This window comes from Aythya fuligula, chromosome 7 (assembly GCF_009819795.1).
Source record: "Aythya fuligula isolate bAytFul2 chromosome 7, bAytFul2.pri, whole genome shotgun sequence".
In the NCBI taxonomy this organism is placed as follows: Eukaryota; Metazoa; Chordata; class Aves; order Anseriformes; family Anatidae; genus Aythya; species Aythya fuligula.
In genome coordinates, this window is record NC_045565.1 from 5,250,280 (window position 1) to 6,383,181 (window position 1,132,902).

Genomic DNA, 1,132,902 nt, shown 5'->3' on the forward strand with positions numbered 1-1,132,902 from the left:
TGCCAAAAGCCTCCCCTCGGCCTCGAAGGCTGGTGTTACAGATGGAGAGCTGGCAGGGAGCAGCAGCACGACCCTGCAGGGCGCTCTGCGGAATGGGGACAGCCCACGCAGGGTTTTGGAGATGAGCAAGGTGCTCACAAACCCTCTGAGAGGCTCTGGAGGCAGGGAGGAGCTGGCACAGCCCCGAGGACAGGCAGGGCACAGAAGAGGTCAGGCATCAGCTGGGTTATTTCTTCTGGGGAGAAGCTGTGACAGATGCAGCTCCTCTGCTCGCTGCCCTTTCATCCACCCCCTCTCTCCCTACCAGCTTCCAGGGTTCGTTTTCTGCCTTCAAGGCAACAGCAAAAGACCTGAGAGCATCACCTGCACATCTCCCCCCAAAAGCTGCTCCAGACAGACACCAGCACTTACACAGTATCAAGAATTAACTTTATTAGTGACAGTACCAGACAATCAAGTCCTGTCCTGAGAGGTATTTGGTCACTTCCCTCTGTAACATCACGGAGAGGATGAGCGGAGCAGCCCGTAATTAGCAGGACCTCCTAACCTGGCACCGGGCAGTTCAGGAACCTGCCCAGCACGAGACCTCCCCCCTTAAAAGCCCACCGAGGCCACCTGAAGCTGAAGACTTGAATATTTGAGATGCCACCTGCAGGTGCTCAGCCCTGGGTATTTCACACCTGCAGGCGAGAAGCATCTTGCACCCAGAGCAAGTCAGTGTCCCACCAGGGAAATATTAAAGCCGTCACCAGTGCTTGTGCACTGCAGAGCCTCTGTGTGCAGAGTCGTGGGCCGTACAGCTCAGCCTCTGTACCACGTGCCCTGTAAATTTTCCACCCGTGTCAGGATTTTATGATTTAAAAATAAAAAAAATCACCTGTAATGCAAAGCTGCACGTGCATCACCCAGGAGCCCAAACGATGCCAAGCATCGTGCTTCGTCTCTGTAAGCGGCCTGGGGTTAAACCCCGTGGGCCACAAAGAAAATAAGAGAGATCTGTTATTCTTCCAATAATTCTAGTCACCAGGTCTTGCAGGAAGGGTTTTCCACGGCTATTCCCCCCTGAGGCAGCAGCTGTAATGCCAAGCTATGCCACTGCCTCACCTCTCCCAGACCGTAAATTTGAGAAAATAAATACAATAATTGCCTGTAGCCCAGTCTGCACTTGCACAGAGCCATTTAAGTGGTTTTGAAGCCCTCTGAGTGCCCCAGCACCTCACCCCCGGAGGCATTTGGGGTCCTCCTGCAGGAATGAACCAATTCACAGCTGCACCCGGCAGCACGGGGAGCCCGACAGCCAGGGGCTGCTCTCAGCTGGAACAACGCAAGCAAGCAGAAGTGCAAGTGAGGAAGTTCCCTTTCCTTGGGGAAATCCCCCTGAAACGATGCCTGCATTTTAAGGAGGGAGAGGTCTCTTTGGCCACTCTTTTGTCCCCCTGAGCTCGGGGCTGTTTGGTCCCTTGGCTTTGGTCCCCAGCTCGTCCTCGGGGGTGCTGCGGGGACACGCGGCTCTAGATGAGGTGCACGACGAGCGCAGAGCATGCGGAGCCCAGGGCCAGCCCCAGCACCAGGTACAACGTCATCACCACCCCCGCTGCCTCGGCCAGCTCCTTCGGCACGATTTTGGGGCCGTAGACGATGGCCAGCGTGCCCAGGTAGCCATTGCTGAGCCCCAGCAGCGCTGTGAAGGCCACCGGGTAGGCGTCGTGGGCAAAGAGCACCGTCCGGATGTGAGCCCGGGGCTGGTAGTTGCTGAGGATGAAGAGGGGGAGGAAGATGGTCCTGAGGAGGACCAGGGCGGGCAGCAGCTTGCTGTTGGGGCCGGGCGCCTGGATCCAGGCGGTGATCTGCCGCCCGCACCAGTCGGCGAAGTTGTACAGGAGGAAGCTGGTGAGGGGCACGAAGTACTTGGTGCTCCACGGGCTCCCCGAGGCCTTCTGGACGGACTCGATGTTGGAGGAGAGGGACGGGAAGATGATGATGGAGATGAAGAAGACGTAGAAGAGGCAGAAGCCCAGGGTGGCTGTCTTACGCAGGATGGGGCGCAGCGGGGGGACGCTGGGCAGTGGCGCGGTGCCTCCTGGTTCTGCCTCGTCCCCCACGGGGCCACCAGGTAGCACGGTGGCTGGGGACGGGCTCTCCTGGTGGCTTCTCAAGTAATACCTAAAAATAAAAAGAGGAGGGAGTTCGTGAGCCTCGTGCAAAGTCATACGGGTGCTGGAAATCCGGGAGGGGCGCACATTAGCATCCTCTTCTCGCACCCCAGATGGGAAAAATTACAGAAAACAAAAGCAGTTTGGGGTTTTGGTCGGATGGTGACGTCCTGTGGGTGCTACCACCAAGCCCAGCCCGTACCTGGAGTACTCCAGGCGGGGCAGCAGGAGGTAGACCATGATGCAGACAACGATGAAGATGTCGGCGGTGAGGAAGTAAGCCAGGGCGCTGTCGGTCACGTCGGCCGCCGCCGCCAGGTCAACGAGGGACGCGATGGCGCTGAGCGTGCCGCCCATGGCCTGACCTGCCAGACAGATGTTTGTGGGGCACAAAGCATGCCCCAAAGCCAAAATCTGGCTCCCCAAAACCTGGCAAGGCACTGGAGCACCGGGCAGGCGCTGCCATGGTTCCCCTGCTCCTTAAAACACTCCTGTCTCAGCCCCAGGAAATGGAGACGGAGACTTTCTTCCATTTTTTCCCTTTCATCTCAGCCTCTCAGCCATCCTACTGCACATTCATACCACCTCCTTCCCCCCTTTTTCCCCTGCAGGGAACAAATTTCAGCTCAGCTCGAGCCCTGGCAGCTCCGGAGGTCATTCCCCCAGGGACAGGGATGGTGAGGGTCTGTCCCTGCCGAGCCCCCGGCACTGAGCTTTTAGGGTATTTACAGAAACGAGAGTGCCAGCTCATGTGACCCCTTGTGCTTCTCGTTCAGCAACTTCCCTTTAGCCCAGCCTGCAAGTTTTGTGCGATTTTTTTTTTTTTTTAAAAAAGGAAAGTTTCTAAAATAAACACCGCGTGATGCAGGGATGGGAGGAAAAAGAAAAAAACAACGCACACAACTCAAGGGGACCCAGGAGCACGATCCCACCAGGCTGCCCATGCAGGAGGAGTCCTCCAGCTCTGGGGGACATCAACCCTTGGGGACACGAACCTGAGATCAGTGCCTGCGAGTTCCTCATGGGGAAGCGGCTGCTCAGGCCCAGGATGCTGCTGGAGAAGACGGTGGAGGCGCCGCTGACCACGGCCACGCAGGCGAGGGTGAGGCCGAAGAAGAGGGGGGTCCAGGTGGACGTGTCGACCTTCACCAGCACCGTGATCACCAGGAAGATGGAGAGCATGAGGAAGAGCGAGGCCAGGATGCGGACGCTGGCGGGCACCCTGGGGACGGCGAGGAGGAACGGCATCATCCTTCACCCCAAACCCACCCCAAACCTGCGCCTCGCTGCTGCCTCCCCATTTTATAACCCTAACGTGACGCAGAGAGCATCTCTTCTGCTCTGAGAAGGAGCAAATTGCGTTTAAAGTAAAGAAAATGAAGGATAAAGGGAGGTAATGAATTGTTTGAGAAATCACTTGTCCCACGGACTCACTTTTGGGGCAGAAAGGAGGCAGAGGAGAGGGGGAAGGTGCCCACCCCACACCTACTTGTTGACCAGCAGGAAGTTTCCGACCAGGCACAGCACCGAGGGCACGGTGGAAGCGATGGAGATGTAACTCTCAAAATAGTCCTGCCAGGAAAAAGGGGGGAAATAAATGGTCAGAGAGCACATTCTCGAGCAGAGGGATGTGATTTCCCCTCCTGGTCTCTCTCTCTGAAGGAGGCTGAGGCTCAGTGCACATTTACCCCGTGGGCTCATCCATCATTTGGGAAACCAGGCTGGAGCACGGGTCAATATCCAGCAGGCTGGTCACATGGCCAGTGGAGAAAACAGACACAGAAAGCAATAAAACTCAGCAAAAAGCAAGATTTCTGTGCCAAGACTGCATTTTCAACCCACTTTACGCATCATGCTGTTAAAACCCATCCGCTCCATCCTCCCTAAGGTCCCTAAAACCCCTTTTTGCCCCGGGAGTCCCAGCCAGCAGGTGGGACGATGTTTGCAGGGAGGACAACCTATATCTGAGACCCCAAATAAAATATTCCCTGGGTCCCCAGCAGCCATGTCCGGGGAGCATCCGGCTCCTTTGCTCTCCCTGCCACAGGTTTTCCTGCAGCTTTGCGCTGCAGTCTCTTAATCAGTTTGCAAGCACGTTAATTTGTTCTTCCCCATCAAGGGCTTTACTGAAAGCGACGAGAAATGTAATAATTGCTCCTGGAGGGGCTGCATATGCGGAGACATAAACACCTGCAGCTACTGCATCAGCTCAGGGAAAAGCAGCAGGATCCAAGCTTCACAGCCACACACTGAATTAGGGGAGAACAGACAAAGCGACCTGCTAAAACTAAGCCTTATTTACCAAACTACCTCCCCCCAAAAAAGAAAAAAAAAAACCACGGATATTTAGAACGCTTTCAAGTTCATTTTCTTTTTGAGGCCTGTAGGGGGGAACAAAGCTTTAGGAAGCCTTCCACCAAGCAGAAGTACATCCATTTTTAAACCACTTGGTGTTTAAACCACTCAGTGTACCCGTTTTTAAACCACTCGGTGTTGCCCCAGATCCCAATTTGCGAGCTCAGAAGCCAGCAGGATTACGTTGTACCACTGAGGAGCAGTGAGCACCAGAGCATCGCTGCACCCAGCGGACGTGTCGGGCTGGAATCACAAACCACCTGCAAGCTTCAAGTCCTTGCCACGGCCAGATTTCTTTCCAGGGCAGAAACAGGGGCTGACGGCTTCATTTTCGAGGAGACTCAACCAGCACAGAAGACTCAGGTTGCTCTGAACTGAAGGAATTAAAAATCCTCACACCCAGCAGCATCCCGTACGCATTCGCACACGGACACATCACCAAGGAAGAAAAACTTGACCATGCCCTTACACCAACAAAGGCACCAGGGGACAAAAGCCCCGCATGGAAAGAGGAGAAATAATCTTTTTCAACAAAGAAATGGCGGATCCGATCAGGGGTACCTTCAAAACAAGAGGTTTTAGGATGAAGATGTTGGTGTGGGAGGAAAATAAAGTCTTTTGGGTGGGCCGCCTTCCAGCCCACTGCTGCCCCAAGCGTAAAGCAGGGCTCTTGTGGTGCTGGGAAAGCTTTCGAGGAAAAGCATAATATACAAAATAAAGAGTATTTTTAAAACCTAGCACTGTTTGTTTGTGCTAAGCCATTTCTGAGCAGGAAAAACTGGAAGTTAAGTGCTGAGATCCCAGAGAAATCCACCTGCGGGATGCACCTTCAGAAACACAGCAACAAAACTTACTCGGAAGGAAAAAATCCAACAAAAAGCAGCAGGAATCAGCAATATCCACCTATTTAGCTTGAAACCGGCTGCTCCAAACCTCACCTCCTGCGGGCGTGATGGGGAGGAGGGTCCCCTTCGCACCCCGCTCCAGGCGTTAAAATCAGCCCAGCTCCGGATGCTGGTCAGAAAGCACGGAGGAAATGTGTGTGTTACATCCAGCTCTGCCCTCGTTAATAAAAAATGTGCCCAAACCACCTGGACGAGCCAGGCAGCAGGAGGGCTGGCCGTGGGCTCATGACGCCGACGGTTTTTCCAGACACAAAGAAATGGCATCACTCCATGCAGCGAGCATGAGGAGGTGAAGGGAGGCCACACAGGGGTGATTTTGGGTGGCTCCTGGGTGGTTGTGTGTCAGGGACGATTCTCTGGCCAGCAGCTGGATCTCAAGATGGCAAAACTCTGAAAATAAAACTGAGTTCGGGTGCTTGCAGCACCGGGGGTGGCTTTACTGCCCTCCAAAGGGAGAAAACAGCAAGGAAAAGGAGGAGCAAAAGAAGGTGTTTTGGGGGAGAAAAAGTGCTTTGTGACCCCCTCGCTAGCAAAGCCAGCTGCCCCTGGGTGGCACATCCAGCTCCCCGTCCTACACACCAGCAGCCTGATGTTTATGGCAGGAGATGCTCTGGTCACCCCTGCCAGACCTCAAAACCGTAAAGCATCCCGGGCTTTAGCAAACCCTGTCCTCCTGCAAAACCCTGCTGCTGTGGCTGCCATCACCTCCAAACAGCCACTGCAAGGAAAAAAAAAAAAAACAAAAACACTTAAAACGTGTTCGGTGCCCTGCCAGAAGTTCAGAGCAAGTCAAAACCCAACTGCAAGCCCGGCCCTCCCGGAGCTAGGCTGGGGAAACACACAAAAGGATTGTGTAGAAACCATCCTAGGAAGGGCAGGCTAAGTGATTTTTTTTAATGCACCATAGATCTGTGCCCTAGCACGTCGAACACAGGTAAGGGTCAGGCCACAAACCACTACAACTTTTAATTTTAGTTATTTTTCTTGCCAATATTTTCACTCCCCCAATAAATCCCTGCCCTAGGCCGGCAGCACACAAAACCCCAAAGGATGCTCACCCACCTGTTGGGAAGGGAAAAGGAGCGAGTTCAGGTGGAAAGCTGCTGTTTTGGCCCTAAAAACCTAGGGGCAGCTGCTCCTTTGGGCACGCCGACCCGCAGCGGCCGTGCACTCACCCGCAGGTCCGAGGGCGCCCGTCCCGCTTGCTCGGAGCAGTTTTGCAGCTTATATGCCCAGTAGTGCTTGGCGGTGATGAAAAAGTTCCAGGGCAGCAGGGAACCGATGCCCAGCAGGAAAAAAATAACGTAAGCCCCATTGGGGTGGTCGCCCGGCTTTCGCCCGCCGGGTCTGTTCACCGAAGGCTCCTCCAGCAGGGGCTCATCGTCCGGGGGAAAGGTGCTGGCTGCCGGCTGCATGGTGCTGCAAGACAACCCCAAACAGGCTGTTATAGTGTAAGGATGATTAGTTGTTGGGACAAGGCAAGTTGAGGAGCTGTACGGGGTCAAAGCGGGGCGTGGGACCCCAAAAAAAACACAGGAGAGGGGCAATGGAGACAGGCAGGTGCAGCAGCGTTGCAGGGCAGGTGATCATTAACCAGCCCCGTGGCCTTGAATTCACTTTCCCCCTTGCAAAACAAGAACTCTCTGCCCCTACAAGGACAAAACCCCATAAATAACAACCTGGGAGCCCCCAGCCCTTTGCACCGAGACCCCCAAAGCAAGCTTTGCAAGCGACCTGAAAGCACCCAGGAGGGCTCGCCACCCACCCCAACATCTCCCCAGGGCTCCTCCGGACCCGGTCCCCCAGCGGGGGGCTTTGGGGGCAGGTTTGGGAAGGAAAGAGCCGGCCCCAAACCCCGCTGAGCACCACCCGCTTTGCACCACCCTCCCCGGGGTGGAGGCAGGGAGGCCGGGCTGAGGCCAAAATGCCGGAAATGGAGGATTTTGCAGAAAAAAAGCCACCAAAAAAAAACCATAAAATTCGAGCTGTGGATGGGGTGGGAAGAACCTAGCGCCCCTACATCCCCCTCCCCGCAGCCCTACAGCCCCCCCGCCCCACTCACCCGAGCCGAGCCGAGCCGGGCCGAAGCTCCGCCCACTTGGAGGCGTGGCCCCGCCCCAATTAGCACCGCCCTAATTAACCCCAGCCCCCAGTTAGCCCCGCCCCTTTCATTTTTCCTCTTCCCCGCCCCTTTTCCCTTTTTTTCCCCTATATCCTTCCCCTTTCCCCTCACTTTTTCCCACACTTAAAAAAAAAATCACGTTTTTCTCTCATTTTTCCCCCACTTAAAAAAAAAAAAATCACTTTTTTTCTCTCCTTTTTCCCCCATTCTTTATAAAACCCTCACTTTTTTTTTTCTCCCCCACTCCCTTTTTTTTTCAATTCTGAAGCCCCTGAGGCCATAAGGGATGGGGAGCATCTTCGGGATGAACATGGCCACAAAGTCCTCATTTTGCAGCATCCTATAAACGTGACTTCACTGCAAACCCCCATTTCCCCCATTTTATGTGTCCCCCAGCACCAGCCACCTCCACGAACCCTAAAGGGCGGCAGAACCCTAACCAAATCCCCCAAGACTCCGTGTTTTTTTTTAAAGCACCCAAGCAGAAGCCCACCACCAACCCATGTCCCCCACCAGCTGTGCGCTGAGCTGGAAAGGGTTTGGAGGGGCACGGGGAAGGTGTCTCCAGGGGTTTCTCCTTTGGGATTTTCATCCACGTTGACGTGCCAGGCTGGGAAAGCACCTGAGGAGTGGGTGCAGCCTCTCGGGGTCAGTAACCCATGGGATCTGAGGGATTTGCCTGATATTTCTGACCTGCTGCGGTTGATCACATCAAAAAACCCAGTGCTGGAGAAGAGCCTCGGGTCACATCAGCGCATGGGGCTGTGAAAGTGAGTGGGGTCAACTGAGCCAGGCTGGGGCTTCGTCAGTCCCACAAGTGAAAGTTACCCCCGTTCAAGGGCTGCTCAGCACCACGGGGCGGCTCCGGTCAGGTTTTAGGGATGTTCCCATGCTCATAATGTATTTGGGGCTGTGTCCCATTTGTTCCCATTTCCTTCACCAGCTGCAGATTCGGAGAGGGCCGGCAGTGCCACCCCCTGGTGGCACCTTTCTCCTTGCAGCTGGGTGAACAGAGTGGCCCTGGCAGGGTGACCCTCACCGTGTCCTGGCAAGCCCACCTGGCTGGGTTCCTCTGGCCAGAGGGACACAAGATCCCTTGGGATCGCCACACCTCTGGAAAAAGAAGAAGCACCCAGGGTGATGGTGAGGGACCAGAGCTGAGCTCAGAGAAACTTGCTTGTAGGAGAGTGATGGATGGAGGGGTGGCCGTGCTGCACGAGGGTCCCCATGTCCCCTCCCCAGGGGCACCGAAGGTCCTGCAGGGCCCCAAGGGGCAGCGGAGCCAAGGGGATGCTGCACAAAGCTCCTGCAGGCGCCACCGAGTGATGATCGCAGGAGGAGAAAACAGATGGGCTATTTTTTTTTTTATTAGACTAGGAAATATAATTTATTGCATAAAAATTAATTTGTTACAATAGGAATGCTAAACTTTATTTACAGTTCTTTACAGAATAAACAGACGCGGGTGGAGAGGATGCCCGTCCCCTGGGCACATAAATACAGGGACAGGTCGCAGAGCGAGGGGCAGCTGCTGCCAGCACGACACGGCCCCAAAAGGACGGGGGAGACGAACACAGGTGGATGGGGTGGGCAGGACAGGACGGACGGACGGACAGGCACCGCGAGGTCCGCGGAGCAGAATGAGAGCGAGAGAGATTCAGAAAAGGGCAGCTCGCCTCCCGCTGAAGCCCTGGGTAACGCCAGCAGCCACGGCGCGAGAGCAATTCTTCATTTTTTCCCCCCAAATTCACTTATCCCCCTCGGCTCAGGGGTGGGGTGCCACTCATGGGATGCTTAAATGCAACCTAACGGAGAGAGAAAGCCCTTCCTAGGTGGCAAGGGGAGTCACCTACAGGTCTTCCCACCTTCAGTTTCCAACCTGGTGGAAAATCCAGTCCGGAGAGTAAAGCAGGGAGACAGCGGAGGAGCTGGAGGGAGGGAGCTGGGACCTGTCGGATGCCCCAAGCCCCTCGCTGGTTGTTTTTAAGGAGTGTTGTGTGGGTTGGGTTCACAGCTGCCAAGAAATGCATCTGAGCGTTTGACCCACCTGTGGTTTTTGCATGTCTGAAGGTCTGCGTGTTCACTGCAGACTTCAAAAAAAGGCTGAGCAACACACACACACCAAAAAAAGCCCCTCGGCAGAGCCTGCACGCTTCCCCCCCCTGAGAAATTCGTGCTCCTGGCTGTGATTTCACTCAGCACACAACCTGATGACACCAGGATGCGCTGGGTTAGCACACCAAGCCTCTCATCTTGCCACAAACAACCCTGTGAAGACGCTTGCAATACTGAAAGCTTCTCCCGCGCCACCCTGTGATGATGCTCTCGGTTTGTATCCTGGGCTTCGCACCGCAAAGCCTTGCAGCCCGAGGCAGGAGCTGCCCTCCAGGCTCTGCTCTTAATACTTCCATCAAACGGAGGGTCCACAGCCTTGCTGTGTGGTCTGGTCTAATCCCGAGCTTCTCATCCCCTTCCTATTTCTTTATTTTTCAACGGAGAAATTTCTAAGATACCACAACCACCGAGTAAATACTTCTATCTGCAGGTAGTCTCAATGTTTAGCCTTCACCCAGACACTGTATCTCTGTGATGAACCTCGTTACCCGTTGATCACTTTCCATCCATCGCACAACTTCTCCCTCCACTGTTATAACAAGTCCATTACCAAAAAAAAAAAAAAAAAGAAAAAAAGGGGGGGAGAAAATAAAGGAGGTGCAATAGGACGGAAACCTGATGACCACTTTCGATGCTGCCTCTCCAAAAGCTAAGAGGCGTAGCCTGGCTTGCAGCTTGGAGACCCTTCCTCACCAGCGAGGTAGAACTCAGCACAGGACCAAAAGCAACCCGAATAAAGCACGCTAACAGCTCCACTGGTGTTTCTTCCAACCCCAAACGAGAAAGCAGCTCTTCAAAATGCTGGGCAGCACGGGGCACAGCCGTCCTATCAAGGGGCTATGTGCGAACACAGAGCAGCCCTATGAGACCCAGCAGGATAAACCCTTGGGGCTTCATCCTCGGAGCCCACACAGGAGCAGGGCAGCCCCGCCGACCTCACCCAAAGCAGCCCCCAGCCCCAAAACTCCCTCCCCGCATCCCAGCCGAAATACTGACTCAAATCCAGGGACTCCGCAGCACTGCGGTCTGCTGGGGCCTGCCTCCCGACCTGCCTCCTCCTGACCGTGCCACCTCTGGGCATGAACTGCAAACATCTGGGGGTTTTTGTTACCAATAAAATAAAATAAAATAAAATAAAATAAAAACACAAAACCCACCACTTTGGCCTGTGTGTCAGTGCAGGGCTGAAGTCTTTGGTTTGTATTTATGTATAATAAAGGCGCAGTCGCCCTAAAAAGCTCCCCCAAAACTACACTGGGGAAGAATTCATTAAAAAACCCAATGAATTCGGCATCCCCTGCTGCCACCAGCAACGAAGGAGACAGAGCCCAGCGATGAAGGAGGAGGAGGACCAGAAGAGCATCCAGCATGGTGCTGAGAACAGGGACACCACCTCGGGATGGTCCTGAAGGAAAACCAGCGAGAAAAACCAGGCAGCATCCCTCCAGCCACGTTTGTGGGGAACGCTGCTGCCAGGAAGGGGGACTTGCAATGAAAATCTCAGGGAGGGTCTCAGCTTGCCCTGAAGCACGGGGCATAGAGGCACTTAACCCGACGGACTTCCCGGGGGTCCCAGGACATGTAAACAAGTTTTGCTCCACTCGACCACACGCTTTCCCTACAGAAGAGCGCTCATTTAAATCTCTCTCTCTGCCACTCTGACCACAACAGTGCTCTTCCTCTCTCACACACACAGAAAAAAAGATTTATAAATCTTTTTTTTTTTTTTTTCTGTATTTTTTTTAAAAGGAGTCATCCAAAGATCTGGATAATAAATTATTTGCGTTTCCTAAGAAACTGTTTTTTTTTTCTTTTCCTTTTTTTCTTCCTTTCCTACTTGCCTTATGAAGCTGCCTGAAGCCTTTGACAGAAGTAAGCCGCTTGCCTAGACTGGACTCGCCTCTTCGATGCAGAAATGCCATCAAAGGAGGAGGAGAACCGGAGGGGAGGGGAACCCACACGCACAAGGAGAAGGAAAGCCCCCGCCGCCCCGACCCGAGAAGCCCCAATTCCCCCAGCACCACCCAAAAACGGCCGGGAGGAGGAGGAGGAACGCTGCGTAACACTTGAATTGCTTGTAAACGGTGAGGATCGGTCTCTAAGGCTGGCAGTGACGTGGGGAAGGATCAACGGGCACCCTCGGCCCTTCCTCGCTCAGCCACCGCGCGGGGAGCGTCAGCAGCAGTCGCCCTCCGTGGCCATGACCACCAGCATCTCGCTCTTGCCCATCTCTTCTAAGGCACTGGCCAGGGTGTTGAGATCGCCGTCGTCTTGGTGCTGGGCTTCCCACAAGTCCAGGAGCACCCCGGTGGGGCTGGCTTTGGTGGCGAAGTAGTTCAGGTACCTGCGGGGGAGAGGCAGAGGGGTAGGCCCGGGTTGACCTGCTGTCCTTCGGGGGCAAACTACCAAGGGCCAGCTCAACACGAGGAGATCCCCACCACCACAGGTGTAACTCTGCCTAGGTGTACCCCAACTTATAGGTGGACATCTGTAGGTGGACATAACATGGCTGGATACAACCCAGCCCCGACAGAGCACGGGGACACCCACCGGTCCATGGAGAGCTTCTGGGCGAGAAGTCTCCAGTCGTTCCCCCTGGCGTTGGGGGCGTCCAGGCTGCTGCAGATTTTCTGCCGGATGGACAGGGGGATTTTGAAGGCGTAGGGTCCCAGCTGGGTGGTGGGGGCACTGCTGTGGTGCGAGTGGAGGGTGTCGAAGGAGCCGGCGTGCTGCGAGGGGGAAGGGCAACGTGAGACGTTTTGGGGGAGAGCTGGGAGAAGCCACCCATCTTTGCCCACGTCCCCTTGCCATTCCCTGCCCGCTCACCTCTCCCAGTGTGACGTGGAGCTGGAAGATCTGCCCTTCCCCTTCCACCTGCCGCACGCAGATCTTGCAGGTGAGCTCGGTGGAGGCCTGGCTGTACCTCTCCAGCGTGAAGGTGCAGTGCAGGGCTCGCTGGCTGCCGCTCCAGATGTGGTAGAAGGGGATTTCCTGCAGGCCACCAACGCATGGGATCAACAAGGGAGAAATCCCATCTCTGGCCACCCCGTGGGGATAAGGTGGGACAGAGGGACCCCACAGACAGCATCCCACTGGGAAACGAGAACTGGTGCCCCTCTGTGGCACCTCACCTGGTACTTGGCCAGCAGCTTGCTCCTCCACAGCGAGTGGGGGATGTCGTGGATGGAGAGGCGCAGGTTGTGGTAGCTGTCCTTGAAGGGCAGTGGCTTGGGCTCCTCCAGCAGGTAACCACCCAGTGTCCGCTCCAGCTCCAGCACCTCCTGTGGGCAGCAGGACACCAAGAGCTCGTCAGCTCACCCTGCTCACTGACCTGACCTTCCTTTGGGATTTTGTAACTTGTAACCGACACAGAAAGGCCGGGTGCTTCCAAGAACCCCCTCCCCAGGTGCCACCCTACCTGTTTTTACCACAATCCCACTGTCCCACCAGCAACTCTTAGGAGAGAAACAAAATCCAGGCAGCAGAGCGCTGCCTACACCTCCACCTAGAGGCACTACGGCAATCCTGACGCGGCAGGACAAGGCACAGGGAATTGAATGGCCACGGTACTCTGTGCAGCCAAAGCACCAAAACCTGAGCCCTTCATGTTGTGCTCAATGCTGTCTGTGCCGTGAAACCTCCCCAGGAGGGGAGAGAAGCACCTCCAAGCATCCAGAAGGACGTGGAGAGCAGTAAACATGCTTATTATTTAAGCGCGGTCACTTTTCAGGGAGTTGCATCAGGCTGGCTCCTCCCTGGAGCAGCACCCTGCCACCCTGGGAGGTGGTGGCACCCAGGGTGTCCTTCCCAAAACATCACCCTCCTGAAGCTACCAGACCTTGGCTGCATGAGGAAAACAAAGCACATTGGGGAACAAACCCCCAGACGGCACCCAAAGGCTGACATGAATCAGTGCTGGGTGAATGACAACTGGGTGGCTGTGGTACCTTCAGGGCGTCCGGCGTGTCCTCCAAGCAGTAGACCTTGAGGTTGTACTCCAGGGAGGTGCAGACGGTGGGGGCGAAGATGGCCAGCTGGAGCCTCTTGATGGCTGACCTGGAGTAGGACTCCCCCACGAAGACGTAGGTGCCCAGCTGGTCGAGCAGAACGTGGCAGCACTTGGCTTCCAGCTGGCAGTAGCAGGGGGTGTTGAGGGTCTCCTCATCCAGGGTCACGACTTCCTACAGGGACAGACGGGAAACCAAGGTTTGGGGTCAATCCTTTGCTCAGGAGGGGGTGCTAGAGGAGGTATCCCACAGAGCTCGTGGCCCTGGCTGACTGAAGAAGCAGGGCTTGCTCGTTACCTCCCAGTTTCCCTGGTGGGACTGTGTTTTCAGCTGGAAAATCCAGTCGGAGGAGGCGACGTCGGCGCAGTGGGGAATGGTCAGGACGACGGGGCGGCACAGCAGCAGGCCGGTGGGGCCGCAGGTCACCGCCGGGCTCAGCACCGTCTGCGTGCCTTCGGAGGGCAAGCTGGGGAGAGGGGGCACCCGTTGGAGCGAGGAGCCCCACAGTGGGTGACAGAAAGTGGAAGGGAGGGCACGGTGAGACTTACAGGGCGCTCTCCGCCTTGTTGATGACCAGGTACATCTCGTAGAACTTCCCCTGGGGGATGGCCCCGTGGGGCACCAGCAGGCTCACCCCTAGCACAGCACACACAGGTGTTAGATAGTCCCAAAATGAGGAGGGAGAAGCCCCCCCCAGACCCAAAAGGTGAACCCAAGGTGAGCTAGAGCACCCCAGAGCATCCCAGGGGGAACATCTCCAGATGTTCCTCAGCTGCACCACTCGCCCCAGCCAAAAACACCTTCCTCCCCAGCTCAGGGCTTACCCGTGCCAGGGATGGTGAGCCTTCCCCCTAGGTAGCCAAAAGTCCCGCTGGCGCTGCTGCCATGCTCCCGGGGCAGGCCAAGGAGATGCTGGGAGCCCAGGGCTTTGCTCCGCACGTTCCCAAAGTGCCCTTCCCTACTGCTGTCCCCTGGGTAGGTGCCAGTTGTGGGCCCCCCACCCAGCAAATCCGTCCCGTCGTGGAGGCCTGGCGACGAGGAGGTGGTGGAGGAATTGTAGACCTTGATCTTGAGGTTGGGCAAGGGGTCGAGGAGCGGGGAGTTGGTCATGGGGATCTTGTCGGAGGAGTCCTGCAGGGCGTACATGGGGCCGCGGTACACCCCGGCGCTGGCCGTCAGGTCAGGCTGCATGGAGGGGTGCAGCAGCTGCGGGTTGTCTGCGGGAGGAGGGAGGCATCAGTGGAAAATCGGGGGTGTAGAAGTGGGAGACACCTGCAGGAATCACCCCCAGGTGCCCCTGGAAAATGGGAGCTGGAGGCTCACCAGGAGGCTGCCCCCTGCACGGGGCACGTCCCTTACCATGCCGAGATGTCTTGAAGTTGACCGGGTGGAAGCCCCCCGTCAGGGCAGCTGACGAGTCCGTGATGTCCGTGTCGAAATCCCGGCACCGCCGCCGGTACACCACCACCCCCACGGCCATCAGGATCACGATGAAGACGAAAATGGCCACCACCAGCCCGGCGTACAGGGCCACGTCGCCCGTGGCCTCCAGCACTGGGAGGGATGAATGAAAGGGGGTGAAATGTTATGTTTATGCAGCTTGAACTCATAAAATCAACTGTAATATCCTAATATAGACAACCCCGAGCTCACAAAGCTCATACATACATGCCCAAGCTACACATCCACCTGGAAAGGGCAAGAGTTGACGCCAACAAGAAGTCAGATGCCACCACCCATGAGACGCAGACACAAGGTGCTGTGTGTGGCCACCAAGTAAATCCCTCTGGCAGCCAGATCTGAAGGCACAGAGCCCATCTTTCACTCCTTCCTCCCTTCATGCTGCCTGTACCGCTTTGTTTCTATGGTTTCATGCTCACACGAAGCCCTGCCCTCATGATCGCAACCACCTCAGGTCTATTTTGTTTCTGGGAGGTTTTTATCCAAAGGGAGAACTCGCACCACCCTACAGCACGAGCTACTCCAAGCCCCCCTGTTTCTGCCGAGCAAGCAGAGGGCTCTCCTCATCTTTACATCACCCCATCTGGACGCCAAAACCAGAAACCCTGGAGCTGGGAGCATGGGGAGCATCAGGAAGGGTGCCCTTGGCTAGGGTGACGATGCCTGGAGCAGCTTTGGTGGAGCGATGCTGGACACCTCGTGCTGTACCCAAGAACTGCATGCAGCCAGCAGCAACAGGGGGGACAGGAGCAGGGGGTGCGATAGCAAGGCGTAAAGCGTGGCACGTGATTTAAGGCACACAAAAATTTTGGGGGTAGGTTTTTAGTTGCTTCCCCTTCCCACCCTGCCCTTCCCTGGAGCCCTGCCATGGGGGAAACGGAACGAAACGGACACGATGCAGCGCGAGGAAATAAAATGGCCATGAAATGAGCACTTACGGTGGCTTTTGGGTTCGCTTAGAACTCTTTTATCTGTTAGGAGAAACAAAGTTAGAAAAGAAAAGGTGATGACGGTGTGATGGCGGGGTGAAATGACGCAAAACGCAGGCGCAGCTGGGCGGTGCGTGGGGGCACGGGGAGCTCTGCGGGTGGCTCTGCTGCCACTGCGCCTCCACCAACCCCACTGCTGAGCTCTCCAAGAGGGAAGTGGCCACAGGATGTGTCCTGGGACACATGCCCCAAGCCCCTGGTCTAATGTGGATGCTGGAGCAGGAGGCTTTTGGGGATAAAGAAAGGGGAAATTGGTGTCATGCGGCAGCAGGTGGCAGCATCAGCCTTTGGTGCGCCTGCTTGGAGTGCAGCACGCACTGGTAGTGGTGTTTTTTTCCCTAAAAACCTAGAAGCTAGCTGCTGCTTCAGAGCTCCTACTGAGCACTGACATTTTCGCAGCGGGGTTGAGAAAACCTGCAGGATTGCCCGCACTGACAACAACCAGCACGGTTTCAGCAGACCCTGAACCTAGCATGGTTTCAGAAGGCCTGGTGGGACAGTGAGGTCCCACAGCGGGCACCAGAAATCCCCCAAACCTTTCTTTGCACTGGCCGAGAACTAGCTTTAAACTAATAAATTTTTAAAAACTGAGTGAATTTTTAAAAAATGCTAAGAAAACCTTTCTGGGGCCATGCACAACCACCAGCAAGCCTTGCTTCAGGAAGGCGCTGAGCACCTCCATGGGCACAGAAAGCTGAGACACCCCTCAACCCCACCACCCTGGAGACCTTCAACCCAAGAATTTCCATTTTTTTTGTCCGTTTTTGCACACTGATCCTCCCCCTCTGAACCCATCACCCTTTTCTGAAGGCCAACAGCCTTGCTGCAACCAAAACTGATGTCTCCTTCCTGCGCACCGGGGAGACCACAGAAGCAAGAGGAGCAGGGCCACCATCCTCTCGGGGCCACCATCCCCTCGGGGCCACTGTCCCCTGTCCCCTCAGCCTCCCCACGCACTCACTGTGCAGGCAGAGCCCGTCGGTGCAGTTTTTGGAGTCGAGCAGCACGCCGCTGCAGTCCTTGCCGCCGTTGCGGGGGGCCGGGGCAGCGCACTCGCGGCTGCGCCAGTGGGTGCACTCGGTGCTGCAGGCCGACCACTTGCTCCACTCCGTCCACGCGCCGTCCACTGCGGGCCACCAAACACAGACACCGGGCTGGGGACGCTTCGGTACGGCCCCCCCAGGATGGGGAACGAGCGTCTCCAGCAGAGGAAAAGTGCCCGCTCCTGAACCCCTCTCCTTGGGGAGCGGGAGCACGGGGGGACCGTGGAAGCCGGGGGTAGGACCTCGGGTTTCTGAAGTGCCCCTTACCTGGGCAGAGGGTGGTGCAGGTTATTTTCTGGAAGGGCTGCCCGTCGCAGAAGGAGCCGCCGTTGAGCGGTGCGGGGTTGGTGCACGTCCGCGTGCGCTTCTGCCAGCCCCGGCCGCAGCGGTTGTTGCACGGAGACCACTCGGACCAGGTGGACCAGCCCCCGTTCACTGCAGGAGGAGAGGGACACGTCAACACCCAAAACCACAGCGACCACGCCGACAGAGCCCAGCAGGGAAGGTGCAGACAGAGCTAAAAGAATGGTTCACCCCCACCCCGGGTCACAAACACGGCCCCTTCCCGATGGCGAGGGTGGGTACCGTAGACAATGACGGCGGCCGTGGTGCTCCGGCGCTTGGCCACAATGTTCTTGGCCATGCAGGTGTAATTGGCAGTGTCCAAGAGGCGGGCCTGCTTGATGATGAGATTGTGATCGATGGTGATGAGGAAGTTGGTGTCCTGGGTGGGATCGATGACGTCCTCGTTCCTCAGCCACTCCACCTGGCAAGAGGAAAGGATGGGATGGGGGGAGGACGTGTGGGAGGACGGTGATTAAGCTGAGCAGGAATTTGGCCGGGAAAAGCACATCGTAGGCGTAGTGGAAATGCCCATCCCACATGCTTCCCCCACCAGGATGGTCTGCAAAGGGCCCCAAATTAAGCCACGACCCAGCTGCTTCAATGCTCGCTGAAATCTCTTGGTGCCAACGGGGCACAAGAGGTCTGCGTGGGCATGAAGAGCGCGCCAAGCCCAGCAGCTCTTTGCTCGTGTTGCACGGCCACTTCCACGGACTTTCCACGGCTGGCTGACCCCGGGCGAGTTGCTCCATCGAAGGGTGGCAATGCGGGGTGCAGCACTCAACTGCAGGGCTGCCCATTAGTTCCTGGGCTGTGCTTAATGAGGCTGTTTGGGGTGGGTGTGAGCTGATAACATCACCGCGTGGGCACGAGCAAGGACAAACAGCAGACTGGGGGGCCTGATGGGGAGAGCAAACCCCCCCTGGAGCAGTCCCAAAGACCTCCTCATCTTCGTTGCTGCGTTGGCTAAGGCTGTGGCTTCTCAGAGAAGCCACTGGGCAGCTCCTCCTCTCCGGGAGAGCTGGCCTCTGATGGGTTTCCAGCACACCAGGGGGTGAGGGAGAGGTGGGCAGAATGGGTGCTGAGGTTATGTGCGCTGTTCAAAGCCAGAACAACAGACCCACCACCCCAAATAAACAACCCCGCTGAATAACGAGAGCTGGCAGTCTCAAAGCACAGCTGCAATCCATCTGCAAGGACCTGGCTCGTCTCTCCCCGCATCTCTCCATTTTTGGGGCTTCCCTTGTGGGTTTTTTTCTCCAGGCTGTGCGCTCACCTCCGCCTGCGGCACCCCCTCGGGGGGCCGGCACTGCAGCAGCACCTCGTGCTCCAGCGGCACCTCCTTGCCCAGCGGCTCCTGGTCGAAATTCTTCCGTAGGTCTGGAGGAGAGGGGGAAACCCAGTGGTTATCGGCACGTGGCAGAAACGGGGCACCCACACAAACCTCAGAGGGAGGAGAGCATCGGTGCGCACACACAGGAAAATTTCTCTGCATCAAAACGCAGCCTGGAAGGATGGGGCCAAATTGCCAGCTGCCCAAAGTGCATTTTGGGGCACTTTTTTTGGAGCGGGGCAGTGAGATTTGCACAACCGCAGGGCTCCCATGCATGCACCAAAGCAATTTCCCAGGTTTCAGGGCTGTGGGAGGAGCAGGAGCCCCCCTGCATCACTAGGTGGTGCTGCAATCCTCCGCTCCAGCACCCAAAAAATGGGCTTTCTGCCAGTGCAGGGCACCACGAATTCGGGAGCTGCCCACCCCTGCACCTTCCAGGGGACACCAGCACGGTGATCCCATGCCTTGCCCACACCTGCTGTGAGCACACCCTAAACACAGGCCGCGCTGTGCGTCCAGCCCATGATGCAAGCCTCATTTTAAGGGATTTAACTCATCATATTTCCAGCGGGATGTGGCACCGGGACGTTAGGCAGTGCCACACAAAAGGCTTTGATCCAAATGACCAGGTACGAAGGAACTGGGAGGGCGTGAAGCTGACAAGCTTGTTAGCAGGAACTGCATGGGCAGCGTTAGGGAAAGAGGCCGATTTATGGCTTGGCAGAGAGTGCCACACTCAAGGAGCTCCTGTTACAGGATGCTGGAGATACAGGAGGCGTCTTAAACTGCTTCATCTCATCTGAGCTACGCTCAGCTGGGGCCAGCTCGGGGACAAAAGGGTTTCCTTTGGTGGCCAGCCCCGTGCTGGGTAACATTTTCCTTGTTGAGACTAAATCCTCCAGGGACGTCAGCAACGTAGCTGATTCACCAGCCACCCCCGTTTTGGATAACACGCCGGGTTATTAGCCCTCTAACAGCGAAATCTGTTTACCACTCGGGAAACCTGCCCGTTCCCCTATAGCTCTGCCGTCTCGTTTGCCCCGAGAGCCAATTGAGCCGGGTAACAGCCTGATTAACTCGCCCTTCATCAGGCTGACACCCACAGACAGCGGCTTCGAGAAGTGACGGATGACAGCGGGGACTCCGGGGACGCGGAGCCGCTGATTCAGGGAAACGGCGCGAGGTGCTAAGCGCCGGGTTATTGCCCGTGAGAAAGCACCAGGAGGAGCTGGGGGAAGCAGCATTAACCCAGCTGGCACCACAGCCTCTCACCAGGCCGTGGGGACGATGCCCAGCGGGCACTTACACGCGATGCGGACGTAGGCCCTGCGGCTCTTGGTGGTGCCCGCCGAGCTCCAGGCCACGCACTGGCACCAGTAGTCCTCCAGGCCGAAAAGCTCCTCCACCTGCTGCCGGGACACCTCGATCTGCACCTCCCGCACCAGCAGCCCTGCCAGGGGACAGAGGGACAGAGGTGAGACCGAGGCACCCAGGACGCGCTCCCCAGGGCTCTGGAAAGGCGTCTGAGGAGGGTGAGGTTTCCGTGAAGCGCCGACCCCTCGTGATGTGGCCGCACGCTCCCTGGCTGTGATTTCCTTAGCTTGCTGTGAGGAGCAATTACTGTCTCCCTGCCACCTCCCTGACAGACGTGCACCGAGGAAATATCACTTATTTTGCCACTATTAAGGGGATAAAAAAAAAAAAAAAGGTATCAGGCCAAGTGCTCTTGGAAGAATCGGGGCTCTCAAAAAGACCCAGACCTCCAAAGAGATGCTCCAAAACCTCTCGTCTCGCCTGAAAGGCTCGGCCAAGAGGGTCAGGAAAAGCAGAGAGGGATCCAGCCAGGGCTCTGCTGCCTCTGTAAGCACTGCACGTGAAGATGCCATACCCCAAAAATTGTAGGATGAGCTTATGAATCACTACTTAAATGGCTTACACGCATCCAAACACGGCTGCTTTTCCAAACGGTCCCTACTCATCCAGCTGAGTTATCCTCTCTGACTTGGCCTATTTTTGCTTTCTTCCGCGTGAAATGCTTCGGATGCAGTCAGAGCCCTACAGAGCGTGCTTTGTTCAAGACACATCATCTTAAAAGTTATTCTTTTTTTTTTTAAGGGTCCCTTTTTCCAAGGTTTTAACCAAGGATGCCGAAAAGGTGCGGACACCTAACCGTGCTCATCATGCTCGTCAGCAGCTCTCCCTCCTGACAGCAGATGCTGCAAATGCAGATTTTCAGAGCAGCAAACTGCTCTGGTTCCAGCTCCTTTCCTCAGGGTGGCTGCTGGGCACATGTGCCCGAGCCTGCGTGTGTTTTCCACGCACGGCATCACCTCCGCACTGAAGTTGCTGTCAGGTTTTTCACCGGTAGCAGCAACAGCAGCTTTGAAAGCTGGACGAAGAACACGTGTTTTCCTCCCCAAACTGCCCACATGTTCCCTTGAAGCTGGTTTCTCCAGCATGTTTTACTCCTCAGTGCTCTTCCCCTAAGCCCCTGATGCTTTGCCTTGAAGATGTTATAAATAAACGGCCCCTCGGAGAGCGGCTCCGTCACCACCAGGCACCGGCTTTGCCCTCCAGCAGTGCTTCACCATCCAACACCAGAGGTACTGCTGCAAGGCAGAGGCTTCCCTCGTGCCCTAATAAGCCCCATCATCCTCGTGCTGCTGCCCAGCTCCTCTCTTAAGGCTCACAGATGATAAGAGAAAAAAGTTGTGCGTGGACCAAGGAGGTGGGAAACGTGTTAAAGTGACTTTGTGGGGCTGCAGCCCCCTGGGAATGCTAAAACCAATGGCAAAGAGGTCTGCTGGAGGAGAATAATCCCCGGCGTGGAGGTGCAGTGGAAAAAAGAAACTTGGGAAGGAGGAAGGAGATTGGGAAAGTCTCTGGGGTAAGGACAAAGGACAGCAAGTCAGCCTGTTACAGTCCCATAAAAGAGTGGTGCCATTCGGGGTGAGAGACCCTGGGGATGGGAGGAGGAGGAGCAGGAGGCATCCTCCAGCCCCAGGATGGATCCCAAACCCCTACCCAGCTCCTGGCCCACAGCCCCATCGGTCAGAGAGCCCCGAGAGGAAAGAAAAGGGCAGGAAAAGCTGGAAAAAGAGGGGGCAGCAGGCAGGAGGGGTGGCGGGGTGCTTGCGCTCACCCGTGACCTCGTCCAGGTCCTCCTTGGTGACGTGGTCGTTCTGGTTGACCCACTCCCCGTTGCACTTGAAGTAGATCTGGGTGGCGGGGTTGGCCCTGCAGACGAGCTCCACAGGCTTGTTCTTCACGATGTAGGCGTCCTGCGGCTCCAGCAAGAAGTGGGGCAGCGTCTCCGCCGGGGCCGAGGGGAAGGAGTCGGGCAGCACGTCGCTGTACTCCAGCCCTGTGGGGCGAGTGCATGGGGGAGTCAGGCCCAGCCCAGCCCAGCACCTCCCCAAGGATGCTCAGAGCTTTTCCCCAGGGGAAAGCAGATCTCTGCTAGGTGGGGAGCATCTTGCTTGGGTGCCCTGCTGACCCCAAACATCAGCAGCCTGATAAAAACCTGATAAAAACCACACGGACGCAGAGGGGCGCACACACATTGGGGTGTTACTGCTTAACCTGCTGCTTGCGGGCACCAGGCAAGCTTGTAGGTTGCCCAGCGGGGCTGATCCTCACACCCCCAAGAATTAAGGAGCCTGCTCTCCTCTCCTGCAGCTCTGCTTGCCAGCGCCAGGCACTGCAGCAAACATCAGCAGCCTGCAGAAACACCTCCAAGAGCTGGCGCGGCAGAAAAGAGCCCACTCCCTCCGTCACCCTTTGGCAAGGGGGCTCGGAGAGACTGGGAAGGAAACCGCCTGAGATGGCAGCAGGAGGAGGAGGAGGAGGAGGAAGCCGCACGTGCCAAGGAACCGAGGTGCCCAAGCTGCCTCCCCAGCAAAAAAAACAGCGAGCGAGGGGAAAAAAAATAACAAACCCACGCGAGGTCAGTCGTTTAAAATCCATTTAGGAAAATTGACTTTCCATTTCCATTTAACGCAGCGCTACGGGAGAGCAGTAGGACATTCGTCATAATCCATTAACTGCTCTTTTGGAAACAATGAATTAAACTCGGGGCTAATTCCTGTCTCCCTGGCTCTTCCCCACCTCTCCGGCCATTCCCTCCCCAATTTTGCTCGCCGGGCTGTGATTTTCTCGGCACCCCACCACTTGCACGGGACACAGGGCATTGAGGAGGCACTGTATCAGAGCAGCAACCACCACCTCTTTTTCCCCCATTTACAACTCAATTTTGCATCTGCCAAGCCGTCTTTGCACTTTTTTTTTCCCTTGTAAACCGTTCTGGTGCCATAAACCTAAATTTCCTGGCACAGGGGGCAGGCAGGAGATAATCCACAGGGCTGGCACGAGAGGCAGCCAACAAAACTCAACTCAAGGGCTTGTGTGAAAACCTCTCCCCAGTCACGCTGCGCTCCTGCAGAGCCGGATCCAGGGCTTGGTGGCTGGGGATGTGTACAGAGCATCCTCCAAAAATCACCACTGCGGTGCCAGGGTGGCTCCCCTGGCAGCCCCCAGTGCTCCTGCCTGGGTTTTTGGGGGTTCCCACCTACCGCCTCCCCTTCGCTCCACAGGAGGTGGCCGCTTGTCTCCCACCTCCCTGTTTTGGGGCGGAATTCCCAGATTATCACCATCCCAACATCCTATATAGCTCAGGACCCATGGCTCGCCTACGTGGCATGCTCGAGCCGCCACTTGAGCACCATACCCGTTTCCTAAAGGTTACACAGCACATCAGGACCTGCTTTGCAGCAAACAATCGTGAACCATGCGCACTCAGAGGATGAGGACACAGGCACTTGAGGCGATATGAGCTTTAGTGGTGAAAAAGGGGTGCTTTTTTCCCCAAGCCACACGGTATTTCCCAAAGGGACGGCGTCTTGAAGCGGTTCCAGGAAGCGGTACCCACCGGCACCTTCATCACAGGGAGGATTTTCTGCTAAATCCTGCACCCACTGCTGCAAACCTCCTCTCGGCAAAAAAAACAGGGTGAAAACAGCCCAGAAAGGGGAGAAAAATCACAGAGAAAGGAGAGAAAAGCCAGGGTGAGAAGAAGAAAAGCCCATAGGATGTGACACGCACCCCCGGGCGCCGCTTGGCATTTTCTGCCACATTGGGCAATCCAGAGGCTTTCTGGGGGGCAATAAAAAGTCGTGAGGCTTCTCTAAAAAGGGTCCTCGTGCCTCCCTGACCCCGCTCTGAAAAGGGGCCCTAAAGGGCTTGTAAGGGCTCGATGGACACCCACAAGGACTCCCTGTGTCCCTGGGGATAGCCAGGGAGGTGAGGAGTGAGACAAAGCCATGCCGGCCCCTAAGTGCTGCGCTCGCGATTCCCCGAGTTGTTTGACACCTGTCGCATCCTGAGAAATCCTGGGATGCAAACGCTGCTGTAGGATGCTCAGGGACAGCCTGGGTATCAGGGCTCTGCATCGCTCAGGTCACACCCAGGAGCACCGAGGGATTTGAGGAGGAGGAGGAGAAGGGACTAAGCCCTGATGCCAAGCGGAGGAGGAGCGGCGAGCTGGAAAAGGGAGGAGGGGAGAACAAGCATGGACTTCTCTCCAGCCTCCTCTCCCCCGTTCCCTCATCACACGTTTTAATCCTGCGGGCTTGAGCCGGATGATCCGCAGCATCTGCTCCCGGGGGAGTTAGGTGCAGATGTTGGCAGCCTGCGCCCTCGATGCGAGAAGATCACCGACCGTGGCGGCACCTCACACGGTGAGGCACCGAGCCAGCACCAGCCCCCTCCCGCCACCCCAAACGCATGGCACGAGGGATGGAGAGGCCGGAAAGCAATTCCCCCGAGCTGGGAGAACCTCCGCAGGACAGCGTTAAAATCCTCTCTCCTGCAGTTGTTATCCCTGCAAATATTTGGGAGATTACAGGAGCATTAGCGGCGGCAAAGCCCTGTGCCCATCGCCGGGACATGTCCCCATGTGTGGACACCACACAAAGATTAAGCACGGAGCTGGGAGCCTGGGTTTTTGTTGTGTTTCTCCAGCTAAACAGGGGTGCCCAGCTCATGGGGGTGTCCCGAGGCTTAAATGAAGGAAGAGCAAAAGGTTTCGAGGGGTGATGGTGGTAGATGCAGAGCCACGGGCTGGCTACCTGGTGGGCAGTGCCCATTCCCAAGGGCTTCCCATTGCAGAAAGCCCTCCTGGGACAATTCTGGGCTCAGCAAAAAGCGGCTGAGCTCCAAGAAGCACCCTCTCCCCCTGAACATCCCACTCACCACATTGTCCCGAGGGCAACGCCAAAAACCCTCCGGCATCACCAGGGGCTGACGCAAACCGCAGCGAGCGGAGGCAAGCGAGGCGGGGAGGGCACAGCGGGGCTGCCACCACGTCCCACGAGGACCTCCCAGCCCTCGCCTGCAAGGTGCTGATGCAAAGCTCTGAGCTCGTTAGCTCAGCAGCCCGCGTTAACCTCATTAACCTCTCCACTGCAGGACGGAGCCCAAATCGGAGCGGGGGACCCCAGTGGGATACAAGGCTGGGGGCGCACGAGGGGGGGATGTGGGTAAGGAGGGTTTGGGAAGGGAAAAAACGAGGAACATGGGTATCCAACCTCTTTTCCACATCCCTGTGGAGTCCAACACGTCTCCCAGACCCGTGAAATCCCAAGACTTGATTGCACCCAACCCATGAGCAGGGTGCTCAGTTCAGGACCTTTTGGCTGACATTTGCTGCCCCCAAAACCAGCAGATCCAAGCCCTGGGGACCCAGCAGGGGCAACACACCCGGCACGGAGCAGCAGGGCTTGGCAGCTTCATCCCGTCACCTCCCCTCCTCTATTTCAGCCAGGGGACACAGGACATGGGACAGCTCTGCCCCCAGCGTTTCGGTGCAGCTCCCCAGACCGGCCGGCTCCCCGCAGCAGGCAAATGTTGTAATTACAGAGGGCGCAGTAATGAGGGGGTGCTCCCAGCCAGCCCTAATTACACCCTTGGAGAAAATAAGCAGATTCCTCTCCCAGCGAAATTAAAAGCCTGCAGACGGACGCCCGCGCTGTGCACCTTTATTAAACAGGGCTGGATGTGGAGGCAGGGAGGGGAGGGAAAAGGCAGAGAAAGCAAAGTCTGGGCTGAAAAAGGGTGGGACAGAGGAGCCAGGCAGCACCAGGCCTGCTTTGCATGCAACAGCCTTACCGAACCAAAACCAAAAATCATCACTTCTTTTTTTTTTTTTTTTTTTGCAAAATTCATGGGTCATGCTCTGGCAAAGGGTCCCCTTCAGGGGAAATCCCACGAGAGCATCCCCATGCTGCTGCAGCCTCCGGACCCAAACACAGCCCTGCTGCAAGGGTCCCGAGGCACGGGAATCCCCAAACCTCCATCCCCAGATGCCGATAATGGGGCTGTGCCCAAAACATCCCTCGCTGCGAGCTCAGAGGAGACAGCTCCCTGCGATGCCTCGCGCCTCCCCAAAAATACCCAAGGAGAAGGAAAAAAGGAGGAATTACTTAGCAAATCCCCGTTACACCCTATCGTGCTCAAGTCTTTTGTGCTACTTCACACATTTCCTTCAGGGTCGTGTTGGAAAACTATCAACAAATTTCATCTACGCCGGCTCTCACCGGGGCCCAGCCACTTGGCTTTGTGCTGTTTTAATGCCATTGCCGCGCTCCCCTCGTGCAGGCTGCTCTGTTTACCCAGCCACCACGTTATTTTTAATGGATATCATAATTATACGGGCTTTATTTGTTTGCTCTGGCTCGGAGAAGGAAAAGAGCCAGCAGCAGATAAGGTGGCCGTACGCTGGTTATTCACATCTACGGCATGCGCTGCCTGCCCGTTGTGCAAAGAATAACAATTCCAGCGAGGAAAGAGAGAGGGGAAAGGAAAACGGGGAATGAAGAGGGACTTGTTGCCCCAGCTGATGCCAGAAAGTCCAGAGAACTACGAATTATCAATCGGAGAGGTGGCGAATCAAGGGGAGGATGAAAGCTCTCCTCGGCAGGACCGCGGTGGGCGCGCACGCAACAGGTCCCCTCTCCCCTCTCCAGGCTGCTTCCAAATGCCAGCTCCCAGAGAAGCCGGGCCGCAGGCAGGAAGCGATTTCCTGTTCACACAAATTACATCCATATTTAAAAATGTAAATTCCCCAGCGCTCCAACTGGAGCCTGGCAATTCGGAGGCGGGCGTTTTGCAATGGGGTTTCTCGACATGCAAATGCGGAGGCAAACGCGTTTGCTTAGGGCATCCAAAAAAAAAAAAAAAAAAACACACTAAAAACCAGAGAAAAAAAAAAAACACAAAAACAACAAAGCAATTTAAAAAATCAGCACTGTGAAACTACCCAGGACAGGAGGTGTTCCTCCAGGAGGAGAAGGATGCTCTGCTGCCAGCCTGGTTATTCACCACGGGACGCCCCAGCTCCATATAAACCCTCCTGGGGCCAGCATGGGAACGCACAGGGCACAGGGCTTTGCCCTTGGAGCATCCCAATTCCCAGCTGGGAAGGGATGGCAGCAGCCCAGCAAGGCACAGCAAGGAGTTTCGGCAGCTGGAGGAGCGGTGCAAAGGGAGAAGAAGGAGCTCACTTTGCTTGGTTGTGCCTTTTTTTTTTTTTTTTGGCACCCGCCCTCTCCTCCCCAGCAGCTCCCCAAAAGCCCCGGGAAGCCAAAGCCTCCTGGAAGGCTGCTCCCTTGGCGTGAGGCTGTTGGTTGAAAAACACAAAACCTACTGCAAAATAAAAGGAGAAAACCAGCACATTCAATGCCCCAAATTAACTAGAAATTCAAATAGGGGAGCAATGTCAAAGAGCAGCTGGTTAAGACCCCTTTATTAAATGGCCTTTAAAGTTGCCCTTAATCTTTCAGATTTGTTGCCCTGATCAAGAAAAAAAAAAAAAAAAAAAAAAGCATTAACGGAGGATGGAAATATTCTGCTTTTGTCCTTTCTCTGCCCTTTTCTTCCCTTCTCGTTTCGCTGGGACAAACAGAAGGAAAAATGGGGGGAGGGAGAGAGCAGGGATAGAAAGAGATTGGAGGGGAAAAAAAAATAAAAAGAAATAATCCCTGATGCAGAATATGAAATATTAAGACTCTGCTCTCCCCCTCCATGCCAGCCCTGCCCCTGGTCCAGAAGAAAGCCCTCGGCAGGGCTCGCTCAGGGCCGAGGCTTCCCCATCCCCTGGCTGCTGCACTTGAATCCCTGCAGCAAGGCGCAGGTAGGGGAGCAGCTCCCAGCCTCCAGCTCTGCTCCTCCTGGAGGTTACCTCCAGTTATTTCGCACCAAGGCTTTACAAAGTAGAGCAAAAAACCCTGACGATGTTTGGGAACCAAGCAGGGGGGTGCTTAAAGCCAACAGGACCCCGGAGCCTGCTCCTTCCTTTCTCACCGCCGGCAATTTCCACCTTTTGACTGTTTCTTCCCCAATTTGTCCACGGAGGCTGGCCGCACAAAGCCAGCCCTGGCAATCCTTCCACCTTTTCTTCTCCCACGCTGAATTCCTCTTTCCTCCCTTTGTCCTGCCCCAAGTTGCAACCGGGGCTCCGGGCTCCTGCAGCCTCCGCCACCAGCCTCCTCCAAAGGTGACCCAAAAAAGTCCTCAGGGAGACAGGGTCTGAAGGCTGATGTATGCCAAGGAGCAAAAAAAAATTGATGGAAAGGGGAAAAAAGCCCCCCAGCCTCGTCCTCTTGTGCTATGGGTCCTGTTCTCTTGTGCCAAGGGTCCCCTCCTGTGCCGAGGGTCCCACCCTCTTGTGCCGTGGTTCCCTCGGTGCCTTCATTCCCACGAGTGATTTGCACTAATTGCTTTAAAGCTGGGGGCAGCACATTCCCCAGCATGCCCCCCCCGATGCCACTGGGCTGGGATTTGCTGTCAGCAGCCATAAATCAAAAAAAAAAATCAAATAAAATAGCAGGCAGTGCTACGGGAGCAGCGGGTCCACAAACCCACTGCGAGCGAATATCCAGCTTCTAAAACCTGGGACCTATGGGGCCCTGCAGGTGCTGTGGGCTCCATCCTGTGCCCTTAAAAGCGAGGAGGAGCGGCCCCCGTTCCAGGAAAATGCACTGCAGCAGGGCTCCTGCCCGTCCCGGGGGGCCCATCAGGCTACCAGCGCGTCCATCCAGCCTGATAGAGAAATTACTAATGTAAATTAATGGATAATTGAAGCCCTTTGGTCCTAAATATTTAAATTATTTAACAGGCAATTAAGAGCGAGGGAAAGGAAAGAGGAAAAGGGGCCTTAACCCCGCAGGTGGGTGCAGGGGGGGGGAGAAAAAATAAAAATGGAAGTGAGAAGAGAGCAGCGAGAGCCAAGCACGCACGTCAGGGGGAGGCTGCCAGCCGCGAGCACACCTCGCTGCGGGTTTTCGCCAGGCTGCCTTTCCCGAGGATGCCCCAGCCCCAGGGGGACCCGGTTCTACCCCAGTTTCTTTCCAGGAGAGGACGGCTTCAGCTGCTCATCCTCAACTATTTCTGCCCGTGGAAGTGGTGGCGACTTCCCAGAACCGACAGGATTTTTTTAGGGATTTTTAAAATTTCTGTCCCACCACCTAACCACGAGCCGACAGCATTCCCTTACATAACACCATCCCTAACCCCATTTTTTGTTGTTTTCTTTTAACCCTTGCATTCACCTGATCCAAACACCTTGAATCCGTACATTTCAAGCTTTTTTTTCAGTCCCCATCCCTCCCCAAACACACAAAGGGGCACTGGGATGAGCACCACCAGTGCGATGAGTTTCCCATCCTCAGAAAAACGCACAACGAGGAGTGGAACGGGACCAAAAAACCATGGGATTTCCTCCTCCTGCCTCCATCCCGAGCCAGCCAGGGATATTCCCACAGCTCCCCTGAGCCCTGGAGGGGGGGTCATGAAGGAAAATGCCCGGCGGCCCGTCAAGAAAAGACGTCATGTGGGAAAAAAGGCGTTTTAACAAAAGCGGTGCGTGCCCGGGGACGGCACCGAGGGCAGGGAGACGCAGCGAGACAATAGTGAATAGATTTCAGATTACATCCTGAACTCGCGGCCTCCTGGGAACGGGGTTATAAAAACCCTTTTTATTTTGTTTGTAGTCCAAAACAAACAAGTACATAAAAAGCCCAACGCCGAGGAGCCAGCCAGGAAGTGAGCAACATCTGGGAAACATCTGGGCCTGGCTGCCCCGCAGGCTGAGCCCCGGCACGGCTCCGTCTACCTGCTCACACGCTTCTGAGGGAGCCCCGGTACCCCAAATGCCATCCCCTGCCCCGAAAGGGAGCCCCTGGGGGAAAGCTGGGCCCGTCACCCCGCTCCTCTCGCCTGGGGAGCGATTTGGAGAATGCCCTGGTGCAGGGTTTTGGGCATTTCAGGATGCCCTGGTGCGGGGTTTTGGGCATTTCAGGATGCCCTGGTGCGGGGTTTTGGGCATTGCAGATGTCGAGAGCATTGCAAGATGCCTTGGTGCAGGACTCTGAGCATTGCAGGACACCCTGAACATCACAGGACACCCAAAATATCACAATATCACCAAGACTTAAAGGATAAACCAAGCACTGCGGGACACCCTGAGCATCAAAGGATGCCCTTGGGCAGGGCTCTGAGCATCGCAGGACCCCCAAGCTGGAGCTATTTTATTTTCTCCTTTCCCTTTCCCACCCCAAACACCAAACAGCTCCGCAACCAGGCAGCACCAACACCACAAAAGCGGCTGCGCAGCACCCAGCACCCACCGCCCCGTTCCCCATCCCGGACACGCACACTGCCATATAGGACCAGCAGCTACACGAGCGACACCACGGCTCCGTTTCAAGGGTAAATAATTAGAAAAGTCAATTAATTCCCCCCAGCATTGCTGCACGGTCAGCCCCAGTGCCTCGGAGCCGGGCACACGTGCGGCTTCTCTTTGAGAGTGCCAGCCTCAATCAGGCTTTGGGGAGCAGGGCGGGAGGAAATTAATGAAAGGCAAAGCTGATTACAAAGAACAATACAATGACTCAATCTGTTTCTCCTACCTCCATTGTATGAAGCTTTTTTACATTTTTAAAGGTTTCGCCTGGTCCCTCAATGCACAATGGAAGCACCTCTGAGGGAAGCGGTAATGGCCCTGGAGACTTTTGAGCAAGACTGGACAAAAACAGGGCAGAAACAATCCCGGAGGAAGGGCCAGATGATCTAACAGGTCTTTTGCATCTTTAATTTCTCACCCTTTTCTTTCTGCTCTTATTTCAGGCACAGTTTTTTTTTTTTTTGGCTGCCGCTAATTAGATGTTAATGCGGGAGCAGTTTCATTCCCAGCACATGGTGGAACCAAAAAAAAAACCCAACACGTGCCAGGTCTGAACACGAGGGATTGATCCTGAAGGTGCTGAGAGCTGGGGATGGCTTTTACCACCCTACCAGAGGCATCAAAGCTCGATGAGAGAAGCCAAGTGGCGCAGCACCAAGCCCTGATGCCCCGATCCTGCGCCCACCCTGCCGCAGATAGGGGACCCCCAGCGCCATGGGGGTCCTGGTGCCTGGCCCCCAGCTGGGACGAGAGCAAAAAGCTGCTGCTCCGAGCCCCGTTTATGACCTTCCACGGGGGGAGCCCGCTGACAGCTTCACGAGCTTTTTGTTTTTCAAGTCGTGGTTTTATATTTACGACCTGAAAGGGAAAGATGCAAGCAGGCAGAGCGTCGTGGGGCTATCTGCTCCCGACCTGCCCCCAGCCAGGCAGTTCCAGGAAGCCATAAAAAGCGATCACATTTCAGCCTCTTCCCCCCTCCTTCTTTCTCTCTCCTCACTAAAAACACCTCTTCTTTTTTTATTTTATTTTATTTTATTTTTTTCCCCACAGTGGTCATTTCTTTCTAATGCTCACCCCCCACCCCCCAAGGAAAAGCATCAAAAATTCATGCAGGAAGCTTCAGGGAAATCACAGGGGAAAAACAAGAGGCCCCACGTGCTGGGGAGCATCCTGGTGAAGGCGAGACCCCACTCAGTTTGGGGTATTTACATGGAAAAAGGTGGTCAGAAGCTGGCATTGGGGCAGGGACCACGTTCCTCTGCTTGATGACCAGGGGATGGAGGCACTTCCCAGCAGAGCCAGGCTGGGAACACCGAGAGTAAAGGCAGGAGCAGGGGGGCTGAGCTCTTATTTATAAGCTTGGTGGGGGAAAGAGGGCAAAAGTCCCCAGAACTCAGCATTGGGGCTGCAGAAAAATGCCTCTGGGACGCGTTCCAGCCAGCAGCTTGCCCCCCAGCAAGATAAGCGCCCTCCTTCACCTCCAAATTCCTTGGTGGAGGAGACAGCCCTGATTTTAACAGCACAGGGAGGTGCCACAGCCAGGACACGGTGGTGATAAGAGGTTGGTTGTTTTGTTTTTTTTTTTCTGTATTTTGTCTGGCTGCTGGCTCGGCCAGTGGGTCAAGGGCTTCCAAAATGCATCGCCAAAAACTGGTGGGGCACGGGCACACCAAAACGCCCAGGGCACACCAAGGTGCCATCCTGGGTGCTCTCTGCTTTTTTAAGCCTCATGAGCCAGGGCAGCGAGAGCCCTCAGCTAAGAGGCGAGTGAAAACCCTCCTTTCCCTGCCCTGGCCGGGGGTGGGATGCCAAAGGCAGCGCGCGGAGCAAGGGTTTGTGCCGCAGCCCCGGGCGTGGGGCCGTGCCCCACAGCTGCCTCTCATTACAGCTTCACCTTCCCCACTCCCATCCGCGGCTGGGCTGCGAGAGCCGGACGGTCTGGTACAGCCAGTCGGCAAGAGAGAGAAAATACTAATAAAAAAATATATATTTATATATATATAAAAAAAAAGACTTTCAAGCAGGGCTAACAATTTTCTCAGCGCACTGGGGGCAGTGAGTGGCATCCTGGGGTGCAGGAGCAGCGGGGCAGGGATGCGGGGAGCCTCCTCTCCTCTTCCCTCCCCTCTTTATCTGCTGCCTGGGGCTCTAGCCCGGCGCCTGCTGATAATCAGGGAGCGCATTTGAAACCCCGGCGCCAGACAGGATCCTTATCTCCAGGAATGCGGGATGGGGGCAGCCCCTGCAAGAGCTTCGGGAGAAAGGGGGGAGGCAAGAAGACCCCCCCTGCCTCGTCTGCTGGGTGCACAAGCACACGTGCAGGGACCAGAGGAGGGAGGAAGGGATGGGGTGGGTGACCGGCGGGTTGCACGGAGCCCAGTTCCCAGCCCCAGCGTGGCTGCAGGCGGAGGAAGCTCCCCGTCACCCGGCCTTGCGCAAGGGCCCTGTAATTATCCGGGGAAAATGGCCCTGCTTGGCTTTCCCATCGAGCCAAGGCGCCCGTGCCACGAGCAGCCCGAAATACTCAAAGATCTCAAACGGCTTGGGGACCCCCTGAGGTCGGAGCAGCCTTTATGGCAGGATGGAAGGGGGGAAAAATTATGAGCCCCCCCAAATCCTCCCCTCTGCCCAGCCCCGGGGACGTGCGCCGGAGCTGCCCGCAGGCTGCTGTGTGCTCCCAGCAGGCCAGGCAGGAATTTGGAGCAGGGAGGGAAGGAGAGGAGGAAAAAGACAAGCCAAGGCATTGGGTTCCTGCCTGCTGTGCCCCAATTCTGCGGGAAGCCCCACTCAGCCCACGGTGGCCATCCCGGTGCCAGCGCTCTTCCACGTCCCAGCCTAGTGGCACCTGCAGACCCCACTCGCTGCACCCTCTCGGGAAGGGGAGACCCGAAAAAACAGGCAGAAAACAACCCCAAAAGGGGTTTTCCCCCACGCCCGCCAGGGCAGAGGCGGCGGAGGCAGCGGTGCAAGCCGGCGCAAGCCCCACGTGGGCACGAGGAGAGCTCCGGGTGCAGACGTGAGGCACCAAAAGCAAGACCTGGAGCAGCACCAGGAGACGAGCGACCGCTAAATCCCAATGCTCTCAGCTCTGCCCCAGCCCTCCACGACCAGGGCACGATGCTCCAACACCCCGAAAAAGCCACGAGGGGTTGTTCCTGTAAGCAAATATTGCTCACCAGCCTTGCCCCACGCTCACAGGAAAGCACCACATGGCACAAGCAGGCTCAGCACCCCGTGCCATAGGTACGTGCATCCACAGGCAGCCCAGCTGTGCTCACATACAGCCAGCTCAAAAACCCTGTGCCAGTGCCACCGAACCCCCACAGGAGTTGTACACCATTAAAGGGATATTTAAAATCACTAATAAGGGGCTGATGAAGTTTGGGAGCTGCCGACACCAGCCATATGCCTCCGACACGCACGATGCAGTCGGTGCCGTGGCAGCGCAACTGCAGGTACCAGCTCGCCTAATTAACCAGCAGAAGAAAGCCTCATTTAAAACAAAGCTCTTATTTTATTTATTTGCTGACAGTAGCAGAGCAATTCCCTCCAGCACGACGTGAAAGCAAACACGCTGTCCTCAAAATAAACCGCCCCGGGCTTTTTAATTTCGCCCTTCCACAAGTGTTCCCTGGCTTGTCTTTGGGAAGGGAGAAACCACCCGAGGTGGAGCCAGCCTGCAGCCCCCATTAGCATGGCAGAGGGCTTGCAGAGCCGGCTCGTCACCCCCTCACCAAGGCAAAAATGCAAGCACATGCTAAGAAAGTGTCCTTCAGAGCGTCCCCCCGGCGCTGCCACCCTCCTGCAGGTGCCCACGGGACGGGGATGCTGCCGGTGCTGGTCCCCGAAGCCCTCCTGGCCACAGGAAGGGAGCAGAGGGCCGCCGTGCTTTTATTTAGCATCTTTATTTCTCCAAGTGCTTTAAATAGATATGGATTGACTCTCAGCTCTGGTTATTGCAGCTTGAAAGGGGAGCTGCAGGCACTTTGATAGATGAACACGAGGCTGCTCCTCGGCGTCCAAAGCCACCCGGAGCCTCCTCCTGCCTCAACAGCTGCCGGGTGCCCTGCAACCCCCTCCCGGTAAGGGCACGAGGATGGCAGCACCATGCAGGTGTTCGCCCTCCTGTGCTACAATTTCGGGTAAAGGCTGCTCCAGGAGTGCCACAGCCAGTGTAGTGACCCGTGGTGGAGACCCCCAGCACCCCAAAAAGGACGGGGACCAGCCCATAGGGAGACGGTGGCTCTGCATCCCCCATCCATCACGCCCAGCCACCTCTGTGGCCAAGCCCAGGCTACCAGCGAGCCAGACCTTCCTTCCTTCCCCTGCCACCCTCCCCGCTCGCTCTGAGCTCACCCCGATCACCAGCTTCACTCTTTTCCTAGCTGCAAACCCAGCCAGCGACTTACAAATTCATGGCAACGGGGAGAGACGGCGCGAGATTTTACGGACAGTGCTGGCTCTGGGACATGCATTTTTCTTCACAGCAATGAAAAGTAATTCCTTTCGGTTAAGGGGTAAGTAAAATCACACCGGGAAGCCGCAGGTAAATCTATTGCAGCGACCCTGAGCAGGCGCTTCCCCAGGGCTTCGAGGCAGCAAACTTATCAGGCAGCGGGCTGATAGCACGTCCAGGCTGAACCATAAGTCTTGAGCGCATGAAAGGTATTCCTAACTGCACGCTGGGTTAGCAGGGGAGGGAAAAAAAAGGTGGAGAAGGCACAGAGGGGGCAGAGAACGGAGACGGGGCAGGGCTGGGGCTGGGCGTCGCTGCCACCAGGGGATACCTCCAGATGGACGCTGCTACACCCTGCAGGTCTGGTTCATCCCTCCTTCAAAAAAAAAAAACAAAAACAACACCCAACATTTCTTTGCACGAGTGCAAGGGTCACCACTCCGTCCCCAAAGCCACCGCCTCCCCGTGCGGCGTGCGGTTGGAGCCCCAAAAGGGCATCGCGTCACATCCAACCACATCCAGGTCCCTGTTGTTTCTTCTTTTGTAGCCACGGGAAGAAAGGGCTGCTCTGTAATCATCCCTCCGCTGGCTCCCGTGCTGCTTTCAGCAGCGACCAGGGCACCGCAGGGCTGCTTTCATGTGGCAAGGGCAGCTTCCAAGCAGTGCCACCGCGGCGAAATTAAAGCCCTGCTCGCAGTCTCGCTCGCTCCCGGAGGCAGCCTGCTTGCCTCGGACCTGATCTCCCTTCCAAAAGCCTGCAGTACGGCGAGCTGACCACCTTGCTTTCTAAATAGGCACTCAGGAAATTTAAACTGCCCCGAAAATAATGCCTAATGCCTCTTTCTGACGAGAGGAGCAGCTCTCACCGATGTCCTTTTGGCGAATGCTCTGCATTTCTTGCTCCACTTCGCCCGTGTGTGAACACAATTCCCCCCCAAAACGGGGAGCAGAGCAGCTCCAGACCAGGATTTGCTAACAAACCCGCACATTTTCTCTTCGCCAATGCTTCTTCATAGCTTTGGTTTACTGTTCAGTCCAAAATTATTGAGGTTTTCCCCTCCTTCCCTGCGAAACTTAGTAACGTGAGCTCACCGACACAGAGACAGAGACCAAAACGTCCCGCAGCCAGCAGTGACCTCAGCCACGAAACATCACAAGGGGCAGCTTCAAAACAGATTTTATGGAGGTTTTTTTTTTTTTAATTCGGAAGCAATGCCATCCCTCTGCGTGCACTTTATCCAGAATAAGCACCCCGATTCTGGAGGAAAACACATTTTGCTTCCCCAAAAGCCCCCCTCCCAGCACCCCGCGCTAACGCCTCCCAGCACCCTGACAGCTCTTCCCTCCCAATCTGGATTCTTTTAGGAAGCCAGGCTAAAAACAGAAACCTCCCCCCCAAAGCCAACAAACAGAAAATAACCCAGACAGAAAAATAAATACTTTCTCGGGCACGGCTGCTCCTCTTGGGCCGCGGTGCCCCGGGGTCCCTTTGGGGAGGGCTGCAGCATCGGCAGCGCCTCGCCTCCGTCTCCTCCCTCACCCCATGGGGAGCGGGGTCCCCACGGGCTGGAGCAGATGGTTTCCAAGCTGACAGGTTGCAAACAGCTCCGGCGAGCCGCTCGGGGGATCGGATATTGTCTCCGTGCCTCTAGGTTTTGGAAGGGAAGATCCCTCCCAGCTAACAGCTCGGCTGCTGCTCTCCCCGGGTCTCACATCCTTCCTAAAAGCACCTCCACCGAGCTCCAACAACTCTCCGAGTGCCTGCGCATCACTTTTTCCACCCTGCGGAGGGAAAAGCGAATCTTTACACGTGCCCACCCCTTACGCAGCTGGAACGAGGCCTTTCGGACACAAAAACAACACCAAGTTTGCTTTTCCAGCACTCTCCCTGCGTACATTTTGAGGGGATTTCCAGCTCCTTCTCCCCCTTTTTGGGGCCAGTCTGCCAAGGAGCACCAGCCCTCTCACAGAGGCTCTGAGAAACATCATTCTGGCACAGAGGCATGGTAGAAATTACCACATTTAGGTCAAAGCCTTGATATTTTTAGCACATCTGAGGATTTGGGGTTGCAATTTCTCCCCTGAGACTGAAGCTCCCTTCAAGACAAACCTTCACTGTCTTCAGGGAAGGGAGGATGAGGTCACGGGAAGTTTTCTTTGGTGGAGGAGAGAAGGGGATGGGGAAATTGTTTCAAAGCCTGAAGAAAACTCTCAAACCTGCACTGCTCCTTCGGCAGGGCAGGTATGGAGAGGAGGGACCTGGAAGGAGGTCGAGTGAGTTTTTTTCCCTGTAGGATTTCACAGCAGCTCCCAGCTGTGCCCCCAGAAGGTGGCAAGACATCCCAGAGATGGAGAGGAGGCAGCTGGACCCTGAACCTTCCTCTCTTGCCTTCTCATCAACGCACAGAAGCCACGAGCCCAGGACAACTTGGAGAAGCTTCTTCCCATCATCGGCACCACTCATTTATGGGATCTTCAGGATTTGGGACCAGCCCTGAACACAGGGGCCAGCAGTGACACCGCAGAGCCCCGGCAGGGACCCAGCTCCTCTCTGAGCAGCTTCTGACTCTTTTAATTCTCCCTCCAGCCTCGCTGCATCCCACCGGGCCGCGGAAGGCCACCGAGCTGCGCGGCTCCGGCTCCTTTTGTTCCCCTGCCGTTTGCAGCCCTGCAACTCGAGCCTGGCAGAAAACATGTGGTTTGCATTCTCTCCCCTCTACTTTCCGCAGCCTTCCCCCTCTGGAAGCAACGAGCCCTTCCTCTCGCGGGGAGGAAATCGCAGGCATACCTCTCTGAAGATGGAGAGGCTGCGGCGAGAGCCCCGCGCTGTGCCCGCCTCGTGCGGCCACGAGGGATGCGCCGTGCACCCAAAGAGGTGGACAGGCACAGGTGTGTCCTTTGGGGAGAGAAGGGGGAAGGCAGAGAGGGTGTGCGGGGCAAGGAGAGGCTCCAGGCCACCAAAAAGCCACCCAGATGCAGACCTTGAGCCCTGTCCCCTCGTACGAGCAGGGGAAAGCCAGGAAGAGCAGTGATCCCGTTGGATGGGCGCCTCGCCGCGTGCCCAAAGGCTGCTCCTTTTCTCTCTATATATATTTTTTTTCCCCCTGCAGCACAGGATCAGGAAGCCCGACGCTTTCTCAAAGCCAAGCACCGATGGATTTCACTTAGAGGGTATTACAGAGCCGGGCTGACAGCTCAGCACGCTGTGTCCCCGACCGCTTGGCGCCCCGCATCCGTGCGGATCGGCCGGGACCCCGGCTGCGGAGCCGGCGCGTGGGATTTTCCAGCCCCGGCAGGACCGGCCCCAGCACGCCCCAGCCTCGGTGTTTTTGCTGCAAACTCCAAAGGAACCTGCCCATTTCGCCCCGCTTTGCATAACCAGTTTATCCCAGTGTTTGTTTTAAAAACTTCGGCTCCTGTTAGTCACTGCTCAGAGCAAACCGACCCAGCCCTATCGCCAGCTTTTGGAGCTCGCTTTTCCAGCTCTGGGCAGAGCCAAGGTTTTTATGTTGTTGTATAAATTTTAGGGCCTGAAATATGTGCCTCCGTACCTCGTTTTACACAGACCCGTTGCGGCCGCTGCCCCGGTTATTTTTGAAGTCGCTCTCTGCAGGTTACAACACGGTAGCTGGAGCACCCAACACCCAGGGAAGGGATTAAAAAACGCCTTCAACCCAAAGCTGGCATCCCGAGGCTATCACAACACGGTACTTTTAGCATTCAAAGCCTACACAAAAAAGCCTTTCTTGCTTCTCCCCAGCAGAGCGCAGACTGTCCGTTCACCAGCAGAAATTCACCCAGCACAGGCACACGTGGAAAAAAACGGGGAGTTTCACAGCCTCTGGTGCTCAGCCATCCCTCCACACCACCACGTTTTCTGGTGGCACGCAGCAAAATGCAGGGTTTTCAAGCTTTCCTTGCTTTGTTCCAAAAGGAGAAACCTTCCAAATACCATTCCAGCACAAGCACGGGGTGGCAGCACCCAGAAGGGCGACAGCGAAGTCTCCACGGGGGCTTGCGGCTTCTGCGCGGCGTTGGGTTGGATCCATTTTGCTCCCGAGTGACCATGAAAATACATCCTGCCCCTCACCGATGGGGAGGGCAGGGGAAGGCCCTACACCCTTTGAACACGCCTGCAGAAGTCACTCTTTGGCATAAAGCACGTGGGATGGGGGAGAGGCACTCGGAGGGCTTCGTCTGCTGTGGGGTGCAGACATGGCACCGGCGATGACCCAACCCCAAACCTCTGCGCTGAGGCCAGGAGCAGACAGCACCACCCCAATGCACCCCAGGTGTGTCCCTCCTCCTGTTTTAAATCCGTCCCGAGGAGCCCCTGGGCTCCCTAAGCTCCTGCCCAAGGAAAGCTCCCACGCCACCCGAGGCATCGCAACCCCTTTCATCGCCGCCCACATCCACCCCCGCCAGCCGCCCGGCCGGGAAGCCCAGTTCTTGTCCTACAACATCTCCTCCTCCTCCCACCCGGGTTGCAGGACGAGCATTTGCAGGCTGCCAGGCAGCGACAAGGGGGTCACTGGGGATAATTTCCAGGCTGGCAGCTTCCAGGGAGGAGAAATGCGCCGCAGACGCCTCCCCAGGTGCCAGCAGGGTGGAGAAGAGCTCGCTGATCTCCCTCGCATCGTTTAACAAGTCACCGTGTCAGTCCCCATAAAACTTTAATGGGGAGGGATGCTCGATGGGAAGCAGCGCCGTGACTTCCACGAGCCATCCCTGCCCGCTCAGAACCCCCTCTGGTCCTCATTTTAGCAAAGCAAATCCTACTCAGGCGCAGCTACATCGAGGGGTGCTGGATCCACCCCTCTGGCGAGCAAAAGCATCCCCAAGTGGCCCTCCACCTGTCTTCAGTAACATCAACGCCAACTACATTTCTCCAGCTATCCAAAAGGGGATTTTTACTCTTTCAAACAACATAAACCCATTAAAAAAAAAAAAAAAAAAAAAAAAAAACCAAACATAAAGCTCAAGGATGCTGCCCACAGCATCGCTCCCAAAGGACCACGAAGCTCATCCACACCCAGAGGTCCTCACCTCTCCTCCAAACTGCTGCAGCTCGCTCCACACACATTTAACACCCCAAAATGAGATTTTCCACGCTCTTTCAAAGGAAAACAATTGCTCGGCTTCAGGCTTGGCAAGAAGGGGAGGCGAGGTGACCCAAGGGACCCGCACAGAGCCATACCAGCGGGACCACCAGCAAGCACGAGAGGTGCCAGCACCCAGCTTTGCGTCCGGTTGGGTGAGGGTTTGGTAATGCCTGGGGACAGCCCATGCTTGGAGGCAGGGCAGGCAACCTAGCCCCTTTTTCCCAGCCATGCTGGGGCAGAAAATGGGGGCAATCCCTTTTTCTTGCTCCATAACAGAAGCTAAAGCACCTCTCCAAGCTACGAGGAAGCAAAGTGGCTCCAAACATTTGCTTCTCAAATCCCAGGGGGATTATCCCAGCCCCATCCAGCTGGGGCGAGCCCTGCTCCGCCTCCCCATCAATATTCCAATCCACACAAATCCTGGTCCCGAGATTTTGGGCTCTGTTTGGGGCTGCTGGAGGAGGCAGCCCTAATGTGCAGCTCTCCATCACACCCCTCCGAGCCTCCCCAGCAGGCTTGGGGAGCTGCTAATTCCTCCTCCCCACGGCAAGGCAACAGCACCCCAAAACCCAGAGGGTCTCGGAGAAGACCCAGCCCGGAGCAGGGGGGTCCCTCGGAGCGGGGAGGGACTCGCAGGAGATGAAAGCCAGCGTGCAGGACACGCCAGAGCAAGCCCCGTGCTAAATAATCCCTGCTTCCCAAGCAGTGCTTCACGCTGCCTTTCCCAGCCCAACTCGTGGTCGATGTCGGGGTTCACGCTGCCCTTCCCTCCCCTCTGAGGGCACCCCGACGGTGCCTTGCCAACCTCCCGCTCCCAACTCCCCAGATTTTTTTTTTCTTTTCCTTTTTAAGCTCAAAACAAAGAGCAGAGACAAAAATCCCCCGAAAAGCCCAAGCTCAGCAAAGCCGCGGCTGCTCCCAGCCCGGCGGTTTCGGAGGAGGAGAGGGCTGCTCGCGCTTCCCCGCCGCGCTCCCAAGGAGCAGGTCCGGGGCTGCCAGCCCAGCGCATTCCTGTGCCGTGAGTCAGGGCTCCGAAAAACCAGGAGGCTTCAAAAATAATCCTGGCGCGGCCGGGATGCTTCACTCGCCTCCTACCACGGCCCCGGCTCCCTGCACAGGACCAAAATTTGGACAAAACCCTCGGGGACAGCATCGCCCCCCGGGCTGGGGCTCCAGCACACGAGTAGAAGCCAAGCTCAGCTCCGAAACAGCCTCAGTTGTAAAATGCCAAGTGCCATACAAGCCTGGGGACAGCTAGGTGGATTTTGGGGGTTTTCTTCCCCAAAGCTGTGCATTAATGCGAGCCCTCAGCGGGTCAGGATTTGTTTTTTCCAGCTGGATCTGAGGAGCCACATCACCCCAAAGGGCTCCATTCACCCCTGCTGCAGTGCCACAAGGGGAAAGAGCTCTGGGTTTGGGGTGAAGCATCCCACACAGCATCTCTCGAGGTCCCTTCGTACCGGGAGGGACAGGATTTTCACGGCACCAGCCCCACATCCCCAGCACCCCTAGTGCAAGGGCCCACCCCGAGCGCTGACTCACAAGCAGGGCTGGCTTGCACAATACGAGCGATTACAGCAAATTACAGCTCGGCACGGCGAGGCACACCAAAAAGCAGAGGCGACAGGCCTCGAAAGGCCACGGGGCAGCCGGTGGCACCAGCAGGAGCAGCCACCTCTGTCCAAAAGGGCGAGGAAAGCGAGACACGGGTGGGAGCACAGCACAGGGGAACACTTCCCCTCTTATTAGCATTGCTAAATCCCGGGGAATACAAGTGAATAAGGCCCAGCAGGGACCTGGGGCTTTATGGCCCTGATGCCTGCTGTAATGAACTCCTCCAGACTCCATCAAGCCCTTCCGCCCGCACCTCGCCGCCCCGCGCTTCCTGCCGGCACGGGGCACCCGCAGGACCCATAGGAGCTCAAGGTCACGGCTGTCCTCCAGCTCCTGGGACATCAGGATGGAGAGCAACAGGTCCCAGGCTGCTCTCCTGCCACCCGTGGGGACGATTCTGTGGTCACAGGACCAGCACTGTCACCAATCCCCCGCTCCCCGTCTCCCCAGGTGTTGGGAACCCCAAGGAGATCCCAAGCAGACCCCAATCTCCCCAGATATTTGGGACAGAAGAGGGGCAGGAGGGCGGTCTGCCCACCATGCAGACATCCCTACTGCACCCCACAGCACCCCCCTTGTCCTGGGTGTTTTAACCCAGGCTCTTCAGCAGGCACAGAGCAGCTGAAGGGAAAGGAGAGCCAACTTTCTGCGATCCCGTACGGGCACGCCGGGAAGCTCCCCGCATCCCCCTGGTCAGGCTCAACTCGTTTTTCCTTCCTCCTTCCCTCCCTCTCATCTCGCAGGCATGCAAAAGCCAAGAGCAAGGAGCCAGGCAGGGGGGTGCTGATGTCCCCCCCGTGCCCCCAGCAGCCACCGAGCCCCCCCAACCCCTCGGCCTGTCCGCAAGGGAGAGGATTGCCCTGCACCGCCACGTCCAGGCCCCCGGAGATGCCAGAGGCAGAACCGGGTAGGATCTTTGCACGGCGGGGGCGGACAAAGAAAAAAAATAAAATAATAAATAATAATCTGATTAAACTCCCTCCCCAAAATTCCTCGTCGCCTTAATTAGGCTTCAGAAAGGAAGGCAGGGCTCATTTTCCTAGAAAAGCAGCTTGGCAGGGGACGCTTTCAGCGAGCAGCCAGGAGCCAGCGGGATGCTCTCCCTGTAAGTTTCCCCCAGGATTACGACTGTGCCCAGGGCAGGAGGGTCCCGTATGTATGGCTACAGCCTCCCCAGCCTCCAACTTTTCGGGGTGCCACATCCGAGCACCAGAGGATGACTTTCTGCATCTGGACAGGGAGGAGAAACCCGCTGCCGCAGGACGGAGCGGCGTCCGGAGGTGTCGTTTGTGGGGAAAAGGGGGGGGGCGTAAATAATTCCGATATATTTTTACAGCACGAGGCTGAACTGGATGGTGGTGGGAGCCCCAACGCGAGCGGGCAGCGGGAGGGCCGTGCTTCTGTTTATTTTCTCGTCCGTGGCAGGGATTACGACGGAAGGGCAGGATTTTAAGAGCATCTCAATCACAAGATTCGGCGCCGCACAGGAAACTTTGAAGAGCCATAGCGGAAAAATAAATAAATAAATAAATAAGAAAAAAAAAAGATCGCCAAGCTGCCCGGCCACCCAGAGCTGGGTTTTTAGAAGAACGCAGATAAAAAAAAAATAAAAAAATATAAAAATGAAAATATCCAGCCTGAGTAATTACTTATTTGACCCACTGGGAAATTACAGCCCACGGTGTTATAAACAGGGATGGGTTTGTTTTGCTCTTCCCAGACGGCAAGGGAAAAAAAAAAAGAAAGAAAAAAGTAAAGAAATAAAACGGCGCAGTAAAACCAAAAGCAGAAAACCGAGAGGCAAGGGGGGGGGGGGGGGGGGGGGGGGGGGGACGACAGAGGAGCAGCCCCGAGCCCTTCCCGGGGCTCCCCAGCCCTGGGGTGCAAGGGGGGGTCCGAGGAAGGGATGCTCGGTGCCCCCCGTTTCTCATCCTTTTCACCCCAAAAAAGGAGGGGGGGGCAGGCGCAGCCCTCCGCGCTCCGCCAAGGGGATGCGCCCTCCCCAAAAAACTTCCCCTCACCCCAAAAAATAGCCTAAAAAACCCAACTTACCTGCGGCGGCCAGCGCCCAGCGGCGGTGCAGGAGGAAGAGGAGGAGGAGGAGGATGATGAAGATGCGGCGGGGGGGTCCCGGGGGCTGCATGGCGGAGCGCAGCGCCCAGCGCACAGCCGCCCTGCGCGCCCGCCTCGCCGCTCTGCCGGGCTGCCCGGAGCCGGGAGGGGCGGGCAGGGGGCGGGAGGGGGCGGGAGGGGGAGGGCCATGGGAGGGGCTTAACCCCGCCACCACCCCCCCACGACCCCCTCTTTGCCCCCCCCAGCAGCCTGCGATGAGCTGCTCCCAGCCTCAGCCCCCCCTTCCCTCTCCAAGGGTGCTGAAACCCACTCCAAATTTTGTGTGTGTTTTTTTTTTTGAGTAGAGATTTTGCTGCACGGGGCCCTGATTTTTTATTTATTTTTTATTTTTTTGCCCCCCCCCAGCTCCTAGAGCCACGAGGAGGCAGGGTAGAAGAATTCAGGTGGAAGGGACCCGCGAAGTGGACACCCCCAGCACCCCGACCGCTCCAAAAATATATATAAAATTAAAAAAAAAACCGCACAGGGGAGGTGCCCTGCGAGCCCCTCCTCGGTACCTGGGAGCCCCCCCTCTTGCCAAACCCGAGTTTATGGGTTTGCAAACTTCTCCGGGCGAGGATTTGGGGGATGTGAGCCCTTCCCTGCGGCGGAACGAGGGGGGGCTGCAAGGAGGGTGCGAGGCGCAGGGGGGCAGCAGGAACCGCGCTGCGCGGGGAGAGGGAGGGAGGGAGGGAGCTGCTGAGCGGGTTTCACTGCCGGCAGCCGCAAGGTTTAGGGGCTGGGGGGAGAAGGGACCCTGGCAGGGAGGAATTACAGCGGCCAGGGCTGGGGTTTGGCACCGGCACCCTCCAGGATGGAGGCTGGCACCCTAGGGGGGTGGCACCCATAGGGTGGCACCCGGCGGTGCATCCCCTGCCCCGCAGCCCTCCATCCCCTACGTTCAGAGCCAGGCAACGTGCTGGAAAAGGCTGGGGAGTGACACCAAAATCTCCTTTGCCAGCTGCTATCACCATAAAAGCCCCGAATCTGGCTCGCCTGGCGGGGGCCGGGACGCACACGGGGTTAAACTCGGTGGCGTTGAAGTCATCGTCTGGTATTCAAAATATGAATTAAAGCGACGCAAATTAATGGGTAGCCGACCGCTCTTTCACAACCGTAGGAAAAAATACGGCCAGGCAAACTTATCATTAAGGCACGAGGGCTGTTTTCCCTCCCAGGTGTTTGCCTGCTGCCCCTGCTTTGCCTCGAAATCCTCAGCCCCAGCCCCAGCGCTCCCAGCAGGTCCTGGGGTGCGACGAGCTGCTCGGGTCTCAGGAGCAGCGGGCCCGTGTAACAGCATCAGCACCGTGGAGCAGGTGCAGAGGCGGTGATAATTCCCCATTTCTCCCGTCGCAGGAACGAGGAGTGCCCAAATCTCGTTAGCGGGCCGCGGATTTAAGGACAAACAAAAGGCAGCGCTTCGCCCGCACCGCCCGTGATCGAATTAGGGACCTCGTTGCCACGGGGTGCTATGGAGACCTCCAGCCTGAACGGGCCCCAGAAAGCATTTAGGCACCCTGGAGGGGCACGGGGCTGTCACGGGGCGTTAAACGTGATGGAGGGGTCACCCCAGGGAGCCCTAGGCCTGGAGCAGACGTCAGGCCAGCCTGCCATCCCCAGCCAGGGATGCTGGATGCCTGCGAGGGAAATATACACCATGCCTCATCACCTCATCAACCACAGAGAGGGGTTTTTTGGAAGGGGCCCTAAAGGTCCCCTAATTCCAACCCCCTCCCGCTAGGTCAGGTTGTCCAAAACCCCATCCAGCCCAGCCTCAAGCACGTCCAGGGATGGGAATAAGCCGTTCCCAAATGCTCTTGAGGGCAAGAAGGAGATTGCTGGACCTCAGACATGCCCAGGATGGGCAGAGAGGGGCACAGCGGGCACCAGCGTGGACAGGGGGACACCCAGCTCTGTGCATTGCAGAGGTGCAAGCAGCCCCAGCGAGCCAGGAGCTCCACATGCAATGGGTCTGCACCGAGGGCTGAGCCAAAATTTCCCCCGTCAGCTGGGGTTGTCACCCGTGGCTGCCCTCGTGGGGGACTCGGTGGCACCGGGTGGGCTCCCGCAGCTTCAGGAGGAGCAGGGGGAGCCAAACTTCCCCCCCCGTCCGCAGGGCACCAGCGTGTGGTCTCCATCCAGCATGTCAGCTCAATAATTTATCGTCCAGGAGGTGCAATCACTATCCATAATTCACGAGCAGTAATGTTCTACAAGTTCAAACCTGCAGTTTGGCTCCCCGGACTGCTCGCCATCTTCACATCCCAAATGGCATTTCTTCCCAAAAGGCAGTGGCTGGCTCTAGGTGCACTCAACAGCAAGGGGCACCCCAAAAATGGCAGGTTTTGGGGCTGTGGCCCTCTGTCCCAAGGGCTGCATCGCTGCTGCTCTCTGAAATGATAAAGAAGTCTTGTTTTTTCGGTCTGGAAGGCTGATAAGCAGGTTGTGATGACACAGGAGCATCCCCAGCACCACGGAGGCCAGGCAGACCTCCAGCAGGTGGGGAAGGCCGAGAGGTGAGAGGCTGAGTTTTTGGATTAGGGGGCAGAAAAGCCTCTCAGTGCTCTGCAAACTCTGCCCGGCAGACGTACGGCGTGGTGAGGCGGAGCACGCCGGAGCTCCCTAACTCCCGGGGGAGATGTTTATTAACTCGTCAAAATACAGCGCCTGCTGTTGCCAGCAAGAAGCTAGAACAGTAAAAAAAAAGGAGAAAACAGAAAAAAGGGAGGGAAAAAAGAAGCCAAGAGACATCAAAATAAATAAATGAATGGACCATCGGTTGCTTTGCTTGGCAGAAGATGATCCGTGGAGATGCTCTGTGCAAGGAGCGTGTCCGAGTGTGGACACCCAGGGTGACAGGGGGGACCCTGGGGACAGGGCACCCACACGCTGCTTGCAGCACCCACTCCCCAACCTTCTTGTAATTGGGACAGTGTCACCCCCGGCCCCACAAAAATTAAAGTTTCTAGACCAAACAAGGCGATATCTGGAAACAAGGCACCAAATGAATGCTGCGCCCACGCGGGGCCGTGCTGCTGCAGCCATTACATCCCACTGTTGCTCCCGGACTAGAAACAGGAGAGCAGCCACCAATTATTTTAATCGTATTTGTTTAAGCACTACAAGTCACGGCTGAACTTTCTTCACTGTGTTTGCTGTCGCTTTGCTCTGCCACGCTCCTCCACAAATTACACATGTCACAGCGGCGGCACCGCCGCGTTGTCACCAGCACAAGTGGCCTCGGCGGCGCGATGCTGCCCGTGATCCATCAGGGCTTGGGTTTTTTTTCAGCCCCATTAAACAGGGCTTTGTGTTAAGTGCTGTGGAAGGACCTCGGTTGCCCATAGTCCCTGGGGCTGCCAGGGAGCAGGGGTGGGAGATGCTCTGCCCGGTGGGAGGATGAGAAATTCAGTGCCCACAGGACGAGGATGGGCACCTCAGGTCCTGGCTGTGGTCCTTTCAGCATCCGCTGTGGGATTTCCCCAGCTGCCCCCAGTCCTGTAAATTTCTTCTTTAAGGAGTGATTTAAACTTAAAAATGCCCCCCCTAGGTGTGAAAGTGCCACTGCACAAAACAGCAGATGGTGTTTGAGCACTGTAAAACAGCAAACGCGCCTTACCAAAAGACGCAGAGCAGGGACTTCTCGGCGCTACGTGAGTGCCTCGGGGGCTCGATCTGCAGCTTTCAGCGTGGAAGGGGAGGAAGAAAAGCACCCAAAGGCTGGGAAGTGCTGCGAGATGGTGTCGGTGGTAGGAGAGGCTTCCCCGTGTGTGGTGTGTGCTGTCCTGGGCAGGAGGCACGGAGCCGGCGCAGCAGGAGGTCCTGCGCACGGGAAGGCGCTCCCTGTGCTACAATAACACGGGTTTTGTTCAGGAAAAGTCAAAACAGTTCCTCAAAATGAGCAAAAAAAAAAAAAAACACAGCACAACCTTTCCTCTCTCTCCCCACCCTGGAAATAAAACAAATAACCCCCTCCAAACTGCATCCTCCCAGTGATGCTGCTTCCACGCAAAAAAAAAATAAAACTTTTTCTTAGAGGTTTTACTAAAAAAAACCCTCAAGTGCTGCTCATTTCCAAACTAAACAAGCAGGTTTCAGAGATGTGAATGCAGAGAGCCCAGGGCACCTTCTGAATGTCACCAAGTAGTGCTGGTCCCCTGCTTGGTGACTGCTCCGGGCACAGGGGAGATGCCTGGCACCAAACAAGCACCCCAAACAAGCAAAGCAAAAAGCCAAATTCAGGTCCCTTTGCCCTTGCTCTTTATTTGTGGCGCCTCGCCACAAATAAACTTACAAACACCCCTCTCAAGGTTACCCAGCGCTGGTTAAAGATTTAAGAAGAGCGCCGGACGATGTATACAGCTCCTCCTGAAATATTCATCCCCCGGCATCAATGTTTCATCAATTTGCTACCATATATCACCCCTGACACCGGCTTCAATCAGTTTGGTGTGGATTGTGAAAAATAGATATGTTTACAGAACCGCCCGCTTCGCTTTCCTTTTTTTTTTTTTTTTTTTAATATATATACACACAAAATTCAGCATCAATTAGCCGGGCTGGATCTCGGCCTCCCCCTTGCTCCGGGGACATGCGCAGCCCTCAGGGGGGACCCGCTGACGCTTAGCCGGGGCTGTCCTGGGGCAAAGAAACCCTTCCAAAGGCACCTCCTGATGATTTATTTGGGTTTTCGTGTCCCTGGTGCAGGATCCCTGCTCCTGGGAGCATTTTTTATGTCGTGGCCGTGCTCCTGTTGTGGAGCTCTCCGAGGGACCCTGTTCGATGACCTTGTTCCTGTGGCAAAGGAGGGAAAAAATCTTTGAACTTTTGGGCATCTTTGAATATTTGGGCAGAAAAGTAGAAAAGTTAAGGCAGGCCTTTGCCTGAAGAGGAGCAGCCAGCCCATCTTACAAGTTCTCTGATCTGATGTGCAAAAGCAGAAGGGCAAGAACCCCCCCGGTGTCTTTAATTGCAGCCTCCAAATGCCAGCCTTGTTTTCGCTCGCTCTGAAATTCCCTCTGTCAGTCTGTCCCTCCGGTTCAGGACCAAAATTGACTTCGTGTCACGAAGGAAGTAATTATTTCCCTCCCCAAACGAGGGTGGCGATTATTTTGCAAGCAGTGAGGGACGCACACAGTTCAAAACACAGAGCGAGGCCGGATCCAGAGCGCCTAGCCTGTCCCTCTCCGGCACCATGCCTTGGGGTGTCCTGCCTTAGTTTCTCTGCCCCTTTCTTTCCTGCATGCTTTTCCCCAAGAAATGAGTGGTTCCTCTACCTTGCAAGCATCTCTTCAGCTGCTCTCAAGCACCTTGTGGCTCCTACAGGTGTTAGCAGCCAACGTAAAGAGCTGCCCAAAGAAAGAAGCCCGAACCCCACCAAAAAACCAGCAGCACATCCCGGAGAGGGGCGAGCAGCCCTGTAACCATCAACTACTACCAGCAGCCACCCCACTCCTCATTCCCCTGCCCTCCTCCAGCACCACAAGGGTTAAGATGAGTCTATTACTGTTTGCTTGTCACTTTGTCGCTGATCTAATGACCATCGATAATAGTTGAATAAGAATTGATGGAGAGATGGATTTAATTAACCCCGGTGTCAGCAGCCAGCGTCGCTGTTTGCGTTAATGGAGCAGCCCCGGATAAAAAAAACCCTCCTGAGCTTTGCACGGCTGGAAGAGCCCTGCTCATCAGCTGCGCCCTCCAGGTGCTCACAGGGAGGAAATCGCCTCCTCTTGCCCCAAAATGAATAAAAAGCCCCGTCTGCTTCTCCCACTGCCCTGTGCGGGGTTGGAGAGGGGCACACCGCAGGGGGAGCCTGTCTGGCACCCACCAGCCTTTCCTTCACACCTCCCCTTCCTCTCATTTTCAGCCGTGATTGCTTTTCTTGTTCCAACACGTGGCAGGCAGGCGGGTCTGGATGCATCCCGTGGTGCTGGGGATGCTCGGGGTGCTCCCGTCCCGGGGAGCCCACGCAGCCACACCATGGGATGAAGGAATAAGCTCCCTGGTGTGACGCGCATCCAGGCTGGAAATAGCTCTCTGGGTAAAAGCAGCTTTTGTCTGGCTGCTGGCATTTCCAGGTGAGACGGGACAGGTCTCCCACGGCATGAGGTCAGTGGGAACAGCAGTTGCTGGCGACTGGTTTCCTGCTGAGAAATGGTGAGGTCAGCTCCTGGCTCCCGCACCGCCGCCGGCGTCTGCAGGGAGCGAGCATCTCGGGCAGGGTTCCCACGGAAAAGCCACGCACAAAACCCGAGGGTGCAGGCAAAGGAGGCAGGGAACGGGGCCCTGAAAGTGAAAGCTGTGATTTAGGGTTTTTTTCCTGCCTTTGGGCCTCATGTGTCTGGCTGTAGAAGGAAGATGTCATCACCTACAGGTGGAGAGGTGGGGAGTTTAACCCCAAAGCAGCTAATGGAGAGCTCCTGAGCCCTTAAATGCGAGCCAGCTGTGGTGTTGGAGGCAGGGAAACTGGGGTGGCACATGTGGACTGGCCAGAAGAAGGTTTCCCACCAGCAAATTCTCCTTGCTCCACTGCTACCAGCCCTATGCAGCCAGGGAGGGTGCGCCGAGCATGAGAGGTGCTGGGTGCACTCACTCTGGGTGCTGGGGTGATTTGAGTGCCCCCAGCTCCACCCCACCATCACCCAAAGCAGAGCTAAGGCCCGTCCTGCTCCAAAACAGCCCCAGCCCTTGGAAAGATGCTGGTTCAGAGAGAAACAGGCTTCCTGTTTTGCTCATCCCCATCCCAGACAGAAAGCGTCTTTGCCAAGTACATCTCCAAATCCCTGCCAGTAACCTGCAGCCATGGAATATGTGAGACTAGGGGGGGAAAAAAAAAAAAAGAAAAAAAAAAAAAGAAAAAAACGCACCAAAAACCCAACAGAATTTAATTTTGAAGACCCAGCTAGTCTTATAGCTTTTCAAGCTTGGGAGCAGGTGAGCCAATAATAAAATAAACTGCCCAGAGAGGAAATGAATATTGGGTTTTGTTCCAAATGGATGAGTTCAGCCAGAGTCTGAAAAGGGGGGAGAAAAAAAGAAAAAAAGGTAGGAATTGTTCTGTGACAAACGTATTTTGACAATCCAGCTGAAAGGGCTGACAGAGTTACGAGCGAGGGGGAGGCACCACCGACAGCTGAGTGTCACTCCACTTGTTTTCCCTGATGCAGCCCGGCCTCGCTAACAATGCGTGTCACTGCCCGAGCATCCTCTGCGAGCAACACCCGGTGCTCTCGGAGGCCAAGGCGAGTTTCCTCCTGCAATATACCTGCCAACAGCACCAGGGCAGCCAGCACGGACCTGGAAAGGGCGTGGGATGGTGGGGCCAGGGTCTCGGACCAGGCGTCCTGGTGAGGTTTTGTTTGTGCTGCCTGAAGCCACCTGGAGCCTGGGGACGCTGCGTGGCCCTGGGGCTCCCGCGGATGCTCCCCAGGCTCTGAGCGGGTGGCAACGTGCTGCAGTTTTCCCTCATCTTGTAGTATTTTTGTACAAGTGAGTGAATGTCTGGCAGCTCTTTCCAGCATGCAAGAAGCCCAGGTGGCAGTGAAGTCAAGGGCATGCCTCTGACCGCTGTTATCCTGCGGAAACAGGGCTCCGTGTCTTCATCTGCAACCAAAGCCTCGTGCTGGGTAAGGCTGGCAAGTGTAGGAGCACGCTGGCCACTTCCTTTTAGTCTTCAGACCTTAAAACAAGGCTGGCCAGGAGCAGGGACACATGGCACAAAGCCTTGTGGCTGTGTTTGCCAAGGGGAGCTACCAGTCACCAGGAATGGGTGTGGGGGACCAGCAAGTTCCCTACTGATGCTAAACTAATGCTGTGCTTACAGATCTTGTGGGATCTGTCTTGTTCTGAGACCTCAAACCTCTCCAAATTGTCCCAAACCAGGCCGCAGGGTCAGAAGGGCTGAAATGGGCACTGGCCAGCAGCCAGGCGCTCACACACTGACAGCCACGACCCCACCAGCTCCATTTCCTTGGGAAATCTGGCTAAAAATTACACCTGGATCACGGACCTGAGGGATTTTCCGAGTCCCTTCCCAGTCTGAGGACAGCACGGGGTTGGGGGATAAATAAAGCACTTGGGGCTAAACCTCCTCGGGGACGTCTCGGTGCTTCCAGGGACGAGCAGCTTGCTTTTGCACCAGCGGCCGTTCAAGTCACAGGAGGGAGTTCAACAAACTGAAGGTCAGGTTGTCTAGGATGGGAAGAACTCCAGAAATTGCCAGTGATATATAAATATATTCAGCATTTGTCCCTGACCCGTGCTCTGGCAGGTCTTTCCCACCCAGCTTAACGCCTGAGCTCAGCTCAGCCCGGCCTTGGCAGAGAGGAATCCATCCATTCAGGTCATTTGGGATAAGTGATGGGGGGAAAATAAACAAGCTGGACATTTTAGGTTGTTCCACTTTGCTTCCAGTACCCAGCTTCGTGCTATTATTGCTGGGTTTAATCGTCCTGCTTCTCCTGATGGGATGCAGGCTGTGCTCACATGCAAAACTGTGGCTGCAAGCTGGGGGAAAAACAACCTTGAGCACAGCAGAAGTAGGCACCGGTGCTGTCCGTAAGCAGGGATGCTGAACCCTGCTTGCACACACCTGAATATTCGGGAAAACCCCCAGAAATACCTTCCCAGTTTGGAGCAGGGGTGCCAGCATCTGTCCTCAGCCCACCTGGGTGCCTCGCTCCTGCGGGACTTCGGTGTCTTTCCAGGATGATCCCATGGCCGTTTGTCCCGATGGCTCCTTTTCTCCAAGTGTCTCTGCTGTATTTTTATTCTGGGCTTTCAGATCAAATAGGAGAGAAAAAAAAAAAAATAGCAAAGCAGCAGTTACCAGAGCCCCTGGAGCAGCTTTGGAGTAAAGACTAGGTTTATTTTATTAGACATAATAGCCATAATGCCTGTTTGCCAACAAAACACCGGGTTGGGGTGTGAGAGCTAAGGAGTTTGAACAAGTTCCCTCTCCCCAGCATCCGTCGGGGTACCAGAGCCCAGGGGGAGCTCTCCATCCCCTCTGAATACCCCACTAGGGCTGTTGCACCAACAGCCTCCCCAGCCCTGGTGACAATTTGTCCCCGTGAGGCCATCTGACATCCCCAAGGGCCCAGACAGGGTGCCCAGGAGGGGAGGAAAACACCATTTCTCCCAGGTGGCATCGCACCCCTGCCCGCCTGTGCCCCCACCCACAGCTCCCCCAAAACCCACCCCAAAACGTCCTTTTTCCTCCCAATCCGCGATGCAGATTTACACCGGGTATCGCCACGGCAACAGCTCGCCCTCCCCTCCCCAGCCCAACCCCTTCCTCCAGATGCAGGGGAGGAAAAAAAAAAATTAAAAATAAACAATTTTAATAATGTCACGGAAAGCAGATGGGGATATAAAAAGCCATTAAGCGCTGGAGTGGCCCTCGCCACGGGAAGAGCTCCAGCTCCTTCCCTCTCTGCCTCTCCTCAACCCCCTGAAAGGTAACCTTTAAAACACACCCGGCAGCGTGGTACTTAAACCTCTGGCATTTACCTTCATTTCGCTCTGGCTTTTATTTCTTTCGAGGGGAGGAGGGCTTTTATGTTAGACGAGGACAAGTTGTTTTTTTCCTCCTTCCCCTCGGCTTGATTATTTTCCCCTCCTGTGCACGTGGTTGCTTTCTTTTTTTTTTATTTTTTTTTATTTTTAAAGAATAATCTTGGTTTACAGGGTGCGTGCGGGATGGGGATGCAGCCCAGCAGTGGGTGGGAGCACCGTGGTGCTCCTGCCATCCCTTCCATCCCTATTTTGGGGCAGCTTTGCAGGAGGAAGGTGAGATCGGTGATGGAGAGAGGTCCAGGGTCCCTAGCGGGCTTCAGGATTGGACTCATGCAGAGAAAGTTACCCTCTGAAAGAGATGCTTTTAGAGAATCTCATTTCTCCTTGCAAAAAGAAAATCTCACGTTTTCTAGGTTGGAAAAGCATGACCTAATTGTGCCCAGACACCCGCGGGCAAAGGAGGAGCCCCAGATATATTAATAAAAGGAAACTTGCACAAGTTTTGGGAGCCATTCATTACTTTCAGCTGTGACCCAGCAACGGAGACATGAATTATTATCTCTCTGCAACCCAGCAGCACCTGCACAACCCGGCTGGCCTCGTGCGATGTGCACAGCAGCAACCCCGAGCATCCCCGGCACCCAAGCAGGACCCCCGAAATCCCACGAGGGCTGGGGAAAGATAAAGATCCAGACAAATAAAGATCAAACCTCCGCCTCCTCAGGGCTCCGAATCAGAATAAATCACCATAAAATAACCTTTGTGTCAGCTCCGGGCACCCAGCTCAGGCCCAAAGGCGTGAACGATGAGCACGGCCAGCGGTCATAAAGAAAACAAGGATGCCAATTATTTGCAGCAGATTAATCACCCAGTAACAAGTAAAACACAGAATTCTGAAGATTGCCCATCTCACAGCTGCCCCATTGTGAAATTTTCTCTGTCTGCAAAGGTTGGAGAGGGCAGACAACCTCCAAGTGCACAAGGCTTCCTTGGGACACCCCACGTTGGCAGTGCCATCTCTTGGGCTTGAACTGAAATAAACACCCCCAAAAATGCTTCTGAGCAAAGACTGTGGTCCCAATCCATCTCGTAACCAAGCAGAGAAGGGCAGCAGGGACAAGGTGAGGTTTCCTGGTGTTGAATTACAGAGAGCAGAGCTACAACACCGTTACAAGAGGAAGAAAAGGCAGTAATCAGCCAAAGGACCCAAGCTGAGCAGGTGAACGAGATGACAGATGAACCACCCTCAGTCAGACAGACACAGGCAAGTGGAGGCTGGCACGGGCACCTCGTGCTGCCTTGCGGGGGGATTGAGGTTTTGGGGCCCTGAGGTGAGGATGAGTCTCCTTTCCTCTTCCCATCCCATTTGTCCAGAAGGGCCAGGAGCGATCGATAGATGGATGGGATAAGGGGGGGCGTCAGGTTAATTCCAGCTTAAACCCAATTTCCTTTCTAATCAGAGCAGTAGGCATGTTTTAGCAACTGATTATCTCTGCCAGGCAGTTGTGTTTATTCTTCTGGGCTACTTTTGTGAGTTTTCCAAGCCAATCTCCACCGTGACTGTAACATAAAAAGGGAGCAAGGCAGAGAGCGAGCAGAATGCTCTGCCAGGAATTTGGACCAAAATTTCTTTTTCCTTCCCAAAGGTGAAAGCCAGAAGGTGCTTGCACAGCACCAACGGGGCACATGGTATAGGAATAGCACGGGAAATCAGCCCCCCACGCCAGCATTGGTGCCCAAATTATTGCATTTGGGCTCCGACACACCTTTTTTTGGTACCTGGCTCTCCTCCCTACCTTCCCCAACCTGCCCACAGCTGGTCCCTGCCGTGTGCCGTCTCCGAAGGGTTAAGCACTGCCGTTCCTCGCCTCCACGCAGTCATCCCCTGGCTGTTTGTGCTGGGATGTGTCATTCCCCTCCTTGGCTCAGCTCCTCCAGCAGCGGGTGCCAGCGCTGACGTGCTCCAAAGCCCTGCCCGCGCCCAGGGAAGGCTTCTCCCGCTTGCTTCCTGCCCCATCATCCCTCCATCCAGCATCTGATAAAAAACAAACAAACACCTAAACACGTAATTCCAAACTTACCCATTCCTCCCCCACCTCCCTCTGCATTTCTGGGCTCGGTTCCCCCGTAAAAACCCAGCGAGCTCTTTCGGCATGGTCACCCTGCTGGCATTTTCCTCCCTCGGAATGGGATGCGACAGCGTAGAGCTAACAAGTCCAGGAGGAATACTCATAAAGGAGCCGGTGTCACAGCGCGTTGTTAAAATAGCAGGTGAGCCAGCCGTTTGGAGAGCTTAATGGGCCCACGTTTTAAAAATATCCGTGCTACATCTCACGCGACAGACAATAAATCTGCAGCAGATATGGATTTTCCCGCCCGGCCGCTGCTCTGAGCTGCGGCTCCCTCTCTTTACCCAGGGGGGATTTTTCTGAGCTTTTGCTGCTGCATTTTTGGGGAAGGAGGGATGGAGGAGGGATGCATGTCCTGGGCTGCCAGGAAGGTGTCTTGCACATATTAGCAACCCTGAGCTAAGCCTTTCTGCATCTTAGTTTTTGGATACTCCTTCTACCCAAGCCACTCCTCTTCTCCAATACCAAACTTTGGGGTGGGGACAGCTTATTCCTGGTGCCCCACAGGCCCATTTTGGCAGAGGGATAAAGAGATGCTGCCATGGGGAGCAAAATATTGGGGCTCCCCTCCCACCCAGACAGCCTGGTACTGCAGAGCCAGGGGTTTATTCTATCTTATTTTTATTTTTTGCCACGTGCTATTTGCAAGCAGTTAATGCACAACATGAAATCTTCAACCTGACAAGTGAAATTTAGTTAGCCGAGCTTCTATTATTCCCAATTTATTACTCCACTGGAGAGTTATGCAGTCTTAGGGGCTGGAGAAAGGAAAACACGCACCCGCGCATGCACCGACGGGAGCCAGCAAACCAAACCCAAGGCTCCCGCTGAATTATGACTCACAATTTATAAACCATTACGTGCAATGGATTTCAACTATATTTATTGCAATACGACTGCTAGCAGTTCAAAAATCAATTTGGTAAACGCGGAGGGAAAGGGCGAAATTATTAATATGTTTTATATAAATGCCGGGGCTTATCCTTTCCCGGTAAATAACCGCGAGCTCTCCGCTCGCTATCCGCACGAGATCTGTGCCACCCACGGATGCACATCCCAAACACCACGCTGGTGAAAGGAAAGATGCCCCAAGGCATGCCCCATGGGTGGCAAAGCAATGAACAGAGTGGAGACCACCGTATCCACTAGTTGGAGAGGAGCTGAGGTTATTTTTAAGGGATGGGATGCACCCAGCGCAAGAGGGAGTTTGGTCCATCGCCTCCACGTGAAGATGGGGCAGGAGGCATGCTGAAGGATGGCCCCCAAGGAGCTTGGGGAAAGAAAGGGAGGGCTCAGCTTCATTACAGAAAGCTCTCATCAAGCACCCTGGCTGGGGGAAATCAGGGCATCTGCTGCAAAAGGTTGGATGACATCGGCATCTCCGTTCTGGTGAGCCGCAACCATATGGTGCGCTCCCAGCGAGAGGGTTCCTCTCCAAATTAAGAAACCAAAGGGAAAGTATGAGATGAGACGAGCAGCAGAGGGGTGTTTTACATGCCTTTAAGGGTGACCTTTCCTTTTTTTTTCTGCAGCATCAGGAAGGAAATTCACTTCTATTTTAGAAGAAAAACTGAGTTTCTTGTGTGTTCCCATGATTCTGATGCTGGCACTTTAAATTAATCATTGCAAAGAGCCACCACAAAAATAGCACTACCAGGCATGAACGTCCTCTGGGCAAATGTTGAAAATGCTGCCTGATGTATGCACGTTGAAGAGTTATTCCTCTCCTCCATCTCATTTTATGCAAGCCATCTGAACAGGGAGAAGATTCACTTAACAAGTTGTTTGCATGGTGTCATTCGCTGGGCTCTGCTCATTACCCTATGAAGTTTGGCAACGGGGTTTGATTTGCACAGCCCAAACTCATCCTGGGTGCAGCAAGAGTTGTCCTTTTTTCCCTTGGGTGAATGGGAAGCAGATGTGGCCCTTGAGCAGGATGGAGAGGTTTGGACCAAGCCTTCCCACATCTCAGGAATGCTGCCAGGAGAGGTGGAAATCCAAGCAATCGGCACCAAATAAAGCTCCACCCCATCAGCACATGGGGTGGAGAAACCAAACATTGCAAACCCAGAGGCGCTCCCAGAACAAACCGGCCACCCCAAGGCACGACTGTATTTACAGGGGATGCTCACATCGCTTCCAACCCCATCCAGACCCGGGAGAAATCACTCGGGCAGGAGGAGAAGCTGCAGGGTGCCACCAGGCAGAGAGATCCCAGGGGCTCCCTGGGGAGCAGAACAGTCAGAGGGCAGAACAGTCCTGGTGGGGAGTACAGAAGCACTCCTGATCTGAACCTCAAAAGGCCCAAAACCAGTCTTTCCCCCTCTGAAAAGCCAAAACAAAGCCTGATTTTTACTAGAAATGCACTTTTTTTTTTTTTTTTTTAAACTGATAACATATTTCCTTGCCATAAATTCCTGCCATCCTCCATTGCACATTTAAGCCATCCCGATATTCCCCAAGATCTGTTTTCTGGCACTCTTTCGCTGTTGCCATTTCCCAAAACAAAGAAGATTTAAAACAAGCAAACTACCTGACCTTACCCTGACTGATGTTTCTCCGGGGCTTTCACCTGAATAATTCTCACCAGCTTCCCATCAGTGGCCGCGGCAGCAGCCACCAGAGGTATCGATCAAGTCCTGAGTCACTTCTGAGCCAGCACAGACACTCGGAGAGAAAAATAAAGTTCTCTAAAGGCAAATCTATCTAATGACAAGAAAGTAAGGAAAGTAGGCTAAAAGCATGGGTATGAAATGCAACACAATCCAGATTTAACTCAGGGCTAGGGGTAACACACCTTGGAAAGGAGAGCGTGATTGCTGAGCTATTAAATATTGCCTTTCCTGAATTCTGCTTGGGTTTGTCTCCGATGCCTGCAGGTTTTCCTCCTCTCTGTCCCCCTCCTGAAAGCACAACCGCAGCTTTTTATGTTTTTATTACACCGTGCATCTGTTGCCACTTCTGTTCAAGTCTCCCAAACAGATCTGTTTCCCCCAGATCAGGGGCACTAAAAAAAGAAACAGAAAAAAAAAAAAAAAAAAAGCAAACATCCTAGGGTACAAGATAGTTTCCGGGCCCAAGGAGCTCGCAACCAAAATTCAAAGTCTGATTTATGGGGTTTAACTGTGATGGGCTGATAATGGGTGCAAAACATGGAAAATACGCTATGGGACTGGGGCTTAGAGATGCTGCCAGACCTCAAAGTGTTGTCCTGAGACTGGGGCAGACACCGGAGTCACAGCAGTTACAGGGCAGGAAGGGACGAGCACAGACGCCGGGGCTATCAGATCTGCTCTCCCGCCTCTCGCTTCTCCTCCTGTCTCGGGGCAGGAGCCGAAGGCAGCAGGAAGCACTATTTATTATACCTTTTTGCCTCCTGCAAACACAATCAACCTTTTCTTGGCATTTCATCAAAGACAAATGGCCCGATCCTGCCTCCATTAACGCAGAAGGAAAAATTCCCTTTGACTTCCTCTGCCGAGGCATGAGAGCTCCCAGGCCATCAGCAGGGGATTGACACTTGGAGGTTTCTCCCTATCTTTTTCCTTGTGCAGGGGCTGGGTTTTGCCTACAGAAGCCCTCCAGAACCATCCCTCTGGATACAACACCACCGTCGGGCTGAGAAGAGCAAGGCTTGCTGCAGCAGACGTGGTGCCATGCATGTCTGGAGGATAAATAGAGGCTTCCAGCTTCAAGGGCCATTAATCTGGCAGCTATGCTTTTGGTTGACCATGCTCTGGCATCTCCACTCCTCTCCACAGCCCTCCTGCCTCTCAGGTTTTGCTTTCTCTCGATGTTCCCGAAGGCTCCAGGGAGCAGGACCTTGTGTTTGTAGCGCTCGCGCCGTGAAGTGCTAAGCAAATTCCCAGTGACAGGTTATCAATAGTCAGCGCTATTAAAAATTTCCCCAAACTCCCGAGAAAGCCAGCCAAGCTCCGAGTGAAAAGCAGTCGATTCTGAGCCACCCCAGTCCCCGTTCACCCAGCGTTTTAGCAGGGGGGAGCACCTGGATGTGCTGCTGGGGTTCACAAAGGATTTCACCCTATTTCACCACAGGCTGGCACATCTGGAGCAGCAAAAAGGCACGTGGAAGCCAGCAGACTTGTGGTTGGGTAGAGAAAGGGCAAAGAGGACCCCCAGCAAGTGGGAGGAGGGCAGGTGCTGCCCTCCAGCCCTCTGGGGACATGGTCCCTGGGGCCCAAAGGGGTGCTTGAGCACAGAGAAAAAACAGAAATCAAACAGAAGCCGAATGAGAAACACGCCAAAAAAGCACAAATACAAACCTAGCTCCACAAATAGGGTGCAGCTGGGCGGGAAGCGTGATATTTGATGGCTCCAGAGAAGCAGAGACATAGGGAAATCTGTTATATACGGGCAGTAAAAGCAGCCCAAAGAAAACTTGTGGTGGAAGTGGTGTTCCCATGTGCTTTGGGGAAACTCCGGCTGTGCTCTCTCCAGGGTGCCCGGGGGGAACAGCTCCTGCCTCCTGATGTTTCTAAATCAGCGTAGAGCTGTTTTTAACCACTGCAAGTGAGATAAAGCCCAGGCCTGGTAAGCTTGTCCTGATTAGACCCCAAAAATGCGGAAAACACAGCGCTGATAGGCTTTGAAGAGTGCACAAAACCCAACAGCATGTGTGAGCCAGCGAGAAGAGCACCGAGGGGGAGTGAGACCCACGGAGAGGAACACCGAGCTAGGCAGAGGAGAAAAAGGCAATTTGATGCTTCCTGGCTCCAGCATCAGAGGCACAGCACGGACACCCCTCCCCAGGAGCAGCACGTGCATTTTCTTGCTCCCTTTCCCCAAAGAGAAAGGATTTAGACCTGGCTCCTGCCAAGAGAAAAATCCCCGCTGCCTACTCAATGCCCGGCCACCGCAGGGTTCAAAGCTTCCCAAAACAGAGCCCAGCTTGGGCACGGGCAGGCAGCCCTGCCTGCTGGGATGGATAACCGTGGACCATCCAGGTGGAGAGCCTCCCTTTGCATCCCAAGGAAGATACAGATAATCACTCAGGTGATGCTGCCCCAGTGCAGGATGCAGTTTTTCGTCCTGGGGACCAGAGCAGAACCCATTAGGTACATTTTCTTATGCTTTCTCCTTCTCTCTTCCTCCTTTTTCTTCCCCTTTTGCATAAGGTTTCGTTCCCACGACCGAGGCACAAGGAGGAGAGGAGGCAGGAGCCCCAGCGCAGGGCAGGCGCCGAGCACAGACCTCGGGAAGTACAAGCCAGGATATTTCGTACAGCAAACACTCGTTAGTAGAAGCTATCGTTGCCTGCAGGGAGACAGTTTCTGGGTGATTGAACGCAGAACGGCTTGGAACAAATTCAATAAAACCCGGTGAGCCTTTTGCTTCTAAATATGCTGTTTTCTCTACGCTGGCGTTTTTCGTGGAAGCGCATTGATTGAGGCCACCAGCCGGGTCCCCGGGGTGAGCTGCTGGGCACAGCCATCACCTCGAGCCAGGGCAGGGGGTGGTGACCACAGCCTGACCCAGCTCATCTGCAAGCAGGGGCTCCAACACGTGTATTTTTTTGGCACGAACACCTGAAGGGCTCTGGTCGTGCCCCAGCACGAGGCGTAGACACAACACCTGATGTCTGAACACCAGGAGTTGCTGCAAGGTCAGTCTGGGGGCTTTTGCATGGTCCAGAGCTTAATTCCCAGCAGCTTCAGAGCATGGGTGGTGGTGGCACAGTGGTGCTTTGTATTTTCTTTTTTCTTTTTTTTTTTTTTTTTTTTTTAAATGATCATCCAAAGGGAAGCATCCCCATGAGTTGCCCTGCCACAGTCTCCAGATGCTCTGGGGGCAGGAAACCTTTGTGCTGCTCCATCAGCTGCCTCCCCAGGCCAGCAGCTCGTGCTCCTCAGCCAGCCAAACCCAGCCTGCTGAGCCCAGCAGCCAGGCACAGCTCTGCAAAAAGCCCTTTTTATTCAAGGGCAGACAAGGACAAAGCTCTGCTGCCTGACACCATGCAGGTCCCGGGTCCCATCTCACCCCCTGGCACCTTGTCTTCTTGCAGGGGATGTCCTAAAGGTTAACCCATGGGGGCAGCTCGTCCCCAAAAGCTCAGCCAGGTCCCCTCTCCTTGCTCTCCCACCACAGACCCAGCTTTCTGGACACTACAAGCTGCTGGTTCCTCCAGCTGGGTGGCTGGGGAGCACGCACAAGTTGAAAATACCCGAGGTCAACGCAGCCAACCCACCCGCCGACAAAGACGGTGCTTGTGCTATGACCTTTGAGTTACAACATTTGATTATTTTAGAAACAGCTCCAAGGAAACAACAGAGTCCTTCTTCTCATTTAGAAAGCCTTCAGGACACATTGCATTGCTGGGGTAGGGACGGGCCATCTCCAGTTATGACGAAGTGAATAGAAGTGCTGGAGCCCCTGCTTTTAATTAAAGACACTATCTGTCTCTACCTAGCACGTGACAGCAACGAGTGTGGATTATTAGGAGAAGCGATATCAGTCTAATCTGACCTGATCTGTGTAGTTATTAGGCCTCGCTAACTATTGGTATTGATTTTATTACTAATATCCCTGCCGCAATAAGAAATCAGCGGCAGCAGAGCTGTGCATCATGCACCACATCAAGCTGTTCAGTTGCTTGGCTTGGGATCAGCTAAGTGTTTTTCCCCATCACTTGAAATCCAAATGCATTTTCTGTCTTGGGTACTGCCTCCTCTTCCCTTACCTCTTCCTCCCTACATCTTCTCTTGCTACCCTCCCTCCTTTCTCTCAGGCTGCCCCTTGCCCTCTCTACGACAACTTCTTGTGAGATCAGAGCCAACACATCAATTTTCCTACCCCGAACCCAGGCAGAGAAGCTTCCAGCAGTTATGAATCAGCAACGCGAGCTAGAGCTGCTGGTCACCAAGAGAAACTGCCAGGAATTTGGGAAGGGTGAGTCACCCTTGCAGACGGCTGGGAAGGGAACCTCTCGTCCTTTCTCCTCTTTAGCATTCAGCTCCTTCCTGCCCCAAAATCTCCTTGTACAAAGCAGCTTGGAGCCAAAGAAGCTCCCTGCAGGAGGCCACAAGCAGGAGGGTGCCCGTCCTCGTGTGCCGCAAGGCTCCCGATGCTCCCAGGGAGTTAAATTTAACTCGGGGTTAACTGTGGCTTCCTCGCAGAGCTGCCTGTTGTCTCCTGAACCTCTCAACCTCTTCCTCGCTCAAGAAAATAACAGCTTACACCGCTCCCAGATGCTGAAAGAGCCCACGTAATTGTACGCTCCCCGCAAAGCACATCTCATCCGACAGCGGCTATTTGGAGCACGAGGGGTGGCCTCGGCTGCTCAGAAGGGTCACGGGTTGACAGCCGTGTTTATTTTCCCTCTGCATTTGTACAAGAAAAAAAAAAAAAAAAAAGAAAGAAAAAGAAAGAAAAAAAATAAATAAACCAACCCAGCTCCTCAAAGTCACATCAGGTAGCACGACTTCAGGACAGGCTTCCATCCCACTGCCTGCAGGAGCATCTGCACCAACCTCGACTTTGTGGAGATGAACCAGCTCTCAGGTTCCTTTTTTGCTGTTTTTCAGCCCGTACCTAGGTAAGGAGGATTTTTGACCCCAAACCAGGGAGATTTGGGAAACGAGGATTCCTACGCATCCTCAGCTGGCTCCCTGCTCACGTTGGAGCACAAACCTGCTGTGTCATCAATTTGGTGCAGGCAGGGTCTCCAGGCCCCAGAACACTTCATTTTGCTGTTTTGCTTCCTGACTTGGCAGTCTTGGGTGGGTGCTGCTACTGGCTATCATTAGCATCTCCCTCTCTCTCGCAGTAGAGATAAATAGCAATAATAAGAGTCACACATACTTATAAATAAATATAAAAGGAGCGTCGAGTCAGCCACGAATACCAAGCTCCAGGATACTGCATCTCATTCCTGCTCGCTGCCTCAGGCGCTGCGAACCGCCGATCAAAACTCACCAAGCGCCAAAAATATTAGTTTAATATTTGTGTGTGCTCAGCTTCTCGGGCTGGGATGACAAACAGCCTTGCAAAGGCATCGCCGGAGGCACTAACACTTCCATTCTCTCTCTCTCACTGATTCTGGCACACAGAGGGATCTTTTCAAACCGATAAACGCTTTCATTTTTGTCTTCGCTGAAAGGACTTCCTCTACGGGGTGATGTTTTGCTAGGGGAAATGATTTAAGAGCAGAGATACGGTTGTGATTCAATATTATGCTCAGGAATTCCTTGTAAAGTCGGGGGAGAGACAAATTCTGACATTACAGGATTACCTGAGCCTTGTCTGTATTTCTCAGGCCTCTTGGACGAGGCATCAGGCACAGACCCATGAAGAGCATGATGCTTTTTCACGTCAGGTCAAGTTGCTTCTGCTCCCACTGGGGAACCACAGCAAAAAGGTCTCGCTTGTGGGCTACATCCACAAGTGAGGGCGTGCAAAATTAAGGGTAGAAGGGGGAAAATGGAGATCGAGCCCTGTGTTGGCGTTGGCTTAATGCAGATGAAGTTGAGAGGTTGCAACACTGGAGCTGGTTCCTCACCTCCTTCCCTACGTGGGCTGCATCAGCCGTGAAGTCAACGCGATGGGAGGAGAAGAGCAGCCACGAGGACCAGATCTGCCCTTTCCTTTCCTTCCTTGTGGCTTTTTTTTCTCTTTATTGCCAAAAGGTGGAATGTGCTGGGGCAATTTGGGATCCCGGGCACCAGTTCTGGTAGCAAGGTGTGGAGGCAGAGTCCTGCCTTCGCTCCAGCACCGCGCTGACTCACGCCGCTTTGTGCCTGCCCGTCAATATCCCAGCTGGATCCTGCTTCTGTATATTTAATTCGAGATGTGTACTGCAGGACCTCTTTTGTTAGCCGGATCCCTCATGCACGTTGTTATTATTTCTTTCATAAAAATCAATAGAGACTTAGGAACAACAACCACCGATAACAACAATGCATCTCTCCGTGCCTTTGTGTCGCATCTTGCTGAACAACTTGGAGAAGGAGCAGACAACAGCCCAAATGGAAGATAAAAAAAATAAAATTAAAGAGTGGCTTCCAAATCAGGCCTGGCTGACCACCCTGGTGCCTTTAGGAAGGTTTCTGACTGCTTCAAAATGAGGTAGTGAGACAGAGCGCTCTGGGTTAGCATACCAGGCTTTTCCCAGACATATGGGTGGGATTTTGGGGGTTCTTTTTTTTTCTTTAAATCTCATTTACTTCTGCTTGTACCGAGGATGGTACCAGGCAGAGCTCCTCTAATTTGGTGTTCCCCTTTCCCTGCCTATGAAGCACAGGCAGGAATGCTGCTGGAAATTTCAGGGCACCCCTTTGAAAGCCACAGGCAAATCACTACTATCCAAGTGCTTTCCTGGGCACTGATGAAACTCAACGAGACGCAGCCCCTTGATGTTTTCTGTCCTGCTTTGAAATGGGAAGAGATGAAGAAAGATCTCCCTGTTCTCCCCCTCCAGCAAAGAGCCAGAAGCAGGAGATAGAATTACCCAGGACCTCTGCAGCTCAGCTCTGGAGTACCATTTAGCCACCCTCTGCGAGGGGTTGGAAAACCAACAGCACCTCTGCAAAAGAGCAATTCTTCTGTACCCTCGTGAGCTGTTCCTGCAGCTAAAGCTGGGCTCCCAAGGCAGACTGGTAAGGCAGGACGTGGCACAGCCGGCCAGCTGTGCTCCACTTCAATACTGCTAGCAACTGCACTACAGCAGGCCAAGCTCCCCTTCATGCAAAAATAAAAATTAAAAAAAGCCCTCAAAACCTTTCCTGGGGGAGCAGTTGCTCAGGCACAACCTGCACTTCGCATTTCCCAGGACCGTAGCATCTGGGTTAAAGAAAATATCTAACATTGTAATGCCATTGTTTTAAAGGTTAATGTATTCCCTGCCATAAGCCTGAGCGCAGCTCTCAGCCCAGGAACAATCATCCTGTGGCAGGAAAGTATTGAGTAGGTGACCCAGGTCTTTTCCATCCCTAATTTTTATGCATGTGTGACTCCTTTTTCATTTCTTTCCTTTTCCGGTTCACCCATCCAAAGCAATATAGGAGCAAGGCTAAGCACAGCTGAGGCTTTATCCACACCACCACCACTACACACACCCAGCAGCATGCCTCGGAGCACTCATGCCCCTCTGCTATTTCCCTTTCCATACGAAGGATTGCTGCTGTTGTGCATGCAGACCCAGATGTTTTCAGCCAACATCTTCCCTGGCATTTTCCCCATCATGAGCTAGAAGGTTGCTCCAAGCACTAGGAGAGAAGGAAATTCGAGCCTCAAGAAGAAGGAGAAGCTGATATGGGTTTAACAGCTCGCACAAAGCCAGGCTCTGCCTCCCCAAGAAAGGAAAGGTGCAAAAGGCAAACTGTAGCAAAACCAGAGAGCCTTTTAACTCTTGTAAAGAAAAGAAAAAAAAGACATTTTAAGGAGTTAGTAAGCACTAACCTGAATCGTAGCAGACCCAGAGCTCCTCCAGCACAAGTCTAGGGACAGAGACACACCACAGAAGAGCCCCAGCCTCCCCCAAAGCCCCTCATCAGCCCAGAGCTGCTCCCCAATTCCCCTTTTACCCCCAGCAGCTGGGTGCAATGTGCCTCACCTGTCAGCCCGTCCCTCCTTGCACCCAGCTGGGCAGCAAGAGAAGGGGCAGGCCCCAGCTTGCCACTTGCCTGGTGCTGGGTACTGCAGAGAGGGTTTTATCTGAGAGGGTTTTGGGGTGAAGTCTGTGATTTTCTGCACTGGAGGAAGAGGTTGCACGAGAGCACCTGGAGAAGACAGCCCAAAAGGAAGCATCGAGCATCCTTAGGGAGGCTGCGAGGTGCTCTGAGGAGTTTTCTGTGGGAATTACATGATCGTGATGTTTTCTCCAGTTACTTCTTGTTGAAGAACTGACGTGTACAAAATTCACACACACACACACACAAAAAGGCATTTTTATGTCAGGTAGTGGAGAGCTGAGCAGTTTTGATCGACTGGATGAAAGTGCTCAGGAAAATTCCAGATCAAACGAGATAAGTTGTCCGAGTGAAACGGGGCTTTTCAGCCCCTTTCGGAATAAAAATGTTGATGCCAGGGGGAAGGGCAGAAAGGTAGAAAAAGAGACATCCTGACAAACACTAATTCCCTTTAAAAATTGTGAAAGAAATCATTTTCCTTTTTTGTTTTTCATTGTGGCAAAGGTGTTTTTGCCAGATTATGGCAGCCAACAGCAGGAAGAAAAAAATAGAATATGATAATACCTCGTTGTTCAAATATAGGTAATCAAAAGGAAAATAACCTCGGGTGCCCAGCCCGTTGTCAGGCAGGCAATTTTGCTCTTTCGGGTCCAGTGCTGCTCAGGAGGGGACAAATTGGGCACTGAGGTCTTTGGCGTAACCCTGCGATTAAGGGATTACCATTAATTAACGCTGCGGCTCCGAGAGGGCCCTGCCTGCGATACGATATCTCTACATCGGCAGGGACCAGATGGGATGTGAATTTCCAAAATGTGCGAGACCCAAAGAGCAGGGAGGAGAGAGGGAGCAGGGCAGGGAGAGGGGAGCAGAGGGGAGGGCGCGAGGTGGGGAAGGAGAAGCTGGGGAGGATGCCAAGCTGCACGCACAGGTCAGGGAACAGAAGGAGGTATATTGAGGAAGAAGACTGAATAACCAGGTCCAAAAAGAGAAAGAAATTGCATCAGTGGAGAAGGGAGGCCTATTTCCCGAGCAGGGGGTGCTGCTGAGGCAGCCCTGGGCATCCCACGACGTGCCCGGCGTGGCGCATCCCCCGGGTGCGGTACCCAGCACCCAGCAGGAGCCCAGCCTTAATTATCCATCGTGTTTAGAGACAGAAACATCAAATACATTTACCAGACAGGCTGGCTAGGCAGTGTCAGGATGGAGGTGTCAGACATAGCAGGGTCCCAGCTGATGTTATGTTCTCACTCTTTTTTTTTTTTTTTCCTTGGTATTAATTAAAACCAACACAAACCTTCCTCAGAACAAATTGCCTGGCCAAGCTCAGTTTGCCACCACACCGCCAGCAGCATTAGGGCACCTCCCAGATCTCAACCGTGTCCATATCCCAACACCTCAATGCAGGGATAGGGTCCACCTGTAGAGAAGAGTCCTCCAACTGGAGCATCCCACCCCAGTGCCAGGAGCTCAGGACAATTCAGACACCATTCAGATACCTTTTTTTCCTAAAAAGTGGGAGAGGAACGCTTGGTTAGCAGCTAATTTCCTAGTTCTCTTCCAGCAAGGAGATTAAAAGCTTTCTTCCCGATGGCTGCTTCGTAAAAGACCCAGAGGTTTTCTACTCATTTATTCCTTTAAAACAGATAATGCGTACCTTTTTAAGACGTGGTTTTATGGGTACAACCCGCCACCACGCTGCCTTCTGAGCTGATTTCCCAGACAGCCCAGAGCTAGGGAGCAAAATGAGAAGGTTTTTCCATCTCCAGCCTTACCTCGTGGCCTGTGAGCTTCATCTGAACCCCTTAGGGACACGGTGGCTATGATGGCGAGAGGCTTTCATCCAGGCGAGGAGGTCCTTTTCTCCCTAAAAAAGGTCACTTCTGCCCAGAAATCAGCTCCCAGGTGAGCAGCTTTGAGCTTCGAGTCACGAGCCAGGTCTGTAACAAAGAAAATAAGGTTTACTCAGCCCCTTTAATACACATTGGCCAAATAAACGCTCCTATTTCCAGCCATAAATATCAGGTAGGAGAGGCGAGCCCAGCACACCTTTTCATTTGTATGCAGCACCGTTTTATTAAATAAAAGTGCACTCTGCAGGAACGGAGCCCGGCCACCAGCTCAGGCAGCCCTCGTTGGAGCAGTTATTGATGGCCAGGCAGCAATTCCTAGTGGGGCTTGCTCCTGTGAAATGGGGAAAAGGGAAGGAAAAATTAGGGTTGTGGTGTAGAGCCCACTCAGGGAGATGGGCTGGGGGGGAGGAAAGGAGCTGCTGGACAAGCACCCCTGGGGACATCACCAAAATCCCCCAAATAACCCCAGTTCCAGCCTGATGTCAGCAGCAGCCGTCCTGCTCTCAGTACGGCAAGGGGAGCACATGCCAGCCCCTTGTCTCCCCTACACTTGCATCTTCAGACACTTAAAGCTCAATTTTTTCACTTTAAAACAAGGAAAAACACACGGGTCTTTTGTTTTTTCAGCCGTGCTGCAGGTGGAAACCCCAGCAGCAAGGCCAAGAGGGGGCTTCTCCCCGCTCCACGCCACTGCCTCAAGCTCAGCCCAGGGTCTGCGCGGAGAGGTCTGCCCTCACGGAGGGAAAAGTGATTACAGGCAGGCACTCACAGGATTTGTTTCGGGACAATGCTGCAATAAACCAGAGGATAATCTGCTGCCCAGGGACCAGCCTTCTTCCCGGAGGGGTGGCACTCACAAATTGGGCAGTCACATCATGTTATTTCCAGCGGGCGAGCTGGGGACGGGGACGGTGACAATCGAGGTGCCCCCGCAGATGTGTCCCCAGCTCCCCATCGCCACCCCTGCGGGCAGGGAGGGGGAATTCACAGCTCTGATAAGGCCCTGGGAGCTGCTGGCTCTGGCCACAGACAGTCCCTAGAGAAATTTCCCCACGTTCAAGCTAATCTTCTTACCAACGGTGATGTTTTCGGTTATTTATTTATTTTATTTCATCCGACATGTGTCAAGCAGGCCTGCTAAGCCTATTACATCTCCAGGGAGGTTGGAGTTTTCTCTTTTATCTATTTATTTATTTATCCCCTCTGAGCGCTGCTTGTCCCCTTTTGGGCTCCTCTGGACGTTTCTCCATCACTGAGTACAGACCAACGTTTTATAATTAACACTGGGAGCACCTCGTGGGGGTTGGAGACGCAGGTGAGATAAACAGCCAGGTCCTGGCTAGACATCCAAAATTTCCAGAGCTTGTAATTTTCAGAAATGAGCTATAAAACTTGCTGGAGCATCTCTTATTACTGCGTTTGCTTCCACTAAGCCCTCAAAATAAATAGATAAAAAGTCAGCTGAACATTTTTCTGTGGATCTCCAGTGCAAAACAGCTCAAGCTATTGATAAAAACTCAGTTGGGATTTTTTTTGTGTGTGTGTGTGTGTGTTATTGCATGTTTGTATTTACGAGCAGAAACAGGCAGGGATTAGACCCCTGGGCTGGAGGGTTGTTTAACCTCCTAAATACTCACTCACCTTCTAGCTCCAGGTTGAGGGACACGTGCTGGTGAAGGGCCACCTTCCCCGACACCTCCCTCCCAGATGTGGTAGGGAAATGGTAGAAAGCCAAGCTGAAAGGAGGAAAAAACAATCAAGCAAGGAAAAAACCCTAATTGCCCTGTAGATGGCCATTTTCTGGAGGAAGCATCACGCTCTCACCATGCAACGGGAGACCAGAAATACCAAAGGAGCCGGGAACATTCATGCACGTCCCGCACACACACCAACACGTACGCTCTGGAGACTTCGCTACAGAAAATCAATGCAGGCTTATCAGCCTGCAGCAGAGCCTGGACAATTAAACATTTCCCTCTCCGCCTTTATGTATTGGATTTAAGTTCTGAAGTTGGTCTCACCTGTGGATGGGGGGGGAAGGAAGAATCTGAGCCAGCATCTCACAGAGAGTTATCTCCAACACAGGGAGCAGCCAATATTATTTCCATGGCTAACTGCTGCCTGCTTTGCCCTCAAAAAAATACATCTGTCTCTTGTTTCCTGGCCATGGACCAAGAAAATAAAAGGAAGGTAGGACACATTCAATATTGATTTATTTACTGGGAAAAAAACAGTCTCTTCTCCTTGCACAAAGCCCAGCGCTCCCAGGAAGCCCTTCCCCAGGAGCAGAGTTTTGTGTCTTCGTGTTCTCCTCCAGCACAGAGCAAAACTTTGGAGAACAGGGCCAGCAGGCACCAGAAAGGGGGCCTGAGGAGCAGAAGTGAGCTGAGATTTGGAGCCCTAAATGGAGATCCACCAAGATACAGCACCAAATTATTCACACATCTGCTCCAGCTCCATGGGTAGGTCCAGGTGGATCACCTGGAAAACTGGGGAGGGGAAGGAGAGGAGCCCACGATGCTGTTATAGCACAAAGCCAGAGAGTGAGCAGCCACTTTTGCAGCCAGTTGGACTCCCTGCTGGTAGGAAATGGACTGGGGATGATTTTTTGGCTTTGGCAGAGCATGAGCAATGCTGGTACCTCCAGCCTCACCCTTGCAAATGCTGGCGCAGCGTAGTGCAGGTGATCTGTGCCCCTGCCTGCTCCAGCAAAGCCTGGGAACGGTGTTAGCTTTACGTTTCCTTTCGAAAAGGTGATGCTGCTGGCCTTCAAAGGACACGGGAGAAGAGGTGACACAGGGAGGTGACTGTGGCCAAGCGGCTGAAGGAAGCTGGAAAAAAAAAAAAAGCGTGCCTGACCCTTGCTGACACAGCCAGCAACACATCAGTGCTGGCAGCCCGCCTGCGCCAGGAGAAAAATGCAGAAGAAAGCAGCAACAGCGAGCAAACCCCTTCTTTATTTCATTTTTCTACCTGGCTGGTCATATTCAATTCTGGGCTTAATTGGTGGCAGAAAAGTTTCTGGAACAAAAAGCATCAGTTTGTTGTTTTCGTATTTTTTTTCCCCTTTCTCTTAAAGCTTTGTCAATGGATTTAGAGTGGGTCAAATGCTGCCAGCTCTCCTGGCTACGGCACACGCAGGTTGCAAACAGCTCCAGGGAGATGTGAGCAAGGAAAAAAGCTCCTAAACCCATCACACCTATAAAACTCTGGGGCTGGGGAGAGGCAGATCCCCATTTCTGCACGCAAAAGAGGGCCCTTGTGCACAAATGGAGGTACTCGAGGTTTGCTCCTCGTGGTTTTGTTATTTATTAGCCCAATTATTTCTTTTTATTATTTATAACAAGCAGCCCAGTGACCGCTTGAGCTGGTCTGGGGGTTAACATCAGCTCATAGGAGCTGCTCAGGCACCACTTTGGGGTGATGGATGGAGCCCAGGCTGAAAACCACCGTGAGGCCATGGGTAAATGCATGCCCACGACAATCCCACTGACATCTCTGGATTGCTTTACGCTCCTGAGATGTGGGCACACACACCTGAACTGGGCCCTGGGTCCATCATATGCTGTCTAGACGAGGAGGAGGCTGGGCTGCACCCATGGAAGAACCAGCTGAGAAAAAGCACCATTAGCCCCTTGTTTGAAGGCATCACAATTCAAGGACTTGAAGCTGACTGAGTTCTGTAAAGGGTAAAAACCTGTATTTTCAGCTTCAATGCCCTCCCACTCCTGGTTAGCTTCTTATTTTTCCTTTTATTTTTTTCTTTCCAGGAAGAAACTACTATTTTGCCATTTCCACGTGCCCTAAAAGAGTTCTCCTCTCCTGGCTGTGCATGTACTTCAAGATAACACTGTTATCTCATGTGGAACAGCTATCTCGTGTTAGATCATGTGGAAACACTTCAGACAATAAAGATACAACAAACCAGAGTCAAATTTAGACGCCAAGCCAGCAATTAACAAAACCCAGAGCTCCTGCAAGGCAAAGCTATTGTAACAAATGAAAATGCAATGTAGCACCTAAAAAAAAAAAGGCTTTTTCTCACATAAAGCCTGTCTAAGCTTAGCAAGCCAGGCATCATAAATGCAGCTGAAGAGCTTTATATTGCCAGAGGATTCAGAGCAAGCTGGGCCCACGCCTATGCCATGGCCAGTGCCGGGAGGTCTCACCTGCAAACCAAACAGGGATATATTGTGACACCAAGGTGTGACTTCCCTGTCGCCCTCAGGTTTGGGAGCAGGGCTCTAAAATGCAGAGTTGTCAGCCCAGCCTCCAGCTCAATTAGTTCCCAAGTAGCTTTCCAAAGGAAAATGGATGAAAATGCGAGTTTGCTGCTCCAGACACCCCACAAGCCCAAAAATTTCCTTCGTGCTAAGCCTGGAAAACAAAGAGCCTTAGGAGCACGAACGAGCTGCGAGGAGGCAGGGGAAAGTTAATCAGGTTCAGATCAAAGCAAAAGCAGCGAGCAATTTCATCCGCAGCCGTGCACGTGAGAAGTTTGCCGTGACTCCTTCCCCCTGCTCTTTTTTCACTTTCAGGCTCCTGACCTTCTCCGTTCTGGCCAGGAGGGAATAGGAAAGCTCTAAGAAAGCCATTCCTGTGTTATTTTTAGCAGAGCCAGAAGAAAAGTGACTGGAAATAATCCATGAAAGCAAGCTTTCACCTTGATTTTCAGACTCTGGAGGCTTTGATAGCCTTGATAACAATCACAACTTTACCAAAGGCATATAAACTGCTGAGTGAGACTGAGAGCATAAATTGAGCTCTCCCTTTCTTCCTGCCTTGTTCAAAAGGCCAAGCAAGCCACGGATGGAGACAGAAGGAAATGTTTTCCCCCCCAAGCCAGCAAATTCATGGCCACGCAGCAGCAGGGAGACCCAGGCTTGGCTCCAGCACAGCAGCAGGAAAATTGCATGGTACGCTTGGATGTGTTCAGGATACACGAGGATTTGGGAAGACGAGAGTGCTTTGTGGAAGAGGCTGCTCTTTCCAAAGCAGGATTAAGGCCTCTTCTAGAAATAACCATTCCTAGCCTCTACGGCTCGAGCAGACTGTGCATTAAATGCGTCGCAACACAAACAAAAATAATGGCACAGCAACATCTGGAGGAGAAGTCCTCAGCCTTAAGACTCCAAAATCCACCGAGCCCTCCCTCTCCACCAAAGGAGAGACAAACCAGTTGAAACAAGGCTTAGGGAAAGCTATCGAGCCAGAAGTGGCTGCACAGGGAACCCCACGTTCCTCTACCTGCCCCCGACCTGCGAGGGCTAACGCAAGCAGTTGCTGCTGGGCCACAGACCTCAGCTGGGTGCTTCGGAGACCAGAGGATTTAATTAGACAAGGCACGCTCCTGAGGTGCTGATAATAGGAACAAAACAAGGGCTGATCCCATTAAGTTGAGCTTTTCTGTTGATTGCTGCCATCTGATGTCCCCTTCTCCCCCACCGCTCCTTGCTGCGCGTTCCCCCCCTCCTCTCATGCTGCTGGGGGACTGAAATTTTATTGTCCAGGCTCTGCTGGGCATCAATATAACACGGTGATGATCACCAGCCCTCTGCCATGCCTCCAACCAGGACATGCTAAGGGTGTTTTGTCCCAGAGTGGCCATCCCAAGGCTCTCAGCCAGCTCTTCTCCCCTCCTGAGCATCCTCTCAACCCCAGGACCTCTCTCACCATGACTATTGGGATCCCCCATATTATTCAGACTTAAGACTCGTGCTCATTGCAGCCCCAAGGACGGGAGAAATGAGCATCATCCCTGTGAGCCTGATGGCCCCTGGGGACAGCCATGACCTCAAGGTCTGCATCCAAACCTTGGTCTTACCTCCAGCACCCATTTTTGGGCCCCATCCCACCGCTCACCCCAAAAACAGCCGCGATGGGCACGGCGACATCTTAACTCCCTCTTTGCTGAGTTTTAAAAACCTTTTTTCCCAGATCGAAGAGGCGCTGGTGAGCGCCGTGGCAGGAGAGATTTACTGCTGTCTCCGGAAATGTTTCATTATCCCTTGGTAAGTGGTGGCAGTGAATCTCAGGCTGTCTGCTGGCTGCAAAGGGCGACGCCGGGCAGATTCTTTCCGGCAGCCGGACTGGGCCGAGGCCCGACGTGTCACCTCCCAGGGCTGAGGGATATTGCGTCCAAGAAAGGTTTTGTTTCTCTCGCCTCTTGGTAGCCTCTCTCGCTCATCCTGATTCCCAGCACTGTGTGCTTCTTCAGCTGAGCGATCGTCACCAGTTCTTCAGCTCCACGATATACGGGATTTCATGCCCATCCCTAACTTAAGTCAATCCCGGCCACCCATGGATGATTTTCCAGGCTTCTCCCCATCCATTTTTGGGGCTGGGAAGGCAGGACCCACTCCCAAATTACTTAAGACACTCGTTAAGCAGCAGAGTAGCATTCCCCATTTCACTCTCTCTTAACTCCCCGTAACTCCTATCATTATATTTGGTTTTTTGGACTACCACAGAGCACGAGCTGTCACTTTGATAGATATTTCCAGCATAACTCCACGATCTCTTCCCCAAGCAGCAACAGCCAGCTCAGAGCCCACTGCTCCGTGTGCAAAGTCAGAATGATTTTCCCCCTGTGCATTGTTTTTCATTTAGCGGCCTTGAATTTCATCCGCCCTTTTATTACCCAGTCACTAAGTATCAGAAGGTCCTCTCCCCGTTCTTGGAGGTTGGCTGTATTTTAATCTTTTTGGTATTAACTCAGCGTTGCCAGCACAGGCTGTTATTTCTTTTTTTCCCCGGACCTGCAGCCAGGTCCTTTCTGAGGATACCAGAAAGCAAGGTGCCAGCACGGGCTCCCTTGGGACTCTGCTGGTGACATCTCCCAAAATATGATTTATGTCAGAGAGGAGAACTGGGGCAATGTGATGTTGGGGCAGCACGGCAGCTGCAGAGGCATTTTAATCACCAGCCCACTGGAGCATCACACCGCTCTCCAGACTCAGGGAGCTGCAGCCGGATTGATGCTCCAGGGTGCCAACAAGCACACGAGTTTTTTCTGAAGGCAGCATCCTCCCCCAAAAAATGGGAAAATGCATCACCCCAAATCATGTTTGGCTGTGGTTTTGAATTATATATATACACATCCCGTGGCAAGGAAGGCTTTCAAGAGTCAGCCCTCTGCAAGCCAAGTCTGTCCTTGCCAGCACATCTGGAAGAAGCATTCCAGATGTGCTCCAGCCGGTAAAAAGCTCACCTCAAAAGGGCTCCCAGCCCACAGCCAGGAGCACAACCGAGACCTTGTGGCAGTTGTGCACTTGGGCAAAGCAAAAACGAGGCAGCAGGGGCTCTGCATTCATTTACCCACCCACCAAGCTCCACAGTTTTTGGAGATAGCCCTTTTCTAAACCGTTGGAGCCAACGGGCCATGGATACCTTGCAAAACTGCACATTAAAATGAGCCATGGACACTCCCTTAAACATTTCTCAAAGCTAGGTCGCAGAAAATAGTTTATTAACTGCTGAAGAATGTTTTCCCTCTATAATGAACCTTCCTGCAGTATTGAAGAACAGCCACGTCTTACTTTCCTCCTCTAACAAATGGCTTCTTTAGAGTTTAATTAACTTCTCCCTGCTCTTCTTTTGTGGCACAGTGTCACCCTGGCCACAAGACAAACCCGGTTTGTTCCTTTATTCAGGAGAGCGCTGGCCTGTCAGATAAACTGCTCAGCCTAATTTGCTGGGGTTTTTCTCTTCCCACTCCGTATATCCCAGGGAGGGAAGGAGCAATAACAGTGAACGGTGCTTTGGGGAGGCTGGGCACTGTGAGCAACGGGGTGGGGATGAGGCACAACTCACCTCCTGAAGGTTAACAGGGCTGGAGCCCTTCCTGCTCCTCCTGGAGCCTGGATTTTTTGGCTGATGCCCTGCTAGGTGGGCTCAGGGAGCCTGCTTGACTTAATAATCACTGGGGGGAGAAGCCTCGGACCCTGCCAGAGTGCCTTGGGGAGAGAATAAGAGAGGTTACAGACTGCCTTGTCCCAATCCCCTTCACTTTGTCCTGCTGTGAAGCCCTCACCTGGCACCATGAACTCGACACAGGAACGCAGGAGCCACCTGCTGAAGCCCCACACTCCTGTATCACTGCTGGGGCTTGCTTTTGTCACAGTGTGAGCATGGGATCCCCATGTCACAGACCTGCCAGCACCACATCAGCATCCCTGTTTGCTCTTTTCTTTGTTCAGGCTTAAAACGAAGCCTGGAGGAAAGGGGAGTTTGTCCTTCCAGGAGTTAGGATTTTGCACCTTTAGCAGCACATCTGTCTACAGGTACATGTTTGTGTATGTATTTTATATATACACACACAAAAATCAATGTGAGTGAGATTATGTCTCTGTACTACTGAGCGATGGGCTCCTGGTGGCACACAAAACCAAACCGCCCTGCTCCTTGGGGTTGCCCTTTCACTCCAGGACCAAGTGCGTGCACCAAAACAGTGGCACAGACTGGGGAAAGCAAGAGTTGCTCTCCTCTGCTGTGATAAAAAAGGATGCAGAGGCTGAATTTGGGCTCAGATCTACCTCCCCACTCCTGGAGGACACATATGGGGGTGTCACACATAACATTAACCCTAACCCTGTTTTGTGGAGGAATTGGTGTACCTGGTGTAGCTCAGGGGTCCCAGCAGCCCCATGCCTCTGAGCTGAGCCCCTTTTTTGGGTGTCCTGGTGCCACATGGACCAGAGCCACTATGACACAGCCACACAGGGCTGCAGTTCCTGAGCGGGGCCGGTTAATTAATTGCGTCCAGCTGACAGCAGCCAGGGCTTTTTGTGTGCTGAAGCTTTCAGACACCAATGCAGTAATGGTCTCCAGCACGCAGACGGTCTCGGGGGACTTGTCCTTCCTATCCAAAAAAAATTAATTAACGGTGGCAATAAATAAAGCAAGCCAGGCCAGTGAGAACATCGGAGCCGCTCCAGGGAGGCTGCTGCAGACGTGCAGCAGGAATCAGCCTTGGGGTGCTGGGCACCCACGGCCAAACACCTGCAGATGCGGGCAGCAGCCTCCCAGCGGCACGGTGCCCAGTCCACGTGTGCTGTTTTGGGTAGGAAAAGCATTTTTTTTTGGAGCCAGGTGGCTCTTGTCCTGGTTATCCAGCAGCGTGCGCATCCCCACCCTGAGGTCTAATCACTGGCCACTCGTTTCTCGAGCACTTCTTAGGCACTTCTAATTGGCACTTGACGAAGTGCCTGCCACATGTTGGTCAATACCAATTAGCACGCTTATTAAGTGCACGTATCTGCTCGTGGCAGTTATCTAATTACCTCGCAAGCATGTTGGGGGAAAGGCTCTGCAAAGGGCGCTGCGGTGGGGAGGATGCTTCAGATGCTTGGTGCGCAAGCCCTGCGCTCCACTGCTCTCCTTGGGAGCTGCTGTGCACGGAGCTGAGCACCCATCGAGCCTCCCCATGTGGTGGGGACAGCACCTGCACAACCCTGCATCCATCCACCCTAAAGGGAGGTCTACAGAAGGGTCTTCCACCTTTCCTTGGTTCCCTCGTGCACCTCCACAGCCCTGCTCTGGGTCTTGCTGCCGGCTCCAAGGTAAGTCAAGCTGTGGGGCCCATCAGAAAACATGGGTGAAGCTGCTGAGCATGCAGCTAGAGCAGCTCCCAGTCCTCATTTCCTGCAACTTCCAGGAGAAAACAACTCAATTAGACAATTTGGGGGGGCTCTCTGCAGAATTAATTGGATGGCAGCCAGGGCGTCAGAGGGACTAAAGAGGCCGAGACACCTGAAATTGCATTTACCAGGCTCCTGCTTTTTATTTTTATTTTTTTTATTATTTTTTTTGCATATTGTCCCGCAGGCTAAGCCTAGCCAGCGGGTGCTGCTGTTATCAGACAGCACACAGAGCAGCGCAGCGATACGACGTGCATGCCTGGGAACTGAAACAGAGCCCGAGTGCTGGTTTAATTTAATGCCTCCCATTCTGACACACACCTTGGAAGTGGGAAAGCACAGCGTGGCTGGGCAAGATTTCACACCAGAGCTCCGGTGGGCTGCAGCACCCTGCTGGAGCCAGGGATGGATGGAGCACGGCCAGGGTTTCCTTTGCTTCCAGCCACCAACACCACGAGGGCAAGCGGCGCGCCGAGCCGCTCATCCCTCACGCATGCCTATTAAGCAAAAATTAAAAGGAAATTACACTGGGAAGCCAGCAGCGAGGAGGAGGGGAGGGGTTGTAATTACATGGCTGTTAGTTGGCTTAGAGTTCTGCTTTAATGCTCTTGGCCCACGCCAATGTTTTCTAGAGCAGTTCTCTCTCTTACTCGGGGTGAGGACTGGGATGCTCTCAGTGCCCAGCCAGGTGCCTTCCAGATTTAGTCCCCCAGCAGGGTTTTGTTTCCAGCAGCCCCCTGAGCTGCTCTTGCCAGGCCCCCAGCAGGAAACAATTCCGCTAAAAGCCTTAGGATTTATCTTTCAGCTGCAGATCTATCTTTATTTCCCCAGCAGGAGGAAGAGCTCACCAAAGTGAGCTCAGGGAGAAAAGGGACACTTTATTCTGTCCATCCCCTGGAAGCTCAGAGCACGAAACTCTCCCTTCACACCACGGCTCTCTGTGGACAGCATCAACGTGGAACTCCATGCATTTTGAAAAGAAGAGTTTCCACTATAGCCCACTTTCAAGCATTTGAAACCCGTAATATTTCAAAAAAAATAAATTATATATATATTTGATTTTCTCCCTGTACGTGCCTCTTGCCTTGGAGCCCTCCCGAGCAGTTCTCTGTGCTAGAGCAAAGTTGGGGAAGCTTCAGGGATACCTGTCTGCAAGAGGAACGAGGAAATGAGGATTTTAGGAGACTTTAGAGGAAAATCCCCAGCTGTGGAGGCTCAGCACACAGCTCTGGAGCAGACCTTCCTTGGCCATGCACACCTAACCCAGAGGAGACATCGGTGCAGCAAGAAGGGAGCATCAACCAGCCGACCTCCAGAGGTCCCTTCCAACCTGACCCCTTGTGTGAAAAGGGCTTAAGCACATGGTCACTTAGGCAAAGAAATAGAGCTTTTTGTTTCTTAAATCTAGGTTTCCTCATTGTTTTTTCCTCCAGGCATGCCTTCATCCTTCCAAAAGCAGCAGCCACCCCACAGAAGAGCACTGGGTGCCAAGGATGGGGTCGGCACCAGCAGCTGGGACTGGTCCCACCAGCGGTGGTACTGACAGCTGCCAGCAGCTCGAGTGCTGCAAACAGATGTATCCTCCCAGGACAGGGGGTCTGGGGAGGGCTGGGAGCCTGCCAGCTCCAAAAAACACCCGGCATCCTCTGCCTCAGAAGGTGCAGAGGCATCTGCTGCTGAGCAGACGGCAGGAGCAGCACCAGATGCGAAAGAGGGCGAGCGGGGAACAGCAGCATCAGCACAGCCTCAGGGTGGGAAAAAGCCCCAGGGCTCCTTGTGTTGGGGATAAAACCTCTGGGGACAGCCTCAAGAGGTGGCCAGGGTGGGCTCGAGGTGACACAGCAGCACCACCACGGCTTCAATCAGGGGGGCTGGAAGCGAGTCCATGTGAAATCGATGTGCAGTTAGAGAAACCACCGAGGGCTGCCCGTCAATACGCTGAAAAGACACCGCTGCCTGCGACAGCCCCAACCAGCAGCCTGCTGTTATTGACAGGAGAAGTGGCAGGCTTTAAAAAAACAGCATCTTGTTCTTCCCTCGTTCCCCCTCCTGAGCAAATTAACCCCAAATCTCTTTGTTTACCCTCTCCCCTTAATAAGCTCTCGTGGCTCACAGAAATGGTATCCCAGGCTCTTTCCGGAGCAGAGCTGAGTCTTTGTTCCTTTTTATCCTGGGAAAAGGAAGGGTTTAGATAATCTCAGAATGCCAGAAAGCAATTTATTTTGACCTAGACTGTTTCTGCAATGTCATCTCTTGGCTTCAGCATGGGGGAAGTGCCATTAGCCGACATTCGTGTATTGCGCCCACGTCCCGGGCCGTTCCCCACAGCCATCCCACGGCAGCTTGACCCCAAAGGAGAGCACCAAAATGCAAGAGAGACAGCCCCCAGCCACGAGTGGATCCTTCCTGCCTCCTGTAGCATTACACACCCCAAAATCCCAATAACAGACCCAGGAGGGGGCCCTGTCCTGTCCCCCACTGCTCCACAGTGGCACCAGCTCTACAGAAGCAACACATCTTCCCCCTCCCCAAAATAAAGCATTTTATTTAAAATTTTCTTTAAAGAATGGGTTCTCACTGCTCCTCCTTCCCATTTCCAAGCCCTGGGGTGAGCTCAGCTTGTTGCCTCCGGGACGTTTTTGGCAGCCTCAAGCCTGGAAACTTTCTTCAGAAAGGAAAAGCGAAAGCAGGGAGCATCGCAGGAAGCACCACCAGATGCTGCAAGGCTCTCCCAAGAGCAGCAAGAGCTGACAGCACGGCATTTAGCAGACAAAAGCACTCATCCCTTCCAGCTCCCCCAGTCTGGCTTCACCACAGCCCCAGTAACTCCCCCACTGCACGGCGCAGGCTTTTAGCTCGGCCCCATCCCAGCAGCTTAGGGACTGCAATAACTCATCTTGTTGTCAACGGGGAATATTTTTAAATCTCTTCCTCCCTGTGGGCAGGGGACGCCTCCTCCACTTTTTCCAGGCAGATCCCTTTTTTTAATTTTCCTCCGAACAACAGGGGCTTAAATCCCAAATCCTCCCACCTTCTTTTGGGGCGGCAGCAGAGTGGAGATTTACAGGAAGATTTGGAATTGCTTGCTGGGAACCCCTGGAAAGTAGAGCTGGAAGTCGGCGCATCCAAGCTTTTGATACAGAGCACAAAGCAGGGCTTATCTTTCCCTTCTCTTTCCCCCCAAGTTACATTAGAACTTAAAAATAGCCTGGTTTGTTCCCTTGGCAGACAGCAGCACGTCCTGCAGAGCATCATTGCCTCCTGAACCTCTTCCACCAGGGTGGGAGAAGAAAGAGCATCCCCTGGCTGGCTCCCACCAAGCCTTCTTTCACCCTGTGCCTGACACCGATGTGGACAGGCTTCTGGAAAGCCTGCAGTGATTTCATCAACGCTTTGTTCTGTGCTTTCCACACTCGGGGTATTATTAGCATGCTGGTTTGGTTGTGCAACGGCACTGCAAATGGTGCTGGCGTGCTGCGACAGGGGAGGAGACGTGGTCACCACCGGAGCCCCACCGAGCCCCCTGCAGCTCCTGCAGCCTTCATCCCGCTCTGCAGGCACACAGGGGGATGTGCTCACCTCTGGACAGAGGCCCACGGCTCACCCTGCATGGCACGGGATGCAAGCTCTTGTCCAGAGCAGTGGAGGTCTGGCTGGCTGTTCTTCACGTGCACGCAGACAACATGCCCCAGAGATGTCCTGAGACCACTGGGATAAAAACCCCAAGGGTAGGCAAGGTCTGGCTCAATGGCAATGCCTTCTTTTGCCTTTTAAGACCTGTCTATGTAGTAATTAAAGCTCCTGTTTCTAAGCCGCTTGGTATTTTAATTGATTTTCTCCACTGGCTGCCCACAGTCTAGTCATTCACATCCGACATTTATCTCCCAAGCCCTCGGATGAGCAAGGAGGGAGCGCAACCAGCCCCGTGCTTCCCAGCGGGTCCCTCACACCGGGGCTGCTGAGCAGCTCCTCGGGGACCCCCAGCACTACTCACTGGTCCTTCCTGAAACAACAACCTTCCTGCTTCATTTAACCTGGCGTTTGAAGGCCGTGCTGCTCCCGGCAGGAGGTTTGATCAAGATGATGAAGGGCGACGTGCTGCCTGCCTCACCTGCTGTGTGCCCGCCGCAGCGGCACGAGCATGCTCCGGTCCTGCAAACCCATCGGGGACGCTGCAAGGAGCAGGACAGCACCTCGGACCAAGGCAGCGCTGCCCACCTCCATCCCAAAGAGTGCAGACGGGCTTGGCAAAGATGCAGAGTGCCCTGGCTTCAGAATAAATCAAATAAACCAGGATGTTTTGGGGATAGGGGAAATCGGGGACCTACTGGGGTTTGGGTTTGTTCTTCTGTATTTTCCTCTCCCTCCCCATTTGTCTTCTTTCAGCAGGACCCCCGAAGCTCATGCCCAGAGGTGACAAGCATGTTTAATAAACCAATCTCTAGAGTGGGAAATTAAGCTCTTACGACACAGTGAAATTGCTGACAGTGGGAGAAGATTCCTGAATCCACAGGGTGACTGCAGGAGGTCGCTTCTAAAACCCAGAGATAAATGCCTTCCTAGCGAAAGCCAAACAAACATCACCACCAACAACAAAAAGCAAACACACACAACCTACAATGCCCTTCCAAAATGTTCCTCTGGCCTTGAATTTGCTCGTGCCTGTAGCCTACACCTCGGGGAAACCTGCACACATCGCCTCTAGCCACATCATCCAGGAGGCACAGGAAAAAAAAAGAAAAAAAAACAGGTCTTAAGGTGCTGGGATTGAAGTCACTGAAAGCTGGAAGCCTCCTGGTTTGAGAGAGGCTGCAGACACAGATTCCTCCCTGCCACAGATGAAGCAAGCCTCTAGCCTCCTCTAGGAACCTGGAAATAAGCCATGCATATAATAGGCGCACATTTAGCATGAAAGGAAGATGCTTCGCCATAGACAAATACTAAACTGTAAAAGGTATCAAGAGACGTTCCCAAGGAAAACCAAGCTTAACCTGCCTCTGGGCTGAGCAGGAAGCTCTCAAAGCTCCCAGGAGCTGCTGCGATGCCTGTTGGAGAGGTAAAACCTACAGCCAGGCTCTACACGCACAATTTGCCTGGACTTTGGAGTTGCCAGGAGAAGGGGTCGGCAGAGGACCTCCCTGTGCTGTCAGCTTGCCGACAGCTCTCTCAAATCCAAACCAGCTCAAATCCGTACTGAGAAGAGCCATTTCAGCAATTTGCCTCCAAAAAAAATTCAGCAACGCTGCTCCCCAGCAACACCAGCACACGCCCAAAGCAAACCAAGACTTCCTGAGGCATTTTTTTGGGTAGGAAGACCTGGGTGTCTGATGAAGCAGCTTTACTCAGGCTACCCCAGCTCTGGGCACCACAGGGCCTCTGTTCTTTTCATAAGAGAATTAACTGACGTTAAAAAAATAACATACAAAGAATTCTCATCATCCAGGCAGAAAACATCTGTATCCAACACCATCATTGCTCGTGGCACCCGAGCACCTACCCGGGATGCACTAAATGCAAAGTGACAAGCAGCTGACTCAGGAAAGGCATTGCTGCGCTCCAGAAAGGTTTTCTTTACAGCTGTAAAGAATAGAAAGCTTTTTTTTTTTTTTTTTTTTTTTTCCTCAAAAAGAAATGCGAGAAGCAGCAGAATAAGCCATGCAGCTCCCATAAATACATCAAGCAAAGTGGCTCCCACCAACGGGCCTGGTGTTTGTCACCTCAGGTGTGGAGCTTTTAGCTGAACGCATCCTTAGATGATTAAAAAGTCACTAGAGACAGCTGGAGCCCTTCTTTACTTATTATGAGGCCTGGTATAAAAATACATTAGTAATAAATTCCTGACAGGTGCCCCTGTGTATGGAGAACCCAATCGTGGCAGCTGAGTTACGGCCCTATAATTCTGCCGGGGGGTTCCCGTGGCATCACGGCTCGTTAACCTGTGCCTGGGAATCCCTTCGTCAGCTCGGTGCGAGCACAGCCCAAACCACAAGCATCACCACATCCCAGCCTTGCCAGAATTATTTTGGGGGTGATTAGGTTCAGCAGACACCTGTGCTAGAACAGGCAGATGTCCATAAGAGCCACCAAGAGGGAGATGTTGGCCATGATGTTGGCCATGCTCCTCGGGGAAGGAAACCCAACGTGTTTGGGGACGTCTCGGCACGGAACTGGGCTCAGAAGGAGGACAGAGGGCAAGTTCACACTGCTGATGCTAGCTGACACCACATTTCCTCTTCAGGGGCTTTGGCACCTATGAAGTTTGGTCCACAACTCTCACGAGGAGAAGACTGGTGTGAAAGGGGTGTTGAAGGTCCCACCAGCAGCTCTTCCCCAGACAAGGACTTCTCCTTACACATCCCTTCATTCAATGAAGACAAGTGTTATTTTCCGGTGCCAGTGACTGTCAAAGATAAAGCTGAAAATAAAATGAGCCACCAAAGCTCTGTGCTTCCCCCCCCCCCCCCCATGCCCCTTCTTTTAATAATATCATGTTCTCAGCGCAGATTAACCTCAGCTTTGCTCCCAATTATTATTTTGCTTCCCTAAGTGCAGAAGCAGAGAGGGGTTTGACAAATGAACCCAGCTCCACCGTTACACCGTGCTTCCCCTTCTGCAGCCTTATTTCGTGGAGAAGTCCCCCATCACACAGACTGGGGGCTCTGCGTCCCCCAGCCTTTGCTAGGAGTCCAGGCCTGCGTTTTTTTTCACCTTTTAATCTGTGAAGCTTTAAAGGTTTTGCAGTGGGGCAAATTCAGACCTGTTGGCAAGGGGGTTGCTCTCCTTATTTCCCCTCCTCAGGACCTCCAAACCAGCTCAGCTCCCGCGGGGGTATGCAAGCAACATGCTGCAAAAAAGCCCTGCTATAACCACTTCTTTTTCTTCTCCGTGGAACAGCAATGCCATTGCTGAAGGCAGGGTTATTTAGGGACCTGTTTGTCACCACCCGGTCCTGAACAACCTGCTGAAATGAGAACAGAAAAGAGATTGCCCTCCAAAGCTGGAGCAGCCTGGCTGCGAAGAAAGCTCTTGAGGTGTTCAGCCCCAGAGCCAGGAAAATAACCCTCCTGGTCCTTCTCCTGGCTTAAATCAAGACATCCCTGATGAGTGGGTGGTGGGAGGCTCAGCAGATCCACGCACAAAGTGGGCTCCTCTCTGCTCTTGCAGCCGACGTCCCTGCTGGAGCACATCCAGTGCCACAGGGACGGGCCTCAGCTGGTTTCACCTGCTCAGCTCCATGGGGCCAATATCCAGCCCCGAGTATTTGTTGCACAAGCCAGGCTCAGCACTCGAAACATCCCTGAGCCGCTCCTTCCATTTGCAGTAACCATACGGGGCAAGACAGGGGGTTGATTGCATCTGCTCAGAGCAGATGCAGCATTGCAGAAGTGGTCCTCGGGAAGCCAAAGAACAGGGCAAAAACAAGCACAACATCAAGGCAAATCAGCCCTGGCATCCTGAAGGGCTGCCACACATGTGTGTTCACAAATCTTTCCACCGACGAGGGTTACTGTCGCTGCCCTTTGGGTGAGCAGAGGAAGAGGGCAAGGAGCTGCGAGGGTTATCCATCCTTTTTGGGGAGGAGGCTGTGTACTTATCCCTATCCTGAAAGCAAAAACCACGGCAGCAGCTGGATACTTCAGTAGAAATAAATAAATAAATGAGCTGGATGCTTTAAAAAAGGCAATTTCATCCCTTCCTAACTTCTTCCCACAGAAACAAACAGCGTCCACATCCTCCCCTCTCCATCCCCACTCCTTTTCACACCACCTACAGCCTCCTCTGTGCAGGACGGGATTGTTTTGCTTCTTTCTGGGGGGCGTTTATTTATTACTGCTAATGAGGCAGACACAAAAGAAAGCCACACGAGCATCTGATGGTGCAGGGACACCTCTGATGGTGGAAGGATTTCTCCTCCTGACTGGCGTGGGTAGCCAAGGAGATAGGCAATGTCTTACACCACTCTGCTTGGGTGTTTATGCTACATCGCTGCATTTGCAGAAGTAGCATTCCTTGAAGACCTCATCAAAAGCAGTGTGTGTTTCGAGATGAAAACATCCCGGTAATAAACAGGCAGAACTCGCAGCCCTTAACAGCCTAACAGAATAAATCGGTGTTATCCGAGAGCCGTGTGAGAGTATACTTCAGGGAAGCAAAAAGATGCCATTGTTTATCAAACCAGGACTCCATTCATAATGCATCCGAAAGGATCCCCGTGTCCTTCAAGCAGGCCCAAACAAAACTCGGCATCAGAGGCTTGGCCCAGCTCCTATTAAAAGCTTTTTTTTTTTTTTTTTCCACTGACTTTCACAGAGCTTGCATCAGACACGGAAAGGAGTGAGGTGTCAATACAGTATGTATTCTTCAGACCACAGGACCTCATTAGCAGAGCAGTGTGAATAATAGATCTGCTGGCTCGCTGGTCCAGCTGAAAAATCACACCCCAAAAACAATGCTTCGGAGGTCAACAGATTCATTTCGGCTTGACTGAAAACACTTCGTTTTGCCCAAAATGCAGTTTCTTGGTTTCAGGTGATTATTTTTTTTTTTAAACTCTGAATATTTTTTTAACTGAAGAAATGAAATCAGAAGAAAACTTCCTCGAGAGCACCCTAGTTCCAAATTCAGATCCAAAATAATCACCTGGCCTCTTTTCTTGACCACGGGAGCTGCCAAACACATGCAGAAGCCCCGGGTTGTGCCCCGGGACACGGTGTCTTGGTTCGGGGATGGTGAGTGAGCACCGAGGCAGCCCTGCTTCCCTGCAGATTGCTTTGAGACAACCTAGGACGTGCTCCAGAGCTGGTTTATAGACATTTCCAGTATTTTCGGCAGGAAGGGGCACGGTGGTGCCCACCTGGGCCGTGCCAAGCTGTTCAGCTCCCTGTTAGTGATGCTGATGGCTTCGCCGTGCCTGTGGCTCCCTGGCTCCGCGGCAGAGGAGCAATCCCCCCTGCAACGTGGTGTTTTTACGAGCTGCAACAGATGTTTCAGACCACACATTATCCGGCCCCGTCGCTGCCAGGATGAAGTGAGGAACATCATTACGGGTGGCTGAAGGCGCGGGATGAATTTTGCCTGGCCCATCATCACAGTCAAAGCTGGAGCCCAGCCAGGACGAGTGGCTAAAAACCTTCTCCTCCCACTCCAGCAAGCCATCCCAGGAGATCGTTAAGAGACTGCGCGTGACCAGCAGCGATGATTAATCACGAAAAGTTGTTATTCCTCAAAGCCGAAGCACGAAATCGCAGGTTTGACAGCAGCCAGTAACAAGGCTCACAATTACAATTAGGTACGGCTCTCCGATTAACAAGATAACGTTCACTGATGCTCATGTACCTGCATCAGGTCCTGCCAGGCTCCTTTCTCCCGTTTGCCAATATTTCTCACCTACCAGGAGGACCAGGTAGGACTGATACAAACACCCGGGCTGGGCTCCAGCTGCCCAGCTCCTGGGGGAAGGGGATTTGGGGAACGCGGATGCCGCCAGAGCCTTGCACCTCTCCAGACAGCACCGCCAGCCACTTCATGAGCAATCCCCTCAAGTCCCACCACGGCCCCGTTGAGTGAGTGTTCATGGATTTTCATATGTAAATGCAGTAAGAGGATTGCAGAGGAAAGATTTGTCTTGACTGGGAGATTAGTTTTAGCTCAAATTTGGCTAATGCGTGAAATGCCGCTGTCTGGGCCTCGACCACTCCAATTAGCTCAGGAGTGCCTTCCTACCTCTCTGCTCCTAGGCCAGGCATGGCTGGCACAGGGAAGCTGTGCTTCAGCATGAGGCCAGCAGACCTCAAGTGAGAACCTTTGGTGCTCCAACACCTCCTCTCCCAGCTCCAGTTCCTTGCAGGGAAATGGGCAGCTGCAGACCTGATATCCAGCAAGAAATTGTGTTCAATATTGCTCCTCCGAACTGTCTGAGGGAGTTAAGGCAGGCTTCCTCCTCCAACACCTGATCATGGGATGCAAGCCCAAGAGGTTTCTCTGCCATCTTCCATTATCTGCCTCCTGGGACCATCCAGGCACCTGGTCCCACCACACTTTGGGTGGCTCTCAGGACACCAGTGGAAGCCTAAAAGCTTCCAGTTGTTCAAAAGTTATTCCAAAACCTGGGGGACCTCGAAAGGCTGAGGATAACTCGCTGGGGCAGGAACTGGCTTCTTGTTCAACGTGTGTTGGCTATGCCCTGAAGTACGGGACTTTTAGACTTGACCAGGAATATTACGATAGTGCCTTTGTGCCATCTGAAACTGAATCAAGGAAAACGTTCATAAATAGCCCATGTTAAGGATGGATCCATTTATTTATCTCCATCAAATTTCCATTCTTTCCCCTTGCTGCATTTGCTAATTATCCAGCATGCATTTGCTTAAAGAAAGCATTTTTCTAGCCTTCACAATCCATCTTCCCATCCTAATGGATCTTGTGGTAAAGTCATTATGGAGACTTTATGAAATCACAGTTATTTCCATGACAACAGTGATGTAATAAAGGTGGGATTATGACATTACTGCAAGATCAAGCTGAAGGACAGGATGGATTTGTTTACCCCAGATAGGGTAAGGGAAAGACTCCATTCACTCAACGTTTCTAAAAGTGCCTTAAGGTCTGCTAATGGAAGCTACATTTTATAATGGATTTTTTCTTTTCCCCTTTTATTACCTTTTCTTATGCCTTTTTTTTTTTTTTAGCAGTTATTTGTTAGGGAAAAGGCTGTTATCCAAGGGCACGTAGCTGAGTAAGTTTCAGAGGAAGATCCATGCTGGGGCTGTGTTCGCACGTCTCCGTGAAAGGCAGGACCATCCCTGCGAGGCTCACGGCTCCCGTGCTTCCCAAAAAGACTTCTGGCCTTTGAAGGGCTGGCAGGATGGTCTTTCCCTTTTCAGGGATGGCTGATCTAAGCCGCCTTCGTTTCAGACGTTTTAATAAAGAAATCACCTGCCACTGGATCACAGCGTGAATTGGCTACCCATGAAATTAGGTTTGAAAATGGCATTAAACCCCTTTTCTCTCCTTAATGGAAATATAACTGGCCGGGGCCTGGCCAGCAAATTCTAAGCCAAAAAGCATTTGTCTCGCAAAGCCAGACACACCAGCTAAGTCACTCTGGAAGTGATTTTTAGCTCTCTCTCCAGCAGTCACAGAATAAACCTAGGTGGAAATGACACAGCAATTCCTAAAGGATCAGAGCTTGGAGCGCCACAAGACAGCTTTGAAGATAGCTGGGGGTTCTGGTTTGTTTTTCACAAGGAGGAAAGATGAATATTTCATACGGTACATGGTTCAAAAGTTGATTAATGTTTCAGTGTGTGGAGAACCGAGCTTGAGAGACGAGTTTCCCGATGTAAAATTCTTTACGCAGGCAGGAGGACTTGTACGGCCAGCTCCTCCCAGGGTGGGCTTCATTTAACCCCCTTCTTCAAAGCTGCTCCTGCTGGTGGCTTGGAGCTTCACAACGTGCCAGTTCGGTGCTTCTCCTACAAATGCAGGGCACTGATGATGGCCACTGGGGTTGTGCGAGGAGGAGCAGCTCCTTGTGCCAACAACTCATGCTCAGATGGGCTTTGGTGTCCCCACGAACCTTGCTCCAGCCAGGCAGAGGGCTGTGATGGCCACCAAAGGCTTCCTGCCCTGGTCCAGCTCCTTGGGCAGTGGGATGATACAACCATCTCTGCTGCTGGTGGGGTCTTCTCTGGTTCCCTCCCAGCTCTTGAGGAGCTGTGGCCCCTGGTGCCTTTGCTCTGCACTGGCTGCCACAGCAAATATGCACGGGAGCACTGAGAAGTCCCACGCGCCAAAAGCTCATTAGCTTCCCATCCGGCCCAATTGATCTCAGCAGCTGTTTCAGCTTGTCCTGCCCCAATTCCCAGCCCTCTAAGCCTCCCCAGTATCTCTTCATCGGCAGAAGGGAAGCACCGCGAGGCCGCACAGACATGCTAATGAAGTGTGAGTTATTAACCGCAGCGTGCTGAGGGAGATATGCAGGAGGTGTGTGTGGGGAGGGGAGGGCTGTAATTTTGCCATTAATATGGAAAACGGGCGACCCTCCCTCCTTGAACTGCTGGGGAAGAGCAGATTCAGGCGCGTGTCCCGTTCCAGGGTCCGGATGGGTAATGAGATAACTCGACTCTCGCCCTCTTTCTTTCCTTCTCGCCTGATAAAAGGAGAGAGGGGGATGCAGACAATTAAAAGGAGGATTCCAATCGGCCCCGGAGAGATTCAATGAATAATAATGGACCTCCAGCTGCTAATGTGCTTAAGGACTTTGGAGCCTCAAGTGTCTAACCAGCTTAAGGGTCTTGCACTGCAGACTTCATTTCTATGAGTAAATGGGAAAGGCAGGGGGCAGGGGGGCTCCTGCCCCTGGCCACAGATGGGATCATCTCCCAGACTCTTGCTGGGCCCTTCATCAGGACGCTGCTGCAGCTGCAAAAGGGGAAAGTCAACTTATTGGCTTGAGTTCCCTCCTTAACCAGCTCCTGGACATCACCCCTTCTGGCAAATCCCTTGGATTTGGCTTTCACTGATGCCCCTCTCTTCCCATCACCTTCCTCTGCTGCCTCCCTCCTTCATCCCCCCGATCAAGACATCCTCCTCTCCTCTCCTCTCTAAGGTTTCTCCCGCTCCCGTGGAGGAACAAGGGAAGGACTTGCAAGGGAGGAGCAGCAAAAAACAAGGCAGAAAGCCCAGCCTTGACTTCTCCAGAAAGGTCTGCCCCTCCTCTCCCCAACTGGAGGCTATAGGGCAACTACCATTAATCCAGACAATACGAGCTTCGGAAGCTGGCAATCCCATGATCAAAGGAACAAGGAACACTAGGTCAGGACTCCTCAGCCTTTGAAAGGAATACAACAGAGATCTGAGGAGCACAAGAAAAGCTGTTTTCACCTCTCCTGGAGCAAGGACTAGGAGCCCCAGAAGAAGCTCGCAGGTTCAAAACAAACAAAATGAGCTCGCCCGCTCTTTATCCAGAGCGTCTCCAAGCCATGAGCCTCTTCAACAGGCAATCTGTGGCTGCTGAGAGCTCATAAAGGTTCATTAAAAAGACAAAAAATGGATTTTTTTCTGCTGAAAGCGTGTCTGCTGAGCCTCTAATGTACAAACACAGCGCTTAAGGGTGAGGAGGCCCTTGGTCTGCTGGACAAGTGTTCTGGAGAAATATCACCACTGTTTGCCCTCTACTTACACAGTTTTCTGGTCACACAGGATTGCCTCTATCAGAGACAAGACCTTGTATTTGGAAAATATCAGGTCTGCCCTGCCACGACTATCACCATGCCCCAAGAGCCGCAGCCAGCTGCCTTCACCCATTGCCCGAGAGACAGCACATCCCTTCTGCAGCTTTGGGAAAAAACCACAGGATTTCAGGCAACAGCAAGACGTCCCACGAAGCACAGGGAGGGACTGGAGTCTAATGGGGATGGATGCTGGCAGCTCTGAGGGACAGGCGAGGGGACGGCTGCGTAAGGCAGCGCTGGAGCCCAGGCACAGCAGGCAGGGGCACCGTTCCTTCAGCCCAAGGTTTGGAGAAGGACAGGAAAGCACAAGTGAAAGCAGAGCGGAGCAATTAGCTAATTAGGGGAGCTGACTAATCAGCTAATCTACAAAGGTTTTTCATTATTGTTCACGGAGAAGGAATTCTGGAGAGCTTTGCTGAGGAGCAGAGGCAGTGGGAGCTTTCCCCTTCTTTGAAATATTGCCCAGCCTGGTGAGGGAGATGCCAAGACGAAGATATTTAAGAAGATATTTAAGGAAAAGAGGCAGGGAACGTAGATTCCCCACCCGCAGCTCTCCTACCAACCTCTCCTGCCTTTCCCCGTTCTCCTCCCCTCCGACATCCTTGCCCGTCTCCCGCAGCAATATCACCCTGCTGCTGTCACGGTCAGGACGGATATTCGAACAGCCTTAGATCAATATTTGTGCAAAGGGAAAGCTCGTGCATCGCAGGGCTACAAATTAACCTCCTGTCCCGTATCCACTCCGGCACACAGGACCTGCAGGAGCAGCACGCTCCCTTGGGGAAAAGCGGGACATACATTGCAGAGCAGGAAAAAAAAAAAGAAAAAGAAAAAAAAAAAAACAACAAGAATAATAATAGATCCAACCCCGGCTCATGCACCTTTTTACATTTCTCCCTCAGGTTAGGGGGGAAAAAATAGCTTTTCTTAATTAGCATCCTAACCTTTTCTAAACAGGTTCAAGGGTGTCTTGGCAGACTCGGGAAGTGGTGTGAAAGCAGCACTGAATAACAGCGGCAGAATTAGTCAGGTGTAAAAGGATCTCACTTTTTTTTTTTTTCTGGGAGATGATTAGGGTACTAGTAATGAGAAATATGAAGAACTTCCAAGGTTGCAGATACCTACTTATTAAAGCAAAATGTCACCTAGAAATGGCGTGCTTGGGGTGGAAAGTAGAGCTTTCAGGGGAACCCTTGCCCAGAGAATGTTTGATCCATCAGTCCTGGATAAGGTGGTAAGGCCCTCACCAGCTGAACCCAGCCTGTTTTGGCTGCTCGCTGCCTGGAAATGGAATAATTGCCAAATTCACCCCAGGAGGAAAATGAGCAAAGGCATTTCCACAAAGAGCAGGGTTTGGGCTCCATCAGTCTGCCAGGCTAGATGCTCAGCAATGCTCCCTCCTGCTCCTTCTTCCTGTTATTTGCCATATTTAGCCCTCTTCCACTCCACCTCACCACTGCACTGAGCAAGGAGGGAATGGCATTTGCCCAGCAAGAGAACAGTTGAGACAAATCTGCTCACTGAACAACAAAACACATTTTTCCTCCTGCTCAGTCTCCACCTGGGTGTTATTTCTGGTTTTTTTTTGGAGGAGATGCTCCCCCTTTCCCCGCCTCTCCTCCAAATCAAACTATTTTTGGGGTGGGAAACCAAATTAAATAAATAAACAAATAAATAAATAATAAGACTTTTTGTCTGTCCAAGGAATTTGTAGTCAGAAAGGTGTCAATTAATCTACATTACACTGAAATTAGCCAAATATTAAAACAATAGGAGGAGGACAAGGGAGAGATCAGCCTGTAATGTCCTCATTAGCTAGTGCTGCTCCTCGCGAGCTCTCCATCATATGAAGGTAGCTGTCTGGTTGCACTTCATTAGCACCGGGGTTAATTATGGCGAAGGAGGCAGGTAGGTGGGCTGTTCCCCCATCCTTGCCACCGCTCTTCGCCCATCGCTCCTGGGTGGAAGTCACCATTCCCCTTGACTCCTGTCACTCCTCGATTTGTAATGGCACGACAGGTGGAACAGGACCCATTTTTCAAAACGAATAGGTGCGAGCAGTGTCTCCCCCGAGGCCAGGGGTGATTTGGGTAGAGCTCAGAGCCAGCAGGACAGCTCGTCTTGCCCTCCTTTCTCCTTGGCTTTCATGAGGCTTTTCCCCATCTCCATCCTGCGCCACCTCTCTTTGCACCCAGCTGCTCATCCCCAGCTCCTCTGCGCGCTGGCAGCCCCTCAGATCCCCTCTCACATTCTCCTCTTCTCCTTTTGCTACCCCAACTGCTTATTTTTATTGTTAAGTTTGGTTCTTTTTAATTTTTTTTGACCCTGCTAGATGTCAGGATTCAGATCTACAGCGGCAGAGGCAGGAATGGTCCCAGTGGGAGGGGGACGTCTATGGGGCTGGGCACGTCTACCCAAACGGGTGAATTCGGCACAAAGAGCAGGTACTTGGAGGTTATATGGAAACAGATCTGATTTGTGCTTTGGAACCCTCCCTCCTGTTAATTAGCAACCCATTCTCTGCTCCCTTTAATTACACAGGGCGGGGGCAGGAGAAGGGAGATGAAGATCAAAGGCTGGGAGCTCCGGGCTTGTTCTTAATTCGGGCAGCGTCTTTGGGCTATTTTCCTTGCGGTTTCTCCTGGGACGGCCACGGGGTGCCACGGCTGGGCTCCGAGGGGAGGGCGAGCCCCGAGCAGGACTTTCACTCCTCTCCCGTCAAGACTTGACAAGGAATTTGGGTGTTGTCCCGGCTCCCAGCACGGGCATTTCGGGCAGGTCCGCTGCATGTCCAACCTGAGGGCCCCGATGCTCACCGCTGAGCAGCCAGGTTTTGTGGGGATAGGGCAAGGCTTTCATGGAGTGAGCACACTAATTATGGGAAAAGAGAGGCAAAAATGGGAAAATTAACCACGTGGTGATTTAAGGAAGAGCAGCCTGAGCTCAAGGTTGGAGTGAATATATATAGAGGCACCTTTTACGTGCAGGAGTCCTGCACCGAGTGGTGCATCTTTTGGAGAGGGGAAACAAGTCCAGGGGTGTCCGTGCCCCAGGGCCATAATTCTAATTTATAGGGCAAAATGCATTTTCTATCCTTGTCATGCTCTCCCACCTCTAGCACGTGCCAAATACTCTGCGTACCATTTTAATATCTTTTTGGTGCTTTTTCTATTTTTTTCTTAAACCAGGTCATAATTTCATGCCAGAAGAGAGAGCCCCAATGCTCTAACCAATACAATATTTCCTCGAAATAAGGAAACTTGGGGTATTATCAAAATGAGACCGTCTGCTATGAAAACATACCTCCCAGCCAGCTCGCATGGGGTAGGCAACAGTAGCTAAAATTAAAGCAAATGAACAAACTCATAATCGAAGATTAAGGTCTGCGCGACGCTGACATGTTGTCTTAGAGCTGGGTGTCAGAAGGCAGAGGACTGTTAATTAACTTCCTATTGACGAAACAAAGCGCATAGAGAGGAACCTCGCTAATCTGTTTTGTGCTAATCAGCACGCATTATTAATTTGCTGCAAAAGAGCTGTCCTCTTCCCACTGCAACACGAGCGCAATAGGGCTGGAGCGCGGTCTCGCATTACCCGGGCTCCGCTCTTTTGACGACATCTGTCGCATTTCCTGGTGCATTACGAAGCTTGGGCATCAATAATTTAAACTCCAGTTGTTAAAGAGCAAAGTATCTTTGGTGATTAATTACCCCTCTTTCCTCCCCATCTCTTAAAAGCACAGCCACGCGTGATGCAGCCCAGCGAAATGGCGAGGTCTGCCCCTGCAGCTGAGGATGCCCTGAAAAGGGGGGAAATTTGGGGAACCCTGGGGAAATTGGGGAGAACGACCATCACACATCACCACATCCACTTCTCTTGCAGAAGCAGTAGCTCGGGGAGAGAAACAGCAAGCTGCCACCGCCACAGTCTTGTTTTTTTCTCTGCGATGCCCTTCGCCCTCCAAGCGACAGCAGTGGAGGAGCGGGGCTGCTGGCCCAGGAGGGCAGGAGGGGGCCCCAAGGAAACGCACGGCCGAGCGGTCACAGCACATGCACACGGGCTGGAGAACATGGAAATTCCCATCAGGCCCAAGCCAACATGATGGATGGCTCTTCCATCACCGGCTTTCACCTCCAACCGCCTCTTCTAGCTAATTTCTATCTCCCCGTCTATTTTTTACAAGAAGAGGAGGGGGGGTCTTAACTCTTCTTTCAGTGAATAAAAACTTCTGACTTGGTGCTGAAACCTGCCCCAAAAGGAGACCAGAAGGTCAACACCCCATCAAGCCGAGGTGAAGCAGTGCCCATCCCTATCCCCAGGCGCATCCTCCAAAACCCAGCGTACAGAAGCCCCCAAAACCAGCCCGTGCGTGGAGCGAGGGGCTTGGGACGGGGGTCCTGCCACATCCCCGAGCTCCCACAAGGTGGCAGGTCTCCATAATTGTTTTATCTGCTGCCATCCAATCCACAGAAACACACCAGTCATCCCCCAAGGCTCTGCCAAGAGGGATGCTGAGCCCCATTTCTCCAATACACGCACGCAAACTGCATTCTTTCCAAGATCAACACATCTGTGCAAAGCAAAAAATAAACAAATACAGCAACAAAAGTAGGACAACGCATGGCCAAGTAATGGCTCCTTGCACATCCGGGGCTATGGCAGCGTTCAGAGCAGCCACGTGGCAAAGCAGGAGCATGCCAGAGAGCTACAAAACCGGGAGGGAGCGGAGAGGTAGTTCAACAGGGTTCAGAAGCCGGGGAGGAGATTTAGAGATTACGCCAGATCAAAGGATAATTATTTTGTTGTATTTCCCTATCTGCATCACTGGACCGGTTATACGAGAACACGAGTGGCTGCACAGGTTTTCTAGATCCTGAGCATGCCTGGTGTAAAGACAGCTCTGCTAAACCTGGGCAATAAATGCTGGGCTTTCAGCAGAGCTGCTCACGACATGTGTATTCAGGAGCACGGAGAGCAAAGCCCGCGAGACCCGGAGGTTTGGTTTGTGAGACCCAGAGGTTCAGTATGCAACCGCTTCCCCCGCTACCCGTGTGCCAAGGAGCATCAGCTCAGGGCTGATTTCCTGGTCAGAGGCTGGCATCTTAATTTCACATCGAGCCCCATCCCAGCCCCGCTCGCTGGTCCCCTGGGGAAGGCGGCGAGCGCCGTCAACAGTGGGCGCTTTGAAGTGCTGCCATCAGCCAAGAAACCCCCTGTAGGAAGGAGATTTCCCAACACCAAGCACAGATCCTCCCATCCAAAGGGGCGATAGGTATCGGGCTACCTGGGAGGACCTTGGCCGTGGCTCCAGCCCCTCCAGCACCTGGGATATACGGGCGAGCCGTGGTGGGGATGAGCACCGAGGCGTAGGCGTGCAGCTCGCCCAACTTGCAGCCTTCCCACTGCTTCAACCCCGGTCCCCAGGGACCCCTGCCCACCAGGACCCTTCCCTTCCCCAGGGAAAGAGCCTGGAGGAAGAGGATGCACATGGGCAAGACCCCAGCTCCAACAAAACCCCCTCTCGCCCAGGCTGACCACAGGCTTCGGTGGTCCCCCCCCAGCTTTTGGGGCTCCCCTCCCGTCGCCAGAGACAGCTGCCTGCTCTCCACGCCGTATCGATACCGTGGTTAATTTACAGGGCAATAAAAGTTAATTAATGCCATAGTTACAAAGCCATTACAATGTAATTATTGTTTAATTGGATTATAACTTATGTAATTTCCGACAAAGTGCTTATTGCTTATGTAATAAACCAGAAGATATTTACGAAGTGATTAATTGCCGCAGCGCCAAGCAGCCGGCGCGGCGCAGGGATGGGGACTGTGAAGACCCCAGAACCCATTTTTTCTCCCCCAAACTCAGCACCACAGCCTCCTCGGTTCTGCGCTGGCATTTCCTTGGCATTTTGAGCTCCGTCACCGGAGACCCGTCCACGTGCTGCCCTCGGAGGAGCATCACCTCCAGCCGCGCGCTGAGACGCAGCCACCCGAATCCGCTCGCCTGGCTGAACACCAGCAGAGCTGCAGACCCCCGAGCACGTTGCTTTTGGAGAGGCTGCCAGCGCTGAATCAGAGGGGAAAAAACATCAGCCAAAAGAGGAATTCTCCAATTCCCTGCACCCGTCCCCTAGGCCTCTCTCTCCCGCTTTGCCCTTCCCTAAGAAAAGGGAAAACCAAGGAAAATCCCTCCGAAGCAGCAGAATGTCAAGCCAGGAGGCTGCTCGCCCAGCTGCCCTTTTCTGCTGGTTGAGCCTTATACCCCATGCACAGAGCAGGTTTGGGGAGAGAAAAGGGCAAGCCAGGCAGAAGAGGACCCGGGGCTAGAAATGACTCTAGCACAGAGCCAGACCTGAGAACACCGAGGAGGAACTAACTCGCTCCTGATAACGCACGTGGGAGCCAGAACCCATGTAGCAAACCCGCTGAGCATCCCTGAGTGCTGTGCAAAGGGGGTCAGCAGCAGCAGGGTGGCCAAATCCTGCAGCCAAAGAGCCCGGTGCACCCTGCTCGTGAGCATCGAGTGGCCGGACGAGCTCTGCAAGGCTGCTTCGTGCTCTTGAGAACGGCGAATTTAAAAAAAAAAAAAATTTCTATGATTAATATTGCTGCTGGGATAATTACTGTTATTACTACTATTATTACTGTTTGGATAGGAGCTTGTCAGAGTTCATTTGGGGAGGGAAAAGTCACAGCCTGCTCATGGGAAAAAGGGCTAAATGTGCTTGAGGCCATTCGCCGCATGACTCAGGGCCCTTTCTTGTTTTATTTTTGCAGTCAGTGATTATTAGCCCACCTTCCCCTCTCCAGCATCACCCCAACCCCGTGCACATGGTGTCCACAGCCTTTCTGCCCCTCCAAAAGTCCTCTGCTTCACGCACAGCCCCTACGACCCACGGGACCAAGGTACCATCCTGCTCCCGAGGCTCCTAGAGGAAAGGGAGCTGCTTCAGAAATGCAAGGGAGCAGTTTTCCAGCAAGAAAACGCAGCTGCTTTGAATTCCAGCAATTAAAAGTTTGACCGGAGGGGGGGAGGGAAGCAGGGAAGCATCTGAATTTCTCTCACGCTCGCTTTGTTTAAGCTCTTCGCCACGTTTTTGGGATGCTGTGTTGTTACCTGAATAAACTGCCTCTGTGAATCTGCCTTGACTTTTTTATTGTTTTACGGGGAATTTGCTGCTTCCTATTCCTAAGATAAAAAATAAATAAATGAATAAATCACCACAGCCTGCAAAGGGCCTGGATTTTTTGACACGATGCAAACTCCACCTCCTGCTTGACTGCAAGGACCAGGGCAGATGAAGACCTCAGCAGCAGACAACTTCACAGCGCTGCTTGCGCGCGGCAGCACCGCCCCGGCCCCAGCCATCTCCGCGTGACATTTCCAGCGCTTAAAGAGCACCGGGGGGATTTGCTCTGCTGCTTTTGTGAATGGTATTTAAAGCTTCTTTTCATAACCCTGACCCGGTTTACCCTTTGACGCGCAAATCAATCTTGCCTTAAATTGTTTAGCTTCTAGTCAAACACGGGAGCCCAGTGGATGTAAATATTATGTTTGCTCACTTTATAATCCGGCACACTCCGCGGCTGCCTCTCTCTCTGCTCCAGGATCACCCGGCCTCGTCCCCCCATCCCACCCCCAGCAGGAGCTGGGGGGAAGGACCACCGCAGGGTACCGAGAAGGAAAAAAATTACTGCCCAAAACTCACTACTTGGGGCTAAACTCCACCAAACGAAGCGCCCGAGCTTGATTTGTAGCATCTCACCTTTCACCACCCCTGCTGGAGTGGCTGCTCCCAGCCTCTGGCTGCACAGGCGAGGCTAAGGAGAGCTTGGCTACTAAAAGCAGCTTTTTTATTACTATTTTTTTCTCTCTGCTGAGCCAGATCCTCCAGTTCAGGCACGACTCAGTGAATAAAAACTTTCTCCCCGACTCTTTCTAGCCCCCGGTCTGTGGGCTCGCCACCAACCGCAGCTCTGCACACGGAGCCACTGCTATTATCCAAGAACATCTAATAATATTTAATCCTGCTAAGCTCCTGAACATGCTCCTACCTTCTAGCAACGAGAGCTGTGGCTTAATTAACAGAGGTTAATTAATAAGCCGGGGAGTGGGAGGAGGAGGAGGGAGGGGCAGCTTTCCAGGAGAGCCTGGTTACTTCTCCAGCGCTTCAGCCCGCGCCCAGCCTGCTGCTGGGGCTCTGCTTTGGGGCAGCTTTACAGCCAAATCCTGCTCCTCCTGCTGAGTTCTACCCCTGGATCTCGTCCTGTTTCCTCAGAGAGCTGCACGGTGCAGAATAAAGGACAGGGTGTGCGCGTACAGCCACCAAAACCCTACCCCGACACACTTTTCAGGTGCCCTCTGGGAGTGCACGGGACATTCAAGCCAGAGGAGAAAGCAGCAGCTTTCTTTTTTTGGCCCAAACCAGAAGCCCAAGGAGAGGTTACGGATGCTTTGCCAGCCCTATTCTTCCCAGTCTCACATCCATCCTCCCTCTGGGAGGACATTTCTCCCTTCCCCATGGGCCAGGCTGGAGGAAGCCATGCACCAGCCCCAACACAAAGCCCTTGGTGCCACCCAAGCCCACCTTGGGGACCTCCCAGCCCTCCAGAAGAGCCACGTGCAGGGAGCTAACCCCACTGGGTGGACAGGCAGAGCTCAGCCTCCCAGCCCTTTGCTTTAAGAAGCTAATGAAAAGCTGGGCTTGTGCCAGGGAACGGGGAAGAGCACCACAATGCCTCCCTGCCAAAGCACACATCCCCCTGACCTTCCAGAGGGTGTCCTTTTCCTACAGCACTGCCCTCCCCTGGGGCCAAAGCCTCCGTCCTGGTGGAGGCAGGAGCCTCCTGAAGGCCACGTTAGCAAGCCAGGTCTGCAGCATCCCTGCCCCAGGCTCCTTGCCAGGGAGCAGGCAGCGGGCTGGCACGCTCTCACAGCCTGCAACGATGTCTGCATCTCCAGAAATGACGTTCACAACTCAGAATATCTCATTACATCACTTGGCAAATATTTCCTCGTGCAAGAGGAGCAAGGAAGCCCGAAGAGCAGTGTAGACCTAGAAGAGGACCACACTTAAACCATCCCCTGGAAGCCTGCAGTGTTACTCCCCTGTACAAGCAACAAGAAGCAGAAGAAAATAAATGATATTTTGCAATAAATGAATCGGGGAAGGTGGCAGGAGCAGTAGGTGGTGGAAGTGCTGCAAAGGGGAAAGGGAACAGGATGTGGGGTGGGCAATAAAATAAAGGGAAGGGATGGTGTAGGCACTGGGCGAGCAATGTGGTACTTGGCATCGTGGCCAGTCCTGTCCTAAAAAGTTTATCATGCTCCCATTTTCTTCCTCCAGAACATTCCCCATTCTACAGCAACCAAAAAAAAAAAAAAAAAAAAAAAAAAGCAGACAAATCATTTTTTTCCCCCAAAAATAACTGGGGAGGGTGGGGGTGGCCAAGAGGAGGCCGGGCACACTGCAGTGCTGCTCTTCATTAGGTTAGAGAGACTGCCAAGAGGTAATAGCATTAAAGCTGGAGGCACTGTGGGTAATAGCATGCAAATTGCTCCAAAGGCAGCGCAGAGGAAGGCCGCTGTCTGAGCAATGTGAAAAGGACACCGCCGAGCACTCCTTTTTTCCAGTTTGTGTGCTCTGCTCTACACAAGGCTGCTGTGGGCGCAGGCAGGGGAAGGGCCTTCACCACGCGATTCACACTGGGCTCCACGTCCACGGAAACCCTCCCAAACTATTTGAAAAAGCCCCGAGGTAAAATGGTCCCCACTTCGTTTCCCTCCTGCAGCAGGCACCGGCAGCATCAGTGGTTTCTGCGAGGCTCTAGGGACAAGCAGGGGATGCTCTGCTGCCCCAAATTCATGGTGGTTCCTCTTTGCACCCAGCATCCCACCCATGAATGCCAAATAAACCACTGACCGTGGCCCCAGCCACCCCTCTGGTGCTCCTGGCTGAGGAAGAAGCCATTTCACATGCTGCTTGCTGTCCAGGTGCTCAGACGACCTCAGGATGCCTTTCGCCAAGTTCAAGAGTCTCCTCATCAGGAACCGCAGCAGCAGCAGCCAACTTTTCCCCCTGCTCGCTTGTGCAATTAAGTACAGCTTCCTAATTGGAGTGTTGGGAGCTATTTATAGCTTTATAATGACCATTTAGTGCAGTAGCACTTAAATATATGTACAAAAAAAAAAAAAAGCCAGGAGCCTCGGTGGTAAGCAAACCACTCACATCGGAGGAGGACGTCGCCAAAGAAGGGTCAGCAGCCTGGGGAGGTGAAGCAGAGAGGCAGCAGGATGAAAGCAGCGCTGTTATTCCCCTTCCTACAGCCGAGGAGCAGCGTGATGGATCTATGCACTCCAAGTTTACGATGCGCTGAGATTAGAGCATTTATCTACCCACTCCCGAGCCCATGCTCTGCAGACAAGGCCAGGTTTTAGGGCTAAGAACACATGGGATGAACTCAGCCAGGACGGCTGGGGCACGTGCAGGATCAGGCAGCTGTTTCCACAGACCTTCCTTTTTGCTCGCTGGCTGACAAACCCTTGGATACAAGACCATGTGTTTCAGGAACTATTCCTTTCCTCCGTGCCCATATGCTGTTTGCAGGATAATTGGTCGCAGTCTGAGCTGCGAGATCTAATTAGTTCTCTGCTTAAACGAATGAAATGCCATATACATATATATATACACACACACATGCACATATATGTAGTTTCCAGGAGTGGAAATCTCAGAGACGTTCAGGAACAGCATAACTCCAACAGCGTTACATGATTTTTCTTTGTGACCCTGATTTCCTAATTCTCAACTCTGTGGGTTTAACCGCGTGATACGACTGTTTTGCCAGCAGATGCCATCAATTGGAGGTGCTGATTTTTTTATTTAAGTGGTTAGCATCGAGAGTAACTCCTTGACTGATGAAGACAGGCCGGTCCTAACCAACCTGACAGTGCCATTTTAACAGGACCTCCCCTGGAATTGTTAATAGGATCTCCAAAGCCTCCTTGAGTGATTGGTATGCCAGGACTGAAAACATTTACGGAGAGGAACAACTCTTGCATGCTCTGGGAGACCTCTGTATGCTCACTTTTTAATAGGAAATTGGAGAATTGGGCGGGTACGAAATGCCCCCTGATACTCCCTGCCTCGAGAGGAGAAGAATTTGGGTGCCTGGAGGCCAGGGGTGCTGCTTTGTGGGGACAAGGCAGGGGGTGGGAGATAGAGAGGGACCCTCCTGCATCTTGGGCACGGTGATAAAAACATCACCGGGAGGACCGTGACCCCCAGCCCCTCACTGGCACCTGCTGGAGACCCCAGGCACAGGGGGGACCAAGGGGGTCTCAGCTGGGTGCCCCCTGCCCCTGCTGCCCCCTGCCCCGGGGAAGTGCACGCTGCAGCTTCAAAGGCGTGCCTTTAAACTCCCTGCAACAGGAGACTCGTTTTTCATGCGGAATGAGATAAAATTCCCACTGTTACCTCATTTCCATCTCAATACCGGTAGGTTATGGATGGCTATTATTTATATACATGTAAGACATCCGTTTCTTATTCCGTGGGATACGGTAAGAAGAAAAATACCCATCCCGCCTGTTCACCTTTCCTGGATTGACTCTCTCTCTTTTTTTTTAATCCCTCGCTCAAGTTTGACTGTTGCTGGGAATTTGCAAATAAATAAAGGAGCGAACAGCCCCATAAAAGCTGATTGTTTCCCCCTCCTGCAAAGATTGGCTTTGTGAAGAAGATTAAAAATCCTTCCTTGCTGCAGAAGACAAAGGGATCCCTGGGCGAGAATACGACATGAAAGAGGTTACTACACACATCTCCGGGCTGCACGGACCGCTAATTCGCGCTGTTGTCAGCCTTCCTTGGCCATCTTTACTCTTTCTTGCCATTGCCATCAAAGGGAAAGTTTGCTCAGCGGGTGCTGAAGGTAACTTTGGAAGCCACGGAGGTAACATGAGCAGGATTGCAGCGACGGGTACAGCCTTTGGAGAGCAGCTCCTGGCTGCAAGCATAATGCTAAACCACACAGCACAGACCCTGCTGGGCTGAGCTCAGAGAGGCCCTACAGAAACCCTCAGGGCATGCAAATATTCAAAAGACCTGCAGGGCCTCCTCCTCCTCCCTGCCTCCTGTGCCTCCTTAGACCCGAAGAGCACTTTGGAGATGCTGGCCTCAGCCCCAGCCTCCTCTTGGTCCCCAGGGCACCCCTGCTGCCCTCCCGAGGTCCCCGGTGGGTGCTGCGTGCTCCCGCCAGCTCCCAGTCCCCACCAGTTTTCCCAGGACAAGGACACGGACGTGCTGTGCTCCCCAGGTGGGCGAGAAGCCACCGGGTCCTCCCTAGGAGGAGCACGCAGCCTGCGGCAGGTGCAGACCACAGGGCGAGCTCCAGAAGCCGGTGGGTTTTGCTTTCCCTCCCCTCCGAAACTGCTTCGTCAGGATGCAGTAGAAGCACAGCAGGTTTTACTGGTACCTGCAGTATCAGCAAAGCGGCTGCTTTGCTTCTCTGCTGACAGCCCACACTCAGCTTGGGAGACTTAAAAGACCTCCAGGTTCAAAACCTTGCAATGGCTTCCCCCTCTCTTTCTTTCCTTTCCTCTTTCCCTCTCTCTTTAATGGCTTTCTCTAAAGAGAAAAGAGTGTTTCCCTCCTTCATCTGGAGCAGAGCAAGGAAGAGATGCTGTTTTTTTTCATATTTTTTTTCTTCCTCATCCCCCCTGTACCAACTCCCCATCAGCAACTCATTTCCCCTCCCAGCAACACCCACCCTGCAACAGAGAGGGGTACCACCAAGAACCAGCCCCCAGAAAAGATGAGGGCTACCTAAATCGCTTTCGGGGAGTTTGATGGACTTCATAAGAAGAAAAAAGATATATAAATATATAGAGATCTGCCCAGGCACAATCACATCCTTCCCCAGGTAACCGCAGCCTCTTCCCATTCAGAGCCAAGATGAGGAGCTGCTCCAGCCCAGGCCCTGGAAAACATTTATTTCTCTGTTTCCAGCCAAAAGCAGTTGAAAGAGATGGACACCGTTTCATTTACAATTGCCAAACAGGGTAAAATACAGCCCCAGACAACTTTCTTTATTGCTAACCATTAGCCAAGCCCGTAGCCTAACAGAATTTACATGTTTTCTGAGCGCTGGGATTTCTTTCAGCTGCCAGCCTACAAACGTGATATTCTTGGGTGTTTTTTGAGTATAATGTGGAAGGGATGGGGAGCTGGAGCTGCAGTCATCCAGAGCCCCTGAGTAGGGCTGAGTGATTGAAATCACTCCAATTTCCCCTGTTGTTAAATAGAAGAGTGCTCCTGGTTTGTCTCGGAGATGTGGCAAAAAAAAGCTGTAAAGGAAAAAGGCGTCAAGTGTGGAAATGCCTGAGGAGGAGGGACTCGTACTGATACCTTTCCCCTTTTCCTCTCTCTCATCTGCAGCAATTTGAGACCGTGCCCACGTGAAACTCCTCTTTGGCAAGCACCAAATCAGGCTGCATTTAAAGGCTTAATGGGGTGCTGCGGGCACAGCGAGCAGCCAAGGCTTGGGGTGGTGGAGAGGAGCCACGTGCAGGTTGCTGTATTTGAGGTAAGAGGGCAGATGCTGACGGGGAACACCTTAAGGGACATGGGAGCGATGGAAGAAATTCAAGCACAAAGAGGAATTCAACCCTTCTGCCCACCAACCTCTCCTTTCTGATCCATTTTGAAATGCTGGTGGGCTCTGAGCCACATCTAAATGTGGTTTCTGAGTCCAGACTCCAAGAAAGACTCAAAATCCCCCAAATTGCCCCCTATTAGAGTATGCCAGTGCCCTGTGCCGGGAACTAGAAGTAGCCTGAAAACAAGAATCATGTGAGGTGTGAGATCTGGGGATTTCTCTTCCAAAGCCTTTTAATTTAGCATTTGATTCCACGGAGAGCCAGGGGAAACACACGCCAGCTAACGAAACACAAGATGTGTGTTGTGAGCGCTCCCCGAGAAGACGAAGGATTTCTCGTTTGCTCTGCCTGATTCTCCCTGGCCCCGTGCACGTTTAATTAACCCCAGCTTTCCATCAGGCAGAGGTCTTGAACATGATCTCCCAGAGCCCGGATGAATGCCCTATGAATAAGCATTTTCTGCCTGCAAAAAGCTCTATAAAACGTGCCCGGCCAGCACCCTCCCTTCCTTAGCTATAAGTCAACTTTTCACCCTGGTGAGGGACTGAAGCCTCAGCAGAGATGAAAGACCTCTTGAAATTCTCCTGCTGGAGCCCCTTAGGCATCCCAATATTTTCCCAAGCCACTGGGCAATGCCAGGGTTTGTTATTTTTCTGGTGGCTTCACCTCAGAAAATGTCTCGTCAAGAGGCTGAATCTGCTTGCTGATGTAAACCCAGGGAGAAGACATTTTAGAAGTGACATTGGTTTGGGGAGGCATTTGTAATGTGACCTTTGTCAGCAGTCTGCCAAGAGCCCGTGCATCAAATCCATCCCTTAAATTCCACCTGCATGGAAAGAGACAACCAAACGAGAAGTCTCTTCTTCACCACAAATGCCAAAAAAACGGGCAAGATCTCCAAAAGTCGAGCCCCAACCTCGAGTGCTGCAACCAGCACTCACCCAAACCACAGCAGTGCCAGGATGGTATTTGCAAAAGCCAAAGAGAACATAAAGACTCCCCAGTGCCAGGAAGCTTTGGGCATGGATGTTTTCCCCCATTTTCAGACTCCCACCCTTGGATTAACTCTGGTGGACGCAGACAGGACCTGATGGCACCTGCACGCCTGCCGACCTTAATTCCCCAGCACCCATGAAGCTGGCGGGCCCCTGCCTGGATACTCACCTTCAGTAAGGTCTTGTCCTTTTTGTTTCTGTTATTTCCCCTGCCGTGCACACAAACCCATCCTCCCAGAGACACCCCCTCCGCTCCCCCAGCTCAGATTTACCACAAAAACCCTTCCCGAGGACTCATCCAAGACCCGAGTCACTCCAAAACTGGCCTGTAGAGATCATGCAAAAACCTCACACAGGGCACCCGGGATCGTTAAAGCATCTAATTATGTACTTCCCATTCCTAAGCCTGATTTGATTTAAGCAGCTCCTTGGCTGGCGCTCTGGGACATAACACCACGCTCTGAATCATCCCCGTCCCATCTGCTCTGCTCGCTGCCCTCAGCTCCTCGCAGGTAGGATAACACCACGCCGGGCTAAATATTTAATGGGAGTGCTAATGGCTCTGTTAAGCGAAGCTGGGGGAGCGTCTCCTCGGTTTAGGATGACGGAAAAGGGTTTGTGCTAATGGGCAGCCTGGCTGTGCCAGTTCCCAGGTGGCTTTGTCCTCGTGCCGCGCTCCTGGGACATCGATACGAGAGATAGAGGCAGAAAATGCCAGGCTCACGACGGGGTCTGAGTGCTCCTGACGAGCCTGCCTGAGCAAAAAACCTAGCAGCAGGCCCTGCCATACAGACAGCCATCAGGGTTTTGGGCAGGGGCCCCGTGGAGCCGAGCCAGAGCTGCCCACTTTCACCTTGCTGGGATTTTCCCGGCAGTTTGCAAATCCCGCCGACGGGAGCTGAAAACACCCACCACCGTCTGAGGGCCAGATGGCAGTTTATGTTTACGAAAATGGCAATTTGTTTTCATGGAAACTAGTAAAAGGATCGCGAGCAAACCTGGAAAAAACACAGCTCACCCTTTGGGGAAGGGTATATTTGTACGAAGAGCTTTTCCTGCCATGGCTGATGGAGCGTGCTTGGGAGATGGCATGAGGCCACCCCAAAGGTCTGCCCCATGCAGGGGAGCCACCGGGGGATCCAGAGGACACCCACCAGAGGTTAGCAAGAAGGGGGAGGCAGATCTTGAAGAAAACACGTCTGTTTTGGGCATCACAGCTCTGTAACCTCATTAATTCCCCGCGTTTTATCAAGTAGCAGCAGGTAAAAAGGGGCCGGCGGGTAGGACTGCTCACCACTCTTCCCCCAGGACATTTCCACCTCTGGCTACTCTTTCTCACCAGGTCCCCCCAAAGTCCATCTCCACACTGTCCCTTTCAGCTGGATTAACCTCAGCCCGGTCCCGTGAGGCCAACGCCATGGCACAGGCAGCGTAAATCCTGCTGGCTGCTGCAGCACGGGGCCGGGAGCGCCATGGGTTCATGGAGAAGACCTTGTTGCAATAAAGCAAATTTATTAAAAGGCGTACTTCAGCCTGATTAAATTAAACAACATGGCACTAGCAAATAAAGTTGTGTTTTTGAATCTCGGCACACCACAAAAAAAAAAAAGGCTGTAATACAAATAGCTATTTAATACTCTAACAGAATGGGGAAAAATCCCATTCTTCATAGGCTCGCGACACCCATTTGTTATCTTCCCTTGGCCCCACCACCACAAATCACGGCAGAGCCTTGAAGCAAAAATAGCACAAATGTAAAGCAATATAATGTCATCTGCTCCCCGAGATATGTAATAATACAGCGAGCACACAAACAAACCCTTCCTAGCACACCAGCAGGGCCCTCCCTAAGCCTCCCTGCGTGGCTCTTAACTTCCCAGGCTCATTTCAGGGCTATTTCCAGGACGGAGATGGCTTTGAAAATGAGGCTGAAAAAGGCTTTCCAGCTCCGTTTTGTTTTGATTTCTGCTACGCAGCGAGAAAGGGCAGGTGCTCTGCTCTGAAACCCACAACTCGCCTTCGGTGCCTTGTCATTACAGGTGCACCTCGCCTTTGCTCCTTCCCAATCCCTCCCAGATCTGCCTCAGCTAGTTGTCGATGAAAAATGGTGTTTGGCTGATTTCCTTCCCTTCAGTCCCACCACAACATTTGGCTAATTCCAGGGCTGCGAGCACACAAGCATCGTTTAAGCTCTGTTGGACAATCCGTGTCAAAAACAGCTCCCTCCTTGCCTTCCCCATCCCTCCAAGGACCACAGGAGCCCCCAGACCTCACGCCACCCCGCTCCTGCCATCCCACCACCCAGGGGGGACACAGAGGCCCCCTGGTCAGCAGCAGCAGGAGGTGGTGCCTGGTTTGAGGGCTGACATCTCCAAGCCAAGATCTTGCTGCCAAGAGCTAGAAGTGCATGAAGCAAAGAAAAGGCAAGGGGAGAAGATTTTGGCATCAGCCCATGGCTCTCTTTTGGTAGAAGCTAGAGGAGAGAAGGAAAGAAACAGGCTGTGATGTCCCCAGCGCTCCTCACCCAGAGGTGCAAGGAAACCCTTGGTGGGATCTCCCAGGGGGAAGGAGAGTCAAAAAGGGAAATTAATCAGAGATTTCGTGCCTCCTTCAGACGTGCTTCATCCTCTGCTTTCCTTCTTGGACCAGCCATCTTCTCACCAGACGCAAAACCAAACCACCACATGGCACTGCTGTCGGGGGAACAAAACCAAGGTCTTGAAGCTCTGGTGACCACAGAGCCCACCAGGTGAGGACACAGACCCACCTCATGGCTGCCACCAAGCCAAAACACCCCACCAGCTCCAACAACATGGCCCAAATCTCACCGTCCTCACCCCTTTCCATACAAAAGGCAGACACAGGGTTGAGGCAGCTCCAACGCCTTGGGAAGCGTGAAGTCAGCTTCGAGAGGTGAAGGCGTCTCCGCGCTCCTTACACATTTTAACCCAACACCGAGAGCTCAACGTGCTTTTAAACAACACTAATGATCAGGCATCAGCCATCTGGAAGCTTTCCATAGCAGCATTTGACTACTGGACAGCGCTCAAGCTGATGAAAGCTTGCCAAGCTCTGGGCACTTGGCTGGCACGAGGAGTGTTTAGTGCTTCAGGGAAGACTCGGCACAGCTTTTGATCCTTTCTAGTCCCGCAATATTTAAACAAAAATAACCCTTCTCTCCCCTCTTCCTCCCAACCACCGTTTCCCTAGGTTTAATAATGGAGAAGAGGAGGCCGTACGGGTGGTTTGGGCATGGTTCAGCAATGCTGTTCCTAATGGCTCCAGTCCCCAGACACTGCAATATTATAGCGTTGGTCACGCATCTGCCTGAATCTGGGGGATAGCCACTAAATCTCACAAGTTCTTGCCTCCTGTAAGTCTCTCATTTTATTGGATATTCTCTTCCTGAAAGACTCACGAGCCCCTCAATAGTTTTGGGGCTGCTTCTTCACGTTCCCTTAACCCTTCTCCCAGACGTCCCAATTGCTCCCATTTCTGCACCTTTGGATTCAGGATCAGAGGAAGGAAGATAAAGCTGGCAATGGCTGGGAAAAGCTTCAGAAATGGAGATAAAACACCATCAGGGTCAGTCACAGAGCAGGCAAAGGGAGATGATGGAGATCTCAGAGCAGGACACAATCCTAAGGAGCATCTCCTTATAATGAGGCACCGAGGCACTGTCTGGATGACCAAAGTCAGATGAGACACAACCTAACACCGTGGGTTCCCCACTGACGACCTCACCCTCCTGCACAGAATCATCCCCATGGGTACAAACTAAGCCGTGTAATGCTTTGCTGCTCAGGAAGCCGAGGATCCATCCTGCTTCGACAACCAGCTCACCATCCATCACTGCCTTACAAACGGGCACAATCAATAAGCCAAAAAACCTTGCACGTTAAACACAACAGCTTTCCCTACACATCCAGTGCTAGAAAAGCATTAAAAATAATAAGAAAATAAACAAGAGCCAAGACGATTTTATTTTTTTTTAACCTCTAACCCAAGGATTCACACAAATCAGAGAAAAGTCAACGCTGCTGCTTTGCTTTGGAGACAGAGACCTGATGCCTCTCGCACCTCCTCCCTGCCCCAGCAAACCCAGCATCCTCCCAGCTCCTGTGAAAAATGCCCCAGTGCTGTCCTCCTCCCAAGGGGCATGGCTGCAAGCAGGGCATAAACATCACGTCGCTGCAGGCAGCCTCAGCTGCGAGCGCATCTCTCGGGCATGTTCTCTGCACTGCTTATTCCCCCATCGGAAAAAAAAAAAAAAAAAAGGAGAAAAAAAAAAAGAAACAACTTTTTCGAGCAGCGCAAAACTGATTAGAGCGAGGCATGAGAAAGAGTGATGGAAAGTGGCGAACAATAAAACCAGGGAGCAAGCAACACAGCTCCTGGGGACAAAAAAAAAAAAAAAAAAAAAAAAAAAAAAAGGCTGATGCTTTCAAGATTAATCACTAATGACAAATAATTGTGGCTGTGGAATGCCAACAAAAAGGCAGAATGGAAACAAGAAATGGACAGAAAAAACAGGCATTAGGTCTGATGGTGAATTTAAGGCCATCAACTCATAATTGCAGCCATTACAGCCAGTATTTTCAAGTGAGCCCAGCAATAGCAAGAGCTGCTGGATGTGGTGTCCTTATGAAAAAATTTGGCTGTTATTTAGGGCCCTGAGAACTCGCTGTTAGCAGCCCTTCAGAGTCACTCTATCTGGCTCATGCATCACTCACAGAACTGCCGGTTTTGGGCTCGTTCTGCGATGTTTACGGGTGGTGGAGGCAGCAGGAAGGCAGCAGCGCGCCCAGCCACGCACGGTCATCTCGCATCTCCAGCTCACCATGCTCCGAGGGACTGGCACCAGGAGCAGCTGTCTTCTCCTAGCCTGGCTCCAGGTCTTCTCCTCTTCATCTTTTTTTTTCTTTTTTTTTCCTGGTAGGAAACATCACCCTAGTTTTTGCAGAGCATTTTATCCACCCCACATCACGTCAGCTGGAAGCAGGGAGGCTCTTCCAGCACCCTGCCAAGCGTGCATCCTACGTGTACCAGCACCTTGCAGGACCGCCAATGTCCCTCTCTCGGCCACCTACTACAGAATGACCAAAGAGAAATTAGTTTGTGGCCTCTTGCTTCTCTGCCAACCTTTTTTCCACCCTCTCTTCTTCCCCATTTTAGATGGGAACAACCCTGTGCTTCCCACAATTAAGACACTTACACTCGATGCCCTGATAAAACTCCGAATCGCAACGTGGGGACACCTGATACTGCAGGAAAGGAAGGGGATTAGGGCAGGACGTTGGCCCCCCCATCCCTTTTTCACCATAATCCCGCTTTGCCACCCACCCAGCAGATGCTACCCCTCTCACAGAAGAGGCACGGAGCCAGCAGATCAACCCTGGCAGCCAGCACCAGGATCTGGGACAAGGGGGTCCCCTCTTGGTCCCCGCACAGGGCGCAGACAGGGACAGCTGTGGGGCGGCCAGGAGGGCACAGGGTGGCCATGGAGATAATTGACTGCTCGACTAATTAAAATTCCGGGCCCTTTTGCAAAAAAAGGCTGCTAATTGGGGCTGGGACCTGCCCAGAGAGCCGGGAGCCCGCACGGAGCGGGAGGGATGAAAGTTGGAAAGCACCCGGGCCCCCCAGAGGGGCGGCGGAGCCGAGAGCCGTTTTGTCCGGCTGGTAACGAGGGGCCAAATTGCTTTTGACAAGCCAAGGGGATGGGAAATAATGGGGGTCTGTGAAAGGCCCCGAGTGCAGCCGGGGGGATGCATGAGATAATGAGGAGGCACGGCCCACGGCTTCCCACCGCGCTTTGGCACGGAAAGGCTCTGCCCGCAGCAAAGCAGCTCCTGTGCCTCGTACCCCTCCCACAGAACCCAAATCTGGACCACGGATGAAGGCACGCGGCCCATTTTTTTCGCCCCACACACAGAAAATAGGATTTATTTTTTTTTCCCATGTTGTCATCCTCCGTATAGGGTTGGTAATTTGAGTTCTTGCCCAGGCCTCCATGCGAACATGGAGCTGACATCAAATTTCTCACTTTTTGATGAGATTTCACATCTGTTTGTCAAGAAGAGGAAAGGAAAGACGCGTGCATTACTCCACAACGTGGAAAACGGTTTGGGGGTTGCTTCTTTCAGACAGAAAGAAAATGCCCAAGTTACACGAGTTTGGTCTTCCTGGTGCACACAGACAGACCTTGTGCTAGGTTGCTTTCCTAAACAAGCAATTCCTGGCAGTGTTTTTCCTCTAGAAACTCAATTTTTTACCCAGGGATGGGATTTCCCCAGAGGGCAGCTTTGGGGGAGGTCAGCCACATACTCTGCTCACCCAAGCATCGCACCCTGATATTTTCCAGGGCACCTCACTCCCCCTCGCCAGAGGTTTCTGCTCCTCCAGGGCCCAAAAGAAGGGGACAAAGACACTCATTTCCAGAGAGCAGCACCCTCTCAGGGATGTTTCTGTACACAGAGAGACAAACGTTACCTTAACCCCTTTGTGTCCCCTCAGACACCAGCCCTGCACAGCTCACAGCCTCCTCCCTTCAGCTCCCACCCAGCTGCTTTCAAAACAGGTGACAGGAACCTCAGGAGGTGCTAAAGCACTTGTTTTGTGGGGGCTTTTTTCCTTATCAAATGATGCAAAATATAAAAAAAAAAAATCTCGTTTTAGTGTTTTCCCAACACATGCACTTTTCTAAAGCCGGATCATCTTCCTTCCAGCTGAGCTCTTAAGTGGGCACTGTGCAAGCTACAGTCTTAGTTTAAAAAGCATTGTAGCAAGCCTACAGGGCAGGTTGCCTTAAAAAAAAAAAAAATAGATTTCTTTTCTTTTTTTAAAGACAGATTCCCACGGCTTCCTGGAAAACAGAAGCCAGACTCCCTTTGGTTTCAGCCTTCCCGTCCCCTGATGGCAGTGGGGGACACGAAGAGGGGGATGAGCCCAAAGCCAGGACTTGCCCCATCTCACCAACAGGGCACCACCAGTTCAGGGAGCTGGGTGATGCTCTCCTGGGATGCACTGCCACCCTACAGCCACCCAGCAGCACAGCAGGCAGGTGGGGATGCCGCACCGCACTCTTCACCTTTCCCTGCAGCTGCAGCAAACAGCTCGAGGACAGGAGAGGGGAAAAACCAAAGCGGTCAGGGCCTCCAATCTGTCTCGACATTTTTCCTTAACAGTTTGGGGTCAAGCCTGATCCCGGCAGGGTCAGCTCTTTTACACTCCAACACGCCAAAGCCAAAGGAGACGGTCCCTCGCCGCGGGAGCCCGGCCGCGGGCAGCCCTTGCGGAACAAAAGGGTCGTGCATCCACCCCGAGAGCACCGCACCCCAAAATTTCAAAGGGGGATGTGGAGAAAGAAAAGCTGCACACATCCTGCCCCATTACTCTGCCTGGCTCAGGCAGATGGAGCGGGATGCTGCGTGCAGCAAAAGGAAAAAAAAGAAAGACATAAAATAGGAAGATGTCAAGCTTATTTTTTTCCCCCAAAAAATGTAAGGTCCATTACACAAGGCAAAAGGTGCGCATTAACTGTAATAAAAAAGGAAGCGTTTATAGAGATGAATTTGTCTGCCCCCTCCTCGCTGAAGCGGAGGCTGCAAATTGTGACGGATCGTGTGTGTTTTGGGAGGCGAAGGCAGCGCGCGCGCTCCTGGGGAAAGCCAATTGGGGAGATAGATCAGAAAGCTCCCCAGGCAGAAGAGCTGGCAGGGAAACGCACATGATGCTTCTCCTGCTGGCATCCTTTCTGCGGGCAGAAAGCCTCCTCTTCCTCCCGTCCCTGCAGCTCCTCGAGGCCAGGGTCTCCACGCGCGGATCCATGGCGATAAAAACCCAACCTCACTGTGCCAGCGTTTGCTTTTGCTGTGAATATTTCAGCACCCTAGCTCCACCAGCAAAGACAGTCAGGACTAACAGGTCTCGGAGCAGTCAGTCCAGACAGAAGGAATCGTTTTTATTTCAACTCTTTCAAGCTCCTGCCAAAAAAACCTGTCCCTGCCAGGTCAAGGAACAGAGCCACCTGCCACCGCCGGGCTTCAAACGCTGCTGATTGACCTCCTCACGTAAAATTGGTGCCATTAAACTGCTCTAAGAATAATTCAGAGAAACCGTGAGTCACTACCTGATTTAGGCAGAAAGGGCTGAGATGATTAAATTACTCGCTATGAATTATTCACCGCGGCCTGATAATTACGCTGCAGTTAGCCATCGCCGCGCAGACGGCTCCGCACGAGGGAGGAACACTTGTTTCGTGAACACTTCACCCAACTTTGGTGATTGCCTGTTGCATCTGATGAAACAGAAACGCTGGCGACCACGGGAGGCAAGAGGATGCCATCCCTCAGCAGCTCTGAAGCAGCCCTTTGGGGCAGAACATAGACCCCAGCATCACCTCCAAAGCAGGATGGGGTCCTTGCATGCAGCCCCATGAGCACATCCCAGCCCAGGACAGCTTCTGCTGTGTCCCGTGGGCTCTCCAAGCTCATCACCCATGGCTCAGAGGTGTCAGATTTTTCCCAGTCCAACATTTATGGTCCCTGTTTATATTACAAATATAAACTCAGCACCTCACGGTCAGTGTCCACGATGTGAGCAGGATATGGGATGACCAAAGGGGCACCGGGGTCATTCCTGCATCTCTGTAGGATTTCATCCCACAAGACATGGGCTGTGGGACCGCAAGGGCTGTTTTATCTGTAGGAACCGGTCACCCCATGCTCTGTCTCAGTCGCTGCGTTTCATGGACACGGGCAGTAGATTTAACGCCAAGCCCTTTCAGCCGGCCATCTGTCACGGGAGGCGGGCACGGTTCAGGGCAGAAAACATCCATGCAAGCACAACCTGGAGCTGGGCTGGCAAAAACGTGATGAAGAAAGCTTTGGCAGCAAAGGAAAAAAAAAAAAAAAAAAAAAGCAGCTTTATCAGAGGAAGGCTGAGAAGTGCAGATAAAAAAGAGTAAGGCAACAGAGTCGCTAAGAGGAGCGAAAACGTTTGTTCTGCTTTGCAAGGACTCGTGTAAACGCCCCATTTGTGCCAGCAGGCTGAGGCCCAAATCCAGAGTTTCTTTTGGGGCTGGGATGCCCCCAGATAAGCAGACACATGGCCAGGCTGTCCCTCTCACAGGTCTCACCTGAAGTATTGCTCGGGTTCATTGCAGAACGGGAAAGCAGAGCCCGTGTGAGCCCCAGCGGGGCTGTCTGCAGTCCATTCGCTCCTGGCACCTTGATTTTCCAGCTTGTGGTGAAATCAGGTGTGCTCGCAGGCGCCCACAGCTTCCTCTCTAAATGCCCATTGTGGCTTAATGAAAACCAATATCTGGTTGAAAATTACCTTTTTTTTTCCCCCCCTAATTGCAGTGCAGAGGGTTAAACACCGACACTTCCAAAGGGCACCGGTGCGCACATTTCCTGCCACGGGGATTTTGGTAATTGAGCACTAATGGAATAAAATACATCGCCGTTTAATCCAAGGCTTACCCCGTCCTGCTTCACCCAATTGCCCTCCTTGGGCACTCAGCGTGTGATGGTGACACTCCAGCCACCATCACAGCAACATCAGAGAAATACCTGAGAGGGTTTTGATGGATTTAGGCTGCAAAAAAAGCAGAAAAGCCCCCTTTTTTGTGGAAAAAAAAAAAAAAAAAAAAAAAAGGCCTAGCTTCCTTACCGACTGCTCCAAAAAGCAGGGCTCCATCACCCTGCCCTGGTTATTCAGCTCCTGTGAGAAGCGTTTCCCCACCCCACCACCCATACTGCCTCTCCCCATCCTTCCCACCCCGCTGGTGGCAGGCCAGCGGTGCTCCCGACATGGATGCACCCCCTGGGGCAGCATAATACTATTTTCTGTTTTTCTCTGCTTTCCTGCTAATTCCTATCGTTTGATTCGCTCCCTTTGTCTGCCACTGAGAACCGAGTTTGTATTTTCATCCGGCTGCCCATTATAACCACAAGACCCCATTGGCAATACTCAGTGCAGAACCATTACCATCCATATAAAATTCGGATTATTAGGGAAACTGAGGGACTTACTCAAGACCAGAGCACGGCTGTGTCCCTTCCTGTGCCATCCCAAGTCCACAACACAGCCTTCAGAGGCCACCACGCTCGTCACTGGTGTCACTCTGCCGTGTCCCATTCCTGCCCCAAGCCCTCTGGGCACAGACACGGACAGGGTTACCTGGGCACTGCATTTTAAGGCATTTCTTCAGCATTTACTCTTTTGCCCTCCCCCTTTTTCCAAGCCAGCATTGATTACGGCGGGTAATTGTTTTCTAATTGGCCTGCAGCTGCTTATCTATCTTAGATAATTAAAGCAAAGAAGAAGAAGAAATGGGGAAACGGAACTTTATTCTTAAGTAGCTGCCTATCGACTGCCTCGATCGATAGCGAGGTCACTTTGGGCTGAAACAACCGCCCCGAGAAACCCAGCCAGACCCTGCCCAGCCTCAAGACCGCTTCCTCCACCTCCCTTTCCCTTCTTACGGAGCCACAGTTTGGAGAAACTTGGTCTGGCAATGCCAGACTCAACTTGGAGCTGGAGGACACCACCCAAGCATCACCGAGGTGTCGCACAGGGCAACGGAGAGGTGATTTTGGCATGCCACTCCCAGCGCTTGCTGGCGGACGAAGAAAAGCCCCATCCAGGCAGCAAACCCCAAATAATATTCTCGGCACACACTACAACCAGCACCCAGAACATCAGCAGCGTGCTCTTTCAATAAACCACGCTCTCCCCTCCCCGCAAATCGCGCTGGAAAGGCTCCAGGCAGGAGCCTCCTTTGTGTCTGCACATGTAAAACTTTTGAGGACATGCTAATTCAGCTTAATTACGGATTTACTTTACTGGCCGTGCCGCTAATGCCAGCGATGGACAATATTTGCAGCCAAGGGAACGAGGGAAAAGCAAAGGGAGCTTTTGCGTGTCCTCACCCCTCTCAAAGCCCATCCGCTCCCAACTTCGCGTGCAGGAACACGGCGAAGATAACCCGCTCCGTACTCGTGCAATTTATTAGATAATCTCTTTCTAATCAAGAACTAATTAAAGGATGTGAATGCTTGGTTGGAAACGGGGATTAAAACGTGGATAATTATCATAAACGCTACGTTTGTTGTTCCAGGCCGGCCTGTTCTCCTCCCTTCCCCTCTCCCTGTCCCCCCTCTTCCCCTCCCAGGCTGCTCCTGATAATGCTCAGGCTGTCTCAGAGGGGGTTTGCTTTCACAATCAATTATTTTCTTTTTGTCTCTCTAGCTAATGTTTCGTTTGTGTGAGAACATTAGCGAGAACTATTTTCTTTCCCTTGTAAATTCATTTCGACGACAATGACAGAAGGTGGGGAGGTGGCAGCTGCAGAAAAAAAAAAAAAAAAAAAAAAAAAACACGCAACACAGGAACATTAAAACCCAAGCTTATAAATTATTTCATCTTCTCCAGACACTCCAGATCCGTCACCGCTCTGTGCACACGGGGACTTATTTTTATTTTTTTTTTGGCCAGCAGCTCCTCCCGGGCACAAGACACTGCTGGATGGGGGAGCCCTCGCTGCTGCAACCTCTGCCTCCACCAAGCGAGGACCGTGCCCACGGGCTCTCCCTGGGCACAATATCTAGGTCACAGACCACGGGCAAAAATTCAGTTTAAGTTAGCCCTGCTTGGCCATAGCATATTTTCAAGCCAGTACCTGTGCAGGCAGAGACTACTGCTTGAAGTCTGGTCAGGAGAACTTGGCCAGACACGGATCTTGAGAAGCAGGAGATACACCCCATAATTTATTTATTTTATTTTATTTATTTTTGGCAGTAGATTTCACAGGACGCATTGATTTTTATTTTTTGAGCCTAGGCAGACCTTTTTCCCCCCTTTTCCTTCTAAGGAGGGGGAAGGCGCATCCTGGCTGTCCTGTCCCTGTCCCTTCAGTCCCAGCTGATGGCACAGCTCAGCCCATCCTGCAGCCTCAGAGCAAGCTTTCCTCTCGCCACGCAGGTGAAAAAGTGGTGCTCAGCCCCGGGGTTAGGGGCTGGAGGTGCTTCTGCACGAGGACAGGGACACAGGGCTTCAATTTCCATCCAACCAGGGGAGACGCAGTCCGTACAAAGGCATGAGGTGTTGGCGTGTTGTGATTTCTGACAAAACTTGAACTATTATATTTCAAAGGGATATGAAATGCATAAACGGCCGGGCTCATCCATCTTTCTCCTCATCCCTTCTGCCTTGAAGTGAGGTCTCGCTCTCTAAGAATCCAGACAAGAATAACCCTGGGATGAAATGAAAAGCAACCTGGCTGGCGATATATATAAAAGATGACATCTCCAGAAATCCCAAACTTCAAAGGGGCAGCTTTCAGCTCCTGACTATCCACTTCCTCCAGCCCTCAAGGCTAGTGTCATAATTTTAAAGCCCCGGGAATCATTTGATCTCTCCAAATGGCAGCTCAGTGGTCTAGCACACTTCTGGATGTCAAAAAAGTATGCGCCGCCACCAGCAACATCCTGCAGGGGCTGGGCTTTGAAAGGACAGATTGAGGTGAAACAATCAAAAGATTCAGGGGCAGGAGGAGGAGGGGAAGGGAGGAAAAAAAAAAATAAAAGGATATTTAAAAGGACAAGTGCATGCTGAGGGACTTGGAGGTGGCAGAGATTTCCTGGGGTGACAGCCACCGGGGAACCCCCTGAGGGGCGCAGACCCCCAGGGCAGCATGGCCACAATGTTGCTGGAGCTCAGCAGGGGGGAAATTTTACCTGAATCAGCCTGAAAAAATCTCTAAACCAAGCAATTTTCCTATTGCGAGCTGAGGGAAATGCCTCTTCAGACTCAGGCCAGTGCATCACGCACGGGCAGCAGTTTTGGAGCAGACTGAGGATGCTGTGGTGCCACCGCTAAACAGGCTGAGTGTTTATTCCTATGTGGGAGAAACACTCCATTATCTGCTTTATTAATTGTTAGTTAAGTAATGGGAAGGTGCCCAGAGCAGGAGATGAGCCCTCATCACTCGTTATTAGCTTAGAAACCAGGAGAAATAAAATAACTGGAGATAAATGATGGCGCAGGCGGCCCCACGCGCCGCAGACTGACAGATCTGCTCAGGGGGGAATTCACGGAGCACTTTCGGGGAGGAACGGAGGAGAAACGGCGACAGTCGGTCCCATTTCGTTTTATTTTTTAATGAAAAGATTTCATCATCCTTCATTCTGAACGTCGCTTCTCACAGCTGGGATCACACGGGTATCCCTGCTGCTGGTCCTGCACCGACAGCACGATGCGCTGGGCTCTGCAGCAGGAGCACGGTGCCACACTAAATAGGGTCATTGGGATTTTTTTTTGTTGTTTTTTAAACACAAAACTTGCAGCTAGAGACAGCCAGACCCCCTCACAGCAGGGCTGTGGTGACCTCAGAAATATTATCCTGTTACCTGCATATTATCAGGGCAGGGATGGGAGATCTGATAAAGCGAGCTCAACAAGGACCTCAAGCATCGGTCAAAAAGCCAGCAATTAAGGGGTATGGGAGCCCACCCGGGACCCCAGAGAGGCAGAAATACCCAAATATCGTAACGCCTGCCAGATCTGAACATGAGAACTCCAGCCACTTGCTCAGCATCCACAGCCATTTCCCCAAAACCCATCTGGCAGCGGTGGCCATATATCCCCATCGTGCTGGTTCCTAATGTCCAGCCAAGGTTTTGAGCAGATTGCTAAGCCAGGCAGAGCATTCCCATCCAGGTAAGACAACAGCAGGGAGGAAGAGGAGGCTTCTACCCAGATAGAGAGGAAGGTCCTGGACCTGGGACAAGAGCAGGGTGCCCACAGGGGACCAGCAGAAGCCACCGTGCGTGGTGAGCTACCCAGGCGCATTCATCTCAGCAGACCCTTTGCTATTTGGTTTCCTGCAACCTGGGGCTGTTTAACGCAACAGAGTGCTCACTTCCAATGAAAAATAAAAAAATAAAAGGGTCAGTCATCTTGAAAACCAGACATAAAATTCTCTGCTTCAATCCCTGAGTGCAAAAGACCCTGAATGGGTCAAGCATTGCTCACTGCATTAGCCAACATTTCTGCCCTTACACCAAAGGTATTTAACTAGACTAATGCATTTTGGGGTATAAATCAAAAGAGCCTAACGAGGAGGAATAAAGAAATCACCCTTGTCCTTACAGCCATTTGCACAGAAGCTGGAGCCAGGCAGTATTTTGCAGATCACCCCCTGTTCCTACCCGCAGCACTGGGATGGGATGGAGACAGATATAGGGGAAAGGGGGAGGGAGATGTAGGGAAAAAGGGGAGCCCAGGAGGTTGAGAAACAGTCTGAAAAAATAGGGATTAACTTATTTACATGCTCCATCTTGGGACCATGCAGCAGAGGTTATAAGGGAGTCAGGGAGCTCTGAACCGAGCTAATTTCGGTCTCTGCAGTAGGCGCAACGCTTGCTCTCCCAGCCACGGAGCCCTGCTCGTGCTGCACAGCCCTTTAGAAAGAGAGATTTCACAAGAGCTGTGCCACTTTCAAAGCCTCGGCTCTTCAGGTAAGCATATCATACTCAACGCTTCACTTCACCCCGCTAGGAATACAGCGATAAACATCGTTTCATCCGCATCCTGCGACACAGCACCCCAGATCTGAGCCGGTCCCAAAAGCATTTGTTTGTGAGCAGAGAAACAGCCCTAAAGGACTCCAAAAATGCAGCATCTCATGTCAAAACAGAAGAGGAGACGAGGAGTTTCTTAACAGAGCCACAGCCCTCCGAGAAACCAATTAGCTCCGACCTGCTCCCACAATCACAGAACATTTCTTACCTGCTTGTCCCAAATTCTTGAGCTTCCTCTGAGTTCAGCTCCCAAAATAAAGGAGAAAACTTGACGCAAAAAAGCTCCCAGGCAAGAGCAGCTTGCTCCTGCTTTTGTGCACTCCTGCAGCCCCAGCTCACAGGTGGGCCAACTATTGCAGCCCAATAGCCAAGGCCTCCCTACCAAGGTCCCTTCATTTCAGTGGATCCAGGTGCGCCTTTCGATTTCTTAAGGTGCCTCCTCGGCAGCATCTTCCCAGGCAGGGCACTCTGCTGCTAAATTGCTAATCAGTTGAGGACTGCTTTACAAACAGTGCATTTTCCTGCCCCTAGCCCATCCCTCAGAGGCTACACAACCCATGTGAAGGAAGCAGGGTGTAAAAGGGAAATTTGTGTTCGCTGGTGTTGCCTGATGTCTTGGAGCTAGGTGAGGTTTGGGTAAAACAGGGGAAAGAAATACCAGGAAGCTTTTACTCCTATTGCATCTTCATGTGGATAATCTGAGTCCATCCCGGGACTCTCTTATGGATAAACTGTCAGGTTTATAAATGCAAAATCAGCCCCTGCTGTAAATACAAGCACTTCTTCCTAGCTCTAGGCTGCTGATGCTCCGTGCCCTGGTCTCTTCTGGGATGGCAAGGAGCCTGGTAACTTCTTTCAGCCACACCTTGCCTGACTTTTCCCTGCCCAGCCTGGCTTGCTCAGCCCCTGCCCCTCGATTTTTGTGCTTCTTAATGAGGGGAAAGCATTGTTTTTGGAGGCAGAGGGGGGTACAGGCTGGGCAAGGAGGTGGACGTCAGCCAGAGCTGGCCCCAGCTGCACCACAGCGCTGCTCCGGGGCTGGCCGTGTCTGGGGAAAGCTCCCACGTACACTGTGGTGTGCAAGAGGCAGGCACCAGGGAGGTAGGCAGGATGCAAATCAGTCAAGATCTGTCAAACACCCCAGAGAACTCCTTTTTACGAGATAAATGCCTTCAGAGGAAGCCTTCAGAGACACCCACCACGTGCTCAGCCCGCTCGGTGGCAGAGCGCGCAGCATTCATCACTGCCACTTGAAGGGGCCGGGTTCCAGCTGAACATCCTCCAAATTTCTTCCTCCTTCAGCCTTCCTCTCCCCATTCCCCTCGCTGCCCACTGGGTGCTCACTGGGTTTCAGCTGCCTACACCGCCTGCAAGGACCCAAAGTTGTCCGAATATGTCACAGAATGGGAAAAGGTGATGGCCTGCCACGATGCACCTCAGTCTCCTCTTCCCCTAACATTTCTGACTGTAATATATCATTTTTTTTTACTGTGATTATTGCTTCTGTGGAGTTTTGTTACATGTTAGGCTTGCCCAGCCTGAAGATGAGTGAGGGGACTCCATCACAGCAGGGCGCTGCTCCCTGCCTCTCCTTCCACATGTCAGCCCATTTCCAGGCTGAGGCGTTTTATTCCCTTACTCAGGATCTCCTCCTACATTTGAGCAGCCAGACCTATGGCTCTCAGCTCTTATTTCCAAGCTATGCCCCCAGGCAATCACCCCGGATAACACCCGCGAGGTTAAACACTGCACCTGGGGAGCGGGGAAGGCTGTGGCAGCAGGTGTGAAGACCCCGTGGATCCCACTGTTAAGGCTAGGAGAGAAGAAAGGGTAAAGGAAGGCACAAAAAGGCCCCATTTTCTGCTCCTAAGCCAGTTACCATCCTTAGAGATTAGCTTCAGCTCGGGAGCAAATTGCCCTAAGCCTTCCTGCCGCGGGGCTCTGCTCCGCACCGCTGCAGCTGTCAGCGGGGACGCGGCGCAGGATTAGGGAGACGCAGCTCTGTCAAGAGCCCAGCGAGCAGCAATAGGGCAGAAACGAAGCTGTCCTCCTGCATGGGGACACGAGGCAGCGATGGAAATAACCAGACCCCCACCTCTGATCCCTGGGCTGCGGGGTTAAGGGCACGGTCACCAGCAGCTCGGCACCCTTCGAGGCCCCAAGACCGATTCTCGTTGCGCAGTAAAGCTCCAGGATTCAAAGAAAAAAGATCAGAGCACAGCCCCATGAAAGTCTAAGGCATTAGAAAAGGATGTGACCGAAATATTCTGTGGCTATTGGACATGGATGGAAGGAAAGAGGAGGGAAATGAATACATATCTGACTGCTAATGGCCCAGCCTGCTCTCCTCTCATCCTCAAAAGGAACAAAATTCATAATCAGCAGCAAGCATCTGAAAGTCCAGGTCTTTAGCCTGGGTTTATCTTTCCTTCTCAATTTCTTCATCTGAGAAAGCAAGAAAGCTTTTGAATGTTTTATATACTAACCTTTTTTCTTTTTTCTTTTTTTTTTTTTTTTGGCTTGGCAATGAATAAAGGCTGGACTCCAACATCAAACCTCCCAGAGCCCTGTGAGTAAAGCCACTGCCAAGGTTACCCCGTGACTTACGGCTGCGGGAGAAATGGGTTGGTGCACGGCAGAGATCACCAAAAAGGGATCCCAGAAGGGAGGGCGAGGATGCTCCAAAACCTGTTCCAGCACCAAATCCAACTGCCCAGGGGGCTGCTGCAGCAGATGGGGAGCGCTCCCACCCCCTGCCCAAGCCCTGGAGGAGCTGGGACATGGAACCAGCTGGGAAAATAAGACAGGGAACAAATATCTGTGGGGACAGAGGTCCTGTCCTGGCCCAGAGATGATCCCTTAAAGAGGAGATGGCAGCACATGGGCACAGGTCAAAGAAGGGCAGAAAAGAGAGGAAGACTTAAATCCCAGCTGCTTCTCTCCCACCTCTGCTCTGAGGCCAGGGACCCAGCCAAAACAAAGCAGGAACCGAGAAAAAGATAAAGACTTCAGCTACAAGTATTTATTTGCAGGTGCTAAATGATTTCTTGATTAATTCTGCAACCTGCTGCTTACTCATCTCCAGCCATCACTGCTCAGCATTTAGCAGAGACCATATTTTAGCTCAACAAAGGGAACTTTCAGGCTGAAACCTGCCTGATGTGGGCAGCAGGGCAGTAATTGGTTTGAGAAACAAAACACTGAGAAAGAACACGAAACTCATCTGAAACGCTTTTAGTTTGAAAAAAGCTGGTTTACCATCAGCACACGTCTAAATTTCTCCAGACCTAATAAAGAATCATCATCGGTACAGCAGATGTTAAGTGCAAGCATTACTTTGAAAGAGGGAAAAAAAAAAAAAAAAAGAAAAGAAAAAAGAAATAACCTGTATATAAATATAGATACAGACAGATAGGTACAACTCCAGGCTCTCAAATTGCAGGCTTTCAAATCCCTCTATTTTACAGTGAGATATCATCAAAATTAACATGACAATATATCATTACGGAAAGGGAATGGCTATCACATCCTTATACCAGCAGCCCAAATGTCCAAACAGAATTTTAATACAGTATCCTTCAGCAAATCGTCTTCCAAAGCCATCAGAGTTGCCATTTACTCCGAGGAGCGCGCCAAGAAATATGTGGCAGATCCAACATTTTCAGAGGCATTAATAACATAAACAGCGTAAAACGATAAATCAGACCCTTGCCTACCACAAAAAGGCCCAGACAGCTGGGCACAGAAAAGCTGCAACACACTGAAATCCTGGCTGTTTCAAGGAGAAAGCAGCTGAGGGCTTCTGAGCAGCACTGTTTAGTTTAATCCTGATTTATTGCATGGTATGGGGTCCCCCTTTTCAGCCTGAGACCAAGTTTATTCCGAAAAAGAAGAGTCCTGCGGTCTGTGTTGCCTCTTTTCTTCTAAATACAGCAGTAAAATGAATAAACAGATCTGTGACAATTTAATTATTACCTTCCTAACGTGGCTGCCCCTTTCCAACCCTACCCGGGAACCCATGGTTCATGATGAGCTAAGACCCCACAGCATGGCCAAGACCTACTGGGAAGCCAGAAGCATCTCTGCAAGGCAGCATCCTCCTTCTGTACACCACTTCAAAAGAAAAATCAGCCAAAAAAGAAACAAAAACTGGAAGATCGAACCTCAGATCAGAAATTCGAGTAACTTAAATATGAAAAGAGCTCTAAAATCTTGAATAACAGCCCAGAAACCCTTTAGGTCTTGTTTTGGGGATGCCAGAGCACTTGGAGGTGCAACAGCTTGCAGGTAGCAGGCACAGCGTGTTTGCCAGCGAGGAGGGGGCAAGATGAGTCTTCCAGCATCATAAGTCAGCCTAGATGGTGCTGGCTTACAGGTCCCTTCGCTTAAATTGATTAATAATGACACATTTAAATGGATAACATAAATTAATTTCTGAATTGCACCATTAGTAAGTAATTAATTTCTTTGCTCTGTGAAACTAAGATATCACTGTTATCTAAATCTATAAAGAGAAGAAATGCTGAATGAGGACTCCATTAATGTAAAAATTGATTTTTCCATTTACCCTCTTCCGAGCTCCTTTTATTTTTTTTTTAAAAACGTGCCCCCCCCCCCCCCACTCCAATGCATTTATTTTTCAAGTGGCTGGGGGTGGGGAAAGTAACCTAATTTATACTTCCTGTGGTAATCAAAAGACCATGCATGCTCATTTCAACCAAATGATGTCATTACGGAGGCTGTTAAAGCCGGGGTTGCCTTGGAAACACAAAATACTGATAGTTGGGGTTGGACACCTGAGTTCTCTGCGGCGCAGTAATGAGGGAACGGCACGGCCCCGGCCAGAGCGGTCACACCAGGAAGATAACCCCCAGATATCGAGATGGGCTCCTCAGCATCTGGCACTCTCCTGGTCCTCCTGTTCCTCCCACCACCTGCCACAACTCGTTATTTTTATGGGGTCAGGAACAGCAAACAGGCTGGGTGATAAGGCCCCCAGAAGCGATGAGGATGTGCGAGGAGCTGCAGCCCCTGCTCTGCGCACCGCCACGTGGCCCCATTCTGCATTTCAGCCCCAAAAACAGCTCCCAGCATCTCTGCCGCCCTCCTGCTGGAGCTCTGCTGGAGATTTATGGATGGTGTGGGGTCTCTGCCAACTATGGCTGGGATCCTGTTGTACCTGAGGTGTCACGTCCTCCTTTCCAAGCTCAGGGATGCAGTGAATGGTCCTCAATGCGCTCAGCCTTGGTGCAGGAGATCACAACGGTGGGCTCAGCATCCTCTCCAGGGGAGAAGGCACAACCTAGGAGAGAGGAGTTTTACACTGGGTGCCCCAAAGCAAGGGGTTTCTCCCCAAACATTAGCAACATCACTTGGGCTGGACAAAACTTGTCTGGTCCCTCTCCCAGCCCTGCAGCCTTTACGTGAGGCTGCTTTGACAGCCTTGCTGTGCATTTTGAACCATGTAAAAACAATTCCTGAAGCACAACTTCCTTTCTATTGCTTACAGAAGAAAGCACACAGATTTTTCCACACGGTGAACGTTTCCCTGGCCATCCTGCCCAGTTGGCTTTAGGCAGCTGTCCCCATTTGCCTGCGGCTGTCAGTGAGAAATGGTCCCCACTTGACACGGGTTGGGCAGCAGGATTTGAGCAGAGGGCTGCTAGGATTTGGGGAGAAATCTCTGGGTCTCTTTAGCCACTTCTGCTGTACACTGACAAAGAGCAAGGTACTGGGAGAGAAAGCTTGAGGCTAGGCTAGGGATGCATTAGTACCTGCGATGAGAAGAGCCACGGCTGCCCCCATCCTCCCAGAAAGTCTCATCCCTCCCACTGGGAGCTTTCAGCAGCTCCAAATTTCACAGTTCCTTTTCAGCTCTTTTCTTTTTTACCTACCCTGTCCCACGAACAATGCGATGTCACCTCCAATCGCATCACGCTGAGCTGAATGCCAGCTTTAAGGCATGTCCTGAAGAGAAAGGGGCACAGTCTGAAGCACGTCTTCAAACACAGGCACCGCATCCACCGTGCTTAAGAAAAGAGCAGAGCGAGTGGAATCACACCAAGTATTTTGGCTGCAACTTTTTTTTTCCTTCCTCTCGTTAAAGAGCACAAAACAAAATGTTCATGCAAACAAGTCAATGGGAGAAACATCTACTATCTGGGCAAAGAGCATTAAATGGACTCATTTTGGCTTCTCAGTAAATATCTGGGTGTCCCCAAGTCACTGCTAGGTTTCTTCACTTGGGTGAGGAGGTGATCGTGTGATCTTCTTTCTGCTCCCCTATTCAGTCACCTTCCCTTTACAAGCAGGAGTTTCTTTAAAGGTTCCTCAATTGAAACTATTTGAATGCACTGGGAAAATAAGAACATCATTTCCTAACATCGGCAGGCGCGTTTCAGGCAGGAGCACTCCGAATATTTATTCGCCCTTTGTGCGAGCAGCCTCAGCAAGAAAAAGTCGGCGTGAATAAAAGGAATTGCAAATACCAGTGAAGTAGCTCAGTAGTTTTCATTCATGAGAGTATTTGCACAGGCTCCTGGGAGAATTATCAGGCGCGGTAATGCAAAATCCCTGGCAGCATCAGAGCTTCGGACACTCTGTAATCCTCCTTGTCCACTGAAAAAACATCTTTTCCTGGGAGCTGAGGGCCTCGGCTGTTATTTTCTGGCTCGGGAAGCTTGGAGAAGGGTTGGAAAAGGTTGGAGAAGCCCTCACTGCTGGCAGGCAGCGCTCGTTGTCCTGTTTCTGTTTCAGAGCGCCTCTCCTCTTCCAGTCAGCATCTCTCCCCTGAGCACAAATGGAAAGCAGAAGTTAAGCTTTCTTCCAAAGTCAGAATAAAAAGAGGGAAAAATAAGAAAACAACCAAGCATCCAACACTGTCAGAGACACGGGAAGGTGAGGGACTCGCAGGGAAAAGCTATTCGAGGAGCAAGTCATGGCAGAACTCAGTACCACGGGGCTGGATTAAACAGCAGCCCATCTGGGAGTGAAATGAGAACAAACTGCTAAGGAGCAGAGCCAAAACATCCTTCTGCAGAGGAGAGAGAAAGCAGGATGAAAGTATCCACTGAGTTTTGGGGCTCAACAATAAAAGCAATGGGGCCAATTTACTCATAATCAGCTTTTATGGGCAAAAAAAAAGTCCTCGAGAATTTCATTCTTCCTATAGAGTTTTATAGGGCGGTTCAGCAACTTACAGCAAAGATATTGTTTTCCATTATCTTGCCCAGGTTTTCAGAGCATTTCTCTAGAACCCTGTTGTTTTCAGCCCTGTTAAATTCAATAACTTCCCTAAGGGAGCGCTTTAAGTGTCAGGCTTGATTCAGTTATATAAAGGGATAAGGGAATAATCGTTAGACAGCGCACGAGGATGGGAGAAGTGGTTTTGTGTGGCACCAGTCTTATTTAAGAACGGCCTGAATTTATAGATGGGGCTGATGAGAAAGTTGGAAGCAACTAACGTGAGCCTAAGAGACAAAACGCAGGCAGTGCTTTTACAGCGGGCTGTGATTAACAGGGATACCACAGAGACAGGAGGAGGGCTTCAGATGAGTGTTTTAAGTGTTTTTAGATGTTTGTCTTGGTTTCATCGAGACAACTTCCCACGTCCTCCTCTTCCTATTCATAATGCAAGCTATGTGCATTGGAGCTTATATAAGGGGCTGTACTGCTTGCCTTGCAATTAACACATCCTGCAATTAGCAATCCAAAACACTCGAGTCTAATATTTCTTCTTACCACTAATGCAGAATCTTTTGCACGTGCTTTACTTCTATTATATTGTTGTCCTTACACCTTAATTTATTATGACAGCGTGAACTGTGACTAATCCTCCCTCCTGTGTGCTGAGCACAGGCGCAGACCAAAAAACTCAGATCAGCATCTCTCCTTCCAGCTACCTCCTTGGCATCCTCTCCAGCAAGGCAAGAGGTGGACAAACACAGCCCTCGGGAGACGACACGCATGAAGCAGGGTGGATTTCTCCATCCAAGCTCTGCTCTGGTCAGGAGACACCTGGAATGTGAGGAGGGGATAGGGAACGAGGTTAGTTTTCCCATGGGATTGCAGCAGGGGAGAGGCAAATCCCAAGAGCCAGGTTTCTAAGGGCACGTGTGAACTTAAAAATGTTCTGATAGACACCTAACCCACCTCAAATGTTAAAATGAATTTATACAGATAGGTTATGTTGTGATTATATATATATATTTTGATTGTTTATATTATATATATCTCACACTTCTCCGTCAGTGACTAAAGAGACCGAAGCTTTCTGCTGCTAACTGGGGTATTTGTCAGCACTTCCCAGACCAGTTTCACAAGCAGGTTATCCTCACCCCCACCCGAGCCCCTTCAAACCCTGGGTTTTGCCAGCACCAGCACATCATGACGCAGCTTAGTGCCCAGAGATCACCAGCTCTTACTTCTGTACGCGCCAGGGAAACTGCAAAAACTTCAAGACGACTGCAAGAACTACCTGCACGAATGCCTAATTTATCTCTGGCGGTGCCTCGCTCCTCTCAGCCCTGCAGTGGGTGCAGATTTCGCGCTCCATCATCACAAACCCTTTTTACGGCTTCTTGGGGTTTATCCCTGGTCTGAGCGCGAGACGCTCCATTTGTTTTGGCAAGAACGTCCCCGAGATTTATACCTATAATTATACAGGTAACCTTTCCGACAGGGAATTTTAAAATGATCAACGCTGAAGCAACCTACGCATTAAATGTGATTAATAAGACGCCACACGGCCACAAGCCTGCACCTCCCTGCTCGTTAAGCATGTCAGAGCCGAGTGTCCCAGGCTGATCCCACCACGGCCAGGCTTCATGGGACACGTGGAAGTGGCGTCGAGTGGCCTTGGTCATCCCTGCTGGCCATGCCCACGGGATGAATGTCATCGTACCACGAGGCACTCATCCCAAGGAACATCCACAGGAGGGCTTAGGGTATGCACAAGCACGGAGGATGCTTCATTTCTGAGGATGGAAGCTTCCTCCCAGCAGGAGCTGCTCCGGCACGGCTGCAGCTGGAGGGATGATGAAGAGGTGCCAGCAGGATGACAAGTGACAGGAGACAGATGAGCACGAGGAGGCAGGTTAAGTGAAGTGCCCGCTCCTCCAGCGCACGGTCCTCTCCCCAAAATTGTCTCGCGCTCCCCAGGGGCACCTGATGGAGCTGCTCCTCACCCTCACTGAGCAGGAACCGGCTTCACTTCCTACCAAAGCACCCACCACCCCTATTACTGGGGAAAACAGCACCTGTCAGAACATCTATCACACCCCGTGGAGGCATGGGGTCCCCTCCTTCCAGCAAGGAGGGCAGTGCAGGCACGAGGCGAAGCCTTACCGTGCGTGGTGCTGCCAAGGAAGCCAGCTTCACGGGGTGCCTGGCAGGCTGCACAGCACTATCTGTTACAGCCCGCACCTAGCCGAGGTTTTACAAAGCTTGCATTTTGCTGACGGGTTGCCCAAAGACAGTAAAAATCAGTCACAGTCAGGCTCGCATTGACCTTCAGCCGACGGCTACGGCACGCTGAAATTACAGGAGGAACTCGGCGAGCTGCTTCCCTGTTCTCCTGACAAAGTTATTGCATATAAATGGTGTATTGATTAGAGGCAGGAAATGTTACTAAGCCTCTTTGGGAAAACTGGAAGGTGGAAAGAAATACAGGGACTGATGAAAGAGCTGCTTTAATTAGGAAGGAAAACAAACTAGCAGGGAAAAAAAAAAACAAACACAACCTCTCCTAAAGAGCCACCCACCACAGATCTAGAAATCTGACCAGGAATAGTGTTATTTAAGGAAAGAAAGCTGGATTTTGGGACCGTTTTGGCCAGGCAACAGGTGCAGGAAAAGAAGCTGGCTCCCTCCAGCACCAGCAAGGATGGAGGCTGGGGAAAAGAGCAGCTGCTCCTTCTGCCCCTCCTGGATTTTGTCCATGGCAAGGGGGAAGTGATAGATCACCTAACGAGGGTGTAACAACCACGCTCATTTCTGTCTTCCAGCTCCAAGTGCTTGCAGGGTAATTACACATTTTGGACTTATTAGCTATAATTACTAGGTTCCCTAATCTACAGAATGTGTCGTTAGAGTCCTGGCAGCCCCACGTGATTTCCATACACTCAGAAAACTTTCTGCAGCTTTTTCTCCTCGGCCTCAACCCTCGACAGCTACCAGAGGCCGTGGTTCCCTGACCTGGGACTGGCTCAGGGCAGGTTTCTGGGCTTATCTCACAGCACACCACACACAAGTAACTCTTTTAGGATTCTCCTACCTATCTGACTGGTAAAAGCCCAAGTTTCTCCCCAGCCCTGCGGCCGTCTCGCAGCCCAGACCCTGCCTTCACCCCCAAAATTAAACCCAGCCTGGTAATTACTGCCCATCTCCCTCTGCAGCGGGGTGAGCTGGCAGCTTGGCCAGGGCTGGAAAGGCAGAGCCCGTGGGAAAGCCTGGGATTCCCACACCTCGGACAATTAACTTCTCCACCTCCCATTTCCCAGGGCAGCTCAGCTTTGCTAGAGCAGCCTTTTTCCAAAATGCCTTTAATTTCACACCGACGCATGAATCAGAGAAGCCAATCTCTCGGCCTGTCCCTGCAGAGGTACCCAAGGGCAAAGCCGGCTCCGCAGCCCTGGCCTCGGATGTAATGCCTCCAAAAGCAGCTGCCCACCCAACACCCCGAATCAGAGAGCACTACAGAGCCAAGCTCGACCTAAAAAAACTGCAGAGCCCATACCCAAGTGCAGGGGGTGAAGCCTGAAGGTGTTTCCCTTTCAAATATTGAAGGGGAAAAAGGTAATCAAACAAAACCAGAAAAGAAGAAAAAAAAAAAAAGCTTGTGGCCATGGCAGCAGCATCCCTGTCGGTATCCTGCTTACGGCAGTGCTCCAAAAAGCCTTGGAGGAGGGAGAAGAGGGGAAATCAGGCACTTGTCAGGAGTCAGGACTGCCTGGGAGAGTTGACCTCTTTCAGAGGCAGCAAACTCCATCCCTGCTAACAGAGTTAACGCATCTCTCCAGGACAACAAAATGCAACACAGTACAACATTAACTGATCTAAGGACAAATTACGATGAAAATGCCACATGGGACTTCTTGTTACAAGCACCTAATACCCCTTGAAAGCAGTACTCACCTGGGGGAGCCTGGTGGCCACCTCACACCGGGCTGAACAGGAGAGCAACGGGAGTGTAAAACCAGAATATCATCCCTGTGACAGTTTTGGGAGAGAAAAATAAAATGGTGACCACCATCTTTTAGTTTCCTTGGGAACCAACGTCCCATCCGTGATGCAAACAATGAGCTACCCAAGTAGATAAACTCTGGGTCCTCTTCCCTCGGGGGAAGTCTCCAAGGAGCCTCTGCTGAAGCCGGTAGGGCTCAGGTGGGTTTGTGCAAACATACAAGGGAAGAATATGGACAGCAGGCTTCGAAAGCAAGGTTACAGGTATCTCTTATGGTGGCTCTGGGTTTCTAGCCCCCAACCTGCAGGTCAGATGGCCGGATCATCCACAAGTAGCATTTATCTTATTGTATGCTTCAGAATTGCCGCCTCACTACTCTACAGTAAAAAGCGCTGTCCAACGCCTGGAGAAGAGAGTGGCTACAACGCCAATCATTAGAGTAGCAATTACTTATCTCACAGGAGCTCTGAGAGGCTTAATTAGTTAATATTTGTAAACCGTGATGAGCTCCAGAGATGAAGGATGCAAAACATCCATGGGAAGAGATGCTCTCAACCAAGCTCAGCCGCTGCCGGCTGAGCATCCCCGTACGGGCCAGAGAGCCCGGCCGCTCCTCGCAGTACAGTAAGGCTGAGAGACACCTAAGGGAGCGTTCCCTGCCGCGTGCTAGCTCTCTGAAACCCAGCATGAATATGACACTAATGACATCTTTCAGAAATGTAATTAGCCTTCATTCATGGCAAGGTACATTAGGGAGAATTCAGAGGCTCGGCGAAGTGGGCTCCGGTGGGTGAGAACCGAGGCTTGTGCTTTGAAAGCTGCATTAGGGAAGGGGAAAAAAATAGAAAAGAAAATGTTCTAATATTACTTAATTACCCCAAGACATCCTCAGATGTAATCGAGCTCGGAGGGCTAAATGAAGGCAGCGCGCGTGAGACCGGCAGAGGCTGATGCATTTATAATGAGACCACTTTGCAAGGCAAACTAGGTCCCCACCGAGGGAGAGGGGGGCGAAGAGGAAGGACACAGGGGCTTGGGGAGGAGCTGCAAAGTTCCTGAAGACCTGCCCATCTCCAGCGGCTTCGCATGGAGTCCTGCTCCCTCTGCTCGGGGTGGCAGGGCAGCCTAGATGGGAGATGGATGGGGTTTGGTGCTGCCCAGCGAGGCCACGTCAGTCCCAAACACCTCCATGAGCCCAGGAATTACCTCTCTCATGGTCTGGATGCTAAAAAAATAAATAAAATGTAAAAAGGGGACATCTGTTAGCTGAAACCCAAACGGGTTTGCAGATCCAGCAGCATGGGGCAGCAGAGCCAGAGTGAAAGGGGATGGGGAACAAAACTCCTCAACCCAAGCTGCTGGCAGCAGAGCAGCAGCACGGAGCCACAGCCCCAGAGGGATAGAAATTCCCACCCAGCCATAGGCACCACGAAAAATGGAACGTTTCAGTAAATCCGTGTTATCTGTGCATAGGGGGGGAGCTGAAACCTACACCTTGTGGTGCCCTTCCCAAAGCTGAGTCATTTTGGCATCTAGGCATCCTCCTCCTCCTCGGGAAGCCTCTCCACGTATGCTGGGATGGGAAAAGCAAGCCCAAGGTGTCCTCGGGGCAGGGCTGTCTCCGAGGATGAGAGGGAAACCTTCCCTTCCGTGGCCAGGGTTTGGCCCCGTAGCTCCCATTAACGTTAATGGGAATGGCGCGGCTGAATCCCAGTACTAAAACCCAGCCCTTTTATCCACACCACCAGAGGCCCCGTGCATGCTCACAAGCCCATTCCAGCCCTGATTTACATACTGTACAGAAGGAGACATTAAAACCCGAATGGTTTATGGTAATTAATGCTCATTTAAATATTATACTGGTAACTATCACTTCCAATTCTGCTCAGCCTTGAAGGGGCTCTGTGTGCATGTATCTACGTACGGGGAGACTTTAGACGGATACTATATCTTCCCTCCTGATTGCTGCTTTCCCAGAAAAAGGATGTTTAATGTTTGCTAATTGTTTCACTTCTGGAAATTGCTGTGAAAAGCCACCACAGGAGAGCTGAATTGGAAAAAAAAATGTAAAGAAAGTAATAATGGGAAGCCCTGCCTGTGGCAGGGACGTATGAGCTGAACGCGGCGCTGCTCGGGCTGTTTAAGCACTGCACCGGGTGACAAATAGCTATTAACACTGAGCTCCCTGTCACCAGAGGAATGAAGACTACAGAGATCAAACAACCTTTAGGTGAGAACAAAATGCATTATTTATCACCAATTAATCTTTTTTTTCCCCCCTCCTTGTTCAGTAGGGAGCCCAAGCAGTCAGATTGGGGCGGGAGAGAGCGGTGCCTTGCTGAAGACCAAGGGGACCCGTGGGGCACCTTTGGTGAACCTTGCTCTGATCTGCCCTTAGTGACACCCCAATTCCAAGGGGAAATAAATAGGTTGCAGGGCTGCTGGTGGCACAAAATAAAAGCAGGAGAGGTTGCTCTGAAGGCTCACAGAGCAGCCCCAGCAGGCCAGGCAGGCATGGCCCCACACTGCAGCCAGCACCGGACCCCAGCACAGACCAGAGGATGAGCAAGAAGTGAAGATGCCCAATGCCCAAGCACCGAGGGCTCTGTCTCTTCCCAGCCCTGAGGGGTTTCCTCCTGCCAAGATGAAGGATGTAGAAATGTGTCCCTTAAGTAATGCCCAATATCCCCTCTGGCATCTATCAGATGGCCAGCCCCACTGCATCACAGACAAGCAGTTCTCTCTGGGAATATCTCCTGCACAGGACATGGAAAAGGGCCAGTGTGGTTTCTCTACCTCCTCCTCACCTCTCAGCACTGGGAGCAGAGCCAGAGAAAGCGAGACCTACGCAGCACACCGGTGGGATGCAGTTATTAGTGGCTGCGGCAGCTGCCCTCCAGTCAATCTCAGCACGTGATGCAAGTGGTGGAGATCAAATTTTGTCCCCTCACCTTCTCAAGGTGCAGCTGAGCTCTGCGGAGCACACACGCTGAGCCCAAGGCCTCTCACGTTTGCTGCAAGATCAGATGGAGAACAGAGACAAGTGTGCATCACAGAAGTGCAAACAGCAGCAAAGGGGGAGCAGGAGGCTAGAAAAATGCACTGTGTGAGTCCTGGCCACACAAAACAACCAGCAAACGCACCCTCACAGCGCAGGCAAGTGATCAATGACCACACCTTGTCCAAAAAAAACTACCCAGGGTATTTGACAGCCTTGTGCTCGCAAACCTTGCTCCCTTCCCACCCCACCAGGGGAAAGCATGGGAAGCAGCAGCAGCAGAGCCCAGGAGCTGTTGCAACACCTCCATTATCCTAACAACCTTCTCTGCCCAATCCCTTCGTGCTCGGACCTGTCCCTTGGACCACAGAGCTCCCATTAGAAGTACCCAGGGTTTTTTTTTGCAGGCAAACACTGAGCGATGCTGAGAGCTGTAAGCGAGAGTCCATACCTATTCCCATCGCTTGACAAGGTCTTGCAAGATCCATGTTTGCATTAAAAAGAAATTAAAAGGTTTTCCACTCCACTAGCTTGCCCAAAGCCTGCATACTAAATAGTCAGCGCTACCTATGAGGTTGAATAAAACCTTCATAAAAGAAGCTAGCAGTCGTTGAATACATCGTGAACAATGACATTGGGGAGGCATTGTTCTTCTTCTGCCTGATGGACCATGCTGAAACACCTGTTTCTTATCGTGAAACCGTTAATAACTGTCACCACCGAAATCGGTGCTGAGGATGTGTCATTAAGACAAGTTATTCCAGCCACTGCCTAATTGAGAGAAAACAGCGAGGAGGAATAGAGGCAAAACTAGATCGCCGATAAATCCAGATACACGTCAAAAACAGACTGGTTCGTGTGCCCACTGAGGGACCACTTGCCACAGGGGAGAAAAAAAAAAAAAAAACACCAAATTCCCTCGGCCCATAGATCTGATGGCTGCTGCCTCCCAGACATCTTCTAGCTGACACAAAAGACACAGCTGGATAACGATAGGCAATTTCAACTGATTAACTACAGACATTGACCCTTTCAATTAATTCACAGGGGATTTGTTTCATTCCGATCATCTCCAAAAGCTGCAGCCTCCCCACTGAAAACTATTTCTGGTCCAGCTTTCCTCCGACACCAACAGTAAGGGGGTAACAGGGCTGCTTACTCTGGGATGTTCGAGGTGATCCTGATCAGAGAGGAACAACAGAAAGGACATTTTGTACTTGTAAGGGTGGATGTTTGCAGAAGGCGACCCCATAGGGGAAAAAGGTCTTCATCTTCTCAAAGAAACCTAGATTTGTGTGTTATGCAGAAACCAAATCCCCTAACGCTGGCGTGAAAGGGACCTGGGGGTTGTGGTACAGGACTAGCCCCTGTAACAAAGCCTGATGTTTGATGTGCTGATGTTCAATGTGCTGCTCTGCTTGCTGGCTGTACCCACCTGATCTCTACAGTGGTCTACTGCTCCAGTAGGTCTCCTGGCTCTTCTCCTTCACCAGGAGGCAGCAACTCTGTCCCCTAGGTCTCTGGCACGAGGCTATGCTGTCCGTTCAAAGGCCCAGATTTGGATGTGGGCAGCGCAGGAGCTGAAGCTGCAGGAATTCACCGCATCTACAAGGAGCCCCGAGAGCTCTCTGAAGTGGTTTGAGCACAGGCCTGTCAAAAAAAAAAAAAAAAAAAAAAAAAAAAAAGTCAAATACACTGACATTTTCCATCAAAAAGAAAAAATAATTGGAAAATTCCCTCCTAGATTGACTCTTCGCCCTCAGCCTGGGAATCCAGGCTGGAAGCTTCATCTTCCTTGTGCTGCACCAAGAGGCTCAACCGAGCCTCCTTCGTTCCTTTTGCTTGAAACACCCGGGTTTATTTTCCTCTATGGCCTGGTTAATCCATTAGCACACCCGCAGAGCATCCGTGCGCACTCTCAAGGTCAAAGCCAGCCCGGGCGAGGGGAGAACAAACAGCAAATCTCAGCCCGAGCCCACAGATCACGCTCACAAATGATGCTTCAGCAACCCGCACCACCTTTATTTTCAACTTTCCCCCTGCAGGCGAGGGGGGATGAATCTTCCCCACCGACAGGCGCTGCGTGCCCTTGCTGGGTGTCAGACCTCAATCGTCTTGGTGGCCTCCTCTATCTTCCTCTGCAAACTCGGTGACAGTCCCGAAACCGATGGCTGAGGGGAGCAAACCACAACGCTCACCTGCTTAATCCCCAAAGGTAAATCCCTGAACAGGTAGAAGGGGGAGCCGTCATTGTAACCGGTTTGCAACCTTTACTGCGGTGGAAATCATCAGTTCAGCAGCACCGCCTTGCTTCCCAGAGACTTCTCCCTCTGCAGATTATTTTAAACTCATCTAACAGGGGGGAGCAAGGGTACGGCGTTAAGATTATTAAGATTAAAGGAGAATATTCAAGGGGGGCTGGGGGATGCGGGTGAGGCAGTTATGGGTCACTCGGGCTGATCTTAACAGCCCACCGGCTTCAGAACCAACTCAAAGGCAAAAAATTAAGAAAACGGATAAATTAAAAATAATGATGGAGTGCAGAATGGATTTCACACAGATGGATTCTGCCAGGCAGGCCTGGTAAATATATTTTTTCCGGGAGATAACGGCTTTTTTTAAACAAAAGCCAATCTTTGTCTTTTGTGGGAGAGCTTGACCATCTGGACTTCAGAAAAACATTTGATACCGCGCCACATGGGCGAGTGATTTGTTCAACTGTAGGAGGGGAACATTACAATAAGAATTATGAATCAAAGAAAAGCTCTGCGTAAAGAAAATAAGATTACAATAGATAATACCAAAAAAGGAGGCAGTCTGGAGGGCTTTTGCTGAGCAGGCCGTTCAGTGACTGCTCGCGTTCAACGCTTCCGCAACCACCAGGACCCAACACTCATCAAACTCGCTGCTCAGGAGGCAAAACAACCCCAAATAATGAGTGCTGGTGGACTTCAGAAGGAAGTGACGGCTGTGAGGACCGGACCTGATGACCCTCAGTGGTGCAGAAATCAAAAACCAGGCTTAAATGACCCGTGGCACCGGCTTCCCGTGCTGGATGGGAAGTTGTTGGAGATGAGGAATAAGGAGAGCCACCTGCGTGGCTCAGCTGTCCGACAACAGACAGGGGGGCACTGACACAACGCAAGTATAAAAAGGCATCTGCAGCTCCAAATAATTCCAGAACTATTCCCCTCTAATGAAGAGCATCTCAGGGAGATCATATCCTGCCTACTTACTGCCCATCATCCACAAGCAAGGGCCCGAGTCAGCCTTCCTGGGAAAAGGAAGAGCAAGGTTTTCCTTCTCACTCGCTCTATGAAGACTTTTCACAAGAATACAGATGTCAATAGCTGTCTGAAAACCCAAAACACCAAGAAAGATGAGAGGTCACGCAACACAGCAGCTCCAAACTTCGCCAGCCCTCTCCAAACGCAACAGGGAGCTCAATCCCCTGGTTTCTCCTTCCTCAGGCAGGTCTACGCGCAAGGTCTTCGGAAAGAGCAGCAGGAATGAAGCTGAGGGATTTTAGCAGAAGTTAAACAGAATTCACCCCGGTGAATTTTCAAGACAAGATTCTTTGGGTAAACATTATTAAGCTTCCCCATGGAATGTAATTAGAAGTTCTGCCCCTTTTATCTAAAATTTGCACAAAAAAAATCCATCACTGCATTAAGTGATAAAAAGGACTTTCCTTTTTTTTTTTTTTTTTCTTTTTTTTCTTAATAAAGGGTGTTTTTAAAGCCTTCCTTAAGCAGGTGAACGTTTCATTAGGAATCCTGGGCTTGTTCTAAGTAAATTTGGATCCCTCCTGAGTAAATCGGGAGGCAGATTCAGGTTTTACATCAAAATACATGACAATCGGCCTCAAAATTCAGAAGGTTATTCTAGAGGAGAGAAGACAGGAGCAAAAGCTGTCTCTAAAAGGAGAATTACTCAGGTCTACCCAGTAAGTTCTCTGTTTATGGGCAAAACCCACTCACTGTGAGTAAGGACTGTCAGAAATTGAGACAAAATGGTTTTTAATCAGAGAGTGTCAACTTGCCAAACACAAGATTTCGCAGGGAGGAGGAAGAAAGGCCACTTCAAATAGCAAATTTATTTACCCGGGCCACAGATTTTTCAGTCATCGTGGAGTTGTCAGCAGTTAAAAAAATTATAATTTTTAAAATGTGGAAAAAAAAGAGAGAGAAAGAGAGAAAGAAAAAAGCAAAGAGTCTCACAAAGCACAAATACCGTGGTATGTTGGGCACTGGCCAGGGATGCAGATGGCTCAGATTCAAGCCCTTCAAAGCAGGGATTTGTACCTCTCTGCCTGCAACATTCCCAGTGAGGCCCCGGCCACAATCCAGCCCCAGAGTTTCACACTCGTCTTATGGTTTAATAATAATAAAAAATAATAATAAACCAATCTTGGTTTCATCTTAATGTCGAAAATGAACTTCTTTCAAAATCTCAGGGAGGGTTATGGGATCGGAAAGCACCAGGTCCCTTCCCTCCCTGTTTCTGATTACAGCTAATTACTATCATCGTCTCACATAAGTTTTCCCATAAAAATTCCATTCCCAGCAAACACCCCAACCGAAAGAGTAAGCAGTCATTAACAGGAGCTGTCTCTCATTAAGATCGCTTCGCTAAGGAACAAGAGCTCCTAGGGATGTGCATGCATGCCCATCTCAGCTAAGCCACCGTTTAATAGCTTTCATCCAGTCTTGACATAGGGTAGAAATCTTGAACTCCTGCAAGCTTTGTGAAAAGAAGTGGCTGGACAGATGAGAGAGGCGACAGCCCTGCCAAGGACATCAGCGTAGCCCCACTGGGGAAAGCCACAGCTCTGCACCTCCCACTGCATGCAGAAGCATTAAACTTTGGGAAAAAATAAATAAATCCCTGTCAATAACAATCAGCACCGCTAAAAGAGAGGAGGAAGAGGCTTTGCTGCCCGGTGCCTCCTTTTGCTGAGCGTCCGCTTCCGCGGGTCGAGCGCTTCTGCAGCTCCGAGCAGATGGCGCGGACACGCCTGAGCTGGAGAAGTCTTCTCTAATAAAACGCCTCTCCCAGAAATTAACTTCAATTAAGGCATGAGCACTTAATATCTGTATCTGAGAACATGCCTTCAGAGAGGCCACTCGCAGCCTCTCGCCTCGCGTCTTCCTTCTCCATCCCTTTTTTCCAGGCACTGCATCCAAATGAAGGCTGGCTGCTGGGGAGAGCATCCTTTCACCTCCTGCCAAGACAAAGCAGCACAGGGCTGCCTCTCCTTATTTCAGGAAGAGGCAACGTGCCCTCCCTCTCACCAGCCTTTCCTCTCTCCCCTTCCCCAGCATCTCCTCCCCTCCCGCCCCAGGTAGCGGCGCGGCGAGGTTGCTGCTAATTCGCGTGAAAACGTGCCGGAGCTTCACATCTTGGAGCTCTCCAGCCCTCCCCGTACATTTGACAAGGGGTTCAAAACTTGTTAAGAGGAGAGTGGTGGGAGGAAAAGCACTGACAGACAGTACAATCGCGTAAGCCTCTTTTCCTCGGGAAACCAGGCTAAAAATAATACCCTGCAGTTTGACAGCCTCAGCCCATGCCAGGGAGGATGCTGGAGCACAGCCTGGCCGGGCTGTGGGCTCCAGGGCTGCTGGTGGGGATGGAGAGCATGGGGACAGCACCCACCAGCACCAACAGCACCCATGGGACCTACCAGGGTCACCCCGAGCCTCGGCACACGGGAATGGGTGCTCAGGGTGAGCTTTTGGGTGCTGCGGCTTTGCAGACCTCCTCCGCTGCATCACCTGCTCCTGGTGTTCACCTTTGCATGCAGATCCACGCAAATCCCAGAAAAAAAAGAAAAAAAGAAGAAAAAAAAAAAAAAATCCAGGTTTTTGTGAGCAAAAGGGCTCCTGTGAGACCTCTTAGCTACATGTGACAGCCTACATGGCTTCACAGTGCTGCTGCTGCATTCATCTAAAAAACAACAGCAAAAAAATGTTTTTTAATTTATTTTCTAAAGCATTTTCACTGTCCAAAACCATGCTCCCCCACCGTAAGAGGGAAATCTTGCTGTCACAGGCACAGTTCACTCTCCAAATCCTGCTCTGGTGTTGGAGGAGAAAACCCTTTGGTCGTAATTGCTATGCAAGGGTGGGGAGAGATCCTGATAGCTTTTATTATCAGGGTATCCAGATGTAAAACGAATGCCTGCAATATTTATACATGTCATCACTTATAATAAGTAGCCTGATTTGTCAAACGGAGACAGACTCAAAGATGTCAATTAGGAGGAGACGGAGGGCGAGGGGGGCGAAGTAGCACGCAGTGTTTATCAGCGCTGCAGATGCCATTTCCCAAATGTCAAAAACAAAACCCTGAGAGCAGCTCCGAGCGGCGAAGGCACGGCCAGCAACCCGAAACAAGATAGGGAGGGCGAGGGCAGGCAAAGGCTGGCGGCTGGGCCGTGCTTTGGGGTCAGCTCTCTGCTCCTGGGGTGGCTCCGGCAGCTCACAGAGCTCGGGGAGCGGGAGGAGAGGGAAGGTTTCCTTTGACTGCCCTCTAATGCCAGGTAAAGGGAAAGGGGATGGGTGCTGGAGGAAATCACAGGCACAGAAATCCAGGGCAAGGTGGCAGAACTCGAGAGCAACCCCCATGAGCAGGTGGGAGATGCTGCCAACAACAGAGCGAGAGCCAAACTGCATCTTTGGAGAAACCAGCAGCACCCAACTGCACACCCATATGGGGTATTTTAGGTATTTACTGGCAGGCATCCCTTTTTTCCCCTCAAATTATTAGCCCTGCAGAGAAGTGGCGGGCAAATGTCCTGCTGGAGGCTGGGGCACTCATCTTCCACCCATGCTTGTGCTCACCTTGGCCAGGCAAAGTCTCCTCTGCTTGCAGGCAGCAAGACGACCAACACCAAAGCATTCATTTAAAAGTTTGCAAGCACCAGATCCTTCCTTCCCCCCAAACCCCAGGCTCCCCTCCTGGGCAGGTGGCAACAATCCCTGCACTTCTGATAGCCACCGGGGGCTGTAACCACAGAGGATGCAGGGGACAAGGGCACTGGGGTGTCCTCCTACACGGGCACGTGGCCCCGTGGGGACCGTGATTAGCAACACCACAGCTGGGATGAAGGATGATGAGATGGAAAGAGCAGAGACCTCCACGGAGTCTCATCCTCACTCCTGACAAAGGAAAATGAGCCCAGACTGCCTGAGCCGACAGCGACATCAGAGATAAACCAGCAGCCTCTCGCTGAAGGGCCCTTAGAGACACAGCTGCGTGTGATGGTGGCTTGTCAAAGCAAGGGAAGGGCACGCAAGAAACACCTGCAAGGAGTGAGAGCTCATTCCTCGAGCCCAGATTTAACAGGGCATGAAGTAACTCGAGTGCATTTTGTCGCAGCCAGACAACGTTTCGTCCCAGCCGCCTTCTCCCAGACTCACGGCAGGCAACCCCCTACCTGCTACTTGAATCAGATGGTAAAAGAAAATATCCCATGGCAAGGAGCTACATGGGAAGAAACACGGTCTCAGAGCCCACCTGCCCCCGGGAAGTGGTGTGGCACCTCGGAGAGCAAACACCCAGCGAGCATCCCCACGGCCACCAATGTCACCCCACACCAAAGTCACCACCAGGAGCCCCGCAGGACTCCCGAGCCAAACCGAGGGAGATGCTGACATCGGGATTCGTCTTGCTTAACTTAATAACTGCAGACACCTACGTCTGAGCTACTCATTCTGCACGCCTGTCTCTCCGTAATGAAGAGAAATAGGCACTTTTAGGATACAAATCGATTTTAGGCGTCTGCGTTAGCGGATAAAACCTGAGCTGAAAGCACTCGTGCTGGAGAAGTTGCAGCCATCGAGGTCCAGGCTGGCCATCGCTGTAGGCTTTTCAGAGCAGAATGAAAAAAATTTAAAAAAAAAAGAAGGTTTTGGGGGAGGCAATTCCCTCCCAAGCACAAGACAGGGAGCTGCAGAAGGAGCCGGCGCCTTCACGAGGCGAGAGCTGATCTCTGGAGACAGCCGTAGCTGCTGGGCGAGCGGGGTCGTCCTCGCCGCCGTCGTCGGAGATGGAGCAGCCAGCCTTCCTCCCCTGGGGATGACAGGCACATTAGCACCTTCTCCTTGTTGACAGTTTGTTTTCATCCAAGCTCCCCGCTAATTATTTCCTTTTGATTTGGAGACTTCAGAGGAAGAGATGCCACGGTGGCTTCCAGATACCCAACGCGGGGCTGGAGCAAGAGGGGGGAAAAAGCCCCGAGTGAGGCTGGATGGAGAGGCTCCTTCTTGTCCCGGCATCACACAAGCAGGAGCTTCTCTTTAGAGATGTTTAGGGCAAATAAAAACCAGAGGCCAGAGCTGAGAGCTACGACACTCACTGAGATTTGGGGCTGACCAACACAGTGAGCTCCTGAAGGCACTAGCAACGTACCCAAGCCAGGCAACACCTAAAAGCATCCCCAAACCCCCACAAGGATACGCAGGGTTACCTGAGCAGCCAGCTTTCAAACCTGGAGGGCTACTGTACCCCTCTGGGCCTGTACCAGGTATGAAACACGAATTTCTGTAATGCTGCTTCAAGTTATTCCATGGGAAGAGACTCGCTGAGCAGCAGCAGGTCAGTGAGGGTGATGCAGACCAGTGGCTTGGAGGATTCTTGTTTTGACCAGTAGCTGAAGATCAGAAAGGAAAGGGCACACTCAGGTGGAGGAGGAGGTCTTGAAATGGGAGAGGACACAGCCGGGGCCAAAACACAGCCAGCGCAGGGCACAAGATGCCTTCTTTAGCTGCTCCATCCCCTGCAAACGCCTCGTTGCTCCCACCAGCATCCCTCAGCCCTGCGAAGCCTGGGTTCCATCCAGCCCAAACCCATCCCAGCACACCCACGAGGTGCTGATAGCACCCCAGGGACACGGTCCCTAGTGCCCGCGGGGCCGGCGAGGGATTTGCATGCAGCAATCCTCCGCCCGCTCGGAGCTCTCTCAAGCCCCTGCGTTTGTCTGAAATGGTCTGGGAGAGATTTGCTGGTACTTTTCAAGCTCTGACAGCCCTGTTTTTCTTTCAATTGCCTCTGAGCCACTTCAGGAAATTTTCATACATAAATATGGAAATATGCAAAAGCCCTCCGATTTATAGGATCTGACACTGCGGTTTAAGCGAATCCCCCATGATCCTGCCTCCCTCCCATGCCCCCACCCGCAGCACCCCGTCCTCTGGGCTCCAGCTGCTCTGTGTGGAGCTGGAATCCTTCCTGGGTGGGCTGGGGGCCACATCCACGCTGCCCTTCGCCTCCCAACCTGCCAATCTCCTGTCATTCGTGCTGGGTCCTGATGTGCAAGGGCCTGGGCTGCTGCTCTGCTGCCCTGGGTGGTCACCACCACCAACTCAAGAGCCACAAGGACGTGTTGGGAGCCTTACCTGGGCTATCCGAGGCCTTCCTGCCCCCTTTTTCTCCCTGTGGTCTCATTCCTTCAAGCTGCTTCTCCTGTGCAAGCAGTTCTGAGCCAGGACAAGGCAGCCCTGAGGACACAACCACAGTACTAAACAGCAGAGAATCCACACAGCTGGGTGATGGACACTGAGTGCAACGAACCCCCTAACCCTCAACTCACTACAGCAGAAAATTCCCCCCAAACCCTGCAGGGACACGTCTGAGATGTGCGGCTGCAGCGATCCCCCGCGTGCTTCAAAATAACGAAGAAATAAAGTCGAGATGAAAGCAAAAGGAGCCCGTACGAGGCCAGCGCTCACCCTGGTTTCAATTACTTCAAGTCAATTAAAAAAGGGAGAAGGTAACACATGCTGGCTGGTGGAGTTTTAAAGCCAAATCAGTGAGCTGGAGAAAATGGCTAGCTGGCAAGAGGAGCTGGTTAAAATCGCCTTCTGGCTGCTGTGCGTTTTCTATAGGTGTGCTCTGTGTGCCCTGAATGCTTCCCTGTCCGCCCAGCCTGCAGGAGGAGGCTCCTCCACGGCTCAGAAAGCAGCTGGAGAACGGCCACAGCATCCTCTGCTCTTCCCCTGGTTTGGGTACAGAAACGGGAAGTTTGGCCTCACAACAGAGCTCCGTTTGCAAGCTTTGGGGACAGCACAGACAAGCCCGGCAGAGCTGGGTCTGATTTACCAGAGGCAAGCACTGCTGCCTTTGTTTGACAGCCTGGTAGCTGCAAACACAAAACACCCGAACGTGAGAAGGCAGCAGCACCTCCTCGCAGCGTCTAGCACTTCTCCCGGACTATTTTTTTTTTCCCCTTTTGGCCTATTTTCTCCATCGAGAGAATTACAATTTCCCTCCAAAAGCAACCTGACAGAGACCAGGAGAAGAAAAAAGCAGGGGGAAAAAAGTGTTGGAGCAGCTTTTACCGAAGGAGGTGCCCAGGAACAGCTGTACTGGAGCATGTAATTCCCTCAGATAAGGAGCGTTTGTTATTTTCTACGAGGCTTTAAATCCAAAGCCGCAGGTTGGGCGCGTTCGGCCTACCCTTGGTTATCAGATTGACACATCCTGATTAACCGAGGAGAATTAACCTCCCAGCGAGCAGAAAGCGCTGATTATTTTAAAAACAAAATCAGAGATCCTTTTCCAGCTCGGCTCACGGGGACAGCGGGTGATTTTAAGGAGATCCATGCAGATACACCCCTGGCTGCATGTGCCCAGCTACCCACAGACCTGCTGAGCCGCCGCACGGCGGGACGGAGAGGAGCAATAAATGTTCCCCCCTGCGCAGCCCGGCACTTCGTGCAGCTCCAGCAATGGCATTAACCCACAGGCAGGTCCTTCTGTGGACAGCTCAGCCCCATCTTTGCCAGGATTTATCGATTTGGGGAGGGCAAGGCAGGCTGTGGCGACTCCCCAAGCCCCCGTGACAAGCTCCGCCACGTCTCCTTCCTTCCCTTCTCCACCTCTGCCGCGGCGCTCCTCGACATGAATCATACCACCATTAGCGTGTGACACCACTCGCTTTCGCTGTCACCAGAGCTGACAATTCAAAAGGCCCTGGAGAGCTGTCTGCAGAGACACAATAAATGAGATCTCTTAATTAACACCTCCCTTAACTAAATAAATTCACTCGATGCGGCTGGTGAAGTCGCGTCTTCGCAGTTTGAGGGCGAGCCAGGAGCCAAGAACGTTGCTCCCTGGCTCTCCTCTAAGCCCACGGAAAGGCAAAAAATTGCAAGCTTATCACTAAAAGAGACCTTCTCCTCCAGGCCTGAACCCCCAAAAGTTGCAGTTTTCGCTCCTGGAAGAGATTTCATAGTCCAAAAGGGGCAGGGAGTAGCATCAAGGCCAAAATCCTGTTCTATGATCCAGGTTGCCAACAGGGCACCCTGCAACCAAAAACGTCTTCTTCCTCCCTCTCTTTTGCCTGGCGGAGCACAACAGAGGGAAAGACTCTTCCTTCCCCCCTCCTCTCAAGGAAATTGATTTGCTTTTTTAAAAAAATTTAACTCAGAATTGATTTCCCAAATTGAGGTTTATAGCTGGTGCAGGATTCAAACGGGGTCTGCTTGTTGCGAGGTCACTGTACCAACCCAAAGCACTGTGCTTGTCAGCAATTTGGCCAGCACTTTTTTTGGAAAAGGAACCGTTTTCCTGCTCAAAACCAGTTTATAGGAGAGAGGACAAAAAAGATGGTGCTATGGCCATGTAAAACAGCAGCTGGCAGTGGCTGATACCCCAAAGCAGTGCCCACCTTCTTTGCAGGAGTCCAGTAAATCAGGGAATGGCATGGGGTGGATTCTCTGATGTGTACTAAGGGCCTGGGTCGCTCTGAATTTCTCCCTGAAGGGGAGGCACCAGCACCACACCTCCTCTTTGCCCAGCTCCCTCTCCTCACCTTTGAGAGCCTGGATCAAGGATAGGCTCTTATCTCCTCCAAACACAGCCTGACCTCTACCATAGTTGCACAGCAAGTCCTATGACTTTGGGGTGAGTCAGAGCTAAAAGTTGATTATTACAAGCCAGGGAGGGACAGTCCAGCTCCTTCAGTGTTTACAGCTTTTATCACACAATAATCCACCTGCACTAGCTATAAAAATAGATAAAATCTCCCGACAAGGCTTGCTCTGCTCAAGATCCCGTGTCACTAACAAGGCCCTGTCTGCTCTGGGAATCCCCCCTGGAGCGCGGGAGCACTGGAAGAAGCTACAAGGTTTTCCTCCGATTCAATCTGGCCTGTGATCCTGGCTTAGAGCAGCTCTAGAGACAAACCCAATGCTGCCAACACAGCACAGCGCCGTGCTGAGCGGGGTCACGCAGCAGGTTGGATCGATGCTTCCATCATCTCGGCACCGGCAGCCACAAATGTGCACTCGCAGCAAAGCAACTCTTCCCTACAATGAGTCCAAGTGAGGGCAGAAGGAGAAAAAAAGAAAAGCAGGTTAAAAAAAAATAATACATATATCCCTGTTTGTATACCAACAGAGTTATTTCCACGCCCAAAGCACTGGATGCTCATTCACAGCAGCGTTTCCACTTGCTTCAAGGCTTCGGGGAGATTTTGTCCTCTGTCATTGCAGCAGAGCGAACGGTAAGTGTTGGTCACCGAGGCCAGCGGTGTTCAGCGGCGTGACATTTATTAGAGCACGTTTCTGCAGCCTGGGCACTGCTGCGTGAGACCGACTGCTATAAAAAGATGCTGCCTGCTTCCCTGCTCCCCTCTGGGAAGGGCTGGTGGTGGGGATCACAAGCATAGAGGCATGGAAAGGAGACGGCTGAAGGTGGAGAGGAGAGTTTTAAGGATGTGTTGGTCCCCGTCCATCCCCGAGATAATTTAGAGGGAGGAAGGGGACTGCAGGGAGCAGCAGGAGCAGTGCTGGGGGAGCTGCAGGAGCCCGAGGGCGAGGAGCTGCTGGGAAGCCATCACAACGAAGCAAGGTTGCTGGAGGAGGGAGTGCAGGGGGTTGGCATCCCAGCGAAATGAGACCGCGCACAGCCAGCCTCAAAGGCTCTTTGGGGTTTCTCAGAGCCCTGGCACCACTAGAGAGGATTTGACGAGCTGAAAAAACAACTCACCTCGCATTTCAAAAAGTGTCCATCTCCCGCAGCTGAAGAGGGAAGAGAAGAGGAAGGGAAAAAAAGTGTGAACACCCCATCCAGACCGCAAGGGAAGGAAGGATTCAGGAGATATGCGACAGAACCCAGCTTACAAGCCAAGCTTCACTTACATCTCCTGATGGAATTCAAATGAGCTTGCCTCTAATTGCCTCCTGCCCACGCTTCCCACCTCACTTTTTCCTCCTTCCCCTCTCTAGGAGAGGCATCCCTCCTCTCCCCAGTGAAAGGATGGGCCTGGGCTCACCTAAACCCCAGGGCCCAAAGCTGCCATGAGCCCACCAGCCAGCACCCAACTCAGTTTTTCGGTCCAGCTGTCCCTCCGAGCACAGGGGGAGATAAGTTCATTGAAGTTCACTTTTCTTTAAAAATGCCCCCCTGGGATTTTCTCCTCCGGAGCCAGGACAACCCAAAGTCCCGAGGGAAAGGAGCGGGAGGACAAAGCCACGTGGGACTGCTGGAGGGGACAAGAGCCCTCAGAGTGCTGCCATCACCGCCGTGCGGTTGCCCTGACATGACATCAGCGCCTTCATCCTCATCTCTCCTGCCCAACACCCCCAGAGCTAAGTGAAAGAAGTTTTTAGAGGGGCAGGCAAGCAAGACGGCACTTCCACACTGCTACCAGCACAACGTTCATCACCTGTAGGCACTGTTGCACCTAAAAGCAACAGCAATGACCCCAAAAAGCACGGTGCAACCTCAGCTCAGTGCCAGACTGAGGTCTGAGCCCCAAAGCCCCAGTGCCGTGCATCTCCCTCACTCTCCCCCCTATAAAAAATGCAATTTGAGGGCTCACAAGACAGAGCACAAACCCGTCTGCTCCCCTGCTGCCAACTCCTTTTTGTTCTCCCTAAGATGTTCTCAGGTCTCAGCCCTACTGGTTGCTCAAGGACTATGTTTAGAATCTCATAAATCCTTTCTTTTTCTAAAAAAAGAGTAATTTTTTAAACTAATTCTTGGCTCCCCGCTGCCTTCGCGGACACACCTCAGCTAAAAACGCAGCTTTCATGACATATCATTCATCCAAGACCTGAGAGGGAGCAAAAAAAAAAAATGTTCACTCACTCCACAAACAAGCAGAGGAAAGCAAATATCCCTTCCACCCCTGCTGTTTCATTAAACTAATTTTATGCATGAGGTGAGATTGCATCTTTCCTTAAAATAATAATAATAATAATAACAATGAATACGTTTTTCTCCAGTGACAGTGTTGGTGATGGGGTTTTGCTTTGCGCCGACCTAGATGTTTCAGGAGAGCGCATCTGGAAGATGCCTGCTTACAGAATGCACCACGAACAGCCCCAATTAGCATCCGCAGGCATTGATGGGGCTTTCAGGGTTATTTGGGATCAGGAAGGTCACGGTACCAAACCACATGGAGGACAGACTCAAGCTCCTCTCCAAAGCAGCGTCCTTCTGAGGGCTGATCAATACCCAAGGGCTTCTCCACACAAGTGTGCTGAAAGAGCAAATGGAGACGACAAAGGCAGAGACTCACGGGTACTGACCCTGATAAAGCATTATCCTTCACAAGTCCAGAACAGGACTCTGAAAGAGGATGCCAGGTATCACCCCGATGAAAGAGTCACCACCAAAAATTCACCACCCGATGGGAGTGGGGAATCTCCAACCCCTGTGTTGCCCTGGAGAGAGCTCAAGGAGGTCTCCAGCAGGGCCCTCTTTCCCAGCCCCAAACCTACTAATGCATGCTCTTTTTGGAAGGCTGTTTGAAGCAGTTACTGATGCTGCTGGACCCCATGGAAGAACCAAACATGCTTTGCTAGCTAGATTGGGCACCTTGATATTTGCAACCCAGGTCACGGAGCGCAGGGCAGCACAAAACAGCCACTGAACACATCCTCCTCTTCTCCCCTCTCCGTTTAGCCAACGCCAGCCCCCAGCTCAGGGCAAAACCCTTCGTGGATCTGTTCCTCAGCAGCTGCTCCATGGTACCCGCAAGCAAATCCCAGTGGCACGGGCACCCAGGCTTTGCGCAGTGCTGACGGGCACAGCAGCTCTCTTGGCGTCTCGTAGACCACTGCTGTCCATCAGGAGAAAGAGCTCAATGCTTCAGCAGGGATTAGGCTGCAAATTAAAGACACTTCCCTTTACACAAGGAGATAAGGCTCACCAAAGAGGCACGGAGGAAGACAGCTCAGCTCCGAGCTCCAGCAAGGAGTTGTGCCTGCTTTTCCACTTCATCAAACAATTTCCCCCCCCCAAAAGAGCTCAGAGGCAGCACGTTAGTGCAGTGACAGCAGGAGGGGATCAGAAAGGGACCGGCTGTGCTGTGCGGAGCAGCTGGACTCGAGCACGGCCCACGGGCTACCAAAGAGTTCCTGATTTGCTCTCCAGCCACACGCAGGGGGCTGCGAGCAGCAGCACTCCCCTGCACCGCACAGCAGGGCTCAGCTGGTAAAATCTTAATGCCGAGGCATCCTCATCAAGGAGAGCCGAGGTAACGCTAAATAAATAAAGAGGAGGGACAGGAATTTCAATATGCTTTCTGCTAGTTTAGGACCAAAAAGCTCCAAAGGCAAAGTCTGAGAACAAACGCGGATACACGGCGCTCTGAAGTCCTCCTACAGAAGCATGACACAAGGGGCTCAATTTGGGGGGAGCCCAGGACACAGAGCTACCAGCTCAGATTTAGCATGCAAGGTTGGACCTGCTTGGGCTGACAGCAGGAAGGATTTTGAGAAAGATAAAGCTATCCCAGGAGGCTGAGCACCTCAGCGATGGAAGTCCCCTGAGGTAGAGGAAGGTCCCTTTGCATCTGCATTTCTCCAGCTCTTCTTTTGAAGCACCCAAGCCCAGCCTTCTCCAGGGCCAGCTCTTCCCAGCTAGGGGAAGGCACTCATTCAGCCCCACAGCCCTTCCTTACGGTCCCATCCATGACGTTTGGGCACTCAATCACCCTTCCCTACAGAGGGAAACCCACCAGAACCTGCTGCACAGAGCCCTCCGGCTCTGCTGAGAAAGCCCAGGTCTCCGGTCCTCCCCCCGCTGATTTATTCCGCTTCACCTGAATGCATTAAGGGAATAAAAAGCCTTGATGTGTGCCAACTGTTGCTTTACTCAATGAGTTTGGTTAGCTGTATTGTTTAGGATTTTGTTAACGCATTCTGATCAGATATCTTCTCCACGTGGCTTTATGAAAAGGAATTGATAAAAATTCATCGGAAACCTGCCAGAAGGACAGGGCAGGGGAACAGAGTTCTGGAAAAGATGGGCATTCAGGGGGCTAGCACTGCGGCGAGGCTCTGGGTTAGGAGACGAGGTGAAGCAGCACAGCAAAGGGGGGTTATTTTGGCTGCACAAAAACTTCCTTCCTTCCCCCCCTCCCCACGTGGTAAGATTGATAACGCTCACTAAATATATAATGGAGACGAAATGAAGGGAGCGGAAAGTTCAACCAGATGCACTCGCTAGTCCTCTGCATGCACACGGCTCTTGCAAAATAGAAGCATTATCACAAAGCCTTGCTCCTTCATCAAGAGGAATTGTTTGAATATCTGGTGTAGCATGCGTGTGGCCAAGGCTAGTTAAGCGCTGACACCCAGAGCATACAAATGAAGGCCGGCATTTTTAAGGGCCCTGAAGGAAATAGGTACCCAAAACACACAGGCAAGCCTCTAATTCCTGTGAAAACCCTGTATTTCAACTTCCTCGCTGAAGAGATTTCTTGAGATAACCCAGAAAGCTAATAGGATATGCTACAAAGATTTTTTCCCCCCTTATGGACACTTGGGATTCGGTGTTATGATTGGGTTGCAAGCGAAATTTGGTCCCACGCTTCTCCTTGCAAGACCTCCAGCCTTTTGGGAAGCTTCAGAGTGCATTTGCTGGTTATTATGGTAATAACATGAAGAAAGGCTCCAGCCTGGTGCAATGGCTACAACCTGCAAGAAAAGAAACCCCATTTCTTCCTCACATCTACCCACTGCCCATATTTTTAGTAAAAAGGCAGCTTAAAGATGTAAGATGTGCTGCTGCACCCCAAACAAACAAATAGCCAAGCGAGCCTTATAAATCTTACAAGCCAGGACAAGGCGAGCTCAGCAATCTCCCTGCCTGTGTCCTCCTCACAACGGTTTGAGGGAGACGTGAGCAAAGGCACACCAAAACGTGATTAGGGTGTTACGGAGCATCTCTCATTTCCCAGTCCTAGAAAGAGCTGCGTAAGTGGGGCATCTCCCAGAGCTCAGATTGCAAATTGCTCCCGCTGGGCTCCCGAGGCTGCTCAGCATCTGTGGCTTGCAGGGAGGCAAACAGGAGGAAGCAGGATTTCCCAAAAAGTCCTCCTCCATCAGCGAGATGTGTTATTTTCAGGGCCAGACTGTGCAAGGGCAGGAAATGGGCTCCCAACACCATTTTGTGCCTATTGAAGCCGTGCAGAAAGCAGTGGAAATCCCTCCAGGGAGGCTCTTACCTGCATGGGTCTTGGCAGAGCCGCCTGGGTTGTGGGGTGCTGTCTGTCTGTCCCCTTTGGGCTCCTTCCCCATTCAAGGAGGACAGATGGAAAAAGGGACTGATAAAGAGATTGAGATAACAACTGAAGAATGCTTGGATCCAGGGGGTTATGAAAACATCCCAGACAGCTCCATTTTACACAACTGATTTTTTTTTTTCCTCCTAGAAGGGCCAGGATCACAGGACTGAAAGCCTAGAACTGTGTGCAGTAATAAAATAAAACGCCAAGAACAGAGCAGGCTCCTCACCAGGCAGAAAAGTCACCTGCACTGGGGAGGAGAGTGAATCCAGCAACCCAGACATGCACCAGGGACAAGCAGGAAGGAGGGCAGCGATGAGACCTGGCACGAGGATAAGGTTGAGTCTGGAATCAAAGGAAAATAAGGGAAGGAGCAGGAGCACTGGCCTACACAGCATTCCTGGTCCATCAGGGCTGCCCCCCCTGCGAGCTCCCGCTAAAAGCAGGAAGGGTTTTATCCCCTCTAGTCCCACGGGGAGGCTGGGCCATAGGCTGATTGCTCTCTAATTGTCAGAAACGATCTTCCAATTTCCAGGCTAAATTTATTCTGGGCTAGTTTATGTACATTTGTCCTTGTGCCAGCACTATCCTCAGGCATAAATAGTTCTCCTTCGCTGCTGCTCTCCCCTCTCCCCATCTTCCACCAATGTATTTACACGCAGCCCTCTTCCTCAGCTTTCATTTTGCTAATTTAATTAAGTCAGGCTTTCCTCGCTTTCCCTCCAAACATGAGCTCCACTTCTCTGATCATATCAGGAGCCCTTCCCAGCCCCAGCTCTTGGGTCCAGCTCCGGTGTCCCTTCGAGGAAAACACGAGCCATAAAATCGCCAGCGGTGCTCTCTCCTAGAAAACAGATGCTCATGAGCAGAGTGCCTAATTGCAAACTAATAGAGACAGGCTCGTGTTTTATCCCGTCAGCTATTCTGAATCAGTTAAAGATCACAACCAGTGTTCTGGAGCACGGGCAGGTCCCACATTGCTTCGTAATGCGTTCAGCTTACAGTTTGGCGACGTTGACTCGCTGCGATCCTGAACTGTTCTTCTTTTTCCAATTATGCTCTGCCACTTTGTGAGGCCATGTGATGAATGACAGGTTAAATATTGTCCTATTTGGGGTTCAAAAGTGGATCATATTGCAGGAGGAGAAAGCTACGTCCTGCAGAAGGGAGGGCAGTAAGAAGCATCGTTCCCACTTCTCTTACTGAAGGAAAACTTCACAGCAGACTGAGGGATGTAAATACTCCTGCTTTACCTGTCCAAGGCAAATCCACGGATTTCCTCACAAGTAATGGTTATGCAAAAGTGGCAGAATATGGCCACTACAAGAGCTACTCACATCTAGGTCATGGAGGCTAGGAAACTTATATTGAAGAGTTTGAAAAGAGCCAGCTCAGGAGCCATTTGGACCATTTCACATTCCCTTTAGTAAGAGCCTGCAAAGCTGTCAAAAAAAGGAAAGAGCTTTCACGTATATATCAATATACATACAGAGGGGGTACAGCAGCGAAATCCACAGAGCTTGAGGAAACTCGCCTTATTGCTATGTTCTTTAAAGGCTGCTAAACAAAAGTAATAACAGATTTGTCACGCCGCTAGTATTTCCTGTCAAAGTAGATGCTGGTACTTAGCACAGGTTTCCTTCAATACAAGTGAAAAAGGATTTATAAATGCAGCCAACTGCCTGAGGACTCAGGGTACAAGGCAATCGCCCCCCTCACTATTTCTGAGGGGTGCCTAATCGCTGGATGGGACCTCTTAAGAAAAGCAGGAGCAGTAAAACTTGTGTCTGCAGCTGGTAGGAGGTTTGGGTGGCCACTGACCCCAAGGAGGTGCCAGCACTCTACAAGGCACTGAGCAGGGACCCAATTTTGTCCCCACCTGCCATCACAGCACTGCTGAGTAAAGCATTATTTCAATATTGTATCCCCCATCAGCTCATTGCAGGCCTGGGGAGTGTTTTGTAGGAAGATTTTGATCACCTAGCAAGCAAGGCAGGCTCCTTCAGCCAGCACGGAGGAGGAAAGGTGCAGCTGGAGACCCATTTGCTGTAGCACAGCTACCAGAACTAGCAGAGAGAAATGGAAATACCCTCGAAGAATGCCTTGCCCTTCAATAAATAAGGAAAGCTGTTGTCGAGATGTAAAATAGGAAGGCGTTACTCACACGAGACCAAATTGTAGCGGGGTGCAGTAGGGCCAGAGGAGCAGTTATCTCCAGCCGCTCGCTCATTTCTTTGTGGAAATCACATCTGGTGCTGCCTCAAAGACACACAAGCCACGCCAGCTTCCAACAGCATTAGAAACACAACCAATACATCAAAAATTTGTCAGGATGACAAAACTAGCAGGAGAAGAGAGGGGGGAATATGTTCTTTCCAAGGACCTCCATGGGGGATTTGCAGGAATTGGGTGTTAAAAAAAAAAAAAAAAAAAAAAAAAGAAAAAGCAAAGAGCCAGCATTCTCCAAGACAACTATTTGTGTGTGTGTGATTCCTCACTTCCAAGCTGCTGGGGCTTTTCTGAACCAACAATTGCTGTCAGAAGGGAGAAGTGTCCACTACAGAGGACTCAGGACAATATTGCAGTGGGTTTTCTTCCAGCTAGAAAGACGTAGATCTAGAAGGAAAGCGTCCCAGCTAAGGGAAGGTTATTAATATCAAGAGCATCTTGATGCTAAGCATCTCATGCTAGCGAAGGATCAGCTTTTAATTGCAAGGCTGCTTCCCTACAGCCTGCACTGTTCCCTTGCGAGATGCTCAGGGAGGGGGGGCCCCAAGGTCAGGCTGTCCCCCAAGCCACCAAGGCAGAACTGGGGAGCAGCTGCCCCTAGGAGGGGACACGGCTGGCGGAGATGGATGGCCAGCCCCGGGGCGGCGCGGCAGCGTGATTGATTCTCCTCGTTAGCAGGGGTGGTTAAGTGGGACGGAAGGGTGGCCACGCCACCAACGGAGGCCTGGGGATGAGGAGAGCAGTTTGTCTTGCTGAGGTTTGGTGTAAGCGGGGTGATCCCAAGCGTGGCAGCAGGAGCAGCAAGTCCTTGCTGCTTGTGGCACGGCGCTTACCATATATACAGCCAGGGCTACGTGCTGCACCGCAGCATGGGATGCTTCCATCCTGCTGTCACCCTAAAATAAAGCATCCCCTGGAAATCCAGCGCCTGCAACACCCTACCTGTTGGGACCAAAACCCACGGGGAAGCTGCAAAGGGGAAAGAGCAAGAAAGGATTAAAAACTTCTCCACCTCCCACAGAAAATTCTCCTGCAATGACATCACCGATGGTAGGTTCAAACTGGCTCGCATTTGGGGTTTGGTGGGGGAGAGATTTTTTTTGGAAATCAGACAAAGGCACCAGCCATCAGGCTGGGACACCCACAGCGTGATGAATGTGCGAAGCAGTCGCCAAATGTGACAGCCGGGGGCCACGACAGCAATGAAATATGGGCACTGGTAAATCAGCACGGACAGGAGGAGGAGGGAGCACCAGAGGGCTACCAGCCCGGATTGCCCGCCGGGCAAGTCACCAGCCAGCTTGAGCTCCAGACTGCTTTGATTTTTCATTGCACCCCCAAAATTCAGCTTCATCCCTGGCTCTGAAGGCAAATAACCAGCAGCTCGACCCCGCAGAGCTCCAGCGAGCCCTCTCCCTCCTCAAACACCCCTCCAGCCAGGGCTTCTCTCGGGAGAAACTCCACACCAGCTATTTTTCGTCCTGGCATGCAACCACACTGGGCTCAGCCCCTTGCTCTGGGGTAGGGAAGCAGGCGTCTGCACGGGTAAATAATTGTGCATGTATATAGGGCAGCGCCGGCCCGCGGGGCTGGTGCAGGCACGGATGCATTTTTCTTGCCTCCTTAGGCAAGCTGGAAAATGTCACTTGCTCGCTAGGCAATCGCTAAACATTTTGCTGCCCGAAGTGACCACCTGCTCTGCGTGTGCAGGAGCAGGTTCCAAGCACGTGTCTAGCACTGAGCACACATTTCTCTTTTTTTTTTTTTTCTCATATGTTCACTTGATTTTTTAAAGCCACACAATGATTTAGGGCAGGGGCCCAAAACTGGGGCAAACATACCCACCTCTGTTCTCCGCCTCTTCTTTTTTTTTTTTATTTGCCCCAGCAAAGCCCACCGTGCAGAGAAATACCTGCCGACAGCCAAGAAGCCACTGCACACCCCAAAACCAAAACCTTGGACAAGAAGATGCTTGAAAAGGTCCCTGAGTGGTCCTTATTCACATGCAGGAGTCCTACACGTGCCACCGGCGGCTGCTGCTTCTCCGTGTCCTGGCTCCTCTATCCATGCGGAGGAACACAAGCATCTGCTGGAGGAGTTAAATTCACAAGCAGGTGGCTCACTGCTGAACCCCACGCTAATAAAAAATAAATGTGGTTAGGGGAGAGGGTTCATGGTGTGAGTGGAGCAAGCACCCCACGGCGAGCACAGGAGGAGACACCGAGTCCTTCCTGACCCGTGTGTGCAGAAGTAAGAGGAGGAGGATGAAAGGGATGAAGGGAGCAGGGAGACTTTGCACAAAGCTGACGCTCTCCAGGTAGAGGGCAGCTGAAGATGCTTCAAAAGGGCCTGTGCTTCCCATCTCCTAGCAACAGATGCCAGCAAAAAAAGCCAAGGAAGATGGTCAAAAGACAGCTTTGCTTGAGAACTATTTATTTTTTTGGCCAGGGGACTCCCATGCCTCTTCTTTGGGCTCCTTACGGACACCAGCACTGCTGCCCTCACCCCAGCCAGGCTGCTGCTTGCCCCAGCTAACAGGTCTGTGTGCCTTCAGCCCCGCTCAGATTGCCACTCGTCGCAATTTTACTCAGGTCAATAGGGCCACAGTCATCCATAGGTGGCCAAGAAACTCCACAGCCAAAAAAAAAAAAGGGCCCCCAGTAATGATATACAGGATGGTGCTTAGCTGGGATGGAGCGCTCTGCCTCTTGGGGTCTGCTGCTGCTGACTGTTTTGGACTCCATCTGGTTGCCAGCAACTGGATTTGTCCACGAGCAGCAAACAAGGCAATATCTACAGACCCCATATCTACAGACCCCAAAGCATCTGGCACCAAAACATTTTAAGCCATCAGGAAGTGGCTGGAGGGCACCGTGCTCAGTGCTTTTAAAGGCTCTGGGGGGCAGGGGGAAACCTGCGTCCACAGGAAAATGACACCCTCCCCTCATGGCTGTATCAGTTACAGAAGATGCATTAAAAGGTTTTAGCAGTGATCCCTTGTCAATAATCTGGATCTCTGAGTCCCAGTGCTTTCGTGTCCCTGCTTGAACCCTCCTGGGAGCAAAATGTCCCAGCACAAGGGACATAGCACAGATATGACAGCAAAGGCGGGGGAAAGGTAATAGAAAAAGAGATACTGGGCAGAGAAGAAAGATCAGAGGCAGCAATCTGTATGAACACAGACAGATCAGGAGTTTAAAGGGAGGTGATTCTTCCCTCTACGCCTGTACAAATGATTTCCTTCCCTCTGCGGTTCCTCCCTCCCCTCTCCCCTGATGATTTGAAGGCTCTGGGAGCTGCAGTAAGTGTGACTGTCTTTCCGTGCAAGCCAGCCAAAAATTTAGCGAGGCAAGAGGAAAACACTCTTTTTCCATCATCAGTGTTCAATAAAAAGTTGTTTGTTTTTTTAAATGAAGAGAAATCGGGGAAGAGTCCAAGCTGGGAATCATTAAAAAACACAACCAAAAGATAAAACCAAAGAAAGATGGGGTGGAAAAATATGCTTGGGCAACCCTTCCAGCTCTGAGCCAGCCTCCAACACTTCTCAGGTAATGTGAGGCCTTAAAACAGAGCTGAATCTGCACGCTGCTGAGGTGGAGATGGACAAACGGGCTGGGAAGAGCCTCAGAGAAGAGGTCCCAGCAAACATCACTGGGTACTGCAAATTTCACCCTCCTTCGTGAAAGCAGACAGCAGGACATTTGTCTGATTCAGAGGAAAAGCCAGCAGTGAGGAGTTTGTCCCTCGTTAAACCCCAGAGAAACCCCACGGGAGCTGCACGATGAGCCCAGCCACAGGCGAGTGGCACTTTTCAGTCTTGCTGTGCACGGGATGACTTCTCATTATGTAAGGTAAATGCAAAAGGGTGGAACCAAAGAAGCTATTCCTGATGCAATCAAAACTCTCCAAGACACGACTGCAGGAATGCACGTTTCCTGTCCTTCGACAGCATTCCCAGCTCGCAGGAACAGGAAGGTTGTAGGATGAAGACTCTTGATTTATTTTTTTTCCCCTCGAGACCTTCATCTTCCTTTGCCACCAAATGCTGCCTGGAGCCCATCCAAAGCTTTCCAGGAGCACAGCGTCTTGAGCGTGCATGCCTTGCAGCTTTTCCATTCTTCTGACGTTGTAAAACTGTCTTGTAAAAGCAAAATTAAAGGCTTGAGTGCTGGCCACAAAGCCCTCACTGTGGGCATGTTTTCTGTTGTATGCAACTCCAAGAGAGAGGGGGAAGGGAGAAAAGAGAGGGGCAATGCTATAGGCATTAAACTTCTTTATAAATCTATTGAAGGCATTTTATCACTTCCCGACATTCGTCCATAAAAACCACTCAGCTACGTTTACAAATTATAAAATTAGTTTTTATGTGCAGGGTCCAGCTAATGGCACAGCTAAATCTAGGGAGCAGGAAGATTAGATGCTTCTCCTTTCTTCGCGGCGGGATTTATCTCGCAGCATCCATCCTGGGGTGGAACACTTTCCCTCCCAAGCCAAAGCTTTCAAAGGCCAAGAGATGTGAGCACTGAGCAGAGAGCTTTGGAGAAGCTGCATCTGTGGCCAGCAACCAGAGCCGGGTGGCTCAGGAAAACCTTTGTGGTCCACGAAAATGTAGCATTTGTGCTAAGTTAGGGAGCACAGAACTGGAGAACTGAAATCCCACGCAAGGCAATTTACACATATGGGATGTGTGGAAGAGGTGGTATTAAGAATTTTATTCTCCCTGCTCTCATAAATCGGGTGCATGCCTCGCACCGTGCTCTCAGCAGAGTGCCATGGTGGTGGTAAGCATCCAGCCGTGTTTGGACACCACAGGGGTGGCCTCTCACCAAGCACCTAGGCCATACGATACCCAGGAGCTGTTATTACATGCGCTTGGTTCCCTGCCATGATGTTCAGAGGAACAGCGGGCAGCAGCGAGCAAGTCCCCAGTGGTCTCCCTCTTCTTGGCTCCAGCCCAAGGCCCCACCTAATCCACTTCTCTAGAAGAGTGCAAGAAGACCCATTACGGAGACAGAGCTAGCATAAATATTAATTCAGCACAGCACAGCTGCCGGGAAGGGCGGGGGGATGCATCTCTGCCCTTCCTGCACAGGGCCAGACGCACTCCTTCCCAGCTCCGTGCTTCACCCCTGCTCGCCTCCCCTCCTGCCTGGCACCTCTCCAGACTCCCCAGGCACTACGTGGGGTGCAGAAAGAGGTTCAGCATCGCTTACCTGGTCCGTGGGGATGCTGCCTGCTTCCCCGTGGCAGCCCCGTGCTTACGGCAGAGCAAGGTCACCTCCCGATGCATTTGGCCACTTGCTAATCCTTGCACTGCTGGGGATCAATGTTGCAGGGGAGGAGGGAAACAAACACAGCAGTTCCCCCAATTAAGGCTGGAGGAAGAAACAAAAGCTAATCAGCCTTGAGCACAGGGGACATAAAGGGAACAAGCTTCTTCAAGGCATGTTCTCAGCTTTACTTCTCGGCTCTCTTTAAAAAAAAATAATCATTTCACTCTGTAGCATATTAATCACCACAAGACAGCCTCAGCAAGAGTTAGCCATGTACCAGGCAGGGACTGGGAGGACACTGTGTTATCGCAGGATTATTTACTTTTATAACCTTTGCAGGAATGAGAGAGAACTACATTAGACAAACTGCCCCGCACGCTGCCTCCCGATTCATTTGTGCACACTCCAGAAGGGCTGATGCTCTGCTTGTCACAAGAGCATCACAGAACAGCACTGTCATGATCCATGGGTGGCTTTGGAGGCAGCTGGACTCGGAGGGGGGCTCTGGAGCATCCCTTGGCTCCCCACAAGGGATGCTCAGGACCAGAGGCCACCCGGGATTGCGCTGTGTCCCAGGGATGTGTGATGGCACAAGGCAAAGCAGCACGTGCAGCAGGATGCTCAAAGCCTCCATACTGCTCCCCCTGGGTTTTCCTCTCCAAAGGAGCACAGGCACGAGCCTTCCAAAGGCTCAGCTCATTGCACACCAAGAAAGAGCCTGCAATAAACTGAGAGCCCTCCCCTAGCACCACCCTCATCTGACCTGCAGCTCCACGCTTGATGCATCCCTTGAGCAAATAAAATCCCTTCTTCTGCACCTCTTCTCCCTGCCCTCATACAGAAACGAGTTGTGCTGGGAGCAGCTTCACCCCACCAGTGTTTTTTCCCCCTGGTCCACCAGCTGCAGCCTGGAACTGCTTCAAAACTCAACTGGGAAAAACAAAATGGTTACCTCCAGCAGTTGCGACAAGCCAAGCCTTGCAGTCGAAGTTTCCATTTCCCTGATTTCCATTTGCCTCTGAACCCGTGTCTTGCACCCTCCGGAGCCGTCTCCCATCTCCACAGAGCTCCGTGGATGACATCCTGATCTACAAACGTATAAAGGAGGCTTTGTTTGCAAGATAAGGGCCACGAAATGCAAATAAAAAGCCCCAAATAGCTCAAGATCAAACAGGGTCCATATCTATCCTTTCAAAGGCATCCAGGCTGCAGAGCTCGCTATAAGCAATGGTTTTGTTTGGAACATCAAATATGATACTAAAAGCATCTTCTGCGTGAAAACAACATGCATATGAGTTTGTTTATGTTATAACTTTAATCTCTCCAATAACGGGTCTTTAAAGCTTATTTCAGGCTGAAAAAATAATACTGAGTAATGAATCAGGGCCTTAAGAGGCTGATAAGCAGCAGGGAATCATTGCAGAGAGTGTACTCCTGATTTAATTAAAGTCTTAAAGATACTCCCAGCGACAAAATCCATTCACCCATCAAAATGATGAAAAGACTGCGAGCTCCCTTCAACTCACCTGCCCACCTCGTGAATCTCCTGGCCGGGAGCAGACCGTGGGGGCACAGAGAACGCCACCTACTTCAGAGTTGGTTTGGGTTTTTTTTGTTTTTTTTTTTTTGGCTCAGCAGGGAGGTAGGGTCATTCTGAGGCAAGCAAAGCTTTGCTTTTCTTCTTTCTTTCTACACAAAATTAAAAGCAGAGAGAAAAAAGGAAAAAAAAGGTTCACTGGGGGAGTGGTGCTTTTTTTTTTTTTTTTTTAAGGTTAGCATTCAAGAAGAAGGACTCAAAGAATCTCATTTCAGAAACGTGCAAAGAAGTGGTTTGATTTTATTTTAAATTGCTACTTTCTGCTTTCTTTCCTTTGTTGAGTTCAAGACAAATAATGTCAGCTGACCTGAAACTGTATTTTTCAACAAATGTACTTACGTACGTTCAAAAAAAGCCTATTTTTTTCAGCCTTAATTTATGCAAAACCACTAATTTTAAGTTGTTGGCTTTCTGCTATAGATAAACAGCCTGAACAAAGGGCTGGATAAAGATGACTCTCACCAGTGTATTAAAAGGGCTGACAGAAAGAAAAAACATAATACTGTATATTAGAAATGGAAAAATATCAAGTGAGTATAGCCAAACTACTAGAAATATGTACAGCCAGGGAGCACCAGCATCAACACTTGCACATTTGCACTCCCAACTCCCCTTTCACTCTTAGGTTTCACGTATCGTGGCATTACATACACACTCCCCGTGAAAGCCTCAAATTAAGCAGCCTAACATTACCTGGAATGGCTTGGAGTGACCTCAAGAACCAGCCCTCTCTGCTCGGAGCCAGTGGTTGAATTTTTCCTGCAGAGGAGCACTTCATCCCCTGGGTAACCCTCTGCAGGGCCTCGGGGACGGGTGCTCCATTTACTCATTAAATAATTCTGACTCATGAACACATCAGAAAACTTGCATTGTGGCCTTTGACAGTTTACCTCTATAAAGGCAAAGTTTGTCGAAGAAATCATTTTCTGCAAATCATTCATGCAGCATTAGTCATGTTTGTCCCTTCCTCCAAGCCTCGCGGAGACAGCTCCAATAATTTTTATTATTTCCCTTGCCTTCCCCTGCACCCTCATCTATCTCGACCGAGTGAACTTGCAACTTTATCTCATCTTCCTGCAGTGGCAGATCAAGACAGAACTGCTTGTCCTGGCCAAGAGGGATGGTTTTAAATATTGTTTTCATCTTTTTTTTTTTTTTTTTTTTTTTTTTTTCCTCTGCAGACAACCTAAATGCCACTAATACCCCAGTCTGGGCTGGCTGTTGGCCTTCAGAGGGGTCCAACCAAGAAGGAATAATGAGCACGGGGACAGGACTGGAAGGGCAAATCTTATTGATTTTATTCACCTCCATGGCTTTTATTGGTCTAACTATGACTAGCCTCTTTCTGCTGTTTTTAAACCACCCAAAGTGCCTATGGGCATCTCTCATCCCTACACGTTTCTTCCAGCCACGTGCAAAGCAGAGAACGGAGACAAGATGAGAAAGATGCCCTTAAAGGTAACCTTAAAGATGATCAGCCTTGCACACCTCTGGGCCCACAAGCACATCCCCCCTTGGGTTACATCTTAGGTGAGAAGCCAGTTTTTAAGGAACTTCTCTATGCAAGAGAGAAGTATCCTAAACATCTGGGTTTTATTTACTTTTATTTTTTTCCCCGAAACTCAGCAGAATTTTTAGAAGATCTGCACATTTATATCTGGCTGCTGAGCAGGGAAAAGCTGTTCCTGAGCCATCTCCACTGTATATTTTCTTCTGACATAAATATGAATTAAGGTTACGGCCGAGTGTGATCTTTGCAGGAAAAAGTGTAGATTACATCAATGTGACCCATTAAAGCAATCTTAAATACCCAGTGATGGTTCGTTATTGCACGTTACTTTTCTTCCTGATGTAGAATTTATTCAATATATTGAGGAAAAAAAAGGTCTCCAGGAAGGCAGTGCCTATGCATCACATTAATAAGAGGAGACAAAGCGAGGGATGGGCTGGACACATTGGAAGAGGAGTCTCCATTTATCCAAGCCTGCTGGATGAATTAAAATACCCTTCCTGAAGGGCACGTAGGCCAAAGGGAAAAACCTTAATTAGCAAAAGTCAGAAAGAGCAAGGGCATCCTTATCCCATGCAGCAACAGATCATGCTGTGCACAATATGAAAAACAGATAAAATACTATGCCTGCCTGAAGATGCTCAGGAACCCAAGAAATTTGAGGGCTAACCAGCTGCAGTGCTTCCCTCCCATCTCCTCTCAGGTATAAATATTGCAGCCTGCAACACGCTTGATCTGGAAGCTTTTAGGATCACCTACAGCAGTTTTAGGGGATGATATAGGTCAGAGGATGTATGTTTACAAAAAGGATGGCTCAAATGCAGCCAGGGCTCCTGTGCCCCATCAGTGAAGGGACTTCCAAGACATGAGGGGCCACTGGCTGTGGCTGTTTCTTCCAGCTTCTGCTCGTGACTCAGCCGTGACCTCAAACGCCACCGCCTAATTAGCTTGTAGGTTTGTGACTGCTTTAGTACCTCTGCCCCACTGCAAAGCAAGAAACAGCACGTGGAGCTGCAAGTTGGGTTTCCGAGCAGAAGAGAGGGTGGAGAGCTCCCCAGAGCATCGCCGCTCACTCCCTTCCCCATCCCTTGCTCAGAGAGCAGGGCCAGAAAGCTGCAAGGCTCTTCAAGCTCAGGGGAGACGGGACTTCACAAGCCCTAAAAAAGCCTCTTCCTTTATTTCACATTTTCCCTCTGCAACCCAAATAACCCAAATCTGGGTTTATAAACATTTTGCTGTGAGTCGAGTCTAGAGCGACTTTTTTCCCCCCCTCACACCTATGTGATTCAATTAGAAAAAAAAACAAAACTGTCTGGAACAAGAGGAGCTTGTGCTACAGAAAGAAAAAACACTCAAACACAAGACTGATGGAAGTGAGCACGTACACTTACCAGCTTTTCTCCCTCGCAGACAGCACAGCGCTAAAGACACATGTATCGGAGGCAGCTCATCCTGAGCCATGCTGGGTCACCACCCCACACACGATCCTGAAGGCTAATTTCAGAGCTGAAGAAAAAAAAGAGCTGGCTCCTGCCAGATGCTGCTGTGGGTACCTCTGATGCTGTGGATAGCAGCGTGATCCCCAGGGAATCACACCTTAAATCACTCAGAGGGGCTTGGGCAGCTTGCGGGCCGCTGCTGCTGCAAGGTGAGATGCTGCACGTCTTCCATTCTGCTAATTCACAAAACAACATTAAACGCCAAAGAATAAAGGGCTCTCTTTTAAGAAATGGATTCACAAAGGTTAGGAGAGGGTCCCTTGGCATGCAGAACAGGTCAGGCAAAAAGCCTTCAGCTTCAGGTGAGTTTTGTGTTCCCTCTCCTCCCCCTGCAGGCTCCTTCCTGCAGGACAGGACTTTGCACGGTGCCTGCCCCAAGGCTTGGGGGAACATTTTGGGTTGGAAGGGTCCTTGGGATGTGATGGTGACAATGCACAGGACCTAAAATGAGGCCAACACAGGTTCAGGATTCAGGGCACAAATGCCTTGCACTGTCACGCTCCTCTTCCTACCATCACCCACTGGGAAACGGGAAATTGCTAGCCGGGAAGAAAGAGCAGAGGGAACCAAGACCAAGTCGAAGCCTACCTTTTTCCTCCAAAATTTTCCAGTTGGGTCAGCTTCTTTATTCTCTGTATCTTCCTTCCAATTTTCTGAGTTCTTCATGCATCTAATTAATGATTCAGATCATTAACGTTTTTGGAACAAATTCTCTTCCCATCCATAAAGCGGCTGTGCCAATTTTTAGCCCTAATTTTAAACAACATATTTTGTTTAAGCTTTCCACACAGAAAACAGCTCGAGACCAAAAGATTTTCCTGTCTCTTCACAAGACAATTATTCAGAGCACTATCAGCAGATCTCAACGCACCTTCATCTGCGAGGATTTCTCCCAGCACTGCCACTCAGTCCACCCACCTATAGATGCACACAGGGCTACAATCGATACATGTTAATTAAGCTGTAGCCCACTCCAATTAAAATTATAGGATCTGAAGGACAGACATTTATTTTTGTCAGTAAATTAATTTAAGCATTCATTAATTTTAACTTTAATTTCTGAATTATATATCACTTTAATGATAAATAATTCCTCTCATTACAGGGGAAACATATGGAACAGAAAGATAAAATGGAAGAGGCTTAGACCCAGCGAGGAACGTGTTCTCCAGCACTTCCTTCTCTTTCGGCACATCAGCAACCCCATTTATGTCAGCAAACTGGGCTCTTTTGAAAATTTGGCTGGCGAGTGCAGCGCTGAAATAAGAACAGAGATTCTTTGAGTATCTCACCTCCTTCTCTGCTGGGAACATGAAAGCCTGGCTGTGAAATCTCGGTGTTTCAGAATAGCTGAAACTTTGTGCGTGCTACCAAAATAAACACTTTTCTGGGGAAATAAAAATATTACCGTGTTAACAGTTTGTTGTTTGAGGGGGGAGGGTTATTTCGACAGAGCAAGGCAGGTTGTTTGACAGCTTACCTGCTTTTTTTTCCACCTGGTTTTGTAAAGTGAGGGTCATGCAGTGTCCCGCACTGTTAAACCCTCCCTGCTTGGGAGCTGGGGCAGCTGGTTACATGTGGAGCACACCAGTTTGGGGCCTCCTTTTTCCAGCAGATGCTGGGTGGCAGACAACCCAGGCTGCCCAAACGCAGCTTTTAACCCACTCTTTATCCCGAGGGACTGCCCAGCTCCTCACCTATCAGCATCCCTCGAGCTTTCTCTGCTCCACCTCAGGGCAGAATTCAGCGAGCATCCATCCCACAGCCTCTTCCTCCTGTACAAAGCAGAACACGGCGTCTGGCGCCCTAAAACGTCTCTCCCTGAGATCACAAGTTCTTCACCCCGCCAAGCACATCCATGCAGCGCTTCCCGTAGCTGGGATGCTGTATAAATAGCAGCGCTGCCTACTGAGACTCCTCCACACAGACGTACCGTACCCTGCCTGGGACCTGTCAAATGCCAAAAATCAAAATAGATTAGCTGAATAAATTATTCAGTGAAGAGCAGCGTCACTCCTCCAGCACTGTGCCGGACTGGTAATAATTGATCAGCTTCGCAGCCGATGGTGGTAAACAAACAGCAAAACGAAACTGTTCAGCGAACAGCCTACCTGACAAAAAAAGAGCTAGAAAAGCACCAGATCTCGGCCTCCGGGGAGCCTGAGACCTGCAGTGCAATTGCGTTTCTCCCCTTGAAGGATCATCCCATGAAACAAGGACTTGCCCTCTTCCCAGCCCAGTTTTACAGCTCTCATAGTAAACTGTCGCTGCTGCATTTTCAGAGCATCAAAGCAACTACAAACTGAGGAGCGTGTCACCCTCCCACGATGCCAGAATTAGCCACAATCCCTTCCCAAGATCCGTACCCTTCCTTCCCCTTGGAGAGCCATCCATCCCTAGCAGGGCAGCTTTGCTGAAGTCGGAGGGATTCCTCCTGCGAGCAACAGCCCAGCAGGCAGCACTTCTGGCTACCTGGACAAAAGCATGCAGGAGAGGGCCCAGAGCAGGTGGAGGGAGATCAGCAGCTTGGAAAGCTTCAGCAGGAACACGCAGCAGCTACGTAACAGAGAAGGCTCAGTCAAAAAGTGGGGCAGCAAAAGAGGAACTATGCAAAACATGACTGGTAATCTTCTGTTTCTTCACTAGTGAAGAGATTTGAGCGTTTAAAAAAGCCTTTCCCTCCATACATCCATCAGCTCTTCTTCTATCCAACCGTGCTGCTGAATTCCCATATTTATGACATCAGTGCATGTTGCTATAGAGATAATTAATTAACACAACATAATAAATTCAGCCATTTTATTACTTTGCAGGTTGACGTAGGATTGGAAATAGATGGGTGGGTAGAAAACCTTACTTCTAAAAAGCAATATCTTTAATGATCCTCCGAGCACCGAGTGAGACAGTTGGGCCTGAAAATCATTTCTGTGGTACATGAAATGTGCTGCATTTGGTGTAATCACAGTCATTAGGCGCCCAGGGGAGAATTAGAAAAATAGCAATAAAGATGAATGAAGGTTCAGCCGAACGACTGCAGGTGGGGAAAAAGTTCCCTGAGCATCCAGCAAAAGAAAAAACTTTCAGCAAAATGCACCAGCTCACCAGGCACTGGGCTGGAGATGCTGCAAGCTGTGATGTCCTAGGGGCTAACCCTGGGAGTCCCTAAATGCCAGTCGCCCTCAAAATTCATCTTTCCAGGAGCAGCTCCTCCTCGTGAGACTTCCTGAGCAAGCAAAGGGGGCTGAGAAAGCTCTCAGCACCCAGAGGACTCAGCGATGAAGCAGGTGCTGATGAAGGGAGGTGTTCCTGCCAGACCAGAAACTTTCACCTCTCTCCTCTGCAGCTGCCTCCTGGCTGTCAGCGTGGCATTTACTGATGCCCTCCTCAGCTGTGACTTGTCAGCACGTGCAAGGAAGATGGCTCTTTAATGATGGACGTAACTCCACCCAGGAGCTTGCCTTCCTACCAAGAACCAGGGCAAAAAAAAACACCCGCACTGATGGTGTTGAGCATTCAAGTAGGTGCCACACTTAGAGTTTGATCTAACTCAGCCCTTGGTGTTAATTTAGAAAATTAAAATCCGTCCCCTTTCCAAGCAGGGCCTTCTTTTATTACTTGTCCTGCTAATTACAAGCTTTTTATACTTTTCAGTTCAGGGTCTCTGCCTTCTGAGGTTAGAAAGAAGAAAGCAGCACAGACAAAATTAGGTCACTTAACCCTCAGGATGCTACCATTTGTTAGCAAAGGTTGCTCTCCGTGCAATGTAGCAAAGGAGAAAGTGCTTCAAGAGAGCCACATGCAGAATAAATGAGCGAAGGACTGTTTTCAGACAAAAGTGACATCATTGAGCAATGCCTGCCCTCCACAACCACGGGAGCTTTGTCATGCCGTAATGTTTTCATGGCAAGCTTCACTCTCATGCCAGAAGTGACAGCATCTGCGCTTCTTACAGCACTGCCCAGTGAAAAGCAGCCAACCGAGCTAGACAAAAAAAATCAGAGGCATTTAACAGAGAAATCAGGAGGCCAGAATGCTGTTGTCCAATTTATAAGCTGTCTCTGCAATATGTTATTTCGATAAATGTATGGGAAAGTGTGCAGCTTTTATATTGCATTCATGTAAAACACATGTGAGGAAAATGAGAACAAAAACTACCCAAGTATTAAATGTATTATGATCTGTTTGGAGACTTCAGCATCAGCTACCAATTCTTTAGAGGCTCAGCTACTTTCAATAGGGTAAATTGCACGGAGTCATTAAAATCCAGAGCTTATTGCATACCATCTGCAGGCAGAGATAGTTTCTCTATTCCCAAGTCACAGTTGCTTTCCTGGCAGGCTGCTGCTTTGACCTGTTGCAAGATTTCTTCACGTCTGCCTGCAACACACTCCCCGAGGAGACGGGTCCACCTTTAGGGGTCAGCTTAGCTGCAGAAACAGAGAGGTTATGAGACAATTTGAATGGCAGGGCACAAGCCACCAAAATACTTGCTTGATCCACACCCAAAAAAAGAGAGTAAAACCCACACTCTTGCAGCAAGCAGCTGCTGCTGCACAGGTTTGTAACCGGAATAAAGAGAAGACTTTTTCCTAAACCCAGACGACAACCCAACCCAGGGAGCAGAGGCAAGAAATCATCTATGGTGAGAGTAACAATGGGCAATTTAGCTTGATTATATCCTTGCAGATCTTCCTATTTATAACAGTTTGCATTATTTTGAATGCAAACTGTAGTTTTGTTTTTTTTTTTTCCTGTGCATCAGCTCTCGCAACCAGAAGTTGTCATTAGCTCCTGATTAAAAGAGGCTTTAAATAAAGAGTAGAAACAAGTCCAAACAGAGTGCTGCCGCATCCCTGTCCTGCTCTATCAGCCTGACTGCCGCAAATGTCAGATTTATTTACTGCTTGGAGCCCACTAAGCTCCTCTCCTGTAGAAGAAGTAAAACTGGGAATACTGGGCCAGGTGGGAGGAAAAAAAAAAAAAAAACAGAGGAGAAAAGAGGTAAATAAATAAGCAGGACCCGTGTGTCCATGAGGATACTGGTCCTGGTGCCTCACACTAACAACATGCATGCAAGTCTGCACACAGATGCAGCAAACAAATTAAATCAGCTTCGCTAGTGAGAGCCTGACCTTTTCTATCTTCCCCCCAGCAGAAATCAAGCTCCAACGGGGACCAAACCGAGGGTTAGAAATAGCAAAGATAATAAAGTCAGCCATCAGAAGCACAGGAGATTGAAGGGAGAAGACAGGCAGACGAAAGGACGACCTGAGGAAAACCTGAAATATTGCAAGTCATTCTCTATCGCCAAAATCCAGAGACATAATCTATCCCACTGAAACACTGGCGGTGGGGAATGTGCCCAGGTGAGGCCAGGAGCTCTGTTTTGATGCTCAAAGCAGGAGCCTGCCCTGCTTTATACATCAAACCGCTCCTTTTGGCGCACGTTTGCCGTGTTATTTTTTAGTGGAACAAAATTCCCCTCTAGCAAGGCGCAGTCAAGACACCAAACAAGATTACCTGGAGTTTTTCTCCCTCGACATCACCCGCACCCATTAATTCAAGCCACGGGTTCCTAACCCCAGCGACGGCCAAGCCACAGCCTTTAGGGGATGCCCGCACTTGGCCAACGCCAAGCTGGACAAGCACAGGGCTCGGATTATTCAGCCCTTGCTTAATTAGCCAGGAAGTGATAACAGCAGGATCCGAGTGTGAGATACCCTGCTCTGGGGATGTACCAGCTCGGTGTGTTCAGTGTCCAGCAGGAGACACTTTTATAGATGCGTTTTGTAGTCGAGATGATGGAAAAATGGATGAAGAGGACGGGATGCTCTGCTTCTGCATCCTTCCTGACCGGGCAGGCCAAGAGCTTGGTGGTGAGCAAAAAAACACTGCTCAGAGAAACTCCCAACCACTGTGCCCTCCTGCACTGCTCCGGGTTGCCTTTCCAACCCCAACGCCTCTCCTGCAGCCTGGAAGCTCAGGGATATCCAAGGGCAGCTGAAAGCAGCCTGGGTTTCCCCCACTCGTGCTGCACGGTGCTCCTCATGGCACGGCAGGGAGCTGAGAGGCCAGCTTCAATAAACGCAGAGCAATTCCATTCAGTGCCACCCTTTAAATGCAACGCTTAATTAACTCTACCGGGGCTGCTTCTGCTGTAACCGCTTGTGTTTTCCTGACCTGGGTGGCATGGAAACACTTCCTCCCTCGGCACGGAGGGCCCGTGGCTTTCCCTCCCGTGCAGGCATCACATTAACCAGAGCCCAGCCCCAAAGAGAAAGAGCTTTTCCTTCAGAAACCTGCAACCACACAGTAGGATTTTTACTGCTCAGGCTTCCCTCGCTTGGACTCTGACTGAGGACCCTGGCAGGGCTGTGGTACTCCAGAGGAAGAGGAGAAACCAAGGCGCTTCCCCCACCAGATCCAACATTTGGAGTCGGAGATGCTGAACTCTACAAAACCAGAGAAAGCAAGTCGTGCAGAAAGCAAGGGGGTGGGAGGGTACAACCAAAACCAGATGTTTGCAGGCAGCTGGCATCTCTGCTTCCCCCAAGACGCTGATGAACACAAACGCTGTGGCTTGACAGACCCCCATCAGCCGCCCTCTTCCTGCGAGGAGAAAATTCAAATCAGCTCTGCTGGATTTAATCATCTTCTCCCCTTAAATAATAAACTAGGGGGAGGAGAGGAAATGGATTTATTCATTTCATGGGTTTATTCATGCCACTAACTGTCCAAAAAAAAAAAAATGTTTACTGCGCTAAAATAACCTGGGCTCTTGAACAGTGCGGGGAAAAAGTGAAAACACCGAGGGGAGAGGGAGTTGTGAGAACAGCAGCTCCGTGCACACAGGGGTTTTGGCTTCCCCAGGGGCACACATGAGGTCTTCCAGCAGGTAACCACAGGAAAACCGAGGAGAGCAGAGCAGAAGGGAAGGGAGAGAGCCTTGGTTGACTTAGCACAGCCATCTGAGCTGAGCTGGGCTGCTTGGGCAGAGCTGGGAACATACATTTTTTAAGCAGCCTCATGGGATCCACGCCAAGCCCCGGTGCTAGCTCAGTTTGCACAGCAGCTCCTCGCCCACTGCCTGCAAAGGTGCTCCTGATGCCAGAGGGAGGTCAGCGGAGGCAGGAGGCCCTGGAATAAGCACAAAAATTCAACGTATCAGGAAAAGCAAAGGCCTTAGAGCATTGGTGAAACACCTCCAGCTTCGTCACACGAGGCAGAGCTCTTGCAACAGGGCAGCCAAAGGGCCCAGGGCACAAATATTTTAGCAAACTGGCAGAAGTCCACCGAGGGCTAGTAAACACCAAGTTACAGATTAACTTCCAGCTCAGGAAGCCTTGAACCTGCAAAATGCCCCTAGACTGGAAAAGAGTGAGACAGGGGCGCTCTCTCCAGAGTGGACACACCATATCCTTCTAGGATGAAGAACAACTTGGGATGAGGACATCCCAGCCCCTCTACAACCCATGGCAGCTTCCACCTGCAACCCAACCTGCCTCCTTTCTCCCACAAGCTTCCAGCCTTTCACACTGCCCCCACCACACCTGGAGTCGCGTGCAGACCTATTTTTCGGTGTTTTGAGCACGTTCCCAGCCTTGTGGAGCTCCCCTGAGCATGGCTGTTATTTCTCAGCCTGGGAGACACTCTGCTGGTGGGATCTAACAGCACAGCCGAGGTGCAGCAGGAGCCCAGCCGGTGGCTCACACCTCCAGGTTGAGTTTCAGAGGCAACAGCCACCTGCAGGGAGCAGGCAACAGGAGTTAGCCACCACCAGAGCAGCCAGCCTTGATTTTTCTCACTCTCCTTGTGTACCTCTGGGCTGCCCAAGAGGCCTCCCTAGATAAATCACTGCAAAGCCACGGTGAGGACAACCTTATCGTGGGTAACGCTGGTAGAGCTGAATCCAGTGACAAATGGTTCTCCTGCTACAGGCTGTGCCTTCCATCACCACCCTTCGGGGACAAGCCATGGGAGGAGATTGCCTCATATCAGAATTAAATCAGAACATCCACTGCTGCATAATATCATCTGGATCACAGAAGTGGAGCACCAGAGGTGGCCAAACTTCCACAGTTAGCAAGAGCTGGGGACAGTGAGGACGGCAGGCACACAAGGATGCTCTGTCCGGGCAGCTGCACGCACAGGCATAGAGAGCACAGGGGAACCACAGGGGAAGCAATTACTCCGTGACAACCCATGCCTCCTAACTTATTGCAGCAGCAGGATGTCGTTCCAGCTCCACCTGCAGGAATTTCTGCCGGTGAGAAAGCCTTGAAGGTTGGATGGGGAAGGTAGTGCTCCAGGGAGGTGAACAAAACGAGGAGGCTGAGGTTGGTGGGGAGGAGAAGCAGGCTGTGGGGTGGAAAAGCAGGGAAGGAGGTGAGCCTTGGGGCTGCATAGAAATGTTCTTAAATAGCTGAGAGAGGCAAGAGTTTTGGGCTCCTCCAGATCATCTTGCAGGCAAACACAGCATGCAGCTTCCCAAGAGTGCCTGCTAGCAACCTGCATTATTCTGTGCTCCAACGTCTCTGCACGGATCAGCAGATGAAGTTTCCAGAAGGAACATTTGCTGAAACTGAATTTTACAGGAATATTAGGGAGCATTTGCAAAACGAAATCTGAATTGACAGATGGGGACATTCACGATACAAATTCCTCCTCTAAAGCAGGGAACAGGCAATTGCTATGTCCTTGCAACATTAACCACCGCATCAGTTACAGGTTTTGAATATCAGAAACTTAAGAGTGCTTTGAAAACTACAAGCAAAAAATACTGTCTAGCAAATAATCAGACAGGAGGAAACAGGTCATCTCTGAAACATCTCACCCAGAGATCACAAACAGACGTGGGCCATGCCCAAACACACCAGCAATGGTCCGGAGGAATGAACTTGCTGCAGAAAGGGCTTACCTGGCTCTCCCTGACCATCTGGAGCCACCTTCCCTTACGTCCCAGAGGAGAAGCCAGACTGGAATTCATTGCCCAAAGCAGTTTCCACGTCAAAAAAGCAGAGGCAGCTCCGGGAGAAGCACGTTTCCACGGCATCACCGTCAAGGCTCCTCAGAGGCACTCGATAAGCATTTGGCTTCCAACTGGAGACAAAGCCCAGAGGTGAGGGGTGCGAGGGAGAGGGTGAATTAGGTCTCTGCGATGCTTCAAGCAACCTGCCATGATCTAGGCATCGAGCTCAGGCTACACAAAGCAGCAGCACACCCGGTTTCATAAGTAACCCATCCTATTAGACGAGGAACACTTAAGAGGTACAAAATAGACCTTCAGCGCTTTCCCGAGAATAAAAACCCTCGAACGGACAAGATTTCAGGAAAAGACACCTTGAAATCTGCACAATTAGAAAATACAGAGTTAAAAGGCATCCACGCAGCACCAGAGAAGTGTATCGGCACATTGCAGCTCCCAGGAGAAAGCCCTGCAGACCCGAGACAGCACGACAGGACCTATGGATGAGAGCCAGGAGAGTTCACAGCATGGATCGCCAGTTCCAGAGCAAGCGTGAGGCATGGGGAGAGGCAGCAAATGAGCTACATGCAAGAAAACAAAGAGGACAGTGACCTTGAGCTGAGGACACGAGTAATAGATCTATAAAGGTGTCAATCTCCTACTTATAAGGTGGATAAATACCTGCGCAGCTACCCAGGAAGCCATGCAGAGAAATCCTGCACCAAGCTCCTGAGAAATCTCCACACCAGCAACTTCCCTGCTCTGGCCCAGGATCAGTGCACGGCAAAGCTGTGCTGAACACCTCTTTTCCTCTCCATATCTAACAACAGAAGGCCTAAACGCTGTGCATTTTATCTGAATTATGAGCATTTGCCGGGCCTGCCTCTACCTATGCAGACAGCAATCACAAGGAAAAAGAAGAGAAACTCCACACAGCTTATTCAAAGGCTGAAATGTCTCACAGCCCTGGTTGTTACCGAGCGATTTTCTTGCATCTCTCTTCAAACAGAAAAGCAGCACGAGAAGAACTAGAGATCTAAAGTGGCAGCCAGGCTGACCAAGAAAAACGTTTGGTAAAAAAGCAAAAGAGAGAGAGCCAGGGCAACACACGCTGAGCAAAACCAGTGGCAGCCTCTGTGTGAGGAGCTTGAAATTGAACCGTTTTTACCAGATTTGTAAAACAAATTTAGGCTTGTAGAAGACGCCAGAGAACACTGGTGACTCAGGGTTAGAAATGAGCCTTTTACCCTGCGCTGGGGTTTTATGTGTGTAACACTCAGGCGTGCATCCTGGTGGCAGGGGCTGAACAAAGGGGATTCCCACAGGCGTCACAAGAGCCTGTGCCAAGCCACTCCTGCTACAGCCACCTCCAAAAGCCCTTGGGGATCCAACAGGGAGCACCAAGCAGCGACACAAGCCCAAATTCGAGCTGTCTGCCCTCCCAGGGCTGCCTTATCCAAGCAAGCACACATCTTTAGGAAGCATCAATTAAAACCAGCAGGAGTGGAGGAGAAGGTGCAACGCGGCCCCGTGTTAGACTTCTCCATCTAAAGGCACTTTTCTTTTTTGGATCAGTACCTTCTGCCTGTGAGCAATGATAAAACTACTGATTAAACTTTAAAGGGGGACTACCTTTGAACCAAAGAAGAGGCACAGCGGGGAAGGGATGCATTATTTAAAAGAGGGTTTGTGTTTTTCCACCCCAGCAGCCACCGTGACATTGCCAGGCAAAGCACGGGGCTGCAGAGTCAAAATCCAAGTGCCCAGAGATGAACGTTACATGGTAATGTAGGCTTAAATAATCCATTTACTGCTTCTTCTGATTGTAACCTTAACAAAGTACAAGTTTTACAGCTAATATTTGGGAGAACGGCAATGGGTTTTTTTTATGGCATGCCAGGAATCTGCAGGAGAATGAGCCTCACCTAAGTTTACTTCTTCCATCAGGGGACTAAATAGATTTTTCACATAAAATTACCTATCACATGGTGCCTATAAAAAGATGCAGCTGTAAACGTCCCAGTTTCAACCCCACAGCTGAGAGTTAGCATCACAAGGAGCACAACATTCCTGCAGCAAAATGGCTAACTGCAAGAGACTCTACACCTGTCCGGAAAGCTCTTCCTTCGCTGCACAAGCTCCAGCCCAATACTCGACAGGGGCTGTGCTGCCAACATGCAGCATGTGCTGCAGGCAGCGTGTCTGTCTTTTAAACTCGATGTTTCTCACTTTTTTTTTCTAAATTCGAAGAAGAATTAACCTTCGGAAAAAAACAAGGCACCTCCTGCAGCGCTGACACAATCGTGTTTCACTTACAAGCAAATGGAAGTTGAACTTCAACGTCAGATATTCATTTATCAGCATTAACCCAGCTTCCCCTCCTCGCTTTGCTCTCGGAGGCATTTTTCTCATTTATTTTTAAGCGTGCTCAGGAGCATGTGTGTACAGCCACTTTTGTTCCTTTCATTTGGAGAGCTGCTCCCCACATCGCCCCCTGAACTCCTCTGACCTACTAGCTGTCCCCTGTGACACAGCTGCCTGTTGTAGGCAACGGTATAAAAAAAAACAGAATCAGACTTCTGAAAAGGCTCCCATTCAGGGAAATCTATTATCATTAATGGCAAACCTCCCAGAATCTGTTCTTCATTTCTTTTTCATTTTAAAATGTCAATGCATGTTGTCAGAATGCAATTGTTTTCCTTAATCATCTGTAGCAGTGAAGTAGAAAGCACTCATCTTCGTGGTGTGGAAAAGTCACTTGCTGTATTCATATCACAACAGCTTCGAGAGGATGCTTTCGAGGCTGCTTTTGCCCTCGAGAACGGAGGCTTCCACACTTGTGTGCTGCAGGAGCTTGTGGGATTGATAAAGGACCTACCACTGGGAAATGCAGGTTTCTTCGCCTGGGTTGCCACCGGAGGAAAGGCACTGGTACGAGGACACGTGTTAGAAGATGCCGGAGAACCCAGAAGGGAAAACCATCCAGAAAACCGGGTATCTATCCTCTTATTTTAAGCTCAGGAACTAGAAAAAGGATTTGGGCATTGCATTTTCGTCTTGATTTTTGTCAAAGGCAGGAAGGCGAGCTGCAGAACATCTCCTGCTCCATTATCGCTGCTCCGAGTCGCTCCTCGGCGCAACAACTACACGCAATCTTTTCACTTCAGTAATTGTTGTTTTTTTTCCCCAGCAATCACAAAGAGAAGTCGCTGAAAGGTTCGGGCAATAGGCTCCTTAAAGAGCTGTTGACAACTCCCAGGAAACTTTTTACATTTCAAATGCATTCTGCCCACATTTCCTATATTTTCTGTGGTTCTTAAGTTCCTCAATTTAGCACACAAAGCTATTTGCATGAAAATAGCATCTTGAGAGTTTCTTATGGAAGACTTACAATGACTTTCTTTTAAAAAACACCACATAATTGTAGAATTGTGTGTTGAACATCTCAGGTAGCTGGGGTAAGAGGAGAATGAAGCACAAAACTGATTGCAAACATTTTTCTTTCATTTTAGATCCCATCAAGTTCTCATTCTCCAGCTGCCACTCACAATGGTACTCCTGGATACATTAATCTAGTGCCATTATCATTCTCTGAAGGCAAGGAGCGCTTTTATTAAAGCAAAGACAAATGAATTTAATGGCTTGACTGTCTCTGTTTCTAAAAATACGCATAGACTTCCTCTTGACCCACAGGTAGAGATTTCGTATTGATGCATTCTTGGACTGCATCCACTCCCGAGGAAAGCTAAAACAGCCCATCTAGTAAGCACCCCTTTCCCAAAGCCCCAGGGGAACGACGGGAACCTATGATGGATCCAACTGGTCAGCAGAGCACTGAGAGATGAGATCTGTTTCCAGATGAGATGGTCCTACACAAACCCACCAGACTCTGAACTGCACATCAAGATGGGGATTTGCAGTCAAGAAGCGTTATGCAAGCAAGGAGAAAAATCTTTTGGGTAGCCAGAAATAATATCATTTAGGACTTTGTGCTTCCAAGCAGCACCTTCAGTTGCACCAGAAGGTAAACAGGCAGTTAGCATTTCAACACGCTCCAAGCAAGAAAAAAGCCAGAACTATACATTCACCAAATTTTATCCTTGCTAGCATTTGGGAGTGCATTACAAGTCTCAGAAACAGCTGGCTCCCACTGCCGCACATCAGGATAAGCAGGGATGGGCTCTGCTTGCAGCCAGCCAGGGCTCTAGTGCCTGTGCAATGGCTCTGGACGACAGAAGCTCCCCAAACCCTTCTAGGAACCATGTCTCACAGGTTACCCATAGACGCAGCTCACCAAAGGTTTGGTCTTTCCTGCCCACATATAAAAGCAAGGGCTTTCTGGCTAAGCCTGCATGACACAGATGCCTGTAGTGATGAAATCAGCCAGCTGCATCATATTTTCTATGTATTTCTGGAGAAATACTCTCTATGCACCTTAGCTATAAGCTTCAGCAAAGACTACTGCATATGTTTCCCTAAGCTTGGCTCTGGGTGAGCCTATTGCAGCTACTCAGGGGACATCGCAGCAGTTACAGGAGGAGAGAGGAGACAGAGCATGATGCAGTTTACCCTAGCTGCGGTCTATCTACCTTTTATCACCCATGAAGCAGATGATGTTACTTTAATTGCCCATGACCCACAAAACCGCAGTGCAACATCACAGGAGTGTCAAGGACAAGAAAGTTTGCCTCCATTTGCGTGGGCTACATTCTGGAAAAACTCCAGAGACACCCTGCAGCCTATTTTGCTATCTAAGCTTCACACAGCAGCCTGCTGTGGGCAATGCACTCCCATTTACCTGGATCTGGGCCTTGAAGCCATTCACACTCAGACCAGAGACCAAGGGCTGCATCAATTTTGGATGCATCTGTGATAGCATTTTGCTTGCCAGTTGTCCTGAATCAAGCTCCACACTTTTGCTTCAAAGTTCTCAGTAAAGGAGACATCACTCACTAAAGACAGCCTTAATTGAACTATTTACTCACCTGCCCCAGATGCTTCCCAAAATTGTCAACCTCCTTCAGATACCCTGGGCACGTGGGAATGTGACCTGTCACAGGCTTGGTTTGAAGAGATCCTAGCAAGGAAGAGCTGTCAGTTAAGACAACAATTAATATCCTCTCTTCCATAACACAACCAACACCCTCAAGATCAATACAAAGCCGTACATAAAAATCACTGCCAATGCTTCCTAGGGCGGACCACAGGAACTGTGTCTGACATTTGCTGTCATTAATGGAAAAGGAAGCAAAGCAGAGAAAGTTCAAGAGGGAAGGGTGATTGGCATTTACCCCAAAATTGGAATTGCAACAGGCCTCTGGTGTTCAAAATCCTTAAAGGATTTTAAGATCTGGACTTACTGTCCTTTGATCTGTAAGTGATTTCTGCTGCGCCCACACACTCTCCCTTGAACGCGGCCCTGGAGTTTATTCTAAACAGATGCCAGAGGGTTTATAGATAACTATGAGTGCTCAGATGCTCTGTTTCATGCCACATCCAAAAATAACACACACACCTTCAGCAGCACAGACCAAAATGATGAGAGGACATCATATCAGCAGGAACCTGGAATAAAAAAAATGAAAAGCAAATCACTCAAAAAAAATAAACCCAGGCAGCACCTGGACTTCTCTTTGTGGACCTCCCAGCTCTGATGCTGCTTTTCTCACAAATGTTGTCAAGATCATCTCCCTAAAACGGCACATGGAAGAATTTTTTTTCCCCCCATGAACAAATGCCCAATTATCTTGACAGTTGACGGTACTCAGCACGTCACACAAATTCGTTTTAAAATATTACAAGGTCACCTCCACGCACCTCCGAAGTCGCTATTCTCCTGCAATCACGTATATATGTGAGTGTTTAAATGCAAGAAAAGCACAACCAGGAAATACACTGAAAAGCAGAAAAAAAATTCACTGTGAGTAGAGCTGTCCCATGAGACAGCAGGAGATTCTTAAAAAAAAAAAAAAAAAAAAAAAAAAACCACTTCTGACTGTTATTGCAAAAGGAGGAAGAAAAGACAAATTAGAAAGATGAGAAGGTGGCAAAGCACAAGGTCAGCAATAATGCGGCTCCAAGGTATTATTGAATTCAGTCAAGGTTAATCAGAGAAGCCAAGCTTTTACCTTGGCGCGTTCACCAGGTGCCTAAAAATGATGTAAGGATCCAGACCACGAAACATTAGATTCTCTCGTTCCTGCCTCACCAAGAAGTATTTGCAAGCCCCTGGTTAATTAAACCAATAAAGCACAAGTGAAAGCCTGGCCCGGCGCCACGTTTTCACTTGGGTGTTGTGCAGGGGTGTTGCATTAACAGCTGCTATCCTATCCTATCCTATCGTGGTGGGGTGGATGAGAGCAGGCAGGAGAGGAGAAGGAGCAGGAGCAGAAAGAAGAACGCAAAGCAGCTGATTTTCAATTAACGGCTGAAATAAAAACGAAGTGCTTTTAGCACTCGGCCTTCAAAGTGCCAATACTCTTAAATAACACAGGTACCTGGCCCTTCTATAGCCCTATTAAATCAACTTCATTTGTTTTAAGCAGAGCTGAGCAGTACTTATTTAACAAGCACTTCTTCAAGCATGACTCAACACGCAGGGAGGAAGCCTTTCAGGGCAGACAAAAGTGTCTCGGAGGGATGCTGGGAGAAGAAATTTCTCTGGGCTAGAAATCACTCACCGCAGCAGCTTCTGGCCAGGGGAGGAGCGCTGGGAGAAGGTTTGGGATCATCTGATTCTGCCCAGGCTGGGGCACACCTCATGTGCTAAACGTTAAGGACCCTGTAACAGGAATGTGGTTAGGATCACAGGCTCCTGGAGGGAGAAGTAGGATACCCTGAATGTCCTCCTCATTTATCCCTTTCCCCTAACACCACCTGAAACCTCCCTGTGACCTTGATTTTAAGGTAAAACGGTTAAAATGAATTGGAAGCACCATCCTCAGGATACACGGGGCTGTGCATCTGTCCCCAGGCGTGAAGCAAGCTGTGCAAGGGGTAGTGACGACAGCCGTGGCGCACAGCAAGCCTCCAAGCCACATCCAGCTTGCCTGGGCACCCCAGCCTTTCCCTTTCTTAGAAGAAAACAAGCATTTTGCTTACAGGGCAGGTCTGAAGAGAGAGACACGTGCTACATCCCCAAAAATATCCTTCCCAACACCCTCACAGCCCTTGGCCTCCCCAGCCATCCCTGTCCCACCTCGGAGCACATCCCAGGTCCTCCCCCATCCAACCCAGGCACTTTTGGGCTGAGCGAAGCTCCCGGAGCTCCTTCTCCAGGTTTGAAGCACTCAGGGCTTCGAGCTGCATTACTTTTACCCGTCATTGTCTTTCACTTCAGTTTCTGTATCCCATTGTTTGCAGGTTTGCCCTGTTCTACTGCAAGATCCACTTACCTCCAATCCCCCTCATCTCTGATACACGGCGCGTAACCGGCTCTTAATGGGAGCCTCTCTACCCCATCAAAGAGCTCTCGGGAACATCTTTGTATTACACCGAACCCATTCAGAGCCCCCTTCACACACTTAGCCTGAAACTCGTCCTCAATCAGGCCCCCATTCTCCATGCACAAGTAACTCTCGTCTGCACGTGACCACGGCTCTCGTGCGCTCGGCACAAAGCATCGCGGCGCGCGCCGAGTGGTGTTTCCGAGCCAACGCGCATTAACCTCTCCTCCTAGATATGGGAGCACAGAAAGACGGCGATCCAAAACACCCTAATAACCAGCTGGGAGCACGAGGCACGGCTGAGCCTCGCCGGGCTGAATTGCCTTCCTGGGATGGTTTGATGAGGGGCGTAATCACGGGAGAAGTATTTTGAAAGAATGCATCCTCGTCTCTTCTAACCACAACTCATCAGCAGCTAATTCTCGCTGTCCTGTTACGGCTTGTTTGACTTCTTGAGAAATTAATACCTGTCCTCGTGGCAGGGCTGATACAAGCACCGCTGATTTCTGAATGGCTCAGCTTCGGCGCTGCTAGATCAGAAAAATAATCATCATTTAAAGCTATTATTAAAGCAGAACTTTCATTCTTTAAAAGTTTAAAAAAAACAAGAATATCATTTGTGATGCATGCAGAAGAACACCTCGTTTCACACTGATACCAGCATTTTGGAAAGCGGCCCCAACTCTCCAGCACTGCCGCTACAGTCTGAAATACAGCTTAAACTGAAGGCACGGGGAAGGAAGAGCCCCACGCTGGGAAGACAAACACTTTACTTCTCACCTGCCTCCATACGGCTAATTTTAAATCCCTCCTGTATGCTTTGCCTGCAGGGCACTCTGAAACACGGATCCTGGGTTTAATGCACTCCTCGTCCAGCACAACATGGTCACGTCCTCCTCGGGGCACCTCTCCCCAGGGATGCACCCTTGTTTCAGGTGCACAGAAGCACTCTATGCCTCACCCCACAGCAGCCCAAACAGGAGGACGATGCCATAAAAGCCACCCCACTCACCACCACCCTCTTTCCATTTCACCCACAGGCTTCAAAGCACAAAGACCGAAGCCCTACAAAGACACACGCCCCCATAACCCCCTGCAAGCACCCTCAGAGCACTGCAGCAGACCAGGAACATGCACAGCCCCAAAAAGCAAACGCTGTCCGTGCTTGCTCAGCTTGGGGCCGATAGCACCCGCAGGCATGGACGGGAAGGGGGCGTCTCGGTCCCTCTGCGCCCACTCCCCTCCATTTCAGAATCGATAAGTAGAAAAAGGGATGAGGACGTGATTATCATTTAAGGTTTTAAAACCAGGGGCGATGGGGGAGGCTGGAAAATGTCACAGGCTTCTTGCGGACGTGACACAGGCTGGCTTGTGGGCACATTAACACAACCGGGAGAATTCACTCAGGCTCATCAGGGTAATGAAATGTGATATCCACTGGAGAAAGCAGGGGCAGGGACACGCTCCACTTTGCTGTAGCAGCGATGCCCTTTAGACAAAAGACTCCCTGGTGAAATGCAAAACAACTCTGGGACAGAGTGTGTTCGAACAGGATCCAAGGACAGCAGCCCCACAAGCACACACACAGATCCTGCTGCTTATTTCTGCGCTGCACGGGGACACGCCAGCACGCGTTTGGGGAGGAGGTGCTCGGGAAACACCAACAGTTTTCCCTTTTCCTCTTCCTGCTCTCTAACAGCCCCATTGTTCAGGGTTCACATGAAAAGCTCTCACCCCAAAAACCTTGCTGCCTGCACCTACAGGCCACATACATCAGCTGCAGGTTAAGACTGACTTCAGACAACTGCTGCAAAGCACAGGGAGATAAATCATCCTGGCAAACAACTCCTGCCATCCAGTCTCCTCTTCCCCTACAGATAACCCAAACCTGCCAGCACCCCCTTCCCATGAAGGGACAGAAATTCCAGCTGGCTGAGCCCTTGAACCAATTCCCTTGGTTCAAGCCTGCTGGCTGTTAAGCTGGGTCTGTGTCAAGCTAAGACCACGCAAAGAAGTCTTCCTGCTAACACATGGGATGACCCACGTGGCACTTGGCATGCCCCGACCAGAACTGCCAGTCCCACCTCCTCAGAAATGCTTTTGGGTGGCACGCCCACAGGTTTCACCCCACTGCACATCCTCCAGACGGCTCTCAGCTCACGAGGCTCTCTCCAGACCCCCAAAACAAGACTTGCCTGTTGACCCGTTGCTCTTTCCACAAATGAGCTTCATTTCGGGGCTTTGTCTGTACCTCTCCATCCTTCTGGCTTTACGTCAGCTTGATTTTTGCAGAAGTGGGGCTTCCAGGAGCCCTACATCTTTTCAGAGCAGGAAAAGGTTCTCCATAATATTAACTATTCTTGCCCTACATCGTTTGGACTGAGTAGGAAAATACCCCCTAACCCCATGGATACCACTACCTTAGAGCTCCTCTCTGCGATCCTGGTACAGCTCTGAGTAAAACAGAGATACCAGTGCTAGGGAGAGGAAGAAGCAGAGATCACAGCTTTAACTTTCCTTTTCACACCTTCCTTCGCAGAGGAAATGCTGCATTAAGATGTTGATGAAATATAACACATCCCACTCTCCCCAGCTCAGTCTGCAACGCGCAGCCCTCCACGACAGAATCCCAAATTGCTGTGTTCGGGCAGGTCAAAATAAGGCAGTTCATTTGGTAAATCCAAGTCCAAATGCCCCACCCAAAAAAGATTTATTTTAATGGGAATACATCCAAAAATGTCAACACATCCCTCCAAGAAAGGACTGTTGTGACACCAGCTTTCTCTGGCAAGGTCAGCCTCAAAGCCACCTCCCGGACCTTGACAGCAGCAACACAGATATTTATTTCTCCCTACTATGTTTTGTTTTTGTTTTAAGGACTTTAAAAAGGCTGCTGGAAAAACGTTGACTTTGCAAACAAAGTTTCTGTATGGAGCAATTTATCTGATCCATAGCATCTTAATTTGGATGTGTGTTTTAAGAATAGTTCTTCAGGCAGCAAGCAGCTCAGCTCGGGGAAGTTACATAAATCACTAAATTTACATTCGTATGCGCTAACGAGAAATGAATGCCTCTTTCCCTTCCAGTTAGCATTTGTGTGTGTCACGGGCACTGCTCCCTCTCCCCACCTTTCCCACTGTCTTCAGGATATGGCCACAGAAATTGTCAGATTGAATTACACTGATAACCCATCTAATTTAGTGCCCTCTCTACAATAATACCCCACGCCAGCTGCTACGAAGGAACATTTAACACTCCTCGTAATTGACAATGATGGAACAGCACCACCACGAGGGTCATATTTCCTTTGCATTAGGGGACCCCCTCCTTTCCTTCAGCATTTTGCCATTTGTATTTTTATCCTAGCTCACGTACCTGGGAACAATCCACTCGGACAAAACCTGACAGTCAGCACTACCTTCTGGCAACGAGTTGTGCTGGTTAACGCGCTAATTGGGCGTGCAGCACACCTCTCATACCTGGCACTGCCACTTCCCTCGGAGACAAGGCTGTGAGGCCATGGACTGCTGCCTTGTGCTCTTCAGTCCCTTGCACACCTTGGTCAAATCCTTTTTCTCCTGCGGACGGGAACAGTCCTAGCAGTTAATGCAACCTGAGAAAGGCCAGGTTTAAAAAACGCAATGCTGGCTGGAGCAGGGAAGCCTTCCCTTGCTGCTAACCACTGTCAGAGCCTATTTCCCCAAACCTTCTGTTTGTGCTGGGTCGCCCTGTCTGCTTGCTGGAAGCCAGCTCCCACAGGTACCTGCACAAATGGCATCAAGAACCCCTTCACCCCGTGGCAAGAAGAGTTTTGAAAAGGACGAACCAGTCCAGATGCAACCCAACTGGAAGCCCTCCTTCCTGCAGGAGGGGCACACACCAGGTGCCCCAGGAGCCCCATAAAACTCTGCCCCAGCTCCCACACAAGAACAACACTGCTAATAAGATGTCACGGGGAGGGGATGGGGACAGGGACGGGGCTGGGCTGGATTGTGGAGTTCAGCTTTCTTCCCCGACAGGGAAATTTGCAGCTTAATTAAAATGAAATGTTGGCGCCTGTGTTCCACGTTGAAATATTGATGGAGGGAGGCATAAAGCATTTTATGAATGCGTGCTTCCAGTTTGTGATTTACTGCCCCCAAACACCGTTTCCACAGAACCTACTCAGGAAGAAAAGGGGGAGAGATGAAAGAGCAATAGTGGTTTTTATCGCTGCAGAGAAAAGGGGACGGAATCGGACCAAGTTAAATACAATGTACTGAAAGAAAGATGCTTTCACTCTGAACTTTGTGTACAGCAGGAGCTCCCTCTCACCTGCACAGAGTGCACTGAGGTGCTGTTTTTTCACACCTTTCCTTGCACTGTAGCAGGTAATGCTGGGAAGGAGCTGCACTGTTCAGAAGCAGTTAAGGAGAGGTCAAGCCACTCTTTGTAACGAGGCCTGGAGTAAAATGCTCACAGCTGGGAGGAGAAGGCAGCCGGGCAGGACTCTGGACACAAAGGCCAAGTCCATCACCTCTGCCAAATGAAGTCTGATTCCATCCTTATTTCAAAAAGTGTGGAGAGGAACTACTCAGAGAGCTCTTTAATTAATGATCTAATTACGGCACTGATGAAGACAGCGGCGCTTGCCTTTGCTGCAGCAAGGGCAGCAGCTAACCCTGCCCGTAGCATATTTGCCACGGGAACAAGTCGCAAATTTGCCTCCAGAATGAGTGAAATCCCAATTATTAACCAAAGATGAGACCTCAGCATCCATCAAACCTTGGGCAAGAGGAACACAGAACAGCAGGGAACCAACGCAGCAACCAATCCAAAGAGGGAGAAGGAAATCTCGCCAGGATCCAGGGGGATAATTTAAAATACACAGTTTCACTTCACTCAGTCACCAGCGTTTTCCTTTTTTGCTCTGCCAAATCAATTAATGGGCTGCAGCAAGCAGGCAGGAGTCATAGAAAGCATTATCAGCCCCAGTGATGGCCAGGCTGGTGGCTGCTGCACGACCCAGCTGTCTGCACTGCCCTCCGAGAGCCTGCTCCTTCTGTTCTCCAACCTTGGCTTCTCCTTTTATCCCTTCCTTTTCCTCTCTTCTCCCTAAAACCAGGTTAATGTAAGAGATGTGAGTTGCTGGCTGCATAATTGGGTTGTGCGTGCACCCAGGGCAAGGTGAGCCCCCGTTAGCACGCACATCCCTCATTCCAGCACTAGTCTTCCAGGCAACTTCCCTTCCCTTCCACCAAACCTCACGAGCAGATGGAGCTCCAAATATCCCAGCTGTTTCCCCGAGGGTGGTAGAAACACCTGCCTGTCGCTCCCCAGCACTGCTTTGGGGTTTGCATTGCTCACCACAGTGCAGCCTGAGAGCGGAGGGGCAGGATGCACACACCTCCGACTTACAGGGTAGCTGTAAAGTCACGAAGGCAGCTCCACAGAGGCAGACTGTGGCTCTCCAAATCGACCCATGCAGCCAAACCAAAGAATTTGCATTGCACACACAGAAACATTTGAATCCACCCTGTTCCAGGTTCCTTGCTGCTGGTCCTAGCCACTGGAGGGACCAACCAAGGTCACAACCAGACCCTGAGAGTGCAACTCAACCCACCCTGGATCCAAAACACCCCTTGAGACTCAATTCAAGCCCTTTTGTCAAACCACAAGGTGCAATGAGGTACCTAGAGATGCTTCACTTCGGGGTCTATGATGGCCTGGGCACAGCCCAGCTCTCAGTGCTGGAACATACCCTTGCTCCTCCAGTTGCAGACCCAGGCATAATCTCCTTTCACTTTTTACTTACTACTTGCTCCATAAATTAAGTTTGCTTCATTAAGACTTCAGCTTTACATTTTCCACCTATATTTCTTCCAAGCTGCATTTCCTTCGGTAAGCCCAAGGACTTGGCTTTCTAAGCCAACTTAAAAATATTAAATTCTGACCACATCTTTGAATTCAAGCATTTACAGGTATAGTTTTGAACCCCCAGCACAAAGCATGTGTTGTCCCATAAGCATAGTATAAGCTGAGACAAAAAGATACAAACCCCAAACTGAATAATCAAAGCCAGCTGATTGAAAGATTGCTTGCTACCTACATCTGCCATGAAAAAGTACGTTTCACTTTAAGGTTTGTCTCTGTTTTAACAGAGAAATGGGATTTATACAACAGGGCAACTTTTTTGCAAGATGAATTTTTATATTCCACATTCCCTTTCCAAATAATTCACTCATTGCAATGCACCAAAACACTTTTTGAAGTCCCTCGATTTACTATTTACTCAGCAGAAAATATCAGCAAGAGAGGTCTGTAGAAAATTAAATATATGCACACATTGAGAAAAACACTAAGTGACAGCCACCGCTCAATGAAATTTTATGTGACCGATAGCTGTTGCTGGATGCGTGATTTAAAGGTTGCATTAAATATCTGAAGCTTCAACTAATCACTGTATAAATAACTTACAGGGGAGGCCTCAGGCAAGCGACTGATAGAAGGCTTCTCAGCAGATACAGGCACGTACCAACGGAGGTAACTGAGTTACATTCTACAGGAAGAGAAAAAATCCCAGAAACTAATGGAAAAACAGAGCAAAACACCAGAGCCCAAGCTGTACCCATGCAGAACAGCCTGGGAATGGTAGGCTGAACAAATAATGTGTTTTGCACAGCTTCTTGCACTCTGGGAGCTGAAGGTCTGATCGGTGACTGCACAGTTCCTGGGCCACTGCAGGATGTGGTGTCAAAGCTGCAAGAAGCTGCAGGAGCACATGGAAATTCCTTGGGCTCTAAACAGACCTTCTTGGTGCTGCACCTCCTGAGAAGCCTCTGGAAGCTTTTAAGCCTGATGAAACACCCCAAACCCATAAAATACTCTCACAATTGATTTATTTGAGCAATTCACTGCATAGTGCAGGTAAGTAAGCCATCTCCTCCGGGTTTGATGAGCCTTACACAAAGCCTACTGGACATTTCTGCATTTTTTACTGAAAACAGACAGCTCCCTGCCCCACAGGCCACCACTGTTTGGGGTGACCTGCATTTCAGGCCACTTACTTGTAGAAGGTGATTTCAAAGCCACTTCAGGATGATTTGGTCTCTACGGAAATGAGGAACTATGTGCAGCATGGTGAACAGTGGCTGGGGGGCATAGGAAGCTGGCAAAGCTGCTGAAGCAGCTCAATCCTTCAAAGCTTGGCCTTCACTCTTTTCTCTCCCCCTTCCAACACAGAAAGATGCACTTTAGGAGAATGAGAAGTTAACAGGGACCAAACCCACCACCCCTATGAGTTTCCAGGATCGGAAGGCCATGTTGTACGACCCAACAGCAAAAGGACAAACCCCAGCATCTCAGGAGAACCGAGTCCTTTCGGTTCTTCACTCTGAATCACGCTAACCTGACCAAAGGAAGGAATCACTTCAGGGCAGATTCAGTGGGAAGGAAGGAAATTACGGGGCTTCCCAACGTGACCGAATACTTGCCACGTTACGGCTGCGTTCAGGAAATAACCTCGCAAGATGAGCAAGGACAGCGATGCCCTCTCCGTCTGGAGAGCAAGGTTGAGCGTGCAGCAGCGGTTTCTCATCGTTTCCTGGAAAACACCAGATGTTTGGTGAGGTCTGGAAATATTCCCCAGCAGCGTAACCCTCCCTTCCTGGTGCTGAGGTTGTACATACAATTTTGGCCAATTTAGGGCTACCTGTGCACAGATGCAGCTACACCACTGGCACAGTTAATTTTTAGCATGGAGGAGGGTAATTCAGGCATCAATAAGTATTGATCTTCGCTTTCTTCCTTCTTGACCTGAGAAGGATTCTCAGATAACTGACAAAATGAGGATAATCGGACGTTGCCTACCTTTAAAAACGATCCTGTCCACTTTACCTAAGGATAATCACCTGGGATAGGAGAGGAGCTGAAGTCACCACCCATCTTCTCCTTTAACCAACATGCAAAGTTTAAAGAAAGGGAAGAGAGAAAGATCATAAAGGTCAGTTTGCATTGGGACGAGGAAGGGACCAGACAAAAAATTGCTCTTTTACTGTCACACAGGGCTGCTCTTCTTGGTGTTGCAATCCAAGAGGCAACAAAGATAGTTTCATCCATGCTGTTGGGCTCTGGATACTAATGAAAACTATTTAATGGCCAAGAGCTGTCACCAGAAGCATTGATTAATTAGGAGCAATTGATTAATTAGAAGGAGTGCAACTCTAGTGGCGCATCAGCTACTAATAATAGAGCCCCAATCAGCCGAGGAGCATGTCTGAAAGGAAGAGGAGGCAGCCACAGGCTCGCAGCTCACCTTCACTGAAGACAAGACAGGCACCATCTCCTCCAGAAGGCTTCTTTCCATCTCCTATCTCCTGCTAGGAAGGGATGCAAGCCTCAGAACTTCAGAAATGCCCAAGAGAACCCAGCACAGCCTTCCTACACAATGATCTTCTGCCTCCTACCTTCTGAGGAGATGAGATTTTACTGAAAATTGGGGTCTTGAACACCTCTGAGGTCTTGATTTCTCCTTGCCTCAGTTTCCTAGCTGTAGAAACAAAACCTCCCCTAACCCGTTTCAAGCATAAGCTAACTCAGAGCAGGAAATCTCTCTCCCTATTTGTCTACAGGGCCTTTAAAAAAAAAAAAAAAAACACACACCAAAATAAACCTTGTACTGGAGCTTTTCTACATTACTGGAAAACAACCCCAAAATTAACAAAAGTGACCCCTGGGAGAGGAGAGCTGCACTTAAGATAAGCTTCCCAGGTGCCTGGAGGAGTGCAGGGAATGATGATGAAATAGCTGTATCATACATACACACATTTGTTAGAGCTAATACTGACACAGCCAGGAGACACTGACAGCTCTGCAGAGTAAGACTAATTTCCCAGCCCTGAAAATCATCTCGGTGGAAGGTTTAGGAGTAAAAATTATCCAGCCCATCTGACAGAGTGGTCATAATTTCGGTGTCTAACACCTCAGTAATGCCTGAGCCACAAATTATCGTTCTGCATCAGCAGAAAGCAGAGGTCTTAATGCTTTTTGTTGACATGGCAGGCTCGATCACTGGCAATAGTGATTTGGAATAGAAGACAGGTGCTTTTTGCACTGTGCTTACTGTCAACAGAGATACAGGCGCAGGGCAAAGAGGGAAAAGATCCTGGCCTGCCCTCCAGTGTGTTAAAGTTTTCTCCAAGCTCTAAAATGCCCTTTCTGGGGTTCTGTAAGGAGAAAAAGCAATTCCATGCTCTAACGCGGAGCTAAAACCCTCCAGCAGCATAAACGAAAGAGAGTAAAATAAAAACCAGCGCAGTATTCCTACCTCTTAAACTAAACAGAGCAGATCTCAGGTTGCCTCTGAAACTTAATTGGAAGATGGTACCACAAAGACAGTAAAAACCTTTTACCCAACTCATCCCTGCTGGCTGGTTATTTTTGTCAATGAACTGCATGCAAAACATGACCCCGAAGCACCGCAATGAAGATGTTTCCTTCTGGTTCAGAGCCTGTATTGCAGGAATTTGCAACGGTATTTGACGAAAGCTATGTGCCACTGCTAGAAAGGACAACATTCAGTTGTAGTTTGTGCACTGGAGACCTTCAGAGGCACCGGGAGGGTACCCAAAAATGTAGGCGCTTTAAAAAAATTAATCTCATTTCCCTCCTTATGCTGAATCCGGTAGCAAAAGCAAGATTCCCAAGCATCATTACAGTGAGGCACATTAAAATACTTCACTGAGCATCTCTGCAGTTTTAAGATACCGGTCAGTCATATAAATCACTAATTACCTGCTCAAGGAGGCAAATCAGCTGCAATCACCAGCCTCAAGTGAATCAGTTTCACCTGCTCAATCGTGCATCAGGAGAGAGGGCTGAGTTATCCTTGAGCACGTGGCCATGCAGGTCTCCAGCGCGGGCTCCGCTCTGCAGCTCCACCAGAGGATCTGTCTTTATTTACACGCTGGGCATTGATTGTGAACTGCTGATCAATAGCTGGTTCCTGGCGAGGAGCATCCTCTTTGCTGAGCAATGCCTCTGCCAGGGCACAGAGGCTGCTTTCTGATCCTGCTGATGCGAGTCCTTGCTGCCATGGTAGATAGCACATCTCCGAGTTGCACTGGAACTGTTGGTCCTTTTGACTAGCACAAGCTGTTTGACCTAGGAAAATGAGTTTGGGGAGAAAAAAAAATCCCTTCTCGCTCTCCCTTCTCTTCTGCCCTTGGCCACTGGGTCTGTCCCTGCCCCAGCTCTGCTCGAAGCAGCTGCTCCTGCTCCTAATTTAAAGGCTGTTTGTCCACAGCCATCGCCACCACGCTGGCTCAGGAGGGGGACACACCTGTAGATGTGCCCTCCGGAGCCTGCTATGTCAGAGGCAGCCTCCCCAGTACCAGCCTCGTGCTGGGAACCCTCCCACCCCATTACACCCCCCACTGCAGGACACTCGGCTGCACCTCACCTTCCTGCACGGGGCCAGGGGGAGGACCGAGCTCTCCCAAGCACCCCCTGCTTTATGACCCTTTGCAAGACCATAAATCCACCCTACGCCAAGCTGCAGCTTCCCAGACCACTTTAGTATCCTATCTGACCTCCTACAGCACCTCAGAGGGATGCAAGCAGAGGTCCAAGCGCCCAGGCAAACCATCACAAGCCACAGATCCCTCTTTTTGAGCCCGAAGCCCCTGCACGGACACAGCTGCCTCAGGAGGGAGCAGAGCTGGCTGGAATTAAACACGGCTCCATTTTACCGTGGCAAACTCCCCAGCCCAGGCTGTGAATCAGTGACAATTTGTACTATTTCATCTCTCCCCTCCTTGCCATGCCTGCCACAGGAACTCTTTATCCTCAGACTTTGAAGCGAGCTGCTATGTTATTTAATTTCCTACCCCCAACGGGTGCAGCACAGTGGCGTTTGGGTTTCTTAAGATTGCTGTGTACACGGTTTTCCCATTAATTTTTATCCTGCTTCGAACAAACAGTGCAGACAGCATGGTCCAGTGGTCGTTCCCACTAATAGCAAGAACAAGCAAAGCAGATGAATTCAGTTTGGAAGAAGCAGTGCAAACTCATTAGGCTGGGGAGGAATAGAGGTGGTAATATAAATAACAGAGTAACCTCATCAAAAGAGCATGTTTAATGCTAACAAGAAAAAAAAAAAAAAAAAAAAAAAAAAAAAAAACAGCACTGCACCTGAGATGAATTTCATGCATGAGTTTCTGCTATCAGATTCAGATTGTGCAAGCACGCACCAAAAAAAAAAGCGCAAGATTTGCCAATCTCTCTCCAGCAGCTCCCCTTACAGCATGCTCCAGGTCTGGGTGTTACCTCGGTGCTCCCAGGGATGTGCTACACCTCATCCAGCTCACCCAGCACCCTGCCAGGAAGGCTGGAGACGATGCTGAGCACCTGCTGAGCATCCCAGCAGACTCCCACATGTGATCTGTGAGGGACAAGCACAACGAGCAGCCATTTATCACCCCAAAAAAATAAAGTTTCTGCTCTCAGCCCCAACCTGAGAAAAAAACGTACTAGAAAACGCCTCCCAGAGGCAGGTCTGGGAAATAAAACTCACAACTCCAGTGCACAGCGAGGCTCCTGGAGCTGGCTGCTGTCCCCTCCAGCAGCCTCACGTGCCACAGCCTGTAAGGTAACTGTTTCCTCCAAGGAAATAAATGCCTTAACATCTTTTTTTTCCACTCACCTGCCATCCTCCCCTGTAGGCTGCAGCCACTCTTTCCTTCCAAAGCAAGCACACGTGGCAAGCATCTTGCTATTCTCCAAGCAACTGTTCTCAGCTAATTTAGCTGCAAAGCCTGCTGTTTCTGGCTCGAGTTGGAAGAAGGGTTTATATGCCCAAAAGCTCATCTACCTCTTCTAATCCTACGTGCTGGCCTAATTAAAGGTCTGGGCAGACAGACCTTGTCTTTATATCCAGCCCGGCTCCAGTTCCTAACTTCAGGGCAGCCACTGTGAGCCCTGAAATTGGGAAGCTGGAGATAAAATGAGGGCTTGAAAGCAAGAATGGTACCCAAAGACCTCAGTGCTCACAGATTTTGGGGACAGAGTGCCACAGGAGCGGCACCGATGCTTTGGTGGTGCACCAAAGGACCTGGAGGTGCTTCTCAGGGGACAACATGTCCGTGGAGATTCAGCACGGATTAAAACCCACCTGGGTTTTAAGCTGTGATGATTGAGAGCTGGCTTTCCAAGAGGGGCAGCAATGCCTCTGAGAGGCGGGGTGGGAGCAAGCTTCGACGTAAGCCAGCTCCACTGCCAGTGAGGAGAGAAAGCAGCATTTCAGCACTTCCACCGCACAACTCGGGCAGCACCCAGGGGCAAGGACTACGGACCAGGAGCTGCTTGGCTGAGCACAACCGTTCTTTAGCAGCACTGACTCCTGGTTTTTGGAACCAGGCAGGTTTCTGCGAGCCCCAGAGTTTTTCTCAGCGTTTTCCTGACCCCTAGTGACAAGACGTGGCCGTACCGCAGCTGCTCGACACGCAGCGCCCAGCTCTGCCTGCAGAAACACAGCAAAACTCACTCCTTCGGATGGAAAAAGCTTTCCAGATCCATCAGGATCACTCACCCTGCAGATGTGCCAGAAGAGGACCGCCGGAGGGGAGCAGAAGTCAGGAAGGGAGCTGAGCACAGACGCCGTGACTTTCCAGCCTCTTGCGACCAGCTGCCTCCCACCGAGTGTTCACATTTGCTGCCTTCGAAGAAGATGACACCACTTTTATTGCCAGTTTTTCAACCTAGCCTTCTCCAGAGGTATCTACACGTAGCCCTTTTCCCAAAGCACTGCATTACCAGCCCAGAAGAAGTTTGTAGCAGCCTCCAACTGATTTTGTTCACCGTGCTGAGGCAAACTTCAAGCCCTGGCTGACTTTGAGGGGAATGACTCTCCAAGAGGAAGGCTCACGCAGGGATAATTAACAATTCATCTCTATTTATCGGGCCCTTTTGTCAACTTAAACCTGTCACAACTGCCATAAATCCCCTCCAATGCTAAACAAACTCTAATTAAATCTATTGTGCCACGGGAGCAACACTTCAGAGAGCAGCAGAACAGGCGCTGATGAAAGAAGCTGGCCCACCCCAGCCCCAAACACCCTCAGGGGGCTGAGGTTCACCAGGGGACCACGACTCTTTCCCCAAGCTGCCTGCTCAAAAGCTGGTAACATAGGTGCAAGCTCTCAAAATGTATTCCCATTGAATTTCTGAGGCACTGCAGCTGGTTATTTGTTTCCCTGCTGCCTCAGCAGTCATCCCTCCCTATCCATGACACACGGGTTTTGGTCTCATCACACCAGTGACCTCAAAACCACGAACACGTGGATGGTTCAGTACCACCAGACACAAGTAAGTTCCCCCATCTCCTGGGTTGCTAGCACTGGGTCTCCCCATTTAGGGAGAAAAAGCACTGTAAGCCCTTCTCCTTTCTCAATGGGGGGAGAAGAGGGAAATGGAGGTGGCATCAGAGCCAAGTGCACCAGGTAAAGGTGCTGCACACTGACAGCATCCCCAGGACTTTCCAAAAAGGCAAATATCTAAAAAAAAAAATCTCTTCTCTAAGGATCCTGAGGGATGGTCTGGTTCAGACCAAGGATCTTTTCTCACCCAGGATCCCCTCTCCAGCTGCAGCCAGGAGTGCCCCGAGAAGAGGGCAAGCACAAACGAAGCTTCTTCTTTCTGCCTTCGCCTATTTTCAGCCCAGATCTCCCTTTGGTTTGCTTTCTGATAACCCCACCAGGCCCCTCCTGGCTGCGACAAACCTCTCTCATGCAATGCTGGAGGACACCTGCCCTTCAATAGCAAACATCACAGAGCTGGGTCAGCAGCTTTACTGACAGCCACAGCAAAGACGACGGCAGAAGCCACCTCTTTCTTTGCTGGTTAATCCCATTTGCCTCACGAGAAAGCCCAGGATGGGAAAATAAGAGTGAATTTATCATTTCTCGAACCATGCTAATGCTCACACCAACCCCGCGGGTCAGCAGCTCCCGAGGGATGCCTGGAAAAGCATCCAGGCAGGAAGATGACACTGAGCAGATCTTTAATACTGTTAAGTGAGGAGCCAGCACAGACCACGGAAGAAAATTAAAAAAAAAAAAAAAAATCAAAACATGAAAGAACAACAAAAAGCACAGGCTCTCCACAGCTCCTATGTGATTGCGAGCAGTCCCAGCATCGTAGCTGACACCCTCGTGGAAGGAAGATGGTGTCCCACCTCCTTGGGTCTGTGAAATGAGAAAACTGGGCGAGGAAATTCAAAAAGCAGGTCTGAAGATGGTTGGCAGCACACGAATCTCAACCAAAAGCTGGATTTTGTTAAGAAGGTGTAGACAGAAGTAATCATACATTAGTGATGCGAGAGCTCAATCCAAATACATGATAACCCCCATGGGTGTGCTACAGCAATGCACATGTGAGTTAAACTGCCATTGACCTAGCCCCAAAAAAGCACAGCTCTAAACTAGGGGAAAAGGGAGGAAAAAAGAGCGGAAGTTTCCCCCAGTGAGAGGCATGCCCCTTGCACAGGGCTGCACGCTTCCCTGTGCAAACACCTTGCCCAACAGCGCTCAATTAATCATTAAATTGAAAGAGACCCATCTCAAAAAGGAAAAAATTAAAGCAGAGCAAAGGAGGATTTCATGCACTCGGGGGCGCAGGATTCAGAGACAGCCAGAGGATCGCCCAGGCACAATTTCACACCTACACAGAGGAAAATCACAACTGCCCTGTTGACACCTTTCAGCAGAAGCACATCCCTCTGCCAGAGAGAGACCTCACATGGAAGGCTGGTCGTTAAGTGCTGATTTATAACCTAGGAGAGAAACTGGCATCACAAAGGAGCTGGGTAATCAGCAGACACGGTATAATTAATCGTTTTTCTCGGGATGTTCTCCAACCACAGAAATTCTCACCTTTAACAAGCCGAGGTGTCTGTCAATTGCTCTGCACTGGCAGCGCGCTTGGCAAAGTAAATAGGATCAGCTCCCAGCTGGGCTGGAACAAAAACCACAGAGGGGAAGCAGGGCACGGTGAGAGGTGGGGGATTGCGTCCCCCCCTCTCCAGATCAATAGGGAGGCCAGGAGAGGCACTGCCACCTAACCAAGGTGTGCCTGAGGCCCCGACAAGCCAATATCACAACTGCCACTGCGTTTTCTTCAGAAGGCTGCAGCTGACACGACTCGGGCAGAGCTGTTACCTCCAGCATCCATATTTCCACCTGTCCCTTTGCTCCAGCACGGCTTCATTCACCTCCTGCTTACAGCACTGTTTGCAGGGGCACTTCCCCGGGGCTGTGCTGCTCAGAGTGCCAGTCCTGCAATTCCAACCCACGCCAAGAGAACATCCTGCTCGCCTTTCCCTGCCCTACAAACAATCCCACCTCCTGATCTCATTGCTGACAACGGTACGACACTCCTCTCGCCTTCCATATCAAAGCCTCCAGCTTCACATCTGCAGACGACTATTTTCTTCCCAGGTGCTGCATTGCCTTCCAAGTCTCCTCTCCCCGGACGGAGGCAGAGGCTCTCCCAGGACAGGAAAGATTCTCATTTTTCCTTTTCATTACCACAGCAGAAGGATTTGCTTCCCTCTAACACGCCTGCTGGAGAAACAAATAGTCTCTGTGGCGCTCAAGAACTCTGAAAAGTGGAAAACAAGATATGCATAAGTATCTACAAGGGACGTGTGTCACACTGTATTCAAAAGTTCCCCAAATTAGCTGGCTCAAGGGTAAGGAAAGGCAGCAGGGTATAGTTGGGTGCTGCATTTCTGTCCTCACTACCTGCTGGGCTTGTGCAGCGTCACGTACATCAGCAAGGCAGAGAACTGTCAGCTCTGGAAGATTGCCTGCCACGTGAGTGAGTTTAGCAGGTGACAAGCCACAGGCACAAATCTGGGGAGCAAACACAGGCTGGGGAACAGCTCACAGCATCCGTGTGGACACGGTTCCCTCAGCAACAGGAGGAAATGCCTTGAAAATGCACAGAGGCACGGTATCATGCACAGTCCCTGCGTTACCCCGGCTCATCACCACGCTGTGAAATGATCCAGGCTGTCCCCACGCGGCACAGCCCTCAGCTCGTGGTTGTCACTGCACGGAGCGATGCGGGGCCGGGAGGCACACGTGAGAGCATCACAGCAGCACCCGGGGGGGCTCGTAACCACCCCTCTCCATCCTACAACAGGTCAGGAAAACATCCCGCTGGGGAAGGGATGCGTAGAGCCCATGACCACTGCTTGTTACATGGGGATTCACAAGGGGCCCGTGTTCCAGCATCCCCAAGCCCAGCGGGCGGGCGACCGCTGCCGGGCGGCGTTGGGAAACGCGTGGGGCACGGGCAGCGGTCCGCCCTGGGTGGACCCGACCCCTCGCCACGCCTCCCGTGGCCCCAACCCCACTGTTGGGATCCAGCACGGCTCGCAACGCCCAGCCTGGAGCGGGGACGGAGGCCACAGACAGCAGCAGGCGATGGTAAGGCACCGGCGGGCAACGCGGCTGTTGCTTCGCTGGGGAAGGATGGGGAAAGGAGGGTTTAAGGTGGCTGCTGCAGCCCTAAGGAGGCAAGAGGAGAGGGAGGAAGGAGCAGAGCTGCGTGCTGTGGTTAATGAGTAACGCGGGCAGCTCTGAATTAGCAGAGCCACAGCCTGCTGGCTCCTCCGCAGGGGGAGGGAAAGGTTTGTCAGCACTGCGAGCGCGGCTCCTGCTCAAATCCTACCTTTGGGGTGTGAGCCCCACTCGTGCTCCAGCTGCACGGCCCGTGGGGGCTCTGAGCAGGTTTTTCACACCGGAGGGGAGGCCTCGTGGCACAGCCAACTCCAGTCCTGCTCACGCTGGGGCTCTCCCCCTCACCTCTTTTCCCCCCCTAGGTGAGGAGCCACGCTTACAAGGGAAGATGCAGATTTGGGCAGGGTGGTTGTTTCATCTCCAGAAAACCCTTAGGGACAGGCTCTCAGTTTCCCATGCTGGTCCCTTTGCCTCGGTTGCACAATAGCGTCCTGCGGGCAGAAAAATAAGAAAATCCAATGCCTCAGTAGTGGAAAGGCAGCAAAAGAAAACAAACTAATTGTGTTTCCCTAATGAAAAGCGTGTGTGCTTAAAGGAAGAAGCGCACATGAAAGCATGGACATGCTGTACCCACCAAAACAGCACGCGGGCCGATGCTCTGGGGGGGAAAAAAAGGGACAGAAGGATGGGGTGGAGGGCACGGAGGGTGCAGGGGGACTGCCACAAGCTGTTTTTTGCCCCATCTGCCAGCCAGAACCCAGCCAGGCCTGTGCAAAACCCCAGGAATGGCCCACCTCAGCCCTCAGACCACCTCCCCTCTCCCCACAATGGTGTGTGAGCAGCTTCCAGCCCTCTGTCGGCCCCAAAACCTGGTGCTGCCACCCCCCCCGCCACGGCCTCCGTCCGTGCCCACGTTATCCAGTTGCTAAGCTACCCGCGCCCGGCTTATCGCGCCATCGGCACGAAGGGCAACAGCCAAGGGTTTATTGCTCTGAGCTGTGTTTACTCACCACCTGCCCTCAAAACCTGGTGCTCGGGAGCCGCTGGCATTAAGCAGGCCACGGATGCTCGGCAACAGCACCTTAAGCAGCTGAGCAGCACAAGGAAGAGGGGGCTGGGGTCGTGGGGACTCACCCCTAACTCGCCAGGCTTTGCCCTAAAGCACAGAGGAAAGCAAATGGCAAAGAGATGTTGGTGTGTGCCAGTGCGAAACAACAACCCTCCCCAGTCCTAGCAATCAGATCGCCCTCAGGAAAGGATTTAATTGCCAGAATGCCAGCTTCCACGAAAAGCAACACCTCTGCACGCTCATCCCTGCCTGCCCACCAAGCAGGAAGGTCACACCAGCTCAGGCAGCTCCCACCACAGATTTAGTTCCATATTTGCCCCTCCTCGCTTGCTAAAGCCATGAACTGCAGCTTTCCCCCTCTCACCCCCCTTTAAGAAGCAACAGCTGTGCCCAGGAGCAGAAGACAATGCTAAATCACAGTCCCTCCCTCTGCCCTTTGTCACTCGCAGACAAACAGCCTCTTAAAATCCATCCTAACGTAAGGGAGGCTGAAGGAAAAGGAGCTGAACTCCAATTTACTGTGACTCATCCCTGTGATTCACACCACTTCTTTTCTGCTCTAGAAGAGGTCTCCAGTACAGCTGCCCTGCAATTAAAGTCCTCCTCCTTCCGAGGGTACCTCACAAACCTCAAAAGCAAGTGGTTCTCAGTTCCAGAAGTCTTTACAGATACAGAATTTTTGAGGCAGGGGGGCAAAATATGCATTTTGGAACCTAACCACCCAAAGCCACCATTTCTTAGTACTTCAGGCTGTAATGAACACGTACACACAGCAGGAGTGTCCCAGGAGGCTGTGCTCGAGGGCAGCACTGATAACCCCTGTGCTCAGGGGTTCAGGTCTGCACACACAAACCTCCCACCCAGTTTGCTGCTGCCTCCACAGAGCTGTAACTCCAAAATCCAAGGGATGCCCATTTTTTTGGGGGGTGTCTGCTTCATCCTACCTCTGCCGTGCTGACCTGCTCCTCTTCCCTTCCCCGGTGCCAGGCAGGAAAAGCCCACAGGCTGAGCGCGGAGGAGAGGGAGCAGCTGCTGCCAAACCTGAGAGCCGTGGGGTGGAACGAGGTGGAAGGCAGAGATGCCATCTTCAAGGAGTTCCACTTCAAGGACTTCAACCGGGTACGAGCATCGCTAGGACCGAGTTTTTACAGTGCTGGAGACCTGGTTTGCAGAGCAGGGTGTCCCACCTGCAGGGCTCAGCCACAGTAGCACATCCATTTTCCCCAAAACACAATGGCTGAGCGAGATAACCTACACAAGACCACTCTGCCAGAGACAGCGCTTGCCTGGGAAGAGATTCCCAAAAAGAGGAAGACCCATACAAAACCCCAACAAAGATATAGAACATCCCAGGTCTTGGATTTGCCTGGATTCCTACAAACATGGGGTATAAAATTAATATCAATGGGGTGAACAACAACGTATCACAAGGTAAATGGTCCAGAGCTAACTTTTCTTCTTACTCCCCTGGGCAGGCCTTTGGCTTCATGACCAGAGTGGCTCTACAGGCAGAAAAACTGGATCACCACCCTGAGTGGTTCAACGTCTACAATAAGGTAAGGAACAAGGACAACAGGGACAAACAGAGCTCGTCAGGGAGCAGATCCCGTTTGTGAGGCATAAAATAGCATGAGTCCCAGGCAGACGAGCAGGACCTCTTCCCTTAGCATAGCACAGACAGCCTGCAGACATCACCTACAGCCCCTTTCTTCCCCTTTTGTTTCTGCCCAGCTAAGCAGTAGCCGCGTGTAAGCTGGCACCAGAGTTGGTGGCTTTTTTAGGTCAGTACCAGAAGCAGCAGGCAAGGGGAAGAGCTTCTGGATAGTGAGTTGAAAGGCACAGCTGGCTGCCATGACCAGTGCAGGGACAGCAGTCACTGCTTGTGGCCAAGGAGAAAACCATGTGAAATGCCTTAACACCTCCCCAACCCCAGGAAATTTTACTAACGAGTGGAGAAAGTAATAGCACTACCTGCCTCATCAGATGCGAGCTGTCTGCAGCACTGGGGGAACCTGTTCCTGCTCTTTCTGCCAGCAGCACTCAGTCGCTGTCTGTCTGCTTTAGGTTCACATCACCTTGAGCACCCACGAGTGCACGGGCTTATCCGAGAGAGACATCAACTTGGCCAGCTTCATCGAGCAGGTTGCAGCTTCCCTGTCCTGACTAGGGAGAGACACGTGAAGCCAAATATCAGCTCTGCCGCAGCCACAACCCACGCCTCGCCTGGACGACTGCACCTCGAGCCTTCTCCCTCTTACTTCCAAGCTAGTGCCTCGACCCAGACTGCCTAAGCCCACACCAAGCTCCCTGCCACGCACAGCTTGGCATTTCAGATGGATGGAGGCAGCCAGGAAGCCTTTCCTCCTGTGCTTACATCCATCTCTGACCTTGCCACTTCCATGCTTCAGCCCTTTACCTGTGCACTGCCCACTCGGACTACTGAGCCTCGGGGGCTTTCAGTAGGCATGCCCTTTAACCAGGAGCAAGGTTACACTACTGCAGTAAATCCTTCCAGAGCTTGACCTCATCTGTTATTGCTTCTTTTTTTTTGTTGTTATTCTTTTTTTTGTTATTGCTTCTTTTGTACCAAAACATGCTTTACTATTCACAAGGCGGTACGTGAACCCTTCGGTTTATCACACACCAACAACTGTGATGTGCAACGTGGTTATTAATTTAACCTCTCTCTGGCAGTATTATAAGCAGGCATGTCATCTCACCCCTACTGTAACCGGCTTTTAGTAGAAAACCAACCGAAAGTGTTTACAATAAAGCTCTTGGTTAACCTGATCTGAGTTCAGGAGGTGGCCTCACTGTCAGGATTACGCCAAGAGGTTTTCCCAAGCCAGGTACTGCCCTGACTGCTCTGTCTCAGCAAGGTGCTCCTGCCATGGAAAAGCTTCTCGAAGCAGCATGGAGAAGAGGCACGTGCCTTCACAGGCCTGCACCTCAAAGCAAACACGGTCTGAAAGAGAATGAGATTATCAGAGCACTGTTTAAAAGCCGGAGCAGATCTGATAAAAACTGCTTGTGCTAAAACCCAAAGTGCAGCCATCAGACCTGAGGCACAACCATGGGGAAAACACAACCAAAAGGCACAAACGCAGCAGGGGCTGGGGCACACCTCCCAAAAGGGGTTTTAGGTGGACTTGGTGCTGTAACATCTTCAATCCAGTAACAGTGGCATTCAGGCAGTGCCTGAATTTCTACCTTTTTTCTTTTTGGTTTCAAGAAGGCTTTGCTGTGAAACCAACAGCAGTTGTTCTCAGCAGAACAGCCTAGGAGAAATACTGGAATCACCCACCTCCGATCAGATTTTTTTTTTCAACCCTCCAAGTTCCACAAAGCATTAAGAGAAAACCCACAGCTCTTACACATACACAATTTTTGGCACCCTTGAACATCGCAAGAGGAAGTCACAGCCACCACTTTCATCTTGACAGAATAAAAGAGCAGCTCTCGGGCAGAATTAATACAATTCATAAACCATTCTCCCTGCCACAGACTAGGCTGCTCCCAAGAGCAAAGATCAGAAGCAACAGGTCCCCATCCATTCAAATGAGCATTGAAACAGAATAAATGAAGAGTTCAATGAGCCTAGGTAGCTCAATGCACCATTTTTAATGCAAACCAGGCCCGTTTTTACCATCTCATCAGCTATTTCAGCTTACAGTTTTACAGTGGCAAACCAGAGCAATATCAAATACTGCCATCAGAAGAAACTCATCCCATCTGTTCATTTAAAAAAAATCAATGAATTTATTGGGCAAGGTATTATTGTGGTGTATGCAACCCTTCCGTTCCCCCAAGTCACCAGAAAAGTGCAGATGAAATCCGTGGCATGAAGACAGACATCTCTTCTTGGCCCATCCATCTGGATATTCTTCAGCCTAGTACCTAGGAGCACCCAACTCGCTTGGGAGTGCTTTGTACAAGTAACAAATGTAGTGTCTTGCTTGGAAAAAATAACTAGTCCAAAATCTCGCAGGGATTAACAGTTGGGAAAATCCCTCCAGATCATAATCCAGTCTTTTTTTTTTTTTTTTTTTTTTGAGAGAGAGACAATTATATAGCCTGTTAATCTCATTTTTCTCTAAAACCATTTGGCATGATACAGGAGAAGCAGATTACATGTTAGGTGACCAGGATGAATAAAGACTACACAACAGTAAATTACAGTGGCCTGTTCCCGACCACAGGATTACATTTACAGTACAGAACGTATACACATTGTACAATTAAACCCACAAATTACTAGTAGGTGAGGTCCAGAATGAAGTACATTAAGTTACAAATAACATCTTCAAATCCACCCAAAAATGTGAAATGAAGCACTGATCCACCCACTTCCTCAGGGAGGACGGCACCAGGGCAGAGGAGGGAGTTTTTCCTCTCCTTTACCTCCCCCGTAATCCATCCCCCCCTTTCTTTTAAAGCAGAAACAAAACGAGTAGCCTCCTTTTTTGTTTTCCACACCTTGGTTCAAAGAGAACCGTCACAGTAGACAGACACTTCAGGCTCTCCCCACAGTACAACAAACTGAGAGATGCAGCAATGGTCACGTTAGCAAGGCGTTGACAGAATAAACAGGTCCAACATAAACGCTGACTGCCAGGGCTGCTAACACACCGAGAGACTGTCAGGCAATTCAGACGGGATGTTTTCAAAAGGGCTCAGAGACATGCACTGCAGCCACCAGTTCAACGTGACAGGAGATGGCCAAAATGCTTTGCCTCCTAGCACTAATAAACCTGTTAAAAAGCAAAGTGTTCTTCCCAGCACTCTCCAGGTCCAAAATTTGGGTGTGCAGCAGCTGCTCTGTAGCCTCCTCAGCCTGTGTAGTTACTGAGCAAGCGTGTGCTTCAGCTGTGTTAAGCCAGTGGGGGCCAGGTTGGGGCTAACAAGCCCATTTCGGCAGAGATGCTGCAGTCATGGCACCAAGTCTTCTTCCAGGTGCTGAACTCTGCCTGGGAAACTCTCAGCAGCATGCCAAAAGCCGAGAGGAAACACACAGGAAAGCCCTGCAGGAGCAGCTCCACCACTGTTTAACAACTCAAGAGGTTCCAGCTCGTCCTGAGGGCAACAACTGCCTCTCAAGCTGCAGTGGTAAAACTCTCACAGCAAAAACAGCAGAGAAAAACGCTGTATGCCCAGGGCTCGGCTACCTCCAGCTTACTGCTTCCTATCTCCTTCCTTTCAGAGCTCTGCCAGCATCTTTGAAATACTGTGAGGGGACTTGGCTCAATAGCACGACTACTCTGCCTTATGGGCAAGCACAGTTTACCTGAGGCCAGCCTGCCTTTGAGGTTCTGTTTTCAGTATAGTACCGTAAGGAAACTGCAGCTAATGTTGCAGCCAGTCAACAGCTGACTCCTCAAACCCTCCCTGGCATCCCCCAAAAAGCCAGAGAAGCATCAAGGCACAATGGTGAATGCCCTTTTGAGAATGTGCCTTAAAAGAATCAGTGCAAAGAGCAGACAGATTACTACTTTCTATTACAAAAGTCACCTTGTTATACTAAAGGATTATGATTTTTTTTTTAAAAAAAGTCAGCTTTGGTGCCATACGTTTGCACGTCAAGTCCCCAGCCATGATACACGCTAGGGCTTCACTGACTCGACTACAGCATTGTGAGATAGTGCAAAACCTTCAAGTTATGAACAGTGAAATCCCTGTTTTGCACATCCCTCCAGAACTGTGCAAGGTGCGACAGCACTCTAGGTGGTCGATGCATGTCTTCTAGAAGAGGCAGGGAAGCAAAACAGATACTAAGTACCTAGGATTTTCAGTACCATCCAGTTCCTCTCCGTACACCACCCACTTGCTTTCTATTTCTGCTGTTATTCAAACGGAGAGATTCCAGAAAAGGATTGTGTGCTGTTTCCCCCCCACATCCTCAATAAATATTGATTGCAGTCTGAGATCTCCAGAAGGGGGTTTAAAAAGTTACTTGATCATCTTTCCTTTGCCAATCTATCAGCTCTGCGTTACATAGATACAAGGCTCCCAGCATGGTTTGTTAAATGCAGTAGCTTGGAGGAATACTCAAAAGAAAAAAAAAAAAAAAATCAATTTATTTTCTACCTTCAACTTCTGGGAAGATTGAAGCCTTGGAACACAACATGGAAACTCAAATCTAATGCTTGGCTGGACACCGGCTGAATGCACCGTCTGAGGAGAAGAAACAGCAAGGAATGAAGTGATATACAGAATACCTGAGGAGTCTGGAGTCATGGAATGATGCTCAATTCATGATGAGAGTAGGCAGGGAGAAGGGAAGGAAAGCCCTAAAACCAAAAGGTGAGTGTGAAAATAATGCAGATTTCAGAGCAGACGGAGATGGGGAATAAAGTTTTTGAGATCAAGCTGCCATCAGACCTGTACTTGTAGGAACAAAGGCTTATACTGCAATCTCTTTCCCTAGGAAACCTTTCTTTAAAACCACCCCAGTGCTAACTGGCAAGGCACTGACAGTTGCGCTCCAGTCAGTAGTGGCCAGGAGAGCCGTTCATGTGCTTGTCACCGCCAGGAACTTCGGTGCTGTACAGGCCATCCAGGTAGGCCAGAGAAATCTCCGCTACCAGGCTCCTGTCGGGGATGGACTGGGCCATTCCGTAGATGGCTCCCTAAGCGGAGAAGAAGAGGTGGTTACATGGGATCCTTAATTCCACCCAGGAAATACTCTCAGCCAACACACCCCTGCTATATCCCGGCTCCTTACCATGCCTGTGGTCTTGGCGTTGAGGTCTTTCATGATGTCCTCAATGCTGTCTCTGACGTCTTTCAGGAACTGCTCAGCCACGCCTGATTTGGTGTGCAGCTGCGTAATGCAGAGATGAATGCTGGCAGGCAGAGGGGAGGGCAGAGGGGAGAGATTAGCCACATCAGGTACATACAGCCCTTTAGTTCTTCCCTGGCCAGTGCCTGCCTCTTTAAAATAAAGTGCTAGTGGGATTAAGGGAGAAGATGATCTGCTCCCTTACAATTAAAGGTAATCCCTGCAGAATACGTGCTGGAACAAGCTGCGGGAAGTTGAGCTCTTCTGCTGCAAAATGCCAACTCCCCCTTCCCTTCCTGACATCAGCATACACCGTTAAAGGTCTGGGTAACCTGTCAGCCACCCCCAGCGTGGAAGCTGGCACTCAGCAGAAGTAACAGGGCTGCTCACACCTCTGAGCTATTTACTTCGGGCTCTCTAGACTCCTCTTCAAGCTAGCTGCAAGTTTAAAACATTTTCAGTGCAGTGCTATCTTAGAAGATTTCTATCTTAGAACATTTGCCCCTTTCACCCACAGAAAGGAAACTTCTACCCACTCAAGAGAAGTTTTTGACAAGCATTCCTCTTACATCAGGGTGGAAAAATCACTGAAAATGATCAGCCTGTCACTGTTCTTTCGATTACCTTCATCTTCACTGGGAAGGAAGAAGTATTTAAACAAAAAATAAACACCTACAAACCCTCACTTGCTGACCTGAGACAAAATCCCAGCTATTTATATATTTCTGCTTGTATTAAACAGAGCTAAACAGAAAGAGAGCCTTAGCTATGCCCTCTGCCAGGCTCATTAAAATAGCTACTGCTGCTGTATATCAGCAATTAGAAATGTAATTGCCTCTCCACAGAGGAAAAGTCTACATACAATTTATTAGATAACGGGCAACGCTCAGCAAATTAAGAGAGCTAGGTGGCCTAGCAACACCTATCTTGCATGCCCTGGCTCTGCACGTTGCTCCTCTGCTCCACAATGAATGATGGCTCCCGCTGGGACCACAAACTCACCTTGGTGGGAACTGCAGGACGTTTAAGTTCCATCCTTTGGCAGCTAACAGATTAGATAATCGATAAATGTCAAAGGTGTCTGAACCGATGGAGAGGACTGACACCTCAGGTTTCCCAAAAATGAAGATGCTGTCAATTTTTCTCAACCTTGAAGGAACATTAAAAAGAAAAAAGTGACTGAGGGTGGTTAAAATGAAACGGCAGAACGGGGTCAGGCATTCTGTCCATCTCTCTGGGGCCTCAAAGCAAGAGAGGGGAACAGATTAGGGCACATTCCCACCAAAAATCATGCAATCAGCACAGGCCACTGGGACTTAGCAGAGGACTTGGGTGATTTAAGCCCTAAAGCATGCTTAGGGATGGAGAAGGAGTGAGGAGAGAGGCAAGGAAGGACAACACAGCAGAGACCATCAGCTCACACAGCAATGCAGGCATCCCAACAAGAGAAATTATAACCCTCCTTTCATCATCTTGAGTGACTTCCCCTCATGCAATAGCTTCTCTAAGGGACAAAAAAAAAAAAAAAAAAAAAGGTTGCAAGAGAAAAACAGTTTGGGAGAGGGAGTCCAGAAGGGGGTTATAGAGTACAAGCAAGAAGCTCAGGCACGCACGTACTCTGACTCAAGGAACCGAGCTGTTTTGATGATCCTCTTCGTGGCCTCGACGTAGCCCGACTCCCCCACGTGCATCAGGGTTGCCCAGCAGGCGGCTATGATCCCACCGGGCCTGGAGCCCGCCACCGAGGGGGAGGCGTAGATGCCCCCCTGCCAGTCAGGTGCCACAAAGAACTGGTAGCTCCTGTACTTCTTGTCGCTGTACAGCACCACGGAGGAACCCTTGGGAGCGTAGCCATACTGCAGGGGGTAACAAAGCATTACAAAGAGGCAGGGGGGCTCAGCAGCACCTCTCGTAGATGACCACCCAGATCCCTGGCACCAGGGATGGCATCAGGAGTTGCTCCCCTCAAACAGAAGCGTGGAAGACCCCTCTCTGCCCCCCTCTTACCTTGTGGGTGTCAGCAGAAATGCTGGTCACGCCTTTTACACGGAAGTCAAAGGGATGCTTTAGAGGGAAGCCGGCCTTCTCCATGAAAACAATGAGGAAACCACCCAGGCAGGCATCAACGTGGAAGGGGATTTTGTATTTCACTGCCAGCTGTGAGCAAACAAGAGGCTCTGGTGAGTAACACGCAACCAGGGACAAAAATGAGGTAGGTGGGGTACCCAACCTCCCGCTGCTAAAGATACTCTGCAGTTCACATTTGAACATTTCCGGAGCCTTTTGGAAGGGCTGGCTACCTGTAAGATGCCTTCTCCCACTTTGCTCATACATAAAGATGGCCAGCAAGAGGAAAAAAAAAAGTCGTATTTTGGTAGTTTGCTCTATTTGACAAAGAGATGTGACAACTTGGTCCGAAAGCAGTATCCACAAAGTGTAATGGCGTGATCCAAATGAAAAGGGTCAGAGCCCCTTGCTGGTCACATACAACATAAATAACTGGAGCATGGGAAGAAAAACAAAAGGCATGTTTGAAAACTGAGATCCCAGCCCTTTGATTCCTCCTCCCCCCGCAACACTGCATTCCTCCGGCTTCTGCACCGAGCCTGCTACAGCCAGTAGGCCCTAAATCAAAGCGTTTTTACAAGGTGGCCTACTTTGCTGTTATTTCCTCTCAGATATCAAAGGACAAGCCCTCTTGGCTTGTCTCGCAGAGGGTGCAGCAGAGGTCGAAGTCGCATACGCACTACATTCCTTCAGCTGCTGCAGAAGTTTATGGCACAGACTCGGGAGATCAGAGACAAAGCAGGAGCTACAGGCCTGTCGCTTTGCCTTGCTATGACACAAACTGCATGCGGCAGCTCGAGTCTGCAATCCAGCCCCACGCAAGCAGCTTCACGACAATGCCCAGGGGTAATACCTGGCATTTAAAGCCCACCCTCCCACAGCAGTTTCTGAGTAAGTGCAAAATGAGAGAGCCTTACATTCCTCCTCAAATTGTGTCCTACATAGCCTGCTGCTAACAACCCATTTAATGGCAGTAGTGCCTTCCCAACTAGTTTGCTGCTCCCACCAGATTCACTGGCTGAGATCCTGGACCCCCCTGCTCACTTTTTGTGCAGAAGGATGCACCAGTTTTATCACCACAGCACCCCGGGCCATCCTACCTCTGCCACCTCTTCAATCGGGTCCATAATCCCATGCGGGAACTGGGGAGCAGAGCAGACCAGCATGGCTGTGTTCTTCGAAATAGCTCTCCTCATTGCCTGAAGATTTAAAGAGAGAAGATGCTCACATGCCATTTACCAAGTGTCACCCTGCCAAAAAAGAAAAATACAACATGCAGCATCTGGTCTGAAAAGCTAGCACACAAAAGCCTACAGAAAGCAAAGCGATGAGCTACAAAGCATGAGCAGACATCAGCTGAATCACTTAACTCATCCTCTTGGAAGTACTACAAAATGTGTTTGTTCATCCTCATCTGAAACCTGTGGCTATTTCTGATGTACATAATTGATTCTAAATTAATGACATAGGCCAAAGGGATGGGTTACATCCCATCCACTTATTTCAAACTAAATTTTGTACGCCATGACATGCATTTATTCCCACTGTTCTTCCCTTGAGGTTCATCTCTCCGGGTAGGAAGATGCCTTGTGATTTCCTAACAGTGCTCCTTTCCCACAGGAAGAGTGCCATGCTGCCTAAAGTGGTACCTGAACGTCCACTTCCATAGCCTTGGTCAAGGGGATGTGAATCATCTTCAGTCCAAAGTAGTGGGCTGCCTTGTCAAATGCTGCGTGAGCACTCACTGGGACCAACCTAGAAAAGCAACAGATCGCAGACTTCAGCCCAGGCAGCACCCCTGAGCTTCAACCAAACGAACACAACAGCTGATGGCTCCCATCTCCACCAGCAGTGACCAGACTGCCTCAGTTAACCTTGTTCTCGGAGGCATCGTGTCTTCAGAGGCCTTTAATACCATGCAAAAATGTTAGAAAGGGAAGAAAAGAGCCACAGGAATTCAGCAGAAGATGAACACCAGTGTTTCATCTCTCTTTGTGACTTCCTCTCTTATGCAATTAACCACAGAAACATTTTTGACGCACTGTCTAGAAAAAAGCAGCACATTAGAGGGAGCAAATCCTCTATTAGCAGCGTAATGATTAGCACAGTTTCTCATTTCAGCTCCGATCAGCCCCGACTTCAGTCCCAGGGTTTTCAGGCTAAACCCTCTTTGATCCAAATGAAATCAAAACCCTTAAATACATCAAAGCGCCTTGCAATCTTTGCACAAGAGGGGCCCAAAGCAGAGATGAGCAGGCTCTGTCTGAAAGCTGCATGCAGGTATTGCAGAAATACACGTGCATGGCACAGCTACGCCAGCTCTACAGCCCACATCCACCCCTAGGACCCTAGGCTGCTGAACAGTTCCTGTGCTTCTGCACCGTTTCCTTCCACCTGGGTTTTTCTCCTGCATTCAAGGCCTCCAGACACAGATGGACAAGGAGGGGGTGGTAACAGGCTATGAAATGAAGGATTACAGGGGCCTAGCAGCCGCCTCAGCGCAGAGGGACAGCCAGTCACACAAGCAAAAGCCGAGCCCCAAAGGCGTTGCTTACATTTCTGGATGTTTGATGCCTCTCTCGTAAGCCAGGTCCCGGTACGCCTTGCAAGCCATCAGGATGCTCTCAGTCCCCCCAGACGTCATCTGTCGTGAAAGGAAACAGAGAAAAACAGGCACTGACGTGGATGTTGCAGGAGAGGAAAACAGCAGAAGGGATGCAGCCACAGCATCTCTGGGCAGAAATGCTGCAGAGGACAGCTCGGGTTTTCAAGGGCAGCAGACGCCGCTGGACAGCTGAAGGCAGCTTTCTGACGTTCAGGTGGCAAGCACAGGTTTAAGTGTTGACTCTGCTATTTAAAGGAGAGAAAATATGGGAAAAAAAATGCAGACAGATGCCTGACGAGAGGGGACAGCACTGCAGTCGCCAGCTGGTGGAGGTGAGCACACCTCACAAGACTCCAAGTGCCTGCTCAGCCCCCGGTTACCTGGGGACCCTTTATCTGGGTTACAGATTAACGATGCCGCGTATGGAGAAACAACAACGTTGACTCTGCCTTCAGCTAACCGAGGTGCAGTGGGGTTTATTAGGTCTGGAGCAGTGCCACGCCGAGGCACGGAGCCAGCGCAGGCTTGGCACTGCTCCTGGGCTAAGAAACCTTCCCAGAACCCAGGGCACAGCAGAGTGCACAGCTCTCGTGCCCCTTTCTCTGCAGGGGCCAGGCAAGGTCTGGTCGGTACCAGGCTGGAGCTCACAGAAGCCCTCCAGGACCCAAGAAGCAATTTGGGCATTACACCCCCCAGCTCATCCCTCGCTATCTGTGCTGTTCCAGCCCTTTTCCCCCTGACCAAAGGTGAGCGAGGGGTTTTTGCATCATGGGGGTGAGAAGAGGAAGGCACACACACCACCCATTTGATTGAGTTCACTACTGCACACTCAAGAGCTTTTGGCAAATAAGTGAAACACTTTGTTGTAACAAATTCCTCAAGCAGGAGGCCTGTCTTCAGCAAGCCTCTATGAGCCCTGGTGCACAAGGGCCAGGAAAGTGCGGGCACAAGCCAAGGTAAAATTTTAACCTCGTAAAACACGAGGCTGGCTTTTCAAGCAGCCTGCAGGCATTAATGCTTCCATCTGTTCCTGCTGCACGGGCTGAGCCGTGACTTGGGGACAGCCAGTACCTACAGCAGGTGCTCGTGGTTCAGGTGGAAGAAAGGAACCAAGAGCTCCATCCAGTGCTTACAAAAGGACTGATTTTCGATCCCCACCCTCAAGTGACCATAAAAAGGATGCAGCCGCATTGGTATGCCTTCTGACATCTGCTTCGTCTGGGTTTTCTTCTGTTTTTTCTCAGCTGACACTGCCACAAAACCCCAAAACACAAGGAAGACGCCTGACAGCGTGACAGTGACTAAACATTAAGCACAGCAATAAGGAACAAAGTTCACAGGCACAAAAGCAGCCTGCCACATCTCTCCCTAACGTGATCCAAGCTGGCAACAGCTGCCACCACAGGCAGCATGGCAGTGACTGTCACACCACAGGCACTTTCTGCTTTTTTTTTTTTTTTTATTTATTTTCCTCTCTGCTTTGTAAAGCAGCAGCTGCTGCAGCAAAGCCCGACGAGAGCCTCACGCTGGATAAAGAAATCATTGCACTCATTGTGAGGCAAATAGATGGCAGCACAACGCCTTCGGCAGCTTATGGGCTGTGTCATTCACTTCTCAACCCTTCTGATAAAAGGAGACCTGTGGGGCTGCCAGCTGTCTCGGGAGAACCACAGCCAGCACAACGCGGATTCCCTCGCCGCTGCGGGGTGGGAGAAGGAGCGGAATTACAGCCTGCTTGTAATGTTGCTTGTTCCTACCTGTACCCGATCCTAACCCGCTCTTCATAAGGCCTTTACAGAGGCTGCTTTCTGTATGTTTGTCTCTCCCCTAAAGCACCACTGCCTCACCCTTACACAGCCGGCACCTGCCCCCAGTGCCTGGCTCACCACCTGCACGCAAGCATCGAGCCGTGCAGGTTTGGGGAAGTGAAAATCACTTGTCACCAGCTGATCAGCTCCAGGATGGATCCTCCTCCCAGGCACGTATGTGACCACGCAGCAAGCTCGCTCAGCCAGCGGCTCCGGCTGAAAATCCACTCGAAGAGCTGCCTTTCAGCCAGGCGAGCTTCCTAAATCATCCCGAGATGAGTCCGCACCACGGAGATGCGGCAGAGCAGCGGGATGCAGCTTGGTCCAGGAGGCTTACACCCGCAGAGGGGGTCTGCTCCTCGCCCAAATCACCCACAGGCTCCATCAGCCTCGCTGTGAGCTCATCCTGCCCCAGCCAGAGCCTGAATCATGGTCACAGGACAACTTCCCACCGCCCGCGGCACGCCGGCAGCTGGCCAGCACGCCGTGATTCAGCACTGGCCATCGGCACTCACATCATCTCCTCCCTCCCCTAAACGAAAGTGCTCAGGCAGGAGCGATGCCACGGGGAAAAGGGCTGGGAACAGGCATTGTTTCAGGCAGCTTTCCAGCCCTGCGCTATCTTCTAAAGCCAGGCGAAGCGTGGGGAAAGAGGCAAATAAACACACTTTTGTTTTTGATTTATTATTTTCCAAACGGGAAGGAAAAGGAGCAAGCACATAACCCTCCTGCTCTCTGAGCTTGGTATATCCCTCCTGTTACTCACTCCCTCCACATCCCAGCGCTCTGCAGCCTCAGCACTCAAACAGCACTAAGAGGCACAGTCCTTGCTGGGGGATTTCTGCTGCCACGCCACCTGCAGCCGCTGTCAAGCTGTCAGACACGCAGCAGCCACCTTGCTCAGCTTGGGGTCTCTCCGTTTTGCTGGAATTTCCCATTAGCAAACGCATCCATCCAGACCCTGGGGACAAAACTGACTGAGTTTCCCTGAGCTGAGCTATGCTATGAATAAAAGCGAGCTACGATTTATTTCGAAGGCAGCATTAGGGCAAGAAGACACCACAACCCTCTGTATGGCCATAACACAGTGGCAGACTCGCATAAAACCCCTATAAACCTGCTGGTTGTAAAAGCCCCCAGTTATCTCTCAAGGTGACCTGCTTATGACAGATAAAGCCTGATAGATCTGCAGAAGGACAAGCCAGAGTTTAAGGCCCTCACACAAGATGCAGTGCTCACATTTCACTGCTAAACTCCTACACCAAAGGAGCAGGCAGCTCCGTGACAAAGCCTGGAAGCCCCAGAGCTGGGGAGGAAGACACAAGCAGGCTTGTATGCGAGGCTGAGGCTTGCATCTTCTGATTTTGGCTGCTCCCTCCTGTGCTCAGCTGCAAAGCAGGGAGGTCAGCATCAAACACACACACCCCACATGCAACTTCCCTCTGCACTTCACTCCAAGCTGCCCCTTCAAGTTCAAAAAAGTACTAAAAACTATGCAGGCTTGCATAAAAACCTCAAATTTCCCCCTCAAGTTAGGGAGGGAAATTCTCAGAGCCAGCACTGCAAAGCAGAGCACCTTGTGACCAGGAACACTTACCTACATCAGACACTGAACTCCCCCCATTCCTCCTCTACGTACTGAGCTTAATTAGTCCTTCCAAGTCATCGCAGGAATGTGATTAGGATCTCCTGGGAGCCAAAAATGTCACCAAATCCTGTCGCTCTGCTCTTGCATAAGGTGATTAGAAGAAAGGACAGAAGTAGCAATTAGGGAGAAATAGGAAGCAGCCATACGCTGCCCAAAATGATTACTTTTTAACCAGGGCTTAAAACCCTGGGACATCTCCTGGTGAAACAAGGCAAAATGTACGTCTGAACAGCCCCATCATGAGGGAATCGTGTTTTTATGTCCACGTTTGAACTGCGGAGACTGACAGCCCCCACATCTCGCGTAAAGGCCCCTCCTGTAAGTAGTGCAAGCTACTCGCCTAGCTTAGCATTCAGAAATCTGAAGCGACACCCTGTACCTTAACATTCACAAAACACACCGAAAACCTTCAAAGAAGGAGCAGACTGCTCTCCAGAGACGCCGCCGCTTGAGAAGATGTCCACACGACTGTGCAGAGATGTTCAGCCTGCTGAAAGCCCTGGGAATAGGGCAAAAACGTGGCTTTGAGCAGCTTTTCCCAGCGTGAGCACCCGAGTATCAGCCCCAAAAAGCACTGAGCTGCTCCTTGTCATGGAAATCACAGCTCTAAGGAAGTGAATTTGCCCGCGAAGCACAAATATTTCCTCCTCCCACCCCACAAAGCGAGCTCTTCAGACACACCACCAAGCTCCATCTACCTTCAGGAGGCAGGCACCAACGAAATTGGGCTGGTGGCCCCCGCTGCTTCCATCAGGTTAGTAAATCCTGCAGACAGGGACCTGGCAACAGACACGCAGCCACTGCTGCTCAGACAGCAGCGGTAGAATTCAGGAAAAAAAGCATTTGTTTTAGTTTACAGCACTGCAAACGTTGAATTAAGTGACGCAGGAGCCTTCTCACTAGAAAAAGCCAGCAGCACCTGCTGAACAGATCAATTTGGAGATAAAAGTAACTCGCAGCACTACACCCGCCCCGGTTTGGCCATCTCTATTTCACAGCCTCGCTGGGTACCGAAGCAGAACTGTGGCAGCCTGAGCTACCAATTACAGCAAGGCCTTTCAGAGACAAAGAATAGCTGCAGTTTGGAGAAAACGCTCTTTTTAAAATGGCTTTGTTACCGTGCAAACCTCCAGAAATCACTCTGAAATGCTAACTCTGTTTCGGGGGGGAAGAAAATAAAAGAAGGCTTTGAGCCCAAGTGCTTGCAGAGCACATGAGCTGTTATCTCTTCCCACGTCTCTCCAGGAATTGCCAGCTCCTCTGGACGCTCAGGCAGGAAGGGCAACGCAGGAGGAAGGTAAAAAGTCCACTGGAGAGACTCGTTTGGACAAGATAATTGCAGGGGTGCAATTAATCTTCTGTTTCCACCTAATCAACTTTTCAGCCCTCCCTCCGACCCTGCAAATTTGCCTGCTCAACCAGCTAGAGGCTAACCTCATGGCAGGTCGCACGCTTCCCCGTTCACTGCTTCTGCTCGGCCCAGCTGCGGCTCTGCAGCACGATCCTCCGAAGGGAGGGGAAGAGGAAGCAGAGGGAAAAGTGGGATTCCCCAGAGAGTCTGCAGGTCTCGCGTTGCCTGCGATCACTGTCTGATTGCTTTGGGGCTTTTTTCTTTTCGCTGTTCTGAATTTCTCCTCCCACGCAATTCTACTTCCAGGCTTCGGTGGAAGCGCCCAGGGGGCCAAGGCTGACACTTTCACAACACGCACCCCGCAGAACGAAAGCTGAACTCGCACTGCCGACTTCTGCAAGCAAAGTCCTCCAGCCACATGACAAGATCTGATTTGCATCAATCAGCTTCTCAGGTATTGATAAAGAGGTTTTATCAGCCTCCTGCCCCCTCCACAGACAGTCTCAGCACTGCAAGTCAGCAAGGAGAAGAGGTCAGATGATTTTCAGGTGCCAGGAGGCACGCTGCTTCTCCAGGCTCAAGGGTGGCACCAGGAATACAGTCTCTCCCAGCAGAGAAAGAGGTTTAGGAACCCTGAACCCAAGGAGACAGCTCAGGTCACCAGGTGCAACCTCCTGCTATCGAAAGCAATCCCATCTTACATTACTGCATGATCAAGTTCCATCTTCAGTCCAGCTGGAGGTTGGTCACAACTACCCTGCCATAAGGCTATTCTACCTACCTCCTCAACACAACCGAGCTCCCAAAAAGCCCATTCAGTGCTAGTTCACCCCATAAACATGTCAACACTGCTTTCCCATATCAACCTTAAGCCTTTGCAGGCCTTCCACCTCCCTGACATGTTTACAGATGCAATCACGTCACACTCGGCCTCTGAAGAGTCTCATCTGGATTCTCCCCACAAATGTAACTATTACTGTACAAGTTATAAAGCAGTCTTTGTGTCACAGTGGTGCATGAACACCATGCCAGGAGATAAGACCTCACTGTCCTGTGGCACCACAGACAGGTAGAGAACGTGGCCTGCCTGAGGAACTCAGAACTCCTACCAAAAAAACAAGCCAAGAGGAAGGAGCGCAGGAAGCTTATTTTTACAACAATAATTCACTGTACAACTTGACAGCTTTTGTTCTTTGATGAACTTTGAACACGTCCGTGTAAGGGCACACATTTGGACTCTGACTTTGAATTCTGTGGAGGCTTTAAAATTGGTTTCCACCCTGGTAGGCCACGCAAGCCTGGAAAGCCAGCTTTCCAGCTGGGGAGGTGACAGTAAGTGCCATGCCCGCCTGATCACGAATGCTTCAAGCTGCTTGTTGGTGACCAGCCAGCCAGCCTTGTCCTCAGTCTCAGCATTCTGGCAGGCTCACAGATTAAACCTGAGGGGAGCTACTCGAAGTGACACTGCTCTGTTTGGCATCCCCCACTGACAAGCAGACAGGCTTCTATGGTACATTACACCGGGTCTCCTTTCCTACTGCCAGCAAGCCTGTCTCATTTAAGGGTGTGAAAAAACAGGTGAAGGAAATCATCATTTAAGAACTACTTGGAGTTAAATCATCTCTCATAAAGCTTCCCTGAGAAGAGCAATTACCAACCAGCTCCTGGCCAGCTATGCTGGCATGGCACGTGCCAGAACTGCACACCAGAATGACCTCAGGCTCAGAGCTGGATGGAGAGCAGAAGGTGCATTTGCACTTCGAGTCAGAAGTATCCAAATGCTCACGGGGCACTTGAACACAAGCTACTTACAGCACCACAAGAGTTGGGGCCTCCGTGGAAGAGGGTACAGGCAATCCTCACTACTTCTGCTTCCATCTTCCTCAGACCAGGGAATATATCCGGATGGAGAGGATTACTCCAGGCAAACTCTTCGTACACCTTCAGAAAACAGAGACGAAGTTAGCCCTGCAGGTGAAGCCTTGGATTATCAGTGAAGAGGTCCAGGTTTGGGAACTCGCTGTGCACAGTACATAAACAGACTATCTGCAGATCTGCAGTACTTTCTCCCGCTGTGAGTACACACCACAAGCTGGGAAGCTACGCTGGGGGGGGGTGAAATCATTTGTTTTTCTAGAGCATTCTGGCCTCTGGAATGATTATATAACATAACCCTGTCTTTACAACAAGCAATGTTGCTAATGGTTTAGCTATTTTAAAAAGAACACGATTATCTGCCCTTCTTTTGTTCACCCAGTTCAGGTATGTATATGCCCTACGATTGCTTTATGCAAAGCAGGCCAGTATATAGTCCTAAAAAACTTGCTTTGCAGAACTAGTTTGAGTTTAAGAGTAAAGAGTAATTCCAAAGCAGCTAGAAAAGCACAGCTGTCCACCCACTCCACAACCAAAGTGGCCGTGGAAACCAGTACTTCATGCTCGTTCCGCAACAGCAGGCTCACAGGATAAGGCTGCAACAGGCCAGTTCCAGCCTCCTGCAGCCGCGATCAAAAAGCAGCCACAGGGATGTTGAAAGAAATACAGCACAATAAGGCAGCGAATAATCAGCACGGACAGAGGGAATGTTTCCACAACACTCAGTCCAAGGTGAGGCTCCTCTAGAAAGGCTGCTCTGAGCTTTATGCTTCCCCAGAAGTGGCAAAGAAAATGTCAACGGGCAGAAGAAAACAGCAATAGCAACCACCCGACAGAGCTCATTACCACTGGTATAAAAGCTGTTCCCAGGAGCAAGGCCAGGTTTCCCTTTCTAGTGAAAAAACCTCTTGAAGTAGATGTACTTAAAAACAGACCTTTGGGCTGTTTAGTTTTCTTTTTTTTCCAGCATTCTCAAAGGGAGAAGTTCCAGACTAGGTAAACAGACCTAACAAAGACTGCACTGAAGCATGCCAGTGCCCCATTGTTGCATGATTTGGACTGCACAGCAATGCCAAACACATTTTACAAACTAATTTTTTTCTTTTTGCTTAAACCAAGACCAATCCTGTTTTGGTTAATCAAGCTGTTCCAAGGCTGAAGTCCTCCAGCAACCCCAAAGCAGGGCAGCCAAGGGTGCTTTCTTTCCAGCCTAGAGCAGTTACACCTGCCAGCAGGCTTGCTGAAGCTGATCTATGGCAATTTTACGCCTCTTATCATTCCTCAAATTAAAAGGTCAGTACCAGCCTCCAGTTCACTTGTGCTCAACTTCTTACTTTCGCACTCAAAACAACATCTTATCTGATTGGATCCTAGTTATCTCTACAGTGTTTTCACAGTGACCACCACTTGGCCAATTTTGCAATGCTCCAATGCTTTGCTAGTAACTCCCCTTCCACCTACATTCACCCTAGGCTCTGTCTTCAGAGTTGGGCAATCTGAGCTTCAGATCCTCCCTATTTATCTTGAAAGATGCTGGAATATTGTTGAGGGGTTTCTGGTCACCCTGAAGTTGCTAAAAATATGTGCAAAGACGCCGAGTTAGACTGCTGGCACTTCACCTGCACGAGCAGACGGGTGAGTTTCTCTTCACCGCTGTACACGGTCCCAGAGACTTTCCCATCCTCCCAGCGTACATCTCCTGAAAGAAAAGAGAGGAGCACACCGGTTGCAGACACAGCCATTCCAGGACAGCATGCAGAAGAGCAAAGAAGTCCCCCCTAGTAGTTCTAAAGATAAGGATTTTGCTTTTGGGCTGCACTGAGGAGGAGCAAGAATGATTTTTGTGCCAGAGAGATAGCCTCCTGCAATGCCATGCCTCTGGCAGCTTGTGTCCTGTAAACTTAGCAAACTGCAAGTAAATGATGCATAAAGTGCCAGCACATAAAGAGCTAGCTGCAGCAAGCAGTTATATTAATATATAACCCACCTAATCCCCACTCACACTCCCCAAACTGCTGTCTACACAGCCCAACTCTCAGCACTGAAGTGACAGTCACATCCAAAGAGCACCCAGCACACCAATGAGATGGAAAGGTCATGGCTGTATTGCTAAAATCTACAACACGGGATGCTTCAGTTAAAGTTTACCTAAAACTGAATGCCACTTAAGCATCAACAAACCAGAGCAGGTGGGTGGAACAGCATTTCAATCCTCTTAACCAGGTTAGTTTCTGCCTCTAAACACCCAGAGTATTTCTACCTGTGTAGTTATGTGCTGCCTCGAAACTGTTAGCCTCGATGGCATCAGCTTCACAAGAATACATAAGGCAAACACAGTCACAATCCAACCCTCATTTCCAAGTAACTTCCACAGAAAACTGCACAAGTGTGGGAAGGAGAGGACAGAAAAATAAAAAAAAGGAAGTAAAAGCCCAGTGAAGGAAGGGAGTAATTATTATGAGGGAAAACACAGACAGAAGACAGACACAGAAAGCAGCACAAACAACATAAAAGCAGAAAAAAAGGAAGTTGCTACGTTACTGTTGCAAAACTGTTCCTGAATATGGAGTAGATGCACTGTTCTAACAGAAAATTCCAAGCTTTTATCAGACTGGAGATAGGAACAGGTCAGTCATATATTCTCTGGACAGCAAGTCACCCTAATTTGCTCATTAGAAGTAACAGGATGTGAATCAGCATGGAGATATTTACACCAGGGAGGCAACTCAAATTAACTTTCAGACAGTGCTCACGTGGACTCAAGCCAAGAGGCCATCATCGTGCCTTTGCCTTGCCTGAGTGGCATTTTCAAGATGCAAACCACTGGTTTTGATTAAAGTGAGTTTTGGAAACTCCCTAAAAATACTGTTTGGAAGTCCTTTTTGTTAGGAGCATTCCTTGGGGCTTTGCAGAAAATACATTTCTGGTAAAAGCTGAACATCAAGGCAACTGCTCAGAAATGCATTCAGAAAGCTTCCTCTGTATTTTTCTTCTCATCTCTCCCATCAGTCAGTATTAAACTCTTGGGACAGAAAGGGAATTTCAATGTAAATACCCAAATACAGCAGTAGACATTGTGAATACCGACTTTAATCACCTCCAAAAGGAAAACAGACAAGTGAGGAACATCAGCAGAGCAATATTTAAGATGAAACTGAGAGCAGGCATCATTAGATCCCATTTAACCAAGTAAGTCTAATGCTGTCTCTGAAACAAACCCACCTTTGCTAGGGCACAGACTCAGTCATACCTTTTGAGCTGTACTCTTTCATCTTCTGTAGTACTTCAGGCTGGCTCATGCCTTGTTCCGGCAGCGCTTTGATATAATCTTTTTCATCTTTCAGGAAGGATAAACTGGAAGTGACATCATTCAAGGCCTCATCAATCTTCTTTTGAATCTAGAAAAGAAAGGAAAAGCCTATCAACAAAGGTGCTGGCCAGATTATAATTGTTCAACACGTGTGAGATCAAACTTGCTGGCTACTTCCATACCAGCAAGCAGAACAGGTAGGAACTTCTTCAGCTCTGTGACCAAAAAGCATAGCAGAGTTACAGCCACACAGTTGAATTCTCCCCTCTCACCAACTTCTCCCACCAAAAACAAGCTGCCCTTCTCCAAAAATGCCTCCTGGAACAGTCACTGTTATGCACTAGTCTCTAAACCACTCCGGGAAGCAGCTAGGGGAGTGTGCTACCTGGCACAGCCCAAAATTGAGCCAAGTAACTGGGATAGATGTCTGCAGAACGGGCCACTGCTCGGCTGTGTTTCATGTAACAGCACAGACACCACCACGTTCAAAGAGAAATGGTTACTCTTTGAGCACTGATAATGGGTACTGACGAGCAGCGGGAACTTGGAGCACCTTCAACAGCTGAAAAAGCAAAGCTTAAGGCAAAAACATTTCATTTTTATCCACCAAACCTTTTTAAGTCACAGTCCGTAATTTATAGAAGTCTTCAAATTCATTATATTTCATACCTTGTCTTGTCTGCCATCACATACACAGTTTAGGGACTCAAGGAAACAGGAACATTAAAGAAATCTCCCTTACAGGCACAGTTAAAAGATTTCTCTCTTCCTACTCACACTCCACATGCAGGAGGCCCAGGCTCCCTCTCAGAAAACCTTTCAAAGCAGACATTCTTCTTCCAGACAACATAGGTGTTGGGATGTTATCAGCCTTAAAGACTTTTGGACATTGGATTCCCTCAAAGCCAAGGCCTCCCGTAAGCAACTGATAGGTTATCAGCCTGCCAAAGAGTGGGAACAGCACGCAGGTAGGGCACGGCAGGAGCTTTGCAGTGCTAGCCCTGAGAAGGTAAGCCTGGACAAAAGAGAGGGACCCAGGAGGTGTCCTCTCCTAAGGGGCAGGCAACAAATCTAAGCAGAGGAGAGCTAGTAATTACTTCATCTTATCAACAGCTACTCGAGCCAGAAGGTAAAAATTGGGACATGGGAATTGAAGGGGAGATGCTATTCCCTTACGGAGGACTGGGGGAGGAAAAACTTGATAACTGCACCCATATTGAGGTCAAAAGGAACGGTATCCATGTTGAAATCAAAATGAAGAAGTTCCTCTTTACTATTTCCATCTGATAAAGTTGCCTCCAACAGACCCAGCACCCCCCACACCCCACCAATTCAACGTGCAAAGCTGCCTATGCATCAAGCAGAAAGGGCAATCGAGTACGATAGCACCATGTACCAAAGAAACCAAGCTGCTACTGTGTGGACAGCATTCTCGATCATTAAGTTGTTAGCGTGCTAAGACTTGCTGACAGTTGTAGTTTCAAGTTTTTAAGTAAAAAACATCTCCTAGACACTAAAGCCCGTCTCATTTTAATGATTACACAAGCTTCTGATATCGCTGTGCTATAATGCTAACTCTGCTAACAGATAGGGGCTCTGAACTACTCGTGGCCAGTCATTGATTAAAACAATTATCCTTCCACGTTGCACAATAGACACCTGGCTATCTCACGCTTGCTCAAGGCATTGTTTCAGAAGAACAACTCAAGTTCAACCGTGTCTTCTTCCACAAATCAAGTTATTTTCCTGAAATCTAACAAGGAAGAAACACCACTGGAAAATTCCACCGCTGGATTCCCTGATACTTGGTATAAATAAAAGATGGTGTACTTTATGAGAGCAAAACTATTACCAAAAAGACTAGGTAGAAATTATCTTTCATTAACCAGGCAGCAGCAGATCCAAATCTATGCCCTTAGATCATTATGATTAGTGACATGACAGCGAAGAGGTGAAGAAGCGTAGTTTCTCCGAGACACAGCTATGCAGGCAAAAATAAGGGCCTGGAATAATAGTACGAAAAGCTGTTCAAATACTTACTATAGCCCCAACAAACGGCATTCTTCTCAGTAGTTTAAAGAACTGTTTCTTAATTCGGGATGTTAAGCCTGAAAGAGAAAAGCCAGAAGTTAACCTAATATGACTCAAGAAACTAAAAACTGACTCGGAGCACAATACTTCCACCCCAACCCATGAGAGGGTTGGCATTTCTGATCCAGGATAAAGTAACAGTCACAAAAGGGATGTGGAGAGACAGAGCAGTGTATTAGAAAGCAGACAGGCCAGGCTGCAGGAACTGAAGGAACTGCTTTGCACATCAGCATCTATCAGAATCAGTGATTTGATTCATTTTCCTACTTGGTTCCTCAGGCTGCCGAATAAAGTCAGACAAACTCAAAAGGCTAAAATCTTTCCAAACGAGGCATAAGGAAGGCCAGCACCTGCCTGAATGGCAATGTGCACCCAGACGTGGAATTTTACAAGGAGAGGGAGTTTGGACTTGCTAAACACAAGGTCTCCAGCAAGAAGGTAAGAGCTTACTGAAATTTTTTTCTGCATCTTGAAACCAAGATAGATCCCTCTGATGGCAAACACCACAAAACTCCTGGGGGGTAACTTTAAAGGCAGGAATGCAAGCAGCATGACAGCTGCTTTACAGCCACCAAGTCCTCCAGGGGTTTCAGCCAAGCACCAGTCACAAGACACTTTCACCAGGAAACGGCTAAACAAGCTTTAAAAACAAAATCAACCATTTTAGGACTTCCCAATCTCATCTACAGTATCAGCCTGGCCCTTTATCCCCCCCATTTTATATATACTTCAGATACATTTTGAAAAGCTGCAGGAAGTGCAGTCTGGCACATTCTGTAGCAAATATTTGTTAGCACTCTGAAAATAACTTTCCTGTTGCACATTTCTGTGTGCAAACTGTTTAATTGCAAGCATCCACATTGAGGGGGAGAAAAAATAAATTGTTGAAATATCCGAACAGCCTAATTGGACTTCATAATTAGTCAGTATTTTAAAAATACTGTGCAACAGTACAAACATTAGCCAAGAAGCTGTATTGGGCACAAGTTCCCACTGTTCACTTACACTTGCCTTTCAAAAAAAAAAAAGCAGAGGCACAGGCACTAATTAAAAACTCTGCTGTTTTTAACGAAAAAAAGCATAACCCTGAGGCCTGGGGGACCTGCAAAGCACCTCTGTTCTCCTCCAAGGGCAAGGCAGTTATCCCTGACCACCACGAAGAGCCAGAATATATTGCAGGTTCATCAAAAGAGGTCCCGCTGAAGAGCTGCTGATATCAGAAATCACTCAAAGCAGAAACAGGCTCAAAAAAAAAAAAAAAAGGCAGCACAAGCCCACAATTATCTTGGACCTCCTGAGGATGAAACATGATCGATTTCCCCAGGTTTTGAGCAAGAGAGGGTTGTGATGAGTAAAAGGCCTTGCCAGAAGCAGAAAGGGAGACGGATGGAAAGGAGGGAGGGAGATGCAGGCACGTTCCAGGCTGGCCTGCCACACCCTCTGCAGGAATGGGGATGTTTCACCGCTTACCCAGGCCCTGACCCTAATTTGGAATAGGGTTTTGTCAATCCTGGTTTCTAGAAGAAGGCATTTTAACAAAAGTTTGGCCTCATTCTGCCCCCTTCCCCCTACAACACGAGAACAACTGTCCCCTCTCTCTTCCCACAAACACAGGACCCGTTTTAAGTACTTACTCTCGGGCTGGAAGAGGAAGCTGTGCAGCCATACGGCTAGAAGTGTTGAAGAGCACGTCAGCCCGACTAACTGCCAGGGCTCCAGTCCATCGCAGCAGGCGTTCACCCAGCCCGTTGCTGTCTCCCAGTACACCTGCAGGATTTCTTTGTAGCTAGAAATTGCATCCTACACCAAGGGAAACGAGACGGGCATTAAAACAAGCTCAAAGACACACAAACAGGGCATCAAAAGTGCTTGAATGGCAGAACTCCCTGCCACTGGGAGTCTCTTACGGTGTTTTTCAGTACACAGACCCCTCTTGCTTTCCCTAATCCCTGTGAAAGGCACAGGTAGGGCACAGTTGTCACTCATTTCCAGTTAAAAACCACTGACAGAAACACATCCTGAGAGGCTTCAGAGAGAAGAGCCGCTGGCAGACGAGCAGGATGCTCAAGCTTCACGGTCACAGGACGCACCAGCAGATCTTACCATGGCCCAAGAAAACCACACTGCATTAACCACAATCTTCCAATTCCCAAGGAATCATCTGCTCAGGTGGCACGGGAAGACTGAGCTACCACCACTGCTCACCAGGTACCACCAAACAGGGCTGTTTAAGTACCTAGAGCTGGATTTTTTTTTAAGCTGTGAGCGCTCAGCAACTCCTCAGGGCTGAGATCTAATTACTGCATTCCTTCCAGAGCCAAGCACTGCTGGAAGAAAAGAACACCAGCAAACTGTGATGCAACCCTAATTACAATATTAAACCAGCAATTACTGCCAGGACAGAGCCCAAGCACCTAATCAATAGCTTCCAAGCACGCCACCTTCCAGCCTAGGAGAACAGGGTGGGGACGACAGGATGCACACAAGGGGGAAAGGTCATTTCCCCAAAACAGGGGATCTCCAAAACAATTTTCTGGGGTAGAAAAGTGTTCTAGGGATGAGAATGATCCAGGGAGCCGCACCTCGTTGGGTGCTACAACCAGATTAAAGTATTTTGGAATCTTTTTCAGCCCCCAAAGCACTCTGCCCAAGGCTCCCCCCAAACCGAGTGTTCCCCAGTTTTGCCGGAGGGCCGTCCAGGGGAATGTCCAGCACGACAAAAAAAGAAATACATCCTTGATACTTGCACTGTCGTAACCTTGACGGGTTTGGAGTGGTTTGCAAAGATGGATAAACCACTAAGGTAAAAGCTGTCACATCTTCCTTCTCAGCACCCCGCACAGATCCCTCTTCTGGGGCAAGTTAGCACCAGAAGCAGCATTTACTTGTTTTTTTGGGTCACCCTCAGGGGTGGCACATCACTTCCAACACCACGGGAGAGGCTATGAGCAGCTTAAAAAAGCCAAGTGCTTCCAAACAGCCACAGGAAAAAGGCAGGATGCCTCACAAAGAAGCACTAACGAGCAATCACTGCTTTGGAAAAGCAGTAAAATACATGTGAGAGGACTGAAAAAAAAACACTAAAGCATCCCAAATGTAAGGCTAAAACAAAAAATCTGTAGAACAATGTAGAACAAGAGTGCCAGCCCATCGCAGGGGAGTATCATCACCCACAGCCCAGCACAGGGTGGAGGAGAGGGGCTGAACAGGGCAAAGCCACAGGGAGGAGCAGCCCGGAGAAGCCCAATTAGCACCCATTTGCTGAGCAAAGGGCAGTGTAAGCACACACCAACCACTTCTGCCTGAAAAAAAGGCAGCCACACAACCCGCTGCAATTAGGCCTCCGCTGGTTCACACCCAGCCCTCCAATTGTGGCACCACCAGAGCTGATTTAACGGGTGCATTTAGGGGAAGGTCTGCCTGTTCTGCTAACACCAGGGGGACTCCTCAAGTTCCAGCGAGGCTGCTCAGCTTTCTGGGAGCAATCCCTGCAGAGCAGTGCTCAGCCAGCAGCGACAAAGGCAGGCGGCTCGGCTCCAAACTCGCTGCAGACATCCCCGGGCTTCGCTCGGGATCACCTGAAAGCTGTGACGCTCCAGGATGCAGCTGCACAACCCTGTTTCCTCATCACTGCCATCAGGAAAAAAAAAAAAGCACGCACACCAGCACTGCTACGTGGCAACCCAGGGATGCTACCGAGTGTTGAACAAACCAGAGAAGATCTGTGGTGTTAATGCTCACCCCAAGAATTCCTCCCTCTTGGGATCCCTGCACAAAGAACAGTTGGAGAGGGCAAAGCTTTCCCTATGCCTCTCACTTTCTCCTTCGGTCACTTCATACCTACAAGAGTTTAAAGGGCGAGATCGATCGAGTCAGGAGGATACTGAAAAGAGATTAAGACAGCAGTGCAAAGTGGCACGGGACGCTGGTTAGATATACCACGGGATTTCTCAGCACTCAGCGTTTTTACAGTGCTCGTTTGCCCCCACATATCCACTGAGATATGCGGCCTCTCTTCTCCAGATTGCTAACTTAATTCCAAAGCTATCACTCAAACGTGCCCTGGTTTTATTACCCCCAACACCGTGTGACGGCAGCCTCGCTGCTGCAGCTCCACGCCGCTTCCTTATTCCTCAGGGAGGAAGCAGGGGTAATAAATGCCTCCCTTTAGCCCAGCTGTTTTAATTCTTCCCCCTCCAGCTCTGGAAGGCCGCTCACATCAGAGTTAAAAGCCAGCTTTGGCACCAAGTCTGCAGTCTGGACTCCTGGTGAGACATCACAGCTCCAAGCCCAACCTGACCGTCATCTGCTGGGGGTACGGCACCGATTGGAGAGCCAGCAGCTGTGCCAAGCAAGCCCAGGTTCAGCACAGCAGCTGACCGCAGGATCTTTTGGGTTGGAAAAGACCAAAATCATCAAGTCAGCCCTCACGCTGAGTCCCGTCACTCAGCCACCTCCCTTACTGCCATGGTGATGACTCCCCGGCCTCACACCCGTCCACTCCCCAAGGACACAGGCATTTCGCAGTTATTTCCCAGCTGAGCTCAGCCAGAAGAAATGCTGGCCACGCGCAATGAGCAGAGATGCAGTTTCAGCTCTGTGGGATTAGAAAAACCCTTCGCCCCTGCCATTACCACCTCCCCAGCTGGGCTACAGACACTGAGCTGGCCTGATTTTAAGTCAATACACAGCGCAGGATTTCTTGTAAGATAATAATCTACTTATTCGTTAAGATATCAAAACAAAAAAAAGGTTTCCCTTCCCATTCCTGGGGTTGGTTTTATTTCCTTAACAGACCCTTCCCCCCCACAAAAGCTTCACCAGACAGGCTTATTCTAGAAGTTTAAAAGCCCTACTTATGAGCACACTGAAAAATAAAGGGGAAAAACTTCCACTGCAGGATTTATTTCTAATTCTCAGAGCATTAAGACAGACCCAGGTATTAGATAAAATACTAATTGCTGTCATTAGGACTTGCAGCATTCATTTGTCCTGGTATTAATGCACTCAACAACCCAAGCAGTTTACATGTTGAATTTTTAGCTCTACAGATTAGGAATATATCCTTAGGACTTTACTTCTAAAAGCCATTAGCCAGCTGAGCTGTTCCAGGGATACAGCACTTACACGACTACAAAAGAGGACAAATTAACTGCAGTAATGCTCTTCTGTCCCAGATGATAGAAGAGAAAGAGGGGGAGAAATTGCCAGAGCTAATACGAGCCGATTTTGTAGTTTTGCCAGAACAGCATTTCCTCGGCTGAAAGTTAAAGGACTCAAATAAGCCTTAAAAAGACAGAAAGGCAATATACTGGAGAGCCTCACGCTTCTGTTACAAGTGCCTCCCCTTTCTGACACTGTAAAGTGGAAGTACTGTGAAGTTTACCTGTGGGAAGAGTGGGAAAAAGGTCTTAGCAGCAGCATCTTCCTTCCCCCAGGACAGTGCTTAAAGTGGGAGAGAGCAGAAAGGAGCTTTCAGAGGCCGGTTTATTTTAAGTAATTGCATGAATCTTGGGCTGAAAACTGCGCGAGGAGGAACTGCTCTGACTAAACCACATCCTCTGCTTTTGGAGTCCGCACCCTCCGCAGCTAGCTGTAAATCAGCCAGCAACAGTATGAACAGCACAGAGCTTGTTACCCTGCCTAAATAACCCACCCGAGCAGGCGCCTGGCACCTCCAGCCACCTTCTGGCCTCGCTGCCAAACGCTGAGCAAGGAGAGCGGTGGCTGGAGGTCAGCGGTGCCTCCTGCAGCCAAGGAAGACCAGCACGGCCTCCCCGCACGCTCCGGCCACGTTCCCAGCCCAGGAAAGCTGCCACCAGCTCCCTGTGCCCGAAGCCGAACATTTGGCTTTGCCATTTGTCTTCCCTCGCTGGGACAAAGGTGACGAGCGAGGCGGCGTGCCGTGCTCCTCAGCACCTTGTAAATTAAGAGGCACGAAGACCACTCACAGCAACGCGGGCAGAACACACGGCTTGCTGCCACGAGGACAGCTCGCTGAGGTCCCAACCCAAAATATGCTGCAGGAGCACGGCCAACTTGCTTATTTACCACGCACCTAAGGAGGAGGAAGACTTCAATTAGCTGTGCCTCAGCTAGCACCTTGCTGCTGGTGCAAACCCGGCCGCAAAAGGGCACGTCGGACCGGCACGACCGCAGAACCGGCCGGGCCATGGCCATCATCAGCCTCGCAGCCAGCTTCTGACAAGGAAAGGGGTGGTTGAGCAACGCCACCCCGTCCGAGGCTGCGAGTCCCTGCACGCGCAGCGGTTTGCTTCAGGCTTGAGCAATAACCATGCTCCTGTGTCCCTCCCTGCCACCCCCAGCCCCGGCGAGGGTGACAAACAGCTTTATGTAAGCAGCAGGCACGCGGCGTTTGCTAGCCAGCTCCTGGGCACAGCCCGAGCTTCTCGGCATGCTGCCCCCCGCAGAAGACGTGGGGACACGTGGGGACAGCAGAGAGGGCCTCTCAGAAATCAAGAGCCATGAACCTGGAGCCACACGGGCTGAACTCTGAAAGAGAAAGACATTCAGGTCACACGTATCTTACTGCAGCTCTCTGGTACCACCAGCTTCTCCTGGGTCACGTTTTCCACTGCTGCCCTACTGAAAGCCTTTTTTTCCCCTCTAGTTGGTCGTCTCCCCCCCCCCATACACTGTGTATGGGAGAGGAATGTCCACATACTACCCCACCAGCCCTGAGTTCACGGGGAGTGGCTAGAGACTGGCTAATTATAGCTTCATCAGAAAAACAAACAAGGCAGAAGTAAGACCGGCAGCACCCCTCGGCTCCTCTGCAGAGGGGAAACGTAAAACTCTCACAAGATGGAAAAATGCTGATTCGAGGCTCAAAAAAAAAAAAAAAGGCATAGTTTTACAAGAGCTCAAGGGACTTTCCAAATGAGGTGCGATTCAGATTTCACATGGGGGCGAGGGAAACGAGGGAAAAAAAAAACAACACAAAGAGCAGTTGTTGTGAAAAGCCTACCAGATGCTCCCCTACAAGGCCAAGAAGATATTAAAGAGTGCTTGAGAAACAGCCTTCCGCTATGGAGCAACAGCAGTTAACCCCAACCACTCACAAGATGTCACCTCTTGTCCACTCCGCTCCCTGCAACAAATGGATGTGCAAAAGCAAAGCCCGCACGTCTCGAGGCATGCCCCAGATAGCACAGATCTCAGGTGGGACTGGGTTCACTCGATATAAACCCATCACAGCTCTCCCTGGGGCTCACTGGAGGTGCGTTTTCTGCGAGGAAGAGTCCTCCCAGCCTCCACAACAACGAGGACGAAGGAAGGGCTCAGTCCTCCCTGGGCTGGGGCTCATCTGGACACATTTGTTCATTCCTCCGCCTGGCACCCTCTCAGCTGCTGATCACGCAGTCCTTTCTGCCTGCTTTCTGGGGAACAAAACGGGTATTTATGTGAAACGTCGGGCGAGTAGCTCAGTGCCACGCAGAGGTACGCGAAGCGCTGGAAGACACAGTCCCAGCGGGGCTGTCTGAAAGCAGCCGAGGGCACAGCAATTGTTCTGGGAGCGGGCAGAGGAGAACAAAGGCAGCACCGAGCCTGGCACAGCTCCCCGGAGGGGTTATGCAAGCAAAACCACCGCTATCAGCGCAAACTGAGCGCCGCTGTCACGCTCGGAGGGCCCTTTCCTTCATCACGGCGCTGGATCCTCACCGATCAAACCCCGTGCTCCTCACCTGCCCTTCCTGGTTCACGGCACTACGAGTATCGCAGCCAGCCCTGCTGCTACACCGCCGAGGAGCCGGACCTCAGGTTCATCTCGTGGTCTATAGAAAGCACTAAAACATGCCTCAAAGCCCCTAGCACACCTAGGCCGTCGCCGTTTAGCCACTACGTGGAGATTTCCGACACCAACTCGCAGGTGGAAGGGAATCTTGTCAGCCTCCTGGAAGCGGTGAATGAGAACAGTTCGGGTCAAAAGCACACGGCTGCAACAAACGGGGCACAAGCAGGTCAGGCCTCCCGAAATAACCCTCGCCGTAGAGCAGGCTCTGCAGAGGGTGAGCACTTTGGAACCGCTTTTTGGGGTTTTTACGGCCAGAACGGTGCGGTTGGCAGCAGGGGCAAGCGATAGTCACAAACCTGTATCCACAGAGATTTTTGGCCCTACCGAAAAGCGAGGTTTTTAAGGTGACCAGAGCCAAAGTGCTGGTAGATCATGGGATGGCGAGGCTCGGTGTAACACCTCTGAGGCGCAGGGACAGGCCGGAGGGTGGGTGGCCAGGGGTCACCTCCGCCAGCGGGGCCAGCAGATATGCAGGCAGCGAGAGGCCGGGAACCCTGCGCTTCGGAGGCTGGAAGCACGCGATGAATAAGGGAAAAAAAAACCGCGATTTCCCCTCACTTTTCAGAACAAAGTTCCCAGTGCCGAGCAGCCCCTTGTGCTGGCGGCACGGGCAGGCTCCTGGCCTCGGGAAAAAAAAAACGTGTTTGAGGGCGAGCTCCGAGCCCCAGAGCCCAGCACGCCCCGCACCAGCCTCCCCCAAACCCCTGCCTGCTCCGAGGACCCCCGGCTGCTCTCCTCAGGGAGCCGAGGCTCCGAGGGCAGCGAGCCCCCGGCCTCCCCTCGGCCCCCGGAGCCCCCGGGGCAGCGCCGCCCGGCCCCGGTCCCGGCCCCCGGCTCTCACCATCGCCGCCGCCGCCGCCTCCTCCTCGGCCGCCGCCGCCGCTCCGGGGCCCGGTGCCCGGCCCCGCTCGGCTCCGCCCCGGCCTCCCGCACCACAGCGCCCGCTGCGGGCCGCGCCGGGTGTAGGGCGGCCGGGAGGAGCCCCAGAAGTGCGGGGCCACACCGAAAAAGGGCCCTGTAACCTTGTAATGCCCCGCGGAGCGGCCCCAGCCCCTCACGCCTCAGAGCTGGGCCAGAGCCTGCAGCTCCTCGATGCCCCCCACGCGTTGTACATCGCCCTCTCCGTTCACGTTTCCTAACTCAAAGCACTCAGCTTTACAAAAATCTCGTTAAAACCTCATTAGTCAACGCCACAACGCAGCCCTGCTGCAAAATGTGCCCATCCAGCGGCTCGCGCGGGTTCCTGCGTGGCGTTCGTAACATTGGCATTTGACCTCCCGGGCCTTTGTTTCTGCAGGGTTTTGAGAACAGCGCTCAGGGCATTCCCAGCTAGTGCAAATATTTAACTCCGCTGTGTTAAAGCCATTTCATCAGCTGTCACCGTGCCATCCAAGCTGTCTCTTCACAGACGATGGCATCTCGCATCAGACAGACAGCACTTTTATCTCAAGAAAACTGCCCTCGTGGGATTGTTTTTAAGGAGTATTTGTAGCTATCAGATGTTCTTTTTAGCAGGAGGGAACAAACAGATCTGTTATTAAACCGCTATCAGATTCAGAAAGTAGGGCTTCATCGTGTGCACTTGGCAAGAAAGTCTGAGGCAACTCCAGACATGCTGTGCTTGCTGAATCAAAGAGCACTGAGGCCCTCAAACTTTCACAAAAGTGTTGGTATTTGGAAAAAAAAAAATGTTTAAAAAAGGCCTGAATAGCATTTAGGGTGCAGGAAGAGACCTTGTTTCTTAAAACCTCAAAAGCCTCTGGAGGATGCATCGGCACAAATCTTGTTCAGCTTCACACGTTTTCACACAATGCCAGGAAGCAGAGGGCTTGGGTTGTTCAGGTTAGCTAAACACAGGTAGAAAGGAATAGGACAGCTTGCCATAAACCCAGGGGTGGGCAGGAAGGGACAGCAGGGGGGGGGAAAGAGCCCTTTCAGCAAGAGGACAACGGTGGCATGGGAACAAATGCACGGAGGTTGGCTGAGACCTGGGAGAGGGCTTGCTGCCGCTGGAGAGCTGAGGCTCCGCAGCGGCCTTTCTGCAAGAAAAGCAGGGACAAAAAGGCCCGATTTGTAGGTGAGGTTTTAGATGTTATGAAAGGGAGAAGATGGAGTTGCTGGGACAGAGAGGAGCCTGGATGCAGTTAGCCGATGAGCTTGTTTCCCCCTCCATGTCCCTGATGTGAGGACATAATGTATGCTCCTATACATTACGGTCACTCAGTGCCAGGTCTTGCTATTGCTGTAAGAAGCCACTGAAGTGTAAACCCCATGGGCGCCATTTGGGGAATCAGGAGCACAAGCACTGCCAGATAACTCAAGCCTCAAAAGCCAGAGCCGCTTTCTCCAAAGCACATTACAAAGAACAACAGCTTCCTCACAGCCCTCAGTCCAAGCTTAAGGACCTCACCTTGACACTGGAAAACTCACTCCGTGGAGGTTTTCCATGCACAGAGATGGGAGCTGCCTCCCCAGGAGCACCCAGCACTCCTACCAGCATCGCCCATGCTCAAGCAGAGGTCTCACATGCTCCTTTAAAGGCTGGCTTGGAAAAAAAAAGGGCTGAAAATTTGAAAAGGGGGCAAACATTTCCCAGATCAACCCAGCAGGACATTCACCATTTACAAGCAGGTTCGTGCTGCCTGCCTAAGCACATCGCCACCGCATTAAGAAATACAAATCAATAGCTAAATCAGCAAAGCTCCAAGCACTGATCTCAGGCACAAGGCACAGTAAGCCTGTGCTCTTAGCAAGCAGCACTGCTCGCCAGCAGGCAGGAATTAGAGCCTGTGCTCCAGCCAGCCGTGGCCTGCAGAAGATGGAAATGAGAAACACATTGGCTTGCTAGAACAGACCACGACATACACGCTGCGTCTCGCCCCAGCCTCATTTCCTCCCCATGCATTCCCTGCTGATGGACTGAAGACCGCAGTATGTGATGCTGGGAAGTCGCTCGCAGCACCGAGCTGCTGTCAAGTCAGCAGATCTGGACCTCCAAGGGCTCCTCCGCCGGCCAAACCCTTTGTGCCTCCAGGGCAGGAATCCCGAGCACGCGACCGCATCCTCAGCCCCAGCACAGCCCGGAGACCCAGCCCTACCAGAAAGGGTCCTCAGCACGTTCACACAAGGGTTTCAACTCCACAGCAGGGCTGGGGGGCTGTCTTGTTTGGTTATTGAGCAGAAACATGCTTCTGAAGTAGGAGGGGATGCCACCCTACTGGCTTCCCCTGCCTCATCACAGCACAGAGGAAATGCCACACTGGTCGCTCACAGAGCCCTCAGTAACTAGCACAGGGCAGATACTGACTGCGAGCAATTCATCAGCTAAGCAGGGCATCTCATAAAAACATGGTGACATAGTTAATTAGATCATTTTAAGGAAATAACCTAACTATTTAGAAACGGAAAGTAGGAGCAGCAAAACTGCATTCCCTCTTTTAGTCTGTACAAGGCCCACATTTCCATCAAAGCAACCATGGTGTTAATGCAGCCCAAATCTCACTTCTGCCATCATTTGGCAAGTTTTGTTAGCATGGCTGTGCGCAAGCAGAGGGTAGGAAATCATCAGGAAGGGCCCTTGCAATGAAAGCATAAGCAAGGGTTTACATAGAAACCATTATATCTGGTTTAACCTGGAATTTTTCAGTTGATTTGTTTCATTTATAAGTAAATGGATCAAGAATGGGAGCTATATTCTACACCAGCAAAACTCCTTTCCTGTAATCTTAATTTATGCAACTTTATATTGTGCACATATGGGCTCAGTTCCTCAAAATGCCAGAAAATATTCCTATTTGGCAGGCAGCACAGGTTCTCATCTTATAGAAAATTGCCCCAAAATTGGTGGAATTAAGAGGAATCGCATTTCTTTTCTTGTTTCCAAGTTGCTCGGGACACAGAAGCAACTCAAAGTGCTGAAACGCGAGCCCTTGGAAATAAACATTTACATTAGGCCTTTTGTGTATGCACTGAGAAACACAAAACCCTGGCTTTATATAAACTCCACAGGAGTTCAAGAAAGCAGTGGGATATATTTTCAACATTTTTCCCCTAGAAAATTTCGGAAATGACTGCACTTTGAGATTACAGCTCAGGATTAGGAAATGGCAAGCCACCCAAAGAGCAGCAGCTCTGTAGGAAAAAATAAAATAAAATAAAATAAAAAAGCTGACAGTTTCACACACACTCTCTCTCCCTTTTCCTGTCGAGTTTTATAGCTCTACATGTAGGTCCCCAGATTATTTTTTTTCCTGCTGCTGAGTTGCAGATTGCAGCAACCAACATTTCCCAGCCAGCCTGGGTATTCCTTCCAAGTATTTACCCCAGTGCTCCCCCATGGGGTTTTTGGTGCTGCCTACAGCCTTAAATTTCCATTTCCAGGGGGTGGTCCTTCTGGAATGGAAGGATCCTGCCCCAGTTCACATCCACAGAGGTGTTTGAGAGTCTCTCGGGAGGTGACACCTCACTGCAGGGCTCCAGGCTTGTCCTAGTGCCACCACTTGTGCTGTCCTCTGCTGAGGATGCTCTGGGTGCAGGAAGCTGAACAGGTCCCCACCCAGAGCAGGGGATTTTTTGGTTGCTTACACATCCGCCTTGTTCCTGTCACCCGTTTAAGGCAGCAGAGGGGAACAAAGCACCAACGCCTTTGTTCTGCCATCAGCAGCAGCGCTGCATCCCGGTGGCAAGCTGGCTCACACTGCCTCGGGGACACACGAGGGCTGTGATGCAGAAAAGATCTTAATTACATAGCACAAGATAACATGCCAAGGTGCATCAGGAGAGATCCTCATGCTTTCTGCTGGCTTTAGGCGTTAGCACTCACAGAAACTATGACAGTGAGCAAGTGAAACACTGTCACCAGCCTGAGCACCAGGATCCAGCCCTGGTTGGAGCAATGCCATGAATTACCACGTCCTGGCTTCGGCCAGCTGTCCAAGCTGCATATTGTGAAACTAGAAATTAAATACTTTGAGGTGATGCTAACAAGCGATGCTTCTTGGAGGCTGCAAAATAAATCTGAAAAATAAACCAGACCTGCTGCCCTTTAAGGGGTTCCTACAGCCTAATAAGCCACAACCCCATCACCAGCACAAATCCTGACCAGCTTCTGGCTGAAAAACCACCCTCAAAAACCACACACAGCAGTTCCTCTGCCTCCCCCACCCCCAGCAGCCCCCAGGCAGGAGCACCTAACACCGAGCAATTCATTTTTGCCAGATTTCCAGTGCAGCATAAAAGGATTTCAAGGTCTATCGCCTTAAACCACGGAACAGTGCTCCCATTCAAGTCCCAATTTTATTCATTTGCGAATGCATTTGCACCTCTTATCACACACTAAGGTGTATTAGCCCAGGGTTAGGATTCAGTTCCCAGCTCACGCACTTGAGATTTATCACCTCGAGTGGGATTTACACCATGGTTTTAGGAAGATGCAAGACTTCATTTGCACACAGCAGACCAAAAAAAAAAAAAAAAAACAGCCCCTCCATGATATGGACTGGAAGACCTGCAGGAGGAAGGTGTCTCTCCCTCTTCCGACCATAGAGGGAGCTGATTCTCCAGCATTAGCCTTCCCAAAAAGCAGCACACCAGCTCCCAACCCCAACATACAGCCCAGAAATTATTTTGGCCCCTTTCCCCAGCACAACACCCAGACCTCACATGCGGAGGAAGAAGGCAATTTAGATTAAATAATTAAGGGCTCTGGATACTGTTTCCCCCTAAACTACAGGTGATCACAGAGGAAAAAAAACAAAAAAAAAGAAAAAACCACTTTCTTAGATATGATTGATTGCTCTTGCTGAAGTTCAACACAGGAAAAGAAATCAGAGAGGAAAACCCTCCACCATTTGGCTGACAAGTCATCGTGCACTACAGCTCCCATATTTAAATTAATGATAAATTGCTTTTAAGAAGTGACTTGAGTCAGTGAGCATGTTATTAATCTTGCACTGGAGAACAGTCTTCCTATCCTCCTGTTCCGTAAATCACCCAAAGTGTTTAGGGGTTTGTCTGACAAGCTCTGAAGCTGTATCTTCCTTGTCAATCTTATCAACCACTTGTTTAATTGTAAAAATGTAAATAAAATGCAGCACAAACTGGCCCAATGCCTCATGACTCGCACATCGCCTCCAAAGGGAGAGGAACAGGAGGTTCCCCAGCTGCACTCGAGGCTTTTCAAGGATCAGAACAACTCCAATGAATGAGCCGTGTCTGACCCCAGAGCACAGCGGCAGCTTGGTGAGAACAAGATGCACGTGCCAGGAAAGCCTCCGTGATTTCCTTGTGCCTCAGCAACATCAGATCAGGTATTAATTGAAGAGCAAGACCCCCTGGGGCAAAAAATAAACTGGAACAAAGTCACACGTGGCTTTGTTCAGCATCCTTGGGATCACCCAGGACTTTGTTCATCATCATCTAGTGCTACACCAGACAGAGATGCTTTCGGTGGCAGCAGGGATTATGAGCACCTGTGGCACTAAGGGATGTAATTCAGTGATGGGACTCGGCAAGTCATGTTGATTGTTGGCCTTGATGTTCTTGAAGGTCCTTTCCAACCTAGAGGATTATATGAAAGACAATCCCAGCACTGGCTTCTCTGGTGTTAATGGAGTGTGCTCAGCCGGCTCAGGTTGCACTGGTAAATAAAACATCTCACTTCAACATCAGGACGCTCAGCCAAGTAAGTGGATACCCAACACAAAGGGTAATCTGCTAATTACATCCCAGCGTGCAAAGACATTGCTGATGATACCGCACACACACTGAAAAATTAATGGCCAGCTAGGACTTGAATGTGCACCAACACGAGGCTTTTCAAGTCCTCTGGCAACTCCTACCTCTGCAAGCCCAACATCAGCATCTCATCATCATGTCTTGGGACCTGAGGCTGTGAAATTGCTCTCAGCATCAGCAGAAAAGCACCCATAGAGGAGTAACTCTTACTGGAGAGCAATCTGCTCCCCCAGCATTAGCTGGGGTAAGAAATAACTTCTAGGTTTGGGAGCTGGAAAGGTGCACAATGGTCTAAAGATCTAAAACATGTAGGTTTTTTTTTTTGGAAGATACAAAAAAAAAATCTCAAACAGAATAACATGTCAGCTAAGGATATGTTAGCTACCTACAGCCTGCACCCACACACCGCAGTGCAGGCCATTTTCCAAAGCAATTCAAGCACCTCAGCTTCACTGAAGGCAAGTAACACCAAATGGCCCTTTAGGAAAGCTGATTTAACACACAGCATTTATAAACAGCTTTGGGTTACGCTTCTCCCATCCTGGTGCATTCTTTGACCCTCGCAGAAAGGCATTAAAGCAGCGTGGCAGAGATCTTGTTAAACAGCCACTTGCTAAATCAAAAACCCAAATCAATAGCATAGGCATAGCCTGACTTTAGAAACTACTTACAAACTAAATTAAAGAGCAGTCGCGTTGCCAATTGACAAGATTAGAAAGGTTTCCCTAGCAATAGTTGAGCTTACAAACTAATAAACAATGCAGACAGAAGACAGAGCATGGTGGCGGGAGGCATTTGCACTGATGGTTTTTGAACAAATCTGGTCACGTCTCAAGGGCTTGCAGAAAATCTTATCTTTAAAAAAAAAAAATAAGAAAGGAAAAGTTTCCTGGATATTTCTCTTCACCAAGTGCTTCACACTAGGCCAGGGAAGCTCGCAGCAGTGCCAAAGTCCAACAGCAGAGCAGTGGAAGGGGATTAAAATAACAACAAGGTTGTTTGCTTGGGCAAAGGGAGCAGGGTGGGCTCCTCCAAACCAGACCTTCACCCACAGCTCCCAGGGGGTGAAGGAAGAGCAAATACCTCAACAGGGAACCAGGCCCCATGGCTCACCTGCTTCCCAAAGTTTTATAGGGGAATGAAAGAAACATCTGGAAGGTGAGAGAGAAGGAAACAGGGTTGCAGCCAAGCTATCTTCAAATTCCTTTCCTAAGGAAGGACAAACAACTTTCCACATCAACTGTGGCCAGGGTTAGAAGTAATAAGGTAAAACTGCAGCAAGACGAGGCATGCAGAAAGCGTTTATAGCAGTCAGAGCAGTAAAGCACAAGGATAAATTCACCATAGGAACCAGAAATCCCCCGAGCAGAGGGTCTTTGCAAAGTGGCTCATCCCAAGCAGCACTGCTAAAGTAGGAGAGATGAGCTGGGTGACCCCAGCCTTATTCCCTGCCTTTCCACAAAACACCATTGTGCTTTAGGCAGCAAAGCCTTGATTTCTGCTTATCAGACCCAAAATAGAGAGGCACAGCCTGGGCTCAGGGGGCCTCAGCTCCTACCAGCTCTGCGTGCCCAGGCTGTCCCCCCGACCACATCCATTGAGCCCCCCGACACGAAGCTGTGGTGGGCAATGCAGAATGAGCCCTGGCATTATTCCCCAGCCCCTTTTGGGTGGGGGGTGAAGGAACAAGGGGAAAGAAAGGGAGGGAGGCAGGCGTTGCTGCTGCCCTGAGCAATGCAGCCTAGCAACCCTAACACAATAAGGCATGGATTTGCAAATTTGGGGATTTGGGGAGCCTCTCAGCAAGGGGAAACTTGCTCTTCTGTGCCTCTTAGGAGAGGCATCACTACCACTGATTGCTTTCCTCACCCAGATAGCTCATTCAGGGCTTTCCCTGAAACAATTGCCTAAAAATAGGCTGGGAGAGCCCCATTTATCAGGCTCAGCTTAGGTGAACCATCTCAAAAAGGGCTGCTTCAAGGCCAGAGCTGTACAAAAATAGCTCCAAACCTCTCAGAGCCCAGCTTTTACTGTCACTGCCCAAGCATTTTCACCTGTCTGATTACTGTTTGCTTTTTAAACAGGCCACGCTGGCACCACTCAGAGACTTGCTCACAGAACAAGCTGCATTTGCAGGAGTTGCAGCTTCTCCCAAGCCATGTGTCCCACAGAAATACCACACCTGCAGAGTTTCACTCCTTGTATTTGATTATATTTGTATGGAGAAGCCCAGGGGCAGGGACAAACCCCATGCTGCCCAGCACAAAGCCATCTCCCCCAGAAAGCCCCAGGGTACGTCCCACCTACCTCAGAGACCTGCGGCGGAAAGGAGATGGATGCTTTGGCTTCTCAAGGGACCCCTTGCCCTAAAGGCCACAAACCAAGTCTGTTCCCATCCAGGAGCAGCAGAGATGGGGCAGAAAGGGACACAAAGCTAATTCATGGACTGAGAAATCCAGCCCAGCTGGGGAGTGGGCTTAAATATTCTCCAGGGGGCCATAGGGGTGGTGGAGGCCCCAGGTGAGGCTGCTTGGGGCTGTTAAGGCCTAGCAGTGCCCTCAGGGACACCTGGCCCAGGGAGTGACTACAAAGGCTCCCCTTTGTGGTAAATCATGTCTTTTAGCAGGGCAAGAGTCTGCCTGGGTTTACAAGAACTGGAAAAGTTGGGAAGCATTTCCCCCAGCCTTGAAATCCACAAAGATTTCCACAAAGAATTCCACAAAGCACCAAAGAGTGGCACCCTCTGGGTTTTGTCAGCCCCATGGTGAGAGCTGGCAGTGGCCCCGTTCTCCAGGACATCCTGACCAGGTGGAGCTGCAGCACAATCCCTATTTTCATCCCTATTTTGCTCTGCAGGAGTCCAGGAGGGGATGGGGGAACTACAGGCAGCAATGACCTGCTGCAATAACCACCGGACTCCCCGTTTTCCAGAGACCCACTCAAGTGACAGGAGATACCGAGGGGACACGTTTGGCCACAGCCAGCTGCACAGAAAGCTGCAAGCATGAGTCTTCTTCTCTAGGGTTTTCCCCTGCATTTCCATTTCCCTTTTCTGCCTCTCAGCACCTCCAGCTTGCCTCTTGGCATCCCTCCCGCATCAGGCGCCGCTTGCTCCCAGTGACGCTGCCACGGCCCATAAAGAGGAGGCAGCAGGCATCACTGTGTGAGCTCGGTGGTGCACCACGGGGCCACCAGATCTCCTGGAGGAGAAGCTGTCACCCCGGCAGGCTCAGCCACCGCTCCTTTTCCTTTCCACCTTTACCAGGAAAATCCACGTCCAAGGTAGGGGTGCCCAGGACGGAGGAGTGGGGAGCTTTGCTGGGGTGGTGAGGGTGTGATTTGGAAAGGGAACGGCATCTGCACTGATTTTTGTGGATGGAGGTTAGGCACAGTGAATCCTCGGAGCATCAAGGGTGATAATTCCATGTCCATCCTATTCCTCTGCTTGTTTCCCCCGCCAGATCCCACCCGATGCGTTACAATGCTCCCAGCTGAACGCCTCTCCTGGTGAAAGCCATCCTCAATCTCTCTTCTCATTAAAAATAAAAATAAAAAATACAGAAGTGGCAGCTGAACTCCTCCAGGCCGCACTTTGTCCAAACTGGATGGAACTGCAGAAGCAGAGATGTTCCAGGAATAAGGGAAAGCACCGGGATTGATGCCAACCCCTTCCCCTGATGGCTCTTCCCCTCTCCCTGCAGGCTCAGCACCAAGCCCTCTCTCGTCCTGCTCCTGGATGGAGGTCCAGCTCCTAACCACCATCCTGGGGGGGCCAGGACAGTGGACACCCATCGGAGACCCCCCCAACAAGGCGATCCCCTGGCTGGCTGCAGGTCGGTGTGCTCCCAAGGGGCAGCATGCAAAGGTGGGTGGTGAAAAACCTCCCTGCTTGGGGTTTGGGGGGACTTGTAAATGCCACCAATTACCTGGGAACTCCTCACACGTCCTCAGTTTTTCCATTTTCTGGGTTTTGTTTCCCAGTCCTGGGCTTTGGGGCAGATGGGACTCCCCTGGGGGGAAAGGGAAGCTTACCAGAGCACCTCGCTCAGGGTGAAAGGTGCAGCAGAAGCAATCCTGCTCCCACGCCTCCAGCTTCCCCACCCCAAACCTGCCCACACATCCCCTCGTCCTGCACGAACTCGCTGTCTCTGCCTCCCAGCAAGGAAAACGCAGGGACCTGAGCCAAACCGGGAACTGGTTTGACACAGCCACCTCCCACTCCCCGACCTGCAGCCAGACCTGCTCTCACAAACCTCTGGTCCCTGGCAGAGAGGATGAGTGTCCCAGAATGGGATTCAAAACCTCTGCAGGCCACTACCTGGGGACTTTTCCTTCACCCTCCTGTACTTCCATGGGGAGGTGCTTCTGGAGAGCTTGGTGTGTCCAGAGCCACGCCAGCACCCTGGGCAGGATGAGGCTTGCAGCTTTGATGCTGCCGTATCCATCACCTGGTTTCATCCTGCCTCTGGGCACGCTGCCCGCCCTTGCCAAAGTCCACCCCGATGTCACACCTTGGCAGACGAGGTGCCTGCGTGCCCCTCTGCCCTGCCACTTGTCCCCCGTGCAGCTCAGGGCACGATGACCCGGTTGTCCTGACCGCCTGTGCCCCGTTCTGCTGCCAACAGGTCATGGAGCTGCTGCGCCAGGACCTGCAGCACCGGGACCTGCAGCAGGGCTCAACAGTGGTGAGCCCCCTGAGGCTGGCCGTGGGGTGAGGACGACCTGGAACACAAGTGCTGGAGACCAGGACAGGGGGCTTGGTGCCCTGTTTCTGTCCGTAACACTGCCAGCAGATAATTTCCAAGAGAACTCGGAGTGAGAGCAAAACAACGTTTCATTTAAAATACGCCGGCCAATATTTTCGGGTGCTGAATTTCACCTGGTGTAAAGCAACCTCTCTCTTCAAGTAGACCATAAGTGCTCAGTGCTTCACGAGCTGGTTGTTTTCCTACTTATTTTCGCCCCACATTTGGCACAGCCCTCTCGGCTCTAAGTTTCAGGCTGACCTCCAGCTGCCGTGGCAAGCAGGCAGGTATCCATGAGCGCAGTGATTTAACTGCTTAAGAGAGGATTTGCACTGGGAGGTTGTACCCAGAAATGGGAGGTTATGTTTCTCTTGGGGGGTACATGAGGGGCTGGAGGAGCACCCAACATTTCAGCAGCACTGGGTTTAGGTCTATAGATTTGCAGAGTTTCCTAAGGCATCTTTCCAAGAGCGTGATGTCCCCAGACGGGTCTGGGGCAAAAATTCAGCAATTTGGGGGCTGTACAAAAGTTGGCTGATTCTGAATTGAGTGGGAAGCAAGCTGCCCATTCACTCTGCATCCTGACAAACCCAGCTTTGGCCCTTTGCAACCATGGGCTTTAGGAGCCACTTAAATGGCGCAACCCAAAAGCTCAGACATGCAAAAATATGCACGGCTGGTGGGGCACAGCCAGCAAAGCATCTTCCCAAACCCCTTCCCGTGCTGGTTTTTGTCCTGGCCCCTCCAGCCTGGCCCTTTAAGTAACTTGAGCCTGCAAAGCCCAGTCCCTAACTTCAATGGAGAGGGAAAATGCTGCTTTCCCCCCCCAAACCTCTGGGTCTTTCTTTTAAAGAGCAGCACTTCTGGAGGAGGGAAGGGAAGGTTTGCTAAGGATGGGGCAGCGAGCATCCACCTCCCGCAGCGGGGCGAATTCACCACGCCGCTGCCTTCTCTCCAACCCAAAATGCTTCCTGCAGCTTTCCCCCCACCGCCGCCACTCTTTGGCAAAGCCCAGCTGATTTCCAAACCCTCCGTGGCTGCTGGGGGTTGGTGCAAAGGTTTAATTATTTGCTTTTCCTCGGGAGTGGAGCACCGGGACAGGGAGAAGGTCAGGTCCCGTTGTCAGCGGCTGCAAAGCGCGGCCAGTGGTGCGTGCGGCTCCTCTCCCAGCCCTTCCTTCCCCATCTCCCAGAGCCCACCATGGCTCCACAGGCATTTTGGGGCTCCATCTCCCTGCTTTGCTGCTCCTTCCTGAGCACGGCAAAAGGTAAGAGGCTTTAGGGCCAAGGCTGCCCTGGGAAGTGGGACAGATGCTCATCCCGGCACACAAAAAACATCCCGGGGCTCACTGCTCTGCACAGAGCCCTGCAAAAGCCCCTAAATGAGGAGGGAAGAGGTACTGCCATGGCAGCTGCCACCGAGCATCTCAGGGGTTTGGGGAATTTGGGGGACCAGGGAGGTCCTCCCAGGGGGCAGGGAACAGCTGGGAGCTGGGGCTTTTCCAACCGCGCACAGCACGCAAATACAGAAACTCTTTGGGCAGGCCCGGGAAGTTAGCTGGATTTCCATCGATTCCTGCTCAAATTGGGAATTTTTCCCTCCCCCGAGGCTGTGCTAACTTTTCAGAGGGATTTTAAAACCCCGTTTGTCATTATAACAGAAGTAGCAAAACCATGAAACATTTCAGGCGCTCAGCAAGCGCATCAGATTTGCAGGAGAAATTTAAGTGGCTTTAGAAAAAGAGATTAGACCGAATGTCTGTCGTGGCAAAGGCACCCCTGCCCCAAATTGTATGTGTAGAGGAACAAGAGAAGCAACTCCAAGCAATTCTGAACAAGTCAGATTAAAGCAAAGCAGAGTTTGGATCCAAAGCTGCCCCTAGCCAGCTTCATTTTGCCCTACCTTGCAGTAGGTCAGTGATAAAATTAAGAGTTGGAGATTTTGATACAACTGCTAATCTACTCAGGAGGGGAAAAAGGGAAAATGTAGGAGATGAAGAGTACAGTCTCTCTGCTCTCCTAGCAAAAAAAAAGTTACCAGTGTTGTCCCCAAGTTAATGCACTCTGTATTAATTAATGCAGTGTGCTGGAAAAAAAAAAAAATAAGAAAAAAAAAAATTCAAAATATCTCTCCTATCTGTGGGCACACTCAGAAAAATTTGCTTCGGGATTAAAGAGTTTGCATGGGATTTTCCAAAAGTGCTGAAGTCCCCAAGCAGGGCCCCTGCTCTGGCTGTGATTTCCAAGGCAAGAGTGGAAATGCAACCAGGAATATCCAAATATTGGATTTATCTAAATTGGATATATCCATGTTGGATATTTGGATACTCCTGGAATATCCAAATTTCCCTTAACCCACAAATATTATAGAAATAGTAAAAGTAGGAAGGGGGAGTGCAGGTGTAGCGGGGTGTGCCACAAACAGCTGTCCGTGTAGAGAGGAAATTTGGGATTTGTACTACGGGACACGGGCTTCAAAGAGCACCCAGTGCAGTTCACAACCATCCCCGGCCCTCTGGCACATGGGGAGCGGAGGGAGCGATGACCACGACCCCTCAATGTTTGTGCCTGTCCCCAGGGGACCCGCAGGCGCTCTCCTTCCCAGCCGGCAGGCAGTACCAGTACCGCTACGCCCTGGCCATGAGGCTGGACCCCCTGGCTGTGCTGTCCTCCGGGGGAAGCTGGCTGCAGGCGGAGGTGCTGCTCGGGGTGCGCCAGCTCTGGAGGGACCCCGGCGGGGAGGAGCTGCTTCGGGTGCAGGTACGTCTCCTGCAAGGTGTGCTGCTGCTTTTTCTTCACCCCTTTCCCTTGCCAGCATCCCCACGAGTTGCACGGCAGCTTTCCAGAAGACACCGTTGCTCTCTTCTGTCGTAGATCCAGGAGCTGAAAGCCCGACAGCAGCCAGAAGAGGCGAAGGGGCAGGCTGGTGCTGGAGGTCCCCCTGCCGAGATCGCGCTAAGCCCAGAGGCACAGGCAGAGCTTCAGCAGCCGATTTTCATCTCCTGGAGCAGCGGCAAGGTCAGCTGGAAGCCTCTTGCAGGGATCCAAAGCTTTCCTGGCTACGAAGCTCATACGAGCACCTGCCCTGGCTCTGCTTTCACATCAGAGCACGAGGAGGAGAGCAGTGGCATGTACAGAAGCACACGGTCTACTGCAGTGCAGCATCACCCTGGGTTTATCCCCATCCTCCAGAAGGGTTTTATCTGGGTTTTGGTCCCAACGGTGGGATATGAACTCCTTTCTGACCTTCTCCTCCTTAGAGGATTTTAATTTTTTTAAAGATTAAAACTCCACAACACCAGCTGAGAGATGTGATAGTGAAACCTTCGGGGAATTGCTTAGGTTGCAGGGGAGATGCCTTTCTCTGGAGGCCCTGAGAGCCATCCCCACAGCCTGACAGCACATCTTACCCTGCCAGGTCAAAGCCCTCTATGGGGACGAAGCAGAAGGCGCCCTGATCTCCAACCTGAAGCGAGGCATCGCCAGTCTGCTCCAGCTGCAGCCCCACACTGGCACCACTGTCGAGGTAGGGGGCTGTGAACAGCAACTGGGAGATATAAGCCATCTGCAGCTGGTTTTCAGGACCAGGCACATTTACAGAATTATCCTCTTCCCTTGGATGAAGGGAAAAATGTCCACAGGGGTTTCTGCCAAGCGGGGTTTATCTGTGTTTCAGGAGGACGCCTCTGGAAGCTGCCGGGTCACGTACACCGTGTCCAACCACTCCATCACAAAGACAAAAGATCTCCTCAGCTGCACGAAGCCAAAATTGGGATTCACCTCTGTGAACAAGGCAAGTCCATGGCTCTCGTGGCGGTGGTAGAGCTCAGCTTAGGTCAAGCATATTAGGGCTGTCCCCCCAAATCCTCCTGCAGGCGCGCTTTGAATCCAGCAGGCAGCCTTCCGTGCCAGCCTGGGACAAGCTTTCAGCCCCTGGCATGAAGAGGTGAAACTCTGTAGGCCTTCATGCAGTTATTTCTGCCCCAATTACAATATATATAAAAATAATTTTATTAAATTCAATGTAGAAATGAACATGGCCACGGAGATCCCCCATGGGCTTTGCAGGAGTCTTGTCACCTGGCAGCCAAACGCAGAGTGTTCACATCAAGCAAGCTTTCTGGCTGTTATGGCAAACTCACCCCCAAAAATAAGTTCTGCCAGCACATTTTTAGGAAACGGAGTTTTATCCAGAGCAGGAGGCGATGTCTGCGAGGAGAAACCAGGAGTGGGTAGGCTTCCAGTTCGCCATCCCCAGGTGTGTCCCACTCCAGGCAGGAGCATCCCAAGGCAGGGCGACGCCACCCTGTAATAAAAGAGAAGGCCCACACGGTGTCACCAGTCCTCCTCCACACACCACGATCCTCACCAGGGGCTGCCTTCTCCCGCCCCCGGGAAGAGATGGGGCCCTTCTGGATCTTCCTTTTTTCCAGATTTTTGGAGTCCAGTGGCAGCCCACCAGCACAAGCCAGTACGTGGTGAAAGACGGCGTGCTCCAGTCAGTGCTGGCGGAGGAAAGCCACATGGTGGCTCTAGCCCTGAGGTCCACCACCGGCATCAAAATCAGCTCAAGGTGAGCAATGTCCCTGTCCCCCTGCCTGGACGGGGTGGCTCAGCGTGAGACCAACGCACCCACCAGGGGCTGCTTCTCCCCTAACAGGCAGCAGCTCGAGCTGGTGTCCTCATCTCCTGCCCCAGAAGAAGAGGCCAGAAGGAGCCTGGAGGACGCGCTGGCTGGCACGGATGGCCAGCACCAGCCCCTGGGCATGGCCAGCCTGCCCTTCAGGAGGAGCTGCACCCACTGCCCCTCGGTCGGTGACATGGCATGGCCCCAAAATTCTCCACGTGCCTGGGGTGGATGGGAGGAGGTGGAAGGATTTGGGGTTAAACCGCAGAGAGGGTGCACAACTGGCACATTCAGCCGGGGTAAGCACACCCTGGGGGTGAGGTCAGGACGTGCTTCCACCACTGGTCAGGCTGGAAAGGACAAATTTCTGCCTCCTCAATTCCCCCAGGCATTTCACTTGGTAATTCTGGAGCCACGGTGACTGGCAGGCACTGGTGATGCCTTCAGTCTCTCAAATTGAGGATTTGGGGCACAAGCCCTCAGCAGTGCAGGTGGGACCATGCAGTAGGTCATCCCTCTGGCTCATCCCTCTGGCTGCATGGCCTAAATTCAGCATCCCAAGGGGCCACTTCCACTCCTAAACATTACCTGAGTTTAAATATTATCCCTTGACTCAGGATCTGAGAGAAAGAGGCGACATTCCCCCAAATGTCCTTTCAGCTGGTAGCCTACCTGAAGACCTTTGACGGCCAGAGAGCCAAGAGGGACGTCTCGCAGGCAGCAGCGTGGCAGTTCCAGAGGTTCCTCCAGATGCTGCGTGGTGCCAAGAGGAGAGATGTGCTGCAGCTGCTGAAGAGGGCTCCCGAGGAGATGCTGTGAGGCTTGGGGTCGCTATCTCACCAAAAGGGGATTTCCGTGCCAATAAATGGCACATAGGGCCATGGCACGCAGGGACACTTCTGTGCTGCTCCGTAGCTACACCCAGCCCAGGCAGCGGCGCAGTAGCTTTCCCACCGTGACCTGACAAGTCCAAAATTGCTCTGGTTTCCCTGAATTCCCACACAGTACAACCACCACATAGCCTTTTTTTTTTTTTTTTTTTTTTTGACTAAGCTGGCATTGGAGCAGAACAAATGCTCCATTTACACAATGTCCACCCGCAGCCATAGCATCCATCCTGGTCAGTGCAAGCCCTAAAAATGGGGAAGTTCAGAGCAAGAGCCAACATTTTGAGTCTTTTCCCACAAGAACTGAAGCTCCAATGAGTCCTAAAGCACAGAGAGGGGGATGAGCGTCTTCTCCAGCACCACCAGTGATGACCTCCCTCCCCTCCCTCCAGCCCCTTCGTTGTGGAGGCAGCGGTGGCCGCGCAGTCGGTGGCATCCTTGGCGGCTCTCTCGGATTTCCTTGACTTCAGCAAGGAGCCCAAGTCCCTGCTGGAGACATTTCTCTACGCAGCAGCTTTCTCCCCCAGGCCTTCAAAAGAGCTCCTCCGCTTGGTGCTGGTGAGTGGGGACATTCCACTCCTTCCAGAGGGGTTCACATCCAGGGTGGGGCCTCACCTGCTTTCAGCCAGGAGGGAGCTGCAAAAAAATATTTATCTGTAGATGCACAGATATATTCTATAGACATAAAAGTCTGTAATAGACCTTGCTACCCGTGTGATTATTTAATGTGCTTTTAATGGGACACTGGCGATAGGAGTAGATGTTCCTTGGGGAGAAGCATCCAGCAGAAGGAGCTTTACATCAGTGCATTACCAATAACAAAAGCTGAACTAAAAGCCACTGTGAAAAACCAGCATTTTATCCAACTAAACCACGCATCGCCTCCTCAAAAGCAGGCAGCTTCTCCTTACTGTTTAGATAAATGCTCTGAGATAACAGCTAAAACACACTCCTCCTTTCTCTTTTTCCCTTTTTTCTCCTGTTTCCTGACACCCAGGACAAGCTGGATGGGAAGCAGCTGGCCCCCGAGGTGCGGGAGACGGGGGTGATTGCCCTGGGCTCCCTGGTGGGCAAACTGTGCCAGCAGCAGCTGCGTGGGCTGCAGGTGGGTCCCTGCTATACCCCATCTTCCCCAGAGCCCAAAACCCCCCAGGGCTTCCCAAAACACCCCCCGGCCCTCTCCTCATCCTCCTCCGCTTCTGCTCCCTCACCAAACCCGACCAGGAGGTGGAGCGTGGCGTTGAAGCCATCCTCGCAGGGCTGAGGGGTGCCAAGGAGGAGCCCGAGGTGGTGATCCACCTGCTGGCCCTGGGGAACGCGGCGCTGCCCGAGACCATCCCCATCCTCCTGGAGCACGCAGAGGAAGGTCCCGCTGCCATCTCAGCCGCGGCCATCTCTGCCCTGAGGAGATTCCCTGCTCGGCACATCTCCAGCGAGGTATGAGATGAAGCCACCAAAGCTCTGTGCTTCGTTCTCATGGGGGTCCCCACCACTCTTGGAACCTCTCAAACTGCCCTCTCCCAGGTGAAGAGGGCAATGAGGAGGATTTTCCACGAGAAGAGGAAGAGCTACGAGAAAACGTGCCGCCTGGCTGCTGCAGAAATCCTCCTGGACAGCCAGCCCTTGCCCATGGATGTCATCAACATCCTGCTGGCCACGGGGGAGATGGAAACAGAAATGGCGACATTCCTGCTGCGCAAGGTCCAGAGCAGCCTGCGTGCTCCCCACCACCCCGCGAGGTGGGTTTGGAGCAGGAAGCCGCCTTTTTCCCCTTAGATTTACACTGCTTTTTTTCCTCCTCACTGCTCCAGCTTTTAATCCCTTAAAGCTGGGTCCCCAAAGCGGCCACAGGACCCAGGCTTGTGGCTGCAGCAGAGTCCTTGGAGGGCAGGGCTCCGGCTCGCAGGGCAGCGCACGGTTTGTAACCGCGTTAATCTCCCTATCGGCACGGAACAAGCCAAGAACTAACAGTTTCCAGAGCTAAGCAGAAGCTGCACAAAAATATTCAGATGGTTTATCCTAATAAACCAGAGGAGAGGCAAATTCCAGGGCAGCCCCAGTCTGCCCATTTCCCTCTTTGCTCACGCTCATCAACAACTGAAACAGCTCTGAAATTCATAGTTCCTTTTCTTTGCCCAGCCCTCCCTCATTTCCACTCGTTTTCCTTCCTTCCTGGTCCTTACACGTGGTTTCCCTCTTGCTTCCAGGAAGATAATGAAGGACATCATGGGAGACCCCCGGATAAACAACTACCACCACTTCTCGAAAGCTGGCGTCTCCTCCTCCTTCTTGGGACCTCTGACAGGTGACACCACGGAGGACACCAGTCCCTCGCTCCCCTCTAAAGGCTGACGGAGGGGCTGGTGGGGAAAGGCAGGTTGCAGCAGAAGCCTCAGCTTTAGGGAAATGCCCCCAAAATCTCAGGCTGGGGCTTCCGAGCACGTCTCCCAGCACTGTCTGATGCTGGCTGCTTGCCACCACCTGAGATGGGTTTGCCCTCCTCTGAGGTCCCTGTGACCACCCTGCTTTCCACAGCAGCAGGTGGGCTGGGCCCCATCACATATTTTTCCCAAATCCTGCTCATTTGACAGAGGATCTTCAGCTGGAGACAAAGCCAGGAGTAGGCTGTAGGTGGGAGTTTGTGCTCTTCCTGATAAGTCAAGATACTTAGCCCCGTTCCTCGGTTCTTTTGGTATTTTTAATAAGGTCTTCAAAGAGGAGAATCCTTGTACCGAGACAAAAATCGCCAAACTTCAAAGAGGCTACAGCAATCAGTGCCTGCTAAATATCTGCTTACATCTTCTCCCCTCAGCCCTCATTTCTGTCCCCCCTCGAGTTATCTCAGCCTAGCCTTGTAGGGGGCAAAATAGCCAACACCTGCAGCAAACCACTGCCCTGCTATTTCAAGAATGGAAGGAGAAGGCGCAGAGAAACTTTCCCCCTCTGAATAATTTAGCTTCACCAGGTGTTCATGGGCAGCTCTGTCTTTCAGCCACCGAGGACTTGCTCTCCACTTTTGGGCTGGATCTGCTGTTTTTGGAGGGCGGGTTCCTGAGAAAGAGCGTCTCCGACTTCTCACTGCTCAGCCACGACAGGCGGCTCCGTGCGGCTCAGGTGAGAGGGCAGCAGTGGGGTTTGGCTTTTCCTCCCCACCCAGGGCACCCCGTAGCAGAAATCCCAGAGGGCGTGCAGCTTGTTTATTCACCCCCTTGCTGTAAAAGTCACCGAAGGGAAGCCCTGCTCTGGAGAAGGGAGCCTACCCCAAAGGAGAAGGGTTGGACAGATGTAGCATCATGTTGGCCAAAAATGAGTCTCCAGCTGTGCTCCATGCAGCTGACGCGTCCCCATTTCTGTGTTTTAGGTCACTATCGAAGCCCAAGGGATGGAATCCATGCTGGGAGAGAGCGTCCTGGAAGGGGAAGAGGAGACAGAGCTGATGGCCGGGATGTCCGCCATCTTCTTCGACGTTCAGCTGCGGCCGATCGTCTTCTTCCAGGGGTACGCAGACTTAATGGCCAAGGTTCTGCTGAGCAGCGGGGAGCCCACAAGCGTGGTGAAAGGGAACCTCCTGCTGATGGACCATCACCAGGTACTGGGTGGGGGTGACCCGCCTCGGTCCCCGTTGGCCACCAGACAGGCCCATGATGCGCCGTGCGAGTCCCACACTTAAAATCCACCAGGTCATGCTCGTTCACTGCGGGTACACACGCAGGGCCGAGGTGGCACTGAGGCAGGTCTTTGGGCCAGGAGCTGGGCCTGGGCACAGCGAGCACTCCCCTCTCCTTCCCCCAGGTCATTCCCCTGCAGTCTGGCCTCCAGGTGGTGGTCAAAGTCCTGGGCGGGCTCGGCCTCGACATTTCGGCCAATGTAGATGTGAACATTTGGGAGCAGGAGCTGAGGACCAACATCAAGACCAGGTCAGCGGGTGGGGAGCCGCTTGGCTGGGGGGGATACGGGATCCCCGGGGGGCTCAGCACCCAAAGCAAGGGCTGCCCCACCTCGGGCTGCCTCCTGCTGGGTCCAGCCATGCCTCGGATAAGGGGTGGTGGACACACAGGGTCTTCAATTCCATGGCTGGATTTACAACGGAGGAGTTTGAGGAGCTGTCCAGTGCCCAGGGTCTTTGCTTGGTGACCAGATTTGCGTGCTCCCCTCCTGCAGGGGAAGCCTTGCCATCGATTTCCAGGCGGAACTTGATGCCCCTTTCCTCCAAACCACCGTGAGAAGCCAGACGGAGGCAGAGTCCTCCATCCACTTCGACACCTTCCTGAGGTTCTCCAGCAGCCCGGTGCTCATGTGCCTGCAGCTGAGAGAGGAGCAGGTCCCATACAGGTAAGCTCCACGGAGCAGCAACACTGGCAGAGCTCCTCACCAAGGACAAGCCGTCCCCATCCTCAACACCCAGCACAGGAGGTGATAAATCTGCTTTATGCAGGAATTCATAGCCCACTGCTGCTAAGGATAACCCCCTGAACCCAGGCATTGCAACACTTACTTTATAAACATCATTGTAGGCTTGATAAAGAGGAGGACTTCCTGGGGAGAAGAGGGAATTAATGGGCATACATTTTTTGAGCACAGTGGGTCAGGACTGGCAGGGAAAGGGAAAAGATGTTGCAAGATGCTGGTGAATTGAGTGGATGTGCCATCAGGAGGCATGGAGCCCTGCAGAGGAACACGGTGCTCTGGAAGGATGAGGTCCACCAGCACGGCCTCCTGACCTCCTGCTGTCCCCTTGTTCCAACAGAGAGATCTTCACAGTCTCCAGATCTGCTGGGAACCAGAGCAGCACGGCTCGGAAGGGCAGGCAGGGTGCCGTGCCCAGCCGGGAGCTGGCCTTGCACCGGGACAACTCCAGGGCGTGCAGCCTCCTGCTAGCAGCTGAGAAGGAGGTGTAGGAGAACCAGAGCACTTTGGGACTGGGTTACTGCATCCCCTCCTGCCACGTGCCCCAGTTCTCCACGAGCCCAGCGTGCCCTGCCCGATTCCACCACAGCCACGCTGGGAAATGCTGAAATGGGGGCTTCAGAAGAGACCGAGAGGAACTGCTGCAGGTCATCAAGAGGTATCTCTGGTTTGGGGCCAGGTCTGACCTTCCCACCCTGGACTTTCCTTATCCTGAGTTCTTCTCCTTCATGGCTTGCTTGAAACCGGAGTGGTCCATATAACAAGCCTTGTAAAACTCTGCCTTCTGCAGCAAATAAGTTTCTGATAGCCTAAGAAAGCGTTCTGCAAGCTGATACCCGAAAATGCCACGTTTCCCCCACCCCATTTATTAGGCAGTCAGAAGGGAACACATCTACAGCTGGCCAGCAGCGGATTGCCCACAGAGGGAGTGAATGGCACACACACACCCTTAACGCACAGTTTTGTGATGCTGAGGAGTCCAAGAACACAAAAAAATTCTGGAGGAGGTCCGGGGTTTCTTTTATATATGTACATGTATTAATGCAGCCACATAGACATTCACTCCAGAATAATCCCCAGGGAGAAGCAGCACAGAAAAACAAAACACTGCATAACCTGTTGCCACTTATTGCATCTTCTTTCCAGAGTAATCAGCTGTGTTTGCATTTATTAGCATATGAAGGCACCCAGCTTGGTGCCATCCTGTTATTCCCACAGGGAATTTGCTCTCTGTTGCCAGGGTATGGCCAGTGCCACACCAAGCAGCGAGGGTGAGGCCAGCAGGGAATAACTTGGATTTCACTGGGGTCAGATAACTACTTGGGGCAACAACAAGAGGAAAAAAAAAAAAAAAAAAAAAGGAGCAAGGCAGAGGAACGTGACCCACAGACCTTAAGGAAACCAAAGTAAAGTTAAGGGAGTCTACCCAACAGCAAGAAACCCTCTGTAAAAGCACGGCCCTGCAGTCTCATCCCTCACCTCAAATCAGGGAGAATCATACTGAAGATGGAGATGAAAAACGTGGGACAAGTGGTGGAGAGCCACCAGCTGCTGGGGGAGGTCAGGAGGAGATGGGGGACTGTGGAGCCTGGAATGGCTGCAGGAAAGGAGAGGAGCAAGGGCGTGCCGAGGCATTAAACCATCCTCACAGCTCTGCACATCCCCCTCGTGGTGCTGATCCTCACAGACCTTTTTACCCTTGCATGAGATTTTAATATAGAAAAGAAAATTTGAAAGGTGGTTTGAGATTACGAGGACTCCCAGCCTGGGGCAAAGACACCAGAAGCAAATAAATGGTTACTCCAACAGGGGTGCAATACAGAGCTGGATCTGCAGCCAGCAGTGTCCAGCTGGAGAACCAGATGGTTTCAAACCACGGGTGCAGGCTGTCGAGGTGTTTGGCTAATTCTCCATCCTGGGGTATTTATTAATTTTCACTGGTTCAGTCCATCTCACAGGATGAATGCAGATGAAAAGAGATCAAGAGGGCAAAACCGAAGTCGTCCTTTCTGGATTTGAGGGTCTGTCACACAAAGCTTGGCCAAGTACTACAAAACTGCTGCTTCAGGGAATCATCCCTCAGGGTGCTCATTATTCAGCCAAAATTGGTGAAGCTAAGCCCTGGGGTCACACTTGCACCCCATCCCCTTCCTCCTCCTTACAGAAGCCAGCCAACACCACTGGGCAGGCATTCTGCTTGCACACATGGAGTCCAAACCCATCTATTGAGAGAGAGATGGCTCCTGCCTAGGGCCTCTCATCTGCTTTTTGATCCAAAGTTTACATATTAATGGGGAAGCCTCTGGCCCCTCTTATCAGCCGAACAGCAGCTCCCCTTCCCTGCTACCCGAGGCAGGGGATGGAGATAAGATCGCCGCAGCCCCACGCGCAGAAGGCAGCGTTCCAGCAACAGAGATATGGCAGCTTCCCTTTTCTGCTGATATTTGGGCTATTTTGGTGACAATTTATGAAAATCGCAATTAGCTTCGAGTAAATATTGTTCTTCTGTTTTGCATTCTCCTCCCAAGCTGGATTGTTATCGGGCACGGACGCTGAACACCTCTCCAGCACAAGAGGGAAGCTTGCAAGGAGCAGCAGTGCTTCTTCGTTCCTTCCTGATAAGGAGGGGGCTTTGAAATATTTTTAGCCCTTTTCTGTATTAGAAAACTTGCTTTTTTGGGAATAATAGGGAAATTGGATTGTTAAAATTGAGAACCTGATGTTAATGTAGCAGTCTCCTGCTTTTTGGGGAAGGAAACTGGTCTGCTTCTTCCAGATGGCACTAATCACCAGGGCTTTGGTTATGTACAGAAATAAATGCAGTGGGGTTTTTGTATTTTCTCTTTGACTCTTGACTTTTCTGGACAGAGAGGCAATCCCATAGATGCTCCCAGCTGGAACAACATGGCCAAAGCCACCCCAAATCCATGCTCCCCAGAGACCTGCTGTCTGGGTCCATATTTAGGGTACCCTAGAGATGCGTACCCAAATGCCTCCAGCAGCGCTGCAGGATGGGGACATGAGGGCCACTTCTGCTCCTGAAAACCCCCAGAGCACCTTTAGGGGTGACAGCAGCCCTGCAAGAGGTATTTGATGGGGCAGGAAAGGTTGTCTTACCCTCTCCTTCCTGTTCCTGGGAAGGTATTGGAGGCCATCCAAGACACAGCTTGAAATTTGGGCCTCCCCTGCATCAAGGCTCCGCTGGTTACGGGACGATCTCGCACAGAGCGAACCTCAAGGATGCAGCGAGAAACCACCCCGGGACTTGCCCTCGGGTCTGAACAGGAGGATCTGGGTGACCGTGGGAGGAGGCAGCCCCTATCTCCTTGTTGTGCTCGCCAGCTCGCTGATAGCCGGTGGGTGAGCGAGGAAGGCAGCAGCAGCAAGCCTCCTCTTCCTCCGAGTCCCACTTGACCCTCATCTTCACCCTTTCCCCAGGGAGCAGCCCATAATTTCCCATTTCCCATCTCGTGGTTGGGATTTGGGCATTCCACAGCCGGTGGCACTATCAGCTTGTAGGACACCTCCTGCAGCACTTTTAGCAGCTTCACAAGCGGAGCTGTGGATCAGCAGTGACCTCCAGCGGCTGCAGCCGGTCCCCATGGGGGTGTCCGCCCCAAAAACCTCTCCCCGTGGCCATACAGGGTCTGGGTGCACAGCACCAGCACCCTGCTCCTTCCCTCTACGCCAGCCCATGCCCAGCACATGGCGTACAGCCCCTGGGGACACCGCCCACCAAACGGGGTGATAAAACACTATCTGCCTGTCTACTCCAGCTTTCTGCAGACAAAACTAAGCCAAAAAAGCAGGCACAGAAGCGAGGAGGATGTGTGTGAGAGGACAGAGCACCCCCAGGGCCTGGCTCTCCCCAGGAGGCGTGAGGTGCACATTTAAGGCACTGGGGCAGGTCCCTTAACATCCCCTGTGCTTTCTCTCCTTGCAAAGCAAATAAAAACATTTCCAAGCTGCTAGGCCTCAGCAACTGCACAAACCCCATGGAAAAAATCCAGAAAAAAAAAAAAGCAGCTTGCAACTCACCAGGTCTCCCATACAGCTGGGATCAGGCTACAGCGGGCATCCCAAGCTCAGACCACAAAGCTCAGGAGCACTTTGGGCCACGCACATCACCCATGAATGGCTGCAAGGCACACAACACGCGCACAAGCCCCCAGGAGCATGACGGTGGAGGAAACCATCCTGGAGCACCTTACAAATACACAGGATGGCAGCTGAGGGGCACCATGGTGGGTGGGGGATGCTGATATACCTGCTGCAGCAATCAGGAAGCAAGGGAGAAAGCTGAGGGGCTGCAAGCAGGCACAGCTGTGCAGCCCCAGTGGCTGTGGCATGGGGTTATCCCATGGGAAGCTCCAGGTGGCTCTGTACAAGCAGGGGATGGACCAGGCGACCTCCAGAGGTCCCTTCCAGTCTCATCTGTTCTGTGAGTCCGTGGTTTTGGATAACACGGGGATGTTCCAGAAAGCCCTCCTGGGCGCCCTGCCCAAATATTTTGTCAGCCACAGCCTCGGAGGCTGGAATTGAGCCTTGGAGGCTCAACTAAGTGAGCCATGGTGATGCTGAGAGAAACAGAAACATCCGTCCCTTGGGTACCATGGGTGGAGGAGCCCCTCCATGGCAAATACCACGCAGGGTAATACACCACCGGCTGCCGTTCCCAGCCTGGCTGCGTGCAGCCACCATCCTCAGCGAACCAGCCAGGGCTGGGGACCACAAAATCCGCATCTCAGCCGCGTCCCAGTCGCAATAAGCGCAGCGAGTGCTGGCTCAGCAGGATACACACCCTCTCCCTCCAGCCCCTCCTGTTGCTCGCAGTGTCCTTGAGCACTCCTTCTTCCCAGCTGCTCCCTGGCAGCGCTCCTATCTCCAGGTGCCGCCCTCCAGGCTGCCCATAAAGGCGCGAGGGGACGCCGCGGGGCGCCTGTCCCCGAGCCATGCTGCAGGCCACCGTCAAGCTGTGCTGCGGCATCGCCCACGACCACCTCCGCAGGCTGCCCGGTAAGCACACGGGGAAAACACAGACCTGAGGGGCTGGAAGGAGGTGCTGAGGGGGGTCGGAAGGAGAACCGGGGAGGAGATGCTCAGCAGGTCCAAAAGGAGATGCTCAGGGGGTCACCAGCGACAGGACGAGTTACGGAGGGGAACGACGCGGGTCTTTTTGGCTTATCAGACCACATCTAATGAATAATACTGAAGTATCCTGATTTTAAGGAACCTGCTCGGTTTGGAGCAGTGCAGGACAAGCGTGATCCTCCTGCAGCCTCCCAGATCTGGGCACAGCCAGTGGTGACCTCGGGAGGCATGGGCAGTGCTCAGCAACCACACCGCGGCTTTCCATCGTTTGTGGCCGAGGCAGGAGAGCCAGGAGCCTCCTTTCCTTTACAGCCCCCCAAAAATGCACTTTTTTTTTAATGGTTTGCCTCTTTTTCACGTGCTCAGTGGTGACCGGCACGCGTCTCTCCCCCAGGCCTGAAGCTAACAGCCGTGGCAGCGATACAGAGGGACGTGAGAGGGCTGGTGCTGAGAGGCTCCCACCACCTGCCCCCCGAAATCCCTTCTTATATCCAGAGGCTCGTGGGGAAGGACGCTGGTAAGCAGCCTGCTCAGCCCAGGCACCTGCACACCATGTTTTCCAACCCCTTTCATCGCAGGATGGGCAGTAAAATGCCCTGATTTGCCCCGTTATTATTCGGCGGGACAGAGCTAGTTGGCTTCTCACCTCTGCACTGGTCTCCAGTGGCCAAAAACTGGTGGGAAGTCGTGGCAGACGCTGAGGTTTTGGAAAGGCCAGGGCTTGGTTTGTGTCTGCAGTTCCACCTGCTTACCTAAAGTCCTGAAACGTGGCAAATTCATTGGGCTTGCACTTCTCCAGTGCCCGACCCCCTATCCTGGACACGTGCACCCCCAACAAAGCTGGGGAGGAGGGGCGGGGAGCAGAATTTTTCATATTTTTCTGCATTCACGCTTGCTCCTAAAGCCAGGTGTGCAGAGCCCGGAGGAGACATCAGCACCCGCCGGTTCTCCAGCACAGATCTCTCCTACATCCACCAAGGAGAAAGAGCCCTGCAGCGAGCGCTGAGCATCCTGCAGCACCCCCCGAGCTGGCAGGCAGAGGCCGTGCTGGTAAAGCCCCCGAAACCAACCCCTTTACACGCCACAGAAGCTCGGGGGCGCTTGGGGGAGAAGGTTTGACGCGGTGCTGTGCTCTGCAGGATGCTGGGGCCGCCGTGTCCAGCGCCGTGCTGCCGGGGCTGGGCAGGGTGTTTCGGGTGGAGGCAGTCCTGGCCGCACCGGTGGGCTGGCTGCACCGCGAGCTCTTCGAGGAGCTGGAGCAGATGCCCCGCTGGAACCCCACCCTGAGCCGCGTGGAGGTAGGCAGACACATTTGGCCTTGGTCAACATCCCATGGGGGTGGGAAACGGCCACAGACTGAGCTCTCCGGGCCCGCAGGTGCTGCAGCACCTGGGTGAGGACACGCTGGTGACACACGAGGTGACCAGCGCCAGCCCCGTGGGCCGCAGGGACTTCGTGAGCGTGCGGCACCGCCGGCGGACGCAGGCGGCCGTCTACCTGGTGGGCACCGCCACGTGCCTCGAGCGGCTGCCGGCACAGGAGTGCTGCATCAGGTAAAGCACCGGGGCTGGAAGGAGACCCCGCAGCGTGACCCCAGAGGGACCCTCACCCCCTGAAACTCCCCTTCTTCACCCACCACAGGGCTGAGACACGGCTGAGCTGCATCGCACTGCAACCGCTGGCGGGGGACCCCGGCTGCACCCGCGTCACCTGGCTGCTCAGCGTGGACCTCAAGGCGAGTGGCACCCAAAATTGCCCCCAGCCCGGCACCCCAGCTCCGTCCTGACCCTTTGGGTGCTTTCCTTCCCGCAGGGCTGGATCCCCTCTGCCGTCACCGACCGCGTCCTGCCGCGGTGCCAAGCCGACTTCATCGGGCACCTCCGCCGGCACCTCTCGGCCACCGCACGGCCGTGAGCCCTCCGGGACCCGCAAATCACCCTGGGGGCTCCCCCAGACCAGCACCCCATCTTTATTTATTTGGAACAGCTCCGCGCTGTATTTATACGTGTGTATATATGTACATAGGGATAGGAATTTCCCCTCCTGTGCCACCCGGAGCACGCGCAGCCGGAGCAGGGATCACCGAAAGCGCTGCAAAAAACACGGCGTGGGGGAGCAAAGCTGCACAGCCCCTGCTGGGGGTCACGAAACGTTAGGCAGCCCTTTCAGGGTGCTTGTAGTTTATATGTCCAGCTGGTTTTCTGTCTTATTTATTGGGGAAAAAAAAAAGCTGTTGAAACAGCTAGGTGAAACTGGCTGATAAATAGGAGTTAAATAAAACAAAGAGCTGGTTTTTGACCCCGTGAGACTCATTTCAACCACATGCAGGTCACACGCTCATAAATTATTCCCCCACCTACACCCCAAGTAAATCAACAGAAACAGAGAGTGGTGTGCACTTTTCTCTTCTTTTTTTTTTTTTTTTTAACATTATGTTAGAGTTCAAAAAAAAAAAAAAAAAAAGAGGTGAACCCAACGAAATTAATAAATATTAAAAGTTAAAAAGCTCTGAATCTGGTATGTACAAAACTTTACACATCGCATCGCTGGTGGCAGCGCGGGAGGGAGCAGGAGCTGGTGGGGTACGAGGGGTGTGGGGGCAGCACCACAAAACTTTGTCCCCTCTGCGGCACCGAGCACCCCAAAAACACAAGGCACCGACCCCCTCCGCCCTACAGCAATGAACCACTGCAAAAACTACTGCAAGAAAGCCATAATGCCCAGGACAGCACCGACCAGGGGAGCGCAGCTGGTATTTTTTTTTCAGGGCACCCAGACAGCAGCAGGAGCCGCGGGAGAGGTCTGTGCAGCCTCCCGCCAGGCTCTGCACGGGGTGGGGATGCTCCGGGGAGCGCAGACGGCGCCCGAAGCGAAGCGTTATCTTTGGCACAATAAATAAATGCTGCCCCTCCCGGCGGAGGGAGCTGCAAAAGGGGCAGGGTGGGGTGCACCCCGCTCTGTCCGCGTCCCACGGCGAGGTGTGCTGGGTGCTTGGCTCGACGCGTGGCTCCATGCCGTGCCCAATTCGTGCCTACGGGCAGCGGTGCCGGTGCCATTCAGAGCAATGCTCGTCCAGCCTCAACTCGGAGGTGATGGGGGGCAGGAGGAGCCTCTTTTGGGATCATTTGAGTTCCTCTGAGCTGCCCTGACCTCAAACACCTGACCATGTAACTGCTGTGGACGCAGCACCCTGCCTGCGCATCCTGAAGGCTGCCAGCACCCCTGGCCACCTCGCCAACAAGCCCTGGAGACCAGGTGTGGGCGCACACAGCACCACAACCCTGCTGGACTACAGCCCGTTCTGGAAAGCGAACTGGAAAGCGGGGAAAAGGAAGAGCACACAATTCATGGGTTTCCTTCCTGGAACCCGAGCACCGAAATAAAACCCTGTCTGCCACCTCTCCTCCGGCCACAAGAGGGAAGATGCTCAACGCCTCCTGTGCTCCCAGCCCTTCACGGCAAGGAAGAGGTGGATTTGGGGCATCCCCCCAGTGGAAGGTCTCCACCTCAGCACCCAGAGCCTCCTCCCTGCCAGCACTCATCCCCCACCTTCCTCCTGCCTCCAGGGCCCTTGGGGATCCAGCTCCCCTGCCAGCTGCAGGGGGCCCCGTGCTCCTAAAGTGCTGTGCATATATTTAGTACTCGGCACAATGTTTTAATGGCACTACTCACCCCCCTTCTCCCACCGTAAGACAAAAGGTGGGGGGGTGAGAGGGCAGCTCCCACCCGCAGAGGAACCCTAACCCCTTAGAGCTGAGCCCAGCGTGATGCCATGGGCACAGCGGCGTTCCTCCTGGCATTGGGGCTTCCTAGCTTTCCCCACGGGACCCCACAACGTCTTGGTGCCCTACAGACACTGGACACATGGGAGAAGAAATTGGGGTCGTGGTCATGGGGACGCTGGAAGGTGGTGTTAGTACAAAGCTGGCCACGGGCAGTATTGGCTAAAAAAGTCACCGCCAGGTGACAGGCATTGTGTAAACCCTGTTTCTGGTCTTTGGCCTTGTCCTTATTGCTCGTGCTATGGTTGGTCCTCGTAGAAGAGGTCTCAGAAAAGAGGTTTTTGAAGGAGACCCCAGCTCCCACCCCAAAGCTGGGGCACCACAAGCACCGTGCCAAGCGCTCCGGCAAGGCGAGGGGGGTCCTGCAGGAGGCAGGGGCTGGCCGGGGAGCCAGGGTCCTCCTCCCCATCCTATTTTGTGCTCCTGCTTGTGGGGAGAGGAAAAGGCAACATTAAAGCCCCCCCGTTTAGCACCTTGAAAGGCAGTGGCCGGTGGCTCCCAGCCACCCGCAGAGGTAAGAGGCCCGTCCTGCAGCCGAGCTGCTTTTTACTCCTTTTGACCTTTTTCTTTTTTCATCCCTGCGGCACTGCCAAAAAAGTGCCACAGCAGGGAAGGGGGGAGGAATAAAAATCACGGGGAAACAGCAGTTTTCCCAGGAATTTCGGGGTGAGCCAGGTTGTCTCCAAACCCAGCTGCCTGTGAAAACCACTGCTGGAGGTGAAAGGAAAGAGAAGGGGAGATGGAGAGGGAGGAGGAGGGAGGAGGAAGGCTCCACGTGGCCAGGGGGTCCCGGAGGGGTTACCTGGCTGCATGGCCCCTGCCCTCGCCCTGTGTCCCCTCCGATAGCTCGCTTGGGGCTGGGGTCCCGGTGGTGGCACCCACCCCAGGTGCCCCTGGCCCTGGGGAGCCAGGGGGCAGCGGGGAAGTGGGGCTGGGGGTTCCTGCGGGGGAGCTGTGGGGGGTACCAGGAGGCGAGGCGGTGACGGAGGCTTTCTTGCCGCAGGACTCGCAGCAGAGCTTGTTGTAGCCGGGGATGGAGCAGTAGCGGGCCAGGACCTCCATCTGGCAGAAGATGGACTTGTCCCCGAGGCAGGGCTCCCCTGGAGAGGGACAGGGACAAAGCGGAGAGCGAGCATCAGCGAGCATGTGGGGTCAGGGTGGCGTTTGCCCTGACCCCACAAGAGGTGGAAAAAAGTTGAAAGCCAGTGCCTAGGGAAAGGCAGAGGGGAGTGTGGTGGATCCCCAGCTCCACGAGGTGGCAACCGAGCGCCGGGCTGTGCACCAGAGCCAGGCAGGATGAGGCAGCCGAGGGGCAGATTCAGCCCAAGGTGGCTGCGGGACGCATTCTACCCCCAAACCACCCCCACAGGAGATTGCAGGGGGCCCTGGGGTCACACAGGGGCTGGTAAGGAGGCAGTGAATGAGGACCAACACGGGTGAAACTCCTGCTCTCCAACGGGGGATGGATGATGCTCAACCTCCTCCTCTAGGGAAGCTGAGAGGTTCAGCTGCGTCCTCATCAGAGAGAGGAGCACCTGGTGGCAACAGGAGGGCAGATGTGGCCTCCAAGCACCCAGTGCTCACCCTCGGACACTTACTGGGGGAGATCTTGCTAACGGGGTTTTTGGGCCCCTCCTGGGGCACCCACTGCCCTCCGGGCGTGACGTGGTCGCTGGTGTCAGCGCTGGCCGTGATGCTGGAGGGCTTCCCTGCAGAGAGAGTGCTGGGTCAGCGGGGCCTCCATGGCTCGCGCTGCGGGCACTCAAAATGGATTAAAAGTGTGGTTTGGGTGTTTTGTTGTTCTTTTTACAGAGATTTTTTTTTTTTAAAGAAACAAGGACCCTCAGGTAATGCCTGGTTGGCCACCCAAAATAAAACCCACGTGCCTAGGGGGCACACAACAAGGCCAGGCCCCCCATACCCCCCGGTGCCACCGCTCTCACCCGGACAGACGGACACGTGGCAGCCCCGGACGGCCTCTGGCTTGTCCCCGTGGCAGCGCCCACCGCTCTCACTGCCCTTGCAGACCACCTGCCGCTGCTGCACGCCGTCCCCGCAGCTGGCCGAGCACTGCCCAGGGGGAGAGAAACCGTGTGGGCGACGGCTCTGGGGACACCCCGGTGGCTGGGAAGAGTCCCCAGAGCCCCAGGCAGCTCACCTGCGACCAGGCTCCTGTCCTCCACTGCGCCGGGCAGGGTAGGCGGCCGCAGGGCCGGCGTGTCTCCGGCCGCTCGCCGCTGCAGTACTTGGCGTGCAGGGTGCGGTTGGTGCCGTCCCGCAGGCGCTGCACGCACTGCACAGCCCGCGCCTGCAGCCCCAGCTTGCCGCAGGACTTGCTGCAGGCGCCCCACTCCTCGGCCACCCAGCTGCAAGGGTCGGGGGCAGCGTTAGTGGCGGGGCGGGAGAAGCCCCCGCTCGCCACGGTTCAGCCAAAAAACTGCTCAGTGAGGTGGGACGGGAGCAGGCACACAGCCACCCAACCACCCACCCACCCACCCAACCACCCAACCAACCACCCACCCACCCGGGGGGACTTACGCAGGCTGGGAGCACTCCTGCAGGTTGCACCGCCGGCGGATGGGCTTGGGCTTCTTGCCGTTGTCGCACAGGTTCCTGTGCACCATGCGGTTGTCGCTCTTCCGCCGGCAGCCGTACTTGGTGTACTGGATGCCTGGGGGAGCGGGGTGTGGGCACTGAGGGGTCCCACAAGGCTCCCCAGCCCCCTGCACCCCTGTCAGGATGGGTCCTCGGAGCTCCTGTGGGACCCCAGCGCACCGCAGCGCTTCACCCAGGCTTGCCGAGGATGCTCTGAGGGGTGCTGGACCCCCCCCGGGTGCACGCGCAGAGAGGGGCTGTGAAGGCTAAGCAAACTCAAGACCTCCCCCAAAACTGGGTGTGTTTTGGGGGAAACTGCAGGAGCACAGCTGCGTTTCTGCAGCCAGGAGGAACAATCAGCGCACGGCAAGCGCGGCCAACGTGCTGCTGCGCTCTGCCAACCCAACGGCGCTTGCCCAGGAGCGGAGCAGATCAGGGCTAAGCTAGCGTAAAACGTGAACTGTCTGTCACCCCGCGGGACAGCCCCGCTGCAGCACGGTCAGCGGAGCAAGCGAGGGCTCGGTTCCCATCTCTGCGCGTCCCAGAATCTTCCAGTGTCCACGCCAGGAGTGGCAAGGCGCAAGCCAGCACAGCCTGCTTAAACCTTCTCATTTATTTCAGCACGGAGCCGTGGTTTACTCGCTCTGCTCCTTCACCAGCCTTGTGGCAGAAGGAGGAAAAACCCAGGGGAAATAAACCCACCCGCCCTCCTTCTCAGCACCTCCTGCTGGGTCTGCCTATTTCCACGCAGGTTTTAGTCGCCCGCAAGATGCCGCTCCTTGGCCCAAACTGAACCCACTGCTGTCTTAAACCAAAAGTGACTGCTACAGAGGTGCAAAGAACAAGCCAGAGATGCCCCAAAGGGCTCAGGCACTGCCTGACACCCAAACAACCTCCCAAGTGCCCCTCGGAGCCTCCCAGGAGGGGAAAACTACCTCCTCCGCACGCCTTGGAGCACTGAGACCAGCTCTTGAGGGCCCACTCGTAGGAGTCCATCTCCTCGAGCAGCACGTTGTTGTTCCCGATCATCGGCAGCAGGTCCTCGTGGATGATGTACCTGTACATCAGGCTGCTCCTCGACTCCTCCTCCTCCCGAGGGACGACCTGGTGGCACAGAGGACAAGCAGAGGCAGGGAATGAGACCGTGGGAGAGGGGAAGGAAAACAGAAGGCACAACAAACCCCGTTACCACCTCCAGCACGGTTAGGTGGGCTCTGAACACAGAGCCTACCCTTTGGGAACTCACCTCTCCAGTTGCACAGAAAGATGCTGCCCAAATTTCCCAACCCCAGCCTTGAGCTGCGTGCCCTCTGACTCCCAAACTCCCCAAATAAATGAGACCTGGGTCAAAACGCCCTTCCTCAAGATCCTCCCATACCTCCCCCATCCCACCCCAGACCATCTCCCCGCCCTGTCCCGTTGGGCAGTGGTTGTCCCCGATGGTCCCAGAGGATGTGTCAGCCACTTACCAAAACGCTGATGGCTTCGTGCAGAGGGCCGCTGGTTTTCAGGCTCTCCTTGCCATCTTCAATGGTATATTCCCACTCCAAGCCCATCTCAATGAACACTTTGCTTTTGGCTTCTTTGCCCTTGGCGTTAAGGATGAAGTTACCCGTAGCTTGATTCTTAACAGCTGGAGAAAAAAAAAAATCAATATTGCAACTACTTCTCCTCCGATCACCACCTTTGAAGTGTTTGAATGACCTAAATAGAAGCCTCTGGGTGGGAATAGTCAGAACAGGGCTCAGAGTCAGTGGAGGGAGAGGTGAAGAGAGCTGAGCAGGGACCAGGGCAGGATGCCACCTCCACGTGGCTCCCCACCTCCCCAGCACCAGCCCTGGTCCTCAGCCCAGGCTGAGGAAAGCCATCCCAGCAGGACTCACCGATGCTGTGGGATGCCGGCTCCATCTCTTCTATCTGCACGTGCCTCGCCCCAGCAGGAATCTCAAACATCTTCAGAAGACCCACTGAAAGGGGCGAGAGGGGAGGACGGAAAGAGAAAGCTTTCAGGGAAGGAGCAGCGGGGCAGGTGGGTTTGGTCCCCCTGGATGCCACCTCCTTGTCATGCTGCCGTGGGACAGAGGTGGCTCTGGGGGTCCCCGTCCCGCTGCCCCCACTCGCAGGCTGGGCTACGATCGAGCACAGCCCCCTCACCCTGCTGCTTGGGGGTCTTGGCCAAGGTGCCCTTCACCGTCCGGCAGTGGGAGTTGTCCCCGCCGCAGACCCCACACTTGTCCTCCTGCTTCAGGGAGCCCACCTCCTTGTCGCAGCCGACGTGCTGTCACCCGAGGGGAGAGAAGGCAAACAGGGGTTACGTCCCCATGGCACAGCTGTGCAGTGCTTGCTCCCCACATCTCCACCACCACGATGTGCCTGGCTGCACATTGGTTGGGTCTCTGGGCTAAAATCCACGTCTCCAACCCCAAAAAGTGTTGGGCGAAGGGAAGGTATGAGGTGTGCCCTCTCTCCTGGGCAGGGTCAGCTCCTTACCACGCACTCGCCCCGGACACAGATGCTGTAGGGGTCCCGGTAGCTGCACCTGGTACCGTCGTGAACAACCTGGTTCATGAACACCACGTCCCCTGTCCCCTCGGACTGGCAGATCAGCTCGCACTTCTGGGCATCTGGGGCAAAACACAAGGCACAGGGAGAGAAAAAAAATTGAAAAACGTTTGCTGAGATGCATTAGGCTGGGTGAAAATAGAAACCCATCTCAGCTTGTGCCTGTGAGCACAGCCAGACTCCACAAGAGATGTCCGGGACCTGGCTGCTTGACATTGGATGATTGTTTCCAGCTCTGGAGATTTCTACAACCCAACTTCTGCACGTGTGGCATAGCCGCCAACCCAAAGCACTTGCCACCAGCATGGTTTCTTCTGGCAGGCAAGGCTACCGATGGCTTTTTGGGTGAGAGCACCAAGACCAAGAAGGTGGAAGGGAGGTGCACGTCTAGGTATAACAGCACCCTACAGCTCCCATCCGTGGGAGGAGAACTGCAGATGGTGCTTCCACTGAGGGCTACATCAACCCCACGTGCCTGCAAGCTGGCCGTCACCTCCGGGCACCCAACCACGGATGGAGCAGGTCCTCGAGGAGCCACTACCACTCACCGTCGTGATGCTCATACGGCAGCCACGCGTGCTTGCTGTTGTCGTGGGTGTAGTAGGAGTTGCGCTTGGAGCACTGCTGGGCACGGAAATCCTCGTAGGGCCCCGGGCACTCCTCGCTGTTGCACACTTGGTGCTCATAGGTGGCTCCTGGGCAGTGGCGCCCACCATAAGCAGGACTAGAAAATAAAACAAGGGCGTTATGAGAGCACTGGGGTGGGGATGCTGCTCAAGCATGGTGCATCTCCAGCTTGCCCAGCACGCTGGAAGCCAAACGTACGGCGGGTCGGTGCAGCTCCGGCTGCGGGAGCGCACGCCACCGCCGCAGGTCCTGGAGCAGGAGCCGAACTTGGACCAGGAGCTCCAGCCACCATCCTGGCTGTACAGCTGCTCCGACGTCTTCCAGATGCAGTGACCCTTGAAGCACCACTGGAAGAGAGGAGAAAGAGGGGTGGCTCGGTCTCAGAAGAGGAGCAGAGACAAGCAGGACCTTTGATTCCTTCCGTAACACCATATTTTTGAGATCCTGGCCTAGTTTTCTCTCTCTGGTCATAAATGACCTCTTATTACCCATGCAGATCCTCCAGCAGGCACTGAATCAGGCCTGAGTCCAGGACTGAAGCAGCCCATGGGTGTCTCCCTACTGGCTCAGGGGCACCCCAGCCAGGTGGGATGAACCCAAACTTCTGCAACAAGCCCCCAGACGACTTCATTTGCACCCAATATTCAGCTTTCCACATCTCCTGGCTTCCCATTCCCCGTTCTCTGAAGCTGCAAGTCCTTCTGTATTCATTTACTCATCATTAAGGGCAGATGGCTCAGAAGAACAAGGTCCTCACCCGAGCACAGCCACGCTGGGCAACCAGAGTGGAAAATGAGGCATAAAGCTACTTCTTCAAGCAGGAGAGATGCCAAAAAGCTACAGCAAGGGGGTGGAAAGCCAAACACCCCCCGACACCACAGGCATGGCCAGTACCTTGCCCGAGGAACACTCGGTGCCATCCAAGGGAGGCCCCTTCTTGGTCTTGCAGAAGTAGGGGTTGTCCGGGTGGCTGCACCACAGCTGCTTGCAGGGGTCAAAGGTGCGGAACTGCAAAGCCAACGCGACATGGGGGGTGGTGGGGCTCCCAGCACCCGTCCTACCCCATGGAAAGCCTTCTCCCAGGGCAGGAGAAGGCCCAAAGCTCCTGGTGGGTGCAGGCTGGGGTGATACCAGCAGGGCAGGGGCTGTACTCACTGCTGTGCAGGTTTTGTAGCCCACACCGAAATCGAAACGGCACTGCTCGTCCATGGAGTAGTTGATGCCCGGCAGCTCGGGGAGCACGGGCCACTGGTGCTCAAAGGGGTCGTCCAGAAGGCAGTCATAGGAACTGTTGGATGGGGGGCAGAGATCTGGGGGGCTTCGCTCCTTCCCTCACCCCCAGCCCTCTCTCCAAACCCGGATATTACAAAATCCCAATTCTCTGAGCTCCATCAGCAGCCAAGAGCAACCCTACGACCTGCTCTGCCTTCAGGGTTTCCTGCTACTCTGCACGGCCCCGACACACAAAACCGCTCTGTGTGTTTCTACGGCCTTTACGCAGCACAAAAAAATAATGGGTAGCCTAAGGGCCTGGCACAGTCACGCCACGGGAGAGGAGGAGGAGTTCAAGTCGACCTACTGGATGTAGCGGTTGAGCTCCTGCTTGCTGCAGCGGGACCAGTGGTAGCGGTGGAAGGCGGCCTGGACCAGCGGTGCCATGATGCTGCCCATGCTGGTCTCGTCGGCGCACCGGTTGCCTTGGCCATCGTGCTCCATGCCCAACCTGTTGGAAAAAGCCAGCGAGCCAGGTTTCCCACGGGCCGTGGCTTTGCAGCGAGCCTTTTGGGCAGAAAGGGGTGCAGAAAGCTCCTTGGGTCAAGCATTTGCATGGCAATAGCTCTGTCCCTGTCACCTACACATGGCCGGTCTCGTGGGCGACCACGAAGGCTGAGGAGAAGCCATCCTCGTGGTTGAGGGTGCAGCTGCGGAGCGGGTGGCACATCCCCGTCACCGGCGCGTAGCCTGGAGAGAGAGAGAAGGAAGGAGAGAGGAGGAGAGGAGAGATAAAGCTTTTGAGAGAGGCAAAAATCAATAAATGCAGTGATAAGCAAGAGCTGATCCAGTGGTAATCCATGGGCAGATCCCTGGGAACACAAGCCAAGGGAACACAACCATGCCAGAAGAAGCTTGCAGCAGGAGCTCAGGCACAGAGCTGCACCTCCAGCACATACCTCGGCACTCGGTGGCCCCGGAGAGTCAGGCTGGTGCCCATAACCCAGCCAGGGGTGCACACAGAGCTGGTCACCCTCGAACAGGACCGTCACCTGGCTGGTGGTGCCCCACGTGGCTGCAGGAACCCTCCTGAGAGGCAGGCACTGACGATGAGGACCAAGGGGCTTTCCGAAGCAGCCCGCTTCACTAGAGGTGGTCATAGTTTTCCTAGGAAGTGGTTGTTTTTCCTCTTCCCCACATTCAAGTGGGCAAAGAGACATACTCAACACAACAAGCCAGCTCTCAGACAGCAACTGCTCACCCAAATTGTGTGCTCCATGGACACCTCAGTCAAAAGGAGAGCAAAAGTCAAAGTAGGAGCTTGAGAGCAAGACTCAGGTAATTGGGTTTAACCACACAGTAATGAGTCAAATCCTGGGCAAATCGTTTTAAAGGATTTTTTTTTTTCCATTAAACTTTCCACAAGAAAGAGCAGCGATGTGGAAAGTTTTCTGTATGAGAGCAAGTGTATTTTGTCTGGAGTGAGAACGGGATAAATTCCCAACCAAGGAGGCTGTCGGTGTCTGGCAGTGAAACGGGGCAGGGGAATACAGAGAGGTTGGTGGCTCCAGAGGGCAGGCACTGCCTCTCATAATTAAGACGTGGTGAGAACTGGAAGAGGTAACAGGGAGAACAATGATGAGAACTACCTGAAAAATACTTGATTGACACAGAGCAGACCCGCCTGCAAACACGTATCAGACGCAGAAGTGAGGACATGCTGATGTCCTCGCTTTATCAACAAGACACAAACCAGTCTCCCGCTTCCTCCACACGCATTTCCTTCTTCTGCACGGATATTTTCCACCTGCTTTCAGCCCCTCTGACCATTTCTCCCACCTGGGCATGCTCAGGGGCCAACCACGCATGACAGTGGTGCAACAAATTACACCTTGCAAAATTATCCGTCAGAGGAGGCCAGAAAGATCTCCAGACGTGCCTTCTACAGAGGGACATGGCACTCCCCTCGCTCAGCCGGGGCTTTGCCACCAGGAATTCGGCATTTACCACCACCTGCCCGCCACCCAGCAGCATTTATCTTGGAAAAGCAGAGCCCACGTGCGAGGGCGGCGCAGCTCAGCCTCCGCTTCGCGCCCTCCGGCTCCTCTCCACTCCAAAAGCGAGGATTGCATCAGCTTTCCAAGATTACTCAGTGCTGGCCACCGCTGCTCCCATCCATGCCGAGAGCTGCTGCCAACACCGGGAGGTTTTTATAAGCTCCCCGGGGCTCGGCTTGGCTCGGCAACAGAGAAGAGGGAGGCTGCAAACCACGGCGCTCCGCACGGCCGTGCGCCCGGCTTCACCTGACGCTGTCACCGGCACAGGGAGGGAGGCACGAGCTGTGTCCGTGAGCCCCCAGGGATGGACATTTTGGCTCCCTTCCTCCTGCCAACGTGCCAGAAAAGCTCCTCTTGCCAGTGCTTTCAGGCACAGTCACCTGGCCAGAAAGGTTCTAGAAAAATAGAATAAAAACTGGTCTTTCAGCCAGGGTGCCTCATGGCACCAAGACGAAGCTCCCAAAGCAGGAACCACCCAAGGTGGGCAGCTGGCAGGGTGGTTGCTGGAGCCACTGCAGCCAGATCAGGAGGCTCCTCTGCTTTTGGATGGCCAACACCACCTTCCAGTGGGCTTCTGCTGGATGTCCCCCATGGTTAATTCCTACTGAGGGTTATGGGGAGGGGAGGACTCCTCCATCTCTCCATCCATCCACCTCCTCCGTCTCCCAACCCTCCAGAAGGACCCACACTACACATCAGTGTGCGCAGAGCTACCGGCACACTCGTGGCCTTAGAGGGAACATCCTGATGGAGACATGAGACCTTGCCACCAGCAAGTAAGACCTGCTCCTGGGCTTAGCAATGCTCCCGTGTCCAGTTGTAGGAGGGTCAAGAAACTGACCCATGCGAAGCCAGGTTTTAAAGGTCCCTGAGAAGCTCCCTTTGGTATTCCATCTTTTTTTTTTACACCATTTTTAAACTGTTTAGGGCATTTTGGGACAAGGCGAGGACTGGTGCACAAGGAATAAAGATGCTCTTTTATCCATTGAGGTGGATGTCCTGGATTAATTCTGCATTTCTTCTGCTCCACACAAAAAACACCCATTTTTATGGCTTTTTCCTAGACCCTGCTGGCCATTCAGCAGCCTGTGCTTGCGAGAAATCCTCTCCCCTTGCTGGCTTTCCCCCAGCAAACTGCACGTACCTGATGGAGATAAATACAGTACCTTGCATACCTGCGGGACCAAAATCTTGCCTGGTGAGGAACACGGCGTGGTCGTGGTACTCGGCGTGCTCTGGGTCGGAGCGCTGCTGCGAGTGAGCCCAGCGGCAGACCTGCTCCAAGCTGCGGGATGGGTTCCCTCGCTCTATCAGGCTGACTGACTGCGTGCAGGAACAAAATAAACAAACAAATAAATAAAATTATTGTTGTATTTTTTTAAATCCACCGCCTGGATGCGCTGGAAAGCAGAGAGCATCCCGACTGCGATAGAGCTTGACCCAGCAGGTGGAGGTGCTCCAGGGCTGTTTTAGAGCAGACACCCTGATTTTCATCTATTTTTCTTCAAGATGGGCATTTTGCAGAGGTGCTGACGACAGCCTCCCAAGGGCTGAGCTGCACCTCAGTGCCCCAGCTGGAGCTCTCCTGGCGGGCAGGAAGGACTCTGCCCTTCCCATGGCCAGTAAATGGAAGCCACGGGGATTTTTCCATGGGGATAGGAGACAAAATGCCCAACCAGAGGGCTTTCTGAGACAGGTGGAAAGCTTGGCAGTGACCAGAAATAAGCGCTAAAGTAGAGCGGGCTGCGCTGTCTGCACCGTGTCATTTTCCAGGACGCGCTCAGGAAGCATCAGAGACAACCGGCGGTAAGCTGGGATCCTGCCTGGATCCAAACATCTGCACATCGCTCCCACGTCACCCCCTGAACCTAAACAACGACAGAGCTGGACACGCCAGCTGCCTCCAGCGCAGGGTTTCGGGAGGATTAAATCATCCTGAACAGAACCCTTGAGTCCTCATCCCTCCGGTTGCTGGCCACAACCCCACCGCTCCGAATCCCTTCCCCTCCATACATCATCCCCCGGCCCCGAGCACGGACAGGGCTGGGAGGAAGCCAGACACGCTGCTGGCTTTTGTGCATGGAGATGACGTTCCCGGTCTGCCAGGAATCTCCCCAAATGAGCCTGCCTCTGTTCTTATCCCCCTGCTCCTGAGAACCATCGCTGGGTCTCTAGGATGCGCTTGTTTTTTTCCTGGCCAAGCAGAAACAAGCAGGGCTTTTCCTCCAAGACCTATTGGGGCTGCTTTGTGGACCACACACAGATATGACCGCGTTGGACTCATTAATATTCTTGCTAGAGCAATTCACGTGGTGCAGAAGCTTGCCACAAAACCTATAGCAAACTGCGCTGCTTCACAGAAAATCTTTTGGCTGCCACACTCAAAAGAGCCTTAAAAACAAAAAGCAACCTGAGAAACCAGGAGAAACGTCCCCGTGCTCACTCTGCCCAGGCCATTACAACTGCTAAATCCTACAGTGATGCCCCAGGGCTGCAGAACAGCCAGGCAGGGCTGCTGGGACACGAGATGGTGGCTTCAGCTTCTCCTCGCTGACCTCCACCTCTTGCCAATTTGGGAAGCCACCTTCATCCCATGGTTTATGGGATCCCAAGGGTCCCACAAACACCATTGGGACCCTTCCAGCTGTCTCAGCAGGTGACACACGGCTGCACAGAAAGCCCCATGGCCACCCGTGATGCTCAGGATATTTGGGGTCCCCCCACTTCTCCTGTCCCAGCTCCGAGGACAGGTTGGCCACACCACAAGCTTAGCAGAGGTGGCTCTCCAGGGCCTCAGGCTCCAGAAACCACCCGGAGAAGGGTTCACGTTCGTCCCTGCTCTGCACAGATGTCAGCACAGGCACTGTCCTTACCTGGCGGTATCCCACCATGATCATCCTGACCAGCACGATGTTGATGTGAACGCCCAGGGACTCATCGTGATAAATTTCATCCACCTGAGGGGGAAAAAAAAGCAAAGCAGAGGGCAGCTCAAGGCCTTCACAGCCCTGAAGCAGGCCAGTGCCTGCAGCCACTTCTCCCTCCTGTCCTCCGCGCTCCTGCACTCAGCATCCTCCCACCAGCTCCCCACTCCTGTACTCTGCTGGAAGAAGAATGGGTTAAAATAATCACCTTTTGGGGTTTTTAAAGCAAAACATTGGGAGGCAGAGCTGACGGGGGTCCAACGTCCTCCCTTTCCAGGGATCCTGTCCCATTCCCCCCAGGAAGGTGCCTTCCGTTCCTGTAGCACCAAGCTACCATCCACCTTCCCAGCCACAGGGAGATGTTTGGCCACCAGCTGAACACATAAATGCGCAGATAAACACACACCCCCCGAAAATCATTGCCTCCTGGCAGGGAACACCGCTCCCCAGCGAGGCCCGGGCCCGCTCTCTCATTCCTCTCCCACTTCCCAAGACCTCCCAAGACCAGGTGCAGAGAGCGCGTCGTCTCCCTCCTCCCAGCCCAGCTGCTTTGCTTCTTGTTGCTCTTGAAAAACCACAAAGCAAACCAGCCAAGTCTGAATAAGCGAAGTTTCCCAGCAATCGGTGGCTCAGATGGCCAGGGATATCTCCCGTCCTGTCAAGAGCCTTCCCCCTGTGGACCTCCTCCACCAAGAGCATCTCACAGCGAGCCTTTGCCCCCTTGAGAGCACAAACTCATCAATAAAAGGAAACCCTTGGGCTTTTAATGTCCTTGAAGTTGGTGGGAAGGGGAAAAAAAAAAGGCTTTTCAGGGAGAGGCGAGAGATCTTATCAAAGCAAGGGCATTACTCAGTTGCAGCAGTGAGTCAAGTTTGACCTAGCACCTCAAAAGCCCCCAGGAGAAATCCACAGGAGAAGACAGCACAAGCAGAAGAGCAGGGAGGGCTTGTGAGTCAGTGCCATGTACACCAGCATCTGCTGCTCTGCAAAGGAAATCATGAGTTACAGCCTTCTTTTTCTGTACTTCAGCAAGAACAAAGCCTGAAAGGGTGGCTTTTCCCCCACCCGCTCTGTAAGCGCCACAAAAAGGATTTTTTCATTCATTTTTTAAACTCAAAATTTGGAGCTCACCTCCCCTTGTTCCCAAAGGAGGACCCAACAGCGTCCTGCCCCATCACCCCAAAAGCGATGTGGGGAAAATGATTTCCCTTGGCTCTGCCACAGCTTTCCAGACTAGAACATGATGTTTATAAGCCAGATTTACAGTGTGTTTTTTTTTTTTTCTCTTCCCTTTTCTATTTTTTTTATTTAAGCTTACACTTGAAACGGAGGGCCCTGCCTGTGACAACTGACGCAGATGCGGCACGGACCCAAGGCTGCGATTTTCCAGGCGACCTGAGAGCTTTATGAGACCACGATTGACAGGCCGGGCTTCTGTCTGAAAGCCCGAGTCAGTCCATTCCTAAACCCATGGAGAGCCAGCATTAACGCCGCCGCGTGACAGCCGCTCTGGGCTGTGCAGAGAGGTACCACCAGCCCTGATCCTGCCCCATCTTGAACGTGGCAAAACAGCTGAGAAAAAATAAATAAGTAAAGCCCTAGCAGATAAATAGATAATAAATAGATAAAGCTACTGTGTTGCTGCGGGTGCACGGGCTGCAAGACCTGCGGGGAAAAAGCCTTTTGCCCAGCATGGAGAGGCACCGCTGCACCGTGTTCCCTTCGCTCACTGCAGTCGAGATGCTTCTCAGCGCCGTGCTTTAATGCATTTGGGAAGAATAAAGAGGATGGGAAGGATCCTTTCTGAAGCTCTTCTCTGGGACGTGGTGCGGAAAAATTCCTGCACTCAGGCGCCGTGGACAGTGAAACTCATCAACACCCACACAGCACTGTGAATCTTTCTTCTTCCATCCTTCTCCTTTTCAGTCTTGATGGAGAAGTGACTGCAGGCAACAGCAGCAGGACCACCAGCAGCTCATAAACTGCTCACAGAGGGACCAGGACACAAGCAGCTGTATTATTGCAGGATGCCAATCCCCCAGGGCTTTAAAATCAGCACGACACCATGCGCTGGCAGCAGCTGAACAGGGTGCCCGCTGTCTGAAGGGAAGGGATCTACCCAGGTGTTTTCAGCCCCTCGGCAGGGCACCGAGGGCTCTGTGCCCCCCAGATGCCAGCTCTGCAGTGACCTTTGCAGATAATTCAGAAAGCAGACGTGGAAGCAGACTGCCCAAGGCTTTCTGTTTGCTTAACCACTGACGGAGGCGGCCGGGGCTTGTTCCTGCAACCCCACCCGCAAGAGAGCATTTCGGAGCAGGGAGGAAGAAGGGATTGGCACGAGTCCCCCTGCCCTCTGCGGATGCCATTAGCAAGTCAATGCCTTCGACGAAAATCCCTGCAGAAAGCCCCCGCTCAGCAGATCGCTGCTGGAGGGACAGATGGTGCACAGAGCTCCTTATCTAACGCCGTCAGATGCCCGGCCTCTGCATCGCCGTCCGCTGCCAAAGAATGCTCTCCAATTTCACTGAACAGAGAAACAGCGCAGAAAATGTTTTAAAAGCCCAGCCTAGCTGCGTGTCGGGGCCACCAGAGCCGGACCTTGGGACCCCAGGGGGCAATGCCAAGGGAGAGCAGAGCGGAGACCCCGCTGTGTCCCGAGCCCACGGCAGACACCCGCTCCCCGCGGCGAAGCGCACCGCGGCCGTCTAGACTTCCCCGCTCTTGAGGGAAGGCAAACAAAACGAGAGCACGAGAAGAATTTGCCAGACGAGCAGAATAGCTGACATTTCAAAATCCCAGATCTTGCGGGCAGCGCAGCCAAGTCATCTTCGGCTTTCCCTTATCCCCCTCCTTCCCTCTGCATGCCCCTACGCGACAGGCTGTGCTGTCCCAAAACCAGAGCAGCAACCACACCAGCCTATATTTGGGGCAGGGAGTAGGGGGGGCGAAAGTGCATGCATGTGTAAGAACAACACCAGAGGTATTTTTTGTTGTTATTACATTGCTAGCAAGGAGGCGGCTCGTGGAGCAGACTTTTATTTTATTTTGCAAGCTCCACGGGGAGGAAAGAAAATCTCTGCTGATTTAGCCCCAGAGTTAGGTAACCCCAGGTTAAAAATAAAGCTGGAGGCTCGCTTTTTCCCCCAAAACTATTGTACGTGGGGTCTTGGTAACACTTTTTTTCACTTGCAAACAATGAACCTCCCGATGCGCCGGAGGGAGCACACAAGTCGCAGCCTGGATCTGACTCATGGGGTTTCCTTAGTAACCCGAAACAATGGGAAAACACCTCCGTGCTGTTACCCAAATTCCGGGGATGGCCCCGGCACCCGGCTGTGCTGGTGGGAGAAACCCCACCGGGTGCAAAGAGGTCCCATGGAGACCGCAGGGGAGAGGAGCTTGTGTGCGCCGCGTGGACACGAAGACGACAAAACCCTACAAGGACTGCGGGTTCCCAACGTTTGCCCCAAACCACGCTGTCTGACCCCATTTTGCCCAGCCAGGCTGGTGGCTTTGGAGCGAGGCTGTGGTTTTGGAATGAAATGTGCTTTGTCGGGCACCTCCAGCCTCCGCGCCAGCCCCAGCCCACCCAGGACCTCCCAGCTCCACCACCGCTTGGTACAAGCTCCTCCAAGCCCACAGCTCAGCCTTCCCCAACTCCACGGGGCCACCCTAAGCCTTGAGGGCATCGGGACGAGCAGTAGGAACCCCAGCAAGAAAGGGAGCTGACACATTCTGCTCCCCAAAATCACATTTCCCATGGCTGGGCTTTTAATCACCCTGGTTTAATGGGGCAACTCCAGCTCCCACCCAACCCGACTTCGGGGAGGCATTTCTCTGCATTATCCTGTTGTTTTTTCCCCCCTCTCTTTCCTGACATTGCTTCCCCCCCCCTCGTTATTTAATTCACTAAAATCCCCGGCGCTGCCTTTATCTGAGCAGCCAGCACCCCGCGCATTCCCTCCCTGAAAAGCGCTGCCTCTAAAGCATGAAATGCGGCTGAAAAATGGCCTTTTGATGCGAGCTGGCAGCCCCCAGGCGCTCCGCCCGGCCCCCGGTGGGAAAGGGCAATGAGCTCATCTCCGGCACCCGAAACGCGGGAAGGGCCCCGGGTCAGGCCGGGGACCCCGGGGCACCTCCCGCTTGCAGGATGAGTTAATGAAAAAACAGGGGAAAAAAAAAAAAATGTTCCAAAAGTGGATTTGTGAATACGGTGCCGGAATTTCAGAAGCCCTGGGAGAGAGCGGCTTTCCCACTGCTCTGCCCACCTGCAGGACCTCGCACCAGCAGCAGGAAAGCGCTGGAGATTACAAAGCTGCAGCCAAGGCATCAGCTTTTTAAAAGCAGCGACTGCTCCGGTTCCTTCTGTGTGTTTGGGGCTGGCCAAGTGAAAAAGAAAACACTTGGGGTTGCCCTAGCAGCGGGGCAGACGGGCTCATACCTCTTCTACAAGGTGGCAAAGCAGCCAATCCTCACCCCTCGTATGGATAATTTACCCTCTGCCACTGGCACTGCGGCTCGAGGCCTGCCTGCCAGGGCAGAAACGCTGCCAAAACAAGCAGGAGAGCAAAAAAAAAGCAAAACAAAACACACACAAAAAAAAAAAAAAAAGCAAAAGCATCCTCCTAGCTCAGTTATTTCAGAGCTGGCTGCACCTTTCTAACACTTCCCATGGCCATGCGAAAGAGTACTAAAAATAAAAATAGAGCAGAGGACAAAGCATAGAGAACTAAACCTCAGAAAAAGGTCCAAAGCACCAAAAAAAAGTATTTTTTTTTTCTCTCCCTTCCCAGTTTCTGAGTACCCCGTTTGCTATTGCGCAGCATTCCCCAAGGAAGCCACTCGAGGTAACGCTGGAGAGCAGCCACGCTCGTGCACCTCTGCCTCGCGGGGACAGCAGCTGGGAGAGGACGGGGCTTGGCTTTGGAGGAATTTCTCGCTGGGTTCCATCTGGCGGGCAGATTTCTCCTGCAAATCTGAACAATCCTCCTCAACAGATGGGGACCTTTCAAAACAGAGGAGTGGAAGGCACCAACCTCCTTCCCAGAACTCGCTGAGATCTCGGGCACACGCTCACAGGGTGATATAAGTTGGAGGAGACCTTCAGGGCCACCAAGTCCAACACCAGCCCAATCCAATGAGTCCCACCACTAACGCACACCTCTTAGAGCCACATCCACGCATCTCTGGGACACCCACGGGGACAAGGATCCCACCACAACCCATCCCAATGCCTACCCACCCTCTCCACAAAGAAATTCTTCCCGACACCCACTCCAAGCCTCCCCTGGCACAACGTGAGAGATGGCAACGGCCGGCAGAAAGAGGAGGTGCCCTGGAGGTCAGTTAACCCCCAAACCCTCGCCAATCCCCCCCGAGGAAAGCCTTACAATGTTCATGAGGGTGAGGACGTAGTTCTGGACGTGCTCCTTCCCGTGGAAGCGCACCACCGAGTCGTCCACCGCCAGCAGGACCTCGATGTTGTAGTCGTCCTTCCTGGCGTGACGCCTCTTGCGCTCCGCCTCGCCCAGCCGCTCCTCCAGCAGCTCCAGGGAGTTGGGGAGCTCGCCCACCCGCAGCCCGGGCACTAAAAAGGTGGCAGAAGGAGAAAAAGAAGAGTTGGGGAGACCCGACACAGACCCTGCAGTGATTTTGGGGCTGAACGGGGCACGAAGTGACTTGCTGGCCCCAGAGGAGGTGAAGGAGAGGATGAGGGGAACACATGCTGCCAGTGGTTCACTCCGTTTAAGGAGACTCAGCTGGCCTGGAAAGCCCCAAATTTCCCCCAGAATGAGTTGTGGAAGTGCTGCAAAGCCAAAAAGAAGCTCGTGATGCTGGGGGACAGGCAAGCCCTCGCAGTATAGAGACAAGGTGGTTGGGGGGCACCTTCCTGGAGCACCCCCCATCCTGGCACGGCCAAGGACTTTGCAAATCGCAGAAAACAGCACTGCAATTCTAGCCGCAATGCTTCCAAAGCAACAAGCCCATTTGGGAAAAGTCAAAACCACAGCTCTGCTCAGGGAAGGCTTGCTAATTGCCAGGTTAATTGGAGGAGACGGGCTGCAGGCCCTACCTTCGGCGCGGAGGCGCTGCCGGATGGCCGAGCGGCGGTACACCACGTGGGCCCTCCCGCGCGCCTCCGTCTCCTGCTGCCCCCGCTCCAGCGGCTCGATGAAGAACTCGGTGCTGTCCGTCCGAATCAGCCCGGCCTGCATGACGAAACAGAGGAAAAAAAGGGAAAAAGGGGTTGTTTTTTTTTTTGTATGTGTGGGTACACACGCGTACCAGCTGTACTCATAAAAGACTGGTGCAGGGCAAGGAAGGGGAAAAGACATCCTGAATAAACAGAATGTCCTGCTGCTGCCCCACCGTGCTGGTTTAAGGTCCACGAGAAACCATCGCTACCCCACGTCTCCTCCTGGCTGCGGAGCTGTCTCACCACACAGTTGGACACCACAAGCAGTAATTTTGGACGTTACATCATGTTAATTCTGTGATTCACGGGGTGAGCTTGCTGTTTCGGGGCTAAACGGGTTTGTTTGACCACTGCACCATTCGGGAGAGCCATCCTACAAAGATGCCCAATGCCTCCACCTTGCCCAAACCAGCTTTAGGTGCCAGCCAAAAGTCACCGCATGCACTGGGCAGAATCCATTACAAGATTCACACGTGATGAACCTCAATTTCTTCCATAGATGGGGGGGAAAGAAAAAAAAAAAAAAAAAAAAGAAGAGGGGAAAACCAACCAAAAAAAACTGACCACACTTCGAGTTATCTCCTTTCTATGGCTCTGAAGCTCCTTCCCTTCCCATCAACCAGAAGTTCCTCTGCCTCCTTCTCCCTGCTGGCGGTCACAGGCTCTCCCAGTTCTCCCCACACACGTCCCCGTCCCCAAGCCACATCCAGATGCCACCAGGAAGGAACGTGGCCGTCTCGCCGGTGCTACTGACGGCGATCGCAGCAGGGAGGAATGAAAATAAATACTCATCTTTGCCCGTGAAGCGTTTGGAAATGAACGCAGGGGAATCCCTTCAGCCCAGAAGCTGGAAAGCGTTACGAGTCCGACTACCTCCCAGACCAGGGGAAGATGAATGAGATGGCAAACGCCATTGGAAACATTGTCCTGGCTACCAAGTGCTCCTAATTAACGCCAAGCTCCCACAAAACCTGCCTGGCCGTCGGCCCGAGCGCTCCGTGGCACAGGCAGCACCTCCAGCCCGATGGTTTTCGGAGATCTGAGGACAAGGTGGGACGGGGCCATCGGCGCTGAATTTGCTGGCACCCATCGCACAGGCGCCTGGTTGCTCCTCCAGGGCTGCCTGCGGTTGAATCCCTGCCTGGAAAGCGCAGCAGGACGTATGGATGTGTTCCTAGAGCAAAGCCTCCCGCCGTACGTACCTACTGGAGTACTCATCAGGGTTGTTGGCACAGCTCTTTTCATCAAATAACGATTCGGAGACGTGCTGCATGGGGCTGGGCTCTGCCAACAGCAGGCTCCCCCTTGGCCACCCGGTCCCCCTTGCGTCCCCACGCTTGCCGTGGCATCAGCCAACCTGGCTCCGGCACGCTTCGTCAAATTTCCTGCTCCACTTCAGTTTTATTAGCTGCTGAACTCCTCTGGAAAGCAGGTTTGGGTATTTTTTTCCTCCTTCAGGAGGAATTTCGCCACGCTCGGCCGTGCTGGGCCCAATGTGCCTGACACGTGCACCTCAGGCCCTGCCTGCCACACGTCCAGGCCGGCTGCCCCAGGGGACACGGGGGGGACCCCAAGGCCACCAGGGCAGGACGTGACCAGAGCCCTCCCCACTACCCTGAGACGAGCATCTCGGGCTCAACCAGGAGCACCAGACAAACCAAGATGGACCCGAGGGGAGCCAGCCCGCAGGCCAGGTCCAGCAACAGTTGGGCAGAGGCTCTAAAAAATGCAGTTTTACCCCCCAAAAATCCAAATTTACACAACACCTTTCAACGAAATGCAGCATCTCAGCTATTATCACACTTCTCCTTGCTGCCTGCAACCCCTGAGGTTTTGGGCATGGGGTTTTACAGCACCCGTTCCCCACAGATGTAAAAGGGGAAGCTCTGACTGCGGACAACCTGATTTCTTTTTCAGGCATACACCTGCCCCACCGAGGCTGCCAACAGCAAAAAAAGGCGTTTTGCCACCCAATTTCAGACCCTCCCCTCCACCGACAGGAGCTGCCGGGGTTACCCCACACAGGGAGGTAAGCCAGGCACCCTCTCCTTGACAGAAAACCCGGCGGCTCGGAGGGCAGAGCCCCGGGCAGCCGCCCCAGGCATTGCAAACACGCTGGGATTGCGCACGCCTCAACGCGCCGAGCATTTCCCACCGATGGGCGCCAGCTTCCCCGCTGCCACCCCGGCACTCCCCCTGCTTCCCACCTTCTACCAGGGAAAAGGGAAAACGTTCGTTTTGCTGGAAGAAAAGCCAGCAACGGCGCCTCTGCCAGCACACGGAGGGTGAAGGCTTTTTTCCAGCGATGGCAGAAAGGAGCTGGCCTCGTGCCACCGGGACCCACGAGCACCCCACGAGCCACGGGGATGCCCCCAGCAGCTCCTCCCCGACCCCAAGGGGTAAAAGGTCCCCCGGGACCTCAGGAAATTCTGACGCCTCCCTGCAGCCAAACCGTGGAAAAATTAATAAACCCCGCTACGCTCAGCCAGAGAAGCAAACAGCGTGGAGAAGGGGGGAGCAGAGACGTGCATATGGATTTTTCCTATGCGCTTCACACTTAATTTGGACAAAAAGTCCCAGAAAGCGGCACTGCATGAACGCACACCATGCTCCACACCCTTTGCATCCAGGGGTCACACGAGGAGAGGGGCTTTGGGCAGGGGCACGGAGTCTTTCTCCATTAACTGCTGCTCCCCAAGGCTTCTGCTGCCACCCTATCCCAGGGAAATGGGGTCAGAAAACATTATTTGTAGGGCTTGTAGCTTCGGTTCAGGATGAATGACTGCAGAGAGCAAAACACAAGCACAGTGGCTGTAGAAAATAACCAGAATAATTCTTTGCCCTTCCTCCCCAGCAAAGGATGCGAGATGTGCAACGAAGGGCAGAGGAAACACAAAGCTGGCAGGCGCCCCGCTGCCGACAGCGCAACCCCGATTGCTCCGAATTCTTCTCCCCCTGAAAGTCACGGCAGCCCCAGCTCGAGTCCGGACACACGCTGCTAGAGGAAAGCCGGGTTGCCTGCAGCGAGATGCGTCTGCTGGGGGAGACTTTCTGCCGAGCGCTGCTTTAGCGTTTAGGAATTTGGTGGCTTGGACCAGCTCTGAAATCGTGTTTTGGAGGACAGCATCTTCCCATCCTGCTCGCAGAAAAAAAAAGGCAGATTTGCACGCGTGGGTGCCTGCGGCAAACAGCAGGCAGGAAAGGTGCCATGGGCTTGGCATCTCCAAAAAAAAAAATTACAAAAAAAAAATAAAAATCATGTCATTACATGGCTAAATGTGGATTTAGGAAATGCTTAATTTGCGCTGTCTTTTTCAAGAAATGTTTTTTTTTTCCTCGTTATTTATAATCTCAGTGCCTGTTTATACACAACATAATCTCTCTGTGTACACATTTGCAGTGTCCCAGAGCACTCTGCCCAACCAGAACAGAGCGGTCCCGCGCCTCCCACGCGCGCCATCCTGAGACTGGAAAAGCAAAAGATGCTCGAGGTGGACACATCCCAAAAATCCCACCATCTCCTTGCTCACCATGCCACCGGGAACTGCATTTGCATGCAACCTGCCTTATGAACCCAATTCCCAATGCAGAGGCAGCGCTACTGGTTGCTTGCCGGAGTCATAGGAAATATCTCCAAAGCTTTCAAGTGTGTCCAAATTCACCAGCCCCAGCAAGATCTGGGTCACGGAGAATTTTCTGCAATTTCCCAGCCTCGTCAGACTCAGAGGAGAGGCTTCCAAAATTGTGGATGATGAGCTAAAATTGCTGGCAAAAAATAAGCTGCTGGATGTATGCGAAATATTTATTTCTAGCCCTGCTGCTCTATCATTTCTGCTTGTATAGTAACACCACGCGCTGTATAAAAAGAAAGGAATGCCAAATTGTTTGTGCTAGCAGCCAAAAACAGCTGAGGAACTGCCAGAATAAAACAATAAAAAAAGAAAGGGGGGGGGAGTGAAATAAGTTTAGTGCAACCAAATAGTAACCTGGGAAGCAATACCGGGAGAAAATAGCAAGCACTGTCATGGAAAATGAGGACTGAATTGGGCTAAATTGGCTCAAAGGAAGTTTGAAGAGCAGTGATTCGAGATATAAAAAAATAAGGACAAGTTTTTAAAGTGCATCAAAAATAGGAGCCCCACGGGCAGGTCAGAGGCTGGGGATGAAGAGGGAATGCAGCCTGCCCTGAAAGCTCTGAACACATGAGCTATTGCCATAAACACCACAGTGCTCCCCAAAAAGATGCTCGGAGGAAGCAGGAGCTCACCCCACTTTGGTTAAGAAGCGTGACGCGTGGATAAGAGCCCCCAAAGCCAGCAAGGGGCGAGCAGGGAGGAGGCAGCATCACTCAGCTCCCCGCGGTGGTACCCAACATTTCGGCGCAGCATCTCCAAACCCCACACCTTGAGATCCTCGCCTCGAGCGACCCGACCCGCCGGCCTCGAGCTTACCAGCCCGTCGCAGTTGCTGATGGCCACGGCGGCGCCGGGCATGCCGGTGACGTCCCCGGTGAAGAGGCAGCGGTGCCGGAGGGGCTCTCGGAAGAGCACCCCGAAGTCCTCCTGCCACTCGGCCACGGCGCCCGGCGGCACGAGGCGCAGGTTGGGCCGCAGGCGGAGGTGCAGCTCCTTGCCGAAGACGGTGACGTTGAAGTAGAGCGAGCGGCCGGCGGCCCCGCCGCGCCGCGGGGACCCATGCAGGGCGTCGCGGGGGATGCGGCGGCGGGACGGGGCTGGGGACGGGGGGCAGGTGGCTTCGGCCGCCCTCGCTGCCGCCGCGCCGCCGGACACCACGTGCGAGAGGAAGCGGCCCCGGCAATCGGCGCTGAAGGGCACGATCACGCCATACTCGCTCAGCTTGCCGGACAGCAGGAGCTCTGCGGGGACAGATGGACGGACGGATGGACAGACGGACGGATGGACAGACGGACGGATGGATGGTTGGATAGATGGATGGATGGATGGATGGATGGATGGATGGAGAGGGCTCTTGGGGAGAACCCAAGCGCAAACCCCACCGCGTCCCTCCGCTCCCACCCTCTCCGCTGCCAACCCAGCCGCCCCCTACCCACCTCCTCGCCCCTTCCCCGGCCGGGCAGGACCCGGTGGTCGCCCCCCGCCTCCGAAACCCCCTCCCCAGCCCCACTCCCGGCTCTACCTGGGGCACCGGCGGCGGCCAAGCAGCCGTGCAGGGGGACGAGGCAGGAGAGCACCAGCCGCAGATAATCCATCGGGGGCCGGCGGCTGCGGGGCGGGCGGGATGCGGGGCGGGCGGGGAACGGTGCCCGCCTCCCCCCGCGCCGCCCCCGCCGCCGCCGCCGCCGCCGCCCGGGGCCGCCCGGAGCCTCCGGGGAACGGGAATGGGAACGGGAAGGGGAACGGGGACGGGAACGGGGACGGGAATGGGGACGGGCGGCGCCGCGCTGCGCGCCCGCGGCCGTGCGCGCAGCGGGGAGGGGCGGGGGTGGGGCCTGGGGAAGGGGTGGGCAGAGGGGCGAGGTAAAGGGGGGGGAGAGGAGGGGAGGAAAGGAGGGAGGGGAAGGGGGAGAGGGAAGAGAAAAAAAAAATAGGGAAAAAAAAGGAAGAAAAAAAAAGGAAGAAAAAAAAAAAAAGCGAGGCTAAAAAAATAAAAGTGAGGTGACGCGGAAGAAAAGCGAAGCGTGAAAAAGTGGAGCGAAAAGAAAGCGAAGCGAAAGTTTAAAAAAAAAAAAAAGAATGAAAAAGTGGAGAGAAAAAAAAAAATAAGCAAAAAAAGCAAAAAAAAAAAGTGAAGCAAAAAGAAGAAAAGGAGGGGCAAAAAAAAAAAAAAAAGGAAACCAAAAAGAAAAAAAAATGAAAAAAGCAAATAACCAAAAAAAAAAAAAAACAACAAAGAGCAAAAAAAAAGGCAAAAAGAAAAGAAAATAAACAAAGCAAAATAAAGAGAAAAAAAAAAAAAAGAAAAAAAAAAATAAAAAAAAAAAAAATAAAAAAAAAAAGAGGAAAAAAAAACCAAAATAAAAAAAAGAAAAAAAAAGACCCAGAAAGAGCACAACTTAAGAAAAAAAAAAAAAAAAGTAGAAAATAGCACAAAAAATATTTTTAAAAAGCAGAAACAAATATAAAGATTTAAAAAAAAAAAAAAAAAAAAAGGCAAATAAGGCAAGAAATAGATCAGGAAAGCAAAAAATATATAAAGTAAAAAAGTAGCAACAAAAAATTAAGAGAGAGATGAAAACGCCAAAAAAAATGTCATAAAAATATCTGGGGTGTGTTTGGGGGGAGAAACTGCCCTGGTCTGACCTCCCAGCCCCACACCAGCCCCCACAAAGGCAGTGGCACCAGGGGGTGCCCGGAGCCCCCATCCCTGCCCCAAGCCCCCCGAGCTGGGGCCATGCCCCGAGGGTGCAGGTGAGCGTCCCGCTGGGTCCTTCTTGGCCCTGTCCCTCTGCCTTGGCCAACAGATGTGCCACAGGAGGTGCTGCGGTGGCCACTTGGGTTTTGGGGTGCCTCTGGGCAAGGACAAGGTGCCCTAGATCCCAAAACACAAAGAGTTCACCCAAAGGCCAGGTGCAACCCCTCCAAGAAAGGATGTAGGGTCCCGGTCCCATAGCTCAGTGAGAGCAAGACCCGTGAGGGCATCTCTCTTCCCGAATTCCTGCGGTACCTTTTGGTGGGAATTGAGATTGGCGGCCTCTGATTGTCACTAATAAATGAACAGTGCTGGCGGGCGGGCAGGGCTGGGGATGGAGGGGCTTCCTCCCCCCCCGGAGAGCCTCGGGTTCCCACCCCCCCAGCTCCCCAAAATAAAGGGCCGCTGCCAGCAGGCTCGGTGAGCGAGCATGACCTCATCCCTCAGACATGCCGGGCCGCGATTAGATTAAAACAAAATATTTACTGCTGCAGCATCGGTGGCAGAAGGCGCGCGCGGGCGGGAGCGCGGCCCCGGCCTCCGGCCTCCACGGGCAGGCCCGGCAGCGTGGGGCCAGCGAGCAGAGCCACTCGGGGCAGGCCTGAGGGGACCCCCAAGGGCTTTGGGCGCTGTGCTCTGCTTTTGTCCCACCGATGGTGCAGAAAAAGCCTTCCCGGGGGGGCTGCGAAGTCAGCTTTTCCTAAATCGCCGCCATCCCGCCGCAGCACGATGTGAGGCAGGAAGAAATCTGCAAGCCCCTGGGAAAGACGGGTCCGTCCCTGCTCCAGCCCTGCTTGTGGAGGCAGGCACATGGGCCGGAGGCTGGCTGCCCCCAGGCGGGACCATTCCTGCCGGATCCCTCTCTAATCCCTGCTTAAAGACCTCCGAAGCTGGAGGCAGCCTCCGGGAGACCCCGGGATAAGTTTCCTGTTTCATTGTGCCCTGCTAGTCATTCACATGGGCTCCGTGGGACGATCGAGGCTGGAAGGGGCCCTTCAAACCCATCCGGTTTATAGGCACGGACGTCTTCCACGAGATGTGGTTGTCCAACCCAACCACCAACCCTTCCAGTGCCAGGGGAGCCGAGCAGCGAGCCTGGAGATGGGAAACAAGGTCAGGGAGATTTATACCAACAGCCCTGGGTGGCTTCCAGACCCTAGTGGAAAAGGAGAAGGGAAAAAGTTGCTCTCCTTCTAGGAACCGCCGCTCCGGCTGAGAAAGCACGGTTTGGAGAGAGACCCCTGCGGCCAGCGCCTGCACCCGAAATATTTTAGGGGCATGCCCAAAGGCTGCGACCCCGATGGAAACGTGGGGTGGCGGGGATGGGGAGGAGGTGTGGGAGATACAGCACCGATCCCAGACCTGACAGCAGGGTGATGGGCTCCGCACCAAGCTGCACGGGGAGGTATTTGTCCACAAACAGGATAACAGGCTAATTTCCTAAAGAAATACAAAAGAACCCAATAAATCAATGCGATGAGCCAGGCTAGCTTCGCACAGCCTCCCTGAGGATACGCCTTCTCCTTTATGCGCACCGACCGCATTATTCATTTTTAATCATCCTCTCGCTAAAGTGAAACTTACTGGTGTGTAAAACCCAAACCTGTGGCTTTTTTTTCTCGCCTTCAGGCCAGCCGCTGAGCACTTCCCGTCCCCCCGGGGCCTCGCTCATCCTCACAGCCACTTAGCGTTCTGGCACGGCCGCTGCCAGCTCGCCAGCGAGCCCCCCAGAGCCGCCGCACGGCTTCCAATCTTCCACCTCAACCTGGGAAAAATCAATTTTTCATTCGCACAGGGGCCAGAAAACAGCTTTTCTGCCCCCAATACGCAAGGAAACAGCGAGGAAAAGCCTTTTCAAGCCCACGGTCTGCACGATGCCCCCAACTTTTGATTGTTGCAGTTGCTCCTTTTAATGGATGCAGTCTGGGGCTGCTCGTGCATGGCATTTATTTTTAGTTTCCCAAGCCCTTGGCTCTGCAGAAGCATCTTAATTGCTATTCTTTCGCTGGAAAATGAAACACAGATGCGCTCGCCGCGCTGAGGTCCAACAGCCTCCCTGTGCGGCGCGGAAAGGAAAACACGGGAACCTCCAAGGGAGCTGCTGGGTCAGGGCTGCTTCTCCAAATGCTAAATAGGTAAATAAAAATTAAAATAAAAATCTATTTGATAAAATAGAGGGGGGCCCACTGCCCCCATCAATGTGTGTTGAAGGACCGAGTGAGAGCTCCAGCCCATGGAAGATGCAGCTTTGCAGGTCAAAGCCCCTTTCCCCAGGCTGCTTTATTTAAGGGGAGGTTCACAAGGGGTGAAGGAAAGGGTCCTTGCTCCCTTTCCCCCCATTAAGCAGAGAATTTATCAATTTAGCTATTTTCTGACAGGTCTTTTCTTTTTGCGGAGGCAGAGCTGGGTATGAATGGATGAAGACGGCGCAAGCGGAGCCTGATGAAAGCAACTTTCCTTCACCGGAGAAGCGAAAGGAGAAAAGAGACCAAAATAAAGAAAATGGGGAAAATAATAAACGCACCTTTACCTCCCGTGGCCAGGAAGGACCACGTAGCCCCGCCAACTTCATCATAACTCATTACAGGCAGGCTCCCCTAGCCCCGCTGCCACAAAGGCCACGTTCAGTGACACGAATAGCTTTTTTTTTTTTTTTTCCAGGGGTGGAATTGGGGCGTTTTCCTCCAAGTTTCCATACCCCACCCCGGCCCACGCGTGCATCCCGCGGGGGCACACCTCACAGCACAATTTCCTTCCCATTTTTCCGCGCTCCTCGCCGGCGCCCTGGGTCAGCTCACCTTCCCGGCTGCCCAACATCTTTAGGGCTTTATTTCACCAGCCATGTTCTCACCCCCAAATACATAGGGAACGCTCAGTTTTTCACATCCACACTCATTCATACCCTCCTCGGCCTTTTCCTTCCAGTCAATCGTTTCTGCTTGAAATCACTTGTTACGAAGGTGGGAAAGCAGAAAGAAGCCTTTGAGCCCCCCGGTGCAGGTGATGCAAATCTCCAGCCTTCATTACCCAGATTAAAGGGCCGGGGGTCCGAAGCAATTAAAAACCTGCCTAATTAAGCCCCTGCTCAGCCTCTCCGCTGGTTATTAGGCAGGGTTTTGTGGGGGGCAAAGGGGCAGGAGAAGGCGCAGCCGCCCAGTGCGTCCCATTATTCCCCATGAGCCCATTCCCATCGCTAAAAAAATGAACAGAAAACATCCAGCTGGGACAAAATATTTTTGAATTTAAAAAGAAAAAGGAAAACCAAAACACCCGGTTAAGTCAGAAATAAAACACTGTCGAAGGAACCTTCGGGGAAGTGGGGCTCTCAAACTGCAGCAGGAGCCATGCCAACTCTTTAAAAAAAAAAAAAAAAAAAAAACTCTTGCTATTTTTAAATTATTTTTTTTTTCCACCCTCTGCTTTTTAATTTCTGCTGTCTGCACCTCCTGCCGCTGGCAGTGGATGAAAGTGGCTGCTGGGGCAGACGGAGTGTGTGCTGCTGCTCTGCTACCCCGCATCCGGCCCTATCACCCCGTCCTGTCCCGCTCCTGCCCTCCCCAGAGCCCAGCCTGCAGGGACGGGGTGCCCCACTGAGCACCCTTTCTTCATTAACTTCATTTTGCACCCAATCACGTAATTAAAAATAAATCTTGCAGCACTGATTATGCTGGTAAGCATATTCCAGATGTATCTTCCCCCGTCCTAATGCTCAGAGGCAAGGCTCCCACTCACCCCCTGCCTTCTCACCGCTGAACCCCAGCCCCATCCACAGCTGAAAATCAGGAAGAACAAGCAAATACACCCCAAAACTAAAAATCCCTGGATGTGCAAGGACCATGGCCTCCGTGAGCCCCAACCCAGGCTACAAAGGTTTGGGTCTGTATGTATACATAGCCGTATATACCAGGGTACAAGGGCTCGGGTCTGTAGGTACACAAACCCATACATATGTGTGTGTATATAAAAATGTATTAGTGTATCTGTATAACCATACACACCCACAGCATGCTCAGCATTAAGCACCTGTCCGACAGCTTTTTGTTTAATTTACAACACTTTTATTGCATCGTGAAGAACCCCCTCAATTCTTCTCCTGAAGGTAGTAGCTTCGGGGCTATCCCCTCCCTCCCTCTCCCCATCTTTTTTTTTTTTTTTTTAATTTTTTTATTATTTTTTTTTCAGGGGAAAACAGTCTATTTTCCTGAAGGCAGCATCCCTCTCCGTCCCCCTACACCAGGTCCCCGCCGCTCTGCGCCCGCCAGCGCCCGCGCAGCCTCCGCAGTGGCTCCTCATCCTCCGGCCCCTCCAGCTCAGGGAAGCCCAGCCGGTCCAGCACCTCGTAGACACCGGCCACGGCCGCCACCTGGAAGCAGAGCAGAGAGGTTGAGGCGGTTTTTCCCCCTCCACCCGTCCTCCAACCCCATAAAGAGGAGGGGGAGCAGCGGCCGCGGCGCCCCCGTGCGTGACCCCAAGCCGGGGAGAGGCATGGACCACCGCCTGCGTGGCACCGACCCCTCCCCGAGCTTCCCTCCAGCTGCTGAATGGTTTTATAAGCAGCTTTATGGTTTGTTAGCTTTGGCACCCTTCCGGAAAAGAAGTTACAATGTCGCCTTGTTGATGTTTTTTTTTTTTTTTTTTTTTTTGAGAAAGAACTGAAAATGCAAAGCTTGTGCTGGAGCACCGCGTGGAGCCAAAGGCTCCTTTGATGCGCGGTGGGGCGCACCTCCTCCCTGAAAACAGGGGCACAGGAGGCAGGTTTAAGCCCAGGATGAGGAAAAGAGCAAAAATTCTTCCAGAACAATGCGGCTGGTGGGGATTTCTTGGATATGAGGTCTTCTCCCTCCTCCCCCGAGCTGTGCCTTGAGGAGCGAGGCTGGGGTCAAGGAGCTGGAGCATGAGGAGGGACAAGGAGCATCACAGTGTGTTTTGCACATCAAAACACAATAAAAAATTAAATATGGGGTGCTTTGTAAGATCATCCCTATGCAAGCATACAGGATACAACCTCCTGGACCTGCGCTAGGAGGAGGACCTGGCACCAGGAATATTTCCCAGCACGAATTAGTGGCATGGGGCAAGGGACAAGGCTCTCCCAGCTTGCCAAGGTGCAGTGTTTTCCTAAAACCCGAATTGGGTTTTAGGAAATCCAGGTGGGTTAATAAACAGCTTATTTAGGATGCTGTGTTGCAACCACAGCCTTCCCAGCCCTGGGAGTGCTCAGAGCTGGTGTTTTGGGCTGCGATGAGAGGTGACAGTGGGCTGGGTCCAGCACCCGTTCCGCGTGCATGATGACGGCACGTGCCGAATAATGGCCGAGAACGGGGGCACCTTCCTATCACACCAAACTCTGGTCCAAATAAAAGCCCTACCTCGCGCATCCAGAGGCTGAAGGGCCGCTGCCAGGAGTCCTTCTTCTCCAGGTGCAGGTAGGCGTTGAAGAGGATCAGGTAGATGTAGCGCTCCAGGTACTGCAAGCTCCTCAGCCGCAGCAGCCGCCGCTCCTGCTCGTCCTTGCCCGACCGCCCCTGGAAGCACAGGGACAAAAAGAAGCTCAGCAGCCTAAACCCTCATCAGGTCGTGGCTTCCAGCAACATAAAAAGCTTCCCCTTTTACCCCACAGCCCTCAAAAACAGAGGAGGCATTGCTATGCCCATGCCCAGCATCCTGCCCCTCGCCAGGTGGGAGCAGGGCAAACTGCTCCAGCTTTCATTTATTTGTATTTTTTCCCCACCTTTACAGCCCTGTTCGTGGCAGGACTGTGAGATCACATCTGCCCTGGGTAAAGACATCTCCTCTACTTGTACATGCCAAGATTTGGGTAGAGTGGATCCTCATGTGGCTTCTGTGAGTGTTTCTAACCCTGCTCGAAGCCCAGAAGTGGCAGATGGAGAGGACACAACTGGGTTAAAGACCACAACCAGCATCAGAGCAACGTGGCCCCGCAGAAATGACCAATAAACCAAGGAACCTCACGCAGATTGCTATCCTCATAACATTTATCCCAAAAAACACTGCAGCAAACCCAGGACAGCTCTGCAGCAGCCAGGCTGGGAGGAAGCAGGCGGCTCTCTGCTGCCGGCTCCTGCCGAGGAAACCTCCCCAAACAACACATCTTCCGGCAGCGGAAGGAATGCATCAACCTATTTTTTCCTCCTGGGTTGGGATGGGATGGGCTGGGGAGGAATCCGAGCCGAGCACCACACATTGTCCTTCCCTCCCGATCGTCCTAATCCTGCGGAGCATCCCCTGCAAGGCTCTGAAAGCTGCTCCCACCCACCCGAGAGCGAAACAAAGAGCAGGATGCAACCCAAACCCATTTTGCAAAGCCCAGAAGGGGGTTTGGGGTGCCTGGAAGCACGCCCGTTTCTTCCAGCTTGCATCTGCCAGCCAGAGCAGAGATGTCCCCACGGAGCCTGCCCATCCTGGGCTCACTTTTTGGGGGAAAAAAAGGCAAAAAAAAGCAAGCATTTGCACATGTTCTCTCCAAAGTGGCAATAAAAGGCTCTTCCTATGGCAGGGGAGCCGGGCAGCGGATGGCTCCCTGCTTATCTCCCTTCCCCATCAGGCCGGGCTGGAGGCAGCTGGCCGGGAAACAGGATGCGGCCCAGGAACACCCCTGCGCTGCTCCTCGCTGCCAAGCACCAGCAAGAGGGGCAGGGAGGTCGCGGGAACGGGCGGGCGTCTTCCGAGAAATAATGCTGCTAATTAATGGGAGCAGCTCCCCGCCAGAGCCGGAGGAGCCAGCGGGGATGGGAGGAGAAGGGGACGGAGCGGCCCTGCCCTCTGCCGGCTGCAGCGCCGGGACGCGGCTCGGAGAGGGGTGCGCGGGGTGCTGGACCACCACGACCCCAGCACCTTGGGTGAGGGGTCCCGAAAATGGAAAGGGGCCCGGAGGTGCTGCTCACCTGCCGGTAGGTGCAGATGATGATTTCTCGGAGGTGGTAGTGCATGGGCGTCATGGTCTCGCTGACCGTGTCCAGGGCCATGTCCACCTCCTTCTTCATCCGGTGGCCGTCGGGCAGGAGCTGGACCACCTTCATCACCACCTGCAGCGGGGACAAAGCAAAAGGGCCTCCACCTGCAGCCCCCAAACCAACCTCCCCATACCTGTGCTCACCTCCTGCCCCAGGGGAGGCCCTATTCCCTCCAGGCGAGGCGGGCTGGCGCATCTTGCAGTGCCCAGAAGACCCTACAGCAGCTGCAGGACTCACCTCAAACTCCCCCTTGGTGTACTTGGCGTCGGGCACGCTCACGATCTCGTCCTCGCTCGCCTCGGGGACACCCTGTGGAGGGGCAGGGAGGGTCGGGGAGTTAGGTGCACGTAGGAACAACCCCCTGAGCTCCCCACCAGCCATGGGCACCGGTACCCACAGCGCAGTGCCAGAGCGCCAGCACGGCGATGACCATGGCCGTGGTGGTCCGGCCCCGGCCGCTGGCGCAGTTGAAGACGAAGGCTGCCCGCGAGTCCTCGGCCAGGGTGGTCTTCATCGCCTCCAGCAGCCGGTCAAAGTCCTGCCGAGGGCAAAGCCGGGATTTAGGGAGGGTGCTGCCCCCCGCCCAGGCGAAGGGACAAGGGGACACGGGCGGTACCTGCTCCTTGGGGGCACAGAAGTCGGGGATGGGGATGCGCCGGTAGGTTAGGCCCGGGCAGGTGCTCTTGTGCTGGTTGAAGATCTCCTGGGTGGTCAGGCAGCTCTTGAACATCTTCATCTGCTTCTCCGCCTCCAGGTAGACCTCCAGCCACTGCTGCGACTTCAGCAGGTCGCCCTTCAGCGCGGCCTCGAGCTTCTGCAGAGGATGGAGGAGCCCTCGCCTTCACCAGACCTGCTCCTCGTCCACCTCTTCCTCTTATTTTATTTTTATTTTTTTAATCCCCTCTCAACCACCCTGCAGCCAACACAGACCCATGTACCATGCCCACCACTTTTGCCCAGGGACTGTGGGCACCACAGTCCTCCCGGACCCCACAGAGCTCCTCCATGCCGCCATGGTGCTGCTGGCAGCTGAACCCCGCTCCCTGCCCCAAAAAAAGCCCCAAAAAAGGAGCAATGAGGGCTGAGGGACTAACAGAGCCCGGTTTCCCTGTGCACATCTCTCAGGAGGGCTCTGCAGAGGGGGAGATGCCTTTCCCTCAGCGGGAACGCGACCTACGCCTCTGTCCCACATCCAGCTGTTTATCTGCAAAAACCTCGCAAGAATGGAAAACGAGGTCAAATTTAGCTCAAATGGGCCAGAGGGTAACGTTTTGAAGCACGAAGAAGAGGAAGGGCACGACAGAGGCCAGGAGGAGATCAGCAGCACAGCCAGAAACAGCGCTGGGGAGCATCCTCCAGCGTCCTGGTGCAACCTTTGTCCACCCTCCCCTCGTCCCTCCTGCCCCGAGGCAGGATGAGGCACCCCAAAACCCCAGGCTCACCTCCAGCTGCTCGGGCGTGGAAGCGGGCATGGGGACGAGCTTGTCAAGGCTCCCCGGCTCCCTGAGCGTGTAGACCTGCTCGTTCCCCTCCAGCACCACCTCCTCCCGCAGGTTGACCCACAGGATGCGCGAGTGCTTCCTCTTCGTGTCCGTCAGGTACCGCAGGACGCTCCCGAGGGTCTAGGGGAAAGGGTGGCCGTGGTGAGGGGACGGCACCAGGAGGGGTGGCCCTGCCCTGTGCGGGGTGCGTGCTCCTCACCTTGGAGCTGGGCTGCGCCGTCCCGTAGACGGGCATCTTGGGCACCCGTCGGAAATTGGCCACGCTCATCTCCTTGACGGTGCTCAGCACGTCTGGGCAGAAGCGCTCGTCCGCCACCTGCAGCGGGACGGACAGGGCTGGGCGCCCCATCCTCACCAAGCACCTGGACCCGGGGACCCCCAAAAACTCCCCTCCTGCCCTGCCACGGAGCGACCCCGCTCCTCCCACCCCGCCAAACCAATCTGGGGTCGGGCACCGGGACGGGTACTCACCAGCACCCGCGCCCCCTTGGCCAGGAGGTCCCCGGGGACGGCGAGCTCGGGGGAGCCGATGTCCGCCTGCAGCCGGTACAGCTCGGGGTGCCGGCACATCCACCTGCTGAAGCTGAGGGCAAAGCCCAGGGGGTACTGCCGGCGGGGGGCCGGGGGGGCGCGCCGTCAGCCTGGGCTCGCTCCCCCTGCCCGGCACCTCTCCGCCTCCGCGCACTTCCAAAACCCCCTGGCGCTCCCAGCCACGGCAGCTCGGAGGTGGCCCCGCCACCCTTACCTGCTCGTGAAGGTAGTAGTTGAAGGCAACCAGGTAGAAGTAGCGCTCGAGGCTCTGCTGGACCCTCTGGAGGCAATGTTCTTTGGTGCTGCCCCCCTGGAAGTAAGCGCGAGTGGTGTCACGGCCAGCACGGAGCCGGAGCCCCTTCTCCTGGAGCCCCGCACGCGGGGCAGGAGAGCCCCATGAGCTGGCACAGAAGAGCAGCACGCAAGCTGGCCCAAGGCATTTGAAAACAGTCACTTTGGGGGAAAAGGAGATCGAAATACCCCTGAAATCCCTCAGAAGGTTTCATTTTTTATGTGTCTTTTTGCATATTTACACTAACTTCACCGAGTTGTTTGCTTGGAAAGAAACTGCTTCCAAACGAGGAGAGGGGTGAAAACCCTCCAGAACCCTATCTGGAATCATTTTCACTGCTTTTTTTTTTTTGTTTTGTTTAGTTTTAAAATGAAACATTTCAAGTTTTTCCACACCGAGTGATGCTCAGAGCCATAAATTCGCCTTTCGGATCAAACAAAGCCTTCCTCTTCACCCAGGGACGCGCCGGGAGCGGGTCCAACAGGACACGAGCTGCCTGCCTGTCCCGGAGAGACAATGTCCAGATGCTGACAGAGACCAAAACCCAAACGGAGCGGGGCTGATCCATGCAAGGTGCTCACACCACCCCAGGCACCTCTACGGCCGAGGTGCTCTGGCTGCTGGGTTTCCCCAGGGGCTGCTGGGTGTCCTGCTGGGGATGCAAGCTGGGAACCTGGGGACTTTCTGCAATTCAGAAACCACCCGACCTCGACTTCAGGGGCCACGTACACCCAGTCCTCCTTCCCTGCAAGCAAAACCCCATCCTAGACACGATGGGAACCCTGAAATTCAGGAGGTGCACTGCTCGAGATCCTCCCCTCAGCACAGGTGGACCCGGTTGAGTCGCCGAGGCAGTGGCACAGATTCATGAGTATTTATTGACTCGATATCTGCGAGATGAAGCCGTCCTGCTGCCATCTATCAGGAGGCAGAGCAGCACGTCTGCTCTGGAAACTCAACACAAAGCCCGTGAGGATGAAGCTGTGCCAGGGTGGGACCAGGGAGGGCAGGGTACCACCAGGATGCAGCCCAGCCCCTGCATCGCGCCAGGACCTAAATCTCCGCTTTTTCCACCCAGTTCGGGGCAGTTCTTCGTGGGATAAATCCTCCGTGCCTTTCCTCTCTGCCTCTCCCCCCACCCGTGTCCCCCCCGGCACATTTTCCTGGCCCCTGGCCATTGTTTAAACGTGCTCTCACTATGTGCAGACTTCAAATAAACACTCCTCTCGGCTAATTTACGGCAATCCCCGGCCATTTGTTTTCTGCCATCGAGGAAGACAAGGAGCAGCCCTCCCCGGTGTGAGGAGAGGGTCACCCGGGGCACCTTTCACCCCTAAGGCACCCAGCCTGGGCACCCATGGGTGCCTCCATGGCTGCACCCACACCTGGCCCCGTGGCCGAGTGAACACAGCTTTGTGCCATCACCTGGAGCAGCACCAAACGGACCCAAATCCACCCTAAAAAAAGGAACCGAGAGGGGGAAATTTGGGGCTTCCGGCTCTAACAGCTCATTCATCACTCAGATGGAAAAATTCGCCTCCAAAAAGGCTGGAAGGGAAGTTAAAGGATGAGCTGGGCGCACCTGGCGTCTGCGCTGCCTCTGCCGGCCGAGAGCTGGCTGGGAGAGGCAGGAGAATTGCTGGACCTCAACCTGCCGGTTCCACAGTTTCGGAGATGATAAAATAATATTTTATAAAATTTTTTGGCCCACGGGAGTCTACCAGAGGCAGTGGCAATGCCCAGGAAGAGCAGATTTCCCCAATTTCACAGCCCTCAACCAAAAACAAAAAACCCCAAATGCACCGCGCCCCAACCTTCCAGGTTCACATGTCCCTGGGACGCTTCCAGGGCGCAGGAAGTCTCAGATTTCCACAATTTACATTCTTCCCATCCGCTCACAGAAACATTTCTGTAAATTACTGCTGCCAAGAGGCCGAGCCATCCTCTAATTAACGGCTCGCTAACGAGGGCCCCCAGCTGACACCCTGGGGCTCAGCGTGGCGCAGTGTTGAGCGGGAAGATGTTGCTCCTCACCCCCCCAAAGCCGTGCGGGCGGTGGTACCTGGGTCTGGCGGTCTTCCCCAATCCCTTCCAGCTTCTTCTTGGCCTCGTGGACGGCCTCCTTCATGTCGTGCATCTCCGAGCAGGAGGCGATCGCGCTGTCCACCTTGCATGGGGAGAGTCGGTCAACGGAGCCCTCCTTGCCCACCCCGAGCTCTCCGGGGGCCGTGCAGCTCCCCGCTTACCTCCTCCACCATCTGCTGCCCTTTGGGAACCACCTCGATGAAGCTCTGGATCACCTGAAACCTGGCCCTCGGCGACGTTTTAGCCGGTGGCTGCGGGCTGCCCACAGGGACAGGAGGGAAAATTAAAGAAAGGGGGCATCAAACCCATGCCCACCGGGGTATCCCATGGCCCCAGGGACGGTCCCTGCTTACTCGGGCTTCTGCGTGGCTCCGCGGTGGTGGAGGAGGACGAGGGTGGCCATGGCCATGGCCAGGTTGGTCCTGCCCACGCCGGTCTGGCAGCTGAAGAGCAGCGCCGGGGGGGGTCTGCTGGGGTCCCGCAGCAGGAGGCCGGGGCTCTCCTAGGAGGAAAGGAGGTGGAGAGGGATGGTGCGGGCCCACGGGGACCACAGCGGTGGTGTAACGACCGGCACAACGAGCACGGAGCTACCAAGAGCACCCCCAGCACCCTGCCTGTGCCGGGGGCGGCTCCTTTCCCCCCATCCCCAAAGAGCTGCAGAAAGCAAACCCCAGCGCCCCAAACCCCCGCGGAGCCGGCGCTTTCCCCCGCCTCACCCTGAGGAAGCGGATGAAGGCATCAAAGTGCTCCTCCAGCGGGGCGCCGTCGGCGGGCAGGGGCAGGCGGTGGTAGCGGTAGGTGGGCAGGAGGAAGACGGGCCGGCGGTACACCTCCTCCGTCACCTGCACGTCCTCCTCGCCCTGCACCCGCACGGCCCGCGGCTCGTCCCGCAGCCGCTCGATGTCGTCGTAGACGTAGTAGACCCCCTCGCTCAGCTGCGCGAAGTCGTGGATCTGGAGGAGACGGGGATCACCGTCAGCACCCATGGGTGGCCGACCACCTCCAACCCCCCTGTGGGACGCCCAAAACGGGCCATCTCCATCTCGGTTCCTCAAGTCTTTGCTCTGTTGGGCACCAAACTAGGTGGAGATGAGCGTCAGAGCGTGGTGGCCCTTGCCACGGCCCCATTGCCATCACCTCTTTGCGGATGGTGAGCTCCAGGTCCTCCACGCGCGGCCCCCGGTGCAGGCCATGGAGGTTCTCATGGAGGCTGTCCTTGCCCCGCGGCGTGTAGGCCACGAAGTCGCCCTCCACCCGCAGGAAGAGCACGGGCTCTTCGCGGACGCAGAAGAAGACGCACTCCTGGAAAGACAGCCACGGATGAGGCGTGTCAGGGATGGCACTGCTCGTATTAGGACAAGGCTTCCCAAAAACCTTCCCTCCTCCATGGCCAGCAGCTCTGGAGCATGTAGGCCGCTCTCCCCAAAGATCTCCCATTGCTCCTCCATGACCCCACTGCTCCTGTCCCACACATAAAAGCAGAAACTCCCCGATTTTGAGCCACACCAACCTTGTGGCCCTCCCTCTGCAGCTTCTGCAGAAGCAGCCTGAAGCCGTTGAGGCTGGGCTGCCCCATGCCGAACACCGCGTAGCCACCCTTGGCTTGCCGAAAATTCGGGGCGCCGCAGCTGCCGGTGGTGTTCAGGACGTCCAGCTTGCCGTGCACGTCCCTGACCATGAAATATTTCCCCTGCGGGGTAAGAAAGAGATGGAGCCGGCTCCGAGCACGGGCGGCGGGCGGGGGCCAGGCGCGGCGATGCCCACCTGCACCAGGTAGTGCTCCGGCGCGGCCTCAGAGATGCGCCCCACCGTGTAGTTGGCCTTCAGCAGCTCGTCGTGAATCTGGAACTCCTCCCGGCAGTTATACCTGGGGAAAATATATGGTATAGTCACAAAAAAAAATAAAAATTATTAAAAAAAAAGGCAATTTTTTTTTGCTGGAGTGGGACGGGAGCGTGCAATAGGGCCACCAACACAACAGGGACACCAAACCAAACAGATGGAGGGCAATGCCTGAATTTTTTTTTTCTAAATAGCAATTTTTTTTTGCTGAAGTGGGACAGGAGCTTGCAATAGGGCCACCCAACACAACGGGGACACCAAACCAAACAGACGGAGGGCGATGCCTGAAGGTCTCGCACGCGGCCGCCCCGACTCACGTGATGACCACGGGTGCCACTTTGTTGGTGATGATGGACTTGGCCTTGCTGTTGTGCAGCCCGAGGGTCTGGAAGGAGTGGATGCTCAGCGAGCGCTGGTCCTCCATGGTCCCGATGCCGTGCACACTCTCGAAGGCGGAGGCTGGGCCGCTCTGCTGCGCCGCGCTGGCGGTCGTACCCATCATCCGCAGGCGGCTGCAGGGGAAAACAAGCAGGGGGGAGGTGAGAGGGATTTTTTCGGCCGCCCGGCGCGGCGAGGAGAGGCCCATTTCCGAAGAAACACGAACCCAGCCCTTCCCGTGCTCTCCGGTTTCCTTCCCGCGCTCCTTACGGGCTTTCTCCCCCCTCGTCCTCCGCCGGGCAGGGTCCGGCCCCGGTGCAGCCCAGCTCCCGGCGCTGCGGCCCCTCCGCCATCGGGGCTCGGTTTGCGGGAGCGGAGGGGGAAGGAGAGAGCCGGGATCCGGTCCCCAAAATCTGATGAGTCAGCAGATGGCACTGCAGAGTGACCCGGCGGCTTCCCGTCCCCGCAGGACAGCCATGAGCCCTGCCAGCAACGTGGAAAAGGCTCGGGAAGCCAGGAAATCTTGCTGTGTGTTTCGTGTGGCCCGAATTTCCTCCCAGGCTCCCCCCTGCACGTGTGTGTGCTCACGGGGGGCGTGTGCGTGCACAAGGGCGGGCGTGTAGCTGCCTGCACGCTTGCACACGCGTGCTTCATGCACGCACACGCGTGTGCTCGCGGAGGAGGGAGTGGATCGGGAGCGTGGAGCCCGCTCGTCCCCAAAGACGGACGACAGCGAGGAGCATCCCGCCACGCTCGGCCACCCCGGGACAAAGCACCGACTGTCCCTGCTGGGAAGAGCGGGGGGAAAAAAAAGGAGCTTTTCTTGCTTTTAGAGCAAACACTCGGGCTTGCAGAGGGCTGGATGGGCACAGCATGTGCTGGAAGGCGCGCACACAGCCAGCACCCCGGCCCGCAGATGCTTCGCAGCGTGTCCAGCAGGCTCTGCAGGAGGCTGGATTTTAGCCGCCCTGCGGAAAGCCACCCTACATCCCCTAAATAACAAATAATCGATAAAAAAAATCCCGTTTGCAAGCCACATGGCAAACTGGTGGTGGGAAAAGAGCAGTGTTTCCACTCACTGGCGGGCATTTCCCACCCCGTCCCGGCCCCGAAAGCCCTCCACCGCCTCGTCGGCCCCCGAATTATCCACGGGCAGACCGCGAGGCCGGGTCGGTCCCCCCGCGGGGAGCTGGCGGGGGCCCAAAGGCGGCGCTCACAATAGCCTAAATATAGCGGGGGGGCCCCAGCTGCAGGATGCATCTGCCGCGGCCAGGAGGAAGCGTGCACTTGCCCGGCCACCTCATTGTCAGCGGGACGAGCGGGGACAAATAAATCACCGCCCGCATCCCCCCCTGGTTGGGGCATTTGGGTTTATTCCGCGCTGTGCGGCTAGGCGAGGATTTGGGATTTTTTTGCCCTGGTTATAGGGGCGACGGTGCCACCGTTGCTTTTCCTCATCCGCCCTCTCCACCCTCGTGCCCTGCCAACGCGACGCAGCCTCTCCCTGGGAGAAAGCCCCAAATTACACCCTGTCCAGTCTAGCCGGTGATTAGCAGCTTCCTAAATTAGGACAGGCGATGCCCTTTGCTGAGGGCACCACACGGGGCTGGCTCCGGGGGGAGAAAGCAGCAGGCAGCGCCGCCCCGGCTTTGTGCAGAGGGGGGACGCAGCCCCGACGGTCCCCAAAAGATGGGGATTTGGGCCAAAAAGGGGCAGTTTGTGGTGCTCCCCGCTGCTGCGCCGGCAGGAAGCGCCGCGGCCGCCGGATGGAGCGGGGAGCACGCGGCACCGCCGAGCCGGCAGGGAGGAAGTGATGGAGCCCGGCACTGCCCGTGCTCTCTCACCCTCTTTTCCCAAAAAGAAAAAAATATTCAATGAAAAAAAAAAAAAAGAAAAAAGGCAAACAAACAGACGGCACATCCTCTTTGCGGTGGGGAGGGAGCCCCGGTGCTGAGCTCGCGCTTCTTGTTTTCGGGCAGCGGGGAGAAGGGCACGCTAGCGGCGTGCTGGGGCACACTGCGTGGCTTAAAAAATAGATAAAGAGTTAAAGAAAATTCATTTTAAAGGTGGAAAAGGGAAGGAAGCGAGGCCTGCCCCCCTTTCTGCTTGCAAACTCGGCTTTTAGCCTGGAGAAAACAAGCTGGGGAAATAATCCTCCCCACCTGGGTGCAGGCGGAGGCACCGAAATCATCCTGGAGTTTTTTCCCCTAAACCCAGCCCGTGCCATTGGGGTGCAGGACGGGGCCGGTGGGAACAGGGCTTCTCTCACTGTGCTGGAAGGAAGCTGCTAAATTTGAGTGAAAAGAAAGCTAAAAAGGAAAGGTGAGAAATAACACCCCGCACCACTCTTCCCCCTGGAGCTGGGAGCAAGCCGCTCGACCCCAAAAAGCCCTGAAATCGACCCTAAAAGCGCTTGGCGATGGGGAGCAAGGGGGTGATTCCCCGGGGCTCTCTTCCTGGGGGAATTTTGCCTTTCCCACCCCAAAAATGAGGCTCCAGCAGGCTGCGGCTCAAGGGGAAGATGCCAGGCAGGGCACTGGGGGCTCCCACTTTTCCCTGCACACACGCCAGGCACCTTCGGGAAGCCACCTCTGCGCTGGCTCCTCGCTCCCCAGCCTGGCTTTCCAGCCTCGTTAGTAATTTTAACGAGCTGGCACAGCCGGCCAACGCCACATCTCAACCAGCAGAAGTTTCCTAGAAAGCCCAGAGCGTTTCTCGCCCCCGGAGCACCCTAAAATCTCTCCCTGCACCCCACGGGACCCCCAGCGCTGCGATAACCCCACGGGGATGTTTGCCCATGTCCCTCGGCACGTCTGGAAATAATTTGCTGGGAAAAAAACAGCTCGGGGGGGGGCTCCCCATCACCGTGCCCTATTCGGTGGGAAATGGGGTGCCGGTCCTGGCTTTGGGATGGCGAGAAGGGCAAAAGAAAGAAAAGGATGGGAAGGTGGGCTTGCTTCCCAACCCAACCCCGGTGCCGCCAGCAGAGCCAGACGGCATCTGGGTGCCTGGGGAAGGAGTTTGGGGGGCTCCGGGTGGGATTTTCTGCAAAACCCTAGGGGAAGGGGTAAGATGGGCTCAGGGATGGGGCAAGGCAAAATTATGGGGCAGAATTAACAATGTGTGTCCCCCAGACACACCCCTTAGGGGACGCGCATCTCCCCAACCACCCCCACAGGGGAACGAGCATCCCCCAAACACCCCCGTATGGGGTCGAGCATCCCCTAAACGCCCCCATAGCGTCTCAAGCATCCCCTAAACGCCCCCAGAGGGGCTCGAGCACCCCCCCAAGCACCCCCATAGGAGCTCCAGCGTCTCCCCAAGCACCCCTACACGGGGTCGAGCCTCCCCCCAAGCACCCCAACAGGGGCTCGAGCATCCCCCACGGGGCGCGCCCCCCTGTGTGCCTCCCCCCGACCCCCTCCCCGGTGCGGTACCTGGCTGCGACCCCAACTCAGCTCCTCGGGGGGCTGCTCCGGGCCGGCCCCATAATAGGGGCAGCGGGGCCCGGGCTGGAGGCGCAGCCCCACGGCCGCCCCCCACCCCCGTCCGTGTGTCCGCCCGGCCGGCCGCCCGTCCGTCTGTCCGTCGGCGGGCGGGGAGGGCCGGGCGGGGCGGGTTTCAGCCTCCCCAGCGCTTCCAATGACCGCCGGCGGCCGCCGCGCTCCGCCCGAGCCCCGCGCAGGAACCGCCCCGGGGCAGGGACCCCCCCTCGGGACCCCCCCCCCCCGCCGGGCAGAGCCCCCCGCGGGGCCGTGGGAAGGGGCACGGGGACGGGAGGGACCCAGCGGGGGGGTCCGGGGACCCTCCGGGACGCTGCAGCCTCTTGGGGAGCCCCCCGCACCTTGCAGCCCCTTGGGGACACCCCGGTAGCTTGAAGCGCCCTGGGGACCCCCTGGTACATTGCAGCTTCTTGGGGACCCCCCCACACACGGTGCAGCCCCTTGGGGTTTCCCTGGGACCTTGAAGCGCCCTGGGGACTCCCTGGCACTTTGCAGCCCCTTGGGGTCCCCCCGGGACCTTGAAATCCCTTGGGGACACCCCAGTACATTGCAGCCCCTTGGGGACCCCCCCACACACACCCTACAGTCCCTTAGGGGTCCCCCTACATATTGCAGCCCCTTGGGGTCCCCCGGCACCTTGAAGTCCCTTGGGGACACCCCAGTACATTGCAGCCCCCTGGGCCCCCCCCTGCACCTCACATCCCCTTGGGGACCCCCTGGCACCTTGAAGCACCTTGGGACCCCCCCTGCACATTGTACACCTGTGGGGACCCCCTGGCACCTTTAAGTCCCTTGGGGACACCCCCACACACACCCTACAGTCCCTTAGGGGTCCCCCCACATATTGCAGCCCCTTTGGGACTCCGTGGCACCTTAAAGCACCTTGGGGACCCCCTGGCACCTAACAGCCCCTTGGGGATCCTCACACATCTTGAAGCCCCTTGGGGACCCCCTGACATATTGCAGCCCCCTGGGGACCCCCAGCACCTCGCATCCCCTTGGGGACCCCCTGGCACCTCACAGCCCCCAGCTACAGCCCCCACCCCTTTGGGGACACGCACACACACACGGCCCTATAACCCCACAGCACAGGCAGGACCGTGGGGGCAACACCAGCACGGCCTCCCCTGGAGACCCCAAATGCCCTGGCACTGCTGCCTCGCTCGCACGGGGCCACGTAAATATTTACAGAAGCCCGGCAGGCTGAGGGGAAGGAGAGAAGGAGCCTTGACACGTTCGGGTGGCACCGGGAAGGAGGGCAGGGAATGTAAACGGAGCCTGGAGGCAGCCCGAAAATGGTAAAGGCCGGGACGCGGCGTGGCGCGAGCATCCCACCGCCACCCCACCAGGCTCGGCCCCGGTGCAAGGATTTAGGTGCAGGCATTTCGTGCCCAGCACGTGGAATTTTGTTCCTCCCCTACAGACAGCCCTGTCTTTTCGAGGAGCAATTCACCACCCCGCGAATAAACGGGGCAAAACGCCCTCGGTGAGCACGGGATGCTGCGGGGCACCCCCAGCCCTCCGCCCCGCGCCGAAAATCCCCGCAGGCAGCAGCGTCGTAGAACCAAGATCTTTATTGACCTCGCTGTAACAGCAACCACCGGTGAGAGCTCTTCTCCTCCCCAACACCTCTTTCAAGAGACAGGAAAACCAAAAAGAAAAAACCACCGACAAACCCTGAAGAGCAGAGAAGCCGCCCCGAGAGGCCGGGCGCTCCTCGCTCTTCAGCCAGAACCCCGTTTAAGAAACAAGCCAAAAAAACAACAAAAAAAAAAGAACAACGAGAAAGGTAACTCGGTAGAAAGTTGTAGAAACTCGGTAGAAAGCCGTAGAAACGTCGTAGAAAGTCGTAGAAAGGCAGGATGTCCCTTGGATTATCGCTTTTTCGGCTCGGGGAGCAGCGGTCCCGCAACGCACCGCGCGGCTGACGGCCATCGCCCTCCCCGCTCCGCGCCGCCCCGGCCACCCCGAGGACACGAGGGACCCCCTCGGATCGTCATTTTAAGGAAAAAAAATATATCTCTCTCTATATAACATATATATATCTGTGCGCGTGTCACAAGCACCCACCCGCACGCCTATCCGCATCTCCACTCACGCAGCACCCCGATGCCAGTACCTGGCAAAGAAAATCCCCCCCCCAGATCCCAAATCTCCCCGGCCTGAGGGCGAGATTTCTCCCCCTTTTTTTTTTTTTCTCCCCTTTTTTGCTCAGTACCAGAAAATATAAATATTTATCATAAAACCAAGGGCTGCCCGCAGCGCACGGCCACGTTGCGTTGCCCGGTGGAAGCGGGGAGCCCGGGAGCTGTCGGGGTCAAACCTGGACCCCAAAAGACTTTTCCCCACCCAGAGGGGCAGCATCGGCGGTGCTGGTACCTCCTCGGGTACCACGGCTGCTGAAATTTTCCGGGGGAGCCCGGCTGCTAAAACAAAAACAAAACAAAAAAAAAAAACACCCTCGATTTCCAGGCGTTGTTCCTTAAAACGAGTTTTGGGAAGGGGGCAGGTGTATGGGAGCTGAAGGCGACGTGGTGAAAAAAAAAAAAATAAACACACACAAAAAAAAAAATAAAACGGGAGGAAAAAATCTGGGAAATGGCGAAGGAGAGCAGGAGGGCGCCCGGTCAGATGTCCATCTCGAACTGCGCGTCGTCCCCTGCAAGAGAGACGGAGAGAGGCGTGAGCGTGTCCCCAAAGCGGGGACACCCCGGGGGACCAGGAGGGGCCACCCCGCTCGCCCCGCTGCCCGTACCCGCCGATGGCTTCCCGTCGTGATTGCTCAGGCTGCTGCCGGCCTCCGCCTTGGGCTCGTCGGTGGCGGCGCCGGGGCTGGTGACGCCGGGGATGTCGGGGAGGTGGCACGGCGGCGTCTGCGCCATGGGCGAGTTGCGGCGGTCCAGCAGGAACTTGCGGTCGTAGATGATGCGGGTACCTGGGGCGGGGGGACACGGCCTTCGTCAAACGGGCCTCCTCCTCCTCCTCCTCCTCCTCTTCCTCCTCCTCGAGGACGGCCTCCGCTCGGAGGCATTTGGGCGGCCGCCCGGACCCACCCCGAGCCTCTTCTGTTTGCAGAAGGAGTCGCCGCTGGCCGGCCACCACCGCATGAGGACACGCAGCCTCCCTCAGGGCCTCTACCCCGAGCCACGGAGCCTCGAGAAGACTCCAGGCGGCTCGGGGAGGCTCGGGGAGGGAGGACGCGGCTCCGCGCCGCTGCCCCGCGCTCTTATCAGTGCTGATAACCCGCCGCCGGAGCAACACCGCGGCGCGGAGCCGAGGACGCTCCAAAAGCCTCCGCGGAGGCCCAGGGGTGCCGGAGGGAGGCCGGTCCTCCCGGCGGGCACCGAGCAGCTTCCGTGGAGCGGTGACGTCCCCCCCCCCAGCCCCGCTGCCACTCGGCGAGGGGGGAGAGGGGTTTTGGGGGTTTTCTCCCCAAAACACCACCCGGTTCTGTGGGATTTTGGGGCGCCAACCCCGTGGATCCCCTCTGCCAGGTGGCTTCAGGCTCAGGGCGCAGCGATCGTCCCGAAATCCTAAATAAGCCCTAACGGGGCTGGTGCCGCTGCGTGGGGACGGGGGGTGCCCACGCCACGCGTGGGGGGGTCCCCACACTCTGTGGGGGCTTCCCACGCTCCGTGGGGGTCCCCACACCGCATGTGGGGGGCTCCCACGCTCTGCAGGGGGGTGCCACGCTCCATGAGGGGGTCCCACACTGCGGGTACAGCGTCCCCAAACCGCGTGGGGGGGTCCCACGCTCCGTGGGGAGGCTTCCTACACTTCGTGGGGAGGGTCTCACGCTCCGTGGGGTGGGTTTCACGCCCCGTGGGGGGGGTCCCACGCACTGTAAGGGGGTCCCACGCTGTGGGGACGGCTGTGGGGGGGGTCCCACGTTCTCTGGGGGGGTTCCCACGCCCCGTGGGGGGGTTCCCACGCCTCGTGGGGGGGTCCCCGGCTGCACCAGGGGCTCCCCCACGGCTCGTGGGAGCCTCCCCTAACCCTGCGGCCACCTCGGAGCGGCAGGACGGCCCCGGGGCGCGGGTCACGCGTGGGTGAACGCCAATTTTAAGCTTTTTTTCCCCTCGAAATCGAGGACCCGAGGGTGGAGGGGGGGGGGGGAGGTTGCAAACTCCTCCGCCCCGCGGGCCACGCTTACCTCCCGGCGTGGTGGAGAAGAGGGTGCCGCCGGGGGTGGTGCAGTAGTCGGGGGGCAGCTGCGTGGCGTCGCTGAGGGCCACGGTGCGCGTGGGGATGGCGCGGCTCTGGCTGGGCGGGCGGCCGCCGGCGGACGCCATGGCCCCGCGCTATTGTCCCCGGGGCGGCGCCACCGCGGGGCGGGCCCGCCGCCTGCCCCCGCCCGACACACGTGGCGCAGCGGGCAGCGCTCCGGCACCGCGCCCCGGAGGACCCGGGTTCGGATCCCGGCTCGGGAAGGCGGCGCCACGTGGCCGCCCTGGGTGGTGTGTGGGGGGGTTAGATTAATTTTTTAATTGTTCTGTTCTTATTTTTGCATTTTTTATGCTTGTATTTTTTATTTGTGTTTTTTTATGTTTGTATTTTTTTATTTGTGTTTTTTTTTATGATTGTATACTTTTGGACTTTTAACATTTTTATTCTTTTCTTTTTTTTTTTTTTCTCTTTTTATGTTTATATTTTTAAGTTTTGGACTTTCTGTCACTTCTTATTTATCATTTCTGTTTTTTCATTGTTTTTTGTTTATATTTTTTAGTTTTGGACTTTTAACCTATTTATTCTTTTCTTCTTTTTGTGTTTTTGAATTTCTTAATGTCTTTTTTAAACTTTTGTACTTTTTACCATTTTATTTTACCATCTTTTATTTTTCTATTTTTAAAAATTAAAAATTTAAAAAAATTAAAAAATTTTCTTTATATTTTTTGTGCTTTTTTTCTTATTCTTGTATTTTTAAGTTTTCTGTGTTTGTACCTTTTATTTTTGCACCTTATGCCTTTTTATCATCTTTTATTTTTGCATTCTTAAATTTTTTACGTTTGCACTTTTATTTTTGGACTTTTTACTTTTTTACAATTTTTGTGATTCATATTTTTGCATTCTTTATTTGTGTACTTTTGACCTGTTTGTTTTTTTTTATTTTTTTTTCTGTATTTTTATTGTTGCCTTTTACCTTTTTTTTGTATTTTAAAGGTTTTACATTTTTCAGTATTTTTATTTTATTTTATTTTTTCTTTGCATTTTTTCCTTGCTTTTTTCTTTATTTTTTTATCTTTCGTATATTTATTTGTATATTTGTGTGTGTTTATTCATTGGATTTACCTATTATTTACCCCCCCACCCTCCTCACGGCTTCCACCCCCCCCATCCCACCCCACTGCCAAACCCCGAGCAAAAATAAAACCAGGACACCCCTCCCACTGGCACCATCGCCCCCCCAGCTCCCGGGGCAGGCGTCCCGGGCCTTATATTTTATTTTTAGCCGCCCGCCATCCCCGGCTAGGCGGCCCTATGCAGCGGCGGATGGGCGAGGCGGTGGCCAGGGTGGCCAGGAGGGTGAACGAGGCGGTGGAAGCCCGCGAGGACGCCCTGGGTAAGGCCGGGACCCCAAAATCCCCAAAAATACACAGCCCAGAGGCAGCTGGGGAAGGGGACGGGGTCGCAGCCCTCTCCCCAAATCCTCGTCCCGCAGCAGAGAGGCCTGCTTGGGAAGAGGGGGTGAGGGAAATGCGTGTCCCGTCCCGCTGTCCCCGTGTGGGGCTGCGCAGTGAGGGTTTTTTTGGAGGACGAGCGCGGCGTTTGGCAGCCGCCGGCCTGCACCTGCCCCCGGCCGTCACTCGGCTCTCCCCGGGGTAGACCTGGCCGACTGCAAGCTGGTGGCCTTCCCCGCCGGCATCTACAAAGCCATGAGGAGCGTCGCCGAGGGCATCCACCGCATCTCGCTGGCCAACAACGAGCTGAGGGCCCTTGCCGGCCGCTTCGCCACCACCTTCAGCCAGCTGCGAGGTAAGGGGCTGCCCCCACACCTCAGGGAACGCCACCCCACAGCACGCTTCTCCCGCTGTTTGTGGTCCCCCGCGGGAGCTTCGTGGCAAAAAGTGGGCAATCTGCGTTTTTCTCCCCCAAATTCTCCGCCTTTTTTCTCCTCTCCTCCCCTCAGAGCTCAACCTGGAGGGCAACCTCCTGCACCGGCTGCCCGAGGAGCTGGGGTCCCTGCTGCACCTGCGGGCCATCAACCTCGCCCGCAACAAGTTTCGGCGCTTCCCTGAGCCCCTGGCGGCCGCCCCTGCCCTGGAGAGCATCGACCTGGAAGGGAACGAGATCGCAGGTGAGAGGGAGAGAGGATGGAGAAGGAGAGCCCACCAGCCTGAACCTAACAGCCCCCCAGGCTTGGAGCCCTTGGGGCATAGGACTAGGATGGTGGGACACCCATTTCACCCCAGTGGACCTTGAGGGAGACACCAAGAGGACTTTTTCTCTCCCCGCTTGGTGTCATCTACAAGCCAGCTGCGATAGCTGGCAGAAGACCTTTGGTATAGCCTCAGAAACGGGGCTAAAGCACCCAAAAATCATCCTGGTGCTGCTATCCAGCAGCAGGAGCCTCACTTGTGGGACTGGTGGGAGCAGGATGGGTTTTCTGCAGACGGTGAATGGAGGTCGGGGAGGGTGAGCTTAGCTGCAGGAGGGTTGCAGGAGATTTGGGTTTTGGCGCTGCTGCTGTCACCATCCCAACCACGTGTGGTTCCTGGTCCTGCATGTCTTCTGCTGGGGCTGCCACCAGGCTGTGACCCAGGCTGACGGTATCTGGAGGCTCCTGAGTCACCTGCTGGGCACGCAGAGCCGCAGCTGGAGGCCGTGGGTGATGTTCTCCAGGGAAACAGGAGGACAAGTAGCTCAATTAATGCCTGCCCGGAGCCCCTGGGCTCCGAATCCAGGCTGTGAGTGCCACCAGCTGCCCTTTTCATCTCAAGGAGCTCTCAAGCTGCAGTGTAACCACGCATAGATTAGTGCCAGGGCTTTTAACTCTTTCCCTGCTCATCCGAGGGGCTTCTGGAGCTGTGTTTCTCTCCCTCGAGGGTGATGCCACCACGCAGCTGCGTGCACCTAGTCGGAGCTGTCATCCCTTCCCTCGCCAATTCCCCAGCAGCCTTTGATCTGAGCTAGCTGGTTTTATTTCGCCGTTATTATCATATTCTGATCTGAGGAAAATTACTGTTGGCTTTAATTAGAAAAGAAGCTTCTTGCTTTTTTTTTTTTTTTTTTTCCCTTGCTGCGTTTTAATGCCCGTATTCTCCTTCTCCAGCCGTTCCACTCGGAAAAGCAGGAAGAGGAGGGGGGAGAGGCTGTAAACACGGGCGCTGCAGCTCCCCAGCACCCCTTGCACTGTTTTTTTGGGGGGTAAAAACGCCAGCCTTTTCTCCAGGAACCCCCCCCTGACGTTCTGTCCCCAATTTGCTCCCTCCCGCAGAGGTCCCGGTGGAGGTTCTGGCCTCCATGGCCTCCCTGCGGAGCCTCAACCTGCGCGCCAACCCCGTGTGCCCCGACATGCGCCTGCTCATCCGGCCCCTCGTCCCCTTCGAGCTGCTGCTGTCACCCGAGGGCGACGTCCCCGAAGCCTGACACGTCCTGCCTGGTGCAGCAGGACCTCCCCGCGGCCTCCACCTGCTGACACCGCCCCATTAAACGTGTGTTGCACGCACTTTGCTCTCTGAATCGATGAGTTACCTTCTCCATAAAACCACCCCGCAGGTACCTGTGGGTCCTGGTGCTGCATTTGGCACCCTGGATGCGGTGGCATGTCCCCGTGGGGCTGGGGACATGGGGAAGGGCCTCCACGGAGCCCCATGATGGACACACACGTGTGCACTGTGGTGTCCCGAGGTCCTCCCATGCCCTGGTGTCTGTGGAGCCAGGAGGACGCCGGGGGGGCTGCAAAGATGCAGGGGGGACACACAGGGCATTAGGAGAACCTTCAGCCCCTAGATGCCAGGAGGTGGCCCCGTCCCCATCCCGCTGGGACACAGCTTTCCCTGCCTCCCTGCAGGAGCACACGCACTGGGAGGCTCAAGATATAGCCGGGCTGGGGGTTCCCTGGGGGGCACCCACACCTGGGCTGCCCCCATCGCAAGGGGGACAATATTTGCCCCCGTGGCCTCGCCGTGCCCTAACGCCCTGTGGCGGGAGGCTTTTGGGGGGGGACACCCCAGCCCCCAAGGTGACAAGATCTGCAAAGCTGCTCCGGCTCCATCCCCGCCGAGCCGCCCGTGGGTACCCCGGTATCCATGGCGATGGGAGGATGCCCCCCCCTCCGCCCCCCCAGCTGCTGCCGCAGCCGCAGCCGGCGGTGACGGTGGCACAGGAGCGATGCTCGGCGCTGGAGACCCCCGGCCGGAGGAGAGCTGGAGCTGGAGCCCCCCGGCCCCATGCAGGCGCTGCGGAACCCGGAGCCCGGCGGGGGTGAGTAGCGAGGCGGAGGTTTCGTTCCCCTCCCTGATTGCGGGTTTTTTCTTCCCCACCGACCCGGGGAAGCCCCCGCCACCCAGATATCCCCAGCGGAGAGGAGGAAGCGTCCCCATATCCAGCTTGGGGCAGGGGGGCTGTTTTTTTCTCACCCCTTCCTCCCGCTCCCTCCTCCCGGAGCATCCTCTGGTTTCTCAGCCGGCACTGCTGCAAGAAATCGCAGCTCAGGGAGATAAAGTCGGGCAAAGTTTCGGGCTTAATCAAGGTGTTGGGCGATGCTGCTGCGGGCTCGGTGACTGCCCGGTCCAAAATTTCCCTTTTCCTGCCTTAAAATCGCAGCCTGTGTCTGCACAGGGTGAGCCCCCCCCTGCCCAGCATCCCCCCCATCCCTGCCGGGGGCCGGTGCGCGGACCTGCTCCCCCTGGTAGGTCTGCAGCGGCAAAACGATGTCCCCCAGTCCACCAGGAGCTGCCCTGGCTCCAGGTAATTATCATAATTACATATTAATTAATGCTGGGTATGGGAGGAGAGTGCACGGGCTCCTCTTTCCTGAACACCGGGGATGCTGACGGACCAACCGGGCTGGAGACCACATCGCTGCATCTGCTGCGTGGTCTGAGCGTTGCAGCGTGTCAGGAGATGGGCTTCTCCCCATGCCCTGCTCTCCTTGCGTGAGCCCTAAAAGAAAGAAAAAAACCACCAGGAGAACAAGATGCCCGCTGGGTTTCTTTAAACTGTACATCAAAAATTCATTCGGAGCTTGGAGGAGCATCCACACCGCGGAGCCAGCCCGCCTGCTGGCCCAGCCCCCTGAGCTGGAGGCGGTGACACGGTTGGGATTCCCCATTTCTGAGGGCATCTCCCCACCTTCCAGGGCAATCAGGAAAAGAAGGAAAGGGTCGCTTCATCCCCTTCCACCTCCATTTTTCTGCTGTCCCTTCCTCAGAGCCTTCCAATGGCAGCTGGGCCAACGCCAGCGAGAGCCACCTCCTGAAGGAGAACTACACCTTCTTGGCCTACTACCAGCACTCCTCGCCCGTGGCCGCGGTGTTCATCCTGGCCTACACCTTCATCTTCCTCATGTGCATGATTGGCAACATCCTGGTGTGCTTCATCGTGGTGAAGAACCGCCAGATGCGGACGGTCACCAACATGTTCATCCTCAACCTGGCCATCAGCGACCTGCTGGTGGGCATCTTCTGCATGCCCACCACCTTGGTGGACAACCTGATCACGGGTGAGGCAGCAGGGCAGCGGATAGGTGCAGGCAGAGATGAGATTTGTGAAGGGAAGTGGTGGGAGACACCATGAGCCTTCTCCTCACCCTCCCTAGGAGGCCACCTCCAAAACTCCTGCACATCTTTTGTGCTGAGGACGAGGAGGGCAGGTGGTGGGCCGTGTCTGATGGAGGTTTGAAGCCATAATGTTGCTTTCCATCATCTTGAATGTCACGGGCCACAGCCAGGGGCAGAACATTTCTGTATTTATTACCACCTGCAGTTTAGTGATTGCAGCCCCATGCCCACCAAGGTAGGATGCCACATCCTCCAGCTTCCAACAGGCCATGGGCATTTTTCCACCACACTGTATTTTGAAGATAAAAAGGGTTTTGGTGGCTTTGTGGCCCCATGATACCACCCGTGTTCCTGCTCCAGTGCTGTGCTTACCCAGTGCCATTCAACACCTTAACGAGGGAAGCAAATTAAAGCCCTGCAGATCAAGAACCTGAAGGCTGGTCCCTCTGACAATAGCTGGAGTCCTGCAGAAATGCAGGAGAAAGGGCAAGGGGAAGTATTTATGATGTCACCTAGCTCGATAACCTTCTGAAAAGTGTAATACAAATCTTTTTAAACATTTTTTTTTTTAATATCTGTACTGCTAAAGGCCATCTCTGTATGAATAACAAGCGAAAAATACAGCTCCCCTGCTTAGGACCAGGATTTAGCATCGCACGGTGGATGGGGACATCTAGAGGGAGTTGCTGATGGACACGGCTGAGCTGAATGTGTTCATTCTCAGGGGTGATGATGAGGTAGGGGATGACATGGGGACGTGGGCCAGCCCACCACCCCCAAAGCTTCCTCTGTGCTTGCAGGGTGGCCCTTTGACAACACCATGTGCAAAATGAGCGGCCTGGTGCAGGGCATGTCTGTCTCGGCCTCGGTCTTCACGCTGGTGGCCATCGCTGTGGAGAGGTATGTCGGGATGGGGGGCTCCTGAGACCTCAGCCTCCATCATGGTGGGGTAACCCAAGGCTGCAAAGACCTCCCGAGGCTAAGGAGACCTCCTGCTGCATGAAACCCTCCCCTCCCACCATGGGGTGCTGGCCACCTTCCTTCCCCAGGGATGTCCCACCATGGGCACAGCCCTCATCCCAAGCTTGGTGCCCACGCAGCACCACATCCCTGCTCTTCTTCACCTCCCAAGGTGCCCACGAAGGTGTGGCGATGGTGAACATGAAACCCAGGTCAAAGCCGTGATCGTGCTTTTGGCCACCTCCTTGGGGTCCTACAAGGAGGTTCTACCAACCCCGCAGGTTTCGCTGCATCGTCCACCCCTTCCGGCAGAAGCTGACGCTGAGGAAAGCCCTGGTGACCATCGCTGTCATCTGGGTGCTGGCCCTGCTCATCATGTGCCCCTCTGCCATCACCCTGACCGTCACCAGGGAGGAGCACCACTTCATGGTGGACACCTACAACAACTCCTACCCCCTCTACTCCTGCTGGGAGGCCTGGCCCGAGACTGGGATGAGGAGGATCTACACCACCGTCCTCTTCTCCCACATCTACGTGGCCCCCCTGGCCCTCATCGTCGTCATGTACACCCGCATCGCCTTCAAGCTCTTCAAGTCGGCAGCGCCCGCTCACGGCGCCCGGCCCGAGGAGCCTGAGGGGAGGAAGGTGTCTCGCAGGAAGGCGAAGGTCATCAACATGCTCATCATCATGGCCCTCTTCTTCACCCTCTCCTGGCTGCCCCTCTGGACGCTGATGCTGCTGATGGACTACGGGTGCCTCAGCGAGCGCCAGCTCCGCCTGGTCGCCGTCTACGTCTTCCCCTTCGCCCACTGGCTGGCCTTCTTCAACAGCAGCGCCAACCCCATCATCTACGGCTACTTCAACGAGAACTTCCGACGGGGCTTCCAGGAGGCCTTCAGGGCCCCTTTCTGCTCGCCGCCGCGCCGGCGCCACCGCGGGCCCTACGGCGCCCGCAACCGCGTCTTCACCCTGGCCCGGGCCAGCGACTCGCCCCCGCACTCCGAATCGGGGCCCCTGGCGCCTCGCCGAACCGGTGTCCCCGCTTGGGATGGCTGAGCAGCCACGGCCACCGCCTCGTCTGGTCACCATGGGGCCCGGTGGGGACATCATGCATGACACTCTGGTACAGAGGAACCCCAATGTTGTCATGGTTTGGTGGCCTTGATGCAGGGCATGAACTTCCAACTCAAGGGCTTGTTGTGGGGAGGAATGAGGATTTAAATAAATGCACGTCTTGCTGATGCCATGTCCCTGAGTCCCACCAGTGTCCCCCCTTTACCCAGTCCTTGTCCACCATCATGGGGGCACAGCAGTGGGGGAAAGGTGCGTGAGAGTGGCTGTGCCATGCTGGGCCATGCCAGGAGAAACCATGCCATGCTATTGACACCATGTGATGCCGTATCTTGACAGACCACGCCATCCTATGCTGAGGCGGCCTTGGTGGCCCACGTCAACCCATGCTGTTGAGGCTACGGTCTGCCATGCTGTGGTGGGCTTGGTGGACCATGCCACCCCATGCTGTGGTGACCTTGGTGGACCATTCCATGACGTGGTGGCCCTGGCAGCCCATGCCACGCTGTAGTGGCCTTGATGAACCATGCCACACTGTGGTGGCACTGGTGGACCATCCCATGATGTGATGGCCTTGGTGGACTATGTCACCCCATGCTGTTATGGCCACGCTGGACCATGCCATGCCGTGGTGGTCCTGGTGGACCATTCCATGACGTGGTGGCCTTGGTGGACCATGCCACCTCAGGCTGTTGTGGACCATGTGGTGCCATGCCACACTGTGTTGACCTTGATGGACCATGGACCCCAAGCTGTGGTGAGTTTGGTGGACCATTTCATGCTGTGGTGACACTGGTGGACCATTCCATGACGTGGTGGCCCTGATGGACCATGCCACCTCAGGCTGTTGTGGACTGTGTGGTGCCATGCCACACTGTGTTGACCTTGATGGACCATGCCACCCCAAGCTGTGGTGGGCTTGGTGGACCATTTCATGCTGTGGTGCTCTTGGTGGCCCATGCCATGATATAGTGGCCCTGGTGGCCCATGCCCTGCTGTGGTGGCCCTGGTGGCCCCTAACATGCTGCGGTGCCCTTGGTGCCCACAGGAGCAGCGCCCCCTCCCCTCAGCGCCCTCCTCCCCCCCCCTGCACACGTCACCCCCCGCACGTCACCCTGCGCCACGTCACTCCCCGCGGCGGGCGGGGGCGGCTCCCCCCCCACCCCCCCTCCCGCGCCTAGGCGGGCCGCGCAGGCGCAGTGCGCGGCGCCGCGCTGAGGCGAGCGGCGCATGCGCAGAGCGGCGGCGCGGCGAGGGGCGTGAGGGGCGCCATGGCCGGGTACAGCGCGGAGGAGCGCGGCGCCCCGCACAGCGCCGGGTACCGCCTGTTCCTCAGTGAGTGCTCCCGCACCCCGAAACCCCTCCCCGCATCCCCTCAACCCCTCCCGGGCCGCCCCGAGCCGGGGGGGGCTCTCGGGGGACCCCCCCCCCAAGACCCCCCCCCTTAAGGCCTGAGGCCTGCGGCCTGGTCCGGGCCCGGTGCTGGGCCCGGTGCTGAGGCGCCCCGCTTGCCTTGCAGAGGACGCGGCCGGGCGGTACATCTCCCCCTTCCACGACATCCCCCTGCGCGATGGTGGCGCTGAGGTGAGCGGGGACGGGTTGTGTGGGTGTCGGGCTCCAGGGGGGCGGTGGGAGGGGGGCAGGGGTCGTGGTTTCCCCGCCTGGAGCCACGCAGGTGTGTGCTGCGGGCATGGGGTGCGTGTCATGCGCGGGTTCTAACCGCTGTAAGGTCGTTTTTGTGCCCCTAACCTGCCCGGCGACAGGCCAGGATGCGGAGCTGCACCCCAGGACCTCAGGAGGAGCGGCTCGCCTGCCACGCGCTGCTCGCGCTCCGCCAGCAGTTAGTCGCTTCGGGCTCTTCGAGACTGCTGCTTGAAAAACCGAAGCAGCTCAGTTCTGGGGTCTGCTCTCAGCGTTTTTCCAGGGATAACTCACGCTCCTCACCTCTGTAGCTTGCTTATTCTTCTAACGAGTACTAAAAAGCCATGCAGCTTGAGGAACAGCGTGGGTTTGGATGCTGAAAAGGACACGCTAGAGAGCCACGTGTGCAGGTTAAAGAGTAGGTTTCCTGTGTTCTTGCACGCTGCAGTGTGTAGAGAGTGCGGGTGTAGAGAGGGCATGAAGAGCGAGTGCCCTGATGATGTGCAGCCCATTAGGCTGATCTCTGAGGCAAGCTGCTGGCCGCTGTCCTGCCCAGGCTGGTGCTGACAGTTGCTCTCATGGGGAAAATGGGCGTAACACAGGCTGCTGAGGGGAAGGAGGGAGAGCCACCAGGCCCCTTGTTTGCTGCCCACGGCCAGCAAAAGGAAAATGGTGATCAGGGAGGGAGGCGAAACGCTTCCTGCAGCTAGTTGGGAAAGCAGGCATCCAAAAGGTAACTCGGAGGGGAATATTGAGGTGGTGTCACACGTTGCAGCACAGGGCAAGGAGGGTTTTGGTGGCCTGGTAATGATTAACATGCAGAAGGGGGCGACTGACTTCAGGCACAGCGTGCTGCTTGCCAGCGCCTCGGTGCCAAGTCATTGAGAGAAAAGCGAGCCAGAATTGCACAACTGATCACACTGGAGCTCGTTCTTTCTGTAGCTGGAACGCTCTGCAGGGATTTTGCTTGTTACTTAGCGGGTTCGTTAGCTGCGGCAGGGAGCCCGGCTCGGAGCACGAGGCTACCTTGCTGCGTGTCTGCTGCCTTGATCTTTATCCTTAGACTTCTGGCACTGAGCGGATTATCGCGGGGAGTTTTTTCAGCCTCGGGCTGGGATGTGCTGACCTCATCTGTACCTGTGCGTCCGGTCCCAAGGAGCGACCTTGGCCGCCCGTTGGGTGTCCGGGGCCGAGCCAGGTCTGGGCCTCGGGGCGCTGGAGCTGCGGGGTGGCGAGCTGTGCCCCCAAGTCATCCTTCCTGCCCTGCCCAGCCAGCTGTGGTCATCTCCTTCCTTTCCTCAACTTACCTATAAGTACAAATAACGTATATCCTTTCCCGTTGGAATTGCAAATGAGCAGTGACCCCCCTGCAATTAGGAGGATGCAATAAACTCATTAGGGAGGCGCGTGATGTAACAGCGCTCGTTGCACAGTAGCAATCTATTTGTGGTGCAATACAGGTGCAAGGGTTTTAGCACGCCCCGTGTTACCTTTGCAACGCTAATGCTGCTTACCGTGGGGATTAGAAACCTGGTGGATGCTGGGGAGCAAGGTCTGACATTTTATTAAAGGCCGTAATCTCCTCCAGCAGCGCTCATTAAGATTCAGGTGTGGAAGAGCCTTGGTCCTATGGGCACAGCTGGAGTCAGGGGTTACCCCTAAGTGAGGTCCTGCCAGGTGTGGGGATGAATATTCAGGAGCAAAGCTCTCAGTCGTTCGGGATGTTTTGTAGGTACACGTTATTTAGGATGTGGCTACTGCAGGCATCTCCTGCTCTAAATGGCCAGGCTGGCTCTTGCTGTAGGAGCTCCACGCTTCCTATATAATGATCACACCTAAAACCTCACCTTGTCTCACCTGGTGTTGTTTCTGTGCTGCTGGTGTCAATTCACTCCAACGCACTGCTCTGTGAAAAGATGACAGGGATGTTCTCAGGAGGCACCTGGTGGAAGGTGTGCAGAAAGCTTGCAATCTAGCCTAACCTCATGGGATTAAAATCTGAGTAATGACATGTCACAGGTGTAGGCTGTGGGACTTCTGTCAGGTGTTTCAGAATTGGCACTGGGGGCGGGGGGAAGCAAAAAGTTCTGGTTTTCTTGCAGCCTTCTTGGTGTTCGTGCTTACATGTCTGCTCTGGCATGGTGTGGCATTGAGGTTCCTCCCCATTCACTGATGTTTTGCTTTCTTCAGAATGTGTTCAACATGGTTGTGGAAATACCTCGCTGGACAAACGCTAAAATGGAGGTAAGTTATTACTACCAGTCCTGCCTCAAGTGCTTCGGCTGTCTAGTCTATGAATAGTCTTGGGCTGCGCTGCTCCTCTCCTCCCTCCTGCCTCCTGAAGAACAGTCAAGCATCGTTGGCTCTATAACTTGAAAGACAGTGGTCGAGTCCCAATAAATCAGGCCTTTCAAAACCTGCCTTCCTGCAGAGTTGGTGTCAAGGAGGTTCTCTAGATGCAATTCTGGCTTCTCATGTAAATATTTGCCTAATGGTAAAGGCTGAAGTCTTGCAGGAGTTGTAACCACTTAGTATTCTTCTGTGGTTCCTGCCTGAAGTGGCGTGTAACCGGTCTCACCCCCGTGTCGGGTTCTGACGTCGGTAAGCCTGCTGAAATCTGCACCCAGGGGATGCAGCAGGAAACGGGGCTGTGCAGTGCTCGTGTTGGCCCCGGTGTCAGCTCCTGGCTCCCCGGCCTGTCAGCTAGCTGCCAGCTTCCTGGAAAAAATCACTGCCGCTTTCCTCGAGAGCAAAGTAGAGAGCCTGATGTAACTTCTCTTTCAGATTGCGACAAAGGACCCCTTAAACCCAATTAAGCAAGACGTGAAGAAGGGAAAGCTGCGCTACGTAGCCAACGTGTTTCCCCACAAGGGCTACATCTGGAATTACGGTGCTCTCCCGCAGGTGCTGTACCTTGTCGCTGTCCCTCGCTCTTCCTCGTGTCTGCGTGTGTGCCTCTGACCCCTGCCAGCTGAAAGGCTGAGCTGGAACTCACACATTTGCAGCTGCACCTGTAGCCTTGCCAACGAAGGGGACCTGTTAGGAAAGCAGTGATGTTTGCAGGTAGAACTCTCCAGGGAGAGGCTCGTAGCTGGGGCTGTAAACAAGCTGTGGCAAAACCAGAGGGCAAGCAGCTGCTGCCAGTGAAGTACAGGCAGAAGGCTCACAAAGGGCATCTGGCAGTGCCACGTGCTCCCTTCCCTGCCAGGTAAAGCTTTAGCATCTAGTTTTGAGCTAATGATACAGGATCGAGGTGTGCAGCCCCAAGGCAGTGAAAATCTGAGTATCGTTTGTGTGGAATTGTAACATTTGGACCCTTCGGCCAGTCGTGTCTTAGTGGTCCAAAGAAATCTGTGCTTCAGAGGAAAGGGACTGAGCTTACAACTGCCTCACAGAGACGTGTGAGAGAGATTGTGGGGCGTCCTTCAGCGCCACAGATCTCGGTGACCTGAATGCTCTGGCTGCACCACAAGGTCTTGACTATCACAGTCATGTCCTGACATGCAGGGGGTTGGGAAGAGCGTTCATTTTTCTCTATCTGAGCGACCTTAGAGGTAGGTGCTCCTTATGGCGAGAGTGGACCCTATGTCCTTTTGCTCCTGATCAGAATGATCGGAAGTGTGCTGTAAGCAGCTGGTAATTTCGGAGGCATGGCTCCAATACCATCTGGAGCCCCCCTTTTCCAACCTGTGAGTGCTCACAGCTTCAGGTGAGAGGAATTGGGACGCTATGTGGTGTAGGGTATGGGGCCCCAGGTTCTCATTTCTGCTCTGGTGTAACAGTGTCCTTTAATCCTTTGACCAGAAGGAAGCAATACACCCTATCTGTCTTCCACCTCTGTCGGGCTGCTATCTGGAGTTCAGGAAGCTTCTGTTAAGGAATGAATAGGGAGAGGAGCAGGCAGGCAGCCAAAGCAGTGAGTATTCTTCCTAGATGAGAGCTTCACCTTTATGCGGCTGTTGAGCTGAGGAGGAAGTCTGAAAAGTTGTTGAAAGAAGGTTTGTCAGCGGGAGGGAGCGGTTTGCCCCTGGCAAGATAAGAACTTTGACTTGGATTTAAGCTGCATTTGCAGGCTAGTGTAAAACCACAGCGCGGCCATCAGCCCTGAAAGCAAGTGTGAAGTGGGTCGTCAGCTGTGTCTTCCAGGCCAGTGCCTGTGTGAAATAAACCTGCCTTTTGTTTCTTCTTCAAACAGAATTCACTCAGTGTGGGGTTTTTGCTTTGTTTCTGCAGACTTGGGAAGACCCAGGGCATAAGGATGAAGGTACTGGCTGCTGTGGAGATAACGATCCCATCGATGTGTGCGAGATTGGAAGTAAGGTAATGCTTCCTGAAGGTAAATGAGGTTAACGGGGCCCATTGTTCAGAGATGTTATTCCGCCCTTATCTCCTGTATCTTAAGAATGGGATGTTTCCTCTCTTGTCTTTGGAGATGGTTGATGAGATCTTAGAGTGAAAGCCTTGTGAGCTGAGGCTTGCAGGCTGCTGATAAGTGATGGCAGATTTATGGTACGGGGCTGCCTGCTGCACTCCTGACAGCTTGTGCTGCCTCCTGGTGCGTGTTCTTGGACGTGTGGGTGCTGCCAACAAGTCTTTTGTCCTCGCAGGTCTGCTCTCGAGGGGAGGTAATCAAGGTGAAGGTGCTGGGCACGCTGGCACTGATCGATGAGGGCGAGACAGACTGGAAGATAATCGCTATCAACGTTGAAGACCCTGAGGCGGGCAACTATAATGGTAGGTGGCGGGGGGAGGAGCGGGTCTGGTCCTGCCCCGTCTCCACTGGGTGCCTGCAGGAAGCTTTCAGGGCAGGAGATGGACTTGCTCCTGCTCTGCCACCACGCTTATCGGATGCGATACTGGCTGCGAAAGCAGAACAGGACATTACCGTCCTCTAGCAAAGGGATACGCTGCTGTTTATCACAGGTTAGGAGACCTTTGCACGGCATGGGATCTCGAAGAATAGGCTGGCTGTTGAGCCCGTCCTGCGAGTGGAAGGAAGGGGGGTTGCTCAGCAAGTCGCATCAAAGCTGTGTAAATGCGTCCGTGCTCCTGGGGGAAGCCGGGCTTTGTTCTGACGCTGAGACACCAACTTCCCTCCCCACGTGCAGGCATCCGCTTTCTGTCTGTCCTGCAACCTGTCCAGGATGTCGCCAGGGCTCTGCGGGGAGGGGCAGCTCGAAAGAGCAGGGCGGTAGCGGGGTGCCTTGTGCTGTTGGGTCGGGGTCGCAAAAATTTTCTCCCTGCCTAGATATCCATGATGTCAGGAGGATGAAGCCTGGGTACTTGGAAGCTACGGTGGACTGGTTCAGAAGATACAAAGTACCCGACGGAAAGCCAGAAAACCAGTTTGCTTTTAACGGTGAATTTAAAGACAAGGTAGGGTCAGTGTTGTCATTACCCTGACCTGCCCAAAAACTGAGCTCTGGGTGCACGGGGACTTGAACGAGTAGTTGCTGAGGGCTGGGGGGTACACCTGCCTTCGTTCTTCCTGCTCCAGCCTCCCCTCCTGCTTGTTTACGGGCTGGTGCTTGCAGGGATCCTGGGAGAAAAGGCACAGGGTTATCACCCCACTACTGCTGGATACGATCAGTCCGGCTTCTAGCTGATGTTTGCGTGAGGTCCCGTCAGGGCTGGCAGCCTGTCAGGACCAGGCTGAAAAACACCGGGGTTATTTGCTCCTGCTCTGGAGCAAAGGCCACTTGCTGTCACCCTTTGCTTCAACACACGATAGGCTGCGGTGGAACAAAGCCAGTGCCCAAGGGAGGCGAAGGCAGGAGTGAAAATGTTCGTTCAGGCCTAAATTGTGACACTCCTCAACTGGTGCTGGGCTGGGTGTGCTGGGCCATCTCGTTGCCCCTCAGACTGGGTGAAACTGGAATGGAGGCAGAAAGCAGGGACAAGGCTCCTCGCACGTGGTGCTGCAGTGTTGTAGTTGGCTTCGTGCTGTGTCAGACCAGGATATTTACTGCTGGTGTTCCTGCTGGGACAATCGCCCATGATCCAGCCTCCAGCTGACCTGTTAGCACTCGGGTATACACTACTTCTTTTAAGGGAAAAAGCTGTGATCTGCTTGGAAGTGGGCTCATTTTCAGCTAGCTACAGAGCTAGATTAGCCGGGTGACTCTTCCTGTTGATACGAGCAGCGCTGGAGCCGTTTGCCTGCAGCGGAGGAAAGCTGGCAGGTTGGTCAGGCCCAACTGGCTGCTGCAGACAAACAAGGAGGAGCTGTGGGGCGGGGTGTTTTTGTAAGGCAGCAGTGGCCCAGGACTAGAATATCTGCCTTCAGTTTCTCTTGGCTTCAAGCTCGCTAGGCGACCTTGGCATGCAAGCCCACCTTGGAAGTAAAACACTTATTGTAAAATCGGTGTTGTTTCAGCTGGTGTGTGCTGGGAGGTTGCTGTTGTTCACAAAAGGCAAAGCGATGCAAGGGGTGCTCCAAGAGGGCTTCAGTGCACTCTGGGAGGTGTTCTGTCTAAAATCAGCCTGTAAACACAGGCCTCTTTCTCCACGTAACTGCTAGGCTGGGGAACATGGTGGAGTGCTCGCACCTAACTACGTTTGTCTTCATCTTTAGGATTTTGCAGTGAACGTCATCAAAAGCACTCACGAACACTGGAAAGCTTTGATAGCTAAAAAAACTGACGGAGGAGAGATCAACTGGTAGGTTAACGCTGGTCGCTGCGCTCGCTCCTTCCCCATGAGCCCCAATGAAGCTTCCTTTCCTGACTTAACACAATTTCTGTTGGCTGCTCGCTGCCTCAGCAGGCAACCTGATAACGATTCTCAGTATTCCATTGTCTCATGCTCCTGGGGGGAGGCTTGGCTTTCGCCTTCTCACGAGCGCCCTTTCTCTTGCAGCACAAACCTGACGGTCTCGGACAGTCCCTTCTGCTGTAGCCAAGAGTGTGCTAAAGCTACTGTGGATGCAGTAAGTCCCAGCTGGGGTGTCCCAGCGCCCGTGGCAGAGCAGTGTGGTTTGTGTGGGGCCGTAAGCTGCCATCTCAGTAAGAGGAGCCTGACCCTGTATGCTTAGAAAGTTTTTGGCTGACTGAGCGCAGCATCTGGTTCTGGTTAAGTAAGATGGATGTGGAGCGAGTCAGACATTCTTCCAGAGGCTTCTCCTCGCCCTTAGTCATCTGGGAGAAGGAATCCAATCCCGTGTGAAGGGCTGCATTTCTGTCCTGGAGCTCGGCTCTCAGCTGCTCAAAGAGCGTTTAAATATTTGGCCTTTGGAGAGCTTCGCAGCGCGGGGTCACCCTGTGGGATCAGAGCCGCATTTCTGAGGCACCTGCAGCCAGGGACCGTGCCCGCTTTGTGAGGTTTCCCGTGTAAGCGCCTTCCCCTGATTCAGGGCTCAGCTGAATCTCCCGAGGCTTGTGAAATCACCGGTGCTGGCAACCTAAAAGTGCTTGGAGGAGTAGGGGGAGGAGAATCAAAACAGAAACGCTGCTTCAGAGCATGGGGACGTGACTGGAAACCAGAATCTCTCTGCAGACGTTTTTTGGAAGTGGAGTGCTGGCAGAGGGTGTCACCAGCCAGGGCCCCTTGGCTGTCTGCTTTTTAAGCATCAGGTGAAAGCTCCTCTGAGGAGTTCCCCGAGAGTCCTTTGTGTCTCTTTTCCACCCTTACCTCGCACGTTTAAATAAAAGAAGCAGAAGGCGGGCTGCGGATAGCATTAGGGACAGAGACTGGTTGCGGTCAGCAGCAGGTGGCCCCGCAGCGCGAGGGGAGTGAACGCCCCCGCCCAGGGCAGAGCCCCAGCGGCACGCCAGGCACGTGCAGGGGGGGCTGCGTGATGACAGGACGCGTCCTTCACTGCCTGCCACAGGCTGATTTACACCGCTCAGATCCTAAACTGTGCCCAAAAAAGATCCGTGCGGCCCTAAGCGGTGTCCAGGGAGCCCCAGGCGGGAGGGAGGTTGAACAGTTGCTGCCTGCTAATCCGCTTCTCGTTGCAGGCACCACCCTGTACGGCTGCCAACCCCATCCCACCAGAAGGTAAGCTGGAAAGCCCGCGCTGCATCCTGAGGCAGGCTGGAGGTTGCCTCCGAGGAACCCTCAGTGGGAAAGGGAGGGTTTGGCGGCCTGGTTTGGCTCTAGCAGTGGGGAAAATGAAGGACCTTGTCGGGCCTGGCTTGTCTCGGGTGCTGTTTGATTGCTCCGTCACTTCTGTCGTGGCCTCGTTTCATTGAGACGTGGGCAGTGAGCAGATCAGAGCTGCTGCAGTTTGCTCCAGAGGTTGATGTGTAGCAGGCCCTTGGAGAAGAGCACTTCAGAGTCCTGAGGTGCGGTGACAGCAGGGCTTTCAGCGGCTCCTCTCAAAGGGGTTCGCCAGACTGTCAGTGCAGGCGAGGCGAGGAGGGGACGCGCTTGATCTCCACGAAGAGGAGAGGCAGAAAGCGGCCGTGGGCTCGGTTGTGCAGTTGCTGCTGCTGGCATTTCTGTCAGGGAGCGAGCAGCAGCTGCGGGCTGGTAGCCAGGCTCTCTGTGTCGGCACCCTGTCCCTCAGGCGGGGCGCGCTGTAGGAAAATGACAACTGCGGGACAACCCCTGGGGCAGCGGTCCCCTCACCCACCTTGTCACAGCTGTCCTCCCAGCTCCTTAAAGCTGTGAAGGAGCTGAAGCTGAATCAGGACGTGTGTTTTGGGGCGTGAGGGAGGCGGCCTTACCTTCCCAAGCCGGGTTGCGCCAGAACCTGTGGGGTGCGGGGTGGGTGAGGCCGAGGACTAACCCCCCCTTTTTTTATTTTTCCCATACAGTGGACAAGTGGTTCTACTACCCCAAAAACTAAGGAGCGGGGACGGATGCTGAGCCAGCTGCGATCCTCCAGCGGAGCTGCCCTGCCTGCTCCCCCAGACCCCCAGCTTTGATGTCACCGAGCAGCCCCTGCCTCTAATTTATGCCCCCGAGAGCTGCCCCCAGCCCCAATCCCTGCTGTATCCAGCCGGGGGGGGCGCGGGGAGGCTCAGCTCCCCCCGAACCCACCCCTTGTGCCCCACAGCAGGCGGTGGGGGGCGAGGCCGGCCCGGTACGCGTGGTGGGGGTGCTGGAAATAAAACTACTGAACCCGCGCTGCGCCTCACTGCTGGGGGGGGGGGGGGGGGGCAAAAAGGGGCTGAAAAGGGGCCGGGGGGGGCCGAGAGGGGCCGGGGCGGCGGCGGGGCTCGAACCCGCGGCCCTGGGGGGAAAGGGGCGGGGCCAGGGGTGGCGGGCGGCGCTAGAAGGGAGTGGGCGTGGTTTGGGGGAGGAGAGGGCGGGGCATGCTGCGTGGTGGGCGGGGCGTGACGTCAAGCCCCAGAGCCGACGTGGGAGCCAGCGCGGCGGGCCGGAAGCGGGCGTGACGCCATTTCCGGCGGGGAGCTGGCGGCGGAGGAGGCGGCGGCGGCGGAGCGGGGCCGGGGGCGGCCGCAGGTGGGCGGGGGGCGGCGGGGCGGGGGGGGGGCCTTTGGGGGCCTTGTGGGGCCCTTTTGGCCTTTTGGGGCCGTTCCGGGTCTGTGGGGCCGGCCCGCTGCGTACGGGCCCCTCGGGGAGGCTCCGTGTCCGGCGCGGTGCCCGCAGGCCCGGCGCTGCCCCCCCCCTCACCCCTCACCCCGCCGCGTGTGCCCGCAGGTGTCGGCCCGCAGCGATGTCGTTCCTGCTCGAGTGGCTGTACAACGGCTTCAGCAGCGTGCTGCAGTTCCTGGGTGAGCACCGCCAGCCCCCGCTGCCCACACGCACCGGGCCAGGGCGCGTCCCGGCCCCGAACTGGGGAGGAACCGGGTGTGAGGGGGTTATCCCGCTGTGCTGCTTCCCTCCTCGCGCTTTTTTCCTCTCTAACCCGCCGCTATCCCTTACGAGTTTAACTTCAGACCCGTAAAATTTCCGTGTTTATGAGCAAAAATGTAAAACTTACGTAGTTGTGGGCAAAATTTCCGTGTTTAAGGACCAGCTGTGGGCAAAAACTGCTCTGTGCCCATCCCATGGGACACTTCCCTGCGTGCTCCTGCAAAAACAACTGCTTACATACAGAGCTCACAAAATAACTCACAAAATGCTGGGTATTTTGGCAAAATCCAGGGCAGGACTTGCCACTTTTGCCACTCTTTTACCCCTTGTTTATTCAGGAGGCTCTGCTGGGGATTGGGATTCGTGTCCCCAGGTGTCCCTGTGCCGCTTGATGTGTGTGTCTCTGCTTCCTCACAGGGCTGTACAAGAAGTCTGGCAAGCTCGTCTTCCTGGGCCTGGACAACGCGGGCAAAACCACCCTGCTGCACATGCTCAAGGATGACCGGCTGGGCCAGCACGTCCCCACGCTGCACCCAAGTATGTGGGGTGCTGGGGAGCTTCTGGGGACCCTCCCAGGACTGCAGGTCTTGAGGGCACAGCTGAAACGTGTCGGTGTCCCAAATATAAAGGGGGGAGGTGGAGAATCGGCGTGGTTCGGTGAGCAGCACGAACCCGTCCTGGGGAGGGAGAGGGCTTCTGGTGAAATATGTACCGGAGGATGAGCACTGCGCATTAAAACATCTCCCTAAGTGGGGAGGGGGAGAAATTATTCCCTTCCGTTGTGATTTCATGGAATAATCTTGGTGGCTGAATTCTACAGAGAAAGGATAAAGGATATTTTATATAAAAAAAGTGTGATGTTTGTATGCGGCCCCAAAAATCTCTGGCCATGGCACCTTCTCCCTCTCCCTGAAGCACAGCCTTTATTTTTTTTTTGCCTTTCAGCATCAGAGGAGCTGACGATCGCTGGAATGACCTTCACGACTTTTGACCTGGGTGGACACGAGCAAGGTAAGCGCCGGCTGGCCGAGCTGGACACACCGAGTGGGGTCAGCCCCCCGATTTCCCCGAGATTCTCCTGCCACCTTAAGAAAAATCTGCCAAAACGTGATGCTGGAGAGTGCTAGCAATTAGCGCTACCTAATTATTTGTTGCCTGGAAGTGCTTACGGAGCTATATGTGGAAATAACCCCCTGGCTCCAGGAGACCTGTTATTTCGGTGGCTGAATGCTCTGCTCTATGCTGGCAGTTTGGGGAAAAAAAAGCTGCCAGCTCACGCTCTGCTGCCTGAAATATTTTTAGCCGTAGAAGACTTGGATGTCACGGGATTATTCTTTTGAACAGTGGCTGAATTTTTATCTTTAGGCTTAGTTTGTCGAATTTCCAAAAGAAAAGCAAATCTGCTTGGTTTTTAAAGCCCCCCTTTCAGCTGCTGCAACCCCAAGGTTCCTCGGGGGCTCCAAATGTGCCTTCCCCTTCCACGTGCTGCCTCCCTCCACCAAAACGAGCCGGCAGCTGGCTGGGCAGGGCTGTCCTTGTGCTGTGTCCCCGTGTCTGTCCCCTGGAGGCAGGCTCACAGCGCGGTGCCTGTCGCTTGCCTTGCAGCCCGCCGCGTGTGGAAGAACTACCTGCCGGCCATCAACGGCATCGTCTTCCTGGTGGACTGCGCCGACCACTCCCGGCTCATGGAATCCAAAGTGGAGCTGAACGTGAGCCCGGCTTTTCCTTTCTGTCACCCTCGAGTTGCTAAACTAGACAAATCTCTTCTTTTTTTTGGGGTATAACTCGTGAGTCTTGTGCTTTGGACTTGCCCTCTTGCACCGGCGGTGTCCAAAGTGTGCTGCTGTGGGGATCTTTGGTGCAGGGGGTGGAGCAGTTTGGGTCCCCTCGCTGTGGGATCCTTTAAATGGTGTTGGAAACAGCCCGTGTGTTTAGCTGCAGCCTTCTTCTGCCAAACTTTTGGGAAAAACCCCACCCACGGGAGCGCTGTAGCACCAAAAAGCAACCCCTGTTTGGCCGCAGAGCTCAAAGAAGCAGTCGTCTGCAGCGATGGGCGCTGCCTGACTCGTTTGTCTTGCTCGCAGGCCCTCATGACAGACGAAACAATATCCAACGTGCCAATCCTCATCCTGGGAAACAAAATCGACAGACCAGAGGCCATCAGCGAGGAGAAGCTGCGGGAGATCTTTGGCCTTTACGGACAGACCACGGGAAAGGTAGGGAGGGGGAGCACGGCGGCGCCCAGCGCCTGAGCAGGGCTTGCTGGCCGGGTGGCGGCGATGCCCAGGGGGAGGACGGGAGAGCTCTGACCCCTGGCTGGGCTTCCGCAGGGAAACGTGCCACTGAAGGACCTGAACGCGCGCCCCATGGAGGTGTTCATGTGCAGCGTGCTGAAGCGGCAGGGCTACGGCGAGGGCTTCCGCTGGCTATCGCAGTACATTGACTGACGCCCGGCGCGGCGCTCCTCCGGACTGATCCCCTTCCTGGCTTCCCGTGGGCTTCCCGAGGCCGCGCCGAGCCTTCCGCACACGTCCTGCCGTTGACCGCGGCCGCCCCGCCGCACAGTGGTGACACGCAGCTCTTTTCCCCGGCCCGCCGGGAGCTCCCGGGGATAACGGGGCTGGCGGGGCCGGGGCGATGCGCTGCCGCGTGCCGCGCCGCCGAAAAAGAGCGAGATCTCACCACTGTGGTCAATTGACTCAAAGAACAACACGGAAAACGAAGCAATTATATATTTTTTAAAGGAAGCGTTGACGTAAGCGGCGTCCCATCTAACTTTTTAGGTTAACGTTCATCCTGTTTAGTCCAGAGTCCGTTTAGTTTTTTTTTTTTTTTTTTTTTAAATATATTTAACGATATTCTTTAGATCTTTCGCAAATTGCTGAACAAAGCATCATGGTATTAGAAGTCCTCAGCAAACCAACCTAGCAGGCGGGCTGCGAGCCCAGGGCACCGTGGGGACAGCAGCCGAGCTGGCGCGAGGCACCGGGCTTTCATTTTGGGGAGGAGAGAGCCGCGGAGCCGTGCTCGGTGCCCGTAGCGTGGAGGTGTCTGACATTTGCATATCGTAAGGTGGTTAATGTAGGCTTAAACCGGTTTCTTTTCTACTCTTCTTCTCTTCTTTTTTCTTTTTTTTTTTTTTTTTTGTCGGAAGTTCCATGGCTGTCTAGCGCTCACGTTCAGTTCAATAAAGACGTGTCTTTCTCCTCCAAAGGGCTGCGGCGCCTCCCTCTAGCCCGGCTGCGCGGGCACCTGGGCGCGCTCGGTGCTAGCGCCCCGATCCATGCGGGGCCCCTCGCCGCAGGAGCTTTGGCTGCAGATTTGGGACCCGGATGGACGGGAGGCGCAGAGCCACGCAGGATGGGGCCAGCAGAGGCAGGTGAACGGGCTGGAGGCCAGGCTCAATCCCTGAGCACCACAAACCCTGAGCTCCAAGCCCCCGGGGGGGCAGCACGGGGCGTTTTAGGGGTTTTGGTGCTGCTCCCTGGTGCACCAACCCCCCTGCATCCCCCACCCGCTGCATGGCGCTGCCGTAGCGCGGCTGCAGGGGGCGGTGGCTGCTCGCAGCGCCCCGCGCACCCCTCCTGTGCCACGTCGACCGCCCCGCCTCCGCCTCGGGGCCGTGACACCCGCAGCCCGCACCAATGGTGGCGGGAGGCGGTGCCGCACGTCACGCAGGAGCAGCAGCAGCAGCAGCAGCAGCAGCAGCAGCAGGCCGTGGCGTGCATCGCCCGCGCTGCATCGCCCGCGTCGCTCGCGCCGCGCCACCGCCATGTCGGCCGAGCTGCCCTGCTGTGTGGTCAGCGTCGGCGCCGGCGCCGAGCCCTGCAGCTGCAGCGGGGTCATCCTGTGCCGCGGCCCCGGGCTGGTGCTGTGCCACGCCGCCGTCTTCTCGCCCTTCCTGCAGCCCGGCCCGGAGGCCTGGTCCCGCCACCAGGCCCTGCCGGCCTCCGTCCTGCTGCCCGGCCTCCGCGTCCGCCTCCTGCACGCCGCTCCCCAGCTCGGCGCCCCGCCTGCCCTGCAGGAGCACGAGGCCCAGCCTCTCGGCTTCGCACGCTGCCAGGCCTTCGCCCGGGCGCTCGCAGGGCTGGCGGCGAACTGGTGTGGCGGCGGGGAGGACGAGGGGGAGGCCGAGCAGGAGGCCGCCGCCGCCTTGCCCTGGTTCGCTTGGCTGCGGGCTCCCAGCCTCGATGTGCCGGGCGGAGGCTGGACGCCCTGGGCCTCCGCCGGCGACCTCCACAAGGGCGCGGCGCTGCTGGCCTGCGGCTCGCCCTTCGGCGCCCTGTGCCCCGACCTCTTCCTCAACACGCTGAGTGGCGGTGTGCTGAGCAACGCGGCGGGCGAGGGCAACGCGCTGCTGCTGACGGACGCCCGCTGCCTGCCCGGCACCCAGGGCGGCGCCGTCCTCCTCGGCCCCGCGGCCTCCCGGCCCCGCGTGGTGGCCGTCATCGCCGCCGCCTCCTGCGGCGCTGGCGGCCGGGGGCTGGCGCTGCTCTGCTCGCTGCACGCTGTCCTGCAGAGCAGCCGCGGGCTCCTGCGGCAGCTCGGGGAGCCCCCGGCCCCTCCGGCCCCGCTGGCGGCGGTGCCCGGAGCCGCGGCGCTGGGCTGCGTGGCGCTGGTGGAGAGCGGCGGCTCCTGGGGCTCGGGCACGCTGCTGGCCCCGCGCCTGCTGCTCACCTGTCGCCACGTGCTGCAAGCTGGCACCACTCCACGTGTCACCCTGCGGCCCCACGGCAGCCGGTGAGCACAGCCAGCGAGCAAAACTACCCATTTCTCTTATTACCACAAGTTTAAGCCCTAATTGTGTTGTTTTTTCCCAAAAAACCCGCTCGCAGGGCCACCGTGCTGCAGGCCCGCCTGCTGTTCGGCGCCGCCGAGGCGTCCCCGTTCGACGTGGCCGTGCTGGAGCTGCAGGAGCGCGCCCCCGGCTTCCAGCCCCCCCGCCTGGCCTCCGCCTTCCAGCCCGGTAAGCACCAGCACTGGTGGGGGACGACACACACACAATATTTGGGGTGAAAACAGGCTATTTGAGGGCACCGAGCTCACCCCACTGTCGCGCAGGGGAGGCGGTGCTGGCTCTGGGTTTCGGGGCGCTGGGCCGGGCGTGCAGCCCCTCGGTGACCGGGGGGGTGCTGTCGGCTGTGGTGGGGGCCCCCCCGGTCATGCTGCAGAGCACCTGCGCCGTGCACCCCGGCTCCAGCGGCGGCCCCCTCCTCGCCGCCAGCGACGGACGCCTGCTGGGTAAGCCCCTGCCCTTCCCCTCACCCCCCCAGCTCTTTTTGGACATGTTTCCCCCCTCCCTCGGTGACATCTCGCCCCCTCCCCGAGCAGGGATCGTGGCCAGCAACGCGCGGGACAACGCGGCGGGGGCCACCTACCCCCACCTCAACTTCTGCGTCCCCGTCACGCTGCTGCAGCCCCCCCTCGCCCGCTACCTCCGCACCCGGGACCCCGCCGCCTTCGCCCCGCTCGACGCGGGGGACGAGGGGGCACGGGCGGCCTGGAGGCTGCAGCAGAGGCCCCCCAGCAAGCTGTGACCCCCCCCCCCCAAAAAAAAATTGGGGGGCTGTTTCTATAAAGACTGTGACTCGAGCCCTGCTGTCCCCTGGTGCCCTCTGCAAGAAGAGTGGGGGGATGAGGGCCCCCCCCCCCATATAGGGGAACCCTCTGGCCTCATGCATTTGGGGAGGGGGTTTGGGTGTGCTATGGGGTGTGGGGGGGGATATTTGGGGCTGCCAGGAAGGGGCGGGCGAGCGTTGGACACAGCACGGGGCGTTTATTTCACAACACCGCAGCAGCGCGAGCACAGCACGGAGATGGAGGGGGCAAGGTTAGGGGGGCAGCTTGGGGTGGGGGGTGGATTCTTGTTGTGTTTTTTTTTTTTTTTTTTTTCCCCATTTTCTGTCCCAATTTTCCTTTATTAGTGCCGTTGCTGACCACGCTAGGTTCTACCCCCCCAAATAAAATAAAATAAAATAAAAAAGCGCAAAGGGGGGGGGGTGCGAGCTCGGGCCCCACGCCGCTCGCTCGCTTCCCCCCGACCCCCCTAAACCCCCCTGCCCGCCGTGGGGCCGGCCCGGGCGAGCGCCCCCTCGCCCCATCCCACCCCTGGGGCCGGGGGGCTGCCCCCCACGCGCTGTTCTCGGGGGGGGGGGCTCCGGGGAGGGGAGGCTGCCCCCGCCCCGGGCCGTGCCTCCCCCCCTCCGCTTCTACCAGATGTAGCCTCCGTCGTCGCCCTCGCCCGCCTCGGCCTCCTCTTCCTCAGCCTCCTCGCCGGCCTCCTCGGGCTCCTTCTCCTCCTCGTCCTCCCAGCCCACGCTGCTGCCGAAGTCTCCCGAAAAGCCCGTGGTGTCCTCTGCAGCCAGGGGGCAGGGAGAGGCTCGTGGAGGGGGGCAGCCCTCGCCCTGCCTCCCCGCTGCCTCCCCACCACCTCTCCTCGCCGCTTACCGCAGTCAGGGCGGCCGCGGGCGCGGGTGCCGCTCAGCTCGGTGCCGTGCTGCTGGTCCACGCACCAGCACTCCCCGCCACCCGGCGCGCACTGCGCCCGCCGGTAGTACCCGTCCTCGTCGCAGCTGGGGACGAAGGCGCCTGCGGGAAGCCAGGAACCCCCCCCCGCCGCGCCCCGAAACACGTGCAGTGCAGGAACAGCCCCGCCACGGAGCCTCCGCCGCAAAGTTGGGGGTTTTGGGGGTCTCAGAGGTTCCCCCCCGACTCACCCGGTGCCTTTTGGGCGGCTTCTTGCACCTGCAGCCTCTCCAGCTCCCGCAGGCACGGCGGCTCTGCGGCAGCACCGCGCCATCAGGAGCACATCTCCCCCCAAACCTCACGGCGTGCACCCCCCAGACCCCGCAGCACATCCCCCGCACGCACTTTCCCTCCAGAAGCAGAAGCACCACTCGGCGGCGGAGACGCGGCCGTCCCGGGAGGCGTCGCAGGAGTTGAAGAAGGCGCGCACGCACACCTCGTACTTGTCCAGGTTGATGGCCGCCAGCTCGGGCTGCTCCAGGAACCGGTCCCCGCTGGTGTCCAGCCGCCCGAACATCCACCCCACCGCCTCCTTGCAGCCGGCCGCCAGCGCTGGGGGGGCGAGGACGCGGCCCCGTGGCTCACCCGGCCCCGTGGGGACTCGGGGGGGAGCCGGGGAAGGGGGCGCACAGCGGCGGGACGCACCGGTGCCGGGGGGCCCGCTGCCGGACCCGTTGTGCTTGGCGTTCTCCCGCAGCAGCTGGAACCAGTCGCGCAGCCGCTCGCCCAGGTCGGCCAGGTCCTGCCCCGTGCACAGCTCTGCGGGCACCGAATGTGGGTGTGGGGGGGATTTTAGGGGGTGCTGCAGTGTTTTTGGGGGGGGCACCCCCGTTCCGAACCCGTGGTCACCCCCAAAACACTCACCCTGCTTGCTGTCAGCGGGGGCCGGGCAGGGGCACTGCCCCTCACACCGTGCCGTCAGCTGCTTGCCGGCCAGGCACGCCTGCTGCTCCAGCTTGCACTGCGAGGCGTGGGGAGGGAGGGAGGGGGGGGCACACCGCAATAATTACAGGGGTCACGCGGCACGCCCCCCCCCCCAAAAAAAAACACCGCCACCACGCTCACCGCCGAGCTGTACGTGTGGCCGTCGGAGCCGCAGACGGGCGCCAGCGGGGCGGCGTGGCAGGGCTTGCAGCCCCCGCGCTGCTTGATCCTGCAAAGGCAGCGGGCGCTCAGGAAGCCCCCCCAAAAACAATAAAGCCCCCCCCCCCCCCCCCCAAAAAAAAACAACACAATAACGCCCCCCCCAGCCCCGTACCTGTGCTCCAGCTTCTTGCGGCTGATGCACATGGCGCGCTGGTAGCCCTGCGCCACGCACACCTTGTGCCGGCTGCATTTCACCTTCTGGCACGGGTCCTTGGTGGTGTCCAGCGCTGCGGGGTGTGGGGGGGCACGGGGTTTTGGGGAGCAAAAAGCCGCGTTTGGGTGCTGTGTCCGTCCCCTCTCCCCCCCAAAATAAAAGCAGGGCAGGCTGCTACCTTCATCCGTGGGCTGCCCGTCCTCCCAGCTCCTGATGTAGTCATCCTGCGGGGCACAGGGGGGGCAGCTGCCGGGGGGCCCCCCCCTGCGCCCACGGAGCCCCCCAGGGTGCTGCGGGGGGGTGCGAGCCGCGTCCCCGGCCCGGCAGGAGGAGCAGGTGCATCGCACGCGGGCACTGCGAGCAGCCCTGCGCCGCACGGGGACACTGCGCGCGCACGCAGGTGCTGCACGCCCCTCTGCCTTGCACGCGGGCGTTGCACACACGCATGCACTGCACATGCCCGGGCGCTGCGTGCAGACGGAGGCACTGCACACCCATGCACGGCGTGCACACTGCACACGGGCACGCAGCGGGTGCTTGCACCCTCATGCACCGCACAGGCACGCGCTGCACACCCCCGTGCACCGCACACACACACACAGCCCATTCATTGCACACCCCTGTGCATTGCACACACGCATCCCCGTGCGCTGCACATCCCGCTGCATTGCACAGGCACATCCTCATGCACTGCACACCCCCGTGCGTTGCACACCCCTGCCCGCTGCACACGCACATCCCCGTGCATCGCCGCCCGTGGTGCATTGCACATCCCCGTGCGTTTCCCCCCCCTCTGCATTGCACACGAGCATCCTGCTGCACCGAACCTCCCGGCGCACCGCACGTCCTTGTGCATCGCACACCCCCACTCTCCGCACACCCCCGTGCATCGCACACCCCCGTGCATTGCACACAAACACCCTGCTGCATCGCACACCCCGGTGCACCGCACACCCCCATTCCTTGCTCGTCCCCGTTCCTTGCACACCCCCACCCGTCGCACACCCCACGCCCCCCCTCCCCGCTCTCACCTCCACCTCCTGCGCTCCGGGCGGCAGCGGCATTGCAGAGGGGGAGAGGCCGGAGGCTGGGGGTGAGCCGGGCGCCCCGCAGCCCCCCGCCGCCCCCCGGCCCCCCGCGGCTCACTCACGTCTCGGAAGCGGTTCCAGTGCCGGATGCGGCCGCCGTACTGCGCGATGGAGGACAGCCACTGCTCGTCCTCCAAGAAGTTCCCTGCCGGGGCGCTGCCCGTGCCGGTGCCGGTGCCGGTGCCGGTGTTGGTGCCGGTGCCGGTGCTGGTGGCGGTGCCGGGCAGCAGCAGCAGCAGCAGCAGCAGCGGCAGCCCCCGCAGCGCGCCGCAGCCCCGCATCCTGCCGCAGCGCCGCCGGGAGCCGAGCGGGGCCGAGCGGGGCCGAGCGCAGCCGAAGGGAGGCGAGGGGCGGCGAGAGGAGCCGAGAGGAGCCGAGAGGAGCCGAGCGCGGCCGGGAGGGGCCGGGCGGGGGGCGAGGGGCGGCGCCTGCACCTGCGCCGCTGGGGGGGGGCGAGGCCTGCGGCCGCCTCAGGCGCCCAGCACCAGCCCTCAGACCCCAAAGGCAGCAGAGCACCAGAGCCCAACGCGCCACAGCCCAAAAACCAAGCTCCCGGCACACCAGAGCCCCCAGGTCCCAATGCACCAGACCCCAATGCGCCAGCCCTCAAGACCCCAAGACACCAGAGCCACGCACAGCAGACCTCAAGTCCCCAACACACCAAACCCAACCAAACCCAACCCAAAAGCACCAGACCCCAACGTGACAGACTCCAAAATACCAGACCCCAAGACCTCAGGACACTATACTCCAGGACACCAGGACAGCAGCCTTCAGACCCCAAGGCACCACACCCCAACACACCAGACCCCAAGACACCAAATCCCAAAACACCAGCCCTCAGACCCCAAAACACTAGACCCCAACACACCAAACCCCAACGCACCAGACCCCAAGACCTCATGACACCATATGGCAGGACACCAGCCTTCAGACCCCAAGGCACCATGCCCCAACACACCAGACCCCAGCACACCAGACCCCAAACCCCAATTCCCAAAGATACCAGACCCCAACACAGCAGACCCCAAGACCCCACATCCCCAACCACCACCCAGCTCTCCTGCCTTCAGCGCTTTCCCGCTCACAGCTGGAAGTTTGATTACAGAAACCATCAAGCAAGCGGAGACAAAGGCTTTGCCTTTGAAGGGAATTAATTTATTTGGAGATCGACATCACACAGGCGCTGCTGGAGCTCCGAGCAGCGCCTGACCCCGATACCGCGCTCCGGGGAGCTCTCCTGGATCGTGCACGCTTACGCAAAGCGCGGCCTTCCTCCTCTGAAACAGGCGACAGCAGGGAGGTGCCACCCAAAGCCAGTTTTTCCAGCTGTTTTCTTGGAAAACAAACCCATCTGGAGTTCCTGGGTTCCTGTCCAAACTCCTCGCCCTATAAAATGTGGTGGTGGTGCCCAGGGCGGCCGTGCTCCTGCTCAGCAGAAGTTGAGCTGCCCCGACGTCGCGTAGTAGCCGGAGGCGTCCGTGGAGAACCTCTGGGAGAGCCGAACCGCGTCCAGCTGCACCTCGCCGAAGTAGAAGTGCTCGAAGAGCTGGAGGAGAGGAGAAAAAAAAAACGTTTCAGGAGCTCTGAGAGCAACGAGCTGCTCCTGCAGAACGCCTCTCCTCGCAGGCTTCCCTTCAACAAAACCACTCTCAAAGATTTCCAGCCCTGGGGACCACGTTTAGCCTTTAACGTGATCAGCGTACGGCACGAGCTCCTCTTTTGGAGCAGCATCAGTTCCTACCCACGGATCACAAACCCAGGGCTCAAGCACCTGGAGGATGTGGGTTTCTCGGTGCCAGAGGGCTCGGCCACGGCCCCGGAGGAGTTATGCCAGGGGAGCATCTCCGGCAGGGAGAGGAGGAGACGAGGAGCCGCGACCGCCACCATGCAAACTCCATTTGATACGATTAAAGATTTATACAATTAAAGATTAATTACATTCCCCAAAGCCTGCCTGCTTCTGTTCGAGGCCTTGGGATAAAACGCCTCATGAATAAGAGATGGCGGGGAGGAGGCTGCTCCCCCCTCTCTCCCCCTCGCTCAGCCAGGGGGACAAACCCTCCCCTGCTCCCCCCGCCACCGGCACCGCCCGGGTCACGGCCTCGCCATTTGCACGCTGCTGAGAGCGCAGCAGCCCTCGGACCAAAGCACTTTGCAGTCCCTCGGCTGCTGCTTTTTTATTTTTTTAAATCCACCACCTCTCCCGTGTCCGAGCGTGTGCGCGTTTCCCGGTGAGAACACTGCTAGGACTATTGATTTTTGGTAATGCAGCTGTACTTGCTGGGAGTAAACATGCTACAAGATTTAAAGGACAGCCACGGCCTTTTTTTTTTTTTCCCCCTCTGCTCTCGTTTCCAGCCAGCTTCTCGCTGGTGCTTCTCCGCTCCCTTCGGCAACCAGATGCCGTGCGTGAGGATCAGGCCAAGATCCACCTTGGGCAATGTCCTGGTTTCAGTTAGCACAGAATTAATTTTCTTCCTAGTAGCTGGTGGAATGCTGTGTTTTGGCTTAGAATGAGAAGAGTGCTGATAACACCCCGATGCTTTAATTGTTGCAGAGCAGTGCTTATACTAAGCCAAGGACATCTCAGCCTTTGCTCTGTCCTGCCAACGGGCAGGCTGGGGGGTGCAGTAAGAGCTGGGAGGGGACAGACCCAGGACAGGTGACCCAAACTAGCCAAAGGGGTATTCCATACCATCTGACGTCATGCTAAACAATATATAGGGGTGGCTAGCCGGGGGGAGGGGGCCGGACTGCTCGGGGTTAGGCTGGGCATCGGTCAGCGGGTGGTGAGCAATTGCATTGTGCATCACTTGTTTGTACATACTATTATTACTTTCGTATTATCACCATTGTATCATCATTATTATTATTGTTATTATTATTTTTGTTATTTTTTTTTTCCTGTCTTATTAAACTGTCTTTATCTCAACTCACGGGCTTCACTTTCCATTTCTCTCCCCCGTCCCAGAGAGGGAGGGGGGAGGGTGAGCGAACGGCTGCGTGGTGTTTAGCTGCCGGTCGGGTTAAACCACGACAGTCTTTTTGGCGCCCAACGTGGGGCCCGAAAGGTTGAGATAACGGCAGATCTGATCAGAGTGTGTTAAATTAAAATTGGTGTAAGGATTAGACCTGCTTAATAGTCACTTGTCATGATGCTGATTGCTTTAATCACAACTCTGCTGCGCCTGTTTTCCAAATTGAGTATTATAGTACATTATTTTCCGTATTTGCTCTCTGTAGTGTTGTTTCTCCTCTCCGGGCCCTGGTTTCAGACCATTATGGTACTAAGTGTTATAGCAATGGCTTATGAGACGATAAGATATCTGGTCATGACTCTAACTTGGTATTTATACTCAGTAACATCGTGGACTCTGTACTTTGGAAACAGCATCTTGGGAACTATTAGCAATTATACCTATTGTTTTTCTCCATTAGAGAGTCAATCTGTGGAGGGGAAAGGGGAGGATATTTTTCCTTACTTGCTTACTCTCCCTTTCTCCATCACCACCCCTGTATCCTCCTGGGTCACTCTGCCTTCCTCCTTCACCACCCTCTTATCCCCTGAGCTTGTCACAATAGCTCTCCAAGATATTGAATATTTCTGGAATACTCAGAATACCATAGTCTTGTTGCTCTGCCTCATGAATGCACTTCAGATTCTGCTTAAAGTTAAACAACTACTTATGAAGCTCATCCGGAGATCTGCCCGGAGGCAGTATAGTTGTGGGTGGCAGGGAGTATGGGTGGATATGGGCAGGCATCTAGAGCAGTTGGCACCCCCAGTGTGTTGGAAATTCACCCCTGAACAATGGCAAAATCCTCAAAAACTGGCAGAGTGCTTGAAAAAAAGGTGTAATGATTCTGGCAGTTCCAAAGTAACACAAATCATTGTAACGTGCTGGGGCCTGGCTCATGCCTATCGAGCTGCCATTGATACTGCTGTCAACTTAGTGACAGACCCTGCGGCCACTCCAAACCCTGTGACAGATCCAACGGCCACTGTGACCCCTACGGTGGATTCTGCAGCCGCTCCAGTCCCAGCTCCTGCAGCCGCTCCAGTCCCAGCTCCTGCAGCCGCTCCAGTCCCAGCTCCTGCAGCCGCTCCAGTCCCAGCTCCTGCAGCCGCTCCAGTCCCAGCTCCTGCAGCTGCTCCAGTCCCAGTTCCTGCAGTCGCTCCAGTTCCAGCTCCGGCCGCTACTCCAGTCCCAGCTCCTGCAACTGCTCCAGTCCCAGCTCCTGAAGCTGCTCCAGCTCCAGCTCCTGAAGCCGCTCCAGCTCCAGCTCCTGCAGCTGCTCCAGTCCCAGTTCCTGCAGTCGCTCCAGTTCCAGCTCCGGCCGCTACTCCAGTCCCAGTTCCTGCAACTGCTCCAGTCCCAGCTCCTGAAGCCGCTCCAGCTCCAGCTCCTGAAGCCGCTCCAGCTCCAGCTCCTACTGCTGCTCCAGTCCCAGCTCCTGCAACTGCTCCAGCTCCAGCTCCAGCTCCTGTAGCCGCTACAGCTCCGGTTCCTGCAACTGCTCCAGCTCCTGTAGCCGCTCCAGCTCCTGTGGCCGTGTCAGAGAAACGAGCTGTAGCAGTGCAAGTTGACCCTGCAGAGGGCATTCCAACCCCTGTGGCAGACCCTGTAACAAAGTCAGAGAAACGAGCAGTAGCAGTGCAAGCTGCCCCTGTAGAGAAGGTGAAAATATGGTATAGAAATTCAAGTCGTTTAGAACGCAGAGAGTCTTCTGCCAATCCAGGTAAGGCTTCTGCCAAAACTAAGTATAGAGATGACGAAGATGATGACGACGCTGGGCCGTCAAGGATTCAGGAGGAGGAAGATGAGGATGCCGAAAGAGCAACAGTAACTACCCGAAGCCTAAACGAGCGCGAGCTACGAGATGTGCGAAAAGATTTTGGTCGCTGTATAGGTGAGCAGCTTGTCACCTGGCTGCTCCGGTGCTGGGACTCTGGAGCCAATTGTGTGGAATTAGACGGCAGGGAAGCCAAGCGGCTGGGATCCCTTGCTCGAGACGCCGGCATTGACAAAGCAATTGCAGATGGAGCACGACCCACCAGCCTCTGGAGGCGTCTCCTCTCAGCTGTGAGGGAAAGGTATCCCTTCAAGGAAGATATTTTATGTCTACCAGGCAAGTGGACCACTATGGAGAAGGGAATCCAGTACCTGAGGGAATTAGCCGTACGGGAAGTGATTTATGAGGATCCAGACCTCAAACAAACATCCACAGATCCAGATGAAGTCAAGTGTACACGACCCATGTGGCGGAAGTTTGTACGGAGTGCACCATCATCATATGCCAGCTCATTGGCAATAATGGCCTGGAAAGAGGATGAGGAACCCACAGTGGGTGAAGCGGCTAAACAACTCCGGCAGTACGAAGAAAGTCTCTCCTCTTCCTTACAGGCCTGCGTCTCAGCTGTGGAGAAACTTTCTGAAAAGGTTCACCAACTTGAAGAGAATCTATTGTCCTCCCCACCTGAACCAACCAGTGCCCACCGACCAAAGGAGAACACTTGGGAGAAACTTTCTGAAAAGGTTCACCAACTTGAAGAGAGATTATTCTCCTTCGCACCTGTACAAAGCAGTGTCTCAGCTGTCAGGGGTAGGCGTTCACCCACACAAGGAAGACGATATGGTGGGTACTCACCCCGTGCCACCCTGTGGTTTTACTTACGAGACCATGGAGAGGACATGAGAAAGTGGGATGGAAAATCTACCGCGACCCTAGAGGCACGGGTACGTGAGTTGCAAAAGAAAACAATCAGGAAAAAGGGATTCTCCGAAAAGTTTGCTGCTCCAACTTCCAGCAGACAGTCCTTCAAACACAGAAACGAGGAAGATTCTGACCAGGATTAGGGGGGCCCTGCCTCCAGCCAGGGGGAGGAAAGGGACAATCGAGTTTATTGGACTGTGTGGATTCGATGGCCTGGCACATCACGCGCACAGAAGTATAAGGCTTTAGTAGACACCGGTGCACAATGTACTATAATGCCATCGAGCTATAAAGGACCAGAGCCCATCTATATTTGTGGAGTGACAGGGGGATCTCAGCAGTTGACTGTATTGGAGGCTGAAGTGAGTCTGACTGGGAATGAGTGGGAAAAGCACCGCATTGTGACTGGTCCGGATGCTCCATGTATCCTTGGCATAGACTATCTTAGAAGAGGATACTGCAAGGACCCAAAAGGGTTCCGGTGGGCTTTTGGTATTGCTGCCTTAGAGACAGAGGGCATTAAACAATTATCTACCTTGCCTGGTCTCTCAGAGGACCCCTCTGTTGTGGGGTTGCTGAGGGTCGAAGAACAGCAAGTGCCAATTGCTACCACAACTGTGCACCGGCGGCAATATCGCACCAACCGAGACTCCCTGATTCCCATCCATAAGCTAATTCGTCAATTGGAGAGCCAAGGAGTGATCAGCAAGACTCATTCACCTTTCAATAGTCCCATATGGCCAGTGCGAAAGTCTAATGGCGAGTGGAGACTAACAGTGGACTATCGCGGCCTGAACGAAGTCACGCCACCACTGAGTGCTGCAGTGCCGGACATGCTGGAACTTCAGTATGAACTTGAATCGAAGGCAGCCAAGTGGTACGCCACAATTGATATCGCTAATGCATTTTTCTCCATCCCTCTAGCAGCAGAGTGCAGGCCACAATTTGCCTTCACTTGGAGGGGAGTCCAATATACTTGGAATAGGCTGCCCCAGGGGTGGAAACACAGCCCTACCATTTGCCATGGGCTGATCCAGTCTGCACTAGAGCAGGGGGAAGCTCCTGAACACCTGCAGTACATCGATGACATTATTGTGTGGGGTGACACAGCAGAGGAAGTTTTCGAGAAAGGGAAGAAAATAGTCCAAATCCTTCTGAAAGCCGGTTTTGCCATAAAACAAAATAAAGTCAAAGGACCTGCACGGGAGATCCAGTTTTTAGGAATAAAATGGCAAGATGGACGTCGTCAAATCCCAATGGATGTGATCAACAAAATAACAGCTATGTCTCCACCAACTAACAAAAAAGAAACACAGACTTTCCTAGGTGTTGTGGGGTTTTGGAGAATGCACATCCCAAATTACAGTCTGATTGTAAACCCACTCTACCAAGTAACTCGTAAGAAGAATGAGTTTGAATGGGGCCCTGAACAACGACAAGCCTTTGAACAAATCAAGCAGGAAATAGTCCATGCAGTAGCCCTTGGGCCAGTTCGAACAGGACCAGATGTAAAGAATGTGCTCTACACTGCAGCCGGGGAGAACGGCCCCACCTGGAGCCTCTGGCAGAAAGAACCTGGGGAAACTCGAGGTCGGCCTCTGGGGTTTTGGAGTCGGGGATACAGAGGATCTGAGGCCCGCTATACTCCAACTGAAAAGGAGATATTGGCAGCATATGAAGGAGTTCGATCTGCTTCGGAGGTGGTCGGTACTGAAGCGCAGCTCCTCCTAGCACCCCGATTACCGGTACTAGGCTGGATGTTCAAGGGAAGGGTCCCCTCTACGCATCATGCAACTGATGCTACATGGAGCAAGTGGGTTGCACTGATTACTCAGCGGGCTCGAATAGGAAACCCCAGTCGCCCAGGAATATTGGAAGTGATCATGGACTGGCCAGAAGGCAAATACTTTGGGATATCATCAGAGGAGGAGGTGGGTCGTGCTGAAGAAGCCCCACTGTACAACCAGTTGCCAGAGAATGAAAAGAAATATGCCCTGTTCACTGATGGGTCCTGTCGTATTGTGGGGAAGCATCGGAGATGGAAGGCTGCTGTATGGAGTCCTACGCGACGAGTTGCAGAAGCTGCTGAGGGAGAAGGTGAATCGAGTCAGTTTGCAGAAGTGAAAGCCATTCAGCTGGCTTTAGACATTGCTGAACGAGAAAAATGGCCAGTTCTCTATCTCTACACCGATTCATGGATGGTAGCAAATGCCCTGTGGGGATGGTTACAGCAATGGAAGCAAAACAACTGGCAGCGTAGGGGCAAACCTATCTGGGCTGCTGCATTGTGGCAAGATATTGCTGCTCGGGTAGAGAACCTGGCTGTGAAAGTACGCCACGTAGATGCTCATGTGCCCAAGAATCGGGCTACTGAAGAACATCAAAACAACCAGCAGGTGGATCAGGCTGCTAAGATTGAAGTAGCTCAGGTGGACCTGGATTGGCAGCATAAAGGTGAATTATTTATAGCCCGATGGGCCCATGACACCTCAGGCCATCAAGGTAGAGATGCAACATACAGATGGGCTCGTGATCGAGGGGTGGACTTGACCATGGACGCTATAGCACAGGTTATTCATGACTGTGAAACATGTGCTGCAATCAAGCAAGCCAAACGGTCAAAGCCTCTTTGGTATGGAGGACGATGGCTGAAATATAAATATGGAGAGGTCTGGCAGATTGATTACATCACACTCCCTCAAACTCGCAATGGCAAGCGCCACGTACTTACAATGGTGGAAGCAACCACCGGATGGCTGGAAACATATCCTGTGCCTCATGCTACCGCCCGGAACACCATCCTGGGCCTTGAAAAGCAAGTCCTATGGCGACATGGCACCCCAGAAAGAATAGAATCAGACAATGGGACTCACTTCCGAAACAACCTTATAGACACTTGGGCCAAAGAACATGGTATTGAATGGGTGTATCACATCCCCTATCATGCACCAGCCTCCGGGAAAGTTGAACGATACAATGGCCTGTTAAAGACTACCTTGAAAGCAATGGGCGCTGGGACGTTCAAAAACTGGGATACGCATTTGGCAAAGGCCACCTGGTTAGTCAATACTAGGGGATCTACCAACCGAGCTGGACCTGCCCAATCAAACCTGTTACGTACTGTAGATGGGGATAAAGTTCCTGTAGTGCATGTAAAAAATATGCTGGGTAAAACAGTCTGGGCTACTCCTGCCTCAGGAAAAGGCAAACCTATTCGTGGAATTGTTTTCGCTCAGGGACCTGGATATACTTGGTGGGTGATGCAAAAGAACGGAGAGGTCCGGTGTGTACCTCAAGGAGATTTAATACTGGGTGAGAATAGCCCATGAACTGAATTGCACCATGTTAAATAGTATATTATACTGTATGTTATCACTACCATGATTACTATAGGTGACTAATTAGAATGTATGGAAAAGAGTGTAACCTGAGCATGACATAAATGGTATGGAATAAGGGGTGGATAGATGTCCTGGTTTCAGTTAGCACAGAATTAATTTTCTTCCTAGTAGCTGGTGGAATGCTGTGTTTTGGCTTAGAATGAGAAGAGTGCTGATAACACCCCGATGCTTTAATTGTTGCAGAGCAGTGCTTATACTAAGCCAAGGACATCTCAGCCTTTGCTCTGTCCTGCCAACGGGCAGGCTGGGGGGTGCAGTAAGAGCTGGGAGGGGACAGACCCAGGACAGGTGACCCAAACTAGCCAAAGGGGTATTCCATACCATCTGACGTCATGCTAAACAATATATAGGGGTGGCTAGCCGGGGGGAGGGGGCCGGACTGCTCGGGGTTAGGCTGGGCATCGGTCAGCGGGTGGTGAGCAATTGCATTGTGCATCACTTGTTTGTACATACTATTATTACTTTCGTATTATCACCATTGTATCATCATTATTATTATTGTTATTATTATTTTTGTTATTTTTTTTTTCCTGTCTTATTAAACTGTCTTTATCTCAACTCACGGGCTTCACTTTCCATTTCTCTCCCCCGTCCCAGAGAGGGAGGGGGGAGGGTGAGCGAACGGCTGCGTGGTGTTTAGCTGCCGGTCGGGTTAAACCACGACAGGCAATCGGGAAAGAGGCCCTCAAATGTCATCCTCGGAGCAGCCAGCGCCTTCCCGACAAGCAGCCACCCCGCTCTCGTCCCTCGGGGGCTTGGGAAGAGCTTTCCGAGGGCTGAGCCTCTGCTTTTGACTTCCACTTCTGTTTATCCTGGGGAGAAGCCAAGCAGAGCCAAGAAAGATATTTATATCTCCCACCACAGAAACGCTCTGGTTTCGGAGGAGGCCGAGGAGATGCCTCCTGGATGAGAATTTCTGCTTGGTTTTTGTTTTTTTGTTTTTTGTTTTTTCCCCTTTCCCCCTGGAAAAGGAGCTCAATGGAGGCCGTCACAATTCCCGCACCTGCTGGTGAACCCAAGGCACCTGGTCCCTGCCCCACGGTGCCAACGCCTCAAGAGCTGGGAAATTTGGAATCAAATCACCCGTGTGCTGTCCCTCGGACAGCAGGCACGGCTTAAACAAATTCTTCAACAACTCGCAGGCCTGCCTTCCTCCGGGCAAAGCTCTCCTCCGCAGGGATGCTGCTGGCGTGCTGCAGAACCTTCGCTTCAGCTCAGGTCTTTGGGTCCTTTCCCCTCCTCGCTGCGAGATCCATGAAAATTCATTGCGCTTGAGGAAATCAAACCCTAGTTGCTATGGTGAAAGGCGTTCTGCAAACTAAGAGGCAAACACAAGCGGGACATTTGGAGGTTACCGGAGCCTTGCACATCTTTCCGACAAGAATAAAGGGAAAAAAAACCCCACACGCTGGTGTGTTAAAGGCTCTGCTGACCTCCCAGCCCCAAACGTGAGGGATTTACAGCACAACTTCTGTAAGGAGATTCACGCTCAGCCGCTGCATCTCCCCACGGGAGCCTGGTCCCCACGGCTCCCTGCACCCCGTTACAGCGCACGCAGCAGTCATTTTTAAGAGCCGGGCTGTGGCTTTGCTGCAGCGATGGCAGGAGGCAGCGAGAGCGCTGGGACGAGGAGCTGCAGCAATGTGACCTCCCGGCTCTGCTCACAAAGCCACCCAGAGGAGGAGCCGGGCCACGGAGCCAGGAAATTAATTCAGGCAGGCCCGGGAAATCAGCCGGCAGAAGGGTCAGGGCACCTTTGGGATGAACCGCCTACTTTTACTAATCAATGTCTTCTTTCTTTCTTTTTTTTTTTTTTTTTTTCCCTGCACTGGGTCTCCATCTCTATTAAGGAGCCGCCGTAATTCAACGCCTGCCAGCTCCAGGGAGAGGCAAAGAAACGTCCTTTCAGATCCAAAAGGTGATGCTGCCTCCGCTGCGGGTGATCCCGGGGGAGGGAAGGGAGCCAGGAGCTCCCCGTCCCTCTTCCAGCACCTCCCTGAGGACAGCTGGGCAGCCCCCATCTCGCCCAACGCGGGATCTTCGGCCTTTTGGTTTCATCTCTGCTTAAAAACCCAATGGGAATTTAGCCCGGGCTGCCCCTCCACACATTGCTCTCCATTTCCATTCACTCGCCGCAGCCTTCGCGTCTTCGTGGGGGGAAAGAAACAAAAAAAAAAGCAAGCGAGGAAATAAGAAAGAAAAGCCCGGAGGCGGCCAGGCCCCGTCTCCGGAGATGCCTCGGTGCCAGGGCTGTGCCAGCTGCAGCACCGGGCACGCAGCCACCCTCGGGGACAGAGGAGGAGGAGGAGGAGGAGGAAGCAAGGCGGAGGGGCTGCCAAGCCCGGTCCTCCTCGCACAGGGAAGGAGCTGCCCCCTCTCTCTGCTCGCCAGGGGATGTTTTGCAGGGGATGAGCACGAGTTCAGGACGTGACCAGGGTGCGCAGGGGAGCTGCTCTCTTTGGGAGCAGGCCGAGGAGCCTTCCTCACGGATCTGCTTCAAGACAGAAGCGGTTCCCACTCGTCCCACAGGAGCTATTTTCTGAGCCGTGTGGGAAGGCTCGGGCCCGCGCAGCCGGCTAGGAGCACCGACAGGAGCGGCCGAACTGCAGAACAAAGGAGTTCTTCAATCAGGCTCCGATCGATCGGGGCTGCCGAAAGCAAAACGCCAGCTGGAGCCAGGGGCGACCTCCCCGTGGGCACCAGGGGGCTGGGAGGGAGCCGGTGCGTCCCTGCAAGGTCATGCTGGAAGGCTGGGCTCCACTGGTAAGCAGCCTGCAGCTATTTCTGACTCACGGCATTAATTAACGCCAGCGGGCGTCCTGCTGCAGGCACGGGGAGGCCGTGGGGCTGCACGGAGCGAGCAGGTGAGGGGAAGGCTGATGCTCCTCACTCCCAGGCCATCACCAGCCGCTCCTGTGGCTACCTCGGTAGAGAACCGGTCAGTTCTCAGCAGGGTTTTTCCCTTTTCACAAACCCGAGAGGCAGCCCCGTGCCCGCAGCGCGATCCTCAAGTGGCGTGGCCAGCAGAGGGAGCATCGTTGATGCCTTCCGAGCCCTACAGGTTTTTGGTCTGGGAGCATTCAGGACGGAGGACGGCTGGATTTTACCTCCCTCTCGAGTCCGAGGGCAAATTTGACGCGCACCAGGGCAAGGCCAGGAGGGACAGGGCGAAATGTGGACGCACACCTCGGGAGCTGAGGCCCCGCGGGGGCTTGGGGCTTCCAAGGTGTGCCACCCGCCCTTCATGGAGCGTTTCGGGGCACCAGGAGCTGCCCAAACCTCCCAGGCCACATCCAAACGCAGAGGCCGCGTCCGTGGCCTCCCTGCCTCAGCGTGGTGCTGAGTCACAGACAGGGAGAGCTTAACCCAGTTCTGTCCCTCCGCCTGTCCTCTGCGCAGGGAAAATCAATCAGCCCCACTCCCCGCCTTCACGTCGCTCTCACAGCCGCCTGCAACAGACCCCCTCACCCAGCAGAGGTTGGGATTTGCTCGCAATCAGTGCTGCTTTCCATTTTTGCCTCTCCGGGCTCGCCTTTTCCCTCTGGATCCTTGCAGGGGCAGCGCAGCATCAGCCCGACGCTGCCAGCTGGCAGAGGCTGCCTGCAGGCTCAGCCCAGGCTGCAGCGTGCTCCTCTCCAAGCGAATCAATCGCAGAGATTAAATAAATAAATAAATAAATAAATAAATAAATAAATAAATAAATAAATAAATAAATAAATAAGAGCATGCGAAATGGCAGGCGGGTGTAGCAGCATAAATCCGGGCGAGGAGAAGAAGAGCAGCGAAGTGCTCCTCTCTGCTGGGAGCCAGACACGAGCCCGGAGCCTCCCGGGTAAAAACAGGAGCGGAGTGAACAGCAACACGAACACCCACCGAGCATCCGTGCTGCACGCTCCTGATCTGCGCCTCGCCAGCTTTGAGGAGGCTTCGGGTAAACGCCGTGGTGCTCCCGGTTATGAGTGCTCTAGATCGTGTGCTTTCTAAGCAGATCAACCCCCCCGGGAGATCCCCTAAGACAAAAGCAGCCTCCAAGCGGTGTCCCAGCCTCTTCTGGCCGGACAATACCCGCAGCTGGCTCCGTTTCCCTCCTGGTTTCATACTGACCTTGAGGATATTTCGGGCATTAAACGCCTCCCGTTCCTTGAGGGATGCTTTCCCGGGCGCCGTGCTGCTGCGCTCCTCAGCTGTGAGGGGAAAAGCCAGCAGCAGCGTGAGCCTCGGGTGGGAGCACGGGGTGTGCTGCGCCTCACCCCCTGCCCTTCTCCTCCCCAAAGCCAGCTGCCAGCTAACAAACCCTCCCTGCCCGCTTCTCCGTGGGAAAACACTTTGGGTTGAAGGAGAACAAGGTGAACAAGGCAGGAATTCCTTACTGAGTGTTAGCTGGGGCAGAGAGCCCAAGCCCTCACCAGGTACTTGGACACATTCCTTTCTGCTCCAGAGCTCCTGAGTGCTACTGGGCAGTGGTGGTCGGGAAGCTAAGACAAAGAATCTTTGAAAAGATCCAGAAAGGACTCGGAGCACGCCTGCCTTCTCCAGCTGGAGAAAAAAAAAATCTCAGGTCTGAGATGAAGGGGGGGAAAATCACAATACTAATAAAAAATTAAAACGTGGGAAGGGTAAAAGCCAGCAGTTACTGAGCAAGGCGTTCCCTGCGCAGCAGCACCGGGTGAAATGCATTTACCAGCGAAGAAGAAGGGTACCCACCACCTGGATCTCTCCTGAAGAGCGTGTTCATGACGGTGGCGTGCAGTTTCACCCTGTCCCACTCTTTCAGCATCAGGCCGGAGGCCACAAAGCGCTCCACCAGTTGATCAGCGATCGCCTGCAGCCTGGGAAGGCAAAAAGAGAGAGGACAGAGCAGCGTGAAGGAAGGAAAACTCCGGTGTTGGCAGCTTTTTGCTTCTCTGCTCCCACCCCCAAACTCCTGAGCAAGCAGAACCAGAGCTGGCTGCACTTAGTGGGGAGGCAGAGCCCGGGGCTGCCGCCTCCTGCACGGCCCCTGGTGGGCTGCCAGCAGCCTCCTGACAGCCCCTGGGCTCTCAAACGCCCGACTGCCGTGGCTTTGTGCTGCCTGCTGGCTCCACATCGCCGGTTTTGAAAATTAGCAATGACAGAGATTAAGTGAGTACCATTACGGACAATCCTAAAACAAATTAGCAGAGAAGAGCTCAAGTGCAAATGGTGCTTTATGACATTATAAAGTTAATCAAGGAAATAAAACAAATTAGAATGAATTATAACGGAAATTATTTGCCGGGTGGGAGGCATCAGAGCACGATCTCGCTCTCGGTCTGAGCCATTACATGTGCAGAAGGGCTTGCCAACCTCTAATGCTGTCTGCAGCTATGCAAACCAAGTCGGGCAAATCACAGCTCCTGCCTCACAGCTTAAGCCGCTCAGGATCACCCGAGGATCAGGAAGGAACTCCTCCCCTCCCTCCCCTCAGCCCCGGGAAGGCACGCAGCTCGCAGGGGCTGCGGCAGAGCCGGGGCCAGCACGGCAAACCGCCTGCCTGCTGCTCTCCCCCTGTACCTGCAGCTGAGGAATCGCTGCCAGCCTGCGGTGCCCATTTCCCCGAGCAAAACCCCGTGGGTTTTAGCAGGCTAGAGCTGTGTGTTGCCGTTTGGCAGCACGGGGTTTTCTGAAGGGATTTCTGTTCGTCCCTTCTTTTTTATCACCGGTTGCCCAACGCGGTGCTGCAGCCTCAGAGGAAGCAGAAGAAATGCTCCGCGCTCTCCATCAGCACAGAAGTGTCTTCCTTCCCCCTCTGCAAAGCTAAATGCTTGCTTCACTTGCTAACACTTCCAGAATTTTATTAGGAGAGAAGTGCCAGTTCCTTCAGCTGTGAGGGATGAATTAACTCACAGGTGAGGGCAGGACCAGGCTGGGCTGGGGATAACAGATTTACAATCACGTGGCCCTGTGTCAGCCCGTTCCTAAGCACAAGCAAAAGAGGTGTTGCAGGACACAAGCCTGGCAGCCTCCAGAAGCCACGCAAAGCACGAGACCTGGCTTTGGCCCAAACCCCAGCTAACGCCCTCCACAAGGGAGGAGGAGATGCTACCTCAGCAGCGAGCTGTTTCCTAGGGGCTTCGCCACTTCCAGTTCCGAGGCGAGGTGGATTTGAAGATTTCCTTTCTCCAAAATGGGAAAAGCAGCTCTGCCTCCCACAGCGTCAGTGCCTACCCACCCCAGCTGTCCCCAGACATCCCTGCCTCACTCTGGGCCCCGCTCAGGCTCTGCAGGACCTCTCCCCACCCACAGCCTTATTTTCAGAAGTGCAAGCAGGCTCGCAAGCACTGCACCCCTTAGATGGTCCCAAACTTGGACACAAACTTGGAGAAAACGAGGTCCACGGCTCAGCTCTGACACTTCAAGGGCTTTCTACAGCAGACTGACCAAAGGGTATTTGGGTTATCCAGCATCTGCCTGTCTCACCTCTCTGAGTGCTTCTTCCCTGTATTTCCCTTCTCTCTCCTGGCTGATGGCTGTCCCAGCTCTCCACCCTCCCAGTCTGTTTTTATCTCACCTCTCCCAGGGCAGGACTGACTTCAAAGCGGAGGAGTTGAGAGGAAAAGACCACTTCAATCCCTCCTGCCTCCCAGCAGCTGTCACGCGTTCATTTCCCCACCCGTTTCCTTATCCCACGTCCGATCTCTTACTTCAGCAGAGCCTCCGAAGCCCGGTTTTCCCCAGGGGGGTTTAAGCAGGGGAGCCACCCCCTGCCTTCTTTCCCCAGGGGAAAGGAGATGCCAGCACACGTCCCTCCTAGCTCACAGCCTCCCTCCTCCCCTGCTGGCTCCTGCTGTCCCCTAGCAAGGGGTCAGACACCAAAAGGCAGCACTGCCAGTAAAAAAAGAGGGCTACAGACGCTGAGGGCTGGAGGAGAGGAGGGCACCCACCTGTCCGAGCCGTCCTTCATGCGGACCTTGGCGTAGAGGACGTCGGTCATGGCAGGGTCATCGTTCATGTACTCCACCCCAGCCACCTCCACGGCCAGGGGACTGCCGCCGGTGATCTGGCTGAAATGGAAGAAGCCCTTGGGTTAAAGAGCGAGATGTCACAGCTGCTCTGCAAATACAATGTGTAGTACCCCTCACGCACACCCTACATATGTGTGCATCTCTGTATTTGCTAAGGGAAGGGGATAAATCACAGTTATTGCTGCTGTTAAGCATGACTTTGAGGTTACGTGGGGCTTAAATGTCATACGGACCCCGTGGGGCAGTGAACTCCACGGCAGAGCTCTTTCCTTTCCCAGACATTGGACGTTGTTTGCACCGGGGTGGGGACAAAAACAAGCACAACAAAACAAAAACCAGAGAAGAAGGCTGCCTCATTTCAAGAGCTCAGAAAGCTGCAGCTGCTGCTGTCTCGTCGTCTCATGAAACACCACGCTCCCACACCTGCCTGGGTTACTGCCAAGGTCTCGTGGAGCATCCAAGCAGGCAGGAGAAATAAAGAGGAGCCAACAGCACGAGCGTGGCTTTGCTCTCACCTTGCTCGCTTGAGGTTCTCCAGAAAACCTCCCGGGGGAACAGGGGAGGGCGATCTCCTCCTCCAGTTTGTTTTCTGGGAGGAGAGCAGCACGCGTGCAGTCGTGCACGTGAGACTACAAGCACCTGAGGCCAGGCACCCTAAAAAGGGACAAAAAGGGCACATCTACCTTCACACGGCGTGGCTCGCCTTTGCAGAAGTAAACAAAGGTTAATGAAGGCTGGTGTGGGTGGAAGGGAGCCTAAATTAATTTTAAGCGTGTATTTATTTGGCTGCGGCCGGGGAAAGAACCTGTTCAAGCTCTGGAAACGTGCTTGCAGCTCTGTGCAGCAGCTGAAAAAACAGAGCCTGCGCTTTAGGGGAGGAGGCAAGGATTCCCATAGGTACCAGCCAGCACCGCGTGGCTAATTCTTCCACGGTAGAAAAGAAAGGAAAAAAAAATCAGGAATCAGCGCTCTCCGTGCAGAGGCTTGGCAGAAATAAATAAATAAGCCAGCCCCTGAGGTCCTCTCCGATTTCTGAGGCGTGCAGAGATGAGGTGATTCCAGCGTCCTTCAGCCACGCTTCCAGCTGGAGCTGCAGCATCTGCAGCTGGGCCTTGAGGCAGTGAGGAAGCCCCGGGTTCAGCCCTTCCTGCTGCCTGCCCCGCACACGAGAAATGCACGTCAAGGGCACCTCGGCAGGGGACAGCAGCGAGGATCTGCTCGCACAGAGTGACGGTGGGGACCGAGGGGAGGAGGAGGAGGGACTGGAGTGGGTCTGCAGGGAAGGCAGAAGGTTGGGGCTGAGCCTGGAGCTGTGCTCTGGTTGTTATGCTCTTTGGTTGCTGCATGCCTGGTGATTCCTGCTGCTCCTGCTCGAAACGTTCAGCTTGTTTCTGAAATCCTGGCGTTTAGATGCACTCACTGCTGGGCTGCTCTCCTCCTCGCTGCTCCTCGTTAAAGACATTTTGCTTCTTCCCCCCCAGTAAGCGTGCCACCCCCTGCCCCACTCACTCCACGAAGTCCTCCTTGCAGCGCTGCAGCAGCTCGCAGGCCTTCCGGATCTCCTGCTCGTTCAGCAGCACCAGCGTCCCCAGGGTCAGGTGGAGCTTGGCAGGGTTCTGGAACAGGCTGCTGCTCACCCCGTGATCCTACAAAGCAACCAGAACCGGGGCCTCACTCACCCCATCCCGGACACACACCTCTGCCGGGAACGAGCAGCGAGCCACCAGCCTCGAGCTTCCACCTGGAGCCTTAATTAGCTCCTTTTTTCTGCCTGGAGCCTTAATTAGGACTCAGTGGGGCCCAGGGTGACTCCCACGGCCGCTGCCACCAGCAATGGGCTCAGCACAGGGCAGCGCAGACACGGAGCCGGAGTGAAATGTGGTTTTGTGCAGAGCAGCCGGGGCCAGGCGCGGTGACAAGCTCCAAGTGGTCTCTAAATCCTGCCTAAACACAGGCTGCACCTCGCTCCGCCAGCACAGCTCACAGCAGCCCTGATAATTACATTTTTCTCGTTCCCGCGCGCCCTATAGTTTGCCAAGATGAATTAAGTCTAAATTCCCTTTAAAAAAAGGAGCTACGTGTTGTTGCTGGGGAAGAACTGCTCCCAGGTGGAGCCGTGCTTACACTCAGCCTTCAGAAACACACGCTTTTGTTCTAGGGCATTTATACAAGCACCTTGAGGACGGTTAGCACGCCCATATTACACCAGTGATTTCCCCTCCGCGGCCGTTTCCCATCAGCACACTGAACAACCTCCACGTCGAGCTCCAGAACCACTCACCCTGCTGCCGAAGCATTTCTCTGAAAAAAACAAACCCCAAAAAAGTCCCCTGACTGAGAACGCCAGCTCGGAAGTTCCCACCTGTGCCTCAGAGCTGGAGATAACACCCTCCTGGCACTTAAGGACCGCAGTCCCTCCGCCCCGCAGCGCTCAGTGCCCCACAGCTCAGCGCTTTTTCAGGCTCAGCCTGGTGCTCCCCAGCCCACGGGCAGCGTGTGCCTGCCTGCCCCTGCTGCTGAGTGTGGTTTTTGCTGACTGAGCCCCTAAATCCCGGTGTGGGCTGCAGAGCTCAGCACCACGCAGCAGCCTGCAGCAGGCTCCTGAGGTTTGGCACGTCCCAAAGAGGACGCCTCCGTCGCACTCCTCACCTCGCAGAGCCTTTTTGCTGCCTTTAACTCCTCCTGCTGCTAACGGGCAGGCCACGATTCCCCTCTGTCAACCTTCTTTTCAGGGTCCCCGTAGCCAGAGGATGTTTGGCCCATCCCAAAGCAACAGCTTGGGGAACAGAAACTGGGAGAGAGTTGGATTTACCCGTGCTGCAGCCAACCAGCCGATATCCCTCCCGCTGCCCGGAGGACTGTGTGGTAACCAGAAAGTCGTGCACAGGTCAGGAAGCAAAACCTCGCCCTTGTTTTCGGGGACAGGGAGTGCCAGTCTGCACCCTAAACATCAAGCTGCCCCAAAAGCAGCCTCCTGACAGCTGGCAGAGTGCTGAGAGCAGCGCAGAGCAAACAGGCCACGACCCAGATAATCTTCCTGGCTTCCTCCCTGGTATTGCAGGCGGCTCCTCAGAGCCCTGCTGCCACCCCAGCTCCTTCCCCGGCACAGGGTGGGCATTACCCACAGCACAAGTGGCAGCGAGGAGTAGAGGTGGGCCTACAGCCCTAATGAAAGCCCTAATTCCCAGCCCCAGAGCTGGGAAGCTGAGCAGCAGGCAAGGGAATCCCCAGTATTTGACGGGGGAATCTGACAGCCGCATGTTTGCAGGAACTCGCCAGCAGGTACAAACACATCAAGCTGACCCCATTGTCCCTCCAAAATTCACTGTTCCCTAAGGAAAAAAAAAAAAAACTGCTCCCTAAGGATGCACGATGTCATCATCACAGAAAAACAACTCACTTCCACTCATTTAGGCTTCCAAAAATCCCCCCCCACACTCTTTCCTCAAATCTCCTTCCCACTTCTACCTTTGCTCGCTTAGCTGGAACATGGACAGGGTTTTATTCGGAGCCTTCCCCTCTTTGCAAATCCCAAACAAAGGAGCGAGCCAGGAAAACAGCTTTCCCTCAGAACCCACTGAGGGGCTGCAGGCTGAGAAACCCCTTGCTTCCTTGTCCTTTCCCCCGTGAGGTCCAATATCTCGTCAGCAGTGTTGGATATCCACAGGCTGCCGCGCATTACAGTGCTCTCCTTCCTCTTCCACTCTACACCTGCACGAGGTTCAGGCTGCAGACCCTGCGTCTGCACAGCTCTGGAAGACCCAGGTGTCCTGAGCCTCAGCACAAGGCTCACCTTACAACGGGTCTCGAGGACAAAAAGGAAAATAAACTTAGAAAGCACACAGCCACCAACAGAACCCCAAGCTGTAGAATCGAAATGAATGGTTGTCATAGAAACTGCTTCAGAGAGGGAAGAGGAAGAGCGGCTCACAAGTGCTCAATGGCCAGAAACAATCCTCACGCACACACCTGGGCTTTTCCCCTCCTTGTTGTTACTGGAGAGCTCCACTCAAAGCCTGGAGGCTGCCTAATTCCCCAGTGTTTTACACCAGCAAATTGTGAGCAGCAGAGAAGCTCGAAACCTATTCAGGTTCCTCTGAGTACCCGGAGAAATCCCGTCGCTTTGGACAAATCTCTAAGCTCTTATTGCTCCGCAAGGCACGGCTCTGAATGACTGTTTTTCATTCCTGACGTGCCTTCCAGCAGACCCTGCTGGGAGAAGAAGTGGCATTCAAGTGGCATTCGGGGCTGCAGGGTGCTGGGGAGGCGTGCGGGGCTGCAGTGCCCTCCTTCAGCACATCCACGAGCCAGGTGAGGAGGGAATAAAGGCATGGGATGAGGGCAGGAGCAGGGCAAAGATGAATAAAAACGGCTCCTTTTGGGAGATGTTTCACTGAAAGGGTTCACCTGACACGGAGGCAGCCTGGAGTGAGCAAGCTCGGATAAGCAGGGGCCAGGATGGTTGGCGGGGATCAAGCAGAAGGTCTGCAACAGCCACAAGCCCCTTCAGAAGGGTTAAGAGGAACACCAGGCTGAAAGCAGCAGCCTCAGCCCAGGGCTAACGGCACAAACAGGCGCTGCCAGAGCCCCACGCTGGAGTTAGCAGCCCCCCAAAAAGCCCCCTCTCTCCCCACAGCTGTGGTGTTCCCCCACAAGCACTGGGAGCAGCAGCCAACAGAGGGAGCCAGGCCACCACGGCTGCCAGCCAAGGCTTTTGCAGCCCGGTGGCCAGAATCAGCTGCGTTTAGCATCCCGAGCTCCTACAGCAGCAGGGGAACAGGCAGCAGGGGGAGAAGAAGGAGTTAAGTCAGACGAAGACCCAGGGAAGCGAAGCTCCTGAGCTATTTGCAAGATTGCAAAATATAATAATAAAATCAAAACATAAAATATAGAAAGGTCCGCTACATTATTTAGAGGCTTTCTTATAAACAAGAAAAACCCCACAAGAAACAACCCTCTTCTGAAGCTGAGAATTTTGTCCCACCGAGGAAAATCTCAAGGGAGGACAAACTATTTTACCAACAATTAACTGAGGAAGCCATTCCACATTCCGGATTTCACAGCAGACCCACCAACTTCAGCGAAAGGCCTGTGAAACACGCCCTGCTGGGCAAGGTGCTGAAGAGCGAGGCCCCCGAGGGAAAAGCCAGAAAGCTGCTTCAGGACACGAGCCTGCTGCAGGGCCCGCGTTTGATTTCGGATCCCAGGCGGGTGCTGACCTTTGAGCATTTCTCCAGCACTTCCTCCTTGAACTGCAGGAACCTCTCCTGGACCTCGGGCTGGGTGAGGGCGAAGGAGAGGAAGTGCGTGAAGGGCTGCTTCTTGCGGAAGCTGTCCAGCAGGACGTCGATGCGCGTCCGGGCCGAGATGACGCCGCCGCGCTGCTGCCCCGTGATCACTGCAAGGGAACAGAGCGGGGCCTGAGGAAGCTGCGGGGAGGCTGCTGCCACCCACGCCCGTGGGAAATAGGCAGCAGTTAAACAGGCAGGGGCTTTGCGTTGGGTTCAGCCACGGGTTTTAAAGTATTGATGCGGCGCAGGTCAGAATATTTCATCCCGGAGTCGCCAAGGGAAATTGGAAATTGGAAAACCCTGCAGGACAGCACCGCTCTGCTGCCAGCCCGCGGCTCGCCGGAGACGTAACGGGAATTAAACCCCACAGCCCTGCACGGAGGAAGCTCGCCAGACTCCCTGCTCGACTTCAAACGCCTCACACGGCTGTGCTTCCCTCTGCAAAGGCAGGGTGCTGCCATCAGAAGCACCCCCTGCTCTCCAGAAAGCCAGCTCTGTGTGTCCAAAAAAACACAACAGGGAAGAATCGCTCACTTCAGTGGCTCTTCAGATTTGGGGAGCATTGAGAAGAGTGAGCCTGCTCGCACTGCGAGGATCGGCTGACAGCACTGGAAAGGCAGCAACGTCACCAAAACCCTCCTTGCACTGAAGGCAAGTCTGAAGTTCGTTTTGTGCGTAAATATGCAACGCAGCAATTTTTTTTGCTGGATGTATGTTACAGCTCCTCGCTAACGGGAGTAGCAAGAATTGAAAGAACAAAAGAATAAAAACGAACCACACGTTTGGGCCCAAGGTTCACAAGCTGGCCATCTACATGTAAGGCTAAGAATCGACTTCATTGAGGGCTAAAAAAGGATCTAGTTTTCCCCCAAAATCTGATACTGCTTTATAAGGGCTTATAGACAGGGAAAAACCTCAGAAGTGAGGTGATTTCCCCAGGGCCATGAGGTGAGCCAGGACCGTGCCAGGCGCAGGAACTGAAGGGAAGCTCCTCCTGTTCCCTGTCCCCCCTCAAATCGTGTCTGTGCACGAGCCGATGACAGAATGCTGGTTTTAGGCTCACCGATTTCCCCTTCGACTCCAGGCTTGGGAATGCTGATGGAGGTTCGAGTCTCTGTTTCTAGCCTCTTCTTGGTTTCTCCTTTCTTCCCGATTATGTACCTGGAGGCAGAAAAGTGGAAGAGAGTCACTCGCTGGGCCTCCCCCCATTGGAGGTGCCCGGGCAGCAGATGCTGGCTCGCTTAACTCGGCCTGTGACAGCTCGGCCAGCAAATCCTGCCACTGCCCCTTGGCCACCCGTGTTTTCCCTTTGTCCCCCCCCAGTAAAACTATTCAAGCCCATAAAACTGTCCAAACGAACTGGATGAAGCCATGAGTGCTGCAGGCTTCCCAGTGAACAGCAGATCTGAGCCAAGAGTCGATTCCAGGCACGTGCTTTCTCCCAGGGCTTTCACGAGCTCCCCCTGCCAGGCTGCTCACCCCAGCTCCTCCTCCCCTTCTTCCACCCTCCTGATGCTTTCATCTTCAAGGGAGGAGATGCTCAGAAGCTCTCCTGCCAGCAGCAAGCACCACCTGCTGTCTCTGTCACAGCAAATGCTGGGAGTCGAGTGCAGCACAACTGCACTAAAAAGGCATCGCCAATTCTCCCCTCCCAAAATCGGGGCAGTCACAGAACAGAACACATTGCAGAGATCCGCCGCTTACCCTCATCCCCCCCCTCAAATATTCCACACAGAAATGCTTCCCCAGCCAGAGGGGAAGTCAGAAACACAGAGGCTCACTTGTATAACGGGCTGGGGACCTCCACTCTGCACTGGAAGCCTTTCTCAGTCTCTTCCACCACAAAGGCATCGCACGGTTCATCTGCACAGTCGCCGGGCCCTGCTGGAAAAGAAGAGCAGCCCATGAACGTGCTGCACAGCCTGGCAGCGCTTTATGTAGGTCAACAGCCTCACAATCTTCTTCTCCCAAGGTTAAGCGAACCCCCCTCGGTTGCAGCTAGAGGCTTTTTAATTCATCTTACTGCCAGCTGTGAAAAGCAGAATGGGTGCTTCTGGACCTGGGGGGCACAGGGAGGCAGGAGGTGCACCCCAAGTTTTCTCCCCAGTGCAGTGTGTGGGAGAAATGCCCTCGTTCAGGTTCCTCTCTGCTCTCCCAGCAGGGTGGGCACCATCAACCCGCTGAGACAGCGGAGCAGGAGCCATGGGGGCCATGGCAAAGCGTGCCTCTCCCTTTGTAACATCTCACCCCGCCACAGAGGCAGGTCCATGGGCACAGAGAGGTGTCCGAGGGCACGCCAAGGCCGTACCCGGATGCCCCACCTGCATAGAAGCCTTCGTCCTCCTCCTCCTCCTGCGGGTGGACGGGCTCCTGGACCAGGCTCTTCCTGTAGACGCGCCCGCCGATCTGTATCAGGGTGGGCCTCAGGACGTCCATCGCGCTGCGGGAAGAGAGACAGCGAGTCCCACACCCCCCTGCCATATAGAAAACCCAAATTTCCCCTGCAGCCGCCCCGCTGTGACACTACAGGCACTTTGTGTTGAAGATATTTGGGCATTTATGGGAATTTAAAGCCCCCCTATGGCTGCAGCACCTCAGTGCATCGCCCCGTGGGGTCTTTGCGCTGCGCAGAGCTAATGTGGTGCTTTTTTTTTTCCACAGAAATGGCAGAAGTGGCAGCTCTCTGCCAGGCCATGCGCTGAGCCGGGGGGCGCTGTGCCAAATCCCGGCGGTTTGACCCCAAAACCCTGGGGAGCCGCGCCCGGGTTTTTGGGTGGAAAACGTGGGAATGGCAGCGGCAGGGTGAGCTGCAGAGCCGGGGGGGGGTGTCAGGTGTCACAGCTGTGCACTCAAATCGCCACATTGGGGGAAATTCGTTTATTTTTAGTGTTTTCACCAGAAATTCAGGCTGGAGCCCAGCCGCGCGGGCAGCACCTGAGGGGACACAGCCGACAGGGGGCTGCTCCCCGGGGACACGCTGCCCCCGCGCCGGGGCTGTGCCGAGCAGGGCGGCGGAGCCGTGCGATTTAACATTTTTTATTCCCTAAAAACCCCAAAATCGCGCAACGATCGCGGCGCGGTGGGGGAGGGGGGGGACGCCCTGGAGCCCGCCCCGCGCGGGCCCCGTTGCCATGGTAACCGCGCCCCCGCCCCGCCCCGCCGCCACCGGAAGTGGGCGGGGCCTCCCGCCCGCCCGCCGCCCCAGAATGCACCGAGAGCGCGATCCCGCCCGCCGCCTGCGCCAAGCGGTGCGGGCACCCAGGTGAGGCCCGGAGCGGGCCGCCGCCACCGGGGAGCGGCGGGAGGGGCGGCCGGGGAGCGGGGGAAGCGCTCGGGGAGACGGCGGGGCCGCCGCCGGGGGCCGCACTCACCGCCCAGCCGCTCGCTACGGAAGCCGGGGAGGGGCCCTGGAGGGGGTTTCGCGCATGCGCGGTGGCGCGGCTGAGGCGGCGGCGGGGTGGGCGGGGTGCGGGCAGGAGGCGGCGCGGCGCATGCGCGGTGCGGCGGCTGAGGCGGCGGCCGTGTGTGGGCAGGGGGCTGCGCGGCGCATGCGCGGTGCGGCGCCGCCGTCCCCTCACAAAATGGCGGGCGCCTGAGGCGGCAGGGGCCGGGGCGGCTCCGCGGGGTTTAAAATAAAAATGTGCGGGGGTCGGGGCCCCGCGGCATGAGGCAGCCCCTGCCTTTAAACGTGTCCTTTGGCCGGGCCTTCTCCCTCACGGCCAGTCCCGCCTCACACGCCGTGAGGGGAACAGCCCCGAGCTTGCTGCGGAGGAGCTCGCGAGTTGAATTCCGAACCAAAATAAATAAAAATCCGTGTTCTCCACCAAATCTCTGAGCGCTTTTCAGAGCTGTGTAGCCTGAAGAGTCTCCTGTGATGCATTTAGTCGGTGGGGGAATAGAAACGCGTTGAATAGGATCATTGGGCAGTGTGTGTCAGTAGCGGCCGTTGCTGCTCATAAAAGCACAAAAAGCGCAAAAAATGGTGATTTTTGTGCTGCCAGCTACCTAAGCAGTGCCAAACACCCCGTTACTACACATGGATAAACCTCTTACAAGGCACGGAGAGGCACACACCTCCAGCGGCTGCGCTGGCGTCGCCCCAGTAGTAGGGCACAGAAGTGCCTGCAGCATTTTGGGGGCAAAAACCACGTTTTTGGGAGCGCAGGCGCGTCTGATGCAACACGCGGAGGGGTTGCTGCAGATGAGGAGCGGCGTCGCTGCCCTCGGGATGCCCTCCGGGAGCTGGCAGCCCAGGCGTTACCCAGGAGGAGGGCTTTGGCCGTGTTGATGCTCTGGCAAGCGCTGTCCCGGCCCCGAATTTAGGGCTAAAATGTAGGGCTAAATTAGGGCTAAAAGTGAAACTTCCTAACCCTGCTCTGCTCTTCCTCCCCTCTCGCAGGCTGGGCCGGGCCGAGATGGCCGCCTCCTCCTCCTCCTCCTCGGCCGGCGGAGTCAGCGGCAGCTCGGTGACGGGATCCGGCTTCAGCGTCTCGGACCTGGCGCCGCCGCGCAAAGCCCTCTTCACCTACCCCAAGGGAGCCGGCGAGATGCTGGAAGGTGACCCTGCCTCCCCCCGAGCCCCCGGGGCCCGCTGAGGCACTGCCAAAAGCCAGGGGAGGAAGGAAGCAGCGGGGCCGAGCGGCTTTTCCCATGGCCCCACCTCTCCCCGCAGCCACCGGCGAGGAAGTGACTTCTCTCGCTGTCACCTCGCCTCTAAACCCGTGGCAGAGCAGGAAGCCCTCCGCCTGCAAGGGAGTAGGGCAGCGTTAATTTTAAAAATTACCCATTGTTGGCCGACCCTTTGATGTCGGGTGGGAATTGCTGTGAAGATAGCTGAGGCAGGAGGAGTTTTCTCGGCAAACCCCCTCTGGTCGGTGCCCGTGTTTCGGGAGGATGGCACGGGGCAGCAGGGAACCAAGGGCCGCATCCTAACGACTGCTTTTGTTCCCCACTGTGCCCGTGTGCCGCTCTGTTGAAGTAATTATGAGCAAAGGCTTGTTCACAGCACTTAATGAGCCCTCGGAACAAATTAAAATAATGAAGCGCTTCGTGGTAGCTAATAGGCAGGCCACTGTGCTTCCTGAGAGCCTCCTGGGGGGGTGCAGCAGCAGCAGCAGCGCCGGGGCTGGGCAGGCACTGGGCTCTCTGCTCCAGGCTGCCTTGTTTCACTATTTAAAAATGGCCTAAAACGACTCCACGGGAGGAATGTGGCCAAATATTTGCAGATTTGCAGCCTCGCTGCGAGCGGAGCCCCCGTGGCAGCCTGACAGCACTCCACAAGTTCTTCGGGATGTAAAAAAAACCCACAACACAAAGCACAGGGCACGACCCTGTTAGGGGTCGAGCTGCTGGCACCCCCGAGCTCCGGGCGTTATTTATAGAAGCCAAGGGAGAACTTTGAGCCTTTTGCCACGGCGCCGGGACCTGCTGCCACCCGCGGCCCCGCGCTGAGAAATGACCCGAGGTGACAGCTCGCAGGTGGCACGGCCACCCCCAGCCCTGGCCACAGCTCAGGGCAGGGTTTGGGATTAAACCACCTCCCTTCTCCTGTTCGCAGATGGCTCGGAAAGATTCCTCTGCGAGTCCGTCTTCAGCTACCAGGTCGCGTCTACGCTGAAGCAGGTGAAGCACGGTAAGCGCCGCGCTGCTCGGCACAAAAAAAAAAAAGGAGGGCGGCTTTTTAAGCTCTAGAATGAAGGAGAGGAGTCCTCCTGCGAACCCCACGCTCTTTTCACCTCCTTACCGGCCTCACGTTCCTCTGGTATGACGTGGATTTTTATGGCAGAGGCAGGGATGGGTGAAACACAGCCCCAGCATCAGCTGGAGCAGGAAATCCTGTCCCTTTTGCTTTCAGGTGTGACCCGGGGAGGTCTCCTGGCCGTTCGCAGGGGCTGTGGGAGCAGTTCTGCCTCCCCTCAGCTTTCGGTGGGGTTCACTCCACCAGCAGCTGGGAACCGGCGTCTAATTGAAGGGCTTAATTGCAGCGTGGCTGCGAACCGCAGTCACCTTTGAACTCCTCCCGCAGATCAACAAGTCGCACGGATGGAAAAACTCGCCGGGCTGGTGGAGGAGCTGGAGGCGGACGAGTGGAGGTACAAGCCCATCGAGCAGCTGCTGGGCTTCACTCCCTCCTCGGGCTGAGCGCGGCGAGAGGGGGCAGGCAGCAGGCTCTGCCTCAGGCCGTGTCTCGGGGTGCTCGCAGCTGCCGTCAGCGGGATCGGGTTTTTTTGGGGGGCTTTTTGGGAAGCTGCCGGCGGAGATCCCCCCCTTGGAGCTGCCAGTCAGGTGGAACAACGGGACTCTGGAAGTCTGCGGGGGTGCAGGCTGGCAGGGCTCGGGTTGTGCAGCTGAAAAAAAAAATGGGGTGGGTTTCACAGACTGGGTTTGAACTCAGCCCTGCGCTTCCCGGGGGGCTGCTGGAAGGGCCGGCCGAGGGGTGGCTGCGAGGAGAGCGTCCTCGCCGCTCGAGCCAGCCCTCTGCAGAGCAGCAGGGCCGAGCCCTGCCAGAAACACTCCAGCCCCAGCCCTTCCTCTGGGGAGCTGACAGGATGAGACCCGTCCCGGGGCAGCTGAGGAGGGGCAGGCGGTGGCTGCAGCAGTCCCTGGGGTGGTGCTGAGGCTGCTCGCTCTCCGCTGCCGTCTTTTGTCTGCGCAGAGTGCTGCTGGGGCACCGCTCGCAGTGCAGAAGCCGTCCCCTCAACACCCCGAACCCCTTTTCATGACGTGTTAGATGGCTCTGTGATAATAAAATAAATAATGCTGTCTTTGAAATCGTTTCTCTTTTCACAGCTTGGGGGGGGGGGGCGATGAAAGGAGCCGTCAGCTGCTGAGGGTGGTTGAGTGAAGTTCTGAGGCACCGTGGCTGTTGTAAATTGAAATTCAATTAAAAATACCCTGAGAGAAATCGAGGCGCGCTCGCTTTATGCTCAGAAGTGGATTGGGTTAAATCAGGTTTTAATCCCGACTTAACTCCACGAGCAGAAAACCCTCCCTTAAATCCACCCGCTGGAGTCCTCTTGTTTTCCATCTGCACCTCAGGTCTGTTCTGGAGAGCTGGATTTCTGCTTTCTGGCGTAACCATTTCAGCCTGTTCCTTGCCATGTATCCGCCAGCAGGGGGATAGGATCTCATCCAGCTGCCTAATTTTTCCATGTTCATTATCTTACTTACCAGATGCTTTTTTTCTTTTAACTCGGCGATTTCAGCCCAGCCACATCTGGATTGTAACTGAGAGGCTTTTTACTTCTCAGTTTGGTTGTTCCAAACCAAGTTTTCATCCCCCCAGCCTCCCGACCCCACCTTGGCCCAAGCCCCCCCATATGGCCGGGCTGCGACACCCGCTGGGGCTGAGCCTCGCCTGCCCTACGTGCTGCGAGCAGCTCAGCTGGAAACGGAAAAAGAAAAAAAAAAAAAAAAAAACATAAAACTTTGGGTTTTTCTTGCATGAAATTAAACTTTTCCACCCCTGCAGCTGCGGGGGTGTCAGGGCATCGGTGCCTGCAGCAGGCTCCGCACCGAGTGCTGAAGTTGCAGCGCTCAGGTAGCCAAATCTCCCTAGTTCAGTGCCTGACAAAGGGTCCCAAGCCCCCTAGGGCTGAGATTTCCCCCCCCCCCGAGCCCCGCACAGCCCCTTTCCCCGCTCCCTCCCCATGTTTTTCAGCTGTTCCTTGGTGTTTGCGGGGGCTGGAACGAGCAAACCCAAGGAACAAGCCCTGCTCCCCGCCGTACATGGCTTGTTTGTGTGTGTGCAGCACCAAAATAGCTGTGTGTGTGTGTGTGTGTGTGTGTGTGTGTGTGTGAGAGAGCTATTGAGAGGAAGTGAAAAGTTCATCGTGTACAGTATGACCAAGGCAAAAACATGTTGTGGGGCCGTCCCTCCTCCCGCTCGGTAAACACTTTATGTAAGGAGAACCGGAGGGCTGGCTGCAGAGCTCCCTCTGCTCCAAACACGGGTTGGGAAACTCCTGGAGAGCCCCGTTTCTGCTTCGCGCAGCTGTGGGGCAGCCTTGGGGACGGCCAGACCTCTCCTGGGGGTTTGGTAGCACCGTGCCCGCAGCTTGGAGGGGGGCTGAAAAGATTTTGAGGCTTGGCCGCAGCTGGGAGCGGAGGGGGAAGGGAGCAAAAAGTTGAGGCGGGGAGGGGAGTGGAAAGGAAAAAAAAAAAAAAAAACAAGAAACCACGAACAAAGAGCCTCGTTCAGGGCTGCTCGCTGGTTTTCCTGTGGGTGCCGGCGGCAGAACGCCATGTACCGGCACGGCCCCGCGCCCGCCTCCTTCACCAGGGCCAAGGCATGCACCGGGCCCGAACCCAGCGCCGTGGGGTGCCAGCAGGCCCCGTGGGGCACATTTTGGGGTGCCCGTGGACAGAGGGGATGCGCCGTGCCCCCCTCTCCACACCCCCCTGCTTCACTGCCATCTCCCCAAGGAGCTTTTTGGCACTCGCAGCCCTTTCCCCACACACCCCGCGCCATTTAGCATGCAGAGATAAAGCCGAAATCTCCCTGAACCCAACTTTTGGGGGCTGGGGGTGTCTGCAGCCCCACGTGGGGGCAGGATCCCAGCCCCACGCCCCGTGGACGTGCGCCGAGGCACTCGCCGAGCCCCTTGCACGGCTTCCCCCCCGGCTGGCCCCCGCGGCACAGCGCCTTGTGGAGCTGTGGCGTGATGGAGCCCAGCTCCCCGGGAACAGCCTGTCCGGGACAAGCTCCGGCACAGCCCGTCCCGCGGGAGCCTCCTGGCCAGGCTCGCTCCCCGCTACGTGCGCAGGAACAGGGCGGGCAGGCGCCGCCATGCACTGATTTTGGGCCCAAAACCACCGCTTTTGGGGCTCCGCTGCAGGGGGGTCGCAGAGAAACCAGGGGGGTGTTCTGCCAAAGAAAGAAAAGTATTTACGCTCAGCTGGGGGGGCTGTGTTTGAACCTAAGCTTATTTTTAGCAAGATGTGGTCCTTGTTATGCTTTTGTTTTTCCACTCCTTTGCCGTTTTCCCCTGTTTTGACCCCATTTTGTTCCCAGTCTATTGGACGGGCGGCTTGGGACTCCTCAGTCCTCAGAGGGGGAAACCGTGAGGTGAATTTTGTTAAAACCCAGCTTCCCTCAGCGTCTCCAGGCTCATCCAAGCCCATTTTGCCATACAGCACAGCACTGCACAAACACCACTGCCTGTTTTTGTCAGCTGGGGCAGGAACCACCTCATTTTTGCCCCTTTTTAGCCCTTTTTTAGCGGGGCTGTTCCCGGGGCTGGTGGTGGAGGGGTGCGAACGAACAGCACCCAAATCCCTGGGGACACGGAGTCGGGGGGTGTTTGCCCCTACTGCTGAGGAAACACCACCACGATTTGTGGTAAAAAAAAAAAAACTTTTTTCAGGACATTTTGGAGGGTTTTTAGCTGCGACAAGCCGGCGCCACAAAACGGCAGCCTCTCGCCTCGGGGGCACCAGCCCTGAGCCAGCACCCGGTCCGCCGGCACGGGACGGAGCTCTGCCGAGGTTGGGAAGGCGAGGACGGGCGGTTTTTTTGCCAAAACGAGGAGTTTTGGGCAAATTTCGGGACCCGGCGCCCGGCGGGACCCAGCGCCCGCGGCCGGCCGGGCCCTGAGGCGAGGGGCCGGGAGGGTGGGGGAGGGGGGAGGGGGGCGGCGCGTGCCCGCTGTCACCGGGCAGGAGAGACGCCGCGGACGTGCCCCGCGCTGCCATTGGCGGAGGAGGCCGGCCGGGGGGCGTGGCCTGCCGCGCCGCGTCTATATAAGCGGCGGCGGCGGCGGTTGTCCCCTCAGAGCGGTGCGGCGGGAGGGAGGAGGCGGAGGGTTGCGCGCGCGGCAGCGGTGGCGGCGGCGCTGCCAAAGCCCTCGTCATGGCCGGGCTGTGGGAGCGGCTGGCGGGCGGCGACAGGGCCCGCATGGAGAGCTCCGACTGCGAGTCGCTGGGCAGCGCCTCCGGCTCGGAGGGAGGTGAGCGGCGGGAGCCGGCGGGGGGGGGCCCTGAGGCGCTGGGGCCCGCTGAGGCGGCGGGGGCCCGCTGAGGGGACAGGCCCTGAGGGGGTCGCTGTGGGGGGAGGGGAGAGGGGCAGCAGCACGCCGCCCCTCAGCCCCCATTGCGGCGGGGAGCCCCTGTGCCTGCCCGGTGCTGACCCGTTGTCCTCCACAGAGCCTGACTCGGCTGACCAGGCCTCGCTGCCGGACCTGGACCTGCTGCTGCACGACCCCGAGGACGAGGTGCTGTGCGCCGAGCTGCTGGAGCTGGTGCAGGCCACCCTGGGCAAGGCGCCGCTGGGCGCCCGGCGCTGCTCGCGCCTGCTGATGCCGGCCCAGCTCGTGGCGCAGGTGAGGACGGAGCTGCTGCGCCTGGCCTGCAGCGAGCCCTGCGGGCTGCGCGGGGCCCTCCTCGACCTCTGCGTGGAGCACGGCAAGGCCTGCCACGATGTGGGGCACATCGCCGTGGACCCCGCCGTGGTGCCCACCTTCCAGCTCACCCTGGTGCTGCGCCTGGACTCGCGCCTCTGGCCCAAGATCCAGGGACTCTTCGCCTCGGGGCCGGCCTTCACCCCGGGCTTCAGCCAGGCCTTGAAGCTGAGCACGGGCTTCAGGGTCATCAAGAAGAAGCTGTACAGCTCCGAGCAGCTGCTGGTCGAGGAGTGCTGAAGGGGACCCGGCTCACCCAAGTGTTTCAGAGGCTGATGCTCGCTGAGCTGGCTGGAGCGCGGCATCTCCCTGCGGCCGCAGTAGTTTAGGTTAGGCTGGAGTAGGGCGTAGGTGGACGGAGCCGGGGCAGGCGGGGGCCCTGCCAGGCGGGCGCGGGGCCGTTCGGTGCTCGCCTCACTTCCGTGGTTGTAGGCTGGTGGCGGTGACTGCGCTCCTGGGCTCGGCAGCGGGGCTGCTGCGGGGGCAGGCGGTCCCCTCCCGGTTACTTCTTTGTGTGTGTGTTTTGTAACAGCGATTGTAATCAATGGGGTCTCTGGGGGATGGGCACGCGTGTGGGGGCAGAGGGGCGTGCGGGGGGCTGTGGGGGCGGAGGGCAGGACCCCTCACCAGTGCACCCTGTGCCGTGCGTGCGCTCTGTTGGTTACAGTTGACACTCGTACACTTGATGTTCAAGTGCAAGACTTCCTATGCAATTGTGTTCTTTTTTACTTTTCTAATAAAACTGGTCCAACTGATAACCCGCCGCCTCCCTGTCTTCCCTGGGCTGTGGGGGATGATGCAACCGCCTCCCCCGTGACCCCGACCCCCCTCGTGCCCCGCAGCCGTGGGAATCCCGGCGGGTTCCCACTGCAGGAAGGGGCAGCGGCCCGGGGCACGGGGCCGTGACTCAGGCAGGGCTGAGTCAGGCCGGGGTGGCAGCGCCCCGTCACCCGCAGCCACCAGGAAGCGGCTGGGGGGGAATTTGGGACAAAACCGGGAGCGTCTGGGAAAAGGGGTGTGGTGGGAGGGAGGTGGGGGGGGGGTTGTGAGCCCTGCCCTGCTCTGCGCGGGCAGCGCTTCCCTCAGACACTCCTGAGCCTCCTCGCAGCCACGCTGCTGAGTGCATCTTCCCCCTCCAGGTCCCAAAATTCGGGCACTTCCAAGGGCTGCTGAGCTGGGCTCGCTCCTCCCCGTCCCCACGCGAGGGCAGCCCCGTTTTTGGGGTCAGGGAGGCCGTGGCACCGGCCCAAAATCCCTTTGGCAGGTGCCCTGGCTCGCAAAACCCCAGCTGGAGCGGCCGAGGCGCTGCAGAACTGGCAGTTCTTGGCCCCGCTGTCACGGGACAGAGCAGGCATGGCCCCGGCCGCGGTGCCAGCGGCAGCTCTGGCTGCTATCTTTAGCTTTTTCCACCTATTTTTACACCGCGCGCGCCAGCAGGGGCTCACCCCGCGCCCTGCCAGCCCCCCGGCGCTGTCGCGGTGTCACCTCTCAGAGCTGCTTTTACAGGGAACGAGCCAGAGCTTCGCAGAACACCCAAAAAAAATCCTGACGAACCCAAACCTGCCTGTGCTGGGTGTCCCCTGAGCGCCCCGCGGCCACCCCAAACATCCCCGGCGCAGCTCCAGCCCCGCAGCCCAGCCGTTTGCAGCCCCTATTTATAGCGAGGTGCCCTTTCCGTGAGCCCCGGGGCGGGCGGGCAGCGAGAGGCTCCCTGGAAAGTGCCAGAAGGCCCCGGCGGGGCTTTTTTTAGGGGACGGGGCGGTTGGGGGCCTGTGAGGACATGGCGGGGCTGCTTGTGGTGCAGCACCCGCAGGTCTTCAGCAACAGAGACCTCGGAATTTGGTGAAAATCGGGGAGAAGGCGTGAAATTTGCCTGCCCCCATTCAATCTCCCCCCTCCCCGCTCTCAGCACAGCCCCGGGGCTGACCCTGTCAGCCGCAGGAGCTGAAATTTGGGAGGGAGAGCGGTGCGTGCACAGCGCCTGGCAGCCAGGTCTGGCTTCCAACCCACCCGGGAGAGGCTACAAATTGGGATATTAAGTTATTAATTTAATTGCTCGCACAGAATCGGCTGTTAGCGAGCTGCTAGCAGCCATTAGCAATAATCCCATCCTAAATAGCATCAGTTTGCTCCTGCAGGAGGATTCAGGGTGATGCTGGGCTTTTATTTTATTTTATTTTTTTTCTCTATGTGCCTCAGAGCAGGGGCTTGGGCCAAGCTTTTGGGCTTGCATCTGCTTTTCCCAACATTTTAGAAGCCTAAAAGACCGCTTTCCCCACTGCAGAAGCCTGGAGGAAGAGGATTACGCTGGGAGGAAAATGATGCACCCCCCAAAAACCAGCTCAGGCTCGGATGGAGGAAAAGGAGCAGCTGAAGGCACGGGGCTGGGGTGAAAAATGCCGTTTTCTGGTCAGCCTCGGTGAGATTTCCCTTCCTTTGCTCACTGCGGTCTGCACACGGGGGACGAACGTGTGCCAGCTCAGGGAGGCTCCTGTTGACTCAAGTCTCTTCCCAAGCACAATTATGGAAAGAAAAATACAACCCAGGCAGCCCCGGGAGGCAAAACAGAGCTCGAGGCTGCCCTTCCCGCCAGGATCGGGGCCGCGGCCGTGTTTCGGCCTTCCCCTCTCTCCGTACCCCTCCCGACCTCTCCCTTCTCTCCATCTTCTTCCCAGCATCTTCGCCCCCTCTCCCTCTCGCACGAAGCTCCCAGTGCTCCTCAGGCGCTGGGGCTTGGCGGTTCTGCCTCGCTGTAGTCAAAAAATGAAATAAAACCCAGGCAATAACCGGGGAGTTCCCTGCTTTGCGAGCAGTTTGCTGGACGCCACCGCCCCCCTGCTCCTGGGGACAGCACCTCTGCTCCGGCCTCGTTTCCTACCAAGCCACTTCCACTGCCGCCCAGGGATCTGCACGACAGCAGCACAGCCGCAGCCTTTCACGATATAAACATTTATTTATAGATGTACAATTTGATAATTAACTCTAAATCAAGAAATGCAGCTTCCAGGAGCACCCGTTAGGATCTGCGCTTTCCCGCTCGCGTTATCCACGGGAATCTACTCGAAGCATCCCAAGGTTTGTGCGGGCAGGCCCTGGGCGAGGGATGCCGTTCCGCAGGACTTTCAGCACCTCTTGCACACGCGATTTTTCTTGTACCCCCCTCACCCCCACGAGCTGCGTGTGGCTGTGCCTATTTCAACACGCCGTGCTTCCACCCCGTGCCTTCCACAGACGGAGGTACCATTACAAAAAAAAAAAAAAAAAAAAACACAAAACAAAACAAAAGGAGGAAAAAGAAAACTTCTAAAATCAAGTCCATGCTGTGGTGGCTGTGGCATAAGGCTTAGTTAGCGGGAGGGCTGATGCTTTGCAGAACAAAGAGCCAAAGACGGAGCACGCGGGCTTCTAACGCCGAAGAAAGGAGCCCACCTCGCTGCTTGAGCTCCCAGCCCTCGCACCCACCGCAGGGTGCCGGGGGATGGCTCTCACAGGCAAAGCCTTTAGGCAAAAACTAACTGTCGGGGACAAAAAGGGATCCAGTTTATCCCACGTTCACTTCTCAGACGGCTCACGCTCCCATCCAGGTCCTGCCTGACCAAGCCAGCGAAGCCGAGGGGACGGGGAGCAGCTGCCGACCTTCCCCCAGCAACGTTTCCTTCGGCAGAGGCGATGCAGGGCTCCGTTTTGTACCACCAGCAGCATTTCGCAGGTCTCCCCGAAGAAACGCAGGCGGCAGCGCGCCACGGCCACGCTGCAAACAGGAGAGCTGCTGGGCGAGGGCTGCGGGACAAAGTAATTCACAAAGGGACACAGCTCGTGGAAAGCCCTGCTTACAGGCAGAAAGCTGCACACTGATTACGAGGCAAAATTAAAAGCAGAATGGTAAAAAAAAAAAAAAAAAAAAAAAAAAAAAAAAGGGTTACACACAGACATCAGGCGAACAACAGATGAACTAAAACCACCCAGGACAATCCTTTCCTCCGCTGAATGCGGCTCCAGTTGACCTGCAGAAGCTTCTGCCAACGTTGCGAACCCAAAGTGCAAATCCGGGCAGTTTCAGGAATTGCTTCTCGCCCCCTGCAGATTTGGAAATGCTTTTATTACAGCCCAGAGGGCAGGCATCGGCATCCCCAGCCACGGAGCGCCGCTGTCCTCGAGAAAGCCAAGTGCAGTAACCGCAAAGTGATTTCAGCTCCGTGTGCCAGGCAGAGGGGGACGCCCGGGAGGAGGCACTGCCCGCTTCCCTGTTGGCCAAGCTGGGCAGAGAACAAAATAATTTAATCACCCAACCCCTGCATAGTTTAAAAGTACACCGTATATACAGCTATAAATTAATTCTAAATAGATTATATTTCTTTTTTGTTGAAAGTTTCATCACCAAATTGTCCGATTTCTCTCTCCAGCGCAGTCACCAGGGTCTCCTTTTGCTCCGTGGCTTTGCTTTTTTGGCTCTCTCACCTTCCAGGCCACGCGCTTGTCCCGACGGTTGTGGGACCCTGGGAGCAGCCAGGCCGGTGGTGCTGGACGGGGAGGAGGAGGAGGACGGGCAGCTGCTTCCTGTCCTAATTGCTGCCTGAGACGTCGTGACGGCGGAGATGGGCAGAGAGAAGAAAGAGGGCAGTTGTGCGTTGCTAATTCTCCGATTCCATTTTAATATCGGGTTTGATTCCTTAAACACAAAGTCCGCCACCCGGGCTCAGTGCGCTTCGCCGAGAGTCTTCAGGCGTGTCCAGTCTGGGGACGAAAGCGGTAAGGGTGTGAGTGCCGGGGGGCAGCACGGCGCGCCGCCACCCCACCCGGCCCCGCATTTCGGGAGGCTCTGCTCAGGCCGCGGGTCCCAATTCCTCCAAGTTCCTCCCCTGGAAGGGAGGCAGGGGGGCAGCAGCGGGCTGGCGTGAGAGAGGAGGCGCGGTTGTGAGAAGAGGAGTGGGAGAAGCGAGAAAAGAGCGGTTCCAAGAACGGGGTGCAGGCAAAAAGGGCCGAACGCGACCCCGAGGAGTTGCTTTGAGGGCCTTCAGGCTTTCAGACATGCTCCGTGAGGCAAGGAGGGTGAAAACAAAGAGCAGCTCCACTGCTGAACCTCTTTACTCGTGTCTGGGAGCCAGCTAGCTGGATGCCCAGCACCCCCAGGAAGTCCTTGCAAGGCTCAGTAGTGTCCATACGACTAAAACTTGGTGCTTGAAGCTTCCCCTTCAACTAATTTTGTACAGAAACTGCTTTCAAAAGGCTTTGTGGCTAGATGGGGCCACCCTCAGAGCGTCTGGTAGGTGAAATCAGCCTCAATCATCGGGCAGAAAAAGCACTCCAGGCTCTGCCCAGGTGCTCCTGGCTTTCATCAGCTCCCCCGTGGCCCAGCACTCCCGCCCTCACCTGCGCTATCCGGCTCGCCCTACCCCCAGCTCCCCGACCCACCCGTCCTCCACCTCAGCCCCTTTTTTTCCCCGTGGACACACAAAGCTGCTCCCACAACCCGCCGTGAACTCCAACGCCCTGCTTTGTTCTCCTCCAGAGTCAGGAGAAGGCAGAGGGGTCAAGGAACATGTTTTCTGCGAGCCCGTTCCCCGTCACCACGCTTCTTTAGTGCCACAGGTGACGACTTTTTCAATGAAACAGACAATAAAGCAACAAAAAGGGTTCATTCAGAGGCGGTGGCTGGCTGCCACGGCTGGGAAAGGCGTGGCGAGATAAGGATTAAAAAAAAAAAAAAAATCTTGAGCCAGCCCAGGCGTGCAGTTGACAGGAGCTCGGCCGAGTCGCCAGCACGCCCGGGGCTTCGCTTTGTTCCTCGAGAACCACCGCCAGCAAAAACAGCGAGCTTGGAGAGAGCCGGGGCGCTGCCATGCAAACTAAACAGCATCAATCTCCCCGGCCGGGAGCACAGGCTTGGCAGAGGGGGGCTGCTTCCCCCCCGCTACGTGCGCGCGTCCAGAGGAGACTCGGGAAGCCTTGTGCCTCAGAGATTTCAGTATTAAGAGCACTGCTGGAGCGCCACCGGCTCGTACTTAGAGCTCCGCCGAGCGGGCCGGCGGCGGCTATCCGTGCAGAGAGGCCTGTACGTCTGACAGTCTGCTGCAGCTGGGGGTGCCCATCTTCTGCGCCCGCTGGTACAGCTCCGAGTCCCCGAAGTAGCGCGCCCGGTACAGCAGGCCTTCCTCTGCAACGGGAGAAGCGCGGCGTTAGGAGCACGGAGCCCCCTCAGCAGGACTTGGCCAAGTCCCAGCGAGCACGAGGCTCGCCGCTCGGCAGGCTGCAAAGCGTGCCTACATGGTGTTGAAATGCAACCTCAGCGCAGCTCGGCTGGGTTTTTCTGCAGCAGCCAAACCCCTCTGCCCCCGAGCCCACGCTACTCACTCTGCTGCTTCTCCTTCCAGCAGTTGTTCCGCAGGTTGGCGATGTAGTCGTCCTCCACGCTCCTCTCCACGTTCTTCAGGTTGGTGCCCGTGTACTCCTCGGCGAAGTTCTCAGCCACGTAGTAGACGACTTTCAGGTGCTCCGTCACCCTCCTGTGTACGTGACCCACGGACCTGGCTCCGGAGAGAAGGCAGAGCAGCGTCAGACACCTGAAGGGCACGGCCAGAGCCCCGCGGCTCCTCGCCAAGGATCGCTGACCACACGCATCGCCCCCACGCTCCTCCGCCCCCAGCGCCTCACAGCTCGGGAGAGGAGAAGCCTTTCTGGTGGAAAAGAAGCCGTACCCTACCCCTGCCCCCTCGGATTTGCATTTCAGACAAAACCTTGTTCTTATTTTCTCCCCAGCGCTCCGGCAAACCTAGAGACACTCACCGGGGCGTGCTCGCAAGCCGCAGCACAGGACCTGTGCCCAAACACTGGATTCATCGGGCACGGCTCCAGCTGGATCCGTGCCCGAAGTCTCCCATAAAAAATACCAGCTGGCTGCTGCATCAAACACCAGCCTGCCTCCCGAGCCAGGTATAAACAGCGACTCATCCGGCTCGCCCTTCAGCCTGCGAGCAGGGTGTGCAGGAGCGAGTCACACACCCCTGCACGCTCCAGCAGGGTGCTCCAGCAGCGAGAAAACAGAGGCAGAAGAAACCAGCAGCCTGCTACCCACAGGCAGGCGTGCAGCTCGGGCAGGCAGATTCGATGAGGCACTGACCTAGGCGGGTCTGCCAGCAGGAACCTTATTTTTGGAAGAGGTTTACAAAGGGAACCGCGTGACACGTGTTTCTTTACGACTCTGCCATTCTCAGCAGCAGCCTCCTGTAAGCAAGGGGCACCAAAACCTCCCCGTGCCAATAAAACCTCGCCAGGTTCAGCAGCTTGCCTGCGGCACGGCACGCTGGGTTGGGCGCAGCGAGCTCATTTCCTGCCAAGGAGCAGCTGAGCTCAGCATTTTTTTTTTTCCTTTGCCTGAGCGAGAGTGCAGCACCGCCTGCTGGCACAGCACGCTGCTGCTCCAGCTCCTTCAGCCTCACCCCAAAAACACAGCCGAGGGGCTGGGGCAGCTCGTTTGCTCCTCTTGTCCAAAGCCAAAGTGGGAAATCAGGCGCGGGGGCGATGTTCCAGCTGACAAGGCTGGGAGCAAATCCCTGCCTGCCTCAGAGCTGCCCTGCGCCCAGCGCCCTCTCGCCTCACAGAGCGCCTCCTCGCCAGCCTCAAACTCACAAGCAGAGAGACACGTGCCTGGTTTCGTGGCCCTCAGCCACAGAAGTGACATCCCAACACTCCTTAGCCTCTCAGGGCAACCCTGAGCTGCGCCTCGCCCCAGTTTGCTCCGTCTCCTGGCTCTAAGTGCTAACGCCAGAGCCCTCACCTCGAACCCGAAAGCCGAGCTGTGTTTTGGAGCATTTAGTTACATGTTGGGGCGAACAGATCTGACTTTCATTTTTCACACCCTGATTTAACTCTACATCTCAGCCCCATTGGGCTACAGCTCCCCCAAGGCCTTCACTCCGTCCCCTTCCCACCTAGCTGCAGGCTGCAGAGGTTCCCCGTCAGAGCCCCAGTCCATCAGAGCACTCTCTGACAGCCCCTTCCACCCCAAGATCTGCCTGGAAACAATTCGGCCTTCCCTGAGCTGTGAGACAGCAGGGAGCAGGAACAGGAGGAGATAAAGCAAAGAAACAGCAGGAGAAGCAGAGCGCCCAGCTCCCCGGCACCCACCCCGCGGGGATAGGCTCAGAGCAAGGGGTACTAACGGCCTCTGGCTCAGGCTGTAGGGAGGGCTGGAGACCATCATCTGGCTGAGCGCAGACACGATGATCAGGATGAGGATGGGCATCAGCTGGACAAACAGCCCCAGGCCACCCTGCGGGGACAGAAACGCACAGTGGAGCACCATCCTGGAGGCCCAGACCCCAGAGCATCGCTTTCCCTCCCTCCCAGCCCTAACGCAGCCTTAATTCCCCTGGAGCACGCTTCCCCCTTTAACCTCGAGAAGAACTACTCGGGGAGTTCCCCGTTTTTCTTTCTTTCTTTCTTTTCCTTTTCAAGCATTTTACTGGCTATTAAAGGAGCAGGGTTACGTTAAGTCCCACAGTTTCATTTCTCCAGATCAGAGGGCTTGGAGACATATGCAGATTCTGTGAGGGAAAACCCCAAAACAGCTCAGGCCATGAAGCTTTTTCCTTGGTTAATTACACATCACAGACTAGAAACACCCCATCTCGCATGGTGAGATGAAAGGGAGAAGGGGTACGTGCTGGGAGGAGTCACGTGTATCTGTATCATCTGAAAGCTGGATCTGCCTTTTAAAATCAGAGAATGAATTGAGAGAGGGAATGTTTATCCTCTGCTAAAAACAAGTATGGTGCACTGCTGCCAGCTCACATCGAGGTGGCACAGATTCAAGGCACACCAGTGTTCACCCTGCTGGAAGAGAGTCCTGGGAGAGCCGCCCGCAGTAAATTAGAGTGGAAATTCTGCAGGCAGCTAACTTCCCACCACCGCAGCTTTCTGTACGGGGAGGTGCCAACAAGCAGGGCTGGTGCACAAAGCAGCCCCGCCAGCTCGCTGGAAAAAACATTCAGGCTCCCGGCCCCCTGCGTGCTCTCTCTCCACTTACATCCCCCTGGTGCTCTCGCCTGTCCTGCCTCTGGTGGTAGGTGTATCGCATCCTGCCGTTGCTGTACACGTGGACGTTACCTGCGGGCAAAAGGAGAAGGATACAAAGGGGTCAGCATGTCCCAAACAGCTCACCAGAGGTGGCTGCAGCAGCTACGGCGCTCCCCAGGAGACTGATGGAAGCATTCACACAAAGGAGTTTATCTTTTGATTAACACCAATCGGAAAAAGAAAAATAAATAATTTTGGTAGTTTTTCCACCTTAAAAGCAGCTTTTCCTCGTTTTAGATGGCAAAACTACAGCTGAAGAGGGAGACCAGCTGCAAAACTGCTCCTGGATTCTCAAGGGACAGCGAGGAAAGGAAAAAAAAAGACTGAGCAAGAATGGCAACTCGCTGGTTTTCCTGGAGTAGCCCTGCCTTCCTGACAGGCAGGACAGGAACGCTGCGAAAGGTCGCGTGATGCCTGTGCATCGTTTTTGTTCTAACGTTCAATCCAACCCAGTAACAGTGAACGTCTCCAGCGTGCAGACAGACTGCTGAGCTGGGGAAGAAGTCCAGCTCTGCTGGAATTACCTGCTGGGCCCCGAGTTCTCCAAGCTCCCACCTGGACGACTTAGAAAACCCTAGGTGCTTGGGTCAGTTGTGAGGGAGAGCTCTGACCGACCTCAGCTGTGGAGAGGAGCTGCTCTGCTACCACTCCTCGCCCTGCCAATAAACCCTACAGCACCGTGACTGTCAGAAGGGCCGGGGCCCTCTCGGGACAGCGAGGTTTAACGCGCTTACTGGAGGGGAATCCACCCCCGAAGAACATGTTGAAGAGGTCCTCGGGGGAGATGTCCGCCTCGAAGCCGCGGTGGAAGTCTGCGTGACTGTGTCCGTGCCGAGCGGGGTTGAGCTTCTCGTCCCCGTACTGGTCGTATTGCTTCCTCTTCTCCGGGTTGCTCAACACCGCGTAGGCGTTGCCAATGGCTGAAATACGGACAATTAGGAGGCAATTAGCTTCTTGCAGCCCCAGATGCTGCGCTGAGCCCTGTGAGCAGGCCCGGCTCGCCTCCCTCAGCACCCACGTCAGGTTCTCAAGCAGCCTTTGGCGGCACAGCTCTCCTGCCTGGCACGCTGCTTCGGCAGAAGGAAACCACACCGAGAGACTCGGCCTGAAATCAGCCCGAATAACCAAGCTGTGGTGTGGCTGCTGTGGGTTCTGTGCGCCTTCCTAGAGAAACCCCCTCAGGTGAATGAAACTACCCGGTGCTGCACAAATGCTGGCAGCAGAGCTGCGATGCATTTTGTTTCATTAAACCCGTTCCTTCTTTTGAACAGCTGATTCCAAACCATTCAGCCATGAGCACAGCAGAGCACGATTTCCGACAATAAATCTTATTCAAAAGTAGCATTAAGTGCACTTGATGCTGTAGCCTGAAACCAGAACTACGAAGAATTTAAGTACAGGGTGCCTCACTGACAGAGACTTTAAGATCCCAAGCAAAAGCTGGTGAGGAGATGTGGGCTGAAAGCTGTGAACTTCAGATCTTCCAGGTTCCACAGGAAGGTTTCCAAGCAGGCAGCCCGCTGGCACCCGCCTGTTTCTGGGCTCCTCTCCCTGCACATCCCAGCTCACCCCTTCCCCTCGGCACCGACCCACCCGGGAGCCTCTGTAGGTGACTGCCGAGCACGTCCCTTCCCCTCCCCGTGTCGCAAGGACGTGAGGAGCTCACAGGACTGGGGCTGACTGCTGCGTTAAGGGCAGGAAAGGGGGACCCGTGCCCTTTGCAGGAGATTAACTCCAAGATTCAACACTTTCCCGGCAGTGAGACCGAGGTGTTTGGTTTCTTCTTGGACTAGAGATTTGGAGAGCGGAGGATGTCGTGTCAGTACGCTCGCTCTGAGCCTCGGTTATAATTAGTGCACGCACAGCAAACGTTTCTACGAGCCGGGCAGGAAGCTAGACCGCAAGGACTGGCTCCAGCACACCAGGCTGTCCTTTCACACCGTGTGATTAAGCAATAAAAATGGGGCAATTTGGGATCTTGTTCATCGTCTAGCCTTCTGCTGACCAAGCTCCACAGGAACACCTCATTCCCAGTCAGGATTTCAGCTCCAAGCGGCTCGGTTCAGCTCTTTGCCCAACGTCAGCCGAAGGCAGTGATGCAAACGAGGTTCAACACAACTGCAGCCGCCTGGGACAAGGTCCCGGGCCCAGACCTGATGTTTTATCAGCTGTCACTGGGAAGACGAGTGTCAAGACTTGAGCTAACACAGCAACGTTGGAAAAAAATTAACTCAAGCCCTCAGAGCCGTGCACGTTTCCCCCTTCGCCCTCTGGCAGGGAGCAGCTGGACTTTGGCGAGCCCTGCAAACGAGAGGAGGCTGGAGGATAAAGGGCACCTTGCCTAACGCAGGGCTCCCGGCACGTAACTCTTCTCAAAGCCCTCGGCAAACATCGTTGGTTGAGATTAGAGGTGAGGAAACCTGCCTTTCGCCACCGGGCGAGGGCTGGCAGATAAACTATCAGCCAGCGGCTCACAGCACAGGCAGATGCTCCCTGCCTAACCTGGCCCCTGCACTAAAAAAGAGTAGCTGAGGGTCAGCTCGCTATCTGCCAACAGCAAGGCGCTTATCAGCCACGGATTGAAGCCTTAAAAGGCTCGAACAAACCTTACATAAGACTTTTACTGCCAAAATTTGCCCACTCGGAGCTCGCCCCTCACCGCTCTCGTGGCAGGCTAGCCTTGCTCCCTGCTCCTGCAAAAATCTCGGGCTGCTCCAGCCCCACTGCACCCATCGTGCTGCTCAGAGCCCCACAGGCAGGTGCCACCCAGGCGAAAAGCCTTGGATTTGGGTACGGGCACCTAGGGAAGTGCCCACGGGGCTGTTTTGGGGGATTACCATCAGAAGAGGCCTCGTTTTATTCATGAGTGGAGCAATTCCAGGGGAGCACAGTGCCTCAACCACCAGCCCGCTCCTTTACTTCCCCTCACACAGCTGAACGCAGTTCTCATAGTTCCCACGGCTCTCTACCGCATTTATTCTGGCAGAGGGGATTTTCCTGGCCCACAGGCAATTACTGAGCGCTCACAACCACGAGGCAAAAGCTCAGCTAAGCGGGCTTCCAAACTCCTCCTGCTGGGACTTCTCATGCAAGATGCGGAAGATGAAAAATACAGGAAATGAAAAAAATCACGAGTGCTGGAGAACCAGCCACCTTCCCCGCAGCCTCAGAAGGGTGGCACGACTCCCAGACAGACACAGATGCTGCAGCCTACTTCATTGCTGCTGGACAACGACTGGTTTGAAGCTACCTGGCTGCCCAAGAACCATATTCCTCCCAAGTGATTTGGTTACAGCAGCACCGCTGTGCTCAGTGTGCGGGAGCTTTCTGGGAGATGTGTCTGTACGACAAAGGGGCTGCAGACACAACAGCTGCCCACTGGGGCTGTCCCCAGGAGGGGAGCACCCAGCACTTGCCCTGAACCCGCCTGTGGGGGCTGTTTCAAGCTCATGTCACGCTCTGTCCGTGACACAACCAGCTCAGAAAGAAACAACTCTGCTGACCAGAGCTTTATTTCACTCTGCCTGAATCATCAGGTTGTTTTCAGGGAGTCCCTGCTCGCCCAGCTCAGCAGCATCACCTGCTGGCTGTGGGTAAGTCACAAGGCGGGGAGGTGCGTTACCTTTAAAGGCCTCGGTGGCCCCTGGCGCGTGGTTCTTATCGGGGTGGAACTTCAGCGCCAGTTTTCGGTAAGCCTTCTTCAAGTCCTCGTCCGAAGCTTCTCTGTTGACTCCCAGAATTTCGTAGTAATCTTTGCACTGCTTTACCCTGCCGGGAGAAAAGACACGGGCAGTGAGTTTCGGCCACGGGAACTGCTTTGCCTCGGATGTGTCGACTCTGCAGCCTCGCAGGCGGCGCGGTTTCGACCGACGCTCAGCGAACTCCGCTTCACTCATCTCGGATTCCTCAGAGGTGACCCAATTTTCTCACGTGCTCACCCGCAGCCTGCCCGTGCTGCTGGCACACAAACACTCCTACAGAACGGGTCGGGCCAGGAAAGGTGGAAGGGCCTCTCCTCGGGCACTGCTGGCACAGGCAGAAGAACACAGCCCCCAAACCATGAGCGTGAGGGAGCTGGGGCTGCAGGGACCACAAATGGCAGGCCAGGATCTGGAGGATCGCTGGGTTTTTGGCGTCCCCCTGCACTGCTTCAGACCCAGTTAGTTCAGGCTTAAAAACTACCACGGGCTGAGCGGGAGAGGGTGCTGGATAAACGTGTCCTGGGAGTCGGCAGCAGGAGCTTTAGGAGCATCCTGAGCATCTCCACCAGCAGAGCGAGCGGTCCTGCGAGGGTTTGGTACTTGGCTGGGCTCTCAGCGTGACCCGAGCAGCAGGACAGGGGGAGCGGCCGCCCCGAGGCCCCCCGAGCACACACGCACCTCCTGACGGCGTCCGCCTGGTCCCGCGTGTAGCCCCGCGGCGCCTCCCCCGCCGCCTCCCCGCCGCTGCCCGGCCGCCCCCCGGGGCCGGGGCCGGGGTTGGGGCCGGGGCTGGGGTCGGGCTGGGCCCCCGCCGCCTGCTGCTCCTTGTCCAGCTCCTCCAGCAGGGCTGCGGCGGGAGGGAGGCGAGAGTTAAACGGGGAAACTGGAAGGGGTCGGGGGAAAATAAGTAATTTTGGGGGAAATTAAACGTTCCTGGGGGAGAAAATTGGATGTTTCGGGGGAAAATTAAAGACTTTTTGGGAGAAAATGAAAGATTTTGGGGAATAAAATTAAAGATTTTGGGGGAAAAATAAAAAAAATAATAAGATAAATTAGATAAATTTGGGAAAAAAATAAATAATCTCAGAGAAAATTAAACGTTTGGGGGGGAAATTAAAGGAATTCAGCAACAATTAAAGGAAGCCCAGGGGACATTAAAATAATTTTGGTGAAAATTAAAGCCATTGCAGGAAAATTAAAGGCATCCAGGGAAAATTAAAAGGATTTCAGGGAGAGTTACAAGAGAACCCTTGAAAATTAAACGAAATTTGGGGAAAATGAGATAAATTCAGGGAAAATTAAAAGAAACACAAGGAAAATTAAAGAAATTTAGGGAAAAATAAAAGAAATTCAGGGAAAATTAGAAGAAACGCAGGGAAAATCGAGAAATTCAGAGAAAATTGAAAGTATCCAGGGGAAATTAAAGAAAATCAGGGAGAATTAGAAGAAACGCGGGAAAAATTAGAGGGATTCGGGGAAAAACAGGCGACCGTGAGGTAAAATTATCGAAACTCGGCCAAACTCAACGCCCCCCCCGCCCCCCGCCCCCGGACTCGCTTTCCCAGCACGCCCCGCGCTGCCCGGACACGGCGCATGCGCAGTCCCCGCGCAGGCCTCCCCCCTCCCCCCCTCGCCGGCCGCCCCGCTGCCCCCCGGTCGCCGGGCGCGGCTCCCTCACCGCGGCCGCGGGGCGTGGGGTAGAGGCGCTGCGCCTTCAGCAGGAAGCGCCGGGCCCGCTCGGGCTGCCCGGCCCTGGCGGCCGCCAGCGCGATGCCGACGCAGCGCTCCGCCTCCTCCCGGTTCCCCTCCATGGCGCCCGGGCCCGGCGGGCGGCGCCGCCTGATGGCGTCACCGACGGGGCACGCCCCTAGACACAGGCCACGCCCCTAGCAACAAGCCACGCCCACTGCGGCGAGGCCACGCCCACCACGACCCGTACCCACCACCCAACCACACCACCCACACATCAGACCACGCCCCCTCCCACCAGACCACGCCCCCCACCAGGCCACGCCCCCTCCCGTATTTCCCCGAGTACACGCGCATTCCCGTAACACCCCCCCCACCCCCACCCCCACCCAGGCGCCCCCCAAAAAAGCAGGCAGCCGCAGCCCGTTAATTAACTCGCAGCTCGTTAAGGGAACGAAAGGGACAATAGGGGCGCGGCGCGGCCCCGCTAGGGCCGGGGCAGGGTGAAGTCCCAGGCGGTCTCCTGGGCGCACTTCCACATGGCGCGCATCAGGCGGGTGAAGCCCATGTCCTTGGGCTTCTCCAGGCCCCGCATCAGGCGCTGCTTCATGATGGCCACGAACTCCTTGTTGCTCAGCTCGCCGTTCCCTGCAGGCACCAAGGACGAGGTTACGGGCACCCAAACCCACGGCCACGCGCCCCAAACCCACCGCCACGCAGCTCGGGGGGCGGCAGCCCAGCCCCAACCCGGCCCCACGCAGGGCAGGGGGGATTTATTGAAGTTTCTCCTTTTAATTTTTTCTTCCTGCATTGCATCCAAATGCAACTCGGGGCAGGGAAGCTCCCCTGAAACACCAGGAGGGGAGCAGAACTGCCCCCAGCTCTGCAGGCATACAAACAGCCACAGAAAGCCTCAAGCTCTGCGCCTGCTCTTCCACCCAGTGCCTACCTGAGGGTGGATTTGTTGCCTGACAAATCCACCCTCAGCTCCCTTGCTATCAAAATATTTTATCAGACCCCACGTGTGGCTGCAAATGGAGAAGGCTGGGAGATCCCTGGATTCCTGCTGAGCTCCAGGGTGATCATCCCATCAGAAAACGCCGCGGAGCAAAATAAAATAGATGCAGCAAAGGCACAAGGCAGCAGGTGGGGCTGAAGCCACGGGGACGGCAGCAGAGCTCAGCCAGCCACCAGCACCGGGCAGCTACTGATGACCTTTTTCTGTATTCCTCCTCCTCAGCTCGTGCCGGGAGGCTGCTCACTCACCGTCGCAGTCGAAGAGCGCGAACACCACGTCGCACACATGGTCAGAGAGCTCCACCTTCGCCACCGTCCTGGCCACCTGCTGCATGGTCACTGCAAGAGAACAAGGGCAGGCGGTGAGTGCCACCCAAAGCCCCGGCTCTGTCCCCAGCCCGCCCAGCACCAGGCTGGGCAGCTTCAGCCAGCAGCAGCAGTCTGTATGTCCTCAAATAGAAACATGAATTTCACAGAAACCTTCCTCAGAGGTGCTGGACCAAGCCCCAACACCGTTTCCCTGCGGTGCAGGTCCTTCCGACTGCAGACCAGGTGTCACAGACCAGGTAAATAAAACCTGAGCGAACTACGAGTGCCATTTCTTCACCGTTTTTGGAAAACAAAACAGGTGCTGTCTGGGGAAAACGCCTCACAAACCCTTTTCCCATTTGGATTTTGTGCTGGCTGCATCCAGCTGCATGCAGGGAAGCCCCCAGGATTTGATGCCATTAAATATTAGTTTTATAACCTGAAAGCTATATGATTTGGGTGTTGTTTTATGGGTCATTAAAATACACTTTCACCATCCTCTTTAGAAGAGGCTAGCTTAATTCATCACAGAAGACAAGCTGTCCAGCTCTAGCTGCTCGGTGCCATCCATTTTTCCCCGTTTCATTTTAAACAGCACCTCTAAAATCCTAATAATCAGTTTACTATATCAGCTTAGCAGCAATTTGACATAAATGACCCTTTTTTTATTTCCTCCTCCTAATAAGATGAGCAATTTGTTGCTTTTCACTACGCAACCCTACAAGAAGTTGTCCTTCTGAAAGGATGCAGCCCATTTATTCCCTGTTCAATTTGCAGGTGAGATGCCCAGGCTAGGTGAGCGTGTGTGGGCAACGTGCAGTGCACAGACAATTTCAGCATGGGAGCACAGATTCCTGCTGCAAAATCCAGGCATATCACCACAGGTTAATTTGCAGCTCCATTTGGACCCCAGGAAAACGCCCTTCATGCAGCTGATGCTGCTGGAGCAGCCACGCTGAGGCTTTTTCCCAGCTGGGCTTTCTCCCCCCTGCTTTACGCAGTGTCAGCATCAACCAGACCTTGCCCTGAGGCTTTCCAGAGCTGGTGGGCTCCTGAAAGAAGAAAGCAGCCCGAAACTTCCCCAGGCTTTCCTCTTCCAGCCACAGGGCTCCTAGAGCAGTGGCTGAGGCTCCAGCACAAGTTCATTAATCGCAAGTAATTAAACAGCAATCGTGCTGATTTACCACCTGCGTGTAGACCTAAATACTCCAGGAATACATATTCCATGACCGGGCAGTTGCTAATTTACTGTAGGTACTGAGAAAATTGGCTTTGCTAGGCTATTATCTCCTCACAGTACACTGCAGAAGCAGCAGCACATCCATATTTCATGTGCAGCATCTCTTGCTTGTTTTTACTTCTAAACGAAAGGAAAAACCCATCGGGTTCTTTTAACTTCCAGCCTTGAGATGCAATGATCTAAAGGAAAGAGCACAGATGATTCCCCGAGAAGTCAAAGCTCAGGCTGTGGACACATGCAGGAAGAGAGGTGACACATCTGGCTCCCTCTGCAATTCCACTGCCCCAAAATGCAAGACCCAAGGAGCAGAGTTGGACTTTTTTTTCCACGTTTTTGCACATTTAAAATAAGTTTGTTTTAATAGGCACGTCAAATCTGGAAACACAGCCGTAATGGCTGAGCCCCCAAAGGAAACGTGTGGTGAGATGAAGAAGGACAAGGGCTGGGCTAGTCAATCAACCACGCCACGACCAAGCTGCCTGGGAAACACCCAGCTCTGAGGTTATTCAGCCAGCTCCTCAGCCACACTCGCGCTCTGGACAATGGGTTATCCGAGCAGAGCTGCTCTGGAGACTTCAACACTCAGACAAGGAACTTAACGGGCTCCCGAGGTCAGAGCCAGTGAGAAAATTCGGGTGCCACTACTCGTGTTTTGGAGCAGGAATGCAGCATCTGGCTCTCGTTTCTAAACAAAGCCCCTTGTTTTTGAGCAAAGCCAAGACAAGGCTTGAGCAGCACCGTATGGGGTCATGGAGACCCCTATGGAAGAGAATTTGCAAAACTTCTTACTGCTTGTCATTTCCAGCAACTTTTTCAAGTGCATTGTAGAAGAAGAAAAGACGCTGCTCCCAAGATTGGGATTAAGAACCCCTGAATGCCTGGGCTCCAGCACCAGAGCCCGTGGTGTACCCACCAGGCTGCTCTGCCTCTGCACACACCTGACAGGCCCCCTGCAGCTGGCCCAGCACTCGCTGAGCATCTGGGCCCTCTGACTGCCAGCTGGGGCGGCAGGAAGAAGACTAGAAGAGCAAGGCGAGCAGCAGGCCTCCTTGTGTGCAAGGACAGCCATGCAGTGCGGTGAAGCCCCCTGCTCATAGCTCAGGCTCCATCACAAGCATTAGCTTGGAGCCACCAAACACCACGGACTTGGTTGCCTGCAAGATGTCCCGGCAATAAACAGCTCTTGCTGATTCTCAGGGGCTGTGTGAGTGCTTCTTCTGGGGGGAATGGGCTAAAGTGGCCCCAGGGGAGGTTTAGGTTGGATATTAGGAAGAACTTATTTACCGAAAGGGTTGTTAGGCATTGGGATGGGCTGCCCATGGAAGTGGTGGAGTCACCATCCCTGGAGGTCTTGAAAAGACGTTTAGATGTAGAGCTCAGTGACCTGGTTTAGTGGGGGACTTGGTAGCGTTAGATCAGAGGTTGGGCTAGGTGATCTCGGAGGTCTCTTCCAACCTGGGTGATTCTGTGGTCTGTTCAGGCTATGCATTTTGCCATTTTTCTCTCTGTATGTAAAACGAGGGAAGTATAACACCTGAAATCCCTCTTTATCCGTGCACTGCAGAAGTTAAACCTCTCTTCACAGAGGAACTGCGGTCTCAGGACATTTTTAATCCATCAGACTGGGCTTGTTCGACCCCTCCTTAAACCCAAATACAAGCTGTGAACTGTGCTGCCTGCCTCTCGAGTTTTAATACCTTTATCAAGCGAGGCTCCAGCCATGTGGTAAAAGCTCAACGCCGTGTCCACATCATTTATGTTCTTCAGAAACGTGAAGAAGCTCTCCACCTCCTCAAACGTCAGCCCCTAGGATGGAGAAAAGAGGGACTTAGTGATGAGAAAAGCAGACTGTGACACTGCTCGGGTAACAAATGACAAAGGGAATCAACCGCTTGAGCTTGCAGCTGGGGTCCAGACACTGCTACAAGCAGGTTCGTGTAGGCACACATGCCCGAGTGAGCTTTGCTGCTGGTGGCAGGGCTGGATGTGCTTGCTCTACTTCCCCACACAGCACTCAGGCTGGGAAGTGCTGCAGCTGAAGGCAGCGACCCCTTCAGCGGGACCACCAGGAGCTGCAGCACCCAAACTGCGCCCTCGTGGGCAGGAACAAGCACCCAGCCTGGGATTTATCAGCTTGTCAAGGGGAATTCAGGCTCAGCCTCCTCCTGTTCCACCTAGTGGGAGGCTGATGCATTGAGACACTGCAAGTCCCGACTGCATAACACAGCAGGGTTCCGTGCTGGGGATGGAAGAGCGCACGCTGCAGCTGGGGCTGCGAATATAAATTCATGTCATCTGTTGTAACCCTGCTCGAGCCGTTCCCAACGACTTCCAATCAGGGCAGAAGCGACCTGTCTTTTTTTTTTTTTTTGAAATATAAATCACGTTTTTTTACGATCTTTTCCTACAGACACGGTGCCTCTGGAATTGTAAGCAGAAGAACTACAGACAGTTTGCAACCTGCCTAGGAGTATTCCAGCTCATCCCTGTCCTCAGCGAAACCGAGCACGTGGCAGAGCACGGCCAACACACGTTGCACAGCACACCAACAAGTGCAACAGCAGGCTTTGGGAGCTGGATTCATGGGTGCAAAGTGCACACATGGACAATGTATAGGAAAAAATCCCCACTTGCTGTACAGGGAACTGTCTTTAAATGTAAACCTGCTTTCCAAGCGGTGTGCTAACAGCTGCATGGCAGAATTAAATGATATTTTTCTTCTGCCAGGACAATATAGCACATACTTTTGCACAAGATACTGCAAAGATTCCTGTTTTGAACAACGTATCTACAGGAGAAAAGATCTTTGCAATTCAGACACCCATCTCCAACATCTCCCTGCTGAGCGTGGGACTGAGCAGAGCACTACAAATTTGGAACCCCCGAGGGAACCAGGATCCCTGTGGCCACTTTCAGGCCAGCAAAAGGCCCCAGAGCTCAGCATTTCCCTGGATTTTCCAGCAGGAAATGGCAAATATCAAGGCCAAGCAGCTCATGCAGAAGCCCCTTGTTTAGTACCGTGGTTCCTGTTGTTTCAGCCAGCAACACGAAAAGTTTACATCCTTACAAATGTAAATTCCTGGTCCTTGTCACCAGTTAAAAAACCAAAAGCCACGACTCACGGAGGCATCCTGCTATTCTAGGCTTCTGTGTGGACACATTCTGAATCTCCACAGCAAAAACCCAGCTGATGCTACGGAATTCAATGTATGATTGATGAATTCGATCGCTGAGGCTGGCATCAGCATCTACTCCTTCCCAGCTACAAAAAATCGGAGAAGGGAAGGGGTGCAGAACCGTGCTGACAAGTTGCCAGCCGCGATGATCACCATCAGTCAGCAGCCGGGGAGGGGAATTCATCTGTTCCCTGTCGATGCGTCTGTCGGCGCTGCTTGGGCTCCTCATAACTCACTCGTGTCTCCACTGAAAGCCCAATAAACATTAACCTGCCAAAGGGCTCCCTCCCTGCTTCCTCAGGAGCGTTGAACTGTATTTGCAAGGTAACACTGGATTAGGAGGCTTGCCAGGTGGGTTTGGGGAAATTCACCATCCAAATCGTTGTCCTCCCGCCTGCTTTGAAAGAAATAAACACGTCACAGCCCCTGCTGCTGCTGACAGAGAGCAGGGTTGCAGCAGGGTAATAAACTGTGTGGATAATGATACATTGCTGCTCTGCAAGTGTGAAACAAAAGGATTTGGTAGAACAACTCTTCCTGCAAAACACATCAAACTGCTCTGAGCATCACGGCGTTCAGGGACAGGACGAATGGCGAGGTGGCCGAGCAGCCTTAACATCTCTCCGAGGTCTGGGACCCAAGGGAGAGCAGAGGAGAGCAGCAGCTCCATCCCTTTTCCCCAGGCGAGGAGCAGGCTCTGCAATGGCTCTGCACAGGGCCAAGTCCCACACGCAGAGGAAGCAGCACTGCTGCCACCAAGCTCCTGCTGCTCAAAGTGAAGCTTGCTCTCCAGATTAATCCTGCATCCATTTACAGAGACAGCTCCGCGAGCACAGCCCCGGATAAACGAGCTAGGAAGCTCAAAAGGCAATTAACATGGCTCTGGCTACGGCAGTCCTACTTCTGAAAAGGAAACTGAAGCTACACAAAAGCCCCGGGAGCAGCACCAGGATGGTGCCATGAAAGCACAGAAGCATATTTAGATGCAAAGTGCTGCACACAAATCTGCAAGGGACGGGTCTGTTAAAATACCCTGGGAGGGGAAATGCTTGCATAAAAAGGTTCTCTTCTGTAAAAGACGATGCAAGGTTGGGCAGCAGGCTGGGGGTTTCTGTGAACTGAAACCTGCTGAAACCCATGAGTTCAGTTAAAAAGTCACAGGACTAGAGAGACGAGACGCCTTGCTCTGAAGCTGGCTGTTCCCTACAAATAGGAACGTGACCTGGCTGCCTGGGGAATGAGGAATGAGGGGGAAACAAAAGCTCTTCCTCTGCCCCAGATGTCAGGTGTCTGACTGACACGTGGAAGGAAGGGAACATCTGCTGGAAGAATCCTTCCAAAAATAACGTCCTCTGACTAATTTCTCATACACCCGGCTACTGCTTGGTACATATATATAAAGCCACAGCAAAGACTTGACAGTCTGTGAATGTAACAGTAGAGCTGATGTTTTCTGTCACACAGGCATCACAGCTGCCAAGCTGCAAAGCACTTTTCCCTGAGAAATCAACTAATTCCTGCGAAAACTCAAAGGGAACAGAGGTATAGGAGAAAAAATCTGCAGTGTCTTGCTCAAAAATCAAGTCAACAGACTCAAAACTGCAGCCTCGGAAACACCGATGGTCAAAGAGCTTGGGAAGGGAGATTTCCCAGTATCGGCAGGCAATTTCTTCCATTTTTCCACTGGACGCTTTTTGGCTTCGCCTGCAGCATTTGCTGTGAAACAATGCATCATGAAGGCACCTGAGCTCAGGCCTCCCTGGGGTGTTAGGACAAATGAGACACTTCCAAAATACCGATACTGCTGACGAAGTTCTGCTTGAAATCAGCACTCTGGGGATGTCCAAAAGTGCTGAGCTTCTGTGCTGTGCAGGGAGAGATCAAAACTCGTTTGATGCTGTACGTTCAGCCCTGAAGGAACAGCGACCACTGCAGCTCTCAGCAGCACCATCTGGATCTGAGCACTTCCCGAGCTTTCCTGGAGCTCACAGAGGCCAAAAGCTTAATGTTTCTGACCAGTGCAATGTAAAAGGCTTTGATAAATATTAATTTTTGAGATGAGAAAACTCGCTTGCAGCAGAGGATCTTGATTTATCTTGATTTATCTTGATTTATGGCTTCCATGTTCACTCAGAACTCCTCCAGCTGGGTACAGGGAAAAGCCTCCACACACACAAGCCCTCAGATAAACCAGAGGAGGTTTTCACCTGGCTATGTACTGGAGCACTGTCATCAGGAAAAGTCCCTGCAACCAACGGGTGACAAGGAGCTGCCCTCAGGGGCTGTCAGAGACCTTTTAGCGCCTGTGCCCTGCTGTTTCAGGATGCCCAAGTTCTCCTCTGCAGCCCCAGCAGAACAGGAAAAAAGGTCACTGGTGCAGCTTTGTGTGAACTGAGGATTCCTGAACATCACAGGAGTTTAGGAGAGTTTTATTTACAGCCCCAAAAAGGGATTAAAAAAAAAGGACTAGACTCCAACACTTCTGTCCTGTAACACGCTTTGCATCGAGAACTGTCAAAAGATAAACACCAGGTCTAACGTCATCAAGAAGTGGCCCTAAAACAGTCGGACCAACTCAAAACACGGCAAAGACCTTCCCTCTATTCTCATTTTGGTTAACTGTATGTTTACAGCCTAATCAGCAACAGAACAATCCATCTTCACCAAAGCAACGTCCTGAAGTACCTCAGCACCCCGTGCTTGCCTTACCTGATAAAAGCACGGCCTTTTAGTACAGAGATTTTAGCCCAAGGTCTCTCACTAATTTAACTGGTACAGAATCTGCAGCCTTATTCCTCTCTAAATCACGGGTAATTCATATCATTTTTCACCTAAGTTCATAAACTAAATAATAAACTGCCCAGTCACAGCATCTAATTAAACCAAGTTCGAGCCAGTAACTAGGTACACTTCTTCAGCATTTATTCTGGCTCCAGACCCAGACTGCCATTTAGCAAACATAAGCTTTGAAAATTACAGCATCCATTTCAACAGGGACAAGCCCAAACCCTCATCAGGACACCAAGCAGCGCACTCCCACCTCCTGCATCAGATTTATCACCTGCAAAGTCAGCACGTCTCCCCACACTGCTTCAAAAGGCGCAGGTGCTTCTCTCTCCAAGACGGATTGCTTGCTGCAGAGGGAGAGATCCTTGCACATCAACCTGCTGCTTAGAGAAGTAATTTCCTTCACTCAGCCCTGTTCATGGCAAACCCCAGATCTTTGGGGTTTCTGTCCCTCTCTGCCACAAAGCATCATTCAACCCCACGCAGTCTGACACCATCAGTGTCATTTCTCCTACAAGCCTACCCACGGAGCTCATCTCTCAGCATGGTGAGGGGTAGCTGTCTCCTCCCCCCCAAAAAAAAGCTTCTCAGACTTGCTACCACCACTGACCTCTCCGTCTTGGAAGTGCTTCTTGAGCTGCTTCAGCATGACGGTGAGCTTCTTCGACTGCACCCCGCTGTAGGCCAGCAGCATGCTGCCGAACTGCCGCTCCGTGATCCGTCCGTCCACCGGGTCGTGCCTCTCGAACTGGAAGGGGGAAAAGAAAAGAAAACAGTGGTGTTAAAAAGGTTTGGTAACAAAAAATGAGCACCACAGACAACGCTGCTTATAGAAGAAATCCTAATACGTTTGAATATTTGCTTCCACTGGGACTGTTTCCATCACTGAATCAACATTTTCTTTCCATGGGCAAGTTCTTGAGAAGTTTTTGCATCTTTTCCTCCTAGTTTTATCTTACTGGGGACAGTATTTGTAGAGCTGGACTTGAAAAATCAGAATGATTATTTGAACCTGAAACTTAGCTAGTGCCCGCAGGTCTCCAAAAGGAGCGGAAAACAAGAAGAAAATACTAAGGTGCTCTTCACGCGAGCTTCCAGCTTGGACATTGGAATAAACACACAAACAACTGGGTTGTTGCAGCAACTTTTTCCTGCTTGCTCAAAGAGCTGTGCAGGGCTAAGCTAAGCATGCAGGTAGAAGTGTGATGATTGCTCACAGAGGGGGCTGGTAGCAAATAAACCAGGACAAAGAAAAAAAAAAAAAAAAAAAAACTAAAAATTAAGCCACGTTGCAGCTCTTCTCTGCTCCAAGCCCTGTACAGGTGTTCTCCTGGCCTTTGCTGCAGGGCAGGAGGGAAGAGCAACTCTCCCACTCTGGGCTTGGGCTGCGTTGAACACCAGGTATCTGCTTGAGGAAGAACGCAGATTTCATCTTCTCCCTCCTCTGTGGCTCTACAGACACGAAAGACCAGGCTTCAGCAGACTCTACTTTCACAGAGCTCAGCACTCAGAATCCTTTACGTGATTTCCTTAGGACATGTCAGGAGCCGTGCAGCTGCTGACAAGCCTGAGGATGCCACTTAACACCACAATTAGTTTTCCAGCTCCTCCAGAGCAACCCATTTAGCTCGAGAGCACTGCTGATTTGACACTACGTTGCTGGATACGTTGGCCATTTCTGCCTTATTTGCACTTACTTCCACCACTAACACCAAAGGCAGCACGGCACCCAGCTGAGATCAAGGCGGGAGCACAGGGATGAGAGGCAGCAGCTCTGCCCGCGGTGCTTCCATCCCCTGTGTAGGCAGAGCTGCAGAGACCGCTGACTACACGTGGGTCTCACGTGCATGGGTCTGTGCATCCTGGCCCACGGAGCCAGGATTTAGGAAGATGAACGAGAGCTGTTTCCAGCCAGGAGGATCTGCCTGACCTTAGGGACTTTGGTTTGAGTGGCCCAGGCAGGATTTGGGAAAAAGATGGTTCGTTAGCCTGCTGTCTGACGCAGGCCTTGGCATTTACTCAGACCACAAAACGCTGGCCTCTGCCCTTCTCGCGTGCTGGGGAAAAGAAAAAGCTCATCTGGGGGGAAATCGTGTGTTCCTCCTTACTAAGGAGAGGCAGCTGTCTCTGCCACGCTTATGAAGAAATTTTACAGTAGCCAAGAGGCAAAAAAAACTGTCTGCACTGTTTCAAAACCAGCACTAACTTCTATAACACTCTTAATTTCAACCTAAAAGACACGAACCAGCGCCCTTCTACCAGCAGCCTTCAAATACCCCAAGTTTTGGCACAGGAGGCGCTGCTGGGGGCATTTCCACCACCTCTCGCACAAAGAGAGGCTGGGCAGAGGTCAGCCAAACGTGCACCTTCTGCGTTTGGCCACTGCTCCACTTTTACAACATTGATTTAAAAAAATCTATAGGGTTCAGTGTTCCCCTCTGCCTCCTGGTGCTCGAGTTGCCATCAGCACCCATCCCACAGGGAGAGCCTCTCACAGCAGACCCACTGCAGGAGATGAAAGAGCTTCATTTATTGATTGATTTATCACACGGCTGGGAGATTGCTTTAGATTTATCTTGTTTCTGTTCTTTAAGATGTGAAAAAATACCTTATTGAAATTTCTTTAAAGCACAAGACAGTCCTGAGCCCTGGTTAACAAACCAACTCGTTCCCCTGCCCTATGGGCTCAGTGTGCATGAACGAGTCAAAACACCACCCAAAAATTATTCACGTTAAATGCAAAAGCTTGAAAACCAAGGAATAACTGTTCATTACCCTGTGTTTATCTTACTTTAAACGAATGTCTCCAGCATTTAACCAAAGCACTCCCAGGTGCCTGAAGTCAATAGCTGGCAGGCAGGCACTGCGCTCGCGTATGGGCAGGAACGCAGCGGTGCTCGACAGCCAAGGAAGGGGACGGGATGGCAGCAGCTGAACTGCACCACTGGTCAACAGCCAGGCTCCAACCTCGAATATAATCACCACTGAGCTGAGAAAAAGCGAGTCACCAAGCAATGGGTAAAGGAAGTTCAAAGCTTGCCAGCAGCTGGCGTTGGAGGTGCTGAAATTAATTATGGGAGGGATGAGCAGAGGAGATTGCTTAAAGAAAAATTCTGGCGAGAAGAAAAAAGGTAGTTTTTTGGCTTCAAATGATTTGTGACAAAAGCCTGATTTTCACTTCTAAAACCAAATACTCCCCTGGAACAGCCCATTCCCCAGCCACCTGCCTGGAAGCAGATGTGCTCACTTTGTTTTCTCCTGCCTTTCTTGAGTGTCTTTCTGGACTGCTGAACACCGCTCACCTGCTGTCTCCAACTTGAAAATGAAGGAAGGTGCAAAGTCCGGAGTGGTTTTCTTTTCAACATGCCATGTACGGCCTGTGAACAGCATTAAAAGCCCACAGGCACTTTGCAAAGCAGGACAAACTTCCCTTTCCCCAGGCAACCACGTCCCTTTGCCTTCATGCCTGTGACGTTACCGTGCAGGTTCCTTCTCCCATCACTCGGAGGAAAAGAAAACCCACGAGGAGGTGATGCAGGCCAGGGCATGCCGAGATCTATTACCAGCAAACAAGTTCCCTGATGGCCTTTTTCCCTTCCATCCATCTAAAGACACGAAAAGCACGGCCAAAGCCAGCGCAGGGGCAGCTCCAAGCACTGGGACACCAGGAGGAAGCTCCTGCTCTGCCCAAGGGCACGCGTGCTCACGACTAACAACACATTTTGAGTTACAAACTGAGGCTTAGGAGGGATTTATTCGCCCTGGAGGGTTGGTTATTGTGTCAGGACCACACCAAATGCTGCTCTCGGGTGAGCTGAGCTCCCAGCCACTGCCACTTGGTGCCAGCAGCAGATTCTGCATGTGCACACCCACACAGCTGCAACTTGCAATAAAATGTTTTGATATTCATTAACGCTGCTGTGATGCATGGGGAAACCCAGCGTGCTCCCAGAAGGTTGGGAAGGCAGGGGAAAGGGGCACAGCCCCGAGCCCCAGGAGCTCCCAAGGCCAGCCTGAAGCAGCTTCCCAAGCCTGGTGCATCGTTACCACACCTTAGGGCACCCTCTGCAATCATTAAAATGACTAAGCTAAATCTGAGAAGTGTGTTCAACACCACCTCTTCCTCCAAAAAATCATGCAGGAAAAAACACATCCACGTTTCTCTCAGAGAAACTTGTTACACATCTCAAACTACGAGCTTTTAACTCGACTTTCTGTCTGAATAAATGTGCCTAGCAACTTTTGCTTCAGTACATGGAGGAAAGGTTTCAAATGAGGAGAGCAGAAGGCAAATCAAAAGCGACTGTTTTCTCTGCTTCTGCACACCCTTAATTGCAGGGCTTCTCAGAGAAAGGCAGTACAAGGATCCACCATCAAACGACAGGCCCACGATCCCCCCGCTTCCAGCCCTCACTATTTATTTTGACTAGCCCCATCTACCTGCTCCTGCGGGAAATCAAATGCCAGCCTCTGAGAAGCACCCAGCCTGAACCAATTCAGAGGCAGCACTGTGAGAAGTGTCTTTATTAAAAAAAAAATCAAGAAAAAACTTCTTAAGCAGGGCCATCGGTTTCCTCTCCAGTGCCCGCTGCCGTGTAATGAGATGGCTCTGAGGGCTGACGAGCTGCCTGGGGTCCTCTCAAAAACCATGGGACATGGCAAATGCCACCACGGACTCAGGCCCCTCACCTTGTCAGTGCTGACTTGTCAGGTCTGAGAAACAGCAGAGAAGCCAGGAATAAGAGTTTATACCAAGGCTCAAGGCACAAGCAGCATCGTGTCTGTAGCAGCATGGATTTTGAGATCCCAGGCTCTGTAGGTCTCAGGCCAGGGCTGTGCTGCTGCTTTTCCTGCTCAGGGTCAGCGTGGCAGAAGGAGTCCTTCAGCCGCAGTACAGCAGTGTGGTGGAAAGAGAACTTCAGGGGATACTGGTGTCTTTGTAGCTTACCCCACAGACACTGCTCCTTCCAAAAAAGGTCGAATTTTGGTGCCAGACACCTCAGGGCAGGTTTCTTGTTTTGGCTGATTCTCCTCCTCTATACATTCATCAGAAGCAATAGCATTAAAAGGACACGTGGGAAATTTCTACCTAAATCCCCCAGTGCCGAAACCCCGTCCTCTGTAACTGCAAGCATCAGGAGCCCACCTTTTTTTCTGACAAATATCACAGGGTTTTTAACTCCCAGCTCCAGCAGGCACAGGAGCTCAGCATTACTTCCACGAGCAGCCCCAGGGTGACAGAAGGGAGAAATCAGCGGGGGTTGTGGGGTGGGACTTGAATATAATGCATTGACTTACCCTGTGAGAGGAATACTAACTGCTGAGCTGCACGGACAGCGTGATGTCCCTAAAGTTCTAGGAAGGCTTCGACTGAAAAAACAATCCATAAATTCCCTAAACTCTCAATAAAAGCACCTATAAAAGAAATGTATGTGTGCCACTTATTATTTCCCATTCACAAAGAAAAAAAAATCTACAAGGGCTTTTGGATGGAGAAAAGAGCACTGAGGGATGATTTTTGAGTTTATTTATATTGGGTAAACAAACATCCGGAACAGAAATATTGCTGATACTATTTCTGCCAGTATTAAGGGTGCTTGAAAAAGGTGACCTGCTTTGAAGGCGGTGCTGTGCGTGTAATAAGGAGTCAAAAGGATCTGGACAGTGATTTGTAGGGTAATATTCAGATTCACAATGTATGACCCTTTAAAGTAGTAGTTGCTCAAAGCTTTATTTGACAGGCTGTAATACATTATTTATCTGCAAACTGCTGCAGCACTGGGCCTGTTTACTGTTCTGAAGAAGCAGGCTGCCAGGCTCTCTTGTCAAGTTGCATATACAAATATGACAGGGGGAAAAAAAAAAAAAAAGAAAGCACTGTTTATCTTCCTAAAACCCAGCAACCTCATCTGTCCCTCCCCAAAAAAAAAGGGATTTGGAAGGAAGCTGTGGGGCTGCAGCTCCCTGGACTCAAGTGTAGGTTGTACAGCTGGACTGGGTCAGGAGAAATGCTCCCAGTGCTCCCAGCATCTTCCACCTCTATAAATACACACATATATATGTGTGCATGGGGGAGAAAGGGAGCTGTTTCCACAAAATCAAAATCCGATTTTTGAATACTTTCCATTTTCCCTTTCCCTCCGCTCTCCAAGAGCAGCTTAAAGTGAATATGTAGTAGCAAAGTTAAAAATTTACATCCATCAGCAGCACTGAAATCCCTGCAGACCAGGTGGTTGAAAGATGCTTTTGACATTTCACTGGCCTTGGCACGGCACCACTGCCTGCAAGGGGGAAAAAATAATTCTAGCCACCAGCAACTTGTTACGCTTTAATGAGCAATTAAAAAAGGTTATGTAAAGATGGCCATACCTTAACTTCATCCTCATGAATCAAAGTAACTCCTTGCCAGCTCTGGAAGGAGCTGCATTTTGAAATTTCGAGCAGCGAGGGAATGAAATGAAGAAAATGTAAAGGGGAGGAATCTGTAATACCCCAGGAAAGGGCATGTTGGTTGAATTGGAAGGAAGCCTTCTCCTGACTGCTTGGAAAGGAAGGGAATGAGCCCCAGCTCCCGCTGCTGCTCTCTGCCCTTGATAACATTCCTGGTACCCAAATGTGAGGAATGGAGAAGCTTCTCCATCCTGCTTGCCTGCTGAACAAGAAGAAAGCAAAGATCCCAACACAAGGAGCTCCCGACCTCCCTGCAGCAAGACCCACTGGCCAGCTGCACGCACCCAAGCCAAACAGCCTGAAAACACGACTACAAACCTGTGGAACTGGCACACAGCGTTATTAAAAAAGGTCTCTGTCACTGCTGGTGAGATTTATGCTGCTTCTGCTTGGCCTTGGTGCTCAATTTGCCACGAGAAAATAAACCTGCTGCACTTCCCGAGTAAGGTGACCAAAACGTTTGCTCAGACAGCAGAAGGATGATGCTGAAGTCAGACTCCTGACCCCTCCGGGGGTTTAATTTTCAGGCTCCACCGAAGTGCTCTGCTGCCTGCACCAGAGGAGGGCTCCTCGTGCTGCCCGGCAGGAGCGGATTTATGCACACTTCATAAAGCAGCTTTGTTACAGAGCAAAGCCCTCTCCTGGCACTAACAATGCAATAAATAGAAATCCTAATAAAATCCTCAAACAGCTTCCCCCGTAGAGCTGCTGCATCAGGCACATTTCAGTCACCTGGTGCATGTGCAAGCGACAAAGCAGCACTGCACAGCCGGGGGGGCACAAACCAGGCATCGTGACAGCTGCTGGGACCACCAGCCACCCCAAAGGAGGAGATGGCCAAGCTGTCCCTGTGCATTTGAGCAACGTCCCAAAGCACACACAGTCACCCCAACTTTCCTTGCCTCACATTTAACAGCAGAACAAGCAATAAAGGGCTTAGTGGTAGATAAAAACAATCGCCCTCAGCCTTTTCCAGTGACTCTTCACATTCACTGAAACAGCTCAATTTCCCATCTCTCCCCTATAAACTACCCAAGCCACAACCTCTTAACTTATTATTTTTGAGATTATTTTTCCCCATAGTTACATCCCACTCCAATTTACCAAGTCTTAGGCTGGATGAAGACAGGGCGCCAAGTTTTCCCCAAGCCCTAACCAAGAAGGCAGTACGATCAGCTGGAACACTTCACGGGACCCTTTCCACTCACATGCCAGGACAAAAGCACACTGACAGCAGCTCTGAATGGCATCAAAACCATGGGGAGTGCTCCAAATCATTGCAGCCACCTGTCTAGAAACTCCCAGCGTCCCAGCTCACACAGCTGGGTGGCAGAGGACCATTGCTGGAAGTCTCCCATTTCCATCCTGCTTTCAGCTGGTTTATGTCCCATCCCCTGCTCCAATTCTGTGTGTTGCCTGTTTTTAATTCTGTGCATTACCTGGCAGCCACTGCTTGCCTCTCACCACCCTGAGGGATCAGGCCACCTCTTCCTGCCACAACTCTCAAGCTGTGCAGCACCTGCAGAGGTACCTGTTACTGCGCCTGGCTCCTCCTGACGTGGATCCCCATCCTCTGCTGGTTCTCTCTTCCCCTGTGACAAGCAGAGGCTCCAAGAGGTGCATTTTCAGCTGTTTTTAACCACCACCAAAAATCTGCAGCAGCCTGCAAGGCCATAGAGCAACAAGGCTGAATGCAAAAAAAAACAAACCAAACCAAAACAAAAAACTCCACAGCTTAAGTAAGCTGCATGGTAGTTTTTGTTGATTAGTACAGGACTCAGCTGCCAACTAACCCAGTGCAGGGATTCAGAAGAGGAAGGCACTTTGGGACAAGTTATTGGACTAAAATCAGGTTGAGAAGCTGTAGAAATGCCTTCTGAAGCCAGAATATTGGTTAAGACAGGGCTGAAATCCAAAAGAACTTAAGGTTTCTAACGCGAAATGAGCAGACGGAACAGCCTGACTCCATCCATCACCCCTTCTCGATAAGAAAACAAGCCAAGCTGCAGTGGTATCAGCACTCCTTGTGAAAACAGGCGTTTCCAGGGGAAAAGCTGTGCTGCACAGCTTTGCCTGTCCAGCTGTGGCATCAGCCCAGAGCCACGAGGTGTAGGGTTGGCTTAGCACCTGCTTCACCCATTCAGCTGAGAACAAACGCCCTCCCCGAGTAACCTCCAGGGCAACAACGTGCTCCAGAAATTTCTCTGCAGGCCCTTTGGAAATGAAAACCTTGGCTGAGGTTTTACACCACAGGCACCCAGCTCACTGCTGGCAAAGAGAGACCTGGGAAAACAGCCCACAACTCAGCATGGAGATGAAATCACTGCTGTTAGGACATTTTGGGTTACCTGTCTGGGATAGCAAAGAGAAAACGCCAAGGACTTTGGGAGCCTGTCCCACTGGCTGAGTTGGTTCCTAATACACAGCCCTAGCTAACCCACAGCAACTCACAACACAGCAAGGACTCCCAGTCTGCTCATGCTACAGCTTCCTAAAAGTATTATTTCCTACGGCACAGATAGAAAACTCAGCAACAGCAGGGTTGGCGCCGGTTAGCAACTCTCTCCTGTAGGAAGCAGACACACTTTGCATGCAATTTCTGGTCTGGAAGACAATAAGGAAGCAGCAAGACAGGAGGGAAATCACCGAGGCAGCCAAACCACAAGAAGTGGCAACAAGCCGTTAAAAGCTTCTCTTCTCCCTCCGGCTGTGGTTACTTTGCTCATCCTTTCCTTGCACAGCCGAGCCGATTGCTATGTCTTCATAAAGTGAAGCAACAGGGAAGGAGGCAGTGGCCACGGTTACTTAACCATGCTGGCAGCACTTCACCCTTCTGGGACACTGAAATGTTCGTGGCTTTGCCTCATCTAATCACTCTGAGAAAGTTTCTGCTCAATCTTTGGAAATACGCGCTAATATTTTGGGAAGCAGAAAAAATAACCAAGACCAGTACGAGAAAAGTGGGTTCAGGTGGTCAGAAACTACTGCTCTACCTTTACAGGCAGCAGAAAAAAATGATTCTTAAGTGTATTAACTGCAGATACACCTGGAACCTGAGCTGAAGGGAAAACAGTTTTAAGAAAAGTCTTATTTCAGGTAGAGATCTTTTGGATGAAGAAAAAGTGAGTCCCAGTTTGAGAACAGATGTCCTGTGCCACTCAGAGGCTGCACCATCCCCAGGACAGATCTTCAGACATGCTCATGGTACGTTTCCCCAGAGCCTATTCGGGAACTGAGACACTTAAAATGAACACAAATAGGTTTTCAAATTAACATCCCACCTTCAGGCTGCGTACTGATTTTGCTAGGCCAGCCAAGAATCAGCAGACGAGGCTGGCAGAGCTGTCACCAACTCCTTTCTGCTCCTCCCTGCCCACTGGTAGCCCCAGCTACTCTGACAAGGATCCAGAGACGACCTGCAAGGGCAGCCGGGCACTTTCTGATGGATCCAACACCACTGTGCTCCCAGGGTCATCACCCAGAGACAGACACACAACACCAGGGAAGCCTTAAAACGTACCTGAGAGCTACCTGTTGCTCTGCAGTACAGCTATCTCCTAACACCACCTCTTAGGCCCTTCTGGTTCGCACAGATCAGGGTAAATACTTGAGGAACATCCCTCTCTGACTTACCGTGTTTTTAAGGGGCTGAGTTCATTAGAGCCCTCCTTGGAAAAGGAACGCCATGAACTCGCTAGGCACTTGTGTGAAAAGCCACTTAACGTGAACAAAAACATCACATGCAAAGCAAGGAGGGAAGGTGGGAGATAATGTCAGAAGAGATAAAAGCATGAGAGGAGAGCGGCTACGTTACATAATGCTGAGGACAGAAATAGGTCTCTTGCCTAAATCAATGAGAACTATGAACAGAAAAATCAGGTGCCTTAATGCCATGAACTCAGGAAAAAGAGACAAGTTTGGCAGAACAAAACTGTTCCCCTTCCACAGCTCAATTTTTCAGTTCAAATGAGTATCAAAAATGCTAAGCACAGCATGGTACTGTGTTCAAGGGTGCCCTCGTGAATTCAGTAACAATGCTTTTAGGACATTAACTTACCAAGACATCTTATCTTGTACTACCCCAAATTAACAAATAGCATCTTAGAAAGGCAGCTAAATGTTCACCAGAAAGATGGACAATTGGCTGAAGTCACTAAGAACTACATTAGAAATGAACTGTTGCAGAAGGAAAAGAACAAAAAAGTACCAAGAAGCTAAAAACCCATTGCTTCCTAATGAGATATATGGGAACCCGTGGAGGGGGCACACGACTCCAGCACAGTTCGAAATAATCCTTTGAGTGCCTGCTCATCGCCTGGCCCTGGAGAGAAAGTGGCAGTGGGAAGCCAAAGCAGAACAGCAAGCAAGGACGAAATCTCTATTTCTCTTCCTTTTGAGTTCAAGTTTCACCTTAGGTTTCTTAACCTTAAAAAGTATTTCATCCATTTTCCATTCGTAGAGGAGCTGCAAGGAACTGACACTTTCCAGCCCATAAAGAACATTCTCCTCCACCAACCTATTCCCCTGCAGACGCGCAGCACACCGCCAGTGTTAATGAGCAGTTAAATGAACTCAGCTAACCGGACAATTACCCCCACAAAAAGCCTAGTCCTTGAGTCAGTTCCTTACTTTGTAAATCTCCAAACAGAAGAGGGAATAAATTCAGGTTGGGTTCACAGTGGCTGACTTGATGGTACCTTAATAAAACGCCGTTCATTAGCTGGATCCCACAGCCTGAGCACGTGGGCATTCACACACCAGGCAGAAGCCTTAGTGACCTCTGAATGCTGCCTTAACCACGTTATGGCTGGGAGGACAACTTCTCGAGCACAAAATCCTTACTTCTGACGCAAATGAAAACCTGGCTTTACACAAACCAGCTTGAACCTGCTCCAGAGAAGTGCGTTGCATTAAACCAAGACAGTTCCACCTGGGGGCCGAGACAGACCCCAAAGAATCCCCATTGCTATTCCTGCACTCACATTATTTAAAAACCAAATTTTGAAGCTTGCTGCTTGAAGTCAAGCTATGCAACTGCAAGGAGGAGACTGGGTGCTGCTGTTAACTCATGGTGATGCAAATTAAAAAGGAGGCATTCAGTTCAATTCAAGGCAGAAGAGTCAGAATAGACGGACCGTTCTTATTGAATGCGGAAATGTTCACAACAGTGAAGCAAATGGGGAAAGAGTTTTGTGAAAGTTATAACTGCTGGTCCTTCCAGGCACAGCCCACTCACCAGGACTGAGACAAACCTGCCTTGGTAAGGGAGCAACAGCCTGCTGGCCACCTCTTGCCTTTTTCTAGAGCATCTCAATCACCACTTAGGCAGTGCTGAGGCTAAGCAAGCCCCACGTGGAGGGACACACACCAGGACCTGCCTCCTGCTGCTGCAGCTCCACAAGAGCTCCAAAAAGCTCTCTGCTACTGCAGGGAGCTGGAGGTGTTCCTGGGGAGCACCACACTCATCACAAATTCGGCACGGACGTGCTGCACTGCCCTTTCCCCGTACACAAAAGTAACTCAAACCTCCAGTTTGAGGATATCGTGCTGCAGCTTGCGCTGGAATTCCAGGAAGTGGGAGATGGTGAGCTTCCCCTTCAGATCCGCCCCGAAGAAGTAGGTCGTCAGCGCAGAGTTGAAGCCGGTCTTCAGGGTGTTCCCAGTGGTCGACCGGTCTCTGTGGCGCATGCCCATGCTGGTTTGGGAGCGAATGATGCTCTGGACCTAAAAAAAAAAAACAAGAGGGAGGATGTTAGCACCAAATCCACTTGGATTGGACTTCTTTTAACCAAGTATCCTGGTTAGCTGGCACTAGCTCCAGCTAGCTCACATCGCATCTCCTTTGCCCCATGCATAAAATCGGGGTTTTTCTACCCAAGGGCACCCCTTCTTACTGCCTGACGTTCTCTGCCATGACTGTAAGCTCCTCTATCACCTGAGCTTTGGGCAGGGGCTGCCCAAAGCAGAGCAAAGGGCTCCTCAGACAGCATCAGCCCAAACAACCCCCCAGCAGAACACACCCCACAACGCATCTGGGTTATCAGCAGACGGATATTTGCACAAACATGGCCAAGTGTGAGGTCACGCACTGTAACAGCGGTATCTTACAAAACCCTCTGCTCTGGGAATCACAGCAAACCATCCGTGTGCATGTCCTGGTCAAGTTCCGTGGTTAAGAAGCTGAACAAAACACCCAGAAAGTGAGAAGTCATGCGCAGGGATGGGGGAGCAGCTGCAGAGAAGAGTGCATGAACATCGTGCACAGCCCTGTGTTTAAAAAGGGATGGAGACCGCAGAGGAGAGGCACAAGGTTTACCAGTTAAAAAAATTCTTCCTCCTGAGCTCCTGGCAGCATGTCATGACTTCTAGAAAGCATCACACAACTTGAACGGATGCTACGGGACAGGGCAAGGATACCCAGGACAAGTTCACTGCCCCCTAAGACACAGCAAAAGATGAAACTAAAGGACGCAACAGCTCAAAAAATCCAAGAACTCATTATTTTAAGCATCCCATGCAAATGTGAGGGGTAGCCAAGGCAGACGGATAGTGCTGTGTCTTGTACAGGTAGCCACAGAGCAAAGAGAGGCTCCCAGAGAAGGAGAGGCTCCCAGGGGCTTTCTGGAGCTCCAGCAAAACCTGCTGCTTCGCCTTCAGCCTCCTCCTCCTCCTGCCAATTTTCTTTTGAAATAGGCACTGTGCTGTGAGGAAGGATCTTGTCCTCTGGTTCGCAGCAGCCCTGGAAACAGCAGCTCCTTCTTTTGCTTTGTGCTCCGCTTGAACCGTGAGCTCTGCACGCACGTTTCAGGCAAATATTTATCAGCTGTCTGAAGCGATGCAGTTTATGACCAGCTTGGAAACCTGCCCCTGCTTCTGCAGAAGCAAATGTTTACCCCGCTGCAGACGGTTCGATAGAGCATCTCCTCCCGGCTGTTATTTACACGGCACCCTAGGCCAGGCAGACCCGTGGCCCTCTCTCTTTCTCTCCCCATCCGTAAGAAGCCCCAGACAGTCTGGACATCCATCTGTGGGCACCGGAGCCAAACCCATTTGGCTGGTACCTATTGTCGGGAATTCTCCTAATACCCAGCAACGCAGGCAGCCGCCACAAGTTGTTCTCCAGTCCTGCCAGTGCTGTCCTCCCCCACAGCTCATCGATCGTACGGCTCTGCACAGATGCTTTGCTGTCGTCTTTATTTTTAAATGCATTTCAGCTTAAGCGTTTGATCTCTTCTGGCTTTTGGACCAGACAAGGGGAAAAAATCAAGGAAAATAGTTAAAAGCAATGGTTTGTAGAGAAATTATAACACTGCCTGCAAGTTAACTGCTTTTCATCCAACATTTTAATTAAAAATGGGAGCGTAAACTAACAATTTCTGGTTTACATCCTGAAGGATGAGAAGCTAAAGATGATCCTGATGCAGGCACCAAACTATTTAGCACTATGCACTGTGTATATGCATCAGCAGGAAAAAATCCGAGGCTCTTCAGCGAGGCACAAGAAATTAATATCTTCCTGGTGGGTAGTTAAAGCCTCTCACTCGCATATTAGCTCCATTACCACAAGTGATTTTTTCTTCCTTGATGAACACTCAAGGTTTGCAGATATTAATGAGAAGAGAGACCTGCTGCTGGCTCTCTCCAAGGACGATGTGTGAAAACAGAGTATGAAATTCATTCCCACGTGCCCACAGCCAGCAGTGATGGTAGGATGCTCGAGCCCAATCTTTTCTTTCCCTTTTCTGCAAAAAGGCATTGCCCTTCTAACCTGATGTCGCTTCAAGTGGCGTATTCCCTAGGAAATGGCAATTCTGGCTGTCGCTGCCAGGTACAATGTTTATGGGATAGGTTTTCAAACCCTGCCATCCTTAAAACGTCCTGAGGCATTTCCATAAGGAGTGAGAAAATATTTATTTTACAAATCATTGTGTACGTGCTTATACAAAAAAAAAAAAAATCCACGTGCCTCCCAGTGAAGCTATGTGTTTACCTTAATTCTGTTTGCAAAGTGCAGCAAATCAGTTATGCTGCTATCTGCAAGGAGCAGATGGTGGCAATTTGCTTCAACTAACCACTTGGGTCAAAAGGCTCGTGTTCTCCAACACTTTTCCAGGCTTCGATATTGTCAGGTTCTTCTCACTTTCCGAAGCAGTCCCTTCATCCGCTGATTCAAAAGCTCTGGAAGATCAGTCTTCAATACATTCCGATGCTAAACGGTAACTTTATTCCTTTCTATAGATGCAGTGACACATCCAACGAGCTTAACAAAAATATGTTCCCCTTCCTGAGGATTTTTGTGTGACTTAATGCACGGATAACTTCCTGTTGCCTACCAGATGATTTGAGATTACTTAAATCTATTTTGTGCTTTCATCTTCTTAGCACTTCCAAAATATGCATCCTTTCTTCAGCTAGGTATTAAAACAGCCAAGCATGACACCTGTGTTAATTCCTTGGCCTTTGCTGCAATTTCAGTAGGCAGCTAATTTCCCATTTTCCTTCAACGCATTTATCTACACAACTGATTTCTCTTTAGGCCATTAATAACTACTGTAAAACACATCTTGAACAGTTAAATACGAGATGCCTGTGGTGCAGTACTATATCCATGTACTCGGCAAATATAGAAGGAAGAGCAGTATTTTTGACTACAGGAACTTGGTTTCCTGTTTTCCAAGCTAAATCTGTGTTTAGAGAGGCAGCGCTAAGCAGCACCATGCCCTGGGCATGGCTGGGCATTCGAATCTGCACTCAGTGGAAAAAAGAACCAGCTCCTAGATTTACAACACGAGTGATTGCTTCAAGGTATACCACACTGGAGATAAGCACACTCCAGTGTTATCACTGTCTGAAGTTTGTATCTAAGGACATGCAGTTAATCAGCTCCGTTACACAGCTCCAGAGCAAACTAAGAGCACCAAACCCAAAATAATTTAGGGAGGATGACAGCAGAAGATTGGAAGCGGCGGTGGTAAATTTCCCAGAGCTGCTTTGCCACTAGTTCTTTCCATTTAGAGCAAATGCCCCACGCGTGACCTCTTACAGACTCTCCTGAAGTTAAGCAGTCATTCAATCAGCCTGAGTAAGAATTCATAACTCATCATTCAGGGCTGCTTTGTTCTCAAATACCACCAAACAGCTTTCTGCTGTCTCCAAACTGCAACACACATGTCCTCCAGCATAAAAAAGCAAAGGCAGGTTATTTTTTCTGACCACGGAGTCTTCTTTTCCTTTGCCCAAGCAACAGCTTCCACTCACCCATTTAACACACAGCTCCACGATACGTGGGGTCAGAAAAGCATCAGGGACCCCATGAATATTTGGTAGATCAGGAGATAACAGAGGTGGCGACTCATTATTAGAAATACTGGTGACGGGAAAGCTGAGTTGCATTACAGCTGGAGACACCACTTTATTCCCCACTGACAGCTCAAGCCTTTGATAAATTCTCACCAGAGCAGTATCACAAATCACATCTTACGTGAGGGGCTCACTTGCATCAGACACGCAGATGAAGCTCCTTAAAAAGTCAGCCTGCATGCTCTCTGCTAAGCAAACTGCACGAAGCAGGAGAAAACAACTAATGGGGACATCCTCTCAATAAATACATGTTTTTGGATCACATTAAAATAAATGGCTAAATTCTACTTTGAAGCTGACCAGTCCTGGTTATCCTCTGAACACAAAAGTAATCAGTAAAATAAAAGCTATGGAAGAAATTAGGGTCAGAGCCCTTTGATACTAGTTGAAAAAAAAATTCTTTGCCTACTTCAGAGGTGACTCCTTGTAAAGATACCTCTGGGAGAAAATCTCAGGAAACTGGAATTTGTACTTAAAGTTGTCCTGGCTGAATGAAAAAGTACGTTGTGAAATGACCAATAAAAAAAAAAAGCAGAAACCAAGGCACAGCAGCAGAGCACAGGAGGAAAAGCCAGAAGCCAGCAGTAGCCAGAAATGTACAGCACAGTCAGAAGTGCTGCAGAGACAACCAAGGTGTTGCAGCACAAAGTCATCACCCCGCCGTTCAACTTGCCTGCTCGAACTCTTCCATGTCCACTTCGCCGTCGCCGTTCAGGTCAAACATCTTGAAGGCGATTTCAAAATTCCTCTGGGGAGCTGCATTGAAAACACACAATAACAAAGACCAGTTAAAGAAAATAAAAGCACAGAAGGGGGCAGGGGTTACAAGTTCAGAACGACTGTATCCAAAAGCAATTTTCCACAAGTTCTACAAATGTCCTGGTGCTGCTTTTACCAAAGGTCTAGACGAGGACGTTGAGGGGGAAGGAGATGTTTCTTGAACAAATTTTATTCCATTTACAGATGGAAAAAGCAAGAAAGCAAGACAGCACCTCATATTTCTAATGAGAAATCAACAGAAAGTGACTCCAGAGTGAGAGTTAAAGCCTTCTGGATGTGGTGTAATACAAATTTGGCCAGCTGATGTCCCTCTGGTGCCTGCAGAGCGCTCTCTGTGCTTTGTGAAGCAGCCGGTGGCGAGGAGCAGCCCTGGACTTTGGGTACTTCTTTCCGATTCAGCTCTTGTCACTGCAAATTTAAACAAATCATTGCCAACCCTGTCTCAGTCCAGTTATAAAACAGAGACAACACACAAGCTGGAGATCACCAGCTGAAACCCAAACAAGACAGCACAGGGCCTTGTATTTCATGACATTTAGCCTATGCTGTTCTGGTTTGTTTAGGCAGAGCTGTGCAGATGCATCACGCAGACAAGTTTGCTTCAGAGCCACCCACTGCAGCAACAACGCGTTCCTTGCCGTGCATCCCAAGGACCAGCAGTGCATTTCCATTTCAGGCTCTGTAAGTCGTCAACATTTCAAGCCACGCCACAGTGCCACAGTGTTTTTTTTCTCCCCCAAATTCAGCTAGTACAAGAGAATTTATTTAGCTCTGCTACTCTGAAATACGTGCCACCTACGTGATTTATGGTGCTTGCTGGGGTTTCCAGGGAATCTTCCAGGCTGTAAGGAGTGCTCAGGTTATCCAAAATGATCAGCTGAAACTCAGCCCTTTTTTGCTCTCAATGTGGTTCTTCCCCCCCCAAAAAAAATCTGACAGCAGGGTGCAGAGAGGCTCATCCCCCATTAGCCTCATTGGTTTCCATCAACTTAAACTTCTCTTGAAATGCTAAGAAGTGAGAAGATTTTCTGCAGCCACCTTTGTGTTAGGACCTCTCTCAGACAGGGACGGGGGCAGAAAAGAAGAATCATTCAAAGAAATTAATAGGAAATTACTTGAACCGGCTTTTGTACCTAAGTTACAGCTTGAATTTAAGGCCAGAAGATTTTTATGTTGTTTTCCCCTTGGCATAATAAACTGGAACACTTTATGGCTAGAAGATTTAGCAAACACGTTAATGAGATTAGCTTTCCAATCACTTTGAACCTTACCAAGATGCATAACCCCATTAAACTCGACTGCAGGAATGACCTGTCACTCACCACTGGATCTATGCAGCACGTACAGCCCTGCAGTAATCAGCTCATGATCTCCGGTTTCCTCCTGTTACGTGCCATTGCTTGGGCTTCAAACTCCAAACATCAAAACATGAGATATCTCCTACATCCACAGCCATCACCAGCAGCACGTCGCGTGTTATTTCCCCTTTCCTGCACTGTCCTGGAGTGATGCCTGATCTGTCCCACGTGCCAGGGGAGGGAGACCTCATGAACCTCTCATCCCTAACACAAGCCAACTTCACATTCTCTCCAAAAATGCTATCTAATGAAAGGATTCGCACAAATTCCCCATTTCCTCGAAGAGCGACAAGGTTAAGCACCTTCCACCCGCCCCTCTTAATGTTTAAATAATGCATCCAATTTCATTCCCTCTAATTGCAAGTACTGCATGAAAGCCTGTGGGCAATTTCTCCTCATTAGCCCCAAAATCTAGTGCTGCACTAGAAGTCATTTGCTCTGTAAGGAAATAGGGGAATACACAAACCTAATCCAGTTACGAGATGCTAGGAGAAGAGTATTTTGCAGGTCTCTCTTCCTCCCATCTCCTCTGCTGGGACACAACGTGTGATTGCAAAACACGATGGCACGTCCCATTCAGGCAGACACGGGGTGAGCAGAGAAAAGTGTTCTTCACTTACCCCTCACAAAGGCCATTCCCTTCTTCTCCCTTCTCTAAAGGCATTTTCAGAGCATCGCAAAATTAAAACAGACAGTTCTGCACCAAAATCCTGCAGGTCATTATTTTCTAAGGACAGGAAAATCTCCAAATTGGTAAATCTAATGACTTCATTCCTTGAACAAGCGAGACGGACCGTCTTGTCCTCTGATCCGTGCACCTCACACCAATTATTTGTAACAACTCTCCCACCCCACAGCTGTGAATCAGGGAAGGCAGAGGGCAGCGGCGACCATGAGCTCACCCGCCTGCGGCTCACGAAGACGCACGTCCCTGGTCTCTGGGCAGCCAAAATTTATTGGTCCCGAATGAGATGGTTTCCTGCCTCTCCTCTTGGGCAGGATAGCTCTGATCAAGATTTATTTATTGGGGAAGAGTTGTCCTGAGACGAGCTCCCCCCAGCCCTTTCACACCGTGTCCCATCACTCGTGGTTACATCAGCCTCCGCGACTTGCGCTTGGCTTCCTCTTTCACTTAGAGCTTGCAGAAGCCTGCAGACCGTAAAACCAGCTGCTCTCCGTTTGCCTGGCTAACTTCAGCTTCTTTTATTCTGTCCCCCAATGTTCTCTATTGCAGCATCTCTAAATTTCCCCAATGTCTCCTTAATTAGGATTGCTCAAAATGAACGCAGCGTTCCTCATGGAATAATCACCGAAAGCATTTAGAGGACTGTTTGCTTTTAATACAGCCTAATAGCTGTCTTTATAGGGAAAAAAGGATTTCTGGCTTGTCCCAGGTGCTACACTGAATTTCCAGCTCTTCATTTTGCAAAGAATCTCCTCACGAGCCTTTTTGACATTACTAAGAACCGCGGGCTTTTATTACAACTGATTTCCCTTGGGCAGCTAGGCAGGGCAACTGCGTTTTCTTCTCCAGCTTCCTTTCTAGTCTTTACGTGTTCGGTAGGATACAACAGAGTACTACTTGCTCACATGAACATTTTAACATTTATAACTGGCTCACCATTTAAAACCATCTGGAATTGTTTGTTCAAATAAAGCATTTTGAAGCAAAAACATGACGTGGAAACCAGAAGGCACACGCAGTAGCATCAAGGAGAAGACCAACACCTGCCCAGACCATCAGTATGAAGCCCCAAGAGACCTCTGAGCGATCAGATGGGTTGATTAAGCACCTGTAAACCGATTATGTCATTTTGGACTATTTTGAATTATTCAAGGGACCGATTTGCAGCACCCAATTGCTCTTTATTGCCACTTGCTGTCACCACAAGCAACACAGCCTGAAAGGCACTAAATGTTTGCTGATGAGAAATGCCAGCTTGCACTATTTTTGTACTTGTTGGATGTTCTTTTCCTCCTCTTTCACCAGAAAGCCATGCTCCATGCTTAGAGATGCCTCAAGTCCTTCCTCCTGACTGCTGCAGGAGCTCAGCAGCACATGGTTACAGCCCCCTGATCGTACAGCATCTGCCTCGGAGGTACCAAACGTCAGGCAATTATTTTGAGCACCCTTTTGTGCTCACAAGGTCAGCAAGCTGAAAGTTGATGCAGGTAAGATCAATCTCCATGCACTCACAACTCCTTAGCAAACTGTAGTCATTTATACTCGTTAATGTGAATTAATACATGCACACTGATGAGGAAACAAATGGAAAAACTCTGCTAGAAGCAGCAGCATTGTGGTTTTCTTTTAGATGACTCCCTACAAAGGCTTGATGAACAGAGAGCGTTGAGAAGAGAGAGATGCTTTTAAAGTGGATCCTCATCCAGCCATTATAATTATAAATTAATAAGCAGTTACAATCATAAATTAGTAACAAGTAGGACCACAGTTAAAGTTTTAGGAATGGTGATTTCTGCGTGAATGCTTTCCTGCAGGTACAAAATGGGTAGCGTTAAGGACTGGAGCATCCTCATCCCAACAGCCACCTGCAGCACTCCCCACCAAGGAGAACAAGCATTGCTTCCTTCAGCTGTATTTGAAAAAGTTATCTGTCAAGGCAGGAGGTTTTATCGGTGATGCTGCTTAGAGGAAGCAAAGCTCCTGGCTACTTCCATACTCTTCTGGAATATCTTGTCTTTTGGTGGGAACTTCAGTGCAAAGCAGCTCGGGACATCAGCATCCATCCTGAAGCCCAGCAACTCCACCAGCAACTCCAGCGTGAAAAGAAAGATCAAGATTCCAACTGGAGAACTCTTGAGGAAAAATCAATCATTAAAAGTTAAATATTCTTCTTCTCCTTCTATCCATATGTTAAAAAAAAAAGTGTTTTTCTTCAGCTTCAGAGTACATCTAAGTCTATAATCAATCTAAAATTAACATGGTCCTCCTAAAGCAGAGGGAAATCATCTGCAGAGGTGGCTGCTCAAGCCTTGCAGCTATAATAAATTTTCAGGCCACATTAAAAAGATCTACTAATCAATTTTTTTTTCCCTCAAGTTACGTGAATCAGCAGGGCCACTATTCTGTCTGACTCTGCACAGCAGTCTTTTAGCCAAGAAACTTTTCTGTAGGTGTTGGAATTGGAACGTTTTTTGTCTGAAGGAAAGAATCAGGGTCAGGGAAAAGCTCACCCTGACAAGACTGTAGCCAGCAGCAGCTAGTTCACAGCACAGGATTGCAGGGAAAAACTAGATGATACAGTTTCACATAATGATCTCCAAATGGTGTAATATTTTTTGAGAATGGGGCAGCAGCCTTATGGGGAAGCAACTATCCATAAAATATAGGTGTCTGAGTCCCTGCTGCAATAAATACGGAGAAAGAACAGAATGTCCTCATATTCCAGATATTTTCCTCTTGAATTACTCCCTACTTCTGAAAAGGAACTCGAGTCCCACCAACCCAATTATTTTATTTATTTTGTATGTTAATACAGCAGTGGAAATGCCATACAGAACTGAAGTAATCATCCCACAGCCTGGAGACCCAGCTACAGTAACCTGCCATTAGACCTCGTGCTACTCTAACAAGGGAAGGGTTACTTCTTATCCAAAGGAAGAACCTCAGTTACCTCTGACAGAAATAACTAAAATACATCAGTGTTTATCCTAGTACACAAACTAGACTAAAACACAGATTTAAGCTTTAAAGCGGACTTGAAACCCCAACAAGAGCTGAGTGCCTGGCTGCATTGCCATGCCTGGCTTGCTCTAAATCCGAGCTGGACGCAGGCACATGGATTCAACCCTCCTCGAGCACTGAGCCCCAAAGCCATTCAGCTGCATACAGCCACCCTGCCACCTTCCCTGTGCTGACACCAAGTTCCTTCAGTGCAGGGCTCATGGGATGAGGAGCCCACAAAAGGAAGGGGTTAGGTATTTAGAAGTGTACCTCTCAGCTATACTAAGCTGTAGTTTTGTAAGTTTTGTACTGAAATGCATGGATCAGCCAAAAGAAACAGCCAGAAGACCCACCAGAAGCACAAGCACCTGCTATGATCCATCCTTTTGGAAAGTAACTGAAGCACGTGCTGCCTCCAGATACAGAAACTGCCTCCAGGCTCGCAGTGTGCTCTCCCTTGGAGCCATGTCCCAGCTGACCCCATTTTTAATATTCCATTAAAGGAAACTAAATATATTGCCACTTCACTTTTTTACTGATTAGCTTATGAACCAAGGAGCCTACTGCAACATAAAATTTTGCATTTCAGCTCTAATGTCAACGACAGATGTGCACCTCAGTCTGAGATTTAAGAGAATCTGACAGCACCTAGGCTAGAGTACAGGGCTTACCTTTCAAGAGCTTTTCATCACTTACCACAGGGCTGACAAAACATGGCTGGAAATCAAGATTCTCTTTAAATGCTCCTCTGTAATACGAATCTGGAAACCAGCTGTGGAAATCACAGCTCCATACAAGGGCCATTCGAAGCCACGCTCTCCAGGGAGCCCCCGGGGGAAGAGGACATCCCAAACCTCTGCGGGTTCTGAGATACTGCCACAGGCAACAGAAAATTGCTCTATTTCCTGATCCATAGAAAAAAATCAAGATATCTTCTGTTCAATCTTGTCCAAGACCATCCCAGTTCCTTCCCCTGCACTAATTACCTCCCAAAATGCCGGCTGAGACCTCATTAAAGACTCAGTTGCACGGTAAACCATTAACAGGTGTTACAATCATATTTTGCTGTCCAGTTTTAAGACAAGTTTTTCAAAGCAGAGAGGTCAAGCTCTGCTTGGGAAGACGCTGGGCTGCCAGCTGGGAGAAGTCTGCCCTGGTTCTGCTCTGCTGTTCTTCAGCACAGCTACAAGCCCCTGCCAGAACTGGAATGCTGCACCAGAGAGCCCTTGGTCTGACACGGAGCAGCCAGATTTGTGTTCCTAACAAACACCCTTGGGCCATCCCTTGGGAGAGGGGCTCTGTGCTGCTCAGATATGACTTACAGACCCCACACAGCAGGAGTGTTCTCCTCCTCCGCAGCTCTCCCCGGGAAGGGGGGATGCTCCCTGCACCATGCCTGAATTTCAAGTAACAGCACTACTTGTGTTTGAGACAGTGGTGCACCGCAGTGACCCCTTGTGCTGCATACCTGCGTGCTGTCTCAGTGAGATGTCCAGATCAGCCTGGACAGACCCCCGGGCACCTCAGTCGTTATTCTGGTACAAAACCAGCACAGCCTGAGGCTGCGGTATTGAAGCCATCCCTGCACCACGCACCGTGGATGAGACACACCTGCATATATGTGTATAAGGAGATCGAAGGGCTTGAAAGTTGGTGCTGCTCTGCAGAATTAAAACACCATCAGTAATATCACAGGTCTCACCTTTGAGCAGAGACCCAGAGAATGCTCACAATGCAGTCCAGAAATCACTTCCAGAGCAAAATGGCTTGCCATTTATTTTTTAAATGGGAAAAAACAAAGAGAAGTCAATCTGTCCCACACGAGAGGCTTCTCATAGGCCATTACTTGCAGTGGTGCTGGGAATTTGGGTCACAGCCAGGGACACAGAGCAGGGAAATCAGAAATGCCACTGGCTGGCGCGCCGTGCTCTGGAAAGAGCCTGCAGGGCACAGGGAAGGAGCTGTGGGGCAGCTCCAAGAGTGCTGGCAAAAGAGTAATTCCTCTGGCGTGAGCCCACGTTATTTAAACCTCCTTCCGCGCGGAGTAAATCCAGACACAGTGACAGTCCAATTACAGAAACAAGACCAACCTATTCTTCTAATGCCCAGCTCCTTTCAGTGCCCGTTAATCAAGCAGGCATTAGCACGCCTGCACAACGGGCTGCGCTCACTCTGCAATTGCGGTCGCTGGTGATGGAAGAGCTCCCTCCCCTTCCTCCAGCTGTCCTTCAAGCCCAAAAGCAAAAACCTCTTTGGTTTTCCTATGGTTTCCCTTGCTTTCCTCTAGCACTTGAAGGAACAAGGTGAAACTCATCCGCATTTTGCTCATCTGCCTACTTCTGCCCCAAATCACGAGGAGCAGCGGAAGCAACAGAAGCCCTGTGGCCTCCTCAAGGCCTTTCAAGCTCTAATTGCCTTTAACGGAAGGCTGTCCTTCTGAATGGTATTTTTATTAGCTTTTTAAAAATACATTGTCACAGAAGCACAGCAACTGATGAGAACAGACAGTGCTGGAGTGAGAAATGACTGCTAAATAGGACGAGGTGACAGACTTCATCTTCTGTGCAACACGCAAACAGACCTCGGCAAGCAACGTGCAGGAGAAGTCTTCAGCCCTCACATGCTTTCCTTCCCTGATAGCTGGCACTCAAGCCTACATTTCACAGGAAATAACCCAAATGAGCTTCAATTGCAGCTACAAAGATAATGGAAATAAATTTAAACGCTCTGGGAAAGCTCTATCAAAGCCCGGCAGCACTTTTGGTAAGGACAAGGAGATGGGGACAGGGAGCGCAGGATGGACACGAGCCATCTCGGTGCTCACTTGGCATCACCTCCCTGAGGAGCATAACGAGACGCAGCCCCTTCCCTTCCTTGGGTGTTGTGTTTTCAAAGGGGATCATCACTGATCAATTCTGAGCTCAATAAGCCAGGCCAGACCACAACTGATGTCTCCCCATCACTTCTGAGCATGGCAGAAGAGCACCTCTCCCTCCCACCGCACAGACCCAAGCTCATGCTCCCTTTCTGATGACCTTACTGCTCAGTAAGCCCTCTTCCCTTTTCAATATTTTGGGACTTTTAACTGTTTCATGTAATCTACAGCCCTCTCTTGTCCAGACACATTCTCAATGCTCTTTAGGTAACTCAAACATTAAGAAAAATGATCTCGACCTGTCAGGTTTAAGACACACTCTTCTTCATTCTATTTCACTTATTTCCTGGAAGAATAACCAAGACCTACTGGATTTCTGCAAGGCAATCATTACTCCAGGGTAATGAAACAGGCAGGGTAGCACAACAGTGAGCTTCCTACCTTTACATCAGGGCCAGGTTTTGTTTATTTTAAAAAAGCCAGTGCTTTAAAAATGAAAGTGAGAGTCTTACTTGGGGGAACTGAGTGTGAACAGTAGCTCCAGAGACATCCAGCGTGATCCAGCATGGCTCTCAAAGGACAAACCACCCCAAATACCTAAAAGGCAATCCTGGAACATTCTTATTTTCCCCAGTCTTGAAATCTCCTACCTTGCCCACCCTACACGTCACTCTTCAAAGCACAAACTCACCAATTCTGCCTCCTCTCATTAGTCTGACTCCCCAGTAATTGTGGCCATGATTAAAAACCTGAGAATAAATGAAAATACATCCTGCCTGCCAAACACTCCAGTATAAGGTTGGCTGCTACTCTAATGCAGGCTGGTAGTTTGTTTTATTCTTACAAAGACGTTAAACCAAAGCAAGAAGGAGTTATCTATTTTTATTGTCTGTGGCAGCACATGCAGTTCATTTTGCATCGTGCATACTTGATTAGCAGCTTGTTTGCAACAACTGGTACAGCCATAAAAAGCCAAGGGCATCGATGTTTTCTAAGCCACATTCGGTAATGTGATATGAAAGATTTGAGGCTGTCTGCAGAGACTCAGATTAAAAGCCCTTGCTATAAACGTGAAGATACCTTAGATAATTCTGGCACAGTCCAGACTAAGAGAAGAACAGAATGGCAAAAATCTTGAGCCAGTTCTGAGAGTCAGAAGGCAAAAAAAAAAAAAAAAAAAAAATCCTTGGCTCCAATGAGTGTTATCTATCCGTGTTTGTTTTTGCGACATGAAGGTCACATAGAAGCCTTCCCTCGCCAGGTCAGTTTGACAACAAACAAGACCTTGAAGCTGGCTTCTCCCCTGTAACAGAGACTCCAGAGCAACGTGTTCAGTAAAGAGCTGCCTCTTTCATGTGTCCGTGTCACAGCAGGCAGGAACACAAGGGAAAAAAACAAAACAAACCACCATAAAACACCCGCTGTTTCTACAAAACATCAAGAACTATCCCCCTTGACCCCCCTGAACAGCACAAAGGCAGTAGTGGGGACTTAGAGTAAAATGTCAAGAGCTTGGATTTGGTTTTTAATCAGTCCATCATACACAATTAGAGGGCCAAACTTTTCTCGTATAGAATTTATATATATATATATATATATATATATATATATATATATATATTTTTTTTTTTTAAAGTCTGAAAATAAACTGCTTTGGTTTATTTGAAAAGTGGCAAGTTTCCTTCTAGCAGGACTGGAAAAGAACAGATTTGTAGACTTTCCTGTTGATGATACAGCATCGTCTGAGGGAATCTACCAGGATGGCTGTTTGCCTTCCCCCTGAAGAAAGGCCAGAAATGCCTCTCCACATTACTGAGGGCTTCAGTTTCACCGTTTCTTGCCAACAAAGTAAACTGAAGTCCCAGCACTTCCAGAGAAGAGACTTTGCTGGGACAGATTAGCAGATCACCGAAATATCACAAACGCAAGTCAAACGCAGCCATGTGAAGACAGAAGGCATCTGATGAGCCTTGTGGAAATGTAAACTGCTTAACTTCTCTCCTCGTTGGATTACATCAAGCATGAGTGTAAGCTTACCAAATGCAGCTGGAGAAGAGCTTGCACAGCTTTGCAACAAGCAGTGAAGAGCTGGAAGGCAATATTCACTCAAACACGAGAACATCACATAGTTAACCAAAGAACATCTCTCTATTTACAGTTTTGAACAGCAGGTTCAATGATTCATTCAAAAAAGCCACGTTTTTTAAAAAGAAATACTTCTTTGGAAATCACAGATAAGCTTATCTTTCCAAACTACTCGAAGCTAAGTCTAAAATAGATGAAGTAGCAATAGCAATTGTTTACTCAGCTCAAGTTTCAAACAGTCAACAATCCCTTCTAGGGAAAGGCACACAGAATACATCAGAAAGCTCATTGCTGGTAAACCTTCAAAACTAAAAAGCAGTGACTGCAGAAAGAAAAGCTACTTACTGGACAGGACTGTCGTGAGGAAAATGTAGTCAGAAAAAGAAATGAGTCCGCATTCTCCGAGTGCATAAAAGATGCTGTCTTCATCAGCAAACTTCTCTCGCTCCTGGGACAACTTCTGTTTATTTGTCCAAGCCGAACCCCAAAGGGAGAAAATAAAACAATCAATGAAACACAGAATCTGAAGGCTTTCTTCGTATCCTCACCACCAAGCCATTCCACATACACACACCCCTACTGTCACCATTGATATTCAGTGGACCTTTTCCAGCCTTCAAATCTGTCAGAAACAGCCTGCAAAGGTCAGTGCTTCCCTATCTCAAATCAGGGATGAGGAATTGCACAACAATTGGCTAAATTTAGCTGAAATACAGATAAACTAAGTCAATTTGGCTTAATGCTGTCTGGATCTGAAAGAATATAGAGCTATAAAAGTCATGTTTTTATAATATAGGAGCCAAAAAGGAAACTATTAGATTTCACTAATAGCATTTTAGCTTTAGTTGTACTTTTCAGGAGTAGCCAAGAAGGAATTATTTCACATGAGTATAAGGTATGATTAAAGTTACTGGATATATGTAGTGATGAGAAGGATCCAACTCAGGAGTGTGCTTTGCAAGCTCACCAAGGAGGACCAGGACCAAAACCATACCTAAACTTCCTCTCTTGCTCCCACTTCACTTCCAATGCCTTGAAGTTTAATAGAAAATATCGCATGTGTTTGATCACCTCACCTCCCTTGCTAAGCTAAAAGTCCAAGTCTCTTTGATCCGCTGAAGCTTCAAAGACTGAAAAGGATCCGTGAAACTGTTAGGAGCTGAATTCCACACTGGTGACCCATTTTAAGAACAAGACAGGAGGAGGCACACACACACACACAGAGGAAAACCAAATAAATATAAAGAACAGGCGTGGATGAGGTTATTTCATAGAAACTAGATCATGCAGGCACAGAAGCACGGTCAAAGCAGGCTGAATTTAGGAACGGCTTGAGGAAAAACCACCAACAAACAGCACCACACGAGGGTCCAGCTACACAACTGTCCCCCACCATTACCTCTGTCTAGCGGAGATCCCATCATATACAAGACAAAGGAAAGAAAACTGGTTAACCAACAGTAAAACAAGCAGGCAAAACACAACATCAAGTCGAACAGTTAGACTTGCCAAGAGCAGGAAGGTCCTGAAGCAACCAGGTGGTTGCTTTGACCAGAGGCTGCTAAGAAGCCTAGGGCCACGTCCCAGCAAGAGTTAGCACGGAGCCTCTCGGGGTGAGGCCCCCTGCCTGCAGCTGATGTCTCTCGTCCAGCTCAGTTTGGGAGAGCACTCACCATTTCGTGGGGCTGCAGATTGGGGAGGAGCTCAGCTAATAATTTAGATGAAAACTTAACCCGTATCTGGCTCGGAAACCGCAAGAAAAAGAAACAAAAATACAGTTTTTCAGGAAAAACGTTCAGCTCTATAGATCCTATACAACTCTTCACAGCACCTCTGCCTTTACCAGTGTCAGGAATTGAGTAAGAGGCGGATCACTGACAGCAGACAACACTAATGGCACTCATTTCATGCAAAACAACTGATTTATGCTTGTGGGATACCGGGCTGAAGTATCATTTACTAAAAGGCTTTTGCCTCCCCTTCCCATCAAGGCTGATCCCAGGCAAAACTGCTTCAGGCTGGCACATAGCTCAGGACAAGGCAGCACCAGCTGGCTTTCCTTAGAGCTAAGGGAAGGATGTGTGGGGAGAGCAGCTTTCTGCTAGTGCGTGATTTACTGCCTCTGATCACCTTCAGCAGCATTTACCATCAACTAGCTGGTGGCATCCTCCTGCTTCATCCACTTTAGGAGCCCGTGAAGATGCTGCAGAGGTTGGTTTATTAATTTTCACGGGTCTTGTTTCTGCACTTAAAATTCACACCCAGCAAGCAGCTCCCAACAGCCTCCAGAAGCCTAAAACCCACATCCAGAGACTAACAATAAAACGTATATTAAATTAGCTGCTCTCTGAAATACAAAGGTTTAGACAGATGGGAGAGAGAAGCATTTCTTCATTCGCGTTTCACTTTGGGCAAAGCAAAACAAATTTCAAGCCCTTACTTGCCAGGAACCCGGGGAGGGCGAGTGCCACCGCGGTGCTCAGCCTGCCTGCAGCGAGCGAGAATCTCTCCCCCTGAACTTCACGGGGTAAATAAAGTGCACCCGAGCTGCTGCAAAACAACTGACCCAATCAGTAAGGTTTCCAGGCTCCCAGTGCTGGGAGGACAAAAGTTTTTTTTTTTTTAAAATGTACAGCTTCCCCATTTATTTTCTCCTGGCCCACTGGGATGCTGTGTTTTACTGCTTGGGGTGGGGGGAAGCTCTCCCCCCTACAGCAAGGGCTGGCACCATCCTTTTTCCTTCCTATGTTTTAGACCATATTCTCCTGAATTGTCTTAAAATCCCTACAGAAAAAGAATTTAAAAACCATCCTTCACTCATTGACAGGTGGATTTGGGACGAGCTGTTATCCTGTCATCAGCTGATACAGCCCAGCCGCTCCTCCGAGCAGGAGTTCAGCACAGAATTACAACGAGGGTTTGGATGCCCCAGCCTGGCTCACAGTTTAACACTAGCTGGGAATAGAAGATGAACTGTGATGGGCATTTGGGGAGATTTGTAGGGAAGATACGGAGCAGTACACAGAGCCTGGCTGCTATCAGGCCATAGCCCTGCTGCCACCACAGCGCTGAACACCAGCCCTTCGCCAAAAGGGTCATGAGTGGCAGCAGGAAACTGGAAAAAAAGCTTCCCATCTTCTGGAGACGAGTTACCTTCATGAATTACGTGTTCAGTTATCCATCTCAGCTTTCACATTTCTTGCCCTTTTCTGTCTGATCTGTATCTAATCTTCAAAGCGCTCAGTGACAAGTCAAACATCTTCAATTTAAGTTTTTTTTTTGTTTTTTTGTTTTTTGTTTTTTTCTCCCTGTTAAACCCATTCCCAGAACCAGCACATTGATTAAAATCATTCAGCAGTGCCCAAAACACGCCCGCAACTCAGCATCCACAGGTGAGCAAGGCCCAGGAAGGGTCAACAGTTATGATGTCTTCTTTAACCAGGCAGTAAATTTGTATTAAACAAGCACACAAGCAAGCATCCAGATTAACAGGTACAAAAAAAGGAAAAGAAAACCAAATATACCATTGATTTCAGCACAAGCATGGCTCTAAGTTCAGTGAGAAGCTGCCAGTCTTGGTGGAACAAGTCATTATACTCAGGCAAATTATCTTACGATATCACCAAACACCAACAACAGGTTAAAAAAAAAAAAACGTAGCTGTTTTTGGAAATACAAAGCTTGGTTTTGCCCTTCCCAATCCAGACCCAAGCCCAGCAATCAGCAGCTCAAAGACAAGTGCCTCTAATGAAAAAACTGATATTTTGCCCCCAGTTTTTTAAGCCATGTGGGTTAAACATACATTTCAGTGGCACCCAGTAACAGCCAACAGCCTCCCCCAGATCCTTGTGCTGCAGAAAATGAAGTTGCAAGCCATATGCAGACAGTCCCCCAGACTTGTGTTTATGAACGGAGATCACAAGCAGGCAAAGCACCCAAAAATATAACACAAACTTCACATATTCTGCCCCAAAACCAATGAATTACTGGAGCATCCCTCAAGCCAAATACATGATACAGCTTCCAGGCACGGGCAAACATACACGAGCTGAACCAAAGCTTCCAGGTACAAACAATTTTTTGGGGAAAAAAAACACAAACATTTGTTCATTCCTTTGCTTGCTAACCATGACCTCTACTTTGGGTTAAAAAATGACTTTTCCAGGGCTGAATGAAGAGTGAAACGTGTTGGGGAGGGATGGAGCCCTGCGCCAATACTGCTGCACAGGGCGAGCACTGCAGACGTGCCATCACTTGGAATAAGCTGTGGTTAAAGCACCAAAGCACATGCCCAATCTGGTTAATGCTTAATTAAGCAAATCCAGAAAAAGATGTAGTTTTGCAAATTAACAGTTGCCTTCTCTGTAAAGGCAGAGATGGTCACCCAGTGCAGTGTCAGTGCTTGCTCTGCGCTCCTAACATGCAGCTAGAAAAGCCCCATCAGCAAAACCCTCGCAGATCCATTTCCAAAGCTCCTTAACGAGAAACACTTGATTGGCCTCTTTGGGAAGAGCATATTCTTGGTGAGCCACTTAACATTGACAGTTTGTGTTTCAATCTGGAGGAAAAAAACATGCACGTGGCACATTTATTCATGTAACGTGGCTGTGTTTCGCTACCACCTTTGTGCTCAGGCGCGCCAGAGCTTCGGGAATTTCTTGCCTTGTGTGAACACTTACCAGTGACTGATGCCTTCCCAAACAACAGGAAAAAAATCTAAGTGCATGCAAGATTTTGTAAATAAGTGAGGAATTTGGGGTGAGCCATAGCAATCTCCTATTCACAAGTGTCATCATACTGCGTTTGTTCCCTTTTTTAAAAACAAACCTGAAGGTTACCAGTACTACCTGATATAAAACCAGGAATATTTGGAATGGTGAAGCCAGCTTGCTGCAAAGCAGTTCTCTTTCAGTCCCAACTGACCACCCTCAATTATACAAGCTCTTTAAAGACATCTCCTCGTTCATTTCTTTTATGGGTAGCAATAGGCAGAGGAAAAGTCAAAACACAGCGCTCAGTGTGAAAAGAAATGGTCTTTTTTTTTTGTCACCCTGCAGTAGGGGTTGTATGATATCTGTAGGGTACGTTTGCTCAAAATTTCTTCACTTGTTCTGAGTTTGCTGGCTTTATAAGGTGAACATGACCTTCCCTATCATTGCAGTTTGGGGATACGCGTCTCTAAAAATGAAGTATCTCTACGAAGCAAGGGGAGCTGGTAATCTAAAAGCGTGTTTGCCTGAGATGGATTTTATAGAGAGCAACCCCCTGAGATCTCGCAAATCTCCTGCCTACTTTTATTTCCCCTATAAACACCAGCTGCGTTTTAAACTCACTGGTTAAATCCTCCAGCTTAACACAGCCAATACTGATGAGCTAGGGAATTTTCTGGGGGGGGAACACCCATTACTGCTTGTGCACAGAACATGGAGCAGTGCACGTGGTGATTACGCACTATTAGTGCATGGTGCTGGTGTACAGCCTGACACTCAGTGCTTAACACAGCAGAGAGCTCCCCTACAAATAAATAACCCCAAAAAGGCCTTCAGAAGCAGACTAAAACATGGAGTTTTTCAGCCCAAATATTCAAAAGCCCTATGGGGAGAAACAGGCAGGGCAGGTCCCTCTGTGCTACGAAACAGGGACGAAAAGGGATTTGGGAGAGAATAAGGGGGTTTAGAATTGGCTTTAATTTCCTTTCTTTAGAGCTAACTTTATAATGGGGATGGGAAATGTCATTTTACACCCCTCCTGGGATTTTATATCACTTTTGTATTGCTGAAGAAATAAACATTTTCGAATTGAGGGTTGTGATGGAAGTCATTACAGCCCAGGAAACCAACCCAAGCCTCCTTTGGCAGTGGAGAAGCTTGCATTAGGAGCAGCTCGAGGTAATTTATTATGAAGTCTACATATTAACACAGGCAAATGCAAACAGAGTCTGCATGGCAAATGGAGGTGGGTGTTAGAGCACAGGAAGATGCTTATAATGTGCCTGCAGCTGATAAATACTGCAGCTCAGGACCTCTCACGAGTGCATTTTAATAAAGAGCTTTTAAAAACCGTCTCCTTCTGGGGTGATTTGTTTATCTGTATACACAGCGGGCCCCAAATTCACACCTGGACATAGATGAAGTTGTTCTGCATATATCTTTCCCTCCAAATTTGAATTTGGACACATACAGAATCAGAAATTAGGCAGCAATGATTCCTACGGGTGGTCTCCTGGGACTGGAAAGAGACATTTGCATCCGCTCCTTCCAGCAAGGCTGTGAATGTTCACCACCTTTCCAACCCAAGGGCACCTGAAACGCAAGGCCAGCATTCTGAACAACCAAGGAAAGAGACACAGACTTCCCAGACCCTTCACAGGCAGCAAAACCAGTCATGCACAGGAGGAACCCCTGCTGGGAAAGCAGAAGGGAATGCCTCTGAAAAGGGACAGTCTACACTGCTGCTCCCCTCCGCTGCGGTGCCGCAGTCCTCGGCAGAGTAACAAGGTGGGCTCCCTCAGGAATTAGGGTTGTGCATCCAGGACTCGCTTTCTGCTGCTCCAAACAAACCACTGGAGTCTTACGTAAGGTCATTTTTGGCCATAATGGCTGCTTAGGAACAGCTCCTTCAGAGTAATATTTGTTCTCTGTTGACCACACATTTGCAATTTATTCAGGTTGCCCAAAATCTCTCACAAATAGGAGCTTAAAGGAGGTCTCATCTGCAAGCTTGGATTGTTTTTCACACAGGGGAAAAGAAAAAAAAATCCTCAGTGCTGAAGACAAACTTCTGCAGCCCATAGATTTTCTACCAAAACCCACAGGAGATGAAGCTCTCCTAATCCTGCTGCTCACACGACGGCGGCACAGCTAACCCAGCTCTCCTGGCCTCCTCACTGCGCTAATTAGGAGCGAGAAGATCTCTCCAGGAACAACAGGCTGTGCTGCTTTCCTACAGCTGGCTCAGCCCTCGCCTCGATTCTGCCCAAAATGGAGCTGTATTTTCAAAGTTCCTCTCTCTAAGTCAAATAATCCAAGCTGAGGAGGAGCAGCGCTCGGGTTGCTTGCACAATAGCAGCTTCCCCACACTGCTGCAGCCCAGGACTGTTTTTATTACACCATCACACTCTTTTTTTCCCCCGTTAAGTACAAAGGGCAGGCGATGCTTGGGAAATGAAGCTGTGCTCCAGCCCAGACACAAGGTGCCTGTAGGACCACAGCAGCATTTGCCATGGAAATTTGGTGGGCGAGGATTAAAATGAGGTCTCTGGTGTCCCAAACCATGCTTCTGAAATGAGCTGACCTCCGACACCCTTGAATGTAAATGTCTGTTCAGGTCCCCAGATGGAATATCAGGATGCATCTCAGGCTGCAGTACACTCAGAAATGTCCTTTGCCATGAACAAATCCAGTGTGAAAGCACGTGGGGAAACAGTTCTGCACAGAATGCTTTTACTTTGCCCTCTGATGCTGTGAAATCAATGAAAACCAGAGGGAAAGTCAGCAAAAACTACATATTCAGGGTACACTTCCCTCTTTACTTACTAACACTAAAAGATCTTCTCTCTGCTTCCTAGCTCCTCTTCCCAGAAGCCTTTTTATGAACTCTAGCATCTAAATATCTTCCTGAGCAACTATTTCTGAATGCAGTTCACCCTACATAGTTCTGTACCTTTGAAAACCTCAGGCAAGTTTGCAAAAATCACCTTCATCTAACTCACACGTATTCAAGTACCTGACATCTCCCTCAAGCTTGTAAAAAGCTTTGGCCAGGGCAATGCCTCTCCTTTCCCACAAAACAAAAATAACTCCACGGCTTCAAGCAAAAACCATCTTTTTCCAACACAACCAGCCCTCTGCTGCTAATAAGACTGGAAACAAGTCAGAGGCCTCAAAAGGCAGGAAGGAAACAGGAGGACAGGGAGATACACCTTGGAGCACTGCTCGAAGATGCTTCCATTATTACTAAAAGTTACCCTGAGGACTTCGTTCTGAGCAACCCAGGCTAGAGTATTGGACATAAATCCTTTTGGCCACGTATTGAGAATGCCTTCAGGATTATTTCATAAAGGAGCAGGGAAAAGGGGGCAGCATACACTGTCCCTTTTACATGAAAAGTGCGTATCATGAGGTCTGAAGCACAAAGTAATTAAAGCACATGCTGTCTGCTTTGTACCTGCCAGAAATCCTGGTGGAAGGGGAGAGGGTTAGAGAAGGGAAGAAAACGAGGGAATGCTTGGTTACACCAAAGCCATCATTAGAAATAAGACACAAGTATCACGGATTAGTATCTGGAAGAAACCCCGCTGGATACCTAGAAACCAGAATAAAAGAGCACAGACAGCAACCAGAGCACGTTAGAGGGATCTGCCCAATGAACCCTGTGAAAACAAGCAAGAGAATTAGTGGCACAAGGCAACAGCAAGTAGAGCTCCAGACATACGAACAGGACACAACCGCTTGGTAGGAGGCAGGAGAGGATGAAGTGTTCTGTATGTGGAGGTAAAGCAACACACATGTCTACGGGGATGTTTGTGTGCCGTGCAATTACCCTGTGTTAAATGTAATTAAGTGTTCTCTTTGATTATTTTTTTTTTTTCAAAAAACAAGAGAAGAACCTGCAGGTTAGTATCCACACAGGTCCTGGTGAACTGCACACAGTAAGTGGCAGTGAGGATCAGAAAAGTAAATCAAAGCTGCCAAGCAAAGCAGTCGAGGGCCACATGTGGCTGGGAGAAGAAAGCTAACGAGCAAAGAAACCCACAAACATGGGCAGTGGTGTCAGCGAGGTGGAGGAGGAGCACATTAGTTCAAATCACAGGTCTGCTGCTATTTCACAAGATCAGCGTCTCTGCTTGCTTTTGCTAAGTGATGGGAAGGAGTCATCTTCCACCAGCTAGTCAGAACACTTTGGGGCATGCTGGAGAACTTAGGTTCAGAAGAGTGAGGTTATTACCTGTATAACATGTCCCTGCTCGTTATGTAAGCACGACTGGCTCTAGGTAAAGCCAGAAGGTAAAGAAATGTAAAAGCAGGAAATCTGACATTAGGCACTGATGTTTTGCATGGATGACAGAGCAGGATAGGCGAACGCCTCAAGGTATCTCCAAGGCATAAACCAGACAGAGTCCTGGTGTGACCAGTTCCAGCTGCTTATTTCAATCACTCCTATGCATGAGAGTGGCAGGAGCTCGTACAGTTGAGTTTACACAACTCCTCGACTGCTTCATTGCATCTAAGGAAAAGTACTGAGGATCTCGCTCAGCTAATGAGCTCAGTAAGTCAACTGCACATGCACGTTATGCTGCATCCTTCTGAAGGGAGGTTTCAGAGGCACTTGAACACCACAGTAACTCAGAGCTCTCATCCAGCGTCAGGCTCCCGAATGAAAGCAGGACTTGGAGCTTGCCTCATGACAAGCCTGGGTCTACAGCAGCTCACGCCACTCTGCCGGCTCCCATGTCCCAGCCTGAGATCATACACAAAGCAAGGGAGCCCAGAAATTCTAGCTAATGAATAAAGGCCCCTTTTTATTCTATATTTTCAAAATTAGCAGCAAGATCTTTCAATCCGCTAGAAAAACCTATACTAAGGATAATCCATCTTCCTCCAGTCCTTTCTGGGGGGGTTCTTCCTGGCACCTGAGACGCTCTTTAAGTCACCTGGCATGAAATCTTCCTCTTGTATTAATTCCCAGCAGCCCTAAAAGGCTCACTTGCAGGGCAACTCCCCTTTCCCTGGGCCCACACCTGCACTTACAGGGCCTTGGTTAAGCTAAACCTCATCCTAGCCCCTTACACAAGCCTGCCCACCTGCATAACAGACTGAGCTATGATCAGAGAGGCTCTTCATGGTGGAAGTGAGTTTCAGATGTTTCAGTGGTCCTTACCTCTTTCTCCTCTCCTTACACTTCAAGCTCAATGAGAACATCAAGGAAAATCAACATGGAAACAGGTGTACTTTAAACAAATAGCCAACATAAAGCACAACACAAACTTACAATGTAAGTGAGCAGCCAGAACATCCAGACATGCTTCAAAATTGACCACCTTCCCTTGTGTGAAGTGGTGAGGACTGCAATGGATGTCTGCAGGCTACTGGCAACCCTACCACCTCTGGTAGGGCCTGAATTCTTGATAACCAGGGAGGGAAAATTTCTGCAAGGATTAGGCACAGAAACTCAAGTATCTGCCCTTCCCTTCATTTTGTTATTGCTGTGTGGTACTCCAGGGCATCCCAAAACATCTAGGGATGTAAATCCAACTGCTGGCAGGAAATACTTAATTCATAAGCTTAATCAGAGGGCAGTGAAAGCCCTTATTACTTCCTGCAGCAGTGGTTGCATGCAGGCAAGCTGTTGCTGGTAACTCAGGGGGCTTTTGTTCATATTAAGCAGCAGCAAGACATTTTCCCAACAGGAGAACAAAAAGGGCAAGTCAAGTTTACTCAGTATTGAAACTAACAAGCCAGGCAGGTTTTTTTCTATGTTGTGCCTCCACCACATCCATTTTCTGCCTCCACTCACCCCTTTAGCTCAGGCTGTGCTGCTGAAAGCTCCCTCCTGTGGCTCAGCAGGATGGGGACCGCAGCAAGCAGAGGCTCCTCTGTCTGCACAGGTGACAGACAGGGCACGGCTTTGCTCTGAACAAGGTGGACGTGCAGCTCACTTTAGAGGACCACTGCTAACAGCATCACTTCAGAAGATGAAGCTTGTCAATCATTAATGCATAAGCCAAGAGAACAGAGTAAACAGTGCATGAAAAAGGACTTTTTTTTTTTTTTTTTTTTAACAAAACCCATATTACAATGTGTGTAACACCAGCAAAGCTTATGCCACACGATGGGTGCTATGAGACTTACTTCCCTTTAGTAACGTGAGAGCTTGTTTATCACTATCATCTTGCTAAGCAAGGATGCAAGCAATTAGTGGTGGCACAGAACAACACATCGATTTTAAAGCCTGATGCAGGAAGAAAACCTCCACGTCACTCTCCAAACTGCTTGCTCTGAAGCCCTGATGAACATGACACAACGGGGGGGAGCAGCACATCTGTAATTGAACAGGACTTTGCCCTGAACAAGAGGGACACCTTTCAAGATGGTACAACATCAGGGACAAGAGATTGCTGCTGCAGCACTGATGAGCACAGTGCTTAGCTGATGGGTTAAGGAAAGCGTTTGCTTTCCGCAGCCAGACTGCAAGAAGAAGAAACAGTTTAAAAATGGAGCAGATGAACAACTGCAGTCTGAGCGTCTTAACTTCACAGCATCCAAGGCTGCAAGTTAGATTTTGCCTGGTCTCACGTCAGCCTTTTCACTAAAACTATCACGGGAAGGTACTTAAACGGTGTTCAGGCTTAATATGAACGCTCTGAAATGTTGACAAACTGATCTATTTCTCCCTCCTACTGAATGAACAGCGATCGATACCTCTTCTCTTCTAGTTTCCTGAGGCTTGCTTGCCTGGGGGTGAAACAAACAAACAAAACCAGAGCCAGAGACAGCGCTGCCTCCCTGAGCACTCAGCGTTTCAAAGAAAACTGAGTTCATGTAGGCAAACAGATCTGACCACGGATTTTCTGGATTCACTGGATGAATGTCTCTTGGGTTTTCGGCCTCATAATGAGCGGAGGAAAACTATCCAGGCTCAGATTACAGGAGCCCAGCTCCCGTTAATAAGGCAGTAACATTTACCTCCCTCTCCAGCCACTCTCTGAATTATCACTAAAAAGGAGCAGGAAGAGGGGGAAAAAAAAAAGAAATATAGAAATATTGTAGTTTCAGCATAGCATTCAAACCCATGCACAGCGAGATGCCTCAGGAGCCCCACACAATTACAGAAGAGGCACATCCCTGAAAATCCTTTGGCAAGACCAGTCCCACTCACTGCACAGCAGCCACTCACTTGTTCTTGTAGTTTTAAGTAAATTGTAGTTTTAAGTAAATCAGAGCTGGTAAGCCATCTCAAATCCCCATCAGTGTTAAAATCTCACAAGTGGCAGCCCAGCAGGATTTAACCCTTGAGACTTGTGCTGTGAAAAGAGCAACTCGTACCTGCATCCTAATGGCGTGGCGTTCACATCTCAACCATTCATGCTCAAAATTCACACCAATACTTGAAACTCTGTACCGTGCTATGCATGTAAAATGCAACTGGCTGCACAGCTGTTATGTTGATTTATAGAAAGAATCAGTGAAAAAGTTTATTTACCTGCAACCCTGGGCACAAACCTTTGCTTGGAAACAAAATTAATCCTTTCTACTCTTCAGCAGTACCTAGCTTGCATATTCCCAGTTCTTTTTCGCAGCACAGCTTGTCTGTCTGAAAGCTCAATCTTTTCACCTTAAAAAGGCAGAGGAAATTTCCAGTGCACAAGCCTATTAATTTCTGAGTGCATGCCTGGGCCACAGGTCCCATTGCCTCCACGGGACATCTGTAAGGATGCTTAAGGGAACAGCAGACCTCCCAGCCTTCTGCTCGAGCTCATCATCTCTGCCAACGCATGAAAGGAGAGCGCCAGAACGGCATCTCCACCAAGGCAGAGCCGCAGCTGGGGAAGTCATCTCCAGGCAGAGCAAGAAGGATTTGCCTCCCAGGAGGAATAAGCAGGTGGAAACAGGCAAGGAGGAAGAGATGCAAAAGGATTTTATCCCTTGGGTGCCGCTATGCGGCCAAACTTGGATGAGAAGGGTCAGTCTCACAGCACCTCAGGTGGTGCTTCACTGAGTACAGGCTGTTTGTTTTAAGCTGAAACCCAAAGCAAGCAATAAAGCGAGGAGAAGATGCTACCAGACACATCCATCTACTGTCAGCTTCTTCCTTTACCAAGGGAGAGCCAAGGCCAATTTTTTTTTAAAGCTCTCCTCACATTCCTGTCTCACCTGGACATCACCACGACCCTAACAGCCAGAGGCACTCAGCCAGTCCCAAGGCAGCTGTAAGCAGCCAGGCAGCCAAACAAGAACCTTTATTTCTTCGCTTCCCACAGAGCGGGCTGCTTCCAGGCTGTTATTAGAGCATGGAAAAATAGGTCCTGGGAGAAGATAATGAAGTCTGCTGCAGTACCCTAAGCCTGCTGCCTCATTTCCAGGCTCCCCAGATCAGAGTGTGGGGATGTCCAAGCGCAGCTCTGACACCTCCAAGTTGTATAAAACAACTTCACTTGCCTACAGGTCAGAGAGGAGGATGGTTAGTGTGTAAGGCTACCAGGACAAAGGGCTCCACCCTTCAGAGATGCTCACCACCGAATGGGGTTCTCTGCAGTAACTGCGTCCATCACCCCGATGGGGTCGTGATTCAAGTCCTCAGTGCTGAGACACGTCACAAAAAGTGGAGTCCAAACTGTTTGCCTTGATCTCGTCCCCAATATGATAAGACCTGATGGCAGAGTGCTCAGGAACAGAAGAACTATTAGCAAGAAAAAGTGTGGCTTTCAGCTTTTCTGCCCTACAAACAAATCTTGTTTATGTAAAGCCTCAGGGAGGAACATGATAGCTTGACAAGATAAAGCGATGCAAGCGAGCTGATGTAAACCAGCCACAGAACAGAGAAACTTTTGGTACCTTGCAAAGAAAATACGTGCTTTATTTTTTGGAAGGTTGAAAAGCAGATACAGTGGTTGTGGCAGTGGGGAAGACAAGAAGTGTTCATGATTCAGTTTTTTGCATCAAAACCAGCTGCCAAACCACCACCTTCCAAGTGCCTGTTTTTCACGCAAGATTTGCTTTGCTGCCTGGGCAAGCAGAACACTTGCACACCACAGGTGACAGGGACCTCAGGTGTTTGATCACCTTTCCCTACTAAACGAAGGAAGACAGGGAACTGCAGGCATTCAGCCCTTGCTGCGTTGTATGTTAATCTTTAAAGCCAGGTTTCTTTGTTGAAGCTTTCGGGAAGCGCCTGACGCATCAGGTACATCACTACAGCAAGGAGGGGATCAGGTGCTGACTTTGCTTCGGAAAAACACAAGTTTGATTTCCAGATGACGCAGAGGAAAAGAAAACATTGCTGAAAGCTGCAGTACCAGGACGTGCCCACGATGACATAACGGAAAACAAACCTGCAGGCATCTGCAGCACGTCACTATGGGCTGGTAGTCCTGGGGCCAGAGCTACCTCTGTACCAGTGGGGTTTATGGTGTGGTTAATCGAGTCTCCCATCTGTATAACGACAGGTCGGATGCTACGTGCCCCATTTACACAGACAAAACTACATCAGAGCATGCTCAGCATTTTACCAACACGTACCACGACAGCACAAACATCCAGAACAGTTGTGTACCACTGCAGAAAGGACCTAGGGTTCAAAAGGGGAATGAAGTGAGGGGATTCGATGGAGTAGAAATACATGCTGGGGATGCAGGAAGAATCGAGCGTCTCCAGGAAACTGGAGACAAATCTGGAAGGGAAGAGTCAAGTGAGTTTTCCCTGAAAATGCATAGCTTATGGGGCTCTCGGTCATAAAGCAGCAGTGAGGAAATGTGATTACAACATAACATTTCCTGGCATACCAGTACTTAAAAGGGGCAGAAATGTTTTGATTGTCAACATTGAGTGAAGTCACCTTTCATAAAAACATTTCTCATTCACTGTCATTATATAAAAACACTGCAATGCTACCAAACAACTGGAAGCCTAGACAATGCTTGAATTTACACCTATATTGAGATAATAAAGCACTCCAGGTTACAGAGGTTATTGAACAATATACATTTGGTCTGATGTGCTCACCTTCCCATCATAGCGCTTCACTATGAACTGATCCAGCCCCAGATCTGAAAGAGAAAAGAAAGCTATTTTTAAAAAATGGTCTTGGAGCACAAAAGCAAGCATTTCTTGGGCTTTCTGGTTCAATGGGGATTAGGAAGTAAAACAGTGTGAATACCATCACTGGGAAGTACAAGGTGAAAGAAAAGTTTTAGTTCCTTGCACAATGCACTTTGATCACAAAAGACAAATTCATAAGATCAGAAAAGAAAATCCTCATCTTGCAGGGACAATAGCAGCACGGCTGCCAGCACCTCTCTCAAGTCTGAAACACCCACCTCAAACAGGGAGATTCCTGCTGTTAACAGGTAAAAATTTTGCCCACAATACCCCAAGTCAATGCACATTGATAAAACTTTTGTTTTCAGTACCATTTTTTCAGTGGTTCACAAATGGAAGAACAGAATTGTTTGCATAATTGGGAATTCTTCATATAAATCCAAGCCTCGTTTGTATTTTCATATCAAATTGTTCATGAGCAGTCAGGTGAAGAGATGCAACTGTATTAGTGAGTGCTTTAGCTAGAAGGGTATTTTGGAGGGAGCTTATTTGTACTAGTAAATTCGATCTCATACCATCACAAAAGTATTTTTTCTTACCCCTATTAAGGGAAAAAAAAGCATTTGCGGAGTTAAGGAGCAGAGCCCTCCATCTGATGAGCCATGCCCAGAAGGCTGCACATATACTGATGAATGCACAGATGAGCAAGATCACAAAAACATCAGAAAGATTAATTATTGGAGCTCTGCAATACAAATTCAGCAAGATGCATCCCGAGAAGAGATTAAGCAGAACTCGAACCGAGCGCTTCCAGTAATTCAGGAGCACAAGGGCCAATTTTCAGTTTTCTGAAGAATAAAACCCCAAGGAACAGCCACATCCCCTGAATTTTCTGCCACTGTTTATGATAATTATCGATTGCTCTTTTCAATTTAAATTAGAAAAAAGATGGAAAAACTAAATAAAACCTCTTCTATCTCATTTGGAGGAGCGGTGAGCAGCCTGCCGCATCACCTGCGTGTGGAGGAGGATAATAAAACACTTCTCATCTATTGAAAAGGTTCATAATGGGTGCAGTGCAGAAAATGGAGTTGCTCATCACTCCAGGGTGACCTCCTCAACCTTTCTGAACCAAAGCAGCTAAAACTCCCCCATCACCAATTTCAGAGGTCAAGACAGCTGTCAGAGGGCTTTCTGCACTTGTGAATATTCAAGCCAGAAAGCACCTTCTCACCATTTTGTGCGCCTGACAACAGCCAGAAAATTGCATATTCAAGCACTTTCTGAGTTTAATCTTCTTTTCCTTGGAAGAATTTTGTTCCTCCTCAAAGTTGTGTGCATAAATGCAGGAGGATATATATTGTCACATTTCAAGGCAGGTTTTGTTTAATACAATGTGCTTATACATATATACTAGATGATGCCCTAAAACATATCCCTGGCAGGCCAGCATTATATACATGCTCACAGAATGCTAAAAAATGTCATAAGACAAAACCAGAAGGTACATCTTAATGGCAAAACCCCTCAAACTGGACACTATTAGGAACGCAAACAGGTTTCAAAGATGACCCAAAATGAATGGATGTTCATGGGATGAACAGGAAGCAAAGATGAACGAGTGCTTTCTTTGATATATACACAAATCCTTACAGGATTTTGTATGTATGTATAGGAAGTTATTAAAAACAGCCAAATAACACCCAAAAAGCCCAAAAATGCAGCACAAAAATGTGTCACTTTTGCTGTCCTTTTCCACGTTGCTATATCAGGGCACACTGGAAGACAGCATTACATACTGCTGGCACAGGAATGTCAGTTCACGTTGGTGTTTTATGCTCATCCTGACTCGCGGCTATGCACAATATCCCTTCTCTGCTGCATTACCTAAGCTCCACACTTAAATTCACCTATAAAATTCCCCTTGCAATAGCTCCATAGCTCCTGACCAAATTAATGAGAACTGTGAAAGTTAAGCCACAAAGGCATATATACATCCAAGGCACACACTTTTACTGCACACACTTCCCCTTTTCCTTTTTTTTTTTTTTTTTTTTTACAGGTTTAGCTATGTGTTTTTCCGCAAGTCCTTAATCTTAAAAGTGAACAAAAGGAAACCAAACACTCCTGATACCTGTGTTCTTCCTTCTTTACATTACATACAAAAAAAAAAAAAAGGCTTTTCCTCAAAGACTTTTACAGCAGAAACTCAAGGTATGCATAAGGCTGGAAAGCCGATGTGGGAGCCAGCAAAATGGAAGCGCTGTGTGAAAGACGACAATCAAATCTGAACAAGGAAAGCAAAGAACATTACTTATTACATTTCTGTTATTCAAAAGGCAGCGTGCTAAGTTAAGACCTCTGCAGGATTCAGTGAACGACATGCAGGCTGGGTTCACGAAGCAAGTATCCCCCGGCTGGGCTGTTACTGAGGAGCTGCAGGAGCACGAGCTAATAGGCACACTTCACAGCAGAAGTGCTTTTCCAGCACAAGCAGGGGCTGAAGTGCCATTCTCCCAGAAGAGGATTAAAGGATTTCTTCCAGGAGATGACAATGAAAGCCAGAAATTGTTTCAGGGAGTGCCTGTCATTAAACGCCCCTGCTGCTGGAAGGCACAAGGTGCACCACAAAGGCTCCCCGCGGAGCCTCTCCAGTTGGGCTCCGGTGCTCATTGTGGTGTGACACAGCCCCTGCACCACACAGAGAAAACACTAAGAGCACCCAAGGCACGAGATGGGGAACAATTTTTTGGTATGAAGCCTTCAGCAAGCCATTCAGCCGAGGTAATGGACTCGAACTCTACAAAGAGAAATGAAACAGCTCCTTAGCACACTGTCTGAAACACACAGTATCGCTTGAACACAAGCCCAGTATAAACTCATTTTGCAGGCTGAGATTTCTCCTGCAAAGTCATCCCATGCCAAAGCCCAGACCACAGCCTTCCTCAGCGTGATCTCATTACAGCCCCTTCAGCCTCCTGAAGGAAACAGACCCAGAGCTATGACCTATCCTGAAACACATCTTTTGTTTCCATCAAACACCACACAACGCCTCGCCTTTCACCACGCACCCAGATTATCAGCGCTCCTTTTGCTTACCCAGCCACAGGTTCTGCAGGAGCCTGAACGACTTGCAGTGATTTCCAAATTTCCCTGCCATAGCCTGCTTATTTGTGGTCCTTAAGTACCATGTTGTATTACTGCTACGATTATTGACAGTACCTAAAATACAATCAGGAGCTGCCACGGAGAGGCCAAAGACGTGGCATCACCATTAAGTGGTGCTTCAGGTTAGATTGACACCCCTCCATCACCAATATTAGGAATACAGGATGCTATTCATAGCTGTTTGATGGTAGTTTCACAGCACTAAAAATAAAAAAGTTTCCGAATAAATCAAAATGACTTACACTCACTGCCTGCCACGCTAGGGGGAAGAGGCCGGTCAATAGCAGAGCCTCGCTCTGTGTGCTTGCTTCTTTCATTTGGAGGCGGGAGGGATGGTTTAGAGAAAAGGAAATAGATATAAAGGGAAAAAACACGGAACAACCTGCTGCTGCTCTTGTTCAGCTCTAATAAAAACCTGAAGTCAAACGCTTGCTATATTTCTATTGATTAACGAAAATGCGCGTCCCACAGATGCACTCAAAGCTAACTAATTACCGTGCCTGCTAAATACGTACCAGTTACTAAGCTCCTCGTGTTACCTGGGAAAGAAAGCTGTAGGCAGCAGTTTATAGATTGCAGGTCTAAGAATTATTTAACAAACGAGCTTCCAGGAGAACGATTAATGTTATGCCAAGGAAACACTTCAGATGAATTAGAAACCATCATGATTTCCTCTGGGATGCCAACGATTTTCCACTGCGATGGAATAATCTTTCCAACTCCCTCCAGTCTTTATACCTTTGTCAGATTTTCCACATAGTTGGGGTAAGATTTACTCGACTGCTTTTCCTTTCCCCCTGGTTATTAGGGCATGGACTTTTTCTTGTAAGGAGATGAGCAAAAGGCCCAATTAAGAAGACTGAGGAGCCTGCTGGCCATGCATACACAACACGCTAGGTTAGGGAAGGGGAAAATACTGGACTGAGTTTTCCCATCTGAAGCTGTACGCCAGCGTTGTGTTTCGCATGAGTATGAGGGCTCAGAGATGATCCTGGCCTAAGAAGGATATTTCTGCAGCAAAAACAACAAGCATGCCACTCTTGCAAAGGGCTGCTAGGAGCCAAGTGCCCCGGCTGGAATCAAACCCCAGATAAATAACCACCACAGCTGAGTGTAAGCGATGCTGAGGGAAATCGGGGACATTGCTTGGCTTCCCAAGAGGGACAGCATAGACAGCTGAGTTTCCCAAACTACTCAGCATTGTGGCAATTCAGAAGCCACCTTGTGCTCAGCTGTTCTTTAAGTCTAGGTAGGAAAAGCAAAACACTTAAAAACCTGGAATTAGGCTCCCCAATCCAAATAACACCTTTGTCCTTGCTCTGTGCAGAATTTCACAGAATTCTTCCAGTTCAGCCACCGAAGCTCTGTCCTCTCCTATGCATCCACACTGAAGCACAAGATTTTTGCTATGTGTCATACAAAACCAGAAGTTTTTTTTAAAGTCCAGCACCAAGCATTTCATAAGGTGACTCTGCGTACTCCAGTGCTACTATACCTGAAGAGCTGTTGCATGAAGCTGAAATCAAATCGTTATTTTTACATACTGTTACATAAACCTACATATTTTTCACAGATTGCACTCTACAGAAATGTACGCCAGGGCCACACTCCTGCTCCTGAACAACGTGGCCTCTTCAATCAACTCCTTTGAAGAGATCCAGCCAGAAGACATCAGCTCCATCCCTCGCAGCTCCTCTCCTCCAGCACCGCTCTGCACGCAGAGGTTGCAGGGCACAGCTGCTGCTTTTGGCACAGCTTTGACAGCGTGTTCCTGGTTCCTTACAAGCAAAAAGAGAGAAACCTGCCACGTTCTGCACTTCCAAGACTTCACATTTTTGAGCCACTGCGAAGCAGGGTGGATCCTGAAAGACCTTTCATGCAGCAGGAGTTTGGGTTAACTCAGGACGTTAACAAGGATGGATGAACAAAACCAGTTTGGGTGTAGCATCTCTTTGTTACAGTGTGCTGCTGTAAGACACAAAGCCTTTTTTTCTTTTAATCCTTCTCACAAAGACCAAAACCTCCTGGTACTGTCTGGAACAAGCACCAGGCAGGATGCTCACACAGCCTGGGAGCCAAGCCACCTCCTGGGTAGAAGAGAAGGTGGGAGGGAAAAAAAAACAAAACAGGACTGCAGGGAGCAGCTATCACTGCCCACGCTTCAGTGGCGCTTGGACTTCACAGCACAACAACTTTTCTTCAAGCAGCTTCCCAGACAGATGCCATTCTTCTTTGGCCTGTTCTGGCAGACACTTCCCAGTTGGGCAGGAGCGTGTCAAGCACGGCTTCTCTGCTTGCTTGTGAGCAAACAGGAAGCCAAAGCCAGGGCAGAAAGTTTTTCTGAACTATTAAGAGAAAGCAACCTACGCGAGCTAATGAGTTAGAATTCATTTTCCCCAAACAAAAAAGAGAATTTAAAATTGACACTTCATTGACAATAAACCAAACTTTCCCATACATAATCTGTAGAAATTTGTCAGGTGTAAGACCTCTCTGTAGATCAGCAGTTTAAAACTTCTTATGTGCAGCAGGCACTCAGAGGCACTGTGGTATTCCACATGGCTTTTATTCCACGGTATTTGCCCTCAATCAAATAGCACAGACATCAGTGAGAAGGCACTCGCTGACGAGTGGCAGCTTGTGCGCTGTGAGTCCTTTAAAACTGAACGGATTAGGAACAGATGAATCCACATTTAAGGTCTACTGTAGGAAAACACTACGTAATACCTCTTGCAGAAAGCCTTGGGGTCAGTAGGGCTACAGAGGAGTCAGTATGCCAGTTTGAGCATTAACCTGTGAGCACAGCAGGCCATGCCACCACCTGACAGAGATTTCCAAGGAGCGCCCAGGGATGAAGGCAGGATGCTCCAGCCCCAGCGGAGGGCACACCCGAGTCATGACTAAGGGAGAAAGCAGCCCCAGCACTTCCTCCATAACCTATGATCCAGATTTTCCTATGAGTCAAAAGTACAAAACGGATGTTAAGTACACAGATAAATCAGCCAGCAGGTAGCAGTCTTTGTCTTAATGTAATTTCTGGTTTTAAAGCTAGACCTATCTTCTTTTACTACCAGCTTTTAAAACATTTGGGAACAAGGTTATGGCTGGTTTGACTTTACTGTAGCACTAAATGTTTTATTCTTTTGAGTTCATTACGTGTTTAAAAATCACTTACCATGATTGGCATGATCTATAGTGCTTATAAGGAACACACAAGCTAGTTTTGTCTGCAAGCAAATCCACAACAGCAATGGTGGTTGGATTTTCAAGCCAACAAGCTGTAACGCTGCCTACACCCAGCCAAGGCCCACTGCCTTCCATCTCACTCCACTTTCCAAGAGTGATTCCGTCAATCATGAAGGTAATTTCCCTTTTAGGTTGCTGTGTGGCACTGACTGGTAGCTTTTGCAGGCACTTAAAGGCCGTGATGGGCTTCACAGGGCCATTTAAGCAGCTCACCTATCCTGAATAATAGTTATGGGGGAAAGTTAGCTGCTTCTAGGACTGAAATTATTCACCTTTGCTTGACACTGAAGTAGACATTGCTGGGCACTCTTCCACATTCTCTGTGCACACTTTGAAAAGCACCAACTAGAGGTATTACACCGTAGAAGAGGAGAATCAAATGGCTTAAAATTAAGCATGGGATGGTTTCTGTTTTTAAGCAGGCTGACAAAAAAATAACTTACATGGGAAGCCTCACACTCAGCCAGGTGCTACTGGAAGTACTAACTCAAGGAGCTTCACATGTGTAAAATAGTAATGCGTTTTCAGCATCTCTGAACATTGCCTTCTGTTCATTGCTCAAGCCACTCCATCGCTGAAGGTGAAATGAAGTAATTAATATGAAGAACTACTGCCATTTTCAGGACTTGAAGACATTAATATCAATTCACCAGCGTGTTTTAACACTAAGGTAATGATGGGATTATTCTTCCTTCCCTCCTTCACATGGTTGTTTTCTAAGCACAAGTGTACACAGTATTTATTCAGCACCTGCCACAAGACATCAAACCATTTCCTAGCTTGTATATAAACCTCAGTCTCAGAAAGTGGGCATTTGGGGGTTGAGGTTCCTCAATGCCTGCAAAGAGGAGTTTTAGTTTGACAAAATGTGCTTTGTTCTTTGAGATACTTTGTGGGAGACTAATAAATCCAATCCCCTACACCTCACCCACAATACGAGTCTCCTCCAAAACAGAAGATATGCAAACCCCTCCCACCACCCTGCAAAACCCAGCCTCTCAAATGCTCAAGACAGTTTTTCATCCTAGAAAAGCAGCATCTGCTCTCCAGCCTGTTGCCTCCCAGACCCATCCAGGTACCAGGACAGATGTGCTCCAGCTCAGACATCAGGGAATTTGAAGCAGGTAGAGATGAGGCCCACACTGGCCAGCAGCATCACGGCTCAGCTGGGCATATGAAGCTACCTGTACTCCTCTATTCCTCAATTTCCTTGGCAGAGCACCGTCCTTTTGTAAGTTTAGGAACAGTTCTTACTGTGTTTCAGTTGAAAGGAACCTTTCTCTATTAAATATGCATGATAGCTTCAGGAGGTGCTTTCTAAGCCCGAGCACTCCTGGGTTCAAAACTCCCAAGAACTCAGAGCAACACTTACAAACCTGAATTATCAACATTATTTGGCAGTATTGCAAGACAACCACTTATAAGCTTGCACGGACACACTGCAGACACTGCTGGAGAGATGAGTTTGGCTCGTACATCAGTAGCCTTCTGCCTTCCTCCTCTGTTCATTGCAGCTCCCTTGTCCTCTTGCGCTTCATCCCATTGGCATAAAGCATGGGGTAAGAACACTACCTTTTTATTGTGGCAGCAGCCCAGGCACTACTTGTTGAGCAACCCCCCAATTTGTGCTGTACGGGTCAACACAGAGACAGATGATACTCAACAACGTAAGTGTTTGATGGGAAATTTGAGGATCAGGGAAAAAGAGACTGCAGAGTTTACTCCCCTTTGCTGGGTTAGTTTCTGCAATCAGCACACACATACGTCACTTACTTTCAGGTTGTTTTTCATTAGGCGTTATCGATCTCACGAAATCCTGCGGCGTCATAAAAACCTCAGATTCGCCGTGCTCATTTATCACTTTCAGAGTGGCAAAGTATCTGAAGATTTTGTCTGGTGTGGAGTAGGCTCTGATCCTGTTCTCGTATTCCATCACCTGGGAATCAAACGTAACCAGCATGAGATGTGCACAGTTCCACCCCAGACACCTAAACTAGGAGCCTCCACCAGTCTGTGAAGGTTTTGCCCCATTGCAACAAGGCTGGGGGCAGCAGCAACACAAATAATGCTGAAAGGGTCAAAAATCCCTATCCTCAGCCCTTGAGGTACCAGGAAAGTTGGCATTAGGGCTCCCAGTGTCACAGGATTACACTGCGAGCCTTCCCTGGTGGTGAGTTTTGTTTCTCCTCTGCCACCAAGAAGAGTCAAATGAAAAAACCCTGAAGATGCTTCCAAGTATAACATAAAAAAGCACTAACATCAAATTGGTTAATCTAAAGCGTCTCAGTGCTCCTAACCAAATTCGCTGTGTCAAACAGTCTGGTTCATGACTAATATATGAATTGAAAGAAAAAAAAAAGTCATCAAGAGATGAGAAAGTACTTCCCCTTCAAGCTGGGCCTTGGAAAAAATAACTTGGAGCCACAGCTGGTTGCTCAGTCATCAAGCCTCTTCTGTCCTCTTTCCTATCACCTTGGCAAAACTCTGTAAAAGTGTTCGTTAGCCAGTCTTCTCCATGCTAGTTTGCCACTTGCTACCTCTGCCAGCAGTGATCTTGCACCTAGAACTATTTTCCCCAAAACATAGGACTAGAATTAATCAAAGAGAACAAAGCTGTTGTAATCAAAACCACGACCTAGGAGGGAAAAAGGCACCAAGCCCTACACTTCATCATGCGTTAGAGCAGACAACTTCTCCTATTAGTTGTTTCTGCATTATTACATGCCCTGTTTAACAGTCCATCTTGTTTTTGAAGCTTTCAGTACTCCTGGCCAAGAGCCACAAAATAAAACAACAAAAAAAAACCTACACAACAATCAGCTGGAAGAGACCAGGCAAGATCAAGGGTGCTGCCAAGGCATCTGTAAATAATTTACTCCTTTGGTCCTGTTTCAGCCTTGTCCTTTAACTTGAACAACTCCTCCACCCTGATGTTTATCATGGAGAAAACACCCTCTCTCATTTTTCATATTTCTAGGATGAAATGAGGCTTCTAATCCCTCCAGGGGGAACACAGAGCCTTCCTCCCACCACGCAGTACAGCTCCGCTCCCCGGCAGCCTGTGGCTGGGGGACGAGTCAAAGGTCCCACCTGCACCTGTAGAGGCACTGATACGGCTTTGACATCATCTCACACTCCTCCTAACATCTCTGTAGCTTTTATTTCATAATGAAGCCCATCAGGACCACATAAATACCCTTGCATCAACCCCTATGCCAGCTCCCTCTTTCCTCTCTTCTTCTTTTTTCACACTTTTTTGTTATCTCTTCCTCCTGTTCCCAGCCTTTGCACCTACAAACCTAATCCCATTTTTATTGCCTCAGTCCACAAGGTCCTCTAAGATATGGGGACTGAGCAAAGACCACTTGTTTTATCGCTAATTACCAGACAGCACCTATCAGCCAGAGGCAGTAAATGACACCATGAACCTTCCCAGCTCCTTCCAAAAGCTTTTTGCTTAAATCCCCACCTGACGGGCGCTACCTCCGTACACCAAAGGGATCTTTAGACTTGAGCTCCCAGGCCTGCCTCTGACTTTCCCGTAACATGACCTGACCTTGCTAGGAGCGAAACTACACCTGACTTGATCAGCCCAAACGCAGAGAAGTGCTCCTGCCTCATAGCAGGACACCCAAAGCCAACGGCAGAGCCAGCAGCAGACATGGCAGCACACGGCTGGCAGCTCCCTCCATCCACGCCGCCCTTTCCATGCAGCCTGCTCTCCTGTTTGCCTGGGACCATGCATTACTCCTGATTTCCCAAGCCTAAGGAATAATTTCCTGCAAGGCACAACCAAGTGCTTTCATTTAGCACCTGGGTTGCACCACTTTTGCTCAACAACTCGGCTCTCGCACCAGAAACGTTACCCTTGGGACTGCTGGCAGCAAAAGCACACTGCATTTCATCCCACTTGACTTGGCATCCACAACTGATCTCTGCTCTCCCTCTGTTTCAAGATCTTGCTGCGACGCTGTTTGACAGCCTGTCAGGTGCTGCTCTCGGTTTTTGTCCCTCTCCCAGTAAAGGTACCAAGCCCAACCGTTTTCCCTTCCTGGGCCAGCAAGGTCTCTGCCAATTCTCTCACCCCAACCGCAGGGAACACAGGCAGCACGAGGTGGCTCCCAAAAGCAATAACGAAGCAGCAGCTTGAGTAATTCAGTCTGGAAGAAAGAAGTCAGATCTAAACCACCTGTTCTAGCAGGCTGCTCTCATCATAACTGAAATCACACTTTCCCAAACTTCCCAGGGAGATGAGCAAACACAGCAATCCGGCCTCCTTTTGCCCACAGCTGAACTCACAATTACCTCATTTCTGCTAACATCATCTTCCTAACTGGCAGAAATTAGCAACCACCCCACGACCTAGCCCCTGACTTCAGCACCCAGCTGAACACAAGGGCAGCTCGTGAAAGGGATGGCTGGGGCTCGCCGAGTGCTAACAGCTCGCCTGTTTCAGACCCAGTGCTAAGCACCCCCCCATTTGGAAGGTTTTTAAGCTAATTCTAACCAACCTTGATAAAACCATCCTGGGCAGCCCTCCTCCACAGCCCTCTTGCCTTCAAGAGGCTCCAAGACACTTCCCTGACCAAGCAATCACTTGTTTTATTATTATTGTTATTATTATTATGGCATTTCTTACAGAGCACGTGCTGGGGAAGGAAGATGAGCAAGGAACCCCTTTTGCCACACAAAGCTGATGCCACTGTTGTGTGGCACTGCTGCAGTCGTGTTGCTGCTAAGCTTTGTGTTAAGAGGAAAAAAATCCCATACAGACATGAAAAATAAAGCTCTAATTAGCATCTCGGTTCACAGCCAGAGCACCAGCTCCCTGACTGTACAAGAGAACGGGATCTCGGGCTGTCCTATACAAGGTCCTATACAAGGACCTATACAAGCATGGGTCACAGCACGTGCCCCGGCCTCATCCATGCACCGCCCAGCACCAGCTCCTGCAGACAGCCAGTGATTTGTATTTCGGCTTCCTCTTGGCTGAATCACTGCCCAAAATAGCAACGTCACATCTAATTTATTGCCTCACCGCCGATCAACTGCATTAAAAGCAACACTAGGATAACAAACAAGCGTTAAAATTAAGCTTAATTGGAAGTATTTGTCCTCAAGGAAAACCCCACGCTGTTTTCAGCTAGTAACAGGGAGATCTGGAAGGGGTTTTGCTGTGTCTTTTTCCTTTTTTTGGTAACAGAGAAGAGTTGGGAATTCCCTCGGTGCCACGCATGAACGGCAGGGGAAGCAGCACGCCCTTCTGAGTCAGGAGCCAGGGCACACCTTGCTCTGCAGCAGAGCAGAGAGCAAACACACCTCCTAGGCTGAATCACCAGGGCAGCTGCTGATTAAACATCACCCGCAACGGATCTGCTCAAATCCAGAGCTCAGCACCTGGCAGGCCAGCGCTCACATCCTGCCTTAAATGAAGCAGAAGCATGACCAGCACCTGGTTCAGAACAGGCACATTTGGCCTTAGGGCTGGAGAGAGACGGGCTTCTGTTTGAAAAAGATGGGGAGATTTGTTTTCATCTGTGTTCTTCCCGTGGAAACTGCTGCTCCCAAGTCATGCAAGGACTAGAAGGGACCCTCCACGCCTGGCTCGTGTCTTATTTGGGAAGCACAGCCACATTCCTCCCCGCCTAGTATGGGAAGGAAAGAGCTGGTCAGTGTAGGCACGTCTCCTAACGACTGGAGTTAGAGTCCTTGCTTGCAAACAAATGTTCCCTGGCTTCCCCAGCAACAGCATCCAGCCATGTAGGACGAATCAATCATTATGCTCACTCTATTAACAAGTGCTCTTTCTGAAAAATGGAAGCGTGCAGGAAGGCGGATCGTATCTTTGCTCCTTGCAGCCTGCCTCCATCCATTGACGCTGAAAAAAAACCACAACAGGCTACTTCTGGCAAGAGTCAAAGTTTTGCTGAAGCCGTCAGACTGCCTGACACCCCTTTGCCAAGGAAATTATGAGAAGCTGAGAACTCACATTCCCTGGACGACTCTGAATTCTTAGTGTAGCAACTTGCAACATAACTTCACTGAGTTGCCACCAGAATGTCCCAACAGGGAAAGTTCGTAGCCCCAGACAATGAAACTTGTGTGATCTAAGAACAGGATATGATTCAGCAACTTCAAACAAAACAGTTACTTTTTATGCAAAGCTGTTAAGCCACCCTACAACAATCCACAATTTAACACATAATGAGATGCTGCCTCCAGGATACGGTCTTAAAAACAATCATCAGGAGCAAACCATACAGAAAAAGAACTGGGAAGAGCACACACTCCCTGTTTTCCTCTCTGGCACTGCAGAGATACTAAATCAAGCACAGCCCAATAAAACCAACGTCCAGACAGGTTTAAAAAAATAAAACACTGTGGCCTGCCAACTCTGTTACAGGACTCTCCATCAGGCTGAATTGTACATCTTGTAATAAGGGATAACAGACAGCACCAAACGAGTCGTCGGGCACTGCTGAAGTGCCCAAAGCTCTCGGGATCACCCAAGAGTGAACACAGGTCACAAGTTGATGGTACGACTCCTTACTCAGGCTTCTCTCCTCCTGAAAACATGCCTGATCGGAAAGTTAACTGGGCATGTATTTCAACAACAGAGAAGGTTTGCCCCAAAGAAGCTCAAGGTACCATGCCAAGAAAGCAGGTTCCCAAAATACCAAGGTCCCTCAGAAAATAAAGACAGGTACAGACCACAAGCCAGGCTCAACACATGCTGTACCAAACACGAGTAACATGTTGTGCACGTTTTCTCCCTTCGCTCCCTGCAGAGCAGCAGCTGCAGGTGGAGCACCACCAAGCCCCGCACCTTGCGGTCCCTGAAGCCCGACCGTTTCTTCTTCTTCCCCTCTGCCTGAGCCTCCTCGCTGCCCGAGGTGACGGCCTTTCCACCCTCATCGCCGCTGCTCTCCTCCTCCTCAGGGTGCTTCGCCTTCTCGCTCGGCTCCGTCCTCGTGTCGTGTTTCACAGAGGATGAGTCTTCGGCATAGGCTCTGTGACAAGCAAAGAGAAAACAGTGGTTTAGGAAGCTGAGAGGGGTGATAAAGCTACAGAAACCTGCCCGGCTCTCCCTGAATGAAACCTGTTACAGTTCAGCGTGGATGACTGCAGAGAAAAAAAAAAAAAAAAAAAAAAAACCAAACTTCCTGGATTATTGAGTGCATTTCCCCACTCGGATCAGATTTCCCCCATGCACACTGAAAACCAGCCTAATAACCACAGCAAGTTTTCTCTGTCCAAGAAAGTCTGAGCAATTCCCTCTACTGTACCCTCTCCCAAAAACTACACAGATTGAGATTGGGAAGGGGATTCAGTACTCCCTCCAGCTTTCAATTCCACTTTTCCCCAAAAAAGACCTATACAAAAATGACAGAGAAGCGTTCCACCACGGCACTGCAGGGTTCAAACACAACAGGCTCTTTGTTTCAGCAATTTTGGGGGAATTTCTAACAGGTGGCAGGCTGTTTTATTTCCTTATCTCCCTCTTCCATCAGGGACTTCTCTAAATCCCAATGCTTCAGGATTTGCAGCACCAAAACTGAGGTTACTTATCCCCTGCCTGGGCACATGGCTCAGCGGGCAGAGCAAAGGACCCCTTGCTGCTGTTCAGATACAAAAACCTTCAGCAACCACCCATAGCCTAAGACAAAACTTGAAGTTGCTCGCAACTTGCAGAATAACCAGCTAGCAGGGGGGTGGTTGAATTAAAAGCACCATCAACCCATCAGCCAAACAACGCCACAGCTTTCCTGCGTCTCATTGTAAGGCAGTTTCTGAGCAGACAGAGCTCAGACATCACCAGCAGAGAATTTATCATCTCCAAGGATATGCTAACATGTCACAAAGCTAACTGACAAATTATTTCGCTCGCTAAAGGCCTCTGACAGCTCAGGCAATCATCCTGGCTTGCCTCTGACTTCAGCTAAGGTGCCTTCACTTCTGCATTCCTGGTGATTTATTTTGGGCCCGTCACAGCGTACAGGGCTCCCGCTGCTCAGCAGCCTTCCGGAGAGGGCTGATGCTTTGTTCTCCTGTGTTGTATTTACAACACAAAGTCAACATGGGACTTTATTCAGGAAAACTGCCTTCAGAGAAAGCCAGAAGCTAAGCCAGCTCCTTCAGTTAACCTACGCATCACCACGACAAACAGGACTCGCTCCTCCCCAGCACCTGGCAATTCACCCCCAGCTCACGACTGCAGGATTAACTGCTAAGGGCCAAAACAACCAAATACCAAACCACCTCCCTTTTTTCAGAGACAGGATCCAAGCCTGTGCTCTCTGTGAGCACCCTGAAGTAAAGAAATTAACGCCCCAGAAGAGCCAGGCAGCTGATCCATCACTTGGAGCATGAAGTCCACGCTGGCACTTCTCCTGAAGCCTTCCCTGGGAGTTTAATCAGCACTGGCACATCCTCGCCGAGCTGTGGTTTGGGCTGAGGGCAGTTTGCTCGAGGAAGCTGCTGCCAGCAGAGGCTAACACAGCAGCACTGACAAGGAAAGCCCTTCTCTAGGGGAGGCACCAGTCCCAAGGAGGCCCACAAAAAAAGGTCCTGGGGACAGAAAAGCAGTAGAAAAGGTGGCTTGGCTACACAACCACACTGCCCGGGATCAAACACGCTGGAGTCTTGGTGAAGATCTGCTCCTGCAGTGCTTGACTGACAGTCAGCAAACCAGGGCAGGGACAGATCAAACTTCAAAACCAAACATTTCCAGCAAATCCTCCGCATTCCTTCAGTTCATCGTGCTGTCAAACCCGTTGGCTGCTGTGGCGCAGACGCAGGCTTTGTGGATACAATTGGCTTTTTTCACCCCCTTTAGTTTATCCAGGTAATTAACTCTCCTCTGCAGATGGAACACCTTCCCACCACACAAGCAAAACGAGAGATGAGAATAAAAGCAGAATTCAGAGCCTACTTCACAAGCAAGGCTTTAAGCTGGATGTTATTCCTCACCTCCAGGCCCAACTCCAAACTCCTCGCTGAATTAACCGCGGCAGGATCTGCTCTGCACGTACAACTACGTGTTTCACATCTGCACAATCACCCTCTGTTTAAGTTCTTGGCTTCCATCACCAAGGGAAAGCTTTCCACGTCCCTTTGCAGGGAGAAGGGTTTTCCAGCCCTGTTCCCTCCCCGAGGCTGGTGTGCCTGCTGCTATAGCTTCTAGGCAAAAGGGAGAGGAAAACAGTAAGGACTCGCTTCACTGCATGCCAAGGTAAGCTGCCAGCCTCTCGCCATGAAGAACACCTGCCCTGGATCCGAGCTGCCATGCCTCAAACCTTCTGGTCTCCTCAGGTTTTTCCTCCATACTGATCTGAGTTGAAGGCAGAGAGTATTTCCCACCTACTTCCAACTCTCGTCTTTTAATCCTTGCAGAAAGCCAACAACGGAGCCTAGGACTGCACTGATCCTTGCCAAAGAAAGCCACTTACCCCCCACAGCTGGCTGCTCAGCGCTCGCTTCTCACTTTGCTAACTGGTCTTTGAGAGAGCCAAACACGTGCAACCGTAGGACACGCATCCACGAAGCATCCTGGGACTCATACCATGGACTGCCTAAATAGCCTACGATTTTACTCATTAAAGAAGTCACAATCCGTCACATTAAGGTATTTTCCTTTGAGAGAGAAGCAGAACAGTGTGCTAAAACAACAAAGCTTTGTGCCAGAGATCACAGTGCTTAGTTATTCTAATCCTGAAGGCAGCAGCAAGTATTTAACTACCAGATGCTATTTATTCTGAGAAGGAAACAGGGAATTATCAAGGACTTGGGCATCCAGGAGTCGTGTAACACCTTGCATCGAACGAGAAGCAGGAGAGAGGAATCCTGACAGCTGTGTTCTTCAGCAGACTGGAGCTGCAATGCTCCGTGCATGTAAACACCTCTTCTGGAGACATCCCAGGGAGGTTTAAAGCCATGTAAAGCTTCAGGCTTTCATACTGAAATGCAAGAGAGAGCAAATTTGGTCTGGTCTAGAGATAAGATGCACAATTACGCATCCTCCAAGGATGGGGAGGATGAACAAGGAGTTCCGTCTCATCCTCAGCCCGACCACAATCAGTGATTAGTCAGACATTAACCTAAAATGAAGATCCGCAGCCCAGTTTTTCAGGGCTTTGCCCCTTGCATCCGTCCTTCCTTAACTCTCGCAGAACTTGGCCCTGAAATAAGTTCGCACAGAGAGTTTGTGGCCAGGGCTGTAAGGAAAGCACACCCAAATTAAGGCAGATTCCAGAAACTAAGACAAAAACTTAGATGGAGGAGACAGCTGTGGTTACTAGCCACAGCCCAAAGCGGGTCCAAGAACAAAAGGAAACAGCAGCATAAACTGTGAGATGTGCACGGCCTTCCTTCCACCCAGCCAGCAGCACAAACGCCCTGTAGAAAACTCTGAAGGTGCCTTCAAGGAAAAGCTGCACCAGCCAGAACAAAAACAGAGCAGGGCTGGTTCAGGGTCCAGAACATGCTGTGAGGAAAGCTGACCTAAGGAGGTCAGCGTGCTGTGAGAAAGCTGGAGGAGAGGAAGCTGAGATAAGCACAACAGACATACACCAGCTGCTGCAGGACTTCGCTTGGACTGGTGAGGACACGACGTGAAGCTGATTTGCTTCGGGACACGAGGGAAGAGACTTGGACCCAAGGGGAAGAGGGAGAAGCCTGTGTACACACACACAGAGACTGATTAATGTGAGGACAGGGAGGCACTGAAATCAGCTGCTGGGGAGGATTTATTCCATCACAGCTCTCTCCATCACCTAACTGCTAAAAATAGGTGAGGCAGCTGCCTGCCAGGAGCAGGCAGGAGGCACCCAGCCCTGCCTTGGCAGCAGGCTGGCTGATTCCTCACGCTCCCTCCCACTCCCCCCTGCTGCAGCCCAGTTTAGGCACTGGTACCAGCACGCAGGCACAGGAAGACAGGACAGGACACGAGGACACCTCTGCTCTGAGCCCCTTGGAGTGGACTGCTCTGAAGAAAGCAAACCTGAACCATTTTAGGTCGGTCTTCCCAGCTAACTCGGCTCACACAGGACAACATTGCTCCTTAGAGAGCTCTTCCTGCCGACCTGCAGAATTCCCCTCGTGTTTGCTCCTGGGCACGCAGATGGTGCAACGTGGTCCAGCAAGGCAAGACAATTCTGCAAGGCTGCAAGGCTGGCAGCGACAGCAAGCAGCACGAGCTGGGGCGACCATGAGGGCTCAGTACGATCAGAGCTGGCATCCCATTCTCCATCCCTGGCCCTCCCTAAAGACAGCAAGCTCGTCACCCTTCGGCCACCAGCCTTCGCTTTCAAGAAAAATAATACCTTAGGTGGGAAGGTAAGGGAGGACAACTCCAGTTCTGCCAAGTTTTCCAGGTGCCCTCACAAACACAAAGCAGTACACTCGAGGCTTGCATAAACCTGGCTTTTAGAGCTCAGACTGAGCCAGATGAAGAGACAAGTGAGACTTGGAATGACAACTGCCAGCTGCTGAGATGGGTTTGTTGGATATTCAAAGCTTGTACCCAAGGGTGAGAGGATGCCAAGACTACGAAGAGATACAAGTGAAAAAACAAAACTTCAGTTCATGAAAAAGCAGCCCCCGTAGAAACAGGGAAACAAAAGACACAGGAAGGCTGTGCTCCACAGGAACTCCAAGCTAGACACCGTGCAGGACTGGTAAGGGCCACAAAAACCCAAGCAGGAAGCAAGGACCAGCAGAGCACGGGCCTTTTATTGCCAGAGTTAGCAAAAGCAACAAGGAATGCGTAATGAATCGAGATGGTTTGCTGGGTTATTGGAAGTAACAGAGCTATACAAACAAAGGAAGTGTTCACTCGGAAATATCATGGCTTATATTCTGTACATCCTCATCTCCAGAGAGATCCCAGAGGCTCTCTCCACTTCACTATATTGCACAGCAACACTACAGACACGTATTTGTCTACCTCATCACTTTGAGTCACTGCTAAAGTCTTTTGCAAAAATATGAAGCTCAGTTTTAATAAAAGTTGGCTGCCAGCTCCTGCCCGGCTGTTGTTGGCGTTCAGTCATCCTCTCATCTTTCCAGGTATTAATAACACCAAGTTAACAGGGCTGCTGGTGTAACGACAGGCCTGATAGACTTTGTAATTAAAGGAGGGCAAAGAAGAATTTAGTGACAAGGGCATCCAGAAAATAAGCCTTATGCTAAACAACGACATTAATAAATGTCATTTCTGGATGAGATTACCACTGCTCTTGATAATCACAGTAACATTCATGCCGTAAATGCAAGTTCCCATATGGTATTCTTCTTGCTACCAAGTGATACTGTGATTAATAAAGCAGAGCAACAAAAACCAACATGACACAGCCAAACAATTACAAACTGGGAATCCAAATACAAGCGTTTGATCATCAATGAGTGGCTGAGCTTCTCCCAAACCCTGACAAGGCCAAATTCCTGGCCGTATGCCACCTTTTATTAACGACCTAGAGGATAAAGTCCCAATATTAAACATTGCTCCTGTACAGCACCAGTGCAGCCCCTCCTAGGTCACTGATCAGCCTCCTCAGCATCTTTTTTTTTTTTTTTTTTTTTTAAATCTTACCCAATCAAAAGCCACAAATTAAATATTTATCAGGGCAGAAATAACAAATATTTAGCTTTTTTTTTCTCTCCCAGAGTCAGAGAGCTTACTTCTCACGGGCTACCAAAATGCAGATGAAGTAAACTCATCATAGCTCCCTGACAGCAGAGTTTCTCTGCAGACAGACAAGTCAGGTTGCTATAACGATGGAAAAACGTCAACACAAGCTGATTAAACTCAAGCACGTTATTTTCCATCAAGCTTAATGAGCCTGCATTACTAATTAAGCATCATGAAGAAGTTTTAAGCGAGACTGACCCCACAGCACCTGGTTGGCAGTACAGAATATGAATTCTCATCAGCTCCTGGTTCTGCTGTGCCAACGTCTGGTACAGCCCCAAGGAGCAAGAAGAGGAGCAAATCCGTGGGGAATAACAGGAAAAACGCTTCAAGAATCTGGACGGTGACAGTTAACTGCAAGATGGAGCTATTTAAACGCAGGGAATCTTGCTTTGGGTACCTAAAGGAGTGTGAAATCTTTCACTGACTTACTGGAAAAGGGGCGAGGGCCACGAGATCCCCTGCTGGGGATGACAAGACCCCTTCAGGTTGCTTCATTCTCTTGCTCTTGGCTGAAAGCAGACAGCCTGGGAAGACCACAGGAGGTTAGCACATCTAGAAGGCCAGGCCTGGCACCCCTTTTTGCTCCCCAGCTCGTGACACCTTCAGTTGCATCCTGCAGGCAGTTCGGCCGCACACTCCCTGGACCAAAGTCGCAGCGACTTCAACTGCAATGCAAGGAGGGAGCAATTCCCCACCACGTCTCTATTAAGAACAATTCAACTCCTCTGCTGCTGCACAAATCTTTGCAGAGCACTTCATAGCATTACTCCCTTCCCAGGCAGCACCTCTCGCAAAGCCCTGACCGCTGGAGCAGGCTGGAGGCAGAGGGGCCGTGTCACATCAGACGCAGCCTCCTCGGCCTCACCAGCCTTTTGTTCCCTTCAGCTGGCCCCAAGAGCAGCACCACGCCATCCCATACGTGGTCCAGTCGCCAAATAAAGAGCTTATAGCTTTCACCACGCAAGTCTCAGCCACAGCCAACTGCAGGAGACTGCTGAAGCTGTAGAAGTTTGCCAGAGTAAAAGATAAATAAATAACAAACCCCAAGGTTAGCCTGACTTTTCTTCTAAAGCCTCCGTTCCCGAGCGATGTGCCCAGCCCCAGCTTTTCTTGCTGCCTCCCCCCGGTGAACAGGCGTTTCCAGGTCTCCAGTCTAAAGGGGGGGAGGCAGCAGGTGGGGCCGTGGCCACCAGAGGGCACCCAGATTGCTTAAAAAAAGATTTCAAAGCGCGATTTCGGGTGGCATGAAAGACCTTGGGCTCCAACAGTGCCCGTCATGTTATGAGACAGGATTCAAAGTGAGGTCCTGTAGGAGAAGCGAAGTCCCAAGGCAGTTCGGGGAGAAGCTTCTTGCACTGCCAGCAGGCTTCTCTGCACAAAGCCCAGAGCTGTTTCGCGATGCAAGCTTTAAATAAGCTGCTGTGAACGTGCTCACGCCCTGATCCAACTCCCCGGCTGCGTGCTCAGGACAATACCTGTGCTCCAAGCTTCGTGGTTCAGCCGAGGTCACTCCCCGTGGAGCAGTTCAGATGTTTTCCTAATTGACTCCAGCTCTGACTTTGGCTCATTCCCCAGCATCAGATTCTTTCCTTTCCCCAGATACTCATGGGTAAAAATAATACGAAGCCAAGAGTCACCAGGAAGGACACAGTGCTCTTTCAACACACCACTCATAGATCAATGTGGCTTCCAGCCTGAGAGGAAAGTCCTCAGCACAGCAGTCCCAAGGATAGTCCCTTCATTCTGCCACCTCTCACAATGAGAATTAAAAAATGGAGCAGAGCTCAAAATATAAATAGCCTAAAGTGGGTATTATCTGTTCCCCCCCCGATCTTCTCTCCTGCACCATGTCAAGTAGCACCTGATCCAGCTATAAACCAGGTCTCTCTCCTCTCGATGATGAGTTGTGGTATCCTTTGTTTTGCTAGAACAATAAAAGTCAGTCTCAGCTGGCGTAACTTATTTCCAGCAATTCTGCCATTAAAAATGTATTCTAAGCAAATTATTCTGAAGTCCCCACAACTCTGCTGGAAAAAAAGCAATGCATTCTTAAACAGTTTGCTAAGGGCTGATCTAAGCTTCAAAATTAATTGCAGAAGTATCAAGAAAAAACCCACGCAAGGAAGACAAAAAGCTGTGAAGGTCAGCAAAGCAAGGAAGAGGAATGGGTGTCCCCTACACAGCAACTTCCAGGAATCAACTGGAGAACTGATATGGGATAACTCAAGGAGAACAGGGCAGAGGAAGAAGGGAGGAAGGAATGGCGAGGATGAAATGAATTCTCAACCTATTTCAGCCAGCACCAAAACAGCTCAACTTGCCAACAAGGAGCGGAACCTGAAAAACAAGAGCTTACAGCAGCGTGAGGATGTACCTTCACAGCTGGGAGGCAGGTAGCTCGCACTTGGTGGCTTCAACTTATGCACAGGATGAGGGAAAGAACTAGAAGAGCAGCAAATAAAACCAGGGGGATGCGTTAAACAAACACTCTGGTAAGCAAAGGATTTCACTGCTGAAGTTCCAGGGCAACGCAGGTGCCTTACCCTCACCACCAATTCGTTTGGAGAAGGAGAAGAAAGCAAGCATAGCTAAATACTTCCAGTCAATGAGGAACGGCACTGGTAACACTGCTTGCAGAGATCCCTCTGCATCCCCAGAAGGTGCCTTCGCTCGTTCCTGTCACTCAATGGCAGGTTGATCAGAGTGACAAGCTTCCAACACCGAAATCCCAACCTAAGCACTTGCAGATGCCCATTAATTCAGTCAGCATGGCTCATGAGAGGAAGATCTGTGGCCATTTAAAAACATGCCAAATGGGTATTTGGACCTTGAAATAGAAGATACAAGTTGTACAAGAGCACCACTAATATCCTCTTACAAACACCGATCATGCCACAAATTGTAAGGCTCAGTAGCTCCCATACATTAATGCCTTCCTCAGATCAGCCACTGACTGCACCAAGATTTATTCCCATTAATTCAGTTCATTATGCTAATGCCCAGATGCTTAATTGCTTCTGTTGCCAATTGGCAATCCTTTGGGTCTAAGTTATTGCTTAGAAAGGGTAAACTTCATTAGTCTTCCAAGCGTAGTTATTTGCACTGCTGGGCTGTGCTTCACCACGGCCAAGCCGAGCAGCACTGGCCGCTCGTGTTGATATTTAGGTGAGATGTTTACCACGGAAAGCAGCTGCAAGAGCTCCTGGAGGACAGCAAGCCCCACGCCTGCAGCAGACAGCTACGCAGAAAGCTACACGCTGCGTGCCTGGGCTGACACAGATCAAACATGAAGATCCCACCAAGCCAGGGGGACACAGAAGAAGTCTCTGTCTCACGTCCCGCAGCTGCTGGGGTTTATGTCTGTCTTTTCCACCCTTCACTTTTCCCTGTGTGGGCCTGCTTATCCCACTATTTGCTTCTGATGATGCTCCAAGCATATCCTGCGTGATTAATCTGACATACACGGGTTTCAGGCTGCACGTGATTGTCGTAAGAACCACCTGAAGGGTCCCATCTGTCTTCATAGCACGGCAAGTTCAGGTACAGGCACCGCCTTATTAATCCCTTTTTGCAAGGTTCCTCACCACCAGAAGTACAAGAAATGTTTTGAAGCAGGAAGTTGTGGCTTCTTTCAGTACTGATCAGTCGCAGCGCCGCTTCCCACAGGTCAGTAGGGCAGTGTTAGGGCACTGACACGCTGCTCCACGCAGAGCAGCAAAAAGAACAAGTCACAGAGCATCTTTCCTGTATTACTGCTCTTCTCTAGTACTGCATTACCTCCTAATTACCTAGTCCAAGAAGCATAAGATTCTTAGATGCTTCTTGATTTAGCCTATGTCTAATGCTTTAGCTCAGAAAAAGAATAAAGGAAAGCCAAAAGAGGGAAGCATCCCACAAAAGTGTCATCGTAAAGAAAATTCCCTGATAGGCTGCAGAGGAGCATCACTTACTACCTTCCTCTCTCAAAGGGCAAGGAAGCACCCAGCTCCATTAAGGGAGCAGCCCCGGCTATGCATAATATTAGCAAGCACACGCTCCTCATTAGTGTTACCTACCATCAGAGGGACGTTACTTCTTTGTGATGCTACGAGAGCCAGGCTTAGGAAATGCCTGGGGAAGCCCTCGGGAGGCAAGCTGTGCTGCAGAGAGGTTTCACAACAAAAGCAGAGTTGCTTAACTACCTGAAGGAAAACCAAGGTCACCTCTGTCTAGCAGACTAACTGCACCAACCCACCAGGTTACACAAAGATCCTCCCTAACCTGCCCCTCTGTTACACACCAATTCAGCACTTAATAAATCATAATCCCTCGTTAATGTAACCATGGGCAAGCAAACAGATTGATGCGTGTTTTGCTCTGTAGTTTATAAATAACATTTTCACTGACATTTGGCTTATTTAATCCCTGTGCCCCAGCTAGATGTATTATGTATTTGCCTTTTATAACTAATTCATTATACTTACCCCTTACTGTAATATCCCAGGATATCATTATAAGTGCTTTGTATTCACCTGTACTTATTCTTAATCTCTAGTGATCGCCTGATTTATATCGTGGAAGAAAGAAAACAGAGATTATCATGTCCCACTTATTTAAAGTGTTAAAATGCTTATTTGAAAGTCTGGTGAGAAGTCCTATGGGTGCCAGTAGGAAGTATTTTCTATAACAAGCATCAGTTTTGTTCTTCCTTATTTAACAGCTCTGTGTCGAGTAATTAAATGAATACCGTGTGCCTGGACGTACTTCTGTTTTACAATTACAGGCATTGTGGGTTTACTTGATAGCTCAAAGAAGATCTTCAAAGTCCATACAGATCTGCTCAGTGGTTTACAAATTTATAAAAAAAAAAAAAAAAAAAAAAGAGCAAAGAAAGGAAAAAAACTCAGAGTAAGTCGCTGCAGACTGATCAGGACTCGGGAGATCACAGACCACGCCACTGCAAAGATGCTGCCTGTCTGCTTGATCTGATTTTATTGGCGCTCTCACCTGTGCAAGGTTGCGCCTGGTCACAGCTCCCAGGGCCCAGAGGAGCAGCCTGGAGCTAAGAACACTCCTGCAGGGAGTGCAAAAAGCAGGGGTGAAGCTGCTGCAGGAGGGAGATGCCACCTCAGTGTCTTTGGAAGAGCTTGAGGTAGGATGTTACGCCCGACCTACCTGATGATCACACAGAGGATGCTTCAAGCAGAAAACCTGCTCGATTCCCTGCCTGCAAAGGGCGTTATCTTGGCCATCACCACAGAGGCATTCAGCCTCCATGCTGCGCGGCTGCGCATTCAGGTCCTGCAGATAAGGATGCGCGAGGTAACTGTGGATTACTTGTAAAATGTAGCATAAGCTGATGCTGCTGGATCGCAGCATTCTTCTTGATCCAAGCAGCTCTTAAAAGGCAACATCACTGTTGAAAACTCTAAGAACGGCCAGAACAATTAACAATTAGCATCTTCTTCCCATTACATTAAAACTAGAGCCTTCTGGCCAAAGAGGCTTGCAGAGAGCCAACAAACCACCTAATACTGGAATAAAACGAGGTGGGTTTTCAGCAGTGACTTCACTTGCAGGCTCTAATTACAGCCAGGAACTCAAGTGGCACGGCTGGTGCTACGCTGCTTTCATGTTTCCAGACAGGTGAAGAGTCCTTGATTTACTTGAGATGTGGCACAGGCCCAGGGTTCAGCGAGGGGCATCGCAGGCAGGCACAGAGCTCACCGTTCTCCTTGCAGCTATGAAACCAAGCAGTAGGCACACCCAGACTGTCCCCTTATAAACCACAAGTCTTGCTTAGAGCTACCTTACCAGTGAAGGATGGGCCATCCCCTTCGGCTCCCCCTTGCTGTTTTATTTGTGAAGCAGCCAGCAGAATATAAAGAAAAGCAGTGTAGCATCCCCTGGCCCAGCACACCGCCCTTCGCAGCCCTGCCAGAAGTTGAAAGCACTGCGTTGTCACCCAGCTTGGCTGAGGCAACTAATTTGTTTGCACAGCACCACAGACCCAGGCAGCATCACCAGGCAGCAGACCCCACCAAGGGCAAACAGCCTGCATGGGAGACTGCTACAGAAGGAAACTCTGCAGCCCTGAGCTTTGTTTTATCTCTGACTCAGAAGAGCAAGAAGCTCTGCAGAGGGTCACCAGCAGCACATCCTGTTCCTTCCATGCAGCAGACGCAGAACCAGCAGCAACACTTCACAAAGTCTCCTGCAGATCTGAAGCCCGCCTGCAGGCACTTACCACAGGACCTAGAGCTGCAGGAAGCCCGAGGCAAGAAAGGAGAGAAATGTTACCTCTGCCAAAGGAGCCTGGCGCTTGCTGTCACCACCGTTGTCCCTATGAAAGCCGCCACCACGAGCCTCCGCCTGGTCCTGGGGTGTTGTGCTGCCCCGTGGTAACGCCGCGAAACAGCTGCCAGCCCTGCTGCCACAGGAAGAAATCGCAGACGAAACATCCTGTCGAGCAAGAACAATGCATTATTAAGGAACAAACAGCTTCCAGCAGCCCACTCTCACACTGACCCCCGGCCTGGAAGGATGCTAGCGCCCAACCAGCAGTCTGAGTTTTCCTGAAACAGGAAAAATGGCACAAAATAACTGTCACAGCTGATCATTAGCTGCTCAGAAATAGGGGTGTAACCTGCCTAATAAGCAGCAAATTAGAAGTATTACATCTTGGCACACACCTGGCTAACACACCTTGCTGTTGCATCCTACTTAGCTGCCCTTACAGCATTTTTTGAATTCCTCTTCAACCTTTCCCCATCCGATTTCATCAGGAGGAAATACTTGTATGCCCCTGTTCAACTGCCAGGGCATAGAAGATCCAAGCAGATCTTGAAAGCAACCACACTAAATGAGTAATGGCTATTTGCCAGAGGGAAAGACAGACAGATTTTAGAAAGCAAGTTAAACCAAATAACAAGCAAACCAACCCGGTAGGAAAAACCTCATTCATTTTAAGCTTCCCCAAGAAAACCCTACTGTTCTTAAACCACTTTTTTTTTTTTTTTTTTTTTTTTTGCTAGCCTGGAGCAAAACATTTATATTCAACTTTAAGTAGCAGGCAACTTTCAAAATGTCAAAGCTCATAAAATACAATCTGTACCCTGTTACACACACAACACTTCGGAGACGAATGAAAAACCAGACCCACAAATCTAAACATTATTACAATGGAGAAATCTGAACTGCAGAAATGTGACCTGGTAACACACCCGAGCTATAGGAGCCGAAGCAATTTTTGCTAGCTCACAAAATTGAAGGCTGAGGGCAAATGTTCATTTTAAAAAGGAAAGCTGCTTTTTTTTTTTTTTTTTTTTTTTCTGGTTGTTTGGGGAAAAAAGGCTTTACTTTAAACAGATGCAAATTCAGTCTTCTGATCACAGGGGTCAACCCATGCATGACAAAGCATGGAAAGGCCTTGATGTAAGAAAAAGTTGCGAGCAGAATTTTGGAAGAATTCCCAGGGCCAGCGAAAACACCAGAAATGGAGAGCGGTGGCCTGATTTTTTTTTTCCACCTTCATTACCCATTCTTGCTGTTCTGCTCAAATATTGCCAGGCAGTGAATAAATAACCACAGAAGACAAAAATAAGGTTACAACTGGTGGCTTCTACCTGCTTGTGCAACACACAATGCTAGCAGAGATTCACCCTGCTCCCCTGTCCGCGCTGTCCCAGCCCGTGGGCATGCTACGCCCAGCCGGGCCTCTCTGAGCAGCAGAGTTTGTATTCCTCTGGGCACACGTTAATGACTAAGCCTGCAGTCAGCATCACCGTTTTGTTGATTCCTTTAAAAATAAATAGGCTTAAAATCAAAGTTTTAATGGAATTCAGCAAGCCAGCAGTGCCTGTTCTCCAATCCTCTCCAGCTCGGAACAATAGAAGATTTTGTTATGAAAACCAGCTCTTGTTTCAGATTATTTCCATCCTACACAAACCTGATGTTCCCGTCTCTTCTCCAGGGATGAATTTGTTACATACGCAGAGAAAAATCTGCTAGTGTTATTTTCACAGAGGAGCTAATGTGGCCCTCGCTCGAGTTCCCCTTCCTAATTACAGCTCCACATGCACAAGACGTAACGGATAAGGAAGCGCTGCCAGGATCATTTCATCAGTCAAAACGAGAAACCGAGCCCCACGGTGCTGACTCTTTAGCTGTAAAAGATTTTACAAGCTTTCAGCCTGGTGGCTTTCATTTTGCATAAATGCACTGAGCCCCAAGAAACCCTGAATTACCAGCTTTGTCCAAGTTATCCCCACTCTTGGTGCTGGGATATTCACCCAGACAGGGCCCACGTGGTAGCAGCTGCCTGGGACTCGCAGCAGACAGCTTCCCTAACAACTCCAAAATGAAGAATATACTTACTGTAGATCAAAAAAGCACTTGGGAGGCTGAGTTTTCCATGCTTCCCATCTGTAATTTTACGAAGTCTCAATTTTTTACCATGATCGCCATCCTATTAGGTAGGTTTTCTTAAAACCTCCTGGCATTTAAGACAAGATCACTCAAAAGCAGGTGAGAACTTCCCAAGGGGTTAAAAAGAAGCATCTTGCCCTACAGCAGCCAGTTTAATACCACGATCTCCAGTGGGATGAGGACTAGAACTGGGATAAAGAACAAAACCCCCAAGAACTGATGTGGTTACAGCTTGGTGTAAGAAATGGACCCACGGTTTTTGCATGGTTCAATACAAGAAATGATTTTTTTTTTTTTTTTTGTATAGAGTAGCTCAGAAAAGCCTTAACCTGAGAGCAATGAAAAGTGGGATTAAACAAGTTTTCTTGATGTGCTAGCAACCTGTTCAGATTACTGCTACAATCAGGTTATTTTGGATCTACATGTAGGTCATTTTGTTGTTTGTTGGTGACTTCATTCAATATGCCTCAAAGCTCCCTCCTCAGAGCCACTCCCAAACGCCCCAAACCAATCCAACCAACAAAACCACCACACCCCAGAGCCAGAAATGGATTTGCCTTGCTAAGAGACCCGACAAAGCACCTCCCTCTCTGGCTGTCCCCACGCACATCACTGCAGCTAACGGGTTTCTGCCCCAGCTCCGGCGGAGTGAATCCTCTTGTATTTGTAATGTAACACGAAATGTGCTGGCATCTGAAATTCAGGAAACCCACAAACCCGCTAGAAAAGCACCGCTTCCAAGCCCAGATACAACGGGCATCGTTCAAGCGGACGACATGCAAATAGCTTTAAAAAAATAAATGCAAATTATTTCAACAGCTATATGCGTTCCCGCTGAACGCGGATGTTTTGTTTTCCATAAACAACCCCCTCTCCGTCAGCATGTTTCGCATGGAAACTCAGGCTCTCTGCTTTCCCCATCATGCCATGTCTAGAGCACCAGGAGTCCAGCCCTGAATGTTTGCATGCAGGATCTCACCTCTCTTTATTTTTATTTATTTATTTATTTTTAATATATACCAAAAAGAACAAAAAGACTGGCTGCTGCTTTTCCAGTTAGCTGATGGCTTCAGGACTGAGAGCCCAGCCTGGGGAAGGGGGACTTGTGTGCTCCATGGAGCTGAGCGTGGTCCTTTTTGAAAGGCAGAGCACGCTTCAAACAACTGCTTGGTGTTGAGGCTGGCCTCGGTGGTGCAAGCATGTGAGAGGAAGAACAGCAACCGACTAAGCTGATGGGTGTTTAATTTTTAATCAGGGAAGGGTTCGCAGGCACTTTGTGTTTGAAGAATTTCACCACGACATGGCGAGCTTGTGCGTTGGTGCAGAATGTCAATTGTAAATTTAAATGAAAAATATTTACATAGTAAGATCATCTCGAAAAAAAAGATTTGCATTTACAAGGCTTTGCTTAAGCACAAAGTCTTCTGCAGGGACTGGCACAGACAGAGCCACTGGAAGGGCTTTCTTGAGCCACGTGTTTATTAAAAACCCAAATCTGACATTGTCAGAGCACACCAAGACAACCCAACAGCCACCAGAGGAGAGTTCCTCACCTATTTCCATCTCAGGCACTTTTACCATTTATTTTTTTTTGCACAGCCCAAAGGGACGGGGTTTTTGGGTACCCAGAACTGATTCACAGAACTGGTTCAAAAAACCCAGCAGGATTTCAGGCAGCACTTGGAAAAACCACACAACAACTTGGGTGGTGTTAAAGAAACAGCCCCACTGCAGAAAACACACGAAGCCATCAGGAGGACGAGCTCTTCCCTCCTCTTACAGGGAGCTGTGCCAGGGCAGCTGACCCACAGGAGGCACCTTTCTGCATAGTAAACCTGGGTCCAAAAAGCCTTGAAAACACCTCTGGGTATACTGCTAAAGGCAGGGCCCACAGCTCCGCAGCGAGCTCTGCCTTTGATCTGCAGGCCCATCGCTCAGCAGCGTCACAAGGAGCAGGGGAGCTGCACTGAGGTGCCATGCTTCTCATCCTAAGGGCCAGGCAGAAGGGATGGCCAGTCCCCTGAAGCTGTGTTAACCAATTTAAGCTTAAGATCACAGAATTAACAACACGAGTGTGCTGACTTGAGATACTTAGATGAGTCTGAGATGCAAAAAACAGGAAGGACCAAACTTGTCCCCACCCAAACACTCAAATCATGCACCTGCCCAACTGGGAGTGGCATTAAAATCTAACAGGAAAACCAGATACGAAGGCACCCTCGGGATATGGAAGGCCACTCAGGCTGAAGGCGTTTTGGTTGCCTTTGGTGCAAATTAACATGCTCTGTACTTTTGCAGCAGGCCTCAGCTGCAGGTTTCTCAAAATCTTGTCTGCGTGTGCATGTTTCACTCCTGTTGATGAGCACTGTTTCTGTAACCTCTGCAGCATGAAGTCAGCCTGAACACAAGTTATTTTGACTCCTCCTCACTTCCCGTTTGACCCTCATACTGTTCAGAGACCTGCACAAGTGTAACTCATAGAAAGGTTCACCCCAGAGGTGAACTCCACCTACAGAAGAGTTTGGATCCATTTCTTCTCCTGTCCCCAAGACAGACCCAACTCCTCCTGCTTTTTTCCGTCCTCCAACTCCCAATTTCCAGCTTACCTAGTGCTCCTTTCAGATGAGGGATTACTCACGTTACTGAAGTTATTAACTTACCAAGGCTCATAAATCAGTTTTGAGAATGAAGATGAAATCTAATAGCAGAAGTAATTTCTTCCTGGGTTTGAGTTTGGGGCAACACTTGATCACATCCATTTCAGCAGGGAGGGGAACTGCGCTTGCTTCAGAGCACAGTTCAGGCTGATCGATTGCCTACAAAGCATCAATTCCTCACACTGCCAGATCTTTAACAGAAAGCTAGACCACAGCTCGGCAATTTCTTTTTAACTGTCGTTACAGCAATGGCTCACCTCTTCCTAAACACCTTGGTCCTGAAAGTGAACCAGTCAGGAAATAAATCAGACGGTCTGAGCTCAAAGATTTCCCCCTGTGCTATTGTTTAAGACTGCACTCCTTTCTGGAGGAACTCTGGAGCAGCCTGCCATGGTGGGAAAGGCACAGGACGAGGGCTTCCTGGCCACGTCTTGCTGTTTGTGCACGTCAAACCTGCTCTGGCCAACCTCTAGCTTCAGCACAGAGAACTCTTGGTAGCTTTAAACTCTCAAAAATTAATGCAGAAAGCCCTGGGTGCTGATCATGAAGCTCTTGGTGTTTAAAATCTCAGTCTAACATTGTACTGGAACACGTGAGCATTCAGCAATCACCCTGCCATTAACATGGCTTACTTAGCACGCCCATTTACCCATCAATATTCCATTATTTACGGCACCGCTGTCTCACAAGTTGCTTTTATTCTGTCAAACGGATCCATTCAGCATTAAGAGGTTCTCAAAGCAAAAAATAAAACAGCAAAAAAAAACATGGCTGGGTGGAATCAAGTCTACACTACCACCACTTTTACACATATTCTCCCTCAATTTAATGTGCACATCCACACTGTTAGCAGTTAATTAAGTGAAATGGACGTTTCTGTCACTATCAGCTGCTCTAAAAAAACAACAAAACTGAAAATAATTTCATTGATTGTTAGTGCTGAGTAGAGAAGCACACAAGATTTTCAATCTAGCTTTAATGCTGCATTATTAGTAATCACAACAGGTTTATTTATTAGGTAATCCAGTAATTAACTAGGTCCTGATCTTGCCTTGGGAAGGGAGGCAAGAGCATTTACCCACTGGGGACAGATTTTTACCCAGGCATCTTCAGACACCTAAGGCATCCTTAGGGTAAAAGCCGCGGTGCCAACTTTTAGTTTAATTAAAAACTGAACTAAGTTTAGTTTAGGCCCCATTTTAGAGTGCAGGAGCAGTGCTGCCTGGCGAGCTGAGCAGCAACATCCAACCTGGCTGAAGAGGACTTGGAGATGGAGGCAGGCACCAGGAACTGCAACTCCCAAGCAATGAAAGAAAAACACACCGAGACACATATAAACCAATTATCCCATTCCTGGGGCTTTTCTATACAGAAAACATGACTATAATCCCTAAAAAAGAAAGCCTTCTCAGTAGCCTTTCCACAGAAGCCAGTTAGTAACTACTGGAGCTGTAAAACAATCTTACCTCATCCCTTATTAAAAATAATGACCCCGCTTATTGAGCTGCTTCTACCTCTATCAGCCCAAAGTGAGGTTTTCTTTCCCAAATAACTGTTCTGAAATAATCAGGCCATCTCTGCAAATGCCTGAGCAGCCACAGAAGCAGGCAGCGTAGGGGCATTTCACAGGAGGAAAAAAATCAAACTGATTTAGAGGAGCAAAGGTTTGTCAGAGAGCTGTTGGTGCAGGGGTAGGAAACATTTGTGCCTTATTTTCCTGCAGAAAATCACAGCCAGCAGGAAAACATCTGCTTAATGACCCCAGTGATTTAACTTGCCTTGCAGTTTGTGTTGATGGGATGTGAGCTGGCAATTTGAACCAAGAAAGGTGATATTTGGGACAGGGAGAAAGCGAACTCTACGCAAACACACTGGAACAGAGTGAAGCAGTCCCCCAGGCACCCCACGGGGACTGCTTGTTTTTCACTTGTTGCCCCTTTTTCCTGAGAATTCCTCACTTTGACACCAAGCAGAGAGACCCTCCCAGAAGCTTGTGCTGCTGACAGCCACCTACCTGTACAGCACGTGGACAACAAATCCCAGAGCAGCTAAAGGAGATTTAAGAGGTGTTTACAGCTTGCTTGGCTCTAAGAAAAGTGATGTTAATTCTTCATGAATAAACATTTCAAAACAAAATGATGCTGGGAGAAAAAAAAAAAAAAAAAAAAGGAAACAGAAAAAAATTAAGGCTCCACTATGCTGTGAATTTAGATGAGATACCTGCTGACACACATTCAGTTCCTGAAAAAAAACATCACACAGGTTATTGGATTAATCCAAACATGAGAGGAGAAAAAGGAGACAGGTTCCCACCACATCCCGCACTGCAGGATGACATCCAGGCGAGCCTAGCACCCCTCAGCAGGGCTTTGACCTCACAGTCCACCAAAACTGTCTAGTTGATGGTCTTGGGTCTCGTGCTAAAGGCCTATAAATTCTATCAGTAAGAGGAAAATCCCAAGCATTTGAGCTTACGTGACCATGGAGACTTAAAACCACCAGAAAAGCCAGCTATCTCCTATTTAAAGCACAAAACCTGAAACCCATCACCTGGATTTGTTTGCTGGGGGACAGAAGAAGGGCGACAAGCTGTCAGAGGCCACAGGGACAGCGAGGAAGCCCTGCAGTGAAACAAAGGCCGTTTACACAAGACTTTGCAGGCTACACATCCATGGCTCTCATACACCACCACGAGCAGCTTGCCTGCCCCTGGCTGTGCGTTCCCACCCCAGCACGCCCAGTTACCCCTTTACTCTCGACAGAGGTTCAACCCAGAACGCACAAAGGAAAACTCTACAACAGATTTCCTTGGGGAAAAATAGTCACCACCGTCACAGATGAGGAAGCAGGCCAAGGTAACTCCAAATTTACTAGCCAAGGACTTTTCAGGCCGTTTCGCAGAAGTTGCAGTGAAACACTACATCATCTGAACCATCCAACTGCCTATTTTTTCCATTTTATAGCACCTTAAATCTCTTCCACTGAGGACAAACCTGTCAAAGGCTTTTGGATGGTATGTGCTTAGACAGCTTGTTGCAGCTCAGACTTTACAGCCTCATTTTGTGGTGCAGAAGTGTTCTCCTAGAGCTACCACCCTGAACTGTGTTAAAACACCGTGCACTAACAAAGGCACTGAAAACTGGGAAGAATTAAATAAGTATTTTTATATCCCGGTCCAGTCCATCTCAGGAAGTGTTACTGCAGCAAATGGAAGAGCATCCAACAACATTTCTGTAACAGATCTAGCACGACTGCTACACGACTGTTATTTTGCTTGAGAAATACAGGAATAGCTGTTTGCACATTCTGGATCTAAACATAACTGACGGGTCCCTCAAATATCAGCTGAAAAATGTAGTGCATATGGAATAGTGCCTCAAAGCAAGGCTTATCCTGGCCTTTCAAAGTAATGTAGTGATATTAAATGCTAGCAATTGAAGATTATTCTAGGCAGAGCACACCCCTTGCCAAGGGGAAGAAAGCCAGCTGGTAGGGGCTGCCCTGAACGCACGCAGTGGGGTCCCCCACGGCTCTGGGTGTGCCAGAAGGTGGAATCGAGTTGGTTGTAAGCTCAGCACAGGGTCCTGCACCCTAAACATATTATTATCTTCTTATGGACAAAAAACCTGCCCACAGGTACCAATAAACCAAACACTGAAGTACTTCGCTAGCCTGTAACAACTTTGCTAGCCTGTAAAAACTCATAGGCTGTTGAGGAGAAGCACAACAGAACGAACTGGTACGAACCCTGCAGAAGGCAGATACATGCCTTCCAAAAGACACCAATCTCCAAAAACACCTGCAGCACTTATCCCAGACCTCCTGAGAGTCCAAACTGTTCGCAGGTTTTGCAGCTTGTCCCGTTAAACTGCCTGAGGGTAACGGTCTGATTTGTCCTCCAAAAATGCAACCACAACAAGCAGCTTATCGGGGAAGTCAGCTTCCCAGCCTAAGAGGTACAAGAGGAACCTCTCCTTGTCCTGAGAGCAAACACGAGTTGACAACGGGTTACACAGGCATAAAAAACACTGTTGAATATGTTCATTAGACTAGCATGCCACTGACCAGCAGAAATTCAAGCAGATGATTACAAGTCTAAAGGTGTCACATGAAACCAGTGGCCACCCCCTCCAAATCCCCAAGAAGCAGGCAGGGATGATGCCAGGACGTGTTTGCTGCAGAGCATGTGGTTTAAAAAAAAAAAAAGCTTAGTGAAGGTGTTTAAGTATCTCCCTATGCTCACAAAGTTTTAACTGAGCACGTACAAATAGAGAGTTGTTTTTCTCCTTTATGTCTTATCAAGATGGTAAAACTGGGGTTGGGTTGGCAGGGAACGCCAGGCAGAGTTCTTCCACCGCTCACTCCTGTGTCTGCTTCGCTCCTCCTCCCGCATCCAACAAAAATGTCAGCACAACTCTTCACCCTGCAGAAAGGAAACCTTGCTTCCTGCAGCACAGGGGAAAATTCTGGGTCAAGCCCTCAGAATGGGAGTAATTCCAAGCAGGGCAGCTTGAGGGGTAAATGTCAGCCAGATAATTAGTTCAGCACAATTAAAAGTAAGGGAAAGAGGGGCCCCAACAGGCAGCAGCACCATCCTTACCTGTCTCGTAAGCGTATTTGCTCCCTGTTGGTGGGTCAAGCAGTCATGAAGAGCGCAGGAAGTTCTCTCAGCAACTGTAGGGCTGTGTTCTAAAAAGAGAGGAAACATAATAAAGATTAAAACTCTCTGCTGCAGCAGGTTTCATGTAGTTTCCCTCCTGGCAGTTGTGCTCGGCATAGCAGTGCTCACACACATCACCCCCAGTACTCCCGCTGTAGTGCTCGCACCTCACGCTGCCTGCCAAACAAAGCCAGAAAAGGAAAAAATGGTCATGCTGCTGAAAAAAAAAGCCAGCCAGGCCTTTGCTTTAGCTCAAGTCTGAGCTGGCACCTGGGTTTCGAGAGGAGAAAGCCCAGCAAAGCCCTGCCTAGCCTGGTCTCCCTACCCCTAGTCAGCAGACCCGACTAAGACAACTTTCTGTGATGAGCCACTTGGCAGTTTCCATCTCATCAGTGCTAACGAAGCTCACAGCAAAGTCCCCAAAACAACATCAGGACCTTCTTGGAGATCTTCCCCAACACCTTGGGCTTTTTTGGGTGTAACTGGGCAGGATGTTTGTTGCCCAAACACACATGGCTTCCCCACACACACAGGTATTTTGATGGTCAGGACCAAAAACCCTGCACAAACAACGAACCAGGGCCCTGCAGAGCAAGGAATCCACACACTGTTTGGAACATGAAGCCCACTGTGTTAAGGAAGATCTCTCAAATATAACAGACATGCCTTATTTATTCGTATTAAGCAGTCAGTATTAAAGATCTTAGTCTGCAGCATGCTCTCCCACTATTCTGTTCAGGCACTCCACGAGGCTCCAAAGACAGAAAAGCCTTCCCTACATATAGCTCCAACACCTCAGCACCTAAAATTGTTTCCCCCACCCCGATGCATAGAAAAGCCTGCCAACTGCCTCCAGGGAAAAACAAAACAAAGCAGAACACACTTTTCCTAATCATTAAATACTAAAAAGAAAAAGTTGGTTGGTGTACGCCATGGTATTACCCCCTCCAAAGGAGCTCAGGATAGACTTTGATGCTGCCCTCACTCAGTTTTACCCCCTTTCCCAAGCGGCTCATGAAACTAAAGGGAAATACAGCACAGGTAAATCATGTTGCGATGAAAATCAAGCCTTTCTATGCTCTCAGCAGTTTATTAAGCCAAATTCACCTCGCAGGTTCTTCAAAAGACAAAGTGCACATCAAATAGTTTGGCTGTTCAGTGAAATAGAAGCTGTTTAACGAACAGGTATTAAGGAAAACATTTTGACATGAGCTTTAAAAACTAAATTAGCAACAATTCCAGTAGCCCTGGCAACAACCCCGTTGGCAATTATTCACAGCAACAATAAAAATAAATCAAAACTAGAGAGCAGAGAGGCCGCACTTTGCAGGACGCAGCGCATTCAGAGCTACTTCTGCTCCCTGCCCCTTCCCCACAGCGAAGCCCAAAGACTGCTGCCATACGAAAATTATTTTTTCTCTAAGAATCTCACACGCAACATGGAACAAAATCAAATCCCAGCAGTGATGAGGCAACCCAGCGCCCTACAAAGGAGTCCACAAGTGCTGTGGGCTAACCAAGGGTGCTTTAAGACAGTTCTGCCGCAGGGGGCTGTAGGGAAAAGCAAAGTCACCAGACAAACTCCCAAAAAACTTTGGCTGTTCCTTGCTTTTCACCAAATGCACATCAGATGGGGGGTTTTTAGAGGGATTCCTGGTTCCTCAGCTGGCCCTACAGGTCGATATTCACTGATAGGTGACTCTCTGAGCAAGCTGTCGCTCCTAAGCCACCAGCAGCTGAGCACGTGAGAGCTGCACTCACATTTAACGTGCCTGCCTGGGCTGGGAGCCACCTGACAGCAAGGGGACACCTCCTGACTCCTCCTCAGCCAGCCAGCTCACGGTGTCTTCAAAGGGAGACGAGATTTCCAGCTGTCCTGCCTGCCGGGATGTCCTCACGTCATGCTTTGGGACAAAGTGGGAGAGTCAAAGAGCCAGGCTCCTGAGCCAGCACCCACCACAAGCATCTCCCAGCCTCTCCTCGCTTGCGGGGACATGATGCTCGCTTCACTACAGGCTTTTCGTGCAGGAGAAGCTGAGCACTCGATCTAAGCATAACCCCTATGGTTTATTAATAAAGACGCAATCACAGTTACAAGCAGCACTAGCAACTGGGCACAGGGGAAGAAGCCACAGCGTGCCAGAGCCTCGTTTCGCCAGCACAGCTGCCATCCCATAAAACCTCCCCAATACACTGAAAGCCCTATTAAAAAGCTTTTTTCCCACCTCTCAAAGATGAGTCACTTCACTACCACCAGCTGCTGCTTCTACAACTGCACCTAAAGGCCTCAAACCAGCGGAAATCCACAATAAACACCCACGCAGCACCCAGCTGCTTCCCTACAATACTCAGCAGCCGTGCACCCCGAAAGCACCAGTGCCAGAGGCCTCTCACCAGCACCAGAACCGCTCACCTCGCACTTTCGCCTACCTCTCGCCCGTCGATACAGGCATTTACCAGCTCGATGGCACAGCGGGAGCTGCCAAAAAGCAGGCAGCGAGGTTTCGGCTGCTAAAAGCTTTCAGGATACCTAATCACATTAAAAAAAAAAAAAAAAAAAAAAAAAGAGAGAGAGAAAGTAAGCTAATTTTAGAAGCAGCAAGGACTTGAAGAAAACCTCCTCGCTGGCACCCAGGCTCTTTTTGAGACACAAGTCACCAACTCACAGCAAAATAATCTCAAGTGCCTGGCTCCCAGGGGATCTTTTTTTTACCATCCAGCACCCAGACGCTCACTGACACACAAAGTTTGTGCTCTTGGAGGACTTTCAGTAGGAAAACACCGTCCTGGAGCCCACAGCCAGGCTGTGCCCAGGGCTGACACCACCCACAGCGTTTTGCAGAGTCAGGAGGGGAAACAGGAGGCTTCAGGGGGCTCCCCCCTCATAAGATGTGCTTTAAAGGGGCCGGGGCTTTAGGTCCCTGGGGTTTTGGGGGGGGGTCTCAATGCCCTGGGGGCTTTGGGGGGGGATCTTGATGTCCTGTTGCTTTTTATTTGTTGTTTTTTTGGGGGGTGGGGGTAATTCCCTGGGGTTTGAAGGGGTGGTGTCTGAGTTCCCCGGGGTTTCAGGGAGGGTCTCGGTTCCCTGGGGGTTTGGGGGTGTCTCAGTGGTGCTGTAGTTCCTTAGGGTTTCAGCTTGCCCTGTTTTGAGGCAGAGGGGTGTCGCTAGGCTCTCACCCTCTGCTATTTTTGTGGAGGCAGCTCCACATGCCCGAAGCACCACAAAACTTTAAAAACTACGAATCTCAGCGGGGCAAAAAACGAGGAAAAAAAGGGGAAAAGCACCCAAAAGCTCGCTGCAGAGCCCACAAACCCCACTCTATGGGAGCGCCCCACAGCACGGGGTGCCGGCGTCACTCCCCAAATCCCCCCTCACACCAACAGCCGCCGGGCCGCGATGAGGGGCGGGGATGGGGAGAACCCCCCCCGCACCCTAAATACCCCATTAACGCCCCCCATTAACCTCAAATACCCCATTAACGCCCCCCATTAACCCCATTAACACTCCCAATTAACCCCTTTAACCCCACTAACGCCCCCAACTCCCCTCAGCACGGCCCAGCCACATCCCCAGAGCCCTGCCCCGGCCCGAGGGCGGCTCCCAGCGCCCCGTGCCCGGGCTGCGCCCCCCAGCCCAGCGGAGCCCCCCCGGGTCCCGGCCCCGCCGCCCCCCGCCCGCCGGGCCCCGCTCACCTCAGCGCGGCCCCGCCCCCCGCCAGGCCCCGCCCACCCCGCGCTCGCGCTTCCGCAGGGGGCGGGGCTCGGCCTCCAAGCCACGCCCCCGCCCGCCCGCCCGCCCGCCTCAGGTTGGGGAGGTCCTGGAAGGGGTGTATGAAAGGGGGGGGATGGAGGGGGTGGGAGGGGGGAAAAGGGAGGCTGAGGGGCTGGGGAGGGGGCTTGGAGGGTTGGGCGGTGCTGGTGGGGAAGGGGTGTGGGGGGGCGGAGGGGGGTGGTGCTTGAAAACGTCGGGTGAATGTGGGGAGGGGGCTGCGGGCAGGTCCTGGAAGGCGTGTGCATGAGCCCTGAGGGCTGTATTTTTATACATTTATATACACATACAGCTAATTCTGCATCTTTATAGACGTGGGGTAGGAAAGGGCGGTGTGTGGGGTTGAAGGATTTATGTACATCCCGTGAAGTCACTGTATATAGGGTCTGAGGGATTTATATCCAAGACCTGAGAGACCCCTCACTGGGGTCTGAGGCATATATATATATATATATATATATACACACATATATATGCACACATACACACACACATATTTATAACGTCCTGTGTCTATAAGGTCTAAACCACTTCATATAGATCCTGACAGGCCTAGTAATGTCATATAAGCAGCTAATGTATAGGCTTTGAGGGACACATATATAGTTACAAGGTCTGAAAGGGGCTATGTGTGTATCTGTATGTATATAAGCCCCTAAAGGACTATATAGGGTATACAGTTTTAACATATCAGCCCTAAAAGGCCAGTGTGTTGCATCTCAGGAACCCATACATGTGGTCCAAACAGCCTGTGTGTAGGGCCTCAGGTGTATATGTACCAAGTCGCAGCAGCTCCCCAAAAGAGTTGGTCCATTTCTGAGAGAATTAGCCTAAATCTCCCCAAAACTGCTCCTGGGAAAGCAGTCTGAAAAATCCCAATTTTGTTGTGTGACAGTGCCTGAGCTGCTTATCGTGCTCCTGGTCTCAAAACACTTTATTTGGGGCAACTTTTTTCCTTAGTTGTGGTGAAAAGTGTGGAAATTCTGCCTCCACTATTGCTCCATTTGCTACCTATTTAGTTAATGTGCCAAAAACTGCAGTGGAAGTCTTTGTTTTTTTTAATCATTAGACAAATGGCTATTAAAAATCTTTAAAATTGGGATAGAATTTGTTGAATTTTGTTTAGAAACAACCTTCTTGAAAAGAAAACAGACTGAGCATCTGTTGTTTTGGTGTTCTTAGAATAGAAATCCCTGCCTGAGATGATGCATCTCCCTGATCCTTCCTTTCCTGGAGGAATTTTTAATGTACACGCATTCACACCTGGACCAGAAGGATGACAGGAGTAGCCTCAGCGCTTAAAAATGATCCGAGAGCAAGAAAGAAAAAGAAGAATAATACCGTGAAGAGAAATTGAACACTTGCATTGTTGTAGAAGTGTGTAACTGGAACTGCCACACCAAATCATAGATCCATGATGAGGCTTCAGCATTTGTGTAAGTTTAGTTTTCAAGCATTTAATTTTTATTAATTTATCTTTATATTTTTATGTACTATCTAAAATATATATATATATATTTATTTGACTTTCAATTAAAGTGCAAAAGTTTTAGTTGTATGTGAATGTATGTGAAAGTGCTTTCTTTTGCTTTTTTCTTTTTCTGGCATATCTGATGGGGCCTTTCAATGTGTTTCCAAGAATAATTTAGATAAAGTGGTTTTCTAGCGAGAGGTGTGTCCCTCGAGCAGGTAACTCTTCAGGGTCCAGACGAGTACTTCTACTCCAGACCTGAAGTGAGAGCCAATGTTACTGCAGTGCAGCAATTCCTGAATTAGGAATTAAATAGAAATTGTGCCCCGTTACAAGTCTCTTGCACCCTCAGAGGTAAGCCAGGCTGTGCAACATTAATGATACCCTACTGTTTCTTCATTTTTATTTTTTTCCTGCTGCTGCTCTGTAGTCTCCCTTTTCTTTTCCTGGAAAGAAGAAAGGCATTTGAAGTTGTTTAGTTGACCTGTGCACATTCAGGCTGCTTTTGCACTGTGGACACCAGCTAAAATCTTTGTATGTTTTCTGATCAACCAAACCTTTAACTCAATGCAGAGGAGAGCAGGAGCAGCAGGGCAGGACCTCCTGGAAACCTCCCCCAGCAATGGTGAGCTTGATGATTCAAAAAATGTCATGGAGGGGGAGCTTTTACCTGTTGGCTGGGAAGGAAATGAGGCAGATTGAAAATAAATCATCAGAGACAAGGATCTGGGGAAGTGGGCGTTGCTCCACTAGGTCAGAAAGGTGCAGGAGGAGTTTTTTCTTTTCCTTTTCTGTCCTTTCAGCCTTATCTAATAATTTTCTGTGTTTCTCCAGGGCATGTCTTTGAAGCTTCCTGCTACCCTGGATGGAAAAAAGCTGATTTATAAAAATAGACTTTTTCCCCCAGAAGCTGATTTCATCCCAAGATGGGCTTTGCCTCTCCATGCTGCTGCTACAGTTTGGAAACCAGAACGTCCTTCAGCATGGCTCAAGAAGTAACCAGAGAAACTGCAGGCTTGTGTCTCACAGGTCTTATTTGCTTCATTTTCCATCACAGCAAGCTCTTCAGTGGCTGTCCTGGGAGACGAGCAGTGGCGACGAGATGTGTTCTTGAGAACTTGGGGGCAATAAAAGCCAAGTTTTGCTCTAATCACAGCCCCTCTCTGAAATGCTGCTGCAGAAATGCTTCCTGTGGCACCACAGCTGGGCTCTCTAGTTATATAGAGTGGCACTTATAGAGCACCTGCGCTGCACTCTGTGGCTGGAGCAGCGATGCTTTCGCAGCAGAGTCTCCAGGGAGGTACCTGAACAGGAAACCCCATTTGGGGCACTTTCTCCGGCAGAGTGTGGAATTGCAACTTGCAATTGTTTGCAAACCAGCCGTGGGGAGAGCCGTGACTCTCCACAGCGCTCGCGGCAGTGACACTGCTTCATGTGCAAACTCAGCCCGGCGCGTGCTCAGGCGTCTCTGTCGGAGGGAGGACTTGCCGTGGGTGAGGTTAATTTTAGGCCTTCAAGATAATTTTAGTTGCTTCCAGATGCACTTTAGGCTGGTCCTCCTCAAACTTTAATGAACCCCCATTAAAAAACACATTTTCCAGAGGCATAAATAGGCAGTGATGACTCTTCAGGAATGCGGGAGGCTGCCAAATCCCAACGAGCCCTTTTCGTAAGGAAACTCTGGCAGCAGTTTCTAGGACAAACCTGGAGGAGGGCTTTCAGCGATGCCAGGGAGACTTCAAGTGGCTGCTGTGGTGCAGAGGCTGAAGACTGGTGCTGGGCACGGGCCTCTAAACAGGCGATGAAGATGCTGCAGCCTGAAAGATGGGAGGAGAAGGATCCCGTGGGGCCCTCGGGGCAGGGAGAACGCATCCCAGGGAACTCTTGGAACCGCTCTGAGCGTGTTCTTTGGGTGCGTTTACAAAACTACGTTAAATTCTGAGCATATTTGCCAAAATGGAGGAGGCTCGGGGTAGAGGCGCTGCTGCTTTGCCTCGCACGTGCTGCTCTGATGCGTGCCCTGCCCCCACCCAGCCCCAGGCCTGGGTGCTGAGCGGGGCCGAGCAGGGCAGCAGCACCCAAGGGTGCCCCGCGGGGAGCCGAGGCCACGCCCCCTCCTTCTGACCACGCCCACCCACACAATAGCCACGCCCATGTGGTTGCAAAGCCACGCCCATTCACCTGGCCCCGCCCCCCGAGCCCTCCCCCCTGCCCTCCAGCCCCCTCCCGGCCCCGCCCAGCCTCCCGCGGGCAGTGGGCGGGGCTCCCCGCCGGGCGCCACCCAATCCCCTCTCTCCCCGCGGCGGCCGCCGCCGAAGGGGAGGCGCCCGATTGGCCGCCGGCCTCCCCAGCGCCCCGCCCCTCCCCGCCGCCGGCCCCGCCCCGCCGGGCGTGCAGCCGCCGCCGCAGCGAGCCCGGCCGTGCGCGATGGCGGCGGCGGCGGGCAGGTCCCTGCCGCTGCTGCTCTGCCGCCGCGCCGCGCTCGCCTCCCCCGCCGCGCCTGCAGCCGCCTCCTCCTCTTCCTCCTCCTCCTCCTCCTCCTCCTGCTGCTTCCCGGCCCTGGCGCGGCGCCGGCAGCAGCAGCGACACCGCACGGTGAGTGGGGCGGGGGCGGGCGCCGCGGGGCTGTGCCCTTCAGGAGCCCCCCGGCCTTCCTCCTCCTCCTCCTCTTCCTCCTTTTTCCTCCTCTTCCTCCTCCGCCGCCTTCCTCCAGCCCTGCCCGGCCCGGCCCGGCCCGGCCCGGCGGCAGCTGCTCGTTATTCTTAGCGCCGCGAAACTTGAGCGGGGCGGCGGCCGGGCGGCTCCGGGCTCCGGCAGCTTCTCCTACGGGGACGGTGCTGGGGGCCGTGCCGAGCCGTGCCCGGCCGTGCCCAGCCCTCCCCGGCCGTGCCGCTCCCTGGCCCCGCTGGCAGGCACCGCCCCGGGGCCGCCAGGTGGCGCCCCGGCAGCCTCCCGGGGGTACCGGCCCCGAAAGGACGCGGGGACCCCCCCAAAATGCCGAGTGACCCCTCCGCGCCCGGCCGCTGGGGTTGGTTGAGGAGGTGTGGAGGCACGCCCGGCCCCGCGGTGGGGCTCAGCACAGCAGGGTGAAGGCGATACAGCTGAGAAGTAAGCGGTGAAAACGCCCCAAGGCTCCCCGATTTGTGTGGGGTGCTGCTGGGCTCAGCATCAGCCCCAAGGGCTCTGCCCGAAGCGCGGGGTATGGGGGCGCAGCAATCGTGCTCCCGAAGCCGCCTCCCGCAGGTGCTGGGGGAAGGAGGAGGGTTTGCTCCTGTCCCGTGGCTCACTGATCACAAACTGCTCCAGGTGTTTGTCGTGGGTTTTTGGCAGCTTTGCCGCTGTCAGTTCGTGGCGTTGCGGTGGTAGGGTTTGGGGTTTTTGCCCCTTTTCAGCAGGGAGCTTGTCCAGGAGTCACCGCTGTGTAGTGGTAAGCTGGAAGCTTCCCCGAGCGGGTTGGTACTGGGGCATTAACCCTGACTTTTGACAGCAGCTGTACCGTGCCTGCTCATCTCCTCCTGGAGAAGATGAATTATGCTTTCGTGGAGCACTGGGAGAAGGTAGAGACCCGAGAGCTGCACAGTCCAACAAACGATCTCCGAGGAGGAATTACAGCAACCAGAGCACTTCATAATAAAGCAGGAGGCTGCTGCAAAGCAGAGGAGAAAATTTAGTTCTGTGTTGGGTCAGAGAAGAGATAATGGGCTTGCAGTGCAAGCAGAGGGCTTCTGTTAGGTGCTGCGGATCTCTTTATTGCTTAAAGTAGTGAAAGACTGCATTATTTCCTGGGGAAGCTGTTTAATCTCCGTTACCAGACAGGTCAGACTAGCAGCAGTCAGGTAGGAATGATGAGGAATTGATCCTCCTCTGTGAGAGGACTGGGCCGTGTAAGCTTCCTGCGTCTGTAGGTTATATTAGAAAATAGGTATGAGGAACTTGTATAATACGGGCATAATTAATAGAGTGATTTTACTGGGTATGTCTGTGCAGTGTTGCTTTTAGTACAATAAATTCTGCTCAGTTACTTCTCAGAAAGGCTTGTTTCTAGCAGAGATAAATGAGCTTTCTAGTAAAAAGGTGGGGATGGTAAATGGCCTTATGGAAGAGTCCCTTCAGAAGGAACATACTCTGTGCTGGAAGAGCTGCCACCAAATGACTTCACTGTGAGGGGACAAACCAAGGGAAAACCCTCACTAAATGTGTCATGGGTAAAGAACGAGGTGGTGGTAACATCAAACGGCAGAGAAGTCTGAACTCCTGGATAAATACTTGGTTGTGAAGCTTGTGATGGTGGTGCTGGGAGGTACGGGGCTCAGGTGAAGTACTGGGGCTTGCTGGAGCCTTTTAGAAGCTGAGAGGGATGGGGAAGGTTTGCGGGCTGAGGGTGACTGATATTACGACCCTATTCAGACCACGTCCACCCTGCTGACAAGGCAGCTGTCCTGCACCAGCTTCTGCGGCTTAAAACTCGCTGCTCCTTTCCTGCCTGCCCTCAGGAGCGTGGCAGGAAAATCCAAGGGGATATTCCTGAGAGGAAACCTCCCTGTGAAGTGAGAGAAGCTTGCTCCGAGCGCTGCGGGTGCTGGGGGCCAGCTGCTGGAGGTACGAGCTCCGCACGGCTAGGATGCAGTGCGGGTAGGAGGCAGCTTTTTGTGCCAAAAAAAAGCCTGCTAGGAAGCTTTCTCCGGGTACCTGGCGGTAGACAAAGGGCTTAAATAAAATTCTCTGTGTTTGCATGTTGAACGCTTAATCCGTGTGGCTTTGTTTCTCTAACAAGGGACTAATCTTCATTGTGTTTCTTAGGGTATGTAACCAGGTGGCTCGGCTGTGTTGGATTAGTGTGTAATCAGTTGTTTCAGTTCTGGAGGAAAAATACCTGTGGAGAGGCGAGGGCTCAGCTGTATGTGGTGTTCCTATGGTAGTTAATCCCAGTGACTCTGGGCGGGTAAGCGTTATTCAGTAATAATGACTCAGTGACTTCTCTGAGGCCTTAAAAGGAGCATGGGGGGCTATAGAGACCGAACTGAACAGCAGTTGGATTTCCAGGAGCTAGCAGACAGCAGGCGGGTTGCAAAATCTGCACAAGATGAGGACTGGGGTCACCTACACGGTGCGGGCACTCCTGTGGGAAATCCCACAGAGGAAATCCCAAGGAAAGGTGTCCTGGGGCGTGGGAAGTCTCGGGAAGCAGGCCCCATGGGTGCTGGTAGGTAAAATTTTCGGCTCTATTTTCCATGCTGTGGCTGAAACTGTTGCAGCATCCCCTTTCAGAGGAGCTGTTGCTCACCATAATGTCCCTGGTGGGCCCTGTAACCACCTCGTGCCCTCACTGTGACAGGCCGTGGTTTATTGCCATGCTTCCCTCTCTCCTGGAACCAATTTAATTAATGAGTGAGGCTGGGGGCTCTGCATGCAGAGGTGGTGACTGACTGCCAGGATAGTGAGAGCTGGAAGAACATTTTGGTGTGGTGTCTGCATTTTTTGCTGAGGAGGGAAACTAGAGGGCTTCGTTAATTAACTGGGCCCGTGTTTTCCTGATCTCGCCTACTGCTGATCGTAATTTTCAAATGAAAGATTAAAAAGCTGAGGAACTGTTGGCTGTCCAATGGATTGGAGGGGCATAAAACAATTATGCACGCTGGATCGTTGCCCACCCTGACCTCAAGTGTTTGCCATGCTGGGATGCAGAACACTAAATTAAACCCTTCCCCAGGACTTCACTATAAAAGCCTACGTAGAGATTTGATAACAGTTTTGTGTTGACTGGCTTCTGTGGTCTCTGATTTTTTCCTTCTCATTGGGTGGGTGATGCATTCGTTTTCATAGCATCAGGGACATGCGTGCTGTATGACAAGAGGAGAGGTGCATCTGGCATCACTTTGGAAGTCAAGATGGGATGTGCTTGAACTAAAACACGAATATATCCCAACACAGCAGCACTTTGGTGAAGTAGAGAGCCCCAGCAAGTGTTGGCTGAACTGTAAAATGGGTTTCTCCACCACAGCTCCCTTTTCTCCTTCTTTCCTCACCTCCTTCCCACACACGTGTACTTGTTGTCCTGCTGATTCCCTGCTCTCCTCACCCTGGCAGAGGGTGGCTAAAAGGTAACAATTCCATATACTTGTCATTACCACTTGCCCACTTCTGAGCTGCCTAAATTGATTAAAATGCAAGGCAAACCGAGGTCTGCTGCCTCATACCAGATTCTCTGTTACAGCAGAGGCTACGGCCAAATGCTATTTTGAAAGGTACAAAAGTACAAGAGAACTTTCCCAGCACTTTAACCTCAAATGAGGAAAGGGAATCTGCCCGTCGTTAATTATACAGCAGTGGAGCTAAGTTGGAAATCTTGTAATGCTTTAGCTTTTCTATTAGATTGCTTTGGGGTTTTTTGCACAACCCAAAGGTTAAAGGGGCATGACCGGAGAGACTTGTTTAGTGTATGAAAGTGGCGAAAACCTTCTCTTAGTCTCATTCATTCTTATGGAACAAAATAGGTTTTAAAGGGATGCTGAACTGGAGGAAAAAAAAAAAAAGAAAAAAAAAAAAGAAAAAAAGGCATTTCAGAGCTTTTGATGTGCCCGTGGCATCCTGTTCATTCAGTGAATAGGAAAAAAGCTTTAGTTGGTCGTGTTCAGAGAACACCCTTCCGGGGCTGCTTATGTAAAAGATGTGGTATTCAAAAAGGGGTTAGGTTTTTTGATTGTTTTGTGACAATGATGTGATGTTAATAACTTTTTTATAGCCCAATGTATGGGAATAATTGAGACTGTGTATGTAGGGTCTGTGGTAGGAAGGGACGTTACGGTCATGGTTGGGTTGCTCCAGTCATTAATGTAAAATGCCAGGACAAATTTCTCTCCATATGGGGAGCGTTTCTCAGCTAGCCTCAGATAGGAGGGCTACAGCTCTGCTTCTGAGAGGCAGGCCTGAAAAAGAAATATAAACAAAAAAAAAAGTTCAGGGCTTTCATTTTCTGAGGCTGTTTTTAGCCTCATCTTCAAGATTTTCTGTGAGATTAGGTTGCATGCGGTCTTGAGGATGAAACTGAACTTCCATGACTTGATTTCAGGCCCGTTCTGCGAGCCGCTTGCCTTTCTATAAAATAGCACGCAGAGGGGACAAACATGGGATCGAAATTACTTTCCTCTTTGTCAGCGCTTGCTGTCCATGGAGGCGTTGAAACGTTTTTAGGTTTAAGGTGGCTTCGTTTTTTTTTTTTTTTCTGGTGTTAATTACTTGTTTATTGAGCAAATATAAGTGCTGTCTAGGTGAGAGACCACCTTTGATATTGCTGTTGTGGTGTTGATCCTGTTTCCGTACTCTCTGAGGGCAAACCAGTGAGCTGGCTTTAAGGACTGTTCTGTCCTTGAGTACTTCATGTTAACGACAAAGAGAAAATGGCTTGTTCTTTTTCCATTAAAGTTTTGGCAAAGGGTTTTCTTCCTGGTATTAAGGTCTCAAAATGATATGTCATCTTAATGAAGACAAAAATATGCAGTACTTGAATGTGACGTGGAATTATTTTCCAGCAGGGCAAGCCTACGGGACATTGCTCGTGTCTCGTGTAAAATATGAAGCATGGCTGCTATCTCTTTCTGCATTCTTGGCAGCTCTTAAGGAATTAAGAAACATAGAGCAACTTGCATAAGTAGACGAAAAAATGTGGAGGACGAGCTCGTTGCAGTGAATCACTTTTATTGGCTTCCCCGGGAGGAAGGGATTGCCACGCAGTGAGGTAACTGTTACAGCTCTGGAACTGTTTATTGGAGTAATTAAAACTGGAATTGGTTGGCTAACTTCTGGGGGATGGGCTGGAGGATGGCCGTGGTTCAGCAGTGCCTTGTGGAAGGGGTGGCTGTTCTGAGAAGATTTGGGTTGGAGCCGCGCTGTGGTAAGGGTGTCCACAGCTTACATCGCGCAGGGCCCAAAACATGTGAGGTTGCGGAAGTGGAGCAAGGAAGAAGGGTTTCCAGATCTAAGAGCAAAGCCAACGCTTTACAAACGTAGGTGGGAGCAGGATTTATCTCTCTGTATGCGTGCAGGAGGTGGGGACATCTGAGCTCCCCACAGGCAGGTGCTTCTTGCTGCACGGCACCTGAGTATGGAGGTAGGCGAGGGCTCCTTTCCTGCAGGATTTCACTTCAGTTCATTGCTATACATGGGTTGCAGGGAGGAACCCAAAATAACTGGATTTATTGGATTAATCTACATTTAATTTCAGACAGGGAAACTCCCCGATAGGCTCTTGAGAGAAGTGATCGCCACCAGCAGCTGGCAAACAGCATCCTTTCCTTCAGGGCTGAGCAGGCCTTCCAGCCTCTCTTTTAATTTCTAGGCCTGCTGCTGGAAAGGAGGATGAAGTTACTCCATCTTTCCTCTGTTCTACATAACCATATTACCTTGAAAAGCACCGAGCTAGGCGAATCTTTCATTGTTTTATTTTGTTACGAAGAATGCCATGTTTCCTTCAGCTGCGTCGTGAGTTTATCTGGATGGTCTCATGCTAACTGTTACTGTACCTCGGAGTTGCTAAGGGGAAATGCGTTCCCTAAATTTAGTAACAGGAATGTTTCGTTTCCACACTTGAGACTTGTGTGTGTTTAGAAACGGCCCAAACAGCAACTTGCTGAACACTTTGGTCAGAATCTGCCCCATGTTCGCACCCAAGTAACCTCTTGAGAAGCAATGGTTGTAGCTGTTCTGTTGCAGGTCTGCTTTCCCAGGCTCATTTCTCCAGGATTTCCTTCCAGTTTCTTCTCATCATGGCACTGCAAGCATTTCAAGACTCAGGAAATTACTGTACATAATTGTCTTAAACCCTAATTTTCTTTTTGCCAAAAATGCCTCCTAATGATGTTGTGTTCCTCTTGCAAGTGATGCCTGTAGAGTGAAGAGCAAATGGGTCTTTGTTGGACAGAATTTGGATGTTTGTAGAAATTTAATCAGAATAGTGAGCTCTGAGGTATGTCCTGCAATAAGAGATGAATTGTGATGGGTTATTGTAAAAGGAAATAGCTGATGTCTCCACTTAAACCATTTTTTTAAACTATCTTCTCATAACTTGTCATCTTTCTTGGACATTTGGAATTAAATGACAGTTTTCTGCTAGGCAATGTACCTCCAAAAGTAAGAATTTTGTGACAAATGAAGATTTTTACTTTTTTTAGAGAAAACAGGCTGTTCAAGACAGCACAGGAGTGACACAGGAATATCTCAAATTGTGCATTAGGGAACATGAGCTGAGCTCTGGATGTTTTTGTTTTTTCCATATAGGACTTAATTATGTACGATGGCCCTGTTGGCATTATGCATGCAATGCTTACCACTGGGAACTGTTTGCGTACCTTCTCCCATCTATGTTTTCTAGAAAAAATGTGGGTAGAAGCAATATGTAAGGTAGCAGCAGCCTTCTTAAAGTCACTTAAATTAATCGGGGACCCATCTGACATGTTGCAGAGGTTCCTCTGTGCCGGAGCAGTGAGAGTGAAGGGCAGTGGAGAAAGTGCTTGTCCCTCAAATAACGGCGAGCTGGGAAAAGTGCAGAGATTTCCTGGGGGAAAAATGCGTTTCCTTTTTTGGAATGAAAATGCTTTAATTCATCACGTTACTTGGGAAATCCTCTTGGCTTCCTGTGGAGGGGGAAGGAGGAGCCGCCGAGCGTTTCTCCGGATGATGGAGCACGGCGTGCCTGTGATGCATAACAGCATCTGCTGCGCAAAAGGCTCCCGAGGGAGGCTGCTGCCTGCTGCCAGGCTATTCCCCCTATCCAGGGACTTGTTTCGAAGGCAGCAGTAACAGAAATTCCGTCGTCCAAATATTTGGTAGATGTGGTAATTACCCTAATACAGCGTGCTGTTGTTTCTTCCAAGGCTGGGTGAAGAGGAGAAGGGGATTATTCATCTGGACTTGGGTAGAAGTGATTCAAGAGAACCTGCTCTGGTCTCTCTCTTAGGCAGGGAGTTGTGTTACGAGCAACATGTATTGCTAATAATAATTCCAGTTCTAAATACTCCCCTCTGAATCAAAGGAATATATTCAAGATTTTTTCCTTCCTGTTGCAAGTTCCAAATGAGCTGTTCTTGTGCTTTATGAACTGCCTGGGAAAAGCACCTGGAAAAGTGGGGTTGAAGGAAACTTGCACGGGTAGAAACGTCCATTCCTAATTGCTGGATGGGGTGATGCGAGTCCGGCTGCCAAGAAACGAGAAGCTGAGGGTCCATAGCAGAGCTTTGGTTGGAAGCCAGAAAGCCAGAGATGTTTCTGACCGCAAAGCTGAGTAGAATTATGGAGTCCAAGATTAATTTCATCTTCAGAATAATTTTATCCGAAGATAAAGACCAGATTTGCACACGTTATTTATTAAAAAGATATCACAATTTTGAATCAGCTAGTCACCCTGATGTGTAGGAGTGACCATTTCCATATTTCCTCTTGACGTTTAATGCTCAGGAGAGTAATTTTAAACAAACAGTTCCACAAAGTACTCCTCTGCATTATGGAGCTCAATTGAGTAGGGCAGGATGTGAGGCTGCGCAGGTATGGTCTGCTGAGCTGGCAAGGCTGCTGTAGGAAAGGACTGTGAGAAAAGCATTAATACCATGCAGGCACTCGTGAAATAAATTGTTTTGTAAGTAGCATTTTGAACAGATGTGTGGTTTTCTAAAAATCTTTCTCCAAGGGTTCTCTGTTTCTGTTGACTGTTCTTGCACACAATTCAGTCTTTCTCTGTATAGCAGCTCCTGTTCTTGTGCTGAATGTCTGCTTATAATTAGAGCAGTATGATTTTCTTTCTCCGTTTGCAGCCATCGATATCCCTGTCTCTTGCGGGACATCCTCCTCTCTTCTGTCCCAAGCACGTTGAGGACACACTGAGGGCTTTGGATGTAGAGCAGTGAGGTTGGTGGAGCCGCTGCTTTCATGACCTACTTCTTGGGCAAGCATGAAAGTAAAAGCCACTCCTGGTGACACAGATGAGAGATCCTGCCCTTTTTTTGGGTCTTGGGCTTAAAAACCATCAGGTTCATATAGTCTTACTCCGTGAGGTTTGGAGCTGGTGTCTCCTAAATCATTCCAGTATGGGTGGAGAAGAGAAATAGACAAGAACACCTAAGCGTATGTCAGTTTTGCTTTCAGGATATAAAACAAATACTTCATTGCTGTGGTCAGTCAGATGTAATTAATTCAGTTTCTCCTTTGAAGAGAGGTAGGTGTGTAATTGACTCATCCTAAACGCTTTTATCCACGTTTATACTTTCATTTGGGAGATTTGGCAACACGCAAAGCAGAATGGCTGTGATTACACTGACATCTTATATAACAGAGTGCACCGCAGAGGGCTGTTTGTTCTTGGAATTAGTGTCGAAGCGCCGTGGTCCTTCTCGAGGCAGTATTTACATAATTTGTGTGCATTTCTCTGCTGGATGGAGTGAGTCTGCATTGCTGTGTGACAATTGATAGGTGCCTCTCCGTGTCTGCTGTGTGTCTAAACTAGATAGTGCACGGCGTGAGGGCAGCGGAGCTCTGCTTGCCTCCTTCGGGATGTGATTTTTAGAGCTGCACGTTCGAGCCGACGATGCTTCAAGGAGGGCTCTGACTCAGGAATATTTACGAGTTTTCGTGCAATCCTGGGGACGTGGAAGCACACGGCTTGCAGGTGCCGTGAAGTCCACAGAGGCTGTACAATATGAATGTTTGAGTAAGCTGCCTGGAGACCCTCACTTCACTGGAGGTGCTTATTGGTACTTATAGCAGTCATTACTGAATTATCTTTGCTTAAAAATGAAGCAAGTCCTTATCTCGCTTCCACTGAACGCACACCAAAAAAAATCACCCTGATTGTTTTTTTTTTATTTTATGGTACTTAAGTTCTCAAAAGTATTTCCCTGTTTTCCTCCATTTGTAAGTGTGAAGTAGTTGAAAACACATTAAATGAGTTACTTTGGCCATAATTTGCTTTAAAAAAGCATTCTCTGAAACATTTCATTTGGAGATGGTTAGATTTACTCGCTAGTGATCGGCTCTGATGCCACACGAGACTTATTTAATCCAAAGTGGTTAAAAGTTGTGTTTTATGGGCTGTGTTTACAGCTTTAGCTCTGATTTACCTTTGCACCTCGATATAGCTGCCAGCCACGCCAGTCGCTGGGTTGTGTGCGCCTTTCCCCTCCTCATTAGCAATCTCTCCAAGCTCTCCAGCCAGGAGCTTGTAAGAATGAACAAATCTGCGTGTAGCTTGTCTGTTGTCTGCAGAAACAGCACTCTTCCAATTAGAGGAAAAGCTGTATTTTCTTGCTGCTGTTATGGTGTCTTCTCTCCTACTGCAGTGGTATTTTGCTGAGCCCTACAACTTCTCCTGTAGGCTGCTTGAGATGCAAGAACTGCTGGTGCGTAGACACAAGATAAGTGCTGGAAATCTGCATGGCTCCTTGCGAGAGAAATTTCTATTTGTTATGTATTACCTGAAGGTAGATCCCTTCCAACTTCTTGCTGTGAAAAATATCTACATAATTGATTGCAGAACTGAAAGCTATTACGCATGCTGAAAGGACATTTTAAGCGTAATACCTTCATCCTCTTCGAGTCCGTTAATGAAGTCTGAGTAGAGCACCACTGAAAGTCAACTTGAAAACTTGCTGGTCTGTATAAATCAATCTCACCAAGTCCCAAGCTGCAGGGCAAGGAGAGCTCCAGAGAGAGAAAAAACAGTAATAATGGAAGAGAAGATGAATGGGATGCAGTTGAACTGTTGTCATCTGTTCATATTCCACTTTGAGAACTATTATAATAATAATAGTTCGAGACTTTGATGGCACGTCAGTGCACTTCAGCAATTTCTGTTATATTCTTGACTTGTACTCTGTAACTTTTGTGCAAAGATGCTGTTGTTACCCGGGACTTGGTCTTTTTGGTGCTGCTGCTGCAGTGTCATTTTTTTTCCCCCTGTTTACTAGCGTACTCGTAACGAGAAACACTTTTTCTGCAGTGAGGCTATTGCCTAGTGATGGAGGCTTTTCTCTTCCTTCCAGTAAGAATGAGGCTACCAAGTCATTGCAGGGCTGTAAGTTGCACTTAAAAAAAATAAATAAATACATAAATCGTGAAGGAGCACAACCTTGCACCTAACTCAACATAAAATGCCTCAGCTTCCAGCCGTTACAATTGCTGGTTTCAGGTTTAATTGTGATGTGGCTTTTGCAGATAAATGATGTGATAGGAGAAAAATAACCGGACTCGGGCTGGACACTTGCTGCTTTTCCACCCACAGGTCCGATCAGCCATTAATTATCTTTTCTGTACACAGCAATTAGGATTGAGTACGTTAACCATTGTGTCATGGAGAGGAGAGAGGCATGCCTTCATGGTGACTTCTGGTAAGAGGGGCAGGGCAATCAGTGCGCTTTTTTGTTAGCTCCAGCAGGAATGAATATAAATATTTAACATATGGAACAACTTTAAGTCATCTTTGGTATAATTTAGGATTGCAAAGCTAACTAAAAACACGTGACAGAGCAATGTGACACTTTGCTACTAAGAGTTGCCTCCCAAACAGGCTCCTCAATGCTCTTGCAGCCTACAAGGTTGACTGAGCACCGCTTCTTGGAGCTCCTTCCAGCCCTGGGATGCTGCAGGTACCCTCGGGGCTGCCATTATTAAACGTGTGCGTGCCAAACGAGGCACATCTCACCTTGTGCACCAGTCCTTCTGCCTTTCTCCCACTTGTTCTGAGGTTTCTGAGCTGCCAGGACTATCTGTGGAGCTGCCGGCTGTGACTAATACCTGCCTTGCTGAAAAAGCTAAGTACCAGTAGCTGGCAAGACTAATTGTATATAATGTGCTGACTTGAAGCTCCGGAGCCAGCAGTGATAAATGTCTTGCTTGCACCTTTCCCTGTCCCTTTTCTTCTGTTTTCTACTTACAGTTCTTCTTCTAGCTTCTGAAAGGCAGAGAAACCCCAGCAGTCTGTGTGGTGGTTCACAATGTCTGCGTAACCAGCACGTGAAGATCACTGTAGATAGCTGCCGTTATCAGTGTTTCTGCAAATTGATTTTTGATTAATAATTGTCAAAGAGCTGTTTTAAAACAAACAAGTTAAAAAAAACACAACCAACCAAACTGTTTTACAGCATTGTTGATCGACTCGTATTGTTTAGGGCTTTGATAATTTTAGGAAATAAATGTGCGCTGTAATTCTTAGTGCAGTGTTGGGGGGGAAAGTGGGAGCCTACAACTTCTGAGGGCAGTTTTCTGTCCAAATACATTAAAACCAATTTTTAGGATACCAAATTGATGATAAGCACTTCCATACCTCTTGTCATTCTGTGCTTATGCTAAGATTATCCTAGTTCAGAAAAATGACATGGATTTAGTGTCAGTAAAGCAGTAATCCAGCAGGCTCCTGTAATACTGATGGTGTGTGTCCGTTTAGCAAATCACTCACAGTGGATTGCACAGAGGTTCAGCATCAAGTGTTCCTGGCTTTCTTGTTAATTTGTAAATTCAGATGAAACCAAATGCCCCATCATTTCCCACTGTAAAGTGGGAAGTTGAGGTGCGGATTTCTTCGTGTTTTTCTGATTCCACACTCAAGCAAACGGAGAATGACACCTCACTTGTGGGCTTTAGGGCCACCAGGACTTTTTTTGACCTCTCGTGGTTTCTTTGAAAGCATTTTTTTTTGGCAAGGAGCTGTTTGACAAGGCATCCATCATGGAGTTGGAAACACCGGACTGCAGACGACCTCTCCAATGTTGTGGTCAGCTACAGCACCCTCTGCTTTGGGTCTGTTTTCTGTGGAGGAGTTAACATTTGGGTGGGAGGACGGCTCTGCTCTGAGCCTTTTAGAAGCAGAGGTATGAGGGCATCTCCTCTCGATCAACCAAAAGGAGAGCCACCACGCTGCTGTTGGCGTGCAAAGGGAACCCGCTTGTAAGAGAAACCACTATCTGCACATGCCTGTGACAGGAAAAATGCGTGGAGTGATAAAACAGGATGTTTTGCAGGCTGAGCAAGCACAGGAGCTGCAGGTGCCTTGTCTGCATGCACAGGAGCTGCTCAGAGCACGTTGCAGCTGTGGCAGGGATCCTCCCAGGTACTCCAAAGTAAATATTTGGTTTCGAAAAATCTCTGCCCCTTGAATGGCCACCTCTGAGTCATTGCTGGAATAATGGGATGCTTCTCGGACCTCTTAAAGGATGCTTGACCCGTGATGCTAAACTGGCTGCTTGTTCTGATTTTAAAGCTGCCTTTGGGATCGAGGAGCAGTTCATGTTGCAGGTCCAAGGTGGAAAGAAGGAGGTTTATTGGAGATAAGGCTGCCTGCCTGAGGTTTCTGCTCCTGCTGCACTAAGCGCATGCATCGACACCAGGCTGCCTTGCTTGGGGTTTCTTGGTATGCAGCTCTCGTGGCCTGCCAGGGATAAGCACGAATAGATCTTTATTTAATACCGTTTAAATGAAACAAATCTAGTTAGCATCGGACTTATTAGATCAAGATGTATAGTACGGAATACGCAAACTGAGACTGTCAGAAGCTGATTTTCCCTTGAACCGACGACATGTCTACCCCTGCAACACAGCAATGAAAAGAGATCATGTTGGAGTACAATATTAACATCCTTGTGCTTTGGGAAGTATTTCTGTGGCGTGCACACACGCGGCTGGGGTAGCGCTGGGCTTGCAGCTCCATTTGTATGCGGAGCATTTCCAGCAGGAGGGTTGCTGCTGCAGACAGCGTGCTGCTGGGGTGTGCTTCCAAAATGTGCAAGGAGCTTGAAGGGCGGAAGTGAGTTCGTGGTGCATCCAGAACTGCACATCTCTTCTACCATCATGTTATTTAACCGGGTGTTTTCTCCGTGTAATGTCTGATAAACCTTTTTCTTTAAGTCTAGTGGCTTATGTCAATGGTTCTCAAACTTTTAGGTTAGAGATTAAACCAATTAAAAACTTTTCTAATGTATTAAGGATTTTTTTTTTTAAATATAGGAATACCAAGGGGAATTCAGCGCAGTCCCTCCCGTTGTGCCTTGTCTTTCCTTCTCTCCTCATCGGGGATTGAATTTTCCACCCAGCAGCTTTGAGCAGCTGGCTGGAAAACAGCTGATTTGGAGGGATGAGCCCCACCTGCCCAAAGGGCTCCTCTCCCCCTTCGGAGGGGCTGGCTGTGTGCATGAGGAGCGGCTGAGCAGAGCAGCCGGGCTGCAAGGATGAACAGCCCTCGCTGGGCTCTGCCCTGGCTCTCCCCATCCTCATCCTCGGAGCGAGCGCTGAGTACCGCGTGTTATTTCTGCCTAGGGAGTCCTGGGCTCCTGCTGCAAGCGCCCTTCCAAGCTGTTTAATGTGTTGTGTTGTAATTAGCTGGCATTTGAAGTCCTCTGATATTGCTTGGGCTGGTGCTTGGGTGTTATGAATGCCCGGCAGGTGGGGGAAGGAACAAATTATTTGTGGAGCAAGAATGTACTGCCCATCACCAGGGCACTTGCCTGTGGGGAAAAATATATATTTTTTTTTTCTTTGCTAGCTTCCTTTTCCCTTTCAGCCTTTCTCCAAACCTCCAAGAGTACATAGGAAATGTGAAAATAATAAAATTGATGTCTTCAGTGCCTTTGGTACTTGTTTGTGCTTTGGTAATAACTTAATGAAAAATCCCGAATTCAGGAGGGAACATTTGGGAGCTTTGCAGCCAGCACTTGATGTCTTGCTGGTTATGTGTGTACTTTGGGCAGAATAAGCCTTGTATTGGTAGGGCAAAGGACAACGATTGGCTTTTTCAAGCATGCAAGTGGTTGGATAATGTAAATAAAGATAAGGCTGCACAAATATTTATCTGCTAGTTGGATTGTGTGATGGGTGTGGTGTGTGTTTAGTATATACTAAAAGAAATATCTGACGGTGCATCCTACCTCTTTAGGGCAAGTACAGAGAAGCACATCCAGCTTTTAATGAGGGAAAGCTGACTGCTAGCTCTGTGCTGAGTGTCCACGGGGTAGCTGCTTCCAGGGGAAGGTTTGAGCAAAAGCTGCTGCTCTTCCTGGTAATTTATCTTGGGAGTGACACTTCCTAGTGCAAGGATGAGGAGTTCAAACGATTATCAGGTGTACATAACATGTAAGGCCAACAAAGCTTTGTGGTTTTCTTTTCTACTGGGGCTTGCCACTCTGCTCTGAGGCTTATGGATGTGATGGGTGCTTTTTTAATTCCTGTTGAACAACTGGGTGAATATGTGGCTCCTGTTCCTTGTGTATAATATCTACAGCTCTTCCAGAAATAGTGCTCCATTGATAAACAGGTAAACACCTGTTGGTTAGTGTTCTCGTTCCAAAGCCCACGGTGCCTGATCTAAAGTTATGAATCCCTTCCGCTTGTTTACGGTTTTATTTTTGGTTTTCAGGCTAACAAATAGGTCGATGTAAGAAGTTCTGCAGTCCGCTCTTCCCACAGCGCTGTGTGGGCCTGGTTATCTGAATTTTCCTAGAGATGGAAGCCGAAACAAATGCTGCTAGCAACTGTTCCCAGTAAATCTTTGTTCAAAACTTAAATTGTTTTCCTTCTTGTGACTCAACTAAATAGCCTGAATCTGTACGTGTCATTTTTTTTCCTTTTTTTTCCCCTAAGGAAACAAGATTGTGCTTTTTTTTAAGCAAGTAAACACCATCCAGGCATAAGCAGGAGTCCGGAGAAATATTTCTTCTGCAAGTACCAGTAGAAATCCAAAGTGCAGTTTCTCCATGAGGTTGCCTTAAACTCAGCAGTTCAAGGTGCTCTTACTTTGCAGGTGCTTTAACTTGAGAACGAGGGGGCCCCTCTTCAAAAGGGGCTCATGAAATGGGGTTTGCCCTCTTCTTTTTCTGCTGAGGGTGTGGAAGTTGTGGCTGGTGAGCAGGGAGTGCAGGGTTTGAATGACATTAGGGGATATGTTGGTAGCTGTGAGACCATTGGAATGTTACAGGGAATGAAGACTGAAGTAAAATGTACAGGCAGGCTATTAAAAATTGAAAAGGCACTGGGAGAAATCTGAGCATCAGTGGGGTGGGATTGTGGCTTTTAAAAGTTATTGCAGACATCTGTGCATCCAACAAGGATCTTCAGATGCAGTTAATTTTCTGATAAAGTAAATGATTAATCACACCTGTTGTGGAAGAAGTGGTGTTCATAGGCTGGTGGTTTTGCTCACAGTGTGCACGAGCCTGGGAACAAACTCATTGGGGTTTTTGCATTAGGAACTGAGAAGGGGGACCTTGATGCTTTTGTGAGATGTTGAGATAATTTCAATTAGTTATCAGGATTTTGTCAGTGCTCAAGCTGGGAGGATGCGAAATGCTGCAGGTTTTCCCTATCAGTGTGAATTGGTGGTAAGCCTGAGCAGGTGTTGGCAATGATTGGGAAACTGGAACAGGAGGTGACCTCTGCGGGCTGGCAGCTTTGGTGTACTCAGAGCATCCCGAGTACCCAGCTGCATCAGGTGGCTCATGGCCTTGTCCCGGTGTGCTCTGGAGATCTCCAAGGATGGAAAGTCAGCTGTCTCCTTGGGCACCCTCTTCTAGCACTGCGCAGCTCCCAGGATGATTTTTGTCATTCTCTGACAACAAAAAATCTGCATGAACAGTTTGTCCTGGCCCTTTGCTGTGCAGCCCCAGAAGTGTCAGGCTCCGTTTCGCCTCCAGTTCCCATGTAGGTGACAGGAGACCTCTGGGATCCTGCAGCAGCCTCCCCAGGCTCAGCAGCCTCCAGCTGATGGACCTTCTCCGGGGTGCTCTCCGCTTCGAGACCCCTCTGCTGTACCGTGGGTGCACACAACAGGACATGTGGCACCAGGTGGGGCAGGTAACCCGCAGCTGGAGGGGAGCAGCACTGCGTTGCAGTGCAGCACGGTGTGTGGTTGCACTTGTGCTTGGAGCTCCTGAGCTGCTTGCTGACCTAGGAGCTCCAGTTAGACCTTGTTTAACCCCTGGAGATTGCCAAAGTGGCAGCCTTGCTCTGCAGCGCATCAGCTGCTGGCCCTCGTTCGCAGCTCTGCTTCTGCTCTCATCTCCTTTCTTTAACACCACTTCGATTGCCTTCAGCTGCCTGAATTCTTGGGCCATACACTGTTACTTCAAATATGTATTTAAGGAGTTTAATGTCAGAATATGGCAGTGCTGTTCTTTCCAGACTTTAATTAAACTTGCCTGACTAATGAGGTGCTTTACTTCGCTTCCACCCCCGCCATGTTTTTTTGTTCTTTATGGGTATCTTTGTTCATCTTCTCAGTATTTTATCGTTTCTGAGCTTTTTTGTCTACCAGCATGAAAGTAAAAACCTGAAAGTCAAGGGCGGTAAAGGTTTCCCTTCTTCGAGGTATGTTAAGAGGTGTTTAACACCATCATTGATTTCAAGTCTGTGTGTTAATGGCAATGAACTTCTAAAGCTTTTTATTTAACATAGACAAAAACAAAACAAAACACAAAACATCTCTGTTCTCTGTTGGCCACTCTTAAAGCTTCATCAAAGGTGCGAGCTATTAATGTGCTTTGACAGTAACTTGGAAAGCTGTGCAGTGTATTAGGAAATCCAAGAGGTTTCTGACTGTGCCGCGTATATCCTGCTGCTTTTTGGGAGGGCTGACAAGTAATTTGGGAGGAACTAGGCAGGATTTATTCAGAAAGTACCGTTAATCTGTTTTTATTTAAGGTTAGCAGTGGCTGATGAATTTCTAAGTGGTAATGTAGAATAAGCTGTGAATTAGATGTGATTTCCTATGATTTTATTATCTGCTGATGAGAGGAATGATCAGAGCATTTCTGAACGAGGTTGGTACAGGAACCAGTCTGTGTGTTTCATCATACGCCTCTGTTTTCTGAATGAGTTTAATTCTATGCAGACACTTCCAAGTCTAATAAAACGTGGGCATCATTAAAAGATGTCATAGAAGTCTCTTTTTTTGTGCAGGTATCTTGTTTAACTCTTAGGAACCTGATTCATGTATATCGAGCCATGTATATTCTGTGCATTTCAAGTGTTTTTTTTGTAGTCTCCAAGACATAATTACTGAAGTCCATGTCTGTTTTGTGGTGGAGAGCCTGAGGCTGGGCGCTGTGCTCCAGGTCCAGCAGGAGAGCATCTCCACTCAGCATCCTGTGCTATTTCAAGACCCACCGAAATCAGCCATTGGCTGATGAACGCAGCTACTAATTCAGCACTTACTCATTTTTTTTAATCACGTTTCACTGTGAATACAGCTCTGTGTAGAACTTCCTGGCAGTGTGAAGGCGAAGAGGAGCCGGTGAATGGCTGCGACTCAGGAGCTGGTGAGCGCGGCGGTCAGAGCTGGGCCGTGGAGTGGTTGCTGTGCTGCCTTGCTGCCACCACAGAAACCAGCGTGCAGTTGAGTAATTGCTTTCATTTAGAAACTGCTCACTGCACGTTGAAGGCGTGCTTTCCTGTCTGAGGAACCAGCTAGAAAATATGTCAGACCAAGCACAAGCTTTCATTTAAATGCGTCCTCTTGAATGCCCCTCTTATTTTTATACTCAGACTTTTGCAAACTTGTCATAATTTTCCTTCTCTGGGTTGTAATACTACCCTAGGTCACTGTTCAGTGTCCTTTCAGCATGCCAAAGCTTTGGTCTGATAGTCTTGAGGACCGCAGAAACCCACGTTATTTCCAGTACAAGTAACCAAATGCAAGGAAGTCATCGGGGTTCCCTATGAAGTGTGAGTATCGGGCAGAAAAATGTCCCAAGGTGCAGCACAGTGGGTCTTGACAGCCACATCGCTGACCTTCCTAATATTTACCCTGATTAATTATTTAAAACAAACCAAATGTTCACGTTTTTCAGTGGAAAATAATGACGTGGAAGATATAACTGCTTGGACTCCTACTTCCCATGGCTTTAGTTTGGGTATGGTTGCATGTGATCAGACCCTTGGTAGCATAAAGGCACACGCTTGTCAGTGTGTGCCACTTGGGCACAGTGGAATTTCGTGTTCTTTTCCTCTTTTTAAGATAGGCAGTATCCTGAGGGCTGAGCAATGTGGTAAGGAGGGAGTTTTGTAGCTGCCACACTTCTGCTGGGGTCTATAAAGGGCAAGAGCAGGAGGACTGGTGCTGGAGGAAGAATGCCCGTTCTTGGTGTTTTGATGTGTATTCAGCTGGCAGACTTGTAGGCCCTTTGAATACCGTGAGGATTAACTCGGTGTTTCCTGCATATATTCCCGAGTACTGCTGTACAGCAGCCTTTGCTGTTGTAACAGTAAGATCTCGAATGCAAACCTGCAATTTATCCTTTTTCTCTAGCCAGTTCCAGCTTTAGAGATGGAATTTCCATCGCTGTGTCTCTGAAGTTACAGCCTGTCTCACCTCGGTGGCTTCTGTGTGTTCCTGGCCTAGACAGCAAGAAATATTCTTGAGTGTCTGGTGGACTTAAATCTACCTTCTGGAAATCAAGAGTGTTATTTCTCAAAGGTTAGCACGTGTCACGATTAGCAACTGCCTTAGCTGGTGTTCTGTAGCAGGTCAAGCATCTGGACAAAATTCTGCTCAGCAAACTTCTTTTGGACGATTCTTCCCTAGAAGCAAAAAAAAGATGCTGTTGTGTCTTTTGTGGCAGATCTTTGCAGTAGATGCAAATCCCAAAGCACTAGAGGAAATAAGTGCTCCCGATGACACCAAGCTGCAAGGTGCTGTGCTGAGGGTAGATTTGGGTTTTAAAGTTCCAAATGTGATTGGTTCATTGTGAGACTGGCTTTAGCACATGGGGTAGCAGTCATATTGTAAATGGATAATGTATAGCGTACAAGCTACAGTTTCTTTCTTTTAAGACCCACGTACAGTTCTCCTGCTGCTTTTCGTCACTGAGATGTTCCAGGCCAGCACACCCAACGTGATACAGCTGGGCAGGGGACAGCACGATCAGCGTAGGCAAGGAATGTTTGCTTTTCCCTCTGTTTTTGCTTAATTTGGATCACGCTGAGCACAGTGGGAGGTTTGACACACAGTCCTCTTGGGTGGCTTTCTGTCTTCCAGCTGTGCCAGTCCTGTCCAGAGTTGAAACTTGGGATTTATTTATTTTTTTGTGATAAACACAGTTTGCTTACCAATGGCTTCAGAGGGAAAATCTTTAATAGGAAGCAGATCTGGTGGCTGTGGAGTTGGCTCACTGTTTCCTCGAGGATCTCCCAGAGTTTGTTTCCTTCGAGGCTGAACTTGTGTGAACCTGACCTGTGGCTGCATATGCAAAGGACTGATTTGGTGAGATGTTAATGCTCAATGCATACATCAGCTTGGCAGCTCTGCTCGGGAACACAACCTTTTTAAATACCTGTTGTACAGCTAATTGAGCTAACCTCACATATTCACTGCTTTCATTTCAATGCCAAACTCCTCTTCAGATAAACATCCAGAGGAAGCTGGTGGCAAATACTTGTGGTTGCGCGCTCATTACAAATACACCAGAGCAAATTATCCTTTGGGATGGAGAGCTGTTCCTATCTCTACATCTTGCTAATGTTGGGCGGGATGTTAGATCCTGGAAGGCATTGCCTGTTTGTTTTGTTTTCCTGCCCCCTGAAAGTATGTGTTAAATGTAGAAGTTGCTTTCTCAGTAATTTTTTTAATGATAATCAGGATTAGATCCATGCTCACTGCTGCTCTTACACACGTGTTGGCCTTAAGGCTATGGCTGGGATAGGATAGGCAGGAGGGATACACCCTGCTGTCCCCTCTGTAGCTCTGTTGCTTCATGGATTTATGGACAATGAACAGACCTTCATCAGCAGGTGAGGTCTGTGCGGCATGGGCTCAGGGATGTGCTGTGTGTGTTTTTCCAGGCTCGTGGTGCCTCCTGGTGCAGGCGGGTGGCAGGGAGGTAGCTGTTGATGATGTGAATTAGGGGAGAAACAGGGTTGTGGGGACTCCTGTTAGCACTTCCAGCAGCCTTTGTAAAAGCTATGTTAGAGGGGCTCCCAAAATATGAGGCAGGATTGGAAATGGGCTTTCCTCATGAGCTGGCCAGTTTTGGTGCAATTTTAATAATTCTTGACCACGAATTCTCTTTCTCCACACTGCTGTTCGTTTTTCTCCCTTACCATTAGTATAACCTTTGATAAATCCTGCCTGTGGACGGACCTCAGTCAGGTACAAAGCCTACTCTGCAACCTGAGGCAGCCGAAGCACGGGAATCCAGGCTTTGTTCAACCAAGTCTGTCTGACAAACGTGCAGCCAGATGATGTTGGGCACGGAGCTGTACGTGGATATGAAATGTGCAGCTTCATTTCATGCTGTATTTAGGGATTATGTGTTATTTAGGGCTTCCCAAAAGTTAGAGAGCCAGCGTGAGAGTGCTGTGGGCGCCCAGCCTGTAACAGATTGCGACCAGCAAAGCTGATGCTTTTTGGTGTGATGTTTGCCTGTGTGTTATCCATTGTACTGCAGGGACGTGTCCTTTTCCAGATCTTTTTGCAACCTCTTCAGATGTCTCCAGGTTTTTGGAATTGGTTAGCGTTGTTTTCTTTTGTAGCGATCTCTTCCGTGTAAACTGGGGTTGCTCAGCATTGATTCCACTGTCATCAGCTGATGAAAAATAGAAGAGAACCGATGAGGTAACGCCAGGCCTGCTGTGATGGCTTTATTTTATTTATTGTCACCTCCAGTCTCCTCCTCTGCATGTATGCAGTGATGGGGAATGGGCTCCTCCCAGCTGGAGCAGCAACCAGGCCACGGTGCTTCATCTGAAGGTGCCCAGAGATGCATGCTGGAGGCAATGGAGTCGTGGAGCAGAGGCAAGCCGTGACCTGGTGACACGGAGTCATCCTCCAGAAGCAAAGGATGACCCAGAAAGAGTGCTGGGAGTGGTGTAGGGCTCGTCAGGGCTCTGCGTCTGCCTGCAAACCGCCGCCTGTGTCAGGTTGAGCAGGATCCTGCAGCAGCCACAAGAGTTGCGTGGGAGAGGGGTTTTTGCAGCAGCACCTTGGAAATAGCTCTGCTATTTCCAACGCTGGGGCTTTACGTGCTTTCCTAGAACTCCGCGTGGACTAAATGGTGAGGATACAGTTGCCAGCTGGAAAGGGTTTTTCTTCTTTTGAAATGTAGGTGTGTTTTATTGCTAGCCTTGCAGGGGCTGTTACTGTGCTGGGGCTGTGGGAAGGCAGAGCAGAGGAAAAACAGATGTGCTTTGCAATAAAGGGCCGTAGAGGGGACACGCCAAGCCATTTTCTGCTCTAATGGGAACAGATGGGGCCAGATTTCTCTTCTGAGTAATGAAGTCATCCAAAAGACTGGCGAAGACTTGCACAGACATGGCAGTGCCGTGCAGTACCCGAACCCCAGCTGCTTGCCCTCCCTCAGTTTTCTTTTGTGATTGTTGATGGGAATGGACTCCCAACAATTTTAGCCTTTGGCTGTGGGACAGCTGCTGTGCAGTTAAACACCTGGGTTCCTCAGGAGGAAATTTGGTTAATACTGTCCAGGCTTCCTGCAGTAGCTGTAAAAGAAAGGTCTGGCACACTGGAGGCTGCTGCAGGTGAGGATCTCATTGACTTTAACCTTGTGCTCTTCCCTCTCCATCATTAGCTGGCCAGGAGCCTCCTTCCTCCTCCGCTCTTCCTAAAAGCTCTCACACAGATGTGATCTCGAGGCTGGGGAGGGCAAAGGGGGAAGTGTTGTTATTAGACATCCTTTTTAAGAGAAGGAAAGAAGTCGTTAGGTTGTGATGCATACACTTATTTTCCAAAAACACAACTACAGAGGCTTTTCCAGGTCTTACGACTGGGCACTGACAGAGCTCTCTAATTCCCATTTGGTACCCAAGTGTAAAGTTTATGCAGAACACCTCCATGTTACGGAAAACTTAAATACTTTGAGTTATTTTCATGGAAAACTGTGTGGAGAATGGATTTCCTCTGTGAATCCCCGTGGTTGTAATCACGATGTTCCTGTGGGGTAAAAGTGAAGTAATTTAATCCTGTTTAATGCTTCATCACCTGAAAGACAGGTGGCCAAGGACATGCAAATTAGTGCGTTTCTTTTTAGTGGGGATAGGCTATGTCCAAGCGTAGCTGCTGACAAGTAAGATGAATTATGTGCCTCGCTCCCGTGTTCAGCACAGCTTAATGTGGTGTTGCACCAAGATGTAATGGAAATCTGGAGCTTGAGCAAAAGATTCAGAGTCCACATACATTTTTTAATCTAGCTTTTGACCATTTAGTGAGTTTTAAGTGTTTAAAATGTCTTTCCTCGGCCTTCTGTCTTTCCTCAGCCTCCCTTCAAACTGGAGGGCCAGGCAGTCCTTTGGTAGGGAAGGAAGAGGTAGGATGTGTGGTTAACCTCATTTCTTACAAATACCTCAAGGCTGGCCTTAAAACCCAGCACTGCATGGCTCAGGTGTGTTACTTTGCTGGATAAAACTTCTCCCTAGTAAAACCAGACGTAATTGATGGGCTGTAGCTCCTGGGAAGCTGCTGTTTCACTGGGAAATTGTAGGGCCGCCTTCTGATCCGGGGGGAAGTGGAGTGTCCTGCTGTAGCATTACAGAAAACGTGCGCTGGCTGCTGTGTTATGAGCAATGGCTTAATAGGTTCCTACCAGCTTGTGCACGCAAGTGAGATTTGGATTTTCCTCCAAGGGTTCCTTACAGGAGCTCGTTGCGGGGTAGTTGGGCTACACAGTGGCTGGAGTGGGAGCTGTGACTGTGCTGGAACAAGAGGAATGCTGTTTGGTTGCCATCGTGAGGACTCCCTGGGACGCCCAAGTGACTGGTACGTAACCATACGGGCCCATCGGGTACTCATAGTGTCTGTTCTCCAGCCGGTTTTTCCTTCAGTTTGCGTTTCCCTGATCAACCTGTAGGCAAATGGAAATAGGAGGGATGCTGTCTAGAGACTGTTGCTGGAGGCGTTGTAGTGTATGTGTAGTGTATATGGTCTGCTGCTTAGCCAGATAAAGGTATTTGGAAGATCGGGCTTGCCCATCGCATGGGGAAAGGGAAGGATTAGGTGTGAACATAGATGCTTTAATAGGAGAAGAGTTTCAGATGGCCACAGAGCCGTGTGTGTTTGGTTATGTGATAAAAACTTGGATGCTTTGCAGCACGTTGATGTAGTGCTCTGTTCTCACTTGCTAGAAATGACATGTCTTTTATCTTGTTCCCTTTCTGAACACTCGGGAGACGTGTGCTGTACTCCACGTATCTGGAGGCCTGTGCCCTGCTTCAAAAAGCAGCTCGAGCTCCTCATCTCCTAGGACATCTCCATCTGGGAGCTCATTCAGAGCAGAGCAGGGTTGTTGTGAAAACTATGTACATCTAACTAAAAATGAAGACTGTGCCAAAATCTTTGGTATGAAGCTCGGAAGCAAGCATCCTGGGGCTTTCCGGAGTGTGTCAGTCCTACCACCCATTCATTCAGCGAGTTCACAGCGATCGGCGTTACGATTGCTGCTTCGTAGAAAGTGTTTTGTGTGGATTGAATCTGTATGAGGCGCCTGCTGTCAAAACCACGGGAATCACTAAAGGCCTCTTTCTGAAGGGGAGCTTCCATAAAAATGCTTTTGAGATTAGGCAAGCTGGTTATTTTTGCAATGCTGGCATCAGTCAGAGCTACTTGCTCTGAATTCCTCTTTACAGAGAGGCCGTAACTAGTTGGGGTTTGACAAACAAAACAAAAACAGCCTCCCCCTCGAGTTACTCATTAGAGAGAGCTTGGAAAAACAATTCCATCTCTAAATATATTGGACAGGAAGCCTTATTTGAGAGCCTTCCTCTTGAAAAGAAGTATTTTTAACATCAGACTGTGCTTGCAACTTGCCCCTGGTAAGTTGTGCTGGCCTGAACAGAGAATGCTATGTACAGAGGTGTGTGTGGGGAAGGGTTTGTGTAATTAAAGCAATGATTTACTGTGTGTTCTGATGACCACTAGTCCAACTTTTCCTTCCGCCGAGTACTACAATGTTTAATAATATCTACTGGAAATTCCACATCTGCCCTGTGTCACTGCAGCCAAGTAAAGGACTGGGCAAGCATTTCATAGCAAGCTGCTGTTCGGGGGAGATAAAAGCTGTGGGTACCCCGTGCTTGCCTCATCTCGCAGATAAGGGCAGACATTCTTCCTTTCAGTCTGCTAGATGTATTTTCAGCTGTTGTACTTGGTGTTAATGCTTGGGAAAAGCACGCATGAGGGAGAACAGCCTCAGGGGTCTTCGAAGTCCCTACCAACCTGGGCTGCTCTGGGGTTTTTCATCCTGCTTTGCCTTTGTGCCTGGCCAGTGCATTGTAGAGTTGTTTGGATGGAAGAGAACATCGCTTTGGTCATCACAGCCCTCCAACAACTTGTATTTCTGCTGACAGCTGATAGGATAAGAAAAGCCCTAAAGTTAAGGCAGAGGAAAAAGAGGGTTACCAAACTCAAACAGACTGCTCAGCTGCTGGTGTTGCTTCTAAGTTGTAGCCAGCTGGTGCCAAACAATTCTATGCTCTCAGCTGGAAAGCAGCTCCTTCATTCCCTCCAGCAGAATACAAAATTAATTTCCTGTGATTGTTTGCTCAGCCCTGCTTGAATGTCCTGTTTGGGAGCTTTTGGACTGTCAGAAAGGTGAAGTCAGGGCTGGTGATGTGCTCCTCTGTGTTGTGCACGACTTGAGTTGAGGATTTTCTAGCCCAGCTGCAAAGTGGTCCTGCAGCTCCCTAAACCAGTCTTGCCAAAAATGAAGTTAAAACTTTCTGTAAATGGGAATCCAAGGGCTAGGTTGTGTTTTTTATGCTGTTTGTTTGTTTACACTGTAAATATAAGACTGCTGGTGTAAATGGATGAAGCTGCCAAAAGAGATCTAGAGAAATGACGGGTGTTGGTGCTTCGGGCACATCTAAGCATGCTGCATGCTCCTTACAGAGGAAGGCAGCTACCTCCATCCAGTCTGCATTGCATGCAATGCATTTTTCCCCATTGACTCTGAGATAACTTCTCTGAGGATGCCAGTGTGGAAAGCACCTGAATGTCTCGAGGACCTCTGCCATATCCCGTATTCCTTGCCCTGGAGAAACTCGTTTTGCTTTCCTGTGAGGTAAAAGTGGAGCAGACAGGCAGCAGGAGACCTGAGGCTTGATATAAGTAGCAGTGTGGATGTGTTCATGCTGTCTGTAGTCTTTTCAACTTGAAGTAATTTTCAACTTGTTGCATACTTTCTTCCTGGTATGGCCAGAGGCCTACAGCACTTGGAAATGAATGCAGTGCCTCTCCACGAAGCCTCAGAAACTCTCAGGTGATTTAAGGAAAACAATTATTAAAAGGCCTACCCAAAAACACTTTTGCTTTTCCTTAGGACAAATTTCCCTCTGTATAAACTCCCAGGAAAGGGAATTGGTTCTCCTGAGCTAATAACTGTGGTGACAAAGGGGCTTGCAGGTTTGCAGGCTTTGCTTCAAAAAACCAAGCTTGAAATATGTATGCTGGGCGCTCCGAGAGGCTGTGTGCCTGGGATGTGGGACACTTCTGGTAAAAGATAAATGAAAAAGAAGTGGCAAGGAAAAACCTGTCAATCACACAGCATTCACAATGGGGAAATAACACTATTAACAGTTTGGATATATCCAAAAGGTTTTAAAATCCTGTTTTCTTTGCTGAGCGGAAGCCTTTTTCCTGCCAGGGAAAGCCTAGAGCGCTGTCCAGGCTGGGGCTTTCCCTTTCAGGAGCGTGTATCTACTTGTCCCCGGATGCTTGTAGGCATCACTAATCCTGCAACATGACTTTCTGTTTCCTGAAGGGAAGCCTCCTAACGGTGAGGTTGGTTTTGGTTGTGCAGCATCCAGTTCCTGTCGTGTACAGCAATAGGAACTGCTCCTGTTTTATGGCAGCTTGTCTTTTATGGCAGCCGGTCATCGAAGTCCTGGTCTCTAACGAGCTGCTTGCTGAAAACAAACTTTGAATTAATTTTCAGGGAGGATTAAAGTGTTGTCAGCACTGGAATTTAAGCCTCTGAAACTTTCAGCGATACTAAGCCTGATGTAATTCTGCAATTAAGATGCTCCAAACCGAAAGGACTTTAATTGGGTTTAGCTTTCTAGCTTGTGTTCCCATGTAGAAAACCCTTAGTCATTTTGTAGCCTGATATCCTAATTTGTGCTGTCAGGGGGTTTAACAGCAGGAATGGACTTGTCGTAGGGTTGTGGAGTTAAATGCTGACTTGCTGAGGGTTTGTATCTTTCTGGAGGTTTTTGTAGAGATGCTGAATTGTATATTAGGAACTCAGTTGTAGGCTGAGCTCTGAATCGAAAAGTCTTGGGTGACTTTGAGCACTACCTCTTTCTGAAGGCTCTTTACTGGAAAAAGTTTAGCTTGAGTCATTTCTGTGGTTTCTCAGGCTATTGAGAGAGCAGCAAACTGTTGCTGGGCCTGCCCTTTCTGGCTGGGCTGGCTGCTTGTGACTGTAGCCTTTACAGAGCAGCAGGGACAAGGTATTTGCCTGGCATCGAACAAGTAATACATTATTAATAACATGACTGCTGCCATGACATCACCCTGCTGTTTTCTGTCCTACCCTGTTTCGCTTTCTATTTTTCTCGGGTTAAAGATATGTTCATGGCAGCTTCCCCTTTGTTTCTTCACAAGGAGATTATTAAAAAACAAACAAACAAACAACAAAATAAAACCACTATTCTGTTTCTTCAACCAGGGTGGAAATATCAGTACAGCCTGGGGACTGCCAGGCCCCTCGCTAGCATGCTGTGAGGCGAGGTTATAAGCCTGGTGTGTGGTAGGTTTGTTTAGGCAAGCAGGCCTCCTGTCAACACACAACTGGAGAAGCTTCTAGTTTTGAGCCCGTTCTGAAATGAAGGAAATAGTTCTGCTGAGGAATAGTTTTTAAGGAGAGAAACGAGGAAGTTACTTCCAGAAGAACCCTATTAGGGTGGTCACAACTGCTCGCATCTCACAAGTTTGAGTTAGTCGTGCAGCACTACGTGTACTCTAATATGAAGTGAAGAAGGGACCTTGGGTGTTGCTTGGGGTGAGAGCTGACACCTTCATCATGCTCTGGTATCGACACCTCATGTTTAAAGGAGGACTAAGAGTGAGGCTTTGAGCTCCCCTGGGACTGTGCGTGGGCATCTTCCCCTGGCTGCCTCGCAGGCCTCAGCACAGCACTCCAGGTCGGGGTGTTTCCAGGAACACATACAAGGAGCTGCTTACATCTCTTCAAATCTGCTAAGGAAAGAAATGAACCTTGAAGGGCTTGTTAAGGGGCAGCAGCCAGCCTTGTGGGGCTCTGACCCAGCAGATGTACAGGGCAGGAGCTGGAGAGCTCAGCTCTTTTCATCGAAGCACTGCTGCTTGGGCTCAGCATCACGGCACGCTCACAGGTCCAGCTCGTCGCTGTGAGCTGGGAGAGCCCTGGCCCCCTACCTTCTTTCTGAGATGTAGGTCTGTAGTCTCATGGGATATTTATTTACCTTGCTGCTTGTTACGTGCCTTAATTCTGAGATGCTTTCACACCTGAGAGCTCGGTCTGTGGGTGTTAAACCTATATTGTGCTAGGCTGTGAAGTCTTGCTCAGACTGTAACCACTGCTTCCTTTCTCCTGTTTCAGCTGTGTGATTAATTGCTTGGTTAGAGAGCAAGGATGTGTTGCTGTTTGGAGAAGGTGTTTCTTTGTAAAATATAATACTTCCATCTACCTCCTCTCCATGTAATTGTTATAATTGTTTGCTCTTTGTGAGACGTGAGAGCTTTTTAAAGCATTGCTCTCCACTGCTTTGCTGCTGATTTCCTTCCCCTTATGGTACTGCTCCTCAGTTCAGGCTTCAGTGTTTAATAATTTCTTCTTAGAAATTATTAAAGTGATGAGGATTTCCCAAAAAGCAGAGAATGTTCTTATTCTTGTTTTTGTGAACAGAGGTAAGTACCATTATTCTCTTTCTCTGAAGAGAGAAAGAAATTTTGTGCAACGGATAGCACAGCTTTTTCTAAACTTAGTCTTTCTTTCAGACCACTTCTGGCTCCCCTCTGAAAACTTGATTTCCTCCTGCAGGGGAAAGGATGGGGCTGAGAAGCGATGCTGCCCTGGCATTGTTTGTTACTGGTTTATCAGAAGGCAGGTTCTGCAGAGCAGTTGCATCGGTAAGCCTCGGTGTGCTTTAAAAATGGCAGGGCAGGCATTCCTTGGGTAGCAGAGCGCTGGTTCTTCACCTGGGTGTTCCTTGGTGCGTGTCTGGAGAGTGTTTGTGTATCGTTCAGTTGTTTTCTTGATGCCACTGATTTATTGAATACTGCACCTTCTAGTGTCTTTTCGGTTTTTGTACAATTCTGCGATACTGTCATAAGTATTTTTAGCCAAGTTTCACAATTTTGTAAGTCTTTGCTTAAAATAATCTAGCAAAAGATCCAGGAGGAAGAGTTGAGTGCAAGGAATTTTGGTTGTTCAAGTAATGTATCTATAAAAAGATCTGTCCTATGATGAATAATGCACTGTGCTGGCAGAAGTCGGGGAGGCTTGTCATAGCTCTGGGTGCAGCAGGGACGGTGTCAGTCATAGTAGTTGGTAGTGCCTGGGCAGTGCCCTGCACCTGCTGCTGCCTTAGCAGGCGTGAGCAAAAACCAAGACATTGTGGCATTGTCAAAAGTGCTGTGGCTGATGTCATTTCTTTTTTAAAATAGGGCTTGTAGCATTCTGATCCCTGGATAAATGTGTGCAAGTATTAAAAAGAAGTCATCTGTCAAAATGCTGTAGGAGCGGAAATGTCTCACTTGAGTCAACAGATTATGGCCAACCTCGCTCCCTGTTCCCATAAACAAATGGTGCCATGGGTTTACAACGTGCCGTGAGGCTTTGATTACAGGGAGAAGTGAAGTAACAAATTGTACCCTGAACGCTTTGAGTCGTGATGTGGGATGCCAGCGAGCAAATGATAGCGTATCATGAGTTAACGTTGTGTTAAGGGGATGTTATGTCATATGCCTGTGTCGCAAACCGAGCCCGGGCTGCATTTAGTTCCTTTGCACTAGGAGAAAATGGGCAGGTTGTAAAGTGCCTTCAGTGTATCGCTGCTGTCTCCTTCCTTCAGGGTTCCTTGTTAGGAAACTGGTTGTCATACGGGGGTGAAAAAAGGTATAAATACATGCCAAATTCAGACTCCGCATCCAAGGCTTCAAATCCAGGTTAGCAGCAGCTTGTGTTACGCAGGAGAAACAGTCAACGCTCAGCTGGGGCCTGGGTAGATCTGGGTACCTGGATGTCCTGGAATCAGTGCTTGGTGCTTGGAAATGCAGCTCGGTCAGGTACCAGGACTGTCTGAAACAGATCTAAACAAACATTTAAAAAAAACACAACACAAGTGAGGGCTTGAATTCTACTGTGAAAACAAGAAACCTGAGCAGTACTTAAAACAGCTTGAGTCCTGTTTTTGTCTTTTTAAAAAAAAAAAAAAAAAGTCTGAACTTTTCAAAATTTAGGGAGTTAGATGATGGCTAACAAAATGGCTTTCTTGCCACATCCTTCGTGTGCTGCCAGCAACCTGACGAAAGCCTCCAGTGCTGTTGCACTCATGTAAAGCAGTTACATGCACAATCCTGGAGGGAGCATTTTAATTGCACCCCATAAACACTGCAAAGACCAGCTTCGTGCACTGGGTTCTCGGCTGTGCGTGGCTCGAGGGCACCCAGAAAGAAGCTTTTGGTTGCTGAAGTTGCATTGCTGGATGTCCTCCTACTCCGTTTGGCTGGCCCTCCTAGATGGAGGGGCAGGGAAATGCTCCGTGCTTAAAATTAGCAGGGCTAATCCGGCTTAGAGCAGAGATGGAGCTATTTGTTTCATATTTTAGAGCTGGTAAATACCCACGCTGGCTAACACTTGGTTCATGAAAACATCCTGGGGTAATCTGCCTCTCCCCGAGGATGTGCAGTAGGAAGGGCAGAAGAGCAGCAGGTCCCTCAGAGGCACCTTGTTCCCCTTTCCCTGAAAAAATCTCACTTTCTCACAGTGCAAACTGGTGATGCTCACAGCGTTATTACCAGATGAAGGCTTTTTGTTGGTGTTGGTTTGGGCCGTAGCTACGTTAAGCTGGACGTAGTAAAAGCCAAGAAGCAATCAGTTCTGCTACTGGCAGAATTGATGCGCTCCCCTTCCCAAAGCGTATGCTGTCATTTTTTTCCTTTAATGACCTGCGTAGTAAGGTGTTTTGTTAGCTCTTTCTGCATGTCATTAATTATAAATGCTGGTTCTTTTTGCATGCCATTAATTATAAACGCTGAGAGTAATGAAGATAAAGTGAAGTCAAAATTCACTGAGATTTCTGCGAAGCGTGTGCAGCTGGGGGCTGGAAGGACTGTAGTAGGTGAGATGCTTGCCTAAGTGAAATTGCGTTTGAATCTCCTTTCACGTAGCAATTTTGCATTATTTATTGGAGAAAACGCGTAATCCAGCCCTGGTTTTCTATTCCTGTCTTACAGCACCAGCGCTGTCACAGTGAGGGGAACCTTTCAGAGCACCAGATGCCGAATGAAACACGTGTAGCGCTTCCAAATCTGCTTTATTCTGTTAGAGGCAGTTGATTCCTCTAAACCCCAGAGATCACAAATCAGACGTGGAAATATTTGTCTTATAAAACACTGGTTTCCCACTTCTGTGGCTGCAGTAGAAATGATTAAAGCCTGCCATCATTCTCCTCCAGTAGAGACGTGCCGGGTGAGGACAGTGTTAATGCTGCTTGTCATCCCGTTTGCAGATTTCTTAATTTACAGGGATAACAGGTGTGTTTAGAATCAACAATCGTGATTTTGGAAGCTCTCTGAGAATTGACTATCTGCCTTAAAGTTGGCCGGGGCCTTTCCCCCGGCCTGGTGGCCTCTGCCGGTTGCTGTGGGAGGAGAGGCGAAGCCTTGCTCCATTATAAGCTGCTTAGATAAAAGACAGAGCTGATAGGCTAATTGCCTGCTCCGTGGCTTGCCATATGCTGCTGCTCTCCAGAGTGTTATTCACTATTGGCATTTGTCATCCAGAATTGTTTAAAAAAAAAGAAATTCAATTTAAAAGGCCGTCTCTGGAGAAGTATTTGTGTATGGGAGGGAAAGGCTCGCTGAGACAAATAGTTTAATTTGAACCCTTGCAAAGGGTGAAGGTGACTGCAGGAAGAGATTTAATAAAGGATGTTAAAAGAAAAATCATTACTTTATTTGGCAGGCAGCTGCTCAGCATAGAAATTTGGCTTCTGGCATCCCTGACCCTGCAGGAGTTTGCCTTGGACCGCGGCTGGGTTTTCCGTGCTCACAATGTGCCATGAGTCAGCCTGGAAATTGGGAATGCCTTCTGGTTGGAAATTGGTGTAATGGGACTAGGTGGTTTTCAGCTTGGCTTTTAGCATTCGCCTGGGCCGCTGGGGGATGTGATGTGGAGAGAGCTTGGATGGCTTTGTAAGCCTTAATGAAAAAAGTCCAGCTGCAGTTCTGCTGACGCTGCCTCATAACGGGAGAGCAGGAGAGCGATCGGCCCGAGAAGGCGAGCTGGAGAAGGTGCTATTTATTGCTTCTGCAAAGCTACAGCTTGTCTGGGGGCAAACAGGCACGCAGCGTGGGCTGCAGCTTGGCTGCAATACAGGTGTTGGTGTGCCCAGGAAGGGATGGATCCTCTTCTTCCTTAGGTGGTGTCAGGCAAGAGGCAAGAGATTCCCCTAGAGCAATTTCTAGAGTACAGCAACACCAGCAGTAACTTTTGCCAGACCTAATGCTGGTTTTCTGGCCCTAGCATAGCAGGACCTGCACCAATTCCCTGCTTCTGCTGCTCTCCTGGATGTTGGAGGTAGCATAAAAGTATAGCAACAGGTTTGCAAAAGATACATTTTTTTAACTTGTTTGTGTCATCTTGGATTGAAGCTGAAGGCAGAAAATGGTCCGTGATTGGAGCTGTTAAAAACGCAATCAAGCGCTCTTCAAATTCATCAGCTCAAAAGGGGAAAAAAAAAAAAAGCATCGCTGCTTTTTTCCAACAAGTAATTCCTTCAGCTCCTGAAATGGGGAAGAGCGAGGCTGGTCCCCCTGGATGGTCACACGAGCAGGGAACAAACTGTGGAGCAAAGAGTGACTCCAGCTCTGCTTGGTGCCCAGCAGAACAGCCCTGGCATCGAGTTTTGCTTCCCAGCTGTTTCTGGTAAGTCATGGCCAAGAATGAGTTTCCAGTGGCCACTCAGGTTTTGTACATAACTAGTGGAAATATGGCTGGCTTCTTCCTGGCAGATTCAACCACAAGACTTGATCTCACCTGGCTCACTTGGTGTAGGTCTTGGTGCTAGTAGGAGAGCTGAGAGATTGCTTCACTGCCTAGCCTGAGAGCTGACATTCCTCTATGAGCTGGAATAAATGGCCTTTAAAATCTGGGTCTTTGTGGCAAATTGAAGATACTTTTATGTAGTAGCCAACAAAACAGGATAGCATTTTGTGTTGTGAGGTTGCCCGATGTCAATGTGTGAAAAGAGAATTGGCAATGCTCACCTGGGTTTCAGAAGATGGAGGAACCGAGGTGGTTTCTATGTGAACATACACCATTAGTGGAGGCTGCTGCTGAAAGCCTCCTCAAACCCTCCCCAGAATCACACAGAGCACCTCCCTGTTTGCTGTCCCCTCCAGTTTGCCCTATAAAAGCCTCAGAGGCTGCTGCTTCTGTCCCACTGCGTGCAGGTGATTGGGAAGTCAAACTGAGGAGTTCCCTGCGAAAACCACTTGGATATACATGTATATCACCCTGCAGTGATGGGTGGGAAAACTGTGATTCAATCAGGCTTTCTAGCAGCGCTGTTGAAGTTCACAACTTAGCTTTTGACTCGTTAACAAGAAGGTTTAATTGCCGAGAGTACTTATCCGTGGGGAGCTATATTTGGACAGATTTCTTTTGTAAATATTGTGAAAGAAGCTCGTGCTTTTGTTCGTCCCGTTGAGCTGTGTCACAGGATGCTCTGTTCTTTTCATGGCCGTTGATGCAAGTATTTTTGTATCTCTGGTATTCCATAGCAAAAAGATGCTAGAAATAACACTTGGAGGGGAAAAAGCTTGTGTCTTCCTTGTTTTTTTCTCTGAGCCCACAAAAGCTTCATGTCAGCTGTAGCTGGCTTGGATGGGATTGAAAGAACGGGGTGGCCGTCATTAAGCAGTTAGAAAATGGCCTGTGATTTATGGCTTGGTGGATCAGTCGGTCATCCCAGCTACACCCCATAGTCACCTTGTCCCTGTCTGCCCTGGAGGTGTACAAACCCTCCAGGATGACCAGGTGGCATTTAAATACACTCGCTCACGTAAAGGAAGCCCTAAGAATGGGTCTGCTCAGTGCTGCGTGGATAAATCCTTGGCTTCCCCACGTCCCTTCTGGGGATGGCATTCATGTTGTCTTTTAGATACCTTCAGGAAAAGCTTTGAGAAGTGAAATGACTCAGGAAAAAAAAAAAAAAAAAGAAGAAAAAAAAAAAGAAAAACCTTCTGGTTTTGGTCCTCTAGTACCCGAGAACTCAGCTGGCTCTGCTGGAGACCGACCGTGGGTGGCTCTCGTGGTAGTAGTGCTCTCCTCTTCCCCGGGAGCGACGCACGTAGTCCTGGCATCGTGGAGACAGATGGGTGAGAGCTGTGAGCATCCTCAGCAGCCTTCACTGTCAGAGCAGTTGCCTGTTGCAGAGGAAAGCACCGCTTTAAATGGAAAATCTGTACCCCTCATTCCACTAAAATAAAAGCTTTGGAAGTGTTGCTTTCATGCATCTGCGTGAGGTGATGGACCCGAGGCTGGTTAAGCCTCGCAGCGGGGAGCAGGGAGATATTTAGGGACTGCTGCTCGCCTGAAACGCGGATGCCCTGATGGGGTAATAAAGCAGTGCAAGGGGTTTCTGTTACAGCAAAGCTAGAAAGCCGTGTGATGTAAAAATAGAAGAGACAGAAGCAAAGAGGAGGTGTCTTTCTGCCTACTCAACAGAGTTCAGAGCCGAGCAAAAAAACATTAAACGACTCAAAAACCTGCATGATCTCTAAATATGCTGGCTGTGTTTTCAGCCCCGTGGTATGTTTGAAATCTTTTTCCAGTGGCTCTGTTAGCTCAGCTCTAATTCATAAGGGGAAAAGGCTTTGTCTTTTTCTCCAGTGTGCTTCTGGCTGCATGTCATTCCTGAAAATCTGTGGTTTTTAGGAGAAAAAGCAGAAGAGTGGCACGAAATGGTCGGCTTCAGAGACAGCAAGAACAACGCTGTGATCCGGGAGCAGTGAATGTCTCTTCCTCTCTTCCCTGAGACAGGAGACCTGCTGCTGTCTCCGTGGAGAGGTGGCCCTGTTGGAGACATCTCGGGGTGGGAGGGAAGAGTTTTGGGGTCGGTTCTGCTCCGTGAGCCAACAGCATCGTGCTTTGGAGGCTCTGTGGCTCTTTGCCAAGCAATGGGAGGAGGTGGCTGAAGTTCAGCAGGGGTGTGGGTTTTCTAAATACATGTGGTTAGCAGCTGGAGAGGCAAGAGATTCCCCTAGAGCAATTTCTGCTTTGTAAATCCTCTTGGAGAAATGAAGGAGCATTCAATGAGCCTCACAGAGGACCGCAGCCTGTATTGCCCCGTGTTCATGTGCCTGCGGGCGGAGGTGTCTCGTGTCGAGGCTTGGGACCCTCTGGTCTCTTCAGCAAGGAGCAGAAGGGCTGGGCTTTCATTCAGGGGCTGCCCAGGGCTGGGTGTTGTGAGAGCAGCCTCGTGAAGCCTTCCCATGGCTGGTTGCTATGAGCTGCTTGTGAATCCAGGGTTATTTCTGTACGTGCTTACGAGCTCTGCCTCCTCCGTAAGCCGGGCGCGGGGCTTGCCACCGGCGGCAGGGGACTGGGATCGTGAGCACTCGGCTTGCTCAGCAGCAGCGCTCTTGTGAACGTGCAAAAGGGGTGGAAAAAGCTTGAGGGCAGGGCTGCAGGGCTGGCGAGTTAATGCCTTCAGGTGTTTGCTGGCTGCCATGCAGCCGGGGTGCTAAAACACAGAGTTTTTCCCCACGTTTTCGTGCTGTTAATCTCTCTCTGACACAGATGAAGCGTTTTGTTGTGTGCGTGCTCCCCCAGCTCTGCAATGAGCTGAAAGCTGCTGCCTGTAGGGAAATGGTGTAGGAGAGCCTTGCGGCCGGGGTTACTTTTGCTCCGGTTTCTCCACGTGTTTGTTGCAGACAGGAATGAGCTCACCACGGAGCATATGCCGTTCGCTTAAGCTCTGATACTGTGAATGTGGATTTTCCATTCTTCATGCTGCTAGCCCAGCTGACTAAATAAGCACATCCTTGTAATGAATGATTAGAAGCAGGCTATTTCTTTTCCTGCCTCCCAAATAGTTTTTTGCAAGTGTAGCGCCAGAAGGTGGCTGGCACCCATTTAGCAGTGCCGTGCTTCTCTTCTCCCGGGCTGTTCCTAAAGCAAACACCAAGCAGGGTGCTGGATCTGAGCAGGATACACCTGCACCTAACACGCTGGCAACAGCTAACGAGGGGGCTGTAAAGCATGGTTTGCTTCGTGTGCTGTCTTTGCAGCTTGCTTCTGAGTTGTGCTCTCCTCTCCAAAGCACTGAGCATCCCTGGGAGGAGAGGCTGCTTGGTGCTTGACAGGTTAAAAGCCTGGTGCTTGCCCTCAGGTTGCTGCGTGCTGCTTTGCTGCCTGCATTTTTCTTATTTTGCACAGGGAGAAGCAGTAAGCGTCAGTGGTAAACTGCTAAATTTTTGCCATCGATGCGTGTTGTCCACAAAGCTGTGCTTTCATTAAATGCGTTGCAGAGGTGAGGGGCTGGGGCGGTGCTGGGCACTCGGTGGGCAGGAACGGATGCAATCCCCAGGGCTCACGGCGCTGTGTCCTCCCTGGAGCTGAGCATATTGCCTGCAGCATGGTTCCTTCCGTGCCCAGCGGATTTTGGCAGAGGTCTCCAGCAGCCTTTTCGCTGATTGAGCAGCGATGGGGGGAGTAGCAGCATCGGCTCAGGTGTGCTGGGGGAGAAACAGGCTTCCTGGGGGAGTGTGGATCTCCAAGAGGAAGGAAAACCTCCAGGAACTTTCTGCTTAGGTAAAGACTTGTTAATTGTGCCAAGGATTGTGGTAACTCAGTTTATTTTTTAGTTAAAATCCCTGTTGGTAATGTTCATCTCAGCATTAACACAGTCCCACAATGAGTTTTTGAGTGCAGCTTAAAATTCCAATTTCTCAAGCCCAATTATTTTCCTTTTTAGAAGGAGAAGATACCTGTTTGAGCAGGGAAGTGCTGTTGATCTTTACTATAGCAATTCGCTTTCCCTAATTAGCTCAGTTGCTTGGTATTACATGTGGATAGAAGCAAAACTTCCTACTTGCAGCAAATGCTGGAGCACGTTACAGAGATCTGCTTTGGAAGCAGCAGCTACCAGGTAGTATCAGAAGCATTTGGCTGGAGTAGAGGAGCAGAATGACTTCGGTAGGAGTAATTCATAACGGTAATGCAGCCCTGGATCGTGCTTGTGCTCGGACAAATGCATTAGTCCCAGAGCAAAATGCCTTGGGTTAGCAAGATGGGTGAATGCGAAACATCTCGAAGGGTCAGCAGCGTTCAGTTGACATTCGAGTCCACGTGTGGATATAAATGTAGGGATGCAAAAACCCATGCCAACTCCTGCGTGAAGAATTCATGCATCATTTTGGGCAGCTGATTTGGTGCAGTCTCAAATCACTCAACCGCTTCTCCAACACTGTCTTTTCTATATACTAATTTTCTGGTATTCTATGGTGGTGGTTTTTTTTTTTTTTTTTTTGCTTTTGTGCTGGGAGCGATGTAATTACCTCTGACAGCAAATAATTTCCCAACAGAAAATCGATGAGGCAGAAGTGTGGAAGTGTATTAACGTGTCTGGTGGTGTTGCCTCCTGCAGTGCACTAAGAATTGGGGTAGATGAGGGGAAAATAAATGCTGGCAATTATTTAACGTGGGTTATTGATGTTAGGTGGCGGAGATCAGAGCACCTTTGTTTAGCTGGACTTCATTTTTTTTTTTGTCCTCTGCAGGCCAAAGAAGATTTTATGCGACTGTAGGCTACCTGACACACAAATCCAAGTGCCAAACAGGTTGTAGGAATGAGCGTGGCTTATGCAGGTATTAAATGCAGGCTGCGCACTGAAACATGACTCTAGGAGCATGTTAACTGATGTGAGCCTGTTACCATCCCATGTAAGCCAGTGATGGCAGTGTGGCATGGCACTGGTGTACAAAAAATAAATCCCTTTACACCTAGTCTCGTGTGAGGTTGGTGTGAGAGCAGTGGAAGTTACCCTTCGCTGCCAGCCTCGTGGTGAGGAGAAAACTGGGTGTTTGGGTTCTTAAATGCTCAGCTTCAAGGGAAACTTGTGGGTTTGTTTTCAGGTGAATGCGTGTGCTGAGGAGGTAGGTGTGTGTACAGGGACTTGGGATGTGAACCCTTGGTTGTTGTACACTTACACACATTCACTGCTCTGAAAGGTGTCAGATATTTCTGCACGCTCTGGCCAGACATTTTTGTATGGGAGGTGCAGGCCGATCGGTAAAATCCCTGCTGGCATTTCTGCCTGCATCTTCTCCTGACTTCCTTGTTGCTGTGTTTGTGCCTGGTGTTTCAGCCTGAAGTTCATCAAACGTGAAGGGGTTTGGCTTCATGGGCGCTTCTCAGCCTGCGCCACGAAGGAGCTGAAAGAGGAAGCGAGGTGGAAGAAGCATGCCCTTGGCTCATCCTACAAGCCACTCGGAGGAGTACGGGAAGCGCTCCTGGTTTATTTTAAGCACAGAATGAATTTGAGACCTTAAAACACGATTGCTCCAGCCCTCTGGCATCCAGAAGCACAAGCCCCGAGGAGTCACCCAGGGGCAGCTGTCGAGCTTGCTGCGTGCTCCCTCCCCCAAGTGGAGCTCCCTGCATGTACTGAGCACCCTGAGCTCAGTTAGGCGCTGGGTGTTGGGCAGAGGCTGCCGTGGGAGGGCTGGGATGCCAAACTGGTGTGCAAATGGACTGCTCGGCTGTAAGGAGAGAAGGCTGGAGAGGTGTAAAGCACGTGCTGCAGCCCTTGCCCTCTTCTTTCTTGAGTAGAGGGCTTCAAAATAGCGTGCGTTGGAGCTGGGTGTTGGCTACAGGAGACCATGGTCAGTAAATTGGTGTGCAACAAAGCTGCAAATAATAGAGCTGGACTGGCTTACTGGGCATGAGTAGCCCATAGGCAGACTGGTTGTACTTTGTTTTATGGGTAAATGCTGGTTATACAAGTGTCTTTGGCTGTTTTCTCATTTGGGGCTTCCCAAATTTGCTGGCTTTCGAGGGATGGCTGAGTCCTGCAGTTCCTTCAGTTCTCTTGGTGGACGATGCCTGGCAGCTCAGTTGCAAAGCCAGGGCCCAGCAGCAGTGCCTGGCTCCCACGTGAGGTGCTGGGCATCTTTAAACTGCCTGTCCCTTGGGGATTTTGGGGCACTGGTATCTTAGTGCACACCTGCAGAGAGAAATCAGTAGGGGTAGGTGATGAGTTAGGGTACAGCAGATTCAGGAGTCCTCCAAATCCTACTTCATTCTATTCCTGGAGCAGAGGCGGGCATCTGGATGTGAAAACCCTTCATAGTGGTTATACAGCACCAGGCTATGGTGTTTGAGGCTGAGATTAGCCTAGGAGAGACGGCTGGGGTGTGGCAGGACCCCTCTCTTCAGCAGGAAGGCAGGAGCCATCTCAGTGAAGTGTTTTGGTTCCTCTGGAAGATGCTGTTCATTTTTCCTGCCCATAGACCCAGTACACGACCGCTAGGAGATTGGGCTGGGGAAGGAGGCAAAGATTTGCTGTTAATTTGGGGTAACTGTAACCCTGAATTTGGAGGGGGGAAGCTCAAGGAGTTTCTTCCCCGGGTTTGTGCTGCGTAACGTGGATCTCGTTTTGCTTCAATGGCTTGCAGCGTTGACAAGGGGAGGTCTGTTAGATGCTCGCAGGAAATGTGTGCAGAAAAAGAAAGATGAGGTTGGCCATAAATTTGGGTTTATTACAAGGTGATGCTGAGGTTAATGAGGACGAATAGCTTTCCTGCGTGCATCTGTAGAGGGCTGATGTATTGACTGGGTTCCAGAAAGAGTTAAAGCCCCCAAATTAATTGCGGAGCTTTTACTGAGAAGCTGGGATTTGACTGAACCACTTGGCAACCCCTTTGTGGGGGCTGAAAGGTCCCCCCTGTGCTTTTATGGAAGTAAAAAAGGAAAATTAATCTGAAGGATGGACGTCCTTCCTTCGTGGAGAGCAGAACCCTTAATGCAGTACCGGAGACTTGACTTTTTCTTAGCTTTATTCGATTTAAGCCCTCAAAGCCTCAGCTGCCACTTCCAGCCATGTTTCTCTGATTTTCATTGGGGATGAATGCAAATACAGACCTGCCAACAAGTGGCACAGTACTTAATAAGATTAAGCTTTAAGATGCTCGCCTTAATTCCTGGTTAGACAGAAAACATCGGTCCCAGATGTCAGCAGGGCTGATGGAGCAATGCAGGCTTCGTGTGCTCCCCTCGGTGCTGTTAGCACAGCAGCAGCTCTCCCCAAGCCTTTTGGACAAGGTCTAACCTGTTGGTGGCAACCTGCTCCGGTCCGTGTCCTCAGCTCTCAGCACCCTGGGTGTGCAGGGAGCGTGGGGAAGCCTCCCCTCGCCTGCTGCACGGCCTCACCGAAATGGAAGTGGTTTGCATGCGGAGCTGCAAGTCTTGCCTCGAGGAAATCCTTGCTCCAAATCACAACAAAGGAAGGAAACACCTGCCCTGGGGCTTCTCCTTCCTGTGTGAAGGAGATTTAATATCGATTTAAATATCGATTTAATATCGATTCAGGTATCATCGTAACGCTCTGCCAAAAGGCTATGGAGATCTCACGGGGATTTTGCAGATGTGAGTTTCATGTCCCTGTGTCTGAGCTGTGGAATTGAAGGTGTCAAGGGCCTGCTGAAAGATACCAGCTTATTAAAACTTGGGAGGGTAGCAAAAAAAAACTCACTGATTTTTATGCAATTAAATGGGCAATGATTGGTTTTCTCACTCACGGGGAACTCTGTGCCAGAGCCGGAGGAAACATCTTGCATTTTCTTCAGTCTCGGGCATTTACAGCTCTATATTTTTTAATCACGGTGCAGATAAAGTCAAAAGCAAGGTGTTGTCTGGGTCAGAATCAGAAGTCAGCTCATGGGCTTTGAAGGTTTCGTGATGAGGATGCCTAGATTATTTTTGTGCGTGTTAACTTTGAGGCTTATTTTAATTACTGTATTCTCTGAAGCCTTGAAATGTTAGCCTTATAAAGGCAGCTGCTTCTGAAAATGCAGGCTGGGAGAAGGGATTATATCTAATCAGTAAGATCACCTTCCAGTCTTTCAGAGCTGCATGTATTGCGTTAAATATATTTTTTGTCATTGCAGCAGGGAATGCAGGCAGGCCTCAGATTTTTTGTGTGTTTTTTTTTTTTTTTTTTTTTTTTACAGATGCAGACACTCTTCAGTTCTCTTCTGCAAGAAAGCTTTCCTAATTCTTGAGCTTTTTTTTTTTTTTTTTTTTTTTTTTTTTTTTTTGCTAGTGTATTAGTGTATGAAAAAAATTAACAGGAACCAGGTTAACCTCCTGAAGGGAACAAAAAAAAAAAAAAAGGAGATGGGGGACTTGTAGGCTTGTAGAAATTTAGACCTCCAGAAGATAAACAGGTTTGCTTATGTTCATTTTCTTCCCCTCTTCAATTTCCATGGAAGTTAGTTATCAAGTCTTGTTTATTTGTCCTGGAAGTCGCAGAGGCATCTGGTTCCAGGTTTGGTTTTGGCTTGTATATGCTAGATTTTTCTCTCCTTACAGCGAGTAGTAACTTTGTGTTCCTTAAAAACTGAGTTCTCAGACCACGTGCTTGGAGTATTTATTGATGTACCAAGTATTCCTGGGGTAGCTGCATTTGACTTGGATATTCATATTTCATCCTCAGTTGGAATAAGTCAGAAAAATAGCTTATTTAGTAAATATTTTTTTTATTTAAATGAGCCTTAAAGTAAATGACTATTTGCATGTGTACTTTCTGAGCCAGTAAGCGCAGTGCTATGCTTGGAGCAACGATGACTGCCTCAGATCAGTGCTCTGGTGAGCCAGCCACTGGATGTGAGCATCGTCTCAGGTAAATAATACAAGCAGAAATGGTGAATACGTTTAGGATTGATTATTTCAAATGAGTTTTCCTACTCAGTGACTTGCCTTGTTATTAAAGGTAGAGATTTGGGGAATTGCTTGGTCATATCCCAGAGCTATATTGCGTTGCAGTATTGTTCAGCCAACCACGAAGATTATGTAAGGAGGTTTCTGCCAGGCTTGATTAAATCCAATAACATTTATTCTTTGTTAAAAGTGGGTACAACAGCCTTTCTGCTTTTATTTTTTTCTTTTTAAATCTTCAAGAACTCCAGCTGATGAGCTGGGTATCAGTTGCTGCTCCCTAATACGTATGTTGAAGCTCCATTCCTTTCCCCTTCTCTGCTTTTCAAACATTTACTTTCTTTTTATTCTAGCTGTGCATTTGAAAGAAACTGGGTTCATGTAGATTGAAGCTTTTTCCGTGTCCAGATATCCTTGCTGCTATGAGCACTGGGGATTGAGAGGAAGATATGGTTAAGAAATCATAACTTGAAACTCAGTTTTTTTTTAGCTAGAGCAAAGATTAGCTTTAGTGAACACGCTTCTTTTCCCTCCCCTTCCCAAATGATGGCTGGGGGCCTCTATGAGGTTACTCATAGGTGTAGGTATTTCAGGAAAAATACCTAAAATCTCAATGAATACCCCAGTTACAGCCTGGGCAGTGCAAAATGTCCTTTCTCTTGGCAGTGCTGGGGATCACCTGGGGATCCCAGAGAGGTTCTGTCTTGATGCAAGCTCTGCTCTTTTCTTTTGAAACCCCTGAGAAATACCTCTGTTATGTTCAAAAGGTAATTGAGAGTATTTTTCCAGAATTTCAAGTCGCTTGGTTCTCTGTGTGCCCAATCCTTTTGCGGAACAAACCGTGTGGAAATAACACAGCTCATAACTGGCTTAAGTGATTTACCTTGGCATTATTAGGTGGGAACTGCGTTGTGGTACCCATTGTGCTCCCTGTGACCTCCGGATAGAGCAGTGTGCAGGTTAAATGAGGTGGGCAAATGTGGGATAAATGATCTGTGATGTGCTTTCCCTGCCTGTGATTTTGTTTTAACAGCTAAAGGAGAGGATTAGGGAGGTGGGGATGCTTTCCAAAAGAGCCTGGAATCATAGCTTCCCAAGCAGAATTATTAACTTCAGGCATCTGTTGAGGAGAAAATCTGAAGTTACTCTTGAGGAAACGCCCTGCTAAGTGGCATGCCAGCTTTAGCAAGGTTCTGCAGGCGTGTGCTGGAGGGCACACTGAGGTGCAGTGACACTGCAGCCAGAGGCTTGCTGAAAGGCTGGAACCCGAGGGTGCAGGTAACAGCCTGAGCACAGAGCAAACATGCCATGCAAAGCAAGTGTGTGTCCCGCAGCAACCCTTAAGAGAAGAGGGGCTGTAAGCACAGAGGGTGGCAAGTTGCTGCTGGGTCATAGCTACCCCCAAAAAAAAACATATATGGAGTTTTTGCTCCTCATATTGGTGTTGGTTGTTCTTTGGTTTAAGTGTGAAACCTCACTGAAGCCGTTGCAGGCATGAGCAGGTGCTGGCAGTGCGTTGTGTGGATGCTTATTCCCCTTCAGTGCCCTTTCAAGCCCTGCCCTTGCAAGGGCAAACCCTCTTCCAGAAGTCTTTGCTCAAAGACTTAGTTCAGCTTTAGCCTTTTTCTAATGCAAGGATGGGTTTTCTGCCTGCTGCCCTCCCTCCGTGTCCTTGGGTGAAATGCAGACTAGCAGATGAATTCCAAATGTTTAACTGAGAAATTACTCTAAAATATTTATTCTGTAATTGGGTTGAACAGCTTTTGCACTCCAATATAACCAACTATTTTATACCCACTCCGGGCTGCAGGTAATAGACTGAACTGCGTGCTTGGTATCTTACCTCTGCTGCATTATTCATAGCCCATTGTCCCTGTTCCCATCTTGCGAGATAAATGACCTCTGTTTTCAATAGTTAAATTTGATTTATTCTTCCTTCAGCCTGTGTAATATTTAAACAGATCCCAGTCAGAGTTGGAAGATAATTTCTCCGAGACCCGAAGTGCAGGATTACATTGAGCTGGTATCCATTGATGCATCACGATGATAGCATCCATTTGAGGGGAAAGCAAACCAAGAAGAACACATTTGAGGATTACAAGTTTTTATCCTTCACAATCCAATTTTTTTTTTTCTGCTGGCAGTGTTAGAAAGCCAGTTCCTTTTCATCTTATCCTGATGATTCATCTACTCCTGGATTCTATAAAGCTATCCAACACCAGAAGCTCTGTGCTATGCTTTTGGAGAGGAGAACTACTTGTGCAAGTTCTGTCCTTGCCATTTTTCCTGCCTAGCACAGCTGTGGCCACCTCCAGTGCCCCTAGGATGAAGTGGCAGGTCATTGACAAGGAGCAGGACAAAAGCAGGGGCTGTGGTTTGTAGTTGAATAGCGTGTTTTGACCTGGGTACTTTGAGTCGGCTAAGATTGGTTTGCTGTCTGTGTCAAGTCATGCCTAGGAAGGAATGAAGTTTGTTGAATGGAGGAAGAATGTTCCTTTTATGTGAGGAAAGACGATAAATCGCTTGGTGTTTACCTCAACTCCCTCTTCTGGCTTAAGTAGCAAAAATAATTCAGTTGAGAGATGACTTGAATGGCTCCTTACACGGGCTGTTACCCCAGGGATGAAGGGTACGGGGGGACATCCATGTGCATGTGTCGGGGACTGCTCTGCAGTGCCTGCTGCATTACTTCTGTCCTGGCAAGTCGTTTTGTGACTAACTGAACTGATATACATCATAAAGCAGTGATCTCATGGATAAATTTGCTTAGAAAGTACTTTTTCAAGTATTTTAGCAAACTAAGGCAAGCGTTGAAACGCTTCCTGGTTTCTGTGCCAGAAATATTTTAACTCCATTAAATATCCTTGAATATTTTTGTGTGAGCCAGTGATAACTTTTTCCTGATGTCCGTGAGCCAAGAAGCTAATGAAGATTGCTCAGTTCAGTAAAATATTTTCTTGGCCTCGCTGCTGGAAGGAAACAGATGTGCAGGTCTCCCTGGGTTGCGATGAAGATCGATGCATTGCAGAAAAACAAAACAGCAAGCACACCTGAAGAAAGTAAGTGTTGCAAACACAGTAGTCACAGGTGATGGGAAACTTGGGGATGTAGAAGCAGCTACTGGTTTCCTTCCAGTTTCAGGTTTGTATCTGGCATTTCGTAGCAGATTCTGTTCTCCCTCACTATTCACACTCCACTTACACGACCAAGCCTATTGACACAGATCTGCTTCCTCCCTCGCACTTCAGCACCCTGAATTTGCTCCCGGAGAACTGCAGCTGAGCCTCTGGTTCTGATGTAACAGCAGGAAAAAAATCTTTCCACTCTTACAGCTTCACAGAAGAAAAAAATAATTAAAATGGAGTACCTGAGCCTTTTCTGTGAGTTGTTATTTCTTAAATGACCGGAGACAGCTGATGAAACAGCTGCAAGTGTCATGTATAAGTCTGCCTAATATGTGACGTAGCCCAACCATGTGCCATGTGTTGTATTTTAGGTTTGCTCTGCAAATTTATTATGAATAAATCCAGGTGACCATGCTTATTAGTCAAGTTCAAGGCTTGCTAGCTCGCTGCTTTCCCATGATGATTGCCTGTGTGCTTAAGGACTCAGTCTGGGAGTTGGTGAGGCAGTGGAAATGCATGGAAAGATCTCTGCTTTCTTCAGCTTGCTTTGGTTACAGAGAGCTCCTGGAAAAGACCAGGAATAGTCCTCTGGCGACTCCTCACAGTTTGTTTTTGGTATGCTAATATTTATAACCCTTTGGGGAGACTCGGTCCCTAATTCTTGCTTTGTGTCCAACAGACAATTGCTTCCAGCTTACGTAAAGTTCTACAAAATTGTTCAACTGTTGGTGGCATGGCCATCTTTGAGCTCCTCCAATAGAGCTGTCCTCGACAGCTCGTGAATTTGCTCTTTATCTTGTTGCTGATAGCTATTAAAGCTGCTATCGGATGATGGATGCAGAAATGATGGTGGCAGAGGCTTTTGAAATGCTACCACTCTCCTGCAAAATGTTGTAACTATGCCTGCAGTACAAATCATGTGTGCTGTCAGCAACAGTTTTAAAATAAGCCAGCTGACTTCGAGCGCTTTCTCCTGCTCGTGTGGTTTGTTCATGGCTCTGGTGGCAACTCCTGCGATGGCCACGGTGGTTTCTGCAGGGATGCTCGAGCCCAGAGCTCTGCGAAGTGCCAGCAACTGGACTTGGCTGACATGGTGAGGCAAAGGGCTGCCGTGATGATCAGCACGGTGCTTGCAGTCTGTATTTAAGGTCAAGTCAGCAAAATGTTTGTTGTGTTATGCTTAAGGGGTTCTGCTGTGTGAGGTTCCCTTGAAGACATGGCCTCTCTCTGCTGGGTCTGTGTCAAACTCATCTCGTTAATAGGTGCAATAGCACACGGGGGAAAGGAGAAGGTGGCAGCCACCCAAGTGGCTTTTCTGAAATGTGCCCTCTGTGAGGAGCAAGCACTGCTTAAAGCTCCATCGTTATCTCAACCTTCACTGCAGCCTTCACTACGAGCTGACAGTTGTCAGCCAGGGCCCTTACAGGCCCATCGTCGAATTGGAGGCTTGGACACCTGCTCTTTCTGTCTCGTATTAGGCTGGCTTGCAGTGGTATTTGGTGAGAACCAAGCCTCAGAACTCGGTGCAACGTGATACAGGGGAAGTACACGTGGATTTTGAGGAAGCTGGGAGGAGCGAACAGGATCTGACTGAAGACGTTCACAGCTCCAAAATAGCGTAACATTTTTAGGTGTTTTCCAGTCACGGGCAGGACTGTGAAACACCTGCTGTTGTAGTGAGGGATTTACAGCCCCAAAACCGTGATGTGGTGTAAGTGCCTTTCCTTCCTGTACCAAGGAGGAAGAAAGATTTAATGGTTCAGAGGCAAGGTGCGGGGGAACTGGCTGCTGAGCAGGCAGCTGGCCTTGCTGAGGCAGGTAGGCTTGGTGTCACAGTTCTTCTGGGCAAGATTTTTGGGACGGGTTGTCCTAAAAGGAGCAAAGAGTTGTTCTACACTTGCCTGTTCATGACTTCTGGATGCTCTTGCTCTTGATTTGGGCACAATGATTTGTTAAATGATTTCTTGCTGTTTACTTAGTTTAGGATCCTTGAAGGAGTTGCAAGGTGAAAAACGCTCCCTTTGCAGAGCACGGCCAGCCTTTGAAATGAAATAACCTTCTTGTTAGACACTGTACAAACTCTGTGTTTGTTTGAATTATCCACTTCCAAATGGATGTGAGGCACAGGAGGCTTTTTCCAGCAGAAGCAGTGACTGAAGGTGCTAACGTACTAAACACAAGGCACAGCATCCAGGTTGGAGCTGACATGCTGCAATACCAATGACAAGGTGTGCAGGGCTCCTGTGGCGTGTTAGCAGCCGTAGCTGTGTGCTGCTGTGATCTAAGGGTGGCTTTTTGTCTTTGGAGTTGTCCCTCCCCCTGCTAAATGCTCCGTCAGATGGAGAAGACACCACGTGTCAGCTCCTAATTTGCTTAATAGTGCAGTTAAGCACCAGTGCAATCAATCTAGTGACAGAGTTAAAATTATCTCCTAATTACATCGCAAATTGAAGAGGTCTGGGGGGCAGGGAAGGCGATGGCATTTCCTGCAGTGCTGGAAAGGTGGGGGGCAGGCAGGGAGGGTTGTGTCCCCCACTAAGATAAGCCTCACGCTTGTGCTAGTTCCCTCTAGCCAGACCAGAAAGAGCATTTAAAGCCTCTTGGAACAGGGGAGGAAATCCCTCTCAGGAGTCCCCTCAGCCATCACGTGCCTTCTTGTGAGCTTGCCAGCAGCTTTTCTCACCAGCCCCGCCAAAAAACAGAAGGGTGGTGGCTGTGCAGTGGTCTCAGGCATCGTACACCTGGATTGTTGTCTGAAGATGAGAGGTTTTGGCAAGCCTTGATAATCCAGGGAGTCACATTGTCAAACTCATTGAATTTAACGCTTTAAATTTACATCTGTCTTGCCTTTCTACAATAGGTGAGTAAGAAGGAGAGGAGAGCAGTTATTACCGATCAGTCTTATTGCTGTGTAGTGTTTTCCTGTCAAATTCTGTGTTGTTAAATATACTGTCGATATTAATAACAATTTCCACCTACAGTGAAAAATACCGCAGGGCTCAGTCACAAACGACTGCAACCAGGCTGCATCCTAGCCTGTAAAACTGTTCCTACATCTCATGTACTTCAAGAGACAGTATGTCAGCATGTTAATTAATATGATTGTAGCAGCCCACTGGTGTAAGTTGAAGCTCATGACATCTTTAAATCGGTGATGGTCTCGATCTGAAAGGTCCAAGCAGCGTTCTCCTGGTCTTCCCTTAGGGGCCTGAACTTCCTAAGGAGCGCTTAGCTGCTGCATGCTGAGCACCTGGCCACTAGAAGAACTGATAAGCTTGAACTAATTCTTTTGTTCTTGTCTTTAGGCATATTGCAATGAATCTTCCTCAGTTCCTAATACAGGAAGGAAATGCCTCCTCCTTGGAGAGCACTGTAGCGTGCCTGTCCCCCGCTGCTCCATATGTGCCTCTGCAGACTGTACTCAAACTTTTACAATTACAACTTGATTCTAATTCTCTCTCATACACTTTTTTTTCAATTTAATATTTATCTTCTTGAATTACAGGAGCGCAACGTAGAGATGACTCTTGCCTTTTTTAATTAGCTAACTTCAAAACATCTCTCAAGGACACTGTGCCCACTCTGGGAAAGAGCAGGGTAACAAGACTTGTTTGCTCTCACCTCCTCATTGATCTGGCACAGGGTTATTCCTAATGCCACGCAGAAATCATGCTCCTCTGTGGGCTGACCACCTCTTCTTGGGACATCCACGTGGAATGCAGTCTGGCTGAATAGATTTGCTGTGCATTAATATTCCTGAAAAATATCCCATGCAATTGGTATTGTGCCCTGCTCCACCACGCAAGCACTGGAGCAAGGCAGTGCCCTGTACTCCTGTTTCACCTCTCGGCTGCTGTGCTAGCTATTCTTTTCAAGCCATGCCTTGTGAATGTTTCTCCTTCTTCATCATGACTGTTTTCCTTCAAAAATTGAAGCTCTTAGTTATTTAATCTGCACTTGTTGTAAGCGGTACTGCTCCACGTGTCTGAAATAGCGGTGTCTGCTTTCTCACCAAGTGTTTTTGTATCTAGAGCTATTGTGGTGTTACTAGTTTCAGCTGGACAGCCACTTACACTGCTTACAGCCAGTTATTTTAGTACTTGTCTTTTAATGCTGTTTCAATGGCTAATGTGTTTCCACTGCTGTGCTGAAAGCTGAAAGGTTGCCTGCTATCAGGGGACTTGGTCTGGGCAAATACAACTGCCAGTAAAACATGCTGGGTGGGGAGTGCCTGGGCTGGGTGGCTGTGCTCTGGACTTGGCATGCCTTGCTGCCTTCTGTCTTGGATTAGTGATAAGCTTTGTCTTTACTAAAGAAAAAGAAAACAAAAAAACACCAGTGTTGAAAGAGGAATTGCTTTCTATCTCGTGAAGGTTTTTGAACGTGCAGGGTTTTAGCAGAAGCAGTGGGAAGTAATCATGATCAACAGCTGTGATGGCTGACTGTGATCAACCTGCAAGTTAGGATGGGTGAACTGGGCCAGAAGGAGTGATGCAGGCAGGGATGAAGGAAAGCACTTGGAGTGGAATCCGAAACACGAATCGTTCTGCCTGTGCATCTGGATCTTCTAAGCTTGTTGGTATGTTATTTTGGAGATGGTTGCAAGCCAAGTCTGGGTGCAAGTACAAGGCTGCACAACTGTGATTGCAAGAGCACAGTGCTGCCTTGAGAACAAGGCAGTCTTTACCAGCTGTGGAAGCTCCCTCCATCATTTGTTGGCTTTGCACAGCTGAAAGGTGCTTACAGGGAAGCTCAGGTGGAAGCTGACTTTTCATTAAGATGGCAGCATCTTTAAGTGGGAAGTGGCCTAAGTGTACAGGACTTCAGCTTTCCTCAGTAAGGAAGGACCCAAGCAAACTGTGTGGTCCTGGTAAACATCTTGGTAAGGTGCTTTTGGTGCGTTCAGTCTGCTCCCACACGTGTCGAGTCCCTGTAGAAATGCAGATGACTGAGCATACGTGCAACTTGTCCCTTCGGCAGGGCAGCTGTTCTGTAGGGACTTGTGACACCTGTGTGGCTGGGGAGCATTCAGCTCATGGCCCGGCACCTCCTGCCAGAAGGTGTGTGTAACAGGGTGACCGAGGGACTTTCACCCAGCCCGCCCAGGCTGTGGACTTTAGCCTGCTAAGGCAATCCCTGGAGGGGATAAGAAATGAAGGATGAAAGAACTCCACATAATTAGTATTGGATCAGAGGAAAAATACGGGTTCCCAGCTCTACTTACTTTGTTAAAAAAGCAGTAAGATGCCTGGAAATAGAAGCAGGGAGAGTCCTATTCTGCCCTAGCTGGGCCAGCATCCTTGCTTGGGCTGAAAAAGCATATTCTGGAGTCCTTGCCTGGATGCCTGTCCCGCCCTGTTTTTTCCAGGGAGGCTTTTTGGCAGTTCCATGTGTATATTTAATTTTCCTAAGAGGGATGATTCAATTTTCATTAACTAGCTGAAGCTGTCAAAGAAAATACAAACTGGAAAGGTGTCTCTGACAGCTTGTGGGATTCTGAGCCAAGTGGTAAATTGCCTTCTTCTAGACCACTGAATACCTATCAGAATGTATTAAACCAGTTTAATTGGTTTGGAAAAGCTTTAAGGAAGTGACCCAGCCAAAGGATCTCCATTGCTTTCTATTCTACTCCCACCTCTCCCTAGGATAATCTATTTCCTCTGGGCTGCTCATATGGAAATGGTCTCCGTTTTTCTTTCTTTGTTTACAAAGCTTCTCAATCTCTTAATATGAATTAAGCCTCAGTGTTGTAGTGGAAAGAAGTGGGAACTGCAAACTGTTTGTAGCATGTTTGTGCGGCTTACAGACTGTCGGTTGGAGAGCAGCTCAAGTTGGCTTTTCAGGACCGACTGCTGAGAACTGATGTGTTTGTCCGCAGTTTTCTTGTGTCTTATTTTTTGGACAAACCTGCAGCAATTTCTGTGGGAAACGTTTTTAGATGGTTAGAGAGATAAACATGTTAAATGTTCTGAATTTCTTTAAATAAAAAAAAAAAAGGCAAATACTTATCTTATAGATGAGTATTATCTATTAATTAATTCTTACTGAATTAGTAGAAGCCATTTTTTTTAAACCAAAAAACCCTGAACCAAATGTTCAGGAACTCCTTTCATAATACTCCCCCGTGATGTTATTTTATTGTGTATACTGGCAACAGATCGCTTGATGACCACTGAAAATGCATAGGAAAGTTTTGGGCCTGCCTTTTTTTTTTTTTTTTTTTTTAATCATTCTTTATGTAACGATTGAACTTTGATCCTCCGACTTAATTGTTATATGGACTTGAGGTGTGTTCTGGCACAGTGCACATGTCCATAAACTCAGTTCCCATGAGTTTCCCCAGGACAGAGGAGGGAGATTCAGGAAGTGACAGAACGAATGGCAGTGACAAGGCTCTGGCCACGGGCTCTGCCCTGGCACCTTCCTGAGGACGTTCAGCCTCTCCCTGCTGTGCTCGGCCCAAAGCCGTGGCAGCAGTGACTGAGGTTTCTCTGAGGACAGCACTGGCCTCGGATGAAATGATGGACTTGAAGTTATTAGCTTTCCCGAAACTTTGTTTAGCTGCTAGTGCCTCTGTTGCTCTTTCAGGCCATTAGATATAATTACGTTGTTTGGTTTTGTAGCACGGTGATTTCATGCAGGAGATGTTGAAATGAATAGCTTTGAGCTGGTGAGGCTGTTAGGAGATGCCATTACCATCATTGCTCTTCTCAAAAATGAGTTACATAAAATCCCCGTGGTCACCGGGTGTTCTCCTCATCTTCCTGGAGATGACGGATGGTGAAGTGGTTGGTGCAGGGACTCGAGTCCCAGCCAGGTGCATTTGCAGCCTGGGTCAGGAGTGCGTGGTTTGGGGTTAAAAGCTCGCCTCTGGCAGGGGAGCTGTCAGGCTGCAACTGTAAGACCTTGGTATTGAGGAGCTTGGGGAAATAGAGCAAAGTTTGCTTTTCTGAAACCATGCATAAAATGCAGTAGGGTGTCACGTGGCTGTTCCTTGCGCTGTGTACAGAAGGGGTCAAGCCTGCTCTTGCAGAGAGGGCAGGTGAGAGGAACTAAAGCAAGTCCAACTGGGAAGCCTTCAGAGCTGAACGCGGCATGCTATTAAATGTCAGATTTAAAATCAGCCTCTATTCTTACTGCACTGGATTAGTATGCCAAAGATGTGCTCCTGCAAAGCACTGCTGTTCGCTTGTTTAACCTGTGCTGAGTTGCCTCTTCAGGCACATCCTTCTGACACATCTTAGGTGACCATGGTGCAATTTCCTCTTTCAGGGTGGAGGTGGGAGGCTGTCCTTAAAAATAGGTGCATCATTAACTGAGGGGTAATTAAACATCAATGTTATAGAGGTGTTCATTTCTCGTATAAGTTCATGAGCTGTTGTCTGGTGGCAAAGTGAAACAATGCTCTTTAGTGCCTTTAAAATATTCTTGTATTTTTGTTGGGTTTCTTTTTTTGTTCTTTTTACAATGATAACATGCAAGGGAATGTGTGTGATTTAGAAATCTGAGTTGCACAGTAGCAATCCTCATGGCAGGTAGTATATATCTGGGGAAAGATGTCAGGCATCCACTCAATCCAATGGAAGATTTGTGCAGAGCGTCATGAGCGTAGGACTAGCTCAGGTATTGATTTTTATTTTAATTTTTCTTTTTTACTGTACTAATCACACCTGGTAGTCAAGTAGTGTGAATGGAATGTAGAAGGTGAAGAAGCATTTCAAGCTGAATGTCCTAAGCTTTGGTATTTCTTACGGGAGAAACTTGGCCAGTAGTAATTAGCCACAGGTACTTGTAACCATTTCCCAGAGCTATGGCTTTTCTCTTAGAAGCTGAACTTCTGAATGTGAGAATCTATGAAATATATCTGGTGCTTCTGGGTAATACTTTTAAATTCCCTACCTAAGTGGATCATTCAGGATCCAGTCCTAAAGATAACTGGGTCTCCAAGCTTCCCTTGTAAGGCCTCTCATTTGGGAGAGGGAGCTTTTTGTCCTTAGTGCTTGCAGTAACTTGATATGACTTGGTGGGTACAAAGGACCTGCCTCGTTCTGCCCTGTGCTGATGCTGACTGTAGTCTGTAAGAGCCTGGTGTTTCTTTTCAAGAGCTGAAAGCCAAGTTCCCTCATGAGTTTATTTCCTTCAAAAACCGGTGCGAGTTGGCTGCTCCCCAGTTTGTGCTGAGGCAGAAGGAATTTCCGTGCACTTGTGGAAATTTAATTTCATAACTCAGCTTATTGTTTTATTCTTGGTCTTGTATATACCAGGGGTACATCATTGGCTGCTGTTTCCTCACCAAGAAGCTCTTGCTACTTTTCATGCAGAATGGCAGCAAGGTGGGAGAAGAGAGGATCAGAGCTTCTCTGTCAACTGGCTATACCATAGGGAGTTGGCTAATGTGGTTAGATAAGAGGTAGAGACAATAAAACCACCAACAGCAACAACAAAAACGGTAAGCTGCCATGCAGGAATCAGTCTGATTTCTTCTCTCTGCTCATACAGTAATCAGATGTCAGTGGCTGATGGAGATGATCATGGAGCAAAGAACCTTGAAATGAGTGGAATAAAAGCTAAGAAAATTGTTCAAACTCTTTCCAAAACCAGGATTTGAAGCCCCTTTAATATGAGAAAAGTTAATAGAGGAAGGATCAAGTAATAAGTTTGGAAAAATTCAGCTTTGAGTTGTCTTTGTATGCAGGCTGCAAAGCTGACGCAGGCTTTAAATATGTAATGGTGTTTTGTTTGCTTTCTGGTGTTGTTTTTTTTTTCTTTTTTTTTTTTTTTTTTCTTTTCCCAAGCCTCAAGATGCAAGGGAATTAAATTCTCAGCTTTTTCCACTAACTGTGAGGGCTGTGCTAAAGAAATGGAATTCAACTGACCTACTCTGGTAAAGCAAAAGTATTTTAATAGTGAAACCGTGCTCTGGCATCACCAACTGCAAGGGAAATGTTCCAGCCCCAATTTTTGATGGCTAGAGGTAAGAAGGGCTGTGCCAGGTTGGGAAGGAAGGACTGTGGCGGTCTGGTGTACCATGGTTGTAATCTGTTTCAAGTAAAGCAGGAGCAGTGTAATTCTCTGCAAGTTGTTGATGTTTATAGGAAAATTAAGTATGTAGTCTGAAATATATATATTTTTTTTTTTGTTGGGGGAAGAAGTGGGTGTGGATGGTGGGGACATGAGGGAATACCTGTTAAAAGCAGCAGGGACTGCTTGACCAATGTGCTTAACGTGTCCGTTAAAGTTTTTCATCACCTCCTCTTCCCACTCCTGCCCTCAGCTCTGTCACAGTGTTAGCAGTGATGTTCCTGTTACAAAACTCTTCATTGCAGCATCTCCACAGCAGCAGTAATGCTGGGAGAAAGATGCAGTGAAAACAGGGAGCAGCTGCTTCATTCCCTTTACATTTCTTTAGCAGGGGATGCGTCTCCTTCCTCCTACCCCCACCTCTTCCTGGACACTGTGGGTTACCTGTTTCTTTTTAGGCAGATGGGCAGAGGAAGCAGGATGAGAAGGGAGTATTTATAGCTCACCTCCTGTTTGCGTTCCTCCTAGCAGATGTGATCGAGCTCTGTGCTAATACTGGAAGAAGAGAAAATTCAGGCAGGAGTGAGAAGGGTGGCAACTGAGGACCATTTGCTAATGTGTAGGTCGTATGAAGTGCTTCAAAATGCCAAGATTAACACTTCCCACATCTTACTGGCATTGCCTTTTTTTGTGTCCATCTCCTCAGCCTGATATAAAAAAAAAAAAAATCACGAAAAACAGTACTGCTGTTCTGAGTGGTTCTCATTTGCTTGACCTTCATCCACAGAAACATTACCCTATGGAGGCAGTGGGTGAGAAGTGTTCTTTTCGAGGCAAAATCTGACTTTGCAAGTGGGATACAAGCAAGGTCGTGCTGACAGAGAACAACAAATAAGTTGAAGGCAGTGGGATTTAGTCAGGCAAGCGATCAGATCCCAGGAGACAAGCAGTATCGTGAGAAGGGCAGCGAGATCTTTCACTGCCACTTTCCAGTTTCTGGTCAAACGTTTGGGGTATTTGCTGCTGGGTAGCAAAAACCTGTGGTTTGAGGATTGCTCTTGGAACAGTAAGGGCTGTATGAGGGTAACAACGTGTGCTTTATTGTATGCCACATGCGCAAACAGTAGCAGTCTGTTCCCTAAAGGAAACATTTCCTGAAATATTTACTATGTGGATGTATCCAGAGACTGTAGCAAAAAGTTGGAGGAAGCCCTCCATACAGGGTTCCTCTTATTTGTCGAGCAAATCCATGGTGAAGGTGAAAATCTTGATCTTTCTCTGAAACTGATCCCAAAGGGAAAAATCTTGGAAGCAGGCCACGGAGCCCAGATGTCATGGAAGAATGGAGGTGGAAAAGGAGGGGGGCGAGAGAGATGGGAAAAGCTCTCTGAGGCCAGACTGACCTATTTTTATCATCTCTTTGGAAGTCTCTGGAGGGTGCTGAGGGAAAGCACCCAGCAGGAGCAGGGCTGGATGAGGCACAGTGCAGCGCCATGGGCATGAGGGACTGCCAGAGGTTCATCCTTGTCTAAATGGCATTTTCCTGCCTCCTTTTGAGCCTGAGATGCGATTCGAGGGATGTCACGTTGATATCTTTCACTATTATTGCTAGCTCACTTGCTTTGGTTGCGGGATTAGAACAAAAGAGAAGGTGAAGGGAGGAGAAACCATAGTAAAAATGGCGTAGAGCCAATGAGACGGGTAAGTGCTTGTGGTGTCAACAGTGAGTGCTGAGGGCAAAATGGAGCAGAGTGCCTGCAGTGGTCTTGTCTGTGCCCAGACATGTCCCCATGTCTGCGTACATGAGGGGTTGGTTCCCTCGCAAGCTTTGCCTCAGTAGCTGCTGCGTTGGGCACCTGTGCCTGGGTGCTGGCAGCGGGGCCATGGGAGCGCTGAGGGGAGGTTGAGGCTGGTTCCAGAACCTTCTGGAAGGTTCCAGCAGGGGTCTCTGTCCCGGAACGGTTCCAGAATGTTCCGTGAGGGTCCAGTAGGGGTTCTGTGAGGAGAAGTGGAGCTGCTCTGGCTGGTTCCAGAACATTCCAGAAGGTTCCAGCAGCCCCACCACAGGGCATAGCAGAGCCCTTCAGCACCCCTGAGGAAACGAAGAAAAAGTGCCAAGATGTTGGAAAAGAGGAATGAGGCGGGAAAAGTGTGAGGAACAGCCCTGCGAGCCCTTGGTAAGCTACATGTCATGGAGGATGGACGAGGGAGTTCTGGTCAGAACGCCATTTTGCTCCATTTCCTCTGCTTTGCAAACAACCACTGTGAGGGGAGCAAGGCGGGAGGGCAGGACCTGACAACTAACGATGAAAGCGCTGTTGGAGAGCGATAAAAATGTAACAGGCTGAGTACAGGAGCAGAGCTAGTTGGAGCCATGAAGTAAGATTGATAAAAGGCGCTCTTCAGCGCTTTTGAGGCGGGTGGCTTGGGTTACTGTGACTGCTCGGGGAAGCCTGTCGCAATTCTTCTCACTGAGATACGGGCCAGGAGGTTTTACTGTAACTGCTATTAGAGCCTGAAAAGATGTGTTTTTTTCATGTTGTGAAAGTGAGGCTAGAGGAAAATAGCTGTTGCCCCTTGGAAAAGGTGAGCTGCTTCACGGCTGGCTTAGGGCAGCCTCAGTTCAAGCGGGCCCTTCAGAGATGAATGTTGCGGCTGGCAGCTGCAAATGTATCTTGTAAAATGTCTTAGCATGGGTGAATTTTTATTTTTTTTTCACAGAATATACTTGGCATTTCACAAAAGCTCTGCAATGTGATGGTTAATTGCACTCCGGGTAACAGCCTAGCAGCATTTCTTACTTGTGTTCTAGATGGAGATTCACTTTTCAAATGCTTTCTTTTATTTCCTGGACAACTCTTTTTAATCAGACTTCGGGGACTTGGTAGTCTGTCATTTTTGTAATTACTCAAAACGTAGAACGTGAGCTCTGTCAGATTGCTCCCTCTTTTCCTGTCAGAGAGCACTTGCTGGTAGCTACAAGACTCCTCTTCTGTTACAGCTTTGATTAACTTTGTCACCAGCATAGATTTGAGATAGCTATGCCAGGCCCTCTAGAGATGCTGATATCTGACGTTTGGATTGTCTGATATAGACCTTGATAAGGCTGGAGGAAATGCTATTAGACAGAGGACTGGGACTTTTTGTTCGCTCTTGCTCCCTTAATGCTCTGTTAATCGTTCTGTTGTGCAACCCTGAGTCTTAAGGTGCATCTTAGCACCAGTGAGACAGGAAACGAAGGACTCAGTGGGTGTGAGAAGTGAATTCCTGCTTGTGTTGTCTTCAGACTCACCAAGTCATGCTGGTGCTTAAAGCTCCTCATGTCAGCGTTGGGGATTTGGTGCCTTTCATACTCCACGTATTACTCTGGAATTCAGAGCCAAAACCCTGGTATAGTTATTCTGCATTTCTTTGAAGCAGCGAGCTGTTGACTGCAGACAAATTGTCATGAGATCTGGTCAGTGAAGCTTGAAACAAGTTCCTCTCCTCCACCCTGCACTGCTTCAGTCCCAAACTTCAGTCTTCTGTCACAATTCTGCATAAAGCTGTTGAATTGTAGACGTGTAGGATAAAGGGTTGAGGCATTTCTCTCCATCTTAATTCTAAAACGATAGCCACCCTTCAAGAATAAAACTGATTGATGGTTCCTCAAGCTCTTGCTAACCTTGGATGGCAGGAGGTGACATTTGGGTCTGTGCTGACTTGGAGTTCATTTGTTCCTCTTTTTCCCTCTAACCAGAAGAGACTGCTTTCCTAGATAAGAGGTTTCTGACAGCAGCATTGCAAGGCACAGTTCAGAACTGCAGCAGTGACAGATATGAGAGGTTTAACCAATGTCTCTTTCTAGAAAATGCAGCCATGGTGTACTGCTGTGTGATGAGTGAAACATGGAGTTGGGGCACGCCTTCATGGGGGTGAAAAAACTGTCAAAGAAGCTGCATCTGAGGACACCTCGGCTTTTTGATTAGTCATTTAACATGCTCTGTTTTTCAACCTGTTTTGCCTGTGTTGTATAAAGGCAAGGAGCTTTTTGGAGCTAGCTTGTACCTGTCAAATGTTCATGGCCTTAAGGTAAAGTCATTACAGATGCTAGCTGATAAAATCTTTCAGTTATATAGCTATTTAGTGGTGAGATAAACCTGGGTTTAGTGGGTTGTAGGATTTTTCTGAAAACAGATACTAAAACTTTTGGGCTGCTGTGCAAATCTGGTAGGAAGGCAGGCTCCTGGTGTGCAGTATTTCAAAAGTAGATGATTAATGCCATATAAAAGGGAAGAGTAAAGCTGTGAGAAGCACAGCTCTGCCATGGGATCAGGTGAAATAAATACAAAACCAGTGCGTCGTGAAAGTGCTCTCACAGATGGTTCTGTCTCACTGTATAAATTCTGCATGTGTAGTATCTCACCAGGTAGAACAGTGTTTTCAGAAGGATTGCAATTGAAGTTGGTGGTTTGAAATAGGAACTGGTCAGGTATTTGGGGATTTTTTTGCCTTCTTATGGAGGTTTTCCATCATCTAGTAAAACTCTGAACAGAAGCTCAAAACTGGCTTGTATGTGGTGTGCAGCTTCTGACTTTTCCATGATGTAGTAATGATGCCAAGATGATTTGTCCAAAATGTGTGGCTGTACCTGTGTGGTTTGCTTTTCTTTTTTCATTAAAAAAAATAATTCTTCAGGTGGGGTGGATTCCTGGTTGCTCAGCAGTAGCACAGGGGTGCTTATTGGTCCAGAAGACTTACTATTTTCAGATGTCAAAAGGCAAATTTGCCCTTTGGTTCCCAAAATACAGTGTTGTGTATTTTTTTTTTTTTTAACTTTACCCTTTCCAAACTGTGCTGCTGCTGACTTCTGTTACAGCTGTTGAACGCCGAGTTCCTCTTTGCTGTTAGTTCCCTGACTCCAATGTCAGAAGCTGAAAATGCAGTTGCAGCAACAAGCAAAATTGAAAATGACTTCAATGATTTTCATTGTCAAGGCATGGAAAAACAGAGTGTCAATACAACAGGAGCTAGAGTGAATTCCCAGAGCTGTCAATGCCCTGACCGTCTGGGCATAGGTCCTGCTTTCGAGACTAATGCAGCTGAAGCTGTCCTCGATTTGCATAGCAGGCTCCAGAAGAGGAGTAGCAGAGAAAGCTTCTTTAAGTAGGTTATTGAAAGCAACCTTGCAAAATACGGAAATCTGGACGGTTTGGCAGAGAAATAACCAACTGCCTGGGCTTTGTTTCCAAGCTTCCATTAGAAATGTACTTAAAGCAAGCCCTACCTGTGGGATACCTTTATGGAAGTGCAGGCTTGGCAGCTGTATTTTAAAAACAGCAAACAAAAATCCCCAGGAATGCCTGTGTTGGACCATTGCTGTTGAACAACCTGGGTGGCAGTCACTTGAATGTGTACCCGTGAGGCAGAGGGGAGCTGGTGTTGTGCCTTACTGTTCTGGTAAAAATGGAGCTCCTCTTTGCCAGAATTGTAGGTTTACTGGGGGAGAGTGGTGTGTTAGTGTATAACTAATATAAAGTAACTTATCCTAGAAGACAGGCTACAATCAGGCTGATTGTAGGCTTTCATGAACAAATTAGTCCCTTGCCAAGGTTGAAGAACATACGAACCATTCATGCGCTTCCCTCTCTTATTAGGCTTATTCTTTTTATAGCTCGGTATCACAGTTTTTGTTTCTGTCTTGAACAATTTGTTCTATCTATGAACAGGCATGTTTACTACTTGTATCTTAGTTTGGCTTCCATCTCTGTAAGGGAGGAAAAATAATATAATTCAGCAGAGAAAGCAACCTTAAGAGAATGAACCTCGTAATCCAGAACTCCCTAAACCTTCCCAATGGTACACTGGATCTTAACCTTTGAGAACTGATGTTTTTGTGGGATTTCTCCTTTCCATGTCTGCATGGTAGTCTGAATTGAATTTATAAAATCTAGCTTACTGTGGCTTTATTTTTTTTTTTTCCATTAAGGGGAACAAAACCCCAGCTGTTGCCTTGCACATTCTCACTTGAAACTAAATATGCTGAGAGATGTGTAGGGTGAGCTTGGCCGAGGGGCAGAGCCCTGCTGGGTGGCAGATGGCAGGAAGGGGCTGTTCTCGCCAGGTCTCCGGTTTGTCGGAGGAAATGCCCGGGCATCAGGGCAGGGGATGGCGGGAGAGGGGACAGGAGGTGGCAGTGGGGTGCGATTCTGCCGGATAGCTTGACTGAACGTTTGTCCTTTTGCTGTGCTTGTATTTTCTAGGTGCATCAGAGGCTTTCTCCTTGGCAGAGTGTAAGAGTGGTCTATTGCAGTACGGTAGTGCCCTCTGATGGTGAGTGACATAGAGAAACTTTTGGCTTGTTTTCAGCTTGAGTCATGTTCCTTGACCCCTTTTCTGGTTGAGGCTTTGCTGGCTGGAAGGTAATTCAGTTTCGAACTGAGGAAGTGACAACAAAGTCAGTCAAGAAGAATCAAGGAAACAGTCAACTTTTCTAATAACTGTTCTTATAAAACTGGACAGGCTTTCTGAAGAAGGATGTCACTGCATGCAACTGTCCAATGTTTTTGCCAGGCTTCCTCCTGATGTAGCTGTGAGCTCTGTGTGCTGCCTACCTTTCAGGGTGCTGCATGTCTTGTTAACTTTTTAATGTGATGAAAGCACAGTTCCTACCAGCCACTCAAATGGTTGAAAGCATTGCGTTTGCTGCTGTAAATGAGTTGTGAAACCAAGGCAGTTTTGTTCCTTTATTTAAATTCTGGGACAGCTCAAGCATTAAGCTTTTTGTGATAAGGCTGTCATAACATAAAGCAAAAGAACGCACTGCTGAGGTAGGTGGAACTTTAAAAATCTTGGTACGCAAAGAGGGAAACAAACAGCTTTGAGATGCCTGCCTGCTTAACATCTGTATGCTGAGCACAGAGGCTGACATGCTTATGCTGACTGACACCAGCAGTTGGAGGATCCTCTTCTCATTAAGGCTTGTTAATAAAGCCTGAAAGCTAACAAAGTGAAGGGCTCAGCCACAACTGCTCTCCCTGCCAGGAGAGCGACTGTGTGTGAACACAAAGGGAACAAGACTGCTATGGAGACCTCAAAATAAAAACTGGAAGGTTTAAATAGGTAGAAGTGTAGAGAACAAACATAAGGTTGAGAAGATAATTTAAGCGTGTAGCTACTTGCCTGATTTGATTTACCCCTTCTTATGTTATGCTTGAGTATTTCTCATGTTATTTTTTCCAGTAACGTTGCATTTACCAGCAGTAGATGTTCAATGCTGATTTCTCTGACCACCCCTTTTTTATTGTAGCTTTTTTCTTAATGTGTTGCTCGAGTTGTTCTTGACGTCTTTTCAAACAAACAAACAAAAAGTACTGAAGACCTCTGCACATAAAGCTGGTTCAAAACTTTGTGGCGTATGGATGAAATTCATGCCTCAAAGAGAGCTCATGCTTAATACAGCATGTAAAGCTTTTACAATCCTGCATGGTCTTACTTAGCAGCATTCCTGGCCAGCTTGTACGAGTCTGCAAGTGCTGCTATGCAGTTACCTATTTTATTTGTCCCATGCACCTAAATACTGGCTTAAAACTTGATCAGAGATGACTAGCTAAAATCTTACCTCTATAATTAGTGAAATGCCAAGATGCTTTGTCCAAATAGTTGGAGTTTTCCTCTCACAGGCCATCCACAGGGCTGTCAGAGCAGAAGAGAAGGCAGACAGCTTTGTTGCTTGCTAATAACTTTTACTGTGGCTGTCTGTTGCAGTTTGCTAGGTCTGTGTTATTGACAAGCCCTTTGTTTTGTTGGGTTTTTGGTTTGCCTCGGAGCTCTTCCCCCTTCAATGCAGTAAAAATCTGACCAGACATAACTTGTGTGGGAGGCAATGTGAGGATCAAACTGGAATTACAGACTTTCTCTAGCATAATTCACTGGTGGGAATGACTTCTACAAGCTTTTTGCAAGGAAAACGTAAAACAGCTGTGATTACAGACTAAAGAGGAGCCTGTCCTCTGAAGAAACAGTTGGATCTCTGATGCTTCACCTCAGCTGGATCTGTGCACACTTCTGGTGCTGGTGACACACAGTGACCCACTGCGTTTATTGCTGCAGTCTCCAGCTGGTCTGTGCAGGGTAAAACATCACCAGGCTGGAGCTGCGTGCACTTCCCTCACAGCGGGCAGTCCTGGAGCTGGGTTCTTCTCTCAGGAGAAACAGGAAGGAATTGGTACAAGCACTCTTATCTGTCCCCTTCTACAACGAACTTGCTCACTATATGGTCAAGTAGTGTTTTAAATAATAATTTTCATGTCAATTGAGCTCTCTGCAGCAGTCTTGTGGTTATATAAGCAACAATGTTGTACGTGCTTCTCACAGAATCAGTGAATTCAATACTTTGTTGGCTGTTTTAAGCTTCTAAACATGTTGATCATTCCTTTTGAGCCTGCTATCTTATGTGGAAAAATCACAAGTGTAGTTAATGCTCTTACATTTCTTACCAGCCCCTTACTCAAGTGCTGGAGTGCATGACTGCAAAATCTGATAGCTCGTGTCACAACAGCTGCTGATGTGGAGCTTGAAATTCTGTCTAACTGTCCAAATAAACTGGCAGCTTGCTCTATTTTTTCCAGTAAATATCTGACTGAGTTTTAAGCATTGAAACAATAAAGCTACTGAAATTCTGTCAGGTGAAACTGAATTTTGAAAATAGGCACTTAGCAGTTTCCAAGTACTGGGGCCTACTGAGAGTCTTTAGGTATTTTAGATGTCCATATCTGGTCACCTCTACCTACTCTCTAAGGATGACATGAGGACGTCTCTGTCAGCACTGGATAGCAGTCCCCAGGAAGAGGGAAGAAAGCTTTATATGCTTTATTCAGTTTATGAAGGCACATGACAATAAGCTCAAAGCCTGAGAGAGCTGCTCTTGCCTTGTAAAAGTGTGCGGCACTTGTGCAGCCTTTCTCAACATCCAGGAGCCTCCCTTCCCAGAAAGGCACATTGCCCCAGGACACGTCCTGGTGTGTGGATGATGCTGCTATGTAAGAGTTCATCATCTGGCAGCAAATGACCTGAACAGGGAGGTACAAAGGCTGTGGATGCGCAACTTTCTGAACTGGATGCTGGGAATAGCTGCTTTTGGTAGATAAAACGTAGTTATTTGCCTCTACTTTGTGACTTTGTTAGCTGCTTGAGTCAACTTGGAATGTCAGCACAGGAGCTGGATGAGTTTGGATGGTGTGGTTTGTGTAGCTGGCCGTAGCTACAACAGGTGCAAGGACTAAGCCAGGTGCAGTGTGGGTGGGTGCGACTGCATAATCCTTGAGACATGGCAAATGCTCTCTGCAACAAAAAAACAGTACGTCTTTACATAAGAAAAATAAGCAACAATCCCAAGTGAATCATTCTTAGGTGCGCTGCCATATCTTAGCAACTACTGCATTTGGGGAGGTTTGGACTGTTCGTGACTCAGTGGAGGGTTTAGGGAGTTTGAACTTGGAACTTTTCTATGTATGGCTGTCCTGAAGCACGCAGAGTGGGCTGTCTTGCTGGCAGTAAAATAATAACTAGCTTACAGTTCATACAGGTCACCACAATTTTAGAAAGGTGCAATGAAATCCTTAAGAATGCTTTTGAAAAAGCTCCTGACAGCACTAAAAAAAAAAAAATTTAAAAAAATGTTGTTTTATATGCACCTAAGAAGTAATGTCTGTCTTCTGAAGTAGGAAGTGTATTGATCCCATGAATTTTAGATGAAATGACCTTGAAGCTTAAACTCAAACTCAGAGTGCTGTTCCTACCACCTAATACTCCTGATTGCTCTCTTAAATATTTGTTGCCTCAGGACAAAGCGCAGGAAACCAGACCTAAACAAAAATAAAATGGCTTGAAGTAGGTCCTTAATTGATGTTTCTTAATACACACAAATCTGCCTTTGTCTTCTGGGCCATAAATCCTGCTAAATTGTGTAGTTCCAGTGTTACCTCATCCAAAATTTTCTGGTTCTCAAAATCTAGTCATTGTGCTTACAGGAACTATCTTCTGTTCTCACTTTTCCACATGGCACTGAGAGCTTAATAGACACTGCCAAATTAATGGGAGTGAAAGCTTCTGATGTCTCTCGGGTTTTTGTCCATTGACACATCTCGTGATAGAAGTTGAACCAAAAATTTCAAGTTTGTTTCATGTTGATCTCCTAGCCATATTTGTTTTGTCTCTGTAGGACAGACACAATTATTACGAGAAGATCTGTTCATTTTTAAGGGTAATTTTTGTTTTCATCTTTCTTTTTTTAGAAGTGACGGTAGTTTACCAAAACGGGTTACCTGTGATCTCTGTGAATCTTCCATCTCGGCGTGAACGTTGCCAGTTCACACTTAAACCTATCTCAGACTCTGTCGGTGTGTTTTTACAACAGCTGCAAGCAGAGGACCGAGGAATCGATCGGGTTGCCATCTACTCAGCAGGTACTGTTGTTTACAAACTAATTGATTTACTCACTTGACAGATATTTTTATCTAGCCTTTTCCTTTTTAAGTAAAAGCTTGATAAGGTGTGAGTTCTCAGACGTTCCCCAGAAAGTAGAAATGTCACTTCTAGAGTAGGAGTATTTGTCTTTGGTCAGGTTTGCCAAGGAAATTGGATTGTAGAGCTAAAGAGGAGGAAAGCATTCTTAATGCTTAGTTTCAGCCTGAAAGATTCCCTAACAGTAAGGATGTTATCTTTGTTGCCTGTCTGCTTGTATGCGGTGACTTCAAAACAGAGTGTAGTAGTAGCCTGTGCTGGAGCGCTGCGAATTTACACCAGCATATTGGGGGACTGCTGCCTGAGGCTGTAATGGTGGTGGTTGGTAACATAAGTTCGCATTCAGAATGCACAGGGTGTTACAAAGAAATGGAAAAAAACATAAGCTTGTGTTCAAGCTACTGATGAATATGTACACAGCTGTTGCTGGTGGTTTTGCCTGAAGGCCTTAAATTTGCCACGGACGTGTTTTCAGTTCACCTCCATTAGGTCTAATATCTATATTTTAAATGTTTCCTACTACATAGCCTGAAGATGAGGGTTACCAAGTAGTTTATAATTAATTAGAAAGTGGGTGTGAAAGGTGGTACAAAGGAAACATCCTAGCTATGAACTCCATCGTATTTCACTTAATGGTCTCTTTCATTGTGTTTTGCTCAATTATTATGTATTTATTAGTCACCAAAGCTCTGAAACATTAGTAAGTCTTATAAGAGAGTTTTTTTGAAGCAGCCACTTCCTTGAAAGTCTGATCATCTCTAATGCCAGTGGGGAAAGGTGAAGATCTCGTAAGAGGATTGTATTGCAGAACTTGGTAATATGTTCATGCTGTGGGGTTGAAAGGAGCTTTGTTTTCCAAGATGACCCAAAATATCACCAATACAGAAAAGCAGATGCATCATAGCTTAGTTAGTGTTTGCCATGCAAGACCTCCCACTCTGTAGGTCTGGCTCGACAAAGAGTATTGTCTGCAGGAAAATGTGCAAGTCCCCCAGCTGGATGTGGGATGGCATTACAGCTTGTTTAGCTGTGATGTGTTTAGGTTCTTTGCTTTTACTAATGAGTTGTGTTTGCCTTACAGATGGCACACGTGTTGCCTCCTCCACAGGCATAGATTTGCTTCTACTGGATGACTTCAAACTGATCATTAATGATGTCACGTACCATGTTAGACCACCAAAGAGAGGTAAACCAGCCTGGTTCTTGTGGATGTCAGAAAGGCATTTCAGTAGTCACTTGCCTGTTAAATTGCAGCATGTTTTTCTACCTTGTTCAAGAACACAAAGCTTTTTTTCTGAAGGAAAGCTTGCAGTTCCTAATCCAACCCTTGTAGTCCAACTTAGGTATTTCCAAGTAATCATAGAGTAGTGATGAAAAGCAAATCGTCGTTTTCTTCAGGGCCAGCATCCCTCACAAGGGAATTAAATAAGTACAAGAAGTAATTTTACTCTTTTTAAGTCATTATGAAGTATTTGAATATAAAATGGGAATTAAACTTATCTGATGTGGAAGAACTGTTATCCCACTTGCCAGTGAAGATTTTTGTTTCTGCAAAGTGTGGTACTTAGAATGTTAGAAATGAAAATCAGTTCTAGTGTTCTTGTTCACAACATAAAGATAGCAAGTAAAAAAGCAATTTCTGATGACTGAGAGATCTGTGTTGCAGCCACTTGTCCTTAGCATCCTCCCACTCAAATCTGGGAATGCAGCATTGGGTAAGATGCTGCTTCGCTCCTGTCTCTGGCTTAGGCTGACCTCTACTAGAGATGTTTGCTCCTCTCTCCTTAAAAGCCCGTTAAGAGAAAACTGTCCATTAAGACGGGATATCTAACTGAGATGTGAATAGCACACAAGAACAGTAGCTCTCTGATCTCTCTGCTGCTCTGTGTCCTAAGTGCAGTGTTTTCACATGCATAAGACTTTTTAAGCCAGAGAAGTGGAGTCCTCAAGGATTTTATGAAGGCATCTTTTCCAGCTGTTAGCCCCTGAGAGCAGGCATTGGTATCAGGCCTAGCTGGTCTCAACTCAACTTAGTGAGAATGCAAATGTGGTGTCTGTTTCTGCACTGGAGAAACTGCTGTCCTAGGGCAAGGCAATTCATACAGCCAGTTCTCAAAGTGTTGGAGAGAGCCCAGTCTGTGCCAAGGAGTTGGCATGGTTTTGGTTAGCTTGCTTGTATGCTTTACCAGGGTTTTGCTGGCAGGTGAGCTCTGAGATCACCTAGGTTATGTGCCTCTGATTCATTTGTTAAGGAGATTTCCATAGTTAGCTTGTACTAAAATGGAAGGAGGCACTGAGATGAGTTCTGTTCAACTTCTAGCTATTGCTTTTCCTTTACAAAATCGCGCTATGTATTTTGAAATGTGTGTGCCCAGACATTTAAGCACTAAATATCTCTTGATAGTCACGTCGGTAGGGTCACATGGGCTGCTTCTTCACAGTGGAGTAGAAGATGCTTAGCTGGGATGCATGCAGTTTGCATACTGCATACCTTGGCACAGACTACTGAATCACTTATTTCTCTTGGGCTGCTAGTGTTAAAGCTTAAGCTGTCCCTAGCTTGTCATTAGCTTATCATCAATTGCTCTTTTGTTTGCTGCCCTTTCAAGATTTACAGGCCAAGTCTACCTTTCCAGAAGGCAGGTTCCTGCAGATTTTCTGTTGGCTGCGTTCTGTGTTTATAACCTTGTTCTTCCTAACCTAAGGTACAAGCCCAAGGATGCTACCTTTTTTATTTGCCTGATGTTGAGTTCTTTTGCTTTATACTTACTTTTTTTCCCATGTGGGCTGAGTAATACAATGCCACTGGTCACAGCTCCTTTATAGGCTGCTTTCCCGTAGGGACCCTTTTTGTGCTGCAGTGCAGGGCTCTGGGCTGTTTCAGGCAGTGGCTGTGTCACTACCTGTCTTGTCTTTAAATGTGGAGGGGGAGAATTTCATTGCCCTGTAAGCAACTCCAGAGAGTTGCCCCCTCAGTGTTGGGAAACAATTCCTGGCATCAGTACTCAAAATAATTATAAGACTGCATGTTCTTGGAGCTACTGACCTAAGATCAGTGGCTGCCGTAGTCAAGGACTAGAGTTGCTGATGGCCTGGCAGCTGATGTGATCGAACATACTGGTTGTTCACTTGTCTTCTCTGAGTCTTGCATTCAACTACGGATCAAAAGTAGCTGTTGATATCTGGCAAGCTATTAGCATGCATCTTCTTCCTGTTCTGATCAAACTTTAGGAATATCCGATAATAAAGCCTGGTTTTCTTTCAAAGACATTGCATTATCTTAGAGTGCTGGAACTCTTCCAGAGGCTTTTGTGTTAGAAGGATTGTTTCAAATGTTTCCTGTGCAGAGTAATAGCAGTTTCTGAAGTGTGTGTAAGAAGTCCTGTGGATAAATGCATATAAAGCAGTCTTTTTCTTTCCTAGAGCTCTTAAGCCATGAAAATGCAACTACGCTGAATGATGTCAAGACATTGGTTCAGCAGTTGTATACTGCCTTGTGCATTGAGGAGCACCAGCTGAACAAAGAGAAGGAGCTCATAGGGAGACTAGAGGAACTGAAGGAGCAACTAGCACCGCTAGAAAAAGTGAGAAGCTTCTCGTTTGTATTTTACTTGTCTTCTAAATGCAGTCTTAAGTCATGTCAATGTTTTAATTAAGCCCCGGCATGCTTCAAATATGTTTGAAATCACTGAAGAAGTTGCCTCTGTATGCCAAAGTACATCTGCTTCTGATGTCTGTAGAAATCCCGTTTCCTTGCTTTATGTGAAATGGAAATGAACCTGCTAATAGAGACTGGGGCTAATACAACAGAATGTTTCTGAACATAGAGGAATAAGCAGCTTTGGAAAGTATCCAAAGCATGGTCAGAGTGAAATATGGATGATGGCAAGATACTGATGGAAAAGTCTATAGTTGTCTGCATAACCTAGCCTTGATCACGTCCCAACTTAACATTGAATATAGATACAAGGTGTTATTTTTATGTTGCCTATTGATGTATTTTTCTGAGAATACAAGGCATGTGCTTCTGTTTTTTGCAGGTTAGGCTGGAGCTCAGCAGGAAAGCAGAGAAGAGGACGACCTTGGTGTTGTGGGGAGGGCTGGCCTACATGGCCACTCAGTTTGGGATTCTGGCCCGCCTCACCTGGTGGGAGTATTCTTGGGACATTATGGAACCAGTCACCTATTTCATCACCTATGGTAGTGCCATGGCAATGTATGCTTATTTCGTAATGACTCGCCAGGTAGGACTTCTTGTGCTGACATTGACACTCCACTAGAAGACTCGATATGAGCTCTATTCCCTAGATAAATAGCAAAATCATGCCTACTAGAAGTTGTTTTGCTGCCTCTTTACCCGGTTGGCACTTAGATGCCACCTCAATTTGTGCTCTCCAGGCAGCTGCTGGGGGTTTTTCTGGTGGTGGTCATTAGTGATTTCCTGGTGTCTAACCATAAACATTTGTGTGCTCTGTGACTGACTGCTTAAGCTATACGAGTTCACTTACTGGCACAAAATGGTTTCTGCATGCACAACGCACGCTGGCTTCCTCCAGGGGGTCTCTAAACAGTACGACTTACCAGCCTAAATACACCAAAAGTGTGAGGTGCCTTCTGAGTTCCAGGGAAGCACACAAACACAACTCTGATGTGAGGTGTTGGCCTTTCTGATAGGAAAGGCTCAGGAATCATGTTGGAAATGCTTTTGTTCAGGTGTTCTGGCCTCCTATTCAGAAGAAGCAGATCTGTTTGAATGCTTTTCCCTTTGTGCAGTTATGGATCTATTGGCTCTTTATTTGGCTTTTCAGTATTTTTAAAAGTAGACCAGTTCTTGTGTTAGAAACTCTTCCCACAAAGCAAGAACTGTGCTGCTCTGGGTCCTTGTAGGTGTGACAGACTCTGAGTGGGGATTTCTGTGACGTGGTTTGTATTACCGCTCCTATTCCAACTAAACAATCCCACCTAAATAATGAGGGAGGAAGGGCTCGGTCTCTGCTGTCACGAGACCACCAGAATAGATGCCCTGGTGGATGTTCCAGCACAGGGTCCCAGGGCTCTGTCAGTTGTATTGTTTCAGGGGCTGAGGAGATATGTCCCTGTCACACTGTTTTCTGCTAAGCGCTGTTGTAATTTCTGCCATGTTTGGACTCGGACATGATGTTTTAATCAAGTTGTCTGTATCAACTAGCATGTTTTTCTGTCACTAGAAATCTTGTTGTTTCAAAGTGGCTTGCCTCTGAATGCAGTTTTTCTCCACCTGACAGCCCAGTTATTCTATGCATACCAGATGGAGACTGGGTGATATTCCAGTGCTTTGTAGAGGCTATGTGGGACTCAGAGTTAACTGCTCTGAGTTATCTGCCCTCTAAAAGTCTGTGGCTTTTTTGCAACAGCGTATTCCTGGCAAGAGTTGTGGTACTGGACTCTTGTTCTTGCCTGGGTGGGCTGGTTATGAGATGAACTCATGAGCAACTAATGTTGTTTTAATTGTTTATAAAATTAAGAAAAGGAGAGTAAGGGCCATTTTACAAAGGCTTATTCTGGTATTTAAATTTTTTTCTCCCTTTCTCCTCACAAACTGTTGGTGTTGCAATCCTGAAGTGTCAGTTTTGTGTCTATGCAGAAAGGTGCATGCATTCAGGAGCGTGGTGATGGTAATTTAGCATTGGGGTGTAATGTATTAGTAGAGAAGCAAATGGCTGACCATTGGGACTAGCTGGGATGGAGTCAGTTTTCTTCGTAGCAGCCCCTGGGCTGTGTTTTGGATTTGTGAGCAACACAGCATTGAAAACACACCAGTGTTCACTATGGCTGAACTTCCAAAACATCTGCTGCATATTGTGCTGCACTGTCATGCTTTATTCTGACCTTCTCTCCTATTTTTTTCTTTAGGAGTATGTTTATCCAGATGCCAGAGACAGACAGTACTTATTATTTTTCCATAAAGGAGCCAAAAAGACAAGATTTGACCTAGAGAAATACAATCAACTCAAGGATGCAATTGCTCAGGTAACGAGAGTTTTTTCCAGAAATAAGGCAAATTACTGCTTGCTAGTTCTCCATCTGCTATTAATAGATGCACCTCCAATAAGAATGGATGTCTCTTAGGTTTTCAGCCCATTTTCTTGTCACAGCCCCAGTGTAATCACTGAATTAGCTTTGATGTGCCCAGGAATAGAACTGCTGGATGTATAAATCAACATGAAACAGTTGCCTGTACCTATCTGTAAGGGCCTTTTAGAACCTGCTAGCAAATCTTGAGTTGCTTCAGGCACTTCATGCCTCAGAGGAGCCTAATTCAAGAATTCCTTTCTTCTCAGCTCCTACACACCAGATGGATTTAGCGAGAAATGGAGACTTGCATCCATTCAGTTCATGCCTCCCTGACATAGCACTTTGGTGCACTGGGTAGCAGACCTGGAAAGTCATGTTCAAAAAAGCTGCATTGTTAGTGCTGATGGGGGCAGATTTCTTGTATTATAGGGGAAGACCCTTGTGGCAGACTGTCCTCAGTGTGGGATCTGACCAACAGAGGAGTCAAGGAGAGATTTGTCCTCATTTTTGAGTGCCTTTCTGATTAAAGCAGGCATGAGCAGAAAAAGCAGGGCTACCGCATTCTCTTTTTCACTGTATCATTCTCTGTTTATTCCCAGGCTCTGGAAATGACAGTGTAGGATATCCAGGGCAAGATGTGTTATCCCCCCCTGCCTTGGAGAAGGAGCTGTGTGAGGAGTAGAGAGAGCTCAGAGCAAGACTGTGTGAAAGACTTCTGATTTTTTTTACACTCTTGAATACAGATTGCCTTGGGCGGCTATTTGTTTGGTGCTTTTCTTTTAGTATTGACCATTCCTGTTAATCTAGCTCCTTTAAAAAGTTTCATTGAGTTTATGGGAATATGTTCTCTTCCTACCATATTCTTTAAGCAGCTGCATGTCAGCAAGTTCAGAGAAGCACAGAGCAAGTATGAATTAGGAATGGTTTTCCCAAATCCAATCCTGTGACTGTTTTATTCCTTGAATGCCTCAATTTTGGACAGGAAGAGTGAGGAAATTTTCCCTTCTGGAAAGGGGTATGGGGTCGGGGAAGGTGTATCGGGAGCCTGTTCTTTATAATGCATCTTTTACTTTTAGGCAGAGTTGGACCTTAAGAGGCTTCGAGACCCGCTGCAGGTTCACCTGCCCATCCAGCAAATTGATGAGAAGGACTGATCAGCAATGAAGCTCTGAACCCCGGCGAAAAACCTGTTCATAGCTCTTGCCTTTTTAATTAAAGCATTGCAGGTGTAAGCTGGGAGGTGGCATGGGGGTGGAGGGTTTTTACCTTTAATCAAGACAAAGGACTGTAGGGGGAAATCTCTTAAATCTGAAGATGGGGGCATTGTGGAATGTTAGTTCTGAAAAGGGCTTGGCAAATAGTCATGTTTAAAACTGTGTGAATGGCAATTGTGTACAAATACAGGATTGTGGGGGGTTCACAAAAAGAATGTAATGCTGGGGTAGGGGCGTCTTCTTCCAGCTCTGCAGGGTCTGCCTCTTGATAAGACACCAGCAGCCTGCTTAGCTTTTTAAATTTTCCTTTACCTGATTCAGATCTCTCTTTCTCTCTCAACAACAACAACAAAAAAAAAGGGATAAAAAGAACAAAGAATCCAAGCCACCTGGAGCTATGGCCGGTGATCAGAACTTGCACTCCACCGCCATTAACGCGCACACTTCTGATCAGACCTGGTCTCTTTTATAAAGTTACTACAAGACTGCTTTCTACTGGAAAACCGTGAGCTTGCCCTCCCCAGCCCCACCCCGTGTGCTCCACTGACTTCCTCCTTTGCTTATTTGTAGCACAGACTGATTGTAGCCAAGTGAGAGAAGGAACAAATTCTCTTCTGGACATTTGATAATTGAGATTTTGGATTATTCCATAATAACTATATAAACTTTGCGTCCCGATGCCCTTGAGCTCCTTCTAGAAATCAATGGCAGCATTGCATGAGAGTTTTTATATTCAGTCTTGAGAGGGCGATTCCCCTCTTCCTACACCAAATCTGATAGCCACCTGGACTATGAAATTATGAAGGTTTAATGGATTATGAAACTGTCTCAGAATCATGATTCCTGCTTAACTGAACACTTTTGGAATGTGGAATAATTAAACTTGATATTTGACCGTTTGCGTAACGGGATGAAAGGTTTCAAATATGGTCAGAGCATTTTCCTTGCCCAGAGGCTTTTTGAAAGCCCAGAGCTCGTACAGTGCAAGACACAGAACTACTTCAGTTTTCTAGCACTTTCCCCTGCTTAAGTAGCTTTAAACGAACTTTGCACCCACAGGTCACAGTTTCTTAGGAGTGGCTAATGACATCTTTAGTTCTTAGCTAAAAGAAATAGAGGAAGGAAAGTCAACCCATTGCCCTCTCTTCTAGCCAAGGCTGGCTGATTTCTAAGCAGATAAAACACCTTCATTCAAAGCGGGTCAGTCTCTTTTTAGCATCCTGCTGATAAATACTGCGGGGACAGGATGGAGCACTAAGCTTTATACACAGAAAAGCTGGCTGCTTTTTTGATGTTTCACTACTACTCCTCACTGTGTCATGGAAAGAGGCTTCTGTTTTTTTGTTTTTTTTTTTGAGAACCATGTTTAAAAACAAAAAGAGAAAAACAAATTAGTATTAACTAGATGCCAGGTGCCTTGCAGATGTGGAAACACAGCTGGGATTGCTGCCTCTTCTCACTCAATGGCATGTTGGACCGAATGGGTGCATGTTTCTAGTTTTTTCTCCCTTCCCCTTTTCCTTTGTCTTTCAATTTAATTACATTGTGTGATTATTTTTTATCTGTTTTATCCTGTTTGTGTGATGAGTTTTAAAGAGGGGAAAAAATGAATACAATCCTGTAGCTGAATCCTTGGTGTGTGTTTGGGATGAGGGAGGGAGCATGGAGAAAAGTCCTTCTTTAAAAAAAAGAAACACAACAAAAAATAAAACCTGAACATGTGTAAAATCCTGTATCATTTATGAAATATGTATAAAAGAGCAATGTACTTCTGGAACAATAAATAACTATTCAATTTTTGAATTGGTGCTCTTGAATAACATTGTTTTCCCCAGCTATATTGCATGTGTGGCAGCCACCTCCTGAGTTTCCTCCATTTCTTTCTGTTTAGGTGGTTTCTTCCTGACCTTCCATCACCAAGGCCGCGGTGGTGCAGATAATAGCTTTCCTGAAGAAGCTTGGATGGAGATCTTGCTGCTATACCTAGCCGCGTAACACAGGGATCTCAGGAGCAGTCAAGGTGGTGAGGTAGAAGTAGAGATGTTTGGCCTAACCAAGGGCTGTCTTGGTTTGACCAGCATAGTAGTTCCCTGTGGAGTCTGACAACATCTGGAGACTTGTGGCAGGTTGCAGGATAAGAATACGTATGAGCGTGTAACACCCAGCAACCTAAAACATACCAAGTGTTGTTAGCATGTTTCTATATTGAGTTCAAGTGCTGCTTGAGAGGAAAACTCTCAAGTTTTGACCTTTTATTCCTTCCTTTCTAAGCCCTTCATAGGTTCTGGTCTGATTAGTCCTGATGGCATATCTTCGTTAGCTTTAGGAATCAGCAGACTGTGTACTTTGTCCTAACTTCATGGCATGGTAGGATGAATGTTCAGTGCCAGAAGTCTTTTTTTTTTTTATCATGTCCAACTGTAAAAAGTCATGATTGGTCAGTTTTCCAACAGCTAAGTCTCTCATGTGTTTTTAAAGACAGAAATGAGGGACTGGAAGCTGTTAGTTGTGACCTGCCTTTAATCACTGTTTAAATTTAGTTCAGTAACGCTGACAAACCCTCTTCTTCCAAGCAGCCCTTAGTCTGCTGCTGTGTACAGGCAGACTGCTTGGAACAATTGTGTAAAAACTCGTCCATTTTGTCATCCAGAAGTCATCCAGAAGAACTGAAGACTGTGACATCTAGCACCAAAGTCCCTATTTTGAAAGCGAAGAAATACTATGACAAAATGGTTCCTGCACATACTTTGATGTTGTTCTACAAATGATATGGGGAAAGGAGGGGTAAAGTAAGATTCTATAATTGTACCCTGAAGTAGGGGCTGTCCTGGGGCTCCTGTTGGTTTGTACCCCTGGAAGCCTCCTGTCTCACTCCTCTGGCACCTGGTCTCTGCTGGGGGTGGGTGGCACCACAGACCTCAACCTCTAATCTCCGTGTCTCTGCTTTTGCTGATGTTCAAGGGCATGATGTATGTTTTTGTTCTTTACGCTGTTGTGTACCAACATCAGCAGTGTTTTGCAAGAGCTACTTCATGTCCGAAAGACAGGCAGGTAATGGGGTCCTGTCCTGCTGGCAGCATTTTAAGAGCAGGCAGTGCTGCCTGAATCTTAATGTAGCAGTGTTCCTAAGCTCCTATGAAGGCTGAACAGCGGCATGTGCTGCAGTGTTCAGATGCCTCTTTTTCTACCACTTTGGTGTGTTTTTTTTTAGCTTGACCTCTCTTCTCTCCTTTTCTGCAAGGGAACCTTTTGAATAAACACATATCAAGTTTAAAATTGTTTGGTTCCCCTCTGCTGTGCCCGAGAGGCTCCAAGGAAGGTGTTAATGGCTTCTTTTCCTTGAAGACCACAGGAAAAAACCTTTTTCCCTGTCCCTGTAATTCTTTATCTGGCAGGCAGTCGCAATGAACACCTTGCTGCACCTTCTTACGCTTCCCTCTTGGTTTGCGTGGTGCTCTGAACCTGCTGTTGGCTGTCAAATCTTTGCACTGCATCAGTCAAGGAAAGCCAGCCAAGCTGCCTTGTCTTTCTAAGCCAGTGGAGCAGTTTATTTGACCTACTGTGTGCTTTTGTGTGGAATTGTAAGTACAAACTGCTTTCCTCTGCCACATTCTGTAACTATGTTGTTTTCATATATGGAAAACCTTTTTTATTTTGCATCTGAAGTATTTTCTACCTATTCCAATTATTCCCCTTAAAATCAGTTTTATTTCTATATTGACATAAAGGGTGAGAAGTAAGACACAGGAACGGAAACCAAACATGCATCGTGTCTAAGTCCTGGAGCATCATGGAAGCTGGTGTTATGGTGCATCACTGTGGCTCTGTGAGCTTGTGAAAGATGGTTCGATTCCTGTTTCTGCTTCTGCTGAGTTTTACAGTTGGGGGTTTGCTGTCTGTGTCCATCTGGGAATTGAGGATCATGGAAGAAAAGCTGGGTCCTGTAGGACCTCTGGAAAAACATTCTTAAACACCAAGTTCAGCACTGGGGGAGCTCAGTAAGGGAAAGGAAATTACTATTCTTCGCTGAGAGTCGTGTGCTTGGCTGATTTTTCTATGGTCTTGGTGTTTTACTTGTGAGTTTGCTTGTAGTTGATCAACCTCACATTTGCTCCCTGATCTCAACACCTCTTCCCATTGGCACTGTGTCCTGGGACAAACTGTTTACAGAAATGAGGGCTATCTCAAAGTCCTTGACACTCTGCAATCCATCTCAGCAGCCTGTCAAGGCTTATTGTGAGCATACATCCTCCAGTTAATTGCAGACGGGTCCTGTCACGTGTGGTGGGCTCTCCTCGCTCTCGGTGGCAGGAAGTGTCGATTAGCTCTTCTGTCTGCCTCCTCTGGCAGGCTCCAGGAGCTGCTCCTGCACCAAGAGCTCTTGACACACCTCACTTTCACCCAACAGCAATGTTTGACAAAAAGACCAGCCCCAGCCAGCACTGCATGTCTTTATTCATCAGTCCGTTTCATACAGCATGACACTTTCCAACCTAGCTAGCTGCCTTTTTCAAGACTTTGAGCTCCTGAGCAGGTTGGGAAGGTCCCACCTCTTGGGTACTAACATAAAATCCCAGCCCTTTAATTTAATATCACCTTCCTTGTTTGTACCATTTAACAAAGGGATCATCTGTTTGGAGCAGAGTTCTTTTCTCCCTCAGGATTAATTGCTCTAGCTCCCAGAGGCAGAGATTGACAGTGGCCTACTCCACGACCAGCTGCTCTTCTGTGTGGGGGAACCAGGCTCGTGTACGTCACCTGGAGCAAGTGGCAGATTAACACACACAAAAAAATGCTGATAGAAGACTCAATCTTTCTTTCTGTGGATGTTCAGAGGCAGCACACTGAATTTTCTACAGCTTTATACTTTTTTCTTGAACTAGATAGTTACAGTGATTTGGGACAGAGCCAGCCGTGAAAATGCTGGGGCATCTCTGTCTTTAGTCCCTTGGGGGTAACTTGAAAGGGACTGTTTGTGAGACCTTTGAGGCTGAAAGCTGCTGTGATGCAACTGATTTCCTTATGTTAACTACTAGTTGTCAGTCACATAAAATTGTCAAAGCAGTCCTCGTGTCAGCCCTAATATACCACTTCCACAATAAAAGCAGCTGGTAACAAAATAGTTCCGAGAGAAATACACACACTTCTAACATAAATAGAAAATTAAATTCAAACCTGTCAGTTTTATTTACCCAGGAACTCAGGTATGAATCAACCTCTGAATGAAAATGGCAAATATAACTTCCCCTGCCTTGCTGTATTATTCTGTGTTCAATTTTAGTTTCTCTTCTGGGAATTCACATCATTCACCTCTTGAGGGTTATCTGCCTTACTAGCTTGGCGGAGTGAATGTGTTCTTCTTTCCTGTTGTTGAAAAAAACTTTTCTGGTACCACAAGCTGTCAGCACAATATAACCACTAAGATATTTTTTTTGGTGGTGGGAGCAATGACGGCTGCTTTTGTTGTTCACTGTAATCATTCACTGCTGAAAAAGGCCCTACCGCTGGGGTGGAGCATGCTGGGCTTCGCCACCAAGGGAAACGCCCAGGCACAGAGATACCAACCACTGAGAAATTTCTATAATGTGCAGCGTAGGTGCTCCATCTCCACGGAACAGCCAAATACCCAATTCCTTGCCTCATGCAAACTTTAAGTGAAAAGAACAAAGCCATTTTTTTCCCCACTGGGATTTGAAGCAAGCATATCAACCTTGACATTCTTCCTTTTTGCCTGCTGTGAAAGTGGGGGGCGTAAGGGAAACGGGGAAATGGTTTGATTGTGCCATTGCTGTAGGGTTAGCTGCACTCTGCTGCTGGAGACCTTTCTGCTTGCAGATGATATTTGGGGTGAGCTGTACGACCCCTGTTCAGAAGCAGGGAGGGACTTGCCTATGTACAGACGTTTATGTGTACATACACGTTAAAACAGATTTAAATCTAGTGTTCATGGTAGGAGCTACAGCTTAGTGGGAAGAAAGGAAAGATTCCTTTGTGCTCATTCATGTTGTCCTTGGTGTAGCTCATTGCCAAACGTGGTGTTTGGTTTGCCTTCGTAGAGAACAGATGTCAGAAAGCTGGGGGCTAGCATGGTCATCTCATCTGTAGGCAGAGCATGTGGGTCTGACCTGCCACATGGCCTGGTTTTATGCGAAGAAGCAAGGCAGAGGTTCTCAGTACTCAGTTTTGCATGGAAGGTAATTCAGTACTGTTGGGTTTCTTGCCTTTTTTAAAAAAAGAAGACAGAACATAAGACTACTGCAGAAAGATGCCTTTGCCTTTGTTTGATGATCTCCGTGATGGTTGGGTTATGTGACCAGCAGTGGAAAGGGTCTTTGTCTAACAGAGGAACAGCTTACTTCCTTGTGGGGCACCAGCCCTTCACTTTGACTGATGTTCCCATTGTGGCCCTGGTCCCAGCACTCGTTTGCAATCTCTGCTCAGAAGGCTCAGTTCTCCTCTGGCCACTATTTCCTGCAGTTAAAGCTCCCTAGCTGGCGTTTTCTGACTGAGGGGGAGCCATGAAGTCGTATGACTTGGGGAAGGAGCAGAGATAACAATGAGCACCCATCTGCTCCTCTCTTCCATCCCTTCGGGATGTCCGGGTGTCCCCTGGTTAGAATTCCCCTCCAGATAAGATAGTGGAGGTGTCACCGTGGGGCAGTCAGGCAAGAAAACAATAGCGAGTTGTGTCCAAAAAACAAGATCGATCAGTAACTGCACCTCTCTTGTCAGTAAGGGGCAGAGCTGCTCTGGAGAGGTCAAGGCTGGTGTTGTACCCCGCATCCCTTCAGCTTCTTCCTCTGATAAACTTCCACAAGAGCTATCCCAGTTGCTTTTCAGAAAGCCTGGGGTCAGAAGCCACACTGAGGGGAAGGCTGCAAGAGCCACAGCATTGCAAGGGCTTCCAAGGCTGTGTTACTCAAGTGGTAACTGTGCCTCGGTTGAGTGGGATGTTCCAGTACTTGTTTTTCTGCCTCTGCTTTGTTGTCCAGCTGCAGCCAGTGTCTTCAATGGGTGAGTGAAGAGCCATTGCCTTCTAGCTTATTCTGTTCACCATCTTTAAGGTTCGTGCTGAGCACTGGTGTGCTTAGGTGACAGACTGGGAGATGTGAGAGATCCTTTTTCTTCGAGTGTGGTGTGAAATTTCTTCCAGGTGGAAAGGTCTTTGTCTCAGAGCGTGGTGCCTTCCCTACTGGGAGAATCTTCACTGCTAAGCACTGGGGGATTTTCTTCTCCTCTAGCAGGAGAGACTCTACACATAGCTGTTAAGCTACTTTTTCACCCTTTCCCTGGCAAATCTGAATTGAATTTAGAGTCATAATGCAGTGCTGCTTATTTGTGCCAGAGCAGATCGCCAGTACACAGGGCACGTAGGATTAATCTCTGAAGAATGGTGGGCTTATGAATGCCTGCTAGAGCCCGATTTGTCATCCAGTATATACGTTAGCATGTCAGCTAGAGAGCTAATGATACCATCAAGATTACAGATTGTAAAGCTTTATTTGATGGCTGATGCTTGTCAGGCTGAATTGCTCAGGCCACGCAGAAAGTGTTGGGGAGGAAAAAAATTGAGCCATGAAAAACGGAGGGGACTGGAGACAGTTGTATGTCTTGAGCAAAACCCCAGCGCCTTTAGCCTCTGGGGAGAAGAGGAGAGAGGTTGATTGGCTGGTTCTTTATTACTGTGGAGTTTCTTCATAAAAACTCAAATTAGTTTTCAATAAGCTGTGGTACAGAGTGCTGTGTGTCCGTGGGGAGGTTGGCCAGGGGGAGCATTGGCAGTCTGAGGGGGGCTATGCAGGTCTGCAGTGCTCTAAAGAGCAACGGCTGCTTTTCCTGCTCATCTACCTGCTCTTTAGGCCATCCTGAAGCTCTCAGAGAAGTGGAAGAGGGGAGGGGGTGCTATCTCATTTCCCCTGGAGTGCTTGCTTCCAGCTCCCTCTGAGCCACTGCATCTTCATCTCAGTGGATTTTGTCTTTAAATTATCTCCTGTCTGTTTAGGAGACAATGTGATTTCCCAGCATGAGTGTTTGCAGAGTCTATCTACAAAAGATATTTCATAAAGTTAATTATACTGTATAAAAGCTAATGAGAATGTGTGTATTTTTGGTGCTGCCCAGCTGGGAAGCTGACAGGGCATTCCTTGCTTTGCCTCGTTTGGCTTTTAACACAAAAAGCTTTTAATCTTAGTCAGTGACTCACCCTAAGGCCATACCAAATCACGTTGTGGAAGCCAAGAGCGTTACACTGAGGGAAGCCCAGAGGAAGCTATTTTCAGCTGTGTGCAGAGAAAAGGCAGGACTAATCTTTTCTGGTCTTGAGAAGTCAAGCTTGAACAGTGCTGCTGCTGTCTGTGGGTAAGGGCAGGAGGCAAGGAGAGGCAGGTAGAAGAGAGAGCTCATGAAGCCTGCCAAATCCCAACAGACTCCTGCTGCAGTCCTTCTCCTGCTCCTCGGGAGACCTGAGGGCTGCCTGTGGTGAGAGCAGATCTGCTGCTCTGCATATCTCATGAATTATGGCACTGGAGAGCACCTTTGTAACCCAGAGCTGTTCTCCCTGTGCCAGCTTGCAGCTCTGCAGCACTCTTGTGGCTACAGCAGCTGCTCCTATCTTTTAGACTGCATTTGAGGCCAAACAAAACGTGACAGTGGCCGAGGACGGCACAAGGATTTTAGTCTAGAGAAATGCTGTGTTAGTGGGGAGGTACAGGACAGCACGTCAGTGAGGCAGATGTTTACAGAGGGTGCAGCTCACTAAGGGTGACCTGAAGTCCCTGGTCAGAAGCACATAGACTTCCCGTTTTCAAGTCAGTGAAGCACATCAAAATACTGAACCAAGAAGGTTTGCCTGCATCCAGAGCATTCTGGTAAAAAAGCATAATGTGTCCTCCCCACCCCAAATTGCATCAGCTATTGTTCAAGCAAAATAAGAGAGAACAGTTTTAGAACTTGAAATGCGATGCAGAAGGTACAGTGTATTCCAGGCTGCCAGCATTTGATCAGAATGATTGGTTTTATTAGCCTACTTCTAGCAAATGATAATCAATCCTCCTTACTCAAGACAATATTAGCATTCATTTCACTTAATAGGGAATAGTTAGTCACAGGTAAGTGGTGCTTAATCAGGTATTAAATGTACGTGGAAGTGAAACCTCCGGGCTTGTAGTGAGGAAGCTGCCAAATCAGGGTTAATTAGGAGAAGACTGAAAATGTAACGAACACTTTAATTCTTCATTTTTTTCTCCCTGTGCTATTCTCCTGTAGTAATTATTTGCAGAAAGTTCAGAAAGGGCTTGAAAAGAAACACGCTCCTTGATCCTGGAGTGAACAGACAAGTACCCACCAAGAGGTCCACGCATTTGTATCTTGCCCTCACAAACAAACACTTCACTCACAAACATCTCATCTCCTATGGAGATCAAGAGGGTTTGTGGGCTTGCAAGGAATGTGACTGCGTAGAGCCAAACATTTTGAAGGTCCTTATTCAGACCCTCATGCTCTCTAGTTTTTAAGATAATAAATCAAGAGATCTGAGGAAGCTGTGTCAAATGCAGGGAGGCAACATCATCACACAAAATCACAATAGATAAATCATGAAGGTAGGCAGCACTGGGCAGAGGGAGAATTGGGTGATGGAGTCCCTGCAGAAGACCAGGGTGGTCTTAAGAGGGGGCTACTTTTTCTCCCTGTTGATCCACTGCAGCATTTTCCAAACTAGATGGATTTGAGTTATAGCTCTTTAAACTCACCGTGGTACAAGTGTACACAGCTGTACAAGAGACAATGAGGAAGAAAGTCCAGTAAATGGAGCAGGGTCACTTTCTCCTACTTCACCTCTCTTGGTTAGAGACAGTCTGCTGGGCTATAGATCAGCTCCAGTGTGATGTGGGATAGGCAGTTCTTATATTCTGCTGTTTAAAACTGTGCCCTGAAATAAGTAGGAGCTGATAAATTATGCTTGCAGAGTACTTGCAATTATATAGGAGTCTAATAACTGAAATTGCATATTTTCTTTCTGTACGCCTTAAATGTAGCGTTCCTGTCCGATGTCTTGCAGTTCACCTTTTAACTGACGCTTTGCAGGGTGATCTCTGGCTGCGGTTATGGCAACTTGACTGTGAGGGCTGAAACGAGCTGTAGGTGGATTTTTAGGGAGGCTGCGTAACCTGTCTGAACCCTTGTCCTCTTCTCCAGGACATCACCAGTCACTTCAGGAGGGGCTTGCAGAGGCTCAGTTAGCGCTTGACCCAGTGCTCCCAGGACATACTTGTGGTAAAAATCCCTCCCCAGACTTCAGGTTTGCTTATTTTTTTTTTTCCCGTCCTACCCTACAGCAGCTAAGAGCAAGTCAGACTGTTGCATAATGTTGTCAGAGCTCAGATAGTTCACTCCTTCCAAGACATTCAAGCCAAGCTGTCAGAATTTTCCATGAGGCAGTTAGTTAGCTGGTACTGCTGTCTCACCCCAGGGATCTCTATCTATCACAACGATTCTGTTAAGTCAGGAGTAGAAAAAGAAAATTTGTTGCGCTCCTTGCAATTATAAATCAACAACTCAATCTGTATCTGCTAGATGTTCTCTCTTGTGTCTTGCTGCATGTCTCAGCCCTGGACCCCTGCTCTGCCTACATCAGCCTGAACGAGCCCTGGAGGAACACGGATCATCAGATAAATGGCTCCCACGGCCAGCCCACGTGCGACAGTCAGATCGACGGCGAGTGGTATCGCTTCACTGGCATGGCTGGCGACGCCATGCCTACCTTCTGCATCCCCGAGAACCACTGCGGGACCCATGCTCCCATCTGGCTGAACGGCAGCCACCCGCGAGAGGCGGACGGCATCGTCTCGCGCCAGGCCTGCGCCAGCTTCAATGGCAACTGCTGCCTCTGGAATACCACGATAGATGTCAAGGCGTGTCCGGGAGGGTACTACGTCTATCACTTGACCAAGCCCAGCGTTTGTTTCCACGCGTACTGCGGGCGTAAGTAGCTGCAGAAAGCTCTTTCCTGAAACCCACTCATCCCTGCAGGGCAGGAAAGGTAGCGAGGATCCAGACCCCTGCGAGAGACTGACTGATTTTTGCTTTCTCACCCAGAGCACGTCAGGTGATGCAGTGCCTGCCTGCATGGTGCTGATCAGCCCGCTTCGCCTCCGTGAGTTCCAGCCTTCAGTCAGCTAGCGAAAAGCTTCCACAGCCAACCTGGCTGCAGTGGTTTAATGCTCACTGTGTGCCCTATGGTTTGTCTTGGCACGCTACCAAAGCCACAATTTGCATCTCTGACTTACAGTAATTAAACCAGATTGTTTCAGATCAGCTTCAGCAGTTCGGCTTCCTTGTTGTGGGCCAGGTCTGTGACTGATGGACTGGCTGCAGGGTGCGAAGCTGACAGTACAAATGCAGTATTTTCAGTGCACGCTCAGTGGTTTGTGTTGACAATGCTGTCGTTGTGCCCTAGATTTTTATGACATCTGTGATGTGGTGGATTGCCAGGACTCCTGCCTGGACACCAATGACTGCACGTGTTCCCTGGGGACAACGCTAGGACCTGATGGACAGACATGTCTGGGTAAGTGCAGAAACAAGCTGTGGCAGTCTTTGCTGCCAGTAGCAGTCTTCTTGTAAGATCCTGGTACAGTGTCGTGGGTTTTCAGGAAGAGCCGTGCATTCTGTCACTAGAAATCCTCCCAGACTTTTTCCTCCAAGACTCTTGGCTGGCATAGGGCTACACGTTAGGCTTTGCTGTACCTACTGCCCTTGTGGGGCGCTGGCCAGGGACTGGAGGAAAGCAAAAGGATTGTGGGCTGCAGCACAGCCTCGGTGCTTTGGGCAGCATGACAAGGCAGCGCCTGGCACTTGGTGGCTGTGCTGGCAGGGACCTGCACGGCCAGGAGGGGTGGAGGCGGAGGGCGGCATGTGAGAGCAGAGCAGGAAGATGGGGTTTAGGAATTTGGGAGAGAATCCCCATCAGCTCCTGAGGACAGCTGCTGTTGTGCGTGTGGTGCTGAGCACCTGGGCTGCAAGGTCTTGGGAAGAAAATGGTCAGTGAGGCAGGAAGGGACCAGGAAGGGGTGGCTGCTGGGGACCTGCAGGTCCACGCTGATGGATGGATGGAAAGAGGTGATGTGGGGGGAGGAAGGGGTGCTAACATCTGGGGGAAGTGGGATCTCAGCTTTGTCTCCGAGGCTTGATTTGGTGGAGAAGTTGAGAGCAGAGCTGGCCCAGGAGGCTGTGTGCCAGATGAGTTTTTTCCATACAGACTCAAGCTGACAAAGCAGGCGTGGGTGGTTTCTTTCTTCACACTCCTCTTGTCTGTGGGCATCAGGGTAGGGGCCACAGTTGTTGCAGTCTGTGGAAAGAGCAGCCTGCCCCTGCTGCAGATTTATGCTTGCTCACCCTTTCTACAGAATAGTTTTGCTAAAACTGCTCCGTCTCTCTGCAGCCGAGTGACTGTAATTTGCTGCGAGACTGACTTAGCCCTCACAGCAAATTAAAAGCATCTTTCGGCTGCTTCTCCGCAAGACCTGCAGGCACAAGTGCCCCTGGCAAGCAGCAGCACTCGATAAATGTGTGGCAGGCTCAGGAAAGGCCTGCCTGCACGGGCTGGCGATACCTTCATCCTTCTGAGGCCAGGTGGGGCAGGATTTCTGCACTGCTGCTTCTCCTCACGATAAGCAGATGGCACAATGGTTCAGCTGTAGTAATCACATCCGCTTACCTGCCTGCATCCCTCTCTTGTCATATGGCTCAGTTTTCCTTCTACTGACTTTTGTGCTGAGGAATTGCACGTTCATGCCTGCTTTGAATGCAATCCCGCCGGCCTTCCAAGGAAAACAAACAAGTCCATGTTAGCTTTTCGTGTGCCTTTCCTCTATGGGGAATGTTCTCCCCTTCCCAGCTCGCTGGGAGCTGAGGATGCTGCAGTAATGCAAAGCAGCTCGTGTCTGTGAACCTCCCCTCTGCTGGGCTGACTTCTCTTCAGTGTGTTAGATATTTTGAACCCCATTTAGAACTGCTGATCCCAATTTATATTGCCATTTGCAAACTTACCCAGGGGTTAAAGTTAGCTCTTATGTTTTGTAATGGAGCCACCTGTTCCACTGAAGGTGAATTGCTGGGTACAGCCCTTTCCCAAGCCAAGCTCTAGGACGTCCTAGCAACATTTCTGAGCCCTTGCTAGCAGCCCTTTTGCTGTTCACCCTCTGTTTTTTAGCAGCTTTAGTTTTATTTTTAGAAGGGAAAGTGTGGAGCCTGTAGAGTTGCAGAAAGAGAAGTGTTTGTGTCTCTCCTGGCCATGCTTCCTCCCTCCCAAGGCTGGGTAGCAGACATTTCTTTGGCTAAAATACTTAATTCCTGTCACCTGTGGAAGGAGCTGCCACCACTGGCTGCAAGCTGCAGATATTGTCTTGTATCTGGGACCTCTTTCACCTGAGAGAGAGCATCTCTGACCTGTCTCTTAAAGTGATGTTTGTCTTTTTTTGTTTTTAAGCTTCTGACAGCTAGTAAATGGTAGCTCCTAAGCTGTTTTGGTGAAACCCCGTGTGAGCAGTGATTGATAACCTCAGCATTCTGGCCTGCCTGCGAGAAATCATCAGTTTTGTGGCTCGGCGATAGCAATGGCTGCGACCCCCTCTCTCCTATTTGATTCACTTACTGCACACAGAGATTAAATAAGGCTGAAGAATGAGAATCTCAGAGAACAAAGTACTTTTCCAAAAAAAAAAAACAAACAAAACAGATAGATGGACACAGAGGAACTGTAACCTTTAAATAGGGAAAATCAGGAGAAGTTTTCACAGCTTTACTGAGAGACTCAAAAGCATCATGTGTGCTTTTTCAGTTAATAAATACCTGTTTCTGTTCTGCAAGAGCACTTGAGCTGTCCGGGGCAGGGAGCAGCCAGAACCAGGACAAGGAGACAGAATGCTGAAATTTCTCAGGATGTGATTTTCTTGGGAAGCTCCATGGAATTCATTGTGTGTTTTGGTTTGATTTCAGCTTTGTTTATATGTTTACAGCTGTTTTTTTATTCTTGTGTCTTTATTTTGAAATAAAGGTTGAATCATTTAAAGTTGATGCAGGGTAATTGTACACTTGTAGCAGCAGCAGGTGTGATGCAAAAATAGATGGGGTTTATTTCTGACCAATTCTGGTATTCACCTGCTTTCACCGTGTAGGGAAGTCGTGTTCACTCCGTTGTAACATCTTTGTGAATGGGGGGGGAAATGGTTTAGGATGAGAGGATAAATGGAAGCTTGAGCTCCCTCAGGATGCAGAACTAATTTGGAAGTTTCCCAGTGGGACTGTGTCCATCTTTACTCTGAAATGGCTGCTGCATGCATGCATTTTTTCCCCACGACTGCTTTGCTCCTGAGCTAGACACAGCATGACAAAACACTGCTGCTGTCACTAGGCAGAGGTCTTTATTGCTTAGTGGGATATCATGGGGCTAGGAAATCGACTCCACAGCCCAGCCAGCACTCCCCCGTAGCAGCCCCTTTTTGCCAGATGCGTCTACCAGCGGGCACGTTCTGACAGTTTGCTTTTTGCAGATGAAAATGAATGCGAGCAGGGCAACGGAGGCTGCAGCGAATTTTGCGTTAACCTGAAGAACTCCTACCGCTGTGAGTGCGGGGTTGGGCGCACGCTGGGAAGCGACGGGAAGAGCTGTGAAGGTGAGGTTTCAGCTCTGACAGCCTGCTGGGAACAGCGTAAATCATTCCCTTTCCCTGGCCGTGCGAGTTCTGTCTTGGCCCCTTGCAGCGGGGATGAAATGTCACTCAAAGCACTTCCCTGCTTGCCAGTGGTGCTGTTCCTGAAACAGCCTTCTAATCAAGCCTCCTGGTTGTGCTCCCTGCCTTGTTCATTTCTGTTGGGATTTGCTTGTGTTTTTCCCTGCAGGGGGAAAGGCAGCAGTGCATCTGAGAGACTGGTTGTCCAGACAGAGCCAGTTATTGCTGGAGGTGCTGGGATGTGGCTCAGGAGATTTGTATGATAAGCGTGGAGGGGAAGATTTAACTTTACTCTTCTTTCACAGCTGGCATTAGGTGTGGGGTAGTGTCATGAGATTAGGCTAGAGTATGAGGACCTCTTCTCCTCCCAGGACAGAGACTGAGGAGAGAGGGAGCCTGTGTGTGAGCAGAAGCCAGAGTTAAGATGAGGGCTACATTTGGCCTGTTTGGTTTTTGTAAGGGATTAGTTGTGGTCTTTGCTGTACGCAGCTACTGCAGTTACCTCCCCATAGTGGCACAGCAAGGTAGAAAATCTTTGAAGAGTTTAAACTGGTGGCTTGGCAGGGACTTAAAGACCAAGCTGTTGTTTTGGGCTGTTGTCACTAGCAATGCACAAACATCTTTGGGCAGAAAAAAAAACAGCAAATCCTGACTGGTGCCTGACATTTTCTGTGGGCAGCCCAAGTATGTTCGTAGAAACTGTGGGGCCTCAGACAAGACAGATAGCTACCAAAGTGCCTCACTTTGAAGCCACTTAACTGTCAGAACTGAGTACATCTGCAGCCTGCGTGCAGCCTTACATTAGCTGCTGAGTGGCAGGCATCCGTGGTGCAGAGAAAGAGAGAGGGGTGGACATTGTATTTTTGGGCTCGCTACCACTCCACTTTTTGGTACACTGACAGATGGTTCCAAGCTGTGGGTTTTGTTCCTTTTTCTCCCCTTAGATAGCAAAGCACCTTTCATTTCACTTTTGTGAAAATGTCCTCTCCAAGCTCTGTTAATAAAACGTCAGTCATCCAGACAACTCCTGGAATCATTGTTAAGTTGTCTGAGGCCCAAAGTGATCAGCAGGCTTTGTCCCTTCCACATCCAGCGCTGAGCTGCTGGGGTGTCACATAAACCAGCCGTGCTACGTGGCAGGCTGTGTTCCTGAGCACTGCAGGTTTCTGACGGGGCTGGAATAGCCTGCGCTTGGAAACTCATTTGTTTCTGCCGTTCCCAAAGTTGGAATGTAGGGCCTTTGATATATCATTTAATTTCCCCTTCTGCAAGAAGGATGGTGCTTTCCGTGAGTTTAACATTGCTGCTGGGGATTTTTACGATCTTGTTAGTGAGCTGTGTTTCTAAAGATGTGCCCTCAGCTTTGTGAGCCATTAGAGTATGTGATTTACTTGTGAGCCACCGCACAGCTGGTGCTGAAAAGAATGAATGCAAGAGATTTAGCTTGATTATCTGAGCTGGTCAGACTGAGTAGGGTTAAGAGTACCTCAGTGTTTCCTTTACAGTGTTTTACCTGTTACTTTGACTCACGTGGAGTGTTGAGGCTGTTGTTTTCCATGCAATGGGTCAGATCGAGTATGGGTTTTCTGTTGTTTTCTTTACATTTCAGTTAAAACCACACAGTTGTTTGTGATGGCAGGCTTACGGAGAAATATTTTGTCTTTGTGATTCATGCGCGTTGTATTTACCCCTATTTTGCTGAGAACATCTAGCAGTATTCATCACAAGGGGTTAAAAAAATCAATCAGGGAAGATTATCTAAAACAACCACTCCCTCCATCCATGATATATTCTTTATAGAAAATCATAGGTGACCACCAACAACTGGAAACGATCTTATTTCCTTTACTTTTTCAAATCTTCAGAGTGTATTTAGATGACCCTTTCAGACTCTTCTGCAGCTCTAGTGGCTGGGAATATGTTTTACATGAAAATTCAGATTCTCAAAGAACAGCCTCACCTGAACAGTAACAGTGTAAGAAAAACCATGAGAAATCCCCCAATTAGCTGTGCTGCACTCTTTGCTCTGCACTTTAGATGGGAAAAATTTAGGGGTGGAACCAACCTTACACCATGAGCTTTCATCTTTCTGTCCCTGTAATAATGCACCTCCGGGAGCAAGCCTCTAAGCCAAAAACGCACTCTTAAACAAGCAAAATTCCTGGTAAATAAACTCCTACAAGCAGAAGTTCTTCCTCAGCTTACAAAGGGGATGCAGCAGTATCTGGGATGCCACTACCTCATGTCTTGCCTCTGCTGTTCCCAGCTGAGGATAGGAACTGGCTGCCTGGGAGTCTGTCCTCCCTGAGACATTTTTCCCTCACCTTTTTGAGGTAAGAAACGACATAAACACGTAGATTTAGAGAATGTCTTGGAAGCTAGGAAGGGCCAAGCTGAAGATTGCTTATTCAGCCTCTTTGTGTAAGTCAGTTACAGCACGTGGTTTAATTTGGTAAGCTTTTTCATGGAATTCCTTTTTGACTTCATGATGAAGTGGCAAACACAGGATTGGACAAATAAAAATAGGCTTGCACTGCATATTCTTGGAAGCAAATTCTCACCATGCTGCTGCCTTCAAGCTCTGTGCTGGTCACGCTGTTAGTCAGTGAATATGCTGGGGCCTGCATAGCTTCCTGTGGAGCAGGGTGTGCTGATTTTCCTGTCTTTTGCAGAAATCGAAGGCTGTCACAATAACAATGGAGGCTGCAGCCATACCTGTATTGAAGTGGAAGACTCATACCAATGTGAATGTCCGAGGGGACTTGTTCTGTCAGAAGACAACCACACTTGTCAAGGTAGGTCAACAATTAGGAGACCGGGCAAAGAATCCTCCTGACAGCCTGTGGTCCAAGCACATGAAAAGCACATTTGAAGGGACTTTTCCTCTTGATTTTGTTGTGTTCTGTTAGTCTCTCCTTTTCACTTTGGTTAATGGAGCTTTGTCGTGAACGACAGGACAGACAGATCATCCAGAACTGACAGCCTGGGGACATGGCTCTTTTTACCAAGCAGAAGAGAGACACAGGACCCAGCTGGGTGCATCTTGCATCACAGGCGGGTTTGGCAGTGTTCACTTACAATTGAGATTGCTAAACACCTCCCATTATATTGTTCTGCTTCAGCTGTGTATGCCTTTGCCAAATTTACCCTACTAGAACTGAAATTTTCCATGCCTCAAAACGGGCTTTTGAAATTTCAGCTGAAGTGGTTCAGTCACGTCCAAGAATGAAGTTAAAAGAAAAAGAGAGAGGCATTTTTTGCCCAATTTCTCTGTAGCCACTCCAGTAAGCATTCCTATGCCTTGTAGCAAGACAGTAGCTCTGTTACTGGTACATTTTTCCACTGTCCCATGGAAAAGTGCTCAAGATTGCATCTGAAAATTGACTGCTTCTACATAGAGGCAGGGGCAACACTGTTCTTGGAAGGCGTCCATGTGAAGTCTACTGCATTCTCCATTCCTGCACACCAAGATTAAGTCCTTACCAACTCACGTGCACCTATGGCATGCGCCTGGAATAAACAGGTTCCCTTTCCTGGGTTGCAAGAGCTGAGTGAGATTTCCTGTGCAAATACCTCCAGGCTCCCAGGAGACAGTCTGGCTCGAGCACTGAATGCAGGGAGCACAGAATCAAGGAGGCAGGTCCTGAGGCTATTGAGAGTTAAGCAGAGTCTGTACCTGCTCATGCAGTGACTTCTTATAATCCAGAACTTGAATCCAGGAATCTTTTGGGCCTCATAATCCTACATCTAGCTGATTCCCTGAGGTGCTGAAATCAACGAGCAGCCTGTGTCTTACAGAGATGTGTACTACAATCCTCTGCTGAAGGGGCATAAAGTTCAGAACTGTGTGCTGAGAGAGCCATGTGGGTGCACAAAAGGCAGGCAGAGGTCATGTTCTCCGTTGGCCTCGTCTGACTTACCAGGCCACTTTGTAGTCCTGGCAGGCACGGCACAAAGCTGGAGAAGGGGCATGCCCTGGTAGGGACAGACCACGCTGAGTCTCTGGTGGTCTGGTGTGTTACAAACTGCCCAGGCATCATTTAGAGAAACAGATCCAGACTTCATGGTGGCCAGCGCAGCAGATCTGCCCCAGAGGGACTGCTGGAATCATTCTATTTGGTGCAATTTCTGCTCTAAGCTTTGTAGAAATTCAAGCCATACAAGGCTAATTTTGCAGTCATATAAAATTAGCACAAGAATTAGAGGAAAGACAGGTATTTATATGTATATATAATGACTCCCTTTCATTTCAAGAAATGAAATGAAATTCATTTCAAGAATGAAAGGGATTCAGCAGCGTCTGTTTTATGCCGTGTGCGTGTGACTGTTAACCCACATCCCAGGCACGGTCCTGCAGGGCGAGGGCGGCTGGTGGCCCTGCAGGAAAGGAGGCCGTTTGGCTGCGGGTCTCCTGGTAGGAAGGTGTATGGTGAATGATGTAGGGGTGTCCCTGGAAAGGAGCAAGCCTTGCAGGTGGGGCAGCTGGTTGTTCTTCTGGAGTGCCACATCCCAGCCTCACTCCCTTGGGAGTGACACAGGAACAGTGGCATCTCCTTGTCCCCTTCTCTCCCCACCGCTCACATACCTAATGCTTGGAATTGCTTATGTAGCAGAAAAAGACTTGCCAAGAGCCTGGAAGAAAGTGCTGCGTCTGCAGAGATCCTGTCTTTGCTGCCCTGCAGGCAAAGCTAAGGCTGATGGCTGCCTGCAGCAGGGCTGAGTTGCCCTCTGCTGCCTGGAATCCCCTGCTTTGGCATTTTGAATTCATTTAGGGTGCAACCTGAGCTTCCTTTTCACACCTCGAGTCTGTTCTCCTGTTTCCAGGGGTGAGCACTGCGCCCTTGGGATTCGGTGCTGCTCACTGCACCAGCAGAACCAGGCAGGGATGGGGATTTCCAGGAGCTGTGATTATTCATGTTGCTTGAAGGTGTGATTGATGGATAGAGGCCAGAAAAGAGCAGTGTTCTTCAGCCTGGCTCCCCGAGGCAACCCCAGCAGGGATAGGAGGCCACGCGTTTCTCAGCCGACGTTTCTCCTCCTTTGGAGGCTGCTAATGAGACCAGCAGCACTGCCGGGTGCCGAGCTGGGGCTCCAGATATGACATCTCATCAAGCAAGATTGCTTGTTCTTTTGCATTTCATGAATTTATGTCCCTATCCAGCGGTCTGCAATTTTGAGGAGATATGACAGAATATATCTGGAACCGTACCACACAATTCTTTATGGCATCTAATCAGGTTTATAGCGATACAATTAACGGTGCAGGGCAGGCACAGTTGCCTGGAGCATTGGATCTGCACCTTATCAACCCTCCCCTGCACTGCCTGTACTTTCAGAACAAATATTAATCCTCCCCCACAGAAATCACAGCCTGGGTTGCCATTTTCCCAGAAGGATCCCAGCCAGCCATACCACCTGGAGTTTTGCAGACCACCTTCATGCCCCACCTCTTCTTGAAGTGTTTGGTGAAATGCCTTTCTCCTCTCCCATGTCCCAGCTGTGCGTGTGTTCCACAGGGAATGGTGATGTAGCTTCTTTGTGTCTGTAGGAGTGGTTCAGGGCTCCCCAGCAGCAGGGAGCCTGTTCTACTACACACAACGATAGCCCCTGCTCCGAGCAGCTGTTCTGTGAGAGGCTGAGGAGGGAGCCACGGGCTGGATAAGGATCAGGGTGCCAACTGCTGGCAGCAGTGTAAGCACTGGCCTGGCAACAAGCTTCCTCCCATGCTCACGGTACCTTGCAGGCAAGTTCAAGGTGCGTAACAAGGAGTGTGACGTGATGTGATGTGATCACAGATGCTCTGTGTGAGGGTGAGGAACCGACCCGTTTGACTGGCATAGCCTCAGAGAGGCTTCGAGGAGCCTCACAGGCTGCACTGAGCCAGGCTGGGCTGCACATCTGACAGCAAGACAGGAGAGTGCAGCTCCCTGAATGGATGCAAAGATCTGTGACTAAAAGAGGGTTCCCTGGCACCCAGGATTACTCATTTCTGCTCTGGAATAACACCTGTGTGCAGTCACCACTGCCTTGCCAGCTCCTCATCAGCCACCCCGCGTCCTCCTTGTCTGTCCTGGGGGAGCCAGGAGTGCTCAGAGCTGAATCACGCTGCTGCAAGCAGCCTCTGCTTGCACCACATCATGAAGCTGAGAGAATGGAAGCACGGTTCCTAGTATTGATTACTCCTCGGTGTGCAAATGTCTAATGCGGTTTGAATTACATTACCAGTTCTTCTGAGGAGTCTCCCAGAGCGCTTTGCTCAGCAGCAGTGAGCCTGAATCACAAGCAGAGCTGCTCACAGGAATAGCCACACCTGCTTTCATGCACGTGTTTCTGTGCCTAGGTGCTGGGAGGCACATGGGCAGTGCCAGAGCAGTGGTTCAATAGTGCAGTTGGTTCTCCTTTCTTCCCTGTAGAGCCAAAGACATTTAGAAACAGATATAGCATGAACAAAAGTGGTGCTGAACTCTGCAGAATTGCAGCTGGGATCCAAACCCTCTTGCCCAGAAGTACACCCTTACAAAAGCATTAAGTGTTCGTGTTCATCAAGGAGTCACTAGAACAGTGAAGCTCTAAACCCGCATCGAGCCGTTCCTTTCTCCAGGGGATATTCTTCTCTCTGTCTGCATTGCACTGTGTTCTCCAAGTCCCTTTGCCTCCTTGTGAGCTTTGCCATTTGACTCGCTCAGTTATTCCCACTTGTCTCCTTCTGTGGGTGGGGGAAAAGTTCAGGTAATTCTTAGTTCATTAATTTTCCATCCTAACCCAGTAATGTCATTAGGAGAGCGTATTGCTTTGGGCACGCTGCATGTGTCTTAGCATATCACCTTGAAAATAATGAGCTTCCAAGAAAATGTATTCCCTTCAGATACACAGTAACTGTTACAAATATACTTCAGATGGGACAGGAGAATTTTCTTTTGGAGGGGACAGGTTTTGGAACTGTTCCTTGTGTCCAAAATACATAATCAAGTTATATAAACTTGATCAGAATTAGGCAGAGACAGATCATGGGAATGTCAAGGATGGGGAGTATAATTAATTTTAAGGAGAAGCTTGGGGAGCAAGTGTATTTGCGGAAGTTTTGTCATGTGACTTCAAAATATGTTAAATGATAATTCTAGAGAGGGTTTATTTTTCTGGTTGAGAAGGGACCAAAATGCAAGCAACAGTATGCTTGCCCTGTAGCTAACTGAATAGATACGTCTCCAACCAAGGAATACGTGTAACAGTTACTTCTATATTGGAAGTTATTTCCCATTCTTACCTTTTTCATTTTGTCCAGTCTGTGCACTTTCTCCCACTTCTTATGTAGTAGAATTTAAATGAAAAATAAAGCTCACTTGGAAGTCTTTTATGAGAATTAAAAGTAGTTTGGTAAGAGGTGGAAGGAGCTAATTGAGTTTGTCAGAGCTGGGTATGTTGCTCATAAAAATATTGATTATTATGTCATTATGAGATGCTTCCATTTTATTTAGGCATCCGTATGGAGTCATTCTGCCTTGTTTTGACACGTTCTGTGTTTGATGTAAAACCTGATAAAGGGTCTTAAAAATGGCTCTGCCTGGGGTGTTGTGAATTTCATAACTGTTTCTGGGAAAGGCTTTTCCCAGGACAGCAGTGCTGGGGATAATCAATCAGACCTGTGCTGAGCATAAAGTGTAGCTGGAAATGCTGCATAGCTAAGTTTTTGCTGCTGTGTAGCTGTCATCATCGTCCTCTTTTGTGGCAGCCCTGCACCAGAAAACTTGGGGCAGTGGTAGCTCAGGAGGTCTGTTGCACAGCTGGGAGTTTAAGATAGGTGCTTAAATTACTACAGCAAGATAGAATTATAAATGCAACAAACGATCCCCCTTTTTTCCTAGTAATTGATACAGCCCTTCCCCAGCACCCTGCTAGACTTGCAGTGCAGACTTATTCTGGGCCTTTTCTTGTAGTTCCAGTGCTGTGCAAGTCCAGCTCTATCGAGGTGAGCATCCCAAAGGACCTGGTTGGAGGCCTGGACCTTTCCCTCATCAACAATTCCTGCAAAGGGGTATCCAATGGCACTCACGTCAACATCCATTTCTCCTTGAAGTCCTGCGGCACCGTTGTGGATGTATGTACAACCATTGCTGTCCTGCCTCTTGGGATCTCTCAGACCTGGGGACTGGTTTAGTGGCCTCTGGGGAAAGAAGTTGCACCAGCATGGGGGTGCAGGCTCACCTGCTGCTTCACAGAGGTGGCTTCACCATCGTCGTGGTGTGGAAAAGGCCAGTGGTGCCGTTCTTGAGCCTCCTGTTGAGGCAGTATCTGGTCCCAGAGCACGTTTTGGAGCTTGCACTGGCAGCTGGTCAGGAACGTGCCTTTCACCAGGTGGATGGCAACTTGGAAGCCAGCTCCCCTGCTTGCTGCAGGAGTCCAGTGCATCCAGGTTGGCAGCAAACTGGCAGAGGCCCTTGGGTTGTAAGTGAAGATGAATATCGCTCTAGTTGCAGTGGATTAATTCATAAGCTCTATTCGCAGTGGCTCTTTTATGTCTGAGTTTCCTGCACGAGATAAATTCAGCTGCTGATCCGACCTCAGAGAGGCCTTTCTCAGTGACCTGCCCTTTCCTTTAACCCCCCTTTTTTGCTGCAGGTGATAAATGACAAAATCATTGCCACCAATCTGGTGACCGGCTTGCCAAAGCAGACTCCAGGGAGCAACGGGGACATCATCGTCCGCACCAGCAAGCTGCTGATCCCAGTGACCTGTGAGTTCCCGCGCCGGTACACCATCTCCGAAGGTTACGTGCCCAACCTAAAGAACTCGCCCTTGGAAATAATGAGTCGCAACCAGGGCATCTTCCCCTTCACTCTTGAGATCTTCAAAGATAAAGACTTTGATGAACCCTACAGGGGTGCCCTTCCCACCCTCAAGCTTCGGGACTCTCTGTACTTTGGGATTGAACCCTTGGTGCATGTCAATGGACTGGAGACGCTGGTAGAGAGCTGCTTTGCCACTCCCACCTCCAAAATCGATGAGATCCTCAAGTACTACCTGATTCAAGACGGGTGAGTTCACTGTTCCCTTCCTTGCTGGCTCTTGGATGGAAATTGGCAGTGGGCTAAGCCACACTGCCTGTGTGACCCGGGAAGTGCTGTCACTTCTGCCGTGTTCCTCGTAATCACCAGCAGCCAGCACCATCCTGCCATGCTGGGAGAAAGAGTGTGGGGGGCAGTGAAAGAGGGTGCTGCAAGAGCAGCCTTTACGGGGCATCTTTTCCTGTAATTAGACCTGTGGATAATTGACTTGGCTCCCATAAAAGGGAGATCCTTGTTGATGTCCTCTCTGCCAGCCTGCAGTTCCTGGTTGATCAGCAGCGCCCCAGTGGCTGTGTGCCACTGCCATGCAGCTGCCCAGGAGCTGGAGGAAGTTTCTTAATTTTTTCCTATAATGTGTGCCAGCAGACTCCGTGGCTGGTGCTGGCTGGAGCTCCAAGAGCTCTCTGTGCTCTGCTCCCTGATGCCTGTTATCAGTGCAGTGATCCCCGGGGTTGGTTTGGGGGCAGTGGTCTTTCCAGGAGGTGCTAGTGAAAAGCTCAGGGAGGATCTGCTCACATCGGAGGTCGGGGGCTGCTCTGGCTGCTAAGTTGATGCCTGTTTGCAGGGGCTCGTCGGGGTGGCAGTGCCGTGATGCCACGTTGCTTGTGGCCTGTGTGCCCCCAGCAGTGGCTGGCAGCCCCACCAGACAGTGAGTCTGCTCTCCTCTGGGCAGGAAAGTCCTGCCAAAGGCATACTCGAGTGTCACAGCCACCGGTTAAGGGCTTGGGCTCGTGTGAGCCCTGTGTTCTGCCAGCCAAACTGTCTAATAAGGACAACAATTGCTTCCTCGGCTGCCAGGTCAAATCACCCGCTGTCGCAGCTGGTGATGACAGGTCCTGTGCGACTGTCTGGTAGCAAAAGGGAGTGCGGCACACAGACACTGCTTTCATTTCTCTCTCGCCAGGGTTGCAGCATTACTTGCTCTCCCCCCAGCCGAGGCTGCGGTCTGTCAGTACGTGACATTTCGGGGGTTTGTGAGCAGATTTGTAACGGGAGGGTTGATTTATCGACTCCCTGGCTGTGCCTGTGGACCCTGGCAAACTCAAGGCTCCAAACATTCCTTCCGTCCCCTCCACGAGTAAAAATGATGGCCCTTCAAAACAGCGGCCAAAACCTGAGCTGAATAGAGATGAGAGGAGGCAGAAAATGCCTTCTCTTTTATTTACCGCAGCACTGGTTTGAGGAATTACACAGCAAGCAGCCGGGACCTTCCTGGTAAAGAAAGGTTTTCCCTCCCGGTGGGGAAGGCAGCAGCAGCCCCTTTGGTGCCGTTATCCTGCAGAGGGCATTAAAACTTCACGGCAGGGAAAGCTGGGCTGGAGGAGGCTGGCTGGAGCTCCCCAGCCTGCTCAGCTCCACGGCCATCGCCACATGCCCGGTGCCCCGTTTGGCCAGGATGTGCTGCCGGGCTAACCGGAGCTCTTTGGCTCTCGCTGTGCTCACAGCAATTAAAAAGTCAAATGAGCTACAAGCTGGGGCTGTGCTACAAGCAGCTCTGCAGTAACCCTGTTGCCTTCCATCAACCCAGCCCCAGAAGCCCAAGGCAATAAAGACAAGATTTTTAAGTCAGTTTGATTGCGTAGGATCAGATCCACAGGAGTTAACTGCAGCTGAGACTTCCAGAGGGACACGCTGTTTAAATTTGAGGGGCTATACTGTAGGCTGGGGGATGGGAAAACTCCTCTCCTCCTTTCGTGCCCCTTAATTCCCTCCCATCTCCAGCTGGTGGGATGTGCCACCCCTCAGCACCTCTCCTGCAGCTGTTGTGACCCCCCTGGAAATCAGGATTTTCCCAGTGCCTTCTCTGCAGGCTCTGTAATACACCGCACTGCTGCTAGCCCAGCCAGCCCCCAGGCAGCCCTCTGGCTTCTGCCCTTGCCCTTCCTCTTTCTCAACAATAAATAAAAGGCACTGACCAGTGGCACGGGCGATAAGCACTGCAGCTCCCCAGGGCATCCGGAATGAGGTCGTGTCACCGAGGGCAGTCCCGTGTGAGCTGACGTGGGCAGAGGCCGTGGTTTATCTGCACAGCGTGGTTAAGGGGGCTCCGTGGCAGCGCTCATCCTGCTGTGCTGCCCCACGTTTGCAGCCTTGGTGCTTATCGTGGGCCCCAAGCCCTCCTCTCTGCCCTGCAGCCCCCCAGTAGTGGAGTCAGAGCAGTGCATTTGTGGCAACCTGTGGGAAGACAGACTCAGGGGCATGGCAGGGGCTCTGTGTATCTATCCCTGGCTCCTCCGTGTTCATTTTTCCCTCTCCCTACCCCAGACTGGTAGGTTTCTTGCAGCCACTGTGGAGCACCCACCTGCAGGGAAACTGGGATTTAGGGGTTGGTCTGAGACAGTGTCCAGGAGTCATCACAGTTTATGTGCTCACAAACAAGAACGGGCCTCTGAGGTGACTTTGTCATTCTCCACAATCGAGTGCCTTTAGGAATGCTACTTTTAAATTTTCTCCTAAACAACATCTAACACTTGGCCTCGAGCTGGAGAATCCACGTCACCTCTCCTAGATGCACAGTGATAATTTATTAGCTCCCCACGGATGACTGTGTTTGCGTCCCAGACGAGTTTGCCTCCCTAGGCTCAGTCCAACACTTAGCCCTGCTGTTCCGCACACGTAGCAGAGGGGCACTTCTGGAGGAATTGCAGCAGGCTGACCCACGGCGCCCAGTCAGTCGGACAGCACGGAGATTTCCAAGCACGGGTTGTAGAGAAAGCAGAGGTATGTGTAGGTGTGGGGTGTGCTGTGCTTTGCTAATTGAGCCTGTCAAATGTCAGCATTTCTGACAATGCTGTATGTACTTCTGGGGCGGAGATAGAAGCCGAGAGCTGCTTCAAGAGAAACACTTGGAGCTGCCCCGCTGTTGCCTCTTGTCCTTTCCACCACCACGTTTTAATATATCTGTGTCTATATGTCTGGCGAGGCCCACATTTCTGGGGTTACTTTCCTAGAAGGGCCAAGCTGTGCTGTGGTGCGGCGTAACAGCAGCATCCGTGCCCCTCAGAGCACCTAGGGGATTGTGTCAGGCAGCGGTGACTGTCGAGTCACCTTTTGCCTTGCTGCTTCTCTGTCAAACTCCATCTAGGCTTTGGTAGTTTATAAGTAGACCAGACCAGAAATGTGACCTTGTATAGAAGTCGTTTATTTTCTTGCCGTTCTGTGTCCCTTTAGAAGCCGAAGTTAAGATTTCTAGCTGTAACTGGAGCTGACCAACCAAGCCCAACAGGGAGAAAATATACATGGTGTACAGCAAAGTAGATCTGATGTTTTGTGTTTGTCTTCTGTGATACCTCAGTAACGTGGGTAAAGGCTTCTTCAAGCATGAATTACAGACATATGCGTGTGTATACAGAAGGTACCCAGTGCAGCGTGTATGTATCACAGCTCCGCTGGTCACCGCAGACTGTTGCAACAGTGAATTGAGAGGAGGGTGAAATGAGGACAAATTTGACTGCAGCTCTCTGGCAGTCCCTCTGCCGAGGGGACTGGACCACGTCCTGCCAGCTCTCTGCTGCTGAGCTGTTCTTTGTCTGGAGATGCTATTATCATCACTGTTGTTTTCCCAATCATTCCAGAATTTTCTCCTGTGGCCAAAGAGGAAGTAACATGGATGGTAGCTTAGCTTGAGAGAGACAAGCGCTCCTTTCCTTTCTCTGGTTTAATAGGCTGGGATGTTTTTTGGTCTCTTTTTTCCATTTCTGGGAAACCCATTAAATCCTTTCTCTCTGCTTTCCTCAGCTGCGTTTCTGATGATTCGGTGAAACAGTACACGTCAAAAGACCATCTCGCCAAGCATTTCCAGGTTCCCGTGTTTAAGTTTGTGGGCAAAGACAACAAGGTAAGCTCAAAACCCACCTCTCAGACATTGCATCAGCCCTGATTTGACTGAGGAGTCTCAGCACAGAACTGGCTGTATTAGAGTACCAAGAGGAGGGATGCCTGGCTCAAGGCAGATACTGCTGTGCCTATTCCAGCTGCTGTTTCTTTCAGGAGCTTGACACAGGTACTTTAAAAGAGAGTGTTAAAAACAAGTAAATTTTAAATAAGTATGAAGGGATGGCCATTGAAAATAATGGCATAGCAAGCTCAAATTGTTACTGTTTCCAGTGTAGTCTTTGGGGTCCCTGGTATACTGGGAGAGAACAGTGTTTGTGTTTCCAGTCACCAAAGAGCAACACAGGCAGTTAGCCACATTGCACAGTGTCCTGTCTTTAAAACAAGGTGATTTGTAGTTTTGAATCTCTTCAACTTTATACCTTCTCGGGCTGTTTGAGCAGATGCCCCTCAGGTTTCCAGATACAAGGTCTCCAGGTACTGTTTAAGTCAGTGTGAAACCAGGCTGGTGGCAGTTTGGGGCAGAAGCTCTGTGTTAGCAGGACAGCAGAAGGATAATGCCATCTTCCTAATGCAAATAGCTTTCTTTTCCTGTGCTGGAAGAAATGAGGTCTTTTAATCACTGTTGTTATGCTCAGCCAATGCTGCTTGCTCCAAAAGGCATAAAGTTTCCTCTCCAGCCCCTGCAGAGCCTAAAAAGGATGAGATCTTCCAAAATTCACAAATTTTACTTGGCTTGGTTGACACTGCTGCCTCCATGTGCATCCTCCCATGCAATGGATTTTGCTTCAGACCTCACTGCTGACCAACACCCAGCACATTTGCTTTCCTAGTCACGGCTTGCTTTCTGTCCTTGTCCTTTAGAGGGCAGGGAGCAGCAATCTTGTCACTGACTGCCTTGACTGTGCTAAAAGACAGAGCAGCTGTCTCCCTGCCCTTCGTGCTCTCCTCCTCTCTGCTGCCAGTTTTAACCCTTCATCAAGCAGCATTTTCCTCCCTTGCCCATCAGTCTCTTGCCTTTATGTTCCCCAGCTCTTGTCAAATTCCCTTGCACGTTTCTATCATCCATCTCCTTGTGAGGCTTCATGCGTTCTTGGCCTTCTTCCTGCCACGCAGCTCCTACCAGTCCGCGTGAGCTCTTCCAAGCTTATTCCTGGCGTTTTCATCCCTTCATTTCACGCCTTCACATTCCCTGTCTAGCCCTTGGCTAAGAGGCAGACTGGGTGCTCTGCGCAGACCTCGGCTGGGTGCTTTGGAAAACGTGCCCTCTGCGAGGCACGCAGGAGAACTGATGGCTCGGCCAGCATGGCTGCAGTTGGCAGTGGTTGATAGGGAGCTCGCTGGTGGGGAAGCGAAGGGGCTGTTCCCTGTAACTCACGCCTGCTGTCTCCCCAGGAGGTGTTCCTGCACTGCCGCATCCTCGTGTGCGGGGCACTGGATGAGAGCTCCCGCTGCGCCCAGGGCTGCCGGCGGCGGGTGCGCAGGGCGGCTGGGAGAGAGGAAGAGGAGGGAGAGGAGGAGGCCGGTCACGTGGCAAAGCACATCCTGACGGGCGGCCCCATCAGAATTGACTTTGAAGACTAACAGCCATCCCTTGGAACAGCACCTCCGCCCAAGACCAACCTTTCTTATCGATGCCTTCTTTCACGGTGGTCTGAGAAAGGAGAGGGATTTGGCACAGCCCCACTTGTACCTCAGGACCTGTTTCCCTAGCTGCGTGCCGATGGTTTGTGAAGTAGGCTCGGCACACAGCCTTCTGCAGAACAGTTTGGTTTTACCTCTGTTTCTCTCGGTTGAAGGGACCCTGTTGCTTTTCAGGCTTGAAGCATTACCCAACTTTGTCTTTCCCTACGTCCACCCACAGGCTCCACAGGACTGTCCGTCCTGGACTAAACACATTACTCAAGCCTTTCTCTCTTCAGATGATAAAAACAGCATTGCAGCTGAACGTGTTTGCTCTGCAGATCTGTGAGTGATACTGAAGCTTTTGGGCGTGCTGTGATCTCGGATGACCATTAATAAAAATATGTATAAAAATATATATCCCACAACGTGCAAGTCCCTTGGAGCTATGAAGCAGTTGTCATTACAGGCAGCTAAAGCTCAGGTCTATCACAGGCACATATTAATGTTATTTTTAAATAGCAAAAGGTATTTAATAACTTTTTTTATTGTCTTTTGATAATTGCATGCAGTTTAACAGTGTTTCCTGTTGTATTTAGCATCTCATTATTTTTCTCTCTCTTCTCCCCCCACATGCCCAAGCAACACGGTGCCTTTTGTAAGTGCTGTAGCACCTTGATTGTAAGAAAAAGATCATTAAAAATCTATAAACACGTGCCCCCAAGCATGCTGCTACGAGTCTGTGTTTGAAAGCTGTAATGGATTACCCTGGAGGTAATCCACACCCTCTTAAGGCTGTGGCTCTGACAAAAAGATTTGAGCATGGCACATTCCAAAGAAAATAAAATGGATGATCAGCTCGGGGTCCTGTGGGTGTCACGCTGGAGCAGGAGCGCTGTGTGGTGAAGGATGAGGAATGCGGGATGGAAGGCAGGAGGCACAGCGAGACGGGCAGGGCTGGAGAGTGGAGGTGGAAGGACCTTTCTCCAGCACTGGCTATGGCAGTGCAGTGGAGTCGTGGGGTTTTCTGCGGGAAGTTTCGTGGTATGCGGGTTCGGAGGTGTGCTGGAAGTCCCCCCAAGTCTACATTGCCAATTTGCTGCTTCAGTTGGAAGCAGCCAGATTGCTGCCAAAGCCAAAATGTATTGCTGCTCGCAAATGGATGGGGAGTCTGTGTGAAGGGACCATTTAAAAGGGAGGCACAAATCACCTCAGCAATATTCCATTTCGCAGATTTATTTCTGCTGGTGACTGACATTTCCATGATGAATGGGCATTTGATGGGCTGGGAGTTTCGTGGCTTTTCTAAATGGCTCCATGGCTGCTTTTCTGATTTGAGAATACGTGTGTGTGCACGTGTGGTAGAATAAATGAAAAATTTCCTATGAAAATAAGTAGGTATAAGCAGAAAGGCATTTTTCATGTGTTATCTAACCATATGTGAAAGAAAAAGAAATAAAAAAGGCCCTTCTCATGTTGCCATGCCCTCCTGGTTCTGCTGATTCGCTTCTACACTAGGACCACACGGGCAATTTCCTGCTGTCACTTCTTTGTTCAGACAGCCCCTGCTGAATGTACTTGTTTTGCTAAAACAAGAGCTGGGAAATGAAATCAATTAGCTGGTGCCTTCTGGAGAGGCAACTGGTGTTTTTTGTTAGTGTGAGAGGGACGTGGGGAGTGGAAGATTTGTTGCCTTGCTTGTTTTACTTATTGTGCACATTATCTGGCTCTTTCTGACAAATCCATACAAAACAACCTCGCTGCTCCACAGCTTTTTTTCTAAATCATGTGGAGGAGTAATGAGGAAGAAGCACTGGTCTGTGTGGCCGTGTGAAGAGTGGTCTGTGGGAAGGTGCTCAGTTTGTGCTGCGAGCGGGACAGTAGCTCTGCTCTCTGCCACTGCCCTGTGCCCATTTCTCTGACATGGAGGGGAAGGCTCCTGGACAGAGAAACCCATTTTTCAGTCTTTTCTCTCTCCCCAGTTTACCTTTTGTTTCCATCTGCCTTTGTCAGCTTTACAACCTGGACGTGAAATCAAAGGCCAAACTCATCCAAGAGCCAAGGGATTTGCTTTTCTCTTTAATTTTATCAGCCACGCCACGGAGTGGAAACAAAAGGCAGTGCACAAGCAGGCACTGAGTGTGTGAGATGCCCAGCAGCCGTGCTCCTGAGGGTCCGGCCAGCTGCCAGCCACGGTTCAAACCCGAGCCACATTGGTGCTGCCTGACGGGTATGGCTGGGATTCGGCTGGCACCACCCCGTCCTGTCATAGGATGCAAAGTGCAGGTCAAAAGGTGGGTGTCCAGGAGGAGACACCAGGTACCTGCCTTCCCAGTCCTGCCTTCGTGTCCTCAGTGGAAACGTAGAGTTCAAATTTGAGGCAGCACCACTGGGAGAGGGCACGCTGACCGAGCGGGCTGAACGTCAGCAAGAGTTGCAAATGATCCTGCCAAAACGCAGAGTCAACAGGAAGTCAGCGGGTGAGCACGGTGTCTTTGTTCCGTTCAGAGCAGGGTGGAGATGAAGATGACCCAAGCTGGACCTCAGCTGGACACCGCTGAGGAGCACGAGCAGCGTGCAGGGGAAGCAGTTACTAGCTCAGCCACAGCAGTTTTACCATAGTTTATGCGCCGTTTCTGTCCTATGCAGGATTATCTGGTGGGTTTCATGAGTCACCGCCATTACTTGAAGTTTTAAAAATCTCCTTGTAGAGCTGCTTGGGGGATTTTTCAGATCACCACAGCCTAACTTTGTTGTGAAACGTGCTGCTTGTAGCTGCCCCGCATGCAGCAGCCTGTAGCGTTTTGAATGAACGGCAGTCTGAAAGCACAAAGACGTTATGATTTATAGATTTATATCAGCTGTGGCTCCAAAGCGTCCGTGTGTGGACAGAGAGATTTCATTCAGAACCCTCCAGTTTCTCCAGTGTATGTCATTATCCATCACCAGTTGCTTGGCCTGGCTTTAATCTGGTAGCAGGCTATTGGGATTAGACAAGATAGGTTTTTAAAATTGTGTCATTTAATCACAGGTGTGTGTGCTCCCCTTTAGAACCAACAACAGGCACAATTTCACCAACGGAATGCAAAGTTTGGGAAGTGTCTGGAATCAGGAATGTTTCCTTCCTGTCCCTTGAAAAAAAAATGTATTTCTCAGACAGATAATCAGGGTTCAGTCCCATGCTCTGATAGCCACACACTGCGAGGAAGCTTGGCGGCACAGTCCTCACTCTCCAGTGGCACGAGCACAGCTAGGAAAGGAGCCCATTACACCTGGTGAGTGTAAATTCAGGCCCTCCGTAATGAAAACAGCCCCGTGCACCTCCTGCAGTCACTTGTGGTTCCCTATTTCCATACCGTTGTTGCAGTCCCTATTAGCAGTAAAGCAAAGATGACTGGCAAGAACAGGAATACAGGGCTGAAACAATTTATAGCGCCGTGCATCCATTTAAACACAAACTAGAAGAAAGGTAACTAAAACAGACTCTTTCCATCCTTGTTAAATTACCCTTCTGTAGCCTTAACTTTTCTGTGACAGATGGAAGAACAGAACCATAAATATGTTTGCAGAAGACACTGCAGTATTTATGTGGCACGGCACGCACACCCGATAGCGACTTCCTTTCAACAGGAAACACAGATGAAAGCTGTCTGCAAATGTTGCATGTAGATGAAATTCCATAGACCGCTTTAAATTCTAATTTTACACACAATAAAAGCTCCCGAGAGCAGATGGAAGTATTAACCACGTTTTAAGGAGGGTGCTGTCTGAAACTGCCGATCGCTCTTCAGCTGGCAGCGTCTCTGCCCCACCGAGGTAGCAATAAGCCCTGCCATCTGACAGATAAGCCTCCAGGATTTTGAAAAGCTCGTCCAAGACAACTGTGAGCCTCCTGTTGCCTTTGTGCAGAAGATGGAGGTGGATACCCAGCCATTTTGTGTGCAAAAGGGTTCTGAAGGGAATAGCTTTGTTAAATGATACAGGAAGAAAATAACTAAACAGCTGCAGTCTGGGTGACACAGACAAAGAAAAGCAGCTTCCTCTCTTGAGACGGGCAGAGTGCTGTAGGTGTGTAAGAGACACTGAGTATTACTGCAAACAAAACGTGTCACAAACACAGCGAGTCCTTCTCATTCTTACCAAGTCCCTGAATATTTTAAGTTGTTTTAGGATCCACCAAGTATTTAAATAAGCAGGGTTGTCAGGGCGTGTAACGATAGGATGGAGAAAGTCAGGGATGGATGTGAGCAACATACCGAGAGCAAATTACCCCCCTCCTTCAGTCACCAGAAGTGGGAAAATGTGAATAGTGTGGCCACGGACTGGGACTTTGGGGGGCTGCAGAAGCCTCATGCCTCGCACTGCGATTTAGAAAGGTAAGGGGCACAGGATGCTAATACAATGCTAAGGCAAACAAGTGATCCCCTCATTTACAACCATCACTGCATCCTGCTGGCCCGTCCTGATCAGTCTGTGGAGAAAATTGGCATCAGGCCGTTCAGGCTGATGGACTTGGAAAGGGACAGGGCTGTTGAGCTGTGGCTGCGCTGGGCAGCAGGCATCGCTGCCCCGTTTCCACAGGCTGCCTCCTCCCTGGCAGCCTCTGCCCAAAAGCTGTAGCCGACGCGTGTTGCTCAGCCCAGGTCCCCCCGGCCCGAGGGCTGATAGAAGGCGCTGTGCGGAGAGGGGACGCTTGGCAGCAGGCTGCTGGAGGCCAGGGGATCTGCTCTTCCTCACAGTTCATCTCGTTCTTCCTCACTGCAAATGCAGGCGCTCCTTTGGCTGTTCATGAAGGGCCGGCAGCCCAGGGTCCAGACGGCGTTGAACACCGTGTCTGCGACGGATTCACAAGCTGTGGAGAAAGAAAAGATCAGGCATGTGAGTAACAGGCACCCCGGGATGTCTGAGGGCTGGCTGGAGTACTTCCAGTTGGAAATGTGGGCATGTTCTCTCTGGGTAATGTGTTTTTATAAATCCAGGAGGTGCCTTCTGCTGACCTGGGGCTTCTCTACCTGGGGTGGCACTGACTTCCCTCCCTGCCAGGCTCCTTTCCTGCGTCTCTCAGCCTTTTCTGGTTGGCGGAGCATTTGGAGCCCTACAAACAGCACCGTGTACCAAGCAGATTTCCCAGAAGACCTCCACAGCACGGTCTTTCCAGCTCCCTCTCCTCACAGCTGTTCATAGCCACTACTGGCCAATCTGTTCTGCTTTTATTTCAGAGTTACAATGCCAGCATGAAGCACCCTGCTGTGGTTGCCCCAGCATGCCTGTCTGCCAGCCCCTTCCCTTCCCCCAGAGCAGCCCTGAAGCTGTGTATCGGTACTTCGGGAGACTGCTCGTTTGGCAGCTGCTACAAAGCTTGTGGTGAGTCAGCGGGGAAATCGAGTTTGGGGTTTACTGATGGCTGGAAGCGGGCTAGGGATGTCTGCATCCACACAGAGGGAAAGTGATCACTCTGCCCTTGCCTGCTTGCTTTGGCCTCTGGTGGAAAGGACCCCATAAGAGTGGGGTGGCAGTGGAGGAGACTCGCAGAAGGCAAGAGGAGGTAGAGCAATGGGAGAAGAGGACAGCTCAGAGGTTCTCACTAACAGCCCTTGTCCCTCCTCTGGCCACCAGGATGTGTGCTGGAGGCATCTGCTCCTGCTTGGCTGCCCGTAAAGGTGGCTTGGGTCAGCCAGGGCCTGAGCTCTGCTCCCCCTTAACTCCCCAGGGCCTGCCTGTTGGCTCCACCGCTGCAGGCTGAAAGGGAAGAGGGCTGACCTGAAAAACTGGCAGAGCAAAACAAAGAGATAGGAAGAGGTTGGCTGCAAGAGGACCCCTAGATAAGAGTGACCATGAAAATTTGGCAGTGCTTGGCCTGTGGCACTTGTCTGAGTCCACAACTCTTCCTCTTGCTGGCCTGCACGCTCTCTAAACATTTATCTGTGACCAGGTACAAAGCCACCCACACTAGTACCGGGGTCACGTAGACTTCAGTGGTTGTCCTAGTCAGGCTGCACCTCTGGAAAACAAATGCAGCTCAGCTGCACCTAACGACAGACCTTATGAGCCAAGAGGGGCTGTTCCCAAGGGCTGTGCCTGGTTTTAAGCCCAAATTTCCTCTCCCTGCCACCGCCTGGGGGAAGCCTACCTTCCACCTTGGAGACGAACCCCAGGCTGCGCTTGAGGTCGGAGCAGATGGAGTGGAGGCACCAGCGGAACTTGGCATCGCAGCGGTACTTGTTGGCCCCGCAGGTGTCGTAACAAACGTCCAGCTGGTTGCAGCACTTGGTCATGGCGGGGATGCCCAAATCTAGCTGGGGAAGGAAGGGAGATGAGCGTCCCTTGGACTCAAACAGCTGCAACTGGGAGAGATTTTACAGGGCCCCGCTGGCTCCTTTGCCCAAACCAGAGGTGTGGCAAAGCCCCCTTTCCTCCTTTTCCCACAACCTGCTCCTTGGCCTAATAAATCTGCTGTAAGTGTTATTAATGCCTCATTTCCTACAGATACACTCGTGAGACCAAGGATAAATACAGCATGGATTGGGGAGGTTCTGCTCCCTTGGAGGTAAGCCGCAAGCTTAGCTAATAACCATGGGGGTGATGGAGCAGGGCCTGACTCCTGGAGAGGCTGGACTCATTAGCTCGTTACGAATTCTTCCCCTCGTTGGCCTTCCTCATGCAATATTTAGGGGATGTGTTTTTTCTCCATTGCGCTCGGTGCTCACGACTGCCCGCAGAAGGAGGCGGTGCCACAGAAATGCCCACAAGGTTTGCACTGAAATGTGGTTTAGGGAACTAATCTAACAAGAAAAATGGGCTGTAAAGGGAGGTGTTTTCAGGGCAGGAATCGGCCTAATTGATGCAGGCTTCATGGGCAGCAGTAATGCAGCTGCTGAATAGTAATTTCTCCTCTTAGAGCCGTTTGGGAGAGCTTTTTCTGGTGATTCCAATATGATTTCATTAATTGCCTTTAAAGCAGCGAGAGGGTGCAGCATTGAAGCCCGCAGGTTTATTTCAGTACTCAGTAGAGGCAAAAAGCATGGGAGGGAGCGGTGTGGATAATGCATCCAGATATTGCTGTTTGTGCATTATGCTAATGCATAATTAGCATAATCACTGAGCTGCCCAGCATCAAATGTGTCTCACAAGGGCACAGGGTCAATAAAAACACATTTCCTCACACCGATGCTCTGCTTGGACATCCCTTTTCTTCTTCTAGCACTCTGCTCAGGAAACCTGTGGTGCCTACAGAGACAGCCAGAGCAACAGGCCAGTCCATCGTGGGCCGAGCCCCTGTCTGCGTGATCCTTGTTCTGCTGCCACCAGCCCCTGAGGTCTTGCTGCTTCCCTGAGTGACAGCGAGCTCGGCTGTCAGCAGCCAGCTGTGTCTTTTGGCAGTCCCAGGAAGGCAACGTGTCCCCTAGCACAGCACAAGCGACACTCCCTCCCTTGGGCAGAGCTCTGCCCTCAGCCGTGAGGAGAAGCCATCGCACAGCCAGCATCCAGCACAGCCGAGCATTTTTCCTCCCCCAAATTATCAGCTGCTTACTGTGATTAGAGAATTGCATTATTTCGGAGCGGTGGGTGTGGCAGTACATACACTTTGGGGTACCTTGAGCCCCAGAAAATAGGAGCTGCAGCCGTTGGGTTCCTGGGGCTTGTAGTGAGGTCGCGGCATTGGAGCCTTCCCTGAGGAAGAAAGGAAAAGCATTAGGAAAGCTGATCTTCCCAGGAGTTGTACCCAAAGGCAGCTCCCCTCTGCTCTGCATCCCCTGCTGTTTTGTTCTTCTCCAGGAGGTGCAAAGACTGAAGGATGAGTGCCACTGACACACTGCAGTTTCATCCCTTTATATCTGCCCTCCCTTAGCATGCTTCTTAATAGGCATAGAGAAGCAAGAAGTTCCTCCCTGAATAATTATTTACTCGATGCTGAAAGAGTGGAGAGAGGGAACGTGACGGGACTGCCCTGTTTCCAGTGCAGACCTGCCCTCGTGGGGCTGGGTTTCGCTCTGCTGTCCCTTGGTGCGTGTTCAGTGCTTGTTGTGTTTCTGCCCCAGCAAGGGAGATCTCAAATGCAGGATGCGGTGTTAGAACAAGACCTTTGAACCCTGCTTTGGGAAAACTTTGTAAGCTGTGTGAATGCTCCAACTAAAGCATGTTTAAGACTTCCGAAAGTCCATCACCTGAGTTGTGAAGTCCCAGCTTCCTTGATCCCTGTTAGAGAGTGTGTATAGATATATAGTAGATGTAATTTAGCCTTTCAGGATTGGATCCTTTTAAGCTCCGTTTTCTCTTTTTCTTCTTGTAAGCACCGATAGCCATGGAAGACACTTTTCCCCTTTTTTCTGACAAGGTACCTAAATTACCAGTGGTTAATAGAGCCATAAATCTACTAAATCTAGTGTGGTTTTGGGAAGACCTCACAGCAAAATGCCTCAAAAGGTCACATGCAGGAACATTCCCAGCACCTTCTAAATCACAAATCGGTAGAGCAGTTTTGTTTAAACAACAGGCTTGCAGCAAATAAGGGTGGGAAGGTATTTCTCAGGACGGCAGCTACTCTTGTTTCCACCCTTTTGTCCCTTCGAATAGGTTCCTGCTCCAGACGCCCTTTTCTAGTGCAGAAAGCATTGAGCAGTGGGGCCGAGTTAACAACAGACAGAGAGCACAGATCAGCTGGTTACAGCACACCCCCATTATAGGATTAGCTTTGCACCAAAACACAAGTCCATTGAGGTACACAGAGACAAGGTAACATCTGAGTTCAGGACACGTTGCATATTGGGCTATTTTGGTGGCTGTGCTACAGAGAGAAGGGATTGTGCCTATAGATGAGCTGACTCTCACAGCCCACGGCTCCCAAGCAGCACAGGGAGAGGAGGGCAGCAGCCAGGTCTGGCTACAGCCTGGTTCCTTTTCTGGAAAGAACCAAGAATTGGGACTCAGAGTCAACTGCTCTTGAGTTGAAGAAGGAAGCAGTGGCAGGTTCAAAATCTGAGGTAGATTTTGTAGGATGGGATCAAATTTTAATGACTTGCTTGTACTATGGGTGATAAGTTGTGCTCCTGCAGCCAGTTATGGGGTAAGGTGGCAATTCGGAGTAGGAGTGAGGCTGCTTTGGTATGTGGGGGTAACTGTTTCTAGAGAAAACCTTCAACAAGCTGAAGTTCCAGCTATTAAAATGTTCTACAAAGGTGACCAGAAAAAATAAATAAATCTTGTGAGAATTGTGAAATCAGCAGAACTGCCCTCAAGATGAGCCTTTGTAGGAAAGCCACCTCCTCCTCTGAAAAACAAAGTTTAATCATTTGCAAAGTGATCAGCTAGATCAAGCCCGAGACACCACAGTTAACTTCTCTCCCACATCTTCTTTGTAGCTGAGAGGAAAACAGAAACGAAGGCAAGGCACTGGCGATAGGGCTTCCCGTTCTACGTGAGCATTGACTCAGAGCCTGTTGTTATTTATTGCCTGCCCATCCCACAGGCAGGTCTGTGCCGGGGCAGGGGCTGGGTGGGTCACGCTGGCTGTTTTGCTGCCTGTGTTTCACCAGGCACCTCTCGTGGGCTGCCCGAGGGGTGATGCTGATGTATAGAAGCACGGCCCTGCTGAGAAAGCCTGTTCTCTGGGAGATGTATTTCAGGGCACTGCCTCATTGGCATTGCCTTAAAGGAGAACTGAAGTCGAGTTTCTAATGGGAAGCGAGTTTCCCTGATGCATTTTAATATCCCCAAGCCGTTGTGGCTGTGCCAAGAGGCTGGCAAACAGCCTGCTGGCTAGAGGAGATTTGTGGCGTATGCAGGAGGTCTGAGACTGCAGTACTGGGGTAAGGTGAAGGGAAGAGATCTCCAGGTGAACGGATGCTCCTGGGGTCCCTTGCTGTGGTGGGGGGACCAGGTTGTTTCTCTGCTCTGGGCAGACACTGTCCTTCCTCACCACGGCCTGAGTGCTGTGGCAGAGGGCCTTGGAAGGTGTGCCTCAGGCCCACACGCTGTGCAGAACATCAGCATCCTGCCTGGCCAGACAGCTGCAAGAAGCTGTCAAGGGATTTACTCCCACTTGAGGCTGTTGTTCCCCCTGAGATGCCCAGAGAGATTTTATTAAGAGGAGGAGGCATTTTCCTGCAAATGCTTGGGTAACCGTAACGTTCTGAGTTAAGGGAGCAATCCGTCACCTTGTTTGTTCTCAGACCTCACCAGGTGCTGATAAATCGGGAGGAGAGGCTGGCAGCCAGACCAGCCAAGTGTTCGTGCTGAGCTGAAGATGGATGTGGCAATTACAGGTGAGTCCTGACCTTTATCGTGGCAAAATAAGCTATTATCAGTATCTCTTGTCTGAAGTAGGAGAGTGGAATGCACCAGTTTTGTTTCTTGGCTGGGAAAAAAGCAATCAGGCCCTGCTTCAGCAGCAAGACAATAATGATGGTTGGCATTCGTTCTTCTGGGCACGGGCATCTGGTCTCCTTGGTTGGGAATTGTCCCTGCATCCCCTCTGCTTGCAGCTTGCAGTGTCTGTGCTAGCAACCAGCACAGACAAATGGTCCTGGGAGGGTGCAGCGAGGCCCTGGGAGGCACACAGGTAGCATTTTAAGTTTCCTCCTTCAGCCAGTGATTAATGAGCTGTTCAGCAGAGGATGAGAACAGGGCTAAAGAAGTGTGTGTTTGTTTTCCTTTCTAGGTGAAGATTTCTCTGATAAGAAGCAGGATGCTCCTGGGGAGCGGGCAGGTGTTTGCACTGCTCTGTGGAGGTGCACAGAGGGCACAGGACCAGGGCAGGGAGAGACCTGGCCTGAGAGCAGTAACTCCTCCAGGACTTGACAGTGGTGAGTCAAAATGAGCTTCCTTCCCAAAATGAGCTCTGAGTATCATCAGCCTTCCCTAATTTCGCCTCGGGCACTCTGTAGCATCTCTGTTTCTCCCGGTGCCCTCCCTGTGGGATGATCCAAACCTTTCCTTTTTGGTAAATCTCTCAAAGTCCAAGGTGAGCAGTGGCTGCCTCATTCCGCCTTGAGTACTAAAGGTTCCTCCGTGGTGACAGTGGGGCTCGTTTACCTTCCTGTTATCTCTCCTCCTCCAACCCCTGCGATTAGCCAACTCGCGGCTGCTGAATAACCACGCTCCGAAGGTTGCCGAGATTACGGCTGCTGCCAGCACCAACAGCCCCTTCGGAGCCAGGCTGAGGGCTGGGGTTCTGCTGCTGGCACCAGCAGAGCAGTCGTGGCCTCTGCAGTGGCCTTCCCCTGCCGCCCAGGGTTGGGTCATGGGTGGCCTCGGGAAGGAGAGCTGCGAGTTCCCACACAGGAGGGAAGGAGGGGAGGGAGGAGCCAGGAAGAGCTGGCTGGGGATGTGGGGGCCAGCAGCACCGCTCTGAGGGCCTCAGCACCAGGTTAGGAAAGTAACAGAGCACTGGGACAGTGCTAAATGCCTTGCCAGGCCACCTTACTGCCAGCCCTCCTACCATCCCCTAACGGGCAGTGCCTGTGGTAGCAAAGCAGTCAGCAGCCCCACGTCCCCAGCACGGACGCCCTTCACTTACCATACCGACATCTGTACTGACAAACGCCGTTTTTCCCCCCAAGCAGTTCCAAGAAGGAGTCAAAGTAGCTGTTAACTGTTTCGAAGCTGTCCCGGATGGCCCCGATGCCCCACTCTGGAAAGTACGACTCCGTGGAGGAGCTTTGGTGGGCGGCGTTCTCCTGTGTCGTGTCCTCGGTGCCGTGCCCCAAGCCCAGGGTCAGGCACAGAACCGCTGCCTCGAAAAGCAGCCGCATCCTGCAGCCGGATCCAGGCCCCGGAGCCTTCGTGCGGGCCAGGAGGAGCGGGGCGAGCTGTGCCGCGTCGGAGGCAGGCGAGCACCCCTCTGCCCTGGACTTTAACCACTGCGGGGGGAGCCGGGATGAGGTCACGGTGCAAATCAGGGTGCAAAGTGCACCGTGGAGATTTGGAGCGGGTCCGGCTCGCGGAGAAACGCCGGGGGTTGCGTTTGCACAATGCTGCTGGAACCGGCTCGGCCCCTGCAGCACCGGGGCTCGGGCTGCCGCCGGACGGTCCCGGAACGGAGCCGCCAGGTGCTGAACGACGGCCACTTGCCCAGGGGGTGCAGCACAAGCACCCTGCCCAGCGGGCTGCCCTGCTCCCCGCAGAGAGTTTCTCTTCCTCCACAATTCCCCCTGCCCGGGCAGCGGATCAGAGCACCGTATCCTGCTGCGATGGGCCTCCTGGGGGCTGGTGCAGCAGCTAGCAGTAAGTCGGGTTTAGAAACACTGGGTTGAGGGCAACCCCTTGGTGTTTCCCTCCCGTTATGGGATCAGTGATGCAGATACATGTTTGCCTTTTGCGGGACTCCCGAGGGCTGAGTGAGGCAGCTGGTTGTTGCAGCTGCTTTTGTGTAGTGCTGCTGCTGGGTTCAACTTGCAGCCCAGGTGGCTCACAGCACAAAGGGCTGGCACCAAAACCCAAGGCAGGTAACGGGTTCGGGGGGGGCAGCAGGCCCTGGCTCGTGGGGCCTGCATGGCCTGTGGGGGTTTCAAAAAGTTACTTATTAAAAGGAAACAGCCAAACAGACCAACAGCAAAAGACAACGCAAACCAGTGGTAAAGACGAGGGAAGAGAAACAGCACAGGAAGGTTCCAGCTTCACTCGGGAAGCTTTTCAGATGTGTCCCAGCACAGCGCTGCCCCCACAAACAGCCGCTCCACAGCTGCCCCTTCGCTGTGGCAGCCCCAGCGGTCATGTCTGCTGGAGCACGGGGTGCTGACCAGAGCAAGGGGAGCACGGCTGCGGGTCTCTCCAATACGTGGCAAGTTCTGACGTTCTGCTGTTTTGCAGGAGACTCGGCCCAGCAGCAGTGGCACTTCTGAAACGCCAGAGCCCCACATGCTGCCCCTGTCAGGTTCTCCAGGTGTGGGATAAGGAGCAGGGACTGCAGCCCAGCCTCAGCTTCTCAGAGAGGTGAGCGGAGCGGGCGGGCTGGGCAGGCCCCTTCCGTGAAATAGCGAGGGGCTGGAGCCAGCTGCTGCCTCCTTGGTCTGTTCTGGTGCCCCCCTCCCCTGCTCAGTGCCCCTCGGGGACCCTGAGGGCCCCGCATTGCTACCACGTGGTGTTCCCTGGGAGTGGTGCGGGCTGTTGGCTGCGCAGTGCCGCTGGAATTGCTGTCAGGAAGCCCCAGGAGAGGGAAGAGCAAGTTCCACAGCCCCATGCAGCGTCGTGCCCTGAGGGAAGCCAGTTGTGTCCCCGCTGGCTCCATCGCTGCCCTGTGTGACATGCTGGTTTGCAGCCTCAGTGCTCCCCGCCCCAGGAGCAGGCTGGCAGAAATGAACATTAAAAGAGCAAAATAGCTGTTCAGAAATAACTTGGAAACACTGAGCAGAGCCCCTGGTGCCATGCTTTTTAGCAGAGCCTTTCAGTTGCTCTGGTGGCAACTCCAGAACGTGACTTTCTTTGTCACCCCTTACTCCCTGGTGGCTGATCCTTGTGCCACCGAACATGGACAAGCAAGGGAAAAATGCTGGCAGGACTGCAGGGGGTGCAGAACACAGCACCTGGTGCGTGAGCCGTGCGTGCTGTGCCGCACAGGACGCAGCCTGCGCCTCTGGGCAGAGAGCACAGAGCCAGGGCCGTTTGCAAAATCAATCAGGATTTGTTAGGAAAGCTGCGCGGGGCAGGGGGAGCAGCTGGCAACGCACGGAGCCTGGGAAAAGAGGAGTCAGGAACTTTCCTGCTGGTTTGTCACTTGTCCCAAAGTAAGAGTTTGTGAACAAAAAAGCGGTCTTGAAACTGCTTTCCCAAAACGTGGCAGCTGCTTTGCCCTGCCCCAAGGACGAGCTGCCCTCTTTCCTCCTGCTTCTTTCAGCCCTCTTCCCACCAGTCTGCCCAGACATTTGCAACCCAGCTGCAAACAGCTCCTTGCACCCGGACTTCAGGATCTAAAGACCGGGAAAAAAATGTGGGATTGAGTAACACTGACAAACCCCACATAGCACCTCCCCCTGCCCTGAGCCACCGCAGGGAGTCACTGACCGGGCCCAGCAGCTGCAGCGGGGGGGGCTTATTCCAGCCACCAGCCTGTACCCGCAGGTCCTCTGACCCGGCTGTGGGCCTCTGCCAGCCGTTCTCCCTGAAGGTGGGAGAGGGGGAGCTTTGCACGATGGTGAACCCTGACAGCCAGGATCTGAACCTTGTCTTGACCTCAGGACAGCAGCTCCCAGCTCCACGCATTCATTCCTGGCTCTGTCATGCCTAAATATAGAGCAGCCCTCGGCCGTGGTGAGTCACTGCCTCCTAATGACACTCTCAGACTGTTGGCAGCCTGCTGCTGCCGAACCCAACAGAGCTGAGGAGGGACGTGCGGGGCAGACACCCGCCCTGCAGCAGCCCCCTGCTTGGGAGTTTGCCAGAGCCTTTGCCTTCGTGTTCTGCCGGGGGTGAGGGAGGACAGAGGGGCTGTACTGGTTCTGGATGAATTGCCGGTGTTTCAGGAGGGAATGGGCAGCTTGTGGTTGAATTTTATGCATAATCCATGGCTGGTTCAAAGCCTGATGTGGGAGCCAGCTGAGTCGCTGAATATTGGAAGAAGAAATGCAGCTCGGTGCTGAGTGCCCAGGTCCCGCCGAGAGGCAGCTCAGAGCCCAGGGGCTGGAGGAGGCTCTCACAGGTCGGTGGCCTGGTCCGGGCCTCGCCGCAGGCCCTGACAGCCACCCACCCTTTCCTTTCTCTTCGTCTTGTCCTGCCCTGCAGCTACTCGCAGGCCCTCTCCCCCCTTCCTGTCGCTCTCCGGCCTCGTGTGCTGTAGTTATCGCAGTTCTTACCTGGTGGGTAACACAGAGCACCAGCACTGGGCAGGGGTGCGGGGCTGACCCACAGCCCCCGCCTGGTTCCATGGGAGAGGAGGCAAAGGCGGCCCAGGGCCCCTGACCCCAGGCAGGTGCCTCAGGACGGGCAGCGCAGCCGTTCCACAGGCTTCTGAGCTTGCTGTGCTTTTTTGCAGGTTCCCGATGACCACAAATTGCGTAGGGGCTCCACTGTCTGGAAGGAGTGAGGCACAGGAGTGTGTGGACTGCTACAGAAGTCTTATTCATGGAAGAAGTCAGCCCGCACATCGCAGCCCACCGGTAAGCGCTCTGTCTCCTAGCACGCTGTGTCACGGGACAGCCTGAGCTGCCTTCCCCACAACTCTTGTTACCTGCCTGTTTGACCTCTGGGCTCAGGAAACACAAGCATTTATCCTCCCTGCAAAAAAGGTCTTCTAGCAGCCGACCTTTGCCCTGCTAGTTCTGAGCACAGAGCCAGGAGCGCGTGCCGCTCCATCCCCGTGACACCCCGCAGCAGCTACTGCCCGAAGTGGAGAGCACGGAGCAGGCCGGCGCCTTTCCTTCAGTTTCTGTGTTCAGCACGCCTCCAGCCCAGCCTACCTGCCGTCCTCTTGTGCAGTGCAGCAGCGCTGTGTGCTTCCAGCTGAGACACAAAGTTGGGCCCGACAATGCGTTTTACAGTAATCTGTGACGGGAGCATCTTCCGCACCTGCCCGCTTAATTATGAAGCGAAACAAGTGAGCTGTTTCCAGGACACAGGTATGGTGATTAACAGTCTGTGTGATCAGATTTACAACAGCCATATATGACGAGAGTGTCATGGGGAGGATTTTTCACTGCTAATGGCAGTGGCTTTTATTTCAAGCCCATTTTTTTACATTAAAATTTTTATTACAAAAACTGTAACAGTAAGGCAATTTGTCAATTGTCAGTCACTGTGAGCCAAACAGTTTTTGATCACCTTTAATACAAAACTAGATTCACACAGGAGCCACGCTCTTGATCCAAAAGCCCTTTGAGAAATGAGGGGATAAGGCAGAGAGGAACACCACCACCTGTGTCATCACCTACACGCTCGGTATGAGGTGTACGGACACTATTGCAGTGGAGGAAGATGACACATGGATTGTCTGCAGGTTAAAAAAATAAGCTTGTCCTTTCTCCTCTGATAATATGGAACATTTCAGTCTGATGTGTCTCAGCAGAACTGAAGTTGAGTTCTGGGGGATTTTCCTTTTAAACCAAGTGAAATTTTCCACTGCCAAAAGACAAACTGTTTTTCTTCCCTGAAGAACTGCAAGTCATCGAGTAGTTCACAGATTTAAGAAGTCATGCTCTAAAACTTTTTTACTCCCCAGGTGATGCCTCTTAGGAGACCATTCTTAAAACACACGTCAACGCTGGAGATACCTGATGGTAGGTGAGGGAGGGAACTGTTAGCAAACTGCCCTAGACATTCCACAAGTTCTTTCGGGCTTGTTGTTCATCTTTTGGTATTGCTTGAACAGAGAGGGGAAAAAAAAACTTTGCTTGCTATAATGAAATTAGGGTTCCTCATCACTTCAACCCTGCCTTCTTCCATCCAACATGTAAGAGCCCCACATTTTCTTCCGATATGGCAGTACCTGAAGTAGTCACTGGCAGCTTTTATTTGGTAATTCTCTTTTACCTCACATCAATTCTAGAATTGTTAGCCGTTAATTATCTTTGTGTGTCAAGCAATGTGGTTCACTTGAAAGAAAAGCATCTGTCTGTAATAGCAAAGCCAGATGCTGTTTTCCAAACATGCTTGCGGTGCTAATACCCATATTTCTTTTTGTGCTCGTTAGCTAGCCAGGGCTGGCTCATCCAGAAGCACTTATAGATGCCTCGGAGCCAGCGAGAGGAACTGAATGCCCCCAACTAAGGCTCCTGACTTCATGCTGTCTCTTTTACATGCAGGGAAGTGGCAGGACTCACTGCAGCCATGGCGATCGTTTTTGGAGCTTAAGAAAGCCAACAAGATGGGAAAGAGAAAACCATGGACAAGAACAGAGACGACTGTACTGACACCACGTAAAAAAGAGAACACTTGAGTAAGTATGTTCTGTGTTGGTTTTTTTTGTTTGTTTGTTTTTGTTTGTTTGAATTCTCACACCTTTGTGATCAAAATATGCTCTGATTTCTTTGAGTAATCTGTATCAGATACTGCTCTAATGGCACCAGCAATTCTGACTGCGTGAGCAGCACAAAGGGTGGTGGAACTGTTTCTAATGGGGCTTTTCAGTAACTGCTGGCTGGGCTTTGTTTCACATCTTTGACAAACACAAGCAAAAGGCAAGAAGGTGTAGGGCTAAGGATAAACAGTTATGTAGGTCCCATTGCTAACAGGCTCAGTAGCAATTTAACAACACATTTTCCAGCAAAGGTTTTAAAGTGTCTTCTGCCAGTATGCAGTTTCTCAAACTATCGTACCATAACTGCATTCTCACTACTCCAGAGGTATTTTCTAACATATTAGCAGTTGGTTTCTTCTACCTTTTGGCTCAATTTTCAGGATTTTATTGAGGCAGAAAACCCAATTAACTAAAATGGGAATTTTTTTCTTGGTAAAGACTTCAGGCTTGACCCCCTAAATCAGTAAAACCATCATCGTCCAGAAAATTAGACTGCTTAGGTAGCATCTGGTGCAGCTCACTTTGATTCTTGTCCTCATGCTAGTGGAATATTGAGACATTTTGCTAGAACTGCTGTTGAAGAGAAATGGCTTAGGGAAGCGAACCTCCTGCAGCCTCTCCCCACCCTGCTTAGGTGTGTCTGTGCTGGGGTCAGCAGGGCTGGCAGTTATTCCTCCTGCAGGAACAGAAGTTCAACAGCTACAGCAGCCACAGTCTCATCTCCCTCAGAGGTTTCAACGTCATCTCAGCGTAAGGAAGCCTCACTGCAAACTCAGGACCTGATGGCAAGTGAGCACCTCCAGCATGGGCGCTGCTGACCTGGGGACTGTGTGGGTGGTGTGTGTCACAGCAGCCCCAGCCTGGCTCAGGGAAGGGAAGCAGTGAAGCGAGCAGCACCAGGGCTTCTGCAGAGGCCCCTTCCCAGCCATAGCTGAGGAGGGGGAGGCAGCACCGGGGGCATCACTGCAGTGCAGGCAGCCCCTGCCAGCTGAGCAACACCAGCTATTGAGAGAGGGAACCTCCTCTGGCATCTAAAGGTAGGGCACTGCTGCCAGCTGTGCTCAGCATCCATGGCAGTGAAAATATTCAGAAAAAAAAAAAGCATCTAAAAAAGATTTAGGATTATAAATAGGCCAACTATTTCTCACAAAAACTCAAGAACTGGGAGGACAAGGGTGGAGAGTGTTCTGTGATAACTGCGTGTTACCTCATCACCTGAAGCCTCATAACCGATTTGAAATTCCAGTGTCCTAAGGCACAATTACTTTGATTGATTAATGAAGATGGAAACATTCCCATCCCCACTGCCCAAGGAACAGATGTAAGCGGTTACTACTAGGAATAAAAGCAGCATTTGTTTCTTTTTATGTGGACAAACAACAAAGGAAAGAAATAGAGAGGAGATGGGCCATAATCTCAGTTGTCAGGCTGTGCTGATGCAGGCATGTTTGACATTACACTGCTAAAGCATCTCATCTAAGCATACGCAACTGCTGGCTCACATTTTCAAGGTTAAGAGCCAAATTCACCATAGAGTCCAAGAAAGAAGACAGTTAAAAAATCTGGGCTTTTGTGGGAAGTGGAAAAACAGGCTAAAATAGACTATGAGACACCTGTTCCCCAGAGAAACACAAACCATGCCCACAGTTTTCAGCAGTAGTGGTCATGTACTCTAGAAAAGCAAGGAGTCAGATGTCTGGAAATTGAGGAATACGAACTGGTTTAATTCAGCCTTCCTTAGAAAGGAGCCCTCCCCTTGACTCTTCCAGGCGGCGTTCATCCTGCCATCAGCAGACTGACAGTTGCGAGGACTCTAAAGCAAATACCCACCGGCTTTCTGCGCTGATCCAGAGGGGTGCGGTGAAGGAACACCACACGTAACACACTGTCAGTTGTGGCCCTGATCTGTATTTTGTCCTTATTTTCCTTTCTGTAATACTCATGGGCCTTAAAAATCAACATAATCCGTTTGTAAAACTTTAAGGGGGTATTTTAGAAGGAACTAAAAGTATGTTTGTTTTGTCCACAGATGAAACACTGGTGTAGTTGGAGACTGAACCTGTAGTGGAGTGTTAGTCAATTGTAAACTGTAGGAGATGTGTGCATTTTACACAGACTGAATATAGAAGAGAAGAAAGATGAGTCTGCATCATTCCAACTCTGATAAAGTGCACGGCCTTCTGAATTCCTGTCCTCGCTCGTGGAGCCACTTATTGGATACTGCAAAGACATAAAGGTACGTGATCACTGTATCTGTTTGGCTCGTCCTTCTAGTTAAGCTACATTTGTGCTATTATTGGTAAATAACTGGATTTTCCTAATTTTCTTAAGTATTTTAACACACACAAATAATTAATATATTAATATTACATTAAATATTATAATATATAAATCCAAGATAAAAAACTTGCAGTAGATGTAAAACTATGAGAGATTACTCAAGTAGATACAGAAGTACATTGTATTTTTTACAGATGTATAAATATGAAGATGGAATGTATATATACTATTTTATGTGTGAATATATATATATATATAAAATAACAGTGTTGAGAGAGATAATGACATAGATATCAAGTAGATTTCCTTACAGGAGTCTAATGGCTCTCTCTGCTCTTCATTCTGTCACCAAGCCCAAAGGAAAAGCAAGCCAGAGCAACCCCCAACCAAGCCCCAGAGCTCCAGATTGCGAGAAGCAAGAACAACGTAAGGAACACTCACCCCATTTGTTTCCAACTAGTACTGGGCAGGCTGCATGCCGCGTGCTGTAATCTCCTTCTCCACTTGGAAAGAGATTGTACCAGAATACAGCTGTTCCCTGGAAATTGCAGTGGAAACCCTCAGCGTTTTGCTCTACTTGATACCAACTTAACACTAAAGTAAAGGTATGTTCAGATTTCAAATACTCCTTTTAAACTGAAGGTTGTTTTCCACATTCAAACACTTGCTTTCCTACTGATTGAGTCTCTGTTGACTCACTCTGTGTGTATGTCCTTGTCTGTTAATTATTTTTTTTAGACCCTAACCCGACTTCATTCAACTGCAAGCAGTTTTAGAAAAGCGAGGCAGTATATAACTATAAATGAGCAGCAGCCTTGTTAGCAAAGATCAACTTTATTTCTGAGCTTTCTGAAGGAAAAGCTATAGTGGGAACACAGCATTTCAGGGAGAATTCCCTGTGAATGCCCCAAGACCAATCTACTTACACACCAGCATATTTTTAAAAATTGTTTTGAAGTATTGTTTTCCTTAAGCACTTTTCAAAGTCTATGCATCAGCAGCAGTTAAGCCCAAAACATTAACTATGAGTTAGCACGCAATAGATCAGCGGGCCCTGGAATCACCAGTACTGCTCCAGTAGCTGCACTTGTAAGTACCCCATGACTAGTGCTCTAATCTTTTGTATAAAGTCAGTTTAAAGCTTCCTTTTAAACATTTGAGTTTACATCCACTGTATTATTGCACAGGTGAGAGAGGAATGGTTACACCGGATAATAATGGATAATGAACCCTTCTTACCTTTTTAGGCCAAACACTAGCTCCTACTTCAGGAAAGACAGTAGCTCCCCCTGCTGACACATCACTCATCTGGAAAGGTGGGAACAGGCACAGGTAAGCTGCAAGCCACTGCATTCCCCAGATGTCCCGTTTTAGTAAAATAAAATTAGATTATTGAACAACTTAATTTCTGCCTCCCACATAGTGATCAAAGGCTGCCTGATTAACAGCATTAAACAGGGTTACCCCCACACTTGGTTCAAGGTGCAATAACCACCAGCCTTACCCAAATGTTACATGCTCAAATGTTCTGACAAGGAGCACGCTATAAATACTGATGCAGATATGAAAATAAATAGCCCAATATTTTAAGCTGCTACTGCCCCTTTGAGTGAAAAACCCCTCCTTAAGCACACGTGTAAAAACCATTACTTATGGGTAAGAAGATACCCGTATGTGTTACCACTAAGGTACTGGCTGCCTTCATTTGCAAGTCACTTGAGTAAAAAAAAAAAAAAAAAAAAAAAGTAATGAAATCATTCCACTGTACAGAATACACCGCAATAGATATTTTTGGCAATAGCACATGACAGAAATATATCACTTACATAAAACAACCAAGTAGCAATTCTGTTGCCTGTTCCCAATTCCTTAAAAGCATCCGGCTCATCTTTCTGTGAATAAAAGCAAGCAGGTCTAATAAGCACTTCATTTTGATTATTGAGAGGAACCAATGACAGACAGCTGCAGAGCCAGCAGCAGACAAACTCATGCAGAAAAATTAATTAAATCCCTATATTTGCAGCAATGGGGGGGGGGGGGGGGGGGGGGGGAGGGGAAAAGAAGATGAGTGTACCTATTAATTTAGATAAACAAGGCGTTTTAAAATTCTACAGCACAGGGAAGTCAAGTCCTAAGCCAAAGTTGGTAATAGGTAAGAACTGTACTGCCGGAGTATATAAATCTTCTCAGCCACAAAGTTAATTTTTTAATTACAGCAACTGCTGCCTCTTGTCCTTGGCAGAGAGGAACAGCAGTGAGGGCAGCTCCTGGATCCCAGGTCCAGCAGCAGCAGCAGCTCCACGCACCCTCAGGGCGGCTGCCAGCCCTGGGGCTTGCTCTGCCTTTGCCCCGGCCCTTTCCCAGAAGCTGCCCCTGCTAGCAGCTGTGGCAAGCAGGCTGCTGCGCACACCCTGGCTCTCAGTTTTCAGAGTGCCCTTAAAAACCTAACGAGTGATTTGTTAAGCGGTGCGCTCGCCTAGCCACAGAGTGTCTGTGACAGCCATTCCTGCAGCTTTGCACAGGAGTAAGGTATGTGCGCACCTAAACGCACGGGAACGGGCACTGTGGCTGTGAGGCTGCCCGCCCAGTGCCGTGCTCAGGGGGCATCACTTGAATAAAACACCAGAACCCCCACAGGAGGGTTATGAGACCAGCTTTTGTCACACCTCTGTTTCTTACTTCCAGAGCCTGCCTCCTGTGACCACTACTTGCATGTGCTGACATTTCAGCAATGGGGCATTATTTCAGAAACTGACCCATGCACTGCCAAACAGCAACTGCTAATCACTCGCGGTGCCTTTGAGCATGTGCTTACAGAGCAGAGATTCTGATTAATAGTTGGTGGCTTGGATTCACAGCGCAAGGTTAATCTCAAAGTGTTAAATCACGAATAAGTATGCCCAATAAATAACCAACTGAATTCAGTGCCATTATTTCCAGCAGTTTGAAATTTAAGCTGGAAGAAAAATAGGTTGGGAATTTAATTCAAATAAAATAAGGATTGTACAATGAGAAGAACTGAGTAGAACCCTCCCTTGCAGGTCTGCATGGTAAGCTGCGATGCAAGTTTTTTTTTTTACCCTGCCTCCAAAACCTTCCTCATAGGAAGGGGCATCGAGCTCCTGCCCCTGCAGCCACGTTTGCCTTACTCAGCAATGCCAGCCCTGCAGCCACGGGCATGGCAGCTTCAGTGCATCGCTGTGTGTTAGCTGCAGGCACCATCTTGTGCGCGTCAGGAGCACGGGATATACACCACGCACTTACACAGTTTGACTGTATAGCCTGCAGTGGTTTGAAACAACAGGGCTTTCCACTGCCAGCTAACAGTTCTAAATGTTACTCCAGTTTTAGAATCCAACTAATGCCCTTTGCTCTGGTAAGAAGCATCAGTCATCTCCTTAAGAACAGCTCTTTTTAAATTTCATTCTGTAAAAAACCTTGTTGCTCCGTAACACCTGTAACGTTTCTCAGTTCAGCTGGTGGTTTAGAGGGCTTCTCCACTAACATGGATTAGAGAAGTTGAAGAGCTATAAAATTTAATATACGTTAAAGATTAAATATTGTGCCACAGCCAAGAGGCCCAGGCTTCGCCAGGTGACTATCTCTCCTCCATCTCTTTACTTGCCCGTGCAAAGTCAAAGTGGGGTTCATACTGTCCTCCCACTCCATAATTTGCCACCTGAAAAAGAGAAACACAGTGCTTGTGAAGAAGAAAGAGGCGGAGACTTTAAACAGGACTTACCCTTCCGAAATCAAAATGAGGCTCATACTGGCCTCCTACTCCGTAGTTGGCTACCTATAGTGAAAGGAAGCACAAAATCCGGTAAAGCTGCATTTTATCCAGAAGGGCAAGCCCTCAAGAAAGGGCTACAGCCTTTTGATGGATGAAGCTTCAAAGTCAAGCCATAGGAAAGCACAAGTTTCTGTCAGCAAAAATGCACCAGATGCAGCAATGTCCTCCTGTGTTTATTCAGAAATAAGCTCAGGTTCCTTGAGACGCTGCATCAGTGCAGAGCCAGGACATGACTGCACTTTGGGGTCTCTCCAGCCCCCAAAAGCTCCAGCTGCACCCTCCCTTCCCCAGGCCAGCCTTCCTGAACGCTCCCCTGACCATCCCAGTTGATGACTCACGACAGGCTCCTGTTTCTGGGTGCCTGCTCCTGTGACCTTCAGGTCACAGAACTTGCTTGTCCCCTGATGGGAGGAGCTTTCGGAACTCCTGAAGCCCTGGGCAGCAGCATGCTCCAAGGAGCCCCACGATGTCTGGCTGCAGAGCATCCAAGCCTGGTACTGGACATTGTTTACGCCAGGTAAGGATTCCAGCACCCTGTACAGCCACCGTTACTGTGACTGGCTCCGGCCCCCTCCCCGTCCCTCTCCATCCTGCAGCGCATTGGTCACCGCTGCCATCCCTTGTTCTCTCAGGTGTGTGCACCCCCCTGGCTGTAAGGTGCAAACTGTTCTGAGCATTGCTGCTTGTAGCAGCTCACTCTGTTTCACACCTGGACATCCTTCCCCCACCTCCCAAAGCAGAACAGTATTTTGTAATCTGTAGAAACTTCCCCAGCTAAATGCTTTTTAAAATAGCTCATGGCACTTTTACAGCATTCAAATCTGAATCACTTTTTGATCACTTTTTGTCTATAAAGAAGACCCACTGTCCTTTTTGCTGGTTTTTTTTTTTTTTTTTTTTTTTTTTTTTGTCATCTTTGCATTCATAGCATCAATTTTCAGCCAGAGGCTTGGGCATTTTATCAGCAGCAGGCTTGAGGGAGCAGTACACCAGTTTTCCTGGAACCACAACCCTGCTTTCTAGGCACTACCACTGCCTCAAAATCAGTGAAGCAGCATACTAGCTGGTCATTTAAGAGCCTTGAGCAGATAAATAAAAGTACTTTTAAAATCAAGGTTACTTGGGTTACATTACAGAGAACAGACACTGTTGGCCCTCTAGGCCCAAGGATGGCAAATCTAAACAACCATCCTCTTCCCATTTCCTTAAGCATCAGTCAAACTGAACTTTTCACTGTCATCACAGAAAAAGAGTTTGACCTACAGCAACAAAACTGCTTTATGAGTATAAACAAAAACTAATTTGTTCATTTCAATGCGTATCAGGGGCTTTGGTTACTGTTATTTCCCTGCAGCAACAGCAAGCCATTCCATACTACAGCAGGTGCCACTGTGCAAAGACAACTGTTTCTACCTCCCTGTAAAAAGAACAGTCGTTCCTCCCCTGGCACTTGGATCCAGCCAGCCATCAAATTAGCTGCCGGTGGACTAAATGAGCTTTTGTGCCTCCCTCAGCAGCGAGTGCGCACCATTCTGCATGCGCAGCCAGCCAAAGTGAAATGCTAGCTGACATGCACCGCCATACCCGTAACAGTTATTACCTGTAGTTCCTCTGCTGTGGAGACATCAAGGCCTGTTAGGTCCTGTATCCTTGTGTTAATGCGAGAGACCACAGGGCTTTCGTATCCAGACAGCCACGCACTAAGTGAAATAACCAATAAGTTAATAAAATGCAGTAGTCATAGCCAGTATAAAGGCAACATGTGGGATTACTTCAAATTGGAGATTATTTGGGGTGTAGCTTACTAAAATTTAGTAGGCTAGTCAGAAATATTTCTAGGGCATTACAAAGATCTGAAGGTGATAAATGTGCTTTCTAGAGAGAACACGTACAACACTGGTTTAAGGCAGCTCTAAAACTACGGGCCTTACTTCCCATACAAGACTATCAAATAATCAAAGCAAGGGCTCCAAGCAGTGAATTTCAGCTCTAGGTGTTTTTCTAAAGCAGGACACTACGGATTTGCTCTTACCCACTCCAACCAGCTAGTTCAGAGCATACATTCGATGCAGCAGTAGGGAAAAAAAATAGGTAAGTTATTTTAGCGCACACAGAGTCTGTGGGCCTGTAACTCAGTTCCTTCCATGTGTCAGCATCCACCTACAGGTGCGTGCTCTGTGTTCTGCCCTTTATGTCACATTATTTACCTGTGCGATGGTACTGTACAAAATCATTATGAAAACAATTAAGTAATGCCTAAAACTCTTCACCATTTTTCCCTCTTGAAAAATTTTTACCAAAACAGCTCATCACGAATTCAGTGTTTACCATACGTTTCAGGTACGCAGTGATTTTTAAAGGAGATTTTGTTGTTGTTAATATGAAAGTGAAAGGTCAGCCTGTCAGTTCCAAAGACACTTTCAAAACATCTGCCTCTGGTTTGTAAATTAGGACTCTTTGGCTAGAAGAGCTGCATTTAAAATATTTGGCGAACCTGCCAGCAGTTAAAGGTGTGAAGAGATAGAGGAGCAGGGCTCCACAAGAAACACTGCCTTAACCCAGACCCAGCATAGCATTTTCTACTCTAAAGCAGTCGCTCAGTCTTGAGGCTGCATGGCTGGGAAGCAGCCACGGCACCCAAAAGCAGCCACGTACCACAAGCAGGGGTGTGTGGCAGACAAGCACACACACACACAGTACACAGGTATAACCGCAGCTCCGCGCATCCCCCCAGCCCCTTACCAGCTGCGAACACATCCAGTTGCTTACATAGAAACACACACATATTTGATCTGTTAACAAGATAAACACTTTGTTCTTAAAAAAAAAAAAAAAAAAACACAAAAAAACCCCACCACCTATTTCATCTACATCTGCCCATTTTTTTAATAAAAAAAAAGCTCTCATCTTTTTGCGTGTTTTTCTTATTTTACTCAACCAGTTCTAGCCAATGCATCTTCGTGTTAGCTGGTCTTTTTTGTCTCTCATCATGCTACACCTCTTCTCTGTGCAGCTTGGGAGGCCTCTACTAGTGGCTACTATGGATTATAAAGTTAACGATTTGGACCCATTTGTCCTCTTTTTGCAGGAAGATGGAGCCGGCTAGGTCTGCCTTTTCTCTAGCGTCTGATTCAGCCTTTTGGTCTCATCAGTGGTTCCTGCTGCTTTTACAAGGCTGTTGGACAGAAATACCTGTGCTCAGAGCCTACCTGGCAAGTACATACTAGCAGTTATACACAAATGAACTTTCATGTCTGTAAGAAATTAAAGGCTTGTTTGTTTTAAACATTTGTATTTATAAAAAAAACAGCCACCAAACCACTTTGCTTGGGAGGAACAGTAGCATGACACGTGACACAAGACACTGACACAGGTTACAGAATCTCTACGAGCATGGAATTGTTTTTTGAATTTAAAAAAAAACAAACAAAAAACTCTCTATATAGAAGACTTGCACAGGCACAAAGAGTCATCCATTTGTGAACACTGTTAGCATGAGAAGGTGTTACAATGCAGCTGCCCTTGGTTTCAGGAGCAAGCACAGAGACCACTCATGGAAAGCACGTCCCGACCAGAAAGCAGCTACACAGCCCCACGGAGCAGGCAGCCCCCACAAGCAACGCAAAGCTCCCACTCCATAAAGCAGAGAAGCCCCAGCGCAGCCGTCAGGCAAGCCTGCCAAGCCTTCAGAGGTTATGCTTTAGCTCCCTCTGCCTAGTCTACCATACAGGCTTTAAGAAAAAACAATAAAAGCAAGCATTCTGACTCCATCAGTTACTTAGAGTTGCAGTGAATGCTCTGAGTCCCTCCGCAGGGTGAATACTGCATCCTTTCATGAAATAAAAGCACTGTACATGTTTTAGAAATAAAGTAAGTTAATTGCCCGCGGGTACAAAGAATGTCTATGAGAGGTGGAGGAAATGGGGAACTGGAAGCAGTGCGAGTGCCAGCCTCTCTGCTGGATGCAGCCGGACTGGAGGGGAGGCCAGCAGGTCCCCACAGCTCCACCTGCAGCCTCCCAGCACACGCTAAGCCTGTAAGCTCCAGGTCCTGCTGCCAACAGGGCGCGCAGAGCCTGCACTGAGCATCCAGTCACCAGGCCTCTGCCTGCTGCCTCTCCAGGTCCCACAGACTTTGGTGGCCCCCAACACCTGTGGCGAGCCACCCTACGCTGTCCCCTCTTTTGGGGCCAGGCTCAACCTTAGACCTGTGCTACCATCAGCCTGCCTCGAGGCCTCTCCAGCAGGTATGCCATCACCATGAAGAAGCTTTTTTCCTGCTCCTGTCTGTCAGACAAAATAAAGACTGCCTCAGCAGTGGCACATGCTGCAGAATTTATAAAACCCTAAACTGTGCTCAGCAGAGTTTTTTTCCCTTTTAATATATGCTTAGTCCACACTCAAGTGCACACAAACTCTACTCTTCAATATAAACGTGGTAGATCTGGTTCCTTTGCTGACAAGATAACTGGCAACAGAAAGCATTCCAGCACTTTTCACCAGCTGACGCCCATAAGCCCACTGTGGGCAGAAGCCTTATTAACAAAAAGGGAAGTGCTTATTTCTTGCAAAGTCACAAGCACAGGAGTTCAACCTGTGACTTTGCTTACTGGAGGCTTTGATATTTCCTCAGTAAGCACCACATCAAACCAAAAGCTCGCCTCCTTCTCCAGCTGCACAAGTCAGACCTGTACCAGCCATTACGAAGGCTGCATCCTCAGCCACGGCACCAAAATGTCAATGCTGCTTTTGCAGTCACACAAAATACTCATTTCTGTTTAAGAAATTTCTAAAACGTACTTAGTGAGTGAAAAAATGTTAGTAGAGGGATAACAAAATGAATAAAAGCACAGACTAGTATTTCTGAATTGGGAATTCTAACATATGCTACAGGCTTTGACTGGCTGCTGGGAGGAAAGGGAAACAAAGCTTCTTTAAAAGCAGTGTCAGAGTGGCCAAATTTATTCTGGTACTGCACACAGCACGGCTCGACGGTGCTCCTCGTCCTGCTGGCAAGGTGCCCCCTTTTATACAGCCTGCCACGTACTGCACAGCGAACAGTAGTCCTCTCAGGGAGGAATGTTGTAATTTAGAAGTGCATTTGCTAGGAAAGAATGTTTGACGGGGGAAAGCAGTCAGCTATTAAAAAAAATAAAGAAAGCATTTTTTGGTTTTCAGGAGCAATGATTCATCAGGAATCCAAACCAGCTCAAACAGCCCTGAACAGGGGAACATTTCTAGCAGTGGCTCCCCATGAGAAGTTCAGTGATCCAGCATTAACAGCAGAAGCCTTCTAAAATCAGCCTGGTTTTGTGTTTGTTTTTGAGGGGGATGGCAATTTTTCTCCCCCTATAGTTTGAGGTGTCGAGTTTTCTCATCATAATCAATCAGCACACAGGAATGCAAAGGTGAGGGAAAGAGGCATGAGAAGGGAAGTCCCTCACACCCCTCCCACCTCTGAAGTCCACTGCTAGCCTCAAAAACTTGTCTTCACACTGCAGCACACTATGCCCCATTTACTTGTACTTCTCTTTGCAATTCTAACTCAGTTTCCAATGAGAAAAGGATTTTAAGCACTTATCTTGGCAAATTCAGTTGACTTCTGAGTACCACCAAAGTGGTACATTGGAAGGAACCCCCCGAGCAACACCTTTCTGAGCAGCAAACCTTACAGGTTCCAGGTGCCTGCTCACCTGGTTAGCACCAGGTTTATTCCACGTGTGCAGCACAGCACAGAGCCAGCAGCACAGTCCCTAGGCAAGGTACAGCCTAGTTCCAGATTAAAGCCTTCGGAAGAATACTTATTTTGGTATGTCACAAAGCCAATGAGGAAGTGATGCCAAATGGGACCTAGCTGCACACCCATAAGGGAATCAGCTTTTAGGGATGAGTATTGTCTAGCTGTGGTTTTTCCCCTCCAACTATGGCATTTGCAATAGTCCCAAAGCATAACACTAATGAAAAATCAAAACTCTAAATGAGAAGTCTTTTCATTAAGGATTTTTAATTTAAATAGGGGCCTCTGTATATATCTCAATCAATTTAAATTAGTAATCTACTCACCTTCCCTAATTCCTATTATTAGCATGTCAAGTTTGACAGAAACCACGAGGGTACATTCAAATGGATTAGCAACTTTGTTCAGCGAAAGCCCCCCTGTGGTCTGGGGCACAGAGGACAAATCCTGGGACTTGAAAACTTTATTTAAATAAATTGTCACAGATAACCAGAATAGGACATGAACAGACTTCAAAATAATTAAACAAAAACATTACATGCAACACGTGTCAAACAGGAAGATGTATGTTCCATTCTGGAGAGGACCCATGGAAGTCATTTGTAAGGAGCAAATACGTAAGAGCTCACTTTGGGCAGTTCCCAAAGGACTCCCACGACCTTCAGGAGCTCTGAAGAGTTAAAATGCACATTGCTGAAGGTGCAATGCACTTTTCAGTGTACAAAAAAAAAAAAAGTTTTAACTTGCCACTACTTGTAACAAGCATGATTTTAAGGAGCACCTTTCAGCTACAATGTTTTTCTAGTTTCTATGAAAGTTACAATCATTTTTGAATCAACTTCTTGTGCTGTATTTTGAAGCACTTCTTAAAGAACTTAATAAATAAAAATCCTTAAACTACTGGCCGTTCTAACTTCAGGTTTGTGTTCAAAGAATTTGAAGAAACACTGGTTTTCCATGAAAGCACCTACTTTCAATCATTTAACGTCAAAGAAATCCTTTAAGGTTACCGACTAGCTTTGCCTCGCGCTACTCCTGTGAGTCACAGCAGCTCCCCAGTGCCTACGTTTATGCAGCAATCATCACCGCAGATCACTGGTACAGGTGAGTGACACGTGCAGCCTTCCACCACTAGTGTTAGAAGAACCCTGCGCTTTGCCAACATTTTAGTACATTAGTCGCACCAGACAAGCCATGCTAAGCAAACGTGCTAGCTTCCACTTCCGCTACCACTAACATCTAGAAATACTTTCTATTTCAGATGACCACATGCTTTGTTATAAGACAGCTTGGTTCACTCCAGGCCATTCTCTTCTAAAGAGAGACTAAGAAAAACGTTGCGCAGAATCCTTATTTGCCCCACACGGAGAGATGAAGCACAACAGCAACAGAACAGACTTCCTTGGACTGAGTATACCTTCGGAAGACGTTCCCCTTACCTCTTAGAGACTCTGTAATGTGCTGTGGTCAGTTTCCCAGTCTCGGGGTCATGAACAGTAGCACGGCTCAGCTACAAAAAGAGAAAGGACAAGGGCTTACCCACCTAGTAGGCTGCTTTTTTGCCAAGCCACAGGTGTTTGAAAGGGTTCCGATTGGTCTGGATGGTATGCAATGCTCTTAAATTAGCAATATTTGAACGGCAACAGAAGCTGTAGCTGCCATGTCCAAATCAAAACAAATTGGTTGGAAAAATTTGGTTAGATTGTCCTTTCACTTTTTTCCTCCTTTTTTATTTTTTACTTTTTTCCTTCAGAGACTTCCTGCAAATAATTTATGATGCTGAGTTTCACAGACAGTTCCTCTTCATGCAGAAGTTTAAATCCATTGAGACTTTTGGTGTGACGCAGAAGGAAGGCACAGCCAATCTTTAATCAGCACTAATGAAACGGGAAGGGTTGTCAGGAGGTGGGGACGACAGTTTCTTTTTTTATAATCAGCCAGGTTTTCTCCTGAAGCACATTTTGGAACACATTTGTTAAATTCAACACTTGACATACTTTATCAACAAATTGGAAGGAATGGGGAGCCCAGTGAAAAACAGGCTTGCTTTCTACCAAATCAGCAGCAGGTAGAAGAGCCCAGGTAGGACTCAGGAATTGTACTGGACAGTGATATCTGTGTGATTCTGTGTGATTAATGAACATCCGTTGAGTGTGCCGCTGCAGCTGTCATGCACGTGGCAATGACTTCAAGCATCTCTTATATCTGTAAAGGCACTTGAAGTGGGCTGCTAGATTTTGCAGAGGAAAGGACAATTTTGGGCTGTTGAGACCTGCAACGGGAAAGGGAGTATAAAGAAAATGCAGAGTCCACACTGAAGGTTCTGTAGCATCGTATATTTTGGACAATGAATTACAGACCTATTTCTTGTGTATTTTATCATTTGAGAACACACACTGAGAAGGTGACCCAAAAATAATCATCATCATCATCAAATATACCCCCAGAACTTCTAGCTGAAGGAAAAGACTGAGAAACTCAGCAGTAACAGCCTGTTACAGGATCTGCATGTAATAAAGCGGTGGACTACAAAGCCAAAGTTGTCTTTTTAGACCACCTCTTTCTTCCCCATAATGAGCAGAATCTACGTACTCATTACAGGCCCAAAACATCTGGCATAGAGCTCTCTTACCTTTTGCTAATTCTGTAATGTGCCGTCTCCAAGGCTCCTGTTATGGGGTTTGAAATGGTGGCTCGCCTCAGCTGTGAAGCGAACCATCAGAATAGTTGCATTACAAAGCACATACTGCATCACAGCAATCCGACCATTCAGAAGCCTAGGGGGAAATGTCACACTAGGCCCCACGCAAGCCACCCGGTCACCACTTGCGGTGGTTTGTCTTTTATGGAGTGGGGGTAGGAAGTCACAAAGCCATGACAGGGCAGGACGGGGAGTCTCCGCTTTTACTAAAAGAGAGTTTGAGTTGTTTTTTTGTTTTTTTTAAAGTGTGTGTGTGTATTATATATGTATGTGTGTATACATACATATATTTCAGAGCATTAGAGAAGATCAACTTTTCCAGGAAATAATGTTTCCACTTCTGGAGCAAGAAGAGCAGCTGTCTGAATAAAATAAACTAGAAACTTTCATTTTCTTCATACTGCAACAGCTGCTGGAAACAATTCAGCATTATGACACTCATACAATCGGTCCTTTGTTCACACTCTGTCCGGTGCATGTAAGATGAGTTTTACAGTTAACTTGATTGCAGCATTGCTTGGAGTCTTGTATAAATGAAAGACAAATAAAACCCTACCTTCTGAATCTTTCTGTACCAGTCTCAGCACTGAGGTGAACTTCTTTAACACTGACTGCTAACAAAAACAACTTGCTACGTGTATTTTACATTTAGGTTGTGTTCCTACATTACAGAGAGTGAGATTCTTGGCTCAAGGCTTTACCCTGCCCTTTAATGCACTCCATTTACTGGACACCATCCCTTCTGTTAACACTGATCAAGAACCTTAGGTGCACTATTTTATTTTGCTCTTGTAATGTCAGGCACTCTCCATACTTTGGGAGAAGTTCCACATTTCAGTGGGCTCTAGGCTCAACACAGCATACCAAGTAGTATTTTTCTGTTGTTAAAAAAAGTAAAGCAGGGCCTTTCCTTCCCTACTGACAGGAACAGGTATTAAGGACTCTTAACATGCAGCCTCTCCTCTCATCATGTGCAGACACATATAGGAATCAAGTCACAAACTGTGATTCCAGAGAGACTCCCAAGGTGAATAATAAGCCTTCCTCCTGCCAGCTTATGCCAGAGCAGCAGAAGGCTGGGCACAGATTATGCAGCCGTGGCTTTCGAGAGGCGGCAGTAGAACATCCCTGGCACCAGGAAGGCAGATGACAATCTTTCTGCCTCAAAAACACAATCCTCCTGCTGCACTGGTTACTGAGCCCTACAAGGCCTCGGCCGTAGGAAACATGTGGAACTCTAACAGCAGAAAAATGCTTTCACATAACTGAACTGTGAATCTGCAAGTCTTTGCCACAAGTTGAACATCTGATAGGAAGACAAGCATCTTGGCAAGTCCTGATGTTTAAAGTCACCATGTGTTCAGAGCTCCTTACAGGCTTTATTTTCAGTGCTAAGCCTTACTTCTACGCCATAAAGATGATTCAGTCACATTCCACAGACGTAATTGTCAGAGCTTTTGCAGCAATAAAGGGGCTTAATCAGCAACAGACAAACTGCAGCAAGGCTGCCTGCAGGAGGAGATGTTTTACAGGTTACTCATACTTCCTTATGGTTCTGAATGCTACCTCAGAAATACAATGCATCAGCCTTTAGAAAGCTTTAAAATCTGCTTCTAGCTTCCTAGTACTCAGTGTGGTGACCAAGGGCAGCCCCATCTATGATGTGCCTATGTGTAACATACAGCTGCTTTACTTGGCAGCAGACCGAGGTAACAGTTTGTCCTGTATTTGATGTATTTATTCCCCCAATCTTCATTTGCTCAGCTCTCTCTGAACAAAAGATATTTAGGCTACAGAAAGGAGGAAAAATCTGTTTAGACAAGTTTAAATCTTATTTTAGAAGTAACTGGTAATTGGTAGAAAAACAAATCAAATTCACTAACTGCCTCCTAAATGTACATCTTGTGATGCACAGTCACGCCAGCTGGATACAGATGGCCACTCAGTTTCTTGTCCATGTTGGACACTCCTGTTTACTTTGACAGCTGATTTGGCCTGGCTTGTTTGGCCTTCAAAAACAAGAACCTTGGGATCTGGATTCAGAAATAGGATTTGATCAGCTGGAATTGTGAGTCAGAAGCAGAGCACAACTGGCTAAGCATTGCCTTGTTAAAGCTCTTTCACTTGCAGGTAATCTCAGTCAATTTTACGCTGAATGGGCTATTCGTTATTGTCTACACAGTAATATGGCATTCCAGGACCAGAGGAGTGCCTCCCTTTCCCTAGAAGACTCTCTTCTCCATGTTACAGCCCTGGCAACTACAGACTTTAAAAATAAAAGGAAGCCCATCAGATGCCAGGTACACTTCAAGGCAACCTAGCTGCAGGATGTTTGCTTTCTGTTAGACAACACTCTCCTCCTCATCTGAAACAGCATGCACCAAAATTGTGCTCACCAGAAGAGCCTGACAAGTCTGCACTGCTGTCACCTGGCTCTCCTAGCTACACAGAGTTTCCAGCTTCCCCAAGGTCTCCTATAAAGAGTATATCACCAAGAGCTACAAGGTGAGAAAAGCGATGTGTGAGCACACTGCACACACATCTGCATTCAAGAGGAGATGGTCACACTCGCACAGAAAACTACAAGCAGAACTCGAGATTCCAAAAGGCAAAGAAGTGTAAGGCATTTACCCTCGGCTTTGCTAGCTCTTTCACAGTTTCAATCTCTTCATCGGAAATGATATCAAGGAAGCGAACAATTCGAGGTTTGTCCCACTCGTCTTCCTGTTTGACGGGGCCCAGAATGTACCTAGGATTCCTGTTTCCATCATAGTAGCGGCAGAAGAGTCTTTTCTGTCTCCGAGGGGTCTGAAAGCAAGATGAAACAAGATAATCAGGAAACTTCCATAATATTGCTAACAAACATTAGATGAGAACAAGAGATTGGAGCAGTTCACATTCCCTACCTTAGTATTATGCTACAAAAGTAAGAGATGCTTTAAGCTCGAGAAATCAGTGCTTCAGGTAAATTAATATTACTCTGTAATACTGCAGCAGGCAGTACTTTACACATTTAGTCCTATTAAAAATGATTTTGTCACTGAAAAAAAACAAACACTTTCATTCAATACCATATATCAATCTAGACTCCCAACATCCACATTCAGTTAATTACAATTGTTTAGTGAATTTCAGTTAGCCTACAGTAATATTTTTTCTCTACTGGCCAGAAGGAAACAGGGAAGAAATCCAACACATGCTAATCCTCAGCTCTACGTACTCAGCCAACTGCTACAACAGCTTCCTTGCTTCCACGCCACATACAAACTCTGGACATTGTTTTGTTACGGTTGGTGTCATACATGTGAAAACAGTCTACTCCACTTTACCATTTTGAGACCCTCCCCACGGCACAGCATTTCGTACTTCCTTCTCTCAGGCAGGTAATCCTTTTTCTTAACCTCAGTTTCCTTCTCTGTCTGGTCTTCTGCATCTGTACTGGACTTATTGGCTTCTTTTTCTTTGGCCATAATATATTCAAAATATTTCATGTTCCCATTTGCTCTTTGATGCTCAGGATCTGTTGAAAAGGAAGCAGACCTTTGTCACTGGCAGGCCTACAACTTGCAAAGAAGCGTACAGAAGAGGCTATTAACAAACCCAAACACAAGAGGTGAACACCGCTGCTATTCAAAAAGAAATCATAAACACCTAATCTGGTTTGAGAGCCCTCACAAGAAGAGTTAAAACTCTCAGACAGGCTGGAAGCAATGCTAGCCTGCAGTATGCACACATCCTTACTCATCACCAGAAAATCACCCAATGCACTGTCAGAGCAAAGCTCAGCTCATTCACAGCTAAGAAACTGCTCACTGTGAGGCTGGGATCCTCTGAGGCACAGAGGTCCGAGCACTAAGAGACCGGGGCTGGCCACTGCAGCCTATCTGATGAGGGAGGGAGAGACAAGGAAACAGCAACAGCCAGGCAGAGCCCAGACAGCACGACTGGCTTTAAACTCAACAAATTCCCTGATGGGAATTAAGAGTTCTGGTGACAAAGCTTCTGACAACCACTAATCTTACAAAAATTACTCCACTTCCCTAATAAACAGTTCTCACTAGCCTTTGCTGTAAAGATTAGGTTTAGCTCTAAATCTCTCAACCCATCCTTTACATAGGAAATCAGTGGAGTATTTACAGAAGCATGAATACTTTAGATATTTCATAAAATGCACTGAATCTTAGCCCACTGCACTGCATTCTGTATTTCTTATTTTTCCAAGTTTTTCAGCTCAAGTATGCTTGATTTGAATTTAAATAATTTGGAGAGATTTTGGTATTGGAAGGTGCATTGGTAGTGGAAGAGAGCAATCCTTAGCCATGACACTTTCTGACATGGTCATTTAGAATGTTATTGCCCATTTCAACTCAGAGCAAAATAAAACGTATGGTAATGTAACTCTTAGTTGACTGAAAACTACATTAAAATGTTAATGCTCAATAATAATCTATTCAAAAGCACGTGTACAAGCCAGGAAGACCAAGAGTCCTCAGTACAAATCTAACAGATGCTCAGTCACGGAGCTAGACCTTGCTGAGCTTCAGGCCTCTTTTACATACCCAGTTCGAGAAGGCGTTTGGTGAGCATCATTGCTTTGCCCAGATCCCCCTGCTGATACACAGCGTAACTCAGGTAGTCCAGAATGTAGACCTTATCTGCAGAAGACACTTCTCCCTCATCCAGCTGCTTCAGAGCTTGTTCCATCCAGAGCTCGGTGTGGTAATAGTCAGCCTCTGTGTACGCAATCTTTCCCAGCTCAAAGCAATCTTCAGCTGTTAAAAAGGATTTGTGCTTTACACCTGTATTTGAAACAAAACAAAACTAATGATTTTCACTGAATTCAGGATCACTCCCCAGAGTTACATTCAGTTATTTCCTATTCTTCACAGCACAGTTTATTGCTGTTCCTGTTGTGGTCTTCAGCATCTCCCTTTGGTGACAGCTATTTGTTGAAGACTCAATTTAAGCATTTAAAACCTATAAACCCTTGACAGAACACGTAATTGGCTACACGCAGTTTTCCATTGCCAGGAAGCCAGCGACTAGCTAAATGTCTTTACAATTTGTGGAAAATAAAATAAATCCTCTTTCCTCAAAACACAAACCACTTTAAGCCAGAGCAATAGTAAGCTAAATAAGAAGTTCCCGACGTCTGTTTTCAATGGCACTGTATTATTGCTTTCAGAACATTCCTGAAGCACATGTTGTTAGCAACAACTCAGGGGAGGAAGAAAAAGAAAACATCCATAAACTCCCAGCTACTCAAGATTTTTGAAATTAATGTTAGAACCATTTTAAGGGACCTCTGAAAGATTAAAGCACTAGCAAGCAAATTATAGATTCCTATTTTTGCCACTGTAGATGAAGGCCCATTGAAAAAACAAATTTCATCTTGTAAAAAGGAAACAAAAATATATGAGATAAAGTAAAAAAAGGAAACTAAGACAAGGAGGGACTAAGAAGGAATTTTTATTCTTGCCCAGGACCTGCCCAGAAGGAGCTAAAATTAAATTTCTGATTACATTTTAATCATCCTGAATTTCTAACAGCAGCTCTCACTGCTGTGTTCCAACAGGGGAATTCTTCTGTTGAAGAAATGCCTTAAGAGATGAAATAGCTGAAGAGACAGTCCAACAAAAGGAATATCCTGCAGACCTTTGTTTCTGCTCACTAATTAAACATCTCGCGGTCCATCCTGGGATGGTCAGTGATTCCAGGTTTGAGCCTAAAGCCACCTGCAAGCTCTAAGATAATGCAAAGCTTAGGGAATTAGGTACAGTGCTGGTGTGTGCTCTCAGGGAGGCACAAAGAGATCCTCTGGAAAGAGTAGCAGGTTGCACAGTCATACCCTAGTACATTTAGGAGCGACATAACATCCACACCTGAAAAGGCAGCTTAGAATGGTGCTAAGAAAATATGCCCTAATAATTAAGATAAAGAAACAGCATAGCCTGTAACACACAACAGAGAATTAGTAAGCAATACAACAGTAGTTAAGATTCTGATCAAAACTTGGCCACCTAGCAACAGAAAATTCCCTGGGAAAGGAGACAAGGAGCACAAACAACTGACTGTGTGGGATGTTTCTCTCTGTAATTTTAAAGGTGAAGAGACCAACCTATTTTCTTCTGTATTCTAGAGTTTTTGGGTTCTGCGATTACACTTTGTTATATGCAGTTTGGACAGCTCGTTGCCTCACAAGAAGCAAGAAAATACAGTCCACCCGAAGCATTTTGTCTTTATTTTTGGGCTGTTTTAAAACAAACAAACAAACCCTACTTATTGTAGTAAGCTGAATCTGTAGCTCTTTGAGACAGTCTTGAACTAAACCCAAAAGCAAGGTTATACATCATAACATATAAAGCCAATTACCCTTAATTTTATTAGGCATCTGACCACAATGAGTGCTTGCAAAAACACAGATGGATTGTACAAAGCTGATATTTTGCCAGTTGGCACAATACTGGTTTTGAACAGAAGAAATTAGATTAAAAAGTAGCAGAGAAGATTCTTCTGGCAAGGAAGAAGAGTGTCCTCTACGTACAGAGGACATACCAAAGTAACCTCTGCTAAAGGTTACTTGGTAAGCTCAGGTTCTTTGCATGGATATGATAACGGTCCCTGTCTTTGTTTTTTCAGTTTATGAAGCTTAAGTTCAAAGAAACAGAAGTTCTGACCTGATAGGCCCATATTTTCAATGGGTGGGACAGGGATATCAAACAATAGAGTTATTGTTAAAATACGTTGCATTGTGCAACAAAACATGGTATCTGCCACTGCCCAACTACTTCAACACAAGGAAAATACTCAAGCAAGCATACTAATTTTTTATTAAAACCTATTAATGCTAATTTATCTTACCGTAACTTATCCGTGAAGGAAGATGCAGATTTTTTTTAAAGAAATCTTCAAGTTCTAGCACAAGCAGGAAATCAGCATGTGATTAGTGTGACAGAACAGAGTGTAAATTCAGAATGAAGCCTGCATCCTGTGAAGGGCATTTCAGCCCCATGAACTCTGAGTGCGGGCATGAAAAAGCCCAGCAGGCAGGGAAGCCACATGGCTGTAGCTTCTGACAGAACCGGCGCAGCAGCGGACCTGACAGGACACCAGAGCGGGTCAGGCCCTCCTGGGTGCCTCTTTACCAGCACGGCCTGAAGCGACAGCTTCCTTTCTCTTGATGTGTGGCAAATTATAACTTACACCTACATCAGCCAACAGTCAACAAGCCACATCGCACCACATTTCATAAATTATTAGCTAATTCAAAAGCTTCCTGCTGCTACCTTCACACAGCATAGTCAAACAAGATGGAACACAGTGAAAGGATTTGTCATCAGCACCCTGAGCACAAGTTCACAGTGCGTTCTGCAAATTATGCCTGTGACTCTTACCTGGGAGATTTCCTCTTGAGAGGGTATCTGTATCTAAATTATATGTGTCTTGAAGCCGCAGGAGGGCTTTTGCTGCACCAGTCTGATCTTCATCATTTGGGAAGAACTGCCGCTGGATAGTCATGTTGGAGATAAAGCCTGAAATGACAGGGAAACACTTGGCCTTCTTTGTCCTAGGAATTCTACAAATGTGATGCACGAAACAACTCCCTCCTCCAGGGAAAGCTAACATTTAAGGAAAGGCCATTAGCCTTACACAGCACCAAAAAACACTGAAAGTTTGTTTCCAAAGAACAGGAGTACTGCTCAGGTTCCACTCAGAAACTATTTTTATCTTAACATGGAAAAAAAATTACACACAACAGAAAGACCACCCCCACCTGGGGAATGTTACCAATGTTATATCTATAGCTTTTGTAACCATTCCATGCAATCTGCCTCTCAAAAGGCTTTTCATTCAGTAACATGGAATTTAAAAACAATTTAGGATGCAAAAAATAAACTGTATGAAGAGTAACCATGTAAAGATTAATGCTGGTCAATATAAAGATGAAAAACAAAGATGCTGACATCTAACCTCAAACAGCTTTTCACAAGACTTGAGGCAACTAACAGGCACTAGGAAGCCAACTGCTTTCTGGGGACTTGGGCATTAATGTGCTTACACAGAAACTTGAGAAAACACACAAAGGTTTCTCAACAGCCATCTTAACACTATCCTGAACTGAACTGGAAACACATTTCAGCACTGCCATTTTTTAATGCATGAGTTTGCTTGTCAAAATAAAGCAAAGGAACAACCAAAAGAAAAACTTAAGAGGTTTGGAAGCTTCTTTAAAGAAGCATTAGGGTGATGTTTATGGAATGAAAGACGAGCAGGTTGCATGAAGTGAAACACTATTCTCTTTCGGGACCGTTGCCTGGTCATTAATCACATGCAGCTATCTGCCCTGCTACAAAAGGGCCCCATTTCTTGCTGGTGAATGTGCGTGCAACCTCTGCTGCTGCTTGCAGGGCCCTGCAGCAGAGCTGACGCATTACCCTCTCCTCTGGGGGAGAGCTGCCCCAGTTTCCCCCTTCTGCTTTTGCACAGCCAGGAGGCCCACGGGCTGCTTGTGCTGTCAGGGGAAGCAGAACCAGCGTCTTGATACATACAGTCACCAACAGGAACGGCAAGAGCAGTCAGCCCCAATGGCCTATGTCTAAACAGCCACTGACACCATTTTTTTTTTTTTCTTCAGAAAAGTGACTTTGCTACTTGACTTCTTTGTCCCAAGACAAGTTGTATAACATTACCTCGCCAAGTGCAGTGCCAATAAACTGTCAAGTTCATCTAATATCCTCCAGTTGCCACATGACCAAAAGCAGACAAATTCAATTCCAATTCCTAGCAACAAAGCGCAACCACACAACACCTAGCTGCAAAACCATCCACAAAACAATGAACTAGCCACATTTATGATTTTTGCCCCATTCTTAATACTCCTTTTTAACTATTCAGGCTTGATAACGTTATCTGTTTATGGAAAGGTTTTGTACTTTAAAAAATACCATATCCTTCCACTCCTTTGCAGCCTTACTTCTACTATGCTCCGCTTCCCCCGGTATTTTCCCTTTTCCTCACAATTCAGTCAAAACAATCCCCTCCCCACTCAGAAGTTGGTGTACTGCTCCAGGCTTCTGGCCAGCAGGTGAGACATCTTTTCAGTTGGCACATTCAGTCTCTCACAGCAACAACTGGGAAGCTGAATGCACTGAGTTCCTATCAGAGACTAACATTGGGCTCTTCTGAAAGCTCCATGCTTCATTAACGTTTAACAAACCTACACCTGATGTTAGCTACTTGTTGAAACATTTGCATAGGTGAAATATAATAATTAGCCCAACTTCCTTGCACTAAAAATCTTGCTCATGGTCAACTGCTATTTTATGTCCTGTTGCCTACTGAAGAGCTTCTACTCTTATGCAGGAAAAGAGGCAGCAAAGTGTTTTCCACACTAATTCAGATTTGTTCCACAAATGCTCAGTCTCTGCCAACATTCAGGTTTCACACCATCACACCTTAACAACACCAGGCACGTCAGCAGCAACAGCACTTGACCATACCCAAAGACAACCCCCGCTGTTTTGCACTCAAAAGAGGTTTTTCCTCCCCCTTTTATCTTTTCCATGGAGTTGTCAGACTTACAGATGAAACTTTCTAACAGACTAGTTTCCTGGAAGCGTATACAAAGCAAGCCCTGGTACCTTGCAAAATTTGAAGCCTCCAAAGAGATTACTCAGGTTAAACACTCCAGTTTACCTAACTATTTGTAGAACTCCAATGACAGCACACTGATAGCAAAATGGCTGGACTGCTAGGAATTTTTTTTTTAAACATTTTTTATGAAAGCATCTCAAAAGCAGACTTATAAATTTAATTCAGAACATTACCTGTGAAAGACATGGTCCAGTAAGTTCAATTATAATGTGATTGTTGCTTTTACTACAGGCATACTCACCATCTGACATGTCCTTCAGAACCAGGCTCTCCAGCTCACCCCACTCTGTGTTGAGCCGTTTCATCAATTTGAATGCATTTACAGGATGTCCCAAAAACCCCTCTGGGTCTTTCGTAGCAGTGTCTGTCAGCTGATCTAATTTCTCTGCCCATCTACAGTGAAAATACATATTCATTAAAATCTGTTGTAAAAAGCCTGACAACAAAGTCGATGTCAAGCCATGCAGCAGTCTTGGCTAATAAAAATCCCAAATTGCAAGCTTTCACATTTTCTGTATTTAAAGCACTTCTGGAATGAACACAAGGGCACCTTTTTTTTTTTTTTTTTTCCTTTAAATCTTCTTTAGGGACAGCCTAAATCTCAGGCTCAAGAACTTGGGTTTCTATTTTTGCATATCACAGAATCACCTAGGAGAATCACCTAAGAGACCTCCAAGATCACCTAGCCCAACCTCTGACCTAACGCTACCAAGTCCCCCACTAAAGCAGATCACTGAGCTCTACATCTAAACATCTTTTCAACACCCCCAGGGATGGTGACTCAGCCACTTCCATGGGCAGGCCATCCCAATGCCTCACAACCCTTTTGGTAAATAAGTTCTTCCTAACATCCAACCTAAACCTCCCCTGGGGCCACTTTAGCCCATTCCCCCCAGAAGAAGCACTCACACAACCCCTGAGAATCAGCAAGAGCTGTTTATTGCCGGGACACCTTGCAGGCAAGCCTGAGGGATGTCTGTGGTGTTTGGTGGCTCCAAGCTAATGCTTGTGATGGAGCCTGAGCTACGAGCAGGGGGCTTCACCGCACTGCATGGCTGTCCTCACACACAAGGAGGCCTGCTGCTCGCCTTGCTCTTCTCGTCTCCTTCCTGCCGCCCCAGCTGGCAGTCAGAGGGCCCAGATGCTCAGCGAGTGCTGGGCCAGCTGCAGGGGGCCTGTTTTATAGGGCCCGCAGCAAAGTGGTGGCCACGGTGGCCTCAGCAAGCCTCTGCAATGGAGTGGCCCATGCATGGCCAAAGGCGGCTGTGCTGGGAGCAGCCTGGAAGATGCCCTCGCGTGGACAAGGAGGAGGGTTGGGGGGCTGAGGGCCCCTTTTCTGGGGCTGGCTCACCAGGGCCATTTGGCTTGCCAGAGAGAAAGGCTGCCCCTTGGCCACAGGGACTGCCCTGCACCTCCCAGCCTGTGCCCTGGGTTTATTTTTAACACTGCTTTTTAGGCAATTTCATCCCATTCTTTACAGAGAAGAACAGAAGCAAGGTGCATCTCCAGCCCTAATTCCCACGTGCGCTTTGTGCTCCGAGTGAAGAATTTCTTCCTCACGTCACATCTCATCTAAATCTCCCCTCCATTTGCTCAAAGCCAGTATTCCTGGTTCCATGGCTACACTCCCTGACAGAGTCCCTCTCCAGCTTTCTTCTAGGCCCCTTTTATGGGTAAGGTTAGGTGGCCAAAATGCAGGACCAAGCAAACTGCAGCCTCCTCTACCTGGTTCCACACGTTCCACATGACATTTTCCAGCTCAGGCTCTAGCCTCTCATCAGTGTAACAGAATCATGAAGGCTGGAAAAGACCTTCAAGATCGTTTGGTCCAACCACATCACCCACTAAACCACGTCCCTACACACCAGCTCCAACCCCTTCCTTGAACACCTGCCAAGAACAGTGATGCCACCATTTCCCTAGACAACCTATTCTAATGCCAGCAGAGCCATTATAAATTTTCAAGCAATGAAAATTTTGAAAACGTTCATTATGTATTCTCAAGCAATACCAAAACACATTTATCCACATTTTAATAATTTTTTGTAAATGTACTTGACTTCTAGACACGTGCTCTTCAGTCTGTGGTAAGTACCACTGCCTTCCACACTGTAAATTTGCATTAAAGAACACGTAGCTGTCAGGATCTCAGATGAGGAGCCCAGATCAAGTTTCTGGTGCTATAATTCTAAGAGTGCGAACCTCTCTCACTCTTCCAGTGATATGATCCATCCACAACCCCAACACACTCTGCAATAGGCAAGCAGCCATTGTTGCCCGCCTCCAAATAACCCAGCTTCCCCTCCCTGCCCAAAACAAAGCTGACCTACAACATGAAGACAAACAACAAAAGCCCATCTGCTGTTCTTGTCAGCAGCAAAGTGGCTGACATGGTTCCCTCCCAAACAGTATGCTCACAGCGCTCCTGTGGAGCGACTGCAGCTTCTGGCAAGCTGAAGGCTGAAGAAAGTAATTTCAACAACTTGCCCATTCACATTGCACACGCACAATCCCATTGTACATCTTCCACTGCATGATGATCAAACCTAACAACGTGCTGAAAGTCCCTGCAACTGTCCGCCACAACCACAAGGCCACGATTTCTTTCACGTAGTCTCGTTTCACATAAACCTCAACCGCAAGCCACCCACAAGGTGTGAGCCATCCTCCCCATCTCAGTGGATTACCAGCTTTCAGCAAGTTTATTTAAGTCCACGCAAGCTACCAATGTCCTTGAGCTAAAGCACAGAGCCCAACCAACTCAAAACTGGCATTTTTTTCAGCTTCTCTCTGACAGTTATTTCAATTTTTTTTCCCCTGAGAGCAGCCACCTCCAATATAATAAAAACAGAGCTGTGAGGCTTACACGATAAGCTATATTTACATAGTTTTGTTATCCAGACTTCATGTTCCCAGCTGTAAAGAATATACTTATGACATTCCAAACCTGCGAGCAATTCCAACTCTGCATTTTAGGTGATAAAAATAAATGCAGCCTGACAGATCTACCTTTCCTCCTGGATGGCAGGATATAACCCAAAAAGGCTAAAATAAAATTCATGCATCTACCTAAAATGGCTTAATCACCCTCACTGCAGATTTATACACATTTTTGAAAGCCAGGAAACCATCCTGTTCTGCAATACAAAAACTTTATTTCTAACTCCGATAAAATCTGAGATATCATGCATTTTACACTTAAATCAAAATATAGCATGTAGAAGGAGACTGTTCTTGTAGTGGGTTTTTGGTATTCATTGGTTCAGCACTCGTGGGCAATACGGCCACCCCAATGCTGATCAGAGCTTTTACATCTGGCGTATGTGTCAGTGCAGCCCTTGTAACACTCACTCCTGGCTTTCAGTTTCCAGTGAGCACATCGTCAGGAAGAACTACTTCCCCTTGGGGACTACATGCAACCAGGAGCTCTGAGGTGAAGACACCATACAGAAAGCAGGTTGATCAGATTTCACCATCAGAAAGCTCCATAAAACAAACCTATGGCTTGGAGATCACTTAGGACAAAAAACAGGAAAAGCTTCTAGTTCAATCTTTGCCTCAGAGGCAAAATTCCTCAAATTTAACGAGCCTTGAGAAACACTTTTTACATAAGGGTGGACTCAAATTATTAACTATTAGCATTACAAAACAAGCTGCTTACTTTTTGATCTGTTCCAGCTTGCTTTCTTCTGCCTTGATGTAGTCTTTTAGTGATACCACCAGATCTTTTTCTGTATTAATTAAGTCTGTCATATGACCTAGAAAAAGGAAGAACAGCATGGTTAGACAAGGAGAAACAAAAAAAAAAAAAAAAAAAAGAACTTAGATTAAAGGAGTTCCTCTCTTCTGCTTTCTCCCTTTCTTCCTTTCCCAAAGTCCTTCCATATTTATTTAAGTAATCCTGAAGGACTATTTGAGTAAAGCTTCTTGCCAGTTTTTTGAAAGAAGAAAATCTCACGTTGGACAAAACTTGTTGCCATGGCAATTAGCATAATATCACATATTTATTATTAGAACTAATTCAGGATTCATTTGGAAAAGGAAACAGTTTGCAACAGAGTAAGCTTTTATCTGAGCATAAATAATGTAGAGCAAATAAAGACAAAACTAAGGAAATATACAAAGACTTCATCTTTGATACACAATACTAACCCAGCATTTTATTTTTAAGATTACTTGCATGACATTGATGGGACCTCAGGCAGACTTTTTTATTAGTTAATAGCTGCTTCATGTCCTGCAAGCAGGCAGCCGGCAGGTTCCCCATGAAGCGATGCAGCTGTGTCACACAGCATCAGGACACAAAAAAAGGGTACGCTGACAGACAGGTATCATTAGGTACCTCCAGCAGTTGCTTTGCTTGCTTCTATGTATCTGCAACAGTCCGCACCAATGTTTTGTCTGTAATTTACTACCCATGGGAATATGTAACGAATACAAAGCCTACCCTTGGTCATCAGACTGACTGGACCAACTGAATTCAAAGCATCTTTCTCTCAAAGGCAAGAAGTCAATCAGGTCCTGAGAACTAGGAAGTGGATTTGGTTCTGTACCAATTAAAGCTCCGTTAACACATCCCTGCAAGATCAGCTTTGACAGCCATCAAGAAATTCTTTCACCCACAGCACATAGACCGAGGCATGTCTCACCAATGGAAGTGAAGAAGTCCGTATGGGCATAAGAAAAAGGCAGCAGAAATCCAACAGCTATAGAATACCAAATCTTGGGGAATGCCATGGCCATAGGTCAACAGCTGTCACCTCACCACGGACCTACAAAAGAAACAAAGTAGGTAAAGCATCACTCTTTACCCCAAATTTGACTCTGCCTCTGGGAGAGACAGCTTATTCCCTCTGGGCTGCTCCTAGCTCTCAAGGCAGCAAAATTCAGCAGCAGTTCCACCCTTGATAAGCTTGAGCATGCACAGCAGCTCCCAAAGAGGGCTGACACCATTCTGCAGACTTGCTGGTGCTTTTGGATTTTGTGGCAAGAGATGAAAGAAGAGCTTGGTGACAGGGCCTTTCCAAGCATTCTTCATCATTTTGCCATCTGTGACACACTGCAGACAGAGCCAGGGCTGCTTCACAAAGAGCACAAAAATCTCAGGACAGCTAAGAGCAGGCACTCAAGGAAAATATCCTATCAAATAAAAACACATAATGACAAGTTTATCACCCAGGAAAAAAACAGTTGCCTTTGATCAAAGGAGGCCAGTGGAAGAGGCAGGAACAAGCCCCTGAAGAAGCAGCCCAGAGTGAGGCTGTAGCACGCTCCTGCCCTTCAGCTGCCCGCTGTCACTACGCCAGCACCCCACTGAGAGCAGCCCCACCACGAAAGGTTTCCCCAGGGGCTGGTCCACAGCAGCCGCTGCAGGAGCCCAGGGCAGGCACACACAGGCAGCGCTCTCTCCCACGGACAGCTGCCAAGTTCACAGCCTTCCAAGAGCCTGAACCCTCACGACAGACCAGGATTTCCTCACTACTGAATGCTTTAGAAGTAATTAGGTTCTCTTGGAATTCACGAGATTTAGTTTTTTCCATATGCAAAAGTGTATTCTATCTCCTCAGCTAAACCAAAACGACCATATGTGCAAACAGAAACTGTTCTAGAGAAACTCTTACAAAGGCAACACAATTAATGAAAGGAGGGGGGGGGGGGGGGGGGGGGAAAGCAACATTCCAAAGTGGCTTGGCCTGCTCAGGGAGGAAAGCGATTCACTTTTGGTTGAACTGACAGCACAAGTAGGGATCAACATAAAAGCAGATGTGCCGCTCCCACGTGGTGCAAACAAACTCAGGCCAGTGCCAAAGTCACACCTGAAGACAAACCATTCAAGCCCAGCCCTAAACACAATGAACAAAAATCCAACTCTGCAGGCAGCCTGTAATGCTTACCTAGCTGTCAGCACAGCCCGGGGCTGCTGATAACATCTGTACAACTCTAGTTATTTATCCTGTGACTAACGTGAGCCTCGTTAAACCTGGCCTCCAAGGGAGTAATTGCTCCAAGTTCACGGATCACATCCCAAAGTTTTCTTGCAGACAAATTTCTTCTCACTCTTTCCTTAAGGAAAGCTGTACCCACGCACACAAGGCCACTGTGCACACCTGCACTCATACTACAAACCGCTCCATTCACATTTTGCTCTGCAGAGAGCTGAGCCTCCTGCTCATTCAGTAGGCACGCTAATGCATCTGTGAATCAATTACAAAGCACAAACAGTTCTACTACGCGGTAAATATTTGCTCACGCTATCAGTACTCAGAATTCATTGAGCTATTTGTTTACTGCGCTCAGGGAAACACAAGGAAGGCTCCAGGACATTACTTTTTACTATTAATCAATAGGAGCCCTGTTTCCTAAAACATAAACAAGTGACAAAATGAAAACCCAGCTGATGACAAGAGCTACGTCTCCTCCCCTCCACCGCTCCCGGTGACAGTCTCCCACCTCGCACAACAGGAGGTTCCCTAACCAAAGCCTGTCCAAGCTTTGGGAATGCTTTTCCTCCTCTTTACAGCCTGTTCCAGCACTGGGCTGGCTCTGAACACTGTTCCAGCCCTCCTCCCTCCTGCCACCTTCACCGACACACTGCAGAAGAACGGGTGGCAACAGGCACAAATTGCAACAAGGGAAATTCTATTTAGGTACAAAGAACAAGTTTGTCACGGTGACAGCAGCTGAGCATTGGAGGAGGTCGCCCCAAGAGAAAGGATTGCCCATTCTTGGAAGAATTTCAAACTGCACAGGCCAGGCCTGCCTACCCTCCAAGCTCAAGAAAAGGTCAGACCAGATGACATCCAGAGGTCGCTCCCAATTTCACTCTTTATTTTGTTTTATTTTGTGTCTCCTGCGAGGCCTCAGAGTGCTGTAGCAGCTGTCAGCCACCCAAGATGACTTCCCTCCGGCCAGAATTCAGAGTTGGAAGCAGAGCCCAAGGCAGCGGCCAGCCAAGCGCTGGCTGCCCTAACAGCAGTTGCTAAGTAGCACGGCTTCCAAAACTTCTGCAAAAGGATCGGCCACAGGTTCCCAAATCAAAGAAAATAAAGCTCACTTAAGAAAGATGCTGGGAATCTCTCAAACACACAAGCTGCCAAATAAGTAGGCTTAATTTCTTCCTGTCAGAGGGATGAGAAGCCTCTCCATGTTATTGCTGTCTGGCTCTCCTCCTCAGCTGCGGCCCTCAGGCACACACAAAGATGGCATCTGAGCGTGGTGGAGAGGAGGAAACCTACTGCCCACACGCAGGATGAACGGCTCTGGGCCTGATTTCAGTGGGAGGCCGGCTGACAGCTTTCACACAGGAGATTCCTATGCCTCTGGGAGAAGTATGGTTGCTAAGCTTTGAAACAGTAAAATGTGACTGAGCATGAAAAAATGATTGGGGAAAACAAACAAACATGAAGATACAAGCAAAACAGAGCAGCAATGAGATGAATGACATTGCCACGCACGGCCCAGGATTCCCCAAACAGTAGGGACAGGCAACAAACATCATTTCAAATAATGAAACTTTAAGGTAGTTTTTTTTCTGAGGACTTTTACAGATTTTGTCTCTGCTCTACAAGTGGAAACAGAGCAAAGAAAAAAAAAAAAGAGTTTTCATGCAAAGAAAACTATAACTAGGGCTAACTACAGAGTGATAAAACCTCACAGCAACCAAAGCCATGCTGAAGAGATTGACCAACAGTACTTATTACACAGCTCTCCTCGCCATCCAAGAATTTTTTTTTATTAAGGTAAGAACCAAGTGACCTACTCTAATGTAAAAGTATCGGTTAAAGAGAGCTGAGACTGGGGGAGAAAAGGACAGCGCCACAAACAACCAACACTGCCCTCTGCAGCAAACCTCTCCTCTTCAAACAGGGACCAAACGTGAGCCTCAGGACAGGGCCTGCTCGGAAACACACCTCCAAGTGAAAGAACTTTCCCACAGTCCTTAGGTACCAAGTACCAAGAACATGCGGCTGTCAGCGTTATTTAACAGTCACAGTACAAAAGGTATCAGAATCCTGCTCCTTAAGTTCTCACACATTTTTAAATCCATTTTTGAAACAATGAGAAAACAGACTTTCTAGAATCACCCCTCCCGAAAGAACATGGCATTGCTTGCATGGCATGCATGGGTTCTTTTCAATTACAAAGTTGTAAGGTAAGTACTCCTTTCAATAAGGCTTCTACTGCTGTGTTGGTCCTTCTTGCTGGCTGGCAGTACATCCGAAGGACTTGTTGTTTCTGCTTTTGTTTTGAAAAGAATATAAAGCTGCCACTATACTGCATCCCTAAGATGTTAATTATCAGATTTCTGCAAGACAGAAATTGTTCACTAGTACGTGTTGAGAATCAACATCCAAGTCAGTAACACTGGGGAGGTGTGTTAAGTTTCATTTATTATCTGCTTGAAGACAGCACTCTGAACAGTGCTGCTGGTACACAGATTTGTAAGCAGGGACTGGAAGCCAGGTTTTTTCTAGGTCTCTTGCACAGTAAGGCTGAATGGACACAGCCCTCCCAGAGCCCACTTGTTTTGACTTTGTGAGCCAAGACAACGAGCAGTGGCAATGCAGCAGAGCATTTATCTTATTAGACACAACAAGCAGAAGGCTATCCTGCTATTTATCCTTCTGCTCAAGGATTAGCAGAGCATCAATAGAGCTAAGACATTTTAAGACACTGAGAGCGATTAAAAAGAAAGCAGGAAAATCCCAGTGACCAACGGCTGAAACACATTAACAGATAAGAGCTCTTTTAGGCTGAATTTGGATCCCGGGTTGCTCAGCAGTAGCAGAAAGGCTGTTCCTCTCCAGGGGAACAGTGAGTCCATCCCAAGTTACTCGAAGAACTGCCCAGAAACACAGGGTGCAAATGACAAAGATACTGTTTCAGCAGACTTTATTTACAGTTTTTCTTCTATTAAACAGAGTCAATTCATAAAATAAGTTTTTTTTTCAACACATATATTCTGGCATATATTTCAATTGGTATATTTTTGAATGCATTCAAGTATATTCTGTATTGGGACACTTTACAAAAAACCAACCAATTTCTGTGTCTCTATGTCAACGTGGAGGCAGAGCTCTCTCAACTTCTGTTTACCCTCCCACTTTTTCCACAGTGTCACTCCTAATTTGTCATTTACAGGTTTCAACCTGCACCGGGTATTTTCTAATCTAAACGCACACCTCAAAACCATAGCTGGGAAAGCTAGGCTTTAAAGGCCCTCCTCATGCAACCGTGTTTAAGCCTCCCTGGGTCTAATAGCTGCCTTCTCTTTTGGCTCCACGCACAGCTCTCGCTGTTTGTTAGCGCTGGCGTGGGAGAGGAGCTGAGCAGCAGTTCTGCCTCGCACCCCGCCTCAGCTGAGCCTGGAGATGACCCATCACAGACAGAGCCACCCGTCCGTCAGCAGAGGGAACCACCCCGCGCCAAACAGCTGGTTTTTGCTGGGGGATGAGGCAGCGAGCACCGCTGCACAAGCTTTTCATGTGGTTTGCCAGATGGACCAGCCCATGTGAAGGGCAGAGATCGGGAGCTGCTTCTAACAGGGCAATGGTTCAAGAAACGGTGCAGCTTGCCCACAGCTAAATGAATTATCATCTAGGAGAGGCTGATACCACAATCACTGCTGAAGTTGCAGAATTAATACTTTAAGTACAGGCAAATTCAGGCATATTCCTGTTGCTTTCAGTCCCAGGAAAACAAAGAAATCAGTACTAGTTCTGTCAGCATGTGACTAAGAAGCAGCACAGAGTACTCTAGGTCAAAATGAAATGATCTGTGGAATGGTCCAAGACATTTAAATGCATGCAGCGAGGATCCTGAAGTAGCAATGGGTGCTGAACAGCACAGTGGAGAACACCTCTTAGGCCAAAGGCAGGTCTCTGCTTCCCAAACCACCGGGGAAGTCACTGCCTTTCCTTCCCATCCCCACCACAGCACTGTCTGCACACTTGGCTGAACAGCCTTTTGCCTTGGAAGAAGCTGTCAGTTACGAGAAGTAGATAATGTTAAATGCAGCTTCTTCCATCTGCCAAAGCCTCGAGCAGGGAATCTTTACCTATCCAAAAGAGGGGAACACTTCACAGCACCTGAGTGCCTCTGCAGCTCTTCTCCCTAATCCAGGGGGAAAAGCGTGTCAAGCGGGATGCTGGGCAAGCCTTTTCCTAACAGCAGCACCTTTTCTCTGCGAGCCTCAAATATCTTTCCTCCCCAAAATCGCCCAGCTTTGGAGGGGAGCTGTAATGAGACTTGCACATCCAACACGTTTATGCTCTTTATTCAAGAGCATCCTCAGGGTTCCACGTTGGACTTTTCCCTTCCAAGTTCGGTCCCACCGAGCTACCCGCTGAGGGTACAGCCTCCCAAGTCAGACACCCGGCGGGTTTTACACCCAGCGGCTGTCTCACCGCGGCCCAAAGCCGGAGAGAGGAGAGCCAACCGCGGCTTTACCCCCGGGCGGCGCTCACCACGCACGCCGCGCTCGGGCCCTGCCCCCCACACGGGAACTCCCCCGGGGGCGTGCGATCTCCTCCGCCGCCCCCCGTCCCTTTTAGCCCCGGGGCAGCCCGGCGGCGCCCTCCCGCCCCCCTCCGGAGGCCGCCGGCTCCCGTTGCGTAACGGCCGGCAGGGGCCGGGACACCGGGGCGCCTGCCACGTATCGCCCCGCTCCCCTCCTCCCTCCCCGAGCCCACGGCAGGCGGCGGGGCCTCACCTGCGGGCGCGGCCGGGCGCTGAGGGGCGGGCAGGGGCCGCGCGAGCACTGCCAACGGCTGCCAACGGTCGCTAACGGCCGCTCGCCGCCGCCCGCCGCTTTTATAGGCGCGCGGGCCCCGCCCCCCGCCTCGCGCCCGGCCCCGCCCCGCCCCGCGCTACGTGAGCTCGGTCACAGCGCCGCCCGCCGCAGTGCGCAGGCGCCGTGGCGCTGGGCGGGAGCTGCCTGAGGGGGCCTCGAGCCCCTGAGGGGGGGGCGGGTGCTGAGGCACCTGCCCCGTGTGAGGGGCGAGGGGCTTCTCCCGCAGGGCGGTGCCTGAGGGGTCGCAGCCCCTGCGCCAGAGCTAGAAAGCCAGTTGTGAGTGGAAGTAGCCGTCAGAAAATAAACCTTCCTTCCCTCTCGTTCTGGTCGCCTTCCAACAGCAATACAACTCCTACAACTCACAGGAAAAGCGGCGATGCTGTACAAGCCTCGAGCTGAGGCGGCCGGTTAAAGCCCTGTTATCCAAAGAGGCCGTAATAGCTAGGCAGAGATTTAACTGCAGCTTCTAGAGATTTGGCAAAACCTCACATGCTGTAGAGGCGTTCAGCTTCCTCCTAGCGAGACTGACTGCTCTTCCCCTCATCTTCTGCGCTGCTCAGATGCATTGAAAAAGGCAGACAGGAGGAATCCAACAGCCACAAGTTTATTAGCTCATTTAGTAGCAGGCTTGCTTATATTTGTCAGCATGTGGCCAAAAGCTGCCTCCCCTGCTGCAACTGCAAGCCTAACAGCATGCTGCTTCCTCTTCTGAGCAATCCTGCAGAAGCACTCTGCAGGTCCTACGCTGAAGGGTACTAAAATAAAGATCCTTCTAGAACAAGAACGAGGCACAAGAGACCCCCTAAGAGTATAGCTGCTCTGACTCACAGCAAAGCATTATTTAGCCCCTCATGCCTACAGTGCTGGCAGCCTCCAAACACTTGTAACTGGGATTTTCTCAGCTTGATGTGGTCCAACTATTTATAAACCCTCAGCAGAGTTCTCTGCACAACGTTCCTCCTCTTGAGCTAGAGCTGTTTGCACCCACACCACTCTTCACCCAGCAGTTGTGCCCCTCCAGCCAGGGCATGGAAAAACATCTCCATTTATTCCCTGGGAACTTGGCTCCACTGTCTTAGATTTGATCAACTAGGTTCCTGCACAGAAAGAGACAGCAACAGTAAATATCTATCCTTATGCAGGCTGCAGCACGAGAGCCGACCTAGCTTCTCACTGTAGCAGCATGCCACATCTTTGTTCTCACTTGTCCTCTCTGAATCTTTTCCAGCTCTTCAGAAACCTTCTGGTGACACCAGGCTGTGACCTGCATGCAGTGTTTAAGACACATTTTTATATTACAGTGAGTTAAAGCACAGTACTGCTTCACTTTTCCAAGTGCATTGACAACTTAGGTTTATCCTCTGGAAAGAGAAGGAGCCTCATCAACTTCCAAGCATGTTCAAACAGTGTCAAAACCAAAGACTACATTGCTGACAAAATTAAGTTACTAACCGCAGATTTTATATCATCAGTTGTGCAGTGCAAAAAATAAAACACAGTTTTATTTTTTGGCCAGGGTTGGAGGACCTTCCCTAACCAACAGCAGAAGCAGGGAGGAAAACAAAGATACAACTAATCCCAAAAAGCTGAACTGAGCAAATCCTTCTAAAAGGTTACTCAGATGTTAATGTGTCCTCTACACCTGTAGAGTGTTAGGAGCACAGGCTGCCATCAGCTGTATGAAATTAAACAGTTTCTCTCTTCTTAGCTCCCCACCCTGAGTATCAGAAGCTGCAGGAGTCCCTTATATACATGGTATAGACTACAAGGCTAATTTTAGAGCAAAGCTAGTTTTGGTTAGTCTGCATCTAAAATTTAATGATAGAGGGAAAGACTACTCATTAACTTTCTCTTTAAAGAAGTGGTTTGTCTTTCCTTGGCCTCTTCCTAAAAGAAGCATTTTTTTACCAAGAGGTTTCTTGTGGCTTGACCATAAATTTTCAATGTGAGCTTACCAGTTTTAGGTACTTAAAGCAATTAACAGTTGTTGTGCAAGAGTCAGCTGGTAGCAATTCTGATGCTTGTTTCTGCTTATTGAGGGCAGCTGGAGGGACACAAAACAGAACAGCAAGAAAAAGCAAGATTGCTAGTGTAGCCGTTATTAGGTTAGAATTACATTTTCCAGCCACTTCTTTGGCTTGAAAATCTTTTACCAACTGCTAATGCCAATACAAGTATATTACAAACCCAGATTAAAAAAGACTCTTGGCAATACCAGAGCAAAGATTTGCCTGTTTTGTAACCTCCTCTATATAACAAGTTGCTGTCCCCACTGCTTGTGGCCTCCTTGCCTGCTCCTTTTTTTCGCTCTTCTTGCATCAGGCGAGTCTCAGGGATTCACTTCCTCTGGTGGCCTGCCAAAGCTCAAATTAGTAAACTACAGGAAGCTGTCAGAGATTTGTATGGCCAGGCCTTCACTTCACTCACAGGATTGTTTGTAGCATGAAGCCTAATGTCTGCAGGGGACAGATACAACACAGACAGTTTATAGCTGTAATCTACACAGCTTGGAGCCCTGCTCAGAAACACTTGCAAAGAAACTCAGTGCTAAAGTGACAACTGATATTTGTGCTCCTTAATTAAATACTTCTGAGAATAAGTGATGAGAAAGCTTCTGTTGATTTTGAAGTTGTCTGCCCTACTTACGTGCTTCAGAAATATTCAATTTGGTATTGCAGCATCACAAGAAAGTGTATGGACCCTTAGAAAAGTTCCCAGGAATCTCTCTCAGACCGCATGGCTTCCCACCACTCACGTCAGTCACAGAACTGACTAATCCCATTTTCTCTGCATGTCCTGGCACAGCACAGAGGCCAGGTATACATGATTGGGCTAATCCTTGATTTCTGTCAGCTGCACGTGGCAATGGAAGGCTACAGCACTGCAGTACCTTTGGGGGAGTCTTTACGCTGCAACATCGTGCTCTGGCCTTTCGTCCTTCCTGTGGATAGAGGTGCACTTCCAAGTGACCTGTTGAGAGGCTGTCCCAAGATTTGAGGTCCAAAGTACCACCTCCAGCTGCTGCCCTCTAAAACCAGCACTTTTTGCAACGTTTCTGCAGGCAATTAAGGTCAACAGATCTGTTTAACAGCAGGGTGGATGCTTCCCTTAGAGATTATACTTCAGTCCTTTATCTTATTAAGGGAAGATGTGTTTTGTCCATTAATTCAATTAGCCTAGTGGGTTAATAAGATTGGGCTTGCTCTGTTTCAGGAAGCATATAAATAGCAGTCAAGCGTAATTAAACCTAAACTTGTAAGTGATGCTGGTAACAAGAGTGGTATTTCCCTGCATACTCACTCATTATTTTTACAAGCTCTGCTCTCAAATTACATGGCCTGAGCCCTCAATTAAAATGTCTCAATTCATGACCAAAAAGCAAAAGGCTGTGCTGAAATCATGTATAGGTTTATAAAATTCTCTTTGTGCTAAATATGGGCACAGGTAGGCTCCAACCCAGAATAACGTTTTCAGTGTTCGAGAGAAATCCTGTTTGTTCAGTTCTAAAGGCATGAAAAATATTTGTCATTATTCTGACATGTCTCTTGGCAGAGTGCACTTTCCAATCAAACCTATTCACTTGCAAATCCAGATGCAGGTTTGGGTGCTTGAACGCTTAACAGCTCCATTCTTTAGCTACATGCAGCTCTTGGCTTATTTTCCTGTTTGAGGACATATGGTCCTCAGCTTTATGCAAAGCTCTTATGATACAAAAACAGAGAAGCTTGAGAAAAAAAAGGGAGGGGGGGAGGGAAGAGAAGAAGAAGAAGAAACTAACAGAGCTAAAAGGAACGAACTCCCGTGCTCTGTAAGAACAGCTCAAATTACTGCAGTAGCACTGTTCTCGTAATAACTTCTGTGTGGCAAAATGCAGCACGTGGGTCTCTGAAGCAGCTGTGAAAAACAGAGTTTTCTCTCAGTCTCACTACCTCTGGGAGCTGATCAGAATCCAGAGCAGGCACCCTTCTAGCTGTGTCAAGGGTTTCTGAGCAGCCCGTGCAGAACTACATTTCCCAGAGCTCCCCCGGGGGGAAGAGCAACTCAGTGAGACAGCTGCTCCTCTGTTTGCTGCAGGAGCAGTGCTTCAAACTGAGGTCAGCGGGGGACTTTCGGAGTGGTTTCCTGCTGCTGGAGGTAGCACAGCTTCTGCACAGAGCACAGTAAGTCAGAAAAACGCTTGGGAAACGACAGACCTAGGTGCACCTCCTGTACAAGAAGGCTGTACAAGATAGATGGGATTCACAGGCACGACAGGGAAGTTCGGGCCGGCCTCCTCAGATCAAGTTTTTACCATCTGAGTTTTCAGTGATCCTTACCCAAATCTGGCAGCGTGCATCTGAGAAAGGAAGGGGTTAAAGCTGTGCGTGCGCTGCATTTCACCCTTCCAGGTGCAAGCTTTTCCTCCTGCCCATTCCAGAGCAAAGTATGGCGCTGTTTGTAAACTCCCCCTCCACACAACACGGGCTGCCTGTAGCGCTGGAGGCTTCCACAAACGAGGCTCTGCGAGACGCAGGGGTGGAGAAATCAGGGACACGTAATCGCCCCGCCACAAAGCGGCTTCAGGCACAGTCTCTATCCAGGGCGGCGTGCCAAGCTCCCCGGCCTGCCTCCCCAGGGACCTCCTGGTGGGCGCCACACCAGTGGGAGAGAGGCATCTGGGGCAGAGATGGCAAAAGCCACGAGGGAACTTGACATCACCACTCCTCTCCAGGCTGCTGGGTGCAGAAGCTGCCTCCCCTTACTGACAGGAGCCTCTGCTCGGGCAGGCCTGGGAGCCAGCACTGACCTTACTGCAGGGAAGGACTTGCAGGCTCTTCCTTGGCTTGGCTTACGTGTCTCAGTCTGTGAAACGAAGCAAACGTAACTTCCTCCTCCTTCGAGGGCCTCGGGACCTGTAGTTGGAAAGTGAAATGTCCAAAGCAATTGTTAAGGATGGTGAATCACAGTTCATTTTTATTTCAGATGAGTGCTAGAGATGGTGGCATTTCTGGCTGTTTTCTGACATCCCGACACTGAGTTCAAACTGCAGTCTGTGACTGCCTGAGCTGAAAATGTGGTAGGATCCTTTGGCACAAAAAGCATTGACAGTTGGAGATGATCCAATTCAGCTGCGACTGCTGTCTCTCGTCTAGCTCCAGGAATTATTTTCCGCAGCTGATATTTTGTCTTTCATTCTCTTCTGGCATTGCTGCCTTTCCCACAGCCCTACTGTGTGCTGCAATAGGATGTTCCATTGGATCGAGGCCATTACAACTGCGTAGGAAACAAACAAGAGAGCAGCTACTTTAGCTGCTCTTTATCCCACCAGTATAGGAGTTGAGGACAGGAATACTTAACCTCATCTTACAGCACTCTTAAGACCTTCTGTGCACACTCACAGATGGCAACAAACCGAGGTATCTTGGAATTGTCTTAAAAAGTGCTGGAACTGGGTTTGATTTGTGACTAGAGACTAAGACCAAAGCAATCATTTTAAAAAGCATTTCAGAAAGTAAATGCTAGCATTCTGCAGACACTGTAAGCAGGAGATTTCTGGTAGCATTGTGTTGTTGCGGCTTTTAAACCAAATGCAACTTTGCAGTGCCACTGTTTCTATTCTGTGCCTCTCTTTTTAGGCAGAGCCAGCTACTTGTGGGCGTTGGTCATGGCTGCGATTTATCAAGCAGTGTACAGAAGAGCTTCCTCTCTCTTCTGCAGGTTTCATTCCACCTATGTTAAAAAAATGAGGTAAGTTCTTACCTAAGTCTTGTTTACACTGAGAAGACCAGCACCAGTTTGGCACTCCTGCCCACTGTCACAAGCAGCCCTACCTAAATGTAACCGGGGGTTTATCTTGTAACAGTTCAATGACTGCCTATGCTTGCTGTCCTAGCTAGGAGGAAATACAGGATTCTTTGCCAGGTGGCACCTTTGCTGGAAGCTACAGGCCACCAAAGAGTAGATCCAGCTGTCAAACACCCTAGAAGCTTGTGGAAGACAAAATCCATACTGTCTGCTCTGCCTGAAGTAAAAGTGTCCAAATAAGTGCAGCACAGGTAATCCCAGCACAATCTTGAATTTATCCTCCCCATTCTTTTCTTACTGCAGATACTTAAATACGCTAAAGGAAGATGACGACTTTTGTAGACAAGCTCAGACCTCAGGAACTTTCTACCTCTTTCACAACCTCTCACCCTTCCTGCAGAAGGTTGGGAAGAAATATTTGCTACCACAGCTCAGTGCAGCAGGTACGCAGGAGCCCAGAAAGAGGCATCTCCTGGGTCACACAGCTCAAACGATACAGGCTCATGTGCAATAAGCAATATCTGACATGGGGCTGAAAAATCTATCAAGATGTGCATGGAATATCCCGTTATATGCAGCATGCTATTTGTTAACAACAGATAACAGATAAATAGCTGTAAACAACTGCTATTTAGAGTTAAAATCTAAGCATGTGGACGTGAGCTCATGCTCTTCACATACATACAGTATCAATACATGCGTGATCTGGTTTGAGATTATCCACTTTAAACATTTGGGACCGTAACTTCTGAAGAGAAAGAGCTGGGAAGAAAACAAGCAGCAAGGTTTTACCAGCAAAGCAGGGAGAAGTTTTGAGAGAAAGGTATCAGCTGCTGTAGGAGAGAAACAGAATGGAAAGCTGTTCCCCAAGCATTAAAACATTTGCATCTTTAATTTAACATGGTCAAAAGATATAACAGCTAAGGACAGAGCCAGGCTTCTAGTCTCCTTTGGTGTGGAACAATTTATCTGGCACCTCTCTCACATGAGAGATGCAGAAAGAACATCATGTTTGGAAAAATTCTCTTCCCTTACAGCTTTTTCTTCCCCTTTCTCTTGCTGTTCAGAGATGAAAAGGATCCTGGAGAAATTGAAAGAGACTGAACAGTGGATGGAGAAGTCAGTGCTGATCGGCTGTTCAGACGAGCACGTACCACACTTTGCCCTGGATTTAGGTTGGGATGACTCTGCTTCCACCTGTGTTGGCATCACATTTGATGCACTAAGATGAAAGTGCTGCTGAGGCAGCATCCTTTTTCCACGCTGGGTCAATATTTACTGCTCAAGAGAACTCAGTTGAGTCTCTGTAGGAGCTGCTGTGAGCACGGTGGTTGAGAGCCACAAAGCTGCCCTGCTGTCCCTGTGTGTGCGCTAGTAAAGGTGGGCTGTTTGCAGGTCACTTAACATTTGGGCACGTGTTACCACCGAGGTGATGTCACTTCCATGGGAACTTCCAGAAATTGTACATCGGAACAATGCAGGGCGTAAAATTGGGACAAGAACTGCAGTTTATGAGATTTGTCGTTGTTTTTTAAGCAGGAGCCTTGGAAAAATCAGTCATTGAGTCTGAACTTCAGGGATCGTTCACTGACTTACGAAAGGCTCTCTTTGTAGTGGATGTGAAGGATTCTCCTTTGCTGGCCTCGGTACAGTACAGAAATACTATTACTATTTTAACTTTTAAGAAGTGATTTCTAACATTTTCTTGTCTCCCATATTGTTCCATGATTCAATACGTACTGAGGAGGTACCTACTGTGTGTTTTCAGTAGGCACTAAAAATTACAGCAATTCTCCCAAATTTGCTGTCCCAAAAGCAAGCTGCAATGGGAAGACACAGACATTTAAAGATGACTGCAGAAATTAACCACTTCGCATCAACCTGCTGTATGCCCAGCATGAAATATACTGATCTCAGCAGCAGCAGGCACAGCAATCCCACTTTGTACCCAGTTTTTCTGTATTCTTCTTGGCAAACTGAATTCCAAGAACAGCCTTACAGGTCTTCCCTCAGAGCTGCTCTTTTAAAACTGCTCACTTATAAGCTGTGAGTTCCTATCCAGATGCCCTATGTTTGGAAGCCCTAAGAAAAGACCTGTGTGTGAAACTCAACCGCTCCCATTACATCCCAATAAGGAACTACTCTTCCCCTACCTTCCCTTGACCTGCTGCAATTTGGATGCTAAAGCAATAAGCAAGAAACGCTGATTCCAAAACCTGACATTTTTCAAAGCAGTGCCCACATTTTGTTTACCTTTTGTAGACTTCCAGACATACTCAGAATTTATCTATGTAACAGCATGATGGGGAAAAGACAGAGTCACTCAGGGAGACTGCTCCAGGTGTAAATTTGTATTTCTCTTGGTGTTCACAGGCCCAGGCCCTTCTCCAGTGGCATGAGTCCCACCAGTACTGTAGCAAAACTGGGCAGCCCACTCAGAAAAACCTAGCTGGCAGCAAGCGAGTCTGCCATGCCAGTGGCATAACTTACTATCCACAGGTAAGCACCTGAGCAGTTGTATGGAGAGGAATCTGTACAAGGCAGCAGAATTTCTTTCCATGTAGTTGGACGCTCATGGAGCTAGGAAAAGGAACCACTGGCACTTACTTGTTTGGTCTGAACTTCTTCCTCTGCATTTTGATGCGTTTTCTAGATGTCTCCAGTGGTTATCACCCTGGTGTCTGATGGCAGCCGGTGCCTCCTTACACGACAGTCCTCGTTCCCTCAGGGGATGTACACCGCTCTGTCAGGCTTCTGTGACCTGGGTAAGGCGGGCTCTCAGCCCCTGCGGGGGGCAGAACTGTGGGACATCAACCGAAGGCCTGTTTACAAAGGAGGAAGGGCACAGACGTGATACTGGGGGAAAAAATACTGAATCAGAGTTCCAAATAGCTGTATGCATCTGAAGAGAACAGGAGAATTACGGGTATGTATCAGTTGCTGTAGCCTATGGTAGTATATTCAGGTAACAGACTCCCCAGGTTAGAGCCCCCAGATACTCCTTAGTCTCTTTTATGTCTCTGGCTCAGAAAAGAGAGAAACTCAGACCTCTTAGGAGGAAAACAGCTTAAAAAGGGAAATGATGAAGAGGGGCAGCAATGTTCTGTCCACCAGATGCATACAGACAGAACCAAAAGCGTGTCTGGTGCCTCTGGTTAAGGGAGGCAAGCATGGGTGATTTTAATCGAGCATCTTGATGACAGGCAATCCCAGGTCGGCACAGTCAGAGCTCCTGCTCCAACAGCCAGGGCTGGAACACCTGAGAAATGAGCCTACTTCCATTTTCTTGCCATGGTTTGCTGCCCTGAGGCCAGGCTGTCCTCACCTACCTGTGGTTGCTTCCAGGTGAAAGTGTGGAGGAGGCGCTGCGGCGAGAGGTGGCCGAAGAGGTGGGTCTGGAGGTGGAGTCCTTCCAGTACTCGGCCTCCCAGCACTGGCCCTTTCCCAGCAGCTGCTTAATGATCGCCTGTCACGCATTGGTGGGGGGACAGCAGACTGAGGTGAGCAGGCTCGGGTTGCCCTGAAGCATTTCACTACCCACCTTACATAGCAAAAGCTAGTCTGGTGCACAGGCTTGAGTTTGGAGAGCATCAGAGCCTCTCTAAGTGCTGTTTTCAGTTAGCTTTCTACAAGTGAATATGAGACTTGAAAATCATCATGTCTTGTGTTGCAACACGCAAGGTTTGGCACAGGTCGCTGTATGTACAAGCACAGAGCACAGCGTCCCGATGGTTTTTTCCTCTGAACTTTGCAGAGGAGGCACACTTTAGTATTAATAACACATTTGCTATAAAAAAGCAGTTTCTGCTACATTAATTACTGTGCTCATTGGTCCTTTGCAGGCCAGTGCCACGATGGAATAAGGCTAACTGATTTGTGGCTTCCCTAAGGAAACCAATAGGCACGTCCTCCCCTGGGTTGGCATCAACACTTAATTCAGGCGTGGATTAAGCACTCCAGGCATTCTAGCATGGGATCTTTGTGGGGGCAAGAACAAGCCACTGCTGCCCACATTTAAAGCTGATTTAAGGAACTGGCACTCTCCTAATTCTTTCCAGATCAGTATGAACAGCCTGGAACTGGAAGAAGCTCGTTGGTTTGGCCTGGAGGAAGTCTTGGAGGGGCTCAAGAGAGATCACACATCTTCAAAGCAAGATGATGGTAGTTTCTTACCCTGGTTTCCTCCCAAGCAGGCCATTGCTCACAAGCTGATCAACGAGTGGGTTAAACAGCAGACTTCCCGGCCGACCTAGGTGTAAAGACTTCATCAAGTCTGCGACTCTGCCAGAATTACAGAAGCTTTATGTAAAAGCTTCCAAAGCTACTGAAGACGTGTCTGACGGTGGGGGGTAGCACCAGACTGATGGCAGTCTTACACTTGGATGCACAGATGTACAAAGCCGTTTCTGAACTGGTTGTCTCTGGGCAACTCCTCATACACTGGACCTTGGAGATCCCACGACTTGCAGTAAATATGCAATAAAATTCTCAGTCCCAAAGCCCAAAACTTAAGTGTCATCTGCTGCAGGTGTTGCCCAGCAATCAGGAGAACAGTAAGCCCCTGGCAGTTACGTCCCCTTTTCCTCCAGTTTATCCATGTGGAACTCCTGGGTGGATGGTTGAACCCAGTTTTTTTACATTAAGGGAAAGTAGCCTTTCAGTGTTCACATGTATATGGAATGACAATCAAAAAAAAAAAAAAAAAAACACAATAGAAAAGCCACTGCCTCAATGCTCTCCCTTTCTTCTGTTCCCCTTTCCATCAGTTCTTCCAGTTTTGTATAAAACATGTTAATTTTTTGCAAATGTTAAGCAGACTTCTACTTTGATGGTTTGTCTGAGCAACTAAAAATACTTGTGGAGACACCATTTTCCCTACCAGTGAGGCACAGCGTGAGACTTCCATCCTGAGCAAGAGAGAACAGAGCTACCTGGTGGTAGAGAGTGGAAGAGCAAATCAACCTACGAGCACGTTAAAGAACCCAAGTAATGCTGAGGGGAACTGCTGCAAGGAAGACTGCACTTACAACAGAAAAAAAATCCCGAAAGGCCAAGTGCCTCTCATCCTGTGCCAAAAATCTGGGGCTTGCCTGGAGAACTGCTCTTGTTTTACTGATAAAGGAGTATCGCTTCTCTGAAGGGAGAGGGACAAAGAGAGAGCCTGGGAAAGGAGAGCCTAGTAAAAGAGGCAGATGGAGGGATCTGCTGCTGTTTCAGGCTGTCAGTCCTTCCTGCTCACTTGGCCACTGTTCAAATGCCAAGACTGCAAAGCCAGCAGTACAAATACTTGAAGGGGAAGCAGGGCTGTATCGCTGTCTGCCGGCACTAGAATTTATTGCAGGTGAAGGACTTTTTTGAGCATTGTAAAAATTGTAAAATTGCAAAAGTCCTGACATCTGAACAGTAAGTAAAAAAGATTGTCTCACACAGTTCAGACACATTTCGTTTCCTCAGGTTAATTTTACTTCATGAGGCTGGGAGGGGCTTCTCTCAGGCCATGGTGGCATGTGCAAACAGCTTTTCCACCCCTACTAACTCTCAGCAATAGAAGACCCGTGTCAGAGCATGTTTTTCACGTTTGGCAGCCATCCCAGTGGGAATGCAGCCTGATACACAAGGGCACTGCTTATACCTCCCTTCCAACCCAACCAGGCAGTTCACACAAACCCCCACACCTCTGAACTTAACTGCGACTCTCCTGTATCCAGTTTCCTTTTAAATGGTCTCACCTCCTCTCTTTGTGGTAGTTCCTCCTGCTCTCTCTTCCATCTCACCATTTTAACCCCCCATCATTTATCTCCTCCTCTCTCATCTCTGGAATGTGCCATTTTTGTTTTCAGCCTCGCTCCTTTCTTCCCCTTCTCTGCAGTGAAAATATTGTAGAGTTAGATAGAACCAGCAGGATATTCCAGCTTCTCATGTGCCTTCCTAGTTCTTCTTACTGGCCTCCCAACTCCCCCCATGCATTCAGTAACGTGGCCCAGGCTTGCTCCAGCTTACAACACGCACCTTACTGATGTGCTCAGTACTTTTTGAATACCCTGTGATCTGCTCTCTGTGGCAGAAAGAGGACGAAAAAGTAAAAGCATGAAAAAGTAGTACACGTGAGAGAGGGGAGGAATGCCTGTATGAATTCTGCAGCAATCTGAACTTTATGAGTATGCGGCTGTTTTTCTAATTTGCAGTATGTATGCAGAGATTTGAGGCTGCCAGATACCCACACGCTTGAGCAGAGCTCTCAGAGTTGCAGCTCTACTCATATTCTGACTATGCCAGGCTTTTTCTGATTTCATCAACCTTTTGTTCCTGTTAGAGGAAAAGCAAAGTTAATTTCTCATTTACTTCTGACTCGCCTTTTAAAATTCAGCTGTAAATGTCTGTATGTTCCTTTAGATTTTCAACAAATCAATCAATCATACTTTTCAATCTACTTTTATACAATTTTGTAGAGCAAGCGCAACTCCAAAGCAGTTCCTGCCATACCATTTAAAGGGCCCTATGTTTTAATCTGCTTTTTAAAAAATCTTTAACCCATATCCTTTTGACTTAGGCATGAAACAATGGTGGCTTCTGTTCCTGATGTTAAGAAAGCAGGAGTGAATTTAGGCAATATACAGCTAAGAACAGGACAGAAAAACAAGATGAGAGAGACATTGCTCTCACTTGAATTTGCCTCACAAACTAGCAATACTCACTGCAGTCAAGACAGAACATGCACCCTAAAGGGAGGTGACCTGGAAAAAGGAAGAGGCGATTCCTGACAGATGCTTCTTCAACAAAACACAGCAGGGATTTTCCCTGTAAAAGATGTCAAGCAGGCAAAAGGGATGTAGCAACATAACTCTCTCAAAAACACATCTGTTAAATTAATTCTCAATGGGGACAATTAACTTACATCAATCACAGAAACACCGTGGCTTTCAGAAACTGCAGGGGCTTGAACTTAGAGCAAGAGCTAGCATTATAAAGCAGTCACCCTGTGGCCCTTCACGTTGCTTCCCAGTTGTTTACATGGTGCTATTCTCAGTCAGTCAGCAGCATACATGGACAGACAGAAAATACCACTGATCTGATTCATTACAAGTTGGTTTTTTTGTTTTGTTTTTAGACAGTTTTCCAGAACCACAGGCAGGTTCAGAGCAGCATTCCTGCCTACTGACCTACAGCAGCACGGCATAAAAGATATGTTCACCTCCAACAGATGCCAGCAGAGTATTGCAGTACCCACGGCACATGACACCTCTTGTCTACCTCTGACTGAGGGAGCTCAGAAAAAATCCTGCCTGGTTATGATGAGGGCTGAGATTATTTGCTTTGCTTAACACATGCCCTCCCATCACCTTGGGTGCCCCGCTGCTGCACAGAAAGGTCACAATTTCCTGCCAGGACGGTTGCTCATCCACTGTGACTGGCAGACAGCACTGGAGGTCAGGGAGGAAGCTCCTGTATCAAGAAATGATCTCACCTTAAAGCACGCTCTGAGACACGAGGGACACGTGCTGAATCCAGTGTTCAGCCTGAGAGGACAGCAGCCCTTAACAGAACACCCTGACAACAGGGCCATGTTGAAGTCATTTTTCAGGCAACTGTTTTTCAAGTTACCATGAGCAGCCCACCTCCGGCAGCTGCAAGGGACAGGTTGTCAGAACAACTTGTAAATACACAAATGGCATTTCTGTGCTCCAGTTTGAAGCCCTGCTGAAGTGAATTCAGCCGCCCCAGCCTTCAGCTTCCATTTCGCATGTGTTCACTCTTCAGCTTAGGAACAGATGGCACACATCTGTGTAAGGGAAAAATGGTGCCAGCTGTCATTCATGCAACAATGCACACACCTGGGCACGACTGAATGCTGCCAAACCTACTTCTGTTAATCAGAGCCCAGGCTGCTCATCTAGAAACGGTGTCACTTGCACTTCCTTTAAGACCCATCAGTGGTGTTTTGTAGACAATCAGATGCATTCTCTGTGAGATCCAGAATCATCATCACATGGAGACACTGGAGCTGTCTCAAATAAGAGAAAGGCCACAGCAACAGAAGCACAAAGCCTCTCCAGCTTCCCCACAGGGAGAGCAGTAGCAGCATGGGAACGGAGAATGCAGATGGAGCATCCTTCCCCACTGGTCCTCGTGCAGGTATTTGACAATTCATTGTGTCTTTTACATAACACTCCCTGCAAAATGTCACACTGGAACAAACCACAGCTACTGAGAATACCAGAATGGGAGGTTGGGAAGCAAGATTTTTCATTAAGTTTTAAAGTGAGTGGGAAGAAGAGTGATACACAGTAAGGTCTTTGTAATGGCAGGAACTGCAAAAAGGACCTACTCCAAGTGGAAACACTACAAGGGAACCGAGAAGACTTTCTAGGAGATTAGTAGCAGAAGAGACAAGGTTTTGGATAGGGACAGCAGCAATTTCATGCAGAGTTTTCAAGAATAAGCGTAAGAATCTCAACAAGATCATCTAAGGAGTGAGAAGCTGAATATTCATACATAGCAGGGGACACAGCAATCTGGATGCTAAATGAGGATGTGTTGGACCAGGACGAGAGCAGTTAGGCAGCTTCATCTGTGAAACGCTGTTGATTGATTTGTGTAACATGAACCCAGCAAAAGCATACAGAAACCACGCAAAATTCAGCAACTCTGCTATGAGCAACGAGAACCTGGAGAATTTTTACTAGTGAAAGAAAATGTCTACAGTCTCGAGGAGTATGAAGCAATGACCTGAAGGAAATATGATCGTTAAATATGGCTGTTGTCAGCACACAACGTGGAGAATGCCAAAGCTGGGTTATATTCCATTTCAAGACCAAACTGGAACTGCCAAAGGGAGTGCTACTGCTAAGAATTAAACTAGAAGAAAAAAGAGACAAGAAAGACCTACAGAAAAGAGAAGGGATCATACTGTGTATTTCTTAAATAAGTTCTCAGCCTTTGGGCATCATCAGTCAACGGGATAGTTTCATTTCACATTTAATCCTTCAGCATCTCCGTAACTTTATGGCCCTGTAACTGCAGGTAAGGTTAATAACCCTCACCGAGTGACAAACAAAGCAGCTAGTCTGAACTACGTTAGATTAACATCACTGCAGCCATTGGATTTCATGACTCCTTTTTCCCCAAATTATAACGTCTCTACTGGAAATGCCTCCTTTTATGCCTCCTATCTGCAACAGTGCTCAAGTCTCCTGCTTATATTTTTTTTATCCTGAACAAAGGCCTACCTTCCCTCTTCACTTCCCATCCTCATGTGCTTGTGAAGTCCTCCACCTGGGAAGACCAACCTGCTTCAGTACAGGCTCTATTTCAAACTGGCAATCCACACTCGACACAGAGGTAACACACAGGATTTCTTCTACCTCCACAGATGACTCAGCTCCTTAGCTACAGCCTCACACCCAAAGAAGTCACAGTACTGCACTCCACAGGATGGTTTCCCTGTCTGGAAGCTCAACCAGCACATGTTTGCATCTGCACGTTTCTGTCCTACTTCAAAGGACAGGTTGCCTGTGTGTTACTGTAAGAGTTCATACACCAGACAAACTGAAACATGACTGCATCAAAAATCTCAGTCATCTGCCCTAAAGGCACAGATTTTGCTGTTGAGTTCATTATCAGCGCCTGGAATCTGTAAGAGGAAATCTTATCCATCATCACGAGGTGGGAATCTTGCTGGTGGCTGAGGAACACAGTCAATGCACATCAGTTAAGGCTTCACATTCTGGACTCTTTGCATTCTTGAGCAGTTCAGGTTTTGTTTTGTTTTTAAAGTGGGTGTGTATTTAGTTGTTTATACCAAGAATCCCAACTGCCCTCTGCGGTAATATTTTCTTAGGGGAATAAAACAAAGTTGGAGAAAGACGTAAGTTTCCATCTTGGACCTGCCAGCACAGATGTACTCGTGCTCCATTCCAAGACATAAAAGCAGAGGGGGGGCAGCTGCTGCTGCAGCATCCCACGGGATGGTACAAAGGGCCAGCCCTGACTCCTGCTGCTATTAAAAGTAAAAATCAGTTTCTCAAAAAAAAAAAATTACGTCAGTAGCTGCAGCAGGAGCTGTGCAAACATTCATAAAGATTGCTTTGCCACCATCTCAAAGAGCATGTCCTGGTGGTAATTGCTATTCCTACGTTCCATTTGGAAGGGATGGAAAGGTGAGCAGGAGAAAAGCACCGTGCTGGGAGGAGATCCTTCATGGCACCTGGGGAGGCTGACATCCACTCACACAGCAAGGTCTCTAAACAGTTTACTTGCAGGAAACCGACTGAAGCACCAAGCTGCATCTACACAGAGCCAGCTGGAGTTAAACACAGTGACCCCTTCTCCCCAGCACCCACAAAGGAATTAGACTCATGCTGAAAGCACGGCGGGCCTGCGAGCTGCTGAGCTCTGAGCCGAACTGCACACCCTCTGCTCAAAGGAATGAGAGGCTCTTTCTTGGCTTCCCACCTCCCCCAGAAAGCTGAGTAGTGGGAACAGTGGCAACAGCCAAACAGCCCAGGTGTTCAGAAGAGTTTTCACAAGTTAAAGGTCTCTACCACCTCCTGGGATTCATTCTGATCTCCTCTCTACAAGATGAAAGAGGTGTTATTTGTTTCCTTGCTGGAAACGTACCAGTCAACAACTGCTCCATTCAGAACTGGGGCTCCAGAGAGCAAGCCACAAACAAGAAGAGTGCATTTCTGGGAAGGGTCAGGAGTTCTAGGATAAACAGGGCAGTACAAAAGGCAGATACTCAAGTGAGCAAAGTGAATAAACTGTGCTGGAATGCAGTACTAGTTAAAACAAATTTAGAATATAATGGAAACTTTGATAGCAAGCTGCTGAAAGGGAACCATGCTGCACTTGTCTTCCCTAATTAATTCCATCAGGCTTCCTCCACTGAAAATATTCTTTCAAAATTGAAAGCAGAAATGCCTCATACACTACTTCAAAGCAGTGGAAGTGCTTATTCTTAGATGGCAAATTCTACTGAGTAATTCCCGTCCTGAAGGTCTCCACTGTGAGACTGCTAAACAAATGTAACGAGCTGGGATAAGCACAGCCTCACAGAAATAACAGGCCAGCTGATGGCAAAGTAAGATTACCCAATGAAGCACGAGCAGCTAAGTGCCTCCAAAAGAGCTGCTTTGTTCTGAACATGAGAAGTTTTTTTTTTTTTTTTTTTCCCCAGATAATACATTAGAAGTGTCTTTTGATCCATTTTTGACCTTTCGTACAGTACAGGCCAAGGAGAGTTCAAACTTGATCACGCTCTTCAAACTGAACTGATTTTTGGCAGTACCTATTATTTTTGAAAGTATCTAAGTTGATTAAACTACTCCGTGGAGAAAGTTATGTAGCTTCACCATTATGTTCCCTCTTAAAACCTAAATCCTTTTCAACATTCAGGTACACCCATTTTCTGCCACTACCTGCTGGTTATCTTTGCCTGCTCAATTCAAGAACTGTTACTCAGTTTCTGGTTTCCAGTGTAGAGTTGTCTAATCCCATCCTATTTCATCTCACCACTCTGCAATCCGAACTCCTCTGGTTGTAGCAGCATCTTTGTACCCCCTAATTTTGCTTTCCATCTCTAATACCTGCCCAGCTCACCAGTACTCTCCAGAAGCTGCTGACAAAGTATCTCACACAGCATCAACAGGGGCCAGATGTGGAGGTAGCACAGCCACCACACTCCTTGTACGCATTCACTTCATTCATTCACCTACTGAAAGTCCATGTTTTTGACACTGTATTGGAGCATTTCACAAGATAGTCATCATTTCCAAAAAACAAACCAAATAAAAAAAGCCACCACAACCAACAAACAGAAAAAAATACAAAAAAAAAAACACACCATAATATAGATCAGTAGAGAAGTCAGCGAGCAAGTGTTCCAGGTAAATTTTTGTGGTCTCAGGAATTTCAGTGAAATTGTGCTGATGTGTCACATTCCAAGAATTTTCTGTCAAGCTTCATTGGCAAAGGAAACTATATGGCATACTGAAACTTGTCATCCAACAAGTGTCCACTTTGAACAAGGAAACAGCTTTTGCTGCCTTGTCAGGTAATATAATGCCAAACATTTAAAACAAAGACTTGAACTAAACAGACTCCAGACCTTGATACCAGGAATAACAACTCGATCCTTTAAAAGCAGCTAGGCATACCTTCAGGAGCAAGCTTCTCTTCTACCAGCTAAGATACTTCCTTAATTGTTGTGCAGAAAAATAGAAAAGACTTGCAGAAACCCAGTTCAACTCTGGCAGGTCTACCTTCTTGCTCTCTGTAACACAGGAATTTCTATGTATTTTCTTTCATATTTATCTGGTTAAAACTAAGTCTCCATATCCAGAATAGATTATTTGTTCTATGTGAAAGCAACATGCTGAGCTCTTGGCTACATTTTCTGTATGTAAAAAAAAGAAACAACCCACACACAACTGAAACCATTCAGACTGGGCTCACACATTGCTGGCACGCTACCAACATTCAGCAATAACGGAATCCAAAAAATGCCCCATTATGAAAATGCTTTAACTCCAAGAACTTCCGATACTGCGCTGAGGAAGTTATGCATACCTTCAAATAAAAAGGAGCTCCAGCAATCCAAGTTGCACTTCTGCTTTTATTTAAATAAATTCAAAAAATACTTATAAAAGTATTTACATATTCAATTACCTTTCAAATACTCCTAATTAATTAAAAAACATTCTTACAGCAATTATCAGAAGTTCTTACAATGAAGCATTTGTACTTTTTTGAAAAGCCACAATGTTCAGAGTCTGCTGAACATTTATTTAATCAGTGTCCCCAAATCTGTAAGAGAATACTGTTTCTATCACATGGTATTTCTGTCTCCCTCTGTACGCAGCAGCACTTTCAGACCATGAACTACTTTCCAGATACTGAAACCAGCTCATAACGGGCAAAGGACATTTTAGAAGTACAGCAAATTGGAATGTCAACTTTAAAGATGGGTTTTGTAGTAAGAGTTTCATTCAAGTCACATCATTGTGCAGCTTTCTGAAAACATATCAGCACTGGAAAAATCCTAATCCTGTCCATGACAGTATTCAAAGACAGCTTTTCCAGGTAAATTCACTTTGCATCTTTAAAGCCACACATAACTAATGCACAAAATGCTTTAAATTCAAACCTTTTGTCTTTTCTTCTAAATACTGCTACTCTCTTTCTGTGCTTCCTTCCCCAGTCAGCCATGTCTTTTGAATGAAGACAGTCTCTTATTCTGCTGCTCCCTTATTAGAGCCAATCTGATCTGCATTCTCAGGTAAATACACCCCCATGCTCTGTAAAATGTTGGAGGTGGGTCCTGCCAGTCCAGCCTGAGCACTATAGGATTCAAGCAGGTTAGCTACTAGGTTCGTATCCACATCAACTGGTGTCAACTCAGCATCTTCAGCTTCAGAATCGGGGCCAGCATCTTGACATGTAGTTCCTTTAGCAGAACTTGCCTGTAGTAAATAAAATGTTTCATCAAGACAAGTCATACAGACTAACCACAAGAGAAGGGAAAAAAAGAAAACAAAAGAAAGCAAAAAAGCAAGCAGTTCTGCTGCCAACTAAGTTCAGAACGTTCCAACCTGCCTTGAGAGGCGGGAATTTAATCAACAAATGCTCATGCCAGTTAGAAATCAGCACTTTCTATCATACAGCTTAAGTGCCAAGAGAAGGACATAGAGGGTGAGTGAGTCCTGGCTCAGTTTCTTATGGGATTAATCTGCTACGGAAACGTAAGAAGTCAAACTGCAGCTTGCAAGGAAATGAAACCAAGCCTTGGAATCAATGCAAGTTAAAGCTTAGCTAAGTTTTTGTTTCAAAAAAAGAAATAATAACAAATAATAATAAAAAAAAAACACATCACAACTGCAGCACATTTGTTTGCATATAGGATTTTATTTTTTTTAGTAATTAGTTAGCATGTGTTTAGAGGGCACACGTTGATCGCACTACCTGGAATTACTACTTTTAGTGTATTTCTTCTTCCTACTAAAGCTCTTGAAATTACAGTGCTACAAACAGGAACTCAAGTGATACTTACCCCTTTCTTTTGGGTGGTGAAACTTCTCCCAACATTGGTGTGTGCCAGTTCACGGTCCATCTCATCCATATATGACTTGAGACTGCCTATAAGTTCATTAGGCTTCTGCTTTTGCCTTTGATTTTCAGCATCTAAGTCTTCATCATCCTCGTCTGAGAAGTTAAAGTCCTCCTCTTCATCCAGGTCATCAGAATCCAGCTCTTCTGAGTCTGCCCCTGTTTATTATTTTGTGTAAGCACAGACAGCAAACAAATCAGCACAGTGCCCACAGGTCATCAGAAAACCCAGAGACACTAAATAACTATGAGATATTCTGACAAAAGAAATAAAGGAGCAATCTCACCTAAAATTCTGTCTAACGCCTTTGTAAAAGAATCTACATCAAAGGTAACATGGGCCTCATCAGATGACCTGAAATAAAAGATATTTTGTTATTAAAATAAGCTTTTAGGCTTGCATAATTCTGACACAGACTAAATGACATACCGATTTCTCTTAAGCCTAGGACATTTGAAACGATGGCTCAGAAAGGGCTTAGAAACCCGTGGCCTGTGTGAACTAGCAATAAAAAGCTAGCAGAGGAGCGTTAGGCTGAAGGAGAAAAGAAAACCAACTTTAATTGTTCTAACTGGCCCAACAAAAATCACACTGAATGTTACCAAAGTAAGTAGGCCTGGCATCCTTGTAGAATTAAGTGATGGTGTCATAACCTAGATAAAGAGTTAAGTAGATGAGAATCTCTGAGGTCTCCTGCCTAGGAAGAACATTGAAGGCTTCATTCTGGTCTCTCATCAAGCTCAGTGTTGGCCTTTTTTTGGTCGCCTAAACCAACCAAAAAATTGCTGTTTTTTTTAAATAACAGCAGAAGCTTGCTTTACATCAGACATTGACACTAATGCTATCAAAGTCCTGCTCTCACACCGCTTAGAAAGGGCCGTAAGAGCATAAACCCCTCACACCTGACATAGCTTACTCAGCAATATAGAAGTTATTAAGAAGAACCTGAACAATATTCTACTACCTAACTCTGTTTTTAAAATAAAAGGCCTGTCCAAATGACATTCGCACCCCCTTTCTTAAGCCCAACAATTAATTTATTTGCATCCTGCTGTTGCCTACATAGTCAAGTCTCTTCAATGAGCACTTCTCTTCCACTGTTGGGAACAACGAGAGGGATGCACAGTGATTCTTTTTTCCTGCTTCTAGGTGCACAGTATGTGCCTTGGTGCAGAAACTGGCACAGCATGTTCAAAATTATTTTCTACAGGACATCTAGATAGATTTGTACCACAAAAATCAAGTCATAATTTCAGATTCCCTGAAATTAAGTTACACATTATTTCTGTACAGCTTCATTAAAGCCATCTTAGCAGTTTGAATCATTTTTCTTTCATGGCAGAAAACCTTCAGCAAAAATGATCTGTCTTAAGATGTACATTTTAACAGCAGTGCTAGAAACTATGCTAAGAGAAAGCAGTAACCCTTTGAATTAAAAGGGTTAAAACCAAAACAAACCCACAAAGTTAAGTAAGAGCTCTGAAACATACAGCATCTCCCACCACTTCTACCTGCACCAGTGTCAGTGGTCACCAAGTAATTTTCGAAGTATGTAGGCATCAATACTTTCAAACCTCGATTCTCTGCATTACAGATGAAAGGGTTCTAACAGAATGAACACACATCCCACACCAGACCCCAAACTTCAAAATACAAGTACCATGGCATTTCCGCTCCTTCGTGCGTTGACACCTTGGACACAAAAGCCTTCATACTTTCAGCAACTGTTTCCAAGTTGTATTTCTGCTCTTCTTCTTCTTCATCTGAGGAAGGATGGAACTCATTTGTTGCCTCCTTCAGCATCTTCTCTAGATCATCTGGAGAAATCTCCAGCCAACTATCATCTGAAAGAATAAAGGACATATTTTCTATTAGTGCACATGCCTGCTAGCCCACACGTCCCAACCTAGATGGTGGAGAGTACCACTAGTATTTTGTAGCTCACTTTTTTTGCAGGATTAAGTTTTCATGCTCATACTTGATAACATGAGGTATGAGGTAGTGAGAGGCTGAGAAAAACAAAGCTCAGCCTTGGTTTTAGTGCTTTAAAAGATCATCCAGAAATACAGTTGTGACCTGTACTGCACACTGGCACCAGCTACATGTTGATTAAATGAGTAAAACCATCTAATAGCAACATTTATGTTGGCCTTAGGTGGGCCATCAGAATGGGCCAGATACTAATTAACTTTGTGCTGTCAGTATTGGAATCAGTTTCATCTCATGTAACATTTCACAACTTTCCATCTGGTGGACAAAGTACTTGACCTGGCACATGCGTGCATAGTGTTCCTGACCTAGCGGTATCAAATCAGGAACTGGATTGCATATCTTACCAATTAACAAGCCCAGGCTTTGGGGCTTATACAAACGCACTGGCTGCCTCAATCTTAAATGGCTGCCCTCAAATACCACGTCTATCAATCTCAGGACAGGAGGTGAGTTAAGTAGATACAGAGATTGATACAGTTTTTGAACATTCCACCTCTCTCCGCATAAATAAGCACAACTGGGGATAGGAAGACACCACCCCTGCTACATCCTGCTCACCATCCTCTGGAGGAAGACAAGCTGCTTCCCTCTCAAATTCTTTCACATCAAAGGTTGTTGTCTGGAGCAATGACAAGATTTCATCACCTGGACTCACTTCAATACAGCTAGAAGAAAAACAATTCAGCTTACTGAAATAAATTTTTGCTCAGATAACAATGCCAATGGCATCTGACACTCCATATGCATGTTTTCATGCAAATTCCTCATTACTCCTTCTACACGAATATGTCAAAATAAGCAAATCATGGGGAAGTACCAGGTTACTACACGGACAGTATCAGCCAAAATAAAACACAGTAAATTGCTGTAATTCCTTGATGATGACTCCAAAGCCCATTTCTCTTCCGCTTCCTTTGGTCCTAATGTTTACTTTGTTTTGATAAACTTTTGGATAGACAGATCCCAAACAGCACAAACTGGAACTTCAAGCAAGTAACAGTCAAGATATTATGAACTGGCAAATCCTCAAATATTTTTGCAATGATTTATTTCTTGGACTTGATCTTCTGGAGAAGTCTAAAGCCAGCTGCCTGTCTCAAGTAAAGGAGACAGATTACTCCATATTTATCATTCACTGGGACTGCTTCTCAATGAAACTTAAAACAAGTTCCACAGCCAACCAATGAAATTAATAATGCTTTTTCCGTTACCTCTTAACTCACTTGGAATAGCTTAACACTTCAAAAAAAAACAAGGTAAATAGCTAGTCAAGCAGTAGCTTCTACTAACAGTGATCCAGAGGAATCAATACTCGTATGCCCTAGCCACAGCAGCTACATTAAGTGTACAATGGAGAAAAATGTTTTGATTTTTTTTGAGAAAGTACTAAAAAAAAAAAAAAAACCTTGGTTGAAGTACTTGTAGGTACTGTGTTATCACTGATTCCAAGTAGCTCTTACCTTTCTTCCTTAGTAAGAGATTGCTGGAAGTAATCTTCTGCCATATGCAATAGCTCCATGTACTTTGCAGAGCCTTCCATTTCTCCCTGTTTAATGCAAGTCATACATATGAATATAAGCAATTCTCCCTCCACTTCCTTTTCACAGCCAGATTTCATAATGACAATTGTTTGTGTCACAAAAATTGAGTGCTGAGAAAAATCCATATAGGTAATATTGCTTTGCAATTCATACTTGCAGTAATTTATATGGGTTCAAATGAGATTTGGGGGGGGTATTAAACATAGAATTTTAAGACCATTTAGTTACTGATGCATGCAGGTGAAAGAAAAAACAGTGAAAACATTTATATTGACACACAACCATGTTGTGCCTTCCTTTCTTTGAGTGTATTTCCCCTTTCTTTAGATAGATGAATTCATACCAAATCCTGCTTTTCCCTTTCTAATTTCCAAAAGAAATTAAAACAAACTGCTCATACTTCCTTTAGAGATATTCATTCACTTTCCATAGACAGAAACATTAGATTTCCTAACCTGCTTTAAGTACTTACACAAGCTCAAGAGCTAAAATACATTTTTTTTCCCTTTCTTTTCTTCTGGAATGCATAAAAGATGCATGCATGTGCACTTGCACACACACAGTACTTCACCTTGAAATAATCTTTCTCCTTCAGGCCATTGAGGAATCTCTCCCACACAGGACCGCTAAACTCATTTCTCTTGGAATCAGGAGATGCTTTACTGGACTTGGAGCACAGAATTTCAAAGCCATGAGCCTGTATAAGCAATGCAACAACAAACTGTTCTCAAGACGTGAAATTTAAGTGCATGACTGCATAAAGAACTTCCTATCACCGAGTTTCTGGTTCCGCCATTTGAGACACAGATACCAAAGATGGTTGTCATTATTGCTGCAGAAAGACAGATTCCAACTTCCAAAGCAAGACACTGCTACCTGACATACAAAGTTTGTCTACAGGGGCAAGTCACTGAGAAGCAACCCAGAATACAGATCTATAGTTCACCAGCTACTCCTCAAGGAAGCGCCAACATTTCATCTCTATTTATATTCTGTGCTGAACTGCCAAGTTGCCTAGCCTGCACATTTTGTGGATACAAACCTGGTGCACTGAGGCACAAGTCTCAGGACAGGAAATTTCAGAAGAAAAAGACAAACAAACAAACAAAAAAAAACCCCTCTTGCTATCCTGTTATCTTGCTATCTGTGAGAAAACAGGTGGCTGCATTTCTATTTGCAGCAGGGCCCCAGGGCACACTGTACCAGTACCCCTTCTGCACTTCACACACACCAATCCCAACCCATTTCCATCTCAGCTACTGCTTACGTTTTCTCTGTGCAGCAAAGATGCACCGTAAGGAGCTGGACGTGCCTGGTGCAGGAGGTGCAGGACAGGGTCATGGGCTGCACTAGTGTTTAGCCACCCCCCTATGAGCTCTGGCACTTGAGGCACGGCACTTGCAGTTTTGATGCACTCTTAGCACACAGGAGGCAGAACTGAAATGCAAATTCAGTCCACAGAAACTTCTCCTTGCACAAACACAAGCAGCAACTTTGAATGTGAAAGGATGAACTGCTTCAGGCAGAGGCTAAAACAAATCTCATCTATCCTAAGATGGAAACCATTGTTGATATTACTTAAAAGAAAACTAACTGGGCTTAACACCAGCTCAGCAACAGAAATAAAACCATGTGAATCCTGACTGGGATGGTTTCCAGGGGTGGAGGTACAGGAGTGCCCTATTCTGTAAGAGAAATCGCCCACAGTATTGTATTTGCAGAAAAATGGGATCTGCCAAGCTGCTCGTATTTTTCTGTACAAGCAGACAACTTACAAGCAGAGAGTCACTTCTCGGACACATGCAAACACCAAACAGACTAAATAGAAAATCCATACAAAATAATTACCAGTTTCATGCCCAGCTCATATGCTTTGTACTGAGGGTGAGATGAGAGGGGCAGGGTGTATCCACTGCGTCTGTCCGGGACAAACTTCTGCTGCACAATTTGCGCATATAAACACTTGGTGAATGTAACCTGCAAAAGCCAAAGCAAAGAAAAAAAAAATCACTGGTGAGTGTGCTCTGTATGGGCATCAACTTCCCAACAGTTCCACCTGAACTGTATTTTAAAAGTACCTATATTAAGACAATACCTTGGATGATATTCAAAATACATATATTTGCTTAAGACATGTCACTTTTCAGATTTCACAACAAATATTCCAAGTTCCCAGTATCTCCTAAATAAACATGAACTTTGTTCAATCTAAATACATTAAAAAATCCTCACTATTTATGCCAGAAAGGTATGTGTGCATATATATATGTGTGTGTGTGTATATACATATATGTATGTATGTATATATACACACACACACTTATAGGTAAGGATGTAAAGGCTCCTTAATTCACAAAACTAAAGCTAAGATTTCAAAATCCAAAACTAGATCATCCCAGAAGCCTAAAACTTGACTCAAGTTTATTTTCAGGAGTCTAGGAGCAAAGCACCATATGGAAGTGCAACATTGCTTGGTCAATATTCCACCTCATAAAAGAGCTTTCAGGAAACCACTGTGACTACAGTTGAGGTGACAAGCCCAGGAACAACCAGCAAGGAGCAGTTAGGGGCAACTCCATGTTGGCTGGCAATGCTGCCAAACTGCTCAGGTCACACAAGCAGGCCAGTTTACTCAGCAAGTTCTTCAGAAAACAAGCTGTTAGCAGCATCCTCTGATTTCAGTTGAAAGTCAGTGCCAATCTGAAGGCAGAAAAGCTATTTACAAAATCAACTGTATATTCATGAAAAAATATATTAGAAAACATACTATTTTAAAAGTGAAATCCATGTGTTTATCTAACTTGACCATAGAACTTCATTAAATGACAACAAGCTGCATTAGAGGGATGACTTACTGTGGTCATCACACGCTGCTCTGGAGGGAAAGTTTGAAAAGTGCGACATGCTCGTAAATCTACAGGATCCCGCAGGTAAAAGGCCTGGACTGCTGCAGCCACCAGCGAAGGGCGCTGCTTCAGCACTGCCACGATGCCTGCCGGAAGGTAGCAGTGGGCTCGGTGGAACGAGGCCTGAATTTTCTCTGGATACCTGCATCATACAATAGCAACACACTGTATTAAGTACATAGCATGCCCAAACCACTCCTTTTTAATTATAGTTCACATTTTCACATTAAAATTAAACTGTTCTATGTGCCAGAAGGTTATTTTGAAATAAAGTTAAAATTCAGCTAGTCTACCATTTGAAGTATCTGTTTAAAAAAAAAAAATGAAATACACGGCTAATAAAAATTTAATCCACACACTGTTAAGATGAATCACTGTGAACTTCACTAACACGTCCAGCTCTACAGTATCCTTCACTGCACTGAGTGCATCTGGCTCACACTGCCAAATCCTTGCAGAAAATAACGCACAAGCTAACCTCACCTGTAACTACCTGATGCTCAGAAAAACATGTTGGTTCTAGGCAGCAGTTTGCAATCCTCTTCATTTCCCCAATGGGCTCCTAAAAGCTCGCACAACTTTCACATTTCCTCACCAATCAGTACAAGACGGATGTGAAGGAACAGAAATTCCTGCAACTGTCAGGTGTGGTATCACAGCAGTAAACCAACAGAAAACCAAATGAAACCATCCACATACCCACTGATGCGCTTATACACCGCTGCTCGAATGGGTTCTGCGGCCAGGAGCTCCTCCGACCGGGTGGACAACAGCCGTAACGCCTGTGAGATTGTTGGGCAGGCAGCAGATGGCTCACAGTCCTCCTGCTCCTGAGTCTCTGACAGTGGAATGATGTGCAGTTCTCCTTTGTAAAAAAACACCTGGCAGACAGTAACAGTCTCATCAGACAGGGTAAGAACAGTCACACACCAAGCAATGCAAAATTTTGTTTCATACAAGAATCTATTTGTTTAAACTCAGATTACTGAAGCACAAATAATGAAATAACACAGGGAACAACTTTTTTTTAATGGGATATGATATAAATACAGGTGCCAGAAACCATGATCTAACCAATAAATTAAAAAAGAATACTATATGTATTTCACTAAATCTGACTTCCTTAACACCAAGTCTCTCTTCAACTGGAGATTTGCTTCAGGAGACCCAGACAGCCTAACCTAACCGCTGAAGAACATGACAGGGGAATAAAAGCATCATCCAGGCAGCAAACCCTCGTGGCTGAGCAGTTGAGAACACGGGAGGAAAAAACACCAGTGGCTACTTCTGAGCTAGGAAGCTGGGATAGATGCAAGAAGGATCCCGAGGAGAACACTGCCCAGTCCTTTCCAGACCACTTGGGCTGAGAGGCTCCAAGGCGGCCCCGGGGCCGTACGCACCCTGTTGTCGCTGTTCTCCGGACGGAGCCACTTGGGAAGGACCTCGGCCGCCTCTATCAGCAGGAACTCCCCGTCGTTGTCGTCGACCCTGGCCGAGGAGAAAGGGGTTTCCGTGAGGGTGAAGCCGCCCGGGGCCAGGCTGGGTCCCCTCGGCGCCCCCCGCCCCGCCCGCACCTGGCCGCCAGCAGCGGGCACGCCCTGGTGATCTCCCGCAGCAGGTACACGACGAACCACTCGTCCTCCACGTTATCCCCGAACCGCGTGCTGCCGCCCAGGTGCTCCGGCGTGTCTCCTGGCCGGGCGCAGAGAGAAAACAGGATAAAACACGAGAAACGAAGCGGCTCAGCGCCCCTCACGCCGCGTTCCCCCCGGGCTCACCCCGCGGCGGCACATAGCGCAGGCGGAACGGCTGCCGCTGCCAGATGTAGGCGGCCAGCAGCGGCGCCAGGCGCTCCGCGATGTCCCGGGCGCAGCCCCGCAGCAGCTCCTCGCCTCCGGGCCCCACCGCGAAGAGGCGGTAGCGAACCGCGTCCTCGCCTGGAGCCCCGTCCCCCGCCATAAGAGCCGCGCTGCCGGCCGCGCTCCGCCTCTGAGGGGCGCTGAGGCTGTCGCGACATGGCGGCGCTGAGGCGACCGCGTCATGGCGGCGGCGCTGTGGAGGCGGTGTCATGGCGGCGGCGCCAGGGAGACCGCGTCATGGCGGCGGCGCTGAGGCGGCCGCGTAATGGCGGCCGCGGCGCGGAGGAGGCGGTGTTATGGCGGCGGCGCTGAGGCGGCCGCACGATGATGTCGCGATACACGCGGAAGCCGCTGCCCCACAGCGCTCTGGAGTCGTGAGTGGCCGCCGCCAGGCAGGGTCCCCGCGGATGGCTGGGGGTGGCGGGGCCGTAGCTGGGGCTGGGGAGAGGGGCTGGGGCCAGCCCTAAGGGGTGGCGGGGACGGGCAGCAGCCCTGTGAGGCGTTTGTACCCGTCGCGGGCAACGTATGTAGTCGCCGACATACGATGCGGAACGTGGTTAAATCTCGAGTTCAATGTTTTTGCGCCGAAAGTGAGCTGAGGGGAGGGCTCCTTCGCTTACAGCTCCCTCAGCCGATGCTCGGGATACCTCTGTTGGCTCTCCTCCTGCTGCTGGGACTTTGCCCATCTCTCTTTCCAGGCACCTAAACTTCATCAAAGCAATAAGCTAGCAAATAACTGCTCCTAATTTGCTGAGTTTGGAGGCCACGCTTGTTCTGCCTGATCACAAGTCCCCTTTGGGGACAACAACATGATAGCTGCTTATAGAGAGCTGCATCGGGATTCATGACAGAGCTTTACGTTTAAAGGAAGACACTGATTTTTTTAGGCAAATACCTTTTAACTCTGTGTTTACCCTAGAGTTAGTTTTGGTATTTTAAAAATAAAGCCTTGGTAACCTGAATTACCCTAATAATAAGAAATGATTCAGGTATGCAAATCAGTGCATTCCTCAGTAAGCAGAAAGCCATGTAAAACTTGGGAGCCGTGTAGATATTTATTCTTGTCAGTAACATCAAGTTCTGCTCTTTCTTTTAGACAAGGACTTACAAAACGTGCCTTGCGGCATCATCCGCTGCCAGATGCACAAGATGAGGGGCACCCAGCCACACCCACATTGGAAAACTACGGAGAGATCTCAAGGTATTTGTCACACCAGAAAACGGATCTTTGTCTGGAGACCATGGAAAAAACAATACCCTTTGTGTCGAGCTATATTTACAAAAGTAATACATTTGGTACTCCTAGGCTTTACCTCAGCACTGTAGCATTTCAGAACGTGTCCTTTCCATTTTGGACATCATAATAAGTGTGTAGCTGTGTTTTGTTCCCATCTCATAAATAGCCAGGGTCATGTAATTTTATGACAGAAGCAAGTGGAAAAAAGTGAAAAATAATTCCTGAGCAGTGTAGAATTGGAACTAGAAATAGTATTCAACTTAACTACAATAGATTGGAGAAAATTGATGTTCTCCTTGACCCCTAGATGTCCTACATCATTGAGGTTGTTAGGAGTTAGCATTAATACACTTGCTTGTGTACTATGGCTTCTGCTTAAATGCCTCTAAAGTAAACATTAACCCAATGAAAACTCTCGTAGAGAAGGATTTCTAAGAACTATTTTGATTTTTTTTTTTTTTTTTGTACAGAATGAAAAGGCTGTTTAACTGCTTTTTTGTCATTGTGGTGTTATTGCTTTTTCTTTCTTTTTTTTTTTTTTTTTTTGCCTCAATGTGTACATTTCAGTGAGTCTGAAATCTCGAAGGAATCAGATTACCCTCCTGTTACTCCGACCGATCGTGGGAATTCATGGTCTGCTAGTCCGAGTTATGCAGAAACCTCCACTGAAGACAGCTCGATCTTGTCTTGGGGCTATGATGTGAGTAGAACATAATCATGCAAACCAAATCTACCACCATGAGTAAAAAGGTATTTGAAATATGATTGTAAATATATTTCACAATAAAAACAAGGATCAGGTCTATAAATAGATTTAAAACATCCTGTTGACTTTCCCCTTCCATATTATCAGATCAAAACTAGGTTCATGTTATTCAGTTAATATTCTACATTACCAATCTAATAGAGGAATGCAAATTATAATAATTATTCAAGACAGTCGTGTAAGAACTCCATTGTTAGAAAGCTGTACAAATCAAGAGACGGGCAAAATGGCCTGGAAATACAAATCGCTTAGTGCATAAATGTATATATACAACATAACAAATGCTGTTATTGTGGAATCCAAAACATAAGTGGATGACTTGCAGATACTTGGTGTGAGTTTACCAAACTTCATTTTGTTGAAAACTTCTGGAACCTTGTATGCTTCTTAAAATAGAGTAAGCCTCTAAGAGGTTATTTTTGCAATTTTTTTTTTTTTTTTTTTTTTTAATTCCCCATCTGCCGAAACAAAGCATGCCATTGCCTTCTGTTAGATGGAGATGGGACTGTTTAGATTTCAATTACTCAGGAACCAACCCCATTTTCTAGCTACATGAGAACAAGTGAGGTTCTGAGCATCCTTCACTTCCCCAGTGTTTCAGACCAGTCTGCATTGTGTTTTGTTTTATTGTTTTCTGTGGTCATTATGAACAAGAAATTTTCCATTTCATTAAAATGTTGCAGAGAATTATCCTTCCTGTTTGGGTTTATATTATGTAAATTACTATGTTTTTAATATAATAATATAGACATTTCAAAACATTTTAATAGCTTTTGTGTCACTGTAAGCTTATTATGTGGCTGCCATGAGTCCTAACAGCAGCCTGCCTTATATCTAGGGGTAAGATTATTTAATGTCTTTCTGTATAAACCAGACTTGCTAAGCTTTAAACAAACAGATGTCTTTTTCAACATTAAAAAAAAAGTGAATAGCATTTGGAAGATTTAACAAGTCTTTATTGGATAACTTTCCTTTCTAGGAATTTGATAAAGCTGCCACGCAACGAGTTCAGCAGATGTTCAGACAAATTGATGAGCTGCTCTATGAACAGAAAGAAAGTGTACATGTTGAGGGACTGCAGGAAGAATGCCAGCAGTGGACATCCAACTTTCCTCATCTCAGGTATTTTATTAATAGGCTAATGTCATTACTGTCCTGGATTTATAATGGGGTAGGGCTGGTAACAACTGCTTTTAAAACAACAGTAACAGCAGGGTGGTTTTATGCAATTATATAGTACATAGGGATAAAAAGGTCACTCTGTTACTATGCCTGCCATTGTCATTAATAAACAGTACTATCTTAATTTGGTTCCTTGCCAGAGGATTATTGCTACTTGCAACTGAGTTAACCTTAATATATCAAAATTTTCTTTGAAAAGATGTATGTTATAACTAAAACCCGGGAGCTTAAAAATAATTTAAAGTCCTACTACCTCACTCAGCCAGTCCTTATGGCTATCTGGAAGCTTCAATTTGAAATTTTCATTACATATTCTTGAATGGTTTTGTCCATATTCAAAAGTTTAACAATTAGCAGGGCCTGAAAAAACGAGCAAAATTTTCTTAATGGATTTAACAGACTCAAAGCAACCTGTAGTAGGAAAAACTAAAACCACACTTAACTATTCCTAAGAAAACTGCAGAGCTTCCCAGTAGAATTTTTAGGATTTTTTGCTGTGTGTTCTTACACACTGAAAGAATCTTACTTTCTGTGTTTTCTGATGTATTTATCCTTTGCTTTTGCCCTGGCAGGGTTGTGGGGAAGCAGATAGTAATCCCCACAGATGAAGGGTATGGATGGTATTCGAGTTCAGCTTCTGCCAGTTTAGGTTTATCCGATGTAAGCTCATTACAAGAAAAAGATTCTAATGAGTAAGTATCAGCAGTTGGTCCGGGCTTTACAAAGGTGGGAAGGTAATTTTTTTCTCTCAGTGCACAGCAGCCAATTGGCTTCTTAAACTGTGAGCAGTAAGTGAAGATTTAACTTTTCTTGTTAGGCTGAACTTTGAACGTAGCATACTTTATTTTCTTTTCCTTTTTAATTGAAAAAAGTACATTCAGAATAGCAAGACCATCTAGGTGTCCTTGTTGCTCACTGCAGGAAACCAGTCACTAAGCAGAAATACCTTTTGTTAGCTGACTTCTAAAAGGATATGTATATACTGTGTATTATATATGTACATGTTGTGGCTGGTTTTATTGTTAGTCATGTGCTAAATGTGTGCAGTACTTTAAAAATGCAAAATAGTACATTAGTGCTGCTTAATCTTTTAAAATGTTTTAGAGATTTTTAACTTAATTTTATTTTTTTCATTAGCTTTTATTGCTTTACTGAAGTTTCAGGTTCCTTAGCAAGAATTTAAAATATCCAAATCAAAAGAATTTTTACTGTAATGCATAAACTTGTTGGCTCTCCAATACCTGGCCTTACCTACCACATTGTCTCTCAGTCTCTTGGCTCACCAAATGCTGCTATCAGAAGTGGAATAACAACTTTTTTTCATTTCTGCTTTCTGAAAACTGTCGCCTGTGCAGATTTAGTGTTTTTGGCAAGAAGGTGCCTCTTTCTGTCAGTCCTGTTCACAAAAAGGCCGACCGTTCCAAATCTCCAACCTTGTGTTCTCCAGAGAGCGAAGAAGGTGAAGATGGAATAATTGTCTCTGAAGGTGTAATGGAGGAATATTTAGCATTTGACTGCAGAGATGTGTAAGTACTGAGCATAAGATCATACCAGTGTCCCAGAATTTTTGCTCTTAAGGCTTACATATTTGGTTTTGCTGTTGATTCGTAAAGTATTTGATGATATTTTTAATTATTGTTTTCCTCTTGAGAACTTTCAGAAGTCTGAGGTTGGCAGGGCACTGGGAATTTTCTTTATCCGTCTCCTAGAGCAATTTATTTTGCTATATTTTTAAAAAATTTACATAGTTTCTCATACTAGCTATTTTTATTCCTGGTTTAAATAGTTAATTCCATCATAACTAAGAACCTACTACACACTGGCATATTTAAAACTTGTTTAAATGCTTTTTATTTGTTCTACTAAGTCAAATTCGTTGTTGTTTGTCATGCACTAGCAGCATGCTTCTCTGCTTTCTACTGCGCTGTACAGATAAGCATTTTGGGTGGGATTTTTTACCTTTACAGTTTTTCAGTGGTAATTTAAGAATCAGTGTGAATTTGATGCTTGCCAAGAAAAAAATACCACTAATTTTATCTTAAAAAGAAGGGATTAAGAGTGATGTAAAGACTAATTCTTTTTGCTACTTTATTCAGACGAACAATATGAACATATGGCCTGGGTAGGAACTCTGGATGTCAGCTGCTAACTACTTAATTGATTTTAATTAATAAAGCCTCTTAGCTGCGTGGACTGTGAAATTCAAACTGGTAGGTGTCATTCTTTGACCAGGCCAGAGAGACAATTATGCAGCAAACAATATTGCTGCCTTTATAAAATTTTGGTAAAATATATCTTCTTCTAGTGGTATCTCCTTTATTTCAAGGTCTGTAGCTTTTTGCTGTTAAGTACTAATTCAAGGAACAGATACAAAAGCCATAACAACTGTGCTTGCATCAGTATTTTTTCTTCATTCTAAAAATTTGGCAGATGATCATAAAACTTTTTCAAGCAGTTGTCTTCTAGGTTTTAAACTTCAAAATACCTCTTGCAATTGTGGAGGAGTCTTTGGCCAAGGTCCATTGCAGCTGTGAATTAACTGTTTTTGTTTCCTTTTTTTCCTCTTTCTGATTATGTCTAATTGTCTACAACTGAATTAAACCCTTGCCCTGAGCACCTCCTGGATGTTAAAGCAGTAGGCTGAGAGTGGTATTAGATAGTCAGGAGTAGTAATATTCCTCTTGTCTTCAGAGTTCTGTAGTGATATGGAACCTAACAATGGGATGAACAAATACGACTGTAACTGCTAACATTCATTTTTAAATGGGACTTTTATCTCCTTTGTAAATTATTTATTATTCATCAAGTATTTTATAAAATGATATTATCAAATATCATTTTTAGTCAGTCTGTATGGAGAAACCAAGGCATTCAGTTGATAAGGCAATTGTCTCAGTCATTTCTCATTTAGGTCAGTGGTGGATTCTGGAAGATATGAGAGTGCCAGTAAGTATTCCAGAAATACTGGAAAAAATTGCTTTTTCAAGTCATTTGATGTTACTGTTCATTGTTCTGGTGGCTCTCAGAAAACAATATTATGTGCTACATATGAAATTTCTCCTGAAGTAATGTCTTCAACCTATTTGGCCAGCTGCCTTGACCTATTTCAATTTTAGAGGAAACAGCAGAAATACAGCCTTAGCTAATGTGTTAATCCTATTAGATAATTGCAACAAAATTGCAGGAGATATATGCAATTTTATATATATGTATATATATATATATATATATGTATATATATATATATATATATACATACAATAAGGAGATAATATACCGTGTTTATGGTACGTATAAAGCTCACGTTTTTACAGGGAGGAGGAATTGCATGAGAGGAAAATGGGACTCTGCTCTGACAGACGGAAACTAGGGTTTCCTCCTATCTCTCCGTATTCCTGCATGAAGGATTCTGTGCTCACATTTGTGTTTGATGATGTGTGGAGTGAAGTCCTAGGCTGCATGGAAGAGTTAATCCGCAGACACTGGGAAGGATCAGCCTCTGGTAAGGATCACAGTTAAACTGACGATAGAAAAGGGGATTTCAGTTACTCAGTTTTGCAAGGATTTAACGGGAGAAAGATGCATTTGGGAAGCAGCTCTTCAGGGTAAAAAAGGTTGTTCACTTTGCTAGCAGTGTGAGACATGCTATCAGAAGATTTCACAGAGTTTTGTGTTTAAGAGGACTCCTCTTTAAAACAAACAAAAAAAGATTTACAGTACTGTGCACAGTACAACAGCAATAGTTTGTATTGACAGGGATTCTCTTCGGGTTTGCACAGATGATGAGAAAAACATCATAACAGTAGAAACAATCCGACCAGGTTCTGGAAGCCCTTTGCAGTTTGATCCTCCGCCAGTGTCGTTGCCTCGCGTGCCACAAACTAAAATGCCCTCAGGGACATCAAATCTGGTAAGTATTTTAAGTATTTTTAGCCAGCCAGTTTGCGTATAGATGAATCAATACAATACTACCTTGAGCAAAGATGCAAGTATGGCAGGGGACTGTTCAGATATACAACTAGTTTGGATTTTGCATGGATGCTGACTGTCCTTCCTAACCACTTAAGTTCTGCTACTCCTCAATTGCAAATTTGAATTCCTATTTTTCTCTTTAAAACTTAGTATTTTATATACATATTGGACTACCATGTGGTGACTGCTCATTAATGATGCGGTTGTTTCTACATCTAACAGAGTTCGAACTAAACTGTGAGATATAAGATTGTGTGAGAGCCCATTCTCACTAGCTTATTCATTGTTAATTGATGAAGGAATAAAGAACAAATCCCCACAAAGTTGTAAGACGGTTGTTTATTTTCCCCCCAGACACTGAATTTGACTGTGTGTGGTCTGCTTTAGATTATATGCTCCTAGAGTGGTGAGCACCAAAGCATTATCTCTGTTCATTCCATTTTAATTCAACTCTTTCCTTTTTACTTCTTGTTTATTTCTTCCCTGTGTCTTCCTCCCATTTCTGTTACTGTACATGTAGTGCCCCAAAACCAGATGTGGCCGTAAAACCAAAAAGAGAAGAAAACCACAAGTACGTATGCTGGAGCGATGGAAGCTCTGCTATTTTCTGTGTGCTATTGCTATGGTGGGTGGAATTTGATGTTTTTCCAGATCAGTCTGTATTCCAGGAGAGGAGTTTCCAGTTCTGTTCTTGACATAAAATAAATGTCAAAATATATTGAAAAAAATAGTTTTGTAAAACTCCTGATTATAACCATTGTTGGAAGACTGTGTCATGAAAATGAGAGGCTCAGCTGGAAAATATTAAATATGACAGCATGGTATGATACATTTGCTAAGCACTACAGTTTGTAGGAAAAATGTAATACTAAGATGCCCATCCTAGATGGCAGAAATAAAACAACTGAGTATTTATCTCAGTGTCCTGAAAGAAATGGGTTTCTTTCCTTCAAAATGATTAGCAAACTGTATAAATATGGGCGTATGTCATTACCAAACAGTAATTCATTACTGTTCATTCAAACAATATGTATATATATAATTTTTTTAATTTTCCAGGTAAATCTCTCTCAAAGCTCAAGTAGCGGCTCTCAACGTAATCTAAATGGCTTGATAGTGATCCATGGGATCCAGTTACAGCAAAGGAATCTGCCTATAATGGAGAAAACACTGTAAGAGCTATAGATTTAGTCTGTTGTTAAGTAGAGCACTCCCACAGAGAGAGGGATTCAACCCAAAAGAGCATGAGATCATTTGCTATACCAGAGAAAGTAATTCTCAATTATTTTCTTTTTGCTAATATACTTGTCCTATATGAAATGGTATACTTCTGGTAGAGATTTTCTCTATAATTGCTACTGATTTATCTCTTTAGTGAACAGCTGCAGCACTGACATCCCAAAAAGAGATGAAGCTCAGAATGATCTGTTCATTTCCTAGAGGTGGAATTCCATGAGATCTAGGCTATGGGTGTGAAAACTCTTGCAATGTTTCTTAGTATAGAAGCTATAATTAGTCATAGAATATATATGACAACTTCAATCAAAAAAGATCATAATTCAGTTTTTTAAAAAAGTGTATTTATATGTAATAGGCTTTTTTTTCTTCTTTTCCACTCCCTATCCATTTGAGCCATAAATTTTATATGGTTATGTGACAAAAACAACAGCACATCATCTGTGTCCACATGTAACATCGGTAATGTCACATGCGGATGAGTACGGTGGAAGCAGGGTCATATTAACACTCTCTTTCTTTTGTTAGGGACCTGGATGACAAACGACCAGGCTCCACTTCCATCCTCCCAAACAGAACGTGGCCAAATCGTCCCCCTCTGGAGCTCAGTACATCATCTCTGTCAAGGTCCGCGAGAAGGCAGAACCCACCACCACGTACCTTGCATCCCATCAACATGAGCAACTCTCGTACTGGGACCCCGCGATCTGTGGACGATGTCTTCAGGGGAACTCGAATGTATGTTTCAAAACCAGTTTCTCTCAGCAAATTACCACGTTTAGAGAACCCAGCTTATTTAAAGAATATTCAGTTAAAGGGAAAGAATGTGAATTCCTTGATTTAATACAAACAAAAAATGTCTAGAATATATCCATTTTGTTTGGTATAAATGATCTTGACTGCATTTAGTTAATCACAGGGATTATATACTCTTAAATAAATATATGTGTATATGAGCAGCTCCTGTTTTCTAGGGTAGGTGTTCATCTTCAGTTGCTGGGCTGAAATTAGCATTAAGCAATACTTAGCCCTAAAGGTTATTAAAAAAGAGCAGATAATAATGCCACCTCTGGGAATGGGCAGTCACGATTCTGCCATTGCACAGCAGCTGCCCAAGAGAACACCTTTCTATATACACCTTCATCCTGCAGTACAGCCACACAGCATGCCCATTTGAACTGCAGACGATGAGCATTTTTACTACCAACTTGCTTTTATATATCCCCATCACCATGATTGTGATAGTTTCTGCTCGGCATTGATTTTCAGACTCGCTTTGCCTATCAGCTTAATATTAAACAGCCTACAAACTGTAAGTTGTTGTTAATAAATTAGATTTCTGCCAAACTTTACCCACTGAACTCCTTTTTTAAAATCTAGTCTCCAGTAGTCAGCCCTAACACGAGCATCTCACCGCAAAACTCTGCATGCATTGCTCTTAGTTGCAACATTTTTAGCTTAAACAAAGACAAACAAGCTGTCAATATTTTATGTTTCGCGATGTCAAACATAGCTTTGCTTTTCTTTTTCTTACTGGTGCGTTTCAGTCTGACTGCATACGAGCAGCTGACCTCACCCTCCCCGCTGCCACTGAGCCGAAATAATCTCCTACCACCCATCAGTACCACGGACGTGGCAGAGCGCGTGGGCACCGCAGGATCCCAGAGGCAAACGGTAATAGGCATAACTATTTAATTTTACTATTGGACACTCTGAAATTGTAGTTACTGCTGATCCAGTTACCAAACCCCAGAGGTCCAGTTCGTTCGTTGTCTCGTGACAGCAGCTGTAATACATGCACTAAAATCCTGCATCAGATTTGGCCAGCATCATCCTCCAGAGGTGAATGCAGTAACCAGTAAATGCCACAATTTTCTTCCCATAAGTAGGAGTAGGATAACTGACTTGGAAAATTAACTTCAGTTCCTAGGGTACTTAATTTAAATGCACTGCTGCAATATGAAGTCATCGTAACTTTATCATCCTTCAATGCAGAAATCTCGGGGGAACTCCAGTCGAGCTCAGAGTGTAACGACCCATGAAGATAACCACCAGCAGCTACACGAGAGGCTTTTCTTACCTGATCATTTCTCCAGGCCTAAAACAACCAACGTGTTCTTGGTAAAGCATGGCAAATGATACCAAATCACTCTTGTTTACTGAACCAGGTGCTTTGACACTTAACAGAGATAAACGTTATTTGAGAACCAAATATCACAGGTGACTGGTGCCATCAAGTTTGTCATGGGGTTAGAAACCCACAGGTTAGCAAAAACATCATTGTTTGGAACTTAGAAGAGAGAGAGTCATTTTGGGGGGGGCATGGGTCCTACTGTACTGCTCCCAGCCAGCTCCTAACTACACCTATATGCAGCTGGTGGTGCTACTTTCTTCTTGAAGTATCTTAAAGACATTTGAGATGTTTCTGCAATAAGCTAAGCCTTACATTAGGTATAACATTCAATCTATCACCTGTACTGATACCCTAGCATCATCTTTGAAAGCTTTGTAAGAATGGTGGGGGTAAAAGAGGATGCTTTCAAACTTTATTACATAGACTTCAGGAAGTGCTTTCTACAGCTACACTCACAGATAAAAGAGTACAAAAGGACTTTTTATCTAAGCTTCCAAAGCTAAAATTTTAACAGCAGCTTTTAAATAGCTGATGGTTTAGTTTCTGCATAAAACTTCAATCCTTGACTTTAGTTACAAATGTTCAAACCTTCTAAAGATCTGCTTTGAAGGACAACAGTTTTTAGAAGTAGTAAGAGTCCCGCCTAAATGCTTGAGTGGTCATTCTAAGTGTTAGAAAACTGTATTTTCTACCCCTGAATTTGATTTAACCTTCCTTAAACATGTAAAAGCTCTACTTAAACCTTTAGAACATCTTGCAAATCAGGTATCTCAGGAAATAAGTACATTCAAGTAGTTTTCAGTTGTATTATATTATTGATGTTTGCGGGTTTTTTTCATGCAAGCGTAAGTAACTTGACCTGTCTTTACAGCCAGACCCCCAGCGTCGCCGTTCTTGCACTGTTATCGATCACAGTAATCAATCTTGGCCAAGCAGAGGATCAACAGATTCAGGTATGCCCATCAGTTATGGCATTTAATGAAATTGAGCAAGAGGTGGGCTTTTTGCATGGGCGCCCATTTCCTACATTGAGGAAGTTTTTCAAAGTTCAATTTTGCATTTTAACTTTTTGTTACACAAGTTAGCCCTCGTGCCCTAGAACAGCTTTTTGGAATGCCATCATTGTGTTGAGGGTAACGGGGTGAGAGCTACAAAGTCAGGTCTCACCTCTGCAGAACGGGGCATGAGATGCACTTCTGAAAAATAGTTTGTCAACGAGAGTTCTACTGGAGGTCTCAGATAAGAACAGCACGCTAAAAAGGTAGCATTAAAGCTGCAAAAGTTAATGGAAGCTACAAGGGGTAAGGTAGCAAGCACAAAAGTGATTATTAGAGGATGGGAGGGGTCCTTTAGCTTGATTAATAGCCAAATGGCCAACCACCACCAGTACAAGTGGTACAAGAGGCAGCCTGAGTTTAATAAAGGCACTAAACTGAAATAACTTGGTTTTAATCAAGGTAGGAGCGTTCACTATTAAAATGAGTATGTCCCCCCTCCCTGAATCAACATATTTAAATGCAAAATGAGTTTTATGATGGCTACATTGGCAAAAAAAAAAAAAAAATCACTAAAACTTTGTAGATTTGAATACTTCATAGAGATGAAGAAACGCAGCAGATCCCAGAAATGCAGCAATGATGAAAGCACAGACTTCGCCCTGTAGGAAGGACAGTCACATCTTCTAAAACTTACAATTTCCAGTTGATCATGTTGTTTGATATGCGATTACTTCCCTCTTAAGAAAGCCTCTCGCTAAAGGAAAGCAAAATACCTTGAAAGTTATTTGAATCTTTTTTGAAGCTACTGATTTACTGACGGATAGCTAGAATAAGAACCCAAAAAAAACATTTCATTTTAGCATTAAGATGATGAAGGAGCTGCATTTGGTACTTAGTTTTAATACCCTGTAGAAATCTTAAGGTTGTACATGATCTCTGTTTATCAGGTCTTCATCCGCATGGCTCTGTGAAAGCTCAAAGTCGAAGTGGATCAGTCACAAAAAACAAACATGGGTTCTAACGTGTCATGAAGAAGTATCCATCCATCCGTCCATCCATCTCCAGAAAGTCCCGAACCACCTCTCATTCTCAGCAACATCAGTGTTGTTTACAGAGAGTCTTCAAACACCCTTCTTAGGAATAATCTTATTTTTTATATAAATCTAAGAAGCAACTGCCAAAGATTAGAAGGGATATACTTGCACATTCCATTTTCTACCACTAGGAAAAGCTGTACTCCAGTGGACAGTGAAGCGTAACTCCTAGAAAATCTAGCAGATACTCTAAATCATTACTGTTTTCCCATTATTTATTACTGTTTTGTGACTGGTTCATGTTGTTACAGGCAGGTACTGCAGGACCTGCTGATATGTCCATCAGCTCTACAAAAGATAAATCAGGCCTTCTCTAGCAGTAGTAATTTAAGTTCTTAAAGCTATGTTTAAAGCTATATTTATATACTCGAAGCAATATTGTATTATCAAAAGCAAGCACTGCATGTGCTACTGCTTCTACGACTCAACTTAGACAAGTTATGAATTCTGTAGTACTTGGGGCAGATGCTAATGCTGTTGTGTAAAAATAAGGTAGCAAAACAGATGAAGAGAACTGACAGCTTTAGGGGTAGCATACCACCGAACCTTCCTGTGTTACATACTTATACCTCTTCCTCAGTGTCTGAAGAAGGTTTAAGGTGGGAAAAGGAATAGCTTTATGTAGGTCCAGACTGTATCCAAAGAAAGCATGCTGTCTTCCTGGCGAGGTGTTTTATGGTAAATCCACAGACACTAGGTCAGTCTCCTTTTCTAAAATAAACCTGCAGTTGTGTATTTCTGCACTCCGCCACAAAGCTCCACAGCCCACAGCTGCAACACTGTTTTTAGTAGACCTGCGCTGCACTGTGTGACAGACATGCTAGAGATACCAGCTCCTTGCCCTTGTGGCTCCAGGGAAAACAAAAACATGAAATGGAAACTTTTCAAAATAAATGAGTAGCTGAAGGTCTTACTCCCAAGCCAGACTACAAGAAAGTGTAAAGACAAGCTGAAGATAACCACTTGTGTATTTTAACAGCTAGGACAGTGCAAGAAAATGGTTGTTCCATTATAATCCCATTTAAAAGCACTTTTTCCACATTTCTTTATCATTAATATTTTCCAAATTACAATTCATAATGGAAAGAACTTGTCAGAAAGCTTTCTGAAGTGGCTCCCCTAATTCTCCACCATAAGCTATGCAGTCCAGCAAGTATTAGTTGCACCTGGAGAACAGCTGATTGATAGTTTTTGATCCGGATTCACGTTCTTCAGTCCAGTTTGTTCAAGAATGCTCTGATCGAAAAGAAAGCAAAGCAGAAGTGTGCAAACGTAAATAGGATAACTCCTTCCTTTGCATTTCCAGAGGAAAAAAAAAAGCCTTGATCTTGATCTAGATCTCTTTAAATGGATGCTAGAAAGTAGCCTGCAGTCACTAACCCCTTTCAAAAGTTTCTCTAACTGTTGAGGCTATCAGAAAACTGTGTAGTGTAGAATTCAGTTATCTCAGCTGGAGATAAGCATCCTGTTTGTACCAGTGCCATTCCTCAGGGACTTGTTTTTCAGTAGCCCTAGTGCGTCGGTTACAAAAATACGTAAACTCGAACAGACTTCTAGTAATGTAGTATTTCATAGCTTAGGGGAGTCAGTAAGTTACAGAAGTGAAAGCAGTCTCTGGTAAGGTAACTTCTGATTTCTGTTCAAATGGCTGACACCAGAGACTTGTCCTGCGCTGTTAGATACCTGTTTTGTGTAGCAAAAGCTGTGTTCAAGGCCTGTGTGCTAAGCAACACAGCAATCTACTCAACTCAGAACCAGAATGTTTAAAGCAGCTAAGTAAATGGGAACAGGGTTCCCCTTCTACCTCCAGCTTCCCAAGGGAGCTCTGTTAACTTGTTTCTGAATTCTGTCACTGAAGTGATGAGGACCTTCAACTCAGAAGTAAGTGTTCACCTTGTGGCTCTTCAGCCTTTAAGAAATGATCCACAAAATAAAGCCAGCTTTATTCCTTTGAGCTACAGCAGGCTGAAGAGAGTTACCCTTCAACTTCATACCCCTCCATGATACATAAAGTGGTTTAAAAAGAGCTGAAATAAAAACCCTTCAAAATATTTGCATGCGTTCCAGGAGTACTTCACTTCTGAAGTAACAGCTGGTGAAAAACACTGCACACAAAGCCAGGAGGCATTAGTAACTAACCACCACCATCGTACAGTGCCTGGGGTGTGATGCCATTGAAATAACACACGCACCTCCTAGTTTTGGAGCTCCTTGTCGTGGGACATCACAAGCCCTAGAAATACACAGAACTGCCGTGTTCTGTCCTTTTAACTTTATTACATCAGCTCAGCGTGTTAGATGTTAGGAAAACTTCTGCAAAATCACTTACATACTTGTTGCAGCCTTATTTTCTTCTCAAGGTGTCTACTTACAGGCCACTGTCAACCACCAGCACAATTAACACTATAGCTGTAGATGCAGTAAAAGTGTACAGTATTCATTTGACTCAAAACCCTATGAAGAGTTAATGTAATCAGTTTGTTTTGAGCAATTACTTAGGAAACAGAGGGCTGGGGAAGCAAGATAGCACAAAATTCTGCAAAATCTTCATTTATTAAATCTGCAATTTTCAAAAGGATTCTTACAAAATCCCTGGAGTATCTGAAAAACACCTGATGAGGTGAAGTGCAAAGACCTTTAAAAGCTTCGCAAGGTTTGTTAGAAAAGAAACGCGTAAACAAAAAGAGAAGGTTTCTAAGTCAGAAGCCACAGGAACTGTTGCTGAGGACCCTGAAGGTGCAGGATGACGTTGTTTTCCCATCAGCAGCACTAATGGCCCCCTAATGTTTAGAGGGAACACGCTTCAACGCGACTTTAATAAACAGACAGGCATCCCAACCGTCTCATCGCTTCCTTGCTGTAACAAAACTATCAGCCAAGAATCTGATCTTAACTAAAAAGCACCGAAGAATTTTAAACAGCAGCACCAGAATGCTTTGTCATTCACGATGCATTCTGCGCCCTACTTCCCAGTCACAGCAAGTTGGTGCACATGCTCTGAAACAGCAGTCCAGAAAACCTCTGAAATTCTCCCAAATCCACATGGTCCCATACAAGATAATACCTCGCATTTCAGCCTACATAGTCCTTTATTTCTTCCCTTTCTTGGCTGCAGTCTTCTTTCCTCCCTTTTTAGGATTGTTCCCGTATTTTGCTTCCAGATGGGACAAGAAGTCATCCATTTCCTTTTTACGATCTTTATTTCTGCTCTGGGGGAGGGAAAAAAACACAAACGTTTTATTACTGCTCAATACAGATTGTTCTAATGAAGTTAGATAGCTACAAAAACCCCTGGAACATACTAAGCAGGGAATACAGGCTACAGAAGGTGTACTTCTGTTAAGCAAAAGCCTATTGTATCCTTTGGGCTCTACACCTGACTTCTGCAAGTATCAAAACAGAGGTAAATAAGGCCATAAAAATACACAACTTAAGGCTAGGAAAGGCAAAGCAATTTCTAGTTTAAACCCCAAACTCAAATACAATTTGAGGAATGGTTACATGTCAAATCCTAGGAATCCCACTGGACATGAAGAAAGGCAAAACTGGAAACCAAACCAAAACCTGAACAGAATGTTTCTTTCCTCATTCCCCAAAACGTCAAAGCAGAACAGTAATACTGATCAACTTTTGAAACCTTGTGGAATCCCCCAGAAAGAAAAAAAAAGCATTAACACTCCCTGTCTAACCACCTAAAAGTTAAGTATTTTGATTGTGTATACAGTAAAGATGAGCACATTAAAATAACTTGGTTAATTTTTAAAAAGATGCAGATAATAAAATCTATACCGTCCTCTTGCCTATTAAATGAAGTATGTAGTTAGCATTAGGTCACATTTTAACCTCAGGAAGCTAAGAAGAGTTGCAAAGATCCAAATTGTAGAGATGCTCAGGGAAAACACAGATATAAGCCAGTACCACAAGTATCTTCAACAGATGCTAAAAGCCTTACTTGAATCAGCGCTTTCAGGTCATCTTCTCCATCACCAAGGCCCAGTTCTTGTTTACACTCTTCTGCCTCTCTTGCTTCTTTTTCTGCCTGAAGTAGCAAATTAGCTTTTAGGAAAGTATTTTGCATGTTATTTGAGTACTTAAAATAGTTGCTGAACACTTGATTCTGCATCTGTATACAAACAGCCACAAGTAAACACAGTTTCCAAGTGAGGCCACAGATCAAAGAGCCTGTTCTGGTTCCCCGCTTGGGTAGAGCAGCGCAGGTTTTCAGGTTTTTTTTTTGCTGTTGCACAGAGCTGAACACGATGACATCCCCATCCCTGCCCCCCCTGTGCCCCTCTTTTTTTTGTCCTAGCAGCCATTACATGGTCTTTAAGTTGAAGGTTACTGTCACATGCACATAACATACTGTACAAAGTGTCAAAAAAAATAAAAATAATTAAAAAAAAAAAAAAACACAGTAGGTTGGAGAAGAGGTTCATTTATCCAGAGTGTTATTTCACATTTGCCAATAGGCAAGCGTATTATATTTCTCCCATGCACTCACCTGAACTCCAGCAACTTGCAGCTATATAAACAAATGCAGGGACATGCTAAACTCCAATAGGCCATAGTGAAAAATGCTGAAATAGGAGGAGAAAGTAACAGGCAACAGCCTGTCACTACTCAAAAACCTTTCACAGCAATTTGATTGAATTAGTGGAAAGAGTATTTTTGGAGAGGAGTTGGGAAACACAGGTGACTTGTGGTGGAGGTCAAAGATGCTGAGCAAGATCTGTAACTCAGCAATCCTGTGGCAAACATTTCTCTTAAAAAAGATTTCATTTATTTTCACCGGGAGAATAAATACTTACCATATACGGTGTTTCCTTGTGATTGGTACTTACCCGCCTTTTCCTTGCCATGGCTTTCTGCTTAGGCTCTTTGATGAAAGCTTTGTAGGACGGGACTTCTTTGCAGTCGATGGCTTTTTCTATGATCTTCCTTATCCTCGGTTCATCCGTGTAGTCCACACACAGCACAGACTCCATTATTTTATCCATGTCACCCTCAAAATCCACGTACGCTGCCTTGATATCTGCTAGCTCCTGCTCCGAATCCTTGTAGGTCTTCTCAAAATCCTCGATATCTTTCACGCTGATCTGCAGGAGAGAGGGGGGGGCATTCAGGAGACCCGCGGCTCGGTGGGGAACAACACGCGAAACCCAAGCAGCAAAGCGGCGTTTTGGGTTAAATCGCGAGGGGTGTTATGCTGGGGGGGGGGGGGCGGGCAGCGCGCTGACCTTCTTGAAGAGCAGCCGCCAGTACTCCTGCCAGTCCCGCTCGGCCCGCAGCGCCTCGCCCTCCTCGTCCACCCGGCCCTGCTCGTCGTACAGGGCGCGCTGCTCCGCGTCGCTCAGCACGGCGTAGGCCTTGCCCAGGATCTGCGGGGACAGCCGGGCAGCCGGTCAGTCAGTCGGTCGGTCAGGCAGTCAGTCTGTCCGTCAGGCAGCAGCACACCGCCCCGCGCTCACCTGGAACCGCCGCGTCGCCTCCTCCTTGTCGTCGGGCGGGACGCGGTCGGGGTGGACGCGCAGCGAGGCGCGGTGGTAGCCCCGCCGGATCTCCTCGGGCGAGGCCCCACGGCGGACGCCCAGGGCCCGGTACAGGTCGGCGGCGCCGAAGGCGGCCTCGCACTGCTCCAGCAGCCCCATCGCGCCGCCACCGCCGCCGCGCATGCGCCGGGCGGGAGGGCGGGAAGGCGGCGCTGAGGGGAAGGCGGGAAGCGGAGGGGGAGCGGCCGCGCTGAGGGGCGAGCTCCGAGCCCAAGGCGGAGGACGCCCCCTCCAGGCCCTCGCCGCCCCTCGGAGCTGCCCCGGGAGCTGCGGGTGACACAAACAGCGCTGTGAGCTCAGGGCGCGTTCGGTTCTGCCGCCCAGGGGAAAGCGACTCCTGGAAAAGCTCCTTTTCCTCCTATAAGCACCCATTCTCTCCAAGGCTTTCGCTCAGAGAGGCACGAGGAGAAATAAAAACCAAGCAGCTCTTCCAAAAGTCTGTATTTATTACATCCCAAACCCAAGTGGACATGTTTTCCTTGCAGGCTGTCCCAAATACCACACCAGGATAGCAAAGGTGTTTGCATCCCAACAAAGCCAGAGGAAAAAACCAAAAACACTCCAATATAGATCTGTTTATACAAAACTCATAAGGTCTTTAATTAAATGCAACGTAAGTGGTATACACAGACAGATACGTACAAAAAGGTCGATGCATAAAAGTTAGTATTTTACATATCTTGTGCCTTTTCTTGAAATGTTGAACATTTCCCTTCTCTACTAATACCACGGAGGGAATAAATTCTCTACCAATACCATGGAGGGAATTAAAAAACAGCAGTGTCTACTCAGATTTCAGCTCTTATTCACAGAAGATGGTAACGTTGTAGAATATTCTTGCTTTCATAAAAAAACCTTATAAAAGCTATTGGATATCTACCATTATAAGAGAGCTCTGCTAATGTCAGTGAGTACCACTATTCACAGCTTGATTAACCGATTACCGTTACACAACTCAGGTTACACCTGCAATGATTATTTCAGTCAGTTCCAAGAAACACCGAATTTTCTCTTACCTGATCACCTTCCTTTGCAACTTTTCCTTCCCAACTTCTCAGCGGGCCCTTTATGGGTTTTCCAAACTTAAGTGCTAATGCTGACTGCAGCATTAACACAGCAGGATAAAGACATGACAGCCAAAGGGGATGAAATATAAAATACTTAACTATTTTATTCTTCTGATTTTTTCAACTTTAATGTTGCCTTCTTTCCACGTAGTGGAGCTTTGGCTCGGTCAGCTTCCTGCGCAGTTTCAGCAGTCTTCTTTTTTGGCTGCTGTTCTTTGGAACGTATCAGATCTTGACGTCCAAGTTCAGCCATTTTTGCTTCCCAGGACTTCATTTCGTTTTCATACCGAACCTTATCATCCTCAGCAAGCTGCAGGTATGGCTGGAAGACAAGCACACCTCTGCAGTTGTGGAAGGGGCTGTGTCTGGCTAACTGCCATGTGTATCCCAGGCACCCACTTTCACCTCCAGAAGATTAAAAAAAAAAACAAACCACCGAACTTGAACAAAACCACAAAATCCCACCAATGAATTTTGGGGATGTGAACACATGGCAATTCCCAAAGAGGAAGTTTATTCGATGTTACTACTAAGGTGCTTTATTTTATTACTAATTTGAGAGAGCAGGCTTATGTAAGGAACAAGAATAGTTTTTTCTGCATCTTTTTTTTTCCCCCCCGCAGAAAGAATATGAACCTCACATATGTTCTAAGCACCCATTCAAAACAATCTGGAAGAAGGGCCTTCAAGAGAAAGGACAGACTGTACAGAATAATTCAAAAATGCAGAGATTTCTTACTGATATAGCACTCCTCCGTGTTTCATATACCCATCTGCAAATTTGCATTTCAAATACATTGTGAATACTGCCAGAAGACTATCCCCAACACAACCAAAGTTAATAAATTACATGCAAAAATCACTTTTACTACGCTGGCATTTACAAACATTATCAGAAAAAAAAATAAATCTAATTGTTGCAAATTATTCCACCTTCCTCCCTCGATCCCATTCACCTTCCTTTTTCAGGCATACGAAACTCCCAGCCTACCCCATTCATGTTTCATCAACATTGTGAAAGAAATGGTCACTACTGGAATAAAAGTAATGACTATCTTTTTCAAGACATGTAAATAAGATCTCAGAGTAGTTTCCTCTATATCATCTGTCAATATTATATTAGTATAACACTGGTTCATAATTGTCAGTGTTATATCTAACTCAAGGTTTTGTAACGATTTATTGACTAAAATTTGTCATTTTCCAGTTAGATCAGAGCCTCATGGAAAGCTGCAAACATACCTGTTTTTCAGAACTGGGCAGATTTTGCCACGTTTCAAATAAGTGCTTCAACTTTGCCTACAGGATATTAAATACACAATACATTAGTATTATTCTAACGCTAGACAGACCGCAGAGGGTTACAGATGAAAGCCAGGTATAAACCAATATAAAAAAGCAGGAACTCATGTAGGTTTAATATTACATATTCTTAACCTAGGTAAATACTAAATGGCATGGTTCGACAACTTGCTGGGCATCATCTCAGACACTTTTACAGATAGTAAACGCACAAAGTAGCTTAAGTTACTCAGCCTGCAGCAAAAGCAGGCAGACCAAACAGATTAATTGATTTACAATTGATTTTAGTCAAGCAAAATGTAGATATTGAAGTGTTGAACATTACTTTGAAAGCCACAGAATCCAAGACAGACTTTCTGAATATAATAGTATGTTAAGGCATTTATAAATATATATAAATATATATATACACACACACACACGCATGTTTGTTTGTTTTAAGAAGAAATGAAGAAATTTTACTGGCTTACCACAGGTGAAACTCCCACACTTTTTTGAAAGTTTTCTGACACAAAAATGTTAAAGCCACTACGAGGTCTTTTAGGTTTTCCAAGCACAGTCAATTCCTTTAAAAACAACAAGAAGAGTTAGTCAATCTACCCTGCATACGTTTTTCCAAACTAAACTTAGCACTTATATTCATATTTTGCACACACAAAATAATGAAGTTAAATTTTTAGTGATTTAATAATCACTAAGTAATCAGTAAACTGGACCATATATCAAGATGATTTGGTTATTTACATCACTTGTCACGTCTGATGATAAACTAAATTAAGAAAAGTTAAAATCTTTATTTTTCACAGATGTAAGAGGAAAAAACACCTTTGAGCTGACTCTTACTTCAGCAAAGTCATCTAGAAACCAAAGATTGTTACTAAATTCCACTCAGCAAGAAAGTCACGATGAGAGGTTTCCTATTATCTTCATACAGCTTTAGTTGCTGGTGTGAAATTCTGTATGCTTGCAGAGAGGAAGGCAGATTGCAAACGGTGGGAGGTGAGGTGGAACAGAATCAGCGGATTCCCAAGGAAAAAGAACTAGTTTCTGTGTCAGAGTGCTTTGTCTACATGGATCACAGCGAGGCAGCACAGCAGGTTAGGGGTGCATTGACACTTACCATTTTCTCCAGCCCTAACACACTCCCACTATAGCTGGGGTTCTACAAGTTACCACCTGCTTAGGTCTTAGGTATGGCACTTAAATTCCTTGTGGTGCAGGCATCATTTGGATTAAAACCTTCCTCTAAGTAGGGGTTCCTTTATACCACATTCATTTTACTTTTGTCAATTAGGGAAGCATCACGCAAGCAGCTTAATTCACAGAACTGAATAGGCAGTAAGTAAACCCTCCAACTGATTTTGCCACCGGGCAAAGCATAATACTGTACCTTTACAGATGGTTCTGTCTCTCAGGATTTATAAATAAACAGGCTACAAGGAAATCGGGAAGATGATCTGTATGAAGGACACGAACAGCCAGGCATGTACATAGGCCTAACTCTACACGCCAGCAGCAGCACAGATTGCAAAGAGGCAGAGCTGGGAGGAAGGCAGGAAGGCTGTTTCCTCACAGGGGCTGCCAACGAGCTAACGGATATAAACTCTTTGGGAAAAGCTATTTCTGGCTGTTTTCCCAAGGCAGGGAGGTGTTGCTGGTTCAAACGCCTTACTACCTGTTGTTCCTCAGGCAGATTTAGGAAGAGGAAGAAAAAAGCAGAGAGGCTAAATGGAAGTACAAATATATCCTGCTCATTCTGGTCTTCAAGCTCAGGAAAGCCACTAAAATTCCTGCTAACACCATCAGCAATTTATGTATTTATTTTTCAAGTAAATTCTAAGCATTTAACTCTTCTCTGTATACCCAACAGATTTCAGTTTCCTTGAGAGAACAGAAACCTAGAGTTGAAAATACTGACTCTCTTTTTCCTGAACGATCTTCTTTTCGCCAGTCGTTTCCTCCTTTCTTCTTTCAAAGCCGCAGCCTGGGCTGGAGTTAGCTGTGCTTTATATGCAGCCAACTTCTCTTCATATATTCGCCAGTCTGCCTTTCTTGCTTCCTCATAAACCTACAAGACAAACATACAACCATCAGCCTTACCCAGATGTTTTCATTCATCTAAGCGTGGTGCCTCAAAAGCTACTAGAAAATGGAAACAGCCATCTGAAACATTCATCCCGACACAGCCCAATCTCCGTATCAATGCAACATTAAAAATCAAATACAAGCACCTACAGCGAGGTAAGAAGGGTACTTCTGTAAAAACTTAAATTCCTGCTGAGTTTCAGTAATCAGCACTGTCTGGTATTCCTCTTCTGTAGCAATCCCTTCTAACTCCTCCCTGCCACCTCCTTGCTTTCTCAGATCCCTGCACGTGATCATTACACGAGCTAACGCTTCTAACCTGCTAATAAAAAAAAAAGTAGCTAAGATTTTTAGACTGAAGTATCAGATCTGTTTGATTAGCGGAATGGATTGAGAAGAACCCAGATTTAAAAGCTGGCTCCACCCCGTGAATTACCTTAGTTAATCTGATAACAAGGCAGCTGACAGATCTTCAGATGCAGCTCTATGCAATAATAATTTTCCATGCAAGAAGGAAAAGCTGCAGCTCAGCTGAAACAATTGCTCTTTAACTACGCCCCACTGCAGCACACCAATGCTTTGGTTGCCAAACACGTTTCTAGAACCACCAGTGCTGGGTACAGAAGCATCATAAAGTCACGGTCTCAGTACTACAGCACCAAGTGGGGCTGAGCCAGGCTACCAAGCGTACATGTAGATCTGAAAAGGCACCATCCCCTTCTCCATTTCAGACATACAAACAAAAAGACACGCGTTACACTAAGGCACACAGAGACAGAAGTCCAGAAAGGACCTAAGAGCACTAAAATGCTAGGGTATAAGAGCACTCAAATACTACTAACAAAAGGTATCGCTTGTTTAGGCAGAAAAGGAACTAACTGCCATCAATTCCTGACTGGAACTCATTGCTAACTTCGATCAAGGAAGAACACCCGTTAATTTCCTATAACTGGCACTTACTGTAGTGATTAGCAACTGTATTTGTAGAGTTCTTTTACACTATCCCTTGCAATTGTCACTCTTAACTTGGCTACCTAGAACAAAAAATAAATCAACTAAATAAGACTCAAAGGAAGTTACCTGACAATCAGGTCTCTGATTAGCATCAGATCAGGTAAAAGAGGTCGGTCCTTTCATCAACATTTAGTTCAAGTCTCTCCTAACTTACGCGCCGAACAAGTAGAATTTTACAATTCTTTCATTATTGTATATGCATGCACCCATGTATAATTATGGTTCATAAAACAAGATACAAACTTACCTGCTTCTGTGATGCTGGCAACTCCCTCCAATCACCTGCCAACTTTTTAACCAGCTCCGTATTACTCAGCTCTGTGTATTAAAATGAGGAAGCAAGAAAGTCAAGATCAATGCTGTATTTTCTGTAAGCTTCTTCAGTTTTCCTGAAGCAGGCTGTCACTACTATCTTTCTCCTGTACAAATGTATTTTCCTCCTTTCATAACAGTAACTACTTTGGCATGGCAGGTGAGGCAAACTAATTAGGGTGAGTGGAGGAGGGTTCCCACTTACGTTTCACACTGCAACAAAACGTACAGTTGCAAACTGAAGTAGCATTTCAGCTCTAAAACAGTTTATTTCTTTGGCTGTATCCTTTTCTTTACAACACAAGATGACCTGAAATGGGAGCAGGACTGGGGGGTAGAGACCAAAAGTAAAATTTGTAGTTCCCACCTTTTGGCAGAAGAGCCTGCTGGATTCTTTAAAGCAAGTATAAAGTGATCTCAACAACCTCGTAAAACAAACTTAATTAACCTTTATTAGAATAAAGCCCTTTAGCTACAGTATTTTTCTTTAACCTTACTTCTGCTGAATGTCATCTTTCTCCCACAAACAAAATCGCAGTGACTTGAGATCGTTTTGTTCTTTAGCCATCAACTCATTCAATGAGCTTTCCAGTTAGATGTGAATTTGAGGTGGGCACAAAACGAAAATAAGTGTTTCTTTTCCTGAAAAATCCTTTCCAGGATTTCCCTCTGATTCTTTAGAAAAAAAAAAAAAGGGGGAAATCTCCTCTGCCCCACCTCAAACGTAAAGTTCAGTCATCTCAACGAGGCAGAAGCACAACGAAGCTGTTGAACGCAAGCTGACTTAGCTCATAGAATCGTTAAGGTTGGGGAAAAACCCTCCAAGCTCATCTGGCCCAGCCGCCCCCACCACCAATATCACCCACTGACCACGTCCCCAGGCACCAGGTCCAACCTCTCCCTCAGCACCCCCAGGGGCGGTGACTCCCCCACCTCCCTGGGCAACCCGTCCCAACGCCTGACTGCTCTTTCTGAGCAGAAACGGCTCCTCATTTCCAGCCTGAAGCTCCCCTGGCGCAACCTGAGGCCCCCCGCCCCGCCGTACCTGGGTGCTGGCGGCGCAGCGGGCCCTGCCGCTCTCCGACGAAGCGGAAATAGGCCGTGAGCGGCCGCTTCGGGCGCTCCGCCGAGCTCAGCCGCCGGGACAGGCCCCCCTCGGCCGCGCAGGTGGCGCCGCAGGCCCTGCTGGCAACGGAGCGGCGGTTAACGCTCAGCGCCCAGCCGTTAACGGCCAGCGCCGAGCCGTTAACAGCCGCCGAGCCCCTCCCGGCCCCTCCCTGCCCCCGCCGCACCTGAGGAGCCGCCCGGGGCCCGCCGCCAGCCCCGCGGCCCGGCCCAGCGCCGCCAGCGCCGCCGCCATGGCTCGGCCCGCGCGGGGCACCACGGGACGACGGCGCCGCCGTCAGGGGCGGGGGGCGGGGCTTCAGGGAAGCTCCGCCTCCCCGCGCGCGCCCGTCGCCAAGGTGACCTCGCCGCGATGCCACGCCCCCTCGGGTGAGGCCACGCCCCTGGCGGTGCCTGGGGAGGAGGGAAGGGAAAGGGGAGAGGGGAGAGGGAGCGCCTCGGGCTGCAGGCAGGGGCAGAGGGGTGCAGGGAGGGGGGAGGATGGGTAAAACGAGCCCGGAGAGCCAAAGGAAGGAAGACTTCAAACACGGTGTATTTTGTCACACACTGCATTTGGAAAATGAGCTGGAGACAGAAATCAGAGGCGCTCGGCTTGCTGATCTCGCAGGGTGATGGGAAGCTGCTCACACAGGAGGACCGGCTGCAGTACAACCCGCTCCAAACAGCCCCCAGCTTTACAGTCTGCACAGCGGAGGACAGGGAGTGGCAAGATGCACGTCAAACTTCCATATGGCTCAGGAGAGGTACTTAGAACATTTAGATCACTTCTACAGGCGTATTTCTACTCAGCTAACAGAAATAAAAGCTCTTCAACCATCACAGTGTGCTCCAAGGTTTCAACCACCACGTCTGCCAGTCTAGAGCACGTGTACCAAAACACTCATTTTAATAACAAACCGAAACATTTCTTCAGTTTACAGTCTGAAGTGAACAGATATTTTAAAAACTAACAGAGCCACCCTCCACCAAACTTCCATTTCAGAACTCATTGATATGTCAGATAAAATCAGCGCTGAAGTGACATTTACCTGCATGAGACCAACTTACGCCATTAGGGCCAGTGCATGCTTTCCCTCCCCCACCCCAAATTCCAGTTTAGCATTCATTACAAACACATAAAAACCATTTTTGTTGTCTTACAGAGCTATTTTATGATGACAACTTTCCCAACTGCAAGTCACTTTTGCTTCATCTGTAAGGCACAGAGAAAAAAAACAAGTCACGTTTCTGCTGTCAGATACTTGAGAAGAATTTACAGCAGGCCCTTGGAGCTGTTCTGGTTTTCATCTAGTTTCGAAGGAAGGATCACCCCTCGCCAGCACCACTGTTACTCGAGTGTGCATGCACAAAACCAGTTAATGTGTTAAGTTAGCTTCAAGTGTGAGAAGTTTACCATGACATTCTGGTATTGCAAACAGGCCCCCTTAACTGGCACATCTGATGTTCAAGCATCTGTGGTATTTCCTCCATACATTAAAATGCAGGTAGTAGGTGATTAAACAGGTTGAAATCCTACATAAAGCAGTGGGCATAACATGCTAAGGAAATTAGGCTTAATCTTGCATAAAAGTTAATTGCAACACAGATCTAAATAGTATCTGATGCATGGGTTCATCTCCCTTTGTCTACAATGCACATGCACACTTCATATTTTGAATCCCTAATGTTAGAACAAGCACTTTAAGGGTATGCATGATTCTAAAAAACAGCCAAGACAAATAGTAGAAAATGCATTTTATTTATATGGAAAAGGCTACATTTAGATTTGTAAAAGGTCTGAGTGTTATGTTGCCCACATGTCAAAAATCAGTCGTGAATAGCAACAAAAAGGTTACATATCTTTCTACATAGCAGTGCAATTAGTTCACATTGCAATAAAATTAAGTCAAGTATGCAACAGAATCAAAAACAAGTGTTTCTCCATAATCAGCGTACAAAGAATTACAGTGCAAAGATCATTTTAGGTTTTAAGAAATCTGCAGTCAGTCATTAGGACATCCTAACGGGCAGGATATCCCAATTATTTTCATTACTAGCAGTTGTATCTTGTCAATACTGTGCACAAGAAAGTAAGTCTAAAATGAAATGACTTACATGGCAAATAAAATATATTTAGTCTATACAATAAAAATACATATTATATAAGTGAACTAACAAAATGAAATTTGAACACACTTATGAAACGGACAACATATCTTAAGGACACACATACAGTATTTATCACGTAAAAACAGCTACTTTTTTTCCAGCAAAAATAATTTGGTTGCTTTACAACTGCATTATGGATCTTACAGTTTGAAGATGCAGATGTCCAACTCTTAAAAACCATAATAAATGTCTTCTGCAAAGCATACAAAGAGGATAAATATTCTTATCACAGTCCTAAGGTTACTTTTGGAAGTTTGTTTTCCCTTGCTCCAGAAACACACTTACATGGGTGAAAAAATAAAAAATTCAAGGGGCATTATGGTACATTAAAACAGTAAACTGTGCTCCATTTCCTTCTAAGTTTGAAAAAAAACTAGAATTTACAGTACTCTGTGGTATATGAAAAAGTCTTCACAAGTTTACATTGCATATTTCTGAGTCCATTCTCTTGCGTGTCTGTTGTATCTGTATGTGCAGAAAGAAGGCATTGAGTGAAGAGCTGTTAGTGATGCACAGACAGCGGCCCATGTATTTACTTCATACAGACATTATTGAGCTTTTAATCTCTTAGCATCGATTCCAAGTTAAAATGTCTAAGAACCAAGAAACATATGCACTATGTGTTCAGTTAAGGTTACCTCTCAAAGCTATTTAGACTCAAAACCAATTTTACAGGATTGTATTAAATGAGTATCCTTGTGCATGCTTAGCTTGCATTTCACAGCTGGTTTCCTTACTTGTACATTAACAGGAGCTTGTTGCCAATTATTCCCAAATGTGTATGCTATTAAAAGTCTAACAAAGTTCACACATTTAATTTGCATAAAATTCAGCATCATTAACTGGCATTGGAAAGGATGCAGATGGAAGGCACAGCGATGTTATTCTCCATTCTACACTTCCACCTACATTTCAGAACTTGAAAGGAAAATTTCCTGAAAAGCATTTCCGACTAGATTTTAAGTGTCAGGTCTTTTCCTTCTGGTATGAAGTTAACCAGCACTCTCAGAAGGATGCATCCCTGGAGAGTCCGCAACTTTACCTCTGGTCCTTGAACTTGCTAACATTCTGCTCTTCAGACTAGATTCGCTTTTTTCTGTGTCCTCCAGAGGAAACACTGGCAATTTTTTATGTATTTATTTTTTTAAATCACTTCTCAAGATCAATATACCAACTCCTGTACTAACTTAGTTTGCTCTTAAGAATATGTTCTCATCCAAGTCTTTGGATTTTCAGTTATACACTCAGGGGTAACCAGCCCCATTATTCACTTCTCAAATCTAACAGGATAGTGAAAATTCAGTGGGTGAAAACCATAAAGAGACAGAGCTATAGTCAAGAATTCAATCTTCCCCTACTTTCTGTTACAATGATTCAATTTCAAGTTGTGGAGATGGAGAAATATCCCTTGTTCACTTCCTTTACAAACAGGAGGCTGAAAATACTACTAAGTGGATGGATAAAACCAGAGACACAAGTGGGCAGAAGCTGAAGCACAACATCCTCAACTTGAGAACAATTTGCTTTGCAGAACAAGCCACAGTTCAAGCATTTCAAAAGTGGCTTACATGATTTGATTGTATCAGATTTTGAACTGTCAGAAAAAAAAAATCATTTCAATAATTCTCACTCAAGTGAAGAATACTAGACCTTAAACTTCCATGTGACTTCTGCCTCCCTCCTTTTCTATCCAGTCCTGAATGTAAAAGCAATACTCAAATCTTCATGAAGCTGTGACAACAAATAATTCTTACGTGGGATTTTTTTTTTTATGTAATGAAAAATAAATATTAACACACAGCATAAATGTATGATATTTTTGTACTTATTTGCATAAAACTAAATATCCAACAGTTGTGTACACCTACAGGTTCCTGCTTGCCATTCTACCAATAGATATTTTCAAGATTTAAATATCTAATCCTCTATACAGTAGAAATCTATGTAAAGAGTTTTGTGTTTTGTTTTGTTTTTTTAAATAAGGTAAACAGTTGTATAGCCAATCACTATCTGCAAGTAGCATGCACATAAATACACATAATTATGTCATACTCACTTTTCCTTGTCTGACTTGTAGATCTGTGCAATATCCGGTACTAAAGGATCATCTGGATTAGGATCACAAAGTAAGGAGCATATGGACAATAAAACTAAATAAAAGAGACACTAGATTAAACAAGTTAGTTCATTTCTATAATCCTTTAATATATTCCAGCACACAGAAAGTGGAAAAAGGAAGACTAGAAAGAGAATGCATATCAGTATTAAGGTTTTGGACAGCAGTTTTGCTCAGAAGCATTAATACAGCACCATTTTTTTTTATGTAGGCATTAAACAACACTTGATAACAGCCTAGAGAACTCACAATCCATGCACTTATACCTCTGGGAATTATCTCTCTCCCATGTTTTGACCTATGAAAATTAAACTACAGAGTGCATAGCTACATATCAACGTTCAAACGAAGCCCTTACATCTTCAATTATTTAAAATTATCACTAATATTACACTACCATGTAACACTGGATTTGTGCACATCCTTCTCCACTTCTGTGCTGTTATTCTCTCCTTCATATGAGCATTTCACTTGATTTGATGGATGTGACGCTTCCACTTGGGGAAACATTTTATCAGGTTTTTATGCAGGTACTCACTTATGATTCTAGTTTTGATTCCTGGTATCTATCTGAGGACATTTGATTTTTCTAACACCTTCAACACACATATTTCAGGTAACTTCAATTTTAAACTCAGAACTAACATGGATACCAAAAGCACTCACTTCAACAATTCACTATAGGTTGTGAAAGGGAATTTGATGCTACAGTAAGAATCTGCTGTAGAATATGATTTTTTTTCCCCTTGCTTTGTCTTGTTACAAAAAAGCTTGGACTAACATTCATTTACAGCAGTAGCAAGCCTCATACTGACATACTTGACATACTTCACTTTATTAGGTGCCAAATACACCAGTAACATTGGAAAATCAGGTTACAACACTCAGTGACACCGATCAGAGGTGCTATCAGTATGGCATAATCCTTTGATCCACTAAAATAAGAACCGTAAATGAGAAATTTCTTCCATGAGCCACTGAGCTGATTTCCAGTTCAAGAAACACAAAATGTATACGTGTTAAAAGCAGGTCAAGTCAAATCACACAAGACCTGCAGGCTGCTCTTCTTTAGAGCTGAAGGAACACTCAAAAAAAAGTAAACACACTTACAGAAAAGTGCTAAAGATCTGAAAACTCAGATATCAGATAAATACCAACTGGTAAACAAGATTTAGGTGCCAACTAAATACGTTCTGAATAACTAGGAAGCAATTTTTGCTCAGCAATACAACAAGCAAGTTCTGTGGAAAGCTAGCATGAGCTACATGCAATAGTAATTCACGTCTTCAACAGCGACATGAGAAAACACCTTTAAAATTGTATTTTATTTAGCTACTGAAATTATTGTGTATGGTTGGTATGCATGAGCAGAAGTTGTTTTTCCAATCATCTATAACAACTGCACCTGCATAAAGCAATTTCTATGGGACAAAGACTAACAATGCTTTCCTTGCTCATACCCCAAATGCATTGACACTGTTCTAAAACAGATACATGGTTTAGAGAGCTTAAAAAAAAAAAAAAAGCAAGATGTGATACTGTTTAATCTTTTGAGCAATATGATAACTGTCTGTAATATGACTAAGATCATGGCTAAGAATTTCAAATATGGGTGAGAAAAACTGCAGCCACATTTTAAGCAGCTTTTGAAGTAACACAAAATGCCTACAACAAAAGAACTAATTAACCGTAACCACAATGTTCCAAATATCAAGTGTTCAAATTGAGAAAAATTTAACTACAAGATTACAGTATTCTATTAAGTCTTTTACTGATGACTTAGAGAACAGTTATGTTTTAAAATTCATCTTACAGAGGAATCCAAAAACTTATTAAATTTCAAAATAAAGTGTAATTAAGATCTTAGCCCACATAAGCACGCTCAGGCAATCACAAGCAATCCAAGAGGCTTCCCTACATGGCAGTATTGGGGTTTTCCATTTACATCCAAATTCATTTGGTTTTGCAGCTCTGTTCAGAAGTTTCTCTTCAGTTCTGCCTGCAGTCAGTTATAATACAGAAGCTGCACTTCAGCCTAATTGGACATTTTTTATCTCACCCAATTTGGTTTAGAACACTTCCTTGCCATGCAGATAATGTATGATGTCATGCGACACTCCAAATAAACTGTGTGAGATCTTGGATCATAACAAGGATTCCAATGGAATTACCGCTGCTGTAACATGCAGGATAAATTTGTTCTCACTGGTACCCTTGGACAGTGTAGTAACACCAGAAAAAAAAAAACATGGCAGCGTATGCAAATTCATAAAACTATTAGCATATCTGTGACTTTACCTTTAGATACAGTCAGAGCTGGTGACCACTGAGATCTCAGGATATCAAGACAAATACTCCCGTTACTGTTTATGTTTGGATGATATATTTTTGTTGTAAAAGCAATCTGGAATTGAAAAAACAGTGAAAAAATAACAAGTAATATGAAATTGCTTTTTACGTTTGGAATCCACAGAATCACAGAATTTCTAGGTTGGAAGAGACCTCAAGATCATCGAGTCCAACCTCTGACCTAACGCTAGCAGTCCCCACTAAACCATATCCCTAAGCTCTACATCTAAATGTCTTTTGAAGACTTCCAGGGATGGTGACTCCACCACTTCCCTGGGCAGCCTGTTCCAATGCCTCACAACCCTTTCAGTAAAGAAGTTCTTCCTAACATCTAACCTAAAACTCCCCTGGCTCAACTTAAGCCCATTCCCCCTCGTCCTGTCACCAGGCACATTGGAGAACAGACCAACCCCCACCTCGCTACAGCCTCCTTTAAGGTATCTGTAGAGAGCAATAAGGTCGCCCCTGAGCCTCCTTTTCTCCAGGCTGAACAAGCCCAGCTCCCTCAGCCGCTCCTCGTAGGACTTGTTCTCCAGGCCCCTCACCAGCTTCGTCGCCCTTCTCTGCACCCGCTCAAGCACCTCGATGTCCTTCTTGTAGCGAGGGGCCCAAAACTGAACACAGTACTCGAGGTGCGGCCTCACCAGAGCCGAGTACAGGGGGACGATCACCTCCCTAGCCCTGCTGGTCACACTGTTCCTGATACAAGCCAGGATGCCGTTGGCCTTCTTGGCCACCTGAGCACACTGCTGGCTCATATTCAGCCGACTATCCACCATCACTCCCAGGTCCTTCTCTGCCTGGCAGCTCTCCAACCATTCCTCTCCCAGCCTGTAGCTCTGCTTGGGGTTATTGCGCCCCAGGTGCAGGACCCGGCACTTGGCCTTGTTGAACTTCATGCAGTTGACCTCAGCTCATCGGTGCAGCCTATCCAGATCCTCCTGCAGAGCTTTCCTACCCTTGAGCAGATCGACACACGCTCATAGCTTGGTGTCATCTGCAAACTTACTGAGGGTGCACTCAATGCCCTCATCCAGATCACTGATGAAGATATTAAAGAAGACCGTCCCCAGCACCGAGCCCTGGGGGACGCCACTAGTGACTGGCCTCCAACTAGACTTGACTCCATTCACCACAACTCTTTGGGCCCGGCTATCCAGCCAGTTTCTAACCCAACGAAGCGTGCGCCAGTCCAAGCCAAGAGCAGCCAGTTTCTTGAGGAGAATGCTGTGGGAGACGGTGTCAAAAGCCTTGCTGAAGTCAAGGTAGACCACATCCACAGCCTTTCCCTCATCCACCCAGCGCGTCACTTTGTCATAGAAGGAGATCAGGTTCGTCAAGCAGGATCTGCCTTTCATAAACCCATGCTGACTGGGCCTGATCGCCTGCTTGCCCTGCAAGTGCTGCAAGTCTTCACAGTGTCCCTTCATTTCCAGTCATATTTGATGTGCCATATCCAACCCAGCATACTGTACAACCTCTCATCCTATCACCCAGCTTTAGGATTCAGCTCATCCCCTATGTACCCTGTCACTGGCCTTCTGGTTTCAACTCCCAAAAGAAAGCCCCAGACAGCTAAAATATAGACACAGTTTTGACCTAAAAACTGTGGAAGTTTGAAGACAAAGGACTTACCTTTGGTGGTTTGAAAGGATAGTCTGTTGGAAAGTGTACTGTGAGAAAAAATACTCCCCCTTGATATGCACTATCAGGCTGGAAAAAAAGAAAAGAAACAAAGCCCCTTAATGTATTTCAGTTATTGTGGAGCTTCTCTTCTGAATGCAGAGAACCTCCCAAATGGATGAGTAACTTAGAAAACTCATTTTTTATCCCCAGTATGCAGCCCACAGTGTACTGAGGATACCAAACCCTCCCACTGGCCAGCGACGCTACAGTAGAGCCAGCCGTGGCTACTACTGCAGTAGCACAACGCGGCTACTGAGCGCTGCCCTTCTCAGGGAGGGGAAGGAGAGGAGCAGCGTTTGACTGGTGGAGCTACAAAACTGCTGATCCATCAGCTCCAAACTAGCTCCCTCCTCAGTATCTGGGCTGTGAGGCACTCCTGGAAGCTCAGCTCCATGGCACCAAGGGGACCAAGAGCAGGTCTTCCAAATCCTGTCTCGGTACAACACCACAGCTGCTCTGCTACTTTCAGGATCTTCCTCCATCGTTAAGCTACAAATATACTTACCTTATGAAGTGGTTTCTCTTTGCAGATGCAAAGAGTAGGATTTTCCAACTTAATTCAGGTGATCATGATGACATCAGGGAGTTTTAAAACACACAACATCTTTGTGACCTGTACAAATCTGTGAACATGCATTTTGTTAGAGAACATGTGCACAGGTTTATGTCCAGGTTGCACACAGTTTATAGATAGAAATAACTTTGTTGCAGTCAGCTGTTGAAGAAATCTTTCATTTTTATTTACTAGAAAAGTGGGGAAAAAAGTCTTAATGCTAAATGACAGAGCAGCGCTTCAGGTTCAAATTAAGGGAAGGAGAAGAAAAATCTCTCTCGTTACTCAAGAAGTTTAAAACAGCAAGACAGGAACTCAGTCTCAGCAAAGCTGCAGGAGAAGTTTGGGGTTTTCTTATGGGAGTAAATGCAGATTTTTATTTTTATTTTTTTATAAAACATTTACCTTAGAAATGAGCAAAAATTGCAGTTTTAGAGATGAATTGAAGAAGCAAAGTCACAAATGGGCCCCTATGACATGTTGTCTTATGCACACAAAACGCAGACAGTGTTGCAACATAAGGCAGGTTATATACGGTATCGCTAAGAAGCCAGCATTAGGTAACATCAGAGAAGATTGCCACTCACAGTTAGGTTTGAAACGACTGCTTGCATGCATAGTAAATGGACTTTTCAAAGTTAAAATAAGATGAAGATCAGACAAGTTCAGTGCCAAGGAGAAGGCGAAGTGAAGTCACGCTGTGTTTGGTAAGTAAGGCAAATCAAACTGACGATGTGCAGACAGAAGAGGTTACTCTACTTCCACACGTAGGAAGTGAGCTCTGAAGGAAAGCTATAGTCCTGCGCTTCCCTCAGCCTATTAGAAGATGTACAGGATGTGTACCCCTATTTCCTTATGTTATCGAGACAAGGTTATTTTCTCAAGGCAAAAGTGCTGATGGTGTAGCTTTTCCCATTGATGGTTATGGCTGAGAAGGGTTGGCAAGAGATGCTCACTGTTATCCTTAACTAGAGAAATCTGAGGAACCTGAAGGGAAGAAAAGTCTATTTTCCACTACAAGGTATGAAAGGCGAATTGTGAGCTGGAAAAAAAAGAATTTAAGTTGGGATTTATGTGCTAGTGTTGCCCTTGGTAAGGTCAAAGTCATTCAGAACAGAGACATTACTGATGGCAATCAGCACACAAGCTTTTCCTAACTCTATATTCTTTGATATTCTTTGCTGTTTTGCCATTCACCTTCAGGCAGTGCAGAAGGGCAAGAGCAGAATGACTCTGTATGCGAAGGAACACAGCTGTCAAAGAACAATGGCATAAATACAAGTATCCTATAGAAAAGCTTGTCACAATAATTTGAGTGGCTGCTGCATCACCACAAACTCCATCACATCACTGACAACTAGTAACTGGTCTTTTACTGCTCCAGAGCAGCTGTGATGAAAATGCAGAAATAGTCTCAAATTAGCCACAATTTCACTTTTCTCCACCATGTGATGCTGCATCTCACGGGATTAAGTAGTGTCTCAAATTTTCAGCTCAGTATCTGAACCAAAAGCTCTTCTTTCAAAATTACCAAGTCCAAAATGAAAACACTAGGAATACAAAGCTCCTTGACGTGGTATTTATAAACACCCCTTCCCTCAGGTCATGTTGTTCTTCATTCTTTTTGCTGAAACCCTTTCCAATTTTCCTTCAGAATGTTCCATTCTTAATATATATTGCCCTTTCTTATGTCATGTCCTTCAAGAGTCATAAATCACATCTTTAGCAATCTCACTCAACCCCAAAAAAGGCCTTTCTCACACAGAAACCAAAAGTACCCACAAATGGGGATGACATTTCCCAAAAGCCATCAGCTTCTGCCAGAGCCACATCACAGCCCTCAATCAGTTCTAAAAGCCCCCAAATCACCTTGTGCAACACCACTCTTGTTTACAGTTCACAACTTTAACATAGGATTACTTCAACTATTTCTCTTTCAGAACGGAAATGATGATCTCTGAAAAGCAAGCTCTTGAGTGTGCAGCCCACATCACCAATTCAAACATTAGGGATGCTTAATCAGTCAACTGAAATTTCAGAAAGAAGACTACAGAATTTTTTTTTGAATAGTTAAAGAAGAAATGAGTGCCAGACTACTAAAAACAACAGTGCAAACCCCAAATCTTTAATTGGTACATAGCACAGCTGAACTTAACTACCATGTTAAGAGACACCCAAATGAATTTTTCTGTAACAAAAAAGGAAACACGTCTACTTTCTAAGGGGAACAAACTATTATACTTACAGGTCCCATAATAGTTGCTTGCCAATGAAACACTGCAAATCAAAAAGATAAAATTATTAGAGATTTTCTAAGCTTTTCCTTCACCAGAAAAGGTCAGCCGTGGCAAGGTGCTATGAAGAGCTTACAGTCATCTCCAACAGGTCCGGCAGAACAGTGGGCCGGCGGGTCTCGCTGCAGGTCACTTAGCTCCTGGAAGAAAAACACAAATATTTGAAGTGTATCTACATGAACAGACACACCGCAGAGCAGCATCGCTTCAAAAGTGAAAACACAGAAATTTATTGAATAGATCCATAACATTTTTTAAAGAAATCAAAATGTGAAGTGCCCATTGATAATGGAAAGATTTCTTCCTGATAGGTTTGCAGCCGAAGGCATTATTATACAGATTAACATCTGAAAGCATGGGAGTTATAACCAAGTTTGTAATACACTGGATCTTCTGAATTAGAGGCAGAAAGAAATTAAGAAAAAAAAGGGTTTATTGATTTCCCCGTAAACTAACTGCTTAATTTAGAAATTTGTGCTCATCTGACTATTCCTTTAGCTTCTGATTTTATAAAAGGTTCGTGTATTGGCCTCATCTATATCCATTAGCTGAGTTAAACCAGCTCATAAAATGCTTTCAGACTGCCTAAAGGTGATATAGGAAAGCAAAGGATCCTAAGTGAACTAGAGAACCAAAGGAAATTACCACCTATACATCTTACTGAACATAACTTGATTTGATTCTCTACATGCTTTCTTTCAAAAGTGACTACTAGAGAAACCTGGAAAAAGTTGAAGTTTGAGAGAAGCGTACAGAGAAACTTTTGCATGTCAACTGATTTATTTTACAGAAGTTTAAACAGTCCCAAATAATTTAAATTACACAGATACCCAGCTTTTCATTTATGTCATCAACACTACATCAAACACAAACCAAGCCAGGCATTAATGCAGGTTCATTTTTGTTATTAAATTCAATATACAAGTTTTGATATCTGAAGTTTTACTACACGAAGAACAAGTTATGTACTTTTTCCAATTCCAAGCTGATAGGAACCATGCTGCTTTAAGTCTAACAAGCATGTGTAAATACTTCAGTTGAAATAAGCTTAAACAATGTGTCCTAAGTCACTCAACTCATTACCAAGAACATTTAACTCAGTAACAAACAGGAGAAGGCCTGCAACAATCTCCTTAAGTTTAGCTTAAAGACTATCAGTGGAAGCACTTTCACCCAAAAAATTATTAGTCAAGAAAACAATTTAAAAAATCAACATGTAAACCAGAACAAACTTTAAGTCGTGTAAAATTTGTGTATGTGGCGTGACCAGGCTTTATGCACAAGGTGAAGGGTTACAACTCCACACTTCCAACTGCTGTGATATATTTATCCGTTTACAGCAGCCAGCAAGCATTTCAACTTGTGCAGTGCCCTCCCCGAGACGCCCACTTCACCAGGGACAAGGTGCCTAGCACCTAAACTCAGGCACACTTCTTGTAGGTCAACTCTTGGCCGCAGGTCCAAGGAAAGGCAGCACCACGAATATCCAGCCACCTCTGAGCAAGCAGTAACATTACTGCTCTGCTATGGCATGCCTTCAGCTGTGTGACTGAAGACATGAGGGCTCTTCGCTCTACTGAAATAGCTCCAGTCGCTAGCTCGTGTGACTCGCCAACCCAGCTTTATCCCGTTGGTGAAACTCTACGCCGCTCCAGAAACAACGCTCTGGGCTAGACTTGCACCGTACTTGTAGAGGATTTTGCTTTCGCCTTTTAGTCCCCTTTTTGATCTGCGGATTCAAGTTTCAGTAAGGGAGCAATACAGAGAAGCGTGACCTATGCAAAGCCCAGTCACTGCCAGCACAAGAAGTCAACAAGTCTCAAGTTTCCTGGAATCACGAGACTCAGCCAGCAGCGGAGCAGTTCCAGCCTCTGTCTGCACTAACTTGCAGCCCAAGATCTAACAAGAGAAGCTGAAGTTTTGTACGGACAGTACCAAAGTCATCTACATGAGACTGTTGGCCAAAGTAGAGAACTCAAAACCAAAATATCTTGTTTTATAGCAATTATGTCTGACTACTAAATTAAAGGTAACGATGAGGAAAAACACAGCTTAATCCAGAGACTCTAAAATACGTATACACGTTTCCTTACATGTGCAACCCACTGTCACAGCTGCTGGGCAAGCAATTTTAGAGTCACAAGTCTGTAGCAGTACTTCCATTTGTGAGATATTTTCCTTGAGATCTTAACATCCCCAAAACCGTACAAATTGATTTTCATTCATATGTACATGAGTACTTCCGAAATGGTAAGAACTGGGAAAGGCTCCTCAGGCACACACCTGCAATTTGTTGAGGCTGAAGGCACTGAAATTTGTCCCCCATAAAAACATGTTTTTAATCACAGCTTGATGAGCCCAGTCCAGTCCTGTCATTAGTATTTCCCCAGTAGTGATGAAGAGCCTTTCTTCAGCCAAGTTCACTGAATGAGAGTGACGGTCACAGATACACTAAGAAGGCTTTTGCAGACAATTCAAGCTGCATTCATATTTTCCGTTCATAAGAAATGGGGTACTAAAGCCAATAGGCTTTGAAAATACAAATAGTAATGTGATCAAACTTTGTGAATTGAATTTGACAGTAACAGTTTGAGCCTTTACATACAGCAGCTCAGATCAAGCTGTGATAAAAATCAAAGAAGTATTTTGCTTTGTACTGTTAATTATGCTGTTCAAGCTTGGCATTCAAAGCAAAATTATCTGGAGAGCTGTACAATTTAGGCTTCGATCTTTCCTACACCTCCTGCAATGCTGTAAGGAGATATCCCTCACAAGTCATGCTGACTTGCCAGCATCCAGAGCTGAACACCACAGAAGAGCTGCGATGGTTCCCTAGAACAACAGGGGTACAAAAACTGCTTTGAGACTTTATACTGTTGCAAAAGAATGAGGTGTGGAATATAAGAATACAAAGCAGCAAAGATGCTCTTCAAAGGAAGCCCGAGAAGTCCGAAGAGCTACTAAGCACAACGTGCTGAAACCTCATCAAGAAGCACAGAAAAACTGCACGGAAGGCTGGCTGCAGACAGTCAACACTAAAGATTTTTCTGTAATTGTAAGTGAGTTGGTTCCGGCAGTTTTGTCCATGTTTTATGGATTATAAAACACTGCAGCATGATGCAGGTCTGCTTGCCTCAAGGCCTTGTCTGCACGGATATTTTTAGTCAGCAGTACAGAAAATGCTGGTGCAAGACTTTGATGCATGTATGCTAAACAAAAAAAGTAGATTTGTAACTCAAAGTAGTGTGGATTCCTTTTCAAAAGGGAAACTCAACATTGCAAGTTACAGCATACACCAAGGCCACATCTTCTGAGAGAACACAAAAAGAATAAAGTTTTGTCTGCAAGAGCTGCAAGCAGAAGTATTAGTTATTTCAAACAGTGGTGAATGTCACGGCACAAAAGCATCCATCAGGAGCTCAGCGCATGCCACGCTTTGTCCCAGCACAGCCACAATAAACTTGTATAAAGAAAGAGCTAAGCTGTGGACACTGCTAGTAATAAACCTTCTAATCCTCTCAAACACTGAAAAATGTTACCTAGTAGAATAAAACATGATTAATTGTATACCTCCGGCTGGTTGCAATTAACAGGTGTAACAGCAAACTACTTCTCCTGTTTAAAACCAGAAGACAGCAGCAGAGCACAAAAGCAGGCAGGATCCATGACCGGGTGAAGCTAATAAAGGAAGAGTGGCACAGTGTTAGAAATATTAGCCAGCAATTACTGGGGAGGGACACAGCACAGCCTCCAAATTACCACCTCACTGCACCCACGCACACTCTAGAACACATGGACTCATGTGCAGCATGAGACAAAAATTTAAAAATCAAGTTTAAGAGATGTAAGACGCATACCACAATAAACTGTGTAAGCTGGAAATGTGTCTGAACGTGCAGACTAGCACTCATTGACAAAGTACATGACAGAATATATTTCATAAATCGTAAAGCTGGTGAAGACTGGGAGGCCAGTCTAGCAGTTCTGTGCTTCACAAGGAGACAGGGATTCTCTCCTAAAAAGCTACAAAAATAAGATTGGAAAAGGTACGTTGACAACAGGGAATATTCTAAGCATAGTACAAAAAATAAAAAAATAAAAAAAAAACTCTCCTCTGTTGCAGTTAAAAAAAAAAAAAAAAAGTCCAAAAAAAAAGTCTGCAGGCTATCAGAAGACAGAAATAAACCGCAGGCAGCATCACTAAAAGCTATTTTAGTTCTTTAAATACATGAAACCACAACCAGAGCCCTTTTCCACACCATTATTTAAAATAGAGGTTTTTAAATTTGTCAGCTATGCTCCTCGTTTCTTGCACAAAAAGCACTGTACTTTCTATCAAGTCGACACATTCACTGCTGCTCCTCTATTAATGGTGATTGGAACCATCTGTCCAAAAAGCAGCTAGAGCACTGATTAGACTTTGGCTAGTTAACAGATTTTCTTTTCTTTGTAAATTTAGGAAATGTAAAACATTTACCATCACGTCTCGATACAAAGTTAAGTTTTAGTGATAGAGTATCTATCTGGTTTGATACACTGTTTGATACAAAATATGTTGCTGTGATTTCACAGCTAATGTTTTGGAAGCAAACTAAAATACTTTGTATTACAGAACTGAAAAAGTTTTCTTAGCACATTTATTACCCGCTAAACAAAGTCAGAACCTAAACCACAATTACTGATAACACTTGCACTTGGGTTAATTTAATCAACCACAGTTATTTTCAACATAGAACTTGAGTTGCTAGGTCCTGTTAGACTAGGCATGTATGAAACACGCTGAAACAAACAAACATATAGCTGAATGGTAAATTTTGATGTTTGAATGCTTCCATTCTTACTGAGCTGTGGGAGAAAAACAATCCAGCACTATGCACTGACAAGATTAAAAACAACAGCTATTTTTAAACCAGTCTTCAAATGTGTCAGAAAATACGTGGCTGCTGCCTTCGAAATCTCTTCTACCCAAAAAAAAAAAAAAAGTCCGATTTATTTTTATGCTGATAACTAGAGCAAGTGAATACTGGTTTTGTAAAGATTTCAAAATAGTCTGAGCCATTAACAGGCATAAGAAATAGCAGCAGCTCATTAATACTACAGGAGCATCCAAAAGTACAGGATTTATGATGAAAACAAGCTCCCCAGCTGTAAGACTGAACTGACAGGATAACAACCCCCCAGTTAGGTAGGTAACCAGAGTATTCGCAACAGGAATCTCAGAAAAATGACCCTGCATGGGATTGATGGGCAGAACTGACCCATTCAATAACGTCCCTAACACAACTGTCTGATTTTTCTTCTACTTGGCACAAAAGCCAAGTGTCTCAGTATCCTGGGGTAGTAATAATAAAGATTTCTTAGCTGGGGAGGGTTATTCTGCAAAAACCTACACTATTTCTCTTCATAATCTGCAACATCTGGATTTTACAACATCCACAAAATATCAGGTTATTCTTTCATCACTGAATCACAGACTACGGGGAAGCAGCTCTTGCCCCAAGGAACTTGTATTCTACAACACATACACTGCACAGACTGAAGTTTTTGACAGTGTAGAAGCACAACTGCCTCTCCTTCGTGCTACAGCAAAATATTGACAAGTTCAACTAATCCAGATCCTCCGCTTAAAACGAGCAAGAATCCCCCATCCTTCCAAGAACTCCGAGATGAATTTGTCATTGAGTTAGTACTGACCTCTATGCTTACAGAGCAGGGCTTCACATCCTCACTGCTCTTCCACCCTCAGCACTAAGATGAACACACCTGGATGATCAGCTTGCTTGTTGGTTATTTACTTGCTTTTTTGTTTGTTTATATATTTTTTAAGAAAGCTCCCAAGCACAAGGCATCCTTCCATTATTAGTGCAGAGCCCTCAAGTCTGCAGCTTGTCCTTTAAGGAGCCCCTCAAGGCAGACCAACAAAAGAAAAGATGAAATAACACAATCACAACAGCAATACTATTTAGAAACTGGAGTCCCAACTGGCACGGGACAAAATACACTTTCTAGTATACACGTGTTACAGCTGTGCTTCCTCTGTAGGTGCTATCATTCTGACCATGCAAGCTCCCAAAATTATTGTGACCAAGCTTGTCACCAAAATTCCTCAGCTGTGTTAAAGCATACTTCTGAGCCACTCTAAAACCACCCAGGCTTAACTAGAGGCACTACGTCTAGACCGACAAGTTCCCAAGCAATGCCATTGTGTTTTCTGACAGTGCTTTGTTCTCCAAAGAGGTCCCCGAGGCACTTTCTCAAACTATAAAATCCTTACAGCATTTCCTCTACTCCAGATCTTATCGCCTCCTACCCTCGTGATATGACACAGCTATCAACCTTCAGAGCCTGTCTGAAACATCTGGGAGCTGGACAGGATGAACAAACCTTCATAAAAACACATCTCATCTACTCCATTAGTTTTTCCCCATTTCATTATGTTAAGGAAAGCTCTACATACTACACTGACATCAAGATATTTTGTCTTTTCAAACTTCTCCCCTTCATTTTTATCTTCCATTTGTAATAACTTCCTTGACACTTTCTTCTTTCACAGCAAGTGGCTTGTTATGATACTGCTTTGGAGCCTGGCAGCTGGACAAATCCCTCTAGCAGTAATTATTTCTTACCCTGGAAAGGCAGCAGATAGCAATTAAGGAAAATAATAATAATAATAATAAAAATAAAAACAGTAATGGTCTTTTCTGCAGACAAATAGAAGCGGTAGCCAGTACTGAAACCGATCTCAACTCTCCTGGTAGCTCCCACTCCAGAATTTCTTCATGTTTCAGATAAAGCCTATTGCACAATCTGGAAATCTTATACTTGAAGTCGGCACTTCTTGACTTTCAGAGAACAGAGGAAGAATCTACTAAGGCTAACGGTATGCAAAACGCTAACTTCAGGATAGGTTTCACATCTACTGAACTTAAAGTTTGAAAACACCACAGTAAAGAAAGCTAGGGTTTTCCAAGACGTATGGACGCCACTAAAGGAGGCTTTTTCACCTCAAAAACGTCAGAAAACTACAAGACTTCCCACTTCCTTTACTCACCTTCACAGAAAGGATTTGGAAGGAGAAAAAAAAAAAAAAAAAAAAAAGAGAGAAAAGAAAGAAGAGGAAGAAAGAAAAGGAAGAGGAAAGAAGGTATGCAGAACAAACCTAACACAAGGGTCAGGGGATTCTCAGAGAGAAGGCGAGAAGCGAAGAAGACCAGGATAAAAAAAAGGAATAACCCCCCCAAGACGCAGAAGCTGGAGAGGAGCCACCGCTGTGCCTGCGGTGTGCGGTGCAGGGCTCCAGCACCGTGCCACGCACCGGTTACATATTTGGCATCGGGCGACAAAAACCCTGCCCTGTTGACAAGATTTGCAGCCAGAGCCCCCCCCGCCAGCCGCCGGTGGGAGCCCGCAGCGGCCCCCTTCCCCCACAGCGGGCACACCCCAGCGCTAACCGAACGTTTCCGTTAAAAAAAAACACAAAAACCAGACATTTACCAAACCGCCAACCGCCCCCCACCCCCCCTCAGGGCGGAAGGGCACGGCTGAGGAGCAGAAGCCGGGTTCTGAGGGGACCGAGCGGGCACCGGCGGCCTCCCGCAGCCCCCCACCCCCGCCCCCGCTCACTTTCTGTATCCGCTTCAGCGCCATGAGGGGACCGGGGCGGCGGCGGCGGCAACGGCTGCGGCGGGGGGGGGAGCGCGGCCGGGGCGGAGCGGGCGGGGAACGGCATCGGCGCGCGCCGCGGAGGGAGGGGCGGAGGGGGTGGGGGTGGGGAACCGGGCTCTTTGTGTCCGCCGCCGCGGGGCGCGCTGGGAAATGTAGTCCTGGAGGGGGGGGGTGCCCTCTGGTGGTGCCCAGGGAGTGCTGAGTGGGGAGCCCGGAGATCTGAAGTGGGATCTGAGGAAGAGGGGGCTCAGGGGGGATCTTATTGCTCTCTGCAACTCCCTGAAAGGAAGCTGGGGGTCAGCCTCTTCTCACAGGAAACTAGTGATAGGACTAGAGGGAATGGCCTCAAGTTGCGCCAGGGGAGGTTTAGGCTAGAAATAAGACTTTTCTTCTCAGAAAGAGCAGTCAGGCATTAGAACAGGTTGCCCAGGGAGGTGGTGGCATCACCGTCCCTATGGGTATTCAGGGAAAGGTTGGATGTGGAGCTTAGGTACATGGCTTAGTGGGTGATGTTGATAGTAGAGGAATGATTAGACCAGATGATTTTGGAGGTCTTTTCCAACCTTAATGATTCTATGAAAAGGTGTTTGAAGGTCACGTCCTTGACAGGCACGGCAGGGGATGAAGAACAAGCAGCTAGCCTGCAGGAAGCCCTAGCCTTACTGCAGCTGCAGCCAGTACCAGATGGATGTTGTGTTTGGCTTTATTGTAACTGCAGCCACCCACCAGTACCAGATGGATGTTGCATCCGAGATGCTGTAGGGTAGAAAAAGGAGAGGTGTGCTGCTTAACAGGCAGAAAAGTAGGTCCCAGCCTCACAAGTCCTTGAGGACTCCTGGCACTATTTATTTTTCTTTTTTTTTCCCCAAGTAAAGAGCTGGATTCTCAGGTCAATACCTGGGTGTACGGGGTATAAAAGGCTATTGCTCATAAGGTTAAGTAGGTCCTAGTTGCACAAGTCCTTTAGGACTCTTGGCGTTACTTTTTCAAATAAAGGCCTAGACTCTCAATACCTGCATGTGGGGCATAAAAGGCTATTTCTCTGAAGGCACTGCTCTTCAGTTCATTTCTCTACAGCAAAAACCAGGAGTTCCATACACCAGCACAGCACCCACGGCCACTAGCCCTACGTCCCCATAGCGATGCCCACCACCCCTGCTGTGCCTGCAGCGGGCCCCAGAGGCCGCTTCACCCTCACCGAGAGCCCCCTCGAGGCCCCGCCAGCCCCCCTCGGCCGCTCCAAGCCCCCTTTCCCCTCAGAGGGCCGGCCCCGCCGCCATGTTGAGGGCGGTCCCCGCCGCCATCTTGCGGGCGGGCGGCCGTGGCGGCGCAGGCGCGGAGCTGCGTGTGCCCTGCGCGGCGGCCGAGCGGGAGCGGGAGCCATGGGGCTGGGGCAGAACTCCAGCGTGCGGGGTGGGTAGGGGCACGCGTGGGGGCGGCGGCACGCGGGGCGAGGACACGCGGGGGGACGGCGACACGCGAGGGGACGGGGGGAAGGAGAAGGGGGGGGAGGGGGCGCAGCCCCGCCCCGCCGGACCCCCGCTGACAAAATGGCGGCGGGGGGGGGGGCAGCGCTGAGGGGCCGCGGGTTCGCGTCCCCCCTCTGCCCTCAGCGGGCGGCGGTGTCGTGTGTGGTGGCACTGGGCATTGCCAGTCCCGTTACTGGTTCCAGTCCCGTTACCCGGTTGTTAAGCCTGGGCAATAGCAATTTTTTTCATTGACAAGAAAGGGAGGAGAACGAGACTTTAAATTTAGGAGCCCCTCTGAAGACCGAGTTTTTCATATACGGAGTCATTGCTCCATAGGCAACTTCTAAATACCATCAGCACTTCTTAACCAGCAGATGTAGCTTAAAAATTGGGCAAGTAAAGTGAGCCATGTGGCAGCCAGGACTGTGTGCTGCCGGGGGAGCCAAGAGCGTTTCGTTTTCCCCGTGTGCTTGGCAGCGCAGCTGGCAGATGCGTGCTCGTCCTGCTGATAACGTGTCCGAGCTCTCTGGTAGATCCTAAAAGTGCCTCTGCTGTCTATATCTGGAAACATCCAGAGTAATTTTCGGGCTGAGGAGGGAGTGGAGGAAGGAAAAGCCGTGTGATCCAACCCTATTGTTCCTTAGAGTATGCCCAAAGAATGGAGGAGAAACTAAATTCTCGTTATTGGCTTCTTGCTGTTATCTTCTGATTATTTTTTTCCTTGTTGGTTTATTTCTGCTCTCCTGGGATTGCGTTCCTTGGACTTTGGTTTATTTCTTTACCTCTATCTTCCCTTCTTTCATTCGTGTATTAATTTTTCTGGAGCTCCAGCCAAGCCTTTTCCATTGTGTAGTGATTATAGCATTGAAGCAAATTTTCTCCCATGTTACGTGGGCCTGTAGTGTCTTGTTCTGTCGTGACTTATGACACTGAGTTTTTGTATTACACCAGAGTGAGGATTTCTTTAATAATATCTCAGATGTTGCTCTTAATCTTCTTATTTAAAAAAAAATAAATGAGAGAAGACAAAGAAACTTGACATTGCACGTCAGTATCAAGGAGCCTCTTCAAGCAGTGCACGGAGGAGCTTGGCAGCAAACTGTTGAATTGGTGCCGGAGGCCTCTTGAGACAGCGTTTAAAGTACTTTAAAAGTTCTGAAAACTGTTTTCCTTCGCAAACGCAGTTTATGATTTAGTTCAAAAGATTAAACGGGCGTTCCAGCTTTTCCAAATCTATTTGTGAAACACGGTTGACAAGATGACTTGCTACCTTGGAAACTTTGCAGGCTGATCTCATTAGAAGAGAGACATTCCATTTATAAATTCAGATAAGGACATTTATTAGGCCAATGCTGAAATGTAATGGATAGGCTTCTTTAAATGTTTGGATTTGTGTAGCAGATGAATCTGGGCCTCAGGAAAAGAAGTAAGGAAGAAATTAAAAATAAGATGTCAGGTATTCTAAATTAATGATCTCTGCTTGCTGGGCTGACTGCACTGTGCGTGGTTATAAGGTTAGAGGGGTCTGGGTTACCTGCAGATGTGCAGGCTGGCTCTTTCTGAATGTGCTGGAGGACAGTGAATTTTAGTGCAGACCTTCCTGCTCAGCTGGTAGTCACAGAAGTGTTTTTATGGCCAGAATCTTGTACTCTGGTGCCCGCTCTGGGCAATACCTCTGTCTTCCTGGCCGTCGTCGTAGCTGCACTTCACATTTTCTGGGGAATTGCTTTGAACCTGTCAGACCCGGCCTGTCCCTGAGCTGCCTGGGTGCCTCCTGCCCTCAACAGCCCCTCTCGGCTCCTGGAAACCTGCTTGAGCAGGAAGGGGAAAGGGTGCTACAGGCTGTAGTGCTTTCCCCTGGGAGACCTTGCTGCTTCTGACAGGTTGGTTTGGGCTGTGTTGCGAAATTAACGCTGACTTTCATGGAATCACTTCTTCAACTTCACCTCCTCAGTTCTTACCCTATACTATCACAATTAATACATTGCTCATGCTAGTCTGCAATGGGAAGATAAAGAAATTAGAACTCACTGGATGGGTATAAAAAAATGGAATTCACTGTATGTTCTCTGGGTCTTTTATTGTTTTAAGAAGTTTTTGAGCAGGGAAACATGCTCTCAGTCATCTGATATTAAAATGCAGAAAACCATCTTTAACTTGGTCACCCTGTTACGGGGCAGGTTTGTCACTCACTTGCAGGGGAGGTGTCAGCATGTGCTGGTCTCCTCTGCTTCCTTTTACTAAGGAAACAAACTTTCAAGGATTTATGCATCTTTTTCTCTTAGTAAGGCACATAGCAAGGATTCTCCATCCCTCTTCCCAAATCTTACTGGGACTGCATTTCAGCATACAAGTGTTTGTCTAATTCCATGTACTGTTGTTAGATGGTCTGAACCATTAGGCCAAAGTCCAGGGTGTTTTCATGGGACAGAGAGAAAACAATAGAGCCACAAAAAATAGGAAAAAACGTTGCAGAAAAGCACATTAAAATGAGCGATTGAGACTGCAAAGTTTTTAGCGATAACTAGAGGTGGGGAAAAAGTGAGGATGGAGGTGGTGGAAAAAAACTGTTTTAGTGGAGGTTGTATTTCAGAGAGTCAGGATAATCCAGTTAAATTTGTGCTATTGTTCTTAAATATAATCCCTTCAGATCTGTGTTCTTACCTGTACTCCTCAGTAGGGATTTAATCTAAGCTGGTTTTTGTTACTGTTATAAAGTGGTAATATTTTAAATAACTTCCCTATTGCCAAACAGCTCGGAAATTTTTGGTTATAGCATGTGTTTAAAAAAAATAAAATAAATTACTCAGTACTCATACCCTTGAGGGATCTGTTTGGGTTGTTGATGTTACAGGGAAGGGACTGGGGTGAAGGAGAACTCTGATCAGTGGAAGGGAGTAAATTAGCTGGCTGAGCATCAAGAGAAAATGTTCTTGTTCTAAAATCCTGCATTTCTCCCACAGAACAGAAAGGTCACTTGGAAAGACGGAGGTGTTGTTGTGAGCACAGAGATATTTACTGCTTTGAGTAGCTTTAATAGAATTGAATGTTTTGCTCAAAAGCCTGACGCTCTTTCTTTTTCTGCTTCTCTTCTAGTTGAATGGATTGCTGCAGTCTCCTTAGCTGCTGGAGCAGCTGCTGTCGGGTATCTAGCTTACAAAAAATTTCTCTCTAAAGACAAGTGCTGCAAAGCAATGGTGAATCTCCATATCCAGAAGGATAACCCCAAGGTAGTCCATGCATTCGATATGGAAGATCTGGGTGACAAGGCTGTGTACTGTCGCTGTTGGAGATCCAAGAAGGTAAGAGAAGAAAAAATAGCCCCATTTTGTTGACGTGCGTGCATCTTTCAATAAAACTGTTTTCAGACTGCTTCATGGAGAGGAAACTAACTTCTTTTCACCTCAGCTGTTCTGCAGTGAGATGTAGTAGTAACTGAATCCTTAAAATCCTATGTAGATTTAGGGAGAGTAAAGTCTGCAGATCAGCACTAATAGTGAGCAGTGTTTCTTTAGCTCTGAAGAAGCAAACAGCTTGAAAGGACAGCTGCTGTATAGAGCAATGAGTCATGAACAACAGGTTGCATTTTGCTACTGACACACATCCAAAATTACTGGTCTGCTGGCAGGTGAAGAAGCGCTCAGGAGCCACAGGCTGAGAGGACCTTAAATGCCTTTTACTGGAGGAATTTGGAAGCTTCCTCTGTCAGAAGATTCCTTGCTGCTAGTTCATGGTGTGAATGACCAAAACCCATCCAGAAGTCTCTTGGTATACAGGGGCTGGTGTCAAATGGTCACTTGCCATGTCTGAGCTCACCGTTAAATCACACAGACAGGGAGAGTGCAGAACTGGTTTGGGAAGACCCTTACTTGCACAGATGGTGTTACTGGCGCTGCTGTTCTGTCCTGAATTACTTGTGCAGTATTTCTGTGGACCGTAGATAGCTGCCTTTTGCCTCACAAATCAGTACAGCCGTGAACGGTTTCCAGTGGTGATGGGAGTAGTCTAAAAGGAAGTCATTGTGGTTAAAAGCTTGTGCAGAAAGATGGACTTGAGGTAGCTTTGCAGCTCATAGTTCTATGGGTAATCCTAAGGAAGAACCAGTGAAATCATGCTGGCATACTTTTGGAGACTGTTTTTGGGAAATGAAGAGTCTCTCCTGGCATCGGTCTGTCCAACTTGCTTGCCTGTGAAGTTGGCAACATGAGTTGCCTCACATCAGCGTTCAGCATAACAACCTAGCTACTCAATGGCACCGTAAGGGCAGGTTTAAATCTGAAATAGAAATGTGAGACACTTGAAGCAACCGAGATCTCTACAGTGTGTCTGTAGCAGTAGTTCTAGGGCCTGTAATAAGAGAAAGAGGCTTGTATGAGTAGCCTGGTCCACGTACAGCTAGCATATATTTCAGAGCAGTTTTTTAAGTCAAGGTGCTAATGTGTGGAGGCTGAAATAATACAAATGTTCAAAGCCAGGTAACTGAGGCCAGCAGCCTAGAAACCCAGTTCAGTGCCAGGCTTCTCATACCTCGAGACTGCTCCAGTCGGGCTGCGGTGTGCCATTCTCCAGGTACTGTACCTTTGGGTTCCTGCTGCTGCCAGAGCTTCATCACCTTGAGGATAAAGCCTAGACATTTGTAGCTGTACGTAGACTGGATTTTCGAAGCACTCCTGTGGAGGCAGGCTTGTCATCTCTGCTCCGAACCAAAAAGCAAGGTTGTTTTATCCCCTATGGCCACAAGTGCTCCACAGACCAAATTGCATACAGTAGGATAGTACAGTGGGGAGGTGTGTGCACTTAGATGCAGTGCTGCTGGCTGTGCAGCATGCAGGTAGTATGCACGTGTATGCTGTCTCTGGGTTAAATCTCAACGGAGAGCAAACATCCCAGAGTTGGAAGTGGCCCTGAGTGCAACCACTTCAGAGAAGAAAAAGGTAGAGGAAAAAGGCAGGTGTAAGTATCTGCAGTTGGTTGTTTAACTCAGGCTGAAACTCAGATTTACTCATGTTGTACTGTACGCAGCTCCTTCAGTGCTTTTCACCAGAAAAATAAAATAAAATAAAAAAATCCTAAGCTGACCATCCGTGTTTACATTTTCTGCTTCATCCTCTAGAAAACAGAAAGGGAAAATTAGTGTCTGGATTTAAGGTTTGCAGCTCTTGCAATTATTCTAGTTATTGCTTGATTCTATCTTGGTTGTGTGAAATAAAATTCTGGTTAATTACATTTTGCCATATATTGCGGGGTGTTGTCAGTTCAGGAACGTGCTGTCCTGCTGAGGTTGCTGTAATTGGACACTAAAAGGAAGTAGAGGGGGGCTGCCTTATAATGAGCCTGTTCCTAGAACTCTGCTCTGAAAGGTCTTGTAAAGGCATTAAGGAGCTCAGTGGAAAATTTTGCAGGCACTTGTTTTCTTCTGCTGCTGCCTAATAATGAGGATTTTAATCAGGGACATCATAGCAGTGCTTACGCTTCATGGAAAACCCCACTGTTGAAAATTATCACTGCAGAAGCAAGGGTTTTGTCTTAAAACCAAACAGTAATTAGTCTAAAGTTAGAACATTTGTTTTCTTCTACATTTTTGTGCTTGTGAGCTGAAGGGGGGGGATCTTAATTTGTTTATTTGCAACGTCCTGCAGTCTGTGTCTTCCAGGTGGGTGTAGTCCCCAGGCTGCAGGTTGAGGAACGCTGCTGCAGAATATCAGAAGAAACAAACCCATTCAGTGCCAAGGGAAATGAGCTGAGCTGAGCTGTCCAGACCACTGCACAGCTCCCTCCGGGCTTGAGCTTTGACCACTGTTGCTATCTTGCTTTATAGCAAGTTTTAGCCAGTTTTGTCACCTGAAGTAGGGATGTCACTGCAGCTGGACCTTGGGCCTGCCTTCTTGGGGCACGTGAGATGTTCTGTGTCTGGTGGAAGCTGGAGCAGTGCTCCTAAGAACACCGATAGTCTCTGGTGTTGCCTGGAGAAACAGCTAGCCTGGAAACACCTGGGTTTGCCCTCATTTTTGCCAAGTGGCTGTCAGTACCTCCTCATTGAGTCAAAAATAATTGATTGACTCAAAAGTCCCTGCATGAATCAGCTTGCATGAGTATTTTCCAGTTTTGGGGGGGATAGGAGGTGGTCTTTATTTGGAAAATTCACCTGCCATTTATAGCATGGGTTTTGACATTCTGTAACTGTGAAAAGCAAACACTAAAAAACCCTCACCTCTTGGCCTGCCCCCACCCTACCCTACAGGCATGTGGCTTTATTTTTAGAACTCTGAGAACGTTTCTTACTGGTTTGTTGTCTTCATTATGTTGCTTTCATGCAGCCATTTGAAATCTTTTATTCTAGCTAAGCCCAGATGATGGGGCATCAGTTTTATTTAAGGCTGTGACTGGGGCATGAACATTGGGATCAACGGCGTGTCAAAGACTGATGGTGACTATACTGTGAGGGGATATTGTGTGCTAGGGGCACAAGCTTAATGTCTGACTTTGATTCCAGCAACTTCTAAGCAAAAAAAATAGAAACCGAATGCAAAACACGGGTGTGATTTAAGTCACTGTCTCTAGGGTGTCCTCTGCAGAAGAGGCACAGCCCTGAAAACTCGTCCCTGGGAGTCGATGGGGTCTGACCTAACCCCTGTTGCTTTGCAGAATGTCCTTTGGCTTTTGCAGATGAAAAGACTTCCTGAGAGCAGCCCAGGAGCTGGGCAGTTACAGCTGGCTGAAGGAGTCCCTTTGGGTCTTGCTTCGGCCAGGCTGTTCCAGTTCTTTAATGGAACAAACATTTCTTCACATTGCTTCCTCAGAGCTGCCCTTAGAAGCCCCTGATGAATAAACATGTCTTTTGGAAGTGCGGTTTATTTCCATCACCAGGTCAGAATCCTGATGTAGAATCCAGCTTGCGCAAGTGGACCTTTGTGTCGCTGAGATAAGCTAGCCCTATCGGGATGAAGCAAAGAAAGCTTGGCACTAGCCATCTGGAGGCAGGACTAATCTCCTGGTGTGTCTCTCAACTAAGAGATGAGCCAGGGAAGCTGTCCTTTTCTTATCATATGCCGAGGAAAACCAGGAAAAAAAAAATCAGGATTTGTTCCCATTTCTTTTCCTCTCCCCACCTACCATCTGTAGCTGTGCTCAGCTCTGGCTGTTGCTCAGGAAAACAGAGTGTGGGGCAAGGCTGAGAGCAGGATTCTCCAGACAGGTGACAGTTGAAGGTCAGCTCGGGCTGCGTTTTCCCCGTGCTGGCCCAAAGTTGGAACACCAAACAGCGTGGAGTTGAGTTGCTTTGTTTTCATAACAAGCCCCTTGTCCACTCGGAGCTCACATGGACAGAACCGGTGTCCAGCCAAACTTCAGGAAGCCCTGAAGTGCCGGTGCAGAAGTGACAGTCTGCAGTCAGGGTGGATTTAACGAGGAGACGTTCTGATGAACTTCTCAACATGGGTTCTTAATTCTGGCTGTGGGTGTACTTTAGATGTGCTTGTTCTTTCTCATTTCAGTTCCCACTGTGCGATGGCTCGCACACAAAGCACAACGACGAAACTGGCGACAATGTTGGGCCGCTGATCATCAAGAGGAAGGAGGCGTAGAGTGGACAGTGGAAGCTACAAAATGAATGTCTGACAAATCCTCTGCTCGCTTGTGATTGGGGGGAAAAACCACAAATTCATTGTCATGTCACTGAAGACTTTCCAGTGTAGTAGATACATCAGGCTTCAGCATGTGTATTTTTTCTGGTGCTTGTCTTGTCTTAATCACTACAATGCATAATTTACTAAATAGTCATGGTTTAATTTTTTGTCCTGTAAAGTGTGTGTACCCTTCCATTGAGTATGAACCTAAAATGACACACAGAATGTACCTGAGAAAATAGTTATTGGTATTTTCAAATACATGTGTACTACTCTGAGGCCATTCAGCAGAAGGAATATTCAGAAGGGAGATCTTAAAATTTGGGGGAGGTTTGAAAGTCATGGATCTGGATAGAGTTCTACTTAAAAGGCAGCGGCAGGAAAGAAATCACGGTGCCAAAATGCAGCTTAACCTCTGATCATGCTGCGTTTTCTGCAGATGTCCCGTTTGGCCTATAACACTACCATTCTGCGTGGCTTCCATGAAAGAAGGCACTTAAAACTGCTCTGAACAGAAAATGTAAAATGCTTGTAGCTAGCTGGGGCTAAAGGGCAGCTTCACCTTTGATTTAACAGCCCTGTTGAAACTTGACCCTACTACCATATGGTGTGGAAAACATACTACCGGAACAGCAGCCCTGTGTCTAAAGTAGGATTAGATGGTCTCTGTGAGAGCTGTGGTAACAGATGAGTGGAAGGACACGAAGTGCTCAGAGTGGTGGGCAGGAGTGGCCAGATTTCTCCTTTTTTTTCTTTTTTGCTGCTAGAAAGCCTTAGTTTCACTTGCACTCTCTAGCAGTGGAGCTAATTTCCCCAGACCACAGGACAGGGAGGCTATGCTGACTTATCCCAGAAGCTAAAATAAAAACTAACCCCACCCACCCACTGTTACTGTCTGCTTCATCATTGCTCCAGCTGCTTGTGGAGGACTCTTCCTCCTCCTGCAGAGGGAGCAGGCACACCTTTACTAAGTGCCCTTAGGCTCAATGTGTCTTAAATAGCTCCTGCCTTCCTGGGCTAACTGCTAATGTGGATCAGCTAATTTTACCAAAAGAACAGACACAGACAGGCTTTGGTGGCAGCTAGAAACATAGGGAAAAGGAAGGATGAGATGAGAACTCATCCTCCTGTTGTATGCCACTTGTCTGCTTCATCTGACACAGCTGCATTAATGGCTGTAATGTTGGTTTCCATAAATAGCTTTTGATTTATCAGTGTGCAAATTACTACAAAGCAAAACCCAAAGAATGTGGTGGCAGAGGGCAGTTGTGTATTAAACCTGGTCCACTAGCATAATTGCAGCTTGCGTGATGTCCAATGTCCAGAGGGAGAGACTACCTCAGAGCTAGAGAAAAGGCCTCGTCAAGAAGCTGAAATTTTAACCTGGACCCCTTAAAGATCCTTCCAGATGATTGGGGTGATAGAGGTTTTATTTTTATTAAGGGTGTGGTCGGTACAGCTGGTTAAAACTGAAGAAAACATTTTGCATATTCTCAATGTGAGACTTTCAGAGGCTGAGGTCTTAGCTGAGCGGTTCAAACTTTGGCAGAAGGCACAGCAAGTAGAGAACGTAGCACAGAAGTAAAGGAAAGTTGTGTGCAGGTGGAGTGCAACGCAGGGGGCAACGACTGTCTGGGAGAGACCTCTACTTGCAAGAAGTTGCAGTCAAATATATTTAGTGTCTCATTTTCTTCCTGTCTTGACTGTAAAGGTACTTGATATTTTTTACTTGGCCAAGTACTGATGCACATAGAAAGTTGTTTTAACCTTAAATTATCAAAAACATTTGTTTTATCCAAAACAAAGTTATTTCTGTACTACTAGACTATGGCACTGGATATTTCTGTATTTTTGTCAAATACACATTTGAGTTCATCTTAACCTCAAGGCTGTGTTGTCTGTGTTCTCGTCAGTGTGCTGTTTCTTTCTGGGGAGAATTGCACCACAAATCATGCTGCTGTAATCATAAACCTGTGTCCAGGTTGGGTTTTCCTTCTGAGTCTTCTTTTCCTGGTAGCAGCCCAGTCCAGCTGCTCTTGAATAAATGTTCCATGAAAACTACAGTCGTGTTTTAAGAGATAAAGTCCCGAAGTCTCAGACGAATGTCCCGAGTCCTGGAGTTTGCTTGTAAAACATTTCTGGGTGCTTGAGTGTCAGAGAAGAGGGTTTCATGAGAAGTGCTTCTTCCCAAGAGGAGAGGATGCAGAAGCAGTCTTTGCTGGTTTACATCCTGGTGAGTTTGTGTTGGAGAAGTGTCACACTTACAAATGTTGACATGAAGTAGAGTTTATTTCAGTGCACATACAGTTTTCTCTGCTGTACCTAAAAAAAGGTCCTGCTACTTGCATGCATGGTCTGTTTAAACTTGATAGTGAAAAGAGAGAACCCGAACGTGAGTAAACAAACTTGCCAGTAGTTTTAGTGAGCTCCACAAAATACTTTTATTTTTCTGCCTTTTTACTAGAATAGGTTATAGTCGTATGACTGAGTGCTTACCTGCTCTAGTGGTCCCTGAAATTTGGTACTCAGTGTTTTCCTCAAATAACCTCTAGGAGGGGAAGCGAATTGGTTAGATCTTTGCCAGGTTTACACTATCAAGAAATTCTTCTGCAAATGTGCATTTTCACATTAGATTGAAACACAATTGTGGTACAAGTGAAAGTAGTGAAGGATCCCTGTCCCAGAGTATATTTCTACTCACATCATTACTTTTCAGTGGAAGGTGAAACAAAGAAAAATACTGATTTTGCAGCAGCCAAGTCTCACTCATCAAAAGAGTCTGGATGTCAAATACCAAAGCGTTGCTGGAATTGCTGGTGTTGAGGAGGAGGCAGCTGTGGGTTGTAGAGTATTTTCTGCATGCTCAATTATCACCATTACTCTAATGGCTCATTTCCAGCGGCGGAGGGCAGCGCTGCAATCACACGCTCTCCCGCTAGGAGGAAACAAACGCTGTGCGATTGGTATGGCTCGACGTGGAGAGTGCTGCTCTGGAGGGGTTTTTATATTTGCATCTGTCTATGTTTTTTTTTTTTTCAGTAGCTTGCTGCCTGTCTGAGCCCAGGTATCGAACTAAGAGTGCTGCAGAAAGAAGCTTGGCACAAAGCAGCTTTTCATCCACGGAGGCTTCAATCCAGGAACTGGTGGTTATCACCAGTTCCCCAGCAGCAGAGCTGGCCACAGACCCTCCTGAAATCTTCAGGATACCCTAGGGGCTTGGGGCCTCTTTCTGGGGCCGTCGGGGCAGCCTGCAGCAGAGGTTGGGGTCTGTGAAATTTATGCCAGAGAATCGCATAGCAGCTGCCCGGGGATTTTCCTTTGAAGTGTGATACAGCCAGCTACAGACGTCGAGACGTGAGTCAGTGCTGTATCATCGCTGCTCACTGCGCTAACGGAAGAACATCTTATAATAGCAGGAAGGGTAGCCACGTAGGCGTGAAACCAAACATTGGTACGGCAAAGAAACCTTGTCAGCTGGCTTCTCTTTCCCCATCCTGAGCACACAGGTCTTAGCTTTTGTTTGAGCTGCCTTCAAGGCTGATAAAACCCACCCATGGCCCTGGCTGGCTCGGGCAGGAGGGCGTGCTGTCCCTGCGGCACGTCGGTGGTGGGGCTGGGCCCCAGCGCGGCTGCCACCAGCCTGAGTTCATCGGGGCTCAGCATCGCTATTTCGGGCCGGTCAGACACATCCCACGGACCTGCTGAGAAGACCAAATGCCTCCTCTGTTGTCACTGCAGATACTGACACTGTCAGATACTACAAACACTGTCATGTATTAAGTCGGGCAGCTTTGGATAACCGTTCCCCAAAAAGTTTTGTGCAGCCAGGCTTGCTCTGCTGTCTTTTCCCGGTGTCAGCATGACTCTTCTGCACTGTGAGGAGAACGACCATTTTCCTCCAGCCATCATTAATTTAGGATGGGTATCGGGGCAGCGAGGAGCAAGCTAGAGAAGATTTAATGCCACATAACATCGCTGAGTAGTATCAATGGGGTAAATCAAAGCACAGAAGACAATGTGTCACACTTCATTATCCCTCTTAATAGGGTGAAGTGTAAGATGTACAAAGTGGCTCTTCATTAGCTCCAGAGATGAGGCTAATTTGTTATCCAAAATCTTTCCCTTGGAGCCTGCGGGGTTATGTGCCTCGGGCAGACCTCTGCTGCTTACCGTGTGTGTTCCCTCCCCAGTTTGTGAAATGCTGCAGGACTGCACAGAAAGCAGCGTATGCTTACACCGTGGGTCCCCTGTTAGCAGGCCAATGTTCGTGCATGCCTATCCTTGTAAAGTGTTTAATTAGTTGTGAAATTGTAATAAAGAGGAGTGTTTACCTGTATTCTTCCTGAAGCTGGTAAAACTGCAGCAGGCTTATGTCATTGCAGCACAGGAGAATTCAGTCCACTTCGCTCATCTATGCTTTGGGCACATTTATAGACACACACACCCAAAAAAAGTGCCTTCTGCTCTCCAGGAGAAGCCTGTGCATAGATGTGGAGCTTCCTGAGCACACCAGAAATTACAGCTCTGATGTGTGAAGCATTCAAAATTCAGCATTCTGCAAGGATCTGCTCGGTAGCTGGAGTGCTTGCGCCGTTCAGTCAAGTCAGCTGGCAACAGGAACGCAGCAGAATGAATGAGAAGGTCACTGACTGCGTAACTTTTCTCAAATACTTTTCTGCAGCTGGCAAATATAACCATACATGGATAAAACGTGGTCAAGACGCACTGTCTGTTCACAGCCAGCACTCTTGCTCTAGACTTGAGTACCAAAACAACGGCCAGAACTGACTTAGGCTTCAGTAATTATTGAATTTGTTGCTCTTTTTAAACAGCATGATCTTGCTCTTTCCATCTCTTCTTGACTCCAACATCTGTGCGGGATAAATTGCTTTTTAAGTGTTGAAATTCTTTTGCTTTGCAGACAAAGCTCAGGCAAAAAATACTGTTGAGTAGAAGAGACCTATTTTTTAAATGCCACTTGGCAGTGGGTTTAGTCAATAAATAGGTGTTTAATTTTACAGCACATGGAGGCAATGTAACTAGCCTCTAGGGAAAGACAAAGAGGCATTTTAAATAAACCTCTTGGCATGTTAATCATCTTAAACCAAGAACCAGGGTTATCTTAAAACATTAGGATGTGACTGGTAAAATGCCATCATGCATTTGTAAAACCTGAGCGATGCCCCGGTAGAGATACAAGGCTGTGCTCATAAAATCTTTGTTTAGAAAGGCAAGGGGAGTAGTCTTTAGCTACCTGCAATCCACCAGACCAGGTGATGGTACTGAAGACACTGCCCTAATACCACTGTTTCAGAACTAAGTGTAACTTGTTGCCCCAAGATGTCAAAGCTATACATCTCTCCTGGCTGTTTGCTGGGTTTGGAGGCAGCAAAACCAAGTTTCCTGAAATCATGGTGTAATTCCATCTTCTGCATTGATTAAATAATGGTAACTTCTATCCTCCACGAGAGACCAGGCGTGAAAGCTGGACTCAGTACACGGCATGCTGGGGCTATGCAAAGCAGCTCAGTGATGCCTTTTGTCTTTCTCAATGTTCTTCCTGATGTTGCCCAACATTTTGTTGGCTGGTTTTGGCTGCAGATGCACGCTGAGCTGATGATCTCAGACAACTGTCAACAGTGACTTGAGGATCTCTTTCCTGGGCAGTGACAGCCAGTTCCAGGTTCAGCTTGGCATGGATTATTTTTCTTTACATGTGTTATCTTAGGCTGATCCACACAGAAGCTCCTGTGCCAATGTTGTGCCTTTCGTTGGACTGCCCCAAGGTCAGGAGCATCCGCAGACCTGACGATTCCGTACACACTTCCTTCTGCAGGTCATGAATGAATATGATGAATAAAACTGACCTCGGTACCCACCCTCTGCGGCCTCCTCTCCACCCTGAAAGCCCTTCTATTTGCTGTCCAGCCTTTAACCTCCTTTCAGTCCAAAAATGAACCTTTCCTCCAAATCCAGTGCTTGGTTTATTTAATGACACATTAAAAAAAAAAAAAAAAAATCCAATAACTTTGAGGAAGAAAGAAACTATTGAAATTAGCCCCCTATCTTTACTGTCCCTGGAACTTTCTAATACAAAACGGACTTCCAAAACGTAAAGCTGAAGCTCAGTTTGTAGAAGAGGTGATCCGGAAAATGCACAACGAATTAACCTCAAAATAAATGTTTTAAAGGTTCTGTATTATCTCCGGAGAGTGTAGGTTGTTGTTTGACAATGTCGCTCTGTTTTCACACTGGAAAACCCCAGGTGTACCTGGTTGCTAGGGCGGAGAGTAATGTCAGAGAGGTTGCATCAGTCATGGCCAAGTAAAATATTAATCAGAGAGGCTCCTGTTGTGGGACCCGATGCTTAAGTGAAAAGGCAGTGGCTGGGAAAGAAAATGGGATAGCGCAGTGAGCTTTAGAGCTACAACAGTTGAAGGTAACCGAGACTTTAGAACAAAAAAGCATAGAGCTGCTGTGAATTTACTAAAGAATTGAAAACCTCAAGCTATTTTAAGAGGGTGTGATACAGCACTGCCTCTGCTGTGGAATGGAGAGAAGAAAGCGACGTGGCTACAACCTTCACGCTGCTGCAATTTCTACCGAATGCCATCTGAGCAGGATGGGCCCTCCTGCTCGCAGAAGCACCGCTGCAGATCCCCTCGTCCGTCCACAGAAGCGCTGGTTTTGTTGACTAATATTTCTTATCAGGACCGTGCGTTCAGTCCTTGTCGCCTCTGCTGCAGTCTACTTGGCGGCCAGAAGCTACGCAAGCGCGGCCGCGCGCTGCAGGAAGTGGCTCTGTGGGCAGCAGGATTCGCTTCTCTCGCTCAGACCCCGCCACGAAGACGGGTCCCTGGCAGAGGAGCGGTGTTTTTGGCAAAACGGAGGACAAGCAGCAGTGAAACACGCTCAGAGTTGGTGAAAAACCTGGCGGTGCCCCTTGTCAGCACACCTCTAGAGCAGGAACATTTTGGCCAAAATCCAACTGCTCTAAAGTGTTTACCTAATGTCCCCCTGCTCTTCCACTGAAGTATGAGCTTATTTCCTGTACTAAACTACCGTGCGTCTTGCGGTTAGTTATTAACTAGCTGTTCTCTTTGAAAAAGGGCTTTATTTCAGCAGAAAGTGATTCTCTGGTAATCCTTACTCAGTTTGGGGGAGCTTTGCAGCCTGCTGGAGAGACTCCCTCTTGCAGTGTGCAGCAGTTTCTGCAAACTAAATGCATGCGTAATACTTTCTAGGCATCAGTGGCATTTACGTTTTGGTCAGGCCGACTGAGGTACGATTGTTTTTCAGCAGAAGAGAGAAGGAGTAATCCAGAATTAAGCGTATTTTCACCAAATGCATTTGCTTGGTGGTGGATTCCCAATTGCCTGCCCGTTCTGTAGGAGCTCTTTGCAGCCCCTTTCGCTTTCTCTTTGAGTGCAATTGCACAGCCCTGAGCTGAGAAGTTTCCTTGGGAATCTTGCTGGTCGATTCAGCTTTCGATGCAAGCTCTTACAAAATCACACTCTGTGGAGAAATTAATTATTTATCTTTTCCGGTATTCTCTCGGTTTCACTTGTTTTATTTTAGGATAAGCTCCCAGATAAGATTAGTGAACTCCATGTGCAGAAGCATGAGGGTGGAATGAGTGAGAGAAAGATAGAGTCCCACGTCACTTGATTTCTATATGCATAAATCTGACTAAAGCAAATACCAGGAAAAAGGAAATAGTCCGTGTTTACTTATTCCAATTACTCATGCTTTTGTATTTCTTTCAATCCCCTCCAGGTCCACTTCTGTTAGCTTTAAGGATATCTAGAAGCTATTTGTTCAGGACTAGGTGTTTGAAGAGCTTTTCAATTTCATTTTTTTAGCCTTTTAATGCTCTTTTTTTCCAATAAGATTTCAAGCTCAGGTAGATGGCACTGGTTCAAGTCTAAAATGACATCTGTGTTTTTTCTCTGTACATTTAGATACTGATCAGCCAAAGTGTCTCACACTTCTGCAGGGAAAAAAATCTTTCCGGAGGCTCAGGTCGGCATCCGAACGTTGTGGCAGCTGCTGCCAAGACTGGGGGTGTTATTTCTGCCAGGCATGTACCTCTTGTGCCTTTTTTCCCCAGTAATTTTCTGGTGCGAGGGCTCACCAAGCTGTGGAGTTTCTCTCCTGCGTCAGCATCCCCGTGGAAAAATCCAGCGTTGGGGAACTGAAGATGGGAGCTTCCACTTGCAACCATCCGGCTCCTTGTCTTTATGGCTGGAGACTACTACCTGATGAGAACTGGACATTTAGGAGGGAGAAATGTAACTTTCCTGTCACGTTTTGCTCCTTCAGAAAGGATCTTGCTTTTTTAGTCAGTATAGTCAGTGAAACAAGTTGTTCTGTGGGTCTAATGAAACTGGATTTTCACAAATCTATACTCCATCCTCTTTCCTCTCACTCACCCTACACCAATAACCTTGTTTCCCCTGTGACTTTCCTGTTCCTCTGACACTATAATTTCCCCAGTAAATCCCCTCAATAACCATGAAGGCCTACCAGCCACATCTCCCAACCATGGGATGGAGAAGAGGGGGCACATAATACCTGAGCTCACTGTGTCATCCTTCCTCTAACACCTGTGCTGATTCCCTCTGTCCATCAGCCAATTTTTATAAAATGATAAAAATTGTGGCAATACCGTATATCTGCTACGATTCATTTTCCATCTCTGGCCTTGTTTTCCCATTTGTGTGTCCTGCTAATGCTGAACAAGATACAGATGGATATGGCTTCATCTTCCACCTCGTTTTCCTGTTCCTATGCCCTACTAATGCTAAAGACGACTTGGTACTGATGGATATGGCAGCAAAATCGACATTGGTAGTAAAAATTGACATTGGTAGTAGGGTGACGGTTGGACCTAATGATCTTGAAGGACTTTTCCAACCTTAATGAGTCTATAAAAAGTGCAGGACTGGTATTTGCAGAGTTCATTTTATTTTAGAAAGGAAAGGAACATTGAGAAGCAAAAGCAGGAATTGCAGGGTGGCAAATAGGGCTGATCCCTGCCCTATAGCGGAACAAGTAGTAATACAGCCTCAGGCTGTGGGGTGCTGTGAGCGAATCTAGGGCTTCACCTTCCCCTTGGGGGCAAACTTCAGGTCAGAGATTAATCCCTTCTCCACTCCTGATCTGGTGGCAGTTCAGCGCCCCATAAGCCATTTGAAGGGCCCTTTTCCACTCGAGAGGCCTGACAGGGGCACCCAACAACCCCCTCAGCGCCCGGGGGGCCGCGGGGGGGCGGCCCGCCAGCAACCCCTGAGGGGGAACCGGCGGAGAACCGCGGCCTCCCCGGGCCTCCCGCACCACACGGCGGCGACCCCTGGCGGCCCCGGGCCGGGGCGGAGCGGGGCGGCGGGGCCGGGGCGGAGCGGGGCGGCGCCGGGGCCGCTCGCTGCCTCAGCGCCGGGGGCGGGCGGCGCGGCTCGGCTCGGCGGGCTGCGGGGTGATGGAGCCGCGGGCCCTCGCCCCGCCACGCAGCGCCCGCTGAGGCCCGGCCGCCGCCACCGGCAGCGTCCCCGGGGAAATGGCCACCGAGCCCCCGCGGCCGGCGGAGGAGGCCGAGGCCCAGCCGCCGCTCGGCGCCGCCCCGGGCCCGGCGGCGGCGGCTGTGGAGGGCGGCGGGCGGCGGCGGGGGCTGAACGGCTGCGTGCCGCTGTCGCACCAGGTGGCCGGGCACATGTACGGCAAGGATAAAGGCGGTGAGCGGCGGCCGGCCGGGCCGGGAGGCGGCGGAGGGGGGCCCGGGGAGGGGACGGGAGGCGTTGTGTAAGCGGGGGAGCGGCTGCACGGCGGTGCTGAGGGGACGCCGGGCTCCTGCCAGCCGCCCCCGGCCCGGCTTCGGCTCCGCAGCCGCCTCGGAGCGGGGACCGAGGTGGCTGAGGCTGGGTGTGCGCCCCCGGGGGTGCTGTGGCTGAGGACCTGAGGCGTCTGCCTGCTTCCAGGCGCTGCTCCGCAAGTGCCTGCTGCGGGTTTGGAAGAGATGGGAGAACTCGGTCGTTGCTCACTGATCTGGTGACAGGAGCAAGCCCCAAATGTCAGCTTGTAATGTCCGGTGATAGAGCTGCGGGGGTCCGAAGAGGTCGTCAAGATCCTCTACCTGCTTATGGTGAGGATGTAGCATTCCTGAAGCTCCTCCCCCCAGCCTTTAATTATTATTTTAATTTCAGGTTGAGGACTGAGGTCTTCCCATAAAGGTTCCTTTCAGTGTAGGCAGCGGTCAGTGCCTTGTGGGGGGCCTCCATACAGCTAACATTGCCAAAGGTTGTTATTACGGCCCTTCCAAGTCATCGGATTTGGTATAACACCTGCTCCCGAGCCGAGCGTGAGGTACACATCATTCAGTGCTCATGGTGACCTTCTAGACTAGCTGTAAGGAGTAGAAGGAGTAAAGCTGCCTTTGAACCCCGGCTGTAGGAGCTGCCCCTGCTGAACAGGCCAAAGACGGAACCTCCTGCCCCTTCAGCCAGCAGTAGATGGAATTGCAACACGAACGGCACCGTGAGTTTGTCTTATCTGGAGCTTCATGGAGTCTTGCTGCTGATTATCTCTGCAGCAGAGTAATTCTCGCCCACTGTCCCCGCTGCCACCGAGGCAATAAAACATCAAGGGGGTCCTTGGAGCTGTACGTTGGCCTCGTTGCTCGTGGTTTGTAATATGGGGTGGGGTCAGGCGAGGAAGGTTCACCTCCAGGGAAAGTCTCACCTTTGGCACGTCAGTTGTTATCAGAGTTCCATCAGCTGAATCTTTGTCACCTGTGTGATACATCATCTCTCCTGTGGGTGCTGATCAAACGGGTTAGGTAACACCAGATCCATTAGATCGAAGGAGCAGGGCTAACGTTTTCCTGCAGAGGTACTGCCGCTGTTGATCTCTTCTTAGAAACTTGAGTTTTACCTTTAAGTGATGACCGAGGCTGCTCTGTGGTACTCCCAGTTCTCTCATTTTTGTAACTGAATCTTCCCATTTTATTTCTTTACAGATATTGTTAGTAGGAGTACAGGCAGTTGAGATGCTAAAGATACAGGGTCATGTATAATTCTGCAGTGCTGCTCCCTGTGGTGTCTTTGTTATGAAGTGAGTGGCCAGATGTGTGGATATATGTAGTTACTAATAGCTCTGGTAAGGCATATCACAGACAATATGTGCGCCAGGATCTGTGATAATTTTAAGTCTGTGTGAGGAGACCAGCATGTCTCGTACCTTCTCCATTGCCTTTTCTGCCTTTTCCTACAGTAGTCACCCTTCCTGCTGTTTTCCATTCTACCCTTTCCTACCTCATTAAACCTCGAGCATTTTAAAAGCCTAAAATTATAAATGCGGTGCTTCTTTTTATGTGGATGCCTCCGTTGCTATGCACAAAACATAGCAAATGCACCTTGAAGGATGTATCCCACTGGTGTTAGTGTCTGAGCTGTCTGCTGATTCAAGCTCAGAACCTTCCTTGTTCTGCCAAGCTTCCTCCTGCGTGTCACTGCTGTCCTCTGGGCTTGGCTTCCCTTCTGTGCCCACATACAGACATAGAAAGGACTTGAAGTAATTTTATTTTTTTTTGGTTAAAGTGCACATTAAGATGGCTTTGTCACCAGCTTCTCTTCCTTTCTAATAACCTTTCCCTTTTCACTTTGCTTCCTGTGGCTGTCACTGCTGTGCAAAGACAGGGCTCTAGCAGTCTCCTTGCATGGACACGTATCACTCTGGCTTTTGGGCGTTGAGTTTGACCTTTTGGTGAATGCTCTGTTCAGTAGTGCTTTCCCCCAAAGACAGTAAATCGTGTAGTAAGTAAGGTTGTGGCCTTGGGTTGCGGCTTTTCTCCATAGGCAGGTAGAGAGAGACAGGAGTTGAGGAGATACACTACTTTTTAGAGCGTGTTTGTGCAAAATGGGTGAAGCACATGGATTGAATTTTTTTTAAAACGCACATGCATCTATATTGGTTATGTTTGCTGTAGATAAGAGCTTCAGTATGCTAGCAAGCTTTGCATGCAAAGCCACAGATAAACATTTTTGAGATATTTCAGAATTTTAATTTTGGTATAGTTCAGCTGCTTATTCAGAAACACTAAATTGCTACTTCAGTTATTAAAACAAAGCCTCTCCCTGTGCATGCAGGGAAAAAAAAAAAAAGTAGGAATCCTAAAACAAAGCCATGAGTAATGTCCTGATGTTAGTGAAGATATCTCATGTGGTAGATCAGGAGAAGCTTATGGAGTGTTCATCTTCAGGGTGAGTGCTAAAACATGAGTCCTTGGTTTCCAGCCTGCCTTTGTCCCAGATGCAGGGTAGGTGCTCAGTTCTGTCAAGAAATCCAGAGTATGAGGGGATTCAGACAACGTCAGGCTGTTTTAATCTCTTAAACTAATAAATCTTGTCATCCATCTTGATCCACAGCGTGGTGTTCTGGTGGAAAGTACTTACTGTAACTTGGCGTGAAAGCCCAGGTTTCAGCCCAGTAGCGTATGGGTTCTACCTGTAGGAATGTTTGCCTGGTTTTTGTACCTTGTAGGCTGTCCACTTGTCTTATCACCAGTGCCAACATGCAGGCTTTAAGGAGTGCTATAAAACCTTTAATGTTGTGATCGCTAGTAATTCACTCAAAACACATCATTCAGAAACTTTGTGCACCCTGCTAAGTGCTTTCCAGCACATGTAAAAGGGTACGGGGAGGGCAGGGGGAAGCTGTTGTGTCTTGAAGATGTGGTAGTTGGCATGGCACGGTAATATTTTTATCTAGTCTGGAAAGTATATAAAAAAAAAAATCCAGCTTTTAGCAAGCAGCTTGACTTGAGAGTTGTTTTACACAAATTTTTAAAACCACTCTTTGTTTGTTGGCACGGCCAACTAATGAAACAACTTCACAAAGTCTGGTGGTTGTTTTACAGTAAGTATTTCAGGCTCTAAAGATTTTGTTTAGTTTCCAAGTCTGCACAACAGAGCCCATTCAGAGATTATGCTTTCCAAAAGGTGAAAACACAATTCCTGTTACAACTGCAGACTGTTTTTGGGTCACAAAGTTCCTGGCTTGTTCTGCTGCTTCTTCTCAAGTGGTAAGCTGAAGATGGAACGTATTTTGGATACAGCTGACATATTTTTGTCTTCCTTTTAAACAAAATAAATTATTATATGAAAAACTATGAATAAATCCAAGGAGAAAATTTCTGTTCCAGAAGTGTTTGTTTTGTTGTTTTTTTTTTTTTCATTTTCTCCTGTAACTGGTGATTTGAAACTTAGAGCGTGGTTCGCAGAGACGCAATTACTTTTCTCCATTGCTGTCCATATCCATCTTTGGATATGGACAGATATTAAGGATATCTTAATACCCTCAGATATTAAGGAGAGTTTCTCATGCGTCTACTCAGCAATACTGCTGACTGCAGAGTCACTAAGGCTGTTTGGGGAGGATATTTTGCTTTTTGGGGGACACAATGAAAGTGGTTGCCAGCTGAGATGAAACTCTGCATTGTGTTATAATTATGGGTGATAGAAATAGCAGTATATAATTAGCATGGAGTGCTGTAAGGGTGTTACCTCTAGCAATGCAGAAGTGCTCTTTCAATGCAGCTTGTATAGAAATATGTCTGCAGGCCAGATATTTCTACTTCAGCTTGTGGAAAAAGTGTTAAACTTGGGACTGCATCCTTTATCTTCAGCTTCTTAACACTGTTGGAAAAACAACTTATCAGTTATTTAAAAAGGGAGTGTCTGTGTAATCTTCCATAGCAAAATGAATGTGTTTTTTTGGGTGGAACTTTTCTCGTCAAATCCCAGTGCTGTGTTGGCCTTGAGCAGAATTAGACCCAGGAAGTCATCTGATGGGTAGAAGAAGAGCAAGCAAACCTCTGCTAAGGGTTTTGTATAGCAGCTGGCAAGTTCTTCTCTACTGTGTGTGTATACTGAAAACAGTGGAACTGAACAAATAGGCTGTCCCTGATGTGTGCTTGCTATTTTTGAAAAAAAATCAAAGTTCTCTCTTAAAACTCGGCCTTGAAGGAAATGCTTCTCTTCTAGGTATACTGCAGCATCCAGATGGGACTGTCCTGAAGCAGCTGCAGCCACCACCTCGAGGTCCCAGGGAGCAGGAGTTCTACAACAAGGTGAGGGTCCTGCATAGCAAGGGAGCTGCCTCGCTAAAGGTGGAGTGACGGCTGGTGTTCATGTCACAGTATATCATTATTGTCACCCTTGTGAAGGTGTAGGGTGAATATCTGAATGGTACATCACTGACCGTCTTGTCCCAGTATCTGCAAACTGCCTAGAACTGTCTCCTCCTCGAGTATCTGTCCCTGTGCCAGGCCTACTTCACTTGCAGGATTTAGGCTTGATTATTTGATCCCGGGACAGGAGGGTTTTCACGACATCTAAGGTTTTATTGGAAAGCCTCGTGTGGTGTCCATCTGTGAGTAAAGGGTGGCATGTGTGATCCCATCAGTTTTCTTTCTCACGTTGGTGAGCATCTCGGAATTGGTTGCTGTAAAACTTAGTGTCTTACACATCCATGTAGTGTGGTCTATTGCTAGAAGTATTGCTCTGTTCACTGTTAAAACTCGGCTCCTTTAAAACATCAATAAAAAGTGCAGTTCCCCAGTTTTAACTTTTGTTTGTTGTATTTTCATTGTGAACCAAACCCATTGCTCATCTTCAGTTTGATTTATTGATCGCTTGAATAGCACAAACCAGGAAGGCTGTTGATGGTTGTCTTACTTGAAGGTAAACTGTTTTGGGGGTCTCTTTCCCTTAATGGCCACCTGCACATCATAGTCTGCCACATGCTTTTCCATATCGTCTTGATCTGTTATCCCTTTCCATGTCTTACTAAGTACTGCAGAAATCTTCATGCAGGATGGCAGAGGAGTCTTGAGACTCTTTTGTTGTTGTTGTTTGGGTTTATTTGAAAAGTATTAATTTAATCTACCAAAAGATGTTGCATATTTTGCAGAAACGTCTCACATAAAACTGACTAAACAACAAACTCCAAGCTAACCATGTGTTTGCATACTAGCATCATTCGGTAATTCTCGTGATAGGACTGCTAGACAAAACAACAGCTCTTGAGTTAGTAGGAGCTCAGCGGGAGCCAGTTAAACCCAAAAGTAAATATTTCTCTGAGGTTTCACAGGGGCTGTCGTTTAGGTGAGGTTAAGAATGATACAACCCAGGCTGAGCAGTATCTCTTCACTAGAAGAGAAAGCTTGAACAGACTCCTTTGAGTACCAGGTTACTTGCTCTTCTGGGAACTCCTTGAATACAGTAACGTACTCTTGCTGTCTAAAGCCAGAGGGTAAGAGGAATAAGCTTGGCCGTTGCTTAGATGTTAACTTTGCACAAGTTTATCGCTTTGCCTGCTGCTTAGACTCATGTAAAAAGCTGTGAGCAAGACCCTGGGCGAAATCATCTGTGTCAGTGCCCTTGTGACTAGACCCTGTCGCAGCGGAAGAAGGCAGGTCTCGACTGTACCAAGAGCAACAACACAAACTCCAGTGATATCTTCTGGGGCCTTGCCAAGTCACTCTTGATGCTGAATTTTTTTTTTATTAGAAGCCATTTGAGTAAAAAGGGGCTTGGCCGTTCCTGAAGAATTATGGTGAAGGGGAAAGCTGTATAGCAATTACTTGTGTGGGGACTAGACTGCTTTTTTGTGGCAGATAGGAGGGGGAGAAAATGCATGTATCTGGATAGGTGAAAGTACAGGAGAAAGGTCTTGGGATTTTGTTGCTCCTCAATGATTAACTGCTATCATGTTTGCTCACAGGAAGAATCACATGATGCAGGTGTAGAAACCTAAACACCCCATATGTCTGTTACAAGGCGAGGTTTACTGCAGGTCGTGAGGTTCACCCAAAGGTACGCAGTTTCACAGAGAGCTTGAGCTGAGGCAATAGCTCATCACTGCCAAGAGGGAAGGGCTTTTCTTCCCATATTGCCATTCACCTTGTGCTGTGCTGGTGCTTCTCAGCCATGGAGGAGCTCTGTTGACTTACTAAAAAGTCAGCAACGCTTCCTCATGTTGGAAGCCTTCTGTCAGTTGAGTGATTAAACTGATAAGCAGTGGGAACAACAGCAAGACTGCCCCATTTTGGTGACTGAGCTCACTGCATCTTCTGATCTACAAAGAGATACAGCACCTTGGAATAGGCTAGTGAACCTCCAGAGAACAGGGGAAGGAGAATTTTGCTGCTCCTTGAGACAAGGGGTTGTTTACAAGGCAGTTGGGAAGAGAAGGTGATGAGAAATAGTGCAGAAATCCAGCAACGGTGCTTCTGGATAGATGTACAATAGGGCTGTCTTCTGGATGCAGGTGGAATAGAAGTAGTTTTGAGGCAGAATACTAAATCTTTCTGGATCCTGTCAAGACTTTTGGTGCAGGTGAGCAATGAGAGTTGGCGCATTCTGCACGGACAAAGCTGGAGTGGATCTGAAGGCTGTTCCTAAGGTTTTCTCTGATGGAGCCTTCATCAGATGTATCTGTTACACCATGAAGTGTGTGAAGACTGAGGAATTCCAGACTGCCACTCAGCCAGGACTAGACAGCAAGCATGTTAAGATCAAACCAGAAGGTGACCCCTTAGTGTATGCAGGTTAATCAAGATGTTTTTTTCATTCCTGCACCCGTGTCTTCATAAGCACTTTTAACTATTTTGCATGTATTGATATTACCAGTTATTCCATACCTGGGCAAGAAACAAAGTCTTCTTCACTAAAGGGTCAGGCAAAGCTCCTCAGCTGAAGCAGTTGAGCACCAGTGTGGTTCATGGTAGCAGGAAGATGTGTGTGTCTTGGTTGCTGCACATGTCAGCCGGAGAGCAGCTATTGCAGGTCTGAGGCAGAAATGTCTTCAATAACCAGCGGTGACTGGCAGCGTGCTGGTGAGTGCTCGCACGCTGAAGGTTGCAGGGGGTGTGTCACAACAGCAGACAAGTTTGAGTTATGGCCCTGATAATTTTAACCTGATAACAGGCTGGTATCAGGTAGATATTGTCTTTATCTGGACAAGATGGTCTGACCTGCTGGATTGGCCTTCTGCTGGCTGTCTTGTGAACATGACAGAGGGCCATAGCCTGTGTGAGCAAATCACCAGAAATTTGCTTCCCCATTGTGGGCAAATGATGGGTGTTTCCTACGGAGCACAAAGCAGGGTGCTATTCCTAGTAGCAATTCCTACTCAGACTGTTACAGAATCACAGAATTGTCTAAGTTGGAAGAGACCTCAAGATCATCGAGTCCAACCTCTGACCTAAAGTGAGTCATTAGCTCACTTTTCTATTTTCCAGATACAATACCTTCAGTTTAGCAGTTTATAAAAAAAAAAAAAAAAAAAAAAAAAAAGGCAAACTTCTAAATACCATGCTTTTTTCTTACAAGATTCTTTTTACCACTACAACAGCATGTGACATCCTCTACTGATGGGAGAAATGGCTTCCCACGGTTCTCTGTTATAAGGGAGGGAAAAAAATGGAGCATAACAAGGTTATCATGGGTTGCTTCTATGGTAAAATGGAGTGGAATAATAAGGTGTTTGTAGCCATTGTTAATAACTTGCTATGTATAGTAAGCTTAACTTAGTGGTGGAGTGTGACTTCCCAGTGGTAACGTCCACTTTCTATTGATTCTGTAAATATGAATAGTTATCAAATTAAAATAATAATGTTTTATCTTTGTTTCTGCAAACTCCCTTCCCAAACCTGAGGGCATGAACTTGGTATAAACATAGGCTGTGTAACCGTGAAGTGTTCTACCAGGTCTTCTAATACCCTTATCTGATTAAAAAGTTGGACTTTTTAAAACCTTGAATAGCTACAAAATACTTTGTTTTCAGTAGATATGAACAGCGAGAGCAGGAAAAGGAGTTGATGTAGAAGGGTTGTGGTTTTTTAAGGACTATCTACGCCGATGATCAGTTGTTTCCATCTAATGGAAATACTCGGTGAGGATGTGTAGGCGGAGGCACCGCGAAGGACTGCTTTTAAAGGAGTTTCAGGAGGGAGCAGGGATGTGGAAACACAAAAATAGTGATGTTTGAAAATGCCGTGTAACACATTATGTATATATTACATTTCCATTAAAGAAAATAAATTGCTGCAAGGTAGTATGTGTTTATGGTAGGCTGCCTACACGTGCATACTAAGAAATCCATAAAAGCACGCTGCTTCTCAGTCTGTTTTGGTTTTTAACTTCACCCTGCCTTATGCCAGGGCACACGTGTACGTGCTGAAGCAGTCTGATTCAATCCAGCAGTGTCAGGAGACGGAAGAGGCCCATCAGCCCTCCTACAGTCAGCTCTTCTGGCAGATGAGCTGGGACCTGTGAGAAAAGCATCCTTTGGAAGGAAAGGTCAGCACAGCCTCTGGAAGAGGTAAAACCTTTGTGCTTTACAGTGTACAGAGCTTGCCTCAACCATACCAGGCTGGACCTACGAGCACTGTGTGCTAACATAACTCTCTTCCTATTTAAGAGCTCTCCTGTTCAGCAGAGGGTTTTTCTTAATTTGTCACGTCAAGAATGTAGCTTTGCAGAAACGACTGTCCTGTTGGTGCCCTGCAGAGGGGGAGGAAGCTGGAATGTCATGTTTTAAATAGGGCAGCTGCTTTTGTGGGCACAAAAAGATGGAGCTTAGGCTGCAAATATTTAAAACTAAGGAAGAGAATTTACAGTTGTTGAAGCTGGCTTCCCAGCTACAGTTTCCTCCAAGCTCTGTGTTCAGCAGGAAGAGGTGGAGGGTTTCTCTTCTTGCATTCAGCAGGCCAGCAGAAGGTTGGTGGGCCATTTGGAATGATGGCACTTTTAATTTTCTGATTTCTGGCAGTTGCTTCACGGGGCTGTAAAAGCTCTGTTAGTACATGTACCTGTTCTGAGCGTGGCATATTGACTTTTTAAAGGTTGGTAATTCACTAGCTAATAAACTGGGAATTTACGCTTGACAGATCAATAAATGTCCCCATAAGCTTTTATTTGAATTGCCCTTTTGCTCTCCTGCAGTGACTGTGTGATGGTTGGGGTGCATGAAGTACGCCTTCCCCCCTCATCCTGCGTGCCAAAAACTGTCCTCTCTGAGAAACTTCTTGCAGCAAGTTAGCATTTTTTTCCCTCTTTGCTAGTGGTTGCATGTCTGAATTGTCATAGCTGGTGCTTGTGTTGTTGCCAAGTCATGGCTCCAAATAGCATACCTGCAATACTAGTAATGTTTCCAAGGCTGTTGTGAGGTGAGTCTTACCGAGATTCTCACATACCCTTGTCCCAGAGGGCATGTTTGTAATTTTGGGGGTTGGAGTGAAAAGGCAGACAGGGTTCTCCCGGTCCCATCTCAGCTCCGGCAACCTCCTACCTCTGCCTGAGTGCTTGGGAGCCGAGAGCTGATTCACCCCACGTAGCATTGGGAAAAGATAATTGGGCTTGTCATTTGGCCCTTCTGGAGAACAGTTCTTCTCCCGTTGCCAGTTACTGACGGCTCTGCTAACTGCTCTAGCAGCACTCGGAAAGTTCAGGGCTCGAGCCCTGCTGACATACTACATGAATGCAAGGAAGCTGTTCCCGCTGTAGATAGTAGAAATTGTTTTTCGCTCTTGTTACATGTCTGGAAAACAAAGCCAGGATGTAGGAGACGCAAATAACTCCAGCATGTAAAAGAGATTTAGGTTAGGTGAGAGTCAGGCACTTGAAAGCTAGGAAGTAATGGTTGCATGGTCGCCCGCACGATTGTTATTGTGAACTTGTGTTGGATGCATTATAATGCAACTTTCAATAGGGTGATGACCCGTCTTTTTGTTTTATTTCCCCTAAAGAGCTTACCCGTTTTACAACCTGTACATGGGGCAGAATGAAAATTGTTTGTGCAGCTTGTGTTGTCCCTCTTGCAGCAGTTAGTCTTTGACTTTGTGACCAGAGGATAACGTGTGTTGGAGAATTACCACTTAGATTAACATTCCTCGTGCTCCTGTGGGTACAGAGAAGAAAAGGGCAGGAAGTATGCCTGTTTGGACCATTATCAATACTTTTATCCTTATTTTATTTCATTCTCTATAACCTGTTGTTGCTTTTGTGCCACAGCTTTTCATTAGCTTGATGCTTTTTTTTTTTTTTTTTTTCCTTTTTGCATCATCTGATTTTAATTGGTATTCGAGCAGCTTCAGGCAGTGCAGAAGACTTCTAGTGACTTCCCTCCCCCTCCATGGCATCAAATCGAGCCAGCAGCCTGAAAGATGTGTTTTGGCCTGGAAGCTTTTGCACAGAGTTGCAAGAACTGACTCATAAGGCTCAGCCCTCTTTCAGCCTATATAGCACAAATCACGATAAGGCAGCCTGTGTTCTGTAAACTGTTCTCTGCTAGTGACAGAAGACAACAGGGATCAGGGAGGGGAAGCGTGTCTTGCTTCAGGATGAATTACCCTATTTTATAAACTCAGCTAACTGGTTTTATAGTTGTGATTTAGATGATTATTCTTGACTGAAAAAGGAGTGGATGATGGCCATAGTGCTGCTGTTGTGTACTAAAATATCCTTATCCCGTGATCTAGTCTCCAGCAAAGGTTCTGTGTTTGTCTTCTATGGACAAAGCTTCAAGAAATAGGATGCACCCTTCTCTTAACATCTCATATGAGGGATGCAGTGCCTTGCCTGAACCTTTCCTTACTCCTGCTCCCAGAGCTGTAGCTCAATACCCTGAAATGTTGGCGTTTGCTGTGTCTCATTCTGGGACATTATTGTCTGCTGCATCCCCAGAAGAGGTAGTGGCACTGCAGTAACCCAAGTTGCCTGCTTGCAAACATAGTGAGTATGTTCTGATACACTCCCTGTCTGCCCTCATCATCGTTCCTCCTGCTGAGAAAATGCTCAGGAGGGATTTGTTGCACTGGGGATATAAGCAAATTGAAGTTCCCAAACCAGTGTGTGAAACTGTCTTGTGCTCTGTACTTAAAACCACAAGCCTAGACAGAAGTATTGTAATAAAGGGAAGGACATGCAGTACTCCTCAGCTAATGAGAAGAAAATGACTTTGTGACCAAATTGTGAAATACTTACTGCTTGTATTTGTGTATTTTTTAAATTAGGAGTTGTCTAAGGAGAATGAAGGATGAGGTCTAATAATCTGCTGAGTTCTTCCACTGTCCTATAAGCGCTCAGATTTTTTTTTTGTACTTCAGGTCACTATTAAATGACTTAAAGCCTGCTGTACCAGGACAATAAGGCTTAAATTTGTGGCATTTTTTTTGGGATTCTTGTACCCTGCGGCAAAAAACAAGTTTGGGAGGGCCACGCTCTGCGGTAGAAAATTACCCTAAAGAGTCCACTGAGCATCTGTTTGCTGTGTTCCTTGTACATTGTGTGCCACAATAATCTACAGTCCCCTTTAATAAATCTAAGAAAAGCCTGTAAAAGGAGGCAGTCAAAGGCCATTACTGCAATTTGATGCTAGCAGGGAACTACTGGGTGGAGTTAGTAACAGACCAGGTTGCCTACAGTCCATGCTGTGCAAGCATGCAGGAAAAAAACAATCCCATTGTCTTATGAGCCTGATTTTGAGGAAAATTCCTTTCCAAGAGCAGATCCCGCTGAAAATGAAGCAAAAATACAGGGTTTTAATGTGCACGTCCATGGAATGTTAAATTGGGTTAAGTTACAGTACAGTGCCCTTGCTATGCTATAGGGTAATGCAAGCACTAACTTTTTCAGACTGAATCAAATATGAGTGAAGTTTCAAATCATTTATGATGGTAAGTCTTGCAAAATCAGGATGAAGCTCTAAAGGTGTGTTGTAGTTGGGCAGAAAATAGAGCACTTGATGCATCACAGGCTTATTTCCAAAAGAGTTACAGTTGGTAAGCTGCTGGTATGGTGTTCTTCATCATCCAGGTACCAGATTAACCATCAGTAAACTGAAAAGTCCATTTGGTTGAATGTCTTGCTGTGCGTGTAACGTGCTTGATGAAATTCCTTCAATGCCCAATACTTAGGGAGCAACTTGGTAGTAATTATTTTTTAGCTTTTGTGTCTTTATGGTTTTCTAACACGTGTATGTGAGTGTGTGTATGTGTGAATATATATGTGTATTTATATATATATATATATAAAAAAAAAAAAACCTCTCCCTGAAGACAAAGCAAAGTGAATGACTTGACTCGCCATGCCCAAGTGTAACATTTCCCTTCCCCAGATTTGTTTTTTTCCGTGCCTGCCTGGAGCAGGCTATGCCCAAAGGCGTGCTAAGGTTTCTTAGTGTTATTACTGTTCCTGTAGCTGGTTCTGTAAATTCTAGTTGTGCTCAGGGCATGTGGGTGTGGGACTCCAAAGGGTTACTTATTCAAGTCAACCACAAAAATGCCTCCAGCTATTACAAAACAGCTACTTGGATGTTAGTAAAATAGCTTAGATGACTAAAATTATCAAAATATCATCGAGCACCAATGGATGTTCTCAAGGGAAGATAAAGACATGGCTTTAAGTGTTTCAGGAGTGTTGGTGGCAGAACGTACCTGGAAGGTAGTTTCAGCAGGGTGCCGTGGCACTTTCTCGGTGAGCCAACTTGAGGAGTGAAACAGACGCAGATCAGCTGGATGCTAACACCTCCAGGCTCAGGTTGGTTTAAGCTACCATGAAACTGCACCTTGAGAGGGTAATGCTGCAGTACATTCTTTGTGAGAGCTGCCTCTCGCAGCACTGGAAAAGAAAAATCCAACTTGTGTCTGTCAGGACTTGTCTTCCCTTTCCATCTCTTTGAAATGCAAAATTAAGTTTTGCCTATATAACTGCTTCAGGGTTCCTCCCACCCCTTGTTCTCTCTCACAGCCTAGCTTGAATCTTCAGATTCAGTGCTTTCCAGAAACGAAGGGTAATGCTTATTAATGTTCACAGAAAGTGGAACAGTGGTCGCGGCTTATTTCTCTTTTTATCCCATTGTTCTACCATTTTACTTTTCTTTCAATAGTTCCAGTGATAATTCAAACTCAGAAATAGTTGGAGTTGGTTCAAAACATCTTGGAGCAGAAAGTTTGGATAGAAACAGTCTAGCTGCTGCCCTTGCTCAGCTTGGTTTTACATCTATGAGGATCTCGAGGTAGTGGTTTCTGACCAGGTCAGTATCTTTCTTCCCTGAACACACAAAGCAGTGGTCACGTTGCACCACTTGGAGCGTTGCTGTAACAGAGCTGTTATTTTCATGTAATAGTTGTACAGATAGATGAGAACTGGCTGTACTGTATTTCTTTGAGGAAGGTATGGACTAGCAAAGGGACTTGACTTTTTGCCTTGAGATATGCTGGATTTCTCTGACTGCTGACGGCTTGACTTTTTGCAGTGGGTGACTTGAGGACAGCGTCACTGCAGCGCTGTCTGGTGGATGGTAAGTGCTGTTGAACTAAAAAAGGAAGAGTAGGGGGAGAAGTGTTAAAATTGAAACTTCCTTATCGGATGACCAACTAAGCTATGTTCTCCTGAGTTTGGCTTCTAGCGGAGAGTACCAAGCACAAGCATGATGCTTCTGTCTCTGTTGTATGTACAAATACATAAACCAAACTTAGGTTTTGGAATAGCAAATTTCATCTGCAATTTGTCTTGTGTTTTGAATTAGATTCAACTTAGGAATCTCTTGACGTACTCAGAAGGCTGCTTAGCAGGTGTCCATGCTGTTGATATAATCATCTACGCTTTCCTTGGTATCTTCTTCAAGAGTGTGCTTTTTTTTTTTTTTTTAAAAAAAAAATATATATATATATATAAATCTGATTATGGTGCCAGGCTTTGTTGACAGAAGAATTATCTTTGACTTTAAAGAGCCCTCAAGTGGGTTGGAGACTCCAGCTTCCTACAGAGCTGAGGCTGGGCATAACATCTGCCTGTGTTCCTGAGTTGTGAACCTAGGAGAGGCGGAAGGGCAGGAGGAAGCTCAGTTCTGTGGCAAGAGGTTTGTGATGAAACATCATCTCTACTTTGTGATTTGGACTGAGAACTTCCTGATGCCCACCACCCTGCTCTGTGCCCAGCTGGGTGGCTTCCAGCAGCTGCAGGGTCTGCGTGGGGGTAAAGCAAATAATTTAAACTTGCTTCCTTGTTAATTTTTTGTTGCCTGGGAGTCTTGTGGGATGAAAGATGAGATGGGAGTTTGCTGTCTTGTGAAGAGGGAAACAGCCCTTTGGTGCTTGTGATGGGGTAGGGTGGAGTGCATCTTCCAAATATTTCCTGTCTTGCTTCTGAAGTACGTGGCTGTGGGAAAGGAAGGGGGTCTAGACGATCTGTCCCTACCCAGCTTATCTCTGGCTGTTTTGGAGAACTTGCTGCTGTGGCATCCGCTGCTCTTTGCTCACAGCCCTGCAGTGGGGTTTGTTGGGCGCTGCTGCTGGTGGTTGTGCCCGACTGCTGCCTTCTGGCTGCTGCTGCTGAAGGTCTGAAGCTCTGCCACATCCTTGGAAATGGGTCAGGGTTTGCTTCTCCTCTTGTGAGGATAATTCCATGCCTCAGGCTGCAAATCTCGCTAGGGTCAGCCCAATTTTGACTATATAAAACATGTGGAAGTGGATAAAATGGGACGTACTCTTTTTTTGGCATTGCTAGAAAATGTCTGGTTTGATAAACATCGCCAAATAAGTATCTCTTTGGGAGATGTCAAAGCTTACTTTCACAGCCTTCATTTTTTGGAAGCTAAGATGGCCAGCTCCTTTCTGTAACTTTCTTTTTTTTCCTGGCTCCTGGGAGGAGGATAGAATTGTTGCAGGTGTACGCCATTCTTATTTGAAAATTCATCTGCGTGATCAGTGTGGAAACGTAAATACATCCTGAATTGTTTTAATCTTTTCTAGTCTTTCTGTAGGTACTTTCTGTGAGTGACTATAATCTGATGCATAGTGCAGCTATATTTTGGATAGTAAAATAGCAATTCATTAAAGTAGCATTTAGTACAACAGCATTCGTAAATATTTAACTTCGGAATTACTCTGGTATCAGATTTTTTTTGGATATAAACAGAGCTGGCTCAACTCCAGTCATATTTGTGGAAGGAAATACTGCAGACAAGTCAAAACATGATGGTACTACTTTGAAAAAGAAGCAAAAGCTTTCCGAGTTGTAAAGCTGTGCAGTTATGAATTGCTCAATGCAGAGCTGCTGATAGAACCTCAGCTTTTTTGGCCCTCGTACTTGCCTGGTTTAACTGGGTGATGTAGGAGTCCGAAGGGAAATGTGGCACACACTCAGGTAATTAAAGTCTGTGATATAATGCGTACATGCAGGGAGACAGAGTTAAGGTTGCACTATCATCTGTAAATCTTGTATTTGCTAATTTGAGTGCGTGGCTTCTCAGCTGTTTGCCACCCAGGAACCCCCTAAGAAATAAGCTGGGAGCTGAGCTCTGTGCCTGGTGCTGGCGGCTGCTTGTGTACCCTGAGGCTCTGCAAGCGACAGCACCTCTGCTCAGGGACAGCTTATGGTAACAAGAGAAGGGGATGGTTGGGACTGGCCCAGCATTTCTAGTTTCCTACTCAAATCGCTTTTAAATAAATGCATGTTTTAAAATCCATGTTTTCTAAATCGGCTCTTTTACGTACTTGAAGAAATTGCGTTGAAACTACATTTTAATCAAAGTGGTGTCTTTCCACCAGGACACTTGAAGATGGGTCTGTACTGCCAGAACTAGTTTAAATTTCCTGTTGAAATTTAAACATTTGTTCTGCCCTCCCTCAGTCACTTCTGTGATTAGCTAGTCTTTACAAAACAAAGGAGAGCGAATGTCATGCTGCTTCAAATACGGAAAAGAACATTCCCATTCTCCCAGGCAGCCCCCCTGTTTGCATTAAAAAACAGATGAATCTGTTTGGATCAGACTTAGCAAAACAAACAGAGTGTACTTTGGATTAAAAACTAAGGGAGGGTGAATTTGCCTCAGAATTAAAACATTCTGAGTAGCTGGAAATTATGACTTCATGGTGTCTATTAGACTATCGAGCTGCCACAGAACATATCTGGGGCATGTTCTTCCTATGAGTTAGCTGCAGTACTTTGTAATGGACATGTTGTGAGCCCTCCAAATGTCAGCATCCTGTTTACTTGCTTTTAAGCCCAGCAGCAACTGCATTTCATATCTCCAGTTTGTGCTGTTGGAAGAACGCGTCCTGTGATGTGTAGGAGGGATACCTACCCTGGCTGAACTGACGCCAAGTTGTTCTGCAATTCTCGATTTGCTGGATGAAGAGGTCATGTACAGTAAAGCAGAAAGAGCTTAGGTTTTTCAGTGTGTGCTCAAGAAACAGGCCAGTCATTACGTGCAAAACCCAGCAGCTGCTTGTCCAATAAAGGTGGAGTATTGCTAACATACGTGAAAGCACAATGGTTTACTTCTAAAGGTTGTGCCAGGATAAGTGATAACCTCTTCTCCAGTGAGTTTCCCAGCTGTGTCAGCAGCAATACCTTCCGGGGTATGGGATGTGTGGTGTATTTCCTCTATAAATTTAGGGTTGTTTTTGTCATATACCCATTTATATTGATCACTCTGAATGACACCTAAAGGTGTAGCTTGCTAGTGGGTTGGATGAAACAAGCTGAAATGCCTGTTGTTGCTGGTTTAGCCCCTTTCTAATGAGCAGGAGTGGTTTTCTCCTGTCTAAGAATGATTGTAATTCCTGAAATGTCTGTTTTTGTTGCTTTTGCCCACACCAAATGACTTCCTCTGATCTTCATTATCTGAGTGCTTATTCTTGTTTGACATACAAATACATTACAGGCTGAGATTGAGGTCTGTATTAAGGTCAAATAAGTGCTTTGTATGTGTTACGTCAAACTTAAAAAGGGAGTTTATTACTGCTTCAGGGAGCAAGATGACTTCTGGAGAGACAGAAGTAATGCACTTAATTCTGTTTTGCAGAGGTAACGATACCGAACACTACATTACTGTGAGTTCTTTCTCCATTTAAAATGCCTTATATCAGTGTATTAAGGATGGGCTATGTAGAAGATACCTCTTCTGGAGGTTTGTTTTTTTTTTTTTCCTCCTCGTTTGGCCTTGACTTTGGGCTATTACATCCAATTACCTGAACGTCTCTGTTGTATCCCACTTCTTGAAATGCCCAGAAGCATACTGTTAGTTATTTGCTAAGTCTTTAGCACTGGAACCTACTGTCAGGGTTTCAAAGGTGAGTCACAACAAGTCTTTCCTTTTTAATGGTCTCCCCATACGCTACTTTCTCTGTCTTTCCTAAGTTTTTTTCCTAAGTTTCCTAAGTTAAGCCCTCACGTTCTTACACAGTTTGCCTGTGTCTCAGCTGCATTCAGCGTTTGTCCTCCTTGTCTGCTGCACTTCTATTGCTTCCAGCTGTCTCCTCTGCGTCCAGTCCTTAATGCACACACTTGTTGCCACGTCAGGGCTGCGCCTTGATGGTCGCTGCCTCTCAGCCCTGTTTGGGTTCACCTAGAAGAAGAGTATTCGTGCAGGGTGTAGCCTAATTCCTTGCCAGTTAGCTGAGGGGTGCCACAGCAGCAGGCAGAAAAGGGCTTTGTGCTGCTTGTCTGCAAAAAACCACAGTGGGAAGTCCTGGCAGTCTGTGCTCCAGTCCTGGCCCAGCAGTGGCATCGGTCAGTGGGGACAGCGATTGCTGCCAAAGGGGGAGGGTCTTTGCCCCAGCATCAGATCTTTCTCTCTTCCCCTCCACCTGCATTTTTTTCTCCTTCCTTCCTCCCTTCTAGAGCAAGCTGCATCGCAGTCTCCTGAGGAGATCACTGTCTTCTGCTGGCAACATCTGATGCTTATCAAAGCAATGTTGCATCAATAAAAATAAACAGCAGCAGCTGATCCCAGGGATGAGCAAAGTTGTTTTTCTTTTTTTGTCTCTGCACGCAAAATATCAGCCTAGCAGCTTGCCTTAACAGGGGGAAAGCCACTGTTACCTGTAGCCCTTGGAGATTTGAGTTTGCCCCGTACAAGATTTCTGCAATGAAAACTAAATTTAGCACAAACCCACCCCGACCAACTTCATCTTCCTGCTGCTTGAGGCTCTGCCTAGAGTCACACCACAGCGGTGGCTGTAGCCGAGGCTGTCTGGTGTGAAATAGCAGCTGGACTTCAAGTTCGGGGCTTTTTCCTCTCTAGAGGTATTAATGTTAGAAATGTAGGGTTGTGTATGCCGACATGTGAGCTGCCTGTAGCTCCTGTTGCAGGGTGTTCTCCAGTGTGGCTGAATGTCAGTCTCAAAGCCAGGAGCTGAGCCAGCTCTGCAGAGCTCTGAGATGGGAAATTTATTCTTTTCGCATTGCTTCTGACTTCGCAGCGTGCTCTGCCTGCACTGCTGTGCATTGCACACTGAGGGGAGAGCAGAGCTGTGGCTTGTCCCTGTCACCCGTGTGCGGTGTCTGGGGGTATTGCTGTGCAGCTCCTGCAGGACTGGAGCAGGACACGAGCCTGGGGCATCAGAGCCCAGGTAGCTGCAAGGGTGTTGGGATGAAGTGGTTCCTAAAGGCAATGATAATAATCGTAACCTGTACTCCTGTGGGTGTGGAGCCCTTAGTCAGAAAACCACGTTAGTCAGCTGGTGCTGTAGGCTGTCCTCTGTGTCTGTAACTAGATCTGCTGTGGGGGGAAGATACCTGGTCAAAGGAAAGGGTTTGAAACCCTTCTAACATCAGTGTTGAAAACTGGCGACAGTCGTGTGGTCCCATGGCAGATACAGGCTTGGCTGTAGCTGTGTGAAGGTTTGTTCCTTCAGCAACATAAGCCCGCTGCTGTTTGCAAACTGTTCTTGTTTTCTTAACAGGAGTTGGGGAAAAAAAATGTTAAAAGACTTTAAGCAGATGAAGACGCATGCATTTGAATTGTTCATTGTTTGTGTGGAGTAGTTACAGGATGAGTTGTTTGAAGGAAATAAGGAAATGCTCCCCAGTCCGAGTTTGTGTGCTCTACCTGATAAAGCTTTAGATTTGTGATACAGTGGAGTAATCCCAAACAGCCTTGGGTTCAGGATGGGAGGACCCCCTTCTCACTGAATAGACTTCAACGCTAACAATTGCAGTTAAGATTTTTATTGAAGTTAAGCCATACATTCTTCTTAGAGTTGATCTATCTTTTCCACTTGTATCCATGCTTTCAATTTTTCCACTCACTTTTCTCAGATTGTGATAATTCGTATTTTCATCCTGTATGTTTTTAAACATGAAGTAGGAATCCTAAATTTATGAAAATAAACACTGCCAGAAATGATAATTATGGGACAACAGGAAGTATAAAGTGAATGTTTTAAACTCATTATTTGTCTCCCCCTCCCCTTAATTTATTTCAGGTTTATGACTCTGACTGTTGCGACAGCATTCTTCTGGAGCTGCGGGAGTATCTGCCAAAATACTTCGGTGTCTGGTCACCACCTACTGCACCAAATGGTACTGTTCTAATTTTATCTATTAATCCAAACCTCCTGGAAAAATCTTAGGGAGCCTGATTTTTGGCAGCTGCAAGCTCTGTCTTTTTTTTTCTTTTTTTTTTTTTCCTTTTTGGTTTTGTTTTGTTTGCTTCTTTCCCACTAAGAACACTTTCCAGTTGGCAGTCCTCTGGCTAGCTTCATTCTTTGGGAGCATCCTCGTGGCCCAGGGTAGACGAGGCATGGCCATTCACATGGCAAACGTCTTGCAAGTAGCTGAACCTGATGCATATGGCCCCAGAGCTGCTGCTTTGGTCTGTACCGTGCAGGAGGGGTGGGCTGGATGCCCATTTGTCTGATTAGGCCGTCAAAGCAGGACACAGATGCTGTATGGGTGTGTAAGAAGGAAAAGAGAGACAGGATGTGGTCTGAGGTGAGGCATTCAAGCTGGAATCTGCTACTGGATCTCCAGAGGTTGGATCCCATCACCTTGCCATATCATACCAAACGCATTTTTTGGTAGTTGCCTTGTTTAAGAGCACTGCTTGTCATCCTTTGTTACTGGAATGAAACGAAGCTCTGGTAGCTTAACTTTGTATAACATGTTAGGAGTCAGAAAGAAAAGGTATTTTTGGAGGACAATTGGAAGATTGTCTCTTCAAGAGAAGATGGAGATATTTCTGATGTGTATTTAAAATAGCAACTATTTTTCTTCTGCTCTTTCTTATTCACATTGGGAGATGGAGCTTCTGGAACATACAGAAGCAAAAGGATGCGCTCGAGTTTGTTTAAAGGCAAAGGCACTGAAACTAGAAGCTGTGCTCCGTTAACACAGCTCGATCTTCTTTGGCTTGTTTCGTCCCTTGATAGACTTGTTTTCCCAAGACAGCGGTGAGGCGGCATCCAAAGTCACTGTCTAAATTCTGTAAAAATAAATGCAGCGAGGACTGCGGCAGTACGTAATGCTTTCTTGGCTCAGATTTGCCTTCACACTTTCATATTTGGCACTAACCCACATAGCTCTACCAAAGCTATCTTCTTCCTTCCCTCCTAATTTTATGTGTGTCATGGAGCTCACTAGTGTCCCCTCCAAGCTGCATATCAATTTTTCCTACTTAGAGTAGGATCTTAAAATGTGTGGTCTAGCTGAGATATGGTAATTCAACATGTCCCTAGTTTACATTGGGAATTAACTAGCACTGTGCAGCATGGGGCTGAATTTTGGCAGGTCTCCACCAGCAGTAGAGAAGTAGCCTGTAGGAATGGAAGTAGCTGGTTTAAAGGAAGAGCAACACTTTGATTTTTTTTTTGTTCTTGAAAAAACACTGCAATATTGGGAGCTCTGTTGATAGAGAGCAGCAGTGGAGGTTCACACAAAACGCTTGGCTGCCAGCTCTGCTACCTGCAGTATGAATGAGCTTTGTGTAGTCCTGACAGAATTCAAGTGCAGTGGAGATTGTGGACCTCAGCAGAACGTGTGTGTGCTGGGGTACGTCCAAAGCTAAGGAGGTGGCCATTCAATGTGGAAGTGCTCTGTTGACCAGCTTGCATTTGCAAATGCGCTTTCGCTGATGCCAGGTGTGGAGGAAAACCTCTGTGATGAATTTGCCTTTGTGCATCAGTGCCTGACAGCAGAAGACACCAGAGGAGAGAAGAATCACCACAGTTGTGTTTCAACTGCATAAAAAGTAGGAAATAGAGTTTACAAAAATAGGAAGAGGTAAAGTAGACCCACAGAGTACAGAGAGAGCATGGAAAGGCTATTTTGGGAAGATCAGTGGTGGGGTTTGTGCCCTGTTCCCCCCAGATAAACTGTGGATTTATCTCTGGCAGCACTGAAAAGATGGGACCTTATGCGTGCTGAGCTGCTATGGCATGTCCCCGTGACACTAGATGAAGGAATCTAGCTGCTGCAAAGATAACCAGCTATTACATTCAGATTAGGGTTGTATGTGCAGCTTTTTGCAATCTTGACTTTGGATCCCTGACCTTTGCTTCGTCAGTAACTCCACGTCCTGTGGGGACACAGCTCCAGGCAGCCTCTCAGCAGTGAACCCAGTAACTCCTCTCTGCCGCGGAACTGGGCGTAGGTGACTGCACTTAAATGAAATGAAATAAATCTGTTGGTTACCAGAGCCCTGCTGTGTGCTGCTTGTTCTGGTCTATCTATATACATTCCAACAGTGTTTGTGTGCAGGAACAACTGCTTGCCCAGAGAGAGGGGATGGCCATAAGCACCTTTGTTTAACATAAAACTCCTTTATTTATGAGACAATGAAGTTCTTTCCTAAGTGGTGTCTTGCATGTGTAGCATCTGAGTTGTTATCTTGGGAAGAGGGTTGGGAGTTTGAGTGGGTTTCACCCAGACAAGAGAACTGCAGGTTTCCTGTAGAAAAAAGCAAAAACAAAACAGGAATTGAATTTAGGACCACTCTGAACTTCATTTCTGCGCATTTCTGAGTTTCCATATGATGGGTAAAGAGTTCCTTCTGCTGAACTTTAATCCTCTAGGTAGAAAAGATGGAGCGATATTCAACATAGTGTATCACTAAAAGCTTATAAATAACTCTTGTTATGCAGAAATCCCATACTGAGTGCTACTGCATGGCAGCCAGGGTGAGAGAGGGATGACACTCCATCTCCCGAAGATAATCTGAAATTGGAGTGAGACAATTGGATTTCAATTTAGGGCTCCCTGGCATTGTATGTGTTGGGAATTTATTAATAAGCAAGTGGAAAAGTTGTTGCAAAGATATGTCGGAGCATGTTAAGCTTTTTATATCTCTTGCTGAGAGTTGTGCTTTCTGCTGCCTACTTGTTGCTCCTGCATATTTTTTGCAAGGAACTTTACCACTGCTCATTTCATACTGGGCTCTACTTTCTGATGCCTGAACTGAGAACAGGGTAGAAAAACACAAGACAACTTCAACAACTTTGCTGCTGAGAGCAGCTGAAGCTTTTTTTTTTTCCCTGTTTATTCGTATGTTTTGAGAGGTGTCTTGCAGATTATGAAGTCAGATGCCTGGAGTTATTCTGAGACTTCTGACTCCAGCAAGTACTGAATGCTTCGGCATGTACGTGCTGAAGTCTGCAGTGGTTCGTGCCATACATACTTGCTGAATTTTGGTGGTCTTTTGGTTTGCCTCCTTTGGGACTGCAATAAAATATGTAAATAATATGTCAAACCACATCTTCCCTTCTCTTTCTCTTCTGCTGAAAGAGAGAAAGGGGGGAGGAGAAGCCTCTGAGCAATGATTTGTTTAAGTTCTTGAAATACATGTTCAGGATTATCTACCAAAGCTAAGATACAAAAATCCCAATGAATTCTTTTCTCTGCAGGGGACTTTAATTTAAAGCATTTTTAGATAGTTGAAATGTAATCTATTGGTATGAAGCATATCTACATCAGAGATTTTTATCTGCTTGTGCAATAGAAAATTATTTGTGTTGGTGAATGCATGATTTTCAGACATACTTTGGGCTAGGAGCATTGCACATAATAACTTAGAAAATCTGAACTGCTTGAAAAATCTGCATTTGTCTTTTTCACAAAACAGGAAGGAGAGCTCTCTGGTTACCTCTTCACAAGATACCAGAAGGGTTGCTGTGTGAAAAATCCCGGTGTGTCCTGATCCTCTGGTTTTGGGGTCTGAGACAGTTGAACACGACACAAACAGTGCCAGGAAAAAACAATGTGTAAACACCTGATACATTTTCTGAAGCTGTAATCAGAAAAAAAAAATAACTCAGTGCCGCGAGGACAAAAAGCTTTTTGAGAGTGGGGGTGTGCTCTGAACAGATGGGGCATAATCTTGACTGAGCTGGCAGCTAGCTGGAGATGAAGACTTAAACTATAATTCCAGAAAGTGTGAGAGATGAGTCATTTCTGGATAATACACAGACTTTTCCAAGTAATTAGTATTTCCCAGGGTTAATGTTAGTTCCAAAGCTATTTCAATGCCTTTTTTTTTTTTTTTTTAATAGTAATTTTTATGTTTTAGGAGGTTTTTAGGGAGGGGTACTCTAGTTTAGCAGCTCTGAAATGGAAGGTGAAATAAAAAGTTAAATATCTTTAAGAAATGCTGAACTTTGGTGCTGTATGCTTAAAAAGAGGGATTTGGATGAGTGGAGCAGAGGATGGCGGATACCCGTGGGTGCTCTTCAAATTTTTGTGATGGAAAGAGCTGAACTATCTTGCCTGCATGTTGTCTGGAAGATTAAGGGCTTGTTTGGGAGATTGGGTTCTGCGTTTCAAACTAGTTGTTTTCATGGGCTCAGTTGTTGTTGCTTTATGGAAACAGATGTTTTACACTACTTTACATACACATGGTTTAGGGTTTACAAAATAACTCAGACAAACAACATTGCATCTAAATAATTTGAATAATTTGTGGCAATGTACAATTTGGATAGTTTTAGTATTTGTAAAAGCGAGTCTGGAGCTGCTTATGAGATAATCCAATGCATTTGGGGTCGGTGGTAAAGGACAACAACCATTTCCTGAGATGTTTTTGTATTGCCCCTGTCCCATGCCATGTCTCTGGCTTTTGCGAGCCAAGTTCTGAAATCCTTACATTTCATTTAGAAGTTGTTTCCTGGATTGTTTTAGAGTGATGCCACAAATACATTGATTACCTTAGATAGTGTGAAAAAGGTTGGGTGTGAAAGGTGATGCTTAGATTTTGACTATTTTTGTTTCAATAATAGAGAGCTGAGAGGTTGTAGGACTCCTCTGGAGTCAGTAGCAGTCCCCAAAACCTCAAAAATGAAAGCTTTGCCAATGTCTGACTGAATTTGACCTGTGTATGAACACTTTGAATAGAAGAATTGGCACTTGCAGTCCAGCTTATACAGAATATGCTCTCTAATAGGGAGAGCGTTGGTCCCGTAGGGAACATCTGATGAGCAAATGTTGGGTTTGTTTGCTGTCTGTGGCTTTCTCAAAGTTAAGTGTGAGTTATTTTAGCTTGGGTATCCCTGCAGTTAGAGTTAACAAACCTTGTGTATGAGTGAGCTAGTTTATAGCCAAAATCTCTTTGCTGTAGACAGATTGATTCTGTAGCCCTGAGGACACTGAAAAGTAATGTAAGCTGGTGCACTGCATTAGTAGAAGACTGGATTTTAGAATAGTATATTGATTTAACACACTTTCCTGGGCATGACTATACAGTTAAATACATGCTTAGTTCCATTTATAGATAAGGCAAACATCTAAGGATTAAATCAAATCTGTTTCTCAGATTGATGCACGTGTACTTCGGGGAATTGGGTCATTTGATCACGGTGATAATGGTGTAAAAATCGAAGCTCTAAATAGGACGTAAGTAATAAAAAAGTTTCATATCTTTAAGGAAGAGTCTCTACTTACTGAGTAAAAAGGAACATTATTTGTTCCTTTTTTCTTGACTCTGACTGACTTTGTTACTTTTCTGTACAGCTGTGAAATTAAGGCACTTTGTCCCTCTTCCCTCTTTAAAATTTAACTGCAGAAGTTTTTGCTTTCTTTGGCAATCCCATCTGAGATTATGCTGAAGGAATGGGGAAGAACACAGCGTCCGTGTGTATGCAGATTGCATTAAAGCCAAGGAGACATGCTCATGGAGTAGGCTGGACTCCAAAAGAAAAATGGATTTTTATGGGAGGTTTGGGCCTGATAAACGCAGGCTTAGCAGAAGCTGATGTGAAGAATGAGAAGGGTGTTGATGCCCGACCTTTCCTTCGTACACGTCGTGTCCTGCCAAGGGTTGGAGATGTGTGCACGCTTTCTCCAACCGAGTTGTAGGCAGTTACTAGGGGAGTTGGTTTTCTTGGTGTGCTCTGACAACCAGTGCCATAAATCACACTGGAAAATAATCTCTTACCTATGTTGGAGAAAAGCATGAACCAGTTTGATCAGGTTTTACATCCTCCTTTAAGTCTGCAGGCACTCCGAGGGGCTGAGGCTGTTGTAGTCCACCCACCCAAAAGGACTTCTGGAAGCGGCTGAGAGGCAGCCTAGGATTTGAGCAGTGTTGTCCCCAAAAGGTGCCCAAGGAGAAAGGGGGCGAGGGAGGAGAAAAAGGAGACTCATTGCACTATGAAATGTTAATTTCCTTTTTAAAATGACAGAGAAAATTGCAGTTTGAAGTCTACCCCTCTCGTGCAGAAAGAAAACGCAGTCTCCGTTGAAAAAACGGAGTAACCGGTGTGTCTATGTGCTTATTAATGTTATTTGAGGTATGTTACTGCCTTAATAACAGCTCCTCCTCAGTTTCATCTGGATAATAATTTGAGTTTGAGTGCCAGGCTAGCACTCTTTAATTATATATTATTTTCTAAACCAGAATGCATTCAGAATTTAATGCCAACGGAGTTTGTGGCTGCCAGTGACCGTAATTTAGGCTGTGTTCAGAGACAAACGTGAGGCCTAACATCATGTGAGTCCTTTAACTATTCTCCCTCCTCCACAGAAGCTCAGCAGAAACTCTGTGATTATTTTGCTTTGCCCACTGCTAACCAAAGTTTTGTCTTTTCTACAGAGATGTATCTAAAACTGGAAGATGTGACCCGTAAGTTTAATAAGCCTTGCATAATGGACGTAAAAATAGGGCAGAAAAGTTACGATCCATATGCTTCAGCTGAGAAGATACAGCAGCAGGTCAGCAAGTACCCACTGATGGAAGAGATTGGCTTTTTGGTACTTGGCATGAGGGTAAGGACTTGTTTTCTTTTCCAATTCAGCTTATGCTCTGCTCTGTTGTCCAACACCAGATACTGCAGCTAGTTTATCTAGCAAGTGACAATGCTTTGGAGTTTTGTGTAAATAAAGTGTTATCTCAGTGTGTTGGTAGTACTGGTATCAACTGTCACGTGAAGTATGTTTCAAAACACTGCTTCTCTTCACAAGTGTTTAACTTGGCTGTGCCCCTTCGGAGAGTCTGTTTGCAGCCTCTCTCTATATATATACACACATACAGGAAAGGTGTTGGGCTAGATGATAGTCATTCAAAACTGAATGTAGTTGCAATCGTTTCTTGTTGCATAGCTTTAAAGATTGTAAAGTATTTTTTTTGGTGTTTAGGCTTGTATCAGAGATTTACAGAAAGGACCAGTCTTCAAAATTTAGTAACAGTCTGTGTCCTAAGTCTTTTTTTATTTTGATTTGCTTTTATAAAAATAATGTAATTTTTATACTCAGGGAAGAGTAAGTTAGCTTTTCAGAGGTGATATGCATGGTTATAAATAGCTGCTTATAGTCCGCAGTTAAAAAAGCTTTCAATCCAAAGAAAATGTCTTTGAAGCATACGTGCTTGAGGAACGACTGCCAGTTGGAGCTTAGTCTGAGATGGGTAAAGACCTTCAGATGTCCTTAGTGACTCCGTTAGATTTCCTTCTTTTAAACAGGGAGAAAGATGAATGAGTATTTGTGTATTGACTGCTGTAATACTTAAGCATAAGGAAAAGCTTTAGAGAACGTTTATGGATCGGTAACACAAACGCGTTAATGTCAGTAAGGATTGCCTGATGCAAGGCATCTGAAGTATTTTTTTCCTGCCACAACTGGTGCGGGTATATTTTTGGTTTGATATGAGGTTTTTGTTGCCATACTTGCATGGAGGAAGCCAGGGCTTTGCAGGCTCTGCATCAGCAAACATAAATGGCTGGAGACTTTGGTAAGCCTCTACTTTGCTTAGAAAGCAACAGCACCCAGATTGCACCATTGTCTGAAATAATTCTAATCTCCCTGCAGTGTTTTGTACCTAATTGCCTAGGCTCTCAGCCTTAACTTTGTCTTGAGATAAGCTTTTACAGCTATAAATTATAGTGGTCATGAGTAGTAATTATGCAAGCCTGCGAGAGAGCATGTGGGAGTCGAGTCAAAAACCAGTCCAACAGTTTGGATCGAGAAGGAAGGCTGAAGATTATAGGCTTGTATCATTACATAACCTTTCTTATCTCATCCGTAAAACAACGTACTTCACGTTCTTTGTGTCCTGACAGCGTAAAAGGGGTGCTTGCTTCCACCGTATTTTGTGGTTTTGTTTGTAACCTTGTCGTTTACTGGCATCTTGATCCTGTTGCAGAAATTCTTTTGATTCCCTAATTAAAGCTGTGTTTATAATGATGGTTCCCCCAAGCACTGCAGTTTCCCATCCGGTGTTTAACTAGATGAGATGTGTTTTGAGCGTTTGGAACCAAATTGCATGTTGAAGTTATTTTCCAGAAAGATTTCAAAAGGTTCCTCCTCCCCTCACGCAGCACTTAGCAAAGCCCACATTCACAAACAAGGCATTTTCTCTGCTCAGCTTGCCTCCTCTCGATTACGGGGTGCTCTCTGCCAGTCTGCTTGCTTTATTATTCCAGGATTCAGGACGTGATGTAAAACCTCTCCTGTACAGGCATTTTCTGCCTGTAACAGCTAACATGCTGGGTAAGGGATGCTGGTGTTTGCTGGGCAAACATGTTTGCGTGGTGTCATGCAACCTAGAAAGAAGAGTTTTGATTTTAATCTCTTGGTTCAGAGTTATTTGCAATACTGGGGATGAAGGAGGTATCTCACTGTTTCTATTTTGGAAAAGCAGGAAAGGGGGGGGGGCAGGAAAAAAAAAAAAAAGGAAAAATGCAGTTCTCTGTGCTTTTAAAGCACACAGCATAAAAGCTGTCATGAAGAAAGATATGAGCAATAATGTTACACCTTTTTTTAAAAACAAAAATGTATTTATAGTCCTTTTTAACCCCAAAAGTCATCGATACAGCTTTTTTACACACTGATAAGTAAGTAATCATCTAGTTATACATCCATACAGACGGTTTATCCTTTAAAAAATGATAATAATCTAACTGGCAGAGCTTTGTTTTATGTACGTGGCTCTGGCATTTGGCATGTGCTAAAGCATGCTCATCTTTATTCACTGAATAGCAGAAGAAATGCACGGAGCCACATTTAGAAAGCACAGTCATTTCAGTAACATTTGTTAAAAACCTATTTCATAGTCAGCGCAGGGGTTCCTTCCGTCAGATGGTTGAGGACAGACGTTTGTTACAAAAGTAGGGAGAGCTCAAATATAAATCAGAACTCTAAGTTACAGTTTCAGTAACAGAAATACAGGTTGCATTATGGTTTTACTAGTCGACATAAATATACAAGAAACATCTTAGCAGCGTATGCAGTATTAAAAATAGTGTTCTATTTGCTGTTGAATAAAAGCAGAATGTGTGGGTTGTGATCTTGATTCACAGCCCTTTCAGATTCCACAATTCCCAATTTCTACGTTATTTTTTTTTTTCCTTTTTCAGAGCATCTTGATTGCAGTGTTACATAGCTCACAATTTTTGTGAAACATGTTTTTAAAGCACGGAGCGATGATTATGTAACTTGGCCTGTATAATCCATCATGTACTGTTGTTTGTGCCTATGATTTATTGCATACATTTATTGCATACATTAATGCAGATACCTTATCAAAGCTGTTTCCAAAAGCAAATTTCCTAATCTACAGCACATGTTCCTGCAAGATATTTTAAAACTAACCGTGGCTGAGACCATTTTCTTTCTGTATGAACCTTTTCTAACAGTGCAATTTTTGTAAGCCCTGATATATCAATTAAGATTTAGTAGGGGAACAATAATAAAGCTATTAAATCTTGCATCTAGCATTCCTATTCTTCCTTGAAAAAAAAAAAAAAAGGCTTTTATGTTCGTTTGTTTTATATTTCTATAATCTAATTCAAGCTTGGTTTCAGAAAACAGCGGAAGACAAAACAAAAGCTAAAAAGAAAATGCTCACAAATTCGACAGTGCCCAAATCTGTGCTGCAAGACTGAGTGCAGCAATTCCCCTGAGTCCCGTATCTGCCAGTCAATTGAAGGATGTTTCAGAAATTCATTTCTAGAGTTCAGGAGGCTCATCTGTCATCCTCTTGGGCGAGGGACTCATCAGATAAACGACAGCTGGTACAGTTGTGTCCTTATGGCTGATAACAGCTCCTGGATGTTACAAAAAAGCAGGGGATGGGTGACATGAGAGGTGGCCTCCTTTTTCTCCCTGTTATTATAAAAAGCAGGCATAAGAGAAATTTATTCTAACGAGCTGCTCTGTGGAAGTGTTGGGAATCCAAAATAATGTATTCCGCTATTTTAAAAGTGCTTCATGACTTAACTGCAGTGCCTCTGTTTCTTTTATTTAGGAGGTTATTGTTCTGCTCTGTCACTGAATAGGTTTCAACATAATTTCATTCTACAACTTACTGAATTTATTAAAGATAGGGTATATTAAAACTCAGTGTTAAAGTCTTCCGTAGTAGCAGGAAGAAGTCCCTGAGAGCTCACAGGGCTGCGGAGAAACTTGGCTTCTTCAGACATAAAGGAAACCTCTGCATTTCATGGGGATAATGGTGAGGTGTGAGCAAGAAGTGTGAAAATACATATTTCAGTGATAATTCTACAAGTTAGGGAGTTTCCATAGGTAAGTATTTGAACAGCTGTGTATTTTTCTGCTTTGCCATGTAAGCCAGCGCTGAATTAGTGTAAATAACACTGTATAAAGTTTGATACTTTGCTTTCCTGGAGTCAGTCTTCAACTTAACATTCTAAAGCTGCAGTTGCAGGGTTTCCAAACTGTCTCACTGTACTAACACCATAATTTAAAAAATGGTACAAAAATGTCTGCATATGCAAACAGTAATAATTTAACACCTCTTGGGGAACCAAAAGCCAAATGCTTTTGGAAGAGAAACTCCAAAAATAATTTCCCTTGTCAGCTAATTATCAGGATTGTTTGACATGCTGCCCATACAGAGTCCCTACTATTAATAATTAAAACCGAAAAACTTTTTAGCTTGCTGGATTCCAGCTCTGTTTATGCAGAAACCTCACTGAACTGGGAGTGCTTGTAGGCACAAGGAGGAGCCTACACGCTGTTGACCGAAACATCTCCATTCTTGCCTGGTAGGAATGTGCAAAAATCCCTGATCAAGCAGGACTTTTCTTACAGGAGATGTTTTGCAGATCTCATGCGTTTTCTTTGTCTTGTGCTATGCAGTGGAACTCCTTATGTGAATGCAGAGCAAACGCGTAACGAGCCGTGGCAGGTGGACAAGAAATGAGATTTTCCTGTCTAATAATGTCTTGGCTGTTGTTGAGGCTGCAGATGTGACTTATTGGACTTGCCATCGTTTTGACAGAAATGGGCTAGTACAGGCAGTCGCAACAACAGGTTTACAGAAGAAAAGTTGGTTCAAAGGCAAATATCATTTTGGGAAGGGGTGGGAGCAGATTAGCCGCAGTGACGGCGTGAACAAAAGTGCGGTAAGGCAAGAAGCCTCTCGGCTTGGAAGTCAATTTCGGCCTCGTGCTGCTACAGCAGAGCGATCCCTTTGTTTTTGGGGTGAGGACCAAGCAAGACGTGGTGAAAGATTGCTCCTATCTGAGCTGGGGTTTCTGTTCCTCTGCTTTCAGTATGGGGCTTAACGTGTTTGTGTTTCGCTGAGGTCGTCCAGGAATGGTTCAAGCAGCCACGTCCTTGCCATTGAGGGAAGGCTTTGAGGAGAATTAAGAGACAGCTCTTTGGCTAACGTGGAGAATACTTTCATGATTACCTGCATGTGTTGTCCTTCAATACTATTGTCTTCAAGAAAAGAAAAATAACTTAGAACTGCAGCCAAGCCCTTTGGTAACCAAGGGTATTCTGAGCATGCTTATTCACAAGATAGTTAACTCTGTACGTTGTAGTGCTGGTTGGTATGTGTGGGGCTCAGCAGTTTGTCACCAACCATTTTGTATAGTTAAATATGCCCAGCCGATGCAAAACTTGCACATAAGAGTTTTAAACCTCTAAAACTGGGGGGAATGGGTTTGTGCAAGTTATGAGAAGAGGTAGGGTGGCTTCGTGGGAAACTCAGAGGCACAGGGGGCTTATGCGCTGTTCCAGCGTTTTTTTGGAAAAGAAAATGAGCTTGCAGATCCTAATCAGCATTTTTGAGCAACTGCCCGTGTCGCAGAAACGGTTAGCTCCTATGGGTAAGAGATAAGATTCTGGTAAACAGGATTATGTGTTCGTGAGCGTGCTGCAGTGCAGATGTGTGCAGGCAGCTGCCCCTAGACCGACCGAACGCGCATGCTTGGTGCCACTGAAACGAGATGCAGCTCGTAAAAACATGGACGCGATCTCCAGATTCTTGCTCCTCTTCCCAAGGAACAGACTTTGTTATTCTTGATTTATTTAATTACCTTTTGCATGTGTTCTTTTTGAAATTTTGGAAGTTTTTGAAAGCAGTTCTGGTACTTGAAGTAATTAAATAAGTTGTCTTTGACTTTGTATGTTTTATGCTCTCTCTAATATGCTTTAAAGAAAAGAAGTGGAGAAGAATGATTGTTTTAGTGAAACCAAAGTCACAGTAGTCAGATATTCTTTTAAAATAACTCGCCTCTTTCATTGCGCTCTTTTGAATTTATAGGCAGCAGGACCTCACTTTCTGTAGCTGTTACAGCAGTAGAAGTTGGACTCATAACAGTGGGAAGTAATCCCGCCACCAAGCGAGCTGAAACACTCGGGCTTACTACTGTTGTTTCTTTAGCACAATCAGAATTATTTACTGCCCTTTCAATGCGTGGCTGATGGCTGGAGTCGCTGTTTCCACACACCAGGATTTGAGCTCCTTGGGGACACTGGGTATAATTACTTGAATCTTTTTGTCACAGTGAGAATTTTTTGAGACGTTTCCTTCTAGCTGCTCTGCAAAGCAAGAGTTTGGGCCTGTGTTTTCAGACCGTGCTCATCGTGGTTTGGATGAGGGAGAGAAGTTTTGGTGTGGGAGACTGCAAAACAAACAAACAAAAACCAAGCAAACAAACAAAAAAACTCAGGGAACTCTGCTTTTTTGTTGTTGTTGTTATTACTATTTTTTATCTACCACTCAATTTTATGCACCTATTTTCACTGCCTCGCCAGTGCAGCCCCACTTGCTCTCTGTGGGATCCTCTCTCTGTGCGGCGGGTGAAGTGAGGGCAGAGCGCGGCAGCCGGGATGGGTGCCGCAGGGTTGGGTGGTCTGAACAAATGCCAAGCAGAAAGTTTCTGCCAGAGAGAACCGCCTGCTTGGTAACACCATTATTTCTCCAAGTAGGAATTGTCTACACTCTCATAAACAAATTATATTTGGGCCTGGCTGGCTGGCACGTTTCTACAATGGAAATTATTTCAGTTAGAGAGAAAATGTGTCTCTGTGTAAAACAGTTTTTAATTAAGTTGTTGAGCTTGTGCAATTCCTGATATGGGCAAAACTGTACCCGTGTGATTTGCCTCCCTGTCAGGCGAGAGCGTTGTGCTGGTTGTACCAGTACCTGCTGGAATCGAGCTTTCACTCGGTTGCTGTCTTTATTTCATGTAACCTCATTTGTGCCAAAAATCGTAGTTTCAGATGGGTCTCGGGTACTGGGCACTCCTGGTCACAGCATAGCACTTCTTGTTGTTTTGCTGTTGTATCAAATATTTATGTTTTTAAGACCTGCAAAATAGTTGAATGCATGAACATGTTAAGTCTTACTGAATTATTATTTGTAGCAACATTAGTAGGAATGTGATGGTTTCACATCTTAGCATTGATCTGCAAGGTACGTACTACGTAAAATGTTTTCTGTAACTAGTATGATGTCTTTCCGATGCAGGAAAATACAACCTGTAGATTAAGCCCAAGATATGCAGGGGCACTGTTTTGCAGATCGGCGCACTAGAGGGCAGTGCTGACCTCTTCAGTAACGTACAGCTACAGAAGGGATAAGTGGTAGCAGAGATTTGTAACCTGTCCGTAAGGTGTCTCATGCAGAAAATCTTGGTTGCTCTAAATAAGAACCTTCTTGTTTCTTGCAGGTGTACCATGTCTCTTCTGACAGCTACGAGACGCAAAACCAGCACTACGGAAGGGGCTTGACGAAGGAAACAGTAAAGGATGGTAAGAGAGCTCAGTGCTGCTGGGTATTTGATATTACTGTTATTTTAGAACTCTGTGGAAAAAGTAGAGTAGTCTCTGTGCTCCCATTTAGAAAATCTCTTTCTCTCCTCTTGCCAGATGGGTCTTTAGCTATGCCCTGCATCATCTGAACTACCTGTCAACCCTAAGTTAAACGTGCAGTTGGCTGTAACAACAGTTACAAGAATTTCCTCATCACACATCCCTTTTACTATTAATAAGAGAGTAATTGTGGTAGAATCCAATCGCTTTGCAGAATTGAGGCTTGATACTCCATTGAGGTAGAAATTTTGGAGGTGTTAATGTTTTTAATCTGTATTTTTCTGGTTGTATTCCGTGAGTAAGTGCTGTCTGTAATATTAAAAAGCTGCTATAAACACACTTTTCACTGACCATCTCACTTGAAATCAATTCTTACCTTCCTCTACACCAACAATAAATAAAAATTTTACCACTCTATGTCTATTTGGTGATAAACATTTCAAACTAGTCATTAACTGACATCTGTTTGTCTGCCCCCTATGGGGACAGAAGGACAGACAGACACACACCCCTCTCTAGAGCTGGCAGCAGCTTGTCAGCTCTGTCACTTGTGATAAAGAAGCTGGGAGCTGCCGAAGCTTGTTTATCCCCTGGAGAATTTAGTGGGTCCCTGCCCAAAATAGTTGGGCAGGGTGCTTGCTTTAAGTGCAGGAACCGTGTTCATCTACTGCTTGATAGATAGAGTGGCTATTTTTTTTATGATCCAAGCCCAACACAGGCTCTGTATATGTGTAGCCCAGCTGCTCTGTACAGCAGAACCTGTGTGGGGAGGTGACTGAAAGTGCCCGAGTTCCTCAGTTCAGTTCTGATTCGTTTAATTACTGTGCTGGAAAGGAAACTGAATGCTGCCTTCAAATCAGGAATCCTTTCCATCCCCAAATAAATGAACAGCATTTGATTTCATTTCAGAGGTGAAAATAATCCTCAAAAACATCTGTTTCTTGCAGGCATTGCAAAGTTTTTCCACAATGGGTACTGCCTGAGAAAAGACGCGATCGCTGCCAGCATTCAGAAGATAGAAAAAATTTTGGCGTGGTTTGAGGGCCAGAAGCAACTCAACTTTTATGCAAGCTCGTTACTGTTTGTTTACGAAGGTTCGTGTCAGGCAACAACAGTGCGGTTGAGCGATGTCACCTTGGCAGAGAAGAGGGGAGTGCCCAAAGGACTGCTATCAGGTGGAGACATACTGGAGTATAATAACAATATTCACCTAATAAATTCTACAGAGAATGGAAAAATTGAGGCCTCCGTAAGTAAAGGCTTGTCCAAATTTTATGCACTTCACAAAAAGGCATACTCTAAGAGGCACCACAGTCAGCTCTCGCTAAAAGTTGAGAACTTGGAGCAAGACAACATGTGGAAAAGCAGCACTTGCATCACCCAGGAGCATCTGAACGGAAACGTTATACCCCAACTGGAAAAAGTTTTCTGTCACATGCCAGCAGAGATCAAGGAAAGCATAAACGTAGAAGTGCGAATGATAGATTTTGCTCACGTGTTTCCTAGCAATGCAAAGGATGAGGGATACATTTATGGTCTGAAAAATTTAATCACAGTACTTCAGAGTATTTTGGATAACTAGATTCTTTGTTATGGTTTTTACTGGGGGCCAACAATAACGAAGAGCAACAACGTGACGAATTTCTGCACTTGTAATGCTGTATAACTGGGTTTGTATTGTTCTACTCTATTTTATTTGTCTTTGTACTTTTGGTAGAAGGGTTTAACTTTTTATAATCTCACTCAGGAAAATAATTGGTAGTTAATTGGGGAATGCGAAAGGGTGAAGATACTTGAGATTATGCAGGATAGGCAAATTGGTAGGATGCGGCATATTTGGCTGGCTGAAATCCAAGGAGTGCAGCTGTACAGTAAGCAGGGGTTGTGTTAGTTCCCGTAACGACTTCAGCTTAGATAACATTTGCCCACTTAGCCTTGACACTGAGCCATATCTCCATTAACAGGTTTTTAGAAGATGGACTGAAAACTATGAAGTACGGGACTGACGTCCTCCGTACTGCCCTCTTGTGTTTACTGTATTCGAATAACTGGAGTTAACCCTGCTTTGAGGGAAATCCCGTTTAGATTCAGTCATCTAACCTGGGAACCAGCGTATCAAAAAGTGCTTCTCAATGTATCGGGGCCATGTTGCTGTTCTTCTAACCCTGCTGTGGGTGCTTGTCCGTAGCTGATGTTCATTGCAGGCAAGCTGTGATGTAATTTGTGTTGAGGTGCTAAGAAAATGCTGGACTAAAATGTGGTAACAGGTTTAAACTGCACAACTGCTCGAGAAACTTCGTTTCTGAGAAAGAGTGAAGACAAAAACAAATGAGCATGAGATAGTCCAGGAGCTAATCTGGTTTAGGAGATAAAGGCAATCTGTTAATGGAATGTCTGATGTTGTGACTAAGGGGAATGCTTTGCTCGTTTGTTCTGATGGCCCTTCTCCAAAAAACGTTGCTTTTAAAAGCAAACAAACTGAACGGGGAGACGAAGCATTTTGTGTAAGCGTACAGAGATTTCCTCAAGCTGTTTGCCACTTTTGCAAGAAGCATTCCAGGTTCCCACCGCCGGGGAGCACCGCTGGAAGCGATGAGCGATGTGGTTGAAGGATCCTGTGCTGTGAAGATCCAGTCCAGCCCTGGAGCAACCAGATAAACCTCTGTGGGTTTCGATGGAGTTGTGGTTCTGTTAACCCTGGGCTAAAGCAGCTTTTTTTTTTTTCTTTATTAACACCCAAGCAAGCCATATGATTTGAAAGTTGTCCCACTTGCTTCTTTTTCACAGGAAAAATTAAGGCTTTCATATGGAATACTTGCGATTGGGATGATGGTGTGTCTCCTCTGTGTGCTGTGTCCATGGCTGTCCTAACATGCGTGTGTAGTCAGCTATATACAAGTCACGCCGGAGCGTGATACGTAAAGTAAGATTTTAATGCTTTAAGCAGGCCCCTCGAGTGAAACTTCTTAGAATGGATTCGGGAATTGGCAACATACAGCTTTTATGTGTGGACTTGATGTGACGTTGTGGCCTTGCTGCTCTCTCTGTGTGACGTTCTGCACTATGCACTCATCTGTGTATGCAGCTGTGCAAGTTCTTGGTTTGACATCTGTTTTCTACGTCAGAGACAAACACTTTCGAACAAATACGCTGTTTTAAATAAAGCTGAAATTTTAGCTCCGTTTTAGATCCTGGGTTAATTGGAAGAAACAGGGTATCACACGTGGAACTACGTTATTTCAGTGTTAGAGCTGATACTGGCCAATACACTGAGGAGCCAAAGCAATCAGTTGGCAACACGATGATGTTCTGAAGCGTGGGGAAAGATGCTTGCAGGAGGGGCAGTATCACCGTGTTGAAATTTTTATGCAAATTATGGTGAAGGCTGAGGGGAAATAATCATGAAGATAAAGTATTTTTTTCCACCTGGTATTTCCGTTGCACTATATAGTTAATATATTCCCAACTCTCTGTGAACTAATTTAGCCATATTCTAGGAAGAGTTGGTGGTTTTGTTTGCTTTAATGCTGGGTTGTGTGTTATGATCTTGTTGTTTTATCCCGTAACTAGTCAACACTAGGGTAGTCTAGGCTGATAGTGGCCATGTAATAAAAAGTCACAATGTTTTGTAGAAAAAACAGGGGAAAACATTTTTACTTCTGAATTTTTGTCCTCTGTAATTCATCTCTTCTGGATTTTAATTCATTTTTGTGCCAGAGAATTCAGACATCTGCCTCAAAGGAGTCAGTTATTGGAAAATGACCTGTATGCTCTTAGTGTAAGCGCATTCTCCTGTCTCTGCTTTAAGGTGTGTCTTCAGTGTTTGAATGCTCTTTAAGTATTGATTGTTGTGTTGACTATGGCAGTGTTTGTAATGCACCTGAAATATTGTTAAACTGTCAGATTATTTTGAATAAAAAAAAATCATTTTATCTTTTTTTTTTTTTTTTACCGGTAGTTATTATGGATGTATTTCTGTTAATTTAAAGTGTAGCTTGAGAGATAACAGTATTTTTAATTGGAAATTGTGTAAATAAAGCTTGCCATAGAGGTGTTTTGGCATAGTACCGAATGTGAATTTAAGCCCACCAAGGCATTATCTTCACATTGTTCTTGCACACTTTAGATTTGGTGTTTGTAGTGTCTTGTATCTGATCAGATTGGATTGTTTTCAGTTACAGCTGGAGATGTTTCACAGAATTAATTAGAAAATGTAAAGGGAGACTCTGGACACTAAAAGTATGTATGACCTTCGATCTCCCTCCCTGCCAGTGATGCCTCTCGTTTGTTCTCTGTGCAAAACGTACAGGACAGGCGACAGCTACGTGGACATTTTCACAGAACTGGTAACGAGGCTGATGGGTGTTTCTGCCCAGTCAAGCTGCAAGCAGGTCTCTTCCCCAGGCTGGTGTGGTATTCGAGTGCTGTTGTCATTGATGAAACCTGTCTGTTCTGATTTTAAGCAATAAGAGTTTGATTTAGCAGAATCAATTGTCAAAAGGGAAGATGCATGGAAACACTGTCGTTCCTATATTCTCTGAGAATATTCTTATTCTGAAGACTTTCTACCTAGGTGATTGTGAGAATTGTGTACAGGCTTACTTAAGGAGAGTTTGAATTGTATACAGTTTTGTAAAAAAAAAAAAAAAAACAAAAACCACATAAGTATTTACATATATGGTATTTTTGGATATGGGTGGAATTTGTTGCATAAAGTACATTGGAAAAGTTATTATACCATTATGAAACATGTAAAGTATTTTAACCAAATCATTTTATGAACTAAAACTGAGACTTATTGTCATTCACATGAACCTTGTACTGTTTTCTATTTTTCTGCTGTAATGCATAGCCAGACTGTTCTTTTCTGTAACTCTACAGTTTCATGGAGAAACTTTTAAAGTCTAAGTCAGTAGATTAAGAAACCACTAATTCCCTTTTGTTTGATTAACAAAGTGCACATGGTTTTGTTTAAGTAATTTTAGCTTACCATACATCTAGAGCTCCAGCAGCACTCTCACCTGCCATGAGCTCGGGCTGGTTTGAGCCTGGATCGTGCAGTACTGAGTGTGAGCCTGTAACAGCAGCACAGGGAAGGTGTGACCTGCACTGGCATGTCACCAGTGGTGTTCACAGCCCAAGCTTACAAACCATTCTCATTGTTTCTTCACTTCATGATGTGAACCATTGTCAGGTGTAGGAAGACAGCGGTAGGACTGTTTAAAGTTATTTGTTGTTCATTCTCCTCTTTTTTTTTTTTTTTTTTTTTTCCTCCAGAGTGCCTTCTTCAGTCCTTGCTCTGGTACCACAGGTGACCTTCTGTAGCATCATTATAGAATAATTTAAAATTAAACTGATTTCCTAAACAAAACAAAAACAACAAAAAACTTGTGCCCCGTAACTGCTCTTAAAGTGCAGGTATTGAAAAATGCCATCAAAATGCCTCAGTGTGGGAAATACATTTCCCTTTTGCACTTTCTACCGTGAAGAAGTAGAAGTGGAATTTTAGTACAGAACATACTTTGGGGATTAGATAGTAGGTTTTGTGACATTTGCTTGTGTGCGTTTTTCCAGAGAACATTTTGGGGGCAAAGTGAGTGACAGCCAAACCGTGCATGAAGTTTTCCTTTTCTTACTGCAATTAATGTTGAGGCTTGGGTTTAAGCAGGTAGTGTAGTGGGAAGTGGTGAAAGTTCATGAGAAGCACAGGACAGCAGGTCAGTTCTGCAGCGCAGATAATCCTCCTGATACGATCCAAAGGTTGTGAAGTCTTCAAGTATCTCGCAGGTAGACTGATGCTGTCCATGTATATCCATCAAATGACAACAGGCTGTTGCAGGATGCTGTTTGTAAAGTACATTCCTCTCTGTAGTTGCAGGCCAAATGCTGCCTTTACTGTTTTTGTGGCAATCTGTAAGTGAAAGCTGCACAGGTCATCATCAAAAGGACAAATGTGATTATTTTAGCAGTGTTTGAAAGGGGAGAAAAGGAAGACAGCTAAGGATTATACAACAGAAAACTACTTCCAGCAACAGCTTCTGTGGTCTTGTTTGATGGAGATGGGCCCCGTGTATTTGGAGTTTAATTTCTGTGTTACATGACATTCAACAGAAAATAGTCACCAAGAACAAAGGTACTTTTAAAACACCTCCGTTTGAATTGTGTACATTGGTTCAAATAGTTATTTTATTAGAAAAAAGTGACCTATGAACTAACTTCCAAATATGTGTATTGCACCTGACTATAAATGAAACTAGAGTGCACAAAGGCACTTTAATACTCTGGGAACTGTACTGGAAGATAAACGAAAGCATGTGAAATTGCACCTGATGCTGTGTTGTTAATTGTTTTTTAAAATCTAAAGTTCTACATTTATTATGCTTGAGGGATGAATGTACCTGGTCTGGTGTCAGTTTCTTTGATTCAAGTGTCTAATGCCGTCACTCGGTCTCCTCTGATTTGTATGTGTTTGTAATTTCATTTGCTATTTTTGCCATTATCGGACTGCAGGGGGTATTGTTAATATTACATGTCTTTATTTTATAGAGCATTGTACTATGCTATCTACCAACTTTTGTAATTTAATTATAATTGATATTTAGGGTAATTCTAATAGCTGTATATTTGGCAAATTATTAAAATTTTCTGCAAGTGACTTGCAAGTATAATTGGTTTGTTTTTAATACCGGAAGACTCTTGAAAAAATGTTTTCGTGAATCTACCTGCACCGACTGATTCCCCTCTTTCTCTTCTTTCCCATATTCTGTACGTGTGTACATTGGATTTAGCAGTTTACCACCATTTTTTCATGGCACCCATTGCTATTGTTCGTTGCAAATACCTGCCTTGGTACACAAGAGTCGTCTTTAAAAATTGAAACAAAAGAATTTGGCTTTTTGACAAAAGTCCATGCTTTGCTGCGTTGTACGTGAATTGTTGGTCAGCATCACACTTGATGTCTTTAACAGTCCAGTCTTTCCTAAAACCTTCTTTCCTGTTAGGAAGCGATTCTCTGAACAGAGAGAGGATTGGGAAGGACAAAGCCATACCCCTAATGGAGCAAAACCAGCAGGATTTTTCAGAAAGTTGGGGCAGTTCAGGCCTTGATGAGTACATAGGAAGTGGCTATTTCACTGCAGATGAATCGAACCTGAAGATTACCTTTGATGTTTGATTGAAAGCTTTGCAAAAGCCCATCTTTTGGGGGTTTAAGCTGGCTTGTTTTTCTCCCTTTTCTTTCAGAAGAGGGGAGGCAGGCAGGCAGCAAAAGGAATGCAAAGATGAGAACACGGAAAAGCTACACTTCACCTCTGTGCTCTGGGTTGTCAGGCAGGAACCTTTGGGTTGTCCTTAAAGAGGGCTTAATCTGAGCTTTGTGTGAAATTTAAATGAGTCAGAAATTCAAAGCAGGCGCGTTCTTTCTGCAGATCACAGGGTTGAGGCTGTGAAAATAAAACACTGTAGGCTGCAACCTGCCAAATTACCTAGAAGGGAGGGGACAATATTGCTGTTAGACTTCTGTCTGATAACAAAATTCACAGGAAAGAATTTGCTGCCTATGGTAAGGTAGTTATTGCTTTGCAGATATTAAAAACAAATTAAATTAATCAGCTGATGGGTATCATGGCTGTAATTATATTGGAACAGTTGGTGCCAATTTTCCAGCTAAGGGATATTCGCAGACAATGCCCACTAGTTATGTTGGAGTATAGAACACAGTGGTCTCATTTTACACCATACCTGTGAGTAAAATAATTAAATTGTTTATGCAGGAGGCCATTGTTTGGGGGAAAAGACAATTAAAAAAAAAACTATACAAGCCTTGGGCACATAACTAATTTTTGTTGAAGTTTTAACCCTTTGTTGTCTCTGAAAGGTTATTGTTCCTCATGTGTTAAGGGGGTCTAAAGAGAAATCGGTATCTAAATTTTTATAATCCCGTAAGACAACATGCTGGAAAACGTACAGGTCTATGAGAGGGGCTGCATTTGTTATTGATTACAAACCCTTTTGCATCCATGATCAGGTCCCTAATTCCGAATGGCTGGGAGAACAGCCTTCCATTTTAATTGTCAATACATTTTCAAATGTGTTGTCTTACTCTTATAGCAGAAACTTCTAAATGTATTGCGTAGCCCTAGTATTTTCCAGGGGGTCTGTGCAGCCTTCCTTCCCATGCTCCAGAGTTGGAGGAGGAGTAAAAATAGGGTGAGGTGAGAACAGTGGCAAGAAGCATGATTTTGCAAGGATCGAGTGTTTATTCATTTTTATATCATAAAAATCTGAATTGTGTTTATGCATTGAAGCCTCAGGGAGCTGAGGTGGCTGAGAACTTTACACAGCCAAAATTCAACATGGGGAGGAACTGGGAACTGCACAGAGCCACCCCCCGCAAGGCAATTCCCCTCAGGGTAGATAGGGAGTTACAGCTCTTTGGGCATGGGCCCCAGGTGAGGCACGAATCCACTGCTCTTTCATCACAAAGACCACCCTGCAGGTCTTTGCCATCACACCTATTAGTTTTATTTTTGTCCTCTGTGGCACGAAGCATGGGTGATGGCTAACCAATGCTAACTGTTCATCCCCCTCTCACCTTGCTCTGGGCAATCCCTTCCTGCTCCCTCTCTAATTCAGCCCAGGCTTTCTGCAGTGAGCTGGTTCAGGGAGCTGAGCTGGTTGGAAACCAAGCCCACGCATAATTACTGCTTTTCTGCTTTCTTGATTGCCTTGATTTGGCTCATTCTGGGAAGTACAAGTGCCTTTTCTGGATGCAATGGAAAAGGTGAAAGACTGTGGCTGGGGAAGGGGAACAGGATTGTCATTAAAGAGAACAGGAACAGTCATTAAAGAGGCTTAACTTAAACATCATGTGTTGCTCTTCATCTCCCGTTGCCACTCTTTGCACAAGATTTGAGGACAAATGTAACCTGGAATAGGAACTGTGAAATACCTGTTGTCAAAACAATATTTTCCTTTGGTCATCTCTGTTTAGTTTGACCCTCACCAGAGTAAATAATACCTACAAATTGTGCAGCGGATCTGAAGGGCAACCTGCAGCAGGCTGCTCTGTTCCTCCCCACTGCTGGCAGCAAAGACACTGGCGTTGCATCAGCTCACGCTTGGATTGATGAAGCATAAGGAGGAATTGAGTGCAACCTATTTTCCCATAACTATATAAGCTTTGCAATGTGGCTAGCAATAAAAACTGGATTTTGTTAGCAAATCCAGTAAATATAAATTGGGCAAGCAGATGGGAAGCTATCAAATAGATACTGTGCCAAAGTAACAATTTTGTGAAATTACTTTTTAAAAGAAAAGCCAGAAACAAGCCAGAATCTGCTACATTGAAAAATGGTGACTTCTTGGACTTCAGTCAATACAAACCTTTCCTTCTCCAATACTGGGACTCTGCAACTGGAGCAGGCTCCTTTAGGATGTTTTGGCATCTCCTTCACTGACAAAAAGCCATTCCTGTGGCTTTCTGCTTCTCCAATCTGTGTTCATGTAAATTGGTGGGTAGGAGAGGTAATTGCAGGAAAATACCACATTCAGTGGCAATCAAAGTCCGTTGGGAATTTGTGTTGAACAAACAGAGATCCAAAGAAGAGTGTTAGTGTTAAGCTATGGTGTAGGTACCTCAAAGCAACGGGCGTCCCATAGCTTCAATATTCTGTGTAGTTTTCGAAATACTGGTGTTAAGCAGAGCTGGACGGGCCCTCGTGCAGCATCACACCTCTTTCATTAGGTTTTACCCCAGTTAAAGTCACTGTGGCCTCAGCTGGGGACGATGCATCCTTTGAGATCATGATCCGGTCACCCGTGACCTCTCTCCTCTCCTCTTTTTTTCTGGATGCAGATCCAGGTGTTCACACTGCCCACGTTACTTTGTCACATCACTGCTCTAATCCACGTGTGGGAAAACAAGCAGCATGTTTAAAGCATGGTGGGATGCTCTGGCCTGTAGGCAGCTGGACTGGCTGCCAGTCTGCTGCTGTCCTTAACACGTAGCAAAACCCCAGAGCAGCCCATAAAGCTGCAGTTATTGGCACGAGCTTAAGTAATAATTATTAATACGGCGTTGTGCAAATTTCATAAAGAAAAATAATGTTCCTGTGAATGGACAGTGGGGCCTCAGCCTCCCTACTTTCTTCTCTTTCAAATCTGATATCGACTAAACCTGCATATTAAAGCCATACTTCTACAATGAAGGAAGGAAGACATATCAATTGCTTTTGTCAGCTCAACTGTTTATGTGGTCTGCACGAGGAAAACGAGGGCGATAAAATGGAAAAAGCAATCCAGGCATCAAAGCACCGGTAACGATCTGTCTGGGTCAGCAGATGTATTTTTATGAGTTTGAAATTATCATTGCAAATTAGAAAAATGGACTGCATTACGGCGAGACCGAGAGCCGGGCAGTTTGCACAAGTGCTTCTCTTTGCTTTTGTGTTGCTAAACAAATTAAACCCAAATCATGGCCTGTACACATCCTTTTCATTAAATTACAGCGATCCTTAAAGCTAATTAGAAGTCGTCTAACTGGACGTGGAGCAAGCAGACTCCAAATCTCCTCCCCTCTGTGGTGGTGCATCGGAGGGGCCGACAACCAGCCAGGCTTAATATCCAACCCCTCTGAGCTTCAGCATCGCTTGGGGCAAGCCTAGGAGCTGTTTTGACACTGATAACCTGCATTTGCTTTGCAAAGTCTGTCTGGAGAAGTAAAACGATGAATCGCTTGGTCCATGGAGGCTGGTGTACCTCCAGGAGAACAACAAAGGCAGAAATCTTGAGCACACCCTTGATTTATGCTTCTTTCTCAACCCCTTTTCACTTTCCGAGCTTCCTTCTCACCTGGTCTCCCAAGCAGCTGCACCGTGCGTTGGAGTGGCTGGCAGGACAGCTGGCGTGGGAAGCCAGAGAAGTGAAGCAGAGGTCCCTATAATGCAGAATGTTTTAGCCAGCAGGAAAGGAGGGTGCCGCTTTCAGGCCTCAATTATGTTAGCTTTGGTTTAAACGAAAGGAGCTCCCTGGGCACAGAAATCAGCTGGGTTCAAGAGAGGACAAAGGGAGAATAAAAGTGGGAGAGAATCAGGCGGTTGAAAAGCAGTTGCAGGAAACTGGGAATTTTCCCTTAGAGTGCATCGAAATAAAAGAATTTTAACTTTGTTGCTTGTGAAGCACACTAGTGTGATGGGCTAGTAAGAACCCCCTGATTTATTCACACAAAAACAGAGCCAAGGGATTGCAGAACAGCTCCCTTGATGTCACCTGTATTGTCCTTAAATCCCAACGTGGCTCTCTCCGTTGGGGTCACGGCCCTATATTCCACTCTCCACACAGTGGAAACCAAGGCTCAGTTTTTGCCTTTCGGTGGCTCTATCACGTGGCACAGAAAATTCAGGCTGTTGCACTGCGGTTGGTGTTGCTAGATGCAGAATATTTGGGGTGTCTTGTCTCAAGGACATCAGTGGGAGCTTTCCTCTTGGAATACGTTTGGAAAAGATCCTTTGGTCCTCTCATATAATTCAGTGCCGTCTCCACGCTGCACCCCTGTGCTGCCACATGTGCTGAATTTGGAGGCTGATGTGTTGGTCTGTGGCAGCCTCGTCTCTTGCTGATGCAATTTGTGTGACATAAGCAGTTTTCCTCTGCAAAGGGATGGTGTTTAGCCTACATGGTCCGTCTGCAGGTCAGACCCCTGTGACGAATGTCTGTGGATTTCCCCAGTCCCTGGCTACTCCTTAATGCGAGGTTATGAAACCTGGGGGCCCCTCTCCCCCTTCAGCCTCCCTCAGCAGCACAAAGGCTCCAGCACTACGAGAGCAAATCGCCGTGCTGCTAATACCGAAAGCTGCCTTCATACCACGCACATCCTGACAGCTGCTTAAACTCCTGCCCTCGCACAGCGCTCGTAGCAAAGGCCACTGCATGGCCAGCTGTGAAGGGAAGGTGATTTTATTTCCAACAAAATCAATTTTTCTTGATCGTGTTCCTTCTTGCCCTTCTCAGGTCCTCAGCTGCTTCCCCAGGAGATGCCAGGTGCTAGTGTGGGACGTGTCCCAGGCCGGGCATGGCAGCAGCTTTAGGCCACGCTGCTGATTTACTGATTTACTCCTTCCTCCCACAGCAAGATAAACCCTGGAATGGATCTGGATGAAGAGATGCAAAACTTGTGGCCGAGCTGGCTGCTCCCCATGGGGCTTTTAAGCTTTTGGCCTAAAGTTATTTTTATTAAAAATAATTTTAATGCATTGTTCGTGGACTTGATTTTTGTTCTGCACCGGGACTGTCCATTGGTGGTGATTGCTTTTTGCTGTTTTTTTTTGCACTCAGATGCAGACAGCATAAGCTGGGCTCTGTGTTTCAGCTGTGCAATGCCTTGAGCTGCCCAGTGAGACATCCCAACAAATCGATGCTCCTCTTACCTGGGCAGGTGGTGACAACCTTGTCAGGCCGGCGTTGCTCCTGGGTTAACGTGGGGATGTGGTTAAAGAAGGATAACGCTTTGTACATCCTGACAGCATTTTGTGGAGGGCCAGAGCTGCTGTGTGACTTGTGCCACTCACCGCTGGAAACCTCCCTGAACACCAGGCAGTGCAGTGCCTCCAGAAGGAGCCACGGCCTTTGAACGAAGTAAGGATCCAGACAAACACCCAAATCCTCTGTGCAGCCTCATGAGGTGGCAGGCAGTGAGGGAGGGGGATGCTGCAGCATCTGGATGCATTTGGCAGCTGGGATGGGAGAGAAACCTCAGCTTTTGCCTCTGATTGAGCCTCCACCCCTCAGATGAAGCTCGTTAATCACAATTTCCTCAATAAATTGTTCCTTCGGAAGGAGGTTAGTGATGAGCTGATAAGCAGCAGCAATGCCAGGGGCAGGAAAGAGGGTTTTGAGCAAGAGGACATTGGCTGCTGCCTGCAGTGTTTCCTCTTGCCCCTGAGGATGGCAGCAGTGATCTTTGCCAGCAGCAGGCACAGCAGCCCAGCCATGCAGCAGGACTTCAAGCAGAAACCTTAGCAGTATGCCTAAGAGCATCCTGTTAACCTGCTGACTTATGGAGGAAAAAAAAGAAAAACGCTGTTTTTCAAAATCTCTGTACTTATTTACTAAGGTAGTAGTCAGTAGGAATTGAAATAATAACAACAGGATTAATTATTTCTTTATTTCCCTCCTGGTGGATGGGCTTGCAGGGAGCTCCTCACCCCTACCAGCAGCAAGCAGAGGCACCTTCCTCCCTCTAGCAGGCAGAGGGGCAGATGGCCAGAGAAGCCCATCCCCACCTCCTTTGGTGGGCAGAGTCTGAATTTGGAGCCAGCTCCCCTGCAGGTACACAGAACTTAATAGGAGGTTGCTCAAGGCTTCTTTTTTTTTTTTTTTTTTTTTTTTTTTTTTTTCCAAATCTCCTCAACTGGGCTCTGGATACAACATTTCCTGCAAATCAAGGGTGGTATTGAGCTATAAGGTGCAACCAAGGAATCAAATCTCTCTCACTTAATAAAGACTTTTTTTTATAGTAAGTAAGGATTTGATTTGGCAGTCTATCTCATCAGAAATTGTTGCTAAGAGAGACTGTGTGGGACCTGGCTATCCCCACCCTTGGTGAAGGGGTACTTGAGAGTCTTCAACAGCTACTGGGGCCGCACGTTACAGCAGTGCCCTCTCCTTGGATCCATGCTGCCAAATATTCCAACCATATAAAGTCTCCCCACTCTTCCCAAATGTCTTCCCTATTTTTTAGAGTGAAGGGACTTTGCTGGCTCCCCCTGCAAAGCACATGCCTGGAAGGTTTCCCTGGCTGGTTGTCCCTAGCTCGTGTCTGCGCATACAGGCATGAGGCTACTGAGATGCCAGACTGTGGAAGGAAGGCAGCTTGTATTTTAAGGAAATCCAAAAGTATATAAAAGAAAAATAATAATGCTATTTCAGGCCTTCCAGCTGCTTCTCAGCCTTTAGGAGCATTAATAATGCTGCAAAATAACAGAGTTATTTGTGGAAAAAGTGAGACTGTCGAAAGTCATTCTGATTTTCTCTCCTTCTCTGATTCTCTCATTTTCCCTCCCACCACTCCTTCTTGGTGGTTCTTGAAATAGCAGCCACAAAATGTGTTTTTAATTAAACAGCGGAGAGCAAAAACTTTCCAAAGCATCCTCCTGCATTGGTGCCAGGGCATATACAGCTCCCTCTGACAGGATGATGGGACAGCCTGTTCCCACTCCTGCACTAATGTCTGGGATTATTTTGGAAGAGTTTGAGTAACCTGTTAGGTGGTAGCTGCCTTCACTGAGAACACACTACCTGCTGCTATCCCAGCTGGGATGGGAAGACTGCTCCTTTGGGGCCGAGTGGATTGCATTAGGGTGACTCAGTTGATTTTGTCAGAAATAATGACTGCAGCTGTTGAGGCTCAGGTGCAAATGGCCCAACCAGCAGCACCCTCCCTTCCTTTTAAAGCCCATGAGAGCAGCCAGGCAGGTATTGCAGTTTGGCTCTTTAATGATATGTTGTGGTCTTTTTATTTTATTTGGCCTACTGGTAAGATATTGTTGGACATCAACAGAATGTATGAAATACGTTCCTCTCTTCATTTGGGGGAGCTATTACATTAATTTATGGAGGACCCGAGTTTGTTCTGCTGCTAGTCAGCCATCCTATCTGACTGCAGCCTCTGACTGATGTAGGGGAAACATCGTAGCAGTTTGAAAGTTCATCAGGAAAATGACTCTGTCATGCACAAAATGCTGAATTAGCAAAGCACCCTGGTATGCCTGTGTGCTGTCTTGTAGAGGTGAGGTCTTCCCACAGCTCCCTGCTTTCCTCTTTGTGCTCAAACTGACTTATTAAAGTCTTCCTGTTGTTTTTTTTTTTTTTTTTTTTTTTTGAAATAACAGAATATTGTCTCTTCTATTTCATATTATTATTTCTCATCTTGTGAGAAATACAATTTTCTGTTTGCTTTTGTGATGGAGATAGAAATATCAGGGTGACAAATTCTTAACTTTTTTTTTTTTTTTTTTAAAAAACAGCTTATGCACTGGTATTTCTGCTTAAAATCAACTCAGAAGTTTGTGGGGATTGGGGTGGTGGACAGGTGAGATGCTGATATGGGTCCTCCCATGGGAAATAGAGGTCGCTGCTCTGCTCTCTGCTGCTTCTTGTTCGAGGGAGTCTGAAAGAGCCAGCGTCTGCTTTGACACTGGAATGAAATACATGAAGTGAGTAAGGGATCAGTAAAGCTGGGAATTGCTTGGGAAAGCTTCTCCTTCCTGATGAGAGGCTGAGGGGAGTGCTGCTTGGAGCAGGGCTCCCCCAGAGGCTCCAGCAACAGAAGCCCTGTGGAGGGAGCTGTGTCTCAGCACAGCTTTACAACTTTTCCTTGAAGCAAAACTTGAGCTTTAAAGAGGTGGTGTCAGGCATGTGAAGGTAGATGTATTAGTGAGCGATACGAAAGGGAAGTGCTTGATTTACCCCTGCTTTTTATAAGCATCAAATGTTGTTAGTGAAGTGAGTCTTTGCGAGCTGTACTCACCCTTGCCTCTGCTGGCCGTGTTCAAGAGGTTTTCATCAGTGCTGGAGGTCAGCTCTGTCTTCTGTGCTAAATACCAGCTCTTTCTGGAATAGAGAAACAGTAAATTAGGTAAGACTACAAATTATAGGCTGCAGGAGTGTTTTCTGGATTTATATATTTTCCTTTTGGTAAAGGCTTTTCAGGTCTTTGAAGCGTTATTGCTGTCTTCAAAAGGCCGATTATGTGACAGAATGGGTAAGTTGAGACCCACCCCCCTAAGATCTTTGTTTAAAGACAAAGCCAACAAAAAGCAGCACTCTTCCGTGTGATGTCTCTAAATTGGAAGGACTTAATTGTCGAAGCGTTGGCAAATCTCTGAAGAGGGCCTGCTGAGAAGCCATACAACCTCAAAGGGGAGAAAAGAAAGGAGGAGAAAATGAAAAATAACAACAAAACACAGAGTTTAAACCCTCAGCGGGTCAGAGGCTGACCTTGGGTTCGTGTGGCTTTCCTCAGCTGAGGGCGGCTGGGTGGGAGTTGCTGCCTCCTGCTCTGGTGTTTCTGAGGGGAGCCAGGTCGGAAATACCGACAGAAAACTTCGTGGTAAGAAACGCGCTATTTCTTTTGGTGAACAACCAATTGTTTTCACCAAAAAGCTTTAAAGTAAAATATGCTGCTGTTTTTTTTGAAGAAAAAAAACTGTTTGGAGGCAGTTTCGCGCCCTGAGGAGAGCAAGGCACTGCTGATGGCAGCCATTACCGGCACTGGCAGCCATTACTGTCTCGTTGCTGGTTAATGCGCCATTTACACCCGAAACAAGTGCAGAGTTTATTTTATTTTATCTTTAACCTCATGGTGTAGCCGTCCTGCTCCCTGGGGGGTGTTGAGATGGGCCTGGGCTACCCTGAGGAGAACTCCTGGCCGTGAGGGAGCCTTTGGTGCCTGTCGCTGTTCAGGTGGGTAAACCCGATTTTACTGCTTTGAAAGCACTCGCTGCCTCTGAAGCATGTTCTTGTGTGGAAAAATAATTGAGGGTGGGGAGACAAAAGAGAGGATTGTGGATCCTCTGGGATACCGCTCAGGGTGTTTGGCCTCGGGTGTGGGGATGTCCACTGAGGTACTGGAGAGGTCTGTGGGAGCAGCAGCTGCCATCTTGTATGTGAGACAGCATGTTGTATGCTGTGTGTACTGGCGATCTTGGCCTACGTGACAGAAAACTTAATTTCCTCCTCAGTTAATGAGGGGGAAGGCAACATACACTTATAAATATAATCTTTGGGTTGTCTTGCACCCCTAGGTCTGCAGAAGTTGAGGATGAGTGAAGCAGTCCTGGAACCACACAAAGCCACACAGAGGCCAGCGTGCCAGGTAAGCGCTGGCAGCTGCTGAAGAGAAGCTGTGGCTTTGTTTGCCTTTGGGCAGTGAGGCTGTGTACCTACCATCTTTATACCCCCTCCTGTTCCCCCTGTGGGTTGCCTGCATGTGCTCTCTTTGGGAAAAGGTGGCTTCTTGTATTTTCAGTCTGCTTCATTTGAGCAAGTGCCGCTCTGACGCATGTCTCGTTGTGGCATATGTGACAGTTCTAATGTAAAAAATGGAAAAGAAGCTCCCAGACAGCAGTCTGGTCTCACATATGTGATGTGCAGTAATGTAAAACCTGTAGGAGGCATAGCAATGTCTCCTATGAGTCACTGTGGGCCAAGTGATACACCTGCAAAAATGATTGCTTATTCAAAAGCTTGATGGAAGAGAACTTGTTTGGGTGGGGGAACCGAGTCAGACCCAAGTTCCTTCTAAGGCAAACGAGTTTTCAAGGCTTTGAGTTGTTCTGGAAATGCAACCTCGATGGTGGCATAAGGACAGCTATAGTTTGGTGCTTGTAAGCCACTGATTGTAACCCCACTGCACAGCAAGCAGGAGCAGGGCTGGCAAGGATGCTGGAGATACAAGACTATAAAAAATAAGTATTACATGGAGGGCTTTTACATGTGCAAGGGTTTGTCTTTTCTGGGGGAGGAAGCAGTTGGTGGTGGTGATTGCTTTTTTTTTTTCTTTTTTTTTTTTTTTTTTCTCTGTTATAAAAATTGTAATACACAATAAATGTTTGTTTATTGTCTTTTGTATTATAAAAACAAGAAGTTCCGTCTGAGGAGCGGGAGTTGGAAAAGCTCCCTGCTGAAGTAAGGAGCTGTATAATACTTGGCTAGACACTATGAAAATTCTTTTGCTTAATGTAACAAAAAAGAGAACCCCCTCCCCTTCTCTCCTTCTGCATCTCAGTTGCCTCGCTTGTTCAAAGACACTGCTGCAAAGTTCATGTAACCATCTCCTGATAAGTTGCTAAACTAGTGTATCAACATCCTGCCTTCCTGTCTCACGCTGGGCCAACATGACCAAATGAAAAAAGAAGTTGAACCACAACGCTGAGGAAGACTACGGCCTTCATCTTCACAACCACCAGGGGGACAGAGACGACCCCCTAGCAACAGTGCGTGCAGTCGCAGAATACACCAGGATGTGCTGTGTAATCCTGAAATCACCAAGATATAAAAAGGGACCGTGGGGGGGGGTGAGGTGCGCACCGTTGGCGGAGCCGAGACTCCCCGGCCGCCCAGCGCTGTTTTGCTTGCTGTTGCTTACTCAATAAATTCCTTTCTATTATTAATGCAATGCTCTCTGAAAATTAATTAAGGGGGCAACTTATAACAAAAATGAAGTTGTCAAAAAGGTTGAGCCTGGAGCTTATCACATCATATCCTGTTAGCAAAGCTAGCCTTTATCCAAACGCAAATCTAGTTTGAAGTCCTGGAGTGAAACTCTACCCAGCTGCCACAGTGGAAGCGATGCAGGTCAAGGGCTCAGTTCCTAATGATGACCTCTTGTGAGGCTTTGACTGCACTTCCAGACTGTTTTCTCCCTGGCTGTTGCTTCTTACCTGAGACTGAAGATGGTCAAGCTCAGGTAAAATTAGGGCTCAGGGCTGGGATCTGCTGCTGTCCACCTGACCTGTCATGCTCAAACACTGTCATGTGAGTCAAGGTATCACAGAAGCAAACCTTTCCCAATATTAATGGGCACTATACTGCCTTCACTGTGCATGCATATGAAATGTGGCCTCTGGTCTGTGCTATGATGAAGGTAAAGGAGAGGGAGGAGGGAAGAAAAAAAAGTACTGGCCTTTGGTTCTTAAAAAAAAAAAATCTTTAAATTTCCTTCTGTCATTGTCTCAGATCTAGTTTTGACTTAATTTTGGGGCTGAAACTGGACTAGCTGCTTTTGCAGAGCACCAGATGAATGGTAACAAACAGCTGTGTAGCACTAGATGTCAGTAGTGCTTCACCAGTTTGTGTCAGACCTTACAGGCTCTATTTGCTGCTGGCCTTTGGCACATGGATGTGCTCTCCTTGCTGCGTGTCTTAGAGAACATACACATACAAATATGTTGTACTCCAAAAAGGCATTTTGTCTTGTGGTGGTGGTGTTAGTGAATAACCAGTTTAGGTGACCAACTTCCAAAAATGACATGTTTTTGCCATTTCAGTAGATTATGCACAGCCTGTGCATAATTGTTAGTGGTCAGTCTGTTTTAAAAATAAATAAATTGCATTTGGACTTATAAATTGGCAAATATCACTCTTGTAGCTGCTCATTAAAACTCAGATGGCAGTTTAAAAAGTGTTTCAGACACCTGCAAAGAACCTCTTTTTAAAGAGATACCCTTTGTCTAAAAACCCTGGTTTAGCTTCATGCCTTTATTAAACTTAAACTAGAGCTGCTCTCAGCCAGATGCTTTAATGAAGTGTCCTTTTTCACGCCTCAGGAAGGCAGGCATTGAAAGGAAGTGCCATAATTGTCTGAAGGACTTTTGCATTCTCTTCAAAATGCTTTAAACCAGGACAAACATTCAGGGTGATCTTAGGCCATTTCTTGGTTCATACAAAAGAAAAAAAGAAAAAGCTAGTGTTGTGACAGAAGCCAGATAATGCAGCTACTTCTTGCTTCTCCCTAACAAGTATTAAATGTGTTAATGTCAAATTTCTCAAATGAAATCTTTGTTATTGAAGAGTCCTGGAGATGGTAGTTACTTCCCAGGGGAACAGTATTGTAAAGATTCAACCTGTATCAAATAGTTATGCTGTTTGGATTCCAGGTTGGATTTGAAAATATAAATATTTCATATGTTGATTCTCGTTTTCTTCCTTCGCAGTCATTGTAGCATCTTATGGCTAGAGAGTGATTAAATGTTGCCCAGTGTAGGAGATCTGGACCTCAGCTGTGCCTCTTGGACACAGTGCAGGGAGGAGAGATGTAAGCTTACGGGGAAAAAAAACTAGAAGCTGGGTATAGAAGGCGCTTGCTAAACTCGTTATATATGCCACAGCAAGCGCTATCACAGAATGAAACTTTGAAAATTGCTAATCTTTCCTGAGATACCAGCAAGTTTTCCAATAACCTGTGCTCCTCATGAATGTGTAGAATTTAATGAGATGGAAGCATGTTCCCCGTTGCTCTTAGTGCCAGAACCGGGATGTAACAGGCAATGGTTAGCTGGCAGACTCAGGGCGAACGGTGCATGTCTTTGTCAAAGTTCAGTGAAATTGGAGGCTGCATTATTACCACAGGGGGTTGCAGGCAGCAAAAGTTTTGGTGCAGCCTTTTAACCCGTGTCTTTCTGGGATTTTTTTTTAATGGTGTTTCTACGTACCAGGCTTGCTTTACTCTCTGTAGGCTAAATTCTGTGTGTTCATTCTGGCACCTCTTATGGTCTGTAAAGAAGTGAAAAATCACTAGGATGCTTGTGATATCATAGCCCAGGGTAGTATTATCAACGGCAGTCTCGGTTTAAAGAGTAGGTGATTCAGTTAATTCAGGGATGGGTGTTGCTCGTTCACGAGGTAGCTTAAGGCATCCATAGGAACCTTTTCTTAAGAGAAGAAACAATTCGCATGTTGTGAAGTGTCTGCAGAAGACCCTTAATGGATCAATCTGCTAGGCTTCAACAATTTTAGCAAATAAAATGTGAGTTATTTTACTACGTGTTTGCTAGGGTATTCAAGAGCTTCTGGAGATAAAATGTAGCTGTTCCAGTTGCTCCAAGTCAAAATAAGTGAAACTTCTTGTAGATTGAGACAGGAGACTTAATTTACAGGACTGTGCCTGTCTATCAGCTAATGTTACAGAAATGAACTCAGCTGATTGTATTGCAGGAGACGGTGTCAGGTTGGATTTTGTGAGGAGGTGGCTTCCCTCTGTTCCACAGGCCATCCAGGGACAAGCAGAGCGGGGGTTAAGAATGCAGATGTGTGTTTAGAAAGCAAAGGTGACAACAGAAAATGCCAGAAAACGTCTTTCCTGGGAATTACCAAGGAGGTTTTACCCTCAACGAAGGCTGTAGGATAGGGAAGAATGCAGAGGAAGTTACTAGGGAAGACAGAAAAGGCTTTTAAAAGATACTCCTGCCCTCTGGTCAGTAGCACTGCGCAGTGCAACACTGTGGGTGTAGTGTCCCCTGTTCTTTCCCTGGGATCCCTAGGGATGGTGATGGTGGCTGGGGCTCCCCGTGCCATCTCCATGTGTGTCTGTGGGGTGTGTGGGTGCCTCAGGAGCTGGGATTTTTTCCCCTTCCTTCCCCAAAGAGGATGTGGGGTAAGAGAAGCTCTGATCTGCAGATTGCCATCAGAACAGCACTGCTGTTAGGGACTCCACAAGTGTTCTAAAACCTCAGTCTCGCTGCTGCCTGCTTGTATGGCAGCTTGGTGCTGGCCTCTGCACCCGACAAAAGGGTGACTGCTCCTCACAGCTTCAGCCCGAATTGTGGGCCAGGGTTTGCATCTCCTCCTGGCAAAGACGGCTGAGTGGGCTGTTCATAGCTGCTGTTGCATTTAAGACTCTCTCATGTGGAAGAGAAGCTTCCCTAGCTTCACTCCCTGCGCTGAATCCCAATATTAAGTTGGGATTCCTGGGGGGGCAGACAGAAGCTTATGATGTTGCTGGGTGCAATTCCTAGAAACCTGGGCACTTGTGTTTATGTAAGTCTATAACCAGCCGTATTGATTGTGCCGACAGTATGAGAAGTGTTCTCTTGCAGAGGAGAATAGCAGAGGAAGAAACCGGTAAGTGCAAAGTATATCTTGTGTAAGACAGCTGGAATAAACCTCTCTCGAAACAATCTTAACTGCAGTGTTAGGCCCGTTGTCCGTTAGGTAAACCTGCCTGTACTGCGGATGTGTGTGGCATACACAATGCATGTGTGTGTTCCTGTGGGGGGTGCGCACATCCTAGTGCAGTTCAGGCAGGTGTGTGGTGGGAAGCAGTGAGCAGAGTCACGGTCCAGTCCTGGGAACACCAGTGATGATCTGTGAAGGGTTCTGGTTTGTTCCCAGACGCAGTAGCTGGTGTGATATACTCAGCTTTGCTCAGCAGCAAAGGCATGTCTTGGTAATTACTGCACGAGGAGAAACGTGTCACTTTGAAAGACAGCTGTATGTGCTTGATGGAAACACTTGGGTAGTCTTATCATTGTCTAAAGGTAGTGAATATTGCTGTCCAGTCCCTGCAAAGTACTGTTGAGAAGTAACCAGAACTAAAGAACAAGCCTTAGAAGTTCCTGTCCAACCGTGACTTTGTGCAAGGCAGAGTCCATGTGGAGGTCCTGCCTAAACAGGGGTTGCTGCATTTAAAGTGCTTACACTAACACCTGTCTGTGTTCTGTGGCTCTGCTTGGTGGCATCAGCTGAACTGGGTTTTGCAACTAAAGGCCAAGAAAAAAGTTTTTAAAAGCTTTAAAAACTCTGCAGGTTTTCTTATGTACACAGACTTTCTCTGAAGCAGGTAAGGTTAGCTTTATCCGCGTGGCTATTCCTAGTATTTAGGATTAGGTTGGGCAATACTATTAAGCTGAGACTTCCCACCTTTGCTTTCTTCCTGAGGATATGAAGACAAATAAAGGTGACTGGATGTGCTCCCCAGAAATAAATAGCAGTGCTTCTAGTTAATATAACAGCAGCAGAAAGTGTTGTCAGATGCTAGCATGAAAGATAATGGTGTTAAAAGCTTACAAAGTAAGACAAGCATTGTAGATGTGAAGATCATATATTTGAGTTAATCTGTGCAAACAGCTTTGTAATTAGGTCATGCAAAATTATATTTTACACTAAGTTGCTCTTAGCTGTATAGGTTGTGAGCACGCGTATCTGTTTGCTTGATGCTAACAAAATTAGATTGTAAAATGTAGCTCAGTAAAATTACTCTTATCACTTTTTTCCCCTTAGTGTTTCAATGTCTATTATACAGCAGATCTGCGTTGAAGCAGCCGGCCAGCTGAATCTTTAAAACAGGAAATGAAGGTATAGATCCTGTATAGCTTTTAAAATTGTTCCCTGAAAGATGAGCTTCATACAATTATGAATCTGCAAGGATTAAATTCTGTCATTTAAAATCTGTTACAAATTGTGATTAGTTCTAGTTTACTTTCTCTCAACTTTTTTTTTTTTTTTTTCAGAAAAATAGCTGCAAAGGTAGGAACCTTTTCAAATCTGTGACGGTAAAAACCCTGTGGGTGGCAGGTCTGGCCGCTGGAGCCTCATCGTGCACTGTGCAGGGGTGGTCATTGCCACTGAGGTCTCCCTGATGCTGGCACACCTTTGAGACCTTGTCTCACTGTTGCCTTGGTGCATGTCCTATTGCTAACTGGTGGGTTTTCTTCATATTGGGGAAATGAGTTGTGCTGTAGTCATGAGTCAAGAACAAAACAGGAGAAAGCTCTGAAAAATCTTTGTGTTCGTGCTGAATTATGAAAGGGGTCTGACTCAAGCTTTATGCATGATTTAAAAAAAATAAAAATAAAATATGGCAGGGCTGGTGAAGCTGACTGGTAATGTCTGACACTTCTGCTTGCCCAGGGGGCTGCAAGGCCCCTGTTCCTGGAGGAATTTGTCTTGCATCTGCGGTGGTAAGTTAGCCAATGACCCCTGGCATGTCGTTTCAGAGAAGAGATCCCAGTGGTGTCGCAGGAAATAACACATCGCCACCCACAGCCTGCTCCAAAAGGCTCTCAGGTACCCCAGGAGGCAGGGGTAAATCGACTGGGAAATAGGATGAGGTATGGCACCAGCACATGCCATGTTATGTGCTCCTTCCCAAACCTGGAGAAGGTTTGTTGGTACAGGGCTGAGAGTTTCAGGGACCTTCTGTGACTGGTCCCAGACAGGACTGTTCCTGAATACTGATTCTCAGACATGCAGGCACTGGTAAAGTATCTGAAACCTTCCATAAGCTTTCAAATATTGCTTACTGATTTTATTGTGAATATTTGTTTCATTAACTCTGTCATAAACTATTCCGATGTTCAATATGGAATTAAGCTACAGTGTTAAAATAAAATCGCTGGGAGGGAAATGGAGAAATGCACAGCCTCCTGGAAGACTCTAGCAGTACCTTCTGAAAGATCTAGCAGTAAGGGATGAGAGGTAACTCACCTTGTAGAAGGAAATTGGGTGGAGGGAGGAGGACTTTAGCACCATGAGAATTGAGCTTGTTTTGAAATGAGGGATAGGAAGAGGTCAGCGAGGTGTGAATAGCGGCAGGATGGAGCACAGAAACAAGTGAATTCTCCAAGTAAGGCACACAGTCCAGAGAGTCCTTTGATTCACAAGGCCAAGGAGTGTGGTGCTGATAAAGGCCCTCATGCCTGACCCAAGAGAGCTAGGCTTTGTCCGAGGCTTTGCTGTTGACCTCACACCTCTGTTTTTCTCCTTTCATCCTCTGCCTTTTTGTTCAGTTTCTGTGTATCGGGGCCAGGCTGCTCGAGAGCGTGCATTCATTCAGGACCTTGGCTAGGGACTGCAGATACTCGCCATAGGAATAAATAACCTTCAAATGCACAGGGAAGCTGCAGAAGATAAGATGCAAGTGACACCCTTTGGTGCTGCTCGTGAATAAGCTGGCAGCAGTGTTCTGCCTGCAAAGAATTGGTTTTTGAAAAGCAACCTGCTGTGCGGAGGGAGAGGGAAGAGCAGCAGCCGCAGAAATCTGGAAGAAGCTTGTTGGTGGCATGGTGTCTAGCAGTGTTGGTGAGCCAGCCTGGGGTTTTAACAGTTTCAGATCTGCTAATTGCTAGGTAAGTGTAAAAGAGATAGGAATCTGTTCAGTTCAAGCCTATCTCTCTACAGCCATGTGCTGACACAACTAAACCTAGAGACTTTCATGCTATAGACAAAAGAAAGCTAGCTACCTCATCAGAAGTGTTTTTTTTTTTTTTTTAACAAAATTTTAAAGCAGGAAAATATAATCAGTTGTGAGTAAAGAATGAAGCAAGCTTATGTGCTGTGGTGAAAAGAAGACTGAGACTGGAGTTGCTTCAAGTAGAGAACTTTAATTTGAAAATAATGCTGCCTTTGGAATGGGATGGCATCTCCTCTGGGAAGCTGTACATCTGTGGCCAGGCCCTGAGGCTGTCTGGATGGAGCTTCCTCACCTGAGAGTAGCATGTGCCGAGGTCCTGACTTGTGCGAGAGCTGTGCAGGTGGGTGTGCCTGAGTGATTCCTCAGCCCCTGTGAGGTGTGTGCTGTCCCAGGACCCACCTGGTATTGTTCTCCAGCTTGGAGGAGACAAAATGGGCCCAGAAAAACCAAGTGCAGCTCCTTGTGCTGAGACCCAGGATGCTCACCTGGCTGTCATCTGCTGTTTGTTACCAGCCCTTTCCTGCTGTGGGATCCTGAGGTTTAAAAGCCATTTTACTGTGGGGGTCTTTCTGTACAGCAGAGCAGGCTGTATGTAAAGTGCAGAGCAGCCTTTCTGACAGCTACTGTAGGAAATATTGCTAGGAAATGTAGCCTGAGGGCCTGAGTGCTCTGGGAGTTTTCTCTAACAGTGTTATTTCCAGAATAAAGTTACTAATTTTGCCTCTTGACTCTACTCATGTTCATTAGGCAGATTTTGTGCCTTGGAATGTGAGTGCTGTCTTAATAAGAGATGGGCAGGAAAGGTCAGTGGGGGAGATGTGGGAACACAAAAAAGCAAAAATAAAATTCCCTTTGTAGTGAGGGAGCAGAGTAGGGAGGTGGTGGAGCTGCCCGCTCTTTTCAGGGCTGGGGATGAGCTGGGAAGCGGGGAGCAGCAGAAAAAAGAGCATCAGCAGTGAAGCTGTAAGGAAATCCTCTGGTGAAGTCCGTGGTGCAGGGGGTGACAGCGGGTGGAGATGTGCCCTGCCTAGCAGGAAGGGAAGGAAAGCAAAAGTTTGGAGCTCTGTGAGCAGGAGAGAAGAGTTTTTTTTTCCCCACTGCTGTTCAGGCAAGCACTCGGTGCAAAGTTTTTAATTCCCACCTTTCTGTGAATAGCCTGGCAGGTGTGCAAGGCTGGTGCTGGAGCTGGCAGGGCACCTGGGGCTGATTAGTGGGAAAGGGCAGTTGTGTGCCTGCCCCTGTGGGCCTCACCTCCTCACTCCGAGGCAGTCTGCGTGGCAGTGTGTTAAGAAAAGGCTGTGTGCTGTGTCCTTCTGGGGGCTTGTTTATTTCTTCCTGTTGTCTTTCTGCCTTTTTTTAATCTGCATGGAAATGTGGGCAGCAGTCTGCGCAAGCAAACCATAACCAAAAGCAATGGGACTGTTTCAGGACTTGTAGCTTGAACATCACAGCAAGGTAATGTCTTCGGTGAGTCAAGCTGTTTTCCTTTGCTTTCTGAATGCCACAGGCAGCGCTGAATGTGTACAGGGTGTTATTCCTGAAGGATGTGGGCGAGATTCACTTAAACAAGCCCTGATCTTAACTCCAAGCAGAGGTGCTTTTGCTGGCTTGTTGTGGAATTGGTGCCCTGGAGCCTATTTCTGATGGCCATCTGGGCCCCTCTCTGCCTGGAAAAAGCCTTTGCCGTGAGCTGAGGTGTTCTTGTCCTGGTATCATAGAGTGGTTTGGGTTGGAAGGCACCTTAAAGATTATCTAACTAATGAATTCAGGGGCAGGTTGTTTTCATGTGTAGCTGTTCTGACTCAGGGTGGTGACCGACAGCTTGTGCACAGGTAAGGAGCTGCAGCCAAAGCCTGGTAACCTGGAGATGTTTCTGTCAGAGAGCGCGTCCTTGTGCTGCCCATGGTAGCTCTACCCCCATGCCCCATTCCTGTAATACCACTAACAGGAAATACATTTTTTTCAGGGACTGATTGTTTACTTGGTATCAATAAAATGATGAAGGATAATCTCTGTAAGGCCTGAAGGACTCCCTAGAAGATTTTTTGGTCTAAAGAAGATGAAATCCCAGACTGGCTCATATTGAACATAGGGTGTTGCAGAGGGGTAATGAGGTTTCTGTGGTATAACTCGGGATCATTGCATTGCTCACAACAGTGACCTCAAGGCATGTTTATACCAAGCCTTTACCATGTAGCCTTAGAGTTATCTGGAATTAAATACAAGCTGAAAGGTATTAATCAGGCTGTGATGGTCTGGAATAGGTTTGTCAGTAGCTGCTGCCTTATTTCAGTAATTTTTTCAGCCTGTCATGCTCCCAGCAGAGAGATCCATTTCCCTCTGTTAACAAAACCAGCTACAGTAGTACTCTTAACTCTTTCTGAGTGAGCCGTTGCACATACCCATTGCTGGTGTTGTGGGATCCTGTTTGCACATAAAGTGCAGAGATGATTCACTTCAGAATTATGGAGTGGCCCTTTGGAGAGAAGCAAAATTGGTGTTCCCTCTAACCGGCACTTATTATAAATCTGAGTCTCTCAGCAGCAGTATCAGCGCAGTGCAAGCGCTTCCCGAACAGCGTTGCGTGAGATGTATGCCTAGCAGATGATGTTATATCGCACCCGGGTCCCAGTGCTCGGGCTGGTTATTTTGTTTGTTGGATTGCCCAAATGAGTGTCTATCTGCTTCCAGATCCACAAACACGACGTTCTGCCCTTTGGCGCAGGTTTGTGCCCACAAATAAAGATGATAGTGGTCAGTCTGGATTTTTGCGGTGAGTTTTCCAAATATGTAAATGTAGCTCTCAGGCTGCTTCCTACAAAAGTGAGTGTATCCTTCAAATGTCTTTCCAAGATGCGTGTTGTCCTTGGAGCTGTTTAGATACCTAATCCCTAAACCCCTTAGGAAAGCCATAGTGATTTGTAGTGTTGCAGCTGTTGGATATATAAAATCTATCAGAAATAAACTATCAGAATAATCTTGGTTTAGATCAGTTCCACAAAGTGCCCTGGCAAAAGTCACGATGAAAACCCTGTTGGAGTTTCAGATAAACAGCATCTCAGGGCTGCGTCACCTGCTACCCTTAAGAGGCAAAAAGGATGGCCAGGTGGAAGATGGACCCTACACTCTTGTGATTATGAGGGTATGCATGGAGATTTTACAGAGCAAAGGCTTTGTTCTCTGGATCCTATTAAGCAGGAGCTTCTGAGCCACCTCTGTGCAGTGCATAAGCATGCCCAGGAGCCCAGCTGCCTTTGGAGACATGGCTGCTTGTGTCCTTGAGCTTCCCATGAGCAACAGTTCCAGGCTTCCCATTGTGCTGAACGAAAAGCAATGCCTATGTCCTGGCATGCCGAACCTTTGCTTGCCTCTGGGGACCTGTTGGGTTTGAACGGTTGGGATCCTGGGAGTGTTGCAGCCTGGATCTTGCCTTTAGGGTCATTTGGCTCCTAAAGCAGGCAGTAACAGGTGTGGAGTGACTGCTGTTGTGGCTGCTGCGGCTGACTTCAGGTTTTTAAGAAAGAAATTGCTTCTTGGGAGAAGAAGAATCCTAAGGTATTATCTAGCAGACAATCTTAGATTGTTCCTTACAACTCAGGTGCATATTATGGTTGCTGCTTCTGCTGTGTGTTTTATTAGGGGTATGTTCGCACTGTACTGCTGTCTGTACCTTCGTGCATCTCTTGTGCCGGTAGCATTGAGCCTACAGGCTCTCATACATTAGTTAAAGAAACATTGTCAGAGAGGTCTTGATGAAAGAATAATTACAATGAAGTATTTAATGAGGTACTTGAAGGTAGGGGCCAGTGAAGTGTTTGGATAGACACAAGAAGTTAAGTAACTTCGGGAAGAGAAGTGCTGCTCTAATCTTGAGTACAGCTTCTCAAAATGACAACCAGGTTGGGAGAATCCAAAGAACTACTTAAAAAAAGCTCCGAGTACATCAGTGGAAGAACAGTGTTGCTCTGAGAGTTCATTATTGTACAACTTCTGATCGGATTTGTAAACACAGTTCCATGAGCAGCAGGTCTGTTTCTCCTTTAGAAATTAAATGGGCTTCATCTCCTACGCCGTGGCTACATCTGAACACTACCCTTTGCCTTAGCGTTTGATTACTTACATGTCCTAAAGCTTCATCGAGTTTTGCCTTGAAAAGAACAACAAAAAATCAGGATGCTCAACCTATCAAAGGTCTTTTCTGTTATGACTATGAGGTTGCTTTTTAGCTAGGCTGTGGCAAGGTAATGCAGTGCTTGAAACTGACTTCTGTAAATGATCATCCCTCCAGACTGATTGTTTAGAAATCAATTGAATGTCAGGGGTAGGACGTGGCAGACAAAACAACAATTTTTTTCCTTTTCTCACCTGCCCTGTAATAATGAGCAGGCATTGATTATCCTGCTATGAAGATGAAGTAGCGAGAGTATTTTATGCTTTTACCTTTCATGTTGGTAAAGCAAAAAAACAAAAAATTTTGAAAAGCACAAGCCCAGGTTAGTTACTTGTAGATACTGGTATTCAAGCTGATAGCACTTCTTCAAGAAGGAGCTACGGTAGCCTCCTGAGCAGGGAGCCTGTACCCACAGCCGTGCTCTGCAGCTGGGGAAGCCGTTGTGTGGCACTGAAGGAGCAGTGTGGAGCCCGGTGTTGCTGAGGACCATATGTGAAGCATGTATCCATGGAAGAGACCTCAAAGAAGAAGCTGTTTCACATCCTGATTCAGGAATGGCCTCTAATGTGAGCCACAAGACGCAGAACTTCCCAATTCTGTGTTGTCACCGCGCATCGAAATGCCATAGTGTGTTCAGAAGCAGTAAGTGGGATTTAACACAGCTAATGCTGTGAAGGGGACCCAGTACAAACCTTTTAGAAGTGTTGACTTCTGCTATTTTTGGCAAAATCATGTTTTCAGATGTTGTGGTGGGCTTGTGGCTGGCACTTGGCCTTGGTGGCAAGGACTGAATTTTCAAAGGATGTCCTGAAATGCAGGATTTTATCCTCTTAGTGTTGTGCTGGTGGGCTAGCTCAGCCGTATTGCTCTGTTCTCATGTTCCCTCCTAATGTGAGTAGGTCGGTGTTCCACACGTGGAATTGAAGTAGAAACCAATACGGCAGCTTATTTGCATTGGGTTTATAAACTTTGTTACAGGCTCTGTTGGGAGGCCAGAACCTCTTTATATTGTACTAACATTCAAGCTCTCTGTTTCTGGAGTGTCAAAAAACTTTCAGTGCTTCTCATCTATTCCAAGCTGTGACAAAAGCATCTGTTTCCCTGAAACTGAAAGGCTTGTAACTAGGTTTATCTTCTTGTTTCCTAAAATCCATGTTTGGTTCACTCTTTTGTAGTTATTTTGGTTTGTTGCTGCTCCTGAAAATAGGAAGTGTGAGTTGTATGCAGCTGCATGCCTCCAGAAGATTGGGACCTGCTTTAAAAACCGGCTGAAATGGGATCAGGAAGTCTTATTATAGAGCTCATGTGAGCTGGGGAGCTGCCTGGGTGAGTACCATGTGGGCACTTCCACAAGTTCATCTCAGGTGCTCTCAGGAAAAGGTGGCCCTTGCAGTGAAACCCCTGCACACATCTCGGACAAATTCCTGAGTTAAGGTGCTGGAAGGACCATGCTGCAGGTGGTGCTGCTGCAGAAAGAGCTGGGTGCTTGTGCTCGTGGCAGTGGGACCTTGTGTTTCTGGCTCGAGTGTTTGGAAGTGTGTTTTGAGGGATGCCCTGCTACCTCAACATGCGTGCAGTGCACGTGTGCTCCTCTTCTTCAGTGCTGCGACTCGGTGCAGGAGCACTGCTTATTTGTGTTATTTGAAGCATGCCCTCGAAGGGCCAGTACCAGGCTGAGAGTTTGCATTGGCTTTGTGCTTAGGAGCCACACGTGTGTGTCATGGATGCTTCTGTCCTTATTATACTTTATCTGAAACATGTATGGCCTCATTATGAATCTCTTGAAATGCTAATTTCTGCTGACCTGCCTTAAAACAAGCAAATTAAACCGTTTTTCCCACCAGACAGGGCTTGCTAATGAGAGTACCCCTAAATGACTATACATCAGTAACGAGAACATATAAATGCCAGTCAGTTCTGAGCTGGCCAGATTCTAATTTCATATTTCAGCAGTGCTGGATGTATGCAAACCATGTGCAGCTAAGGCTGGTAAGACAGCAGGCAACACATTGCAACATTACTGTGACAAAATAAAATGGCACCAGTTGGCTTGAGATCAGGTCCATTGATCCATCGCTGCTTTGAAGATGATTTTTTTTTTTTTTTTTTAAAAAAAAGCCCCCTAAATTGCCCAAGAAAGCCATTTTTTTTTTTTTTGTGTGCCACTTTGCTGCGTGTCATAGAGATCTCAGCCTTTTACTGAAAATAGTCTGTACCCTCCAGCTCCAGTGCACCCAAGTCCATGCAATTTGGCGATGTTGTCACAGCACATTTCTGTAATCTTTGAGCAGTGTTGCCTTTTTGTATACTTCTGTACAGTGCAGTGCCTATTTCCTGGCTGCACTTTATTTCATTGACCACTAGCTCTTGCTGAGACTAACTCATAAATTCAGAAGTCATAGACTCATAGAATATCCCAAGTTGGAAGGGACCCATAAGGATCATTGAGTCCAACTCCTGGCACCACAAAGGTCTACCCAAAAAATTCAGTGAATGGTAAATGGAAAGATGTTTTTCCACCAGAAAACAAAGAATGTAAAGCATCTTACAGTTAAACACATTGAACTTCACTTTCAACAAGGAATATGAGGAAGAAGCAAAGGAATACCAGCAAAGGATACCTGTTCAATGGGAAAAAACAAACAAACAAAACATCTAATTGAAAAGAGTCAGTTTATGATATTTTAAATCCCTTTTACTTTTTTTTTTTTTTTTTTTTTTTTTTTTCCCCACTAGCATTCCTATCACAGAGAATGATCTTAAATTAAACAAACTGAAGAGTTTCCTTTTACAATTATCCTTTGATCTAGTTAAGCATATAAGTTATAAGCCCAAATTTAAGCACATTGACTTAAAAAGGATTATCTCAAGTATCTACACGCTTAAGCGGGAAAAGTGTCAGTGGCCTTGACTTGAACATGGCTTTAAGATCATCAAATGAATTTGTCGTTGGGCTTGATGTGCATCATCCATTCATACAGACAGAGCCTGACAATTTACTGAGTGTTGTGGTCTGATCCAGGAAAACATGTATTTTTTAATGCTTTGTGTATTAGGGACTCAATGCAAGACAGTTTGCTGATTCAAACCATCTTTGTGCCTGTTCTGCTCATAAACATCTCTGATGTATTATCAATTCATGACAAGTTTTTTGTTTTTCCTTTTAGTCCTTCGTGTGGTACAGAGGCAAAATGATTAATATTTGACTATTAACCGAAATACCTGTGCAAATAAGATGCTTTCTGAGCTTGAACCAGACCATCCAAATTCATTACAATATGCTAAAAATTGTCCTGTTTGAACAATACTATACATCTGCTGGGTTAAAAAAGTAGAGAAGGAATTCAAGAGCTAAATGTGTTACAGAGGCTGGAGCAAGAGTCACTGACTATTTTTTCACTTCTTTGTTTCATCTGACATTGAGTACTAAATATTTATTTGCTCCTTCTGGCATTAAGACTGAGAGCTTTCATTTGTAGGATCCTTCCTTGTAGGACCTGTTGACATTTGATCTCATCCCATGAATTGAGGATCCTGCTCTCAGAGCAGATTGGGTTTTAGAAACAGTTTCTCTTGCTGGAGTGCTGAAAGGTAAAACTTGAGGCTGTAGCACTATAGTGCACCGCAGCTCACTCGATTTTTTTTCTTCAGTGAGTATTTTCATGAATAATATTGAAAATAATACTCGTGTGACCGGCTTTGTAGGTGGGGGTGGCAGGCAGGCCCATTCTTGTAGTTTCTTTCTGTGGTGGCTGTGGAAGGAGCCTCAGGTGGAAAGATGTGGGACTTTTACCCCCACATCCTGCTTTCCCTGCTCTGTGCATGTGTACAGGATGATCTCCCTGATTCCTCACGCTGCCACTTGCACAACCCTTATAGGCATATGGATGATGTGAAGTGCATCTCAGGCATGGATAAAGAGGACAAGTTAGTACTCCTGCCTGTGCTGTTGCTTACCCCAGCTTTTGAAAACCGTGTCAGAATTGACCGACCAGTTTTGGGCAGAGGACAGCGTGCTGGAAGCAAGTTGCCTTGGCTACAGCTGCTGAACTCAGGCCTTGTTGCTGGGTGTGTTTAATTTCATTGCCCTATGGTCGAGCTCCGTGCATGGCTGGAGCTCCTCTTGCTGCGGTTCTGCTGCTTGTGGGCTCTGCTCGGGTAATTGGGAGCTCTGCATGGCAAGGGGTGTGCAGCCAGGTCCCCAGATACAGCTGATGCCCCACAGAAAAATTGGTTGGTGAAGGGGTGGCAGTGACAGGGACAGGCACTTTGGTGCTGCTGCTGGGACACATCAAGGGGCTGGCTTGGAAAAGGCGGTGCTTGTGTCAAACAGGTACCGTGCGTCCGTCTGAGCACAGGACGGGTGCGTGGAGGTGCTGTGTCATGCCAGCAGACCCTGGGTACCGTCTCTTCTTGTTTTGCTAGCTTTTATCAGAGCCTGTTTAAAAAAAAATATATATATAGAAAAATAGAAGTTATGATCTCCCTGGAAGCACAGATTCCTGCCGATCACTAGTTTTTGTGATCTATATGAAAGAAGGGGCTCTATTAAAACAATATGAAATGTCAATTGAAAATCCTCGTCAAACTCAACATGCTGAGCTTATTAACGTTGTGCTTCAACTGAACGATATACAATCCTCTTTATCTTAAGAGGCAAACCGTGTCTGTTTCAGCTTGCTTTCCTCCAAGTATTTTGTGGTTAGCTTGGCAGAAGTGCTGCCCGAGCTGGAGCAGAGGGGATGGCAGTCAGGAGAGATGGACGAGGTGCCGGGTGTGCTTTGAGAGCATTTCTGGGCCACAGAATTAAGAAGCAAGTCACCAGGTGAAGAGCAAACTGGCACTTCACTGTTAGCCTAGCTAATTATTTTGAGGATTGATTGGTGCTGCTATGGGGGAGCTCCCAGTTCATCTCATTGTCCTGTTACATGAGCACAGGGCCCTGCATTTAACCCAGGTACCGTCTGCTCTGAGCCTCAGGGAGAAATGTTGGACAAAAGCATATTAAAAAGAAATAATTTGCTGGTTTAGGCCACAGAGGCAGAGAACATAGCAATTCCTTGGACAGTTCGCCCCTGGCCCCGGTGACTAATTGCTAAAGTTGTTTTAAAATATGTTGCCTGCCTTTAAATCTGTTTTCAGCTCTTACCTATTGATTGTCAGACTTTCTTGTAGATTAACTCAGTACCCAGTATTTTCCTGCAAAGTACAAACAGGCTGTAATCAAGTCACTCGTTTGATAGCTTAGCTAACCTTTTTGACAGCTGAAGGTTTTTGGTCCATTAGTATCTTAGCTTTGAGACTGTGAGAGCTGTTGAATAACTTCTTGCTTGCTTCCTCCTGCTGCTTCTACCGACTTGTTGCCTCTATCATTAGGGCATTTGGGAGCCCTCACTTGCCCCCACCATACACTTCCCATTGCCTTGCAAGCACCAGGGGGAAGCGGGCAGCTGGCCTTGCTCTAGGAAGGACAGATGTGAACACACCAGCGCTGTTTCAACTCTGTGCCTGCTGCCAGCAGGCCAGGCACCTTCCTTTCCTACTGCAGGAAGAAGCTGGTGTTGCCATCAAGAAAGACATTTGTTACGTGTTGGCCAAACACCTGAAACGCTCAGGTTCTTCCCTGCCTTTATAGCTGTCACCATGAGGTAAGAGAGGAGCGGTGCTGCTCTGCAGGGACACGGGAGCAGGAAGAGGGGCTCTGTGCAGCACTAGGTGGTGCTCCGTACCCACGCGGGCGTCAGAGCGCTCGTGCTGCTCCTGCTAATTCCTTTGGCAGTCTTTAAGGCTCTTAATCTCTGTTGGGTTTAGTCCTGATCAGGTAGGACAGGGTTTGCTATTCTGGAAAATATCATTGGTAGGATTCCAGCTTAAAGACTCAAATGAGACCACTCGAAGTCTATCCTATTATCTGGGAGTCTTAAAGTACTTTTTGAATATTAACTGGCCGCGTTGGGTGACAGTGAAGCTAAGTGAACGATATATCCACTTTATGGATGATTAAAGCACCGCTAGATTTATTGACTGCTGGAAGTCACACGGCGAGGCAGTGACAGGGCTGGGAATCCAACCCAGGAGTGCTGGTGTGCACTTCCCTTCTGTCGCTTAGGTAATGATTCATTTCACTCCAGGTTTTTGTAAATAGCACTAGATCTGGGTGCTGGCGAAGAAATTAAGGGAAATCATTGTTCATAGTGATGAATGTGTTAGCCTAGGTGTGACTATCATGTTTCTTGGCGCTAGCTGGATATAGCTGTGCAGTCCCTGATTTAATGGCTGGGACCTGCAGTCTGGTTGTGCCTGGCAGCACGCACGAGCAGGGGATCCCCAGATTTCCCTTTCTCTCCACCAGCAATTTCTCATTGCTTTTTCTTGTATTGGAGCTTGTTGCCCACTCTGTGGTAACGCAGAGCAAGCTGTGACAGGTAAAGGAGGACTCCCGGGTGCTGCTGGGCTCCCTCTGAATGCCCACTTCCCTGGTCTCTGAAGGTGCCAGAGCTCACTCTCAGGCCGCAGAGGATTGTTTCTGCTGACCCCTCCCAAGTGGGGCTGTGTCCAGACCCACTGCCTTAGAGCCACAGCAGTTGGATGCCTGTCTGGGACCCACTGAGCAGCTCTTGTGGCTGCATGACTGGGGTGGAGGTGCCGCAGCGGGTGAGCTTGACTCAGAATTCATTCTTTTGGCAGTTCAGAGCAATCATCTGTTTGAGTTTGCCTAGATGACTGCCCTTAAGATGCTTCCCATCTGCTAATGACACTTTGGAGTCTGATTCACTTGCTCATAGCACGTTATTATCCCAAAAAGGTGCATGTTGCATATTTCCAATGCAGGGGTCAGCATGTGCTGCTGCTCCAGCTTAACATTTTTTTAAGTGGAATTTTTAGGTAAATGAACAGCACAAGTTACCAAGCATACTGTATCAAATGCTTCATAGATCTGTTTTCTTCCCCAGCTCCTTGTTATAAAGTGACTTCAATACTATTGAAAGCTTCTTGGAGGGTAACAGTGTAGGAGGTAGAGCTTGGAGGTGTTGAGAGAGAGAAAAGGTGAAGTTCTAACGAGCAGGTGAGAAATGCAGCGGCCTTGTTATGATTATTTTGCTACATACATTTCCTTGCTAGTTGAGCTGAAGCCATAATTTCTGTCTTTAACAGTTCTGTCCAGATTTCCATGTGAGATTATGGTGAGGGAATAGATACAAGTTGAAAAGGACCACAGAATGAAAAATGGCTTTATAAAGCAGCATGGCACTGGAGTTCAGTGGTAAATTTTTCTGTGCAAGGCTATGGAGACTTAGTGTAAATGACTTGATGAATGGTGATTATTGGATCAGTCCAGTTTCAGTGCAGATATATGGACATCCTGTTCCAGTGTCATTGCAGCTGTGTTACAAGTGGAAATTCCACTGTGCTGTTTGAGTGACTCTTTGCAGGCTGTGCTAACCCAATGACTGCAATGCAATAGGATGCAGGATGATAATTTCAGCACAGATTTGCACTGTGGTTTCATATCACTAGATCGTTTCACATCATTTAATATAAAGAAAATCAAGCTCAAAAACTATCTTAATGACACTGGGATGGGTACACAAATTAGTGGTGAGAAGAGTTGAAGGCTGTGAGAAGCTGTGATGTTAGCGGGACTGTACTGGCCCTGTTGCCTTGTGGCAGCTGGAAGCTCCTCGTGGAGTTGTGAAACAGAGCTTTTTTGGCTGTAGCTGTTACTATTTAGTGTAAAGCTGCAGTCAGAGCACAGTTTGGACTCACTTGTGTGGCTTGCAGACATCACCAGATGGTGTGGGTGCCTGTGCTCACCAGCAGAGCTGGCCAGCCCTTCCTCAGCACTTAAGAGAGCAGGAGCATGGGGACAAGGCACGGGAAGCGGCTTTTGAGAGAAGAGTGAGTTCGTGCTACAGAAAGAGCCACTAAGGGCAGGTGTCAGGAAGATGTTTCTGGGGGTGAGGATAGAGGAATAGATAGTGTGGCTTCTTCTGACCTCCAGAGAAGGGATTATTTACATTTCTCCATTTCTTGCCTGTCCTCATCCACTGGGTTACCCATCTCTGCTGTTGATGTTTCTCCTCGGACATTTCCCTGTCGGATTACATTTGACACAGATAAGGCCGACCACCCGAACCTCCCTCCTGCTCCCTGGCACAGCCGACAGTGCTGCTATCTTACCTGTCATTCAGGCAGGCAACCTGTGGGTCGCTTGTGTCCTCTGGATATATAAGCTGCTTCTTAATCCTATTGCTTCTTCTCTAACTCTTCTGCAATCTCCTGCCTTTTATCTTCTCTTCCTATGTGGCCGCGATGTTTGGTTTGTGCAGGGTTACTCAGCAGCAGGGAGCTTGCTTGAGACAAGCAGCCTCTCATCCTCTGACTCCATTCTACCTCCTCATCCTCTTCTACCTGATTTCTTTTTTGCTTCATTGCCTGTTCTGATTCCTTGCAAAAACCCCCAGACGGCTGCTTTTAACACAGCTGTGGGATTGGGATCAAACAGGCAGCTGAATCTATGCACCTGATGGTCCTGTTCAGTACAAGCTGCCCACGTTTCAGAGTGGGTTTTAAGCCCAGGTGTTGGTCCTGCTGTCCTCTGGAGAGAAGGCTGCAAGTCAGCGACTTGCCTTACGAACAGAAAGTTCCTTTCCTTCTGACTTTTTCATTTGTTGCCTTTCTTCCAAGGAGCAGACGGACTGTCATAGCAGCAGATTAATTCCATCTCTACTGAATTTTTGCCTTGCGTCAAAAAAGACAGCTGCTGCTGTCTCTTACTGTCTTGAAGATTATCGAATGGGTCTTCTGCCTGCTCCATAAAAGAAGATATCTGCAAAACAACATCACTTTCTGCTAAGGGAAAAAGAATGTTTGCATGGGAAATGATTTCATTTTTTCTGCATTTTCAGAAGTTTTTTTTTTTTTTTTTTTTTTTTTTTTTTTTTTCCCAAGGCCTCTGCTTGAAGGGGAATGTAGCAGCCATGATGTTTTTATTCTTGACTAATCAGACCTTAGGTAACAACATAAAGCCAGAAGATAGCAGGGTCGTTCTGAGGCTTCTGACTTGATAAGGCCACTGATTCCATGAAAATCATGGCAGTATTTTGTATACTGCGGTGCTGACACTTTCCAAGTGATATTATGGATCTGTCCAGCCCCTGGACAGGTGGTGTGGGTAACTAGTACTGCTCAAGTTAATCGAGAATAGGACTTGTTTGGAAGAGGGGCTGCATTTTCCTCACTGAGATTTCTGCCCAGCAATTAGCACAGTGTGACCCAGCCTTCATGGGAGCTATAGGAAAGCAAACCGATGGAATAAACCTATAATGGAGGAAATCGCTCCTGCTTTTGACACCTGGGGGGCAGTCATTACTGCTTTTAGGGCTGATTGGTACTCCTCTCACTCTGCTAGTGAACGCTTTGTGGGGAATTTCAGCAGCTTTCTGCCCAGCTCCAGTTGCTGGATGCATCTAATCGTATTGCGCAGGCTCGATGTGGCTAATGCTTTGTGCTCTGTTGCTGAAATTGAGCAAAACCCTGAGCCTGCAGCCCTCCCTTAGCACATGCTCCCTCCTTACGGCACCAGTAACGTGGTCTTGTGCAGCTCCTCACGGGGAGGCACCGGCCACAAAAGGCTGCAGTTACGCAAACGCGGTACTGAAAATGCCGTTTTCTTGGCACGGTATATACCCAAGGTTGCCACTAACAGCTTTTTAACCCAAGTACTTCAGTGTTGGGCAGTGTGGGATACTGGGCCATGTAGTAAAAGTTTGTGTCCCTCTTTGCTCTGTCATGTTGGTCTCTAACTTAACTAGAAAGATTGTGATTTCTACCTAGCACAAATTCAGATTAGCAAAGATCAGAAATGGCAGTTCAGGGCTACACGTACGTTACTGAATCGTGTCAAGGTGAATGTGTAAGGTTATTTTCTGGAGTCCTCACTGCTCAAAGCCATTTTGCATTGGCTCTTGTTTCATGCTGTTAAACATTGTGTTATTAAAACTATGCCTATAATTAACATCCAATTCAGCTTGATTGCAAGTTCCCTCTTCTGCATGGCTACGGTCTCTTCAGAGTTCTCTCCTTCCAGCCCCAGGCCCAGCAGAGCACAGCTTGGCTAAAGTAATAGGGGGAGACGTTGTTTCCTTCGCCGACATAAAAATGTTCAAGCTGTCTGTTAGGTGCACAGCGCGCTCACCGGGGTGTCTCCATCTTTTGCAAGGAGGCAGCAAGCAGGGGAATCTGGTTGGTGCTTGGTGTTGGCCGTGTTGCTCTCCGGCAAGACCCCAGCAGGGATGGAAAACATCCCTGGCTGCCATAGCGATGTGGGGGACTCATCCTCACTGCTGGCTCATCCTCTGTCACGCCAAGGATCCCCGCAATGCTCTGGTCTCCGTGCTGCATTAACAAGGTTCCTTCTATCCTTTTCCCTTCAAAAAAGATGTTTGGGCAGCTCTCAGGTCTGCCTTGGTAAAGCGTCTCTCTAACCTGTGCAGAATTTGCTAGTTCAGTGGAGGTCCATTACCCTTCAGAGTTGCTTTCATGTGCAGCAATGCTTCCTGTAAAGCCCCGATTAGCTGTGATTTAGCGGTTATTCAGCGGCGCTGTTTTGAGAGAACCTCTGCAATGCGGGAGTGATTTCTTCTCGGTTTGACACATGAAATAAAAAGAACTTCTTTGTGCTGAACGACTCGGACTCTGCCATGTTAATGAATAGCTAATCCAGGTCCAGAAAGTAAAGCCCTGGAGCTGCTGCCTTACACAAATAGAAAAAGGTTGCTAAGTGCCAAAAAGAGTGTGGCTCAGAAGCTGCATACAGTAAGACCTGTTTGTGTCCCTGTTACCTGTTGGGGCCTTAAAAATAAGGATTAAAAACTTAGTGCACGGCACAGCATGAAAGGCAAGTCAGCTGCAGGAACAAAGAGTGAATAACAAACATGGTGTGCTGTCAGCATTCAGTAAGTAAATGTAAAAAGCCTAGGTATAGCTGAATTAATTCAGCAAGCCCCATCCCAGAATAATGACTGTCTGCACGTGTTCCAAATGAGGTGGAGAAAAATCCAGGTGTGTGAAGCCCAGATAATGCAGAAATAGGGTCAGCAGAAAGAAAACACCGCATGCAGTGCCTCCTTTGCGAGGCAACCTAGGGAGAAAGCGCTGTGTTAGCTTCAGCCTCCTTGGCCGCAGCTGCCCGCAGTGATCCAGTGCCATGGGATGACAAGTTTGTTGCTCGGGGCGAAATGAGGACGGCAGTGTGCATCTTCCTTTGTGATGTGCAGCCTTGATAAAAGGGGGAGGTTCTGCTGTTATCTGAACTTTGTCTTAGAAGCTGCAGGAGCGTGATTCCTTTTTTTTCCTGGCTATTAATTCAGTGCAGAAAAGTCGTTTTGTCAATATTTACTTTTCAATCCTGAGCTATAGGCACTTTTGCCAGAGAAGTACTTGAGGGTACACTAGCTAAGATGCTGCCATATGGGCTCCTTGGGGTATATTTCACAGAAAGGAAGCCTTAAATGCAGTCCTCCAAATGTCCTGCGAGTGCTGTTGGAGTGTGAGCTCTCTTCTACGCAGCGAGGGGGCCAGAGCTGGGGTGGCTTTGCTCCTCTTGTCCCCATTTTTTTCCCCTATAACTGTGGTGGTTCGAGCCCCAGCTATGAGCTGAACAAGTAGGCTTGTAGTGCTGCCTTGTGCTTCTGTAACATGCTCCTGAAGGGGAGGCTAATTCTGAAATTAGGATTGATTGCTTTCCCTGGGAACTTTTTTCCTTCTTTTGGGAAGTAAAATCAGTCATGTTTGCTCATTTCCTCGATTCTTTCTCTTTTTCTGCTTTAAGAGAATTTAGGTGTGGCTGGTTCACTACCAGAGTTGAGTTGTTCTGGCTGGGTCTTACTTTCCCTGGAACTTGCACATTTTGATGAACAGTGGGATTTATTTTATTTTATTTATTTATTTATTTTTTTTTCTGTGGGACCCCGGAGTGGTTATTTTTGACTCTCTGAATTTACTCAGAAGGGGTGTTACGCTCCAAGGGATGACTTGGGCACATGAAGACTCAGCAGTGTCAGAAGTTGTCTCCTACCCACATTGTGTTGGGGAAGGATCTCCCCGGGCCTTTTTCCTGGGTTTCAGGAGCTGGAGAAGCCCTTCCTGCAACTGAAGGGGTAAGAGATGACGGGACCAAGCAGGACATTGCCCGTGGCACCACTGCTTTCTCAGCCAGTTGCTTTCAAACACAAGCTGCTTTCAGGTTTGTATTTCAGAAAGCAAATCCTGCAGCTTTGTAGGTGAGAACTCACAGGAGAAACTCCTTCAAAAGTATTCATTGCGTTGCTGTGCATTTGGTTTTGTTCACGTAAGGTGCACTAGACTTGCATAAGAAAGGAGAGATGCTTTAACGAATCTGGGAGGAGGTGAGGTGTTTTTTTTTTCTTCCTGAAAAAGTCTTCCAGATATTCAGGAACAAATAAATTTGAAACTGTTTGACACGACTCACCCCTGATGAAGGCAGAAGTGGCAAAATGCATACGTCCTGGGTGTAGAGCCTGCTCATCTGTAGGATCTACTCTGTTCCAATTAAGGGCTCAGCGAGGAGCCTGACCTGCAGTTGGGAGGTGCTTATTAAGTTCTTTTGGTTTCAGCCACTCGCTGTGATAATGCAGGATAAAAATTTTACTTAGAGGCTAATAAGAAAACATTCTCATTGAAAACTTTGATGCTATATCTTCAGAGCAGATGTGAAATTTCTAATTTAATGTGCAATGAATAATCTAGTTCCTTGTTTGAAACTTCAGACTTTGCTTCAGCGCTGTTTCATGCATCGCCTGTCTGATGCCTCTCATGGCAAACACAAAGAAAAATGTCCCTCTCTAGTTGAGGGAGAATTAAGAAATGCCAAGGAGAAGGTCAGGCGGCTGCCAACACTGGTAATGAATAAAATCAGGAAGGTGGAAGGGTAGACAGAATATCAAATGTCTGGCGGGAAGTGGTGTTGGTAATTTTGTTGTTGAGATGAGCTGGGATAAGATCAAGCCCTCTTCGAGGCGGTCGATGGAGGTCAGTACCTCCGTCGGGGCCGCAGGGAAGGGTGGCAGTGACCGCAGGGCAGCAAGGGAAAACCCTGCGAGTGGGGCGGGAAGGGCCACGTGTCAGGAGGATGCTGTGAATAAATGGGGCCGCTGGGTTTGGCAAGTCAGGAGCAAGCAAGTCCCAGGCTGCAGTGAGAATCAGCTGGAAAGGAAGGAAAAATAATTCTACTTTAAAAGTTTGAGGTGAGGCGCAGTCTGCAATGAAGGCAGAAGTATGTTGCCTAGCCAGATGTTCCCACTGAATAGCTTTACAAATAAAAAATATTCAGATATGGTTTTAAAAACCTCAGGCTCCAACTTCTACAGTCCAGTCTCTTTTCTCGAACAATTGAAATTAAACCCCAAAATAATACAGCACAGCTTGGGTGAATAAAATTCAGCTGACCTGATTCCATCAGTAAGGATTTGATCAAAATGTTACGCTCATCTCTCTGCGAATTGGATCAAGTCAAATATTTTACTGTGCCTGAGCGTGGACTCAGGATGGTGTTTTGCTGCATAGATACTGATGAAATTCTTTAAATATTTGTCATCTTGATACTGTGTGCAGCTCAGCTCCTCCTGCCCTCAGGGAGGGAGAGCTCCTCACTATTTTGAGTCAATTAATTGCTGCTTTGGCAATGATTACTTCTACCACCTCTGGACACTACAAAGTATGTGTTGTTTTCCCATAGGTGGGGAAAAAAACAAGAAGAAATGACTGCAAAATAGTTTCTGAAAAGAGCACAGAAATGAATCATTACCAGCTCAAATAGCACTGTCAGTGATGCTTGTTTCAATTGCCATGTAGTAAAATTAATTTCTACATTTAAGAGAAGAATTAATGGCGTAAACTGTTATGCATTAGTGTTATAACGATGTTTTAATGGCTGGAACCAACTTATTAGAAAGCACTTATTCTACCAAGTGTGGTCCAAAATCAACAGGAGATTGAATACAGCCATTAAGACTAAACGTGTTATGCGAAGTCGTGGCATTTAGCTTTTATCTTTGAATTGACAGTTTTATTGACTTATCAACAAATAAAATATTAGGAATAGATTAAAATCCCTTATCGCTGCAGGCCCGCTGACTTTATGAATTTAACCTGTGGTGAAATGGTCTCTGCATGATTGCAGGTTTGCTCCCAGGAGTGAAAGATTCTTATTGGGCTTCTTTGGGACCAGGAAAACTTGGTGCAGCAGGGTCCCGTTGGTGTTGTATGCTGCTTCCAAGCCCTGTGCCTATGGAAATGCAGCTGGCTTGCTGGGAACCCAGGAGCACAGCTGTTCAAGCAGATGAACAGCGAAACAGATAAGCCCTGCTTTTTCAGGTGCTTGCTGTACTCTTCAGATAAAACAGTACAGATGCAGAAGTTACAAAGGAACTGCTGAGCAAGCACAGTAGCTCTGTGCTGTAGGGCTTCTTACTGCTGCTGTCATTAATCTGTAAGGTGAGACCCGGTGGCTCAGACCAGAGCAGCCAGCTTACAGGTGGGCAGCGCACAGCACGCGCAGTGCCACAGCAGTTCTTCGTAAGGGAACAGACTCAATATTCAATCCTTTTTGTCACCAAAGCATTTCAGTTCGTATCCTCCCTCCCCCAATTAAATCAGTACATAAATTCTCATTACTGAGCAGTGAACTCAAACAGCACTAGGCTCTCAGTTCTGTAAGCTGCTTAACCTCCGCACCTCAACGTCTGGGGGAGAGCAGGGCAGCAGGTGGAGTGACTTTGGTTCAGCATCTCCAGCGAATGGTGGAGTAGTTATGGAGAGGAGGAGGAAGATGATGGTTCCAGAGCGGTTCTGCCTTGCTCCAGGTATGTTGTATTGTAGGGTACATTGCAAGGTGGTGTCATGGATCAGCAGCAGTCTGTGTAAGTTAAAGGTGTCTTGCTCGTAGTAATGTTTCAGGCACTGCTCTCTCCTGGGTAAACTTGGTCTTGCATGATGTATTAAAATAGAATAAAAATAGTCTGCCCTTCTCATATTCTAAGAATAATAATAGTGGCTCAGGCAGGACTCGGAAGTACAGTCTAATATAATCTTCACTGCATCTACTAAACGTGACCTGCTTTTGAATACTAATTTGAAAGGGAACAAAAAAGAGCTCAGGTTGGAGCCTGCCTGCTCAGTTTGTTGTTTAAATGACAGGAGGACGTGAGGGATATAGACACAGTAAATCCTGAGGTAATTTTGAGCACTTCTCTAGCTTGTGGTTAGGGTTTTATTACCCATATTTAGAAGAGATGGGCAAGGGATTGAGTCACCCCTAGAGGCATTGCCACCACAAGGTGGTTACATACTACTGTGTCCAACTTACTTTGATGCAGGTAATGAGCCAAAAACATCGAGCCTGTTCAGTTACCTGTCTGTAGGGCTTGCTCATGCACAAGCTGACGCAGAACAGAAAGGTTTAGCTAAAGACTTTGGCTTGAAATCCAGGCACAGGAGCAAACTGCTCCCTCACTGTCCCGTTGGGCTGCCTAGCGCTGCAGGTGGCACTTGGTTTAACAACGAGACTTTGTGTCCCTGCTTGCCTTGGGGAAAAATCCTGTCCTCCTCTGGATAAGAGGCAGTAGAAGGGATGTGATCTCTCCAGCCTCCCTAGATTGGGGGGAGTTTGGCTCCAAAATGTAGTGTGGAGCCAAAATGAAATGCTCTCAGAGCTTCAGCCTGCAGCCCAAGGGCTGAGAGGAGAGAAGATTCGAGGTAAGAATCTCCCCCAAGGGAAACCTTACAGAAAACCTGTCTGGTAAAGTGATGTGGGGTAAAGAAATGTCTGAATCAACCATAAATTAGGCTTATTTCCCCTTTTATTTATATCTTCATGGAAGATACAGGTCTTGTGGTGGCCCTGCCTGGTTGGGACCTCGTAGCATGTAACTTGAGGTTGAGGTGGCTTTAAGCAAGCTCAGAGGCTGCCTTCGCCTCCTGCTGGATGAATCTGGGAACGGGATGTGTGCGTCCCATGAAAAACGCTTCCAGTCCCTGCGTGTGAGCTAGCTGGGTCAGGCCATGCAGGGAGGTTGCCTCGCTATGCCAGGAGGGAAGGAAATGGGCCAAGATAGTGGTATTTTGCCTTTATTAGGGATTTTAAACCTCTAAGACCTCTCCTTGCCTGATTTTTATGGTTCTGGATGATTTAATAAGGGTAAACATCCACATATGTCTGTGCAGCATCTTCGGCGTTGTGTGCTAATGACCTGTAATTCCACAGCCATGAGAAGGCTGCTGGGAAGCAAGACCAGGCAGCCTTCTCTGATTTTAGTTGCACAGAAATGTTTTTTGAGGGCTCTGACTTAGTGCTTATCAGCAGCCCTCATCTCTCCAATTCCACCGTTTATTGCTGGTATCAAGTGTTGTTGATAATCCCCTCTAAAGGTAAGTGGGGAAAAGGGAGCTGGCAGCCTTTTGATATAAATGTATGGCAGACTTGTCCCAGAAATCCAGTATTTAGTATGCTGGTGCCAAAGGTGCTTGAAAGAGAGAGGTGTCGACGTTGTTTTTCTTTTAACTGTGTCAGAAACTTAAATTGCAATTTATTGTGCATCTAGCCTATCTCCTGAAGAGCAGATGGTCCCCTGCGAACTGACAGCGAGCAGGTTCTCTGTCTTGCTCTTTTGTTTCTTCACCATATGCCTTTTGAAAATTAAAAAAAGAAGAAGAAGATAAGTAGTGCTTGTTTGGGTTTGTTATACTGGCAGGGAGCCACTTTGCTGTTTGTGCTCCTTTTAAGCTCAGGGTGCTGGAGGTGCTGGCTCTGGCTGGTGTCTTCTCGTCTCGCGTTGTGGTGTGACGTTCGACAAGAAGGATCTTTAGAGGCACCTCTGGATCAGCACTGGGCTCGAGCACCCCTGTTCCTGGGCACCTGAGCTGGGGCAGCTGTTTCTGGACTCATAGGAAGGGAGTAAGTTGGGGTCCAGGCTGATCTCTCCGTAGCCCACCAGGGTAGTGGTGTTCTTCAAGGGAGGATGCACAAACTTGTTCAGAGGAGTTACTGCAGATGGGGAGGGAAGGAGAAGTCACTGCCTGGGGTGGCAGAGGCTCAGAGGGAGAAGTGGATGGAGTAGGTGAAGCAGTTGCTCTGTGAATTAGGAAAAAAGACGAGGGAATCATTTGCTGATTTACTCAGTGTAAATACTTAAGTTTATTAATATATAATTAGTATCTGGCAAAAAAAAAAATCAGGAAAGAAAACAAACAATGGAATTGTACTTGTGTACGTGTGACAGTGAGTTACCAGCAATAAATTCCATTAATTTCGCGAGCAATGGGAAAGAAGAGACGATTATTTCTATTACCCAACAAAAGAGAAACCTTTGCAGCTTCATTGAAAGCCTGTTGAAAAAGAAATAAACATGTAAATGGTGCCAGGGAATCATTAGCTGGTGGTGATAAATATAATAAGAGGCATTAGCGCGGAAATGGCAACGCTAGCAATTTGTATGCATTACATTTTCGATGAGGCCTGTCGTAATTCAGGGAAAGAAAATGATGGCACGGTACCAGAGGACAGTGCTCTTGCTGGGGATGTGCGGTGTGGTGCCAGCATCGTTTTATAGCCATGGGGCCCATCAACGCATTACAGCTTAGATGGAAATTCTTCATGCTTAAGGATGTCAGGTCGTGCTGGTAAAATAAGCTTGGATAATTGCTTTGAAGCAGAGAGGTGTGGTGAGGGGGCTCTGAGATCGTTTGCAGAAGAATAGAGGACAGTGAATTTTGGAAGAAAAACAGCCCTGTAGCAGAAATGTGACACGTGTGTGTGAGTCCTGCTTTCAGCTGCCTGAACAATGAGAAAGGGTGCGTGCCAAGCCTCGTTTGGTGCCCAGATGAAATACCTGTGCACACAACCAGGTGAGAAATGCACACGAATGTTATGCTGTTCATAGAGGAATGCATTGCAGGTGAGCTTTTGTCTCGTCCTCCTTTCCTCTGAAAGTGCCTTGGATGGAAAACTCCCCTCTACAAACCAGTCACGGAAGGGGTTTGCATGCTGCTGGCATTGTGTGTATTAACCAAAATAGCCACGAGCTGCTGTGAGTTTCATGCAAACCTGCTGGCTTTCACCAGGCATTACCTTCAGGTTGCTCCAGTGTCATCTGCCATGTGTAGACCAAGCCAGGGAGCCTCTGGGTTTGGAGGCATGGCAGGGATGCAACCCCTTGCGTATGTGGTTCAGGTTCTTGTATTATATAATAAAGAGCTGCTCACGTTAAATTACATAGTCTGCTTCAGCACCTCAACGCATGGATCTTGGAATTACAGAAGCAAAACAAATGTCTGATTTATACCCCCAGAAGCACAGTGACTGTCTTCGTGTTCAGTGCAAGGTAATACGTTTAATAACGTTCGTTGATGGAAGATAACATTCTCTTCTGTCTTGCTTCCTACTTTGAAAAACGTCCTTTATTTCTTCAGAGTTCAGCTCTCTCCTATAAATCCAATATAAGTGAGTGAGTTGTCTGCTGGAGAAAAGCAACAAGGTTATAGTTAGAATCGCTGTTCCGCGCTGGAAAGACGAGGTTACTTGTTATCATTATTTTACATTAACAAGGGTAACAAATGTGAGTCATAGCATGAACTTACTGGGGACAGTATATTTTAGACAGCACGCTTTACACTTCCATTACAGTGTTTTTAGCATTTGTGTGTTTTGTTGAGTCATTCGGAAGGAGTAAAAGCCCTGTGTTCAAGCAAGTTGCTGGGTATAATCATTAGACTTGAATTTTCTGTACGATATCTGGGTCAAATTTTGTAAATTAAGAATGTTTATGGTGTAAGATTTTAAGTCATTATCCAGTTAAAGCATTTTGCTTACAGCGAGGGAAGGAAAGAGCATCCGTGCAGGATGCTATTTAGTGTTCTGCACTCGTTGAAGACAGAAGCAGAAGAGCAAAAGTGGAAATTCAGTTTCTCAGACCATTACGGTTAGGTATTAGAGATTTAATAGATCAGTTTTTTAAAATCTAATCTGGAAATGAATTAAACTTTCCAAGCCTTATCTAACAAAAACAAATTGTAATGCATCCTTTCTAAATGTGCAACAATCTTAGGGATCAGATGGAGCTTTCTTTAAGTTTTAACTTTGTAAATCGCAGCTGTTATGATAGCGCATCTTAAAACTTGAACAGAATCACTTCGGAAGAGAACAAATAGTGAGCTGCCACTCGTCAGCTCTGCCCCATTCATGCTTTTATACTCCAAGATGGCAGTGGTGCAGCTGACATCAAGGACTCGGGATGGGTGCATTAAAATATGTATACATGTATGTATGTGGAGTTCCCCATGTGAAATGTAAAATATCACAGAAGAAAGTGGCTACTGGTATCTGAAAAGGAAACGTGAAGTGACAGGCAACGAGGACATGCTCTGTGTGCCCCAGAAGTGGGGGTGGGTGTCCCTAGGTATAGTATTTACATGATGCAGTCTCTTTAGACCTTCTTCACCCTTCGCCCCCCATGATACAGTTTCAGTAGCAAAATGCAATAGTGCTGAATGTGGAGGCAGCCAGCCCACAGGGGAGAGCTGGATGTGTGCCGATAGCCTCTCTGGTTTTCTCAGGGTACTTGGGGCAACATACCAGGTGTGGGAATCATCTGGCATCAGCTGCTCTTTGCTGTTTCTTCCTCTGCTAGACCTTGGGAGAATCCCTTCATTGTGGGGTCTGTTGCTTTTTTTTCCTGTCCCAGGCATTGCACTGATGGGGATGGACTGACGTCTCAAGCTCCAGATGGTGTTCTTAAGTGGGTTAGAGCTGTGCCAGTCTTCCTGCCCCAGGCATTTCTTTCCAAAATCTTCATTTTTCAGCTGTCTCTCTGTTACTGTTGTGCCACACATCTTCCACAAGCAGTCCCTCACTTCTGCTTGGGACTTCCACTGTTAGCTAAGCTCTAAATCCCCTGTTAGGGGCAATTTAGATGTTCTTTTGTACCATCATATGCTTCAATTATTTTCTTTCTCTTTTTTCTTAGCGAAAGGGATGTGCGGGAGATGCACAATTTGGATTGACTTTAAATTTCTGATAGCTATTTTCAATGTAATGTAAGAGTTCAAACTACAGCACTGCTGTTACTGATTGTGGACTGTGGGAGCCAAAAAAAGATGGAAGGAATCTAGCAATCCGTTATATTTAGCTCCTGGAGATTTGTTACTACCTATGAAAGCTTTATCGAACGAAAAATAATTACAGCACCACAACTCCTGTGAATCAGCCTGGATTTCTCTGTCCTTGCTAAAGGATCTATAAAAAAGGGACTTCTGGTACTATGTTTATTAAACTGTTGAGAGGCAGCTGTGGGGGACGATGATGCAGTCTCCTAAACTGAACACGATCATAGAACATGTTAAATATAAAAGGGGTGATGGCAAACGGCAGGCCTGGCTGCAGCGGCTTGTCCTGCGAAGGCGTTGAGCCACCACCTTCATCCTTGGGAGGGAGAGGTACTCGGAGACAGCAGGGAACTGTCAGGTGAGGAAATGAGGCAGCCCAGTCCAGTCCCGCCCTGCCCTTAGTCTCCAAAAGTTTCACTTTATACCTGACTTGGATTTTCTTGGCCCCAGCTGGGTTCGGTTGTCTCTGCCCCTGCCCACGAGGGCGCAGAACAGAGCATTCCCTGCCTTTGTACAGCCGCCTTTTTGTAGCCTGCCCTTTTGTTCTACCTTCATCCTCTTCTTGGGGCTGAGCAAAGCCAAATTATGCCAGCTCTTCTCCTGTGTGATATTTTAAAGATCTCCAGAGGGAAAAAGTACACTTTAGCTGAAATATTTTGAATAATCTTTCATGTATGGCTTATTTAAAAAAAATGCCCTATATAAACTTATCTGTGCATAGTGGCATTTCATCAATTATACCTGGGGTGAAAAGTTATCTGCGGTATTTGTGTGCTCCTGTTTACTTAGCATCAAATTGGAGTGTGATTTGCAGCTTCATGGGCAGGATACACTTTGAAAATCCATTTTGGAAACTTAACTCAGGTGGTGGTGGTGCTGTATCCACTTATCTACCGGGTAGCCCAAAGAGCTGGGATATGCATCAGCTGCTTCTGCAGTGCTTGCTTCATCCTGCATTTCAAATTGCTTTTTAAAAAGCAGCTTATTAAAAACAACCCCAAAACTCTGTATGGCAGGGGTAAGGGTTTTCCTGAAAGTGTCCTGCCACGTGCTGCAGGAGTGGGAACGTGCTGGGAAGTTTCAAGCATTTCGGAGGGAGGGCTTTGAGGGGAGACAAGCTTCAACTGCAGTCAGGAACAACGCAGATCCATGTGGGAAAAGCACCTTTAAGGAGAGGATCTTACAGCTCGTGGTCCCTGCTGCCTTTTGCTGTCCACCCCCGTGTCACGGCAGGGCTCCCAATGCTCCTGCGGTGTGAGCGGGGCCGCCCACACGTGGCTCTCTCCCTCTGCCCCTTCTGCCAGTGATCCGCAGCTAGGGACATGCTGACTTTGGTGGTTTTTGATAGCAAAATATTTCACTCTGCCTTTCTAAACAGAATTATCTCTTGCCGTTTCATGATATGGCTTTATCCAAATGACTTGCAATAAATGGAAGCAGAGAAGTTTTTTTTCTACCCCATTTTTCAAAACCTTTATTATCAATGTCTTCATCTTCAGTCTGCGCCGATGCTGCCTAGAAATGCATTTAGAAAGGTTAACGTTCAAAAATAATGAGACTTTACTCATTTGTAATGGTGGCCAGGATATTGTGTAGTAATAATGTCTCCTGCTGTAATAAAACATCCTTTAGCCGATAGTTTTGAGAACCTTTATAATTCAAGGTTAAAGATACCAAGATAAGTCAAGCTAGACTTAGTATTTTTTAATAGGATTCAGAAGAAGTCCTCGCTGTTTGGAAGTGGTTGTCTTAAAGGGATGTTTCTCTGTCAGCTGATCAGCTTGGTAGATAAGGGACTAATGAGAAAACACGAGTTTCTGGAGATATCTGTTGTACTTTTTGATTGGCAGAACTAATATCTATTTGCTAGGGTCCAATTATTAACATGCTGGAGTCTGGTCTGAATTCGTCACTGTATTATCCCCGTTAAAGGCAATGTTGTTAGAGGAAATGTTGTGCCATTTTACTTCTGTGCATCGTAGGAGAAACAGAAATGGAAAATTCTGGTCTCTAACCTCTATTCCTGCTCTGCCTTTTTAAAGGATTTTGGTGGGCTTTCTATGGGAGCACACAAGCAAATCTGCCGTGCTTGAGACTCTTCCCAGAAAGGCAAAGGAAATTCTTCCAGGCTGTGCAAAATCACCCCTGCTCTCTTCAGTCATTTGTCCATGGGGACATGAGGACGTTACCAGAGCACTGCTGAGGCACCCGTCCATATCCTGTGCACAGCAGGAAACCACGTGCAGGATCAAGGGGGCTGCTGCTGAAGGGCTGCAATTCATTACAAGGTTTTGAGCAAAAATTTTAGCTATTTTGGGGGGCTGTTTGTTAAAATCTGAGTTTTGTCTTCATAGCATTTTCCCTCTGTTTGTAGTAATGTTTCTGTGGTATCTCTAGAGAAGGAAGGAACTTCAGATTATCAGCCTGGTTTTGGTGTCTTTAAGTGTTGGAGTAAAGAAAAAGGAAGGCAGACATTGTGCAAGGCGGCAGCTTCCTGGAGAGGGTTAGCAAGAGCTGTCTTTGGCTGCTCTGTAATGAAACTCGTTGTGTCACAGTGAGCTTCAGCCTCCTCCATCAGAAGTCTGCTACACTGTGGAGAACCAGTTTGAGGAAACCTTTCCAGCATTGTGCAGCTATAAAAGAAATACAAGTAGGCAGTGGTGTTTCCTCTAAATCCACTGAAATCCAGCAGGCAAATTTACTGGCTTAAGTCAGATGGTTGAGTTCAGTCCCAGAACTTTGTTCTTGATGAGTTCATTAGCAGACAAGAAAAAAAAAAAATCTGATGCAAAAATCAGGCTAAACCAGGGTTTTGCTTTCTTCAGCTGCACATGAAGAAGCCTTGCTCTGGTGTGTGTGTATCTCGGTGTGCTGAAAAGGCCAGTAACAGGATTTCTCTGGCCATCTTTGTCCCATCCTTGCGTTTACCATGATATTACCTCTGGCTTTCTGCACATTTCCCTCATGCTAGTGATACCCCATTACTCAGGAGGGCTCCTGGCTTTAAGGGCTTACAGCATGTACTTTGAAATCTGCATTTCCCAGAGCTCAGTGACCTCTTGCACTCATAGCCATAACTGAGATAAGTATTTCTCTATCTTATCTGACCACAGCCTTCAAGCACTGCTTTAAAACAAGCAAACAAAAAAAACAAAACTGAATAACAAATGATTGTCTTAAACTAGATAAAAACTTGTCCAGTAAAAGCTGGTGCTTAACTCCTAAAAAGCATAAGAAATGGCAACTGGAAGAAAAACAAAAAACAAACAAACAAACAAAAACTCAAAGACTTCATCTTTTTTTCCCCCAGTAGCCTGCAAGTTCTGGGCCTATTTGGGAGCTGCTGTGGATTCTCTTTTTGCAGTAATGCTGACTTTCTGATAAACTTTTGAGATCCTCATGGAAAACAAATAAAATCTTGTTAATAAGGCCTCACTATGGCTCAGTTTAAGAAATTATGACATCAAATACAGTCTTATTATATGTAGCCCGTATCAAATGGAATCACTGTTTGCTGACAAAAAAAAAAAAAAAAAAAAAGGAGAAAGCTGTACTTCAGGTGGTTTCTGCAGGTGGGTCTCTGAGGCTTGCATGCTGTGAATCAATATCTGGGTGTGTGAATTCTCTTGCTTTCTGTAGCAGTGCAGTTATCTTAGTGATGCTGGTTATCCTTGGAAGAACCAGGCATGCTCTGGTTCCCGTGACGCTCTTCCAGCAGGTGACTGAGCCAGGTTCCCAACCCTTTCTGGCCCCAGGGAAGTGGCTTGGGCACATGCCCCAGTGTTGTGTGGCAGCAACCCAGGCTCCTCGTGTCTGCTGTGGCTGGAAACCTTACCCTGAATTTACTCTAAGGGCAAGTGTTGTACCTTTTCGTTGTGTGTTTGAACGATTGTGTCCAAGTTGCAGTGATGTTGCAGGCGGTAATTTGACCCACAGTATTGGAGACCTTCTATGCTGTTTTTTAAGAGGTAAGGAAAAGTACAAAGGAGCTAGCAAGCAGTCTTTCTAAAGCTAGTATTTGCCATTTTTTGAATGACATTTGTATTTATTTTGCACGTCTGCTTTGCCTCAAGGTAGCTAACTGTTGTTGGAAGTGTTAATTTTCTCCAGGTATTGTATGTGGGAGCAAACAATAAAACACAGGTTTCAGCTGGCATTTGAAGTGGAGTGGGAACAGCGTTGCTTGTATTGTCAGTCATTTATTTTGCAATGCCAAACCATTTGTTGTAGCAAATAAGAAAATGTGCATGTTTTCTTGAAGGCAGAGCTGTGGGATAGAGCTCTGTGCTGGTGTAGAAAATGTGAGCCCTGGAACTGATGCCTTGAGATGAGAAAAGGGATGGACAAAATGTGGATATCCAAGTGGCTGAGGGAGGCTTGGCAGCTGCCTGGAAATACCTGTGAAGTGTTGTAAGTCCTGGTTTTGGTGTTGCCTGTTCCATAAGACTGGCATAATACTAGTAAAAGACATATAATAAGGACGAGGCCCTTCTGTTTGCGTCAGAAAAATCTTTCCTCTGCACTTTAATGTTCATTTTAACACACATTACTTAATTGTTTAGAAGTTACCCAGATGATACAGGTTTGAACCTGGTGTATCAGCGTGCAGGGCTTGCACTGTGGCTCTCAGGTCTCCCAGGGCACCCTCTCGGCCGCTCCTGTCTTTTCCCCTCTTTGGACATATACGTAAGTACCTACTAGCAAGTCACACGGACCCCTCACTTCTGTCTGGAAACACAAATTGCTGTTTATCACCTCAGCTCTTCCTGGCCACCTCCCTTGTTGCCCACATTGTAAGGCCCCTCTCCTGTTTTGTCCCGGGTCCCAGTGGTAAGTTCCCAAAACGTGGACTTAAAGGCCCCAGTGTTGTCTCCTCTTCTCATGCTGTCTGGTTCCTCGGGCTCTCAAAGCTTTTAGCCGAGGCTGGGCTCGTGATGAGGCTTAGCAGTTGGCTGTCATCTGGCAGTGATTAAAAGCAAAGCCTGTCATGCAGTCAGCTAAAAAGCCTCTGCCTCTTGCTGATGCTTGGGCCCTGACAAGCCCCCCCTGCTAACTCCAACCTACAATCAAGTCAGCAATCAGCCAGGGAGGCAGGGGGAGCACCTCTCCTGTTTGCCATCAACAATCTGCCTCGCACACTTCTCCTGTGCCCCTCCGGTTTCTTTGCTTCTTTAGCCGAATCTTCAGCAAGAACAGTGGTCTGACAAACAAAACTACAGAGCTGGCCTTGTGCAGTGAAGTTGTAACGGTGTAAATGCTTTGAAGAGGTTTGTTGTGATGGGCTTCCTCAGGTGTTAATTGGTGGGCACAGGCGGCAGCGTGGCAAGTGAGATGGAAAGGGACAGCCAGCAATTATCGGTTTGAATTGCTGTGAAACTGTCCCAGTTCTTCCTGCAGCCTGAGTTATTCTCTAAATCCCATCAACTTAGTCTGCAAGATGGACCAGGGTGGATGTCTCCTGTTCCCGAGAGCTGGACGGAGCAGCTCCTCCCAGGCCATGCCCTTCCCAGCTTTGCTCTGCTTTCCCTGGGATCAAGGGGATCAACTGTCTTAAGTTTTCTTTCCTATGTTTTATTACCTCCTTGTTTTAAAACAAAACTTTTATGCAAGTTTAGGCTGGGAAAGCTATTAAGTTTCTATCTGTGGTCTAGAGGATCACAAACTTTGAGAAGCTCTGCTCAGCAACAGTGAGAGGGTCAGCTTAGTCCTGATTAATTCGAGTTAGGAATCAATTCCCATCTTAATCCTGACTGCTGTTCTGCCTGATGAATCAGGTGCCAGCATCAGGCAGGAGGACAGCACAATGCAAACCACAAAACTGTAGGAAAAAAAGGTTCATACCTTATTCCCCTTTACTTGTTCTCACGCATGTTAAGCAAGAACATAAACTATACTGGAAGCAATAAATGTAGCAGGCGCCAAGTTTCACCTAAAGCTTTAACCTCCTGCCGGTGAGGAATCAGTTTGGCTACCCCATGAAAATGCTAGTTTGTCTCCCTCCTCAAAAATATAATAACTTAAACAAACAAAAAAAAACCAGCAGCAACAACAAAACAAACCACCTAGATGGCTCTTACACTTGTAAAGCTTACAGACTGCTGCTCTAGGTAATAAAAGTAGTAGTGATTAAGTTTCCCGAGACCTTAATGCTGATTTTTTTTTTAAAGTTACTGTTATTTTTTCCCCAGAAGTGTTTTGTGGTGTCAGTAGCATTTGAGTGTTGTGTCTTCATCCTGTGATTGCAATTCAGAAGAGGGTCAGAAGATGGGCAGGAAAGTGTAGCAAGAACTGGGTGCTAAATCTGTCCTGTTCCAAACAAGATGTGAAGTGCTTGCGGGCTTTCAGTGGGCACCGAGGAAATAAATGAGTCTGTTCTAATATGGCTCATGTGGAGACTAAAATAAATTTTACTCTTCTGCTGAACAATGGGCTGGATTTCTCCCTGATAAAAATGGATGTGCCCTTACAATGCCAGTAATGAAGCTCAGAGCAAAACGAATGCTCTGAATTCGGTCCCAGCAACATAGTGGCAGGTTAATGCAACGAGAAATCATGAAGCCCGATTTCCATACGCATTATTAATTCAAACCCGCGGACTGTTTTAACACAAGGCTTAAAAAAAAAAACACTTAACTTTGCCTCTTCCCTCCCCGTTTTCTTAAACGGAAGACATCTTCCTCCCCAAACTCACATAGCAATGTAATACACAAGCAATTTAACTTTTATTGTGCTTTCTAATTAGCACGGCGGGACAGCTCAGCGAGCAAGGGCTGGCTCTGTGCCCCCGCGCCGCGTGGAGCGCAGCAGCCTGCGAGAGGCAGCTCGGTGAGCCTGGCTGCTCCAGCTGCTGCTGGTTTAAGTTCAGCAACCACGAAGTAATCTGTCAGTCTTGGTGGCAGCTTCTAACGACGCTCAGGCCTTTCATCAAACCTGGCTTTAATTCCCTGAGCCGGGGGAGTCTGCCGGTCTCTGGCGGCTCGGAGTGTGTCGGAGCATGGAAGGAGGGGAGCTGAACTGCAGCAGCTGAGTTAATTTTTTTCACCTGCACGTCCCTGTAAGTTCTGTGCAATGATGTCTTTAGGCGCTGAGAGCAGATTGGTTTTCTGCTATTGTAAGAAAAAAGCTAACTCTGTGCTTGTTACTAATTTTATTTTATTTTTGTTTTCTATCTATTGTCTTCACTGAAACTCTTCCTATTTTCTTGTTGTGGTGTCAGTGACATCAGAAATGTTACTTTGCCTCCTCACACACAGTTCATCTTCCTTCAGTCCCCTGGTATGCTGCAGTAAAGAAGTAACAGTACAGTGCTAGATGTGCAGTAAATCCCTTTGTCTTTGTTCCCGTTCCTGTTTTACCTTTTCATCTCTAGACTGTCACTTTTAGCAGAGCCCTTCGGTTTATTTTCACTCTATATATGTTCAGCTCTGAGACAAGATTGCTGTTGTATTTCTACATTGTTGTTGCTTTTGCTAGCCTGTAACTTTTTTCTCATATCTATGTGGTCACCAGTAAGTTTTTAGTTTATATACCAATGCAGAATGGGAGTGTGGGCAAATGTGGGCAGCTCCTGTTTGCTGTCAGTGTGCGGTGCATGCTTAGCTCTGCGTGTGCGTGAGTTGCTGTTCCTGTGATGCTGGGGCCACCCCTTTATTTCTGTGCTAAAATGTGAAAGCCTCAGCTAGGACTCCTGGAAATGAGTTAAATCAAACTTCAAGCAAGAATTTGGCATTTCCCAGTTTTTCAGCTTGCATAAGGCCCTACTGGACAACAAACCTTTGTATGGAGCTGGAAACTTCCTAGCAGTGGGGCAGATTGAGCCCTTGTCCAAAACGCATCAGGAGAGGTGGCTTGGGATCCCTCTGCTCCGCCCGTGGTTTGGAGCTAGCTGGCCAGGCTACCTGAGGGCACCCTCAGGCATTTGTCTGTTTGTTTAGATCTAATTCTACCTTTTCTTGTACAGCTTTCCCACCACCTAGCAAGACAGACGTGAAGTCGGAGCCCCCTGAGGTGCACTGCTTTGCTCCCTGCACCAGTTACATCTGGACAGCATCCTGCCAGGGGACGAAGTGCTGCCCATTGTTCCCATTTTGTTTTGTAATGCTGTGGACATTACCAGAGTTCAATTGTTGTTGTTCTAAGCAAGGTAGGTGAAGAGTAAGACCCGGTTACATAAACCACTTCCAAAGTATGCTGTGCAGAAAGGCTTCTGTGACCTTTTCCCAGGTGTATTGTGGAATAACGATGAATGCTAACAAAGATGCAGCTCTGTACAGTGCTCTGCGACTGTTTTAGCTCCCTTTGTGGCGAATTGCATGTAGAGCAGTTGTGTTTTCTTGATCCAAAAATCCTCTGTATTTGGAAAAGATCAGGTCTGTTTTGAAACTCAGGTTGATGTTTCTCACAGATCGCTCTTTTAGGAAAGATCAGTCATGACTTCAAAGGGAAATCCTCTGCTCCTGACCAGATGCTGAAGCAGGGTGCTGAGTGTGGCAAGCGCCCATCCGAGGGAAGGTGCCTCAGTCAGAGTGCTCCAATTCTCAGCTAACCTTCAATAAAAACCGTGTTGGATCCAATCTAAAGCTGTGAATTTATCTGCTGTGGGTGTAAATAAGTGAAAAGTGCTTTATGAAGTTCAGAAGTTGCATGAGTTCATGAAGCTCAGGATTTTCCTTCTGCTCTTGAGGACAGCTACTGCGGAGCTGCTCTGTGTGCTGCTGTCAGAACCCTGGGATGTATCAGCAGTTTCGGTGAGAAATATTTGCAGATTTCAGACTAGGAGCGTGCTAGTTTGCAGGAGGGATTGATGCTGTGGTTATCGGTTACTGCTGGAAGATGATGGTGAATCCAGCTGGCCTTCAGCTCATGTTGGCAAGCAGCTTTCTACAGTGAGGCAGGGAATAGACAGGAGAGTATTAAAACTTGCACAGAAGTGGATGAAATGGAACTAATGAGTGTTCACCCAGTGCAAAATTAAGATGTTGTGAACAAAATTAGTCAAGACACAAAAGGGAGAAGAAAAACTTTAATCATCTACACATCAGTGCTGTGAGCCTGGAACAACAGACGAGAGGGGCTGGGATAACACGTGTCTGGGCACAGCTACGGCTCTGCTGTGTTGCCGAAACCTGACAGTGACGTTTGCATGGTTAGAATATAAAGAATATAAAACCCCTGGGTTGCAGAGTTGGAATGAATCACCCCGAGCGATGAGTGCCATTGCAAGGAAAGGTATCACCGTGTCTCAGGCTCTGATCAGAAATACACCCTTAGCTTGAACAGCTAAGGAGGGGCCTGCAGCCTTTTGGAAGTGGGTCTGGGAGTGTTTGTTGTTCCCCTGGTGGCAGGAGCCCAGAAGAAGCCAGGATACCTCTCTTTGACAAGAGGCTGAGCTGGGTTTAGGGACTGGTCCCTTGTAGGGAGGCAGGACCTGCAGTGTCCAGCTCTCCCAAAGAGCCTGGTGACACTTTTTTGGGCAAAACAGGAGCCTTCTTAAAAAAAATAAAAGGGAGCTGGAAAACTTTCTCTTACGTCTTACAAGTCTGAAACCTACATTTAGACCCTGCTCTGACAGGCTACAAATGGAATGTGGAATTGCAAATTCCAAGTAGGTGAGAAAGTAGGTGAGATACAATGATCATAACTTGATTATTTGTGTGGTGTTTGTAGAATAAAACCCAACCAAGTACATTTTTAGTGCTTTGAAAGGCTCATTCAGAGCTGCAAAGACTACTAGCCAACCACCTAGGAGGGTGCGCAGATAGAAAAATATTTTGGAACTGCCTAAGAGTCACTGTATGCTCTACTAGTGAAATAAATGCACTGATAATTTGCGTAAAGCATACTGTGACAGTCAAATTTCCAAATATCCAAAACAGCAAAGGAAAGTGGGGAGTAAGAGATCTTTATCAGAAGACAAACTGATGTCGGTCAAGGAAGAAAAGGGAGATGGGAGGTAAATTATTTTCAACACTAGTGACTGTAGTTACGTGTGTTTGGAGAAGGCTCCTGTAACAGAACTCCTTGTTCTGTTATTAGATAGCAGCGGTGGCTTGTATGACACGGAGGGGTAGAAAATGCATTAAAAAACCAACATATAAAACCCACAGAACTGATCACAGATGATAAAGCTGATGATGATGATACAGCACGCTTACCTATGGGATGTTAATGGCATGAGATTCTGATTAAGAAACCAACCAGCCAACACCAAATGCATCAAAACCATTTTGGTGGGGGCCGGTGGGACTGCAGAGGGTGTGATTAGATGCGATCGTCATCAACCTGTAAGCTTGGGCTGGTTTTCCTGGCAGGGTTTCGTGTAGCTCCTGCCTTGCCTCCATGCTATTTTGTGGTTACATCAGTGATTTGAAGAGGAAGCAATGCTGGTAGGATCATTAGCAATAGCAATTTTCAGATGGCACCGATAATTGCCATCTGTAAGCTTCTAATCTGGCAGAAAATTGAAGCGATAAATATCGAGGAGATCACATCATTGGTGAGAGCAGGCTGGGTGCTTTGGCAAGTTGGCTGTAGTGTGCCTTGCAGTAGGGCTGAAGTGAGGTGAGGAAAAGATGAGCTGGTGTGACCCGTGGCAGGACATGGCGTGGGAAGACTTTGGTGTGCCCTGAGCCCTGCTCAGTGGGGGAACCGGGAGCTGGGAGCAGTCAGGGCTGCCTTAAAAAGCCTGAGCAGCTCAGTCTGGGGTTAACAAAAGGGAACTCCAAGGGTGACTGGGTAATGGTCTGGAACTGTCTTCAAGGGAACAGATTTTTGATGGTTCAGTAGATAAGGCTTGGTGATTTTTTTCCCCCCGCTGGGTGAATAATTAAGATTTGGCACAACTCTCTTCATTGTAGAGGGCTTTCTATCAGTGTTTTTGAGTAACTAATTGCCCTGTTTTTCTGTAAGATGTTCTAACTCAAACCAGATTTAATTCTGGGAAACCCAACGTGCAGCGTGTCAGATGAGAAGATCGTGCTGTCTTTCTCACTTGAGCTTGAAGATAATTGACTGAGAAGTTCACCTGGCCGGGTGTCTCAGCCAACAACTGCCTTTCAAGTTTGATAGGAGCTCTTTTTTTCTGTGGGACCTCTTTTTCTTTCTCTGGCTAGAACTTTGCCTTGGGGGAGGCACATATAGCTGGTCAGTTGCGTTCACTGATCCGACTCGCTGCATTCTCCAGTGCCAAAATCTGTGCCCGTGGGACAAGCAGGAGGTGGACAGCTCTGCAGGATGGTACCTGTGAGCTGGTGGGTTTCCAGCTGTGCATCCTTCAAGGAGATGCTAGCCACGACACTCACGATGGTAAAGAGCACTTAATTCTCTTCCTGCTTCTAAGCATGTTCTGCTGCATCTTAAAATCCCCTTGCAGCATCGCTTTTTGTTACAATTAGTTTGGTTTCATAACTCTGGATAAAATTTCTGTTTCTATTTTAGCTCTCCTTATTCCAAGGTGCTCAAGACAAAGAGAAAAGGAATTGCTCTCGGCATCACTGCCGTCGTGAAAAATGCATCAGTCCAGGCTGCTTTTTGTTCCTGTAAGGTATGCTCTGCACATCCAAATGTGGTGCTACCAGTTAGGAACTCTCTTTACCCCCTAGACAAACATCTGCCTCGTGACACCGAGTTCAGTGAAGTCCCCTCTCTGTCCCCAAGCTTTCATCTCACAGATTCAGACAAACTGCTGAGTGCATCATAAATTTTCAAGGCAATTCTCAAAAATGCTTCAAAGCCACAGTTGTTTGTGCAGGAAAGGGCTCTGAGCGTAGAGCACCATGCAGCACATGATTCAGCCATGCAGCAAATGGTGGCGCAGTGCTGTGGGATAGATGCTGGTCTGGCTTTTAACCAGCCATTCAATTTTCCTTTCCTTGAATTTATTCTTTACTTTTTCCTCTCCCCTGTCCCCACCCTTCCTGCATCCTCCCAGCTGCCTCTTCTTGAAGAATTTTACGAATTAAAGATGTAGAAGGACACTTGAGTGTACTTGGGCCAACGGCCTCTAAGAAAAATGAGAGTGTGCTTTTTCCTTTCTTGCAGCATTTGAAACTGCTGGAACAGAAAATAAGTATTAGGGCTTGAGTAGCTTTACTCGTGAGACTGGCCTGTTGCCTGATAGATGACACAATCACGAAGCTTTCCCTGGAGTCCCAAATGGTTCCTGTGTTTTCTTCATCCAATGGCCCCTAAAATGATATTAATAAACCACGAAGCAACAAAACCTGTCAGGTGTTAGTGGATGCATTGTCTCTGCTGTGATCATTGGCCTCCAGAGCAGAGTCAAACTGAAGAGAGCTCTCCAAGACGTTTCTTACACCAAGCTTTGTATTGCTTATGTTGCAGCTTTTGGTATGCTGGCATTGTGATCCTGGATACAGTGTGAAGAATTACAAGAGAGACTTGGTTTGGCTGTACTGGATCGGCGTGACAGGGCTATCTCTTTTGGATGCTCTTCAGTCCCTGTACAGACTCAGCCTGATCAGCTTACTTTCATATCTAAAGTGCGCAACACTGCAAAGTCACAACAAACTATTGTCTTCTCTGTACTGACATAATCTCGATCCTGGCAAATTGACATTGATTTCAGAGAAAAAGCATTTTTCCTTTGTTCCAGTGATGGCTTTATTTCATTTTGGCCAGTGTTTCTATTTCTAGGTCCCTTTCTTCTCCCTGCTTTGCCTAACCTTGCAGTGCCTACTAATTTAACATCAAGTTCCATTGCTTCTTTTTCAGGTGATTAAGTTTATTGAAACAAACAAGAAAACAAAACCACAAGAGCGTGAACATTTTAATTTTTATGCATTTTTTGTGTATTACAACACTTTGTAGTTTTCTGTGTAGCTTTTGGACTGATAACCATGTTTCACCATCAGCTTGAATTAATTTTCAAGTATGACTTCTTGAGACTATTCAATGTAGGTAAATATGAGTTTTCCCCTCAGCCCTTAGTTTTATAAATTTAGTAAATAGAATATGCTCTCTGGCAAGATTAGTTCTCTGAGCCTGTGCTTTTTCTTCAGTCTGTTACCCTCCAGATGTTTGCAGCTCTTTTGCAGTTTTTTTTTTTTCTATATCAGCACGATCACGTTTTTCAGGTACTTTGTTCCATTGGTTTTAGCAAAAATAACTTTACAACACCTTTTAAAAATGATTTTTCATGTATTTGTGTCTTCCTCTTTGCATGTGGAGATCTCAGAACAGAAGCAGAATTCAGCTTTCAGTGATTTTCAAGGTATGATTCCTATGCTTTGACGTGTATAATCAGAGGAAATGTGTATGAAGTCAGAGGAAAAAGGAAAAAAAAGTCAGCGTTGAAACAAATATTCTGTGTGTTCAAACATGCATTTTTCAGGAACCACTTGGTCAACTCCAAGTTTTACTCAGTCTAAATACACTTCAGCTCTGATCCTGTGAGTGCTTTCCCTTCGTCAAGACTGTGAGCTCCTTTTCCACTTGAGCAGCCTCCTGATGGTGGCAAAGCCACCATCGGCTGAATATGAGCCAGCAGTGTGCTCAGGTGGCCAAGAAGGCCAACGGCATCCTGGCTTGTATCAGGAACAGTGTGACCAGCAGGGCTAGGGAGGTGATCGTCCCCCTGCACTCAGCTCTGGTGAGGCCGCACCTCGAGTACTGTGTTCAGTTTTGGGCCCCTCGCTACAAGAAGGACATGGAGGTGCTTGAGCGGGTCCAGAGAAGGGCGACGAAGCTGGTGAGGGGCCTGGAGAACAAGTCCTACGAGGAGCGGCTGAGGGAGCTGGGCTTGTTCAGCCTGGAGAAGAGGAGGCTCAGGGGCGACCTTATCGCTCTTTATAGGTACCTCAAGGGAGGCTGTAGCGAGGTGGGGGTTGGCCTGTTCTCCCACGTGCCTGGTGACAGGACGAGGGGGAATGGGCTTAAGTTGAGCCAGGGGAGTTTTAGGTTAGATGTTAGGAAGAACTTCTTTACCGAAAGGGTTGTGAGGCATTGGAACAGGCTGCCCAGGGAAGTGGTGGAGTCACCATCCCTGGAAGTCTTCAAAAGATGTTTAGATGTAGAGCTTAGGGATATGGTTTAGTGGGGACTGCTAGCGTTAGGTCAGAGGTTGGACTCGATGATCTTGAGGTCTCTTCCAACCTAGAAATTCTGTGATTCTGTGAAAGTGACCGAGATCTCAGGATCTTTGCACTGGTGTGAGCATGGCAGTGTCAGCTTTGAGCCTATGGCTTTGCTGTTCTCAGATTGGGAAGGTGGAGGAAGAGGCTCGATGCCACCCTGATGCCCTAGCCCCTTGCCCAACGGGGGCAGGTCAGGTTGTATGTGCCTTGGTCCTTGCAGAGAGGCTCCAGACTGTCCTGGGGGTGGTGCTGAGCTCTTCTGGGTGGTGTATGTGGAAGCCTCTGCCTTGCTCTAGCATGTCAGAAAAGCCTGTTGTTCACTTTCAGCTGTTTCTTACACTACATCTAATCAGAATGAGATCATTGTTTCTGGCTTCTGGAAGAGGGAAGTCGTGAGTGGCATCCTGGATTATGTGCTGAGCAGAAACTGCAGGTGATTCCTTGAGTTCAGCATTAAGGCAGATGAAACTGCATGGACCTATTGATACATTTTTGTTGTTGGCTATGGAATTTCAGAATTTCTAAATCTGTATCACCAGGATTTTCTAGCAATCCAGTTGTCCCGATGCTGCTGAGAAGCGTCGTTACTGAGGTTGCAGCCCTAACTGTCTTCTTGGCCACTCACTTCTGTAGGAAGGAAAGCCATCTCTGCAGAGCCTGGTGCAAAGCCCACTCAGCTGGGTGGGAGGTGAGGTTGGAGTCCTTTCCCCTGGTACTCACGAATGGAGCAGGAATGTCTACATTCAGTTCTGCTTGACCAAACGAGGACAAAAACTGTGTGGCAAAATCCACTGTGTCGCCCATCCTCTAAAGGTACGGAAAGTATGGGGCACCCCCCAAAATCTTCTTGTCCTGTGACCCCGCTGGTGCTGTGGGATGCCTCAGGACGGGTCTGGCAGTTATAGCACTGAGAGCAGTTTGGGCTGAGCACCAAACTGGATGAGCCCTGAGGAAACATCGTTGTCTAGCTTTCATCCTGGCATGCTCAGCTACCCGCTGCCATCATTTTGAAAATGAGGCTTTGGGGGAAGTTCAGAGTGATGGGTTATCATCGGGCTGAATTCTAACAGTTCAACTCCACTTCTCCTGAAACCATCAATCGCCTGTTAAAAATCCAATGCAGTTTTAGGAGCCCCCAGGGGTCATATCGATGCTAACAGGGCAAGGGAGGCTGGGAATTAATTGGAGATCTGTGGAAGCCCCGGGGGGATTTGTGGAGGAAAGCTGCTGGGAGGTGGCAGGCTGAACTTGGTGCTCGAGTCCTGTTCCAACAGGCAGAACTTTAGAAGTGTTACAAATCTGGGAATTGTAGAATTAAAAAAGAAAAAAAAAAAGAAAAAAGACAAGGCTGAAACAAAGATACTCGTTGTCAAAGTTGGATTGATTGGGCCTTTATGTCTGGAGGTGGAGGTTTTTGCTAAGCTAGCAAAAAGACAGAATCGAGCCTGAGTTAATGAACGTAACTGGAAGGATTAATCTGAGGCTCAATTCCTGCACATTAGTGGTTGGACTCGTTTTAGCATCAGTAGACAGCTATGTTGATAGCTGAAGGTTTGGAAGATGAAAACATATCAGATGTTTTTCCTGAGCTTTCCACTGTGTGAAATAGAGCTCTTTAAAGGGCTCTATTGTGGTTGTTTTGGGAGAGAAGGATGCTCAGTGTTGGTGAGGGATGGGTAAGTGATGTTTGTTTAATTTGTGGAAGACTTTAATCTTTGACATTAAATGGTGTGTGCCCCCAAAATGCTGTCTTTAACACTGAACTCCCACGTCCATTCTGTTTTAATTTTGTGTTAACGAAAGCTGAAATAAAACTGCCTGCCCATGGAGGATGCAGGATAGGTCACTGCCATGAAGGCAGGGAAATGCTGGCTGCATGCAGATCCTGTGGCTCTCCTGCTTTAGCTGTAAGATGACTTGAGGCCACCAACAAATTGCATTAAAGGTCCCTACTTGAGTGCTTGCCTAAATAACTGGATAGCAGAAAGACAATTACAAGAAAAAAATCAGTTTTGTTGCTTGCAGTGTCGTATCGTTGTTGTAATTGGGAGGAATGCACATTTAATAGCTCTGTAACGCTTTGCACAGCGGGTCAGAAAAGAAATGGGTGGGAGGGGGAGGCAAAACATGCCTGCTCATTGCGGTGGGAGCGCAGTGAATTGGGGGTGGTGAGGGGGATGGGGCAGTTCTGGTATTTGGGGTGGTTAATGGGGAGAAGAGTTGACAGCCTTGTAAGAGGTGGCCTGGGGAGGCTGGGCCTTCAAACAGGATGAAGTCAAGGCGAAGCTTCTCATTTTCATGCAGTCCCACAGAGCTTCTGGAGGGTGCGTGGAGCCGTTTTAACAGAAAGTCAAGGGGATGGTTCTTGAGGAGGATAGACTTAATGTGCTTTTGTTTATGCTTTGTCTTTCCTTCAGTATTTTGCTTTTAGGAAAACAGCATCTTCTGTCTTAAACTCATGCTGATGCCAAGCAAACTAACAAACCCTTCTGTGGGCATGGCAGCCACAGAGTTCAGTAAATAATTTCCAAAATCATTACAATGTGCAAAATAAACTACTAGGTCAAACAACTCGCAGTGCTTGGATGCTATTATTTTTTCCTAGCATAAGTGGGAGTTCACATAGTGCATACAATTATTAATCTGCACGCTGTGTAGGAATAAATATGTTCTTGGGCTATGTAGAGAAGCCCAAGGGTGAGTGATTTAGTTTGGACTGATGCAGAATAAACAAGAAGCTTTGGAGACTGGATATTGCGTGGTAACAGGGCTCTTTGTTTTGCACTGCTGTTTAGTCTTTACTCTCACAGAATCTAAAAAGATTGTGACTTGCCTTCATTAACTTCAGTGGAGAAGAGTTGCCTGCTAGTGTACTTGGAGCTACACCGTGCCACCGCCCTGACGTGGGCTCCCTTGAGCTGAGGTGCAAGCCTCAGGCTGCTGAGGGCTGCGGTAAGTCTGCTTCTGAGCAAACCTTCAGCTCAACTGGGGAGCGTATCTGTGTTAAACTCTTAAACCAGGCATGGGCTTTTAAAAAAATAACCTTAAACCCAGGAATCTTTCAGGAAGCCACCAAGTAAGGGTGAGTAAGTAACAGAATCACACACGAATCCTGAGCCCAAATATAATTTGAAATGCCTAGCAGATTTAGTAAAAACCCCATAAACATTTTTCTCATTACCATCTCTAATTTGTTGTTTTCAGATTCCAAAATGAAAGGAAGAGGGGTGGGACTTACAGTGCATGTTAATGACTGTAGTTATTTAGTAGTGTAGTTAAAATGTGACGTGTCTTGATTCTCACAAAAGCTGTTAAATTGTAATTAGGCCTTTATTATTTTCGGTTATGTGTCAAAAAGTTCAAATGCGTTTTCATCCCAATCACCACCTTGTTTATGGTTGCATTCTTTGCTCTAAGGCTAGATAAAGAAAATATTATGCAAATGAAAACCTCTACGCACCTAGAACAGCATTAAATCTGTCTGAAAGCATCCAGCATTAATCTTTTTTGTATGCATGTTGCTGATCTCATTGGGGCTGTTGTGGATTTTGACCAGTGCAGAAGCAGGATATGGCCTCAGGTTTAAAGCTTGCTTAATTCTTATTCTTTCCTTTTTCCTCCCACAGTGACCAGACGCCACCGAGGAACTGAGGGAACACAAAATGAACAGACAATGGTAGAATTGAGTATCATTCTTTGTTTTTGTGGTTATTAAACAGTCAGGTTGTTTATTAAAAATCCCCTTTGAGTCGAATCTGAAACAAGTGGCTTTTGAAATGATTCCTACAGACAAGTCTCCCCGAACCATCCATGCCTCTTAGCAATTAATATGCCAATAGTGCTGAACAAGCTCCTCCAAAGCCCATGGCTTTCTCAGACGCTCTCTGACAAAGACTATTAAGCCTTTTAAGTTGTGTAATTTTATTTTGTTTGGCCCGATTGCTTCTGGTTTTGTACAATAAGGGCCTGGCATAACCTGAATAAAACAGCAGCTAAATATGTCACAGTGCTGGAAGCTTATTGCTGACGTTCTGCACTGAAGGAAACCTGTGCTATCCACGGAGAAGCCATTAATAAAGCATGTGCAGTTAACTCCTGTTATTTGTTATTCACCTTGAAATGTGATGAAAGAAAAAAATCTGTGTAGTCATAAGATGAATATCAGCTTGTGCTTTGTTGGGTCTGAAATTATCACTTGTGCTTGATGACAGGCCACAGAGAGAATCAAGGCAAAACTAGCTTTGTGTGAGAGCTCTGGCACCCAGTACATGACAGCGTTACTGCTTGCTAGGAAGTTTGTGTCTGAAAAACATTGGTATGGCAAATAACAGAGATCTAGGGGCTTCCGAGTTCCTCAGCTCAGGATAGATAGTCCCTGAAAATACAGGAACATACATATAAATCTTTCAAAAGGAGCCCTTGATGCCTGACGTGCAATGCAACTGCCTGACTACTCCAAGAAATTGTCTTATTTTCTTGCCACTGAACACGTATTCTCACTGATCTTTGTCCTCTAACTTTTGTGGAGCCACCAACTTGCAATTTGGGCATGGTGTGACTTTCCAGGTTCCTAAAAGTACTGTTTGCAATTTACTCACCTGTCAATCTCTTAGTTATTAGAGCTGAATTGTTATATAAAACTTGGCAAATGTCAGGATAGAGATCTTGGGGGAGTGCTGTGTCCTTCTGGCACTTATTTTTAAAAATGTAATTTTTCTCTTCGTGCTGCAAATACCTCAAGCCGTTGTTTTCCTCTTTTCAGAGGCAGGGCAATGATGTGCAATGAGCAGCCCCACACAGCGCGCCACTGCTAAACCCTGTCCTTTGGCCCAACTTCTAGGACTTTGTAGTATATTCCAGTTGGTTAAAAATGATTTTTTCCTTCCAGATCTGTTCTTTACACATTCCTTAGGTACTTTGGGTGATTTTTGCCATTGCTTTTATCAGAGCAGGGTTTTCATGTGCTTAGTGCCCTTGCATGTCAGCCCTTGGGCTCAGTTGCTCTGGTACTGCCTAAATCCTTAAAATAGCTCTAGCCATACATGCAAGGTGAATTATTTTATTGCATTCATCGGATTTCATTTGTTTTAGAGTCACTGGGACATGAGTTGAAAGGTCACAAAATCTATAATAACCCCACATACAGCAGCAGATAGGTTATGAGGTTGTTTATCCATACAATATTAATTAACAATAATTGCAGTCTATTTTTCATGCATAAAGTAAATACCTGGTCTTGGGAAATGGAAGTGAATTTACTTCAACAGGTAGGAGGACATGAAATACTAGTAAAAAGTAAATTTGATAGCCTGAAGTGTCTTTGAAAACTGACATGAATATTTGCCTAGCAAATGTCTTCAGGGATATATCGAATATATTTTTCATAAGAAGTTTCTGAAACAAAATGTTCAGATAACTTCTGTGTTCTGGTAACTTCTGAGATTTCAAGTGCTTCTGAGCTTCTGAAAACAAACCCAGACCAAACAAAAACATAACCACAACTACGTTCCCCTCTAGGACTGCCTAAAATTTAAGACGTTTCAGCAAAATTTTAGGGAAAATTCATGTTCTTGACTATTGCCTGAGGCTGAGCAGCCTGCTCTGCTGCTGTGACTTGGAATGTCCCTCATCAGGTTTATGAAACCAGGGACCGAGTGGCACAGGCACTTAAAAAACTCCTGCTTCTGACTGCATAGCCTGCTCGCTGGGATGGCAACTGAAATGTTATGGACTGAGGTCATTAGTGTTTGAGTGCATGTCCTTATGATCAGATGGCTGCCTGGAGGCCTGTGTAAAAATGGGCTGGTGAGCTCAGGCACTGTTGATGCGCCTGGATGGCTGCATCAGTACAAGCAGCCCCTGGAAACATCAGTGGCTCTCCTCCATTTCACAGCTGGGCTGCATAGCTGGAGCAAGGAACAGAGCAAACCGTCGACATTTAAGGACACCTACTCTGTCTGTATGCACTTAATATGCATCTATTGCCACTTTAGTGCCTGTCAAACACAACTATAAATTTCTCCTTTGGATTTAACTCGGTGTTTCCTACACCTGAACAGCTGTGGTGCTAACCCAGAGCATCAACTTCTCCCACCAGCAATGTGTCGCTGATGGCACTTGATTTATCTGGGAAATAAATGGGGAAGATGGAACAACTTATAATGAGATTTTCCTGAGAAATAAGTTTTCTTAAAAGATCCATGCAATGTGTTAGAAACAGGTAATAAACACTGGAATCAGTTTTAGTTTTTATTCTCAATTTATATGCATAAAGCTTTTTGAAGTGCAAGCTAGTAGTGGGAGTTTGGGAAAGATTACTTGCCCTCTCTCTTTCTTGCTTGCAAATGTACATTTTGTGATTATCCTGCATGTCTCACTCTTCCTCCCCCTACCCTGATGAACAGCCTGTGGACTATGTTTTTTTTTTTTTTAAATTTGAGGCTGACTTTTCTTCTAGCTTGTTTGTGGTGATTACTCTTCAGAGGTCTGGGTGAAGCTGGGTGCAACATTATCAGCAATTTTCTGTTCCCCATTGTTGATTCAGGCAGTGTGACAAATATTTGGCACTGTGGAAGGTCCACAGATATTTTACCCTCCTAATGTGCTTTTTCCCAAACGCTGCCTAAAGATTGTATTTATCTTTCATGTTGACGTCCTTGAAGAAAAGGAGAAAGTGAACAAAATGTAAGCAGCTTCTGGGCAAACGCTCTTACCCAATAAAAAACTGCTCCGAATTTGCAATTGCAGGAATCAGGAGGTGATTTTGAGAAGTAATGGGGGGTTATCGGAGGCAGACAAATATCTGCCAGGGCATGAGCTGGGTTAACCCTTGTTTCTGCAGGAGTCTCCCTAGGTCGGAGGTTTGTACACCAGGATACGTGCATCTACCCTGCTGTGTTCCTCTTCTCCCTGTGCACGCTGTAATTCACAGGATTATGGAGGGGCTTCTGGCAGGCATTACTGCCCACCCTAATGCCTCCCAGTTTGGTGCTCGCCTTTGACTGTTGGATTTCTAGCTATTTTCTCTAGGAGAAATGTGCCTTATGGTCTGCAATAGAAGTAATGGCTGTGTTGACCTTGCTCCTAATATGTTTGCTGTAAATGTTGTTATTGGCTTTTAAGCATCCATATAACTTTTTAACATCTGAACTGTAAGCTTCTTGAGATGAGAGCACTCATCTCAGCACAGGTTTCGGTAGCTTTCAGCTACTTTCTTCCCACTTAGCTGTGTTGAATCAGTCTCCTTTGCCTCTTATTTCAAAGCACGAGGAGTATTTGGGCTCCATGTTGATGGCTCCTGAATTGCACCCAAACTGAATGCCTGCAGCAGGCAGTGCAAACCCTTCCCGAAGGAAGGTGCCCCACTTACTTTAGCCTGTGTCTTTGGTTTCAGTAATGGGCTTGTGCAAGGCTGACGCACGGGGATTTCAGAGTTGTTTGCTTTCCCTGAGTGGTGAGAGCTGAAGGAGAAATCTCACTCCTCTCTTTGATGGTACATAATGTGTCCTTTCACAAGCAGTCAGGAGAGAGAGATCAGAAGCAAACATCAAATACAGGAGTCAGTCACATAAGGGTGGTCTGCAGAGGCGGTCTGCTCCCCTTCCTTTGATCATCTCCGTGCTGCATACCCTGAGCAGGTCTTTGCAAAGCCCAGCACTTCTCAGGAGGGAGACCTGCATGTCAAGCCCACGTGGACCTTCCAGGGGCTTGCTGCTATCACCTATTAACGGTCCCCAAGGTACCCAAGCTTACCAAGTGTTTTTAATGTAATATCAGTAAAATGTTTAACCTCTGACTCGGCAGCAGTGATCCCTTTGAAAGGTTGCAGCGCAGAACTGAGCGGTAATACAGACTTGCACTTAACACCTGAGCACTGGTGCTGCCTGCACTTGTTCCTGTGTACATCAGCACAGCCCATGGGAGCTCTTCTTGGCACGGGGGTGTCACGAGTGAATTTCTGTTGACGTATTTGAACCCAGGGATCCACCTTTGCAGCATTACTCTCTGTACCCAAGTCACTTCCTCAGTTAATCTAGGTGAATCTATTTACTGGGAATGTAGCTGAACTTTCATTTCCTGGTCTCTGGCTTTTTTTTTTCCTCCTGTGTACGATCCCAAGTAACAGCTGCAGCTCAGTCTTAATTAACAATTGCCTCAATGATATGTGAAATAGATTCAGCCTCCCTTCCACAAAACTGCGATGCCTCCACGGCACTCAGTGTGAGGCAGCTGAGGAGGATCAGAGGAAATTCAGTTTTGTAACCTGTTTTGTAACCCTCGTGGATTTCTTGTCTACAGGCCTCGGTGGCTTCATCCCAAATCCCCATAAGCAGCATCCACAACATCCTAGAGAAAAAGTAACAGAAGCTAAAGAAGCATGACAGTTAAGCAGATTTCTGGAAGATAATTTGCTAAAAGTAGAATAGCATAATGTCACAGAACTTCTCTTAAAAGATGATAATGTAAATGAATCCTGTCCTCTAATCTCAAATACAATTTGGCCCTAAGAGGCTAAAGTAAAAATAAAAACAGGGATGCAAAGCTTCTTCTGCTTTCCACTTGAGTTAAAGTTTTACGTGTTTTTGTAAGTGGTAACTGAGATTAGGCAATTTGAGGCATGCAATTAAAAATCAGTGCAGATGAAGGTATTGACATCAGCACGTGTGACCAGTAACTCACAGTCAGAAGGTAGTTGTGGGCACGCAGGGAAACCTGTAAGCCAAACTGACAGAAACCCAAATACTGTAACATGGAGTCCCAAATCAGCTTTAACGTGTGAACGCAGCCAGTGTTTGGGGTAAGAGCTCATGGATGGCTTGAAGGTGCCCTTCTGCCATGCAAGCCCACAGCTCACGTCTTCATTGTGGAAATGGCCTCGCAGTGGTCTGCAGCTCGGAGTGTTATGGTGAGTTCAGCTCACATCTTGAGCTTAACGTGCTGGAATGGAAGCTGCTGGGGCTTTGTACTGCAGAAATGACAGCATCTGTGGGCAGTGGGGGACTTGGGAGCGCTTTTTGCAGTAGCTGTGGTAGGCGAGGTGGAGCCCCTGGGCTCGTTTTGTGCCAAGGGGGGAATTCAGCTCCTGCCTGCGTCGGAGGGTGGCTGGGCACTGACCCCCAGGGGGTGCTGAAGTCAGTTTTGGAAGGGCCTTGGTAGATTGGGCTTATCGTTAACTGGCACACAGACACGTGCTTAAAAAGTTTAAAGCATTTTTTATTATGAATTGAACTTCATTTTTCGCCTGGCACCAGTAACCCCTGCATCTGTGCTGCCTGAAGAGCTGTGCGTAGCATACAGATTTGCTGCACGGGGAACAAAAGCCAAAGGAAGATGTGATAATGAAGAGAGGCATGGAAATGTACAAAGCCCTGATTATCTCTTCCAAATAGATTAGTTTCTACTCTGCTTTGGGCTTTTCCTTGTACTCTGGGCAAACTATCCACTGGTGACGAAAGGACTTCTCAACACGAACTGCCCAGGTATTTAGGGAAAAACAAACCCACACCTCCCTCCTTACTCTGCTGCGGCTTGGATGGGTAAAAGACAACTTATTTCCTGCTTTGTCACAAGACGGATAGGAAGATTAATAGTTTGTTCGGATATCTCTAACAGAGTATGCCTTTTTTTGGTGCTTGATGTTCAGCATTTGATTATAACGCTGAGCAGCAAAATACCATCCTATTTTTCAAGGAGCTCTCAAGTTTTTCAAATCCCTTAAATACCTATCAGATGTTAATAATGAAAACAGAATGCAATACCTTCTTCAGCACAAAACACTATTATGCAGTGTAATGCTGGGATTTTTCCACCGAAGAGCAATTTCGTGCTTTGCTACATTCTGCTAAGTAATTGACTTCAGGGGCTGTCACTTTTTTCCATCACTTTCAGTGCTGTGGTTAATCGAGAGCTCTTCTCCCGGCTAGGTCTCCAGCCCAGGTATGTGTGAGGTCGTCAGGTGGGGACCACTGAGTTCATGGGGAAAACTTGTGGTTAAACTCATGAAAGATGGAAAGGCGTGCAGGTTTAAAAAAGGCAGGATGCCATATTTATTTCCCTTTCTCCTTTACTTTGTCTTTTTCTAGGATATCTTTTCTTGTACTTGTCTGGTTAACCAACTTTCTACTTGAATAGCTGAGCGCTGTGTGCCCAGAATGCAATTTTTCTGTAAAGTTCCCTGAATATAACTGCACACAAAATGGGTTCTTCTGTTTTTCTCCAGCTAGAGGAATTTTGCAAAATCCGTAGCAGATGTGGCAGCACTGTCCCATTGGTGCTGGTAAAGGCAAGAGTTTGATCTCAGTGGATTGCCAGCTGTCCATGGGATTTAAATAGGCTGGCTTAAAACAGTGCCAGAAGCTAATAGCCCCTGCATCTTGCAGTGTCATTTATCCTGGTATAGGTGAACAGGGATTTCTAACATTGGGAGGAATTGTGCTGTGCAAGATGAAGTCAAAAATGTAGCGTGAGAATGTTTTAAAGGGAATTTCTGATACAATTTTTATTAAGGGAAATTCTCTCTTCACCTTTTTTTTTTTTTTTTTTTGTGTGTGTGTGTGCCGATTGCTTCTTGGCTGATGCCCAAGAAAATTGAATGGGGGATTTACGGAAGATTTTAAAACAGAAGGACTCTGCTTTAGCTGTGTCCCTGTGGAGTCTATATACTCTGAGAACAAGGAAGGGTCCTTTGAGCACACTCGTCCGTGGGCAGCGTGATGCTTCTGATGAAGAAAACACGAGCTGGGAGCTCAGAAGACTCAAGGAATTGCTTGTCCCAGAGGTACCAGGCTGGCTGTGGGGCCTCCCCCGGTAAAGTCCCTGTTTGTCTCCAGCTGGAACTACTCACAGTACCCAAAGTTTGCAGCTTTCACTTGGGCTGCTTTGTTTGTTCTATTCCACACTGATTTCAGACATGCTAAGTCAAACTAGGTTGGACATGTGCTGTTTGTAACTCTTTGTCAGGCGCTTCTAAGCCTTCCTCCGCATTGATTTAAATAATTTAAAATGTTATCTTTCCCACAGGTCTCTAGCCCTGAGCAACTAGCTGAGCCTCATTGCGTTTAGGCCCACATACAAATGACCCAGTAGCCGAGCTGGGTTTTCTATAACCTGAAAAACGGCACGCTGCTGGAGCTTGTGCTGCACAGCCCACGCTCTGTAGCCATGGGCTGTAACAATTTCCAGCACGAGGGGATTGGCACAGCACAGATTTTGCAACATGCGCACACAAGTAAGTTATATCAGCATTAGCTTTTTGCCTTGAGCGATGCCATCTTCTGTGTACTTGCAGTCAAGACCTACATATGTCAACGTCCTCTGCTTGGAATACAGAACAACTTAAGGAGGACCGTGCTGGCTCGGAGCAGAAGCCCACCTCACCTCGTGTCCTGCCCCTGATAGCAGCCGGGAGCAACTGGGAGCTCGTGGACTTCCAAGGTTATGGGAACTGTTGCATTTGTGCTGGCCAGGTGCCTTGTGCTGTGGTGCAAGGACCATCTTCCACTTCTGAGGGGTCTGTGAATTATTCTACATCTTTTCTTGCTTCATCTTTTCTCAGCTCTAAACATTGCTGAGAAGACTACATGGCTGAAGTTTACGAAGTAGAGCAGAGGGTTGCTTTTGCATGCAGAATCCGTGTCTGGTTTCTGTCTCGAGTGGCCCCCGAGTGCCTTCACACCAGTAGCACTCTGCACCCATTGAGTCTTTCATCCCGAAGAGGGAGCAGCGTGGCAGCCCGTTGATGTTCACTTCACACACCCCAGCTTGGGGAGCGCCTCCTTTCCATGCTCTCCCTCAGCTCTCTGTGCTGAGAAGTTACCTCACCGTTGTGTATTATACACCCCAGTGCCTCTGATAGGTGGTAGGTTCTCTATACGTTTGTGTTCACCTTGTTTGAGTTCTTAATTTGGATGTCATAGGCATTATAAGTGTGCTTTGGCCAAAGTTGAATCTGTGCCTGAAATTTAATAGTGGAGCTATGATGACATGAATAAATCTAGCAAACTTTTGCTCTCAAAGTGCCATGGAAGCCTGCGATTGAATTGCAGCTTTTGTAATGGCCATCTGTCAAGGCATTATTTTAAATACTAATGCTACCCAGAGCAGCACTGCAAATGTAGCAAGAGCTATCATGATTGTTCTTATTATGGTAAAATACAGAGTATTACAAATGAATCCCAGCCAGAATTCACCGTGCATCTTTGCTTGTCTTCCTCTTAGACAGATTGCAGGTTGGTCTTTCTGGTCTCCTTTCTGAAGTGGCAGTTATTTCTTGGTCTCCATTTCTTCATGAGTTTTTAATTTTCTTTTGTCATAGAGGACCCAGCTCCTGGACAAGGGTTTTTGCCTGTTGCTCTGTGCCTGGTGAATGCTGGAGCCCTGCCACCTGCGGTGAATGGGGAGGGCCTGGGGCTCTTTGAAGCTGAGGTTTTGTAATGTTGGTCTGAGCAGCAGGCTTGCTCTCAGGCCAGACAAGAGGAATTGCTCATTTTCCTCTCAGATGAGTATTTTGGGGAAAACAGCTTTTCAAGTTACGCTGGGAAGGATGAGCGTGCCCACAGCCAGGTGTTAGGCCATGTATCACCCTTCTTCTGTAGCTTGTGAAATGCCTGTTTGCAGACTTCCTTATGCTGAGAGGGTGCTCCTGAGAAACATGCATTCTTCTACAAAAAGTGACAGATTCCATAAATAACTTTTCATACAGAATTTTGTCGGCTTTTGATTTCCTGTATGAACTTTTGGACTCCTTGATCCAGATCACCTCGAATGTTGCAGTACACTAGGATGAAATCTAATGTTTCAAGAAAGCTGCATAAAAGACGTGATAGTATCTTTGCTATCATTCATGGCTGGCAAAAAGGCAACTGGGTTATTTCTTTAAAAAAAAAAAAAGTGTTTTTGGCTGAGTTGAGTGCAGACCGTACTTGATATTTTTGTCTCCAACTTTATTTTCTAACCTCAATGGACACTAATGAAAATTCTTGCTGGTGTAAGATGCTGCCCGTTAATACTCTTCCCTTTGTCTTCGTGTCGCTTCTGCTGGCTGCAACAAAGAAAGGTGGTGTGTGTGTGTCTCCTGCTGCCCTCCGCATCCTCCTCGCAGAGGTTATCGTGGGTTTTGTTCTGAGAGAGCAGCAAGTGGCGGCGTCTCGGCATGGTTATCAGTGGATCAGTGTTCACCGAACTTGCTGTGTTTCATGGTATAGTTCATCTTGAAACGGGGCCTCGTGTGGGAAACCATCTCTTGGATGGGATTGTTGATATGGCCGCAGAACAAAATTCCTGTTCCCTCCATCAGATCTGTGCAGGCTTGTGATGCCAGGCTCCTGGGTCGGGTCTGATTTACGGCGTGAATCCTGAATAGGAAAGCAGTTCGACTCCTCTTTTGCAAGTAACGACTATGGTAAAGCTAGGAATATATTAAAATATTGATATAAATGGATTTGTCTTCCCCCCAAAATTCCTGTCTTCTGCTTTTAAATTTTTCAAGTCTTCATCCTTCAACACTTGTAGATGTTTTTTTTCCAACATTTAAATTTTTCCATTTTCTATTTTTCCTTTAGGGCTAGTAATAAAACCAAGTTAATGTCACAGCATAAGGCTTGGCTCTTATCCTGCTTTCATATCGTGTAACTCTAATCCATCCTCTTGATAAAGGTAACCACCTTTAGCCACAGCAAACTGCAGCATCACTTTTTAAACAGGTCAACTATTGAAGTGATAATCCCATGGCAGAACAGGATGTATGAGGCAATAAATTTCTCCCCGTTTCATAAACATGGAGACCTGTAACCCATCTGTTTATGCCTCGAGGAGACATTTACTCGTCTGTGGTACAGCAGCTTCTCGGGGAATACTCTTATTCTGTGACGAAGAAAGGAAATAATTTGCGATGAAATTTTCAGGCTTACTTTTTATTTGATTCCGACGCAGCGAAGGAACAGCAGGTAGCAGAGCGCAGCAAGGAGGCTTGAACTGCAGATGCCCTCTGAAAATCCGACTGCAGGGTTGGGAAAGTTCTTTGGGGGAGAGGGCGGGCAGCCTGGCAGAGTGCTCAGCATCCCTCGTGGCTAAGAAACCCTCTGGGAGTTTCAGGTACATCTGGCAGTAACGGCCCCGTTTGGGTCAGATTGTGGCAAAGTGGGCAATTTGTAGAGAAAACAAACAGTATAACTGCAGCGTGCGGTAATTTTAATTCCTAAATCATTTATGGTTTGGTGTTCTCTCTTTCTCTTGATATTATTCTTTTCTTGTGAGAAGCAGCCAGCTGAAATGCAGACTTCTTGAGCTCAAAGAGCTCAATTTCGATATTGCAGCCGTTTCCTCGTGCCTCAGCCACGTTTGCCAGGGCTCACTGCTCTCCGTATCAACAGGAGATGTGCAGCAACTTGCAGGTTATTAAATTAAGTGGGTCAGCAGAGTTGGTCCTTGTGGTTTCGTATCAGTTCTGGGGGAAGATAAATTAGCCTGTGGGGAAATGAACATCTACAGCAGGGCCTGGAGGAAGGGGCTGTGTGGTTGGGCCAGCAGCTCATTGTAGTCTATTTTCAGCAGCAGTATTTAATGGTTGTTTTAGAATTTGGGTTTGCAAATTTCCTGCTATACCTGCCGCTTTCTCGGGAGTCTAAATTTGAGGTTTATAACCATGTTAAAATAGCTGTGTCTGTGTGTCCCAATTCCTGCCTAGCAAAACGATTTCTGGAGTGGACACACCTACTGGTAATGCTCACAGTAACAGCTCTGGAGCAGCTGAAGTATTAGAGGCTCTCAAATTTCTGAGTGCTGAAGCTATTTATAGAAATGCAGTCCCTGTGGCAGCACTGGTAATTTTGGGGAGTATGATCCTGTTATTAGTGGAAGTACTGGCTTGTGGCCGGCCAGGTCTCCCTTTGCGGGCACCTGCCCTTTGCAGCCAGGGGGGAATGCACACTCTAACAAGATCCAGTTATTTTGTGCTCTCGACAGACTGTGAATAATGTAATTATGCAATTGGATTTCCTGTGGATCACGCAAAGAGATAAATGGTGTACAAGCCACATCATTATTGATTCATGCGCCATTTGCCTCTTAGCTCAGTCAGAGAAACACAATTACTGCTGTTACACTTCATTTAAAAGGATTGCAACTTTTCAGCAGTGCAAACAGCTATAGTGTGTGAATTGATATTCTTTGTGGGCCAAACCTTAATGTGTTGTTTTATGTTTTCCTGATTGCAACCAAACAAAACTTTCAGAGGGTTATAAAGCTACATCTTCCCCATTACTGCTGTCCCTGAGCTGCCCTGCAAAACTACAGAACGTTTTCAGACAGCAAAGCAGAGCGTACACGTTGCCGTTGGTCATAATACACGTTGTTTGTATAGTTTTAGGAAGGATTGTATTGAGTGCAGCGTTTTCCTCATTTAAGGCTCAAGCTGGATGTTCGGCTCTGTGCAGAAATCTGCAATCCCAGTTTCTCTGAAGCAGCAGCACTGTAAGCAGGTCGTAGTCTTTAGATCCCAACAGCTTGGCATCACGGTGTAAGTTCAGGCCTCTCAAACTTTGCATCATGGCCTTAAACTGGAGCAAGGCAGAAGCTGGTGAAGAGCCTGGGCATTGTTGGTCAGGTTTCATAAAGGAGTTTCTTTCCTGGAGCAGTTTTTATGATGTCTGAAGCGTCATGGTGTAGCTTAGTGTAATAAGTATGTAATGATAATAGATTTGATCTTGATTGTGTTTTTTTCTTTCCCAGTAGCTTTCATTGCCAATAGGAATTGTGCAGTTCAGGGGTCACTTTCTCTCTGTGTTAGGACTGCGCCTGAGGTGACTGTCCCTGGAAGAGCTGGTGGTGGCGTGGAAGCGTGCCCGTCTCTGGGGGAAGGTGGGTCTGAGCAGCGAGAGCCGCGGGTGCTCTGTCTTGCTGCTCTTTGCAGTTCCTGGCTTTCCAAAAGGTTTCTGCACCAGGCACGAGAGGTTTAAGTTGTCTCCTCTGCACTAACTCCTTTTTGGAACAAGGAATTCCAAACTGCAATAAAAATAAATGGAAAAAGCGGTACTTTGGGACCAAGAAGTAGGAGCTCTTCCTCAATATCTGCTGCAGTATCAATAGGGATTGTCCTCAGGGGTATATTTTGGCGTTAATTTCAAACTTAATTCTTCAGGGAACAGATCATAATGCCCGAGATTTCCAGAATAAGTTTTCCTCCCCGAGGAGGAGTCATGTGAAGAAATATGTTTTGTAATCAGGAAAAGAAGCAGTTTTGTTCAGAAACGTCATTCCTCTCAAATAGGAGGCACCAGGGAGAGTTTTGTGCTACAGTAATTTCTCTGCTGTATTTTGTTCTGTTTCATTTACCCTCTCGAAAGCAAGTTTTTAAATGACTCATCTTAGTAATAAGGATTATGCAAACAGGAGCTTTCCCTTCCTTGCAGTGTGGCAAATTTATCATTTTTAGTGGGGCTTCTCTGATAGAAATGAGGAAGGAAACCAGCCCTATGGCTGAGCAGAGATGGGAAACCAGAACAGGGCTGGGATCAGGGTTTTTTTTTTGTGTGTTTTTATTACCCACCCCTCCCCCCCCCCCCCAGTCTTTTAAATAAATGAAGCAGGTACAATGCTAAAACAAACTCAGCAAGCTTTTTCTGTTTTGGCCTGGATTCCTTCTGGATACATTCAGGCGATAAAGCTGGGATGTGTTGAGAGGAGTGGGGCTCACCGATGACTTTGAAAGAAGCAGAGCTGGGGTTGAGGCCAAGTGCTCGGCTTTATCTTGACATACCTACATGCCTCGCTTTTATTATTTATATTCATGGAAGAAGCTGTTTTCCCCAAATATTTCAACTTGACAAGACAATGTTTTATGAGAAGATAACTGCAAAATTCATGAAAGTTTTTACAGTGTCTGCCAAGCTCACAGCCTCGTTGATTGGCTTTGTTTCAGTTCAGTACTGCACCACGGCCAGGCCCCACTCTCCTCTCAGTGCTTTGGGGCAGCAGCTCCCTGGGGTTCAGCTCTGTGTTCGTGTTTCTGCCTGTGCATGGCCCCAGTGAACAGGCCAGTTAGTGGGCAGTGAGGGCAGGTACCGCCTGGGGAGCTGAGCAGGTAAATGCCTGAGCTTCTTTGCTTTATATTGAAGCTTTGGGGCCTGCTAGCAATGAATTTTTCCATCCTTGCTCTGGAGCCTTGATGTTCAGTATGGCATACGGCATGTGTTGTTCCTCCTCCCGTTTTCTTCCTTTCTGCTCATAACCAAGCACCGTTCCTATTTGTCAGGGGAAGTTTGAGCGGCGATGGGATGTGATGGAGAGGAGATCACAGCCACCAGCTGGGAGCAGCCAGCCTGGCCTCAGAGGAGCCCACAAGGACCCAGGAGTTTGTGCCATTCTCTGAGTTGTTCGGCTCCTTGAACCCACCTACAAGGATGCAGCGGGCAAGAGGAGGCTTGCATATAAATCTTGTTGCTGTTTTGTGTTTGCTTTGAGTTTTCTGTTTAAAAAAAGATTGCTGTGGTTTTTCATTCAAATGAAACATGATGGGGAGCTCAGTATGGGGGAGATAGCTCAGGGAAAACCATCTCAAAGCCTGGAACAAGCCAGAATGCTGGCATTCTCGTTTTCTTTTGTATTTGCAGTGATAGCTCTTGGGAGGCACTAATTTCACAACATCAGCCTCTTGGATGATCCCTTTCTTGGCTCAGGGAGAGAATGATGATCTGTCTGCAACCGGTAGTATGGTGCTGCAACCTCCAGTAGTTGTACCTACGTGTTATCTTAAAATGAGGTGAAGAGGAGGTGAAAGCGTCAGGCACTGAGAGCCAGGCTGCTGTAACGTCACAGCGTGGCTGGAAGCAGATGCTAACTAGAACCGTGCTCTGAGGGCTGAAAGTGGGGTAGAACATTTTATATACATTTTAGTCCTGGTCATTCATGTTAGGTGAAACCATATCTCCTGTACTGTCTCAAGTAGTCAGGACAAATCATTGCAAAGGTTCTGCTTTAGACATGAGAGCATTTTCTTTGAGAGGCAGCAAAACATCTGTTAACACTTGGCATTAACAGATAACATGAAGTTGCCTTCCCAAGGAGTCAGTGTTAAAACAGGTGATCCCCCCTGCACTACCTGGAACTGCCTGGCCAGTCAGGTCAGCTCAGGATGATGAACCAGGTGAGCTCTTTTGATCCCTTCCAGCCCCATCCGTGTTCCTGTGATAGGCACCCTTCTTGGGGTTGAGATTGTCTCGAGCTCTGTGCTTTCACTGGGGTCAGAGGGAAAAGCATGAGAACTGAGTTATTTTCTGCAAGAGATTTTAGATCTGAGGGAAGTTTCCCTGCATCTTACGAGTAGTGGGAGTGAGGGATGCTGCTGGCTCGTAGGCTTGCACCTGAATTTCCTTGGCAGCAAATGAGAATGCAAACTGTGTTCTGCCAAGAAATGGCCTTTAGCTGTTTTTTGTTGTAGCTGTTTTTAATTTTTGCATCCTGCAGATAAGTGAACCAGAATGAGTAAATAGCAGGAAAATGGTTTTTTGCCCCTTGAGTTTATGCAAGTTCTTATTTACTGAAACCACACAAATTAACATGGGATATAAAGTTAATTTAAAACTGCAGTCCAGTCCAAAAAAGGATTCTCAGGCAACCCACAAATAACAAACACATGTGGTTCGTGCCCCCAACAGCCTGGTCCTTCTTCCAAAGCGTGAGGCGCTCAGCCGAGCCCTGGTGCGTGTACCTGGCACGTGTTTTGTTTCTTGCACTGAATTCTTTCCCAGAGAAGTGCAGGTAGGCACAGGGCTTGTATTTTCCAGCGTGTTATACAGACACGTGCCCGGTTTGAACAGTCCATGGGCTGTTTTTTGTGCAGAGGAGACAGTTGCTGAGGCGGATGTTCTTCAGGAAAGGCTGGTGCTGTGGCTGTGCCAGCTCCTTCTGGCTGGCACCAGCACTGCCCTCCTTGTGGGGAGAGCTTGACACAAGAGCCGCTCTCCACCCTGGTGGTGGCTGGCTGCTGAACTCTGCTGCTGTTGGCTGTGTGTTGGAAACAGGCAGCTTGCCTTTGTGTGGGCTTCTGCAGCTCTTCTCTGGGGGCACAGTGCTGCCGTGGGGTGTCAGCCCCACTTCCTCACCCTCCTTCCTTATCACAGGAGTCTCTAGCTCCCTTCCCCTGCTCCTCTGTCCGCCTCTCCATGGCTGTGGGGACCTCCTGCTTCACTGACTGGTGGCTGTGGGATTTTCTCTCACTTCTCTCTCTCCCAGCTGCTGTTGCTCAGCATTTTTCCCTACTATCAGCATCGGAGCCCTGTTGGAGCAGAGCTGGCTCTACCCTGACATGGGGCAGTCCCTCAGCCCCACTACCCAACCCTTGCCACGTAAAAGCCCTCTACAAGTGATAGAGGGGGACGGTGGCTCGATGAGCGTGGCAGGTCTGCCTGTTAAAACACACCCCTGTTAAAAAGAGACAATCCCTGGGCAGCGGTGTGCCTTTACCAGCACTGAGCTCGCAAGGTGCTCATTAGAGCTGCGCGCTCTCCTACAACTTGTCTGCAAGAGCTGGCACGCCGTGCCCCGGCTCTGAAGCCTGACTTGGCTCTTGGTGCCAAGTCAGGGAGGGGAAAGCAAACCCAGAGCCTGTTGTACTTGACGGTAGGCACATGGAAATGGGGATCCAGCAGTCATGCACGAGCTTCACGCGACTGCCAGGAATGGGTGCCAGCATGTTCGCGGTGGCTCAGGCTTTGCTTGGCTTGCTCTCCTTCCCCTGCTATGCCAGAAACACGCATCGAGCTCAGGCCAGCGTTGGCATCCTCCTCCCAGGAAGAAAGTGGGATTTTTGGAGCCCTTCTATGAATGCTTTCCTAGTAAAACCCTCCACATGTGAAAATAAACAAATTTATTTAAAGATTCCTAAGAAAGATCAATAACGGAGGGCTGACACGTGGAGTTGCAGGTTTGCCAGCTGGTACTACAGCCCCCAGCAGCAGATTTAGCACGTTGCTGTGGCGAGTAACTGCTGGTGGGCTGTTAGGGCAGTGCTCCAGCGCTGAGCAGGAGCGTGCAACACGAGCAGCACTTTGCTGGGGTGGTCCTGCTGCAAGTATCTTGTGCAGGGAGATGAGGTCTGATGGAAGCAATGGCTTCTTTAAAACAAAAATAGTGGGCCGCCGTAAAATAGCGTTTGAATTCTCTGTGGGTTTACGTTTCTTAGTGAAGTTCATGGTTTTCTATTCAGGCTACATATTACTGGAAGATGTGCTTATATTATACCATAGAGATCAGTACAGGACATCCTATTGGTATGGCACAATACCAATAAGCTCTCAGAGGATGCTTGCTCAAGGTTTTTTTCCCCAGGAAACTAAACTAAGTCACCACAGCTAAAATAATAGGATATGTTATTTTTTCATTATTATTCAATTAAAAAGAGGCTTTTCAGTTACGGCTGAGAGCAACCGGGGGAGTTGCTGTGGCAGCTGTCTCTGCAGCAGGACTGACAACTCAAGGAAAGCATAATGGCACTGGAAAAAGAGAAGATTACAGACAGATGAAGGTCAGGATAAAAAAAAGACAGGGATGGAAAGGAAGATGAGTTACGGGTGCATCATATCTTGAGGAGTGTGAAAGACGGAAGAGGAAGCAACAGCTTGGTATCGTAAAGGCTTGGTGAGAGGAGCCTTGTATCGAGGACTGCTCTCTCCAAACTCGTTACGTGTTGGAAATGTTTCTTCTCGCTTGCTTGGTTGGCAGTAGTGGCAAGACCCATGCTACAGCATATTAATTGCATGGACGTTCGTTGGGAAATCAAGTCTGGAGAGCTCCTGACGTGAATTCAGAGGGCAAATAATGGAAGAAGGCTTGGAGGTGGGGCAAAGATGACCCATGCTGCTAGTGGTAACAGGGAAGGAACCAGGCTGGGGAGGAAATTTGGAAGCAGAAGTTCCTCCACTGCTGTCCGAGGAATATTCTTTGGGGAGTTAGGGGTCTGCCATTTGGCTCAAAGCAATACCATTTGTCCGGCAGGGCAAACAGGGAAAGCAGTTTGGCTTTCCTTGGTTGGTTTGCTCCCTCTCTGCAGCAGAATTGTTTTTCCTGCTGCTTGTTGTAGAGAAAGTTCATCTCTTTAGATGAAGCCCATCTCCATTTTCCACAGCTGAAAGCAAAAGGGAACCATTGGGCATTGATTTTGGTGACTGAATGCAGAAGACAAACTCCGTTCTGAAGCTGTAGTGCTGTCATATAGCAGCAGCAGTCTTTATTAAAACCTAATTTTAACCATACTGTTTTGTTGAACAAATGAGTTTTTGATATTAATTGTCTAGTTGCAAAGCCTGCAATGCAAATCTGCCAGTTGCAATGAGTACAAAACAGTCTCTTGCAATTCACATTCTCCCAATCTCCCTCTCAAAGCAACAATTACTGATCCATAAACCGGAGCCTTCCCTTCAGTTACATATTTTTTATTCCATGAAAAAAGGCCAAGCAAAGACACTTTAATGAGCTCTCCAGTGGCATTGTTAACCTGGTTCTTCATTTTTTTCTTTACTGCTCGTGAAAGGTGCTGAGTTGCTGGCAGGCTGTTGTTTACTGAAGTAAAGTGGAGTCAACTTTGACATTACTGCACCCTCAGGTCACCTCCAGCATATTGCAAACCTGGCCAGCTGCCTTCTTGGACCATTAAAAACTTGGTGCCTACTGGGTATTTAGCTGCTCTGAGAAGTCTTTTAACAAGTATATCTGCTAATGAGAACTGTGAGAGCTCTTGGCTGTGCTGCTGCTGCTAATTTGTCTCCTGTAGGACATCTCACCACTCCTAGTACCAGGTAATGACAGATTTTCAGCTTTCTTAAGTGGAAAGTTGACTGAAACTTTTTTCATCTGGGTATTTGAATATCAAGCGTGGTGCTTGCAGGAAGGAAGTATGAGGATAAAAGATTAAGCTCAGCTTTTGCTATAGATAATTAGAAATGGTCTTATCAGATGCTTTCTCATGAGCTACCCTGTATTTGTAATACCTTTTGCTACTAATACAAAAAGACTTTGCCTTATAAAGAAAGATTACGTTTTAATCAATTTTACAGCCCAAAATGAGGGGGGAGAGGAAATGAGGGTGTCCTTCTGCACTGAGCCAAGCAGAGACATGGGACAGGTAAATGGCTTGTTCAGCCTCCAGCAAGATGTCTTAGGCAGCAACAGCAGGGACCAAGCTCTATATTTTAGAGTCCAAGTGCATTTCTTTATATTTTCACTTTTTTCTTGTCTTTTTTTTTTTTTTTTTAGCTTCCCCTTCTGATTCAGTTTTGCTGTGGTGGTCATTGAGAGTTCAGATAGTTTCTTTGCTCCGGTTAAACTGGAAGTGATGCTGAATGTCAGATGCTATCTATCCCAGAAGGGAAAATAGAGAGTCTTTCTAGCAAATCCAATTTCTCTTGAATGTGTCATTTCAGTGAACCTCCGCAGTGAGCCAGTGTTTCATAACACACTATTGATTTATTGTTCAAATGCCACAAATCCTCCACAAGGAGGTCAAATGATAAAATTTATGGAGAATTTATGGATTGGAATGAGGGAGAAGACAGATATATCTCTAAAAGCATTGACGGTTAAGTTATAGACTTTTTTTTTGTCATTGAATGTGAAAAAGTGGTATTTCATCAGGCACGCTTAGGCTTGTGTCCTGCACGTTCACCTGTTGGTTTCCTAGCTAACAACTGGGGAATATCCCAAATGCTGCCCGTTTCCCACCGTGGGCCCTTGCTGTAATGTGCTGTGGTGTGCTGTGTGACATGCGTTTTGATGTGTGCAGTGTTTCCCTTGCACAACAGTATCGAATCCAGTGATAAGTTTGGGCTGAAATTAATATTTCTTTAATAGAAATGGCATTAAATTGTCCATTGCTTACATGTAGCCTTCTGAACTCTGTCATCATTAATTAAGCTCTTGGGCTCATGCATTGTAAACACGCAAGCACAGGCGTACTTTTGGTGCTCGCTCTTACAGCGATGTCACTCATGAGCTGATGCAAAAGGAGTAGGTCATTAAAGGACAATTTTCACAGCAAGATGGTCAGGAGATAGCACTCTGACTTGATTTTCTGGGGGCTTATACAAGATGCAGTTAAAATACCTTGCCTTCTTCAGTACTTATGATGCTGATAATGAATTACAGGTCAGTCAAAGCCCAGCAAAAGGCTGAACTTGCAAGAAATAATGACCTGGGCTCAGGGGTATCACACACACCCTTGAGATAACTGCACATTGGGTATCTTCATGCTTGCCCTGGAGAGCTCCTTGGTTATCCCTGGTCTGCAGAGGACAAGATCTCCTGCTGTGAACCCCAGTGACACTTGCTCCCTGGTCAGTATCCCCAGAGACACAGCCCTTCATCACTCAAGGTGCTGTGATGGGCAGCTGGGGGCTTGCTTTGCATGACCTGGGAGCACAGGTTTAAGGCTGCTTCCCTGAGTGACCTGTGGCGTGTTGCATCTGCGTAGAGTTGGATTTATCACTAGGTAAGTTTTTTTTTTTTTTTTTTTTTTTTTTTTTTTTTTCTTCTGGTCATGTATTTCCAGTCAGCATTGCATGCTTTCATATATCTCAGCTTGAGATCTCTGAAGGCACTTTAAAGCAGGTTATGACATCTTCTGAGACACAAGATGTGATTTTCATACTAGACTTGAAACGTTTCTTGTGTGTGACAGCACAGGGAACATGAGGGGTGTTTGGGTGGTTTCCCCCTTTTCACATACCTGCTTTTTGTTTTAAACAGTCTCTATCAGAAGCAGATAGAGTAGTACTTCATGTACTGAAGTCTGCAGGGATTGGCATGCTCTCCCTTGCCAGCCCTTAGGAGCAATAGCTGAGTATTCACCGTGGCTGTGAGGACTAACTAGAGCCATCAGCGTTACTGGCAGGGGACAGCAGCATCAGCTGACCTGGATTCCTTGGTGCTGAGAAATGAGCACACCTAGCCTACATTTTTAAAGTACTAATTGATGGCTGGTTGTTTAAGTGTCTGACACCCTGCTTTAATTCACTCTTACGAGGAGTAATTGATTAAGTACTGAGCACAATCCAAACAACAGTGTGACATTTCTTTTAAGGAAAAAGCAGCGAGTGGGAAACAGAAGATGTGGGTTTCTTTTCTGGACGTATTTCGTTCCTAACTTGCCTCCAGTGCAAGCAAATTCTTACACACCCATTAGCTGAATGTCAAAAAAACAACAATAACAAAACAAAATACAAAACAAAAACAAAACAAAAGCAACCCACAACTTGGTGTCAGAGTTTTGTATCTAATGTCTAAACCATCTAGGTGTATCTGTCAGAAATCCCTTCTTCTACAAGAAGCCTGTTGAGCTGTATTCCTCACTAAGTAAAGAAACCTGTCTGGGATAGTAGTAAAAGCACACCTGTATTTCCTAGCAAGCTTTCAGCAAAGAGTATTTCTTCTGGCAGAGATGGAAGATGTGAAGCTCAGGTAACGCTTGGTGTATAAGTCAGCTAAAGCAAAGCAGCACTGACCTGGAGAACAAACCCTCTGAATCACGTGGAGAAGTGTTGATCTTTTTGGTTAAGTGGCTGTCAGTTCTGAAGCTTTAACGTGGTTGTTTGTCCTGTCTTTTCTCAAATTTTGCTATTGCAGCTCATTGTTTTTATGCATTGCCAGGGTCACTTGAGAATTTCTTAACTCTGGCAGCTGGATTTGGTGTCTGGAGCTGACCAGAGGGACGGGACTTCAAAACCCAGCTGAGGTTGAAGGCCTGTTCCTTTTTCTGATGAAAACATTTTTCTCTTAGTGCTGTGGTGGGATAGAATCTGCTTTATTTTTTGCTGTAAATTTAACAGGATCCAGAACAGCCCCCCCAGGCTTCCCCAGAGATCCGCTGCTATCGGCAGAAACAGCGGAGCCCCAGCCTTGCATGGTCCCATGGTGAGCCTGCAAGCAAGCATCGATGTTCAAACCCGATGCTCTGTGATCACTTTAAAACAGCTTTGTTTTCCAGCCCCCGAGGAGCAACGCATCACCCAACCTTGATGTGAGATCTTTGGTGTTACGCTTCCGTATCAAAAAGAATTACAGAAAATTTCCTGGGAATATTAAGTTGTTTCTGAGCGAGGCTGGCAGATGAGCTGGCTAAGCTGCTCCTTGTAACAAGTCCCCCTGGAAAATGCTCAGGCTATGCTGGGAGCCTTTGAGCTCACATGCCACTAGTCAGCAGGAGTCAAAATTGAGGTACTCCAGTGCTGGTGAGCCTTCCCTTTCATCCAGATAACCCGCTGGTTCAGGGCTGGGTGGCAAGAAAAACCCTCGGGAGAGGGGCTGCCCACCCCTCTTTGGAGATGAAACAGCTGATAGCATTCAGGTTGCTTAAAATTTGGGGGAAGGCACATCAGTATTCGAACCTGATACCCATCCAGATGAACACTTCTTTAATTTAGCAAATTCACCAAGTATTTTTATGATGCAAAGATCAAAAATAGCATGAGAAGGAAAGGAAGGGAATTAGTGCTGCATGATGTTGCTCTTTTTCTATTTGTTTTCTCCAGTGATGATATGGGAAGCTCACATTTCACATAACAGATGAATGAAGAGCAGAAGCAGCTCAAATGTGGTTAGCGGGGTGTCAGATGAAAAAATACAGCGGAAATAATTATTCTAGTCTGAAGAAACTGGCTTCTCCTGGCAATTGCAGCAAATCTCTGCTTTGGAAATAGAGCGACTGTGTGCCGAGTAGCTCAGCGCAGTAGAAATGATCCCGTGTCCCTTGCAGAACAGAAATGCTGGCTTTTCATAGGGAAAAAAAGCTGAAGAGTCTGTGCATGGGGATGCCCATTCCAGGACACTTGGGTGCCTTCAGCTGAGCAGGCGCAGCCAGGTCTGTAAATGGGAAGGCCACTCGTGCCTCAACCTTCTGCCTGGAAAAGTTCAAGCTCGGTGACAGTGATGTAGTTTGAATGCTGAGTTAATTGGTAACTTGTCTTTTCCCTGTTCAACGCAGGCAGAAAATAAATTTGTCTGACTTCATAATTAAAAGGAAAAAAAGCAAGTTAATGACCTGTTTCGAGCACTGAAGAGAGATGTGTAACTGATAGGGTCTATTCAGTATGTAAATCTACACGATGTAAAAGAGTCAAACTTCCTCAAGGGGAGGACAAAATCTCTTTTGATTTTTAAAAAGGACTCCTGCATATTTCTATGCCTCCTGTCATCTTTTAATAACATTTTATTAAAAATATCCTGGATTAGGAAGCTCCTTTTAGCACTTTGAGCAGATAGAATGGGATAAACGTCAGGGCTTTTTGGCTAAGCATTTATTATGTGTGTATCGCTGCCAATTTCAAAGTGTGTCTTAGAATAAGCCTACAAATATAAGGCATATGGGATATGCCCGTGGAGACATGGAGACAGTTCAGGTATGTTTTTGGGCTGTAACAAGCTTATTGTGTGCGATGCGTGGACAGCCAAGCTCCACCAGTGGAAGGTGGGCAGTTAAGTGATTATAAATGTAAGGATGCTGTGTGGCAGGGCCATTGATGCACGGTGGAAAGGTAAATCAGAAGGAGGTCCTCTGCTACGTTGTGCAGCATACCTACATTCAGAAATAAAGGTTTCTTTCTCAGTTTAGCACGTATGTTGTGTTACATGTGGGACTTAGCATGGTTGGGCTGTGCCTGCTATTATTCAGAAGCACACACTGTGTAGTGTTGTAGATAATGGAATAAATAATTTGGAAGTTAATTAAGGGCCATCTTAGGCACATTTCCGTAGAAGATTAATCTCCCAGTGAATTTCCCACAAGAACAGACACTGTGATGCGAGAAAATGAGAAAGACGTGGAAAATATTGACAAATGAACAAATGTTTTCTCAGCTATTGAGCATTTGGGCACCCAGAAGGTCTTTTTTTTTGGCTGTCAGTTTAGAGAATGGATTGAATCCTGGTATCTTCAGGATGAAAATATGGGGTTTGGTTGACATGGCCTGCATGGTGCCCATCCTCTGTCCTGTTCCTGCTTCAGCTATAGGAGAAAACCATCCTCACCTGTGTCAGGGAGCACTCTGTGCTTACTGCTGCTTCCTTTCAGTTGGATCGGGATGTGCATAAATGTCCTCCAAATCCTTCTTGAGTAGGCTTTGCTTACATGGTGTTAGCTCCGGAATACATTCATTCTTCTGAATACTTGCACAAAATGACATTGTAGTCAGTGTATTTTATCCTTACATCTGCAAGGATTTTGTACACATTTGTGCACAGGAGGTGTATAATTCAGCATTATGAATATGTTTATTGCATAATGTGCTCATATGTTTTATACGAGTATATTTGTTACACAGTTTAAAATGACACAGGCCCCGACTTCTGCTTTTTTTGTGCCATGTTTGGATCAGAGGAAGCTTTAATCCAAGAAATGGGAAGTAGAGATGGACAGAAATTTAGATCCTAAGAGAAAGTTTAGATGCTTCATCCACAAGAAGTCCCAGAAGTGCCTAAATGCAGCACCATCTTCTGAAGCTTTTCCCTCAGCCCAAAAGAAGCCCCACATGCCTTGGTTTAGTAGGAAAGCCAAAAGTCGGGTATCTGACAGCGAGTGGCACCTTGTTGCTTACACACTGGGCCTCTAATCGATGATGTTTTCATGCAGAGGAGTTTGGAGAGAGCTCAGGCACTGTGTTCTGGGTCTGCTTACTGAAAAGTGCCCATGGCCATGGAGCTAAGGGAGGTTTATGTGGCCTCCTGCTCTTTTCTCTCCTTTGTGTCCACCTCTTAGGGGATGCCACTGTTAAATCACCTGTGCAAAACTGTAGTTCTTGTTTTGCTTCTGGACATGACATAAGGGATGTTTGAAGAGCTTAGCTTCTCCCAAAAAAGAATTAAAAAAACCACCTAAATGGAATAACAAGTGCAAGAAGAGGAATAATTAATTCTGGATGCCAGCTATTGCTTGTTTAGTCATGGAAAAAGAAGCCCAGCTCATGCTCTGTTCATGAAATAATTTAATTGCTGTCTGTATTTTGGAAAAGAAGCCATGTCTTCAACTGACTACACTGCAAGCAAAGTAACTTTATCCTCTAGGTGCAACTAGGGGAGCAATAATCAGCTTATTTGTGCGCCTTGCTTTCCATTGGAAAGAGTATATATAAACACATTGTATTTAGTCTAAACAAAGTTTTTTGTTGAATCTTGTTGAAAATTGAAGTTTTCAGTGTGGCCCTTTGTGTCAGTGAATCACAGGAAAGATGGCCAGCAGTGCTGGGGGCTTGCCTTGGAAGACCATGGTCCGTGAGGTCTGCTGCTTACGCTCTGCCCTATGCTCAGCTGCTGTGGCCAAGGGGACACGGAGTCGCTGGGGTGTTTCTGATGTCCTTCAGCCCATCTGTGGAGCTTGGAGTGGTGGGACTGGCAGCAGCTTCGATGCTACTCACGGGAAGGTTTTGTGCTTGATAGAGGAATTTCCGAAATTGGGTAATCTGAAATTAGCCACAGCAATATCCCAAGGACCTAAAAATCTAAATTCTGTAATGCATTCAATGCACCATGAAGCAGAATGAAAGTCGGACACTTTAATGCACAGCTGAGCCAGCTGGAGGATACGTGGAAGACTGGAAACATCAGGATTTGGATAACGCAGCAGGATGTAAGCCCAGAACAGGAGCAGAGATCCATTGATCTTGACAGAGTTTCTGATTTTGGGCCAGGAAGAGCATTGGCACCTCCCAAAAATGTGGAATTTACCTCTGGAATTTAAAACTTGTCTTGCGTCTGAGGAGGAAAGCAGGTGATTTGTACACAGAGTTTGGTGGTTAATGTGATCGAGGGAGGAGGGATCTGGTTGGATGCCACTGAATGGTTTGGAAAGGCCATAAATACTGATGGTTCTCCTCTGTCAAGGTGGGTGCTGCAGGCAGGTAAAGAACTTTAACTAGACATAATTGCCTTTATGGAATTTTTTTTTTTTTTTTTGGCTGTATGGCAAATTAGGGATTAGAATAGACTGGCATGCAAAAACGTAGTGTTTCCAGCACTCTGAACTTCTTTAAGGATAAACTAGGTGGTAAAAGGTGTATATTTCTGTTACTTCAACAAAGCTGGGTTCAAAAGTTGCTGTCTGATTGAGGTGGTATGAGGGTCGGACTGCTGAGCGGTTGGCTGCTGGCTCGGCTGCTGCTGGAAGCTTCCACCCATCCCCAGGCCCACGGTGCTCCCAAGTAGTACAGCCTGCTGCCATCTCAAGCTGTCTTTCTGGGATGAGCTTGGGTAGCAGCAGCTGCTGTTAAACACCTCTATAGTGTTGGGGTGACAGGATTAGTGCCCTGAGTCTTTGTGGGGGGTGCATTACCTGTTTTGGAAATCCCCAGCCAATGTCCACACCAGAGGTACATGTGTTTGCTGGTTTCTCACCCGTCTGGCAGCTCTCCTGCTAACCTCTGCTTCTTGCTTTATGTAGGATGAAGACACGAGGTCGCTTACCTCACTGGTGCACAGACTGCTGAGATCTTTGACTGGTCTAGGAAATGGGTTGTTTCGTCTTGTGGGAAAATCAGCATGACCACACCTTCAACTTATCTAAGCCCAGGAGCAGCTATTTGTAACTATTTAAAAAGTGTCACTCTTTGAGAGTCTTGCCATGCTTCTGTGAAGGTATTCAGTAAATAACTGAAATCAGAAAAAAAAAATCTATCATGAACCTATCCAACCGTAGTTAACAGTAGACTCATTCTTGTAGACCACTGACCTCTCAAAGGCAGGTTCCTCGTGCCCGCAAACTCTTAAACCCTTGTAGACAGAAGTGAGACCTTTTAAGGAAGTCATCCTGTACCTTCAGGTATTTGTTTTTCTTGCCCTTTTTTAGTCCAGTGAAAAACAACACAGCCTTGACAGTTTTCCCCAGAATGTTTTGTCGCTGTTTACTTTTTTCCTGCTTCTAGGTGAGGGTGAATTGCATAGCATCCTAATAACATGGTGGTATAATAATACAGTAATGATTTTTGATGAAAGGAGACATTTACTAGAATTAGATCCCTTTAAATGGCAGCTTTTTGTTCCCTCTAATATTTCTTTCATTATCTTGTGTGTTGAATTTACAGCAAATAAACCCAAATACTGATTATGGGCTTTTTTTTTTGAGCTCCGATGCAAACTGAATTGCTTGCATTTTTAGTGGTTCTCTAATGCTGCTGCCATGCCAAGGTCATCATTATCTTACATAAAGTATTCTCAAAGGTTTCCTGCTGGCAGTTTTGTGCAGAGTTGCTGCCCACGTAGCTGTGTAACATAAACCACAAAGGCCTAGGGACATTCTGGGAGAATTTCATGAATCTTTTGTACTTCTTACTTGAGTTTGAGTGGTCTTTCTCTGGATTTCCTCCTCCTGTATTAGAAAGTATGTTGCTGTCTTTTTTTCTTGGGCACAGCTGTATGGAAATGTGTGCTCAAGTGGCACTGCTCAGAGGAGGCAGAGAGTTTTTGGAAGCCAGCTGTGTGGATTCAGCATCTCTGATTTCAGGCACTGGAAGTTAGATGTTGTCTCCCTCTGAAGAAACTGGGTAAGGATGAGCAGCACCAGAATGAGCTGATCTCACTTATCCTAAACACCTCTGGTGATGCATGGTAGTTTGGTAGTCAAATTCTGCTTAACTTTATGCAATAATACCTTTTTTTTTTTTTTTTTTTTTTTTTTTTTTAATAGTGTAAATAATTCAGTTTCCCAGCTAGACTTTTAAAATGAGCTGTGACTGTCCTCTGGCATCACAGAGGGCAAAGGAGACAAAATCTCGACAAGACGAGTGATGCCCCTGTGGAACGATGGTGCTTCTTGAAATCATTTCTACTTTTTGATGGGTTTGAAAAGCATGCTGTAACAAACAGAGACACCATGTTGGGAATTTTGGGGCTGTGGGGGAACCAGTGGGGTTGGTGGCACTGATTGGCCCCCCTGGTCCCCTTTCCCCATGGTTTTTGATGCCCCAAGCTGGGGCTGCTCCGGCAGCGAGAGCATCCCCTGGCCCTCGTGGCTCCACCCCAGGAAATGCTGAAGGGATGCATGGAGGACTCCTGGAAAGAGGTGAAGTCGCAGATTAATTTAAGCAGTTATTAATAATATATTGTGCTTTCTCAGCGTTTTTGCCTTCTGTGGGAAACGGAGCTGGCGACGAGTTACTTTGTGGTTTTTATCATTGCTTTTGTCAGGCATTTTGGAACAGGAATTCAAAGGCAGCTCTTGAAGAGGTGAAATGCTGCGGAATATATGACAGAAATAGCAAAGTTGGAAAGTGCATCAACATCCATGTAATTTAAGTCTCTGTTCATAGCACGAAAGGGCAAAGTGCACCAGAAAGAAATTGCTTAATTTGTCATCGGAAGAAATCTGTATCGTAGCTACTTTATTTAAAAGAGAGCAGCTCAGTACTGTGCAACAAAGTGTTTCACGGGTTGTCAATAAGACACTGCCTCGCAGACTTGCTTAGGATTCAAAAGAAAGCAATATTTTTAGCAAGACAATTATCCAGCTGTAAAGAGGCAGTTTCATTCTGTGTCTTTGAGGCGCTGACAGTATCTTGGCTTTTGTATTTGTCTTACATTTGGACAGATCATATTATTTTTTATTAGAATTTGTGGGAGGAAAAAAGCAATGGAAATGAAATCCCTTGTGAAATTGCTTGAAATTGCCTTTCACTTGCCTGAATAAATTTGTTATTGATTTTTGCCCTTTTATAAGAATGAAAGGTTAATGAAAACAATCACATTGCTTTCATCCCAAGGTAGAGATTATGTACTACATGTAGGGCTCGGTCTTTTTTTTACCTAACAAAAACATTAGTGTTTAGGTATTAGCCTTATGAAAGATTAGCTGTTGTGATGGGAAATGAGTTATGCTGCAGTATCTTCAAAGCTGTCACACAGTGTGTGACGGATTAATAACTGCAGCCTTTTTATATTGTGTTCCTTGGTTATTTGAGACGGGCATCATCATAACTGGGATCTGCACTCTCCAGAGCTGCAGAGAATTTTTATTTCTTAGGACTTTCCATACAATAGGGAGCATATGCTGATACTTATGTATCTAATATCTATCTATCTATACGTGTATATTTTCTTTTTCCACAAAGGAGGCCAAGGAGTGAAGCATGCCTGACCACTGGTGGAGAATCTGCTCTACTGGAGACTGGTGGGATGCCTCAGAAGTCGGAGTTCAGAAGTGACACTTGCTACCCCTGGCAAAAAGCATGGTGACAACACCTCCCAGAGCTTGTGGCAGCCGAATAGTCAAGAATTGCAAATCTCTGCTTAGATGTCAGCAAAACCCAGCAAGAATGTACTCCTGTAAGGTGTGTGTGACCTTGCTGGGAGCATGTGTTCTTCATGGTGGTTCCCTCTCAGATGCCCAAGCAGGGCTGGGGTGGCCCCAGACAGGCTGATGGGGCCGTGGAACTCTGTGAGAGGTGACCCCAAAGGAGCTCCCCAAGCAGCAGCAGAGGTGCTCAGCCTCTCGTGGTCTCTGTTGCTCCGCCAGGTCTGGCCTCTAGCTGTTTGATGAGTCTCTCTCTCTGCAGTTGACTCCTCCAGTTGATAAAATGTCTAGGAGGGATGTGGAGCTTGCTTTTGCCAGCTGGAGTAAGAAATAGACATTATGGGGCAATCTTAAATGTTAAGTGGTTTCAAATGTTCTTTTATTTGCTGCTCTCGGCTGTTCTTGAGGAAGGGCTCACCTTGACCTTTAAGCTGGCCCTGGGTCTTAACTTTTATGCAGAGTGAGCAGGTACGAATAGAGATCTTTGAACTTTAAAGCCTACCTTTCTCTCCTAGTCTGAGACCTGTTTAAAAAGGAGAGCACAGAAACCCTGGTTTCCCGCTCGGGCCTTGTCTCTTGCTCGTGTTTGTGTAGTTTCTGCTGCTCTGGCATCTCTATAGACTTTCATATACATTGCAAACTTCTTATACCTTATAAAAATGCAAACCAAGAGGCTCAATTCATTTGCTATTCACCAGCCATGTACTCCTTTTAAGGTTCGAGTGAGATAAAGATTCATCATAACACAGACCTTCATGCAAAAGTGAGTTTTTATTCAAAACATGCAATCAGATTTGATTTTTTTTATATGTGGTTGCTACACCCACAATTCATTTTAAGCTATTATATAATCTGTAGTTCATGAATAAACCTTTGGGCTGGAAAGCAATGAACTGGAAGAAAGAATGTCATTTCTACGCCAGTGGTTAAAGTCTAATCACACCTCCCAAAGCAGACAATTTCTGACAGAATGGCAAGTTCATTTTCCCAAAGACAGTCAGTTGATAAATATAACATGCTGTTGGCAGGTGGAGTCATTTTTCAGCTCCTGAAAACCTTCAAAACTCAATATAGCCGAGGAGATGGCGTGTCAGGCACAGGATTGGGATCCTTTATCAATCTCCAACTGTACCAAACGAATATCCCATGCAAGAACTTGGGTTGTCAAACATCCCATAAGAGCAACAATGAAAAACATGCTTCGATCTGATGTTTCTCTTCGTTTCCTTGTACTGTTTTGCTGGCATTTTTAAAGGGCTTAGAAACAATTCGTCTGAGCTGTTCTTGCTGCAGTAAAAGCATGCAAGACAGCTTTCAGATTCAGCTGCTAAATGGCTGAGTGACATTATACAAATTTCTGCAGAGTGGCTTACTGATATTTGTCCTACAGCTGTAATTCAATTTACAGTTGGTGTATTTAGTCTGGAAATCAATGCTTGTGCTTAGATATGTGATTTGTGACCCACAGCTGAAGGCTGCTGGGAGCTTGTGCTAAGCTACAGGCTAAGCTTAATCGTCCATACGCACTGATGTGGTGCTGAAGGAATGGTGTTGCTGATGATCTCCTGCTTGTTTTTTTTTTTTTTTTTTTTTTTTTTTTTTTTTTTTTTTTCTCCCCCTTTTCTTTAAAAAGCTCTTTTCTTGGCGAGGGAAGGCACGAGAGGGACTCATCAGCATAGGAACACTCCTTGTTTGCTGAATTTGGGACAGTCTGAATCAAAGAAGAATAAGGGTCTTTTAAAAAACAATTTAGGGAAGTCACTGAAACTTGTTGGTTTTTCATTTTGGTGTTTTGCTTTAGTTCTTTGGAGCCCTTGTGAAGTTGCATGGGTCTGAGTTTCACTCTGCATTAATATTTCACTTTTCTTTGTTACTTTTTCCGTATGTTATTACATGAAAAAGTTCACACTTTCAATATGTAAAATTGAATGTGTTTAATACAAATTAAATACAAATTGTATTTGTATTTCACAGAATCACCTAGGTTGGAAGAGACCTCCAAGATCACCTAGTCCAACCTCTGACCCAACACTACCAAGTCCTCCACTAAACCATATCACTAATTTGCAGCCTCCCTGCTGATTTGGGATCCCAACAAGCACCCAGGGGACAGAAATGGCTCCGTCCTGAGGTCCTTCTCTGTTCATGTGTTTTTTTAGGTCTTCAACAATAGAGGGTGTTTACAAAATCATTCTGGAGCCATCCTGGCTGACTTCCTCATTTGTTTTTTTTTTATTTCTCCTTGCAAAATTTGACCTTGCTGTTGGCTTCAGCTCCTTGAATTTTAAGCGGTTGGTTTTAATTATACTTCTATTGTATTTTAAGTAGTTTAATTATTATGTAGCATGCAGAATACCTTTTGGTGAGAAGTTACTTCAACTTGTCTAATCCATATTAGATTTTGCACGCTTGGGTCAAGAAATGCTTGTTGAATGCATTAATTGTATCAGAAAATACTTAGAAAATTTCAACTTTTCAATACAGCTTTCCTGCCAGGTGACTTCTGCAGCCTTTATTTGCTTGCAGTAGGTCTTGGATGAGTTCATCTGCACAGGTGATTATGCTCATTAAAGGGAATGTATCGGGGACTGAGTACAAACCAAAAAGGAGCAATGATCGGTGAGTCTTTAATATTCCCCCTGACTATGGTCTGTGGGCATTAAGGAAGGAAGCTGATGCCTAAATTTTGCTGTGCCAGTCCCCTTTGTTAATGGCAAGTTTCTAACCCTCCAGCAGCACAGAGGTGTGTCACCACTAACCATTGCCTTCCCATTTGGATGCCACTGCATGTCCCTGCCTGAAGAAATAGATTTCTTTTGGCTCTATTAAACTCTTGTCATTCTTGAAACCCAGCAAAGCGAGGCTGATGTTGTCTCTGGCGTGCTGCTTTCAGGGAGTGGAGTGAGAAGGGTTTGAGTGCTTTGTCCTCATCACTCCCCTGCTTGGAGATGCCTGCTTTGTCATCTGAGGCTGCGGTTCCTCACACCGCTCCTCCATGGATCAGTTCCTTCCTTCTTACAGACTTACAGTTCTGATGCATTTTGCATTGAAAATAGGCTAGTAGTTTACTAAGGATTAAGAGGGTTTTGAAAGCTTACAGTCAAAAAGCTTAGGAAAAATTTAAAAAAAATAATAAAAAGGGACATACTTGTTCAGAGAATTGCTAAAATTGTGTAATTCTCTAATAGTTGTTCATGGCCTGTTGGCACAGCCGGTATAGGCAGCTAGAGCCATGGGTCAGCCTCTTTGGAGCATCCTGCTGGTTTGTCTTTCAGCATGACCATCTGAAGGGACTGCCCTGGTCTTGCACCTCGGTGAGGAAGACTCCTGTATCTTGTTGTGTGGTCAGGTTTCTTAAGTGCAAGATGCAGCTTTTCTCCTGTCTGCGCGGGGCAGCAATTGCCAAGATGCCCAATAACAGCCCAAATAGCCTGAGAGGATGACATCTAGGTCAAAGCTGACTTCCATAGCTTGATTATATGTCAGAATGGACAAGTCTTCGAGTTTGACTTGTTTGATGTGGTTTAGGTTTGGCTGAATTTGAATCAGGGCACTTCTTAATCAAAAATTATGTCACTCTTGTAAAAATAGATATTTTTTTTGGTGTGTGTCAAGCAATCAGGTATCAGTGGAAATACCAGCAAAAATAAAGCTGATAATACTTGAGGGTTTGTGAGAGTACTGGTCATACAATAGTTTCTGTATTCAGTGGGGGGGAAAAAAATGAAATTCATCTAATTATTCACTCTGCAGACCTGTAGGATTCTAGGCATGAATAGGAAGCATGAACAGGTATTTGTTCAGTAACGTGACGTGTGATAAAATATGGCTTCTAAAACCAAGTCATCAAATTGGCGGATCTAGCCTAATCTAAATCAGTTAATTTTTCTGTATCATCATGGGCCTAATGATGTCGGTGTGCTTTGCTGGACAAGGATTGCCAATAAATTCAGTAGCTGGGTAAAAATGCACACTGCGTGTGAAAATATTCTTGAGCCTTTTAAAATAGAAGCTTTCTTGGTGATCTCAACAGGGCCATTGTTTTTAAATATTTCCCCCAATGCTGTTTTCCTTTTTGCCATCAGTCTTTTTATAGCAGTTGCTTAAAGAATGAACTGCAGTCAAAATGCTGATGCAGTGCTACTTGTAGCCCGATGCAGTGCCTGTGCAGGGAGGTTGGACTGGGGTATTCAATTAACCCTCCAGCTATAACTTAAATCGGGCATACAGCAGGAGTTGGACTTTGTGTGTAAATTCTTACCTAATGCCAAGCTCATGTACCCAGTCATTAGCAGAAGCAGAAAGCAGAAGGTCCGTTTTATTAACACTGCTAATTAGTTATTTAATATTTGTGAAATGCAAAAACCACCTGAATTATTACAGATGCCAACAGTAGGAATGCAGAACCAGAAGCGGAGCGCCAGACATGAGCAGAGAGCACCGTGCCTCTGAATTGGGAATAACCAGGAGCAGAAGAAGCCAAAGGACCGTCGCTGTGCTCGAAGGGGTGTGTGTGCTGCCCTAGGTGCTGGTGGTTGAGGGATGCGGCGTGGGCACGAAGCCTCTCCTTCAGGCTGGGGAGGCCTCTGGAGCTGCTCCTTCCTCTGATTGGGCTTTAAGACATGCCTGGAAAAGAACAGCCTTAGTAAGTACTGTGAAAAGGTACCTCCAAAAAGCGATGAAAGGCCCGCGAGGATATACCACCAGGGTGGGTGTTTCCTGTGGGGGTAGCCACGCTGATTCCCAGCGCCTGTAAAGCAGCGGCACTCCTCTTTGTCTCTGCAGATGCTGAGAGATTTGGTTATTTTTAAGTGCTGTCTTCTCCCTGGGCCTCCACATGCTGTCCAGCTGAAGAACGTGTTTTCCAAGCGCAGTCTTTGGGCCATGGGGTTTTCCTCTGTAGTTCTGCCTTTCGTGCAACTTTTATTATTAATTGCTTTAACCCAAAGGAGGAAAAAGAAAGGAAAAAATCGGCAGTGAGAGTAAAAAGTAAAAGCGTTTGCAGGAGGCAAAAGTGAACTACTTGAAAAAAGCATTAAAAGGAAAGTCATATATTTTTGCCCCAGATGTGTTTAAAAAAAAAAAAAAGAAAAAGAAAAAAAGAAAATTACTGAGCTCTCTTGAGAGTTCTGTCTGCAAATTTCAAAAAGAAAGCCTGAGTGGTATTTCAGGCTGCAGACAGCAAGTTTTTTGTACTGTCAGTGATAGCAAAATCTAGTTGGTGGCCAAGATATCTTAGCAAATTCATCCCTGTTTGACTGTTACTTAACCTACTCCCAGAGCAGTTGTTATATCAAAGCAGGCATAAAATTTCCTGTCCAGATAAAGTGAGACATTGCTAGCGCACTTGTGCTAGCAAGCACGGTGTGTCCCCATGGCTTACTGAGGACACCAGGAAGAGAGTAAGCTGTAAGGTAGGCTTCCCTGTTCTGTTGGGTTCTGCAGTGTCACCACACCAGGATTCATCCAGTGCACATTTTGCAGACTTTTATTTGGATCGGGGCTCTGGATAGGAGCTACAGAAGCTAGCCTTGTTTTGTTGCAAATTCTTGGTTTCTTGCTTGGGATCCATCCGTAGTGTTTTATGCATTTACCAAAAGACTTGCTGTGAAAAATTGCATGAGTACTATTATTTTTAAGGCCAAAGGGAGCTCTGTGATCATCTACTCTGATGTAGTTTCTAGTGTCCCTTGTTGTCTTGGGAAGTAATGATGCACGGTGGCACTGATGATTGCATTTGTGAGCCTTTGTGAGTCATGTGTAGGTGTAATGCCTCATGCACAGAGGGACGGGCATAGGAATAATAGCCCTACACCTTTTTCTAATGCATAAAACTATTGGAAAATAAAATAATACAATGATAGAGTAAAATACATCCCCAGTTCAACAGAAATAAGAAATAAATCCACTTCAGTTTACTTTTTTTCCTCAACTGGTAGCTGAGCTGACTTGGTGTTGTAATGCATTTCTTTTTTCAGCCAAGGTCGTTTCAGATTGCTGCTTCTGCCGTGATTCTGTGTGATTCTGGCTTTTGTTTCAGAGGTTTAAATCTAGTGAGGGAAATTATCTTGTTATCTGTACCATCAAAAATTGAGGCGTTGCCTTTATCAGATTTTGATGGAAAAGTGTCTGTCCGGTATTTCAAAAGGAGGTGGGGTGACTTGTCTGGTGTTTTACCCCTATGTGTTTGGGGGATATGTATCTAAGTTCTGTTTTGTCACTAACTTGAGCTGGAATAATTTTTAGATGTATTGGCTGTTGTTGTCTTCCCAGAGACAACTGATACATGGGCTTTTAGGATGAGAGACCTCGTTTTACTTCTCCAATCTTTTCTGGTTTGATTTATTAATGTACGAACACATTCTGGTGGCCTTCTGTGATGGAGTGACTGCCTCAGTTGGCTAGGGGAGACCAACTGATGTCATCTGCCTGGACTTCTGTAAGGCACAGTCCCATGCAACATCCCGATCTCCACATCAAGGTACAACACGGGTAGGAACATGTTTATCCTTCTAACCTGTCTGCCAGGAAGAGAAGTTGTGCTGTGCCCCTTTGTCCGATGGGAGACCCTGAGATGTGCAGGAGTGAGACAAGGAGTCCAGCACCAGAGATCCTACTCCCAGCCGGGGATTTGCCCTGACCATTGGCCCAGTTGGATCTCATTGTCTTGGAGTTTGGTGGTTCAAGATGCTGTGTGGTGTAATGTAGCTGATCCATTGCAATTCACCTCAGTCTCTCTTCATGAGACTTTTACTGTTTCGGAGTGTGCTGGGACAAAGGAAAGAGAAGGGTGGTGTCCGTAAGGAGGAGCACAGCCTGAGATTTCAGAGCTTTTCCTACAACATCGAGGCTAAGCAAGATGGTTGTAAATGTTTAATTAGCTTGGAACCTGTGGAGATATTTTTTTTCCCTTTTAAAATCCTGTTACTTTGGGGGTGGGAAGGGTAAATCTTTCTTTTTCAGCTGATCCAGGCCTGACATTTTGTAACGTAGAGGGAGAAGGCGAAGTGACTTGTGATTTTTCTGCTGGTTGTCAAGGTGCTTTAGCTTTTGGAAACCTACGTAACTTGGGGCTGCTCAAAGGTATTAAAAAGCTATTTGACAATCATGATTTGTATATCACATCGCTTCATTTGCATACCTGTAGCAGAAACCCTATCATTACACCAAAGTATAATTTGAAGCTTTTCCATATTCATGACATTGTGTGAGGTTGGGAAACAAATGCCACCTCAACGAGCGCAATTATTGATCACATGGAGTGACTGATCTTTAATTGGGTTTAAATTAGAATCTTCTCTATTTTGCTCCCCCTGCAGAGCACCACTGAAGCTTCTGGTAAAAAAGAAAGTGTTGTATTCCGTAAGAAACCACGAAAAACACCATTTTTGGTAGTAGCTTAAAGGGAATTTGGGCCCAATTACTGTAGACCAGGATGAAGATTTTGTATGTGATCGTTGCCAATTAAAAAAGGTCCCTGGTACTTCCTGATCTCTAACATGCTATGTTTGGTCATAACAAAGAAAAGCCAAGTTTTTCCATTAACATTTTAAAAGTGCTTTAGTTCATGAACTCCCATTCTGGCGCTACTTGAAATCCTTCATAATTAAACCTCCGCTGCAGTTAAAAATACTGCCACCATTTATGTTTAAACCTACCTTTCTGAAAGATGAGCGGTTGTGCAAATTTGTTCAGGCTGCTACATGGCATACAAATAACCTCGGGGGTGAACTGCAGACTTTTTAAACCAATTTTAGAGACTCTTCTGATTAGCAAAAAAAAAAAAAAAAAAAAAAAAAAAGATATAATATGCTTCCTTCTTTCTTTATATAATGAGAAAATCTATTTTGTATACAAGTGTTTAACTGCTTTTTAATGTGCATTATCCATCAGAAGAATGATTCAGCAGCCCAAGTCTCCCAGATTCCTGATGTGCCTGGATCTGATTCCTTCTGTGAAGGAGTCCACTTGAATTTGAAGAAGGGGAAGAACTGGAACAAACCTTTAACTTTAAATCTTCTTAGTCCAGAGTCCAACTACTGTTTCAATTCTACCCTTTTGTATTTAATACAGAACATACTGGATTGGTGTGCTGTAGTCAAGGGGAGTGGAAGCTGTGAAATGGGGAGATTTTGTCTAATAGATGCAATGCAGTGGGAGCTACTGCAACTCTTGGTGGAGCAAGGGAGAACTCACATCTTCTTTTAGTGCTGATCTGTTTTCACTTTGCATGCTGATAGTCATATACGGGAAGGGTTGTGGGGTTCCAGTTCAACCTGATGCTTCAGAAATAAAGGAAACTGGAAACTTGTGGTCTTCTTACAAAGGAAAATAGCTTTTGCTGTTCAAACAGTGTTTCTTGGGTCCAGATTCCCTCAGAGAGAGAACTGCAGATGGTGGGGATGAGGGTGAAAGCTGCATATTCCCACTTACAAGGGAGAGTGTTAAGCGGCTTTCCTCATGTGTCTGTGGAGTTATATTCCCAAGCATGTGTGACAAATTTCAAATGGAAGCGTAAACCAGGGGCAGTGCTCACCTTGACCCGCTGCTCACAGGCCAAAGAGAACAGGTGGTGGAAACAAGTGGCTGTAGGCACGTGGAGCTGCAGTGACCAGGAGGTGATGGCTGGATCCAGGACGTGGAGGCAGGCTGGGAAGGTGAGCAGCAGGATTCAGAGCAGTTAGTTTCAAGAAAGCAGATTTTTTTTTTAGAGAAAACTGGTTGAGAGCAGTTGTTTTGCAGGACGGCTGGGAATACCAGCAGGTCTGGCTAAGCAAGGAGCTTTGCTATGAAGTAAATGGCAAAAAGAGAGCACACACAAAATGGAAATGATAATATGTAACAGGAGAGTTCAGAGCATTTCTCAGGCTGTAACAGAGAAAACCAGCAAGGCCATAGACCAGCTGGAGCTAAAATGAAGGCCACAAAAAGCAGCAAGAGGTGATTACACAGTTATGCCAGTAGCGCAAGGAAATTCAAGGAAACTGTGTCCACACATGAATGAGGGAGAAAGACTGCTAGCAGAAAACACAGGAAGGGCTGGGGTCCTTGCAGCCTTTTTGTGGTGCAAGTTTTGCCCGGAAGGCCACCGGGTTCCTCAGCAGCCTTCCAGAAGTTGGACTTGCAGATCCTCGTGGGTCCCTTCCAACCCAGGACGTGCCGTGATTCCGTGAAAGAGTAGTAGTCAGGTGCTCGTGTTCAGGCACTAGGAGCAGCATTACCGCCTCGACTGGCACGAGTAGTTCCTGAAATACCAGTTTGTTCCCAACTGGTTGAGTTTTTCCAGGGTTGCTTTTAACTATCTATTTTTAAAGAGTCCCGAGGAAAAAATCTGATAAGGGTGTTCTTCAGAATTTTGGTTTCGTGCTGTGAAAACGCTTTGATCAAGTCTAATTTGTTAATCTTCGTATTTCCTCCAGCCCCTTCTAGCGGTTTCCTTCCGTGCATAGGAAGAGCTAATCACTCCTGAAGGCAGTTTTCAGAGCATCTTTAAGAGGATGATAACCATTCCCCCACGCACTTCTTACCTCCAGTGTAAGCTTCATTTTTCCGCTCTGTGAATTGGGATTCCTCTGGCAGGGTTAAGAAGTTTTCATTTTTTGTGTGTGCACAGAGATCTGTGTAATTAACGCCTGATACGCCCAGGAGTTTTATCCCTAAATGACTATGTATTGGTTTAAGACTGGATCCTCTCCCCGTTGTTCTGCTAAACGCAGATTAATCCCTTGTGAATGAAGTGTGGCTATGAGTAGACAGCCAGGAGAAGCGGTGGTGACAGGGATCCTAAAGAAATGTGAGTAAAGCACAGCCTGCCTTTTGAAGCACCTGAACCACAAGTTGGCTAAATGTTGGCTATCTTTGGTAGATTTGGAGATTAAAATCTCAGTGCCCTGATTTCCTTTTTCTGGGATTTTCTATGCCTGCAGTGCTGTGTGCCTGTGTATACAGCAGAACCACCCAGGAAAAGTGAGCTGATTGTCTTGAAACTTTATGCGAACAGCCTAAGAAGCCAGATAAAGAGGTATTAGTAGTCGTAATTATTATTTTGTGTGGAGGGAGAATTGGGAAAGTAACAACATGAAATTTTTGCATAATATATTGCTGGTTTTCTTCACAAATGCTGACATGCAGATTACTTTATTAGCACGTAATGCATTTTATTGTTCATGATCACTAGAAAAATTAAGTTATTTCATACCGTGGTACAAAGCGTTGCAGTGTTGTTTTTCTTGTTTCTGGAAGATGGCATTTACTTTGCTGCTTATACAACTTCCTATTTTGATTATTATGCAAAATGTTAAATATTTTCACATTTCAAGTGCAATTAAACAGGACATCTGTTACACTGGGAACATGAGAGAACATTTTTATTATGCTGAAAAGATTTTCTGCATATAATCGCACCATTATTTGCATTACCAATTGTGTATTGAGAAGTACTCCTCGTTTTACAGAGTCAGCACTCATACCAAAGACCATAGTAGCATCCACAGTGTTAAAGTGTTTTGTCTCTGCCCATTGTAATTATATAGCTATTGGTAAATTACGCTTTTTCAGAGCGGGCAGTGTGTGTCCGTGGCTCCAACCGTGAAATGGCTAATTGTGTCTTTTCAAGTCCTTTTCACTGAAACAGTCTTTGTTGATTCTTTTGCAAGAACTCGGCATGGCTGAGGTGGTGCAGGTAGCAGAGAACAAGAATTTGCCAGCTGAACTTGGAGTGAAAGCTGAAATTCAGGGCAGGTAGATCCTGCAGTCCACAGAGCATCACCTTGAAAACACATGAAATGATGAGAGCTCTGGCAAAATGCAGTAAATGAACCTGCAGTCCCACGACTGGAGGCTGGTAAGAAAAAACTGGGAGCAGAGAGCTTAAAGTCGAGGGAGCTTCTCCTGGCTTTGCAGCAGTTGTGTATGCTTGGGTTATATTCATCCTTTTTGTCGTTATGCCAAGGAGACAGTGCCAGGCGTTAGTTTGAATTCTGTGTAAAGCTTTTGTGAAATGGCTCTGAGATATGTTAGCAGCATATTTATCTATAGCTGTGGTATAAGCATAGAGGAAGAAGGGAGTTAAGATGCGCAAAAGCCAGACTCGGTGCCAGGCAATGCAGCTTACGTTTGCAAGAGGACTGCATTTTCAGCATTTCCTTCCACTTCAGTTGAATATTTTTCCTTCATTTTGGAGGCTCTGGGGTCTAATCATAATACTAATATATTACCTAAAATTGCCAATTTTCAGGTTGTTTGTTTATTTATGCATTAGACTGTTTTTCTGTAGGGAAGCACCTGCAGTAGAAATGTAGCTGCTAAGTGTGTTAAATTATCACAACAACCTGTTTGTCTCCCAGATAACAGGAGCTTGTCTGGTCCTACATCACACTCAACACTCAGCCAGCTTCAAAGTTTGCTCCAGCATCCAAATCAATCAGGTTACTCAGGGCCTTGTCCAGTTGAGCTTTGAGCATCTCTAGGGATGGGGATTTCACAACTGGTTGGCGTTCAGTGTCTTGACAAACCCTTACCACGAACTTCTTGTTCATTTGTGGTGGCTGAGAGCATTAAGATCCCAAGCCTCCTCTTGTGATGGTTGAACAAACCCAGGTCTCAGCCTCTCCTGGTGTGTGCCATGGCAGCCCTTGGCTACCTTGGTAACCCTCCCTAGACTCACTCTTGTGCATTAATGTCTTTCCCAAGCTGAGGAGCAGAAATCTGGATATGGTAATCCAGATTTGGCCTCAGTAGTGTGAATTAGAGCAATCCCTTTCTGATGCAAGATGTGTATTTTAACGGTGAAGGTCCAGGGAGTTAACAAGGCTAGCTATTTTTCTAGAAATCTGGATCTCTGTTCAGATGGCTGTATATTTGTGTACATCACTATCTGCAGGCTGGAGGGAGGTGTGCCTGTCAGTGTGTGCAGAAGAGATGCACCATTTGGGTTTCTGAATATAAATCTTGGTTTTGAAATCCTAGCACAATTCAAGAGTGTTTTAGTGGTGACTATTGGCTGTGGTTGATACCGTAAAGAGAGCTCTTCAGCATATTTAGCAAGTGCTTTGGAGATTTTTTTGTTTTAGAGCTTTGTCAAGTAATTAAGAGCCTCATGAATGGCCCCCATTCAAGACCCGTGATGTAAATGGAAACGTGTTGGGAAAAGACAGCCCAGCAGCTATTATTTCCTGGAAGCTTTCACTTTGATAGGCTCCTAAATGTAATATCCCTAATTTGAGTCAGGTTGATTAGCCACTCATGTGTTGATTAGCCATGCTCATGTTGTTAATGAGCAGAGCTAATCACTAAGCTAAGGAAGAAAAACACACATCATCTACTACTCTGGTTGTTATTAGGAGTTATGATGGATGTTTGTCACTGGAATGAGCACAATTCTCCCAGTAAATGCATAAAATTAACCCTTTTATTTGCATTTCCCCCCCAGTTAGAGCAAGCTGTGAAGCTTTCTGCAGAGGAGAGCTGGGTGAATTACTCGGTAAGTGGCCATTACCTTCAGAGGTCCCTCAAAGCTGGAGAGCTGGCACAAATAGCTGCAGTTTCAGACCAAGAGAAACCCTACAGGGAATAGGGAAGGGAGATTTATTCCACCACTTGATGTCAGTGTTTGATCACTCTTAAAACTAGACAGATTTTTGTTTTTCCTTGCTTGGGAGACTTCTGGGTAAAGGCAATTTGCCTGCCTTGCCATGTGTTCCTTGCTGTCAAGATGTTATTGATGGTGAAAGTTGACTGAAGAAGTAGGACAACACTGGTAAGGATGATTCCCAAACTTCCTCAAAAGTGATGCATACCTGCCCTTGCAGAAGAGACTGCTCTTGCATAACAGAGTAATGGTTTTCTAGACTTAGTACGTCTTTGGAGGACTTTACAGATGGGAGCTCATTACTTTTCAAGGCACTTAACTGCATTCTTAATGGGACTGTCGGAAATCTGTCATCATGAGGTTGAGAGAGCTCTTGGGCCTTTACAATTTCTTTGAGTCTCTGTCTTGAGAAAACAACCTCACTGAACACAACAACCCTCTTCCTAGACTCCTCTCCTTCCCTGCATCGAACTGTAGTGGAGGTATCCAAAATCTCCGCTTTAGCCAATTTTGCCTCCTCTCACTGTCCTCTGCTCTCCTTCAGAGCAATTGCCATACAGAAACAGACAGTGAGCTGACTTTGGGGAGTCTTTGGATTTACACCAGCAGAGGAGGCAGCTGTATTAAATATCTTGTGCCTAACCTGGGCGTCCTTAGGCAGATTTCCCTCTCAGCTTTCTACAAGACTGAGCCTATCATTGCATTTACTAATTGTCCAATGAGTACTTCTTTGCTCTAAATGCTTTCTTTATTGTTAATATGAGCAATTTCTTTGATAATGTAGTCCATCAGGGAGTGAAATTGAGATTTAAATAGAAATCTGTTTAATTTTTAATAGTTTAATTTTTCTCAAACTGAACAGGCTGCTCTGGAATACCATTAAGTACTTGTTTGTATCTGGAAGATGATTTTCAATTTCTTGAGTCTATATATGTTCACAAACGTTTATTTGCATGTCAAAATGATTAGATTGTCTTCAAATAATTAGTACATTTGATTTACCATAGACACTTAATAGTAGTTTAAATCTTCTTTAAGCCATTTGCATTAATTGTCATAAATCACTCATTTAAATTGGATGTGGCTTTAGATAGGAAACAGTGTCATTCTTGGGGTGTTGAAAGCTGCTGGAAGGAAAACGCAACCCGTGCTGCTGCAGCTGAACTTAATTTCACAGCTAGTAGTAAAAATGTGTTAATGGGCGTCCTGTAACTTTGGAAATACAGGATCATCATCAGCAGCACAGCCGATCGTGTGATTTATAGAGGCTGAAAAACAAATCTTAACCCTGAAAACACACCTACTTATATGGGATGTATTATTAAAAATGTTTTATGTAGAAGCCTGAGCCGGTGACTGTGGAGGAGGGAGTCAGAGACCTGGGTTACCAAAATGCTGCAACCTACCACAAAATGCCACACGATGCCCAGCTGAGACGTGCCCGCGGTTCTGGGCAGTCCCCAGAGGATCACCAATGTTTCTCTCTCATTTCTGGCAAGATTGCTTCCTTCCTCCCCACATCTGCTACGTGAGATGTCCCTTCAATATAAAAGCACAAAACATTAGGTAGTCATGATGCATTTTTGTGCTGCTCAGCTATATGCCGTCTGGTTCTTTCCTTGATGGGTATTATGGGATATTTACTGGAAGACAATGGCACTCTGGGATTTAGAGTCAAGCTAAATTATTAGTAGCTTAGTATCTCATTATTGCTCTTTCTTCTGTGAGTCAGCACCATTTTCAAAGCACCATCTGGCATCATGGCGTCAACATCACTGCACGTTACAGTCATTAATACCAATTTGCTGATGCGTGTGTATTGGCCATCGTCTCGCCTGGGGTGATCTGAGAAGCAGGGCCCCAGCAGCCATGGCAGCGAGGAGGAGGAGGAGGCAGTCACCATCGGTTCCTCTTGCAGAAGGTGGCTCTGCTGGAGCTTCATTTTGTAGTGCTGCTGCAGCCTGGTGTCCAGACACATACATCAGAAGAGAGGCCGTGCCCTAGGATATCAGAATTTTGGGATATTAAATGTCCTTTCCCAAGAGGTCTGGACCTGCCAGAGCTGGGGAGATGGTGGCTCTGGAGACATTTGGGGCTTGGGATTCTGGGGTAGCCTCTAATGTGATACATGTGGCAGATCTTGTGGTTGTCCCCTGCTCCTGTCACTTTTCAGTCCATTTTATTTCGATGCAGCACAAAATGGCGTTCTGAGGATATTCTTACTCCATTGCTTGCTGTTATGTGGTCTTGGCATTTCAGCAGTTGCTGGCAAAATGGGGTTGGGTGTTAGCTCTTCTGCTGAAGGGCTGGTGCCGGGATCTCCTGGCTCCTCTCCTGCTGGTGCGATGCAACCCATGGTGCTGTGGAGGCACTGTCTCACAGACTGTGAACGTCCGTTTGGCATAGCAGAAACCAGGTAATACCAGCAGAAATCTTACAAGAACCTGCTTCTGTAAGTGAACAAAACCCTCACATTGAAACCTGGCTGTAAAAATTATCCAATTCAGATACAGGTTGTGTTCCCTCTACCTTGGCAGAGTGCTTATACTTAACATGCCTTCTCCTACTTCATTAGTTACACACATGCTAATTTTAACAGCAACTCGGCACAGATGAGAATGAAATTTGCAAAGCATTTGGTGACATATCCTGGCCTCACAAGGATGGGCTTGTGGCATTTGATGTCAAAAGCAATTAAAGCCATATCATTCAGCAATTACAGCAGCATTGGTGTATTGTGGTAATCGTTGCTACTCCATGAAACTTTCCTATGTTAAAGTAAAGCTTTAGATACTTGCTTCAGTTTTGTGTATACGATTCTGATTTCTGTTAGAGAAAATAACACATATTGGACAAAATTTGTAAATATAGAAGTGGTTTCTTGAAGAAAAAAATTGTTACTGCGAAACGTCTTCATTATAAATAACCCCTATCTTCACGTGGTTGGTGCTAGCACATTGCTGGTTGCATGTACGCGATGCCTATAAAGGCGAGCCCAACCCCATCTCCATCACCATGGGCTGATTTTTAATGGGAGGTGTTAAGGGGTTTGCCCTTTACTGTGTAGCTTTGAGTGTGTTTGTTTGATGCTTAGAGCTTTGTGTGATATAAATTTCATTTTTAGGGCTGTAGCATGGAAAAGCAGCTATTAGAGTATGGGGCTGTTCATCAGGCTTATAGTTTATGTATAAGACTATGGCAAAAAGTCATTTGACTGAATATATGTCCTCAGAGAGCTATCACACCATCATCGGCTTTCATTGGAAAACAATTACGAGGCTTCAAAAATGATTAACATGCAAGACGTTTTTCTTTGTGGCTTCACTTACAAGAATGACAGAAATTTTAATTCGTGGTGTTTCCCTGGTGTATTCTTTATGATTCGGTAAAAGCAGGAGTGGGAGAGGTAGATCATACAGGGTACAAATCAAGCAGGGAAGAACATTTGCATAAGTGAGAAAATACGCAAGTACCTCATCTTATGGAGTGTTACTACTTCTTGGCAAACCTGGGACCTTCTGTTGGGAATCTGTACCCTGCTCCTTCTCCTCCTGCGCATCTTGCTCTTTCTGACTCTTCCTAGGAAGGGATTTCCAGCAGTTCCTCGTGTGTTGGTCTGAAAGTAAACCTGTACGTGTGGCAAAGTGTTTTTCAGTCATCACTGCAGTCTCCGGTCTCTCCAAAGTGCTGTTGAGGTGTTTATTATCCCCGGAGACTGGTTTGTCTCTGGAGAAGATGTCTCTGTCATCTTGCTCTTTCTGGCAGCTCCTCCTGATGCAGAACTGCTAGTGTGATACTGCACAGTTCAGCGGAGGGACACAGATCAGGGTATGCTGTGTAGGACTGAGAAGATGCTATGAGGTCACTTGAAGTCTCATGGTGTTGTCACCAACACCTACCTTGCATTGGCTTTCTCTTCATAAACTGGTACTCAATAAAGATCAAGGATTTTTTTCTCCAGCGATCTGTGCCACCCCTTGTAGGTCTAAATATTACATCCAGTCCCCGAAGAACGGTAACAACAACCAAAAAAAGGTGTATCTATTGTCGATAAACTAAACAGCTTGATTTCCTTACATTTAGAGTCTAAGGCATGTCTTCCAGCCTTTGACTCATTGTTGGGCTTTGACAGATCGCAGGGATTTGATGCTTCAGGGGTGAGACTCCACGTATTGAGTTTGAAGTAAAGGGTCTGACCTGTTGTTTTAGGGTTTTTCAAGTGCTTCTGACACATCCATGTGTGCACAAAACAATTTTTTCTCATGTGTTTCGTGTTGTTCTTGCAGACCGTAAAGTGTTTGATTTTAAATGATTGCCAGGCTCGACTTAAATCAATAGGAGGGAGATGGAAATGCATTTCAGGATGTTTCTTTGTTGGTCAATAAAACGTTATACCCTGTGCCATCAAAAAATGCTGAAATCAGCTTTGAAGAAGAAAAATGCAACAGTAGCAGATGCAATTACAGTGATTTGCTGCTCTAAATCACCTCCTGGATTCGGGGGTAAAAGGAAAGCTAAAGTTACAAAGTTTGTATTTCTCAAAATCCGTGCTTTAGATTAGAGGCGAAGTAGCAGTAACATATGCTGACAAGAAGCTCTTTTACTAATGAAGAGAGGGGAAGGACACTGGATGCTGCATCGCTAAATCAGTGACGTTTTAATTGAATTAAAGCAAATGTGTTTGTCCTAGGTGTGGCCAATTGAAGCTTCCTTCTTGAGGGGTTTGTCCCCATCATGACATGGGAAATGGAACCAAACTGCATGTCATTTATTGCTGTGTTTGGGTGGAAATGGTGAGGTGAGTGCCTGCAAAGTGTTCCTTCCCCATTGGAAGACGTAAAATGTCTGTTAGTTTTCACAAGACTTGTGGACCTGCGGAAGATGTGGATTTTTAACTGTAACTAAAACTGTGTTCCTAAGCTTCTGCCTGTGCAGCGGTGAGTTTAAAAGGGGAGAATGTAAATTATTCAAAGTAGCTTCTGTCTAACATCCTCCCAAGTCCCTCGGGTTTTGTCATCTTTATCGCCACTTTCAGAAAAGTCAGATTGGTGTAAATGGAGCTGAATTTACCTACAAGTGGTATTTCAAATGCTATAGGTTCTTGGGAACTGGCACACACAACTATTGCGTAAATGAAACGACACATTTGGAGTAGGGAATTTGCATAGGTTACAACATTTTGAATACGCTTATTTAAAAAAAAAAAAAAAAAAAAAGGCACATAACAAACCCAGCAACAATTCTTGAATGTCATTCTCCAAAATGGGGGATTGTCAAGCTACAGAGGTGTGCACCTCCCTGCCACCTGCCAAGCTGCTTGTTGTAAGCTGTCCATGTTCTGTTACACAGACAAAACTATTCATGTATTTTCTACATTTTAGTGTCCCATTGCACGTGTTGGCTGGCACTGGAGCTGTGTGTGCTGTGTCCAGGAGCTCTGCCTCTTGCCTGGGCTCTGCAAGTGTTTTTACAGCAGGGTTGGACAGCGGAGGATCCCCAAAAGACTAGCCTGGTTTGGGGAAGATGCTGCTGATTGTGGAAGGAGCAGAGGGATGCTGGAAGCTGCTCAGACCTTAGCACAGGCTAAGGGGAAAGGGAGCTGAGGCTACTGATGGAGATCAGCTGGGCCCATTACTTGCCATCAAAAAAGGGTTGTATACATGCTGGAGAAGTGGTGAGTGTTAGGAGAGGATTTAGAGGAAGATAAAGGAGTATGTGCCCAATTTCAATAAAAAGACTGTCATCAGCTAAAACACGGAGGAAAAATGAGTATTCAGCTTTTTGGCTGAACTCAAAATGTTACAAATCAATGTGAAGAAGTTGTCATACACTATTAGATTGACCATGATGATTCTGCTTTTTGCATGTTCCCTCCATTTGCTTGCTGAAAAACGTGCATCTTTTTGTTCAGTTTGTGATTTCCCTGCCTCTTTCCCCACTTCTTTAAAGCTATGCAGTGTAACACTGCAGCTGCGATGCATGCTAAAAGCACCACAGTGACTTCAGGGGAGCTGCTGGAATAAGCCAAGAATTTCCCAAGTAGGAGTCTGCTCCTTGCTGTAGAAACAAGCTGATGATAATAGGTCAAATGTCAGAGACAGCCATCGCCTAATACTTGTTTTACTGAGCTGTTTATTGTGGAAAACAAATTTCCAGTGCATACAAAAATCCATGGGGCAGGGCTTTGCTGTCACTTTGAGGTCAGCACAGAAGGTTTGGTTTGTGCTGTTCTCACTCGAGAAATTCAAGTATCTGACGCATATGTGGCTGTGAACCCATTGCCATCCTTGAGGAGCAGTGCTGCTGCCTAAAGTTTTTTGAAATCTTCAAAAAAGACATTTTTATGCAGTGCCCCCATAATGTGACATTGATGTGGTGTATAACAAATATGTTCTACCAAACATTTACAAGTGAAAAAGGTTGGATTTTAATTCACTAATCTAAATTGCAGCTGCATATGGAAGCAGCTTGTATTAATTGAGTTCTGTGAAGGCACCTCGTGGTGCCAGCAGGGTTTCATTCAGCTGATGAGGTGCCCTATCTGTAATACTTGCTAAGGTGTACTGGGTATGGCGACATTTCCAAATGTCTGTACTGGTATTTTGTATATATTTGAAGGCATTACTGTCCTGTGTTAGAATTTGCATTTCCAGGAGTTAGAAATTCACATTTGTTAAGATTTATACTGATAAAAAAGGCTGGGCAGTAGGCCCTCACTGTGTCCTTAATACAAAACTGGTTGAGCTGAATTCTTTATGCTTATTTTTTAAATACTGAGGTGAATTTTAAGTGTGTAAATACAGCCACTGATCAGCTGTAGGGACGAGGCAGAGGGCAGTATATCTATATCTTGAGCGAGTCCAGAGAAGGGCAACGAAGCTGGTGAGGGGGCTACCTTATTGCTCTCTACAGGTACCTTAAAGGAGGCTGTAGCGAGGTGGGGGTTGGTCTGTTCTCCCACGTGCCTGGTGACAGGACGAGGGGGAACAGGCTAAAGTGGCCCCAGGGGACGTTTAGGTTGGATATTAGGAAAAACTTCTTTACCGAAAGGGTTGTGAGGCATTGGGATGGGCTGCCCAGGGAAGTGGTGGAGTCACCATCCCTGGAGGTCTTGAAAAGACGTTCAGATGTAGAGCTTAGGGATATGGTTTAGTGGGGGACTTGGTAGTGTTAGGTCAGAGGTTGGGCTAGGTGATCTTGGAGGTCTCTTCCAACCTAGGTGATTCTGTGATCTATCTCTGTATCTTTGATTTAAGAAGGTAAACATGGCAGTGTAGCTAACACTGCCATTGTACCCAATTCCTCAGCACAGGAAGCAAGTCTCTCAAAATTTTGACTTATTTTTAAATTTCTGATTATAAATATATTTATTTTTGGCTTAGGGAGGTGTGTGAATATGGTATGAAGATGGGTAAACATGAATGCATTTACAAGCCTGGAGTTACTTATTTCTGAGAAGAAATTTGGAGGTGATGGGACCAGTGTGTTTGAAGTACATCAAGGATGTTGGGAAATCAGTACTGTGTGGTTGGCTGGGGCTGTGGGCAGAGCAAAAGTAGAGCTAGAGTTGATTGAACAGAAAACAGGAACATTTGGGAAGGTGTGATTTTACACAGGGCACTGATTGTAACCTCTGAACAGTTCTTGTAAAAAGCAGTATAAGGTATAGCATGATGTAAAGCAAAAAAAAATAAATAAAAAAATTAGCTTGATCATTTTATGCTTCAGTGTCTGTGATAATAGGAGGATACAAAGAGCATTAGGGAGGTGTGCGATAGCATTTAATTTGGAGCACATTCCTGGTGCTGAATGCTGTTACAAGCTCGTTCTGTTCCCCAAGATGCTCCTCAGCCTGATGAGGGTAGATGAGTCTCGTGTTGCGCTCTGAAGCTGGCTCGGCATGCTCTGCAATGAATTCAGGGACTCCACGTCTCCAAAAATAATGCCTGTCCCCAGATACTGGGAAGCATTCTCTGTCAGTTGTAAGGTTCCTACTGAATGCAACTGCAGAGTGCCAAAGCAAAGACTGAGCCTTTTATTTCTTCCAGAAAATACTGTATTTCAGTGCATAAAGTAATGAAATAAAAATTTGCTTTTAAATTAATATCATAGCTGATATATATCTAGAAGCTCTGTATGCCAGTGTAGGTTGTGTGTAAATATTTATTCCATCTGGGACAAGAGTTACTGAGGATGCTATAAAATGATGTAGAGCAAGCCTTAACCAAATGTGATATGTTGTTATACTCTTACACATTTGAAGTGGGTCCAGCAGCATTATCCCTTTCTACTTTGCCTTCCTTGGCTTTAATTTCTCTAAATGAGCAGCAAAAAATAACGGTTTTCATTGCAGAAAATCTCATTTTTCTTCTGTACGGGTACTGACTGTTTTATACCACCTATTCATCGCTCAAAGGCACCTTTTTAATTGCGGAACTCATTATTTCAAAATGGTGAAATGGAGCCACGTGGTGTGACCTGGAGGGAGCTGTGTTCTGGCTGGCAGGGGCAGCAGAGCTGGTAAGTTGATCTATTCAGAACTTTTTGGCAGCTAGAAAGAGAAGGATGCTAAACCAAACCAACAAATATTTTGAAGTACAGCCTGTTGGGCAGTTAAAGGCTGTGCAGACGCTCAGGATCTTGTGGTATTAAGTGAAGTGCTGCGTATTGCTACTCTGCTAAAACAGTTCATCGTAAAGCTATAAACAAAAGCATTCACCAGTGACTTGAACAATTATTTGGTACTATTAATAGCAGTCTGCTTCTTTAGATGATGAGGAGATGGGCAGAGAGAGAGTGAGCCTCTTACCTGGCGAGGATATTCATCGCTGTAGTGCCAGTGGCACCCTTTTTGCATGGAAAGTGACTCATCGGGATTTCGCTTCCAGGCAGGTGCCTGGTTTGTGAGGCAAGGTTATATGCTTCCAAATATTCCTGCAGTGACTTCAGGTGCAGATCAAGTTTCTTCCAAGTATTCTTCCTTTTATCATGTAGGCCTAGCCACTATCATTTTCTAATTCTGCATGGTCTTGACACCCTTCTTATGTCTTGCATCGAGTGCTATGCTTGAAAGTGTGTGGATCGTTTAAAGAAAATAAAAGTCAGTGGAGTGCTTTGCTACCCAAGCTCTTAAAAGTGGGTCTTCTCAAGGACCATTACTTCAGATTGCAAGATCGCTCTGCCGTTCGACTCACCTTGTTCCTTTCCACAGCTTCCTCTTTTGTTCTTCTTCATCTGAGTGTGTAAGCAATGGGGTTGTTGACACTCATTTGAACATCCTCTTCTGGGCTGGCAGCGAAGCTCTCAATTAAAGGATAAGGACTTTCTCCTGAGTTATTGTTCCAGTCCTCACCTGTAAGCTGCTGAACATAAGCATTGTATTTCAGTGCCAGTTCTTTTATTCGTAATGTTTAGTATGAAGCTGTAGAGGCTGATGACATTTTAAGTGGTGCCATTTTTAAGCGGGGGAGACTCTTGCCTGTGAAAACATTTTGTAAGAGCTAAATACGGTGGTGCTGGGCAGTTACAGCTCAGTACTGAAATGAGTGGAAGTAGTAGTTTAATTTTGTAAAAATCACTGAAGTGGTGTGACCGAAAAAGCTTTACACCTTATATGTGAAATGTCAGCGCCTAGAGAAGGCTGGCATAATGTGTGGCCACCCTCCTCATTCACAGCTTGAGCTACTATCTCTTCGTGGTGTTGGGTAATTTATGTAGTGTTCTCACTAAACATCTTCACAGGGAGTAGGAGAAAGGTTTGTTGGATGAAAACGATCAATTTAAAGGTCCTCAAGAGACCAAAATATCCAAAAAAAAAAAAAAAAAAAAAAAAAAAGAAAAAAGGCAGCAAAATGTATGAATGCTGCTGCTTGAAATTTTTGACAACTGTTGGAGCATGCTCAAATATTGATCGTGCTTCAGGCTCGTCAACATGTGCATTGGGAGGAACTGCCAGGGGGTAAGGGAAATTTGTATATGGCTGCAGCTGTCTGGGCTGTGTGCTTTGGAGGTCTGCTGTTAACGTGCCTGGGGACAGGAGTGCTGCTGCATCCCACTATGTTTGTGCAAGGCTCAGTGGGTGCTCAAGTCCTCTGCATCGTAAGGGCACAGACACAGTGAAGTGACTTGCAGAAGAGAGCAAGGGATAAAGGGCATGGGATGTTGCCCTGCTAAATACTGAAGCTTTTATTGCCCTTCTGGTTACAGCTGAGGTTAACTGTAGCAAACAGTGAATTTCTAGTAAAACATACTGGAATTCACAGGTACAGCCCAGCTTTAGCTGTTGCTGTCTGATTCTCCCTCAAAAACCAAGTTCTCCCCCCCAAGGTAGTTCTGCTTGGAGTTGTAATATAATTGTAATAATTTAAAGAGCTGCCAGGTGGTACACCCTGGGGTGTTTCACCAAGTACTTGTAGCCACGGGTTTGTCTACCAATTCACAAATATTATTTGTCATAAAATGAAAGATTTCCAGATGAAGCAAAAATGAGAGAGAAGATTTCACTTGAATGATGAGTAAAATACTGCTCAGAGAGTGTGAAAGCATTTTAATAAAGGCAGCCAGAGAGAGAAGAGATGCAGCGGGAGCCCAGCGTTCGGGGTAAGAAGATCGCCTCTGGTGCACATCCTCCTTTTATGGGAAGCAGAGGGCCAGCCTCACTGGCAGGCTCCAGCTGCTTCTCCACGCTCTGGAGATTCAAAGGTGCCATAAATCCAATTTAACTGAGTAGTTGAGCAAGGTTTACAATTGCTTTGCGTCACCGGAGTGGAGCACAGCAACCAGACCTTATGCATGAATTTGGCCCTTAAACATCAAAGAAATGAAGGGCATGGGATAAGAGAACATCCCTTGAATCCTGTGGTGCGCAGTTCACCTGCACCTGAGGCCGCAAGCACATGCAAGTGTAATATGTCCAAATGGATGGATAAATATCCGACATGGAATATGCAGGTAGATATTTCTAGCAGGGTGCATATGTTGCGGGCCTTTTCTGCTCTTGGTGATTTTACCATATTACTGAGGCAGCAGCTAGTGTTCTTCTAAAACCTGTGAAAATTGCAGTTGTTTCTGAGAGTGCTGTCGAGTACTGTGTGTGAGGTGTGCGGGATAATCTCATTGCTCTTTTGTCCTGGTTATTCATAATAATGATTTGTAGGTTTCCTCTCCTGCCTTTTCTTTATTCACGTCTGCATTATTCTCAGAGTTGTGGCTCTCTTCTTGTGTCGAGCATAGAGATTTTCCTGGGATGTAACTCAAGTTTGTACAGCCATTAGTTACCATACCAAACTGGCTGAGGGACACTGGGCAATATCCGAGACGATTTCAGTAGTAAATCTTTAACTCTACTTCTAACATGCAGAAACCTCCAATCCATAAACTTTTAAAATGTTTGAGGTGAAAGAAGAGCTGATGTTGCTGACAGTTTTATAATGTTTATGTAAATGTTTCCTTACTTGTGGCAGAATAAAACCAGTGAGTTAGAGGCTGTAAATGGAGCATATTAAGAGCCCTTATTAAGGGAAATGTCCTGAAACGATTGTAGCTGAGGATAAGGAATGTAAAATCGTAGGAGCCCAATGAATGAAGTGTTTTCTCCCAAATTTTGTTTTATATTGTACTTCAGGATTTGTGACAAACCCCTCAGCTAGCCAAACCTTTGGGTCAGATGTACTCAGAGCTTTTGGAGAAGACTTAAAAGGCTTTTTAACTTAAAAAAGCCAGTTTTCATTAGATTGCTCATTAGAATAAACTGCTCTTTTGAAGCAGAGTTGACTAGACAAGACAGAACAATACAAAAGATTCATACTCTCCTCTTCTCCACGGTGTCCTTGCAGCTCTCTGCCAGTTTCCAGACTTGTGGCCAGTTGCCTCAGTGGTTTTTGGGATCACAGCAAACCCCTCTGCTCCCCGGGCAGCTTTTCTCCTGCAGCCATCCAGCCCTGCCTCGCCTGGCTCCCTGCTCTGCTTGCAGCTCACCCCTCCAGGCTGGGGGGTCTCTGCAAAAGAGTCACTTAATCAGAAAGGCTTCTCTTGCCCTGCTCTCACAGAAGAGTCACTTCAGGGTCCTCCAGGGTCTTGACAGGTTTAATGTTTTATCTCTATTGTCCTTTTAAGTGCAGACAGTCTGCTTTTTATCAGAGCAGGAGTTGCTTCGTCTCCATACAGATTTAAACACACCTTTACTAGAGCAGGACTGGTGCCAAACAGCTTTCTGCCTCAGTGAGACTGAAAGGTCTCTCCTACAGCTTTGTTGGTTACGTGACATCTGTCGGTGAGGTCAGGGCTCAGCACCAGACTTGACATCCTCTGACAACCTGCATGGTAAGGCTGTGGCTGAAACCAAAATCTGAACCAGGTGCCAGGACATGGCACGCTGCTGTCTCTTGAGTGAGTCCAGACACTTTCCTGGTTGCGGATGTTAACTCCCGAAGTCCTTTCTTCTGTACCATAATATCTGGATTTTACAAAGGTGATCAGATGTATCATCAATTTATCCCTTTTAGGTTGACCTGTAGCTATGTGCCTCTGTCATATACTGCGGTTGCTTAATTTAATCTAAACCTGTTCTTGGGGTAAATGAAACCGAATATTTTGGGTCTGCTGCAGACTGGGGGTGTGCCCATCTGCAAATATTGCAGCACAGCTTCTGTAAGCCACTGATGCGCAGTGAAGCCCTGCTCTCTGCAGTTTGAGAAAGTGTTTCCTTTCTAGGGGTGCAGGTTTTTCCTGAAACTAAAGCCACTTTTCACAAGGGCACAGAGATAGTGTTTTCTGAGCTCTTTCATAAGTTGGCTCGCTGTCTGGAAATAGGCTCAAAACCCAGCATGACTCACTTGCCAGGAACACACAACCGTGCCAAGGTTTGGTATTTTCTTTTGTTTGGTGTCCCATAATGCGGCGCAGAAGCTGCGAGCCAAGTTTATTAGTATTGTACTGATATGTAAATAAGAGCATCTGTAATGTGCTTAGTTATAATAGCTGCAAATTGGATAGTGCCTTGGCTTCCTGCTTACTAATCAGGCTATCTGTATTTCAGTGGGCGCATTTCAAGCTATCAATAGGCTCAATTTTCCAGCTAGTCCACAGAGGTATGTTTGTGATGAAAAGCACTGCTGCTTTTGTAGTTAATTCAGCAGAAACAGACAAGCTGATATGTTTTAAAATCTTAGTAACTACACTGGTCTCTTCGTCCGGATTGGAACTAGCACACCTCAACCCCCTTAATTTTTCTGCTGTTTATACCAAGTGTCATTTGACTAAATTGTGCGGTGAAAGGTGTGCAAAAAGCTCATGATGGTCGTCAGAGTCCAAATCTAAAACTGCTTTTTAAAATTGCTTCCTGTCAAAGGATGATTTATTATTTTAATTTTCACCACAGCAGTTCAGGTGGTAGAAAAGATTTGAGTGACTTTTTTACATCTGACATAACCACATTGCAACTTGGAGGTACTTAGCCAAAACTACAAGCAGTATGTGTGCCTTTGGCCTGCCCCAGAACTCGCCAGGGATCTCTAACCTGTGCCATTCTGACTTCCTGCTCTCACCGATTTTACACGATTTTGAAAGTCTAAAACCTCCTTTAGGAGCAAAGTGTCAGCAGAAACTATGGCTAATTCAGGCTGGAGGAGAAGGCAACCCAAATACAGGGTAGTGCTACTGCCTTTTGTACTGGGTAGTCCTAAAAGGAAGCCCAGGGAGGAACACCTGGACTAGAGTGCCAAATGTGCTCAGTTCAAAGTGGTTTGAAAAAACTGCACTTTGGCCAAAGGTTTGATACAAGCTGTGTATTGTAGAGTAATTTCGAACAGTTACAAGAATCAGTTTTCAATGTTCCCCCATTTTTCCCCAATGTTGGTCTCTTTTCCCTCTCTTTCTTTCCCCAGCGCCTGGTGCCCGTGTGTCCTCCCCTCCCAGGGAAGCCCAGGTGGAAATCTCATGGACAATATAGATCCCCCCAGCAAGCTTGGTTTCACCAGTTTATTTTATTTTTTTAACTAAATGTCTCATTTAGGACCACGCCACCTTATTTTCTTTACTTGAACAAATTCACGGAGCCCTTTGTGTCTGCCATGCCTGGGGAGGAGGTGGGAGCCTCCTGGCTGAGGCTTCCCCATCACTTCCCTCCTGCCTCTCCTTCATTTTTGCTGCCTTCTTGCTTGCATTGTAAGCTTTTGGGGAGGAAAGTGCTCAGTTTGCTCAGATTTTGCGCAGGGCGCAGCACAATGGGGCACCTCAGTGCGGAGATGATAGAAATATAACAACACTAGTAATGCTAATTAACTACATGCTAATGACTATTCACTGCATGTGCTTTCAGCTTCTTTTAGGGATCAGAGTAAGGGCTTGCTTGCGCCTTCCCCTGGGAAGTTAGTGACGGGGAATGTATCACCCTGCATCTGCCCTATTGTCACCTTGGTTCTCTAAGCCTCCACTCGTGGCCACTTGTGGATGCTCACCAAAATAAAGCCAGCATTGGTCTTTTATGTCCCTTTTCTTTTAGCAGCTCAGCACGGCATTTCTTCCTCTCACCAAGACTATAAATGCTGAGTGCTCAAACCCCAAACGAATATTGCATTTTTCCCCCTCTGTCATATCTTTTTGACCTCCAGCTTATTCTCACTAAGGAAGGGGTATCATACTGCATGGCTGGAAGGCTCCCTGGGCATTTTGCAGTGTAGCTCCAGTTACCAGCAGAGTGCCCTAGGGAAGGGGAGTCCGCAGTACTTAAGGACTTTGTTTGTGGTGCAATGGGTTTTAAAGATGGATGGAGCAGCTACGTGCTGTTTTAGAGCTGAAATGCAAATTTTGTAAATGGATACTCGAAGCCCTACTAATGATCTCAGCATTATATATAATATGAAAATTCAAAGGAAACTCTCAACTCTGAAATCAACCGCCTCTGCTACAGTGTTCCAGGTATTCTTCATATGAAAGAAAAGGATGACGATGGGGTGCAATTAAAGTGTTTTTGATGTCAAGAAGGGACAGCGGCTTATGGAAAAAAAAAAAAAAAAGAGAAATCCAAGGCAATATATTAAATGTTTTTTCAAGAATACTGGAACTGGAAGTTTTAAAATATGCAGTCATGAATAAAACTCTACATTCCTATATTTCAATGTACAAAATCAACAGATTGTAAAGGATATTCAGAGTGATTCATTGTTGTGAGTTGGAATAGGTCTAAGGATTTAGAACTATTTTGATAAAAAGCTTTATGTGAAGGCATAAATTAGCTTGGATTTTACTGTTTGTTTTATATCTTCTGTATTTTGGGAACTCATATTTTGAGATAATATTAAATCTGAATTGTTGGCTTGATACTTGTAACAACAAAGATACGGTTATTCAACAGAGGCCTTTTCAGGCACAGAGGGAGTCAAGGTAGGTGTTGAAAAACAAGCAGCCAGACTGAAAGCAGGGACAGTCTCAAAAAAGAACTTAATGTGAGTGGCAAAGCAACCAATACTTTCTAAAAAGAATAGAAGAAGTATTAAAACAAGTCAGTTTTCAAGCAATTAGTGAAGTTTACACAATATGTGAATAAGTTCAGTTGCAGGCACAAAATAATTGGTAAAAACAAAATCTCCAGAACTTGGGATTTATAATAAATAGGTCGAGAATTCAAAAAAATTGAGATAATGTGGCTTGAAAATACTTGCAAAGTAAAAGTTCTAGGATTAAATTTCTTTTAAACACAAATCTTTAAACCTTTAGGGATCTTCTGATGCTAGGCATCACTTAGGAGAAAAACGTCTTGTAAAAGGCATAAATAAAAAGACGACCTTTGAATTTTAATAAAATACCCACAGGTGAAGAAGAAATTAAATCCAATGTTAAAATTACTACCAGCCGGTTTGTATGATACATTCTCCAGGGGAATGAGGAAACATTTTCAACCAATCTCAAGGTTGAAGAAACATTTCTAGCATAACTTCGTAATATAACAAAAGCAGGATGTTAAGAACAGCAGCTTGGAAAGAAGGGTTAACTACTGAACAAAATGGCATGCTACTGCCTGGTTTGGACTACAGACGGCTCAAAAATATATCTGCATAACTGCTCTAGAGTGCTGCAGTGTTAGATGTAATAAGACCTGTACGACTGTAATCAGTAGCTTATATAGGTTGAAATTTCATTTTGCTCATAGCAGCTTGCTGTGAAGAACACTCACTTCAAGTTGGGTGACCTTATATATGGGCATTGCTTAATTGTATTGTAATTCCCTGATGTTTTGCATTTAATTATCATGCCACTTGCTCGTCGTTTGATTCAAAGGTATTTTTAATAATTGCCTGTTTATTTTAATTTGTAGGTATTACTGTGACATTTATCACCCTTCTGTCAAGGCATCCTATTGCTAGCACTTCAAACTGTTGAAAACTGAAAAAGGCAGCACATCTGATATTTCCAGAGGTCGTTCTGACTTGCTTAGTACAAAATTCGGGACTAAAAAAAATCCAGACATTTTAAAAATACAGTTGTTCAGATCCTGTAGCAGCACTGTACAAGAACGTAAGAGGAGCGGATGGTTTTCTCCTGCATTAGCATGTGTTTGGATCACACGCGAGTTTGGGTAATTGAAGCTGGAGGAAGAAGTTCTGTGCTTTTAATATACAGCTCAGATACTGCCGTCACACTTTGCAGCAGAAAATTCCTGAGGAACAAAGTGAATGGAATCAAGAAATGGTAAATTGCACTAATTTGAAAATTGTACAGATGACATGTTAATTTAGGAAGATAGTCTGGAGGAACATGACTGAGAAAAATTACAGTCTATTTAAGAATTGGAGGAGAATTGAGTCAGAAAAAACGATGTTTGGGTTTAAAGATAAAATGGCACAATGAAAATGTCAGGAGCTAGCAGGCAACCTTCCTAAAGCTCACATAATCTCTTCTGACTCGGGAGCTGTTTTCCTGGACAGAGGGCGAGCAGGGGCAGTGCATGCTGCTGGCAGATGCAATGCTCGGTGTGCTGGAGGTGCTGCTGGAAGGTTTGGGGCTCCCCTCAGCCCGCCTGGATCTCAGGCAACTTTGGATGCCCCCGTGCTTCTGGCTCATGCTGAGCCGGAGCTTCATCTGCTGGGGTTTTTGGCTCTGGGGCAGCTGCTGGTGTGCCAGTGATTTCATTTTGGAGGGAGCTAGGGGAGAATGCGGCTCTTGTTCCAGATCCAAATGACACCAATGATGTGATTGCTCTCTGAAATGCAATAGCTCTGCCCTAGGACGTGCAAGAGACGGATGGAAACTTTTTGTCTCTGCCGGTCGAATTCATGGTTGTGGCAGCACTGCAAATAGCCTGAGTCTTCAGCTGTTTTCCAGCACTGGCCTAGTTTTGGCCAGCATGGAGTAGTTTAAGGCAGTTAGGAGGTCTCCAGCAGCCAGCAGCTCTGCCTGCTTCTTTGGAGATGTTCATGAGTGGAGAAGGACCAAAGGCTCTCATCCACCTTTCTTTTTTAGCCTCCAGTGACCCTGATGGTGTCCCTCCATAATAATCCTGAGAAGACCCACCCCAAAATATGTTATGGAACGAGTGACTACAGAAAAATCTGACATGTACATGGCTACTCAGAGTCATTTGCAAAGAGCTGCTTTGGTAAGATGTTTTAGAAATTGCTTTTTGCAGAGACCTCAACTTCTGCCAGCACAAACTCCGATGGAAAGCACACTAAGACAAAAGCTGTTTTCTTTACCTCAAATGCCCCAAGAATTGGCAAGACAAAAGAAATACACGCTGAAGTGAAAACAACAGCTGCAAAACTATTGCTGTGATGGAGGAGCAAGGTGCTGAAGTTTACGAGGAGCAGTAAGCATTTACCCCACAGGGAAATGAGAGTGCCCGGCTGCAGTCGCGTGCATGGCGCCAGGGCTCTGATTTAGCACTGCTCTTACACCAGAGAGTGCCAGAGGGGATAGGAAGCAGCTGAGGAAGCTAAAGGAGCTGGGGTACAGTCCCAGAAAGAGAAAAAGAGCCTGCTACTCTGCATCCTACAATAAATGCCACTCCGCCAGCAAGAGAGACTGCAAATTAACCTAAGGTAGTGAGGAATAAAAATAGGCTTGGAAGTGAACGGGTCGCTGCTCAATTAGGGAAACAACTGCGTAGCCATTAAAATCACAAGTTCAGGACTGCGAGCAAATGAGCAGAATGTGGAAAGGGATAAAGGGTATTTGAGAGGAAATAATGGGGAAATTCTGGCAGTTCTCAGTTTGAATAAAAGTAATGATCTTAACCAGCGCAAAGCGCTCGACAGAAGGTAAATGCATGGCCCCATTAAAGGCTCTAAGTGTTAGATAAAAGTGACCTCTAATGGGGAATATAAAGAAAAAAACCACACACACACACCACAATGGCCTTAAAGATAGTGTACACGCAGGCTGAAAAGAGAGCATCTATTTTAGTGTCAGAGGGCTAATGGCTGCAGTATTTTAAGGGGAAACTTCAGAAGTTTGATGAGAATGAGGGAAGAGCCACCTTGCCCTGGCTGTGCCCACATGTGTGATTTCGCATCACCACTGTGGCACGGGGTCTCTCCCAAAACCACACACCTCGGCAGGAGGGAGCACCTCCAGCAGCCGGGTCAACACATTAAAAGTCTGGCTAATTACCCCACAGTGCCAAACGAGACGGCGGCGGCTGGTGCTCGGCTGGTGAGGACTGCGGTGGTGCTTTGGTGGAGCGCGGCAGCTTTGCTGTCAGCTGGTGAAATGGGCCCAGAAGAAATGAGCAATGCAGTAGTTTAGCTCTTAAGGCAGTGGTGATCGAGAAAAACAATTTTCCTGCAATTACTCTTCTTAGAAAAAATAGAAACAGGGTAGAAAAAGGAAAATCCTGTCAAGGCTCATTGGGAATATTTACTCACTAATTGGTGGATGAGCAAAATACTTGAACAATCTTGTCCAATTTTAAAGTTTTGGTTACTAAGGAAATCCTGCCCTAAATTTTAGGGAAGAGAGATTAAAAGTAAAACTGGAGATATCCAAAACTTGATGGGAATATGCAGAGTCCTTCCAAAGTTCCCATACTGTACTGGAGTATTGTTTGACAGCATTGCAGTCCTGTGGCATCAAGGCTTTTTGGTGTTAGAGGAACCTCATTTTTTTAATTCATTACTCAGTCAAAGTCCTGTCAGAACTGAGAAATAGTGGTCACAGCCTGTAAAAACCAGCAAGGCAAAGGAGGGAGAAGAACAGTCTAGGTGTTTGTTGGTTTTGAATCATTTTATTTTTATTTTTTTAACCTGTTGTCTAGATGGAGAAGTTGACACGAGGCGTTTATAGCTGGGGTGGAATATCTGGCAGGTGGCCCTCTGGCCCTCTAATAAAAGACACAGAATCACAGCCAATAGCAAGTAATTGGAAGAGAAAAACAGGAGAAAGAAATGTCAAACAACACTGGAAGCATTAACGTAGGAAGGGAAATTATTGGTAAATATGTAGGAGGAACTAAACCATCTCCCTTTATAAGTGTAAAAGGGCAGTTATAGGTGAAGGACGGATACCCTGGTATTAAGTATCTAATTGGGATTTTTTATCCCTCTTTATTAGAAGATGGGTTGGGCACGTCAATCAGACATTAAAATTACACAGCCAGACAGCAGAGGTTCAGTGCAAGTGGATTCTGCAGTACAGAGCCTGAATGGCTGCTGGGGAATGAGAATAGGACAGAGAAAGCAGCAATTCCTGTTTTTTACTGAGCAATCCTTGGAATAAAGTGCTGCTGGGGCAGCCTAAATCAGTAGACCCTAGAGTGTGTCCATGCAGCTGACTCACTGCAAGGCAGTTAGTCCCCTCTGTACCTTGGGTGGCACAGGGGTGGGCAGGGATTTGGGGCTTTTATCGGGTAAGGAAGAGTAGCTGTGGGATGGGAGCTGGGGGCGAGGTTTGTGGGCGGTTAGGTGAAGGGTGGCAGCAGCAGGGCAGATGCAAAATGACTCAAAGAAGTTTAATTTCTGTTCTCTTGACTGGTGAGCATGTGAAATCCTCCTCTGTTCCCTTGGCAGGTGCTGACTGCACTAACCTGTGTTCCATTACCTGGGCAGATGTTCCCCATCCCGTGGGCAGGTTGGCAGCTCACGTTCAGATCCAGGAACCGGCCGCGTGGCACTAAGCCATTATTGTGGAGGTAAACACCTCGGAAACCATGCAGCTGTCATGGCAAGACTGTTAGTTAAATATTTAGGAACAACGTGAGCGTGGAAATCTGTAGTCTGAGCACGACTGACCAACCTTCATAGCTTTTTAATGAGCTGCCCAAACAAGACGGGGTGGCAGGCTGGAGTGGAGCGGACAAAATGCGTTCTTTGAGCTGCTGACAACTTTGTCACATCTCCACAGGTGGTCGTGGCCCATCTCGTGCCCGTGGCTCGTCATCCAGGGCAGAAAGGATGGGTTTAAGAGGAGTGCCAGGGGTCGGAGAGCTAAGTGCGATGATGGAAATTCAGCTGTGTTGACTGCTTCAAGTCCCTGGCCACGGTGGCTACTACCTGGCGCTTCCTGCATGCAGCGAGGCTGATAGAAAACAAGAGGCAGGCACCCCAGGGGATTGCTTCAGTAAATACCTTTCCCATCCAGCTGGCTTCTGTGCACTAGAGAAGCAGAGTGAAATAAGCAGGTATCAACATAAAGTAATACAGAAACAAATAGGAATTGGAGGTATGTTTAATATGGGATTAGAGACAATATAATTCAGATTATGTTTCTTGGCAATGCTTCTTAAAAGAAGTTTCACCTCCAAGAGCAGGTCTGTGCTGCAGGGTACGGGTGTCCTGGCTTCTGTGCACACAGGGAGATGTTACCAGCGTCTCTTCTAGCTGTGTCTGCATCCAGCAAGGAATTTGGTGATACTAACAGCTCACAGAGGGGCTGTGCTCTGTCAATTGGCTCTAGGTAGGTCCTGGGAAATCTCCTCTTGTCTGCTCAGCCAGCTTCAGCCCACTAATGCAGTGAAGGCCTGGTTGTCACATCCTGTGGTGCCTGTGGGGATGTGTCTGTGCTTCTTCCTCAAGGCTCACAGGGAGTATTCCTGCACAGGGATGTTGTCCGTGTGAAGCATCTTCCAGATAGTGATGTGTTCAAGGTGTGGGGTAAGTAATCTGAAAGTGGGCTGATTGATGCTGGACTGGCTCAAGAGGACAAAAAGCGTGACGTGTGGTTGTGTTCCCCCCTCTGGCAGCATTGCCCAGAAAAATGGGGTCAAAAATTGCAGAAAGTTAATGATCTAATGGGGACTTGTAGCACAGAGATGTTACAAATCCTCCTTTTTTCTGTCTTTATCACATTGCTACAGTGGTGGAGTGCTGCAACAGTTTGCCAGCTCTCAGTTTGGGATAGATGTTTGGTGCTTGTGACACCTTGATTCCTCTAATTAATAAATGCCTGTAACTCAGGCTCATGAATCTTCCCGATTTTGGCAGGCATCTGCGGGCAACCAAAATGATTTATTAATGAAACGAGAAGGATGAACGGGGTCCATTTAGAAATTTGTAATGCAGGGAGAGATAAATTGAATGCAATCTGCAGTGCATGTTTAAGTGTGCAAAATGCTATGAAAAGAAAAATAGTGAAAAACAGAAAATAGCCTCCCAGCCCAGGGAAGCGGGAGACTTGCTTTTAACCATGTAAGCATTCCTGTAGGGGCCGTGCAGCTGATGGGTTACCCGTACCAAAGCTGAACCATTCAGGTGAAAACACGAAAACCAAAAACCCCAACTTGGTAGGGAAGTGTCGGGAGCCAGGGGTTTCCCTTTCAGTTCGGATGGGATTGCTGTATTTCAGTGGCCACTCCAGTGCAGAGTGCCAAGCAGCTGCTTCATGAGAGGATTAATAAAGCCTTCTTATGAGCAGGGATGTGTGTGATCCTGGTGACTTGTTGGTGGCAGGGCTTCCTGCAGGTGGTTAGACCCCTGCGAGAGCACTTGCTTAAGTCCAAGGCAACAACACAGTTACACGTTTTCATGCCTCTAATTTGTCATAGGTTTGTGGTTTCTCATTTACATACAGACTGCATGCACACGAGACGCTGCAGGTAATTACTGCTTCCATGTAGGGTTTGAAGACTTGTATCTGTGACTCAAGGGATGAACTGCATGGTCTTAGCTTGAGCCAGAGAGACCTGGAGTTTAATTCCCTTTGGGAAACCGGGTGTTATTTGCTGTGTTTGTAAGAAAACAATTGGCAAAATCTTAAACGAAAAGAAAGAAAGGAGTGGATGAAGATTGTTCCTTGTGGGGTTGGGAGATTTTTTTTTCAGGAGGTGGACAGGCAGGAACTCAGATGACCTTTTACAGTGTAGTAACTGTCTTGACAGTGAGTGTGGCACTTGCTGTGTATTCAACAGCAATTTTTGCTATTAGAGCTAATTAATGCAAACAGGAATTGCCTTCCTTTAGAAATATGTGAGGTGAGAAGTGGGATTCAGCTGCCCAAGTGGCATTTTGGTGGCCAGGGGAGCCCTGCCTGGGCTCCTGGTGCTGCCGAGGATCCCGTCAGATCTGCTGGAGCAGAGGGGAGGGCCGTAGGTGCTCTACATGTTGGCCACCTCCAAGCAGCAGGTGATGGGAATCCAAGGGATGGTATGAAAATACCAGTTGGTGGCATTGTGAAGGAAGCAGCTTTCAAACCAACATCAATTTTTAAAATAAGAAATGTGAAGAGGTGGGGTAGAGGCAGAAGCTACAGCTGATCCAGTTGTGAGGGATTCCAGCACGGGAGCAGACGTGGGCATGAACCACTATGCGGGATTTTAAACTATGCTTAGCTTTTGATTGCTTGCTGGTTTCTGTACAGCTCATCTCTGTATTTGGAGGTCAACTGCTCTTGGTTTGACGTTTGGGATGCAAAACATGGGCTTTTACAATCAGTGCTACATTTCAGCTTCGTATCGGAGCTATTTGCTTTCCCCAGAAATATACCCATGGCAAATTGTTTCCATATATATGGCTGCAAAATATTAAATATTAAAATGGTAAATAGTCTTCCTTTTCTCTGAGTATATTTAGAAACATTCATTATACAGGCAAAAAATACACATCCATTAAACCAGAGCTGTTTGGGCTTTGAAATATCTCAACCGATGTAGTATTTTAATGTTCACTGTTCATTTCTTTGCTTTACTGAGTAAATTAAAAAGAACTTTCTTTGTTCTTATACAAACATTAATAAAAAGAAAAATCTTCACTTCAGCAAGGGGTTTGCTTGAACAAAAAGGCAGCGCCGGGCCTTGGAATAATATTTTTGCAGTGGTTACGTGAATAATGAGCTTCATCTCTGTGACTGCACAAAACCCAGAAGGAGATCCTTGGCTGGTACAAAGCATCACTCAATTTGCACTCCGACTTACATCAAGCAAACTTTCTTTTGTGTGTATGTAGCGCGGGGACAAAGACAGGATAAATCTAGGCAGAGAGTTGTTTTTTCTGGTGCTGTAGTGAAGAGGCTGCAGCACTGCGAAGTTGGCCGGGTTGGACTTGTGGTGCGAGGACTCCAGCCCCAGCCCAGGCGGGTGGATGACTCGACTGCACATTTGTGGACCCCTCCTTCTTTCTAACAGGCTGTTTGCTTAGAGGGAAGAATCTGATATTTGATGTGGGCTCGTGGAAAGAGAGCTTCATCTTTGGAAACAATGATTATTGACATTCTGGTAATTCATAAGGAAATACTTGGGTTGATCAAGTACATTGTATGAGCAGTGAGTAACTCAGCCCTTTTGCACAAACTTCCTATAACACACTAAATACATGGAAGTTCACATCCAAATACAATACAGGTCCTGAATTATTTACATCCTGCTCCCATGTCCTGCTACCTTAGTGGCTGCGCTGGTATTTCGGTGTGTAAGCATAGTGCCAGGAGCACGTGTGATGCTCAGAGGACAAGGCAGCCTCTTCAAAGTGGTAAGTAAGATTTTAAGTAGGGCAACACTGGATTTGCACAGGACAAACGCTCTGGTTGGAAATGTTCATTGCTTCTGCTTGTCAGAGTGTATAGGAGGGTAGGATTAAGTTACATAAAAAGTACAAAGTTTTAACACTTCTAATTTTTTTTTTTCCTGGCTGTGTGGGTGGAGATTTGGAAAGCCTCTCTGTTGGTTGGTGAACCTCACAGATTAAGTTTTCTGTAAGAACTGATACGCTTCAACATGTCTGAAGAGAAAGTTTTTCAGGTAACCAGCTTAGATCAAGCCACTAACACTGCATTTTTTCACCTCTTTTAGTAACGGGGAACATAGGACAAATTTTGTTCCCGTTGGCTCCAAGGGTAATGCAGCTCTGCTGATTTTAGAAGGCGCGGGATGTGGCATGGTGTATGCAGCTTGCAGGCTGAAACAAGCATGCATTTACAAAATCTCATATATAGAACACAATTTTGTCAAAGTCTGCAGAATTTAAGTAATTGCATTTTCATCACTTAAGTCTGAGTTTACAGATGTAAATGTATGCACATTTAGAGTTCAGTCTTGCTACGGGGGTTGCCAGGAGGAACTTGCCACTGACTTTCTGGCACTGGTAAAAGCCTATCTATAAAACAAGGTAATTGAATTAATGCATTTGAAATGGATCTTATGTAAAATATAATGGAAAGACACGTTTATATTAATTTAAAGAATATGAACATTAAAGTGCTGCCTTGTAAAGCAATTTAATTCAATGGTCTGAAGACAATTTTTAGCTAAATTAGTGTAACTCCTGAGAAAACACAAGAACAATTGAGTTACTCCAATTTATGCTCATCTGCCTGAGACTAGGATCTGTCCGAAGGCAGATAAATACATCACTGCACATTACTGTAACTTGGTAACGTCGCAGAAATATTAAAGCATAAAAGTGCATCCTGTGTAGTTCGGCAGTTCAGAATACAAGAGCCTGCTCTAAGTCTTTTGTATTAAAGCCCACAACCTGTACTGAAGTCTATTTGTAAGCTTTTTAATGGTAGCCAAGGTACCAAAATATATTTATAGGGAAAAAGTGCATTATCAGCACAACCAGTCCTGCCAGGAGCTGGTGTTACTGGGAGAGCTGGCCGGGTAACAGGCTCTTGTGAGGTCTGCTGGAAGTCTGGTGTAAGGCAGCCTGTAGGTGGTGCTGGCCAAATAGTTGCTGAATGAAAGAAAACTTTGAACGGTAATCTGGCTTTCTTTGTTTCAGAGCAAAACAGTAAAATGTTCCAGAAACTGGAAAAACAGAGCAGTTAAAAACCATGGTGCATCTCAACCCTTCTGGAAATGGTGCTTCATCTTGTGGCTGTAAGTGACTTGTGCCAGCAAGAAGGGAGATGTTGGAAGCAGCCTCGTGTTTGACAGGTGCTAGTTTTGACTTTTATTTATTTATTTTAAAAACACACTTTCTGCTACATTGTGAGACAATAATTATGAAACTATGGTACAGACATTGGAAGGGAGCTGGGATATCAAAATGAGAAATGTCAGAGAAATGTGTGAGTGTGATGAGTACTTCAAGAAAGGTGAAACCTGGGAGCCTTTGCAACTCATAGAAGGCTGAAAACTCATGTTGCAGTTTAGGGACAACTGAGTATTAGGTAAAAGGCTGAGAGGTGCTCAGAGAGGGACTACGAAAGATAAAAAAAATTAACCCTAAAAGAGTTCATCAGCAAGTTATTCGGCAATTGAACTTACAGTGTTGGCAGTGCTTTAAATATGTGAAGGAGGCAGCAAATCTGGAATATCCCAGGGATGGCCATGAGGTAGGATGTTAGCTGAAGCTCAAAAGTTTTCAAAAAGAAGATAATTCCAAGAGTAAATGGATTAAAAAAAAAAAAAAAAGAAAAAGCCTGACAACATAATAGTGAGTGTTAATACAAAAAGGTAAAGACAACGAGTGGTTGGACAAAGGAGGTGACAGTGCCCCATTAGCCTGGAGCAATTCTCCATGGGAGCAGGGGACAATGGCGCAGCAGAAGATGAATGGACTGTATTATCTGTCTCAAAGCTGAGGCTCTTGGTTGGTACTAGAACATAGATCGGTGTGTTGCCAGAACCAGGGATATCAGCACTGGGAGGAAAGCTAGAAGCAGGGGGAAGTAAACTGATGAGATCCAAGGCTTTTAGCAATGAGCTTATCTCTGCTGAATGGGTATTTCTACAAAAGACCTGAGAAAATAACCACTTGGAAAAGGTGCAGTATGTAATTGTACCTGGATGGGGGGACAGGGAACCAACCCAAGGTCTGGTTAGAGAAGTGCCAAAGCCTTTCGTCTCATCCAAAATTGCTTTCCCTGGGGAGGCAGGGAGTGAAGGCAGGAGCGGCACCGCTTCCAGGATGCTGCAAAATGCGGAGGCGCTCCCAGAAAAACAGAAAATGGGGCCAATGGGACTTCTGCAGGCAGGCTGTACCTGGCACACCTGTGCTGTTCCTGCCCCATGTTTTTATGTAGTGCACTGAGGTAGATAATGCAATTACATCGGCCTCTGATGATGCCCAGGTTTTGCGCTGCCTTCTGGAGGCTGCATTGGAGGGGAAGGGCATGTGTATTACAGGCATCAGTTGCTCATATGTCTCTTCACTGCAAATAGTGATGTTTGCATACACATTTTTGTTAGCAAAAATACTTAACATGGGGAATTAAGTCTTTTTAAAGTGCACTTTTCTGAGATGGATGGTTAGTAGGTCTTCACATACAAAATCAGTCTTTTTTTGCTGTCTTATATTAGCTTTCAGTGGGTAGTAGTTCTGACAAAGAGAAAAGAAGCTAATAGAAAATAACAGCTAATAACCTGTCATTCTTGGAGATAATGAGGTGAATTTTGATTCATATATATAGAGAGATCACAATAACAGCAACTTTCCTCATCTACAGCTGCGTCTTCAAAACCTGTCTTAAAATTGAAGAAAGGGGAATGAAGATAAACTGTATGAAATAAAGTCAATGTGGAAACATCTTTCTTGGAGTGGCAGGAGACCCAAGCTTTGCAGTCCCTTTTCCTGTTGACTTGAAGTCTTCTGGCAGGTTAAAGGTCAGTTTACCTCTGAAAGAGGTCACTAGCTTAAAGTGGAACAAGATAACTGAAAATGTCAGTGAGAGCAGGAGAATTCCTCTGTACAGCCAGTATGGAGTGCGCGCACATCCTCAGTATGAAAGGTTTTGGGTTGAATATATCATTTCTTAAAAAGCCTTTCCCTTTTGTTTCACATTTCAGAATTAGTGGGATATACAGAAAGTATGCTCTTTTATTGCATTAACCCTTCTTGTTAAACCGGAGATTTTGGAAACTGAAATCAAGCTACATCGTAATCTGAAATCTGGCAGACTAAGAGGTAATGATAGTGTATCTCACCCTTCAGGCTTGCCTTAAGTTGTTACCAGCACTGAAATTATTAATACAGGAAAAAGTTGTCATGCTCTACCAGGTCACTGAACAGTTTAAAGTTTGCAAACTGAGAATAAAAGAGCTGCCTAAATGCGGTGTAGTTTCCTTGCCTGCACGTTTTGGAGGATAAACCTTGGCACGAGCCTGGGGGAGTTGTTTCTTGTATTTATACAGACCCTTGCATGTATAGGGTTTGTGTGTTCAGGATACACACCCTGTGTGCACAGCTGGGGAGCAAAAGTAAGGAAATGTGCTGGGCTACTACTGTCTGTCTGTGCAAGCTGTGTTCTTAACTCACTGGCCTGGATTTCTTTACGTTCTGAAAGCTGCGTTCTGGGGTGGCACAGAGGAGTGAGAAGATCAAGAAGGTAGAGTTACTCACTGATAAATGACAATTTGGATAAATTCCTGTAATTGAATGCTGAGGTAACCTGGAAGAACATAATCAGGATGGAACATCTGTAGTGCTTTTTAAAAATGCCATGAATTGTAAGTTACAAGAAGGTGATTTTCATCCCTTTCTTGTTTTGCCTATTGCAACAGAGGCTGCAGCACGTGCCTTGTTGTCTCTGAAGGGCTGTTACGGCCCAGAGTGCATCTGTCCCCCTGTAAGAATGCTGTGTGGGATGAAGAGAGCAAAAACTGCATGTTGAGTTAGATTCTCTCTCTTCTGGTGCTACAGAAAGATCTCAGTGATTGGCTTAGACCCCAATTATGGGATGTCTGAAGTTGGGTGACGTCTGCACAGGTGGGCTAAGGCTGTTTTCTGTGCTGTACCAGAAATTGTTCCAACCTGCAAGGAAAAACAGAAACCTGGCATTTGATCAATGTGGGGAGAAAAGTGGCCTGGAAAACATGTAGGGGAGAGAAGCGGTAACAGTCCTTGCCACTTGGCAGAGGTTCCGCGTTTCCCTCAGCCATTCACTGGTGTTTTGGGGGGAGAAGGTTTCTCTCTGCTGTGAGCACAAACTGGGTTTCCAGCAGGGTAGATAAAGGGTGGTGCAGAACTGCTCAGTGGGGAAGAAAGGCTCGCGGTCTGGCTAACGAATTCTGAAACAGGTTTAATCTCTGAGATTTCTGTTACTTTTGCATGCAGCTGAGGTTTGGGTTTGTTGGGGTTCAGAGGCTACCTGCCTTCTCCCTGATGCTTATAGGTCTTAAAAGAAGAAGTGCTGGAGGGGCAGGTCCCTGCAGACCCATCCAGCATTTACAGCTCAGCCCCCTGGGCCTGATGGTTGACCAAGAGGTTGTTTTATTGGGACAACCTGAGGAGGGTCTGCTCTGGGGCCTTTGCTCCAGTTGGCAAGCCACATAAAACTGTTACTGAAGGACCATGGGTAAATAATGATTCTTTCTTCTCTCTCTTTGGGTTATAAAATACTGTGTGATAGATTAGGAAGATTCATTAAATCTGCAAACAGTAAGTAGAAGTGACAGTCTTTACTTCTTTGAGTTACTTTGTCCAGTAATGAACGTCTGAATTCCTCTGCCATAAGCAGCAATGATACATGAGGAAGGACAGCTTTGTAGGCCTCCTCTCTAGGCATTATGTTTGTAAAATTAATTTGTTGTCATTTCCCTATTATATATTGTTTTTACAACCCACCAGAACGTTAGAGGCTGAATGAAATGAATGTAAATGAAAGCAGACACCTATGTACAAACAGAACTAAAATGGATAAATATGTAACAATGAGAGAAATGTTTAAAAAGATTAATTTTATCATTAGCTGAATCTTTTAGGGCAATTTTGCTGTCTCCAAAGCAACATTAATAAGTGAGTCTACGGTAAGACAGAGCAGAGCTGTGATTAAAGAGGGATAACAGTGAGCTAACTGCACCTCCCAGCTGCACGGTGCTCGCTCAGGGCACCCACATGCGAGGGCCTTGCCTGCTCAGGGGCGAAAAGGGAGGTTTCTGAAAGCCCCAAGCGTAGTCAGATTCAGCAGTGGCATGTAGGGATGAGAGAAGACGATGACCTGTTCTGGTAGGAGTCCTCCCTCAAATGTCAGGACTGTAATTTAAGGAGAAGCAAAAGAAAAAAAAAAAAAAGTGTATGATTTCCCACTGCTTCCCCTTTCTTTTTTTTAACACACATTATGAGGAATAAAAATGACACTGTAATTAAATAGTAAAAGGCCTTCTCATTCCAGCTCTGGCAGGAAGTGGGAGTACTAGAAATCTGTTATGTTTTTTTATATTAATAGAAGCTGGGCATGTTTTTTTCCCATCAAAGATAGGCAGGAAAGTCTTTGGTACTTTGCATTGCACATAGAAGATTTACCTGGCAGTGTTGATAGAAGCCATGGAACAGGATATGAGAAATCCTAACCTTTAATAAAGATGAGGATCTCTCCGATATGAAGTATCACATGCAGATCTGCAGGGACATGCTTCATTCTCCTATGTTTGTTATTCACCAATTTAAAGGCAGTTCCTTACTTACATAAGGCCAAGTCTTGGAGTTCATAGGTAAACTTGGACTAAAAAAACAGCTGGAGTCAGCTTTTTTCTAATGACTGCAGTGGCCTTTGGATGAGCTTCTCAATTATTCATTTTTTTAATATTTAGGAAAACTTGTACATATCCTTTGATTTACTTGGGTAAGTTCTGAATAAAATGTGGTGATGCAATTAGCAGTAATATAATACACAAATTGCAGTAATTTGGTTGTTGGGTGCAAGTTCACAGGCTATAGAGAGTTCTTGCTATATCTGATTTTAGTTTATAGTTTACAGTGAGACTTAAAAGTTTGATCAGTTTTATATTGCTTAAACTTTTGAAGTGAATACTTCAAAACCATTATAATCATTCATTAAATCAGCAGTTACGACTTTGCTAGATACGTTCCCAGTTGGAAATAACTAGTTCAGGCTGCAGAAATCTGACTGACAGCTGACGCTGAATTGCTTCTAAATTCTCTAGAGCAGCATGGTAGCTTCAAGTTTGTTTTATAATTGTTAGAGATTCACGTTCAAAGGTGTAGTTTTGACTTTCTGCTAATCCTTCTGATTTAATCAGTGTAATAGTCTTTCAGCAAAGCAAGTTAATCAAAAATAATGAGGAGTGACAGGAGAAAGTAGATGGTACATCAGATTTTTTTGGGACAGTGCCTGAAAGACTCAGTGGGATCATATCTAGTGCGAGCACCTAAGACTATGCCAAGTACCACGATAATTATACGAACTTTGTGTTCTAGTAAGTCTTTAAATACCATATAATGAACTGTGGGAACAAGCTGAAGTTCCCACCTAATCAACAAGCAGCGAGAGATGACCTGCTTTTTGGGAAGATGTGTATTTCAACTCATCGTGATTTTTCTGTTCCTAATCAACTTTTCAAAGGGGAGAAACCACGGGCAGCAAACAGGTTAGGAGCTAGGAGAAGTGCCTCCTGTTCATGCATACTTGCTTTAGAGGGAGTTTGTTAGGAACAGAGCCAGGGCTGAGTCCTGTAACCCTCACACGTGAATGGTGTAGATGTGACTTAGAGGATCTGGCTCTGTTCTCACTGGAGGTTTTTATTCCTTGGTTTTTATTCTATGTCTTTCTGCTGTGGAATTCCCAAATTCACACCATTCAGTACTTACCTTCTGAATTCCCACCAGCTCTCTGTCCAGAGTCCCACTGCAGTCCCAGGAATTGGTGGGCGCCTCTACCAATTCTTCCCCAGCCAGCTGATGAAGAGAGTCCTTCCATGCTGCTCCAGGTCTCATGAAAACCTTTGCACAAAGAGTCAAGGAACAATGAAGATTTAGCAGTTGAAAGCTGTTAAAAGGCAGAGCAAAAAAACAATCAATGTATTGGCTCTAACCTTTGTCTTTGGAGAAGGACATAACCCAGGTGAGGAAAAGGTGTGACACAGTTAATGCCATTTGTACACAGTGACTGTAGTATGCAGGTGAGCATCTTTGCCCGAAACATCTTTACCTTCAAGGCCAATGGCTCTAAATGCTTTTTATTCTTTCTCTCCCATCTGCCATGTTCTGACAGCTACATGCAAACTCTTTTGATATATTTGTGGCTTTTTGATCACTTTTTCACTGGTCACAGGACCCTGAGAGATAGGATGGCAGCGGTGCAGCAGGGTGATTTGTACACATTGAGGTGATGCCGAGGTTCTCTTTGAGAACCACATTTAAATTCCTGCTCCAGAGAGAGGTGAGGGGACCCAGCCTTGTTTCTCAATGTTGATGCATCTAGCATTTAGGATTACTAGTTGGTAGTTGGTGTTGCATGGTACCTTAGAGCTTTGGGTGTAGACCACATGCACGCTGCTGTCAAATACAGAGCAAAAAGCTGTTCCTTCCCTAAGAGGGCCTTCAAGTGTAATTACATGTAGAAAGCAATAGATAGATCCAAGCAGAATATGGGATTAAAATAAGTAAATCAAAATGAAAGGAGTAAGGGAAGGTTATGTGCTAGTCTCAGCCTATCTGCATCCTATCCAGATGGTTGTATATAGTAACCAGAGCATTTTGGGAAGGGCTTTGAAGAAGATACTTGGAAACTATCTTCCTGGAAAGTCTTTGAAACTGTAGTGGGCAACATGGGAAAAAGAAACAAGGACGCATAAGTGCGATGTGCAGGTGGGCACTGGGTGCAAGCTATGGTTGGGTTTAGGAGGGCAGATGTTGAAAGATGTTTTCGTCCTCAAATAATGATGAAAAGCTGTCAGTACTCTCACTGAGCTTCACATGGGGAAGGCTGGCAGAACAGGAGGGAGAGTGTTGGAAAGACACCACCGTATAGGTACAGAAGAGGAAGGAGGTGACAGATATTTGGATAAAGGCAGGTCTCAAAACCTACCACGTTTAGCTGTGCAAAGACTTGAAGCAGAGGAAGAAGAGAGGGAAGCAGTAGAAGAGCCTGGCTGCCTTGCAGGATGGGCATGAATGGCTACAGGAGCAGGAGGAGAAGGGAAGATTTATCTTGCACTTGCTCTATGATCTCCTGAGATGGCATTAGTTCTGGTGAGTCTGATAAAACACACGTCCTCTCGCTCCTTATCCTTCAGCTGCAGGAAGGAAGAAGAAATTACCTTCTGCTTTTCATCCTTCTTTCTCTCTCTCCTCTCCCAAGGAGGACAGTGCATAGCCTCCCAGGTTGCCTGCCTCTAAAACCACAGCTGTATTTTAGCAAGTTTGCTTATCTGCTTGTGGTCTCAGGGAGTGAATCTGAACTGCAGTGATGCACTGGCTCTTTTCTGTCTTCTATCATTTCTTCTATTTTTTTTTTTTTTTTCAATTATAAAAAGAAAATTATAAAATTATTGTAAATTATAAGGGAAATTATAGAAATTGTAAGGAAAGGTACAGCATAATGAAGCGCATAAAATCAGTGTTGATACTGATTTTACTTCTTTAACTTCTGGCCTTCAGCAGAGAAGATTCGCGTATCTTCATACCAATGAACTAGTAGCACATTTTCACATGAGTATTCCAAAATTTTTACGATTTTCCCAGCAGGTTTCGTATTACGCAACATTTCAATTAACCATGGATTATCACTAGAGACGGAGGCGAGGATTCATCTGACAAATGATGATAATTTAAGTAATGATTTAGGTGATGTGCACTTGAATGCTAATTCTGTTGTGGCTTGGAACATGAGACGTGATTAATTTAGACAGTTTTCATGTGACTAAAAGGATCCAGATATCAGCCCACAGCTGTTCCCTTTTTGGAAGGCAGCTCATATTTTTCAAGAGGTGATAGAGTATCAGTTTGCGAGGCATTTTGTTCTCTGTTGTATACTTCCAGACTTCTGTGAGCAAAGGCAGATCCAGAAATGAGGATTTAATCTTCCAGCAGTGTGTCAAGAGCAGCCCGTCCCCTCTCCCAGGTGTGAAGGGACACAGAATAATTAGCTATGATGAGAGTGATTTCACTGCTCAGGGATGCGTACAGAGCATCACTGCCCCATGTGGGGTTTTTCAGCATCCCACAAGGATGTGTGTGCCTGAGTGATGAGCTCAGCTTGCAGACAAGCTGTCCCAAACACCACTGTCCTTGCAGGGGGCTCCTCTTGGGCAGGAGGCAGCTGCCCGTCAGCTCCCAGGAGGATGGAGGGGCTTGGGGAGGGCATGTTTGGAGGAGAAGGGGAAATCCTGCATGGGATCAAAGTGAGAGATGAAAAAATGTCAGTATATTTTTTTCCTCCATTCAATTTGTATCTTGTTTTGGAGACTGTAGGTGCTGCCCTCATCAGAGCAAGCCCATGGAAACCAGTCCTGCTGGAACTTGAGGCCCCTAAAGACATTTCTATGAATGCAGATTTTGAATATAAAGCAACAGGCAGAATCGGCCAAATTATGTCTAAAATGGGCCTTGAGCTCCTGGGTTATTCGGATTCCTTGGAGATGCCTCAGTTCTGCATTTCCTGATGTGTGTGTGCATGGACAGAGCTCAGCTGCGAGGTGGCTGTACACACCACTCTGTTCCTACCCCTGCGTAACACTCTGTAATTCCATAAATGATGTTAACTTTAATGATTTAACAAGAAATATAATTACGGTTTCTACAGCAACCGTGGCTTTAAATATCCTGAATTATGTACATGTATAATCTCAAACATAATGAAGTAGTAATGCAGCTCATTGCATGTAAATTACATTCAAAGTTAGGACTTTTAAGAGAAAACTGCTTTTGAGTGGTCAGGATGGAAAAATATGTATGAGAAGCCCCTCCCTAGCATGAGAATTTCTGCTGATTCGTGCTTGGAAAGCTAAAAATAAAATAAAGCAGAGGGTTGGTTTTTGCTTTGGTCCTCTGAGGTCTTGCTTTGGGGTTGGTTGCTTTTGGAAAGCGCGTGTCCTGGGAGTGGTGGTAGCCCCGTTGTTCAACCAAAAAGTGGCCAAGAAACTTTAGCCTTGGGGAACAGATGAATTTGTGGTGGTTCACTTGTAGTTGGTTCATTCTCTTGCAGAGATGTAGCGCAATGTGCACTCGCCAAGGAGAGGAAGAGGGGTGTGAAGACGGATGGCAGCAGTGTTACGAGCAGGGAAGTGGAGGGAAGGAGTGCAATGCGTTGGCTGATACAACAGATGCTCCTAAAATAGCTGGGAAAATTGCCAGTGGGCTGGAAACACCGGAGTGATGGGTGCACGGGGCCTCCCTGCCCACCTAAACACCGAAAGGAGCAGTCCTGCCCCCGGTGAGCAGGAGCTGTGAATTCTTCTTGTTTTAAAAGGCTTTGAGGCTGTGCTACAGCGTGGGCTGGCAAGGACTTTTTTGATCTCTTGCAATCACAGCCCTGTCATCTCGGGTACAGGAGGGGAGGGCAATCCAGCTTTCTCACTCTTATTTAAAACTGAAGTGGTTTCTTTTTATGTTTTTTATCTAACCGAGGAGTTTTCTTTCTTCCTTTTCTTTTGGATTTACATTAGTGTAACTGAGAGGAGGATTTGATTTTATGTCTCCAAATGAGTAGTTCTGTGTTTCATACCCTAGTAGAAGATCTGTGGGGATATGGAGGAGGTTTAGATGTGGCACTGAATACTTGAAGTTTTAATAAGGTCCTAGACTTAAATTATGAATCCTTATAAATCACTCTAATAGTCATTAAACTGTGTTATTAATGAAGATAAAAAAAGCATGGATCTTTGACTTTGCCTCAGAGTACCTGCGCTTTTCTTGTTTTTTGATCCTACAAGTTTAGAGATTTTATTTCTGAGCTGTTCTAGCTGTAGGCAAGCACTTCAGTAAAATTATACTGGGGAGTTAGTGAACTTTTAAACAAGAAGCAGCACACCAGAAGTTAGAACAAAAGACACGGTAACTAGGTTCAGGCAGAGAGAATGATTCTGTCTAGCAGTAGGATTTAAAATATTCAGTATCTCCTGTCTCTTGCCCCCATCATACTCTGACTAAATCATGGTAAGTTTAAATACCACTGAAAGAAACATACATTAATTTATGTTGAAAAATCTTGTTATTATTTTTTTCTTCTACTGTAAGCAAAGCTGCCAAATCACCATAAACAAGGTGACCTCTTGGGGTAAATTATTTACCTCGGTATGCGCAGAGGCAGAGAATAAGCTAATCCCTTTCTCTCTTTACAGGATACTGTTGTTGAAAAAGTAGAATTTATGTTTAATACTTCCATGGTTGATTTCTCTCCTTAGGCTTATATAACCACCAGATGTCTCTAAAACCATATTCTCTCATAAACATTTTATAGTCTTTGAAGATGTTGAAAATCTGGGATTTATAGGACTATTACATCCATCTACCCAGGGATCAAAAACTCTATTACAATTACCCCAAGTGCAAAGTCAGAAAATTTATTTAGTTCTGCAGATAAGTTTGAGAATTTTCAGAAGTCCTCATTTAATCTGTATACAGTAAAATTTAATATATTAACCTCCTTTTGAGACATAAAATTAAAATCCCTGTAGGATACAATAGTTTTATCAAAAATGTACGTAAAAGAAGATTTATTAAGCGGGGTAGCAACTCCGTGAATCTGAATATGCCATATGGCATTCTGCTTCCTTGTGCTTGTTTGAAGTTCATTCGGTTTCTTACAAATACACTTTTCAGATTCAAATAAAGAAGTCCCAAATGAAGCAGAATTCTGGATGAACTGGAGAAAAATGTCTGCCTCGTGTTCTGAAGGATGCCTGCTGCAAATATGCTGCCCTTCATCTTCCTGTATCAAATCTTGAAGCTGGTAGTTCAGGCAGATCAGATCAGCCAGGACGTGATCTCACAGGTATTCAGAACAGGTATGAGCAAGCTGAATGAATACCCTGCTCTGTTGTCACCTCTGCCAGCGGGCAGCAAAAAGCACTTCCCCTTGGAAAAGGTGAACTTGACCCTTACAAATTAAGAAGGGTGAGGAGGAAGAGGGTGAACCCAAGGGTCTCCAGTACAGGATATTACCCATGGCTGGAGCAGGGAATGCCTACATCTGGTACTTCCTAAGGGGAACCACTTAGCACTATCTTTGCATTTGCCCTTCTGCCTTGCCTTGGGAGCATTCAGAGCTGTGATCTGAAGTTAATTCACATCCAGCTGGCGTGGCTGTTGGGTTGGAAGATCTGTAAGAAGCTCCTGAACAGGGCAGAGCCCCAGATGTAAGCTCAGACACTGTGGTGGTGTCTTGTCCACGGAGCCAAAGCCCGAGGAGAAGGCACCGAGGGCTGCTGCGATGCAGCGGGACTGCTGCTGGTGGCTCTTGCACAGCAGCTGCCTCGGTTCAGCTCTTGCTGCCCTCAGAAGCATGGCCATGCAAAAACACTGAATTGGCAGAGCTGCAGCTGTGGTTTGGTGTTTGGAAGCCTTTGTCTTGCTGCCTCCTTGGCTGTCACAGGGTCTTGGGGATAGGCTTGTGCTCCACCCGTATCTACAGCCCAGCTAGCACTCATGAGCTGTGCTGAGGGCTCTGTCAGGCAGCAAAGACAAGCTGTAAACCTGACTTCTGTGCAGGGGTGAGTGTGGGCTACTAAACAGCTGTTAGGTGATAATAAGTTTCATTGCCAGCTTGAGCCAAATTGGTTTCTGCTATTGTATGTTTTACCTGCTTCGTATCCACATAGATGGTAGGAAACAGCTCTGCACCTGGAATGTAATTCCCAAAAGAGGGCAGAGAAAGCTCACTTGGGATGGAGTCTGAGTGCCCTACAGGTAGAGCTGTGCTGCTATTAACCATAAGCAAATGGTTTTCAAAGTTCTAACTACTTTTATGATCCAGTCTTGCTAATTTTGTTTACCATATGAATGCTATTACTGATGTTTATTTAGAGCAACATAACTATAAAATGGCGTGTATCTCCTTAGGAGTCCCAACTCTTTAGTAGCATCTTTGCAGTTAAAAAGAGGTAAGGAACTCTTTATATTTGCAGTGGAGGGCACAATGCCTACATTCTTAAGAGTTTGCAGCTCCTGCCCACTACTACATCTGCAGTGTCCTCACTGTCGCCTCCACTCCCTCCCATGTCTGCAGTGGCTGCTGCAGAGGAGCACAGAAGTGTTGAGGCTGGGTTTGGGGGGTGGGAATGCTGGCTGGCTGTCAGGGTAGTTGTGCTGCTTCGCAGCAGCATATAGCTGTGGAGTTGAGTCTGCAGCCCTAGTGTAAGTGGGAAACCCACTTACAGCCACTTACAGAAAGGCTGCAGACTGAGAGGCATGATTTTATCCCGTCGCCAGTGTTAAAAAAATTGTAGGAATTTAAAAACTTCTGAGACATCTTATCATATTTGTTTGTAATTGCCCAATGCGCTCGGGGATTCTCGGAGGAAAAGCAATTTTAGGTTGCATGGAGTAAAACTCAGTAAGAAGGCTGGTCTGCCTCATTCTGTGCTTCACTTTTCCCCCCTTAGTTCAGTAGGAGTAGTCTGTAATAGGCTGCAAAAAGCTATTTTCTTTCATGTTAGACCAGAAGCTATTTTTCTCATGACCATGTTGCTTTGCTTCACTAAGTGTGAAACAGGACCTAATGCAAAAGGCCAGCTCAGGAAAACTTGCAGGCCCTGATTCATTCGCATGTCAAACACGTCCTTGTAACTCCAGGCTTGCTTAGAGCTTAGAAACGTAGTGAAGGGTTTGCAAGATCAAGGCCATTCTGGTTAAATCTAGAAAAGGGCTATACAAGTATTTCCATTCATTTTTTTTATTTATTTTTTTTATTATGAGTAGCTCCTGTATATTTATTTTAATGACCAATATTTATTGTACTGGGACCTGATTACAAAGTGTTGATTACTGTCAAAGTCACCTTCCAACAGCATCGTTAATGTGGGAACAGACCCAGCACAGGCAGCCAAAGTTCAACAGGAGAATGAAGTTCATTTCAACTGACTTCAGCCCTCCAAAGGTCAGGAAGCGGGGCTAATGTTTCTCTCTAGCCTTTCCCTTCATCACTTCCCATTCAGGAAAATGCAGTAGATGGGAAGAATTGTATTCTCCAGTACCACTTTTCTTCCACTGACCATAGAGGAATGCCATTAACAAGCTCCAGTTAGGCATTTAGATACTCTACCTACACGCATGTATGTAGAACATATGCACAAATCATTAATTTTCCTTCCCTGATGTGCAGTTATAGTTAGCAAGTGGACATATGAAACACTGAAGCCCTTTTTTGCCTGAGTAGGCTGTTTATTACCTTATTCTGTAGAGAACACAATAAATTAATTAGCACAGTGAACTGTATTTACGTGGTCACCTGTACACTGTCAGGCGGAACAAGGTTAAGAGATGCATGGGCAAATTTTGTGGCAGTAGGAATGATTTATTATATTATTATTCGTCTTCTGTAGGAACCATTATTGAGTTAATGTAGTGTGTGAATCTGAGGCAAGAGTTTTAAAAAACATGTGTGCTAATCAATAGTTTGTGAGAGCTTGAGAAACGGGTTATTGAAATCAGTCATAATTGGCCATAGATAAAATCCTAATAAATCACTGGTAATGCAGTAGTTCTCTTCAAATTGAAAAAAATTGAAAGATTATGAGAGGACTGGAGCAGTGAGCTGTGAAATTATTCACGAAATGAAATGATGGCAAGAAGAACTGATAGTGTTGCAGGGATACCTGTATGGGAACATCTTAGTGAAGAAATCACCATTTCCTGATGGACAGGCCTTCAGGGACGGAGAGAAATTGAGAGGAGAAATTGATTATAATTTCCCAGGAAGCAGCAGCCTCCCTTCAAAACCAAGGCTGTGTGCTACCACCATTTGCAGTGGCTGAAATGCATGCTGTAATTTTTCCTTTCTGCCATATGATTATTTTAAAATGGGAATATTTAATTTAAATCAGAAAACTTCATCTTTCAGATGAGTTGAAATGCCAAGACCATGCCAGCCTCAAGACAGATTTTAACGCAGGGTGCTGAATTATTTTAGAAGAGGTAAATCCACTCTCTGTCCTATGCAGAGGACAGCCCCTCCAGAGCACTGGCATTGTAGCTCCTGAAGTACTGTAACTTAATGCAAACCAATTTTTACATGGAAGCCTACTTAATGCAAACAGTCTCTAACAGCAACATTTACATCCCCAGCAGCAGCACAATTTCTTTAAGAAGATATTGGTGTGGGTCAAGAGGGAAAAACAGCTGTCTCCAAGGTATTGCCTTAATACTGTATGAAGTATTTCTTAGATCGTGTTTGGAGCATAGGGTCAAATTTTGGCCATCCAATTTCTAAAAAGCTTAAAAAAAAAAAAAAAAAAAAAAAAAGGCGAGCTAGTAAATAATAAAATAGTAGAGTAGCCAAGATAACAGATAGAAATTTGATTCAGGAAAAGACCAACAACTGGATTTTTTTTTGACCAGAACATAATTAAGAATCAACACTTAGTTTAACTAGTAGTTAACTAGTTAGTAGTTAAACTAGCTAAGGACCTATACAACGTTTTCTTATGGTTATGGACCCTTATAGCATGTCTTAAGGACCTATAATATGTCTTTAGGGTACACGGTTTCAGCATAGCAGCAGCCATAAGTATTGCAGAGCACCTGCAGGTGGAGACCAGGCACATGCAATAAAACCATTGTTGCCAGTGCAGCTTCAGGTTGACAGCAAAACAGAGGTCTAATTGCACACAGTTGATTGAGATCACCTTTACAGCACCTCACACATTGCTGAAAGCCATGCACCCATGGGAGGGTAGAAATTAGGCCTGTGCTTGGTAACTGCATGGCTGTGAAAATGCTGCAGCCACGCTTGGAAATCATGTCGCTAAACTAATTTTCCAATGTGCAAACCTTGTAATAAGAATCTCTACACAAGTAGCATTCAAATTGTCTTCCCATCACAGTGCACAAGGCTCTTAATGACATTGTCACAGCATTTTCATGAACTTCCTAAACAATTTCTTATTATATTCCTGCATTACAATGACACCATCACGGGCTCTCTGCAGGTTGGCATTGAGCTATTATTGTTGTTGTAATCACACACACATGGACTACATAAGGATGCTCTAAATATTTTATTTCTATGTATAGTAAAATTGCAAGACGGGAGTTATATGAAGTGATTTCCTTCGCTGTGAAATAGGGACCGTTCACAAGATTTTAGCTGTTCACCTTCATCTGTTGAAAAGACTTGTTTTTGCAAGATGTCTGTTGCCTCCATTTCCATGGAAAGGGCTCTAACATGGAAAACTGCATCTTTTGAATATGCTGTATTTAAGATGTCTTCAGAGCTGTTCCATTTAGGCCTCTTGAGCCAGAGGCAGACAAAGATAAAATATTTCTTTTATTTGTCAGTGTCTAACCTGATGTGAACCATTAGAAGTAGTATATTCTTGGTTTGGTTTTGTTTCAGGAAATACACTTTTCCATCAAATAACGCTTTCATTTGTTACAAAGGTGATCAGGGCTAACTACCGTATCACTGCTCTCACAAGGTCCAGCTACCAAATGGGTCAGTGCTTTGGTGAAACTTGCATTAAAATAATACTATAGAGAGTTGTTTTTTTTCATGTACCAGACAGAAAGAACAGTTCTGGTTACATGCATTATGATCTGGAGTTCCTCCTTTCGCTTCATCAGGCTTCAGATAATAACACCTTCTGTTGCTAAACTACTTCTTCCATATCTGTTGTCACTATGAAACCATTTGAAGTAGAACATCAGTGAAGTGTTTTGGGCTAAATAAGGGATTATAGACCAAATACAGTAAACTATCAGCATTTTCTCTGGAAGAATAAAGGTGATGCATAGGTTTCTACAGCTAGACAATTTACACGTGAGAAAGCAGTAATTCCAAAAGCCTTAGTTTTATATTTTATTTTTATTTTTAAATTAAGCAATTTCAGATTTGCTGCTCTGGAGACCCAGATTTTTTGTTGTTACAATGTTTCTTTCTTTTTTCTTTTTTCCTGTGTTACAATTCCTGTTTGCTGAATCAAATTTGCATGGCTTTTGGAAGCTAAACTTTTATAGGACCAGTAATAATCTTGTTGCCATCGTATTATCCTCTTACTCAGGCTTAAAGGCCAATATGACTGAAAGGGAATATCTGCAACTGGTAGGTCCCTGAATCTAATTTGCATGTAAATTAAACATTTCAGAATATGCCTATGGTTTCTGAATACATACAAAGTGCACTATTTTGATTTCTGGAAAATAAAAATGCATAACATTAATAAGAAGAATATGATTTATATAGTGGCTTTTTATCTTACCAATTTCTGTTCACTCAAGCCTTTTTTTTTTATTATTTTTATTTTTTAAAAAAAAGCTTCAGTGGCAATGGCAGATTATTTCTGCTTGTAATGTGCATCAGGATGAGACAACCCCCCCTCGTTTCCATTCACATTAATAGATGACTCTCAGGTTAAATGCTGTCTGAAGCCTAACATACTAGGAATTGTTACTATCAAGCATTATTTTACTATAGTCAGGTGATGAATGTATGAGAGCAAACGGAGGGGAGGAGATTTTAATGTATGGATTTGTTCTTTGGCTTGTTTTGGTTCTTTTTGTTATACCCAATTATATTAAACACTGCCCTCATTCTTTGCTTGAGATGGACATTGCAAAAGATGGTTTCATAAGGATAGCTGAGAGAAACTAAAAAATCAATCAAATAACAATAAAAATATGATGAGAAATGGAGTTGAGGGGGGAGATGTCTGCTTGATTTTAGCTTGTATTTAGAAAGTGTTTATGGATCCTAAAGGATTCACTGAACCTGCTGAAAATTTGGGCTGTCTCTTTGAAATAGAGTTGCTCATATTTACTGCCGAGTTATTGTTGAGTTTATTACTGAGTTACTCTAATTGTTTGGTTATTGGAAATATGCAGGCTCAGCAGCACAGTCAAAAGGGCAAAAAAGCACCAGAAGAAGTTGAGGGATGTGTATGTGTGTATATATATACACATATATATATAAAATTATTTTTTTTATGAGCATGTTAATAATGAGAGACATTCCCTGTGCTGGAGCTGCTTCCCTTCATTCTAATGAGGATGTGATGAGCTAACCACAGGATGCTTGTGTCTTAAAGGCAGCCGTCAGCCTTTGCTATGTGTAAGCTAGCAAGAAAGAAAGATGTGGAGAAAAAGGGGGGTTGGTGTGTGTGCAGGAAGAAGTCTGTATGTGCAGGGGTCAGGGCTTAGCCTTGCTTTGCTTAGGCAGCCTTTGAGGAGGTTGAGCACCTGCTGATCCCTGTGGGAATTGAAGATGCTCCATGTTTTGCAGGAGAGAGGCCAGCCTCTTCCAGGTCCGTACTGCCAGCTGCTGTGGCAGCCAAAAGAGATGCAGCTGGGAGCTTATTGATCTCAGCTGATGCCCATAGTGTGAGGTAAAACTTAACTTTTGCAGAGCTGTGGTGTCTGTGCTCACTGTCATGGTTTTACGTCAAAATGGAAGCACCCTGCTTCTTTAGGAGCACAGTTGCTGTGTGTGTGGTGTGTCCAACCTGTGTAAAAACCAACCCTCATTGTGAAGGCCATTACGAAGAAAACTATATGTGAATTGCTATCCTTTATTTTAAACCCATTCTCTACACTCTGTCCAGGAGAGGAAGCAAATCCACCCAGGTTAGCACAGCTGCATGGATAAGGAGGGATTTTCTCTGCTGCTTCCCTGTTCTTGTACATATGATTTAAGCCCAGACTGCTTTCTGCTGCCCTCCCCACAATTCCCTCTCTCTCTCAGGTCTACCAACTTATTTCCCACTTGCTTTTGATGCTCCTGAAGGGCAGACTTTGGACTGCTTGTGCTTGTTGATCCAGCTCTGCATTGCAACAAGGTGGCCAGTGTGGTGGGCTGCTGGCTTGCAGGAACAGCGTGTGGGATTTTGTCCATCTTAATGTGCTCCCTGGCAGTTGTAGGGATATACCTTACGTAGAAATGCCAGCATGGGACTGAAAAATACAGCAGTCAACCAGCATTAGTGTGCAAACAAGGAAGCATTTAAAATGAATGTTTTAGTACGATGCTCTTGTTACTTTTTGCTTTGCGGAATATAGGTCAGCTGCCTGGCACAAGCGCTAGGGTTGTGCTCGTTTTAATCAGCCTTTGAAAACTCATCAAGTTCATGAGCTCATAAACACTTTAATTAGAAATAATAATAACCATAACTGTAAGAAGAAACCACCACCACAATAAAAAACCTCTTACCTATAAACTTCTATTTACTTGTTTAATTTGACAAATGCTGAGAAAGTCCCCTCTGCTGGCAGTTGGTGTAACAGTTTTTCAGACCACAAGATATTTGTACATCAAAATATATATATACTTAGGGTTTTCTGAAGAAATTTCTGACAAATCTTAAACTTTGTTTCTTCTATCAGCTGCACCGGTATTTTTGACCCTGCCAAAACACAGGGGATATTATAATGCACAGCCTTGCTATTAAAAGGAAGGTGATATTGAAGTTAGGAGTGCAATGAAATATCTGGAGAGATGGAAAGCTCTAGTTGAAAGGATGCTATTATAGTCCTTTCTGAAAGTTATCAGTACAGAAGGGCCGTTTTAATATACAGCGCTAGTTTCAGAAAGCATCAGATTCCTGACACTGTCATTAGTCACACTGCTCTTTCATTCAGAGCGGCAATGCTTCATTTTCTTACTGAGCGCCTGTAGACTTTTTTATTTCAAATAGTTTCATAGCTGATATCAACAATTGAAAATGTGCTGATCAAACATCAGGATCTCAGAGGACTTCAGAAAATTAACAAATAACACCTCACAAATGACATGTAGTGTGTGTGTTGTTATGAGACGAAGAAAATAGGTGCCTGTGCAACTAGAGAGCTGGTTTTGCACGAATTGTCATTTGGGACATTTTCACCCTGTCCGTATTTTCTCCAAGGCTCCTTTTGCTTTAACCCCATAGTGTCTCTGCCCTTTTACTGGGGTTTGGCTGCTGCTTCTGGCAATTGCCACAGCAGCTACACAAAACTTTTCTAAACATGACCTGGAATGAAAACCTGTCCCTGAATGAAAAGCGAAGGAAATTCAACAGGGTACAATGTCGTCTTGTGTGCTGAAAATTCGATAGGCCTTTTGGCTGGTTACTGCTTTACTCTTCTGCAGGAACGTCTCCTACATTTCTTATTCCCAGTTGCGTAAGCCTTGTCAACACTCAGGAAAAGGGACAGGACCTGGAGATGACACCCTACTTTGGAGTGAGGACAGATATACCGCAGAAAAAGTGCTGTAAGCCCCATCTATATGCAGCTTTCATTCTCACTAAAATCAAAGAAGTGCTGGTATAAAATTATTCCTGTTAGTACTGAACACTGACCCGGGAATGAACCTTGGCCTCATTTGCAGCTTGCATGTGGCAGCCTGGAGAATGCTGGAACCTTCTGGACAGCCAAAAGGGCTGTTGCTGTTTAAAATGTATCTTTAGAAACATCAAATGGAGTGAATAAATTAAAATGTGGATAGCTGTCATCACTGAGAATGTATTTCTGGTTCACTGATCTAATGTAGACAATTGTGGTTTTCCATGGTGATTGCGTAGTAAGTCATGCGGCTCGGAGAATTAATTGAGTTGTAACACCTTGTGATTTAGGTGATGAAATGTTTTCTTCCCTTCGTAAGTTCTGTGACAACCCTACGTGCACAGCTGAGTACGTGAATATTGGGAATGTCTTCAAAGTGAGCCAAGCTCCATTGAGGAGCAAACGGGAGTAGTTGTAGGGCAGAGCCCTGCAGTTAGGAAACCTCACTGTGGGGCAGGATTATAGAGATGTTAGGGTTGATTAATTGGAAAAAAACAGAAAGAGTTCTGTCAGAACAAGCACCCCCAGGATGTATTTTGACAACACCACAGACAGCTGGGCAGGGAGCAGCCTGAATTTATGGCGGTGATCCTGGACTGCAAAGCCAGAGCATCGCACCGTGTGTCAGCCACCACTTGGTGCATTACAAGCTGTTTCTCATTGCCTTCCACTTTCCTGGAAGTAAATTTTTTATCATGCTATAAATGAGATAACTGAGGGGAACCTGCTACTGGCAATTTACATGCTAGTTTGTCTCTAATTACTGGAATATCATTACTGAGGCTAAAAGCACGAGACGATAATATGAAAAATACACAAAATCCATAGGGCTAAAGGGCAGTAACTATTTTTGGATGAGCAGCTTTGCCTTTTAACAGGGAAGGAAAAAAAAGCACCTAGATTTATTACTAATGATGATATAAACGCAGACTAATGCAATTTTAGAGTTCAATTAAAAAGGGAAATCTCAGAAGTGATCTGTAGTATCATCTAGTGAAATACCTGATAGAAGAAAAAAACACAGAAAAAAGATGAGACCAGTGCTGTCCCAGAGCCTTAGTTGTCACAGTGGAGCTAAAATAGTCAGGGGGACCATAGTCTTTGTGAGAGTTTGGGATATGAAGGAGCTGTGCCTTTGGACCATCGGCGTCCCCTTTAGTGTAGGAGATGTAGTGACGTGAGTGTGCGAGGGCTTGTGGCTGCCTCATCTGGTGTAAGAAGGGACTGGAAGCACTATAGTTGAGGTGTTACCAGAGCCTGTTCTCTCACCTCGCTTTTCCTGTCCATAATATATCTAATGAATAACATCTTTCCAGGTTTTGTGGTACCTCAGACAAGTCTCTTTGCTTGTCTTGCTTCAGGTAGTGCTTCTCTGTCAGCCTGGGGAATATCAAAGTATGGCTATTTTTTTATTTTTCCAAAATAATGGATTTAAATAACATCCTTGTCTTCTGCTTTCTGTCAGCTAAAGCAGCATCTTCCTCGTGCAGCTGTAAGTATGACTCCTAATGAGTCAGTAAACAGCTACATGTATAATTTGTTATCTAGCTCTGCCTTATTTAAAGAGGTAATACAGCTTTCAGTAATATTCGATGACTACAAGCGAGGTGATAAGTTAGGAAATTGCTAGCAAAGTTACTGATGCAGAACAACTTAAGTAAGTGTAAAGTTTGTCAGGCTCTCACCAGCTTCCTCCCATCCTGGGGATAGAGGGCTGTGTGGGGACATATCTGTGCAGCCAGAGGAGGCCGATGTGGGATTTAGGGGCACTTTTCCTCCACATATGGCATGGTGAAACCTCAACAGTGAACAAAAGCACCCTGTCAAGAAGTAAGAGGATGTTACTGAGAAATACTGCCTCAGAGAGCTGCCTGAGGGGTTCTGTGAGGAGACTGCGGCACTACCTGGGAAGTTCTAGAAGGTTCCACCACAGGGCCAGTTTTGGTGGTACCTTTGTGGAAATGGGCAGAGGACCAAAAAAAAAAAAAAAAAAAAAAAAAAAAAAAGCTCTGGGGAAGGGTGTTCTGAGGTAATAATCGTGGGGAGCAGCCCTGTGGGCCCCGAGGGGCATTTGGGGGTGCTCCAGGCACCAGGCAGAGCCCCCTGCAGTCCCCAGAGCCTGCGGTGGGGCAGGGAGAGGTGGGAGGGGAAGGGGCGGCAGTGAGGGGCAGCAGGGTGCAGGCCGAGGGCAATCCACCACATGGGCAAGCTCAGAAAAAGAGGAATAAATCTGCAAGTTGTTCATGCAAGCTGTTTTTCTTAACAGGAGGAAGTTTGTGTCTGTCTGAAGAGAGAAAATTCATCTTCAAAGGCTGTGGGGCACCTACAGAATGAAATAGACGCTGACTGATGGAGTGTGGAATGACCACAGGTATGTTCCCGCTCATGATGCTGACGCTAACAATTCCTTTTCCTCACTATCGCCTCACAGCTCCTGGTCTCTACTGTGCCAAAGTGGTACTGAACATCCCAACTGTTAAGATTGAGACCTTGTCCTCGTCTTGTCTGACAAAGCCTTCCTGCTCCCCAGATAGTTTCCATGGGGTTTCCCTGCAAACAGTTTGGTGAAAGCTGAGGGCAAATGGCTTTTTCCAGTATCTCTGTTTGGAAGGTTTTTCTATGCCACTGCAAGTTTAGTTGCTGCTATTTACATTTTACACTTAAAGGATACCTTTGGTTCTAGCTATAATACCAACATGGGCCACTTTGTAGTATTTTGTCTCCTGGTGCTTTGCCATTCATGTTATAGCTTGTGCTTATATGAGCTGTTCAGTGTATGACTGAGTGGTTACACAGGTATGTTGTGGGGATTTATTTTCCATTATTCAAAAGAATAAAAAGTATTTTACTGGGCAGAAGAATTAAGGTTCTTGGAAAAATCTGATTCTTGAGCTGATACTTTGAAGCCTAGTTAGGTAAGAGACAGGCAGTTTAGCAGGTATTTAGCAGTTACAATGAAACAAGTAGAAATTTTTTCGGTATAGAACTGCTGGATCTCAGTCCCATATTAACAATGTGAGCACAGTGCTCCCTATCACTAAAGTTATTGTTAATGCCACTGAATAAGTAAAATATTATCTCTGTGATACAGTAATACAATCACAAGTGAAATTACACAGTATAAGAAGTTCTGCTTTAGCGAGTTGGATGGAAAGATCAATACACATCAGTTTTGCTTTGTTGTATTGTAAAAGTGAAATGGTATCTGTGGTACAAATACATGATTCCAATTATATCATTTTGTAAAAATAAAAAGTACAGGCTTTTGGACAGGAATAAGAAGTCTTCCAGAAGATACCTTTAAAATCCAGAAAATAAGAGACTTGTGTTACATCACTTCCTTTAGAACTGCTTGTGCTGAATTCTCCATTAATCTTCATCTGTATTTTCCTTTGAAGTAGATATGAGCTGTAACACTTAGCTTGTGCTTGTGGCTTCAACTTTTTGGGGTTATTCAATTCACTAATTGATTGGACAGATTGGAAACTACTTAAAGTAACCTACTACCAGGGTATAGAAGTGTAACATAATAGCTGGGTTTTTATTGTTGTTTTTTGTTTGGTTTGTTGGTTTTGTTCTTTTTATTTAAATCATGAAGTAAGTGTTTTGTAGTACACTTTGAAAAAGGCAAAGGTTACTCATGCACTGAAAACTCTATGTTCTTAGTTGTCAATTGAAAATGCAGGTACTAAGGAAAGAAGTAAGAACGTTTTAAAAATATTATTGTAATGCTTTCACATTTTCACCTTCAAAGCTTAACACTACTGTGTTTGCATAAGAGTTACTGGGATAAAGTCTCCAGGGAGAAAACTTGCTGGAGTAGAGAAAGAAACTTTAACAACTGGGGCTGCAAACTGTTTTCCCAGAAAGGGACCAGCCAACCAGCCTTAAGCTCAGAGGACCTTTAAAAGTTGTGCTGGTTTGCTGGCAAATCTTGTGCTTGAGCAGTATGGATGTGCATTTATTGTCTCCTTCTCTTCTACTTTTCTAGATTTCTAAGTGCTAAAAGCAGGAAAGACTCACTCCTTTTTCTTCTCATTTCATACTCATCCTCCTGTTACTGAAGTTGCTTTTGTAGCCAAGTGTATTAAAATGGTGAGACTCCATGTCACACATGGTTATAGAGCAAAACGACTTCATACCGTCCTCTTCCTCTCTCATTTGTGCATAACTCAGAGCTGGATGTTTTACAAAACTTTGCACAGTTCTTGGATCTGACCTTTCAAAACGTGGTGGGTCAGTTTGGAAATAAAGCCTGAAAATTCAGCTGGGGCACACAGTGTGGTGTCTTGGTGCTTTGCTTCTGGGGTAAGGAAAGAGACTTGTGATAAATCATCAGTAGTTGGAGCTTAGTAAAAACTACGGCCTCTTTAACATAGTCAGAAACAAACAACATGGTGATTTAATGTGCAGTTGATTTTGATAGTTGTTTTTTTTTTTTTTTTTTACATTTGGTTTTGGTGAGGATGTTTTTCTCCTCAAGGGTATGTTCAGGTAGGTAGCCTATGGTGAGGAATCCGGCTGTATTATCACATGAAAAGGGTGGAAAGTATGCTTTCATAATAATGTGTAAGAAGCATAAGATATATCCTAACTATATTAAGAAGCAGAACCAGTTGCATTATGGAAGCACAAGCTGAGCAAAATCACGTTGTATAGGTGTGCTTCTTACAATAAGAGTTTCCTCAGTTGATTGAAACAGCGTGCTGGGTGAGCTTCAGGAGCATTTGGTACAGACAGCTTTTAAAAGCCCATTCTTTGGCAGAAACAATACATGTTGCCCAGTAGTGGTTTATTCAATTGAGCTATTGACTATGGGACTTCAGAGTTGCCTGCTGCTTATCAGAATCTCGCAAATCTGCCTTTTAATTCAGAGATGGGAAAGGGTCAGAGCTCTTCCCGAGCTGTTAGCGTTAAAGGACCTTGGATTCCCATTAAGGAGCAGGCTTAGCCCACCTGTGAGTTAATGGCAGCCTTTTTTTGCTGTGATTTCAGCTGTGTTCTCTTTCAAAACCTGTCCATTCCTTTCCAGACGTGTATATTTGCATTTTATTGTGCTGGCAAAGTTGAAGACACTTGGGAGGAGAAATGGAAGCAAACATTTTAATTCCTTAAACACCCTGGATTAGGGAAGCTTCTTAAAGCACAGAAAATATGGCAGAGGTTTTAGCTATGTACGGGCATAGTCAGTGTAGTCATAGTCAGCACCGCAAGTTCCTGCTGCATTTTTTTTAGATCGCTTATTTACAGCCAAACTTTTTAAGGAAAGAGTAAGTCCTTTTTTCAGCCTGATTTTTATTATGGTAGCTCATTTTATTTAACACATGATCAACTGTGATTAATACTACACAAAATGATGCAGAGACCAAATGAATCTAGCCGTGCACAATTAAGTACATACCCTGTCTGTAGTGTTTGTAAAGGACTTTTCTTAAGCTCAGTTTATTTATTTATTTTTTTTTTCAGTTGGTCCCTAGGAAACAAAGAACTTTCGGTATTTTATGCTAGGTGTTGGAATGTATAATTAATTACTGTTGTTAATGTGCTTATGTGCCTGAATTACAAATTAAGTAGTTCAACTAGACTTTTTCAGAGGCAACTATATTGGTTGGTCCATGTTTTTCTCTTCCATGGTAGAAATTAAATCTTTTTCCAAAGTGAAGGTGACCCTCGAACAGATTAATCCAAGTTTTAGTATGGTATCCTTTAAAGAATGTCTACTAATCTTTGAAATTAAGACACCATTGATGTGAGCAGATGGGGGGAGTGCTATTCCTCCCTTTGCTATTATTATTTTTTTTAAATTAGCTTGAGGCAGCAGGTATCTGTATGACTAAGTTTAAAAAACAAAAAAAAGGGCAGAGCTTTATACTGTGGAGGGTCTTTGTAATGTAAATACAGATAAACACAAGGATTTTTTGTTTTATATCAAAGCCTGGATCTTGAGGGAAACAGCAAAAGTGCAAAAAAAAAAAGTGCAAAATTTGCAGAACCTAATTTTTACTTTCTGCTGCCAATGAAACAGTGAAATATTAGAAATACCAGAAGCTAGCAATGTCACTAGTCCACTGTTCATAAAACCTGTGCTATCCTTGCTAGCAAGAAAACGGAGATCTCTAACAGTTACATGAGTTTTCAAGTCATCTGTTTCTGCTGATCCTGTTTGGAGTTTCACTATCAGATCATAGAATCACAGAACCACCTAGGTTCAAAGAGGCCTCCAAGATCACCTAGCCCAACCTCTGACCTAACACTAATCAGTCCTCCACTAAACCAGATCACTGAGCTCTACATCTAAATGTCTTTTCAACACCCCCAGGGATGGTGACTCAGCCACTTCCCTGGGCAGCCCATCCCAATGCCTCACAACCCTTTTGGTAAAGAAGTTTTTCCTAATATCTGACCTAAACCTCCCCTGGGGCCACTTTAGCCCATTCCCCCCAAAAAGAAGCACTCACACAGCCCCTGAGAATCAGCAAGAATTGTTTATTGCCGGGACATCTTGCAGGCAAGCCTGCGGGATGTCCGTGGTGTTTGGTGGCTCCAAGCTAATGCTTGCGATGGAGCCTGAGCTACGAGCAGGGGGCTTCACCGCACTGTATGGCTGTCCTCGCACACAAGGAGGCCTGCTGCTCGCCTTGCTCTTCTAGTCTTCTTCCTGCCGCACCAGCTGGCAGTCAGAGGGCCCAGATGCTCAGCGAGTGCTGGGCCAGCTGCAGGGGGCCTGTTTTATAGGGCCCGCAGCAAAGTGGTGGCCACGGTGGCCTCAGAAAGCCTCTGCGATGGAGTGGCCCACTCGTGGCCAAAGGCGGCTGTGCTGGGAGCGGCCTGGAAAATGCCCTCGCGTGGACAAGGAGGAGGGTTGGGGGGCTGAGGCCCCCTTTTCTGGGGCTGGCTCCCCCGTGCCATTTGGCTTGCCAGAGAGAAAGGCTGCCCCTCGGCCACAGGGACTGCCCTGCACCTCCCAGCCTGTGCCTGGGTTTTCAGTCTTAGCCAATGATTCTCGAAATACTGTGAGGGAGAGGGGACTCTGAAGGATGATTAGGCAAGCCTTTACCCTGGGCAGTCTACGTATGTGCTTAGTATTATTCCAGGTTTGCTCTTCGCAAATCTGAGTTCATGATCTCACCTCCCATGCTCTGTTATATCCTTGTCTGTGTTGTTTTATGTCACCACTGCTGCGTTCACCACTGAGGCAGATAATTAAATCTGTCTTCATCCTTGGTGTTCCTTCTTCTCTCGCATCCAGGTTGCTTGGGAAATGAAGCAGTCAGGGCTTGTAGCCACCTGTACTGTTAAAACATCAGCAGAGGCACTCCCTTAGTTTTGCTCCCTGCAGTTGGCATGGCAGGGCTCTCCCAGCCAATGGATAGGATGTGACCCTGTTTTGGGGGATGTGAAGAATTCAGCTGTTTGGACACAACTGTGCAGGGATAGGTGACAAAAGTGGGCCTTTTTATTTAGTGGTACAGCGTGGAAGTCAGTGTGGAACCAAATTGTTCCATGCTGAATATGCCGAATAAAATACTTAAATCTGCATTCTCCAGTCACATTTCTTAACTGCTGTCCAAGCATTTCCTTTCTCAGCTATTTCACCTCTGTTTTTCTTTGTTATTAACCAAGCTAAGCTATTCTTTAGTCAAGAGACTGCCATCAAAATTTTCATTCTTGTAATTCATTGTCATCATTGCTTGTTCTGCTTGCCCATGTCAGTTCCTGTGCCTTATGCCAGTGACATTCCCTACTCTTTGTTTCATCTTTTCCCCATATCCCTCTTTTCCTGTTTCACCAGGAGCTACCTTGTGTGTGTGGACGCTCTTCTGCAAATGTGCAGTGAACCACCCTGCCTCCTTCAAATCCCTGCTGAAAGTGTCTCTGCTCACAAAAGCAGTAAGTGGGAAGGGGGAGGGTGGGGAAAAAAAGAAAGCAAAAAGGTGGCTACAACCAGGAGATGTGTCACAAAGCCTTTGCTGAATAACCACAGTCATGACATTCTTTCATGTATTTTTCTCAGTTCCTTGTTTATTTACGACCAATATTTGCCGTTGTGTTCAATTCACATCTAGACCAATTTGGGAAAAGGTGACTGCGTGTTATTCAGAAGTACAGTCCCCGCAGAAATGCACGAGCTGGCTGTGCCAGGAGGCATACAGAAATTAAGCAGCCCGGAGTCTCCCTTGTATCCCCATTACCATGGAGTAAAGGTTACCTTCTTCCTCATAATTGCAGCCCCCTCTCAAATGACCACATAACAGCATTACCTGGAAATGTAAAGAAAATAAAATCACAACCAAAAAGCAGGAAATCCCATTCATACTGGCCTTACCAGTAACTGGCTGTTGAGAATCTCCCATTTGCAAAATGTCCGCGCCTTCTCTTAAGCTTTTGTCTGTGCTTGTTATGCCTCACGTTAATTGCCAAGTTATTTATTTATGTGATAGTACCGGTAAAAGTGAAGGTGGAGCTGCGCTGGCACGTCACTGGGGATGCTTGGAGCTTGCTTGATAAGTGGCAGACAGCTAGTGGCTGCCTTTGGGTGCTTACGGCTCTGCTCACCCCCTGAAAGCCGGCGCTAAGCACAGGAGGTGTGGTAATTGGATATAGGTTGATGGCTATGCAGTTGGCTGCACAGTGATAGGGTGTGGAGCAGCACTGAGTAGGTGTAATAAGAGTGACCCACCACGTCAGCCCCGACTGACCAAGCTGTGGTGGAGAGCTGCTGCTCCAAACCTCCCTCTGCCACTGATTGAAATGTGGCATGAAAAATGGGGAAGGCCTGGCTGCCCCCATTGTTCACGTCCTGTTACAGTGTGGTTGGACAGGAGCCAAGCGACTTAAAAAAAAGGTTTTCCCTGTCTCTTCTTGGGGGATCGTAATGTTGTCACATAACGGAGACTGCCTTTCAAGCTCTCAAACCTGCTGAAAAGGTCACCTCCAAGGGGGCTGGACAGCACTGCACCTGTCTGGTGGCACTGACAAGTCCTGCAGTTTGAGCCCCCCAAGTCGCTTGTGTCGTAAATCCACCGAAGCAAAAGTGCTCATGTGTGCTTGAGGTCATCAGGCACTCTGAGTCAGAAGACAGCTACGCAGTTATCCACGTTTTAAGGCCCTTTTGTGATTTAGCTGTTCAGTTCTTCTAGAAACCCACTGAAAGCTTCTGTAGGAGAAAGCCCTGTCTGAAAAGAACCCAATAAATGCTGAGGGTTGAGAAGCTGTTGTTCAGCCACTGCTAAAGAGACCTGGTGTGCTGTGGAGCTGCGAGAAGAGATTTTAACAGGCTGGATGCTGCCTCTGCTTGGTGCTTTGCCAGGTGGCCAAGCCCTTGCCATGTATCCACGATTACCTGTTTGTGCTCCGTGCTTTTCATTTCACAAACCAGTCACTTTTGCCACATTTGTAATGCCTGTAGTGATTAGGCAGGAGTTTGCATTTTGCTTCTGCAAGAAATGAGTCAGGTTCATCTCTCTGGGGTTCACATCTGAAAAGAATTTGGGGGGGGATTTCTTCTACTAAATTACTTTGATCGTTTCCCATTGCTGCAAAAACCACAGATTTAATTCGCACCAGAGCTCTGCTGGGAAAAAGTGTGAAATGGAGATAGTGAATCCGTATCTTTTCCATCTTGCTGATGCTAAAACCTTCTCCCAGGATTGCTCTGCCTTTCCTACAGGTCCCGCTGCCTTTCACTGCTGCAGCTGCCTCTTAGAGAAATGCTCTGTGCTCTAGGGGCACCCATATTGATTTGTCTCAGTTTATTTTCAGCCCGCTTCATATTTGAGATGTATTTTTAGCTATGAAAGAGAGCGAAGATGTTTGAGAATCCAGCTTTATTGATCTTGTTTTAAAAAAGGTCTGGATGTTTGTGATCTGAAAAATATCTGAAAGGTGTCGTAGTTATTCAAAGCTATATATTTTATTTTCCCTGTTTGTAGTGGCTGTGCAACAGGCTAAATGCTGGTAGTTTTGCAAAAATCTACAGCAGCAATGTTGCAGCAAGCAGCATAGCTGTTTGCATGTTGTTCAACTATTTTTCATGAATATAGCTCCTGATTGACTTCTAAACTATGATTTTCTGAAGAACCAGAAGAAAAGAGCCAGTATTCTGAGCTTCCAAATGCAAACCCAGTTTTCGAATGATATTTGCATGTTTTATAGCTCATGGCTGTATGCATATTTATAATGTTATTTGTGTCAGGGCAGATCTCTTAAATATGAGAAAAATATCTTAATTTGCCCAAGTAATTGAGGTGGAAAATTCCCAAGTAAGTATAAACATTGATGAAATTTCATGTTTGCATTTTCCATTTCAAACCGAAAAATACTTATTTGGAGGATATTTGAGGGTTCCCGAACTTTTGAGTAACAGTAGTTCAGAAGCGAATGTGGCTTTGACAGGGACAATATGCAGAAATATGCCTTTGCTAATGTTTTGTTAAAAATGTATATTCAAAATTCCTTAACAAAATGGATTTATTTCAAATTATGAAGTTAATTCATAAATTTACAATTGAAAAGTGGAGTTTTTTTTTTTTTTTTTTCTATTTAATGATACTTGTTAGATTTTGCAAAGGTTGCATGGCCCAACAGATCTAAATAGAATTTAAATGAATTAACTCCTCAGCTGTCTCCAGTTAGAAATTTTGCATGATGGCTTCCCTGGCACATAGCAATGGAGGTGACAGCAGCGCTTCCCTTTTCATCAATATAGAACCATCTTCTGTTACAGCGTGGCTTTGTCTTCTTACTGGGAGAGTTGCTAGTTAGTTTCAATGAATTTAAGTCTGAACGCAGTGTATTTTTGAGCCATTTTGGAGTAACAACTTGTGGAATGATATTTCCCGCTAGTGGCATTCTTGTACCCTTCCAGAACAGATCCCATAACCCACGTGTTTTCAGGTGGTGGGTCTCTGAAGCCACATCTCCTTGGAGATCATGCTCTGTCCTAAGGCTTGTGTATCTCTAGAGTCTTTACTGTTGTGAGATCCTCTCTGGTAAGGTGCTGTTCAACCTACACAAAGACAACTGTTGCTTTCAGGAGGGATGAGTCGCTCAGCATCGCCAGGCCTTGCTAGCTGACCTATAACTACTCCACTCTGCTGTACCTCTTAGCAAGAGGCTTGAGCGAACCATCACTCGGCTAATTTTCAAGGTGAGTTCACAATCTGGCGGTTGTGCTCCAATGTGATGACTATAACATAAAGCAAAGGTCATATTCAGAGTTATTACAGAGTAAAATCTTTGTGTAATAAAAGATAATTCACTGTCTTGAATATATCCAGTTTAATGCGGATTTCCCACAAAGATTTCTTAAAGCTCTCAGCTGGATATAAATCTAGAAATAAGCTTTGCAACATGTGAACAAAATAATTTAAGTGAGGAAGCACATATGCAGCAGGAAATAAGCTAAAGATTTCTGTTTTCCAGTCATTTATGTTAGCAACTAGAATAAAGTGCCCTCTAATAAATTGAGGTGCATAGTGCCTGATAAGCTCTAAGTGATTTTTATCACTTGGGCAACATAAAGCAGCCACTGGTGCTTAAGTTGGGTTTATGAATGTTTTGCTTTGCCAGTGTGGAACAAAGAAGCCCAAATAAAGGGTCTGCTGGCCTCATCTATTGGAGTTGATTGCTCAAGATAAACCACTGCAAATTAGGTATAACTAATTTAATCTGTTTAATGTAGGAAAAAGATGATATGACGGCAGCTATGCATGTCTCCTTTTCCTTGCAGTGATGTTTCATATCAGATGCTTTTTAGTTAACAGGTACATAGTGCTCCTTGGAGAAACGAATGTGTGCGAGTCTTTTCATAAATAATTGCAGCCAAGTAAATGTGAGTTCTTCTATCAGCTTTACAGTAAGATCTGAGTCACTCTGAATTCTCTCTTTTTTTTTTTTTTTTTTTTTTTTCTTTTTTTCCCCACCACTGTATACATAATGTTGTCGTGGTTTAACCTGGCTGGCAGCTAAACACCACACAGCCGTTCGCTCACCCTCCCCCCTCCCTCTCTGGGGTGGGGGAGAGAAACGGAAAGTGAAGCCTGTGAGTTGAGATAAAGACAGTTTAATAAGACAGGAAAATAATAATAACAACAATAATAAAATAATAACAATGATGATAATAGTACTACTACTAATAATGTGTACAAACAAGTGATGCCCAATGCAATTGCTCACCACCCGCTGACCGATGCCCAGCCTAACCCCAAGCAGTCCGGCCCCCTCCCCCCGGCTAGCCACCCCTATATATTGTTTAGCATGACGTCAGATGGTATGGAATACCCCTTTGCCTAGTTTGGGTCACCTGTCCTGGGTCTGTCCCCTCCCAGCTCTTGCTGCACCCCCAGCCCGCCCGCTGGCAGGACAGAGCAAGAAGCTGAGACGTCCTTGGCTTAGTATAAGCACTGCTCTGCAACAATTAAAACATCGGGGTGTTATCAGCACTCTTCTCATCCTAAGCCAAAACATAGCATTCTACCAGCTCTACTAGGAAGAAAATTAACTGTTCTAACTGAAACCAGGACAAATGTTCAGTAATTTGTTGGCAAAAAAGAGAAAGCATTTTGCTGCCCAGTAGTATAAAATCATGAATAGGGCTGAAGTGGTTGTTTTTGTGGTAAGAAAAATCTGCCATCTTAAGGCACAAAATAAAATCAGCTCTACAATTTGTTCATGTTTCATTGCTAGCACATGCTAGAGGCATGATTAAGAAGTCACCACTGCGCCTGTTAGTCTGGAAGACACTATATAGTCCTTCAGCAAGTGCTCTGGGATAGCACAGGGCCTTTTCTGAAAGAAATTTTAATTGAAGGCTCATCTCACTGTCTTGGAGACAAACCCATTTGAAAGCAGTTATCTTGTGTAGTCTGAGGCTGATTTTTGCCCTGTAGGAATATGTTTTGACTTCTGCAAAGTGATAACAGCCTTTTTCTTTATGATATACCATTTAATTAAAAGATACATGTTGTTGCTTCAGTCGATGCTTTCAGAGACTGTCTGCCATTTCTGTTAATAAACTTGAAAGTAAGTTCATCTACATATTGTGATTAGAAAAATTCCACAGGAGGAGAACAAATAGAAATTGCTGAAGGTGGTAGGTTTGCTGGCAGTTTGTCTGGATTTTTTAAAAAAGGTTGAAAACAGAGCATTTTGTTGTCATCTCTTGAATCAGTTTTACTACTGCACATTCTTGTGGCTACAATGGATAACACAGAGGTACCAGGCATAGGATAATGAAGCATTTCCTAGGAATAACTTATTTTACATTGATTCAGGCTAAAGCCCATCTCCATTGCTGACTTTACAGGGACCTTACGCTTTGGGACTCTGGCTTCAGCTGTGTGTAGGCTGTGAAGCCTGATTCTGAGCTACTCATTATAGAGATCAGAGAGATTACACCTGGCATCCGGACGTGGCTTCATTTGGGGGAAACACAGCCCAGTAACAGGAATTTGTGGACATGTACTTTACCAGGATGTCATTATTTTCCTTTTCCTATCTTTGTATTCCTTTTACAGTTTATAATGTCAGAAACAAACTGTACAGACTTCAGAAATCTGAAACATTCCTATATTGTATAATGGCTCCTAACACTGTAAGTCATGTGAAGATAGGGACTGAAACAACAGATGGCTAGTTCAGAGGGAGGATTGTTGTCTCATGTCTGGAAGTTCATAGGTGCTGTCAGCTGGGTTGCTTTTCAGTAGATTGCAACCCTTTTCTTCCCTTTCACGCAGCTATGAATAAATATATGGTCCTCTGGCTTGGGATAAAATTATGTTGTAAGAATATCTGTGGAATCAGGACAAAAGACTTGTCACTCTTTTTGGTCCAGTGGTCATTTAAGTCACCAGGAAAATACAGAGGATTTCATTCATTTCATTCATTGCAAAAATCAGAAGTCTTTTTTTTTTTCTTTAAAAAAAAATAATTTAATTTAATTTATTTTTTCTTGATATTATTTCACAGAAAAATTCAGAAAAGTTGAGCCCAAATCACATGATGGTGAGAGGGAGGGAGGAAGGGATGGACTTTTCGGAGAAGACCAGACTTCCAGACTTTGGAGATCCTGTAGTGTAGAAACTCTTCATGTGGACTGTGGGTTTCTTCACCTACAGTTAGATTTTTTTTTTTTTTTTTTTTAACATGCAAAGTGCTGTCATGGAGAGTAACGGATTGGGAGGATAATAAACAGATTAGTAAGTGGGCAATGAGTTGTTTAAGCTGAGTACATATGCAAATGATTATTATCTGTAAGAAAAGGATCACAAGAAAACACTTTTCTTTTCAGGCAAATGAAGGTATCATTTTCAGCATTAGGTAGAGTCAGATTTTTTTTTGACAGGGAATTAGGAGAAACAAAAGGCTTCCTGTAAAATTATGTCAGAAAGCTTATTGTGATTCAAAACAAAGGCTTGGGTGTCATTCTGGCTTATGATATGTTGTTGTCTTTTCCTTTTGGTGAAATACAGCTGCAGGATGTAATTACTGTGTTTGTAATGTACCTTGTCCCATAGTCATCTTTTCCCCTTGAAATATCTTATGGGAGCTAAAATGTCCTGTTGTAATAATGACCCATTGCAGTAATAAAATTGTCAGGCCAGGTGTGTGATTGACCACTTCGTGTTGTTGTAACCGTCCTTTTCGTATCGCATTAGTCTGCCTTTATTACTACTGTGCATCATGTTTATGGGGACACCATCAAATTTGTAGGCACTTGCAGTGTATTCCCCTTTCCCCCTCCATCAACGGGGGCTCTTTTTTCCCACTCTTCCATTTTCACATTTTGTTGTACAAGAAGTTCTTGTGCTATTCTTTTAGTTTTGGGGCAGAAAAAGACGTGAAATTCAAGGCTTCCACAACTTGTGAAAGAGTGCTGGCCACTGAACGGGAAGGTAATGGCACCCACTGCTTCCACTCTGATTTTGTTTTCCCTGGCCAAAGTCCTGGACCAACTTCCACACTGATTTTCAAGTAGTTTTGGATCTAATCTCTAGGATATAAGCCCATGCAGAAGTAGTCCACATGCAACAGCAAGGCTGAGAAGCCCAGAGTCAAATCCAAAGTTGAGGCTGAAAATGGAAGTGCCATCTATTTGACACTGTTTTCTTATAGTATTGCAAATTAGTAAATAAGTAATTTGTTAGTATCTCTGGGGGATTATACAAATAAATTGCTTATACCAGTTTACAGCCATCAAGCTAGAGTACAGCTTTATTTTGAGGTCTGCTGCTGATCGCCTGCACTGGTGGTCAGCTGGTGTGAATTATCTGAAGGGCTGCTTTGGGTGCCTTAGGGGACAAGCAGCGTTCTCCATCACACAGGAAAGCTGGGCTGGAATACTCCCAGCTCAAAATCCAAACGTCACCTGGACAGGATGAAGCTCAGTGCCACCAAGGAGAGAGCAGGAGCATCCACACCGTACTTCTCAGTTCTTGGGCTTTCTGATGGGCTCATTTTCTCAGGCAAAGTGCCACCTTTGGCCAGCCCAGTGTGCGATAGTTGTGCCCACAGCTAAGATTCCTTATCCAAGGGGATGTGATCATTTGCTTTTATGTATGAACATTTTTGCTTCTCAAAACATTTTCAGATGGTTCAAGGTCTTTTAGGGACACCATGTCTTTTTCTCCTCCTCAAATGACTAGTAGCTTTGTGCTGTGTCCCCAGCAAAAGACACTAAAAAGTCAACCTCAGTAATTATGGTTGTTTTTTGGACTTGTGATTAATGGTAAATTGAAATGGGAGAGAGATGTATCTAAAAATAGAAGATAGGAGGTTGTGGACTTGAGGAGAAAAACATACTCGTTTAATTAAAAGTGTGCCTTTAATTTAAAGAGCCTTACAGAGCTTGTCAGCGACTAGAAGATGACTTTTGTTCTGGAAGATACAGCTGGTCTTTCGCTGATAGCATAGTTTGGCATTCGTAAATCTGCGGCTCCTGTGCTGAAAGTATTTCTGCAAGTAAATTAAAGGGTTTTCGTTCCTATGTCTGATTTTAATAGGCAACTTCTCAGGAGTTTTCTAAGTAGAGTTTTGATGAAGACGACTGTTATTTTCCTCCTCACCCCCCATAAGTCTTTGTTACGATCCTTTATGCTGTTGTTTTGACATCAATGGAAAGCTATGCCTTAGTACAGCTTCCTGTATATTGTATTCTTTTTCCTTTGTGCTCTAAATCTTCCCTATGGTTTTAGTTATATGCTCAACTGAAAAGTGTTCTGAAAAGCTACAGGTCCTTATTTATGTCAGCGCCAGCTTTAGAGAGCTTTCTGAGTTTAAAAAAGAAGAGCCTATTTGGAAATCATTTTCTCCTTAGTTTGCTTTTGTGTTTCTCCAGTTGTGTCATCTCCTCAGTGTGTGTGATTGCAGGGAGGGAACGATCCCTCCTCACTGTGCCCAAGGCTGTGCAGCTGAGCAGCCCTTCCTTCCCATCACAACCAGTTCCCAGCATAGTTCATAGTCCTCAGCCTGGAGTGGTGAAGGGGCATGAAAATGTGGTTGGCAGAGGAATACGTGCAACACCCTGTAGAGGCAGCGCTAACTGTAAGTCTCCGGGCAAAGGTTTGACCTCATGAGGGAGGAGGTTACGATAAAGAAGGTGTCCAGTAAAGAGGAAAGCAGGGAAAAGTTCAAGTGATTTATATCTATATTATTTCCAGTCAACAAGAGAAAGGGTGGTCTCAAATGTCCCTGTGCCAGTTTCCAGAAGATTAGTGCCTCATCCTAACAAGACAGGGATTTATTAATGTAAGTTCCTCAAGGGAGGAAATTTCAGTCTATGGATACAAATTCACACGAGTTCCATGCCAGTTTTAATGCTGAGCTGTTGCTGTTTGGTGGCGATGCTGCTTGTGGAGGCTCAGGATGTCCTGGTCCTGTCCCATTGTTGGCCAACTTCAGACTTCAATTTGGGATGCTTTATGCAATGTACTTAATGGAAAAGAGAGGCACTCTTAAAGTGTTTCTACTTATCTCAGAGGGTAGTATTTGCTCTGTTATGCCAATTACTTACAGAGGCATTGGACATGTCTTTAGAAAAGCCTCTAATTATTGTAATAATGAATTAGGGAGGTTTTTGAGCTCTGAAGAGGTGTTTAGCGTTGTTAAAAGGAATAGATAGCAAAAGAAGAAAACCGTGGAACCAATGCCTAGTGTTTAGCGTTGTTAAAAGGAATAGATAACAAAAGAAGAAAACCGTGGAACCAATGCCTAGCAAAAATGGTCAAATTAAACTAGTCTTTCCCTACAGTGTAAAATTTTGAATTATGGTATTCAGCAATTCTTAGGAAAAATTAAGCCGTGAGGAAGGGGATTTCTTTTTACAGAATTGCAGAACCTTAGAATCACTTAGCACTCGATAAAAACCACTCACTGAACCACAAATGGAGAGCACCGTGTGCCACAAGGCTATTGTAACGTCAGGGAGTAATCTGCTCGCACATCCAAGGTGGCTGGGACAAGAAAGGCAATTTGAAAGGAAAAAAAGTAGGAAAAGTTTTAGAGGAATCCTAAACATGATGGATTTTCTTGAAGAGAGCATTCACCCCACAAGATCTGTCAAGAATAACGTAGACATGGCTGCATTTGCCCTGTGGGACATGGAGAAAAAAAAGGCAGAGTGCTGACGCTCTCAGCCCCGTGAACAGAACTGCAAAGGGCGCTTTTAAAACTGAGACACCGAATGGATGCAGCAGTTGTCATAAGTGGGTGATTTCTTCAGACTTCACTAAAGAGTTCAAGCCATTTGTGATCCCATCAGGGGAGTAATGGGCAGCAGAGTACTATTTTATCGTGTATATTCAACTTAAAGGATCCAACTCAGAAGAGAAATGTGTATTTTCTTACAGTTCCTTCTTGGCAGAGGCAGGCTATTATTTTTGCATGTTCTACTGAAATTTTTTAAAAAGAATATAGCTACAAGAGAAGAACTCTTTCTGTAATTTGTTCAGCAGAAATCCTTTTTCATCTAAATGAGTAGCAATGGCTTGCGGTCCTGGGCATGTGGGATGATAAAATGACACAGCAAGGCTTGAAACAGGGAGAGGAAATTATGGAGACAAAGAGAATGCCTCAGATCTTAGGAACAATGTAGATGTACTGGCAACTGAACAAAAAAAATTGCTAACAGTCGTATGGCTGCTTCTCTGACTCCTGGATATGCTGGCAGCTGTAGAAATGGAGGGATCTGGTGAGACAATAAAGCTTCATCTGCCCTCTGCCCTGTGATCAGCCCAGTTACATCAGCAAACGCGTCTGTGTGGATGCCACACGTGGCAATGGCTCTGTACACAAAATCAACTTCTCTGTGTAGAGAAGAGCAGATGGACTTGGAAGAGCATGACTTGGGTACGCCGTGACCTGGATCATACCTGTGATAGGCATTGGAGGACTGACAGTTACTGTGGCTTTCCACGTGCTGCCCATTTGTCAGAAAGCTGAATTGCAGAGAAAGAGGAAACTCAAAAGGGCTTTTATTGACATCTTTCTTATGCTCTATTGTTTATAGTAGGTGTTTTTAGTTTGCTTTTAGTTTGAGTCTGTTAGTAGCAGTAGGCAATAAATGACATGAATCTCCACATGCTGAGTCTGCCTTGGCCGTGACGGTAACTGGTGCAAGATCTCCCTGTTTTATTGCAACTCACGAGCCCTTTTTCTTTGCATTTTCTCTCCCTCTTCTTTTGAGGAGGGGGACTGAGAGAGTGATGTGCTAGAGCTTGGCTACCTGTGGGTGTGAAGCCACCACAAACACAGCCTGCAGAAGGTTCCTGGTCACCTTTATATGGGATATTGTTTTTCCAGGTGACACTCTAACACAGTAATTTTAAATGCCTTTTTTAGTGGAGCCCCAAGCTTTAATTAGAAACCAGCTTCTCTCTCTGCAAAAGCTGCTGCTGTGGAAATGAGAGCTGTAAGTTCCTAAAAGTATGCCAGTGTTGGAGAGTGCTGTTAGGTGCAGCTCTTGGATAGCTGCTGCTAACATCCCCAAAGGCACAGGATGTAAGTTGTCCTTACTGATAGTCCTCAGCCAAGACTTGTGACCTTAGTGTCTGGGACATCAACAACTGGAAGACTAAAGAGCTTATTTGTTTAGGTACTTTCCCTAAATAAGTCATGTGGGATTTGTGTTTCCAGTCTGAAATATGTGCCTGTGTAACGTACGTCCTCATTGAAAGTTTACTAAATGGGAAAGTTTACTAAATGGGAATTCGCTGAAAGTATTACCTGAGCGGCTCATGCTGTCACAGCACTGAGCCTGAGCCAAAAGCAGGAGGGCAAAAACATCAGTGGGGCACAGGAAAGGACAGAGCTTCCTTGTTAAATGAAGAAATCACTTGAAGTGCACCCAGTTACTTGAAGGGTAAGGTATGTAGAGAAAAAATATGATTGGTTTTGGACAGCATTATTCCTGGCTTTCCTTGTGCTCACTGAGAATCTGCGTCTGTGTGCTGCTCTTGTGCTCCCGCTTCTCCTAGCAGAGAGGAGTGGTGCTCTTCAGGGCTCAGCCTGTTGCCATGGATTCTAATCAAGGTTTTAATGGTGAATTTCTAATGCTGGTATCTCAAGGAAGGTTGAATGAGGCCTAATCTCTGTGAAAACATCATGTCCATTTCTTGTTTGTGTTTTTCTTTTCTTCTTTTATTAGGAGGATTTCCTCCACAGAAAGCAAGATGAGGGCTTCTTGTCTAGTTTTGCCCAAAATAAATCACAGAGTCACCTCGATTGGAAGAGACCTCCAAGATCACCTAGCCCAACCACTGACCTAACACTACCAAGTCCCCCACTAAACCAGATCACTGAGCTCTACGTCTGAACGTCTTTTCAAGACCTCCAGGGATGGTGACTCAGCCACTTCCCTGGGCAGCCAATCCCAATGCCTCACAACCCTTTTGGTAAAGAAGTTTTTCCTAATATCCAACCTAAACCTCCCCTGGGGCCACATTAGTCCGTTCCCCCCAAAAGAAGCACTCACACAACCCCTGAGAATCAGCAAGAATTGTTTATTGCTGGGACATCTTGCAGGCAAGCCTGCGGGATGTCCGTGGTGTTTGGTGGCTCCAAGCTAATGCTTGCGATGGAGCCTGAGCAATGAACAGGGGGCTCGCTGGGCACTCCTGCACTGCTGTTGGTGCTCTCGGGTGGCAGAGCACAAAGACATGCCGCAGCAGTCCCAGGCCTGTCCTGGCAGAGGTGGATCCACTTCCATCCATTCCTCCGCACCAGGTCAATCCAGCTCCATGGGATCCACGGTGCTGGGCAGAAGGCTAAGTCAGTCCTTGCCCGGGACTGCCCAAACGGGACTGCCCTGCACCTCCTATCCTTTGCCTGGGGTTTATTTTTAACACTGCTTTTTAGGCAATTTCATCCCATTCTTTACAGAGAAGAACAGAAGCAAGGTGCATCTCCAGCCCTAATTCCCACCTGCGCTTTGTGCTCTGAGTGAAGAATTTCTTCCTCACGTCACATCTCATCTAAATCTCCCCTCCATTTGCTCAAAGCTGTTGTTCCTGGTTCCATGGCTACACTCCCTGACAGAGTCCCTCTCCAGCTTTCTTCTAGGCCCCTTTTATGGGTAAGGTTAGGTGGCCAAAATGCAGGACCAAGCAAACTGCAGCCTCCTCTACCTGGTTCCACACGTTCCACATGACGTTTTCCAGCTCAGGCTCTAGCCTCTGATCAGTGTAACACAGAATCATGAAAGTTGGAAAAGACTTTCAAGATAATCTGGCAGCCAAATGTTTTCCCCTTTCCCTTTCTGTCAGGTCTGGCCAAAACTTCAGAGTGCTAAAACCTTCCCTTGGTCATTCATCCCTATTGCTACCATATATTTAATAACAGTACCAGTTCTTATTCAGAACATGAGTTTTTTTTTTACATTAACTTTTTGTTCAAAGCTGTCTTTTCAGTTTGCTTTATAGTTACATTGGGTTGTACCAGTTATAACTTCCCTGTCTCTGCTATGTGTGCTGAACCTGTCAGTATCCCTCAGGCAGCTATTAAAATGGTGTTTTTTCTTGTAGAGTTTGTTGTGCTGAGTATGTTGCATTGATTCAAATTAGATTAGTCACTCAGTGTGATGGAGAGACACTTGAATACATGCAGGGTCCTACACTTGAACTGGGGAGAGATTGTAATTGGGTGCTCTTCTCCCTTCCGTACATGCAGCCTGTCTTCACTGGATAGCTGAATCGGGGCAAAAGAGAGTTTTGTTTGTGTTTTCCAGAATGGCCTGCAACTGCAGAAATACAACTGTAAAAACCCATCTGCAATTCGCCTGTAACCACTTATTCAGTATTCATGGATGAGCATACATTTAGATATGGAGATACCATGTTATATCTTCTTCTTATTATTATTTTTAACCTGCTGAAAGAGGCGAACACTATTACCTATCAGCTACTGAAGGTAGCTTGTTGATTTAAGTGGGTGGCTTAGATGGAAGGCTTTGGGAGTCCACCTTCCAAGGTGAGCCCATCTGCAGAAGAGGGAGGAGGGTTTGTTTTGCTCTTTCTGCATCACTCACCTTGTATGTGTCTATTTTTAAAGTTTCTGCAGATGGAGTTGCAAGTTGACTCCTTGTTCCTGCGAAATGGCTAATTGAGTGCAAGACTACTCGGGCAGGAATGATATACGCCGTGTGAGTACGGCTCAGACTTCAGAAAATACCAGTGGATTCTGCCAAACTGTCACGTTACCAAGTTGTTCTCTTCTTGCCAGGCTTTATCAGTGATTATTAGCTTTTTGATCTGGCTCAAATCCATTCATTTGGGTGGAGTGTGAAATTGGTCTCTGTTTCTCGTTTCCTCTCTGACGCCTGCTTTGGTGGTGGCCGGATGATTGATAGCAGCAGAGAAGTGGTGCTCAGCAGCTGAATGTGCAGCCCTATGCTGCAGAAGGTACTATGTTCCATTTTACACCTTTCTTGTCTTAAAATGTAGAAGGCACTGGGGGAACTGGGAAAACTCTGCCTGCGTGCTCAGTCTCCAGGATCCTACAGGGGTTAAGTCAAGTTGCATCTGTTGAGCTGCCTTCCAAGTTAAGTGACTTAAGGAACAAAGTCTTTCTTTTAAAATTCTATCCTCCCTTGGTCAGGTTGGGTTAGTCTTATTGTGTAGTACCATGGGGAGAAGTAAGCTTGCAGGTTTATCTACACATAAGAAAAGACGCTTGCAATACCTCCTGTGCTGAATGTCTGAGCTCGCTCTGCCCGGATGTACAGCCAAATGCTTCTCTTGCTGTCTTCTTGCTTCTTCTCCTTTTTGATAAAAGGCTTGTCTGTCCGTGTCCTTTAACTGATACAATTTATCTCTCTAAGGAGAAAAAGGCAGTGAGCTAAAAGGGCAAGTGAAGACAAATGTGGAATGCAGCACTGTACAGCCGCACACGTGGCATACTGCTTGCCAAGAGGCATGCAAATACAGGGAAGGACAGTACCAGGTTGTTGTGCATCCATCTGAACCACAACCAAATACAGCGCTGTGTGCACACAAATAGAGGCTATGCAGGCCTGAAGACTGTAAAATCTAATTCTGTAACTGCTTATAAGAAATGCTGGTGGGTTTGAGAGCATTTGTGGTGAGTTAGGACGTGGAGCACTGGGAAATAACTGGTATTTGCCAGCCTCAGTGCTTTCACATGTGTACCAATAGTCTTTTTCCAGCATCAGTTGGTGACTTGATGCTACATGATGCCTGGTTTGCGCACTCAGTGCGTTTTGTCAGCTGCTGTGGACCAGGGGCTGGCAGGTGGAGCGCGTGCTGCCAGTGCTTGCCGGGGCTTTGCACAAGCAGCTTCTGCACTGTGTGAGTGCGTAGCACCTGCAGTGCAAAGCTACACGCATTGGTGAAGCTTTCCTAGCAATAATAAACAATGCAACCAATCTTACCATGATTTATGGAGTAAGCCCGAAACCCTCATGTGAATTACAGCCTTGATGGCTCTAGAGCGAATGCAATTATTCCTCTGTACATAAATATGCAGTGCTGTCCTAATCAGTTATGCTACTTCTGAAGCCTTGGGAATAAAGAAGCATTTTGCTACTGAGTAACATATACACAAGCCTTGAATATCTCAGCTGAAATGGTGAAAGAAATCTCATGCCAGTAGTCCCCAGGAACGAGCTAGATGGATTTCTGCTTTGGGTATTCTTCTGCATGCTCTCAAACAGAAAACAGATGGATAATGTGGTGGATGAAGAGACAGCAGTAAGCACCCATATTTTAAACAATATATTTTAACATTCCCCCCTCCTTTACAGAGAGCTATTGTCTGCTTTTTTCATTATTTGTATCAGGCTTCCTGAACAAGATATTTCCGTGTGAAGCATTTTTTTAAAGGTGTTGTTATGAATTCCTTAGGAAAACATTGCAACAAAATTTTGTAAAGGAAAGTCTTCATTGAATTGGAGCACTTTATATGGTTATCATTCCTGGTGAATTTAAATTCCAAAGCTTCACATTTACTATAAAGCCTTGAAAAAAACACAAAGGGATTTGGTAATAATGAACTGCTAGCCACTAGATTAGTAGAACTTATTTAAGTAAGGTCTTTGAGGTTTCTCACTTTTCTGTCTTCTGTTGCAGAAACGGTCTGACACCCCCTGAATGAATTAATCAGCTTTCAAGCAGTAACACTGCAAGTCACCTTACTGCTGTAATCCATTTCATTAGCCTCCCTCAAGCTTCTCCAGCATATCCTTTGCTCGAATACGGGACCACAGAGGCATTAAGGTCTTTATCTGTCATTGTAGCCAGCTATCTGAATGAATCACCTGGCGGTAGCATGAAAAATGCGGCATTCTTTGCTGGTTTGGTGTCTACTTTCCCACTGCTGTTGTTTGCGATTTGCTGTTTCTCTTCCAAAGTTTCAGTATAAGCAAATTCCTCCATTACAGCGGGTTATCAAGGCTCAGAAGAAGGACTGCTGTCTCATCTTAGTCTGCATGAAGCACCTGAATCATTAAAGCAAAGCAGAGAGGCAAGCACAAATGTTTCCTGTTGGAGACCCCCTGGACCTGGGGAAGATGGTGAAGTCTGCCAGGGCAGGAAGCAGCTCTGGCTCCTCGCCCTAACTGGGCCTCTTGTATCTTGCTTGAATGTCTGTCTTACGTATGTTTATCCCAATGCATTTCAAGCATTTAACCAAGACATTTAGTCAGCACAGTAGTCGAGGTAGCAGGGTTTACATTTCTAGGAGCAATTCAGCCAGTTCAGATCAGAAATTGTTCTGGCCCTCTAAAATGTCAGCAAAGGTAGGACAGCAACACTGCCAGCCCTTTGGGTAAGTCTCTAAGGGGTGAGCCAGTCATGAGCCATCTAACACACCAAAGCCTTCATGACCAACTGCATTTATTTATTTATTACCAGAAAATATGTCTGCCCTTAATCTTATCCATGAGGTTAATGATAGATTTTCTTCAGATTGTTTGACGTAGAAGATGTATCACCAATTACATCTGCTTTATAAGCATCTTGTAGCATCAATTTTCTTTCTCTAATAATTAAACAAGCTAGCTTATTGCTTCTTCTCTAAAGTGCCTGACCTCTGCTGTTACTGTCTTCTGAATCTGTCCATCTCATTTTATCCACCTCATTCCAGCACTAAACTCTCAGCTTCCCATGTTCATTCACCCAGTTTATTGATTATCTGAACTGCTGCTTCACTTCTGTGTGGTAGTGTGGGTCATGTTGCAGTGCTGCTGCAATGTTCCTGCTCCCCTGTGTTTATTAGCCACTGCAGCATTTTGACCTCAGTGCCTCTTTTCTCATACAGAGGTGTTATACAGCCTCTCACTGTGTCTTTGAGTGGCGTTTAGCTCTTGCTGAGAGCTCAACAGGTGTGTTTGCTAGACTTGCATCTTACCAGCTATTTGGCTGCCTCCTCCCCTACCTAGCCTGATGGGGAACTGGTTCAGCTTACATACTCAACTCTATTTCCCCTTGCTGGTAGGAAGAGTTAGGGAACTGCATTTTCAGGAGTTTTCACTGGTGGGAAGTAGCTGCCCTCTAAATTTGGCAAGCAGACATGCACGGAGCAGTCCGAGCCAGGATATTGTTCAGAGCCAGGTTAAATCCTGATTCAAAGTCTCTGAAGTCAGTGGCACTGCTCCTGTTAAATGCCTTTGATGCAGAATTATGGGCCAGCCCTCAATAAATGCCAGCCTGGCCAAAATGCTGTGCTTTTCCCCTCCCTGCCTGCTTATAAACATGGTGATGTGTTTTAGACTGCCCATCACCTGTAATCAAGAAAATGGAAGCGACTGAGTACCTAAATGCAGCGTTGGGTAAATATTATTAGAGAGCTGGGCCAAATGAGATATCCCTCTAAAGGTAATGAGTGATTTTAGTCTCTGCTGCAACAAGGTGCAATGGAAGCATCTTTCTTATTTTCAAACATAGAAGTCTTTGCTTTGTGGTAGCTGAACTGTGTGTGTGTTTTATGGCAATTTTCTTTTAGGAATAGCTAGGAGACAACATTTCACCGGCAAAGAAAAATGAGTTTTGAATGCTGTATGTATCTGTGATAACCTGATGTTGTGTAACTTCATGTCGCCTAGTCAGTCTGTAGAGTCATTCGCATTCGTAGGAATTGCTTCCTTTCATATAGGAATGGAGCGGTCAGTACTTTGGCTGCTAAATGGCCTACAGCAGGAATTTTATCTTCTGCACTAAGAAAAAAATTATGTTTCATATTAGCTTTCAGACTCTGTCCTCCCCCTGCCTCGCCCCCCTCCTTGCCAACCCTGCACTTTCCCCAGTGGAGGTGGTATGACAGTAAATTGTGGGGGAGCTTATTAAATCTGCACATTTAATGCCTCAATTTAAACCTTGGATAATAAAGGACCATCTTTTAATTTAAGCTGTGGATTTACCATCTGCGCAAATTGGATTTTTTTTTTTTCTTTCTGTATTACCTGAAAAAGAGCATTACTATGGATAATTTGTGAAGCACTGGCTTCTACATGACCACCTACAATTCACAGTTGGGTCAGTGTGCACAGAAGTTCAGAAATAGTCACACACACTTGGACATGGCTCTTCCTTTAGCCATAAATTAGGTAAGCAGAGTCCTTAAACAACATTTTGTTTCCTTTTGTCATTTCTTCCTGCTTTACTTTGCTCTGATATCTGAACCTTGCTTCCTTCCAGCACTAAAAGCAGTAACAGCACCTGAAACCCCGTGGTAGGACGGTCTTTGGATGTATCTTCTCAGTTTGAAGGCAGGATAACAGCTGTAACGAAAAACACACTTAATGTTGTTGCTCACTTGCCTGCTTTTAAAGGTGAGATCAGAGAGGGCAGGTGTGCCAAAGGCCAGCTTCCCAGGGCAGTAATATGGAGCTCATTGGCTGTCCTTCTAATTTTAGACAGCTTTGTGAATCTTCCCTAAACATTTGTGCTACCTAAAGCTGTGAGGACCAATTAACCTAAAAAATAATAAAATCAGTCTGTCCAGTGAATGAATTTCCATTGCAAATACTCCAGTTAGGCAGGAATATTTGTGGTGTGCTCTTCATATGGCAAACGTTTTAAAGAACACTCCTAATAAGTGGCGTTCCTTGCACTGGAAGCATGATTCTAATTGTAATCAGGAAACAAAATAACAATCTGTCTGGGTAATGGGACTAAAAAGGTTGCATATCTGATGTTTAACAATTTTGGGAAAACAAAAAACAAAACCTCTTTATTGTGGAGTAATGAACTAATCTCAGCTGACAATGCCTGAATGAAAATTGCAGGCACGGGGAATCCTGCAGGCACGGGGAATCCTGCAGCCCCATCACTCATTCCACTTGTGCCTGAGCACCCTTTGCTCCTGGCCCAGGACAGGGGTTGGGGCTGGCTTGCAGCAGGTGCTGGGGACTCTTTTAAGGGAAGCCATGTCAGGGAGTGTGTTGGAAGGAGAGCTATAGGGGGCAGTCAGAAGATCAAAACATGATTTCTTGTGTCTCCTCTCTCTGCTGTGTGCGAGTGCACTCAGCAAATGAGCACAGTAAATGCAGTGCAAACACACTGCAATTTTCAGGCCCAAAGTCATTTTTATGTTTAACTTTCCATTGACAAAAATGAGTAGATTTAATATGGCAAATAAGAAAGCCAGGACTGGCCCAGACTTGTCCTGTTGTGCAGCTTGTATCATGAAGAAGGAAGACAAGTTTGTCATTGTTGCTTTTTCCCAGTTCTTTGCCTTTTGTTCTCCTTTTCTTCCTTTCTCTAAGAAAATAGATTCTTGTCCTAATAATTTTCTCCTCTGCAGGCAAAAGGTTAAAATGAGGTAGGCCCATGTGCTAGGCCCTCTTCCCATCACTTCTTTTCCCAGTAATCCTTGAAGCATTCAGAAAATTGTAGCCAGAAGTGAGGAGAGGTGCTGAAATGAGCGCGACTGCCAAAGAAGAGGTGGGAATACATGGGGCTGGTCACAAGCCAGATAAAAGGAGGACAGCTTGTGTGGAATGGCAGAGCTGGGCAAGCTCCTCCTGAGGCGGTTCCACAGGTCTATTCTGCATCCCACCAGCAGTGTTGGTGTCCCTCTTGTCCACATGTAAGGCAGGGCCGTGGGTCATTAACTGAGATATTTTTTGCAGAGTTGCTAGTTCCACTTTGACCTGGCTTGTGTCCCCCTGTTAGCCTTAGACTGGTGAGCCCAGTGTTCTTGACTGAGCTCATGATTGCATCAGACAAAAATTTTACCAGTAGGGCTGAGTGAAAGAGATGATCCTACATTACTTCTGAGCTTAAATAATTGTTGTCTGTCAGAGCATGTTGATAGGATAGCTTCAGAGTTGCACTAAGACACGTTATTGAGGAAGTCATGAGGACACGGGAGGTTCCTTAACACACGGCTGTAAATTCAGTGTGTGCACCAAGCAGAGCTGAAGCTCTGGTTGAGCCCAGCTGAATCGGGGAGAGGGGGGGAGTGTAATTTTCCTTTCTGATTTGTCAGCTCTGGCTGTAGTTTCTGTAAATCTAACTCTGTTGCCTGTCTATATGTTGTAAAAGCAATCACACTTAATCATACCAATTGTATAAAAGGATGAAGGATTGCAAGGAAGGGCATATTTCACTTTTGACATTTGCTTAAATTCTTAGAAGATTGCATGGCACAGTGTCCAGCAATGTTTGAAAGTCGCTGCAGATTAAAGCTGAGGGCTGATTTTAATCCTCAGCACGCCTGAGCATTGAGTCCATTAGTATTTGTTACCGTGTCAATAGACAAAACAAACTCTGAGCACTACCAATTAACTTCACCAGCAAGCATATCTTCCCCAGAAAAATCAAGTGAACATGCATCTTTTATTAGGAGGTGGGAGACCAGAGCCAGTGTTTCAGACATCTGATGACCTTTGTGTGCGTCTGCTATCTCATTATCTTTGACAGGGACTAAATGCAATCTTCAGAGCTGATCAGTGCCTTCTGTCTCTCTGAGGAGACTTTATTTAATTTACTGTATTATATTATCTCATCTTTTCTCTTTATCTGGAGACATCTCAATCTTTTCTAATGATAGTTATACAGTGTGTGCATATAAATACAGACACATACAGATAGATGTGGCTTTAGTCTTTATTTGGAAAGGTGTTAGAAACCATGACTCTGAACTTGTTTGAATAGATCTAAAAATGGGTAGTGTCTAAAATAAAAATGGGGAGGGGGGTCTAAAATGGGCACCATGCATTATTCTGATTATTCTGGAACAAAGTGTTTGCTGTAACTAATCAAATGGCTGAGTTGGAAATAGGCTTGCTGTGAATTTCCCATGAAATGGAAATTATTGTCATTTAAGTCTCATCTTGTCTGCTCGCCAGCACAGGGCTGAGCACTCTTTTCAGAAGCATCTTAATGGCTCAGCTTGGACACATCAGCAGACCCCTGACACCAGCTGTACCTGGAGCAAGAGCTTCTCTGACGCTGTTAGCAATGATCGTGGTGCTCGTGTCAGATACACAGTGTGCCAGAACCAGAAACAAAAGGTGTGCCTGAATACTGTGACACAGCTGCGTGCCCCCAGTTGTACTCTCAGCCTCTGGAAGGGGATGTAGGTAATTAACGTGTGCTGTGCTTGTGTGCACTCGGAGAGGAACAGCTGGGCCAGCCAGGTACCACCCTGCCAGATTTCTGGGAAATCAGGAAGGCTTGGTGGAAGAGCCAGGCAAAACTCCTGCAGATGGAGGGTTTTTTTTTGGCTGAGGTAGGTAGTCGTATAATCTGAGAGGGATATGAAATCCCAACTGTATGGGGCTCTGCTGGAAAGGGCTGAACAGTGGCTGAAAAAAGACAGGTGAATGAAAACTCAGTGGTGCCCCTTCCCAAAGGAAGTTTTTCATTCAGGTCTCCTACCCAGCTAGGAGCAAGCCTGTGATGTGTGGCGTGACTAAGGTGGGCTGTTACAGCGACGGGCTGGGAAGCAAATGTGACTCGTGTGACAAGAGATTTCTTCTGGGCAGCTCTATTTTGGCTAACATGGTTAGAGTGTTGCTCTGTCCAACTTCTCATTTTCCAGCTTTGATTTTCCTAGCTTGAACATTTTTTGTTGAGAGTCCTATCTGATGTAATATTTTTAATCTTCCTTTATGAATGGTAGGTGTTGGAGGAAAGCACAATTACATTAATAGTACTGCAGAACAGGAATTTTTGCTTTTCTGTGCAGGTGCCGACAAACAGAAGTATGGGGACAGCAGCTCTCCAGTAGCAGCACATTGCAAGCATATGTAATCCTTTGGACAAAATCACAGTAAGTCATGATCAAAGTAATAAATGCTTTGAAGCTATGTGCAGAGGAAATATACTTCTCATTTCTGTGCATTATACTTCATTAAACAGGAAATGACTAGCATCCCCTCAGACATGGCTTGAGAAACGAAAGCCGTCTACTAAGGAAACTCGTCAACATGCTTAATTTGAGTACTGTCTAAAGCTGGTTGTCCGTGGCTGTGTCTAAATAAATGTTTTGGTTCAGAGTGGTGGAAAATCCCTTTATTCATCCACATGTGAAGTCTGAAGCAGAGCTGCAGAGCTTCCTGTCTTTCCAAATCTCTCCGCTCATTGGGGTTGCTCTCAGTTGGGAAATTTGCAATCTCCCGTTCACAATGTGGAGAGGGCAAGATGGCAGATTGAGACTCTCGTTAAGCACCTGGGTGCCAATTGCATTCCTAGCTTGAATGTGAATTAAATAACTCGCATCACAACGCCTTTCAGGAGAATAAGTTTGCTCGGCTTAACAAGATCAGTTGTGGTAGGATATATAGCTTATCAGTAGCAAATGAATTGAGAAGCTGCCGCCTTGCAATTTTGATAGCTTTGCTCTGTGTCATGCCAACATAAGCATCTTAAAACTGCAAAGTTCACTGGGAGGCAATGGTTATTTTTAAGTGGTAATAAAGTACAGAATATTTAGCTGTCCAGAAATGGTTTGTACCTCAGCTGGATCAAAACCCACTCATCTGAGCTATAGGCTCCCCACTTCTCCGCAGTGAGGTCCTGCTGTCCTCTCTATTATGACCGAGTCAAAAATGAGTGAGTGTGTGATGTCCTACAGCTACAGGGAGCTGTGATGTCCTACAGCCACGAGAAGCTGTTACACGAGATGACTTGGGAGAAGAGGTCATGCAGCGTGTCCAGCAAACTGGGTTCAGCTTTGAGGAGAAGACGGCCTAGGCTGGACAGCCCATTTTCAGTTCAGAAATGAGAAATGCTCTTCAGGATTAAAAGCCAAGTGTTATTTGCAGATGGAGGTATGTTAAACCACCGCAGGAGGAAATTACTGCCTCGAGTGTCTGTTTCGGAGGAAGAGAGTTCAAATGTGTAATGCCACTGAATGCCTCTGGCTTGCCAAGGAGCTCTCTGTGCCTCTGCTCAAACTGACACCAGGTCTGTACTCATTGCAAACGCCAGGAGCTGCATTCATTGCTTCTTTTAGCATCTTTCATTAGATACCGTGTCTGGACACTAACCCTTAAACAAGCTCTGCAGTACTGCTCTGTTTGCTTCAGCCTTTGAAGACTGGAAGAGGCAGCAAAGTTACTTCTGGGTTTGTGTTCCTGTTAGCCTTAAAAACAAAAAAAACCATTTGTGAATCAGTATCTCTTTACTTTTCAGACATGCACTCCCAATGACAATCAGTCTGAAAACCAAATTCTGCTAAGTTAACTGTCTGCGTTATCCTCTTCTCCTTAAATGTTTTCCTTTGGAGCAATCCAAACAAAGAAATTTATTTACAAAGCCGCAGTGCTTCTGTGTGGGAGTGTGTCTGACTAGCACCGGCTGGAAAACCAGACAGATCTTGCCTGGATCCTGGAGACTGCAGCTCCCACAGCATCTACCACCTTTTTGTTTGCTCACTTGTTCTGTTTCACCACTGGTTAGGTTGAGGAGCTGCATTCAGCCACAGAAAGCAAACTGCTGCATACTTGTAAGGTACAGTCAGCAGAGGAGAGCTAATCCTTCAATGTTCAAAAGAGTACCAAGGCAACAAGGTCTCTGGAAGACTAATTATCCTGCCTCTGTCACTAGACAGCTCTAAAAGTTGTTTCTCCCTTCTTTGCCTGCTCGGCTACCTCCAGCAAATGTGTTTCAACTCTCCCTTCAGGATCCGTGTGCAAGGCATGCCCTGAAAGTCCTCTGAATGTTGCTCAGCATTTTTCTGCTGCTTTGTAAGGCTTGAGTGGTAGCTTTCAATTTTCCTGTGAAGGACAGGACCAAAAATAAATAAATAATAAATAAAAAATCATAAAACACCAAGTTTAACATCTCTTCTTTTGAAGCACAGGACTATGGGCTTGGCAGCAGGTGGGAATACAGCTTTCCCTTTGCAGCGTGTGGCCATCCAAGGAAAATAACACAGAAATAAGAAGCACAAAACTGAGTAGACTGACAGAAAAATAGCCGAAACCAAGTGCTATTGCTGCTTGCTCTTAATAAAACTCCTGGATGGTTGTTTTATTCACAGCTTGGGCATTTATTCAAGTCTGCAGTTTGACTGCTGTTCACAGCAAATGGCTGCATGGTCTGACTGCTACCAAGAGGGAATTTCACAGCTTTTCTCCCTTCTCAGAGTGCTCCATGGCCTGCCATTTTCTTTAGCCGTGTCCAAAACAATTCCCACCAAATTGTCCCAAATACAATGTTCAGTACTGTGGTGTTTCCCTCTGACTCGAGGCCATGTGGAGGTAACTGGTGATTTCTTAAATGTATTTAAAATGTGCAAAGCTGTCAAATATGCATCTCGCCCTTCCAGTAGATTGCTAATGTTCTCTGGCTGCCAGCTCTTCAGCATCTATATGGATATGTTTTATCCGTATAATAATTCTGTATAAAGATTGATTCTTTTCCACAAGAATGAAAGTCAGGCTGTTCCACCCCTTTATTTAGAAGTTAATCATACTCACTGAAGTGGTTCACAGTCTGCACGTGCTCTTGTCTCCAGGAGTGACTTAGTGTCTGTAAGATGGTATGGAACATATGGCTTTATTTTACATGTACCGTTATCTGAATAAGATCACCCTTAAAGCTCTTGCTTGTATACTGTGCTTTGACAAGTTTTGCTAAAACGCAGTTTTTAAAAAAATTGAAGCCCCAGAGTAGCTGCTGTGACAGAAGGCTCAGGAACCGCCAAGTTCAAATTAGGCATTCTTGACTTTCCGTGCTTGAGCTGTGGTGCTTGCTGGTTCCTATTAGAGCAGCCAAGATATATTGCTAAACGGAAGGGAGAGCACAAATATTGGGATTTCAGTGGCAAAGTGCAGCAGCGAGAGTGCATAAAGTGCACCAAGTTTATTACCTAGGCAGACCTGTAATTGACTAAAACGCATGGTGTAGCAGGGAAGGAGTGGGAGCGGGCAGTGCCTCTGTGTGCAGGCTGTGAGGGGAGGAAGCACAGCAGAAATACCTTGGGGAAGGAAAGGAAAAGGCACACTGCAACCTGGCGCCTTCCAGCCTGCCCTGGGCACCGTGTGAATGGGCGCAGGGGACTTTGTCTTACCTGCATCTCAGCAAAGGCTCAGTTTCTCTAATTATAGCTTGCTGCTTTTTTTATTTTCACAGCTAAGCTTTATTCCTTCACCTTTTTAACAATGTTCTTCCTGTAGCAAAGTCTTACTGCATGGACATGAATTTAAGCGTATGGGGGGACTCCTTTTGGCACATTCAGATATGCTCATCCGAAGGAGGCTCTGAACATCAGCAAACAAGCATAATATTGCAATAACTAGACATAATTATAACTTTATTTCGCATCAGTCTGCAGGGAGCGCTTCTCTTGTGGACAGACAGCCTGGGTGGCCATACCAAATGTCCTCTAAGACCTGAGCAGATCACAGAGTGTAAGAACACATCTTGAAAACTGTCCAAGGGACTGATCAGCGGTGGTCCGAAGGCCGTGTTGACTGTGAGTGTTGAATCTCTGAATTACTACTTGTGTTAAAGCCAAGGCTTTGCAAGCTTTGTTTTTCAGAGCTTTGTTTTCCTCTATGGAGGCAACATCTGGTCTGCTGCAGGAGGTTTTACGCACACGCAGTGGCAACTAGAAAGGCAGTAATTGTTTCCTGTAGAGACCGCACAGGGATGTGCAAGATTTACACACATACACGCACACACATATATAATGTCTTTATAAAAATATCTTTATACTGCATATATGAACTGTACCAGAGTTGGGAAAGATGGGAAGCCCCTAAGCAAAACACCAGGGCATGTGGACTCCAGTGATTTTGTTCTATGCTAGTACTGAAAATGCTACGTATGGTATTTTCTTCCACAGAAAAAATCCTCTAAGTGCTCTAAATGTGAGGAAGAAATGGCACGACCTCTTTTCTGTTTGTAAAACTGACTGGGTACTGTTATTCTTCAGCATATTGCATAGAAAATTGAGCTTTAATTCTGTATCATACTTCCCTTAGTCTCAGGAAGAAAACTTCAAACTGTACTTGGGGAAGGGGTTAGCTGAGGTGCAGAAAGAGGTGTCTAGCTATGATTTTCTCACCTGCTATGCTATTGAGAACAATTTCAGGCAGAAACAGTTCACCTGGTTTTCTCAAGGCATGTATGCAATGTGAGATCTGCTGCCTCTTTGACTGGATCAGAAATGTAAATGCAAAAGCCAGTCCTCGCAGCTGTCATTTTCATTTCCAGGGCCCCACTTGGCCTTGGGTTCACACACGCATGTGTTCAGGTGCAGGATTTCCTTCCCAGGCAGTCTAATAGGGGAAGACAATCACATTTTGCAGCATGTTCAGGTATAATTCTGTCAGTAATAGATACAGAATATTGAGTTTCACTAGAAAATAAAATGCAGGACTAGGAATATATATGTACCACTCTACCTTGTAAGATGAATAAGCAACAGCGAGCTGTACACCCATTTAGCTTTGCTTTACATAGAAGCTGCAGGAAGAAATAGGAGGTAAAGGGAGGTGCTGGAATTGAGCCGTGTTTGAAAAGCAGAATTTAACTGCATCAGCTTTGTAATGGGCTATCTAATTAAAAATAATAATAATTTCCAGCCATTTAGTTGTCTCAATGCCCAGTGTGCAGTATACAAAACACTTCTGGAAGAGACACTGCCCTTTGGGTGAGGTGTTGCGAATAGTTGTGCAGTGCTGGGCACCCGATGCTTTGTGGGACGGATGTGCCTCTTGGATTTGACAGCCTCGCAGAGCTGCGTTTTATTTTGCCGTTGAATGGGGTGCATTCATCAGCTTTAATGATCACTGGTGGATATACTAACAGCTTACAAAAGTTGCACTTTCCGTTCTGCTGTAAATGGAGCCTCAAATAGCTGTAGTTGCCTACGGCTGTGTGCTAGAAAGCCTGTTTTCTTCTGTGGATCACACTCTCACCCTTTAATCAGAACTTGTTCTGAAAATGGCAATGCCGTGTCTCTGAGGGTGATCTCATTTTTGAGGGCAGTAGCCGAGGGGGATATTGTCATCTGTTTCAACCTGTTCAGAGAATGAGACTGAGAAAAACACATTTTGAACTTCAAGAAAAAACATTTTTCTGGTTGTTAGGCAGTTCATCTGGGAGCTGGTCTGCACAGAAAAGTTCTGGGTTTCATTCCCGCGGTTCCCCTTCCAGGAACGCATCAGGACCTATCTCCATGATGACCCTGAGGGACTGCACTCCAGGGAATGGCTTGAATGTCACAGTGAGTGTCTGCTGGAGAGACAAGTGTCTCCCCTCCCATTAGAGAGGGCAGGCTGCAGAGCACATCAGCTGATCCTAAAATAGGCACAGAAGGGGGGGATTTGGTTGCATAAACACAGCTGTTGGGATGCAGTGCAGAATCTGCAATGGCTGCATGCAGCTGGCAGCTATGAGGGCAGTCAGGGGGGATCTGGGCCCTTCTGGACCACCAGCTGCTACCCTCAGGCACCTAAAAGGGCGTTAGGCACCCACAGGGGACAAACAGCTGTGTGTGGACACTTCAGTTCAAGTGCCTCTACCTCAAACTAAACCTTATGTCCGGGCTAACTTCCCAGGGCACTGTAATTCGCTACACTTAAATGGTTTTTCTACCTTAGAAAAGATGGGGATGATACAGAGCACACGTACTGGAAGAGTGCTATAGAAAGCATAACTACAGCAACGTTGCTGTCAGGATGTGACTGGTTTTGTATGAACCCGGCGCTGCATTGCTCTGATTTTCCAAAGTGGAGTCTTTTTGTTCCACCTCCTTTATGTGATTTAAGCTAAAAAAACCCCACACCAACAAACTTACTTTAAAATAAAAAGCTCAAATACAAATATTGACCAATTTTATTGACATTTGTGTTCCTTAATTAATAGGTTAAGGTGACTTTCTGCTTGAAAGTAAGGCTGTTATTTATTTTCCTGTCTGGTGGAGGAAATGCCACAAAAAGTCCAGCAGTGGTGGTATAAACTGACAGTAAAGCTTCAGTGATTTTTCAGGATAAAGGGAAATTACCCCCCTATCTGGTTGATGTTAAAGATATGAAAATAAGTGTTGTCATGAGCTCTCTCTTCTAACCAGAGCTCTATCTGTATGTCTAAACCTGGAACTTAGCATTTTGATGTGGAAGTGTAAGGGTAGTGGTGTGCTTTCTTGTCAGTTAGCTTGCAGAGTTCAGCTGTGTCGTGGCAAAAAAGAGGGAGGGGAGCTTCACCCTCACAGGGCGGTGCTTCAGAGAGGGGCTGCAGTTCACTTGCTGCTCACCTATCTTCTTCCTCAGTAAATCTGCACCAGAAAAAAATATGCTTTTTAAAATATTAAGAATATATTTTAGTCCTTGAATACATATTTGATGTGGTGTACACTTATCAGAAGTAGCCACAGGACACCTCAGCTCAGTATGCCTTTTGTATTTTTGATCAGCGTTGACTTCTGTGTCAGCATGCTCAGAATATTTTGCTATCATTATGAGGTTTAAAGTATAAATTTGTTTTAACCCACTTTTATTGCCTGTGCAGATTGACCCTAACCATGCTTTACGTCAATATTGAAGACATTTTATCATTACAGAGCGTCTCATTTGAGTGCAGAATTAGAAATGAGATAATTAAAATGGCATCAGGGAAATCTATTGTTTCTAAGTGTTTTATTTGAACACCAAGCTGGAATTATGATAAGTTGGTTTGAATCAGTAAGATTCAAAAGATAAATTATTTTCAGTAAGTGCTGCAAGTATGTTCGGTATCTTAGGAGCCTTTATTTGTTACAGTGCATATTTGGCAGAACATAGCACTTCAGATAGGCGGCACGGAGATGCTTCCCAAAATGAATTGCATTTACTTTGATAAATCTTATATAAGACATAATTTCTCTCCATTAGCATATGGATAGCATTACGTAGGGAAATACTGCATTTAATTTAAATACTTCAGTTTGTGGTTGACACGAGCAGCCACTTTAAATTCACAGGGAGCATTAAGTTGCACACTTTGTTATATTTTTTTTTTGCATGCAAAATGGAATTGAGGTCTACATGTAAATGTGCCGTTACTAGGCCTGGTACGAGTCACTGTAGGGATGTGGAAGGTGCAGAAGAAAGCGAAGCACATCGCAGCAACACCCGAGAGGTGCAGGCGTGCCGGCTGTGCTCATCAATCATGCTGTCTGAGAGGAAGGCGGTGGTGAAAGGGGCATGAGGAGTTGCTTCCATTTCCTGCTCACAAACAGAGCAATGTCAGAAAATGACATCGCCTTGATTGACAGCATCATGGTGGAGGTAATGATGTACCGAGAGGCTTGCAGGGATGGTGTTGGCTGTTGAGAAAGGAAGAGGAGAAACTGTCTGTGCGAGCGAAGGTCAGACGGTGACATGAGCTAATGTGGCAGTGGGGAAGGCAGGTACCAAACCCAACAATTATTTTCAGGCACAAGTCACTAGGGCATCATCAGAGCCCTAAGTAAATCAATGGCTTTTTTTTGAAGAGCTTTGACATAAAATGCAACAATTTGTTTTTTAAAACAAAACCAGATAAATTCTCTGTGAGTGCAGCCACGTAAAGCAAATAGTATTGCAAGAAAACAGAGGTCTTTGTTACCAAAATATGAACAAAGTATTTGTGCCCAGGAGAGCATGCCAATGAAACATCTGGTTATTTGCACCCTCTGAAATGCTAAACTGAATTATGGGGCAGTCTGTGTGCTGAGCCAACTCCATAAAACTTCTCTCTCCGTATTCAGGAAAGATTGTTTTCAGAGCAGTAGAGCATCAAACGTGCAAATAAAACCACTGAATTCATCTCATCTGTTGAATACTGGCAAACATTTATGAACTACTTAGTTCAAAGAGGGCTTTGGCAATACCTCGGACAGATGATGACAACAGTGGAAATCCTGTGATACGATACTCACAGATTACACTGGTGTATCCCTTCCTGCTTTGTCAAAGCTTCCAATTCAGAGCAAAATATTCTACATGACACTACAGCATTCTTCATTTCTTGTTCGGAGTTATCCATTTGTATAGGAAAACGTAGCTGCATTTCACCCCAGAAAAGACACTTGAGTAGTAGAGATCATTGCAGGTTCTTTTTTTTTTTTTTTTTTTTTTTTTTTTTTTTTTGTGTGTGTGTGTGTGTGGTGAAGATGTATGGGCTGAAATCCAGGAAATAAGTATAACAAAATTATTATTATTTCTCCCACTGAAAGGGTATATCGGAGTTTCTTTGCCTGCCTTTCACCCAGCCATGCATGGGTGAAACAAGGGGTGCTAAAGGCATGCCACGCATGCTCTGCAACACAGCAGAGAAGCCTGAAACCATACTGCCATTGGGATTTTTCATTTTTCCACCTTTTTTCCACTGTCGACACGGAAATAGCTCTGTTTCTGAGAGCAAAACAAAGTTTCAGAGGGGAACAGGAGCACTGTGGCTGAAACACCAAATCTCTCTGTAAATGCTGGGGATTTATGGCAGTATCTTGTGGCACACTTGAGGCTGGACTGATGACACCACCTTTCAGTTTGGTCACAAAGGCAAGCTGGCAGCTACTCTCCTCATGTTTCCTTGTACACCTTTCTGACCCCTTCTCCTTTACCATCGCCACAGCCCCACCGTGACTACAACACGCGACTGCTTCTAGTGTGAGGAGGAATCAATAAACGTTATTGATTAAGGAAAAAGGGAGGAGAACAAGGAGCAGAAGGTCTGATTACCAGGTCAGTCTCATGGGGGTGTCTGGTGTCTGTCTAGAAAGGCAAAACTCTGTTCAAAGTTATGTAGAATCTGGATCCCTGGTCTCAGGACTAGGGTGGCTGTGTGGAAGTAATTATACTAATTATGCTGTCTTTTTCTGTAGCCCCGCTTTTCCACTTTTCACACAGCTGTAGACAGTATGTGACTCACTTGGTATTAGCTTCAGCCCCACTGCTGGGTTCTAGCAAGGCTCTTATTGCAGGAAGAAGGATGCAGAAAGTCAGGAAATGAGGGACTGCTCAGACAGAAAGCCTTGACAAATGCACGAGGAAAAGCGTGAAGCATCTTCCCTCCTCCTCTGTCCCTTTTCAGCATCTGGATGTCAGGTGCTGTGTGACAGTGTCTAGCTTTCAGCTGTGATTTTTGTTGCTGCTGGTGGCAGCCCTTAATTCACTGCACTTCACCAGCTCAAAGGGCTGTATGCTGCCCACGGTCCTTCCTCGGAGGGCATCTCCCTGAATGAGGGTCCACAAAACCAACCCAGAAATCAGACATCTTTCTCCTCCTTTTCCTGACACCCAGACCCATCTCTTGTCCTTGCTTCTGTCCCCAAAAACGTTTGCTGTGCTTCTGCTGGAGGTTGTCTGTCTGATCCAGTGAACAGCCAGTCTTGGTCTGGAGGTCATTATCAGGGCTGTCAGCGTGCATGGTGTCCTTTTACACAGCTGCTGTATTCCACCAAGGGACAGATGCTACTGTAGGAAAGAAATGAAGTTTCAGCACCAAGAGGAAAGATTTAGTTAGACATCATCTCCTAGAGCGACTGTGTGGTTTGCTCAGCTTTCGTGCTATCTTTAATTCTAGGGTGTGCCGCCGCTCTCCTTCTGATCTTCATCCCTGTAACGCAAATGATCATAAGGAGGAAAAAAAAGGATGGCCAGCTCTGTTCCCTGGGATTACAGGATGGGCTAATGTTGCTAGGAGACACTTGGCTGTGCAGCCAGAAGGACTCTGCACATGCACAAAGCACAAGGAGTCTGTGCAGAAATACAAAATCAAAAGCAGCGCCTGTAAAATCAGCCAAGGTATTTTCCTTTAGTAATTGGGAGGAGCGTGCAAGAGAGCTTCCTGGCCTGGATGCATTGGCAACGCTTTTAATTACACTCCGCATTTCTGGATCTGAAGGCAGGGAGGACAGAGGCAGAGTTGAGCAGGGCTGGTCTTTTTTGTTAACGCAAATATTTTATTTGACATTATACTACTGTCATTTTCTTCTGAATTCCCATTAGTTTTTATCACTTCTCTTTGTATCTCAGTTAGCTGTGGCAGAAATTTTTCATTTCTAAAAGCTTTTTGGTGTCCTTTGTGAGACAGTTTAAGGAGCTGTGATTTAGAATGACTGTAATGAACCAGAAGCAGAAGTTTTTGTGAAGTGTGTTTTTGACTTCCCCATCCAATTAGTCCTTGGCCTCGAGTTTGCTGACACATGTGCCAGAAGTAATTTGTCAAACATTAGAGAACATTTTTACTCCTTGAAACAACGTAGCTGCTTGGGAAAATAGACCTTCATTGTGCCAAAGACAGGTTTCAGTCTTGAGAATGGCTTAAAAAATCCACCGAGCGCTCTGTGTAGTAGCTTACTGGAGCCACACCTTCTCTCTGGGCCCCCTCCCAGAAATGGGGCTGTAGGACTTTCCTTGTTGCGTGACATCGTGGTTGCTGCTGCTCCGTGCTGGCTGGATTTGGACATGCCAGTGGTGTATGGAGGCACATACAGGGCGTTGTGACAGCTCCCTTATCCTCTCTGACACACGTGTGTACAGCAAGGAGCTGCCACAGCTCCTCGAATTGCTTTTTCTGACCAGTAACAGAAGGATGCTCTTGAGAGAGACCTTGCTTTTGCCATTCTTGTCTTTTCTGGGGTAGCCAGCTGTATTTGTGATGGTGTCTTTCTTGAGGCTGCACGGCTTGCCCTAGCCATGTGGCCACTGGAGACTTCCTGCATTTCCACCAGAGCCAGAGTGCTGCATTTTCTTCAGTACCTGACCTCTTCTTTGTCTTGTTTTGCTTTGCCTTGCTTTGCTGTTTTTTGTTTTGTTTTGTTTGTTTGTTTTTGTTTTTTTTTTTTGGTAAGAGGTTACAGGACCAGAGGTTCTGACTCCAGCTCAGGCATGAGCCAGTGTCCCTCTGGCTTGCTGAATGCTTCACCTCCTAAAAAAATGACTCACTAATCTCTCAGGAGAAGAAACAGAGAAGCCAGGAGAAAACAATAGCCTCACAGCTGGTACAGTGCCCCTCTTACCTGTAGTCATCAAGTAACCAAGATAAACCCTATCCTTGTCAAAACTGGCCTGTACATTTTGAGGAGTGGACGTTCTCTAGCAGCAACGGTAAAAAACAAAACAAAACAAAACAAAACAAAAACCATAAAATTCTTTGCTACTTCTATGCTTTTCCAGTCTTTATCTGTGCCAAAGAAACTGTGAAAAGGAGTTACTGTGTGTTGCCTATATATATTTCTGTTGAAAATCTGGGTGATCTGGAAATAAATCTGGTGTATATACACTAAAGCTGGTTTAATTCATCTGGATTTCTACCACTAAAGCAGAGGAATATCTCTTTGAGGAAGGAGCAGTGGGCAATTTTATGACTAAGCATTATATGGAACAGCCATAATCCATGCCATAAGAAGTGTAAGAGTCCTTCCTTGAGAGCCAGAGGAACAAATGTAACTGGTTATGGTCTTAGTAGAATCCAGCATACCAGGTTTGTCCGTTCAGTCTCATTTTATTTTTCTTTTGCTTATAGAAAAGTGGTAAGTGACTTCTGGTGGTAGTGTGCTGTTACCTCATTTGCAAGGCTTCGCTTCATTATGAAGAGAGGCATATACCCAACGCAGGCAGTTCTGAAACTTCTCTAGGCTCCGGCTTTGTCTGGAGATGAAAGAAAGAGGAGCAGTAGCTGTAGCTGGGTTGTCAGCAATATAAAGCAAAGCCAAAGCTCTCTGCATGGCCCAGGATGCAATGCCCTAAATGTGTCTAGCTAGTATGAATAAAGATGTTAAGATTCGCTGCTGGTGTTAGATCAGAATTAAAAGCATCGCTAAAGTGCCTTCATAATGACCCCTCTAAGTAAATATCCATAAGGTAACCTGGGAAATTGTGTGCAAATAGATGCTCAGGCACGCAGCATTTTACTGACCTGCTGCATCAAAGCACCTCTGTCTCTGGTGTGATTTAACAGGTCAGTGAATTCACCTTGAAGCAAGTGCTGGGGCTTCTCCAGCTTCAAAGGCTTTTGGAAAGCCTTCAGAAAGAAAGGAGAAAATGTTGTGTGTGTCTGGCTCTAGTGGGAAGTCCTACGAGATGATGAGCAGTCTTTGTACAAGTGCACAGGTGAACAAGCTGCCAAGTGTCTAACATAATTGACGTGCAGATGAGTAAGGTTTGGTGATGTTCTTGTCAAGGGACTATGCGAGGACTCCTGATAGCTTGATATCTGTGTGTATTAAGTCAGAACACGTTGCATCCTTATTGCTCGTCCTTTTGAGGGCAGAGTAAAATGAAAGGGAGAAGTACAATGAATGCTGCATGTGTGAGGTAGACTCCATGGCTTGAAAAGTACGTCACCGCGTCACTCCTTCCCCAGGGCAGCAGACTGGAGGAATTGTTCAGCTGTGTCTCAGGTGTGTGGCTTTGTCCTTTCTTCTGCTGTAGGGATTTGGGCTGTTGTGGCCATCTTCAGGTATGTAGCAGCCCCCCGAGGGCCTCCAACAGATGCTACGAGGCAAAAGATCCTGCAGCCCTTCCAGCCTTCACCAGGTTATTGAACTAAAAAACTTCAGGGAGACGATCTGCAAATTAGCTCAGAAAATAGTGTTTCTCCACAACTTATCTGATTTGGTGACCAATGGTGGTGCTAAGATGAGCTGTGAATCGAGACAACTGGCTTTGTACTGCTCTTCGGAGGCACAGCAGCATCAGCATACAGGTATCTCAGACATACCTGGATCTCATACATAGCTCCAGGTATCTCAGTATTTGAGGGTACAGATTAGTGTCCAGTATATATTAGTGTCTGGTAATACTCAGCATTTGCCATGTCAGGGAAGGATAAGACAACCCTCCAGTATGCAGTTACACATACTGGAAATATGTGTTGTGATGAATTTCGGTGATCATTCACCTGGTTGAATGTGAAGGTCAAAGAGAAATTGGAACACTTCCTATTGATCACACCACACTGAAAGTATTCAGAGCAGCAGGAAACAAAACTTTTCTTCCTTTTTTTTTTTTTTTTTTTTTTTTTTCCTTTTAAATATTGTGTCAGGATTAAAGAGGTAATAATAAACTCCATAAACTGTATTTTACAGAGTATTGCCATGGCTAGTTGGAGTTAACTGAGCCAGAATTCCTTGCTGGCTGCAGAAGTTTAGTTAGTGAAAACTAAACAGCAACAGCCCTCACAATTTGTTAATTGATCCCTTATCAGTGAAGTGCAGCTGTTGATTCAGTCATTGATGCTTCGCATTTCAGGCAGAAAATTAAGTACGTCAAGATATGGGCAAATCCAGATAAAGAAGTAAAAGCCACTATAAACATTTTTGGAGCATACAGTAAAACCTGTTTATGAATCAATAAAAGTATGACTTAGCGTTTGGATGTTCTTCATCTTTACAGCTGTACTTTGGAAGCCAATGAGCGGATCCAGCAGGCACCAGAACTGGTGTAAAAGCTGCCATTGATTTTCAAACAGACTTTGGATCAATTCCAGGTGGTTGTTTCAAACCCGTGCAGAGAGGATCCTGATCCAAGATAGAAGTTGGGGGAAGGTGGTTATTCTTAGTCTCCTCCTGTCATTGCAATGCTGCAGAAGCAGAATGCACTTTTTATTTTGAAGGAAAGAAAACTTTCTTTAATGCTCCTATGGTCAGTCACACGTAGTAGGGCTAGAATTATTACTTCTTGGTTATTCCCATTCTGTTATTATTAAGACCGTTACTTTTCCCCATCTGCGTGATTTGTGAACCAAAATCTTTCGATGTATCATAGAAGTTTAGGTACAAAAAGGGAGGTATTTTGCAAGTAGAAGCAAACCCCACAGTGAAATGAAACGTGTGTTTTTGAAGGCAGCAGTATTCATGCAGTGTTTGCCTGGAAAAAACATTCCTGATATTTATGTTTGGTGCCAAAATCTGAGTCGGTGGGCTAATACTCTGCAACCAAGTTTTCCAAGCTTTCCCTGAAATAGCTTGGGTGTGCAATTTATTTATTTATTTATTTATGTATTTATGTATTTATTTATTTATTTATTTATTTTAAGAAAGGGTAAAATAGTGACTCCATGGTGAGCAATCTTTGCAAGCTACACAAGGTGAATACAAAGTACATTTAGGGTCCAGCATGTAGCTGCACCGAGTGCCTGGCTCAAACACAACAGAAGTTGTTGGTTCAGGTGGGTTAGTAGGAGAAGGTAGTACTTAAAACAGGATAAAAGCATATATATACACATAAGAGTCATGTTTTAGTCGTGCTGTCTTTTGTGATTGCTACCAAAAATAGCGTTACTTCATCTCTCTCTTCCTGCTGCTTCTGTCATGAGAAACTGAAGTGAGGAGCCAGTCGGGCTGATCAGCCCAGGCAGCCCCAATGAAGATGAGCAGAGCTTGATCTGATGGTCTGAGACTTCCCTCCTGACAGTGCCTGGAGCTTATCCAGCATGTGCCTGCTGCCGGTTGTGTTGGCCTGTTTAGGGAACTCCCACTGCACTCTGTACTCCCTGTTCACGCAGTTTCAATCACGCTGTTCTTATTTCTGCTTAAAATAGTTGAAAGACGTAATCCCCAACATGGGCTAAATACTGTGTGACATATGAAAGCTTCAGCTGATGGCACTGATTAGCCAGTGAGGCACAAAACGAGCATTTCAGCCAGCAAAAATGTAAGGTATGGAGAAATAAACTAACTTAAGACAGCTTTAATGTTGCTGCAGGATGTGGCTTTGTGCTGCAGGCTTCATGATGAATTACATTCTTTGTCATTTTATAAACTTTTGGAAAATGGGACTGTGAGCGGTAGGTACCTGGTTATAAGCAACTTTTGATGCAATAGCTTTGGGTAATGTTGACTAGAATTACGAATAGCTGTGTTTGATTTTTCATTTGTTTTACCATTACTAGGCATTCCTATAACTACTAATCGAAAATGCAGATAGTGTGTGTGGTTTTCATCAGTAACTATAAAATGTGTTGCTAGTAACTTTTAACAGCAATTTTGGTCCTACCAAGTTCTACTGCCTACTGTAGGAAAAGCTACAACTTTATCATGACAGACAGCAGCAGCATGGCAGTGGATATAAATGTGGGAATAAAAAGAAAAAAATACTAGATTATACATCTGTGAGGTAGAAACAAGGTTTTTTCCATGTCTCTAAAAAACTTAGCATAGTTAAGCGCCTGTGCTTCTCTGGAGGCTGTAGGCACTCCACATATATATACCAAAAATGCCATGAGTGTGGTCTTTCCACACTCCGTCAGCAGCAGCTAGGAATTTTCTTTGCTTTACACAACTGTTAATTTGAAGGAAGGAAATAATATAGATGGGCGAGGCAGCATTCATGTAGCAGAGGAAATAGGAAATAGCCACTTGAAAAATCTGAATAGCCTTCCTTTGCAGAATAACCCACAGAATCACAGCATGGTTTGGGTTGGAAGCGCCCTTAAAGCCCCCCCAGCCCCCTGCCATGGGCAGCAGAGGGGCTTCAGCCCCTGATCATCCCTGTGGCCTCCTCTGGACTTGCTCTAATAGGTCCCCGTCCTTCTTGTGCTGGGGCCCCAGAGCTGAGTGCAGGCTCCAGGTGGGGTCTCATGAGAGCAGAGCAGAGGGGGACAATCCCCTCCCTTGTCCTGCTGCCCACGCTGCTGTTGGTGCAGCCCAGGGTACGGGTGGCTTTCTGGGCTGCAAGTGCACACTGCTGGCTCTTGTCAAGCTTCTCACCCACCAGTACCCCCAGGGCCTTCCTAGGGACGAGGATATCATGGGGGACAGTGCCAGACTCTTTGCACGAGTCCAGGTAGATGTTGCAGTGTCTCTTCCCCTGCCCACCATTGCTGTAGCCCCAACATAGCAGGCCACCAGATCTGTCAGGCACGATGTGCCCTTAGTGAGGCCATGCTGGCTATCACCAGTCACCTCCTCATTTTCCAGGTGCCTTAGCAGGGTTTCCAGGAGGATCTCCTGCTCCGTGATCTTGCTAGGCTCAGAGGTGAGACTGACTGGCCTGTAGTTCCCTGCATCTTCCTTTGTCCCCTTTTAAAAAATGGGGGCGATATTTGCCCTCTTCCAGTCAGTGGGAACTTCCCCAGACTGCCACGACTTCTCAAATGTGATGGACAGTGGCTGAGCAACTTCATCCACCAGTTCCCTCAGGACCTTTGGATGCATCTCATCAGGTCCTGTGGACTTGTGCACCTTCAGGTTCCTTAGCTGGTCTCAAACCTGGTCCCCTGCAGTGGGCGGATCTTTTTCCCAGGCCTCTATTAAGCTCTTAATTAAGATCTTTTCTGGTCTTTTTGGCACTTATTTTTTAGCCAAACCAATTGGAAGGTACACACTGAAAAAGCCCAAGCCTGTGCTGCAGCTTCACACAAGCTCATTTTATCATGGACGTGAAAGCAAAAGAGAAAATAATTAGCAAAGCCAGCCCCCATGGCTTAGGGCTCTTTAGTTTTCTCTGCAAACATCGTGCGGAGCTTGTGCGGGCGGTGATTGATGGCTCCCACCTGGATGTGGCTGCTGGGCTCGTTAGGAACAGAGGTGTCTTTTATCATCACGGACAAGCGCGGAAGGGTGCCGAGAGCTAGCGCCTGTCATTCTCACCTACCTGCACCCTCACGGGGCGAGTGCAAGGAGCCAGGCTCGTTACCGGGGCTTTTGCTGTAGTTGCAGAAAATTCCATCCTCGGCATCGTGCATTTTGCTGCAGCCGTGCTGTGGCAGAGGGGGGGTGCGCGGGCAGATTCAGGGTCTGCGCTGGAGCTGAGCGCTCTCGGAAAATCAAGATTTAATTACATCTAAGTCTGAGAGAGGGGAAAAAATACAGCTGTGAACTCTTTCACCTTTCTGCATTTTCAGCTGAGAGTGCAAATGATATCCTTGTGTTTAGAACTAGTCTGGAAGTATGAATACAGGTATCAAATTAGCTTACAGGTTTCCTAGAGGGCATCAGATAGGCAGAGGGGAAGAGGATTTGACAGTCCTAGCTGTCTGTGTGGTACATGCAGTTTTACCAAATCACTAAGCTCCAGCAGCAAATGTTAAAATGCAGGTGAAACGTAGTACTTTTCCAAACAACGAGCATGTGAATCTCCCCAATTCCTGTGATGTTTAATGGAGGAGCAGGAGCTCCCAGTGCTCTCCCATTCATACAGTACTGTCAAAGGAACAAACCAAATCACTCTGCTCTTAATTATTAAAAGAAATTCTTGCCGTGCAGCCTTAGAAAAAGGATGCAGTAATGGCTTTGCACCTGGGAACACACTGGAGTCACAGCAGCAATAAAGCTTGATTGGAGCACTGAAACTTGATTGGATTTGCCACTGTGGTGTCCTTTTGGAGGCAGAAGTTGAAAACATGCAGCTACAAACCCAAAAAACACATTAAGTGAAGCTATAATATTTTCTTATGTAAATTCTTTGTAGTGTTTGGAGGTGAATTAACAAAAAACCCTCAAATCTGGGAATAAAAACCAGGAGATATCAGGTTCCTCAGGATATCAGTGGCAGTGCAAAAAGAAGGAAGAGATTTTTGGGAATCTCCAGCTGCAGGGCACAGCAGGAGGGACTGGCCAACTGCATTTAAGTCAGAGCTGAAGTATTGCTGTGAGTTCTTGCGCCTCTTCTCTGCCGTTTGCACTGCTCTGATGGTGCTGGAGGAAAGCCTGCTGCCATGCTCTTTGTGCAGGGCAACTGCTGAGAGAGCTCCAGGGCCAGAAAGAAGGTGAACAAGAGCAAACTTGCTTTCATGGCTTGCTGACATGGACGTGCCTGTGAAAATCAAAGTCCTGATTCCCAGGGAACAGCTTTGTGTTTTGCATGAAAATTGTTGCAGAAAGCACATTTGGAAGCCCACCCCTTGCTCCCATCCTTGCTGGAGAAGGGCTGGGACTTACTCATCAGCTGCCAAGTACACGACTGCAGCACAGAAGCCCTGGAGTGATTTTCAGGTGTTGAAACAGTTTTATAACAGCATCTGTACCAGGGCTGCTGTTCAGGGCCAAACCCGAGAATAAAGAGCTGGGACTTCAGACATGCCTTTCCTCCACGTTTTCTGTTGTCTGTTGTAGTTCTGAACCATAGCTGGCATGCTGACTCTAATAATTTGATTATAAGAAGAGCAAAAATCAGCACTTGGGTGGCAAGGTTTGCTCAAAATCAGGCAATTCAAACCTAAAGAGTCCTTCTCTAAATCTGGCCCTTCTCCTCTTCCTGCTGTTTGTAGTGGAAATGGGTTTTTGAAAGAAAAAAAAGCGTTTCTTATTTTTTTTTTTTCAGAACAGAGAATTCTTTTGCTTGTCTTTGTGGCAAAAACCTTAAATTATTCAGTGAATTCGGAAGCCATGTTTTCAATTGAGCATGTCTCTGCTACTGCCCACCCAGAAAATCTTCTGGGGATGCTCTCGGAAGCCTAGTGAGCTAGAAAGTCTGTATTGATTCTCATGAAATTGATATTTTTGGAATCCTTTTATTCCAAACCCAAGAAATAATAATAATGAAAAGCCTTTTTGTCTCTGCATTGATTTGGAGTTGGATGTGTTTCAAACATCTCTTTGTTGTTTTCCCATGGATAGGGAGTTCCATTTTCTTGTCTGTCCCAGACAGACAATGACATTTTCCTTAGCTTTTAGCTTTGCTAGGCAGACAGATGCACTGGAGGCTTTGAAATGCTCAGCTATTACAGCAGCAAGGTCTTAGAAAATTCAGGAAAACTGACTTGAACTCTCTATGGGTGTAGGGGAGAATAGCCATTCTGCGGTGAGGAGAAAAGATACTGCAGCTAACTTGGGGATAAATGTCTGTACTTGAAGTGGATGTTCACACATACAGCTCATTCAATTACGTCAGGAGTTTTTTTGAGTGTTGTTCATTCATTTGCATACATGAATCAGACTTAAATTTTGTGATATATGATCATAGCTTCAAATTAGACAGCAGTCTTCCAAAATAACAGAAATTTTATCTGTCTCTAATAATAAAGTGCATCACGGTGGATGAATTTGAAAGCACTGTAACACTCTCCTCCTGCTCCCCATGCCAGTCTCCTTCACTTCTAACACAAAAACCTGACATCTAGTTTATATTCTTTTTTAAGCTTTGGGGATAATACTCCCTGCAATACAATACTCCTTAATATAAATTACGTGAGACAGTGATTTATATTTAATTACAAGATAAGATATCTCATTATATGGAGAAGAACCTATGATTTTAAGACAAAAAATATTTTTTTTTGGTAATATGGTTGCAGAATTTGTAAGCTTTCAGCGAAGTTTGACTGTAGTCTGGTTATTTCTTGGAAACAGCATTGGAGATGCCACAAACTGCTGCTGTAGGCTCCTCCGTGTTGTGGTGGCATTAGCAGAGTCCCATGGACCTGTGCCCAGCCCCAGGCTGCTGTCGGCTTTCTGCCCCCAGCTGAGCAAATCAAAGCTGTGGGTGACTGCCTACGTGTCACGCTGTGTCCCCAGGATGTGTTGAGGTTGGGTGGCTGTGCAAAAAAAAGATGCCACGGGGCTGTGAGAGATGAAAGCTGCTGCAGTGACAAAATACCAAAGCCAAGGAACAGAACCGAAATCCTTGATTTGGTGTTTTATTACTGTCTTTGTCCTCTGCCCCTGAATCAAGTGCTACACCACATAATTTAGGAAAAATAGTTGTGCCCTGAAAGCGTGGCACTCTGAGGTGCTAAGCAGCTATGGAGCTGCCTTGAGCCTGCTGTTAGAGAACTGTGCTTAAGTATAAAAAAGCAATTTTAATTCCTAAATTGACATCTTCAGCTCTGAAGACCCAGCTACATTAAAATTTGACTTATAAAGTCAATTATCTCTTTAAAGGAAAATCACTCGTGTTTAAATGTTGAGGGCTGCTTCCTTGCCCAGAAAATGAAATTTATCTTTAATTTATGATGATCCCTGTGTTTTAAAGACTACGGTATTTAAAATTCCATTTTCATCTGAAACATTTTGAGGTTAAATCGAAAACTTAGAAAAAATGTTAGTATGTTTTGTTTACTGTTTTTCTTTGTTTGCTGGTCCATGTGCAGGTTTTTTTCTGGTTTTAGATCTTTGCAGTGAGGAAGGAATTTGTTCTGCTTCTCTAAAGAGGAATCTTTATTGTTTTTTTTTTTTTCCCCTGTAGCACTTGTTTACGTGGCAGAGAGAACAACGGTGAAAGAGGGAGAAAGAGAAATTACTTTCCTTTTGAGATGGATTGGAATAGTGAAGGCATTTTTTACCTGAAGTGTATATTTTTGTAGGATGTTTACTAACAGCAATAGATGTTTTGCAGAGCTCTCTAGGGATCTGGGCATCCATAGTGTTGACAGCAGCAGCGTTTTTCATGGTGATGTCTTTGTATCTACTGGGAGAGCAGAAAAAAGATGAGACCAAGTGGCTGAAGGAGGTAGGAGAGAAGCTGGGATACTTTGGAGGTGATGTTGCTGCTTGAGATCTGCTGCCAGGCTAAAGGCAGCGCAGCGGTGGTGCTGAGCAGGCAGTCACGGTGTGGAGATGGATGGGCATGGAGAATACACCAGGGTTTTCCCTCTGGAGACTGGCCTCTTACCGAGATTTATTGGCACAGGGAGGACTGCAGATGTATGGCCTATAAATCTTCAGAGGATGTTGCTCTAAGCGTCTCACCTTGGATTTTTCTAAAGTTGTTTTCTCTGATCATCAGCAGTGATGAAGGTGTTCATCAATATACTTGTGAGCTAGGATGGGAACGAGAAGTAAATGTGGAACTTTCAGAAAAATAAAAGCAGGGAGTGGGTGGAAAAGTAGCACTTTGATTATCACTTCTAATCCTGTGATTTACTCATACTCATTTTGATGGGTTTTCAGTCCCAGGCCAGTCAAGAGGTACGATGCATAGACTTCTGCAACAAGAGGGTCACCAAGTGTTTATGTCTCCGGGAAGTTTCTTCACCATAATGTAAAAGCAGTGACTATCACTGAGAAATAGCACTGCACATCCATGGTGTCTGTACAGGGATTAACCTCCCACACATTCAGGTTCTAGTACCTGAAGTCATTTATTGCTCTGGTGGAGAAATCTTGCAAAGTTTGGCTCTGCTCTATGCATGTTTTCTTCTCACAGTGGTGGCCTGTATTTTCCTCCTTTACTTTGGCTAGTATACTTATATTAGTGTCTTTTCTATGTAAGATACTTCTACAAGGACAGCTGACTTCTAAATCACCTGAATGTGTGACTCATGTCCAAAGCAGGACTAACACCCTTGATTGTGGCAAAGCATATTTTTTTTTCAAGAAGCACAGTAAGTGTAGCTCCAGCATTTTATTTTATTTTAAATAAGACTTGTTCCTCATTTCTTGTGGTTTGATTATTCAGGAGAATTTGGTTTGTGGCTGGGATAGAAAAACTAAGTGATGCCAAGTTGGTGAGTTATTTGCCCCCACCTCAGGGATGCTGCACAAATTGCAGACAGCATGCATTTATCTGCATGGCATTGCTGTTGCTTCCAGCTGGGGCTGAATTTGAGCTTTGACAGAGTATCAAATGACTGAAGTTAAGCAGCAGGCTTTGGGCATGTTTCCTTTAGGTCTGCCACTATGTCAAAAAACTTGGTGGGAACTGAAAGCTACAAGCAAATAAAAATGTGAAAATCCTGTTTATAGCTGAATGGCTACACTTCCTTGCTTTCCCTTACTATTTTCCTCTTTCACTATGAGAATAGTACTGGTGGGGTCTCTCTTCAACACAGCATTTAAAAGCTGAGGAGAACCAGGGCTGTGGGTGTGCAGCCTTAACTCTGCTATGTACCTTGATAAGGAAACTATCTGTGGGTGAGGCTGGTGCTGGTGTCCCTTGAGCAGAAGAGGAGAGGGCAGGGCCATGGCTTCGTTCCCCTGCCAGCATCCCTAGAAAGGTGCTGACACCTGTGGGGTACCCCTCTGTGATGCACCACATCTCCTGCTGTGCCCCTGAAGCACGGCTGGGAACACATTACGCCTACTGGCTTTTTTACAATTGAGCAGTGTGTTGCAAATGATGGGGATTAGATTTTGATCTACTTCACTGTTTGCTTGGTCACAGAATTATCTCTTGTTTAAGTGGATTTTTAATATATTTTAATATTTGCTGATTAATTAGAAATACTATTTAAAACTTTGCTGCAAAGACAGAAATGCTGAATTATTGAAGATTTCATTTTGCATTCTGAGCCAGCGAGTGCTCGTGCATAAATAATGCATTCCAAGTATTGACCAATTTCCAGTCACTTCCAGTCCCAGTTCATGTTTAGCTGCTCAGTGAACAAGAATGGGGGAGGGGGAGCAGAACGACAGCTGTGCTTGGTGCTGTCACCCTGGTACCAGTTAGGTGCCTTCTGTTGCTATCCAGTAGGTGTTCCCAGCAGGGACCCAGTCCCTAAGTCATGAATAAAGTGCTCGCTGAGGAGCAGAGCCTGCGAAAGGCTGCACTTTGGGAAATGTAGTCAGAGACATTGGTGTGGTCTTGGTTTTTCATTGCTTGTACTGCCTAATGGGCAAGTGGCGGTGGGTTTGTGTTCTCTCCCAAGCAAGCCCTGTGAGTTTTCTGCAGGAATGGTCAGCAGCAAGGCAGTGTGTTTTAATTCCTTCTGCCAGCCTCAACGCCTCTCACCACAATGACAGATTAACTGAGAGATCATTTGAGAACTTCTTGAAAAATTGAAGACTACTGATAAAATCTGCTAGCCTTTTGTAAGAGTTGAGTGAACGTAGCCCTGGTGTGCTGAAATGAACCTCATCACTGTTCTAAGGTAACAGAAGGAAAAACGGGATCTTTAAAAGGAAATAATTCCTTAAGCAGACATCCAAAGTAAGTCAGTAATTTACGCTGCATGTAAATATAAGTGTGGTGGGCAGACCGAGGGTAAGAACTATTTCCAGATGCTTAGGACTTCAGGTAGAAAACACCTTGTATGGAAAGCACCACTTTTTGCCCTAAGAAATGATCAACAGTCCTATACTTTCCATATGGATCATGTATGCTTCACATGAAGTTATGTCTCCTGGGAGATGCGCGTGAAGTTATGTCTCATGGAAGAGTTAGTGGGTCAGCTCTATACCCTTCTCCGATCGCTCAGAGGAATTGAAGTAAGAGAAGGGACAAGCAGTAACACCACTGGATGTATTCCACCTCTGCATGGAAGTCTCAGCCACGGGAATTTTTTGTTCTTTCCCGAGGTTTGCCTTGGCCTCTGGTTTATTTCTGAGCCCGAGACTCTGTAGTGATTTTGAGTTATAGTTCTCAGTGTGACCAGAGATTTGGTTTAAGCACTTTCCTGTCTGCCTCCCGCTATGTACCTGCTGTGATTTATCAGCTGGGATCACAGAGGGCTGTTCTGCTGCTGACTCTCGCCTGAGCAGTGGCAGTTTCAGGCCTCTTTGGCAAAGGGCTGAATTTTTTTTTTTGCAAATAGCTCTGGCAGCATTCCATCTCGCTGGCCTCCGGGGCACTCTCTGCAAGAAGTTTGCTTAATGCTGAAAAACGTGAATAGAGTGGATTGGAGGGAAAAAAAAAAAAAAATCTAACCAGAATTGTAGAGGAGCCACACTGCGCTTTGTGTTTCGCTAGAAAACCCAACATAGCCATGAAACTCTGTAAATGACTTGGTGTTTAGCAGCAAGTTGAGATATCCTTGTATCACTTACTGCACCCTGGAAATGCCTGCAGCTCTATATAAATTAAACTGCTCTGTGGTCTATCAGCTTTGTGGTCTTTCGGAGAATTAGCCTGGAGATGCTGCCCTTTCCAAGGTAATTTCTTCTAAGTGTGGATGTACATAGTTAGTAAGTCTGTGTGATTACTTGCACCCACACCCAACAGAAAGCCATATACATAAACACCATTTTTTCCTTTTCAATTCATGAACAAATACATCACGTGAATAAAGGTGATACATCTTGGGATAAATTGCATGGCCACAAACTGCAGAATTTACTTGAGGTACCCATATTCTTCAATTCCGACCTGCAAGTAGAGAGAGATGACTCGTGGATGTTTGTGGAAGCAAGGAAAAGTACAAGGCTGTCTGAAACCCACTGGTAGAGAGCATAGCATACAGACCAGCACCAAGAAAAAGGCAATTTGAGAGAAGTTGTGTGTCTGGGTAAGAGATAGAGGGAGAAATTCTTCCTGTAAGGATGGCAAACTTTGTGGAACATGCATATGAAGGAGTTGAGAGACTGGATAAGAACACTTTTAAATAAATCACTTTTAATCACACTTATGGTACTTGTGCTTCAGAGACGAGCCTCTGTGTGCTGGAGATGATGCTTTGGGTTTGCTCCTGGAGCATCTGGTTGCCCTTTCCTTGTGCATTGCGGCCAATGCTGATCTCTGCTGCCACAAATAAAGCTGCCAACAGCCATGCAGAGCCGTGGGCACAACAGCACTGTGCCTTGCTGTTTTAAGTTTGAGATGATTTTGTGAAACCAAAATCTTTACCTCTTACAACTTTTTCCTAAGCAGTGCACAATCCTCTAAACTTGAAGCAGGACTTTTAAGCTGTGGTGCTTGAGTCTTTTTTTTTTTTTTTTTTTAATAGGAACAGAATTAATTTTTCCATTATAAATAAAGACAGTCTACACCATCGATGTGTTCTACATATTTTAAAACTGCTTAATTTACTAACTCCAAGATTAATTGTTATATACTGACTTAAAATGTTTAGATCTTGTTGACATCTTCATTTGGACAGAAAAAAAAAGTCATGCATAAAAACTGTATGTCAACATTTGTTTCACAAGGGTAGTTATCTAGCTGTTGGTAGCCTGCAGAGTGAAGGCTTGTCAAAAATAATCACTTCCAGTTCTTATTTTGTTGAAGTTAAATAGTCTGAAGGGGGGGAAATTTGTTCACACTCTTTAATCCTCGTATTATTGCTGTGTAAAAGTAAGCACATAAATATGAGGAAACTGAAAATAAATCAATAGGTTAACATATTAGAAAACTGAAAAATGGTTTCTGGAAAAGATGAAATAACCTTCCAGTAACACATCACTTGTTAATGTTGGCTTTTATTTGCATCCTACTGTTCTTTGGAGACGCGCCCATTAAAATTGCAAGAACTTCTCTCTGCAGGAAATGACCACTCTAAAAACCTCTCAGAAAAGACCCAAAGCAAACAAACAAACAAAAAATACCCCACAAACATCTGAAAGTATGGTCTGGGCATTTTGATACCAGAAGACTGTGGAATTTAGCTATTCCTCGATCTTTAGAGATCTCCAGTGAAAATCTCTGTATTTTTGGCACACAGTCAGAAACTCTCAAGAGGGTTGTGGTGGAAGATAGCTGACCTTTGTTGACGCTGGTATTACCCAAGGCGATCTTGATAAACAACCCATGCGATGATCGTGATAGCTTTCATTTATTAGGAGGCAATTAATAGCAAATGGTGGATCTTCCCAAAGGTTGGCACAGCTTCTCATCCATTGTGTGCATCATCTTTCATTGTTTCTCATTTGTTTCACTTAGTGTTGGTTGTTCTCCCGTTTTAAAATCAAACTGATTTGTTAGGCCATCGTTAGCACTCCTGATAAACACCTCTCACTTGGCAGTATGGACTTGTTCAGAGCTCTGGTTCCCAATAAAACACCAAGCAGAAGATAGCTGGAGTACAGTTTACATATAAATAATTTCACACAGGGAGAAACGTAATAACTTTGACCGTGAGAGGAAAAAAGTAAACCATCTAAATTAAAGGTAATTATTATAGTGCACATTTGGCCACCTAATGTTCCATGGGAAAAAGTTAAATGCCATTATAGGATGCTAATCATGATGGATAACCAGTGAATATGGACTTCCTAGGAAGCTGAGCGCTCCAGGTGCGGTGTAATTGGAAAGCAAGTGCTTTTGCATACTCGGTCTGGGAGCAGAATCCCTGCAGACTGTTGGGCTGGGTGGTACGGGCTTCATATAACACCAAAGAGTTTGTAAACTGCATTCCAGGCAGCTTTTTTTTCTTTTTCTAAAAATGTTTCTTTTTCTCTGAATAGGATGTCTCCTTCCAAGGATCACCTCTTGAAAGCATGGCATTGGAAACTATGGGCTTGCATCCAGGAACCGGTTTTGGTGGGAGTTCTCGAAGAAACTTGACAGAATGAGGAGCCCACATGGCAGCGAATGCTAATAAGCAGATGGTCTCCTGATTGTCTCAGACTCAATAGAGCGGATAATAATGACCCTCTCTAAAGAGATGATCTCTTTATAAAAGAGATTATAGAGAGAATCTCTCTGTAATCCCTTTTGCATTAAAACCACAGCATCGGTATTTAGTTGCAATGATCTGGGTGAACCCCAAATGCTTGGGGAAATATGTGAAGTTTCTGGGTCATTTGTCTGGATTACGCAGAGTTTCAGCCTTTCAATAGGTCCCTGGAATTTCAGACTATGAAAAACTATTTATAGGTACTACTGAACTATGTTTTTCAAACACAAGACTGGCTTATCCATCTAAATACCAGAGAAATTTTCCATAGAGCTGCAGGCTTGAATTCCTTTGGAATCCTTGCAACTTGTCCATGTTCCTGACAACCGCAGGTGCAGAACAGCCCTTTGTTTGTTCCCGGTGGCCACGTGAGGGTCTGGCATCTCTCTCCTATTTCTTTTCTCAGTGCTTTGTGAGAGCTGAGCAACCTTCCTCACCCTGAGATGGCAGAGAGGTGCCAATGATCAGGGTTTTCTGAAATATTGGAAATGCTGCATGAGTTACGAACAAGGAGATGCTCTAACAAAAGAATGACAGAAGGCAGGGCAAGAGTAGGGAAGGTCTTCACATCTCCTTGCCTGCTTTTGAGCTGAGAATTTGTCTTTGAAATTTCACTCTTCCTTGGCATTTGACAGCTCATTTGAGATTTCACCTCCTGGACCAGAAAGCCTGGGCCTTGTCCCTGAGTGTAGCAATTTTCAGCCAGGGAGTAAATCAAGGTGTCTGCTGAAATAGTCTATTTCAAAGGTTTTGCTAAACAGCAGTCTTTGTGTATGGTACAAGCACAGCCTTGTCACCAGTCCTGAAGGAACTGCCATGGATTTATTTTAGCATCTACCTGCATCCTGGATCCCGCCTGAGGAATGTGTCATAGGAACTTTGCCAGCTAGATCAAACATTAACATTTTCCTCTTGGGTACGGTTAAGACTATTGTAGTTCCTTTGTGGTGTGAAAAGTACAAAGGGCTTATATAAATAAAAGAGATTCTGTCAGACTGTGCCGGTCCTGTGGTTCCCATTGTAAAGTCTCCACGAGAGTACATCTTAACATGCTCTTCTCCCTCTTCAGTGCCTCCCTCTCTCTGATCTAAGGGAAAATCTCATTTTAAAGTAAAAAAAAAGGTGGGTGAGTGTTCACTAAAACTGGGTTTCAGGCTCTTCATCCTCTAATTAGAAGCTCTCAGCAGACCCAGGAGCATTTCCAGCTGAAATGCAGGTTGGAAATAGCTGGGAAATGAGGAGCCTTCTTCTTTTCTGTTCAGTCAAATTTCTGGCACCCTGCTCCAATCTGACACATACTACAGTAAGATTTTCATTAGCACTGGTGTGGCCTTCGAATGTCTCATCATGTCTAGGTGATGCTTTTTTTAAAAAAAGGTGATTTGAGGGCAGAAAGCAGATTTGCTTACTTCCCTGCCATTGAAAACTACCTCTGATGGCAGGCCTGAGTAGCAGTTGTACCTCAGTTGTGGCTCTGTGTTTCATTTTTCCCCTCTTGCATTAGAAACTTCACTGAAATCTATGTCTGCTGCATCTTTAAAAAAGAGCTGTGCTCAGATTGTTTGAGGCAGAAAAGCACAACTTTGTGTGCAACACTCACATTGCGGAATCCTGCTCCATATCATTGTTGACAGTAGCTAGCTCTTCAAAATCTGGGCATTTTTGCCGAATACAGCGAATGCTTTCTGGAGAATTGCTTTCCATGCCTCCCCTGCTACAACTGCACAAACAAATGGAGATTTATTAGGTTTAAGAGCAAGTGGCAGTGGATTATTTAAAACTGTTTTTGTTGTTGTTCCGTGTTAAAAATTTATGTAGAAATGTCTCCTTTTCCCCATGGATCCAAACCAGAGAAAGCGATTTTTTTTTTCTTTTTTATTTGATTTTTGTGGTATTTCTAAGGAGAGCTGTTAAATTGCAGAGCTTAAATGAATGTATGATATGTTCTTTACTGGATATGACTCAACAGTGGTTTCATGGACAAAGTTTAGTCTGCCTTATGGCCCTAAATTCAGAGAGTGAAGAGTATTCATGCAGTGAACTCTGCAAGCAATGTCTCTTTTCAAAGAGCAATGTATGAAATGGACAGAAATAGCTGGTGGTGAGGCTTGATCTTACTGACTCACAAGGGAAGTTGGGTGCCTGTAACCTTATAAGATTTTGAAAGCCTAGAGATGATTAAACAAAAATAAAAACAAAAAGGAGAATATTTTGTAGGTGAATGTTAACTCTAGTGCTGTATTATATATGCTGTATGTGTGTGCAAAAATATAAAACCTACCAGTACAGAAGATAGATAGCACTTCATTATGGAAACATTTTTATTTCATTAGCTATTTTACAACTAAATCTGCATCCAGAATTACAAGCCATTTTTTTCCCTGTCATTGCAGCAACAAAATTTAAACAGTTCCATGATGTGAACACGCATCTGAACATGTCATTGAACACAAAACCCTGCAGCATCCTTCCACTTTTGACTCACACAGAGCACCCACAGAGCAGTTACTTGCGTTGAGGTAAACCGGTGTAAGTCAATCATCTCCTTAAACAAAACAAAGTAAATCCTTTAAAGCCGAGACTGAGTTTATTAGATTTTCACTAGGCTGGCACTGCTTGGATTAGCCATTTCAGGAGCAGTAATACTTGAATAACTTATGAGAGTGTTCATACCCTGTGGCAGTCAAAGCCCCGTACTTACTGCTGGGATGCCAGGAGACCTGAGCAGCACTTAGGCTCACAAAGGAGCTGAAGTACTGTGCAGCCCTGTACATCTGTTTGGTTCCTGTTTATGGCTTTCTTCTAAATTTTTGTACCTTTGTTATTTCCCTACTTTGGTGTAGAAGCAATATCTAAGTTTTAACAGCAAGTTTCTCATCCAGAGGATGTGTATCCTTCACCTCTTTGTATACCCGAGGATTGTGGTGGTAACACTGAATTAGAGCTTACATAGCTTTTTTATTTTAACCCCTCCTGGTGAGGTTTTCTACCTCTAAAATGTGTCTGTGGGGAGCAATCCCATCTCCTCTTAACATGAGATTTCCTTTCCCCAGCTGTGCCTGTAGGGCCTCTTCCAGTCTCTACCCTTTCTTGAAGAAGGCTCACCACGACTGAGCGCAGGAGCTCCTCGTACATCTCTGCAGGACATTTCATCACTCTGAGATCCTTTGCCTTTCCCTTCTCTCCCATTTGGTAACTTGTTTTTCCTTGCTTCTATCCTCATTAATTAGCCCTCTTTTGACCCAGTATTTAGACCTTCTTACTGTAACTGGAACTTGAGACAAGGCATTTGGGCAGCATTTGAGCCACGCTTGGATTATCTTTAATCTCATCATTGGAGCACTTTTTTTTCAATGATTAGGGAACTCTTCTCTCTAAAGTGGGAAGGAGCTGTTTTCCATTATGGAAAACGTAATCCTGTTACCTAAAGACGAAGGGAAAGGATAACAGCAAAGTGTTTGTTGCAGGTTTTTCAATCTCTCTTTCTGATTTGGCAAAGCACGATATCAGACCTAACGCCCCAGCTATTGCAAGGGAACTTAGGAGACTTTTACCTGGCCTGACTGACTGCATAATATCTGGCTACATCTTTGTAAGGCAGAGGCATTTCACCTTTGGTACGCTGTTTTCCTAAGCGTGAATGCCTGCCAAGTATGAGAGGCAATGAGGAATTGCACTCACTGTCTGTAGCAACTAACACTTTAAAAACACTACTAAACCCTACTAAAATCACTCTTTCCACTCTTACTTCTGTTAGGAAGGCTTCAAATTATGTCCTTGTGTTTGTTTGTTTTTCTTATGCTGCCACTTCTTTATTTGTCCAAATAAATACTTCATTATCTGGTAGTAATGCTGGTCTCTGAAGAGAGAGATCTTCCAGTCATCCGCTGTGCGAGTCAAACACAGGAACGTGTTCCCTGTCGCTGCAAGGAGAATGAAATGAGAGCTCTCACAGACACTCAGAAGTAATAAAGAACATACTAAACATTTGTGAGATAGCTTGTAATGTATTTATACCTGTCCAGCTGAAATTGTCACCATAGCTTTGATAACAAGAAATGTATTCTGGTCTTGCTTTATCTAGCTGAAGTGCAGCTGTATATTTGGCTGGATTTAAATAGCTTTGCATCACATCTTATGAATGCCTGCTCTTATTTTATTTTTTTAAGATGGCAGATAAAACAGTTGGGAAGAGCTTTGTTTTACTTTTGTTTGTGTCAGGCTCTGTCATAAAATGAAATTATATTGCAAGAGATATTTCTGTTCTGAAAATGTTAACTTTGCAGCGATTGTGTTATGGGAACACTACAGCTCAGATATCTGCAGCACCAGTGATGCTGGCAGCAAGTTGGGAAAAAGGCTCATTTTACAATACGTAGCTGAAAAATGTTCTCCCCTACCCCATTTGTTTTCCTACCATGCAAATTCTAAATTAAAATGAAATCTGTTGTTAGACATTTTGAAGGAGATAAAAAAGGAATACTTTTTTTTTTTTTTTTTTTAATAGATTCTTTAAAATGCAGTAGGTGGGAAAGATTCCCATTCTTCTGTTTTTAATATGTCCCCTTCAGCCATTTTCACTGTGAAACACTAATTGTTGATTAGTATTTCTCCCAGTGTCCACAGGCCTGGAATAAAATGATTCATTTTACAGATGGCAATTCTTGATATGGAGACATATTTAAATAATACACGTGGTGGTTCAGGGGTTTTGATCTACTTGTAACTGGATCCAGTCCATTGCAAATGAAGTCTGACTCAGTATCTTATAGGAAAGTTTTTTTTTTTTTTTTAAATGTATTATTACAGAAAATCATACCTTAATGGCTTTTTACACACATTTTATCATGCTACCTAAAGCTATGTGGATACAAGTACTTTACTAGATAGGTGTCTGATTACTTATTTGCATGGCCATTTTGGTTATTGTCTTTTCCACAGTAAAGGCTGAAGCAGTTAAGTATAACTGCTCTGTTACATTTTACTGTCTGAGATGGTTGCCTTTTTTCCCCTCAAAAATTAATTGTGAAAACACGTATTTCCATTTACTTACTCGCTTCTTTTCTGTCATTTATTATCACTGGAAAGACAGTTTCATAATTCATAGAAGGCCAATACAGCAGTTTAATGAAACTTTAAATGTTTTCAGGCTTTGGTTATGTACTGATAAAATTTTGATAAAAATGATCCTTAAACTTCTAAGCATTCATGGCTGTTAAGAAACACAGGGTCACAGCATGGTGATCATCCTTGTGGCCTGCTCTGGACCTTGCTCCAACAGCTCCACGTCCTGCTGGTGCTGGGGCCCCAGAGCTGAGCACAGCATTGCAGGTGAGATTTGTTCTACAGGCCAGTCTGTCTTCACTGTTGCAATATTTGTCCAAATTCTTCATTCAGTGTTGGTGTATATATATATATATATATATTTTTTTTTTAAGTAAAAACGAGTTTTTCAAATTGAAACAAGTGAAATATTGGAGCCAGCTGGCAGTCTCTGAGACCTGTGTAAGGAGTGCTGTTGAGCCACTTGAATGTAACATCTATCAAAAGCCTTCTCATGGTAGCAAGTGTCTGTACTGCAGTTATCCTTGCCGTCTGTAGAGAAGTTTTTCAGCTTCAAGTGAGACAGAGGTGGCACTGAGAGATGCAGTGGTGGTTGGATGGGTGTTTCAGTGTGTTGAGGAGGGTCAGAAAAACCCTCATGCTTCCAGCTGAGCTGATAAATAGTGGCACACGTAGGACTGTGAGTGAAAAATTGACAGTGCCAGTGCTGCATTGTCCCTTACCACTAAGACAGCTTGTCTGTCTCCTGCAGGTGGCTGGGAAACTCCATGAATATGGTAAGAGCAGTTCACTGCATTTAGAACAAATACAAGTATTATATATGTGTGTCGATATATATATACATATAACCACAGCTGCTACTAAAACCACTTTTGTAGAAAAGGTCATTTAAATAACTGATTGTAGTGTCACTAAGTTGGAGGTCACCCAGTGCCAGGGATTTGTAGAACCACTTTATGCCTCACTTCCTCTAATTTTCTGTATGATTTTGCAGTTGACTGCCCAGTCTTCTCCATATCTACTTAAACTTCCTGTAAATGTTGCAATTAAAATATGAACACATATGAGTTAAATTGTCAGAAAAGTCATTAGAGATTGTATCAAGAGGCTGGGATAAAAGAGCTTACATTGCTGAGCTTATGGGGAAGAAAAGACCCTGATCTTACTTGTCCCTATGGTTCTAGATGAGGGTCAGGACTCAACTGCAGTCCTTGTGGAATGGGGAACACCAACTTTCCCTCTGAGTCTGACCTACACAAAGCAGTGTGGCCCAGATGGGCACAGGGTTTTCGCACTGACTCACCCTGCTTTTAGGCTGGCGAAGTCACTGCATGTACAATAAATCCTTGCTGGTATTTTATCGTGTGAACAGCTGTATTTTGCATCTTAACCTATTCCTGCAAATTGCTGTGCTGTTGGTTCTCACTGACTTGAATCGGGCATTAAGGGCAGCAGTAATGATTTAGAGATCATTGAGTAAATCTAAGGTGTAATTTCTACAGCCTGTTGGCAATGTCTACTATCCTGCCTCTGTTGCAGTGGGGCAGGATGCAGTTCCTGCTTGTGTTGCGGGAAGAGTTAAGTGAATTCCAACTGTTTTCTGAATTTGAAAAGGTAGTAAGGTAGTAGTGGTTATATCCTGGGAATGAACTATCAAAATCTAAGAAAAAAGCTGTTGTAAGGTAAGGCAGAGGGCTGGAAAAATTACTTGCACTTACTATTTGAGATGTATTTTTTTTTTTTTTTTTTTTTTTGTGGGGGGGGGTTGTTTGTTGCTTTTCATTTAGAGGAACAGTAGAAAGTTTGTGTGGATGTGTGTCAGCTGTGAAAAAGGATGCTGTGCCATGAAAAGAGAGTCAACATGGGGACTAGAACTGAATTTGCAGGGTGACACATATATGAAACTGGGGAAGTCGAGATCAGGACAGTGCCATCCCAAAGGGACATGTATGAGGTACCTCTCAGTATGACTTCATTGCTCATGGGTATTGGCCACATTGTATGGGCATCTGGCTTTCACCTTCTCCTCTTCTCAGGAAACCACTGGTGATGGGAGACTTCCTGTACTCTGGTACGGTGAACTTGCTGGGTACGCACATGCTGCTGTAACACTTTGGGATAAAGGGGTATAAAGCCACTGCTCCTCTGGCTGACAAGATATAGCAGAATAGGAACAATAATCCAGGTAAAATGACAACTTAAAATAGGATGGGGCAGTCTGCTGTCTTCACTGTTTTCACCAAGGCAAAAAACGTTAAATGAAAGTCACAAGAGAAAAACTGCCACTATTGTGAAGTTCAAAGGCATGCTGGCAAAAACACTAAACTACTATAACATGGGCTGATAGGAGCATGCACGTTCAAAGGGAGTTCTTTAAATGCAATGCACATTTTAAAATGGAAATGGAATGGAGAGAATCCCGAGAAGGGCACCTGGTGGCAACCTCGCTTCCTGCAGCTGTGCTCTTCAGAAATAACAAACCCTTAATGCACAGCAGCAGTAGAGTCATGGTAAAGCATGTGGGTATCTGATTCTGCAAATCAAAAGAAAAATTCATGGTCAGGGATGCTTCCACCTCCACTTGAGCTGTGCCTATGAGCTGTGCGAAACATCTGCTCTCTCCTTTTGCAATAGCATTGCTCCTCAGCCTCTCCTTCCCACCAAAAGCTGTTTGCAGCCTCCTGCTGGAGTTTGCAGCATGCACACCTTTATGTGGAACATGCGGGTGGTTCTCTCCTCCCTCCAGTCCCCGCCAGCTTTCTGGAGCTCACCTGGAGGTGGCAGAAAGGCCTTTGCTGCTTCTGTCAGTGGTTGGTGAAGTATGTTTGCAGGCACCCAGACCCAGTTGCTTGCCAGGAGCAGTCAGGAAACCGATGTTCCCTTTCTCCATTCCTCCTTGGTTCATTCTGATTCATGTCCCCAAAATGCACCGAGCAAAGTGTGGCCATCTGCTTCAGTAAGTCAGTTGGTTCCTTCTTCTAGGTATGTCTGCAATTCTTCATCACTTTGTGCCATGTTTCCTTTCTCTTGACGTGTGGCAAAGGTGTCTTTCTGTTACAGATGACACATGGGGCTAATTTTCTTCCATGTGCTAAGACCCCCCAGCAGAAGAATGCTTCTGTTTTATTTATTTATTTATTTATTTCCTGGCAGTACTTCTGATATGGAATGATTGAGGGCTTTTACTGTGTGCAGTAGCATTTGATAGGGTGTCAGAAGGGATTGCTTATTTGCCCTGATAAATATGCATGAGCTTGGGTAGACCAATAAAGCAGAGGTGATAGTCAGCTAAATTTTTGGCAGAGATGGATAGCAGTGTTTGTTTGCTCCAGCACAGCTCCAGAGGGCTCTGGACCACATGATTGTAGCCATGGAGAAATGTATAGGAGTGTCATCCTTATCAGGTCACATGTAATGACTGTTCTCTCATTTTGTGAACAACTGATATTGTATACTGCTTGCATTTTTGTTAAGTGCACAGGTCTGCCTTTTTGACTTCCCTATTAGCTGTGTGGCACTGCACAGACCCAGGGACACTGCCGAAACCAGGAGACAAGTTCCCACCTGGCAGCTGCTGTATAGCAATTAATAGGTAGAAATGTTCCCTACCTGAGGCAGATCTGAGATAGCTTACCCCACTTCCACTGAGGGGTGGAAGTGACCTCAAAGTTACTCTGTGTAGCTCTGTGATAAAAATATGTGCCCAAATGGCTAACAAGTGGGGATATTACCTGCTCCTGTACAGTCAAAGTTTGTGTATTGCCACCTTCTGCCCCTCCTGTTCTGGACATGGGTGCCAGAGGGAAGCTTGCTGCACCTTGGGTTGAAAACTATTAGATAGCAGGTAATTCTTCTTTGCTGCTTACTAATATGCTACTCTGGGATCACTCTTACATTTTAAATGCCTGGATGGGAAAAAAATCTTGCCTTGGATTCTGGTAAAGGTAAGAGAAGCAGTACTTCTGCAATTAGCAGCCAGTGTTTGCATCACTGAAATCAGCTCTTCTGGGTTAGTTCTTTAACTTTTCTTTACCAGAGCCTTAGTGTATAAGATCATCTGGGTGAATCCAGAGCTACAGAGCTGCTTGGAGCTGCTGGGTGACAAGCAATACTTGCAGGTCTCCGTAGCCCTGCTGGTCTCCCTGCATTGAATGATCCATCCAACCCCTTCACTTCATCTTAGAAACCTACTGAAATCATGGCTAAAAAGGCTGGGAGAAGAAGGGCAGGTGACAAAGTGCTCCAGTGGTACATGATTGGAGATTTACTGGCCCTGACTGCTTAGAAGAGGCAAGCCCAAGGAGAAATGCCCAGCTCCTGCATCTCCTGCCTTCCCCTCTAGGCAGCGTGTATAGTCAAAGGCTAAGGGTCTCTCTCAATTCCAGAGCAAATAGCTTGGTGCTCTCCCTCCGCCCACAACACATCTCCTGCTCTGGTGCATTCCTTCTTGGTGCCTCACCGCACTGCATGGCTGTCCTCGCACACAAGGAGGCCTGCTTCTTGCCTTGCGCTTCTCGTCTCCTTCCTGCCGCCCCAGCTGGCAGTCAGAGGGCCCAGATGCTCAGCGAGTGCTGGGCCAGCTGCAGGGGGCCTGTTTTATAGGGCCCGCAGCAAAGTGGTGGCCACGGTGGCCTCAGCAAGCCTCTGTGATGGAGTGGCCCACGCGTGGCCAAAGGCGGCTGTGCTGGGAGCGGCCTGGAAGATGCCCTCGCGTGGACAAGGAGGAGGGTTGGGGGGCTGAGGGCCCCTTTTCTGGGGCTGGCTCCCCCGCACCATTTGGCTTGCCAGAGAGAAAGGCTGCCCCTCAGCCACAGGGACTGTCCTGCACCTCCCATCCTGTGCCCTGGGTTTATTTTTAACACTGCTTTTTAGGCAATTTCATTCCATTCTTTACGGAGAAGAACAGAAGCAAGGTGCATCTCCAGCCCTAATTCCCACGTGCACTTTGTGCTCCGAGTGAAGAATTTCTTCCTCACGTCACATCTCATCTAAATCTCCCCTCCATTTGCTCAAAGCTGTTGTTCCCGGTTCCATGGCTACACTCCCCGACAGAGTCCCTCTCCAGCTTTCTTCTAGGCCCCTTTTATGGGTAAGGTTAGGTGGCCAAAATGCAGGACCGAGCAAATTGCAGCCTCCTCTACCTGGTTCCACACGTTCCACATGACGTTTTCCAGCTCAGGCTCTAGCCTCTCATCAGTGTAACACAGAATCATGAAAGTTAGAAAAGACCTTCAAGATCATCTGCTCCAACCATCACCCTGCTACCAATGTCACCCTCTAAACCATGTCCCTACGCACCAGCTCCAACCTTTCCTTGAACCCCCCCCCAGGGATGGTGACGCCAGCACTCTGCATTTCTGGCAGTCTTATGGTGGCTCCTATTTTGATGAAAGATGCTGAAGCTGTTTAGCATATTTGACTTGTTCGGCTCTGAGCCTCACAAGATTGCTTAAAGGTGTTGTTACCCTGCACGGAGTGTTTCATGCTTATTTATGCACCAAAATTAATTTGTAAGCATTGTTTTAGCACCGTTAAGGACATGCCACCGTGAATGCAGATGCAAGAGACAGGGACAGGGCTGCCTGCCACTAATGGTGCTGAAGAAGTCAGGTTGATAAAGTGCTGAGAGAAAGGCTGTAGGACAAGTACAGAATCTTCAAGACATTTGCAGTATTGAGAATAAATATACATTAGCCATTAAGTTGTTTGTTTGTTTCAGGAGAATTCAGCTTTCTCACCTGAAGGAGATTACAAAGACTTTTCATGCCTCCTACTATCCTTCTTGTTCTATAATTAGGAGTAAGTACTCAAGCTGGTGGCAACAGCTTTACTGGGAAATAACCATGAATTTTAATAGGAGATGTGGGGCTCTTTCTTCTTTACATCTTCTGATTAAAATCTGCATATGTGCCCCATGCCCTTTATAGGAGAGTCAAAATTAATTTCTTTGCAGTTCTATTCTACCCCCTCAAAACAAAACCAAAAACCACTGCTTTAGAAATATTTTATTTCTGTTTGCAATTTTCTGTTCCTGAAAAAAATGGGAATCACAGAATAGCTGAGGTTGGAAGGGCCCTTTGCAGAGCCCCTGGTCCAAGCCCCTGCCCAGCAGGGTCACAGCCTGTTGCACAGGATCACTCACGTCCATGCAGGTTTTGATTATCTCCAAGGAGACTCCACGGCCCCTCTGGGAAAACCTGTTCCAGTGCTGTCACCCTCACAGTAAAGAAGCTTTTCCTCTTATTGAGATGGAACTGAAGTCCAGGTAGACAATATCCACCGCTCTCCCCTCATCTCCCCAGCCAGTCATCCCCTCACAGAAGGCTGTCAGATTGGTTAAGCATCATTTCCCCTTGGTGAATCCATGCTGACTGCTCCTGATCACCGTCTTTTCCTCCACATGCTTAGAGATGACACTCAGGATGAGCTGTTCCATCACCTTTCTATTTGCTAATGTATTTTCTGTGCATTTTAAAATATTGAATAATCCTGCTGTGAGAAAGGCCAAATGCCTACATACAAATATGCATGCACGAATCACTAATATGATAAGCACATTTCCTCATAAAGTGTGCTTGCACATGTTGTATCATCTGTAGCATTTTTCTTCTACAAGTAGTAGTGAGAAGCAGAAAGGATAACCTTTTTCTTTTCTACTTTGGGATTTTACATCTAATAAGCTTATTCTTCTTGGAGAAAATTGCTAAAGGACTGGCATGCAGAACCTTTTGTTAGATGAATATTTAATAGTTAAAGGTTAAAAGTGTGTGAGATACACATTAAAATAGCGATTGACAAAAATGTTCTTCATTGGGTCATTCAGAGGTTGTAACCTTCAGAAGCTTGAAAACAAATGGTATGCTACTGTCTGTAAGTAAATGGGAAGAATATGCCCTTTTTACCCTGCAGGGATAGTGTGACTAACAAAACCATTCAGAATCACTGAGCATTTAAAACATTTTTACAAAAGGGAGTTACAGCACTATCATCCTTCCTTCCAGGAACTAATAAACCAGACTGCATGTTAAATCCTAACACATCTCCTGCATTCTCAGGAGAAGAACCAAACGAAGCTGCTGTCAGGATTATAAAGGCTGATGGGTTGTTCTGTGGTGGATAACTCAGGCTCTTGCTGACCTTACTTACACCAAGGGGCAATATTTTTTGTAAGGCTGAACTACTTCTAAATGCTTTCTCCACTGAATTAAATACACACACGCGATTTCCCAGGCAGGCTTCCTACAGCAATATTTTATTACAGGTATTTAATTTCTCAGCGGAAAACCCTGTGCTGCAGTCACAGCACCGCACAACATCTTCATGGTATAAAACAGAATTTCTGTCATGTGAGACTTGGTGCCAAACCTCTGCTTGTGTCTGTCTACTGCATGGTGTTTCTCCTTTGAATCACACACATAAATTGGTGACCTTTTCTAGTAATAATGCCCTTCTGGGGATTGAGGCTGAATTTTCCTTTTGGCATGTAAAGCTGGAAGAATGAGTGTTTATCGCACTACAAAACATTGGCTAGGTGGCAAAGGCTTCCCAGACATCACAAGGGATCATGTCAAGTTCATGGCAAGAAGGGAATACGTTGACAGTGCGTGGCCTTTGTGAGGAGTTCAGAGAACACAGTCCTTGAAACTGTTCTCTTTAGCACCCGAATAAACAGGGGCATAAGTGATGCCTCCTGGCCCCGTCTTTCCATTTCAACAGAAATCTGTTAGTTTTCTCGCAGGCACTCTGAAGACATCTCCTACCTTCTTTCCTCTCGGGACCTTTATATGAGGTCTTCAGTGTCCAAGTGCATCAGCCTCTCACCTTAGTTTCAACCTTCTGCTTGTCGCTCTTGGCCTTCTACTTCTTGCAAGCTCCACCTGCTAGAGATCATGTCTAATATACCTTGGGCTATTTTGGCCTTTTTTTTTTTTTTTTTTTTTTTTTTTTCCCTTCAGCTGCTTTCATGCTCTAAGTTTCCTGTATCCATCCTTGTTTCCTCTGCTTCTGGCTTCTTGAATCCTGCCCTTTTCACCAATGTGAAAGTGACACCAATCTGTCTACGCTGAAAATAAATGAATTTATGTTTCTTTTATATTCAAGGGAAGCCTGGGTGAGTTTGATTGCAGTGCACGTTACCTTGTATTTATATAAATATAACATAAGGCACTGAGGCACTGTACTATCAGTCAATTTGGGGACTATGTCTCCTGTGGTATAGGGAATGTTTTAGTTTCAGAAGACTCGGTTTGGCATAGGAAAGTCAGTATCTTACATGCTAGGGCTTCGCTGTGCACACCTGCTTCTTTCTCCAGCAAAAGGAATCACAGGATCTCAAGGGTTTGGGTTGGAAGGGACTTCAAAGTCCATCTAGTTCCAACCCCCTTGCTATGGGCAGGGACACCTTCCACTAGATCAGGTTGCCCAAAACCCCATCCAGCCTGGCCTTGAATGAAATGATGGAGGAGCAAGGTCCTCATAACCCCTTGAAATCTCCTGGACCCCTATAATGTGTTATTTGATTGTGCTTGCTCTTAGAGTGGTAATAATGAAGTTGTAATGTGAGCGTTGAAATGTTTTGCTTAAGGCATAATTATGCAGTAGAGAAGTACGTGGAAGAAAAAGAAACATCCATACAAGTTTACTGCAGAAATAAAATGTTGCCCTGACATGCCAAAAATATTGATGAACAGTCATTAGTCATTGCAAAGGGATTACCATAGATATTCAGCAGAACCGTGAAAACATTTTAAATAGACTCCAAAGAGTATATTGTATGTCTGAAGTACAAATATACTGCAGGTACGGAAACTGCCATTTTACTGAAATGGAGTAGGATTGGCTGCTCAGAACACAGAAAGTTTCTATGGCCATCAACCCTCAAGTGCACAGCTGTTTCCCAGAGTGGAGTAATCACACAAGAGTGGAGAAAAAATGCTCCAGTTGAACACATGGCTTTTGAGTAAGCAAGTGTGTTGCCAGTCGGGAAGCACAAATACTCTGATTCGCCATCATCCTACCAAATCACTTTTTGCCTGCCTCCAGCTTGCACTGATACCTTAAATTCATGACTGATTTCCCCCAAGACCTAATTAGATGATAGCGAAAAGTACTCTTTTTTTTTTTTTTTTTTCCTCCTCTTGTCTGAAAGTGCCAGTTCTTTCCTCTCACCTTTTCTTCTTCTCTCATCTGGGAATACTTTCTTCCTTTCTCCACCTATTCACAACTGTTCAGCTGTGCAGTGAAGTGTTAGTAACTCCCAAAATATTGTATGCACCTGTTCTTGGGAACTTTTGATAACCTAAAGAGCTACATTTTTTTGTGCTGGTAATGTGTCGTTTTGAAAGTTCTGTTTTTTAGTTTCAAGCCTTCATGTGCTGAAAGGAAAAGCCACAGAAAATGTAAAATTTATAGATTCAGAAACTGGATAGTGTGACTTCAGAGAACCTAACTGTCTCTCCTCTGAATCTTAGAGTGATGTGGTTTCTCATCAATGCATGCTTGAAACAGTTAATGCAGAACAAGTGAAGTGCTGAGAAACCCCAGGAAATGCAGACTGCTTTCCATGACAGCTTGCTCTAATCAACTATCCTTCTCAAGGAGCCAGCCCTTCCTCCTCTCAGCTTCTGTGAGCATCAGCATCATGGAAGTGCATCCCCAATGCGGCCAATGTTGCCTCATCAGTGCAGACTGCACTTTATTTCCTTTCAGTTTTTAGGTAAACAGGATAGACGAAAGACTTTATCCCTTGCCTAAAAGCTGGTACCCTAACATTTCTTAGTTTTTCCAGTAGCTGGTAGTAGTTGTCCTTCCTTGAGGATGTATACAAAAATAAATATAAAAAGGAAATGTCTCATAGTTATTTAGCTCAGTTCTCTGCTGCTATTTTTTTTTTTTTTCTTCCTTATGGCTTACTGTATCACTACCGTGGGCTTCTAGGTGTCTTTTTTTCTTGCTTAAGCCTTCTCAGCATTGAATTATGTAAGTAACTGTAGTCCTCTACTGAGTGTTACTGTTCCTTTCAGCAGCTGCAGCCAGATGAGCCAACACACCCAGCTTGACAAAAGCCTCTCCTTGTATCAGGGTGGATATTTTAGAGCGTTCTGCAATGGCCACAAGCTCTTTCATTCGCAGTGCTACTGAGAAAAAGCACCAAAAAGGGTGCACTAATCCGGGCCATTCAGAAGGCTTACATGGCTCTCATCCCCTACTTGTCCCTCCATCACTCTCTTTAATTAGACTCAGCCTCCTTCCTGTGAAGGGTGAATGATGATTTATGTGAAATATATTGCAAATAATTTAGCTTTGTCATCTGGGACTGGGTTCAAGATCACAGGAGACATTATTGTGGATCTAGGGAGCACCCTGCTCAGGGGAACGTGGATGTTGGAAGATGAGTGCCTGGAAAACCAAGGAAATGAAGGCTGGGGGCAGGCAATAGAGAAAGCAAGAACTGAATATTAAGAGTCTAGGTGATAAATGGAAGGTCTATATGGCAAGTGCTTTAAGACACAAATACCGACATTTTCTAGCAAATGAACAATTTAGCATGCAAGTAGCAGCTGGTTTCTCCTGCCTCTAAGTGAACAAAGTATTTTCTTCTGCTCCTGTTTGTGAAGAAGCCAGAGAGGAGTACATAAAAGCTGAGACTGCATGGAGTGAAAGGAATGTCTGTCTTTTGTGGGCATCTGACTAGGAGGGATGCTCTAAGGAAGCTGTTTAACTTAAATGCCTGCTGATCCTCTTGGGGCAGGACTAAATAAAGGAAGTGCTTTCACTTGATAGCTTTCTTTCAGTTTATAAATCTTGTATACATAAGTGACAATAATCAGGGAAGAAAAGGGACGTTCACATTGTAGAACTTTAAAAGAATCCAGAAACTGAAATTTCTTTATGAATAACTGTTCAAGTATGTTGAGAGTGGGGAAGAAACAGAAACACACAGGTTCTGATTGTTTCTCTGGTGATTCTGTAGTTTTCTCAGTCTCAAGTATTTTCTCAGTCTCAAGTCGATGGGGCCAGATGGGATCCACCCAAGGGTACTGAGGGAACTGGCAGAGGAGCTGGCCAAGCCGCTGTCCATCATTTATCAACAGTCCTGGCTATCGGGGGAGGTCCCAATCGACTGGCGGCTAGCAAACGTGACGCCCATCTACAAGAAGGGCCGGAGGGCTGACCCAGGAAACTACAGGCCTGTCAGTCTGACCTCAGTGCCAGGGAAGCTCATGGAGCAGATCCTCCTGAGAGTCATCATGCAGCACTTGAAGGGGAAGCAGGCGATCAGGCCCAGTCAGCATGGCTTTATGAAAGGCAGGTCATGCCTGACGAACCTGATCTCCTTCTATGACAGAGTGACGCGCTGGGTGGATGAGGGAAAGGCTGTGGATGTGGTCTACCTTGACTTCAGCAAGGCTTTTGACACCGTCTCCCACAGCATTCTCCTGAAGAAACTGGCTGCTCTTGGCTTGGACTGGCGCACGCTTCGTTGGGTTAGAAACTGGCTGGATAGCCGGGCCCAAAGAGTCGTGGTGAATGGAGCCAAGTCCAGTTGGAGGCCAGTCACTAGTGGCGTCCCCCAGGGCTCGGTGCTGGGGCCGGTCCTCTTTAATATCTTCATCGATGATCTGGACGAGGGCATCGAGTGCACCCTCAGTAAGTTTGCAGATGACACCAAGTTAGGTGCGTGTGTCGATCTGCCTGAGGGTAGGAAAGCTCTGCAGGAGGATCTGGATAGGCTGGACCGATGGGCTGAGGTCAACTGCATGAAGTTTAACAAGGCCAAGTGCCGGGTCCTGCACCTGGGGCGCAATAACCCCAAGCAGAGCTACAGGCTGGGAGAGGAATGGTTGGAAAGCTGCCAGGCAGAGAAGGACCTGGGAGTGATGGTGGACAGTCGGCTGAATATGAGCCAGCAGTGTGCTCAGGTGGCCAAGAAGGCCAACGGCATCCTGGCTTGTATTAGGAACAGCGTGACCAGCAGGGCTAGGGAGGTGATCGTCCCCCTGTACTCAGCTCTGGTGAGGCCGCACCTCGAGTACTGTGTTCAGTTTTGGGCCCCTCGCTACAAGAAGGACATGGAGGTGCTTGAGCGGGTGCAGAGAAGGGCGACGAAGCTGGTGAGGGGCCTGGAGAACAAGTCCTACGAGGAGCGGCTGAGGGAGCTGGGCTTGTTCAGCCTGGAGAAGAGGAGGCTCAGGGGCGACCTTATCGCTCTTTTTAGGTACCTCAAGGGAGGCTGTAGCGAGGTGGGGGTTGGCCTGTTCTCCCACGTGCCTGGTGACAGGACGAGGGGGAATGGGTTTAAGTTGAGCCAGGGGAGTTTTAGGCTAGATGTTAGGAAGAACTTCTTCACTGAAAGGGTTGTGAGGCATTGGAACAGGCTGCCCAGGGAAGTGGTGGAGTCACCATCCTTGGAAGTCTTCAAAAGACGTTTAGATGTAGAGCTTAGGGATATGGTTTAGTGGAGGGCTGTTAGCGTTAGGTTGGAGGTTGGACTCGATGACCTTGAGGTCTCTTCCAACCTAGAAAATTCTGTGATTCTGTGATTCTGTGAAGTATTTACACAGCTGTGGTTCATTAAGTTGAGAAGTGCAAATGTGTATGTGAAAGCATGCTAAGGTGTATCTTGGAATGAGAAACCAACCTGGTTTCTTAAGTAGTTGCATGCATAAAATGGACATTTTTTAACATGTACCAAAACGTGCCAGTAAGAGTAGTGCCGAATTCATGGAGTTTTGGTCCTAAATCATTCAGATGAGGGTATGTCTTGTTGGGTAGTAGGCATGTTGAAACTGATGTGGGAGTTGTCCTATTAAGGATGCTTTCAGTGCTGTGATAATATACATATTTGTAAATGATCACACTTGTTTGGTTTTCTATGCACTCGACCTTGTTTACCCTAGCTTTAAGCTGATGGGATTTTTTCCAGTTGAAAGGAGGTAGATTGCAAATAAGCACATCTATTTCCAGATTTAAAATGAAATAAATACAAATTAGCAGTATCCAGTATTAAATGAGAGCAAGGTTCAATCATATCCAGTACAGAAAACAAACAAACACAGCATTTCTACTAAGAGTTTACTGGTGAAAGACCCATAAGGAGACTGTGGAGTGACGGCTGTTTAGTGTTAGGATGACCTGGGCAGTTGGCAGGAGCAAGGAGATCAATACATTGTTAATGTAATGAAAATACTGACTGCTTGCTAGTGTCAGCTTGGGAGCATGTAGTATTAATTAAATGCAATTAAATAGTAAAGTTATGTTCCTTTGGCAGTTGAGAAATCTTTCGTCCTCTTCTGTTTCCATGCTTTGGAAGTGTACCAAATTAGCGTACCAACTACCAAGCAAAGATGCAATTTCTTCACACTGTTTAACCATGACTTACTTCAATGGAAGTGAGTAGAAACAAGAAAAGGAAAAAAGTTAAATATTAGTATTGAAAGTGAGGAAAGAGGTATATTTTGACACAAAATGGAATGATAAAATTATATAAAATGGTGTTTAGGTGGAATACAGAGATGGGATATTTAGAATTTCCTAATAGAAAAAAATCTAGTCTGAAGTGGAGTTAGAGAACGTCCAGTCTTTCCAAAATACTGATATAATGGCAGATTGGATGTGTTACAGAGGATTTCAGTATATATCTGGAAACTGTGTTGGTCATATGCTTGTTGGTTGTACCTGCCTATCAAATTATAATGACATATTGCGGAATTTTGTTAAAGAATCTTGTTATCAAATGACAACTCTTTTTCTTCAGTCTGATACTTCTACTTGTGGAGAGCACTATTAGGTGACTTTAAAACAGCCACACAACTATGACAAATCCAAAAGCAGAACTACATTGAGAAATAATTCAGAAATTGAATAGTACAAGATTCTAAAACCCCTTTGTCTTGAAGTCGGAGCACTGCAGAAAAAAAAAAAAAGTCAATAATAATAATATGCCAGCTTTAATCTGGTATTATGTAAACATTTCAAGATCTTATTTAAAAAAAAAAAAGATAGGAAGTCAAGAGACAAATTTAGGTGTGCATGTAGGTGCATGCTAAACTGTATAATTGAGGGATTTATCAGTTTTGTTATCATCTTTCTTCTTCTAAATGATCAATGCGTAGTTTTATGGAAGTGAGCAGTCTTTGTGGACTTCTGTGCTTTGCTACATTGATCTGCTCTGTTGGAAGCCCCAGAACATTTTGGATCAAACTGCGCACAGAGCCCTGCGAGGGGTGGCACAGCCTTGCTGAGGTGGAGGAGGGCCCACGGCCAGCGGCAGTCCTGCTTCCTCAGCGCCGCCATTTGCCGCCAGGAGGCAGCGGGTGAGAAGATGGCGTTGGCAAAGATGGCGGCGGGCGGGAAGGTTGTGGTGGCCGAGGGAGGGCGCTCCAGGGCTGCCAGCCTTCTTGGTGAGCTAATCCGGTTTTATAGCACTGTTTTTTAATCTGGTAGGTTACCGATGCTGTATTTATGTTATTTGTATGAATATATATATGTTATATATATAAAATAGAGATGCAATTTTATAAGTATAATTTCAGATTTTTTTTTTTTTTTTTTTTAACCACATGCGGTATAAGCATAATTTAATCCGTTGTTAATCAAAACCTATTGGAGAATTACTACTCTAAATGAAGTGATTGAACGTTTATTCAGGGAATTAATGAGATTTTTTTTTCAAGGAGCCTAAAAGAAATAGGCAGCAGCTCCATAAAACTGGAGGGGATTGTACCTCTCGCAGGCCCTGAGGGCCTTTTGGGAGACCTGTTCTTGGTTTCCTTATTGTACTGTTGGCACAATAAAAGCTAGCAAGATTTAAGTTCTCTGTCAGTTTGTCACTGAAGGTAATGGAAGGGGAGGATGAACTGGAGTAATTGTGATAGAGGAGTGATCTGCTTGTTTTGTGTGGTAATGAGATGCAGCTGAGAAGAATTTATATTCTAAATTAGCATGTGGGAAGGTATGGAATGCAAAGTACCTCTGATAAAATAACTCACTTCAAAAAGTCTGTCAGGAAATAGTTATTAACTGTTGTGCTCAATAGCACGATTACAATGCTCTTTTAGAAACTTTCTTATCTTGGTGATATAGTCGGTAATAGTTCTGAAAATAGCTGGCAGATCACAGCTTGTATAGTATGGCTCTCAGAACAGAGACGCTTGAAAGCAAGGGATCAATACGTACTTTGAGGAGCTTTACTTCAGTGTACTTTTTTAAGCTAAGTAAACAGATGAGATCTGAGGCCAGACAGAATGGTTGGGGATACAGCTGAAGAGATTTAAATATGCTTTACTTTCAACTTGAATTTTCAGATGTGGCTCAAGCTTCAGCAAACTCTGAGGGATGCAGGCTGTTCCAGTAGTTTTCTGATGTTTGTATTTCCTTCTTATTGCTGCAGATTACTCCTCACTCTCTCTTGTATGTAATAAAAGGTAAGAGTGGGCTGTTGACTGACAAAAAAATTGTAAGATCTTGAAAATAACAATTACAGCATATCTAAAATAAAGAAATTTGGTGTAACTGATTCAAAATTGATGTTTTTAGGAAAATAGGCCTTTATTGATTTTTTTTTTTCTCAGTTTTTCTTTCTTTTTTTTTCGCAATCAAAGTTCTTGTAACAAAAGATGTGCTCATAGAAAGCTGCTGTTCTACTACATTATTCTGGACTTCAAAATAAGAGTGTTGAAAACCAAAGTAACGCCTACTAAATTAGTGAATACATAGGTGACAACTTTGATAGTTACCAAATAGTAATTATACCAGGAAAAATCCTCTGGGAGTTTATCCATGGATGGCAGGGTATGTTTATTTCACACCTCTGGTCAAGTTGCTCTTCTGTTCTTCATTATTTCCCCACCTATATTCCCCACGCTGATATTTTCCTCCCATCACATTTGCAATGCATCACATGCATTGCATGCAGCACTGTTCAAAGCCTGGTAGGAATGACTTCTAACAGAAAAGCTAAAATTCTCTGATGGGAAAATGTGGACGCATGCTTCATTTAGCCAAAAACACCTTACTTTACTGAATTGACAAAAAGTGTTTGGATGTGTTGAAGTATATGAATTGGATTTAAAAATCTTTACTGTATAGGCAATGCACAGTTCTTTTCAGTCTGTCTCCTGTGAGCTGAAATCTTAAAAGATTACATTTTGTGACATGCACTGTGGTCCCCACAAGTTAATAGGAAATTAGGAAAATTGTGTTACTCCTGCCGTCTCAGGAAAGTTGTCCAAGCAGGAGGAATGGAGGTGTTTGGCTTCCTGACTCTGCTCCTAAAACATATCATCATTTTTTTTTTTTGGAATGTTACAGGCTTTGTCACTCTTCTCCCACAGGAATCCAAAACAATATTTCCAATATTGAGAAATCATTTAGGATAAGTCAGAAAAGACACCTGCAACATACCAGGCTGAGGCAGGAAGAATAATCTGCAGAAATACAAGATAAGAAAGATCTGGAAGAGTTCTACAGAATAGAGACAGGGTAAATAAGAGTCAATAATGTCACTTTCTTAAGAAAAAAGAGACCCATTGTGCTAAGATATAATGTAATAGGAATATTGCCTGTAAGAAGTAGAGAAACTACATTCTTTACTTAGCTTTGGTAAGACCAGTAGCTACTGTAGCTAGCCACAGATGTGTCTTAAGAAGAACATGAACATGGTTGTGGTGTGTTTTTTTTCTTTTTCCCTCCAGAAGAGATCAAAACAAGTGTGAAAAGTGCAGTAAATGTGAGCAGCATTTCCTTACAGAAGTGACCGAGTTGTCCAGTCTAAAGAACAGAAGATGCAGTTTAGAAGAGCTCTAATGGGTCACAGCTTTGTCCAGTGAACTCTAATGATGTCCTACAGCGGATGCCTAGGGAGGAGTGTAGAAGCTGGGTGAGTGTGACTTAGTCCTTTTTCAAAATACCGTGCAAGCTGGGAATGACTCCAATGTCATGGCATTGCATTTTTTTTGAATCAGTCGTGGTGGTTGACTAAAGGACTGTAGCAGCCTTCAGACTCACACAGGAATGCTGCAGATAAGAAAGCAATATGCTGCTCAGTGAATGCGAAGTTGTCTGTGTGTATTTTAGCACGGGAAATATAGGCAAGGGTTCAGAACAAATATTGAAGCTGGAGATGGTGAAGTACTAGCAGAGATTGCCAGGCAGAGTATGCAGACTTTATCCTCGGTCTGTTATTTTCAAGCAATATTAGCCAGACTATGTTACCTTGGTGCAGGTATGTCCTGGAATAGGGGCTGGAGTAGATTATCTGTCATTTTCTCTTCGCTTTTTTGACTACCTATCAGCAATTTCTGTGTTGATGCTCTTCATGTGTAACTTCTGCAAATACATTTTTGAGAATTGCCAGTTTCATATTGTTCATGTTTATAAATGTGCTTTACTTTTATAGACATTGCTCAATAATAGTACTTTTTCTGCCTTTTATTCTGTTATGAAAATTAACAGAAAAAAAGACATCTGCTCAATAGAGTAGTCTTTGCTAGATGCCAAGCAAACTGTTAATGAAATTTACTCTTTTCAAGTGTCAAGTGTTCTTGTAAATTAGAATGATATAAAATACATCTTTACAATTACTTCATTCTTTTCTTGGAGATATGTCTAAACCACAGGGTGTAGAACTAAGTCAAGGCTTTGATTGCTGCATGTCTCAGGAGAATTCAAGTGCTTGTTAACTTCAGCTCATCTCTGTGTAGTTGTAATATTCTCTGTCTTCTTTCTTGGGTGTTTATTTGTGGTCTGAGTGTCTATGGGAGTTAGGTGCATAGGCATCTACGTCTTCATGGCTCTAAATGTGGTTGTCCTTGTGCATTTTTTTTTTTTTTTTTTTTAAATCAGATACCAAGGGTGGTGGTGATACATGTTACAAACAGTAAAGCAATTCCAGTATTCATCGGAATTCTGGTTCCTGCAGTTAGTGACAGAGAAAGCTAAGAAAGGGACCCCTTAGCTCAGCTGTTATGGGCTTGTTTCTTTATGTTTGAGTCCTAGGACTTGATTCTATCAAATCATCATAATTGCTCTCTAAGTTCAGTCAGAAAAGAACAATATGCTGTGTTTGGCATTCTGAAGTTAACGTACTGCATTTTATCTGTTTCAGATTCTTACATGTGTAGGAAAAAAGAATAACATAGTAAGATACAGAGAGAGGAATAAGAAGAAATGGTATTTCAAATGCTACTGTAGTCCATAATCAGTTGAAATGTATTTAAATGCAGCAGCTAAAGAGAGGTGTTCTGAAAAGATGCTTTGCCCTCTCCATGCTATGACAGTGTTGATCAGCAGTGTTTTGTGCTAATGCTTGATCGTTCTGGGAGCAGGATGCTATCTAATGTATCCTCTAGCTGCTGGTGTAATGGGAAGTGTGTGTTCCCTTAGCATCTGCTGCCAGATGTTGGCAAGCATTCAGGGACTGAGGCCATAACCTTGTCCCTCACTGCTTGGGCATGCTGCCACTAGTACACACTGCCAACTTGTACAGTTTTTAGACAAACTGAGAGTAGTACTTTGGTTTTTGAATAGTTTTTGCTCCCATTTTCATTTGCATGCTTCAGTTGCCTAACAGACCAAAGTCGCGACTTCAGGAGGGATGTTCGTAGGTTGATGTTACTGCTGCCATGTGAGGATTTCTTTTTCTCCTCCACCTTCTTAAACTGCTGTTTGACAAAGCTGCCTATGTTCCTCTGACAGATTCCCTGAAGAAGCAGCAACTGTTTTTGAGATATTGGTCTACTCAGATTAGACCTTGCTACAAAGGTTTGAGAGCTAATGAAACTTTGAGGAAACTCTAGTCTGCGTTGCTCTTTTATATCCCAAATGAGATGATCTTCAAGCTGGTATGGTGAGTTCCTTCATTCATGAGTTCTTCTCCTTATCACGGGCAGAATTAGAGATGGAAACTTCCTGCTGCTACCCTCTCTTTCCCCTTTTGTCTTGTTACTTTTTTCGTAATGATCAAAATACTTATTTCTTATGTTTCACCAGAGGTTCCCTTGTAAGAGGAATTAAGTATCACAGCAGAGATAATGATACTCTTTGTGTGCTATCAGTTATAAGCCTGATCTTCACTGAGGGTTTTTGTAAAGCTTAAGTTCCCTTTTCGTATTGGGTAAGATTTGGAAATGTATATAGCAGCAGTGGTTGCAAGTCTGTAATGCAAAATGTTAGAACAGCATAAGCTCAAAAACCATCTCCTTCTGAAAGATGTTTCTTCAGCATGCCAGGACTGAAGATTCCTTCCAGGTAATAAGGTTTGTAATACATGAAGGTTTGATTTGTACCTCTTGTACCTCAGTCATCTCTGTTGATTTATTGGCGGGGCATAAGGAAAAGCTGCTGTCTGAATTTTTGCATTAATTTCATGCAGCTAAATACTTAGATCTGGGGTGTATGTATGAACATTCTTGCAAAAAAATTCTACTTTGAGATATTAAAAATGTCAGATTAACATTTCCTCAAAGAAAAGTGTTGCAAATAAAACTTTCTTGTTTTATAATCCAAAGTTGATCTCTTAATTTTGCTACTCATGAAAGTGTGATACTCAGTTGCTTTGTAGTTCAGGAAGTCATGGTTATTCCAATGCACCCTGTTGGCTTTGTGGGAAGGTCATACACTGCTTTTATCTTCTGCTCATTGGATAAAATCTCATGCTCTTGTCTGTCCTAGGAAAGGTTAATCATGACAAAGCTTTATACTTTTGGGGTATAAGGGGAGGAGGGAAGACTGCAGGTAAAAAATGAGGAAATTTAATACAAAAAATAGTGTTTTTTTGTTTGTTTCTATGCACAAATATTTCCCTTTTAAATATGCAGCACTTGAGATCAGGACTGTAATTTTTCTTCAGAAGAAACATGAATGAATGAAGTGCATTTCCTTACTGTAGAACTTTGAGTTTGCTTACTCTCTGAAGACAATACTTGTTCCTCATTGATTTAAGAGTTTTTATCTTTCCCAAAGAGACAGAAATGAACCCCCAAATAATTTTTAGACAGATCTACATAATATTTCCATGTAATACGTGATAACTGGTGTGGAATGCAGAATGTTTTCACCTTGTTGAAGAATACAAGCTTTTGAGGTAAGTACTGAGATTTAAGCAATCCCATATCTCAAGTTGGATGTTCCTTTGTATGAACTTAGAACAGTACCTTCCACCTTAGTTTGGCCTTGATGTTGTAAATATTTTTCCTTTTAGTGTGTAAGACATCACTTTTGTTATTCATACCTTATACCCTCGTAACTCCATTACTGTTGTGGCTATATCTTAAATCAACCTAGAAATTTCATCTGGTACAGAATGCTTAAACAAAATAATGGAGTTGGAGCACAGCAGGACCAAATGGCTCTATTGGCTCTATTTTAAGTGAATTCCGTGATAATTCTGGAGAGTAGGGGGTGACTATTACTCTTGACAAATGCTTTTCTTACCAAGTGGCATGGATAATAATAAGGCAGGCTGCCCTGCACAGCCCTGGAAGTCTGACTTACAGTGTAGGGGATGTGGAAAAAAAACTTTTTTCTTGTGAACAAAACCCTTGTGTTTTCTGTGTTTGGAAGTCTTTTCAGCTTCAGTAGAGGCAGTAAATGAGATGAGCATGTGTATCTCATAGAAACTCAACTAAAGTCCTTTAACGTCCACTGGGAATGGAACAGGCTTCACTATTTGTGGTCTTGGTGAAAATTCCACATTGGTAAACAGCATGAGATGCAGTATTTCTACTTCTAAGATGAAAGATTGGTTTGTGTCTGGCTTCAATTTGAAGTTAAAGCTCCAGGGAAACGATATATTTGAAACTGTACTCTTTGCCCTGCTAATCCTTCCCCTCCAGTGATACCTAGAAGCTCTACTTCTACTTTATTTTTTCTTCCTTTCTACTGAAGATGCTTCTGTGCAAGTCATTCCTTTGCAGCATAAATATCCTGGGAATATTGTTTTCCAAGTGGAAAGCAAGAGATTTGTCTCCTGACCTTAATATTCTGCTAGGTAAAACTTGGGAAAGTTTTTTGCCAAAATATTTATCATCAAATGTGGGTAGGGTGTGGAGATGAAAATTTATGCACATGATTTGAAGCAACAACTTTGAATTTTGGTCTTTAATAATGAGTAACGTCTAGTTTGGAGTAAGCATGCTTTGTTTTTCTTGATAATTCTTCAGGAAAGGTGATGCTCTGATTTCATACTTCAAAATTTCAGTATCCTTCAAGGAACAGATTAGTTGCATCTTCATCAGACATGGAGTTGCTTTTTTAGAGGTATTTATTAAGATGGGAAGCACACAGAGAATTGTAGAAGGTATCTCAGCTCCATATACTTTGGGATCTCCAAGGGCTGTGAGGTCTCTGGGAACTGAGGGTGATTTGGGTCTAGATTTCACTGGCTTTCCATCACTTTTTATGTGACTAGACTGTCTGACATTATGCTGCAAGCACATATGCTTTCTGAGCTGTACAAAAATGGCTTGTTAGTACCTGCTTAACGATTAGTTCTGTTTTTGTAACAACTAAGTTTAGTATATTGGACTCCAATCAAAGTCTTCATGCAAGGTTAAGGTATGCATTTTATGAGGCCTAAGGAGACCACAATTGAAAGCTGTATACCAGGAGGGAAAGGAGAAATAGATTGGTTGCGAAGGGTAAGTTATATGCAGGTCTTAATATATATGGCCAAGCTGATTCCCTGACCTGGTAGTTAATGTCCTTGCATATGCCATGCTGTAGCTTGTAACACAACAGATCCGTGGAGTAAGCAGAGTAGGTCCAACAAAAATGTTTAATTTACGGAGAGACGTTGTGTGGGTGGGGTTCTTCGTGTTTGCTGCGCTCACTACCTCTCAAGTGTCATTGTGGTAAGAATGTGTAGAAGTGGCTTTTAATGTCCTAGGAGGGTTTGTTTGTAAAGAGTCTGAGTAAATGACCTGGTGTAAGGGCTCATGAGAGATCCAGCAGCACAATTCCCCCATTTATATCCTTTCTAGGACTGCTTGTCTTTCCATGTGAATTGGTGATCCAGTCTGCCTCACTTCTGTAGGGACCCTCTCTTGTTGGAGGGGCTGAGAAAGGGGCAGGCACTGAAGGTGCTGCTGCCACAGGCTCGGAAGCAAACAACCTTACTTACATTTTATTGTATACTGAAACTACAGAATATAAGTGTTTTTATAAAAGACAGGAAAAACAAACAAACAAACAACAACAACACAACACCAAGTATCTGTTGCAAAACTTCTTTGCAAAACTTTTTCCGAAACAAAATCTATTGCAGGGAAATTGCCTTCTGCCTTTGCTCTGGTATAAAGAAATACTGAATTGACTTCAGATTGTCTCTTGGTTCAAAGCCAGTACTGTCTTCCAGAAGGGTCAGTGCTCAGCCTTCTAGTATTGCTGGAGACTTTCTCATAAGAGAAAGCAGGGAATATTATTTACATAACAGAGGCTTGCAGGTAGAGATGAAGGTGCTGTTGTTCTGGGCACTGTGGTAACCAGCAATGAATGCCCAGTCTTATTCAGAGGATTTATAGTTCAGGGCTTATGAAAAAGTTACAGAAGGCAGCCAAGAATTCTCAGAGCCAAATGAAGTGTTAGATCCTTGTGAGTCAAAGTACGCCTTTTTGTCGAGGTGCTCCTGATGTGACCTTTCCAGAGTAAAGTGCAGCTGGAGTGGTTCTTGATGCTCTTGGAGTGAGCTGTGTGCATGTAGTGGCTCTACTGAAAAAAACATGTACAGAAAGCACCCATTCAGTGTTAGATAAGAAAAGAGAAAGCTTAGAAGAGAAAAATGACAAGTGGCAAGGCAGCAAATGATAACAAGCTAAACTGTAATGCATTCCCGAAAAGGACTGGATAGATTCTTTTTCATAAGCGAAACAATCCTTTTTGTGAATAGGACACACAGTTCCAGTCTATTATCGTAGCCCCCATCTGTGATTCAATTAGCATTTTCCATCATACTTCTGCGACTGAGCAGAATTTAAATAAACATGAAAACATTATGTGGCGGAAGAGCTGGATCTTTTCAGAGAGAAAGCAGTCAGGAGCGTCACGATGGAGTGCATTCCCTTCTCCGAAGGGAAGGGCAGAGATGGCTCAGATCTTAAGCATTCATTATGCTTCAACAGGGTATGAGTCTGTTCAGTCTCAATGTGAGTTGATTAATGTTCACCATAAGAAATCTGTTGACCTTCACATGGAGGTTTGAAGTCAACAGTAATGATTCTGTTGTGTGTATTTTCTTTCCAATGAGAAGTACTATTTTTGTAGGAGATGATTTTCAGGTCTGCAGCCACTTTGAAGGCAGACCTTAATAGCTGACTTTCCACTGATACTGAAATGAGACTGTTGAAGACCGTAGGTCAAATATCACAATAACTTTGTAGGCAATATTTTGGAGCATTTATTGCAGCAAAACATGGTGTTTTGTATGCTTCAGACAGATTTCCTCTTATCTGGAGACACAGGTAGGAGCAGCAACTCAGTACAAGTAGCCACTGCTGTGCTTCTGCCATAGCTACTTCAGAAGGGAATCCTGATTAAACACTGTGCTGCTTGTACACATGAGGTTTCCTGGGATGAATGCTGGGCAAATAAGGCTTAGCATGCAGCAAAATCCCACTGTGTCCCATGGCTGAGTGGGGAATGAGCTGTACTGGATCTTGCAGTAACAGAACTCTGTAAAGCAAACACAATTCAAAGAAGTTTTTTTTTTTTTAAATGCTCCTAGAGGATATTAAGAGGAATAGAAAATAAATTAAAAACTAATCTTTTGTTAGCTTACTAGTTTTAATGTTACCCTCTGGCTAGCTCTGGTCATGCTATTGGCCTATAATTCTGGTAGATGTGTGTCCTATGTGCTTTCTCTATTTCTTTAGTTGTCTTTGTTTTCCTCTTCTTGCTGCCAGAAGATAAGAATTCATTAATTCTCATCTCAACATCTACCTTTCAGGCTTTTTTCTTAATAGTCTTTAATAGTTCTGGAAGCTGTTGTTCCTTTTTGTTTATTTGTTTTCCTTTTTTCCACTGCAGTATGAGTGCCAGGTCACACACAATTAATATTGATCAGCTTCCTGAATTATGACTCATATTAGCATTACAGAAATCTCTCTCTCTCTCTTTTTTTTTTTTTTTTTTTTAGTAAGGAAATGAGATCCATTAGTGATCTAAGCACAATTCGGAAAATTAACCTTGCAAATCCAGCAGTAACCTTTGTGCATCGTTGAACTTTCAGCAGTGGGATACAATCCAGCAATATAATGCTGGTAGCTCATCTGCCAGCACCACTAGTCATCAGCCACCGAGCGGGACTAAAAGGGTTAGAAAAGGGTTAGTGTTTGAGTTGGACTGGTGAGTTTTCTATTAGAGCTATGCGTGTGCACCACAGAGGAAATTTTGTTGCTGTGTTGTGGCAATCTTCAGGCTAGGCTGTTTTTTTTTTTTCTTTTCTTTTTTTTATTTTTCCCTAAATTCTTGATTTCTGCTAGGTATTTTCTGTGTGTTTTTCTTCCTTTTCTTTTTTTCCCTTCCTCTTGCAGAGCAGTCTGTCATTTGCCACTGCCACCAGTCATCCCAGTCTGCATTGCTGCTATCCTGCTAGCAGGAGTTAGCTTCACCTTGCAGCAGTGCTCTGCCAAATGGAATTACTCATGGATGATACCTGCAAAAATAACTGCTAGCTTCAATACAATACTTAGAGGCCATTCCATTTACGTTAGTAATCAGCCTTTGGGCACTTGGTAGGGTCGGCTCTGCGCAGCCTGAAAACTTGTGGCTCTGAAAAGGAGGTTGAACTGTGCAAAACCAGGATGGAAGTGTTTAATGCAGTCCACCCCCTGCTGTTAGAGCAGGTCCTGCTCTTTACAGGAAGGAAAAAGGCAGGAGTGTGATGGCATCGTGTGGCACAGCCTTGGACCTTCGAGCTAACTACTGAGAATCTTGGCAGGCTGCTTGAGGGTGGGGAATTTGTTAATACAACTCGATCCTGCTTTAAGTTGTCCTGCTCTAGTTCTGGGAGATTTTTTTACTCTCTGAAAACAAGTGTTTTTTTTTTTTTTTCTCTCTATGAAATGAGTTGATATTTCAACTGATTTACAAAACAGCAAAAAAGTTCCTTTCAGATATTGCTACAAAATGCTGGACCAATGCCCCTCAAACTGGTCTGGCTGGAGAGATGTTCATCAAGTGCACCTCAGAGAGCCCTCCCCATGTGTTGGTAACATCTGCTTCTCTGTACGCATTCCTTTGGATCAGCTTTGTGACCTCAAAGTGAGCCAATTTTCATGTGAAGGCCTGGGAGAACAGAGTAATTCCATGCTAGCTAGAAAGGAAAAGCCTTTGTGAAGCAAAGGAGCAAAACCACAGATGCTTTTGGCTCCTGACTCCTACTTAGGTCCTATAACACTGATGCCAGAAAAGCCCATTAGAGCAATTTTGCTAGAAATGTGAAAATCTGTTTTTTATTGAAGACATTCCTGTCTGGGTAGATCTTTTGACAGCAGATGTTATAACTAATTTAAGTGCACCTTCCTAAATTAAAATGCTGTAAGGACTCATTATTTTTTCATGCTAATGCATCTCAGTGCATTCAAATAGGCTTTCTTGCCCTTCAGAATGAGTGGTGCTATGCAGGGAAAAACTTAAATAAAATTAATATTTAAGTAAAAGGTTAAAAGACCATACCAAAGGGATGTGGGCTGGAAAAATGGAAAAATACAGGCACAATTTTTGCATTCTAAAAATCTCGTAGTAAGGAGTATTTGCTACGCATAGTCACTGACTGGCTAAACAATTCAGTTTAGCAAAGTCTTGGTGAACTGTAGGTTTTGAGAGTCTGGTGCACAGCACAGTTTTAGGAAGTTGTACAATTTAGGGCCTGATCTTGATGTGCGTCCTTTATGGAAGTCGTGCAATTATTGCTGACTTTTGAGTTACCCTTTACTATTTAATTGAAAGTTGAATATGACCCGCAGGATCCCATTATATAAAGAATTAATCTTCAGACAGTATGTAATTCTAGTCTTCCCTTTTCTGGCAGTGCTTTTGAAGTCACTGTTCTGGCTGTCTGCTTCTTCATCCTATTCCTAGGTGGTTTTGTCTGCATGAACTCCTGCTTTGTCATCAGCTGCCTTGTATTTAAGAAGGTGCCGTGGCCATTCTTAGTGCTGCATTACTGATATCCAGTTAATACGCTGAATGTCATGTGGTTAAAGTGGAGGGAGAGCCTCTTCCTTATTCCGTGGTTAACATCAGGTAATCTGTTCTTCCAGCTATTTCTAAATGTTGCTGACTTCTCTGAAACGTGAATCCACGTATCCATTCAGACCAAAAAACCTTCTACATCCTCACGTCTTGTGTTGGCTCTGTCAGTTTTTCTGATGTGAACTATTCCAGGCTTGCTCTTTTCTGTCCATCTGGAAAGATGATGCCAAAACATTATTTGAACAGGAGTCCAGATTCTGTCTCTTCATTGGCTTCCTTTCAAATTGGCATCTATCCCTTCTTGTCATCGTTTGAAAGTCTTCCATAAATCAGCTCAACTAGCTGTGATAAATACGGCATAAACATTTTATTGTATCCCCTGCCTACCAGTCACTTCTTTCCTTCAAAATTTCTCATTTTTTTTTAGTGTTCCCTCTGGTGGCCTCCCATTATGTCTCCAAATCAGGGGTTATTTATTTGAGATGATTTTTGTTCGGTCACTCTGTGGAGACTGCTAATCACTTGATAAATATGGGAAGAATCATATTTCAAAGATATGGCAGATGTGTATATATTTTTATGTTACAACTATTGCGGATTTTTTTGCATAAAGAAGGTGCACATTTTGCTTAGGTTGGTTTCAGATGCCTAGTTAGGGGTACGGTAGTGAAGGCTGTCATGCCTCTAACGGAGGCAATGGAGATAACCTAGGCATGTTACATGCTCTTTTTATTTTTTGCACTGCTGTCTTTTCTTCTTCATTAGCATTTTGTATTTTGTGATCTTCTCCTGTGTGCTACTTTATTTTTCATGCCTTTGGTTGCTCAAAGGTTATTCATTTGCTTGGAATGCTAATGCAAAGGTGGTGGTGTTTTAATGGTATTGATTGAGTACTGACCTACAATGTATTGTTTAAATAGGCTTGTCTACTGCGCTCAGTGATGTCTGAATATGCATGATCTCTGTTCCAAAATGCCTGGAAATAATTTCTGAAAGTGTGAAATAGAAGTACTGCTGTGGCTGTGATTTGCTTCATGAGAGCATTCAAAATAAACAGGGAGACTTTTTTCCTTTGTGAAAATTGCTTTTTTAAATCTGAGGTTAGTGTGCTGAAAATTTCTGCTGTGGTTGGTTTGCCTAATAAGTAGTTAAATATTTAAAATATCCTTTTACTTCATTTATTTTTGTGAGCCTGGCTTCTGGTTGGGAAAATCAATTTATGGCAATGCAGCTAAATAGTTGTGAGTGATGGAGATAATGATAGGCATCTTCTAGGAAGACATTTCAGTGTTGGCAAAATATCTGAATGCACATCTCTTCAGTGAGCAAAAGGGTTTCTGTACTTAGCTTGACTGGGTTGCAAATGTAGTCCTCAATCTGCAAATTTGTAATTTGAGGACATATAGTGAAACTGATCTGAATATGACAGTATGTAAACTTGTGCTGGCTTTCATGGGCTCACTGAAGCGCTAGTCCGTATCTATAGTGTAGTTTCTTGTTTTATGGGAACTTCTGACATGAAAAAAGGACTGTTGGACTAGGTGCATACCTTTAACTGTTGGTCAGAATTGTCTTTTCTGGTCTGTTTTTTTCCTAGTAGTTAGCTTTCACAAAGAAATAAGAATATTGGTATTCAAAAGAGGCACATGCAGACGCGTTAAAGTTTTTTGTTAATTAAGGCAAAGCAGATGGTTGCTCATGACATTTATAATATTGCTTAAATTTTATTTTGATTCATTAATGGAAACCATAAAAGCACATAATGAAGCTATAGGGACAAGCCAAAAATGGAAAGCAGACTATTAGCAGCACTTATATTACCAAACTAATAAAAATTAACAAGTAAACATAGCAAACATAACTCTGACATTATTTATACAGCTTGCCTTTAGCATAAATATTATTGAATATACCAGGTAAGATTGCCTGTAGTGCTGAACGATTCAAAGAATTTGCTATTAAATTGAATTTGGATAGCTCTTTTTAAGAAGTTTATAGAGAAAAACAAGTTAAAGAAAAAATCAAGTGTTTGATTTTTTTTTTTTTTTTTTTTTTTTTGGTAATTGTGTACTTTTTATAAATATGCCTTGCGTTGGGGGAAAAAAGTGCTGTACTCTTCTCTCCACCTGAGCCATCTGTGTCCAAATCCTCTGTGCTTACCTCTGTGCTTACTTTCAGGCCTTTAAAAACACAACCCAGCGTGTTTTTCTCTTGAGCTGGGCTTTTAACTAACCTCCCTGAAGACAGCCTGATGCACCTGACAAGGAGGCAGGCTGCTGAAGGTGCTTCCCCTGGCAGCAGGATGGAGGCAGTCTCGCAGGCAGTCCAGCTCGTGCCTTGAGGCTGCCTGCAGCTAGGCAAGAGGGATGCAGGGGTCTGTGGGGGCTGTGCTTATCAGCCAACCCCTCGTAAGGGCCTTGGGCAAACTTTTAGAGCTTTTGGAGTTTTGCAGGGTATAAAAACACTGTAATAAAATATTGCTCTTCACCATATGTGGTCCGTGGTCGTCTTCTCTTCCTTTGGACTCCTGTTCACTGCAGTTCTTTCACGGGACCTTTCACCCCCAACTTTTTTAGGATCATCCCAAATTTATTGCATTGACTGCCACACACTGCACAGTCAGTGACACAGTCCCTAAAGCGCTTTTTCAAATAGCTTCTTTTTTGCTCCTACTTAGACCACGGGTGGGGAAGGAGAGAATAGAGGGTGTCTGTGGTGTGCCAGCTCAGTAACAGTTATTTCTTCCTCGGCAAGTTGTACCAAAGTATGTATGTATTCTAATCTAGTCTTCTGAATAATGATACACATTGCTGTTCTATAGTGATGATGACTTTATGTTTGTAAATTCACTGCACTATATTAAAAAAAATATTACATACATAAAAATACATTTTTAAAAACTGTGGGCAGTATTTCTCCCCTCTCATCACATTCTCATTACTCTTGTGTCTCCCTTTTATGCTTGTAGGTGTCTGGGCAGCTCTGAGGTCAAAGTTATGACACATTGATTTCTTCTTTTATTGTTCCATTATCTTGTCTCTCCAAGTTGAGCGCTGCACTCTTCCTTCATCTCCTTTTTCACTTTGAATTTTCAAAGTTGACAGCAGGTTATTGCATATCTTGACTTACAGTGCTTTTACTGTGAACCTGATGTAATGAGCTGTTGTGCATAAGTCTTATTTCTGTATCCCGTCTGTTTCTGAAAGTATACCAGTATTGAAACAAGGAAGTTATATTGTGTTTAATTTCTAGTATTATGTATCTGAAGTAATTACAGCAACCAGAAAAAGTGATACTTGTTCATTTTGGAATTAAAGGCATTGTGCGACACTGTCGACTCAAATGCCAGCTCTACAAGCACGTTGCTATCTTTTTTTCTGTGTCTGGGTTGTCTACAGTTTTCCTGGTCCTGCAAGTAAGCCCTTGAATCAGCAGAAGCCCTGTGGTGACCGTGCCATCATGTTTGACCTTCCATGCCGGACTAATTTGACCACGATAGCCCTTTGACGTGTGTTGTATATGGATTTTGAAAAAACACAGGCTAATTCATCATCACACATCTACCATAAAACGTGGGATTTTCCTGCAAGACGCTTTTCAACCTCTAGTTTGGAAATTATCACATAGCTAGCACCATGCTAGGACAGAGGATGCTGTTCTCCTGCCTATCATATGCCTGGAGGGAACTTACCTCTTCCGCTCTATCCTTCTTAAGATGCCTGTCATGTGTGCTAAGTTAAAAGGGTGTCTCGAAGCAGCCCTGGAAGGCATCTTTGTTAAGTAGAGGGGAGGAAAGAGGATGATTCTTTTTCCTGTTTCTACTAAGTCCTTAGCAAAACTTAAAGAATTCTGTATGTTTGCTGGGTGTTGTCATCTGAATAAGTACTTTGGGATAGAAGTCTAGTGTTTGCTTGTCGTCACCCCATATTGGCAAAAATGGGATTTACTGAGGCATTTTGCCTGTGATTGATATGATATAAACAGAGGAATAAATGTATTAAATATTTTATTTTTGCAAGTTGGGGATTGATGCCAGAACACAGGAACAGCTGTAGCCTCTAACGAGGGAAGATGGATGCTGTGTATAAAATCAATCTATATGTATTGTTTATACAATTACAGCATTAAAATGCAGAGAAGCTGCCAGTCAAACTGCTGACAACATGCAAAGCTATAAAATAGCAAAGCAAGTGCTTTTGATGTTTAGTGATGGAGTAAATGTTTGTCAGCTCTTTCAGTTTAATGTAACTCTACAAAGAGGAGACAAAGAAATGTATTATGAACAGCCATCAATCATCTGTTCCGTGGCATTCCACGTGTCTCTGTTAGAATTGCAGTAAGAAAACACTGCTGTCCAGCTATGCATTGTGTCATTATATTGTAATTAAATCACTTCTTTGGGAATGGAGAGTTAATACAGGGAGAAGAATAAGCATCAGAAGGAGGAACGATTCTGGATGTAGTTTCAGACACCCTCCACCCTTTAAATTTTTTTTGAAAAAGGACTGAAGATCAAGATTAACTTTTATTTCCATCTCCACTGCTTAAATCTCTTGGTTTGTTCCTTAGCTTTCCTTAGTTGCTGTAGTGGCTTATTTCTGCTCTGGCAAAGATGGTAACTTGTTTGTATACTCTTGCTGTTCCTTGTTTTTTTTTTTTTTTTTTTTTTTTAAATTTTCTTTTTTTTTTTTCTATCATTCATTGTGTCCTAATTATTTTTCTATTTTCTGTACATATTTTGGTGTTTGCTGTAGTAGCTAAGCCATGTGAACACCCTGCAGCGCCCAACCATCCCTTCCATATTGGTATGCAGTACAATTACTGTAACTCATCTGTGCGTGTTTAAAATTCTCTGCAGGATGAATGCATTATGGTAGCACTTCGTGTAGCATCTTTCATGTAAAAAAATCTAACTAGGTGCTTTGTGGGGTGAGTAATAGAACTACAAAGATAAATAATATATTTAGAGGGATAAATAATACATAAAAGCAGAGGGAGAAATTAAGAGGCAAAGCAGGAAATGAGTTTTAGCTTTAACAGAAGTTAGAATTGATAAAGCCAGGAAGCTACAGATGGCCAGCTTTCCAGTTTGGTCTCATTTGATTGTTCAGAGTTGAGATGTGATGATCACAAGTGAAATGTTGCCTGAGCCTTTCATTCATATCATTTCGAAATCTGCCCGGACTGTTTACAGCATTAGGTGACCTAAAATACAGACAGAAAGCCGTCCCTAGTAAGACTGTTTCTCCATCTTTGTTTTCACTAGTGCCTGTCCAAAAGGTCCAGGTTTTTAACTTTTAACGAAATGTTTGTGTGTCACCATAATTTCAAAGCATGAAACTGGATCTCTCCCCCCACCTTTTTTTTTTTTTTTTTTTTTTTTGGAAAAGGGGAGATGAGAAGATGATTAATAAGGAGAATAGATGAGAAGGGGGAAAAAAATAATCTAAAAGCTGTGGTGTTAAACTTCACTCACATGGGTTGAGTAAGCTTATGTTACAGAGGAACAGAGGACCTTCAGCTTAAAGGCCAAAAGACAGCATTGACGTGAATGTAAAAAGTCACTGGGAGGAATTGGTTCCCTCTGGTCCGAGAATGTGGTTTCAGTTGCAGACTTGGAAACCACTACTCATATTTGTGAGCTTCATCCCATGAATTAGTTCTGCAAGATTGTGTCTTACTTTAGCATAAGCTCTTCCTTGATTGTTTTCCACTTCAGCTTTGATTCAGCCTGGTGTGTAGAAGAGTTTACATGCTGGAGTTCAATACCATTGTAGATATATTGCTCTCTGGAATACATGTGGGTCTACCTGATCCTTTATTTTTATGATGCTTTTATTGTTACAGTACATCTCAGTAATATACAGTAAAAGGAAGGGAAATAAAGCTTTCCCACGAAAATGACTCCTTTTGCCAAATGAGAGAATTCGTTTTTTGCTTGTGGATATTGTCAAATCTGGTAAACTTTTGGTAGCAATAGTGAGCTGTTCCCTCCTTGCCCTCTCACCTTGCCCAAAATTAAATTGGTTTTCCAGGGAAAACAATAAAAATGGTTTCAGAAAGGAATGAGCAATACTCAGAAGACTAGAGTGGCATAAACATAACCGTCACACAGCAAGAATATAAAAGCAGATTTTCTCTGAGAGGTTGTTAGAGGTATGGAGGACGAGATTTTTTTTTTTTTTTTTAGGGGGGGAGATCTCACCCACAGCCTTCAACAACAGTGAAAGACATCAAAAACTAAGTGTAAGAGCTTGTTGTGCATCACTGAGGCAGAGCTGTAATTTAAAATGCTGAATTGTGGGCCCTGTGGGTTTGAGTATCAGATATTTAGTACTGAGATTGATAATGCAAGGAGGCCTTCTTATGTATAGTACATAGGCATTAATGCATCAGGGAGCAAAAGTATCTTCCCTTCAAGCAGCTGCTGCTAAAATACAAGGGAAGCAAAAATAGGCCTTGTGCTGATTTTCTTTTTGCTAAATTAATATTCTGTACCAGGAAAAACTCTTCCCTGAAGACTGAAGATTAGGGTGTTGGTTTTTGTTGTGTGTTTGTTTGTTTTCCCCCCTCTTCCTTCGTTCTGTAGTTACAGCCAGGAAAGATGGACTCCCTCAGCCCTCCTTCCTTCCATATTTTCGGAGTAGCCTCAGGGCCAGAGACTTAAGTGAGGGCCACTGAATTTCTCTATCCATCTTTCTATGATATATACTGCAGCGGTGCAGCAACTGTACAAAACACTTCTTTATGAACTTCTAGACTTTAACTCGTTCTGGTTTAATGACTGGAATCAGAATAAAACAGCAACACGTTGTTACTGCTTTATGAGCATGGGTTTGTATGAGTTATTTGTGATTTGGTCATCAAAGTTTCTGTAACTGACTTTGTAATGCTTTTTCTGGGAAATTGTTGTGTGTTAGACTCTTGAACAAGAACAACAAAACATAAAACGAACAAACACAAACCACCACCACCAAAGAGAAAACAACCATCAAACCCTGGTAAAATGATCCTCTCTGTAAAGCACAAATACAGTGGAGTGATTGATCTTTTCTGTTCTCTAAAGACTGGATTTTCACATATATTCTTCAGTATGCATAAGTGTAGTTACTGCATCTTGGTAAAATTCTACTGAACTAAACCCGTGGGGCAGGGAAATGGGTGGCATCGTAGATGCAACGTGAGTCAGGCAGGTTGGTGACTGGTAACTGCTCCACAGAAGAGTTTCAAACCTTTTAAAGGGCAGGCACAGCAAAAACCTGCAATCTGTTGGTGGAAGGCAGCCCCCAGCAGCACGCTGTTGTGCACTGTTGTATTTACAAACTTCCTTTCAAAGAACGTTTATCTAGATAGCCCGGAGATAACACACCTGAATTCTTGACCATAAAACTCGAGCTTTCTTACTGAAAATATTTGAAGTGAGGAAGCAGCTGGTGTGCTGTGACAGGGTTTCCTCTTTTTCATTGAGGCCTCAGCTGTGTCGTGCTGGCTTTCCTTTGTTGTGCACAGAGCTCCTTCTTTCATTAAAGAGGCCTTAGAAGTTGATACGAATTACAAACTACCCAAGATACATGGAATGGAAAACAAGATCAAAGTTGCCTTATACCACGTCTGCTAGTGCAGTTGGATACAAAGAAAGGTCTTACTTTCTCCTGTCAGATAATCTGCCAATTGATTCACTTTTATGTTAGCTGTAAATTTGTCCTTTGTAAACTCTTGTGTAGAAACGAAGAACACACCATCCTGAAAAACAGTAACAACTGAAGCTGTAAGGACATGCAGTGTGTGTAAGGGGGGTGTTTGTTTCTTTTTTAATATTTGTTTTAAATTTTGGGGTTGTGGGGAAGATTTAAATGATGCAGGTAGCATTCGGCTTAAAGAGTTTTCCAGATGAAATAATACTAAAAAAATATTACGTTTGTTGACTCAAAAACTGAAATTTTGTAAGTAACCTAGGTATTCAGTGTTACAAATAAGCTGCTAAATTTGATTGCAACATCAAGAGGTTGCAATGAAGTCCTTAGGCTTTAAGGAGGTCAGTGAGTATTAAGTGAGCTGTAGGGTATGGCAGTCCAATATGTACAGTTGTGCTGAAAACTTATACATAAACACAGCAGAATTACTTTTTGTCAGTTATAACAAAAAATAGCAGCTCTACCTTTTATTTCGTAACTCACTATCCTTCTTCCAACTGTTTATTTTTTAAGTTACAAGGTATTTTGGTCACACTGCAAAAAATCTCCCTTTAAAAATGTTTGCTCAGAGAAAAACAGCTTACACAGAACTGTAATTTCCAGAAGTCTTGTCCTCTGTCCCACAGCCAATGAGGTGGGCACCTCCCTAGTTGCTGTATGCCCTATGAAGGGAAAACCAGTTTGTAAATGGAGGATTTACAGTTACTTCCTAGCTGGTCCCTGGTTTCTTTACGTTGACTTACCTTCCTTGCTTTTTTTACCTCCCACTTTGAAAATGTAAGGCATTTTCTCTCCAGCTGAAACTTTCACAATTCCAAAACCCAAACAGGACGTGAAGGCCAAGTGCCATAAGTTCTGTGTTAACGAACAGCTTTGTTGTTGTTCTGGTGTTGTGGAGCCTGTAGTTAATGTTTCTGCTTGCTAACCTAACAAACAGAGAATGGGCAAAACAAAGTGGTTTGAATTAATATAGAGAAGAGGGAGATATCTTTTTTATTTTCCTGCTTTACTGCTATGTGTACATCATGTCTAGTTCATCTAAAACTTGTTTTGAAACTTCTCCTCAGATAATGCAGTCTCTTTTTCTACGTGTCCCCATCTTGCTATAACATCCTTGATTTATCACATTGGCAGTGAGAGGCAGTAGATTAGAGTGCTGCTGCTGTTCTTCCTCTCTCTGTTGTTTGATGATTGAGTGTGTCTGCATGCTGAGGGTACTGATGAAGCTGTGCCTTTGGACCACTTAGCAAATACGACTTGTCTTCATCTGCTTCAAACCCAGCATCTCTTTTTGCTGTGGACTTTCATGGTGGTGTGAACGCTGCTGCATTCAAACTAGACCCAAACGGAACTTTTTAAAGTTATGTTTTGTGGATATGGTTGACATTGGTGGCACTGTGCAATTTGTAATGGAGTTGGTTTCCATGGGAAGCAGCTGTGACAGTTGGTATGAATTAAGATGTGTAGTAAAGATGCTTTAAGATTAACATAAAGTGAGTGACTTAACTTCTTCATTTAAGGGTTTACATTGAGATGCAGTATCCTTCACATTCATGTCTTCATTTAGTTCATTTTTGCCGAATTTTCTATGAAGAAAATGTTCTGAGGTAGGAAAGTTCAACAGGGCTGCAGATCTGCTTTACTCACAATACCCAGCTTGTGGAAACATGCTTAAAGTCAGTATTGGTCTTCTGCTTTTTCACTTTCTAAGTGTCCTCTTTCAGATGATTACAGCAAAAAAGGAGAATATAGTAAACAGCCTGAGGTTTCTCACTGAGCTGGACAAAGGAGTAACAAGGTAACTTGAAATTCAAGCGATCCAATTAAAAACAAAAAAGGGGTACAAGCTGAAACTGTCTAATTAACTTGTAGTTACATTGGGGTGCTACAAATTTTCTAGTACTAGCAACATCTAAATCAGGGCTGGGTGCCTTTCTAAAGGACTGAGGGCTTTAACTTGAGTTTGGCTTCTCATGAAATAAAAATAAAATTACTGTACGTAGGTGATTGGATGGTTGTAAAATACATGTATATAAGCTTCTGATCTGATTTTTGTCTTTTCCTTTTTGAGAGCTAACACAAGCTGAGTTTGGTTTGTCAGATCTTCCTAGCAAGTGGGAAGAACTTGTTGAATTTGTTTCTGTACCTGAAGAAACAATCACCACAACTCATAGTCCCATGGTCCTTTCTTTTTTCCCCCACAAATACTGTGAGACAGTAATTTCTTGTGGCTGTAAATATTTATGATTTTGGCTGTGTTTATGTCACGGTACAATTTCCTCATTCCTTTTTCATCTTTCGGACTAAGAAAGTTAGAATGCTGGTTTACTCATGGAACTAAGCCAGCTCAGCAGCTTCCCTTGCACCACTGAGGTTTCCATTACTCGTTGGGAAACAGCAGGGCTGCGTGAGGGGGCAGTAACTGATTCCACGGGGATATCACCTCGCTGCAGACCCCTCTGCTTCCTGCTCTTTTGTCCCAGCTTCTGGGACCGCTAGTCCTGCTCCAGGTGCCCTCCTCAGGGCCGAGAGGTTTGTTGGAGGTGACTGAGTGGAGAACATGGCTATGATCTGCCTCCGGGTCAGGGTGGAGGCAGTGCTGGAGCAGGCTGGGGACGGGCTGCAGGAGAGAGATCAGAGTCACAGAAATCACAGATGCTGAGCGGTGCTGGGCGGCGCTGCCTTGGTAGCACAGCATGGGGTGTGGGACCACTGGTGCCCCCTGTTGTTGTTTAGAATTGCAAGTATCTGAAACTGTAATAATACTTACTATGTATATTTGCTGTAGTGGTAACTGGGACTCTCTGAGCGTAGTTTAGAATAGAAAAAAAAAAAACAACAAAGTCGTCACTGTAATGTGGTAAAGGTGATAAGAAGGCTCTCCTGTCTGTTTCTCCCGTTGGTTTCATTTTGTCTGTTACAATCCCTTCCTAGCAAAGCAGCTGGCTCAAAGGTGACAATTGTTATAGTACTGACTTAAAAAGAAAGGGAAAGTCGCGTTCAGATTCCTGATTAAGAACATGCTGGGGTTTTGATGTGTGGGGCAAGAGCTAGCACAGGCCATTGAGAGGGACACAAATGCTTGGGGGTGAGAGGTCTGTCTGTTCTTCAAAAAATGAAACAAAGAGAGTAGTCTGAAGCCCTGTACTTCATTCTGCCGCTATAAGAGGAATCATTTGATATCTTAATTTGCCTGGTATAGGAAAGAGAAAGTCACTTGTTTGCTGCTCAGAATGGCTTGATGACAGGTTAAGGCAGCCAAAGCTGCACATGAGCCGAAATCTGTCTAAATTCCTGCACATAATTTCCCGAAGTTGTCTTTTTCTCCAGCGACATCCTGCAAGAAATATAGAGCTTCCTCTGGCGTATGTCCAGATCATCTCTCAGAAAAGGCTGTTCAGGTTGGAAAGACCTGGATGCAAAGCTGTCGTAGCTGTGAATTACTGCAGTAATCCCCTGGGTTCTGGACCTCTGGAGTCTCACCACCTTTCATCCATCATTCCTTTGCATTCCCAGCTCTCAGCTGAAGGAGTTAGAACCGGGCTCAGAACATCTTTCAAAGCCTAGATAAATGTTGGCACTTTTCAGGGATAGATTTGTGCTCATGCACCTTATCTTTATTTGCTGAAATAGGGGAAGTATGTGTAATTTTTCCTGGAGCAAGAAAATGCCATTCATGAGGGCTTGAGTTAGTTTCCTCCAGAGAATCTCATCATTTTGATACAAAAAAATCATTTCAGAAGAGATTTAAAAATAAAGAAATAAATATGGGTGGGACTGTTGGTGTGTCTGTGTCTGTTAAAAACGAAAAATGCTGATCCACGGACATTGCAAATAACATAAATTTTTCAGGGTGGGCTAACAACTGTTCTGCACTGTTGATGAAAGGGAGCTGTAATGAATACCCTCAAAAGAAATTCATGACCAAAATACATAAAGTTCCACGTTACAAGATTAGAAATGAAGTGAAAGAAGAGAAGCCTTTGAAAATCAAAGCAGCGAGTGTCTTCGTGTCATAACATAAAAGAGTTGGTTCAATTTTCTTGTGGTTTTAAGTGCTGCGGAGCAGCATCACAGACAGTTTTACTCATGTCGTGGATTTGGAGGTGCAGGCCCGGGAAGCCAGGCGTGTGTTTGGGAAGGCAGGATGGAGCAGAGCTGATCAGCTGGCAGCAAGTATTAATGAGGGCACTGTCCAAATGCCTCCTGAACTGCTCGCATGCTCAAGGCGAGGTCTCAGCAAACAAGAGGCCCCCCTCTTTTGACTGGCCGACTGTACCACGTGTAACGCACCCCTTGAAGGTCATTTTCATATCATCTTTTACATCACCCAAGCTACAGTTTGCGAGTGCTACAAGCCTTCTGTTGTTTCAAACTGCATATCTGTAGCAGTGTGAGAATTATAGAGTTGGTAGTATGGAGCATCTTCACATTTATTAAAGCATTTTATGAAGCACAAATAATGTGTGATCATTCTTGGATTCCTAGGAGCAAATTCACTCAAAAACTGCTCAATATTATTGTAAAAATAAATGAATTATTCTACTAAACTAAGAAGTGGGAAAGATGCGAGTGGAAGACCATACTGGTCATCCTGTTCATAAGCAAAGTAACATGGGTGAGCTTGGGCCGTGTTTTCACAGGCCACATTAACTTCCAGGTCTACATTTTTGTTTTTTTTTTTGTGCATGGCCAGAGGCGACTCTAACAAACTCAGAATTGGAGAATTTAGGCCTGTACAGTATATAATAATTAAAAAAAAAATAAATTCCAGAAATGTGCTTAGTATGTGTGTGACTAATTCAGTCATCGAATATTTTCCCTAAAATTTTCTTGGGGAAGGAGAGTTGACTTTTCAAGAATTGATATGCATAGCGTAGGTTGGCAATAAGGACAATGAGGAATTTTGGAAAAGAATCTGCATTTTAATTAAATCCATTGTTTGAATTTTCAAAAAGTATTTTGAAAACTAAACAAATAAAACTTGTGCTCGCACTATTCGTTGAGAAATCTCAGGAGTGTTCCAGCTAATCAGGGATTTATGGTTAAGTATTGCATAAACCCTTGGTATTACACTAAAAGACGTGTGTCAATGAATATGTAGAAAATTAAACAGTAAACTTAGGTTTTGTCTTCAGAAAATATTAACCTTGGTTGCCCATGAACAAAATGGAAGGAGAAGTGTCAGAATATTTCTGTAGGAATGAAATGCTGAAAATGAGAGTAAATGTTACATGATAACTAATTGTCTGAAACAGTGTACAGTGGCAGATGGCTTGTTAGGATGCTTAGGGACATTTTTGTCATCCTCTGTTGTCAGTAAAAATACTTGTCATGAGTCAGATCTGAAATGATTGTCTGCTGCTCATGGTTTATTGAGAAATTCATTTTGTATGAAAGTCACTGCTCTTTGGAAGGCAAGCATGGCGCCAAAGGTTCAGCAGAGTCTCACTTACAACTGGAATTTAATTTGTGTAGATATGCTGGCCTCTGGCAGAGGTGATTTTCATACTTCATGAAAAGTGAGGTTGAATATATGCACTAAGTGTGGCTGTACATTAAAGCAAGGAAAAGGAGAGGCAGGCTGGAAGAATCATCATTTCAGCCTGCTGCTAGAAAATGTTTCCAAAAGTTGACTAAATAGTATGAAAGTACTGGGAAAGCTGTAGGGATGAAGCTTTTAGATGTCCAACACTCTTTTTCTTTCATGTGATGCCAAAGCTAAGGACTTTTCGAAGCAGGGATTATAAATGGGATATGTTGTCTTCAAGTGAAGAAATATATTTGTGAGGTCAAGTTGCTAAGTCTCTGCCTGATTGCGAGCAGATCCCCAGTAGTGAAGCCTGCCATACTGGGGATGGTCTCTCTCTCACTGTTCCCATCTGTTAATGAAAATCTGGATGCAGTACACCCCCAAAATGTCAGGCTCTGGACTTTCCATCTGAATTGCTATGATAAAGGTAAGGTTACATTTGTCTCTACTTAAGGAACCTCCGAATCATTGCAAGACAGACTCTGTATCGGTCCATTACTCCAGCAAGTATGCCTTTCATCTTTTTTCTCCCCTATAGATCTGGCGATTTTATCTCCTCTTATTTTATAACTATCAGGCTCTCTTCCTTGTTAATAAGTTTGCACTGTTACATACTGGAGGGACTGCCACGTCATTCAGACTTGTAAAAATGTTCGCCCTAGATTTTGGCCTGTAGCTATGGTGCTGGAAATGAAAAGGATACACGTGATGCTGTTGGTAGCACAGGAACAAGAAAATGGCAATAGTCTATAATAATTGTTCCTTCTCAGGAGCAGGACTCACCATTTCAGTGGAATTTAGTAAGCTGCAAACATTGCCTTAGTTAGAGTCAGCAGAGTTAAAGATTTGAAAGAGACAGCCTCTAACTTTTTAAGAGGCCTGAAGCACCTAATTAATATTCTTTGAAGAATCGACATTAATGTTTCAATTTGTCTTTTAGCCAAACGTAATGTAGTTTAAAACGGTAAATGTTCTGTGCACCTCAAAATTTCTTTAATTGAGGAACTTCTGTTCAGCTTCTAAAATTGCTCACCAGTCAGCTTTGGGAAACAGTCTGCTTAATGACTTGGCACAGGACGCATTCCTAAATACCCTTCTATCTATCTATGTACTCTCAGTTGTGATTCACAGTGTACACAGGCTTAGATACATGACACATCTGAAATTTAAAATAAGCTTTTTATGAATGGCATTCAAATCCTGAGAGTGATCAACAGCAGGTAAGCCCAGGATGCTAAGGAGGAGAAAATGACTTGAACTCTGGTTCTCCTTAATGCAGGGCAATCTCAGTGAGTCTGTGTTAACAAATATGCCGGGATATTTTTAATCTGCTGTATTTACTGTTAACGGGAGTTTCGCTTGCAGCTTCCCACGCTCTGCAGTTAAGAATGACTCTCCTTTTTAGTTGTTTTAACATGATTTTCTTCTCATTTCATTACCTATTGTAGATCACTGAAATTACTGGTTTTCCAACTTTGTCACGATCTGGTAATAAAACTTAATAAAACCAGGAAACACAAAAGACCTAGCTAATGCATTCTAATGCTGCAAGTGTGAGACTGTTGGTTACTTTACCCTTGAATGATTAAGTTAAGCTTTTCTTTGTGGAAGCCTGGTGAAAATGTACTTCATCTGGCCTCTTAGTAGCTCTTCTATTATGTGTGCAGATCTCTGCCCAAAAAGGACTAGCTTTGTTAAATTATTTTCTTAGATGGATATGCCGTAACCCCCATATAACTAAACTAGAAATGAAAGTCTTTTCCTTTGTCCAAGAGCTGTTTAGCCCTTAGCCTGAGACAGAGTACTAAGGAAGTCCAGTTATGGTAGCTGTTGCTATTACAGAAATTGTTCCTTAACTCCTGGTAACTACCCAGCAGCTACCTAGTTCTGGCCCAGGAGTGGTTACATTAGGTGCTAGTGAACCGCTGCTCTTGCTGTTCCCGTAGCCGGCTGGTGGATGCAGTGCCATGCCCTGGGTTATGGTGCAGCTTGGGAAAACACCACGTGCAGAGCTGTCAAAGAGGCATGTGAGCATGGCACAGCAGAACCCATTTAGAAGAGTGAGGAACTGCCAGAGCAGAATTGGTGAGCCTGTGGTTGTCTGTAGAAAATGAAGAAAGAAGTAGATGCCCAGCCTATCCCTCAGCTGGCGGTACCCCTCCCGTCCCCAGCCAGCCACCCCACATTAATTGTCCAGCATGGTATGGAATGCCCCTTTGGCCAGCGGGGGTCAGCTGTCCTGCTTCTGTCCCCTCCCAGCTCCTGCTGCACCCCCAGCCTCCTCGCTGGCAGGGCAGTGTGAGAAGCTGGAAAGTCCTTGACTCAGTAAGCACTGCTCTGCGACAATTAAAACAAGTAGGAGACATTTCTTATCAGAAAGAGCAGTCAGGCATCGGAATGGGTTGCCCAGGGAAGTGGTGGCGTCACTGTGCCTGGGGGGGTTCAAGGAAAGGCTAGACCTGGTGCATAGGAACATGCTTTAGAGGGTGACATTGGTAGCAGGGTGATGGTTGGACCGGATGGTCTTGAAGGGCTTTTCCAGCCTTCATGATTCTGTGTTATACTGATGAGAGGCTAGAGCCTGAGCTGGAAAACATCATGTGGAATGTGTGGAACCAGGTAGAGGAGGCTGCAGTTTGCTCGGTCCTGCTTTTTGGCAACCTAACATTACCCATAAAAGCAGCCTAGAAGAAAGCTGGAGAGGGACTCTGTCAGGGAGTGTAGCCATGGAACCAGGAACAACAGCTTTGAGCAAATGGAGGGGAGGTTTAGATGAGATGTGATGTGAGGAAGAAATTCTTCACTCGGAGCACAAAGTGCACGTGGGAATTAGGGCTGGAGATGCACCTTGCTTCTGTTCTTCTCCGTAAAGAATGGAATGAAATTGCCTAAAAAGCAGTGTTAAAAATAAACCCAGGGCACAGGATGGGAGGTGCAGGGCAGTCCCTGTGGCCGAGGGGCAGCCTTTCTCTCTGGCAAGCCAAATGGCCCCGGGGAGCCACCCCAGAAAAGGGGCCCTCAGCCCCCCAACCCTCCTCCTTGTCCACGCGAGGGCATCTTCCAGGCCGCTCCCAGCACCGCCGGCTTTGGCCACGCATAGGCCACTCCATTGCAGAGGCTTGCTGAGGCCACCGTGGCCACCACTTTGCTGCGGGCCCTATAAAACAGGCCCCCTGCAGCTGGCCCAGCACTCGCTGAGCATCTGGGCCCTCTGACTGCCAGCTGGGGCGGCAGGAAGGAGACGAGAAGAGCAAGGCGAGCAGCAGGCCTCCTTGTGTGCGAGGACAGCCATGCAGTGCGGTGAAGCACCAAGAAGGAATGCACCTGAGCAGAAGGAGATGTGTTGTGGGCGGAGGGAGAGCACCGGCGGCACAGAGACACCAGTGCCCGAGGGACCTCTGGTGCCCAGCCCACGGACACACACAGGCGGTACCATTGGCACCGCAACAATGTGGGGAACAGGCTGGCCCCTCACACAGCCAGCGACAGGGGGCCTGGGCCTTACCCTAGGAGCAACGGTGACGTGGAGCAAAGGCGGGAGCATCAAGCAGACAGTCGTGGGGAGCAGAGGTGTGCCCATAGCCCGGAGCACAGTGCGGGACCCAGCAATGGCCATAAACCAGAGGGCAGTGCCGGACCCACGCGTGAAAATCAAGCTGACGGTGGCATGGGGCTGAGGCGTGGGACTGGACGACCCCCTGGTTCGGCACCCTGGCCTGAGAACATCCCGGATGGAAGGCATCCCGTTTGGGCAGTCCCAGGCAAGGACTGGCTTAGCCTTCTGCCCAGCACAGTTCTGAGCTTGTGGCATAGGTTTGGGTATCGCTTTTCATCTTTCACATGAGGTAGGATAACTAAAAGGGAAAAAGGCAATGGACTTTTATTAAGTAGGAATGGGGTAGGCTTGCAGGGAAATTTTAAACATACCATTTAATTCTGAAATGCAGAAATGCACAAATGAGCTACAGGAGAAAGTAGAAACTCAATAAAAAAGAGAGAGAAGAGATGATCTGAAGAGCAGGGTCTTGTACAGTATTAAGAAATCTTGAATAAGAAGAATATCGTAAATATCCTGAATCCAGAGAATACCCTGACCAGTGGGCGTGAGGTGAAAAGGTTCAGGCTTTGAACCTCATCAGAATGTACTGATCAAATCCAAGGGAGCAGGTAGCATGGATACTAGAGTGCTTCCACATGGCAAAGTCATTTAGAGAGCAAATGGAAAACCACCTACCGTGAAGCACTGAGGACAACACCAGAGGCAGATCTAGTAACGCGTGGCATCTGATGAAAACTGGAGGAATAATAAAGATGATTTGTATCTTGGGGAACAGTAATGAGGGATATCCGAGATGACTAACACTCAAATGAGGATAAATTCATATCCATGACTGGATGATGCAAATAAGGAGAGAAAAATAGCTGAAATAACATTATAGGCAAGCCAATTGAGGAAGATTTGTCAAAAATACAACATGCAGATTAGATGTCATCTAGCCCAAATGCCACAAATACAAAATAACATTTTGTTCTATTTGTTTATGCCATTAAAGTGTTGGAGAGCTGCGGCTGGGCATGTAATCACTTTCATATTTACCTGTGGTCACTGCAGTACTGGTATCTAATTCATTATTTTCTAAAGTGCTTTGGAATACTTTGTGTTTGAAAGGAATAAAACCAAATTCTATTCTGTGATCCCTACTCCATCATGCAGGGAAGCTACACCATCAAGACTCAAAGGACAGGAACCCATAAAATAAGTTAAAAGATATGAGGCTAAGGCAGAAAAAATGACTCAGCTACTCATTGTCGTAAATTCTGGATCAAACAGTAATTTGAATTTACAGTAGCCACCCACTCTAAAAAGAACTGTGTTCCTTTCAGTGCTTGAAATGTCACACTGAATATGCAGCATCGTGCACAAATCAAGGTTCAGGTTACTTAGGTTTCTGGTCATGACTTCTAAACGTGCTTTGCCTGACTTTCACCTACTGCTATTTTATGTCCAGTTTCAGAAATGGTGATCTGATGCTCATGTAGCTGGTCACTGCTTATTTGCTTATTTCTGCATGCAGTTCTGATTATGTTTGTTTCTCTTGTTTGGTTTTCTTCTCTCAAGTTAAATGATTGTTCCAAAGCTGATATTTATTCTTGGCATGTGCGAAGGTGCGAGCAGGTGGATGATCTGGTCCGCATGGTGGCGGAGCTCAAGGAGGAGGTGGAGAGGTTGAGGGCCATCAGGGAGTGTGAGCGGGAGATAGACTTCTGGAGTAACTCCCTGCAGGGCCTCAAGGGGAGGTGCCGAGGTGAGACTCCTCAAATGGGGGCGGACCCCCTGCCCTATCCCCGTCGGGCAGAGGGAGGGGATCTGGGAGCTGAGGAGGAATGGAAACAGGTCCCTGCTCGACATCGCAGGCGATGCTCTCCCCTTCCGGCCCCACCTTCCCAGGTGCCCTTACGCAACAGGTTTGAGGCCCTAGAGATTGAGAGGCCGGTGTGTGAGGAAGAGGTAGCAAATGTTCCCAGGAGGATGCCTGGGGCGAGGAGGTCAACTCCATGCCTCAGGACTGCCTCCACCAAGAAAGACAGGAGGGTTATTGTTGTTGGTGACTCGATTCTTAGGGGAACAGAGGGCCCTATTTGTCGGCCTGACCCTACCCGTAGGGAAGTCTGCTGTCTCCCTGGGGCCAGGGTCAGGGACGTTGCCAGGAAGCTTCCTAACCTGGTACGCCCCTCTGACTATTATCATCTTTTGATAGTCCAGGCGGGCAGTGATAACATCGAAGAGAGAAGCCTCAAGGCTATCAAAAGGGACTTTAGGGGACTGGGTCGGTTAGTGGATGGAGCGGGAGTGCAGGTGGTGTTTTTGTCCATCCCTACGGTGGCAGGGAGGGGTTCAGAGAGGACACGGAAAGCCCACCTGTTAAACACGTGGCTCTGGGACTGGTGCCAACGCAGAAATCTTGGGTTTTTTGATCATGGGGCACTTTACTCAGCACCTGGCCTGATGGCCGCAGACGGGTCCCTATCTTTTAGAGGAAAAAGGATCCTGGGCCAGGAACTGGCAGGGCTCATTGAGAGGGCTTTAAACTAGGTAGGAAGGGGGATGGGGCTGAGGCTAGGATTGTTGGGGCTGTGCCAGGGGGAACAATGGCAAGACCGGAGGATAAGGCAATGGCCCAGCTGAAGTGCATCTACACTAATGCACGCAGCATGGGTAACAAACAGGAGGAGCTGGAAGCCATCGTGCGGCAGGCAGGCTACGACTTGGTTGCCATCACGGAGACGTGGTGGGACCAGTCTCATGACTGGAGTGCTGCAATGCCTGGCTATAAGCTCTATAGAAGGGACAGGCAGCATAGAAGGGGTGGTGGTGTGGCTCTCTATATTAGAGAGTCTTTCGAGGTTGTAGAACTCAAGGTTGGGAATGACAAGGTCGAGTCCCTTTGGGTTAGGATCGGCAGGGACAACAAGGCTAGTGTCCTGGTCGGGGTCTGCTATAGACCGCCGAACCAGGATGAGGAGACGGATGAGGAATTCTACAGGCAGCTGACAGAGGTTGCAAAATCATCAGCTCTTGTACTCGTGGGGGACTTCAACTTCCCTGACATATCCTGGAAGCACAACACAGCCCTGAGAAAGCAGTCTAGGAGGTTTCTGGAGAGCGTGGAAGATAGCTTCCTGACACAGCTGGTTAGTGAACCTACCAGGGGTGGTGCCCCGCTAGACCTTCTCTTCACAAACAGAGAAGGGCTGGTGGAGGATGTGATTGATGGGAGCTGTCTTGGGCAGAGTGACCACGAAATGGTGGAGTTCACTATTCTTGGCGAGGCCAGGAAGGGGACCAGTAAAACCGCTGTATTGGACTTTCGGAGGGCTGACTTTGAGCTGCTCAGGACACTAGTTGGTGGAGTCCCTTGGGAGGCGGTTCTGAAGGGCAGAGGGGTCCAGGAAGGCTGGGCGCTCTTCAAGAGGGAAATCTTAATGGCTCAGGAACGGTCTGTCCCCACGTGCCCAAAGACGAGCTGGTGGGGAAGAAGACCAGCCTGGCTCAACAGAGAATTGTGGCTTGATCTTAGGAGAAAAAAGAGGGTTTATAATCTTTGGAAAAGTGGGCAGGCCACTAGGGAGGACTTTAAGGATGTAGCGAGGCTGGGCAGGGACAAAATTAGGAAGGCCAAAGCTCATCTGGAGCTCAATCTGGCTACTGCCGTTAAAGATAACAAAAAACGTTTCTATAAATACATCAACACAAAAAGGAGGACTAAGGAGAATCTCCATCCTTTACTGGATGCGGGGGGAAACTTAGTTACAAGAGATGAGGAAAAGGTGGAGGTGCTCAATGCCTTCTTTGCCTCAGTCTTTAGCGGCAATACCGGTTGTTCTCTGGATACTCAGTACCCTGAGCTGGTGGAAGGGGATGGGGAGCAGGAAGTGGCCCACACTATCCATGAAGAACTGGTTGGTGACCTGCTACGGCACTTGGATGTGCACAAGTCGATGGGGCCGGATGGGATCCACCCAAGGGTACTGAGAGAACTGGCAGAGGAGCTGGCCAAGCCACTGTCCATCATTTATCAGCAGTCCTGGCTATCGGGGGAGGTCCCAGTCGACTGGCAGCTAGCAAATGTGACGCCCATCTACAAGAAGGGCCGGAGGGCAGACCCGGGAAACTACAGGCCTGTCAGTTTGACCTCAGTGCCAGGGAAGCTCATGGAGCAGATCCTCCTGAGAGTCATCATGCAGCACTTGCAGGGCAAGCAGGCGATCAGGCCCAGTCAGCATGGGTTTATGAAAGGCAGGTCCTGCTTGACGAACCTGATCTCCTTCTATGACAAAGTGACGTGCTGGGTGGACGAGGGAAAGGCTGTGGATGTGGTCTACCTTGACTTCAGCAAGGCTTTTGACACCGTCTCCCACAGCATTCTCCTGAAGAAACTGGCTGCTCTTGGCTTGGACTGGCGCACGCTTCGTTGGGTTAGAAACTGGCTGGATAGCCGGGCCCAAAGAGTCGTGGTGAATGGAGTCAAGTCCAGTTGGAGGCCAGTCACTAGTGGTGTCCCCCAGGGCTCGGTGCTGGGGCCGGTCCTCTTTAATATCTTCATCGATGATCTGGACGAGGGCATCGAGTGCACCCTCAGTAAGTTTGCAGATGACACCAAGCTATGAGCGTGTGTCCATCTGCTTGAGGGTAGGAAAGCTCTGCAGGAGGATCTGGATAGGCTGCACCGATGGGCTGAGGTCAACTGCATGAAGTTCAACAAGGCCAAGTGCCGGGTCCTGCACCTGGGGCGCAATAACCCCAAGCAGAGCTACAGGCTGGGAGAGGAATGGTTGGAGAGCTGCCAGGCAGAGAAGGACCTGGGAGTGATGGTGGATAGTCGGCTGAATATGAGCCAGCAGTGTGCTCAGGTGGCCAAGAAGGCCAACGGCATCCTGGCTTGTATCAGGAACAGTGTGGCCAGCAGGGCTAGGGAGGTGATCGTCCCCCTGTACTCGGCTCTGGTGAGGCCGCACCTCGAGTACTGTGTTCAGTTTTGGGCCCCTCGCTACAAGAAGGACATGGAGGTGCTTGAGCGGGTGCAGAGAAGGGCGACGAAGCTGGTGAGGGGCCTGGAGAACAAGTCCTACGAGGAGCGGCTGAGGGAGCTGGGCTTGTTCAGCCTGGAGAAGAGGAGGCTCAGGGGCGACCTTATCGCTCTTTTTAGGTACCTCAAGGGAGGCTGTAGTGAGGTGGGGGTTGGCCTGTTCTCCCACGTGCCTGGTGACAGGACAAGGGGGAATGGGCTTAAGTTGAGCCAGGGGAGTTTTAGGTTAGATGTTAGGAAGAACTTCTTCATTGAAAGGGTTGTGAGGCACTGGAACAGGCTGCCCAGGGAAGTGGTGGAGTCACCATCCCTGGAAGTCTTCAAAAGACGTTTAGATGTAGAGCTTAGGGATATGGTTTAGTGGAGGGCTGTTAGCGTTAGGTCAGAGGTTGGACTCGATGACCTTGAGGTCTCTTCCAACCTAGAAAATTCTGTGATTCTGTGATTCTGTGATATGTGGTTATTTATATGTAATACTCAACTGTCTTGCTTATGTGACTAGGAGAGTGGTGGAGGTCTTAGGTTTCCCTTTGTCCTTCAGAACCTTTGCTGTCCACCAAAGAGGCAAAAGTCCATGGGTAATAAATCAAATTACTGGTCAAATTACTGACATATATAAAGAAACATATATAACTGCAAGCAAATTGCTAGGGTATTTTATCTTACTTGTTGAAATTGTGTGTATACGTCTGAATAGTACATCTCTGCTGAAACAATATAGCAAATAAAAGACTTGTCAACTACATTGAGTGGGCTTAGACTGTGAAGTTAGAGGAGTGAGATTTCGGGTTGTATGACTGGTGTGACACACGCAAGCAGAAAGGCCAGCAGTCTATTGACAGAATAATAGTGCTGGTCCCCCTTGACGTGGAGAGAGAAATTTTCATTTTGGGGGTCTGTTACATGAAGATTCAGAGAGCATATTTTAGCAAATCATGCTAAGACTGCCTGTCTACCAAAGATGTTGAAAGCAAGAATATATTTCATTAGTGTTAATGGTAAGCAAATTTTTGGTGTGAAAAAGGCGTGTGAAGTACAGTGGATGACGGAGAGAACATAGAAGATGCAGTTAAACTTAGCTAGGCGTTTGGAATGTAAGTTGTCAACTTGTCTCAACGTTGGCAGGAAGGCAGAATGATAATACTCCACTTTGGGACTGTCAGAGGATCAAAGAATGTGTCAATCCATGAAAGCACATTAAGTAGTTTAAGGAAAAAAAAAAAAAAGACTGGATGCCTGTTGACAACTGTGGGTTTGTCTGCCCACTATGGTGGGTGGTGGTGATGGGTCACCACGTTGATACACTTGGACCTCAGGCTCTGGTGAATGGTAATTCCTGCATATTGTTGGCCTGGTTGTGAGGGAATTCCAGCACTAACCTCTGGCTGCACTGTGTTACGACACTATTTTGGTCCTAATTTGGTTTCAGATCCTGGGATAGATGACCACACAGATTTGAGCTGGTAAACTTGTTCGTGGCTTTGATTTCAGACATAGCTGATGGCTCAGAGACAGAGAGCATCAACAGGCTGTCCCAAGAAACCTGCCCAAAGAGATGAGATCCACTAATGAATGATTTTATATAGTTGATTAATTAAATGCTAATCCATAGCCTTGGGCCAGCAGGTCTGAGTACAAGTTGATAAATTAGTCATTCCCGCAACGTGTGCTTCTGGAAGCATGTCCCATCTGGAAGCAGCTGATGAATGCAGCATTACAAAAAGAACAGTTCTTGTCCCTTCTAAGTGTGCACTTTTCTAATAGAAAATTACATGCTGATTATTCAGAGAATCATGTAACAACAAGTATGTAGATCTTTGTGGTATTTCACTATAAATTGCATGCCAGTGTTCAGGGGTAGTTCATGAACATGTCAGCTTCCTTACCATCAGTATCGTCTCTCTTTTGGTTTTCATTGGTGCTGTGTCCTGAATGCATTTGAAAAATGTTATTTCAGTGTATGCAAATCAAGGATGCTGGTCCTTATTTCCAGTGTGCAGCTTGATTTCTTGTTAGGGCAGATTGTTTATTCTGTTTTTTTTTTTTTTTTTTTTTTTCTAATACATGTATATGTTTTTATTTCATCAACAGGAAAAAATATTGGCAAAATCATTATAAGTTACATATATCCTTATATTATATTTAGTGTTTAGCTAGAAGCCATTGTGTTGGTTCCAGTTGATTTTGTGTAGCATAATACTTTGTCATTTGTTGAGTAAGGGAAATTTGCTGAGCAGATAATCTTATAACAGTGTGCCATCATGTAAGGCTGAGAATTACCAATGATTGCTGCTGATGCTAAAACAGCCAGCACAGCCCAACTGAGCTAGCAGACATCAGCCCCATCAGCTTCCTTTTATAAACCAATGACTGCATGAGATTGTATTAGCATAAATCTAGCAAATGAGGTGTGCACGAGCCAGGAGTTTCTTGAAGACATGTTACGGTGTTTGGCAGTAACCCTGGAAGCTCAAGATGCACAAGAGCCAGGAGGGAAATGTGTCTGATCCTTAATTGGGAAGAAAGGCTGTTACCTCTGTGAACGTAACCAGTTCCAGGAAACCAGACCAGACTGTCCCAGCTCAGCCCAGGAATCATGCTGGGAACAGCATGAAAGATCCTGCTGGGAGGAGACATGAGTGTGGCAAATATCTTTCTGAACTAGTGAAGGTTTGCTAGTACTTCTCTGACAGACCAAGATTTACAAAAAAGAGAGTGCAGTCAGACAGGAAAGTAAGCCAAAGGGATGCTCAGCTTGTGAGAATTTGGGGATGTGCCCACATAAGCACAGACAACTTATAGCAAGAGTAATTTTGGAGTAAACAGCCGCACAAACACATGCCCCAAGTATAAAGCAAAATGAGAACAATTCAAAACAGAGCTGTTGAGAATGGTAAGAACCACATGGAAAACAATTGTGACTTGGTAAAGTAGTTTTATTCAGGTTTGTAAAACAAATATTGTGGTGCCCATGTAGCATTTTGTAACATGTACACAATAGTAATTTGTTCCAGAGAATGACTCTCCTAAGTAATTCCTTGGCTGTTCAAATTGAGACACCAGGCATGAGATAATAGCTGGAAACAGTTAAATAACCACAAAAATGTAAGAGGTTTTTCTTTACGAGCTGCATGGTGGTATCTGTGATTCTTAAAACAGTAAAATGATTCTCCTGGAAATCAATATGTAATCTAACTCACCAGTCTGCTATGATGTACTGAGAATTTTCAAAAGAGTGGCACAGTTTGAATTTGTATGTTTACAGTTCAAAAAACAAAGAACAAAACCAAACCAAACAAACAACAACAACAACAAAAAACCCACAACCTCCCAGAAGTTTAGTTTCCCCTGTCTATTACGCACTGTGTTAATTAGGTGAAAGAATACCAATGATATCAAAGAAATTGACAGTGAATATTTAAATAAAGTCCTAAAACATTCATGGAAATGTTGTGTTGGAATAGCTGGCAGGAAGAGACAGGCAGTCATTTTGCCAGAAGGGAAGGGGGGGAGCTTCTGCCTGCTCTAGAATGAGGATGGTCCAGGAAGAGATTGCCAAGAACAAACCAAAATCTAGAGTCCTGTCCCTTCCACCATGTGCTATAATCCATGATGCCATCCCTCTACTGGTCTTTATGACTCTACTGCCCTTGAACAGTGAGATTTGGGCATCACTGTGGGAAGCTTTTGGGGGATAAGGAAGCAAGATCATGAGTGTCAAGCAGTGGTAACAGAGAAGCCTGTCTGATGCATCGAAGCGGTGAGAAGCTGACGATCAGCTTCTTGTGGTTTATTAGTTTGCAAACACGGTGAGCACGTGACTTCCTCCTAAGACTGGCCCAGACTCCCACATTTTGTTACATTAGTATTGTTTCATCTAGGTGACCTAAGATACACTGGCTCTCTGTGGAAGCCTAGCATTTATAGGTCTAAGTGGACTCTTCTGCTCTATCCAAGCCTGGGAATAAATTATGGAAGATAAAGTTTTCTTTGGGGGTTGTAAGCAACTTTTTTGTTTGCTCAGACAAATACTGAGCTAGTGACTATGAATATTGTCATCTTTTTAATGATGTTTGTAGTGTAAGTATTCCCTGTGTTCTGCTTTACTGTTTTATGAGATGTCACAATTAGATTAGATTCGGTCAATATCTGAATTTAAAATAAAAAAGATCAGGATGCCTTTTGAAGTAGGTTCAGTCCAGCATTTTTGATATTCATTGACTGAAGGAGAGTGAATGAATAATATTAATGATGTTCACCAGTGAGGTTTTGTTTAATTTTATATTTTCCTTTAAGGATGGGGAGTAATAAATGGGCTGGTTGTTTATGATCATTAAATATCGCAAATACAGCAGCTGCAGTGACATTTCTAACAGCCTTAGTAGAATTCTTTTTACCTTGAATTTCAGTAATTTACTCCACCTATTTTGTCCACATATGTATTTCACTTGATACTGTGTTGTTCAGTTCCTGTTCTTTCTTTGAGTGCTCTTCTCATTTCCAAGGCCTGCTGTGTCCCTGAGCTAGCTGTAGATGTATGCTGTAATAATACTTGGGATGAAATGTAAGAGGATATTGTTATTATAGGTTGTAAAACAAACGGATGATTGGAAAAAACTGAGGTGCTCTTCTTGTTGTTGCTTCCTTTCAGAGAAAACATTACATTTCGTAATATCTTTATTTAAATGACTTTTTATTTATAGCACTATGCTCTTAGGAATTGAATTATACTAAGAATATCTAAAAACTAACAAGTATTATGCTTTTTTGTAGAGAACAGAACTAACAAGTATTACAATTTTCTGTAGAGCAGAATCAACATCTTCATATAATCTCTGCAGTATTATTTTGCTATCTTGAGAACCCAGACAGGCTCTGTGGATTTACCTCAAACTGAAGAGACCTCTCCTGCTTCTCAGAAGTTTTAGGTCACTGTAAATATTGCACTGGATTAGAGAGTGCTTAGTGCTTTTTTTTAGGGATCATGAAAGCAAAAATAATGCCCTGTCTTTGACACGTATACCACAAAGCAAAACAGCACCCTGAACTGGTCTTCCAGAAGGGAGAGACTGACTATTAATCACCAATAACTCATCCTTTAGTCTTCCAGAAGCATGTTCCAGTAATATTTTGAAACTGCTCATGGGGAAAACTAAACTAATCCTGTCTCATAGTACCTTCTGAAAGGTCTCAGAAGGAAGAGTCAGTAAGGATAAGCCGAGTCCCCTACAATAACAGAGGGAATTAGAACTCCATTAGTGTCAATGCTGGGCCAACGAGCAAAAATATCCTCACTTATCCCAGTTAACAGGCTTACATTTCTGAATATCTTGGCACAGCATTGTGCATTTTGAAAACAGACTGAAACCTTGTGCCCATATGAATGTGACATAGTCCTGAGTGATGACGTGATTGATCCTTACTGTGTCCTTCTGCCAAGCACAGGTTTGAAAACAGTGCTCACAAAAAGCTGGGGGCAGGTGGGATGTGGAAACTGCAGCCAAGTGAGGAGGATCCTGCAGCTCACAGCTGCACACCTGCCTCCACTCAGCATGGAGGCTGCCCTTTCTTCAGCTCCACGTGTGGTTGTTGCAGCCCAGGCCTGACCTGGGAGCATTTATACAAACAGTTGCAGTAGGAGGTCCTGGGGGATTTGGTAAGCGAAGTGAGGATGCAGCTTTACGGTAGTCAGGAGTGCAGGTATGAACAGTCATGACTGAGTCTGAAATGCTAAATTCTGCCATCTCTCCCACCTCTTCCCTGTTGCCTCCACTAAACTTCCTACATTTTGTCATTAGGGTTGAGTAGCAAAACAATACATCTGCAAATAGCTGCCCAGAAGATGAAACTGTTATTTTTGAGCATGAATAGCTCTGCATGGAGTTGAGCTGATTGAGGGGAAAAAAAAAGTTCAAACCGAGTTACTTAAGCTAAAAATACTTTCTCTCATTCTTGAAGACAAAAGAAGTGCCTTCCTGCAATGTGACCTAGGTGTGGCCTTGCACAGAGCCTGACATTCTCCTCTGGGACGCAGGTGATTTCATGTAGTTAGCGGTGGTCCTTACATATTCTGATGTGTTTTGGATAATAGAGTGCTTCATGTGTGTTGAAAACCAAAACAAGGTAATGCGCATGTTTTTCTCATAGGTAGGTCCCTGATCATCAAGAGTGCAGTGTTAGAACAATGGCTCGCACCTTGAAAATTTCCTTCTTTAGGGGACAGAAGAAGAAAAGTTTGTCTGCTGGGCCTGGTATTAGCAGTCTTCCTGAGTCAGTAGCAACCTTGTTTGTTTTTATAACAATCAAAAGATGTATTAGGAACATACAGGAATAGTTTCAGTATCAGTCCTCTAACCTCTCTCGGTTAGAGGATGGTGTTTTATACTGCTTTTAATATGCTTTTCTTAATCCTTCCCATTTGTAGTACCAGTTCTTTCTGTTCAGCTGCAATACAAAACGACCTTCACTTTTTCTCCTTCACTTTTCATAATAATTTTTAGAATAGAAAACAAGAGCTTATTGTCTGTTATTTAAAAATTATCTCCTTCTTTATTTGTAAATAAAAAGCAGCCCTGGAACAGTTAATGGAGTCTGTTTGTTTGTTATAGTGTGCAACAAAAAGTATTCATCCGTCGTTGTCATCTGTGATATCTTCTTCATGGAGCTGTAATTCAATGTCGTTTCTCTCCAAAAGTTATAAAAGCATTATAAAGGTGTTATGAAAGAAATAAGAGTAACCAGTCTGTGCAGATCACTGAGATTGTCAAATCATACAGAGCACAGAACGCATTTGTTTGTTCTGTGCTGGGTGATGCTACCTCGTGTCCCTAGTTCTGAAGTTTCTATGAAGCCAAAAGGGAATACATAAGTTTCTAAAAATACCACATCTGGAAAGGAAACATGAATTTTCTATCATAATTTTGATATAAGAAAAATTGTAAGAGTTTTTACCATTTACATTAATATATATGTATACATATATATATATATATGTGCATATATATATATACATAAAATAAATATATTTTATATATATATATATATTTATATATATATAAACACACACAGATATGTGGTAGATACCCTTAAATATTTTTTACTGCCTGGGGCTTTGACAGTCAGCTTTTACAACTCAAAGTTTATTATTGATATTTGTTCACCTAGTATTTTCCCATTTTGTTTTTAAAAAAGGAAAAATAGCAGAGAAATCCATATAAATTTGCACCATCCCTGGAAGTGTTTAAGGCCAGGCTGGATGGGGCTTTGAGCAAGCTGGTCTGGTGGGAGGTGTCCCTGCCACCCCCCACCCCCCTGCAGGGGGGTGGAACTGGGTGATCATTAAGGTCCCTTCCAACCTAAACCATTCTGTAATTCTCTGAATCCTTTAAAGTGATGTACTATTATTTTAGGACACTAATTTCTGATTTACCGTTTACTTCTGCTTATGTGACCTCCATTTCTGCATTACTGGAGAGCATGCTGTCCAGCTGGAATGTACGCAGAAACTGTGTTTATTAGAAAAATTCAGCATGATTCATCATGAGGGCTAGAAGATAGCTGTATGCAGAGGTGTGTGCGTGTATGCTGTGAAGATTTTTTTTCTTTTTTTTTTTCTCTGATATTTTTAGATATCATGAAGAATATATTGGATGCTCCCCTCTCCATTTGATACCGTAGGTTTCATCTGTAATTTATCATTCCTCGGAAATGCTATTTCAATTTCACCTTGTTTCAGTGTTATTTCACAATGACAATAGGAACTGGTACAAAATATAAATGTCTGCTATTGTTAAAACAACAAAATGCACGCTAAAGTAATCTTCTCCTTATCAAACTATTACAGCAACCTTGTCTAAGGAACCCACTGAACATGCTGTAATTAGGATTAGCAATTCATATACCTGATTTTTGACCCATTTTTGTCCCCTGATTTCTAGGACCATTCTAGTACCATAAATGAACTTATTAGTGCCATGAATGAATTTCTAATTTAAGAAATTAATCTGATTTTTTTTTAACATGTCCATTATTTTTTCTCTTTATGGGGCACCTTTATGTCTTAGCTGGATTGCATTATGGAGATTTTAAAATGTGAGTCTATGTAATGTTTATGAACAACAGACTCATATAGTAATTATTACTTGTAGAAGCATACTGTCTAGAGGCCAAGACTTAAGACCTTATTCAAGACATTCCACATCCTTCTGAGTTCTCAGCTGGGCAGAGTTAAAGAATATGAAAAAAGTGTCAATAAAAGCTGTCTTAATGGTCTGTTTTTGTACTGACTATTTTCTGGTTCATTTTGTTTTAACCCTTGGGAATCTAGGGTAAGTTCTGTATATTTGCCATAACCTCATAGAAGAAAAAGCAGTGTTCTCATTTGAGAGGCATGAGACAACAGACAGAGGGTAGGAAAGGTACTGCGAGAGGGGAGCCTCTGGTTTATCTCCAGGTGATTCCCCAGACCTCTCTGACTTATTGCTATGGAACTACAGAGTTTCTCATTTTGAATGGTAACTCACAGGTAGGTATTTGGCAGTTAATTTCTTCTCCTTGGGCCACACATTTCCGCATAATTCAAGATGTGTAAAGAAATGTATTGCTTCTGAGGAGAATGCAGAGTGCCACAGAGGTGAATTGTCACTTCTTTGAACTTTGAAGCACTCTGTGCTTCTGAACACAAATCCATAGAATTTAACATAGGTATCTTCCACCGTTTGGGCCTTATGTTGGTGCTCCTGGGTCCATAGAGTAGCAGTTCTCAGGCTTGATAAATTAAAAGACAAGAAGCTCAGGGTGCAGAACACGTGGAAATGGAGGCATGGTCATACTGAATACTGAAAGGGACTACAGGTCTTTTTTTCACAGGAGTGAGAAGGCAAGACTTGGGACATAAGCTGGGCTTCCTTGAACACTCTTGAAATGCTGTGTGATTAAAGAATGCATGAGGAATACACGAGTGTTTTCATCACTGATTTACAAAGGACTTGTGTGCCCAAAAGCTTATGTTGTCCCTCCTGTTGTTTCACTTAATTCAATACAGATGATACTTCCCTACAAACCATATCTTGCTTGTGTCCATAAGCTGTCATGCCTGTAGCAAAACATAAAAGCATTAAACTGGGGAGTGAGGAAAAAGAATCATTTGTAGTCTGGTTCAGAAAAGGTAAGGCTCTGTCACAGGTTTCACAATTACTTACAGGTTTCCCCATTAAGGTTTCAAAGTAGAGACTGTAAAAACTAATGATGGTTTAGTGGGACTACAAGAACCTAGTTTGTAGGCTTCAGGTTGGCTTTCCATCTTTATCTGGTTTCTAGTAGCTTTATAAACACCCTGAGCCACAGCAATAGCTGGTACAAATTCCTTCTTATAATGAACAGTTCTCAGCATATGGAGGGGATTTTGTCACTGTCCCCACTCTACCCCATAGGCTGTCAGAAGCATGAGACCGCTGGGTTGGTTCCACTTTTGTTTGCAGTGTTTAGACCACACAGTAGTTTATTGAGTGTTTTGTTATGGAAAATCCTGGGTAAGTATGAATTACAGATGGCAATGCTTCCCTAGTTGTACATTGTCTGAGAGTGATTCTTTAGCACCAAGGTCTTAGCTTGTGACTTTCCATTGACATCAGCATTATGTATTTTCATGCTACTCTGTGGATGTGTTAGTAGTCATTTTGGTATGTGCCTGTGTTTTATTATCTTGTGTGAAAACTACTATAAGAGCTAGTGACACGAAAATCTTGCTTTACCAATGTTTTTGGAAAGAAAAATTGTGAATATGCTACTCTGAGAACTTGTGCAGCAGCTCTAGCTTTTCAGAGATGAAAAGTACTTTGTCATTTGTTGTCTAATTAGCGTGATGATGGACTTCATTTCTTAATAGTGAGTTTTTAATTGCTACTTATTTTTTTGCTAGAATTTGAACAACTGTGGTTCTCCTTTTATATACCCGATCTCAAGTTGGCCACAAGAAGGTTTCAGTGTTACCAAATTTCTCTCTAAATCACAGTGGAAGTGAGTGCCTTTTTCTTTTGAAGAAAGTGTTAGTTGTTGCAAAAGTTTATGAGCAGTGCTGTATTGTAAGTCGGTCCATTTCTAGATGTTAGTAACCTCAAGTCCATGAAAAATAATGCTTTAATTATGCTATTGTTTTGGTTAATGCTTCATTATAGGATAAGGCGGTCTTATGTGTGTTAAAGCAGATAGAACTTGTCAATAGCACTTCTGCTCTGAAGCAGAAGGGTTAGAGCAGTCTGAGCTTTTAGGAAAGCTAACTCAAGGGTTGTTTCCTATAGAAAGAAACCGATCTTGTCCTAATGCTTTCAGCTCTCTTAGCAATGATGTATCTATTGCACTCCTTCAGAAGGCAGCTTTGGGCTGTTCTCTAGTGCATATTGAGCACGTTTTGATTGTTTTGAGGGAATCATCAGGTCAATGCAGTTAAGATGTGGACAAGAGCATGGCTAACATTTACTAGTGTTTGGGCTATTCTTGTGTTTAGTAGCATTTAGAGGGGGTATAGAGCCCATAGTTGCTCTTAAGGCAATGGGGGAATGCTCTGAAGGTAAGAAATACTGGAGGACTTAGAGCATCTAGAGATCTGATGTTCAAGGAAATGGTGTACCTGAGCATACCGCTCTTGGTCTAGTTCTCATCTTCCTTACATGCTGAAGGTAAGCACCAGGGCTAGAGCCGCAAAGAGGAGCAGGATGGCACTAAAAAATCTGGTACTCAGCCACGTGTAGAGTAGTCAGTATTGGGAGGGGGGACAACTTACCGTTATTGCCTTTCACCTGCATTCTCTGAAACCCCAGGTGTGGCTGCATCCTTTCATCTGTTTGTCTTGTTCTCTTCCTAGATAAATCCCCGATTTCAGTGAGTGATATGCTGTACTTGGTGTTGAGTCTCTGTATTGGCCATCATTAACTCCAAAACTATACTGTTCTTGAGCAATGTCTTCTATATAAAAAGAATAGGAAAGGAATGGTTGGTAGCATGTGCTGTATTTTTTGTTTTCCTTTATTTTTTAAAGATGGAGCATTACTTCTGTTGAATAAAGACTGGGCTCAGGTTAGCTTATGCTACATGCCTGAATGTGTTTCTAGTATTCCTCAGTGACTTCTCAGTGAAAGACAGTTCTGTAAGGTAGGCTGTGATGCTGTGGGTGTTCCAGAGCCAGTCTGATCTAACAAATTAAATAAAGATACCTGATGGTGAACCATATGTGGAATCAGGGTTGAACTAAGGGGATTAGTTCCATGCTTGTTGCTTAGAGGTGAGAAATTTCATGTCTTTATCTTTGAAGCAGTTTTTTAAACAGAAGAACACAATGAGGTCTTGGAGGGAAGGAGTTTGGAGGTAATAAAGGGAGAGGTGTGCTTTGAAATGAACAAAACCAGTCTGAGTCATAGAATCATCAGTTACCTCCTTATTTTCCAGGGGTCTTAGCAGAGTTTCCAGGAGGATCTGCTCCAGGTCCAGAGGTGAGACTGACTGGCCTGTAGTTCCCATGGTCTTCCTTTGTTCCCTTTGTAAAAATGGGGGTGATGTTGCCCCTTTTTTTTCATTAAGTTTCCCTGGGAACTCCACTAGGCTGAAATCTCCCTGTAATGGATTCAGTTTAACACCTGAGCTGTGCTTATTTCTTTTTTTGTGAGATGTTTCCCTTTGGGAAGCATAGTGCGGTGTGGTGACGTGTCATTCGTATTTTTTTTTAAATTTTTACTCATAAATTGCCTTCATTGTTACTTCTGTCACTCTGGGGCATAATGTACCCAATAAAACCTATGAGTAAGCATTGCTAGAGCTATTTTCAAATTGCATATATAAAGACAGTGAAGTAGAAAAAAGTGAATGCAGATTATGTCCTCCAGCACTGAAAGAAAAACCTATTAGGTGTTTGATCTTTCTCTGTCAGTGTCTCTGTCATGTCCTTCTGTGTTTTGCTTTTTTTTTTTTTTCCACTGGACATTGCAATGAGATAAAGCACATTCCAATTATCTAAAATGGGAAACCCAATTACATTCTTCGGAAGAATTTCTGATAATACAATACACGCAGGAGAGTGAAAAATCGTAGCGTGCACTGCTGAATTATTCCTGTGCAGCGGCACGATCCCCATTGTTCTGCCTGTGAGTCACAGGTGTGCCTGGGACTCCTACATTTCCATTGTAAATCTGTCTGACACGCAGCAGCCATAAGAATAATGTACTGTTGTGTCTCTTTTTGTTTAGAATATATTGTAATGGATGTGGTTTTGTCAGCTAGACAACTCTGGAGACCCTGCACATATCAAAGTGACAAATGCCTGGCTGTTAAAATCCCGGGTCATCTGCATGAGGAAAGCTCAGATCTTGCCTTTCCCTAGACCGTACAAAGTCATTACCTTTTGGGACTGTCCTGGGTAGCTACACACGTAATTGTGTTTTCTCCCAGCATTCTTCTGCTCCTCAGAACTCGCATCTGGCTTTGATATTTATTATTTCTTGCCGTTACCTTCAAGGAGAGCTCTGGCCTGTGGCTGTCAGTGCTCCCCTGCTCCCTGACACCGGAGAGGTGAAGGTGCAGGCGCCTCAAGAGGAGACCTCCTGTTCTGCAGGAGGAAACAAGTGACTTCATAGTAGTTAGAATATCACCCTATTTCTGATTTAAAATGAATAAAACCCAGAGATGACAGGTTAGAGTATGAAATGCAAGGAGGTGAAAACAAAATAGAAAGTGAAAACCAGCTAGAATCAATATAACTAAGTTTGACATAGCTAGCTGGCTTTTTATTTATTTATTTATAGTACCTTCTGCTTAGTACTGAAGTAAATGAAATTCTGGCAGTTAGGCACTTCCCTGGTGGTGGCAGTGTGATTTTAGGATGCTTGGTTCTTGTTGCAGCTAGGAGGTTAACGTGTCTTGAGGGACGCTGATGCAACTGGCTGGGGAGGCACAGCTGTGAGTGCTGCATGTGCCCTGAGAGCCTGCTCAGCACAATCCCCTTCTGCCACGGAGTGCTTGGGGTCCCTTGGCCTGCAGGGGACTTGTGGGAGGGAAGCTGGGGCAAGAAATGTTCTGTGCTGTCTTTATCTGACACCTTTCTGTTCTTTACACCTTGACTGGTATAAAATCACGAGCGCAGTTGCTGCACATGCTGTACCCAAAGGAGCTTTAGTTCAGCAGGAAAGCCAGGGATCTGTCTGCTCCTGAAGCTGTAGCAGATGGTCTGCAGGGCAGCAGGGAGGACCATGCTGGTCCCAAGTGGTTGCCTGTATGTTCTGGAAGAACATCTTGGTGCTGGCAGAGGCTTTATGTCTCAAAGCTGGGAACTGTTATGTTCGTACATCAAATAATAACTGAAATGCACCGAGAGCAAGGGGTTCGGAGAGAGAAAAATATACAGGTCTTACAACCTTTTCTGTTTGCCACGGTACTGGGTGTTTCCATGTTAAAGGAAATAAAGAGAACAGTTATTTTCTACCAATGTGAGAAACCTTTCAAGTCTGTAATTTGTCAGCACAAACTAGCAAGTTGCATTTTAGGGAAAAAAAAAAAGTCCAATATTGCTGGAATATGCCACAAAAATGTCAGCGTTCTAAATGTGAAAATTGTCTTCAAATTTTGTGCCGAGAACTTTCTCATTGCTGCTAGAGATGAAGAGCAAGGGAATGCGTGGCTGTTCCTTAGCTGGGTCGGGTTGATGAGGTTGAGGATACACCCTTTGTGGATGACTAAATTGGTCAGGGATGTGTGAAAACACACGCACACATTCCAACTTCATGTTAAAAATGTTATCAATATGTTAATATCTCTGAACCAAAGTGACATCTTTTTCAAGATGTGGGTCTTCAAGACTTACTTGACTTGAAAACAAGCCTACATTAGCATGTAAAGAAGTTTTTTATTTCTGGTGTTTGAGTGGAAGTGTTAGATCCGTAATCATTTACATTTAAGACAAATGAAAGCTGGTAGAAAATAAATTTGAAAAGAAACTGATCATGGGCTTTAAGTGATGTGATTTAAAGGTGAAGCATGAAGACGTGCATGGCATTTTGCAGGTTGGTATGACATTAACACGTGTTGAAAACATGTTAGGTAGTTTTCTCCATTTTTTGTTAACACCAAAACGCTAGTTCTTCATTTTTTGCTGTACTGGAAGACCCTGCCAAGATCTGAGATGACATGGAGAGTGATACAGCCTGAGCTGTGTGACACAGACATCCAGCCCCTCCAGCACAATACTCCTTATTGGTAGGATAAGGATACTCCTTATGGATTCCTATACGCTTTGGACTAGAAATTGGAAACGTTCTCCTAGATCTGAAAGGATTTAGATGGTCTCACTCACATTTTCTGAAGAGAGGAATGTGTTTCTATTTCTGTCCAATTTTCATTTTTGATAGCTAATGGCCTGTGAAAATGATGCATTTGCAGGGCAAACAGGGAAACTTTTAACTTCTGAAATGTTTTCCACTCCTTACAACAGTGAGATAGAAGTTTCATTTTTATTCACCTATGTGGGGTGCAGGGAAACGCATAGGATGGGAGGAGGGCTCTAGGCAGAAGCTGTAGAAGCAAACTGAGCAGTGCTCAGTAAATTAGTACCTAAATATTTGCAGAGATGCTTTGCTGTTATTATGAAGAAAATTTCCTCTGGAGATCTACTTCATTCCCAATTCATTAATGAAAGAGCAAAATTCAGCACTGCTTAGAGCTGCTCTTTAAGTTGCTAATGTGCAAAATTCAAAGCAGCTCGGTGATCTGCCTCCTGTGTACAGCACACGCAAAAAACCCTGTTAAAATATGTTTGTATGGCTAACCATAGCCAGACCACTCTGACCTATAGCGGTACTTCTGTCTCTTTCCCTGCTTAATTACAAATGTCAGCTTTGTACTCACATCAAGCTATAGCTGTTGGAAATGAAGTTGCAATGTTAGTCTCCCTTCTCTTTTTGGCTCCTGGCGATGAGCCATGGTTGTTCAGCTAAAACACAAGGAGATTTGCTTTCACCTGAGAACAAATATGCTCTACATTGTGTGGAAAGGTTAAAGAGTCCTGAAAGATGGAATTACAAACTACGGAGGAGTCTCTTGGAAAGTTGAATTTGTACTAAGTCAGAACAAAAATCCTATATTTCTCTCTCTCTTTTTCTGTTCTGGGAGATTTCACAGGGAAATTGGTGCTCAGAGGAAGCCATTTATTAAAGTCAAATCCTGTTAATTGGGATATTTCTGCCTTTTAGTTTACTGCTAGGCAAGCCAGTAATACCTATTCCCTCATCCATGACAGCAAGCTCTAGAGATTGTTCTCCTTATTCTCTAATTTAAAAGAAATTAAAATAAATAAATAGATTTCTGCAGCAAAACTGAAAGGGAAGTTAGACGTGCACCATCAGCATTTCGCTATTTCTCTGAAGTGAGATGCCATAGGAGCTTGTGCCCACATGTGGGTCTAACATCTACATCAGTCCCATAATTAGTGGTGTTTTCTTCCTGAATTACCATGTCTTAATACTGTAGTAGATTTTACAAGATAGCAATTTCAGTATTTCCTCAAAATGCATAGGTTAATTTTCGTTTTCTTTCCTTTTTTTTTTTTTTTTTTTTTTTTTTAACTGGGTGTAACTGGGTGAGCGCACACACGTTCATGGAGCTTTCTCTGAATGTGCACTAAAGAAATAGAAAACCCACTAGATTTAGAATCACTAAAGAAATAGAAAAAAAAAAAAGCTGTGAACTTTCCTTTCTGTTTAGCTGTAGCAGAGCCGTCCTGCCCAGGAGCTGGTGGCTGGTTTCCCTTAGCAGAGGTTGGGACTGTTGTGTGTGAAGCAGAATTGCTTATTACAAACCTCCCGATGAAATCCTGTAGTGGTCGCCGCACTTGATAGAAGTAAACGTGGCTTAAGTTAGGCTTTGCTATTACTAAGGCACATGGATGTAAACAGTCCTCCATCAAGAGATTTTTGCTGAAAAAAATGTGTATTATCATACTGTATTTTCCTGTTGTGTATTGAGTTCCTAGCCCTTTGAGGTGTCTCCCCTGTTAAAGGAGAAAGAGAAATGAGCAGCTTGGCCAGCAGGCTGCCAGAGAGGTGATCGGTATCTGCCAAGCACTCACCCGTGTGTTACCTTCCTGGTTTCCTCACAGATCAGTCTTGCTTATTACGAGAGGCAAACAACCACAGTTTGCTTTTTGGAACGTGTAAGGCACTACATGTTCCGAAAGCATAGAGAGGTACTTAATTAAATTTATGATCTAATTGCCCCTTTGTGTGGACGCTGCGGTTCCCGAGTCCAGCCCCTGCTGAGCCAGCCGGGCTGATGATGGATGCCTGCCTGAAACCCCCTCTGTGCACCTCCGTAGGGTCCTGCAGGCACAATTGCTTTTGATCAAGTCCCAGTTCTAAGAGGAGAAAGCACCACCAGCACACAGGCTAAAGAGAAATGAAAAGTTTTGCATTTGCCCTTTGCCTGAAGACATTTGGTCCTAATAAGCTCAGTTTTATGGTGATAGGAGTTCCAAACTACCCAGGGTTGCTGCCTGGTTACAAGTATTTAAGAGACTTCTCATTTCTGTAAGGAAGGAACCCACAGCCATGACACTACATTTTTTCTGGCTCAAGACCTAGTTTAAACTCTATTTCAGTGGAGTTTTCAGCATAAAGCCACAGCTGTAGCTCAACTTTTCCTTTTTTCCTGGTGTGCAGATTCTTACTCAGTCTTAATTTCCTTCTTTTATTTCTGTTTTTGTCCCCAAATGTCTGGTCTATGGTGTGTGTAACACTGTTGACTTGCTGCAGGTCAGAAGTCTTACGAGAGCAGCTAATTCTGCTCTTTGATTGCATGTAGTGCAAGCACAACCCTGAGCAGCGCCCATGGGGCAGGAGCACACAGGCAGAACTGCCCCAAATGCAGGAAGGGTTTTCGTAAGTGTTTGCCCTAATAGAGGAGAGGGGCTGATTTTCAGTGCAGAGCTGTCATGCCCCCAGTTTGCAGCTCCTCTGATGTTGCTGTGGAGCTTGTTTGCATCCAAAAGAGGCTAACTGTAGGGGGTTGGGGTCAGGTTAATTCTGTGAGGGTCCTTAGGAAAGACAACAGCAAACAACTGGGATGGAGCTTGCCTCTTTTCAGTCCTGTTCATTTTGAACCCTGTCACTTACATAGCACCTGTTAATAGCTCAGAAGGTTGTTAAACTTAGAACTGTAAAACTGCACGAGTGAAAGCCACAAGAAAACTGAAGGAAAATATATGGCATTATGTGAGATTGATGAGCGTTTAGTGGCAGGTAAAAAAGAGCTAAAAGGCTTGATGGTTTTCTTCCATAGTGAGCATATCCAGCACAGTTGGCACACCTGCAGCCATCAAGCTGCTGCAGAGGCTCGTTCCACTTTGTCCCTCCACTTGTGCTGTTGTAGCATTATCCTTTAATTATACACCCTGGACAAGAGAGAACTGTGTGAATGTTTCTTTTTTGGGGCACAAATGGGGCATAAGAGAACTCCCAGGTCCAAGATTTTCCATGCCTCTGACTGTTAGAAGAGAGAATGCTTTTCAGCATCAGCTTCTGCAGTTAATTGTTTTTATATAAATCAAAGACCTAATAAAATTAATTAAGCAGAGGAGTGCTTTGTTTTTGCCAAAAAATAAATGCATTCAATACCGCAATGACTAATTTGAAGCAGTAACAAAGACTAGTCTTTAGGAATAAATAATGTCAAACGTCTTACTGGCAAGTGGAAAAAAGTTATTGAACTGGGAGAAAAGCTATTGAGCAATGCAAGTGAGATGACCAAAGCCTCAGAAAGGTTGTCAGTTGTGGTTTTAAACTTCTGTTTAATCTTCTGATCTTGTGAGAGAGAGGAGATGCTGAAGGATCATTGCAAGAGGGGAAAAAGTAACAAGTTTTAACACAGCCACTTACTCCCAGGGAGATAGTTCCTCCAGTATAATCCGCGTCGAATGGCCCGTTCCTGAATTTCATGGGAGCTGAGCTCTGCCCATTGTTGCGAGGCTGCCAGCATAATGAGGAGTTGGACGGTCTGTAATTCAAAACCCAGGCACCTGAGACTGGTAAATCTAGGGAAGAGTGACCCTGACCTGCAATTTAGATGGTAGACCGGGAGAGCTTTTTCTGGAAATAATCTCTGCTAAACTAGAAAAATTCTCCTGAATCATAATTGTTTCGTGTATCGAAGGCAGGCATCTGAATGCCTGACCAATTCTGTTCAGGGAAGAAGTAGTAACAGCTTTCAAATGTGGCCTTTGCAGCTTGAGATTTCCTTTTAAGCATTATTTGTGGGGAAATTAACGTGTGAATTATTTAATATGTTTTCCTTGGGGGATAATGACTTAGGAAATGGCATAAGAATTCTGAAAGTCTCATTTCGTGTTAACCTGTTGTGGCAGCAGTCCTGCAGTAGGTATTTGGATTAGACATCTGTTGTTGTGTTATAGCATCTATTCCCTTTATGGTAAAATGTTCATTTCTTAAGTTTTTCTCCCTAGTATATTTAGTGTTTTGTTTTTTTTTTCTCCTTCTAAATGGCATGAAAAAAAAAGAATTCTGCTAGAAGTCCGTGTGCTCTCAGCAGTAAGTGGCATCATGGCAAATATTTATCCACCTTGTTTAATTTCCCATTCCTTCCCCATTCTGTTTTTGCCTAATGGAATTGTTAATACACCTGCTTTAGTCTAATGTGGTTTTACCTGAGAAGCTGTACACTTCACATAAGCAGTTTAATATTCCCTCCCCCACTCTAATTCACCCAAACCTTTAATCCCCAAATATACAAAGAACCTCGTTCTTTGCTTGGTGGGTAATTATTTAAAACTCCCAACTACTTAGGTAGCTGTTCTTGGCTGGTTGAATGCTGGCCCTTATTATAATGAATGGTAATCTCAGATTGTTCCAAGAAACTTTGAGGCCGAAGACAACCAGGAGTTTTAAAATGAAGCCACGTATTTCTGCAGCTGCTTGATAAGAAGCTGTGTGACTGGGAACCTTTCTGAGGTTCATAAAAATGAAACACTGGAGAATGACAAATCCTTTAGTCTACCACTACAACACTTCATTTCTGAGCAAAAGCAATACTGTACTTATAAGATTACAAAAAGCTGTAGGCACCATTTATATTCCAAGATGATGTTTGCTGCTGACCAAATAAAATATTTTGAAATCGCTTTTGTGTGCGCTGAATATTTTAGGGCATGATTGGATATTTTATAGACAAACAATAATCCATTCTTCAGCTGTCCTGATGCTCATCAGGTCAAATGCTGGCTTTTCCAGAGTGGAGGTGTAGGAATGGCAAAATCACTGATGTGTGAAAGTTTTATAGAAGCAGCCAATTACTTTGAGCAAATAGCTGCTTTTGATCTTTCTGGTGATTGAATTGGTGATGTCTGAGGACAGGGAAGTCTACTGCTCTTTAAGTGCAGCACATTTTTCATACATAACATCATCATTTCTGTAACCTTCACGAATTTTGATTTCAGAAGGCTGTTTTTTTCCCCCCTTCCTTTTCTGGTCATAGAACTTCAATGGTTAAACAACTCTGTGTCACGTTTGAGCTGTGAATTTTGTTCCAGCAGAGTTAAAGTAATGTAGGATTTCTGAGTCTCTTGCTCATAGCACTGTTTTCCTGAAAATGACAGGCCTGGCAGAAACCTAAGGAAGCCAGATATCCTGGAGACACCCGAGGAGTTAGGGCTGTTTGTTTTCCTTCTGTAAACCATACACACGTAAAAAACACGGACATGATTTATCAGCCCTTAATTGCTGTTTGTTCACCTGTTGCTCAGGACTAGCCAGCAGAAGGGGAAGGGTACGGCCTAATCAATACAGGCTCTGCAGAAATTCTAGAATTGTTTTTTCGCTTGTGTCAGGGGTGCTAGAGCAATGATTACTGTTGCAGTGTCATTCTATTACATGCCAGACTGAGTCTTGTTTAATAATATACTGATGTGGATTAAAAGTCTATTGATAAGGAATAATGCAACCATGCATACTCGACAAATGCTAACAGAAAAGAGATTATCAGCTAAAATTGACTCTCTTACTAAGCTTCTCCCCACGAGCCTTTGGCCCCAAACTATTTCAAGGCTGTGGGAAGATGGAGATGGTGTTTGTCCAAGCACTGTTCCCAGGTCTTGCGGGACAGAATGGAGGCATTAGCTTAGTTTTCTCAGCTGTCTTCTCGTGGGCTGTTCTCTGCATCCAGCTAGCAGGGCCGGTAACAGGGGAGCGAGCAGTTTGTGGAGCAGTGGGACGTTTCACGCCTCGCTTCCTTCAGATACAAAACCTCATCATTAGTTTCATTTTTTATTTTTTTTTCCTGCTTGAATAAAAAGCAGCAGAACTGGTTTGATTAAATTTCCTCCTGCCCCTTCTGCTTCCCCTTCCCCTCTTTATCAAATAATGCCACTATTTGGATAAAGCTCAATTAGTATAATGAATTTTTACAAAAGATTCATTATAATTATAAATTATTAGTCTGATACCGTGCATATTTGCTTGGTGACACCCAGACCACATACCCCATGTATCATTACAAAGCAGCTCCCGACAAGCGCTGTAAACCAGCGTGGACAATGCAGTCAAATCTGTGCAGCTATTCTGCTCATGCCTTACAAATGTATCTCAGCTGTATTAGTTTGCCTCCAGTGGATTCCCAGTTAATCTGTAGCAGAGCACACTATGCACGCAGTTACACTCTGAGATTGGTACTGTAGTGACTCAAGCCATCCATCTGGAGAACAGAAGCAATTTCATGAGATTTCTGTAAACAACGTGTCTGTCAGTTTTGCAAGCACTTAATAGCTGAGCACACCCTAAGAGTTAACAGCACGAGGATCGAAGTGACAAACTTAGGCATTCTTTGCAAAGCTAGTTATTTGTAATAAAGAAGGTGCCAATCATTGCAAGTAATTAAATAAAGGTCGTATTTGTTGTTATCCTGTCAGTACACAAAGAAGATAACATTATTTTCATTGCACGTATATTTGAGTCTTGAACAGTTTTGATACTTCATGATATAAAAGAGGAGGCAGACCTCATTAACTGGATACCATCTATGGCTTTGTAGTAGCACCACAAATGTAATTGTGACCTGTGTAGCTTACTAGCACAGAAGCTGTTCACTTGCTCTTCAGTTCTGCCCAGGGGATGAGGTCCCAGTCTGCAGGGAACCATGCAGGTAGGTGATGGTGGGGTGTGATGAGGTGGTGTAAGGTCACACCAGCGTGACCACGTGCTGCGTGTTGCAAGGCTGCTGCTTGTTAACATGAACTCAGTGGGATCTCCTTCTCCCTGAAGTGTTTTGCTTTCAGCTCTTACTTGCTGAACGTATTAGTGAAAGCTTTTGTTATGAAATCTGTGGGGCACCACAAGTGTTCCTCATGCCATCTGGCTGCATACCAGCAATCTCCCCTAGCTCACGCTGGACACCGAAAGGCACCAACTCCTCTGGGGCTTCCTGGTTCCTGGTGTGGCCCATGCCTGCAGACGGGCTCTGCATCCCACTGGGTCCAGTGATGGTAAAAGGATTGAAAGTTTACGTGCAAAATCCAAACTATACCAATGTTTATGGAGAGCAAGATAAGAATGTGAAGGGAAAAATACATACTCTAAATGAGTTGCACTAGGAAAGGCAGAAATGTCCAGTTACTACTCTGTAGATGCTTACCTCATCTTGTGGTTATCTAAGGATGCTTACCAAGGCTTCTCAGCATGTTGCTTCCATTCTGATTTATATCTCTGTGCTGCCCCATCGTGACAATACTGACCCTAGGTGTGCTCAGGAGGCAGGTTTGATATTTTCTTTGAGACTGCCCTCATGTCTTTGGTTTTGCTCATATTTAAGTGCAGAGCAGGTGCCAGTCTCACATGCCCAGTCAGGCTTTTACACATTAAACTTCATCTTTTTCAGAAGCCAGTACTGTTCTGTAGAACCACGAGGGTGAAAAGAAGCATTACCTACTACATAGGGTAGATATTTAAAATATCTAGTGAGATTATCTCAAATCTATTGTACGTTGAGGTCACTTTTTTTTATGCATCCCTGTTACCATTTCACATGCACTCGGTCTTTCTGTCATTCTAATTTATTTCTACCTCCAAGTGGCCCTGTGCTTACCTGCATGAACTACCCATTTAGGTCTATCTGATGATGACCGGTCGTGTGCACAGCAGTGACACCTGTAATTATTTTTCCTATTTCCTACAGAAAAGTAGAGAAAATGAAATTCAAATGTCAGGCTTGCACACAGTGAGAGAGGTTTCAGATATGAGACTATCCATACAGTTTATGGTGGCTCTGATGATTAACAGAAGCAAACAGGGGATCAGCAGACATTGCTATTTTGGGTGTTGTTAAACAGAGGTTATGGTTTACGCATGTGGGGTTTTAATTATGTTTTGTTTTTACTCAGGTAAAAGCTGGCAATTATGTCTGCTGCTAGGTACTTGGGTTTCAAAATGAGTTGCACCCTTGTGACAATGCTGTTAAAGGAAAAGGAAATAGGATGTAAATTCACTTGCAGTCCTTTTGGATCTCGTTTCTGTTTTCAACTCGAGTGCTGTACTGAAAGAGAACAAATTGTCCAAAATGATTTCCAGGTGACACGTAGTAGGATCCCAGCAATGCTCACAGTGATGTCATCCCAAAAGGTGCCAGTGGAAGCTGAGCAAAGACTGGGGGAATTTGGCCCAGTTCTTTAGTTGGTTTTAGTTCATTATTTAGTTCTAATGAGCTGATAAATGTTGCTTTCATAGTTATTTGTCTGAGTAACAGAAGACTCTTTACTCTTTCAGCAATCTGTGGGTTGCTGTGTGTGTTAGGCTGAGCACAGACAACATTAATGTGACTTTGTGGGCTTGGGTTTGTCACCTGCTGGCATTGGTGCACAAATACCACTCACTTCTACATGTATGCAAAAGTGTGTGTTGCCTTATGCCCTGCACGTATGTATTTCTGGCTGGCTGTGGATTTTGGATGGTCAGCTGTGTGTGGGCACTGATATCCTCCTGGTTGTGTCCTGAAGGTGGTGGCACAGGTGCTAGTTGTGCCAGAATTACCCTGAAAACAGGGAGGAGAAAGACTTGCTAGGGCAGCCTAGGAGACTGGAGCACGAGGGCTACCTGTCTCTGGAGAAGGCAGGGTTTGAACTATTTAATTTGTATTGACAGCAGTAGTGATGCTAAGAATAAATGCTTATGTGTGGAATTTATCTCCTTCTAATTGGGGCAATGTCATCTTCCTTTATTTTCTGCTTCATGGAAACTGTGTTACTTAGGCAGAGGAGAAAATTGCATTGTTTTAATTAATTCATTTAATTTCAATTCATGTAAAATCGTCTAAAACAGGTACTAGTTCTTGGAACCACGTTACTTACCTGTTTTGAACCAGAAGCTGTAATTGCATATTATCATTCCTGTTAGTGAAATTTTGGCAGCATTTCAAGAGAAGGGTAAGTAAATCACAAGTTGCAGTGAATTCTTAAATTTATGAGCAGCCGCTCTTGCGAATGGTCCTGCTAAAATCTCTTTCAGTATTGATGTGAACAGCTGTGTGTCAGTCACAGTAAGTAGTTTAAAATCCAGCTTTGCTCTAGCTCTGCAGTTCTGATGAGTGCATCGTATCCACAACATTGTTGAGGAACCTGCAAGCTGTTGGTTTATAAGAGAAGAGAATACAGAAGTCACTAGTGAGTAGCATCTTTTTCTCTCTCTCTCTCTTTTTTTTTTTTTTTAAACTGTGTGTGTAGCCTAGGGACTTATGAGGAGGTTCTAAGTCAAGCCAGCTTACTTAGTTCAGTTTCTTTTCATAAAAGGCCTAAAAGTCAAAGTTGATGATTGAGAAAGGAAAGTTGATAAACTAGGAACTCTAAATAGACCTACAAAACCACTTTAAGGATTAGGCACAGATTATTCTGTTCATGTACGAAGTCATTTAAATGGTGAACAGAAACCATATACTGTGAAACATGGCAAATATTCTGTGTTCATAAAAAATTGAAACTCCTTAGGGTAAAATATTCAGTTACAATAGACACCTAATAAAACCAGAAGAAATAAAAAGGAAGTAAGACCACTGGAGAATATCCAATACATGATAAAGGACTTAACTGCAGTTGCACCAAATGCAGCTGGGTTACTGAATGAAGGAGAAGGAGAGCTGATGACCATAGGAAATGAAATGATCAAGCAGGCTGAATCTCTGCAGAGGAGGAGCTGGTAGAGGAGCCTTGTGCCAGCCAATGAAGCAGAAACCATGCACAATCAGGAGTAGGCTTAAAGTTGGTAGGTTTAAATAATAGTTTTTCTGGCTGGAACATCTACAACTAGGTACACAATAATTGCAGTTCAAATATTGGTATCTGGAGATGAATGTTGTTTTAAAACATGTCTTGTTAGTATAATAAAATATTTGAAGAGCAAAAAGTTACTCAGAAGTAGGCTCCTACTGTTCTGTGAAATGCCTATGAAGTGACTGTTTGTAATTCCAGAGCTGCTGGAAATTATTACTGTTGCTTGTTCAAATAGTGAGAAAAAGAGTACTGCCTGAGAATGATGTGGAAAGAGGAGAAATCCCTTTAATCCTTTTTCTAAAAGTATATACACAAAAATTGGAGGCATAGACCTTTTTAAATGAATTTTTGACTGATACGCTGCTCTTGTTAGAAGAAGGTAAATTATGGGATTTACATTGAAAATTTCTGGATCGGTGCCATTATAAACCATAGCAGTGAGAGTGCCATCCCATGGGGTATTGATGCGAAGTGAACAGACAGTACTGTGGTGGGGAGTGCTGGCACTGCAGCAAACACGAGAACAGCAGCCAGGACTCAGCCAGGGCACCTGAGCCTCTCTGACACCCATGAGTGATGCTGCACTGGGATGGGACATCCACAGCTGCTCTGGGCAGCCAGTCCAGGGCCTCACCCCCACCTGAGTGAAGAATTTCCTCCTAACCTCTTACCTAAATCTCCCTTTTTTTAGTTTAAAGAGTTTTCCTTCTTGTCCTATCCCTATCTGCCCAAGCAAAAAGTTTTTCATCTTTTTTAGAAGTATTGCAAAGCTGCAATAAGGTCATACCAGAGCCTTCTCTTCTTCAGGCTGAACATCCCCAGCTCCCTCAGCCTTTCTTCATAGCAGAGGTGTTCCAGCCTCTGACCAATTTTGTGGCCTCCTCTGGACCTGCTCTAACAGCCCCACGTCGTCCTTGTGCTGGGGTCCCAGCCCTGGATGCAGCACTACACTGGGGCCTCAGGAGGGCAGAGCAGAGGGGGACAGTCACCTCCCTGCCCTGCTGCCCACCCCTCTGGTGATGCAGCCCAAGGTGAAGTTGGCTTCTGGGCTGCAAGTGCTCACTGCTGGCTAGTGTCGAGTTTTTCATCCGCCTGAGCCTCCAACTCTTTCTCTGCAGGGCTGCTCTCGGGGAGTTCTCCCAGTCTGTGCTCATACCTGGGATTGCCCCGACCCAGTGGCAGCACCTTGCACCTGATCTCATTGAACCTCCTTAGGTCCACATGGGCCCACTTCTCCAGCTTGTCCAGGTCCCTTTGGATGGCATCCCTTCCTCCCATTGTATTGACTGCACCCCTCAGCCAGGTGTCATCTGGCTTGGCAGCTCCATCAGCCCATTCCCTCAGGGCCCCGAGATGCATAGCATCAGGCCCCACAGACCTGTACTTGTTCAGTTCCATCTGGTGCTCTCAGACCTGCTCCTCACTTACAGAGGGAGGCACTTTGCTCCCCAGCCCTCATCTTCAGGTTCAGGGAAATGAGTGACAGGGGAAGCCTGACTGGCAGTGAAAACTGAGACCGAGTTGCTGATCACCTCAACCTTCTCCATGTCTGTTGTTACCTGTTCTGTTCTTGCCTACAAGCTCACCAGGCTGAACACAACCTGATCCCAAGAGCTTTTCTTTCCCAAATCAACTTTAGAGCTCTCTCAAGATAGTTTCAGGTCATGGCAAGTTATATAATGCCATTACTTTTTTTGAAAATACAAGTCTCAAATTTTTTCACATCATCTGATGCTTTTTAGTCACCAAAAAAAAATCATTTGGCATGAATTCAAAACTGAATGGTGGCTGATATTGATACGCTTTCATTTGTTTTGCTTTTATCAGTCCTTTGGCTTAGCTACTAAACTGTTGTGTTTGAACTTTTTCAAAGGAAACTTGAGGAACAGCTCTTTGTGGGATTATTTTAAAATCTCAGCAATGATATTCAAGAGCCAAGCGTGTGCAATTTATGTGATCATTTATATTTATTCATCATTGGTCATTTATGTTTATTTTTTCATAGAGAGAACTAGTATGGTGTTTATTGCCTTGTACCACCCACATGCATCAAACCGGCTTCTGAAAATGAGTGTGAGATCACTATTAGCTCTACAAGTCTCGTGTGCTTTGTGGAGCCTGGCCTGATCCTCTGATATTCCAGTTCAGATTTGGTGTTTGTCCCAGCAGCTTCATGCCCCATCTACGAAAAATGAGGCCAGAGCCCATCAGTAAGTCGATGATTATCCTGGTTGTGAGGCAGGCAACAGCAGAGAAAATGCCTCTCTGCTCCTCGGTTGTTTCCACTTACAGAAGGCAGCAAAAATGCTTGAGCAGTGACTCGTGGCAGGGATCTGACCAGAGGCACTGCATGAGACCGAGATGCGGGGAGGGAAAAATTGCAGCTTCGGGAGGGGAGAGCTGGGAGGGGAACAGCTGCGTGCACAAGGGCAGCGCGGGAAGTGCTTTGCGCAGCCACAGGAAAGGGCAGCTGAAGATGGCAGCAGATTGCAGCAAAAAAAATAATAAAAAAGAGAAAAGCACCTGCCCTGCTGAGAGCGTACGGCTGCTTCTTAGCGGTGGTGGGTTTTTGAAGCCTCCTGCTGCGGGACAGTGGGCTGAGGAGAGGCAGGGGAATGGGGCAGAGGGGAGCAGCAGCCGTGCTGGGCGGGTAAGGGGAGGGCTGGGGTATGCTGGCTGCTGCTGGAGCTGACGGGGCCTGATTCAAGCAGCTCTTGCAGTTCGGATTTTCAGGGCTTGGCTTCTACCCTCTGCTGCCCTGTTGTAAGAGAAATTGTCCTCCAGACAATCATGGTGGAGGAGTTTTGTTTTGCTGCGGGAATAAGTATGTGTCCTTGATGCGCCCTGAAAACAGGGAGAGAAAAAAAAAATCTTTTTTGCCATTGTTTCTGATTTTTCTATCAGCTGCCTGCAAACATAAGGCAATATGGCCAGGTAGTAAGAGTTATCCCCTTTCCACGGCTTTGAGTTTTGTTTCCTGTTGTGGAAAGCCTGGTTTCAGTCAATCATCCAAAACCTGGAAGGGTCAATACAGCTGGGAACACAAAATCTTCCCCTTCCCTGGGCATCTGCTCATGGTCAGTGTCAGGATGTGGAGGCAGACGAGCCTTTGCCCTGGCTCGCTGCTGCTCCTGCAGACTGATCTCTAATCCCAAGAGCGCTTCTGTGTTTGCTCCTGCATGGGATGAACGTACAGCAACCACAGGAGGGGACGGGAGGGAGTGGGATGCTCGGTACCTGTCTGCACCTGGGGAATGTAATGAGTACTCCTCTTCGCAAGTCTGTAGTTAAGCATTGCATTTGACTAGAAATAAGAAAAATAAACAGGTGCAAATTTTCATTTTGCAAACCGTAGCTTGCTTGTTTATTTTTTATTTTTTATTTTGACATGAATACTGGTTGCTTCTGCGTGGTTTTAGACACACTGCATATCACACAGTGCTCGTGTTTGTTTGCTTCAGAGGCTGGCTTCTTGCATTGCATCGCTTTGGCGAATCTTTACTGTGCTGTCAATCGGTTGTTTGCTATTTATTGGCATAATTATTTCCTTTGTGAATTCTCCTTTAACATTTTTCTGTCGTTGCTTTCTTTCCTAATGCAGTTTGCAGCTCCCATGTGAATGTACATGTTCTCCCGTTCAAGGCTTTTTTTCTCTGTGCCCTCCCACAGCTGTTTATCATTTCCATCAATTAGAACCAGGATGCACTGAAGAGGTCCTTACCTTGCCAGCTCAGGCTGAAACACAAACTCCAGCTGCAGCTATGTGTTGATAGCTCCCAGGAGAATTTGGGTTACCACAGTGATACTGGAAAACTGTGGAAACAATGACCAAAAGCTCCAGAAGACACAAGTCTTTTAAAAAAATTGTTTTTTGTAATTACACCAATATGTTACTATAAACATGCTGGCTTATACAGTTTTTTTTGAGGAAGGAAAACCACATACAACTATATTTTTTCACTCTGATGTTTAATTTTCATGCAAATTAGGTGACACGGAGCTGTGTTCTTGCCATGTGAGACTTGAATCCCCTTCTGCACAGTACACTTTCTCTGATCTTTTTTTTTTTTTTCTTTCTCTAAAACTTTCAGGACTTAACCTATCTGTGAGATGTCTTGGCAAGTGCGGTCCTTGTGTGACATTTCCAAATCAAAATAAAGCCTGCGGAGTATTAACAAGATGCCTAGCACTTCTGTCTCCTTTCCTCTCTTTTGCTTCCCTGTTGCATAAAGGAGTTTGCACAATTATGGATTTGTAGACATTCTAGGAGAGCCCCCTGAAACTGAACTTCCAGTCCTCATACAGCTGTGCACATTGCAGAAGCTCTGTGGTTTCCTTTCCTGAACTGTATTCCTTTCTTGCATTAAAATACACTCTGATCTTGTGGTGGTTCTGTTCTCAGACAGCTGAGGTGTGTCTGGAAGAATGCAGCACGTGCCTTTGCCAATTAGTGAGATGGAGAAGGGAGCAGAAGAGCCTGTGCACCTGCCTCTGGGCTCAGCAGAGGCACATCAGCTTATGCTGCCCATCTTGCACACAGGTGTGTCTGTGTCAAGCTGATGGCCAACCTGCGTTTGTAATACTTGTGTTGGTCAAATGCCCGCACTGCTGCTGTTAATCAGAGTTGTGTGAGTTAGTATTGCCAGCACAGCTCCAGCCAAGATCGTGTGCTCAAAGCTTATTCTATTTACAGATACCTGAGCTACATCTAAATATGGTAAAATCAGTAAGTAAGGTAACTTCGTGGTGGTGGTGATGTCCTCACTCATCTTCCCTAGAAAGTCTGGAGAAGAAATAAAAACTCATTTGTAAACAGAAAGAAATATTGATGAGAAAATTGATTGATACTGTGTGCACTGCTCCTGGTAATTCCTGCTTACCCTTTGTTTTCTTGGTTTGCTTTTCTTTAGTGAAGCAGAGGTGCTGTAATGGCAGTGTGAGAGGTTGTTCATGCCCAGAGCACCGAGGAGGTCAACAGCAGTGTTTTGTTCCTGTTTTCTTTCTTTCTTTCTTTCTTTCTTTCTTTCTTTCTTTCTTTCTTTCTTTCTTTCTTTCTTTCTTTCTTTCTTTCTTTCTTTCTTTCTTTCTTTCTTTCTTTCTTCTTTCTTTCTTTCTTTCTTTCTTCTTTCTTTCTTTCTTTCTTTCTTTCTTTCTTTCTTTCTTTCTTTCTTTCTTTCTTTCTTCTTTCTTTCTTTCTTTCTTTCTTTCTTTCTTTCTTTCTTTCTTTCTTTCTTTTTCTTTCTTTCTTTTTCTTTCTTTCTTTCTTTCTTTCTTTCTTCTTACTTTGTTTTTATGTCTTATTTAGCAACAGGAAAATGATGTGGCTTATTAAAATACTTCCCATTACTTCAGCTGAACTCATAAACTGTGAAGAGCTATGCTGAATAGCTTTGGGGTGTTCGTTTTTTTTTTTTTTTTTCTTGTTTTTTTTTTTTTTTTTTTTTCTTGTTTTAAACATAGCTGCAGCTGGGAAAATGTAGTTGAAGGGAAACCCGGATTCATTTTGGACAGGAGTGCTTGCTTGCAGCCCCCCATGGCGAGTTGGCGGCAGCATTCCTCTCTGGATGTAGGATAGCAGCTCTCTGATTCCCAGGACTGTGATGCTTTCCCAGCACCTCCCCTCTGGCTAGGTGAGGGTATTCATCAGGCTGGGAACAAGACAGCCTGGAAAAAAGGCTTATGGATGTTTAAGGATGCAGCATACTATTGGACATGAGTGGTCCTAAAAATTGTATCTGACAGCTAGCAGGGAGGCAGCTGTGGGGTTTGTGCTGGGTTGAGGAGTGCTGATGCTGACAGACTAATGAAAGCAAGGGACCTATAATTCAGCTGATCCTTGTAGAAAGCCATAGATATATTGCTTATTTTGGGAAGTCCCTTGCAACCTGCAGTAACTCCACAGGTGGCAAGGAGCATAGCAGAAGATATAAGGTACACTGATGCAGAACTGTGCTTTGAAAATGTGCTACCCATGGCAGCACAAATATTGCAGAGTGCTGTGTATGGATGCAATGAGGCAGTGGTTGGGATCCTAGAAATTGGAGGGGTAGACCTCACTGTGGATTTGTGCTGAGGGGTGTCAGTGCTGTGTTACCTGTCTGTCTGGTGGTTCCTCTGTAAAATGTCAGTGCCTGGAAGTTCTGGAGAGAGCAGACTCCCCAGCCGATGAGAAGAGCAGGAACTTGAGAAGTTGTCTATGCTCATGGTAGGTCCTACTTCTATCAAGGGGCTGTTGCCACCTGGTCAGATCCTGGAAGGAGCCTGGACTCAGGAGGATGTAGAAGCAATCTGAGTACTTGACAGAGATCCTGGCTGGACCTCTGTGAAGTTGGAACCAGGCTTTGCCCCTGCCATGGTACACTAGGAACCATGAAACATCCTGCTGGCTGGGGACTCGTTGGATATAGCACACAGAGGGTGGCCATGCACTGACTGTCCCCTGTGGTAATCATAATAGGCTTAAATCTAATCCTGTATTAAATGCTCAGTTCTTACAGTTCTTCCATTTATCGGAAATGAGATATCGTAATATTGTATTATCAGCTGCTTCCAGAACTGTCTCTTTTTTTTTCTACCTTACTTTTCTCGGCTGTTCTAAACAATATGCTGTAGTGGAGGAGAAGGCAAAGGCCTGCCAGCTGGGCACTGTAGAGTGGGCATTTCAGTCACTTCCTGGCAGGAACGTGGTGGAAACATCACCTGCCCTCCCTCTGCTATTTCAGGAGATGCAGCCTCGATTCCTGTTGCTAGCTCACAGAAGTGTGTTGATCCCTCTATCAAAATGTGCAATTCCCTCAGTTTGGTTGCTCTGCTCAATCAAATTCTCCCTGTGTTCGAGTGCGAGGGGAGAGGGGCGGGAGCATTTCAGTCCAGGACCCCTGTTTAGTCTCTTCACTTACTTGCAGGTGAAGCCACTTTGTTACTGACTTCACAAAATGCAATTGCTGTTAGGCACATCCACGTTGGGTGTCATTACACCAGCATCCAGAAATCCAAGAGCAGTGTTTCACCCTCTGGTAATCACATATATGACTTTCAGTGGCAAAAATGGGACATCAATTGTGTGCTGATTTACACAGATGGCTTCATTTCTGTGGTGGTGGTTTTTTTTTTTTTTAATCCTTTATTTCTCCCTCCTCCCTTGGCAGAGGCCAGAGGCTTGACAGAGAGAAGGCTAAGAAAATTCATACAGGCCATCCATATTTTGTCTGCATTGCAGCTGAGGATAACCTATATTGGTGCAAGAAGTAGTGCTACTGTTTTCCTTGGCACTCGAATGTTTGGATTCAAGGTGTCTAGTAAGGTACTGAAGAGAGACTCTTGGGGCTTGAGTCCTGCTGTTATACCAGAAAGATTTTTAAAGTTCTACAAAGGTAAATAAATCCAGTGTGATAATTATTTTATTATGATGAGTGAGAAAGTTGAGCTTCTTATCTTCTTAACTTCAATCTAAATGCAGTATTTCATTCCCTTTTTATCCAATAAAATACCTGAATATGCTTTTACTTGGAACACAGATAAGAAAACGCTAGCGATTAAAGATAATGTTGTGGAATGTCTGGCAGGGTTTAGTGCATCAATAACCCTGACACGTAATTCAAGTAATTGAAAATGCCCTGCGTGTGTTCTCTGATAGAAGGCACTAAAAGATCATTGAGGTACCAAAGCTCTTCCACAATGCGAGATATAGTTTAAAATCAATCTCTTTTATTTTTAATCTTTTATTTGAATCCTTTAAATCTCCATAAAGTTAATCCTAAACTTGCACCACTGCCTTTAGCTAGTCCTTTTGGAGTCGTGGGAATAGTGGCTCGTATTTCATTTGTTTTGTGTCTGAGGTCAGCAAACGGGACTGGACTTCAGCTGAGACCCGGGGCCAGGGGGCTCCTCAAGCATGCCAGTACAGGGCAGAGTTGGGTGGTGTCTTTTCCCTTTTTCCTATGCGTTTTCTGCCTCACATCCCAATCTTAAGTTTCCTTGCTTCCTTTCCCCCTTTTTAAGTTAGACATACTTGTTCCTTTTTTTTCTTACTTTACTCTTGCCACATCTCTCTGAAATTAACCCTAACATACCAGGAAAACCTGCTGGCTTTGAAGACTTGCAGAAAGGAGATGTCATGTGTTTAGGTTATTTATTTCCAGGCAGACCACAGACTTTATTGACCCAGATTTCTGGGTTGGTAAGAATTAAAAATATTTCATACCACTCTGATTTTAACAGGAGGGACAAAACCATATGAAACTCTGTAAATGACTTCAAGGAATGCACAAGGGAAAACCTTTTCCATTAAAAAGCAGCAAGAAATCTAGATTCATTTTTGCCTCTGCTTCAGACTCTGCCAAGGGTTGAAGTTGTTCTTGGTTTTTCTTCTGTGGAAATTGTTGAAGGCATCTGGCCTTTAAAAAAGCTCGACGTAAAATGTCAGCTTTCCACAGAAATGCTCAGTTTGAAATTGCTTGCTGTTTGAGTGCTAGTGCTGGAGCTGACAAGGAATAAAGATTCCTCCTTCTGTCCCTCCCTCCATCACAAGGCTTCTCCTCTAACACTTGCCTGGCTCCCTGTTTCTATGCTGAAGATGCGTTGGAATGATTGTCTGCATAATTACAAATATGTGTGTGTTTGACCATGGTTATGTATGCCTGTGGTGAGCCCCAGAGATCAACTGATCGATTTGAGTTGGGAATGTAACTTTGCTTATGAGATGCTGAGGCAAAAATGCAGGTGGGCTGTCTGATTTTGCTGCATGTCTCCCTGATGGACGGCGCTGCACAGAGTAGTGTCAGTGGTCTTCTCACAAGAAAAATCCAGGGCACGTTCTTATTTCAAAACAAAACAAAACAAAAACCTTTATTAAGTTAAGGAATGTATGAAGGGGGGGTGAAGTTGCCAACATGTTTTTCTGAAGGCAGATGCTTGTTGTTAATGAGTGCCGGTACATCTTATTTATAAAAGGTTAACTAGGTATATGTATTTACAGAGTAAGTGCTAAGCTGTGTTTAGTTCTTGCACAAAGAAATAATCTTGTGGTCTCCAGAGACTCAGTCTAGGCAAGCACTTGTGCCTGTGACAGCCCTCAGAGCAATTCCTGTGGCTCTGGAAGCACAAAAGATGTAAGGGCTTAGCACTTGGGCCCCTGGGACTGATGGCTCTTTGGAGTTCTTGTTGGCGGCATCCCAAACCGTTGGCTCAAACAGTGCAGATTTGGGGTGTTTCTATGCCCGTCACCCTTTTGTGCACCTGAGCGGTAGTGATCAGAGCTTCCTCCTTGCCTCAGGATGAAATAATGAAGGATAGCATTACTGAAGTTAAACATAGGGATGAGGGAAATATGTTCTATACATGAAATTTAATGCGCTTTGTCTTAACAGTTGTTCAGAGCAAGCACAGGGAATAATCCACGTTTTGGTTAGATTGGAGCTGCATTTGTGAAAATCCCTTGAGTTAAATCAACATGCAGGGCTGGAATCCATCACTGCAACAGGCGGGGTCTGAGGGTGAGCCTACTCCAAGGTGTTAACCTTGTGTGATCGCCACGGTAGCTGAATCCTTAGGTTTGTTAAATCATCCCTGCTGAGGTCGCAGGATCCTAAGTAAAGGGAATTAAATCATAACATAGGCTTAAATACATATATTTGGATAGGGATAGAATCAAAGATGTGGGATATAATTTTTAAAAATGTATTTAAACATCAAAGATAGAAGGATGTGACTTGGATATAGAGTCTGCTTGGGTACCTAGAGGACAAGGACAGCAGTTTGCACCTGTGGACACCGAAATAGCTCAGGAAAGGGTCCTGTGCTTTAAGCAGAGAACTTGGGATCAGTCTTTCTTGCCCAGTTTGTTTTATCTTTCCAGTGAGCCTGTTAGGAACTCATTAGTTTACCTGTGAACAATAAGCCCAGAACAAAGCAGATCCTTGTCTGCCTGAAGTACACCGGAGGGGCAGAACACTGAATGTCAAGAAGACGGAGAGATGCGATAATGGCAAGAGTGGGTTAGACACTAAAACCACGTTTATATTTGGATTTTTCTTTTATTGGTAGTTTCATTTTTCAATTACCAACATTAACTCAGTACATAGCTCAACCAGAAGGCAAAGATAATAATACAACTGATAACACGTTCCCAGAGGAGGAATGGAAGAACTGTACTCATGCATATAATACCAAACTGTCATTTGCAGCCAAATTATGACACAGAAAACTTAACTGTATTAGCCAGTTCTGCGGTCTGTTTGCATTTGTACGTTAAGGCCCCCCCTGGTTTTGGTGTTAGATTGCCTTGTATGCACTCCGATGTTTTTATGGGCCTTCTCTCTTCAGTCTCTTCTTCCATAGCAGAATTGTGGATAACATAACGACCGAGCTGGGGGGAGCGAGGAAGCCAGGAGGCAGCATTGCCCACCCATTGCTCATCCACAACCAGTATTTGTCTCCTCTGCTCTTAGAGGTATCGCAGCCTTCCTCACCAATCTCTTTCAGTGCTTCACTGTTCCTACTGCAGGAGAGCTTGTTCTGTTTTCCTAATGCTTGGCCAAAATCTCCCTTGTCCTACTCCAGAACTGTCTCTTCTCATCCCTGCAGTTGTTCCTTTCCTTTTCAGTATCTGTTTTGCATATGCTATCTTGCCTTGGTGTTCTTTTTTTAGATAATGTTTTTTTCCAGATCTCTAGTTATTCCTCCTTCATTCAGAACCCTCCTCAAGATACGCTTTGGCATTGGATCCAGCTTAAAACAACAGAAAGCATCTAGGCCTGTAAGAAGTTAGCAGAATGCGTGTCCTGTGCATGGCCATGGCTGCCCTGTCAGAGCAGCACTGCAGGGTCAGAGCCTTAAAATAGGCAGCTGGCACCAAGGGTGGCATTGCCTGGGATTTGTGGAGAAGTTGTGTTGCTGTAGTGTGGTGAAGGGAGGAGGGGTGGAGCGTGTAAATTTTCCTCTCCTGCCATTGTTGTGGAATTATCTGGGGTAGGAAAGGAGAGGGAGCAACAGCACCTGTGAACTCTTATAAACACTTTTGTCCCCAGACCTCTTTCCAAAGAACTGAAGGAATATGTGATCTATTTCTCAACCTACAGGAAACGTGGACTCAGGAGGAAGGTCATAGCAGGCACTATTTGCTTTAGGAGAAGTTCTCTAATCCTAATCTGTAGGAAGTCTGTCTCAGGCTGGAACAGGTTCCAGCAACAGATTGCTGAGCCATGGGCTATTTTAATGTTGCTGACTTCTGCAGCAGTCTGGGTAACTGGGTACTGATGGGGATGGCAGTCCAATGGGGCACATTTCATAGAGCAGCATGTTTGAGATGAAGATCTTGCAGGTAGGCTGGCACCTGGAAGGCAGGAGTAGATCGACTGGGAACATCCAGAGGCATGTCAGTGAAAAATGAGGTTCTCTTGCAGTCTCTCTCTTGAAAACAGGACACTTAGATGCCTGTGGACTGGAGGGCTAAGCAGTTCGTTAGCATACATTGCCCTTTCCAAACACGGACTCGGAAGACCCATCTGAATTTGTGTGTGAGCCAGTGCAGTCCCACAAACATCAACGGCTCCTGAGCAATTGTGTCCTAGCAGCTGTAGGGAACATCAAAATAAACCTCTGCAGACTGTTGCACAGCAAAGGTAATTGGAGATTTTGGAAAGCTACAAACAACTCTGTGCTAACTCTGTGTCATTTGGTTCTGGTGTTGGTCTCTGCCTAGAGAATTTTATTTGAAATCTGCCAGCCTAAGGTGAAGTGCCAGTAAATGAGGTTATAAGTGTAGAGAATCTCTCTGATTGCATAAAAGAAAATGGGGGTGAGGAAGTGGTGGAAGGTGGAAATGCCTGCAAGACAAAATGTTTGAAAGCGTTGCATAGCAAAAGCCTAATTGGAGGTATTTTTTTTCCCCCAAAAGGTGTTACAATGGATGCCAGAGAAAGCGGTAAGAAATCTGGTGTCCAGATGCATTTGTTTCTTACGGCTAAATGTAAAACTCTCATTGACAGCTGGTGTCTGCAAATGATTCCTGGAAGCAGATGATCGCAGGGAATTACCACTGAGCAAACCAGCGCGGCAGCCAGGCAGCAGCACTGGGTTACACGGACCCCTGCCCCCTGCCCCCGGCTCCCGAACTCGCTGTCAGGACAGAGAGCAGAGCCTTGCATGTGGGGGTGGCTGCCCTCAACTGACAGTAAGCATTTGGGCAAAGATCTGAGTTAATTCGGGCGTATTCCTCTTGGCTTCAATACTGGGAGCGTGGCCCAGTTAAGAACCGTGGGATTTAGTGAGTCTCCGTGGGTTTGAGCTGTGGATTTGTAGTTCGTGTGCAGAACAGAGGCTGGACATCTTTATCACGAACCGATACAGCTGTGTGTGCCTGTGTGGGCGTGAGAGGAGGGAAAAGTGCAAACCTCAAGTACAGTGAATATCATTTTCCCAACTAGATGAAAAGGCAATTAGCTACGCTTTATCATTAGTACCATCCAGCTTCTCCATTAACAACAGCTAATGAGAAAAATAAGTGGCACAAAGAAAATTAGACCATGGAGAGACTAACGGGGCTGGGGGAGAGTCACTGGGATATCAGACTCGGAGACCCTGTTAGAGTAAGCAGGCCCCTGGTTAAAATGTCAGGTGCCCTAACGAAGCATGAACAGTACCTTGGTATTTTTCTGTCAGTGATGAGCCTCATCCAACTTGTGTTGCTGGGTTCCAGCCTCCACAACCTGCTGATGGGGGTTTCTCCTGGGAAAAGCAGGCTACCAGCTCCGTGACAAGGCACCAGTGTTTCCCCTTGCCTTCTCTGGACTGAGCTGGCAGAACTGAGAACTCCCCAAAATAAGCCCAGGGCACAGGCTGGGAGGTGCAGGGCAGTCCCTGTGGCCAAGGGGCAGCCTTTCTCTCTGGCAAGCCAAATGGCCCCGGGGAGCCAGCCCCAGAAAAGGGGCCCTCAGCCCCCCAACCCTCCTCCTTGTCCCCGGGAGGGCATCTTCCAGGCCGCTCCCAGCACAGCCGCCTTTGGCCACACATGGGCCACTCCATCACAGAGGCTTGCTGAGGCCACCGTGGCCACCACTTTGCTGCGGGCCCTGTAAAACAGGCCCCCTGCAGCTGGCCCAGCACTCACTGAGCATCTGGGCCCTCTGACTGCCAGCTGAGCAGCAGGAAGGAGACGAGAAGAGCAAGGCGAGCAGCAGGCCTCCTTGGTGAGTCTACACTGCATATCTGTGATGCTCGGCAGGATTTTCTTATTTAATCCTCGTGAATCTGGGCGCTTCTGGAAACCTCTTCGGGTTTGTTTCTCCCTTTGAGTGATGCAGAGGTTCTGCTGCGTCCAGGTGGGATATATGCAAACAAGTCAGAGATGTGAGGCTTTTTTAGGCAGCACTGCACACAGACATATCACTACAGGCACATCCTCAGGCGTTCAGGGAATGCCACAAGCAGTGCAATAGAGTTTTTCCCAGATGCTCATGTACCTTGAAATCTAGCCATACTTCCAGTAGATGCTGTGCTGGTTTTGAAGCTTCTTGGACCTGACATAGCCTTTGCTTGGGAGAACTGCTGCAGTTATTACCCAGTGGGCGATCCAAAGGCCTCCATTGGATCTGATGCGTGTTGAAAAGCTTGGAGTAAGTCATCCCCGTGAGCCTGTGCTTGTGGTGTCTCTCTGAAGGGCAGGTAGGAAGGAAGGGACTTGCTAGTGAGCGTGGCTCTTTTCAGTGCACTGCATATGGCTGTAGCCTTTTTATACAGCAAACACCACGCAGGCAGTGAGGAAGGAGGAGCAGCCGTGGTGTTACATGAGTGTACCTGCTCTCAGAATGAACAGCAGTGATCGTGATGGGAGCAGCTAAAGGCGAAGGCAGGTGATAATATTTCCCATCCAGTAACACAACAAATGCCAAAATACTGCTTCCTGAGCATTACTTTTGTTTGTGAAATCTATTTTCTTTTTCTGCAGTTGTCCTGGTTTCAGTTAGCACAGAATTAATTTTCTTCCTAGTAGCTGGTGGAATGCTGTGTTTTGGCTTAGAATGAGAAGAGTGCTGATAACACCCCGATGCTTTAATTGTTGCAGAGCAGTGCTTATACTAAGCCAAGGACATCTCAGCCTTTGCTCTGTCCTGCCAACGGGCAGGCTGGGGGGTGCAGTAAGAGCTGGGAGGGGACAGACCCAGGACAGGTGACCCAAACTAGCCAAAGGGGTATTCCATACCATCTGACGTCATGCTAAACAATATATAGGGGTGGCTAGCCGGGGGGAGGGGGCCGGACTGCTCGGGGTTAGGCTGGGCATCGGTCAGCGGGTGGTGAGCAATTGCATTGTGCATCACTTGTTTGTACATACTATTATTACTTTTGTATTATCACCATTGTATCATCATTATTATTATTATTATTATTATTTTCCTGTCTTATTAAACTGTCTTTATCTCAACTCACGGGCTTCACTTTCCATTTCTCTCCCCCGTCCCAGAGAGGGAGGGGGGAGGGTGAGCGAACGGCTGCGTGGTGTTTAGCTGCCAGCCGGGTTAAACCACGACAGTCTTTTTGGCGCCCAACGTGGGGCACGAAAGGTTGAGATAACGGCAGATCTGACCAGAGTGTGTTAAACTAAAATTGGTATAAGTATTAGACCTGCTTAATAGTCACTTGTCATAATGCTGATTGCTTTAATCTCAACTGTGCTGCGCCTGTTTTCCAAATTGAGTATTATAGCACGTTATTTTCCGTATGTGCTCTCTGTCATGTTGTTTATCCTCTCCGGGCCCTGGTTTCAGACCATTATGGTACTGTGTGTTGTATCAGTGGCTTATGAGATGATGAAATATCTGGCCATGACTCTAACCTGGTATTTGTACTCAGTAACATCTTCGATTCTATACTTTGGAAACTGTATTTTGGAAACTATTAGCAATTGTATCTGTTGCCTTTTTTCATTAGGGAGTCAATCTGTGGAGGGGAAAGGGGAAGATAATTTTTCTTACTTGATCACTCTCCCTTTCTCCTTCACCACCCCTGTACCCTCCTTGATCACTCTCCCTTCCTCCTTCACCACCCTCTTATCCTCCGAGTTTATTACAATAGCTCTCCAAGATATTGAATATCCTTGGGATACTCAGACCAGCATAGTCCTGTTGTTCTGCCTCCTGAATGCGCTTCAGATTCTGCTTAAAGTTAAACAACTACTTAGGAAGCTCATCCGGAGATCTGCCCGGAGGCAGTATAGTTGTGGGTGGCAGGGAGTATGGGAGGATATGGGCAGGCATCTAGACCAGTTGGCACCCCCAGTGTTTTGGAAATTCACCCCTGAACAAGTGCAAAATCCTCAAAAACTGGCAGAATGCTTGAATAAAAGGTGTCGCGATTCGGGAAGTTCCAAAGTAACACAAATCATTGTAACATGCTGGGGCCTGGCTTACGCCTATCGAGCTGCCATGGATACTGCTATCAACTTAGTGACAGACCCTGCGGCCACTCCAAGTCCCGTGACAGATCCAACGGCCACTGTGACCCCTACGGTGGACTCTGCAGCCGCTCCAGTCCCAGCTTCTGCAGATGCTCCAGTCCCAGCTCCTGCAGCCACTCCAGTCCCAGCTCCTGCAGCCGCTCCAGTCCCAGCTCCTGCAGCCGCTCCAGTCCCAGTTCCTGAAGCCGCCCCAGTCCCAGCTCCTGAAGCCACCCCAGTCCCAGTTCCTGCAGTCGCTCCAGTTCCAGCTCCGGCCGCTACTCCAGTCCCAGTTCCTGCAACTGCTCCAGTCCCAGCTCCTGAAGTCGCTCCAGCTCCAGCTCCTGAAGCCGCTCCAGCTCCAGCTCCTACTGCTGCTCCAGTCCCAGCTCCTGCAACTGCTCCAGCTCCAGCTCCAGCTCCTGTAGCCGCTACAGCTCCGGTTCCTGCAACTGCTCCAGCTCCTGTAGCCGCTCCAGCTCCTGTGGCCGTGTCAGAGAAACGAGCTGTAGCAGTGCAAGTTGACCCTGCAGAGGGCATTCCAACCCCTGTGGCAGACCCTGTAACAAAGTCAGAGAAACGAGCAGTAGCAGTGCAAGCTGCCCCTGTAGAGAAGGTGAAAATATGGTATAGAAATTCAAGTCGTTTAGAACGCAGAGAGTCTTCTGCCAATCCAGGTAGAAAAGACTGTCGTGGTTTAACCCGGCTGGCAGCTAAACACCACGCAGCCGTTCGCTCACCCTCCCCCCTCCCTCTCTGGGACGGGGGAGAGAAATGGAAAGTGAAGCCCGTGAGTTGAGATAAAGACAGTTTAATAAGACAGGAAAATAATAATAATAATAATAATAATAATAATAATAATAATAATAATACAATGATGATAATAGTACTACTAATAACAATATGTACAAACAAGTGATGCACAATGCAATCGCTCACCACCCGCTGACCGATGCCCAGCTTAACCCCGAGCAGTCCGGCCCCCTCCCCCCGGCTAGCCACCCCTATATATTGTTTAGCATGACGTCAGATGGTATGGAATACCCCTTTGGCTAGTTCGGGTCACCTGTCCTGGGTCTGTCCCCTCCCAGCTCTTACTGCACCCCCAGCCTGCCTGTTGGCAGGACAGAGCAAAAGTCTGAGGTGTCCTTGGCTTGGTATAAGCACTGCTCTGCAACAATGAAAACATCGGGGTGTTATCAGCACTCTTCTCATTCTAAGCCAAAACACAGCATTCCACCAGCTACTAGGAAGAAAATTAATTCTGTTCTAACTGAAACCAGGACATCTATCCACCCCTTATTCCATACCATTTATGTCATGCTCAGGTTACACTCTTTTCCATACATTCTAATTAGTCACCTATAGTAGTCATAGTAGTGATAACATACAGTATTATATAGCAATTAACATGGTACAATTCAGTTCATGGGCTATTCTCACCCAGTATTAAATCTCCTTGAGGTACACACCGGACCTCTCCGTTCTTTTGCATCACCCACCAAGTGTATCCAGGTCCCTGAGCGAAAAATTAAGAAAATTAATTCTGTGCTAACTGAAACCAGGACAGCAGTGATTGCATTTAAGTTAACATTATTGTTTAGCCCGTTTTGATCAGTAGACTGCCAATTAACTCTGTGTATATATTATGTTTTATTTTATTTTACAAATCATATCCTCTCAGGTAAATCATTCAAATACTGGTTAATGCTACTTGAAAGCAATGAAACTTTCAGTATTATCTTGTACATGTAGCAATAAGGTAATGGAAAGTGCTTTTTGCACTCAATTACTTCAGCTAAATGTCCAATAAATAACTTTGGCTCCTAGGTTTAAGTGTGAGATAGTTTTCAGTTAATATACAACTTGCCAGTATTCCTCAAGAAGAAATAGCAGTGTGAAAGTAAGGTGGTTTGAGATATAAGAGTGGAAACCATCAAATCAATTATCATCAACAACGTGTAGCAACTTTGACAACCTTTATGCTACTTTTGGAGAGTTTTTAAGCTGCATATCCAGGAACGTTTCAGGTGCAGATGCAGTTTCGATGAGAGTGGGAGACTGAGGCAGGGCTCCCTTCTCCTCCACTGTCCTGTATGTGCAAACAGGGAGGGAGGCAGGGATTTGGGGAATTGGACTCTCCTGGGCAAACCTTTCCCTCTTCTGTACAGCTTGTGTTGTGATGAATAAGGAAGGGCTAGGAAAAAGAGGCCTCTCAAGTCTGTGGAAAGAAGGGAGGTAATGGGGAAAGGTCTAGGATTAAATTTTCTTCAAACGTCTCCCTTTACATTCAAGTGAATCTTTTCAAGATTTTTTCACTTCTTGCTTATACGTATATCACTTTTTGCACTTCTCAGTTACAATCAAGTGAGTTGTTGAAGGCATTACCAGTATTTGATTTCATAGATCACAAATGATCTCCAGGCTAGATTGTGCAGCTGGCTGAGGTATGCTGATTGCTACCGCCTAGAATTTCCTTATTTTTGTCTGAAACAAACATTTTGTTATTGCACTGTAGTGGTCAGCATAAGCTGTGTTTTATTATAAGCAGAGAACAGAAGAGAGCAGTACACTGAAGTTCCGTAATGGGAGAGGTCTGATTGACAGTAATTACGGTATGATTAATTAAGGCATAATTGATGTGATGAATCTGTACAAGCTATACATATCTCGGGTTAAGAACAGAAAGAGCTTTGCCATAATGCTAAATTTTGGAAATGTATGTCTTCCCTTCTTTATATGCAGCAAAATTACAGAAAAATAGAAATCTGATTGGAGGGAACAGGCCAGAAACTTGTCGCTTCTGTGATGCCACAAAAACAGGTTAAAGGAACTAGATGTGAAGACTCAGTACGTGTCCTGATGAAGAGTTAAACGTTTCCTTTTGAGGGTTTTTTACTCACTTAGGTGTGGCCATTGTGTATTCATGTGACAATTTATAGGGAATTGCAGGGGGAAGGGGGCTCAGTGTCCTGTAGAGCAGCCACGGTCCTGTACAGGGACTGTGGAGTCCTCTGGAAGCACGGCAAGCTGAGCAAATGTAACATGAAGCCCCGTGAAGGTTTCCTACAGATGCTTGAGTTGCTGAGTTTGCAACCGTGGTATTTGTCTGTGTGTATGTCCACACATGTGCGCACACACGCACATATATATAAATAAAGGGACAGTGTACTCCTGGATAGGAGTAAAGAGTTACTGCTTCAGGTGCTGTGTTTATTGCAGAAAGGAAATCAGTAGTAGAGGCCTATCTGTCTTTGAGGCAGTGGATTTCACCAGGATGCTCACAAATCCTTTCTTTGTGCAGTAACAATTTAGAAATTGTCTGTTTTGTTCAGAATTTTCAGGCTCTTTGCACCAGCAATGAGCTCTGTCACTTCCCACTTCTACTCCAGTTTTTTTTTTTTTTCTCTCCATGCTTCTGCTTATTCTTGTGCATAAATCCCACCCAAAAAGTGTTTAAACCAAATCTGAGGGAATGAATTCTTTTACCCATATTGCTTGTGCTGTGTTTTTTAGTTTTGTATAGTTCCAGCTACTTCCAGAAGGGGAGTTACTTTCTCCTTGCATGTACACTGAATGGAGAGCAGCTGTTCTGCTGCTCACCACCCAACCCCTGCAATGAGGACAAGAGACATAAAAATAATTTTATGAAAATGTTAGAGGTTACGTTAGAGTGGAGGAGCTACCTTGCTACCATAACAGCCATACAGGGAAGATAGTTTTCTTCCTACAATGTAGTCAGTAAGCAACAATCAATCAATCTCATTATGAATAAGCTGATAAAATTATTTTTTTTTTAGTTCAAGGACTAAAAAGGTTAAAATTTTCTGGGGGAGGCAGAGAGAGAGGGAGTATGGTGGTAGAGCAGCTTAGTCAGAAGATGGATGAGGAGACGGGAGCTTGATATTGATCTCTGTCTGTGAATTAGGTGGGTACTGTCTGATAAAACATCTCTATTTCTCTAGATGTCATCACACATTTCCAAAACATCCTACTTACTTGCTGGCTGTTCTGCCTTGTAAGCGAGGCTTGTTCAGCCCCCATATTGGGACTATTTATCAGAAGAATTGAATGGAGATGTTAAACTAACAAATGCAGCAGTGTGAGGGTACAGGCAATTAAAACGTTCTGTTTGACATATCAAGCCTGAGTTTCCATTTGGGGGAAATGTGCCTTCTCAGATTACATTAGCCTGGCTTTAAATATCACAGGTACAAATGATGCAGAAACCTCCTGCATTCAACAGTCCTACTGTTATCTGAAATAAAGTCATCTAATACATTTATTCTGAAGAAACGGGCACAATAGCCGAGTAAATGCAGCTCCTGAGCAAAGGGAGAGGCGGCGGCCCCATCTCACAGATATTTCTTGCACAGCTCTTTCCCATCGGTGGGATGTGGGGCACCCAGCTGGGGCTGGCCCTGGGCACCAGCACCCCAGGGCAGGGCAGGAGGCTGCAGAGCCTCTGTACCAGGGTTAGGAGGAAGGGAAATTGAAGAAACCGTAGCCAGGAAAAAAGATGGGGGCTTCCACGTAATGTGTTCGCAAGATCTGTAGTCGTAATGTTGCCTAGGTAATACAGCAGGAGAATTGGAGATGTGGCCATAAGAAATGCCCAGGGAGGACAGCCTGAGTAACGGCGTGGTGCTCTGAGACTCTAACGGCTGTAAATATTAATGAGATGCTGACCAGCTCTTCAGGAGGGCTGTTTTACTAAAAATCAATAATACATGGCTTCTGCCATGGACGGCATTTATCTGGGTTCGAGCTTTCCTCGTAAAACACTCCTTTTTGCATCTGCAAATGGGGATGCATGTGCGACCAGGAGCCCTGCACACGCGGGTCGCTGCTCAGCAGATCCTCTGTCTTACTATTTTTTCAGTCAGTAAAGTTGCCTTAACTTATACATGGCACGTGGACTTGTTTTGTCATTTTTTAGTGCTGGTAGTCAGCCTTAGCCAGGGAAAGTCTTTATCTTCTGTCACTTCTCATCTCTTTGGCTTTGTAAGAAATCCTGTTTACTATCAGCATGACTTATGTCAACCAGAGGTAATAACTCGATTAGCTTACATGGTTGTAAAGCTCTTAGAGTACAGGACCTTCGTGAATTATAAAGTCAGCCAGCATCTGCACTCAAACACCCTTTCTATTTAATAACACACAGTAGATCATTCATTTTCTGTCTAAGCAAGTAAACCTTGTGGACCTTCAGTGCGTGCAACACAGCCAATCTCACCTGGATTCTAAATGCATCTCCAGGTACGGGTGGGCACCGAGATACCTGTTGAAGGCAGGAGTGCTGCTGAGTGCCGGGTGTAGCTCCCGGAGTGGCTGTGTGGGAAGGAGCTGCGCTGGGAAGCTCCGGCTGGCTGGCAGTGACAGAAAATTGCTGTGAGGAGGAGGGTTGAGAGGCAGTGAGCTAAAAAGCAAACAAACTTGGTTTGAGACTGTAATGTAGTCCAATGTCTGAAGGGCTCATAAGACCAGCAAGCTTGTATTGAAGCCTTGTTACAGTGTCTTTAAGCCACTTTTTATTTATTGTTAGGGGAAGTGAGAAAAATGTATGAAGTCTGGTCATCTTTACCTGATTCTATTCAAACATTTAAATGTTGAGTGCTGAGTCAGGAAAGAGTTTGTTATGGGTCTCTGCAGAGCTGTGGTTTGCCAGTGGCTTTGCATTTTCTTCCAGTTATATTGCAAACATGCAAAAGGGTTCTCCGAGCAACTCCCTGCGGGAGTGTTCCCAAAAGTTTACTCTGTGCAGCATTTCCATTGATCTTCACTTTCATTAGTTAAGGGCTAATGGTTGCAGCTTGTCCAAATAAGAAATGAAGGTGGGTTCAAAGCACAGGGATTTGGTTTCTTCTCTTTGCAAAGACGTTCTCCAGAAACTTCGTTAACAGCAGGCAACATGGGTTGTGCTCACCTGAAAGGTCGGCATCGGTGTTCTGTGGCAAAGCGAGCAGGCTCCCTTCTGTACAGGTTTAAGATTAACGCTTCCCAGAAAGCAGATCGATCTTATACATAGCTGGCTTTTGCTCATATCGTTGGCTCATGTCAAGAATGAAAATTACTTCAGAAAATAAAAATAAAAGAAACTTTGCGATTTGATATTTTATACTTGGAATTCCAGGTTTCTGCCACTTTTAGACAATTACGTTTGTATATGTCCTCTTGCTTTTGCTTTTATTACTCTTTCTTCTAATTATATTGCATATGAAAGCTTGGTCTCTCCTTATTTCTTGGATTTCCACAACTGACATGTCAAAGAAGATGAATATTGTCTTGAGGAAAAATACTTATTTTAATTTGCTTAGTGAAAACGTGCATCAGCAAAATAAATTGGAAAGCTGCTGGCCTTTTCCTTCTAGTTTATTAATCCAAATGCATGACCAAATTCTCTGGGTAAGAAATTTCATAGTGAGTGTACTGTCCTACCTCTCACCCGCTGGGATTTACATGTTTTAATGCTTTTATAATAATTTGGAACAGCACAAGCATTGCAGTGTGGTAGAAATGACTATGGCAGGGCCACTGCTGAGGTCGGGGTGTTTTTCTGTGTTTCTGAGAAATATTCTCAATCATTCCTCTGGAACCCAAGCCATCCACTTGAATTATTTATACAGTTACCACTTTCAGTGGACATTCAACTTTTGCACCAGTTGCATTGTAATTGCACACTAGAAATTTGTAAAGGATGAGGCTTTTATTCAGTGAAATTATTCAAACTGTTGATGGTGATTATTTATGAAAACACCTTTTGAATTAATCTGATTTTATTAGCATTGAAAATTGTGTTGGTAATGAAAAATGTTAACTGCCGCTCATATAAATTAAAAAAAAAAAAGACACTTTGTATTTTGCAATGTGTCATATAGGAGAAAATGTTCTTACATTAAGCATTTGCTGATAAGTAGGCATGTACTGCTTTTCTTCTGATAACAGGTTTTCCTCAAATGCTGATTCAGGTTTGCTAAGTCTTTAGCGCAGCGCTGCGGGCAATGAAATTACTTTGTCTTATAACAAATTATTCAGAAACTTTGTATTAGATGGAGGACAGCCAAGTCTCTACTCTGGGCTACAAATAATCCAGACAGAAGCAGTAGTCGTATGAGCCTTTCATATATTACAGCTGCCAGGAAATCAAATACCTTTTCTTAGCATTAATGTCTGACTACAAGAAACTTCTCTGTGCAACACCAGAGGTGCATTTTGGCGCTGGGAACACCCAGGCCTATGGGGGACACAGGAGAGTCTTCCTGCAGCACCTGGTGAAGGCGCTGTCTTGCTCTCCTCCTGGTTCGGGTGCAGCAGGTAAGTCACAGCACGCACTCCTGTTCCAGGCAACAGTCCCTATTTTTCCTTGTGCTGCGTTAATCCAAGGCTATAGTTCCTTCAATTTAAGCTTTTGGCCAGGTGCTGCTCACAGGTAATCTCTGGGCTGCTTTTGCTAGTGCTTACGTTACTTGGGAGATGACTGTGCACACAGAAGATGTCTTCGTCCATGATAAAAGCCCTCATGCTGCAGGCTTGCCTGAGTGTACAGGGGATGCCCGTGAAAGCTCAGCGGGTGTTATGGTGCTTCCTCCTGGATTTGTGGATTTTGCACCAAAACAACAGGAAACACAACTGGTTTTGCTCAAAAAGGGCTCACTGTTCAGAATTTCTTTATTTCTTTTCATTTCTGTTTCTTTAGTCAGAGAGCACAGTACATCTTTGTCTTGGTTCCCTCTCTTCCAAGGTCTCGTTAAAGCAAATCAGGACAGGGCCTTTGGTAGTCCTGAGAGCACCAGCTTGGCCCAGCCACTTTGGTTCTGGTGTTGCCTCCAGCTGTCCGTGGGAGCTCCAGAGCTTCAACTGCTCTTCTTGTGATTTCAAGACGTGGGATATGTCCCTCACCTTTCAAAATATCTGGGCCTGGTCCTCGGACACAAGCCCTACACACGAGCAGCATCTCTTTTTATAGCCCTGCTGCCTGGAGGTGCCCAGGAGGCATGTCCTAAAAGGCAGAGCTTCAAGCTGCCCGCAGAGTGCTGGTGTGGTACGGCCCTGCTGTGGAGTCCTCCACTGCACTCCGCGCTTCTGCACTGCAGAATGAAAACTTGTAGAGAACGTTAAATTAAGTTTCAAATCCCCACACAGGCAGTAAACTACAGGACTGGTTGTGGGGATTTTTTGTGTGCAATTTTTTTCTTCCAAGTGCTGAAGCCCCATTCTTATTCCTTCTGCGAACAACAGTTACACAACACCTCTGAAAATTAGGTCAGGTCTGGATGTTTTGGAATACAGATACAAAACCATAACTTTTGATGTATTTATTTATTTTTAATCTTTTTTTTTTTTTTTTTCTTTTCTGGCAGTATTTTCTCATAGCTGGGGGGTTTTGAATAGCATTGCCTGGAGCTTTGAGATTCTTCATTATTGCAGTTCATTTAAATAGAGGAATCTTTCCAGGATGAAGAAATTGGGAACTGCTTTACTTTTTCATTTGCTAATCAATGTCACAGGAAATTGGAAAATGAGGGTCTGGGTATCAGCAGTGTTGTGACAAGGTCAAAATACTAATTGAAACAACCAACTATTGTTACATGAATTAATTGTCATTCATTCCAACACATGCGAAGTGAATGCAAAATAAATTAATCCTTGACATCTAAATCAGTATTTCTGCATATGTGATTTGTTGTATTATTATAAATCCTGCTACCTGCAAACTGGCATTGGGTTATCCACAGAGAGAAGGATAACACTTAATCAGATTGAGTCACATTAATGAAGACCTTTATTAATCAGAAGTGAAATTGTTTATAAAGCTGATGAGTTGGTTTTAACACAATGAAATTCATTTATTTTATGTTCTTTCACTGCTTTACTGCAAATGGTTGGAGTTAGCAACAGTGTGATAAACTTTAACTAGCTTAGAAGTGTTTGGAATTGGCAAATACAGTATTTTAACAGGCTTCCAGTGGTTGAGAAAATAACGCACATTTATGTTGCTAATTCTAGTCATTTACATGTTGTGTAGTGCAGAGAGCTTCTCCATTTTAAGTGTTACATTAGTGAGAGGGATCCAAAGGAATCTCTCTGTTTTGATGAGATTGAGTTGTTTCCTTTTCCAGAAAGCTCTGAGAACTCCCAGGTTATCAGGCAGTTCTTTCCAAAACCAGCCCCCATGCCCCAAATCCACCAGAGTTTTTCTGCAGCACTCATCGAGTCTTAGCTGTGAGATGGGAGAACTGTGAGATATGTTAATCTACTGGGACTGCGAAAGGATTTCACAGCTTTTCTGTCAAACCATCCCAAACTGCCCGTTTGGGGGGTCAGTCTGGTTCCTCTGATGTTCTTGGCACTCTCCTTTTTATACAGAGCAATTAGAAAAGCTTTTTGTTTATAAGGAGCTGGGATCTGGAAGGGAGAATGAGACTGCCAAGTGGAGCTGGGAGCTAGCAGTCCTGTAACGCCTGCAGGATGAGGATTGTTGGGCAAACTGCAGGGGAATGAAGTGTGTTTGCAGAGTACATGCATGCACAAAAAGACACGTGCCTGTGCAGGTGGACATGTATATAAAATATCATCTGTGTGTCTGTACAAGTAAGACCTCACCATTTCCCTCAGATTGTGTTTTAATTAGGATTTTATTTTGCTTTCCCTTGCAGTAAGGATACAAGCTGTTGTTTGTTTGGCCATACAGAGCTTTCAGCAAACTGGCTGGCAACACCCTCATGTGCTTCCCATAAACGTCTCTCCGTTTCTATAAACGATGCAGATTGTCATGTCTGGTAATGTGTCTTTGGAAGTCTCTGCACTTCACCGTACTTCTTCTCTATCTTTTGAGAATCTTGTAAACGCAGAAAGATGTTTTGTAACTACTCAGCACTATACAAGCCCAGTTTCTCACTGTTCTGTATTCACGTATCCACGAAGCAGGTTGGTGGGATGGTGGCAAGGTGTCGCCCGCAGTAGTTTAAATAGAGGAAACATAAGCTGAGAAAAAGCTGAGAAAGCTTCTTGATGCTTAGTGTGTTTTCAAGGCAGAAATGTAATGGCCAGAAGTTCTGCATCTTTCATGTTCCTCAGGAATACTGAGGAGCCTTTCTTCACAAATGCAGTCAGCATGTGGCTTCCCTCCCTGCATATTTCCTTTCTATCAGGGAGAAATGAGATTTCTTTTTTTCTTCTCTCTCCTCTTGATATAGGGTGATTCTTAACTCTGGAAAGTTGGAGCAGAAATTAGCTCTTCCTTAAAACTCAGCTTTTCTTTACAAGACTAATTATTTCTTTCTCGAATACTCAGTAAAAAAGGAAATCTTTAGTCAGCTACAAGGAACAAAAAGTGATGAGCTTAGCACTAAACCAAGTGCACGGGTAATATGGCAACGAATGTGTGGAGAAGTCCAAATACATTCAGTTTAAAATTTGTCATTGTGCTTCTTAGAAAAATGGAAGAGAAGCGCTTTTATGAGAGATATTTCTTGAACTTTCTCTATTGCTAAGTCTGTGCTTGCAGGAATAATTAAATTTGGCTTAGCAGTGGCAATGAGTAGGTTTGCCATTGGATATGATAACTTTAACGTGTCTGCATCTGCTGTGATAGAGGGGGGAAGTTTGCTGTTTGCTGCCAGCTTGTTCCTGTGCATACTTGAAAATCATTTCTATATGCTTGAGTTTTATTTTTTTTTTCCTTGTGGGCTGGCTATTTTGTACCGCTTTGGAGTAAGGATGCGGACTTCAAGAAGTGGTGCGGCAGCATCCGCAGCGGTGGTCCAGGATGCAAGGCAAACAGGAGCTCTGGTTATTGCTGGGTGAAGAACTTGATGCAGCTGAGATCTTTGGTCCTGCTCATTTTCCAGGCTCCCTTAATCTCACTGGGGGTGGCCTGCTTTGTTCCCCATCAACACAAGGTGCAGATGTACACATGCTGCATGGTTCCCTCATGTGATGTAGGAAGCCGGCATTGTTTTAGCTGTGTTTTGACAGCGGATAGTAGAAGATCCTTCTCTATGTGTTGTTTTCTAGGGCATATGCCACAGCTCTCATGGCCTAAAACCACTTGAGTAACACAAAGAGGAATTACACTAAGAAATTTGTCTTCCCTAAGGATAACACGGAGGTTCTGGGGAACGTGCTGTGTAAAGAGAAGAGAATTTGCAGTTGTGTTGGCCCCATGCAGCAGTGGTTGCATCTGAACAGGGCATGTACCAGCTGTCTGTAAGGGTACCTTCAACACACCTGGCAGGTCAGCTTGCCTTATCTGCTTTGTCGGATCGGACAGTTTGGGGGGTAGAAGTGTGGATGCTGGCTCCGAGTGGCACTGCTTCATCTCTCTGGGCGAGGGGTTGGAGGATGAAGCAGCTCCAGGCAGTCAGCAGCGCACCGTGAAGGTTCACCTCTGAAAAGGAGTCACAATCCTAAACATTGTGTCGGATTCAGGAAATGGAGGAAAGACAGCTCCAGCATTTGATAGGTGTTAAAGCTTTCGGGTTAACTTTCTCCTTTATTGCTTCATAGAAAGAAGCAGCTCCTTTGCCAACAGGGGAGATGGCAGCAACCAAGGGAAATGAAATAGGTGGACTGAACATACTGCAAAGGGAGGAAAAAAGGAAACGGCCAAACAAAAACGGAGCCACTTCTGCCTCCAGCCCTCCCTGCCACCTTGCAGCTAGAGCCCCCCAGGTGTGTTACCGTGTTGACAAAGTGTGGTCTTGCCCCGCTGAGCCAGGCACTGGCACACAGGATCCCTCCCCTGGAGGTACATTGCACTTGGAGTGGCAGCACGGCCTCTTCGTGGCTGGAGGAGCAGATAGTGGGGACCTGGGGGAGTCTGAAATGGAAGAAAATGCAGCGTGAGAAAGGCTGGAACAGCACAATGGCTTTGAGGAACAAATACTTTCTCTGCATGCCAACTTGCCACCTCTCTGATTCTTCTTCCCTACTTGGCTCCCAAACTTGCACGTCCAGCCCCAGGAGGGGCGTCCTCCTTCCTCCTTCCAGCTTTTCCCCTCGAGGGAGGGAAGGCTGCTGACACTTGCATTCACACACTGCTTGCAGAGACAAAATTCCAGCCTGAAATGAGTGTACCATAAAAAGCCTGAAGAGGGCAGGTAACTGATTGCACTGGAACTCTAATAATCGTCAGTCAGAGCATATGTAAGAACGCAGAATGTAAGCCATGTTCCCCTCATCTACACGTGTGAGGGCATGCTGAGGGCTACATCTTGCAAGAGCACCCCTCTAATTTTTATTTTCTCCCATTTTCTTGCACAGCCTCATTCTCCCCAAATTCTTCTTGTACTTGGAGCTTTGATTCAGGAATGCAGTTTAAAAGGATTATTTTGTAATTAAGGCCATTCAAAAGTAGTTCTGATGTAACAGAAAGGAGGGAATTGCAGACTAAACCCATCCTTTTATCTGCCATTTCTCTTACTCCTATCTTAAACCCAATGTGATTAAGCCATGTCACTAAACCAGAATGCTAACTTGTACATAATTTTAATGGAAGTCCTAAATTGTTTTAGGTTATAAACTGAACTCCACATTTGATGCAGTCCTAGTGCCATATGACTTGAGAGATAAGATGATCACAAATACTTTTTCTGCTTAAGTAGCAATTCCACTGGATAGAAACGTTGTATGAGGAACATTTAACACACTGATGTTTCCAGTGGCTTGTTATCATGGCATTTTGAGACTGAAAGGATTAATTTTGCCTTCTGTTTCAACTGTGATTGTTGTCAAAATCAGTACCATCAAATTATTTTACCGTTTCCTTTGGTGAAAATCAGATTATTTTTTTCCAAGACAAACCAAACTTTCATAATCTTAATTTCCTACAGGACATTAATTTTGTTTTTCACTGTCGCTGCTTGCAAGGTTTTTAATGACAGGTGTTTTCAAGCCAGAAAAACAGTTACTAACCCTTCTCAAAGCCCGGATCGGAGGCAAGATGGCAGTTGTTGTGATTAGAGATTAAGTTTAATTTTCAGCCAGAAATGCAGTCATTTTGTTGACTCCTGAGTCAGTGACTGTTCTTCCCATGGAGGATAGAAGAGTCTCGTTTGTGGTTGGAGCTTGGGCCAATATAAGAGACTATACACCAGGTTTGGGCTGGCCAAGGTGGAAATGAATTAAAACTACTCTTTATGAAAGCAAAGCCAAAATCATGTGTTTAAAGAGAATTTATGTTCTTAGCACAGTTGAATTTTGGTATAAATAAAATCCAGTTTTATCCGAGCCAGTCAGGAAAAGCAACACATACCTCTCCTTTTATTTTCTCTGCAGAGGCACATGAGAAGTGCTATGTTGTATTTGTTCCAACCAGAGACGTGCCACAGTTGCACTAAATTTTCCTGCAAGCGATGAATTGCTACTGATGGCACTACTAGCACTTCCAAAGCTATTACCATATATCAGCGAAGCTCATTATCTACGTTGTGGATGTTAACACTCCGTAAGACCTATCAACCCATGCAGGGAACAAAGAGAGCTAGGCAATCCCAGAGAAGTTTTTTATTATTTTTATTATTATCATTATTATTGGTAGTGTGTGGTTTTAAGAAGTGTTCCTGCGTATTACGCTGTTTGCATGCAGGCCCTCAGCCACAGCGTGATGAATCCACAGGCTGAAATTTGTTCTTGCATATATACAATAATTGCAGATAAGGAAAAAATCCATACAAGAAAGTAGTTCACGGCAGTACGTTATCAGTTCTTTCTGTTGAATTTTATCCGTGTTTTTTAGTGTCCTCAAGTTCATCATGTAGGGTACTACGGATGTCTTAAAGCCATCTCCATCAGCTGTCACATCGAAGTGCACAAGCAGTGGGTAGGGAAGCATTTGCTGTTTAGCAGCAGCAGAGCTACACACGCTGTCTGGCTTTCATGCAGCTAAGGAGTAGCGTAGAGCTGAAGGCTAAATGAAAAAGCCTGGAAGTCTCTGGGGGGCGAACATCTGTGTGGGCAGCAAGATGCAGTCACCCGGACTTAGCACAAAAACCACGGCTGGGCTGTGTGATCTAATGTCCAGCTAGGGTATGGAAAAGAGATGTCCACCCAAACAAGAAGCTTCTGGCACCTGGGGGTGTGTTAATTTATATTTGTCCTGGTTTGAAGTCTTCTACTTTGTACAAATGTTGTACTTTTTCTTAGGGGTAAGACTTGAGACATGGGGCTGTAAATTAAGTCTGTCTTTCTGAGTTCTTTGGGTATTTTTTCAGTTCTGTAAGACACAGTTAGGAGATGTCCAGCCCCGTAAACATGAAGCTAGGGGATGGGTTACGTTATCTCAGGTCGCTGCTTCAGTTTGGACAGAACAGAAATTTAGACCTGTTCTTAGGGGGAGTGATGTGGCCCTTTACACTATTGTAGCACCTCTCGTGTGCTCGCTCTCTCTGCCTTGCAATTAGTGCACAAACCAGATAGCACAACTGGAGCAGCCAGCGTGGCTGAGGTGTTCGGACCGTGGAGGGGGCTTTCAGCAACCGGGACCGCATGCTGGGGTGGAAGAGGTTTCCTCTTCCTCCAACAGCCTGAAGCCAAAGTCCTGCACCTTCCATTGCGTTTCACTTGCAGCACATCAGGAGCTCGCTGCTCAGGAGGTTTATAGGAGCATCCTGCCGAGTAGCCCGGTGCTGTACCTGGTGCTTGAAGCAGCTGTTACCTCTGCGTGAGCCCATGTCCCCCTGATGGAGAGGAAGGAGCCAGCTCCCTCTCCAGGTAGGGTAACGCGGCTCCTGTGCAGCTCTTGCCTGGCTTTGAAGCCAGTGAGCTACAGGAGGAGCACGGCAGGCTCAGATCCAGGCTCATGGCGACCAAAGGGGTGCAGACATACAGCAAAGGTGGGACAGGCTTGGTAGAAAGGTTTTGCCTGCTTTTGGCACCGCAGGCTCCTGCGTTGCTGGAGGAGCTGGGCGCCCTGTGCAGGACAGTGTCAGAATTAAGGGGGCTCCCAGGGCTGGATGTGGCTCCTGGTGGTGCAGAGCAGTCCAGCCCCTGGCTCCTGCGGTGGGCTGGGCCTCGCATACAAAAGGTAAAAGCATTTTGAACCCGTTAGATGACACAAAGATTCAAAGAGCTGTAGCTTTGCTTTGGCACTTAATTTAAAAGCTTAGCTTTAAAACGTGTTTTTGTAGAACCTCTTTATTCACGTCTGCTTTTGCCTCCTTGCTTTATTTAATTTAGGGGCAACTGCAGAACTCAATTAAGCGAGACACCGCTATGGGGATTCATTCAGTGCTGCCTCTTGATCTTCTAAACTACCAGCGGGCAAGTGAGATTTCTAGACTGCTGAAATCTGCAGTGAACATTTTGAGAATCTCATATGACAGAGAACAAGTGTGAATTTCAGGGAGCAAAATGGTCAGAATAAATATGCAGCTGTATAAACGCCTCTGTGAGGGCAATTTCACACTGCTGTAATTTCAGGTTTGCCTAGAATTTTTCTGGAATAACTTCCAACATCAAAAGCACAGGAAAACACATGGTTATCTATTTCCTCCTTCAAAAGGAGGTTGAGCCTTCAGTAATTTGATTCCCAATAAGCATGTAATTATTTATTTTGATATTAAACTGTTTCACAAAAGCACACTTCCCTCTGAGGAGGGCTGCAAATTAGCTTTTGCATGAGTGGCTTAGTGACTCTAGGACAAGCGGAGCTGCCAAGCAAACCCTTGGCTTCAGCAGAACTGCTCTCCTAAATTGTTCCTGCCCAGGCTAGGACAGGTTTATCCGAGTAGTTTCCCCTCAGTGAATTATGCACCCTTGTAAGGTATTATAACAATGATTATTGTTAATAATGAAACTTCAGTAGCATCAGTGCTGTCGAATGGAATTAGCTGCCTTAGTGCAAAAATCTGGGAAGAGTAACACAACCTCCATTAGAGATTTGTTTCCTCTCTGATTCAGAAGCAGCAGCAGCCTCATTTGAGAAACATTTTAAGTGGTGTCTGTGTACGAGGACGTGCAATAAATGCCATGTGATCAGGCCACAGAAAGCTGCCATTTTTTAACTCCTCCACGTGGTACCCGTTAGTTTAGCAGCTGTCTTTGGGGGATCCATCACAACCTGCTAATGCTGAGGCACAGCCCGGCAGGCTCTGCTGAGCACACTTACTGTGCTGTGCTCCTGCTTTGCTCGCCCTCTGCTGCACTCTGCTTCTGCTCACCTGCATCTCGGGGGTGCACCAAACACAGCAGGCTGTCCCAAAAGCGCAAACCATGCCCCACAGGATAAATTGCTTTTAAATTGGGGCGGATAGGATGTCTGCCAAGTGTTTTGTAACTGATTTGATTTTGTTTTTATTTGTTAAAAAGATGAGTCTGGTATTCAGCTGGTATAAAGTGGTGCCTAGCGATTTGCAGCACGGGAATACCTTGCCCACAGCACGCCGGTGTGGGTAGGTGGTGCTTTTTTGAGTAGTTTTGAGAACGTAGCTTGGGAGAAAGGCAGAGTAAGGCTGGGAGGAGGTAAGGATTGTCAAGACCCAATTAAGGAGACCTGGAGGGAGAGGCAAAACAAAACAGAGGGGCTACCAGCAGGACGAGTCCTGCCATCTCCACCTCCGAGGATATTTCATTAAGCATAGCAGGTAATGCCCATGTCCTCTCTAAGCCAACATTCACCTGTTTTGGTAAAACGGATTTGTATGTGCTGGGCTGTGTTAACTGTTGCTGCAGGCAGAACAGCTGTGAGATTTGTGTGCCCAGTAGCTGCACAGTGAGGAGAAGGCTTGTGAAGTGCTTGTGGTTGTCTTGAATCCCAAAGAAGCTATAGTGTACAAATCCCAGATTTACTCTGTTACACAAAACTGTTACTGAGCTAGAGGAAAATAGGAAACCAAGCCTTTACTTTGTAAAGCCAGCTTCCCAGAAGTCTGTTCTTTCCTCCTTTGCTTTCACCCTCCCTCGGATCCACCAGTAAAATGCAGAAGTTTCAGAGTTACACTGTAAGCAATTGACCTTTCCTCCCAGAAATAACAGGTATAAATCAACTAGGCATGGCATTAAGGCCACTTGGCAATTCCTTTTATGTTTGTTTATGCATTGTTCTGAAATTAATCTAAACCTAGATTGAGTTTACAACACTAAGCAATATGTTAGCTCTACCTTAATTGATCTGATGTATCAACATTAAGGGATTTAGGAGTCACCAGGTAGAACATACACTTAGGGACAAAGAAAAAAAACAGCTTTTTCAGTTATCCTGGCCTTTCTCTGACAGCTTTTGCTGCACCACCTGCACTCAGGTGAGGGAAATGGGAATGCTCAGCTGGCTGTCGTGTTTGCAGCCTAAGTGCTGGAAAAGTGTTGTAGGTCTGGGCGAGGCAGGATGCTTCTCTCAAAGCTGAGCTCAGCCATCGGCGCCAGACGGAGCCAGGAGCTCCCAGCAGATCAGTGGGCAAGGAGAGGGTTTTCTTAGGCAGTGTCAGAACTAAAGCATGCCGAAGGCTGCCCTACCTGGGGACTGAGCAGCATCGACAGACATCTACAAGAGGGAGGCTGATGAAAGTATCTGAAGCTGGATGGAGGTACCAGAGGGGAAGCCGTGTCTAAGGAGAAAACAGAGAATACATCTGAGGGGTTGGATCATTTCCTGGAGCTGATCACCCAACAAATGGGCTCCTGTCCTCATGGCACGACACAGGACAATAGACCTCAGGATCACCGCCCCCAAACGTTGATGTTGGCCCTGGTGAGGTTTCCTTGTGTGTTTGAAGCCTTGGGAAGAGCTGAGCGAAAGCATGTTGGGCAGTGCACCCAAAGAAAGTGCTGCTGAAGGACTCAGTTCTGCACCACGGCTGCTGGTGTCTGAGAGGTGACGTGGCACAAAACTGGGTGCCCTTGTAGGAGGAAGAGAGGGAACGTCAGGAGGGAAGGATCTAGGCAGGGGGAGATGGAAACACCAGGGAGGCGTGTTCTCGATGGCCTTCCAAAAGTCCTGTTGTCATTCAGCTAAATAATGGTATGCTTTGTGCAGTGACAAATCACTGCAGCAAATGCAACGTTCGGAGTAGTTGCCTTTATTTTAAAAGTCATCTCAATGGCTCGTCGTTCATATTCAAGTTGATTTGCTCTTTGGTGCCCTTGGCAAATGTTACTCGAAATAGTGCAAACTAAGGTGGCTTTTCTTGATCTTTGAGGCTCAAAATTCAGCTGCTGATGCTCTGCTGGTGATCTTCTCAAGTCTTTTCCAGATGTGATGGTTATGGCAGTGTATTGGTTGGGAACAGCTCTGTTTTCCTGTGTTCAGGGTCCAGGGGCATAGCCACACAGTGAGTTGTTTTTTTTTTTTTTTCTTCCTGGCCAAAATTTGCAGCAGATTGTTGGAGATAAAATAGTGACAGGGTTGTAAAATCCCTGCGAAGTAGTTGATGAGGGATAATTTGTCGTTAACAGATAATGTTGTGGCATACAGATACAAACCTCCTCTTGTACAGCAGGGAGAAATAAAAAAGTACAGCACAGGAAGTAAAAGGGCTCGTTAACTGAGCGAGGGGAACAAAGTGCTCACAAACACAGCCAGGGAGGGAAAGAAGAGGAAGTCAAGGAAAAGGAGAGTAATTACATGAGACATCTGCAGGAGTGGTTTTGGATTGCCTCAGATCAGTCCCAGGTCTATTCACATTTGCTGAAGAAAGCCCTACCCACATTGAGAGAAGCATGGGCCTATGGCTGATCCTAACACTTCTCCGAAGAGAAAAGATGTGTTTTTCATTTAGCTGCTGGCTTGGGACCCAAAGGAGCTGAACTTAGTTTCTGACCTCGCCAAATTTCCAGTGTGATCCTGGGCAAAGCCTCAAATCCCCCTTGTCTCAGCGTTCAATGACAAATCACCTTGCAGGAAGAGCCACGAGCCGATCGATGGTGAGGGCTGGCCAACAGTTCTGCAGCTGGACATTTTCATCGAGGTTGCTCTGTCAGAAGAACCCAAACTTTTAATGGGACCGTGCCTGTCTGAATTACAGTAAGGCTTGGTTTGGCTTTAGGATGGGTGTTGGCAACATGCTAGAGCTTGGCCAGAAGAGCCATGGTCTTTCTCCAAGCTGCGAGAAGCTGGTGATGGTCACCCTTCACTCTCACTCGAGGGTTTGAGTTTTTCCAAGGCTGGTTGAGTCCTCTGACCCATGACACCTTGCCCATGACCTGGGCAGCGTGATGCTGAGTGGGGCCATGAGCCTCCCCCAGGGGCTGGGACCCTCCAGGCTTGCACAGGCTGCACAGGGCTGCTCTCAGTTTTCGTTCCCTGCCAGGCCTATTAACCACGCAGTGATCAGTCAAGCTGTTAATTAGGAGCTGATCAGTTGGGTGAGCTGGGCTGCTGATGGCTACGGCAGCCGAGCTCGGCTGCAGGCTTGTTCCCACCGAGGGCAGAGATTCCCATTTCTTCTCCCCAGGACTGTATTGCCTGCTCGCTGGCCTGGGCCTCCCCCACTGCACCTTTCCATGAGCCAGTTCAGAAAATTGTCTGATTTTTATTTTATTTTGTTTTATTTATTTTATTTTGCCCGATGGCTGTTTTCCGTCATGTCAGTGCATCCAGGCGGGGCTCTGCTCTGAACCAGAGCCAGCAGAAGGTAGCGGCAGCAGCGCTGAGGCAGGAGGAGGGGGACTGGGAAGGAGGGGGCATCCTTTTTGGCAGCAGAGCTGATCCAGCATCACGTCACATCCCACGGAGCCATACCCTGCCAATCACCCAATTAAATGGTTACACTGGAAGGGCATGGATGGAAGAAGAATAACATTAGGAAGCAGAGAAAAATAAGATAAAATAATGTCCTGGAAGCAGTCCAGCTCTGTGCTGTATAGGCTTCATGCTCTGCAACCCTGGCATTACCTTCTCAGTGTTAGGAATGTTTTAACAATTCGTGTCCATAAAGAACAGTCCTGTCTGCCTCTGGGCCCTGCACTGGCAATTTAATTCTTGAACCACAGATGCAGTGTGTCCCAGTCTCCCCCTCATTCTAGTCAATTTATCAAGTCTTCAGAAAATACTCCTCAAATTTATGAACCTGTTTGCTTTTGTTATTCTGGACTTCTATTTCTAACAGTTACAGCCTTTTTCTGTCTTCTTCGAGATTAACTTAACACTGCTATAGGTGTGACTGTCCCTGTGAATGGCTGGTGAAGAATGTTTTAATTACTCATGAAGTGTCAATAAGAAAGCTATTTGTGTTTGTATGAAGTCTTTGATGTCTGGGGGTTTCAGAACAACTGATAACAACTAGTGACTGTTATGGGATACTATGCAGGCCTCTGATATCTGGCCAGGTGGCCAAGAGATTAAGAAGAAGAAAAAAGAAGCTGAAGGACGTCTGGGAGACAAGACCTGCAGAAAATGTTCTATAAACTTGGTACGGTGCCAAAGGAGTACAAAGGGGAAGGACGAGAAAAAAACTTGGAGAGGAAGACTACGAGCCTTCAGCATGAAAGACCCCTAGAGACCCCCAGAGGAGACTGATGCGAATGCTCCAGTAGGAGGGACTGGACCCCGGAAGCTAATTATAATAACCTGTTTTTTTTAGAAGTAGTAATGAATATGTATTAGTCTAGGAGCATAAAAATCAGCTGCTTGATGTAACTGGTGTGCGTCCTGGTGGAGCGGAGACTCCCAGCGCTGTTTGCTTACCTCTATTCTTTTAATAAATCCTATTTTTTTATTTAATCCTAATTTGAATCCTGAGCCATTTCTAACATCAGGGAGTGAATAATGAACCGCTTGCCATTTGGGCAGCCTGTCCCAGATTCGGCGCACCTCACACTAGTTAAGTAAAAGTCGGGCCTCTAGTGCCAAGGTTGTTCCCTTGGTGCCCTTTAGAGTTGGGAGAAACTGGGAGGCACCCCTGGGAAGAGATTTAATCAGCCTGACTGGAGATGTGGTCTGTTCCTCTGGAGATGCAGATGTGTCAGCACCGCCGTGTCTAACACCCTTCCTGCTGCTCATCTTCCTCTGCAAGCCTTGATGAAGGCTGTGCTGCTGTCTTCTGCCTGCAGAGAGGAGTGGGACATCTGCCCAGGGACCCTGAGCTGTTTGGAAAGTCGAGCACCTTCCCTAGGGAGTGTGAGTAGTCCTCGTGCCAGGGCCGCACCATTGCTGGATGAATCATGCTCTAGGGAGCGTGGGTGTCCTGGAGCACCCGTGTCACAAATTCCAGCACCAGTCGGGTGTCACAGCAGCCCCAGGGGATAAAACCCAGCCCTCAACACCTGTCCTTGGTCTGGGTCACAGGAGTCACTCCAGTGATGGACAGTTTTAGACAGCTGAGAGATGAAATTATTTGCCTTCTCTTCCTGCGTTTCTTTCTGCCTTCAGCATTGTTGGTCTGCCTGGTCTCTTCTCCCCAACGTGCATCTGAGAGGCAAGGTGTTGAGGTTTGGATGTGTCCTGTGGGAAGAGGCAGGGAGCGTACGGGGCCCCAGCCCCAAGCTCTGCCCTCCGTTAGGTGCCAGCAGCATCCTTGGCAAACACAAACCATGAAGGGGAGGTCAGGGCACGTCTGAACAGAGCGTATTTGGTCAGCAAAGGATTATAACTTGGGTCATTAGTTTCTCTTGCACACCATTTGAAATTGCAGATGTATCTTTCTGTGATGATTATTTTAGGGTAGCCCTGCTGCTCCAGGGATCTCCTAATTATCGGAGTATATTTTATCCAAATCCTTCCCCAGGATGGCTGGTGCAAGAGTACTCGATAGAAGCGATAATGAGAATGTAAATGGGGAGTTGAAATACCTACATGAGAAATCCAGATGCAATTGAGTTCTCAAGAGTATCCGAGGCTGTATATTTATTCTGCTATGTGAGCAGGGGCTTGATCTGTTGTAGGATTGAGTCCTAAAATAGTATACATTACCAGAATACTGTAAAAGCTTAGTGCTGGTAATGCACAGCAAAGTTTCATTGAATGGGAAATATTTCATTCGATGGCAAACATAAAAGGGGGAAAAAAAAAAGAATATGAATAAATTCAGGAACTTCAAAAACAACGCAAAAGAAGCCTTTGTTTACAGACAGTTGCCTTTTCTCAGATACCTGATAGGAAACAATTCCACCGGGCCACGACTTGGAGATAAGTGCTGCCAAATACTAGTTAAGATCGTTCAAACTTTTTACTTTGGCAGTTGATAGGGTATTTTAGAGTTTAAATTTTAATTGAGTAGAAGGCTTACAGCACAACAACGGGTAAACACTCCGAGTGGGTACCAGACTTCTTCTTATCAAGGCAGCAAAGGGTTTTGAAAGTGAACCTTTCCTTCTCAGATTATCCTCCTAAAAACCAAAGCGTGAATTTGGTAGGGCTCGTAACAGGAAAGCAAAAAATTACTGGGGGGGTATTAGTAAACTTGATGTATGTAAATAATTGTGTTTGTATTTTGAGAATATAATATTCTTGATTGAACTGTTGGCAGCTTGAGATATCCAGGCTTTTCATATGTATATTTCCATGTGTCATTCTATTGTTGTGGATAAACACGCATGGGGTTCTTTGCATATATAATCCTGTTATTATCAGTTTTGTGATAAGGCTAAATGACAGAGCGCTTTTTCTTTCCTCTTGATGCAGTTTGGCAGCCAAAACATCCTTTGGTGTAGCAAACCTGAAAACAGTATCCTACAGTTTTGTGTGAAAGAAGAAGGGGAGATGAAGGTTAAAGGATAAAATGAGCTTCCTGGTGTGAAAGGTGCTAGGAAAACACCCAGATCCCAGCAGTGGAGGGGAGGAAAAAAGAGGAAAACATTGGCAAATGTTGGCGATTGATGCTCAAATTCCAGCAGAAAGAGTAATTTACATGTGTTTGCTAAATACTCTGCTGGCACAAGCCTTTTCAGGGCTTCAACTTAAATTTCTGTATAGGGCAAAACAGAAATCTTGACATGAAAAAGCAGCCAGAGTTCCCAGTGCTTGAAACTTTGTCCGTAGTAGGTGTGGTGAGGCTCAGGATCATCTGGATTTGGAGTGGGTGCAGATACCACTGAGCACACTGCCGATGTGTAATGACAGCTGGGTAAGGATTGTCCCCAAACAAGAAGCCGGGTATCAAAAGGAGCATCAACATGTACTACCACAGCTTCCTCAGACACCAGCACATTCTCCAGACTTAGAAAAAAAGCTGAAGATTTATGGATGATCCAGCTTCAGAAGGTTCCTGCTAATGCGTAAGAGCTTACCCATTAAGCATCATGTAAGCACTTCAACGCCAAGATTGTTGCTTTCATTTCCTCTCTAGATAATAACCAGATAGCTTGCAAACCTCTGATGATGCTGAAGAGAGAAAGATCAGGAGTGAAGCTTTTGATCTGTGTGCCGCTGCCAGTTGATTGTGTTGGAAGCGGGATGGCATACAGTGGGGAGGCGTACGAGCTTGTGCGGGCGGTATCTGCCCATCTCTAGCTCTTAGGGAAATAGTGCCTAGCGAAGGGAATAACACTCCTTTTTGCAGTTGCACCCATGGCAAAAAACTCTGGAAAGGCAGTGAGCAGTTTAGATGATGATCAAGTTTGAAATCTTTAACAGTGAAATTAGATCCTGCAAGCAGGGGGAAGTGGAGTGAGCCAAGGAGCAGCGACACTTAAATTAAGCAGGTATTGATTTCACTGAGGTGAACATCAAGTTTTATTGATTGAAGAGATAAATATTGACTGAAACATCCTCATGCGTTCCCTAACTGCAGTGTTGTTTTTCCTCTGGAACAGTTTTCCTTCTTTTCCTTTGTCCCTATAAGAAAATAGTATCTTAGCTTCGGCTGCTCCGAGCTCCCACTGCTTTTTGCAAAGCCAGCATTGTTTCCAGCTCCTCTTGTAAACATCAGAGGCAGGAACAATGGCTGTGACTTGATAAATCAATAAAAGCCCATACCCAACAGCAATTAACAAGCTAAAAAGATGCCTGGAAATCCAAATAACCTCTTAAAATCTAGTAAAAGAGGCCTCTGCAGCATTATCTAGTTCTTTGCTGCTCTGACACAAAAACCTTGGAACCTTGTTTTAAGAAAGTCAGAATCACAGAATCACAGAATTTCTAGGTTGGAAGAGACCTCAAGATCATCGAGTCCAACCTCTGACCTAACGCTAACAGTCCCCACTAAACCATATCCCTAAGCTCTACATCTAAACGTCTTTTAAAGACTTCCAGGGATGGTGACTCCACCACTTCCCTGGGCAGCCTGTTCCAATGCCTCACAACCCTTTCGGTAAAGAAGTTCTTCCTAACATCTAACCTGAAACTCCCCTGGCTCAACTTAAGCCCATTCCCCCTCGTCCTGTCACCAGGCACATTGGAGAACAGACCAACCCCCACCTCACTACAGCCTCCTTTAAGGTATCTGTAGAGAGCGATAAGGTCGCCCCTGAGCCTCCTCTTCTCCAGGCTGAACAAGCCCAGCTCCCTCAGCCGCTCCTCGTAGGACTTGTTCTCCAGGCCCCTCACCAGCTTCGTCGCCCTTCTCTGCACCCGCTCAAGCACCTCCATGTCCTTCTTGTAGCGAGGGGCCCAAAACTGAACACAGTACTCGAGGTGTACTCACCAGAGCTGAATACAGGGGGACGATCACCTCCCTAGCCCTGCTGGTCACACTGTTTCTGATACAAGCCAGGATGCCGTTGGCCTTCTTGGCCACCTGAGCACACTGCTGGCTCATATTCAGCCGACTGTCCACCATCACTCCCAGGTCCTTCTCTGCCTGGCAGCTCTCCAACCATTCCTCTCCCAGCCTGTAGCTCTGCTTGGGGTTATTGCGCCCCAGGTGCAGGACCCGGCACTTGGCCTTGTTGAACTTCATGCAGTTGACCTCAGCCCATCGGTGCAGCCTATCCAGATCCTCCTGCAGAGCTTTCCTACCCTCGAGCAGATGGACACACGCGCATAGCTTGGTGTCATCTGCAAACTTACTGAGGGTGCACTCAACGCCCTCGTCCAGATCATCGATGAAGAGATTAAAGAGGACCGGCCCCAGCACCGAGCCCTGGGGGACGCCACTAGTGACTGGCCTCCAACTGGACTTGACTCCATTCACCACGACTCTTTGGGCCCGGCTATCCAGCCAGTTTCTAACCCAACGAAGCGTGCGCCAGTCCAAGCCAAGAGCAGCCAGTTTCTTGAGGAGAATGCTGTGGGAGACGGTGTCAAAAGCCTTGCTGAAGTCAAGGTAGACCACATCCACAGCCTTTCCCTCATCCACCCAGCGCGTCACTTTGTCATAGAAGGAGATCAGGTTCGTCAAGCAGGACCTGCCTTTCATAAACCCATGCTGACTGGGCCTGATCGCCTGCTTGCCCTGCAAGTGCTGCATGATGACTCTCAGGAGGATCTGCTCCATGAGCTTCCCTGGCACTGAGGTCAAACTGACAGGCCTGTAGTTACCCGGGACAGTCCTCTGGCCCTTCTTGTAGATGGGCGTCACATTTGCTAGCCGCCAGTCAACTGGGACCTCCCCCGATCGCCAGGACTGCTGATAAATGATGGACAGTGGCTTGGCCAGCTCCTCTGCCAGTTCTCTCAGTACCCTTGGGTGGATCCCATCCGGCCCCATCGACTTGTGCACATCCAAGTGCCGTAGCAGGTCACCAACCAGTTCTTCGTGGATAGTGAGGGCCACATCCTGCTCCCCATCCCCTTCCACCAGCTCAGGGTACTGAGTATCCAGAGAACAACCGGTATTGCCGCTAAAGACTGAGGCAAAGAAGGCATTGAGCACCTCCGCCTTTTCCTCATCTCTTGTAACTAAGTTTCCCCCCGCATCCAGTAAAGGATGGAGATTCTCCTTAGTCCTCCTTTTTGTGTTGATGTATTTATAGAAACGTTTTTTGTTATCTTTAACGGCAGTAGCCAGATTGAGCTCCAGATGAGCTTTGGCCTTCCTAATTTTGTCCCTGCCCAGCCTTGCAACATCCTTATAGTCCTCCCTAGTGGCCTGCCCACTTTTCCAAAGATTATAAACCCTCTTTTTTCTCCTAAGATCAAGCCACAATTCTCTGTTGAGCCAGGCTGGTCTTCTTCCCCGCCAGCTCGTCTTTGGGCACGTGGGGACAGACCGTTCCTGCGCCATTAAAATTTCCCTCTTGAAGAGCGCCCAGCCTTCCTGGACCCCTCTGCCCTTCAGAACCGCCTCCCAAGGGACTCCACCAACTAGTGTCCTGAGCAGCTCAAAGTCAGCCCTCCGAAAGTCCAATACAGCGGTTTTACTGGTCCCCTTCCTGGCCTCGCCAAGAATAGTGAACTCCACCATTTCATGGTCACTCTGCCCAAGACAGCTCCCGACAATCACATCCTCCACCAGTCCTTCTCTGTTTGTGAAGAGAAGGTCTAGCGGGGCACCACCCCTGGTAGGTTCACTAACCAGCTGCGTCAGTGTCGTGGTTCTGCTCGAGTGGGCAGCTGAGCTCCACCACAGCCGCTCTCTCACTCCCCCTCCTCAAAGAGGAATGGGGAGAAAATATGTGAAAAGGGCTCAAGGGTTGAGATAAGGATGAGAAAATCACGCAATAATTATTGTAACGGGCAAAACAGACTCGGCATAAGAAGATAGTAAGATTTATTGCTCATTACTAACAAGCTAGAGAAGTGAGAAACAAAGGAAAGAAACCAAAAGCACCTTCCCCCCCCATCCACCCTCTTCCACCTCCTCCCCCCGAGCGGCGCAGGGGAATGGGGGTTATGGTCAGTCTACAGCGCTTCTTCTCTGCTGCTCCTTCTCGGTCACTCTCGTCCCCTGTGCTGTGGGGTCCCACCCACGGGATGCAGTCCTTGATGAACTGATCCAGCGTGGGCTTCCCACAGGCAGCAGCTCTTCCAGAACTGCTCCAGATATGGGTCTGTACCATGGGGTCCATCCCTCAGGAGAAAACTGCTCCAACCTGGCTCCCCTACAGGCAGCAGCTCCTGCCAGGTCACCTGCTCAGGATCCTTTTCCCCCTAAAAGATAGGGACCCGTCTGCGGCCATCAGGCCAGGTGCTGAGTAAAGTGCCCCATGGTCGAAAAACCCAAGATTTCTGCGTTGGCACCAGCCCCTGAGCCAGATGTTTAACAGGTGGGCTTTCCGTGTCCTCTCTGTACCCCTCCCTGCCACCGTAGGGATGGATGAAAACACCACCTGCACTCCCGCTCCATCCAAAAAGTGATGATTTTCACTTTTTTGTGTGCATGTGGAGGGAATACCACCTCATTCCTCATGCTAAAACACTTTCTGTGATAATTTTTTGCTGAAATGGCAATTCAGTACCTTTATGTTTTTATCAATTACAAGGACAGAGAAACTTTGTAAATAGCGGAGAAGTAAGTAGTAGAAGGGAAGAAGAAAATCTAGGACAGATAAAATAATGAAAGATTCCTTTTGAAGCACACTAACTATACAGGTGGATAAAGCCTTGTCGTAATGTGACAGAAATTCAAACATTTAAAACTTTAAAAAGCAGTTAGGTGATTGCATGATTTGGGCTGTATAACGTACTTAGGGTTCTGCATTTGGGAGAACATAATAGGAAGGCAGGTTAGCAAGGATTGTGGCATGGCAAGGAAGAAGAGATCAATGGCTCCAAGTTCTCTCCAGGAAAATTCTTGCCTTCTAAAGCACCGAATCATTTTGTTTTCTGCTGAAAATACCTTCACTCTGGATTCTGAGCAACCTTGAAATCTGGAGGCAGTAAGACACACCAGCTTCACCCGCTGGTTCAGGGGAAGTAATTGCTGTCATTCCAGTGTTGTCTCTGCCCCTCGTATCTGACAACTCCAGGTTGGGCAGGTAATGAGAAGCACATGCTGAGTTTAGACCTGCACTGTGATAATTTATAGAGAGAGATTTTGCATTAACTTGCTCCTTGGCTGCTTTCACTGGAAGAAAGTGTAAAAAAAAAAAAAAAAAAAGGCCCAGAAAGACCAGCTCCCAGCAAGCCCCCAGCCAGCATAAGCGTTAAGACTACGCTGGGGTTTGTTGGCTCTTTGGGCTTGAAGGAGAAGATCTGAGCAGAAAGCCCACAGACACAGAATAATAGAGCAGCTCTGGGGTAAAAGAGCCTGTTACCGTGAGCAAAGAGATGGTAGTTGGGGAAGAGCATGCATGGGTTCGCCCAGCGGTGCGCTGGAAGATGTTTGGTCCATTTAGGCACTAGGGAATAGGGGTGCTCTTAAGGGTTGCAGTGGCCAGCTTTGTAGAATGTTTATATTTTAAAACTTCTCTTTCTAACAAAAATAGTCAGATCCCATTTGAAAGAAACCATCAGGACCAGGCTGCTGTCCCTTGGCTCTGAGCTCTCCTTTCTGCTGAGCAGAGGCCGTGAGAGTGATGCTGTAAGCTTCCTCTGCGAGGGGGGGCAGGTGCATGCAGGATTCCCTCTTAGTTCTGGCCTTACTCCCTTCCCACCTTCCTTTTACCATTCCTTTATTTATTATTTTAGGCCTGTTTTTACTAGATGATAGCAGAGCTAAAATTTCTCTCACTGTGTGATACGGCACGGTAGGACTAATCCCTTGGTCATTGCACCTGCTTGCTCTCTAACAGACTGCATCTTCTGCTCAAATCTGTGCACCAGTGACTGTGCAGAAGGGGAATTTTGACAGAGGTAAATGTTTAGCTTTCAAATCTACGTCAGATTTCCTTCATGGTTTTCTCATCAGAAGACCCTCAATTACTAATTAGTGCTTTTCTGCACGGTAGTTATGCCTGGCATGAAAGCCACAAAACAGCTTCTCTTTCAATGTCATTCTGACAGATGTGTTTTTTTTTGGCGTGGGGGAAACATTAAATCTGCCTCGCTCTGTTTTCCCAGAGAGCATCCAGTTCAGTTCCTGTGCCACCACTGGCAGGTTTTGCGGTGTAATTACTGCCTGGGAGTGATAACGCGGTGCTGCGTGTGTTCTGGTGGAAGAGGTTTTTCAGAAAATACTATTCAAGCAAAGGGAAGGAGTCACATTTTAAAACTCACTGACATTTTCCACACAGCTTTTCTCTTTGATTGGTGGATTTAATGTCCCCAGAAATCATAGCATTAGCTTTGGAAACAAGACGGCTGCGTTAAGGGAAGTGACCTAACAAATCGGGGACTGGGGAACGTGTCAGGCTGGTGATAAATGTAAAAAGAGCTACAGCTAAAAGAGATGGAAGGAATCACGATGTCCTAACAATGCCAAACTGCTTAGAAAAAAAGGGGTGAGTTGGAGGTAGTTCACATCACCTTCAGCCTAAAAGCCCTTTGCCTGAGGTATGACAGGATGACCTCTGTGTCTGGCAGAGCTGAACTGGTGTTTTCCATCTCAGCAGGTACCACTGGTGCGTCTCTCCCTTAGACTTTATAAAAACAGTCGCAAAAGCAGCATTTTTATTCCTCCCAAAATGATCCGAATTCTCAGAGACAGATGTCTTCTCAACTCCTCAAACAGCTCGGGGCTTTTCTCCCTCTCTTCTCACATCCAGTTAGAACTTCACCTGCAGACAGGCGTTGTGACACTCGGTGCACGTGCACAGGCAGCGCCCTCAGCTCTGCAGCTCTTCTCCTGAGGGGGTGTGATCAAACCCGGGCAGGCTGAAAGTCACTGCTGGTGAGGAGTGGCATACATTTCTCGTTCTGCTGACTGCAAAATGTGCAGAGACCCTTAAAACAGGCAGGATTTCTCTCCTTACTGAAACTCTTTTGTGTGTGTGTGCACAATTGCCTAGAGAAGAGGAAAACTGGAGCCTGCTTGCAAGCATGCCTGGGACAGATGCTGTTGAGATGTGGCCCGAGGAGCAGCCAACCATTACTCCTCTTTCCTTCCCCTCCCTTTGTACGTGCTCGATGTTTTTTCTATTCTCGCAGCTTTCTGCCTTCTGTGAACATAGCTTCACCCTGCAAGGTGGCCTTGCAGTCAACTGGAGAGCTGTGCAGGGAGAGAGACTGAGGAACAGATCAGATGCTCAAGTGATCTAAAATTAAACAAAAATCCTGTAGGATTAAGTTTAATTTGCTCTGGCTGGGAATGTTTGTGTGTAGTGTTCAGGAAGTGTAAAAGCTCCCTGCAAATTTATTTCATAGCTTTTTTTTTTTTTTTTAATTTTATTTTTTTTATTTTTATTTATTTTATTTTTTTTATTTGTCTTGATCTTCAGCTATCTCAAGCTTTCCTATATTAACAGGGATGTGGCTTTTCCCCCACCTTCCTGCTTTGTCCTTCTGGCACCCTTGCCAATAACAGTAGGAGGTATAAAACATGGAAAGAAAGTAAAAATGTTATGTAGGGAGGTCTGTCTAAACAAAATATCAGCACAGGGAAAAATCAGTAACAAATGTATAGACCTGGACCTTAAGTAGCGACAAAATAGAAGACTATAATGAGTAGACTATTGTGAAGTATATCATGAGCTTCCCAGCAAATCAATAGACATTTGTGAGTTTAATTAGCAATTAGGTCATTGTTTTAAAGCAGAAGGAAAATTGAAATGGTCGCTGTGCAGTTGTGGAAGTAACGATGAAACCCTTCCAAATTGAGGTGTCCCTGTGACAAAGGTAGTGCTGGTTCTGACCGTTGCCTTGAGATCTGAGACATGAGATTCTGTCTCTTTTTCATAAACTGCTGGGTAGCGTGTCAGGTACAATTTGGGCTCTGTTTTGGGCTCTGTTACAACACAAATGGTTTGAATGCTCTGTCAGAAGTCAAAACGTGGATGTAATGGACGGACTCATGTGTAACTTAATACCAGGAGGGAATACCTTGCGTTAGTAAGTCAAACAAAATTTGATTCATAAAAATTGCTGTTGTAAATCCACACAGATAATTCAAATAAAACCTGACTTGGAAAGTTTGAAGCACCACGTTTATTTCTTGCTTCTTGTTGTTGTTATTCATAATCTCATAACGTCGTGAGACCAGAAAAACAAACTTCAAAAGAGAAACATCCTTCCTTAATTTCTAGTCCCTTCAGAGCCACAGAGCAATACAAATCATTCTGAAAAATCCTGTTCCTGTGAGGATCTGAATAGATCTGTGGGCCTTAAAATAGAGCGAGGTAGTTCAAAAAAAGGATTCTGCATGCACCTAGCCTAGCCCAACAGCCAGCAGCTCTGGTCTCATTGATCTCTGTGAAGCTTTTCTAGCGGTACAAATGAACTAATATTTATTTCATGAAACGTGTCTGCTGTCAAAGAACATGCATGTAGGCTATTTATAATTATTCTGTCTCCTTACGAGATGGCAGCAAACCCAGCAAGGTGGGGTATTATTGGAGGGAGAGCATCCCGTGGCTGCACAGCACGCTGTGTATGCTGTAGCATATTTTAGTAACATTTGCATAAACAAAACCCACAGCCAAAATCAATCCCCAAATTTGTAAACAGTCATCTACCTGCATCCCAAGTTAATTGTTTTATAGAAGAAGGGCTAGGTGCTGTAATGACTTTTTTTTAGTCAATTGGAGCAGGCATGGTTGCAGACTAGTTTCACTATTGGTTTTATTGACTGTTCTTCCAGTATTTCGCCCTTGGCAAGTTTCCTAATGTGCTTATTCATTAACACTAGGCAGTGGGCTCGGAGGGCAAGGCTATGCCCAGGCACCATGTTTTCTGCCTCTTGTGCAGACCTTACCTGTTCCACTTCTCTCTCCCTTTTCCCTTGCAGCAGCTCCTTAGCTCGCCTCTTCTCCCCTTCATGTCACTCATCCTTTCTTCCCCGAGAGGTCTTCCTGTGTCTCATCCCGTACATATGTTAGTACCTGCCCTGATAGAGGCTTTTATTTGGGAACAGTGGCTCAAAACCTGGCCACAGCTTCATTGTGGAGATTTGGTAAGAAGGGCTGTGAACGGTTCCTTTCATTTCATATTTTTCAGCTGTGTCACAACCCCCATGATTTAGGACAGTGAAAAGAAATAGGAAGCTGTGGTGTTATTTGTCTAACTCAGGCTGCTGCTGGCACCTAGAAGAAGTGACTAAGCTGTGTCTTCTCTGTGTGCTTAGGCTGACCAGACTCGTGAGAATAGCTTGGAATTAGGATGGGTGTGAAAATGCGCTTGAGGTTTAATAGAAATAGTTTAATACCATAGAAATTATATTTTGGAGCTACCAAGTCACCGACATGCCATTATTTCTTATATTGTAGTAGCTTTCAGCTGAAGTTCTTAGCAAGAACAAACTCAATTTGAAGCTAATGGCTCTTTTTATCACTGTAAGTCACATACAGCTGAACATTAAGTGCTCGGATAAGGCCACATGGCCCTCAGACCTATTCTTACAAATGGAAGAAATATAAAACAATCTCATATCTCATTCTTTGAGCTTCAGACAGCTAGTACGTTGAAAACTCTTTTGCCATACCTATTTTTTAAATGTTTTGAACTCCTGTTTCTCTCTTACTTATGTCCTCTCCCCCAGGAAACACTGTGAGATGCTGCAGTGCTAACCATCTTCATACAGTCTGTCCTTGTGCTTCAAGGCACCGTTGGGAGCCCAAGTTAAACGGGTCAGTTAATGTGAAGTCACGTACTAAACAGTGCCATCATATTCTTAGTGTTATGCAAAAGCAAATACAGGCACTGCAGTCTTTGTATTGCTTTTGGAGTAGTGACATAAAAAAAGAAACATGGCAATTAACAATAAAGGCATGTATAAGATGCAGTGAATTTGCAAAGTCCTTACAGGGTGGAAGAAATCAGAGTCAATCTCTCTGGAGCACTGAAGCCTCAGTTTACATCTCTGTTTACATAAGGATTATAAATTGGCCAGGTTTATGCTTTGTTTTAATAGTTGTGAAGTACTGTTCAGACATAGTTTTTGAGAGTATTTGAGTTTTTCTCATACCTGAATGTGTATGAATGTAGTGTCAGTCAGATCTCCACCCATATAGGAGATAAAATATTTCAGATATGCAAGAATGAATTATTAACCATGTTTTGTAATTTATAAAAGATCTTTTGACTATTTTAATCCAGCCTTATTATGCTTGATTGCTACAAGCTGCCCCTAGCATATATTTGTGTGCAGTTCCTTTTATGTAGAAAAGAGAAAAAAAAAAAAAGAATTTCAGGCTACCAAAGGTACCATTTTCTTAATTTGGATTTTCTAAACAGAGGCAACTCAGCTGCCTTCTAAGATATCAGTGTTTGTTTTTGTGACACCCAAGTCAGAGGTCAGTCAGACTGTAAAATAAGCAGATACGTTTTGCTTATTGGTATAGGAAAGAAAACTTGGGAATCTGAATAGAAAATTAAACTACAGCAACATGTCTTACTGAACCCTGTGAAAATCAGAGTTGAATTAGGCATTCTTTTTGGCTAATTCTTTTTCATCCTTGGCTTTGTTAGGAGGAAAGGGATTTTACCTTCTCTTGAAATAAGTGCCTCCCACTGCCTTGTTTCGTACTGTTCCCTCCCTTACAGTAAGTTTGTGTAAGCTGATTTATTCGGTCATATTGCTAACGAACGCGCTGCCCACCAGGAGAAGACATTTTATACGGTGTTTTCAAGCAGCTGCATCCGAGCTGCATATGGAAGGTGAGGCTAGAATACAAAGTAGTTTAAGGAAAGCGTGGTAAAAAGACACTGGTAGTCTGTCAAATGACTTCATAAAAATGACAGAAAGTATTACCAGAGGAGTAAGTTAAAAGGTATCATTTATTTTTAATGGGCACAACTGTTTACTGTGCAAAATCAGAACTTAATGAACATATCTGAAGGAATTCCTGTCTTGTTCTCAAATTAAGGAACCGTGCACGTTAAAACAGTAGTTGAAGTTTTTCATTAGCATACATAGATGTGAAGCAGTTGTTTATTATTCATAAAATAACACACAATTTTCTGTATGGTTAATGTTAGGTGAGTCCTGTCTTCTCACCGATGCAGCTCCTCAAATACTTCTGAACTGTTGAGCAGATTTTCAAGGAAGCCTTGAACCCAAACTCCTTACATCCCATCCATGTTACGACACCTCTCTTGGCAAACCTGGGTATCTAGTTAGGAAGCCTGCTGTTTGCCTGGGCGTTGCGTTAGGTAGCCTCAAACTTCAGAGTTCTTTGCAGTTTTCTTGGGCTCAGTTTTCAGTTTTATGGCTTCTTACTTTCAATTTGTGACTCTTTCCCTGATTTCTTGATGATGGAGTTGCACCATGTCATTAACTGTGAGATGTTTGCGTGTAAGTGCTCAAAGTGATGGATTTTATTATGGTGCTGTTGCAGTCATGTTGCAGTGGCTGTTTTTAATATGTTATTGGCACTCTAAAACATCATTTTTAATATCATTGTGCACTGGAAGGACATCAGTGAATGGCAATGTAGGTGAAGATGATTTCTGAAGCAGTAATCCCACAGCAAGTTGGTCTCCCCAAGTATCTCTTTGGATGAGCACGTGCACTCTTTTATTTTGAGCCATTAACTTTGTAGGAAGGATTTACTGTTGGAAATAGAGGATAATTTCACAACTGCTAATTAATTCCCATATCTGAAGAAATCACATGGGTAGAGCTTTACATGGGAAATGTTTGTCGTTTTGTCAGATTTACCTAAATGAATTTTCTGTGGCAGTCAGGCATCAGACATTGCAGCTACCTGGGTCTGTTTGTTTGAAGTGGTTCACGCACTGTTTCCCCCTTTGTGTGCTTTGAAAAATAAAATAAAAATAAAACTGAAAAATTAGTGTCATTTCCAGCCTACAGCCTCTGTAGGCAATTGCAAATGTAGAGTTACATTATGCCACCATAAAACTAAGCTTACTGTCCTAGGAAATGAGGAGTTTCCTTTCCAATTTTCTGTTCTCTCAGACAAATTTCTGAACATCTTCCTTGCCAGGATGAAGGTTCAAGGTAGGCTGGCATATACCCAGGGGTGAGTGCATGTGATGTGCTGCTTCCAGAGGGAGATCTCAAACCTGGCAGAGGACCGGAGGGGAGCCAGGTAACATGCTGGGTCTGGACATTGAAAACATCATAAAACAAGCATGTTGAAATAGTGATTTTAGCAGCCAAATTAAGGCATCGGAGGTCTTGGTTCACCTGTTGAAAAGTAAAAAACAAGGTTGAACGTTGTTATTTACATGCATGTGTTTGTAAATATGGACAAAGAGAAGCTCTGCCGCCTGAGATTACCTAGAGGAAATTAAAATTAATCTGCTTCTCTCTTGTTTTGTGTGTTTTTTTTTTTTTTTTTTTTTTTTTTTTTTTCAAGGCAGTTCTCTGCCTTGAGATTTTCCCTTCAGAGGAGGTATCTCCCAAAGGGCCAATAGCCTTAAAAGTCTCTGTGCCTGTACATGAAAGGCAAAGGGAATGGGATATTGCAGACTCTGTGGCTTGAGCTAGAAGGAAAAAAAAAATCCACCAGACGTCAGCAGTAAGGGTGCTTGCAGGCTGTGTTGTTGGCCAGCCACTTGGTATACAGAGGGCCAGGCAGGATAATTTCATGTGCTCAGATTTGATTGAATCTTCTGGCTGGTAATGTTAAAAGCCAAACACATTACAGAGGTTTTAACACACGTCCTGACCTGCTCATGGTAAGGGCAATAGGATAGCTCACCCCAACTCTCATGTCAGGGTGCATTCCCAGTCCTTTACAAACACCAGCATGGGTCCTGAGACACATCTCTGTAAACAGGGTGCTTAAAATGTCAGGAATTACAGTAACTCCTACAGGTATGTCAGATGGTGACTTCATGAAAGTACATAATAAAATAAGGAGGTGAATGTCACTGTTAATGGTGCTTTTCTGTAAAACCAGAGAAGCAAAAGGCTGTCATTACTCAGAGAGCTGGCTCATTCAGCTCAGGTTCAGATGTCTTCTTCAGGCTTTTCCTCTTTGTTTATAAGGCTGCCTTATGATTATTACATCGTGACTCTTCACAGTCACAGCACTTCGCACCACTGCTCCCCTTTACAGTGCGTAGGTGAATATACACCTACCTATGGGCTTATACAGAGTTATAAGCCATGCTGATACTCTTCCTTAACTTCTCCCCCCACATTTGTTAGTAAGCACCATATTTGCAACTTGTGCTTTTTTTAAAAAAAAAATTGTTTGTTATTATTTTCCATCCTAAAACTCTGCCAGCTTTCTTGCTAGACTGAGAAATAGCGAAGTTACAGCTCAGTTCTTGGTGGCTTAAAAGGAAAAGAAAAGCCGGTAAATAATAGTTGGAAGCAATTTAAAGAAATCTCTTGGATTTCTAATTAGCTTGTGTCCTTTAAAAAGCTGCCCTTGGAAGGATAAAACCAAACCATATAAAAGGGAACCTTCAGTCTTCCAAAAGAAAGGAGCCTTCACTCCATCTAAATTGCAAATCCTGACCCACTGCTCTTGTTTTCTTTGTGCTTCTATGTGTAATTATGAAATATTAATTATAATCTTTACCCAGCAACAGTACAACTCACTTCAAAAGTAATGAAATAAAGTATCTTTATTGCAAACAAGCAAAATATTCCTTGATGATCGATCTCCTGTTGTGAATTTATTGCTCGGTAAAAATGTCAAGACTGTATTCCAGGGTGAGCCAAAAATCTGGAAATGACATAATTTTTCACAGAATGGAAATTCTTTTTTGTGACAAGCTCTTGTCTTCAGATACAGAATCTTTAAAGAAAAGAAAAAAGGAAAGAGCACTGAAAGAAAAGCAGGGGTTGCATTGCATTTATTGTAGTGTTTCAGGGTTTTTCTTAATACATGGAAACCAAATACTTATAGGCAAGTGACACGTGGGATTGGAGGGGTTTTCCATATGTTCTGTGTATTGCTTGCAAGAAAAATGTTGTGCAAATATCATCAACTTTGGTATTAGATCATCTTCGCCGATGTTCAAAAATAAACTGATCTTGATTTTAGCGATAGGAATAGAAAGATGCATTTGCCATACTGGAATCAGCTCTCAAATTGGAGCATGTACTTGCTTGTATGAGCAGTAGGATAAAAAAACAAACAAACTGGGAAACTGAACCTTTCTGAGAGTCAGGGCAAACTGCTTGCAGCTGCAGCCCTGCAGTTTTCCTGCAGTTCCATGGCCCATTGATCTTCTTCCAGGGGAAGGGCATTTTAAGCACTGCTTTTTTTTTTTTTTTTTTTTTTTTTTTTTTTTCCCACCACCTCTCCAAAGGAAGCTGCTGCTTTGCCAAGGAATTCAGGTTGTCTTTTCAGAAGACATTCTTCATTTTTTTGCTATGATGATTCTTCAGCTGCCCAGTAACCAGCACTATTTCTCCTGGTGTTAGTGGATAAGTGCCTCTGGCTTGTGGTATTAGATCAGGTGCCAGTGTGCTTAAGCAAATAAGCTTCAAGGGATCTTAGCTGAGCTGCAAGAAACCAACTCAAGCGTTTACATCTGTGTCACAGTTGATGTGCAAATATTAATTTGGATAATAAGGGGAATATATGCATGGAGCACTAGTCATCAGCTGTCACATTTAATTATCTTGGTGAAATACCAGTGTGAGTACAGTATTTTTTTTAATTTTATTTTTCTGAGAAGCAATCCACATCTCCAAATGAGAGTCTTCCTTCCAGTTTTACCTTCTTCTGTTACTTTGAGAAACTCACCACAAAATTTCTGACCCATGAACAAAAAAATCGTAGCAAAAACCGTAACAAAACAAATGTTTTGTTAGGAAGAGGAATGCCACTGAAAGTATTTGCTGAGTTAAGGAGCTGAGTGGGTGACATTAGATCTCCAAATTCCCTTTGATATAATTCTGAAATGACCATTTTTTACCCTCTCTGTATTTTTCCCTATTATTTTCTATTTCTATGCACAGTGTGAAGGGTATTGTTAATCTTTTCGCTTGTAGTAAATGTATGTAGTGTGTTCACTACAGTGCAGTGCATTTAAATTGTTAGAATAGGTGCAAGACCATAGTGGGTTTATGCCAGGTCCCTTACTTACCCAAGCTCCCTGAGTCTGTAAGAGACAGTTTGAGAGAAAACTGTCCTTTATTTCTGATTTTTCTTCTTGGAAAGTAAATAAAACAAAGCAAAACAACAGCAGGCCAACTTTACACATTTATTTTATTTTTTTTAGAGTGGGCCTTACCTTGGAAAACCAATTCCCTTCATCTTTGCAGTGGGGGAGTTTCGTTTCCATGTGTTGGCAGTGGCAACATGTCTGAGTGTAGAGGGGAATGAGTTGAGAAGATGAGAGATGCTTCATACACTGCACGCACAGCTGAACCCCTGAGACTGTCTGTAACAAGAATACAGTGCTCAAGTACTGACAGCACTTGGCGCAGCTCTTTATACAAGCGACAAACCCTGACAAAACTGATACTTTCTTGAAAATGGAAGTTAACCTGTGCATTATTAAACATATCCTAGAAGTCTTCATCAGCTTGCCATTATTCACCTTTTTAAAAAATCTGGTAGTATATCTTATTCTTTTAAATTATTATTCAAAGCTTAGGACTAAAAGTACTACTTATCTCAGTATATCCACAGCTTCCCAAGAGGCACTGGTTTCACATGTGCTCCGAGCGCTGAGCATTGCTTCAGAAGTCGGTGAGGTGCTGAAAAAGAGCATACCAATTTCACTTACAGTACCAGTTGCTGGTTTATTGTAGGTGATAATATTTACTTGCTACCCTGTCCTTCCAGGGACTACTCTGAACCCTGCTGCCATAGGTTTTGGCAGAAACATGGGGGTGTTCTTGAAAAGTCTTCTGTGATTCATACCAGGAGCTAATGACAAATACAGTCTCGATATTTCTTTTTTTTTTTTTTTTTTTTTTTCTCCTTTCAGAAGGACACTAATTTTTGGAAAAGTACTTTTCTTATTGGCAGCTAGGCAGAACTGCTTCTCCTTCCACAGGTCTTTTGACATGTGTAGGACAACGAAAGGACATAAAGTAGCCTAGTAAGCACACGCGAAAGATTGCTTGTAGTACCTATAGCCGCAAAAAGGCGATCACCTTTGTTCGATTACATAAAAGATGTGTTTTAAAGCCAACAGTTTGTGAGTCTTTTGATAGCCAAACAGAAAACTTAAATGTTTTTTTTGGGAAAAAAAAATATGTGTGAAACAATGGGCTATGAAAAACTAGTGAAAAATTTTGGGAACTGTCTGCTAAATTTCTTGTTTATCGCTTAGTCTTCAAATGTGTAATAAATTTGTAGAGCTACGGGAAAATGTGCATGGAAAGGACCACCGAGCATGTAGTCAATCAACCTGGGGCTCGTTGCCAAACTAATGCTTAAAAAGAGGTAAAAAATAAAAACGAGAGGGGTTGGGATGTGGTGACTGCGGGGCATGGTCTTTCAAATCTGAGGAGAAGCAGGAAAAGCCACCGTAAAACTAAGCAGAAAGAACATGCAGATTGTGATGGCTGAAATCAGGAGTAAAAATCCAAGACTTTGAGCAAAGGAGAGAGTTTTGCTATTCATAATATTAGTAAGTTGGCAGTTTGCTTGTTGTGCTTCATTTTTCTCGCATCTAATTTCAGTCTTTTGCAACTGCATTTTGGCCCTTTCCTGTTTGTCCCATCCATCATGGGCACGGGGAACAGGTTCTCCTTTTCCTCATTGCAACAGCCTGTTACTTACAGGGAAGTGGTTGCAAATGTCCTCTCCTTGCTCTTCAAGCTAACCAGACCCCTTTCTTTCACCTTTCTGGTCTTCCAGTCACTCTTGTGCATATATTGCACATGGACATCTCATTCAACCAGAAGTAATCCCGTAGCTATATACATGGCATATACACAGGCCGTAGAGTTATATGCAATGATTTATAGAGCAGGAGGTAGTACAGAGTCATGGCTCATGCATTTGTTTTTCAATCGCTGCCATGAAGGACAGTTTGACATCATACTGTTTCCCCAAATACAAACACACTCGCAGGCCTTCTTTTCATCTTACAGCATGTGCACGCACCCGTCGATGTACTTCTTAATGCCTTCCTACTGAAGGAGAAGTCATTAATTCACACTGCCATTGGAGCAGTGTCCCTAATAACATCGGTAATACGATGGCGTTCTAGAACCTAAGTTTGACATCGCCTCTGTGATATGTAGGACCATTACTCTGAAATATGATGATGGTTTTGTATAAAGTCACCCTGATGACTGGTCACTGAAGTTCTTCTGCGGAGAGGAGTCTCTGAAGGAAAATGTGATTTTTCAGAAGTGCAGGAACGTGTCATTGTTTCACCGGAGGAGTACGGTTGTACCTTATACAATTTTAATTTCTGTTCTGAGGATGTTAATTACTTGTTGAGCTGTGTCCAGCACTGAATTTTTATGCGTACATAAATACTCTGGAAATACCAATGTAGCCGAGACACTGCTGGAACCTTTTAACGAGTATCCATCTAATAACAACTTCCTGGGAAGGAAGTGCTTTCAGAAACTTGCCGGGGTCTGTTTAGCAGGAGCAGTCTGGTAATGTGGAGCAATTGGTGAGATAGACAAATTAACAATGTGCACGATTTTGTATTTGCATGCTAAGTAAGTGCCAACATTAAAATCTCTTAACAATAAGGCTACTTTGTCACCTCCATAAAGCCAATTAGTACACACACTGTGCTGTGCTGAACTCTCTGAGTTCCCAGCCATTTTTATACTTCATGTTGAATGCTTATCCTGTTTAAAGACCTGAACATTTCTGATAATTTGGTGCCAGAAGAATCAGGAAGTGTCAGATGCTGCTCGAAACTTTTAAGTTCTGGAGCATAGAAATCCTGTGCAATACAAGAAGTCTTTCCTTACTGGTACCTTCACTGGTGCCTTGCAGCAGAGCTATCCCTGCAGTGCCAGGTTTTATGGGAACTTCTTGGGGAGTATTGCCCTTGACACAGCACTGTGCTGCCCTATGGCAGAGTCTGTGCCTGGGGACGCTGCAGCTGCTGGCCTTTTGGGGATTCCTCCTGCCACGAATAAACGGAATTAGACACGTCCCCTCGAGGGCTGACTTGGCCCCTTTCCCCTATCACGTTTGTAGTGGGGGAGTGGAATTCTGCTCTTGAATATACACAACATCGGTGGCTGAGCGAGCCTCAGCGTGGGGAAATGCTTCACCTGCACTAGCTGAGTGCCTCCCTCGTCTTGAAAGGATTTCCCCTTCCAGGAGCCTTTGTTTCTTTGCTGAATACAGCAAAGCCATCCGCAGTTGTGGAGCTGAACCCTGCCCCTGCTGTCTGACAGAAGGGGTTCATGTGTGTTCTGTTACAGGTCCTCCGGTGATAAAATTACAAGATAAGAACAGCTCTCCAAATCCTCTGCTGTTACAAGTCAGGGTGCCCCGCTGATGTGCACAGAGCATCAAGTCTGGGCTTTTTTGCTACCTTAACATCAGACTCTCATTATTTCTATCAGTTTCAGGAACTCTGTCTTCCTCTTATGGCTCGTAGCACTTTACCTGCTCCTAATTTAAATGCTTCTAGGAACATACAGTCCCCGAAGACCACTTTCCCCCTCTGTGTTATAACTGGATTAAAAACCAAGGCAGAGCAGCCTCCCTCCACCTCTTTTCCCCAGTCAAAGTGAAGCTCAAGCCATAGCGCATCCCTAACAAGGCTTTTACAGCTTAGAGCAATGCTTTTTCATATTTCTGTATGGTTTTCTCTAGAATTCATAGATACCAACATACGTTCTTCCCTTCTACAGGCATTTCTGGTTAAACATTTGAGCTCTACAGATCTTGTAAGTAACATTCACCCCATGGAAGTGTGTTAAGCCCTACTGCTAAAAGTTATGTATGTTTGGTTTTTTGCTGCTCACAAGGTGTTTTCACATTTTTGGACAGGCTTCTGTCACAGTTGTAAAGTCAGTGGCATATGTCCTGTTGCTTCACACTGGAAATAAGAGAGGAGATAATACACTTACAAAAGGATTTGCAGGGATTTGAAAAAAAATTAAAAATTGGTACATATTCACCCATCTTATTCAGTTTATTTTATTAATTGAAACCAGCACAGTCTGGTAAATCCAAAGAGAACAGGAAACATTGTGCTCAGCATCAACATGGTGTTTTCAGTGGTAAAACAGTAGTAGGAAGCCCTGAAGAACATTCTGGATTTTGTGGTACTGAACGTGCAGCAGATATCTAACGTGGTCTTCTAGAGGTATGTATCATCAGTAGATACACGGAAGGAGGAAGCACATTTAAATTGCTGAATTACGTTTGAAGCTGAGATGAGGTACGCTAATGCCATTACACACATCCACCCACCTTTACATGTACAAACACTTTAAATCTGAAGAACATCCTGGTCGTTGCTCTTGTAGCCGGAGAAAAGCATTTTATATCTGATATGTATCCAAATAACACCTTGAACCAAAACCCTTACTTTAGATAACTTCTGGAGCTGATCATTTCCATTACTCCTATAATCCTTGCATATGCTCAATACACATTTCTTCCTTTCTCTTCCTACAACACTAATAATGATATTACAAGTATTATATCCTAAGAACAAAAATTATCCTTATCTGTCTGACTTTGTAAGCTGATTTTCCACTTCTTCTTTGAGGGCTCTTGAAACACAAAGCTTGGGAAGTTTGCTCTTGGGCAATTCAAGTGTGGGGTCATAAATGGAGACATGCTGATTTTTGCAGCCCCGTTGTTTGCAGCAGCTGCATTTAACTCTCAGTTTACCCTTCTCACTAAGTAGGTTTTATAAACATTGAAAAGGTATCTCTAATGTTTATTCAAATAAACCAACAGTGGGCAGCTGTTCAGCTGGAGTAAATTGGCACACTTTTATTGACATGGGTCTGGTTTACCCCGTATGAGTGTTCAGCTCCAATAATTGGCTTAAACAGTGTTTAAGCTCTTGGATTTGTTTCCTTGGGGAAAAACTGAATTCCTGTTAGATGAAATGTTAGTGGCAAAAGTGTTCCAAAGATTATGAATATGAAATTGAGTCCGCTTAAATAGAGATTTCATAAATTCCTTATGCAAATTATATCTATCTGCTAAGGGAATAGATAAAATACTATGTGACCCTGAAGACTGTGCATATGGTATGTTACAAAGAGCAAGTAGTTCTGGTCAAAAAAAACTGCGATCAGAACATATGTTGAGTTATGTTCGTGTAAAATTGTGACTAACAAGCCTAATGAGAAAACTTGCAAGCAGCTGGTGGACGTAGCACATCTCCAAGATGGTCAGATCAATCGCTCATCCCGACTGGGAGTTGGTCTGGAGAACATTTCTTCGGGGGATCTTAAAACGTAGAGGTACTGCTGATAAATGCTGCTCTGCATACCACTGGAAGTGAAATGTGGAGGCAAAGGGAAGGAGCATCCACTGAGCTGGAGTATCACACTACTTGATAAGGACAGGCCATAGAAAATGCAGCACTCCATTTAGAATATAAATGCATGCAGATTAAACATTTTAGATGTAATATCTTCTTTATCAGCCTGGGAATTAGTAAACGTACAGCATGTCACAGCCTCTTCTCAAACTCCTGAAGCCCTACAGGGAGATACTTTGAGATGTTCCAGCTCCTCGCAGCAACCACCAGAAAATCAAACCATTCACTCTAACTTCAGCTATTAAAATTAGACTCTGAAGTGAAATAGGTTAATAAGCTCTAGAAATACATCAAATACGGCAGGAGATTTAAAAACACATTATACAGAACTCTAGAAAATATAGCACTGAGTCAGAATAGGGAAGTAATCCTATCAGACAAAGTGATGTGCAGATACTGTCCATCTGGCTTGGGCTTTCCCGGCCTCTGCAGGAAAAAGGACAGGACTAAGCACCTTTATGAGTGGAAATACTAACGATATGTTAATTTTGTTCTGGAAGGGGCAGGGGACCTGTGAGACTTAGCTGTGCTTGGAGTATGCTTCATGGCACTCACGTGCTTACATTCAGCTATTGCTGATCTAATCACGTAACTTCTCTGTTAAAACAGCGTCTCTTAGCAGGACGCTTCATTCTGTTTTGAAGTCTCTAAGTAACATTCAATACATCTGTATGAGACGGTATTTTTAGCATTTACTTCTGCTCATCAAAAAAAAAGTTCCTACTGGTGGCAATTAGTTTCACCCTCCAACAGCTGGGTATTTTTCTGCTGTTTTTGAGTGGAAAGCTACCTAAAATCAGAAGTAATTTTCCAATGTATTCTGTTGTAAGCCATAATCAAGTCATCTCTTTGATCAGTCCTGAAATAGACTGAGCTTCACAGGAGTGTTACTGTTATGTGTACGAGACTTGTTTCCACGCATCTTTTTTGAAAACACTTTCCAGTTTTCCTTTCTCTAGTGCCCTGTGAAAGCACAGTGCTTCATTAATCGTCTCTTCATTAATACCTTTAGCAGCAGTAATAGACCTTCGTACAGCACTCTGACATTCCTCTGGTTGTGCTTGCAATAATGTTAGCTTGAGCATTATTCTGAAAGGTAATTACCAATCCCACACCCGGCATGACTTGTTAGTACTTGCTGGGTTATGTTTTCTGTTTTGTCACCATTGTCTTGTGTGGTCTATGGTCTTTCTTTCATTAGCACCAATTAAGTTAATCAATTTGTAATACTCATTTAAGTCATGGTATTTGGCCTCTCAGTTTTTTTTCATGATTGCTTTCTGCTCTATACAACTTGCTTTTCCAGAGAGTTATGGGTCAGATTAGTAACAACAACAAAATTAGGAACAAGAGAGAACAATCTATATGTATTTGTGGCTGTGTGTTTTAGTGTGCGTGAGCCCAACAGGGACAAGCTGCTGCCAAGTCAGGTGGGGTTTATGCGTCTCATACAGTACAGTTAGAAAATTTAGGCAACGAGGGAGCGTGGCCAGAATAATTACCAAAAAAAAATGACAGAAGAATAGAAGAAAAAGTCTCTTTGAATTGTCCTTGAGGACAGAGAGAGCACTGTCTGCAGCACAGGAGCTGGGAAATGTTTTATGACACAAGGTGCTTTATTGTGGTTTGAAAGATGAAATGGAAGTGCTGGTGGAAAAGAAGACCGTAGTGCTTGGGTTAAAAGGGAGTGAGTGCCTCATGGACCAGGTACAGGCTTGGGTCTAGTGACAAAAAAAAGAGATTGGAAGTTCCATATTTCAGAGGGCTGCACTCTCATTTCTCCAGCCAGGAATTGCCTGTGGGCTTCTTTCCTTTGACTGCTGGCTGACTGGGAAGAGCTTGCACCGTGCCTTCCCACTCTGCCCCCCGTGAGCAACTCAGGGCAATGGATCGTTCACCTCTGCTCTTTCCGATTATTGCAGCCTTTTTTGTCATTGCGTAGTTAAGCTGTACATACCTGCTTTTAAAAGTATTTTCCCATTACTGTGTCTCTCTAGCCCTTTATCTTTTTGTTGTTGTTGCTGCTCCATCCAATTTTTCTTTTCTTTTCTTTTTTTTTTTTTTCCCTTCCTTATAGTGAGCTGCCAAGGAGTAGTTATTACATCTTCTCAGGGACAGTAGAGAACCCAGAGAGTAAATTGCAGCAGGGAAACAGGTTTCAGTGTTGAGTTCTGCAGGTGTATTTCAAATCAGGGTTTATAAAATAGAAGCAGAAAATATTCTGCAAATATCTCTGAAGGGAGAGCTCTAATCCTAGCTATAATTTGCTGAAGAGGAGTTCAAAGTTACTAGTTCTCAGATGTGGGCCTCCCAAGCAGTTAAGCTGAAAAATTATGACATCTTAGAAGACCAAAAGCTTGCTTTGAACAAGCAGGACTAAGAATGGAGTCTGTGAAAAAATGTTGCTGTGGCCAGAAAGGAAGGTCAGTTAGAGGGGAGCGGTGGATGGGTGGATGGGTGGTGGATGGGTGCAATTTCTTCATTGCAAGTGTTGGTCCCTCATACCCAGAATACCAGCAGAGGCATGGAGGGGATCATCCCGTTGTGCAGGAGCCTCCTGGGCAGATGAGCACTGAGGCTTCTGGAGGCTGCAAGGAGCAGCAGCGTTCTCCATCCCTGGTTCCTGGAGCAGCCCATAGCTTTCAGTACATGAAGGCAGATAATTGCTGAATCTTGCTACAGAGGTGCAGGAGACAGGTAGCGAGGAGGATTGTGTCAGATGAAGAGAAGAAGGGCTCAGATAGCAGGATCTAAGTAAGTCCTCTGGTTTTGCTGAGCTCTGTATGCGATAGTACGGGGAGCTGAGCACCACTGGCTCTCCTACGGGCAGGGAAACGATGCCAGGAACTGCTCATCAGAAAAATAAATTAACAGGATGGGATGAAGGGGATTTTGGCTGTGCAAAATGACCCATAGAATCACAGCACGGTTTGGGTTGGAAGGGCCCTTAAAGCCCTCCCAGCCCCCTGCCATGGGCAGGGCCCCTGCCCCCAGCTCCCTGCCCCCAGCCCCATCCAGCCTGGCCTTGGGCACTACCAGGGATGGGGCACCCACAGCTCCTCAGGGCAGCCTGGGACAGGGCCTCACCAGCCTCAGAGGGAAGCATTTCTTCCTCGTATCTAATCTAAACCTCCCCTCTTTTATTTTAAAGCCATTCCATCTTGTCCTATCCCTACACAACCTGGTAGGGCTTCTCCACATCTTTCTCATAGACCCGATTTATGTCTTGGAAATCTGCAAGGTTCTCAGATTGCATGGATAATTTCATGCCAGCACTGGAAAAGTTGTTAAGCCATTTCGTGTGCAACATCCTTCTCCAGGAGAAATGGGACCTGTTTACTCACGGGTTGCAGGCAGATACGAAGATATTTATGTTTTCCTGTTAAAGCAATAAAGTGGGTTTGTATTTTGTAAGAGATTTATATTTTTCAGTGAGGGCATTTCCTTCCCCATTAAATCATTATTTGAAAGTAAAGGTGAGGTAAGAAATTTCAGTTCAGAATGGTCTTTGAAACACTTTCTTGGCATACTAAATAGTTGTTTCACCTCATCATGGGCTTCGTAGAGCGAAGATATTAAGTGATATAAGGGGTTTGTAGAAACTTAACTTTTCCACTACATTTTAAAATAGCTTGTTAGCAAAAGAGTCCTTGGAATCATCAGCTTCCCCGCGCTGCAGCCTATTATTGCACAGAGAAGTCAGCAGGATCGGATGGACGCGCTGGTCCAGAAAAGCTATTAGACGAAGAAGATAGCTTGATTATATTTCTCAGCTTCAGTACACTTCTGAAAAATGTTGAAAATGGAAGAAAATGGGATGTTTAGATTATTACACACACTCCTTACAGAAAGCCAGTAGCTGTACATTGCTAGATTTTATCAGCAAAGACAATGGGGAAGGAATGTCTGAAAAGAAGCTTTTGATCTGGTCTCCGGAGCACCACTTGTTAGCAGCAAGGTGTTGCCATTTGGCGACGATTGCATGTCCCACGTGAACTAAATCTGAAATAAATCAGAAGGGTCATTGCCGTGCCTAGACAGTCAGCATCCACGTCATGAAAAGCCTTTATGGGCTCTCTTTGGATACATGTTAGTCATCAGAGGCAGAGCAAGCTCTGAGTGTACTGTTGCCCCAGGCAAAGTGATGTTTGCTCGGCTTCACTCAAGCCCTTTAGTTCTCAGTATACTGGCCATTGCTGATCTGTTCCCAGCACTGGGTCTCCTGCATCACCCTGTGTTCCACTTTCAGAGCCTCACCTCATCCGTTTGTGCCTACTCCACATCCTCGGCCCCTATTTTCAAGGCCTCAGCAGTATCCATGTCCACGTTCCTCTGCACTGCATCATTAGGCTGGCACCATTACTGGTACATTCTGCACAGAATAACTACTTGCTATTGCTATCCATATCAAAATTATGGTTGTACCATATGATTATACAAAGCTAAGCAAAAAATAAATAGCCACATAGTCATTAAAAAGTTGCTGTTACAGCTAAGCAAGTGAAGATAATGCTCCAGGCAGGCCAGGAAAAACTTCAGAGGCAAGCATCAGTATTCTATGTCTTCATCTTTCTGTGTCCATCACTGCAGCCCTTCGTCCTAGTACTGGGATTATGATGGGCATTTTCTTCATGCAAAAGTGTTTTGCAGATATTAGGACAGTGCAGATATACTTTGTAATATTACCTGTGTGTATGCTCACAGTGTACACCCATTGGAAGAATAATTTTCAATCACGGTTTCTTTTATAGGGTAGTGGTTGTAAACAGTGCAGCTCTAGAGGTTTCCTTGGACAGAGCTATTGTGAGCAGCACAGGGTAAGTGGAAAGTTACTTTATCAGGAAGTTCCCGGTCCTGCACAGAGCAAAGAGTCTCAAATTCAAAACATGGTCAGTCTTTCATCAGCTTCCACCCTTAGGCAGAACATTAATTATGTTTATTTATTACATCTTGCCAGCCTGGTTTAGCTGAAAAAGGGGATCTTTAACAAGATGCAAAGCAGATGGAAACATGAACCAACATGCAAACATTTTGCCAATCCAGAACAAGTCACAATTTGTTTGCAAATTCTTTGTTTTGCAAAATATATTCATTTTATCTCAGCAGAAAAGAGTGGCTCCATAAGTGTGATGATTTGATTCCCTACATGAGTCTAGCTGTAGCTTTGTTTTCAAGATCTGCCCTAAAAGGCAAGGTGGCTGGAGATGGCTTTAATTATGAATAGCTAGCAGGTAGGAAATAATGAACTTGGATGCCAATATAATAAAGAGGGCAAAATCAGATGTTTTTTTACTTTCTGAATGAAAGACTACATTATGGTATTGGCTGGCTCTTTTTTCTTAGATAATACTATTAACTCTCACACATAATCACACCTCAGAGGTTCTCTTGCTTTAACTTAAAACTCACCAGGCTCAAAAACGGGGATTAAGAATTCAGACCATTGTCTTTATGTAAGCGAGAAAGATAGTGAAAGCTGAGTTATCAAGGAAGCTCTTTTTGGGTTTGTTTTGTATTTTTAACTGTATCATGGAATTACAGAAATCAGGATATACCGTACTTGAGCATAACCTGGCTGTACTTGAGAAAGCAATATGGTGTAGTTAGCTGCATGAAATATGGGAAAGGAGTTTGGTTTGTGCTTTCAGGCCCACCTAGATTAGTGATTGAGGAGTCTCCATTCCTTTAAGACAAGTAGAAGCAAAGAGAAGTAGAGAAAGCTGGGGAAAAGTAGGGAAAAAAATCTAGAGCAGGTACCTTACATGTTTAACTGGGTGGTGATGGTCCTGTTGTGTCACCAGTGGCTGCTAGTCAAAGTTTGTTGTAATATGGAAATTATGAATTGAATGGGACACAAGGGCAATTAACGCTGCTAATTGCATGCAATTTGTAAGGTTTTATGACAGACTTGACAAATGTTAGAATGGGAAATGGTGCTGTGGAGCTGGGAGGAATACACCGTCTGCAGAACACAACGCAAGTGCTAAGTGAACCCAGGGAGGAGTGGGGAACAATTTGGGTCCCCCCAGGAAGGGCAGGAGAGCACCCTGGTTCCTTCAGGTGCATTTTGTAGTCCAGCCCTCAGCCATGGGGACTCGCCTCTCCCAAGGGCAGCCGAGGCTTTCCAGCACCTCCTGGCAGGAGTTAGCCCTAATCTGTGCAGAAAGCACTGCTAGACAAGCACCTGTATCCTGAGTGCAGATGCACCTGTATGGATATGAAGGCACTTTGTATTTAATGGAGCTTATCCTGCTTGCTGCTGATGAGAAGTTAGCTCCCTAAGGAATATGCTTAAAATCTGCAGCTAAGCGGTGGGCTGGACCTGGTCTTGCCTGCTTGATTATATATAAAGGAGTATGGCTTGATGACACAGGTAAGCTATTTGTTGTGTAGACAGGGAGAGTGATTTTGTTTCTTCAGAATACTGTAGTTACTCTAACAACATTCATCTGGACTGCTTTATAATCTGCATGTGTATACAGATGGCTTCATTTACTGCAGCAACACTGTCTGGTCTTCTCTGGGGTGAAATCCAGAAGCAGCTACTTAGTGATCCATCATTCAGCACAAATCCATTGTGCCATGTCACCACTCGGGGTTTGTCCCTGCCAGCAAAGGCAGAAATTGCTTTAAACTCTTCTCTGAGACCATGGCAGTGGCGAGGTCAGATGCTTGCAACTAAGCAAATGTTCGTATGAGCTCAGCTCGATGTACTTTATCTCTGTACACAGCATACAGTGGCATCTGGAGCATCTTTTCCACAACTTTTCAGAAGGTGTTAAGAAGCAAAGACCCCTATTGTAATGGAAATAGCCCCATACATACAGAGAAAACTGTGGGAATAGAAAAAAAAATGAAAAAAAGGCAACATTTTATTTTAAAATTGATCTGTATTTTTAAAATAAGAATTAAGTTCTTTGTTTCAGGTAATCAAATATATAGGCTGACTTAAATGTCTGCTTCTCCTGAAAACCTGAATGTTCTACTGTGGTTGAACTTAAACCAATTTTTATTGTTGATGTGATTGCCCTCAAAATACCAATTTTGCCCAGCACTGATTTTGTATCTGTCCATCTGCATGATTTTTTTTTAAAGCTGTAAGCCAAACTAAGGGCAATTCTGTTACTTATTTTTCTTTATTTTTGTGCATGTACAGCCCTTTGCGGGTATTCTGCTTTCTATATATTACAGAGAAAGTATTATAAATCTGTCACGGACCATTTGCAGAAAACAAGCTTGTAAACTAAAAACTCAAAAGTAGATATATATCTAAAAGAGGTAATAGCTCAGCGATAATTAATGGCCAAAGCCTGGGAGCACTATGAGGAACACGATTTCATTTAAACAATGGATGAGAGTATCATCGTGTAAATCAGATCTCAATAAACAAGAAGCCAGTTAAAAGCCTCATAAACAATGCATGAATGGGAAAAAGATTGTTGTGGTGCGAACAATTAGCCAGAGACTTTGCTGAAAAGTACTTAATGACACAGGCATAATAATCATGACTTCTAATGGCAGCAAAATCAGGAAGACAATACTGTCTTCTCATGCAAATAAGTCATTCCAGGATGAAAACATTTATAATTCATATTTTATTATTTTAATGCAGAATTGTTACGCTGAAACTGGATTGTGAACCTAGCTTTGCAAGGATATTTCTCTGCTGCTATGATAACCAACAAAATGATATTAAAAATGTCAAAAACTTTAAAGCAAAACACTCATGTGCCAGAATTGTGGAAAGCTAAATACCTAGTGAGTACCTTTTTTCTTGACCCCCCTTTTTTTGTTTGTTGCTGGGTTTCTTATATATCCCCTTAGTTTACATTTTATAAAATGTGTCATACTTTACCTCCAGTATGGTTCTTTTGTATGCCAACAACCTTAATATTTCCAAAAGCTAATAAATAATATATAAATAAATAAATAATATATAATATATTATAAATAATATAATATTTGGAAATAATAATATTTGGAAACCTAGCTGAGAGGTGTTTCATGAGCCAGGAATACCAATTCCAGCTTCCACTGGTGTTCCAGCTTGGAGTGCTATATAGAAATTTCATGCATATCCTTCTGAAGGAAATGCTAAGCAATAATAAAATACATTCTTTCATGTATTTTTTTTTTTTCTTGGGGAAAAATGCAGTTGCCCTGGCACCTAGAGAAATGCTCCTGAGGACGTGTGCACCAGTCTTCAACCTGAGTCTTCTGCCTCCTGCGTAGAGCTGGAGGTTACTGAGATCCCGACTCAGCTCAGGCTTACAGCCAAGATGCTGGAAGAGTCCCAGCACCCATGGGGCACCCTGGGCTTCTTCAACCTGGCTGAAACTGGGAAATGCTGGTCATCTTCCTTGACATGTAATCTGCAAGACTGGAAGAGCCCAGGGCTTCTGTGGTGGCTGGTGCAGAGCAGGGAGCTTGGACCTCTGTATTATTTAGATGGGCTCTCCACAGCTTCTAGGTTCCTTTTCCTGTATCTGGAAATCCAGAATCCATGGATCAAGCTTGGGCTTCATCCCTGGGTCAAGGTTACGGCTTGCTGTGAAACAGTGAGCAGAAAACTAGGAATAAAACCAAATTCCGGGGCTTTTGCAGCTTTCTGATTCTTGCCATTTTCATCCTGTGCTAGCAAGCAACCTGACAGAAACCCTGGCAAGTAATGGGAATTTACTAAGTCAGCATCTATCCTCACCACTCTGCTTTGGGGAGGGGAAAAATCATCAGGGCCAGTAAGTTGCCTCAAAATGTTTTTTTGTTTCAGGTGAGTGCTTTTTCTGAAGAATCTGTGTTTGTCAGAGGATTTTCTGCCTTGCTCCACCTTTGGTGTGACCAAATCTCTTTTTTTTGAAATGAGATCACTGACTGCTGATACACAACATCTGAAAAAGGGGTATTTTAGCCTGTTTAGATTGGTCTGCTCTTATCCTCTTTTCTCCTTACAAACCTTCATCCTTTAAACACTGTCCTTATGAGTTTTGGGCAGCTCTTAAAAAATGAACTAGAAATGCGAATAACGAGCTATCAATAAAAAAGTCTAAGACAAGAACTAAAAAATAAGATTAGTATTTGAGAAGTGTTCATGATATGTACCAAAATGAGGGTCTAGTGATGTTGAAACCCCAGGGACAGTCCTTTTGGCATGTAAAGAAAAATGTTCAGCAACAGCTCTCCCTTGAATTTTCATGTATGCCAGAGGGTGATGTTAATGCATCAGCCCATTACAGAATTAGACTCTACTGTCAAATCCATAATGATGATTAAAACCATCAAGCTATGGATGTAGCACCATTCCACGTGTTTGTTCTCAGCCTCTCAGCTGACAGCCAAAATGGATCTTTTTTCTTATTCTGTGAAATTCAATGAGACTGGGGAAACAGGTATTATGCCGAAATTTGAACTGTAACTTCTGGTGGTAATCTGCATGGTGGTGTTGGATCAGCTAACAAGAAAGTTCTGTCTAATTAAATAAGGCTTTTCAGACTTAAGCGCCTCTGAAAACTGTTTTTGATACCTGACTACTGGTGAAAAATCTCCATTATGGCTCATGTCTTAATTTATCAGTATTTTTAAAGGGAACTGGCTCACTGCTTCTCTCTTTTGTTAAAAGCCATTCCTTTTCATCTTGGGCTGATTAAGGAGTTGCCAGGTGTGTCAGACGGCAGCAGTTTGTACTTGTATTTTCTTATTGATTGTTCAGATGATGCAGCGTGTCCTGGTCCTGGGATGTGGCAATGCCAAGCAGATGACATTTGTTATCTCCTCCTCATCTCCTGAGGTTCTCAGTGCTTTCAGTGGCACCAGGTCCTGCATTTCCTGCCCCATGGAGGTGTTCTGCTTTGTTAACCAGATGTAAGAAGCTCCAACACATGTACATTTTAAAAAATTTGATTAGTGTTTTTCTACAGAAGGATGATTAAAAATCACTGAATTCATACTAAGTTTGTATGGGCATAGCAATCTGATCTGTTAAAAAATCAGTAAATTACCCCCATTATTTCATCCTTACTTTTAAATTAAGCCAGGTTCCTGCGACAGTGATCATCCACCCTGTGTTCACTGCAAACACTAAAGCAGTTAATCCTTGGTTGGGGGCATTTTTAGATAGGTAAGTTGTGTTTTTCAGAGTCGTATCTCAGTTACTTAGGTGTTTGTTTTTTTTTTTTTTGATAAAATCTTAATTTGACAGGCTATTTCCTCGTCACAATCCAGGGACACAGCTTTCATTGCAAGCTGGCATAGACATTTTCACTGCCACCTTCCCTTTATGCAAATATTCTTTTTAATGATCATTTTTTGAGGATGGTTCACTTGATGAAGTAAGTCACCTTGAAATCTCACAGCCAAACTTCAAATCTAGCTTCCTTCTTGTTTGTGGACTTTTGGGGCTGTAACTTTGGAGCACTATGAAAATATCTGAGTTTAACGTCTGCCTCTCTGTGACATAGGACTGAGCATACCAGAAAACGCACAGTGCATCTGCCATACTCCACATGGTACAGAAAATCCCAAAATAACATTGCTAAGTTTAGTATGTGCGAGTCAGAAAGTCTTACAAGGATTTGGTGCACGCACACGTTGCCGCTATCCTTCCTGCCATCTGACTGAAATCTAGATGAGTAAGGTGGGTGTAAGGAGCTAGGCTTCACGTGAAGCCTTTGGTGTCCCCGTTTCTAAAGAAAGGCCTCACAAATGCAGATGTGCTTCTACAAAGTGTCTCCTTCATCGATGTGTCCCAGGGGTAACCTCCGGCTCGGCAACCAAACCATGTGTTTGGCAGGTCAGTGCATCAGTGATTGTCCCCCTTTATTTTCATTTTCCTATACAGCTTTGGCCATTGTTAGCAATAATACAGAACTTGTTCTTTGGTGCATTCTGTGGTAGCTGCATCGAGTGCCTGTTCTGGGGTGGCTCTGCGTTTGAGAACCCTTTTTTGGCACAGAGGTGCCTGCAGTGCGGGCACTCAGCTCCCTCCAAAATCATTTCACCTTGCTCCAGTGGGCAAAATTGTTGCCCACAGATCCAGCCCTTTCCTGGCTGGGGGGTCTCCAGCTGCAGAGCAGCTGCTTCAGGCCACCCTGGCAGAGCTTGGACACTATGCACGTTAAAGACAAGGCACAAACTCTCTCACTTCAGCTCTGTCATCGAAGGCTAGCTGCAAGCATAATTCCAGTTGCATTAACCTCAGACTTGATCCAAGCCTTCTCTTTCCAAGGTGGATTGACCTAGCGAACTGCTGCCTTGCTGCCCCTTGATGCTTCCAGTGGTTGTTTGATCCTTTTGAATTCTCATCTCTTTAACTCAGGCCTTCCAAAGCTTGTTACAAGTAGCTAGCAATCCTGGCCAAGACCTTTTAAATAAATGAGTTAGAAAATCATTTACCATGCTCCCAGCAATGTTGAATTAGTGTTTAAATAGAGCAAATTAGATCCAAGGCTTAATTTCTCATCAATAACCTCTCATGTGACATTGTCAGCTCAGGATTGGTTTAATCATTGAAATTTCAATAACACTTGTGTTCGGCAAGTGGGGCTCCTGTTCCTTTTAGGGAAGATTTCGGAGCGTTGAGTTGTATTTATAAATTGTCTTTTTTTAATAGTAACTTGGTGCTCTTGGTAATTCTAAGCCCTGAGGAATGGTGGTTTGGCTGCAAGATCAGCTCTGCTGATAGATGAAACGGTTTGTTGACACAACAAAATAAATGAGCCTTTAAATAAAAATGCATTGAATTTTGCTTACCTAAAGAACTAGGTAGCATAAAATAAAGCATGGGAATCATTCAGAAGAGCCTTTTCCATTAAGGGCTCTTCAGACTTCTCCCAAACTACAGATGGCTGGTTTTCCCCTCATACTTACTGTCCATATTTCTGCGATGGAAGAAATACACAAATGCCGTGCCTTTGATTAAATCTTCATGGCAGTGTGTCTGGCTTTTCTAGAGCCATGGGATCCAAGAAAGAAGGCGGGTTGCATGTCCATGCTGTTACGTTTTGTGAAATGCTCCCATATTCTAGGAGAGTTGCGGGCCAGGGAAAGTCTGGAAACCACAGAGGCAAAGAACTGTCAGCTAATTCACCCTGGTGCATCCCTTGCTATGAGTGTTACCAGATCTACAGCATCTGGGGGAGAATTTTGTAGAACCTTAGAACCGTGGAGTATCCTGAATTGGGAGGGACCCACAGGGATCATCAAGTCCGACTCCTGGCTCCACACAGGACCTCCCAAAAATCAAACCATGTGTCTGCGAGTGCTGTTGGATAGCTTCTTCACCTCCAGCAGAGTTGGTGCCTTCAGGCAATGCCGGGTATAAATTGAGCATTAGTGTGTGGAAGTAAAGAGCATACAACCTTAAAGGAAGCTTGACTAAAAAGACAGCATAGATCTCGGTAAACCAAGGTGATGATGAAGCTCTAGACAGAAATGAAGGCAGCTCCTTGGGTCCTTTCTTCCCCTGCATAATTTGGAGGAACCATGTGGGAGAATACAAGCCCAGCAGAATAGACAGAAGTTTTGTCTTGAAGTCCTTCTGTTGCAAAACACTCTTCAAAGTCCTGCAACCATCTGCTGTGCTACAGCAAAAGCCATGTTTGGATGTTTGTGCCCTGCAATAAAGATGAAGGGAATCACTGCTGTCCTGGGGTGCTGCACGAGCAGGGAACATGGGAGGCAACATCCCAGCGTGATTCCCAGGAGACAAAATCCTTCTTGTTGTGTCTGCCAGTTTTTACTTCCACACCCCAGAAAACCAATTTATGTTTGGGAGCATGGAAGAGGTGAGCTAACCAAAAATTTGGAGAATTTGCCTCCGCTGTGGAGCAGAAGCACGTATCTCATGGCCACGAGAGGGAAAATGAAGCAGCCCCGGGCAGCCCCAGCAGGCAGGTTGTGCCGTGGGATGATAGGAGGCTGGGGGCAGACATGGAGGGGAAATGAAGGGGATGTCGCAAGGCTATGTTTGGCTAAGGATTTTTTTTTTTTTCCTGCCGAGAGGGAAACACATTTGGCTTTGATAGCACTGCTTCCTGCTGTTCTGTCCCTCTTCTGCCCCCTTCCTCATTGCGAGTTTGTGCCAGCTCTGTGTCGTCTTTTTGTGACACCATGACAACGACTGGCTGTCACAAATACTCTGCTTCTGAAATAGATTCCTCTTTCTGAAAGGGGCAAAATTATGCAGGGAACAGATTTGCTTGAACCGAGTAAGCTGTCAGGGAACGACTAAGCAGAAGCTAGCGAGAACTGGCAGCAAGGGCAAACATCTCCTGAGCGTCAGCAAAATAAGAGTGTTTCTGTCGTTTCTGCCGTACTTTGGCATCTTGATTGTCTAATTCCCTGTGTTCTCCTTCAGCCCAGGCCTTCCAGCCCACTGTTTCATGAGAATCACATGGAGAGCCAAGGGACTTCCAAAGTGTCAGATGGAGGTAGGCCCTTTGGTTGTCCCACACAGCTGGGGTGAATCACTTCACCTGGGAACAGGGAAATACTGAAGTTACTGACCAGTGCAGTATGAATTGGGTGTTTGAAACCAAGTGTTCGCAAATTATCTGTGCTGGACTTATTACAGGCTGAAGAAATTAATGATTTTCAGATAATGTAGATATTGGAGAATTTCCCAATCTTTTTTACAAACAATTTGGTAACAACAACAACAACAGAACTCAAGGCAAAATTCTCTTACCAATTATCCACATGGCTCTAGCATAACAGTGCCCCCATGGAAAAAAGCCTGGCTAATGAATTTATCACGTGAGGCTTTCTCTTGATGTCTTTTAATGGGTTTGCTCTGAAAGTTCTTGCACTCAAGGGCTGATGAAAAGTGATATGCCGGGCACTGAAATTTATAAAGCAATACGCATTGTGGAAGGATTAACAGATTTTCATTGAGTTAACGTTTAATTATCTGAGATCTTTGGTTCTTTAGTTCTTGTAACTGAATTGATTTGCCATTCTGCTAATTAATTAGACAAAAGAATAAAAATCTTCAAGCACGCTGTTGCTCAAATTAGCTTTAGCTGTGGGATTAGTGCATGGTTTATGCCCCCATGAACACACCGCCTGTGCTTTGCTGCTGCAGAGACCAGGCTGGCCCCAAAAGCTGAGCATCCTCCGGCTTGAGGAACAAGGGGAAAATTGCCTTTTTGGGCTTTGTGAGCTTGTAAATACCTGATAGAAGCCGGACTCCTTTAGCACAATGACCTTAAGTATGCCAGCATTGGGAAACATCCTAGCAGTCATTACACTCGACTTTAAAGGAACTTATTTTGGGATTGCCATGGCTGCCAGCCCAAGCTGGGATGTGAAGGTTGCCAGGGTTACGAGGAGGCCGTCAGTGATGTGCAGTGACATTCAGACAGAAGGGAGCAACAAATCGAGTAAAGAAAACAATTCTTGAAATTGGACTTTCAAATATATTTGGATGATTATTTGCTCACCTTTCTTCCTTGACATATAGCAGCTCTACATCAGCAATTTAGTAAATTATTTCCCAAGGACAGAGCAGACTGTATGCACATCTCTTTTTTTTTTTTTTTTTTTTTTTTTGTTCTCTCCCCCCGCCCCCTATAATGTTTAAGAGGGATATTTAATAGGTAAAACATGATAGATTGCAGGTGATGCATTACTATATTTTAATCTATTCTAGAGGATACATATCTTGTCTGAGGATACTTTTACCTTCCTCTCCTTGAGTCATGAGGATGCAGAACGTGAAATGCAGATGGGGAACCTGTCCCCACCTCCTCCTTCCACTACACCCAGCCCCAGTACGTTCCTCCTTTCCCTCCCAAACCCTGCTGGAAGGAGTCCTGTGAGGCGGTGGGCAGTGATGGCCTTGTCTACACCTCACTCCATTCCCAGTTGGGGTGTGGAGCAGCCTGGCAGAGTTAAGTGAATTCACTCTTTTTGCTCTTTCTGGAAAGGAGGGAGAGCTGAGCTTGCTTGGTGAGAGAAACGGGATCATTTTGTGCAGCTGTGAGAAGTCTAAAGGGATGGCAGCCTTACTTTGTGTCTAGGAAAAAGGTGACACTGCTACCCCCCGATCCTTATAAACCACTGAGTTCCTGCTAATTTGGTAGGAGGCAAATGTCAAAAGAGGAGGCAGACACTTGCAGTCACTTCTTAGGTAGCCCACACAGTGTGCCTAACCCTGCTCACAAACGCTACTGGCAAGACTTTTGTTCTGTATATTCATAGTAGCAAAAGGAAATATCAGAGATAACACAGTGTTGGTGGAAGGCAGTGTGAAAATGTCTACCAACATGTCTTTTCTGGAAACAGTATCTTAGGGTTTGGGGGAACTGGCTATAAACCTCTAATTTTGAGCTTCATTTAATCTTCTGTCAGTAATGCTTACAATAAAGAAAACCTGCTGTACATTTTTTTTTTTCTCTGAAAATCTGAATGCTCTGATAAAGAATAGGATGCTTCTCATTTTTTCTTACTCTTTGTGGTTTAATGTACATAACATGTAAGCACAGCTACAAATCGGTAAATAAGTAAAGCTGGTAGGAATACTATAACTGCAGTCAGGCTCCATACGCACCGTTTGGAGAAATAATGGCAAATGTTAAAGTATGATCTGTTAAACATGGGAATATATGGCAGCGTTTAAGAAAAGAAAATTGTAAAGCATAAAAGGAGAATCCCAGTGAATCAAATAACTTTTCTGAATGATTGTACTTGAAGAGAATACATTGCTGCTGTATTCAGAGATTTCCTTAAAATCATCTTTAAAAGCTCTGCTCCAACTCAAAACTGGGTATATTTCAGGTCTCTGAATAAAGCTCACCACTTCCATTCTGGGTTATTCTCCTAGATACATAATTTACTAGGATATTTTACATTTTAAAAGAAACCTCAGAATAAGCTTCTTATTGCCCTTCAAGTATTGCCAGCGCTACCCATCAGTAAATCCTGACCTTAAAATCATGAATGTAAAGTAATATATATATATATATTTATTTTGGAAAATTTATTTTCTATGAGCTTATCCAGGTGTGTTTTTCCCCCTCAGCAGTTCATACGGGTTAGCTGCCTTGTGTTCATGATTCCTTGTCCATGTCCCTCCCACTGAGAGAAGGAAACAACAGAATTAAATGGATTTTGGTGTGGTCCTCCTGAACTGGAGCGGAAAGGTGACCTGTGATGGGCCATCCAGCCCTTTAAATGAAGCCAGAGGAAAACACTTCTGGTCTGGAGTCAGGCCTGGTTAAGAAGTTACGGGTCGTTAGTCTCTTTTTTAAACTATGCCTAGGGTTGGGTAGGGGTCAGCAACAAGCAGAAGGCAAGGGTACTAGATTCAAGGAAACAACTGACTTTTTGCTTGCATTGCAAGTGCAAAGTTATGATGTGGTGTTCCCATTCCTGCTGAAATGTTGTTGTCAGTCTCAGGGAACAAGTAGCCCAGGGAGCTGTGCTCAGGGGGACAGCCAGGTGGGCAGGCAGAGTCACTTCTGGGAGTGGCTTTCACCTGGTCTCATTTTGGCCAGGTACTGCCTGTTTTCTCCTGTATGCCCTTTTTTGCTGCAGCAGGAGCTTGGCTGAGAGTAATTTTGAAGAAAGGTATTGTGGAGGTAGAAGTATTTTTTTTTCCCTTTGAAACATTACAAAATTTTATATTTACCTTTACAAGATCTGTATCAGAAGAGATGGAGCTATCTGCAAAGATTTTTGTTTGTGTGATGTGGTCGTTGTGGTGCAATGCTGTGGGAAGCTTTTTGCGCGCCTGCAGGTAAGCAAGCTGTGGTTTGAGTCTTCCTCCGAGTGCTCTGTGCTCAAGGGAAACAGTTTTCATCTCACTTTCTCTACCAGTTTCACACAGCTGTCATTTCTTTTAACTTCAGTGGGTTTTCTTGTGACTTACCCTAGTATCAAATCAGATTTAGTCTCATAGGTTTTGCAAAACTGAGACAAAAGTAATGAAAAAAAAATAGCAGTACTGAAGTCTTTTCATTTCCAGCTTAGAAAATGCATCTTTAAGCCTTTTACTTTGCATTTTTGGTAGCACTCTGGCTCTTCTGGTTCTGCAGAGAATAACAAAGTGAAGAATTACACAGAAATGAAAAATAACGAGGCAAAAAAAATACAGTTCTCCTATTCCTTTTGGGAGCTGTAGGGGGATGCCACTTCAGTGGTCCATGACATGTCTGTGTGCTGGCCTTGGCTGCACTATTTCCAAAGGCTTCCAAACCTGAAGTGGTTTGGGACCTATCAGAGGTTATAGACATTTAAAACATTATTATTAAGTTGGTGACAAGTTGCTTTCACAATGATATCTTATGTACTGAAAGCATTTTCAGGCTTACCTGTGGTTTTTGAGATGGAAGGCTTTACAACGGCAGTGAATGGCAAATTGAGTCCGAGTTCACGTGCTAGGATAGCATCAGATTTTCACTTTTATGAATAATTCTGACAACAGAAATAACATCTTGAACCGTAACTGAAATATGCATGTACTTTTAGGCACGCATTAGCTGCCTACAAAAGGCTTTTCTGTCTTACTCTAGTTGCGCTGTCAGATATTAAATGCCTTTAGGGTGTTTTAGATTGTGCTAGAAGCATGGTTAGTGCTGAAGTAATTCAGGGACCATTCAGAGCAACTCTGCTGAGGTTACAAATAAAGAGAGCTTTTTTTTCAGATATGTTTCAGCACAACTTGTGTGCTGAGAACTGAGCTGTGTTCTTTTTGTTTCCTCTGATACTAGCCATGATAGAGACAAATATACATCAGCGGATGTTTAGCCCAACTGAAGTAATTTGATGGCTTATGAAAACTACTTATTGCCACAGTATCTATTCACCTAGAGCAACAGGGTGCCCTAGGGATCTGGTCTGTGTCTGGTGGGCTGTGAGCTTTGGCACAGCATTTGTTGGGAGCAAAGCGGATGGATGCCCTGGCTGCCTTCTCAGGGCACCTGCTGCCACTGGGAGTAGGGGCCCTGGCTGGGAGGTTTACTTGTTTGTCTCTTACGCTGTCAGGATTGGCAACCAGAGAAGCTGCCAACTTTGAGGAAGTTAGAGAAAATGCTGCGGGAAACCCGTTTAGCAAACAGGAAGCTCTGATGTGTTTTAGATGTGATTGCTCAGCAGTAATGTGATGCAACCACCAGTTACTTTAGAATATAGGTATGGGAGCTCAAGTCTGCCTGCAAATGTAGTGTAGGCACACCAAACAACAGATTTCCTACCAGGGAAATGTTTCATTGCTATTGGGACCCCTGAAGGTGGCAGTTGGTAATGTTGTGGCATATTACTCATACCATTACGGTGTCGATATTAAGGATAATAGCCGTTATTAGGCTTGAGACCCTAATAAGAGTCTACTGAAGGATGCAAATACTGTCACTGCCTCCAAGGGTTTCCTATCAAAGTCAGCAAGCAGTAGGCAAGAGGAGAAGCCAAGACAGCCAAGCTCTCAGCCACAGGGTCTCTGATGTGGGGGAAAGCAACGAGGTCGTCACGAGGCCAGCGGGGCTTTGCTGCTGTAGGAGGTCTGGTGTGATATGAGCACTGTCCACAGAGCTTTACTGCCATTACATTGCTGCTGTAGGACCCCCCAGACCTCTGATTCACATGACATAAATTACACCACTCAAAAGGCCTCTCTGTGTTTGCTAGGGCCTGCTACTTTCATCTCTCAGTTAAGTTGTAATCCAGACTGACAAAATCCCACCGGCCAAAAACAAAGGCTTCTTCTCCTTGTCTGCCAAACAGGCCTAAAACAGCAGAAGTTTACCCTGTTTTTTAAGCAGACAGATCTCTGGGAGCTAACACTTAAAATGCTTGGTTTGAAGAGCAAAATTAAAATTAACCTCTGGGGTTAATACTTAAAGTGGAAAAAATAAAATTCTGTTTTGTGACAACAGGAGGACTTGATAGAGTGCAAACTTCTTTAGGTAAGCATCTTCTGTGACAGTCTAAATTATGCACTGTGGATGATGATTATCTTGCATTGCACATACAGATCATTCAACCATGAGATTGGAATCATGTTAGTAATAATTAAAAGTATGTACCTGCTTTTGTGCTTGAATATACAGTTCTGCCCTGTGATTACACTGTGTAGTATTAGGACATGAATTCAGACTCATTCCAGCAATCATTTAGAAGTGGAATCTGGCCTCTGAAGGTGCATACCCAGTTACTTATTACCTTGTGTAATGAACCAAGCCTGTAACCTTCTTGCTGGGTTTGAAAATAAAAAAGTGTGATTGAAGGTTCTTATCTGTGCTATCACTCATATTCCAAGAATGAGTGAAGATTGGGGAAGCAGTGTGAGTCAACTTTCCACATTTCTTCCTCTTTGAAATGTCAAGAAAGGAACTTTTCTTCCTATTGTGAGAAATTCTGGGTGGGAATAACTCGTTTCCAACTCGGCCCCAGAGAGATTGTGGAGTCTCCACTGTGGAGGTGCTGAATATATGAAACAAGTCCTGAAACACCTGCTTCAGCTTTAAAGTAGGAGGTTGGGCAAGGTGGCCTCCAGATGTCCCTTCCAAACCGTTTTCTGTGATTTTGTTTTTTTGTGACTTCAAAACAACTTTGAGAAAATAAAAGCCCACCACAATGAAAGTCAGAGATCTGTGAAATGAGAACAACAGCAGTAAAACAACTTGTGCCGTTCATTACTTTTCAGCATACCTGAATTTTACGGGACACAAGAAACCTACAGAATAAAAAATTCTATAATAAATTTTGCAGGCTGACGTGGCAAAATCTGAAAGGCTTAGGTTGGGCACCATCTTTCCCCATCATATCTACCCATTATCTTTAATGGTCTTGGATTGAAAATATTATTCATCCCTGGAGGTCTTTAAAAGACGTTTAGATGTAGAGCTTAGGGAAATGGTTTAGTGGGGACTGTTAGCATTAGGTCAGAGGTTGGACTCAATGACCTTGAGGTCTCTTCCAACCTAGAAAATTCTGTGATTTAGTGTATTTCTAAATACTGTAGTACTGTGTAGTTCCAAGAAAAAAATCACAGTGGATCTTAGAAAGGAGTTGCAGAAAAGGGAGCGTGGCCCAAGAATTTGCTACGTATCACAAGACCTAGCTGATTTCACACAACTGGTCTGTGACGTGAGGGATTTACTGCATTATTCACTTCCAAAAAACTCAGAATTGGGCTCCCACTCCCATTCCCCTCCTTGCCTTATTTCCCTTGGCAGGGAAGGGCTGAGATGGGCAGCTGGTGTTCAAATTCTTACCATCTACAGTAGCACGATCTAAGGGAGGCTGAGCCAGAGGGCAAAGCAATCATTTTCAGGAAAATACCAAGAAAAATGTTACATTTCAAGATACGTACCCTGCATTAATTACACCCAATTCTCCAGAACTGATATTCGTGATACCACTCAAAACCATTCTAAAAATCAGAATGTAATTGTTGACTTGGATTGATACTAGGTCATCTTAGCAAGGCGATGGTGATATAAACGGGTGTGAGAGATCTATATCATCCTTCAAACATATATAATGTCCCACCTTTTTTTTTTTTTTTTTTTTAAGCTCTACTCAGGAAAATATAGCTCTCTACAGGGCTTTGGTTTATGATCATTTCTCTTGAGTCCCTGCTGTTTGTGAAATGGTTCTCCTGAGAGAGCACTGAATAGGATTTTTGTCCGTAATAAATTCAGACGGAAATACTTGGGCCATGCAGCATCTCACAAGGAGTGATCCTGGAAGGAAACAGCTACTTTCCTTCCTTCCCTGGGAAGGAAAGTTTTTTGTTTGTTTGTTTTTGTTTTTTGAATCTGGTAACCCCCAATTGTGTGCTAGCAATCCAGCTGCCCCACACCTCGAGCAGCTGATTTCCTTCTGCCACTGATTAGGCTTGGGCTGAGCAATACCACCTTGCTGGCTGCTGTATTTTAGCACAGTTTCATGACAGAGCCTGCTGCATTTGTATGTGATGTATCTGTATGTTATCAATCTCAGTTACAAGACCTTTTTATTTTCCATTCAGCGTGGTTTTATGCAATGTGTACAGTGTTATTTTGGGTGGTCTGACTGTGCTTCTGTACCTCATCCATAAATGTTATGTGTTGTTGTTCTTAGGGTTCCCCCGGAGAGCAATTGTAGGTAACCCTGTGCACACAGCGTCTTGGTGATAGGGCAACTGCTTTGCTACATGTACAGATTGTCAGTAATGCCCAGATCTTGGTGAATTATCTTTTTAAAGAACCTATAATTAGCTTTGCTGAAGAAGAGCATATTTCAACTGGCAATCTGGCAGCCTGAATATTAGCTTCATAGCAAAGTTTCATCTGCATAAAAGCTAATGAAGGAATAAAGATTGCCCATAAAATTATAGGAATTCATATTTAATTTCTCAGAAGCAAGGTTGTTTTTTTTTGTTTGTTTTTTTGTTTTTTTGTTTGTTTGTTTGATGGCATTTCTGTTTGTTTGCTGTTATTGTTGTTTTTCGAAGGCGTTTAGAACACCTAATTTCCTCTGTTCTAAAACACAGTAAAAAAAATATTTTAGGAGTCAACCCTTTTACTTTTTAGACTTGAAAAAGTCAGAGCTTTACTATGATACTGATTTTTATTTTTCTTTAACAAGAACTCTCTGCTGATTAAGTTATATTTGAAAATCAATTATATGATAATGCTTTGAATTCCTGAGTCCCCAGAGATGACACCTCTGGTTGTTCAAATATGCCATAGTCAATTTTCTTCAACAATAGATTTTTCCATATGCTTTTATATCACATCAGATAAACCAAAGAAAAGGGGGAGGGTATGAACAGGGGAGAAAGCTAAATATTTTCTAGACATAAATAGTTATTACTGCTGTAATTTTCTTGCAATTATAGTAGTTTCCCTCATCCATGAAGAGATGTTTATGGTGGATGTGACGTGATAACGCCAGTAGAGTGAAACCAGAAATACTCAGCAAAGCACAGCAGTAATTACAGGACTAAATCTATGTCAGGCAATTTTTTGCTTTAGTTTATGGGGTGAAATCTTTGCGGTAATGTCCTTAGTTGTTAACGGGCATAACCTCACTGATGCTGTTGGGTTTTCACTCATTCCTCACCCAACAGTTGGCTTCTTCATACTCCAGGTGCACGCTTCATCTTCTACAGCTGTACTTCTTGGGTGCGGAGTGTAGTGGGTTTACGTGGCAAGGTTTTGGTAGCAGGGGGCTATAGGGGTGGTTTCTGTGAGAAAGATCTAGAAGCTGCCCCATGTTTGGGAAGGGCCCCATTGTTTTCCAGAGCTGAGCCAATAAGCGATATTGTTTGCGCCTCTGTGAGAGCATATTTAAGACAGGGAAAAAAACGCTGCGCCACACAGCAGCCGGGAGAGTGAAGGGAGTGAGAAACAGCCTTGCAGGTGCCAAGGTCAGTGTAGAGGGAGGGGGAGAGGTGCTCCAGGCGCCGGAGCAGAAGTCCCCTGCGGCCTGTGGTGAGGACCATGGTGAAGCAGGATGTCCCCCTGCAGCCCATGGAGTACCACGGTGGAGCAGGGTTCCACGCTGCAGCCCGTGGAGGAGACCACGGTGGAGCAGGTGGCCCTGCACCGACGGAGGCTGCCGCCTGTGGAAGACCCCTGCCGGAGCAGATTCCGGGCCGGACCTGTAGCCCGTGGAGAGGAGCCCACGCAGGAGCAGGTGACCTGGCAGGAGCTGCTGCCCGTAGGGGAGCCAGGTTGGAGCAGTTTTCTCCTGAGGGATGGACCCCGTGGTACGGACCCATATCTGGAGCAGTTCTGGAAGAGCTGCTGCCTGTGGGAAGCCCACGCTGGATCAGTTCATCAAGGACTGCATCCCGTGGGTGGCACCCCACAGCACAGGGGACGAGAGTGACCGAGAAGGAGCGGCAGAGAAGAAGCGCTGTAGACTGACCATAACCCCCATTCCCCTGTTCCCCTGCGCTGCTCGGGGGGAGGAGGTGGAAGAGGGTGGATGGGGGGGAAGGTGCTTTTGGTTTGCTTTTTCCTTTGTTTTCTCACTTCTCTCGCTTGTTAGTAATGAGCAATAAATCTTACTATCTCCTTATGCCGAGTCTGTTTTGCCCGTTACAATAATTATTGCGTGATTTTCTCGTCCTTATCTCAATCCTTGAGCCCTTTTCACATATTTTCTCCCCATTCCTCTTTGAGGAGGGGGAGTGAGAGAGCGGCTGTGGTGGAGCTCAGCTGCCCACTCGAGCGGAACCACGACACGGAGTTGCTTTCTTTTTTTCTTCTCCAGGCAATTTTTTTTGAATTTCTTTTGTACTGACAACCGTAAAGTGTAATCAACTATCATGTCACATAAATCATAAATCCCGCCTTAGATTCTAACACAATTAGTTCATTGAAATTACTAATGCCCACACTCTGAATTAGATGATAAAGCAGAATTAATGTGTCATTATGGTGTAGTGTCCTGGTCAGAATTACCTTCCATTACAGAAAAAGCCAAGATAACCATCTCTGTAATTAAATGTGCGCCCACTTGCTTAATAACTATTAAGTTAAGCAGCCGCTTTCCTAGTGCAGTGGCTTAGCAGTGTTTAAGACTGCTCCGTGTTATCAGCCGATGTGCATCTTCAGGAGAGTTATAGCAGGAAGAAAGTAAGATGAACAAGCAAGTGGCTGTTCAAGTACACTGGTTTCATTCTTAAAACTACTTCCTAGGCAATTAAAACAAAGCTCCATCAACGTTAATGCCACACGTACAATGCTCCAAAGGAGGTAGACCAGCAGGAAGGGTTATGTTAATGGACTTTCTTGTCCTCTGTTTAATCCCTTTTATGATCTTGTTCTGTCGTAATCTTTCATCAGCATGGGTGGATGAGATAAATTGTTTGTGGGAAGTTTAAGATTTTTATTCTGTTTTAAAAGAAAGGTGATTTTTTATTTAAAAATTGGGACGATAAAAATGTATATTTATAAATCTTTCCCCTCCATCAGATTCTTTGTGTTAGCTGCCAGGATTGGTACTCCTGTCCCATGTGGGGACACTGAAATACCGTGGAAATGGAGATTGAGCAAGACTAGGTCTCGATGTTCGCTTTGGAAATGCGGGGAGGAAGATACATGGTGTTCCTCCTGCTTGCCATAGAGGTTTGTTGTTCATCTGAAACATGGGGACTGGTGCTGCAGAACGTCCTTGCGTGGGCACACAACTCACTCTTTCCGCTGTGCTCGCACTGAGCGTGTAGCTGTCAACGGGACAGGGAATAGATGGTGAGTTTAATTTAAGGAGCACAGCTTTTGGGTATTGCATCCAGTGTGAATTTCTGCTTTGCAAGTCTCAAGAAAGGTCACTGCTATCAATATATATTGTTTCAGTTTACTGAGATGTAGAAAATTGCATTTCTTTCCAAGTTAACTAATACACCCTTTTTTGTGTGTTCAGTTTTCAAGTACAGATTTTATTACATTGGCTGATCTTGATTCCCAACCAAAAACAAAGAGGCTTTTAGTTGTTGAGTCCAGGCTGTCATATCGAAGGCTGTTTTATGCTACAATACATTTAATTGTATACCACAGTGAAGTGTTTATCTGCCTTTACACAGTCATTTTAGGTAGTAAATATTCCTTCTGGTGTGATAAATACTTCTTTTTCATGATTTATGTATCTGTGCAAGATTCTGTCTCTGCCTTCAGTGACTGAATAGCAAAGCTTTGCTGATAATTTCTTTTGTCATTTTGCCCTGCTTCTTTCAGTTTTGAGTCACAATAGTCTCTGTTAATATACTTGTAGATCATTTTCTCAGCGGGCTGATTTCTTCTTGTTCCTTTTCTGATGTAAAATATATTGTGCTTTCCCTATAAATAAGACTCTTATCCCTTGGCTTTTTGTTAACCAGTTTCAGGTAACCTCTGTGAAAGTTTTTGTTTTATTTTGTTTGCTTTTAATGGCTTCATATATTAAAGGTCTAATCCTGCTCCCAGTAATATTTTAATGCATGTTTTTCATTGACTATAATGGCCTTATAAACCTTATGTCCTCAGCACTGATACTGCTGTAATGTGTGAGTTTTGGGTAGCCCTAAATGCAGGATGTATTTTAGCGGAGGATTATTCATTCACTATAGATACCTAAGGCATAAAACTAAATTTGGGGGGTGAGGGGGGTGGGGGGAGGTGAGGGGGAGGAGCCTTTCCCCCACCCCAAGAAAAAGAAAAGCGTAAAAAAGCCAAACCAAGCAACCAAAAGTAGTGCCATGGACCAGAGGATGGCTGTATAAAAACAGAACTAAGATAATAAGAGTCCATAAACAGACACAGATTTCTGTCCTTTTTGCTTCTCTCTGGAGGAATTCGGTGACAATTCCTGTACCAGAACCTTTTTTTTTTTTTTTTTTAAATGGAGAGCTCTTTAACAAAAACACTGCAGGAATAAATGTATGTCTTTTGGAGAGTCCACCAGTAGATAGAGTTCCTTGGTAACCTGTGGTAGAGATCAACACTTGCTGAATTTGCCCCCGGGTGATCTGTGAAGGGACAGAGGTGATTAACAGAGAGCTTAGAGCTCTTGCATCTGAGCCCTAACAACAGAGATTACAGGTTCCAGACTGTTCTGTTTTTCTGGTTTTGGCTCATCTCTTTGTTTCTCGTTCAGGAACATTGAAGTGGAGATGGATGGTAGGTTTTATCCTCGGGTGAGAAATGCAGTGGAAATAAAACTTGGAAATACTAGAGGAGACAGTGGCATAGATCTCACTAATTAGTGGAATACCTGTCCTTGCATGGCTACAGTAACTGCTGCACTGCAATTAGGATGATACCAGGTGTATCCATTTTTCTATAGGCAATAGAGGAAATGGTCTCATTTTTGTACAAATGTTCTTTGGAGAATGTTAGCTTACAGACTTTATAATATATAAAGTTACTTGCAGACAGTAGTGTTTCCTGGTGGTTGCAGAACTGTTGTTCCTACACAATTAAGTTCTGCTGAATCTGACTTAATATGATATATATGTAGTTCTGGCTTAATGGTGTAATACTGAGGGAACGTTTCCTTCCTTCCTTGTTGTGGGAAAGGGAAGCATGTTGTGTATTTCATGTTTCAGGTGCTAAATGTCTTGATTTCGCATCTAGCTGGAGGGCTTTGAGAGGCTCTTCCTTGCTTGTCCTTTTAAGAGTCCTCAGCTTGGCTTAACAAACATCATAGACTATATTGCTATCAGGTGCAAGTAAATCTTGCACTGCTAAAATCTCTGGAGCTGCACTGACGTACACCAGCAGAACACCAAGGTCAGTATTTATGACCTGGCTGTTGTCAGTGAAGTTTACTGATACTTCAGCTGAGTTCTGCTGCAAGGGAAAAACCTTGGAAGGAAGGAAGTTGCAACTCAGTAATTTTATTTTCATGTGTTCTGTCGCTTCTTTGCATCATCTCAGAGGTTAAAAGAAGAGTTAAATGAAGAGGCAATATCTTCTTCCTTAAGATAATGTTTGATATGGGGATGGCAAGTGCTGCTCACCTATGAGATGAGATGTTTTTGCTTGGTGGGAGTTGGGCTGCTTAGAGCAGCCCAAAGAGAGGACAGAAACAAAGCTGCCATGACCTACCCCTCAGTGCTTTCTGAGAACTCCTGGTAAGCTCTACTTGGTTGCATGGATTATTGCACTATAAACTCCAGACAAAAGTTCAGAGAAAAAACTCTTCAGACAGAGCATGTTGTGAACCTCTACTTTTAATTTAAAAGGGAATTGAGCTTCCTTCTGGAAGTGCCATGTGCTGCAGCCAAGGGCTGGAGATACTTGCCTACACACGGCTTCCTTGGGTGGCCCCAAAGCCAGACCTGCAGTGCTTTCTGGGGAGAGCTCTTCTGATGTGAAACCCGAGTTAAGTGGCTTTCCTTGGCTGAGTGGCCTCATCGCAGATACCAGGTCAACTCTAAAATGAAGAGTTAATCTCTAAAAGAAAAGTCAGACAGCCAAAAGCGATTTACAGCGTGGCAGATACCATCTATAAAAGCCCTCAGTCAGAGAGCTGACTAGCTAAATACAGCCTGTGCTGAAATACAGAGCCTCTGGTATGCTCTGTCTTTTTCCAGCAAGTTATTGGAATATCTGTCTTGTGCTTTTCTGAAAAAGGTCCTGTACAGCTTGCTTTGCAGGGTATCCTGGATAAAGGTAATGTCTGGAAGATGACATTTTCTTCTGCTGTGTGCTCCATCTTCTTCCTTGGGTGAAGTGACCACCTTCAGCATCTGATGGTCACTGATGCACTACTCAGGCAGATAGGCAGGGAAGCTTAAATCCTAACCCTTTCCTTCCTCTTCAAAGTGTCTAAAAAAGGAGGGAAATTGTGATTTCTAAATTGTATAGGAGTGTTACTAACACCCTGATGGATTACCTGTGACAGTCTATGCACTTAAATTCATAACTGCATTATGGTATTAGAATAGGTTGTGTTTAATTCAGCCTCGTGTGTTAATTTATTTTCCAAAGAGAGCAAGTTTGTGGATTTTTTCATGCAAGCCATTACATTTCAGGATTTGTCTAAGCAATAGATCACCTATGGGATGAGTGAGATGTGTGCATTTTGTGGGGTCTCTCCCCAAGACGTGCTTTGCTTTCATTCTACAGAATTTCAGTAGTGGCAGTATTTCACCAGCACTGTACTGTGGGACACTTGTCAAAGCCTCTGTTATCGATGCAAATATATTAGATCCAAACTGTGCAACTCCATTTTTTTTATAAAGCTTAGAGAGGAGATGATTTTACTATACAACAGTTATCACTAGCATTGCAAGACAGCAACTATCACAGTGTTGGAAACATCAGACTTTGTACAAAGTCAGCCCTTGGGGACATATTTTCTCTATATTTTTTTTATAGCTACATTTTATAGGGAAAGCTGGAGTTTCCCCAGAAAGAAATCAAAGAAGTAAACAAATAAGAGGGTATGGGGAGAAAGATGAATTTTAATTCCATTAAATTTGGTCTGATTTTTAAATGCTTGTATGCATTTTTTTCATTGTACCAGCTTGTAATAAAATAATTTAGGGAAGAGATCTGAATACTGGGAACTCAGAACATGATAAACAGTTTTAAAGGAAGTAAAAAGAAAACGTTTTTTTTTTTTTTTTTGAATAAAGTATATTTCCAAATAGTGCCTGTCATCATAGTTAGCTTCTTAGGATTGGCAATGGGTGTGAGGGAGAGTTGCAGTCTGTCAGCAGGCTTTCAGCACGTTAGCCAAGGTCTCTGCTTCTCATCCTTATCCAAAGGGATCCAACACGACCATGCTTGTTCACACTGGGGTCTCACTCTGATGTTTGTGGGAGGAAAAAACCCACAACTTTTTATATCTACAAACTCCTAGGCTATGTGGGGAGGTGGCAATGTGTGTATTTTCTTTTTGCTTTCTTTTCTTCCAGAAGATTTTTATTGTTTCAAGGCTTTCCAGAAAACTTTACCCAGAACCTTGGGGTTCCTCTGAAGAAAGCCCAGAACACAATTCTCATAATGAATGGCTCGTCATGTTCAGAGGGGCAGGACAGGGTGCATGGTTAGAAACAAAACATAAGCTTCCTTTTCAAAGAGGCTGATGACAAAATGCAGGCTTTGGTATCGGCAAGGGCAGCAATGCCTCGAGTCATCTGTCCTCGAGCCTCTAAGTTCTTTCTGCTTTCATTTATTGTGTGGGAGGTCACACAAGGTGATGCTCGGAGTCACAGCTTCTGTCCATCTTGCACTTGGAAGCTGCAGTGGAGGCTCATACAAATTACTTTGGAAAATAAAAGCAGCAGGAGGGAGAATGCTGTGCACCGGTCCAAACGTTGGAGTATGCTTTGCTCCTTCTCCCAGGGATGGCTGTGATCAGAAAGTGCTCGATGCTATCACCTTACCAGGTGATTGAGCAGCAGTTCAGGGTTCTTTGGTGCCCAGTGAATTAAGACCTTACTGAAAAGATAAAATTGATGTGATACTTGAAGGGGAAGACTTGTAAAGTAAAGCAAACCAGGTTATAGAGTTCCCCCTTCTTATTAAGTCATTCTCGTTTCTTACCCTGTGATATGACACCTCTACTAAAACAAAAGTGTTAAAAAAAAAAAGAACAGGGAATAACAGTTAATAAATAAATAAATAAATTACTGCACAGTTTCAGAACTGCAGTGATTCTTCTGGAGTCACGTTTGAGTCCTCCACGTGTCACCCAGGGCCAGCACCTGAACCAGAAGTAGAGGGTTTTGATCCACACATGTAGAATAAGAAAGGATCAGTTCTAAAAACAACCCACTGGACCTTCATGATTTTTTATTGGCTTTTGAAAGATGTTTAAGCTGTTATAAGAATATTCACACACCGCTGACATACTAGGCCAAATGTCAGCACAGGCTTACCCTCTCTTCAACACCAGCAAAGAGCATATTATAATAGAAGAACATAAAAGCAGGGGAGCCAGGTAGTGATGCTTCCTTAAAATCTCCTGGTGGTACATGCTTATGGCACTTCTGTCTCTCTCTCTACTTAATGGTCTTCAATGGGTTTTCCCTCCTGTAATTTGTGTAGTATCTGTTTAAAATGCTGTCAGTTCATGAGAACCACAACACCTTCCAATATGATTTTGCGGCTTCACTATGCAAAGAGTAAAGTTTTGTCCAGTGTTGTAAATGTGTGATTTCAAAAACTAGTTTTATTGTGTAGTGTATTGTTTTGGAAAGGATAGACAACATTTCTGATGGTAATTTAAAAATTTACTAGGATATAACCCACTGGTTGGCTTCTTCTAGATGAAGAAGTTTGTCTATTGAGTTACTCCTTGTACAAAAACCACTCCAAGCCTTTGATCAAACTTGTTGCTTGCCCCTCAACCTTTCCAATTCCATGACGCGCTTCTTCAGAGAGCTGGCTTGGAACAGGGAGCACTGCTCAAGGTGCAGCACACCACATAGTGATGTGAGGTATAATAACGTTTTTTGTTTTCTTCTATCTTCTTTTCCTACTAAGTCCAACCATTCAATTTCCTCTTGTGACCTTTATGGAGCACTGTGCTCAGATATTCACAGAGCGACATATCCTAACCCCTGCATCTCAGTCAGCTCAGAGCTAACCATTGTGCATGTCAATTTGGGAAGAGGTTTCCTCATATGCCTGATAGGACTATTACCTGCTGTGGATTTCATCTCCATTTCTTCCTACAGACACGCAATATTGCCAGGTTATGACACCTGTATTAATCAGCGTTATCCTTCCAGCTGATACACGTTAGTGTTATCAGCAGACTGTCACTCACTTTCCTGTTCATCCTCGTCTCCAAATAGGTTCAAAGACTTGAATACGTTGCACAACAAGTGGTGGCCTCCCACCTCCTGGTTCTTATCTTCCCATCAGTTCTTTATGCAAGAACCTCCAGTGCCATGTAGCTCCCTCTCTGAGAAGTTTTGGGTGAAGACATTGTAGCTGTGGTGTTTGGCTGCTGTGTGCAGTTACTTTTAAGAGCAGATATTTTAGTTTCTTTCCTTAACCCAGTACTATTTAGTTAATCTTTAGCCATTGCATTAAATGTACTTCAAAAATCCCTTTTCCTCCCCCTGATCCCCTGCCGCCAGGCAGTGCTTGTGTTTTCAAGGGAGATGCCTAGCAGGCTGGTTCCTGCTTTTTTGCCAGCCATGTCCTCAGTGGGAAAACCAAAGCATGCAGGTAAAACAGGGGGTCCAGCTCTGTGGAAGGAGCCTGCCTTATACAGGCTTTTTGCAAAGGCTGCAGATAGCTGTGGTACAACGTCTGTCTTATCATTGCTGTCACCAAGCACTTACACTTTTGATACAGGTCACTAGGTTACAGCATTCGAAAATCAAGATAAACAGGACGTGAGTTGTCAATACAGGGGCGTTTGAGGTGGGTGTTGGATATCTGTCTTCCATTTGCGTTTTTTTTTTTTCTCTTGGGCAGCAATCAAAATGTTGTGACGAGTTCCATTGTACATCCATGGGTTTATGTTGTAGTATGCAGCAAAGTTTGGGAATTACATTGAAATGTTCATCATTGGGATTGACCCTGGAGGTTCGTAAGTGAGGACTGCATACAAAGCTTTAACCCACGCAATGAAACATAACCTTCTCTTATCGCTGATGGCCAGTGTTACAGCCATCCAGAGCTGGGTTTCACGGTCTGTTTGCCTCGAACAGACTCCATTATAAAGGAGAGAGATGGAGGAGGGAATCAACAACCAGGGCTTGCTTTGCAGCAGGGTATTCCAAACCAAGGCAAAGTGGTCACCGTGGCAAGTAACACCACCACCTTGTGATCTGTGGTGTAGGACTTGGCAGGGGTTTGTAAACGACACAGTTTACAGGCCACTGAAATGTGCAGGTTGTTACTGTTCATAGCTCTCGATTTCTGAAGAAATGAAGGCAGTGATGGAAAAGTCACATTTCGGTTTATCACATGAGCTGTTAGTTGCTCTGACAGAAATGGATTGTTCTGACAGCCCTCACTGGAATAGACTGGAGGGGATGTAGCAGGCACAAAACTGCAAAATGGAAACATTTTCAAAAATTCCATAAGCTTGAGCATACGCACTTTCACCAAAAATATAAGACCTAACATGCACAGGTGGGGCCAGAGCTTGAGGAGTAGCAGCTGGAGTGGCTGAAGAGTTACCTGCCCCAGCCTGTGGCTGGAATGAGTCGGGCTGAGACACAGATGCATCAGAGCGGCTGGAAGCAAAGGGCCCTTGGATTTTCTCGCTACCTCTTCCCCAAATCCGTAATCTTACAAACCCACAGCAATGACAGAAGTAGTGCTGGGTTCAGGCAGTCACTGTGAAGCTCTGTGTAATTGCTGTCTTACAGGGAGAGGACACTTTATTTCAGGATCACTGGCTGTGCTGGAGATCTATGTATATTTTCCCTGATGTCGCCCCGGGTACTGCTTGAGCTGCCTGAGAGTTCATACAGGCAAATCACTGGCTTCTCTAAAGGCAAATTTTTCTGAGGAGCTGACGCTGCAAGTTTATTTTCTGACAAAATTCAAGTAGTATGGAATGAGCAAAAAGAGATCTCATATAGATTTATTTTTTTGTTCAAGATAGACAATTTTAAATGTACAATATTCATGGGAGAAAGGAAATTGTCAGAGGTAATATATCCCCTTACATTGAGTATTTAGCCTAAGAACGCATCTAGCATGCTAAGAATATGCTACCAAGAGTTTCTACACTAACTCTGTTTTTCAGGAGGAGTTATTTAATAGTTTATGTGGTCACTTACAGATGGAGCCCTGTAAAACTTAGTTACAGGGAACTTTTCTACTCCACACATTGTTTACTGGTTTTTAAGTAGTTGACCTACGCTGCAGTTATTTGCTCTGAATTTCTGTAGCTTTATAAATTTTCATAATCAAGTCCCCTGCCCTCTGCTTAACCCTTATTTTTTGCAAAGGCTTTGTGAATTATAATTGGGAGTTATGTCTTAATTCTGGGTGCTTGCTGGCAAGCGATTTATTTGAATAATTGTGCTAATACTGGATAATTCTGTAGCTTTCCCTTAAAATATAAAAGGTCAAGGTTTCAAAAGGATTCTAGTTTCTACTAAAACCAGAACCAGAAACCTGCAGAATTCAGTGCTGGGGAAGTGAAAGAGGGAGGACGGCCAAGGAAAATGGAAATTTCATTATTGCATGCTTTGGTTATTTTATTATAGGTGTTAAACTGTTCAGAGCTTTTTCTTACTATACCATGCTTCTTAAAATCCTGTGATTATCCGAAAAGTAGACTTCATTAGAAGTATTCTAGAACCTCATTAATTGAAAAAAGAAAACTGTAGGGAAAAAAATACTGCATGTGTACAGTTTGAGAAACTAAAAAGCCAAGCAAGTATGTCAAAATATATTGCTTTTCAAAATAGGAATTGAAAGGCATCACTTCTTGCTATTTTAAAGTATATTTCAGAGTTGTTTTTACTGAGACTTGCTTAAAATGATAGCTTTCTTTGAGTCACTGTCAATGTTTTCTTTAATTGAAGGTTTATATTAACACCACCATAAATACCTGAATTTTCAAGTGCTTAGATTCCTTCATCAAGTCAGGGAAATCATTCTTGCTTTTAAAAGGTATTTCAGCAATAAAATAAAAGAATATTCAGTAAATATTCGATGAATGCTATGTCTACAGGTGAAAAGGAGAAGCAAATAGGAAGGACTCGTAAGATCCCTGAACGTGTCCAGGGCACGGTGAGGGATGTGAGTGTAGTAACCAGCGCTCCGGCAGCGTATGGCAGGAAGGATACTGACGCTGCACCTTCATGCTCTGAAATTCAGAGAAGGCTGATGGGGAAGAATTGAGGGATTGCAGAGCAAAAGGTCAGGCTGAATGCTCCTCAGGGGAGAGGTATAATAAAAAGGAGCAGGAGCAGAGGCTGGAAATGGCAGCAGGGGGAACACAGACACGTTCTCCACCCGTGCCTTTGAGGGGGCTGTAAGGATGAGGAACGAGTCCCTCGCTGCAATGGGAAGTGGGGGTGAAGACACCTGTGGAAGTGAAAAGAAGGGGCTGAAGGAAGTATCACAGTACTATTTCATTTCTGCCTCTTGTTGGAAATACTGAAAAAGCTGGTTGTGTTTGGAGCAAAACAACAGCCCCGTGCAGATTTACACTGATGGGTGGTAACAAACACAGCCAGCTTGGAGCAGACAAGGGGCAATGCCTTTGCTTTTGAGTCAGGGCTGTCAGTGAGGCAGCAACCAAAATGAAACGAAAAGAAAGCATGCATTAAGCTATTAATCAAGATGCAAAAAAGTGGGTGAGCCTGTAGCTTCTGTGTGCTACTCAGAAAGCAGAGTATATAAAGGCTAATGCAGGGAGAAAAAAATGAGTCTTCCTATGAAAGGATAGGCTGTGTTCCTGCAGTGCTGAAAATTTGGAAGATATTAAGAGCTTTATGTGAAAACTCATTACCTGCTAAGCATGCAGCATTCTTTAAGCAAACACACATAGTACTTTGCAGCAAATGTAGTGCCTAAAACTTTAATGGCATAATGATATTTCAATGTTAAGTCTGACATTTTCGTTTGTCTTCACTGGCACAGTGTCTCTGATAGATGAGGAAATGGCAGAGAGAAGAAAAGAGGAAGTAATATCTAATTCAATACCAATTACCATCATTTTTCCTATTTATTCTCTCTATCTCCATAGAGTAAAATATGAGTGTTTTTTTAATATATATTTTGAGTGTGGGTTTCACGATCAAGGCTGTATACTTTACATCCCACATCAACTTTTCTGTAGATTAACTCTAGACAGAAACTTTGCAGAGGAATAAAGTCTTTATACTGTCATTTTATACTGCCATACTGCTCAGGGGAAACAGGAATATGAATACAGGATATCAATTTAGCAGCTCAGGAGAGAGATACAATTAATATTCTTTCAAAATGGTTGACGTATTATGTAATAATCTGAGTTATGTATCATTTAAACCTCTAGTTACAAGAAAATAATGAATGTTGGACAAACAGAGGGAACTATAAAATACTGGGGAAAATAAATGCGAAAATGCTTGGAAGACTTGAAAAACCACAAACCATTGATGAGAATAGAAACAGGAATTATATGAGCACTAATAAATGAAGAGGATTTGATAGCTTTTGTAGTGTTGATTGTTATCTCTGAAAAAATACTGTAAAATTTGAAGACCTGACAGACTGAGGAAAGGCAAGTACAATATTAGTTTTCAATAAGAATTAAAGGGGGAGAAAGAAACTCAGGAAGAACATTAAGCCTGATAGTTGCTATCATAAATGTAATTACTCTTCCTAATAAAAAAAAAGAAAATAGAGTTTTTATATTAGAAGAAAAATGCTTTGAATGTTACAAGGAGGAAAAACATCAAAAAATGAGCGCATCGGTTATAAAGAATAAATACTGGAATTAATGTGCATGTTATTAATAGAATTACAAGAATGCTTTTGAAGAAATAAGTGTGTGAATTTGTACTGTATTGAATCAAAATTGAGATTTATTAGCTGTGTGAGAAACTTTGCCTTTTAAAATTTAAACAAATAGAAGCCTACAGTGATAAAACTAGTTACAAGGACTTGCTGACTTCCCTTGAAACCTTTGAAATACTGAGAACAAGTATTTCATTTTCCTGTGTTTCAGATAAGCATGGGAGAGAGGGTTAATAAAAATAATAATAATAAAAAATACTGTTTAGTATTTGTGCAAAACAAGCTAGGGAAGCCCCATATATGTTCAGGCTAACCTATTTTCTTGTGGTATGGATATATTCTTCTGATTTCTTGATATATGAGGATTCCTTCTTTTGTGTGGCTTGTTTTGTAACCAGGAAAAGATTGATTTTTTTGAAAAACACCACCAGCCCTAAGCATCACCAACATAGCTCTTTGAATTTTCTGACAGTATTTTGCTGTAAGAAGTCAACAAGCTTTGCTTTGTAGGCTGCAAGGATGTTTTGCAGGTCTCTATCAATGACTTGAAAATTAGGCCTATCATCAAAATATTCTTGAAATGTATATGGCAGAGTATTCACTGTGGATTTATGTAGTGGTCTGTGTGATAAGACATAAGGACTGTAATCTGAAATTCATTGGAAGTTTAACATACCTAGCAGTATTTCTTTAAAGATTTATGGAAACTGGTAAGGATTAAAGCAGCACTTTAGATGAGAGTAAAGTCTATTGAATTGGGAAATGTCAACACTTCATATGTAACCAACACCTACTTCTACATTTACTTCTACAAGACTGAATTATACCAAACAAGTAGGTCCAAGAGTTTTTCCCCATATTCTTATTTTGGTAGTATACCAGACATCTCTTCCATCTGCTATAACAAACACCCCTGGTTAGCTATTTAAATGTTTAATTTCCCTTTCCTCTTCTCTTCTACTCACAGGCTGGTCCGAGTTGATCTTGGTCATTAAATAAGCATCAATTTTCTTCGCTATAATCATCAATGACTTTCTTTGGTGACTCTCAGCCTTGGCCAGTGGTGTATTTTTCTAATCTGAGCCGTCCCAAACAGGAAAACGGGTGTGCTATTTCAGCATAACGAGCACTAATAACTAGAAACACCTTGACCAAAGCTTTCTCTTGGCTCACCAGGTAGCATTGGGTTCCTGCTGGCACCACATTGTGCCCCGTGCTGCTTGTTGTACGTGGAGTATCTTGGTTTATGAAACACTTTGCTTCCTAGAGTGACCATAGAAGTGCCTTCATATTTGGGTGTTCTGGAGTAGCTCTTCAGCAGTGTGCCTTTTTTTAAGCAAGTCAGAGCACTCAGCTAATTTTGTCATTAATTTGGAGGTGTTTGTAAAAGGCAGTTAATCAGTGCATTTTCTGTACTGAGTCACAGAGTTGAAAATGACAACTGGTGCTACATGGAATATCTGATTTTCTTTTAATTACATATTTGTTTCCTCTGTTGGGGAAAACAGACTTAGAAGCTTGCTTCCTCATTTTATTTCTTCGTGCATGAAGCAAAATCAGTGTAAATGAGGTCTCAGTTTTGCAGCTATCCCCATTTGGATTCAGTGTAGTTACCCAAATTCCTAGTATTTTGGAAGAACAGACCTTCATGGATGAAGTGTGAATAGATAATTTATTTTTACCTCAGCAAAATTGCGCTAGGCATTATTGTCTGTGGAAGCCACAGCTGTGATTAAGTATTAATTATCCTGCTGTAGGTAACTGCAGGTGATAAGAGGCTTAAAGTAGTGGCTTTGCAGAAGGGAAAAAAAAAAGTTTTATATATGATGTACCTATTACAAAAAAGATTCCTATAGAAAAAGCTCTTCAGGGAGACGTCTCTCTGAGGTTTCTTTGTAAAGGAAACAGCTTTTTCTCTTCTTATTTTTATTTCTGCTTCATATTCCAGTGTGCTGTTTCAGAAAGTGGTATTTCTATAACTCGGAACTGGGGTTCAATCAATTGTTCCATCACGTCATGTAATCACAGGCGAACTCTGGGCACCATAAAGTAAAACCTCAGGTTTTATTTTGAGAAGCTGTTACCTGGAAAAACCTTCAGGATGTCAGGATACGATAAAGCTACTGTGTCTTACCATGAAGTCACAGAGGATTGGATGAGAATAGCTCTCTTGGTTGCAAGTGCCCCAGAAAATCTTGGCAGGGTTATAACACACCATGTTTAATTTCAGAGAGAGGGAGGGGGTTTAGTTCCACAGACAAGGCGTAAGGAGATCAAAACCCTAAAAATTCAGGCTAAATTTAATCTATGGTTAAGATGCGAAGTATTTGCAGAGAAAAGCAACTAACTGGGGAGAAAACTTCGGAAGGATGCAGTAGGTTTGCAATTGGAAATCTCCAATTTGGTGTTTTTCTATGGTTCTTCTAAAGGAATGTGTTAGCAACGCAGAAGTGCCAAGCTTGTCTGTTCCTGGGGGAGCTCTGTGACGTGTCCTCAGGTGGTTTCCTGTCCTTCTGTGACCTGCACACGACATCCTGGAACTCGTAGTTACGATATTCCTGTTGATGTGTGTATGGACAAGATTTCATTTGAAGTGCAGAATAGTGATTAAGCCAACAGGTATTAAAATTCAGTGTTTTAGGAGGGTAATTCAGTCACCTGCTGTCTCGGTATCTAAAGAAGTTGCTAGGTGGTGTTAATTTAGTTTTGAGGAACTCTCCCTTATATTAATATAGCTGTTTGCAAGGTGAAATAAGGATTGTTTTGGGTTTTATTTTTCCTTAAAGCACCAAAAAGTAGGCTTAATTGTTGGCATTTGGGACAATTTTAACGAGCTCAAACCATGCTGCGTTCTTCAATTAACTTTGATTATATTCGTGTATAATTTATTTTGGACAGTAACAGGAGAATTAGTTTTCATTCAGGAAACAATTGGAGTTCACCACATCTTGACCTCCTACACAGCCATGCAATTTTAATGAAGATTGAATTGAATTTCATTAGGGATGAGACCACTGGACTTCAGAACCGAATCTGTCTTTTCTACCCCGAAGATGTAGTCAGAATGGAGTGATGAAATGAGATAACAGTGTTGGAGAAAAAACCCACAATAACGAAAGTAGTTAAACTTATGGTTGAGCGTGCAAATGTTAACAGTGACAAAAATATTAGGAGCCAGTCAGGATGTTAAACCAACGCACAAGAATTAAAGGTTGCAGGTGCACAGGGTGTTTTTTTGGTTATTTCTTTTCCTCCTTGTAATTTTATTTCAATATGGAGGTGAGACCACTGAAATTCTTATTTTCAGGATTACAGTGGCATCCTTTCTAAGGAGATAAGGGTGCTTTCAGGTTCGTAGACTCACATCTACAGTAGAAACATTTAAATTTTCTTGCTAATTTGTTAGAAAAATTTCCAGCATGCAGCAATTCCTTTCAAGACCATATTCTGAAAATATTTTGCCTTTCATTAGCAAGTATTTAAATTCAATAGCCTTTAAGTATTTTATAATATAAGATTCCTAGAACAGAACTCTTTTTTTCTGCAGTAACAAATGTGCTTCAGGAACTTGCCTGCAGCACAACATGTATGTTATAAGAAAATCCATGCAATTGTACAGGAGGAGGCTTGGGTGGATGGAATAGTTTTCATCCATCCCATACCCAGTAAGGGCAAATCCAAGGGAGCATCAGTAGGATATTGAAGATCTTTCTGAGTCGGTGTGTGGTGGATCTCATTGCAAGCTCCTGTAGCCCATCAGTGACACAATCGAACACCTGGATAGCAAAGTGTTATGACTGGTAGTCGCTTCTGATTTCATTAGTATCCTACTATATGTAAAGGCTTTCTGGTCTTTGTGGACAGTTGACTACAGTTATTGGGAGCATATTGGCTGAAAACAAACAAAACCTCTGGGTGTCTGGTTTCTGCTTGGAAATGTCTCCTTCCACCAAATGTAAGGAAAACACCGAATATTATTGGACTTAATTTTACACTGCTTCTTGCTTCATTTTCAATTACTCTAACATGCACTTTCTCAATCACCATCAATGCAAACACAAATACCTTCTTGGGGATAGGGACTCAATCTTCTTTTTTTTTTTTTTTTTTCTTTTTGTGATGTGTTACTATAAAGAACTGAAGAAACAAGGTTATGATCAATGTGGGAACAGCATTTCCTTCTCAAAAAAGAAACCAATAACTTCCTATTCCTATTGAAAGCAGTTTTAAAATTGAATGAACATACACCTAACTAAAAAGTGTAAACAACATCTGGATTTATCCCCAAGGGAATATGGTTTGTCCTTGCCTGTTCTCCATTCTTTCCACCTGCCTCTGAAGAACATCATGAGGCAGTCAACTTTCTGAAACAGTAATTTTTAGACAGCTGCGT

General features: G+C 47.4%; 32 protein-coding genes across 47 annotated transcripts; 16 read left to right on the forward strand and 16 right to left on the reverse strand.

Moving 5' to 3' along the window:
* Positions 1-1,096: 1,096 nt before the first annotated feature.
* Positions 1,097-7,519, reverse strand: SLC29A3 (solute carrier family 29 member 3). The gene is made up of 6 exons (XM_032191713.1): positions 7,476-7,519; positions 6,589-6,832; positions 3,643-3,725; positions 3,149-3,375; positions 2,356-2,518; positions 1,097-2,163 (listed from the first exon to the last, which is right to left on the reverse strand). The coding sequence occupies exons 2-6, from the start codon at positions 6,826-6,828 to the stop codon at positions 1,512-1,514; spliced, it is 1,365 nt and encodes a 454-aa protein (XP_032047604.1). The 5' UTR covers positions 6,829-6,832; positions 7,476-7,519; the 3' UTR covers positions 1,097-1,511.
* A 3,896-nt stretch (positions 7,520-11,415) lies between these two features.
* Positions 11,416-43,877, reverse strand: UNC5B (unc-5 netrin receptor B). The gene is made up of 17 exons (XM_032191120.1): positions 43,787-43,877; positions 21,968-22,189; positions 20,132-20,275; positions 18,769-18,872; positions 17,736-17,916; positions 17,418-17,585; positions 17,069-17,233; positions 16,057-16,089; positions 15,017-15,211; positions 14,482-14,874; positions 14,206-14,293; positions 13,955-14,123; positions 13,598-13,831; positions 12,782-12,931; positions 12,477-12,641; positions 12,201-12,379; positions 11,416-11,994 (listed from the first exon to the last, which is right to left on the reverse strand). The coding sequence occupies exons 1-17, from the start codon at positions 43,875-43,877 to the stop codon at positions 11,826-11,828; spliced, it is 2,850 nt and encodes a 949-aa protein (XP_032047011.1). The 3' UTR covers positions 11,416-11,825.
* Positions 43,878-196,723: 152,846 nt separating this feature from the next.
* PCBD1 (pterin-4 alpha-carbinolamine dehydratase 1) lies at positions 196,724-200,676 on the forward strand. The gene is made up of 4 exons (XM_032191336.1): positions 196,724-196,784; positions 198,874-199,005; positions 199,362-199,442; positions 199,951-200,676. The coding sequence occupies exons 1-4, from the start codon at positions 196,782-196,784 to the stop codon at positions 200,047-200,049; spliced, it is 315 nt and encodes a 104-aa protein (XP_032047227.1). The 5' UTR covers positions 196,724-196,781; the 3' UTR covers positions 200,050-200,676.
* An 809-nt stretch (positions 200,677-201,485) lies between these two features.
* Positions 201,486-230,101, reverse strand: SGPL1 (sphingosine-1-phosphate lyase 1). The gene is made up of 14 exons (XM_032191061.1): positions 230,077-230,101; positions 223,054-223,219; positions 221,369-221,436; positions 219,269-219,416; positions 217,638-217,717; positions 215,956-216,084; positions 209,287-209,375; positions 208,381-208,486; positions 207,832-207,930; positions 206,672-206,821; positions 206,282-206,520; positions 205,667-205,813; positions 204,608-204,728; positions 201,486-204,512 (listed from the first exon to the last, which is right to left on the reverse strand). Exons 1-14 carry the CDS (start codon positions 230,077-230,079, stop codon positions 204,372-204,374), a joined length of 1,686 nt encoding a protein of 561 aa, XP_032046952.1. The 5' UTR covers positions 230,080-230,101; the 3' UTR covers positions 201,486-204,371.
* Positions 230,102-241,915: 11,814 nt separating this feature from the next.
* LOC116491262 (microsomal triglyceride transfer protein-like) lies at positions 241,916-251,126 on the forward strand. Its single transcript, XM_032191121.1, has 18 exons — positions 241,916-241,982; positions 243,293-243,474; positions 243,589-243,732; positions 244,133-244,240; positions 244,391-244,507; positions 245,148-245,287; positions 245,375-245,525; positions 246,002-246,156; positions 246,621-246,786; positions 247,226-247,333; positions 247,453-247,665; positions 247,753-247,967; positions 248,436-248,533; positions 249,221-249,342; positions 249,590-249,817; positions 250,021-250,145; positions 250,390-250,560; positions 250,976-251,126. The coding sequence occupies exons 1-18, from the start codon at positions 241,916-241,918 to the stop codon at positions 251,124-251,126; spliced, it is 2,661 nt and encodes an 886-aa protein (XP_032047012.1).
* Positions 251,127-255,587: 4,461 nt separating this feature from the next.
* Positions 255,588-257,640, forward strand: LOC116491263 (steroidogenic acute regulatory protein, mitochondrial-like). Its single transcript, XM_032191122.1, has 7 exons — positions 255,588-255,651; positions 256,121-256,243; positions 256,631-256,776; positions 256,866-257,024; positions 257,104-257,279; positions 257,368-257,461; positions 257,539-257,640. Exons 1-7 carry the CDS (start codon positions 255,588-255,590, stop codon positions 257,638-257,640), a joined length of 864 nt encoding a protein of 287 aa, XP_032047013.1.
* Positions 257,641-258,842: 1,202 nt separating this feature from the next.
* On the reverse strand, positions 258,843-282,911 carry ADAMTS14 (ADAM metallopeptidase with thrombospondin type 1 motif 14). Its single transcript, XM_032190702.1, has 22 exons — positions 282,839-282,911; positions 282,133-282,557; positions 277,559-277,694; positions 276,876-277,072; positions 271,435-271,518; positions 269,728-269,884; positions 267,149-267,254; positions 266,872-267,015; positions 266,448-266,580; positions 266,187-266,300; positions 265,491-265,639; positions 265,214-265,389; positions 264,594-264,727; positions 264,258-264,381; positions 263,987-264,070; positions 263,573-263,736; positions 263,039-263,207; positions 262,047-262,179; positions 261,667-261,874; positions 261,452-261,578; positions 261,107-261,217; positions 258,843-260,608 (listed from the first exon to the last, which is right to left on the reverse strand). Exons 1-22 carry the CDS (start codon positions 282,909-282,911, stop codon positions 260,307-260,309), a joined length of 3,450 nt encoding a protein of 1,149 aa, XP_032046593.1. The 3' UTR covers positions 258,843-260,306.
* A 5,201-nt stretch (positions 282,912-288,112) lies between these two features.
* PALD1 (phosphatase domain containing paladin 1) lies at positions 288,113-301,229 on the reverse strand. Of its 3 annotated transcripts, none has more exons than XM_032191777.1 (19): positions 301,113-301,229; positions 297,615-297,809; positions 297,220-297,322; positions 296,966-297,145; positions 296,593-296,757; positions 296,172-296,408; positions 295,809-295,957; positions 295,617-295,713; positions 295,433-295,537; positions 293,293-293,388; positions 293,019-293,153; positions 292,747-292,863; positions 292,488-292,667; positions 291,662-291,859; positions 291,443-291,583; positions 291,283-291,354; positions 290,977-291,117; positions 289,441-289,596; positions 288,113-288,434 (listed from the first exon to the last, which is right to left on the reverse strand). In XM_032191777.1, exons 2-19 carry the CDS (start codon positions 297,797-297,799, stop codon positions 288,300-288,302), a joined length of 2,592 nt encoding a protein of 863 aa, XP_032047668.1. In that variant the 5' UTR covers positions 297,800-297,809; positions 301,113-301,229; the 3' UTR covers positions 288,113-288,299. The 3 variants fall into 3 exon arrangements, with proteins under 3 accessions (XP_032047668.1, XP_032047665.1, XP_032047667.1); XM_032191774.1 differs by lacking the exon at positions 301,113-301,229 and adding an exon at positions 297,946-298,137; XM_032191776.1 differs by lacking the exon at positions 301,113-301,229 and adding an exon at positions 297,902-297,985.
* Positions 301,230-303,748: 2,519 nt separating this feature from the next.
* EIF4EBP2 (eukaryotic translation initiation factor 4E binding protein 2) lies at positions 303,749-305,477 on the reverse strand. The gene is made up of 3 exons (XM_032191307.1): positions 305,332-305,477; positions 303,934-304,113; positions 303,749-303,837 (listed from the first exon to the last, which is right to left on the reverse strand). The coding sequence occupies exons 1-3, from the start codon at positions 305,468-305,470 to the stop codon at positions 303,806-303,808; spliced, it is 351 nt and encodes a 116-aa protein (XP_032047198.1). The 5' UTR covers positions 305,471-305,477; the 3' UTR covers positions 303,749-303,805.
* A 1,179-nt stretch (positions 305,478-306,656) lies between these two features.
* On the forward strand, positions 306,657-308,765 carry LRRC20 (leucine rich repeat containing 20). The gene is made up of 4 exons (XM_032191792.1): positions 306,657-306,738; positions 307,002-307,151; positions 307,306-307,473; positions 308,614-308,765. Exons 1-4 carry the CDS (start codon positions 306,657-306,659, stop codon positions 308,763-308,765), a joined length of 552 nt encoding a protein of 183 aa, XP_032047683.1.
* Positions 308,766-309,568: 803 nt separating this feature from the next.
* Positions 309,569-312,916, forward strand: NPFFR1 (neuropeptide FF receptor 1). The gene is made up of 4 exons (XM_032191683.1): positions 309,569-309,602; positions 310,552-310,842; positions 311,701-311,800; positions 312,142-312,916. The coding sequence occupies exons 1-4, from the start codon at positions 309,569-309,571 to the stop codon at positions 312,914-312,916; spliced, it is 1,200 nt and encodes a 399-aa protein (XP_032047574.1).
* Positions 312,917-314,160: 1,244 nt separating this feature from the next.
* On the forward strand, positions 314,161-323,457 carry PPA1 (inorganic pyrophosphatase 1). Its single transcript, XM_032191706.1, has 11 exons — positions 314,161-314,266; positions 314,451-314,515; positions 316,763-316,816; positions 317,357-317,476; positions 318,806-318,892; positions 319,180-319,306; positions 319,821-319,948; positions 321,147-321,232; positions 321,431-321,500; positions 322,531-322,570; positions 323,332-323,457. The coding sequence occupies exons 1-11, from the start codon at positions 314,203-314,205 to the stop codon at positions 323,361-323,363; spliced, it is 873 nt and encodes a 290-aa protein (XP_032047597.1). The 5' UTR covers positions 314,161-314,202; the 3' UTR covers positions 323,364-323,457.
* Positions 323,458-323,953: 496 nt separating this feature from the next.
* Positions 323,954-327,477, forward strand: SAR1A (secretion associated Ras related GTPase 1A). Its single transcript, XM_032191734.1, has 7 exons — positions 323,954-323,983; positions 324,182-324,255; positions 324,755-324,874; positions 325,283-325,348; positions 325,943-326,046; positions 326,422-326,553; positions 326,668-327,477. Exons 2-7 carry the CDS (start codon positions 324,198-324,200, stop codon positions 326,782-326,784), a joined length of 597 nt encoding a protein of 198 aa, XP_032047625.1. The 5' UTR covers positions 323,954-323,983; positions 324,182-324,197; the 3' UTR covers positions 326,785-327,477.
* Positions 327,478-328,109: 632 nt separating this feature from the next.
* On the forward strand, positions 328,110-330,017 carry TYSND1 (trypsin domain containing 1). The gene is made up of 4 exons (XM_032191123.1): positions 328,110-329,077; positions 329,173-329,303; positions 329,399-329,578; positions 329,669-330,017. The coding sequence occupies exons 1-4, from the start codon at positions 328,110-328,112 to the stop codon at positions 329,872-329,874; spliced, it is 1,485 nt and encodes a 494-aa protein (XP_032047014.1). The 3' UTR covers positions 329,875-330,017.
* Positions 330,018-330,093: 76 nt separating this feature from the next.
* SPOCK2 (SPARC (osteonectin), cwcv and kazal like domains proteoglycan 2) lies at positions 330,094-333,546 on the reverse strand. The gene is made up of 11 exons (XM_032191068.1): positions 333,313-333,546; positions 333,194-333,202; positions 332,341-332,386; positions 332,121-332,235; positions 331,928-332,015; positions 331,727-331,823; positions 331,508-331,621; positions 331,208-331,414; positions 331,054-331,116; positions 330,785-330,925; positions 330,094-330,692 (listed from the first exon to the last, which is right to left on the reverse strand). Exons 1-11 carry the CDS (start codon positions 333,529-333,531, stop codon positions 330,547-330,549), a joined length of 1,245 nt encoding a protein of 414 aa, XP_032046959.1. The 5' UTR covers positions 333,532-333,546; the 3' UTR covers positions 330,094-330,546.
* An 835-nt stretch (positions 333,547-334,381) lies between these two features.
* ASCC1 (activating signal cointegrator 1 complex subunit 1) lies at positions 334,382-358,051 on the reverse strand. 4 transcript variants are annotated; one of them, XM_032191067.1, is made up of 10 exons: positions 358,015-358,051; positions 356,965-357,083; positions 356,425-356,524; positions 355,707-355,804; positions 354,572-354,750; positions 350,862-350,998; positions 349,272-349,391; positions 347,074-347,198; positions 346,474-346,553; positions 334,607-334,799 (listed from the first exon to the last, which is right to left on the reverse strand). In XM_032191067.1, exons 2-10 carry the CDS (start codon positions 357,077-357,079, stop codon positions 334,683-334,685), a joined length of 1,071 nt encoding a protein of 356 aa, XP_032046958.1. In that variant the 5' UTR covers positions 357,080-357,083; positions 358,015-358,051; the 3' UTR covers positions 334,607-334,682. The 4 variants fall into 4 exon arrangements, with proteins under 4 accessions (XP_032046956.1, XP_032046955.1, XP_032046958.1 ...); XM_032191066.1 differs by having other exon boundaries at positions 356,425-356,527; XM_032191065.1 differs by lacking the exon at positions 346,474-346,553 and having other exon boundaries at positions 334,382-334,799.
* On the forward strand, positions 357,851-361,407 carry ANAPC16 (anaphase promoting complex subunit 16). The gene is made up of 4 exons (XM_032191069.1): positions 357,851-357,905; positions 359,043-359,200; positions 360,201-360,275; positions 360,669-361,407. The coding sequence occupies exons 2-4, from the start codon at positions 359,059-359,061 to the stop codon at positions 360,782-360,784; spliced, it is 333 nt and encodes a 110-aa protein (XP_032046960.1). The 5' UTR covers positions 357,851-357,905; positions 359,043-359,058; the 3' UTR covers positions 360,785-361,407.
* A 3,025-nt stretch (positions 361,408-364,432) lies between these two features.
* On the forward strand, positions 364,433-365,593 carry DDIT4 (DNA damage inducible transcript 4). Its single transcript, XM_032191380.1, has 2 exons — positions 364,433-364,590; positions 364,787-365,593. Exons 1-2 carry the CDS (start codon positions 364,494-364,496, stop codon positions 365,278-365,280), a joined length of 591 nt encoding a protein of 196 aa, XP_032047271.1. The 5' UTR covers positions 364,433-364,493; the 3' UTR covers positions 365,281-365,593.
* A 3,337-nt stretch (positions 365,594-368,930) lies between these two features.
* DNAJB12 (DnaJ heat shock protein family (Hsp40) member B12) lies at positions 368,931-379,688 on the reverse strand. Its single transcript, XM_032191632.1, has 9 exons — positions 379,495-379,688; positions 378,495-378,663; positions 377,738-377,883; positions 374,850-375,035; positions 374,066-374,145; positions 373,200-373,309; positions 371,392-371,564; positions 371,043-371,194; positions 368,931-369,774 (listed from the first exon to the last, which is right to left on the reverse strand). The coding sequence occupies exons 1-8, from the start codon at positions 379,625-379,627 to the stop codon at positions 371,073-371,075; spliced, it is 1,119 nt and encodes a 372-aa protein (XP_032047523.1). The 5' UTR covers positions 379,628-379,688; the 3' UTR covers positions 368,931-369,774; positions 371,043-371,072.
* A 243-nt stretch (positions 379,689-379,931) lies between these two features.
* On the reverse strand, positions 379,932-467,931 carry MICU1 (mitochondrial calcium uptake 1). 6 transcript variants are annotated; one of them, XM_032190913.1, is made up of 17 exons: positions 467,905-467,931; positions 466,642-466,741; positions 465,973-466,115; positions 464,152-464,240; positions 454,768-454,929; positions 442,624-442,807; positions 437,571-437,733; positions 429,348-429,391; positions 422,794-422,805; positions 416,027-416,032; positions 414,973-415,087; positions 404,518-404,600; positions 400,011-400,208; positions 388,645-388,782; positions 383,769-383,877; positions 380,772-380,861; positions 379,932-380,153 (listed from the first exon to the last, which is right to left on the reverse strand). In XM_032190913.1, the coding sequence occupies exons 5-17, from the start codon at positions 454,926-454,928 to the stop codon at positions 379,993-379,995; spliced, it is 1,464 nt and encodes a 487-aa protein (XP_032046804.1). In that variant the 5' UTR covers position 454,929; positions 464,152-464,240; positions 465,973-466,115; positions 466,642-466,741; positions 467,905-467,931; the 3' UTR covers positions 379,932-379,992. The 6 variants fall into 6 exon arrangements, with proteins under 6 accessions (XP_032046804.1, XP_032046803.1, XP_032046807.1 ...); XM_032190912.1 differs by lacking the exon at positions 465,973-466,115; XM_032190916.1 differs by lacking the exons at positions 422,794-422,805; positions 465,973-466,115.
* Positions 465,144-545,286, forward strand: MCU (mitochondrial calcium uniporter). The gene is made up of 10 exons (XM_032191124.1): positions 465,144-465,252; positions 529,731-529,783; positions 530,571-530,726; positions 531,955-532,024; positions 535,987-536,157; positions 537,297-537,401; positions 539,639-539,799; positions 540,256-540,459; positions 542,108-542,224; positions 543,346-545,286. Exons 1-10 carry the CDS (start codon positions 465,144-465,146, stop codon positions 543,421-543,423), a joined length of 1,224 nt encoding a protein of 407 aa, XP_032047015.1. The 3' UTR covers positions 543,424-545,286.
* A 1,369-nt stretch (positions 545,287-546,655) lies between these two features.
* OIT3 (oncoprotein induced transcript 3) lies at positions 546,656-573,378 on the forward strand. 2 transcript variants are annotated; one of them, XM_032191418.1, is made up of 9 exons: positions 546,656-546,686; positions 554,059-554,463; positions 554,939-555,049; positions 558,033-558,155; positions 560,885-561,007; positions 566,147-566,307; positions 566,829-567,244; positions 571,013-571,112; positions 572,504-573,378. In XM_032191418.1, the coding sequence occupies exons 1-9, from the start codon at positions 546,656-546,658 to the stop codon at positions 572,690-572,692; spliced, it is 1,659 nt and encodes a 552-aa protein (XP_032047309.1). In that variant the 3' UTR covers positions 572,693-573,378. The 2 variants fall into 2 exon arrangements, with proteins under 2 accessions (XP_032047309.1, XP_032047308.1); XM_032191417.1 differs by lacking the exon at positions 546,656-546,686 and adding an exon at positions 550,434-550,497 and having other exon boundaries at positions 554,089-554,463.
* A 4,086-nt stretch (positions 573,379-577,464) lies between these two features.
* On the reverse strand, positions 577,465-584,481 carry PLA2G12B (phospholipase A2 group XIIB). The gene is made up of 4 exons (XM_032191720.1): positions 584,247-584,481; positions 580,314-580,402; positions 578,862-579,027; positions 577,465-577,583 (listed from the first exon to the last, which is right to left on the reverse strand). Exons 1-4 carry the CDS (start codon positions 584,479-584,481, stop codon positions 577,465-577,467), a joined length of 609 nt encoding a protein of 202 aa, XP_032047611.1.
* A 3,856-nt stretch (positions 584,482-588,337) lies between these two features.
* Positions 588,338-624,614, reverse strand: P4HA1 (prolyl 4-hydroxylase subunit alpha 1). 3 transcript variants are annotated; one of them, XM_032190772.1, is made up of 15 exons: positions 624,552-624,614; positions 618,490-618,612; positions 617,502-617,598; positions 614,082-614,233; positions 611,581-611,718; positions 608,746-608,985; positions 607,516-607,706; positions 606,818-606,994; positions 602,925-602,995; positions 597,350-597,449; positions 595,699-595,752; positions 593,783-593,848; positions 593,196-593,264; positions 592,398-592,494; positions 588,338-591,896 (listed from the first exon to the last, which is right to left on the reverse strand). In XM_032190772.1, exons 2-15 carry the CDS (start codon positions 618,581-618,583, stop codon positions 591,826-591,828), a joined length of 1,617 nt encoding a protein of 538 aa, XP_032046663.1. In that variant the 5' UTR covers positions 618,584-618,612; positions 624,552-624,614; the 3' UTR covers positions 588,338-591,825. The 3 variants fall into 3 exon arrangements, with proteins under 3 accessions (XP_032046663.1, XP_032046664.1, XP_032046661.1); XM_032190773.1 differs by lacking the exons at positions 595,699-595,752; positions 602,925-602,995 and adding exons at positions 595,582-595,635; positions 604,118-604,188; XM_032190770.1 differs by lacking the exon at positions 602,925-602,995 and adding an exon at positions 604,118-604,188.
* A 4,115-nt stretch (positions 624,615-628,729) lies between these two features.
* On the forward strand, positions 628,730-635,123 carry NUDT13 (nudix hydrolase 13). The gene is made up of 9 exons (XM_032190706.1): positions 628,730-628,792; positions 630,248-630,359; positions 630,720-630,859; positions 631,484-631,591; positions 631,956-632,062; positions 632,790-632,915; positions 633,070-633,181; positions 633,762-633,916; positions 634,475-635,123. The coding sequence occupies exons 2-9, from the start codon at positions 630,277-630,279 to the stop codon at positions 634,667-634,669; spliced, it is 1,026 nt and encodes a 341-aa protein (XP_032046597.1). The 5' UTR covers positions 628,730-628,792; positions 630,248-630,276; the 3' UTR covers positions 634,670-635,123.
* A 7,886-nt stretch (positions 635,124-643,009) lies between these two features.
* On the reverse strand, positions 643,010-652,922 carry ECD (ecdysoneless cell cycle regulator). Its single transcript, XM_032191657.1, has 13 exons — positions 652,738-652,922; positions 652,534-652,651; positions 652,360-652,447; positions 651,659-651,840; positions 650,909-651,101; positions 649,902-650,030; positions 648,625-648,750; positions 647,973-648,058; positions 647,071-647,177; positions 646,181-646,364; positions 644,807-644,874; positions 644,464-644,678; positions 643,010-643,876 (listed from the first exon to the last, which is right to left on the reverse strand). The coding sequence occupies exons 1-13, from the start codon at positions 652,916-652,918 to the stop codon at positions 643,646-643,648; spliced, it is 1,908 nt and encodes a 635-aa protein (XP_032047548.1). The 5' UTR covers positions 652,919-652,922; the 3' UTR covers positions 643,010-643,645.
* Positions 652,923-653,064: 142 nt separating this feature from the next.
* Positions 653,065-668,275, forward strand: FAM149B1 (family with sequence similarity 149 member B1). Of its 3 annotated transcripts, XR_004253477.1 has the most exons (16): positions 653,066-653,192; positions 653,915-654,019; positions 654,623-654,755; positions 655,801-655,943; positions 656,576-656,695; positions 657,359-657,529; positions 659,318-659,505; positions 659,783-659,913; positions 660,496-660,546; positions 661,035-661,147; positions 661,740-661,949; positions 662,759-662,885; positions 663,207-663,332; positions 664,217-664,298; positions 665,291-667,038; positions 667,098-668,275. XR_004253477.1 is itself a non-coding variant. In XM_032191111.1 (15 exons), the coding sequence occupies exons 1-15, from the start codon at positions 653,143-653,145 to the stop codon at positions 665,362-665,364; spliced, it is 1,824 nt and encodes a 607-aa protein (XP_032047002.1). In that variant the 5' UTR covers positions 653,066-653,142; the 3' UTR covers positions 665,365-668,275. The 3 variants fall into 3 exon arrangements, 2 of the variants coding, with proteins under 2 accessions (XP_032047003.1, XP_032047002.1); XM_032191111.1 differs by having other exon boundaries at positions 665,291-668,275; XM_032191112.1 differs by lacking the exon at positions 660,496-660,546 and having other exon boundaries at positions 653,065-653,192; positions 665,291-668,275.
* Positions 668,276-668,344: 69 nt separating this feature from the next.
* DNAJC9 (DnaJ heat shock protein family (Hsp40) member C9) lies at positions 668,345-671,085 on the reverse strand. The gene is made up of 5 exons (XM_032191113.1): positions 670,906-671,085; positions 670,675-670,815; positions 670,279-670,533; positions 669,390-669,476; positions 668,345-668,646 (listed from the first exon to the last, which is right to left on the reverse strand). The coding sequence occupies exons 1-5, from the start codon at positions 671,083-671,085 to the stop codon at positions 668,527-668,529; spliced, it is 783 nt and encodes a 260-aa protein (XP_032047004.1). The 3' UTR covers positions 668,345-668,526.
* A 472-nt stretch (positions 671,086-671,557) lies between these two features.
* Positions 671,558-678,126, reverse strand: TFAM (transcription factor A, mitochondrial). Its single transcript, XM_032191659.1, has 7 exons — positions 678,059-678,126; positions 677,812-677,948; positions 676,702-676,772; positions 675,274-675,423; positions 673,826-673,921; positions 673,296-673,352; positions 671,558-672,375 (listed from the first exon to the last, which is right to left on the reverse strand). Exons 1-7 carry the CDS (start codon positions 678,124-678,126, stop codon positions 672,157-672,159), a joined length of 798 nt encoding a protein of 265 aa, XP_032047550.1. The 3' UTR covers positions 671,558-672,156.
* A 1,482-nt stretch (positions 678,127-679,608) lies between these two features.
* Positions 679,609-696,724, reverse strand: UBE2D1 (ubiquitin conjugating enzyme E2 D1). The gene is made up of 7 exons (XM_032191355.1): positions 696,661-696,724; positions 689,114-689,177; positions 688,989-689,020; positions 686,140-686,217; positions 684,454-684,559; positions 682,096-682,189; positions 679,609-680,504 (listed from the first exon to the last, which is right to left on the reverse strand). The coding sequence occupies exons 1-7, from the start codon at positions 696,682-696,684 to the stop codon at positions 680,459-680,461; spliced, it is 444 nt and encodes a 147-aa protein (XP_032047246.1). The 5' UTR covers positions 696,685-696,724; the 3' UTR covers positions 679,609-680,458.
* A 1,308-nt stretch (positions 696,725-698,032) lies between these two features.
* CISD1 (CDGSH iron sulfur domain 1) lies at positions 698,033-707,677 on the forward strand. The gene is made up of 3 exons (XM_032191332.1): positions 698,033-698,115; positions 701,268-701,473; positions 705,665-707,677. The coding sequence occupies exons 1-3, from the start codon at positions 698,085-698,087 to the stop codon at positions 705,752-705,754; spliced, it is 327 nt and encodes a 108-aa protein (XP_032047223.1). The 5' UTR covers positions 698,033-698,084; the 3' UTR covers positions 705,755-707,677.
* Positions 707,678-715,352: 7,675 nt separating this feature from the next.
* Positions 715,353-753,087, forward strand: IPMK (inositol polyphosphate multikinase). The gene is made up of 6 exons (XM_032191126.1): positions 715,353-715,527; positions 719,833-719,918; positions 735,069-735,165; positions 741,662-741,834; positions 748,989-749,070; positions 750,078-753,087. The coding sequence occupies exons 1-6, from the start codon at positions 715,353-715,355 to the stop codon at positions 750,710-750,712; spliced, it is 1,248 nt and encodes a 415-aa protein (XP_032047017.1). The 3' UTR covers positions 750,713-753,087.
* The last annotated feature ends 379,815 nt before the right edge of the window (positions 753,088-1,132,902 follow it).

Excerpts from the sequence above, each read along its gene's own strand:
- SLC29A3 (XM_032191713.1), bottom strand. The coding sequence starts at position 6,828 with ATGCAGCCGGCAGCCAGCACCTTTCCCCCGGACGATGAGCCCCTGCTG. Across the intron at positions 3,726-6,588 it reads GGGCGCCCTCGGACCTGCGG|GACTATTTTGAGAGTTACAT; the intron begins GTGAGTGCACGG and ends TTTTCCTGGCAG. Across the intron at positions 2,519-3,148 it reads CTCGCAGGCACTGATCTCAG|GTCAGGCCATGGGCGGCACG; the intron begins GTTCGTGTCCCC and ends TCTGTCTGGCAG.
- UNC5B (XM_032191120.1), bottom strand. The coding sequence starts at position 43,877 with ATGCAGCCCCCGGGACCCCCCCGCCGCATCTTCATCATCCTCCTCCTC. Across the intron at positions 17,917-18,768 it reads AGGGGGTGCCGCAGGCGGAG|GTGGAGTGGCTGAGGAACGA; the intron begins GTGAGCGCACAG and ends TCCTCTTGCCAG. Across the intron at positions 16,090-17,068 it reads CGACGGGCTCTGCCTGCACA|ATAAAAGAGTTCTAAGCGAA; the intron begins GTGAGTGCGTGG and ends TTCTCCTAACAG.
- PCBD1 (XM_032191336.1), top strand. Across the intron at positions 199,006-199,361 it reads ACTTCAAGGACTTCAACCGG|GCCTTTGGCTTCATGACCAG; the intron begins GTACGAGCATCG and ends TCCCCTGGGCAG. Across the intron at positions 199,443-199,950 it reads GGTTCAACGTCTACAATAAG|GTTCACATCACCTTGAGCAC; the intron begins GTAAGGAACAAG and ends TGTCTGCTTTAG.
- SGPL1 (XM_032191061.1), bottom strand. Across the intron at positions 217,718-219,268 it reads GAAAGAGTACAGCTCAAAAG|GAGATGTACGCTGGGAGGAT; the intron begins GTATGACTGAGT and ends CTTTTCTTTCAG. Across the intron at positions 206,521-206,671 it reads TTTCTGCTGACACCCACAAG|TATGGCTACGCTCCCAAGGG; the intron begins GTAAGAGGGGGG and ends TACCCCCTGCAG.
- LOC116491262 (XM_032191121.1), top strand. The coding sequence starts at position 241,916 with ATGGCTCCACAGGCATTTTGGGGCTCCATCTCCCTGCTTTGCTGCTCC. Across the intron at positions 245,288-245,374 it reads GGCATCAAAATCAGCTCAAG|GCAGCAGCTCGAGCTGGTGT; the intron begins GTGAGCAATGTC and ends CTCCCCTAACAG. Across the intron at positions 248,534-249,220 it reads CTTCTTGGGACCTCTGACAG|CCACCGAGGACTTGCTCTCC; the intron begins GTGACACCACGG and ends TCTGTCTTTCAG.
- LOC116491263 (XM_032191122.1), top strand. The coding sequence starts at position 255,588 with ATGCTGCAGGCCACCGTCAAGCTGTGCTGCGGCATCGCCCACGACCAC. Across the intron at positions 256,777-256,865 it reads GGCAGGCAGAGGCCGTGCTG|GATGCTGGGGCCGCCGTGTC; the intron begins GTAAAGCCCCCG and ends TGTGCTCTGCAG. Across the intron at positions 257,462-257,538 it reads TGCTCAGCGTGGACCTCAAG|GGCTGGATCCCCTCTGCCGT; the intron begins GCGAGTGGCACC and ends TCCTTCCCGCAG.
- ADAMTS14 (XM_032190702.1), bottom strand. The coding sequence starts at position 282,911 with ATGGATTATCTGCGGCTGGTGCTCTCCTGCCTCGTCCCCCTGCACGGC. Across the intron at positions 269,885-271,434 it reads TCATGGTGGGATACCGCCAG|TCAGTCAGCCTGATAGAGCG; the intron begins GTAAGGACAGTG and ends TCCTGCACGCAG. Across the intron at positions 266,581-266,871 it reads GAGCTCAACCGCTACATCCA|TTCCTATGACTGCCTTCTGG; the intron begins GTAGGTCGACTT and ends CCCATCCAACAG.
- PALD1 (XM_032191774.1), bottom strand. The coding sequence starts at position 298,028 with ATGGCGGAGGGGCCGCAGCGCCGGGAGCTGGGCTGCACCGGGGCCGGA. Across the intron at positions 291,118-291,282 it reads ACACCAAGGGGGAGTTTGAG|GTGGTGATGAAGGTGGTCCA; the intron begins GTGAGTCCTGCA and ends TCCCCGCTGCAG. Across the intron at positions 289,597-290,976 it reads TCATCTGCACCTACCGGCAG|GGGCGGTCGGGCAAGGACGA; the intron begins GTGAGCAGCACC and ends CTGTGCTTCCAG.
- EIF4EBP2 (XM_032191307.1), bottom strand. The coding sequence starts at position 305,470 with ATGGCGTCCGCCGGCGGCCGCCCGCCCAGCCAGAGCCGCGCCATCCCC. Across the intron at positions 304,114-305,331 it reads CTTCTCCACCACGCCGGGAG|GTACCCGCATCATCTACGAC; the intron begins GTAAGCGTGGCC and ends CCCCCGCCCCAG. Across the intron at positions 303,838-303,933 it reads CGACGGGAAGCCATCGGCGG|GGGACGACGCGCAGTTCGAG; the intron begins GTACGGGCAGCG and ends TCTCTCTTGCAG.
- LRRC20 (XM_032191792.1), top strand. The coding sequence starts at position 306,657 with ATGCAGCGGCGGATGGGCGAGGCGGTGGCCAGGGTGGCCAGGAGGGTG. Across the intron at positions 306,739-307,001 it reads AGCCCGCGAGGACGCCCTGG|ACCTGGCCGACTGCAAGCTG; the intron begins GTAAGGCCGGGA and ends TCCCCGGGGTAG. Across the intron at positions 307,474-308,613 it reads GGAAGGGAACGAGATCGCAG|AGGTCCCGGTGGAGGTTCTG; the intron begins GTGAGAGGGAGA and ends TCCCTCCCGCAG.
- NPFFR1 (XM_032191683.1), top strand. The coding sequence starts at position 309,569 with ATGCAGGCGCTGCGGAACCCGGAGCCCGGCGGGG. Across the intron at positions 309,603-310,551 it reads GAACCCGGAGCCCGGCGGGG|AGCCTTCCAATGGCAGCTGG; the intron begins GTGAGTAGCGAG and ends TCCCTTCCTCAG. Across the intron at positions 311,801-312,141 it reads GTGGCCATCGCTGTGGAGAG|GTTTCGCTGCATCGTCCACC; the intron begins GTATGTCGGGAT and ends CCAACCCCGCAG.
- PPA1 (XM_032191706.1), top strand. The coding sequence starts at position 314,203 with ATGGCCGGGTACAGCGCGGAGGAGCGCGGCGCCCCGCACAGCGCCGGG. Across the intron at positions 317,477-318,805 it reads ATTACGGTGCTCTCCCGCAG|ACTTGGGAAGACCCAGGGCA; the intron begins GTGCTGTACCTT and ends TTGTTTCTGCAG. Across the intron at positions 321,501-322,530 it reads CTAAAGCTACTGTGGATGCA|GCACCACCCTGTACGGCTGC; the intron begins GTAAGTCCCAGC and ends TTCTCGTTGCAG.
- SAR1A (XM_032191734.1), top strand. The coding sequence starts at position 324,198 with ATGTCGTTCCTGCTCGAGTGGCTGTACAACGGCTTCAGCAGCGTGCTG. Across the intron at positions 324,875-325,282 it reads CGTCCCCACGCTGCACCCAA|CATCAGAGGAGCTGACGATC; the intron begins GTATGTGGGGTG and ends TTTGCCTTTCAG. Across the intron at positions 326,554-326,667 it reads ACGGACAGACCACGGGAAAG|GGAAACGTGCCACTGAAGGA; the intron begins GTAGGGAGGGGG and ends GGGCTTCCGCAG.
- TYSND1 (XM_032191123.1), top strand. The coding sequence starts at position 328,110 with ATGTCGGCCGAGCTGCCCTGCTGTGTGGTCAGCGTCGGCGCCGGCGCC. Across the intron at positions 329,304-329,398 it reads GGCCTCCGCCTTCCAGCCCG|GGGAGGCGGTGCTGGCTCTG; the intron begins GTAAGCACCAGC and ends ACTGTCGCGCAG. Across the intron at positions 329,579-329,668 it reads CAGCGACGGACGCCTGCTGG|GGATCGTGGCCAGCAACGCG; the intron begins GTAAGCCCCTGC and ends CTCCCCGAGCAG.
- SPOCK2 (XM_032191068.1), bottom strand. The coding sequence starts at position 333,531 with ATGCGGGGCTGCGGCGCGCTGCGGGGGCTGCCGCTGCTGCTGCTGCTG. Across the intron at positions 331,622-331,726 it reads CCCCGCTGACAGCAAGCAGG|AGCTGTGCACGGGGCAGGAC; the intron begins GTGAGTGTTTTG and ends CGGTGCCCGCAG. Across the intron at positions 331,117-331,207 it reads CTTCTGCTTCTGGAGGGAAA|AGCCGCCGTGCCTGCGGGAG; the intron begins GTGCGTGCGGGG and ends GTGCTGCCGCAG.
- ASCC1 (XM_032191064.1), bottom strand. The coding sequence starts at position 357,079 with ATGGACGTCCTGAGGCCCACCCTGATACAGATCGGCGGGCGCGTCTAC. Across the intron at positions 356,528-356,964 it reads GGACGAAGGCTTCTATGCAG|CAGGGCCCGGCGACTGTGCA; the intron begins GTGGGGCATCCG and ends CTTCTTTTCCAG. Across the intron at positions 334,800-347,073 it reads CTTCAGGAGAGATCCAGGTG|CTCTTCGAGCACTTCTACTT; the intron begins GTGGGTACCCTT and ends CCTCTCCTCCAG.
- ANAPC16 (XM_032191069.1), top strand. The coding sequence starts at position 359,059 with ATGGCCGCCTCCTCCTCCTCCTCCTCGGCCGGCGGAGTCAGCGGCAGC. Across the intron at positions 359,201-360,200 it reads AGCCGGCGAGATGCTGGAAG|ATGGCTCGGAAAGATTCCTC; the intron begins GTGACCCTGCCT and ends TCCTGTTCGCAG. Across the intron at positions 360,276-360,668 it reads GCTGAAGCAGGTGAAGCACG|ATCAACAAGTCGCACGGATG; the intron begins GTAAGCGCCGCG and ends CTCCTCCCGCAG.
- DDIT4 (XM_032191380.1), top strand. The coding sequence starts at position 364,494 with ATGGCCGGGCTGTGGGAGCGGCTGGCGGGCGGCGACAGGGCCCGCATG. Across the intron at positions 364,591-364,786 it reads CGCCTCCGGCTCGGAGGGAG|AGCCTGACTCGGCTGACCAG; the intron begins GTGAGCGGCGGG and ends TGTCCTCCACAG.
- DNAJB12 (XM_032191632.1), bottom strand. The coding sequence starts at position 379,627 with ATGGAGGGGAACCGGGAGGAGGCGGAGCGCTGCGTCGGCATCGCGCTG. Across the intron at positions 377,884-378,494 it reads CAGGCGGACGCCGTCAGGAG|GGTAAAGCAGTGCAAAGATT; the intron begins GTGCGTGTGTGC and ends TTCTCCCGGCAG. Across the intron at positions 371,565-373,199 it reads TACAGCCTGAGCCAGAGGCC|GTCCGTGGGTCACGTACACA; the intron begins GTTAGTACCCCT and ends CTCCGGAGCCAG.
- MICU1 (XM_032190912.1), bottom strand. The coding sequence starts at position 454,928 with ATGTTTCGTCTGCGATTTCTTCCTGTGGCAGCAGGGCTGGCAGCTGTT. Across the intron at positions 429,392-437,570 it reads TAATGAAAAACAACCTGAAA|ATCTGGGGCTGGATCAGTTC; the intron begins GTAAGTGACGTA and ends TTTCTCTTTCAG. Across the intron at positions 380,862-383,768 it reads TGGAGCCTCGCTTGATAAAG|TGACCATGCAGCAGGTGGCC; the intron begins GTATTAAAACTC and ends GTTCTCTTGCAG.
- MCU (XM_032191124.1), top strand. The coding sequence starts at position 465,144 with ATGGTATTACCCCCTCCAAAGGAGCTCAGGATAGACTTTGATGCTGCC. Across the intron at positions 465,253-529,730 it reads TAAAGGGAAATACAGCACAG|GCAAGGAGCTTTTTGGAGCT; the intron begins GTAAATCATGTT and ends TGTTGTATAAAG. Across the intron at positions 529,784-530,570 it reads CAAATGTTCATGGCCTTAAG|CTGTTGAACGCCGAGTTCCT; the intron begins GTAAAGTCATTA and ends CTTCTGTTACAG.
- OIT3 (XM_032191417.1), top strand. The coding sequence starts at position 550,434 with ATGTTCCAGTACTTGTTTTTCTGCCTCTGCTTTGTTGTCCAGCTGCAG. Across the intron at positions 550,498-554,088 it reads GCAGCCAGTGTCTTCAATGG|CCCTGGACCCCTGCTCTGCC; the intron begins GTGAGTGAAGAG and ends TGCATGTCTCAG. Across the intron at positions 571,113-572,503 it reads TTGTGGGCAAAGACAACAAG|GAGGTGTTCCTGCACTGCCG; the intron begins GTAAGCTCAAAA and ends CTGTCTCCCCAG.
- PLA2G12B (XM_032191720.1), bottom strand. The coding sequence starts at position 584,481 with ATGCGGCTGCTTTTCGAGGCAGCGGTTCTGTGCCTGACCCTGGGCTTG. Across the intron at positions 579,028-580,313 it reads GGCTCAAGGTACCCCAAAGT|CTAGATTTGGGCATCCCCGC; the intron begins GTATGTACTGCC and ends TTCCTTCCCCAG. Across the intron at positions 577,584-578,861 it reads GTTCGTCTCCAAGGTGGAAG|CTTGTGAATCCGTCGCAGAC; the intron begins GTAGGCTTCCCC and ends CTTTCTCCACAG.
- P4HA1 (XM_032190772.1), bottom strand. The coding sequence starts at position 618,583 with ATGGCCATGGCATTCCCCAAGATTTGGTATTCTATAGCTGTTGGATTT. Across the intron at positions 602,996-606,817 it reads AAGAGCTAGCAAAGCCGAGG|CTGAGCCGTGCTACTGTTCA; the intron begins GTAAATGCCTTA and ends CTCTTTTTGTAG. Across the intron at positions 593,849-595,698 it reads CTCATTTTGATTTCGGAAGG|AAAGATGAGCCGGATGCTTT; the intron begins GTAAGTCCTGTT and ends TTTTATTCACAG.
- NUDT13 (XM_032190706.1), top strand. The coding sequence starts at position 630,277 with ATGGCTGCGATTTATCAAGCAGTGTACAGAAGAGCTTCCTCTCTCTTC. Across the intron at positions 633,182-633,761 it reads GTCAGGCTTCTGTGACCTGG|GTGAAAGTGTGGAGGAGGCG; the intron begins GTAAGGCGGGCT and ends GGTTGCTTCCAG. Across the intron at positions 633,917-634,474 it reads TGGGGGGACAGCAGACTGAG|ATCAGTATGAACAGCCTGGA; the intron begins GTGAGCAGGCTC and ends AATTCTTTCCAG.
- ECD (XM_032191657.1), bottom strand. The coding sequence starts at position 652,918 with ATGGCGGGGGACGGGGCTCCAGGCGAGGACGCGGTTCGCTACCGCCTC. Across the intron at positions 651,102-651,658 it reads GTGTATAAGCGCATCAGTGG|GTATCCAGAGAAAATTCAGG; the intron begins GTATGTGGATGG and ends TGTATGATGCAG. Across the intron at positions 643,877-644,463 it reads TCACCACCCAAAAGAAAGGG|GCAAGTTCTGCTAAAGGAAC; the intron begins GTAAGTATCACT and ends TATTTACTACAG.
- FAM149B1 (XM_032191111.1), top strand. The coding sequence starts at position 653,143 with ATGATGTCGCGATACACGCGGAAGCCGCTGCCCCACAGCGCTCTGGAG. Across the intron at positions 660,547-661,034 it reads AAAAGAGAAGAAAACCACAA|GTAAATCTCTCTCAAAGCTC; the intron begins GTACGTATGCTG and ends TTAATTTTCCAG. Across the intron at positions 661,148-661,739 it reads CCTATAATGGAGAAAACACT|GGACCTGGATGACAAACGAC; the intron begins GTAAGAGCTATA and ends TTCTTTTGTTAG.
- DNAJC9 (XM_032191113.1), bottom strand. The coding sequence starts at position 671,085 with ATGGGGCTGCTGGAGCAGTGCGAGGCCGCCTTCGGCGCCGCCGACCTG. Across the intron at positions 670,816-670,905 it reads AGGCGACGCGGCGGTTCCAG|ATCCTGGGCAAGGCCTACGC; the intron begins GTGAGCGCGGGG and ends CTGTCCCCGCAG. Across the intron at positions 669,477-670,278 it reads CCATGGCAAGGAAAAGGCGG|GCAGAAAAAGAAGCAAGAGA; the intron begins GTAAGTACCAAT and ends TTGCTACTTCAG.
- TFAM (XM_032191659.1), bottom strand. The coding sequence starts at position 678,126 with ATGGCGGCGGCGCTGGCGGCGCTGGGCCGGGCCGCGGGGCTGGCGGCG. Across the intron at positions 675,424-676,701 it reads TGCCAGCATCACAGAAGCAG|GTTTATGAGGAAGCAAGAAA; the intron begins GTAAGTTTGTAT and ends TTTGTCTTGTAG. Across the intron at positions 673,353-673,825 it reads GTGTGGGAGTTTCACCTGTG|GCAAAGTTGAAGCACTTATT; the intron begins GTAAGCCAGTAA and ends AATATCCTGTAG.
- UBE2D1 (XM_032191355.1), bottom strand. The coding sequence starts at position 696,684 with ATGGCGCTGAAGCGGATACAGAAA. Across the intron at positions 684,560-686,139 it reads ATCCTTTCAAACCACCAAAG|ATTGCTTTTACAACAAAAAT; the intron begins GTAAGTCCTTTG and ends TTTCAATTCCAG. Across the intron at positions 680,505-682,095 it reads TACAAGTCAGACAAGGAAAA|ATACAACAGACACGCAAGAG; the intron begins GTGAGTATGACA and ends CTGCACATACAG.
- CISD1 (XM_032191332.1), top strand. The coding sequence starts at position 698,085 with ATGGGGCTGGGGCAGAACTCCAGCGTGCGGG. Across the intron at positions 698,116-701,267 it reads GCAGAACTCCAGCGTGCGGG|TTGAATGGATTGCTGCAGTC; the intron begins GTGGGTAGGGGC and ends CTTCTCTTCTAG. Across the intron at positions 701,474-705,664 it reads GCTGTTGGAGATCCAAGAAG|TTCCCACTGTGCGATGGCTC; the intron begins GTAAGAGAAGAA and ends TTCTCATTTCAG.
- IPMK (XM_032191126.1), top strand. The coding sequence starts at position 715,353 with ATGGCCACCGAGCCCCCGCGGCCGGCGGAGGAGGCCGAGGCCCAGCCG. Across the intron at positions 735,166-741,661 it reads ACCACCTACTGCACCAAATG|AGATGTATCTAAAACTGGAA; the intron begins GTACTGTTCTAA and ends TCTTTTCTACAG. Across the intron at positions 749,071-750,077 it reads GAAGGAAACAGTAAAGGATG|GCATTGCAAAGTTTTTCCAC; the intron begins GTAAGAGAGCTC and ends TGTTTCTTGCAG.